A 1,153,433-nucleotide genomic window follows, 5' to 3' on the forward strand; every position below is an offset into this window, starting at 1 on the left:
CCGAGATACAAGGAAGACGCAAAACTCACGTACATGAAACCCTTCATACACCTTAATAAAGGGACCGCTGCCTGTGACGGCTCGTGCTATATACCCATTACAACATATAGATGTGATGCTCTAGAGCCAGCAAGAGCTAACATGTTCTAATATATTAAATGTTAACTACACATGCACATTGTCGCTTAGACCTAAAATACACAGTTTTCCTGAAACTGTCATACGAATTTCTAAGAAATATATCTAAAATGAAAAACTATAGAACTTTTTTTAAAGGGACACTGTCACCTGAATTTGGAGGGAACAATCTTCAGCCATGGAGGCGGGGTTTTTGGGTTTTTGATTCACCCTTTCCTTACCCGCTGGCTGCAATATTGGATTGAAGTTCATTCTCTGTCCTCCATAGTACACGCCTGCACATGCCTGCAATCTTGCCTTGTGCAGGCATGTACTACAGAGGACAGAGAATGAACTTCAATCCAATATTGCAGCCAGCATGCAGCCAGCGGGTAAGGAAAGGGTGAATCAAAAACCCAAAAACCCCGCCTCCATGGCTGAAGATTGTTCCCTCCAAATTCAGGTGACAGTGTCCCTTTAAAGATTTTTTTTTATATTAACGTAGTAATCATACTGTGATGCGCTGCATCTAACAGTGTAGTCAAACCACCGCTGGTGACAATGAGATACTTCCAGCAATGTTATACGCATTTTACTGAGTACTGTGTACATCTTACTCCACATTAAAGTCATGTTGGGCTGTTGCACAATAATACAGTTTTTATGCCGGTGTCTTAAAAGAACACTACAAGTAAAACACATATACATCCTGTTACGCCTGGTGCAGGGCTGAGGGTTTCGCAGGGCAGTATGTGCCTCGTCAGGGGATGCGCTGTCTATAGCACAGTGTAGCAGTGACTTTTACACCTAACGTGATACTGACATCATATTTTATCCAGTGATTATAAGCTATGGCAACACAACTGATTGTTCTTAAGAATATAATATCTATATAATCTAGTACCATGGGAAGGGATTGCAGAAGCCCATCTGTTTTAGTAGATGTGACACCTACTTGCCATCTGTCCCCTAATACCAATGGCACTTAAAAAGTCATGAAATGTAAAAAAGTTTCCTTCCATGAGCGGATGTCCATTTAACCATATTGGCACAACTCATTATGGGGAATATGGTCTCCCATAGGTTCCTAATATATATATATATTTATATATGAACTTATATTGCATGATCTACATTACGCCTCTGTAATAGCACAGTGTGCTGTGGTGTTCGGTACAGTAAAAGAAAGGTATACAGACATGCCATATATATGGACTAAATAGAGGCCATTTGGACACTTTTGGCCTCAGTCAGGTGAACTGACACCTATAGATACAATGGACACATGAACAAGTAGCTTTCCTAGCATATTAAGAACAGCCCAAGCACAAGCTCTTTTTAGAAACATTTAAGGAGTTCATGGAGATGGCCCCATGCCGCTCACTATTTTGGTTTTTTAAGGGCACCTCCAACCTACCTCTACCGGTCACCATTTTCGTATATACATCATATTCACCGTTTATTGAAATATGACACTAAGAAGTATGTGCGATGTGTCAGATTAGAATATTAATGTCTACAGACATTATGGTTGCTGCCATGTAATAGTGGTATGAGAAACCCTCTTTGCTTTGAATGATGTGCCATAGGTACTAAAGTGGATGCAGATGAGCATTTCGCCATCTTGTCTCCCAGTCGGAGCTGTAACCAGGGAGGCTTACATGGGATTGGAAGTGTCCGTATAAACCTTAATAACGAGCACTGCCTAGTGACATCACCAGTGATGCACGTGATCCAATTTACTAGTTCTTATTGACGTCTACGTTGGAAAATAGAAGGTAAAATAAGTCACGCACACTATAATAGCTGCTTATAAAACAAGGAGTCACTGTCATAGAAAATATATACATCATACAAAAGACTCCACTGCGAGAGTATATTACAAAATAACAGTACAGCTGTGGACACGGCCTCGTTCCTCGGGACATTTACATGTATGAGAGGAGTTGTTGTATTTAATGGACAAACCCAAATTTCAGTGCCAACTAATTCTTTTGAACAAGACCATCCTTTTTCTATTCGCTTTTCTCCAGGACTGTAAAAAAAACCCGTTTAATAAAAATGGAAATATATACAGGCACAATGCTTCCGTCATTCCATAGACTACGGCACCATCACAGACGCAAAGAGACCAATCACTAAGGTCTTGAATATTGCCTGGCGCTCAACAAGTCCAACGCTCCAAACTTTTGTCAAAGCCCAATGACATACTCGATCCAGGATACTTGAATATTGAAAATCTACTTCCATCGAGATCTTCACGCGACCACATTTTGGCTGCTTGTATACACTGCTTAAGTGTTCAGTAGCAGACAACGCCCAAGAGAGCTAGAGTCCACCTCTATAGGCCCAACCGAGTGCAAATCTAACCGTCGTGGAACTGACATACAGCTTCTAAAAATCTGCATCATCGTCATCGTCTTCATCATTGTCATAGCTGATGATCCCTTGGAGATCGTTATTGATGCGCTTGTACACAAAATGAAAGACTTGGAGGTTGGGTCGACTGTGCAGCTCAGCTTTGATTTTCTGGGGGTAGGTGTCCTCGCTCAGCTGCTGCCAGGTGTCTTCAATATAAAGGAAGAGGCCGTAATTTTCTGGATCCTTTACGTTAAACCTCAGGGCACACATCTGGCACAGGTCTTCGGTGGTGGTATAGGGCTTAACAATAAGCGTCTTCCCAGTACATCCGCTGTCCACCTCCTGCAGGGCCACCCTCAGGTAGTTCTGTAAAACAGCACATGGATAATGACAATTACAAGAAATCACACTCATAATCACTTAATAATTTGGAATCATTCTTCTAAAAACAATTACTATGAGGAGTGATGGGCATTTATGACGTGGTGGATATGTTAGCCCTCTCTGAAATTCTACAAAGTTATCATTGGTTTATTGTTAAGATACATAAAGGACATGGTCTGCCAGGGTCATACCTGAAAGTCGTCAATGGTTGGAATGGTCCTATTTGCAGTCCTCCTCTTGTGCCATTGTTTTAATGTATCTCTGGTCTCAGAATTTAGTAATCGTGCTGCTTGTTCCTCCTGGAAATTCTTGATCAGGGATAGAGCTCCATACGCACTTGTCAGGTAGTAGCCTCCTAGAAGAGAATTGATACAGAAGTCACGTTAGAGATGTAAATTACAAACTCATAATTAGCTCTTATTTACACGAGCCTTCTTAGATAAGACTTTACAACTTTTTCTGCTCCCCTGTTTCTAGGGGTTTCCTGCTCCCAACTTCTAATAAAAGTCCTTTGAGATAATGTGGTGAGATCCCCAGTGATACGCTGTAATCGGTGGGAAAACCAAACGGGAAATTTTCGATTTCACTGCAGCGTCACCACAAGGACAAGCATTACACATTTTCTATTAAATAAAGGGGTTGTCTGAATAATATAAGGCAAGTCTGGTCCTCCGGAGTAAGGACTCATTCACATGTCAGTGATTTTTCTTGTTTTCAAAAAAACAATCCAAGTTTCAAAAGTGTTTTTGATCAGAGTGTCATCAGGCTTTGGTCAGTGTGTCGGATTTTACCAACAGAGTTTGATCAGTGTGTCGGATTTTACCAACAGAATTTGGTCAGTGTGTCGGATTTTACCAACAGAGATTGGTCGGATTTCATCAATTTTTCTCAGATGAAAAGAAAAAAATTGATGGAGGTTTCCCAAGATTCTCATATCAGACAGCTGATGAAAACCAGACATCATATGGATGGCATCCAAGTGCTGTTGGATTTTTTCATGGATCCATAGACTTGCATTGGCGAGTTTGACTCAACACTCGGATCAATATTAGACAAGTCTCCGTGATTTTGTGTGGCCGCTCGGACTGATGAAAAAGTCAGACCCGTGAGCTACGCCATAGACTATCATGAGTATGAGTGATGTCCGTGAAAAAACACGGATAGTGCCAATATGAGAAAAACTGATATGTGAATGAGCCCTAAGAGGCATTCTTGGCCACAACTCTCCACTTCAGCGTAGAAAAATTCAGATCCTGCTATTTCAACTCCCTACCAAGTGCCCCTGAAAATGGGTTTCCCAAACTGGACACCCCCTTTCTTTTCTGAAGTGCAGAGCAGTATGGGATGAAACCATCCTGTCCTGTTGTAGCCAAAGCAGGTAATGTATGTATGTATGTATGTATGTAAATAATTCACCTTTAATATTCCATGAGATCATAGGTGGGGCCAGCAAAACTGGTCCTACTAATAAGCAGCACTGCCTGCTTTCTACATTACTGCTGCGTTGCTGTCACCGAGCTCGTAGGTGTGGAAATCACCATGTTATCTCAGCCCAGATACTAGGATAGGCCATAAATGGTAAAATTCTGATAAAGCGTCTGTAAATCTAGTAGGAGAAGACAACACAGCACCGTCACATTGGGACACATTAATAAAAAAAAGTGTCTTTTTGCCAACAGTTTATCACTGGTGGAAAGGACAGTTTTTTTATAACACGTGCCGTATTCATAAGAAAAGCCGTGGCTGTTTTATTCCATATCTTGCTTGTGCTGACGAGCTGTAGGTTTCCTGATCTATACTTGTGCCTAATGTCACTTTGCTATCTCTAAGGGCCAGGCTATGTTCCCCGTGGCAGGGACTATTTTTGCTATGGCTTTGATTAGACGAATCCAGGAAGCAGGAGGAGCCCCTCGGGTTATCTCAGACATACAACTCCTCCGCAGCATGGAACAAGTTACTAGGACCTGACCATAATCACATCGGAATTCTGCAATGGAAAAACCATGCTGTGCAAAAAAGATCACTGGCAGAGGAAAAACTGGTGCAGCACATTATTCCTCTGCCGGAAACTGGTGAAGACCAATAATAACATGATATATTATTATGACTATTACTAAACCACATTCTTAAATTTCATTTACACATTACACGGCATTTGGATGTAAAGTGACTTCACTCTTTATAAAGTGCCAGATATCACACAGAGACTTCTGTATGACTCCATTATTTCCCCGTGCAGAAATGACCGCACGGGAAATACATGGATACCTTTTAAAGGTTTGTTAGGCTATCCCTGCATGTGTTGTGGCTGTCAAACAACCGTAAGACGAATATATTTTTCGAGCACGCCAGAGTCACTCGGATAACACCTGAGCATGCTCAGATAACACCTTATCCGAGCACGTTCGCGCCTCACTAATTGTGAGCCCCAATGGGGACAGCGATGACGATATCTGTAAAGTGCTGTGGAATAAGATGGCGCAATACAAGGAATAAATAAATAATTTGACCAGGAAAAATAACCAAATCAACAAATGCATTGAATTGGAAATAATATATATATATATATATATATATATATATATATATATATATAGTTTAGCTACTCTTTATATAGTAGGTCATTTTCTGACAACACATTCTTTTTTTAATATGTGGTTGTTATTATTATTACAGTTACGATTATTCTTTGTCCACCCTTACAGAACAGCCGTACTTTACCTTCTCCATGTAGCAGAGTTGGGTCCAGCAGCTCCATCATATATTCAATTTCAGTGTCAATTTCCACCATGTCGCACTGAGCGATAACATAAGTCAGTACTGGCAAAAAGTCATCTGCGCCATACATCCTCCCTGGCAGGGACACAGAAACCAACGATTACTATTATTATTATTTATTATTATTATTATTATTTATTATTGTTATAGCGCAATTTATTCCATGGCGCTTTACATGTGAGGAGGGGTATACATAATAAAAACAAGTACAATAATCTTAAACAACACAAGTCATAACTGGTACAGGAGGAGAGAGGACCCTGCCCGCGAAGGCTCACAATCTACAAGGGATGGGTGAGGATACAGTAGGCGAGGGTAGAGCTGGTCATGCAGCGGTTTGGTCGATCGGTGGTTACTGCAGGTTGTAGGCTTGTCTGAAGAGGTGGGTCTTGAGGTTCTTTTTGAAGGTTTCGATGGTAGGCGAGAGTCTGATGTGTTGTGGTAGAGGGTTCCAGAGTAGGGGTGATACGCGAGAGAAATCTTGTATACGATTGTGGGAAGAGGAGATAAGAGGGGAGTAAAGAAGGAGATCTTGTGAGGATTGGAGGTTGTGTGTAGGTAAGTACCGGGAGACGAGGTTACAGATGTATGGAGGAGACAGGTTGTGGATGGCTTTGTACATCATGGTTAGGGTTTTGTACTGGAGTCTCTGGGCAATGGGGAGCTAGTGAAGGGATTGACAGAGGGGAGAAGCTGGGGAATAGCGGGGGGACAGGTGGATTAGTCGGGCAGCAGAGTTTAGAATAGATTGGAGGGGTGCCAGAATGTTAGAGGGGAGGCCACAGAGCAGGAGGTTGCAGTAGTCAAGGCGACAGATGATGAGGGCATGGACTAGGGTTTTTGCAGATTCATGGTTGAGGAATGAACGGATTCGTCAAATATTTTTGAGTCGAAGTCGGCAGGAAGTGGAAAGGGCTTGGATATGTGGTTTGAAGGAGAAATCAGTGTCAAGGATTACCCCGAGGCAGTGAGCTTGTGGGACTGGGGAGAGTGGGCAGCCATTTACTGTAATGGATAGGTTCGTTGGGGGGGGGGGGAGGGGGGCGGCTGGTCGCGTGAGATGGGGGAAAGATGATTAATTCTGTTTTGTCCATGTTAAGTTTGAGAAATCTATCGGAGAAGAAGGATGAAATAGTGGACAGACATTGAGGGATTCTGGTTAGTGGGGAGGTAATATCTGGTCCAGAGATGTAGATCTGTGTGTCATCAGCATAGAGATGATACTGAAAGCCATGAGATTCTATGAGCTGTCCCAGGCCAAAGGTGTAAATGGAGAAGAGCAGGGGCCCAAGGACTGAGCCTTGTGGGACTCCGACAGATAGGGGGTGAGGTGAGGAGGAGGTGTGTGAGTGGGAGACGCTGACTGTCCGGTCTGTTAGGTATGATGAGATCCAGGATAGGGCCAAGTCTGTGATGCCAAGGGATGAGAGGGTCTGTAATAATAGGGAATGGTCCACTGTGTCAAAGGCAGCTGACAGGTCGAGGAGGACAGAGTAGTGTTGCTTGCTCTTGGACGTTAAGAGGTCATTGGTGACCTTAGTTAGGGCAGTTTCAGTGGAATGTAATTGTAAGCGGTAAAAAAGGCAGCAAGAAGAGAGATGGGAGGACAGTTCAAGGTAGACGTGTTGTTCCAGTAGTTTGGAGGCATAAGGGAGAAGTGATATAGGGCGATAGCTAGATACAGAGGATGGGTCAAGGGTGAGTATGATGGGGGAGGGTGAGCCATGCGACATTCACCTGTCCCCGTTCCACAGTCGGGTGTTATGATAGGCAATTCAGTAACACAATGTACATAGCGATCAGAGCACATACAGTGATCTGACAATAACCCAAAATAATAGAACGAGCTCTGAGACGTGGAAACTCTGTAGACCGCAATTCCTGATCCTCTCCAAACACAACTAGAGGCAGCTGTGGATTGCGCCTAACGCTCCCTATGCAACTCGGCACAGCCTGAGAAACTAACTAGCCTGAAGATAGAAAAATAAGCCTCAGAGAAATACCCCAAAGGAAAAGGCAGCCCCCCACATATAATGACTGTGAGTAAGATGAAAAGACAAACGTAGGGATGAAATAGATTCAGCAAAGTGAGGCCCGATATTCTAGACAGAACGAGGATAGGAAAGATAACTTTGCGGTCTACACAAAACCCTAAAGAAAACCACGCAAAGGGGGCAAAGAGACCCTCCGTACCGAACTAACGGCACGGAGGTACACCCTTTGCGTCCCAGAGCTTCCAGCAAAACAAATAGACAAGCTGGACAGAAAAAATAGCAACAAATAGCAAAGAAGCACTTAGCTATGCAGAGCAGCAGGCCACAGGAATGATCCAGAGAAACACAAGTCCAACACTGGAACATTGACAGGAAGCATGGATCAAAGCATCAGGTGGAGTTAAGTAGAGAAGCAGCTAACGACCTCACCAGATCACCTGAGGGAGGAAACTCAGAAGCTGCAGTACCACTTTCCTCCACAAACGGAAGCTCCCAGAGAGAATCAGCCGAAGTACCACTTGTGACCACAGGAGTGAACTCTGCCACAGAATTCACAACAGTCGGGCTCCGTCTTCCGCGTCCTCTGGCTGTGATGTTCAGATCAGAGGGCACGATGACGTGTTTAATGTGCGCTTTCTGCCTGAACAGTCACTGCAGAGACCCGGAAGACACAGCGGCGCGCGGCGGTAGAATGGGGCCAGGTGAATATCGTAAGTGCCGGTGTCCTGAGCCAGCGGCAACTCCCGCACCTGGCCCCCCATAGCGTGCCGGTGTCCCCGCCTGCTCAGGACCCCAACGCCTCTCCCCCAGCGACGAGAGGTGAGTATGTCATTTTTTTTTTAAATCGCAGCAGCAGTATACGGGGCATATTATGCTATGAAGCCTCTTATGGGGCCATCAACCTTTATAGAGCAGCATATGGGGTTATATTATTTTATGGAACATCTTATGGGGCCATAATTAACCTTTTATGCAGCATTAAATGGGGCATATTATTCTATGGAGCATCTTATGGGGCCATAATTAACCTTTTATGCAGCATTATACGGGGCATATTTTAACATAGAGCATCATGTGGGGCCATTATTAACCTTTGTGCAGCATTATATGGGGCATATTGTTGCATGGAGCATCTTATGGGGCCATCATTAACCTTTATGGAGCATTATATGAGGCACATTTTTGTATGGAGCATCTTATGGGGCCATCATTAACCTTTATGGAGCATTATATGGGGCATATTGTTGTATGGAGCATCTTATGGTGCCATCATTAACCTTTATGGAGCATTATATGAGGCACATTTTTGTATGGAGCATCTTATGGGGCCATCATTAACCTTTATGGAGCATTATATGAGGCACATTTTTGTATGGAGCATCTTATGGGGTCATCATTAACCTTTATGGAGAATTTTATGGGGCCCATCATGAACTTTATGGAACATTATATGGGGTGTATTTTGCATGGAGCATTATAAGGGGCTCCTGCTTCCAAATTGATACTCACAAACATTTAACCTACTGATGTCTCAATTAATTTTACTTTTATTGGTATCTATTTTTATTTTTGAAATTTAGCAGTAGCTGCTGCATTTCCCACCCTAGGCTTATACTCGAGTCAATAATTTTTCCCAGTTTTTGTGGCAAAATTAGGGGTCTTGGCTTATACTTGGGTCGGCTTATACTCGAGTATACACACAATATTTATATTTATTAGTGCCTTCTAACTAGTTCTTCCTGAAAATATGTTACTACTAGCACCTCTATTATAATAATGTGATCCAGTCCTGCAAAGTTAATTTAACCCTTTCTGACTTTAGGTTGGACCTGGGGCCTCACCCACACGTTCTTATTATGGCACCTCAACAACCTCCAAGTTCTGGGCAGCCATATGACAGTGCCCATAGAAGTGATGGGGCCGAACTGTATACCTGTCTGTGTCAGATTTCATGCATGGTGTGCCCTATTGGATATAGTATGGTTGAGGCTCTATAGCCTTACCATGGAGTCAGTGTGGCGACAGACTCTGCCGAGTGAATCATCCCCAGCACAGAAGAATATTTCTAATAAAACATGCCGTCCTCAGCAGCTCAGCTGATTAACTCTGCCTGCGGACGACCAGATCAGGCCATCAGCCATAAGGGAAGCAAGGAAATACTAATGTCTGAGGAATTTCCTTCTTGCACCTGTTTTACTTATCAACCCTACTAATGGGAAATAGGATCCAATGAGGGAGATTTGTACCTGAGTTATTCTCCATACACGTGTAAATGAGCTTGCAGACTCTCAGTAACAGCATCACTTTCTTCTCTGGAGAATACATTTTCTGCATGGTAGAGAACTTGAATCTGATCTTTTCCACATCTACCGCCTCTGGCGTAGGGGTCAAAACCCCAAGTTCCTGAGGAGTCCTCTTCCTAACAAGCAAAAGGTTTTCCTTCAGCTGGCTCCAGGATCCATCTACTGTGCGGAAGTTCTTCAGCATGTTTTCTATGTGGCCTTTAAGGGGCTTTAAGATACATTTGTGCATGGCTTTCTCCAGGACGGCATCTGAAAAAGTCATTGAAGCTGATCAATGATAATGAGAGAAACAGAGGCAAAATCCAGACTGAATATACAGAATCAAAGGAGCCTATGGGAATTAGCAATATTCAAGACACTGATGACATCATGACATTTATCTATATCTATTTATCGATATATTATCTATCTCTATCATCACTTTTGCAAGTTACAATGTCAAAAACATTTCTCTTCCGCCTTTGTACATGTCCAGCAGCTCTGTTACAGCACGATATTCTACTCTCCACAGAAAGTGTCCTAAATAGCTAAATCTGGTAACGCAACCCTCCCTTACATTATCTAACAACATGGCATGCTTCTAATATTAACACTCCAGAGGGAATGCTAGTACAGCTGTCATACCGGCCATCGGGAGTAATACCGGCCATCAGGAGTACTATCGGCCATCAGCAGTACTACTGGCCATCGGGAGTAATACCAGCCATCGAGAGTAATACCGGCCATCGGGAGTACTACCGGCCATCAGCAGTACTACCAGCCATCAGGAGTAATACCGGCCATCAGGAGTACTACCGGCCATCGGGAGTAATACCGGCCATCGGGAGTACTACCAGCCATCAGCAGTACTACCAGCCATCAGGAGTAATACCGGCCATCAGCAGTACTACCGGCCATCAGCAGTACTACCAGCCATCAGGAGTAATACCGGCCATCAGCAGTACTACTGGCCATCGGGAGTAATACCGGCCATCGGGAGTACTACCAGCCATCAGCAGTACTACCAGCCATCAGGAGTAATACCGGCCATCAGCAGTACTACCGGCCATCGGGAGTAATACCGGCCATCAGCAGTACTACCGGCCATCGGGAGTAATACCGGCCATCAGCAGTACTACCGGCCATCGGGAGTAATACCGGCCATCGGGAGTACTACCGGCCATCGGGAGTAATACCGGCCATCGGGAGTAATACCGGCCATTAGCAGTACTACCGGCCATCAGGAGTAATACCGGCCATCAGCAGTACTACTGGCCATCAGGAGTAATACCGGCCATCGGGAGTACTACCAGCCATCAGCAGTACTACCAGCCATCGGGAGTAATACCGGCCATCAGCAGTACTACCGGCCATCGGGAGTAATAATAATAATAATAATTTTTATTTATATAGCGCCAACATATTCCACAGCGCTTTACAAATTATAGAGGGGACTTGTACAGACAATAGACATTACAGCATAACAGAAATACAGTTCAAAACAGATACCAGGAGGAATAAGGGCCCTGCTCGCAAGCTTACAAACTATGAGGAAAAGGGGAGACACGAGAGGTGGATGGTAACAATTGATTTAGTTATTCGGACCGGCCATAGTGTAAGGCTCGGGTGTTCATGTAAAGCTGCATGAACCAGTTAACTGCCTAAGTATGTAGCAGTACAGACACAGAGGGCTATTAACTGCATAAAGTGAATGAGAACATGATGCGAGGAACCTGTTTTTATATATATATATATATATATATATATATATATATATGCCACACAGGGATATATATAGGCCACACAGGGATCGTTAGGTTAATGCATTGAGGCGGTAGGCCAGTCTGAACAAGTGAGTTTTTAGGGTACGCTTAAAACTGTGGGGATTGGGGATTAATCGTATTAACCTAGGTAGTGCATTCCAAAGAATCGGTGCAGCACGTGTAAAGTCTTGGAGACGGGAGTGGGAGGTTCTGATTATTGAGGATGCTAACCTGAGGTCATTAGCGGAGCGGAGGGCACGGGTAGGGTGGTAGACTGAGACCAGAGAGGAGATGTAGGGTGGTGCAGAGCCATGGAGTGCTTTGTGGATGAGGGTAGTAGTTTTGTACTTGATTCTGGAGTGGATGGGTAGCCAGTGTAATGACTGGCACAAGGTAGAGGCATCGGTGTAACGGTTGGTGAGGAATATGATCCTGGCAGCAGCATTCAGGACAGATTGGAGTGGGGAAAGTTTGGTAAGAGGGAGGCCGATTAGTAGAGAGTTACAATAGTCCAGACGAGAATGAATAAGTGAAACAGTAAGAGTTTTTGCAGAGTCGAAAGTAAGAAAAGGGCGAATTCTAGAAATGTTTTTGAGATGCAGGTAAGAAGAGCGAGCCAGTGATCGAATGTGGGGGGTGAATGAAAGGTCAGAATCAAGGATGACCCCAAGGCAGCGGGCATGTTGCTTTGGAGTAATGGTGGAACCGCACACGGAGATGGCAATGTCAGGAAAAGGTAGGTTAGTAGAGGGAGAGAACACGAGGAGTTCAGTTTTTGACAGGTTTAGTTTCAGATAGAGGGAGGACATGATGTTAGAGACAGCGGTAAGACAATCACTGGTGTTTTCTAAAAAGGTCGGCGTGATATCAGGAGAAGAAGTGTATAATTGGGTGTCGTCAGCATAGAGATGGTACTGGAAACCAAATCTGCTGATTGTTTGTCCAATAGGGGCAGTATACAACGAGAAGAGGAGGGGGCCTAGGACTGATCCTTGAGGAACCCCAACAGTAAGGGGAAGGTGAGAGGCCATCAGCAGTACTACCGGCCATCGGGAGTAATACCGGCCATCGGGAGTAATACCGGCCATTAGCAGTACTACCGGCCATCAGGAGTAATACCGGCCATCAGCAGTACTACCGGCCATCAGGAGTACTACCGGCCATCAGCAGTACTACCGGCCATCGGGAGTACTACCGGCTATCGGGAGTACTACCGGCTATCGGGAGTACTACCGGCCATCGAGAGTAATACCGGCCATCAGGAGTACTACCAGCCATCAGCAGTACTACCGGCCATCGGGAGTAATACCGGCCATCGGGAGTAATACCGGCCATCGGGAGTACTACCGGCCATCGGGAGTACTACCGGCCATCGGGAGTACTACCGGCCATCGGGAGTAATACCGGCCATCGGGAGTACTACCGGCCATCGGGAGTAATACCGGCCATCAGCAGTACTACCGGCCATCAGGAGTTATACCGGCAATCAGCAGTACTACCGGCCATTGGGAGTACTACCGGCCATCGGGAGTAATACCAGCCATCAGCAGTACTACCGGCCATCGGGAGTAATACCGGCCATCAGCAGTACTACCGGCCATTGGGAGTACTACCGGCCATCGGGAGTACTACTAGCCGGCCTTCTTGTGGATTATTTTTATTTATGGACATAAGCCAGCATTTGATGCCACTGATTAAACAGTGTGGCCTCCCCTGAACCCCAATTTTCAGCTTTTTGGTACACAGGATTCACATAACTAGTTGAGTAACTGCAAACATATTTCTATTATCATCTTGTTTTGGATTTGTGAACGAAGCAATTTATGTGCTGGCACAATATACAAGCAATATAACCTTGAAGAGTTCAGTTCAGAGGCCTGTAAAATAAGTTTTGTTTTCATATTTTTTTTAAATGTTCAATTTAAAAAAAAAAAAGAAAAAGGGAACCAGGCAAAGAAGAAAAAAATACATATGAACATCCATTGCAGTACAGTTTGAAACCCAACACTCCCCCAAAAAAGTCTCCTTCCTCCTTTATCCTGCAGCAACCAAAACACTCATATAGATGAATCGCCATTAGTGATGAGTGTACATGCTTGGATAAGGTGTTATGTGAGCATGCTCGGGTGCTATCAGAGTGTCTACGGTGTGTTGGAATAATATGTTGGAGTCCCCGCGGCTGTATGTCTCATGGCTGTTAGACAGCCACCATACATGCAGGGATTGCCTGTTTATTAGACATGCAGCCGCGGGGACTCGAACATATTATTCCAACACACCGTAGACACTGGGAGCACCCGAGTATGGTCCGATAACGCCTTATCCAAGCACGTTCACTAATCACTAATGGCCTTACATGGCTTGTAGCTGGATGTCCACTCTGGCTTATAGGGTCCTGAGGGGAAGCCTTCTATGACAACCCCTTGCTCTAATATACCGTTTATAGACAGGGACTTTCTAATTGTTATTAAATAGTGTGCTACAAGGCAACATTGCTAAACACTTAGCCGACACTGTCAACATTTAACCATTGAGCCGCGACTGTCAACACTTAACCACTGAGACACCATTGGCAACATTTAACCACTGAGCCACAGCTGTCTCTATATTACATTTGACTCATTTGTGGCTTTAGACAGTGATTACATAAATACATGATAACAAGCCATAATGTGACTTCTATTTGACAGACCCTTCAGCATGTATCATTATTATTTATTTATATAGCACCATTAATTCCATGGTGCTGTACATGAGGAGGGGTTACATCAAAATACAAATATCACTTATAGTAAACAAAACTAACAATGACAGACTGGTACAGAGGGAAGAGGACCCTGCCCTTACGGGCTTACGTTCTACAGGATTATGGGGAAGGAGACAGTAGGTCGAGGGTTGCAGTAGCTCCAATGGTGTTGAGGGGGCCGTGTGGTCTTTACAGGCTGTAAGCTTCCTTGAAGAGGTGGGTTTTCAGGTTTCTTTTGAAGGATCCAAAAGTACTGGATAACCGGATGTGTTGGGGCACTGAATTCCAGATGATGGAGATATTTGGGAGAAGTCTTGGAGGTGATTGAGTGAGGAGCGAATAAGCGTGGAGGAGAGAATCGGGTCTTGGGAGGACCGGAGATTACGTGAGGGAAGATATTGAGATATTAGTGTGGAAATATACGGAGGAGAAAGGTTATGGATGGCTTTGTAGATCAGTGTTAGTAATTTAAACTGGATACGCTGGGAAATTGGGAGCCAGTGAAGGGATTTGCAAAGAGGTGAAGCAGGAGTGTAGCGAGGAGAGAGATTAATTAGTCGGGCAGCAGAGTTAAGGATGGCCTGGGGGGGGTGTGAGAGTGTTAGAAGGTAGGCCACAGAGGAGGATGTTGCAGTAGTCCAGGCGGGAGATGATTAGGGCATGCATGAGCATTTTGGTAGAGTGTGGGTTGAGGAAAGGACGGATTCTGGAAATATTTTTGAGCTGGAGGCGACAGGAGGTGGCGAGAGCTTGAATGTGCGGTTTGAAGGACAGGGCAGAGTCAAGGGTTACTCCGAGGCAGCGGATTTTGGGGACAGGGGAAAGTGTGATTTCATTTATTTTGATAGATAGATCAGGTAGGGAAGATATGCGTGATGGAGGAAAGATAATGAGCTCAGATTTGTCCACATTGAGCTTCAGGAAGCGAGAGGAGAAGAAGAAGGATATGGCTGATAGACAGTCTGGGATCCTGGAGAGCAGAGAGGTGCCATCTGGGCCAGAGAGGTAGATCTGAGTGTCATCGGCATATAGATGGTACTGGAAGCCATAGGACCTTATGAGTTGTCCCAGGCCGAGTGTATAGATTGAGAAGAGTAAGGGTCCTAGGACAGAACTTTGGGGGACTCCAACAGAGAGGGGGCGAGATGAAGAGGTAGTATAGGAGTAGGAAACGCTAAATGTGCGGTTGGAAAGGTATGAGGAGATCCAAGATAGGACAAGGTCTTTGACCCCAAAGGAAGAGAGGATCTGTAGTAGGAGGCAGTGGTCAACTCTGTCGAAGGCAGAGAACAGGTCTAGAAGGGGGAGTTTAGAGAATTGTCTGTTAGCTTTGGCTGTAAGTAAGTAAGTAAGTATCATACAAACATTGTTAATAGTCTTGACCCCCACTGAGTTGCATTGAGATGACCCCCAGATCGTGTGCTCGGCTCATTCAAAGACGGAACTATGAATAGGTCCTGAGACTAAGCAATGCTCTGTGGCACTAACAGATAAGCAATACAGAAGGAAACGCTGCATTCCTGGTGACGCGTGCACTAGTCAGCTATGATTATTCCGAAAATACACTCAGAATTACAATGTGGACTGTTCTTATTTCCCAAGAACTGCTGGTGATAAGTGACCGCATCCAATCAATCAGTTATACTAATGAGCCGGCCTGAATAATGCGCATCCGATTTACACGCTGCGGTTCGGCATGTAATTGCTTGTTCAGCTAAATGGGTTAAATTGGTTGCGACTCAATGTTATAGCGCCCGTTATAAAGGAAACAGTGCGAATATCTGCTAGAGATGAATTATTTACCCTCTCTTCAAATGATGGCACTGAAATAACAGACAATAAAGCTGACAAAGCACAAAGGTGTAAGTAAGTAATATGGTGTTGGGTCCAACAATGGATTTAGCACAAGCGTCGAGTAATTTTTACAGCTTTATTAAGACAGTGTCTCCATGTTTTACACTACTATGCGCCAACTTCTTGGTTAGTGGCATGTTAGATTCCAACATGTCCGACCCTATGGTTCTCGGGAGATCAGTGGCCACCAGAGATGTCTGGCAGCAGCCAATTACCTTTTCCATATTCAGAAGACAGGCACACTTGGCCGCACCGAGCTTGTATGTGTAGGTGGTGAGGAATGCTGTGGACAGCATTACTAAGTGTATGGGAGGGTTAGGACATTGTAGACGACTGGTGTCTGAATATTAGATTTATTTATTAGTTATGTTCCCATCCTTTCAGAAGAGGACATGTATATTTATCACACCCAGTGACATTCAGGCCCAGTGCCTACTCCTTCTCTGTATGTTATACACAAGGAGGAATTACAATATCTTCCACAGCAACTGAATAACAATGATATCACCAAACACGGAGATCCTTTATGGAGCAGCATTAGCATTAAATACACTGCGCAGAAATCCTCTGTCTTTTCACTATTGTTCTACAATGTCATAAATTATGCTGGCCATTGTGATTTATTTATTCCAACCCGGAATCACGGATTACAATGCACAAGACAAGATCAACTACAAAGATACTGTCCATGCTCTTTCCTACAAGGGTTCTGGTATGACCGAAGGCAAAAATAGGAGAGTGTGTGACAGCAATCCTGCTCACAAATATACCCAAACTAGGATGGAAACCTGACAGGCTCCATCATTTGTCAATGGGATCCTTTGGGATTTATTAGGATCTGTTAGAAAATTGATCTATTCTAGATATCATTGCTCGGATATGTAGGTAAATCTTGCATTAGTGTGAAGAGATTATCAGGGACATAGATCTAAAAGATGAATATGGTTCCTGATATACATTATATATAAGCCGGCAAACCTGCCAATTTAGGCAGCAGATTAGCTGATGTCTATGGGCCTCCTGGCTTCTCTCACAGATGCTGTTGTGATAGAGAAGCATCCAGCATGTTGGAACATCAAATACCGATCCTTTTTGTATTCAGAGGAGTTACGTTACTTCCAGAGGTGACTAGCGTTCCTGTTTATGGGGTAGAAGCAGCCTGCGAAACGAGCATTGGCCAACAGCTTACTCATGTGTATGGCCACCTCAACCTCTGTAGAGATTATATTGATAGCCAAGTATTTGCCCAACAACTAACACGTGTATGGCCACCTTTACCTCTGTAGAGATTATATGGCTAGCCACGTATTTGGCCATGTGTATGGCCAACTCAACCTCTGTAGAGATTATAGCGATAGCTATTTATTTGGCCAACAGCTTACTCATGTGTATGGTCACCCCAACCTCTGTAGAGATTATATCAATAGCCATGTACTTGGCCAACAACTAACACGTGTATGGACACCTCAACCTCTTTAGAGATTATATTGATAGACACGTATTTGGCCAACAGCTAACTCATGTGTATGGCCACCTCAGCCTCTGTAGAGATTATATCGATAGCCGTATTTGGCCAACAGCTAACTCATGTTAGATGGATCTCGATAAGTTGGAAACTTGGGCTGAAAGGTGGCAGATGAGGTTTAACAATGATAAATGTAAGGTTATACACATGGGAAGAAGGAATCAATATCACCATTACACACTGAACGGGAAACCACTGGATAAATCTGACAGGGAGAAGGACTTGGGGATCCTAGTTAATGATAAACTTACCTGGAGCAGCCAGTGCCAGGCAGCAGCTGCCAAGGCAAACAGGATCATGGGGTGCATTAAAAGAGGTCTGGATACACATGATGACAGCATTATACTGCCTCTGTACAAATCCCTAGTTAGACCGCACATGGAGTACTGTGGCCAGTTTTGGGCACCGGTGCTCAGGAAGGATATAATGGAACTAGAGAGAGTACAAAGGAGGGCAACAAAATTAATAAAGTGGATGGGAGAACTACAATACCCAGATAGATTAGCGAAATTAGGATTATTTAGTCTAGAAAAAAGACGACTGAGGGGCGATCTAATAACCATGTATAAGTATATAAGGGGACAATACAAATATCTCGCTGAGGATCTGTTTATACCAAGGAAGGTGACGGGCACAAGGGGGCATTCTTTGCGTCTGGAGGAGAGAAGGTTTTTCCACCAACATAGAAGAGGATTCTTTACTGTTAGGGCAGTGAGAATCTGGAATTGCTTGTCTGAGGAGGTGGTGATGGCGAACTCAGTCGAGGGGTTCAAGAGAGGCCTGGATGTCTTCCTGGAGCAGAACAATATTGTATCATACAATTATTAGGTTCTGTAGAAGGACGTAGATCTGGGGATTTATTATGATGGAATATAGGCTGAACTGGATGGACAAATGTCTTTTTTCGGCCTTACTAACTATGTTACTATGTGTATGGCCACCTCATCCTCTGTAGAGATTATATCAATAGCTATGTATTTGGCCAACAGCTAATTCTTGTGTATGAACATCTCAACCTCTGTAGAGATTATATCAATAGCTACGTATTTGGCCAACAGATAATTCATGTGTATGGCCACCTCAGCCTCTGTAGAGTTTATATCAATAGCTACGTATTTGGCCAACAGCTAACTCATGTGTATGGCCACCTCAGTCTCTGTAGAGATTATATCAATAGCTACGTATTTGGCCAACAGATAATTCATGTGTATGAACACCTCAACCTCTGTAGAGATTATATTGATAGCCACGTATTTGGCCAACAGCTAACTCATGTGTATGGCCACCTCAACCTCTGTAGAGATTATATCGATAGCCACGTATTTGGCCAACAGCTAACTCATGTGTATGGCCACCTCAACCTCTGAAGAGCTTGATTAATTGGATAGCCACATATTTGGCCATATACAATGTAAACAGCTACATGCAGCTTCAGCACTGAAGATCTCTGATACCGCAGCTTTCACGTAACCCTAACCACACAAGAACTTTCCAGGAAGCTGAGAGGATTACCTCACCTGCAATACCTTAGGAGGACAACTAAGGGTCTCAGGTTATAAATAGTAACTGCAAGGTATTATGTAGTCACCTGCAGCTCCGGTAATGCTGACTAGCACAATGGCTTCCTATTAAGCTATTCTGCTGCCAAAACCACATGGAGTTTCAAGCATTAGTCACAAGTTTCTGTCTGGATGATTGAGCAATGCCGTTTTGTAATGCCGACACACAGATGATGCCCAGCAGGTTTCAGCACAGAAGCAAACATTGGATTTCACTCCTGTCTATACTTAATATTGGATAATATATGCGGATGGGAAGTAACACAACATATGAACTAATAGGACTGTACACTCTGTACCAGAGGGCTTTACCACAGTGACATATAACAGATAGCACTGGGCCGTACACACTGATAGCGTGCTAATACAAAATCCTGTCTGCAGTGCTAAGTGCCCATGACATAATCCTGGGCCAGTGGCAGACCCACACAGTAACACCAGTGGTCAGATTGACCATGTTGATTACATATCATTTGGCCAAACACTCGTTGCCTAAAAGCTTTGTTTTCCGACCCCCCCAAACATATGCATGCTCAGCAATCAGCGGGAAGGGAGAGTATGCTGCTGCCAAACATCTCTGGCGGCAACTGATCTATAGAACAATGGATCCGAAATGTTAAAATCAAACTGCTCGATTCTTCTCTATCCCAAACTCTTCTACGGTGGTTGGAAGTCCCTTGTACGTATTAGATTGTTGTCTGGTAGTGGCAAAAATCATCAGGTCCGGCCATATTGATTTAATGTGTACGACCAGCTTTAGCAGTACTGGGACATCCATTGTATCTCCAGCTGCCAAAGATGAGGGTACTACACATGTGGCATCCATACATTGTACATCATATTGCTTTATATAGTACTAGCTATTGAACCCGTTCTACACCCGGGTGGCGAGCATTTATATTGGTATATGGTCTCCATCCTGGTATGTGCTGCTCCCATCTTGCTCCCCCATCCTGTCATGTGCTGCTCCATCCTGCATCCCCATCCTGTCATGTGCTGCTCCATCTTGCGCCCCCATCCTGTCATGTGCTGCTCCAACCTGCGCCCCATCCTGTCATGTGCTGCTCCAACCTGCGTCCCCATCCTGTCATGTGCTCCCATCCTGCGCCCCCGTCTTGTCATGTGCTGCTCCCATCCTGCCTCCATCCTGTCATGTGCTGTTCCCATCCTGCGCCCCCATTTTGTAATGTGCTGCACCCATTCTGCCTGTTCCTGTTTCCATTCTGCCATATGTTGCTCCCTTCTTTTTCCGGCTCTACTGCCCGAGTGGGACTGTGCTGAGTGGGACTGTGCTGAGTGCAGCTATACTGCCTGAGTGCGGCTATACTGCCTGAGTGCGGCTATACTGAGTGCAGTTGAACTGCCTGAGTATGGCTTTAAAGCTTGAGTGTGGCTATACTGAGTGCGGCTGTACTGCCTGAGTGCGGCTATTCTGCCTGAGTGCGGCTATACTGCCTGAGTGCGGCTATACTGCATGAGTGCGGCTATCCTGCCTGAGCGTGGCTATCCTGCCTGAGCGCGGCTATACTGAGTGCAGTTGAACTGCCTGAGCGCGGCTGTACTGCCTGAGTGCGGCTATACTGAGTGTGGCTGTACTGCCTGAGTGTGGCTATACTGAGCGCGCCTGTACTGCCTGAGTGCGGCTATACTGAGTGCGGCTGTACTGCCTGAGTGCGGCTATACTGAGCGCGGCTGTACTGCCTGAGTGCGGTTATACTGAGCGCGGCTGTACTGCCTGAGAGCGGCTATACAGAGCACGGCTGTACTGCCTGAGTGCGGCTATACTGAGCGCGGCTGTACTGCCTGAGTGCAGCTATACTGAGTGCGGCTGTACTGCCTGAGTGCGGCTGAGTATGGCTGTACTGCCTGAGTGCAGCTATACTGAGCGTGGCTGTACTGCATGAGTGCAGCTATACTGAGCGCGGCTGTACTGCATGAGTGCTGCTATACTAAGCACGGCTGTAGTGCCTGAGTGCGGCTATACTGTGAGTGGTTGTACTTGCTGAATGCGGCTATACTGAGTGCGGCTGTACTGCCTGATTGCAGCTATATTGAGCGCGGCTGTACTGCCTGAGTGCAGTTGAGTGTGGCTGTACTGCCTGAGTGCGGCTATACTGAGCGTGGCTGTACTGCCTGAGTGCGGCTATACTGAGCGTGGCTGTACTGCGTGAGTGCGGCTGAGTGTGGCTGTAATGCGTGAGTGCGGCTGAGTGTGGCTGTACTGCCTGAGTGCGGCTATACTGAGCGTGGCTGTACTGCATAAGTTTGACTATACTGAGCGCGGCTGTACTGTCTGAGTGCGGCTATACTGAGCGTGGCTGTACTGTGTGAGTGTGGCTGAGTGTGGCTGTACTGTGTGAGTGCGGCTGAGTGTGGCTCTACTGTGCGAGTGTGGCTGAGTGTGGCTGTACTGAGTGAGTGCGGCTGAGTGTGGCTGTACTGCGTGTGGCTGTACTGTGTGATTGTGGCTGTACTGTGTGGCTGTACTGTGTGAGTGTGGCTGTACTGTGAGTGCGGCTGAGTGTGGCTGTACTGCGTGTGGCTGTACTGTGTGAGTGTGGCTGAGTGTGGCTGTACTGCGTGAGTGCGGCTGAGTGTGGCTGTACTGCATCAGTGCGGGTGAGTGTGGCTGTACTGCGTGAGTGTGGCTGTACTGCGTGAGTGTGGCTGTACTGTGTGAGTGTGGCTGAGTGCGGCTGTACTGTGTGAGTGTGGTTGAGTGTGGCTGTACTGTGTGAGTGTGGCTGTACTGTGTGAGTGCGGCTGAGAGTGGCTGTACTGCGTGTGGCTGAGTGTGGCTGTACTCTGTGGCTGTACTGTGTGAGTGTGGCTGTACTGTGTGAGTGCAGCTGAGTGTGGCTGTACTGTGTGAGTGCAGCTGAGTGTGGCTGTACTGTGTGAGTGTGGCTGAGTGTGGCTGTACTGTGTGAGTGCGGCTGAGTGTGGCTGTACTGTGTGAGTGCAGCTGAGTGTGGCTGTACTGTGGGAGTGTGGCTGAGTGTGGCTGTACTGTGTGAGTACGGCTGAGTGTGGCTGTACTGCGTGTGGCTGTACTGTGTGATTGTGGCTGTACTGTGTGGCTGTACTGTGTGAGTGTGGCTGTACTGTGAGTGCGGCTGAGTGTGGCTGTACTGCGTGTGGCTGTACTGTGTGAGTGTGGCTGAGTGTGGCTGTACTGTGTGAGTGCGGCTGAGTGTGGCTGTACTGCGTCAGTGCGGGTGAGTGTGGCTGTACTGCGTGAGTGTGGCTGTACTGTGTGAGTGTGGCTGAGTGCGGCTGTACTGTGTGAGTGCGGTTGTGTGTGGCTGTACTGTGTGAGTGTGGCTGTACTGTGTGAGTGCGGCTGAGTGTGGCTGTACTGCGTGTGGCTGAGTGTGGCTGTACTGTGTGAGTGCGGCTGAGTGTGGCTGTAATGTGTGAGTGCGGGTGAGTGTGGCTGTACTGTGTGAGTGCGGGTGAGTGTGGCTGTACTATGTGAGTGTGGCTGTACTTACTGCCTGAGTGCGGCGTTGGCTATAATGGATACAGCACCCCTGCAGCCAGCACAGCGAGGGCTGACTCCGCCCACTCGCGTCACTGGTCACATGCTGGTGACATCATCGAAGGTCCTGGAGCTCCGCTGGGCTCTACATCTACCCTGACCGGAGCTGCAGAGCACGGAGGCCCCATGGCCGCTATATTATGGGGGATACACGGGTGTGTGGAGCCCCCATGGCCGGTATATTGGTGGGGGGGATAAGTAAGTTCGGCTGCGTCACTCTGGTCCAGACTGCTCAGGCGCGGTGCGTCGCGCTTGCGCAGTCTATAAAGGCTTCGGACAGAGTGACGCTCCCAGCGTTATATTATAGATTCTATACTGTAGACGCTTATACACTAAAAATATATTACGAAGAAGAGTCACCAGCGGAAAAAACAGTAGTCACGATGCAATCCCTATATGAAAGAAAAGTGTTATGTACGTCCTTTAGTAGGATAACTTATATACTACAATGGAGGACTTCTCATGCTTAGTGTGCCATGGCCCCAGGACATGAAAACCGGTCTGGTTTCTAGGACTCGTGGGTGGATAGATTAGGCAACAATTCAGCTGAGGCTCACGTAATAAATATGTTTTGTTGACAATGGTTAGGAAAGCATTGACTTTCTCAGGGAAAGGTTCCGACACTAAGTAAACACAGTTGCTAATTTTAGCAATTCCCAGAAAATATTATGTCATCCATGAGTTTTACTACATAGAGTTCCATCTCTATACAGACACAATATGTATGTAGCACAATGTACTAATCTATGTTATCAGCACTCAAACAGAATACAGACTACTGTAAATAGGGCAACTATCAAGGTGACAGAATTTACAATCTCCTTCAGCCTTAAAGTAGTTGTCTCAAGTTAATAAGTGAATAAAACTCATAAGTTTTTGTAAAAACAAGCAACTTTGCAAATTTACCCCATTTTGTAAAAATGGAAGGCTTTCTAATGTTATAGCATACAGATTGTTCCTTAGGTTCCCGGCCACCTCTGCAGTCCCAGGCTGGTTGGTAACCTAGGAAAGGAGCATGCTTTATGCTCTATATCCTGCTCGCACTGCTCTGAAACTGGCCAGACCACTGGATCCAAACTGATTCGGTCCTCCTGTGCTGCCTCCATGCTGGAGAGGAAAAGCTTCCTGGGAGAGTTCGAAACAGCATCGCTCCTATGACTCCAGTCTGAACGGTCAATCTTCAGAAGCGCAAGCAGGAAGCTGGAGGTGGTGCGTTACTGAAGACATCTTGAGAAAACCCCTTTAGAGTTTGTACCTGATCACTCCTACCGGTAAAGGGCAATAGTAATATGCTAAGATTCTTATTTCCCAATCCTCTACTAATTAATATAATTCAAAAGGTGGAGTGTTAATTTTAGTTTCAAGAGATTTATATCTATTTATGACTTGGAACACACCCATTACAAGTACAGTCACATATAGAACATCTGTTATGGATAGTGATGGGTGAACACAAACGGTAAAGTTCGGCATCTGTGCCAAACACCTAACGTTCGGGTTCGGCACTCCGAACATTGGGTGTTTCCCATGCTGTCATCTGCATCATAGTGTGAGAAACATCGACGGCTCTGATCAGCGTTAAGGTCATTACCGCTTGTCAGAGTGCCAGCAGCTGTAACCGGCAGTAAAAAGTTTACCTCCAGTCGGTCACAGAGGCGTCAGCTGATGAGAGAGTACTACTCCTATCAGCCTATGCCTGCTGCTGCTAATAACAGCGAGAGCAGGTGCGGCTGATGGGAGTATTCATCTGCTGGCGCCTGCACTATAAATAAATAATTTAAAAAAAATGATGTTGGGGTCTTTCTATTTTTAATAACTAGCATGGCAAAACTGACAGCTGTGGTCTGCAACCCTCAGCTGTCAGCTTTATCATGGCTGGTTATCAAGAATAAAAGGGTCCCTACGCTGTTTTTTTTAAATTAGTTAAATAAGTAATTAAAAAAACGGTGTGGGCCACCCTATTTTTTGACAACCAGCCTAGCTAAAGCAGATAGCCGAGGATGGTATTCCCAAGCTGGTAAGGGGCCATGGATATAGCCTTTCTCCCAGCCTAAAAATAGCAGCCCGCAACCGACCCATAAAAGGCGCATCTATTCTGGCGGTGGCAAGCAGGGTTCATATTTGTTGGGTTGGGTCACCTTTATATTTTCAAGTGACATCAAGCCCAGCAGTTAGTAATGGAGAGGCATCTACAAGATGCCTATCCATTACTAACCCCATTGTCATACTATCAGTAAAAAACACCCAGAATAAAGTCCTTTATTTGAAATAAAAATACATACTATTTTACAAATTTAATTAAAAATAACAAGCACAGTTATACTCACCTCACACCCATTCCATTGAAGCCATCGTCTCCAGTAAAAAAAAATGAAAATAATAAACAATAAAAATACTCATCTAACGTCCATTCCATTAAAGCCCTGGTCTCCTGTAAATAAACAAAAATAAAAAAACAACAATATTCCTCACCTGTCCGACATAATGTCCCACTCCATAATCCATGTTTGCGATAATTGGTTTTCAACCGTGATGGTGCAAACATGCAGTGGTGATGTCATTGAGCTTACCGCGGGTCACTGAAGCTACATTCCCAGCTCACTTCACTGTGAGTTGGGCCGATGAACTGCGGTGATCTCAATGAGATCACCGCTTGCACCATGAGAAAAAGTCTCATGGTGCAGTGCTGAACTCAGTGAGATCACTGTAAGAAATTTTTCACGCTTAACTGCGGTGAAGTCACTGCAGCAGCTGCCGGCCATAGGTTGATGGAAGTAGTACTCTCTCATCAGCCGCTGCCCCTGTGACCGGAGGTGTACTTTTTATAGCTGGTCACAGCTGCTGGCTCACGCGATGACAGTGTGGGAACCGCAGTTCTCTGACCGGCGGTAATGTTTGTACTGCCGATCAGAGGCAGTGTTTGAACAATGGATGTTCGCCCCCCCCCCCATTCATTTCAAGCGGCATTAGCATTTGTAAAATGGTCCAACCAAACAAGTAGGATCTTTCGATGGCACATCCAAATATTACAAAATGCCTACAGTTTCGTGTGTGAAGACAAAAGGAAATTTGTGGAGTTATTTCTCACTGCTGATTATTGAAAATGTCAATTGCCAGAAAATGTATTAGACATGCAGTTTTATTCGACACGTTTTGAAGTATAATACACTTCTTCCTCAGGAAAAACCATACACGATCAGGCAGAAGTGTATTATTCTTTGAAACGCGTCGAAATGTGGATCCGCAGCACGTGAAAAACACTCCAAAAAGCATAAATTCTATGGATCATGTTAGCCTAATCTGCTATTTTTTATTTACATGTCGACCCTATTTGTGTTATTTTCTTTCCAGCCATTCCTGATTTTCTATGAGAATCCCTCTGCTACCAACAAAACATTTCAGAAGTATACAAGAACAAAATGTATCATCACACATCATAGACAATAACCGAGCTACAGAAAAAAAAAATTTGATCCTGAAACTTTGCATGTGATGCATACATTAAATCAGTTCTGTAACTTCAAGGCCGATCCTATCGTTCCTTTCTGCTCATGTTCAACAGGACATTGGCTCTTGCTTAGTAATACATCCATAGTTATTAGCACATTTGATTTTGTGATTCCTTCCTTATATCAGTGGAGTAACCTGAAGCTTGTGGGCCCCAAATGCAAAATCTCCAATAGGGCCCCAAACCAATGGAGGTCTTTAAAAAGTAATAGTTTTTTCATATTTTCATACGGGCCAAAGGACCTTTCGGACCTCCCTATAATCCAGGGGCCTTGTGAGAGATCCTGCACCTATTATATAGTTCCGACCCTGCTTATGATATAAAATGATACCAAAATTGTAAATGACACATCAACTACCCCATATAAAAGGTAAATAACACACTAGATCAGGGGGCGCCAATGGTATCCACCTGTTTATTCCCATCTCTTAAGTTATGGTGGGGGGGATCCTTGGCACGTTATGCATATGTAGCACGGCACACAATCCTTCTGGAGTAGGGTTATGTTTTGCAGAAGCACTAAATCTGGCATAGAAAGAGTTAAGTCATATGAAGACAAGCGGATACCAGCAAAATAATAATTTAATTAGTATTGCTAGTGTCAAGCCTGGGAAGGTTATTTTCTCAGTTTTCATTTGCACTTGAATATGTGAATTGAAAACAGTGAGTAGCTTGGCAAGAAACATCCCTGGCACCAGCCGAGGAAAAAGGGGAAGAGCTAAGAAGACATTCCTACGTGCCGCCAAGGGGTGCTGGCAGACATTAACCTCTGAATTGCAGATCTCTATTACATTAGAATATATATATTTATCTAGGATTCCATATAAAAGTTGTGGGTAGAAGACCTTGAATATCTGTGAAACACATCACTTGTGACTGACACAAGTAAGCTATTGATAAAACTCCCAAGACAGATGCATTAGGCATGCTGCAAGTGGTTTTTGTTATGGAATCCCTTTCATGTTCTCACCCCCCACCCTCGGCCCCACGTCCATATTACTTATGCCGAGCCTTTAATGGATAAACAAAAACATCTGAAGGAACATCTCCTAGCATGCATGTAGAATTTGGGACGTATAATCTAGGCTACACATTGTGTGACACATTGATTGAATTCACCGCATCTGATATGGATCCTTGAGCCTCAGTCCTAACGTATATGAAGAAATAGGAGTGAGTAATTGGTGCCAGAACACGGCCGCAATATGGGTTCTTATGCAATACAGGCATTGTGTTTTATCATGAAATAACTGATGGTTCTTACCGATTTGATCCTCTGGAATCAAGGATTCAATTGGGGGGTCCAGTTCTGAGCTCTGGGCCAAGTAATTCTTAACTTGTGTCATAAATTGTCGTATGGTGTGCAGCATATCTGTGCTGGAGACGTGGCAGTCCTTATTCTCCTGCAGAAAACTGATGTAATCCTGGACGAGACACCCAAAATACGTACACTTGTCCCGAGACATGGCAACTATCTTCTTAATCATCTTCTTCTCTGGTGTCACCAAGGAACTGAAAACTCCGCTCATTTTGCGCAGGTGACTTTTCACAATTTTGGAGATTCCCAGAGACGTACTCCTTTTATTTTTGGACTTTACTGGTGGCGCGATGCTCTCCTGATCACTTTCTTCTTCACAATCCTCCAAGCTGTCACCTTCATAAAATGCGGGCACCATGCGGTCGTACTCGTAAGAGTCCGATGATGATGTAGAGATGCTCATGTCACTCAGGCGCTGGATGCGTAGGGTGCCCTGCATAGGGGAATTGCTGATCTGGTTCACATTCATGTTCTGCATTGGTTTCTGGGGTGGTGATTCTTCAGGTTGAGAGTCAAAAGAAGATGTACAGGAGCTATTAAGTGATGGGGTCTGGTCGCTGCTTTGCCACCTGTTAATGGTAGCCTGTCTCTTCAATCGAGGAGGGGGAATAGGAGCAGCAGTTTTAGGAGAGTCCAAGTTCCCGTGCCTTGTATTAATAAGTGTTTCTGGCATGCTTGGCTCTGACTGTACAGCTCTGGACAGCTGAAAATTTGTGCGACGACTGTTAATGTGAGGGGGTGGGGGCCTGGGAGGTGGTGATCTCGCCCTCTCTAGGCCATTTGCTTCTAGGGTCCTTGTGCTGTCCCTCTTCAAGCTTCCATCGGAGTCTTGGCTGTGCACTTTTAAGAAGAGAGGATTAATGAAACACAGAGCTCCGTTGGTCTGGCTACATTCCAGTTCTGAGGGCGTTCTGGTGCGGAGAGAATGCACTCCATTTATAAGAGGTAGATGATGTGACTGCCTCCTGACACTGCCTTGGGGGAGAGGCTTGGGAGAAGGTGGAGGATATTTTGGTCTGATGTTTGCAGAAGATTTCCAAAAGTCTTAAAAGAAAAAAAGAAGAAGCAGAAAACAACAATCATTGTGTGAAAGGAACATGTGCACAAATATGTATCTGGTACTAAATTAGTAGAATCGATAACTTTCACAAGTTTACAAGAAAATTAATCTAATCTATTACAGATGACACACGATCATTAGGGTGGCACAACATCATCGGAAAGTCAGTCAGTGCGGATTACTCATTATGGCAATATTTCACACTCCTGAACAGCAATAGCACAAAAAGAGGATTCAGAGATCCTCCAAAAATTCAGAAAAAACAGCAAAAAGGCAGAGATGCTTACCTGCCTAGGCCTCCAAACAAATGCACTATCAGGATGCAGTGGACCCATGTGGTTAAGATGGTGGCAGAATTACCGATGAGGCAACCACTCACAACCTACCAAACTAATGGAGAGGGGGTTCACACAAAGGAACAGCGCCACATACAAGTCATTTATGTGCAGTAATGAGCCAGGCAGCCACCCCCTCCATTAGTTTGGTAGGTTGTGAGTGGTTGCCTCATCGGTAATTCTGCACCAGTGTTGCCACATGGGTCCACTGCATCCTGATAGTGCATTTGTTTGGAAGCCTATGCCGGAAACAACCCCCGCTTTTTGCTGTTTTTTCAATACTTCACACTACAAACTCACAGAGAAGGGAAGAGCAGACATTCATACTATGTAGTATCAGGATTTGTCACTGGATTATATTCTTTAGTATCAGGACTTTCAGGTGGTGACATTGTCTAATTTCAGGACCTATTGTGTAGTATCAGGACCTGTAGATGCGTCACATTGTGTAGTATCAGGACCTGTAGATGCGTCACATTGTGTAGTATCAGGACCTGTAGATGGGTCACATTATGCAGTATCAGGACCTGTAGATGCATCACATTGTGCAGTATCAGAACCTGTAGATGCGTCACATTGTGTAGTATCAGGACCTGTAGATGGGTCACATCATGCAGTATCAGGACCTGTAGATGCATCAAATTGTGCAGTATCAGAACCTGTAGATGGGTCACATTATGTAGTATCAGGACCTGTAGATGGGTCACTTTGTGCAGTATCAGAACCTGTAGATGGGTCACATTATGTAGTATCAGGACCTGTAGATGCGTCACATTGTGCACTATCAGGACCTGTAGATGCGTCACATTGTGTAGTATCAGGACCTGTAGATGGGTCACATTGTGCAGTATCAGGACCTGTAGATGGGTCACATTATGTAGTATCAGGACCTGTAGATGGGTCACATTATGTAGTATCAGGACCTGTAGATGCGTCACATTGTGTAATATCAGGACCTGTAGATGGGTCACATTGTGCACTATCAGGACCTGTAGATGGGTCACATTGTGTAGTATCGGGACCTGTAGATGGTCACATTGTGCAGCATCAGGACCTGTAGATGGGTCACATTGTGTAGTATCGGGACCTGTAGATGGGTCACATTGTGCAGTATCAGGACCTGTAGATGGGTCACATTGTGTAGTATCGGGACCTGTAGATGGTCACATTGTGCAGCATCAGGACCTGTAGATGGGTCACATTGTGTAGTATCGGGACCTGTAGATGGGTCACATTGTGCAGTATCAGGACCTGTAGATGGGTCACATTGTGTAGTATCGGGACCTGTAGATGGGTCACATTGTGCAGTATCAGGACCTGTAGATGGGTCACATTGTGTAGTATCGGGACCTGTAGATGGGTCACATTGTGCAGTATCAGGACCTGTAGATGGGTCACATTGTGTAGTATCGGGACCTGTAGATGGTCACATTGTGCAGCATCAGGACCTGTAGATGGGTCACATTGTGTAGTATCGGGACCTGTAGATGGGTCACATTGTGCAGTATCAGGACCTGTAGATGGGTCACATTGTGTAGTATCGGGACCTGTAGATGGGTCACATTGTGCACTATCAGGACCTGTAGATGGGTCACATTGTGCACGATCAGGACCTGTAGATGCGTCACATTGTGTAGTATCAGGAACTGTAGATGGGTCACATTATGTAGTATCAGGACCTGTAGATGTGTCACATTGTGTAATATCAGGACCTGTAGATGGGTCACATTGTGTAATATCAGGACCTGTAGATGGGTCACATTGTGCAGTATCAGGACCTGTAGATGGGTCACATTATGTAGTATCAGGACCTGTAGATGGGTCACATTATGTAGTATCAGGACCTGTAGATGCGTCACATTGTGTAATATCAGGACCTGTAGATGGGTCACATTGTGTAATATCAGGACCTGTAGATGGGTCACATTGTGCAGTATCAGGACCTGTAGATGGGTCACATTATGTAGTATCAGGACCTGTAGATGGGTCACATTATGTAGTATCAGGACCTGTAGATGCGTCACATTGTGTAATATCAGGACCTGTAGATGGGTCACATTGTGTAATATCAGGACCTGTAGATGGGTCACATTGTGCAGTATCAGGACCTGTAGATGGGTCACATTATGTAGTATCAGGACCTGTAGATGGGTCACATTATGTAGTATCAGGACCTGTAGATGCGTCACATTGTGTAATATCAGGACCTGTAGATGGGTCACATTGTGCACTATCAGGACCTGTAGATGGGTCACATTGTGTAGTATCGGGACCTGTAGATGGTCACATTGTGCAGTATCAGGACCTGTAGATGGGTCACATTGTGTAGTATCGGGACCTGTAGATGGGTCACATTGTGTAGTATCGGGACCTGTAGATGGGTCACACTGTGCAGTATCAGGACCTGTAGATGGGTCACACTGTGTAGTATCGGGACCTGTAGATGGGTCACATTATGTAGTATCAGGACCTGTAGATGGGTCACACTGTGTAGTATCGGGACCTGTAGATGGGTCACATTGTGCACTATCAGGACCTGTAGATGGGTCACATTGTGCACGATCAGGACCTGTAGATGCGTCACATTGTGTAGTATCAGGACCTGTAGATGGGTCACATTATGCAGTATCAGGACCTGTAGATGGGTCACATTATGCAGTATCAGGACCTGTAGATGGGTCACATTATGCAGTATCAGGACCTGTAGATGGGACACATTATGCAGTATCAGGACCTGTAGATGGGTCACATTATGCAGTATCAGGACCTGTAGATGCATCACATTGTGCAGTATCAGAACCTGTAGATGGGTCACATTATGTAGTATCAGGACCTGTAGATGGGTCACATTGTGCAGTATCAGGACCTGTAGATGGGTCACACTGTGCAGTATCAGGACCTGTAGATGGGTCACACTGTGTAGTATCGGGACCTGTAGATGGGTCACATTATGTAGTATCAGGACCTGTAGATGGGTCACACTGTGTAGTATCGGGACCTGTAGATGGGTCACATTGTGCACTATCAGGACCTGTAGATGGGTCACATTGTGCACTATCAGGACCTGTAGATGCGTCACATTGTGTAGTATCAGGACCTGTAGATGGGTCACATTATGCAGTATCAGGACCTGTAGATGCATCACATTGTGCAGTATCAGAACCTGTAGATGCGTCACATTGTGTAGTATCAGGACCTGTAGATGGGTCACATTGTGCAGTATCAGAACCTGTAGATGGGTCACATTATGTAGTATCAGGACCTGTAGATGGGTCACATTGTGTAGTATCAGGACCTGTAGATGCGTCACATTGTGTAGTATCAGGACCTGTAGATGGGTCACATTGTGCAGTATCAGGACCTGTAGATGGGTCACATTATGTAGTATCAGGACCTGTAGATGGGTCACATTATGTAGTATCAGGACCTGTAGATGGGTCACATTGTGTAGTATCGGGACCTGTAGATGGTCACATTGTGCAGTATCAGGACCTGTAGATGGGACACATTGTGCAGCATCAGGACCTGTAGATGGGTCACATTGTGCACTATCAGGACCTGTAGATAGGTCACATTGTGCAGTATCAGGACCTGTAGATGGGTCACATTGTGCACTATCAGGACCTGTAGATAGGTCACATTGTGTAGTATCAGGACCTGTAGATGGGTCACATTATGCAGTATCAGGACCTGTAGATGCATCACATTGTGCAGTATCAGAACCTGTAGATGCGTCACATTGTGTAGTATCGGGACCTGTAGATGGTCACATTGTGCAGTATCAGGACCTGTATATGGGACACATTGTGCAGCATCAGGACCTGTAGATGGGTCACATTGTGCACTATCAGGACCTGTAGATAGGTCACATTGTGTAGTATCAGGACCTGTAGATGGGTCACATTATGCAGTATCAGGACCTGTAGATGCATCACATTGTGCAGTATCAGAACCTGTAGATGCGTCACATTGTGTAGTATCAGGACCTGTAGATGGGTCACATTATGCAGTATCAGGACCTGTAGATGCACCACATTGTGCAGTATCAGAACCTGTAGATGGGTCACATTGTGTAGTATCGGGACCTGTAGATGGGTCACATTGTGTAGTATCAGGACCTGTAGATGGGACACATTGTGCAGCATCAGGACCTGTAGATGGGTCACATTGTGCACTATCAGGACCTGTAGATAGGTCACATTGTGCAGTATCAGGACCTGTAGATGGGTCACATTGTGCAGTATCAGAACCTGTAGATGGGTCACATCATGTAGTATCAGGACCTGTAGATGTGTCACATTGTGCACTATCAGGACCTGTAGATGCGTCACATTGTGTAGTATCAGGACCTGTAGATGTGTCACATTATGTAGTATCAGGACCTGTAGATGGGTCACATTGTGCAGTATCAGGACCTGTAGATGGGTCACACTGTGCAGTATCAGGACCTGTAGATGGGTCACACTGTGTAGTATCGGGACCTGTAGATGGGTCACATTGTGCACTATCAGGACCTGTAGATGGGTCACATTGTGCACGATCAGGACCTGTAGATGCGTCACATTGTGTAGTATCAGGACCTGTAGATGTGTCACATTGTGTAATATCAGGACCTGTAGATGGGTCACATTGTGCAGTATCAGGACCTGTAGATGGGTCACATTATGTAGTATCAGGACCTGTAGATGGGTCACATTATGTAGTATCAGGACCTGTAGATGCGTCACATTGTGTAATATCAGGACCTGTAGATGGGTCACATTGTGCACTATCAGGACCTGTAGATGGGTCACATTATGTGGTATCAGGACCTGTAGATGCGTCACATTGTATAATATCAGGACCTGTAGATGGGTCACATTGTGCAGTATCAGGACCTGTAGATGGGTCACATTATGTAGTATCAGGACCTGTAGATGGGTCACATTATGTAGTATCAGGACCTGTAGATGCGTCACATTGTGTAATATCAGGACCTGTAGATGGGTCACATTGTGCACTATCAGGACCTGTAGATGGGTCACATTGTGTAGTATCGGGACCTGTAGATGGTCACATTGTGCAGTATCAGGACCTGTAGATGGGTCACATTGTGTAGTATCGGGACCTGTAGATGGTCACATTGTGCACTATCAGGACCTGTAGATGGGTCACATTGTGTAGTATCGGGACCTGTAGATGGTCACATTGTGCACTATCAGGACCTGTAGATGGGTCACATTGTGTAGTATCGGGACCTGTAGATGGGTCACATTATGCAGTATCAGGACCTGTAGATGCGTCACATTGTGTAGTATCAGGACCTGTAGATGGGACACATTGTGCAGTGTCAGGACCTGTAGATGGGTCACATTGTGCACTATCAGGACCTGTAGATAGGTCACATTGTGCAGTATCAGGACCTGTAGATGGGTCACATTGTGCAGTATCAGGACCTGTAGATGGGTCACATTATGCAGTATCAGGACCTGTAGATGCATCACATTGTGCAGTATCAGAACCTGTAGATGGGTCACATTATGTAGTATCAGGACCTGTAGATGGGTCACATTGTGCAGTATCAGGACCTGTAGATGGGTCACACTGTGCAGTATCAGGACCTGTAGATGGGTCACACTGTGTAGTATCGGGACCTGTAGATGGGTCACATTATGTAGTATCAGGACCTGTAGATGGGTCACACTGTGTAGTATCGGGACCTGTAGATGGGTCACATTGTGCACTATCAGGACCTGTAGATGGGTCACATTGTGCACGATCAGGACCTGTAGATGCGTCACATTGTGTAGTATCAGGACCTGTAGATGGGTCACATTATGCAGTATCAGGACCTGTAGATGGGTCACATTGTGCAGTATCAGAACCTGTAGATGCGTCACATTGTGTAGTATCAGGACCTGTAGATGGGTCACATTATGCAGTATCAGGACCTGTAGATGCATCACATTGTGCAGTATCAGAACCTGTAGATGGGTCACATTATGTAGTATCAGGACCTGTAGATGCGTCACATTGTGTAGTATCAGGACCTGTAGATGCGTCACATTGTGTAGTATCAGGACCTGTAGATGGGTCACATTGTGCAGTATCAGGACCTGTAGATGGGTCACATTGTGCAGTATCAGGACCTGTAGATGGGTCACATTATGTAGTATCAGGACCTGTAGATGGGTCACATTATGTAGTATCAGGACCTGTAGATGCGTCACATTGTGTAATATCAGGACCTGTAGATGGGACACATTGTGCACTATCAGGACCTGTAGATGGGTCACATTGTGTAGTATCGGGACCTGTAGATGCGTCACATTGTGTAATATCAGGACCTGTAGATGGGTCACATTGTGCACTATCAGGACCTGTAGATGGGTCACATTATGTAGTATCAGGACCTGTAGATGCGTCACATTGTGTAATATCAGGACCTGTAGATGGGTCACATTGTGCACTATCGGGACCTGTAGATGGGTCACATTGTGTAGTATCGGGACCTGTAGATGGTCACATTGTGTAGTATCAGGACCTGTAGATGGGACACATTGTGCAGCATCAGGACCTGTAGATGGGACACATTGTGCAGCATCAGGACCTGTAGATGGGTCACATTGTGCACTATCAGGACCTGTAGATGGGTCACATTGTGCAGTATCAGGACCTGTAGATGCGTCACATTGTGCAGTATCAGGACCTGTAGATGGGTCACATTATGCAGTATCAGGACCTGTAGATGCATCACATTGTGCAGTATCAGAACCTGTAGATGCGTCACATTGTGCAGTATCAGGACCTGTAGATGCGTCACATTGTGTAGTATCAGGACCTGTAGATGGGTCACATTGTGCACTATCAGGACCTGTAGATAGGTCACATTGTGCAGTATCAGGACCTGTAGATGGGTCACATTGTGCACTATCAGTACCTGTAGATGGGTCACATTATGTAATATCAGGACCTGTAGATGTGTCACATTGTGCACTATCAGGACCTGTAGATAGGTCACATTGTGCAGTATCAGGACCTGTAGATGGGTCACATTGTGCACTATCAGAACCTGTAGATGGGTCACATTATGTAGTATCAGGACCTGTAGATGTGTCACATTGTGCACTATCAGGACCTGTAGATGCGTCACATTGTGTAGTATCAGGACCTGTAGATGGGTCACATTATGTAGTATCAGGACCTGTAGATGTGTCACATTGTGTAATATCAGGACCTGTAGATGGGTCACATTGTGTAATATCAGGACCTGTAGATGGGTCACATTGTGCAGTATCAGGACCTGTAGATGGGTTACATTATGTGGTATCAGGACCTGTAGATGCGTCACATTGTATAATATCAGGACCTGTAGATGGGTCACATTGTGCACTATCAGGACCTGTAGATGGGTCACATTATGTAGTATCAGGACCTGTAGATGGGTCACATTATGTGGTATCAGGACCTGTAGATGCGTCACATTGTATAATATCAGGACCTGTAGATGGGTCACATTGTGCACTATCAGGACCTGTAGATGGGTCACATTGTGTAGTATCGGGACCTGTAGATGGTCACATTGTGCACTATCGGGACCTCTAGATGGGTCACATTATGCAGTATCAGGACCTGTAGATGCGTCACATTGTGTAGTATCAGGACCTGTAGATGGGACACATTGTGCAGTATCAGGACCTGTAGATGGGACACATTGTGCAGTATCAGGACCTGTAGATGGGTCACATTATGCAGTATCAGGACCTGTAGATGGGTCACATTGTGCAGTATCAGGACCTGTAGATGGGTCACATTGTGCAGTATCAAGACCTGTCATTGGGTCAGTCACAAAAATTAAAGAAACAATCCATAATACACGTGATCCCGGTATTATAGACATACCATTATGGAGATTCCTATATATTTTACATGTAATAACATATTTTATTTTATCATTTTAACACATGTGTAGTCATGCAACTAAGTGACTTTTCTGCACTAGTAGTATGTACTATTTCATCATTTCACTATAACCTAGAGCGATCCTAGATATTCAGATAGTACCATGCAGTGACTTTATCTTTGCAGGTAAAGTTATGTGACTGCATGTCTTGGAGGCACACATCGTGTCACACCTTATTTACAATGAAAGTCATTGTTGAAAAAATCTTAATAAACACAATTTTTCATTGACGTGCATGGGAAATTCCCTTGGGTTTTTTTCAGTTAAACTCTCAGAAGATATTATCACCAACAAACCAACTAGAAGAAAGCCGGCATCGAAGTGAGAAAAAATACTTGGGCTACCCATTCCTGGACGTAAAGGTAGAGACATTGAAAACTATAAATTGTGCATCAGAGTTCATTGAGACAGATGTTTATTTACACTTTCTTATAATTAAAACTGATAACATGACTCTGGATGGGCTGGTTCTGGCTCCTTCCTGGTCAAGTCTGGGTTAAATTAGTCCGCCTCTCTTTGGTTCTGGGGCGGCTAATTAATGCTGGTAGTTCCTGGGTTCTGAGTCGGTTATACTTTAGTCTACTTGGTTTGAGATAGCTGACCCAGGTTTTTCCTCTGTAATCATTGTGCCACTGTGTGTGTGTGCCTTGCTGTGTATGACCCGGTTTGCCCCCTGACTACTGCCCCTGTTTTCTGCTTGGTACTTCTCTGTCTGTACTGGCTTTCTGACGCCTTGGCTTGTCTCTGACTAATCTGCTGTTTTGCCCCTTAGTACCTCGCTCCCGTCTGGCTCCCGACCCTTGGCTTGTCCTTTGACTACGTCTCTGTCTTAGTAGTCCGTGTCCTGCGTTTTCTGGTAGACGTTCCGTTCTCGCGTGGTAGCTCCGCCCCCATCGTCCCTGCAGTGATCACATGACCTGCTTAGTTCAGGTCCTGTGTGCACTGCGTGCCTCATTTCTCCCTCTCCCTGCGATCCCGCTAGCGCCCCCTTAGGCTGCCTCTCTACGACACCAGGCAGCGTCATTCCAACTGACAGTCATCATCACGTAGGATCTAGTCTCTCCTAGACGGTCGTCTCCAGAATATTACATGCTCAGCAGACTAGGTGTGCAACAGCAGCTAATACTTTCAGTTATCTGGGGCGGCTAAGGGCTGATGTCCTAAGCATGAAAGAGGGGGCCAATATCGATGGCCCCTTCTCAGGCTATTAATATCAGCCCACAGCTGTCTGCTTAGCCTTTGCTGGTTAGAATTTATAGGGGGACCTTAGATCATTTTTTTCTAGGGTCCCCCTAAACTAATCAGTAAAGGCTAAGTGAACAGCTGTGAGCTGTTATTAGCCCGGGAACCTTTTGGGATATTGTCCCCTTTCTCAGATTATTAAAATAAGCCCACAGCTGTGGGCTTTCCCTCTGTTGGTTATGAAAATTATGCGGGAGCCCACGCTTTATTTATTTTACACACATGTACACAGCTGGTGCTGACTACAACTCCCATCACTGTTGCCTGGTCGTGCTTATTGCAGGGAGACCAAGTGACAATGATCCGAGCTGTCTTCAGCACCCAGTAACAGTGCGAAACAGTACCGCTTTTTCCCAGGCGCCAATACATGACATACAGATGTAATCCACATGTCATCCTGTATTGCTAATAAAAAACTGACATGTCAGTGTTTTGCCCACTGACATACGGTTTGTGGAAACACACTGACATGTGCACTGACCCATTCATTTGAATGGGTCTACGTGTGTACAGTGCCTTGCGAAAGTATTCAGGACCCTGGAACTTTTCAACCTTTTCCCACATATCATGCTTCAAACATAAAAATACCAAATGTAATTTTTTTGTGAAGAATCAACAACAAGTGGAACACAATTGTGAAGTTGAACGAAATTTAATGGTTATTTTAAATTTTTGTGGAAATTCAAAAACTGAAAAGTGGGGCGCGCAATATTATTCGGCCTGTTTAACTTAACACTTTGTTGCGCCACCTTTTGCTGTGATTACATCTGCAAGTCGCTTGGGGTATGTCTCTATCAGTTTTGTACATCGAGAGACTGAAATTCTTGCCCATTCTTCCTTGGCAAACAGCTCGAGCTCAGTGAGGTTTGATGGAGATCGTTTGTGAACAGCAGTTTTCAGCTCTTTCCACAGATTCTCGATTGGATTGAGGTCTGGACTTTGACTTGGCCATTCTAACACCTGGATATATTTATTTGTGAACCATTCCATTGTAGATTTTGCTCTATGTTTGGGATCATTGTCTTGTTGGAAGACAAATCTCCGTCCCAGTTTCAGGTGTTTTGCAGACTCCAACAGGTTTTCTTCAAGAATGGTCCTGAATTTGGCTCCATCCATCTTCCCATCAATTTTAACCATCTTCCCTGTCCCTGCTGAAGAAAAGCAGACCCAAACCATGATGCTGCCACCCACCACCATGTTTGACAGTGGGGATGGTGTGTTCAGGGTGATGAGCTGTGTTGCCTTTACGCCAAACATATCGATTGGCATTGTTGTCAAAAAGTTCGATTTTGGTTTCATCTGACCAGAGCACCTTCTTCCGCATGTTTGGTGTGTCTCCCAGGTGGCTTGTTGCAAACTTTAAACAACACTTTTTATGGATATCTTTAAAAAATGGCTTTCTTCTTGCCACTCTTCCATAAAGGCCAGATTTGTGCAGTGTACGATTGATTGTTGTCCTATGGACAGACTGTCCCACCTCAGCTGTAGATCTCTGCAGTTCATCCAGAGTGATCATGGGCCTCTTGGCTGCATCTCTGAGCAGTCTTCTCCTTGTTTGAGATGAAACTTTAGAGGGACGGCCGGGTCATGGTAGATTTGCAGTGGTATAATACTCCTTCCATTTCAAGATGATCGCTTGCACAGTGCTCCTTCGGATGTTTAAAGTTTTGGAAATCATTTTGTATTCAAATCTGGCTTTAAACTTCTCCACAACAGTATCACGGACCTGCCTGTTGTGTTCCTTGGTCTTCGTGATGCTCTCTGTGCTTCAGAGCCCTGAGACAATCACAGAGCAAGTGCATTTATACGGAAACATTAATAAAAAAAACAGGTGGATTATATTTATCATCATTAGGCATCTAGGACAACATTGGATTATTCAGAGATCCACAATGAACTTCTGGAGTGAGTTTGCTGCACTGAAAGTAAAGAGGCCGAATAATATTGCACGCCCCACTTTTCAGTTTTTGGATTTCCACAAAAATGTAAAATAACCTATAAATTTCGTTCAACTTCACAATTGTGTTCCACTTGTTGTTGATTCTTCACCAAAAATTTACATTTGGTATCTTTATGTTTGAAGCATGATATGTGGGAAAAGTTTGAAAAGTTCCACTGGGCCGAATACTTTCGCAAGGCACTGTAAGTGTCTGCGGTATGTGTGAATGCTGTCGCCACACGTATTGCAGACATTGACTTGTGAAGGGGGCCTTATGGAGATATTCATCTTTAGAATGGTTCTATTAGAGAATACCTCTGTAATGCTGGACTCCGATAAAGCATGGCACATCTGCACTTCTATATGCCAGCAGATACTATGGGTGCTGGATTATGCCTGTGTACATCCAGGAGTTTGTAGGGAGCGCTAATACACTAGTGATCATAATACCTTAGGTTGCACGTACATCACATTAGCACAATCTACAAATTATGTATGCCAGGGAATATTACTATAGAGTGAATGCATACATACCAGACCAAGAACAGCTTTTATTAAGGCTCACTCACATCGGTGTATAATACGGAGGAGTGCTATGCGAGAAAATCTTGCATTGCACTCTGACCAGTATTATTCAATGAGGCAGAGAAGATCTGTAAATTTATCATGCTGATTCTGGATGAGAATAACATCACAGCATGCTACGATTGGCAGCGTATCTCACATGGCAGACACCCATTCAAATCAATGGGGGCGATCAAAACATCGGACTGCACTTGGATGCCATCTTGGATGACAGCTTGCGGCAGAGGTTGAGCCGAGTGTCATTAGCACATCGCATCTGATGCTATACGCTAATGTGACCCTGGCCTAAGTAACATTTCAGGACAAGCGTATTGTCCTGGCAAGGAACACAGAAAGTATTTTGCAGGGCAGGCAAGGCAAAAGAAAGCTGAAAGCTCCTGTTTTTTCCAGCCTCAGCCCAGATCATCAGCTGCTTTTCCCCCCTCTCTTTGTGCCTGTAAACACACAGCTGCATGCGTGTGGATTGCAAGACTAGGAATTTAGCATAGTGCGTGGTCAGAAAGAAAAAAAGACATGCTGTGTGCTTTCATAGATTATAACCATGAGTAACAGGAAACTCTGCTAAGAAATCAAACATATGTCTGGCCTACTTGTAGGAGGCCCAAGACTGATGTAGAAGAGGAAAGACGAGAGCACTCAAATGTTTATCACATGCAGGCCAAGAAGGTTGTCAGAAAATCTGCTTTTTGTAAGTTTCTAAAGTTAGCTTCAGTATGGATATAGTTCCAGTTGCAGAAAAGAAACTACAAATTATTTGTGAAGGAAGTAAAACCGCACAGCTCTCCGTGCTACAATGTTTCTGGAACCCACCACTCACTTCTATGGTGGACCTGTCTAGTCTTACACAAGATTGATCTTCCTACACAGCGTTCATTCATCAAGTCACCATGGCTTGAAGTCAAGCTGAAGGCCCCTAATAATACTAAATAATATAGTTTATTTATTACAGTGTTCTGCGTTATTACACATTTTGCAAATTGGTGAGGTTCTATGTCCTGAGACTCCCACCGATCACTCAAGAAAGTGCACTGATGGGCGCTGTTCAGCACCGCCTATTCAAGGGAATGGTGAGTGCAATAAAACTGATTGCTAGAGGCATGAAAGAAAAACAGATGACACACAGATGGAAAAAATGGACATATGGACCACAAACAAATGAAAAATGGAGGAACCACGCAGATCTAAAATGTTCAGTTATGAGAAAATAATAGTGTGAATTTGGTTTACGTTGGCTTTTGAAGTGAGCTGCACAGCCAGGTACACACACACTGCATGGCTCTGTGCCGGTGTAAGCTTCACACTTGGCATTAACGGAAAGGTTACAATAATACAGTTAGAGGTAAAAGGGATAAAAGTCAGGTGGATTGGGTCTGTCCTGACCCCCGCCCTGCTGGCTGAGGCAGCGGACTGATGGAGATTTGGTCACCCATATACTACACTTTCTGCGTTCACATATTCTAAATATCTTAGTTTTAACATTAGGTGATAATTTGTTTTAATTGGAAAACCATTGTAAGAAATTCATAGTTAAACATTGACCGAGTTGTAGATGTGATTTGTTTGCTTAGGTACCCAGGTCTAAGGGCTTGTTCTTATGCTGGTCAACCGGCCAATTGGCTACACAGAAGCCAATCAGTGGTCGTTTAATAGGCCGGATGCCTTCTCATGTGCACAGATAGATCATTATAGCACATCCTATTTACACATGGGTATGTGCTGCTTAGAACGCGGGAACAAGGATTCTATAGCAAACTTTAAAAGTAATTTCCCTTGGCAGCCATGTTTTTGCTTGTTCGCTGAGTGATTGGCAGCCTACAAGACACTGGGCGATTATCGGAAAACTCGTTCACAGAGATCACGCAGTGTAAATGCTCCCTAAGCTTAGGCCTCATACACATGGCATAGGTACTGTGCAGCACAACAAAGGAGTTGGCAAGAACGCCTCGTGTCTCCATCATGTCCTGCATGGACAGAGCTAGTCTCCATGCCTTGAGTCAGGTGCACCTCCATGAGTGTCCTCCTACAGCTCCGAACAGCATGGGACCTTACACTGGGGAATAATAATGAATAAATTCACTCACCGATCCCCAGTTGAGAAATATCTTCAAGTTCAGCATCTGACTTGGCTTTGGCAATGGCGTGAGGCAACTTCAAAGTAAAGGGAAGGACATCCCTGGGGGTAAAGACAAGTAAAATGGAGCATTACTACATATATTTTGAGCTTTTTTTTCATACAGCCACTTTACTGATCATGTGTTTATACAGTTTACACATGTGAATAGGTATTTAGTAGATGGGCATGAATGATGTTCACACTAGTGCAGTTTTGCTGGTGTTTAACATAGGACCAGCAGTGCGCAATTTACATACAATGCTCATCAGTGTTTCTTAAATTTCGTTAAGGGCTCTAATTTCTCCCAAAAGAAATTTCATACAATGCTGTGACATGCCGGCTAAAGCCGTAACAGGCTGCAAAACACATCACAAGTTCTCGGTGGCCACAAATACCGTAGATACCTATGGTCCAAACATTCATGACAGAGTATCGCAAAAAAACATTTTATTTTTATTTTTTAAAGCTTGCAAAGTTGTCCACATGCAGCACAAATAAAAAAGGAAACATCTGTACAACATGCAGAATATACAAAGAACACCCATTGCGTGCACATACTGCCATGCATTGTCGTGTAGTACACAGCCACAGTACCAGGTAAAGTCATACAATTGTAACATAGAGCCAACAAGCACCTACATAAGGCTATACGTGTGCCCACATATTGGCCAACAGTGCCCAGAGAATGCCTGCCTCCTTGACTAAATGTCATCAAAGCGCATTCAAATGTTGAACCATAATTGTGAATTGCGTGAACATCGTCAAAATTGTACATACAGTGGCATATAAAAGTTTGGGCACCCTGGTCAAAATTACTGTTATTGTGAATAATTAAGCAATTGAAGATGAAATGATCTCCAAAAGGCCTCAAGTTAAAAAATGTCTAATTTCCTTTGCATTTTAGGCAACAACAAAAAAAATCATCTTTTACAATTTAAAAATTATAATAAAGAAAATTGGCCAATGCAAAAGTTTTGGCGCCCTGCACGCAGCTTGTATACACTTTTTGTAGCCAGCCAAGAATCTTTCAATTCTTTTTTGAGGGATTTTCATCTATTCTTCCCTGGAAACTTCTTCCAGTTCTGTGAGATTCCTGGGTTGTGCTGCATGCACTCCTATTTTGAGGTCTAGCCACAGATTTTCAATGATGTTCATATCAGGGGACTGTGAGGGCCATTGTAAAACCTCCAGCTTGCGTCTTTTGAGGTAGTCTAATGTGGATTCTGACGTGTGTTTAGGATCATTACCATTTGTAGAAGCCATCATCTTTTCAACTTCAGCTTTTTTACAGATGGTGTTATGTTGGTATCAAGAATTTGTTGAAATTTCATTGAATCCATTCTTCCGTCTACCTATAAAATGTTCCCCGTGCCATTGGCTGAAACACAACCCCAAAGTATGATTGATCCACCCCAATGCTTAATGGTTGGCGAGATGTTCTTTTCCCGAAATTTTGTGAACTTTTTTCTCCACATATACTTTTGATCATTGTGGCCAAAAATTTCTATTTTAGCCTCATCGGTCCACAGGACTTACTTCCAAAATGCATCAAGCTTGTTTAGATGTTCTATTTCATACTTCTGATGCTGAATTTTATGATGAGGACGCAGGAGAGGATATCTTCCGATGACTCTTCCACAAAGGCCATATTTGTGCAGGTGTCTCTGAACAGTAGAACAATAAAGTAGAACTAAATATTTTTGATTTGCCTCTCTAGCAATCATACGAGCAGCTCTCATTGAAATTTTGCTTAGTCTTCCAGACCTTATCTTGACCTCCACTGTTCCTGTTAAGGTACCTTCACACTAAACGATATCGCTAGTGATCTGTGACGTTGCAGCGTCCTGGCTAGCGATATCGTTCAGTTTGACACGCAGCAGCGATCAGAATCCTGCTGTGATGTCGTTGGTCGGGGCTAGAAGGCCAGAACTTTATTTGGTCGCTGGCTCTCCTGCTGACATTGCTGAATCGGCGTGTGTGACACCGATTCAGCGATGTCTTCGCTGGTAACCAGGGTAAACATCGGGTTACTAAGCGCAGGGCTGTGCTTAGTAACCCGATGTTTACCCTGGTTACCATCCTAAAAGTAAAAAAAACAAACGCTTCATACTTACCTACCGCTGTCTGTCCCCGGCGCTGTGCTTTCCTGCACTCACTGTGAGCACAGCGGCCGGAAAGCAGAGCGGTGACGTCACCGCTCTGCTTTCCGGCCGCTGTGCTCACAGCCAGTACAGAGAAGCAGAGCGCCGGGGACAGACAGCAGAAGGTAAGTATGTAGTGTTTTTTTTTTTTTTACTTTTACACTGGTAACCAGGGTAAACATCGGGTTACTAAGCGCGGCCCTGCGCTTAGTAACCCGATGTTTACCCTGGTTACCGGCATCGTTGGTCGCTGGAGAGCGGTCTGTGTGACAGCTCTCCAGCGACCAAACAGCGACGCTGCAGCGAACCGGATCGTTGTCTGGATCGCTGCAGCGTCGTTTAGTGTGAAGGTACCTTTAGCTGCCATTTCTTAATTTACATTTCAAACTGAGTAAAGAGAAACTTAAAAACAATCTGCTATCTTCTGATAGCCTTCTCATGCTTTGTGGGCCTCCACCATTTTCATTTTCAGAGTGCTAGGCAGCTGCTTAGAAGAACCCACGGCTGCTATTTTTTGGCAGAAGGTTAGAGGAGGCTGGATTTTTATGAAGCTGGGAAATTTTCATCACCTGGCCTTTCCTAATGATGATAGTGAACAAGCTATAACCCTAACAGTCTAATAAAGGTCTGAAACCTTGGTCAAAGTTATCTGAGCACATGTGTCATGATTGACTTTAGGCCTTTTAGAGATCATTTCATCTTCAATTTGCTAAACTGTTCACAATACCAGTCATTTTGACCAGGGGTGCCCAAACTTTAACATGCCATTGTAGCTGTCAAGGAGCTTTCGATACAGCTCTGGATAGATCATTTTAACGGCTAGGGGAATTCAGTTGTAAATACTAGTTATTTAGGAAAATTTCTATTTCCAGAGGTATTTGGCTGCTTGAATACAATGCAGCAACAAATGAGGCGCAAGAAGCGAACCATAGCCAAACTGCAGAAACTACTGTAAAATCTGCTTGGAAATACCAGCATTTTCAGTGAATTGGTGGGCTTCTTATACAGAATCGGATGTCCCTAGAAAAATAATATAACATCACGATACAGTGGACTTCAATGCTCCAGTGTCCACATTCAATTAAGACAGAAATCCATAGCAAAACCGCAATAAATCCGTGACTAACGCGACACTCAGCAGTTTAATTAAAACTTCCACTGAAATACTTCTAGTAATGCTTTCCAAGAATGACTTCTTTATTAAAACCATGATGGCAATCACTTTAAAAATGGGGGAAAAAAATCAAGATTTATTTGCATGGAGATTTTGCACCCATAGAGTGAACTTAGCCTTTAAGCGGTCTTAGCACATGGATAGTAGATTGCACAGGTTTATGCACGGCTGCACATAGGAGATTTTTAAAATATAAAATATATTATCCAACCTAAGACAACATGTGGAACTTAGTAGTTTTATGTATACTAAATAACGATGTGCGATAATAAGTTTATAGGCGCCTTATCCCTCAGTTATTGGCACGCATATAAATTTCAGTAAAGCTTTCATGGCTGCATTATGTCATTTCTCTATAAACACTGAGGTCAAGTAAGACGGAGCAAGCGCTGCGTGCTTCCAAAATGCTTTTTCTACCTACAGTACCAAGTCCTGCTTATACACAGCATGAAACGAAAAGTTTATTTGAGGTTACTTAGGATGTGCCGTCCAAAAACATCATTGTATAGAGGAGCCTGGAAGCAGTCCAAGAGCTTGGAACAAATGTGCATGAATGAAGAGTTTCTGAGGTCACATCTTCGTGTCAGGCAACCTGATCACAAAGAGGAACTCTTCATACTGCTGGGGATATGTAGGATAACAATGATCTGATCCTGAGAAATATCTCCGTTATATTCCGCACCGTAGCGAGATATCAGCAACCATTGCATGTTACATATGGAGGACACAAGAGACATTGATGTTGTAGCCTCTACCACCTGAAGTATCTAAGGACCCTCCTCCGAACCAATCTGCCTCCATTCTAAGATATAAAAAGTACTAATTACCCATAGTTTAGGTTTCTCACAGTGTGAGATGTAAGGACACAGCTCTGATCTGGTCTAACCCCCTGCATGATTAGGAATTGCTGGGAGGTTGGAGCACACAGATGGTACAGCACAGCTGAGTTTAGCAATGTCACATTACAGATCGTTCTATTAGCTCTCCTCTCATAGCATTGTCAACTCTGCTGTACTGCCCGTCTCCCCACTCTGCCTTACCGGAGATAACTCACAATACGATGTGCAGAGACGTGCTCAAATCAACTGATAGAAATGGTTTTAACGTGACACTCCTAAACTCAGCTATGCTGCCCCTTCCTGCACAGGAACCCTATCTGAAAGGTGTGAGTCATCTGTGCTTTTTAATCATGCAGGAGATTAGACCTGGAGATCGGGGCTGTCTGTCACTATACATCTCATACTCTGAAAAACCTAAACTATTGCTATTTTTCTGCTTTGTTGTTGCCTGCTTATGATTGTGCTTATGATTGATTAAGAGTCAAAAATGGAAAAGCAATACCGGCGACACCATGTGAAAATGATTTGGCAACACAGACTTGGATTTACTGAAAATTAACTCATTCAGGGCCAAAAACTTTGATTGCTAAAATATCTGCAACAGATAGGCAAAATAAAAAACATGTTTTATTCTGCTCTGCAGCCACTATTATATTGTATGTACAGTTCAACATGAAAAAAATTGGTGAAAGGTCGTCTTTAAGAAGGATTTTCCAATTGTCGAATTTCTAGCTAGAGGCCCAACTCCCCCAAAACAGAATCGCAAAGCGTCAATGTTATGTCAAAAAACCCGGAGCTCCCTGACGGCACTCACTGCTGCCATCTTTGTGCTCCTGCCACAGACTTGAGGTCAGCAATGTTGGTGGTGGGTCTTCCATGATATTGTCATGCCACGCTTGTCCCCCTCAGCCAATCAATGGCCTCTTTTGGGCTGCGGCACTCTTACTTTCCACAAATGAATGCCAGACAAGAGGAATATGGGAGAGCGCAGTAGCCCAATAGTGGATGATGATTGGCTGCAGGGCTCACGTGGAATAACAATGCCATGCGAACACTAGCAAACCTGGCGTCAACATTCCTGAAGTTAATCCAGTGCAGGAGGTATATTATTATTTTACTTTGTCTAGGTAGTGGACAACCCCTTTAAGTATAGCAATATATATAAATATATATAGTTTAAGTGATCAATCAAACCCTAGGAAATCTAAAAGATGAAGTGAAATGAAGTAAAATTTAAGATAAAATGAAAATCTGACAGTCCCATGATGTAGGCTCAGAGGCCCTGATTCCAGTTGTCAGTTACGTATTGCGTTGCTTCCTGCAAATTTGATTAAATCAGTGTTTTATCTGCTGCAGATCTAGCAGCACTCTGAATACTGAGCTCTGTGTAACCCCGCCCACACCACTGATTGGCAGCTTTCTTCCTATGCAGTGTGCACAGAAAGCAGCCAATCAGTGGTGAGAGAGTGGATGTTATACTGAGCTCATGAATATGTAGGACTGCTTGGCAACAGATTTACTAGTCCTCTCATGATATAATCTGTTTATAAAACAGTGATTTTATCAAAACTACAGTAACCAGTCCACTAAGTGATGCATCACTGGAATCAGGGTCTCTGCCTCTACAACATGCTGCTCTTTAATTGGGTGGAAAAAACCTAGTGATAGATTCCTTTAAATTCTTAGGCTACGTTCTCACAATGAGCTTTTGATGTTACAGATTTTCAGCAACCATTAACCCCTATCTGACCTTGGATGGGATAGTATGTCCGAGGTCATATCCCCTGCTTTGATGCGGGCTCCGGTGGTGATTCCGCATCAAAGCCGGGACATGTCAGCTGTTTTGTACAGCCGACATGTGCCCGCAATAGCGGCGTGTGGAATCGCGATCCACCCGCCACTATTGGCTAATTAAATGCCGCTGCCAAACGCTGACAGCGGCATTTAACTACCGCTTCTGGCCATCGGGCCGGAAATAAGCGCATCGTTGACCCCCGTCACGTGATCGGGGGTCAGCGATGCGTCGGCATGAAAACCAGAGGTCTATTGAAGACCTCTATGGTTGCTGATGCCGGCTTGCTGTGAGCGCCACCCTGTGGTCGGCGCTCCTAGCAATGCAGTAATTCAGCTACATAGGGGCGATCTGAGCATCGCTCCTATGTAGCAGACCCGATCAGGCTATGCCAGCTTCTAGTCTCCCATGGAGGCTATTGAAGCATGGCAAAAGTAAAAAAAAAATGTTTTAAAAAATATGAAAAAAATTAAAAAATATAAAAGTTTAAATCACCCCCCTTTCTTCCCATTCAAAAATAAACCTACACATATTTGGTATTGCCGTGTTCAGAATCGCCCAATCTATCAATTGAGAAAAGATTAACCTGATCGCTAATCGGCGTAGCAAGAAAAAAAATTAGAAACACCAGAATTACCTTTTTTTGGTCATGCGACATTGAATTAAAATGCAATAACGGGCGATCAAATGAACGTATCTGCCCCAAAATGGTATAATTCAAAAAGTCAACTCGGTACGCAAAAACTAAGCCCTCACCCAAACCCAGATCACGAAAAATGGAGACGCTACAGGTATCGGAAAATTGCGCAATTTTTTTTTTTTTTTAGCAAAGTTTGGCATTTTTTTTTACCACTTACCGGTAGATAAAAAATAACCTAGACATGTTTGCATTTTTGGTATCTATGAACTCGTAATGACCTGGAGAATCACAATGGCAGGTCAGTTTTGGCATTCAGTGAACCTAGCAAAAAAGCCAAACAAAAAACAAGTGTGGGATTGCAGTTTTTTTGCAATTTCACAGCACTTGGAATTTTTTTTCCCGTTCTCTAGTACATGACATGCTAAAACCAATGATGTAATTCAAAAGTATAACTTGTCCCGCAAAAAATAAGCCCTCACATGGCCATATTGACATTAAAATAAAAAAGTTACGGCACTGGGAAGGAGGGGAGAGAAAAACGAAAAATCGAAAAAAGCTGGGGTCATGAAGGGGTTAAGTAAAATAGGTTACCTTTTTGTTTTTCTAAAAAGCAGAGTAAAAAAAACTCATCATGGGAATGTAGCCTTATTGTTAATGCATTGAAACATTGAAAGAAAAAAAAATGTCATATATATGAATGGAAAAAAAGAAGGTTTGTAATACAAGGTGCAGTGAGTTCGCAGTGTGATTCATTGTTCCGTCGGAATGCTACGCGCCATGACCCAGCTTCCTGGGTGCAGGAAAGTCCCTTGTGAGGTGGAAACTTGGATCACATTTCCACCTCTGATGGCACAAACCTGTCATTAGCCGTCTCGGCCTAATGAACACAAGGGAGCATCGGGGGCAGATGACCCCATGTCACTTCCTTTCATAGGAGCTGATATTATTACATCTTTCCTTGGTCTACAGCCCAGACCAGCATTATCCTCATGCGGCCGACCATGTGCGCTCATCGCAGCCATTCCTGAACAGCAGATTCCAGTCCAAGCTCATAATAAAGCTTTTACTTTACAATACAAGCCTCAGATTGTTATCACAGCACATAAAATTAGTAAGAATGAACAATAACATGAACAGCAGATATTAAATGGAGCACTGGGCAAACATTACAATAAACAGCCAATTCATCAAAATAAGCTCTAACTGAGCCATTCAATTCTGCGGCCTTTATGGTCCTATTACCCGATAGTGAGTGAACTTTTCACACTAGATAACACATGGCTCACTAGCACTTTACTACACTGATCTTTTTCTATCTTTGAGGGAGGAGACCATTCATACACAGATTCCTCCCCAGTTCTGCTGACTGCTCTTGGAAACACAAAGCACGAATACCCACACTGGACCCATGGAGCATCCAACTACTAATTTTTCTCGGCACAGACTGTAATAGGCGCTGCAGAGCAAAATACAATGTGATTTATTTTATTTCACCTCTCCATTGTGGAGATATTGGCGATCAAATTAACTGTCATCTAAACAGTTAATTCTTTTTAAAGACTAAGTGGGCGTTACCAGAGAGATTTCACTGGGGGCGTGTACTTCTCCGTCTTTCTGATGCTGACCAATCATAAGCCAACACACAATAGCTCAGAACAGGCTGCAGACATGAATTCACATCCAGTCTGCTCTCCTCAGTACAGTGTGGTAACAGGTGCTGGAGCACAGCAGATCTGAGTGTGATGAACTGACTGCTTTCATTTCTCATCTCTGGCAATCAGTTTGGAGGGAGGGGCAGAACAGGAGCGCGGAGTCTCGTTACAAACACTTTAAAAAGGTTTTCTTAAAAAAAAAAAAATACAAAATATGAAATATACTGTATTTACTAGGCTATCAAGCATTAAATTAAGATGGAGGTGTGAAATGGTGTAACAGCTTGGCTTAGGCTGGTCATAGACTTTAGACTTGTTAAACTTGTTTGATTGACAGCTATTATATCCTCAGGAGGGCTGGTCTTGTTGTAGATCCTATATCTTAGTGACTAATGACTTTTGTGATCACCAGGCGGAAGGAGTGTGTTGACCATCTTTTGCTGAAACTGAGGTGTTACACACCACCCTGGGCCATGCCACCTCTTTCCACCCACCAATCCTCATTTTGAATGATTATAATGCAGCCTAACACTGTGTGCTTTAAAGAGAAATTATCAGAAAATGAGCTATTATTTAAATTATGTTCTTGTGCTAAATATATTTTTTTCAAATATTTTTGGGAAATTGTTTTTCATATCACAATCTGCATTAAAAATAAAAATTAGAAATCTTGCAATTTTCACACCGGCCTTTGGGGGTCAACTGTGAAATTGCATGCTGCGATTGGTGCATCGTGTGACAGGTGTTGCCTGTCATTGTAATCTCGCCTCTGATGATAATGAGCCTGCTGAAAGCTATTTTTGAAAAGACAAGAAGTCTAAAAAAGTCCAAGCGGGCACTGTGAAAAGTGCAAGTTTACAAGTGTGTTTTTTTTATAACAAAAATTGCGATCTAAAAAAAACCAATTGGCAATTATTATTTTTTTTTATTTTGTAACACCAAAAAAACAGATTTAAACAATAGAACTTTATGTCGTGATCATGAAATGGGTAGTTATATAAAATTTACTGGGCTTATTCAGAGAAGGAAATTGGGCCTAAAGTTGGTTGTGGGCTCTCGGGTAAAATGAGAACACTTTGGCCATATTTTTGCATTGAACTATGTGTATTTTTCTCAGATATTAGTAAAATTAGTGCTAAAGCTAAATGAGAAATCTAGTGCTGTATAATACATAGAACATGCACAAAACACTCCTAACGGGGCTGTCCAACAAGACACTTGTTGACAACAGATTGTTTCAATGGAGGAAGTTGCAGGCAGTCGCACATTTCCACTGCAGTGGCCTCTAGAGGGGATCTGTGGTATTACATGGCGGCCATTTAAATGCCTTGTGCTACAAGGATGGGTCAGGTCCTCCATAACTTATCTCACAGAGTAGTCCTCCTTTCCATCCTTTTAGATTAGAAATACTACGTGTATTGTCTTCAAAATGAAAAGTAGCTGTCTTCTATATTATAATAAAAGAGACAAAATGGACTTGTTTGCCATGTATGTGGGTGTCTGAATATACCATAGGTAAACTCAAATGTATCTTACCTGCTGATGCAGTAAAAAGCCACAAGCCTAAAAACATCCGCAAAGCTGATTCCTGATCCTTCCAAGGAAAAAGCTGGGGAGACAAAAGATAATGGACACCATATAAGACCACAAACAAGATGAGGTTAAATCAGATCCTGGTGTTTTTCCGCAGAGAGTAAGCAGTAATGTTTTGCAACTATCAAACAAAGCAGTGTTCTCCTAATTGAAAACAACTGTGCCGCGCGCAATTCTTTGCCAACAGAGTAATTCTGCTAAATATAAGGAGCCGGGAATGTATGTCCCTTTTCCTCATTCCTGGAACATTCACTCATCCTTGAAAAATGGGTCAAAACAGATCAGAGTTGCACAATGAAGAAGTTAGAAAACAAAACAAAGGGCTCACATGATCCTCCATTCAGTCTGGCTGAGTCCATACAAATGTGGTGCTGGCAGAGGTCTGCAGTAGTATTGGGGCCACTTCACAAAGGATGTTTACTGGTTTGGTCACGGCAGACAGATGCGCCATAATAGCAAATGGGAGGTTAGGAAAGTTGCATTTAGACATCTACATTTTTTCCGTTCTCTTGTTGTGTGGAAACCACTCTATCCTATTTCTTCACTAACCAATGGCAAAAAACCTCAATCCAGATCATAACAAAAATAGATGTGAAATGAAAAAAGAAACAAATATATTTATGCATAAGAATGCTCGCTCCATGCTCCCTCTGCTCGATCGTGTCTGATGGATCTTAGCAAACAACATCGTCCGATAATACACAGTATTGCATCTACAGGTCATACACAGGGTTAATCTCTACCATGGAAAAGTGTCTACTTGCAAATGTGAAAAGATATGGGGCAGCAAGGTGGCTCAGTGGTTAGCACTATGGCTTTACAGTGCTGTGGTCCAGGGTTCAATCCCACCAAGGACAACATCTACAATGAGTTTGTATGTTCTCCGAGGGTTTCCTACAAGTACTCCGGTTTCCTCCCACACTCCAAAGACATACTGATAAGGAATATAGATAGTAACGAGACAGTGCAAATAATGTCTGTAAATCGCTGTGGAATAGTGGATACTAATGGGGACAGCGATGATAATGTCTGTAAAGCGCTGTGGAATAGTGGATACTAATGGGGACAGCGATGATAATGTCTGTAAAGCACTGTGGAATAGTGGATACTAATGCGGACCGCGATGATAATGTCTGTAAAGCACTGTGGAATAGTGGATACTAATGGGGACAGCGATGATAATGTTTGTAAATCGCTGTGGAATAGTGGAAACTAATGGGGACAGCGATGATAATGTCTGTAAAGCACTGTGGAATAGTGGATACTAATGCGGACCGCGATGATAATGTCTGTAAAGCACTGTGGAATAGTGGATACTAATGCGGACAGCGATGATAATGTCTGTAAAGCGCTGGGGAATAGTGGATACTAATGGGGACAGCGATGATAATGTCTGTAAAGCGCTGGGGAATAGTGGATACTAATGGGGACAGCGATGATAATGTCTGTAAATCGCTGTGGAATAGTGGAAACTAATGGGGACAGCGATGATAATGTCTGTAAAGCGCTGTGGAATAGTGGAAACTAATGGTGACAGCGATGATAATGTCTGTAAAGCGCTGTGGAATAGTGGATACTAATGGGGACAGCGATGATAATGTCTGTAAAGCGCGGTGGAATAGTGGATACTAATGGGGATAGCAATGATAATGTCTGTAAAGCGCTGTGGAATAGTGGATACTAATGGGGATAGCGATGATAATGTCTGTAAAGCGCTGTGGAATAGTGGAAACTAATGGGGACAGCGATGATAATGTCTGTAAAGCGCTGTGCAATAGTGGATACTTATGGGGACAGCGATGATAATGTCTGTAAAGCGCTGTGGAATTGTGGATACTAATGGGGACAGCGATGATAATGTCTGTAAAGCGCTGTGGAATAGTGGATACTAATGGGGACAGCGATGATAATGTCTGTAAAGCGCTGTGGAATAGTGGATACTAATGGGGACAGCGATGATAATGTCTGTAAAGCGCTGTGGAATAGTGGATACTAATGGGGACAGCGATGATAATGTCTGTAAAGCGCTGTGGAATAGTGGATACTAATGGGGACAGCGATGATAATGTCTGTAAAGCACTGTGGAATTAATGGTGCTATATATGTGGTTGGATACTGCAGAACAAATCTTCTAATTAGAGATAGACTATTTCCGATGCTATCCCTTAATTGTTAGTCCTCTTTCTCTACCTTTGATGAATTTTATACTCTGTTATTCTGGAGCTGCTCTGAAAATGAAAGTGGTCTTCTCTGGAATGTTGGGATTTGGGTTTAGGGTGTGTTAGGGTGCTGAAGTTGTGATACTTTGTCTATGTTTTATACTACGGAATTATGTCATTCATGTTATTTGAATGATGGAAAGTCTGTATTTTGGAGTTTTTCAATAAAAGTGATTTGATTTAAAAAAAAAAAAGGATGCTCGTTCGCGATAATTCGACTTTGTACGCATGCCAACATATTTGTCTGATGAAAGGATTATTTATGCAGCCTACAAATCATTGCTGATGGCAGCCCATCACTCTGTGTTAGCAGGGATTGCCTGATGACAATATGCATATGAATGATCATATTAGAGCCCATGGGGCTCTGAAAATCAAAAAGAAGATATTCACCTAACGGACCCCAATTCTACCTCCACACTCCTCGCTTCAACCAGTCAGTGGAAACGGATTGGCTGCAGCACTGACACTGATCTGGAACAGACAGTCTTCTAGGTCCATCTCTGGAATAATACTGCTATAGCCAATTAGTGGCTGCAGACTGGCTGCAATGCCCCGGCTGGACAGCATGGTTCCAGTATATACCTGGGTTTTGTCTATTTTTTTCACCACTATGGGCAATTTATCAAATTAAAACCCAGTAACCAAGCCTTTTTAACAATCATTTTGTCCCTTTAGGCTATATTCACACTTAGCGGTTTTTACCGCGGAACCGCCGCGATTTTGATGCTGCGGGTCCGCAGCAGTTTCCATAGCGTTTACAGTAACATGTAAACCCTATGGAAACCGCAAACCGCTGTGCACATGCTGCGGGAAAAACCGCGCGGGAACGCAGCGGTTTACAACCCGCAGCATGTCACTTCTTTGTGCAGAATCGCTGCGATTCTGCACCCATAGGAATACATTGAACCGCTTACTTCCCGCATGGGGCTGTGCCCACGTTGCGGGAAGTAAGCGGATAATGTGCGGGTGGTACCCGGGGTGGAGGAGAGGAGACTCTCCTCCAGGCCCTGGGAACCATATTTGGGGTTAAAAAATAAAAAATCTGGTTATACTCACCCTCTGATGTCCGGAGCTCCTGGGCGCTGCACGCGGCCGTCCGGTCAGAGTTGCTGTGCGACCAGGACCTGCGGTGACGTCGCGGTCACATGACCGTGACGTCACGAAGGGTCCTTCTCCCACAGCATCTTAGGAACCGGACCGCCGGGTGCAGCGCCCAGGAGATCCGGACATCAGAGGGTGAGTATAACCAATTTTTATTATTTTTAACACTACTATTGATGCTGCATATTGCTGCATATGCAGCATCAATAGTATAGGCGGAAACCCGCAGCGGAAAACGCGGAACAAACCGCGATAAATCTGCAGGGAGAACCGCAGTTGTTTTGCCCTGCAGATTTATCAAATCCGCTGCGGGAGAACCCGCAGGGACCCGACGCAAGGTGTGAACATAGCCTTATAATTTGTGTCATCCTGTGAGAAATGGGCCTTTATAAAAGTTTGGGCTCGAGTTTTGGTTTTCACAAAATTTGTTGCTGCAGTTTTTGTAGTTGGCAAATTACATTAAAGAAGCCTTCCCATTAACCTTTTCCCCCTAAACATGTGCATATGTGTATACATATTAACATGATCACTACAGCTACATACCATGTTTAGGAAAAAAGTGCATGGCAGGACTTCTTTAACTCTAGATTGTTATGAAGAGTAATCACATGACATGCAAAAAATTGCAGTCATTCCTTGCTATAAAAAATTAAGTTAATCACAAAAATCCCATTTCCACTGACTTTCAGCCCAGCTACTAAATTACCTGTTTATATAATTTCAGCAATCTTCTTGTTAGTTATTATTATTATTTATTTATATAGCACCATTAATTCCATGGTGCTGTACATGAGAAAGGAGTTACATACAGGGGAAAGTGTTAACAAGTACAAGGCAGCAGATATCACTCTGTCATGCTGATTGAATTATAGGAGCAGACTGGTTGCTTTACAAGGGGGCTGATGCTAGAAATCACCATCTCCTTTGTTAACCATGTTACCTCTAAGGAAATACATGCAGTCATCATTGCTTTGCATGAAAAGGACTTTACAGGCAAGGACATTGCTGCTTGTAAGATTACCCTTAATCGATCAATTATCAGATCAACAGGGACTTCAAAGAGGGAGGTTTAATTACTGTGAAGAAGGCTTCAAAGTGCAAAGAAAGTACAGCAAGTGCAAGAACTGTCTACTAATGAGAATGTATCAATTGCGCAGAGCTTGCTCAGGAATGGCAGCAGGCAGGTGTCATTGTATCTGCATGCACAGCGAGACAAAAGCTTTTGGGAGCCGTCTGGTATCAAGAATAACTCATACATATCCTCCGGTCCCGGCTCAGAATCCAGCCAATCCCTGCAGCGTATAGTGTGCGCGCAGTGGGGGGAATCATAAGTCTGCAGTCACACAGAGTGACTGCAGACTTATCGATTTGCTCCGGACAACCCCTTTAAGCTGACAAATATTACATATCGCTTGCATAATCCATGGGTTGTACAAAAGTATTGAAGCTGCTTTATGTTGACGGAAAACAAAACCTTATATGATCTCACAGTGTCAGTCAGATAGGTACAATGCAAACTACAGTACATCAGTGTGTAGGCACCATTGCTATTTTATACTGTCCATACATTACTCAAGCTGGGGCACGCAGACCCAAGAATCGCAGGTTTACTATGCCAGGGTTAGATATTCGAGAAAAAAGCAAAAAGACTAAAGCAGGCTCGCACAACCACAAAATGTAGAAAAATAATAAACATATTTATTAAACACCACAACATGAATAAAAACACTTAAAATGACAACAAGTGTATACAAAACACCCCCATAACATAATACAGTATCTGCAAAATACATATATATGAAGCGATATGCATAACCAGACAAGTAATTATATGCAGTACTGTGAGCTAGCAAACATTAGGGCCGAGACCAAAGACAAAGAAAGTATATGTACTAGGTCCCTACATTCCCTGCTGGTGAATAGGTGCACCAGAATGACCCCAAATAAATGATTAGAGATCCAGAGAAAGCCCACTATGAATTGCACATGTGGAGAGCAAGCCTAGATAAAAGAACAAGGCTCCCATATGAAAAAGACCCACGGCATCGCGCCAGAAATACTCAGCTGAGTCTGCAATAAGGCAGGTGGGAACAAAGAGGCTGCTGGGCTGCAAATAGCTCCACAAGTCCGCATGTGTCACATAGCCGGCTGATACCAAAGAAAGGGGGTGTAAGAGCGGAACCCCACGCGTATCGCCGCCGCAGCGGCTTCGTCAGGGGAAGACTTTCTTTGTCTTTGGTCTCGGCCCTAATGTTTGCTAGCTCACAGTACTGTATATAATAACTTGTCTGGTTATGCATATCGCTTCATATATATGTATTTTGCAGATACTGTATTATGTTATGGGGGTGTTTTGTATACACTTGTTGTCATTTTAAGTGTTTTTATTCATGTTGTGGTGTTTAATAAATATGTTTATTATTTTTCTACATTTTGTGGTTGTGCGAGCCTGCTTTAGTCCATTCTTTTTGCTTTTTTCTTGGTTATACTAATCATTGGACTTGGCTCTGCACCCCTGCTTTATACTGATATACGGCTGGAGTGCACCCTTCTATTTGCATATTGTAAGGGTTAGATATTTGCTGATGACTGTTCAACATTTAGTTGTGTTTGGACAAAACCTAAAAGACACATCAGAGCAAATCTCATCTGAGGCATGTTCGTAGGAGGAACAACTGTCCTCGGCATAAAGCGTCAGACAGAAAAAGATGCCAGACAGTGAATACCACACCCAACCTGTGCCAGCAAGGCTTATAAGAAAATTATTAATACTACGTTCACATATGCATAGTATTCTCTGCTGCACATTCAGGGTCAAAGTCACAAAACACGATACCTACACATTAGAAGAGGAAAGCTGTAAAATGCAAATTGCCTCTCCTGAGAAAAAGAGGACGCACTGATGAGGGCCAACAGCCCGAAACACCGTGTCTGAATTGAGATACTGATTTGGCTTTAATCCTAAGTCATATTGCACGACTCGTTAAAGGGTTGATTGTGACTTGTAGGATCGCTACTTCCAATAGGTGGCGCTATAGAGTTTAAGTCCTCTTTTTCTCAGAAGAGGCAATTTGCATATTATATTTCCCAGAGGAGCATTGCACGGCGAATAAGCCTCCTTACCTTGACAAGCCAGAGATGGTATGTCACTCTCTATAAGGAGAAACGATACCCCTTACTTAGTTATGTACTTTTAACTGTGTGTTACATGTTTGGTGAAGAAAGCAGAGAACCCTGCCTCAACCATGGTGCAAAAATCTACTATGGTCTTATTTTATGCCTTACAACTTGTCAAATACAAGTCTCCAGCATTTCAAGGGAACCTCTTGGATCATTTTGCCCCAATATACCACACCCATTGCCGAACAGGTCATGTAATGTGCATCCCCAACATGTTTCCCTAACGCTAAACGTTCGAGTATAACAGTTAAACCACTATTAAGTGTCCGCCGCTTTCTATGTAAATGGATGGTGCTGTATATTGGCTCAGTCATGCTCCTCTGCCCGGTACTGACAGCCGCACCAGATTGATTGATGGACTGGACTCCCCGACTGATGCCGCTCTTTGAGGAAATCCCGGCCTTGCGCGGTAACAGCCAGCTCCCCAGGTAAGAGCATTTAAGCTGGATAGAAAATGAAGCTGGGTGTACGGCTTCCACAACACGTGAAGATAGAAAATGAAGCTTGACCGTAGAGATGTCAACGCCAAGGCAATGGATGTCCTCGGAGAGTGGCGTAACATCAGGGCAATCCATAATTGTGATGGGTGTAACTACTAGGAGGAGGGTTACTGAGACAATATCCTGCGCTCCCCACACTACTAATAGCCAGGGATTTACATAGAAGGTGACTAATGATTAAGAGTTGTTTCATTCATATATACTGGAACGTTTAGCTTTACAGAGATATGTTAGGAAAGCACATTACATGACTTATACGGCAATGGCGGCAGGTTAGTGAGGCAAAATGGTGACAGGTTCCCTCTAAACGCTGCATTTGTGATACTAGAAGTTTTTAGAAAATCAACCGGTTTTAGTTTTTATGTTATGACACAGATTGAGTGATACCTTATAATTAGCATATGGGGTAGATGCTGCTGTAAGTATCTGACCAGCAACATAATACGTCACCAATTTACTATTTCATAGCTTTATATGCTTTTTTTCACTGTCCTAATTTGTAGAAAAAATGCGGCATAACAAATAAAGAAAAGTTTGCATTAAAAAAAACACATTAGTAATTGATAATTAGGAGGATAAATGAAAGGTTTCACTTACTGTAAGAACTTTCCCTAATCACAAATTCTTGGAACCAAGACCCAAACTCTTCTGGAACCCGAAGTGAGATGACTTTCTTCTGGAGAGCTGAAGATTTCCGCACCAAAAAGGTCTGTAATGTACAATTACAAATGAAAAGATGTCAAACTTCTAATATTCTGTATATGTCTTAAAATTATTATTGAGAGACCGATGTGCATACTATTCTTTTGCTCTACTTCCTTTCTCTGTCCTTCCTGACATCGGATCTTCAGCTCTTAGGATAAATACAACTACAGGGTGGGCCATTTATATGGATACACCTAAATAAAATGGGAATGGTTGGTGATATCAACTTCCTGTTTGTGGCACATTAGTATATGGGAGGGGGAAACTTTTCAAGAAGGGTGGTGACCATGGCGGACATTTTGAAGTCGGCCATTTTGGATCCAACTTTATTTTTTCCAATGGGAAGAGGGTCATGTGACACATCAAACTTATTGAAATTTGACAAGAAAAACAATGGTGTGCTTGGTTTTAACGTAACTTTATTCTTTCATGAGTTATTTACAAGCTTCTCTTTGTTTACAGCCATTGACACGTGAGGAGCCGATAGAAATTGTGTTGATGTCTGGTGAACGCAGTACCTGGATCGTTGCAGCAGATTTCAATGCAAGACACCCTACGCAAGAAAACTGTCACCATTCCCATGTTATTTAGGAGTATCCATATAAATGGCCAAATCAAAAAGTTGGCCTCATCACTGAACATAATGTTCTGAGTAAACTGAGAGTCATGTTCCAATTTTTGTTTTGCCCATTCTGCAAATTCAGAGATCTGGGTCACCAACCATTCCCTTTTCATTTAGGTGTTTCCATATACCGTATATACTCGAGTATAAGCCGAGATTTTCAGCCCCAAAAAATGGTCTGAAAGTGTCCCTCTCGGCTTATACTCGAGTCATGGAAGGTGGGGGGGGGTCGGCAGGTGAGGGGAAGCGACGACGGTCACATACTCACCTGCTCCTGGTGCTCCTGACGCTGGCCCTGTGTGTCCCATGGTCTCCGGCGCCTTCTTCCTCTGTTCAGCTGTTACGTGGTACCACTCATTAAAGTAATGAATATGGACTCCACTCCCATAGGGGTGGAGCCGCATATTCATTCTTGTAATGAGCGGTACCAGTGAACGCTGACAGAGGAAGAAGGTGCGGGCACCGGAGACCATGTGTCCGTGACAAGCTGCCAGGGACCGCGCCGGAGCAGGTGAGTATTTCATATTCACCTTCCCTCGTTCCAGCGTCGGCGCCCCTCTGTCTTCCACGTCCTCTGCAGTGACTGTTCAGGTAAGAGGGCGCAATGACATATTAGTGTGAACGCCGCCCTCTGCCTGAACAGAGACGGGACGCTGAGGAGCAGCGACGAGAGGTGAGTATGTCATTTTTTTTATTGCAGCAGCAGCATTATATGTGGCACATTGTTATATGGAGTGTCTATGGGGCCATAATTAACTGCATGGAGCATTATATGTGGCATATTTGTATATGGAGCATCTATGGGGCCACAATGAACTGCATGGAGCATTATATGTGGCACATTGTTATATGGAGCATCTTATGGGGCCATAATGAACTGTATGGAGCATTATATGTGGCATATTTGTATATGAAGCACCTTATGGGGCTATAATGAACTGCATGAAGCATTATATGTGGCACATTGTTATATGGAGCATCTATGGGGCCATAATGAACTGCATAGAGCATTATTTGTGGCCCATTTGTATATGGAGCATTATATGGGGTGCATTTTAATATGGAGCATCTTATGGGGCCCATCATGAACTGTATGGAGCATTATATGGGGCTCCTGATTCAATATGGATATTCAAAAACACTTAACCTACTGATGTCTCAATTAATTTTACTTTTATTGGTATCTATTTTTATTTTTGAAATTTACCAGTAGCTGCTGCTTTTCCCACCCTAGGCTTATACCCGAGTCATTACGTTTTACCATTTTTTTGTGGCAAAATTAGTGGGGTCGGCTTATACTCGAGTATACACAGTAAATGGCCCACCCTGTATTTTCTATCCATAATAAAATGGATATTCCCATCTGCAAGATCCTATCCCAATATGTAGTAGGTGTAATAATAATAATATTGGCAAATACCTCCAATTAGAAATGTAGTATAGTTTTTCTGATTTGCTATGTCTCTTTCCTCATGTGCAGACATTGCAGGACTTTAGGTATCCATAGTTACGACCACTAGCAAGTAGCTATTACTATATAGGTGGTCGTAACCATGGATACGTAAGGTCCTGCAAATGAGAAAAGAGACTGTGAATCAGAAAAACTATACTACATTTCTAATTGGAGGTGTATACCAATATTGTAATCATTACACCTACTATATATTGGGTTAGCATCCTGGAGATGGGAATACCCCTTTAAGCGTCGCAGAGGTGCAAAAGATTCAGATAACGATGACATCTGGCAATATGTTGGGCTTAGAGAAGAGTTAAGGAATGACACATTAGGGTCATGACATAATTTTACTGGCGGACCAGCACCAATATCACTATCAAAAATATTATAAGTGTATACTAAAACAGCTCACTTAAAGGGAACCTGTCACCAGGTTTGACCGATACGAGCTACGGCCAACCCCTTTCAGGGCTTATCTACAGTATTCTATATTGCTGTATATAAGCCCCCGATCCGACTTCTAAGAGAAGAAAAATAACTTTTTTTATACTCACCTGGGGGCGGTCTGGTCCAATGGGTGTCACAGGTCCTGATCCGGCACCTCCCATCTTCTTGTGATGCCGCCCTCCGGCTTGCTTCATCTGCGTCATCCACACAGTCTCCCCGGCATCATGCTCCGGCGCAGGCGTACTTATCTGTCCTGTTGAGGGCAGAGCAAAGTACTGCAGTGCGCAGACACCGGGAAAGGTCAGAGAGGCCCAGCGCCTGTGCACTGCAGTACTTTACTCTGCCCTCAACAGGACAAAGTATGCCTGTGCCGGAGCGCGATGCCGGGGAGACTGTGTTGATGACGCAGCGACACGTCATCCACATGAAGCAAGTGGGAGGATGGGGATCGTAAGAAGATGGGAGGCGCCGGACCAAGAAGAGCAACACCCCTCGGACCGGACCGCCCCACAGGTGAGAAGAATAAAAGTTATTTTTCAGGTCTTATAGGGTCTTATACGGTATACAGCAATATAGAAAGCTGTAGATAAGCCCTGAAAGGGGGTGGCCGTAGCTCGTATCGGCCAAACCTGGTGACAAGTTCCCTTTAAACTAAAGAAGTTAGTCATCCTACATTTTGCATCCTTGATATCTGAAAGGTTACCAACAAATGTCAGGAGCACCATAAGGTTCACAACCCCCCGCTGTGAGGCTAATCATAGAAGCCATGAGCTTTTACCATACTTACTGCACATACTTACACTTAGGTATCTAAAAAATAAAATGTCCTTATTTCCTCCATATAAAATATTGTAATATTAGTGACTTAAGCGTGGCTACCGGCTGTCACTTAAAGTTGAATGTGGTTCAGAAGTTCTAAAAAGATTGGTATCTCTACTATATCTCATATACAGAGTTTGGATTCTACTTTGTACAAGAGTCATCATATTAATACATCAATGCAGAAATACCAGGAAAACACCCACTGATAAAGTGGCTTTTTCCATACTGTCATGTACACTTGTGACTGTTGAGGCTGGGGCACCGCCAGACAGCTAGCTTGTGCATGCAAGATAAAGCAGCGCACATACCGCAGTGACCCACATGCCAACATGTCTATTCACTACTGCAACAATTGGCATAGTTCTAGTTTACAACGGATCTGTTACCAGGTTTTACAGTACAAACTGCGTTTACCATCAAACAGAATGTGTGGACCTCATGAGGCTGGTGTATTTACCTTGGAAATCCATGTCAGAACAGTTCTGAAAGTTTATCTCAATCTCTGCCACCTAGCCTGGTTGACAGCTCCACAGTGTCCCTCCTGCTGCTGCGGAGATCTCACACCGCTCAGGACAAGATGCAGTTGTCAGACAGACTGGGTGAGCAGAGACTGAATATACTCGGAGTTATGAGAGGTTTCATTCTGTATCTGGACTTATCCTAAAATCAGGATTGCATTACCATTCTGATATGAATTTTCACAGTATTTACACCAGCGTCCTCAGGTCTACTAGACTTATCCATTGAGATGAAGTTTGTGTTCCTGTCGGGTGAGGGATGGTCGGCTCCCGGTGACGACTATCAGGGGATCTGACACCCCGTGTAAAAGTGGAATATTAATTCAACTTTTGAAAAATCAGAATACGAATAATCAGGACTTTGAGCGGCTGGATTTTTGCTGGGGAAATCAGAATACAGCCGATTCGAATCATCCATTATTTACCTTAAGACTGATTTATTTTTATCTTCGTGTTTATATTTTACTTACAAATGTTTAACATTAGGTGTTAACTTTTTGCACATATATCCAATACAATCACATTTATCACTACCCCTGCGGGGTCCTTATGAGACACCAAATTTGTTCATTTAATTATTGGACTAATAAAGTCTTTCATTTAGTATTATAATTTCACTATTAGTTATTCTCATATTATTTGTCCATATTCACATTAATATCACTAGCTCAGCACCAGTATTTTCTCCCTTCCCCCCTCTTATTTTTTTCTTAGACTTTTGCTTTATAATATACACTCCAATGAGTCCATTTCTTATAAATTGCACTACGGCACTTTTTATAGCACATAGCACTTTGACGATTTAGCACTTATGTTTTCTTCTGTACAGTCCCTCTTTAGCAAACCCATATGGAGTTCCGCACATTAATATATCATTACCAATGGGACCGCTGCGCATGCGCTGATCACAGACTTGGTTGGGTTATAGCGAGCGGTCTTCAGTGCGGTGGTGCGTCTACGTCATCTTACTAGATGACCTGGCTCTCCCACCCATGTGACCGCGAACTGTTCCCCTATTGGTGGCACGAGTCTGACTGATCGACGCATGCACCAATGCACTCCGTACCTCGCACTTATTTTTGCATTACATCAGCGCGGCGGGGATATTACTTCACCGGCGCACGCGTCGCTAATTAAGGAACTGCTTTTTCGTTTCTTTTTTCACATAGATCCCCTCGTCCTATCAGCACCATAGCCCTCAGTATTTAAACCGGCATGTCCCCCAAAAGAAGCATAGCGAAATGCGCGTTGGGGCAGAGGGACACCGGGGGATTTCCACGTGGCCAAAATCAGGTACATTATGCCATTTCCGTAGTAACAAATTTAGACAATGTTATTATATTGGTGCAGCTAATATGTGTATACAGTGGTAGCATTAGGAACATGACATTTGTCTCAGTTATCCACTTGCTGACATGCACATCAGTATAGCCATTACTAAAATAGGCACATGATGTATTTTTAAGGATTTCTTCCCAATATTGCCATTATTTAATTCATATTGTATGGATTACATACACTCAAGAATTGTTTTTTAGTACACTTTGGTCTTTATACCAATTTATACATTGTCTTACTTCTACCTCATTTGTGGTCATTGAATTGGCACACCCCATGGCATTTAGTTCCCTCTTTCATTGGATCTAGCACCATTTCAATTTGCATGTTTTTTAAAGGGAACCTGTCACCTGAATTTGGCGGGACCGGTTTTCGGTCATATGAGCGGAGTTTTCGGGTGTTCGATTCACCCTTTCCTTAGGAATTACCTGTGGGTACGGGAAAAGCTCGGTATACTCCTGATTAATTGAATAATAAATGGAGCAAAACTTCTATCAAAAGGGTGGAAATTTCCTTGAGAGAAGAAATGTATGGCAGGAGTCCAGCCCAATCCAGAGCGCTCCAGGAGTAACGTGAGCCAAGCTCAATTCTACCCTCAACAGCTCAGCACAACCTCAGCCCACAACATCCAGCGGCCTCACAGGTTCGACCGAAGTTCACAAACAGGATCACCTTCTGTGCCGAGGTCTCCGGGACTCTGGGCACGTTGGGAGGGTGCAGATCCTCCAGGGAGACACTTGCTTCTCTTATAAATAGAGCAGCCAGCTGATGTTGTGCGTGCAGTGCTGCGGCTGCAGCTGTCCAGGGCCGAAAATGTCCTAAAGTCCATCCAGAGGGAATTCTCACTTTTAATAATGTTCCATTGTATTCTCCAAATTGCTAACATTCGCAAGTAGCAGGTGCAGATCCACAGAAGTTGGCTCTAGGAGGCGGCATATATGCTAAGCACAGAAACTGAATATGCTTCAACTGGAACAGAATACTCCGAAAACTCTTCAAAAGAGTAGAGTACTCCTCTATCCACACCGGGCTGTCTGTGAGAGGTCACTTCCATCAGATTCTATGTACAATGGCTATCTCCTGTATCTCTTAAAGAGGACCTTCCAGCATATTTTTCATGTTGGACTGGACACACGATGCAATAGTTACCGCAAAGTGGAATAAAATGTTTTTCTTTATAAATTCACTTCTCCATTGTGGAGATATGAGCAATCAAAGTATTTGGTACCTAATGAGTCAAAAAATGTTTTAAGTCTAACTGGGTGTTATAGACACTTGATTCCATCTCACCCAGTTGCTCTATAATCATCCACCTGGGCCTCAGACACCGGCCTCACCCTGACCTCACATCAAGGAAAATGGAAAAAAATTGGAGTTCGGCTCAACAGGACTGGATTTTCCTTTTCTTTTTCAAAAGAAAATATAGTGCATACAATATATGACTCATGAGTAAGACTGCCTAGTGCAGTCGAAACGCGTCGACTGGGTCATGTCGACCATGTACATTTTTCTTTTGTATGAACTATATTTTCTTTTGAAAAAGAAAAGGAAAATCCAGTCCTGTTGAGCCAGACTCCAATTTTTTCTATTTTCCTAACTGGGTGTTATCAGGCAATTTTCACTGGTGGCGTGTACGTCTTCCCCCTGTATGATGTTGACCAATCATAAGCAGGCAACAACCCTCAAAGCAAAAAAGAAGAACACGACCCCATCATAGCTGAGAGCAGGGTTCTCAGTGTGTTAGACAGAAGTGTGATTACTGACCCACTCTATAATCAGGAGAGCTGATAGAAGAGTTTGAAATGTGACACAGCTAAACTCAGCTGTACTGCTCCTCCCCACACTAATGCAGGCTAGACCAGGAGATCAGGGCTGCATTAAATCTCACACACTGAGATCGCTGTTGTGAGCTACGATGTGGAAGTGTTCTTTCCTTTGAATTTTACTGTCCGCTTATGACTGGTCATCATACAGGGAGAAGAAGTACATGCCCCCAGTGAAAACTATCTAATAAGTCCACTTTGACTTACCGAAAATTAACTCATTACGACCAAATACTTTGATATTATCTGCACAACAAAAAAGCAAAAAAAAACAATTTTATTATTTACCACTATTACAACCTATCAAATAAAGTTGCACTCTGTAACGCTATAGCATGTAAACATGGAACCTATCCTAACGTGATTCCTCTGACCGAGCACGCCACTCGTCAGCCCGTGGTGGTTTTAATCACAGCAGGATCCTACCTTCCTATATAAATGTAGGCAATAAACCCAGGAATCACGTTAGGATAGGTTCCCAGCAAAAGACGATGGCCTTGTCACTGGCTGCTGGGCATGCATGAATTGGCCAATTTATGCTCTAAGTGTCTTTTAATATTTTCTACAGCAGTAATGCAATTCAAATGTCATATATAGCGCTACAGAGTGCAGCTTTATTTATTAGTTATGTATGGAGATGGCTGCTCTTAGTATGCACCTGTTCACACCAGTATTGAAAGTGACGATCAGGCTTTTGATATTTATATAACTATTACCTCCTTTGTCCAGTTCAACATAAAAAAAATGTGGTAAAAGGTCCGGTTTGAGCACTTAAATGCTTTAGACCAGTCTTCTTGATTGCTCTACTCCTGGCATTTTATCAATACACAGACTAGACTTCATGTTCCCACTATGAACAAGCTACATTTTGCACATCAGACTGGATGGCCATCTGGCTGCTTAGAGATCCCTAGGGGAACAAGGCCTACACTAAACAGCTTGCTGATACACTCGATATCTTTTCCAGCTTTAGCCCCTAGGGGCCCCTATAAGCTCTTTACAGGTCCTTCTGAAATTAACAGTAGTTGTATAAATCCACGTGCTGTTGGCTCCCCCTAGTGGTGGGGGCATACAGCCAAAAATCTATATATCACTCACATCCTTGTTTAGGAAAGCAAGAGATGTTTGCAATTGCTCTCTTTATCAGAAAAATAAAGCACTTTACAGATATATTATAAGATTAATCAACTCCCTGCTTAGGAAGTAAAACATAATGGTGGACATTATCTACTATATAATTGTCTAAGGGTCACTTCCTTCTGTCTGTCACAGATATTAATTGGTCGCGGCCTCTGTCTGTCATGGAAATCCAACTCGCTGATTGGTCGTGGCAAAACGCCCACGACCATTGCCACGACCAATCAGCGACGGCCATAGTCCGGCGGCAACATGGCCGCTCCTTCCTCCACGCAGTCAGTGCCCGCTCCATACTCCCCTCCAGTCAGCCCTCACACAGGGTTAATAGCAGCGTTAATGGACCACGTTATGTCGCGGTGTAACGCACTCCATTAACGCAGCTATTAACCCTGTGTGATCAAGTTTTTACTATTGATGATGCGTATGCACCATCAATAGTAAAACGATCTAATGTTAAAAATAATAATAATAAAAAGGTTATTCTCACCCGCTGACGTGGCGCTGTTCTCGGCAGTGCAAGCGGCAGGTCCGGTGCCAAGGATGCTATGCGAGAAGGACCTTCCATGACGTCACGGTCATGTGACTGCGACGTCATCACAGGCCCTGCGCTCATCCGACCCTGGGACCGGAAGCTGCCGCGTGCACCGCACACAGGCGCCAGGACTACAAGGGGCTCCTCGGAAGGTGACTATATGTTTATTTTAAGTCTTTTTTAACCTGTTACATACATGTCTGGGCAATATAGTACGTGGCTGGGAAATATACCATGTGACTGGGCAATATACTACGTGGTTGTGCTGTATACTACGTCGCTGTGCAATATACTAGGTCGCTGGGCAATATAATACGTGACTTGGCAATATACTACGTGGCTGGGCAATATACTACGTGACTGGGCAATATATTACGTGGCTGGGCAATATATTACGTGGCTGGGCAATATACTACGTGGCTGGGCAATATACTACGTGGCTGGGCAATATACTATGTCGCTGTGCAATATACTACGTGACTGGGCAATATACTACGTCGCTGTGCAATATACTACGAGGCTGGGCAATATACTACGTGGCTGGGCAATATACTACGTGGCTGGGCAATATACTACGTGACTGGGCAATATACTACGTCGCTGTGCAATATACTACGAAGCTGGGCAATATACTACGTGGCTGGGCAATATACTACGTGGCTGGGCAATATACTACGTGGCTGGGCAATATACTACGTGGCTGGGCAATATACTATGTCGCTGTGCAATATACTACGTGACTGGGCAATATACTACGTGACTGGGCAATATACTACGTCGCTGTGCAATATACTACGAGGCTGGGCAATATACTACGTGGCTGGGCAATATACTACGTGACTGGGCAATATACTACGTGGCTGGGCAATATACTACGTGGCTGGGCAATATACTACGTGACTGGGCAATATACTACGTGACTGGGCAATATACTACGTGGCTGGGCAATATACTACGTGACTGGGAAATATAGTACGTGACTGGGCAATATACTATGTGACTGGGCAATATACTACGTGGCTGGGCAATATACTACGTGGCTGGGCAATATACCGTACTACGTGGCTGGGCAATATACTACGTGGCTGGGCAATATACTACGTGGACATGCATATTCTAGAATACCCGATGTGTTAGAATTGGGCCACCATCTAGTTATATATAATAAAGAAGTCCGGAAGTCTATCTAGCCATCAGTCACACCCTTTCTTGGCATGCAGAGGAGATCATTTTGGCAGAGTTCTTAGGAGGAAATAGATCCCATTTTTGATTTGTTATGGTCGCTGAAGATTTGTGAATACCTCCATCTCCATATACAGTGTTACAATCATGGGTCTGAACGTGGCACAAGAAAAGCTCTTGCCAGATGAATAATAAATTTGTAATAATAAATGTGCCATAATAAAGAAGCCATTTGTAATAATAAATGTGATGATAAATCTCCTCAGTGTCTATAGTATAAGGATGATCATCAGAATTACCATGGACCTGCACGTACCCCAGGAGGCTGATCTTGGAGGACGTCTTGGACCTTGTCATCGCTCAGACCAAGCTGAAGCCACACGGGATGAGTGTGGAGAAGTTTATCCAAGATGCTGGGCTTGTAGGCAACGCTTTCATAACCTGAGTCGCGGAGGAAAGCTTTCTTTTCGACCAGTACGTTCTTCTCCATCTCCTTTTCAATGCTGTGTAAAGAAATAGCAAACATTCAAGTTTGTCTGTGGGGTTCTTCTAGGACTATTACACCCAGTCTTGTATTCCTGACCCCCCATCTAATCTAACCAGGGTGGGGTTTCTATCACAATGTATTTCTGCAGGTCCGATGCCAGACAGACAAAGGACTTGGCATTGGAGCAAATTCTGCGGTTTCCTACATTTGATCTGGACTTGATCTGCTGTTTTAACATTTTGGCAATGGAGAGCACGCTTTATTCTATCATTTTAGCTGAGTCCTTGACATTAATGTGCAGCAATGAGTTGTTGGTTTGTAATGTCGGATTCACCCTGCTGGTGGTCCGGGCAGCACTAATCATGTCTAAGGTTCGTTTTCATGGTCTTTAATGCATTTAGCTTTTACCCCTTTACCCCAGACTATTTGCATATAGCGCGCCCTGTAAGCCTAATGTGTTCTTTATAGATTAATGTTTTATTTGGGTGTTGTTGTCGGAACAAGTGCACATTCCAGAGCACTGCCAAGATGTGATACCATAGGAGTGGGTGAGTGTCCTTAAAATGGGGAAAACAACCGCAGGCAGGAGTCAGACAGAATGGATTCAATCTTGTACAGAAGCTGCCAACCCCGCTGCACAGAGCGGACGCACAGCTTCGCAGGCAGTGACTTCTCCGGCTGTCCAGCTCCACCTAGTGGACACTAGGATCATCTCCCTTGTGGAAATGGGATCATTTTAACTTTGTGTTTTTGCAAGTAAACTTTTGCACATTATCCATTTTTAAAAGATCACTGTATTTATGGGCCAGTTAATCCCTTCATGACACAACAATTTTCCATTTTTGTTTATTGTTCTCTTTCTTCCAAGAGCCATAACGTGTCTTGGTTTTTTTTTTTTTTTTTTTTTACGTTGACATAACCGTATGAAGGGTGGTTTTAGGCGGGCAAAAGTTGCCATTTTGAATGACACTGTTCACTTTAAAATGTAAAAAGTTCAAGTAGGGTAAATTAGTGAAGGAAAAAACAATTCCACCATTGTTTTTTGGGTGTTTTTAAGGCGTTCATTATATGGTAAAATGACCTGGCATTATGATTCTTCAGGTTAGTACGACTTTGTAGCTACCAAGCTTAAAAGTTTTTTTTTTAAAGGGAACCTGTCACCTGAATTTGGCGGGACCGGTTTTTGGTCATATGGGCGGAGTTTTTGGATGTTTGATTCACCCTTTCCTTACCCGCTGGCTGCATTATTGGATTGAAGTTCATTCTCTGTCCTCCGTAGTACATGCCTGCACAAGGCAATCTTGAACCAATGTTATAATATGGAGTAGTGCAGATTTGCTATTTGTTTTCCCCATGCCGAATCAGCATGAGAAACAAAAATAGCAACATACTGCGAGTGTCTCAGTAACTTACGAGCACCCACACAACTCTATGGGTGAGTGTGAAACATCGGACTGCACTTAGATGTCATGTGAGTGCAGTCCCATTTACAAGGACGCAGACAATTGAGATTGAGAAATTATGTCGTTTATCTTCTCCATACATGTGATACAAATGTCTCATGCAAGAGATTGTGATTACAGTAAAATGTCGAGTGTCATTTTTGTAATCGAGTCAATTATCTCACATTGGAGAACTATTGCTCTTATGACCCTGGTATAAGCGGCAGAGTAAAACAAAGAGACACAGGCACACAGACTGTTCCTGCATTGAAGTAGTGTTTTATCTCATCAGAGCTGGATTCTCAGCTACACAGCACAGTACTGCTTTATAAGCGTTCATATTGATGCTTCTTGTGAACATGTGCTACATTGATACAGAGAAGGATGCATGTCTATGAGTGCTTTATGTGGGGGATAGAATTAGCAGCTAGTTTCCAGTTGCTCTGAGACAACTACAACTTAAGAGATAAAGCCTGTAAAGGGGCAAAAAATGCAGTCTGCAAGGTATACAATTGTTAGAAATTGTGCTACTTTTCACATACATACACGACAGCTTGTTCTGAACAGACACGTTACATGACGGGTGCTTTAGTAATGATTTGAATGTATACATATTATTGTTTTGTTTTTGCTACATTGCTTTTTCATAGAAATGTGTCCCCTACATAGTATCTGTGTGTAAGCAAGATGAAGATGGCAGATGAAAGCACGTATCACTGCAGAATCAGACTGCACAGGGTTTGTTTGTTGTCTGTTACCATAGAGACACATAGGTCTGCATAGGATCTGTAGGAACAAATTGCAAGTAGCACCTCTCTCCCCCTCAACTCTCCACAGAATCTTAAGAGCACCAACTGTCATCTCCTATCTCACTAATGTTGCCTGACAGATAATGTCTCCTGATTTTCAGGATCCTTTTGTTCTATGTCTCTCATATAGAACAATGGAGCTCTTGACAAAGCCTAGCATCAAAGTTAAAGGTACCGTCACACTGAACGATATCGCTAGCGACCCGTGACGTTGCAGCGTCCTGGCTAGCGATATCGTTGAGTTTGACACGCAGCAGCGATCTGGATCCTGCTGTGACATCGTTGGTCGGAGCAGAAAGTCCAGAACTTTATTTCGTCGCTGGATCTCCCGCAGACATCGCTGAATCGGCGTGTGTGACGCCAATTCAGCGATGTCTTCACTGGTAACCAGGGTAAACATCGGGTTACTAAGCGCAGGGCCACGCTTAGTAACCCGATGATTACCCTGGTTACCAGCGTAAACGTAAAAAAAAAAAAAAACACTACATACTTACATTCCGGTGTCTGTCCCCCGGCGCTGTGCTTCTCTGCACTGTGAGCGCCGGCCGGAAAGCAGAGCACAGCGGTGACGTCACCGCTGTGTTTTCTGGTTGGCGCTCACAGTCAGTGCAGAGAAGGACAGCGCCGGGGGACAGACACCGGAATGTAAGTATGTAGTGTTTTTTTTTTTTTTTACGTTTACTCTGGCCCTGCGCTTAGTAACCCGATGTTTACCATGGTTACCAGGGGACTTCGCATCGTTGGTCGCTGGAGAGCTGTCTGTGTGACAGCTCTCCAGCGACCACACAGTGATGCTGCAGTGATCGGGATCGTTGTCTAGATCGCTGCAGCGTCGCTAAATGTGACGGTACCCTTACAGTCCGTCAGTTATCTCTTCCCCTCTTCGGTGATCCCAGGCATATGACACAATGACTTTTCTTCATGTTATCCCCCTCCCACTAAACTGTGTGCAGAATTATTAGGCGAGTTGTATTTTGATTACATGATACTTTTTTACATGTTGTCCTACTCCAAGCTGTTCAGGCTTGAGAGCCAACTACCAATTCAGTAAATCAGGTGATGTGCATCTCTGTAATGAGGAGGGGTGTTGTCTAATGACATCAAAACCCTATATAAAGGTGTGCGTAATTATTAGGCAACTTCCTTTCCTTTGGCAAAATGGGTCAGAAGAGAGATTTGACGGGCTCTGAAAAGTCCAAAATTGTCAGCTGTCTTGCAGAGGGATGCAGCAGTCTTGAAATTGCCAAACTTTTGAAGCGGGATCACCGAACAATCAAGGGTTTCATGGCAAATAACAAAGAGGGTCGCAAGAAGCGTGTTGGGCAAAAAAAGGCACAAAATAACTGCCGATGAATTGAGGAAAATCAAGCGTGAAGCTGCCAAGATGCCGTTTGCCACCAGTTTGCCATATTTCAAAGCTGCATTGTTGCTGGAGTAACAAAAAGCACAAGGTGTGCGATACTCAGGGACATGGCCAAGGTAAGGAAGGCTGAAAAACGACCACGTCTGAACAAGAAACATAAGATAAAACGTCAAGACTGGGCCAAGAAATATCTTAATTCTGACTTTTCAAAGGTTTTATGGACTGATGAAATGAGATTGACTCTTGATGGGCCAGATGGATGGGCCAGAGGCTGGATCAGTAAAGGGCAGAGAGCTCCACTCCGACTCAGACGCCAGCAAGGTGGAGGTGGGGTACTGGTATGGGCTGGCATCATCAAAGATGAACTTGTGGGACCTTTTCGGGTTGAGGATGGAGTGAAGCTCAACTCCCAGACCTACTGCCAGTTTCTGGAAGACAACTTCTTCAAGCAGTGGTACAGGAAGAAGTCAGTATCATGCAGGACAATGCTCCATCACATGGCTCCAACTACTCCACAGTGTGGCTGGCCAGTAAAGGTCTCAAAGAAGAAAAAATAATGACATGGCCCCCTTGTTCACCTGATCTGAACCCCATAGAGAAGCTATGGTCCCTCATAAAAATGTGAGATCTACAGGGAGGGGAACAGTCCATCTCCCGAAGCAGTGTCTGGGAGGCTGTGGTGGCTGCTGCACACAATGTTGATCGTAAACAGATCAAGCAGCTGACAGAATCTATGGATGGAGGCTGCAGAGTGCCATCATAAAGAAAGGTGGCTATACTGGTCACTAATTTTTGGGAGTTTTGTTTTTGCATGTCAGTCATGTTTATTTCTAAATTTTGTGCAGTTATATTGGTTTACCTGGTGAAAACAAACAAGTGAGATGGGAATATATTTTCCTTTTATTAAGTTGCCTAATAATTCTGCACAGTAATAGTTACCTGCACAAACAGATATCCTTCTAAGATAGCCAAATCTAAAAAAAAAACGACGTCAACTTCCAAAAATATTAAGCTTTGATATTTATGAGTCTTTTGGGTTGATTGAGAACATAGTTGTTGATCAATAATAAAAATAATCCTCTAAAATACAACTTGCCTAATAATTCTGCGCACAGTGTACAGCCATACTAATAAGTGAGGATATGTTCTCTCTGCAGTCACATTCATGGGAAGGGGTTTCTTTTCCCCTGAATATATCAGAAGTACTGAATGCATTCCCAAGTGTGCAGAACAACACAAAATGACTAAAACCAAACCTCCTCATCTCTAATTTGACGTTTGGATTCCATTCAGCTAGAAGCGGAAAGAATCTGAGCAGTGAGGCGGCCGGCTGCGGCAGTGCGAGATTGCAGCAGAGTCCCTGTAAGCAGGATATTGTATGTGTTTAGTGTCTTCCCACTTCTGTTCCCATTCGCAGAGTATAGGATGTCATAAAGCTCCACTGCAGAGCCCGATGGATGCACAGGAGGGTTACACTGACCATGTCTACTAAACATGCACAAGCAGCCACACCAAGGTACTGTGCACGAAGGAAACTGGAATTGCTGCCATGAAATATCCCAGATAGTCTATTCCACATCCAGCGGTTTGGAAAACCCCTTAAATCCAGTATTTAAGCAGATTCCGAAGGTTTACTGAATGCACGATACCAATTAGGAAAGTCCCGCTATTCTGTCCTCGTTTACCGACACAATTCCTGCCACTTACATGAAGTGTATATGGGAGGCATTTACCGTATAGAAACCCTTGTACGAGGACGTGTATACACTGACATGTCCTGTACACTGCGCTCTGTGATGTGGAGCGTCACCATTGTGTCTGTACAACGCTTCCTTTATCCCACAGACCGGCACATCCTGTATAACTTTACAATTAGAAAAATGCAGCTTTGGCGACACAACTTCTGGGGAAAGAATTAGAACATCAGTGAGAATCTGGGAAACACATTAGAATGGAAAGCTCTGCTCTCACGTCACCGCCAGCTGGCCCGACCACAGCGACATGAAACCTGTTTTTATATATGGTAACGACGACGGCATGCCAGCTTCAAGCTATTGGTGGCTGGTGCTATAAAATATACTCCTCCTATACTCCTTCTTAAAGTAGAAGGAGTATGAAAGGCAGGAAGGGTTGCAAAAGTAGGTTGCCATTACCGATGTCATGCACTGTAATGCTATGACCTGTAGGCACAGCCAAAACAGAGGCACATGGGGTCCCTACTGCGCTGTACATGGGGTTCCAACTGCGCCTTTGCCTGCTGTGATACTATTCTGAGTTGTGCATAGACTTTTTTGTCCCCTTTTGACAAACTTCCAACTATATATATACACTGCTCAAAAAAATAAAGGGAACACTTAAACAACAGAATATAACTCCAAGTGAATCAAACTTCTGTGAAATCAAACTGTCCACTTAGGAAGCAACACTGATTGACGATCAATTTCACATGCTGTTGTGCAAATGGAATAGACAACAGATGGAAATTATTGGCAATTATCAAGACACACTCAATAAAGGAGTGGTTCTGCAGGTGGGGACCACAGACCACATCTCAGTACCAATGCTTTCTGGCTGATGTTTTGGTCACTTTTGAATGTTGGTTGTGCGTTCACACTTGTGGTAGCATGAGATGAACTCTACAACCCACATAAGTGGCTCAGGTAGTGCAGCTCATCCAGGATGGCACATCGATACGAACTGTGGCAAGAAGGTTTGCTGTGTGTCAGCGTAGTGTCCAGAGCAGGGGTGTCAAACTGCATTCCTCGAGGGCCGCAAACCACGCATGTTTTCAAGATTTCCTTAGCTTTGCACTAGGTGCTGTAATCATTATGTGTGTAGGTGATTAAATTATCACCTGTGCAGTACAAGGAAATCCCTAAAACATGGCCTGTTTGCAGCCCTTGAGGATTGCAGTTTGACACCCCTGGTCCAGAGGCTGGAGGCGCTACCAGGAGACAGGCCAGTACACCAGGAGACGTGGAGGGGGCCATAGGAGGGCAACAACCCAGCAGCAGGACAGCTACCTCCGCCTTTGTGCAAGGGGGAACAGGTGGAACACTGCTAGAGCCCTGCAAAATGACCTCCAGCAGGCCACAAATGTGCATGTGTCTGCACAAACGGTTAGAAACTGACTCCATGAGGACGGTCTGAGTATCCGACGTCCACAGATGGGGGTTGTGCTCACAGCCCAACACCGTGCAGGATGCTTGGCATTTGCCACAGAACACTAGGATTGGCAAATTCACCACAGGTGCCCTGTGCTCTTCACAGATGAAAGCAGGTTCACACTGAGCACATGTAACAGAGTCTAGAGACGCCGTGGAGAGCGATCTGCTGCCTGCAACATCCTTCAGCATAACCGGTTTGGCAGTCAATCAGTAATGGTGTGGGGGTGGCATTTCTTTGGAGGGCCGCACAGCCCGCCATGTGCTCACCAGAGGTAGCCTGACTGCCATTAGGTACCGAGATGAGATCCTCAGACCTCTTTTGAGACCATATGCTGGTGCGGTTGGCCCTGGGTTCCTCCTAATGACCTCATGTGGCTGGATTGTGTCAGCAGTTCCTGCAAGATGAAGGAATTGAAGCTATGGACCGGCCCGCCCGTTCCCCAGACCTGAATCCGATTGAACACATCTGGGACATCATGTCTCGCACCAACGTCACGTTGCACCACAGAGAGTTTGCGGATGCTTTTGTCCAGGTCTGGAAGGAGATCCCTCAGGAGACCATCCGCCACCTCAATTATTTTTTTGAGCAGTCCCTTAAATATCTATGACTGGAAAAAAGTTATTCCCATTGAACAGGATATCCCATAGGATATGCTTGTCCCACCTTATCAATTTTGGAACTCACAGACAGGTAAATGGACAGATCCACGCATGTGCAGCCAACTCTCAATTCCCAGTGGTGAAAAATGTGGCCCTGAGAAAGATGCTGCCTCTAGGTCTGGGACATATCAATCATTTTTGGCATATCCTTTGGGCATGCCATAAAAATCCCGGGTATTCCTCTTTACTGGTCCATCAGAATTTATGGATGGGTACTTTAATCCAATTACTTCTGAGCCCCTGAAATGAGGAGGCTTTGTAGGAACATGGTTGTAATTCCTTGACGTCTCATAGGATATTTTTGTAGAACCCCTTTAATTAATCCTGAAACTCTACACTTCAATTACATATTACGGAAGTAGTTTCATTTTAAATTTCCGTCCTGGGAATACAATGGAAACATGATTAATACATGTTACTCTGTAATGTTGCACAGTTGCTGCAGAAGCTCTTTTGAGGTCACTAACTGACAAGGAGTTGCCTCTTTCTAATAAAGAGGTTCTGCAGAGGCTGTGTGTGTGTGTGTGTTTGGACACACATGGACTGTATGATGTACATTACAGCAGATCTAAGCAGGCATTAAAGATTAGACATGAGTAAGTAAATGCTTCTCTATTTTCTGACCTCTTTACCCTAACATATCATCAGATGACAGTGACACAACCAGTGACAGTCTGTCATGAAGCCATCCTCTATCTGCCTAGACTGAGATAGTTACACCTACTATAAACCGCACGTGTATTTTTCCCATGTCTGTCTCATCAGTCTCCTATTTACATGTGCAACCACCAATGTTGCACTTTGTTCTCTTATGTCATAGGAAATCAATAACTACATTTTTTCCACTTTACACACAGGAAAGTGACCTGAACAGGCTAAACAAGGCTACAAAGTGACCGATGTTCAGACATTGAGGTTACAACAAGCTGCTTGGCTCCTATATAAATTAGAATAGAGGGCACCCCAGACAAAGCAATTGCGAAACGTGTGTGTGTGTTGGGTGAATATCACTCTACTGTAGCATTTATTTCCTTCATCCACTCTTTGCAGGGCATTATAGTTTCTATCTTACCACTTTTTTGGGATTCAAGTTTAGACCACTCATCTATTACTTTTCAATTTGATACTTAGTCTGTACTTTTTGTGCGGGTTATCTACATTGTTATGGATAGTTTCTGCGCCATATAGCTATTTTGTATGGGATCCCCTGTTGGCTCACTCATTAGCCAGTGTTTTATGTTCCTCTTCTGTTGGATATTTACACACCTTTTAAAGGGAATCTGCAATTTGATTCATGGTGCCCAAACCACAGGCAGAATGAATCTGAGCATGGCGTAACTGTCCCTGTAATGTGACATTTCAGAGAAATCATAGTTTGAAGAGGACTATAAGGAGGGACCTGACCAGTCTGGCACTACCTCTGGCAGATGTCTCCCCACACTGCTCAAGTTGATTGACAGGTCCCTACCTATGTATACAGCAGTAGTATAACAGAGACCTGGCAATCAGAGCACCGCTGGAAGAAGCCGACCGGGGACTAGTCAGGTCCCTCCTTATAGTCCCTGGCTGACGTCTCAACATACCGCTCTAGTTGATTGACAGGTCGCTGACATGTGTATACATAGAGAGACCATTGTCAATCAATTAATGGGGAGTAGGGGGCCGCAGCGTTCCAGAGAAAGACATAACTAACGGCAATTGTGCAGCTCGACTCTGATTCATGGAGCCAACAGTTTGGGCAACATGAATCAAATGTCAGGCTCCGTCAACCTATATTTAATCAAAGTTATTATCTAGTTTTTGTTATTTTGGTCCTGCACGGTTGCTGAGTTGTTCTTGTACATTTGGATATACTTATTTTGTGACAGGTCACCGTCTTTTCTTTGGTTTTACATTACACTAAGGTCATGCTGGAGCTACTGATATCAGCGTGATCGGACAACTTTCTAATACATACACGGGTCTCCCAAGTCTCCACCAACAGATGATTTCAGGGTAAAAGGATCCGACTTGTGGAAATTCAGTGGCATATCCTTTCATTGTCCTAGGGAGTAAAGCCCCACCAGAAAAGTCATACAGCGGCTCTCCCATAGAAAAAGCCAAGCGGAGAGCTCCTGTACATGGGAAGTTGGGAACGCTGTTGTTCCGCCAACAGCTGGCTAAATGTGTATGGGGTCTTTACATGTCACTTGATATTATCTGATGATATGATCAGTTAGGCTATGTTTCCACAGTCAGGATACCTTCAGGATTTGCTGCGGATTGGACGCTGCGTACAGCTGTTACAGCATAGTGGCGGCACTGCGTATCTGGACATGCAGCGCGTCTTCCCAGACCGCAGCTTGTCTATTTATCTTGCGAAGACACTCCGTCTCCACAAGATAAATAACCCAGTCTATGAATATGATGCGGTGATTCCGCATGTGTTCAACAGGGGGCGGCGCTTTGGGAGGAGCAAGGTATCTGCTGCGTCCAAAGTGCAGGGAATCCTAAGCGTGGAGACACAGCCTTAGAAGCAAACAAAAAAAAAATGAAAATATAATCCGATGATTTATTGTTTTTATATTCTGTTTTTGATTAATCATGGTCTACAAGATGCTGGATCGCCAATGGTGACAACAATGTATAGCAGCCATTAAAATTCCTCTAAATTTTGTCACCCAACTCTTCATACTTGCATTCCTATGAAGAGTTACGTCACTCTGGCTCCCTGCCTCTTCTTAGTTATATGTAATAATATTCAGAGAATTCTGCTTAGCAATTCTCATAGAAGTTGCTAAACAGGTCAACATAGAAGTCAATCCAATACATAGTATCAGAGTAGTATGCTGTATATAATGTGTGATGGCAGCGCTGGTCATCAAACAGGCCGGGGGTGCGCAGACCACCCAGTAACAGCCAGCTGCCGGCGGTGTCTGCTAGCAGTGACTGACGCAGAAGAAGGGACATGTAACCAAACTCTGGTATTGTATATCCTCTGTATGTGTCTGGTCCTGATACCTTTACAGGGAGAATCTACAAGTGTACACTCATATCCATTTATACTAGATGGTGGCCCGATTCTAACGCATCGGGTATTCTACAATATGTATGTACTGTACGTATGTATATAGCAGCCACATAGTATATAGCAAAGGCCACGTAGTATATAGCAAATACTACATGGCCTGTGCTATATACTATGTGGCTGCTATATACATATTGTAGAATACCCGATGCATTAATACAGGCCACGCAGTATATAACAGTGCCCACGCAGTATATAACAGCCCAAACAGTATATAACACAGCCCACATACTATATAACACAACCCAGGCAGTATATAGCAACCATGCAGTATATAACACAGGCGACGTAGTATATAACACAGGTCAAGCAGTATATAACACAGCCCACGCAGTATATCACACAGCCCATGGAGTATATAACACAGCCCATGTACTATATAACACAGCCTACGCAGTATACAGCAGCCACGCAGTATATAACACAAGCGACGCAGTATATAACACAGCCCACGTAACATATAACACAGGGCACGTAGTATATAGCACAGACCACGGAGTATATCACACAGCCCACGGAGTATATAACACTGCCCATGTAGTATATACGGTAGCAGCCACGCGGTATATAACACTGCCCACGCAGTATTTAGCAGTGTGGGCACCATAGCCCTGTTAAAAAAAATAATTAAAATAAAAAATAGTTATATACTCACCCACTGGGATCCAGCGAAACGCTGGCGATGCGCGCGAGACCGCTAAGTCTTCTGGGTAATTTCGCAATGCATCTCTGGGAACGGAAGATGGCGGCAGTCGCGAGCGCATCGTCGGACGACGGATGGTGAGTATAGCAGGTTTTTTTTTTATTATTAATATTACATCTTTTTACTATTGATGCTGCATAGGCAGCATCAATAGTAAAAAAGTTGGTCACACAGGGTTAATAGCAGTGGTAACGGAGTGCGGTACCCGTGGCCCGTTACCGCTGGTATTAACCCTGTGTGAGCGGTGACTGGAGGGGATTACGGAGCGAGCGCCGGACACTAACTGCAGGGGAGTAGGGGAGGGACTAACCGGACTGTGCCCGTTGCTGATTGGTCGCGGCAACCATGACAAGCAGCTGGCGAGACCAATCAGCGACCCGGGATTTCCGTTACGGAAGTTGCAGACAGAAAGACGGAAGTACCCCTTAGACAATTATATATATAGATAATTACCTTAAATTGTCTGCCATCCACTGCCGTCTGGACGTCCTCAAATCCCACAATCCACCACGCCGCACTGGAAGTACGCCGACCGCCATATTGGAATACCCAAGTGATGGGTATTCCAATATGGCACCCGCTGGTGGTACTAGGGCCTTGCGCAGTACCACCAGTGGGTCATCGCTGGACCCCTCGCCGCAAGAACCCCACGCTGCAAGGACGCTGCAAGGACCCCTCCCCACCGATGACAGCCGCTGAATTGCCTGCGCCCATCGGGACGTCACCACCCTCCCGATGCGATGGCATCGGGCCTCCATCTAGTTGGTACACTAAGCCTCAGAACACGTACTGTATATGTATATATATGCTGACATTTTTTCAAAGTACGGTATTTTTGGAATGCACTCTGGGGATGGGACTTTTGACAGCTGTCAGAATAGCCCCGAGTCATTGAGTCACTGCTTCTTTCTAAGCATCTATCTACGTAAGACAATGCTACGTAAATCATGGGGCTGCCATGTACTGACAAACCAACCTGTTGTGCAGCAGAAGATGCTACGTGTCCCTAAAACATTCCGGCCCCGATTCTTCATCTGTGACAGGGGGGTTTAAGTCACTTTCCTTTTTTGTCTTGTCATATTAGTTGCCGTTTTTGGTGCCATTCGTCAAAATTCATCAAACTGGAGAACATGATTCATAAATTTGTCTCAAAGTCAAAAATAAGCCTTTCTCTTGTCTTGATCTGCTAATGGGACTTTATACCCTGAAATTCACCAACTAGGGATAGGAGTGAATTTGCGCCAAAGTTTGCGACTTTTTGAAAAGTAAAGATTGATGAATCAAGTGAAAACATCTGGAACTGCTAGACTCGGCCACAAAGTGGGAAAACACTCAAAATTAGACAAAAAAAAAGGTGCAACGGCAATGATGAATCCTGGCCATAAATTGTGGAGGAGTAAATATGAAGGACAACAAAGAGATTTCGATTTTCAGGTTTGGTTCTTTGCTGTTCTTATCGTTTGGTCCAGGCTTAATATACTCTGCAGTATTACATACCTGAAAATGAAACCATACTGAAAAGCAAAGATATAAGGCTTCAGGCCTCCACACCCTTCCTGTCTCCTCTCTCCTGCTGCTCAGTGTTAAAACAAAGGAAACAAGGAAAAGCGGCCAAATCCAGGAAAACTGAGCAGTGTAGAGAATAGGTGATCATTAATGTAGAATACCTAAGTTACTGAATAATTGGCCGCATTTCTGAAGTCTGGCTGCTCCTGCCCTGATAGTTTCCAATAATCACATGTTAGTGAGCTACACAGGCTCGTTAGGCTTTTCATACAGCATAAGGAAAGCAGCCTAATCTGATATGCTCTCATATTGCCGTACATGTACCAACTGCAGCACAATCGGCATGTGAGCCCCTGATAAAGCTGAAACATTAGGTGGTACCCACTGAGATTAGTGAGCTGCCATGTACCGTACAGCTGAGCCCGGAGGAGATTCTCACCTTCTCCGGAGTTTCTGATAATGGGCGTCTCGTGGTCTGGGCACGCACTGTAAAAGTCTGGCAAAAATTAAGAGACCACTGCAAAATGTTCAGTTTGTCTGATTTTCTTCTTTATAGGTATATTTTTCAGTAAAATGTAAATTTATTCTATAAACTACTGACAACATGTCTCCGAAGTTAGCAATAAATTTTGTACTTTTTTCTGAAAAGGAGAAATGGTCAAAATTAAAATCCCCCAGTGCTTTCATATCTCAAATAATGCAAAGAAAACAAGTTGACAAACATTTAGAAACAACAATACTAATGTTTTAACTCAGGAAGAGTTCAGAAATCAATATTTTGTGGAATAACCATGATTTTTAATCCCAGCTTTCATGCGTCTTGGCATGTTTTCCACCAGTCTTTCACACTGCTCCTGGCGCAAAAATGTAAGCAGTTCTTCTTTGTTTGATGGCTTGTGACTATCCAGCATCCTCTTGATTACATTCCAGAGGCTTTCAGTGGGGTTCAGGTCTGGAAATTGGGCTGCCCATGACTGGGATTTGATGTGGTGGTCTCTTAATTTTTGCCAGAGCTGTATATTGGGCTTCATGCATACTACAAGGTTACTCCGAGCTGGGGGTTACTCTAGGCAGGCATTGAAAGGCACATAGCTACTCTGTACAGCCATTCTGAGCCACGGGGCTACTCTGTACAGCCATTCTGAGCCACGGGGCTACTCTGTACAGCCATTCTGAGCCACGGGGCTACTCTGTACAGCCATTCTGAGCCTCGGGGCTACTCTGTACAGGCATTCTGAGCCACGGGGCTACTCTGTACAGCCATTCTGAGCCACGGGGCTACTCTGTACAGCCATTCTGAGCCACGGGGCTACTCTATACAGCAATTCTGAGCCACGGGGCTACTCTGTACAGCCATTCTGAGCCACGGGGCTACTCTGTACAGCCATTCTGAGCCACAGGGCTACTCTGTACAGCCATTCTGAGCCACAGGGCTACTCTGTACAGCCATTCTGAGCCACGGGGCTACTCTGTACAGCCATTCTGAGCCACGGGGCTACTCTGTACAGCCATTCTGAACCACGGGGCTACTCTATACAGCCATTCTGAGCCACGGGGCTACTCTATACAGCCATATGGAGCCATGGGGCTACTCTGTACAGCCATTTAGAGCCACGGGGCTACTCTGTACAGCCATTCGGAGCCGCGGGGCTACTCTGTACAGCCATTCTGAACCACGGGGCTACTCTGTACAGCCATTCTGAACCACGGGGCTACTCTGTACAGCCATTCTGAACCACGGGGCTACTCTGTACAGCCATTCTAAACCACGGGGCTACTCTGTACAGCCATTCGTGCCACGAGGCTACTTTGTAATGCGTTTCGGCGCCACGGGGCTGCTCTATACAGCCATTCGGAACCACTCTGTACAGGTTCTATGCGCACATCTCCGGCATATACATGAAGCATTACTGTAAATGTAACATTTTTTTGTAGCGTTTGACAAACCTCACACAATAAAAGTGTGTAATCTATGACCCAAAAGCGAGGTGTGATAAATGGTATCTTAACATCTGAAAAACGTGAAATCTGTGCTTGTGCTTTCCTACATAACAGTCAGTATATGGCGGAGGTCAGCGCTGGGAATATAAACTATGTGCATCACTTGTCTCAAACTTACTTTTTAAAGGGAGAAACATTTAGGAGTAGTGCGAGATACGAGCTGTGCCCTGTGATCCAGAATCAATGTGCTGGCAGACAGCAAATATGTCCGCCTGTATATCTTCCACAGGGGCAATCGCCCAGCTCTCCCTGAATAAAATGCATACATTGTGTTATACCTGGTGCAGGGCCTGATGGATGGTCCATGATAAGGGGATTCAAAAAACACCAAGAAGAGAAAATCCCCGTGATTGCACGGCCCCCTCAGTCCCCAGCATAAGATAACGTATTGGTTTTGACTAAAGTGCTCTTTTAAACATTTTTCACCATCTTGGCATTCATGAGTGTTATCCAGTACCCCCGTACTTCCAATAAGTAAGGGTCTGGTGGGTGGAACGTCACCTATCACACATCTGGCAGAGATGCCATACGAGCGGGAGATAAGAGTACCCCGTTCAGATTATATATTGTGACAACACAGATACCAAGCCTATAAGTCTGTACCCAAAGATGTACAGTGGGTGAGGAAAGTAATCAGACCCCTTTAAATGTTTCAGTCTTTGTTTCATTGCAGCCATTTGGTAAATTAAAAAAAGCAAAAAAATTTTTCTCATTAATGTTCACAGTGCACCCCATCTTGACTGAAAAAAACAGAAAGGTAGAAATTTTTGCAGATTTAATAAAAAAGAAAAACGGAAATATCACATGGCTGCAATGAAACAAAGAGTGAAAAATTTAAAGGGGTCTGAATACTTTCCGTACCTATACATAAGTCATTATTTTTATATTTCGGAGGAACCATTTCCAAATCTTTCCAAGGCTCCTTGCACACATTTCTCACACATGCTCTATCACTGATGGATCACATACCCATTATTATTTATAAGACCACTTTTTTTATGGACTGAGAGTATGTGGAAAAAAAAACCTTCCTGGAAAACGAAAACGTTTGTTTTTTATCCTAGTCACCAGGGCTGTGGAGTCGGAGGTCTGGCTTACCCACTCCACAGCCCTGATGGTCACAGATCAATTCGAACTCTGCCAGTCTTAAGGCCATGAAAAACACAGACCGCTCAGTGATGGCATCCTCCTGCATCCCAGTGCGAGAAGCTTGAGAAACATCAGATTTTCACTGCATATGAGAAAATTGGATGGAGCACTGATAAAAATACTGAAGAAAACTGACCAAACACTGATGAAAATCTGATTAAAAAAATAATTCAGGTTTTCATATATGGAGAAAAAAACAGATGTGTGAAACCCACTTAAGTGGTCCGAAAACGTTTCCCCTGCAGTAAACGGGCTAAAAATAATTGCATCTTCCTTTTCTCTTACATTTTTTTGCTCCAAAACAAATGTGATACCTGATCTAAGGTTAACGAGTGTTTTCTGCTCGAATGTCTAATAAAAAACCCTCTAAAGATATATGATTAAGACAGTGATGGGAACCCGTCCCCCCCCACTTAAAACTTTTTAGAACCGGTTTGTTAGGCAATCCCTGCATGTTTTGTGGCTGTCGAATAGCCACGAGACATGCAGCGGCGGGGACTCGGACATATTATTAGGGCACGCCAAAGACACTTGGTTAGCACCTGAGCATGCTCAGATAACACCTTATCCAAGCACGCTCGCTCATAACTAGCAGGGAGTGTAAAAACATTCAAAATACACGCTAGTAAGCAGAAAAAGCAATACAAACTCTGAGATCCAATACTACTCCATCTGAGCAACAAACGTGAATAAATAGTAATACTCACAGTGGTGGGTATGTGGTTAATCCATGCTTTCACTTGTATACTAGTAGGTGTAGCCTTGCCCAATGCACAAACTAGACAGCCAACAAGCAAAGACAGCAGCGCAGCAATGGTAATTATAGACCACAAGATGCAGAACAACCCTGGAGGACATTTCACCCAGAGCTTCACCAGGAGGATGCTACAGGCGAAACATATGTCAGAGAGGTGCGGCATTTGTGGCCTGTATTTACTGTAATTTCAGCACTGCTTTCTATGCTTATTGGCTATTTAATGAATACTTTGGGCATTAATACTCTTCCTGCAGTTTGCTGGGTTTTACGTCAAAGTGCCCTTCTATGCTTTACCTGTGTCAGTGTAGATTAATTACATATTCATTGAGTATTACTTCTTATCCATGTTGTCTGTAGGTCATGATTTGTGTGGATGTGCCCTCTATATAATTATTATTCACGTTTGTTTTTTTCATATGTATCAAGATAATAAAGTATCTATTTTACATTTACTATTGCACGGTCTGCAATATAGGTCGGAGTTTATCGCTTACTTTTGGACACAATTTTTTACATCAAAATGTAGGCGAACATTGGCACATATAAAGTAATAATAATATTAAAGGGAATCTGTCAGTAGGCCCATCCCACCTAAGCCGTCTATATGTGCATGTAGGTTATAGGAAGCTGAATACAATGATACTTTTATATCTGTAATCCGATGTTTTATTCCTGGAAAATCAACATTTTTCGTATATGTAAATGAGCTGATAAGATCTATGGGCCGGACACTGATCTCCTGAGAATCTATCTACAAGGTTATTATAAATGACAGGGAAGAGTTACCAGTGTGAGACATGTAATGACTGACAGGCTGCTCTCCTGCTCTACATGTCTCACACTGGTAACTCTTCCCCTTCATCTATAATAATCTCTGGAGGCAGATTCTCAGGAGATCAGTGTCTGGCCCATAGATCTTATCAGCTCATTTACATATTAAGAAAAACGAGGATCTCTCTGGAGTAAGGGTACCGTCACACAGTAGCATTTTGATCGCTACGACAGCACGATCCGTGACGCTCCAGCATCGTAACAATATCGCTCCAGCGTTGTAGACTGCGGTCACACTTTGCAATGTACGATGCTGGAGCGATAATTTCATGACGTATGTGCGATGTAGAAGCCGTTGGTTACTATGCGCACATCGTATACAATATCGTGCACACCTTTGTTACACCATGCGATCATGCCGCCACAGCGGGACACTAGACGACGAAAGAAAGTTTCAAACGATCTGCTACGACGTACGATTCTCAGCGGGGTCCCTGATCGCAGGAGCGTGTCAGACACAGCGAGATCGCTGGGACTTCACGGATATATCGCTGGAACGTCACAAATCGTGCCGTCGTAGCGATCAAAATGCCACTGTGTGACGGTACCCTAAAACATTTGAGTGCAGATATCAAGGCCTCATTTTATTCCATTTCCTATGACCTGTGTGCCCATATTGATGGTTTAGGAGGAGGGTTGATACTACGGATTGAGTCCCTTTAAGTAGTAATAGATCTAAAACTAAATGCAACAATTTGTGCTAACATTTGTGCTATTTTCTGCCAGTGGCAGTGGGCTGACAATAGTAAGATGAAGGAAAGGTGCCTTCTTACTGTTGTGTCAGGGCCCTCTCTGTGTTTGCACATAATACTTAACTACTGGCATACTGAAAGGAATCTGTGCGTTCTAACAACGGTGCCAGTAACTAGTACGTGGCCCAGCGAGATCCTGTCTACTAGGTAAATAATCATTAACAATTAGTCATCAGCACATTTTCCACGTGCTCAGCAGCCTTTAGTAAATTCTCGTATTTCCCCAAGAAATAACAATTCTGGAGCTTGGGTACAGGAACTGTGCCATGTGCCGCTCCTCTGTTATTCCTCTTGGAAATATATTAATAAACCGACATTGTCAGAAGGGTGTATCCCGGCACCATCTTACACTGTCAGCATGGATTAAACATTATCAGACTGAGCCAACAGGTAACACCCAGTTATGAATTAATTAGGAATTAGAAATTAATTAGGAACGTTAGAGGAAAAGTACAGCGTTATACAACTATTAAATGGATGATGCCCAGGAACTAAAATAGGTACTACCCTAATGATTGGGAATCGGTGACCCACTACAATGCTTGATGGTGCAACTGTATTTCGGCCGTGACATAGGTTACGAGGCCGGAGATCACTCTATGCTCTAGTAATACCACGGGATAATGCAAATGAATGGGGTCTTATTGCGAAAGAAAGAAATGATGTCTCCAAAACAAATCTGTAGATGTGGAGCTTAATAAATAGGGCACCATGGTAGGAGCTGTGTCACAGGTACGATTCGGATTATTGACTCTACTCATGCCAGAGCCACAGAGACTGAGCTACACTCACTGTAGACAATCATGGCTCCTATAACTACAGAAGCGATAGAATAATATTTGCCATGAAAACATTGTAAGCAGTTATATTAGTGATGGCAGCTCAGGCACAGTCCTCACTACTAGCATTGTACATTCTGCCTTCTGTTTTTCTCATCTAAAATTAGGAAAGGATCACAGGGGGAACAACGAAAATATTTCCAAACGTTTCAATTGGGAAGATTTTCCTTGCGCTCTCGCCTGGAAACCGTATTTGTTTTTGGTATAAGAAAAAGGAAAGGGGAATGAATCCCTGTGATGCTAATGAAAACTAGACCTTGGATAAGGATTAGTGACTTCACAAAAGATCGGCATGTGACAGATAATAGGGTCATGTATGGAGATTGTAAGCTCTTACGGGCAGGGTTGTTATTTTTGCTTTAATTATTGTATTATCTTTAACATTGATACTTATGACATATATATGAATGTTGAAGTGTAAATATGCTGGCGCTATATAAAGATGATTATTAATATTAGTTGTATGACCGTGTCTGCTACTAATTACTTCTGTTGGGATACAATCGTTTTATGACATTACCCGATTTGTCTTTTAACCATGTTCAGATGTAATTTAACAAGCTACTAAATTGATTCTGGTAGATGTCTTTAGGCCGTAATACACATTAGACTAAAATCAGAAAACCTGCTGATATTGCCGGGTTTGGCAGACGGTCTAATGTGTATGGGGGGCACCATCAGACTGATGGTTGGGAAAGATGTCAACAGCATATGTCTAAGTTTGGACTGCATATCGCATTGTTCCCCTAGAAAAGAGCCGCTGGTCAACATGTAAGTCGGTGGATTATAATGTCACTGGTGATCACTGTATTACCTGCACAATATCTTATTCCTTCTATGTGGTATTATTGGGTCATGCTGTGGTGGTGATATGTGGTCTGGTCATGGTGTGGCAGTATTTGTCCCTTGTATGTGGCATTATATGGTCACTATGTGGTGGTAATATGTGGTCTGGTCATGGTGTGGTGGTATTTGTTCCTTGTACAAGGTATTATTCGGTCACTATGTGGTGGTAATATGTGGTCCAGCCATGGTGTGATGGTATTTGTCACTTGTATGTGGTATTATTGGTCATTTTAAAAAATGTATGTGATACATTTCCTTAAAAGAAAAATAAACAAAAATAAACCTAAAATAGTATGGGATATTTTAAGAAATGTTTAATAGGTTAGAGTAGAGTAGGGGCCTGCCAAAAGGGTCTCTTTGCTGTTGTGGCGGCTTAAAAAATCTTTTGACCAAAACAAAAGCTGCTGGCCATGTATGTGATTTGGTGTTTGATGGGAACTGATAGTATGTGATTGGTAAGGACGTAGTGCAGAATTGGATCTTTTACAAGAGTGGGCGGTGGGACTGTGGAAGGTTCGATGGGTGGAGGCGGAGCAGGGGTGGAGCCTGGGTAGAGTCTCAATGGGGGCCAAAAATTTTGGCTGTATGGGGCTCTGAAATTCCTGGTGGCAGCCCTGTTGCAACCCATCAGCACACTGCAATTGCTGTGTGCGAAAGAATGGGAGGGTGATGGTGTACCGGAATGAAATGCTTCAGGGACTGCACATCTTAAATGTCATTTAGCAGCGACTGAAGTTTACCTCCAATTGCTGCTGTATAGCACAGCTGGCATCACCTGGGTATGGTGCAGGTTCAGCTCATTCAATATACTTAGACCCAATATGCATTGTACATGCAAGGTATATGTTGTCAAGGGGTTAATCTAGTGTGTATGGGAACCATCAAGTGACAACTTAATCTTAAAATTATAGAAAATGTGATAAATAGGCATACTGAAAATCACAGTCTTTAAAATGATGTTGAATTACCCATAAAAATCACTCCAAAGTGTCAACCAGTAGGTGTTTCCCTGTGTGTTGTCAAGTGTAGCCTACCTCTAGCAGCAGATACACCACAATAAATTATAGTATGTGGAAGTGGGTGTTTATTTCTCTATTTTCACTGCTTTCCTGTCAAACTCCATACAGGAACCAGATAAAGGCTTTCAGTTCGGGCCACAGCAGTAGGTGCATTGTATGCTGGGAAGTGAGGAAAGGAAGTTCCAGTACCTATAGTGCTGGCACATACTGAAAAAGAGAAACTTCTGCCCCAAAAAGAGTGCATGTCAAAATACAGTAAATTCTGAATGTGGACAGTTCCAGGATATATTAAATTGGTAGGTGCAACAAAGCAGTTTTAAATTCTGGGGATGAGAGTTGAACGACTGCTTTTCTCTAGGCTGTGTGTACATTTGTAAGTATTTTTTATGTATACAAATGTATCATTATTGATCTTTCCACCACAAGATATACTGTATGTTTAACAGTATTTAATATTCTAAAATAAGTAAGACCACACATATAGAAGCAACTCACAATTACCATAATTGCCATATGCAAATTGTCTCTTCAGAGAGGAAGAGGACTAGAACTCTAGCGCCACCTATGGATAGTAGCAATCCTAACAGTCATTATTGACCCTTTAACGAGCCTTGTTACATGACTTAGGATAAAAGCCAAACCTGAATCCCAATTTGCAGACACAGTGTTTCGGAGCACTGCCCCTCATCAGTGCAAAGTATGAGATCTGGTCTGGCTTCAGGCAAAATGTGCTACTTTCACCCAGCTGAAATCTCCTATCTATGACCTGCGTTAGGTCAATAACCAGCATTACGGGTCAGTGCGTATACAGTCATAAGGAGATGGAGCTACACATCCAGCTAACTGGATCTACGTCTTGTGTAATACACTCGACTCAGGAAATTCTGTCAAGTCAAACGTTTCTAAAATTGAAATGTTACGAAATCGCAGCCCACAACTAGGGAATGGAGGTTTTAAGCTCACTTGATTTCATTCACACTTTTAACTTGTTGAACATATATTGTTATTATAAGACCAGGGAATATGAGGTGGTGATACTATGGATTCCGGTCTCACATTGTACAGTTATTGGAGATACTAAAAGTGTGTTGTTATATGCAGCAACAGGAAATCAGCTCAAAAGGAAGAAATAAAACAATATTTAGTCTAAAAACCCTTCTCATCTCAACATACTATATGTACATTGCATGTAAAAAAAGGAAAACACCTAACCAAGGAGATAAGTTGAATACATGACTACATTTGTAATAAATATATATATATAATAGTTTACAGATTTAGTCACATATTCAATATGTAAACGCAGGTGTATATGTATATGTATATATATATATATATATATATATATATATATATATATATATATATATATATATATATAATTATATTTTACTCTAGTCCCCTCCTGTTGTACTTCTGAGTGTGCCAAAAATGTTGGTGCTTCTTTGGAGCCACAGTGTGACTTTTGGCGCCAAAAGTTGCAAAAAATTTTTAAAAAGAAAGCCCATTTTTATGACTTTGCTACAAATTCATGAATCATGTACATCACAAAACAAAACAAAAATGGAAATGATAAATTGAGGCCATAATCTGTAGCGAGACAGCAATATATATATAGATCTACCTATGTATGTGTGTGTATATATAAATATAAAATATTCAGTGACGACTTTCCTAATTAGTGGTAGGGCACATTTATAGGGGCACACGTGCACATACCGTACTTGATGAGTCTATGTATCAGTGTGTGACTGTTATTCCCCCTGGGGTCAGGTTCTAATAGGTAGGAGGAGTACATGTGTTCTGTGTAGAGCACCATGGCATATGTTGGTGTGATAGAACTATTGATATATATTCCAGTGTAGAGATCACTGACCGCTACCACCAGTGTGATATCTATATAACAGTGCGGTAACGTGTGAAAGCAAAAGGACACACCGTCCCGAGCCCCGGCTCTCGCCGTCCTGCACACAGCCTCACCTCAAGCACTCGATCAGCTCCTCTTCATGACGGACGCTGAATTCAGTCTGCACCATCTCCTGTTTCAATTCTCCAATCTCTGTGGCGATGGTGTCAATGAGCTGAGGAAGGACAAAACACTGACGTGAGAGGTTGGAGGGGCGTGCCGTGCACTCGAACTTCAGCAGGTTTAGTCACTTCATTGTGGAGCGGCAGTCGTGATTGTAAACCCGCACGCCCTGAACTTCCCCGAGTCCACGAGAAGCTGAATCAGAGGACGATGCGGCACAGCAACGATCCCACAGCACTTGGCGGACACGCTGCCTCTCCCTCTACTAAGGCTGAGTGCACACGTTGAGGATTTCTTGCAGAAAATTCCTGAGAAAAACCTGAAATTTTCTGCAAGAAATCTGCATGCGTTTTTTTTGCCGCGTTTTTGGTGCGTTTCTGATGCAGTTTTTTCCGGACATTTCCCAATGCATTTTATAGTGAGAAATCCACAAAAAAAAACAGCAAAATTAATGAACATGCTGCGTTTTTTACCTCGATGCGTTTTTTCGTGGAAAAAAACGCATCATGTGCACAAAACATGCGGAATTCATTCTAAATGATGGGATGCTTATTGTATGCTGTTTTTGGTGGTTTTATAGCGTTTTTATCGCGAAAAAAAAAAAAAAGACATGAAAAATTAGCAACATGTTCACACAGCCTAACAGCCACATGTATGACCAGAGCTGGTAATAAAACACAAAGGTAGAAATAAATGTCCGTCAGCAGGAAATGACCGGACCTGCCACCACCATTATACATTATTGTTGAGGGCATGTAAACACTACAAGTACAGCAAACGATCAGAGTGCCGGAACTCACCTGCAAAAAATATTCACAATTTAGAAAATTCAGTTGAGAAAATTGTCAGATTCTTCCAATATTTGATTACTAAGAGCTGAGAAATAATTGTTCTTGTATGATTTCTGGCCAAATAAAAAAAAACAAAAAAACAAAAAAAAAACAACTCGGACTTAAACCAGTTTCGCGTGTGTGTTTTACGTCACCACGTTGAGCTTTCGGTGAATTTTTGATGCTGCAGATTTTCTGCACCATTTCTGATCCCATTAAGTAAAATAGGTCATTTGTATTTCTTCGAAAATATGTAGCGCAAAAAACTCATCAATCTCTCACCATGGGAGGGTAGCCTTACAGTCTGAGCACGGACCGCAATGTACGGACGGACTGCGGCTCTCCTGACTTGAAACCAACACTCAGAGGCCAGGGCAGGCCGTACATTGTGGTGTGAACTCACACCATCAAACAGGTGTAAAACCTGCCTTAAAAAGGGTTGTCCTACAAACAAAGTACATTTTAATAGATGGATCTTGGAAGCATAATTATAATAATAATAAGCTTCACAATTGAATGTGTTAAAAAAAATGTTTATGTGTTGAGACAATCTTATTAAATAATCTTACAAGACCTATTGCTGTACTTTGTACATAGGACAACCTCTTTAAAGTAAAGCTTGACACCTGATAAACTAAGCATCATATTGTTAGATTGCCATATAAGTACTGTAATTGCTTATCAGGGTTACTAAAAAAAAGGAGCTATTCCCTGCAGCTGCCCTCCAGGCACCATTCCCTTCAGCTGCCCTCCAGGCACCATTCCCTACAGCTGCCCTCCAGGCACCATTCCCTACAGCTGCCCTCCAGGCACCATTCCCTACAGCTGCCCTCCAGGCACCATTCCCTCCAGCTGCCCTCCAGGCACCATTCCCTTCAGCTGCCCTCCAGGCACCATTCCCTGCAGCTGCCCTACATGCACCATTCCCTGCAGCTGCCCTACATGCACCATTCCCTCCAGCTGTCCTCCATGCACCATTCCCTTCAGCTGCGCTCCAGGCATCATTCCCTTCAGCTGCCCTCCAGGCACCATTCCCTTCAGCTGCCCTCCAGGCACCATTCCCTGCAGCTGCCCTCCAGGCACCATTCCCTGCAGCTGCCCTCCAGGCACCATTCCCTGCAGCTGCCCTCCAGGCACCATTCCCTTCAGCTGCCCTCCAGGCACCATTCCCTTCAGCTGCCTTCCAGGCACCATTCCCTTCAGCTGCCCTCCAGGCACCATTCCCTGCAGCTGCCCTTCATGCACCATTCCCTTCAGCTGCCCTCCAGGCACCATTCCCTTCAGCTGCCCTCCAGGCACCATTCCCTGCAGCTGCCCTCCAGGCACCATTCCCTTCAGCTGCCCTCCAGGCACCATTCCCTTCAGCTGCCCTCCAGGCACCATTCCCTTCAGCTGCCCTCCAGGCACCATTCCCTTCAGCTGCCGTCCAGGCACCATTCCCTGCAGCTGCCCTCCAGGCACCATTCCCTTCAGCTGCCCTCCAGGCACCATTCCCTTCAGCTGCCCTCCAGGCACCATTCCCTTCAGCTGCCGTCCAGGCACCATTCCCTTCAGCTGCCCTCCAGGCACCATTCCCTGCAGCTGCCCTACATGCACCATTCCCTGCAGCTGCCCTACATGCACCATTCCCTCCAGCTGTCCTCCATGCACCATTCCCTTCAGCTGCGCTCTAGGCACTATTCCCTTCAGCTGCCCTCCAGGCACCATTCCCTTCAGCTGCCCTCCATGCACCATTCCCTGCAGCTGCCCTCCAGGCACCATTCCCTGCAGCTGCCCTCCAGGCACCATTCCCTTCAGCTGCCCTCCAGGCACCATTCCCTTCAGCTGCCTTCCAGGCACCATTCCCTTCAGCTGCCTTCCAGGCACCATTCCCTTCAGCTGCCCTCCAGGCACCATTCCCTGCAGCTGCCCTCCATGCACCATTCCCTTCAGCTGCCCTCCATGCACCATTCCCTGCAGCTGCCCTACATGCACCATTCCCTCCAGCTGCCCTCCAGGCACCATTCCCTTCAGCTGCCCTCCAGGCACCATTCCCTGCAGCTGCCCTCCATGCACCATTCCCTTCAGCTGCCATCCAGGCACCATTCCCTGCAGTTGCCCTCCAGGCACCATTCCCTTCAGCTGCCTTCCAGGCACCATTCCCTTCAGCTGCCCTCCAGGCACCATTCCCTGCAGCTGCCCTCAAGGCACCATTCCCTTCAGCTGCCCTCCAGGCACCATTCCCTTCAGCTGCCCTCCAGGCACCATTCCCTGCAGCTGCCCTCCAGGCACCATTCCCTTCAGCTGCCCTCCAGGCACCATTCCCTTCAGCTGCCCTCCCGGCACCATTCCCTTCAGCTGCCCTCCAGGCACCATTCCCTTCAGCTGCCCTCCAGGCACCATTCCCTTCAGCTGCCGTCCAGGCACCATTCCCTGCAGCTGCCCTCCAGGCACCATTCCCTTCAGCTGCCCTCCAGGCACCATTCCCTTCAGCTGCCCTCCAGGCACCATTCCCTTCAGCTGCCCTCCAGGCACCATTCCCTTCAGCTGCCGTCCATGCACCATTCCCTTCAGCTGCCCTCCAGGCACCATTCCCTTCAGCTGCCATCCAGGCACCATTCCCTGCAGTTGCCCTCCAGGCACCATTCCCTTCAGCTGCCTTCCAGGCACCATTCCCTTCAGCTGCCCTCCAGGCACCATTCCCTGCAGCTGCCCTCAAGGCACCATTCCCTTCAGCTGCCCTCCAGGCACCATTCCCTTCAGCTGCCCTCCAGGCACCATTCCCTGCAGCTGCCCTCCAGGCACCATTCCCTTCAGCTGCCCTCCAGGCACCATTCCCTTCAGCTGCCCTCCCGGCACCATTCCCTTCAGCTGCCCTCCAGGCACCATTCCCTTCAGCTGCCCTCCAGGCACCATTCCCTTCAGCTGCCGTCCAGGCACCATTCCCTGCAGCTGCCCTCCAGGCACCATTCCCTTCAGCTGCCCTCCAGGCACCATTCCCTTCAGCTGCCCTCCAGGCACCATTCCCTTCAGCTGCCCTCCAGGCACCATTCCCTTCAGCTGCCGTCCATGCACCATTCCCTTCAGCTGCCCTCCAGGCACCATTCCCTGCAGCTGCCCTACATGCACCATTCCCTGCAGCTGCCCTACATGCACCATTCCCTCCAGCTGTCCTCCAGGCACCATTCCCTTCAGCTGCGCTCTAGGCACCATTCCCTTCAGCTGCCCTCCAGGCACCATTCCCTTCAGCTGCCCTCCATGCACCATTCCCTGCAGCTGCCCTCCAGGCACCATTCCCTGCAGCTGCCCTCCAGGCACCATTCCCTTCAGCTGCCCTCCAGGCACCATTCCCTTCAGCTGCCTTCCAGGCACCATTCCCTTCAGCTGCCCTCCAGGCACCATTCCCTGCAGCTGCCCTCCATGCACCATTCCCTTCAGCTGCCCTCCATGCACCATTCCCTGCAGCTGCCCTACATGCACCATTCCCTCCAGCTGCCCTCCAGGCACCATTCCCTTCAGCTGCCCTCCAGGCACCATTCCCTGCAGCTGCCCTCCATGCACCATTCCCTTCAGCTGCCATCCAGGCACCATTCCCTTCAGCTGCCTTCCAGGCACCATTCCCTGCAGCTGCCCTCCAGGCACCATTCCCTGCAGCTGCCCTCCAGGCACCATTCCCTTCAGCTGCCCTCCATGCACCATTCCCTGCAGCTGCCCTACATGCACCATTCCCTCCAGCTGCCCTCCAAGCACCATTCCCTTCAGCTGCCCTCCAGGCACCATTCCCTCCAGCTGCCCTCCAGGCACCATTCCCTTCAGCTGCCATCCAGGCACCATTCCCTGCAGTTGCCCTCCAGGCACCATTCCCTCCAGCTGCCCTCCAGGCACCATTCCCTTCAGCTGCCCTCCAGGCACCATTCCCTTCAGCTGCCCTCCAGGCACCATTCCCTTCAGCTGCCCTCCAGGCACCATTCACTTCAGCTGCCCTCCAGGCACCATTCACTTCAGCTGCCCTCCAGGCACCATTCCCTTCAGCTGCCCTCCATGCACCATTCCCTTCAGCTGCCCTCCATGCACCATTCCCTTCAGCTGCCCTCCATGCACTATTCCCTTCAGCTGCCCTCCAGGACCCATTCCCTTCAGCTGACCTCCAGGCACCATTCCCTTCAGCTGCCCTCCATGCACCATTCCCTGCAGCTACCCTCCATGCACCATTCCCTTCAGCTGCCCTCCAGGCACCATTCTCTGCAGCTGCCCTCCAGAACCCATTCCCTTCAGCTGCCCTCTAGGCACCATTCCCTTCAGCTGCCCTCCACGCACCATTCCCTGCAGCTGCCCTCCACGCACCATTCCCTTCAGCTGCCCTCCAGGCATTCCTTTCAGCTGCCCTGCAGGCACCATTCCCTGCAGGCACCATTCCCTGCGGATGCCCTCCAGGCACCATTTCCCGCAGCTGCCTTTCATGACACCATCAGCAGAATACAGATGCCATTTATGACACCTTTCTTAACTGAACAACAGGACTGTACTGATGGACAAAGTGACAACTACTTAGACTGTGTCACCTAGGTGGTTAGCCTCAGTGATGTGAAGCCGAAGGGCAGGGTCTAGCACCATTTGTGCTGAGAGTGGGTTTTATTATTGGGACCAGATTTTTCAGCTGAGTTTTAAGAACAGCTAGAGAAGTTGTGTCACAGATTTACCGCGACAGAGAGGGGCCAAAAGATGCAGCTTCTGATTTCTCCTACTCCTGCACTGATTAGAAGCACATCACCTTCTTATTAAACGGTGTAAATTTCTTTGGGCAGTGCAAGGGTTAATCTGCTCAGTTGAGAGCTCCTGGAAGCTTTCCTGCCTTAAGGCTCTCAGCTGTGACCTGTTGGTCACTCCCATCTCCTATATAAACTGGACCCTGGCTAGCACTCATTGTCAGAGTTAGCTTATGCTGCATGGCTGGTGGTTGTTATTGGAGAAGGCTTTTGGTGGATTTATCTGTGACTGTTGCTAGGTTTTGGGTGTGTGATGATCCCTCTCATTCTCCTACTTTGGTTTTACGCCATCCTTCACTCCCCGATGCATTCCTCTGTTGTCTGAGTATATTTGTATGATTGGTATTTTTCCTTATTGCTGTTTGTATTACCTTGTTAGTCTGGTAGGTGTATTATGGTACACTACTGCTCTCCTCTTCCCTGGCTGCCTATGTGAATGCTACCGACTACCAAAGACCTTGATCCACCACACTTCATTTAGAGAATATGGTCATTATAAACTATGTAGAAAGCATCTACTTTTGCTCAATCTCTTGTTTAAAGGGTTCTTATGAGATAATAGAAAAGTTTTCTTTTAAAAATAATGACATTCCTATCTACAATTCATTCCTGGTATAGCAGCTCAGTTGGTATAAAGGAGAAGTCAGAGATTGGAGAACATTCAGAAAAAGGTAAGCATGTAAAATAACAAAATAAGGACATCCACAGTCATGGTCTGTAGCCCAAAAATTAACACGATCGGGAAGCAGTGGAGAGATGATACAGGAGTATTTTCTAACTTTACCTTTATTTTGTCTGATCTCAGACAACCCCGAAAGTGAATAGCTGCAATCCCAAATACAGAACAAGGACAAGAGTGGAAACCAGACCTGGCAAGCAAACCACTTACCCAATGATACACAATATAAAGCACCCCGATTACTGCAATAGTTTTCATATTTTTGTCATCATGCTAAGAAATGACCATACCGACAGGAATTATCCCAGAGTTATTCTAATGATCTTGAGAAATAGCAAAATACCTTTTCAAGGTCAAATAGACCTTAGCAATGTAATAATTAACCTGTGCCATAAACAGAGACTGCAGCGCATACACAGCTACATCATCTACACAGGAGCACGTCACACAGCGAGCGTCTGCGCTGCCCCATGTACAGGTTATTATACCGCTTTACACAAAGGCACCTCGACTTACTGCAAACGGAAAGTGAACAAGAAACAACACAAATGATTGCATCTAATAAACTGAAGATCGTAACATAATGTAATAAGCATCCAATACAGAAGAACAATAATTATGAAACTCAAAATAAACTAATAAAACTGTAAGTTTCTACCTGTGCCCATTGGAAAAAAATACCACTATGTTCACATTTTCCCAGTTAGCTAGCTGCAATAAATGAATAAAAGAATTAGCATTTTCTCCTATCCAGAAATAGTATCACTTCTGCTCATAGATTGTTAGATGTTACATTTCAGCCACTTTTATCTAAATAGGGATGGGCTGCAATACAAAATGCCACCTGTAAATAAGAGTGTCGCTGTTGAGCACAATCTAATACAAGCCAGCACCTGACATTGGTATTGTCGACTATCATGCTTAATTACCTTCCCCAAGGGATCACCGACCCCTTTTCCTGCCCAACCACCGAATAACGACATGAGTCTCAAGTTGGATATAATTGGCCACAGCGGCCTTTATTATAACAAACAAAACATATAACCATAAATGAGCTGGGAAGGGGTCCTTGAAGCTAAAAATCTGGTGTCACCCAAAGTATAAACAAGTGGACAAGAGACCAACGATAGATTACCCTCAGCCGTTACCCCACAGGCTCGAGAGCACCAAAATACCCCGAAGGGTTACCATTGTCCACTTCCAACTTAGGAATCTGGCCCACCGTTACCAAGATTCCCCCAGATCACCAGACCCGCAACCAAAACTTAAACCAACTGGAGAATCCGTATCCCGACGGACCCCCCAGGCCAATTTAGCACCAACTCCAAGGACCCCTCCCCCCGCCACCACGAGGATACTTGACCCCCTCAAGTACCCGAGACCCCACCAACCTTAACCGCTATGGCCCGCTCAATTCCAGACTGTAAGCCCAAGGCCCACAAATCCGTGCCCACCGCGTTCAGATGAACCCCGTCACCCAAGAGATATTGGTCACCACCACACTCCAAATCAAAATGGCGCACGGCCATACCTCCGTTCCGCACAACAAAACCCGACACGGCCCGATTCACCTTAATTCGGGCTTTGTTGATCTTGTCCACCGATCTGGCATGCATCCAAGATGTCCGAGGAACAATCTCAGACCACACTATGGTCATCTCCCGAAACGAAACCCACAACCGGAGCATGTCATGTTTAATGTCCCGGATCAACTCCCGACAAGGACGAATTCCCAGGTCGTTTCCCCCGACGTGTAGAACCAAAATATCGGGGGGCCTGTCCAGTCGAATGCCATTGTGCACCTCCTCCAGGACTCTGTTCCAACCTAAACCCCGAAACCCCAACCACCTGATGACGGCCACGTCCCTGGAAAACCCGAGCTGTCTTCCATCCTGTTTGACGTCGGCCCGTCTCGCGCCCCAGTACACATAAGAATGGCCGACAATCCACACCAACAGCGGGGATGAACCTGGAAAACATAAGCAACTTAGGCAATCCCAAACAAACAAAAATCAAACCGTTCCAAGCTGTTCAAGGCCTCACATAACTCCGATAACGACCGGACTCCCACCGCCCAATCCTCCGCACCACCTCAGGAGCCAATCCATTTCGCGCAGCCTCAGTAGCAGCCCCGATCCGGAAAGAATGGGAAGCGAACCTAGCAGCATCTACCCCAATAGCCTTTAAACACTGCCGAAAAACCGCTACAAACTGATATTTAGACAGGAAGGACCCATCCGCATGACACAACAAAGGCCCGCCGCCACGCGGGCGAAAACTAACAAAAGCCTGCCAGGAACTGATAGGACACATAACAGAACCAGGAACTGCACCCAAAACTACTTTTTTACCCCGCCCCATCTGATCCGTCTTAGACCTTCGAATCCAAAACTGCAAAGACCCCTCGGAAGCAAAAACATCCCCCGCCCACAGGCCCCCCTGACGAACCGTAGTAGGCGAGACCAACTCCCCAATCCTCAAAGCTCCGTAAAAGGCCAACGAAAAGGCTAAGCGAAACAACGCAACCTCGAAACTAGAAACACAAACGTCACTCAAACGTACCCCCAACCGCTCCAACATCTCAAAAGACACCGGGCGCCTACAATCACCCCGGCTGCATGATCTTCTCAGCCCCTTCGCAGCCTGCCTTACCAGAAAGGACTTTGTCACGTCCTGGAGACCCCGTAACTTGAAACCAAAAGCTAACGCCGCTATCATCCTGTCCACCTTCGCCGCCGACCATCCCTGATCCGCCCCATGCCTCAACCACAGCAACAACGCCCCCACCTGTTCCGAACCCGCATTCGCAACACCACCAGCCGCCAGCCAACTCTCCCAACTGTTCCATACCGCCTGATAAACCGACCACGTACTCGGAGCCAAGGACGCTTGTATTAAAGGCTCTGCAGCCCGGACACCACGCTCCAAAGTTCCGCCGGGCATTCCAGGCCCGTCTCCTCGGCATCTGGCGCCAGCGACCGAAAACGCTCCCACTGGAAACGAGACAAAGAATCGGCAATGCAGTTATTAAACCGGGCACATGCGAAGCTGTGAAATAAGCATTCAGGTGTAAGCAAGACAAAACCAACTGCCGAAGAACTCTGATCACCAGGGGAGACGCCGTCGTCAAACTGTTGATGGCACACACAACCGCCATATTATCACAGTTAAAACGCACCCTTCTGTTCCGAAACTCGCCGCCCCACAGCTGCACCGCCACCAAAATTGGGAAAATTTCCAACAATGTGATGTTCCGTACTAGACCTGTTTCAAACCAGGCTTCCGGCCATCTGGCCGCGCACCACCGGCCCCTAAAAAAGGCCCCAAAACCAATACCGCCCGAAGCGTCAGTGAACAAATCCAAATCAGCGTTACCCACTGCCTCTTCCATCAACAACGAACGCCCGTTGTAACAAGACAAAAAACGGTCCCAGACCTCCAGGTCAGCCTTATGCTCGGCCGACAAACGCACAAAATGATGCGGGGCAGTGACCCCGGCCGTAGCACTGGCCAGTCTCCGTGAAAAAATTCTCCCCATGGGAATAATTCGACATGCAAAATTCAACTTCCCCAAGAGCGACTGCACATCATGCAGAGGCAATTTTTTCAAACGTCTAGCTCGGGCCACCTCCTCCCTCAGACCCAACACCTTGTCCACCGGCAGCCTAAACTCCCATTTCTCAGAATCAATGACAATACCCAAAAAGGACAAGCTCGTGCACGGGCCCTCAGTCTTGCCCGGCGCCAACGGAACCCCGAAACGCTCCGCGACCCAAACAACAGTCTTTAACAAGACCTCACAACATGGAGACCGGTCAGGGCCTACACACAAGAAATCATCCAGATAATGAATTACCGAGTCCAAGCCGGACACATCCCGCACCGCCCATTCCAGAAAGGAACTGAAAGCCTCAAAATAAGCGCACGACAGCGAACAGCCCATTGGCAAACATCGATCCACATAAAACCCGCCGTCCCAATAACAGCCTAACAACCTCACGCTATCAGGGTGAACCGGCAACAAACGAAAGGCCGACTCAATATCGGTTTTAGCCAGCAATGCTCCCCTACCACAACTGCGCACCCACCTGGCTGCTTCATCAAACGACGTATAGACCACCGAACAGAGCTCCGGATCAATCCCGTCATTAACCGACCTCCCCTTCGGGTATGACAAATGTTGAATGAGCCGGAACTTATTCGGCTCCTTCTTGGGCACTACGCCCAAGGGTGACACCACCAAATCTTCCAAAGGAGAAGTCAAATACGGACCCGACATCCTACCCAACGCCACCTCCTTACTCAACTTCTCAGACACCACCGACGCATGCAACTTGGCCGATCTAAGATTCTTCAACGTCGGAGGTACCGCAAAACCCGGAGCCGGTATACAAAAACCAACATCAAACCCGGGCCGGAGTAACTCTGCCCTTTCCCTATCAGGATACCTATCTAGATAAGGGGCCATCGCGACCAGCTTCACTGGAGTCTCCCCCTTTGGGATTACCCTCTGGCCTCCCTTTCTTCTTGAAACATTTAGAGGCTCCGTGTGAGCCGCCATTGCAGTGTGAGCACAAATGCTTGAACTTGCAAGTCGCCCCGATCTTACACTGGCCCTCGTTGAACTGCCAACACACGCCATGCCTCTGACCGCCGGATTGTCCCGCTGGACCACCGGCTCCTGAAGAGGAACCCTGCCCAGAACCTTGGCCGGAAGTTCCGGCCCCCCCCTGAAAGGAGTGACCAAACTTCATCGGCGCCATCACCCGTAACCACAGGCCGATGTCCTTCTGATCCCATCTGATCGCTGGACGAACCGCCTTCCGCTGCCGAAACTGCTCATCATATCGTAACCATGCTTGGCCACTATAGACCCTATGCGCCTCCCCTATGGCGTCCATATAACAAAACAAAGCTGAACAATTCTCGGGAGCCTTTTCGCCAATAACACTCGCCAAAATCGCAAATGCCTGAAGCCAGTTCACAAACGTCTGAGGAATCAGGCGCCACCGCCGCTTTTCCTCATCTTCCTTCTTACTATCCTCTTTTTTATTCTTGTCCAAATTAAATTTCTCCAGAGGTAACAGCGAAAATATCTCCACATACTCATCCTTCCAAATCTTCTCACGCACTTCTTTCTTTAAATGCGCCCCTAACGGCCCTTCAAAGCACACGTACACCTCACCACGCGCCTTGTCATCGAGCCGAATACCCCCTTCCTTCTCCTTCTCCGTCTGTACAGACACCGACACCGGCTCGGCCGAACCACTCTGGTCGCCCGACCCACTGCCTAACGACGCTAACCCCGAATCGGACAATCCGACCCAAGCTGACAAAGGGGACGGACCTGGCCTACCACTATTCAAACGAGACAACAGCTCCCGCACCCCCGACAACAACTCACCCACCCCTTCACGACTCATATCCGCACTCACGCCACGCTCCACACACCCCCCAACCCGATCCACCGCAGTCATAATCGGCGTTGACAACGCCGGGGACAGACAAAACACAGAATGGTTCTCACCAGGCTGCAGGAGAGCTGCGGTCCCCCCAGCCGCAGACGCCGTCGCCATCCCGCCGTCTCTTGACCGCGAAGCCGTCCGTGCGTCCATCCTGACGTGGACCTCGCTCCTCACCGATCCCGCTGCTCCGCCCCCGGCAGAGGGGACTGTGCCGACCCCGTCACTCCAGGAGGTCGCCGGGAATCCGTCGGGCCCAAACCCGGACCCGCCGACCACAATGCTGCCATCTGCCGCCGTCCCCTGGGAAGGTGCGGGCCCGGTCGCAGCTGGAAGAGGGGAATGACGAACCCCTGCTGAATCTGGCCGCCCCGCCGAGTCTGGGGCGCCGCCTGCTGCTGATGGGATGCTCCCCCGCCGTCTCGTGGCGCCGCCAGGACCAGGCCGCACGGGACCGGAGTGACCGCCGCGGCCCGCCGTGCCACGTGACCGTTCTGGCGCGCGTGGGCCCAGACCCCCCGGTGAGTGAGAGCGAGGGCCCAGCCGCCGCTGCAGGCCCCAGCGCAGCCGATGGATTCCTCCCGGACCGTGGCCTGCTGGGGCGTTTGCACGCAGGCACACGGCCCGGAGGGTCCCGTGAGGGGCTCCTGCGCCGCCGCTGGGGAGTCGGGGCGGCATCGGGGGACAATCGCTGAGGGGGGCGCACGCGCCTGGACCGCCGCTCACCGGGCCCAGCCGCAGATGTATCCGCGCCGCCGCCGCTGGGACCACCCAAGATCCCGTCACTCCAGGAGGTCGCCGGGAATCCGTCGGGCCCAAACCCGGACCCGCCGACCACAATGCTGCCATCTGCCGCCGTCCCCTGGGAAGGTGCGGGCCCGGTCGCAGCTGGAAGAGGGGAATGACGAACCCCTGCTGAATCTGGCCGCCCCGCCGAGTCTGGGGCGCCGCCTGCTGCTGATGGGATGCTCCCCCGCCGTCTCGTGGCGCCGCCAGGACCAGGCCGCACGGGACCGGAGTGACCGCCGCGGCCCGCCGTGCCACGTGACCGTTCTGGCGCGCGTGGGCCCAGACCCCCCGGTGAGTGAGAGCGAGGGCCCAGCCGCCGCTGCAGGCCCCAGCGCAGCCGATGGATTCCTCCCGGACCGTGGCCTGCTGGGGCGTTTGCACGCAGGCACACGGCCCGGAGGGTCCCGTGAGGGGCTCCTGCGCCGCCGCTGGGGAGTCGGGGCGGCATCGGGGGACAATCGCTGAGGGGGGCGCACGCGCCTGGACCGCCGCTCACCGGGCCCAGCCGCAGATGTATCCGCGCCGCCGCCGCTGGGACCACCCAAGATCCCTGCCAACTGTGCCTCCAGCCACCCGGGAGGCTGCAGCGCCGCCGCCGCCCGCAACTGGGTAAGCACGCTCTCAATGGCCGCCATAATGTCGCAGGGGGCAGCGCTCCTTCCTGCTCTCGATTCCACAGAGCGGGAAGTGAAGCGCTCCTCCCCCTGTTCCCACCATACCCCTCGCCGGCAGTACCCCTCCTCCAGGAACGAACCCCACGCCCCCTTTTCTCCCTGCTCCAAACCCCCTGTCATGGCGGCTTTCTCGTACGCCGCCCGGGGGAGGGGGCGGGCGGCTCGCTCCAGCCTGTCTTTCCATTATGCCATATACCAGATGGAGGTTTACCCACTAAAGAGTATTCATCTGTTACCGATTCGGCACCCCAAATAAAACTATGTGCCCAGTAATACTGTACGCAACACAGCCTACCGTAAGTGTTTTTTCCCCAAATTGGTGGGTTTAGTAGCCCCTTCTCTGTGCTCTTATTATTCCTTGAATATTCCTATTTATTTCACAATTTATCATATTTAATGGCCATACCTGTGTAACCCTAGTCGGTGGTCTGCCATATGTCACATCTCATCTGGTAGATAGGCATAGTACAGACATCAGGCCCGACTCATCAAGGACAGCATTGTTCACGAAGGTCTTTATGAGGGGACGTGCTAGAGTCAGATGCCCCTGATTCATGAAGAGGTGCATGGTTCTTTACAGAATGAATCCTGAGCATGACGAGTGGCATGAGCCTCCGTGCGTTACGCCACAAATCTCACTCCAGTCAACTTGGCATAGGGAACGCCACATCTCATCATGAATTAGACAAGCTGTGGCATCACGCCCCCGGCCGCGCACCCGTCCTGCTCCAACTCCACCCCTTGTGAAGGACCTTAGAGAAACTGACGTGAAAACGCCAAAAGTTGCAAAATAACTCACCTAAATTTTGCGACTTTTCAAAGTAGTCTGGTGCAGAAATGAACCAAGTTACTGAGTTAAAATCCCACCAGGGACAGTGTTTGCAAGGAGTTTGTATGTTCTCACTGTGTTATGACTGAGCCCTAATGCATGGGGATGAACAAACCAGGGGAAATGTTAAACCCACCCATCACAGGTTCGTATACTGACTAGACAAATCCCTAACTTGCCTCTGATTTGTCCCTGCCTGACCACAGAGGTTGTCAACCTAAAATTACGCAATGGCACCTCCACTCAACATCGGCTGACCCTGACCCCCAAAACAACAGAACAAAGTGCACATAGAGGGTGAGACACAGGGCTAAAGACGTGTTCACACAGTCATACATGAAAGACGGAAGAATGTAACAAAATGGGAAGAGTGCTGGAAAGTGGAACACACAAACAAACCGCAGGAAGAGCAATACAGAAAACCTCAGCAAGCTTATGCTTGACTGGGGAGCTGGGACTCCAAACATCCATCTACCTTGGAATATAGCCACCAAAGACTGCATGTGCATGATAAGCATAAATAGCCCCTACCAAGATATGATAGGACAAACCAAACGAGGATGTGGAAACGTCTGCACAGAAGCAACACAGCAAAGATAAGAGCAGCAGTTGGACAGAGACAATACAGGCTGTGGTCCAACAGAGAGGGAAACCAACCCACAGCCAGAGATCACCGGATTCAGACCCGAAGTTGAGTCATGATACCCGGCCTTTGCATGGATTTCCTACAGTTTCCTATCATAGTCCAAAGATGTACTGATATGGAATTTACATCTTGAGCCCCAATGGGCAATATGTTGGTGCTGTGCTGGCAAGCATAATCTAATAATAAGTTTGCTATTTATCACAGATTTATCAAACTCTCAAAAGGTTTTCCACCTAAAAACACAATAATTTGTAAAAATTGGTAAAAATTGCAATGAACTAACTCACAAGTATCATTTGTTTTGTGCAGTAATATTTCATCTGTGGCACAGACACTTCTTAACCTTATGTTTATATATAACATGAACCATGAACTGAGGAACACAGATTAGAGCTTCCTGAATTTTGGTATTCTTTTCTCTTTCCCTTTTCCAAGGTAATTTCCTGACGTAAAATACTAGGAACTCAACTCGGAGATATCTAGAAAGTATGAATGAGTTCAACAGAAAAAAAATTACTACCCCTCTTAAACAGAGAAAAGTCCCATAAATATGTTGCATAAGTGAACCGGTCATAGTATTTCAGGTCCTAGTAAAGGTAACTGTTCTAATGCTGCACACAGCGCCACCCCTAGGCTATTACTAGGTACTACTCCACAATAACTTTATAGGTGGCCCAGGATGATTGCACTGGATCCTTCAGGATTCTCTTAGTTTGACGCTGGTTAGACTGGTGTACAGTGTCCTGAAGCAGGATTTTCAGGTTGTCGCCCCCAGATTAGTCATGGTTCAGTGGAAGCAGCATTGGTGGAGCAGTGTTGTGGGCAGGAATGGAGCTTAATTGTCATCATCAGAAGATTAGTCAACATCCTGACAAGTGAGAGGAAGAACTAGAAGCATCAGTTACACATTCAAGAGATAAAGTAGGAGGAAGGTCAAGCTCAAAGCCGGGATCAGGATCAATACTTCATCACAAGAACTTCAGGCACAAAAGGATGAACCTCGCACATAAGGCAAAGCATGGCAGATCAATGCATCTACGATATAAGATGCCAGGACGATTCGCCTATAACATGGCAGAAAAATTCATCTTTTTAGTAGGCTGTCAGACTTGACATTATCTTTAGACTCCAGATACCTCAGCAATAAGGACCCTTTCACACATCAGTTTTTTGCCATCAGTCGCAATCTGTCGACTTGACGGATCAGTCACAGATTGCAAAAAAAACTGATGCGACGGATCCGTTTTTTCGATGGATCTGACAAGGGGGGCTGGCTAAAGGATCCTAAAAAAAATCGGAGCAAGCTCAGTTAAAAAAAAACAATCCATTGCTGGATTCCGTTCTTTGACGGATCCGGCGCCTATAGGCTTCCATTCTAACAAACAACGGACGGTGACGGATCCGTCGCTGTCCGTTTTTTCGACGGAGACAAAAAACGTTACTTTGTCTGTCGTCTCCAGCTGCCGGATCCACAATTTTCGATGGATCCGGCGAATGACAGATGAAACGTGAGGCAATCCGTCGCAAATACAAGTCTATGAGAAAAAAACAGATCCGGCGGCATCAGTCGCTGGATCCGTTTTTTTCAAAATTCGACTGATTGCGACTGAGAGCAAAAAACTGATGTGTGAAAGGGGCCTAAGACATTACAGAGAATGTACAGCTGCTAGTCTATGGCCTGAACTACCGAGGCCATGGGGAAAAGCAGAAACTGGAATGGGAGATGCCACCAGGAGCCACGACAACTCACCTGAACGTGGCACAGAAACTAGGCAAAATGTTGCTTTGGTTAATTTTGTGAGCAATTTGAAAAGCTGTCTAGATATCTTGCAAAAAATGTTATTACATATAATAAGTGCTAGATTGGTGATGACGGGTTGTTGATCCAGGGCATCTTCTGATTGCTAGATTTGGCACAGACAAGTAATTTATGTCGCTTAATGTTTCAAGAGGGTTGCTTTGCCTGCCTCTGGAGCAACGCTACAGAATAATGGAATTAACTAGATAAATTTTCAGCCTTATTAGGTATGTAAATCACTGGAGAAAGCTTGTGAAGAGGATTATTCTACAAAGGATGATGGATGATTTCAGCTCTGAACCCTTCAGAGTTTTAAAAGTTGCTATCTATATTGCGTGCTCAGAATACAAGATACTTATCTAAATTTGCCTCCAGTATTTGCTGATAACGTGCTGCATTCATCTTTCCTTCAACTTTGACCAAGTTTCCTGTGCCTTTGTAGCTCACACATCCCCAAAACATCAGCGATCCACCTCTGTGCTTTACAGTAGGAATGGTGTTCCTTTCATCATAGGCCTTGTTGATCTCTCTCCAAATGTAACGTTTATGGTTGTAGCCAAATAGTTAAATTTTGGTCTCATCACTCCAAATTACCTTGTTTCAGAAGTTTTGAGGCTTGTCTCTGTGCTGTTTTGCGTATTGTAGCCGAGATACTTTGTGGCATTTGCGCTCATCAGCCCGGAAGCTGCGCATGGGATGTACTTGGACGTTTCAACATGACAACGATCCAAAACACAAGGCCAAGTCAACCGGTCATTGGCTACAGCAGAACAAAGTGAAGGTTCTGGAGAGGCCATCTCAGTCTCCTGACCTAAATATCATTGAGCCACTCTGGGGAGTGGGGAGATCTCATGAGCGCAGTTCATGCTAGACAACCCAGGAATTTACAGGAACTGGAGTTTTTTGCCAAGAAGAGTGGGCAGCTTTACCATTTGAGAAAATAAAGAACCTCATCCACAACTACCACAAAAGACTTCAAGCTGTCATTGATGTTAGAGGGGGCAATACACGGTATTAAGAAATGGGGTATGTGAACTTTTGATCAGGGTCATTTGGATGTTTTGGGTTGTCATTATGATTTAAAAAGAGAAAACACAGTAGTTTGACAATAAATGGCTTCACCCAACCACTAACCATGAGTGGAGAAAAAGGTTTGGTGCTATCATTCATATTCTCTGAAAAAAGGCTAAGAAAGCAAAAATTCTGCCGGGGTATGTAATTTTTTTAGCACAACTGTAGAAACATAGCAAGGCACGAAAACCCGGGTTCTCCAGCTTCAGGAGTAATCCAGGGGACAGGGATAGACAAGGGCGCTCCTAGTTCTAGGAATGTGGTTAGCATCCAAAGTCAAAACACCTTTGTGATATCATCACTCTTCCGACTCTTGGGGTCACAAAAAGGACATTATGACCCAGAAGTGACTTTTACAATTTAGGTCTAGGAGCATCAGAACGAGCATCTATAGAGTGAGATGGATAGTCTGAAGAGCGGTGGCATTACTCAGAAGAGGAGCGGAATGGCGCTGCATATCAAAGAAGATGGTGGTAGGTGAGTATATTAACACACACACACTACTATAAATACATATACACAGATTTTAAAAAAAAAAAGTTCATGAAAGGGCTTCTTTAAAACAATGTATTTGCAAAATTACTCATCTTTTAATATTTGCTAGAAAGTATTGATCTGTTTCAAAAGAAAGTGGGATAGTTTCCCATGGAAGCCTCCTATGAAGTTAGATACAGTATCTGGCTGAGCACGGCACTTTATCTTTTATGTCACGCTTTTTTGTGTGTCACTTAGGATTTTCCATGATGTGATGCCCTTTACTTTTAGGTCATGGCTGTTTTTCCTAAGGAGTGTGATTTGCTGTGTGGTCGTCATCATTCTTCACCCACCGCGCCTGCTTCTAAGGGACGTCCAATCTTCCACTACTGCCTTATATGATAACTTTCTTGCTATTTGTGTAAGAGGTTCTTATAAAACATTCCGAGACATGGTGGAGTTCTGCTTTACATCCTTCCTGCTGCTTCCTGCTACTGTACAGATAAATCTTTGGAAACAATCCAAATGACAAAAAAAAAAGAACATAATAAAAGTGGATGAATCAGCTCTGCTGCTTTCTTAAAAAAATGAACGGATACAAAAACAAATGTTGCCAAAAGAAATTCTAAAGGAAACATATCAAAATCTACTTGTCAAAGAGAACACATAAGAAAAGCTACTTCCAAATTTAGCCTCTGGCCGAATGACACCAATATTAATGAAGAAACGCTATAATATAAAGTACATAACAGAATGGATCGTTCAACGACCATACAAGTTGGCTGAGTGCTATCCGTCATTATGATGGATTGGACTCGTTCCCATGTTATTCAATGAAGCTGTGCACATATCCGATTTTTTTCCACAGACAGAGTGGTTTGAGGAAAAAAATCACAGCATGTACAATTTGCCTCTGATAATCAGATCATATTCAGCCATTGAAGTCATTGGGTCTGTGGAAAACATCAGACCGCACTCGGAGCAGATGCAAGTACGATCCAATTTTCACGGCCAGAGTAAAAAGAGAAGATGGAGAAACTTTTTTAACTCTCCACATCCCAGAAAATCAGATCCCACTCTGATCAAACTCTTATCGAAGTCTGATCAGAGTGTAATTACCACAATCGGGACGATTTTCTTGAATGAGAGAAAAACAGTTGTGTGGCCATAGCCTTAGATTAAGTCATATTTAGTCTTTGGGACAAACAAGAAATATATAATCCAACATGTCCATTACCTCTTTTGTCTGATATTTTTAAGGTAACCTGCCACAAGAAGTGATGAGTTCTCCTTCAATGGAAGTCATCACAGGCTGGACAGACATCTGTCTCAGATGGCTTAGTGACTCCTGCATTGAGCAGAGGGTTGGACATGATGACCCTGGGGGTCTCTTCCAACTCTGAGATTCTAGGATTCTAACAGGTCTTTAGACTCCAAAGTAACATCATCTCAGTAAAGTACAGGTAATGATGATTACCTCCATACTTTATATTATATGTCTGTGTCTTCGTTATCATGTAATCGATAAGCTAATTCTTATGCAAATGAGCTTGCAAGTGCCGAGGCTCGACCTGCTCTTTCTCTGGAGTCCCTCTTTTTTTCTCCTTCTAGCTCCGGCCTCCAGCTAGTGATTGACAGGTCACTCTTCTCCATGATCTGCTCCCACAACCTACATCTCTCACTGGCACTGTCATTCTCAGAAGGCTGTGCATACGCATTAACGTCCTAACGACATTGTAAGAGCTGTGCTATCCATCTACAGATGTGCTACCCTTGGAAATGAGTGCGCCTGCACAAGAGTAACTTGACAATCACTGACAAAAGGCCGGTGCAGGGTGGAAGGAGAGAGCCATAGAGCTGTCAGTGCAGGCCAAGCCCTTCCACTTGCCAGCCCATTCGCATAAGAATTTGCCAAAGGATTAGAAGTTAACAGAGACACGGACCTACAATATAAATAGATGGAGATAATCATCATTACAGGTACGTTACCCCTTGGAACCCGGTCAGACGCCTCATATCCAGACAAACCAGAGTTCTCACTTTGCACTGATGAGGGGCAGTACCCCGAAACACAGTGTCACCAAATGCAGATTCTGGTTTGGCTTTTATCCTAAGTCACGTGACAAGGCTCGTTAAAGGGTCGATACTGACTTTTAGGATTGCTACTCCAGTAGGTGGCACTAGCGTTCTAGCCCTTCTTCCTTTCTGAAGAGACAATTTGCATAGGTACTTTACTGTGAGGACTTTACTTTGGGGTCTAAACTCCTGCTGACAGGTTCCCTTTATAATGTGGAAAGAGGATCAGGAGATTCCCATATGTATAAGATAGTTATCCAATCTTATGGGATAGACTGACTTTTATCTAACCAGTATGGCCAGCGTAATAACTAATATTATGACCGTGTACCAAAGACCAGCTCACCACTAGTATAGTAAAGACTTTCAGGTTGCTCAGACACCTGCCTGAGTCTACAGGCTTTTCTATCCTAAATATACAAAAAGTCCATATAAACCTGTTTGAAAATACTTTCATGATATTTTTGCAGTGTAAATGGACCTGAGTGTTATCTTCCCTTTTATCAAAGTGGTTCATACCGGATAATAAATCTGGTTCATTTCAATAATGTCTATGTTTGCACTCGCTAACTTACTTTGCGTCAAAAATTTCAGACAAAACTTTGACATTGTTTTTAATAGTTAATAAAAGTGACTCCAATGTATGTACACATAGGAGTGTAAATCCCTGCGGACGGGGTCACGTGGGATTGCACTCTGTGTGGACTATGTTGGAAATAGATAAAAACAGGAAATAGATACTTAAATGAATAAGTACAGCCCAGCTCCATGTATCTGGGGACAGAAGTCATGCCCACACTATTTAGTGCAGCAACCTAATATCTTAGTTTCTTAGTCTGCACTTACATCTTATAAGGCACATTTTTATCGGACTACGATGTTTAGACTTTTTGGCCTTTAGTACCCTGTTTGCCTATGTCAGTGGTCCCAACCTTTCTTACCGTAAGAGCCTCATCGAGCTCTGGGCAGCGACATCCAGTTCTCCCACTCTCTCCCAGTAGTTGCACCCAGAGCCCTCCATTGCTGGGATAGTGATGGCCAAAGCTTCACCCTGAAAGCACACTGAGACCTTGTGCCGCCCTGCCTTATAAATAGCATACCTACATCCAGGTGTTCCAACCTTACTCCCATTCAGTATTTTCTCATCAAGCACTCTCGCTACATTATTGCCTCCAGCTTTAACCCCTTAGTGACAGACAATTTTGACCTTAATGACCAGGCCAATTTTTACAATTCTGACCACTGTCACTTTTATGAGGTTATAACTCTGGAACACTTCAACGGATCCCACCGATTCTGAGGCTGTTTTTTCGTGACATATTGTACTTCATGTTAGTGGCAAAATTTCTTTGACATGACTTGCCTTTATTTATGAAAAAAAATGGAAATTTGGCAAAAATGTTGAAAATTTTGCAATTTTCAAACTTTTAATTTTTGCACCCTTAAATCAGTGATTTATGCCACACAAAATAGTTGATAAATAACATTTCCCACACATGTCTACTTTACATCAGCACAATTTTTGAAACATCATTTTGTTTTTTGTTAGGACGTTATAAGGGTTAAAATTTGACCAGTGATTTCTCATTTTTCCAATAAAAATTTACAAAATCATTTTTTTAGTGATGACATTTGAAGTGAGTTTGGGAGGTCAATATGACAGAAAATACCCAAAAGTAACAACATTCTAAAAACTTCACCCCTCAAGGTGCTCAAAACCACATTCAAGAAGTTTATTAACCCCTCAGGTGCTTCACGAGAACTAAAGCAATGTGTAAGGAAAAAAATTAACATTTAAATTTTTTCACAAAAAATTTACTTTAGACCCATACTTTTTTATTTTCACAAGGGTATCAGGAGAAAATGGACCACAAAATTTGTTGTGCCATTTCTCCTGAGTATGACGATACCCCGTTTCTTCAAGGAAGATGATGCTGAGGGTTAGGGGACGGAGCACAAGGGTCTGGGAATGCCAGAGGTACGAGGAGGGGGCTCGGGGGACCCCAATTCTCTCTCCAATGGTATGCTACATCATATCAGAGAAGATAGAAATGAATGGAAAATCTGACTTTCTTTTTTTATTACCATTATTCGGTGACTAACAGCGATGACATGACTGAAGACGTTAAAAACCGACCCGAATCATGTTCTCCGATGGGGGACCCCGGAGATTTTCCGACGCTGTGAGGGCCCTATACAATTATTTCTCAGCGCCATTAAAAAGCGCCGATGAGGAATTAGGCCCCTTAACTGCCGTCGTTAAAAGGCATATCGGCGGTCGTTCAGGGGTTAAGCACCTGACCACCTGCCACTACTATCCTATCTCCGACTTACCATATTTCTCTCTCCACCCCCTTGGCCTGTATATGTGCGTCCATATCTGGACTTCAGTGGAGGCTACTAAAAAGAGTCACCATCTAAACCCTGTTCTGCGGAATGTTGGCTTTTCCAGCACTGATCAGCTAGGAATCACCTACCTATGGATAGATGATAACTTCTAAAGATGGGAATAACCTTTAAGGCTGGTTTCACACTTGCGTTGGGCAGAGCTGCGGAGGGCTGCGTAGTTCCTCCGTTAAGCCCCGCCCACTGCCGCACCTCTTCCTTCAGATCCGGCTACGTCGGAATGCTTCCTGCGTACCTATCTTTAACATTGGGTAGGCAGGCCATGCGAATGTACGTGGACGCCTCCGCATGCGTCGTTTTGACGCTGCGCCGAACGCAACATGTTGCATTTTGTTGCAGTCGGCGCAGCGTCAAAAATATGCATGCGGAGGCATCCGCATGGCCTGCCTACCCAATGTTAAAGTAGGTATGCAGGACGCATGCCGATGTAGGCGGAGCTGAATGTAATAGGTGCGGCAGTGGGCGGGGCTTAATGAAGGAACTATGCAGCCCTCCACAGCTCTGTCCAACTCACAGCCCTTTTAAAATCAATGGTAACGGAAGTCAATCATCATATAGGTACCATACATTTTTAAGGAAGGTTAACAAATTAGAATTTGGACACTGAATAACACATCCAGCTGTATCCTGGCAGTCTGAAGTTCATTCTCCTGGCTTTATCCTCAATAATGTTGTAATTAAATATAAAGGGCATGTCGCACAAGAAAAATTCTCATTTCATGTTAAACTATGATAAACATTAACCTTTAAAATAGAAATATTCCAAAATGCACCTGTGTCTAGATAACGCTGTTACATACTTGGCAAGGCCTCCCCTGGTGTTCTCAAGCTTCCCTCTCAGTATATGCATCTTAGGAGTCCAGTGCCGATGAGAAGAAGCTGCTTTTAGCTTAATATTTTTTTACTGTCTGATTAAACCATAACAGGAACAGTGTACAAGAAAGTAAAACAACGCCTTCACCAATCTTTTTTTAAGTTGAACTGGACTTATGATGTGATCGTAACTGCAGTGCGGAATAAAACTTTTTCATTTCTACTGCAGAAGTATTACGAATCACATACTTGGCACCTAATGAGTTAACTTTAGTTAAGTCCATGCAGGTGTTATTAGATCGTTTTCACTGGGGGCGTGTACCTCTGCATCCTGTATGATGCTGACCAATCATAAGCAGGTAGCAACATAGACATGCAGAAGGACCTGCGACAATGTCAACAAAGTCTGATCAGGTCCTGCCAGCTGGAGTGCACAAATAAGCATGGAACATATATCACACAGCACAGAAGTGTGGAAATATTGGAAATATTAACTGGAGCTATTAGCTCCATACTTCTTTGCTGTGAAATATATCTTCAGTGCTTATTTAGGCTGCTCACTGTGGCTGGCAGAACACGTGGACCATGTGACCCTGATGACATCATTACAGGTTCTTCTGCACTTCTATGATGATGCCTGTCTATGATTGGTCAGCATCATACAGAGAGAAGAAGCACACGCCCCCAATGAGAGCTCCGATAATTTGAGTTAAGTCCAAATGGATGTTAACTCATTAGGTGCCAAATATTTGATTGCCAATATCTTCACAACTAAGGCTTCTCTCACACTTCCGTCGTTTGGCCTCCGTCGCAATGCATCGTTTTGGGAAAAAACGCATCCTACAAACGTGCCCGCAGGATGCATTTTCTTCCCATAGACTTGTATTGCAGACGGATCGCGACGTATGGCCATACGTCGCGTCCTTCGTGCACTGGATGCGTCGTGTTTTGGTGGACCGTCATCACGAAAAAACGTTCAAGGGAACGTTTTTTTGTACGTTGGGTTCTGCATTTCCTACTGTGCATGCACGGCCGGAACTCCGCCCCCTCCTCCCCGGGACTTTTGAATGGGCAGCGGATGCGTTGAAAAACTGCATCCGCTGCCCACGTTGTGCCGAATTTTCACAACGTCCGTCGGTACGTCGCGCCGACGCTTCGTGACGGCCCGGTATCGACGGAAGTGTGAAAGAAGCCTAAGAGGCAAAAAACCCCAAAACGTTTTATTCTGCTCTGCGGGCACTATTACAACGTGTGTCCACTTCAGCATTAACAATTTGCTCCTCTTTTAGTTGTCGTTCTAAACAAGGTGGTGCTGTACCAATTATGTAACAGTAGTATATAAATACAATGACATTGTTTAAAAGAGTACAATAAAAAAAACATTTGTGTGATGAAACGGACATATAAATTTAAATCACAGAACTTGGTAAAAAGAAAATAATAATAATACTGATAAATTATCAAATAATTGCTTACTGGAAATTTCTCTGAAATCTCCACTGTTCATTAAAGAAGCCAAGTTTAGCCAAATAAACAGAATGAAGTCTTTGTGCGAGGTTGAGTTTGGCATGTTGTCTGTCTTGTTTTGCTACCTTTATATCCTTCTTGGCATCTAAAGCATAAATCTAAAGCAAATGACATTTTGTTACGTAACTGTTTGCCCGATGCGCTTTCTTTGCCAAATACAGACACCAAATTTCCAGGGGAAAATTATCAGCAGTGGGCAATTCCCTGTTAAAAGAAAACTCAGAAGACTGTTCCCTAAGCTTTAGACATTCTCTTTCCACATGCCCTTGGTTCTGTGTGGTTAGTCTTTATATCCTTGGTTTAACATATAAGCCTGGAATAAATGATGCCCACAATGAGGAATATTAGGACTTTCATCTATGTCAGAGTTTAAACCTGCAATACTGTGCTCCACCTCTGGGGGCACTACCATATATGCGCATTACCGTGTGGGAAACCGTGGGAAAAGATAAAGAATACAACAATGTAATGATTTGGAAATCTCTTATTGCCATATTCCATTCACAACAGAATATGGAACACAGATCAGAAGTGGAAAGTTCAGACATTTTTCCATTTCATTTGAAGAAATAATCTCATTTACAAATTAATGGCGAAAACACATCTCAGAAAAGTTGGGCCTGAGCCATGTCTACCATTGTGTAGCATCACGGCTTCTTTTTACAACAGTCTATAAGTGTCTGGGAAATAAAGAGACCGATTGCTGGAGTTTTGGGAAAGGACTTGGGCTGAAAGGTGGCAGATGAGGTTTAACAATGATAAATGTAAGGTTATACACATGGGAATAAGGAATCAATATCGCCATTACACACTGAATGGGAAACCACTGGGTAAATCTGAAAGGGAGAAGAACTTGGGGATCCTAGTTAATGATAAACTTACCTGGAGCAGCCAGTGCCAGGCAGCAGCTGCCAAGGCAAACAGGATCATGGGGTGCATTAAAAGAGGTCTGGATACACATGATGAGAGCATTATACTGCCTCTGTACAAATCCCTAGTTAGACCGCACATGGAGTACTGTGTCCAGTTTTGGGCACCGGTGCTCAGGAAGGATATAATGGAACTAGAGAGAGTACAAAGGAGGGCAACAAAATTAATAAAGGGGATGGGAGAACTACAATACCCAGATAGATTAGCGAAATTAGGATTATTTAGTCTAGAAAAAAGACGACTGAGGGGCGATCTAATAACCATGTATAAGTATATAAGGGGACAATACAAATATCTCGCTGAGGATCTGTTTATACCAAGGAAGGTGACGGGCACAAGGGGGCATTCTTTGCGTCTGGAGGAGAGAAGGTTTTTCCACCAACATAAAAGAGGATTCTTTACTGTTAGGGCAGTGAGAATCTGGAATTGCTTGCCTGAGGAGGTGGTGATGGCGAACTCAGTCGAGGGGTTCAAGAGAGGCCTGGATGTCTTCCTGGAGCAGAACAATATTGTATCATACAATTAGGTTCTGTAGAAGGACGTAGATCTGGGGATTTATTATGATGGAATATAGGCTGAACTGGATGGACAAATGTCTTTTTTCGGCCTTACTAACTATGTTACTATGTTACTATGACTGTTGTCCCATTCCTGTCTGATGTCGGTTTCTTGCTGTTTTTGTTTCATGATGTTTCTATTGGTGAAAGTTCTGGCCTGCAGGCGGCTAATTCATCACCAGATCTCTTCTTCTGAGCAGCCATGCTGTAGTGAAGGATGCAGTACTGTCTTGCTGAAATATACACGGCTTTCCCGGCAATAGATGTTGTCTGGATGGGATCACATGTTATTCTATCTTTTGATAATATGTACTTTAGATGATGAGATATTCAAACTCTTTGCACTTGTATGTAGAGGAACATTTTACTGACATTGTTCCAGATTTGTAGATGCAGTTATTCACAGATTGGTGAACCTCTCACCATCTTTGCTTTTTAGAGACTCTGCCTCTCTAACATGCTCTTTTTATACAGTCATGTGACTTAACTGCAAATTGACCCTCCAGCTCGTTTTCGTTACTACCACTCACTTTTCCAGCCTTTTGTAAACCTTAACCTGACTTTTTTTTTTACATGAAATGAGCTGCTCACATCAGTTTCTTAAAGGGAATCTGTCACCTACTTTTTTGTATATAAGCTTCGGCCACCGCCATCAGGGGCTTATTTACAGCATTCTGTAATGCTGTAGATAAGCCCCCGATGTAACCTGGAAGAAAAACAAGTTAGATTATACTCACTTGGGGGGCGTGGTCCGGTCCGACTGGCGCTGCAGTCCAGCGCCTCCCATCTTCATGCGATGACGTCCTCTTCCTTGCTTCCTGTCACAGCTCCTGCGCAGGTGTAATTTCTGCCCTGTTGAGGGCAGAGCAAAGTACTGCAGTGTGCAGGCGCCCGGGAAAGGTCCGAGAATTCCAGCGCCTGCGCACTGCAGTACGTTACTCTGCCCTCAACAGGGCAGATAAAGTACGCCTGCGCAGGAGCCGCTACAGGAAGCAGGGAAGAAGATGTCATCACATGAAGATGGGAGGCACCGGATCCAGACCGCGACGCCCATCGGACCGGACCGCACCAGACCGCCCACCCAGGTGAGTATAATCTAACTTGTTTTTCTTATCTTTCAGGTTACATCTGGGGCTTATCTACAGCATTACAGAATTCTGTAGATAAGCCCCTGATGGTGGTGGCCGAAGCTTATATATGAAAAAGTAGGTGACAGATTCCCTTTAACAAGTTACTATTTTCAAATGAAATGGAAAAAAAAGTCTTCTGATGTGTGTTGTCTTGTGAATAAAATATGGTTATAAGAGATTTCCAAATCATTGAATTCTTGTTTTCTTTCAATTAAATTTTTCACTATGTCCCAACCTTTTTGGAAATGGGGTTGTATATAAATAAAAGCCCAATGATTTAATGACAATCTGTCTCATCCAGAAACACTATTTACATGAAATTATAATGGTAATCTGCAGATAAATATAATTTAAATCCTGTTTACCAGGCTTACTAAAGCAGCAGATGCAAGGAGAAAATGAAGTTTTATTCTCCCTGCAGCCGCTCACTTCCAATCATCGGGACGGTGCAGGGAGCTGTAACCAGCACACAGTGAGCCCTGTTATCACTGCCCCTGCAGCTTGATTCTTATCCTTTTTTGCAGGGCAGGGTGTGTGTGCAGAGCAGATGTTCTTGATAACATTTTTTAGGATCATAACATACTGTAATAGCTGGTAGAAGGAACTTTTCCTGCATTTCATTACAATATAAATCTGTCTTCCAGACTTCCAGAGTTTGCCATCCCATTCTACCCAGTTAGTTTTCCTTTAAAAAGAGATAATTACCATTCTGGGCACAGGATGGATTACAAGTGTCTCTGAACTTGATATGAGCAGGCAACACATGCAGAGCTCAACATAAGCACCCCCTGTGCACAGCGCTGTCCTTAGATGATCTGATGAACTTAGCGGCAGTGCTCAAAGTATTTCTCTGCATTTCCCTAATATTGAAGCTGAGAAACCTTCAAACAAAATGCTTGAGAACTGAAACGCTGCAAATAATCCTGCAAGAGTTGATTAGATAAAATCTGATTTTATTCAAGGAAATAGGCCTAAGCTGCAATACCAGACATGGCCTGTGGGTAACAGTGGCGTTGATTCTGGAAAAAAGGACTGAAGAAGATGTGACTCTTATCTCCAATTCATAGCAAAAAGCTGTCCAGTCTTGTAAAATAAGAGGTCAGTGGTAGGTGGTACATGTCAATGTAACATCCACATGAATGCCAGGACAAAAGGTTTCCCAGCCCAGTATTGCCAAGAGAATCTAACTATCTATACGTGTGTCTTCTTCCCATAGCGACTCCTCGTACCATATGTTCCCCACGAACTGTGTATCCTGACACCCATCAATAGCAGGGAAGGACGCAAAATAGATTATACAGACATTACAGCACGGGATCTCAGCTGATTCTTTCTGTGAGGTAAAACATTGTTTCAAAACAGACAGCAAAATGTTTTACCTCACAGAAAGAATCAGCTGTGATCCCCTGCGGTAATGTCTGTATACTCTTTTGTTTCCTCCCCTACCCAGAAGCTGTGGTATGATCAGGCCATGTTCCTGTAAGGTCAGACACAGCCATTACATAGTACACAGCAGGGGCACATGTATAAGATTATCTCAGCACATGAATATTTTAGTTAAACACATCCAATTGGGGAAATTATTATTATTCCAAGATCGATTGATTAAAATGAACTTTTGTCTGGGAGAAAACCCCTTTAAATGATTATACTGATTACTCACTCATATATATTTACTAGATGGAGGCCCGATGCTATTGCATCAGAAGGGCGTTAATGTCACGATGGGGGCAGGCTTTGCAGCATTGAGAATCTCTCACCCATGTGCTCCCCTACCTATCCACTCTGTCTTTCCCCATGTGCTGACTTCTCATGTCTGTGCTCCCTTCTTTGACCTGTCTACCCCATGTACTATCCCCCTTGTCTGCTGTCTTTCTCCTTCCCGAGCTGTGTTCTCCCCTCATGTTTGTCCTGTTTGAGCTGTTTCCCCCCCCCCCCCCCCGTGCTCTGTCTCTCTCACCCCTGTGCGCTTTCTCTCTCCCCCATCTGCTGTCTTCTCCTCTCATGTCATCTCTTCGCAGAGGATACATTTTGTGAGGTAAAATATTGTTTAAAAACAGCCAGTGAAATATTTTACCTGACAAAAGAAATCCTCTGTGATCCCCTGCTGTAATGTCAGTATAGTCTTATGCTTCCTCCCCAGGAGATGTGATATGCTCCGTACACAGTCAGACACAGACAATTTTTAAAATGAACTTTCGTTTCTGGGAAAACCCTTTTAATGTGACCGGCTTCCTCTGCCTGTAGACACGTTGCGCATCTGCCACCAAGATCAGCCGAATGATTCACTGCGCCTGCGTGGAATTCGCGCAAGCGCAGTACATCAGACCGCTGCCATCTTTGTGCAGATAGATAGTGGCGGTCACATTAAAACTGGGCATGCGCTCCTCCTGTACAAAGATGGCAGCAGTCAGTGAATCATTCGGCTGATCCCAGCGGCGACGTGTTCGCAACGGTGTTCCGCTGGTGGTGCCGCGCAAGAGGCTGCATACGGCGTATACAGTGTGTGTGTGTGGTGTGTACAGTGTATACATTGTGTGTGTGTGTGGTGTGTACGGCATAAACAATCTGTAGTTGTGTGTGTGTGTTGCGTACGGAATATACAGTGTGTGTGTGTGTGGTGCGAAGGTGTTCCGCTGGTGGTACCGCGCAAGAGGCTGCGTACGGCATATACAGTGTGTGTGTTGCGTACAGCGTATACAGCGTGTGTGTGTGTGTGTGGTGCGTACGGCATAAACAATGTGTAGTTGTGTGTGTGTTGCGTACGGCATATACAGTGTGTGTGTGTGTGTGTGTGGTGCGATGGTGTTCCACTGGTGGTACCGCGCAAGAGGCTGGTACCCCCAGCAGTTTCCATATTGTGACACCTATCACTTGGATGTCCCAATATGGCGGTCGGTGAACTTCTGCCGCTTGGTATTCTGGGATCTGGACACATCTGGACAGAACAGGATGTGAAGACATTACAAGGTAAGTATATATTAAGATATCCAAAATACTTCCAATCAATGCCAGATACCCCCATCATGCAATACCGGAAAAATCACTAAATCCCCTTCTATACATGATGGCATCTTGCAGAATTTGCTAACCTTTCTGGAAGGGCACGTCATTGTCATCTACATTCTTAGCTTCTTACCTGTGAACCCTGGGGATGTCTGTACCTAGTATGTACGTACCAGCAGACACAAGGTCATCTTCCTGTGCTGAAAATGACATCAGTCCTAATACAGTCAGAATGAAAATGCTGCAGACACATAAGAATTCCCCAGTTGGAAGTAACTTTGCATAATGGATGTGGTTTTGTGGTTGTTACAGATAATAAAGGGGTAATTTGTACTGGGAACGTGATTAAAATCTGTGGTCAGATAAACAGAGAGAGACATCTTTTTGAGTTATGAACGTTTTGCTAAATTATATATAAAAGTTACAAAAGGATTATATTCTGATGACAAAGAGGAATAGTAACTGCGTCCCATTTCCTATTTATCACATATTTATATAACTTATTAGGGACCTGGCTTTATGGGTCAACACATAGGAACACAGGGGGTCTCCCAATTGGGAGGATTCAACCCATTTGCATTCTTTGAATAGCCGCTATGTAGCACTGAAGAAGCCATTGCAGGAGGAATACCTCGTCACTTCCAGCTTTCACTAGCTCTCTGCAGATGGTGAAAGTAGCGGACAGGGGGAATTAGGCTACTTTCACACTTCCGTCTTTTTTCCTCCGTCACAATCCGTCGGTATGGGCAAAAAACGGATCCTGCAAATGAGCTTGCAGGATGCGTTTTTTGCCCATACACTTATATTAGCAACAGATGAGCACACGTCGCATCCGTCGTGCGACGGATCCGTCGTGTTTTGGCGGACGCGACGCTCAAAAAAACGTTCAATGTAACTTTTTTGTGCGACGTGTCCTCCATTTTCGACCGCGCATGTGCGGCCGAAACTCCGCCCCCTCCTCCCCGGACTGCAGAATGGGCAGCGGATGCATTGAAAAACTGCCCACGTCTTGCAGTTACTGTATTACTGCCCGTACCGACGGAAATGTGAAAGTAGCCTTAGATGATCAGCCAAATTTTGACACGGGTTGTCCAGCGCTCTTTTTTTAGCATCTGAACCCATTGTGGGCCAAAAAATGATTGGCTGCAGCAGTCACAGCCCTCTGCGCTGAAAGAGGAAGCGATAGACTGGGGCAGTGTTTTGGAAGAGCAGTTGGAAAAAAGTAGATGCTGTAAATATATAATATATATAATATATAATAATAGAAAAGTATATAATTGTTACACAATCTTGGATCGAGTTGTAAAAAAAATATGGAAATGAACTTGGGGCACTACATATCAAATCACCAAATTTCACAGTATAAACTGCACACATTATCAAATAGATTGTTTGGGCCTGATGAGGCTTCTGTACTTCCTTTAAAAATCCACTTAGAAACTACTACATAGTGCTTTCCATAAGTTTTCCTGCTTGATATTGAAATGAGAATTTTATGGGTACATCTTTAGCTGGACACATAAAATGTTCAATTTAATAGCAAGATTATGAAGCCAATTTCAGTTGGATTTACAAAGTAAGTACACTAGCCTCATCAGGTATGAGAGAACTATTTAGCAATGTGGGCCTTTTAGCATTGTGAAATCTGAAGACAATATATTTTAGTAATAAACCTTCCACTCAATGGGAAAATAAGCCCTAAGCCGCCTGCATTCAATTCACTTTGTCCCCTTGTTTTACACTTCTAATCTACTTGTTCATTCGGCTTTGTGTAATCACTCAACCTATATTAGTACACTGCTCAAAAAAATAAAGGGAGCACTAAAATACCACATCCTAGATATCACTGAATGAAATATTCCAGTTGCAAGTCTTTATTCATTACATAGTGGAATGTGTTCAGAACAATAAAACATAACAATTATCAATGTAAATCAAAATGAATATCCCATGGAGGTCTGGAGTTGGAATGATACTCAAAATCAAAGTGGAAAATCAAATTACAGGCTGATCCAACTTCAGTGGAAATACCTCATGACAAGGAAAAGATGCTCAGTATTGTGTGTGGCCTCCATGTGACTGTATGACCTCCCTACTGTACAACGCCTGGGCATGCTCCTGATGAGGCGACGGATGGTCTCCTGAGGGATCTCGTCCCACACTTGGACTAAAGCATCCGCCAACTCCTGTACAGTCTGTGGTGCAACAGGACGTTGGTGGATGGTGCGAGACGTGATGTCCCAGATGTGCTTAATCAGATTCAGGTCTGGGGAACCGACGGGCCAGTCCATAGCTTCAATGCCTTCATCTTGCAGGAGCTGCTGACACACTCCAGGCACATGAGGTCTGGCATTGTCCTGCATCAGGAGGTGCCCAGAGCCAACCGCACCAGTATATGGTCTCACAAGGGGTCTGAGAATCTCATCTCGGTACCTAATGGCAGTCAGGCTACTTCTGGCGAGCACATGGAGGACTGTGCGGCCCTCCAAAGAAATGCCACCCCAGACCATTACTGACCCACTGCCAAACCGGTCATGCTGAAGGATGTTGCAGGCAGCAGATCGCTCTCCGCGATGTCTCCAGACTCTGTGACGACTGTCACATGTGCTCAGTGTGAACCTGCTTTCATCAGTGAAGAGCACAGGGCGCCAGTGGCGAATTTGCCAATCCTGGTGTTCTGTGGCAAATGCAAAGCGTCCTGCACGGTGTTGGGCTGTGAGCCCAACCCCATCTGTGGACGTCAGGCACTCAGACCATCCTCATGGAGTCTGTTCATAACCGTTTGTGCAGACACATGCACATTTGTGGCCTGCTGGAGGTCATTTTGCAGGGCTCTGGCAGTGCTCCTCCTGTTCCTGCTTGCACAAAGGCGGAGGTAGCGGTCCTGCTGCTGGGTTGTTGCCCTCCTACGGCCCCCTCCACGCCTCCTGGTATACTGACCTGTCTCCTGGTAGCGCCTCCAGTCTCTGGACACTATGCTGACAGACATAGCAAACCTTCTTACCACAGCTCGCATTGATGTGCCATCCTGGATGAGCTGCACTACCTGAGCCACTTGTGTGGCTTGTAGAGTCTGTCTCATGCTACCATGAGTGTGAACGCACAACCAACATTTGAAAGTGACCAAAACATCAGCCAGAAAGCATTGGTACTAAGATGTGGTCTGTGGTTCCCACTCCTTTATTGAGTGTGTCTTGTTAATTGCCAATTATTTCCATCTGTTGTCTAATCCATTTGCAAAACAGCATGTGACATTGATTGACAATCGGTGTTGCTTCCTAAGTGGACAGTTTGATTTCACAGAAGTTTGATTTACTTGGAGTTATATTCTGTTGTTTAAGGGTAAGTTCACACAGGGCGTTTTTGCTGCTTTTTTTAATGCTAATTTTCAGCTGCTTTTTACAGTACCAGCAAAGCCTATGAGATTTCAGAAATCTCATGCACACACATTGGTTTTTTGTGTGATCAGTATTTTGTGCTTTGCTGTGTTTTTTTGAACATAGAGCGTGTCACTTCTTTCAGCGTTTTTGCTGCGTTTTTTCACCCATTGTCTTGAATGGGTGTTGAAAAAAACGCAGCAAAAACGCAGGTATCATTATCTGCTGTGTTTTTGCTGCTGAAAATGCAAGGACATTAGCATGGACAAAGAGAAGAGAAAAAAAAAACAAATATGCAACAAAAAACGCACCAAATACGCAACAAAAAACGCACCAAATACGCACCTAAACCTGCGTTTTTGACGCAGCTTCTTTCCTGCCAAGAAGATCAGGTTTTGCTCAAGAAAACAAAAGCAGAAAAAACACCCTGTGTGAAGTTATCCTAAGTGTTCCTTTTATTTTTTGAGCAGTGTATTTTAAAAACAAATACAAAAAGCCATAAAACCCAAAAATTCTTATCCACAAAATGTGCAATACTCAAGGGATTGATAAAAATATATTTTAGCCACATACAATTAAAAGAAATTGATCACCATAAAAGGTTGGACACATAAAAGATCATTACAGCAAAAAGACCACACTAAGAGTATGTTTCCACGTTCAGGAAACGCTGCGTGTTTGACGCTGCGTACAGCCGCAGCGTCAAACACGCAGCGTCCAGATGTTACAGCATAGTGGAGGAGATTTCATGAAATCCCGTCTTCACTATGTATTAAAAGACGCATGCGGCAGACCCGCGGAAACGGACATGCGGCGCATCTTTTCAGAACGCAGCATGTCCTTACAATGCTGAAACAACGCAGGTGATGATGGCTCATCTGACAAAGCTAGAAGCGAAACATGTGTCGGGTGCGTTTGTATAGGCAAGCCATAATCAATACCACTGGGTATGTACTGTATTTCAATATGTTGGAACCTTTCTGTTTTTCATTGCTTGTTTACTTTAACATAGGGAATTATTGTCCAACCTAGACAACTACATTAAATGGGTATTATCATCTCCAAGATCCTATCGCAATATATAGTAGGTGTAATAAAAAATATTAGCAAATACCTCCAATTAGAAATGTAGAAAAGTTCTTCTGATTCGCTATGTCTCTTTCCTCACTTACAGGCAATGCAGTAGCTTAGGTATCCATGGATACAACCTCTCCTATAGTTACAGTTAGCTATCTGTTAGTTGTCGTAACCATGGATACCTAAGCTACTGCACTGCCCTGCACATGGGGTAAGCGACAAAGCGAATCAGAAGAACTATACTACATTTCTAATTGGAGATATTTGCTAATATTATTATTATCACATCCAGTGTCGGACTGGGGAGCCAAGGGTCCACCAGTAACCAATTCCGGGGCTCCATTTTTCAGCTTCATGCAAATGTGACATCATCCTCAATCCCAAATTTATATAACAATGAACTGGTAGATTGGTAAATTAATAAGATGCCGCCTCTGTCTACATGTAGTGAATCAAGTATATAGTGCCAGAGGGTGGTGGCCCGCTCTTGCACAGGGGCCCACCGGTGGATACTCCTGTTGACCAGTCCGGCCCTGGTCAAACCTACTACATATTGGAGATGGGAATACCCCTGTAATGCAGTGCTGGGTGGGCACCAGTTTTCCTTCTGGAGAAGTAATTGGTGTAGGGATTCTTACATGAGACTTATCTCCACACTGAGGCCTGATCTACGGTGGACTCATCTATGGTGGGTTTCTACCACCGGCAGTGTTACTAAAAACTGATCGAGAATATGTGTGATAAATACCTAATCAATTATGGGCCACACAAATCTGTAAGAAGCTTTTCATATAGGAAGAAAGGGCGCATAGACTTCATTCACATACCTGCACTGTCGCCACATTTCTGCTTTCTTCATACGGACAGGCACACTGGTGAAAGAGCTGGATCACGCCGTACCCCCATCATCCACACCAGGAACACACCCTACTGTTAGATGAATATTTACAGAATTTCCACATTTTCTGACCTGGCACAGCATAAATTGCAGGGTTTGTAGAAAAATGTAAAATTGGCAATGGTTTACACTATGCAAAATTCATTTAGTAAGGGAGCGCTCCACCAGAGAGCCGGTTCCCCAGCCAAGCTCACAAGTCCGCATGTGGTTCTGCTTAGCACATCACAGCGGCCGGAGGAAAAGCTCAGGAGCTTCCAAGCCCAACTTGGAGAGTCGGAGGGAAAATTATATCTGACCGAAATAGCAGGTGCTTGTAGGAAGGAATGGTGAAATGAGGATCCTTGTCCCCTAATAATCCTTATATGTGGGTTATAAAGTGGCGCATCTCCTCCAACACAATGACAACAGATGACATAAAATAGCCGTCATCATGGCGGCAGACGTATTCTGTTCCTTCTGACAGTACTAAAATGGCTGATAACAGAGACAATCAAATCCAACAGCATATCATCATCCGTGCACCATGGCACTTATGGGGCCTGCTAATATTCTCGTCATTATTACACATTCTATTTTTTTTATGCTCAAATTCAGATTTTTCCAAAGCTAAAATCCATTAATTTAGTAGCATAGGAAATGTTATCACTTTATGATGAGTCTCATCTCTGGGCCCCCACAGATCCAGAGAACGATCCCCCACCGTGCACGGATCTGCCGAACAGCTACGTGGCAGAAGTGCCCCTGACAAATCATAAAGCCCCTTAAGGCTTAGTTCAGACTTTGACTTTTTTAATTCTGTTCCTAGATCTGATCTCACCCATTTGTCCCATCAGTGTTTTAACTATTTTTCTTTTATGCAACAAAAAAAAAATCCAACTTTCTATTTCCCAATAAAGTTCTCACAGGATTTTTGGAAGTGTTTTTAGGTGCCACACTTGACATTAAAAAATGCTTTGAATCTGCTTGCAACCAGATCCCCATTCATTTGAATGAGAAAATGTTTTTAGTGCTTGTTAGAAAGTAACATAATGTCAATTCTTTAGCGCATTTTGCATGAGTAAATCGTAGCAAACTACACATTTTTGCAGTCTTGTTTTTATGCTTTTTTTGGGGCGAGAGTTTTGCAGTAGAAATGTGCAAAACACAATCTATTTCCGCACCTTATCATCAAAAGCGCAAGGAAAACTAAGCGGAAGAAAAACATATAAAAAAAATCAAAACAGTAAAAAGAACGTGTGTTCTTACAAAACTGCGCCAAAAATCATGCCTTAATATCTTTTTTTTTAGGTGTGGATTTTTCAGCAAGAAAATCATCCTCATCATAAAACTTAGTGTGAACATTCCCTAGAAAATAGAAAGCCATCGGATGAAAGAAAACAAATGGCATCCATGTGCTCTCCGTTTTTCCACAAATCCGCTGACCTGCTCTGGCGAGTTTAATCCATAACGCAGATCAATAATGATTATGTCTCAGTCTGCACGGACGTGTGTAGCGCCTCACAGATTATAATGGAGGAACGTTCTATACACATGGATGCCTCATGTGGCCCAATTCTCCGGTTTGGTGGCCGGGGTCCCAGAGGTAAAACCCCCCAATCATAAACTGACGGCAAGTCAAAGTGATATCCCATCCTTTCTATACTGAGATGGGGAAGGTCCAAGTCGTTCGAGACCCCGGCTGCTACGTGGACGCTGCCCCACAGCTTTGTGCTGAACCATTTAAAGGGATATTTGAGTTTTCATAAATGATCACATGGATTTTTAGATCGGAGTGTGTCCACGCCAATCGCCAGGACAAAGCTTCTCCCCTGGCCACAAGAAAGGGGCACGGAGCAGTTGAGTGGGGCGGCTGCAGGTCTGTGCCGCTCCCGGCTGCAGTCTGGTGGCCAGGGGAAACCGATGACTGGTGACTGTGGTGCCCCCAGCACTGGGACCCACTACAATTAAACAATTAGAACTAGAGATGAGCGAATATGTTCGGAAAATGATCGCCGAATCCGAATGTGCCATATTCGTGCCAATTTTACGTTTGATGATCGTTTCCGAAAATATTTGCTCATTTGTACTCCCATTGACTCCAATGGCGTTTGACTATGTTTGGTGAATATGGCAATCATAATCCAAACCGAATGTTGAAATATTCGCTCATCTCTAATTAGAACCTATCCAGTGGAGAAATGATCTTCTTTGTACCCCAGCCGAGAGTAAATGTCCACATTATACTACAAGTCCTATGCACAGACATAGATGAAAGAGAGAACATCCAGGCTGCCTTCAGCCACCACTAGAGGGCGCTCACTGCAGACATTTTTTTAACATTGAGTTCAATGATGCAGTGTTCTGCAGACAGCCTGAGGCCGGTTTCACACGTCAGTGGCTCCGGTACGTGAGGTGACAGTTTCCTCACGTACCGGAGCCACTGACACACGTAGACACATAAAAATCAATGCATCTGTTCAGATGTCATTGATTTTTTGCGAACCGTGTCTCCGTGTGCCGAACACGGAGACATGTCAGTGTTCGTGGGAGCGCATGTATTACACGGACCCATTAAAGTCAATGGGTCCGTGTAAAGCACGTACCGCACACGGACGTTGTCCGTGTGCCATCCGTGTGCCGTGCAGGAGACAGCGCTACATTAAGCGCTGTCCCCCCCACTGGTGCTGAAGCCGCGATTCATATCTTCCCTGCAGCAGTGTTTGCTGTAGAGAAGATATGAATAAGTGTGTTTAAAATAAAGATCTATGTGCACTCCCCCCCCCCCGCTGTTCTGAAAATACTCACCCGGCTCGCTCCCTCGCCGGCGCTGCTTCCTCTCCTGGCTGTATCTTCTCCTGTATGCGGTCACGTGGGGCCGCCGATTACAATCATGAATATGCGGCTCCACCTCCCAAAGGGGTGGAGCCGCATATTCATTACTGTAAATGAGCGGCCCCACGTGACCGCTCATACAGTACAAGGTGCGGCCAGGACAGGGCGCTGCGAGGGATCCGGAAGCTAGGTGAGTATTTTAATCACAGCGGGGGGGGGGGGCGCACAGGCACGGTGCGTGTGGTACCCAGTGCCGCACGTGTGCCACACTGATGTGCCACAGAAACGCACCGGCACACAGACACGGATAATTCCGGTACCGATTTTTCCGGTACCGGAAATATCTGGACATGTGAGACTGCCCTGAGAGTTATGGTTTACCTCTATGTCTATGCACGGGGGGTTGGATGTAGAGCAGGGAAATAATGAGTACAGGAGTTTCAATATTTTGAGTCAAAACTATAATCAGAGGCAGTCATTCACTTTAAGGATTGGGAGGCTTGACCATCCTTTAACCACATTCATCTAATCTTAGTTTTTAATTTTTTCTCCATATTACTCAGATGTTTTGGGATGAAGGATCCATTTTGAAAAGGATCCAAATGAATAGCACTGACTTACAGACCACCAGTTCCGGTGACTTTAAATGGAATCGGTCAGCAGGCTTTGTTATGGAATCTGAGAGCAGCATGATGTAGAGGCGGAGAGCCTGATTCCATGGTTGATTCCAGCCTGATTCCTGATTCCAGGTGCAGGTTTGATAAAATCCTTGTTTTCTCTGCTGTAGATGTAGCAGTGGTGATTAGGCTGAGCTGTGCATAACTCCGCCCATACCTCTGATTGGCAGCTTCCTGTGAACACTGTGCATTATCAGCAAGCTACCAATCAGTGGTGGGGTTACGCCGATTAGCCTGACTGCTGTGCATGTGATGCCTAGTCCTGCAGTGATGATCTCCTGATGATAAATCACTGATTGTATTGAAAGTACAGTGCAGCCTAATAAATGGGACATCTCTGGAATCAGGTTCTCTGACCCTACATTATTCTGCTCTCAGATTAAATAGCAAAAACCTACTGACCGATTCCTTTTAAGAGCGCTGCTCTTGCTGTCAAAACAGAGAAATGCTAGCAGAGCGCATTATCGCATCAGTGTGAAGAAAGATTTATTGCATCTTAAGCACATAATATTAATTTCTTTTTTCAGCCTTTAGTAATACTTTTAGGAGCTTCTCGCCCCAAAAAAAGGTATTGCAGCGATTCGAAGTAGCAGAGCTGAATGAGTTAATTAACTCTTTGTTAATTTGAGACACACTTCTGTTCCAATCTGACATATAATAAATGTGCCCCGATTGCAGTCCCATGCAAACAAAAACAACACACGGATGTGTATTTCCTCCGCTTTCTTGGCTGGCGATATCCCGAGGTGAGTGGAGCATCTCAGCACATGAGCCACTAGGAAAGAGGTAAGGACGGAGTCCTCGGTACCGTGAGCTGTCCCGAAATACACATTCAGCTTTCCTACATGTAACTTACCGTCCTCTACATCTGTCCATTGTATGACGCCTGTTCCAGAGGATATAACAACGCAGAACTACATCCTGACATACACACGTCCAGACAGGATTCATCACAGATGTAGCAGAGCTGAGCTTACCAGACATTGTGCTGATGAATGATCTGTGATCTTACATGGGGCTGCAGGTGTCTCACTCAGAGAGGTGTCATGGAGCATGACACAGCTCTGCTACATCTGCACGCAAACAATTCTCCCTTTTATTTCTTCAACACGGAAACTTAGAAAATGAAATCGATCCTGATGGACTCTCAGGTTTACATATAAATCCTCTGAAAACATCCGATCCTGGAAGTCTAAAGACATAAAAGTCCTTTACCTTAAAGTAGCTCTGTCTGTCCTCCGGCGGACGCACTGCCATTGTCATCTGGGAAGCCTTGCGCTGGACGGCCTCTGTGTTTTCCCAGCTTCTCTAAGAGGAAGGACATGGTAATGGTTAGGGCAGTCTGTCGGAAATTCCTCTGCAAGCCACAGAATCAGTCACAACACACAGTCTGCCAAGTGCCCGGCTATTCCCTGCGCAGCCCAGCTCCGAGGAGAAGGAAAGGAGGTGGGGATGGGATGTACCATCACTGGGAGCACAGGTCAGTCACTGGAGTAGGAAGACTGAGTATTTTCTCCTATGTATTTCTCCATTACAGCCAGGCTCCAGCCTCATCGCATGGATGAAAGCAGATTCCAGTAAGGGAAATAAGTGGTTAATGCAAACTGAAGGATGGGCTTTCACAACCCCACTAAGGTGGAAAAGCCACGAGTGTCTCCGCCACATGGACCGGCTAACGACTGACAGCGCACCTTACTAAGGATGTACAAGCCAGCACTACTGTAACCGGTCAGTGGGGTCTGAAGGAGCAAAACCTTCTCCATGAGAGAATCGGAGAACACTGTGAGGAAAAGATGGAAAACTAAATTTCTCCATTTTCCCCATTCTGTGAGTCTGCGGAAATCAGACTGCACTCAGATGACATCCGAGTGCAGTCTGATGTTTTTTTTACTGCACCCATAGACTTAAATGGGAGAGTGGCATTTGATTTCATAGTCAAATTGCAGCATGCTGATATTTTTTTATTTGGGTAGTGAAAAAAAAAAAAAAAATCGGTCATCAGCACTGCCCCAATGAATATCATCGGTCCGAGTGCAATATAATAAAAAAAATAGGATAGCACCCGTCTGATGTATACGGCGGTGTGAGCGAGCCCTTAATGAGAATCTGTCATCTCTAGTTTCTATTTTTGCAAATACTTTGTGAAACAACAAGTGCTACACTTCTGCACTGTGCCGCTCTTCCCTTATTCCTCATACAAATGTACAAATTCACCAGGCGTTCCCAGCTGGGGGGTGTCCCTCCAAGGACCAATCAGTGCTGATGGCTGCAGACACGCCCCAATCTGACCTAGGGGATGTTAACACCCAGTTAATAAATTATTCATAATTTTCCAGGAGGAATAACATAGGGACAGAACAATGCAGAGCTGAAAGAAAAGTATCTCTTTAGGAAAAAAACATACGAGAAGTATTTACTAAACAAAACATTTTAAGGCTATGTTCTCATGACCAATATCATCTGTTAGAACAGACCCAGTAACAAAGTGTTGACTTATAAGTCATGCAAACAAAACTTTTTTGTCCAGTTAAAAAAAAAAACTACAGTAATTTTAACTAAATCTGTTTTGTTTGTTTTTTAACATTGAATTCTATGGAAAATGGGTATAGTCACCTATTTTGTTCCTTTTGAAACTGATGAAATAATGGAAAAAATACTGATCCTTTTCAAATAAAAGAAAAACAGATGGCTATTTAATGGATCCATTTTTCCATAGACTTCAATGTAAAAAAAAAAACGGATCCAGTTGAAATAAGTTTTCTTTAGCTGCACAACTTTTTTTGTCAATGGATTGCTGCGTTCTAACAGATGATTACTGGACATGTGATCACGGCCTAAGGCTATGTGCACACGTTGCGGATTTTGCTGCGGATCTGCAGCTGTTTTCCATGCGTTGTACAGTACCATGTAAACCTATGGAAAACAAAGTCTGCAATGCACATGCTTCGGAAAAAAACGAGCGGAAACGTAGCGCTGTTTATTCCGCAGCATGTCAATTCTTTGTGTGGATTCCGCAGCGGTTTACACCTACTCCATAATAGGAATCCGCCGGTGTAAAACCGCAGGTGAAATCCGCACAAAAAAACCGAGGCAAATCCGCAGGTAATGCACAGTGCGGTTTACCTGCGGATTTTGCAAAAACAGTGCGGAAAAATCCGCACACCAATCCGCAATGTGTGCACATAGCCTAAGAGGTGACAGGTCTTCACCCACTTCATGACATGTAACATCGGGTGTGTTCTAAGGATTGTGCCCAGGAGCTGAGCCCTCTGCACACAGGGTGGGTGCCAACTGTCTTAGGCGCCCTTCACATGTCCGTGTTTCAGGTCCGTGTGTCATCTGTTTTTTTTCACGGATACCACATGTACCTATTAATCTATGTGTATTTGCATGGTGTGTGTCAGTGCAAACCACACGGAGACATAACCACTTTTTACCAGCAGTACGGATGACAAGGGCCTGTGAAAGTCCATGGGTCCATGTAAAACACACAGCACATGGGTGTCCTCCGTGTGTCATCCGTGTGTTGTACATGATTTACACTGCAAAGTATAGGAGAAGCTTTGAAATTGATTTTTCTTAAGACATACTGAGAAAAATTGGATAGCACAAGGATGGCACACTGACCCAAAACACTGATGACACCGGAACCATTATCTTTTCCGGTACCGGTGTAATACCGATGTGTAGGGTACCTTACACAATTGGCACCAATCTCTAAATGCAGCGACTGGAGCTAGCTCAGGTTACTGTTTCTACACTGGCCAAGAAAGGGTTAATACATTGAATTATCTGCAGGCTGTGAAACTAGTGTTGGTATTTTTTTTAATAACTCCTAATTACACTGCATTTGGGAGTTGTTATTGAGTTGGATGCAGCACAGATGTCCGTCTTATGATTTGGGAAGGAAAGACGACACGTGCAAGCTGTGCAGCTGCCTAGGGACTCCATGGGATAGGGGGCCACAGCGACTTTCAGGTAGCCTGCAATTCCTGCTCTCTAGTAGGCGTCATTCAGCTGTCCGTTTTTCATGTACATGTCCTGGCTGTGTTCTTCTAAGTCAGAACTCATGTTATAATCTACAGGGCTGCTCCCATGTCGGTGCTTTTCTGTGGATGTTGCAAAAAACAATATTACGGAATCACATTTCCGCTTTTTATCCAAGTCACGGAGCAGAATTACTCAGGTTCTGTGAAAAGCGCTGGCAGCACGCTCTGCCGTCTGTGTATTGTCTGCTTTTAGCATTGTGATGGGCAGAAGCTTCGCAAGAATTCTTTTCTTTTTTGGCATATGAGAAAATCACTGACAAAACATGGATGGTAAAAACTGACACACTGACCAACAACTAATCCAGACTGCTGATGCACCGGATAAATGACTGACGTCATAGCGCCCGCTATCTGATGGATTAGTAGACAGATATAAAGGGTGCCCCATAATTACTTCTTGTCCATCCCTAGATTTGGGCAGTTCTCCTATTGCTGTAGGGAATATTGCACCTTGGATTAGAGAATCAGCCGCTTCCTTCCAGCTGTTACGAGTGTATTGTAGGAAGGCAGGGCTCATAAATTGGCCTCTTTATTACCCTGAAGCACAGTGGTGCACATTACACAATGTAGCACGCCTAGACCTCAGTTGTAGAAAACACCCCCAATGTAAACTGCGGCCAAGGCTTTGTTTGACTCTGCAGAATGCTAAGAATTCCCCCCTAAAGTCACTCTGACCTGGGCAAGATCTCATCCCATGTCCTTGCATTAAGATACAGAATGCACAGCACCTGGTAGATCCTGAGAAGCTATGAAAGCGGACAAAGGCGTAAGAGCATACACCTAGCCAAGGTGCCCACCTCCCATGGTGTAAGCCAAAAAGTCACACAAGTTCACAAATGAACTCATTCGGGAAGAAAGCCAAGATATTCTGCTAGAGCAGAGTCATATGTTCTTATCCATGAAGTTATGTAATCAACTTCAAAATTCCAACCATAGCATTAATCTTCTGGAAAGTGCAAGTTCCAGTGAAGTGTAACATGAGGCGGTCTGTTCTGTGTCTACTGTTACCGACAAGAACGATGAATAGAAGGAAATAAAGAAGCCAGAAGGGAAAGGTGAGGTCGGCGCCGCACAGTGCCCACTGAGAGCAGACGTGCCCACTGAGAGCAGACGTGCCCACTGAACACTTCTTTGGCCAACAGATTACCTTACCTGACCCCTCCATGAAACTTTTGAGAGTAAGAAGGTCCTTGTAGATGGTTGGCAGGTTCAACTAAAATTAGCGACATTGGCCAACCACTATCAAATGTATGAGGGCCACAAACTTTTGACTAATGTTTGACGCAACTTCTCCATTTTTTTTAGTAGACTTTGGGATAAATAAATAAAAAGGATCAGGCTTGTTAAAGGGAACCTGTTTTTGCTGCTATAAGAAGAGGCCACCGCGCTTCAGGGTTTGCCTACAGCACTCTATAATGAGGTAGATAAGCCCCGATCTGACCTGCAAGAGAAGAAAAATAAGTTTTATTATACTCACCGGAGGTTGGGGGGGGGGGAGGAAGCTGCGTTCCAATCCGATCAGTGTTGCAGGTCTGGGTCCGGCGCCTCCCATCTTCTTTCGCCGGCCGTATTTGTCACTAGGCACTTGAGGGCAGGTGCCTGGGGCGGCAAAATGCGGGGGGGCGGCACCTCAGGAAGGTTTTTTTTTTTTTTAATTATAAGGACCGGGGTCACCGCCAGCCTACCTCCCTGCCTCCCCTGACTACTTGAACTCATGATACTCACCCTCCTCGGCTCCAGCAGTACCTGCAACTCCAATGGTCTCAGCACCGGCAGCTTCTTCCTGTGCTGAGCGGTCACATGGTACCGCTCATAAAGGTCATGAATATGGATGCATATTCATGACCTTAATTAGCGGTACCACGTGACCGCTCACTCAGGGAGAAGCTGCAGCGCCGGGACTAAGATGCAGGGACTTTCAGCGCGGTGCGCAGATGTGAGAAAGGTGAGTATGACAGGGGAGGAGGATGAGGGAGGACGGGGGCTGCAGAGGCACATATACAAGATGGGAGAGGGAGTGCTGCAGAAGCACACATACAAGATGGGAGAGGGAGGCTGCAGAGGCACGCATACAAGATGGGAGGGGGGCTGCAGAGCCATGCATAAAAAATGGGAGAGGGGGGGCTGCAGAGGCACGCATACAAGATGGGAGGGGGGCTGCAGAGCCATGCATACAAGATGGGAGAGGGGGGGCTGCAGAGGCACGCATACAAGATGGGAGAGGGGGGGGGCTGCAGAGGCACGCATACAAGATGGGAGGGGGGCTGCAGAGCCACGCATACAAGATGGGAGGGGGGGGGCTGCAGAGCCATGCATAAAAAATGGGAGAGGGGGGCTGCAGAGGCACGCATACAAGATGGGAGGGGGGGGCTGCAGAGCCACGCATACAAGATGGGAGGGGGGCTGTAGAGCCACGCATACAATATGGGAGAGGGGGCTGCAGAGCCACGCATACAAGATGGGAGGGGGGCTGCAGAGACACGCATACAAGATGGGAGAGGGGGGGCTGCAGAGGCACGCATACAAGATGGGAGAGGGGGCTGCAGAGCAACGCATACGAGATGGGAGGGGGGGGCTGCAGAGCCACGCATACAAGATGGGAGGGGGGCTGCAGAGCCATGCATACAAGATGGGATGGGGGCTGCAGAGGCACGCATACAAGATGGGAGGGGGGGCTGTAGAGCCACGCATACAAGATGGGAGGGGGGCTGCAGAGCCATGCATAAAAAATGGGAGAGGGGGGGCTGCAGAGGCACGCATACAAGATGGGAGGGGGGCTGCAGAGCCACGCATACAAGATGGGAGGGGGGCTGTAGAGCCACGCATACAAGATGGGAGAGGGGGCTGCAGAGCCACGCATACAAGATGGGAGGGGGGCTGCAGAGGCACGCATACAAGATGGGAGAGGGGGGGCTGCAGAGGCACGCATACAAGATGGGAGAGGGGGCTGCAGAGCCACGCATACAAGATGGGAGGGGGGGGGGCTGCAGAGCCATGCATACAAGATGGGAGGGGGGCTGCAGAGGCACGCATACAAGATTGGAGGGGGGGGCTGCAGAGGCACGCATAGAAGATGGGAGAGGGGGGGATGCAGAGGCACGCATACAAGATGGGAGAGAGGGGGCTGCAGAGGCACGCATACAAGATGGGAGAGGGGGCTCCAGAGCCACACATAAAAGATGGGAGGGGGGGCTGCAGAGGCACGCATACAAGATGGGAGAGGGGGCTGCAGAGCCACGCATACAAGATGGGAGGGGGGCTGCAGAGCCACGCATACAAAATGGGAGGGGGGCTGCAGAGCCATGCATACAAGATGGGAGAGGGGGGCTGCAGAGCCACGCATACAAGATGGGAGAGGGGGGCTGCAGAGGAATGCAGACAAGATGGGAGGGGGGCTGCAGAGCCACACATACAAGATGGGAGAGGGGGGCTGCAGAGCCACGCATACAACATGGGAGAGGGGGGCTGCAGTGGCACGCTTACAAGATGGGGAAGCTGCAGAGCCACATACAAAATGGGAGAGGGGGGCTGCAGAGCCACATACAAGATGGGAGAGGGGGGCTGCAGAGGCACGCATACAAGATGGGAGGGGGGCTGCAGAGCCACGCATACAAGATGGGAGAGGGGGGCTGCAGAGCCACGCATACAAGATGGGAGAGGGGGGCTGCAGAGGCACGCATACAAGATGGGAGGGGGGCTGCAGAGCCACGCATACAAAATGGGAGGGGGGCTGCAGAGCCATGCATACAAGATGGGAGAGGGGGGCTGCAGAGCCACGCATACAAGATGGGAGAGGGGGGCTGCAGAGGAATGCAGACAAGATGGGAGGGGGGCTGCAGAGCCACACATACAAGATGGGAGAGGGGGGCTGCAGAGCCACGCATACAACATGGGAGAGGGGGGCTGCAGTGGCACGCTTACAAGATGGGGAAGCTGCAGAGCCACATACAAAATGGGAGAGGGGGGCTGCAGAGCCACATACAAGATGGGAGAGGGGTGCTGCAGAGGCACGCATACAAGATGGGAGGGGGGCTGCAGAGCCACGCATACAAGATGGGAGAGGGGGGCTGCAGAGCCACGCATACAAGATGGGAGAGGGGGGCTGCAGAGGCACGCATACAAGATGGGAGAGGGGGGCAGCAGAGGCACGCATACAAGATGGGAGAGGGGGGCTGCAGAGGCACGCATACAAGATGGGAGGGGGGCTGCAGAGGCACGCATACAAAATGGGAGAGGGGGGGCTGCAGAGCCACATACAAGAAGGGAGAGGGGGCTGCAGAGTCACGCATACAAGATGGGAGAGGGGGGCTGCAGAGCCACGCATACAAGATGGGAGAGGGGGGCTGCAGAGGAATGCAGACAAGATGGGAGGGGGGCTGCAGAGCCACACATACAAGATGGGAGAGGGGGGCTGCAGAGCCACGCATACAACATGGGAGAGGGGGGCTGCAGTGGCACGCTTACAAGATGGGGAAGCTGCAGAGCCACATACAAAATGGGAGAGGGGGGCTGCAGAGCCACATACAAGATGGGAGAGGGGGGCTGCAGAGCAACATACAAGATAGGAGATGGGGGGCTGCAGAGCCACATACAAGATGAGAGAGGGGGGCTGCAGAGCCACATACAAGATGGGAGGGGGGGCTGCAGAGCCATACATACAAGATGGGAGGGGGGGAAGCAGAGCCATGCATACAAGATGGGAGAGGGGGGAACCAGAGCCAGTGTCCGCCCCTGCCCAGGGATCAATTGTACTCACATCTTACAGAGGTGAGTACAATTGAGGCTCTGACAATTTGAGTGAGGATGGGGGGAGTTAATGTGTGTGGGGATATTTGTAGTGGGGATGGGGGGGATTTAATGTGTGCAGGAGATTTGAGGACACAAAATGAAGAACAAAGGGGGAGATGGGGAAACAATACAGGGGAATGAGAGCCATGTATGAGAAAACAGTACTGGGAAATGAGGGGCATGTATGAGGGGACATGTATGAGGAAACAGTAGTGGGGAATGTGGGGCATGTATGAGGAAACAGTACTGGGGAATGGGGGGCATGTATGAGGAAACAGTATGGGGGAATGGGGGGCATGTATGAAGAATCAGTACTGGGAAATGGGGGGCATGTATGCTGAAACAGTATGGGGGATGGGTGCAGACAGTATGAGGAGCAAACAAGGAATGTATGTGGACACAGTATGAGTAGAGATGTGAAAAATGTATGTAGATAGAGTACGGGGAGTGAAGGTTTATGGGATGTGTGCAGACACAGTATGTGGAGTCAGGTGAGCAGGCAGTATAGAAAGTGAGGGGGTAAATATGAGGAGACAGTATGGTGAACAGGAGGGATGTGAGAGGAGACAGTATGAGGAGGGAGGGGAATAGTGTGATGAGACAGTATGGGGGGAGAAAAGTGAGTGGGCACAGAATAGAAACTGAGTAGTGGGGGCGTAGAATGGAGGGACAGTGTAAGGGCACAGCCAGGAGGGGACAGTATGACAAGGAGGTTGAGGGTGATGACAGAGAACAGTATAAATACTGGGCCCAATAGGGGGGACACAGTGTGAGAGGACAGTGTGAAGAGGGGGCCGGTATGGAAAGGAGAGGTCAGTGTAAAGAGCATGAAGCATAAGAGGGACAGTGTGGGGGTCATATTTTGTGCAGACAATATAGTGAGGGGCAATTTTTTATTCAGGAGCATTATAATGACACTTGTATCTTTTAAGGGCGTCATGTGGAAACTTTCTGCCCCAAAGCGTGGGAAGATGGAGGTCTGCAGAGACGGCTGTGGATGAGAAAACTCATCATGGGGTCTGGACAAGATGAAGAAAAAAAGGAGAACGATTCCACAGATGACGTCATCAATCAGGTACCTGGATGTAAATGTTATTCGTGATACTGACTAACTCTCATGTTTTTATTTATGTTAGGAGCATTACAGGGGATGTCCAATCTGCAGTCATTCTTTGTGATTGCAGACTTCTGAGTTCTCACAGTGCGCACTGCACGCTGTCAGGATTCTCTCGTGCTGGCGATTTACATACATGCGGTCACATGCTGAAAAGATATGTGTGGCCTCACTCAATGAAAATGAACTGAGCGAGGCCGGGCACGTCTAGTCGGAATGTGGCCAGAGGTATACAAATCACATGCTTGTGCTGACATGACCGTCCACCAGCAAGGGAGAATCCTAAAAGTGTGCAGTGCATTAGTTGTGATAATTCAGAAGCTGCGATGTCAGGATTCAGCTCTGCAGGTTCCAGCAGTCGTCACATGGACACTTCACTCATATGCGACTTTCATACTTATGGTCCTGTGACAACGAGCTTCTCTTCTGCTTCTCTCTGTTTTTCACTGAACATTGAGAACATTAGGGAGAGACGTCACCGCTGTGCTCTGCTTTACGGCCGGCCGTCGCTTACACAGGATGCAGGAGGAGTGCAGGGAAGCGGACGCCGGGGACGTGACAGGCACCGGAATGTGAGTATGTGTTTTGTTTTTCTTTACATTTACAATGGTAACCAGGGTAAACATCGGGTGACTAAGCGCGGCCCTGCGCTTAGTAACCCGATGTTTACCCTGGTTACCCGGGGACTTCGGCATCGTTGGTCACTGTAGAGCTGTCTGTGTGACAGCTCCCCAGCGACCACACAAGGACTTTCCAACGATCACGGCCAGGTCGTATCGCTGGTCATGATCGTTGGAAAGTTGCTGAGTGTGACGGTACCTTTAGTCAAAAGTGTCTGACAGCTTATTTCCCTCTCACTTTTGGGAAACATACAGTACAGACCAAAAGTTTGGACACACCTTCTCATTTAAAGATTTTTCTGTATTTTCATGACTATGAAAATTGTACATTCACACTAAAGGCATCACAACTATGAATTAGCACATGTGGAATTATATACTTAGCAAAAAAGTGTGAAACAACTGAAGTTATGTCTTATATTCTAGGTTCTTCAAAGTAGCCACCTTTTGCTTTGATGACTGCTTTGCACACTCTTGGCATTCTCTTGATGAGCTTCAAGAGGTAGTCACCGGGAATGGTCTTCACTTCACAGGTGTGCCCTGTCAGGTTTAATTAGTGGGATTTCTTGCCTTATAAATGGGGTTGGGACCATCAGTTGTGTTGTGCAGAAGTCTGGTGGATACACAGCTGATAGTCCTACTGAATAGACTGTAAGAATTTGTATTATGGCAAGAAAAAAGCAGCTAAGTAAAGAAAAATGAGTGGCCATCATTACTTTAAGAAATGAAAGTCAGTCCGAATAATTGGGAAAACTTTGAAAGTGTCCCCAAATGCAGTGGCAAAAACCATCAAGCGCTACAAAGAAACTGGCTCACATGAGGACCGCCCCAGGAAAGGAAGACCAAGAGTCACCTCTGCTTCTGAGGATAAGTTTATCTGAGTCACAAGCCTCAGAAATCGCAGGTTAACAGCAGCTCAGATTAGAGACCAGGTCAATGCCACACAGAGATCTAGCAGCAGACACATCTCTACAACAACTGTTGTTGGTATAAAATGGACTCCAACTCCTAAAATATATAATACATTGTGTACAGCAGAAAAATGCTGCAAAATAATTTGGGAAAGTTATGAAATGTCCTATAAATGTCTGTTCTGTTCCTGATCAAAGGATTTCGGCTGCTAGTGGAGATGAATCTGTGCTGCACTTTATGTACATTCTCAGTAGTGACCAGTGCTGGGGAGTCGTGGATGAGATGAATCTGTGCTGCACTTTATGTACATGCTCAGTAGTGACCAGGGCTGGGGAGTCGTAGATGAGATAAATCTGTGCTGCACCTTATGTACAGGCTCAGTAGTGACCATTGCTGGGGAGTCCGAGTCGTGGAGTCGGAAGTCAGGCAAATTGAGGAGTAGGAGTCGGTGGTTTGGCTTACCGACTGCACAGCTCTGGACTGGGAAATCTGTAGAATAGACTACACTAATCATTGTTAGAAGACCCTTTGAAATGAGAAGACCCTTCTTGAGTGATAACCACAAAATTAAAGATTGTTCAAAAATTGAAATATTTGGGTATTCAGATTGCTCTTCCTCTGACTACCTTTGAGGAACTGAATTTAAGTCCGTTAATGCAGAAAATTCGTACCAAGATTGCGGCATGGAACAAATTACATTTATCGGTGGTTGGTAGGGTGAACCTCTTAAAGATTATTGTAATGCCACAGTTGTTGTACGTGTTACATAACTCTCCCATTTGGATTACACAATGCAGATTCCGTAAGATTAGGTCTTTGTTTGGGGAATTAATATGGGGAGGAAAGAGTCCTAGGTTTAAACAGGAGATACTTCAGAGGGCCAAAACAGAGGGGGGTCTTGCACTTCCTAATCCCTGGCTACACTAAGGTACCTTCACACATAACGATATCATTAACAATATCGTTGCTTTTTGTGACGTAGCAACAATATCGTTAAGGAAATCGTTATGTGTGACAGCGACCAACGATCAGGACCCTGCTGGGAGATCGTTGGTCGCTGAAGAAAGTCCAGAACTTTATTTGGTCGCTGGACTCCTGCTGACATCGCTGGATCGGCGTGTGTGACACCGATCCAGCGATGTCTTCACTGGTAACCAGGGTAAACATCGGGTTACTAAGCGCAGGGCCGCGCTTAGTAACCCGATGTTTACCCTGGTTACCAGCGTAAAAGTAAAAAACAACCACTACATACTTACCTTCAGCTGTCTGTCCCCGGCGCTGTGCTTCTCTGCACTCCTCCTGCATCCTGTGTCAGTGCCGGCCAGCCGGAAAGCACAGCGGTGACGTCACCGCTCTGCTTTCCGGCTGACCGGCGCTGACAGTGCAGAGGAAAGCAGAGCGCCGGAGGACAGACAGCTAAAGGTAAGTATGTAGTGTCTGTTTTTTTAACGTTTACGCTGGTAACCATGGTAAACATCGGGTTACTAAGCGCGGCCCTGCGCTTAGTAACCTGATGTTTACCCTGGTTACCGGGGACCTCGGGATTGTTGGTCGCTGGAGAGCTGTCTGTGTGACAGCTCTCCAGCGACCAAACAGCGACGCTGCAGCGATCGACATCGTTGTCGGTATCGCTGCAGCGTCGCTTAGTGTGAAGGTACCTTTACAATTCTACAGTGATCAGTAATAATCAATATGACTTTAAAAGCGAGTGTGATACTTAGTGGTACACATATATTGAGGCTGGCTTTACACTTCATGATTGAGACCATTTAATGGCTACATATGTGCCAATTGGTGGTCGTTTAATAGTCGTTCTGTGCATAAAGAATATCTGCAGCACATTAATTGTTTACACAGGGTGATGTGATGCAAAGAATGATGCTTTTTAAGCTTGCTTGTTTACAAAGGATGATAATCGGGAAATGAGCGTTTCTAGGATCTTAATTCTTATACTTGAAAAACTTTAAAGAAGCACTCCTCCTCCCATCAAAGTTTGTATCCCCTTTAAGGGAACCTGTCACCCCCAAAATCGAAGGTGAGCTAAGCCCACCAGCATCAGGGGCTTATCTACAGCATTCTGTAATGCTGTAGATAAGCCCCCGACGTATCCTGAAAGATGAGAAAAAGAGGTTAGAGTATACTCACCCAGGGTCAGTTCCGGTACCATGGGCGTCGCAGTCCGGTCCGGGTCCTCCCATCTTCTTACGATGACGTCCTCTTCTTGCATTCACGCAGCGGCTCCAGCACAGGCGTACTTTGTCTGCCCTGTTGAGGGCAGAGCAAAAGTACTGCAGTCGCTGGGCCTCTCTGACCTTTCCCAGCGCCTGCGCACTGCAGTACTTTGCTCTGCCCTCAACAGGGCAGACAAAGTACGCCTGTGCTGGAGCCGCTGCGTGAATACATGAAGAGGACGTCATCGTAAGAAGATGGGAGGCTCCGGACTGGACCGCAACGCCCATCGGACCAGAACCGAACCGGGACCGCCCCTGGGTGAGTATAATCTAACCTCTTTTTGTCATCTTTCAGGTTATATCGGGGGCTTATCTACAGCATTCCAGAATGCTGTAGATAAGCCCCTGATGCTGGTGGGCTTAGCTCACCTTTGATTTTGGAGGTGACAGGTTCCCTTTAAAGTTGACCAGCAATTTCTCATTTTTCCAACAAAATTTACAAAACTATTTCTTTTATGGTCCACCTCACATTTGAAGTGAGTCTAGGGGACCAATATAACAGAAAATACCCAAAAGTGACACTATTCTAAAAAACTGCACCCCTCAAGGTGCGCAAAACCACATTCAAGAAGTTTACTAACCCTTCAGGTGCTTCACGAGAACTAAGGCAATGTGGAAGGAAAAAATGAACATTTTCCTTTTTTCACAAAAAATTTACTTTGGAACCAAACTTTTTTTTTATTTTCACAAGGGTATCAGGAGAAACTGGACCACAAAATTTGTTGTGCTATTTCTCCTGAGTACGCCGATACCTCACATGTGGGGAAAAGACACTGTTTGGGCGCACGGCAGAGCTCACAAGGGAGGGAGCACCGTTTGCAATTTTTAGCACAAAATTGGCTGGAATCAATGGCGGGCGCCATGTCACGTTTGGAGGCACACCCTGATGTACCTAAACAGTGGAAACCCGCCAATTCTAACTGCAACCCTAACACAGCCCTAACCCCAGCCCTAACCCCAACACACCCCTAACCCTAATCCCAACCCTAACCACAACCATAACCCCAACACCACAACCCTGACCCCAACACAACCCAAACCCTAACACTAGCCCCAATCCTATTCCTAGCCCAACCCTAACCCTATCTCTAACCCCAACCCTAGCTATAACACCAACTATAACCTCAACCATAACTCTAACCATAGCCCAACACTAACCCAAGCTATAATCCCAACCATAACCCTAACCCTAGCCCCAACAGTAACCCTAGCTATAACCTCAACGATGACCCTAACCCTAGCCCTAACGGAAAAATTGAAAAAAATATTTTTTTATTTTATTATTTTTACCTAACTAAGGGGGTGATAAAGGGGGATTTTATTTACTATTTTTTTTTATTTTGATCACTGTGATAGGGTATATCAGAGTGATCAAAATGAACCATTAGGATAAATCTCCTATTGTTGCCGGAAGCCGGACGGTAGATCTCGGTGGGCGTCTTTTACCTGGAAGAAGACGCCGAGGGTCGGTAGACACAGCCAGGGGGACATCGCAAGTACCGGGGGGCTCGGGGAACCCCATTTCTCTCTCCTCTGATGTGCTAGATCATATCAGATGAGAGAAATAAATGGGAAACCTGACTTTTTTTTTGCGTCTGCCATTATTCCATAAAATAACGGTAATCGTAACACTGGGGACAGTAAAGACCGACCTGAATCATGTTCTCCAGAGATTTTCTAACATTAAAAATGGGCGCTGATGAAAAAGTACCCTTAACTGGTCGCTAAGACTCTTAAGGACTCCTCTGGTTTTGGCTTATCTCCCCTGTGAGCAAAAGGATAGGCTGCTCAAACTCAACATGCCCAATCCTTCTTTCCATCAACATCTCCTGTCATGGGAGAGAAAGCAAGACCCCATACATTTTGTATGTTCAGCCAGAAGGTCAAAAAGATCACCAAAGATCAATTTATTGTGAATGGCAGCTTCAGGGATTTCAATGTCTTAAATAGAGAAAGACATCCGTGATCTAAGGAGACACTGTAATTCTGTAATTGTCTACATCTGTTTATTTCGACAAAGGTTTTAAAGGGTATTAAAGGGTTATAGGATTATGACATTCTAATTACCATAGAAAATAAAGTTACTGGAACTCATTTACTTTTTTCTGATTATACACGTTAATTGTATTAAATAACATTTTGATTACAGAATAAGATTGTGATCGCTTGCGGTGAGAGGGTTAATACGATTCCGAACTATACACTGCACCCCTCCTGCACTCCTACAGCCTACTTCCTGCATAGACCAGAAGACGAGACATTTTCTCATCCAATACATTGAATTAATGAGGGCCGTGATGAAAGGTAATAACAGAACCATAGTACCTCGAGCAACACAAATCGCCAAAAAACCAGAAATGACAAATCCTGCTGCCCAGAGACATTAGCTATGACATTAATGCATCATTGCATTTAATGCTACAGTGAATAATGTGATACTTAAGGGGAAAATATCTGCCCTTATTATATCTCATACAGGCCAGCAAGTTGAAGAAATTGGATTCCTTCAATGAAACACTAAATATAGAAATTTTTCAGCAATCCTTTATTAACCTTAGCAATAACACTTTAATTGCAATGTGACACATATTAAATCAATGGAAATTATATGTTGTAAAAACAAGCAATTGTTCAATGTACTTGTTATTAACAATCTTCTCTGTTTCCAAGAAAAGAGACATTTTAATTGTGTTGTTTGACAGCCATCTCTGCGGCAGCAAGTTGCTGAACAGGTGCAGCGCTTACAAACCCTTTCCTGTAGAGCTTGTAAATGCTGCTCTGAGTCTGGCTACGATCACTGACGTGCACTTTTAGCTCCAGATCCTGGCCAGGTGTTGTGCGCTCCCCCAATACTGTACAGGTAAAGCTGCTTCATATAGCGCCATTGGAGACTGCACAGTTATGGACAGCAGCACAGCAACACTGCTGGTCCGAATCTTCAGTCTAGCAGCGCCATTACCCCTGGGCAAGTAGGACACCAATGTGCTCCTTGCCAAAGGTAACGAGACAATCCTTTCATAAATGAGCACAATTCAGGTATCTTCTGTGTGTCCCAGGAGATCACAAATACTCATACTCTCACGTGCCATCTTTTGCCTGGCTGTAAGGGTAAGTTCACACAGGGCGTTTCTGCTGTGTTTTTTGTTTTTTTTTTTGCTGCTTTTTTTATGCTAATTTTCTGCTGTTTTTACAGTACCAGCAAAGCCTATGAGATTTCAGAAATCTCATGCATACACATTGGGTTTTTGTTTGATCAGTATTTTGTGCTTTGCTGCGTTTTTTGGACACAGAGCATGTCACTTCTTTCAGTGTTTTTGTTGCGTTTTTTCAGCATTTTTCACCCACTGACTTGAATGGGTGTTGAAAAACGCTGCAAAAACGCAGGTATCATATTTGCTGCGCTTTTGCTGCTGAAAATTCAAGAACATTAGCATTGACAAAGAGAAAAAAAACGCACCTAAACCTGCATTTTTGACGCAGCTTCTTTCCTGCGTCTTTCCTTCTTTTTGCTGCAGAAAAAAAAGCAGCATAAACGCCCAGTGTGAACCTACCCTTAGGCCGGTTTCACACGTCAGTGGCTCCGGTACGTGAGGTGACAGTTTCCTCATGTACTGGAGACACTGACTCACGTAGACACATTGAAATCAATGTGTCTCTGCACACGTCAGCGTGTTTTCACGAACCGTGTGTCCATGTGCAAAACACGGAGACATGTCAGTGTTCGTGGGAGCACACGAATTACACGGACCCATTAAACTCAATGGGTTCGTGTAAAACACGTACCACACACGGACGCTGTCCGTGTGCAGTTCGTGTGCCGTGCAGGAGACAGCGCTACAGTAAGCGCTGTTCCCCCATGTGGTGCTGAAGACGCCATTCATATCTTCTCTCCAGCAGCGTTTGCTGGAGAGAAAATATGAAAAATCCTTTTTTTTTTTTCTTGTTTAAAATAAAGATCACATAGGGGTGGAGCCACATATTCATCACTGTAATGGGCGGCCCCACGTGACAGATCATACAGGAGAAGCTGCGGCGAGGACAGGACGCTGCGAGGGAGCCGGGTGAGTATTTTATTAACAGCGGGGGGGCGCACAGGGGGTGGGAGGGGGGTGGGGACAGGGATCTTTATTTTAAACACGTAAAAAAAAAAAGGATTTTTCATATTTTCTCTCCAGCGAACGCTGCTGGAGAGAAGATATGAATGGCGGCTTCAGCACCAGATGCAGGGGACAGCGCTTATCTCTAGCGCTGTCTCCTGCACGCTCCGTGTGGTACCCAGTCGGCACACGGGCGGCACACGGATGGCCTACGTGAGCTCATGGACACGGATAATTTGGTACCGATTTTTCCAGTACTGGAATTATCTGGACGTGTGAGACTGGCCTTAGACAAATGGCTGCAGTAGAAGCCACCCTCATTGTTCTGTCTGCTGTAGGACACACACAAAGATTGTTAGACCCCACCCCATTGACCAAGTTCTGCTTCTTAACTATTTACTTGCTACAAAGAGAAGAGACAGCAGGATATTAGCGCCTGTGTGCTGGGAACATACTAATTTCCTCTTCTTGCTATATGTAATGTAGTTTTTCTGATATAAAGGAGGAATGAACGCCTTGCCATGTCACCTTTATAACCGCTTTATCATCTGTAAAGTTACAATAGCCTTAAGATTGGTGGTTGGGCTTAAAGTCCTCATACAGATTAGATAAAAGTCAACTGAACCTCGTGATCTTGGTGGGACTGGCAGCCGATCGATGCAACATTCCTCCAACGCGTGATGTCAGAAAAGACAAGGATCCGAAAAAGTGGAAGATTTGGGGGAATTACATGCCAGATTTTGCCTTTTCTTTTTAAACTAGATAATCCAGTCTCGCTAGCCTCATATGTCCAACACCAGCCAGAGGCAAAGAGAGTGCCGACAGCCATATTCACTGGATATATACGTAACTACATAACGTATATACGGAGCCCGAGGCACAGACATAGGAGAGGGTATAAGAGACGGTATGAAGAGTAATAGAGATCTGGATTTGTTACGAGCCATATGATCAGGTTCCTCCATATGGTGCTTAATTCACAGCCTACACCACATAAGAAAGTAATATTACAGGTCCACTCCCAGTATAAATCCTCTCACTAATAAAAAAAAAAAGCAGCAAAGAAATGACAAGAGAACAAAGAAGTGGGAATGATTCCGGATGTGAGGGGCTGTCCAGTTTCCTTGTGGGTACAGCTGCACTAACACAAAGCCGCACTTCAGCTGGTTTATCAAACGCTGGCAGCGAATCACAGTTTTTAATGTTTTTGACTGGGGGCCTTCAGAAAAGAAGTTCATAAAAAATGTTCTTCAAAGCGCCTCTGTGTTCAATTTTCCCAATGTTGGACTCACACAAGACTTTCTATACGGCGAGGTGGTAGTTGCCAAGTAGCAGCCTTGGTAGTGAGAGTAGGTGAACACGTGGACGAGCAGTCATGGATAATCTTATACTATAAGAGCATCAGTGGTAACAATTATATAGAGAATGCCGTATTCCCTAGCTGGGAAAATGAGGGGGTGTAATAATAACAGGAGGTGCGGAGGTTACAGTCTCACCTGGACCAGGAGCCTGCGGGGAACAACGGTCCTCTGTAAATATACTCTACTAGATGGTGGCCCGATCCTAACGCATCGGGTATTCTAGAATATGCATGTCCACGTAGTATATTGCAAAGCCACGAAGTATATTGCCCAGCGATGTAGTATATTGCCCAGCCACGTAGTATATTGCCCAGCGATGTAGTATATTGCCCAGCCACGAAGTATATTGCCCAGCGATGTAGTATATTGCCCAGCCACGAAGTATATTGCCCAGCGATGTAGTATATTGCCCAGCCACGACGTATATTGCCCAGCGATGTAGTATATTGCCCAGCCACGTAGTATATTGCCCAGCCACGTAGTATATTGCCCTGCCACGTAGTATATTGCCCAGCGATGTAGTATATTGCCCAGCCACGTAGTATATTGCCCAGCCACGTAGTATATTGTCCAGCCACGTAGTATATTGCCCAGCCACGTAGTATATTGCCCAGCCACGTAGTATATTGCCCAGCCACGTAATATATTGCCCAGCCACGTAGTATATTGCCCAGCCACGTAGTATATTGCACAGCAACGGAGTATACAGCAAAGAGCCATGTAGTATACAGACTTAAAATAAAAAATAAACATACTCACCCTCCGTTGAAGTCCTGGCCCTGTGTGCGGTGCACGCGGCAGCTTCCGTTCCCAGGGTTGGTATGGGTGCAGGACCTGTGATGACGTCGCGGTCACATGACCGTGACGTCATGGCAGGTCCTTGTCGCATACCATCCTTTCCACGGGAACCTGCTGCTTGCATGGAGCGGTCACCGGAGCGTCGCGAGGAGCGGGAAAGGTGCCGGAAGGTGAGTATATGATGATTTTTTATTTTTTTATTATTATTAACATTAGATCTTTTTACTATTGAGGATGCATAGGCAGCATCAATAGTAAAAAAGTTGGTCACTCAGGGTTAATAGCAGCGTTAATGGAGTGCGTTACACCGCGGCATAACGCGGTCCGTTACCGCCGGCATTAACCCTGTGTGAGCGGTGACTGGAGGGGAGTATGTGGGCGCCGGGCACTGACTGCGGGGATTAAGGAGCGGAAATTTTCTTCTGGACTGTGCCCGTCACTGATTGGTCGTGGCTGTTTTGTATCAGTGACTTGGATTTCCATGACAGACAGAGGCCGTGACCAATGAATATCCGTGACAGACAGACAGAAAGACAGACGGAAGTGACCCTTAGACAATTATATAGTAGATGTACTAAAGGGAAAAACAGTCCTTCTGTAAATATACTATACGTACTAAGGAGAACAACGGTCCCTCTGTAAATATACTATATGTACTAAGGAGAACAACGGTCCCTCTGTAAATATACTATATGTACTAAGGAGAACAACTTTCACTCTGTAAATATAATATATGTACTAAGGGGAACAACGGTCCCTCTGTAAATATACTATATGTACTAAGGAGAACAACGGTCCCTCTGTAAATATACTATATGCACTAAAGGGAACAACGGTCCCTCTGTAAATATACTATATGTACTAAGGAGAACAACGGTCCCTCTGTAAATATACTATATGTACTAAGGAGAACAACTTTCACTCTGTAAATATACTATATGTACTAAAGAGAACAACTTTCACTCTGTAAATATAATACATGTACTAAGGGGAACAACGGTCCCTCGGTAAATATACTATATGTACTAAGGAGAACAATGGTCCCTCTGTAAATATACTATATGTACTAAAGGGAACGGTCTCTCTGTAAATATACTATATGTACTAAGGGGAACAACGGTCCTCTGTAAATATACTATATGTACTAAAGGGAACGGTCTCTCTGTAAATATACTATATGTACTAAGGGGAACAACGGTCCCTCTGTAAATATACTATATGTACAAAAGGGAACAACGGTCCCTCTGTAAATATACTATATGTACTAAGGGGAACAACGGTCCTCTGTAAATATACTATATGTACTAAGGGGAACAACGGTCCTCTGTAAATATACTATATGTACTAAGGGGAACAACGGTCCTCTGTAAATATACTATATGTACTAAGGGGAACAACGGTCCTCTGTAAATATACTATATGTACTAAGGGGAACAACGGTCCCTCTGTAAATATACTATATGTACTAAGGGGAACAACAGTCCCTCTGTAAATATACTATATGTACTAAAGGGAACGGTCTCTCTGTAAATATACTATATGTACTAAGGAGAACAACGGTCCTCTGTAAATATACTATATGTACTAAGGGGAACAACGGTCCCTCTGTAAATATACTATATGTACTAAGGGGAACAACGGTCCCTCTGTAAATATACTATATATGTACTAAAGGGAACAACGGTCCCTCTGTAAATATACTATATGTACTAAGGGGAACAACGGTCCTCTGTAAATATACTATATGTACTAAGGGGAACAACGGTCCTTCTGTAAATATACTATATGTACTAGAGGGAACAACGGTCCCTCTGTACCTCTGTAAATATACTATATGTACTAAGGAGAACAACGGTCCCTCTGTAAATATACGATATGTACTAAAGGGAACAACGGTCCCTCTGTAAATATACTATATGTACTAAAGGGAACAACGGTCCTCTGTACCTCTGTAAATATACTATATGTACTAAGGGGAACAACGGTCCCTCTGTAAATATACTATATGTACTAAAGGGAACAATGGTCCCTCTGTAAATATACTATATGTACTAAGGGGAACAACGGTCCCTCTGTAAATATACTATATGTACTAAGGGGAACAACCGTCCCTCTGTACCTCTGTAAATATACTATATGTACTAAGGAGAACAACGGTCCCTCTGTAAATATACTATATGTACTAAAGGGAACAATGGTCCCTCTGTAAATATACTATATGTACTAAGGGGAACAACGGTCCCTCTGTAAATATACTATATGTACTGAGGGGAACAGCGGTCCTTCTGTAAATATACTATATGTACTAAGGGGAACAGCGGTCCTTCTGTAAATATACTATATGTACTAAGGGGAACAACGGTCCCTCTGTAAATATACTATATGTACTAAAGGGAACAACAGTCCCTCTGTAAATATACTATATGTACTAAGGGGAACAACGGTCCCTCTGTAAATATACTATATGTACTAAGGGGAACAGCGGTCCTTCTGTAAATATACTATATGTACTAAGGGGAACAACGGTCCCTCTGTAAATATACTATATGTACTAAGGGGAACAACGGTCCCTCTGTAAATATACTATATGTACTAAGGGGAACAACGGTCCCTCTGTAAATATACTATATGTACTAAGGAGAACAACGGTCCCTCTGTAAATATACTATATGTACTAAGGGGAACAACGGTCCCTCTGTAAATATACTATATGTACTAAGGAGAACAACGGTCCCTCTGTAAATATACTATATGTACTAAGGGGAACAACGGTCCTCTGTAAATATACTATATGTACTAAGGGGAACAACGGTCCTCTGTAAATATACTATATGTACTAAGGAGAACAACGGTCCCTCTGAAAATATACTATATGTACTAAAGGGAACAACGGTCCCTCTGTAAATATACTATATGTACTAAAGGGAACAACGGTCCCTCTGTAAATATACTATATGTACTAAAGGGAACAATGGTCCTCTGTACCTCTGTAAATATACTACATGTACTAAGGGGAACAACGGTCCCTCTGTAAATATACTATATGTACTAAAGGGAACAACGGTCCCTCTGTACCTCTGTAAATATACTATATGTACTAAGGAGAACAACGGTACCTCTGTAAATATACTATATGTACTAAAGGGAACAACGGTCCCTCTGTAAATATACTATATGTACTAAGGGGAACAACGGTCCCTCTGTAAATATACTATATGTACTAAGGAGAACAACGGTCCCTCTGTAAATATACTATATGTACTAAGGGGAACAGCGGTCCTTCTGTAAATATACTATATGTACTAAGGAGAACAACGGTCCCTCTGTAAATATACTATATGTACTAAGGGGAACAGCAGTCCCTCTGTAAATATACTATATGTACTAAGGGGAACAGCGGTCCTTCTGTAAATATACTATATGTACTAAGGACAACAACGGTCCCTCTGTAAATATACTATATGTACTAAGGGGAACAACGGTCCCTCTGTAAATATATTATATGTACTAAGGGGAACAGCGGTCCTTCTGTAAATATACTATATGTACTAAGGAGAACAACGGTCCCTCTGTAAATATACTATATGTACTAAGGGGAACAACGGTCCCTCTGTAAATATACTATATGTACTAAGGGGAACAGCGGTCCTTCTGTAAATATACTATATGTACTAAGGAGAACAACGGTCCCTCTGTAAATATACTATATGTACTAAGGGGAACAACGGTCCCTCTGTAAATATACTATATGTACTAAGGGGAACAGCGGTCCTTCTGTAAATATACTATATGTACTAAGGAGAACAACGGTCCCTCTGTAAATATACTATATGTACTAAGGGGAACAACGGTCCCTCTGTAAATATACTATATGTACTAAGGAGAACAACGGACCCTCTGTAAATATACTATATGTACTAAGGGGAACAACGGTCCCTCTGTAAATATACTATATGTACTAAGGAGAACAACGGTCCCTCTGTAAATATACTATATGTACTAAGGGGAACAACGGTCCTCTGTAAATATACTATATGTACTAAGGGGAACAACGGTCCTCTGTAAATATACTATATGTACTAAGGAGAACAACGGTCCCTCTGAAAATATACTATATGTACTAAAGGGAACAACGGTCCCTCTGTAAATATACTATATGTACTAAAGGGAACAACGGTCCCTCTGTAAATATACTATATGTACTAAAGGGAACAACGGTCCCTCTGTAAATATACTATATGTACTAAGGGGAACAACGGTCCCTCTGTAAATATACTATATGTACTAGAGGGAACAACGGTCCCTCTGTACCTCTGTAAATATACTATATGTACTAAGGAGAACAATGGTCCCTCTGTAAATATACTATATGTACTAAAGGGAACAACGGTCCCTCTGTAAATATACTATATGTACTAAAGGGAACAACGGTCCTCTGTACCTCTGTAAATATACTACATGTACTAAGGGGAACAACGGTCCCTCTGTAAATATACTATATGTACTAAAGGGAACAACGGTCCCTCTGTACCTCTGTAAATATACTATATGTACTAAGGAGAACAACGGTCCCTCTGTAAATATACTATATGTACTAAAGGGAACAACGGTCCCTCTGTAAATATACTATATGTACTAAGGGGAACAACGGTCCCTCTGTAAATATACTATATGTACTAAGGGGAACAGCGGTCCTTCTGTAAATATACTATATGTACTAAGGAGAACAACGGTCCCTCTGTAAATATACTATATGTACTAAGGGGAACAGCGGTCCCTCTGTAAATATACTATATGTACTAAGGGGAACAGCGGTCCTTCTGTAAATATACTATATGTACTAAGGAGAACAACGGTCCCTCTGTAAATATACTATATGTACTAAGGGGAACAACGGTCCCTCTGTAAATATACTATATGTACTAAGGGGAACAGCGGTCCTTCTGTAAATATACTATATGTACTAAGGAGAACAACGGTCCCTCTGTAAATATACTATATGTACTAAGGGGAACAACGGTCCCTCTGTAAATATACTATATGTACTAAGGGGAACAGCGGTCCTTCTGTAAATATACTATATGTACTAAGGAGAACAACGGTCCCTCTGTAAATATACTATATGTACTAAGGGGAACAACGGTCCCTCTGTAAATATACTATATGTACTAAGGGGAACAGCGGTCCTTCTGTAAATATACTATATGTACTAAGGAGAACAACGGTCCCTCTGTAAATATACTATATGTACTAAGGGGAACAGCGGTCCTTCTGTAAATATACTATATGTACTAAGGAGAACAACGGTCCCTCTGTAAATATACTATATGTACTAAGGGGAACAGCGGTCCTTCTGTAAATATGCTATATGTACTAAAGGGAACAACGGTCCCTCTGTAACTATACTATATGTACTAAAGGGAACAACGGTCCTCTGTAAATATACTATATGTACTAAGGGGAACAACGGTCCTTCTGTAAATATACTATATGTACTAAGGAGAACAACGGTCCCTCTGTAAATATACTATATGTACTAAGGGGAACAGCGGTCCTTCTGTAAATATGCTACAGTGGGGCAAAAAAGTATTTAGTCAGTCAGCAATAGTGCAAGTTCCACCACTTAAAAAGATGAGAGGCGTCTGTAATTTACATCATAGGTAGACCTCAACTATGGGAGACAAACTGAGAAAAAAAATCCAGAAAATCACATTGTCTGTTTTTTTATAATTTTTTTTGCATTTTATGGTGGAAAATAAGTATTTAGTCAGAAACAAAATTTCATCTCAATACTTTGTAATATATCCTTTGTTGGCAATGACAGAGGTCAAACGTTTTCTGTAAGTCTTCACAAGGTTGCCACACACTGTTGTTGGTATGTTGGCCCATTCCTCCATGCAGATCTCCTCTAGAGCAGTGATGTTTTTGGCTTTTCGCTTGGCAACACGGACTTTCAACTCCCTCCAAAGGTTTTCTATAGGGTTGAGATCTGGAGACTGGCTAGGCCACTCCAGGACCTTGAAATGCTTCTTACGAAGCCACTCCTTCGTTGCCTTGGCGGTGTGCTTTGGATCATTGTCATGTTGAAAGACCCAGACACGTTTCATCTTCAATGCCCTTGCTGATGGAAGGAGGTTTGCACTCAAAATCTCACGATACATGGCCCCATTCATTCTTTCATGTACCCGGATCAGTCGTCCTGGCCCCTTTGCAGAGAAACAGCGCCAAAGCATGATCTTTCCACCACCATGCTTTACAGTAGGTATAGTGTTTGATGGATGCAACTCAGTATTCTTTTTCCTCCAAACACGACAAGTTGTGTTTCTACCAAACAGTTCCAGCTTGGTTTCATCAGACCATAGGACATTCTCCCAAAACTCCTCTGGATCATCCAAATTCTCTCTAGCAAACTTCAGACGGGCCCGGACATATACTGGCTTAAGCAGTGGGACACGTCTGGCACTGCAGGATCTGAGTCCATGGTGGCGTAGTGTGTTACTTATGGTAGGCCTTGTTACATTGGTCCCAGCTCTCTGCAGTTCATTCACTAGGTCCCCCCGCGTGGTTCTGGGATTTTTGCTCACCGTTCTTGTGATCATTCTGACCCCACGGGGTGGGATTTTGCGTGGAGCCCCAGATCGAGGGAGATTATCAGTGGTCTTGTATGTCTTCCATTTTCTAATTATTGCTCCCATTGTTGATTTCTTCACTCCAAGCTGGTTGGCTATTGCAGATTCAGTCTTCCCAGCCTGGTGCAGGGCTACAATTTTGTTTCTGGTGTCCTTTGACAGCTCTTTGGTCTTCACCATAGTGGAGTTTGGAGTCAGACTGTTTGAGGGTGTGCACAGGTGTCTTTTTATACTGATAACAAGTTTAAACAGGTGCCATTACTACAGGTAATGAGTGGAGGAAATAGGAGACTCTTAAAGAAGAAGTTACAGGTCTGTGAGAGCCAGAAATCTTGATTGTTTGTTTCTGACCAAATACTTATTTTCCACCATAAAATGCAAAAAAATGATAAAAAAACAGACAATGTGATTTTCTGGATTTTTTTTTCTCAGTTTGTCTCCCATAGTTGAGGTCTACCTATGATGTAAATTACAGACGCCTCTCATCTTTTTAAGTGGTGGAACTTGCACTATTGCTGACTGACTAAATACTTTTTTGCCCCACTGTATATGTACTAAGGAGAACAGCGGTCCTTCTGTAAATATACTATATGTACTAAGGGGAACAGCGGTCCTTCTGTAAATATGCTATATGTACTAAAGGGAACAACGGTCCCTCTGTAACTATACTATATGTACTAAAGGGAACAACGGTCCCTCTGTAAATATACTATATGTACTAAAGGGAACAACGGTCCCTCTGTAAATATACTATATGTACTAAAGGGAACAACGGTCCCTCTGTAAATATACTATATGTACTAAGGGGAACAGCGGTCCTTCTGTAAATATACTATATGTACTAAGGAGAACAACGGTCCCTCTGTAAATATACTATATGTACTAAAGGGAACAACGGTCCCTCTGTAAATATACTGTATGTACTAAAGGGAACAGCGGTCCTTCTGTAAATATACTATATGTGCTACAGTATAAAACCAATCACAAAACAAATGTCATCACCATGGCTCATAGTCAATGAATAAGCACAAACTCGGAGGCCCGTGAGCCACCTTTTTGTATTACACGGACCAAGGCACCCATAAGTGTACCCACTCCTTGTTTAACCTACCAGTGCATTGCCACTACTAGTTTTACCTATATTGCCTGAGCTGCCATAACAGATAACAACAAACGTAGAAAGTTAATGATGAAATGTTCGCGTCCAACTATGTTATCAATGTTTCCTATGTTCTGTGACTCCCGGAGCGGAGAATGCTACAAAAGTCTGCTGTATGGCTGTGTCCTTATCCCATGTGGACTGGTGTGCACATGCAATGCCCCTTTAAGTGTTCATGAACACAACAGTAAATAAATCAGACGAGTGCTATCCGTGGTTTAGCACTTGTACCAATGTTATTGTATAGGGCTGTGAGCCAAAAACTGGAACCATGAAAAACAAAATCAGACCGCACTCGGATGACGTTCGAGTGCACTCTGATTTTCAATGACTGACTGAATGGAGAAGGTGCAGAAACTTTTTTTCCACCTCTGAGAAAATTAGATCCCACTCTAATTATACTCTGATCAAAGTTTGATTACCACAATTGGACCGGATTGAGAGAATTTAGCTGTCAGCATCTGCCTTTAGGGCGAGCCTTCCTTTCTAAACTATCATATATGTAAGATTTACTAATTTGGATGACAGCTGCATGTGTACTGTAACTAGGAGGGGTCAGTGGGTTTTCATTTGTGTGGACACGACCGAGTATCCTAAAATCCAACATGCCTCGTGACACTTGCCATTAGTGAGCAGTTAGAGTGCCTCTATGTAGTTACCAACTTTGAAAAACACGACAAGTCGCACATTTTTTTCTGGAGTAAAAGCTTTGATGAATCAGCCCCACAGACTGTACATAAGGGGAAAAACTAATATTCTAAGCTCAGGGAAAAAAACAAATCCCTTTCCAATACTGCAGTTAATCCATTAGAAATACTAAAGTGGATGAGTCCGGAGGCAACAAAAAACTAAATCTAATCAGTGCTGTAATAAACATTCTAGAATGCAATGCAACATCTGGCAACGATGGATCGTATGCCAGATACATACAATAGCATGCCTTAGATTTAAAAACTATTTGCTTTCCAGTCTAGAACTTTTAAATGCCATTAATGTTACTATATAAAGTATATTACAATAGTAAAACAAATCAATACAGCAACATACTATATATACAGAATATATACTGTATAATCCTGGATGGCAGGTATGTGTCACCGAGGTGCCTAGCCTCGGTAACGTAAGTCCCAGAAAAGAGTGCTCGGGTAACAATAAGTTACTGAGAGGATTTCTAAAGGGCCCAAATTGTTGAGTCTGTATTTTAGGGGTGGCCAGAAAAGTTGGAAGGGACTGGCCGTTCCCATACCTCCATATGTAAAGCAACTGAGCTGCGTCAGTGTGGTCTGTGTGGGAAGCTGCAAGTGTATTTCAATGGGTGACCCCCTACTACCAAGTGGACTGTTTACTACTTCTTATTTTATACCTTTTGTGATGGAAAAATACTTTTTTGTTTTTGTGAGTCATGGTTATGGACTATCAATAAACCGCTCACTATTTGACCACAAGAACCTGATTCCTGTTTGAGCACTAGCATCTACCAACCAGACAGCTGCCCCCCCCCTACAATGCATACATTTACATTATCTTTGAATTCGGCACATCATACTCCAGTGAGCCCTTCATGAAGGTGCGCAACATCATTGTTTCCATATGTGTTCCTTAATTAAAGGAGTTGAGCAAAAATATCCAGTGAAACGTTAAGGAATTGCTTCCATTTTCTACAAAGCCTCCTCTTTTCAGGGGCTCAAAGTAATTGGACAAATTAAATTTATCATAAATAAAATTTTCATTTTTAATACTTTGCATATAATCTTTTGCAGGCAATGACTGCCTGAAGTCTGGACGCCATGGATGTCACTAAATGTTGAGTTTCCTCCTTTGTGATGCTTTGTCAGGCCTTTACTGCAGCTGACTTCAGTCGTTGCTTGTTTGTGAGTCTTTTAAGGGGAATCAGTCACCAGAAAAAATACTATTAACCTGCATATATGGGGTTAATCGGCACGTTAATAGCATTATTAACCTGCCAGAATCATTGATCTTAATTACCTTGCTTCTCATTTTCTCTGGATCTTGACATGATATCTAGCTTTTGAGAAACTTTTGGTCTACTTCACCTTGTCAGGCAGGTCCTATTTACCGTATATACTCATGAATAAGCCGAGTTTTTTAGCACATTTTTGTGTGCTGAAGACGCCTCCCTCGGCTTATACACAAGTCATTGTCCCAGAAAGACGGCGGGGGAGGGGGAGCGGCGGAACAGCAGGTCACAAAGGCAGGAGCCGTCGGCTGCAGCTAAAGTCGGTGCTGGCAGTGAATATTCATTTCTCTTATAGCGCACAGTTACAGTCACAGCCGCCGGCTTCCAGCACACATCCTACATACCTTCCCTGTGCGCCCTCACTACATCTTCCAGCTGAGCAATTTATTGTCAAACTACAGTGCTTTCTCTTTTTAAATCATGACAACCCAAAACATCCAAATGACCCTGATCAAAAGTTTACATACCCCATTTTTTAATACCTTGTATAGCCCCCTCCGACATTAACGACAGCTTGAAGTCTTTTGTAGTAGTTGCGAATGAGGTTCTTTATTTTCTCAGATGGTAAAGCTGCCCACTCTTCTTGGCAAAAAGCCTCCAGTTCCTGTAAATTCCTGGGCTGTGTAGCATTAACTGCGCACTTGAGATCTCCTAATAGTGGCTCAATGATATTGAGGTCAAGAGATTGAGATGGCCACTACAGAACCTTCACTTTATTCAGCTCTAGCCAATAACAGGTAGACTTGGCCTTGTGTTTTGGATCGTTGTCATGTTGGAACGTCCAAGTACGTCCCATGCGCAGCTTCCAGGCTGATGTGTGCAAATTTGCTTCCAGTATTTGCTGATAATGTGCTACATTCAGCTTTCCTTCAACTTTGACTAAGTTTCCTGTGCTTTTGTAGCTCACACATCCATAAAACATCAACGATCCACCTCTGTGCTTTACAGTAGGAATGGTTTTCCTTTCATCATAGGCCTTGTTGACCTCTCTCCGAATGTAACATTTATGGTTGTAGCCAGAAAGTTCAAATTTGGTCTCATCACTCTAAATTACCTTGTTCCAGAAGTTTTGAGGCTTCTCTCTGTGCTATTTTGTGTATTGTATGCAACATACTTTGCGGCATTTGCACAGTAAGGGCTTTCTTCTGGTGACTCGACCATGCAGCCCATTTTTCTTCAAGTTCCTCCTTATTGTGCATCTTGAAACAGCCACACCGCTAGTTTCCTGAGAGTCCTGTATTTCAGCTGATGTTATTTGTGGGTTTTTCTTTGCATCCTGAACAATTTTCCTGACAGTTGTGGATGATATTTTTGTTGGTCTACCTGACCATGGTTTTGTTTTTACAGAGCCCCTGATTTTCCATTTGTTAATCACAGTTTGAACACTGCTGACTGGCATTATCAATTCCTTAGATATCTTTTTGGATCTCTTTCCTGTTTTATACAGTTCATCTACCTTTTCCCGTAGATATGTTGACAATTCTTTTGCTTTCACCATGACTCAAAATCCAGAAATGTCAGTGGCTGGATGAAAGATGCAAGAGTCTGTCTGGACCCCAGAAACTCATTCAGCTTTTATGCACACACACTGATTACAAACAAACAGGTCACAGGTGAGGATGTTACATTTAGTAGCTATTCAAACTCATTTGTGTCAGCTTCTGTGCATATTATCAGGCATTCTTTTACATACGTTTATATGTCTTGGCCTTAATTCCTATATTACTGTATATACTCGAGTATAAGCCGAGATTTTCAGCCCACTTTTTTGAGCTGAAAGTCCCCCTCTCAGCTTATACTCGAGTCATATGGAGAGGTCGGCAGGGGAGGGGGAGCGGGGGCTGTGAAATTATACTTACCTAGTCCAGGCGCGGTCCCTGCAGGTCCCTGCTTCCCCGGCGCCGGCAGCAGCAGATTCTTCCTGTACTGAGCGGTCACATGCCACCGCTCATTACAGTAATGAATATGGGGCTCCACCTCCCATAGAGGTGGAGCCCCATTTTCATTACTGTAATGAGCGGTAACGGTGACCGCTCAGTACAGGATGAAGCTGCGGCATCGGGGAAGCAGGGACTGCACAGCGCCAGGACCAGGTGAGTATACGGGGAGGGGGAGCGCTGCGCTGCGCGATAGTCACCTTTCCTCGTTCCGGGCGTCGCTCTGTCTTCAGCAGTGACGCTCAGGCCAGAGGGCGCAGTGACGTGGTTAGTGTGCACCCTCTGCTGAACGTCAGTGCGGAAGATGGAGCGGCGCCGGAACGAGGAGCAGGTAACTATTGAAAGTGCCGGGGGCCTGAGCGACGGAGAGGTGAGTATGTGATTTATATTTTTTATCGCAGCAACAGCAAATGGGGCAAGTGTCTGTATGGAGCATCTATGGGACCATAACGTTTGTACAGCACTAAATGGGGCCATAACATTTGTGCAGCACTATATGGGGCCATAACATTTGTGCAGCACTATATTGGGCCATAACATTTGTGCAGCACTATATGGGGCCATAACGTTTGTGCAGCACTATATGGGGCCAGAACTTTTGTGCAGCATTATATGGGGCCATAACGTTTGTGTACTATAAGGGGCCATAACGTTTGTGCAGCACTGTATGGGGTCATAACGTTTGTGCAGCACTATATGGGGCAAGTGTCTGTATGGGGCCATAATTAACGTTTGCGGAGCATTACGGTATATGGGGCAAGTGTCTGTATGGAGCATCTTATGGGGCCATAATAAGCATTTGTGCAGCATTATATTGGGCAAATGTGTCCATGGAGCATCTTATGGGGCCATTATTAACCTTTATGCAGGATTATATGGGGCATATTTTAATATGGAGCATCTTATGGGGCCCATCATAAACTGTATGGAGCATTATATGGGGCTCCTGATTCAATATGGATATTCAAAAACACTTAACCTACTGATGTCTCAATTAATTTTACTTTTATTGGCATGTATTTTTACTTTTGACATTTACCGGTAGCTGCTGCATTTTCCACCCTAGGCTTATACTCGAGTCATTAAGTTTTCCCAGTTTTTTGCGGCAAAATTAGGGGGGTCGGCTTATACTCGAGTATATACGGTATATATTTTATATATATTGTTTATTATCTTTGATTTCCAACCTTGGTGTTTTTGTTTTACTAAATATTCCAAATGGTTTGCCATTCATTTTGTTATGCAGCTGTTACTCTTTTCTCTTATTAATTTTATTTACAATTAAATTCTATCAAACATATATATATGGCCTTCTTGGTTGGAGAATAGGTTTGCAGTATATATATATATATATATATATATATATATATATATATATATATAGTAAATGCTGTATCTGGCACAAAACCAAGACAGCTCATCACACCAAGAACATCATCACCACAGGGAAACATGGTGGCGACAGCATCATGCTGTGGGTACATTTTTCGGCAGCAAGGACAGGGAAAATGGTCCGAGTTGAGGGGAAGATGGATGGTGTGAAATACAGGGATATTCTTGAGCACAACCTGTTTCAGACTGTCAGTGATTTGAGACAGGGACGGAGGATCACCTTCCAACAAGACAATGACCCAAACCATGCTGCTAAAGCAACACTCGGGGTGGTTTAAGGGGAAATGTGTAAACGTTTTGGAGAGGCCTAGTCAAAGCCCAGACCTGAATCCCATTGCGAATCTGTGGTCAGACTTGAAGATTGCTGTTCACCAGAGGAAACCATCTATCTTGAAGGAGCTGGAGCAGTTTTACCTTGAGGAATGGGCAAAATTCCCAGTGGCAAAATGTGGAAAGCTCATAGAGACTTATCCAAAGCGACTTGCAGCTGTAATTGCGGCAAAAGGAGGCTCTACAAAGTACTGACTTTAGGGAGATGTATAGTTATGCACACTGAAGTTATCAGTTATTTTGCACTATTTGTTGTTTGCTTCGCAATAAAAAGAAAAACAAATATTCACGGCTCTAGGCATGTTCTTTCCATGAACTGATGTAAACCCTAAAAAAAAAAAAAAAAACTGAAATTTCAGATTGTGAGGTAGCAAAACATGAAAAATATAAGTGCCTATACAGCAATACTATTACTTTACAGAGTATAACGTGCTGATGGGATTCCTTTGGACCTTTCAAAAAACAGCAAAATCTTTTTACTATTTGTTACATCACAAATGTCTCTCAGCAAAATAAGACTGAAGACGCTTTTATTCCAATACAAAACCTAAGTATTCTGACCCTTGGAAGACACGCGGTCTTGGAGCGACATAGTAGTTCATATTATTACTACTTTTTTTTTAAAGAAATACACAGGAAATGGCCAGAATTTGTGATAAATGAAAAACTGTTACTATGGCAAATGTTACTGCCGTCCTATATTATATGAAGGGATGCAGTGAATATTCCATATCGCTGTGATATAAGAAGTTGTAGAATGCAAAGGGCTATTCTAGAAGGCAGCGGTTCACAGCGTTACACAAGCAGGAAAATGCTGATGAGGGAAATGAACAGAATTTTTGGTTTTGGTGTTTTTGTGGGATTTTTTAAAAACACAACATGCCTTACAAACAGTGTGTGTGCGGGGGCTGGAGACGGGGTTCTGCCAGTTTGGAGGAAAAATGGCAGGAAAATCATGTTTCAAACTTGAAAAATGTAATCAAAATGCTTGTTAAAAAAAACTGCAAAAAAGTGCTAAACAATCTCAGCATTTTTTGGTAGCGTTGAAAAACGTTAAAAAAGCAAGACGGTTCATAAGACATTAGTCCTGCAATGGGAGTATCCGTCCTGTTATAATGTGATTGTAAGAAGCAGACGTTCCCAGCCTTTTCATGCTTCCAGGCTATTATTAAATACTAGATGGTGGCCCGATTCTAACGCATCGGGTATTCTAGAATATGCATGTCCACGTAGTATATTGCCTAACCAGGTAGTATATTGCCTAACCAGGTAGTATATTGCCCAACCACGTAGTATATTGCCCAGTCACGTAGTATATTGCCCAGTCACGTAGTATACAGCACAGACACGTAGTATATTGCCCAGCTACATAGTATATTGCCCAGCCACATAGTATATTGCCCAGCCACATAGTATACAGCACATAGCCACGTAGTATACAGCACAGACACGTAGTATACTACCCAGTCACGTAGTATATTGCCCAGCCACATAGTATATTGCCCAACCACGTAGAATACAGCACAGAGCCAAGTAGTATACTGCACAGTCACATAGTATATTGGCCAGTCACGTAGTATGCACCATATCCCTGTTAAAAAAATTAAAAAATTAAAATAAAAATAGTTACATACTCACCATCTGGAGCCTCCGGATCGAAGCGGCCGGTTACCGATGCTCCTCGCGAAGCCCCGGTGACCGCTCCATGCATTGCGGTGTCGCGAAATGATGACGTAGTGGTCTCACGAGACCGCAATGCATGGAGCGGTCACCGGGGCTTCGCGAGGAGCATCGGTAACCGGCCGCTTCGATCCGGGGGCTCCGATGGTGAGTATGTAACTATTTGTTTTATTATTTTTAACATTAGATATTTTTACTATTCATGATGCATAGGCAGCATGAATAGTAAAAAGTTGGTCACACAGGGTTAATAGCAGCATTAACCGAGTGCGTTACACCGCGGTCAACGCTGCCATTAACCCTGTGTGAGCGCTACTGACTGCGGGGAGGAAGGAGCGGCCATTTTCTTCCGGACCGTGCCCGTCGCTGATTGGTCGTGACAAAACAGCCACGACCAATCAGCGACTTGTATTTCCATGACAGACAGAGGCCGCGACCAATGAATATCCGTGACAGACAGAAGGACAGACAGTCAGACGGAAGTGACCCTTAGACAATTATATAGTAGATGTCACGTCAATCAGGAATACTAGGTATTTAACAAAAGGAAAGTCTATGAGAAATACAAATTATATGGTGCATATGGAGCTTACCCAAGCATAAATGCAAATCTGCCAGCAATACAACATGTCTAATTATTAAATACATTGCTTACACCTGATGTGACTGGTGTACTTCCTTCGAAAATCCTCTTAAAAAAATTAGCATTTTATGTTATAGCTAGACTCATAAAATAATTATTTTAACAATTAGGGGTAAAACTTTAAAAAAAGTAAAAAAGGATTATACAACAGTACAGACATGGATTTTCAAAGTTAGTACACCAGCCTCATTAGATCTAAGAGATAGATCTATCTAATAATGTATGCAGTTTGTAATGTGGAATTTGGTGACAGATCTCCTTTAAGTGACAAATATATGGTTTTCTTTTCACCTTAGTTTCAGGAGAACGATGATATTCCTTGAGTCAATAGAATTAACTAGACAAAAGGAACAATCATTTTACGAAACACATATACACTGCCATAATTATTCTACTACTCTCCATAATGATATTAGTGAGAATATGTATTTATATAGATGTGGTAGGATAGATAGATAGATAGATAGATAGATAGATAGATAGATAGATAGATAGATAGATAGATAGATAGATAGATAGATAGATAGATAGATAGATACTGTATATAATAGATCGATCGATTGATAGATAGATGACATTGTCATCATCACTGTCCCCATTGGGGCTCACAATCTCAATTCCCTTTTTGGGGTAAAAACTGAAGTACCGGTTGGAAACTTATGCAAACACATGGAGAAAATATAATTTCCTTGCAGATTTTTAGCCTCCGCACACAGATTTCCCATAGAAGGCTGCTAACACTCCAACAGGCTGTTGGCCTTTGAACCCTGTTATGTCCTAATCATGGAAAAACTGTCCAACTGTTTACACACCGATCATCCAAAATGCTAAAACCACCTGTCTACTGTTCTATAAGTCCCCTGGTGCCCCCAAACAGCTCTGGACCTCTCACGGTTTCCTGCATTATTTACCACCAAAACTTTAGCAGCAGATCCTTTAAAGAACCAAAAATGTCTAATACTTTTGACATGTCCTAGAGACATATCAGAAGCTTTGATAGGTGTCAAGACCCCCACTGAACCTAGGAGCACAATACTTTTTAGGCCCAGGTCTGTAGAGAAGTTGTTTCATGAAGGCAACCAAAATAGAAAATATGGCTGTCATAAGAGAGGGCCACGTCTTCACCGGGTGAAATAAGATGTTTGTCGGTGAATGCCAGGAGTGGGATTAGGAGCTTCTTAAGGAGGCAAATTCATCACCAAGGAGGAACTCAAATTTACAGGGTGTTATAATTATAATACATAATAAAACTTAGGAACACTTCTTCCCGAGTACCGGATCATCTGAACAGGCTCGCAAAAACCCAACGAACTGGCAAAATGATTTTCAATTGTAAACACTTTTAATCTATCTTTAGAGCCATTCTGTATAAACAGGAGACGTGCCCCTGAGAACATGATGTTCTAAGGACCCATCCCGACATCCACCATACATGCACGGCCCAAGTGAGAAGCAGGCTCGCAGGTTACACCTACACCATACCTGGCAAATAATGTTGGCGTGTCACAGCCAGGATCTGCCTCTAACAGCCACGGGTGACAACTGTAAAAGGGGTAGTCCACTTCAAGGACAACCCCTTCTTGAACTTAATGTTTGGCCCTGATTAAACAGCACCACCTATATTCACTTCCCACTCTCAGCACTCGCCGACACAGGAGGTGAGTATAGGTTTATTATTTTATCAGGTCCAAACATTTAGTTCAAGAATGGGTTGTTCTAGTAGTGGACAACCTCTTTAAGCTGTTGCATGCTGCTGTCAATCTCTGACAGTGGCATTAATAGGGCACCAGCATGGGGGCACGTCATCCTCTGCGTCCATCGGTGCCAATGGGTTGCTATGATAGCCGGGGGTCTGTTGCAGACCTCTATGCCTGTCATGGATCCCCATTGAGAGCCGGCCTGTAGCTGGGCTTCAAAGGAGTCCATGAGTGTTACGATATACAACAATAATGGTATTGCTGTAAATAGCACGTGCGATTGGACAATCGGTTCAAGTCCTCTATAGGACATGTAAAAATCAAAATCACCCTACTGTTCTGCCATTAAAAGCAAAGCTATAAAAAAAATGTTAAAAAATACACATATGTGGTATCGCCGTGTCCATAAAAGTCTGATCTACGATGTCATCAAAATGTCATATCTATCCCAAAATATTAACAAAAATCAGCTTCCCCCCCAAAAAAAAGCCCTCGGTCATATTCATCGACTGATAAAATAAAAACATGACAGGTCTTGAAAAATGGCGACACAATAAAAAAATACTAATGTTTACTTCTTACCACACAATGTGGGCCGTAAAAACAATTACTAAAAGACAATGTCAGAATTGCGTTTTTTTTCTCTCCAATTTTCACAGCTTTTGGAATTTTTTTTTCTCCAGTGTAATCTACCTGGTAAAAGGAATTTCATCATTCAAAAAACAAGCCTTCATATACGTCTATGTGGACAGAAAAATGAAGAAAAAGTAATGGCTCTTTGAAGAAGGGGTGAAAAAAATGAAAAAGCAAAAAATGAAAATTGCCCATGTTGGGACGGGGTTAAGAATGGTTGTATGGGCACAGAACAGGCCACTAAATGAGAGCGTGTATCCGATCAGCGGTCGCAGAGCGGCTCCAGCCAACAGGTGTAAACCCAGCAATACCTGAAATCACTCCGAAACCTGATATACAGCAGATAAGAGAGAACGTACCTGCTCGACAGGAAATCTGGAAGAAAAATACAACTGCTGCCTGCATACGTTAATGGGGGTTTACAAAATCATAAAAAATGCGACAAAATTAAGGCAATAAGAAAAAATGAAGAAGAACTTACTTATTCCCAGCACCATCTCTCTGCTGCTCTCAGCAGTGTTTGGCTACTTAGTTCCAGGTATAACATGCGGTCTATGCACCTGACCACTGCAGCCAATCACTGGCCTCAGCGGTCTCATGTAAACAAAGAGCGTGGGGGGCACCAGAGCAGCGGCCAAGGGCGGTGGGAGAAATAAGAGGAGTATACAGTTATTTGGCATTTTACCACATTGCATAGTTCTCAACAATTCTTTCCGTACACTGCAACAATAGTCTCCGCTTCTCAGCACAGTATTGGGTGACGTTCATTCTGTCCTTGATTTCACAAGGAAGTGAAGAAAACTCAGCGAAAAGGAAATTACCGTATGTTTGAAGCCTTCAAAACAACCTTAGTGGAAGTGTCTACATGCATCAGCCATGACACGGTGGTATGTGGAGAGATAAACAGAAACTAGGAATTTTCCATTATTTATATTCACCTCCGTGTCATTACCAGAACCCTTCACATAATGAAAGAACCTGGGCTCAGCCTGTATAATTATACAACTGGCCAGGGTACGTGTGCAAATCATATCCATAGGGTGCTTTCCCCAGATGGAGGCCAAAAAGTTAGCCTCCAACAGACTGGTATATGTCAGTGAACATATTTTAATGCAAAGAAATCCCACAAAAAAGGCATACATCAGGCAATGTCTATCTGCAATGTGATCTGAGCCGTAGTTTATGCTATCTTCACCCATTGTGCCATGAAGAAAATGAGCAGCGCAGGGATGTAAGGTGTTAATCTGGGGTGCTATAAGAGCTAGAGGACCAGGAGCCTATTATCATATATGTTATTATTTCCATATGTACTATTATCGCAATGTATTTTAGATGATTTTTTTTGTAGCAGTAGTGTGCAGAGGAAAAGATGCCTTGGAGATAGTAAAGTGCAAGTGGCGCATGCGATGTGCCCAATTTGTACAGTCCCCCGGAGGGGTTGTCCATAGAAAAGTGGGGGAAACAGTGGTTGGCTGAATGAGCGTTCAGATGAAAGTGTTTGAGCAGGGGTCGTCCAGGACTTAGTCATTGATGACCTACGAAAAAAGATAATAGCTACTATTGGGGTACAATTATTAACACTGGCATTTGATGGACTAGTATGGAAGTCTGAAAAAATGTCACCTGTTAAAGGGGCTGTCTATGACTTCGATATTGATCACCTACCTGCCCACTATTACCGTAGATTAATTAGGGTCTGACACTCAACACTGAGTTATGACTCAAGCCGCGCTGGCCCCCCACTATGATTGAAAGGCCAAGCCTGCGAGGGCAAATAATGTTCATTTCTTTCTGGCAGTGGGGCTCTCAGTGCGGGTGCCAGGCAGCTTGAGAACACTAATAACCTGCAGATTAATCCTATGTCGGCAGGTTAATAGTTAATACTTGTCAACCCCTGACCTCAAGCACCTATTCTGTTTCTGGCAGTAAATCGGCATTTAACCCTAGAGCCCGGAACATTCTGCAAGGGCCGAAGACCTGAGAAGATGATGGTACAGGATGGGAAACTCGTTTGTCCTTGTAGTCCGTCTTACCCACTGTTGATTTTATTAATCCTGTAGTAAAGAAGTGACTTTCACCAATTGTAAAGTTCACCGTGGCTTTTATGACACAAGCACTACTAACGCTCCATGGCGTCTTCAGTTTCTGTAGCGATCACTGAGGTGTTGGCAGCTCCCCCAGCGGCTGGACGCAGAGCCGAGCACTACAGCTCTGTGCACACTGTGGTTCTGCTCCTCAGGTACTGCAGAGACTGGGAGCTGTGCTGGCTCTGAGCCCATCCGTCTGCCGCACAGTGGGGGTGCGGGCTCTCAGACCCTCACTGAGGCAATATTGATTTTTTTTACTTCATGACTATAGTCTATTGTAAATTGAGCCTTCTCCAAATGTTTGATTCCAATGTAGCACTTCTGGTAAAGCAATATACAAAAAAGTAACAAATTATAATTTTCTGAGCCCGAAAATGCAGCACTGAGCAAGAATAATGAAATAAGACTGGGGCCCCATCATCTTAAAGGGAACCTGTCACCCCCCAGGGCCTTAAGGTAAAAGAGAGACCTTCAGCAGCACTAAGGCTGCATTCTGTGAACGTGGCTCTTATGTTTTTGATCCCTAATAATGCTGAAATATTCACTTTCATAAATTGTGCGCCATACCTGTATTGGGTCCAGGGGGTACGTTTTCTCCCCCTGACTCAGCCGCCTCCCAGCCATCAATCATCCCCTCAGTGCGCGCCTCCTCTGTGTCTGCTCACGTCACTGGCGCCTGCGCTGTGCTCTCATTTTTCGGGCATGCGCCTTGCGCACTGCCCTGGAACTCAGCTCTGCTGATGTACTGATATTGCGCCTGCGTGTAGCGGAGGCCCCAGATCTCGCTGCGCAGTGTGTTATGATTTATTCACACTGCGGGGCGGGGAATCCGGCGCATGCGCGGTTAGTACCTGCGGCTGTCGCCATCTCCCTCCACCTCTTTCCTCCAGCACTATACGACTGTCTGCAGCTTGTGATCACTCTGATGCTGCAGACGAGTTGTATAACCTTATCTAGTCCTCCACTGTTCCTGTTAGCTGCTATTTCTTAATTAATTTAGAACTGAGGAAAGGGCAACTTCTCCTGCTTTGTGGGCCTCCACCATTTTCATTTTCAGAGTGCTAGACAGCTGCTTAAGAACCCACGGCGTATGTTTTTGGCACAAGGATACAGGAGGCTGGGTTTTTATAAAACTGGGAAGTTTGCATCACCTGGCCTTTCCTAACGATAATAGTGAACAAGCCATAACTCCGACAGGCTAATTAAGGTCTGAATCCTTGGTCAAAGTTACCTGCGCACACAAATCTCCAAGGGTGCCTAAAGTTTTGTGTTGGCCCGTTTTCCTTTTTGAAATTTTTATAATGTAAAAAAAAAATCACAATATATACTTTTTTGCCTAATATAGAAAGGAAATGTGTCATCTTTAACTTTAGGCCTTTTAGAGAACATTTCATCTTCAACTTGCTTAAAGGGACACTGTCACCTGGATTTGGAGGGAACAATCTTCAGCCATGGAGGCGGGGTTTTGGGGTTTTTGATTCACCCTTTCCTTACCCGCTGGCTGCATGCTGGCTGCAATAATGGATTGAAGTTCATTCTCTCTCCTCCGTAGTACATGCCTGCGCAAGGTGCAATCTTGCCTTGTGCAGGCGTGTACTATGGAGGACAGAGAATGAACTTCAATTCAATATTGCAGCCAGCATGCAGCCAGCAGGTAAGGAAAGGGTGAATCAAAAACCCCAAAACCCCGCCTCCATGGCTGAAGATTGTTCCCTCCAAATCCAGGTGACAGTGTCCCTTTAACTGTTCACAATAACAGTAATTTTGGCCAGGGATGCCCAAACTTTTACATGCCCCTGTATTGTACGGTGTAAGCCCAAAACCCGAATACACGTTTGTGCTTTCTCTTGCAAATTTTTCACTTCTTTTCAACCCATAATGTCAGCTATTCCAGCACTTACTGGGTCCTGTTGCTGCTGGTTTTATGGATTGTATTGTAAATTTGTACACTAATCACACTGCAACATACATGTCCGCTCTGTCAGGGGCTTTCATACAAGTGATCAGACGACCACAGACTCTTCCACCTGTTTTTCCAACCATATGGCTAATGACAACTGTTTGTGCACAGAGGTAACAGGTGATAAAACAAGTGCATCTCCAGGGGGCCTCACTACAGACAAGACTGCAAATTCTGATTTATCAGTGCACATGGTCCATGCTGTGCTTTACCATGGCTGTAAAACAAACCAATATATAAATGCAAAAGGCTCTTGATGAAGGCAATTTATTCATTAAAAGGAACCTGTCAGCAGGATTGTGCACAGTAACCTACACACAGTGTCAGGTTGATATGCTCATGCTCCGGGACGGCCTGTGGGGGTCTTCATGTGGTGCTCTGCATAGGTATTCATCAGTATGGGCTTCTGACAGGTCACTGATCCACAGCACGAGCAGATCATTAACTCACAACTGAAAATAAAGATTACACAACAACCACAAGACGGATTTCATCAACCAAGGAGTCATTGTAATCAGTATAACGGCGCTGACCCGACACTGTCTGTAGGTTACTCAGCACAATCTTGCTGACAGGTTCCCTTTAGGGCCTCATATAGGCTACGTTCACACTAGCGTTGTGCGCCGCTGCGTCGGCGACGCAACGCACAACGCACCGAAAAACGCGTGCAAACGCATGCAAAAACGCTGCGTTTTTCGACGCGTGCGTCGTTTTTTGACGAAAATCGGACGCAAGAAAAATGCAACTTGTAGCGTTTTCTTGGTCCGACGCTAGCGTCAAAAAAGACGCACGTGTCGGAAAACGCAACAAGCAAAAACGCATGTGTCCCCCATGTTAAACATAGGGGCGCATGACGCTTGCGTCGCCGCTGCGTCGCCCACTAGCCGAACGCTAGTGTGAACGTAGCCTAACAAGAGTCTGTTTTTCTCACCTACAAGAAAAACAAACCGATTATTTTGATCAGACTTGGATCAGTGTGTGGTCCAAGTGTCATAATAATCTTTATATAGCACTAACATATTCCGCAGCGCTTTACAGTTTGCACACATTATCATCACTGTCCCTGGTGGGGCTCAGAATCTAAATTCCCTATCAGTATGTCTTTGGAATGTAGAAGGAAACCAGAGTGCCTGGAGGAAACCCATGCAAACACGGACAGAACATACAAATTCTTTTGCAGATGTTGTCCTGGGTGGGATTAGAACCCAAGACCCCAGCGCTGCAAGGCTGCTGTGCTAACCACTGAGCCACCATGCTGCCTGTATCAGCTTTACTCATACGGAGAAAAAAACGTTACTCCACCTTCTCCATTCTCATAGTCTGTGAACATCAGGCTGCACTTGGATGTCACCTGAGTGCAGTTCGATTTTCTTCACGGACCCATAGAAATGCAGTGCCATCCAATCCTTGGATTAAAATCGGACATGTCTCCATGACTGCTTGGACATGTGAATGGGTTCATAGACTATCACAGGTACAGACAGCACTCGCACGAGTTTCTGATATCTGAATGAGGTAAATCTGCACTGTTGGGGTTTGGAGCATGTATAAACAAGGCTTTAATCAATGTATAGTTAGAAACAATAAATTGGGCTGCGATCCTCAGTTGACACCATAGTCCAGCTGGGATTTTCCATTGTTGAGCTCTATAATACAGCTCCATGCAATCATTTCAGCTGTTAGTCTCTGAAAATGTCTGATCTTTGCAAAATAATGCTGGAAAGTTCTAAAATTGGTGCTTTGTCTCATAGTTTTACATCATAAACAGAGCTAAGAAAAATGGGTTTAAATTACCATAATAAAGGGTTTCTCCAACATAGGTCTGTTCTTATCACACAGGATTTTTTTTTTTTTAAGCTAAAACCAGAGTTGTAACAAATGGAACCCAGAAAATTGCACTAAAATGCTGCCACGTTATAGGAAGCAGGGACAGGTTCATACACTTCAGGTTTGCTGCAGATTCTGGATGTTCTCATTACATAAGTCTTTCTTTCATAATTTTCCTTTCTTTAATTCTCTCCTGACATCTGTCCGACTTTGCAAGTGTCTCTAATTTGCTATTGTGGAGTGATAATCTGTGTGTAACATAGTACAAGCTATAGTAGATACCACACAAAATGATCACCGATGGATAGAAACCCCCTGCAAAGGCACAGGTCTAACATATACCCTTATCACCCCTGGAACCGCCAGAAGAGGGAGCAACAGAAATGCCACAAATTGCATGGTCTACATAACTGACGAAAGAAGCCGACCACTATACTCCGCTCTTTCCAACAGTCCCATAGAGAATACGTGCATGTGCACCACTGCTCCTTCCAAATGGACCACTTCAGAGACCCGTTTCCAGGATCGATGGGGGTTTCAGCTGTTAGACCCCCTTCAATTGCAACTCATCACTTATATTTTCTATTATAACTAATGCTAAGAACACTGAAGCCCCCCATACACATTAGATAGCCATCGGCTGAGCTCCTGTGTTCTCCACTAGAGCTGCTGCCAGATTCATCTGGCAGTGACTTATCTCATCTACAAACAAAACCATAAGAAGCCCCAACAGCTGACTCCTTTTCTCCCCAACATCACCTATCGGGTAGACTCGGGAAACCTTCACGCACAATAGACCATCGGACAATCACGCCAATATTGGCAGGTTCTGACAACTTTTATCAATGTGTATGGAGGCCTTTATCTGCTAAATCCCTGAAATCCCTGGCCATGCGGTATCGACACACCAGTCATCCCCACCAGTCTTTGTTTACTTTGTAGGTAGCGATGACGTACCATACATCCATATCAGGGCTGTGCATTCGGAGTCAGAGCCCATTTTGGTGGAGTTGGTGTCATGGAAATTGAGGAGTCTGAGTCGGAGGTTTGGCTTACCGTCTCCACAGCCCTGTTCCATATGACCCCTGCAGCCAATCAGTGGCCTCAAAAATACCAGCATATTTGGCAGGCAATAACAGGCTTTTTTTTTTTTTTTACATTTTAACAGATCTCCAGATTGGTTTTTGATTTCCCAGGCAAACCATTTAATAACAAGGCAGAATATAGTGTGGGATGCTTACACCATTACATTGGTTTAGAATATGGAATATCGCATCTCCTCTCAACTAAATTATTTCAATGTAATATTAATTGTAATATTAATGCAGACTGTAAGATAAGACGACCATGCTGACATGCCGGATGTAGGGTCTCACCAGGAACTCTGTGTTTGCTGCATAACGAATGAACCTGGACTTTCATTATAAGCCAAAGCAAATAAACCCTCCAACTTCAAAACTCCAGTACAGAAAATCTGTATGCGGCAGGTTCAGTCATTCCAATGCCATTTATTACTGAAAGACAAACATGAGAATGATAATGACTATCAGATTCCAATTGGTCAGATCAGTGGTGTACAATTTTGGAAGTTTCTCTTATCTGTAAGAAAAGCAGAATTTTCCTCCCCAGGTCTGTATGCAGAACAGAGTGAATATTTAATGGTTATAAATGGTCTACAATTATTGACCCCATACCTTCTGTATGAGCCAATCTGTTACATATCTAATATATAATTGCCTAGAATACTACTTCCTGCAATTTGTGCCAACTTCCGTGGCTTTGTCCGGAGCTAATGTCCGGAGCTAATGTCCGGAGCTAATGTGCGGAGATAATGTCCGGAGCTAATGTCCGGAGCTAATGTCCGGAGCTAATGTCCGGAACTAATGTCCGGAGCTAATGTCCGGAGCTAATGTCCGGAGCTAATGTCCGGAGCTAATGTGCGGAGATAATGTCCGGAGCTAATGTCCGGAGCTAATGTCCGGAGCTAATGTCCGGAGATAAGTGACGTCAACAGTGTCCAGTGTCTGATTGGTTGCCGCCTGCTGCGAGCGACCAATCAGAAACGTGCCGTACTGTGACACACTCCGCCCGCCATTTTGGTGTGATTTTTGAATTTTTACCTCACAGCAAGTTTCTACTGCGTGGAGGCGGGCCCAGTGACGTTGCTCTTCAAGCTCCTGCCGAATTTCGTCAAAAAAATGATAATACCATTTACCAAAACTATATATATTTAGTTGTGAAGTGGTTCAGTGACATTTTCACACCAATTTTGAACTTTTGTTTGGTGTTTTCTCCATATACTGCCTATTATTTTTGTTCTTTCTTACTATTATTTATTAATTGTATTATTCTTACATTTGAATAAATAAAGTATATATGGATTCTAGACTCCCGATTCTTTAGAATCGGGCTGCCATCTAGTCTACTATATAATTGTCTAAGGGTCACTTCCGTCTGTCTATCCTTCTGTCACGGATATTCATTGGTCGCGGCCTCTGTCTGTCTGTCATGGAAATCCAAGTCGCTGATTGGTCGCGGCAAAACAGCCACGACCAATCAGCGACGGCCACAGTCCGGTGGCAACATGGCCGCTCCTTCCTCCACGCAGTCAGTGCCCGCTCCATACTCCCCTCCAGTCATCCCTCACACAGCGTTAATGGCAGCGTTAACCGACCGCGCTATGCCACAGTGTAACGCACTCGGTTAACGCTGCTATTAACCCTGTGTGACCAACGTTTTATGCGGCATCAATAGTAAAAAGATCTAATGTTAAAAATAATTAAAAAAAATAAAAAATCGTTATATACTCACCGTCCGTCGGCCCCTCGGATCCAAAACAGGCCTTTCCCGCTCGCGACGCTCCCGTAACCAGTCCATGCTGCGATCTCGCGAGATGATGACGTAGCGGTCTCGCGAGACCGCTACGTCATCATCTCGCGAGTCCGCAATGCACCCTTGAGACCGGACGGGAACCTCTTTGCTTGGATCCGGGGGCTCCGGAAGGTGAGTATATAACTATTTTTTAATTTAATTCTTTTTTTTAACAGGGATATGATGCCCACATTGCTATATACTACATGGGCTGTGCAATATACTACGCGGGCTGTGCTATATACTACGTGGGCTGTGCAATATACAACGTGACTGGGCAATATACTACGTGGCTGTGCTATATACTACGTGGGCTGTGCAATATACTACGTGACTGGGCAATATACTACGTGGCTGGGCAATATACTACATGGGCTGTGCAATATACTACACGGGCTGTGCTATATACTACGTGGGCTGTGCTATATACTACGTGACTGGGCAACATACTACGTTGCTGTGCTATATACTACGTGGCTGTGCTATATACTACGTGGGCTGTGCAATATACTATGTGGGCTGTGCAATATACTACGTGACTGGGCAATATACTACGTGGCTGGGCAATATACTACGTGACTGGACAATATACTACGTGACTGGGCTATATACTACGTGGCTGGGCAATATACTACGTGGCTGGGCAATATAGTATGTGGCTGGGCAATATACTACGTGACTGGGCAATATACTACGTAACTGGGCAATATACTACGTAACTGGGCAATATACTACGTGGCTGGGCAATATACTACGTGGCTGGGCAATATACTATGTGGCTGGGCAATATACTACGTAGCTGGGCAATATACTACGTGACTGTGCTATATACTACGTGGACATGCATATTCTAGAATACCCGATGCGTTAGAATTGGGCCACCATCTAGTATAGTGTATTACTCCCATCTTGCACTGTGCATGGAAATCGTTGATGTTTTGTACTTCTTTATTAAGAAATCTCTCCTTATCTAAGTATGGAGAGCGACCACCTGTCTTATCAAAGACTCTAGGTGCTGATCTATCAGGTAAGGCTATGTTCACATGTCCAGTAATGATCCGTTAGAACAGATCCAGCTGCAATCCGCTGGCAAAAAAGTTGTGCAGACAGAACTTTTTAGTCCGTTTTTCAAAAACTGATCTCTGGTGGATCTGTTTTTTGAACATTGAAGTCTATGGACAACAGATCCGTTAGTAGCCATATGTTGTCTTCTAGCAAGCAAAAAACTGATTAGAAATGGAGACCAACGGATGGCTACTAACAGATCTGTTGTCCATATACTTCAATGTTAAAAAAAGAACGTATACAGCAGAGATGAGTTTTTGAAAAACGGACTGAAGAGTAGTTTCTGCACAACTTTTTTGCCAACAGATTGCTGCTGGATTTGTTCTAATGGATGATTATTGGACATCTGAAAATAGCCTACCTGCTACAAAAGCAAATTAACCTCATTAAAGTGGTACCTGAAGGTACAATTGAAATTACAATGCGTACAAACCCTAATCCTTGGGACCCCTAAGGGTCCATTTACACAGATGGACTGGTGGCACGAAACGACCACCGATTGGCTAAACGTTTTACCCAGGCAAACCAAAGAATACTAGCTGGCTCAGCGCGCACCGGCTGCCATTGTCCTTGGCACTGTGACTTCTGTTTGGGAACGGTGATCTTTTATGCTGTATAAAAGATTATTTCACCTGACGTGTTTTGTTGTTACATGGCAAGCAAATCGGAAAACGAGCATTTCTAATGATTATCTTGCAGTGTAAATGCCTCTTCAGTCCGGGTCACAGCGGACTCCAGTTATTGCATGAAATCTGCAATGGACCTAATGTCAGGTGCTTTATTTCCCTGAATCACAAGGAGTATGGAGCATTACAAGTTGCCCGCATGAACCTGCAGGCTGTGGGTGTAATGCAGCTTATTTGCGCATTTTGAACACTGTTTTCTAAACTAAACCTCCCATTTACGAGTCCTTCTAATTCCTGCAGTTATGGAAACATTTCTTCACTAATGCTGACTTCTTTCCAGTGTTTACCATCTTTTATTCTGTATCATGCAGAAGACCTTTTGATGTGCTCTCCTTTGTCTCAGCAGGTCGTATTTCCTCGGGAAGTCGTCCTCGGTCATCCAGCAAATACAAATGACACCGGTGTGACGGCTTTTTGCATCTTTTCAGCACACAGACTATAAGTGTGAACCCACCCTGACGGGGAAGATCACAGGGCTCGTCTGGAAGATAACCGTCTCCCTTTCATCTTTAATCGGTTTAGTGTTTGGCTGATTATTTCCGACAGTTTTACCTCTCATCACTAAAGTTTGCTTTCCTGCCAAACACAATAAAAGGAATTATTGATCAAACAGCGTCTTGCCTCGGTCGGTCGTGTAGAGTTTGTCAGAAATGAAGCTTTTTTATGTCTCACAGCTCATTCCACCTTAAATATTTATATGGTGGTTATTGATGCAGTTTAAAGTTATTGAAGCAATTCATTTTAAGTCATTTCCTTAAAGGGGTTGTCTCGTTATGTGTCTTCAGGAGCCCACTGCTCCACTGCCTCCTGGCTTCCCTCTTGAGGGGTGGTGTGCTCCTGAAGATTGACAGTTCAGACCAACTTTATGATGCCTGTCATGATCCAGGCCGGGGGTTTGTTTCTTGTTATTCTCTCCCCGGTCTAGTCATGCGGGGGTTAACCTTCTCTGCCTCATTCTGGGTTCGGTGGGGCTATTTCATTCTGGCCTGATCGGTCTCCCCTCCTAGGCTGTAAGCAAGGACAGGTTCGCATCTGTAGCATTGGAGGGGAGAGGCTCACCAGATCCAGTGACTGCACAGAAGTATCAGTAATGAATCATTAGGTTGCCATTGTTTCCACAGGACGATGTGCTGCCTAGAATCCTGATTTTTAAACAATCTTAAAAATCATTTCACCTGACGAACAAGCGGTTAGCTCGTTCGTCAGATGAGTGCCTGCCCGTTTACACTGACTGATGATAGAGAAACAAGCATTTTTAGGAATACATGATCACAACAACTGTCCGGGGTAAATGTACCTTAAAAGTATGACTTTTATAGGGGCTACATCACCTTCGAGGCTATAGTTTGAGCTGACAGCCTTTAATATAGAGACAACTGATTATACTTATTTATGCCTATGATATATTAGAGACTCCTCTTCGATGAAAAGCAGAAGAACGTGGTGATCAAAGAGTTGCTTTAATTACACATTTAATTACAAGTATGGAGACTTATAAGGGGAAGGATTCAGCTAAATTTGGATGACATGTAAGAAGATACATATTCATAGATGCAAACCGACTGCAGGAATAGAAGGAGAGAAGCAATCGTGGGAACCAAAGAAAGGCTCATCTATGTGTAAAATGACAATAACTGAAACCGCCTTAGGGGCTTGTGTGAAAACAATCAGCGGCTGTGCCGTAAGTAAGATACCTGAGGCTCAAAGCAGCAATTTCCTAACTCCAGAGAATCAGCCATGGTGCCGGCCTTCTCGCACATTCTAATTTGACATTTTTCTTTTGACATTTTTCTTTTATTCGTCAACTGCCAAAAATATGCAACGTAATTGCAATTTTCACTTCAATGGACATAGAAATAAGGGTTACCAAGGTGACTGCTTCTGTCAGAATAACATTAGCACCACACGGCTTTCAAAAAAGAAATTGGTCTAAAAAAAACTGCATTCACTAAAGTGCATCACCACTCAACCAGTATGTATGGATAGATCTATGTAATAATACACCAGAATCAACCAATATGTATGGATAGATCTATGTAATAATACACCAGGATCAACCAGTATGTATGGATAGATCTATGTAATAATACACCAGAATCAACCAGTAAGTATGGATAGATCTATGTAATAATACACCAGGATCAACCAATATGTATGGATAGATCTATGTAATAATACACCAGGATCAACCAGTATGTATGGATAGATCTATGTAATAATACACCAGGATCACCCAGTATGTATGGATAGATCTGTGTAATAATACACCAGGATCAACCAGTATGTATGGATAGATCTATGTAATAATACACCAGAATCAACCAGTAAGTATGGATAGATCTATGTAATAATACACCAGGATCAACCAGTATGTATGGATAGATCTATGCAATAATACACCAGGATCAACCAGTATGTATGGCTAGATCTATGTAATAATACACCAGGATCAACCAGTGTGTATGGCTAGATCTATGTAATAATACACCAGGATCAACCAGTATGTATGGATAGATCTATGTAATAATACACCAGGATCAACCAGTGTGTATGGATAGATCTATGTAATAATACACCAGGATCAACCAGTATGTATGGATAGATCTATGTAATAATACACCAGGATCAACCAGTGTGTATGGATAGATCTATGTAATAATACACCAGGATCACCCAGTATGTATGGATAGATCTATGTAATAATACACCAGGATCAACCAGTGTGTAAGGATAGATCTATGTAATAATACACCAGGATCAACCAGTATGTATGGATAGATCTGTGTAATAATACACCAGGATCAACCAGTATGTATGGATAGATCTGTGTAATAATACACCAGGATCAACCGGTATGTATGGATAGATCTATGTAATAATACAGCAGGATCAACCAGTATGTATGGATAGATCTATGTAATAATACACCAGGATCAACCAGTATGTATGGATAGATCTATGTAATAATAAACCAGGATCAACCAGTATGTATGGATAGATCTACGTAATAATACACCAGGATCAACCAGTATGTATAGATAGATCTACGTAATAATACACCAGGATCAACCAGTGTGTATAGATAGATCTACGTAATAATACACCAGGATCAACCAGTATGTATGGATAGATCTACGTAATAATACACCAGGATCAACCAGTATGTATGGATAGATCTACGTAATAATACACCAGGATCAACCAGTATGTATGGATAGATCTATGTAATAATACACTAGGATCAACCAGTATGTATTGATAGATCTGTGTAATAATACACCAGGATCAACCAGTATGTATGGATAGATCTATGTAATAATACACCAAGATCAACCAGTATGTATGGATAGATCTATGTAATAATAAACCAGGATCAACAAGTATGTATGGATAGATCTACGTAATAATACACCAGGATCAACCAGTATGTATGGATAGATCTATGTAATAATACACCAGGATCACCCAGTAGTGTATGGATAGATCTATGTAATAATACACCAGGATCAACCAGTATGTATGGATAGATCTATGTAATAATACACCAGGATCAACCAGTATGTATGGATAGATCTGTGTAATAATACACCAGGATCAACCAGTATGTATGGATAGATCTATGTAATAATACACCAGGATCAACCAGTATGTATGGATAGATCTATGTAATAATACACCAGGATCAACCAGTATGTATGGATATATCTATGTAATAATAAACCAGGATCAACCAGTATGTATGAATAGATCTATGTAATAATACACTAGGATCAACCAGTATGTATGGATAGATCTGTGTAATAATACACCAGGATCAACCAGTGTGTATGGATAGATCTATGTAATAATACACCAGGATCAACCAGTGTGTATGGATAGATCTATGTAATAATACACCAGGATCAACCAGTATGTATGGATAGATATATGTAATAATACACCAGGATCAACCAGTATGTATGGATAGATCTATGTAATAATACACCAGGATCAACCAGTATGTATGGATAGATCTATGTAATAATACACCAGGATCAAGCAGTATGTATGGATAGATCTATGTAATAATACACCAGGATCAACCAGCATGTATGGATAGATCTGTGTAATAATACACCAGGATCATCCAGTATGTATGAATAGATCTATGTAATAATACACTAGGATCAACCAGTATGTATGGATAGATCTGTGTAATAATACACCAGGATCACCCAGTATGTATGGATAGATCTATGTAATAATACACCAGGATCAACCAGTATGTATGGATAGATCTATGTAATAATACACCAGGATCACCCAGTGTGTATGGATAGATCTATGTAATAATACTCCAGGATCAACCAGTATTGTATGGATAGATCTATGTAATAATACACCAGGATCAACCAGTATGTATGGATAGATCTATGTAATAATACACCAGGATCAACCAGTATGTATGGATAGATCTATGTAATAATACACCAGGATAACCCAGTGTGTATGGATAGATCTATGTAATAATACTCCAGGATCAACCAGTATTGTATGGATAGATCTATGTAATAATACACCAGGATCAACCAGTATGTATGGATAGATCTATGTAATAATACACCAGGATCATCCAGTATGTATGGATAGATCTATGTAATAATACACCAGGATCACCCAGTATTGTATGGATAGATCTATGTAATAATACACCAGGATCAACCAGTATGTATGGATAGATCTGTGTAATAATACACCAGGATCAACCAGTATGTATGGATAGATCTACGTAATAATACACCAGGATCAACCAGTATGTATAGATAGATCTACGTAATAATACACCAGGATCAACCAGTGTGTATAGATAGATCTACGTAATAATACACCAGGATCAACCAGTATGTATGGATAGATCTACGTAATAATACACCAGGATCAACTAGTATGTATGGATAGATCTATGTAATAATACACTAGGATCAACCAGTATGTATTGATAGATCTGTGTAATAATACACCAGGATCAACCAGTATGTATGGATAGATCTATGTAATAATACACCAGGATCAACCAGTATGTATGGATAGATCTACGTAATAATAAACCAGGATCAACCAGTATGTATGGATAGATCTACGTAATAATACACCAGGATCAACCAGTATGTATGGATAGATCTATGTAATAATACACCAGGATCACCCAGTAGTGTATGGATAGATCTATGTAATAATACACCTGGATCAACCAGTATGTATGGATAGATATGTGGAATAATACACCAGGATCAACCAGTATGTATGGATAGATCTATGTAATAATACACCAGGATCAACCACTATGTATGGATAGATCTATGTAATAATACACCAGGATCAACCAGTATGTATGGATAGATCTATGTAATAATACACCAGGATCAACCAGTATGTATGGATAGATCTATGTAATAATACACCAGGATCAACCAGTATGTATGGATAGATCTATGTAATAATAAACCAGGATCAACCAGTATGTATGGATAGATCTACGTAATAATACACCAGGATCAACCAGTATGTATAGATAGATCTACGTAATAATACACCAGGATCAACCAGTGTGTATGGATAGATCTACGTAATAATACACCAGGATCAACCAGTATGTATGGATAGATCTATGAAATAATACACCAGGATCAACCAGTATGTATGGATAGATCTATGTAATAATACACCAGGATCAACCAGTATGTATGGATAGATCTATGTAATAATACACCAGGATCAACCAGTATGTATGGATAGATCTATGTAATAATACACCAGGATCAACCAGTATGTATGGATAGATCTATGTAATAATACACCAGGATCAACCAGCATGTATGGATAGATCTGTGTAATAATACACCAGGATCAACCAGTATGTATGAATAGATCTATGTAATAATACACTAGGATCAACCAGTATGTATGGATAGATCTGTGTAATAATACACCAGGATCACCCAGTATGTATGGATAGATCTATGTAATAATACACCAGGATCAACCAGTATGTATGGATAGATCTGTGTAATAATACACCAGGATCACCCAGTATGTATGGATAGATCTATGTAATAATGCACCAGGATCAACCAGTATGTATGGATAGATCTATGTAATAATACACCAGGATCAACCAGCATGTATGGATAGATCTGTGTAATATTACACCAGGATCAACCAGTATGTATGAATAGATCTATGTAATAATACACCAGGATCACCAAGTATGTATGGATAGATCTATATAATAATACACCAGGATCAACCAGTATGTATGGATAGATCTATGTAATAATACACTAGGATCAACCAGTATGTATGGATAGATCTATGTAATAATAAACCATGATCAACCAGTATGCATGGATAGATCTACGTAATAATACACCAGGATCAACCAGTATGTATAGATAGATCTACGTAATAATAAACCAGGATCAACCAGTATGTATGGATAGATCTGTGTAATAATACACCAGGATCACCCAGTATGTATGGATAGATCTACGTAATAATACACCAGGATCAACCAGTGTGTATGGATAGATCTACGTAATAATACACCAGGATCAACCAGTATGTATGGATAGATCTATGAAATAATACACCAGGATCAACCAGTATGTATGGATAGATCTATGTAATAATACACCAGGATCAACCAGTATGTATGGATAGATCTATGTAATAATACACCAGGATCAACCAGTATGTATGGATAGATCTATGTAATAATACACCAGGAACAACCAGTATGTATGGATAGATCTATGTAATAATACACCAGGATCAACCAGCATGTATGGATAGATCTGTGTAATAATACACCAGGATCAACCAGTATGTATGAATAGATCTATGTAATAATACACTAGGATCAACCAGTATGTATGGATAGATCTGTGTAATAATACACCAGGATCACCCAGTATGTATGGATAGATCTATGTAATAATACACCAGGATCAACCAGTATGTATGGATAGATCTATGTAATAATACACCAAGATCAACCAGTATGTATGGATAGATCTATGTAATAATAAACCAGGATCAACAAGTATGTATGGATAGATCTACGTAATAATACACCAGGATCAACCAGTATGTATGGATAGATCTATGTAATAATACACCAGGATCACCCAGTAGTGTATGGATAGATCTATGTAATAATACACCAGGATCAACCAGTATGTATGGATAGATCTGTGTAATAATACACCAGGATCAACCAGTATGTATGGATAGATCTATGTAATAATACACCAGGATCAACCAGTATGTATGGATAGATCTATGTAATAATACACCAGGATCAACCAGTATGTATGGATATATCTATGTAATAATAAACCAGGATCAACCAGTATGTATGAATAGATATATGTAATAATACACTAGGATCAACCAGTATGTATGGATAGATCTGTGTAATAATACACCAGGATCAACCAGTGTGTATGGATAGATCTATGTAATAATACACCAGGATCAACCAGTGTGTATGGATAGATCTATGTAATAATACACCAGGATCAACCAGTATGTATGGATAGATATATGTAATAATACACCAGGATCAACCAGTATGTATGGATAGATCTATGTAATAATACACCAGGATCAACCAGTATGTATGGATAGATCTATGTAATAATACACCAGGATCAAGCAGTATGTATGGATAGATCTATGTAATAATACACCAGGATCAACCAGCATGTATGGATAGATCTGTGTAATAATACACCAGGATCATCCAGTATGTATGAATAGATCTATGTAATAATACACTAGGATCAACCAGTATGTATGGATAGATCTGTGTAATAATACACCAGGATCACCCAGTATGTATGGATAGATCTATGTAATAATACACCAGGATCAACCAGTATGTATGGATAGATCTATGTAATAATACACCAGGATCACCCAGTGTGTATGGATAGATCTATGTAATAATACTCCAGGATCAACCAGTATTGTATGGATAGATATATGTAATAATACACCAGGATCAACCAGTATGTATGGATAGATCTATGTAATAATACACCAGGATCAACCAGTATGTATGGATAGATCTATGTAATAATACACCAGGATAACCCAGTGTGTATGGATAGATCTATGTAATAATACTCCAGGATCAACCAGTATTGTATGGATAGATCTATGTAATAATACACCAGGATCAACCAGTATGTATGGATAGATCTATGTAATAATACACCAGGATCATCCAGTATGTATGGATAGATCTATGTAATAATACACCAGGATCACCCAGTATTGTATGGATAGATCTATGTAATAATACACCAGGATCAACCAGTATGTATGGATAGATCTGTGTAATAATACATCAGGATCAACCAGTATGTATGGATAGATCTATGTAATAATACACCAGGATCAACCAGTATGTATGGATAGATCTATGTAATAATACACCAGGATCAACCAGTATGTATGGATAGATCTACGTAATAATACACCAGGATCAACCAGTATGTATAGATAGATCTACGTAATAATACACCAGGATCAACCAGTGTGTATAGATAGATCTACGTAATAATACACCAGGATCAACCAGTATGTATGGATAGATCTACGTAATAATACACCAGGATCAACTAGTATGTATGGATAGATCTATGTAATAATACACTAGGATCAACCAGTATGTATTGATAGATCTGTGTAATAATACACCAGGATCAACCAGTATGTATGGATAGATCTATGTAATAATACACCAGGATCAACCAGTATGTATGGATAGATCTACGTAATAATAAACCAGGATCAACCAGTATGTATGGATAGATCTACGTAATAATACACCAGGATCAACCAGTATGTATGGATAGATCTATGTAATAATACACCAGGATCACCCAGTAGTGTATGGATAGATCTATGTAATAATACACCTGGATCAACCAGTATGTATGGATAGATATGTGGAATAATACACCAGGATCAACCAGTATGTATGGATAGATCTATGTAATAATACACCAGGATCAATCACTATGTATGGATAGATCTATGTAATAATACACCAGGATCAACCAGTATGTATGGATAGATCTATGTAATAATAAACCAGGATCAACCAGTATGTATGGATAGATCTATGTAATAATACACCAGGATCAACCAGTATGTATGGATAGATCTATGTAATAATACACCAGGATCAACCAGTATGTATGGATAGATCTATGTAATAATACACCAGGATCAACCAGTATGTATAGATAGATCTACGTAATAATACACCAGGATCAACCAGTGTGTATGGATAGATCTACGTAATAATACACCAGGATCAACCAGTATGTATGGATAGATCTATGAAATAATACACCAGGATCAACCAGTATGTATGGATAGATCTATGTAATAATACACCAGGATCAACCAGTATGTATGGATAGATCTATGTAATAATACACCAGGATCAACCAGTATGTATGGATAGATCTATGTAATAATACACCAGGATCAACCAGTATGTATGGATAGATCTATGTAATAATACACCAGGATCAACCAGCATGTATGGATAGATCTGTGTAATAATACACCAGGATCAACCAGTATGTATGAATAGATCTATGTAATAATACACTAGGATCAACCAGTATGTATGGATAGATCTGTGTAATAATACACCAGGATCACCCAGTATGTATGGATAGATCTATGTAATAATACACCAGGATCAACCAGTTTGTATGGATAGATCTGTGTAATAATACACCAGGATCACCCAGTATGTATGGATAGATCTATGTAATAATGCACCAGGATCAACCAGTATGTATGGATAGATCTATGTAATAATACACCAGGATCAACCAGCATGTATGGATAGATCTGTGTAATATTACACCAGGATCAACCAGTATGTATGAATAGATCTATGTAATAATACACCAGGATCACCAAGTATGTATGGATAGATCTATATAATAATACACCAGGATCAACCAGTATGTATGGATAGATCTATGTAATAATACACTAGGATCAACCAGTATGTATGGATAGATCTATGTAATAATAAACCATGATCAACCAGTATGCATGGATAGATCTACGTAATAATACACCAGGATCAACCAGTATGTATAGATAGATCTACGTAATAATAAACCAGGATCAACCAGTATGTATGGATAGATCTGTGTAATAATACACCAGGATCACCCAGTATGTATGGATAGATCTACGTAATAATACACCAGGATCAACCAGTGTGTATGGATAGATCTACGTAATAATACACCAGGATCAACCAGTATGTATGGATAGATCTATGAAATAATACACCAGGATCAACCAGTATGTATGGATAGATCTATGTAATAATACACCAGGATCAACCAGTATGTATGGATAGATCTATGTAATAATACACCAGGATCAACCAGTATGTATGGATAGATCTATGTAATAATACACCAGGAACAACCAGTATGTATGGATAGATCTATGTAATAATACACCAGGATCAACCAGCATGTATGGATAGATCTGTGTAATAATACACCAGGATCAACCAGTATGTATGAATAGATCTATGTAATAATACACTAGGATCAACCAGTATGTATGGATAGATCTGTGTAATAATACACCAGGATCACCCAGTATGTATGGATAGATCTATGTAATAATACACCAGGATCAACCAGTATGTATGGATAGATCTGTGTAATAATACACCAGGATCACCCAGTATGTATGGATAGATCTATGTAATAATGCACCAGGATCAACCAGTATGTATGGATAGATCTATGTAATAATACACCAGGATCAACCAGCATGTATGGATAGATCTGTGTAATATTACACCAGGATCAACCAGTATGTATGAATAGATCTATGTAATAATACACCAGGATCACCAAGTATGTATGGATAGATCTATATAATAATACACCAGGATCAACCAGTATGTATGGATAGATCTATGTAATAATACACTAGGATCAACCAGTATGTATGGATAGATCTATGTAATAATAAACCAGGATCAACCAGTATGTATGGATAGATCTACGTAATAATACACCAGGATCAACCAGTATGTATAGATAGATCTACGTAATAATAAACCAGGATCAACCAGTATGTATGGATAGATCTGTGTAATAATACACCAGGATCACCCAGTATGTATGGATAGATCTATGTAATAATGCACCAGGATCAACCAGTATGTATGGATAGATCTATGTAATAATACACCAGGATCAACCAGCATGTATGGATAGATCTGTGTAATAATACACCAGGATCAACCAGTATGTATGGATAGATCTATGTAATAATACACCAGGATCAACCAGTATGTATGGATAGATCTGTGTAATAATACATCAGGATCAACCAGTATGTATTGATAGATCTGTGTAATAATACACCAGGATCAACCAGTATGTATGGATAGATCTATGTAATAATACACCAGGATCATCCAGTATGTATGGATAGATCTATGTAATAATAAACCAGGATCAACCAGTATGTATGGATAGATCTACGTAATAATACACCAGGATCAAGCAGTATGTATAGATAGATCTACGTAATAATACACCAGGATCAACCAGTGGGTATGGATAGATCTATGTAATAATACACCAGGATCAACCAGTATGTATGGATAGATCTGTGTAATAATACACCAGGATCAACCAGTATGTATGGATAGATCTATGTAATAATACACCAGGATCATCCAGTATGTATAGATAGATCTACGTAATAATACACCAGGATCAACCAGTGGGTATGGATAGATCTATGTAATAATACACCAGGATCAACCAGTATGTATGGATAGATATATGTAATAATACACCAGGATCAACCAGTATGTATGGATAGATCTATGTAATAATACACCAGGATCAGCCAGTATGTATGGATAGATCTATGTAATAATACACCAGGATCAACCAGTATGTATGGATAGATCTATGTAATAATACACCAGGATCAACCAGTATGTATGGATAGATCTATGTAATAATACACCAGGATCAACCAGCATGTATGGATAGATCTGTGTAATAATACCCCCGGATCAATCAGTATGTATGAATAGATCTATGTAATAATACACTAGGATCAACCAGTATGTATGGATAGATCTGTGTAATAATACACCAGGATCACCCAGTATGTATGGATAGATCTATGTAATAATACACCAGGATCAACCAGTATGTATGGATAGATCTGTGTAATAATACACCAGGATCACCCAGTATGTATGGATAGATCTATGTAATAATGCACCAGGATCAACCAGTATGTATGGATAGATCTATGTAATAATACACCAGGATCAACCAGCATGTATGGATAGATCTGTGTAATAATACACCAGGATCAACCAGTATGTATGAATAGATCTATGTAATAATACACCAGGATCACCAAGTATGTATGGATAGATCTGTGTAATAATACACCAGGATCACCCAGTATGTATGGATAGATCTATGTAATAATGCACCAGGATCAACCAGTATGTATGGATAGATCTGTGTAATAATACACCAGGATCAACCAGCATGTATGGATAGATCTGTGTAATAATACACCAGGATCAACCAGTATGTATGAATAGATCTATGTAATAATACACCAGGATCACCAAGTATGTATGGACAGATCTATGTAATAATACACCAGGATCAACCAGTATGTATGGATAGATCTATGTAATAATACACCAGGACAGGTAAGCAACTGACAAATACTCTGTGCCACAAGCGGCTCTTAAAGGACATGCATCGCCTACATGTTATTTTTGTCTACTTTATTTCTTATTGTAGATTTTTTTTAAATTCTGTTTTCTCTAAATGATTATTATACACTGTAGGTGTGCAATGACTGTGTTGTGGGCATACTCTGTGGCCTGTGCAGAGGTCATTGTGCATAGTTTTATTAGGACATAATGGAGAGCCGCCATGTAATATCAACTTTCCCAAAACAAAATTAGACTATGTGCACACGTTGCGGATTCGTGTGCAGATTTTTCCAACCGTTTTTGCAAAATCCCCAGGTAACACGCACTGCGGATTACCTGCGAATTTACCATGGATTCCACCTGCGGTTTTACACCTGCGGATTCCTATTGAGGAGCAGGTGTAAACCACTGCGGAATCCACACAAAGACATGCTGCGGAAAATACAACACCACATTTCCGCGCGGTATTTTCCGCAGCATGTGGACTACGGATTTAGTTTTCCATACGTTTACATGGTACTGCATAACGCATGGACAATCCGCTGCAGATCCGCAGCAAAATCCGCAACGTGAGCACATACTCTTAGCTTGCTGAGGTGTGAAATGTGAGCAGCAGCCTCATTCGGAAAAGAAAGAGTTTCATTGGAAATAAAGATTCTTTGGTCAAAGCCCCAATAGACCAAGCCTTGCTTGTCAATCAGAGAAGTTGGTGGTGATCTCAGGACCCAGACGCCATCATTACCTATATCATAAGAAGGAGAAACATCTAAGACTTGTTTCTGGAAAAATTCCTGCAGATTTAATTGCAAAAATGAAAGCAACTTTCTCTGATTCATAAGTCCTTCTCTAACCAGTCTTCCTAAAAAGAGGTTTTATGGGATTTATTTTCTACCATGGGCCCCACAAATAACAGGTAAATAGTTGCTAATTACTTGCCTGTTCAATTCAGCGCTGGCTCAGAACAGTCATGGACCACTTCTACCAGCAACTCTGCTGCTCAACTTCATGTAGGCGGCTCTTCCTCTTCTGGTCTGCTCTGTCAACAGGGCATGACTGCAGGCATTATGCTGATTGACAGCCAGCATCCACAGTTTGGCAGCGGCAAGTCATCTATCAATCAGCATGACATCGGCAGGCATGCCCCGACACAAGAAACACAAATTCTCTGCGGATGATATGTCAGTGAAAGCCACTGTGTTCTGTGACTGCTCTGAGCAAGAAGAGATCGGTGAAAGGCAAAACAAGCAGGTAGATAGCAATTACCTGTTTGTTAGTTCTTAGGACCATAGGAATAATAATAAATTAGTCCCGAAAAACCCACTTAAAGGCAGGGCTGTGGAGTTGGAGTCGTGGAGTCGGAGCCCATTTTGGTGGAGTCGGTGTCATGGAAATTGAGGAGTTGGAGTCGGAGGTTTGTCTTACCGAGTTGGGAGTCGGAGCCCATTTTGGTGGAGTCGGTGTCATGGAAATTGAGGAGTCGGAGGTTTGGCTTACCGACACCACAGCCCTAGCAGGGCAATGGAGTTGGGAGTCGGAGCCCATTTTGGTGGAGTTGCAGTTGGTGTCATGGAAATTGAGCAGTCGGAGGTTTGGCATAACGACTCCACAGCCCTGCCTAAAGGGGATAACCGGTTTAGAAAACTCACACCATATACACTATTAGAACATTCTGAGTTAATACATAATTGTTCCCTGCTCAGGATTCTCATCTCACAAGCTACTTTCACACTGCATTCAGGCACCCGGTCAGTGGCTCCATCAAGGCTTAAGTCCAAACCCCTCCACAAAACGGGATTCGGGCGTATGTGCCGACGGGTCCATGGACTATGATAGTTCCAACAGAATGAACATGCACTCTACATCGTTTTCAGGTGTATTCACCTACTGGAGGCGGACTCAGAAATAGAACACTGCACCTCAGTGTCAGTCTCAAGTAGGCCATGCCCAGTACATACATGCCCAGTAGTACATGCCCGAAAATGATGCACGACAGAACACACCAATATAGTCTATCGAGCAGAATCCCGTTTGTGGGGGGTTCAGACTTAAGCCCGACGGAATCATTAAAATGATGCCTGAGAGCGGAGTGAAAGCGCCCTCAGAGTGGAGAGGCCTTACACTGAGTGTTTCTCTCGCTGGAGTTCCCTGTCCTCTCCGCCATTACACAGTCCAGCCATTGAGGTTAATAAGTACTGTGTAATTAGTTATTTTACCTGCAGAGAAACTTACTGCCAGGCTTCCCCATACAGATAGCTGTGGCCCCCACAGGGAGACACTTTATAATCAGCTTTATTGTCAAATAACCCTTCTTCAGGTAGAAAGACTTAGGCCATGTTCACACAGTGCGTTTTTTACTGCGGAACCGATGCCCCCCCCCAGTGCTCCGATGCCCCCCCCATGCCCTAATCTCCCCCCCTTATACTTACCCGGCGTCCCGGTGTCCGTCCGGCCGTCTTCTCCCTGGGAGCCGCCATCTTGCAAAATGGCGGGCGCATGCGTAGTGCGCCCGCCGAATCTGCCGGCCGGCAGATTCGCTCCAAAGTGCATTTTGATCACTGAGATATAACCTATCTCAGTGATCAAAATAAAAAAATAGTAAATGACACCCCCCCCACTTTGTCACCCCCATTGGTAGGGACAATAAAAAAATTAAGAATTTTTTTTTTTTTTTCACTAAGGTTAGAATAGGGGTAGGGGTAGGGTTAGGGTTAGGGGTAGGGTTAGGGTTAGGGGTAGGGTTAGGGTTAGGGTTAGGGTTAGAAAACTGCATAAAAAAAAGGATCAAAAAACGCATCAAAAAACGCATCATAAAAGGACAAAAAAGGACCAAAAAAAGGACCTGCGTTTTCTGCCAAGAGCTGCAGTTTTTTAAAAAAACAGTCCTGAAAAAAAAAGGATGGAAATCCTGAACGTGTGAACATACCCTTAAGTTGCATTTACACTGAAAGATAATGGTAAAAGAGGATTCACCCAATGAACAAGAAAAACGCTCATTCATTGGGTGTAATGGTCTTTAGGGCAGCACAAAAGGTCATCGTTCTTGGCTGCGCATCCACCTCTAGTATTTGAAAAGAGCGGGTAATATCAGTATCACAAAAGTGAAGCAGTGCTTCTGTAAACTCTCAGAACGGGAGACATACAAAATAAACTGGAGTTACAAAAGGGACAGAAAGGTTCTTGGACTTCATGTGAAAAATCCCACTCTAGTCAGCCTCTGGCGGCCCGAATGGCAGCTTAAGGGTATGTTCACACGTTCCTGATTTCCATCCTTTTTTTTTCAGGACTGAAACTGCAGCTCTTGGCAGAAAACGCAGGTCCTTTTTTTGGTCCTTTTTTTGTGCTTTTTTGGTGCGTTTTTTGATGCGTTTTTTGATCCTTTTTTTTATGCAGTTTTCTATGCAGAGTCTGCGTGTTTTCTAGGAAGTTTTTTAGGGTTAAAATGGCTGAAAATACCCTAACCCTACCCCTAACCCTACCCCTACCCCTAACCCTACCCCTAACCCTACCCCTACCCCTAACCCTACCCCTAACCCTACCCCTACCCCTAACCCTACCCCTACCCCTAACCCTACCCCTAACCCTACCCCTAACCCTAACTCCACCCCTACCCCTAACCCTACCCCTAACCCTACCCCTAACCCTACCCCTACCCCTAACCCTACCCCTAACCCTACCCCTAACCCTACCCCTAACCCTAACCCTAACCCTAACCCTATTCTAACCTTAGTGGAAAAAAAAAATTCTTAATTTTTTTATTGTCCCTACCTATGGGGGTGACAAAGGGGGGGGGTGTCATTTACTATTTTTTTATTTTGATCACTGAGATAGGTTATATCTCAGTGATCAAAATGCACTTTGGAACGAATCTGCCAGCCGGCAGATTCGGCGGGCGCACTGCGCATGCGCCCGCCATTTTGCAAGATGGCGGCGCCCAGGGAGAAGACAGCCGGACGGACACCGGGAGGCCGGGTAAGTATAAGGGGGGGAGATTAGGGCACGGGGGGGGCATCGGAGCACGGGGGGGCATCGGAGCACGGGGGGGGCATCGGAGCACGGGGGTGGGGCATCGGAGCATGGGGGGGTGGGATCGGGGCAGCCACACTCCGCCCACGCACTTCCGCCCGCTTCCCCGCACTTCCTGCTGCAGCGGTTCGGCACCACAAACCGCAATAAAACCCGCAGATATATTTTTGATCTGCGGGTTTTATTGCGGGTTTGACCTCACAATGGAGGTCTATGGGTGCAGAACCGCTGCGGCTCCGAAAAAAGAAGTGACATGCTCCTTCTTTTTTCCCGCAGCTATTCAGCGCGGCTTTTTTTTTTAAATTCAGGATCATGTGCACAGCGGTTCCTGTTTTCCATAGGGTACATTGTACTGTACCCTGCATGGAAAACAGCTGCGGAACCGCAGCGGCAAAAACGCTGCGGTTCCGCAGTAAAAAACGCACTGTGTGAACATGGCCTAAGAGAAACACAGGATTGTATTTCACTGCACAGGAAGCGCAGGAAGGCTTGTTGTCCCATGAATGACTTTTATGTGTACTTCTATGTATTGTTGGTCAGTATAACATATTGTGTTATTGTTACAGATCTCGGCTTTGTAAGGGCTTTGATCTGTCGAACATTACATGAATCTGTCATATTAGTGCAATTGGTGCCGCTCCTAACTTCCTAAAGAAATCACTGTCCGGGCATGAGTACTAGAAAGAGTAATCCCAAGATTGCGGCTCGTCATTACCACTATATTAGGAGACTAGTCATTTTCTAACCTTCTTCACTAGCAGTTCAGACTCGACAAAGAAAACACCTTCTCTCTCTTAACAGTAACCATCAGTTTAATATTTATTGCATAAATCATTACTACAAGTGAAAATAAGCAACTCTGTATAATATCTTATCAGAGCAATCTGCTTCTCTTTCCACCTGGATTGATCTTTCACGCTCAGTTCTTGGGTAAAAGCTGTATTCAGTGGAGACAGATTTTCCTATCACTGAGATAGAAGAGGACAATCTGTACTTTTATAATTCTAAGGGTAGAATTTAGAGGCCGTCAAAGACATTCTGCTGTAAGTTCTCTAAAAAACGAGTTACAGTTCTCCATAGAATTTTATAAGCACCAGCTGTCATCTCCTATCTTAGTAATGTAATGATCTGTCCTCACTGAATACAGATTTTACCCATGAATTGAATATTTTGAGAATGAATGATCAGTCAAGGAAGAGAAAGAAGGTGCTTATTTTCACGTGTACTCTTAAGGCCAGGGACACACTAGCATACAGCATCCGATATATGTTAGGCTACGTTCACATTAGCGTTGCGCGCCGGTGCGTCGGCGACGCAACGGCGACGCAACGCGCGACGCACCAAAAACGCGCGCAAAAACGCTGCGTTTTGCGACGCGTGCGTCGTTTTTTGACGAAAATCGGACGCACGAAAAATGCAACTTGTTGCATTTTCGTGCGTCCGACGCTAGCGTCGAAAACGACGCACATGTCGAAAAACGCTAACAAAAAAACGCACGCGTCCCCTATGTTAAACATAGGGGCGCGTCGCCGCTGCGTCGCCGCTGCGTCGCCGACGCAACAGCGACGCACATTAGCGTAACGCTAATGTGAACGTAGTCTATATGACGCTCAGCTCCTGCTCTACTACAGTGTGAGCCGAGTGTCAGTGCTCCAAATCTCTCGCATGGTGTGGAGGAGATGGAGTGCAGTCCAACGTTTCACACACACCCATAAACCTGTATGGGTAACTGCGATCCGATTCTCACTACAAATCGCAGCATGCTGAGATTGTTTTCTCACACCGAATGGGCATGAAGAAATAATCGCAGATGTGCACCGGCCATAGTATAACACTGGGCCGAGTGCAATCCGATTTTCTTATCGGATTGCACTCGTCCGACTTATTCTCTTGTATGAGCGAGCCCTAATGGAAAAAAAAATGAAACTGATGGTGGCACTTTCATTTTAAGCTGGTAAGTGTGAAATGGCAAAGTATCTAAGCGCATGTGCACAGGATCAGTAATCGCTGCAGGTTGGATGCTGTGTGCTTGTGCAGCCGCCAGATGTTACAGCATAGTGAATGGGATTTCAAGAAATCCCATGCCCACTGTGCGTTCACAGATGCCTGCGGCTCACCCGCGGAGACGGACATGCGGCGCGTCTTTACAGACCGCAGCATGTCAATTTCTCTCGCAAAGAATACTACAACCTCTGGCAAAAATTATGGAATCACCGGCTTTGGAGGATGTTCATTCAGTTGTTTAACTTTGTGGAAAAAAAGCAGATCACAGACATGGCACAAAACTAAAGTCATTTCAAATGGCAACTTTCTGACTTTAAAGGGAACCTGTCACCCCCAAAATCGAAGGTGAGCTAAGCCCACCAGCATCAGGGTCTTATCTACAGAATTCTGTAACCTGCAACGCTGATCTGGCAACAGCAGAGAAATTTGGAGGCAGATTGATGAAGAGTCCTGTGTGACACTCATTAAGTCCAGGCCTCAGAGACTGCAAGCTGTTATAAAAGCCAGAGGTGGAGCAACAAAATACTAGTGATGTGTTGGAGTGTTTTTTTGTTTGTTTGGTTTTCATGATTCCATAATTTTTTTCCTATGCTTGGTTAAAAAGTAACCATTACTGACTAGCACATTTTTTGTTCTTGATTAGTGTTTCTTAAAACAAGAAAGTTGCCATTTGAAATGACTTTAGTTTTGTGCCATGTCTGTGATCTGCTTTTTATCTACAAAATTAAACAACTGAATGAACATCCTCCAAGGCCGGTGATTCCATCATTTTTGCCAGGGGTTGTGTATCCGCAAGAGAAATTTCACCCATGGAATGTACAGTATATGGAGTGGTGAATCCACGCGGTTCAGTGAACATATGGGAATCACCTGCGTTCAATAGATGCCAGCGCTTTAGACCTAGCGAACATACGCGGTGCCCATAGCGCTGCAGCTTCTGGATTGTGGACCCTTAAAGACACTGGCTTGGTTGTTCCGGTCTGCTTTGACAGGGAGCAGAGCAGAAAGGTTTCTGATACAGAAGGCTGCTCCCTAGACTCCAAGGCCCGTCCTGTCCCAGTCATGCTATTTTACATGTTGTATGCACTGGGAGTGAAGGATGGGGGAAATTAGATGAATCCTGGAGTTCGTTAGCACAAATGTATTTTCGCTTCAACTGTTCTCCTAATGGAAAACTGCACATGTGCAGCACATTGGACCAATGTCAGTCATCAACTAACTACAGCGCCCCCACAGGTGAAATCAAACATTGCATACTTTCATGAAATCAGTGTGTTTTCCATTTAATACACAGGCATGACTGCTCCCCCAGAGTAGAGAAGAACCCTTGTCTGTATTGCTTGTGGCTTTGCATAGATGGGGGTAGTGTTTGGTTTATAAAGATACAGTCAGTAAGGTCAACCCTGCAGGGATCTGAGATCAAACCAGAGAACAGCTGATTCCACTGCTGCATGAAAGTGAGAACAATGAGTGGAGACCCCCTGTCAATGTAAATCAGCCTTGCCAATAGAAAAGTCCCCTAATGCTTATCTAATAGGGGGGTTGGTATCCTATTCCATCAGGACCCCATCCCCCATACCATGCCTGGGCTGGTGACACACAGTACTAATGTCAGGTTTCTTTATAGATGACCCAATATTATAATTGCAAATTACTATAAAGAGAACTAATAGGAAGCACTGCACTAAAGACCAGGAAACAGAACCTTTTGGCAATGAGACCATTAATCCATCTTTTATAAATACGATTATCAGCAAGTTCTCCAAAAAATTCTAAAATGTCAGTTCTGAGCTGGAGTTCTGCATGCAATGAATATGTCACGTTTCAGTGTATTGTGTGGTGTTGGCAGACACTTGATAATATCTAAACAATGATCATTGCATTAGCTATGGTCAACATATTATCCTTATTTATGCAAAGTGGCTTGCAAAAGTAATCACCCCTCTTGGCATTTTTCATGTTTTTCTGCCTCAACCTGGAATTGTACTGTTTGTTGTGAGGGTTTGGATCAGGTCACGTAAAGGACATGCCTATAACTGTGAACATTTGGTTTTCTTTTTATTGTGAAGCAACCAACAAATAGGACAAAATAACTGAAAACTTCAGTGTGCATAACTATTCACACCCCTAAAGTCAGTACTTTGTAGAGCCTCCTTTTGCAGCAACTACAGCTGTAAGTCGCTTTGGATAAGTCTCTATAAGCTTTCCACATCTTGCCACCGGGAATTTTGCCCATTCCTCAAGGCAAAACTACTCCAGCTCCTTCAAGGTACATGGTTTCCTCTGGTGAACAGCAATCTTCAAGTCTGACCACAGATTCTCAATTGGATTCAGGTCTGGACTTTGACTAGGCCACTCCAAAGCTATTACACATTTCCCCTTAAACCATTTGAGTGTTGCTTTAGCAGTATGCTTTGGGTCATTGTCTTGTTGGAAGGCGAACCTCCATCCCAGTCTATCACTGACAGACATGTTTTGCTGAAGAATATCCTTGTATTTCGCAGCATCCATCTTCCCCTCAACTTGGATAATTTTTCCTGTCCATGCTGCCAAAAAACATCCCCACAGCATGATGCCACCACCATGTTTCACTGTGGGGAAGGTGTTCTTGGGGTGACGAGCTGTGTTTGTTGGGCACCAGACATAGCATTTACCTTGGTGGCTAAAAAGTTCAATTTTGGTCTCCTCTGACCACAGTACCTTCCTCCATACATTTAGGAAGTCTCCCACGTGTTTTTTGTCAAACTCAAAACAAGCCTTACAATTTTTGTGTGTAAGTAAAACTTTTTTTTTGTCCACTTCCATAAAGACCACCTCTACAGAGTGTAAGGCTTATTGTGGTCGTATGGACAGATACTACAGTCTCTGCTTGGGAACTCTGCAGCTCCTTCAGGGTTACCTTTTGTCTCTGTGCTGCCTCTTTGATTAATGCCCTCCTTGCTCGCGCTGAGAGTTTTGGTTGGCGGCCATCACTTGGCAGGTTTGTTGTGGTACTATATTCTTTTCATTTGATGACCATGGATTTGATGGTGCTCCAGGAGATCGTCAGAGATTGGGCTTTTTTATACCCAAACCCTGACTTGTACTTCTCAAAACTTTGTCCTTGACTTGTTTGGAGATCTCCTTGGTCTTCCTGTTGTTTGGCTAGTGGTGCCTTTCGCCTGATTGCATTGCAGTCTCTATGGCATTTCAGAAAAGGTAAAGTGTATATACTGACAGACCATGTGACACATATTGCACACAGGGGGACTTCCTTCAGCTAATCATATGACTTATGTAGGTAACTGCTTACACCAGAAATTTTAAGGGGCTTCATAGCAAAATGGGTGAATACATATGTACATGCCAATTTACTAGTTATTTGATCCCATAAATTTAATCTATGCCTACATTTTTTTTACTTCATTTCTGCAACTTAGGCTGCTTTTACACTTGCCGTGTTTTTGCGGACCATTTTTGTGGCCCCAATAGATTTCTATGGAGCCGCAAAAACAGCCGGTAAAAATACATTGTAGCGCCGTGTCCCATATGGCCGTGAAGGCCGTACATATGGCAATGAGAAAATATTGAGCTTGCTCAATATCTTTCACGGCTCATGGACACGGCCTCCATTTAAAACAATGGTATAGCAAAAACAACAGTACCTTGTTTTTGTGATACACCGTATTTGCGGATCGCCGTTTTTTTCCCTGCAATTTGTTACAAAAGGGAAAAAAGCAATCCGAGAAGGTTATTTGCGGGAGACAGCAAAAACCCGGCAATACAGCTCGCAAAAACGGCCCGCAAAAACGGCCCGTAAAAATGGGCCGCAAAAATCCGGCATGTGTAAAAGTAGCCTTAAGGTACCGTCACACTAGACGATATCGCTAGCGATCCGTGACGTTGCAGCGTCCTCGCTAGCGATATCGTCCAGTGTGACAGGCAGCAGCGATCAGGCCCCTGCTGTGCTGTCGCTGGTCGGGGAAGAAAGTCCAGAACTTTATTTGGTCGCTGGACTCCCCGCAGACATCGCTGAATCGGTGTGTGTGACACCGATTCAGCGATGTCTTCACTGGTAACCAGGGTAGACATCGGGTAACTAAGCGCAGGGCCGCGCTTAGTAACCCGATGTTTACCCTGGTTACCATCCTAAAAGTAAAAAAAAACAACCACTACATACTTACCTACAGCTGTCTGTCCTCCAGCGCTGTGCTCTGCACTCCTCCTGTACTGGCTGTGAGCGTCGGTCAGCCGGAAAGCAGAGCGGTGACGTCACCGCTCTGCTTTCCGGCCGCTGTGCTCACAGACAGTACAGGAGGAGTGCAGAGCACAGCGCTGGAGGACAGACAGCTGTAGGTAAGTATGTAGTGGTTGTTTTTTTTTACTTTTAGGATGGTAACCAGGGTAAACATCAGGTTACTAAGCGCGGCCCTGCGCTTAGTTACCCGATGTTTACCCTGGTTACCGGCATCGTTGGTCGCTGGAGAACGGTCTGTGTGACAGCTCTCCAGCGACCAAACAGCGACGCTGCAGCGATCCGGATCGTTGTCGGTATCGCTGCAGCGTCGCTAAGTGTGACGGTACCTTTAGACTATTTAGTGCTGAGGCACCACACAAAAATTGTATTAGGTTGTAATGTAACAAAATAGGTAAAAGCAAAGGGGTGAATAAGGACTGATGACAACGGGGAAAATTCCTGGGTCAACACCTAAATTCTGACATTAAAAGGATTGTCCAGGACTAACAAAAGGTTATCAGATCAGTGGAGGTTTCCCACTGATCAACCTCGGTGGCAGCCAGGTACTGCAATTCAGCTTCTATTCAAGTGAAGGAGAGATGGTAGACAGTAACCAGGAGCAGCCACAATACAGAGTACAGAGCTGTGGTGTCCTGGCTCCATTCACTGCCACCACAGCAGATAACAGCTGATCACTGTGGATGCCATCACATTTCAGGCAGATGATTTCCGTCGTCGTTCTTCAGATATTGCTGCGGGCCAATGTGAATACTAATTGTGCTTCACAAATGTTCTACACATAAAAGAATGTACAACCTCATTCCTGCGTCACCATACCTTTCCCTCACCGTGCAACGCATTCATACTAACTATGTTCAGCTCCAAATTATTTTATGAATATCCAGGTAAAATTGGGGATGGCGAATTTCAAGTACCATAATTCTTATTTCCAGGAAATTGGTTTTAATGTTCCATACTTAGTAAAATTAATATGTAATTAACAGAAATTAAACATTCCTTAAGGGATGAACTGGTAGCAAGGTGCATAAATTAAATGAAAACTAGAAAGAAAAATCCCTGGAGCTTGAAAGAACCAAGAGATGCACTGTTGTCTATGAAGCTTTTACTGTTGGAACAGTAAAATGCTAAGAATGACTCTCAATTCTTTCAATTATCAAAAAACATAAGTGAAATGTTGGCCAAAATTGCCATGATCAACTATTTTGGCTGACCATCAATCGAAAATCATACACAATGGCAAACGGTGGACTGTACCGTAATTTACCAAAAATGACATCTGATAAGGTGGCCATCCATCGTAGATAGCTGCCGGGCGGGCAACGTACAGGAAACGGCCGTCTCTCACGACTCCCCCATACAGAGGAACGCTCGGCTCTGACGTGTTCCTCATTCTCCATTAGGGTACGCTCACATCTGCGTATATAAAGTAGCTAAGATTCTCAGCTACAAAAGTTGGAGAGTGTCAAGGAGTGTCATGTGGTTTTTTTTCACCTAGCATCTGTAAGTCATGCGAGTGCTATGCGGGTATGTGTTTTTTCTCATCTAGTATCCGTATGACATGCCATCAGCTTTTACATACGATAATTCTCTATGTCATTTCAAGCTAGTTTTCTAACTGAGGAAACAATCTTATATACATAGAGAGAAAGAAAGATAGATAGATAGATAGATAGATAGATAGATAGATAGATAGATAGATAGATAGATAGATAGATAGATAGATAGATAGATAGTGGTCATTGAGATATATAATGAGTGCTTTGTGTGTGTACTTTTCTGTATCTGTATTTAGCTACTAAATAAATAAAAGAAAGAAAAAAAGGCATGGGATCCCCCTTATTTTTATTAACCAGCTGACGGAAAGCAGACAGCTGGTCTTAAGGTACTGTCACACTTAGCAACTTTGCAACGAGAACGACAACGATTCATAACGTTGCAGCGTCCTGGATAGCGATCTCGTTGAGTTTGACACGCAGCAGCGATCTGGATCCCGCTGTGCCATCGCTGGTCGGAGCTAGAAGTCCAGAACTTTATTTCGTCGTCAGGTCGGCGTGTATCGTCGTGTTTGACATCAAAAGCAACGATGCCTGCAATGTTTTACATGGAGCTAACAACCAGGTACAACGATAAGTGAGTTGCCGTTACTTCACTGGATCGCTCCTGCATCGTTCTGGAGTTGCTGTGTTTGACGTCTCTACAGCGACCTAACAGCGACACTCCAGCGATCTAGTTTAGGTCGGCTCGTGGTCTATATCGCTACAGCGTCTCTGAGTGTGACGGTACCTCTAATAGTCTGGAAGGGGGCAAAAAACATGGAGCTTCCCAGGCTATTAATATCAGCTCACAACTGTCTGCATAGCTTTTACTGATTATTAAAAAGGAGGACCTCCAGAAAAAATGAAGTGGGCCCCCCTATTTTTAATAACCAGCAAAGGCTAAGCAGACAGCTGCAGGCTGATATTAATAGGCTCGGAAGGGGCCATGGTATTGGTCTCCTCCCAGACTAATAACACCATCCTTCAGCTGTCCCAGAAATGAAGTATCCATTAGATGTGCCCATTCTGGAGGTAAGACTTGACTCTTCTCACTTGCCCTGGTGCGTTGGCAAGTGGGGTAAGGCTAGGGTCACATTGCGTTAGTGCAATCCGTTTAGCGCTAGCGCTAGCGGATTGCGCTAACGCAATGTTTTTAAAGGGTCGCGTTTCGGGGTCGCGTTAACATCCCCGCTCTCGCAGATCCCCGATCTGCGAGAGCGGGGAACGGACCTCGGGCGCGCCGCGGACGCTGCAAGCAGCGTCCGAGGCACGCTACAAAAGACCGGCGCGTCGCTAGCGCGTGCCGAAAATGACACGCGCTAGCAATGCGCTGGTACATTGCGGGCAATGGGAGCGCTAACGGACGCGTTGCATGGCGTTAATTTCGCCGTGCAACGCTGTCCGTTAGCGCTCTGACCAAAACGCAATGTGACCCCAGGCTAATAGTTTTGGAGTTGATGTCTGCTGTTTTATGTCCACTGACATCAAGCCCAGGGGTTAGTAATGGAGAAGTGTCTATAAGACACCCTTATTACTAACTCCAAAGTCAAAAGTAATAACGACATAATAATAAGGAGGTCCCACGACGATCCCCAACTCTACTACATCCGTATAGTATGGTGAGCGGTGACATCAGTAACGTGAACGCTCATCACGACAGCCAGAACACAGTGAAAATACTGTCAGTGTGTTCCGGCTGTCATGCTGAGAGGCTGCATCATGTCATCGCTCAACACACCATCCAGATGTAGCAGTGTTGGAGATCATTAAGGGATTTGGAAAGGATTTAAAGCTTACCCCTCTGGAATATTTGATGTTTTAAAGGTAATAAATGGGTAAAAGAAAGTAGGGGAGTGTTTTGTTCAAATAAAGGACTTTTCTCTGTGTGTTTTTGGCTTTAAACTTACGGGGTTAGTAATGGGGGTGTCTTATAGACACCTCTCCATTTCTAACCTCTGGACTTGATGTCAGCGGACTAAAAACAACTGACATCAACCCCAAAACTATTACCCCACTTGCCAACGCACCAGAGTAAGTGGGAAGAGCCGAGGCTGAGCGCTAGAATTGGCGTCTTTAATCCATTTCTGGGGCAGTTGAGGGCTCAGATTATTAGTGCGGTAGGGGCCCAATATCCATGATCCCTTCCCAACCTATTAATATAAGTTCGCAGCCGTCTGTTTAGCCTTTGCTGGCTATTAAAAATAAGGGGGACCCCACTTCATTTTTTTGGGGTCTCCCTTTTTAAAAACCAGTAAAGTCTACGCAGACAGCTGATATTAATATCGGAATCTCCATGTTTATTGCCCCCTTCACAGACCATTAAGACCAGCTCACAGCTGTCTGCTTTCCTTCAGCTGGTTGATAAAAATTAGGGGGCCCACACGCTTTTTTAATTTATTTATTTTTTAGCTAAATACAAGTACTGAAAAGTGCACATGCACTGCACTAAATATATATCTCAATGACATATTTCTATCTGTTTATTCTATCTATCTATTCTGATGGTTCACGCTGAGAAGTTACTATACCCGGTTGATGAAATGTTGGGTTCCATGAAATGGATGTGGAAAAATTGCATGGCACATTTGAATTGGTGAGTCTTTGCCGCTTTACCTGGCCATACACAGCATGCTGCAATTTTTTCCTCACCCCAATTCTAAGTGAGGAAAAACCTGCAATTGAGCACTACGTAATTGAATAACATTGTGGCGATTTTATTCTCACATTGCACTAGATGATTTTATACGCAGATGTGAGTGAACCCTTATGGGGTCTATTTCCACCCCAAACAAAAAGATCAGCTGATGAAACTCCAACAGCTAGATCTAACCTCATGGCCAGTAGCATAAGGCAGGTCATGCAAACTAGATGGTCAATCGATCCCACCAAAATCAAATCTAAACTTAACCTTGAGAGTCTAGAGGCTGGGAATTTTCACCTGTGCTCAGCCAAAAAATATTCAACCGATCATTCGCCAATTTGCACAATCCTTCATTTTTTAACTGATCCTCGGCCAGTGGCCAGTTCAATTTGGCATGTCGCTGGTGGGATTGTTCGTATTCTGGCCACTTTATATACTATAAATCCTAGTTGCGATGCTTTGTAGATTAGTGAGAAGATGAGGCAGGACCGCCGGTGGGATAATTTTTGTTCTGCAGTTAAATAAATGTCTGTGCCTGAATTTATCATGCTGCTAGACGGTGACTTCAGCTTTTGGAGCCCAGACGTAGCAGGACCTGATATCACACAATGCCATTTATTTGTAGGCTATGATGTAACCATGCGATGGTTGTGCAGACAGACATATGGCCAAATGAATGTCTACCTTCAGTAAAAAGCTCCCGTCTTTCTGATAAAGAAATGCATCCAACTGACCACCAAGGAGATTTGGATTTTGCTTGTTACCGGTGCTACATATTAGCACTATGTTTCAGTATTACTAAATAAGGCCACGTTCACACATTGAGTATTTGGTCAGTATTTTATATCAGTATTTGTAAGCCCAAATTAGTAGTGGAAAAGTATAATAGAAACACATCATCACTTATTTATCTCCCACTCCCGGTTTTGGCTTACAAATACTAATATAAAATACTGAACGTGTGAACGTGACCTTACAATTCAGAACCACAATATCAAGTCTGTTAGGCTACTTTCACACTAGCGTCATACTCGGCCCGTCGCAGTGCGTCGGGCCGACGTACCGACGCATACTGTGGAAGCGCCGCACAACGGGGGCAGCGGATGCATTTTTCCAGCGCATCCGCTGCCTCATTGTGAGTTGCTGGGAGGAGGGGGCGGAGTTCCGGCCACACATGCGCGGTCGGAAATGGCGGACACGACGCTCAAAAAAACGTTGCAAGCAACGTTTTTTTGTTCGGACGGTCCGCCACAACACAGTGCAACCGTCGCACGACGGTTGCGACGTGAGGCAATGCGCCGCTAATGTTAGTCTATGCAGGACTTTGCATAGATGCGTTTTTTTTCCCCAAAACGACACATTGCGACGTATCTCAAACGACGCTAGTGTGAAAGTAGACTTAAAGACTTTAGGACAAACCTCCCTAAACACCTCCCTAAACTGTTGTCAAAGTGACAAAAAACATAGAATAAGGCTTCTTTCACACTAGCGTCGGAATCTCCCCGTCGCAATGCGTCGGGGAGAGATTCCGACGCTAGCGTTTGCTGCATTGCACAATGGAGGCAGCGGATGCATTTTTCCGGCGCATCCGCTGCCCCATTGTAAGGTGCGGGGAGGTGGGGGCGGAGTTCCGGCCGCGCATGCGCGGTCGGAAAAAGCGGTCCGTCAGGAGAAAAAAAGTTACATGTAGGGTTTTTTTCTCCCGACGGTCCGCCAAAGCACGACGCATTCGTCGCAAGACGGATGCGAAGTGTGCAAATCCGTCGCAAATGCGTCGTCAATAGAACTGTATGGGGAAAAAACGCATCCTGCAAGCACTTTTGCAGGATGCGTTTTTTCTGCAAAACGACGCATTGTGACGGATTTAAAAAAACGCTAGTGTGAAAGTAGCCTTAATGAGAAAATAGAGCATAAATAAAACTGGCATACAGTGATCAAATGGTAGCGCCATACAGTGGTCATACAAAACTACAATATCTCATAATACTTGTCCATTTCTATACATCTATGACTTTCCTGTGTCCTTATGACAGTTTCTTGGCTAATCGTTCTTGCTCAAGATGCAAAGGTCATTAAATAGTCATATATAGAATTATAGGGAATTATATGGCAGTTATTTCAAATAGGTGGCACTGGAAAAAGTGTTTTCCCCCATGTAAAATGACTGGTTTCCTTAAAAAGTTGGTTTGAAGCTTTCTTTAAGGGTTTGTGCACACGTATTCTGGAGGACTGCGGATTTTTCCGTAGCGGATTTGGAAAAACCACAGTGCAAAACCGCTGCAGTTTTTTCTTGCGGATTTATCGAGGTTTCTATTGTGGATTCCGCTGCGGCTTTACACCTGCAGTTTTCTATTGGAGCAGGTGTAAAACCGCAGCGGAATCCGCACAAAGAATTGACATGCTGCAGAATATAAACCGCTGCGTTTCCGCACATTTTTTTTCCGCAGCATGTGCACTGTGGATTTCGTTTCCCATACGTTAACATGGTACTGTAAACTCATGCGGAAACGCTGCGGATCCGCAGCAAAATCCGCAGCGTGTGCACATACCCTTAAGGAGTGCTCCGTTGCCCTTGCTTCTGGCTTCCTTGCTTGCTGGGGGCGGTGCTACAGCTTGATTGACAGTTCAGACCAGTGGCATAATTGCATTGTTGGCCTGTACTGTGCGCTCTACGATGCTGGTATAAGAGGCAGTCTTACCTCTGAAACATCGGACAAACACACTGACACTGAAGCTGGCAGGGATTGGAAGCTAGGAGTAGTGTCAGCCTGCTTCAGGGCAGTGCTTACAAGCTCAATAGGAAAAAGCATGCAAGCACTGAGCGTGTTCTTAAGCAATGAGCTGTAAGCAATATGAAAGTGCTAATATCAGGGGAACGATGCATAAAGTTAATAAGAAGTAAATTGGAAAGTTGATTACTTAGTACTTTCCAATTGTACCCATCTTTTAAAATGGGAATAGCCCCTTAAAGAGAGTCAGACCCCCAACCATAAAAATGAGAAAGAACACAAGCAACTAGATATCTAGAACAAGGATACCAGTTTCTTCCTGTCCCTATTCCAATACTTCCATAAAGCTCAGTTTACCTTTAAGTCATTTCTTCATTTCAGACACAATTACTGCATAAATGCCAAAAAAGTGACATCCATTGTAGACAGGACCTACGTAGCGAGGTGTCACCTTCTGAATACTGCCTGTCCTGTTCTGTTGGCTGGATCCCCAGTTCAGGGGATCAGCAACGAACTACGCATGAATCAGGCTATTATCTGACATCACCATTGCATGAAACGACATGATCAGGCAAGATCGCTTCCTCAGATGGGAACGTCGACTTTGCCAGGAAGCTGCGAGGCTTTCATCTCAGGGTTTCATAGCAATTCCACCTGCGACATTCATCCAGAGGGCGACTCGGAAATCATTCCAGGGCAGACAGCAGATTAATTCAGAAGCCATTCTTCTCTATGTCCCTGACGGTTTTAACCCTTACTAAACTATTTAAATAAAATCAGAACAGTTTTATAATTATGATGCAGATTATCCTCGCTTTTTTATAAGTCTGGACAACCTCGTTGGTGCACTATACAGACGCACTAGGTGCCCATAGGGGCCCTATGTGGTGCCATACAGTGTCCTGCATGTGACATTTCCGCGTACACAAGTGCTTGTATTACACGGGTTTTTTTAGAATTCCCCTCTTTCTTGCTTTACGAGTTTTTAACTAGTTTCCTGTACTAATCACAACTTACTAGTGTGAGATGGCACCATGTACTGAAAGCCGCCATGATTACTAGATCTGCTACGGATCTGCAACTGTGCTGTAAAGCCGCAGATACAAAAGCAACTGTGCCGTAAAGCCGCAGGTACAAAAGCAGCTGTGCTGTAAAGCCGCAGGTACAAAAGCAAATGTGCCGTAAAGCCGCAGGTACAAAGCAACTGTGCCGTGAAGCCGCAGGTACAAAAGCAACTGTGCCATATAGCCGCAGGTACAAAAGCAACTGTGCCGTAAAGCCGCAGGTACAAAAGCAACTGTGCCGTAAAGCCGCAGGTACAAAGCAACTGTGCCGTGAAGCCACAGGTACAAAGCAACTGTGCCGTAAAGTCGCAGGTACAAAGCAACTATGCCGTAAAGCCGCAGGTACAAAAGCAACTGTGCCATAAAGCCGCAGGTACAAAAGCAACTGTACCATAAAACCGCAGGTACAAAGCAACTGTGCCGTGAAGCCGCAGGTAGAAAGCAACTGTGCTGTAAAGCTGCAGGTACAAAAGCAACTGTGCTGTAAAGCTGCAGGTACAAAAGCAATTGTGCTGTAAAGCCACAGGTACAAAAGCAACTGTGCCGTGAAGCCACAGGTACAAAGCAACTGTGCCGTAAAGCCGCAGGTACAAAGCAACTGTGCCATAAAGCCGCAGATACAAAAGCAACTGTGCCATAAAGCCGCAGGTACAAAAGCAACTGTGCCGTAAAGCCGCAGGTACAAAGCAACTGTGCCGTGAAGCCGCAGGTAGAAAGCAACTGTGCTGTAAAGCCGCAGGTACAAAAGCAACTGTGCCATAAAGCCACAGGTACAAAAGCAACTGTGCCTTAAAGCCGCAGGTACAAAAGCAACTATGCCGTAAAGCCGCAGGTACAAAAGCAACTGTGCCGTAAAGCCGCAGGTACAAAAGCAACTGTGCCATAAAGCCGCAGGTACAAAAGCAACTTTCCAGTAAAGCCGCAGGTACAAAGGCAACTGTGCCGTAAAGCCGCAGGTACAAAAGCAACTTTCCAGTAAAGCTGCAGGTACAAAAGCAACTGTGCCATAAATCCGCAGGTACAAAAGCAACTGTGCCATAAAGCCGCAGGTACAAAAGCAACTGTGCCATAAAGCCGCAGGTACAAAAGCAACTGTGCTGTAAAGTGAGAATTGTTCTCTCTGTTTCCGTAGTTGGGGCTGCACCACATTGTGCAGTGTACTATGAGAACTGGTAAAACTCAGGATATTGTTGGGCTGATCCACCAAGACTTGGGTCTTGTACACCGGTCTTGATGCTGAGTAAGTCTAAAGGTACCGTCACATTTAGCGTCGCTCCAGCGATATAGACAACGATCCGACCTAAACTAAATCTCTGGAGCGTCGCTGTTTAGGTCGCTGTAGAGATGTCAAACACAGCAACTCCAGAACGATGCAGGAGCGATCCAGTGACGTACTTATCGTTCTCGCTGGTTGTTAGCTCTGTGAAAAAACATTGCAGGCATCGTTGCTTTTGCTGTCAAACATGACGAATCACGCCGACCTGACGACCAAATAAAGTTCTGGACTTTCAGCTACGACCAGCGATGTCACAGCGGGATCCTGATCGCTGCTGCGTGTCTAACACAACGAGATCGCTATCCAGGACACTGCAACGTCACGGATCGTTGTCGTTCTCGTTGTAAAGTTGCTCAGTGTGAAGGTACCTTTAGATGCACCAAGTTTGGCACAACTTTTCACTGTGTGCCAGAAATGTACTCCAGTCCGGGATATTTTTCCAAGAGTCATAACTTATTGTTTTCCATAGATACAGCCGCCATGCCTGCCATAATTTACGCCACCTTTTCACCCGTAATTATAATAAATTTGTTGGTTGGCGCTAGGTTAAGCCCTCTGCTGCTAGGCTTAGCTAATTTTTCCAAAAGTTGGTGCAAAAACAGTTGCCAGTATGAGCTGAATGTACAACAGCAATCACTGTGATAAATCTGGACCCTTTACCAGAAACCTGTCAGACCCCATTATAGTAAAGGAGTTCGTCAGGCTTCAAAACTGTCCAGCATGTAAAGGGGCTGCTGATTTTGTTTTTCTCCTCTTTCAAGGTTTTTTTTCTCCAAAAAACGCTGAAATCAAAAGTTAGCGGGAAGACAATAATGGGATGTAAAGCACACTACGCTGTTTTCCTTCTCATTTGGTGCGTGTTTCTGGATTCATTGTCGTTCTTCCACACATTTAGAATGCTCCCGGTGGGGTGACGTCTGCTATTTCAGGCGTTTCCCCTTAGCTTTATCTAAAGGAAAAACATCCCCCAAAAAATGTAAGTTAAAAACTGGATTAAAAAAATGTTTGCAAAAAACAACCAACCAACCAGTATTTGTGAAGAAACCCCGAGCGTTATCACTCAGTATACCGGACTACTGTAGGGCGACATCTATATTACGGCTTAACTGAGCAGAGCTGGAGTTCGGGAAGACGGGCAATAACGGCGGTGTGAACGGTGCCAGCCATGGATGCCGGCTTTACCACACATTATAGCCGGACTGGCTGGCCACCATAAGTCCATGGTAAATCTGGCATGGGTCGCTGTGCCAAGCCGGAGGCATCATGTAACTGCTCAGGCACCTGCCGCAGACGCTGACTGGCACATTATAGCCTACGGCAGGCAGAAGTTGCCATGTACATGGGGCATCATGATATGGGCGCTGCATTAGTATTACAAAGTTGTAGGGCAGAAAGAAACAAGATGAGACTGAGCCACAGGCTGAGGATGACGGGCAGCTCCGAGAGAAGAGCACCCACTGCTGCCAGCCTGCCCACTAGCCGGGTACTGTGTGCCCAGCACAGCTTCCTACCTGCCAGGGTGCCCTGCACGGGTGGCGAGCGTCCTTCCCTGAGCCCAGCGCCCTCTCTATCTGCTATCACGGGAGCCGGCAGAATGAAGTGTCCTCTCCCCCCGAGACATTCACAAGCCGCAAGTCTGAAGTACTGAGGCTAAGGCGCATGCGCGGACTCTACCGACCCTCCCCCCTGCCTCTGTACTTACACACTGCTCTCACCCCGGGCAAGACAATGCCAGGGATAAGGAGGGGGCAGCGCACGGGAAAACTGTCCCAGTGTCCCCGTCACGTGTGGGGGTTGTAGTCTTTCTGGAAGCACCAGAGACGTTCTCCTCCTATCTGTGACCACTATTTTATACCAGAGGGCGAGCTACTATTGAAGAATGATGCAGGCGTGTGGCACACAAACGTACCCCCCTCAGCCCACCACAGCCAGCATGGGGTGCAGTCATGGCACAGACTCCTGCCCGTACTGAGGTGTAGACGAGCTTCCTCCTCATAAGCAGCTGCCTCACATAGACTGTATACTGCCTCCATAGGAAGCTGGGCTAGCACCCTCATATATTCTGTATAGCGCCTCCATAGGAAGCTGGGCTAGCCTCATATATTCTGTATAGTGCCTCCATAGGAAGCTGGGCTAGCCCCTTCATATATTCTGTATAGCGCCTCCATAGCAAGCTGGGCTAGCCGCCTCATATATTCTGTATAGTGCCTCCATAGGAAGCTGGGCTAGCCCCCTCATATATTCTGTATAGTGCCTCCATAGGAAGCTGGGCTAGCCCCCTCATATATTCTGTATAGTGCCTCCATAGGAAGCTGGGCTAGCCCCCTCATATATTCTGTATAGTGCCTCCATAGGAAGCTGGGCTAGCCCCCTCATATATTCTGTATAGTGCCTCCATAAGAAGCTGGGCTAGCCCCCTCACATATTCTGTATAGTGCCTCCATAGGAAGCTGGGCTAGCCCCCTCATATATTCTGTATAGTGCCTCCATAAGAAGCTGGGCTAGCCCCCTCATATATTCTGTATAGTGCCTCCATAGGAAGCTGGGCTAGCCCCCTCATATATTCTGTATAGTGCCTCCATAAGAAACTGGGCTAGCCCCCTCATATATTCTGTATAGTGCCTCCATAGGAAGCTGGGCTAGCCCCCTCATATATTCTGTATAGTGCCTCCATAAGAAGCTGGGCTAGCCCCCTCATATATTCTGTATAGTGCCTCCATAGGAAGCTGGGCTAGCCCCCTCATATATTCTGTATAGTGCCTCCATAGGAAGCTGGGCTAGCCCCTTCATATATTCTGTATAGCGCCTCCATAGCAAGCTGGGCTAGCCGCCTCATATATTCTGTATAGTGCCTCCATAGGAAGCTGGGCTAGCCCCCTCATATATTCTGTATAGTGCCTCCATAGGAAGCTGGGCTAGCCCCCTCATATATTCTGTATAGTGCCTCCATAGGAAGCTGGGCTAGCCCCCTCATATATTCTGTATAGTGCCTCCATAGGAAGCTGGGCTAGCCCCTTCATATATTCTGTATAGCGCCTCCATAGCAAGCTGGGCTAGCCGCCTCATATATTCTGTATAGTGCCTCCATAGGAAGCTGGGCTAGCCCCCTCATATATTCTGTATAGTGCCTCCATAGGAAGCTGGGCTAGCCCCCTCATATATTCTGTATAGTGCCTCCATAGGAAGCTGGGCTAGCCCCCTCATATATTCTGTATAGTGCCTCCATAAGAAGCTGGGCTAGCCCCCTCACATATTCTGTATAGTGCCTCCATAGGAAGCTGGGCTAGCCCCCTCATATATTCTGTATAGTGCCTCCATAAGAAGCTGGGCTAGCCCCCTCATATATTCTGTATAGTGCCTCCATAGGAAGCTGGGCTAGCCCCCTCATATATTCTGTATAGTGCCTCCATAAGAAACTGGGCTAGCCCCCTCATATATTCTGTATAGTGCCTCCATAGGAAGCTGGGCTAGCCCCCTCATATATTCTGTATAGTGCCTCCATAAGAAGCTGGGCTAGCCCCCTCATATATTCTGTATAGTGCCTCCATAGGAAGCTGGGCTAGCCCCCTCATATATTCTGTATAGTGCCTCCATAAGAAGCTGGGCTAGCCCCCTCATATATTCTGTATAGTGCCTCCATAGGAAGCTGGGCTAGCCCCCTCATATATTCTGTATAGTGCCTCCATAAGAAGCTGGGCTAGCCCCCTCATATATTCTGTATAGTGCCTCCATAGGAAGCTGGGCTAGCCCCCTCATATATTCTGTATAGTGCCTCCATAGGAAGCTGGGCTAGCCCCCTCATATATTCTGTATAGTGCCTCCATAGGAAGCTGGGCTAGCCCCCTCATATATTCTGTATAGTGCCTCCATAAGAAGCTGGGATAGCCCCCTCATATATTCTGTATAGTGCCTCCATAGGAAGCTGGGCTAGCCTCATATATTCTGTATAGTGCCTCCATAGGAAGCTGGGCTAGCCCCCTCATATATTCTGTATAGTGCCTCCATAGGAAGCTGGGCTAGCCCCCTCATATATTCTGTATAGTGCCTCCATAAGAAGCTGGGCTAGCCCCCTCATATATTCTGTATAGTGCCTCCATAGGAAGCTGGGCTAGCCCCCTCATATATTCTGTATAGTGCCTCCATAGGAAGCTGGGCTAGCCCCCTCATATATTCTGTATAGTGCCTCCATAAGAAGCTGGGATAGCCCCCTCTAATATATTCTGTATAGCGCCTCCATAGGAAGCTGGGCTAGCCTCATATATTCTGTATAGTGCCTCCATAGGAAGCTGGGCTAGCCCCCTCATATATTCTGTATAGTGCCTCCATAAGAAGCTGGGCTAGCCCTCTCATATATTCTGTATAGCGCCTCCATAGGAAACTAGGCTAGCCTCATATATTCTGTATAGTGCCTCCATAGGAAGCTGGGCTAGCCCCCTCATATATTCTGTGTAGTGCCTCCATAGGAAGCTGGGCTAGCCCCTCTCATATATTCTGTATAGTGCCTCCATAGGAAGCTGGGCTAGCCTCATATATTCTGTATAGTGCCTCCATAGGAAGCTGGGCTAGCCCTCTCATATATTCTGTATAGCGCCTCCATAGGAAGCTGGGCTAGCCTCATATATTCTGTATAGTGCCTCCATAGGAAGCTGGGCTAGCCCCCTCATATATTCTGTATAGTGCCTCCATAGAAAGCTGGGCTAGCCCCTCTCATATATTCTGTATAGTGCCTCCATAGGAAGCTGGGCTAGCCCCCTCATATATTCTGTATAGCGCCTCCATAGGAAGCTGGGCTAGCCTCATATATTCTGTATAGTGTCTCCATAGGAAGCTGGGCTAGCCCCCTCATATATTCTGTGTAGTGCCTCCATAGGAAGCTGGGCTAGCCCCTCATATAGTCTGTATATTGCCTCCATAGGAAGCTGGGCTAGCCCCCTCATATATTCTGTATAGTGCCTCCATAGGAAGATGGGCTAGCCCCCTCATATATTCTGTATAGTGCCTCCATAGGAAGATGGGCTAGCCCCCTCATATATTCTGTATAGTGCCTCCATAGAAAGATGGACTAGCCCCTCATATATTCTGTATCATGGCTCCATAAGAAACTAGGCTAGACCCTCATATATTCTGTACAGTGCCTCCATAGAAAGCTGGGATAGCCCCTCATATATTCTGTACAATGCCTCCATAGGAAGCCGGGCTAGCCCCCTCATATATTCTGTTTAGTGTCTCCATAGGAAGCTGGGCTAGCCCCACATATATTCTGTATAGTGCATTCATAGTAAGCTGGGATAGCCCCTCATATTCTGTATAGTGCCTCCATAGGAAGCTGGGCTAGCCCCCTCATATAGTCTGTATAGTGCCTCCATAGGAGGCTGGGATAGCCCCCTCATTCTGTATAGTGCCTCCAAAGGAAGCTGGAATAGCCCCTCATATATTCTGTATAGTGTTTTCATAGTAAGATGGGATAGCCCATCATATATTCTGTATAGTATTTTAAAAACAACTAAGGGCGCTGCACTGAGGCTTAGGTCCTTCTGCAGCAAATAATCGGACAAAACCACCTTATTTGTCCAGTGTCAAATATTCCAAAAACACAAAATATATATATTTGCGCCAAAGGACCCAATGATCTTTAAGATACTACTAATAAAAGACTCGTTACGAAGCGATGAATGCTATATTTGGCTGTTGATTTGCCAGTTACCTTTATCTGGATGGATACAGCATGCATCTGGCGGCTCTTATATCCGAAAAGGTCCTTGTGGTAAATGAATAACGATGTGTCTTGATGTCCACAAAAGAGTCTCACAACAATCCGACAAATGTCAGGTCTTAATATATCTAAGAGGGGGGGGTTATTCCTGTCCCGGCCGGTGACAGGCACCCTTTACCTCATGTATTGCGCTCCAATAATCCTGGTGTCTGGGCAAAAAAACGCGTGTTCCGATGATGTTTGCCAGCAAGGTGCAGAGAGGCTGCAGGTATTTTTTATTAGTTATGCATAATAGAACATAGGTACAAAAAAATGACTAAAGAAAATAGAATGAAGTGTACAAGGATAGAAATATAGGACCACCGGTGCCAAACACCCACCATAAACAAGCAAAAGCGCTTGTTCAATAAGGTAAATAATTTAAGGTGCATGTGACATAATAGTCTGAAAATTTTTATTGCTGAGAACAACGCTTACCAATGGATGCGGAGGGTGGATGGCACCTTGCTGGATTCAAAGAACCCCAACGTGCGTTTTGCTTTTTAGTCCATTTCTTTTTCAAGGGGATTAGGAGGGTGGATGGCACCTTGCTGGATTCAAAGAACCCCAACGTGCGTTTTGCTTTTTAGTCCATTTCTTTTTCAAGGGGATTAGGAGGGTGGATGGCACCTTGCTGGATCCAAAGAACCCCAACGCGCGTTTCGCTTTTTAGTCCATTGCGTTCTCAAGGGGATACCAAGGGTATGCCCTTGAGAAAGCAATGGACTAAAAAAAGCGAAACGCGCGTTGGGGTTCTTTGGATCCAGCCCGGTGTCATCCACCCTCTGCATCTATTGGTAAGAGTTGTTCTCAGCAATAAGAATGTTCAGGCTATTATGTTACAATCACCTTAAATTGTTTACCTTATTGAACAAGCGCTTTTGCCTGTTTTTGGTGGGTGTTTGCCACCAGTGGTCCTATATTTTTATCCTTGTACACTTCATCCTATTTTCTTTAGTAATTGTTTTGTACCTACGGTATGTTCTATTATACATAACTAATAAAAAATACCTCTTTTAAACCTGAATACTCCTCTTTCTCCTCATTTTGCCATAGTTATACATATACAGTGGGTACGGAAAGTATTCAGACCCCTTTAAATTTTTCACGCTTTGATTTATTGCAGCCATTTGGTAAATTCCAAAAAAGTTCATTTTTTTCTCATTAATGTACACTCTGCACCCCATCTTGACTGAAAAAAAACCAGAAATGTAGAATTGTTTGCAAATGTATTAAAAAAGAAAAACTGAAATATCCCACGGTCATAAGTGTTCAGACCCTTTGCTCAGTATTGAGTAGAAGCACACTTTTGAGCTAGTACAGCCATGAGTCTTCTTGGGATTTGGGGATCCTCTGCCATTCTTCCTTGCAGATCCTCTCCAGTTCCGTCAGGTTGGATCGTGAATGTTGGTGGACAGCCATTTTCAGGTCTTTCCAGAGATGCTCAATTGGGTTTAGGTCAGAGATGCTCAATTGGGTTTCCATATGTTATTTTATATTTCTTATTTATATGCAATCTGTATGTAAATGTATTTTCCATGTAGATATACTACTATATGCCAGCACGGACACTTTAGTAGATGAATATAATCGCCTTTGTGATAAATTTTCAGCATATATCTGACCCTATAATTCTCCCCTTTCTTATTGTACATTTGTGTATAGTATATAGTAAATAATTAAAAGCAATAGTGCATATAAATAGCATAGGGGACTTAGTAAACGCCATTTTTGATTAAGAAAAGAAAAGCTTAAAAGCCCGATTCCACCAGAGTACACAAATCATGATGTTCCTAACCTCTAGTGTTAAAACCTTACCATGTGCCAAAGTGACGTCAATGTGAATAAGGGCCGAGCAGGACCAGGTGCCGAATATGAGAACCCAGCAATTCGAAGCTGTATAAATGTAATGTCCAGGTCAAAGAAAGGGAGGCCACACACTTCACTATCGTTATTTTCCATATCTAAAGTGAAATTACATTGTGGATGTTTCTATATAAAAAGAAAAAGCACGATGAGGCTAATATCCAAACGACTAATATGTAAAATGTCTGTCTTTCTAACAGGCTTCTTTTTTTATAGTTCTGAAAGTTTACATCCTATGCGTCATTTCCAAATTAAGTCACAAAATGCAGGGATGACCTCATGCTCATACAGTAAAGGACGCCCGTACACAGTTTAGTGCCAACCAAGCTTGTCGATTTTGGTAAGAGAAGTTGACCATCTGTTGTGTATAAGGGGCACTATATCTCCCCCAACAGACTATGTAGGAAGAATGAAGGACATATTGAATGTCAACACACCTGATCCTTTTGTTCTGCCTGGAGATAGCTGCAGCTATGAGGTTGAGGGAGATAAGTGATGAGAAGGAAATAGATAAATGTAATATAGAGAACATAGAATAGCTTGTTCTCAGATTTGAGGGGTGCACGTAGTGTTAAAATTATGGATACAACAATGGAACCCTAACGAACCCGATTATGAGCCAATAGGGTGCATTAATAGCGATATTCATCACGTATGACAGATCTGGCACTGTGGACTTCATTATGCCATGGGACAGCTGTCAACTGCTTGCAGTTAGTTACATTTATATTCTGGCAGTAATGAAAACCAGCACTCCATGTGTTAGCTTCTTCTGAATGATATGAGGTGCATTATAAAGCATGATGGAGAAAAAAGCACTACCCTGCATCTGTAATGAGATGTGATAGCAGTAATCAGGTCAAGCGGTCATGACAACAAATAAAAAAATTGTATTTTGAGTTCTAGTAACATCTCCAGTATAAAATAATAATAATTTCAAATCAAAGGAATGCATTTGCTTTTAAATTCTTCTATAGTATAATTGTGAATAGTCTCCAGAATTTTAGTGGTTAAATGTAACAGCTTGTTTTATGTTATAGATCTGTAAACTAACAAATCTAGTTTAGCTGTAGGATACACAAATCTAAAGAACTATAGAGATGTTTTCTAAAAAAAAAAAATAAAATAGTGAATAACATATACAAGAATTAATGGAATCTGTAACCATGAAAATGCAATCCAAGCAGCAGGTAGTATGTTATAGAGCAGGGGGAGCTGAGCAGACTGATATATAGTTGTGAGGCTAGTCACTTCTCACAGACAGACCGTGAGGCAGAGAAGTCAGACAATATTTGGTCAGGACCAAGAGACCATGTATAAAACCAAGGGAAAAGACTAAGGGTACCGTCACTTTTAGCGACACTGCAGTGATCTAGACAACGATCCCGATCGCTGCAGCGTCACTGTGTGGTCGCTGGAGAGCTGTCACACAGACAGCTCTCCAGCGACCAACTATGCGAAGTCCCCTGGTAACCAGGGTAAACATCGGGTTACTAAGTGCAGGGCCGTGCTTAGTAACCCGATGTTTACCCTGGTTACCAGCGTAAACGTAAAAAAAAAAAAACACTACTTACTTACATTCCAGTGCCATGCATGGACCTGTAGAAGCGCCGTAGCGCGAAACAGCTGTCGTCCGGTCTCTCCCCACTCCCGCTCCCTCACAGATCACTGCGTATTCCGGTTCATACTATGCATAGTATGTTTTGCTGAATAAAGAGCACACTTGGAAGAAGCGCAAGGGTGAGTGCTGCATCATTTTTCTTCTCATTATATGGTCTTGTACAAAACTCTGACGATTGCATAGCACCACCCGCAGCTCACAGCAAGGGAGACCTCATCTGTCCTTCTGAAACAGATCGTTTAAGCGAATCTCCAATTGCGCTATAGTGAAGCTCTGTGCCGATCATCTTTCTGTTTCTTGGTAATCTATGTTTAAAATGAAACCTCTGCCCTTCCTATGTTATTTGGTCACATGGGTGGTCCTATCAGTGATTGACAGCTGTCTGTGTAGCACACTTATACAAAGAAACACACGGTGGCTGAACACAGTATTGTTTTAATGCTCATGGATGTGGGCCTTAAATTGCCTAGTGAAATGAAGTGATATAAGAATGTCACTTTTTATTTTTCAAATTTCATCTTCAATTTCAGTAAAAAGTACAAAATAACTAGATGGTCAAAGGGCAATCTATAATTAAATCAGCATTTTCTTAAAGTGCAATATATGTACTTGGGGGATATGGGGTTCAATACTTCACTGATAGAAGGACTTAGGAGCTACTAATGGTCCACGAGTTAAAGGGACTCTGTCACCTGAATTTGGTGGGCCCTTTTTTCAGTCTGCACACTATGTCCCGGAAGTATTTTGCTGTGTTCCAGGACATAGTGCGCCGGCGCATGCGCACTAATGCTTTTCGGCTTTGCCCGCAGTTGGGCAAAGCATACTGCGCGTGCGCAAGGCAAGATTGCCTTGCGCACGTGTGTTCTACGGAGGAAAGAGAATGAACTTCAAAACAATATTGCGTCCAGCGGGAAAGAACAGGTGAATAAAAGACCCGAAAACACCGCCCATCGGACCGAAAAAAGGGCCCGCCAAATTCAGGTGACAGGTTCCCTTTAAGAAGCAAAAAATACTTGCTGATAACCAACACTACATCACTGGACCCCCTTGTAGGGTATCTCTGCTTTGAAACTAATCTGTCAGAATGTATTACACAAGGCGCCATTCTCTTTCTGTTGTTTTATTTACTTTATGAGACCGTTTCTTTTATTGTGTAATTGCCAAGCTCAGTCCTTCAGATCTGACGTGCTACCTGAGCAATCCTTGCCACAATATTGTTAAGGCTGGTTTCACACTTGCGTTTTTGAACGCATGCGTTTTTTTAAAAAAACGCATGGTACAAAAACGCATGTAAACGCGTGTAAACACTGCGTTTTTTTGACGCACGCGTTTAACGCGTGCGTCAAAAAAACGCAGCGTTTACACGCGTTTACATGCGTTTTTGCATGCGTTTGCGTTTTTTGGGGGATTTTAAAAAAAAATAAAAAATAAAAAAAAAGGTTACCAGACACAACCAATGGGAACAGAGAGGGCGTACATGATTGGCAATCAATATATAGACCCTAGGGGAACAGAAATTTTCAGAGCTTGCTACTGTTTACGGTGTCATGATGGATCTTTCAATGGCGCACTTTTATTTCAAACTGGAGTTCAGCTTCAAGATTTTCCTTGCCTGTGTTTTTGCTTGGGAGCAAGACCGAAACCGCCAAAGATGGAGAAGGAGACAGCGTCGGCGTTTTTGGAGGCACCCCATCATTGAAGTGCGTGAGACCCGTGGAGCATATCACACGCTCTATGCGGAGCTGAATGCCAACCCGGAGAAATTCCAGGATTACACCAGAATGTCTCAGGATTCTTTCCGGGATTTACTGTCTCGTGTAGAAGGTTCCATACGGCGACAGGACACACGGCTCCGTAGAGCAATTCCACCCGAGGAACGTCTGTTAGTGACATTACGGTACGTTCCAAAACTAAACCAATGACAGTCCAAATTTTTGGTTATGACATGTATTTTGTTTTTTTTTTTTTACCTTTTTCTTATTTAAAAACACCATTAAGAGCAGATTTTAATTTTTGTTTTTGTTTCCTTTTCTTCTAGATTTCTGGCCACAGGAGAGAGTTTATCTTCCCTGCACTTCCAATACCGCCTTGGAATCTCAACCCTGTCCGGAATTGTTGTGGACACCTGTCGTGCGTTATGGAATGTACTCCGTGAGGAGTTTATACCCGTACCCACCGTGGACATGTGGCGGGAAATATCAAAAACATTTTTGAACGTGTGTGATTTTCCAAACTGTTTAGGGGCGGTGGATGGGAAGCACATCCGCATTGTCAAACCTGCCAGAACCGGATCTGAGTTTTTTAATTATAAAAAATATTTTTCGGTAGTGCTCATGGCAATAGCGGATGCGGAGTGTCGCTTCATCGCCGTGGACATTGGAGCTTTTGGCCGTGGCAATGATTCCCAGACATTCAAGAGCTCGGATATGGGCCGTCGGGTATATGGCAACAATTTTAATTTTCCCCCTCCATAGCCTCTCCCCAACAGTCAAGGCCCACCGCTGCCATTTGTTATGGTTGGGGATGAGGCCTTCCAGATGTGTGAAAATCTCCTGAAGCCCTATTCTAGTAGGGACTTGGACCACACACGCAGAATATACAACTACAGACTGACCAGGGCCAGAAGAACCGTAGAATGCAGCTTTGGCATTCTGGTTGCTAAATGGCGCATTCTTGCAACAGCCATCAATCTAAAAGTGGAAACTGTGGACGAGGTTGTCAAAGCCTGTGTGGTTCTACACAATTATATAATGGCTAAGGAGCGACCCCACATTGAACTTGATGAACCAGTTTCACACCCATTGCCAGATTTTCAGCATCACCCGATGCGGTCAACTGCAGCCGTTGGTCTTATGCGGGACCAATTTGCGGCCTATTTTGTGTCCGATATTGGACGGGTTTCATGGCAGGACAATGTTGTTTAAATGTCCTGTTGTATGTTGATGTTTACCAATTATTAAATACTGATACAAATTTTTCTAATTAATAAACTTTGTTGTGTTCACCAGGTCTCCTGTCTTTTTCCTCTCTAAAAAAAGGTTGAACAAAGATGGGCAGTAGATATGTATATCATAATTTGTAATCCAAAACCAGGAGTGGGTGATAGTTGATGAGGTAATAATTAGATTTTTTTTTAATCATAATTGACCTCTGTTGCACTCCCTATTTTGGTTTACAAAGAATGATATAAACACGCATACTTATAATAATGTAACCAGATTTAAATTTATTTATTGGTAATCTTCTTGACGTCATTGCGTCAAGACTGGCACGCTCTCTATACCTGTCAAGTCAAGTGTAAGAAATAATGAATTCATGATGAACATATACATGATCATGAATTCAAAATTTCTTACACCTGCCCAGGTGAGGATAGATAGTTAGCGTGTGCCAACCATTGTCCTATCAGTTTGACAAAAATTGTCACATAATGTGCTATATAGAATAGGGTGAATATACAAGTCAGTAATCAACTAAACAGGTCAGGTGTCTATTTTGACATCTGACCGGTTCAGTTGAGTTCTGAACTTGATTGCCACCATTTTCTCTTTGGACAGTGACACTACACTAGTTAAAAATTAAAAATAAGAGTATGGAAATAACTGCTATTTTTTTGGCCAACTCATATCTGTATACTAAAGAAACACATATAGATGTTGTCTGGTATTTTATACTACTGGAGATATGTGTAGGCCAAAAGAATAAGTGTGTGACAAACTTTATTGGTGTGTATTGAGAGCGGTGAAAGACACAATAAACCAAACATAATTGTTGCAAATAATCTTTTTTTTTTATTGAGGAAAAACAACAATTTATTTCTTGGTACCGCGCCGGGTTGAACCACGCCGGCTTGGGGTTGAGTGACGTAACTGGGGGGTATTCAGAACTGAAGCCTGGCTCACTGTGGAGGAGGCAGAGGTGGCAGGAGAATGGGCAAGAAAACTTGAAGGGTCTGGAAGTTCGGGGATGGGGCTTAAAACATGAGGGGCTTGAGACACACTGGAAGGTTGAGACACATCGGTAGGTGATGGGGGAGGAATAATCAAAGTTTTTTGTTTTTTATGAGTTTTGCCAGTTTTACGTTGGGTTTTCCGGGTTGGGGGAAGTCTTCTGGGGCTAGGTTGTAAAGTGTAGGCGGGAGATACGTCAGGACCCGGCTCCACAATTAAACAGTCAGTCTCCATTGTGGAGCGCTCGGCAATGTCTGAGTCCAATGGGGGAAAAGATAAAGTCCCGCCTGGGTCCTGGTGCCTCGTTGGGGGGGGGAACAAAAACCCTCCCAGGATCCTGGTGCCTCGTTGGGGGGGGGGAAACAAAAACCCTCCCAGGATCCTGGTGCATCGTTGGGGGGGGGGAACGTAAAGCCATGGATGGGTCCTGCTGCATCGGGGTGGGCTGCATCGGGGTGGGTCCTGTCCGGAAAGGTATGGCTTGGTCGTGCTGCATCATGGGGGGCCCGGTGCGATACGCCATGGATGGGTGCTGCTGCATCGGGGGGGTGTCCTGCCCGGAAAGCAACGCCTCGGTCCTGCTGCATCGGGGTGGGTCCGGTCCCATATGCCAGGCCTCGGTCCTGCTGCATCGGGGGTGGGCCGGTCCGATATTGCATGGATGGGTCCTGCTGCATCGAGAGGGTGCCGGGCCGATAAGCCACGCCAGGGTCCTGCGTCATCGTGGTGTGAGCGGAGGAGGTCCAAGCCGGAGCAGCGGTCGTCACGGTGGTGGCGGTGGGATGTCCAACAGCACTCGTCATCGTGTTGGCGCTGTAGTGGAGTACACCTGTAGAGGGAATAGAGGTGGCCGTGCAGTGGTATGCAGCAGAGGTAGGAATAGTGTTTACTTGTGACAGTGACGGCACAGTTGGATATGCCGCCACATTACGACTCTGACTCTGCTGCATAGCCTGCACAAAAGCAACATTGCAGGCCTGCATCACACTCAGCTGGAGATCAGGGCTAAGGTGTTCCGACATGCCCTGTTCGATTTGATTAAAAAAATGATAAGCTGGCTTCTGGAGGTCGGCTTTCACTTGATCAACGCTTTTGGCGACATCCTGGATGCGGCACTCTAACAGGTTATGGGACACATCCATTCTGTCACCTAAAGCCTTGATAGCTTCGTGTAAAACCGAGCTCAAGTGCAAAAACTCGGGCATGAGGGACCTATCCGAAGCCCTCTGTCGCTGCCGGGATGAGCCCGCAAAAATGGGTGCAGCGAAAGAGGACTGCGAAAGGGGAAGACCTGATGGGCCAGCCCCCTGGTCTCCAGTGAGTGTGGAAGACCCACCTGGTGCTGCGCTGCTGGATGGCTGGGACGGGTCCGTGGCTGCCAGCTGAAGGACCGCTCCAGAACCTGTGGCGACAGTCGTGCAGTGTGTGCTGTGAAAAAAGAAAACAGAAAATTAATACCAAACTATAACAAGACGGTACATCCTGTGGAATTAAAAATGACTGATTATGTCTATGCAATACAACCGGAGGCATGTGAGAAATACTTACGTTCTCATGAGAAGGACCGGTCTCAGGAAGGCCAACACACGGTGGTATTTGTAGAGCCGGTGCCTTGCTCCGGAACCACTAGCTGCACTCTTCTCTGCACGCAGGTCCTTGTTGAAGCGGTCCTTCATGGAACGCCAACGTGTCCTTACTTTGTCCACTGTGAAATAACAATAAAATATAATGGTCAGAATAAGGACTTTTGGCCGTGCTCTCGTGACTGTGTGTGATGACAGAAACTACTAAAAGTTTCTTTCATCACACACAGTCAAGAGAGCATGGCCAAGGTCTGTTGCTTCACACTACCGTGCAATACTTACCAAATGCATTACGGACCCGTGGCGGGGAATTCTCCCAGCCATCCCACAACGCTTGGGCCACCTCACTCCACAAACGACGGAGAACACTATTGACGGAGTGCTGTTGATCCCGGCTGTCCCACAACGGGACTCGCTCCTGGACCAGACTGATCAGCAGGTCATTATCAATCCGGTCGTCGTCCCGTTGTGAAACCTAAAATTAAAAGAAAATCATTTAAGTTTGCTCAACCACATTTGGAAAAAATAAGACACGAAGATGAGAAAGGGCAGGAATATGAAAGACAACTTTCAGAAAAGGATGATACAAGAAAAATGTAAAGAAAAACAAGGGTACAGAAAAGTAAAGAATATTACAATAAGGACAGTCTGCCTGGTATACATACCCGCTGCCAGTGGCGTAACTACCGCGGTCGCAGCGGTCGCCATTGCGACGGGGCCCGGGCTGGTCAGGGGCCCTCCCCCCGGCAGATCAGAGGCACCGGCCGACACCATGTTCATGGGCGGACATACCGCCGGTTCAACCGGTGCAGCTCTGGGGGGCCCCTGCAGTGCGGCCAGGGACGCTACTAGCGGCAGAAGAGAGGGCGGCAGAACTGGATTTGCGCTGCTAGTTTTTTTTTTTTTTTTTTTTATAAAACTCTGGGGTCAAGTGCCCGCCCCCCCTCCTCCCTCCTTCCCACCCCCCCTCCTCCCTCCCTCCTTCCCACCTCCCTCCTTCCCGCCCCCCCTCCTCCCTCCTTCCCGCTCCCCCTCCCTGAAGACGTAATACTCACCTTCCTCCAGCGGTGGCTGCAACTGCATCTCAGCGCCGGCAGCGCGTCCTGTCTTCAGCGGTCACATGGTACCGCTAATTTAAGATCATGAATATGCGCATATTCATGACCTTAATTAGCGCTATCATGTGACCGCTGAAGACAGGAAGGAAGACGCTGCAGAAGAGATGCCAGGAAGGAAGTTCTGTTCTGTGCTGCGCGGTAAGAGGTAAGTATGACAGGGAAAAAGGACGGGGAGCCATGCACACAGGGAAAAAGGATGGGGAGCCATGCACACAAGGAAAAAGGATGGGGAGCCATGCATGCAGGGTGGGAGGATAGGGGAGGCATGCACGCAGGGGAGAAGGATGGGGGAGCCGTGAACGCAGGGGAGAAGAATGGGGGAGCCGTGAACGCAGGGGAGAAGGATGGGGAGCCGTGAACGCAGGGGAGAAGAATGGGGGAGCCGTGAACGCAGGGGAGAAGGATGGGGAGCCGTGAACGCAGGGGAGAATGATGGGGGAGCCGTGAACGCAGGGGAGAAGGATGGGGGAGCCGTGAACGCAGGGGAGAAGGATGGGGAGCCGTGAACGCAGGGGAGAAGGATGGGGGAGCCGTGAACGCAGGGGAGAATGATGGGGGAGCCGTGAACGCAGGGGAGAAGGATGGGGGAGCCGTGAACGCAGGGGAGAAGGATGGGGGAGCCGTGAACACAGGGGAGAAGGATGGGGGAGCCGTGAACGCAGGGGAGAAGGATGGGGGAGCCCAGCACGCAGGGGAGAAGGATGGGGAGCCGTGAACGCAGGGGAGAAGGATGGGGGAGCCGTGAACGCAGGGGAGAAGGATGGGGGAGCCGTGAACGCAGGGGAGAAGGATGGGGGAGCCCAGCACACAGGGGAGAAGGATGGGGGAGCCATGAATGCAGGGGAGAAGGATGGGGGAGCCGTTAACGCAGGGGAGAAGGATGGGGGAGCCGTGAACGCAGGGGAGAAGGATGGGGGAGCCGTGAACGCAGGGGAGAAGGATGGGGGAGCCGTGAACGCAGGGGAGAAGGATGGCGGAGCCGTGAACGCAGGGGAGAAGGATGGGGGAGCCATGAATGCAGGGGAGAAGGATGGGGGAGCCGTGAACGCAGGGGAGAAGGATGGGGGAGCCGTGAACGCAGGGGAGGATGGGGGAGCCATGAACGCAGGGGAGAAGGATGGCGGAGCCGTGAACGCAGGGGAGAAGGATGGGGGAGCCCAGCACGCAGGGGAGAAGGATGGGGGAGCCGTGAACGCAGGGGAGAAGGATGGGGGAGCCATGCACACAGGGTGGGAGGATGGAGTATAAATATGGAGTATAAATACTGGGCCCTATAGGGGGGACACAGTGTGAGTGGACAGTGTGAAGAGGGGGCCGGTATAGAAAGGAGAGGTCAGTGTGAAGAGTATGTACCATAAGAAGGACAGTGTGGGGGTCATATTTTGTGCAGACAATATAGTGAGGGGCAATTTTTTATTCCAGAGCATTATAATGACACTTGTATCTTTAAGAGCATCTTGTGGAGACTTTCTGCAAAAGAGCGGAAAAGATGGAAGTCTGCAGAGACGGCTGTGGATGAGAAAACTCATCATGGGATCTGGACAAGATGAAGAAAAGAAGAATGGCTCCAGAGACGACGTCATCTATAAGGTACCTCGATGTAAATGTTATTTGTGATACTGACTAACTCTCATGTTTTTATTTATGTTAGGAGCTTTAAAGGGGTTGTCCAGGTTTGTAATGAGTCTGCAGTCATTCTTTGTGACTGCAGACTTCTGACTTCTCACAGTGCGCCCTGCACGCTGTCAGGATTCTGTCGTGCTGGCGATTTACATACGTGCGGTCACATGCTGACTAGACATGTGTAGCCTCCGTCAGTGAAAATGAACTGAGCGAGGCCGGGCATGTCTAGTTGGAATGTGGCCAGAGGTATATAAATCGCATACTTGTGCTGACATGACCGTCCACCGGCAAGGGAGAATCCTAGTAGTGTGCAGTGCATGCGTTGTGAGAATTCAGAAGCTGCAATGTCAGGATTCAGCTCTGCAGGTTCTGGTGATGGTGGCCGCCATATTGGCAAAGCCTGAGGCGGCTGCTGGGACCGGGAACAGGTAGTGCCGGAGCTAGTGGGGGGCACGTGGACCAAGCCGCCCAGGAGGGGGATGCCGCAGCGGCTCAGCCATATGGAGGATCCGGGGATGAACATGGAGGTGTACGGGACCGGCGGAAGTGAGGTGTGTCTGCTGCCCGTGTGTCGCCGTCTCGGCCCCCAGCGTCCCTGGCCCCCTGTGACACCAGCCCCGTTTCCTCCCTGCTGTCCCGTGCCCCATGTCTTAGTAGGTCCCCAGGTTCAGGTCATGGTGCTCCTCTGGGCTCCCCGTACACACCTTGTTCCTCCTCCCCTGGTCTCCCAATGCTCCTCATCTCCCATGCCCTGAGTCCTCCTGCACCCCCCATGCATTCCCTGCCCCTTGTCCCCGTGTGACTCGTCTGCCCTGCTCTCAAGTCTCCCCTGTCACCTTTCTCACCGTGTGTTCTCCATCTACCCTGTCCTTGTAATCCCTGTGCCCCCTTCTTCCCTCCTCCCAAGTTTCCCCCCCCCATCTTCCTCTGTCCCCTTGCGTCCCTATCTACTCTGCCCTCGGAGTCCCCTTGTGTCCTCTTGTGCCTGTCTCCATTGCACCCTAGTCCCCGTGTGTCCCATTGTGCCCTTCTCCCCTTCCTCTTAGTCCTTATGAGTCCCCTTGTGCTTCTATCCCTTGTCCCCGTGTGTAGCCGTGTGTCAGTGTCCCTTGCCAACTAGTCCCTGTGTGTCGCCTTGCGCCTGTCTCCCTTGTCCCCTTATGCTTGTGTCCCTTGTCCCCGTGTGCCAGTCTTCCTTGCCCATTAGTCCCTGTGTGTCCCCTTCTAAGTCTCCATGGCCAACTAGTCCCTGTGTGTCCCCTTGTGCCAGTCTCCCTTGTCCCCTTGTGTCAGTCTCCCTTGCCCACTAGTCCCCTTTTAACCTTCTCCCCTGCCCCCTAGCCCCCAAGTGTCCCCTTGTGCCTGTCTTCCTTGCTCCCTAGCCCCCCTATATTACTATTGTGCCTGTCTCCCCTACTCCCCTTGTGTCCTTGTCCCCTGCCCCCTAGTCACCATTTGCTCATGTCTTTCTCACTGCCCCTGTATGAGGGGCTGCATTATACTGTGAGGGGGGCTGCATTATATTCTATGGGGGTTACATTGTATTGTATGGCCGGGCTGCAGTATACTCTGTGGGGTGGCTGTATTATACTATATGTGGGCTGCATTATACTGAATCGAGGACTATGGGGAATATATTATACTATATGAAGAACTATGGTCCATCATACTATGGGAAGTGAATTGTACAACATGGATGACGATGGCGGTGCATTATACTATATGGAGCACTATGAGGAGTATATTATACTATATGGAGGACTGAGCAGTGTATTTTAATATATGGAGGACTATGTGGAGTGTATAATACTAAATAGAGGACTGAGGAGTGTATTATACTATATGGAGGACTATGAGGGGTTCATTATACTATATGGAGCACTATGAGGAGTGTATTATACTATATGGAGGACTGAGCAGTGTATTTTAATATATGGAGTACTATGTGGAGTGTATAATACTAAATGGGGGACTGAGGAGTGTATTATACTATATGGAGGACTATGAGGGGTGCATTATACTATATGGAGCACTATGAGCAGTGGATTATACTATATGGAGGACTGAGCAGTGTATTTTAATATATGGAGGACTATGTGGAGTGTATAATACTAAATGGAGGACTGAGGAGTGTATTATACTATATGGAAGACTATGAGGGGTGTATTATACTATATGGAGGACTGAGCAGTGTATTATACTATATGGAGCACTACGAAGAGTGTATTATGCTATATGGAGGACTGAGGAGTGTACAATACTATATGAGGGACTATGGGGAGTGTATTATACTATAAGGAGTACATTATAGTTCTCATATGGATCCCCATGACTTCTATGTTAACCCCTGATGAGTATAATGGTTTATTTTCTTTTATACATTACATAACAATGGCAGTACGGGGGACAAATATATGCCAGGATGGGGCACTGGATAGTTATGCAACTGAGGTCACACTATACAACTTTGCAATAAAGCTATAGTGTGCAATATTAATAGGGAAAATGTGAATTTGGGTGGAAAATATTTTGGCATGGTGGGGGGCCCCATTTGAAAGTTCGCACCGGGGCCCATAACTTTGTAGTTACGCCACTGCCCGCTGCCGTCTTCCACCTGGACCTTGACTCCGCTGCTCAGTCCCTCTCTGTCCTTCAGTTGAAGTGCTCTATAAAATTAAAAAAAAAAAATTGCCTCATGTGTCGATGTGACAGTCAATACTTACCAAGCTGACGGACAAAAAAATTACCTCGCTCACGTGATCCACTTCTGATTGCCGTGGCTGGAGCTCCTCATCAGACGAAGAAACCGGAGAAGACATTCTGATGCGTGTTGAAAGAAAAAAATTGAAGAAATTAGGACATGTAGATCTAAAAAATTGAAAATGAATGCATTGGCTAGGATATACTCACATTGCTCTGTGTCTTGTCCAACAATGTGTCCGGGCAGGGTGCTGTCTTCTTTGGAGTCTGATGAGAAGTGACCAGAAACTTCCCCCAACCTTCCTTTTATAACCCTGCTGCTATGGGGGAGGCTTATCAGTGTCTAGACATCCTTATCTACAGTTAATTCAATGGTGCCAAAAAAAACACATGCGTCAAAAAAACGCATGCAAACGCATGTCCAAAAAAACGCATGCGTCCCCATTGACTCCAATGCATTTTTTGTCCAAAAAAAAACGCATGTAAATGCATGCGTTTTTTTGGGGAAAAAAAACGCCCCTCAAAATACTACAAGTTGCATTTCCTAAAATGAACGCATGCAGTAAAAAAACGCATGCATTCACAAACGCGTGCAAACGCGTACACCAAAAAACGCATGCGTTTTCAATGTTAAATATAGGGGAAAAAACGCATGCGTTTTTTGGGTAAAAAACGCTGCAGACAAAAACGCAAGTGTGAAACCACCCTAAGTAAATTCTTCGACAATATGAGACTGTAAAGTCTGCCGTCACACTAGCAGTATTTGGTCAGTATTTTACATCAGTATTTGTAAGCCAAAACCAGGAGTGGAACAATTAGAGGAAAAGTATAATAGAAACATATGCACCACTTCTGCATTTATCACCCACTCCTGGTTTTGGCTTACAAATACTGATGTAAAATACTGACCAAATACTGCTAGTGTGACGGCAGCCTGACTGTGTCACTTGTCTACCTCATTTCGAGTAAACATGAATGAGTTCTACTCTTCAGTCACTGTGTCATCCCCGGGAGCCATGTCTGTGGATCTAGAGACACGCATGAGTCCTGCCCGTTGTACAAGTTTACAACAGACGTTCTGCAAAGATTTCAGTAGCCATTGACAGCTGCAGATTCTATTGTAAAGCAAGACTACAGGGATGACATAATACTGCTGAAATGTGACACTAGGGTTAGAAAAATACTACTAGCAGGTGACACTATGGTAAGACCTAAATCACTGAGCCTTGATTGCTAGGTCAGGATCATATAACACTTGGCACTGCAGCAATGTCAATCTGGACTTTGCACAAAAACAATATAATTTGTACTTGGCATTTTGAAACTTATTTCTGTTTAGGAACTTCAGTGATTCTTGTTAGTAACTGTTATTTTTGCTATTTATAAAATGGTTTAACATCCATTTGACTTTTTATGCTAATTTTTAGCTACTTTTTACAGTACCAGAAAAGCCTATGAGATTTCAGAAATCTCATGCACACACATTGTTTTTTTTGTCATCAGGATTTTGTGGCTTGCTGCGTTTTTTTGACATAGAGCATGTCACTTCGTTCAGCGTTTTTTCAGCTTTTTTCCAGCGTTTTTCACCCATTGACTATTCACCCATTGGATAGTGAAATAACGCTGCAAAAACACAGGTTGACTTTTTTGCAGCGTATTTGCAGGATGTGACCTCACAGTCAGCTCCTACACATCTAGCTGGTAGGCTGCATGGTTGCATGATTTGACCATACAGCCTGTCATCCAGTAGAGACACTGAGCAGCGGACCTGAACCCCATACACTTGAATGGGAGGCCCGAATATACCGTGTTTGCCCAACTGTCATGTGCATGACAGCGCTGCAAACACCGCTTCTGATCGGCAGTAAAATCATCTCCACTGGTCAGAGAGCTGCAGTTCTTATGATGCCAAAAGACAGCGTGAGCGCTTAGCTGTGATCGGAGGTATAAAGTTTACCTACTGTCACTGGTGTCAGCTGATGGGACTATAGCTCCCATCATCTGACGCCTGCTACCGCTAATAACAGTAAGAGCAAGAGCAGCTATTGGGAGTATTCATCAGCAGACCCCTGCACTGTAAATAAATTTTAAAAAAACCTGCGTGGTTTCCCCTGTAATTTTGATAAACCAGCCTTGCAAAACTCACAGCTGGGGCCTGCAACCTTCAGCTGTCAGCGTTAGCAAGGCTGGTTATCAAGAATAGAGGGGTCCCCACACCATATTTTTAAATGATTTAAATAATTTAAAAAAACGGCATGGGGTCCCCCCATTTTTCACAACCAGCCGTGCTAAAGCAGACAGCTAGGGGCTGGTATTCTCAGAGTGTTAAGGGGCCATGGATATTGGCTCCCCCCAGCCTAAAAATAGCAGCCACCCAGAAAAGGCGCATCTATTAGATGCGCTAATTCTGGCACTTTGCCCGGCTCTTAGTGTGCTCATATCTGTGGGGTTGATGTCACCTTTGTATTGTGTGGTGACATCAAGCCCATCCATTAATAATGGAGAGGTTTCTATAAGACACCCATCCATTACTAATCCTATAGTTGTATTGTAAATAAAGACATAGCCAGAATAAAGTATTTTAATTTAAGTAAAACAAAACACACTTTTACTTTTTTATTTAAAAATAACAAACACAGATATACTCACCTAACGCCTAATTTCACTGAATCCCTCGCCTTCTGTAATAAACCAAAAATAAAAAACAACAATATCCCTCACCTGTCTGTCGTTCTGCCCCACGCCGTAATCTATGTCTGGGGGATAAACAGTTTTCAACCTGGACGGGGCCAAGATGCGACCGTCCAGGCTGAGAACCACTGGTGAATGAGCTGCTGCGAGCGCAGCCTCAGTGACTCGCGGTGATGTCACTGAGGCTGCGTTCCCAGCCTGGCTGAACCGCCGTGACCTCAGTGAGATCCCCGCTAGCACTGTGAGAAAGTCGCATGGTGCAGAGGTGAGTTCACTGCAGTTCAAATTCACCATGGTGAACTCGCCTCTGAGCGTCGGCCAAAAAATAAAAATGTTATGGGTCTCGGAAAATGGCTAGTATGAGGCTCTTGTAGACTTACATTGATTAATGTGCTCCATGAAATAATAGGCAGTCGGCAGGTCACAAACAGCAGGAGACAGATGAATATGCCGGAAGGTGAGTATCAAACAGGGACAGAGGACTTTATTCTAAGAATTCTAAGCTCCACTCCAGAAGTAAAAAAAAAATAAAACGCTGGAGTGGTGCTTGAAGCATGCATATGTTGTCAATGGAGGTAGAAGAGAAGCATCTGGCAGTGGCTTTTCTTCCAAACCAAAAAATTTACTTCAACAGCCCCAATTCACCTTTCCCTAATATCACCTGGTGGGGAAAAGTATGGAGGTCCCAATCCAATATACATTAGATAGCTGACTGGTCTCAGTGCATTCAACATACTTGTGTTTTTAGGAGAGCCTAAGTAAAGGAGGCAGTTAGAGTGATTTATGGTAAGACATGTTGCAGGTCTCCTAACAAATGTGATGCATTTCTAATCAACTAAAATTAAGGAATGAAATCGACTTCTACTATGAGAAATAAGTGCCGTATAAATCGAGTCTAAAAACAATAATTTTGATCTGCTCCTGAAATGAATGGCATACTTTTCTGGTTGTGTGTTTATGTTTCTGTACCCCACAAGATATATCCATATATTGCAGTCAGATATTTTTATGGAAACATAAAACTGCTGTTGAAAGGAATCCTGTATAATACAGATTACAAGATAATGTGACATATTCAACTGGGAATGTGTGGAGTAGCCCATTATTTTTCTATAAAAAATCGGCCATTATTCTTCACCATCAGCGGATGCCTACCTTCTATCTGTATGGAATATGGTGAGGACCAAATAACACATAGGACGTATCATCAATGAGATCTAATAAGTCATTTGTGAATCACCTGGTATCAAGGATTTGTCAATAATAGCCTGGGTTGTATTCATTTGAAACATTTGGGGTCTTGTGGTATTAGAGGTGGTCTTTATTGTGTAAGAGCCTGACCCTGTAAACGTTACTGCTGCTATCATCAATACAATTGTCTGATGATTATGGCTACAAAGTGCGTCTGTAAATGTTCTTCCAAAATAAAATGTAGATTATGCACTAAATATTAACAAGTTGGTATTTATGGGTGGGATTTGTACTGTAGACCCCAAATGCACCCTGTTGTGCCCAAATTGTGCCTCAGAACCAGCTCAGACAGATCCTTTACTTTTGCTTTATTATCCTGATTTTCCGCACATATTAGTTTTCTGGGAACTCTGTAGCGTTATAGGAAATGCTTCTAGGTATTGGTGGTCTTCTCTAATAAACCTGTCCTAGAGGTCACCGGAGCTGACATCCATGCTGACTAGCAATGTAATTAACACTGCAGACACCCAATGGGCTAATAAATGTCATATAATGATAATCCTCTCCTGAACCATACTACGGTACTAGACTTTTACATTTGCACTTTGCTGTGTAATTACCAAATGTTGAGAAATCTTTGAGGATGACCTCCGCATACCTAAGTGGTATAACATGCTTCTGGTAAGGTAAATACAATAAACTGCATTGATGAGCACTATAAACTCTTCAATGTTTTCTTTACTGTGAACTCAAAAAGTTACATAAAATTTGATAAAAAAGTTTCTGTCCATAAGGTCATTATTTACTTTACCCATGTTGAGACAAATTAATGTTTTCCTAGGTGACTATAGTGGTACCAGATGCCAGAAGCATGTTGTTAAATCCTTGAAAAGAGCCTTCCAAGAGCTTCCTTCACCACAAGTACTCTTATAACTCACGTCCCTCCCACCTTTCATGTCTGAACCTTAACCATTACTTGCACCAAACAATATATAACAACCCTGCTGGGTGATGTAGTCTTACAGATGAAATATAAAGAATACCATTTCCTCGAAGAGTGTCTATAAGTAACTCTTTTGTGAAAACCACTATTTGTTGGCTTTGTTAAAGGATATATGCATTTTTTTTGCTTCTTTTGACACATTATTATTTTTGGTGGAAGTCAATGTGCAGAAACCTAGTTTTTTATTTAGCATAAAAGAGTCTGCAGCTCTGTAGTGACCATAGTTTTATATCACATTTTTCATTGTCACCTGGCTATTTTTTCAGCGAATAGAATCCCACTGGTTTCCAGCTATGGGTGCAGGGCCGGACTGGCCATCTGGCACTTCTGGCAAATGCCAGAAGGGCCGGTGCCAGGAGTGGGCCGCTGCCACTATCAGCGACGCCAGGGCCAACTCCTCCCACCAGCGCCGAGGAGATTGTTTTTTCTTTATATATCAGTGAGTGATAACTAGATTGTGGGGCAATTGGGGGGGCTGTGCTGTATTACATTCTGTGGTGGCTGGCTGCATTACATTCTTTGGGGCTAGCTGCATTACATTCTATGGGGCCTGGCTGCATTACATTCTATGGGTCTGGCTGAATTACATTCTATGAGGCCTGGCTGCATTACATTCTATGGGTCTGGCTGAATTACATTCTATGGGGGCTGGCTGCATTACATTCTATGGGGGCTGGCTGCATTACATTCTATGGGGGCTGGCTGCATTACATTCTATGGGGGCTGGCTGCATTACATTCTATGGGGGCTGGCTGCATTTCATTCTATGGGGGCTGGCTGCATTACATTCTATGGAGGCTGGCTGCACTACATTCTATGGGGGCTGGCTGCATTACATTTTATGGGGACAGGCCGCATTACATTCTATGGGGCAGGCAGCATTACATTCTATGGGGCAGGCAGCATTACATTCTATGGGGGCTGGCTGCATTACATTGCTGTATTACATTCTATTGGGGGGGCTTTATTACATTCTATGGGGGCTGGCTGCATTTCATTCTATGGGGGCTGTGCTGTATTACATTCTATGGGGGCTGGGCTGTATTACATTCTATGGGGGGGGCTTTATTACATTCTATGGGGGCTACATTATATTCCATGGGGGGTTGTATTATATTCTGTGGGGAGGTGGGCTGTATTACATTCTATGGGGCTAGCTGCATTACATTCTATGGGTCTGGCTGAATTACATTCTATGGGGCCTGGCTGCATTACATTCTATGGGTCTGGCTGAATTACATTCTATGGGGGCTGGCTGCATTACATTCTATGGGGGCTGGCTGCATTACATTCTATGGGGGCTGGCTGCATTACATTCTATGGGGGCTGGCTGCATTTCATTCTATGGGGGCTGGCTGCATTTCATTCTATGGGGGCTGGCTGCATTACATTCTATGGAGGCTGGCTGCATTACATTCTATGGAGGCTGGCTGCACTACATTCTATGGGGCTGGCTGCATTACATTCTATGGAGGCTGGCTGCATTACATTCTATGGGTCTGGCTGAATTACATTCTATGGGGGCTGACTGCATTACATTCTATGGGGGCTGGCTGCATTACATTCTATGGGGGCTGGCTGCATTTCATTCTATGGGGGCTGGCTGCATTACATTCTATGGGGCTGGCTGCATTACATTCTATGGAGGCTGGCTGCACTACATTCTATGGGGGCTGGCTGCATTACATTCTATGGGGACAGGCCGCATTACATTCTATGGGGCAGGCAGCATTACATTCTATGGGGGCTGGCTGCATTACATTCTATGGGGGCTGGCTGCATTACATTGCTGTATTACATTCTATTGGGGGGGCTTTATTACATTCTATGGGGGCTGGCTGCATTTCATTCTATGGGGGCTGTGCTGTATTACATTCTATGGGGGCTGGGCTGTATTACATTCTATGAGGGGGGCTTTATTACATTCTATGGGGGCTACATTATATTCCATGGGGGGTTGTATTATATTCTGTGGGGAGGTGGGCTGTATTACATTCTATGGGGTGCTGTATTATATTCTATGGGGGGGGGCTGTATTATATTCTATGAGGTCTGTATTACATTATAAGGGGGGCTGTATTAAATTCTATGGGGCTACATTACATTCTATGGGGGACTGTATTATATTCTATGAGGTGTGATTGCATCATACTCTATGAGGGGGCTACATTATATTCTAGGGGGAGCTGCATTATACTATATGAAGAGGGCTGCATTGTATTCTATGGAGGGGCTACATTATATTCTATGGGGGGCTGCATTATGCTCTATGAGGGGGCGACCATATATATGCAGGGGCTGCATTATACTATATGAGGGGGCTGCATTATATTCTCTGGGGGGTTACATTATACTCAGGGGGCTACAATATATTCTGTGGGGTGGCTGCATTATACTCTGGAGTGGCATCATTATACTATATGTGGTCTGCATTATACTGTATCAAGGACTATGGGGAATACATTATACTATATGAAGAACTATGGGGTGCATTATACTATGGGAAGTGAATTGTACTACATGGATGACAATGGCGGTGCATTATACTATATAGAGCACTATGAGGAGTGTATTATAGTATTTGGAGGACTGTGGCAGTACATTATACTATATGGAGGACTGAGGAGTGCATTATACTATATGGAGGACTGAGCAGTGTATTTTAATACATGGAGGACTATGAGGAGTGTATTATACTATATGGAGGACTGAGGAGTGTATTATACTATATGGAGGACTGAGGAGCGTATTATACTACATGGAGAACTGAGGAGTGTATTATACTACATGGAGGACTGAGGAGTGTATTATACTATATGGAGGACTGAGGTGCACATTATAATATATGGAGGACTATGGGGTATATTATACTAAACAAGCAAAATGCTGCCTATTCATCGAGTGATTGGATTGTTTATGTGGGAACAGAAATCATTGTTCTCAGCAGCACATCGCCGGTGTAAACTGTAGATGTGCTGCTGATAACATGATACTGTATGGTGATCTGTTAGTGATCTATTAATGATCATTCTGTCCCCCATTATTCTTTCTCAAACGGCGGAAAGAGGCCGGGAAACAAGCGTTGAACGATTTCAATATTTCAATAACACTCGTTTAGCAGCCTGAACTCAGGGAACGTAAATACAACCAAAATTCTTCTGTGTGATGTGCAATATATTAGCATTTGAGGCCCCATTTTAAACTTTGCCTAGGGCCCCACTTTGCCTAAAACCGGCCCTGCCTGCAGGGTGGCTAATAATGAGGGCAAACTGGCCAGTTTATCCGGCTCCGGGGGGCCCCTGGCCAGATTGCCATCATGGGATTGCAGCTCCGCTGCCTGCAAGAGAAAAAGGCAGCGGAGCGGAGCTGCAGGGAATGGATGCATATTGCTTCCTGCCCGCGCTTCCTGTCACACAGCAGCGGCTGGATGACATCATCATTCAGCGCCGCGGCTCTGTGAGACAGGAAGCTGCCGGCGATGGTGCATTTTGCTTGTTTAGTATAATACACCCCATAGTCCTCCATATATTATAATGTGCACCACAGTCCTCCATATTGTAAAATGCACACCGCATAGTCCTCCATATAATATAATGTGCCCTATAGTCCTCCATATAGTATAATACACTCTCCATAGTCCTCCATATAGTATAATACACTCCTCATAGTCCTCCATATATTAAAATACACTGCTCAGTCCTCCACATAATATAATACACTGATAGTGCTACATATAGTATAATGTACCGCCATAGTCATCCATGTAGTGCAATTCACTTCCCATAGACAGATCATAGTTCTTCACCCCATAGATCTTCATATAGTATAATGTATTCCCCATAGTCCTCGATACAGTATAATGCAGACCACATATAGTATAATGCAGCCACCCCATGGAGCATAATGCAGCCACCCCACAGAGTATGATGTAACCCCCATAGAATATAATGCAGCCCCCCTCATATAGTATAATGTAGCCCCCTCATAGAGTATGATGCAATCACCACTCATAGAATATAAATATAATACAGCCCCCCATAGAATATAATACAGCCCACCTCCAATAGAATATAATGTAGCCCCATCAAAGAGTATGATGCAATACTCCCTCATAAAATCTAATACAGCCCCCCATAGAATATATAGTTATATGAAAAAGTTTGGCCACCCCTATTAATCTTAAGCTTAATGTTTTATAAAAATTGTTTTTTTTTTTTGCAACAGCTATTTCAGTTTCATACTGTATATCTAATAACTGTTGGACACAGTAATGCTTCTGCCTTGAAATGAGGTTTATTGTACTAACAGAAAATTTGCAATCTGCATTCAAACAAAATTTGACAGGTGCATAAGTATGGGCACCCTTATCATTTTCTTGTTTTAAATATTCCTACCTACTTTTTACTGACTTACTAAAGCACTTTTTTTGGTTTTCTAACCTCGTTGAGCTTTGAACTTCATAGCCAGGTCTATGCAGTCATGAGAAAAGCTACTTAAAGTGGCCACTTGCAAGTTGTTCTCCTGTTTGAATCTCCTCTGAAGAGTGGCATCATGGGCTCCTCAAAACAACTGTCTAATGATCTGAAAACAAAGATTATCCAACATAGTTGTTCAGGGGAAGGATACAAAAAGCTGTCTCAGAGATTTAACCTGTCAATTTTCACTGTGAGGAACATTGTAAGGAAATGGAAGAACGCAGGTACAGTTCTTGTTAAGGCCAGAAGTGGCAGGCCAAGAAAAACATCAGAAAGGCAGAGAAGAAGAATGGTGAGATCAGTCAAGGACAATCCTCAGACCACCTCCAGAGAGCTGTAGCATCAACTTGCTGCAGATGGTCTCACTGTGCATCGGTCAACTATACAACGCACTTTGCACAAGGAGAAGCTGTATGGGAGAGTGATGCAAAAGAAGCCGTTTCTGCAAGCACGCCACAAACAGAGTCGGCTGAGGTATGCAAAAGCACATTTGGAGAAGCCAATTTATTTTTGAAAGAAGGTCCTGTGGACTGATGAAACCAAGATTGAGTTGTTTGGTCATACAAAAAGATGTTATGCATGGCGGCCAGAAAACACAGCATTCCAAGAAAAACACTTGCTACCCACAGTAAAATTTGGTGGAGGTTCCATCATGCTTTGGGACTGTGTGGCCAATGCCGGCACCGGGAATCTTGTTAAAGTTGAGGGACGCATGGATTCCGCTCAGTATCAGCAGATTCTTGACAATAATGTTCATGAATCAGTGACAAATTTGAAGTTACGCAGGGGATGGATATTTCAGCAAGACAATGATCCAAAACACCGCTCCAAATCTACTTAGGCATTCATGCAGAGGAACAATTACACTGTTCTGGAATGTCCATCCCAGTCCCCAGACCTGAATATCATTGAACATCTGTGGGATCATTTGAAGACGGCTGTCCATGCTCGGCGACCATCAAACTTAACTGAACTGGAATTGTTTTGTAAAGAGGAATGGTCAAAAATACCTTCATCCAGGATCCAGGAGCTCATTAAAAGCTACAGGAAGCGACTAGAGGCTGTTATTTTTGCAAAAGGAGGATCTACTAAATATTAATGTCACTTTTCTGGAGGGGTGCCCATACTTATGCACCTGTCAAATTTTGTTTGAATGCAGATTGCACATTTTCTGTTAGTACAATAAACCTCATTTCATGGCAGAAACATTACTGTGTCCAACAGTTATTAGATATATGAAACTGAAATAGCTGTTGCAAAAAAAAAACAATTTTTATAAAACATTAAGCTTAAGATTAATAGGGGTGCCCAAACTTTTTCATATAACTGAAATGTACAACACAGCCCACATAGTATACAGCACACAGCCTCATAGTATACAGTGCAGCCTCGTGGTATACAACACACAGCCTCATGGTATACAGCGCAGCCTCATGCTATACAGCACACAGCCTCATAGTATACAGCACACAGCCTCATAGTATACAGCACTGCCTCATAGTATACAGCGCAGCCTCATGGTATACAGCACACAGCCTCATAGTATACAGCACTGCCTCATGGTATACAGCACTGCCTCATAGTATACAGCACACAGCCTCACAGTATACGGCGCAGCCTCATGGTATACAGCACACAGCCTCATAGTATACAGCGTAGCCTCATAGCATACAGCTCAGCCTCATAGTATACAGCACACAGCCTCAAAGTATACAGCACTGCCTCATGGTATACATCGTAGCCTCATGGTATACAGCACACAGCCTCATAGTATAAAGCACACAGCCTCATAGTATAAAGCACACAGCCTCATAGTATACAGCGCAGCCTCATAGTATACAGCACAGCTCCCCCCCAGAATAGACCCACAGTCCAGTACTCACTGTTATAGTTTAAAAAACAAAAACACACTCCTCACATCTCCTTGTGCCCGCGCTGCTTCCAGTTCCTGCTCCTGTCTGCACACAGTGAGTGCGCGGCAGTGTCTGTCAGAAGCAGAGCGGGGAATGATGGGAGAGGGAGCGTCAGGTTACGCTCTCTCCTCCATTATTGCTTTGAACTGTACCGGCAGACGCCGGTATAGTTAAATGCGGCGGGGGAGTCGGCGCTGGCGGCAGGCGGGGCCCCCTGCCTCACAGGGGCTCAATAGCAGCTGTGTGATGTGCCTTAAGGAACTTATCTACATGTGTGGTGAGCACTTTGAACCCCCAAGTGCTTCACAGAAGTTTATAATGCAGAGTCGTGAAAATAATTTTTTGGGGGGTCAAAGACCTTGCCCTATCTTGGATCTCCTCATACCTTGCCAACCGCACATTTAGCGTATCCTACTCCCATACTACCTCCTCATCTCGCCCCCTCTCTGTTGGAGTCCCCCAAGGCTCTGTCCTAGGACCCTTACTCTTCTCAATCTATACCCTCGGCCTGGGACAACTCATAAGGTCCTATGGCTTCCAGTACCATCTATATGCCAATGATACTCAGATCTACCTCTCTGGCCCAGATGTCACCTCTCTGCTCTCCAGAATCCCAAAGTGTCTATCAGCCATATCCTCCTTCTTCTCCTCTCGCTTCCTCAAGCTCAATGTGGACAAATCTGAACTAATTATCTTTCCTCCATCACGCATATCTTCCCTATCTGATCTATCTATCAAAATAAATGAAATCACACTTTCCCCTGTCCCCAAAATCCGCTGCCTCGGAGTAACCCTTGACTCTGCCCTGTCCTTCAAAACGTACATCCAAGCTCTTGCCACCTCCTGTCGCCTCCAGCTCAAAAATATTTCCAGAATCCTTCCTTTCCTCAACCCACACTCTACCAAAATGCTCTTGCATGCCCTAATCATCTCCCGCCTCGACTACTGCAACATACTCCTCTGTGGCCTACCTTCTAACACTCTCGCACCCCTCCAGTCCATCCTTAACTCTGCTGCCCGACTAATTAATCTCTCTCCTCGCTACACTCCTGCTTCACCTCTTTGCAAATCCCTTCACTGGCTCCCAATTTCCCAGCGTATCCAGTTTAAATTACTAACACTGATCTACAAAGCCATCCATAACCTTTATCCTCCGTATATTTCCACACTAATCTCTTAATATCTTCCCTCACGTAATCTCCGGTCCTCCCAAAACCTCCTCCTTTCCTCCACGCTTATTCGCTCCTCACTCGATCGCCTCCAAGACTTCTCCCGAATATCACCCATCCTCTGGAATTCAGTACCCCAACACATCCGGTTATCCACTACTTTTGGATCCTTCAAAAGAAACCTGAAAACCCACCTCTTCAAGTAAGCTTACAGCCTGTAAAGACCACACGGCCACCTCAACACCATTGGAGCTACTGCAACCCACGACCTACTGTCTCCTTCCCCATAATCCTGTAGAACGTAAGCCCGCAAGGGCAGAGTCCTCTTCCCTCTGTACCAGTCTGTCATTGTTAGTTTTGTTTACTGTAAGTGATATTTTTATTTTGATGTAACCCCTTCTCATGTACAGCATCATGGAATTAATGGTGCTATATAAATAAATAATAATAATAATAACAGCCCCCAATCATGTTCTTTGGGGTCTTGGCTATCCACGGCAGCCGAAACCCCAAGATCTGCCGGGTGCCAGCCAGTGGGCGCACTGCGCATGCGCCCGCCATTTTTTTGCCTGCCAAACGGTTGCGGTTGTGGTTGCCGGCAAACGGTTAATTACCGGTGATCGCAACCCGGCGGTCAGTAAAAAATGAACCGGATAATGTTCTCTGGGGTCTCGGCTACCCCCGGCTACCGAGACCCCAGAAAAATCCGACTCTGGGGGACGCTATACACTTTTTCCACAGCACCGTTATTTTTACTACCGCAATTAAAAGGCGTATCGGCAGTCGTTAAGGGGTTAACATTGCTTCAGGTGGCAGAACTTCAGAGAAATCCAAGGCACCATAAAGAGATTGTCATGATCCTGCCACTCGTTGTGACATAGTGACGCTGTGAGTGACAGCTCAGCTGCCCTTTGGATAACAGGGGCGTGTTTGGCTGGAAGTGCTCCAGATGTTTTCCTTTCCAGATAATTACCAGTTACCTAGTTAACTGTAGCTTCAGCTCAGCGGTGTGTTTACTCTGTGCTCTGTATTCTGATCTTTTGTTGTCAGACCTTGGATTTGCCTTTTGACTACCAGTTAAATAGCCCTTTTTGCCTTTGACATATTTTGACCTTAGTTACCAGAACTTGGACTTTACTCCTGAGAATTCATTTGTCTTATCCCTTTGTTTTTGACATACCTTCCTGGCTTTTGACTTTGGACCTCATAACCACGCTGCCTCACAGCCAGTCTGTAAGTAATGACTAGTGCCACATTACCATTGGCCTTACATTTGTCTAAGGGTATGTGTCCACGTTCAGGATTGCATCAGGATTTGGTCAGGATTTTATGTCAGTATTTGTAAGCCAAAACCAGGAGTGGAACAATTAGAGGAAAAGTATAATAGGAACATATGCACCACTTCTGTATTTATCAGCCACTCCTGGTTTTGGCTTACAAATACTGACATAAAATCCTGACCAAATCCTGATGCAATCCTGAACGTGGACACATACCCTTATATGTCAGTATGGATCCTGTTCACATGGTCTTTGATCAGGTGATGAATCTGACACAGATAATTCCTGATTTGATTAAAGAATCCCAGATCACTGAAAGAGAAAAAACTGCCATACTTACAATACCATGTCTAGACACAAATGCACAAACAGTATGCAGCGTGTCACCCAAAAAAAAAAGCAGGGGCAGAACAGGTGCAAAATACTGAAAACAACCCACTTACTCAGGGGCGCCGCTATCATGGGGCAAGTTGAGCCCTTTGTTTCAGGCGGCAGTCCTCACTGAAAGACAGGGGGCGGCAGAGCGGCGGTCAGAACACCTGGTGCCTACTCTCCATAATCCCTGACATTTGCTGTCACTAGTGCGGTGCGCGCGCCCCTGCTCACAACCCACGGAGTGCAATATCAGCCAGTCATACCTGCACCCACACAGCAGCACACCACATATTAGCTGCTCTGTGCAAACAGGACCTGTGATGAGGTCACAGGAGGGGAGGAGTCAGATGTCACATGATCAGGACCTCCATGGATTGCAGGACTCTGCTGTGCTGGTTGCCATGGTAAGTGTGTGTATGAGGTGCATGGAGCGGAGTTGTGTGTGTATGAGGTGTATGGAGAGAGAGGAGCCATGTGTGTATGAGGTGTATGGAGCGGAGCCGTGTGTGTATGAGGTGTATGGAGCGGAGCCATGTGTGTACGAGGTGTATGGAGCGGAGCCGGGTGTGTATGAGGTGTATGGAGCGGAGCCATGTGTGTACGAGGTGTATGGAGCGGAGCCGTGTGTATATGACGTGTATGGAGCGGAGCCGTGTGTATGAGGTGTATGGAGCAGAGCTGAATGTGTACAAGGTGTACGGAGCGAAGACGTGTGTGTATGAGGTGTATGAAGAGGAGCTGAATGTGTACGAGGTGTATGGAGCGGAGCCGAGTGTGTACGAGGTGTATGGAGCAGAGCCATGTGTGTATGAAGTGTACGGAGTGGAGCTGTGTGTGTATGAGGTGTATGGAGCAGAGCCGTGTGTGTATGAGGTGTATGGAGCTGATCCGTGTGTGTACGAGTGTGTACGAGGTGTATGGAGCGGAGCTGTGTGTGTACGAGGTGTACGGAGCGGAGCCGCGTGTGTATGAGGTGTACGGAGCGGAGCCACATGTGTATGAGGTGTACGGAGCGGAGCCGCGTGTGTATGAGGTGTACGCAGCGGAGCCGCGTGTGTATGAGGTGTACGAAGCGGAGCCGGGTGTTTGAGGTGTATGAAGCGGAGTCGGGTGTGTATTCAGTGTACGGAGCAGAGCCAGGTGTGTATTCAGTGTACGGAGCGGAGCTGGGTGTGTATGAGGTGTATGGAGCGGAGCTGGGTGTGTGCGAGGTGTATGGAGTGGAGCCGCATGAGTGCGGAGTGGAGCCGTGTGTGCAAGGTGTACGGAGCGCAGCCGCGTGTGTAGGAGTAACTATGTGTGGCCATTATACAGTATGGAGCATCATGTGGGCCCATTATACAGTATGGAGCATCATGCGAGGATATTATACAGTATGGAGCATCATGTGTGACCATTATACAGTATGGAGCACTGTGTGGCCATTATACAGTATGGAGCATCATGTGTGGCCATTATACAGTATGGAGCATCATGTGTGGCCATTATACAGTATGGAGCATCATGTGGGGCCATTGTACAGTATGGAGCATCATGTGGGGCCATTGTACAGTATGGAGTATCATGTGGGGCCATTATACAGTATGGAGCACTGTGTGGCCATTATACAGTATGGAGCATCATGTGTGGCCATTATACAGTACTAGATGATGGCCCGATTCTAACGCATCGAGTATTCTAGAATATGCATGTCCACGTAGTATATTGCCCAGTCACGTAGTATATTGCCCAGCCACGTAGTATATTGCCCATCCACGTAGTATATTGCCCAGCCACGTAGTAAATTGCCCAGCCACGTAGTAAATTGCCCAGCCACGTAGTATATTGCCCAGCCACGTAGTAAATTGCCCAGCCACGTAGTATATTGCCCAGTCACGTAGTACATTGCCCAGTCACATAGTACATTGCCCAGCCACGTAGTATATTGCCCAGTCACGTAGTATATTGCCCAGCCACGTAGTATATTGCCCAGTTACATAGTATATTGCCCAGTGACGTAGTATACAGCACAGAGCAACGTAGTATATTGCACAGCGACGTAGTATACAGCACAGAGCCACGTAGTATATTGCCCAGTCACGTAGTATATTGCCCAGCCACGTAGTATATTGCCCATCCACGTAGTATATTGGCCAGTCACGTAGTATATTGCCCAGCTACGTAGTATATTGCCCAGCCACGTATGTCACAGGTTAAAAAATAAAAAATAAACATATACTCACCTTCCGAAGGAGCCCTTGTAGTCATGCTTTTTATGCAAAGTTGCTGTATATGGTGAAACACCAAAAGATGTCAGACCCCTTAAGAGGGAAATAGATGTAAAATAACCAAAGGCGCTTAAATACATACAGCTAAATTATCCTGGATGTTAATTAAAGTTGGTAGGGAATCTAGATATATAATTGTCTAAGGGTCACTTCTGTCTGTCTGTCTGTCATTCTGTCACGGTTATTCGTTCGCTGATTGGTCTCGGCAGCTGCCTGTCATGGCTGCCGCGACCAATCAGCGACGGCCACAGTCCGATTAGTCCCTCCCCTACTCCCCTGCACTCACTGCCCGGCGCCCGCTCCGTAATCCCCTCCACTCACCGCTCACACAGGGTTAATGGCAGCGGTAACGGCCCGCGGTGCACCGCTCCTATTAACCCTGTGTGTCCCCAACTATTTACTATTGATGCTGCCTATGCAGCATCAATAGTAAAAATATGTCATGTTAAAAATAATTTAAAAAAAAACAAAAAACCTGCTATACTCACCCTCCGCCGCCTTTCCTGCTCCTCGCCACGCTCCCGGGACCGCTCCATTGCAAGAGGCAGCTTCCGGTCCCAGGGCTGGTGTGCGACAAGGACCTGCCGTTATGTCACGGTCATGTGACCGTGACGTCATCATAGGTCCTGCTCACACCAGCCTTGGGACCACCGGAAGATGCCGCTTGCAATGGAGTGGTCCCGGGAGCGTGGCGAGGAGCGGCAAAGGCGGCGGATGGTGAGTATAGCAGGACTTCCAACGGCCCTTCGGAAGGTGAGTATATGTTTATTTTTTTTTTAAGTCTCTATACTACGTGGCTCTGTGGTGGGCAATATACTACGTGCCTGGACAATATACTACGTGGCTCTGCTATATACTATGTGGCTGGGCAATATACTAGGTGACTGGGCAATATACCGTACTACGTGGCTCTGCTATATACTACATGGCTGGGTAATATACTACGTGACTGGGCAATATACTATGTGACTGGGCAACATACTACGTCACTGGGCAATATACTATGTGACTGGGCAACATACTACGTGACTGGGCAATATACTACATAGCTGGGCAATATACTACGTGGCTGGGCAATATACTACGTGACTGGGCAATATACTACGTGGACATGCATATTCTAGAATACCCGATGCGTTAGAATCGGGCCACAATCTAGTCAAATATAATCTTGCAAGTGCAGTATAATATAGCCCCACTATGGGGTGAGTTCCAGGTGCTGTGCAGAAATAAAGAGCCTAAGTTATGCAGTCTATATCAGAATATACAGTAGCTTACTTCAAGATGGAGACCTGGACCCCCGCCTGTTTTGACGATTCGGTGAATGCAAGAAAATCCAACTTGTTGCCTTCGCGGAGGGTTGCAGCACCGTCAAAAGAACGTGGGCAGAGCTTAACCGGCGGGACGCAGCAGTGGTCAAGGCTTCACTGAGAACGTACGCATACGCATGGCTGTACGCAAATGTGAAACTAGCCTTACAGGATTGAGTGATATACTCAAGAGCAGGACCCCAGACATCGCAAAGGGGGTCCCAGACAGCATACACTGGGTCCCAGACAGCGCACAGGGGACATGCGCTCTGTCTCTTACCCCCTTGCTCACTGTCTCTGCCCCCCTGTGCGCTATCTGGGACCCCCTGTGTGCTGTCTGGGGCCCTATGGACTGCCTGGGGTCCCTGTGGGCTGCCTGGGGACCCGTGCACTGCCTGGGGCCCTATGCACTCCCTGGGGCCCCTGTGTGCTGTCTGGGGCCCTGTACTCTGCCTGGGGCCCTGTGCGCTGCCTGGGGCGCCTGTGCGCTGCCTTGGGCCCTGTGCGCTGCCTGGGGCCCCGTTTGCTGCCTGGAGCTCTGTTATGGATTATATCACTCATTGGTTCTCAAAAGGCTGAAAAATCTGATCTACAGCAGCTGGGGTATATTCTGACCTGGAGGGGTATAATCTGGACTAGTCCAATTTGTACCCCGGGGTATAGTTTGGGCTAAGCCAGAATATACCCGGGGTATAATCTGGCCCAGAGGGGTATAAACTGGACTAGTCCAATTTATACCCTGGGGTATAGTTTGGGATAGGCCAGAATATACCCGGGGTATAATCTGGCCTAGGCCACTTTAACCCCGGGTATATTCTGGGAGGGGGGGTTAATCTGGCCTGTTACACCGGCATCGTCCATAGCTATCCCTAACCTGCACAAAACTTCTCATCCTGCTGATACCCCAATACTGAGCCACTGCTGCCGTATGTGTCTTACAGCGCCTGCTGTGTGGTACAGTAACAGCTCCTCTTACCGCCCCTCATAATAATGTCGCCACTGTGGCATTATGAATCGATGGCCGGGGGACCATCACGGTGCAGGAAGACTACCATACACAAGAAGAGGTGCAAACAACAAAGGGTAGATTTGTTGAAAGGCAAGGAATGAAGTGGATAAGGAAGATGCAAACAGGGGTATGCAATGGCAAAAGATAATTTACAGGAGTTATATTCTTTAGCTTGTCCGTAAAATAGCACGGTGCTTCAACTATTACAGAATCAACATACGTCACACAAGTAAATGCAAACAATAAACAAATAATGATGCTACTTTACGTATAACCTCCCTGGCCTTTACTAAGCAGGCCACACGGCTCCTGTGTACTAACTTTTGAAGCCTACACTAGGCCCTAACATGTGCACAAAACAGCAACAAACTCACGGTGATGTTGGGGACTCAGATCCAGTCCCGAGGGGCCCCCAGCAGTCTAGTACAGTGGTGCACATGACTTTTTGTCAGCTCCGTGAAACGTGGTCTTCTCCTTGCTTCTGGGTCCTTGAGGTGCTCCTGGAAACTATAAATCCCTTTCTCGGTATCTTTGTGGCTTCTTAAACTCACACAGGACAGCCACTCTCGCTGCACCTGGAAAAGTCTGTCAAATTTCACAAGTCCACTCAGTTACAGGCTGTGGGTCCTCTCTTGCAGAAAACAGCACAAGGTTCTTTCTGCAGCAGCTTCAGCTCACACACGCTGTTCAGGCTCCACCGCACCCTCTGCACAGTCCAGCTCATTCACACAATCTATTGCAGGGGAGAAGCAAAACATTCCATCACACCAGACAAGGGGGTGCAGTCTCTTTAAAGTGACAGCGTGTTCCTTACTGTTCATAACAGCACCACCCTCTTACAATTACATAGTAATAACGACTCCTTTGTGCACTCTAGATAGTAAAATTCCTCCCTAGAAAATATTAATGAACTGTGATATTGCCATGTGATAGTGCCATACACATTTTGTCCCTGAAAAGTATTAATACCCCATATGCAACTTTGATGGTCACAATACTCTGAGTTGCCTATAACAATAATGCTTAAGTGCCCAATAAGCATTTAATCATATCCCCTAAGTTTGACCCATGTTCAGTTCCACTATACACATTATGGTGGGCCCACAGCTTGCCTATACACAGTATAATGCCCTCACATCTCCCCTATACACCATATGATGATTCCACAATTTCCCTATGCACCATATGATATTCCCACTGCTTCCCTATACACAGTATGATGAGCCCACTGCTTGCCTATACACAGTATGGTGAGCACACAACTCCCCTATACTCCGTATGATGTCTCCACTGCTCCCTTCCATACAGTATGATGAGTTCACAGCTCCCCTCTACACAGTATAATGATCTCACTACTCCCCTATACACAGTTTGATGATCCTACTGCTCCCTTGTATACAGTATATGGTCAACAGAACTCCACTGTAGAAAGTATTATGCCCTCCAGAGCTCCCTTATATACAGTATATTGGGCCAACTGCTCCCCTATGCACAGTATAATGCCTTCACAGCTCCCCAATACACAGCATGGTGGGCCCACAGCTCCTTTTCATGCAGTATGATGTCCTCCACAGTTTCCCTGTACACAGTATAATGGGCCAACTGCTCCCTTACACCATGTTCCAAAATATTATGCAAATGATATTTTTCTCGGATTTTCCTAAATGGTCGGTGCAAAAGACTGTCAGTCTAATAAAAGTCATCACCCGTTAGATTATACATCAAATTTTATTGAAGAAACCTCCCAAAGATAACAGTATAATCTCCAAAATGAATAAAAACTCAAAATGTACTGCTCCAAATTATTAGGCACAGTAGAATTTCTAAACATTTAATATGTTTTAAAGAACTCAAAATGCTCATTTGTGGAATTTGCAGGATTAGGAGGTCACATTCACTGAATAAAAAAGCCATTTAACTCCAAAACCTCCTAACGGGCCAAGTTACATATTAACATAGGTCCTCTTCTTTGATATCACCTTCACAATTCTTGCATCCATTGAACTTGTGAGTTTTTGGAGAGTTCCTGCTTGTATTTCTTTGCATGAAGTCAGAATCGCCTCCCAGAGCTGCTGTTTTGATGTGAACTGCCTCCCACCCTCATAGATCTTTTGCTTGATGATACTTCAAAGGTTCCCTATAGGGTTGTGGTCGGGGGAAGATGGTGGCCACACCATGAGTTTATCTCCTTTTATGCCCATAGCAGCCAATGACTCAGAGGGATTCTTTGCAGCATGAGATGGTCCATTGTCATTCATGAAGATGATTGTGTTCCTGAAGGCACGTTTCTGCTTTTTAGACCATGGAAGAAAGTTGTCAGTTAGAAACTCTATATACTTTGCAGAGGTCATTTTCACACCTTCAGGAACCATAAAGGGCCCTACCAGCTGTTTCCCCATGATTCCGGCCCAAAACATGACTCCTCCACCTCCTTGCTGATGTTGCAACCTTGTTAGGACATGGTGGCCATCCACCAACCATCCACTACTCCATCCATCTGGACCCTCCAGGGTTGCTCGACACTCATCAGTAAACAAGACTGTTTGGAAATTAGTATTCCTGTATGTATGGGTCCACTGCAACCGTTTCTGCTTGTGAACACTGTTTAGGGGTGGCCGAATAGTAGGTTGCTTGCACCACAGCAAGCCTTTGAAGGATCCTACACCTTGAGGTTCGAGGGACTCCAGGGGCACCAGCAGCTTCAAATATTTGTTTGCTGGTTTGTAATGCTATTTTGGCAGCTGCTCTCTTAATCCGATGAACTTGCCTGGCAGAAACCTTCCCCATTATGCCTTTATCTGCATGAACTCTATCTGTGCTCTGTTTCAGTCACAAATCTCTTCACAGTATGTTGATCACTCTTAAGTTTTTGTGAAATATCTAATGTTTTCATACCTTGTCCAAGGCATTGCAGTATTTAACGCTTTTCAGCAGCAGAGAGATCCTTTATAGTTCCCATATTGCTTGAAACCTGTGGCCTGCTTAATTATGTGGAACATCATTTTTAAGTAGTTTTACTTTTATGAGAATCATCTGGAAAACTAATTATCACATGTATATATATACAAAAAAGGTTGCACTCTATTGTGCAAAAGCATGTCTAATCTGAAATATATGAAATATGAATAGCAAAATGGCTTTTGAACATTAGGAAAATATTTAAGAGACGCTTTGCACAGAATTTGATATAATCAAATAGTGTGAGCCCATCAACCGTCGTCAAGGTGGTCTCATAACTGATGGGTCCCTGACCCCCCTGTCCAAATGTGAACACTTACCGAAGGCCAATGTCTGTATGCCTGGGTGAATGTGGACACCTCTGTTCAGCAAAGCCTACATATATGGGTTGGCCGGGACCAAGTGTGATGAGATGCAATTAAAAACCACATGGTGATGGGAGGAGTGCTGAGTCAGTCAGCTACCATAGAAATGACAAAAAAAAGACTCGCACATCCAAACTAGTGTGAATAGGTGCATACCAGGAGCAGCTACCTCCATACATAAATATACAAAAAAGGTTGCTAAGAGACGCTTAAATATTTTCCTAAATATTTTCCTAATGTTCAAAAGCCATTTTGCTATTCATATTTCATATATTTCAGATTAGACATGCTTTTGCACAATAGAGTGCAACCTTTTTTGTATATTTATGTATGGAGGTAGCTGCTCCTGGTATGCACCTATTCACACTAGTTTGGATGTGCGAGTCTTTTTTTTTGTCATAATTATCACATGTGTTCAAGATTGATTTCAGTGATCCATTGAGCCCTGAGACACAATACCATCCATGAGTTCATTTGAAAAACAAAACATTTAAATCTTTATGACACTGAAATCCAATTTGCATAATAATTTGGAACATGGTGTATACACAGTATAATATCCCCACAGCTCCCCTATACACAGTATGGTAGGCTCACGGCTCCCTTATACACCGTAGGATGTGCCCGCAGCTCCGTATATATAGTACGATGTCCAACAGGGTCCCCTTATACACAAAATTATGTCCCCACTGCTCCCACAAAACTAAGTATAATAGTGAATATCATTCTGACGCCGTGCAGCGCCGGCATTGAGAATCCCACTGCCAGGAAGAAATTAACTTTATTCCTCCCGAAAGCCTCACTCTTCCAGTCATAGGGGCGGCACTGGCACGCTTTCAGTCACCACTCTGTGTATAGTGAGTGGCATCTGTAACCACGCTCCTGACCTAGACTGACAGCCGGCTTAGCACCCTCTACCACAGTGTAGGCTACGCTATGCTATAGCTGCCCCTATACACAAAAATGCATCTTAACTGCTCACTTGACATTTATTAATGTCCCCAGAGACCCCCATGTACAGTAACAATGACCCCAGAATCGTTAATGTCAGCAGGAGAAGCGTGACATCTTTTTTGGCTTCTCTCAATTCTCTTCTATTGAGAGAAGTCAACCCTTTCTACTTGACAAATGCACATAGCAAATATGGGGTTGCATGACCGCGTGATGACACCAGTGATATTGGGGGCTCAGGCAGCAGGCGCTCCCTGTCGTGATTTGGCAGTCTGCAGTCACATACAGTGACTGCAGTCATTTATTCCAAACGTTTAATAACTTTATAATAAATTGCTTATTAAATTATTAAAGCACCACTCCAGCAGGGGTTCTTTTCATAGCTGGAGCGGTGCTTTAAGCGCACGTCCCCTGCCTTGGTCATATACTCATCATCTGGCATATTTACCGGTGGCCCCATCTTGTGAGCGCAGCTTCCGACTGTCCGGAAATTAGAAGCTACGTTGCAAGCGCTCAATGTAAGTCTATGAGAGTCAGAAAGAGGCCAGTTCGAGGCCAGAATGAGGTGAGAACGAAGCCAGAACATGGTCAAAACGAGCCCCTCATAGACTTACATTGATTAGTGACCTCCGAGCCACTCCATGAAACAATGGAGTAGCGGACAAGTCACAACTTGCAGGAGATAGAGTGGAGCAGCAGCGTAAACATGAAAACGCCAGAAGGTGAATATCAGACATGGGACAGGGGAGTTGGATTTTAAGCGCCTGGAGAGGTACTTTAAATGTGATGCAGCTCATGGCTACTAATATTTGTTATACTAATACTTGTAAAAGACCCAGCTGGTAAGTATCAAAAGCCCTTGACCTCCCCATCTACAGCCTCTCCGGGCAGCAACTATTAAATGTGATAGAGTGCATATAATCTCATAACAAAACAGTGTAATAATCAGTTCCCTGTCCCCTCTCATCCACCTCAGCCCCAACAATACCTCATCCCATCATATTCAACCCTCAGCCCCCTGTCCCCATCACCCACCTCCGCCCCCACAATACCCCATCCTCTCACATTCACACCACATTGACCTGTTTCCCCTCCTCCACTTCAGCCCTCACAATAACCCATCCTCTCACATTCAGCACAGTGACCATAACATACCTACTGTAGCCTTAATCAATCTAATAAATTCCATCCCCACTTACTGATGAGATTGACTGCAGGACCAGGAAGTGTCTAAGTGAATTACAAGGTAGGCACTAGGACCCAGCGTGCCTTTGTAAGGAGGTGGCGGGGACCCTCTCCTAAACATTATACGTGTGTTCCATGGGGCACCCTGGTGTTTATGACTGTTATGTGTGGTTCTTCAATGTTCTTATATTGTCCTGTAAATGTGTAATGTGTTATATACTCTATGTCATTCTAGCTCAGGGATCCAAGAAGTATTGTTTCTCCTTGCGGAAAGTGACATGTTAAGCATGTCAAGATGAGGAGACTTAAAGCCGCAATGCTCCTCTGGGAAATATGCAAATTGTCTCTGCAGAGAGGAAGAGGACTAGAACTCTAGTGCCACCTATTGGAAGTAGCAATCCTAACAGTCAATGTCAACCCTTTAACGAGCCTTGTCACATGACTTAGGATAAATGCCAAACCAGTTTCGGGGTACTGCTCCTCATCAGTGCAAAGTGGAGATCTGGTTTGGCTGAGGGAGAGGCATTTGACCGGGATCCAAGAAGGATTGTTTCTCCTTGCGGAGAGTGACATGTTAAGCATGTCGAGATGAGGAGACTTAAAGTGACAATGCTCCTCTGGGAAATATGCAAATTGTCTCAGTGTCTGCAAATTGAGATTCTGGCTTGGCTTTTATCCTAAAGGTACCTTCACACATAACGATATCGTTAACGATATCGTTGCTTTTTGTGACGTAGCAACGATATCGTTAAGGAAATCGTTCTATGTGACAGCAACCAACGATCAGGCCCCTGCTGGGAGATCGTTGGTCGCTGAGGAAAGTCCAGAACTTTATTTCGTCGCTGGACTCCCTGCAGACATCGCTGGATCGGCGTGTGTGACACCGATCCAGCGATGTCTTCACTGGTAACCAGGGTAAACATCGGGTTACTAAGCGCGGCCCTGCGCTTAGTAACCCGATGTTTACCCTGGTTACCGGCATCGTTGGTCGCTGGAGAGCGGTCTGTGTGACAGCTCTCCAGCGACCAAACAGCGACGCTGCAGCGATCCGGATCGTTGTCGGTATCGCTACAGCGTCGCTTAATGTGAAGGAGCCTTAAGTCATGTGACAAGGCTCGTTAAAGGCATTTGCATATTTCCCAGATTGGACTTTAAGTCTCATCTAGTGATGAGCTAATATACTCGTTACTCAAGATTTCTCGAGCATGCTCGGGAGGTCCTCCGAGTATTTTTAGTGCTCGGAGATTTAGTTTTTCTTGCCACAGCTGAATGATTTACATCTGTTAGCCAGCATAAGTACCTGTGGGGATTCCATAGCAACCAGGCAACCCCCACATGTACTTATACTGGCTAACAGATGTAAATCATTCAGCTGTGGCGAGGAAAACTAAATCTCCGAGTACTAAAAAATACTCGGAGGACACCTGAGCGTGCTCGGGAAATCTCAAGTAACGAGTATATTCGCTCATCACTAGTCTCCTCATCTCAACATGCTTAACATGTTACTCTCCGCAAGGGGAAACAAAACTTCTTGGATCCCGGTCAGACACCTCTCACTCAGCCAAACCAGATCTCCACTTTGCACTGACAAGGGGCAGTACCTCGAAACACAGTGTCTGCAAATTGAGATTCTGGGTTGGCTTTTATCCTAAGTCATATGACAGGCTCGTTAAAGGGTCAACATTGAGTGATAGGATGGCTACTTCCAATACGTGGCACTAGAGTTCTAGTCCTCTTCCTCTCTGAAGAGACAATTTGCATATTTCCCAGAGGAACACTGCGGCTTTAAGTCTTCTCATCTCGACATGCTTAGCATGTCACTCTCCGCAAGGAGAAAGGATACTTCTTGGATCCCTGAGCTAGAATGACATAGAGTATTAAACTAGTGATGGGCGAGTATACACGTTGCTCGGGTTTTCCCGAGCACGCTCGGGTGATCTCCGAGTATTTGTTAGTGTTCTGAGATTAAGTTTTCATTACCGCAGCTGTATGAATTACAGCTACTAGACAGCTTGATTACATGTGAGGATTCCTTAGCAACCAGGCAACCCTCACATGTACTCAGGCTGGGTAGTAGCTGTAAGGCTACGTTCACATTAGCGTTGCATCGGGCGCAGCCGCGGCGACGCATGCGTCATGCGCCCCTATATTTAACATGGGGGGCGCATGGACATGCTTTGCACTTGCGTTTTGTGACGCATGCGTCACTGTGGCGCATGCATCAGGGCGCAGAGGACGCTGCATGATGCAGTTTTTTCTGTGCCAAAAACCATGCAAAAGTGGACGCATGCGTCACAAAACACTGCGTTGTGCATGCGTTTACATTTGCATTGTGCGGTGCGTCGCCGACGCTGCACCGCACAACGCAAATGTGAACGTAGCCTAAATCTTTCAGCTGAGGCGATGAAAACTTAATCTCCGAACACTAACAAATACTCGGAGATCACCCGAGCTTGCTCGGCAAAAACCGAGCAACGAGTACACTCGCTCATCACTATATACAACACATTACACATTTACAGGACAATATAAGAACATTGAAGAACCACACATAACAGTCATAAACAGCAGGGTGCCCCATGGAACACACGTATAATGTTTAGGAGAGAGGAGGTTTGTGAGGGTCCCCGCCACCTCCTTACAAAGGCACGCTGGGTCCTAGTGCCTACCTTGTAATTCACTTAGACACTTCCTGGTCCTGCAGTCAATCTCATCGGTAAGTGGGGTTGGAATTCATTAGATTGATTAAAAGTACGGTAGGTATGTTATGGTCACTGGGCGGTGAATGTGAGAGGATGGGGTATTGTGGGGGCTGAAGTGGAGGAGGGGGAACAGGTCACTGTGGTGTGAATGTGAGAGGATGGGGTATTGTGGGGGCTGAGGTGGGTAATGGGGACAGGGCGCTGGGGGTTGAATGTGAGAGGATGGGGTATTGTTGGAGCTGAGGTGGATGAGGGGGGACAGGGAGCTGGGGGTCTGATTATTACACTGTTTTGTTATGAGATTATATGCACTCTATCACATTTAATAGTTGCTGTCTGACGAAGCTGTAAATGGGGAATTCAAGGGCTTTGGATACTTACCAGCTGGGTCTTTAGCAAGTATTAGTATATCAAGCCCACCCGTATAGTAACCATGAGCTTCATCACATTTAAAGCACCTTTCCAGCATTTTTTTTCACCACTGAAGTGGCGCTTAAAATCCAACTCCTCTGTCCCATATCTGATACTCACCTTCCGGCGTTTTCATGTTTATGCCGCTGCTCCACTCCAGCTCCTGCAATTTGTGACCTGTCCGCTGCTCCAGTGTTTCATGGAGTGGTGTGGAGGTCACTAATCAATGTAAGTCTATGAGAGGCTCGTTCTGACCATGTTCTGGCTTCGTTCTCACCTCATTCTGGCCTCGAACTGGCTCTCATAGACTTACATTGAGCGCTTGTGACGTAGCTTCTAACTTCCGGACAGTTGGAAGCAGCACTCACAGGATGGATCCGCCGGTGAATATACCAGATGATAAGAATGTGACCAATGATGGTCACAGTATGATCATTATACTGTGTAGAGGGGAACTGTGAGCTGATCATACTGTATGGAGGGGAGCAGTGGGAACATCACACGATGCATAGGGAAATTGTGGAATCATCATACGGTGTATAGGGGACCTGTGGGGGCATTATACTGTGTATAGGCAATCTGTGGGCCCACCATAATGTGTATAGTGGAGATGTACATGGGGGAACTTAGGGGATATGATTAAGTATTGTGACCATCAAAGTTGCATATGGGGTATTATTACTTTCAGGGACAAAATGTGTATGGCACTATCACAGGGCATTAATATTTTCTAGGGAGGAATTTTACTATTTAGAGTGCACAAAGGAGTCGTTATTACTATGTAATGGCACAGTGGCGACATTATTATGTGGGGCGGTAAGAGGAGCCATTATTGTACTACACAGCAGGTGCTGTAAGACACATACGGCAGCAGTGGCTCAGTATTGGGGTATCAGCAGGATGAGAAGTTTTGTGCAGGTTAGGGATAGCTATGGACGATGCTGGAAATGAGAGAAGTCAGATGTGGCTTTGTTGTACTCTCTGCAGACGAGTCCTGGCCGGAGAAGTTGTCATGTCGGTCTGGGCCAGATGGAAAAGATGAGAAAAGTGAACATTTCCATCAAAAAGAACGTCAGCTGTAAGCCACCATATATAACTGTGATCTATTATATGGTCTGCAGGATTGGTATCTACCACTATATGGCCCCCATATAGTAAAATCTGTCTTCGTTTTCGTATATAGATTTATTTTGAATCACAGCGCGGTCATCTGGTGATGTTCCCCTATACTCACAAAGGTGCACTACGTAGGCGGAGTCAGGATTACCTGGTTAGGGGCACACTTAGATTTTTCACCCCCCCCATAGCTGAAACCCTAGCTATGCCTCTGACTGCAATGGATCACTGGATCACTGGTTCATGCAGCTATACATGAACACCTGAGCCTTACACTATGGCCGGTCCGAATAACTAAAGCAATTGTTACCATCCACCTCTCGTGTCTCCCCTTTTCCTCATAGTTTGTAAGCTTGCGAGCAGCAGGGCCCTCACTCCTCTTGGTATCTGTTTTGAACTGTGATTTCTGTTATGCTGTAATGTCTATTGTCTGTACAAGTCCCCTCTATAATTTGTAAAGCGCTGCGGAATATGTTGGCGCTATATAAATAAATAAATTATTATTATAAATTATTATAATGGATACTGTACTGCTGCTGCCAGGACTGTCTGAGCTGGCCCCACACTGCCAGACATAGCCTTGCCTGTCCCATCCTTGTCCACTGTATTATAAAGCTATACTGTACAATGCTGGGAACCGTACCCTCTACAAGGTGCACAAACAGAAAACTGCTCCCAAAGTTGAGAAAAATATATAAAGGCTTAGTGACAGGCCATTGCTTCCTCACTCTGAAAACAGCTAGCCTGTTCCAACTGCCTAAATAAAAGGAACATTTTTGTCAACCAGATAAAAAGCCATTGGCATTGATTAGTTCTATAAAATCCTAGGAGACATCAGAGTTATACATATGTTTTTCAGGCAGTTAGAGACCTTGCAATATTGCAAATAGCTGCAAAGATTTACAAAGATGGCAAATTCAAATATTTAAAGATTCTTAATACCTGCAATAGAAAGTACAGAAAAAATGAACCATATGTTCACCTATGTGGCCATCTATCCATCCATTACCATCTCTGTATATTCTGGTGGCTTCATATTGCAGCAGCCATGGTTTGTAAAATTGAGAACTAACATATAAAAACTATGAGAGCACTATGTAATATAAAGAAATTAGGAGGAGACAAATCATTGAATTTTAAACATATTTTATTAAATACAATCTCTATTTCTACCTAAAGCCATTGGTCCAGAAGAAGGCAAAAAACCTGGACACATTGAGCCAATCTGTGTCACAGGGAAAAAATTCCTTCTCGACCCCGAGAAAAGGCAATCAGTTCAAGAACCCTGGACCAAGGCCATACTACAACTAACTGATGTATATCTATAGCAATGATGTTAAGTGTAGTTTCCTGAAACCAGATGTTCTTGATTATATCCTAGTAGCACGCCACACATCTTCTTCACCGATGGGAGGTCATAGCGTGGTTACATTCATCTTCACTGCAAAAAGAGAGAACAAACACTGCCCCCTACAAACACTGCCCCCCACAAACACAGCCCCCTACAAACACTGCCCCCTACAAACACTAAACCCCACAAACATTACATCCTAGGTTACAGACTTAGTACCATTATACCATAACAGATTCCTTAAGTGACATAAATCAACTGGTCAGTAATGGAACCAGTATTGGGATTTTTTCCTGTAGCTCTGCAGATGTGGTAAACCTCAATGTCATTTCTGAGTACATCAGAAGGCATCAAATATAATGTACAGCAGGGGTGTCAAACTGCATTCCTCGAGGGCTGCAAACAGGTCATGTTTTCAGGATTTCCTTGTACTGCACAGGTGATAATTTAATCACCTACACAAATAATGAGTTGGTGATTAAATTATCACCTGTGCAGTACAAGGAAATCCTGAAAACATGACCTGTTTGCAGCCCCCAAGGAATGCAGTTTGACACCCCTGATGTACAGGCATATGAAACGATTAAGACTAAACAATCTCATGGATAATGTTATGTTCTTCAGTCTTCATTCCAGCATCCAGATACTGTCCCTGGAAAGAAAAAGTAATAAGTGTCATGCATTGGCCTAGAAATCTGAAGGCTACTGTAAAAAGAAATGATGTATTTTGATTGTTTGAGTTTATTACATGTGCTCCATGGTATTTAAACTAGATTGTTACTAGGTTCCCTGTTATTTGCACATAAGTGAGAACATAATGTATAATATATAACAGTCCCCTATATGCAAAGTCGTTCGTGTACTCCACATTTATCAAATGCCTTACCTTAATGGTATAGTTGGGGCACATTACGCTAGTTAAACTTTTTAAGCATGTTAGAACACTTCCCAATGTTAGATGAGAGCAATGTATCAAGTGTTACAATTCACAGCAAATATTGTTAAGCAAATAGAAATGTTTTATGCATATTAAAAATTATTGCAATCTAAATGTAGTTATTCTAGCCATTAACTGTCTAGAATATGTGACTCATGCAGATGTGCATCATACATATATTATACTTCATGTCAAAAGTACTATGTCCCCTTCATGTTATTTTTATGTTTTAACATATACAGTTAAAATAGTTTAATACATGAAACATTGAAAAAGGCTTATAAGGCAGTGAAACTTGCAATTTGCTAAAAAAAAATATGGCACAAATACAATATACAGTCATGGACAAAAATTTTGAGAATGAGACAAATATTAATTTTTCCAAGGTCTACTGCTTCATTTTTTCTAATGGCAATTTGCATATACTCCTGGATGTCAGAGTGATCAGCTTAACAGCAATTACTGTACTTGCAAAGTCAATATTTGCCCAGAAAATTAACTTTAACCCCCAAAACACATTTTAACATCATTGCAGTCCTGCCTGGAAACACGTGCAGCCATCATTGCACTGCACAAAAATGGCCTAACAGGGAAGAGTATCACAGCTACAAAGATTGCATCTCAGTCAACAATCTATCGCTTCATCAAGAACTTCAAGGAGAGAGCTTCCATTGTTGTCAAAAAGGCTCCAGGGCGCCCAAGAAAGACCAGCAAGCGCCAGGACCGTATCTTAAAACTGTTTCAGCTGCGGGATCGGACTACCAGCAGTGCCGAGCTTGCTCAGGAATGGCAGCAGGCTGGTGTGAGTGCTTCTGCATGCACTGTGAGGCGGAGACTCTTTGAGCAAGGCCTGGTTTCAAGGAGGGCAGCAAAAAAGCCACTTCTCTCCAGAAGAAACATCAGGGACCGACTGATATTCTGCAAAAGGTACAGAGAGTGGACTGCTGAGGACTGGGGCAAAGTCATTTTCTCTGATGAATCCCCTTTTCGATTGTTTGGGACATCTGGAAAACAGCTTATTTGGAGAAGAAGAGGTGAGCGATACCACAAGTCTTGTCTCATGCCAACTGTAAAGCATCCTGAAACCATTCATGTGTGGGGTTGCTTCTCAGCCAAGGGAATCGGCTCACTCACAGTCTTGCCATGAATAAAGAATGGTACCAGAATGTCCTCCAAGAGCAACTTCTCCCAACGGTGCAAGAGCAGTTTGGCGCCCAACAATGCCTTTTCCAGCATGATGGAGCACCTTGCCATAAAGCAAAGGTGATAACTAAATGGCTCATGGAACAAAACATAGAGATTTTGGGTCCATGGCCTGGAAACTCCCCAGATCTTAATCCCATTGAGAACTTGTGGTCAATCATCAAGAGACGGGTGGACAAACAAAAACCAACAAATTCTGGCAAAATGCAAGCATTGATTATGCAAGAATGGACTGCTATCAGTCAGGATTTGGTCCAGAAGTTGAGTGAGAGCATGCCAGGGAGAATTGCAGAGGTCTTGAAGAAGAAGGGTCAACACTGCAAATATTGACTTGCTGCATTAACTCATTCTAACTGTCAATATAACCTATTGGTACTCATAATATGATTGCAATTATATTTCTGTATGTGATATAAACATCAGACAAACACTAATAAAAACCAGAGGGCAGCAGATCATGTGAAAATATAATTTTGGTGTCATTCTCAACAATTTTGGCCATGACTGTATATCCATAATGTATTTATACAATGCTCTCATTCATGTGGTGAAATAATGGCAGCTTTTCACCCCAATAACTGTCTGTACCAACCACAATTACCACTTGAAGTGTCAATGACTGAACAAGCCACTGTGGTGTCTCCATCCTAGTTGCCATCTTTGTGCTGACCTCTCTGATAACCCCATGGGTCACCTCACATTTGCAGCATGGAACTCTGAGTGTTCAACATTCCACCTTATGACCTCACTTCAAACCTTCATATCCAAAGTCTAGAGATTATGACAGCAGACTAACGAAATGTAGTACTTTACAACCATAGACTTGGAGGGTAGACGTCCATGTTGGTACAAGGTTCACTATCTGAACACCCTGTAATGTTTCTAATCTACCTGTATCCTTGATCCTGGCATCCTGGCTCCTCGATGTCTTCATCTGCATCTCCTAAAATGAGAATCTGTGTCGTTTATTCTGGGTCCTACTTCTCCTTGTCTACACCGCAATGCTAGGTCCTCTTTCCTCCTTGTCTTCACCTTCTGAAATGAGAATCAGTATGAAAAGACGAAACGAAATTTAATTGGCACAATCCAATCTGGTAATATATAATATTATTTATTACTGGATTGGATTTTCCCAAATAAATTTCCTTTCTCCTTATCATCATGGCTGTTATCACCAGCGGATATGGCACCCTCCAGGTGAACTCATACTAAAGAAATGAAGTCATCAATATTGTGAGCTTCGCTTACCCTTCCCCTCTTTCCCTCCTTGAGAATGAGTATGCTCGATCCTGGGACCTCCGTTTCCTCGTCTTCACCTCCTGAAAAGAGAATCTGTATCTCGATCCTGGTTCCTCCTTCACCTCGTCTTCACCTCCTGAAAAGAGAATCTGTATCTCGATCCTGGTTCCTCCTTCTCCTCGTTTTCACCTCCTGAAAAGAGAATCTGTATCCTCGATCCTGGGTCCTCCGTTTCCTCATCTTCACCTCCTGAAAAGAGAATTTGTATCCTCGATCCTGGGTCCTCCGTTTCCTCATCTTCACCTCCTGAAAAGAGAATCTGTATCCTCGATCCTGAGTCCTCCGCTTCCTCGTCTTCACCGCCTGAAAACAAAATCTGTATCCTCGATCCTGGGTCCTCCTTCTCCTCGTCTTCACCTCCTGAAAAGAGAATCTGTATCCTCGATCCTGGGTCCTCCTTCTCCTCGTCTTCACCTCCTGAAAAGAGAATCTGTATGCTCGATCGTGGGTCCTCCGCTTCCTCATCTTCACCGCCTGAAAAGAGAATCTGTATCCTCGATCCTGGGTCCTCCATCTCCTCGTCTTCACCTCCTGAAAAGAGAATCTGTATCCTCAATCCTGGGTCCTCCTTCTCCTTGTCTTCACCGCCTGAAAAGAGAATCTGTATCCTCGATCCTGGGTCCTCCATCTCCTCGTCTTCACCTCCTGAAAAGAGAATCTGTATCCTCAATCCTGGGTCCTCCTTCTCCTCGTCTTCACCGCCTGAAAAGAGAATCTGTATCCTCGATCCTTGGTCCTCCGTTTCCTCGTCTTCACCTCCTGAAAAGAGAATCTGTATCCTCGATCCTGGGTCCTCCTTCTCCTCGTCTTCACCTCCTGAAAAGAGAATCTGTATGCTCGATCGTGGGTCCTCCGCTTCCTCGTCTTCACCGCCTGAAAAGAGAATCTGTATCCTCGATCCTGGGTCCTCCTTCTCCTCGTCTTCACCTCCTGAAAAGAGAATCTGCATCCTCGATCCTGGGTCCTCCGTTTCCTCGTCTTCACCTCCTGAAAAGAGAATCTGTATCTCGATCCTGGTTCCACCTTCTCCTCGTCTTCACCTCCTGAAAAGAGAATCTGTATCCTCAATCCTGGGTCCTCCGTTTCCTCATCTTCACCTCCTGAAAAGAGAATCTGTATCCTCGATCCTGGGTCCTCCGTTTCCTCATCTTCACCTCCTGAAAAGAGAATTTGTATCCTCAATCCTGGGTCCTCCGTTTCCTCATCTTCACCTCCTGAAAAGAGAATCTGCATCCTCGATCCTGGGTCCTCCGTTTCCTCGTCTTCACCTCCTGAAAAGAGAATCTGTATCTCGATCCTGGTTCCACCTTCTCCTCGTCTTCACCTCCTGAAAAGAGAATCTGCATCCTCGATCCTGGGTCCTCCGTTTCCTCGTCTTCACCTCCTGAAAAGAGAATCTGTATCCTCGATCCTGGGTCCTCCGTTTCCTCATCTTCACCTCCTGAAAAGAGAATTTGTATCCTCAATCCTGGGTCCTCCGTTTCCTCATCTTCACCACCTGAAAAGAGAATCTGTATCCTCGATCCTGGGTCCTCCGCTTCCTCGTCTTCACCTCCTGAAAAGAGAATCTGTATCCTCAATCCTGGGTCCTCCTTCTCCTCGTCTTCACCGCCTGAAAAGAGAATCTGTATCCTCGATCCTTGGTCCTCCGTTTCCTCGTCTTCACCTCCTGAAAAGAGAATCTGTATCCTCGATCCTGGGTCCTCCTTCTCCTCGTCTTCACCTCCTGAAAAGAGAATCTGTATGCTCGATCGTGGGTCCTCCGCTTCCTCATCTTCACCGCCTGAAAAGAGAATCTGTATCCTCGATCCTGGGTCCTCCATCTCCTCGTCTTCACCTCCTGAAAAGAGAATCTGTATCCTCAATCCTGGGTCCTCCTTCTCCTCGTCTTCACCGCCTGAAAAGAGAATCTGTATCCTCGATCCTGGGTCCTCCATCTCCTCGTCTTCACCTCCTCAAAAGAGAATCTGTATCCTCAATCCTGGGTCCTCCGTTTCCTCGTCTTCACCTCCTGAAAAGAGAATCTGTATCCTCGATCCTGGGTCCTCCTTCTCCTCGTCTTCACCTCCTGAAAAGAGAATCTGTATGCTCGATCGTGGGTCCTCCGCTTCCTCGTCTTCACCGCCTGAAAAGAGAATCTGTATCCTCGATCCTGGGTCCTCCTTCTCCTCGTCTTCACCTCCTGAAAAGAGAATCTGCATCCTCGATCCTGGGTCCTCCGTTTCCTCGTCTTCACCTCCTGAAAAGAGAATCTGTATCTCGATCCTGGTTCCACCTTCTCCTCGTCTTCACCTCCTGAAAAGAGAATCTGTATCCTCAATCCTGGGTCCTCCGTTTCCTCATCTTCACCTCCTGAAAAGAGAATCTGTATCCTCAATCCTGGGTCCTCCGTTTCCTCGTCTTCACCTTCTGAAAAGAGAATCCGTATCCTCGATCTTGGGTCCTCCTTCTCGTTTTCATCTCCTGAAAAGAGAATCTGTATCCTCGATCCTTGGACCTCTGTTCTCATTGTCTTCACCTTCTGAAATGAGCATTTTCCCCGGAACCCCAGTTTACACAGACTACAATCATTATGACATCACGTTGTTAGGTAACAATGGCTGTCTGTATCACATGATGTCACAAAAATGACCATGCGTGACATCTGCTGGCATTAACATCGATAGCAAGTAGCTATACTATGGCAGAGCACATTGGTTAGTATGTCCATACTTTCCACCCTTTGATAGCACAGTTTGTGTCCAGCACATGGCAGTGACTTCATGTGCTGCTTAAAGGGAACCTGTCAGCAGGATTGTGCACAATAACCTACAGACAGTGTCAGGTCGGCGCCGTTATACTGAATAAAATGATATCTGGCTGGATGAAATCCATCTTATGGTTGTTTCTTAATCTTTATTTTCAGTTTGTAGTTAATGATATGCTCGTGCCCTAAGTCGGGGCTGGTGTATGTGGTGCTCTGATAATATATTCATAATGCAGACTGCTGACCCCTCACTGACCTGCCGCCTTTTGTGCCTTATGAATACCTAACTTACTAATACCTAACATGCTGCCTATGGGATCTGATTTATGCTTCCTGTGGGATTTGATTCAAACTGCCTGTGGGATCTGATTCATGCTGCCCAGGGGATCTGATACATGCTGCCTGTGGGATCTGATTCATGCTGCCTGTGGGATCTGATATGTGCTACCTGTGGAATCTGATTCATGCTGCCTGTGGGATCTGATTCTTGCCGCCCAGGGGATTTGAGTTCATGCTGACTGTGGGATCTGATTCATATTGTCTGTGAGATGCAGAGGCGTAGCTAGAGCTTTTGCCGCCCGGGGCTGTTCCCGAGTTTGGCGCCCCCCCCCCCCCCAGCTCAATACACACAAAGGTTACCAAAAATGGTTTTCCTGTTTTGTAGAACTTAAACTGGGCCTAATGGTGTCACCCCCACATGCCAAACCTGTGACTTAATACCACCACACCATGACCAGACCACATAGTGACCGAATAATACTACATACAAGGGACAAATACCACAACACCATTTCCAGACCACATATTACCACCACATAGTGACTGAATACTACAATACTGATCAGTAATAAAAAAAAAAAAACACAATACTATCACCATAAGTGCCAGTATTCACAGGAGATCTGTACTTAGTATGCAGTGTCTGTGTAGAGGTAATACAGAGATCACTGGTGGTATTATACACAGGAACTCTGTATATAATGTATAGGTAATACAGTGATCACTGGTGACATTGTACACAGGACCGCTGTATATAGTATACAGTGTATAGTGTCAGTGTATAGGTAACTGTTGTGAATTCTGTAGCTGAATTCACTTCTGTGGTCACAAGTGGTATTGCAGTCTCTGGGCTTCCTCCCTCAGGTGTTTTGGTGAGCTCGTTGGCTGCCTTGCTATTTAGCTCCACCTGAGTCTGTCTTCCTTGCTCCTTGTCAATGTTCCAGTGTTGGATCTGAGCTACTGCATCTTTCCTTGGGCCTGCTGCTCTGCTAGATAAGTGCTTCTAGTTTGTTTTCTGTTTTTTCTGTCCAGCTTGCTATTAACTTTTGCTGGAAGCTCTGAGAAGCAAAGGAGTGCACCGCCGTGCTGTTAGTTCGGCACGGTGGGTCTTTTTGCCCCTTTGCGTGGTTTTCGTTTTAGGGTTTTTTGTAGACTGCATAGTTCTCTTTGCTATCCTCGCTCTGTCTAGAATATCGGGCCTCACTTTGCTGAATCTATTTCATTCCTACGTTTGTCTTTTCATCTTGCTAACAGTCATTATATGTGGGGGGCTGCCTATTCCTTTGGGGTATTTCTCTGAGGTAAGTCAGGCTTGTATTTCTATCTTCAGGCTAGTCAGCTCCTCAGGCAGTGTCGAGTTGCATAGGTAGTGATAGGCGCAATCCACTGCTGCTTATAGTTGTGTGAGGATAGATCAGGTACTGCAGTCTACAGAGATTCCACGTCTCAGAGCTCGTCCTATTGTTTTTGGTTATTGCTAGATCTCTGTATGTGCGCTGATTACTGCACGCTGTGTTGCCTGATTGCCAGCCATAACAGGTAACACTGACTCACCAGTGACGTCTCTAGGTGAAGTCCTTCATCTTTCATCCAGCACAGACCGCCATCATTCCTTCCTGCCAGGACTCGTCTCTGCAGGAAATAACACAGTTATCTCGAGCTCCGCTTGCAGAACACATTACTTAATTTTTCACAACTTCTACATTACACCACATGAAGACAAAAAGGCGATATAGTGTCACTCTGCACAATAACAGTACCGCCCCCCCATTTAAAACAGTATACTCAAAAAATAAAATAAATACATCACTGCAGTAATAATATCCCTTAATTAGCCCCTATGGTAACACTATTCCCTACCCTGGCCCCGTTTATCTCATTCCTGGCTCCAGCCATATGTTCTCGTATCCTGCACTCATGACTATCCATTCTACCCCATATGATCTCCCCATCCTGCCCCACCAGCCTCCATCGTATCCGTCCTGCCCCATGATCCAATCCTGCCCCATGTCTCCAATCATGCCCCAAGTCCTGCCCCCAGTGTGTCCAGCAATCTGCCCCAGTGTGTCCAGCATATTACCCCCATGTTGTCCAGCAATCTGCCCCAGTGTGTCCAGCATATTACCCCCAGTGTGTCCAGCAATCTGCCCCAGTGTCCAGCATTGCCCCAGTGTGTCCAGCAATCTGCCCCAGTGTCCAGCATTGCCCCAGTGTGTCCAGCAGTCTGCCCCAGTGTGTCCAGCATATTACCCCCAGTGTGTCCAGCATATTACCCCCAGTGTGTCCACCATATTACCCCCAGTGTGTCCAGCATATTACCCCCAGTGTGTCCAGCATATTACCCCCAGTGTGTCCAGCAATCTGCCCCAGTGTGTCCAGCAATCTGCCCCATGGTCTCCTGTATTGCCCCAGTGTGTCCAGCATTCTGCCCCATGGTCTCCAGTATTGCCCCATTGTGTCCAGCATTCTGCCCCATGGTCTTCAGTATTGCCCCAGTGTGTCCAGCAATCTGCCCCATGGTCTCCAGTATTGCCCCGGTGTGTCCAGCATTCTGCCCCATGGTCTCCAGTATTGCCCCAGTGTGTCCAGCATTCTGCCCCATGGTCTCCAGTATTGCCCCAGTGTGTCCAGCAATCTGCCCCATGGTCTCCAGTATTGCCCCGGTGTGTCCAGCAATCTGCCCCATGGTCTCCAGTATTGCCCCAGTGTGTCCAGCAATCTGCCCCATGGTCTCCAGTATTGCCCCAGTGTGTCCAGCAATCTGCCCCATGGTCTCCAGTATTGCCCCAGTGTGTCCAGCAATCTGCCCCATGGTCTCCAGTATTGCCCCAGTGTGTCCAGCAATCTGCCCCATGGTCTCCAGTATTGCCCCGGTGTGTCCAGCAATCTGCCCCATGGTCTCCAGTATTGCCCCGGTGTGTCCAGCAATCTGCCCAATGGTCTCCAGCATTGCCCCCAGAGTCAGACATAAAGAAAAAAAAAAAAAAGTAAAATCCTCACCTCTCCCGTTCCTAGCGCAGGTCCGGTGCAGTCAGCGTCTCTCCGGCTCTGCGACGCTCAGGACAGAGAGGCTGAGCGGCGCGCACAGTAGTGACGTCATCGCGCCCTCTGCTCTGAGACGTCGCAGAGTCAGAGGACGCTGTAGCTGCCGGCGCCGCAGGAACCAGGAGAGGTGAGTATAGAGCGGGGGGCGGGGGCCCAGGGGCGGGGGGAGCCTGGTCGTGGCGGCGGACGGCGCCGCCCGAAGATTTAAAGGGGCGTCTTTTTTTTTTTTTTCTTTCTCCTGCAGCGCCGGCCGCCCGCCGCATTGTGCCGCCCGGGGTGGACCGCCCCCCCCGCACCCCCTTTCCTACGCCACTGGTGAGATGGATCTGATTCATATTGTCTGTGGGATCTGATTCATATTGTTTGTGGGATCTGATTCATGCTGCCTGTGGCACCTGATTCATGCTGCCTGTGGGATCTGATTCAAATTGTCTGTGGGATCTGATTCATGCTGCCTGTGGGATCTGAATCATATTGTCTGTGGGATATGATTCATGCTGCCTGTGGGATCTGATTCATAGTGTTTGTTGGATCTGATTCATGCTTCCTGTGGGATTTGATTCACACTGCCTGTGGGATCTGATTCATGCCTCCCAGGGGATCTGATACATGCTGCCTGTGGGATCTGATTCATGCTGCCTGTGTGATCCGATTCATGCTGTCTGTGGGATCTGATTCATGCTGCCTGTGGGATCAGATTTATGCTGCGCTGCCTGTGGGATTTGCCGCCCAGGAGATCTGATTCATGCCTCCCAGGGGATCTGATTCATACTGGCTGTGGGATCTGATACATTCTGTCTTTGGGATATGAGTTCATGCTGACTGTGGGATCTGGTTCATATTGTCTGTGGGATCTGATGCATATAGTCTGTTGGATCTGATTGATGCTGCTTTTGGGATCTGATTCATGCTGCCTGTGGGATCTGATTTATATTGTCTCTGGGATATGATTCATGCTGCCTGTGGGATCTGATTCATAGTGTCTGTGGGATCTGATTCATATTGCCTGTGGGATCTGATCCATTCTGTCTGTGGGATCTGATTCATATTGTCTGTGAGATCTAATTGATCCTGTCTGTGCGATCTGATTCATACTGTCTGTGGGATCTGATTCATATTGTCTGTGGGATCTGATCCATACTGTCTGTGGGATCTGATTCATGCTGTCTGTGGGATCGATCTGATTCATACTGTCTGTGGGATCTGATTAATTCTTTCCGTGGTTCAGCAGCATGAATTTGATGACAGACTCCATTTAATACTTCACCCCCAGCAGCGTGTTTATAGAATAGTGAAGGAGGATTTAATGCATCAAAAATATTACCGATGTCTCCACAAAATGGTGGAGCTAATGGTGACCAGTTCAGGGTTAGTCCTTGAGAGAAGGAGAGATGTTGTGTGACATTGCCGCTGTCCTCCGCTCTTTGTTATATAATAGGCATCAAATTCCAGACGCCTCAGAAGCAAAAAAATTAGAATTTCCTGAGGGAACGAGTGGTCACAGTGGAGTCTCTGTCCCGGTGTTTGGTAGGATAATGCCCTGTGGGGCCTGGTCACTATGTATCTAAGTTTTCTAGCATAAATACATTGGAAGCCATGTTGTACGGGGTCGCCTTGTTTATGAAGCCCCTGCATCCCCTTTTCTGATCCTTCCCAGCCATTAACTCATTGCCCCTGTGCCAGGTCTGTTTCACGGCTGCAGTGGACATTAGCGCGCTCTATATGGAGACAGACGAAACCAAAACAGCACAAATTCCAGCTCCAATTTTCATCGAACCTGCTGTGTGTGCAGTGCCATATTCATTGTGACAAATTTTATCCTCACTGGACGGTTGTGGTCAGGCGTGGGGTGATGTGATACACAGGTCTGTCACATATGCCATTTCTTAGCTCTGTCTTCAGTCTTTTTTTTCCCCTAGACATTAGAGTGCTTCAGGACACAGCTGTGGACATGGCTATTCAGGCTCTGTGCTCCTCAATGGATAATCTCGTTGTAAATGTACAAAAGATTCAAGATACTATTGATCAGAAATCGATGCTAGAACCAAGAATTCCGATTCCTGATTTGTTTTTTGGTGACAGAACTAAGTTCCTGAGCTTCAGAAATAATTGTAAGCTATTTTTGGCCTTGAAACCTCATTCTTCTGGTAATCCTATTCAACAGGTTTTGATTATTATTTCTTTTTTGCGCGGCGACCCACAGGACTGGGCGTTTTCTCTTGCACCAGGAGATTCTGCATTGAGTAATGTTGATGCATTTTTCCAGGCGCTGGGATTGCTTTACGATGAGCCTAATTCAGTGGATCAGGCTGAGAAAAATCTGCTGGCTTTATGCCAGGGTCAGGATGATGTAGAAGTATATTGTCAGAAATTTAGGAAGTGGTCAGTACTCACTCTGTGGAATGAATCTGCACTAGCGGCTTTGTTCAGAAAGGGTCTCTCTGAAGCTCTTAAGGATGTAATGGTGGGATTTCCTATGCCTGCTGGTTTGAATGAGTCTATGTCCTTGGCCATTCAGATCGGTCGTCGCTTGCGCGAGCGTAAATCTGTGCACCATCTGGCGGTATTGTCTGAGAGTAAACCTGAGCCTATGCAGTGCGACAGGACTATGACTAAAGTAGAACGGCAAGAACACAGACGTCTGAACAGACTGTGTTTCTATTGTGGTGATTCTACTCATGCTATTTCTAATTGTCCTAAACGCACTAGGCGGTTCGATAGCTCTGCCGTTATTGGTACTGTACAGTCCAAATTCCTTTTGTCCATTACCTTAATGTGCTCTTTGTCATCGTATTCTGTCATGGCGTTTGTGGATTCAGGCGCTGCCCTGAATCTGATGGATTTGGATTATGCTAAACGTTGTGGATTTTTCTTGGAGCCTTGCGGTGTCCTATTCCGTTGAGAGGAATTGATGCTACACCTTTGGCCAAGAATAAGCCTCAGTACTGGGCCCAGCTGACCATGTGCATTGCTCCTGCACATCAGGAAGTTATTCGCTTTCTGGTACTGCATAATTTGCATGATGTGGTCGTGTTGGGGTTGCCATGGCTACAAACCCATAATCCAGTATTGGATTGGAACTCTATGTCGGTAACCAGCTGGGGTTGTCAGGGAGTACATGGTGATGTTCCATTTTTGTCTATTTCGTCATCCATTCCTTCTGACATCCCAGAGTTCTTGTCGGACTTTCAGGATGTATTTGAAGAGTCCAAGTCTGATGCCCTACCTCCGCATAGGAATTGTGATTGTGCTATCGATTTGATTCCTGGTAGTAAATTCCCTAAGGGTCGTTTATTTAATTTGTCCGTACCTGAACACACCGCTATGCGCAGTTATGTGAAGGAGTCCCTGGAGAAGGGACATATTCGCCCATCGTCGTCACCATTGGGAGCAGGGTTCTTTTTTGTAGCCAAGAAGGATGGTTCGCTAAGACCGTGTATTGATTACCGCCTTCTTAATAAGATCACTGTTAAGTTTCAGTATCCCTTGCCATTGATTTCTGACTTGTTTGCTCGGATTAAGGGGGCTAGTTGGTTTACTAAGATTGATCTTCGTGGTGCGTATAATCTGGTGAGAATCAGGCAGGGAGATGAATGGAAAACGGCATTTAATACGCCCGAGGGTCATTTTGAGTATCTGGTGATGCCGTTCGGACTTGCCAATGCTCCATCTGTTTTTCAGTCTTTTATGCATGACATTTTCCGTGAGTATCTGGATAAATTCTTGATTGTTTACTTGGATGACATTTTGATCTTCTCAGATGATTGGGAGTCTCATGTGAAGCAAGTCAGAATGGTTTTCCAGGTACTGCGTGCTAATTCCTTGTTCGTGAAGGGATCAAAGTGTCTCTTCGGTGTGCAGAAAGTTTCATTTTTGGGGTTCATCTTTTCCCCTTCTACTATCGAGATGGATCCGGTTAAGGTTCAGGCCATCCAGGATTGGACTCAGCCGACATCTTTAAAAAGTCTGCAGAAATTCCTGGGCTTTGCTAATTTTTATCGTCGCTTCATCTGTAATTTTTCTAGCATTGCCAGACCATTGACCGATTTGACCAAGAAGGGTGCCGATTTGGTTAATTGGTCTTCTGCTGCCGTGGAAGCTTTTCAGGAGTTGAAGCGTCGTTTTTGCTGTGCCCCTGTGTTGTGTCAACCTGATGTTTCTCTTCCGTTCCAGGTCGAGGTTGATGCTTCTGAGATTGGTGCAGGGGCGGTTTTGTCACAGAGAGGTTCTGGTTGCTCAGTGTTCAAACCATGTGCTTTCTTTTCCAGGAAATTTTCTGCTGCTGAGCGTAATTATGATGTGGGCAACCGAGAGTTGCTGGCCATGAAGTGGGCATTCGAGGAGTGGCGTCATTGGCTTGAGGGTGCTAAGCATCGCGTGGTGGTTTTGACTGATCATAAGAACCTTACTTATCTTGAGTCTGCCAAGCGCTTGAATCCTAGACAGGCCCGTTGGTCGTTATTTTTTGCTCGTTTTGATTTTGTGATTTCATACCTTCCGGGCTCTAAAAATGTGAAGGCGGATGTTCTGTCTAGGAGTTTTGTGCCCGACTCTCCGGGGTTATCTGAGCCGGCGAGTATCCTCAAGGAAGGAGTCATTGTGTCTGCCATCTCCCCTGATTTGCGGAGAGTGTTGCAGAAATTTCAGGCTAATAAACCTGATCGTTGTCCGGCCGAGAAACTGTTCGTCCCTGATAGGTGGACTAGTAAAGTTATCTCTGAACTTCATTGTTCGGTGCTGGCCGGTCATCCAGGAATCTTTGGTACCAGGGAGTTGGTTGCTAGATCCTTCTGGTGGCCATCTCTGTCGCGGGATGTGCGTGCTTTTGTGCAGTCCTGTGGAATTTGTGCTAGGGCTAAGCCCTGCTGTTCACGTGCCAGTGGGTTGCTTTTGCCCTTGCCGGTCCCGAAGAGGCCTTGGACACATATTTCGATGGATTTCATTTCTGACCTTCCCGTTTCTCAAAAGATGTCAGTCATTTGGGTGGTCTGTGATCGCTTTTCTAAAATGGTCCATCTGGTGCCCTTGGTTAAATTGCCTTCCTCCTCTGATTTGGTGCCTTTGTTCTTCCAGCATGTGGTTCGTTTACATGGCATTCCTGAGAATATTGTTTCTGACAGAGGTTCCCAGTTTGTCTCGAGGTTCTGGCGAGCCTTTTGTGGTAGGATGGGCATTGACCTATCTTTCTCCTCGGCCTTCCATCCTCAGACTAATGGCCAGACCGAACTAACCAATCAGACCTTGGAAACATATCTGAGATGTTTTGTTTCCGCTGACCAGGATGATTGGGTGTCATTTTTGCCGTTGGCTGAGTTCGCCCTTAATAATCGGGCCAGCTCGGCTACCTTGGTCTCTCCATTTTTCTGCAATTCTGGGTTCCATCCTCGTTTCTCTTCAGGACAGGTTGAGTCTTCGGACTGTCCTGGTGTGGATTCTGTGGTGGACAGGTTGCAGCAGATCTGGACTCAGGTAGTGGACAATTTGACCTTGTCCCAGGAGAAGGCTCAGCTTTTCGCTAATCGCAGACGCCGTGTGGGACCCCGACTTCGTGTTGGGGATCTGGTTTGGTTATCTTCTCGTCATATTCCTATGAAGGTTTCCTCTCCTAAATTTAAACCTCGTTTTATTGGTCCGTATAGGATTTCTGAGATTCTCAATCCGGTGTCTTTTCGTCTGATCCTCCCAGACTCCTTTTCCATACATAATGTATCCATAGGTCGTTGTTGAGGAGATACGTGGCACCTATGGTTCCATCTGTGGAGCCTCCTGCCCCTGTTTTGGTGGAGGGGGAATTGGAGTATATTGTGGAGAAGATTTTGGATTCTCGTGTCTCTAGACGGAAACTCCAGTATCTGGTCAAATGGAAGGGTTATGCTCAGGAAGATAATTCCTGGGTTTTTGCCTCTGATGTCCATGCCCCAGATCTTGTTCGTGCCTTTCATGTGGCTCATCCTGGTCGGCCTGGGGGTTCTGGTGAGGGTTCGGTGACCCCTCCTCAAGGGGGGGGTACTGTTGTGAATTCTGTAGCTGAATTCACTTCTGTGGTCACAAGTGGTATTGCAGTCTCTGGGCTTCCTCCCTCAGGTGTTTTGGTGAGCTCGTTGGCTGCCTTGCTATTTAGCTCCACCTGAGTCTGTCTTCCTTGCTCCTTGTCAATGTTCCAGTGTTGGATCTGAGCTACTGCATCTTTCCTTGGGCCTGCTGCTCTGCTAGATAAGTGCTTCTAGTTTGTTTTCTGTTTTTTTCTGTCCAGCTTGCTATTAACTTTTGCTGGAAGCTCTGAGAAGCAAAGGAGTGCACCGCCGTGCTGTTAGTTCGGCACGGTGGGTCTTTTTGCCCCTTTGCGTGGTTTTCGTTTTAGGGTTTTTTGTAGACTGCATAGTTCTCTTTGCTATCCTCGCTCTGTCTAGAATATCGGGCCTCACTTTGCTGAATCTATTTCATTCCTACGTTTGTCTTTTCATCTTGCTAACAGTCATTATATGTGGGGGGCTGCCTATTCCTTTGGGGTATTTCTCTGAGGTAAGTCAGGCTTGTATTTCTATCTTCAGGCTAGTCAGCTCCTCAGGCAGTGTCGAGTTGCATAGGTAGTGATAGGCGCAATCCACTGCTGCTTATAGTTGTGTGAGGATAGATCAGGTACTGCAGTCTACAGAGATTCCACGTCTCAGAGCTCGTCCTATTGTTTTTGGTTATTGCTAGATCTCTGTATGTGCGCTGATTACTGCACGCTGTGTTGCCTGATTGCCAGCCATAACAGGTAACACTGACTCACCAGTGACGTCTCTAGGTGAAGTCCTTCATCTTTCATCCAGCACAGACCGCCATCATTCCTTCCTGCCAGGACTCGTCTCTGCAGGAAATAACACAGTTATCTCGAGCTCCGCTTGCAGAACACATTACTTAATTTTTCACAACTTCTACATTACACCACATGAAGACAAAAAGGCGATATAGTGTCACTCTGCACAATAACAGTACCGCCCCCCCATTTAAAACACTATACTCAAAAAATAAAATAAATACATCACTGCAGTAATAATATCCCTTAATTAGCCCCTATGGTAACACTATTCCCTACCCTGGCCCCGTTTATCTCATTCCTGGCTCCAGCCATATGTTCTCGTATCCTGCACTCATGACTATCCATTCTACCCCATATGATCTCCCCATCCTGCCCCACCAGCCTCCATCGTATCCGTCCTGCCCCATGATCCAATCCTGCCCCATGTCTCCAATCATGCCCCAAGTCCTGCCCCCAGTGTGTCCAGCAATCTGCCCCAGTGTGTCCAGCATATTACCCCCATGTTGTCCAGCAATCTGCCCCAGTGTGTCCAGCATATTACCCCCAGTGTGTCCAGCAATCTGCCCCAGTGTCCAGCATTGCCCCAGTGTGTCCAGCAATCTGCCCCAGTGTCCAGCATTGCCCCAGTGTGTCCAGCAGTCTGCCCCAGTGTGTCCAGCATATTACCCCCAGTGTCCAGCATATTACCCCCAGTGTGTCCAGCATATTACCCCCAGTGTGTCCACCATATTACCCCCAGTGTGTCCAGCATATTACCCCCAGTGTGTCCAGCATATTACCCCCAGTGTGTCCAGCAATCTGCCCCAGTGTGTCCAGCAATCTGCCCCATGGTCTCCTGTATTGCCCCAGTGTGTCCAGCATTCTGCCCCATGGTCTCCAGTATTGCCCCATTGTGTCCAGCATTCTGCCCCATGGTCTTCAGTATTGCCCCAGTGTGTCCAGCAATCTGCCCCATGGTCTCCAGTATTGCCCCGGTGTGTCCAGCATTCTGCCCCATGGTCTCCAGTATTGCCCCAGTGTGTCCAGCATTCTGCCCCATGGTCTCCAGTATTGCCCCAGTGTGTCCAGCAATCTGTCCCATGGTCTCCAGTATTGCCCCAGTGTGTCCAGCAATCTGCCCCATGGTCTCCAGTATTGCCCCGGTGTGTCCAGCAATCTGCCCCATGGTCTCCAGTATTGCCCCAGTGTGTCCAGCAATCTGCCCCATGGTCTCCAGTATTGCCCCAGTGTGTCCAGCAATCTGCCCCATGGTCTCCAGTATTGCCCCAGTGTGTCCAGCAATCTGCCCCATGGTCTCCAGTATTGCCCCAGTGTGTCCAGCAATCTGCCCCATGGTCTCCAGTATTGCCCCGGTGTGTCCAGCAATCTGCCCCATGGTCTCCAGTATTGCCCCGGTGTGTCCAGCAATCTGCCCAATGGTCTCCAGCATTGCCCCCAGAGTCAGACATAAAGAAAAAAAAAAAAAAAGTAAAATCCTCACCTCTCCCGTTCCTAGCGCAGGTCCGGTGCAGTCAGCGTCTCTCCGGCTCTGCGACGCTCAGGACAGAGAGGCTGAGCGGCGCGCACAGTAGTGACGTCATCGCGCCCTCTGCTCTGAGACGTCGCAGAGTCAGAGGACGCTGTAGCTGCCGGCGCCGCAGGAACCAGGAGAGGTGAGTATAGAGCGGGGGGCGGGGGCCCAGGGGCGGGGGGAGCCTGGTCGTGGCGGCGGACGGCGCCGCCCGAAGATTTAAAGGGGCGTCTTTTTTTTTTTTTTCTTTCTCCTGCAGCGCCGGCCGCCCGCCGCATTGTGCCGCCCGGGGTGGACCGCCCCCCCCGCACCCCCTTTCCTACGCCACTGGTGAGATGGATCTGATTCATATTGTCTGTGGGATCTGATTCATATTGTTTGTGGGATCTGATTCATGCTGCCTGTGGCACCTGATTCATGCTGCCTGTGGGATCTGATTCAAATTGTCTGTGGGATCTGATTCATGCTGCCTGTGGGATCTGATTAACGCTGCCTGTGGGATCTGAATCATATTGTCTGTGGGATATGATTCATGCTGCCTGTGGGATCTGATTCATAGTGTTTGTTGGATCTGATTCATGCTTCCTGTGGGATTTGATTCACACTGCCTGTGGGATCTGATTCATGCCTCCCAGGGGATCTGATACATGCTGCCTGTGGGATCTGATTCATGCTGCCTGTGTGATCCGATTCATGCTGTCTGTGGGATCTGATTCATGCTGCCTGTGGGATCAGATTTATGCTGCGCTGCCTGTGGGATTTGCCGCCCAGGAGATCTGATTCATGCCTCCCAGGGGATCTGATTCATACTGGCTGTGGGATCTGATACATTCTGTCTTTGGGATATGAGTTCATGCTGACTGTGGGATCTGGTTCATATTGTCTGTGGGATCTGATGCATATAGTCTGTTGGATCTGATTGATGCTGCTTTTGGGATCTGATTCATGCTGCCTGTGGGATCTGATTTATATTGTCTCTGGGATATGATTCATGCTGCCTGTGGGATCTGATTCATAGTGTCTGTGGGATCTGATTCATATTGCCTGTGGGATCTGATCCATTCTGTCTGTGGGATCTGATTCATATTGTCTGTGAGATCTAATTGATCCTGTCTGTGCGATCTGATTCATACTGTCTGTGGGATCTGATTCATATTGTCTGTGGGATCTGATCCATACTGTCTGTGGGATCTGATTCATGCTGTCTGTGGGATCGATCTGATTCATACTGTCTGTGGGATCTGATTAATTCTTTCCGTGGTTCAGCAGCATGAATTTGATGACAGACTCCATTTAATACTTCACCCCCAGCAGCGTGTTTATAGAATAGTGAAGGAGGATTTAATGCATCAAAAATATTACCGATGTCTCCACAAAATGGTGGAGCTAATGGTGACCAGTTCAGGGTTAGTCCTTGAGAGAAGGAGAGATGTTGTGTGACATTGCCGCTGTCCTCCGCTCTTTATTATATAATAGGCATCAAATTCCAGACGCCTCAGAAGCAAAAAAATTAGAATTTCCTGAGGGAACGAGTGGTCACAGTGGAGTCTCTGTCCCGGTGTTTGGTAGGATAATGCCCTGTGGGGCCTGGTCACTATGTATCTAAGTTTTCTAGCATAAATACATTGGAAGCCATGTTGTACGGGGTCGCCTTGTTTATGAAGCCCCTGCATCCCCTTTTCTGATCTTTCCCGGCCATTAACTCATTGCCCCTGTGCCAGGTCTGTTTCACGGCTGCAGTGGACATTAGCGCGCTCTATATGGAGACAGACGAAACCAAAACAGCACAAATTCCAGCTCCAATTTTCATCGAACCTGCTGTGTGTGCAGTGCCATATTCATTGTGACAAATTTTATCCTCACTGGACGGTTGTGGTCAGGCGTGGGGTGATGTGATACACAGGTCTGTCACATATGCCATGGCCTGGCCTGTACAGGAGTCAGAGGTGTAGTTGGGGTTCAAGGGGAGGGGGGGTGAAACTTCTGAGTGGGCCCCTAACCTCTGATTACAGCTACGGTGGCGCACTCTAATCGTGGGTATAGGAGAACCTCAGCAGATGATCCAGCTGTAACAAAAAAAAAAATCTACACAAAGACCAGCAATGATATTACTGCCATATTGTGACCATAGAGTGGTAGGTACCAGTCCCACAAAGAACACAAGTGATTACAGTACAGTTACAAATAGTGGCTTACAGAGGACGTTCTCTCTGATGGAGTTGTTCACTTTTCCTGTGTTTTCTATCTGGCCCAGACTAACATGACAACTTCTCCCACCAGCACTTGTCTGCAGAGATTACAACAAAGACATATATGACTTCTTACATTTCCTGCACAGTTTACCTCTATCCAGTAGAATAGCTACCGGGGGGCAGAGGGGGCATCACCCCGGGCCCTGCACTTTGAGGGGGCCCACCTGGAGCTACGCTACTGTAACTGTATCGGCGTGTGCACAGTGCGCCAATACAGTTACCTTCTGTGTCAGAGCAGGGAGAATCAATCTCCCTGCTCTGCCGCCTGGCCGCTTTGGGGTCCCTGACCAAGTGGGGGGGCCCGGTGTCAGCAGTGGGCCACCCGCCTGTCATCGCAGGTTCAGCTGTATAGGCTGGATGCCGATACAGCTGACCGCTATTATGAGAGAAGGAGCGCTACGCTCCTTCTCTCATCAACCCCCTGTTAGTGTCTGACATCACCGACGCCAACACTGACAGGAGGCGTGATGATGTCACTACCCGACACCCGTTGTCTGGAGATGAGTGGGTGCTCGAAGCAGCGGAGAAGCCAGGAAGAAGAAAGGTATTTATTTTTCGGGGGGGGGGGGGGCTGCCTTATACTACAGATTATGTCTATGGGGGGCTTCCTTATAATTCAGAGTCTGCCTATGGGGGTCTGCCTTATACTACAGAGTCTGCATATGGGGGACTGCCTTATTACAGAGTCTGCCAATGGGGGCTGCCTTATTACAGAGTCTGCCTATGGGGGGCTGCCTTATTACAGAGTCTGCCTATGGGGGGTCTGCCTTATACTACAGAGTCTGCCTATGGGGCGTCTGCCTTATACTACAGAGTCTGCCTATGGCAGGCTGCCTTATACTACAGAGTCTGCCAATGGGGGCTGCCTTATTACAGAGTCTGCCTATGGGGCGGCTGCCTTATTACAGAGTCTGCCTATGGGGGGCTGCCTTTTTACAGAGTCTGCCTATGAGGGGTTTGCCCTATACTACAGAGTCTGCCTATGAGGGGCTGCCTTATATTACAGAGTCTGCTTATGGGGGCTGCCTTATTACAGAGTCTGCCTATGGATGCTGCTTTATTACAGAGTCTGCCTATGGGGGCTGCCTTATACTACAGAGTCTGCTTATGGAGGCTGCTGTTATGTTTGCTAATGACAGGTGTTATGAAGGCAATCCAGAAACACAGTGTGCTTAGCGATCAGAGCGCACACAGTGATCTGACAAATACCCAAAAATACAAGAACGAGCTCTGAGACGTGGAAACTCTGTAGACTGCACACCTGATCCTATCCTAAACACAACTAAAAGCGGCTGTGGATTGCGCCTAACAACTACCTAGGCAACTCGGCACAGCCTAAGAAACTAGCTAGCCTGAAGATAGAAAAATAGGCCTGACTTGCCCCAGAGAAATTCCCCAAAGGAAAAGGCAGCCCCCCACATATAATGACTGTGAGTAAGATGAAAAGACAAAACGTAGGGATGAAATAGATTCAGCAAAGTGGGGCCCGATATTCTAGGACAGAGCGAGGACAGTAAAGCGAACTTTGCAGTCTACAAAAAACCCTAAAGCAAAACCACGCAAAGGGGGCAAAAAAAACCCACCGTGCCGAACTAACGGCACGGCGGTACACCCTTTGCGTCTCAGAGCTTCCAGCAAAACAAAAGACAAGCTGGACAGAAAAAAAGCAACAAAAAAGCAAAAAGCACTTAGCTATACAGAGCAGCAGGTCACAGGAACAATCAGGAGAAGCTCAGATCCAACACTGAAACATTGACAAGGAGCAAGGATAGCAGCATCAGGCGGAGTTAAGTAATGAAGCAGTTAACGAGCTCACCAGAACACCTGAGGGAGGAAGCTCAGAAGCTGCAGTACCACTTGTGACCACAGGAGTGAATTCAGCCACAGAATTCACAACAGTACCCCCCCTTGAGGAGGGGTCACCGAACCCTCACCAGAGCCCCCAGGCCGACCAGGATGAGCCGCATGAAAGGCACGAACAAGATCGGAAGCATGAACATCAGAGGCAAAAACCCAGGAATTATCTTCCTGAGCATAACCCTTCCATTTAACCAGATACTGGAGTTTCCGTCTAGAAACACGAGAATCCAAAATCTTCTCCACAATATACTCCAATTCCCCCTCCACCAAAACCGGGGCAGGAGGCTCAACAGATGGAACCATAGGTGCCACGTATCTCCGCAACAACGACCTATGGAATACATTATGTATGGAAAAGGAGTCTGGGAGGGTCAAACGAAAAGACACAGGATTGAGAACCTCAGAAATCCTATACGGACCAATAAAACGAGGTTTAAATTTAGGAGAGGAAACCTTCATAGGAATATGACGAGAAGATAACCAAACCAGATCCCCAACACGAAGTCGGGGACCCACACGGCGTCTGCGATTAGCGAAAAGTTGAGCTTTCTCCTGGGACAAGATCAAATTGTCCACTACCTGAGTCCAGATCTGCTGCAACCTATCCACCACAGAATCCACACCAGGACAGTCCGAAGACTCAACCTGTCCTGAAGAGAAATGAGGATGGAACCCAGAATTGCAAAAAAAAGGAGAAACCAAGGTAGCCGAGCTGGCCCGATTATTAAGGGCGAACTCAGCCAACGGCAAAAAGGACACCCAATCATCCTGGTCTGCAGAAACAAAACATCTCAGATATGTTTCCAAGGTCTGATTGGTTCGTTCGGTCTGGCCATTAGTCTGAGGATGGAAAGCCGAGGAAAAGGATAGGTCAATGCCCATCCTACCACAAAAGGCTCGCCAAAACCTTGAAACAAACTGGGAACCTCTGTCAGAAACAATATTCTCAGGAATGCCATGCAACCGAACCACGTGCTGAAAGAACAAAGGTACCAAATCAGAGGAGGAAGGCAATTTAGCCAAGGGCACCAGATGGACCATTTTAGAAAAGCGATCACAGACCACCCAAATGACTGACATCTTTTGAGAAGCGGGAAGGTCAGAAATGAAATCCATCGAAATATGTGTCCAAGGCCTCTTTGGGACCGGCAAGGGCAAAAGCAACCCACTGGCACGAGAACAGCAGGGCTTAGCCCTAGCACAAATCCCACAGGACTGCACAAAAGTACGTACATCCCGTGACAGAGATGGCCACCAGAAGGATCTAGCCACTAACTCTCTGGTACCAAAGATTCCAGGATGACCAGCCAACACCGAACAATGAAGTTCAGAGATAAGTTTATTAGTCCACCTATCAGGGACGAACAGTTTCTCTGCTGGACAACGATCAGGGTTATTAGCCTGAAATTTTTGCAGCACCCGCCGCAAATCAGGGGAGATGGCAGACACAATGACTCCTTCCTTGAGGATACCCGCTGGCTCAGATAAACCCGGAGAGTCGGGCACAAAACTCCTAGACAGAGCATCCGCCTTCACATTTTTAGAGCCTGGAAGGTACGAAATCACAAAGTCGAAGCGGGCAAAAAATAACGAGGATTCAAGCGCTTGGCAGACTCGAGATAAGTCAAATTCTTATGATCAGTCAATACCACCACGCGATGCTTAGCTCCTTCAAGCCAATAATGCCACTCCTCGAATGCCCACTTCATGGCCAGCAACTCTCGATTGCCCACATCATAATTACGCTCAGCGGGCGAAAACTTCCTGGAAAAGAAAGCACATGGTTTCATCACTGAGCAATCAGAACCTCTCTGTGACAAAACCGCCCCTGCTCCAATCTCAGAAGCATCAACCTCGACCTGGAACGGAAGAGAAACATCTGGCTGACACAACACAGGGGCAGAACAAAAACGACGCTTCAACTCCTGAAAAGCTTCCACAGCAGCAGAAGACCAATTAACCAAATCAGCACCCTTCTTGGTCAAATCGGTCAATGGTTTGGCAATGCTAGAAAAATTACAGATGAAGCGACGATAAAAATTAGCAAAGCCCAGGAACTTTTGCAGACTTTTCAGAGATGTCGGCTGAATCCAATCCTGGATGGCTTGGACCTTAACTGGATCCATCTCGATAGTAGAAGGGGTAAAGATGAACCCTAAAAATGAAACTTTCTGCACACCGAAGAGACACTTTGATCCCTTCACAAACAAAGAGTTAGCACGCAGGACCTGAAAAACCATTCTGACCTGCTTCACATGAGACTCCCAATCATCTGAGAAGATCAAAATGTCATCCAAGTAAACAATCAGGAATTTATCCAGATACTCACGGAAGATGTCATGCATAAAAGACTGAAACACAGATTGAGCATTGGCAAGTCCGAACGGCATCACTAGATACTCAAAATGACCCTCGGGCGTATTGAATGCAGTTTTCCATTCATCTCCTTGCCTGATTCTCACCAGATTATACGCACCACGAAGATCTATCTTAGTGAACCAACTAGCCCCCTTAATCCGAGCAAACAAGTCAGATAACAATGGCAAGGGATACTGAAATTTAACAGTGATCTTATTAAGAAGGCGGTAATCAATACACGGTCTCAGCGAACCATCCTTCTTGGCTACAAAGAAGAACCCTGCTCCCAGTGGTGATGACGATGGGCGAATATGTCCCTTCTCCAGGGATTCCTTCACATAACTGCGCATAGCAGCGTGTTCGGGCACGGATAAATTAAATAATCGACCTTTAGGGAATTTACTACCAGGAATCAAATTGATGGCACAATCACAATCTCTATGCGGAGGTAGAGCATCGGACTTGGGCTCTTCAAATACATCCTGATAATCAGACAAGAACTCTGGGACCTCAGAAGGGGTGGATGACGAAATCGACAAAAATGGAACATCACCATGTACCCCCTGACAACCCCAGCTGGATACCGACATGGAATTCCAATCCAATACTGGATTATGGTTTTGTAGCCATGGCAACCCCAACACGACCACATCATGCAGATTATGCAACACCAGAAAGCGAATAACTTCCTGATGTGCAGGAGCCATGCACATGGTCAGCTGGGCCCAGTATTGAGGTTTATTCTTGGCCAAAGGTGTAGCATCAATTCCTCTCAATGGAATAGGATACCGCAAAGGCTCCAAGAAAAACCCACAACGTTTAGCATAATCCAAATCCATCAGATTCAGGGCAGCGCCCGAATCCACAAACGCCATGACAGAAAACGACGACAAAGAGCATATCAAGGTAATGGACAGAAGGAATTTGGACTGTACAGTACCAATGACGGCAGACCTAGCGGACCGCTTAGTGCGCTTAGGACAATCAGAAATAGCATGAGTGGAATCACCACAGTAGAAACACAGACCATTCAGACGTCTGTATTCCTGCCATTCAACTCTAGTCATAGTCCTATCGCACTGCATAGGCTCAGGTTTAACCTCAGGCAGTACCGCCAAATGGTGCACAGATTTACGCTCGTGCAAGCGTCGACCGATCTGAATGGCCAAAGACAAAGACTCATTCAAACCAGCAGGCATAGGAAATCCCACCATGACATCCTTAAGAGCCTCAGAGAGACCCTTTCTGAACAAAGCTGCCAGCGCAGATTCATTCCACTGAGTGAGTACTGACCATTTCCTAAATTTCTGACAATATACTTCTATATCATCCTGACCCTGGCACAAAGCCAGCAAATTTTTCTCAGCCTGATCCACTGAATTAGGCTCATCGTACAGCAATCCGAGCGCCAGGAAAAACGCATCGACACTACTCAATGCAGGGTCTCCTGGCGCAAGAGAAAATGCCCAGTCTTGAGGGTCGCCGCGCAACAAAGAAATAATAATCAAAACCTGTTGAATAGGATTACCAGAAGAATGAGGTTTCAAGGCCAGAAATAGCTTACAATTATTTTTGAAACTTGGAAACTTAGTTCTATCTCCGAAAAACAAATCAGGAATAGGAATTCTTGGTTCTAACATAGATTTCTGATCAATAGTATCTTGAATTTTTTGTACATTTATAACGAGATTATCCATTGAAGAGCACAGACCCTGAATATCCATGTCCACACCTGTGTCCAGAATCACCCAAATGTCTAGGGGAAAAAAAAAAAGTGAACACAGAGCAGAGAAAAAAAAAAAAAAAAAAATGATGTCAGAACTTTTTCTTTCCCTCTATTGAGAATCATTAGTTTGGCTCCTTGTACTGTTATGTTTGCTAATGACAGGTGTTATGAAGGCAATCCAGAAACACAGTGTGCTTAGCGATCAGAGCGCACACAGTGATCTGACAAATACCCAAAAATACAAGAACGAGCTCTGAGACGTGGAAACTCTGTAGACTGCACACCTGATCCTATCCTAAACACAACTAAAAGCGGCTGTGGATTGCGCCTAACAACTACCTAGGCAACTCGGCACAGCCTAAGAAACTAGCTAGCCTGAACATAGAAAAATAGGCCTGACTTGCCCCAGAGAAATTCCCCAAAGGAAAAGGCAGCCCCCCACATATAATGACTGTGAGTAAGATGAAAAGACAAAACGTAGGGATGAAATAGATTCAGCAAAGTGGGGCCCGATATTCTAGGACAGAGCGAGGACAGTAAAGCGAACTTTGCAGTCTACAAAAAACCCTAAAGCAAAACCACGCAAAGGGGGCAAAAAAAACCCACCGTGCCGAACTAACGGCACGGCGGTACACCCTTTGCGTCTCAGAGCTTCCAGCAAAACAAAAGACAAGCTGGACAGAAAAAAAGCAACAAAAAAGCAAAAAGCACTTAGCTATACAGAGCAGCAGGTCACAGGAACAATCAGGAGAAGCTCAGATCCAACACTGAAACATTGACAAGGAGCAAGGATAGCAGCATCAGGCGGAGTTAAGTAATGAAGCAGTTAACGAGCTCACCAGAACACCTGAGGGAGGAAGCTCAGAAGCTGCAGTACCACTTGTGACCACAGGAGTGAATTCAGCCACAGAATTCACAACAGGCTGCCTTATACTACAGAGTCTGCCTATGGGGGCTGCCTTATATTACAGAGTCTGCCTATAGGGGCTTCCTTATACTACAGAGTGTGCCTATAGGGGGCTGCCATATACTGCAAAGTCTGCCTATGGGGTGCTGCCTAGTGCTACAGTTCCTGCCTATGGGGGGGCAACCTTATACTACAGAGTCTGCCTATGGGGCTTCCTTATACTACACAATCTTGCTATGGGTGCTGCCTTGTGCGATAGAGTCTGCCTATGGGGGCTGCCTTGTGCTATGGAGTCTGCTGATGGGGGCTGCCTTGTTTATGCTATAGTCTTCCTATGGGGGCTGCCTCATGCTATAGAGTCTGCATATGGGGGCTGCTTTATGCTACAGAATCTGCCTATGGTGGCTGCCTTATAATACAGAGTCTGCCTATGGGGACTGCCTTATATCACAGAGTATGCCTATAGGGCTTCCTTATACTACAGAGCCTGCCTATGGGGGGGGCTAGCTTATACTACAGAGTCTGCCTTTGGGGGCTTCCTTATACTACACAATCTGCCTATGGGTGCTGCCTTGTGTTATAGAGTCTGCCTATGCAGGCTGCATTGTGCTAGAGAGTCTGCTTATGGGGGCTGCCTTATGCTGACTGAGTCTGCCAATGGGGGCTGCCTTATGCTATAGAGTCTGCGTATGGGGCTGCCTTTTACTGCATAGTCTGCCTATGGGGTTGCCTTATACTACAGAGTCTGCCTATGGGGGCTGCCTTATATTTCAGAGTCTGCATATAAGGGCTTCCTTATGCTACAGAGTCTGCCTATGGGGGGCTGCCTTATACTATAAAGTCTGCCTATGGGGTGCTGCCTAATACTATAGAGTCTGCCTATGGGGAGCTACCTTATACTACAGAGTATGCCTATGTTGGCTTCCTTATACTACAGAATCTGCCTGTGGGTGCTGCCCTGTGCTATAGTGTCTGCCTATGGGGGCTGCCTTGTGCTATAGAGTCTGCTTATGGGGGCTGCCTTGTGCTATAGAGTCTCCCTATATGGGCTGCCTTATGCTATAGAGTCTGCGTATGGGGGTTGCCTTATGCTATAGAGTCTGCCTATGGGCGTGCATTGTGCAATATAGAGTAGGACTATAGGGAGTGCATTATACTATAAGAAGGCCTATGGAGAGTGCATTATACTATATGAAGTCCTATGGGGAGTGCATTATACTATATTGAGGACTATTTTGTGCATTATACTAAGTGGAGGCCTAATGGGAGTGTATTATGCTATATTGAGGACTATCTGGTGCATTATACTATATGGAGGCTATCTATGGGGCCATCATACAGTGTGGAGATTACAGTGAGGGGGTCACCTTACAGTGTTGGAGCCATCAAACAATTTGCGGGCTAATTAGGGGTCAGTATACTGTGTGGGTGGTACTATACAGTGAGGGAGCATTATACTGTGTTTAAGAGAGCATCATACTGTGTATAGATGAGCTGTACAGGGGGAGACTCGAGATATTATTAAATGTAAAGTGGGCACTTATTGTTATAGGGGAATGCAGGTTACTGTGACTATCAAAGGGGCACACGGAGGGCATTATTACTTTCTAGGGGGCAAAATATTGGCACATTTTTCTAGGGCACTTGCACCCAGCACTACTATATTATAGAGGGGTGCTTTAGAATTTAGAAGGCACAGAGAACCACACAGCAGGTGCAGTAATAGCGACACATACGGCAGCAGTGGCTCAGTTTTGGGATATCAGCAGCATGAGTTTGTGCAGGTTGGGAATAGATGGTGATGGGGCTGGAATATGAGAAGTGAAATATGCCTTTGTTGTAATTTCTGCAGCCGAGTCGTGGCTGGAAGAAGTTGTCTTGTCGGTCTGGGCCAGATGGAAAAGACGGGAAAAATGAACGATTCCATCAGAAAGAACGTCAGCGGTGAGTCATTATCTGTAACTGTGCTGTAATCTCTTATATGTTCTGACCATATGGCGGTAATATCAATGTTGGTCTTTATATAGAGATTATCTTCAGTAATAGTGCGGTCATCTGCTGAGGTCCTCCTCCACTATTAGGGTGCGTCACCGAGTTGTAATCAAGGTTATCTGGTTAGAGGCCCACTCAAAAGCTTCGCCCCCCCCTGAACCAAAACCCTAGCTACACCTCTGCTTCTATCCCCAACCTGCACAAACTCCTCATCCTGATGATACCCCAAGACACCCCAATACTGACCCTCTGCTGTATGTGTCCCTATTACTGCACTTGCTGCGTGGTACAAAAGCAACGCTTCTCATACTGATTCACATAATAATACCACCACTGTGCCCTTACATAGTAAAATGTCTCCTCTGTGTCCTCACATTAGCTCCAAACTCTTTACAGGCCCCCACAGTAGTCCCCACACTGTATATAGGACTCTCAACTGTATGATGGCCTGACAGAAGCCTTCAAACTGTATAACGGCCCTTGCATTATCTCCCACATTGTATAATGGTCCTCGCATTATCTCCCACACTGTATAATGACCCCCACATTAGCTCCCACACTGTATAATGGACCCCGCAATTGCTCCCACATTGTATAATGGACCCCGCAATGGCTCCCACACCTTAGATTCTTGTCTCTGTCGCTTTGTGTGGGCTGCTACTTGCATAGCCCTGATATATATGACAAAGAGCTAAATAGAAGAAAATAGAAACAGCAAGTGGGTGCATATAGAGGCAGCATATGTGTCTAGCCCTCTGAATGTATCCAGTTAGCCCTAAAAGAAAAACTCTTTTGTCTGGACAAGTCCCCAAAGAGGGAAAGAAACGAGGAAACCAGAAGAAAGAGAGGGAGGTAGAATATTACCAATCTAAAGAAGAAAGTGCGCCCCTTGGCTCGTCTAATTCCTCTATTTTTATCTTCTCCCCCTTCGGGGGTTTTGTTGTCTAGACTGAATATACGTTCAGGGACCTGCACCCATATGTGATTTTCTATATGCACCTACTTTATAATGGGATGTCTGTGTTTACCTCCTTAGATTTACTGATATAAGATAATGCATACACTGGTCTGATAGGACCCTGACCCCGACTATAGGATATAGGTATATATCCTATAGCTGGGGTCAGGGTCCTATCAGACCAGTGTCTGTATGATCGCATATCAGTAAATTCAAATTATATATGTATATATACTGACAAGATTGCACAGTAATGTGCACTGATAGATGTAACCCTGGCTGCCGGACCCCTCAGATGAGGCTATATGTCTCTTTCCCATATATATATCTCCTCATCTGTGGGATCCGGCAGCCCAGGTCACATCTACCAGTGCACATTACCTAGCAGTCTTGTCAGTGTCTATCTGAGGCACCATGAGATTTATGGCAGCTGCTTTCAAGTATTTTACCTGACCCGATCTGTTTAAGTTCAAGCAGACGTCATAAATCTACTGTGCCTCAGAGACTGCAGATACAGCACAAGAAGCCGGCAGGGACTTATCAGGAGAGGAGCAGCATCCTGACATCTCCTCACTGCACAGTGTAGACACCTCTGGCAGGTACCGGAAGAAGTCTGAGCTGTTACTTACAGCACCACTGTGTCCTCTGTCCTGCTCCTCTCTGGATAGAAGCAGCAGCGCTGTGGTCCTGATTGCTCAGCAGCAGACACAACCACACAGCGTACAATGTAGGCGTGTGCTGTATACTGGAGGCATCTGTCGCAGGTACAGTGCCGGCACCTAGCAACCCGGGAGGCATATGCTCCTCTGCCTCTCCCCAGCCACTGCCCAAGGTAGTGCAGGGAGATCATGTCTTCCTGTTCTGCCTCAGAGCTTAACTATATCGGTGGGCTGTGCATGCTGATATAATTAAGGGCAGCATAGCTCCGGGTGGACCCCTGTGAGCGGTGGGCCCGGGGCGACCACACAATCTGCCCCGCTGGTAGCTACGCTACTGATCCTGACAAATCACAACATTTCTTTCTTAACAAGGCCACAGCTTAGTCAAATTATGGGAGATGTTCTTCTTTGTGTTTCCTAGATAAAAAACAATTTTGGATCAGCTTTATCAATGTATTTACCGCAACTCAGATATCTAGTTTTTCTAGTTTTTCATTTCAGAGAAAAATCAACTTGTTTAAGACAACAGACAGCCCTTTTTATAATTATGGCAAAGGACGCGATAGGGGAACTGGGAGACTAGTCTAATTGTTCCACCAGTATTAATGAGTCCCCCCTAGTGTTGAGTTACTCATTAGAAATTGACAGGTACAACATAAGACTTTTGCTCAACCTTTACCCCTTCTGTGTGTTCCTTAAAGAGTTTCCCCCACGAACAAAGGTCGTTTTAATCAACATTTAAATCAATAGATCTTGGAATAATACTAAGTTACACAATTGGATGTATTACAAAAATGTTCCTGTGCTGAGATAATCTTATAAATGTGTCTTTGCTGTGTACTGTGTAATGGCTGTTTCTGACTGTGCAGGATCAAGATCTATTGATTGAAGTTAACTTTTCTTGTGGGAAAACCCCTCTAAGATGTTATTATTAATGTGATTTTCTGTAAAGGACATTTAAAAAAAAAAAAAAGAATATTCAGATTACTGTATTTTCTGGCGTATAAGACTACTTTTTAACCCTTGAAAATCTTCTCAAAAGTCGGGTATCGTCTTATACGCCGGGTGTCGTCTTATAGGGCAGATGCGGAGTAATCTGCGGTCGCCGCATATTGTGAGGGGAGCGACCCCAATGACAAGGAGAGGGGGAACCTCACCGGGAAGGTGTAAGTGAAGCAGAGGCAGAGAAGGAGATAATAGGATACAGGGGTGAGCCAGATGAGTGAAAGAGGAGTGTTTTTCTAGGCACAGCATCGCTCTCTCTCTTATTTGCATACCCCTGGCATCCCAGACGCTGACAGTTTGCTTCACTTACACCTTCCTGGTGAGGCGCTCCCTCACCTCGTCATAGGGACCACTTCCCCCACTATATACGTCGACCGCAGATTGCTTCACACCCACCATATAAGACAACCCTCGACTTTTGAGAAGATTTTATATTTTAACTGGAAAAGTTGGGGGTCGTCTTATACGCCCAGTCGTCTTATACGCCGGAAAATACGGTAGTTTGAAAAAATGAACTGTCTCTGCAGTAGTAAGAAGAGATCGCCAGGGAACCAAGCAGCGTTAGAATGTAAATTGTGGGGAATCAGCGGGGCAAGGATTACTTCTTTAATTTTGTAAAGCAATATGAGCATTTAAAAGAAAGTAACCTGCAGACAACCATTTTAAATAGATAAAACATCATGGATGAACGCCATACGTTGATAGCATAGGACACATTCACTGAGTCTCCACTAACAGGATGAATATGTCTCTCTAAAATTTATTGCACTATTTACATACACTGCATATGTATTTATAAATGTATATAATTTTATAGATAGATTTTCTAATAAAAGAAACACATGATATTAGCACACAAGATAACTAGACATTTTGGTTTTCCATTTTACTTTACAGCCTATAACAGGTATCAAAATCTATTATTTCTTGTGCATGTTATCACAATGTAAATTCATTACTAATAGTTTACACAGTTTATGATCATTCAGTCTTTAAACAACTTTTATTGTCTCATCGTCAGTCACCTAAAAGCAAGTCTTTAATATAATGCAGGCATCAATTTCATTATTGTGTGGCTGAGGAGTAAAGGATGTACAAAATAATAAATACGAGGATGTCCAAGTTCCACACACACACAGACGCACACACACACACACACCTCATGTGTAAATGTGGAGGTGGTTTAACCATAGTAACCAGAGTCTGTAATTTTTCTCAGAGAAGAATAAAGGAATTTGATTGGTCAGATTGTTACGGTCATTTTGTTCAGTGTATGTAATGTTGACTTGTAGTACGATCTCATGCTATTACTATACCATTGGAAAAAAATGCCTAAAAATATAAATTAATTACATGCATTTTTTGCCGTGTCCTTGGGTTAAAATGCCTTAAAGGGGTTGCTCAGGATTTGAGAGAAGGACAGCATTTTTACTAGAAACAATGTAAACCAAGTCCTCTCTTAGGGCACTTTCACTTTGTGTTTAGGGACACGCTCGGTGGCCTTGTCGGGGCATATGTCTGAATCCCAGGTTTTGGATGTATGCTCGGACAGGGCCATAGACTGTAATGGTGCTGGCAGAGCAAACGTGTGCTTTGAGGTGCAGCATTTTCAGGAGTGTATGCCTTTTGGAGGTGGGCAACCAGAATCATTCTACTATGTCTGAGTGTTGGCTTCCAGTAGGCATACACTGTCGAATATGATGCACGTCAGAGCGCACATCCACTCTGCTGGCACCATTACAATCTACGGCTCCGCTGGTGCATACAACCCAATCCTGTTTCGCGGGGCCTACAGATGTATGCCCCGATGAGGCCACCAAGCATGTCCCTAAACGCAATGTCAAAGCACTCTTATAGGAAAAAAAGACATCATTTACCATCCAGAAATGTCCAGCAGTTCTCACAGAGCAGGCAGATGAAAAAAAAAATAGGCTTTTTACATATAATAGGCATCAAAATGCATCAATGTTAAAAAGAATCTGTCAGCAGGTTTTTGCTACCTCATCTCATAATGTAGACAGAGACCCTGAATCCAACAATGTATCACTTAGTTTACTGGGTGCAACCATTCTGACACAATCAGATTTCAGATTTAGCAATGCAGCAGAGCGGAGAAAGCTATTCCCGGCCAACTCCAGTCTCTATGTATGCAATGTCTATAGACAGTGAGCTTCTTATCACAGAAGGGGGCGGAGTCAAACTACCAGGCAAGCACTGCTCTAGTCCAGCAATGATAAGCTCCTGGTGCTAAAGCAATCACTGCAAATAAGCAAAACCACTGAGCTTGATCAGAAAGGCATCACTAAAATCTGTGTTGTAATCGCTACATCATGCTGTCTTCAGATTACATAGCGAAAACCTGCTGACAGATTCCCATTAAGAACCCAGCAGGTCACTGTTTTATTTTCAAAGCCAGTCTGTAAAAATGATAGGTGAATTCCGATTGGTTAATATGGGCATTACTATTTATGCATGAGGATTTGTGTATAGGGGTTGACTATTAGATGACTAATGGTTGACTATTGGATGACTAATGGTTGACTATTGGATGACTAAGGGTTGACTATAGGATGACTAATGGTTGACTATTGGATGACTAAGGGTTGACTATTGGATGACTAATGGTTGACTATTGGATGACTAATGGTTGACTATTGGATCACTAATGGTTGACTATTGGATGACTCCTTATTAATTGTCATTAATTGTCCCCATATGCTAAATTATTTTTTTTAAAAAGCACTTACCTCCAAGAGTGGCAATACTCCTCCATTCAGAGCGGCGTGTTCCTCACTGGTCTCCTGCTATACACAATGTCGCTTGACTCATTTCCCAATTACATGGAAGAACAGTGTCTGTTCCTCTTGGATGTAATTGTAAAGGCTGCAGCCAATCAAAAGAGAAGCCGATGCCAAGTGCCAATGTGTATTGCTCCAAACACACTGAACACTGGTGACCGTACAAACATGGCTGCAGCGATCATGTGACATTGTGTCAGGAGACCAGTGCGGGACAGAGGGCTCAGAACACAGGAGCAGGGAGATCAGCATCATTTTTTTAAATTTATGCAGCACATTAATAAGGAATTGTCCAGTAGTGAGGAGCCCCCTCAATATGGAGAAGAAACAAAACCAATCTGATCCGTTGCTCTGGTAAAATACCTTTTTTTTATCTGTACTTGTTTGAAATAAATGTATAAAAAATTGTGCAAAGTAAAAGTAAAGCTAATGCTTATTAAAAAAAAAAAAAAAAAAAAGATTTCTGCTTTCATTTTGTAATGCCCCGTAAAAACTGAATCTGGCGGCTATGGGCAATGCCTCCTCTTTTTCCTTGTACTACGTTTGGTGAATCTCACAAATGAAATCGTTTATCAGAACTGTCTTGGAAAAAAAATGGACAATGGTGATAACAACCAATCAGGTTACAGCTAACATTTACATTAACGGCTTGTTTCCATTTGCGAGAAACACGTCCGTGTCTCGCATGTGGAAACGAAGCTCTGGCGCTGGCACTCCGGAGCGGAGCGTGCAGCTCCATGTGTTGCGATGCGGCCGCACGCTCCGCTCTGGAGTGCCGGCGCCAGAGCTTCGTGTCCACATGCGAGACACGGACGTGTTTCTCGCAAATGGAAACAAGCCCTAAGAGTCAGAAACTGAGAGCAAGTATCGGATTGGCTGTCAGGGTCAACAAACCTGTCTACACTATTTAATAATCTCAAATGTCTGTGTCAGCTACAAGTGACCACTTTGGTTCACAAGGACAACACAATTTGTCATTTAGTACAGCTCTGTGCATACTGGCATCCTGACCCATTGACTTGTAATGAGGTCTGCTGGGGATCAGCCGAGGTTTTACCTTTTTGACACTATTATTGCCGCCACAAGTAATGTGAACCTGATGAAAGCTATAACTACTTATGCAGAGTGACATACTAAATACCTACTTGCCAACAGTCCTTATTTTGCTAGAACAGTCATGTAAATCCCTCCTAACAGTTGGTATTTGGGCGGGTTTGCGTTCCTGCGGTTAGGCTTAAAAGTCAGAATTTTGGCTACTGGAATTGATAAATTGAAATTAGTATGTAAATAGCAAACATGAAAGTGGAGCGATGCCACAATGCTATTAGGTCAAGGCTCTTCTGCAGGAATCCTTTTGGTGCAGTGGGTAGCACCGTCCTTCATGCCTGTGTCGGTATTTAACAGTGAGGCTTTGTGCAGTAGTCGGCCACGTGGATATAAAGTACGTATTCAGTACTAATCGTATGGAATACATGGATAATTATCAAAGTGCAAAGCATTGTTTTAGGAATACTCGACAACCAGTCCGACAACTTTGTTTCCAAACTGTACAATCATGACCAATCTTAAAGTTTTGTATTTTCTTAAAAAATGCACTAGTTAGTTCATATCCTATGTGGCCCTACTTAGCTCAATATACGTAAATCACAGCAGAAATCTTACGAATAACGAAAAGCAGAGTTCTATTGACGAGTGAGGAAAGTGTAGGACCTGGTATATGAGAGATGCCCTAATGTGGCTACCAGGTACACATGAATTGGCCAATTTATGTGCTAAACGCTCTCATTTTTTCATATTTCTAGTGCAGTAATGCAGTTCAACTTTCATGTTTCATGTTTGCATGTTTTGGCGCCGCAGTGTGCTGCCTTATTTATTTGACTGTATATGAGTTGGTGACTCTAGGTTCAGCACCTGTTCACACCTAGTCTATGTTTGGATGTGACGGTCAGTTTTTGAAATTTGTATTCACCTTTTTCTAGAGGCCTCCTGTTTTGGGAGAGTTGGCAAGTATGCGCACGCAGGAATTCCCTGTACCTGAACCCTGGCAAAGGAAAACAATCTTGTTTGTTGTGTACTGTAAGTCTTAGCTCACACAGGGAACTTCACGTTTAACAATGGGTGGCCCCAGCTGAAGCACCCCACCTATGTTACCCTTCTGCGATTGACATGTTAGATAAGTCTATCATTGGAATAGCTTCTTAAGTTTTATTGTAAACGCTTAGATTGATTGATTAAAAATCATCAGGTTCCACTGCAGCCCATTTTTGAGTCTGTAGTTTTCTAATAGTATTCCTCATCCTGATAAATAATGTTTTATTTCTTTATTTGACATTATCAGGCAGAAGTAGTGATATTTTAACTGAAATCTTTACAAAAGATAATAAACTGCACAGGTTGTAACCACCGAGAGCATAGTTATAATTTATTGTAATTGTAGTAAGTGATTTTCCAACAATAGGAAGGGACAGATGTCCCACAAAATGAAAAATAACCTTTCAGACTCCATTTCTCTGCTGACGGCCTCCATGGATTTCACTACTGCAATATTTCTATTATAATAGAAGTCATTAATAATACCGTCATAGCTGCCAACTACTACCGCCAGGCATTGCCACACCATGGAAACTAAGAATGACTATTACAATTACATTTTCGATGAGGACAGTTTTCTCTTTCTTTTCTTATTGATGGAAAACCCCTTAATCAAAGTATATGTATTTGACATACAGGGGTGCAGCAGACAAGTTCCTTAAAACCTATGAAAATGCAGCCAGTCAGTTCAGTGGAGACCGGTGCCTCATGTATATACCATAAGTCATGCATCAATTTACCAGTAATAATGACGGTTCCTTCTAGTTAAATCATAGGCTGCTTTCTAATTGATAAAATGCCGGCCACATAAAAGAAATAGAAGTGAATTTGTGCCTATTCTGACCACAGATTGCCAGATGACAGCAGGCTTAACTTCTATGTTTCTGCTGAATGAGTTCATTAGACCTGTGGTGTAGCCAGCTTTTGGAAGACGTAATGTGAGAGCAACAGTGTACCCGTATTACACTTTTATTAAACCAGCTGAAGCTGAGTATCATATAATCATATAATGTTAGAGTTGGAAGGGACCTCCAGGGTCATTGTGTCCAACCCCCTGCTCAATGCAGCAGTCACTAAGCCATCTCAGACAGATGTCTGGCCAGCCTCTGTATGAAGACTTCCATTAAAGGAGAACTCACCACCTCTCGTGGCAGCCTGTTCCACTCATTGATCACCCTGACTGTCAAAGAGAATATACAGCTCTGGCAAAAATTAAGAGACCACCACATCAAAACCCTGCCATGGGCAGCCCAATCTCCAGACCTGAACCCCATTGAAAACCTCTGGAATGTAATCAAGAGGATGATTGATAGTCACAAGCCATCAAACAAAGAAGAACTGCTTACATTTTTTGCGCCAGAAGCCGTGTGACAGACTGGTGGAAAGCATGCCAAGACGCATGAAAGCTGTGATTAAAAATCACGGTTATTCCACAAAATATTGATTTCTGAACTCTTCCTGAGTTAAAACATTATTATTGTTGTTTCTAAATGATTATGAACTTGTTTTCTTTGCATTATTTGAGGTCTGAAAGCACTGTTTTTTTTTTTTCATTTTGACCGTTTTTCTTTGTCAGAAAAAAAATACAAAATGTATTGCTTGGAAATTCAGAGACATGTCGTCAGAAGTTTATAGAATAAAAGAACAATTTACATTTTACTCAGAAATATACCTAAAAATGAAAAAATGAGACAAACTGAACATATTGCAGTGGTCTCTTAATTTTTGCTAGAGCTGTATATTTTTATATAATGTGATAAAGGGGTTGCCCAGTCTAAATAAAACTCCCCCAACTAGCAGTAAATAAAATAACACATGACTCTATACTCACCAGGCAGTATTACAATGACATCAGCCAAGGTGCTATGGTGTCTTTTTCCAGTGGCGCCTGACGACTGGAATGACTGGAATGGGACACCATTAGCTATACATCTGATATCCTGTTCCAGTCACATGACAGCTGCAGTCAATCAGAAGCCTCAGCAGTCAGATGACTGAGGAAGGCGGCATCATCACTTCCGATCCGGCAGAGTGCACCAAGACAGCCTGCACTGGAATCACAAGGAATTAACCTGATCAATTGGATCGCTTAATGTTTTTAACCATTGACTACGTGTCATGGGCTGTTTATGTAAGGCCGGGTTCAATGCGAGAAACTCGTGCAAGTCTCTTTCGTCAAGTCCCGACACTGCCGCCGACACTCGGGACCAGAGTTTGTGGCTGCATGTATTTCTATGCAGCCGCACACTCCGGTCCCGAGTGCCGGGACTTGATGTGAGAGACTTGCACGAATTTCTCACATTGAACTCTCAAGTGTGACCCCGGCCTAACTTGGACAATCCCTTTAACTAAAAGTATGTTTACTTAGCAATAAAATGCAGAAATAGCCATCCACGATTAAATGTTTCCTCGTACACCACATTATCATTCCAATAATAAGATACTTCCTGTAGATTATTATCAAAATGTTCCAGCAAGTTGAGTTCAAATTCTAAGACCTCGCAGTATGTAACTTTTATTTTTTGTATTATTTTTTTTTAATACATTCTTTAAAGCAGACGCAAGGTGTAGTATTAGAGCGCAAGTCTCCATAGTCTGATTTTCACTACTCCTCACTGGGCTGCTCTGCGGAACATCATGATAATCAGGATGCACTTTTAGGGTAATATATTTCAATCACATATTAATGATATGGATAAAAATGAAAAATGATTCCCAAAAAGCTATAAACAATTTCACATCACACAGGATAATGAAGAAAAATAAAAATGAATTCCTTAAAAAAAAAAAAAATCTAACAAAAATTGTGCAATATCAATAAGGTTTCATTACATCCCTTTTTTCCTCCATTTCAGCAATTATTTACAAAAATCTAAAACAACAGTTTAAATTATAATATTGATCCATAAATTAAGTGAACAAACCCATAATAACAATTTAAAATCCTAACAAAAAGAAAATCTGTGAAAATGGGTTCAAATATCAGTCTGGTAAAATCCAGTGACACATACTGTATATTGAGTTAAAGCAGCCGTATTTGCCTTTAAATGCAACCTTAAAGAGTGACACCAATATATTTGATATTTTATGATTACACTCTTTATAGGTTGATAGCTAATTGATTACCCTACTAAAAGGAATCTGTTACCAGGATTTCGATACCAAATAAGCGAGCTGCATAATGTAGAGACAGAGACCCTGATTCCAGCAATGTATCACTTAATGGAATGCTTGTAGTTTTTATTAAATCACTGTTTTATCAACAGGGGGATATCATTAGAGGACTAGTAAACTTGCTGCCAGGTGGTAGGGCCACACCCCCACCTCTGATTGGTAACTTTCTACCTATGCACAGTGTACACAGGAAGCTGCCAATCAGTGGTATGGGTGGGGTTATGCAGAGCTCATTATTCAGAGAACTGCTAGATCTGCAGCAGAGAAAACAGTTTTTAAGGGCAGCAAGCAGCACAACACGTGATATATCACTGGTGGCAGGATCTCTGACCCTACATAAAGCAGATGGGGTAGCAAAAACCTGATGACAGATCCCTTTAAAGAAGCACTCCCCCTCCTATCCAAGTTGTTATCTTATTTTGTTGCAGTCATTATATAGCATTGTTTCCTTCACTTTTGCTCATTTTGTCTTTCTACACAGCTAATTCTTCTCTTTTCTCTTCCCTATGTAGAAACGGGAAGTATCTTATCCTTGCAGAAATCATTGCCCTCTTCAACTCCTGTCTTAGTTGTTCCACCCCTCCGCCACGCCATTGACTTTTGCAGTGACTCATGAGTCATACAGGGAAAATTGACTTCCTGTCTCTACATAGAGCTTAAAAGGATTCAGCTAGTCAGTTTTTAATCACATGATGTCATAAACCGAATGGAAAACAGAATAATTAATTGGGTAGAAAGGCAAAATGAGCAATTGTAAGTACACAGTGCTGTATATTATGATGACTGCAAAATAATAAGAGGATACCGAGTGCTTTTTAAACTTAAAAGTAGCAAAAATAAATAAATAAATAAAAAAAAAAATATATATATATATATATATATATATATAATGACCTGAAGTAGCTTTTACAGGAAGAACAAGTGCTGTTACTGACTATGTACCAATAATAGATCACAACTAACAAAATACGGTATATGATAAATCAAACCATATAACAATCTATACTAAAACGGCACCCAACGAAGGTACATTCTAAAAGGTTGGGGATGGATTTTGAGCAACTGAAAGCTGCAGTAAATCCACTGGGGTAAAATCCACATCCAAGTTTACTATGGACGTCTGCATTACAAATGGTAAAATTGGCTGTATGGAAAGGCTGTAGATGTTAATGTCGCAGCACCGCTAATTTTTTTCCTAAATACGCTGGTTATGTACAATATATTCCCTCTGAAAATCTGTTGTGTATCTGCTATGCAAATGATAAATCAGGTAAAAATATCCTTTAACTCTATATAAATAATTTTTTTTACAGTACATTTATGGCTAGCGCATTTGTGCCTATTTTTTTTATTTTTTAGTGCTTTGTGCTTTGTGTTTCTTTGCACCATAAACCATTTGCATCTATTTTAGATGCGTATTTCTTAGTTTGACACTGCAGAAGGTGTTTAGGGTTTTCACCTGATTTATCATTTGTAAGTTTTCAAAAAGTAGCAAAATTTGCCACAAATATACTCCCCTTTTGGAGTGGTTTCCTGTACTCAGGATATTTGGAACAATTTCTACGCCATTTTGAAATACGTGCAACTTTTTTTTCAACTAAAAAGCCACAAAAACAGTTACAGACGGATAAAAAGACCATTTTGGACTTTGTGGAAAATTTAGTAACCGCTTGCGCCAGTTTGAAGAAACTGTCGTAAAAAAGTCAACAAATACCACAAGACAAAAAAGTAAAGTGACTTAAAAAAAAACCCTACAAAAGATGAATCAAACCCTATATTTTATAAAGATTTTTTTTTTGAAATCTGACTTTCCTTATATTTTTCCTAGAACTCACTAATGCAACAATCTTTTATGTTAAATTATATTTTTATACACCTTAGATACGGAGCCAACATACGTACATTATCATAATATAGGCGCGTCAGCGCGTGCATGATTCCTAAATAAACTTGTTTTGCATTTGTTTTCATGATTGTTAAATATTTTACATGACTTTTTTTATCATTAAATTCTAATATGAAAGTTAAATTTAGTTAAAAATATTCTTTTGTAGACACTTATATTGAAAAATATCAACTATGCTTTTAATACAATTGGGCCGTAGAATCTTGACATATTCCAATTAAACATATGTAAAACACCCCACCCATTTAGAAACATTTGCTCACTACATACTATGGTCATGTCAGGAAATACCAGCAGTACACCGTGAACCACAACAATGAATTGTGAAAAATTACTGTGACATACACAAAAAATTCTAAAAGCATTACTAGAAATCCTAATAGATGTTTCACTGCCAGTAGATCAGCCAATACATTTATTTTTGAAACACTAAACTTTATAGGTTACTAATGAAATAACTTTTTATCGCATCTCTGTAAAAAAATAAAACCAAAAACCCCTGAAAATTGCAGCCTATATATTTTTCAATAGTTTTACCACAATTATACTTTTCATTTTCAGAAGTTACCATTGAAAATATTTATTGAGAAGAAACGCTAAACTTTGCACGTAAAACAATTGCACTTTCATTTTTTTCGTTCTCAAAAGAATGCATTTATAAAAAATATATAATTAAAGAAAGAAGTAAAGTATTGCATATGTATTAAATTATTATTGAAATTATTTCGTTATTAAAACCCTTATTTTTAAAATGTCTCTTCCAAGGAAATATATGGATATATTGACAATGCTTCCGTTTACTCCATGTCAAATACAGGCCTCCAGGATCGCGTGTAATGGTACAATTTATATGAATTAGTTAATATTTAAATGGTGTTTCTAATACTGCTGCTTTAACTCATGGTTCCCTAAATGAAGAAAAGATGTTAATAAAATAATGTATGGAGCCAGACAAATCTCGGAGTGAATTTAAATTTGCAACATTTTCAATTAATGCCCACCTGTAATAAAAAAAAAAGATTATTCCAAGGTTTTATGATTCATGGTGGGGTATTGACCATCTACTTGCTATTGCTACAGGCAGTAATTAGGATTAGATGTCACAATCCTATCATTTTCTTCCTCTGGCTTGGTAACACTGTGGCTACTGTGTAAAGGTCCCCTTACACAAGTGAGTGTCAGTAAGAACGCTCGTCCACTATGGTGTAAACATGGCGCGATCATCCAATGAACAGGCAAGACCTCGTTGATTGATTTGATGGCCTACAAATAAAGCACTACTGACAATATCCACACTGTACCGGGATTGAACGGTTGTATTACCAATCGATAGTCCCCATAATGTTTTCCTCGGCCTCTGTAAAAGGGCCTTACTATCCATTATTAACGTTAGAAATCCTGTGTTTATGCTGGACCGACAGAGCCAACTAGGGGAAGAGGAGCCCAATTTTCATACATTATTAAAGTACATTTTAGTAACACTGGCTCCTGATGCCTGGAGTTTTTCATGTATAATATGTTTTATGCACAGGAAAATGAGGGAACAATAAGCACCTTAATTTATTGACTTCAAATAATGGATATATTCCACACGAAGCAGCTTTTTTAGGTAGTGTCACCGGTGGAAGAATAATTATGGAGTCGCAATTCAGTATCATTAGTTCCTCACAAAGAAAACTTACTATATAAAACATACAATTTATTAGGTATGCGTTAAATATCTAAGTAGACCAAAGTATACTATTTATAAGATCTGGATATCCATCCGGGAATGTCTCAAACCACTTTTAAAGTCAAAAGTTGTGGAAATATATGACCTACAGTGCCCTAATGGGAAACTGTACTCTGCCTTGCCATCCTAAGATGCAAGTGGCGCCCCTACTCAACGGAGACTGGCCCTAATCTGACCCTTGAAATAAACCATGAACACACCTGGGAGTCACAAAATAGAAGGGACGCCTGATGAACCTATGAAAAACAACAAAGGGGAAATGCGCCGAGTTTTCAATACATACTACATTTATCCACTACACAGTGTGGGGTTCTGAGCATTTAACCATTTATCGTTGATAAATCTGGAGTAATGTTACAGGCTTCTAATATATATTGCTATATAAGGGTACTTGGATACCAACTTTTGTTTTTCTGGTTCTAAACAAATAATTTTCTGGCTTTTATTTCCCTCCCCTCTATTTTGTGACTTCCAGATGTGTTCATGGTTTATTTCAGGGCCTACTAGGGTCAGATTAGGGTCAGGCACAGTTGAGCGGAGGAACCACTTATGTTTTAGGGTGCCAACCTCCGTGGGAAGGCAGGGTCCAGTTTCCCATTAGAGCACTTTAGGTTGTATATTTCCACACCTATTTTCTCTAAAAGGAGTTTGGGACATACTTGGACGGATATCCAGATATGATATATACTTTGGTCTAATTAGTAGATTTTTAACATGTACCAGTAATTTTACTTTTTGCTGCCAACACTGGTAAATGTAATAACTTGACGTAATAAAATACCATAGTCCACCAAGTGATGTAAAAAGCCAATGGAGTGGCTTATAAAGCAAGTGGAAATGAAAAGATTGTGGCTCCCCATGCCAAGAAATTCAACTACAACTGTAGGCAAATTAAGAAACCAAAGGTGGAATCTGGTTCCCCGGAAAGTGTCATCCATTTTACTTACAAATTTACCATATCAATGTAGACAATGCAACAAAATAACAAGACGCCAATCTCTTAGAGTGAAGAAATACAGCTCCCACATAGCTCTCACACATCATTTTGAACCTTTCAGCCTATAGGTTAAATTTACAATCAGATCACAATTTCCTAATCATTGGGGACAGACGCAGAAGACTAAAGGGGTTGATTGAGATTAAAATAAAAAGATAAAATGTTAGTTTTTTTCTAGAAACAACTAATTTTTGTCCATGGGCTGGGTATGGTGTTGCAGCTCATCTCCATTCAAGTTAAAGCTTTAATAAGGCTCTGCTCACTTCTCCATGGGGCAGATCGGGGCCGGTGATGTCAGTCCTACAGATACCGGACTACTCGTATGATTGAGAGACAGGTGTCGTGTACCAGTCCTAAACATAGGACAATTGAGGGATGCCAGACGCTCAATCGCGCCAACCAGCAGATATCGGTAGATGTCATCAGCTCCGCTCCACTCATACAGAAGTGAGCAGAGCCAGATTACCCCTTTAATAGGACTGAGTTGCAATATCAGAGGCAAACCATGGACTAAATTGTCACTGTTTTTGAAAGGAAAGAAAAAAAATCTCTTTGTAGACAACCCCTTGAACGTTGGATGAATTCTGAAGCCTTTAATTTTGTATCAAACACTTTCTTTCTGAAGGAAGATCATTAATAAATATTCTAGAGTGCACAGTGACATCAATATTTGCTATGTACAATAAACATTCATTTTAGCTGGTTGGAAGGAATGATAAAGGATTCTGGAAGAGTGTCATTGAATGGTGCTTTCAGAAAACCGCATGGTTCTCAACCAATAAACTGTGTTTCAGTTGCAATATTAAATATACAGGACACAGCACCACAATGAAATTACTGTATATATATATCATATGTTTACAAAAATAAGCATTGCAGTGCCTATGTCCTCCACTAAAATCCCTGAATTAACGGCAGCTTTCATGACTTATAGAAACTACTTCTAGTATTCTTCAAATAGTTTTCCTCTCTGTACATGCATAATAAATTAAAACTTTATACTACAAAAATGGCTGGTCTGTGAAAGCTAGAATTGCTTTTTTTTTGGATGCCTACCCCCTGCCCTGGTTGATCCCATACTATGAGGTCTTTAGCTAAAATTGTAAATACAATATGGCCACATCCAGTGTACATTTCAAAACCTTTTATGTTGTATCGTCTTCAAAAAGCATTTGTGCAAAATATGCCTTCTTTTTTTTTAAGAAACCAGTGTCCATAACTGAATTAGCAAATTATTTATGACTTCTGTACATAGTAGACGTTACCTACTATGAAGCTATGTATATAAAAATACTGTACCAGGCGGACTAACTAGAGCAGATAGCGGACCTTCAAGTGCCAACATGGGTAAAGAAAGAACCATTAATAGTACTGAACAATTACCCTATTGCATTGACTTTCATTGTTCAGCACCCCAGCACTAGAAACACACAACTACAGAGCAACCAACTGACTACATCACCGGCTGCAGTAATGACGAGAACAATTATTGATTTCTACCGTCTTAAGAAAGAGATTTGTTCATGGTATAAAAAGTTCTTTTCCGTGGTCTTTCTTTAGCTAAAATGCGTGAACACGCTCGGTTTTCTTGAAATGTTCTTTCGTCAGCCTGTGTCCTTCCTGCAGATGTGCACTGTTGTCCACTTGGTTCATCAAAGGTTGTTCCATCCAACGTGGGAAATGGTTTCACCTATCTGATCCCTTGATATTCCTCATAATGAATCCCTGGTAATGAATCGTTCCCATTCTTCTGCAATGTTTCAACAATCTTTAGTTATAAATTACATTAAGTTCTTCACCAAATAACTTAAATAGAAGAATTTCTAGCAGACACGATTGGGGCTGGCTCTGGGCCAGTTAGCAGCCTTTTATCTAAAACCCTGGTCACTGTTATAAAGGATAACTTTTCAGCAAATAGTGGAATCTTAGACAATAAAAAAACACACAAAAAAAAGGACTATGAAGAAAATATCCCCACAGAATAGAAAGGGGAACAACAGGAAGAAGTAATTCCCCTGAACAGTGACCGGGACATACTTGACGACCTCAAGGTGCATCACCATTTTACGGTGAAGGTCGCGTCTTTGTATTGCACCAAAAAGTAGGATGAAGTCTCTCTGACATGTCTGCATTGTAGATCAGATTCCTCCTCTGCACATGGGCAAGTTCACAAAGGTGAAAACATTGAATTCGGTGAGAATGGAGATACACAGGAAGACGCCATACAACATTAGGCATATAATTCCTAACTTCTTGTCCAGTTTCCATTTGTTCAGGTGAACACCACAGACCTATAATAAAGACAGGAAGGTGTTAACACATCTAAAAAAAGGGGAACATGGAGAATCTACATAGAAAAGCTTGTGATCTGAGAACCAAACTTTTAAAGTGTAACTAAAATGTGTACAGAGCATAAATTATGATATATAGTATATTCACTATTGACTAGAATAATTGTTTTCTATTAGTGATGAGCGTATATACTTTGTTACTTGAGATTTCCCGAGCACCCTCGGGTGTCCTCCGAGTATTTTTTAGTGCTCGAAGATTTAGTTTTCATCGCCGCAGCTGAATGATTTACATCTGTTAGCCAGCATAAGTACATGTGGGGGTTGCCTGCTTGCTAGGGAATCCCCACATGTAATCAAGCTGGCTAATAGCTGTAAATCATTCAGCTGCGGCAATGAAAACTAAATCTCCGAGCACTAAAAAATACTCGGAGGACCCCCGAGCGTGCTCAGGAAATCTCGAGTAACCAGTGTATTCGCTCATCACTATTTTCTATATTCTGAAATGCCTATCTTCATCTATGGTGGCGCTGCAGGGAGACAGAACACTTACCACTGATTACAGCTGATTGCTAGGTACTTCACTAAGGGGAAAGTTTATGATCACCTTGTTGGATCACCAAAGTGGATTGTACAAAGCAGACAACTTTTTTCAAGGGTATGACCAACTTATAAAGTGATGACATATCAAAAGAATATATGGGGGTCTGACCATGGGACTTTCACTAGAATGAAAGGGCGACTATGCTGGTGATCTGCTGCAGTCCATAAACTTATGTTTTTGTTTAACCTGCACAAAGAATCAGCATTACAAAAGCATTGGACCCCAGAGGTCAGACCCCTAAAGATCATAAACGTGACTGTAAATATTATCAGTACGCCACCAATATTTAAGATGACAATATCCTTTTAAAGGGGCTGTCCACTATTAGGTTTTTTTTTTCTTACTTACTGCATTTTTGGGGGGCTAATAGTTAATTTTGTTGTTGGGTTTCTGCTAACAATTTAGCACCATTTTACTTCCATAGCTTCACAATGGGTTAACTGAGACTCCATCACTGATCTCATTCGACATCCAATGAGAGCATTTGTAAAGGTACCGTCACACTCAGCAACTTTGCAAAGGGAACGACAACAATCCGTGACGTTGCAGCGTCCTGGATAGTGATCTCATTGTGTTTGACACGCAGCAGCGATCTGGATCCCGCTGTGCCATCGCTGGTCGGAGCTAGAAGTCCAGAACTTTATTTCGTCGCCAGGTCAGCGTGTATCATCATGTTTGACATCAAAAGCAACGACGCCAGCAACGAGCATAGGGCCCCTAGATGTGTGTCGGATCGGTACACTCCGGCTGTTTGACATGGAGCTAACAATCAGCGAGAACGATAAGTGAGTCGCCGTTACGTCACTGGATTGCTCTGCATCGTTCTGGAGTTGCTGTGTTTGACGTCTCTACAGCGACCTAAACAGCGACGCTCCAGCGATCTAGTTTAGGTCGGCTCATTGTCTATATCGCTGCAGCGTCGCTGAGTGTGATGGTACCTTAACTCTTATCTGCCCTATTTGTGATCCCACCTGCTGAGTCTGTAAGCCCAGACTACATCAAAGTAAAATGTGCAGGGAAACAAAGAGCCTGTAAAAGCTAAACAGTGCAAGACTTTTAATGAAACCGAATTGCAATTTTTTTTTTATCCCCAAATAGTATTATATTTTCTCTATTACATTAACCATTATCATTTCCTATGAATAATAACGAAATTGTAACCATAAAGAAGACTACTACAATCAGAATATAAAACAGCTGTAGGCTTATGCTAGAGGGACTGTATTGAGCATACAGCAGATGGCACTGCATCAAAAAGCGTCTACTATCAGAAAATGACCTTTTTTAAAATCAATCATTTGTGTTACACGTTTATTTTTCATTTTGATGTTTTCTTTTTCATATGATAAACTTTATTAAAAAACAATAATTATTAAACTTGTAATTTTCACACTGGCCACGAGCGCACTTTTAGATTCTAACTTTTGGTTGTTTTAGTCCACAATGAACAGATTCCTACTATCCAATGAGCATGTGCAAAGGTGATTGTGAAGGGTGGGGAGCGGCAGGTTTAGCAGTAGTGAGTGACCTCTTCTATTGTGATTGATCATGTGTTATTAGCTTTGTAGGTGTTACCTGTCATTGTTATTTTGCCTTTGCTGAGAAGGAGCCTCCTGAAAGGACAATCTGTATGAGTCTAAAATAGTCTCAGGGGCCTCTTTGAAAATTACAAGATTACTATTTTTTTTTTTTAATAAAGATTGTGATATGAAAAAGAAAAACAAAACAAACAATAAAAAGTCAAATATTGTAAAAATACTTAAAACACTAACCCTGATTTAAGCAATTGGTCATTTTCTGATGATAGCGTCCCTTTAACTATTACAGCTTATCAATTTATAAGTGTATTTTCCCTCTAGACTGCATTGTGTGGACTTTCAGTAATCGTTTGCGTCTCTTCCTGTAATGTTTGCCCTAAGCAAAATAGTTTATCTATTTTCTGACTGATTCTGCTGAAAGCTAAAATCCACAACTACATACCGTAACAAACAAGGAAGCAAGGAGCAAAGCCACAGAATATATGAGGCCCCTACTGTTAAGATGTATCTGTAATAAAAGAATAGTACATTATTAAACATAAATACAAGCCATGATTAAATTATATTTTTCTTTACACTTAAACTAAATACATATATTTTCTACTAAATAATACTGATCCCCTCATTACCTGTACAGTAAATGTAGCGTATGATACAGACTCAAAAGACCCCAAAGAAATACAGCATTATTCACACTTCCGTCTCTTCGTGGACATTACATAGTGGTTCAGGTTTCTGTTAACCTTGGCATATACTGCCCACAATAATTAAATCAATATAACATAGTTGCCTCTTGTCAAAATATTATTTCTTCCTACAATTCACAGAATTTAAAATGTGATCTCCATCAATTCATGTCATAAAACACAGTTTCTTCTGGACAACATATCAAGAGGGTAACACTGTGTTCTAGGGAATTAGTGAAATTGAGTCTAAGAAGGATAATTTTCAGGAATTATGATACAACAGCCTCAGAGAAGTATTTTTCCATTGTATACAATGCATTACTAATGGAATGAGTCAGTTTTTCCACATGAAGGTCATTCCAAAGTTATTTGCATATCTTAGTTTTGGGATTAATTTAGAAATCATTCTTGCTTATTTTGTCTGCATGGCTAGTATTATCATAATGCTGTATATAAAGAGTATGAGTAGCTACTGTATTTTCTACAGTGCATGCATGAATAGTTATTTAGATAACGGGTTATTGCTTATACTGGGCTCAGCTGCAATTATCAGAGAGGATTTTCCAGGGCTTAACCCCTTCACCCTCGGGCAATTTTCCATTCTTTTGTTTTAATTTTTTCTTCCAAGAGCCATAACTTTTTTATTTTTCCATCCACATAGTCATATGAGGATATTTTATACTTTTGAATTGCATCATTCAATTTATCATGTGATGGACTGGAAAGTGGAAAAAAAAATATCTCAGTACATTCAAATTGCAAATAAGAGCAATTTCACAATTTTGCTTTTTTTAATTTAAATTTATACACTAACCCTTTCATGCCAGAGCCTGTTTTTGCCTTTGTGACCAGGCATATTTTTTTCAATTGTGACCAGTGTCAATTTAAGTGGATGGTACCCATGGTGGAGGAGAGGAAACTCTCCTCCATGGACTGGGCACCATATAATTGTTAAAAAAAAATAATTAAAATAAAAAATAGTGATATATTCACCTTCCGATGGCCCCCGGAATCCTCCCGCCTCTCAGCGGTGCTTCCATTCCAGGGGATGCTTTGCGCGAAGGACCTGGGATGACGTCGCAGTCACGTGATCGTGACGTCACAAAGGTCCTTCATGCAAAGTATCCATGGGAACGGAAGCTGCAGCGTGCACCGCTGAGATTGGGGCCGTCGGAAGGTGGGAATAACCATTTTTTAAATAATTTTTAACATTATATCTTTTTACTATTGATGCTGCATAAGCAGTCTGCTGGCCAGTGTCAATGATAGTTCATGCTTCCAGGCTAGAGCAGCTGACGCGTATACCCTGGTGATCCTTCTGCCTCTGACTTCCCGGATTTGTGCGAGACCTGTTCCCTATTCCTTAGTGTTCGTCTGGTAGTTTTCATTACAGTGTATGACTCGGCCTGATCTCGGTACCCCGCTTCTTGCTTTCTGTCTCTGATACCTCACTCCCCGACCGGCTTTGACTTCTGGCTTGTACCCCGGCTCTGTCTTACGTCTCTCGTTTTGGATACCGTGCTCCCGTTTAGCTCTGACTTCTGGCTTGTGTCTGACTTCATTCATTGCTGCTACCTCTGGTACTTCTGCTCCTGACAGTTCCTGACTCTGCTCTTCTGAGCACTCTTTCGTTACCTGTGACACTTGTGCAGCTGTTCAGTGTTGCTACGCTGTAAGTGTGCAACCTCTCTTCCCTCACCAGCACCTCTGGTGGAGGTTGCACTAAACTGCACTGCAGCCGCATCACATTGCTGATCTCTGCTGGCTCACAGCCAGTCATGGATCGCTCCTGTGGCGAGTCTCCTGCTTCATTTGACCTCATGTCAATAAAGAAACTCATTCTCTTCCCGTCAGCTCTGTCGACAGGATGTTGCCATCAGTTAGACGTCATATTTGTGCACACTGGATTGCAATACCAATTATTTCTGTTATTGAGCATATAAGGAGTTCTTTCTAACCCGAGGATCCTAGGAGTGGTATCCTACCCATGCACTTTTGCCATATTACAAGTGGAGTGACTTGCATCTTCTTAGATTAGCACTAAAAACAATCCATTAAGGGATGACATAGTGATAACCATGTCATTGTGGGGGCCCGATAGTTGCCATGGTGACCCAATGTCGTTATGACGACATCCAGGTCACAAGGGCTAGCAAGCTAGTTAGATCATGCGCAGTGCATTGTCTAACTAGCTTTTTTCAATGCAGCACTGACAATTATAAAGTATTGCATTGCTCCTGCATTGCTATGCTTTATAACTGTGATCAAAGCTGTAAAAGTGAAACTCCCATAAAGGGACTAAATAAAAAAGTTAAAAAAAAATTGTAAATATTTTTTTTAAATCACAAAATAATAAAAAAATAAAAATATTTATTTATTAGTATGCAGCGCCCCAGAGTCCTGGTCATTGCAGTAATGTCGTTCTTCCACCAGGGGGAGTGATGTTACGTCTGATGGCACCAAAGGAGTTCACCCTGCCAGGTATCACAGCCACACACACACTTCACACGCCGGTCCATCAGGGGGAGCTAAGGGTTCTGTTCACTAGGCCATTCCTCACATAGGGTAAAACTGGTGAGTTGGTTAGGAAGTCAGACTGAAGCTGACTGGAGGGAGAAGGAGATAGTCAGAGTGAGTCAGGAGTCGGAAGAAGAGGGAGAGGAGCAGACTGGGCTCGGCCCAGGGAATACCTGTCAGGCAGACAGAGGAAAAAGGAAAGAACATCAGCGGCTCAGTGGGAAAGAAGGACACGGAGCTGCGCCTGCAACCCATGCGGTAGCCTCCTAAGAAAAAACACAAAAGGAAGTGTGCTGTAGTGAGTGAGCACAGAAGTCATAGCAACAGGAGTGAAACATCAGTGGGAGACTAGCTAGAAGCAGGCTGCCTCCATCTGAAGCGCAGATCCGGTGGCCGGAACACTGAGGAAGTAACAGACTCTACGCTTTACTTCAGAGACCGGCAGGGCAGTTGATTCCAAGTTGGCTGTCCGACCTAAACACCTAAGCAGACAAGGTGGCAACACGGAGGAGGGGTAACACTAGGGTCCCTATAAAATAGCCTCAGGCCACCACCGTCATACGGGTATGTCCTATCCATCTGGGGGACAGAGAGAGAGAGAGAAGTAACAACAGTGAGGACCTTATGGTAGCTAATGCAAGTAGAGACCTACTACGTTACTGTGCACAAGGGGAAGGCTACTGATTTCCACCTGGATAAGGAGACTCTGGAATTGCCATCAGACCGGCCGGACCCTGCCTACCCTGTCATCCGGCACTCTGGACTGTGGATGCTGAAGCCTTCAGTAATGGTAAAGAGACTGCACCCTTTGTGTCCTCGTTATTCACCGCGCCTTGCACCATCCACCATCACCATCTACACTTTTGGGAAGCCCTGGGGATATACTTCACCTGTGGGAAGGTATACCATCTAGCTGCAATTCCATCACCCCAGCGGACCCCTAAGCAGAGTCGGTCATTCTGACCAAATACCACAGGTGGCATCACGAACACTACCGTTATCTACGAACTCTGCCTTTAATTGGGCGCCCCTCATAGGGCCACAGTCCGGGTCCGCCACCGTGAAATCCTCACTGAGGGAACTGAAGGACCCGGTACCGAGTACCCCATTGCCCTTACGTGGGGGCGATCCAAGTACAATATATTTTAATGAAAAAAACTAACAAAAAAGTACACGTATTTGGTATTGCCGAGTCTGAAAAGACCCACCCTATAAAATTGATGCAGTTAACCCCTTCAATGAACTCCGTAAAAAAAAAAAAGACGAGGCGAAAAACGATGCTTTAACATCATACTGCCGAACAAAAAGTGGATGCAATAAAAAAGATGAATGTAAATAAAAATTGTATAGCTGAAAACATAATCTTATCTTGCAAAAAAAAAGCCACCACATTCAATGGACATACAGCTCTATCGGCAGAAAAATTGAAAAAATATAGCTCTTAGAATAAAGTGATGCAAAAATAATTATTTTTTCTATAAAATAGCTTTTATTGTGTAAAAGCGTCAAATCTTAAAAAACAAAATAAATGGGGTATCGTTGAAATCGTACTGACCCGAAGAATAAAGCTGCCTTATCAATTTTACCACATGTGGAACAGCATAAACCACTCCAAAAAAATTTCCTGAATTGCTGGTGTTTGTTCATTCTGCCTCACAAAAATCGGAATAGAAAGCGATAAAAAAAAGTCATGTCCCAAAAATGGCACCAATAAAAATAACAAAACCAAAAAAGAAATAACTCAGAACCCTAGAAAAAATCATCAAAACACCTAAGCAACAAGGATCCCTAAAATATAACCTTTATTAAACAATAATAACAAAACTCTCTAATCATGAAAAAAAGTAATAATAATATATTTAACAAGTTGTGTACCTGTTAGGTCCTAGGGAGTCACTACGCTGGGTCCTACCTAGCAGTGGGGGTTGGCACCCTAATTTACTGCGGTAGGCGCCCCCACTCCGCGTCGACTTGACCCTCACAAATCCCTAGAATTCCCTAAATAAGGAACCCTAGAAAAGTCTGACAATATCCCTATAGGAAAAATTCTACCTGACAGTGGGGGTAGGCACCCTAATGTGAAGCGGTAGGCGCCCCCACTCCGCGTCGACTGACCCTAGGAACCCTACAAAATCCCTAAATAAGGATAGAAAGATAAAAAAAATGTGCCCAAAACTCCCAAAAACCCAAAAATAATGAAAAACACACACAAAAAAGGAAATCTCAAAAATACAAAAATTCAAAAGCAGTGAGACAATGTCTCGACACTTAAAAAGATGCACCCAAATATTCAGATGTAAGGCATCTATATAATGGAGCAAAAATATGCCCTTGCAAAAAGTATACAGGTGTAAATGCAACAGTCTCAATATGGGTGAATGAGATATAACAATGTCAATAAGTATTGTCCATATAGAGTAAAAAGGAAAGCGCTCATATAATATTCAAAGATAATAAGTCGGTGCTCAAGACATATACATCAAATGAAAACATGCCCTTACTGCATTATGGTGTGCACTATGACAAATTACCTCCGAAGATAGCAATCATAGATAAATACTAAGACGTCTCAACAAACCAGTATATTATATTGAAAAGGCGTATATTGCAAAAAATGGAGATAGAATAACACCTCAGGGCATGTGGATATCACTGTGTGTTATACCCTTACTATTTAAAGTGCACATTGCAGTAAAATAAGCCAATCTAGTAGATAGAGCAATGTCTCATACTCTTATTATCTAAAGTGCATGCTGCAGTAATATGGCAGACCGGACCCACAAGCCTGGGGCCCCCAGAGAGGCAATGTTTTTTATGGAAGGACACAATCATCCCCATACTTATAAAGAAAATGCCATAACATTGATACTCATCTGCAGGCTTGTGGAAACCTTCGGCACCACTAGGACACCAATCGCATCAAGCGCTAGACAGCAGTCTCCCCAAACAATGCCCGACGCGTTTCTCCCCCATCCATGTGTAGCGGGGGTTCATCAGGGGTATACAGAGCTGATATATGGCTGCACAAGATAGGAGCTGTGGACTCACCATGCGTCTCCCTATAAATACTAGTGCGGAAGCATGTGGAGCACGCCGGTACCAAAGCAGTCCCCAGAGATGACGTCATCAAAATGCCGTATAGGCCAATGGAACACAAGGTGCGTGTCACCCGGAGTGCCGTGCCAACATGGCCGGCGCATGCGCAAAGCGTAGTGGCGTCACCAATTCTGAGAACACCTAGCCAAAGCGGTCCCCAGAGATGACATAATCAGAAGCGCCGTAAAACCAGACGATAATCAAAGTGCGTACAATACAAAATACCGCGCCATAATGGCCGGCGCATGCGCAAAGCATAGTGGCGTCATGGTAAGTGAAATGCCACCTAACAGCGGGCGCCAGAAAAGCACGTGGAACGCAGGATGCGTATCACACTAGAACCAGCGCTTGCGCATAAGATAGGGACCTATAACCCGCCCGCACATATGCGAAACCACAATGGGAAGGCACAATGGTGGCGGGCATAGGAAGCTGTTATGATAAAGAACTATGGGGCACATGACATTGAAGCCACCACCACTAATATACTAGAGAACTGCCGCACCACTATCGGAGGCCCAAATTGCGCACGTAGACCATATTAGATAGCACATATACAAAGGTGCGTTAGCGCAAAAGAAATGCATATTTTTATAACTAATAAATGAAAAAGATAATATATGCAAATAAAGAGAAATCCGCACATATAGTGCATCCCTAAGTGCCTCACATGTAGTCAAACCTCCCAGGTAGTCTCATACAATACAAGTAGTCAGACAAGTAAGTATCCACAGCAAAATAGCATATGTCAAAAAGATAAGACAAAAAAATGCATGCTGTATCAATATACATGGCTATAGTTCAAATTTATACAGGACCTGACAGGTGGCTAGATAAAGCTAGTGAAAGTCAATTGTTCATTGAGACCCAAAGGACTCATGGATCTCAATATATAGATCCATCTAGTTTCACACTGTGTTATCTTTTTATCCCAGTCACCTCGTCTAACAAAGGGAGGGATAACCTCAATTACACTGAATTTTAAGGAGCCAGGGTCACCATTATGTTCTTGGGTAACATGACGTGCAATTGGTGTATCTCTGCAGTGCCGAATATCCCCAAGGTGTTCACCAATGCGGACACGAAGTTCACGTTTGGTCTTGCCCACATAGTCCTTAGGGCAAGTACACGTGCAGAGATACACCACACCCACAGTCCTACAGTTGGCAAACTGTCTCATAGAGAATGTCCTGTTGGTATCCGAGCTTTTAAAGGTATTGGAAACATTAACATGCTTGCAAAAGGAGCAACGTCCACACCTAAATGTACCGGTGGATCTATTGTCCAACCATGTAAGATGTTTTCTTGGAGGTACAAAATGGCTCTGGACAACATTGTCCCTAATTGACCTCCCCCTCCTATATGTGATTGATGGATGTGGAGCCACAAAACCTCTTATGTCTGGGTCAGACTTCAAAATCTGCCAATGCCTCCTGAAGATATCAAAGACTCTCCTAGACTGGTCATCAAAAGTGCCAATTAGGCGTGTGATAGATGTCGATTCAGTCTCAATTTTTGGTAACAAAAGTGATGTCCTATTTGAATCCAGGGCAATTTCATAAGCGGAAGTAATCACATCATCAGGGTATCCCCTATCCCTAAAGCGATATTTAAGTTCGGTAGACCTAGTTCAAAAGTCGCTCAGGGAGGAACAGTTTCAATAAAAATATCAACTCGTCCCACAAAAAACAAGTTTTCACAAGACTGTGTCGGCAGTGCAAAAACGAGCATCTTTTAGTGTGTAACAGCAGCAAAACAAAAAACGATATCAATTTGGTATCGCTGTAATATATAATATGGTATAATATGTATACCGCTTGAGGAACAGTGTATAGAAGAAATAAAACCAATTTTCACCTGCTGTTGATTTTTTTATTCTGCCTCTGAAAGATCGCAGTATGGCTCGGCGCATATTTATCCTGCACTCAGCGCTTCCACTGGTGTTTGTGTAAATCTCTGAAATACGTGATTCAGGCTGAACCCCTGGCCTGGTGGAAGATTTCCTATAATGAGGGAGATGGAGGCACTGTGGATGCTCTCTGGCCTGTGATCCGGCAGTGTCCGTCTTTTTAGGTGTGCATAAAAGTGAGGTCAACCACAGTGCACCTCTGAAGAGAAGGACTGAACACTGAACAGAGGCCAGACAAAGTCCAGAGTAACTCTACTGCCTCATTATAGTGAATGGATCCCTCTGGGGTTTCATCTGAATCACGCCACACTGAGATTTACATGAAAACCCTGATATAAGTGCTCAGCATAGAGCACCGGATAAATGTGATCCCAAATGTTATGTAAAATGTTGACAATAAAAGCTTAAAGTTTCAACTCGATCCACAAAATAAGCAAGTCCCCACTCAGGTCCGTCGCCTGGTAATGAAAATATACGGGGATTCCATGTTACTGGTAGTACAAAGGCTCTGGAAAAGCACTATGGCTCCTCACCCCCCAAAACAAATCCAGCAAATTCTGTGCTCCCAAATCCAAATGCTCCCCTACCTTCTTAGCCCCACAGTGTGTCTAAACTACATTTAGCATCCACATGTTTGGCATTTCAGTAGCGATGAGAGCCTGCCTAATTTACGGATGGGTATCTCCAGAAGCATGAGCTGGGCATAATGTACTGGGCACTACAATGCATGGCACTACAATGGCAGATTTGCAATAGTCATTCAGCAACATCCATTGCTGCCTGTTTCTGGAAAACACCCATGGAGTCAAAATCATCACTCCACTTGTAGGTAAATTCCCAAAGGGGTATAATTTCCAAAATGGGGTAACTTGGGGGTGGTATTGTGCTTTTCTAGCACTTAGGGGTAGGGTTGAGCGAAACGGGTCGTTCATTTTCAAAAGTCGCCGACTTTTGGCAAAGTCGGGTTTCATGAAACCCGATCCGACCCCTGTGTGGGGTCGGCCATGCGGTACGCGACTTTCACGCCAAAGTCGCGTTTCAATGACGCGAAAAGCGCCATTTCTCAGCCAATGAAGGTGAACGCAGAGTGTGGGCAGCGTGATGACATAGGTCCTGGTCCCCACCATCTTAGAGAAGGGCATTGCAGTGATTGGCTTGCTGTCTGCGGCGTCACAGGGGCTATAAAGGGGCGTTCCCGCCGACCGCCATCTTACTGCTGCTGATCTGAGCTTAGGGAGAGGTTGCTGCCGCTTCATCAGAAGCAGGGATAGTGTTAGGCAGGGTCCATTAACCACCAAACCACTTGTGCTGTAGCGATTTCCACTGTCCAACACCACCTTCGGTGTGCAGGGACAGTGGAGGCTACATTTTTTTTTTTCTCAGCGCTGTAGCTCATTGGGCTGCCCTAGAAGGCTCCCTGATAGCTGCATTGCTGTGTGTACGCCGCTGTGCAAACCAACTGCTTTTTTCAAAGCACAAATCCTGTTGTTCCTTCCGTTCTGCACAGCTATCTTGTTTGTTTGTCCACACTTTTTATTTAATTTGTGCATCAGTCCACTCCTTATTGCTGCCTGCCATACCTGGCTGAGATTACTGCAGGGAGATAGTAATTGTAGGACAGTCCCTGTTTTTTTTTTTTTTTGTGGGAGATTAAGATTGGCATTTCTGCTAGAGTGCCATCCCTGTGTGTGCCATCTCTCACTCAGTGGGCCATAGAAAGCCTATTTATTTTTTTGCTTGATTTGGGTTCTAAAATCTACCTAAAAAAATCACTACATCAATCAGTGGGAGAAAAATATTGGCCTCAGGGCTTGTGCGCCACTCCTGACTCCTGTGTGTGCCATCTCTCACTCAGTGGGCCATAGAAAGCCTATTTATTTTTTTGCTTGATTTGGGTTCTAAAATCTACCTGAAAAAATCACTACATCAATCAGTGGGAGAAAAATATTGGCCACAGGGCTTGTGTGCCACTCCTGACTCCTGTGTGTGCCATCTCTCACTCAGTGGGCCATAGAAAGCCTATTTATTTTTTTGCTTGATTTGGGTTCTAAAATCTACCTGAAAAAATCACTACATCAATCAGTGGGAGAAAAATATTGGCCTCAGGGCTTGTGTGCCACTCCTGACTCCTGTGTGTGCCATCTCTCACTCAGTGGGCCATAGAAAGCCTATTTATTTTTTTGCTTGATTTGGGTTCTAAAATCTACCTGAAAAAATCACTACATCAATCAGTGGGAGAAAAATATTGGCCTCAGGGCTTGTGTGCCACTCCTGACTCCTGTGTGTGCCATCTCTCACTCAGTGGGCCATAGAAAGCCTATTTATTTTTTTGCTTGATTTGGGTTCTAAAATCTACCTGAAAAAATCACTACATCAATCAGTGGGAGAAAAATATTGGCCTCAGGGCTTGTGTGCCACTCCTGACTCCTGTGTGTGCCATCTCTCACTCAGTGGGCCATAGAAAGCCTATTTATTTTTTTGCTTGATTTGGGTTCTAAAATCTACCTGAAAAAATCACTACATCAATCAGTGGGAGATAAATATTGGCCTCTGGGCTTGTGTGCCACTCCTGACTCCTGTGTGTGCCATCTCTCACTCAGTGGGGCATAGAAAGCCTTTTTTTTATTTTTTTATTTGGTTTCTAAATTGTCCTTGAAAAAATTATTTTATTTTATTTGGTTTCTAAATTCTTCCTGAAAAAATCATTTTATTTTATTTTGTTTCTAAAGTCTCCCTGAAAAAAATAAAAATAAAACAGTGGGAGATTAATATTGCCTTTTCTGCTTGTGTGCCAGTCTTGACTCCTGGGTGTGCCATCTCTCTCTCTCTCTCTCTCTCTCAAATTGTGGGCCATAGAAAGCCTATTTATTTTTTTGCTTGATTTGGGTTCTAAAATCTACCTGAAAAAATCACTACATCAATCAGTGGGAGAAAAATATTGGCCTCAGGGCTTGTGTGCCACTCCTGACTCCTGTGTGTGCCATCTCTCACTCAGTGGGCCATAGAAAGCCTATTTATTTTTTTGCTTGATTTGGGTTCTAAAATCTACCTGAAAAAATCACTACATCAATCAGTGGGAGAAAAATATTGGCCTCAGGGCTTGTGTGCCACTCCTGACTCCTGTGTGTGCCATCTCTCACTCAGTGGGCCATAGAAAGCCTATTTATTTTTTTGCTTGATTTGGGTTCTAAAATCTACCTGAAAAAATCACTACATCAATCAGTGGGAGAAAAATATTGGCCTCAGGGCTTGTGTGCCACTCCTGACTCCTGTGTGTGCCATCTCTCACTCAGTGGGCCATAGAAAGCCTATTTATTTTTTTGCTTGATTTGGGTTCTAAAATCTACCTGAAAAAATCACTACATCAATCAGTGGGAGATAAATATTGGCCTCTGGGCTTGTGTGCCACTCCTGACTCCTGTGTGTGCCATCTCTCACTCAGTGGGGCATAGAAAGCCTTTTTTTTATTTTTTTATTTGGTTTCTAAATTGTCCTTGAAAAAATTATTTTATTTTATTTGGTTTCTAAATTCTTCCTGAAAAAATCATTTTATTTTATTTTGTTTCTAAAGTCTCCCTGAAAAAAATAAAAATAAAACAGTGGGAGATTAATATTGCCTTTTCTGCTTGTGTGCCAGTCTTGACTCCTGGGTGTGCCATCTCTCTCTCTCTCTCTCTCTCTCAAATTGTGGGCCATAGAAAGCCTATTTATTTTTTTGCTTGATTTGGGTTCCCAAATCTACCTGAAAAAATCAGTACATCAATCAGTGGGAGAAAAATATTGGCCTCTGGGCTTGTGTGCCACTCCTGACTCCTGTGTGTGCCATCTCTCACTCAGTGGGGCATAGAAAGCCTTTTTTTTTTTTTTTTTAATTTGGTTTCTAAATTGTCCTTGAAAAAATCATTTTATTTTATTTGGTTTCTAAATTCTTCCTTTTAAAATTATTTTATTTTATTTTGTTTATAAAGTCTCCCTGAAAATAAAATAAAATAAATTAAACAGTGGGAGATTAATATTGACATTTGTGCTTGAGTGACAGTCCTGCATGTGTGGCATCTCTGTGATTTGGTGCCACAGAAAACAGAGTGTGTAACATTGTGCCTGATTTTCCCTGTGGTCTCACCAACCTGTAAAGGGATATTGAAATCATACTGAAGTTATAGGTCACCGTGTAAGTTGTTTGACAGCAACAAATAAAGTTACTTTGGTTAAGTTTTTAAAACAATGAGGAAGTCTGGTGCAAGAGGTCGTGGCCGTGGGCGTTCATTGTCAGCTGGTAATGATGGTAGTGGTAGTGGAGCATCAGTTGGTCGTTGAAAAAAAATATTCCACCTAAGTCTGGAGCTGTGGAGCCAGGTTCGTCGTCTGGCTACACAAGGCCTCGAACGCTCTCTTTTTTGGGAGTAGGAAAACCGCTTTTAAAGCCGGAGCAGCAACAGCAAGTTTTGGCTTACCTTGCAGACTCAGCCTCTAGCTCTTTTGCCTCCTCTTCTGAAACTGGTAAATGTAAAAGCAGCGCGTCGCTTGTGGATGTTCACGGTCAGGGACAAGTCGCTTCCTTGTCCTCTTCAGCAAAAACAACAACAAGAGAGAAGGATGCAGCAGGCGACACAACGGGTTACTCCATGGAGCTCTTTACACATACCGTTCCTGGCTTAGAAAGTGAAACACTTAACAGGCCATGCCCATTACAAGTAGATTCTGACATGGAGTGCACTGATGCACAGCCACAGCCAGACTACTATGCTGGTCCTTTGACTCAGACCACAACATTGCCCTCTCAGGGTACTGATCCACAATCAGACCCTGATGAGACTATGTTGCCCCGTCACGAACGCTATACCACCGACCGACACGGTGACACAGACGAAGTTGCACACGAGCTAGAAGAGGAGGTAATAGATGACCCAGTTGTTGACCCCGATTGGCAGCCATTGGGGGAACAGGGTGCAGGCGGCAGTAGTTCAGAAGCGGAGGTGGAGGAGGGGCCGCAGCAGGCATCAACATCGCAACAGGTTCCATCTGCCGGGCCCGTATCTGGCCCAAAACGCGTGTCAAAGCCAAAACCTGTTGGAGGACAGCGTGGCCATCCGGTTAAAGCTCAGTCTGCAATCCCTGAAAAGGGATCCGATGCTAGGAAGAGTGCAGTCTGGCATTTTTTTAAACAACATCCAATTGATCAGCGCAAAGTCATCTGTCAAAAATGTTCAACTAGCTTAAGCAGAGGTCAGTATCTGAAAAGTCTCAATACAAGTTGCATGCATAGACATTTAACCACCATGCATTTTCAAGCCTGGACTAACTACCAAACGTCCCTTAAGGTTGTAGCACCCTCGGCCAATGAAGCTAGTCAGCAACGCAACATCCCTTCCGTCACTGTAAGGCCACCATTTTCCGCACCACCGGCAGTATCTGTGGAGGTTTCTTTGCCAGCCAAAAGCAGTCAGGGTCAGGGAATCACCAGTTTTGTAGGAGGAAATATTGCATCTAGGGCACCGGCGGAAACAATACCGTCTCCAACCGTCTCTCAGTCTGCCATGTCCACCGGCACACCCGCAAGTTCCACGATCTCCAGCTCTCCAGTCCAGCTCACCCTACATGAGACTCTGGTTAGAAAAAGGAAGTACTTATCCTCGCATCCGCGTACACAGGGTTTTAACGCCCACATAGCTAGACTAATCTCGTTAGAGATGATGCCCTACCGGTTAGTTGAAAGCGAAGCTTTCAAAGCCCTGATGGAGTACGCTGAACCACGCTACGAGCTACCCAGTCGACACTTTTTTTTCCATAAAAGCCATCCCAGCCCTGCACCAGCATGTTAAACAGCGCATCGTCCATGCACTCAGGCAATCTGTGAGTACAAAGGTGCACCTGACTACAGATGCATGGACCAGTAGGCATGGCCAGGGACGTTACGTGTCCATCACGGAACACTGGGTGAATGTGGTGGATGCAGGGTCCACAGGGGACAGCAATTTCGGGACAGTTGTGCCTAGCCCACGGTCTAGGAAACAGTTGGCTGTAGGCGTTCGCACCCCCTCCTCCTGCAGAAGCGACAGCTCTTCCACAGACCGCAGTCGGCCAACCACTCCATCGGCAGCTGACACTATTGCACACCAGTTGTCCCATTATGGGCCAGCTACTGGCAAGCGTCAGCAGGCTGTATTGGCTATGAAGTGTTTGGGGGACAACAGACACACCGCGGAAGTTCTGTCCGAGTTCTTGCAACAAGAAACGCAGTCGTGGCTGGGCACAGTAGATCTTGAGGCAGTCAAGGTAGTGAGTGATAACGGAAGGAATTTCATGGCTGCCATCTCCCTTTCCCAACTGAAACACATTCCTTGCCTGGCTCACACCTTAAACCTGGTGGTGCAGTGCTTATTGAAAACTTATCCTGGGTTCTCCGATCTGCTCCTCAAAGTGCGTGGACTTTGCTCACATATCCGACGTTTGCCTGTACACTCCAGCCGTATGCAGACCTATCAGCGGTCTTTGAACCTTCCCCAGCATCGCCTAATCATAGACGTTGCAACAAGGTGGAACTCAACACTGCACATGCTTCAGAGACTGTGCCAACAGAGGCGGGCTGTTATGTTTTTGTGGGAGGATACACATACACGGGCAGGCAGTAGGATGGCAGACATGGAGTTGTCAGGTGTGCAGTGGTCGAAGATACAAGACATGTGTCAAGTCCTTCAGTGTTTTGAGGAATGCACACGGCTGGTTAGTGCAGACAACGCCATAATAAGCATGAGCATCCCCCTAATGTGTCTGCTGATGCAAAGTTTGACGCACATAAAGGATCAGGCGTCTGCACCAGAGGAAGAGGAAAGCCTTGATGACAGTCAGCCATTGTCTGGTCAGGGCAGTGTACAGGACGAGGTAGCGGGCGAAGAGGAGGTGGAGGATGAGGAGGATGATGGGGATGAGTATATTTTTAATGAGGAAGCTTTCCCGGGGGCACTGGAAATTGGTGGCGTGGCAAGGCCGGGTTCTGGTTTTTTGAGGGACACAAGTGACGTAGATTTGCCTGAAACTGCCCCTCAACCAATCACAACCGCAGATTTGACAACTGGAACTTTGGCCCACATGGCAGATTACGCCTTACGTATCCTCAAAAGGGACACACGCATTACTAAAATGATGAACGATGACGATTACTGGTTGGCCTGCCTCCTTGATCCACGCTATAAAGGCAAATTGCAAAATATTATGCCACATGAGAACTTGGAACTAATATTAGCAACCAAACAATCAACTCTTGTTGACCGTTTGCTTCAGGCATTCCCAGCACACAGCGCACGTGATCGTTCTCACACGAGCTCCAGGGGGCAGCAGACCAGGAGTGTTAGGGGTGCACACATCAGAAGTGGCGTTGGACAGAGGGGTTTTCTGACCAGGTTGTGGAGTGATTTTGCTATGACCGCAGACAGGACAGGTACTGCTGCATCAATTCAAAGTGACAGGAGACAACATTTGTCCAGTATGGTTACAAACTATTTTTCATCCCTTATCGATGTTCTCCCTCAACCGTCATTCCCATTTGATTACTGGGCATCCAAATTAGACACCTGGCCAGAATTGGCAGAATATGCATTGCAGGAGCTTGCTTGCCCGGCAGCTAGTGTCCTATCAGAAAGAGTATTCAGTGCTGCAGGTTCAATATTACCCGAAAAAAGGACTCGTCTGGCTACCCAAAATGTTGATGATCTAACATTCATTAAAATGAACCACAACTGGATTTTGAATTCTTTTGCCCCACCTTGCCCGGCAGAGACCTAGCTTTCCTATGAAAAGCTCTTGCCTGTGGACTACTGTGAATTACTTATCTAATGTCTAATTTGCTGCAGCTGATTGTCCAGCATACGACATGTTTACACCTCCCTAAATGGCCAAACTCCCCACACGGGGCCGTGGTATCGCGACTTGGCGCAAGCACCCGTGAGAGTGCTGTTTGTCTGAAGAGGTGGGTGTGCCCGCTTTTGGTCGACGGCACTGCCACTGGGTCCCTCATAGTACAATAAAGTGTCTCTGGCGGTGGCGGTGCGCACCCAACGTCAGACACACTGTTGTAACATGAGGGGCCCTGGGCCTGTACCGCCGGCCACAAGAGAGTTCACCCACCCCCAGGTCAAACATTGCTCTACCACTTCCACAGTTATCTCTCACACTTCCACCAATGTTTAGTCTATGCGCTGACATCCTTCCATTCCTGCCACTGACAATACCATTGTGTTGACATGTATGATGGTACTTAACATAGTCAGGGGCAGTGTCCTCTATTTACCACAGTAAATACTTTGCGCTAAATTAGTAGGTCTGAAACTACGCAGAGGATCCCACCCCTGAACCTAATGATGGCACCCTTTAGTGTTTTCGTTTTGTTTTAATGCGAGACATTCACATTTATTTATTGTTTTGGACTACTAACTGGCAGACACTCATTACAATCGGCCTCCGCTGACCAGACCACTGCTGCCCGTGTACCCCTGGAACCAATTTTAAATTGCCTACAGCCTGTCCAATTTTATTATGTTAGGCCTTCGAAGCCTGTCTGCGGCCCATTCTTTCAACTACTACTACACTGACCTGTCTACTGCTGCCCGTGTACTCTTGGAACCAATTATAAAGTGCCTACAGCCTTCCAATTTTATTATGTTAGGCCTTCGAAGCCTGTCTGCGGTCCCTCCTTCCACTAGGCCTCCACTGACCTGTCTACTGCTGCCCGTGTACCCCTGGAACCAATTTTAAATTGCCTACAGCCCAATTTTTTTATGTTAGGCCTTCGAAGCTTGTCTGCTTTCCCTCCTTCCACTAGGCCTCCACTGACCAGACCACTGCTGCCCGTGTACCCCTGGAACCAATTATAAAGTGCCTACAGCCTTCCAATTTTATTATGTTAGGCCTTCGAAGCCTGTCTGCGGTCCCTCCTTCCACAAGGCCTCCACTGACCATTCTACTGCTGCCCGTGTACCCCTGGAACCAATTTTAAATTGCCTACAGCCAGCCCATTTTATTATGTTAGGCCTTTGAAGCCTGTCTGCGGTCCCTCCTTCCACTAGGCCTCCACTGACCTGTCTACTGCTGCCCGTGTACCCCTGGAACCAATTTTAAATTGCCTACAGCCCAATTTTTTTATGTTAGGCCTTCGAAGCCTGTCTGCGTTCCCTCCTTCCACTAGGCCTCCACTGACCTGTCTACTGCTGCCCGTGTACTCCTGGAACCAATTATAAAGTGCCTACAGCCTTCCAATTTTATTATGTTAGGCCTTCGAAGCCTGTCTGCGGTCCCTCCTTCCACTAGGCCTCCACTGACCAGACCACTGCTGCCCGTGTACCCCTGGAACCAATTTTAAATTGCCTACAGCCAGCCCATTTTATTATGTTAGGCCTTCAAAGCCTGTCTGCGGTCCCTCCTTCCACTAGGCCTCCACTGACCTGTCTACTGCTGCCCGTGTACCCCTGGAACCAATTTTAAATTGCCTACAGCCCAATTTTTTTATGTTAGGCCTTCGAAGCCTGTCTGCGTTCCCTCCTTCCACTAGGCCTCCACTGACCAGACCACTGCTGCCCGTGTACCCCTGGAACCAATTATAAAGTGCCTACAGCCTTCCAATTTTATTATGTTAGGCCTTTGAAGCCTGTCTGCGGTCCCTCCTTCCACAAGGCCTCCACTGACCATTCTACTGCTGCCCGTGTACCCCTGGAACCAATTTTAAATTGCCTACAGCCAGCCCATTTTATTATGTTAGGCCTTCGAAGCCTGTCTGCGGTCCCTCCTTCCACTAGGCCTCCACTGACCTGTCTACTGCTGCCCGTGTACCCCTGGAACCAATTTGAAATTGCCTACAGCCCAATTTTTTTATGTTAGGCCTTCGAAGCCTGTCTGCTTTCCCTCCTTCCACTAGGCCTCCGCTGACCAGACCACTGCTGCCCGTGTACCCCTGGAACCAATTATAAAGTGCCTACAGCCCAATTTTTTTTATGTTAGGCCTTCGAAGCCTGTCTGCGGTCCCTCCTTCCACTAGGCCTCCACTGACCTGTCTACTGCTGCCCGTGTACCCCTGGAACCAATTTTAAATTGCCTACAGCCCAATTTTTTTATGTTAGGCCTTCGAAGCTTGTCTGCTTTCCCTCCTTCCACTAGGCCTCCACTGACCAGACCACTGCTGCCCGTGTACCCCTGGAACCAATTATAAAGTGCCTACAGCCTTCCAATTTTATTATGTTAGGCCTTCGAAGCCTGTCTGCGGTCCCTCCTTCCACAAGGCCTCCACTGACCATTCTACTGCTGCCCGTGTACCCCTGGAACCAATTTTAAATTGCCTACAGCCAGCCCATTTTATTATGTTAGGCCTTTGAAGCCTGTCTGCGGTCCCTCCTTCCACTAGGCCTCCACTGACCTGTCTACTGCTGCCCGTGTACCCCTGGAACCAATTTTAAATTGCCTACAGCCCAATTTTTTTATGTTAGGCCTTCGAAGCCTGTCTGCTTTCCCTCCTTCCACTAGGCCTCCACTGACCAGACCACTGCTGCCCGTGTACCCCTGGAACCAATTATAAAGTGCCTACAGCCCAATTTTTTTTATGTTAGGCCTTCGAAGCCTGTCTGCGGTCCCTCCTTCCACTAGGCCTCCACTGACCAGACCACTGCTGTCCGTGTACCCCTGGAACCAATTATAAAGTGCCTACAGCCTTCCAATTTTATTATGTTAGGCCTTTGAAGCCTGTCTGCGGCCCGTTCTTTCTACTACTACTACACTGACCAGTCTACTGCTGCCTGTGTACCCCTGGAACCAATTTTAAATTGCCTACAGCCCAATTTTATTATGTTAGGCCTTCGAAGCCTGTCTGCGGTCCCTCCTTCCACTAGGCCTCCACTGACCATTCTACTGCTGCCCGTGTACCCCTGGAACCAATTTTAAATTGCCAACAGCCCTATTTTGTTATGTTAGGCCTTCGAAGCCTGTCTGCGGTCCCTTCTTTCTACTACTACTACTACACTGACCAGACCATTGCTGCCCGTGTACCCCTGGAACCAATTTTAAATTGCCTACAGCCCAATTTTATTATGTTAGGCCTTCGAAGCCTGTCTCCGGTCCCTCCTTCCACTAGGCCTCCACTGACCATTCTACTGCTGCCCGTGAACCCCTGGAACCAATTTTAAATTGCCAACAGCCCTATTTTGTTATGTTAGGCCTTCGAAGCCTGTCTGCGGTCCCTTCTTTCTACTACTCCTACACTGACCAGACCACTGCTGCCCGTGTACCCCTGGAACCTATTTTTTATTGCATAGAGCATCCTTTTTTTAATAGTAGGCGTACAAAGTCTGTCTGCGGTCCACTATTGAAATTGTCCTCCACTGCCCAGAGGAATGCTGCCTGTGTACCCCTGTAACCTTTTTTAAGCTGCAGCGAGCCACATTTTTGGTTTAAGGCCTACTACCTGTGTCTGTCTGCGCCACTCAATTCAGCTGTGTTCCTTTGAAAAAAGCTGAGCGTCAATAGTATTGTTTTCAGCCTCTAGGAATTTTAAAACTGCATTGGGGGTACAACTTTGGTAGGGCCTACTAACGGTGTCTGCCGCCCCAAGGTGTGCCCCAGGTTTCGTCCACATTGCTTCGGTCTTCCGACTCTCGTTTAGTAGTTGTAGAAAACTACACTGCATTAGGCCTACAAATTGTGTATGGGGTGTAGAGAGATGGTGTGTTACACTCCAAGGTGTTCCCCAGGTTTCCTCTCCATTGCTTCGATCTTCTGGCTCTCGTTTAGTGGTTGTTGGAAACTACACTGCATTAGGCCTACAAAATGGGTATGGGGTGTAGAGAGATGGTGTGTTCCACTCCAAGGTGTTCCCCAGGTTTCCTCGCCATTGCTTCAATCTTAATGCTCTCGTTTAGTAGTTGTTGGAAAGTACGCTGCATTAGGCCTACAAATTGGGTATGGGGTGTAGAGAGATGGTGTGTTCCACTCCAAGGTGTTCCCCAGGTTTCCTCGCCATTGCTTCGATCTTAATGCTCTCGTTTAGTAGTTGTTGGAAACTACACTGCATTAGGCCTACAAATTGGGTATGGGGTGTAGAGACGGTGTGTTCCACTCCAAGGTGTTCTCCAGGTTGCCTTTCCTGAGCTTCTATCTTCAGGCTCTCGTTTAGTAGTTGTTGGAAACTACACTGCATTAGGCCTACAAAATGGGTATGGGGTGTAGAGAGATGGTGTGTTCCACTCCAAGGTGTTCCCCAGGTTTCCTCGCCATTGCTTCGATCTTAATGCTCTCGTTTAGTAGTTGTTGGAAAGTACGCTGCATTAGGCCTACAAATTGGGTATGGGGTGTAGAGAGATGGTGTGTTCCACTCCAAGGTGTTCCCCAGGTTTCCTCGCCATTGCTTCGATCTTAATGCTCTCGTTTAGTAGTTGTTGGAAACTACACTGCATTATGCCTACAAATTGTGTATGGGGTGTAGAGACGGTGTGTTCCACTCCAAGGTGTTCTCCAGGTTGCCTTTCCTGAGCTTCTATCTTCAGGCTCTCGTTTAGTAGTTGTTGGAAACTACACTGCATTAGGCCTACAAAATGGGTATGGGGTGTAGAGAGATGGTGTGTTCCACTCCAAGGTGTTCCCCAGGTTTCCTCGCCATTGCTTCGATCTTAATGCTCTCGTTTAGTAGTTGTTGGAAAGTACGCTGCATTAGGCCTACAAATTGGGTATGGGGTGTAGAGAGATGGTGTGTTACTTTCCAAGGTGTTCCCCAGGTTTCCTCTCCATTGCTTCGATCTTCTGGCTCTCGTTTAGTAGTTGTTGGAAACTACACTGCATTAGGCCTACAAATTGGGTATGGGGTGTAGAGAGATGGTGTGTTCCACTCCAAGGTGTTCCCCAGGTTTCCTCTCCATTGCTTCGATCTTAATGCTCTCGTTTAGTAGTTGTTGGAAACTACACTGCATTAGGCCTACAAATTGGGTATGGGGTGTAGAGACGGTGTGTTCCACTCCAAGGTGTTCTCCAGGTTGCCTTTCCTGAGCTTCTATCTTCAGGCTCTCGTTTAGTAGTTGTTGGAAACTACACTGCATTAGGCCTACAAAATGGGTATGGGGTGTAGAGAGATGGTGTGTTCCACTCCAAGGTGTTCCCCAGGTTTCGTCCACATTGCTTCGGTCTTCCGACTCTCGTTTAGTAGTTGTAGAAAACTACACTGCATTAGGCCTACAAATTGGGTATGGGGTGTAGAGAGATGGTGTGTTCCACTCCAAGGTGTTCCCCAGGTTTCCTCTCCATTGCTTCGATCTTCTGGCTCTCGTTTAGTAGTTGTTGGAAACTACACTGCATTAGGCCTACAAATTGGGTATGGGGTGTAGAGAGATGGTGTGTTCCACTCCAAGGTGTTCCCCAGGTTTCCTCTCCATTGCTTCGATCTTAATGCTCTCGTTTAGTAGTTGTTGGAAACGACACTGCATTAGGCCTACAAATTGGGTATGGGGTGTAGAGACGGTGTGTTCCACTCCAAGGTGTTCTCCAGGTTGCCTTTCCTGAGCATCTATCTTCAGGCTCTCGTTTAGTAGTTGTTGGAAACTACACTGCATTAGGCCTACAAAATGGGTATGGGGTGTAGAGAGATGGTGTGTTCCACTCCAAGGTGTTCCCCAGGTTTCCTCTCCATTGCTTCGATCTTAATGCTCTCGTTTAGTAGTTGTTGGAAACTACACTGCATTAGGCCTACAAATTGGATATGGGGTGTAGAGACGGTGTGTTCCACTCCAAGGTGTTCTCCAGGTTGCCTTTCCTGAGCTTCTATCTTCAGGCTCTCGTTTAGTAGTTGTTGGAAACTACACTGCATTAGGCCTACAAAATGGGTATGGGGTGTAGAGAGATGGTGTGTTCCACTCCAAGGTGTTCCCCAGGTTTCGTCCACATTGCTTCGGTCTTCCGACTCTCGTTTAGTAGTTGTAGAAAACTACACTGCTTTAGGCCTACAAATTGGGTATGGGGTGTAGAGAAATGGTGTGTTACACTGCAAGGTGTTCCCCAGGTTTCCTCTCCATTGCTTCGATCTTCTGGCTCTCGTTTAGTAGTTGTTGGAAACTACACTGCATTAGGCCTACAAATTGGGTATGGGGTGTAGAGAGATGGTGTGTTCCACTCCAAGGTGTTCCCCAGGTTTCCTCTCCATTGCTTCAATCTTAATGCTCTCGTTTAGTAGTTGTTGGAAACTACACTGCATTAGGCCTACAAATTGGGTATGGGGTGTAGAGACGGTGTGTTCCACTCCAAGGTGTTCTCCAGGTTGCCTTTCCTGAGCTTCTATCTTCAGGCTCTCGTTTAGTAGTTGTTGGAAACTACACTGCATTAGGCCTACAAAATGGGTATGGGGTGTAGAGAGATGGTGTGTTCCACTCCAAGGTGTTCCCCAGGATTCCTCTCCATTGCTTCGATCTTAATGCTCTCGTTTAGTAGTTGTTGGAAACTACACTGCATTAGGCCTACAGATTGGGTATGGGGTGTAGAGACGGTGTGTTCCACTCCAAGGTGTTCTCCAGGTTGCCTTTCCTGAGCTTCTATCTTCAGGCTCTTGTTAAATAGTGGTTAAATGGAACAACTGCATTTGGTGTACTAGTTGGTTTGGGGCCTACTAACAGTGTCTGCCGCTCCTTGCTGTTCTCCTGGTTTCCTGTCCTGAAATTCCATTTTCAGGCTCTCGTTAAGTAGTTGTTAATGTTAGACTGCATTTGGCCTACTAGTTGGGTTGGGGCCTACTATCGGTGTCTGCCACTCCTGCTGTTCTCCTCCACTGAACAAAGCTGTGCCGCCTGTTTACTACGGTTGCCAATTTTGAACTGCATTTCGACTACTTACTGATTTGGGCCAACTCTCTGTGTCAGCCTCTCATTCCAGTTGTCCTCCACTGCAATGCCCCCTGGTTAGTCCTGTGTTACCAATTTTGAACTGCATTTAGCCAACTTTATTCTTTGGGCCTAAATCTGTGTTTCCTCCTTATCCTGCCCATTGCCCAGCCAGTGATAGATGAGTCTGCTGGTACATTGACCCACAACGCAAAATTCCCCGTGCGCGCTACACAGCAAGATTGTGACCCTGCTGAAAGTCAGGTTCCTCTTCCCGCATACCATACCACCTTACACGGGGACAAAGAGGAAGGTGCAGATGAAAGTGCAGGTTCCTTCATCAGGTGGGGGGAGGAATACTAGTTGGCGACGTCACTGTCACAGGGCCTCTCATAGTACGCAAAAGTGTTGCTGCTGGTGGGAGGCGCCCCCGCCGTGCAAACACACCGCTGTACTTTGAGGGGCCCTGTGCCAGTGCCAATGCCAACGAGTGGGCCCCCCCTGCTTGCTCAGGATCACAGCACTTGCAAAGTTGAAATACTTACCTCTCCCTGCTCCACAGATTTACTGGGCCCACTAATTACTTGAACCAGCCCTACCCCCCACAACTTTAGCCAAATGACCCCCAATTTCAAATGCCTTCCAATTATTATAAGGTAAATTACGATTGACAAGCTTCTGTAACAAGAATGGATGTTTTTGCCATTAAAATGGGCAGTGTAGGTGTTTTCCTGGACTCCACTCACTGCCGACTATGCTCCCCCATTGACTTGCATTGGGTTTCGTGTTTCGGGCGATACCCGACTTTTCGCGATAATCGGCCGATTCCACTCGACTCGACTTCTAAGATAGTCGGGTTTCGCGAAACACGACTCGACTCTAAAAAGGTCAAGGTCGCTCAACCCTACTTAGGGGTCCTGTATATGGAGTCCGCAAACTATTCTAGGAAAATCAGTGCTCCAGAAGGCAATACCGCTCCGTCCCTCCTGAGTCTCGCCGTATGGCTAAACAGTACTGCACAGTCACATATGAGGTATTTCTAAGTTCAGCAGAAATTGAGTGACAAATTTTGATGCCATCTTTACCCATTTACCCTTGTGAAAATGTAAAATCTGGGGCTAACACTCAATTTTTGTGGTAAAAATGTAATTATTTTTTCTTCACCACCCAATGGTACAAATTTCAGTGAGGCACATGAGGTGTCAACATGACCACTGCACCCCTAGATGAATTCATTGAGAGGTGTAGCTTGTAAAATTACATTACTTATGGGGGGGTTTCTTCTGTTCTGGCACCTCAGGGGCTCTGCCAATGTGATATAGCAACCTCAAACCATTCCAGCAAATCTGAACTCCAATATGGCGTTTCTTCCCTTCTGAGCTTTGTACTGTGCCTCAAAAGTAGTTTTTGTCCACAAATGGTATCTGTGTACTCAGGAGAAATTGTACAACAAATTGAATGGTACATTTTCTCCTCGGGGTTCAAGGTGCTCACCACACGCCTAGATAAGTTCCTTGATGGAGTCCAGTTTCCAAAATGGGGTCACTTGTGAGGAGTTTCCACTGTTTAGGCACATCAGGGACTCTCCAAATGCAACATGGCATCTGCTCACGATTCAAGACAATTTTGAGATAACAAAAACAAGCGGTGCGCCTTCCCTTCCGAGCCTTGCTGTGCACTCAAACAGTAGATTTCCCCCACATATGGGATATCAGTGTGCTCAGGAGAAATTGCACAACAAATTTTGAGGTCCATTTTCTCCTGTTCCTATTCTGAAAAAAGAAAATTGGGGTGTAAATTAAAATTGTTGTGAAAAAAGTAACATTCATTTTTTCCTTCCACATTGCTCCAGTTCCTGTGAATCACCTGAAGGGCTAATTAACCTTTTGAATGTGGTTTTGAGCACCTTGAGGGGTGCAGTTTTTAGAATGGGGTCAATTTTGGGTATTTTTCTGTTATATAGATCCATCAAAATCACTTCAAATGTGATGTGGGCCCTAAAAAAAATAGTTTTGCAAATTTTGTTGAAAAATGAGAAATCGCTGATCAACACTTTAACTCTTCTAACTTCCTAACAAAAACAAATTATGTTTCAAGAATTGTGCTGATGTAAAGTAGACATGTGGGAAATGCTATTTATTATCTATTTTGTGTGATCTAACTTTCTGGTTTAAGGGCATAAAAATGTGAAAATTGCACTATTTTTCACAAAAACAAGTGACACTGGTCAGAATTGCAAAATTTGGCCTGGTCATGACGGTGAAAACAGGCTTGGGGTCTAGAAGAGATTAAAATTTCCAAACCCTCCAGTGCATTTCAGATCTGTTCACAAACAAAGGATTATTTATTACCCATGGTTTACTCATTAGTTTTTTTTGGATGAAATTCCCCAACAATATGAAGTATCTCAATTTTGACCATACTTTTGCTTTGTACTTGTGGATGTTTATGGTGACAATATACTATAACTTATACAATTCTGTTAATTTAGATTGGAAAATAATTGCTGATGTATCTAAATTGGATAAACAGCAACATATTATATACTAAAATGGAACATAGACATTAAAGTGGAAAATCATCTGGAACTAAGTGTGCAAACTTTTTTTGGCACATTAACAGTAGGATCTTTGACAGTCTTTGGTGTTGTTGGTGTTACAAGAAAATAAAAAGCATGCAGTTCAAAATTATTATATTAAACGTGTTTTCTATTAAATATTGCTAGAATATTAGAATTTAAATTTTAGGATAAACCTAAATTAAAATAAAAAAATCACCAGTTAATATACCGTAATCCCTTGTATTCCATTAACTACTGTATTTTCTGGCGTATAAGACTACTTTTTAACCCTTGAAAATCTTCTCAAAAGTCGGGTATCATCTTATACGCCAGGTGTCGTCTTATAGGCAGGTGCGGAGTAATCTGCGGATGCCGCATATTGTGGGGGGAGCGACCCCAATGACAAGGAGAGGGGGCACCTCACCAGGAAGGTGTAAGTGAAGCAGAGGCAGAGGAGATAATAGGATACAGGGGTGAGCCAGATGAGTGAAAGAGGAGTGTTTTTCTAGGCACAGCATCGCTCTCTCTCTTTTTTGCATAACCCTGGCATCCCAGACGCTGACAGTTTGCTTCACTTACACCTTCCTGGTGAGGCGCTCCCTCACCTCGTCATCGGGACCACTCCCCCCCACTATATACTTCGACCGCTGATTGCTCCGCACCCACCCTATAAGACGACACCTGGCATATAAGACAACCCCCGACTTTTGAGAAGATCTTATATTTTAACTGGAAAAGTTGGGGGTCGTCTTATACGCCCAGTCGTCTTATACGCCGGAAAATACGGGTATTATGTTCACTCATTACTTAAAGTGGACCTGTCACCAGATTGAAGTGCCCAATTCCTGCTCTTATTTTACACCTGCTGCTTCCCTCAGTAATTATATATATACAGTGAGGCAAAAAAGTATTTAGTCAGTCAGCAATAGTGCAAGTTCCACCACTTAAAAAGATGAGAGGCGTCTGTAATTTACATCATAGGTAGACCTCAACTATGGGAGACAAACTGAGAAAAAAAAAATCCAGAAAATCACATTGTCTGTTTTTTTAACATTTTATTTGCATATTATGGTGGAAAATAAGTATTTGGTCAGAAACAAACAATCAAGATTTCTGGATCTCACAGACCTGGAACTTCTTCTTTAAGAGTCTCCTCTTTCCTCCACTCATTACCTGTAGTAATGGCACCTGTTTAAACTTGTTATCAGTAAAAAAAGACACCTGTGCACACCCTCAAACAGTCTGACTCCAAACTCCACTATGGTGAAGACCAAAGAGCTGTCAAAGGACACCAGAAACAAAATTGTAGCCCTGCACCAGGCTGGGAAGACTGAATCTGCAATAGCCAACCAGCTTGGAGTGAAGAAATCAACAGTGGGAGCAATAATTAGAAAATGGAAGACATACAAGACCACTGATAATCTCCCTCGATCTGGGGCTCCACGCAAAATCCCACCCTGTGGGGTCAGAATGATCACAAGAACGGTGAGCAAAAATCCCAGAACCACGCGGGGGGACCTAGTAAATGAACTGCAGAGAGCTGGGACCAATGTAACAAGGCCTACCATAAGTAACACACTACGCCACCATGGACTCAGATCCTGCAGTGCCAGACGTGTCCCACTGCTTAAGCCAGTACATGTCCGGGCCCGTCTGAAGTTTGCTAGAGAGCATTTGGATGATCCAGAGGAGTTTTGGGAGAATGTCCTATGGTCTGATGAAACCAAACTGGAACTGTTTGGTAGAAACACAACTTGTCGTGTTTGGAGGAAAAAGAATACCGAGTTGCATCCATCAAACACCATACCTACTGTAAAGCATGGTGGTGGAAACATCATGCTTTGGGGCTGTTTCTCTGCAAAGGGGCCAGGACGACTGATCCGGGTACATGAAAGAATGAATGGGGCCATGTATCGTGAGATTTTGAGTGCAAACCTCCTTCCATCAGCAAGGGCATTGAAGATGAAACGTGGCTGGGTCTTTCAACATGACAATGATCCAAAGCACACTGCCAGGACAACGAAGGAGTGGCTTCGTAAGAAGCATTTCAAGGTCCTGGAGTGGCCTAGCCAGTCTCCAGATCTCAACCCTATAGAAAACCTTTGGAGGGAGTTGAAAGTCCGTGTTGCCAAGCAAAAAGCCAAAAACATCACTGCTCTAGAGGAGATCTGCATGGAGGAATGGGCCAACATACCAACAACAGTGTGTGGCAACCTTGTGAAGACTTACAGAAAACGTTTGACCTCTGTCATTGCCAACAAAGGATATATTACAAAGTATTGAGATGAAATTTTGTTTCTGACCAAATACTTATTTTCCACCATAATATGCAAATAAAATGTTAAAAAAAACAGACAATGTGATTTTCTGGATTTTTTTTTCTCAGTTTGTCTCCCATAGTTGAGGTCTACCTATGATGTAAATTACAGACGCCTCTCATCTTTTTAAGTGGTGGAACTTGCACTATTGCTGACTGACTAAATACTTTTTTGCCCCACTGTATATATATATATTTCTATGTTTTTAAATCTACTATATGGTTTCATAGATGTGGACCTTTTTTATTTCATGTTCATTTTTATGGACTTTTATCAATGCGGTGTGGTCACACAATTCTCTGGGATGTGTCTTTACGCTGCTCACATTATTACACTTTGAACGCCACCCCCTTGGAAAACATCATACAAATTAACACTAAATAATAAGGCTCATACAGTGCCTACAAGTAGTATTCAACCCCCTGCAGATTTAGCAGGTTTAATAAGATGCAAATAAGTTAGAGCCTTCAAACTTCAAACAAGAGCAGGATTTATTAACAGATGCATAAATCTTACAAACCAAAAAGTTTTGTTGCTCAGTTAAATTTTTATAAATTTTAAACATAAAAGTGTGGGTCAATTATTATTCAACCCCTAGGTTTAATATTTTGTGGAATAACCTTTGTTTGCAATTAGAGCTAATAATCGTCTTTTATAAGACCTGATCAGGCCGGCACAGGTCTCTGGAGTTATCTTGGCCCACTCCTCCATGCAGATCTTCTCCAAGTTATCTAGGTTCTTTGGGTGTCTCATGTGGACTTTAATCTTGAGCTCCTTCCACAAGTTTTCAATTGGGTTAAGGTCAGGAGACTGACTAGGCCACTGCAACACCTTGATTTTTTGCCTCTTGAACCAGGCCTTGGTTTTCTTGGCTGTGTGCTTTGGGTCGTTGTCTTGTTGGGAGATGAAATGACGACCCATCTTAAGATCCTTGATGGAGGAGCAGAGGTTCTTGGCCAAAATCTCCAGGTAGGCCGTGCTATCCATCTTCCCATGGATGCGGACCAGATGGCCAGGCCCCTTGGCTGAGAAACAGCCCCACAGCATGATGCTGCCACCACCATGCTTGACTGTAGGGATGGTATTCTTGGGGTCGTATGCAGTGCCATCCAGTCTCCAAACGTCACGTGTGTGGTTGGCACCAAAGATCTCGATCTTGGTCTCATCAGACCAGAGAACCTTAAACCAGCCAGTCTCAGAGTCCTCCAAGTGATCATGAGCAAACTGTAGACGAGCCTTGACATGACGCTTTGAAAGTAAAGGTACCTTACGGGCTCGTCTGGAACGGAGACCATTGCGGTGGAGTACCTTACTTATGGTATTGACTGAAACCAATGTCCCCACTGCCATGAGATCTTCCCGGAGCTCCTTCCTTGTTGTCCTTGGGTTAGCCTTGACTCTTCGGACAAGCCTGGCCTCGGCACGGGAGGAAACTTTCAAAGGCTGTCCAGGCCGTGGAAGGCTAACAGTAGTTCCATAAGCCTTCCACTTCCGGATGATGCTCCCAACAGTGGAGACAGGTAGGCCCAACTCCTTGGAAAGGGTTTTGTACCCCTTGCCAGCCTTGTGACCCTCCACGATCTTGTCTCTGATGGCCTTGGAATGCTCCTTTGTCTTTCCCATGTTGACCATGTATGAGTGCTGTTCACAAGTTTGGGAAGGGTCTTAAATAGTCAGAAAAGGCTGGAAAAAGAGATAATTAATCCAAACATGTGAAGCTCATTGTTCTTTGTGCCTGAACTACTTCTTAATACTTTAGGGGAACCAAACAGAATTCTGGTGGGTTGAGGGGTTGAATAATAAATGACCCTCTGAAAAGACTTTTCACAATTTAAAAAAAATTAAACAAAGAAATAACATTCTTTTTTGCTGCAGTGCATTTCACACTTCCAGGTTGATCTACAGTCCAAATGTCACAATGCCAAGTTAATTCCAAATGTGTAAACCTGCTAAATCTGCAGGGGGTTGAATACTACTTGTAGGCACTGTATATCTGGAACCATAAAGCAGATTTCAAAACAGAGCAAAAAAAAGCCTCAAAAATAAAATATGCAGAGGATCAGCAGGGATAAAATAAGGGCTAAAAATGCACACTTTTGACTTGGTGCCAGGCCCATGAAATTAACTGAACTTGGAATATTTTCTTCCATATGTCAGATGCGATTCGGCCATAAGGCTATATCCACACGTTGCCTTGTCGCGGCTTTTTTTCTGCAGCCAAAACCTGATCTCCTGGCAAAAAGAGACGATTTTGCTGGGTTTTTTGCTACGTTTTTGCTGTGTTTTTTTTTTAGGATCCCAAAGTTCAGGTTTGCTTCCACCATACAAGCATGAACAATGCAAAGTGCTAGGCCACCAATACAAGACATATGTGAAGCCATAAAACATTTTTTTGAAGAAAGGGCAATTTCTTCAAATTATTTGGTGGAAAAAGCTTTTTCTGTCTGAAAAAAATAGTGACTATTCTAAATAAGTAAAGTTCATATGAGTTCATGTGAAAACAGCAGGGGAGCGAAATGGTCGGGCATAGTTTACCTAACACTCTGAGGCCTGTTTCACACGTCAGTGTCTCCGGTACGTGAGGTGACAGTTTCCTCACGTACCGGAGACACTAACACACGTAGACCCATTAAAATCAATGCATCTGTTCAGATGTCATTGATTTTTTGCGGACCGTGTCTCTGTGTGCCAAACACGGAGACATGTCAGTGTTCGTGGGAGCGCATGTATTACATGGACCCATTAAAGTCAATGGGTCCGTGTAAAACACGTACCGCACACGCAGTCCGTGTGCCGTGCAGGAGACAGCGCTACATTAAGCGCTGTCCCCCCCACTGGTGCTGAAGCCGCGATTCATATCTTCCCTGCAGCAGCGTTTGCTGCATAGAAGATATGAATAATAGTGTTTAAAATAAAGATCTATCTGTCCCCCGCCCTCCCACCCCCTGTGCGCCCCCCCGCTGTTCTGAAAATACTCACCCAGCTCCCTCGTTGGCTAGCGCTGCTTCCTGGTCTGGCCGCATCTTCTCCTGTAGGGAGTGGAGCCGCATATTCATTACTGTAATCGGCGGCCCTTGGGCACATAGATCTTTATTTTAAACACTATTATTCATATCTTCTATGCAGCAAACGCTGCTGCAGGGAAGATATGAATGGGGCTTCAGCACCAGATGCTGGTACGTGTGGTACCCAGTGGGCACACGGGCGGCACACGTGTGCCGCACATGTGCCACAGTGATGTGCCACAGAAACGCAGGGCCACACGACCACAAATAATTCCCGTACCGATTTTTTCCGGTACCGGAATTATCTGGACGTGTGAAACCGGCCTGACAGTGTAGTGAGATGCTCAGGCTTAGTTTACTTATTGAACAATGGGTATTGGAGGGCGCTAGTGTGATATAAAGAATTTAGCTGCAAATAGAACAACACCACAAAGTTGTCAAAAATATACCAGAAATAAATCAATATTTGCGCTAGAAATACCTTCCTTCCAATACAATGAATGGAGGTCTAATAAATAAATTTAGGCAAAATAATTGAGATAGTGAACCCAAGATACCCTATCGGCACCAGATATGGGATGCAGAGCACTGTGAGTCACTTATCAATATGCGGTAACAAAATGTTCACTCTCTCAATTATTTTACCTACATTTATTTATTAAACCTCCATTCACTTTATTGGAAGGAAGGTATTTAGCAGCATATATTGATTTATTTTTATTTACTTGTCTACTGTTACACAGAAGACTTATTAACCTGTACTAATCCTGACTGCCATTCTCAGGTGAGGAGAACAAGACATTATGGTTTAAACTTGGGAAAATCACCAAAATAAATGGGTTTCACATCCTGATGTAACTGGGTTTTTTTTTTCACTAAAAACACAGCAAAAATTAATGGCAAAATTTTTTGGACTTACTTATTGCTTTCTATACATGAAAAAACATTTCAAAACGACTGAAACAATTAAAGTGATGCAGTTTTAGAAGAAATCAACAGTTTTCCAATTTAGTCAGGAAAAAAACCTCAAAATGTCTGCATGAGATTTCGTAAATCTCATAACTTTTGCTGGTAATGGAAAAAGCAGTTTTTAATTTGCATTAAAAAAACGCAGCAAAAACGCAACGTGTGAACATAGCCCAAATGTGTGAAAAAGAAACAAACGGATCCCAAATGGGTTTTCCATATTGCATTTGATTTTTACAGGTAAATTTCCATTACGAACATAGGAAACTGTATTTGATCATGTACATATGAAACAGTTGATATATAAATATGGATGAAATACAGACGTGACACAGATGAAAAAAAAAGAGACATGTGCGAATAATAATGCGAATGACAATATGGATAAAATTGTTCCTTTTTTAATAGGCGAAAATCAGATTTTAATATACTCAAATTAACTTGGCCAAACTTGGTTTCTTGAAAAGTTGGCTGACAAGCAAATTGGCTGATATATACCTGACATATATATTTTTTTCATTTATTTAATTTACCATAGCGATACACTACATACAGTGAATGAGAATCAATGTAGATCAGTTATCACAGCTGGCTCTGATGTTGGAAACAAGAACGATACAGAAGATGATGAGGATGAAAGTTCAGGAGTCAAAGAGACGGGTTCTGATCACAAACTATAATCTCTATACTATAGACCAGAGGTCCCCAACTCCAGTCCTCAAGGCCCACCAACAGGTCATGTTTTCAGGATTTCCTTTGCATTGCACAGGTGATGCAATTATTACCTGGGCAAGACTAAGGAAATCCTGAAAACATGACATGTTGGTGGGCCTTGAGGACTGGAGTTGGGGACCTCTGCTATAGACTGACTAGGAGACAGGTACGGACTGGGGCTGAAATTCCGCTCTGGCATTTGAAATCACACAGGCCCATGCTGACCCTGTCCCCAAGAATCACATGGGATATATTACTAATATTACCCTGCGTGGAGGAAAGCAAGATTTACTAGAAGACCAATATTTCTAATGATACCTCCGTCACAACTCTTAACAGTATGGGTGTCTTGAGAACACCGATTCTGTTAACAATGTAACAGTCAAGGCAGGCCATGACCAGACCGGCCCTTCTGGCATTTGCCAGAATTGCCAGATGGCCAGTCCGGCCCTGCTAGGAGCTGAGCTTCAGCTTCCGGCAGCGACCACTACACTGTGTACAGAGCTGGCGCGTTCCGGCTCCGTTCACATTTTACATCCAGTCACCATCCGGTGTGAGAACACTTGATCGGTGAGGGTGTTGGATCCTCACCAATATGATACTGATAACCTATCCAATTATTAATATTAAAGTCACAGACAACACCTTTAATTATCTTTGACTAACAGGGATGCAAGCATTTGTGGAATATTATCATCTTAAACATGGCAATCCAACAAGATATGCCATAAATGTCTGGTTGATATGTGTCCCACGTCTAGAACCTTCTGGATAGACACATTTACTAAATTACGATCACTTATTTCTTTTGGATAACTGAAAGGTCAGAACTGTATAAACAGCTGGAAATGTCCATGGTGCAAGTTTATATTCCTATCTAATTGGCAATTCCCATTAAAAGTCTTGTGCGGTGAAGTCATTCACACAGGAAGTCATGGGTCTTGGAGATAGCGTGTGGATTCGGGGCTTTGATTGCACTACAAGCTGTTGTTCTGTTTGTTGTTAATGTCACGAAGTAAAAAAATCTACCATTACCTTCATCAGACTATGAATAAGCAAGATCCGCAATGTGTGTCCAGTACAGAGAATATATGAGACAGTGCTTCCCACCGTGGAGTATAAATGTGATGTTTTGGGTCTGTCCATCTGACAGATACAGGTCAAGGCAAAAATCTCCTCACGGATCCAGGACCACAAATGGCAGGAAGCACAACTGTGACTTTGTGAGAGCCTTTTCTCTAATCACGGAGGACTTAAAAAGTAACCATCGATTACATTTTTATTTCTTATTTCATAAATCAATATTGCACATGAAAATAAACAACTTTGTAATATATCTTATCAGAGAAATCTACTTCTTTCTCCCCCTGGACAGATCTTTCACTCTCAATTCTTGGGGAAAAATCTGTAAAATCTGTCTGCAATGAAAACAGATTATCCCATTACTGAGATAGTAGATGGCAGTTGGTGCTTTTAAAATTCTACAGAGAGCAGAGAAGAAGGGAGGAGTGAGAGACATTCTGCTGCAAGTTCTCCTGAAATGAGAGTTATAGTTCTCCATGGAACTTTATGAGCGCTAATTGTCTTCTCGTATCTCAGTAATGGGAAAATCTATAGTGACTGAAGACACGTTTTACACATGAATAGAGAAATTGGAGAATGAATGATTAGGCCTGGAGGAAAAAGAAGCAGGTTTATCTGATAAGATATAATCAACAACGTCCATGCTAGTATCATAGCCCATGGACAAAAAGTGATAAGGCAACGTAAGATGTAAATTTATAAAAAGTTATATCTTTATTATAAACAAAAAACAAAGATAAAAGGAGAGACCAAAAACAGTGACAGGGCTAAAAGAAAACCTCCGTAGGGAAGGATCAATAGTATGACGGACGCAAATACACTGTTAAATCACTGGCAGTATATAGTACAAAAATACGTAAAAATATGCTAATGCCCAAATATTGAAATAACTGCGAGTGATCCAACAACAAGTATATAACACAGGCGGATACTCAATCTCCTCAGTCCACTTGCCGATACGAGACTATAATATAATATATACATATACAATGTCATAGGTGTACTAAATGGAAAACTGAAAAAATATAAGTCAAAGCCAAAAAAACGGTCATAAACGAAATACAAACGCGGTACTATAGTATACAAAAAAAGGGGGGTGCAAATACCACAATATTAATACCGCAGTTATATCGCAATGATAGATGAGCCAGTGGCCACTGGGCTCTGATACTAGCATGGACGTTGTTGATTATATGCTATGGGAGTATGGTCTTTGAGGCACTACTATAGATTCTTTCTAGAGACATTTAGTAATAATATTATCTGATAAGATGTAGTGAAAAGTTTATTTTCACTATTACTATAGAAAAAAATGACAGTTACTGTGCAATGCATATACTGTCATAAAGGCAGCAGCACGGTGGCTCAGTGGTTAGCATTGCAGCGCCGGGGTCCTGGGTTCAAAACCCACCAAGGACATCATCTGCAAGGAGTTTGTATGTTCTCCCCCAGTTTATGTGGGTGTCCTCTCCTCTGGTTTCCACCCACATTCCAAAGACATACTGGTAGGGAATCTAGATTGGGAGCGCCATCGGGGACAGCGATGATAATAACGTATGTACAACGCTGTGGAATTAATGGCGCTATATAAGGGAATAAAATAATCCTAATAAGCTGTTTGACAAAAAGGCAGCATATTACAGCTACTGGTCAGTACTCTTAGTAGACAAAATGGCACGTAAACATTTTGTGCCATCTAGCTAATAGGAGTATTATAAACTTGTCATTACAGCACTTTCCGGTCTCCATACCGCTTTTGCCTCCCCAACATGTTTCACCATTACTGGCGTCTTCAGGGGTAATGAGAGTCCAATCTTGTAGGCTCATTACTCCTGAAGGCGCCAGTAATGGTGAAACATGTAGGGGAGGCCACTGTTTTTTTATTTTAACAAATAATAATGTGCTGGTCAATGTATAACAAACACTAACGTGTGGTCCGCAGCCACATTATGCAGTGATAGATTGAGAATAGTCCCATTTCTGTAACAGTGAGATACATAGGCGTAGTCAGCAACCAGCCTTTAGAATACAGGGGGAAATTAGAACAGATCTAGGTATAGATTTGAGCAAGTAGCTCTCTGAGCATGTTCAGATAGGTAGCAGTGAGCTCTAATCCTTACTTTGGAATGATATTCTGGTTAAATAACCTTCTGAGTTATATGAGATTACATATACTACCAATAATTGTAGATTGTGATCCCTCGCGGGCAGGGTCCTCTCTCCTCCTGTACCAGTTATGACTTGTATTGTTCAAGATTACTGTACCTGTTTTTATTATGTATACCCCTCCTCACATGTAAAGCGCCATGGAATAAATGGTGCTATAATAATAAATAGTAATAATGATAAGGGTCAGCTACCGATTTTTTATGAAGTCATCTGAAAATTATACCCTGTTCATAAATTTCTGAGAGCCCAAAGAGGACATATACATTATACTTTAATTGTATTAGCTACCAACTCTTCCGTTTGAAAGATCTGCTGAATGACTATATAGTCATTTGATACGTATCTTCTTCATTAAGGCTAGGTTCACATTGCGTTAGGGCAGTCCGTTTAGCACATAGCTCTACGGACTGCGCTAACGCAATGTCCCAAAAGGGATCGCGTTTGCCGATCCCGCTAGCGCAGATACCCGATCTGCGCTAGCGAGGAACGGACCTCGGACGCTGCAAGCAGCGTCCACGGTCCGTCCAAAACTAACGGGACATCGCTAGCGCGTGCCGAAAATGGCATGCGCTAGAGATCCGTTAGCACATTGCCGTCAATGGGTGCGCTAACGGATCCGTTGCATGGCGTTAATTGCGACAATTTCGCCATGTAACGGAGTCCGCTAGTGTTAACCCATTAATGCAATGTGAACCTAGCCTGAGAGAAAGTGACCATCCCACTATATGTGATTTTAATTGAGCACTTTTTTCCATATATATTAACCCCTTCAGACTGAAGCCTGTTTTTTCCTTCCTGACCAGGCCAATTTTTTCAATTCTGACCACTGTCACTTTATGAGGTAATAACTCTGGAACCCTTCAATGGATCCCACTGATTCTGGTAACATTTCATTGATATGGCTTAAGTTTATTTGTAAAAAAAAGGCAAATTTGGGAAAATTTAGCAATTTTCAAACTTTAGTTTTTATGCACTTAAACCAGAGGAATGGCACACAAAATAGTTAATACATAACATTTATCACATGTCTACTTTACATCAGCACAATTTTGAAACATAATCTTTTTTGTTAGGAAGTTATAAGGGTTAAATTTTGACCAGCTATTTCTCATTTCTACAACAACATTTACAAAACCATTTTTTTAAGGGACCACATTACATTTGAAGTGACTTTGTGGGGTCTATATGGCTCAAAATACCCGAAAGTGACAAAATTCTAACAACTACACTCCTCAAGGTGCTCAAAACCACATTCAAGAAGCTTATTAACCCTTCAGGTGCTTCACGGGAATTAATGGAATGTGAAAGGAAAAATTAAAATAATAAACTTAACTTTTTTTTCACAAAAATGTTTTTTTTTTTTTTTTTAATATTTTGTTTACTTTCACAAGGGTAAGAGGAGAAAATGGACCATGCAATTTGTTATCAAATGTCTCCTGAGAACCCAATATGTGGAGGAAAACTACTCATCGGGCGTAAAGCAGGGTTAGGAAGGGAAGGAGCATCATTTGACTTTTTGAATGTAAAATATGCTGGAATAATTAATTACTGGACGCCATGTCACATTTGTAGAGCCCCTAATGTGCCTGAACAGTAGAAATCCCCCCACAAGTGACACGATTTTGGAAACTAGACCCCTCAGGGAACATACCTAGATGTGCTTCTCAGAAGTTTATAATGTTGAGCCATGGAAATAAAAAAAATCATATTTTTCCCACAAAAATGTTTTTTTTTTAGCTCCAAATACCGTATATACTCGAGTATAAGCCGAGATTTTCAGCCCATTTTTTGGGGCTGAAAGTCCCCCTCTCGGCTTATACTCGAGTCATATACCCGGCGGTCGGCAGGGGAGGGAGAGCGGGGGCTGTGTAATTATACTTACCTGCTCCCGGCGCGGTCCCTGCAGTCCCTGGCTTCCCCGGCGCTGCAGATTCTTCCTGTACTGAGTGGTCACATGGCACCGCTCATTACAGAAATGAATAGGCGGCTCCACCTTCCATAGGGGAGGAGCCGCATATTCATTGCTGTAAATGATCGGTAACTGTGACCGCTCAATTACAGGAAGAAGCTGCAGCGCCGGGGAAGCCAGGGACTGCAGGGACCGCGCCGGGAGCAGGTAAGGGGAGCGCAGCGCTGCGCTATATTTACCTGCTCCTCGCTCCGGTGCGGCTCCGTCTGCAGCGTCCTCTAGCAGTGACGCTCAGGTTAGAGGGCGCTGTGACGTAGTCAGTGCGCGCCCTCTGCTGAGCGTCAGTGCTGGAGACGGAGCCGCACGAGGAGCAGGTAATTATTGAAAGCGCCGGCACCCTGAGCAAGAGAGGTGAGTATGTGATTTTTTTTTTTTTTTTATTGCAGCACCAGCAGCATTCTATATGGCACAGCATTATATAAGGAGCATCTATGGGGCCATAAAGAACGGTGCAGAGCATTATATATGGCACAGCTTTATAAGGAGCATCTATGGGGCCATAGTCAACGGTGCAGAGCAATAGATATGGGGCACAGCTTTATAAGGAGCATCTATGGGGCCATAATCAACGGTGCAGAGCAATATATATGGGGCACAGCTTTATAAGGAGCATCTATGGGGCCATAATCAACGGTGCAGAGCAATAGATATGGGGCACAGCTTTATAAGGAGCATCTATGGGGCCATAATCAACGGTGCAGAGCAATAGATATGGGGCACAGCTTTATAAGGAGCATCTATGGGGCCATAATCAACGGTGCAGAGCAATAGATGTATGGGGCACAGCTTTATAAGGAGCATCTATTGGGCCATAATGAACACTGCAGAGCATTCTATATGGCACAGCTTTATAAGGAGCATCTATGGGGCCATAATCAACGGTGCAGAGCAATAGATATATGGGGCACAGCTTTCTATGGAGCATCTATGGGATCATAATGAACGGTGCAGAGCATTCTATATAGCACAGTTGTATATGGAGCATCTATGGGGCAATAATGAACGGTATGGAGCATCTATTTTTATTTTTGAAATTTACCAGTAGCTGCTGCATTTCCTACCCTAGGCTTATACTCGAGTCAATAAGTTTTCCCAGTTAATTTGTGGCAAAATTAGGGGGGTCGGCTTATACTCGGGTCAGCTTATACTCGAGTATATACGGGTAATTCATGTTCGCAAAGGTAACAAGAGAAAATGGACCCCAAAATTTGTTCTGCAATTTCTCCTGAGTACACTGATACGCCATATGTTTTCAAAAACTACTTTTGAGGCACAGGCACACAAAGTTCAGAAGGGAAGGAGTTCAGTTTTTGCTGGAAAGGTTTGAGAGTGCCATGTAACATTGGCAGAGCCTCTGTGGTGCCAGAACAGTAATAACCCACCATGTGACCTCATTTTACAAACTACACTCCCAAATGAATTCACCTAGGGGTGCAGGACAGATATATATCTTGGTACCGTGTTAGCCAGTAGATAGAAAAATATTTAGAATTGAGAGTCCTCAGTGGTTGATACCTTTTAATGGCTAACTGAAAAGATGGTAACAAATTGCAAGCTTTCGAGACTACACAGGTCTCTTTATCAGGCAAAGACTAAGGCCTCTTTTCCACTTGAGAGAAAAAAAACGGTCCGATTTACGGACCGAAAAAACGGATGTAACGTATGCGAGTGTCATGCGATCTTTTTATCGCAACATCCGTATGACATCCGTATTGCTGTCCGATTTTTACGCACGGGTGTCCTTTGAAAAGCCGGTAATTCAGCGCAGTGTACAGTAAAATCACACTGACAGGTTACATTAGAGTAGATATATACACATAGAATAGGTATATATACACATATATATATATATATATATATATATATATGTCAGGGAGACACCTATATATATATATTTATATTTAATGCAGCGCTAGATAGCTTAAAAGCCGGTAATTCAATTGCCGACATTTGCTTTCTCCTTCCTAAACCCGACATGATATGAGACATGGTTTACATACAGTAAACCATCTCATATCCCCTTTTTTTTGCATATTCCACACTACTAATGGTAGTAGTGTGTATGTGCAAAATTTGGGCGCTCTAGCTATTAAATTTAAGGGTTAAATCACGGAAAAAATTGGCGTGGGCTCCCGCGCAATTTTCTCCGCCAGAGTGGTAAAGCCAGTGACTGAGGGCAGATATTAATAGTCTGGAGAGGGTCCATGGTTATTGGCCCCCCCCTGGCTAAAAACATCTGCCCCCAGCCACCCCAGAAAAGGCACATCTGGAAGATGCGTCTATTCTGGCACTTGGCCACTCTCTTCCCATTCCCGTGTAGAGGTGGGATATGGGGTAATGAAGGGTTAATAACACCTTGCTATTGTAAGGTGACAGTAAGCCAGATTAATAATGGAGAGGCGTCAAATATGACACCTATCCATTATTAATCCAATTGTATGAAATGGTTAAAACACACACACACACACATTATTACAAAGTATTTTAATTAAATAAATACACAGGTTGTTGTAATGTTTTATTATCCTGGTAATCCACCTGAAGACCCTCGTTCTGTAAAAAAGGTAAAATAAAAAAACAACAATATCCCATATCTTCCGATGATCAGTCTCGTCCCACGATGAAAATCCATCTGAAGGGGTTAACTAATTTTACAAGTAGAAGCCTGCTAATGCAGCTGTGCTCCTGCCTGTAAAACCCAGAGGAATGAATGGAATGTAGGTCAATGACCTGTAGTTACTTTCAGTCGCGGTGATGCGCCCTCTGCTGGATGTCCTCATATGAACTCGAGCATGGGAAAATATTCTGAAAAGTTCCCAGGCTCGAGTTCATATGAGGACAGAAGAGTCTGGGAATATAAACTGATGACGACCTTTGACAGTCTCACTGCAGGAATGAATGTGTCTTTTTACATCAACTAAGGAACTTGCCCCTCAGACTATGAGGGTTCATCACAACAGAGACCCTAATCAGAGGACAATAAAACATTCCTTATCTAAGAGCTGGCCCAATATTTATGGACATAACTGTTTATCACTCATGATAATTCTGCTTCATGTCACCTGTCTTATCCATGGTTTTCCCTTTTTTTTCTTTCTCTGTGTTGTGCATAAATATGTGATTCTTCAGAATTTCTTTTAGTCTTTGCCTCATGAAGAGACCTGTGTAGTCTCGAAAGCTTGCAATTTGTTACCATCTTTTCAGTTAGCCATTAAAAGGTATCAACCACTGAGGACTCTCAATTCTAAATATTTTCCTAGGGGTGCAGTGAGCATATTGACACCACATGTGCCACATGAAATTAATACCATTGGGCGATGTAAAGAAAATAATTATATTTTTACTGCTAAAATCTTGTTTTAGCCCCAAATTATTAATTTTTATAACAGCTAATAGGAAAAAATGTACCTCACCGTTTGTTGTGCAATTTCTACAGAGTGTGCCAATACCTTATACGTAAATCCGGAACTACTTTTGAGGCACAGTGCATTTTTCCGGCGCTCTATACTAAGTACTTACTTTGGTGTTTCCATCTAAATTTCTGAGTGAAGTGATTCAGATGAAACCCCCCAGAGGGATCCATGCACTATAATGAGGCAGCAGAGCTAGCAGTATTTGGTCAGTATTTTACATCAGTATTTGTAAGCCAAAACTAGGAGTGGGTGAAAAATGCAGAAGTGGTGCATATATTTCTGTTATATTTTTCCTTTATTTGTTCCACTCCTGGTTTTGGCTTCCAAATACTGATGTAAAATACTGACCAAATACTGCTAGTGTGACGGCAGCCTGTTATGATGCATTTCTGGGTTTGGCGTTCTTTAAACATATCCAATGTATGGAACAAACATGGCATAAAATAACCTGCCATATAGTATATCTTCTACAAATACTGCTAGTGTGACGTACTCTGAACAAGGGCGGAGGGCACCACTCCGGTGAACAAGGATCACCCTTAGTATGCTAAGTATAATGGGCAACACACAGAAAGAGAAAAGGAGGCATACTAATATCAGGGATCACTCAAAAATATTAAGAATAAAATGTTTGTACCTTTATTGACATTTAAGATATACTCCAATTATAAAAACATTAAAAAGCTAAAAGGGCTTGCATAACAAAGCCTGTAATAAGACTACAACCATCACCCCACACTCATGGACTTGACCCAGCAATTAAAGTGCATATATGTACATAGACTCGATCGACCATATCTTACTACAATTCACTGATTAGAGTATGCTGTACACAGGGCCGGTTTTAGGCAAAGTGGGGCCCAAGGCAAAGTTTAAAATGAGGCCCCAGATACTAACATATTGCACATCACACAGAAACATTTTGGTTGTAGCTACATGCGCTGATTTCAGGGCTCTAAACGGTTACCATGAAGACCATTGGCACAAGGCGATTGCATCATGTTGAGCTGATGGGAGCAGACAGGGAGCTCACTCCCTCTGCGATGCTCCTCTATGTCACTGTCACTATTGACAATGGCATCAGAGAGGGGTTAAATGTCCGCAATAGGTGCTATCACCAATTGTGGGTGTTGCTGCAGGGTGTCAGCTCTCACGTAGAGCTGACACTCACACCCAATCAAGGTGGCGCACAGTGTGAGTAGTATACTGATAGGACAGTGATAATAATGTCTGTAAAGCACTGCAGAATATGATGGGCCTTGACCTGTAACAGGATGGACGTATGAGCAGTGGAGTTGGCTAATAGCCGCCATTACGAGAGACCAGACTTGTGTGAAGACAAGAGACCCGAGTTGGGAGATTCGAGTTGTGTGAGCAGGACCAGAACTCGAAGAGGTGACCAGCTGCAGAAGAGGGACATTCGTGTAAGCTGCAACCACGATACAGAGGGGGTAGCCAGGGCTGTGCTTCATGACTCAGTGACTCATCGATACAGGACTTGTGGCCTAATGGGGAGTAATGTAGACTGCTGTTGGGGCCTGTATTGATCTTCATATTGCGATGGTGACGGGCCTGTTAGTGACGGTGATGCACCCTAAGTCAAGGTATTAGGACTGAAACATTGTTGAGGACAATGGTTGTTTAATGGTGAATATAGAACGACAGTGTGTAAATAATGTTGTGTGAATACCCTGTTCTCTCCATATTACCATGTACCTTGATACTGTGCCATAGACACTATATATATATATATATATATATATATATATATACTGTATATATTAACTTGTGTTAATCAAATAAATAGTTGTTGGTTAAGCACCACTGTCACCTCATTCTCAGTGCTGTTGCATCAGTGTACCTGTTAACAGTACTACAACAAAAAACTTGGCAAATTGCCCAACATAAGATGAAGTCAACATGGCGTAACCGAAACACAATGGGCAATGTTAGAGCAGATGCTCCGGTTCATCAGGTTGGCACTGTAACTAGTAAGAGGGAAAACAAACGCTTTCTTACAAGTTGTCAGTTAAAGAGCCCTCATGAGCACCTATTTTGGTTTCAGTGAGAATAGAAGGAATTTTAGGAATGGTGGAATACTATAAAGCTAATGGGAGAGCTCAGCTGGGTCTGCATGTAGACAGGGTGTGACAGACGTCAAGAAGTCAAATACATGCTGACTCATTATTTCAGTAAATTCAATGTACCTAATGTCCTAAACCTTTGCTGACAGTAAGTCTGAGGTTTGATGCAGGCTAAATAGTTGGACACTAAGGCCCCTTTCACACATCAGTTTTTTGCCATCAGTCACAATCCGTCTAATTTTGAAAAAACGGACCCGTTGCAGATTGTGAAAAACTGATGCGACGGATCAGTTTTTTTGCCGGATCCGACTAGCTGATCCAGCTAATTGAATCCTAAAAAAAAAACAGAATCAGTCGCCGGATTCCGTCATTTGATGGATCCGGCCCATAGGCTTCCATTCTAGCAAACAACATCGCTGTCCATTTTTTTGACGGACACAAAAAAACGTTACTGTTAGGAGTCGAGTTTCCTCTGCTGCACAGGGGGAATCTCGATCCGTCTCCGCTGCAGTCTCCCATTCTCCTCCAGCCGCAGTGGAGTCTGCTCAGCAGGGACGTCGATCCCAGCGTCTCGCTCAGTCTGACTCTGTGCGAAGAGTTGCTGCTGCTTTTCCTGCTTCTGCCATTAAGGCCAGTGCTGGGCAGCGGCGAGTGGACGTTTCTGGATCTAAGTCCTTGTTTGCACGCACTGAGCATGCCCAGGGCAAGTTCTCCTGTTCGAGATCGAGGGTCACATGCTCAGGTGCTGCAGCACATCCCATTGGTCCTTTTGGCAGGTCTTGGAAGGGCAAAAGTTCTGTAGCCACTTCCTGTGCTGCAACTATATAAACTGCGCATGACCGCACGGCCATGCGCTAGTATTGTCTTGTAAATATGTGTGTGTGTTGTGAGTGAAAGTCGCTCTTTAAATAACCCTCCCTATTGAATGTCTGTTCGCGGAAGGTGTATGTTTGCTAATCTAGCGCCCGACTTATCCAACAGCACGAAACACACATTGCAGCGTCCTCTTGCTGTGTCCGCCTGTACGGCGCTTGCCTTGCGCTTTCCATACCCAAGCCAGTGTGGTTGGTGGCGTCCGTCAGTGCGGCATTGCTCGCACTCCTGTGCATTCATATATTTATATTTAGTTACCTTACACACCCAGTTGCGGTGTAGTGCCAGCGAGGGTCTAATCGGACTTCAATCCCAGTTGGGGTTAAGTACGCTGACTACTCGCTCGCGCTTTAGGTGCGGTACCGCGATCCTGTGACGCAACAGGATTGCTCCCTTCACGCTGGGTGAGGTTGAACCCACGTGTATATACTTTAGTGTACCGCCATATAGCCTGTATTTACTAGCAGCAGGTTTTCACCTGCACGGTGGACCCCGGACTGCGAACGCATCTGTATCACCTTTCTTGGTGCGTTCCGCCAGTCCTAACAGTTACTTTGTCCATTTTATCCGGCCGCCGGATAAACAATTTTTGACGTATCCAGCGAATGACGCATGAAACGTGAGGCCATCTGCCGCAATCCGTCGCTAATACAAGTCTATGAGAAAAAAAACAGATCTGGCGGCATCATTCGCCGGATCCATTTTTTTTCTTCAGTGATTGGATTGAGCGTAGAATAAATTACTACAACAATCTTTGTTTTTATTTCATTAAAATATTTTTTAATAATGTGTTTGTGTTTTTTTTAACCCTTTACTAGTATTGGATTAATAATGGATAGGTGTCATAATTGACGCCTCTCCATTATTAATTTGGCTTAATGTCACCTTACAATAGCAAGGTGGCATTAACCCTTCATTACCCCATATCCCACCGCTACACGGGAATGGGAAGAGAGTGGCCAAGTGCCAGAATAGGCGCATCTTCCAGATGTGCCTTTTCTGGGGTGGCTGGGGGCAGATATTTTTAGCCAGGGGGGGGCCAATAACCGTGGACCCTCTCCAGGCTATTAATATCTGCCCTCAGTCACTGGCTTTACTACTCTGGCGGAGAAAATTGCGCGGGAGCCCACGCCAATTTTTTCCGCCATTTAACCCTTTAATTTAATAGCTAGAACGGCCAAATTTTGCATATACACACTACTAACATTAGTAGTGTGGAATATGCAAAAAAAAGGTGATATGAGATGGTTTACTGTATGTAAACCATGTCTCATATCATGTCGGGTTTAGGAAGGAGATAGCAAAAGCCGGTAATTGAATTACCGGCTTTAAAGCTATCCAGCGCTGTATGAAGTAATAATATATATACATATATGTGTCTACTGACATATATACAGTGGGGCAAAAAAGTATTTAGTCAGTCAGCAATAGTGCAAGTTCCACCACTTAAAAAGATGAGAGACGTCTGTAATTTACATCATAGGTAGACCTCAACTATGGGAGACAAACTGAGAAAAAAAAATCCAGAAAATCACATTGTCTGTTTTTTTAACATTTTTTTTGCATATTATGGTGGAAAATAAGTATTTGGTCAGAAACAAACAATCAAGATTTCTGGCTCTCACAGACCTGTAACTTATTCTTTAAGAGTCTCCTCTTTCCTCCACTCATTACCTGTAGTAATGGCACCTGTTTAAACTTGTTATCAGTATAAAAAGACACCTGTGCACACCCTCAAACAGTCTGACTCCAAACTCCACTATGGTGAAGACCAAAGAGCTGTCAAAGGACACCAGAAACAAAATTGTAGCCCTGCACCAGGCTGGGAAGACTGAATCTGCAATAGCCAACCAGCTTGGAGTGAAGAAATCAACAGTGGGAGCAATAATTAGAAAATGGAAGACATACAAGACCACTGATAATCTCCCTCGATCTGGGGCGCCACGCAAAATCCCACCCCGTGGTGTCAGAATGATCACAAGAACGGTGAGCAAAAATCCCAGAACCATGCGGGGGGACCTAGTGAATGAACTGCAGAGAGCTGGGACCAATGTAACAAGGCCTACCATAAGTAACACACTACGCCACCATGGACTCAGATCCTGCAGTGCCAGACGTGTCCCACTGCTTAAGCCAGTACATGTCCGGGCCCGTCTGAAGTTTGCTAGAGAGCATTTGGATGATCCAGAGGAGTTTTGGGAGAATGTCCTATGGTCTGATGAAACCAAACTGGAACTGTTTGGTAGAAACACAACTTGTCGTGTTTGGAGGAAAAAGAATACCGAGTTGCATCCATCAAACACCATACCTACTGTAAAGCATGGTGGTGGAAACATCATGCTTTGGGGCTGTTTCTCTGCAAAGGGGCCAGGACGACTGATCCGGGTACATGAAAGAATGAATGGGGCCATGTATCGTGAGATTTTGAGTGCAAACCTCCTTCCATCAGCAAGGGCATTGAAGATGAAACGTGGCTGGGTCTTTCAACATGACAATGATCCAAAGCACACTGCCAGGACAACGAAGGAGTGGCTTCGTAAGAAGCATTTCAAGGTCCTGGAGTGGCCTAGCCAGTCTCCAGATCTCAACCCTATAGAAAACCTTTGGAGGGAGTTGAAAGTCCGTGTTGCCAAGCGAAAAGCCAAAAACATCACTGCTCTAGAGGAGATCTGCATGGAGGAATGGGCCAACATACCAACAACAGTGTGTGGCAACCTTGTGAAGACTTACAGAAAACGTTTGACCTCTGTCATTGCCAACAAAGGATATATTACAAAGTATTGAGATGAAATTTTGTTTCTGACCAAATACTTATTTTCCACCATAATATGCAAATAAAATGTTAAAAAAAACAGACAATGTGATTTTCTGGATTTTTTTTTCTCAGTTTGTCTCCCATAGTTGAGGTCTACCTATGATGTAAATTACAGACGCCTCTCATCTTTTTAAGTGGTGGAACTTGCACTATTGCTGACTGACTAAATACTTTTTTGCCCCACTGTATATATATATACCTAGTCTATGTGTACACATTTATTCTACCTATTCTAATGTAAGCTGTCAGTGTATTTTACTCTACACTGCACTGAATCGCCGGCTTTTCTCTCTAACACCACTGCGTATTTCTCGCAAGTCACACTGCTGGTCCGTGTGTAATCCGTATTTTTGGGGCTTCCATAGACTTTCATTGGCGTTTTTTTTGCGCAATACGGTGACAAACGCAGCATGCTGCGATTTTCTACGGCCGTAGAAAGCCGTATAATACTGATCAGTAAAATACGGCAGATAGGAGCAGGGGCATAGAGAATAATTGGGCCGTTTGTTTGGCGAGTTTTACGGACGTATTTTCTGCGCTCTTACGTCCGTAAAACTCGCTAGTGTGACTCCAGCCTAATACCTTAGCATGATTTGTTCAGAGGAGGAAATATCATAGTGTCTCCATGTCCTGGATATACAAGGTATATTTTACTTGAAAGTAGCTATTCTGTACCAAAAAAAAAAAAAGGCTCACAGTGCGAGCACCCTGGGGAAATAACACTGGCCAAGGAACTGACTGGCCAGGAAACAAAGATCAGTGTAAAAGATGGCACAGCTGGCCGCTGCTGGAACATTATCTGTAATTCACTAGGCAGACGCCATACTGGCCAACCTTGCTGATTATCATTCTGTGGATTCCAATGAATGTAGTCACTCAATAGTTCAATGCAGGAGACATTTAAATTGACAGCCATGATATTGTAATGATAGTTTTACTCCTTTCCAGAATACATACTGCCATACTATGTGACATACCAAGTGCAGGGACTGAGGGAGGAGGTTGTGGAGATCAGACTGAACTAAAGGAATCCATCTTGTCTTCTTCCTGAGAAATCTCGCTTACAACAAGATACATTTCTGCTGACTTGACATTTCCTTTTATGGAAGTAATCATGTGTGCATTCCTTCTTTCAATAGCAGCCTTTCATTCACCTTCCAGATGATGTAACTTTCTACTGATAAAGACTGGTATAGATTGTTTATGTAAGAGATAGTGAAATATGAGCGCTTGTGCGCATGTCTGTAAAAGAATAATTCTTTTCTATATAAAGGGAGGGCAAAGCCCAGAGAGAGAGATGTGCTCCTGGGCTTCCCCTGTACATGATCACACAATACCTTGTTTGCGTGTCATTTACTCAGGATCCCTACCTCTAGTAAGCCAGGGACTGAGAAGGACTTAACATTTCTTTGGCGCACCGAACAGGGACCCGAGATGAGAGTATTTGCTCGAGATTCACCTGCAGATACGGACAATGGAGATCTGGGATAATGGACGGCAAATGAACTGAAAAACCTGGCCAGGTAAGAGACATTATTAGTTCTCTTTTATCTGCCTTGTATTATCCGAAAGATCTCTATGAGCCGTGTCACGCTGGGTTAGTCTAGTAGTGAGTAGATACCTATAAAACTCGGGTTACTATATTGTATAGATTTATGAGTCCTGTCCCTGGCAGTGTGTGAACAGTGTGAAGGTTGTGGTATGTTGTGAAAGAAGAGCAAAAGTGCGTAGAAAAATAAGCCGAAATAGTTGGGGTATAAGCCTTATACACGGAAGTCAGCCTAACTGGGTCATGTGGTTGCGTCCTTTCGGGGAGACCTCCGCCCATGCTTGACTCTCATAAGTGCTTAACCTCCTTCATTTCTGGATAAGGTTTGATAGAATGAGCCCAGGACGCGGGTCCATGAGCCTGGGACAAGTATGCTAACTGACACAGAAAGTTTTGTGATCTGTATGGTGTTGCTGGGTCTGTTTGCGTGCATAATAGCACTTAAGTACATTCTGCACATTAGAAAGAATGGAGCAGATCAGCCCTTCAATATTTTAGCTCCCTAGGAGAGAAGGCAACGAGACATCACCTAGGATAAGTGATTGTCCAAACGTCACCTGGGGTAGAAATAGCTAATATTGAAAAAAATAAAAAAGAAAAATGGGAAATAAACAGACAAAAACCGTCTTAGGACAAGTGGAAGCAGCAGATATCATACAGGAAAGATGTGGGAAGACAGTCAGAAGTCAGATTAGAAGGGTAAGAGAAAAATTGGGAATTTCAGAAGCACTTATGTTCAGTACAGAATGGGAAAAACTGAGTAAAGAACGAGGTGGAATTATCAAAGACAATGGGTGGGAAGAAATCATACACTGTATGATAGAGGTCTCAAAAACAGCTAAAGAGGAGAATTGGAAGTATGATCCAGACACTTCCAAATGGATTATGGGGAAGGGAAAAAGTTGTGACATAATCCCACCACCTTACCTAGATCCAAAAGCCCAATCATTTGTACCATCTGGAGGAGCAGAAGGAGGAAAACAATTTCCAGCCTTGTATCCCAATCTTGGTGGGGTAGGAGGATGGGTATGTTCACACTGTGGACAACAAAAATCCAGATTGGAGAAATGATTGCCTAGTCTGTGGTACACCTAGACATGGCGCTGTACTTGCCCCTGTTAGGGTAGTACCAAGACCCTTTAGGGAACCTGGTGCTGACGGGGTAATGGGAACTAGATATCACCAGACCCGACAGTATTTTCCTTGGTCCCCTGCTGAAGGTATGTCCCTCCTGCATAATGCGCCTGATCCCACTCAATATCCCATCCGATTTGCACAATACATACAACAAATCATGCAGACTCATGTTGGGGTCTGGGCGGACGGGGAAGAATTATGTAGAATGAAAATGTCCCCCGGACTTTTTCAGGAATTATTGACACACCTACAGCCCAATAGACCAGTGGCAGAAGGGGGTGCCTTACAGACAGAAGCATCAGGTACCCAGTTCACAGAGGCATTAATAATTTTCATGAGAGAAAAACAGAGGGAAAGGGGATCTACGGGTGTGATTATGCAGAAATTTGGGCAAAGTATTGAAGAATATAGTCAAGAATTAGAAAATAGCTTTAGGGATGAAGGATTGGATTTGACTGATGCTTCAGTAAGGAGACTTTTTACAAAACAATTAATAGAGGGGCTAGATCCGAAAATCAGAGAAAAATTTAAATCCTCTACTCCAGATTGGAGAACAATTGAACAACCAAATATTGTGAAACAACGATGTTTAGGAATAGTCATGGATATGAGAGAGAATCGTAAGCCTGTTAGAATAGCACAAGCTAATACAGGAGGAAGAGTGAGACACAACTTTCCTTGCCACTACTGTAAAAAGCCAGGTCATTTCCAAAGAGAGTGCAGGAAGAAGTTGGCAGATATAAAGTCAGGCAAATTTGTTCCCAGAAATAACCCTCCCCAAACGGACAACCAGCAGAAATCTACCATCATAGATGGTCCCATACCAGATTCAGATTGACTCGATGTGTTACAAACTTCCCTACCAGCTAGAAGACCTATGATACAGGTGAATGTGGGGGGGAGAGAGATTCCATTTTTGATAGATACAGGTGCAACTTCCTCAATTTTGAATCAAGATTTTCTTCCGAATCCGGAAGATATTTCAGAACAAACAACTTTTGCTGAGGGTTATGATGGGGTAATTCGAACACTGCCATATACTGTGCCCCTAGAGGTCTCATTAGGACCTAAATGTTTTGCATCCAGATTTTTGTATGCCAGAGGTGCCCCAACATGTTTGTTAGGAACTGATGTCCTAAAGAAATTAGAAGCTAACATCAATTTTAGGGAAGATGGCACAGTTATACTGACTATCCCTGATGATGCAGAAACATTAGAACAATATGTTAGAATTCAGGCTTTTGAGGATTATGCTGAAGAAAAAGAGTACACCACAGATCTAGACCTCTCAATGGTCCCAGAAACACTGTGGGCACAGGGTGACACCGATGTGGGACTATTGCATATCTCTCCTGTAAAACTATCTGTGCAACCAGGAACTGTTCTCCCACAGCTCAGACAATACCCTGTGAGTGCCCAGCAGGAACTAGCGATTACAAAACAGATAGAGGGATATAAAGAGAAAGGAGTTTTGGTAGAGATACAATCACCTGCTAACACTCCTCTGTATCCAGTCAAAAAGAGAACTCTTGATAAGAGTTCTATGCCCAAATATCGTATGGTACATGATCTAAGAGAAATAAACAAAGTTCTAGATCCAATCACCCCAGTTGTACCCAATCCTCATACGTTACTATCACAGATACCAGCCAGTTCTGAAGTATTTACTGTAATAGATCTTTCAAATGCATTTTTCTCGGTTCCTTTACACCAAGATAGTTGGCATTTGTTTGCATTTACATTTAAGGGCAAACAGTTGGCGTGGACACGCCTTCCACAGGGAATGATACACTCCCCTACTCTTTATTCAAATGCCCTACAAACAGTCCTTCAGAGGTTTGAACCCGAACCACAGGTAGTAATTTTGCAGTATGTGGATGACCTACTACTTTGCTGCCCAGATCTAGAAACTGCAGAAAGGTCCACTGTGAGTTTACTATGTTTTTTTAGAAAAAGAAGGGTGTAAAGTGAATAGACAAAAGCTACAAGTTTGTCAGACCAAAGTGGTCTTTCTAGGTCATTGCATTTCTCAAGGTAAAAAGCATCTTACACCACAAAGAACTGAAGCAATAAGACAGATGAATGAGCCTAGAAATCATAAACAGCTACGAGCATTTTTAGGAATAGTGTCTCATTGTAGACAATGGATTATACATGCCAGTCAACTAATGCAACCACTGTATGACTGTGTAAAAAGTGAACCTTATTTGTTGACAAAAGAAGGTCAGATTTCGTTCCAACAATTAAAAGATGCCCTTGTTTCAGCTCCAGCGTTAGGGCTACCAGACTACACCAAACCGTTTCAGCTTATGGCTGCAGAAGTTGATTCCCATGCTACAGGAGTTCTTACCCAGAAGCATGCAGGGAAACAAAGACCAATTGCATATCTTTCAGCAAGGTTAGATCCCGTAGCTAGAGCAGCGCCAACCTGTGTACGTGTAGTTGTTGCTGTCTCACTATTGTTGGACAAAGCATCAGAAATTGTTCTAGAGTATCCACTCACAGTTCAAACTACACATGATGTTTATGGGATATTAAACCAGGTCCAACCAAAACACATTTCCATGGCCAGACATTTGCGGCTACAGTGTTCTTTGTTGCTCCCCTCTACTATCACATTTGCTAGGCTTCAGACTCTCAATATAGCTACACTGCTACCTCTCGAGTCTGAAGGGGGGAATAAGGACACTGATCCACACGCAAATTTTTTCCCTACAGACACACATGATTGTACAGAGCTCATTTTACAAGAAACGGTAGGCTTACCCAATGTATCCGAAACACCACTTCAAAATCCAGATTTAGAGCTGTTTATAGATGGTAGTAGGTTTGCAGATGACACAGGTAACTTCCATACAGGGTATGCAGTTGTGTCAGAATCTGAAACTCTCAAAGCAGAACCACTTCCACCGAAACAGTCTGCACAAGAAGCAGAACTAACAGCATTGATTGAAGCTCTTAAAATAGCTGAGAACCAGACAGCTAATATATACACTGATTCTAGGTATGCACATGGTATTGTGTTTGATTTTGGAGTAATCTGGAGAGCTAGAGGTTACATGACAGCGTCAGGACAACCTGTAAAACATGCTTCTCTGATCAAACAGATCTTAGAGGCTGCACAAGAAACAAAAGAAGTAGCAGTAATCAAGGTAGCTGCACATGTGAGACTCGACACTAGGGAATCTAGGGGAAATGATAGGGCTGATAAAGCAGCCAAAGCAGCAGCTGTCAAACCCTTACAACAGGTTCATACTGTAAACCCCACAGAAAATACTGAAGATAGACTGAGACAAGCACAGGAAGATGCAGGAGAAGAGGAGAGGGACAGGTGGAAAAAGGAAGGGGCAGAAGAACAAGCGGGAATTTGGAAGAAAGATGGACTAATATGTCTACCTAGAGCCTGGTATCCGATTGTAGTTGGTGGACTGCACCACCCTACTCATGTGTCTGCAAATGCAATGACACTACTGGCAAAGCAAGTCTGGTTGGCTCCAGGTTTTGGCAACTATGCAAGAGACTATTGTGCTGCATGCGCTATATGCCTGGCACATAATCCCGGACAGACAACAAAGACCCCTATGAAGCACCACGTCCGACCTCTCTACCCGTTTCAGCGATTACAAATAGACTTTATCCAGCTGCCAAAAAGTAATGGGTATGAGTATGTGTTGGTATGTGTGGACATGTTCTCGGGGTGGCCAGAGGCCTATCCAGTTCGGAAGGCTTCAGCTAAAAACACTGCTGTAAAGCTAGTTGCCGAACTGATACCCCGTTACGGTCTCCCTGAAGTGATCGAGTCAGATAGGGGTACTCATTTCACTGGAGAAATATTTCAAAATGTACTGAAAATGTTGGGTGTTGAAAGTCAGTTACACACTCCGTACCATCCTCAAAGTTCTGGTAAGGTGGAACGCATGAATGGAACTTTAAAATTAAAAATACAGAAAGCCATGGCTGAAACAGGAAAGCCTTGGACAGAATGCCTTCCACTGGCCCTTTACTCAATACGCAATACCCCAAGGGGTAAGACTAAACTGTCTCCATATGAAATTTTGTTTGGCAGGACTGCCAATTTAGGATGTTATTTTCCACAGCAACTTTTGTTAAATATTGAGTCATTGACTTCTTATGTGCAAAATCTTCAGAAACAATTAACTAAGGTGCATGCACAAGTTTTTGCTTCCCTTCCAGATCCTGACAACACAGAAGGAAGTCACAAGTTGGAACCAGGTGATCAAGTCTATGTAAAAAGACACACCAGAAAGGCTCTAGAACCAAGGTTTGACGGACCCTTCCAAGTCCTGTTGACAACACCTACATCAGTCAAGCTTGAAGGAAAGGCATCATGGATACATGCAAGCCATTGCAAGAAAAGCAGTATAAACTCATGATATTGATGTTAATAATGATAACCTCAACGGAGGCGTGGGATAGACTGAATTCTCTAGCCCCTTTGAACAATAGATTCGTACAACATCATAGAAAATTAGTGCATGACTTGTTAAACAATACACAAACCCTGACAGATTGTTGGATCTGTACCCATTCGCCGGTATCAGCCACAAGTATACCTTTTCTAGCAGTTCCCGTATTAGCAGAAGAAATATTCGCTTGGCCTAATTGTTCAGACAACCTGGCCAACAACCAAATTGGTAATGCTAGGCTGTGGAATACTACAATCGCCATACCAATTGTGGGATGGGTAGAATTTCCTTGGTGGCAGGGTAATCTCTCAGGGAGTAACACACATCTACAATATTTAGCATTTAGGGGAGGAAAATGGGTACCTAGAAATAAGACTGGATTAACTAATTTAGGACAGGTCCCCACAGAAAATCTACAGCTTAGTTTCAGTACAACCGTCCCCCCCTCTGATGCTTTCAAACCTGTAGTATTGGAAAGATACATACATAATAGAAAATGGAAACATTCTAAATTGTTCCCCCAAGGTGATGCAAACAGTTGTACAAGTAAGCTGGGGAACCTGGTTTGTAATAAATCCGATGAGTATATCAAAGGAATGCCTGTATGTGGGAATCCCGCAGCCGGGTACTGTAGCCCCTTGGGACAAAAACCCTCTTGGTGTATGCTTCAGAATGTATCTAGATTTGTGGACTTGGCTCACAGATTGGTATTGCAGCACTATGGGATCTGCCTGAAGGTACATTTTGGATATGCGGAGAAGGAGCATATAAATGGCTTCCCGTAGGTATAAAGGGTACTTGTACATTAGGACGCCTAACCCCGGCTACATTCATAATTTCAAATAAACAAGTGAATATGCAAGCCGTGCCCAAGCACACACTGTATAAAAGAGCTGCAGATAACTCACCACGTCCCTCGGGGAGGCCACATATAGTACAAATGGGAATTCCTAACAAAATTGCTAGTACCATTTTTATTTATCCTATGTTAACACAGATGTGGGATAAATTAGTTAGAGCCACGGATTATCTAGATGATCAGATCTGGGATATATTGGACATATTAAACACTAGTATAGCTGTACAGAATCAGCTTATAATAGTCGTCAACCAACATACCCTGGTATTGGATTACCTAACTGCCTCACAAGGGGGTATGTGTCAAATCATCGGACCCACCTGCTGTCATTATATAGACCCGAATAGTACTATGAGTATGACATTTAAATTAAAGGACGTACAACGACTCAGAGATCAGTATGACAAAGACAATGACCAGAATAAGGATAGCTGGTGGTCAGATACCTTTTCTTTTCTTAACCCAGCCAACTGGTTCAGAGGAATCGGTGGGTGGGTTGCTGGGATTATGCAGAGCATAATACATATAGTTATGATTATTGTAGTCATATACGTACTATTCCAGATTGTGCTCAAGAGTATCTCAGTATGCACAGATAAACTTTGTGTAATAGATGCAAGAGTATAAAGTTTTTTTTCCTTCTTCTCTTATGTTATCCTTTGCTAATACTGATTATTGCGCTTATTTTGCTATCCCTTTGTAATATCTGTACTTATTGCAAAACAAAGAAAAGGTTGCGAGAGTTAAACGGAAGAATTAATACTAGATTTGATTCTCTTATTGAATACAAGCATGTACATGTGTAATACCAAATAAAGGCTTTGTCTTTGGCCCTGTGGTAATAAAATAAATAAAAGAAAATGTCAAAGGGGGGAATTGTGGAGATCAGACTGAACTAAAGGAATCCATCTTGTCTTCTTCCTGAGAAATCTCGCTTACAACAAGATACATTTCTGCTGACTTGACATTTCCTTTTATGGAAGTAATCATGTGTGCATTCCTTCTTTCAATAGCAGCCTTTCATTCACCTTCCAGATGATGTAACTTTCTACTGATAAAGACTGGTATAGATTGTTTATGTAAGAGATAGTGAAATATGAGCGCTTGTGCGCATGTCTGTAAAAGAATAATTCTTTTCTATATAAAGGGAGGGCAAAGCCCAGAGAGAGAGATGTGCTCCTGGGCTTCCCCTGTACATGATCACACAATACCTTGTTTGCGTGTCATTTACTCAGGATCCCTACCTCTAGTAAGCCAGGGACTGAGAAGGACTTAACAAGGTGCATTATCCAGGAATTCAGTGTGCAAATTATCCCCCTCTGAGAGAAAGAATCCTTAAAAAGAAAATGTAATCTACCACAACCCTGTCTATTTAGGTGCCTTCAACTATAACATATGTGGGTTAAATAGTATGGTCTGGACGGTTATTCTGAGTTGCAGCCAGCTAGAATTGGTTGACAACACCAAAAAAGTCCTCTTTCTACAGAACCATTCTTGAGAGGAAGCCGTCACCCTTTGAGAAAAGGTGTTTAGATGTTGCCTCAGTGAGGAGGTCTTCTGTGATTCGTGTTAGGGATCGGCTCATGACTATATCTGACTTTGACAAGATTACTGTGACTGGGCAAGGTTATCAATGATGCATGTACTAGACGTAATTGGACATGGGACCCTAATACATTTGCTTTCGGAGTACTTGGCAATTCATGTCTTAGTGGACGTGGACATGCTGAGATTCATGGCTAGAGGGATCCTAGAAAGATTTCTATAAATTGGGGATCCATGACTTAATGCTCAAACAGCCATTGCTGTTCGCTTCCTAAGAACAGTCTTAATTCTATGAATGATGTATGGCTGGAATTTAGGTTATTGGGTATACTTGAGTACGTAGTGCTATAAATGTATATCTCTGATTAAAGATACATTGATATGTATTTATGAGATGTACTAATTTAATCAAGGATTGTTTTCATACTTTTCCCTGCTCTCCTGGAAATAACTTAGCTTAGCTTAGTCCGTATGACTATTTTCCACTATGTTGGAAACATTAAAGGAATAATAAAAAGTAAAAAATTTTAAAAAAATTTCTATCTCTACAGTGCCACTCATTGGAGGTGGCTACTCTATAAATTATTGTCCTAAACCTTTAAATTGAGCACAAGCAGATGTAGTAGGACAGTACAAAATGTTATGAAAGATGACTCCATGACAACGCTATCTGCTGTGCTGAAAATAGGCTTTTATTGGTTTGTAAATTAGGTCCGCAAGTGCCGTGAGGCGTATCAGTGCACTTGTAGCCTATGAATCCTCTCTCCTTCTCCACACTGGTGGTGGCTCCTCTTCTTGACTGACAGTGGAGACAAGAGGTGACATTATGCAATTGATTCTCTGTCTCCGCTGTCAACCAAGTTGTGAGGACAGAGCTGGCTAGCAGAACAGAAGAGGACCTATGACAGTAAATGTACTGATATGCCCTATGTGCACTTGAAGACCTGCAATTCAATAAAACGCGAATTTTGGTGGAGTGGCACAGTGTACAGCATCTTTCCTAATATTTATTACTACACTATCTCTGCTTATACAGAGGTACTGTTACTGACACATAACTACTTAATTGCATATTAAGCCTTATGTGCCAATGACCCCGTGCCTGTGGCTGATTCACCGAATGTCGTTCCTTGGACCACTTTCACAAGGTACTAATCACTGTAAACTGGGAACAAAGCAAAGGACCTGCCGTTCTGACGATGCTCTAATCCAGTCATCAAAATCTTTCATTTGTCAAAGCTGCTCAAATTCCTAAACTTGCCCATTTTTCCGACCTCCAACCCATCCACTGACAATTGAATTATGCTTAGTATATCCCACTCCCTGATGGGTGCCATTGTAATAAGATAATCAATGTTATTCATTAGTTACATTAGTTTGTATTTATTTGCTTTAATATTATAGCTGATCAGTGTACTGTACTCAAATGAAGAAGCAACGCTAGAAATATGATTGCACTTAAAACAAGTGCTCTGTGACACTGATCTCTCTAAATTGTGGTTGATCCCTTCAGGATTTGTAATTTTACAGGAGGCGCTATGGTATAATGAGTCAGAGTTCACAAGAGTCCAGCTCCTCAATCTCCGGGATTTAGCGGCATCACATTTAGCAGCACATTAATCTCCAAAAACATAAATATGACATTTCCTGTGTTATCAATGTTATGTAATTTACTTTAAACCGTCCCAGAAAATGTGTATAGGATGATAAGGGCAAGTACGGTAACTTACATATGAGCCATAGTCCACGGCCAGAGTCTGTAACGTCCATGGGAGCCCCAGCCCAATAAGGATATCAAATACATTGCTTCCGATCGAGTTTGATACAGCCATATCTCCCAAACCTGAGAAAAGAAAATATTGAGCTAAGATCTATTTATGTATAACCATTCCTTAACATTGAAATTACAAACACAAAGATTGAAAAGTCGTGGAATTATGGAAATCACAGGATGGATAGACATTCTAATGAGGTGCAAATTACGAACAAATGGAAACTAAATTTTCAAAACATCTTGATTTATTCAGTATTGAGTATAAGTGCCACGGGCAGAAATACATGCACTTACATGCATTGGCTGCTATCAAGGAGGTTATTAATGGCTTTCTGAGAAACTTGGACACACAAATTATTTGTAATTACTGACCAATGACATCCCAGATATGCTGGATGAGAAACAAGTCTGTAGAAACTGTAGGACATGGTAGCACGCTTAGGTCATGTAGGCTATGGTAACAGGCCATGCATGCTACTCACAGTAACACAAACAAAATGCGGCCTAGAGCTGTCATGTTGAAAAATGGCTCTTGGGCACTGGACAAATGGCCGTACAACTGGTTCTATGACTAAATCAACAGAACACCAAGCTATTAGTGTATCTGGACTGAAAACTTGAGGGATCCGGCAGTAATACATTATTATTCTTGTGAAGTCCTCTTCATAGCGTTGCCTATGTGGTCTCGTCAGATTCGTAGAATGGCGCATAGTGAGTCATTCTGTATTGCAAGTTAAATTAGACTTCACATACTGAGACTAAGACAACTTGGTCTACACATACAATCAGAAGGTGTTTTCACAACATAAATCCCGCTACAGGTGTCTATTGACCTCACGCCACCGATTTCAAAGGCTATCGAAGTGCATATCATGATAGCAATTTAGGCTGAAATAGGGGTTTATCCTCTTCAGCGATGAGTTCCAGTTTTGTCTTAGACACAATAATAGCTGAAGATTGGTCTGGAGACCACATGGCCATTGCCATAAGCTGCGAGCCCATTATAAACTTTGTCCTTCAAATTTGAACAAAAATTTACATGGGGGTTTTTCTTTCCTATGCCTTAGGCCTCTTTTGCACATCCTGATATTTCCGGTACTGGAAAAATGAGTGTGGCATCTCGTGTGCCATCCGTGTTCCTTATCCGTGTGACACATACCGGCGCCTGGGAAAAGCAGTACATTTAATTCCGTTTCTAGGCATCGGGTGCTGAATTCTACTGTCATCATTGTTCCCTGATCACAGGGAGACCAGGCCAGTCTGATGACAGTTGTAGTCAGAGGCTGTCGTCTTTGTTTAGTGCGTATTACATAAACAATAATAAAGAAAAAAGCTTGGGGTGCCTCATAAATTTCCTAACCAGCAGAGGAAAAGCTGACAGCTGGGGTCTGATGTTAATATTCTGGGAAGGGGTCAATAGCCATATAGTTTCCCAGGTTATTAATAATAGCTCACAGCTGTTTGCTTAGCCTTTACTTGTTAGTAAAAGGAGTACCCTCCAAAAAATGCATCCAGGATACACTGATCTGAGAGTGATAGTGCCGCTAAGTGTGACTGGCGGTAACCTCAATGTCGTCACCGCTGGTCCCTGAAGCTGCGTTCTCATGCTCATTTCATTTTTTTCTGGATGCAGAGCTGGAAGCACCACAACAAGCCACACAGACTGAATAACATTCCACCATACAGACTGCTTCCTTGCCTATTTGTGGTCCCTTTTCAGTTACTCCCAATCTACCCAGACACAACCATAAACCATCCCAAAATTGCCTATTTTCAAGCTCAGTTGACTGTTTTATGAGACAATCCCAAGAATAAATGGGAATGTTGCTTGAAGAGAATATATTATTAGAAAATGTCTTACTGTTTAAATTAGGTTTTAATGTTAAATATATTTTTTAATTTTCACTCTACCGATTGGGGCTATTCTACACTGCAAAACTATTAGACAATTTGTTTTTTTGATGATTAATTTTATTATTGAACAACTAAAGAGCTGTCAGTCTGTCCAAAATGTTAATAAACCTAAAATCTGAATATTTAAAAAAGCAAAACAGAGGTTTTGTAATTTTTTTGTGTGTGCAGAATTATTGTGTAACTATTAGTGTGCAGAATTATTATGCAACTTATTGAAAAATGTAAATTTTTCCATCTCAATTGTTTATTTTCATCTTTTATAATTTGTAAAGCGCTGCGGAATATGTTGGCGCTATATAAATAAAAATTATTATTATTATTATTTAAAGAGAGAATAAAAACCAAACAACTAAAAATGTACAAAACTACAATTCTGGCTTTCTTGAAAGATACAGACATCTTCCTGTACCACTGCTTGAAAAAAGTGCCTTTTAAAACTGTCAGTAAGTTTGGGAGTTGATTTTGTGTCAATCTTCAACTTGGAAAGGTCCAACTAGCTCATCTTTAATAATACCAGACCATAGCAATACCCCACCTCCACCACGCTGGCGTCTGAGTCAAAGTGGAGGTCTATGCCCATTCCTGATCCAGACACGAACCCATCTATCTGGTCCATCAAGAGTCACTGTCAGTCATCTCACCGGTCCACAAAACATTTGAAAAATCTGTCTTCAGATATTTCTTGGCCAAGTCTTGATGTTTCACCTTCTGTGTCTTGTTCAATGATGATCTGGTTTCAGTCTTCCTTATCTTGGCCATGGCCATGTCTCTGAGCACTGAACATCTTGTACTTCTGAGCTCTCCAGGGAGGTTGCAGTTGTGGAATATGACAGCACTGGAAAATAGTGGCTTCCTGGTCACTTCACATCTGGTTATTCTCAAATCTTTGGCAGTTAATGTGCGTCTATTTTCCTCAATATTTTTGTGACCTTGTTGACTATTCAAAACAAAACTTTTGATGGTTCTGTGATCACGCACCAATATCCCAGCTATATTACACTCGCCCCAGTGCCAAGTGTAAAAATTGAAAGAAATCACTTTTTTTTCTTCCTTTAAATATGGATTGTAATATGAAAAATAAAAACATTTCCAAAAATGAAAATAAATGCACACAAAAACCTATTTTAAACAATTGGCGTTCCCTTTGACAGGGTTGCCAAAATCACAACTTATCACCAAGTGACCGACAGGTGATGGGTTACTAATCACTGGATGCCCAACGGATTATGAGAATGGAGATCCCAAGTTCCCTTTTTAATAAAGTGGAAGTCGTATATGCGCCTGAATGGCCATATAAAGTCCTCAGCCATCTTCATCAGTCCCATAGACAATCGATAGAGAGGTTCATATGTGATGATTGATCCACTCAAGTGGAGGATCTAAAGCAGTAGGATGACCAGCAATCAGACACTTTTAACCTTTGGACAGATAAGTTATTATTGTGGGTCAACACCTTGAAAAGGGTCATCGACTCAAGTCATGCGGCTGGAATCTTTCAGGTTCTCATGTGATACTTGGCACTTGAGCATACATACGTTGCACTTATCTAGAGAAGGCTGATTTTTTTATATTTCTGAAGTAGCAATAGTGGAAACATTTTTTGACCAAACCAAAAAAAACACCCTTATTCTATAAGAAAACATAAAATAAGGCAAAAAATAAGGCATAGCTCAAGGATAATGATAGAAGAGGTGCCGTAGTTCATCAGGGATACAAACCTTGTCTTGCAACTATGAGGCTGGCCATACAGTCCGGGACACTGGTACCAGCAGCCAGGAAGGTAATGCCCATAATTACATCTGGTATTCCCAAGGTGAACCCGATTATAGTTACCTGCAAATCAAGAATGGGATCAGCTGATGCTCAAAACAAATGTGTGCCAAGATTTTCTATACTTTATCATTCATTTTTAATGAGTTGTGATTTAATGCGAGTCCCATGATGTCCACAATATGTTTTCATAATTGCAACACTTTTGATCCTACAATTATAGCAACTGCAAACTGCTTTGATATTGATTAATCATTTTGACAAGATTCCTTGTCCTTCCTGTTGTCCTTTAAGCAAAAATAACCAATACAAAAAGAAATGTGGAAAGCCAATGCCCCTGTAGGTAAAGAAGCCTAATTACTGTTCCAAACCCTTCTTCATTGTATTCCTTTATTTTAGGTGGCAATTTACTACTACTATATGTGGTATATTGTGATATGGTGACAGAGGAAGTTTCTTGCCTTAGTTGGGGCATGGATTATTCTTTTTACAGGCGCTGGGTCTTACAATTGTAATTTCAGTTTGCACATATGTGCAGCAAACAGTACTGATCATTTCATCTAAGGAGTTAGTCAAGTAAAGTTTTAGGTCCTGAATCTTCATTGCCTTTGTGCCTATTTTTCAACTAGTTTTTTACCTTGTTTTGTTTGTACCCAATTTATTACTGTATTTTTCGGACTATAAGATGCACCGGACCATAAGATGCACCCCAATTTGGGGTGAAAATTGCAGAAAAAAGATTTTTTTTATAAGATGGGGGGTCTGTCTTATTGTCCGAATTTACAGTATCTTACCTGAGGGCTGGCGGTGGCAGAGCAGGGTCACAGGAGGCATGTTGTCGGCAGAGGTGCGGTGATGCGATGGGCGATATGGTATGCACCTGATCAGGGTCCCTTCCTGTTTAGATGGGCGACGCCACGTCCTGGTGTCCATGGGGGGGGGGGGGGGTTGCACCACTGCCGGTAAGCCTGCATTCCAACTATAAGACTCACCCCCCATTATCATCACATTTTTTGGGGGAAAAAGTGCGCCTTATAGTTCCAGTTTGTGGACAGAGCTTGGCAATTTCAAATATTTTTCCTTCATTGACCAAATGCAACTTTTAAAAAAGTCGCAAAATTTGCTGCACTCTAACTCCAGTCTCCCCCCTCCAGTGTATTTCTCAGTACACCAAGATTTTGGCACAATTTTAGAGACTTTTGATAGAGATTAGAGTGAAATTGCACAAGGAAAAAAAAAACAAACATTTTTTTACTTTGCATCATTTTGATGAGTTTGGCACCAGAAATGGCAACTAATACCACAAGACAAAAAAGGAAAGTGACTTAATCTCTCCCCCCTCAAAACCCCCCCCCAGTAAATAATGAATCAGGTAAGTTGGTAAGAAAAAGGCTAAGTGCAATCCATTTTTTTAAATTCAGTTGAATGGGTGAAAAAGTTGCAAAATGAATTAGATTTGGAAAACGGCATTGATGGTTCAAATCTGCAAGGAAAAAATAAGCAGCATGTGCAGGAAATTTCAGAAATCTCAATCATTTTCCTGGTACTGTAAAGTTTTTTAGCCTTGCTGGAAAAAAAAACGCAACGTCTGAACAAACCCTTTTAAACAATAAATTGGATTACAAAGGATGCAAAGTTTTGCACAATGCAATCTATGGGATAATTTGTACAAACATTTTACTATTTGCCGTTTTTGAAAAGTCGGTGGAGGTTGGTGAAAGTAGTGTTGCAAATTCACTACAATTCATGCCACAAAGATGTCTCAAATTAATAGAAAAAATATAAATCACCCTGTGACTATTGTACAATTCTTATGTTCCTCCACAATAGCTAAGGCCACATTCACACATTCAGTATTTGGTCAGTATTTTCTATCAGTATTTGTAAGCCAAAATCAGGAGAAGAACAATCAGAGGAAAAGTATAATAGAAACATATGCTCCACTTCTGTATTTATCACCCACTCCTGGTTTTGGCTTACAAATACTGAGGTAAAATACTGACCTAATACTGAACGTGTGAACATGGCCTGAGATAGGCTCTTAGTCAGATTGGGGCGTCTTATTCCAGTGCCCTGTGGATGAAGACAAGATTGGCGTATGTAATCGCTCTTTCTCTCTTCTTCTCCTTTAACTTACCATCCACACCATGACATAAGAGAAAGCTGCGATCCACATGGAGGATGAGATGAAAGTAATCATGAACCATTTCTCCCATCGAGGTTTAGAACAGTTGGGTACTGTGAAGTACATCAGGAAACACAGCGGCCAGGTGATCACCCATTTAGCTTTATTGGCCTTGCCAGCTGTCGGGGACAGAACAGATAAATTATTGTGAACAAGCAAAGAACACGATCTCCCACCCGTGGATGTGTACAGAAAGCAGAAAGTAAGGCGTTACTACCTCTCATATACAGTGCCATTCAGTAGCTGGCAATGCATCATTTTGACACTGCTAATTCAGATCATTTGGGGACAATTAGCACTTTACTTTCATTAATAATTAGATAAAATTTAAGAAAAAGTAAAATTTTATACATCATTAAATTTATCTAACATAGCAGAATGGAAATTAGGCATTGTTTGCCACATCTGCGATTTGTTACAAACAGTACAGTCATGGCCAAAAGTTTTGAGAATGACACAAATATTAATTTTTCCAAAGTCTACTGCTTCATTTTTTCTAATGGCAATTTGCATATACTCCTGAATGTCAGAGTGATCAGCTTAACAGCAATTACTGTACTTGCAAAGTCAATATTTGCCCAGAAAATGAACTTTAACCCCCAAAACACATTTCAACATCATTGCAGTCCTGCCTTAAAAGGAGCAGCTAACATCGTTTTAGTGATTGATCCATTAACACAGGTGTGGGTGTTGATGAGGACAGGGCTGGCGATCAATCAGTCATGATTAAGTAAAAATGACATCACTGGACACTTTAAAAGGAGGCTGGTGCTTGGTATCATTGTTTCTCTTCAGTTAACCATGGTTATCTCTAAAGAAACACGTGCAGCCATCATTGCACTGCACAAAAATGGCCTAACAGGGAAGAGTATCGCAGCTAGAAAGATTGCACCTCAGTCAACAATCTATCGCATCATCAAGAACTTCAAGGAGAGAGCTTCCATTGTTGTCAAAAAGGCTCCAGGGCGCCCAAGAAAGACCAGCAAGCGCCAGGACCGTATCTTAAAACTGTTTCAGCTGGGTTTAAGAAAGACATAGCTGAACTGGAGCGGGTGCAGAGAAGAGCGACCAAGGTTATTAGAGGACTGGGGGGTCTGCAATACCAAGATAGGTTATTACACTTGGGGCTATTTAGTTTGGAAAAACGAAGACTAAGGGGTGATCTTATTTTAATGTATAAATATATGAGGGGACAGTACAAAGACCTTTCTGATGATCTTCTTAATCATAGACCTGAAACAGGGACAAGGGGGCATCCTCTGCGGTTGGAGGAAAAAAGGTTTAAGCATAATAACAGACGCGGATTCTTTACTGTAAGAGCAGTGAGACTATGGAACTCTCTGCCGTATGATGTTGTAATGAGTGATTCATTACTTAAATTTAAGAGGGGACTGGATACCTTTCTGGAAAAGTATAATGTTACAGGGTATATACACTAGATTCCTTGATAGGGCGTTGATCCAGGGAACTAGTCTGATTGCCGTATGTGGAGTCGGGAAGGAATTTTTTTCCCCAATGTGGAGCTTACTCTTTGCACATGGGGTTTTTTTGCCTTCCTCTGGATCAACATGTTAGGTTAGGCTATGGGTTGAACTAGATGGACATATAGTCTTCCTTCAACCTTAATAACTATGTAACTATGGATCGGACTACCAGCAGTGCCGAGCTTGCTCAGGAATGGCAGCAGGCTGGTGAGTGCTTCTGCACGCACTGTGAGGCGGAGACTCTTTGAGCAAGGACTGGTTTCAAGGAGGGCAGCAAAGAAGCCACTTCTCTCCAGAAGAAACATCAGGGACCGACTGATATTTTGCAAAAGGTACAGGGAGTGGACTGCTGAGGACTGGGGCAAAGTCATTTTCTCTGATGAATCCCCTTTTCGATTGTTTGGGACATCTGGAAAACAGCTTATTCGGAGAAGAAGAGGTGAGCGCTACCACCAGTCTTGTCTCATGCCAACTGTAAAGCATCCTGAACTATTCATGTGTGGGGTTGCTTCTCAGCCAAGGGAATCGGCTCACTCACAGTATTGCCTAAAAACACAGCCATGAATAAAGAATGGTACCAGAATGTCCTCCAAGAGCAACTTCTCCCAACCGTCCAAGAGCAGTTTGGCGCCCAACAATGCCTTTTCCAGCATGATGGAGCGCCTTGCCATAAAGCAAATGTGATAACTAAATGGCTCATGGAACAAAACATAGAGATTTTGGGTCCATTGCCTTGAAACTCCCCAGATCTTAATCCCATTGAGAACTTGTGGTCAATCATCAAGAGACGGGTGGACAAACAAAAACCAACAAATTCTGGCAAAATGCAAGCATTGATTATGCAAGAATGGACCGCTATCAGTCAGGATTTGGTCCAGAAGTTGATTGAGAGCATGCCAGGGAGAATTGCAGAGGTCTTGAAGAAGAAGGGTCAACACTGCAAATATTGGCTTGCTGCATTAACTCATTCTAACTGTCAATATAACCTATTGGTACTCATAATATGATTGCAATTATATTTGTGTATGTGATATAAACATCAGACAAACACTAATAAAAACCAGAGGGCAGCAGATCATGTGAAAATATCATTTTGGTGTCATTCTCAAAACTTTTGGCCATGACTGTACACATGTGTTTGTCCACCACCTACTGCTGGGGTCTCTAATCTATACTTATTGATCCTACAAAGGTAGTGGATATACAGTGGGGAAAATAAATATTTGATACACTGACAATTTTACAAGTTTTCCCACCTTCGAAGAATGGAAAGGTCTGTAATTTTTATCTTCAATGCTCTTACTGAGGGAAAGCGGTTGTTGGCCAAAATGTTGTGAATACATGACCACATTTATCCTCCCTTCAATACGGTGCAGGCGTCCTGTGACTGTCTCCTTTACAGAAAAGCGCCCCCAAAGTATGATCTTCCCCCACCATGCTTCATGGTTGGGAAGGTGTTTCTTGAGGTTGTACTCATCCTTCTTCTTCCTCCAAACATGGGGAGTGGAGATGATATCAAAAAGGTATATTTTGATCTCATTTGACCACATGACCTTCTCCCATGACTCTTGTGGACATGTGCTGGCATAAGCAGGGGGGGACCTCTCGTGCCCTGCAGGAATTTAATCCATGAAGGTGTAGTGTGTTACTAAGGAAATGTTTGAGACTGTGGTTCCAGCTCTCTTCAAGTCATTGACCAGGTCCTGCCATGTAGTTCTAGGCTACTGTCTGACCTTTCTCCGAATCAGCCTTACCCCATGAGGCAACATCTTGCATGGAGACCCTGACCGAGGAAGATTGACAACTGTTGCCTTCTCAACAAGCTGCTTGTCTATCGTCCTGTAGCCCATCCCAGCCTTGTGCAGTTCTACAATTTGTCCCTGGTGTCCTTAGACAGCTCTTTGGTCTTGGCCATGGTGGAGAGGTTGGAGTGTGATTGAGTGTGTGGACAGGTGTCTTTTATACAGGTAACAAGTTCAACCAGGTGCAATTATTATGTGTAATGAGTGCAGACTGGGAGGGCTTCTTAAAGAAAAACTAACAGCTCTATGAGAGTAGGAATTCTTGCTGGTTGGTGATCAAATAATTATGCAATAAAATGCAATTTAATTATTTAAAAATCATGCAATGTGTTTTTCTGCTTTTTTTTAAATTCTGTCTCTCACAGGTGAAGTGTACTTACAGTAAAAATTACAGACCTCTCCATTCTTTGTTGGTGAGAAAACCTGCAAAATTGGCCATGTATCAAATACTTATTTTCCCCACTATTTTTTTCAGTCTTTTTTAAACACAGATGAAACTACATACTCATGCTCTAGTTTCTAATGCCACCTACTGGTATTCATCATGCATTACATGCTGCAGAAAAATAGAATTCTATAACATCCACAATGTTGGTTCTAATTTGCTAATATGGAATTGCAACCTGCTCATGTATACTGTAGTAAGGTATGCTCACATGTGGAATCCGAGTAAAAAAAAAGTAAAAGGTAAAAAAAAACCCTTCCAAAGCCAAGTTTTTTGCATGTGTTTTTACAAGGTTTTGTGTATGAGTCAGTGCTTAAGTTTGGAGTGTTTTTTTCAACCAGAAGTGCCTGAAGAATTGCTTATTTTTTACGTGTGCTTATTCAAAGAGTATTGAAAAGTAACTCCATGTGAACAAACTCCACGAAACAACACTTTTATGGCACTTTTATGACCCCATTTTACATAAAAGTTGATATAAAGTCAAACATATAAATGATAGATATGTAATGCAGTGTATATACAAAGTTGATGATGTGCAATATCTATACCAAGACTGTAAAGTGATGTTCTACGCTGAATATTATACTCATCATTCACATGGTGGATTAACTGAGTGGTCTCAGCATCAGAATGGGTTTTCTAACTTTGTTGTACAGGTCAGATACACAAACGTGTTAGGTAACATGATTGAATTAAAGAGGCCACGGAGACTTACTGGGAACCTCAAAAGGTGTGAAAGGTCCATCATTATCATCATCGTCGTCTTCATCTTCATCATTTTCATTATTTTCATTGTCTTCATTTTCATTCTCTGTTTCATTGCCAGCTTCAGCAACATCTTCATCTTTCCGTGTGCCATTAGCACTTCTTTCTGTAGAGATCCCAGGGCCTGTTCCATTCTCAACAGCATGTTTAATTGGGATTTTAATGGAAACCTCGGATTCTCCATTCGCATAAGCTCGGCTGTTTATTAACCTCTGTCGCTGTAGAGAATTACCAAAAGTAGAAAACATAGAGAAAATGCAGATGTGGAGACTGCAGATCTGAATTATACTCAGTTCACATTTTTCTGTAGCAAACAGCAGTTCTCATGTAGTGTCAAAATTCCTGTTTCCTCATATCAGTCAGAAGCTAAAATATATACAGTGTATATAAAGTAAAGGGAACACTGAAATTCCACATCCAAGATAACACTGAATGAAATACGTATTCCAGTTGTAAATCTTTATTCATTACATAGTGGAATGTGTTGAGAACAATAAAACCTAAAAATCATCAACGTAAATCACAACTAATATCCCACGGAGGTCTGGAGTTGGAATGATGCTCAAAATCAAAGTGGAAAATGAAGTTACAGGCTGATCCAACTTCAGTGGAAATGCCTCAAGACAAGGAAATGATGCTCAGTAGTGTGTGTGGCCTCCACGTGCTTGTATGACCTCCCTACAATGCCTGGGCATACTCCTGATGAGGCAATGGATGGTCTCCTGAGGAATCTCCTCCCAGACCTGGACTAAAGCATCCGCCAACTCCTGGATTTGAGAATCATTCCAACTCAGACCTCCGTGGGATATTAGTTGTGATTTACGTTGATAATTTTTAGGTTTTATTTTTTTCAACACATTCTACTATCTAATGAATAAAGATTTACAACTGGAATATTTCATTCAGTGATATCTAGGATGTGGAATTTTAGTGTTCCCTTTATTTTTTTGAGCAGTGTATATATATATATATGTAGATGTTGTATACAGATCTATAATACAAATTCGACTTTCGACTAATACTGAATTAGGGCAATATGGCACACTGGTATAGAGGCATTGCATTCAACACTGTGCCCGGCACTGCTAACACTCTGATACCCACACACACTCAATGTTACTTTATGTATTCCTGATATCACAAAAAACAAGAACATATCTTGACAAAAATGGTAAAAGTTTGGAAATAAATGTATTATGTAAAGTTTTCCTTTATCTTAAAGGGTGTCTGTGGGCACAAAAATTGCTGTTCAACTCAAGCACATACGCTCTGTGGAAACTTGCCGTGGCCAAACAGTTCAGTGAATTCTTGCCTACTTGTCCTCCAACTTTCTCTGCACTTCACTTCCTTGATTAACAGCTCTGGCTTTATAGGAGCCAGAGAAGGGTGGTGATAGATAGAAATACAAGTAAATGGAAAGGTGCATTGAACTGTTTCATCAATGCCAAGGATGGACTGAGCAACTATGCTTGGTTTGAACAGTAATGTTGTGCAGATAGAATAGCTTTAAATAGAGATGTATAAATAAATAATTTATGTCTATGTCTATATATACAGTGGGTACGGAAAGTATTCAGCCCCCTTTAAATTTTTCACTCTTTGTTTCATTGCAGCCTTTTGGTAAATTCAAAAAAGTTAACTTTTTTCTCATTAATGTACACGCTGCACCCCACCTTTACTGAAAAAAACAGAAATGTAGTAATTTTTGCAAATTTATTAAAAGAGAAAAACTGAAATATCACAAGGCCATATGTATTCACACCTTTTGCTCAGTATTGAGTAAAAGCACCCCCTTTTTGAGCTAGTACAGCCATAAGTCTTCTTGGGAATGATGCAACAAGTTTTTCACACCTGGATTTGGGGATCCTCTGCCATTCTTCCTTGCCGATCCTCTCCAGTTCCGTCAGGTTGGATGGTGAACGTTGGTGGACAGCCATTTTCAGGTCTCTCCAGAGATGCTCAATTGGGTTTAGGTCAGGGCTCTGGCTGGGCCAGTCAGGAATTGTCACAGAGTTGTTCTAAAGCCACTCCAATCTCTGTACTTGGCCGCATGTATCCTTCAATGACAACCATTTGTCCTGTCCCTGCAACTGAAAAACACCCCCATAGCATGATGTTGCCACCACCATGTTTCACTGTTGGGATTGTATTGGGCAGGTGATAAGCACTGCCTGGTTTTCTCCACACATACCACATAGAATTATCACCAAATAGTTCTATCTTCATCTCATCAGACCAGAAAATCTTATTTCTCATAGTCAGGGAATCTTTCATGTGTTTTTTAGGAAACTCTATGCGGGCTTTCATATATCTTGCATTGAGGAGAGGCTTCAGTTGGGCCACTCTGCCATAAAAGCCCAACTGGTGGAGGGCTGCAGTGATAGTTGACTTTGTAGAACTTTCTTCCATCTCCCTACTGCATCTCTGGAGCTCAGCCACATTGATCTTGGGGTTCTTCTTTACCTCTCTCACCAAGACTCTTCTCCCATGATTGCTCAGTTTGGCTGGACGGCCAGGTCTAGGAAGACTTCTGGTTGTCCCAAACTTCTTCCATTTAAGGATTATGGAGGCCACTGTGCTCTTAGGAACCTTGAGTACTGCAGAAATTCTGTTGTAACCTTGGACAGATCTGTGCCTTGCCACAATTTTGTCTCTGAGCTACTTGGCCAGCTCCTTTGACCTCATGATACTCATTTGGTCTGACATGCACTGTGAGGTCTTATATAGACAGGTGTTTGCCTTTCCAAATCCTATCAGTTTAATTAAACACAGCTGGACTCCAATGAAGAGGCAGAACCATCTCAAGGAGGATCACAAGGAAATGGACAGCATGTGACTTAAAGGGAACCTGTCACCCCGTTTTTTCAGATTGAGATAAAAATACTGTTAAATAGGGCCTGCGCTGTGCGTTACAATAGTGTATGTAGTGTACCCTGATTCCCCACCTATGCTGTGAAATACATTACCAAAGTCGCCGTTTTCGCCTGTCAATCAGGCTGGTCAGGTCGGGTGGGCGTGGTCAAATCAGGCTGGTCAGGTCGGGTGGGCGTGGTCACAGCGCTGTTTCTTCCCCAGCTTTACGTTGGTGGCGTAGTGGTGTGCGCATGTCCCAGTGCCGAATCCACTTGCGCACACGTGAAGAAACAGCGCGCGATCTGCGCTATTACTGTCTTCGGTGGGGGCGGCCATCTTCCTGGGGCCGCGCGTGCGCAGATGGAGTGCTCTGCTGCATGGGGCTTCAGGAAAATGGCCGCGGGATGCCGCGCGTGCGCAGAAGAGATCGCGGCGGCCATTTTCCTGAAGCCGAGTATGCAAACCCACCCGATCTGACCAGCCTGATTTGACCACGCCCACCCGACCTGACCAGCCTGATTGACAGGCGAAAACGGCGACTTTGGTAATGTATTTCGCAGCATAGGTGGGGAATCAGGGTACACTACATACACTATTGTAACGCACAGCGCAGGCCCTATTTAACAGTATTTTTATCTCAATCTGAAAAAACGGGGTGACAGGTTCCCTTTAAATATGAGTGTCTGAGCAAAGGGTCTGAATACTTATGACCATGTGATATTTCAGTTTTTCTTTTTTATTAAATTTGCAAAAATTTCTACATTTCTGTTTATTTTCCGGTCAAGATGGGGTGCAGAGTGACCATTAATGTGAAAAAATGAACTTTTTTGAATTTACCAAATGGCTGCAATGAAACAAAGAGGGAAACATTTCCGTACCCACTGTATAGATCACTTTTCCCAGCCTTGGAGAAACATGATGTGTAGACCTGTGCACCTTTTTGATAAAGTTACATACCTAACATTTTACTCAAGCTGCCTGTGCTGCACATTTGTAATAATGTACTGTACTATTGTTACAGGGCAATGGCATATCATTATTATCATTAGCCCCCGCAGCAGCTATGAAGCCTGTGAGTTGGGGGGCCCAGTTCCAGTGCCGCACCGCCCCTCCCCACCCAGCATCACACTTTCAACTGCATCTGCATCCTAAAAGCAGATACAATTGAAAGCAATGAAGGAACAGGGAGACGTCGGCTCACACTTCTGTCATTGTCTCTGTGTGTCTCAGCGCTGAAGTCTCAGTGAAACGGGCATGATGGCGTCACTGCATCTTCAGACCACACGCTGCAGAGATCATAGTAGAGTGGGAACGAGGAGATTTATTTTTAATCCATGACTAAATTGTGGGGCCATTATACTATTTGCAGGGCTATGTGGGGGCTATTATACTCTTTGGATGGCTATGTGGGTGGCCATCATACTGTGTGGTAGGCTGTGTCGCAGCAATTATACTGGTTGGAAGGCTGTATGGGAGCCAAATAATGCTGTTTGGAAGGCTGTGTGGGGGCCATTATAGCATTTGAAGGGTAATTTGGGGGCCAATATACTGTTTAGAGGGCTATGTGGGGTCAATATACTGCTTGGAGGGCTAATGGGGGCCATTATACTGTGTATGTGCCATTATAAAATGTATAGGGTAATGTGGACTCCATAATACTGTGTGGATCGGTGTTTGGGTCATTATATTGTGTGATGGGCCATCATGTTGTATTGAAAGCTGTGTGGGGGCCATCATGCTGCATGGAGGCTTTATACTGTATGGAGGGCTATCATATTGTATGAAGGGCTTGGCCCTATCCTGGATCTCATCATACCTAACAGACTGGACATTCAGCGTCTCCCACTCACACACCACCTCCTCACCTCGCCCTCTATCTGTCGGAGTCCCACAAGGTTCAGTCCTAGGGCCCCTGCTCTTCTCCATTTACACCTTTGGCCTGGGACAGCTCATAGAATCTCATGGCTTTCAGTATCACCTCTATGCTGATGACACACAGATCTACATCTCTGGACCAGATATCACCTCCCTACTAACCAGAATCCCTCAATGTCTGTCCACTATTTCATCCTTCTTCTCCGCTAGATTTCTGAAACTTAACATGGACAAAACAGAATTCATCATCTTTCCCCCATCTCACGTGACCCCCCCCTAACGAATCTATCAATTACAGTAAATGGCTGCCCACTCTCCTCAGTCCCACAAGCTCGCTGCCTCGGGGTAATCCTTGATGCTGATCTCTCCTTCAAACCACATATCCAAGCCCTTTCCACTTCCTGCCGACTTCAACTCAAAAATATTTCACGAATCCGTTCATTCCTCAACCAAGAATCTGCAAAAACCCTAGTCCATGCCCTTATCATCTCTCGCCTTGACTACTGCAACCTCCTGCTCTGTGGCCTCCCCTCAAACACTCTTGCACCCCTCCAATCTATTCTAAACTCTGCTGCCCGACTAATCCACCTGTCTCCCCGTTAGTCCCCAGCTTCTCCCCTCTGTCAATCCCTTCACTGGCTCCCCGTTGCCCAGAGACTCCAGTACAAAACCCTAAACAAGACGTACAAAGCCATCCACAACCTGTCTCCTCCATACATCTGTGACCTCGTCTCCCGGTACTTACCTACACGCAACTTCCGATCCTCACAAGATCTCCTTCTCTACTCCCCTCTTATCTCCACTTCCCACAATCGTATACAAGATTTCTCTCGCGTATCACTCCTACTCTGGAACCCTCTACCCCAACATATCAGACTTTCGCCTACCATCGAAACCTTCAAAAAGAACCTGAAGACCCACCTCTTCCGACAAGCCTACAACCTGCAGTAACCACCGATCGACCAAACCACTGCATGAACAGCTCTACCCTCGCCTACTGTATCCTCACCCATCCCTTGTAGATTGTGAGCCCTCGCGGGCAGGGTCCTCTCTCCTCCTGTACCAGTTATGACTTGTATTGTTTAAGATTATTGTACTTGTTTTTATTATGTCTACCTCTCCTTACATGTAAAGCTCCATGGAATAAATGGCGCTATAACAATAAATAATAATAATAATAATAATAATAATAATAATAAAGGGCTGTGAGGGGGTCATCAAATTGTGTGGAGGGATGTGGGAGGGCTCATACTGTGTGGAAGGACTGTGTCAGGGCCATCCTACTGTGCATGGGGGTCCGTGGGTGCCAGCATACTGTTTTGAGGTCACTGTGATGGCATCACATTGTGTTGAGGTCACTGTGGGAGTATCATACTTTGTAAGGGGGGTACTACAGGGTCATCATACTGTGCTTGCGGAGGAATTCAATGTGGCGCTATCATACTGTGGTTTTGGGGCAGTTTTGTTGGCATCATACTTTATAGGGGGGCCAAGAAAAGAGTATCTTAGTGTGTGGGAACACTAAGTGGCTTCAAAAGTTGCTAAATTACTTTGTCAGGGCCGCAAAGTTGCGTGATATGCTCTTCTGTCACCTAACTGAAAATTAGGATTTCTGCTCTGGGGCCCCATGATTTCTATTGTTACAGGGGGCGGTATTTTTAAAGGGTGATAAAATGGTGGTTAGACTGTAATAAGCAGAGAAGACAACTTAAGTCCTAGAATTCAATTCACTAACCTCATTTATCAACATACGACTAGCCATGGAGAGACGAGTTTTGGGGGGAAAGTGACTGGTTATCATGATCCTCAATCCAGCCTCGGAGAATGATAGTTGATGTGGATATGCTGAAAGTATCTCATCCACCATTATCACTGACGTTTTACGGTGAAAATTTCCTAAGGATAAAAATAAAGATGTGATGATATTTGGAAATATGTAATGGATGCCAGTCAAAAGAACACCATTAAGCATTCCACTTGCACTTATTTATAATGTGTGATGAATAGGAGAAAGTTCTTTAAGTGAATCTGATAGCAGGTCTTTGCTACCCCATTTGAGAACTGAGAACTGAATAATGTTGCTGATTCCAGCAATGTGTCACTTACTAGGCTGTATGCTGTAATTTCTGTAAAATCCATGTTCTATCTGCTGCAGATCTAGCAGATTTCCAAATGCTGCACTCAATCCCTCACACTTTATTGATTGACTGCTTTCAGTGTACACTGTTCATAGGCAGAAAGATGTCAATGAGTGGTGGGGGTGGAGTTACACAAAGCTCATGAATATGGAGGACTAAATGGTATTCGGCCAATGCCCACCACAGATCGTGTTTTTGTGACTCCTTAGTGTTACACAGGTGATACTGTAATTCCATCATGCAAAACTGAAAACATGATCTGTTGGTGGGCCTTGAGGAATGGAGTTGAGGAACACTGCTGTAATGATAATCTCCTGCTGATAAAACTGATTTTATCAAGTCTACAGGAAGAAGTCCAGTAAGATACACATTGCTGTAATCAGAATTTCTACACTAAATTGCTAAAAAAGGCAAAAACACAACTGACCAGCACCTTGTAACAGAATAAAGCTAGTGTGAACTAATGCGAGCTATCATGACTGCATATTATCAAACCCCAGACTCTGGTAACACACTGTAAGCGCTAATAAATATGCAAACATTGAATATATGACATTTGAACTGCATTACTGTTATATGGAATATACTCATAAAATGAAGATGCTTAGTGCACAAATTGGCTAATTTATGTGAGACCAGGCAACTTTTTCTGGTAAGACCCTAAACCATAAACCTAAGCCTAGTATTTAGCAAACATGGCTCTCCCAGACTAAAATTTAAAGGGCTGCTAGGATGCAGCACTAAATAAATAAAAAACAGCCTTAAGGCTCATCCAGATGTAGTTTTTTTCATGTGCAAGCTCTATCCAAGCTTTTCATGGATAGAACTCTTACCTAATATGGTCTATGGGGCTCTCCATATGTCCAGCTTTTATCTTGGGCCAAGTGGTCAGCATAAAATCACGACACGTCCACGACATGTCCGATACTGATCCAAGTGTTGGATCGAAATTAGCAATGCAAGTCCGAACAACACTCGGATGCCATCTGATTGTGCTCTGCTTTTCAGGAACTGCTAGATAGGAGAAGGTAGAGACCCTTTTTTTCATCTCAAGAAAAGTTAATGAAACTTGTACCAAACCTGGATTAAACTTGGATGACGCTCAGATGACAATGTGATTAAATTGAACAAAACGACTGATGAAACTATGAACGTTTTTATTGTATGTGAAAAAAATTGATATCTGAATGAGCCCTTAGGCTGATTGGAGAAATGATCAGTCAAATACGGAGGTAGTCAACACAATCAATAGTATAATGCAAAACACTGACCAGCACCACCTAACAGTATAAAGCATGTGTCAACAGGTGCATGCTGTTTTGACTGTCCTAGGACTAACGCTGTTTTTAATTAGTGTTGGATTCCACCTCCAAATCACATACTTGTGGTGGCATGAAGGCCCGCTCTAGTGCCGGCCCCGGTAACCCTCACAGCTCACGGTGCTCGCACTGTGAGGATTCACAAGTCTGCAGTCATGTACAGCGACAGCAGGGTCGTACCCTAAACCTGGACAACCCTTTTAAATACTTGCATTCCCCACTGAATATTAATTCTGGATTATTAAACTCTGAATTGTTCCATTCCTCCATTATTGCTCCTAGACATTTGTGAATAAATTAACAACTAGGTGTTACCATTTTGCAAGCCAAAGAGGTGTGTCCTAGATATTGTGACACCAGTATCAAACTGTGTAGGGTCACACCCCACCAGTCATAAATTTCCAGTAGGTGTAACAGAGGAATGGTGCAAGGTAGAGCTTCTCCACAATTGTTTTCTCAAGGGTTATACAAGTAAATCATAAAAATGAACATACTGTAGAATACAGCATGATATTCATAACTGATTACTATACTCGTGACATCTACTGTCAATACAGGATTTTATAGTCCCTTTACATTAATTTGATAACCCAGGGGTTTGTATGACAATAAGTTGGGATGTCCTAAATAATTAAAATAAAGCGAATAGTGTTCTGACTTGTCTTAAGGTACCGTCACATTTAGCGACGCTGCAGCGATCTAGACAACGATCCCGATCGCTGCAGCGTCGCTGTGTGGTCGCTGGAGAGCTGTCACACAGACAGCTCTCCAGCGACCAACGATGCCGAAGTCCCCGGGTAACCAGGGTAAACATCGGGTTACTAAGCGCAGGGCCACGCTTAGTAACCCGATGTTTACCCTGGTTACCAGCGTAAACGTAAAAAAAAAACAAACACTACATACTTACATTCCGGTGTCTGTCCCCCGGCGCTGTGCTTCTCTGCACTGTGTAAGCGCCGGCCGGAAAGCAGAGCACAGCGGTGACGTCACCGCTGTGCTTTCCGGCTGGCGCTCACAGTCAGTGCAGAGAAGCACAGCGCCGGGGGACAGACACCGGAATGTAAGTATGTAGTGTTTGTTTGTTTTTACATTTACACTGGTAACCAGGGTAAACATCGGGTTACTAAGCGCGGCCCTGTGCTTAGTAACCCGATGTTTACCCTGGTTACCAGTGAAGACATCACTGAATCGGCGTCACACACGCCGATTCAGCGATGTCTGCGGGAGTCCAGCGACGAAATAAAGTTCTGGACTTTCTGCGCCGACCAATGATGTCACAGCAGGATTCTGATCGCTGCTGCGTGTCAAACTCAACGATATCGCTAGCCAGGACGCTGCAATGTCACAGATCGCTAGCGATATCGTTCAGTGTGACGGTACCTTTAGTTTACACTACATCAAAGTAAGAACAAGCTAAAATAGTGCTAACCAGTACTGGATCTCCATTTTATGATAATCACCATGACCAATAAAGTTGGAGAATTAAGATCTGTATGTAAATTGTAGATAAAACTGCAGGTAAATTCACCTTTTTTCAGTAACACCACAGTGGCATCACAGTTGACGTTGTCATCTATTTCGGCATTACTTGCCAGCCCATTTGCCAGGTTTCCTGCTCCTTTTTTCCTCTTTTCAAAGCACTGGTGTATAGATGAGTTGAATCTGGATTAAAAGAGTATCTGGATTACTCACAGTAGTTAGTGGCAATAATACACAGGTCCTAAGTGGTTAAATAGTGACAATTTCTCATATTGAGCTATGCATGTTTTGAAGTTCAGCTGTAAAAAGAAAACTTTGATCTATTTTGTACAAGGCCAAGATGGCCTGATGGCAAGCATTTGTCATCTTTATGCCTCCTATCGACCACTGAGGACTCATTTTAAGCACTGGTTTTATATCACTGGGGATGTGCTACTATAAAGAGCAGTTTGTGCTTATAATCTGGAAATTTAGAAAGTTTGTTTTAATGGTTGTCTACCATAGCAAAGTAATGCTATATACTAACCATATTTGCTATTTTCAGGGATAGGCATCAGATAGCAGAACAGCACTGAAGCTACTCCTGCTTAGGGGGAGTCTGTCCCTGGGTAGACACCTCAAGCTTTCCTTTTAATGGTCAGTCACAACGCTCATGAATAGCCTACCAATTACAGAGAGAGAGAGAGAGAGAACAGTGCTACTATATTGCTACAGCTGCGCTGTCCTCTCTAGCCGCGCTCTGTACTCATGTCCATCTTTAGTGCATGGAGGGAATAGGATATCAAAAGAACAAGGCTGGAGCCAAGAGCATTAAGTAATCACTGGACCCCAGATATAAAAGAGTAATCTCTTTAGTGCCCTCCAACAGGGATCCTAAAATCACCCGACTACTGTCCAAAATCATCAGGAATTCTAAGATTACACCTTGACTGTCAAAAGTGTTGTGTATATTGACATTAACCCTGTCACGGATGCTGACACTTACTGATTTGTTGCCACTAACCACTCTACTGCTCTAGACCAGGGGTCCCCAACTCCAGTCCTCAAGGCCCACCAACAGGTCATGTTTTCAGGATTTCCTTTGCATTGCACAGGTGATGCAATTATTACCTGGGCAAGACTAAGGAAATCCTGAAAAAATGACATGTTGGTGGGCCTTGAGGACTGGAGTTGGGGACCCCTGCTCTAGACCATTAGTGAAACAGGCATAACCCCCTTCATCAAGCTACCAAGTGTTATGTGCCAACAGGTATAACACAATTTGGACAATTGGTGACATTTTCCGAGGATATATATATATACAGTATATATATATATATATATATATGTATATATATATATATATATACAATCTCTGAAATAAGTATTTAACGTGTCACCAATTTTCTAATTAAATATATTTCTAAAGGTGCTATTGAAATTAAATTCCCACCAGATGTCAGTAACAACCCATCCAATCCACATAGACAAAGTAATCAAACGATAGATGTCCATAAATTAAGTTATGTGTAATAATGACACACACAAAAAGTATTGAACTCACTTAATGCTTGGTACAAAATCCATTGTTGGTAATGACCGCTTTAAGATGCCTCCCATATGGAGAAACTAGTCACATGCATTGCTCAGGTGTGATTTTGTGCCGTTCTTCCACACAAACACTTCAAATTCTGAAAGTTCCGTGGGCTCCTTCTATGAACTCTGAGCTTTAGTTCCTTACATACATTTTCTGTTGGATTCAGGTCAGGTGATAGTCTGGACCAATCTAAAAACTTTATTTTCTTTTCTTTGAAACCAAGTAAGGGTTTATTTGGCTGTTTGGGATCATTGTCTTGATAAAATATCCACCCTCCTTTCATCATCATAATTTCTGATAGATTTCAGCTGATGCCATGATTTCTATGGCTTTGCACCTCTCTTGCTTAACGTGCTCAATACTTTTTCCCTGTGTAATTTCTCATTATTAAATATAATGTCATTTAAGGACATCTCCGGTTTGATCTCTTTGGCTGTGTGAATTGGATAGGTTCTTCCTGACATTTGTTGAGAATTTCTTGTCAAGAGAACGTTTAGAAATATATGGTGATGTGTTCAATACCTATTTCACTATATATAAATATATACTATATATATATATATATATATATATATATATATATATATATATATATATACTAGATGGTGGCCCGATTCTAACGCATCGGGTATTCTAGAATATGCATGTCCACGTAGTATATTGCCCAGCCACGTAGTATATTGCCCAACCACGTAGTATATTGCCCAGTCACGTACTATATTGCCCAGCCACGTAGTATATACTATATTGCCCAGCCACGTAGTATATTGCCCAGCCATGTAGTATATTGCCCAGCCACGTAGTATATTGCCCAGTCATGTAGTATATTTCCCAGCCACATAGTATATTGCCCAGTGACATAGTATATTGCCCAGCCACGTAGTATATTGCCCAGTCACGTAGTATATTGCACAGCCCGCATAGTATATTGCAGAGCCCGCGATGTATATTGCACAGCCCGCGTAGTATATTGCACAACCCGCGTAGTATATTGCACAGCCCGCGTAGTATATTGCACAGCCCATGTAGTATATTGCACAGCCCGCGGAGTATATTGCCCAGCGCGTGTAGTATATTGCCCAGCCCGCGTAGTATATTGCCCAGCCTGCGTAGTATATTGCCCAGCCCGCATAGTATATTGCCCAGCCCGCATAGTATATTGCCCAGCCCACGTAGTATATTGCCCAGCCCACGTAGTATATTGCCCAGCCCGCGTAGTATATTGCCCAGCCCGCGTAGTATATTGCCCAGCCCGCATAGTATATTGCCCAACCACGTAGTATATTGCCCAGTCACGTACTATATTGCCCAGTCACGTAGTATATTGTCCAGCCACATAGTATATTGCCCAGCCACGTAGTATATTGCCCAGTCACGTAGTATATTACCCAGCCACGTAGTATATTGCCCAGCCATGTAGTATATTGCCCAGCCACGTAGTATATTGCCCAGTCATGTAGTATATTTCCCAGCCACATAGTATATTGCCCAGTGACGTAGTATATTGCCCAGGCACGTAGTATATTGCCCAGTCACGTAGTATATTGCACAGCCAGCATAGTATATTGCAGAGCCCGCGAAGTATATTGCACAGCCCACGTAGTATATTGCCCAGCCCGCATAGTATATTGCCCAGCCCACGTAGTATATTGCCCAGCCCACGTAGTATATTGCCCAGCCCGCATAGTATATTGCCCAGCCCACGTAGTATATTGCCCAGTGCGTGTAGTATATTGCCCAGCCCGTGTAGTATGTTGCCCAGCCCGCGTAGTATATTGCACAGCCCGCGTAGTATATTGCACAGCCCGCGTAGTATATTGCACAGCCCGCGTAGTATATTGCCCAGCGCGCGTAGTATATTGCACAGCCCGCGTAGAATATTGCCCAGCCCTCGTAGTATATTGCACAGCCCACGTAGTATATAGCAATGTGGGCATCATATCCCTGTTAAAAAAAAGAATTAAAATAAAAAATAGTTATATACTCACCTTCCGTTGGCCCTTGGATCCAGGAAGCGGTTACCGATGCTCCTCGCGCGCTCCAGTCTGAAGAGTGCATTGTGGTCTCGCGAGATGATGACGTAGCGGTCTCGCGAGATCGGAATGCATGGACCGGTCACCGGAGTGTCGCGAGGAGCGGGAAAGGCGCTGGAAGGTGAGTATATGATGATTTTTTATTTTTTTTAATTATTTTTAACATTAGATCTTTTTACTATTGATGCTGCCTATGCAGGAATATATTCATTGGTCGCTGATTGGTCTTGGGCGTTTTTCCACGACCAATCAGCGACTTGGATTTCCATGACAGACAGAGGCCGCGACCAATGAATATCCGTGACAGACAGAAAGACAGACAGACAGGCAGACAGAAAGACGGAAGTGACCCTTAGACAATTATATAGTAGATATATATATATATATATATATATATATATATACACACACTATTTTTTCAGTGCGTGATGCCCACAATTTTTGCTGCCACTTTTGTTTAATGAGCAAGACAACTGAGCACATATTAAAGGGGTTGTCTTTTTAGATGGATAGAACAGCAAAGCAACTTTGTAATTGATCTCTTATTGAAAATCCTTTCTATTATCAAGAGAAGAGGGATTTTTACTTCCATAATTTATAGCTCCTCATATAGATTACCGGCCACGTTTGGAGTCTGAGAGGGCTCGCCTTAAAAAGACACTCTGAAGCTGGTTTAATCATTGAAAGCGACCAACCTCAGGCCCCCAACGTTTTTTCTGTGCACCAGAGGCAAAGCTGCTTTTGCTAGTAGTCCTGGAGAGGGCTCAGTTCAGACCAGCAGAACAACCATGCCTCTGCTTCAAACTGTCACCCTCCAGGAGTGGACTGCCCTTGGCAAAGCATCAAGCCGGGAGGCAGAGGAGCGCTGTGCTCCTGAAGACAGAGGATTAGAACGCTCCTTCGACATTTAACTAACTTACTTCATTATAAGAATGTAAATGGCATACATGGTGACCAGAATGACGGACTCCCACCTATAAAGAGAAATAATGAGACATTGCAGTTTGCTGTTGGAAAAGGCAGAATAATAATTATGTAACAAAGTGTATTACATAACAATACATCTGTTGTGCTTTACTTACCAGGATACTTTTTCATCATATATAAACTGTGAAAAAAAGAGAATTTAATCAGTGCAAGCAATAACGATGTTTTGCATTTTTCTCGGAGATTTCTTTATGCTCCCGCTGTGTAATCTGTAGTAAGTTATTATAGTGACCTGTTCGAGAGCTTGATCTCTTTGAGCTTTTGTATCTGGAGGTTACAGCACCTCTGGTGCCATTCAGTTCCATATATCCAGGTTGTAACTTATTGTTCTTCACATATAGAAATCAATGGAAAAGCCTTCTTACCTAAGTGATAAACTTCCATATGTTTGGAGCTTCTTCAGGTTGATGAAACTACCATCTTACATAAGGCCCTGGGAGAAAAGAGACCCAGCCCTGGTTGGTCTCAACCCCTGCTACTAAGTAGATAGAGTCTGTAGAGAAAAAGAGAATATCCTCCAGCGGTAGCCAAAAAGATAAAAAATATAGTTTATTAATCATATAAAAAATTACAGTTTTCAATGTGATTAATAAACTCTATTTTTTTTATCTTTTTGGCTACCGCTGGAGGATATTCTCTTTTTTTCTGCTATTTATCGCCACGTCTGAGATTAGGACGGCTCCGTGTGCTGCCTAACAGATGAAGACTGCTAATCAAAGTTTGGTGAGCTGACTATTCCTGTACCCCGTATTTCCCTCTGTTTTCTAAGTAGAGTCTGTAGAGGACCTTTGTCTCCAGATACTGCCTTGTAGCCCACGGAAAGGTGGTAAAGGAAGAAACAAACACCAGATCTCTAGCAGAAACCATTATGGGGGCCCATTTTGATATTTCTTTTTATATATGCCATCTAACATTGACTTTGTGTATGGATATGACTTTTAGATAACTGAAATATGTTTTTCAGGTTACATTGATTTGCGTGCCGATCTTTGCACTGGTTGCTCATCCGCAACAGAATACAACATAAACTTATCAAGCTCATCCACAAAACTCTCCAGAGTTTTGCACCTTCTTACATCTCTTTCCTTACCCATGTTCTCCATTCTGCTCGTCCTCCATAATACAAACCTCCCACTCCTGCCCTGTCAAGACTTTTCTCGTGCTGCACCAGTTCTCTGGAATGCACTACCCCAGACAATCCCATTAATTCCCAGTGTTCCCTAAAAATACATCTCTTTAGATTGTCCTATCACGTCATCTCACTAATCAAACTGCTCTCTGTTTCTGTTCTTACATTTTCCATAGAATCTCGTCCTTTCTTTCATCTGTTTCCACATCCTTCATACACTCAGTCGGACTTTAGGAAGGACAATCACTATGATGGCAGGCGGCATAAAACACGTCAGCTAAAAGTTCTGATGATAAAGGGCAGAATAATAACATTTCCCTACATGGCACTGAAAATGGTGCCTAGTATAGGGACTGCTGCTTTCACTATCCCCGAATATAATAACAGAAGGGGTTACATGGGAAGTTTTATGAATCATTTAGAGTTGGACACCAACATTGTATTTTCCATCCATGCTGGTGTACTAAAAAAAGAAAAGGTTTTCCTTCTTCCTTTTCTTTCATTTGTGCTAGATTTCACTTTTAGTTTGCCAGCTTCGAAAAAATCCCCTTATTTATGTTATGATGTTCTAATCTAGGGAGGATGTGAATATTTTTGCTGAATATATGAAAATATCCCTATGACCACTAGGTGGCACGTTTCCACTATTTATTGATGCACTGCTCACCCCATGTTCGCGCTCATTCCTGGTTGGTTATTATAGTATGAGAAGTGCAAATGTACTTTCCCTACTATGTCAAGAAAGAGCAAAATGATGTTATTAATGTATTGCCATAAATCAGGATCACTCTTTAAAGACCTTTTTGGGGGCAGGACGCCCCATACGTATTTTTAAATGAATTAATTTCTATCATAACTGTTGGAAAATGTATAACAGATGAGCCTGTCACATGGGACAACTTTCATGAACTCTAGATGCATCAGCTTGTAAAGAGATCCCAAATGTAAATACCTATTAGCTCTAGACACAAATAATTTATGGCCGAAATGCGCCAGTATAGGTTATCTAAACTGTTCATTTAAAGGAAGATTTATAAGAAACTGAAGTCAGACGAAATGTGTTTGAAATGACGGCTGAATGTGGGCTCTGGACACGATTTAACACCCTGAAGGGGCAATAAAGCTACGTTTATTCCGCACAAATCATGCCTTAGGCTTGTGAGCGGCAATAACCTATACTTGTGTGCAATACAGCATCTGTTCTCAGTTTACTGTCGAACGGAAAAAGGAAAATGTATGGACATATGTTCTCACTTAAAGGGAATCTGTCAGCAGGGTTTTGCTATGTAAACTGAGGACAGCATGAGGTAGGGGTTAAAACACTGAATTCAATGACGCGTGTCACATGTCCGGCTGTGTGGTGTTCTTTACTTAGACTGAAGCTTTAATTACCTTTTCATTATTATTGCTGTGATTAGCTGGTCACATCCTTGCAAGTCTGACCACGCCCCCTCTTGTGATAAGCAGCTCACTGTCTATAGACTATGTACATACAGAGCCTGGTGTGGGCAGGGTTAGCTTTTTTCAGCTCTGCTGCATTGCTAAATCTAAAAACTCGGATTGAGTCAGAACGGCTGCACCCAGTAAACTAAGTGACACGTCACTGGAATCGCGGCCGATTTACTCTACGAAATGTAAAAAGGATGCATTTGTTTTATACTAGTAATATAGGAGATGTCCTACATATGCCCGATCCCATAGAAAGTTTATATTTTAGAAAAATTGGAACTCATTTATATATTGGCATTCTGGGAAGCTTTGGGTAACAGTGATCTAACCTACATACTGTACATGGAAATTCAGAATGGCCAAGCATGTTTTCCATCTTTATATGAAATTCTGTGATATTACCATACATAAATCTTGGCATTGGTTGGAGCTCCATTATTTCTGATACATACTTGCATAGATTTAAAGTTAAAACATAATAATCTATCTGCCATCTGTCACCACTGGGGGGATTAGGAGCTCACTACATATCGTCTAATCCATTCCTTGACACAGGAGGTACACAGGAGTGGTCACAGTTAGCAACGAGCCCACATACAAGAGCAGTATATGGACCCCTATCACATAGCTGATCATAATGCACCAAATTATTTATCTTTAAAGGGAATCTGTCAGCAGGTTCTTACTACCTCATCTGAGGGCAGCATGATGTAGACAACGAGACCCTAAATCCAACAAGGTGTCACTCAATTTACTGGGTGCAGCAGTTCTGACATAGAATTTCAAGATTTAGCAAGAAGCAGAGCTGAAATAGCTAACCCCACCCACACCAGGCTCTACATGTACACAGTCCATCCCCTTTCCCTCAGAGTAGCAGTCACATACCATCCCCCAGGCTCACCCACCTATTTCCTGGACCATTTATCTGCCTGGCTGCCGCACTTCATGTCCTCAGAATTACCAACCCTTATCCTGGGAGACTTCAACATCCCCATTAATAATCCCACTTCCCCATCTGCATCCCAGCTTCTATCACTACCCACTTCTCTAGGCCTTTCACACCTCTCAACCTCTGAGACACACAAAGCCGGTAACACCAGGGGCGTAACTATAGCGGTTACAGCGGTCGCAGCTACGATGGGGCCCGGACTGCTTAGGGGCCCGTCCGTCCACCCGTCTAGCAATAGTGAAGGAGAAGGACCCAACCATTGTGACCAGCAGCAGAGAGGCGTCACCGCAGGTCCTCCAGTTACATGGGGAAGATGGATTGAATGCGGTCACGTGATCCAACCTTGTGACTGGAGAGAGGCGTGTTCACAGGTCCTTCAGCAGCACCGAAGGTGTGAGTGTTAGTGGCTGAGTGCTGCAGCTTGTGGTTTCTAAGCCTAAAAAGCTGCAAGCCCTTGCTGCATCCTCCTCCTCCTGCTGCCGAAGGGTCCCTCAGGCCTCAAATCTGCACCTGTTCTCCTGTTATTAGCAACCAATCGGCGCCGGGAGCTGTGCGCAGACATTGTAGATGAGTAGTGGTGGGAAGCTTCCTCATCGCTTTCAGTCATTCCCTGCTCCTGACTAAGTGGTCTGCGGGACTGGCTGCTTGGAGGTAATAGACTCTCGTCGACTTGTGAGTGAATGTGGCACAGTGTATACAAGTGGCGGCAGGGCGAACGAAATTAATATACATATCCACAACTGCAAGTCCCAGCAGGAACGTAGACAAGAACCACCGATTTCTACATAGGGCAGCGTGGGTCAAAATACTACAGGGCTCTTTATGGGACTATGCAGCCAATCATAGTACTACTTTTAAAGTCAGTTTTTCTTTAGTTCTATGAGAGCTGTGAGCTGATTGGTTGCTTAAGTCACTGCCACTGTAACGTGAAGTATTAGGCTATGCGCACATGTTGCAGATTTTTATATTTTTCCGAGGCGTTGTTTGGATTCGCAGAATTGCATCAAATCCGTAGTGTAGTGCACAGCCAATGTTAGTCTATGTGAAATTGATATTTGTTGTGCACATGCTGTGGAAAAAAACAAGCTAAATCGCTGCTTTTTTTTCCCCCGCAGCATGTCAATTCTTTTTGCGGATCTGCAGCGTTTCTGCACCCATTGACTTCCATTGAGTCAGGCACATCCGCAGGAAACCTGCAGATGTAAAAAAGGGGTGCATTATACTGTACTGGCTGCCTAATGGGGGTGCATAATACTATACAGACTGCCTAATGGGGTGCATTATACTGTACTGGCTGCCTAATGGGGGTGCATAATACTATACAGACTGCCTAATGGGGGTGCATTATACTATACAGGCTGCCTAATGGGGTGCATTATACTGTACTGGCTGCCTAATGGGGGTGCATAATACTATACCGACTGCCTAATGGGGTGTATTATACTGTACTGGCTGCCTAATGGGGGTGCATAATACTATACAGGCTGCCTAATGGGGGTGCATTATACTATACAGGCTGCCTAATGGGGGTGCATTATACTATTCAGACTGCCTAATGGGGGTGCATTATACTATACAGGCTGCCTAATGGGGGTGCATTATACAGTACTGGCTGCCTAATGGGGGTGCATTATACTATACATGCTGCCTAATGGGGGTGCATTATACTATACAGGCTGCCTAATGGGGGTGCATTATACAGTACTGGCTGCCTAATGGGGGTGCATTATACTATACATGCTGCCTAATGGGGGTGCATTATACAGTACTGGCTGCCTAATGGGGAGCATTATACTGTACTGGTGTATGGGGAGTGTATTATACTTCTTATATGGATCCCCATGACTTCCATGTAAGCCCCTGATGAGTATAATGGTTTATTTTCTTCTATACATTACAGAACAATGGCAATACGGGAGACAAATATATACCAGGATGGGGCACTGGATAGTTACCCTCATTCACTTACAGACACCCTAAACTCATCACTGTCCCAAATATCCTATTTTTCCTGTCCTGATCTGGATGTACACCACTACAATGACACTCTCAGAAGCACCTTTGACCAAGTAGCATCCCTCACCCTCAGAACTTCCAAACACAGAGTAAAACATCCCTGGCTCACATCGTAAACTCTATTTCTCTTGCGATGCTCTAGGAGTGCCGAACGCTTATGGAGGAAAACTCACACACCAGAAGACTGCATCCACTACAAATATATGTTATGGACCTATAAGGCTTCTTTCACACTTTCGTCTTTCATTCCCCATCATAATGCATCGTTTTGTGAAAAAAAGTATCCTGCGAATTTGCCGGCAGGATGCGTTTTTTTCTCATAGACTTGTGTTAGTGACGTATTGCGACACATGGCCACGCGTTTCGTCCGTCGTGCACTGGATCCGTCAGAATTTGGCGACACGTCATCTGGAAAAAACATACAATGAAACATTTTTTGTCTGCGTCGGGAGAACGTGCCACAACGGATCCTGCGGCATACGTCGTTGGCTAGAATGGAAGCCTATGGACGCAGGATCCGTCGTACGTCGCATGACTGATTCCAGCGCTGGAATCCATTTTTTTACACTGAGCATGCTCCAAATCAGTATTTAGTAGCCAATTGGCCAGACAGCCCCAAATCTATATAAACCTGCGATGTGGCTTCATTCCTCAGTGTGCCAGCAAGAATCCTTCAAGCAAGAAGCCTGCCAGCAACCTGCCTGATGGATAGATGCATAGATGGTCACAATATTTGCTATAACGCCTTCCATTTCTGCCACTTGCTCTAAACCCTCTCAAAGATGGAGTGTTAAAACACTCAATATATAGGTTTCCATTATTTTCCAATAGCCAATTACATTTGGGAGACTCCCATTTGGAGGTATGGAAAACGGATCTGTCAAAAAAAAACGGATGAATCGGATGGGAAAAATGGATAAAACAGATGCAACGGATCCAGTTTTTCGACGGAACCGTCTAGCGGCCGCCTGCCAACGGAAGTGTGAAAGAAGCCTAACTTTTGCCTTCATCTAGCCAAAAAGACCTACTACACCACCCTGATCTCCTCACTATCTAACAACCCAAAAAAACGTTTTGACACCTTTTACAGTCCGAAAGCACAGCCCCCTATCACAGATATTTGTGCTGATGACCTGGCCTCCCACTTTATAGGGAAAATAGAGAATATCCGTCAGAAAATCCGCTCCCAGCCACCAAGTCCTGTGACTCCCATCCCTCCCCACATCTCCTCTGGCTCACTCTCCACATTTATTAACATAGTAACATAGATTTTAAGGTTGAAGGAAGACTTTAAGTCCATCTAGTTCAGCCCATATCCGAACCTAGCATGCCCTAACATGTTGATCCAGAGGAAGTAAAAAAAAAACCATGTGACAGTAAGCTCCATATTGGGGAAAAAATTCCTTCCCGACTCCACATACGGCAATCAAACTGGATCACCGCCTTATCAAGGAATCTAGTGTATATTACCTCTAACATTATACTCTTCAAGAAAGGTATCCAGTCCCCTCTTAAAATTTAGTAATGAATCACTCATTACAACATCATACGGCAGAGAGTTCCATAGTCTCACTGCTCTTACAGTCTGTTATTATGATTAAATCTTCTTTCCTCCAGACGTAGAGGATGCCCCCTTGCCCCCATCTCAGGTCTACAAGTAAAAGATCATTATAAAGGTCTTTATACTGTCCCCTCATGAATTTATACATTGCAATAAGATCACCCCTTAGCCTTTATTTTTCCAAACTAAAATAACCCAAAGTATTTGATCTAATCACAGAAGAAGAAGTCTCCAGGCTCCTCTCTTCTTCTCGTCCGACTACATGCACTACCGACCCCATTCCCTCACATCACCTCCAGTCTCTCTCTCCAGTCGTCACTACTCACCTAACTACAATCTTTAATCTCTCCCTCTCCTTGGGCATTTTCCCCTCCTCCTTCAAACACTCAAACATTACTCCATTATTAAAAAAACCTTCTCTCGATCTATCCTGCACAAATAGATACAGACCAGTCTCCAACCTCCCCTTCATCTCTAAACTCCTGGAGCGCCTAGACTACTCCCGCCTTACCCGTTACCTCTCCACTCAACAGAAATTGCGCTCATCAAAGTAACAAATGACCTTCTGACAGCAAAACATAATAGTGACCACTCTCTGCTCATTCGTCTTGACCTTTCTGCAGCTTTCGACTCTGTTGACCACCGTCTCCTACTCTCTATGATCCAATCAATCAATAGGAATTAAGGACAGTGCTCTCCTGGTTCTTTTCCTATCTTTTTGATTGCTCCTTCAGTGTATCGTTCGCTGGCTCCACTTCGTCTCCTCTTCCTCTCACTGTTGTGGTCCCTCAGGGCTCAGTCCTTGGCTCCCTTCTCTTCTCTCTCTACATGGCCCCAATTGGACGGACTATCAGCAGATTTGGCTTTCAGTACCATCTTTATGCTGATGACACACAACTATACATGTCATCCCCTGACCTTACCCCCGCTGAACTACAGAACGCCAATGACTGTCTGTCCGCAGTCTCTCTGCAACATCATGACCGCTCTCTATCTGAAACTCAACCTTTCCAAAACTTAACTTTTTTTTGCTCCCGCCATCTACTAACCTCCCTAAAGCTGACATCTCCCTCTCCGTGGGTGGCATCATAATAACGCCCCGGGAGCAGGCACGCGGTCTGGGTGTTATGTTTGACTCCGATCTCTCCTTCACATCCCATATACAATGTCTTGCCCACTCTTGTTGCTTACACCTAAAGAACATCTCTAGAATCAGCCCCTTTCTCACCATGGAAACTACAAAACCAATCACTGTTACCCTGATCCACTCTCGCCTGGATTACTGTAATGCTCTATTAAATGGCCTCACCCCCACTCGACTTTCCCCTCTCCAGTCCATCCTTAATGCAGCAGCCAGGGTCGTCTACCTGGCTAATCGGTACTCGGATGCATCCGCTCTGTGCGAGTCACTGCACAGGCTGCCCATTCATTATAGAATCCAATTCAACTGCTTGTCCTCACCCACAAAGCTCTCCATAGTGTATCACCCCCCTACATCTCCTCCCTCATTTCAAGCCTACCCGCTTGTTACGCTCTGCAAACAACTTTCGACTAACATCTGCACTAATCCGTACCTCCCATTCCCGGCTCCAAGACTTCTCCCGCGTTGCGCCAATCCTCTGGAATGCTCTAGCCCAAGAAATTGGGACTATCCCCAATTTACACAGCTTTAGGCGCTCCCTCAAAACACATCTGTTCAGAGTGGCCTATGACATTCTTTAATCAAAGTCCTTTTATGTGTGCGTGTAGCCCATTCACTATCTATCTGAGAAAAACCCTCCATCAAACTCCACGGCATCCAACATCACCACAATAACTGGCTGGTGACTACTTCATGCAGCCTTTATCCATTCCTTTTCCCTCAATATGGTTGGACCATCATTGTAAATAAGTCCCTGTACTTTATGTCTCCCCCACCTCATTGTAGATTGTAAGCTCTTACGGGCAGGGTCATCATTATTGTGCTGTAATTATTGTATTACTTTGAATGTTGTTACTCATGACTTGTATATGAACTGTTGAATTGTAAAGCGCTGTGGAATATGTTGGTGCTATATAAATAAACATTATTATTATTATAGACAGTGGGGTGCTTATCACAGAAAAGGGTGTGTCGGACTACCAGGCACAAGCTGCTCTAGGCCAGCAATGCTAAGCTTCTGGTGCTAAATCAATCATTGCACGTAAACAAAACCACAGAGCTTGATAAGAGGCATCACTGAAATCTGCATTCTGTGTTCAGATTACATCACCGGTAATTGTGAGCTATGAAATTTATTAGCTCAAGTTCTTACGTGTAATCTAATTGATAGAGTAAGACTGCTTATAAGATGACAGTGGGCCCCCTAAACTATTGGCCCCTATGCAGTTGCACAGGTTGCACCAATAGTATGGCAGACTCCGGAACTGGCCTTATACAGCTTGCACCTGCCTCTAACAGCAGCGAGCAGAGCTTGCTCCGATTGCTGCTGTTTAATCTCATAAATGTCAGTTTTTAACAGAGGAATTGTTTTGATCAGCATGGGCATTTGTTTGGGCACCTGTACCCCCATCACAATGAGGTCATGGGGAGCCAGTTGGTCACCATGGCAGTCGGGACCCTGCTGAAGACCTCAATTTCCGTTATCTTTGCACTACTATGAAAATATGATAGGAGATCCTTAATTTCAATACATCCTGCAGTACTAAAATGCTATTGTGAAGTCAGGGGTCTCCAGCATGCAGCCAGGATGGGAGACATTACTACAAGATGGGGGGAAACAAGTCAACCATTACTATAAGATGCAGACCATTAATACAGGAAGGGGCAATTATTAAACTATGGGGGGCGTTATTGCAGTATGAGCAACATTATTACAGAAAGGAGGCCATTGTTACAAGATGGGGTAGAGAGCCATTATTACAGGAAGGGGGGACATTAATACAGGAAAGGGCTAGTATATATATATATATATATATATATATATATATATATATAAATATATATATATATATATTTATATCTATCTATTTAGTAAAGTCATAAATTAATTGATCATCAAAGTTATAATTTCACTAATACCCCACCTTGAGTACTTTTAAAACAAACCCCCAAAAAACAATAACAAAATTGTCAAATTGCTGTCCCCCCATCCTCCAAAAAAATACAAGTCCTTTGCGGCTACTTCCATGGAGGTATGAAAGAGTCATGACTCTAGAAAAAAGTCACCAATATCTGGGTACTTAAGTCTCTAGAATATCTCCTTAAAATTTTTTTGGGGTATATTTTTTCATGTTTTTTGGGGTACTTTACCCATTGATCTGTTTATTCCAGTAAATCATTTTTCACGTTGATGCATTCATGTTTATAATTCATTTTCATTATTTCCCATGCTATAAATGGGATTCGTGATTACTACAGTTTTGTAGCCTTTTCTTTGAATTCTTTCGTGTGGTTTGGAGAAGGTCCATGTTAGACCAAAGCGAGTGCAGACAAGGGAATACAAACACTTGACTCATCTGGTGATGCTTTCGTCTCTTTGTGTATTAGATAATTCAGGTCAATGTGTATGACTGATGATATAAAAGATGCAATATGAATGGTGTTCGCATTCTCAAATGAGGGGAAAGATGGTACATCACAGGAGGTGTCACATTGAGGAACGCAGAATAATATATATAATCCACTATTACAGAGAGAAATTGGAGGCGAGCTAAAAGCCGCTGTCCTTCCCTCATCTGTAACAAAAGGATTTGACTCAATTATGTATCTGTATTGTTTACAATCAATTATCTCCACATCATTTCCCATATGTAATGCACAGCCATTATGTATCATTCATTCAGAATCTCCTCCAAATCCCGTTCATAGAAACTTATTGGTCGCTTGCCAAATCATTTCAGCTGCAACTGCTCGATAAGAATATTTTGCAGTCAACATTTTCCTTATCTAGCAGACAGACTAAAAAAGAAAATATGCCGCGTTTTCATGCAGCTGTTGGACTGACTGTATAATGAGCCCGAGATTATGTTAATTATGGTAATGCCAACTGCACTTAAGTTTCAATCAGCTAGGCAAGTTAAGATGGCAGAAAATGTTCTGATGACACAGGATGGGCTACAGTCAGTTCATCATTAGGGTGAACATGTGTACACCACTGACTTGGCTTGTTTGAGGCCAGTGCTTGCTGATATAAGGGAAAATTTTATTTAGGCCATAATGGTCATACATATTTGCAGTGTACCCTTTCATTGTGAACATACATTTACGGGAAATTGTACCACAAACTCATCAATAATTCCAATATCTGCTCTACCTATGGGGCTGAAAACTTATCCAACGTAAAGGAAATCTGTTAACAGGTTTTTGCTACCCCATCTTATAGTAGCATGATGTAGAGGTAAAGACCCCAATTCTACCAGAATATAACTTACTAGGTTGCTTTCTGCACTTTTGATAAAATTCCTATTTTAACTGCAGATCTAGCAGATCTCTGAATGCTGAGCTCTGTATAACCCCTCTCACGCCACTGATTGGTTGGTAGTTTTCTGTGTGCACTGTGCATAGGCATGAAGCTACCAATCCATAGTGGGGGTGTGGTTATATAGACTTCATGAATATGTAGGGCTTCATGGCTGCAGGTTTACTAGTCCTCTAAAAAAATGAAAATCTATGTACAACCAAAAATGGGTGGCACTTCCAATGATCAGAACATCCAAATGAAAATAGAAGCAAAAAAGCCCAGGCAAAGATAAAATGACAGCCTTTATTAATTATACAAAAAGACATTCATGCTCAGATAGATTGAAATCATGAAGGGAGAATAGGCCACAGATATCCCTTCTGCACAGGAACCAGGTAAATAAATGTACTATGCACTGAAGTTAAGAATATACGTATCAACAGAGGAACTAGCAGACCAAAGTCCATCTACAATGGGGATAAAGGTAAGTATACATGATAGCAATGTCCTATAGTGACAACGTAATATAAATATGGCACATAACAATATGTGAAGAAGCAATAATAACCTGTAAAGACCTGGAAGGAATGGGACCAGAACACCAAAGCGCGATTCGTTTTTAATGTCTTCCCAGGAATGCTGGACCTCCACTCCAATAATGTTCAAACTAAATATAATAGGCTAAAAAGGTATGTCCACTAAAAGGACAATCCCTTCTCAATCTGAAAAACACTTATACTCACCTTCTGTGCCTGTGCCGTTCCAGCAGTGTCGGTACTCGCATTCCCGGGGCTCACGTGAGGTTGTTACATCACATGAGCCCTGTGCTTAATCATCACCGGATTCACTGTCCGCACCTTAGAACGTATAAATCCGAAGGTGAAGACAGTGAAGCCGATGCCAACTGGGCGCCAGGCTCATGCGACATAACATTATGATGTGAGCCTTGGGAACGAGAGTTCCTACACCATTGGAACGACGCCAGAAAGGGAGGTGAGTATAAGAGTTTTTGTTTGAATGAGGTCAAACATTCAGATATAGAAGTGGTTGCCCGAGTAGTGGACAACAGCCTTTAAAGCAGAGTGAAGCTGATGATGCTCGAAGCATGTTTGCTAATGTAAGTGTAGCTCTGGCTCAAAACTGCTTCTTTGCATAATTAACAATCAAATAACCCTATTAATAAGATTTGCTGATAGCTTGGAAATCTATAAGATTATTCAGATATCTAAGAATATTTTGCTTCCCATGGATGTCATACAATATTTCCTAATGGCTTATTCTCCGACTTCCAAGACCCCACCAATCTACACAATGAAGGACCTTTTACTCTCACTGTCACTGGAACTGCACATAGTCACTCTACAAGATGTCATTCATATGTCATAATGAGGGCACATGACTTTTAGAAACACCACAGCCCATTCATTATGTTGATTGGTGACAGTCCTGGAAGTAACACCCCTAGTATCAGAGGTACAGGCCCTTGAGAACCATTTTATTTCTTGTCTAAATTATTGTTAGGTCTTGTTCACACAAATTATAACCTTCCAAGCAGATATAATATATAATCAGTATACTTTCCCCGATGCCCTGTGTACTTTGAAGGGTTATAATTATTTTCAAAATTCATGAATCATTTTTGGGATGTCCCAATAAGGAAATGATCCAGAGATGTGATACCAGACGTAATGTATGAATGAGAGCGGCACTGTGTCTGCGAAAATTTTGGAAGATATTTTTTGGGGAATGGTGGAGGTAAAATATCAAGGCATAGGGATATGCCATCATTCTTAAAGTACTCATCCCCTCTCATTTTAGCCAATACCTGTCTTACGGTCCAGGAATGACAATAAACAGAGCCCATGAGTATTCATGGAGATTTGCATGCAGCACAAGAGAAATGAATTAAGATCCCTTTGTAAATATAGAACAGCTGATAAATAATTTTGGAGACAGCAGATAAATACCTTCAAATGGAAACAAAAACCAGCGCAGGTGCTCAGAAGAAAGCCCATAGCAAAAATGAATTATTTATGAAGAGATATTTGGACATTTACAATTACAAAAAGTAACCATTGAATGCAGCTGTAATATAGAAATACAATAAAACGTAATCCTGTGAAATTATCTTTCACGTGTAATCCCCGCTACTTTTATCTTTTCTTTGAGTTTGATCACTGGGTCTAACAACTTTTTTTTCTCATAAATGTATAATAAAATTACAATTTTAAAAGGAACCAGTCACATTGAGCATACCAGAAAATATTGCAATTACACATGTTATGTTATACACATGTTTATTTTCTTTGTGTGCATTGAAACACAAAAAAAGAGGAAAAAAAGACAAATTGGATATAATTTCACACAAAATTTCCAAAATGGGCCAGAATAAATTATTAGCGCCTTTCCAAAATTGTAGGTAAACAACTTTGTTTCCAGCATGTGATGCTCATTCAAACTCACCTGTGGCAAGTAACAGGTGTGGGTAGTATGAAAATCACACCTGAAACCAGATAAAAAGGGAAGAAGTTGACTCAATCTTTGCATTGTGTGTCTGTGTGTGTCACATTAAGCATGGAGAACTGAAAGAGAAGAGAACTGTTTGAGGACTTGAGAACCAAAATTGTTGAAAAATATCAACAATCTTAAGGTTACATGTCTATCTCCAGAGGTCTTGATGTTCCTTTATCCTTGGTGCGCAACATAATCAAGAAGGTTACAACCCATGTCACTCTAGCTAATCTATTTGGACGTGGACAGCAGAGAAAAATTGATGAAAGGTTGCAATGCAGGATAGTCAGGATGGTGGGTAAGTAGCCTCAATAAAATTCCAAAGAAATTCAAGCTGTCCTGCAGGCTCCAAGTGCATCAGTGTCAGCACAAACTATCCATTGATATTTGAATAAAATGAAACGCTAAGGCAGGAGACCCAGGAGGACTCTACTGCTGACACGGAGACATAAACAAGCTAGACTGCAGTTTGCCAAAATGTACGTGAATAAGCCGACATCCTTGTGGGAAAGTGTCTTGTGAACAGATTAGACCAAAATATAGCTTTTAGGTAAAGTACATTTTAGTGCTTACTGGAAACAGAATGAGGCCTGCAAAGAAAAGAACACAGTACCTACAGTCAAATATGGTAGAGGTTCAAATATGTTTTGGGACTGTTTTGCTGCCTCTGGCACTGGGTGCCTTGATTGTGTGCAAGACATCATAAAATCTGAAGATTACTAACATATTTTTGACTGCAATGTAGTACCCAGTGTCAGAAAGCTGGGTATGCATCCTAGATCATGGGTCTTCCAGCAAGACAATGACCTGAAACAGATTTAAGGTAGCACCCAGAAATTAATGGAGACAAAGTGCTGAAGAGTTCTGAAGTGGCCAAGAAAAGTCTGGATCTCAATCCTATCTTACACCTGTGGGGAGATCTTAAAATTGCCGTTGGGAGAAGGCAGCCTTCAAATATGAGAGACCTGGAGCAGTTTGAAAAAGAAGAGTGGTCAAAAATTCCAGTTGAGAGGTGTAAGCTTGATGAAGGTTTTCGGAAAAGATTGATTGCAGTTAAGTATTCCAAAGGGTGTGCAACCAAATTTTATGTTGAAGGTGCCAACAATTTTGTTCGCTCATTTTGGGGGTTTGTGTGCCTTTTGCCTTTTATTTCCTCTTTTTTTCTGTTGTTCCAATACTCACAAAGGAAATAAATATGTGTATAACAAAACATGTAATAGTAGGACAAAATGGGTGCTCAACTGTGCGTGTGGTGCTCAGAAGTAAATAGATATAACATATATAGAGTAGAAACTTCATTACTCAAAAATATCTTGCAGAAAAGTTTATTGAAAAAAAGAACAAAAAGACCCAATGGATTTCAGATAAATAAATCAACGTTTCAGCCCATTGTGCCCTTTTGAAGATATAGCTATAAGTAACGGGGTCACAAGGTGCAGGAGAACGATGTCTAAAGCACTTTAAAGCAGTCTGTAATAAGAAGAGCTCATAGAAGCAGGGAATGAATGAGCATCTGCAGGGATGCAAAGTATGGGTGTTGATTTATTTATTTGAAATCCATTGGATCTTTTTGTTCTTTCTTTCAATAAACTTTCCTGCAATATATTTTTGAGTGCCAAAATTTCTACTCTCTCTCTCTCTCTTTATATATATACTTTGTAATATATACATATATATATATATATTACTTTGTAATTGCAAAGTTTTTTTTTGAGAAATACTGTATTTTTCGTATTATAAGACACACTTTTTGTCCTCCAAATTTGGGAGGAAAATTAGGGTGCATTTTATAATACGAATGTAACTTACCGGAGGGGTAGGTGGCGGTAGAGCGGGGTCACAGGAGGCGAGGTCGCTGCTTCAGGAGGCTGGTGGTAGGTGTGGGGTGTTGCTGAGGTGCCTGGGCAATCATTAAATGTCGACATCGGTGAACGGAGCTCCCTTTCCTACTCAGTTCCCTGTGGTATGGTGGGCTTTGGGAAAATGGTTGCCAGAAGCAGTGCGTGTGCAGATTGAGATCTTGGGAGACTTCCTGCAGCCGTCGGCCTCCTGAGGTAGCGACCCTGCCTCCTGTGACCTCACTCTGCCACCAGCGACCCACCCCGGTAGCAACCATTAAAACAGACCATAAGATGCACCATTTTATTTAAAAAAATGTTTTTCAACCCAATATTTGGGGTGCATCTTATATATAGCTGGGTGCATCTAATAGTCGGCAAAATATGGTACTTGATTTTCTGGAACAATTTCAAGGGTGCCAAAAATTTCGGCCATGACTGTAGGTCTGTGAGAGTCAATGTAATTCTATTCAATTCAATTAAATTCAATGTAAATTGTGTAAAATACATTGTAAGCTGAATCTTTTCCCACAAACCTAAAATTCATTTGCTTATCTGCTCTATAACATGTTCCCCATTCATTGCACACCATTTCCAAGCTGACATGATAACATTAAAGGGGTTGTCCACTACTTGGACAACCCCTTCTGAATCTCTGCTTCCTTCCAATAACATAATAACATATATATTCACCTCCGATGCAGTCTCACTGGCTCTCCCAGGAGACTGTTATGCCACGTAATTCCTCCAGTCAATCAATGCTGATTTCACTCTCCTCACCTAGGGATGTAATTGACATCCAGAGGAAATGAGAGCTTTGGTTGCTCTCAGGAATCGTCACGAGATCCCCAGGAGAGCCAGTGCCAACACTGCTGGAACGGCACCAGAGGTGAATTATTTTATTGGGGATTCAGAGGGCTGTCCACTACTCGTTCCATTTATTTACAATGTCTGGCGGATGCTCTTCTTGCTAGGTAAGCTATTTAGTTAGACCACCCATAGCAAGAAGACCATCCGCCAGACATTGTAAATAAATGTAACATATTAAACAGTATTTTTCCTGCAAACTTGTATATGTCTGCTCATGTCGTTCTGTTTTATAGTAAGTTTTCAATGAAACAATAAAATATATTAGACAAATAATTGCAATGTGTGTCCAAAGAGGGGGGACTCATTGCAAACATCATATTAGACCTTTATTAGGTTGCTCAGTTTTGTTATGGAGAACATACCTTTCCCATCACACTTTGGAGGACCATTCCTCACTAATGCATTTCTCAGGGAAGGATGGTTATAAAGAGATCCATGGAACCCTGTAGCAAATATAAGTGACCATTGTTGGGCCTCTTCATCCCAAGATCCAAATACAGGAGCAGCAGCTACTGTATGGCCTTGGATGTGTCTACATGAATCATGATTAGCACTCTGTCGCTAGACCCTTTTTTTAAAGGGACTCTGTCACCTGAATTTGGCGGGACTGGTTTTGGGTCATATGGGCGGAGTTTTCAGGTGTTTGATTCACCCTTTCCTTACCCACTGGCTGCATGCTGGCCGCAATATTGGATTGAAGTTCATTCTCTGTCCTCCATAGTACACGCCTGCGCAAAGCAATCTTGCCTTGTGCAGGCATGTACGATGGAGGACAGAGAATGAACTTCAATCCAATATTGCAGCCAGCATGCAGCCAGCGGGTAAGGAAAGGGTGAATCAAACACCTGAAAACTCCGCCCATATGACCCAAAACCAGTCCCGCCAAATTCAGGTGACAGGTTCCCTTTAAATCTATATATAAGCATGCATCTATCATTTATTTTTCACTTTTTGCACATTTCTACTGGTACAGACTTCCCTCAGTAAATCTGTGCATTAAATATTGATCAGAGTCAGAAGAGAATAATTATTGAGCTATCGTTTCCAGAAATAAATGTACTTACTACAATTAGTGCAATAACAGACAGGGTGTAGTAGGAAGCATCTCGTAGCAAACACCATGATGAGAGGACAACCACCTGGAAAAAAAAAAGAAAGTTTGGAAGCTTTGTAAATGTAGGTCATTATTTATAGTGCAGTTATCCACTGTTTCAGCCTGTAAGACACCCCAAAACTGTTCTCCAAATTCAGCTGGTGGCTACTAGGTAATGTGCACACGATGCATTTTTGCAGTTTTTTTTACACGCGTAAATGATCCCAAAACACTATGGAATACTAAAGCAAGGTAATTCAATGACAATCCTGAAGTGTTGTGCACATGATCCATAAATTTCCATTTGTATTTGCAGCATTTTATTTTCTGCAGCATGTCAATTCTTTTTGCGTTTCTGCAGCGTTTTTGACTCACTTACTTCAACTTACTCAGTCAAATCTGCAGCAAAAATGCAGGTGTAAAAAGGTTTGCATATTTGCTGCAGATTTTCTGCCAAAAATGCTGCGAATTGTCAAAGGGAAATGATGGAAGAGTGTGTGGGAGGAGAATATGTGCGTGTGTCTGTGTGTGTGGGCGGCGAATATGTGCGTGTGTTCCTGTGTGTGGGCGGAGAATATGTGCATGTGTCTGTTTGTGTGTGTCTCTGTGTCTGTCTGTGTGAACCAATGCGACGTGTGTACCCAGGCGTCATCTGATGGGACTACTACTCCCATCTGGCTACGTCTTTTGTCACATATAACAGAGACAGCATGAGCCGATCATGGGAGAATAGTCTCATCATCCAGCACCTGTGTTCAATAGTAAAAAAAAAAATCAAAACATTTACATATTCACATACAAAATACATACTCACCGAATGCCTAATCCCCGATGCCTGTGTCTCCTGCAAACATTCAAAAATAATAAACCAACATATACTCACCTTCTACCATAGTCCATTTAATACCGAGTGAGCTGATCAGCTGATGAACTCCGGTGAACTCTCACGGCAGCTCCGTGATACACTGCGGGAGCGATTACTTCCTGTCAGTGTATCACCGGCAGCCAGGTAGAGCAGTCACATCTCCCGATGTGACTGTTCTACATGTGAGATCGCCATGGGACACTCGGTGTTAAGTGGACTATGTCGGACAGGATAGTATTATATGTTGGTTTATTATTTTTTTATTGTTTGCAGGAGACAAGGGCATCGGGGATTAGGCGTTCAGTAAGTATGGTAAATTTAGATTCAATAAAGGAGTCTGTGTGTTTATTTCAAATAAAGGACTTTATTCTGGGTGTCTGTGTTTTATACAATATCATTATGGTGTTAGTAATGGATAGGTGTCTTATAGACGCCTCTACATTACTAACTTGTGGGCTTGATGTCATCTGACAATAGAAAGGTGACATCAACCCCACAAATATTAACCCCACTTGCCACCGCTACAGGGCAAGAGGGTAGTGTGAGGCTAAGTGCCAGAATTGGCACATCTATAAGATGTGCCATTTCTGGGGCAGCTGAGAGCTGATGTTTTTAGCCTGGGGGGATGCCAGTATCCATGACCCCTTCCCAGGCTATTAATGTCAGCCCACAGCTGTCTGCCTAGCCTTTGTTGGTTTGATTTTATAGGGGGAACCCCATATCAATTTTTTTCTTGGGTTCCCCTGTAAACTAGCCAGTAAAGGCTAAGCAAACAGCTGTGAGCTGATATTAATAGCCTGGGACCTTTTGGCTATTGGCTCCTTTCCAGAATATTAACAGCCCACACATTTTTTTTTTAAATAAACAGATATTGCATTTCACGCAGATTTCTGACAGTTGCTTTTTTGTTACAGCATATGTAGGTTAATTATGTTAATGCTCCTACATAGGTGTGTGTGTCTTTATTTAATATTAATGAGGGTGTCTGGCTGAAGAGGTTGAACAAGGAAATATCATCACTATTCTTTTTTTTAATAATATATCTTTATTTAGCTCTATGGATTTACAAAAATGCATGAAAAAGTCTGAAAAAAACGAATAAAAAATGCATAAAAACACATAAAAAGTGCATATTTTCAGCTGCGTTTTTCTGCAAACAGATGCAGAAACTTTGCAGAAATTTCTGCAAGCAAATACTCAACGTGCGCACACAGCCTTACATTCAACAGTCTTCTAGCTTGGCTGAGTTCCAACAATACAAAAACTTTTTTTTTTCTGCTGTAATTGCCAGCAGACATTGATCCAGCAGGAGATGCCGTCAGTTTTTAGCTGCAAAACTGTGAACTCAGCTATGGATTAGAATGGATAAAATAGCATAACTATGCACACAATCTGTATAATATACAAAATGCTGATTATTTGCATATGTAATCCTATTTATATGTGGATTATATTTTCATACCAGTGAATGCATTTTTAATTTAGATATCCAATATTCTGCAGAAAGTTTTTTCTTTTCTTACCAAACAAGTAGTAGCAGCAAAGTAGCAGCAAAGTAACAGCAGCAAAGTAACTGAAATGTGTTGCTTTTTTTCCTTGACAGGTGCCATCCCATCCCATCTATACTGTAGCACACAAGTTTAAGGCTAAGTGCACACGTTGCGGAATTGCCGCGAAAATTTCCGCGGCAATTCCGCAATTCCTGCCGTGGGTATATCGCATGCGGAATTGGCATGCGTATTCCCGCTAAACACTAGCGTTTTTCAAGCGTAATTAGCTTGCAGAATGCTAGCGTTTTCCAAGTGATCTGTAGCATTGCTTGTGGAGCGCCCCCAAGGTCCGTGGGGTACTCGGTACCGGGTCATTCGGTTCTCAGTAGGGATGTCACGGTGGCTGACCCAGTCCGCGGCCCTCGGTAGGTCCGTTAATGTTGTGGGGGAAAAGTCTTTAAAGGGATAATGTTCGTGATGCCACCTGTGGTATTCGGTCAGGGTGACCGACGCTGCTTAGGGGTCCGCTGGGGTGATGTTATGGCAGCTAGATGGTATACCTTCCCACAGGTGAAGTATGTCCCCAGGGCTTCCCAGAGTGTAGATGGTGGATGGTGGATGATGTAAGGCGCAGTGAATAATGAGGACACAAGGTTGCAGTCTCTTTACCTTTACTGAATTCTTCAGCAACCACAGTCCAGGGTAGGAACCACAGGGTAGGCAGAGTCCGGCTGGTCTGAAGGCAAATCCAGAGTCCCCTTATCCAGGTGGAATTCAATAGCCTTCCTATGCGCACAGTAACACTGTAGGTCCCTACTTGCATAAGCTCCAATAAGGTCCTCACTGTTGTTACTCCTCTCACTGTTCCCCGTAGTCGGATAGAACAAACACGTATGACCAGTGACTTGAGACTTTGGTTAGGGACTCTAGAGATGCCCCGGCCTCTTTAGGGTTGCCACCTTGCCTCCTGTGTATAAAGGGCGGACAGGCAACTTGGAATCACCTGCCCTGCCGGTCTCTGAAGCAAGGCGTAGAGTACTTACTCCCTCGGTTTTCTGGCTACCGGATCGCGCACCAGAAGGATGCAGCTTTTTTCGGCCACCCTCCTCTCTGGTATCCACTTGTTGCTATGCCTTCGTTTCTCACTCACTGCAACACACTTCTCTTCTATATCTCTTTCTTAGGATGCTGCCGCACGTGGGGCAGGCGCAGCTCCGCGGACCCTCGTCCTCCTCAGACCGCAGTCTGGATCTGACTGGAGATCACTCCAGCCAGCTCGACCTGGAGACCTTTCCGTCTCGGTCCCCAGCCAGGAACTCTCTAACTTTCCCTCCAACTACCAGTTTTACCTAACTGTGAGGAGTGGCCTAGTAAATAGACCCTTTGCTCCCCCTGGTGGCTGGAGTGTGAAGTGTGTTGTGTGGTTGTGATACCTGGACAGAAGATCTCCTTCATTGCCTTCAGATGTAACATCACTCTCCCTGGTGGAAGAATAACATTATTGCAACGAACCAGGACTCTGGGGCGCTGCACTTGGAAAACTGATTGACAGGTTGGTCACACTTGTCAAACATAGTGTTTGACAAGTGTGACCAACTTTTTACTATTGATGCTGCCTATGCAGCATCAATAGTAAAAAGATCTAATGTTAAATTTTTTAAAAAAAAAATGGTTATTCTCACCTTCCGACGTCACCCGATCTCCTCAGCGGTGCACGCGGCGGCGGCTGGGATGCTGTGGGCGAAGGACCTGGGATGACATGACCGTGAGGTCCTTTGCACACAGCATCCCTGGGAATGGAAGGTGCCGCGTGCACCGCTCAGAGGCAGGAGCACTCCGGGGGCCATCAGAAGGTGAGTATATCACGATTTTTTATTTTAATTCTTTTTTTTAACAATTATATGGTGCCCAGTCCATGGAGGAGAGTCTCCTCTCCTCCACCCTGGGTACCACTGCACTTGATCTGCATAGCCCCATGTGGGAAGTAAGCGGATCAATGCCTTCCTATGTGTGCGGAATTCCCGCGATTCCATAAATTAACCCTAGAACGCATATTGGAGGCCTTTTAGGCCCCCATGCTTACATTTTTGCTATTATCTGCAAAATTACTTTAGTTATAATTTTGAAACTGCAGGTATTCCTCAAGTATGTCGTTGTTGATAATATCTAGTTGTTCATATAATTTTTTTCATAGGCATTATGGTGTAACAATGCTTGTTTGGTGAAAACTACATCTGTACGAATTGGGTGCCTTTTAGGCTCGCGCTATTTTTATCATGTTCTCAGTAGTGTTTGTGTCTCAAGTTACTTTATTTGTACTCAGTAATGCTGGTGGAGGGGCCAGGGTGTGGATAATAACATGTGAGGATGTCATGTGATTTTTGGAGGGAATGATAAGGCCATGACATCACCTCAGGTCCTTCGGAACACAGTAATGAGCTGTGTATAGAGTACTGAGGACAGTATACACTGTGAGCTAATTGCTGAAGGACCTGTGAAAAGATAAGCTGTTGAGAGGAAATCTGATTCATTTTCAGTTTGTTTCTAAGAAGCTTGCAAAGGTTAGAGCTTGTGAGCCACAAAAATCCAGAGAATTGTACACCACCTAAAAGTATAAAAGGTAAGAACTGCTGAGGGTGAGAGGAAGAAGGGGGGACATTACAATTACAGTGTGTCGCACACAAGCAAAGAGTGGACAACCCTGATTCTGTTCATTGTTTTTTCTTTTAGTTTGCTAACATCTAGTCAGCAATGGCACACTCTTCCTCCAAGTGTCTGACTGATCAAGAGATTGAAGCGATTATGTTTCAAAGCGATGATGAAAGTGAACTATCTTTATCTGATGAAGAATATCTGCCACCAGCTAATCAAACATCCTCATCCAGTGATTCTTCTGATGATGAAGAAGTGAATCTAGTGGATCCTCAAGAAGTGATAAGCAGAACATCCAAAACGAATGTTTTTTGGGACAGTAATCCTACATTAGTCGGACGATGGTGGGAGAATATTCGTGTAAGAGGCAAACAAAACGATGGCCTGTAGTACTATTTTCAAATATGCTTGATGTAGCAGCCCTAAATTCATTCATTATTTATATAGAAACTCATCCGGAATTTCATGCACAGAGGAAGGACAGGAGACGCATATTCTTGGAGGACCTTTGTCATGAACTTGTAATGCCTCACATGATAGAGCGAAGCAACTTGAAATGCTTGCCAAAGCAAACTAAAGAAGCAATGAAACGGTGTAGCGTACAGTTTCAGATTATTCCAGAGCCAGGAGAAAGAAAACGAAAGCGTTGTTTCATGTGTCCAAGAAACATAGAGAGGAAAACTGAGCGATATTGTTCCACTTGTAAGGAAACTGTTTGCAAAGAACACTCTTCTGAAAAAATAACACGTCAGAATTGTTTGGAAGACTAATATAATAGAAAAGAAAGTTAGAATAAAAATGTAGCTGCAGCTAGTTTGCTATAGATTTCTATGAGTTATTGTGCGTTTTCATGTCTTTGTGCGAAATTTGGGAAAAAAAAGATTTTTTGGTGTTTTCTGTGAAAAATTATAATTAAAATTTTGTCCACTATTCATATTTTATTGAGCAATTTTGAAATAAACTTGTGAAAGTTATTTAAGTGTGTTTTTCTACATTATGTGCATGGGAGCCTAAAAGGCCCCCAATACGTTAATATGTATATTTTTAACGTCATGCGTTCTAGGGTTAATGAACATGCTGCGTTTGTTTCCGGAATTTTGCGGTTTTATCGTGTTTTTCTAGAAAAAAAAACGCGAAAAATCCGGAACGTGCACATAGCCTAAAAGAAACAATTGGATGTAAGGATCCTAATGATGAAGTAAAAATCCTAAATTTGGTACAACTTTGGTGCCATAATGAATAGGGCCTTCTGACACATCCCAACAGATGATGCTGGTGGAGAGAAGGATTACGCGATTTAGGCTACAATCACATAATGAGCTTTACTTGAGTTTTTGATGTTGAAAATATCTGCATCTATATATGTATTATGTAAATTAGGTAACTTTCATTTTTTTTATTGCGGTTTTGTGTGCTTTTTTTTAACATGAGTTTTTGTCGAGTTTTTGTCTCTTGTTGGTGTGTCATTCTTTAAATAAAGCTGCTTTGCTTTTGATACTTCCTGGTATTTGGCTTTGACAAAACTTTATTGATATTTTTTACCTGCAGAATTTCCGCATCTAATGTAAGTCTATGGGGAAATTCCACACAGAAAACTCTGTGTACCTGCAAGAGATACTGACATGCTGTCAATTTGAAACCCGCACGGCAGGTCAGTTTATGCTGCATATGAAAGAAGAATAGTGGGCAGGACATTTCTGTGAATCCCATCCACTTTACTGGAACTGTAAGATGCTGCGTTTTTGAAACAGCAAATATATGCAGCGTCACAAATGCACCAAAAGCTCATTGTGGGAACATATCTTTAAAGCGGTCCTGTAACCAGGTTTGACCGATACAAGTTATGGCCACCACCTTTCAGGCCTGATATACAGCATTCTATAATGCGATATATCTGCCCCCAACCTGCAAGATAAGAAAAATAGCTTTTATTATACTCACTTGGGGCAGTCTGCTCCGATGGGTGTTGCTCTTCTTGGTCCCACGCATCCCATCTTCTTAGGATGCCGTCCTCCTTCTTGCTTCATGTGGATGATGGATCCCTGCGTCATCCACAAAGTCTCCCTAGGTATCGCGCTCCTGTATAGGTGCCGGGAAAGGTCAAAGAGCCTTGCGCATGTGCACTGCAGTACTTTAATCTGCTTTAGTCATAGAAGAAGCCAGGAGCGCGATTCCAGGAAGAGTGTGTGGATAACATAGAATCAAGAAGGAGAACGGCATTGCAAGAAGATGGGAGGCGCCGGACCAAGACCAGAAACACCCCTAGGACAGGACCGCCAAGCATGTGAGTATAATAAAAGCTTTTTTTTCTTCTATTTCAGGTTGGGCTGGGGTCATATATACAGCATTATAGAATTCTGTATAGGAGGGCTTAAAGGTGGTGGCTGTATTTCATGTCAGTCAAACCTGGTGATAGGTTCCATTTAAAGTTAAACACCAAATCTTTGTGTTCTGCCAAGAGATAAGCTGATTTCAGAGATGCCTGCAAGAGACTTCATCTCCTCTCTCGATATAGAGCACATACTTGAACTGAGTGTGCATGTGCATGGGTTGGCATGGGGTTGTCAGCCATCGAATAAGGATTGTGCTGACAGCTATCTGATGTATGTGGCCAGCTCTAGTTTTTTTAAGATGTGCAATACTCCATCCCTTTCTGGAAACTGTATTAGTCTATGGTCACTTTTCTGATCATTACCTTCATTTATTGCTGCTGTAAAGCATAAGCCCCCTACTGTCATAACAGGCAATATATAAAATGTGCCTCTAATGTGAGAGCTTTGGGATATTTTTAAAATAAAAATATATAAAATTCAACTCATGTAATTGTTTTAGGTTGGTTTGTTTTTTGCAACAATTTTTGGCATTACCCACAGGACAGGAGAAAGGGTTGCGCAAAAACAAATATTGCCAATTTATCTAAATTTATAATTGATATTTAGTACTTTAAGAGTATTATGTAAGTTTTGCAGTTGCTTGATGCATTCTAGATGTGACCTACTGATTGAGAACATTTACCTATAGCATTTATAGTAAATGGCTCTAATGCCAAGAGCAGTACTTGTAGAGGTGGATAACTGGCAATTCCATGTAATCGCCCAAGAAAAGGGGACAAAAAAGAACTGTGTGCAGCTACTGCCGGTAAGTCTTGCATAATGGCTCTTTCCACCTGATGTTTGATGAATGAGCCGAGCAGTGGGCACTTGCTGTACTTAATTTGTTATCGCAGTGGGTAAATGTTCCCTATGTAAAGTGTGGGAGGTAAAACATTCAGTTCTGTTTGTTAACAATTTCTCCAATGTAACATAAAAGAAAAGGTAACCCACAAGAACAGAAGGATTATTAAAAGGACTCGACTGAGTGCAAAAGGGCATCGCCTGAATATACATTAAACAATTCATAAGAACATCTCATGGTGCGATACCTAAAATACAGACTAGAATTATCTCTATATACAGAAATCTGTGTGTGGATTTAATATAACAAAAAAGTCGATCGGAGCAGCTACATTACTACTGCCATCTGATGTTGTCAAGTCATAAGATACTGATGACCTTTCCTTAGGATAGCTCATCTATATCAAATCAGTGGGGATCTGACAACTGCCAACCCTACCAATCAACTGTTATTAGCTTTGTAGGTACCAGATCTAAACGATGAGCAGAGCTGTACAGCACATATCCACTGAATATGTAGCATCTTCTGCCAGGTACTACAGATCAGCTTTTATTTGAAAAAAGATCTGATCTGCAGGAATCGGCAGTGACAGCTACATATTGAACAAGACTATGCAGCTTCCTTCATTGTTTACATTCGCCCACTTTTGGAGCTGCATCAGTGGGAGTGCTGATCTGATACTGTTGACTCGTCCTAAGGGTAGGTGCAGGTGACCATATTCTTGGTCCGAGTGGGATTCAACAATACATCGGATTGCACCTGGATCAATGTTAGTCTATGAGGCCGTGCACATGTCTATTTTTTTTCCTTGGACAGAGCTGGTTCTGGGAGAAAAATGGCAGCATGCTCGAGTTTGATCCAATGTTTAGATCGCACTCTGCCATGCAACTCAATGAGTTAGTCGAAACCTTCAGACATCTGAGGCAGTCCGATTTCCACGGTTTGACAGAATGGAGAAGATGACATTTTTTTCTCCATCTTCTCCTCGTCCAAGAGAATCAGATCACACTATGCTCACACTCTGATGTAGCTCTGATCAAAGTGTGATTTGCTTAACCAACCCGTTTCAGATGAGAAAACATCCGGTCGTCTGCACATGCTGTAAGGATAGGTCATCAATATGATATGATTGGACACCCTTAACATTTGTTTTTTCCTGGAATAATGGAATATTAGAATAACAAATAGGAAGAGATTGAAATGAGGGCATCTCTATCTTCCCTTATGCGACATGTAGGCATATTTAGTCTTATTATTTACCCACATAAAAACATGCACACAGGATAGGCAAGTATGGATAGTGAGGAAGAGCGAGAGCTAACACTCGTATACCGGATCACAAGGCAATTTACCTTCATAACCTTAAATTGCAGGTGACGCTTTCACTGTCCTTGGTTCCGATACAACTAGTAATGCAAACTACTGTGCAGACCAAGAAAATATTAAAATGTCCAGGATATAGTTATTTGGATGCACTCAAAGAGCCATGTGTTACATTTGCCTGAAAAACACAAATCTCAATGGATAACTGTTGACTGCAGAAGCATGCCAGATGATTGCATATAAATCCCTAAGAGGCGGCAGCCCTGACGTTAAATGCAGCTGAGACCTGACCTGATGAGTTGGGTAGATTATAATGCGATGAAGAAGGTGGAGTAAAGATGAAAGCCTTTTCTCTACACCAAAGGATCGGAATCCAAAATCCAAATCCAGGTCCATGAAGTTGATTTTCATCCTACTTAGGTCACCTTTACAAGACAGTATTCCTGGTCAAGGTTTTGCATACTAAAATCAGTAGTGGGTCCAAAAAATGCAGATGCTGATTTTTCCATTACAGTTCTCTTCTGTAGACTCCACTTCTAGCTTTACAATAGGCTCACTGCACATCTGCATTGGAGCCTTCAAACATTCAACTTCATTGTTCCACTCATTACTCCATCGACTTAAAAAGAATCTATCACCAGGTTTTGCTAGCTAATCTGAGAGCAGCTTAATGTGAGACAGAGACCCTGAGTCTAGCGATGTATCACTTTCTTTGCTGGTTGTTGTAGTTTTGATTAAAAACGGTTTTATCAGATCTACCAGCTTTCTGAATGCTGAGCTCTGTATCCCCCCCCCCCACACACCCCTGATTGGCAGCTTTCTGTGTACACTGTGCACAAATCATTGGATGAACCTGGTGACAGATTCCCTTTAGTGATTTCATGAGTGTGTGTTCCACAATGAAATATACATCGTTATTCATAGCTTTATCTTGTGAATTGATGTCTCTAAGTAACTAAGGCAGATCTGTTGAAGCCAAGTCTTTAGTAGTAGGAGGAACTAGTTGGTCAATTGGGATTCATTAAAGGTGATCTTAAATTCCCTTGTCATAGCCAGTAATGTTTCCTGTGTGGAAAAAAATTCTAACAGCTGGTAATACCATGTGTGAATTATGCTAAGCAAGGGCACTTAAATACTGTATTATCTATTTCTTAAGATGAAAAATTATTATTGAGATATATCCAGTGGGGGAAAAAAAGTATTTATTCAGCCACCAATTGTGCAAGTCCTCCCACTTAAAAAGAAGAGAGAGGCCTGTAATTGACATCATAGGTAGACCACAACTATGAGAGTCAAAATTAGAAAACAAATCCAGAAAATCACCTTGTCTGATTTGGCAAGATTTACTTTGCAAATTATGGTGGAAAATAAGTATTTGGTCACCTAAAACATGCAAGATTTCTGGCTCTCACAGATCTGTAACTTCTTCTTTAAGAGGCTCCTCTGTCCTCCACTCATTACCTGTAGTAATGGCACCTGTTTGTCAATGTCACCAGTACGTTATGTCCAACCCGTGCTTCTTGAGGTATGCACCTGTAAGTTAGGTGGGCTCTCATCGCTTCAGAAATGCCAAACCTGGATGCAATATGTGGTTTAGATACACTGTGGTTAAAAGGGATGGCGGACATTTGGATTTGGGAGTGCAGAATTTGCTGAATTTCTTTTGGCGGGTGAGGAGCCATTTCTCTTTTCCAGAGCCTTTGTGATACCAGTAAAATGGAAGCCCCCTATATTTCCGTCAACTGATGAAGGATTTGCTTTCTTTGTGGATTGAATTGAAGCTTTTATTGGGAACATTTTACAAAAAGTTTGGGATCACATTTATCCGGCGCTCTACGCTGAGCACTTACTGTGGGGTTTCCATCTAAATCTCTGAGTGCTGCGATTTAGATGAAACCACCCAGGAATCCATTCAATATAATGAGGCAGCAAAGTTACTCTGGACTCCATCTGGCCTCCATTCAGCGGTGTCCTCCTTTTCAGAAGTGCGCAAAACTGTGGCCAACGGCACTTTTATGTATAACTAAAAAGACGGACACCACTGGATCATCCACAGTGCCTCAATCTGCCTTATTATAGAGAATCTTCTGCCATAGGTTCTGTATAATTCACGTGTTTCAGAGATTTACATGGAAACCCTGACGTAAACGCTCAGAGCAGAGCGCAGCATAAATGTGCACCAAGCCTTACTGCAATTTTTGGGAGTCAGAATGAAAAAAATCAACAGCATGTGAAGAATTGGTTTTATTTATTTTTTACGCCATTCCTTGTGCGGTATAAGTGATTCGGCGTCTTTATTCTTCTGGTCGGTGCGATTACAGCAATACGAGATTTATATCGGGCTTTTATGTTTGGCAGCTGTCACATACTAAAAGACGCATTTTATTGCAAAAATTTGCTTTTGCATCACCATATTTTGGAGCTATAATATTTCCATATTTTGGCCCACAGAGTCATGTGAGGGATTGTTTTTTGCGGGACGAGTTGACGCTTTTATTGGTACCATTTTCAGGCGCATGACATTTTTTGATTGCTTTCTATTTCAATTTTTGGGAGGCAAAATGAACAAAAAACAGCAATTCATAAATTTATTTTTTTGGGGGGTGGGGGTTATGCCATTCCGTGTGTGGTAAAATTTATAAGGCAGTTTTATTCTTCGGGTCAATATGATTACAGCGATACCTCATTTATATCTTTTTTATGATGGAGCTGTATGGCAACTTGTTTTCAGCGGTACCATGTTTATTTTTATTCGTCTTTTTTATTGCATTTTATTCCACTTTTTGTTCAGCAGTATGATGATAAAGCATTGTTTTTTGCCTCGTTTTTTATTTTATTACTTATGGTTTTCACTAAAAGGATTAACTAGTGGGACAGTTTTATAGGTCGGGTCATTGCGGATACAGCAATTGAGAATCTGTGGTCAGACTTGGAGATTGCTGTTCACTAGCGGAAACCATCTAATTTGAAGGAGCTGGAGCCATTTTGCTTTGAGGTATGGCCAAAAATCCCCGTGGCAAGATGTGGAAAGTGCATAGAGACTTAATCAAAGCAACTTGCATCTGTAATTGCTACAAAAGGAGGCTCTACAAAGTACTGACTTTACGGGGTGAATAAAAAGATCAAATGTTCACAGTTTTAGCCATGTTCTTTACCTGAACTGAAACTCTAAAAAAAGTGAAATTCCAGGTTGTGAGGTAGCAAAACACAAAAAATGTCAAGGGGGTGAATACTTTACAAGCCATTGTACTTAGACGTTACCAGGAGCACTCTGTCAATGTGGAAAATAAGGATTCAAATTCATTATCACAGTCATGAAAATCTTTGCATCTTGTCTACTGATATAAGGCATCATGATAAAACTTCTACCTGTGAATTGGGACATTGCTCTTGGTTTAATTCCAATTGCACATACTAGCTCCTTTAACAGCATGTAAAGCTACACGTAGTTCATAGTAAGCCTGTCTAGTGAATACATGGCTTATGTAGCATTAGACACTTGATATAATTGGAAATTAGATAAAGCCATACAGCAAAAGGAATGGTAAGAATCTAACTTTTACTAATGTGATGAACTCTTTTCTCAAGTTTGAGGCTATTGCTATATGCCATCACCTTTTTTGTTCTTTATAGACATACAACACACCCCACAGAAATAATGCAGCGCTGTGGGGGAGAGTAATCAAGGAGAAACGATGCAAGTATTTAAGGACAGCATTAAGGACACACTGATATCCTGATGCCCTTTAATATGACTCATTTGTTTGGTCATTATTTGCATTTTGCCAAAAGGGTTTAAAGCAATTAGGAAAAGATGAATTGATCTTAAGCTGCTTGATAGTCCATTGCAAGAGGTCATTTTACAGAACCACAAGCGGTGATATAACATTATCATGAAATAGAGGGTAATCAGTTACAAAACTCATTCCCTCCATCCATGGCACTGATGTAAGATTAGCAAACGGCTACCATGGTAAGTTTTATACACTATTACAATCTAAAAAAAAAAAAAGATATATTCTGCCTGTTCTATACAATGTATTTACCCTTGTGTGAGGCTAGGTGTACACAATTATTTTAGCACATGGCAGAATATAATAGATGTGCACTGTTATTCAGTTGGTCCATAAAGTAGAGCTATATCCATATATATACAGAGGGTGAAATAAGTATTGAAGAACATGTCACCAATTTTCTAAATAGACATACTGTATTTCTGAAGGTGCTATTGGCATGAAATTCTCACCAGATGTCAATAACAAGCCATCCAATCCACACAGGCAAAGGATTAAAATCATAGTTGTCCATAAATTAAGTTATGTGTAATAATGAGAAATGACACAGGGAAAAAGTATTGCACATGGTAACTGAAATGTATTGAATACTTTGTACAAAATCCTTTGTTGCTGATGACAGCTTTAAAATACCTCCTGTATCGAGAAACTAGTCGCATGCATTGCTCAGGTGTGATTTTGGGTCATTCTTCCATACAAAAACTCTTCAAATCCTGAAGGGACCGTGGGCTCCTTTTATGAATTCTGAGCTTTAGTTTCTTCCATACATTTTCTGATGGACTCAGGTCCGATGATTGGCTGGGTCATTCTAGCAGCATTATTTTCTTTCTCTGAAACCAATTGAAAGTTTTCTTAGCTGTGTGTTTGGGATCATTGTGCAAGCATGATCCATCTTCATTATCCAGTTAGATGACAGCAGATTTTTTATTAAGAATGTCTTGGTACATTTGTCCATTCATTCTTCCTTCAATTACATGAAGTCTGTGTTATGAATGTGCCACATTCTTCTAGGACCTGTGGTACATCTGTGATTAGAAGACCGTGGAGATTAGCTAAACACTGGTCCTCTTTAAACCCTTCACGGACATTCATGAGTTACTTGTGGCATGGAAAAGGTTTAGAGTTCCTCGTGATCTCCTGGCTGTCCTGCTTATTGGAACCACACTGTTCCTTAGATAAACCTATGTCTGGCTTCTCTTCATGCGAGCAATAGAATCTTCATTCTGTACTTAGCTCCATGGGAGAAGGTGTTTCTAGAGAATCACTCTTGTCGTCTTGAGATTGTTGCATAGTGATGATTGTTTGTGGTGAAAACCTCTTACTTTCCTTTGTGGGTGTTCCTTTTTGTTGCTTTTCTGCCCCATTACTGTGCTGCCATCTGTTAGGAGTCGAGTTTCCTCTGCTGCACAGGGGGAATCTCGATCCGTCTCTGCTGCGGTCTCCCATTCTCCTCCAGCCGCAGTGGAGTCTGCTCAGCAGGGACGTCGATCCCAGCGTCTCGCTCAGTCTGACTCTGTGCGAAGAGTTACTGCTGCTTTTCCTGCTTCTGCCATTGAAGCCAGTGCTGGGCAGCGGCGAGTGGACGTTTCTGGATCTAAGTCCTTATTTGCACACACTGAGCATGCCCAGGGCAAGATCTCCTGTTGGAGATCGAGGGTCACATGCTCAGGTACTGCAGCACATCCCATTGGTCCTTTTGGCAGGTCCTGAAAGGGCAAAAGTTCTGTAGCTGTTTCCTGTGCTGCAGCTACATAAACTGTGCATGACCGCACGGCCATGCGCTAGTATTGTCTTGTAAATATGTGTGTGTGTTGTGAGTGAAAGTCGCTCTTTAAATACCCTCCCTATTGAATGACTGTTCGCGGAAGGTGTATGTTTGCTATCTAGCGCCCGACTTATCCAACAGCACGTAACACACATTACAGCTACCAGTTGCTGTGTCCGCCTGTACGGCGCCGTGCGCTTGCTCTGCGCTTTCCTGACCCAAACCTGGGTGGTTAGTGGCGTCCGTCTGTGCGGCACCGCACGCACTCTTGTGCCTTTATATTATTATTTAGTTTCCTTACACACCCGGTTGCGGTGTTGTGCCAGCAAGTGTCTAATTGGACTTCAATCCTAGTTGGGGTTGAGTTCGCTAACTTATTGCTCGTGCTCTATGTGCGGTACCGCGGTCCTGTGACGCAACAGGATCGCTTCCTTCACGGAGGGTGCAGTTAACCCGTGCGTGTATACTTGTAGTACCGCCATATAGTCCGTCTTACTAGCAGCAGGGTTTTTACCTGCACGGTGGACCTCGGACTGCGAACGCACCTAGTTCCATTTCATCTTGTACTTGGTGCGTTCCGCCAGTCCTAACATAATACTAGCGCCAAGGTCTGGCTAGTAAATGGCGGACGATCAGCGTTTACAGCGGTACATCCAGCAGCTGGAGGGAAGGTTGGCGGCTCTAGAGCGTTCAACCTCAGCTGTGGATGTCACTACTGTCGCTGTTCAGGCTGCTAGCGTGGCTGCAGCTACCTTGTCCACTGCCACCCCTGTTCCGACTCTATCTCGCCTCCCGCTACCAGAGAAATTTTCTGGTGACAGTAAGTCTTGTAGGGGTTTCGTGAGTCAGTGCTCTATACATCTCGAGCTTCTGGCCTCTCGTTTCCCTACAGAGCGGGCAAAGGTGGGGTTTATCGTGTCTCTCCTATCGGACAGGGCGTTGCAGTGGGCTACGCCGCTGTGGGAGTGTGGCGATCATGTGGTGCAGAGTGCTCCGTTATTCCTGAGCACTCTGAAACAGGTCTTTTTAGGACCTCGTGTCACCCATGATACGGCGCTCCAACTGTTGGCATTGACTCAGGGCTCATCCTTGGTCAGCCATTTTGCCGTAGACTTCCGCACCCTAGCATCTGAGCTGGAGTGGTCGGATAAAGCCCTTATTCCTATATTTTGGAGGGGGCTGGCTGACCACGTTAAGGACGCTCTGGCCACTAGGGAGATTCCTGCCACACTGGAGGAATTAATAACAGTATCCACTCGTATTGACCTCCGTTTTCACGAGCGGAGGTTAGAGCGAGCCCAGTGTAGGCAGAGGTTTCGGCTGGCTCCCACCTTCGCCAAACCTTTGTAATCTCCAGTCCAGGCCCCTGAGTCCCATGAGCCTATGGTAGTGTCACGAGCGGGATCTAAGTCCCGGACCGCTCGTGCACTCCAGGTTTGTCATGTGTGCCAGCAGTCAGCACATCTTGCCACCAGATGTTCCCAGCGGACGAGGAAATGTCAGCGTCTAGTGGTAGTAGGTGGAGGTACGCTAGACACGGCGACGTTTGCCTCCAAATTGTCCTTTAAGGGGACAATAACATTAGGCTCATCCTCCCACTCGGTAGAGCTCTGCGTGGATTCTGGGGCTGAGGGCAATTTTATGTCTTCTGCCTTCGCCCAATGTCATGCAATACCCCTGGTTATGCTACCTCAACCAGTAACGGTACGAGTGGTGAATGGGTCGACACTGCCCTCACAGATAACACATCAGACCATCCCTTTTACTCTGTCCATGTCGCCATCCCATCAGGAGATTATATCTCTGCTCATCATTCCTGAGGGAATTGATGAGGTCCTGTTGGGGATACCTTGGCTACGGTACCACTCTCCTCACATCGAGTGGTCCTCAGGCAGAATTCTGGGATGGGGTGAATCTTGTGGGGGTAGGTGTCACCGAGAGTGCGTTCAGGTTGCTACTACAGAGGTACCCGCAGATCTATCCTCTCTCCCCAAGCAATATTGGTCTTATGCAGACGTGTTCTCCAAAAAGGCAGCGGAGACCCTTCCGCCCCATCGCCCCTATGACTGTCCTATTGATCTCTTGCCTGGTGCTGAGCCTCCCTGGGGTTGAGTCTATCCATTATCTCTCCCGGAGACGGAGGCAATGTCTCAGTACATTCAAGAGAATCTGGCAAGAGGGTTCATCAGGAAGTCGGTGTCACCTGCTGGGGCAGGGTTCTTTTTCGTGCAGAAGAAGAATGGGGAACTACGTCCATGCATAGACTACAGGGATCTTAACGCTATCACCGTTAAGAACAAGTATCCTTTGCCCTTGATATCTGAGCTTTTCGATAGGCTTCGGGGAGCAAGGGTGTTTACTAAACTAGATCTGCGGGGTGCTTACAACCTGATTCGCATCCGTGAGGGGGACGAATGGAAAACGGCGTTTAACACCAGAGATGGGCACTATGAGTATCTGGTAATGCCCTTCGGGCTCTGTGATGCCCCAGCCGTTTTCCAAGACTTTGTCAACGACATCTTCCGGGATATGCTTTCCACCTCAGTTGTAGTCTATCTGGATGATATTCTCATCTTTTCTCCAGATATTGACTCCCACCGGAGAGATGTTGGCAGAGTCTTCGACCTCCTACAGGCAAACTCTCTTTATGCAAAGTTGGAGAAGTGTATGTTTGAGCAGGAGTCTTTACCTTTCCTGGGCTATATCATCTCCGCCCAGGGATTGGCTATGGATCCTGCCAAACTACAGGCTGTGATGGACTGGCAAGAGCCCCATTCTCTTAAAGCGGTGCAGCGCTTTATGGGGTTCATAAACTATTACCACCAGTTCATTCCCCACTTCTCAACTCTGGTAGCTCCCTTGGTAGCCCTCACCAAGAAGGGAGCGAATCCCAAATTGTGGTCGGAAAAGGTCTCCAAGGCCTTCACTTCTATTAAGTCCCACTTTGCTAGCGCTCCCATCTTACATCGTCCCGATGTGGATAAGCCATTCCTAATGGAGGTGGATGCCTCGTCCGTTGGTGCTGGAGCAGTCCTCTATCAAAAGGATGCTCAAGGTCGGAAGCATCCATGCTTCTTCTTCTCTAAGACCTTCACGCCAGTGGAGAGAAACTACTCCATCGGGGACAGGGAGCTGCTAGCAATGAAGTTGGCCATTTCGGAGTGGAGACACCTTCTGGAAGGTGCGCGGTTTCCCTTCCAAGTTTACACGGACCACAAAAATTTGGCCTATTTGCAGACAGCCCAGCGGCTAAATTCTCGCCAGGCCAGATGGTCCCTGTTCTTCTCCCGGTTCCACTTTTCCCTTCATTTTCTCGCCGGGGAGAAGAATATCCGTGCTGACGCTCTCTCTCGCTCCCTTATGTCAACTGAGGAGGAGGAAGAGGAGCCTCGGCTTATTGTCCCTTCCGAGAGCCTGAGAACCGTAGCGCCGGTTTCGCTAGAGTCTGTGCCTCCGGGCAAGACTTTTGTGCCCATTAATTTGCGACCGGAGGTTTTCTCTTGGGCTCATTCGTCCAGGGTGGGTGGACACTTTGGGACAAAGAGGACATCTGAGCTACGGGCGAGGACGTACTGGTGGCCGCATATGGTCCGAGATGTCAGAGATTACGTTCTGGCGTGTGTCTCATGCGCCAAAAATAAGTCTCCTCGACAACGGCCATCTGGGTTACTCTATCCCTTGCCGGTGGCAGACAGGCCCTGGGAGATGGTCGGGATGGACTTTGTAGTGGGTTTGCCCAAGTCTCGCGGCTGTACCGTCATTTGGGTTATTACCGATCATTTCTCGAAAATGGTGCATTTGGTGCCGCTCCCACGGTTACCTTCTGCACGGGCCTTGGCAGCGTTGTTCATTAGACACATCTTCCGCCTATACGGCATGCCAGACAAAATTGTCAGTGACCGGGGTCCCCAGTTTGCGTCTCGGTTCTGGAGAGAGCTTTGTCGTCTTCTCAGCATTGAGTTAAATCTCTCTTCCGCATATCATCCCGAGACGAATGGGTTGGTAGAGAGGGCCAACCAGACCTTGGTCACATACCTGCGACATTTTGTTTCAGCCAGGCAGGATGACTGGGCATCCTTGCTATCATGGGCAGAGTTTGCACTGAACAACGCCGTAGCCGACTCCACTGGACAAACCCCATTCCTCCTCAACTATGGTCAGCATCCACGGGTACCTGTGCCTATGCCCGTGTCTTCCGCAGACTCCAGGGTGGCAGACTGGGCTGTGGAGGCACGGGATATTTGGGACCGCACTCAGGATGCCATTCGGGCATCTAAGGAGAGAATGAGGTCCTCCGCCGATGCTCATCGTCGCCCCGCTCCGACCTTTGCTCCTGGCGACTTGGTGTGGCTCTCCGCCCGTAACATCAGGCTGCGAGTTGAGTCCACTAAATTTGCTCCTCGCTACTTGGGCCCATTCAAGGTCCTCGAGCAGGTTAATCCTGTGGTCTATCGTTTGGCCCTTCCGCCACGCCTGGGTATCACCGACACCTTTCATGTGTCCCTCTTGAAACCCGTGTATATGTCCCGGTTCTCCGAGTCATCTGCTGGGACATCGGATTCGTCTACAGACGATTATGAGGTGAACGCTATTTTGGGGTGCAAGGTGGTACGTGGCAAAAATTTTTATTTGGTAGACTGGAAGGGTTATGGCCCCGAGGACAGGTCCTGGGAGCCTGTTGAGCACATTCGGGCCCCGCAGCTCATTGCTGCCTTCAAACGTAGCGAGGCCCAAGGAGGGGGGGCCCTACAAGGGGGGGTAATGTTAGGAGTCGAGTTTCCTCTGCTGCACAGGGGGAATCTCGATCCGTCTCCGCTGCGGTCTCCCATTCTCCTCCAGCCACAGTGGAGTCTGCTCAGCAGGGACGTCGATCCCAGCGTCTCGCTCAGTCTGACTCTGTGCGAAGAGTTACTGCTGCTTTTCCTGCTTCTGCCATTGAAGCCAGTGCTGGGCAGCGGCGAGTGGACGTTTCTGGATCTAAGTCCTTATTTGCACACACTGAGCATGCCCAGGGCAAGATCTCCTGTTGGAGATCGAGGGTCACATGCTCAGGTACTGCAGCACATCCCATTGGTCCTTTTGGCAGGTCCTGAAAGGGCAAAACTTCTGTAGCTGTTTCCTGTGCTGCAGCTATATAAACTGCGCATGACCGCACGGCCATGCGCTAGTATTGTCTTGTAAATATGTGTGTGTGTTGTGAGTGAAAGTCGCTCTTTAAATACCCTCCCTATTGAATGACTGTTCGCGGAAGGTGTATGTTTGCTATCTAGCGCCCGACTTATCCAACAGCACGTAACACACATTACAGCTACCAGTTGCTGTGTCCGCCTGTACGGCGCCGTGCGCTTGCTCTGCGCTTTCCTGACCCAAGCCTGGGTGGTTAGTGGCGTCCGTCTGTGCAGCACTGCACGCACTCTTGTGCCTTTATATTATTATTTAGTTTCCTTACACACCCAGTTGCGGTGTTGTGCCAGCAAGTGTCTAATCGGACTTCAATCCTAGTTGGGGTTGAGTTCGCTGACTTATTGCTCGCGCTCTATGTGCGGTACCGCGGTCCTGTGACGCAACAGGATCGCTTCCTTCACGCAGGGTGCAGTTAACCCGTGCGTGTATACTTGTAGTACCGCCATATAGTCCGTCTTACTAGCAGCAGGGTTTTTACCTGCAGGGTGGACCTCGGACTGCGGACGCACCTAGTTCCATTTCATCTTGTACTTGGTGCGTTCCGCCAGTCCTAACACCATCTTACCTTTGTATTTTATCCTGTGTCCGTCTTTTAATTTTGCCTTGGTTTGCCCCCGTCTGTCCAGCCAGTGTTACTCATTATACTCCTGCCCCTTACCTCACTGAGGGAGGGTGGAAGCTGCATAGGATTTTTTAGCAGCACACATAGGTATGTCCCCCTTCAGGAAAAAGGTGGGGACATGTCCCCATCTTCAGCAATAACCCGGGGTTAGGGATAGTCTAGGACTTTCCTAGATTGAGGGACAGTATAGGGTCCCTCATAAGTAATGCACTCAACCTTTGTGGCTTGTATGCATGCTCACTATGCAAAACTCCATTGCGGAACAAAACGCATGTTCAAGCGTGTTTAAAGTTTGCTCAACAACATTTGGACAAGCCTGTGAAATACTGGGAGAATATAGTCTGGTCAGATGACACCAAAATTTAACTCTTTGGATGCCATTATACACACGTTGTTTGGAAGCCAAAAGGCACTGCATATAACCCCAAAAACACTATACCATCTGTGAAGTTTGGAAGTGGAAACATCATGGTGTGGGGCTATTTTTCAGATTGCGTCACTGGCAATCTGTTATGCTGTGACCGTAGTAAAGTCGGGGAAAGTTAGAAACAATTGGGCCTGCTGATTCCAGGTCTTAGGGTACCGTCTCACAGTGGCACTTTTGTCGCTACGACGGTACGATCCGTGACGTTCCAGCGATATCGTTACGATATCGCTGTGTCTGACACGCAGCAGCGATCAGGGACCCTGCTGAGAATTGTACGTCGTAGCAGATCGTTTGGAACTTTCTTTCGTCGCTGGATCTCCCGCTGTCATCGCTGGATCGGTGTGTGTGACACCGATCCAGCGATGCGTTCACTTGTAACCAGGGTAAACATCGGGTTACTAAGCGCAGGGCCGCGCTTAGTAACCCGATGTTTATCCTAGTTACCATCGTAAATGTAAAAAAAACCAAACAGTACATACTTACATTCCGGTGTCCATCAGGTCCCTTGCCGTCTGCTTCCCGCACTGACTGACTGCCGGCCGTAAAGTGAAAGCAGAGCACAGCGGTGACGTCACCGCTGTGCTGTGCTTTCACTTTACGGCCGGCAGTCAGTGAGTGCGGGAAGCAGACAGCAAGGGACAGACACCGGAATGTAAGTATGTAGTGTTTGGTTTTTTTTACGCTGGTAACCAGGGTAAACATCGGGTTACTAAGCGCGGTCCTGCGCTTAGTAACCCGATGTTTACCCTGGTTACCCGGGGACCTCGGCATCGTTGGTCGCTGGAGAGTTGTCTGTGTGACAGCTCTCCAGCGACCACACAACGACTTACCTACGATCACGGCCAGGTCGTATCGCTGGTCGTGATCGTTGGTAAATCGTATAGTGTAACGGTACCCTTACTGTAGCTTTCCACAGGTGATTCTTGACTCTTGGACAACTCTTCTGATAATTCTTTTCACTCCTCTGTCGGAAATCTTGCAGGGAGCACCTGATCATGGCTGGTTTATGGTGAAATGATGTTCTTTCCACTTCAGGATTATGGCCCCAACTGTGCTCACTACAACCTTCAGAAGTTTAAACATTCTTCTGTAGCCAATTACATCAGTATGTTTGCAACATTAAGGTTGCAAAGGTCTTGAGACATCTCATTGGTTTTACACTTCATTAGATGTTTCTTGCGGGGTACCTTGGTAATGAGACACCTTTTTCTATGCCATCAGTTGTACCAACTAATATTATTTATCACTAAGGGGCAGGATTGATTTCGAATTACTGATAGATTTCAGTTGGTGTCATGACTTTCCATGGCTCTTTTCACCTTTCTTTCTTCATGTGTTCAATACTTTTTCCCTGTGTAATTTCTCACTACTACACATAAATTAAGTTATGGACATCTATGATTTGATTTCTTTGCCTGTGTAGAATAGATGGGTTGTTACTGACATCTGGTGAGATTTTCATGTTCTGATGCTGGTTGATCGTGGACCCACTGCGTCACGGGCCAGGCTTACCCTGGAGGGGTGTAACCAGGCGGCTACCTGGTTTTCTCTGGAATCTCTGATGGTGAAGTCAGTCTTGATCTGCAGGTAGTCCCTAGGTACCACTCAAGGGCAGTGTCCAGATCAGTAGCAGATGACCGCAAGGGTCAGGTATGCTGATTCAGGTTCGGAGTTCCAGATACTGGTGCTAGTGCAGACAGTGTGGTTTCTGGATACAAGACAGGACAGCTGCTGGTACAGGTTCAGACTGTGCGGCCTCCAGATAGACAATAGGATGGCCACTGGTATGGGTTAAGACTGTACAGCTTCTGGATAGAAGACAGGACCAGAAACGTCCAGGCAGGTCAGGTACAGGAATAGGCTCAGACATTACAGTACAGGATAAGTTTCAGGCAGAACAGACTCATGGGCCTAAAACAAGCAAGCAGCATCAATAGTAAAAAGATGTAATGTTAAAAATAGTTAAAAAGATGTAATGTTAAAAATAATAAAAAAACAAAAAACCTGCTATTCTCACCTTCCGTAGTCCGTGAGACCGCTAAGTCATCTGGGTAATTTCGCAATGCATCCTGGGAACGGAAGATGGCGGCAGCCGCGCGCGCATCGCCAGGACTTCGCTGAATTGGATCCCAGCGGGTGAGCATATAACTATTTTTTATTTAAATTATTTTTTAACAGGGATATGGTGCCCACACTGCTATATACTACGTGGGCAGTGTTATATACTGCGTGGCTGCTATATACTACTTGGCCAGTGTTAGATACTATGTGGGCTGTTATGATCTGGTGGCCTTGGAGCAGCATGAGACGTACTCTGGAGAAGGTGGTCCCTGTACTGACCTCAAACCCTGAACTAGCAGCGCAACTAGAAGTAGCCGTGGGGGGTACCTAACACTCCCTAGACCCCTCGACACAGCCTAAGAACTAACTACCCCTAAAGACAGAAACAGGAAACCTATCTTGCCTCAGAGAAAATCCCCAAAGGATAGATAGCCCCCCACAAATATTGACTGTGAGAGGAGAGGGAAATAACATACGCAGACATGAAATCAGAATTTAGCATAGGAGGCCATACTAGCTAAAAAGAAAGAATAGAACAGAGTACTATGCGGTCAGTATTAAAACACTAGAAAATATCCACCACAGAAAATACAAAAATCACCACATCTGACTAAAGACATGGAGAGTATATCTGCATCTCCAGAGACACAGCTTGGCTGCAAAAAATCCTTCACAGACAAAGCTGGACAAGACCAAACATGAAAATACACAGAACTATAAGGTCCACAGCAGGTGAACAGCAAAAACAAAGCCAGGACTAATCTTAGTAGAAAAGCACAGCAAACAGGAGAGACCAGAAGGGAAGTGAATCCTCCAAAAATAATGGACAACTGGCACTGACTAAAGGACTTAAATAGCCCTGCCCAAATTGCAAAAAATGGATACACCTGATAAATGCTGCGATCCAACTACCGCAGCACTACCACTCATAACCACCGGAGGGAGCCCAAGAGCAGAATTCACAACAGTACCCCCCCTTGAGGAGGGGTCACCGAACCCTCACCAGAGGCCCCAGGCCGATCAGGACAAGCCAAATGAAAGGCACAAACCAAATCGTCAGCATGAACATCGGAGGCAACAACCCAAGAATTATCCTCCTGGCCATAACCGTTCTATTTGACCAGATACTGAAGCTTCCGCCTCGAAAAATGAGAATCCAAAATCTTCTCAACCACATACTCCAACTCCCCATCAATCAAAATCGGGGCTGGAGGATCAACAGAGGGAACAACGGGCACCACATACTTCCGCAACAAAGATCTATGGAACACATTATGGATGGAAAAAGAGGCTGGAAGGGCCAAACGAAAAGACACTGGATTGATAATCTCAGAAATCCTATAAGGACCAATAAACCGAGGCTTGAACTTAGGGGAAGAAACCTTCATAGGAACATGACGGGAAGACAACCAGACCAAATCCCCAACCCGAAGCCGGGAACCAAGACACTGACGATGGTTAGCAAAACGCTGAGCCTCCTCCTGAGACAACACCAAATTGTCCACCACATGAGCCCAAATCTGCTGCAGCCTGTCAACCACAGAATCCACACCAGGACAATCAGAAGGCTCAACCTGCCCTGAAGAAAAACGAGGATGAAAACCAAAATTACAAAAAAAGGCAAAACCAAGGTAGCAGAACTAGCCCGATTATTAAGGGCAAACTCGCCCAATGGCAAGAAAGCCACCCAATCATCCTGATCAGCAGACACAAAGCATCTCAAATAAGTTTCCAAGATCTGATTAGTTCGCTCGGTCTGGCCATTTGTCTGAGGATGAAATGCAGAAGAAAAAGACAAATCAATGCCCAGCTTAGCACAAAAGGCCCGCCAAAACCTAGAAACAAACTGGGAACCTCTTTCGGACACAATATTCTCCGGAATGCCATGCAAACGAACCACATGCTGAAAAAACAACGGAACCAAATCAGAAGAGGAAGGCAATTTAGGCAAAGGTACCAAATGAACCATCTTAGAAAAACGGTCACAAACCACCCAGATAACAGACATCCTCTGGGAAACCTGAAGCTCTGAAATAAAATCCATAGAAATATGCGTCCAAGGTCTCTCAGGGACCGGCAAAGGCAGAAGCAACCCACTAGTGCGGGAACAGCAAGGCTTAGCCCGCGCACAAATCCCACAGGACTGCACAAAAGAACGCACATCCCGCGTCAAAGAAGGCCACCAAAAGGACCTACCAACCAAATCTCTGGTACCAAAAATCCCAGGATGGCCAGCCAACACAGAACAATGAACCTCAAAAGTCACTTTAATAGTCCATCTATCAGGAACAAACAGTTTCCCCACTGGACAGTGGTCAGGTTTATTAGCCTGAAATTCCTGAAGAACCCGTCGTAAATCAGGAGAGATGGCAGAAAGAATCACCCCTTCCTTCAGAATGCCGACCGGCTCAAGAACCCCAGGGGAATCAGGAAAAAAACTCCTAGAGAGGGCATCCGCCTTAACATTCTTAGTACCAGGAATGTACGAGACCACAAAATCAAAACGGGAGAAAAACAGGGACCATCGAGCCTGTCTAGGATTCAGCCGTTTGGCAGACTCGAGGTAAATCAGATTCTTATGATCGGTCAAGACCACAATATGGTGCTTGGCCCCCTCAAACCAATGTCGGCACTCCTCAAATGCCCACTTCATAGCCAAAAACTCCCGATTGCCGACATCATAATTACGTTCCGCAGGCGAAAACTTCCGAGAAAAGAAGGCACACGGTTTCATCAAGGAACCATCAGAATTCCTCTGAGACAAAACGGCCCCTGCCCCAATCTCAGACGCGTCAACCTCAACCTGAAATGGAAGAGAAACATCCGGCTGACGCAACACAGGGGCAGAAGTAAATCGGCGTTTAAGCTCCTGAAAGGCAGAAACAGCCGCAGAGGACCAATTCGTCACATCATCGCCTTTCTTCGTCAAATCGGTCAGAGGTTTAACCACACTGGAGAAGTTGGCAATGAAACGACGATAAAAATTAGCAAAGCCCAAGAATTTCTGAAGGCTCTTCACAGATGTGGGCTGAATCCAATCACGAATGGCCTGAACCTTAACCGGATCCATTTCTATAGATGAGGGCGAAAAAATGAAGCCCAAAAAAGAAACCTTCTGCACTCCAAAGAGGCACTTTGACCCCTTCACAAATAAAGCATTATTACGGAGGATCTGAAATACCATCCTGACCTGTTTCACATGAGACTCCCAATCATCGGAAAAAATCAAAATATCATCGAAATATACAACCATGAATTTATCAAGATAACTCCGAAAGATATCATGCATGAAGGATTGGAACACAGATGGGGCATTAGAGAGTCTGAATGGCATCACAAGGTATCCAAAATGGCCTTCGGGCGTATTAAATGCAGTTTTCCATTCGTCACCCTCCTTAATACGAATAAGATTATATGCTCCTCAAAGGTCAATCTTAGTAAACCAGCTAGCCCCCTTAATCCTAGCAAACAAATCAGTAAGCAAAGGCAAAGGGTATTGAAATTTGACCGTGATCTTATTCAAGAGGCGATAATCAATACAGGGTCTCAAGGAGCCATCCTTCTTGGCAACAAAAAAAACCCCTGCTCCCAATGGTGAAGAAGATGGCCGAATATGTCCCTTCTCCAAAGACTCCTTAACATAGCTCCGCATGGCGGCATGTTCTGGCACAGACAGGTTGAAAAGTCGGCCCTTAGGGAACTTACAACCTGGAATCAAGTCAATAGCACAATCACAGTCCCTATGCAGTGGAAGGGAACTGGATTTGGGCTCATCGAATACATCCTGGAAATCTGACAAAAACTCAGGAATTTCAGAAGAGGGGGAAGAGGAAATAGACATCAAAGGAACGTGAACATGAACCCCCTGACAACCCCAACTAGTCACAGACATAGATCTCCAATCTAACACCGGATTATGTACTTGTAACCATGGAAAACCCAGCACAATATCATCATGCAATTTATGCAACACCAGAAAACGACAATCTTCCTGATGGGCTGGCGCCATGCGCATGGTCAGCTGTGTCCAAAACTAAGGTTTATTTTTAGCCAACGGTGTAGCATCAATGCCCCTTAAAGGAATAGGGTTCTGCAAAGGCTGCAAGGGGAAACCACAACGTTTAGCAAATTCTAAGTCCATTAAGTTCAGAGCGGCGCCTGAATCCACAAATGCCATGACAGAAAATGATGATAATGAGCAGATCAAGGTCACAGATAACAGAAATTTAGGTTGTACAGTACTGATAGTTACAGAACTAGTGATTCTCTTTGTACGCTTAGGGCAATCAGAAATAACATGAGCAGAATCGCCACAGTAAAAACACAACCTATTCTGACGCCTGAATCCTTGACGTTCAGCTTTAGACAAAATCCTATCACACTGCATAGGCTCAGGGCTCTGCTCAGAGGACAACACCACAGTGTGCACAACTCTGCGCTCGCGCAAGCGCCGATCAATCTGAATGGCCAGAGACATAGAATCACTCAGACCAGCAGGCGTGGGGAACCCCACCATAACATCTTTAACAGTTTTAGAAAGACCCTTTCTGAAAATTGCCGCCAAGGCATCCTCATTCCATTTAGTTAGTACAGACCATTTTCTAAATTTCTGGCAATACGATTCTGCCGCTTCTTGACCTTGACACAGGGCCAACAAGATCTTCTCAGCTTGATCCACAGAATTAGGCTCATCATACAATAACCTTAATGCTTGAAAGAAAGAATCAACATTAAGCAAAGCAGGATTGCCAGTTTCCAGGGAAAATGCCCAATCCTGTGGGTCACCACGCAGCAGGGATATGATGATTTTAACCTGCTGAATGGAATCACCAGAAGACCGGGGTCTCAATGCAAAAAACAGTTTACAGTTATTTTTGAAACTCAAAAATTTGGATCTGTCACCAAAGAATAAATCAGGAGTGGGAATCCTAGGTTCTAAGGCAGGAGTCTGAACAATATAATCTGAAATACCCTGTACCCTAGCAGCAAGCTGATCCACCTGAGAAACTAACTCCTGAACATTCATGTTATTACTAGGTTCCGTAGCCACCCAGAGATTAAGAGGGAGGAAACGACAAAACAGGCTAAGGAACAAAAATGGCTCAAAACCTTTCCTCCCTTCTTCTGAGATGCAATTAACTCATTGTTGGCCAGTTGTTCTGTTATGATCTGGTGGCCTTGGAGCAGCATGAGACGTACTCTGGAGAAGGTGGTCCCTGTACTGACCGCAAACCCTGAACTAGCAGCACAACTAGAAGTAGCCGTGGGGGGTACCTAACACTCCCTAGACCCCTCGACACAGCCTAAGAACTAACTACCCCTAAAGACAGAAACAGGAAACCTATCTTGCCTCAGAGAAAATCCCCAAAGGATAGATAGCCCCCCACAAATATTGACTGTGAGAGGAGAGGGAAATAACATACGCAGACATGAAATCAGAATTTAGCATAGGAGGCCATACTAGCTAAAAAGAAAGAATAGAACAGAGTACTATGCGGTCAGTATTAAAACACTAGAAAATATCCACCACAGAAAATACAAATCACCACATCTGACTAAAGACATGGAGGGTATATCTGCATCTCCAGAGACACAGCTTGGCTGCAAAAAATCCTTCACAGACAAAGCTGGACAAGACCAAACATGAAAATGCACAGAACTATAAGGTCCACAGCAGGTGGACAGCAAAAACAAAGCCAGGACTTATCTTTGTAGAAAAGCACAGCAAAAAGGAGAGACCAGAAGGGAAGTGAATCCTCCAAAAACAATGGACAACTGGCACTGACTAAAGGATAAAGCAGTACTTAAATAGACCAGCCCAAATTGCAAAAAATGGATACACCTGATAAATGCTGCGATCCAACTACCGCAGCACTACCACTCATAACCACCGGAGGGAGCCCAAGAGCAGAATTCACAACAGTGGGCTGTGTTATGTACTACGTGGGCTGTGCTATATATTATGTGGCCAGTGTTATATACTGCGTGAGCTGTGTTATATATTACGTGGCCAGTGTTATATACTGCATGGGCTGTGTTATATACCGCGTGGATGCTATATACTACCTGGCCAGGGTTAGATACTATGTGGGCTGTGTTATGTACTGCGTGGGCTGTGCTATATATTACGTGGCCAGTGTTATATACTGCATGGGCTGTGTTATATATTACATGGCCAGTGTTATATACTGTGTGGACTGTGTTATATACCGCGTGGCTGCTATATACTACCTGGCCAGTGTTAGATACTATGTGGGCTGTGTTATGTACTGCGTGGGCTGTGCTATATATTATGTGGCCAGTGTTATATACTGCGTGAGCTGAGCTATATATTACATGGGCTGTGTTATATATTACGTGGCCAGTGTTATATTCTGCGTGGCCTGTGTTATATACTTAATCGCCTGTGTTATATACTGCGTGGCTGCTATATACTGCGTGGGCTGTGTTATATAGTACGTGGGCTGTGTTATATACTGTTTGGGCTGTGTTATATACTGCGTGGCCACTGTTATATATTGTGTGGCCTGTATTAACACATCGGATATTCTACAATATGTATGTATGTATGTATGTATATAGCAGTCACATAGTATATAGCACAGGCCACGTAGTATTTGTCTGCTATATACTACATAGCTCCTATATACTACGTGGCCTGTGCTTTATACTATGTGGCTGCTATATACATACATACATACATATTGTAGAATACCCAATGCATTAGAATTGGACCACCATCTAATATTTAATAATCATGTTGAGCCCTTTTAAATATTGTTAGAAATTGCACAATGTCCATCAATACATCTGCATATTTGGATAATTCATGTAATTGTTGAATAAAAATTAAATTACAAATCACCAAAGTTCCCCAGGTACAACATACTATTCTTAGTAAAGAAAACAAGTTGAGGTGCCCTTGTAGAACAATAATGCCAGGAATGGTAAAACAATCGTCAATAACTTTTTTTTCAAGATTGAAGACATGAGAATTGCTCAGTGACCCTCAGGATAAATGTGTAATATAATATTGTAAAACATTAATGGAGAAAAATGTGAATATGCACCAAAATATGCTTAAACATTAAGTGAGAACAACCCCAGGAACATAAGTATTTAAATACCAAAAGAACAGAGAAACAAAACTTCCGACGGGCAGGTATGTAAGCCTGAGCTACTCACTGACTCTAAGGACAGTCCTATCCTGGTTGTCTTCTACCAGATTCTGGCCTGGCTTCAATTACTTCTTTTTCTACAGTCAAATCGAAAATCGCTGGATATCTATTTTACGATGAAATAAAGGACAATATGTCCCATTTAACATTAGCCAACAGGGTTAGCATGACAGTTACATAAGACAGCAACAGCGGACATTGAGTTGGACCCAAATATCACACCAACATCGCAAAGTTGCTATATACCAGTTGCATGAACTGTCAAACCTCACAACGGGGAAGTATTGTGGCAGGGGGTTATTTTCTATCATTATCAAAACTTCTGACTGTGGTATGTCAATTTTTTTTAAATGACAGGTATCCTTTATCAATGTATAATAGCAAACAACCATCTCCCTTGCTCCCTCTAATGCCAGATGCAGGCAGCCGGAATGTGATTTTTTTTTTAAATTAAAGGGGTAGTCTCAAGTTTGAAAGTTATTTCCTATTAGATAGGGGATCATTTCCTGATTGTTGGGGGTCTGACTGCTTGGGCCCCCACCAATCCCTAGAAAGATCCCTGTAATAATTGACTGCAGCACCATTCATCCAGAGCTATTCAGAGCCCTGATTTCTGGGATTGGTGGGGCCCCAACCATTAGAAAGTTATCCCTTATCTCACATATGGGAGATCATTTTTAGTTTTGAGAATACCCCTTTAAGCGGTGGATTGTGAGATGTATGAGAATTGCAAAGCTCTGACCACTGCAAAGATATATTTTGAAATTTAGAAGAACAGAATTGTGCATAAAATATGATATTCATGAGTTGTCAATTACTTTACAGTGGCATATAAAAGTTTGGCCATCCCTGGTCAAAATGTACTATTATTGTGAACAGCTAAGCAAGTTGAAGATGAAATGATCTGTAAAGCGCCTAAAGTTAAAGGGGTTTTTCAGGTACATCCAGCCAGTGGGTGAGGCCTTGCTTCCATACACTTGAATGGAGCGAGGCAGCACCCACTAGCCGGCCACGCCCATTGTCCCGCCTCTTCACTAGCTGGGGTGCAGCCTTGCTATGCAAGTGCATGGAGCAAGGCCACGCCCACGGGTTGGGAGTATGTATAACTCATACATAACCTGTGGTCCCTGGTCTGAAACCTGAGAATTCCCCCAGCGCACAGTTCCTACGAAAAGGAAAATGAACCAATGCAAAAGTTTGAGCACTCTTGGGGATTTGTGTGCTCAGATAACTTTGACCAAGGTCTCAGACCTTAATTAGCCTGTCAGGGTTATGGCTTGTTCTCTATCATCATTAGGAAAGGCCAGGTGATGCAAATTTCCCAGTTTTATAAAAACCCAGCCTCCTTTAACCTCGTGCCAAAACACTGCAGCCATGGGTTCTTCTAAGCAGCTAATGAGCACTCTGGAAATAAAAATGGTAGAGGCCCACAAAGCAGGAGAAGGCTATAAGAAGATAGCAAAGCGTTTTAAAGCTGACCTTTTCTCAGTTCAAAATGTAAATAAGAAATGGCAGTTAACAGGAACAGTGGAGGACAAGATAAGGTCTTGAGGACCAAGCAAAATTTCAGTGAGAGCTGCTCATAAGATTGCTAGAGAGGCAAATCAGAACCCCAGCTTGACTGCAAAAGAACTTCAGAAAGATTTAGAAGACTTCTGGAGTTGTGGTGCATTGTTCAGCTGTTCAGGGACACCTGCACAAATATGGCCTTCATGGAAGAGTCATTTGAAGAAAACCTCTCCTGCGTCTTTATCATAAAATTCAGATCAGAGGTATGCAAAAGAACATCTAGAGGGTCATTCGATGGTAACTTGCGTTACATTCACAAACCAAAAACTGGCTACAGACTGTTCTTTCAAGGCAGGCACAAAAAGGAGTGAATGTATATTGTACATTAAACTATTCTCAATAGATTTCAAGAGTTTGATTTTTCAACAATAAAAGTAAATACAAAATACAGTGTTATTACTTGGTAACTTGCGTTACAAAAAAAGGAAATTGTCCTTCATGAGTCTGCCAAATTTTCTGTTCTGGTAAACAGGGGAGATGCACTATTTTTATTGTATTAAAACACCATAGTCCCAGCAACTTTAAAAACTTTGTTTTACCCTCTCAAGTTAAAAGCAACAGTTTTTATTACAAGAAATATAGATAACTTACGTTACCGCACAGTATAGTAACTTTCGTTACTAAGCTGATGGTAACTTACGTTACAATATGTGACCATCCATTGGATTAAACTTATTGTAAGGTAAGTTACCATCATCTTTGTAATGTAAGTTACTATATTGTGTTGAAATGTAAGCTACCATGGAATGACCCTAAACAAGACTAATGCACCTCGGAAACAAGTCCTGTGGACCGATGAGGTTAAAATAGAACTCTTTGGCTGCAATCATCAAAGGTATGTGTGGAGAAAATAGGGCACAGTATTCCAGGAAAATAACATCTCGCCAACCTTTAAGCATGTGGGTGGATCAATCATGCTTTAGGGGTGTGTTGAAGCCAATGGCATGGGAAGATTTCATGGGTAGAGGGAAGAATGGATTCAATTAAATTTCAACAAATTCTTGATGCAAGCTAACACCATCTGTAAAAATGCTGATGTTGAAAAGAGGATGAATTCTACCAATGGATAATGATCCCTAACACACATCAAAATCCACAGTAGACAACCTCAAAAGGTGCAAGCTGAAGATTTTACAATGGCCCTTATAGTCCTCTGATCTGAACATCATTGAAAATCAGTGGCTAGACCCCAAAATAGCAGTGTACGCAAGACGAGCCAGGAATCTCATAAAACTGGAGGAATTTTCCAAGGAAGAATGGATGAAAATTCCTTCAAATAAGGATTGAATTACTCTTGGATAGTTACAAAAAGTGTTTACAAGCTGTGATACTTTCAAAAGGGGGTGCTACTAGGTACTAACCATTCCAGGTGCCCAATCTTTTGCATCGGCTAATTTTCCTTTTTGTAATTTTTAAAATGCAAAAGATGACAATATACACTGTATAGTTTGCCTAAAATACAAAGGAAATGTGTCATCTTTAACTTTAGAGATAATTTCATCTTCAACTTGCTTAATTGTTCACAATAACAGTAATTTTGATCAGGAGTGTCCAAACTTTTACATGCCACTGTATACTTGTACATTTATTGGGTTTTATATTTTAAAACAAGACTATTTCATGTCCACTAGACCATAACAAGAATCCTAGTCTGCACATAAACTACACTATAAACTACCACTTTCTGTGGCTTATGAAGGACAGCGTTATATAACCTTTTCCATGAAACTTTGGGGACTTTGAATAATGAGGTTCCAATTGTGGAGATGTCTACCTATCATGAAAACAAAGGTGGAGACATGGTCAGATTTATCCAAAAATTGCATCACGATAAAAGGTGGAGATTTATTTTCACCATAATACATTTCCAAAAAATACTTTGTACTGGAGCTAGTACTTGAAGCTAGAAGACATGCACTGTGGCCATGGTTCTCATCACGCTCCTTCACACAAGAAACTGTCCAGTCATAAAAGATAGCAATTTACTCAGTTGCCTCCTGCCCAGAAGCAGCTTTGGCAGAACTTAATTCCTTCTGTTCCTCACTCATCCTTGGTTTGATCATGGATTATACTGTTACATCGGTCATTATTTTACACTACTGAGCAGAGCCAGGAAAATCCTTCTTCTGTTTGATGAAATGAGCCGTCATTGATTTTAATGGGGAGGAAGCAATAAGACATATTTTTGTGCCAAGTCTGAAAACCAAAGCATGCATTTTAATACTGTATTAGGATTAACATCTGGGCAGAGTACACTACGAGCCTTAGTCTACAATTGTTCATAAAGGGAAAAGAAAAGATGGGAAATGACCCTGTTGGGAATTCCTCTTGTCTAACAGTATACAGTAGTATTAAATATGTACATTTAAAGGGAATCTGACACTAGATTTTTGTTACCCCATCACAAAGCAACATAGTGTAGTGTCAGAGACCCTGATTCCAGAAAGTTATCACTTACTGGGTTGCTTGCTGTAATTTTGATAAAATCACTGTTTTATCTGCTGCAGATCTAACATTAAACATCTTCTGAGGAAGCCATGTGAAACACGCGTCAAGGGGTTCCATGAGGCATATTCGTATGGTAACAACCCTCCTTCTTTGTTTACTGATGTATAAAAGGTAATAAATAAGTGTTATATGTGCTTGTTATTTTTTTTTTTTTGCACCTTGGTCTGCTCATTTCTTTGCGTAGGCTTAGTTCTTCCTTTGTAAGACTAGTTATCTTATGCATCAATCCACCATCCTCTAATTTAATTTAATTTTATGCATGTTTATTTTATTTTACATTTATAATAATTGGTGAAGGGAGTCTCTTTTTTCTATTGAATTTCCAGTAGATCTATGAATGTTGAGCTACACACAGTTGGAATTACAGTATCTGTCTCTACATTATGCTGCTAATAGATTAGGTTTCAAAAACTGGCTGACAAATTTTCTTTAAAAGGGGTGTCCAAAACATATACCGTACTTTTCAGACTATAAGACGCACTTTTTTCTCCCAAAATGTGGAGGAAAATGGAGGTGCGTCTTATAGTCCAGATGTATGGGCTCTTGCTGTGGTGGGGAGGTGGGAGAGCGGTTTCGGCAGAGCATCGGGTCACAGAAGGCTGGAGCCGGCGGCTCCGATTAATTCCTGTGCCCGCTGCTAAAGAGAAATCAATATGCACTGCATTCCACGCCCATGGGCGTGGAGGGCAATGCATATTCATTTTTATGGCATCCCTGGCACATGTGATCGCGAGCTGCTGCAGGAAACAGTCAGCTGACAGTGCGCGCTACTGAAGAGGAATGGATGCTCACCACTCTCTGCAATGAATGGTCCCGGTGAGTATTCTTGCAGCTGTGCTCTGCTTGTGAGCAGCGCATGATGTCCCTGCCATGCGCTGCTTACAAGCATTTGGCAGCTGCTGGCACCGGAGCAGGATGCTGCGAGGGAGCGCAGTGTAGGTGAGTTAAATTTTTTTTTTACTCTTTCCTGATGGGGCCATGGATACCAAGAACGGCATGGGGCCATGAATAACAGGAACGGGATGGGGCCATTTATACCAGAAAAAGGATGGGGCCAATCATACCAGGACCATGATGGGGCCAATCATACCAGGACTGGGATGGTGCCAGTCATACCAGGATAAGAATGAGGGGGCCATGCACACCAGGATAGGGGTGAGAGGAACCATGCACACCAGAATAGGGATGAGGGGGCCATGCATACCAGGATAGGGATGAGGGAGCCAAACATACCAGGTTAGGGATGAGGGGCCATGTGTATCAGAATGGGGATGAGGGGACCATATATATCAGGATAGGGGATATTACAATACAGAATTTACCATTTTTTTGCTCCTAATTTTCTCCACTAAAACCTAGGTGCGTTTTATGGTACGGTGCGTCTTATGGTGTATATATATATGAACCGTTCTTAGCATAGGTCATCTGTATCAGATTAGTTGGGCTCTGGCAACCAACCCTACACGGATCAGTTGTTTGCCCATGAAATTATAGACAAACATTTTGGTTGGGCTACCAATTTCCAAAACCTGATATATTCAGCTATTAAAGAGTTTTTATAATTTTATTTTTTCTTAAATAAGTAGTACGTGTGAATAAATAAAGCATTTTATTATATATTTTTAGGTATAAGGGCCATCGTCGTCACCAAATAAATAAATCAGGACTACGCAAGAAGGGGGGTGCAACAAGGCGATGGGAACAGCTTGTGAAGACTTCTGATTGGTCAACTCATACCTTACACCCCTCACCTCACTCCAAAAAAAAGGCTATTCTGATAGTCTAAAGAGGGAAAACACTACTTAGTATTTGGCAGGCTCGGACTAGCCTGACTGGGAGCCTTTAAATTCTCTGGTGGGCCCCCTGTAGTCACAGATACGCAAATCCTGACTCATCTCCAAGCCTATATGTAGCATAAGCACAGATGTGCCAACAAGCCCCTCAAATTAACTCAAGAGTACACATATGTACCAACGAACAACACTACCTCCCCACTATGTTAACTCAATTTGCAATGCAATGTGTGTGAAACTTATGTATAATAACTATAGCTTGCCACTTTTATCAGAAATGTGGACTTATGCAATATTGCAGCATTTATTTCAATGCTTTTGTCTTCTTTTACAAATAAAGCGGGTTACGGTCTAAAATAAAAAAAATCTCTAAAATGTAATCACACAACCAGTGAACAGTGACGGTACAAGTCTGATTTACTTTCTGTCAGTGAAATTAAAGCTTAAAAGATTAGGCCTCATGCAAGATAGCCTTATGGAAGCACTAAACAGCGAACAAAATAAATAAATAAATCGTAATCTCTCCAATAAACAATTCTAGAGCAATATTCATTTCATTTTTTTCCTGAAACTCATGTAAGCAGTGCTAAATGATACATGAAATTATATCAAAATATGGTGAACAGAATTAATTATTTTTCTGATTTAATATCCAATACTTTAAGATGTATTATTATTAATATTATTTATGATTGTATTGATTTTCATCAAGAAGTTAGTTGAAAATGTTATCTCCTGTTTCTTGTTTTGAACCCCCTCCAAGATCTAGAAAGGTGACACACGCTGTACTAATTTCCCCTTTATAACACATTTATGACATAACAAAAGAGATCTGAAAACTGGCAAGCATGATTGATCATCAAATTTCGAAACTACCAAACTAGTAATGTAGAGAGCCTTGCATGTTCAGCAGCTTTCTCTTCCCAGCAATGTCCGACGGGGGGGGGGGGGGGGCCTCATTCTTGAGACACATGTCAATGTATTGTGGCACATGGGAGTAACTCCTTAAAAGCTGATTCTAGAAGCTAGAGCCAAATAGCAGTCTTTTTTCTGTATAAGACAGCATTAAACTGTTACGAGGGTGTCACATCACCCTGGAAGACCTGGAGTTAGACGATGAAGTCAGGTATTGAATTGCAGGTCTTCTTTAGAGATAGCGTGCCTTGTATCCCATATTAAATGGATTTAGTTTCCTCTGGAACTACATGAGGTTAACAACCCTTCTATGCTGGTCAAAAACATGCAGCTCCATTTCAGCTGCTTCTGACCTGGTCATTACCTCTTCTTATAAAAACTGGTCAGACCTTCATGTCCCTGCTAGTGAAAGATTTGTTTTCCTGTGCTGTGTGCTAAAGCTAAGTGGTGGGAATAGAGTTGTTGTAGTAATGTTCTGTGGTTTGTGATAGTACGTGTGTGTTTATTTCCTGGTCGCTGTTCCCATTTAGTTTATTCCTCCCTGTCTCTATCCTCCTCCCTATTCTTGATTAGGCTAGTTTCACATTTGCGTTTAAAAACGCAGCATTTTAAACGCAAACGCAGGTGGTGAAAAAAACGCATGTAAACGCGTGCAAACGCTGCGTTTTTTAGATGCATGAGTTTTCATATGCGGTAAAAAAAACACGGCATTTTGATGTGTTTACATGCGTTTTTTCCTGCGTTTGCGTTTTTGAAACGCATGATGAGAAGTGTGTGACAGCTGCCAATCATCAAAATCAACTAGAAAACCCACTATAAATAGAAATAGCTAGGGTTAGGGTTTGGATCCCTAGGGTTAGGGTTAGCGTTAGGATCCCTTTATCACCTTGATGGTGGGGGTTAGGGTTTGGATCCCTAGGGTTAGGGTTAGGATCCCTTTATCACCTTGATGGTGGGGGGTTAGGGTTAGGGTTAGGATCCCTTTATCACCTTGATGGTGGGGGGTTAGGGTTAGAGTTTGGATCACTTTATCACCTTGATGGTGGGGGGTGGCTTATCAGTGTGTAGACTTGTTTTTTTCTATGGAAACGCATGCGTTTAAAAACGCAACCAAACCCATGTGCTTAAAAAAGCATGCGTTTACATAGACAGCAATACTTTTTTTGCCGCAAAAAAACGCATGCGTCTTTTTGCGGCAAAAAAACGCCTCTAGAAATTACTACATGTTGCATTTCTGCAACAAAACGCAAGCATAGAAACGACGCATGCGCCGTCAAACGCGGCAAAATGCATATAAAAAAAGCATGCGTTTTTAATGTTAAATATAGGAAAAAAACGCATGCTTTTTTTGCGCTAAAACGCAGCACCAAAAAACGCAAATGTGAAACCAGCCTTAGTGCTTTTGTATGATAAATGTTTTCTGTTATCCCTGTTTTGTCTTTGCGTCTTATTTACCTTACATTTCAGTCACATTCCTCATGGGGTGGGGGAGGGGACAGATCAGGGTATAACAGTAGCATAGTAAGGTCGGAGATTCTGGCCTCTCTACCTTCAAGAGTACCCCCGGGACAGGGATAGCTAGGGTCTCATTTCCAGGAACAATTTGAGGCCCCCCTACCATACCTTAGACCGTCACGCCGTGACATAAACATTACACACTACCTATCACCAGTCTGGGGTTACCCTTCTTATTTAAAGCACCACTCCAGTGTTTTTTTTTAAATTTCAGAGTTAGAGTGATGTCACTAATATAAGTTTCCTGCCCCAAAATTATATTCACCAGCCACCGTCTTTATCTATTATTGGGGCCGCTGCAGACGCTGCGGTTTGTGGATTCTCTCCAGTATTTGCTGGTCGATCCATAGGTCTCTTCTCAATCTAAGTCTATAAGAGCCCGAACGAGGCAAAAATAGACTTACATTGACAGCTTGTGACCATTACCTTTGACTTCCGGTCAGTCAAACGTTGCGGTCATAACATGGTGCCTTGGGAATGGAGAGGCACTGGGAACAGCTGAAGACAGTGGCGGGTAAGTATATTACTAGGGGCAGACAATTTACATTAGATGCACCTCTCCAGCACTGAAATAAATAAAAAAACACTGGCATGATGCTTTAAGAAATCAGTGGATAGCCACAAGCAATAAATAACATTCATAAAAAAAAAATCCCAGAAGTATCCCTAAAGAACCAAGAGCAAAAATTGTCTCAGAACTTTTGGCTTGTGAGATCCCAACATGCAGAGCAGGATCCAACAACTCTCTGTGGCTCCCCTCACTGGAGATGAGTGAGATTTTGCAGCTCTGCTGCATCATGTAGACAGCAGATCGATAACATCTACAATGTGTTACGGCATGTTACTATAATGTGTTACTGGTTTTGCTGTATACATAATGCAGTAGCGCTGTTTTAGTTAAAGCGGAAAATCTGGTGATAACTTATGAGTAAGGGGGAAGCAGAATAGTACCTACTTTTTGCTAGAAAGTCATATCTTTTAGGTTGGAGTCACCTGTCTGTAGATGTTCTGACAACTAGGAAGTGAGTACAGCAGTCTCATCAGGTCTAAGAGATATATTTAATAATGTGTACAGTTTGTATTGTAATATCAGGAGATGGATTTACTTTACCTATTGCTCATGGCTGTACAATTAATATCTAATTTTTACAAATGAGAGATTTCAAACCATTTTGAGTGCCTAATAAAATGTTATGCCGAGTTCACACACAATGTAAAAACTTAACAAAAGAACAGAATCTGCTGCAGATTTTTTATCGGGTTATTAAACCCCACTGACATACATTGTATTTGAGTTTGATGCTGTATTTTGTGTTATTTTTGCAGCCATAATTTTGCGACAAAAAAGTTGTAGCGTACATTGCAGCTTAATCGTATGCCAGCTCACGGCACATGGGCAACCCAAGGTTGAGCCAAATTTATTAGGAGCCATGCTAATAAATGTGGTGCACTTTTCTCCAGCAGACTAGAGGTTCGCGACTGGCAAATTAAACACCAGTCCTGATAAATTTCCCCGAGTGTAACCATTGCTCACAGCACTAATATACCCAATGAAGAAATTTAACAGATTTGTACTTTAATCACTTGCTAATGGGTGGATATTAAATAATCAACTAGTAAATCTTATAATCCAGGTTCACGAATAAAAGGAAATGCTTGGTATTGTGATTATAAGTAAAAAGAGACTAAATGATCTTCCTTTACATAGAATAACAGAAAAGGTCAAACAATACTGTATATAGGTCAGAAAAGAAGCAGATTTATGATAGAAACGCATCACAGCTTTCAAAGACTTTGGGGCTTAGATGTAAAAGATGAAAATGGCATAGAAAGCAATTGGAGAATAAAGGAGATAAAAAGACCGAGCATAGAACAGAAGCACAACAATGAAGGACAAACATGAAAGTCAAAACCCATTCAGCCTGTTTCGAAGTAAATGACACTTATTGATGGGTGGAAGTTATAAAGAAACAAAAAGTAATCCAAGTTTATCTTCAGAAACGGAAGAATATTATACATTGTATATTACCATTGAATGCATTGCTTCAAAACTTTACATTGAAGGGGTATTCCAGGCACACAGATTATTAAAACATTGGAAAGCCTGTGAGAAATGAAGAAACTTCATAATATACTTGATGCTAAGCTTCTGCTCTGTTTCTGAGCTGTCGTGTGGCCACCAGCTCCTTACTTTTCTACTACAGTACATTCAAAGCACAGAGCACAGAGATCTCCTGTCTGTGCTTTGAGGAACCTTACCCAGTCAGTAAAGCCCTGCATGCAGGGCACGGGGCTCAGCGCCAGCAGCTCTCAGAGGAGTATGATCCTGTGATGTCATGGGGGCCTGTGATCATTGGTAAGTTTCACAGAGAGGGAGAATAGTCCCCACAAGGGCAGTACAGGCTCCACAGAGAAGACTAGTAAGCTGATCAACTAGAGACTTTAGCCAGAAGGGATCCGAACCACAAAGTATTCCAATTTGTGAGGGCCTGCAAATTTGAGGAAATAAGTTGATCCTCTGTAGATCAATTCGCTCATCTCCAGTATTAATGTATTTTATATACCGGTTTTAAAAAAATAATATGAAAAAATGTAAAGTACAATATAATGTAATGAGTAGTGTTGAGCCACCTCCCTAGTGTTTGGGTTCGGTTCGTCGAACTGGGACGTGTTCGACGAATGTTCGTCGAACGTTCGATGAACACCGTTGAACCCCACTGAAACCAATGGCAGGCAAACACAAACACATGGAAAACACATAGAAAACACCTTAAAAGGTGTCCAAAAGCTGACAAACTGCTCAGAAGACACAACAAACACAAGGAAAAGTCACAACTACATATAGTCATGAGAAAAGAAAAGAGGTGGAGGAGTAAATGGAGGAAGAGACACAGATATAGGCATGTCATGTCCTTCTAAAAACAAGAAAGGCTTGAAAATCTAAACTCACTCTACTAACACCCAGACATCTTGACAAAAAAAATAAAAAAATAAATATCTTTAGGTACAATGGCGGCGGGTCCATTCAGAACACTTTCCTTAGAAGACGTAGTGGTACCCCCGTTGGGAGTTGTGCCAAAAAATGAACCCAATACATTCAGACTAATCCACCATTTGTCATATCCAAGGAGCAGGTCAGTAAACGACAACATCGACGCGGAACCAAGTACAGTACTATGTACTGTACCTCCTTTGACATGGCAATCAAGTGGGTCAAGAAGTTGGTAAGGGGCACCCTAATGGCCAAAACAGACATTGAGGGGGCGTTCCGGTTACCACCTGTGCCTCTGAATAGTGTACTCCCATTGGGCTGCTTCTGTGAAGGAGCATACTACATAAATCGCTGTTTGCCCATGGGGTGCTCCATATCCTGCTCACTATTTGAGGTGTTTAGTTGCTTCCTCGAATGTGTCATCATGGACGTTTGTAAGGCGGCACATATTATCCATTACCTCAACGACTTCTTATGCCCGGGCCCAAAAGATTCGCCACAGTGTGAAAACACGCGGTGGTCCACCTGTGTGAAGGAGAGAGCTGGAGGGAGAGAGGACACCCCAGAGCCGAGGGGTTAGATTGAGAAAGAAAGAAGGCGGTGTAGCTTGCTTCATGGGTGGGGTACGCTGCTGAGTAGCAGAAATTGCTACTAGGCCCAAAAGGATTTCCTGGGCCAGATGCCGTTAAAAAATAGTACTTAGGTAAACAGGCGGTGTAGCTTGCTTCACGGGTGAAGTACGCTGCTGAGTAGCACCAAATTCTACTAGGCCCAAAAGGATTTCCTGGGCTAGATGCCGTTACAAAATAGTAGTTAGGTAAACAGGCAATGTAGCTTGCTTCATGCGTGGGGTACGCTGCTGAGTAGCAATAAATTCTACTAGGCCCAAAAGGATTTCCTGGGCTAGATGCCGTTACAAAATAGTAGTTAGGTAAACAGGCAATGTAGCTTGCTTCATGCGTGGGGTACGCTGCTGAGTAGCACTAAATTCTACTAGGCCCAATAGGATTTCCTGCACTAGATGCCATTACAAAATAGTAGTTAGGTAAACAGGCGGTGTAGCTTGCTTCATGGGTGGGGTACGCTGCTGAGTAGCACTAAATTCTAGTAGGCCCAAAAGGATTTCCTGGGCCAGATGCTGTTAAAAATAGTACTTAGGTAAACAGGCGGTGGGTGGCTGGGCTACTCTGCTGACTAGCAGACACTGCTCCTAGGCCCAAAACTATTAACTGGATTAGATTCAGTAAAAATAAAGATACACAGGCGGTACAGTTAGTTTCACAGGCGGGCTACTCAGATGACTATCAGACAATGCTACCAGCCCAAAAGGATTTGCTGAGCTAGATTACACCAAATGCTGTGACAAACACTTGCTCAGCACTGGCACAGACCTGCCTGGCAAAAAGTGCTAGTAACTGCTGTAACCTACCCTGAAAAGGGCTGATATTACAACTAGTCCTGACTCCTCCCGACTCCCTAAACCTATTTCTCTGAAAATTCGCTCCAAAAAAACACTCTTAGACAGTATAGCGCCCACAGCAGCAGCGGTGCCGACTAACACTAAGGCTGGGTTCACATTGCATTAGTGGGTGTCCGCTAACGGAATCCATTACATGGCGCCATTGGCGCAATTAACGATATGTAACGAATCCGTTAGCGCACCCATTGACCGCGATGTAACCAACGCATCGCTAACGTATGCCTTTTTTGGCATGCGTCAGCGATGTCCCATTATTTTCGGACAGACCTCGAACGCTGCTTGCATCGGGCATCTGCGCTAACGGGATAGCTAAATGCAATACCTTTTTGGACATTGCGTTAGCGCATTCTGTTAGCGTATGCGCTAAATGGATTGCACTAACGCAATGTGAACCTAGGCTAAGCTGCAGCAGTGAGGAAATGGTGGCGACGGGGCAAATGGCTGGTTCTTATAGGGCAAGGACATGTGACATACACAGCCAATGACACATGCCCTTGCTTGTGTGCATCATATGCACATTGCTGTGTGTGTGCACTGCTGATAGGCTGAGAGACTGCACCGCCCCACTGTAAATGCGGGAAAGAAAAAAAAATGGAGATCGGCATTATTTCAGCACAGATCTATCCCCCACCCACTATACAGTGAAACAGTCTTTTAACAATGATAAACAGTTTTAATGTGCAAATCAAGCGAGGCTTTTGGTGAACGAACAGTTATCAAACAGAAACTCGAACAGCCGAATTTTAAGCAAATTGTTCCGAGTTCGTCGAATGACTCGAACACCACCCAAAACAGCTCGAATTTGAAATTGGCGAACAGTTCGACTCGAACACCGCTCATCTCTAGTAATGAGGTCTTACCTGTCCTGCAAACAGGCCACAGACTCCAATTATACATAGTATGTTGAATACAGCCGAACCAACGATGGTTCCAACTCCCACATCTCCCTTTGTGATGAACACTCCTGTAAGAAGGATTCTTTATTAACTGGAAGTCCAACAAATCTTTGTGATAGTGTCAAAGATGAAACAATAAAGAAGCACTCCTTCTCCCATAAAAATTTGTATCCACTTAAATGGATCCTGTCAACAGGATTGTGCTCAGTAACCCACACACGGTGTCAGATCTGCACCCATAGGCTGCCGTCACACTAGCAGTATTTGGTCAGTATTTTACATCAGTATTTGTAGCCAAAACCAGGAGTGAGAGATAAATACAGAAGTGGTGCATATGTTTATATTATACTTTTCCTCTGATTGTTCCACTCCTGGTATTGGCTTACAAATACTGATGTAAAATACTGACCAAATACTGAATGTGTGACGGCAGCCTAATACTGATTAAAATGACTCCTTGGTTGATGAAATCCGTCTTGTGGTTGTTGTTTAATCTTTATTTTCAGTTTTGAGTTAATGATCTGCCTGTGTGTGTGTGTGGGGATCTTCATGTGATGCTCTGCTTAGGTATTCATCAGTATGGCTTCTGACAGGTCACTGATCCCTCACTGACCTGCCCCCTAGATTACATAATAAATATTATATACGTATATATCTTGAAAAAATAAATCCCCTTCTGCAGGCAGGCGCCATTGGTGGAGCCTGTGCTGCAGCATGCTCGCATATATAATGTCAATGTAATCATTTTCATTCATGCTATTCATAAATTCCTAGAAAAAAAAAAAAAAATCAGTTTGAAAATGGCGCTGGCTGCTCCTGCGCAGTAGCAGCTATTGGCGATCCGATAGTTGCTACTGTGCCGGCGCCAGCAGTGCCATCTTGGAGGACTAATTTTTTTGTTTTCTCTAGTAAGATGGCGCCACCAGTGCCTGTGCAGTGGCAGCTAACGGTGATCGCCGATCGCTGCTACTACGCAAGCACCAGCAGTGCCATCTTGGAGGAGGATTTTTTTTCTCTAGCAAGATGGCGTTGGCGGCACCTGCACAGTAGCAGCTATCGGATCGCCAATAGCTGCTACTGCGCAGGCGCTGCTGGCGCCATCTCAGTGGAGGCAATTTTTTTTCTCTAGCAAGATGGCTTATTTTTTAAGAGGGTACTTGGGGGATTATAACTTTATTAGGGGCATACAGGGCATTATTAATTTTAAATAAGGCACTGGTGGTTTTATTACTTTTTAAGGGGGTACTCATGGAATTACTGGACACAAGAAATTTTATAAGCGAGCTTAGCCCATTATCACGTTATAAGTAAGCACTTGGGGCATTATTATTTTATAAAGGGGCATTTGAAGTATTATTACTTTACAAGAGGGTACTCGGGGAATTATTACTTTCAGAGTCACACAGAGGCTTCTATGATTTTTTTGCACAGACAGTGGCTCGCAAACATCTTTCAGAGCTGAATATGGCTCTCAAAGTAAGAAATATTGGGGACCCCTATCTTAACATATGCAAGGCATATCATTGGTTTAATTAGCATCTTTTATAGACTGCTTGTTGGTTAGATCACTGTACCGTTGTGTCCGATCTCCTTTTTTATGACCATCCTAGATAGAAAAAGCCATTAACAGCAATCTAAAAAATATGCTTTACTCTCCATTGAACAAGTCTTCATCGAATCATATTCCCAAGGAGGTTCCCAGACAAAGGACAAATCTCTTATACAATAGAAGTTCCAAAAGGCAAAATGTGTTTATTTTCTATTGTGTGTATAATGATATTTTGGAACATTTCTGCACGCTCTCATTCAGCTGGGCCCATCTCTTCAGAATAGATTTTATGGGACCGAATGAAAAGAATTCTTTCCAATTAGACAGTGAATGGAATGAACTGACATTGTGGTTTTGTGGTCTCTGAATTGTTTTATGGCTTGAATGAACTTACAGTGTCTAATATATGTCTGACAAAGCCTACCACAAGTATGTGTAAAGAATTAAATCCACGATCATAAATCAGCTGGAATAGGTGCAATTTATGGTGGGTTGTATCCTAGATGAGTTTCAAGCTATGAAAAGACACTGGTGGCCATTTATGAGCAAGCAGAGCTCTAGACATGGAAACCTCTGTTATGTACCTGTCCAATCTCTATATTCCTATGTCTGGTGAATCGCCAACGCCATGAAGCAATCTTCAGGATAGATCCATTTTACTGCTGGATCCTGTGATATCTATATCTGCACAATATGTATATATCTTACAGTATATATTACTAAAGATGTTCATTGACTTCCATGGGAGAACTAACTAGGTAGGATCTGTGATCAGTGCTGAGGTCATTGTGCATTATGAATGGTGAATCTTGCGTTCTATACATCTATACATACTGTATACAAATATATATGTGCATAGATAACACAGGATACATAACACCTGTTCCACCATTATGTGTATACAGTGTGTGTGTGTGTATATATATATATATATATATATATATGCAGTATATATATATGTATACACATATATATACATATATATATATATATAGAGAGAGAGAGAGAGAGATACGAAGGAAATGTGTGCCACTGTAGGTAACATAGGATTCACCAGACCTCACAGAGACCTCTGCACAGATCACAGAGCATGCCTAGAAAACTCTCCCATAGAAGTGGATGATCATCTCCAGTTTATTGTTTATTATGGTTTGTGCATCAAAGTATACCTCTATATGTTGCCAAGTGCAGCTGAAGCAGGATGGCTGCCTCACAATTATATACACAAATAGCATAAAAAATAGTTGATATGTAATGCAGTTGGCATATATCACCTGCCTTATATTTTAATAAGTCTATATGAGGATATAGCTTCATCCAGAAAAAAAGTCAATTTTAATCTCAATTGTCATCTGGATGGCATACATTTTTATACAGCAGCAGTTATTAAATTTTACAGACTCAAATAGTGTCCTATGCTAAGAATGCAACATATCTGTTGTGCATCCATAGACTTTAATAGGTGAGGCTCTTTTAAAATGTGGAAAAAACTGGTGCATGCGGTGATTTTTTTTCATTCAAACATTTGGTGCGTGAAAAAAATGCACATCTGATTAGCCCAATTGAATAAGATTGGTCCGTGTGCTGTCAGTCTTTTCCTGAACAGTCCTCAGACCGATAATAAGGTGGTGTGAACTTGGCCTTATTGTGGTCAGCCAGTGATAAAAATTAAAAGGGTTGTTCAGGCTTGTGACGCAAGCCTGAGGTCAATCTAGTTGACTGCAGACTTGTGAATCCTCAGGATTTGCTGTATGGTCATATGACCGCAAGTATGCGGTCTACATCCTTCTGGTCACATTCCAACTAGATGTGTCTGGCCTTGCTCAATTCAATAGGATTGAGCAAGGCCAAACACGTCTAGTCTGCATGTGACCGCATGTCTGCAAATAACATACTTGTGGTCACATGTCTTCTTGCTCCTGGTGCCCGCACCAGAAAATCCTGGACAACCCCTTTAAATAACTGCTGAAAAGTGAACTTTGCAGAACTGGAAATGTCAGCCTATAATTATTTTAAATGGACATTGTGAAAACTGTAACATTTTAGGCTTTTTAATATAAACACTAAATTAGAAAAAAACACTAAAAGTTCTGAACAAATCTGATAACATTAAAATTTTTTTTTTAAACAATAGGTCATTTTATTGGAACATATATTTTTTTTAAATTAGGGGTTTAAGCATACCTATCACGGATGTAAACAGCTCTGGAGCGGAGCTGCCAGCCGCCATGAATGTAGCGCCAGCCACATCTTCACTGAGTTGCAATCTCTGTAGAGAGAAGGAGACATGAAATCTGTAACCGAGAAGCTTCAATCTATAAGACACTGTAATTATTAGTGTATATGAGTACAATACAATCACTATACATTTTATTGCTCATTTTTCCATAACCATCTTTTTTCCCTGATACTCAAACTGATGTATTGCCCTTCTCCAACTTGAAAATCTATATATATAAGAGGCATTGTGATTACTCGCTAATCCCGCCCCCTGCACAGTAGCTCCACCCCACCCCATTACCACACATAATCCCGTCCCCCCACATTACCACACGAGGCTCCATCTCCACACATTACCACACGAGGCTCCGTCCCCACACATTACCACACGAGGCTCCGTCCTCACACATTACCACACAAGGCTCCGTCCACACACATTACCACACGATGCTCCGTCCTCACACATTACCACACGAGGCTCCATCCCCACACATTACCACACGAGGCTCCATCCCCACACATTACCACACGAGGCTCTGTCCCCCACATTGCCACACAAGGCTCCGCCCCCCCACATTACCACACGCAGCACTTCCTTTCTATGTAATTCAACCACTTCAGCCAAGGTAAACGTACATTTAATTGCATAATCACCAGCAGCATTAATTAGATATCAATGAGCGTGCTGAGCGTGCTGAGCGTTAGCTGGCTGGAAACAGCTAGTTATACATATTTATAGTAAAGGACAAATTATAGAAATGCGATGCACATCGGAATAAGGTCATTTTTTACATACATTAATTCAATTTCACTTCAATGTTTAACCAACCCACAGGCTAATATTTCATGTTGTATTTTTTTGATGCTCCATCTTGATTATACAGATGTAAAGCTCATTTTAGTTTGTGTTTAAGGCATCTATCCTCTGCATGAATTGCCCAGAAACCAACATTGTAAAAAAATATATATGTTAGACATTGTACATTTGTAAAGGTGACTGTTGGGAACCACAAAAAAAAAATAGTAACAACATACAGTTGAAACCAGAAGTTTTCTTACACTATATGAAAAGACAAATATGCATGTTTTTCTCAATATCTGACATGAAATCAGAATAATCCTCTCCTGTTTTAGTTCAATTAGGATTACCATAATTAGTAATATTTGCCAAACGCCAGAATAATGATAAAGAGAGAGAGAGAGAATGTTTTAAGGCATTTTTATTACTTACTGCAAAGTCAAAAGTTCACATGCATTTCATAAGGATTTGGTACCATTGCCCTTAAACTGAATGACTTGGGTCACATGTTTTGGACATCCTTCCAGAAGCTTCTCACAATAGTTGGTCGGAATTTGGACCCATTCCTCCTGACAAAACTAGTGTAACTGAACCAGGTTTGTAGGTCACCTTGCTAGCACCTGCCTTTTCAGCTTTGCCCATAAATTTTCAATAGGAGATCAGGGCTTTGTGATGGCGACTCCAAAACATTGACTTTGTTATCTTTAATGCTTCAGGTCATTATCCATTTGGAAGACCTAGTTCAACCCAAGCTTTAACTTCCTGGCTGCTGTCTTGAGATGTTGCCTCAGTATTGCCACATAATAGTCCCTGCTGCAGCAAAACAACCCCACAACATGATGCTGCCACCTCCGTGTTTCGCAGTTGGGATGGTGTGCATAGGCTTCCAAGCTTCTCCCTTTTTCCTGCAAACGTAACAATGGTCATTATGCCCCAAAAGTTCAATTTTAGGTTCATCAGACCATAGGACATGTCTCCAAAATTAAGGTCTTTGTTCCTGTGTGCATTTGTAAACATTAGTCTGGCTTTTCTTTGCTTCTTTTGGAGTAATGTCTTCTTCCTGGCAGAGTGGCCTTACAGCCCATGTTGATCCAGTACTCGTTTCACTGTGGATATTGGCACAGTCTTACCAGCTTCTGCCATCATCTTCACAAGGTCTTTTACTTTTGTCCTTGGGTTGATATGCACATGTTGGACCAAAGCACATTCATCTCTGGGACACAGAAGTCATCTCCTTCCTGAGCAGTATGATGTAGACATTCCCATCTTGTTTGTACTTGCATATAATTGTTTGTACAGATGAACGAGGCACCTTCAGGTATCTTGAAATTGTACCCAAGGATGAGTCTGATTTGTGCAAGTCCACAATTCTCTTTCTGATATCTTGGCTGATTTATTGAGACTTTCCCATGATGCTACACAAAGAAGCAGTGTGTTTCAGGTGTGCATTAAAATACATCCACAGGTGTTTCTCTATTTAACTCAGATGTTGCAAAAAAAACTATCAGAAGCTTCCAAACACATGACATCATCATATGGGCAGTCCAGAATTGTTAAAGGCATAGTAATCTTGACCCCCATTGAGGAAGCATTATGCGAAACGGCGCTGTCGGGGTGAGAGGACGTGGCATTTGGAACCCTTGAACTTAGCACTTTTAGAGGTATTTTATCACCTTTTACCTTCATCATTTAAACAATTGTACACCAACATGACCATAGCAAAACTATTATCACAAGATATACATGGGCCCTTTCAAGTCATGTGGTTTTTCCATGAATTTGTTTAATTAATGGTATCCACTTTATACCTTGTTCAATTTAATATGAATATTTATGGTTTGCACTAGGCACTTTATGGATTATACATTTATAAATTGATATGAGTATATTTTTTGTATACATACATACCACTTTTTGGTTGAAGGTTGCTATTTCTCTTTTGAGTATTTTATCAGCATGCCCTACTCTTTACATTTTGGTGGTTCCATGCTTTTGGCCTGATTCAATTTCTGTTGCTTGATTCATGCATTTCATTTTTCATTTTTTGTTTAAAATGTAATAAAGATTTATTTTTAAACTTTATATTTTTGCGATTCATTGTCTTTCCTCAAATTGGTCATTGAGGATGTGTATAGTAAGCTATAGTAATCTTAATGTAGGTAAACTTTTGACTTTACAGTAAGTAATAAAAATACCTTAAACATTCTCTATCTCATTATTCTGGCATTTGGCAAATATTAATAATTACAGTATGATAATCTTAATTGACCTAAAACGGGAAAGGTATATTCTGATTTCATGTCAGATATTGAGAAAAACATGCATGTGTCTTTTTATATAGTGTATGTTGAAACTTCTGGTTTCAACTGTATATGACCTTGTTCAGCTTATAATGAAGGCGGGAGAGTAGACCCTTCTCAGCATTGGATTGTGATCTAATGCTCTCTGTTTTTATATACATTCTCCATTGTCTTCAGATCTACCATAGTTCTTCAGCCTTTGCATGTCAATTCAAACACTGATTTCTCAGTAACAGAGGAATGGGCCTTGTAAAGGTATTACTGTATTTGTCTTTGAAAGAGCTACATGCACATACAGGTCCTTCTCAAAAAATTAGCATATAGTGTTAAATTTCATTATTTACCATAATGTAATGATTACAATTAAACTTTCATATATTATAGATTCATTATCCACCAACTGAAATTTGTCAGGTCTTTTATTGTTTTAATACTGATGATTTTGGCATACAACTCCTGATAACCCAAAAAACCTGTCTCAATAAATTAGCATATTTCACCCATCCAATCAAATAAAAGTGTTTTTTAATAACAAACAAAAAAACCAACAAATAATAATGTTCAGTTATGCACTCAATACTTGGTCGGGAATCCTTTGGCAGAAATGACTGCTTCAATGCGGCGTGGCATGGAGGCAATCAGCCTGTGACACTGCTGAGATGTTATGGAGGCCCAGGATGCTTCAATAGCGGCCTTAAGCTCATCCAGAGTGTTGGGTCTTGCGTCTCTCAACTTTCTCTTCACAATATCCCACAGATTCTCTATGGGGTTCAGGTCAGGAGAGTTGGCAGGCCAATTGAGCACAGTAATACCATGGTCAGTAAACCATTTACCAGTGGTTTTGGCACTGTGAGCAGGTGCCAGGTCGTGCTGAAAAATGAAATCTTCATCTCCATAAAGCATTTCAGCCGATGGAAGCATGAAGTGCTCCAAAATCTCCTGATAGCTAGCTGCATTGACCCTGCCCTTGATGAAACACAGTGGACCAACACCAGCAGCTGACATGGCACCCCACACCATCACTAACTGTGGGTACTTGACACTGGACTTCAGGCATTTTGGCATTTCCTTCTCCCCAGTCTTCCTCCAGACTCTGGCACCTTGATTTCCGAATGACATGCAAAATTTGCTTTCATCAGAAAAAAGTACTTGGGACCACTTAGCAACAGTCCAGTGCTGCTTCTCTGTAGCTCAAAAGTGGCTTTACCTGGGGAATGCGGCACCTGTAGCCCATTTCCTGCACACGCCTGTGCACGGTGGCTCTGGATGTTTCCACACCAGACTCAGTCCACTGCTTCCTCAGGTTCCCCAAGGTCTGGAATCGGTCCTTCTCCACAATCTTCCTCAGGGTCCGGTCTCCTCTTCTCGTTGTACAGTGTTTTCTGCCACATTGTTTCCTTCCAACAGACTTACCATTGAGGTGCCTTGATACAGCACTCTGGGAACAGCCTATTTGTTGAGAAATTTCTTTCTGGGTCTTACCCTCTTGCTTGAGGGTGTCAATGATGGCCTTCTTGACATCTGTCAGGTCGCTAGTCTTACCCATGATGGGGGTTTTGAGTAATGAACCAGGCAGGGAGTTTATAAAAGCCTCAGGTATCTTTTGCATGTGTTTAGAGTTAATTAGTTGATTCAGAAGATTAGGGTAATAGGTCGTTTAGAGAACCTTTTCTTGATATGCTAATTTATTGAGACAGGTTTTTTGGGTTATCAGGAGTTGTATGCCAAAATCATCAGTATTAAAACAATAAAAGACCTGACAAATTTCAGTTGGTGGATAATTAATCTATAATATATGAAAGTTTAATTGTAATCATTACATTATGGTAAATAATGAAATTTAACACTATATGCTAATTTTTTGAGAAGGACCTGTATACCGTATATACTCGAGTATAAGCCGAGATTTTCAGCCCATTTTTTTAGGCTGAAAGTGCCCCTCTGAGCTTATACTCCAGTCATTCCCAAGAGGTCGGCGAGGAAGGGGGAGCGGTGGCTGTCACATCATACTCATCTGCTCCTGGCGTGGTCCCTGCCAGCATCTCCGATGTGATGGTCTCCGGGTGCCGGCAGCTCTTCTTGTGTTCAGCGGTCACATGGTACTGCTCATTAAAGTAATGAATATGGACGCAACTCCACTCTCATGGGGTGGAGCGCATAGTCATTACTTTAATGAGCGGCACCAGTGACCACTGAACACAGGAACAAGCTGCCAGCCCGGGACGACAGATAAGCAGGGACTGCGCCGAGAGGGTGAGTATAACGGGGGAGGGGGAGCATTGCGATATTTACCTGTCCCCGTTCCACCGCCGGGCTCCATCTTCCATGTCCTCTGGCTGTGACGTACAGGTCAGAGGGCGCAATGACGTGGTTAGTGCGCGCCCTCTGCCTGAACAGTCAGAGAGCCGGAAGACAGAGTGGCGCACGCGGTGGAATGGGGACAGGTGAATATCGCAAGTGTCGGGGGCCTAAGTGACGAGAGGTGAGTATGCCATTTTTTTTCCATCGCAGCAGCAGCAGCATATGGGGCATAATCTATGGAGCACCTTATGGGGCCATAAACCTTTATTGAGCAGCATATGGGGCATAATCTATGGAGCATCTTATGGGGCTATCAACCTTTGTGCTGCATTATATGGGGCATAATCTATGGAGCATCTTATGGGGCCATCAACCTTTGTGCAGCATTATATGGGGCATAATATTCTATGGCGCATCTTAAGGGGCCATCATTAACTTTTTGTGTAGCATTATATGGGGCATATTTTAATATGGAGCATCTTATGGGGCCCATCATAAACTGTATGGAGCATTATATGGGGCGTATTTTGTATGGAGCATCTTATGGGGCCCATCATGAACTGTATGGAGCATTATATGGGGCTCCTGATTCAATATGGATATTCAAAAACACTTAACCTACTGATGTCTCAATCAATTTTACTTTTATTGGTATCTATTCTTATTTTTAAAATTTACCAGTAGCTGCTGCATTTCCCACCCTAGGCTTATACTCGAATCAATAAGTTTTCCCTGTTTTTTGTGGCAAAATTAGGGGTCTCAGCTTATATTCAGGTCATCTTATACTCGAGTATATACGGTAAATAGTTTGGGGGGTGAAATCCTGCTGACAGATTACCTTTAGAAGCTGAATAAATAGAAAATACGTGTGATTGTGTTCCACAATAGCAAAGTGATCTGCATGCGTAAGCGACTTCTTTGGCATTGCTTGGTTAAGGTTGGGGCTACAGATCAATATTAGTGAAAATACAGCTCGCATAACTAAAAATTGCTCTATGTCCCTTGTACATCATAGTGTTATGCAGGTGAATAGGGTTGCTTTGCGACCCACAAGGTACTGCGACGAGTGCTATATTATTCTGTGATAAAGCAGCAGCATAGTGCAATTGTTGTGCTGCAGACAAAATCTCAGTGTAACCCCAGCCTTAAGTATAAGGTTGATGGGAGAAGCTGCAGTTCAGAAGTAACCAAACTGGCATCTTAATTTTCACTTTGGGATTAATGACTGTTGTGAACAAAACAAATTTTCCTTACAATCATTATACTATTTAATGTTAAATTATCCAGGACTATTTTTTTTGCAATGTGGCTAAGAATCTACAAGCAGGTAATTGCTAACTACCTGCTTGATGTGCCCGGTGCTAATCTCTGCTGGCACCGAGTGGTCACAGACTGCTCATACTGGTGATTCAGCAGCTTCCGCTGACATGTCAAAAGGGAAGCGGGTTCTCTTGCGCTCTGTTCTGTTGAGGAGATGTGACTGCCGACGTCATGCTGATTGACAGCTGGCTCCCAGCTGCCTAACTGCAAGAAACCAGCTGGCAAATAGAACAATACTGGAAATCACACCCTTTCACAGAGCAGACCAGAAGAAGAAGAGCTGCTCTGCTGCCATGGATCAGCTAAATCGCCGGCAGTACCGGTCAGTGGCCGCTCTGAACTTGCACCGAGTATAATAGGCTGCTTGTTAGCAACTATTGCATTTTTAGTTTTTAGACCCATAGTAAAAAAAAAAGAAAAAGTCCTGGACAATCTATTTAAATACATCTATTTAGAGATTTTATTACCCGCGAGAATGTTAAATTGAAGATGGCGATTCTTTGGCCTCAATGGGTTGTTTTGAAGGCACAGACATCCATAACAGTGCTAACAACAGCAATGGTAACAGATGTAGACCCCCTCATAACAGTAATTATCAGAGGCTTCCATAACAGTGGCAACGGCAGGTCTCATTGACATTGACAGGCACAGACATCCATAATAGACCCTGACAGAAAGTAGCATACGACAACCCATCAAGCATGTGTCAACAGTTCTGATTTTGGTGAGTGACCACCCAAGCCCAACTGACTTCAGCTCAAATGAGAGGCTCACCAGAACTAATGGAAGACAACTTGGGAGATGTGGGAATTGTGGAAGGTTAATGAAAAGAGCCACATTCAGAGATGTGACACCGTGGACAGCCTGTGTAAATGACTGTGAGAATATTGCCAACAAAGAGTAGACAACTGAAGTTGAGTGCTATAGACAACACAAGAGGAAGAACATGAGATGGGTCCATCACTGAGCAAGAAATGCCAGCCCCATTAGTTCTCCATTACAGGAGTAGTCCAATCATAAAGGTTTATTCCCTTCTTCATCGATGGGAATTGTATAGTGCTTGAACAAAACACTTTTGCAATTTACTGTTTTGAAAAATTTTCAGCTGTTCTTGAGATATTAACAGCATTCTTTTGCCTAAAGCTTGATGCCTAGGAGACTTATCACGGAATATGTACAGTGCTTACATGTCCTTTTCTACTGAGCTTGTAAAGGCTGCTCAGAAGCTTTCTGGGATCACTTGATTATCTGCTATTTCCAGAAAGCTTCAGCACAGTTCTTACAAGCTACAAAGCAGCAGTGGTGGAACTCCTAGGCAAGGGCCTGTAAAATAAAACAGAAAAAAAGTGCTAATATCTTAAGAATAGCTGGAAATGTCTAATAATGTGTGAAGTGCAAGCACTACCTAACAAAACCCATGTGTGAAGAAGGGAATAACCCTTTTATTTCACACTTCATTTATAAAACGAATACCTTTATGTTTTCCACTATTCTCAATTTTTTAAAATGTAATTTGCCTTCTTTTAGGATAAATCTTAGGAGAAAAATAGACACACAGGAAATAAAAACAGAAAACAAAATTGATGTAGTAAGTCAATGAGTAGGCCTGGAACTATGGGGAGTAGCTGGAAATGAAACGTAGACAAAACTAAATGCCTGGATTAGAATAGAACTAGGAACCAGTCCTGGAAAATACACTCATTTGTGTTATATTTTTCCATGTACATGTATTTTAAGTCACATGGTGCTTTGGAAAGCAAGACTGAAAAGTTCCTAAGAATGAGCAGAGTAAAGATCACAACTTGCTGTTTGTACTTTCGGTCAGTGGTGCTCTATCTGGCACACTTCCACAATTCTAAATCGGGAAATCTGAGCCCTTCACAGGGATGTTTAGGAGCTTGGTATGTGAATTGCTATGCTTTCTAGCAGGAAACCTAATGGTAGACATTTAAAATATTATTTAACTGTTTGGGATCCATGCAAATAATTCTACCAGTGATCATGGAAGACTTGGATAGCACCAAGGACTATTGGATATGGCTAGAATAAAAGTAATTGGTGGATGGTGCCATGGTCAATGGTTAGAAGACTATCTGAAGGTGAAAGCTCTTTATATTACATTTCCTCATGTCAGTGTATTGTTGGTTGGCTTAGAAAACAGAGACCAATGACTAGACCGTCAACCACCATGGTTATGACTACATATTCCAAGTTTTCGAATGAATGACCTGTTTAGACCATGATTTCCGAGTGATCTTCTGAAATGCTGGTTGGTTACTATATTAGCAGCTTTTAATTATGATGTTTTGTTCTTGCTGATGACTTGAAGATTTAGTATTCTTAGTAGCTTTGAGTTGGCATAAATGAAATGTTTTCTCTTGGAACACATCCATTAACTCATACTTACTTCACAAATTTTCTCCAAAGAAGGGACAAAGAAGTCATCACAGACAATCGCCAGTGCATAGAACATGTACATCGCCTGTGGGAATGAGAAAAAGGCAGATATAAACTCAGACATAGTGGATGTGGTACGTAGTCTCTCTAAGTCTGCCAATGCTTACACAATTCATGTCATATATCATTTGTTGGTTGCCGAGAACAGATTGATCGTAAATCTATAAACAGTTACTAGAGGATGTAGATATCTTGCATTTTCTCACTCAGCATAGTGACACTGAAATGTTATTATCGTATTTGAGTATAATTAGCTGCCTAGTCTCAATGAATAAATTTATTGGCTAAAAATAAAGTGTTATTTCAAGTCATTTAGGTGAGATGCTAAATAACAATATTAATGAAAATTACACCTATGACATTTGGAAAGTTCAAGTTAAGGTTCCTTTCACATATTAAAAGGGTTTTAAAATTTCAAATTTATTATTTGATGTATAAGTTATAAAAGTAATAAAATAATCTCCTACATAGCCTTCCCAGGTCCAGCGCTGAGTCTCAGCTAATTGTGTACAGGCTGCAGTGGTAATGTCACATCAACAACACTGCCGCCAATCACTAGGCTCGGCAGTAGACGACTGGAGACACTGAGCCCAATGAACGGCTGAAGCGTTGCAGACGTGATATTACCACTGCAGCTGATGCACCTTCTCTAGAGCAGTGGCAGAGGCACAGAGCTGTCGCTGGAGAATTCTGAGTAGCAGCTGATTTTATTATTTTTAGCATGAAAAAAGTTTTGAGGCCTAAGAGAGGAAAAATCAAAAAAGTACTTGTAACTAAAAAAAAGTGTGAAATCCATTGCTTAAATGGGTAATCTAATTAGCAAGAGACACGTCATAGTTAAATACACCTTCTACAGCAATTATGTCAAACTCAAATACACAGAGGGCCAAAATGAAAAACTTGGCCAACAACGCGGGCTGACCTTGATATTTATTAAAACAATGTCTGCACTTCCTCATATCAAATATAACGATGAACCTTTTTATATGGAAACAAACTTAAAGATCTTGTCCCACAAACAAAGTACATTTTAATTAATAGATGATAGAATAAAATAAGTTACACAATTGGATGTGTTAAAAAAAATGTTCTTTTCCCAAGATAATCTTATACATGTGTCCCTGCCGTGTACTGTTTAATGGCTGTGCCTTACCATGCAGGGACATGGTCTGATCACACCACAGCTCCTGGGCCGGGGAGGAAACAAGAGTATACAGACAGGACAGCAGGGGATCACAGCTGATTTTTTTGGTGATGTAAAACAAGTTTTTTAACCAAACAGGGAAATGGTTTCCTTACAGAAACTAGCAGCAGCGAATCTATGTTGTAATGTCTTTACACTCTCTTTTGTGTTGTCCCTGCACAGTCATACACAACCATTACAATAAGGCCGGGGTCACACTTGCGAGTGAAATGCGAGAAACTCGCACGAGTCTCTCACCTCAATACCCAGCACTCGGGACCGGAGTGTTCAGCTGCATAGAAATACATGCAGTCGCACGCTCCGCTCCCAAGCGCCGCCGGCCGTGCCGGGTATTGAGGCGAGAGACTCATGCGAGTTTCTCGCATTGCACTCGCAATTGTGACCCCGGCCTTGGAAAGATTAAAGCCTGTAATGACCCCGTGCCACCTCACCAGTACCGAACCTGCTGAAACACCTCAACCTACCATCGCTTTCCCCATTATCCTGTAGACTGTAAGCCCACAAGGCAGGACCCTCTCCCCCTCTGTTTCAGCCTGTCAGTGTTAGTTTGTTCATTGCAATTTATATTTGTATTTTGTATGTATTTAAGTATGGAATCAATGGTAGTCAAAAAATCTATAATAATTTCATTATTAGTGTAGATGCAAAGTATTAGCCTGGAGTCCAGACTATTGGATCTATGAGGTTATATCCTCCAGGACTAGGCCTTAAAGGGAACCTGTCACCCCGGTTTTTCAGTACGAGATAAAAATACTGCTAAATAGGGCCTGAGCTGTGCGTTACTATAGTGTATTTTGTGTACCCTGATTCCACCCCTAAGCTGCCGAAATAACTTACCAAAGTCGCCGTTTTCGCCTGTCAATCAGGATGGTCAGGTCATATGGGTGTGGCGACATCGCTGTATCTTCCCCCAGATCTTGCAGATATTTCCGTTGGTGGCGTAGTGGTTTGCGCATGCCCATCTTCTGAATCCACTGGGCAGGAGAAGAAAAAACGCGCGATCGGTGCTATTTCCCTGGTGATCTGTGGGGGCAGCCATCTTCTTGAAGCCGCGCGTGCGCATATGGAGTCCTCTGCTGCCCGGGGCTTCAGGAAAATGGCCGCGGGATGCCGCGCGTGCGCAGATGGAGATCGCGGCGGCCATTTTCCTGAAGTTGAGATGCGAACTCGGCTTCAGGAAAATGGCCGCCGCGATCTCCATCTGCGCACGCGCGGCATCCCGCGGCAATTTTCCTGAAGCCCCGGGCAGCAGAAGACTCCATATGCGCACACGCGGCTTCAGGAAGATGGCCGCCCCCACAGATCACCAGGGAAATAGCGCCGATCGCGCGTTTTTTCTTCTCCTGCCCAGTGGATTCAGAAGATGGGCCTGCGCAAACCGCTACGCCACCAATGGAAATATATGCAAGATCTGGGGGAAGATACAGCGATGTCGCCACGCCCATATGACCTGACCAGCCTGATTGACAGGCGAAAACGGCGACTTTGGTAAGTTATTTCAGCAGCTTAGGGGTGGAATCAGGGTACACTACATACACTATTGTAACGCACAGGTCAGGCCCTATTTAACAGTATTTTTGTCTCGTACTGAAAAACCGGGGTGACAGGTCCCCTTTAAAGGAAAACTGTCATATGATTCGTACTGCCTAATCCACAAGCAATATGAATCGCAGCCTGGCTCCATGATTGCATCCAAGTATATCTATCTCTGAAATGCTCCAGAATTTCTGAGAAAATAATCAGATCCAGACAGGAACCATAGACGGAGGCAAGACTAGTCCGCTATGTGCTAGAGGTTTGACAGTCTTTTCCTTAGTGACAGACATGTCAATCACCTGACGTGATAAAGCCGGACTAGTCTTGTCTCTGGTTTTGGTCCCTGGCCAGATCTTTAAAGTATATTTTCTCTGAAATGGCGGAAAGTTTCAGAGGAAAATATGCCAGGCAGCAATCCGTGCAGCCAGGCTCTGATCTGATTTATACTGCCTGAGCTTTGGGCAGAATGAATCAGGTGACAGGTTCCCTTTAAATCGCATTTCAAGAGGAATGCTTCTTTTCACTAAAAGACGAGGAATATAAATACAAAGTATATCAGAACTTCTTATTGTAGAAAGAATAGGCCTCATTTACATAAAACTGGAAAACCCCTCTAACCTAGATTTGCTTCCATCCCTTAGCTTTATTTGGAAAGACTATAAAAGAAACGTCTGTACATAAAAGTGACTTCAATGCATAATATTAATTGGGATTAATGTGACAGAATATTAAATGTGTGCCCTTAAGTAAACTTCAGTTTCACTGAAGAAATGCAAAAAAAAACAACCAAGTCTTCTCGGTAAGTTCTTGCAGTGAAAACAATCAATTGTCCATGCATGAAAGGTTCCCACCAGTCTTTATACTCGGGACTATTGTGTTCAGAATCTCCAGAAAATATGAAAGATTTATACTCTTTTCTCCCGGCATTGTATGTATGAAGAGGGATAAATTCCGCATGTGCTGAAAGCTGTTTAATGTCCTTGTGTCCTTAGATGTCATGAAAATGATCAGAGTGAAAGAATGCACAATGAAAATCGCCAACCTCCGATGATCCAACGCCGCCGTTCTGCCTTTTTTATTGTCTTTTTATAGTACAGTATGCTGCTGGGACCTTTGTGTGCTCTCTAGCCCACCACTGATAGAGAGAAAGGAACAGATCATCCATCGATGCACTTGTCACCTCAGAACTCGGTCGTTTTTGCCTCTGGGAAGACTGTGAAGTAAAGCTTGTTTTCCACTGCGACTGAAAATGATTTTTTCTCTATCTATTGTCCCAATGTCCTGGGTGATAATTTTAAACTGTAATGCTTCCAGCAACAGAAGAACCTAATGTTGTGGTATACTGAACGGTCATTGCCACCATCAGATTAGAAAAACGAAATTTGGATGATAAAATGGGTCAAAACTGTGTCCAGTTTTGGGCACCGGTGCTCAGGAAGGATATAATGGAACTAGAGAGAGTACAAAGGAGGGCAACAAAATTAATAAAGGGGATGGGAGAACTACAATACCCAGATAGATTAGCGAAATTAGGATTATTTAGTCTAGAAAAAAGACGACTGAGGGGCGATCTAATAACCATGTATAAGTATATAAGGGGACAATACAAATATCTCGCTGAGGATCTGTTTATACCAAGGAAGGTGACGGGCACAAGGGGGCATTCTTTGCGTCTGGAGGAGAGAAGGTTTTTCCACCAACATAGAAGAGGATTCTTTACTGTTAGGGCAGTGAGAATCTGGAATTGCTTGCCTGAGGAGGTGGTGATGGCGAACTCAGTCGAGGGGTTCAAGAGAGGCCTGGATGTCTTCCTGGAGCAGAACAATATTGTATCATACAATTATTAGGTTCTGTAGAAGGACGTAGATCTGGGTATTTATTATAATGGAATATAGGCTGAACTGGATGGACAAATGTCTTTTTTCGGCCTTACTAACTATGTTACTATGTTACTATGTAAAAGTCAAAACGTATAACACCAAGGATAAAATGTTAGTTTTGCCTGAATAATATCAATGTGTATAAAGCATGAATGTACCAGCACAAAATGTGAAGGAAAAAACATGGCTATGGGGTGGTGTTCTGTCTCCGACATCTAATCTGTTATATCTGATTATTTGTTTACATACTTTTGCAGTTATTTATTAGTATGAGTACAGACAAACTCACATAGTCATGAACTTTATTTGTCTGTACTGTTTTGGCTCCCTCTAGCGGCCAGAGTAATGTTTGCATTCCTATTTTCTGTTTTCTCCTATTTCTTATGTCTGAATCTCCTCCCATTTTGCAATGCATTATGGTAGCTCAGCCTCCATCTCCCTCCATTTTCCTTACCTAGACTCCTCCATTACATCCCCCTTGCGATTACATTGCTGGTATGTATTCATGCTTTCTATAGGCAATCTCTGCTCTAATATTAGCTTTGTAGATGTTCATGCACAATATACAACATGTGTAGTATGTATTTCTGCTATACTATGCACTGATTGTATGTATAAGATTTTTTACAGTTTTATCGCACCATATACTATCATGTTCAATAAAAGCACAGACTCAACCACAGTCTCCTTATTGGACTCCGGTATAGCGGTTTAGCTGCCTGTATAGCTACATGAGCATGCCTCATTTAGTGAGGACAGAACAGGTGGGAACATCTAAGACTAGGCGGAATTTCGAATTTAGGGATTTAGAACAAAATGTAGACTCTATAAATACATACATGGATCTAATAAGCAAATCAATCTTCAAAGTTCATGACCTTATTTTCGGTCCGACTATGATCCGACAAAACATTGTATCGCACTCGGACCAATGTTATTCTATGGGGCCGTGCACATGTTTGATTTTTTCTTTGGACCAAGGCAGTTGTAGGAAAAAAAATCTCAGCAACCCTGACTTGGATCAGATTATCGGATCGCACTTGTCCATGCCAAGTCTCTGGAAAACATTGGATTGTCTCAGATTTACAGTGACTGACGAAATGGAGAAGATGGAGATTTTTTTCCCCAACTTCTCCTTATCAAAATAATTAGATCATACTGTGGTCAAACTCTGATCGAACTCAAAAGGGTGATTAGCATAATCAGCCCAATTCTCTTGAATGAGTGAAAATATGGTGATGTCACCCTAGACTCAAAAGGATATATTACTTTTTCTCACCACCACGGCATGCAATATATACATATGCAATTTGGACAATGAGACTAGGTTTTTTTGTTCAGAGACAGATGAAGCAGCGCCAACTTGACAGATGTGGGCAACTGCGGTGATGTAGCCACTGCGGTGATAGTAGTCACACATTCAAGATGAAAAAAACAGTGAATAACGTAGAGCAATGGGGCAGGTCATCGTTTGCGGAGGTCAATCCATATTGATTGGTGTATATGACTCCAGTCTCAGTTTTTCCCCTTTAACAAAATATCCTCGGATGGCTTAGATATATGTCATGGTACATTTTGATTTCTTTCTTGGTATGCTTGTGATTTGTGGGGAGAGGTTATCATTTAAAGGTACATAACTGGAGTGAAACCTCTTTTAACTAACTACCCAAAAGCATTGAAAAGCGGTCCCCTAAGGAGGGGGTCTCCAAAAAGATGGCCAAGACGTATAAAACATTATAGATCTAAAATCTATCACAAAAATATTGTCTGGGTAAGGAGTTGGTGTCGTGAATGAGGTCTTTTGGAAGGTTTCACCTCAAAGTGGTTTTTATTGGTTTGTTTAGGTATTGGTTGGTTGGTTTGTTTTTTTAAGTAACCAAAACTGGAAAGTATTGACCTAAATGAATCATTGTCATAACTGAAGGGTGGCGTCTAGTTGGTGGATGCATATAGGACTGGATTTGCAGATCTAGTTTGTTATTCCTATGTTTTTCCTAAGTCTTTCCAAGTATATGTAACATATAAAGTATTATAAAAGAGAGAAGTAATTTGCTAATTACAAGTTGTGTCCTCACCCCAATTTTGGATCTCCATGCCTCATTTTTTGAGATATTAGGAGCTTACTAGTAACGGAAGTGGTATAATGCCTGTGCACAATTTTTCTTCATTCATATATGATAATTAAATATTACTTCACAAAACCAATTCTGCCTCTGGAAAATAAAAGCTCTGTATTACACTTCCCTCTGACTGAATGATGTACAGCATGCAATGCTCCCGGCCATTACTCCCATCTTGTATATTTTTTTTAATACTTTCAATTATTTATCCTTCACAATGTAGAGGGAACGATTTTATGATTCTAATGCTGCCACTCGGATAGAATTTAATGTGATATCCTGTTGTTTGCAACTGTTTCTAAAACTGAATGTATTTCCAGTTGATTGAGCCAAGGACAAGAGGTAGAAAAAGAGAATACAAGATATATACACACTGGGACGTCCACTGGAAATCGTGTTGCGAGGCTACAATTGGAGATTTGGAACCCTGGTCACACAGATCTTGGTGTATTAGTATATATGTCTGAGGCATCTTTTAAATGGGGTTCTCCACTACAGGCCAATCATTTATTAATTGCCCAAGGGGGCAGCATGAACTGAACCTATACTTACTGCTCTCAGCCCTTTGTCCCCTGCCTGTCTCCTGACATTACAATGTCATGTGATGATTGCAGACAATCAGTGGATTCACATTCTGTATCCATGTACATCTATTTACACAAGTATAAATAGCCACCCCTGACTCATATACTCCTTGCCAAACGGTGGTCAAGGGGGACACATAGTGCACTCGGGGGTGAAACCATAATAGATGCAGGGGTTTCAATCGCACCCAAGCCCTGGAGCCTTAGCGGGCTCAAAAAGTCTCTTTGGCTCATATGAAAAGACAATTAATAGTAAAGATCTGTGATAATTGAAGGCCCGTTGGAGGTTTTGCATTGGGGCCCATGAGCTTCAAATTACACCATTGAGAACACCATTAACCTATCCCTGCACCTATGAAAAGCCATAAATAAACATGCAGCTCTGGGGATCCCATGGTTGGAGGCGCACAGAATAACAGCAAAGGCCCAGGTTGTGAACCCCTTCTATAGGAGAAAAAAGACTCACTGGTGGCTACTCCCTGAGATAAGGCTGATTGAAGGGAAGCTCCATCTTAGCATCTTGGCTCACTGTTGGAGGACTTGTTAAGTAGTAAGGACTTTCAAATCTGTCCTTCACGTAAAAGCACTAATTAGATACCAGAAGGCGAGTGAGTACAATACCTGACCAGATCTGCAATTTTTTTTTAAATTGTTTGATATGGATATGGATTTGGACATGGGCGGACATACCGCCTGTTCAACCAGTGCTACTGCACCGGGGCCCGGAGGCTCCGGGGGGCCCCTGCAGTGCAGCTAATAATGAGGGTAATCTGGCCAGTTTATCTGACCCTGAGGATCCTGGGGCCCCTGGCTCGATTGCCCTCCTGCGCGGCAGGCAGGGAGCAATCCCTGCAGCTCCGCTGCCCGCAAGAGAAAATGGCAGCGGAGCTGCAGGGAATGGAACTGTGCTGCTTTCTGCCCGTGCTTCCTGTCTCACACAACAGCGACTGAATGACATCATCATTCAGTGCCATGGCTGTGCGAGACAGGAAGCTGCCGGCGATGGTGTGGCTTCAGGATACAGTGTGCAGAGTTGAAGGTGTGTGTGTATGCAGAGAGGTGAATGGTGCTTTGTGTGTCTGGGTGTGTGTAGGTGGAAGAGAGGGCAATGATGGGGTGATGGGGCAGAAGGCAATGATTGGGTTGACAAAGAGGGCAATGATAGGGGTGGTGAGGGAGAAAGCAATGATGGGGGTGGTGGAAAGGGCAATAATGGGGGTGGTGGGGAATGAGGAAATTATGGAGGTGGGGAATGGGCAATAATGGGGGTGGTGGGGGAAAAGAATGATGGTGGTGGTGGAAAGGGCAATGATGGGGATAGTGGGGGAGGAGGCAATGATGGAGGTCATGGAATGGGTAATGATGGGGTGGTGGAGAGAAGACAACGATGATGGCAGTGGAAAGGACAATGATGGGGTGGTGCGGAGGAGGAAATGATGGAGGTGGTGGAATGGGTAGTGATGTGGTGGGGAGAAAGCAATGATGGTGGCAGTGGAAAGGACAATGATGGGGGTGGTGGGGAGGAGGCAATGATGGAGGTGGTGAAGAGGGCAATCATGGGAGTGGGGGAGAGGGCAATAATGGGATGCGGAGGGAGGAGGACAATGAGGGGTGCGGGGGATTGGGATGGGAATAAGGGGATTTATTATGGTTTTAGGAACAGGGGGAGGCGGAGGAAGACGTTATTATCGATTAACACAGTCCCTTAAAAGGAGGGGGTCCAGACACATTTCCTGCACAGAGGCCCCAAGCTGTCTGTGTGCTGTTCAGCGCCTGGTAAGCATGTGGCCAAATCACCTGACCACTGCCATTTTTGTTCCAATTACTGTGATGCTACACTGCTTACATATGTAATTTGTGGGCAGCCTGCGGCTTCTACAAGCGGCGGGCCTAAAGGATGAGGAGGAATTTTCTTCTAAGATTATTTGACGTGGTGTTCTCTAGAATTTTGGCTGTAGCAGATCACCACTGAGGTTAATGATTGCCTGCAGTGGTACCATGTCTCTGGGTCAGGACGTCATTACTACATCAGTGGAGACCACCAGGGGACTTTAATCCTCTGTAAACATTTTGTAAAAACTGTTTACTCAACCATGAAACCCTAAAAATACCCAATTATATGGGAGGATTTTTGTACAGTATGGTTATATTTACACACACAAACACTGATACACACAGACCCACTAGAGGCAGTTTTACTATGTTAAGTGACTTGTAATGCTCTCAGGGGTCGCACAGACAAATGTCAAATACAAATGTCAATGGGATTCTCCATCAAAACAAAACAATAAACCTAGAATAAGAAAACTATAAATAATCCTTTTAAAATCCCATCCAACAAAACTAATCCGATGTGAAAATGCTGTAACTCAGGGGAATTTCAATGTAAAACAATTACATGTTTGACGTGCCAGCAAAAAACTGTCCTGTTTATGCTTTACACTGTAACAGGAATTGAAAAGATCTCCACTGAATTATCTCCAGCGAAACACAGTATTGAAAATACCACAAATATGAGCTGCTCAGAGACACCATCCGCTTTGATAATCTGAGTCACCAGCTGTAGCTGAAGAGCAGATGTCTACATATTGCTAACCTTACTGTTTTGACGTCTGAATCTACAGTCCCTTGCTGATTTTCACTCTTTAGCATGTATCTTACAGAGAGCTGTATTTTTGCCATATTTCAGTTTTCTGCACTCGGCTGCTGTCAGTAACTTTGCCAATTTTTCTTTTGTAAATTTTATCCACTTTTTCTGCCAGAGTGAAAAATGAACCTTCTCTTAGGAATAAAGATCTTGTGCTATCAGCATTGAGCAGATAGTAGATGAATCCTTGCTCTACTAGTGATAGCGATCACTAACTCTGACCAAAAATAACCAGTCCTTTTTTATGACTGAGAATATGTTAAATTGTAGAACTATGCCGTTTTGGTGTCAATGTCAATCATGCACCCGTCATCACTATGTTTGATATCAGTTAAGTCGGTAGTATGCGGCAACCTTGACCCTAGTTTTATGAAATGTGGCTGAAGCATCAAAAGGACTTGTTCAATACAAACACCGATGGAATATTAATTGATTGCGCCACCTTTGTCTGATCTGTCATACCAAATTGTTTAGAAAGAAATGAACCCCTTGCTTGAAGAAACACCAATGCCACTTGTGGAGCATTGCGTGACTTTGTTTTGACTACGCTGAAGATTTTTTAGTGGCCACATTGATGACTACAGTGGGCTGGTCTTCTAGAACTTCTTCCACTTTGTCGTAATAGTCATTGAGGTCTCTATGGTCAGACCCATAGCAAATTTAAGGTATAAACCATAAATGCTTTTACTAAGAGTGTACTGCATGGACAATACTGTAGGGAAACTCAACACACACTATCAGACTACTTTATAAATCACTGGGGAAGATAGGGATAACACACCCTATGATGAGGTTACTGTCAGGGAAGAGAGAACAGTCCTTTTAAATTAACAAATGACATAAGAACACCATGTAACTTTTGTAGGCGTAATAGCAACAGCTACAGACTTATGGTGGAGAACTGTGTTGAGCAGACAGCAGATGTTCTCTATTACAGTTTGCTGATATGTGTAGAAATTCCTCTAGATTGTAATGAAGTCACCCACACCAGGACTTTGACGTCATGCACGTGGTTCAATGCCTTGGCCATCTTGTAAACCGCAGAATTTATTTATTTATTTTACTCATTTATATAGCACCATTAATTCCACAGCGCTTTACAGACATTATTAGCACTGTCCCCGATGGGGCTCACAATCTAGATTTCCTATCAGTATGTCTTTGGAATGTGGGAGGAAACCGGAGATCCCACAGGAAACCCACGCAAACACGGGGAGAACATACAAACTCCTTGCAGATGTTGTCATTGGTGGGATTTGAACTCACAACCCCCCACTGAGTCACCATGCCACCCGCTGCTTTAAGTGTCTACAGTACAGAGAACAGGACTACAGGGAGACCATGTCTCCCTGCTCTACCGCGGGGCTTAACTGTATCGGCGTGTTTCACATGCCCCCTCCTGATAGTTATGCTACTGAGCTGAATGCTTCCAAGCTCTATACAGAAAATAGGAGGCCTCTTTTCGGTGTGCAAGTCACCACTGCAAAAGTCCCTGGCAGGGAGGAGGAGTGGAGCAGCTGGGTCAGGAGATGAAGAGGGGGATGATAAATGAAGGGACAAGAAAATTCCTGTTTCTAGATAGAGCAGAGAAAAAAGAGAAGAACTAACTTCGTAGAAGGGCAAAATGAGCAATTGTAAGTATGCATTGGAATATAATACAGGGTGGACCATTCATAAAGTTACATCCAAAATGTCCAACTTCAAAATGGCCACCATGGTCACCACCCATCTTAAAAAGTTTTCACCCCCCATATACTAATGTGCCAGAAACAGGAAGTTGATATCACCAACCATTCCCATTTTATTTAGGTGTATCCATATGCATTTGTCAGAGCCTGCACACTCCTATCTTCACACCCCGAGCCATGAAGGTTGTATATTGTGATTGAATAAAGGACAAACCATTTTAAGGATCGGTGAGTGCTGCCTATCTCTTCTTTGTTATATGGACTGTAGCCATATACCGTTACATGGCCCACCCAGGTGTATCCATATACATGACCCACCCTGTATATTCCATATCAATAGCTCACCCTGTATAATGATTGCAACATGCCAAGATGATAAAAAATTTGATGGGAGTGCTTCTTTAACCCCTTTACCCCCCAAGGGTGGACTGCACGTTAATGACCGGGCCAATTTTTACAATTCTGACCACTGTCCCTTTATGAGGTTATAACTCTGGAACGCTTCAACAGATCCAGGAGATTCTGACATTGTTTTCTCATGTCATATTGTACTTCATGACAGTGGTAAAATTTCTTTGATATTACCTGCGTTTATTTGTGAAAAAAATGGAAATTTGGCGAAAATTTTGAAAATTTTGCAATTTTCCAACTTTGAATTTTTATGCAATTAACTTACAGAGATATGTCACATAAAATACTTAATAAGTAATATTTCCCATATGTCTACTTTACATCAGCGCAATTTTGGAACCCACATTTTTTTTGTTAAGGAGTTATAAGGGTTAAAAGTTGACCAGCAATTTCTCATTTTTAGAACACCATTTTTTTTTAGGGACCACATCTCATTTGAAGTCATTTTTAGGAGTCTATATGATAGAAAATAACCAAGTGTGACACCCTTCTAAAAACTGCACCCCTCAACGTGCTCAAAACCATATTCAAGAAGTTTATTAACCCTTCTGGTGCTTCACAGGAATTTTTGGAATGTTTAAATAAAAATGAACATTTAATTTTTTTTCACAAAAAATTTACTTCAGCTCCAATTTGTTTTATTTTACCAAGGGTAACAGGAGAAAATGGACCCCAAAAGTTGTTGTACAATTTTTCCTGAGTACGCTGATACCCCATATGTGGCGGTAAACCACTGTTTGGGCGCATGGAGAGCTCGGAAGGGAAGGAGCGCCATTTGACTTTTCAATGCAAAATTGACAGGAATTGAGATGGGACGCCATGTTGCATTTGGAGAGCCTCTGATGTGCCTAAACATTAAAACCCCCCACAAGTAACACCATTTTGGAAAGTAGACCCCCTAAGGAACTTATCTAGATGTGTGGTGAGCACTTTGACCCACCAAGTGCTTCACACAAGTTTATAATGCAGAGCCGTAAAAATAAAAAATCATATTTTTTCACAAAAATGATCTTTTCGCCCCCAATTTTTTATTTTCCCAAGGGTAAGAGAAGAAATTGGACCCCAACAGTTGTTGTACAATTTGTCCTGAGTATGCTGATACCCCATATGTGGGGTAAACCACCGTTTGGGCGCAAGGGAGAGCTCGGTAGGGAAGGAGCGCCATTTGACTTTTCAATGCAAAATTGACTGGAATTGAGATGGGATGCCATGTTGCGTTTGGAAAGCCACTGATGTGCCTAAACATTGAAACCCCCCACAAGTAACACCATTTTGTAAAGTAGACCCCCTAAGGAACTCATCTAGATGTGTTGTGAGAGCTTTGAACCCCCAAGTGTTTCACTACAGTTTATAATGCAGAGCCGTGAAAATAAAAAAAATTTTTTTTCCACAAAAATTATTTTTTAGCCCCCAGTTTTGTATTTTCCCAAGGGTAACAGGAGAAATTGGACCCCAAAAGTTGTTGTCCCATTTGTTCTGAGTTCGCTGATATCCATATGTGGGGAGAATCACCGTTTGGGCACATGGGAGAGCTCGGAAGGGAAGGAGCGCCATTTGGAATGCAGACTTAGATGGAATGGTCTGCAAACATCACGTTGCGTTTGCAGAGCCCCTAATGTACCTAAATATTGAAACTCCCCACAAGTGACCCCATATTGCAAACTAGACCCCCCAAGGAACTTATCTAGATGTGTTGTGAGAACTTTGAACCCCCAGGTGTTTCACTACAGTTTATAATGCAGAGCTGTGAAAATAAAAAATCTTTTTTTTCCACAAAAATTATTTTTTAGCCCCCAGTTTTGTATTTTCCCAAGCATAAGATAAGAAATTGGACCCCAAATGTTGTTGTCCAATTTGTCCTGAGTACGCTGATGCCAAGTATGTGGGGGGAACCACCGTTTGGGCGGATGGCAGAGCTCGGAAGGGAAGGAGCGCCATTTGGAATGCAGACTTAGATGGATTGGTCTGCAGGTGTCACGTTGCATTTGCAGAGCCCCTGATGTAACTAAACAGTAGAAACCCCCCCACAAGTGACCCCATATTGGAAACTAGACCCCCCAAGGAACATTCTAGATGTGTTGTGAGAACTTTGAACACCTAAGTGTTTCACTACAGTTTATAACGCAGAGCCGTGAAAATAAAAAATCTTTTTTTTTCCACAAAAATTATTTTTTAGCCCACAGTTTTGTATTTTCCCAAGGGTAACCGGAGAAATTGGACCACAAAAGTTGTTGTCCAATGTGTCCTGAGTACGCTGATAACCCATATGTTGGGGTAAACCCCTGTTTGGGCGCACGGGAGAGCTCGGAAGGGAAGGAGCACTGTTTTACTTTTTCAATGCAGAATTGGCTGGAATTGAGATCAGATGCCATGTCGCGATTGGAGAGCCCCTGCTGTGCCTAAACAGTGGAAACCCCCCAATTGTAACTGAAACCCTAATCCAAACACACCCCTAACCCTAATCTCAACGGTAACCCTAACCACATCCCTTACCCTGACACACCCCTAACCCCAACCCTACTCCCAACCGTAAATGTAATCCAAACCCTAACCCTAACTTTAGCCCCAACCCTAACCCTAACTTTAGCCCCAACCCTAACCGTAACTTTAGCCCCAACCCTAACTATAGCCCTAATCCTAACCCTAACCCTAGCCCTAACCTTAGCCCTAACCGTAGCCCTAACCCTATCCCTAGCCCTAATCCTAACCCTAGCCCTAACCCTAATGGGAAAATGGAAATAAATACATTTTTTAACTTTTTAAATTTTTCCCTAACTAAGGGGGTGATAAAGGGGGTTTGATTTACTTTTATAGCAGGTTTTTTTTATCAGATTTTTAAGACTGGCAGCCGTCACACACTAAAAGACGCTTTTTATTGTAAAAAATATTTTTTGTGTTACCACATTTTGAGAGCTATAATTTTTCCATATTTTGGTCCACAGAGTCATGTGAGGTCTTGTTTTTTGCGGGACGAATTGACATTTTTACTGGTAACATTTTTGGTCACGTGACATTTTTTGATCGCTTTTTATTCCAATTTTTGTGAGGCAGAATGACCAAAAACCAGCTATTCATGAATTTCTTTTTTTGGAAGGGGGGGAGGGATGCATTTAAACCGTTCCACGGTTGGTAAGATGGACAAAGCAGTTTTATTCTTCGGGTCAGTACGATTACAGCGATACCTCATTTATATCTTTTTTTATGTTTTGGCGCTTTTATACGATAAAAACTATTTTATAGAAAAAATAATTATTTTTGCATCACTTTATTCTGAGGACTATAACTTTTTTATTTTTTAGCTGATGATGCTGTGTTTGGTTCATTTTTTGCGAGACAAGATGACGTTTTCAGCGGTACCATGGTTATTTATATCTGTATTTTTGATCGCGTGTTATTCCACTTTTTGTTCGGCAGTATGATAATAAAGCGTTGTTTTTTGCCTGTTTTTTTTTTTTTTTACGGTGTTCACTGAAGGGGTTAACTAGTGGGACAGTTTTATAGGACAGGTCGTTACGGACGCAGCAATACTAAATATGTGTACTTTTATTGTTTTTTTTATTTAGATAAAGGAATGTATTTATTGGAACAATATTTTTTTTTTTTATTATTTATTTAGGAAAAAAAATTTTTTTCCACACATGTAAAAAAATTTTTTTAACTTTTTTACTTTGCCCCAGGGAAGGGCATCACATTTTATTGACAGATCGCTGATCTGACACTTTGCTGTGCACTGTGTCAGATCAGCGATCACACAGGCACAGCAGGGACACTTACCAGTGCTTGCTCTGAGCAGGCGCTGGTAAGTCACCTCCCTGCAGGACCCGGATGCAGCCCCATGGCCATTTTGGATCCGGGCCTGCAGGGAAGAGGAGGTAAGAGACCCTCACAGCAACGCGATCACATCGTGTTGCTCCGAGGGTCTCAGGGAAGCACGCAGGGAGCCCCCTCCCTGCACGATGCTACCCTATACCGCAGGAACACTGCGATCATGTTTGATCGCAGTGTGCTGGGGGTTAATGTGCCGGGGGCGGTTCGTGACCGCTCCTGGCACATAGTGCCAGATGTCAGCTGCGATAATCAGCTGACACCCGGCTGCGATCGGCCGCGCTTCCCCCGTGAGCGCGGCTGATCTCGCTGGACATACTATTCCGTCCTTGGGAAGTTGGGCCCACCCCACATGGATGGAATAGTACGTCTAATGGCAGAAAGGGGTTAAAGAGGTCCACATTTCCTGTATACAAGTAAAAAACTTCATATATACTATGACAGGGTCACTGGCAATGTCTGTGAGGGGAGATATGAGACATGTAACACGAAGATTGCTATCTTCCGTGATGTGAAAACCCAGAAGTTTCTCTCCAGCTTGTTATGTGCTGAGAGGAGTAAATTTGCCACGGAAGGGTTGTTTTTTTTTTGTGAGTGGCTGTAAGAGGGGGGCCGGACTGCCACTCATCATATCTCCTCCCCAAGAGTGTGGTTCGACAAGTTAAATGTCTGACCACTGAGTTTTTTTTCTCTGTGTATCTAGAGGCAGGGTGCCCCAGATAAGTGTTTATGTGCAACTGTGCTGGACTGCTATATGTTATCTTTTGTTCCAAAGCCGAATTTGGAAGGAAAAAATGTAACTTTTTCCCACTAAAATATTGCTTTAGCCCCAAATTTTGCATTTTCAAAAGGGTAAATGGACCGTGCAATTTGCTGTGCAGTTGCTCCTGAGTACACCAATACTCCATATGTGGAGCAAAATTACTGTTTGAGCTTGGAAGGGAATGAGTACAATTTGACTTTTGGAGAGCAAATTGGCTGGCATAGATAGTGGACACATTGTGATGTTTGCAGAGACCCTGATCTGCCTGACCAGTGGAACCCTCCTAAGTGACCCCATTTTGGAAAGTACACCCATCAAGGATCTTATCTAGAGGTGTGGTGAGCACCTTGATCCCACAGGTGTTTCTCAGAATTTTATAAATTTGAGACGTGAAAATTAAATACATTTTTTCCATCAAAAATGTGCTTCAGACCCAAATTTTTCATTTCCACAAGGGCAACATGATAAAATGGACCGAAAAATCTGTTGTGCTATTTCTTTTCAGTACACAGATACCCTATATCTGGTGGAAAACTACTGTTTGGGCACACAGCAGCGCTCAGAAGGGAAGAAGCGCCAATCGATTTCTTGATTGCAATTTTGTCTGGAATAAATTGAAGATGCTTTGTCACGCATGAAGAGCCCTTGACATGCCAAAACAGCAGAAACCCCCACAAGTGACCCTATTTTGGAAACTACACTTCTTGAGGAATTCATTTAAGGGTGTTGTGAGCATTTTTACCCTCAGACAATTCACAGAATTTTTACCATTTTTATTTCCATTTGACTTTTTGATCTCGTTTTATGCCACTTGTTGTTCAGCAGTATGATGAAAAAAGGATCATTTTTTGCCATGTCTTTTAATTAATTTTTTTATGGAGTTTTAATTTTTATTTTTACATTAAATATACCTATTTATTGTTATAATATTATTTTCATAATTTTTATTTATTGCTTTTAACAATTCCTGTTCACTTTTTTACCTAGTCCCTCTATGGGACTTTACATTTTATTAGTCTGATCACTGGTATAATGCATTGCAATGCACCAGCATTGCAATGATTTATACCTGTCAGGATTACACTGACAGAAGCCTCTTAGACCATGCTCCTCGCTGAACCGGTTGCCATGACAATGATCGGGCCCTTGCAATGGCGTCAGGGGGGCACTGATTGGACCCCTCTCTTTCCTAGCCTCACAAATGCTTTGATCGATATCAAACGCACCATTTAGGGGGTTAAACATCCGGGGGTGGTGTGGGCACAGCTTGGACGGCTGCGCATGATTGCAATGACTTACACATAAGTCAAAGGTCAGGAACCCCTATCCGACCTTGATGCATGGGTACGTCGAAGATCATGAAGGAGTCAAACTGTAGAGGCATTTACACTGCAAAATAATCATGAACGGGCATTGTTAAAAACACTAATTTCCTGATCTGTCCATGGAAACAGGCTGACAATCAACTAATAATTAAGCAAAACGCTTGTTCATCATGTGAAATTATCTTTTGTGCAGCATAAAAGATCATTGTTGTTGGTTGTTCATCAGCCTGTGTAAACAGTACAGTCTATACCATATAGGGTCAGTGGTCAGTCTGTGTAAACAGACCCTTACAGGACTAAACTGAAGACTAACAATGGCCACCTATGGAAGTATAAAGTGGAAATGTTACTGCCTAAAGATGACTTGATGGAGTTTTATAATACACAGATGACAGATTAATCAATAATGGAATGAGAAAAATAGAGACAAGAGCAACTGTTAGTTCCTTAGTGGAGGATGATCCACACAAGTTATAAAAACACTGCTAAAGTTATTTCTGAGAAGGAAACTACAAAATGAGACTTCGCAAAAAAAAATAAAAATTGATATGCAGGAGCACATAAATGCAATCCTGGAAGTGATCACACAACTGAGATCAGTGGGTGGAGTTATAAAAGACAGCCAAGTTGTAGCCATATTGCTATGCAGGTTAACTGACACATGTTGTACAATACACTGATTAACCCCTATCTGACCTCGGACGGGATAGTGCGTCCGAGGTCAGATCCCCTGATTTGATGCAGGGCTCCGCGGTGAGCCCGCATCAAAGCCGGGACATGTCAGCTGTTTTGAACAGCTGACATGTGCCCGTAATAGGCGCGGGCAGAATCGCGATCTGCCCGCACCTATTAACTAGTTAAATGCCGCTGTCAAACGCAGACAGCGGCATTTAACTACCGCTTCCGGCCGGGCGGCCGGAAATGACGTCATCGCCGACCCCCATCACATGATCGGGGGTCGGCGATGCGTCTGGATGGTAACCATAGAGGTCCAAAAGACCTCTATGGTTACTGATGACCGGTGGCTGTGAGCACCACCCTGTGGTCGGCGCTCACAGCACACCTCCATTTCTGCTACATAGCAGCGATCAGCAGATCGCTGCTATGTAGCAGAGCCGATCGCGTTGTGCCTGCTTCTAGCCTCCCATGGAGGCTATTGAAGCATGGCAAAAGTAAAAAAAAAAGTAAAAAAAAATGTGAAAAAAATAAAAAAAATATAAAAGTTTAAATCACCCCCCTTTCGCCCCAATCAAAATAAATCAATAAAAAAAAATCAAATCTACACATATTTGGTATCTCCGCGCTCAGAATCGCCCGATCTATCAATTAAAAAAAGCATTAACCTGATCGCTAAACGGCGTAGCGAGAAAAAAATTCGAAACGCCAGAATTACGTTTTTTAGGTCGCCGCGACATTGCATTAAAATGAAATAACGGGCGATCAAAAGAACGTATCTGCACCAAAATGCTATCATTAAAAACATCATCTCGGCATGCAAAAAATAAGCCCTCAACCGACCCCAGATCACGAAAAATGGAGACGCTACGAGTATCAGAAAATGGCGCAATTTTTTTTTTTTTTTTAGCAAAGTTTGGAATTTTTTTTCACCACTTAGATAAAAAATAACCTAGTCATGTTAGGTGTCTATGAGCTCGTACTGACCTGGAGAATCATAATGGCAGGTCAGTTTAAGCATTTAGTGAACCTAGCAAAAATGCCAAACAAAAAACAAGTGTGGGATGGCACTTTTTTTGCAATTTCACCACACTTGGAATTTTTTTCCCGTTTTCTATTTTCTAGTACATGACATGCTAAAACCAATGATGTCGTTCAAAAGTACAACTCGTCTTGCAAAAAATAAGCCCTCACATGGCCAAATTGACGGAAAAATTAAAAAGTTAAGGCTCTGGGAAGGAGGGGAGTGAAAAACGAACACGGAAAAATGAAAAATCCCAAGGTCATGAAGGGGTTAATGCACTATGCAAAAGGACTGAGATAAATGTGACACTAGAATTGTGAAGAGCAGGCTATTAGATGACTACCAGAAAAGACCTTTTACAGGACACCACAGAAGATGGAAATCGAATTGTTCTTAAAGCAACACACAACAAGAAAAATAGAACATATTTCAAATGACACAACAAAAACACTTCTAGAATAACTTTACAATATGGAGAGCATAACAACCAATTTTTAAAAGGGCCTAAAGAAAAGGTAAAAACTACAAAACCTGATCCATGCGCCAAAAATTGGAATAGCACCTTTAAAGTGACGAATAATCAGACATTACGATGTTGGTTCATTATATGACAAGTAATAGAAGCTTTTTCACAAAACTTAAGGCTGGGTTCACATTGCGTTAACAGCAGCCCGCTCAACACATGCGTTAAACGGGCTGCGTTAACGCAAGTGCCAACATGCCAAATCGCTAGCGCAGATAGAGCTAGCAGATGCTCTATCTACGCTAGCGGTGACGGACCCAGAAACGCTGCAGCCCACGTCCCAGGGTCCGTCACTCAATGGCGGCACATCGCTAGTGCACGCTCATTGTGGGCATGCGCTAGCGATGCGTCCAACATAGGGCATAATGGCGGCGTTAACGGACTGCGTTACACTGCATTATTCCGCAGTGTAATGTAGTCCGTCTAACGGACTGCCAAAACGTTATGTGAACCCAGCCTAACACAAAATAAGTAAACAATCTTTCTTGCCGATGGAAGCAGAATAAGTGTACTGTCATGGAATTCTCATGAGAATGTGTAAAAATTGACAAAATTTAGCCATAGTAGTAAAAAACATGCTGTGTTTTCCCAGTTTAGAAGGAGAACTATTGTCCGTAAAATATATGACTGCTAAGGGATTCACTATAAAATTCCGGGAGACAAGTGTACAATTTAGGAAGGAAAGTGAGTGAAAGAATTTAAAGTAGACTTTTCACCAAATATTCCATGTTGAACTGGACATAGGATGTAATTTTGGCTGCTGAAAGGAATACAACCTTGTTTTTTATTTATTTTGCCTCTCCATTGGGCGCCACCAGTGCCTGCGCAGTGGCAGCTAACGGTGATCGCCGATCGCTGCTACTGCGCAAGCACCAGCAGTGCCATCTTGGAGTAGGATTTTTTTTCTCTAGCAAGATGGCGTTGGCGGCACCTGCACAGTAGCAGCTATCGGATCGCCAATAGCTGCTACTGCGCAGGCGCGGCTGGCACCATCTTAGTGGAGGCAATTTTTTTTCTCTAGCAAGATGGCTTATTTTTTAAGAGGGTACTTGGGGGATTATAACTTTATTAGGGGCATATAGGGCATTATTAATTTTAAATAAGGCACTGTTGGCTTTATAACTTTTTAAGGGGGTACTCATGGAATTACTGGACACAAGAAATTTTATAAGCGAGCTTAGCCCATTATCACGTTATAAGTGAGCACTTGGGATATTATTACTTTATAAAGGGGCATTTGAAGTATTATTACTTTACAAGAGGGTACTCTGGGAATTATTACTTTCAGAGTCACACAGAGGCTTCTATGATTTTTTTTGCACATACAGTAACTCGCAACTGGACATAGGATGTAATTTTGGCTGCTGAAAGGAATACAACCTTGTTTTTTATTTATTTTGCCTTTCCATTGTGCGATATTAGGGTACCGTCACACTATACGATTTACCTACGATCACGACCAGCGATATGACCTGGCCGTGATCGTAGGTAAATCGTAGTGTGGTCGCTGGGGAGCTGTCACACAGACAGCTCTCCAGCGACCTACGATGCCGAGGTCCCCGGGTAACCAGGGTAAACATCGGGTTACTAAGCGCAGGACCGCGCTTAGTAACCCGATGTTTACCCTGGTTACCAGCGTAAAAAAAAACAAACAGCACATACTTACATTCTGGTGTCCGTCAGGTCCCTTGCCGTCTGCTTCCCGCACTCAGTGACTGCCGGCCGTAAAGTGAAAGTGAAAGCACAGCACAGCGGTGACGTCACCGCTGTGCTCTGCTTTCACTTTATGGCCGGCAGTCACTGAGTGCGGGAAGCAGACGGCAAGGGACCTGACGGACACCAGAATGTAAGTATGTGTTGTTTTTTTTTTTTAGCTTTACGCTTGTAACCAGGGTAAACATCGGGTTACTAAGCGCGGCCCTGCGCTTAGTAACCCGATGTTTACCCTGGTTACAAGCGAACGCATCGCTAGATCGCATCGCTAGATCGGTGTCACACACACCGATCTAGCGATGCCAGCGGGAGATCCAGCGACGAAAGAAAGTTCTAAACGATCTGCTACGACTTACGATTCTCAGCAGGATCCCTGATCGCTGCTGCGTGTCAGACACAGCGATATCGTAACGATATCGCTGGAACGTCACGAATCGTACCGTCGTAGCGATCGAAATGGCAGTGTGTGACGGTACCCTAAGGAAAGTATTGGCAGCGGCACATAACGAGTTTAACTTTTGTTAAGTCCAAATGGGGTGTTATCAGATAAGTAATGCATAGAGAGAGAATAAGTACATTTCACAGTGAAAAGTATTTCATAACACCCACTTGCGCTTAGCAACAGTTAACTCATTAGGTGCCAAATAGTTTGATTGCTAATATCTCTGCAAAAGGCAGTCAAAATAAAAAAAGACAATGTTTTTTTCCACTGTTACACTATTACACTTGGCGTAAATTTGTCGAAAGGTCCTCTATAATCTCTATAGAATAAAGCAGGTGAGACTCAACACAAATGGATACAATAACTACATTCATCATTCATACTTGGCATAGATGTCTGGGTCACAGAAATCGAGAAAGCATTAAGGAAATGCAAAAACAGAACCTGGCAAAGGATCTTATGACGTCCACAAACTGTAATATGTGACTGCTGCATTAAATCCAAGGCTTCAAGGGTACAACTCCATAACAAAATATGTCAGACCAGAGCTTCACAACCACCTGTACTAATGTACATTAGTGATGGGCGAGTATACTCGTTGGTCGGGTTTTCCCGAGCACGCTCTGGTGGTTTCTGGGTATTTGTAACTGCTCAGAGATTTAGTTTTCGTTGCCTCAAGTGCATGATTTACAGCTGATAGACAGCTTGAATACATGTGTGGATTCCCTAGCAACCAGGCAACCCCCACATGTACACAGGCTGGCTAGCAGCTGTAAATCATGCAGCTGCGTCAACAAAAACTAAATCTCCGAGCACTTACAAATACTCGGAGACCACCCGAGCATGCTTGGGAAAACCTGAGCAACAAGTACACTCTCTCATCACTAATATACAGTGATGTGTAGTCCAATGAAACTGCCTACACCCCAAGGTAACAGAAAAATATGGAACTTTATAGATGATTATTTAAGATACAACATCACTTATCTAAAAAGACTTTAGAATAAAGATAAGTAACAAGTTCCAGTGAAGCCCCTTATACTTTGAAATGATATTGGAGCATTCACTACACCAAATTGAAGACTATCTAAAACAACATGGGATAGTGCTTTAGAGAGAGAGAGAGACGAAATTCAGTTGAAACATGCAGCAACTTTCAAGTCTCACATTTAATGCTTTTTTGTTGTATAATATGTTATATTTATGTGATTGATTATATTATTCAAATACATTATTTTATTTGTTTAAAAAATAAATCTATCCATCTATATTCTTATATGTACACACTGTAAAGAGTGTTAGTATTTTATAACTGAGCTCAATGTGTAAGTTGCAAGCACAGGACTTCTTGTCTTTTGATGTGCAGCAAATGTTTGCATTGAATTTTCAATTAGAACTTATTTTTTAAATTTATTTTTGGCATTTCTCTGTCATCTTAGTATCTGTAAGGCATGCACTGTCGGCTGTGCTTTAATGTTATGTCATTCATGTTTCCAGATAAGTTTGACAGAAGCAATCTAGAAGATATTTATCCATTACAGTTTGTTTTACTGGCAACAAAAATGGCTTGATGCATGTGTATACACCAAGGAAAATTATATTTTCCTTTGATACATATTTTCCATCAGTTTTAAAACAGAGACTTTGATCCACAACCGTCGATGGGTCATTTGCAGGATTACATATGTTTTATCCTCTAGGGCTTCACTCTCCTTTGACAGATAGAAAATAGCTTAATCAGCATACTAAATGAAATCTGATGTATGTTTTAACATCTTTTTTTCTGCCTCATCTCCCTGGGATATTGTTGTTTGATCAGTGCAAAAAGGCCTTGCATCAAAGGATCTGTAAAATTAGCTCTGCACATAACAAGTATGATGGTGGTAGCCCTGTGTGATAATAGCCCACGCAGTAAAAAAGTTCTTCCTTTCCCTCTATATAACACCAGCATGGACTCTTTTTTTGGTATACTTGTTAAATGTTAACCAAGCAGCATAAACAGAAACAAAAAAAACAATGACATATAAGCCAAACTACTTATAGTTTCTAATAGTTTCTAATGAACACAACCCTTGAACATATGCTCTAGTAAGAAACATGAACTTCTTGAAAGAAGTCAATAGTTAACAACAGCCACCAGCCAATTGGAGGCTGGCAGCTGAAGTCGGCCGCAGGCGCAGCGCAGACGTTGCCGGTGTCTGACGTCATTTTTCTTTGCTAACGGCAATCCGGGGGGCCGGGCAGGCCAGAATGCTGGACACTGTCTGGGGGCAATATGCTGGACACACTGGGGCAGATGATTGCTGGACACACTGGGGGCAATGCTGGAGACACTGGGGCAGATTGCTGGACACACTGGGGCAATGCTGGACACACTGGGGCAGACTGCTGGACACACTGTCTGGGGGCAATGCTGGACACACTGGGGCAATAAGCTGGACATACTGGGGCAGATTGCTGGACACACTGGAGCAGATTGCTGGACACACTGGGGCAATGCTGGACACACTGGAGCAGATTGCTGGATACACTGTCTGGGGGCAATGCTGGACACACTGGGACAGATTGCTGGACACACTAGGGGCAATGCTGGACACACTGGAGCAGATTTCTGAACTCACTGTCTGAGGGCAATGCTGGACATACTGGGGCAGATTGCTGGACACACTGGGGGTAATATGCTGGACACTGGGGCAATATGCTAGACATACTGGGGAAGATTTCAGGACACACTGGGGGTAATATGCTGGACACACTGGGGGTAATATGCTGGACACACTGGGGCAGATTGCTGGACACACTGTCTGGGGGCAATGCTGGACACACTGGGGCAGATTGCTGGACACACTGTCTGGGGGCAATGCTGGACACACTGGGGCAGATTGCTGGACACACTGGGGGCAATGCTGGACACACTGGGGCAGATTGCTGGACACACTGTCTGGGGGCAATGCTGGACATACTGGTGCAGATTGCTGGACACACTGGGGGTAATATGCTGGACCCACTGGGGGTAATATGCTGGACACACTGGGGCAGATTGCTGGACACACCGGGGGCAATGCTGGACACACTGGGGAAGATTGCTGGACACACCGGGGGCAATATACTGGACACACTGGGGGCAACATGCTGGACACACTGGGGAAGATTGCTGGACACACTGGGGCAATGCTGGACACACTAGCGCAGATTGCTGGACACACTGGGGGCAATGTTGGACACACTGGGGCAGATTGCTGGACTGTTATGATCTGGTGGCCTTGGAGCAGCATGAGATATACTCTGGAGAAGGTGGTCCCTGTACTGACCGCAAACCCTGAACCTAGCAGCACAACTAAAAGCAGCCGTGGGGGGTACCTAACACTCCCTAGACCCCTCGACACAGCCTAAGATCTAACTACCCCTAAAGACAGAAACAGGAAACCTATCTTGCCTCAGAGAAAATCCCCAAAGGATAGATAGCCCCCCACAAATATTGTCTGTGAGAGGAGAGGGAAAAAACATACGCAGATATGAAATCAGATTTTAGCATAGGAGGCCATACTAGCTAAAAAGAAAGAATAGAACAGAGTACTATGCGGTCAGTATTAAAACACTAGAAAATATCCACCGCAGAAAATACGGATCACCACATCTGACTAAAGACATGGGGGGTATATCTGCATCTCCAGAGAAATAGCTAGGCTGCAAAAAATCCTTCACAGACCAAGCTGGACAAGACAAAAACATGAAAATGCACAGAACTATAAGGTCCACTGCAGGTGGACAGCAAAAACAAAGCCAGGTCTTATCTTTGTAGAAAAACACAGCAAACTGGAGAGACCAGCAGGGAAGTGAATCCTTCAAGAACAATGGACAACTGGCACTGACTAAAGGATCCAGCAAAGCTATATACCCCAGTCAGTTTTGCAATTAGTAGATACACCTGTCCACTCCTGCAGTCCAGGCACAACTGCATTACCCTCTACAACCACCGGAGGGAGCCCAAAAGCTGAATTCACAGCAGTACACCCCCTTGAGGAGGGGTCACCGAACCCTCACCAGAGCCCCCAGGCCGATCAGGATGAGCCCGATGAAAGGCACGAACCAAATCAACGGAATGGACATCAGAGGCAGAAACCCAAGAATTATCCTCCTGGCCATAACCCTTCCACTTGACAAGGTACTGAAGCTTCCGCCTCGAAAAACGGGAATCCAAAATCTTCTCAACAACATATTCCAACTCCCCATCGACCAATACAGGGGCCGGAGGATCAACAGAGGGAACAACGGGCTCCACATATTTCCGCAACAAAGATCTATGGAAGACATTATGAATAGCAAAAGAGGCCTGAAGCGCCAGGCGAAAGGACACCGGATTAATAATCTCAGAAATCCTATAAGGACCAATAAATCAAGGCTTAAACTTAGGGGAAGAAACCTTCATAGGAACCAACACACCGACGACGGTTAGCAAAACGCTGAGCCTCCTCCTGAGACAGCACCAAATTGTCCACCACACAAGCCCAAATCTGCTGCAACCTGTCGACCACAGAATCCACACCAGGAAGGTCAGAAGGCTCAACCTGCCCAGAAGAAAAACGAGGATGAAAAACAAAATTACAAAAAAAAGGCGAAACCAAAGTAGCCGAACTAGCCCTATTATTAAGGGCAAACTCGGCCAATGGCAAAAAAGCCACCCAATCATCCTGATCAGCAGACACAAAGCATCTCAAATAGGTCTCCAAGGTCTGATTAGTTCGCTCAGTCTGGCCATTTGTCTGAGGATGAAATGCAGAGGAAAAAGACAAATCAATGCCCAGCTTGGCACAAAAGGCCCGCCAAAACCTAGAAACAAACTGGGAACCTCTGTCGGACACAATATTCTCCGGAATACCATGCAAACGTACCACATGCTGAAAAAACAACGGAACCAAATCAGAACAAGAAGGCAATTTAGGCTAAGACACCAAATTAACCATCTTAGAAAATTGGTCACAGACAACCCAGATAACCGACATTCTTTGGGAAACAGGAAGATCGGAAATAAAATCCATAGAAATATGCGTCCAAGGTCTCTCAGGGACCGGCAATGGCAAAAGCAACCCACTAGCGCGGGAACAGCAAGGCTTAGCCCGCGCACAAATCCCACAGGACTGCACAAAAGAACGCACATCCCGTGACAAAGAAGGCCACCAAAAGGACCTACCAACCAAATCTCTGGTACCAAAAATCCCAGGATTGCCAGCCAACACAGAACAATGGACCTCAGAAATCACCTTACTAGTCCATCTATCAGGAACAAACAGTTTCCCCACAGGACAACGGTCAGGGTTATCAGCCTGAAATTCCTGAAGAACCCGTCGCAAATCAGGGGAGATGGCGGAAAGAATCACCCCTTCCTTCAAAATGCCGACCGGCTCAAGAACCCCAGGGGAATCAGGAAAAAAACTCCTAGAAAGGGCATCCGCCTTAACATTCTTAGTACCAGGAATGTACGAGACCACAAAATCAAAATGGGAGAAAAACAGGGACCATCGAGCCTGTCTAGGATTCAGCTGTTTGGCAGACTCGAGGTAAATCAGATTCTTATGATCGGTCAGGACCACAATACGGTGCTTGGCCCCCTCAAGCCAATGTCGCCACTCCTCAAATGCCCACTTCATAGCCAGCAACTCCCGATTGCCGACATCATAATTGCGTTCCGCAGGCGAAAACTTCCGAGAAAAGAAGGCACACAGTTTCATCAAAGAACCATCAGAATTCCTCTGAGACAAAACGGCCCCTGCCCCAATCTCAGACGCGTCAACCTCAACCTGAAATGGAAGAGAAACATCCGGCTGACGCAACACAGGGGCAGAAGTAAATCGGCGTTTAAGCTCCTGAAAGGCAGAAACAGCCGCGGAGGACCAATTTGTCACATCAGCGCCTTTCTTGGTCAAATCGGTTAGAGGTTTAACCACACTGGAGAAGTTGGCAATGAAACGACGATAAAAATTAGAAAAGCCCAAGAATTTCTGAAGGCTCTTCACAGATGTGGGCTGAATCCAATCATGAATGGCCTGAACGTTAACCGGATCCATTTCTATAGATGAGGGAGAAAAAATGAAACCCAAAAAAGAAACCTTCTGCACTCCAAAGAGGCACTTTGAACCCTTCACAAACAAAGCATTATTACGGAGGATCTGAAATACCATCCTGACCTGTTTCACATGAGACTCCCAATCATTGGAAAAAATCAAAATATCATCCAAATATACAACCATGAATTTATCAAGATAACTCCAAAAGATATCATGCATGAAGGATTGGAACACAGATGGGGCATTAGAGAGTCCGAATGGCATCACAAGGTATTCAAAATGGCCTTCGGGCGTATTAAATGCAGTTTTCCATTCGTCACCCTGCTTGATACGAATAAGATTATATGCTCGAAGGTCAATCTTAGTAAACCAGCTAGACCCCTTAATCCTAGCAAACAAATCAGTAAGCAAAGGCAAGGGGTATTGAAATGTAACCGTGATCTTATTCAAGAGGCGATAATCAATACAGGGTCTCAAGGAGCCATCCTTCTTGGCAACAAAAAAGAACCCCGCTCCCAACGGTGAAGAAGATGGCCGAATATGCCCTTTCTCCAAAGACTCCTTAACATAGCTCCGCATGGCGGCATGTTCTGGCACAGACAGGTTGAAAAGTCGGCCCTTAGGGAACTTACAACCTGGAATCAAGTCAATAGCACAATCACAGTCCCTATGCAGTGGAAGGGAACTGGATTTGGGCTCATCGAATACATCCTGGAAATCTGACAAAAACTCAGGAATTTCAGAAGAGGGGGAAGAGGAAATAGACATCAAAGGAACGTGAACATGAACCCCCTGACAACCCCAACTAGTCACAGACATAGATCTCCAATCTAACACCGGATTATGTACTTGTAACCATGGAAAACCCAGCACAATATCATCATGCAAATTATGCAACACCAGAAAACGACAATCTTCCTGATGGGCTGGCGCCATGCGCATGGTCAGCTGTGTCCAAAACTAAGGTTTATTTTTAGCCAACGGTGTAGCATCAATGCCCCTTAAAGGAATAGGGTTCTGCAAAGGCTGCAAGGGGAAACCAGAACGTTTGGCAAATTCTAAGTCCATTAAGTTCAGAGCGGCGCCTGAATCCACAAATGCCATGACAGAAAATGATGATAATGAGCAGATCAAGGTCACAGATAACAGAAATTTAGGTTGTACAGTACTGATAGTTACAGAACTAGCGATTCTCTTTGTACGCTTAGGGCAATCAGAAATAACATGAGCAGAATCGCCACAGTAAAAACACCACCTATTCTGACGCCTGAATCCTTGATGTTCAGCTTTAGACAAAATCCTATCACACTGCATAGGCTCAGGGCTCTGCTCAGAGGACAACACCACAGTGTGCACAACTCTGCGCTCGCGCAAGCGCCGATCAATCTGAATGGCCAGAGACATAGAATCACTCAGACCAGCAGGCGTGGGGAACCCCACCATAACATCTTTAACAGTTTCAGAAAGACCCTTTCTGAAAATTGCCGCCAAGGCATCCTCATTCCATTTAGTTAGTACAGACCATTTTCTAAATTTCTGGCAATACGATTCTGCCGCTTCTTGACCTTGACACAGGGCCAACAAGATCTTCTCAGCTTGATCCACAGAATTAGGCTCATCATACAATAACCTTAATGCTTGAAAGAATCAACATTAAGCAAAGCAGGATTGCCAGTTTCCAGGGAAAATGCCCAATCCTGTGGGTCACCACGCAGCAGGGATATGATGATTTTAACCTGCTGAATGGAATCACCAGAAGACCGGGGTCTCAATGCAAAAAACAGTTTACAGTTATTTTTGAAACTCAAAAATTTGGATCTGTCACCAAAGAATAAATCAGGAGTGGGAATCCTAGGTTCTAAGGCAGGAGTCTGAACAATATAATCTGAAATACCCTGTACCCTAGCAGCAAGCTGATCCACCCGAGAAACTAACTCCTGAACATTCATGTTATTACTAGGTTCCGTAGCCACCCAGAGATTAAGAGGGAGGAAAAGACAAAACAGGCTAAGGAACAAAAATGGCTCAAAACCTTTCCTCCCTTCTTCTGAGATGCAATTAACTCATTGTTGGCCAGTTGTTCTGTTATGATCTGGTGGCCTTGGAGCAGCATGAGACGTACTCTGGAGAAGGTGGTCCCTGTACTGACCGCAAACCCTGAACTAGCAGCACAACTAGAAGTAGCCGTGGGGGGTACCTAACACTCCCTAGACCCCTCGACACAGCCTAAGAACTAACTACCCCTAAAGACAGAAACAGGAAACCTATCATGCCTCAGAGAAAATCCCCAAAGGATAGATAGCCCCCCACAAATATTGACTGTGAGAGGAGAGGGAAATAACATACGCAGACATGAAATCAGAATTTAGCATAGGAGGCCATACTAGCTAAAAAGAAAGAATAGAACAGAGTACTATGCGGTCAGTATTAAAACACTAGAAAATATCCACCACAGAAAATACAAAAATCACCACATCTGACTAAAGACATGGAGAGTATATCTGCATCTCCAGAGACACAGCTTGGCTGCAAAAAATCCTTCACAGACAAAGCTGGACAAGACCAAACATGAAAATGCACAGAACTATAAGGTCCACAGCAGGTGGACAGCAAAAACAAAGCCAGGACTTATCTTTGTAGAAAAGCACAGCAAACAGGAGAGACCAGAAGGGAAGTGAATCCTCCAAAAACAATGGACAACTGGCACTGACTAAAGGATAAAGCAGGACTTAAATAGACCAGCCCAAATTGCAAAAAATGGATACACCTGATAAATGCTGCGATCCAACTACCGCATGGCGGTATGTTCAGGCACAGACAGGTTGAAAGGTCGGCCCTTAGGGAACTTACAACCTGGAATCAAATCAATAGCACAATCACAGTCCCTATGCGGTGGAAGGGAACTGGATTTGGGCTCATTGAATACATCCTGGAAGTCAGACAAAAACTCAGGAACTTCAGAAGAGGGGGGAGAGGAGATTGACATCAAAGGAACCTGATCATGAACCCCCTGACAACCCCAACTAGTCACAGACATGGATTTCCAATCTAACACCGGATTATGTAGCTGCAACCATGGAAAACCCAGCACAATATCATCATGCAAATTATGCAACACCAGAAAACGACAATCTTCCTGATGGGCTGGTGCCATGCGCATGGTCAGCTGTGTCCAAAACTGAGGTTTATTTTTAGCCAACGGTGTAGCATCAATGCCCCTCAAAGGAATAGGGTTCTGCAAAGGCTGCAAGGGAAAACCACAACGTCTGGCAAATTCTAAGTCCATTAAGTTCAGAGCGGCGCCTGAATCCACAAATTCCATGACAGAAAATGATGGTAATGAGCAGATCAAGGTTACAGATAACAGAAATTTAGGTTGTGTAGTACTGATGGCAACAGAACTAGCAATTCTCTTAGTACGCTTAGGGCAATCAGAAATAACATTAGCAGCATCGCCGCAGTAAAAACACAACTTATTCTGACGCCTGAATGTTTGACGTTCAGCTGTAGACAAAATCCTATCACACTGCATAGGCTCAGGGCTCCGCTCAGAGGACAACGCCACAGTGTGCACAATTCTGCGCTCACGCAAGCGCCGATCAATCTGAATGGCCAGAGACATAGAATCACTCAGAGCAGCAGGCGTGGGGAACCCCACCATAACATCTTTAACGGATTCAGAAAGACCCTTTCTGAAAATTGCCGCCAAGGCATCCTCATTCCATTTAGTCAGTACAGACCATTTTTTAAATTTCTGGCAATACAATTCTGCCGCTTCTTGACCTTGACACAGGGCTATCAAGATTTTATCAGCCTGATCCAGAGAATTAGGCTCATCATACAACAACCCCAATGCCTGAAGGAACGACTCAACATTAAGCAAAGCAGGATTGCCAGATTCCAGGGAAAATGCCCAATCCTGTGGGTCACCACGCAGCAGAGATATGACGATTTTAACCTGCTGAATAGGATCACCAGAAGACCGGGGTCTCAATGCAAAAAACAGTTTACAGTTATTTTTGAAACTCAAAAATTTGGATCTGTCACCAAAGAATAAATCAGGAGTGGGAATCTTAGGCTCTAAGGCAGGAGTCTGAACAATGAAATCTGAAATACCCTGTACCCTAGCAGCAAGCTGATCCACCCGAGAAACTAACTCCTGAACATTCATGTTAATACTAGACTCCGTAGCCACCCAGAGGTAAAGAGGGAGGAACAGACCAAACAGGCTAAGGAAAAAAAAATGGCTCAAAATCTTTCCACCCTTCTTCTGAGATGCAATTAACTCATTGTTGGCCAGTTGTACTGTTATGATCTGGTGGCCTTGGAGCAGCATGAGACGTACTCTGGAGAAGGTGGTCCCTGTACTGACCGCAAACCCTGAACCTAGCAGCACAACTAAAAGCAGCTGTGGGGGGTACCTAACACTCCCTAGACCCCTCGACACAGCCTAAGATCTAACTACCCCTAAAGACAGAAACAGGAAGCCTATCTTGCGTCAGAGAAAATCCCCAAAGGATAGATAGCCCCCCACAAATATTGACTGTGAGAGGAGAGGGAAAAAACATACGCAGATATGAAATCAGATTTTAGCATAGGAGGCCATAGTAGCTGAAAAGAAAGAATAGAACAGAGTACTATGCGGTCAGTATTAAAACACTAGAAAATATCCACCGCAGAAAATACGGATCACCACATCTGACTAAAGACATGGGGGGTATATCTGCATCTCCAGAGAAATAGCTAGGCTGCAAAAAATCCTTCACAGACCAAGCTGGACAAGACAAAAACATGAAAATGCACAGAACTATAAGGTCCACTGCAGGTGGACAGCAAAAACAAAGCCAGGACTTATCTTTGTAGAAAAACACAGCAAACTGGAGAGACCAGCAGGGAAGTGAATCCTTCAAGAACAATGGACAACTGGCACTGACTAAAGGATCCAGCAAAGCTATATACCCCAGTCAGTTTTGCAATTAGTAGATACACCTGTCCACTCCTGCAGTCCAGGCACAACTGCATTACCCTCTACAACCACCGGAGGGAGCCCAAAAGCTGAATTCACAACACTGGACACACTGTCTGGGGGCAATGCTGGACACACTGGGGCAGATTGCTGGACACACTGGGGGCAATATGCTGGAGTCAGACACTGGGGCAGATTGCAGGCCACACTGTCTGGGGGCCATGCTGGACACACTGGGACAGATTGCTGGACACACAGGGGGCAATGCTGGACACACTGGGGCAGATTGCTGGACACACTGTCTGGGGGCAATGCTGTACATACTGGGGCAGATTGCTGGACACACTGGGGGTAATATGCTGGACACACTGGGGCAGATTGCTGGACACACTGGGGCAGATTGCTGGACACACTGGGGGCAATGCTGGACACTGGGGCAGATTGCTGGACACACTGGAGGCAATATGCTGGAGTCAGACACTGGGGCAGATTGCTGGACACAATGTCTGGGGGCAATGCTGGACACACTGGGGCAGATTGCTGGACACTGGGGCAATATGCTGGACATACTGGGGCAGATTGCTGGACACACTGGGGGTAATATGCTGGACCCACTGTGGGTAATATGCTGGACACACTGGGGCAGATTGCTGGACACACTGGGGGCAGTGTTATGACCTGGTGGTTAGGACAATAATGGACCTGGTGGTTAAGAGCACACGGAATGACCTGATAGTTACTAATAATATAGGACGAGTTCTGAGACGTGGGAACTCTGCTGACCGCAATCCCTAATCCTATCACACACACTAGAAATAGCCGTGGATTGCTCCTAACGCTCCCTATGCAACTCGTCACAGCCTAAGAAACTAGCTAGCCCTGAAGATAGATAAATAAAGCCTACCTTGCCTCAGAGAAATTCCCCAAAGGAAAAGGCAGCCCCCACATATAATGACTGTGAGTAAAGATGAAAATTACAAACACAGAGATGAAATAGATTTAGCAAAGTGAGGCTCGACTTACTGAACAGACTGAGGATAGGAAAGGCAACTTTGCGGTCAGCACAAAAAACTACAAAAAGACCGCGCAGAGGGCGCAAAAAGACCCTCCGCACTGACTCACGGTGCGGAGGCGCTCCCTCTGCGTCCCAGAGCTTCCAGCAAGCAAGACAAAAATCAAAATAGCAAGCTGGACAGAAAAACAGCAAACAAGAGAAAAACAAGCAGGAACTTAGCTTCTGCTGGGAAGACAGGTCACTAGAACGATCCAGGAGTGAACAAGACCAATACTGGAACATTGACAGGTGGCATGGAGCAATGATCAAAGTGGAGTTAAATAGAGCAGCCAGCTAACGAATTAACCTCGTCACCTGTGGAAGGAAACTCAGAAGCCGCAGCCCCACTCACAACCACCAGAGGAAGCCCATGGACAGAACCAGCCGAAGTACCATTCACGACCACAGGAGGGAGCTTGACAACAGAATTCACAACAGGGCAGGACTGGAGGCATGGGCAGAATGTAGATACGGGGCATGATTGGAGACACGGGGCAGAATGAAAGACATGGGGCAGAAGTGGATCATGGGGCAGGACGGAGACAGATGGGGCAGGATGGGGAGATCATATGGGGTAGAATGGATACTTATGAGGGCAGGATGCGAGAACATATGGCTGGAGCCAGGAATGAGATAAACGGGGCCAGGATGGGGAATATTATTACCATAGGGGCTAATTAAGGGATATTATTACTGCAGTGATGTATTTATTTTATTTTTTTAATATACAGTTTTAAATGGGGGGGCGGTCCTGTTACTGTGCAGAGTGACACTATATCGCCTTTTTTTCTTCATGTGGTGTAATGTAGAAGTTTTGAAAAATTAAGTAATGTGTTCTGCAAGCGGAGCTTGAGATAACTGTGTTATTTCCTGCAGAAACGAGTCCTGGCTGGAAGAAATGATGGCCGTCTGTGCTGGATGAAAGATGAAGGACTTCACCTAGAGACGTCACTGGTGAGTCAGTGTTACCTAGACACTGACACTATACACTGTATACTATATACAGAGGTCCTGTGTACAATGTCACCAGTGGTCACTGTATTACCTATACATTATGTACAGAGCTCCTGTGTATAATACCACCAGTGATCTCTGTATTACCTCTACACAGACACTGCATACTAAGTACAGATCTCCTGTGAATACTGGCACTTATGGTGATAGTATTGTGTTTTTTTAAAATTATAATTATTACTGATCAGTATTGTAGCACTCAGTCACTATGTGGTGGTAATATGTGATCTGGAAATGGTGTTGCGGTATTTGTCCCTTGTATGTGCTATTTGGTCACCAAGTGGTGGTAATATGTGGTCTTGACATGGTGCAGTGGTATTTGTTCCTTCTATGTGATATTATTCGATCACTGTGGTTGTAGTTTGTGGTGTGGTTATGGTGCGGTGGTATTTGTTTCTTGTATGTGATATTGGTCATTTTAAAAATTGAAAATAAATCAAAATATAATATACCTAAATTGTATTGCATATTTTAACAAATATTTAATAGGTTTCAGTAGAGTAGGGCCCAGCCATTTTTCTGGAATAATCTGGTTCAGGTATATCATGACCCCCGTCACAGTGTCTGAACAGCCCGGGGCCCTGGCTACCCTTAATCCACCCCTGATGATCACAAGTATATGTTGTGGCAAAGTGTTCATCCATGATAGAGACTCATTAGGATTTATGTACTGGAAAGTCCACGATTAATGTAGGCATCATATCATCACTCTTTGATCCCAACCTCTGCGTCCAGAAAGTGAAGGAATAGGAGTAAGAGCATTTTTTCCTCTTCCTACTACCTCTCTACTAGTTTCTATAGTTCTTCCTCTTTACCCAGCTTTCTGCATTGTGGTATTTTGTTCAGTTATCTCTACAGTCGTCTGCAACAATCTATAAGCGGGTTGTTATCTGTATGTATGTGCATTTTTTTTATTACTAATGGTGCCTACAATTTTTAATATTTACCTAATAAATGCTATATTTTAGTGTTTTTTCCTCTTCTTCTGTCAATATTGGCCTCCTATTTATATAGAGCTATTTTTTGTTTTGTTGTTGAGACCACCTTTAATGAGCAAGAAGAGCGAGACCCTCTGTAAGAGCAGCATTATTTCTGGTAGGCTCAAGCTTTTTGTATTACTAAAACGACCATTCACTTACGTGGCAGGTGAACTTTTTGGCCAGACAATCCTTTTGGAGTTTGTGAAAGGGGTACTATTTAGTGAGGCAATCCCTTTAAGTACTTCTTAACTATGTTTGCAAGGGCACAAGGATTCATCTTCCACACCGGACTCTGTGTATATTTGTGTAGAATAAAATAGTATAAATTACATTTTGTGTCTATATAAACATTTTAATTAGCAGGATATTTAGTGGATGCACTTGGCTCCTGCTCTTTAAACTGAATTAAATTAATGAAAAATGATGCTTCAACTTTTGCCAACTTTCAGTATAAATGTCCAAAATTCTGTGCTGATGCTTGGGGTGGGGAAGCTGAAGCTCCGTCTAATAAGGAACGCGATGATCTCCTTGTGTCTGATGCTCTTCACACAGTTGAAGAGGACCTGTCAGTGCTCCAGAAATGTCAGCCTTCGTAAATGAACTTACCATGAAATCATAAAACTGAAACATCTTAAATCTGTGTTATGCTGTTCCTATGTTATATTTTTATGAATAAATTGACAACTAGGTATTACCATACAATCTGTTAACCCCTTAAGCCCCGAGGGTGGTTTGCACTTTAATGACCGGGCCAATTTTTACAATTCTGACCACTGTCCCTTTATGAGGTTATAACTCTGGAACGCTTCAACGGATCTTGGCGATTCTGACATTGTTTTCTCGTGATATATTGTACTTCACGATAGTGGTAAAATTTATTCGATATAAAGTGCATTTATTTGTGAAAAATTTGTGAAAAAACGGAAATTTGGCGAAAATTTTGAAAATCTTGCAATTTTCCAACTTTGAATTTTTATGCCCTTAAATCACAGAGATATGTCACACAAAATAATTAATAAGTAACATTTCCCACGTGTCTACTTTACATCAGCACAATTTTGGAACCAAAATTTTTTAGGGACCACATCACATTTGAAGTCATTTTGAGGGGTCTATATGATAGAAAATAACCAAGTGTGACACCATTCTAAAAACTGCACCCCTCAAGGTGGTCAAAACCACATTCAAAAAGTTTATTAACCCTTCAGGTGTTTTACAGGAATTTTTGGAATGTTTAAATAAAAATGAACATTTAACTTTTTTTTCACAAAAAATTTATTTCAGCTCCAATTTGTTTTATTTTACCAAGGGTAACAGGAGAAAATGGACCCAAAAAGTTGCTGTACAATTTGTCCTGAGTACGCTGATACCCCATATGTGGGGGTAAACCACTGTTTGGGTGCATGGCAGAGCTCAGAAGGGAAGGAGCGCCATTTGACTTTTCAATGCAAAATTAACTGGAATTGAGATGGGACGCCATGTCGCGTTTGGAGAGCCCCTGATGTGCCTAAACATTGAAACCTCCCACAATTAACACCATTTTGGAAAGTAGACCCCCTAAGGAACTTATCTAGATGTGTGGTGAGCACTTTAACCCACCAAGTGCTTCACAGAAGTTTATAATGCAGAGCCGTAAAAATAAAAAATCATATTTTTTCACAAAAATGATCTTTTCGCCCCCAATTTTTTATTTTTCCAAGGGTAAGAGAAGAAATTGGACCCCAAGAGTTGTTGTCCAATTTGTCCTGAATACGCTGATACCCCATATGTGGGTGTAAACCACTGTTTGGGCGCATGGCACAGCTCAGAAGGGAAGGAGCGCCATTTGACTTTTCAATGCAAAATTGACTGGAATTAAGATGGGACGCCATGTTGCGTTTAGAGAGACCCTGATGTGCCTAAACATTGAAATCCCCCACAAGTGACACCATTTTGGAAAGTAGACCCCTTAAGGAACTTATCTAGATGTGTGGTGAGCACTTTGACCCAACAAGTGCTTCACAGAAGTTTAGAATGCAGAGCCGTAAAAATAAAAAATCATATTTTTTCACAAAAATGATCTTTTCGCCCCCAATTTTTTATTTTCCCAAGGGTAAGAGAAGAAATTGAACCCCAAAAGTTGTTGTCCAATTTGTCCAGAGTTTGCTGGTACCCGATATGTGGGGGTAAACGACTGTTTGGGCGCATGGCAGAGCTCGGAAGGGAAGGAGCGCGGTTTGACTTTTCAATGCAAATTTGACTGGAATTGAGATGGCACACCATGTCACGTTTGGAGAGCCACTGATGTGCCTAAACATTCAAACCCCCCACAATTACACCATTTTGGAAAGTAGACCCCCTAAGGAACTTATCTAGATGTGTTTTGAGAGGTTTGAACCCCCAAGTGTTTCACTTCAGTTTATAACGCAGAGCCGTGAAAATAAAAATTCTTTTTTTTTCCACAAAAATGATTTTTTAGCCCCCAGTTTTGTATTTTCACAAGGGTAACAGAATAAATTGGACCCAAAAAGTTGTTGTCCAATTTGTCCTGAGTACGCTGATACCCCATATGTGGGGGAACCACTGTTTGGGTGCATGGCAGAGCTCGGAAGGGAAAGAGCGCCATTTGGAATGCAGACTTAGATGGATTGGTCTGTAGGCGTCACATTGCATTTGCAGAGCCCCTGATGTACCCAAACAGTAGAAACACCCCACAAGTGACCCCATATTGGAAATTAGACCTCCCAAGGAACGTATCTAGATGTGTTGTGAGAACTTTGAACCCCCAAGTGTTTCACTACAGCTTACAACGCAGAGCCGTGAAAATAAAAAATCTTTTTTTCCCACAAAAATGATTTTTAGCCCCCCAAATTTTTATTTTCCCAAGCGTAGCAAGAGAACTTGGACCCCAAAAGTTGTCCAATTTGTCCCAAGTACACTGATACCCCATATGTTGGGGTAAACTCCTGTTTGGGCGCACGGGAGAGCTCGGACGGGAAGTAGCACTGTTTTACTTTTTCAACGCAGAATTGGCTGGAATTGAAATCGGATGCCATGTCGCGTTTGGAGAGCCCCTGATGTGCCTAAACAATGGAAACCCCCAATTCTAACTGAAACCCTAATCCAAGCACACCCCTAACCCTAATCCCAACAGTAACCCTAACCACACCCCTAACCCTGACACACCCCTAACTCTAATCCAAACCCTAATCCCAACCGTAAATGTAATCCAAACCCTAACTTTAGCCCCAACCCTAACCCTAACTTTAGCAGGCACTTGGTAAGCCACCTCCCTTCCTGCAGGACCTGGAAGCCGTGGCCATTTTGGATCCGGGCCTTGCTGCAGGGAGGAAGGTAGGAGACCCTCGCAGCAATGCGATCACATCGCGTTGCTGCGGGGGTCTCAGGGAAGCCTGCAGGGAGCCCCCTCCCTGCGTGATGCTTCCCTGCACCGCCGGCACACCGCGATCATGTTTGATCGCGGTGTGCCGGGGGTTAATGTGCCGGGAGCGGTCCGCGCTCCCCCCATGAGCACGGCCAATCGCATATGATGTACTATCCCGTCACTGAGAATTAAGTCCCAGGGCACCTTGACCGGATAGTACGTCATATGGGATTAAGTGGTTAAAGGGGTGTTTCCTCACACTATCTGGAACATTGAGCACTGATTGGACAATCTGAGATTGTGTAGAGACACAACTCCTAGAGGCAATTTCTTCATAAATTTCTAGGTAGAATAACAGAGGAATATCACAATTTATAATGCTAAGAAAAGTTAATTAAAAATTGCTATATTACATGTAATACAATAATTTACTAAAATAGACATATCAGGAGAGTTGACTAGTTCTCTTTAAAGGAGGTGTCCACTACTAGGGCAACCCCTTCTTGTAAAAATGTTTGGCCCTAATAAAATAAAAAAAAGCTTATACTCACCTCCCATGCCGCCGCCGTTCCCACGGTGTCAGCACTCGGTCTTCCTGGGGCTTTCGTGCGGTTTTGTGACATGTGACCCCCAACAACCAATCAGCGCTGGCGTCACTGTCCCTGCCTACATACGGGTTGAACATGAAGAGGAAGTTTGGGCTGCAGCTGATCCCTGGCTTTCTCTTCTTGTTTAATGTGTGCGTAGGAGGAGCAAATGTCGCCAGCACTGATTGGTCGTCAGGGTCACATGTCACAACACCGCACGAGAGACCTGGGAAGAGCGAGTGTCAACACCACGGGAACAGCACCAGCATGGGAGGAGAGTATAGTATAAGGTTTTTTATTTTATAAGGGCCAAAAGAGGAACATTTTTGTACCCCTTGCATGTGGTAGAAAGAGCTGTAAACAATTATCTTGTTCATTTATTCAAATAAATTTTACTACTTCTTTTTGTGATATTAAACCACCAATGTCCATATCATAAGGCTGGCACTTCCTAATACTTACTACCTTCGGTCTAACATAACATACAGCCGAAACGAAGAGATCCAGGATAAGATTAAAATAAGGCTTTATTACGGAACACAAATTATATCCAATGCCATAGTGCATAAGCACCTAAACAAGAAATGGGAGGCCAAGTAGTATATATTGCTAAAAACATATGATGCAAGGTAGTAAATGCAAAGTGACACGTTAATCTGGTATTAATCTACTTCAGCTGCCCAAGAATGCATATAGTGTAACCATTACAAACATGTAAAAACCAGAGAACAGTGCAATATCTACCTGCGGCTGACCCGGCGTCCCACCTCACCCCAACGCGCGTTTCGCAACAGGATTTCTTCCATTTCTTAAAGTAATGATGGGCACTTGTTTTTCTTTACTTAGCTGCTTTTTTCTTGCCATAATAGAAATTCTAACAGTCTATTCAGTAGGACTATCAGCTGTGTATCCACCAGACTTCTGCTCAACACAACTGATGGTCCCAACCCCATTTATAAGGCTAGAAATCCCACTTATTAAACCTGACAGGGCACACCTGTGAAGAGAAAACCATTCCCGGTGACTACCTCTTGAAGCTCATCAAGAGAATGCCAAGAGTGTGCAAAGCAGTCATCAAAACAAAAGGTGAAGAACCTAGAATATAAGACATATTTTCAGTTGTTTCACACTTTTTTGTTAAGTATATAATTCCACATATGTTAATTCATAGTTTTGATGCCTTCAGTGTGAATTTACTATTTTAATAGTCATGAAAATACAGAAAAAATCTTTAAATGAGAAGGTGTGTCCAAACTTTTGGTCTGTACTGTATATTGTCTACCCACAGCCAACACTAGGAGGAGCTTAGTGTATAAAGATGCATATAGATCCCCTTGAATTCAATGATAAACCATTCTTTAGTAAGTTTATAATATTTCCCAAGTTGGGACTGCAGCCAGCCAGAGATTTATCTGTTAAAGGGAACCTAACAGCTGATACATGCTGACCGATTCAGGGGCAGATTGTATCAGACAGTGGCTATATGAACTCAGCCAGGTATGTCTAACACTGAAACAGTCCAGCATTGGAGACCTGTCCAACCCATGTGGAAGACTAGTTGGACATATGGGTCCCTGGCAGCTTCTCTCTACCTTCTGCCCTGGATTAACAGGTCTTGCATACATGCGAATATAGGCGGATTTTAAAGTATGCTTTTCTCTATAACACTGCAGTATTTCAGAGTCAAACATACCTGACTAAGATCATACTGCCAGTGTCTGATACATGCTGGCCGTGGATTGGGCCGCATGATCAGCTGTCAGGTTACCTTTAAGTCTATGGGTAGAGTAAAATAAAAGCAGGTTAAAAAGTAAAGTAAAGCAGGTAGGTCATTAAAAAAATAAGAAATGCCGACCCTTGAAAAGATATATTGTGAAATTTCAACGCAACATTGTTCTGAAAGGTTGACATTCACTTTAAGTAAAGGCTATACTTGTATGTTATATGTATGCTCAAGTGTCCCTTTTTCCCATTCATAGGAAAATGTGTCCTATTAGGGAGGGGATGGTTTTTCATATAAATAGCATTTTAAAATATAATCATATTTCAGTAGACTGTATTGCATAAGGACGAACAAGAAATAAATGCAATGGCAGCTTTAACCTTTACTTTGAAAGGTTAGAAGTCATTCATACAAGTATCTGCAGGATTTCATTTACTGGGATGTATCCCTTTGTCTGGAAAATAGAGACTAGAATTAAGAGTCTATTTTGTGGCAAACAGAGAAGAATAGTGTATTGTTTTATTCGGATCTTCTGACATTGTATCATCTCCTTACTGTATACTGAAGATTTGTGGCAGTTATCTTGGTTATTTTGAATATAGAAAAGTTTGCCTTTCTTTTATCTATAGCTTCCTACAATATAGCGTATTGGTTCTATCATTTGTTATTTGAAGGACACATTCAACACTTTGGAGGGAATCACAATATTGGTATTTGCATATAGTGCTAGTATAAGATACAATAAAAAAACGCTTTAATTTTGGATACGATCAGCTGAGCATTGGAGGACGCAAATGGCAAATTCATGGATCCATGCTTCCTTTAAGGGCACCTTGCAAACGAAAACCATTGATTGATTTGTTTGTCAAAATACTGCTGAGGAGAGCATGAGAGATCATATAATGGCTTATGCAGAAATAGATTTGCTATATTTAGGTCACATTCAAGGAAGGTTAGCAAATTCTGAGGCATTAGAGAAACAAAGGCTTTGTATCCCGCTGCCAACTTACCAACATTATCCTGATGTTCACTTAGCAGGCCAGGTATGTAATGAATAGCAAGTGATACATAATTAAGTACCCCTATATTTTCACAGAAATAGATGATACGAGCCTTGGGAACAGTCTTTTCAACAGTTTTGAGAATGCAAACGCAATGATGACTGAGTTGGAGCTTTCATGTCCTTTACAAATATTTTCATCTATAGCATATATTTCCCAAATAGCTAAAGAGGAACTTTAAATATTTCTAAATTTATCACAAAAAAGAATTATAATTTAAAGTGAATCCTTCAGTAGGATAAACCTTCCTAAGTCATCTATATGGGCATTTAGGACATAGGAAGTTGAATAAAATGATACCATGATATCAGGGATCTGATGTTTTATTCCAGAGAAATCCATGTTTTATTGTATGTAAATAGTTTTACGTCTAAAAAATCTTCAGCGCTGAAAACAAGATGAATGTAAGTAAAACTTTGCCTTTATTTCTTCAATTAAAAAGCATCATAGCTTGCACATTGCAGAGAACTGAAAACCTACTCAAAAGTGAATATTCAGAATCCAAATCTGGAGACTTAAAATAATTTTATTGAATAATATTAAAAGCAAGGAGAAACTGACAACAAGTATCATAGACAAATATCATAATACAAAGATATATATTAAATACATATTTGGAGGCACAGGTCCCATGGCAGATGCATATATAAATAAATGGATAATATACCACCCCAAATAGTCCTCATAAAGTGCAAGTATATAAACAGACTATAAAGACTGAATAAAGTGCATAAGTGATATATAAAGGAGGGTATAAGTACCAGTATATCAGTGGTCCGTGACTCCAAAGGACTCCGGCTGCATCCAGGTCCACAAGACAGAATCGCATGGACCAGGGATCTCCTGCATAACGCCCGCTCTCCTGTTAACATGGGCATAATGCTACTCAGACAACACTGAGGGTAAAATAGTGTGGCAATGCTTTTTTGAACCACAAAATAGGCAGATAACATATAGAACAGTCCCAGCAAAATTTCCCCAAGATGGTGCACATCGCAGAGTCTCACCCTTCCGCAGTCCGCAGATGTTATGTCAGAGCTTCCAGGGTCGGCTACCCCACCAGTGGCATACACACAGAGAGGAGGTAATGATAAGCGTAGGAAGATGACAGTCATTTGTGTCCATATGAGGTACAAGGCCAACTGACACAAGAGTCACAACCTGGCCTCTTCGAACATCTGCATGGAGACAGGCGACCAGCGGGTCCCAATCCTGGCTTTCTCCAAACATATCCATGGTCCAGCAATGGTCAATGGAGCAGATCGGTATTCTTCCAACGGAATTGAAAACCCCTAGGTTGTTTCCTGTAGAATGATAGATCTGTGTCCCTCATGATGGTTCCATGATATTGGCTGCTGTCCTGTCACTGGTCTTTTATGTCTTGGCAGAATCTCTGGCTGTCTCTCTCCCCCAGTCTCTTTATACAGAGGCATGAAACCTATTTTTAGATTTACCCAGTGTCCTTCAGTCCAGCATCAAGATAAAGGGAACAATGATGATAAGATCAAGTAGTATTACTTGATTATTTAATTTATTTGCACAGTTTTTCCCTCTCTGCTTTCAAAGTCAACAAACTGGCTCCATAATACAATGCATAAATAGCATATCAGCAAACATCACTAGTCATCAAAGATAAGCTCACACTATGTTATATGAAATATCAGCTTACAAGTCACTATTACAGGCTTACACAAGCAAAAGTATAGATAACAGCATATTCTTCTTGGTTTGCTAAAAATAGTCATCTGGGTAATTGAGATATAATCCGGTTTCTTCACAACATCACTCAGGACTCCTTCTGGCCTCTGTTTAGCGGTGTTCTAAGGTGTTATCCAAGCATACTCATGTGCCAACCAAGTGTCTTCAGCGTGCTCAAAAATATTTTGAGTCCCGAGCCTGCATGCCTTGTTGCTATTCGACCCCCACAACACATGCAGGGATTGCATGTTTGTGAAGCAATTCTTGCAGGCATGGGGACTCAAACATATTTTTCAAGTACGACGAAGACACTCGGTTAGCACACAAGCATGTTCGGATGCCTTATTGGAGCACATTCGCTCATCCCTAAAGCCGAGCCTTACTGCGATCTTTGGGAGGCAGAATGAACAAATCAACAGCAGGCTGAGAATTGCTTTATTTATGTTTCATGCCATTCACCATGGGATACAAGTGATTAGGTGACTTTATTCTTCGGGCTGGTGTGACTACCTCGATACTAGATTTTTTTTTTTTTAGGTCTAGCTGCTGCCACATCCTAAAAAATACTTTTTTTGCATCATCATATTTTGAGAGCTAAAATTTTTCTATATTTCTGTTGACAGATTTATGTGACAGGTTGTTTTTTTGAAGAACGGGTTAACGTTTTTATTGGTACCATTTTCGGACACATACCATTTTTTGATCGTTTTCTATTTAGATTTTTAGGAGGCAGAATGAAGAAAAACCAGCAATTCAGGAACTGTTTTTTTTTTTTTTTTTTTAAATATCATATACTGTGTGGTATAATTGATAAACCAGTTTTATTCTTCGGGTCAGTTCGAATACAGTGATACCACATTTATATCATTTTTCATGTTTTGCCAATTTACACAATAAAAACAATTTTATAAAAGAAAGAATTGTTATTTTTCTGCTGAGGGAGCTGTATAGTGGCTTGTTTTTTTGTGGGAGAAGATGACTTCTTCAGTGATACCATTTACAACAATCGCGTTGTGCCGATCGGCACAGAGAGCGAGCTTCCTCTGCTAAGCTTATCAATGTCGCTGTCACTATTAAGAAAGGTCTTGGTTGAAATCTAAATGTGACATATATGTTACATAAATGTTAATGCATCATGCCAGTGTTTTTTAAAAAATAAGTTTACCGCTGGAATGGTGCTTCTAATCTAAGGTCCTAAACCATACTGATATACTCACCTGTCGCCGACTTGACCATTTATCACCATTGCTCCCGTCAGTCTCAGACAGGTTGTGATCTGTTGGATCGCTCCAGTGTTTGCTGGAGCGAGCCGGAGATCACTCTTCAATATAAGTCCATGAGCGCCTTGTTCTGGCTCTCATAAACTTGCATTGAGAGCTTGCGATGTAACTTGTGACAGTCAGATCTGCAGTCACAAGATGGCGCTTTGGGATCAGGATGGCGTTGAAAAATGAAGACGCTGCAGGGTGAGTATAAGGTAAATCATACAACACGGCACTTCCGGTGGGTGCTCAAGTAGGATCCTATCCCATAAATATTCTATCGGTGCCACTCCGCTGCCTAATAAGATGACTCCTGATTGTATACCATTCGTCCATGCCTTTCATTTATAAGTATATAAAATCCATAGATCTACAGGTGTATTCTGGACTATCCTCCAAACTGGCTGCCACAACATTAAAGAATCCCAGGTTTCGTTTGTTCCATGATTCAGACACCCTCTTCATTTAAAAGATAACCTGGTCATAGCAGACATTGGTCCATCCTTAATGTCCCCCGCCAACACTTTCTCTACACACTGAAATATGGAACTTTCCCGAGTAAAATCACTTCTTTATTTTCAAAGAAAAAAATATTCAAAAATTCATAGCAAGCTATGATTAAAGGCACAATACGTGCTCGGAACGTGTAAGACTCTCTTCCCTGTTCCATGTGTTGGATTTTTTTTTAAAAGTGATTTTATACATCTACTGAATTTGCATGAGTGCTGGATTTCTCCTGGTTTTCTTTTTCACACCATTGTAATACTGCCAATTAAAATATCAGATCATTGAACAGATCAATCAACCCAAATGGCGAGGAGATTTCTTTCTTCTGGACAGTGGACAAAAAAAGTTTTGTCTTTGAGTTCCTTCTGTTGAGTATAACGGTCAGTGGAAGTTCTGATGTGATCCGACCATGGAAAATAAACAGTATATGTCATTACAGCAGAAAACGGGTTACTTATGACATAGACCTGTTCTGACAACTCAGGAAGGGTGAAGACGTTCAGTTCAGTGTGTTCTAAAATTCTAGTTATTTAAACCCTAAGTGACAGATAAATGGTCTTACGATGTGGCTTTGATCACTTCCATAATTTATAATTGTCCTTTTCTATTGTTAAGTACACCTCATGGATGTTATTAGTCTGTCTGTCTCTTTGATGTTCATATCTCCGACATTTCAGCAAGTTCCAAGTGTTGAATGTTCTTTTCATGTGTTTATATTGTGAAAAACCTACTATTACTCATCGGATTGACAGATATTTATTCCTTCTGAATTAATTCGATCAGCTAATTTAAGCAGATTTGTCACCAGATTTCACAATACAAACAGCCACTAACTAAATTTCTCAGCCCCAAAGAGGCTGGTGTACTTACATTGATATCAGAATGGCTATATAATTTTTACCTGATATTAAAAAGTGATAGAGTCTTTGGGCTCCCTGGGATTATTTTTGGGTTCAATATAATAGTTAATTTACTCATAATTCTCATCATTCTTCTATCAGGTGTCTCTTTGTGTTCCTGTCCTATGTCTCTAGTCTGTATTTGTCTTCGGCCTAGATGTTGTGGCAATAGTTTTCCAATTATTAGACCTTATGGGTTGCTTTTACTTAGTGTAATGTATATTGGACCTTCTAATAATATAAAGGTATATGCGTTCATATGCAATGGTCATGCTGCGGCTTTAACCTACAGCAGCCCTGTGCCGCTCTGGTCTGTCCACTGTTTCCCTGTACAATTACCTACAGTAATCTCCTAATCTTGCAGGGAAACAGCAGTTACATCTGCAAAACAATTGTTTCCCTGCAAGATTAAGCAATTGTGCAGGGAAACAGTAGAAAGACTATAGCAGTAAATGCTTCACCTTGATCGCTGAGTGTGAAAGCAGTGGAAGAGTTCTATTTATTATTTATTTACGTAGTTTGTAAAGTCTAGTGATAGATACGCTTTAATTCTTTAAAGGGAATGTGTCATCAGAAAACGACCAATGGCTTAACTCAAGTTGTTGTGTTAAACGTATTTTTTATTTTTGCTAACATTTTCTTTTTAGCAATCTGTATTAATGATAAAAAGAAAGACATCTTGGAATGTTCACTGGGATCACTGTCACTGGGGCTTTTTTGACTTTAAGGCGAACCTGTCAGCTGAATTGTGCTCAGTAAACTACACACAGTGTCAGGTTGGCGAGGTTATACTGATTAAAATGATACCTGGGCAATGAAATCCGTCTTGTGGTTGTTTAATCTTTATTAGCAGTTTTCAGATAATGGTAGCCTTCCCCCCTACATTAGGTAGAATTTATTTGCAGGTCCGATAATAGTTTGGATCATCGGACACTCTTATTTTTTGGGCTCAGAAGAGAGCTTCCCAGTGGTTTTATACTGAAAAGTTGTCCTCGATCTTTCTATGGTTCAAATCTTTTGGCATGGTGTTCGCGGTTTGCGATGGTATAATTTTGTCTTAGAGTTTAAGAATTGTTTTAAGCAGTTTCCGTTTCCAGATTTACCGTAGTTGTTTTTCATTTGGGCGGGAACGATCTGGGCAAATTAAAGACCCTGGATTTGATTGCAATCATGCGAGTGGATGTTGTGAGTCTCAAGCAGTCTTTTCCATATCCGGGTTTTTGTTTTTCTGAGATCGTTCCCAGGCTTGCTTGGAATACACCTGAATCTGTTTTTTTAGACAAAATACGTAAAAGGGTGAGTAAAAACAGACGGATTTTCTTATAGGCACATTAACCTGGAAGGTTTCTTGCCTGGGCTATATCGTCAGGATATGGTTCATTTATCTAACAATGGCCTTAATATTTTTAATTTGAAACTTCAAAATATGGTGGAAAAATGGCTGTGCTGTTTTGGGGGGGCCTCGACTCGTTGAGTCAAGGCTTTTGGGAAAATCGCCCAGTCTCTGGGTGGATTGTTTATTGGATTTTGGAGTGTTTTGGACATATATCTGATTCATTTATTTGGTATTATGCTGTTTTCTTGACAAAGTTACCCAAAAATAAACATCACGGCCAATTTTATTCCAGATATTTTGTCTTGTCTTTCTTTATGTATGAATGAGGCTTGTGTTGCCATGGTAGCCCCCCCTACATTAGGTAGGGAATAAAGGGGGAGGGGTCACATGGCCACACAGACTGTGAATACTGTTAATGGCCAGCTTTTATAGAGTTAATTTTGGAGCCGGGCTCAGGGCAGTTTATTTATAGATCTTTCTTGTGTTTAGGATAATCTGGTTTTATCCAGTTTTTGTTGGCGCCCTTTTAACGGCTGTTAATTGGTTGACAGCGTGTTGCTGGGCTGTTAAGGTACCTTCACACATAACGATATCGTTAACGATATCGTTGCTTTTGGTGATGTTGCAACGATATCGTTAAGGAAATCGCTATGTGTGACAGCGACCAACGATCAGGCCCCTGCTGGGAGATCGTTGGTCGCTGAACAAAGTCCAGAACTTTATTTCGTCGCTGGATCTCCCGTGGACATCGCTGGATCGGCGTGTGTGACACCGATCCAGCGATGTCTTCACTGGTAACCAGGGTAAACATCGGGTAACTAAGCGCAGGGCCGCGCTTAGTAACCCGATGTTTACCCTGGTTACCATCCTAAAAGTAAAAAACACAAACACTACATACTTACCTACCGCTGTCTGTCCCCGGCGCTGTGCTCTGCACTCCTCCTGTACTGGCTGTGAGGGTCGGTCAGCCGGAAAGCAGAGCGGTGATGTCACCGCTCTGCTTTCCGGCCGCTGTGCTCACAGCCAGTACAGGAGGAGTGCAGAGAAGCTGAGCGCCGGGGACAGACAGCGGTAGGTAAGTATGTAGTGTTTGTTGTTTTTACTTTTAGGATGGTAACCAGGGTAAACATCGGGTTACTAAGCGCGGCCCTGCGCTTAGTTACCCGATGTTTACCCTGGTTACCGGCATCGTTGGTCGCTGGAGAGTGGTCTGTGTGACAGCTCTCCAGCGACCAAACAGCGACGCTGCAGCGATCCGGATCGTTGTCGGTATCGCTGCAGCGTCGCTTAATGTGAAGGGGCCTTTACTCTGCTATTTAAAGCCATATTTTGGTGGGCTTGAACCATTCTGAGGTACTTACCGAAGAAAGAAGATAACACCCTCCCTCCCTTATTTATTTCATTGCTGTGATGTTTGTATCGTGGGAAAATTGCCCAGTCTCTGGGTGGATTGTTTTTTGGATTTTGGAGTGTTTTGGACATATATCTGATTAATTTATTTGGTATTATGCTGTTTTCTTAAAAAAGTTACCCAAAAATAAACATCACGGCCAATTTTATTCCACAGATATTTTGTCTTGTCTTTCTTTATGTATGAATGAGGCTTGTGTTGCCATGAGATTCTCGTGCTTCAGGGTGGCCTGTGGGTGGGGGGCTTTATGTAGTGCTCTGCTTACATATGCATGTTTATGGGCTTATGACAGGTCACTGATCCTTCAGTGACCTGCCCCCTATTTTACATACTGCATAATAAATTGCATGAAAAAAAGTTGACATTCATTAGGCATGCAGCGGCGCCTGCGCTGTAGCATGATACAATGGATAATATGCATATATCCATTTATTATTTAGGCATATAGTATTGTGGGGAGAAAAAATATAGATTTTCATCAAAATTGTGCAGACGGTCATGTTTGCACAGTAGCATCTAATGCATCCCAATAGATGCTACTGCGTAGGCACCGCCACTGGTGACATATTGATGGAGCCAATTTTTTTTCCCTCTAGCAAAATGGCACCGGCGCCTGAGCAGTAGCATCTATCCGAACACGGCGCCATTTTGATTAAAGTATATATATATATTTTTCTAACCACAATACTATATGACTAAATAATGAATGCATATAAGCATATTACCCATTGTATCATACTACAGAGCAGGCGCCGCCGCCTGAGTAATGAATGTTAACTTTTTTTTTCACACAATATTCTATGCAACATGTAAAATAGGGGGCAGGTCACTGAAGGATCACTGACCTGTCATAAGCCCATAAACGTGCATATGGAAGCAGAGCACCACAAAAAGCCCCACCCACAGGCTGCCCCGAAGCACAACAATCTCATTATCTGAAAACTGCAAATAAAGATTAAACAGCAACCACAAGACGGATTTCAATAACCCAGGCATCATTTGAATCAGTATAAACATTGGTAACCTGACAGTCTCTGTGGTTTACTGAGCACAATCCTGCTGACAGGTTCTCTTTAACATACTATAGTTTCAGGAAATAACATATGTACATGGCTACAATGGTCAGAAGGCTCAAATGAGCCTGTGCAAAGGTGATTGTAAAGGGAGGGGGAGAAAGGAGAGCTGTGACAATGTCTATAGTGATTGGTGTATCCTGTTAGCTGTGTATAGAGGTGTTACCAGGCATTGTAATCCTGCCTGTCATATGGAACCTTGCTGTAAACTCTTCCTAAAAGAACAGGAAGTATGAATAAAAAAGAACTAGTGGCTTGTGTGAAAATTGCAGGATTAATTATTTATTCATTCATTTTTAACCCCTTAACCCCCCGGAGCTTTTTTCGGTTTTGTGTTTTCATTTTTGACTCCCCTTTTTCTCAGAGCCATAACTTTTTTATTTTTCTGCAATATGGCTATGTGAGGGCTTGTTTTTTGTGGGACGAGTTGTACTTTTGAACGGCACCATTGGTTTTACCATGTTGTGTACTAGAAAATGGGAAAAAAATTCCAAGTGCGGTAAAATTGCAAAAAAGTGCAATTCACACTTGTTTTTTGTTTGGCTTTTTTTACTGGGTTCACTAGATGTTAAAACTGACCTGCCATTATGATTCTCCAGGTCATTACGAGTTCATAGACACCAAACATGTCTAGATTCTTTTTTATCTAATTGGTGAAAAAAAATTCCAAAATTTGTAAAAAAAAAAAATGTGCCATTTTCCAATATCCTTAGCTTCTTCACATTTTTTCGGGATCTCGGGTCTGGTGCAGGCTTTTTTTTTTGTGTGCCGAGCTGACATTTTTAATTATACCATTTTGGTGCAGATAAGATCTTTTGATCGCCCGTTATTGCATTTTAATGCAATGTCACGGCAACCAAAAAAATGTATTCTGGGCATTTTAACTTTTTTTCTCGCTACACGGTTTACGATCAGGCTAATTCTTTTTTTATTGAAAGACCGGGCGATTCTGAACGCGGCAATACCAAATATGTGTATGTTTTATTTTTATTGTTTTATTTTGAATGGGGCTAAAGGGGGGGGTGTGCATATTTCTGGCCCGATTGCCAGAATCGCGATTTAAATGACGCTGTCAGAGTTTGACAGTGGCATTTAACTGATTAGTAGCTGACATGTCCCCGGAAAGATGTGGGCTCACCGTCGGAGCCCACATCAAAGGGAGAGACCTCCACTTCGGCAAAGTGTACGCCCGATGTCAGTAAGGGGTTAATAAAGATAATAAAAAACAAAACAATACATTCCCTTTTCAGTAACATTTACCATATAATTGGAGCAAGGTCTATGGCTTTGTTTACACCACTACTAACATTTACTTTGAATATGTTCAATTAGATAAATTAGCCCAATAGAAATTAATATAGTGCAAAAAAATTGGTATAGAATAGCACAGTATACTACATTAACCCATATAAAAGTATGCAGGTTAAAACAGATATATTAATGTGTTCAATTCTTTTGTTTTTTTCCTTGTTTGGTTATTGAAATTATTTTTGGCTTTTTTTCATGGTACATGGAACTTAATTTTTCTGTCACTTTTATATTCAGTTTTTTGTCACTATTCTGCCTTTCACATTTTTTCAGACTAAAAAGGGCCACTAAAATACATTTTAAATTGTATTGCCTTTTCTGTTACAATTATAGTTATATATTTTATATATATTTATATACAGGACATATGTTTTTTTCATCAAGTGCGGGCGCTAATACAGCAGTTTAGAATTCCAGCGGATGTTTTCGTTTTTTATTTAACTTTTTTCAATTATTTTTCTTTTATTTCTTTACTTTTCATTTAACCTTTACATTGGGCCCCCCAAGATCATAAACGGCTTTGAGGGGCAATAAAACATTAAAATACAATGAATTTAATTGATTATTTCCCCTGTAATATGGCAAGTGTATTAGGCCCAGTTACAAGACACATTAAGCCTCTCGTCTGCCTATGACGGGAGAAGGAAGCACTGTAAGTGAGCTATGTATTCAACGATCTGTAAGACAAAGATGATACTAATAGAAATGAGTGAAACAATTTAACGCAAATAAACTTTGTGGTGAATTTGAAAGAGTCAATTGAACTTGGTGAATTTGAACAAATTACGATTCGGTTCAGCCATTTTACCCACTGCATCAGTCAGACAAGCTTCATATGAGCTTGGACGCAACGAGGTGGGATTCCAACAATGTTTTGGAGTTTGTAGATGACATGGTATAGCACAACCAATCAGGATCAAAACCTGTATACTGTAAATGCAGAAGTAAGAAATGTAGAAGCGATTTTATGGTGAATCTGGATAGTGAGAGGACATTACAGATCACAGCTAAACCATAGAGATAGGGAGAGAAAACCATAAAATACTGAATAAACTGTGCAGATGGAATGTGACAACACAACAGTGAACCATCCATTTACCCATAGCCATATATGTTAACCCCTTCCCGACCTGTGATGCCACGTAGGCGTCATGAAAGTCGATGCCAATCCGACCTGTGACGCCTATGTGGCATCATGGCGGGATTGCGTTCCTGCAGGTCGGGTGAACGGGTTAACTGAAATGTCACCTGACCTGCAGGTACAGGGGGACTTGTACTTGAGACCAGGGAGGGTGACTTTGCCCCCCATGGCTACGATGGCTTCTGGTGGCCTTTTTGAAGATCTCCCCCCTGCCCCACTGATCTCCCCCCTGCCCTGCGGATCTCCCCCCCGTGCCCCACTGATCTCTCCCCTGACCTGCGGATCACCCCATGTCCTGCGGATCGCTCCCTGCCCTGCTGATCTCCCCCCTGCCCCGCTGATCTCCCCACTGCCCTGATGATCTACCCCCTGCCCCAGTGATCACCCCCTCCCGCCCCAGTTTTCCCATTAAGGATAGAGTTGGGCTAAAGTGAGTTGGGCTAAAGTTAGGGTTGGGGTTAGGGTTGGAGTTAGGGTTTTATTTGTGGTCAGGGTGAGGATTAGGGTTAGGGGTGTGTTGGGGTTAGGGTTGGAGTTAGAATTGGGGGGGTTTCCACTGTTTAGGCACATCCGGGGCTCTCCAAACGTGACATGACGCCTGCAGACCATTCCATTAAAGTCTGCATTCCAAAACATCACTACTTCCCTTCCTCGCCCTGATGTGTGCCCAAACAGTGGTTCCCAGCCACATATGGGGTACCAGCATATTCAGGACAAACTGGACAACAACTTTTGGGGTCCAATTTCTCCTGTTAACCTTGTGAAAATAAAAAAATTGCGAGCTAAAAAATCATTTTTGAGGAAAAAAAAAGGTTTTTTTATTTTCACGCCTCTGCGTTATAAACTTCTGTGAAGCACTTGGGGATTCAAAGTGCTCACCACTAGTGTTGAGCGATACCGTCCGATACTTGAAAGTATCGGTATCGGATAGTATCGGTATCGGATAGTATCGGCCGATACCCGAAAAATATCGGATATCGCCGATACCGATATCCGATACCAATACAAGTCAATGGGACACCAAGTATCGGAAGGTATTCTGATGGTTCCCAGGGTCTGAAGGAGAGGAAACTCTCCTTCAGGCCCTGGGATCCATATTAAGGTGTAAAATAAAGAATTAAAATAAAAAATATTGATATATTCACCTCTCCGGCGGCCCCTGGACTTCACGCTGATAACCGGCAGGCTTCTTTGTTTAAAATGAGCGCCTTTAGGACCTGCGAATGACGTCACGGGTTCTGATTGGTCGCGTGCCGCCCATGTGACCGCCACGCGACCAATCATAAGCCGTGACGTCATTCGCAGGTCCTTAATTCCTAGAATTAGGAGTTTAGTGAATGAGAATGACGTCGCGGCTTCTGATTGGTCGCGTGGCGGTCACATGAGCGGCACGCGACCAATCAGAACCCGCGACGTCATTCGCAGGTCCTAAAGGCGCTCATTTTAAACAAAGAAGCCGGCCGGTTACCAGCGTGATGTCCAGGGGCAGCCAGAGAGGTGAGCATATCAATATTTTTTATTTTAATTCTTTATTTTACACATCCCTATGGATCCGATACCGATACCCGATACCACAAAAGTATCGGATCTCGGTATCGGAATTCCAATACCGCAAGTATCGGCCGATACCCGATACTTGCGGTATCGGAATGCTCAACACTACTCACCACACATCTAGATAAGTTCCTTGGGGGGTCTAGTTTCCAAAATGGGGTCACTTATGGGGGAGCTCCAATGTTTAGGCACACAGGGGCTCTCCAAATGCGACATGGTGTCCGCTAATGATTGGAGCTAATTTTTCATTCAAAAAGTCAAATGGTGCGCCTTCCCTTCTGAGCCCTGCCGTGCGCCCACACAGCGGTTTATGACCACATATGAGGTATTGCTGTACTCAGGAGAAATTGGCCGTGCGCCGAAACCGTGGTTCCCTCCCACATATGGGGCATCAGTGAACTCAGGACAAATTGGACAACAACTTTTGGGGTCCACTTTCTCCTTTTACCATTAGGAAAATTAAAAAATTGTTGTTAAAAGATCATTTTTGCGACTAAAAAGTTAAATGTTAATTTTTTTCCTTCCATGTTGCTTCTGCAGCTGTGAAACACCTGAAGGGTTAATAACATAGTAACATAGTAACATAGTTAGTAAGGCCGAAAAAAGACATTTGTCCATCCAGTTCAGCCTATATTCCATCATAATAAATCCCCAGATCTACGTCCTTCTACAGAACCTAATAATTGTATGATACAATATTGTTCTGCTCCAGGAAGACATCCAGGCCTCTCTTGAATGTGGTTTTGACTTGTGGTTTAAACTTCTTGAATGTGGTTTTGAGCACCTTGAGGGGTGCAGTTTTTAGAATGGTGTCACTTTTGCGTATTGTCAGCCAGATAGACCCCTTAAACTGACTTCAAATGTGAGGTGGTCCCTAAAAAAAATGGTTTAGTAAATTAAATTTTGTTGTAAAAATGCGAAATTGCTGGTCAACTTTTAACCCTTATAACTTCCTAAAAAAAAATGGTTTCCACAATTGTGCTGATGAAAAGTAGACATGTGGGAAATGTTATTTATTAACTATTTTGTGTCACATAACTCTCTGGTTTAACAGAATAAAATTCAACATTTGAAAATTGCTAAATTTTTGCCAAATTTCCAATTTTTTCACAAATAAACACAAAAATTATAAACCTAAATTTACCACTAACATGAAGCCAAGTATGTCACATAAAAGTATTCTCAGAATCGCTAAGATCCGTTGAAGCATTCCTGAGTTATTACCTCATAAAGGGACACTGGTCAGAATTGCAAAAAATGGCCAGGTCATTATGGTCATGAGGCTGGGTCATGAAGGGGTTAAAGGTACATTATTCATGTTAAATAGTCTTAAGGTGCTGACAGACATTAGTGTTATACACATCTTTCAGGGCAATATGAAGCTTTGCCGTATATTTTTTTTAAAAATAAGGTAAAGCTGTAAAATTTTAATTTTAATCATCTCTAGTAACAAGCCATCTCTTCCTTCTCTCTGCTCCTGCAGCCGCATGATCTCTGTCCAACTGCTGGCAATGCAAGAAGGTTCTAAAATTACTTTGCATAGTCAGATGAAGGCCAGACCAATGGTTAAAGGGAATCTGTCAGGCGTTGTTGCTATGTAATCTGAAGTCAGCAGGAGACAGAGGCTGAGACAGAATTCAGGGATGTGTCACTTGTTAACCTGCATGCTGTTGTTTACTAACTGTGAAGGATTTATCACTGGGAGATTTACATTGATGGACTAGTCTGACAATGCCCCCTCATGTGACAAACACCTCACTGTGTATGGGTTTTGTATACTAAGAGCCTGTGTGGGTGGGGTTAGCTTTCTCAGTTCTGCTTCATTCTAAATCTAAAAGCTTTGATTGTGTCAGAACGGCTGCACACAGTAAACTAAGCGATAAGTAGATCATTGGATTCAGCTTCTCTTTACCTACATTACGCTGCTCTCAGATGAGGTAGCAAAAACCTGCTGACAGATTCCCTTTAAGATGTTGGGCGGCCTTATAGTAGTTAAAACACCTATCACTTTTTTTTACGAATAGCACTGTAGTCAAGATTGTGATAAGACCAATAACAATTTTGTAGTTTAAAGCTAGTGATGAGCGAATATACTTCTTACTCGAGATTTCTCGAGCACGCTCGGGTGTCCTCCGAGTATTTTTTGGTGCTCGGAGATTTAGTTTTCATCGCCTCAGCCGAATGATTTACAGCTATTAGCCAGGCTAAGCACATGTGGGGGTTGCCTTGTTGCTAGGGAATCCCCACATGTAATCAAGCAGGCTAGTAGCTGTAAATCATTAAACACTACTCGGAGGACACTAAAAAATACTCGGAGGACAGCCGAGCGTGCTCGGGAAATCTCGAGTAACGAGTATATTCGCTCATCACTATTAAAAGCAACTGTACTTTCAACAAACTTTTCATATATCAATTGCACAAGCAAATACAGTATAAGAAACTTTGTAGTACCGTATATCTTATCAGATAATTTTGCCTCATTCTCCATTTATGAACCACTTTTTTCCTATCCCAACCTTCTGAACTTGTCTTCCACTCCCCAAAACAGGTTAATTTCATCTTGCTCAACCTGAGATGGCCTGCCAGTACAATGAAGTATTATTTTACACAAGCTATTATAATCTATGGAGAGGGGAGATTGGAGGAGAAGTAAAATACAGAGCGAGAAAACAAGCAGAAGGAGATGCAGAAAGATCGTTCTAGGCTTTTTACCTTACCCCAAAGCTATATTCACATGCACACTGCTCAGTACTGCTGTATAATAACCTCTATGTTGCAGCTGCTTCTCTCCGTTTGTTAATAAGGATCAAATGTGGCTACCTCTTTTGAAAAAATACACAGTCTTTTATTAAAAAGGTTTGATTGTGTAAGACAGTGTTCCTCAACTCCGGTCCTCAAGAGCCACAAACAGGTCATGTTTTCAGTATTTCCTTAGTATTGCACAGTTGATAATTGCATCACCTGCACAGGCAATAATTCCATCACCTGTGTAATACTAAGGAAGTCCTGAAAATATGACCTGTTGGTGGCTCTTGACTACCCGAGTTGGGGACCATTGGTTTAAGACAACATTTTTATATGTGTTTAAACCTAAAGTAAACTGATAAATCAAGCAAATAATTCATTTAGATCACTTATAGAAGCCATGCTTAAGTTGTAATATGGCATGTCATGAAATGCTTTATTAAAGAAGAACTTCCATCAAAAATATTATCCACTTAATATATTGCAATCATCATATTATATAGCACTGTGTACTTACAATTGCTCATTTTGCCTTTCTACCCAGATAGTTTTTCTGTTTTCCAATAGGTCTATGACACCACGTGATTAAAAACTGATGTGCATGCCCTTATCATCTCCCGCCTCGACTACTGCAACCTCCTACTCTCTGGACTCCCCTCTAGCACTCTGGCACCACTCCAATCCATCCTACACTCTGCTGCCCGACTAATCCACCTGTCCCCCCGCTATTCCCCAGCCTCTCCCCTGTGTCAAGCCCTTCACTGGCTTCCTATCGCCCAGAGACTCCAGTTCAAAACCCTCACACTGACATACAAAGCCATCCACAACCTGTCTCCTCCATACATCTGTGACATGGTCTCCCGGTACCTACCTACACGCGACCTCCGGTCCTCCCAAGACCTCCTTCTCTACTCCCCTCTCATCTCTTCTTCCCATAACCGCATCCAAGACTTCTCCCGTGCTTCCCCCATACTCTGGAACTCTCTACCCCAACACATCAGACTTGCGCCTACCATAGAAACCTTCAAAAAGAACCTGAAGACTCATCTCTTCCGACAAGCCTACAGCCTGCAGTGATCCTCAACCTACTGAACAGCCGCACAGCCAGCTCTTCCCTCTCCTAGTGTATCCTCACCCACCCCCTGCAGACTGTGAGCCCTCGCGGGCAGGGTCCTCCCTCCTTATGTACTCGTGTGCCTTGTTATCTGCTCATGTTTAATGTATTTGTCTATATTTGCCCCGTATTCACATGTAAAGCGCCATGGAATAAATGGCGCTATAAAAATGTATAATAATAAAAATGAGCTGAATCCTTCTAAGCTCTTTGTAGAAACAGGAGGTCAATGTTCCCTTATGAATCATAAGTCACTGCAAGGCTACATCCCCAAAGTCAGTAATCAGCAGCGCTTTGGATGCAGTACATGTCCACAGCGTCCAAAGAGCTGCTGGCTTTTGAAGAAGGCAAGTGATTCCGCATGTGTTCACTGAACCATGCGGAATCACCGCGTTCCAATACATTGGACAGGTGAAATTTATTTTGCGGTCTGGAAAGACGTGCCGCTTGTTCATCTCCGCAGGTGATTCGTGGGCGTCCGTGCATGCATAGTGGGCATGGGATTTCTTGAAATCCCATCCACTATGCTGTAACATCTGGACGCTGCGGGTTGGACGTTGCGCATATACGCAGCGTCCAAACCGCAGCGTTTACTGACCACTGACCGTGGGAACATACCCCATGGAACTAGAGAGAGTACAAAGGAGGGCAACAAAATTAATAAAGGGGATGGGTGAACTACAATACCCAGATAGATTAGCGAAATTAGGATTATTTAGTCTAGAAAAAAGACGACTGAGGGGCGATCTAATAACCATGTATAAGTATATAAGGGGACAATACAAATATCTCGCTGAGGATCTGTTTATACCAAGGAAGGTGACGGGCACAAGGGGGAATTCTTTGCGTCTGGAGGAGAGAAGGTTTTTCCACCAACATAGAAGAGGATTCTTTACTGTTAGGGCAGTGAGAATCTGGAATTGCTTGCCTGAGGAGGTGGTGATGGCGAACTCAGTCGAGGGGTTCAAGAGAGGCCTGGATGTCTTCCTGGAGCAGAACAATATTGTATCATACAATTATTAGGTTCTGTAGAAGGACGTAGATCTGGGGATATATTATGATGGAATATAGGCTGAACTGGATGGACAAATGTCTTTTTTCGGCCTTACTAACTATGTTACTATGTAAGACAAGGATGACTCATGCAGGGAAAAGAGACTTCCTGTTTCTACACAGAGCAGAGAAAAGAGAAGAATTAACTAGGCAGAAGGGCAAAATGAGCAATTGTAAGTACACAGTGCTATGAAATATGATGATCAAAATATATTAAGAGGATAAAATCTATGATGGGAGTGCCTCTCTAAGGGGGTATGAAGAGGTACAGTAGTATCCCATAGATGGGTACTGTAGTGCGGTCCTATATTTCTCACAGCTTGTGAGGATCCATAATACAACAATGTTTTTTTTTTCTACAACTCCACCATACCTACCAGCAAACTGTATGCTTGTAACTAGTTTCCTTGCACATTTTCCAAAAAAGATTATTTTAAATACCTATATCTCGAAAGCTTCCTAAAAGCCAGATGACATTCAGAGGAAAACTTTCTCCTGCTGCAATGAAAGCATGATTCATCTACAATCAAATACACCAAGTCTACAATGACTCACATCTTTTGTCCATTGCCTTTTAAATAGATTTCCTGGTGAGAAATCACAACACAAAGTTGTGCGAGGATTCCTGCGGTGATGGTATTTTGGAAGAAAGGCTGGTTATAATTGATAGCAAACGCCATCAAAACCCTGTAGCTATTACATCAATAAATCTACTCACTCTGGCTTTTAACTGTAAAAAAATAATAATAAAATAAAGATAAACTAAAAGGCTTTTATAACCAAACACTGTTACTCTGCAGGGACGCTCATGCAAAACGGGGTAAATCTGTTTTTTTCCTAATCCAGTGAGTTATTCTAAGATTGTTCTCCAGCTATGAAGCATACAGCTCGCCAAAAACAACAATTCTAGCTCTCCAAATATATAAAACTACGGTATATTCTCAGTTTCAGCAACTTTATTCTTCATTTAACCTACAGACCTAAGATGTGTTCTTTCCAGTATAAACAGGTTTTATTTTCTACCGCTATTTATTTAGATTTGGGAAACCAGCTCTGAATACTTCAAACAGCATATAAAGGCTTATAAAATTGTGATAATATGGGAAAAGGGCAATAGTATCGGGAAAATAAAGCGAAGCGAAGGGGAGATTAATAAACAGACGTCGTATAATGCAGGTATAAATGGAAATCCTTTCCAAAGTCTTGGTGGGAATGACATCCATTCCAGAATTACAGGATACTATGGAATCACTTTAGTAGTAATAATATTTGCTTTTTGCAGCAATCTGACACTTTTCAGCATGCATCATGTACATTGGGAGTAATGTCGGGGTCATCTCAATATTGCCAAAAGGCTTGGGGCAGATAAGATAAGATTGTGCAGCGCCCCAGGGTCCTGGTCGTTGCAGTAATGTCATTCCTCCACCAGTGGGAGTGATGTTACGTCTGGAGGCAATAAAGGAGATCACCTTACCAGGTATCACAAACCACACAACACACTTCACACTCCAGTCCACCAGGGGGAGCTATGCTCCTATTTAGTAGGGCACTCCTCACAATTAGGTAAAACTGGTGGTCTGGATAGGAAGTTTGGCAGAAACTGACTGGGCTTCACCTAGGCAGCACCTGTCATGCAGACAGGGGAAAGGAGGAACATCAAACAGCTGCAGACAGAGAGGTCCCTGACAGGGGTGGGATCCTGTCAGAGGCCTAGATAGAGGGTTACGGAGCTGCGCCTGCCCCGACGTGCGGCAGCATCCTAAGAAAGGACACGAAGAGAATTGCGTTGCTGAGAGTGAGAAACAAAGTCATAGGAGAGGAATCCAAAGGGAGTACTGCCCTGCAATAGGCTGCCTCCCTCTGAGGCGCAGGAGCCGGTGGCCGGAACACCGAGGAAGCAATCGTCTCCAAGCCTTGCTTCAGAGACTGGCAGGACAGTTAATTCCACGTTAGCTGCCCGATCTTACACCCAGGAAGCACGATGGCAATTTGTGGGGGCTGGGGCGTCGTAGGGTCCCTGTAAAAAGCCTCAAGCCATCAGTCATATGGGTTTGTCCTATCCATACCATCTGGGGGACAGAGAGAGAGAGAGAGAAAGAGACATAACATCGAGAACACCAACATCAGTTGTGAGGACCTCACCGAGAAGCTCAGCAGTGAGGGACTACAACACTCAGGCGCTAGAGGAAGGCTACTGATTTCCACCTGGATAAGGGGACTCTGGAATTGCCTTCAGACCGGCCGGACTCTGCCTGCCCCGTGATCCGGTGCTCTGGACTGTGGACACTGAAGCCTTCAGTAAAGGTAAAGAGACTGCAACCTTGTGTCCTCGTTCTTCACTGCGCCTTACACCATCCATCATCTACACTCTGGGAAGCCCTGGGGACATACTTCACCTGTGGGAAGGTACACCATCTAGCTGCCATAACATCACCCCAGCGAACCCCTAAGCAGCGTCGGTCACCCTGACCGAATACCACAGGTGGCGTCACGAATACTATCCCTTTAAAGACCTTTCCCCATTTATCAACGGACGTTCCCCTAGGGCCACGGACCGGGTCAGCCACCGTGACATCCCCCTTGAGAACCGAAGGGTCCAGCTCCGAGTACCCCATAGCCCTACACAGGTGGGCGATCTAACTTCACCATAAATGATCTACACAGCGCAGGTGTCTGCACAATGACATCCGCACAAGGCCCAGAGCAAACCCCAACAGTATTCCATAATACTCAACTGATAGATTTCTGACATTTTATGAAAATCTCTTGGCATCTTATGAAAGGCTGTTGCATTTTAGGGAAAAAACTAGTTTTAAAAGCCAAAGAGAGGGAGTTAGAGAGAGACCTGACTAGTCCAATAACATCTCCAGCTGGACCCTCCCCATCATGCATCAGATGATTGACAGATCTCTTCCACATGTGTACATAACCAGGGACCTGTCAAACACCTGGTTTGGGCATCATAAGTCTAATGAAAGGTTTTCTTTCAAAATGCTTTCAATGATGGCCTGTCATTAGGTTAGGTCATCAATGTCTGATCGGTGGAAGAGAGACACCTGATGCCCCCGCTGATCAGCTGTTCCCGGGGATGGTGGTGGTGCTGGAACTACTCAATAAGGGAACTGTACAGCGCAACTCCATCGACCAAATATTGGCCTCGGCTGGGTATTATACATCCATTCCCTAATAATTTGAATAGGTGGCGGGCGTGCAGTACCTGGCCACAGACACTAGAGAGTTGATGGAGAGGTGCTGTGCAGGTTTGTAACTGAGCAATTCAGGCTGCCACCAACACAGTCAATAGCTGATTGGCGAAGGTGCCAGGTGTCTCATCCAGACCCCACCGATCAGACATTGATGGCCTGTCTTAAAGATAGGCCATCAATGTTAAAATAGAATCACATTGTTGTGTGCGTCCTACAGCCAGCGAGTACTGATCACTAATGCACATCAGTAATCGGCCTCCAGTTGTTGCTTTTTTTTGGTGTGAAAAAAGAATACAGTATTCTTTACTGAATTGAGTCAGGTTTAATTTCAGTTGCGGGCACTGAGTAATTGTTTTTTTTTTTTTTTTTACTTATGTCTATTTAGTCAGTTTGTTTTTTATTTTACCAGATTTTTACATTCTTTTTATCTTTTTCTGACTAGATTCTTTTCTTTTTTTGTCTTCTAAATAAAAAAAAAAGTTTGCACCAAGCACTCGCACACGCACTGCATACATGAAAAAATGTGCCGCTTATGCAAATCACTGTATTCAGCAGAGGAGGCATACACCTTCCTTGCCTCCGACACTGATCGTGAGGGAGAGGATCCCACCTTCCTTTATTTTCCCTCCTCCTCCTCCTCAAATGATATTGAACCACCATGCAGATGCCCCAGGACAGAAACTGAACCAGCGCCCACTATTACTGACCCCATACAGACCTCACCCTGAAGATTATGAGCCACTGATTCCTGATTTTGTGGCACAATCAGGAATCAATTTTGATACCATCGGCCTCACAGAAATAGATTTTTTCAAAGTATTTTTCTCTAAGGGTTTTGTAAACCTCAAAGTGACTCAAACAAATTTGCACGCCTAGCATTTTTTTAGTGTCAAACTGCCCTTCATCACTTTCTAACTGGACCTCTTTAGATGCAGCAGAAATGACGACGTTTTCAGGCTTGCTCCTTCGCAAAGGAAGTGAAGAAGCCAGAAATTCGACAATATTGGAGTGCTGATGTTTGATACAACACTCCACTGTTCAAATGGCTATGACCCATAAATGATTTGAGTTAATCCAAATATTTTTGCATTACAATGATAATGCACAATGTCCTGCACAAGATGTCCCCAACTTTGACAGTTTTTTCAAAGTTCAGCCGGTCACTGAGCACTTTAGCAGCAAATTTCCTGAGGTTCCCTAAAGGGACATCTGCGTGGATGAGTCCCTAATACATTTCAAGGGGAGGCTCAAATTCCGGCAATAACTGCCCAGCAAGAGATCCAGGTACGAAATTAAACTCTGCAAGCTGTGTGAGACTACCTCAGGGTATACCCACAGGTTTAGAGTTTATGAAGCAAAGGATACCTGGATTAAATGCACCCTTGTCCTGGGAATGAATGGCAAAATTGTGTGAGATTTGGTGCTCCCACTGCTTGATCAAAAATAGAGTCCTGCTCATCATTATTGGCACCCATGAAGTTTAAGTACATAATGTGGAATATCTCCTAAAAAAATGAATCAAGTGAAAAAGTTGTTTTTGTATAGAGCACTGGTGTGAAATACAAAAGGGCAAAAGATAAATAACAATTAAAAACAAAAAACAATGGGAGGGAAAAATAGCACCCTTTACATTACATTATTATGGAAACACTAGCTAAATCACAAATGAGAATTATCTATGATTAATTGTTGGTGCCTATGTGACATGAATTAGTCAATGAATGATAACTTCAGTATTTTATAAAGCCACATGGTAGACCCTGTTTTTATGTCACAATGGTGAAGACAAATGAGCTGTCTGAGGACATCAGAACTGCTATTATTAGCAAACACAACATTTCCAAAGGGTACAAGGCATTTCCAAATACGTTAGTAGCCCAGTGTTAACAGTGCACAATATATTTAAGAAGTTTGCCAAGCGTGGAACTGTCAAGAACATGGGGGAAAGTGGAAAATTGACAAGATATGTCTTCGAAGGTTGGTGCGAATGGTGGAAAAGAACATCACGTCAAACATGCAAAGACTTGAAGGCCAACCTGGAACAGTCTGGGATCATGGTTTCAACAAGTACAATATGCCGCACACTAAACCAAGCAGAGCTTTATGGGCGAAGACCAAGAAAGAAACCATTGCTGAAGAAAATACAAAAAATAAGGAGCTACAGATCTTTGCCAAAAAGAGTACCTTGACAAACCACTATCCTTCTGGGAAAATGCTCTGTGGACAGATGAAATAAACAGAACTTTTTGGCAATGCAAAGCAACAGTTTGTGTATAGACAGTGCAATAAAGCTTTTAAGGAGAACACCCTACCAACAGTTAACATGGTGGAGGATCCATAATGCTGTGGGGTTGCTTTGCTTCGTCTGGTAATGGAGGCCTCTTCTTGGCCACAGGAATCATGAAATCAGAGAATTATCAAGAAATTTTAGAGTCAAATGTCCTACCCAGTGTAAGAAAACTTGGATTCAGTCGAAGATCATGGGTCCTCTAGCAAGATAATTACCTAAGCACACATCCAAAACTACACAGGAATGGTTGAAAAAGAAAAAATGGACGGTTTTAAAATGGCCAGCAATGAGCCCTGACCTCAATCCTATTAAAAATATTCAGGGTGAGCTGAAATCTGCAATTGTAAAAAAGACCCCAGCAAACATTCAAGAGCTTGAACAAACTGCAAAGGAAGAGATGGAGAGAATACCAGCTGAGAAGTGCAAGAAGCTTATAGATGGCTACTAGAAACTTTGGAGGTTCACTTTTTCCCTTCTCAGCCCTGCTATGCTCCCAAACAGTAGTTTTCCTCCACATATAGGGTATCAGTGTATTCACAAGAAATTGCAAAACAGATTCTGGGAATCCACTTTCTCCTGTTACCCTTGTGAAAATAAAGAAATTGTGGCTAAAACAACATTTTTGTGGAAAAAAATGAGATTTTTTTTAAATTTTATGATTCAACTTTATAACTTTATGAGAAGCACCTGTGGTTTCATGGTGCTCACCACACATCTAGATAAATTTCTATGAGGTTTAGTCCCAAAATGGGGTCACTTGTGGGGGTTTCCACTGTTTAGGTGCATCAGGGGCTCTCCAAACCTCACATGGCATCCGCTCTCAATCATAACCAATTTTGCGTTCAAAAAGTCAAATGTTGCATCTTCCCTTCTGAGGCCTGCCGTGCGCTCAAACAGTAGTTTTCCCCACATATGCGGTTTTGGTATACTCAGAAAAAATTATACAACAATTTTCGTGGTCCATTATCTCCTCATACCTTTGTGAAAATAAAAAGAATGGGCTAAGAGATCATTTTTGTGGAAGTGGAAAAAAATGTATTTAATTTTTTCACAGTTCTATGTTAGAGACTCTAGTTAAGTTTCTTGAGGAGTATAGTTTTCAAAATAGGGACACTTGTGCGGAGATTTCCACTGTTTCGGTACATTAGGGGCTTTCCAAACGCGACATGGTGTCTGCTCTACATTCCAGCCAATTTTGCGTTCAAAAAGTCAAACAATGCTCCTTCCCTTCCAAGTCTTGCCATTTGCCCAAACATTGGTTTTCCTCCACATATCGTTGTACTCAGGAAAAATTGCACAACAAATATAATGTCTATTTCTCCTGTTACCCTTCTAAAAATAAAAAAAATTGTGGGCTAAAATAAAATTTTGTGAAAAAAAGTTAAATGTTCATTTTTTTACTTCCACACTGCTTCTGCTTATGTGAAGCACCTGCAGGGTTAATAAACTTCTTGAATGTGGTTTTGAGCACCTTAATGGGTGTAGTTTTTTAAATGGTATCACTTTTGGCTATTTCCTGTCATATAGGCCACTCAGAGTCACTTGAAATGTGATGTGGTTCCTAAAAAAATGGTTTAAAAAAATTTGTTGGAAAATTAGAAATCGCTGGTCATCTTTTAACCCTTTTAACTTCCTAACAAAATAATATCTTTAAAAAATTCTGTTGATGTAAAGCAGATATGTGGGAAATGTTATTTTTTAACTATTCTGGGTGATGTATCACTTTGATTTAAAGGCATAAAAAAATCAAAGTTTGAAAATTGCAAAATGTTTCAGATTTTCACACAATTTCCATTTTTTTCACAAATAAACGCGTCCTATTGAAGAAATGTTACCACTATCATGAAGTACAATATGTCACAAAATAACATTCTCAGAATCAGTGTGATCCGTTTAAGCATACCAGATTTATTACACCATAAAGTGACACTGGTCAGAATGGTAAAATTTAGCATGGTCATGAAGGTGAAAAAACACTTTATTATACAGTACTTCACACACATATAAATAATGGTCCAGGTTTATTAAGTCTGGCAATGTTTCTTGATGATGGGGTGTACTGGACTCAGATGCTCCTAATTCAATAAGAGGCAAATAAATAAATATGACGCGTCTGAAAAGTGTTATGCGCCTTCATACACTATCAGGGATTGGAGTAATATTTATAGCGTAAAATATATGACAGCGTGACAGGAATTCGATGAGCTGTGGCTTTATGCCCTCAGTCTACCCCTTTCCCCCCCACGTCCCACCCCAGTTCTGCCCAATTTGACAGAGCTTGTTGAGACGCGTGGAAATGTCAAAAGTCACAAAATCTTTGTGCAATTTCAAGTAGCGGAAAAATTGAGACTTTTCAAAGTGTTTAAAGACAGAATTTTGGCATAATCGCTTTGATAAATCACGGACAGTATGTTACAACATCCGGCACCCTGACCGATCAGCTAATTTAATCTCTGGTGGCTGCCGAATGTAAACAGTGGAGCTGAACAGCAAAGCTCCATTTATTGACTGATGGCAATTCTATTGAAGTAAATAGGAGCTGAACTGCAGTGCCATTGAATGCCTACTACATAGTGAATGGAGCTGTGCTGTTCATCAGGTAACAACCAGAGCAGAAAACAGCTGATCGATGATTGCCAATATTTTAAGTTTGTGAAACCCTCTATCAGCTGATAAACTATGATTTAAAAACAGGACATTTTACTTGCTCTTTTTATAATTGATACTCTAGTACCATTAGTTTATTCCTTTATTAGATTAGTCCAGTCTTTCATAGCTAAGCAATTGATTTTCTTGGGAACTCCCACCCAGATTTTTAATACAAACATCACTGGGGTTCTCCGGTCCAAATTGATAAGTCTGCAGTCACTGTTTATGACTGCAGACTTTTGAATCCCCCCAGGATGTGCGCTGCGGGGATTCATCGGTTTTTGAGTCGGTGCCGGAGGGTATGTATGAGGTATACATACTCCCGGCCAGTGGATGAGGCCTCGCTTCCATACATCCATACTGGATGGTGGGGTCACTAGCCGGTGCAGTCACTGTTTATGACTGCAGACTTTTGAATCCCCCCAGGATGTGCGCTGCGGGGATTCATCGGTTTTTGAGCCGGTGCCGGAGGGTATGTATGAGGTATACATACTCCCGGCCAGTGGACGAGGCCTCGCTTCCATACATCCATACTGGATGGTGGGGTCACTAGCCGGGGCGCGGCCTTGCTCAATTAAAATGTATGGAGCAAGGCCACGCCCATTAGATGGCTTCTGCTTGGACTACCCCTTTAAAATGTTGCCTAAAATTTAGTCTCAAATCGGGAACTGTATAGAGGTTACTAGTTTGGTTAATCTTTATAACATCAGTCGAGATGGAATACATTAAGGATACAGACAATATTGTATGTTTAGGTACAACACACTGAAGAAAAGAAGTATCATCCAAATTACAACTGTAATCAGTGTGCTGTAAAAATGACCTGTGCTGTGGTGATAAATAACATATTTTTATTGTATTTTACTGGTTTGTAAAATGCCAAAACTTTGTAAAAAAATTTAGTGTGTTATCGTTTTCACCATAACTTTTTAACTCTTTCGCTAATGGAGCTGTATGAGGAATTGCTTTTTACATTGCCACATGTTACACACCAGCAAGTCCACCTCTGAATGGCTTAAGAAAACAAAATTAAGACTTTGGAGTGGCCTAGTAAAAGTCCCGACCTGAGATGCTGTGGCATGACTTTAAAAAGGCGGTTTATAATCGGAAACTCTCCAGTATGGCTCAATTACAACAATTCTGCAAAGATGAGTGGGCCTAAATTCGAGTCCAGATCATTGTAAATGACTCATTGCCAGTTATCACAAATGCTAGATTGCAGTTGTTGCTGCTAAGGATAGCCCAACCAGTTATTAGGTTTAGGTTTTACCTGGTGATTTTCAGCATCTAGTGCAATTCTATAGGAAAACAATCTACATATAAAACTCAGCATGCCAAGAGAAATTGGCTGGTTGAGGACTTTAAGCAAGCACCACAGGTCAGTTTACGTAGCGTAAAAAACAGCATGAGATTTCTATAAATTCCATCCACTTTGCTGGAATTGTAAGACACTTTGTCGTTTGTGTAGCAAAAATACTCAGAGTCAAAAACTAATCAAAAACTCATTGTGGGAACTTAACCTTTATGGCTGACTAGTTTTGAAACTTAGAAAAAGATTATTAACTTACACACAGAACGTGCAGAATGATGGCTCCATGCCGCCGGTCCTCATGTGAGAAGATATCACTGGGAAATTCATGTAGAGCTACAACACAAACAAAAAAAAGGCAGTCAACATAATCGTTCAATATACTGATAAGAGGACATTGTAACAAAATATAAAATATTACACAAAATTATACAATTTTATGGAGACAATATTTCTGCACACAAGATACTGAGATGGTCGGATGGGCGTCTCTGGTCCGCTGCGGCGCCTCCCATCTTCATTCCAAGATGTCCTCTTCTGATCTTCAGCCACGGCTCCGGTGCAGGCGTACTTTGTCTGCCCTGTTGAGGGCAGAACAAAGTACTGCAGTGCGCAGGTGTCGGGCCTCTCTGACCTTTCCGGCGCCTGCGCACTGCAGTACTTTGTTCTGCCCTCAACAGGGCAGACAAAGTACGCCTGCGCCGGAGCCGTGGCTGAAGATCAGAAGAGGACGTCTTGGAATGAAGATGGGAGGCGCCGCAGCGGACCAGAGACACCCATCTGACCGGACCAGCAGCGGGACCGCCCCTGGGTGAGTATAATCTAACGTCTTTTTCTCCTCTTACATTGGGGGCTTATCTACAGCATTACAGAATGCTGTAGATAAGCCCCTGATGCCGGTGGGCTTACCTCACCCGCGATTTTCAGGGTGACAGGTTCCCTTTAAAGGCTGATCTCCCATACTGTCGACCCTCCCATGAGCGCTGCAGCCAATCAGCAGCCATTAGTGGGATACTTCGCTCACACTTCCCTCGACATCTGGGGGAGGTTTGATCACTGCAGCTCTTTAGCGGCCACTAAATTCAACGATGTCATGTGAGCGCCACGGGGACAGTTGAATGTTGCAGTCCCCTGAGTAAAATAAAAAAAATTATACTCATCTCCAGAACCAGTGCCATTACAGTAATTTTAGCATTGGGTCTTCTGGCAATGCCGTGACATTATGTCACATGAGCGCTGCAGCCAATCAGGAGCTTCGCTAACATGGATGAAATGCAAATGACTGGGGGAGGTTTGAGTATTGCAGCTGATAAGTTGCTGCTGATTGGCTGCAGCGCTCTTGTGACATAAAGTCTCGTGAGTGCTGGAGACCTGGTGCCTAAATTGCTGGAACACTGCCGGTATGGGTGGTATATAAAAGATTATTTTTATGTCACTTGAAAGAGACTTCACAATTTATGAAGGTGTTGTCCAAATATTGAACAACCCTTTTAAGGACATATTTATCCAGAAGTTGGGTGAATAAAAAAATCTGCTTTTATCTATAACCTGCAGAACGTTTGTCCATGAAGTGGTACTGCTGCTCAGCCTCAATTTCAGTAACAGAAACACTCAAACCATCATATGATGCGAAGACACATTAAGGTAGAAAAAACAGAAGGCAAAGAGCAAAATGAAGGATGGATAATATTACATAAATCATATCATGCCATTAATAAGCCTAACCCCTTTCCACTATGGCCAATATCCATCTCTGCATTCATTTTTTTATCCCCTTCTTCCAATGCCCAAAATCTTTTATTTTTCCGTCAACATTTTTCGTGGGATGTGTTGTAGCTTTGTACCATACAATGTACTGGAAACAGTATTGGAAAAGTATTGCAGTATGTAGCTGAAATCACGGGCTCCTATGGCTGTGCTTCAGAGGTAGACAAATATTGCAGCTATGGGGGACCTTCAGCTGATATGGCAACCCACAAACAATCATGTCACAAGGATAATGGGCATCCAAAATGGCACACCGTGCTGAATGCTGCTGTCAAAGATGGAGTTAGAATCAGATGCTGGGTGTGGAGCAGGCTTAGCTTCTGAACCTGATCCATAGACTTGTGCCTGATGTGTGCCATACATCTGCACCACATATCAGGAAGGAGTTAGGCTGGTTTCACATTTGCGGTTGTGTCCGCAGCGTTTGTCCCACCAATTTTCCACATGCTTCGTGTATTCCTATCTTTAACATTAGGGACGCAGGTGCCTGCGATAGGTTGTATATCGCCGCATTTGACAACGCATGCGTTGTTTCGTCGTCTGCAACTTGGTGCGGTAACCACTATATGTAGTAATTTCAGGGGCGTCAATTTGCCGCTTAGAAATGTATGCGGTTGTTAGCGGAAGGAATGCGGCAAAAAAACACAATACGGTCTATGTGAACGCATGCGTTCGCAAGCACATGCGTTTGCTTGCGTTTGTGAATGCATGCGTTGTACCACAAAATATGTCTAGACACTGATTAGCCACCCCCCACATACAAACTGATAAAAGGAGGGAGTGGGCATTGGCAGGTCACTACACAGCATACTGGGAAGCAGACCAAACACAGGAAAGCACTTTGGACAAACAAGACTCTGAACAATGTGAGTATATCAAAGTCAATGTCTGTATTTTCTCTCTCTATTTGTTCCAATTTCTGTCATTATTTTCTTTCTGCATGCATCAGAATGTCATCTTCTTCTGAGGAGGAGCAACGGCTTGGGCCTGCACAAGGTGGAAATGTCAGTGAAGTGAGTACTCACCTCTTCAGATTGGTAAGTATTCACTGTCACATCTACACATGTGACAATTTTTTTTCCCTTTATTTAGAGCAGTTCTTCCACTGTGGCAGAGGCTGAGCAGGAGCAGCATGGAGACGCTCGGGTGGCAAGGCGGCAGCATGCAAGTATACCTGGCTGACTGTTTATTGTATTCTGACTTTACTATTCTTGAATGTTCATTTCTTTACTTTGCTCTTTCTTTACCTTTTTCTTCTTGACTCCTTTTTTTCTTGACTTTGAATATTCAGGCTAGTTTTCTGTCTCTGTTTTCTTTCTTTTCCTTATGTTAATGTCTCCAACATTAATGTCTTTATTTATTTTTTAGGTTCCAGAATGGGATGAGGACCTCATTGAAAATGACCTCCTAATCTCCCTGGTCCATGAGCGAATCCCGTTGTGGGACACCCGAGTTCCGCAGCACTCGGACAATGTGACGATCTGGCTGCTATGGATTGAGGTGGCCAAAGCGATGTGGGATGGCTGGGACAACGCCCCGACTCGGGTCCAAAATGCATTTTGTAAGTATTGCAATGCGGTGTGCTGCAGCAGTGACCTTGGCCGGGATCACACAACTGTGTGTGATGAAAGGAGTTTCTCTCATCACACACAGTTGTGTGATCACGGTCAAAAGTGCATTGTCTAACCATTATTTATATTTTTCAACAGTGCTCAAAGTCAAAACACGTTGGCGTTCGATGAAGGATTGCTTCACCAAGGACTTTCGTCAAGAGAGCTGGGTTCCTAGTGGTTCTGGAGCAAGGAACCGCAAATACAAATATCACCGCATCCTTGCATTTTTGAGACCGGTTCTTGCACAGAGAACGTAAGTATTTTTTGTGGTGTAATGGGTTGTGTTGGATTGCTTAATCTGTATTTTTCTATTCCACAGGAGTTGACGCTTTAGTATTGTAAATGTTTTGTATTAATGTATTTTTTTCTTCTTTTTTCACAGCACATGGAGCAGCACTCTTGACCGTGGTTCTGGAGCGGTCCTTCATCAAACAGCCATGGACCCGTCCCAGCCTTCCAGTATCGCTGCAGTAAGTGGGCCTACCACACAGACTGGAGACCAGGAAGCTGGTCCATCAGGTGTTCCACCTGTCCCAGTCCTCTGCCTCTGCCTCTTTTTTGGGGGGCTCTTCCTGGCAGCGGCAGAGGGCCTCGGACCGGTCACTCATGCCCGAGTTTTTGCACATGATGGACTCAAGGCGATGGGTGACCGACTGGATAGTGCCATAAACAATATGAATACACTTATCCAGGAGATTACCAAAAGCCTTGACCAAGTGAAAGTCGACCTCCAGAGGACAGCACATCATTTTTTCAATCAAATAGAGAAGGGCATGTCGGAACACCTTACTCCTGATCTCCAGCTTAGTGTCATGCAGGCCTGCAATGCTGCTTACATGCAGGCTGTGCAGCTGTTGTGAATTCTGCTCTTGGGTTCCCTCCAGTGGTTGTTGGTGGGAATGCAGTTGTCTCTGACTCGCAGTCCTGGCCAGGTGTATCGGATAATTACAATTCTGACTGGGATATTTAGGTGTGCAGGATCCTTTAGCCCTTTCCAGTTGTCAATGTTTCTTTGGAAGTGTTGGATCTCTGCCTGGCCTCTCCTGCTTATCTGCCAGTTCAGCAAAGATAAGTGTCTGTTTCTTTTCCTGTGGCACACATGCAGTGTGCTTATTTTCAGTACTGTTTGTTTGTTTTTCTTTTGTCCAGATTAGACTGTGTCTGTGTTTTCTCAGTCTGGTTGGTTTCACTGGAGTTGCAGATATACGCTCCTACATCTTTAGTTAGATGTAGGAAGTTTTTTGTATATTCTGCTGTGGATTTTTTGAAGGGTTTTAATACTGACCGCACAGAACTCTGTCCTATTCTGTCCTATCTAGCTAGAGTGACCTCCTGTGCTAAATCCTGTTTTTTCTGCCTGTGTATGTTTTTTCCTCTCCGACTCACCGCCAATATTTGTGGGGGGCTGTCTATCCTTTGGGGATTTTCTCTGAGGCAAGATAGTATTCCGATTTCCATCTTTAGGGGTATTTAGCCCTCCGGCTGTGACGAGGTGTCTAGGTGTGTTAGGTACACTCCACGGCTACTTCTAGTTGCGGTGTTAAGTTCAGGTTTGCGGTCAGTATAGTGGCCACTTTCTCCAGTGAAAGTTCTCATGCAGCTCCAAGGTCACCGGATCATAACAGCAGCAGTCGGTATTTTCAGCAGACAGTTGCGGCATTTCCACCTGTGCCCACACTGTCATGCTTGACCTCAATGCCGAGCTCTGCTGCATACCACTGCACGGCCATCTCCATTCCAAGCACTGCCGGACACCAATACAGCACCAACACCATGCCGAGTGCTGTAGTACAGCCCACCACCACCACCATGACAACTGCTGCTCCTGCTTGGACATCCTCCATTGCAGCAGCAGGACCCTGGCATGGCCTTCCGCTCCACCACCATGATGCAGCAGGACCCAGGCATGGCCTTCCCCACAACTATGCAACAGCAGAACCCTGGCATGGCCTTCTGCTCCACCACCACAATGCAGCAGGACCCAGACATGGCCTTCCCCACAACCATGCAGCAGCAGGACCCTGGCATGGCCTTCCGCTCCACCACCACGATGCAGCATCAGCAGGACCCAGGTATGGCCTTCCGCTCCACCACCACGATGTTGCATCAGCAGCAGGACTCTGGCATGGCTGTCCGCTCTACGAGCACAATGCAGCAGCAGTAGGACTCTGGCATGGCTGTCCGCTCTACGAGCACAATGCAGCAGCAGGACCCTGACAGGTCACCCATCATGACCAGGCCGCAACAAATGAGCCCACCGAGGCTCCCCAGACTTACACGTAGATCCCAAAAAGGGAAAAAAAATAAAAAGCAGCGGACTATCTGTATTCCTCCCCCCTCAACTCCCAATGTGTCTGTAATGTCAGATTTGTCTCACCCTTCCAGTGTGTCTCAGTCCTCTCATGCGTCAAGCCCCATCCCCGAACTCCCAGACCCCACTACTTTAATTGCCCCTTCTCCTGCCACCCCTGCGTCGTCCACACTTCGCCAGGCCTCACAGCTACACACCCCACAGTTCAGTCACTCTACCCCAAGCAGGCGCAGTTAAATTTTGTTATTTGTTAAAAAATAAATAATAATGATTTTGCCCCCAATACTGTTTGGTTATTTGTGTATTTTGCCGCTGTCATCACACACCGTGCGCCAAATAAAACACTGCGCCACACACTTTATTTTTTTGCCAACTCATGGCTCCAGTAGTTAGTAAGTACAACACTGCAACTTTGTGTGTTTGGTATAGAGCTATGAGGTGGCAAAAAAAATATTACTTGTATTTTCTCCATAATCTCTTCAGTCTGCTTAATCTGTGTCGCAGACTGAAGAGAAAATGGCGGTATTACAAAGCAGAACTATACTCAACAGGTCATGTTTCAAAAAACTCATTAGTTATGACACCTGACCTGGTGAGTAGAGAACTGCCTTGTATAACCTCCATTTTTTCTTCAGTGTACGTAATCTATTTCACACAAACTGAAGAGACGATGGACGTCATACAAGGCATATCTATACTCACCTGGTCAGGTGTCAGAAATAGTGAATTCACGTGGCTGCCTTTTGTGCTCATGAAGTCATTATTTGTGACACATGACCTGATGAGTATAGATCTGCTTTGTATTATACCTCCATCTTCTCTTCAGTCTGCGTCCAATAGATACTGCAGAACAGATTCAGGATGTAATGACGTCACCTACCTTTATCACTAGCAACCTAAGTGGTTTTTAGAGGAAATACATAGGAGACTCGGTCAAGATATAAAAACACGTAGTTTATTAACAAAAATATTAGTAACATTTAAAACATAACTGGTACAGACCCAAACCCAACAGGACATTTTACACAATATTGTCTTGCCATGCCACACGTCCAATATCAGAATCAAAATAGCCAGCAAATTGGTCCTGCATGTGGCTGACTTCAACAGTTGACCGCAGCGGGTGATGCTGGTAATCTGGCAATGGGTTTGCAACTGGTTCATCCAGTTCAATGTTAGGTCGCTCCTTAGCCATTATGTAATTGTGGAGAACCACACAGGCTTTGACAACCTCATCGACTGTCTCCATTTTTAGACTAATGGCTGTCCCAAGAGTGCGCCATTTTGAGACAAGAATCCCAAAGGTACACTCTACTATTCTTCGGACCCTGGTCAGTCTGTAGTTATAAATCCTTTTAGTGTAGTGTGGTTCAAGTCACGACTGGAATATGGCTTCAGTAGGCTTTCACATATTTGAAAGGCCTCATCCCCAACCATAACAAATGGCATCGGTGGGCCTTGAGTGTTGGGGAGAGGTCGTGGTAGAGGAAAATTAAAATTTTTGCCATACACACGTCGGCCCATATCCGAGTTCTTGAAAGTCTGGGAGTCATTGCCATGGCCAAAAGCTCCAATGTCCATGGCGATAAAGTGACAGTCCGAAACTGCTATTGCCATCAGCACTACAGAAAAATATTTCTTGTAGTTGAAGTACTCCGATCCAGTTCTGGTGGGTTTGATAATGCGTATGTGCTTTCCATTCACTTTTCCCAAACAGTTGGGGAAATCACACACACTCCAGAATTTTTCTGCAATTTCCATCCACATGTCCGCTGTGGGTAGGGTTACAAATTCCTCCCGGAGAACGTTCCACAAAGCCCGGCAGGTGTCAGCAACTATTCCAGACAAGGTGGAAATTCCAAGCCGGTACTGAAAGTGGAGGGATGATAAGCTCTCTCCAGTTGCCAGAAATCTGAAATAAAATAAAAAAATTAAATTACAATCAATTTGATTTATGGTGGTGTTTAGCTAAAGGCATGAAGGAAAATACAAATAATACATGGCAGACCAATAATAATTATAACTGGCATTTGTTTCGAATTATTACGTACCTTAATGTAACCAGAAGACGTTCCTCTGCTGGAATGGCTCTACGGAGCTGGGTGTCCTGTCTCCGGATGGCTCCTTGGACACGACCAAGCAAATCCAGAAAAGAGTCTTGAGACATCCTGGTATATTCCGGGAATTTGTCCGGGTTGGCATTAAGCTCGCCATATAGCGTGTGGTAGGCTCCACGGCTCTCCCAGAGTTCAATAATGGGGTGTCTCCAAAAACGCCTACGCCGTGTCCTTCTCTGTCATTCTCTATTTCTTTGTTGCTCCCAAGCAAATGCAAAGGCAAGAAACAGCTTGATACTTAAATCCAGGTTGAAATAAAAGCTCTCCATGAGTAGATCCATCATGACACAGGACACAGTAGCAAACTGTTAAAATTTCAGCAGTCCAAGGGTCTATATATAGATATCCCATAATACACGCCCACTGTAGTCCCATTGGCAGTGTCTGTTTATCTAGATTTTTCTCCTGTTAATTTTTCCACCATGCGCATAGAAAATTCAAAGCATGCAAAACGCATGAAAAAGCGTTTGTACGCGTTTCCATGCGATTTTCTGTGCGTTTTAAGTTGCGGATTAAACGCTGCGGATTCTAATGCAAATGTAAAACTAGCCTTAATGAGAACCTGTTAGCTCGTCTGACATGTCTGTTTTAGTACACCTGTAAAATAACAATATTGGAGCATCTTTTTATTTTACAACTCTGCATTCTAAAACAAAGTGAAGGGCAGATAACTGACCAACAGAAGAGTGTGCAGGACTGGAGTAAGACATGGTGAATATAAAAAATATAGCTTTTATTAAATACAAGTAAAGCCCTTAATCCCATTGGATGTACTACCCCATCAAGGTGACCTGGGACTTAATTCCCAGTGACAGGATAGTATGTCCAGCGCGATCAGCTGCGCTTACGGGGGAGTGCGGCCAATCGCGGCCGGGTATTAGCTGACTATCGCAGCTGACATCCGGCACTATGTGCCAGGAGCGGACCGCCCCCGGCACATTACCCCCGGCACACTGCGATCAAACATGATTACAGTGTTTTTCGGCGGTATAGGGAAGCATCACGCAGGGTGCGGGCTCCCTGTGGGCTTCCCTGAGACCCTCGGAGCAATGCGATGTGATCGCGTTGCTCCAAGGGTCTCCTACCTTCCTCTCCCTGCAGTACCCGGATCCAAAATGGCCGCAGGGCTGCATCCGCATCGTCAGCGAAAAAATAAGAAAGTTATAGTCCTCAGAATAAAGCGATAATTATTTTTTCTATAAAAGTTTTTATCGTATAAAAGAGCCAAAACATAAAAAAATATAAATGAGGTATCACTGTAATCATACTGACCCAAAGAATAAAACTGCTTTATCCATTTTACCGAATGCAGAACGGTAAATGCCCCCCCTCAGAAGAAATTCATGAATAACTGTTTTTGGGCATGCTGCCTCACAAAAATCGGAATAAAAAGCGATCAAAAAATGTCACGTGCCCGAAAATCTTACCAATAAAAATGTCAATTCGTGCCGCAAAAAACAAGACCTCACATGACTCTGTGGACCAAAATATGGAAAAATTATAGCTCTCAAAATGTGGTAACGCCAAAAAATATTTTTTACAAAAAAAAGCGTCTTTTAGTGTGTGATGGCTGCCAATCATAAAAATCCACTAAAAAATGTCTATAAAAGTAAATCACCTCCTTAGTTAGGGAAAAATGTATTTATTTCCATTTTCCCATTAGGGTTAGGGCTAGGGTTAGGGTTAGGGCTAGGGTTAGGGCTAGGGTTTAGATTATATTTACGGTTGGATTAGGGTTAAGGGTGTGTCAGGGTTAGGGGTGTGGTTAGGGTTACGTTGGGATTAGGGTTAGGGGTGTGTTGGAGTTAGGGTTAGGGGTGTGGTTGGGATTAGGGGTGTGTTTGGGTTAGGGTTTCAGTTAGAATTGGGGGTTTCCACTGTTTAGGCACATCAGGGCTCTCCAAACGCGACATGGCGGCCTATCTCAATTCCAGCCAATTCTGCGTTGAAAAAGTAAAACAGTGCTCCTTCCCTTCCGAGCTCTCCCTTGTGCCCAAACAGGGGTTTACCCCAACATATGGGGTATCAGTGTACTCAGGACAAATTGGACAACAACTTCTGGGGTCCAATTTCTCTTGATAGCCTTGAGAAAATAAAAATTTGGGGGGGCTAAAAAAACATTTTTGTAGGAATAAAATGATTTTTTATTTTCACGGCTCTGCGTTATAAACTGTAGTGAAATACTTGGGGGTTCAAAGTTCTCACAACACATCTAGATAAGTTCCTTGGGGGTCTAGGTTCCATTATGGGGTCACTTGTGCGGGGTTTCTACTGTTTAGGTACACCAGGGGCTCTGCAAATGCAACGTGACGCCTGAAAACCAATCCATCTAAGTCTGCATTCCAAATGGCGCTCCTTCCCTTCCGAGCTCTGCCGTGCGTCACTTGTGGGGGGTTCCACTGTTTAGACACATCACGGGCTCATCAAACGGAACATGACGGCCACAGAACATTCCATCAAAGACTGCATTCCAAAACGTCACTACTTCCCTTCCAAGCCCTGATGTGTGCCCAAACAGTAGTTTTCTTTCACATACGGGGTGTCAGCATACTCAGGACAAATTGGGCAACAACTTTTGGGGTCCAATTTCTCCTGTTACCCTTAAAAAAATACAAAACTGGGGGCTAAAAAATAATTTTTGTGGAAAAAAAAAAGAATTTTTATTTTTACGTCTCTGTGTCATAAACTGTAGCGAAACACTTGGGGGTTCAAAGCTCTCACAACACATCTACATAGGATCCTTAGGGGGTCTACTTTCCAAAATGGGGTCACTTGTGGGGGTGTCAATTTTTAGGCACATTAGTGGCTCTCCAAAAGCAACATGGCATCCCATCTCAATTCCAGCCAATTTTGCATTGAAAAGTCAAATGGCTCTCCTTCCCTTCCGAGCTTTGCCATGCGCCCAAACAGTGGTTTACCGCCACATTTGGGGCATCAGCGTACTGAGGACAAATTGCTCAACAACTTTTGGGGTACAATTTCTTCCAGTACCCTTGGGAAAATAAAAAATTTGGGGTGAAAAGTTCATTTTTGTGAAAAAATATTTTTTATTTTTACGGCTCTACATCATAAACTTCTGTGAAGCATTTTTTGGGTCAAAGTGCTCACCACACATCTAGATATGTTCCTTAGGGGGTTTACTTTCCAAAATGGTGTCAAATGTGGGGGTTTCAACGTTTAGGCACATTAGTGGCTCTCCAAAAGCAACATGGCGTCCCATCTCAATTCCTGCCAATTTTGCATTGAAAAGTCAAATGGCGCTCCTTCCCTTCCGAGCTCTACCATGCGCCCAAACAGTGGTTTACCCCCACATATGGGGTATCAGCGTACTCAGGACAAATTGCACAACAACTTTTGGGGTACAATTTCTTATAGAACCCATGGGAAAATAAAAAATTGGGGGCGAAATGTTCATTTTTGTGAAAAAATATTTTTTTATGAGACTTGGGTTAGACAGTGACATTGACTGCAACACAGGGCTGGCGACTAAACATCGCAGTATCTCTTCAACAATACAGTGTAATGCAGGTGATTGGCGTCACATTGTGATTGCAAAAAAGTTTAAATCTAAGGATTAAAGCCCTGTCCCAGCCAAGCCTAAGTTTAAATATGATTATTAATGAATCATTGCTTCTAGTGACAAATGTTAAGGAGGTACCATATGGCAGGACATCGAGTGTATGTAATACTTTGGGTGCTGCTGTACAGGGTTCATGTACACAGTTTGAGCCCATATGCTATATTTCTACTGTGATCCTGCAGGCAAAGGTCCATTTTGTCCAAAAAAGATAAATGGTTGCACTCACCAGTATTAAATAAAAACTTACTTTATTGGTACACTTAATAAAAACATGCCCGCAGGAAGGTACTCACGAGAAACTCTGGATGGTGGCTGTTTCGTGCCTCCTGCGCTTTAATGGGTCCTATTTTTGACATGTGAAGGAGGCCTAACAACTAGTGATGAGAGACTATACTCGTTGCTCGGGTTTTTCAGAGCACGCTTGGGTGATCTCCAAATATTTGTTAGTGCTCGGAGATTTAGTTTTCGTCACCTCAGCTGCATGCTTTACAGCTGCTAGACAGCTTGAATACATATGGGGATTCCCTAGCAACCAGGCAACCCCCACATGTACTCAGACTGGCTAGCAGCTGTAAAGCATGCAGCTGCGTAAACAAAAACTAAATCTCCAAGCAGTTACAAATACTCGGAGACCACCCGAACATGCTCGGGAAAACCCAAGCAACGAGTACACTCGCTCATCACTACTAACAACTCAATGGTTGATCTTGCATGGCAGTACTCGTTAAGTCTGGTCATCAATCAATATGTGTAACAAAACAATCAGGCAGAAAAATGAGTTGGTAAAGTGGAGTACAATCTTTTGGCTGAACTGAACATTTTAGAGAGATAACATGTGTAGCTGTTTTCAAAGATTCCTGCTGTACTGACTCATCCGGGTGACATTAAAGACAGCTGTTTTACTAAGCTGTATCCACAGCTCTATTGGTAATGGTTGTTGAGGCAGGTTGGAAGTTGGAGAGGTTTGACCAAAAAGTCTTGGCAGGGGGCCACATGTGCCAGCAATTAAGTGATTAGGAAGGTGCATTACTTTTGTGCTTCTGAAAAAGCTAGACTAGGTCACATCATTTCTTGCACTTACTTGATCCCAAAATTTTGTTTTGACAAATTGTTTGAATCTTTCTGGACACGAAAGTCCAGTCCGACAGAAGCCCTATTGTTTGTGTGTCACTTTATTGAAGAAAAAAATAATTTGTACCTAGACGTTTACCAATACAAAATTCACACAGGAATTTTCAGATGCAACATTCTCTTCCGGTACCAAAGGATTTGGGAAGACCCCTCCTATTTGGAGTTTAAGGAAGGAGTTTGTATGTTCTCCCCATGCTTGCGTGGGTTTCCTCTGGGTTCTCTGGTTTCCTCCCACACTCCAAAGACATACTGATAGGGAGTCTATATTGTGAGCCCCAATGGAGACAGCGATGATAAAGTGCTGCGGAATATGATAGCGCTATATAAACAAAGCATATTAAATAATAATAAAAAAAGCCAAATAATTTAAACTTTCCCAAAATTTTCCTGTGGGGTTTCTCATGAGATTGACTACTAGAGATCACAATTTCTCTTTGAGTATAGTCTGTCACTACCCTGAATTTCACTGTGACAGTTACCAGCTGTGATCATATATGAATGGTGCAATTAAAATATGTTGTCAAGACCACATGTCCTTCACCTGATACATCTCTACTTTGTCAAAGCTGCATCTTAAAAATCCATCATTATCAGGGTAAGGATGGATGTAGTTTTGGTCAGTCCAAATCTGCGTGCAGTTGGCTGTATTTCCAAAAATAAATTTGACAGGCCGTTTTTTAATTGCATTTTGTTTAGCAGACGTCTTTTACGCTATTCTGTCAAGTACAGAGAGTGATTAAAAGAAGTTATATACAGTGAGACAGACCCTGTGCGGTTCCTCTGCCACAGTGAGGATGCAAAACTTTTTTCACACAAATTTCCTAATAGGATTTTCTAGTACATCCCCAGAAGCACTTGTTAACTTCGACCGTGCGGACCAATTCAGTAATGCAATACCATTCATTTTCCAATTTGTGTTCTGTATAAATTCTCACAAGATTTACCAGCAACTTCCTTTATATACCAAAACTGTAGCTTGGTGAAACGGGGTGTAAGGCTGCCATCACACTAGCAGTATTTGGTCAGTATTTTACATCAGTATTTGTAAGTCAAAACCAGGAGTGGAACAATTAGAGGAAAAGTATAATAGAAACATATGCACCACTTCTCTATTTATCACCCACTCCTGGTTTTGGTTACAAATACTGATGTAAAATACTGACCAAATACTGATAGTGTGACGGCAGGCTAAGTGTTCAAGTCTGCGCTGCTGATAAAGATGAATGTCGGACGATATTCTTCACAGCTGTATTTCAAACAGGTTAATAGTCAACGCATTTCGAGGTCATGCAGGTCCTCATTCTCAGGACAAAACCTTACAAGTTGATTGTCAGATCTACACGTTCTTATATGCTGTCTCAATTTTTTTCTTTTTTCAAAAAGAAAACCCGCGTTGACTATTAACCTGTTTGAGATAAAGCTTTGAAGAGTATCGTCCACCATCCATCTTTATCAGCAGCGCAGATTTGGACACCTACACCCGGTTTCACCATTATCCTCGGTCTCTGGACACGTGTCCTGCAGCAGCTGAACCATGCTTTACATGTTTCTGAGTTGCAATAAAACAAGGTGAGCATACCTCTCCCTGATGCACCCTATGTTTTTAACCAGTTAATACCCTATTGACACTTTATTTGCTCTCCAGATTTTATTTCTTCAAAACTGTGGCTAGTCATTTCTTTATGAAGGTTTGAGATGAGGTGGACCCCAGGGTGAAGGCAAAGGAGCTAACAAGTGGTCAGCACCTTTGGTAACATAGTCAAGACTATTAGAAAGCCATTCCAGGTGACTACCTGATAGAGCTGCTTGAGAGTAGAGATGAGTGAATATGTTCGGGTCCCCGCTTATTCAGCAAGCTATAGCGCGTACCGATGGAACCCGGATACATGGATCGCTCCTGCTGATCAGCTGATCGGCGCGCAACTGCATGTGTCATGGCTGTTTCACTGTCACAACACATGCATGGAGAGCCTGTGTGTTGGTGAAACAGCCGTGACACATGCAGCCGTGGCGCCGAACAGCTGATCATCGAGAGTGCTTCAGGTATCCGGGTTCTCTCTGCAGCTTATTCGTTAAGTGCTACAGCTTGCCGAATAAGGAGGGACCCGAACATATTCGCTCATCTCTACTCTCAAGCAGCTCTATCAGGTAGTCACCTGGAATGGCTTTCTAATAGTCTTGACTATGTTACCAAAGGTGCTGACCACTTGTTAGCTCCTTTGTTTTCACCCTGGGGTCCACCTCATCATGACTTGAGAGACTGACAAGGGGGTGTAAACTGTCATCAGAAGAAGAATGGGTACACATTTAAATACTCTTTGTTTCCATATACAGTACTACTTTCAAGCTGAATCTACAATGTGCACATTTTAGTAAGAACAAGAAAATCCACTGCAGGTACAGGTGTATCCAAACTTGTGACTGGCGTCACACATACCACACACATTGATAGTACTTCATAGCACTTCATGGTACTTCTATATCTCACACCAGCAGAGAAGAGGAAATGCTGAAGAGAGGAAACCGCTACACTGCAGACTGTGCCTCTTGTCTCTTCTGTCTGCATCTATAGAGCTGATGCTTGGATCAGGTTACAACAGCCAGCAAAATGTTCTGGCTGTTGTAACTTGAAGGAACACAGAAGAAAAAGGGGAAAGGCAAGATCACCAGGCACGTGTGCATCCTGTGCTCTCTTCCATATCAATCGCCACTTGAGCATGAGGCCATATCCACCTCCCTGAGCTATACCCTTCATATGGTTCAAGTGGATTAAAATCTGTCCTTGTTACATCATACAGGTGAATGGTTAGTTACAATATAACTGAATCACAAAGAACCAATCACCTGATTGTCCTTCACAGATTTTTATCCTCTGGTTAGTGAACAATGAAAGTTCGGCAGCGAGCAGAAATCTTCAAAACTGAAAGTCCCTTGTTGCACTGGAGTAATGGTGCACATGTGTGATCATCGCTCCGTCTTCATATTACAGCTATATCTATCAGTCCAATTAATTTGACTGGGGCAGTGGTGGAGCAGGCATACCCTTGCTCTATTCACACAGGGGGCTTTGGGGGTATTGGGGGTCAGAATCTCAGCAATCATACATTTATCATGTATCATATGCGGGAAAAGCCCTTCAGAGGATTCCATACTTCGTATTTTCAATACAATCAGATATTTGTTTAATTTGTACCCAGGGCTTCCTTTCCACTTTCCTCTATTATTAAATCACAAGGCCATTTATATTCTAAGGTTGGAGCTTAAAATATTCCTTTCTATGTATCTGGAGAAATATCTTGTTAAAGAAATTACACTTGAAGTGTGACCTCCGCTGTATTTCAATTAACTTCTAGTCCGCAGGTGATGTATCGAGCTGAACTCGTAGCATCGATTCTTCCTCAAAGGACATTGCACAGCCTGGATACAAGCGTATTATTTACTATATTCCTGTGTGTGTCGTTCCATACAAGGTCTATGTTGCACTCTATGATGACGAACTTTTCTAGCATGACAATGACATCACTGTTTCCATAGCAACATGAGCCGCAGAACAAAAGACACCATTAATAAAGGACCGCGTAGCAATAAATCTGTATACAGCTGCTTGATATTTAAAGATGTATTTTACTTTTATATTTCTTTCATACATAAGAATATATAATTTTTTTTAAACATAATGCACATTACTATAAAATACTACTAGTGTTATTATATGACCTTGCAGACTTATTTCATTTGTCCTTCTTGCAAATATGAGTGGGTTTACATGACCAATAGCGTGTCAATCTATTTAGTCCATGGATACATTACCTGCATTATTGGTGCAGTTTATGATATATATATATATTTTAGGGTGCCAAGGAAAAATGAACTTTGCAAATTGGTAAGTCTTACCCCTCGAATTTGTTCCTTATGGCATAAGGATTCACCATGTTAAATGTTTACATTAAATTTAGATTTATCACTTGCTCAAGGTACCGTATTTTCAGGCGTATAAGACGACTTTTTAACCCCTGAAAATCTTCTTAAAAGTCGGGGGTCGTCTTACATGCCGTGTGCAGACCAATGTGCTTATGGTGCGTGTGGGGGAGTGGTCCCGATGACGGAGAGGGGGCATCTCATAGGAAAATGTGAGTGGAGTATCCCCCTTTTACCTCATTGTGGCAGCATGGGGTTTCTGTGCTGGTGAGCGGCGGCTCCTCTTTGTGCCGCGTGGGTGCTCTGTGCTGTGGGGCGGCGGCGTATCTTTGTGCAGTATCGGGCTCCTCCGGCATTTCCTCAAAGCCCGGAGGCACCGGCAGCTCCATTGCTGCGATGCGGTGGCCTCCGGGAAAATGACCGCTGGGGGCGGCGAATGCTCAGATTCAGATCTCATACCGAGATCTCGGGACCCCTGACTTGTAAGAAGATTTTATATTTTAACTGGATAAGTTGGGGGGTCGTCTTATACGCCCAGTCGTCTTGTACGCTGGAAAATATGGAATATATATATACAGTGGGGCAAAAAAGTATTTAGTCAGTCAGCAATAGTGCAAGTTCCACCACTTAAAAAGATGAGAGGCGTCTGTAATTTACATCATAGGTAGACCTCAACAATGGGAGACAAACTGAGAAAAAAAAATCCAGAAAATCACATTGTCTGTTTTTTTAACATTTTATTTGCATATTATGGTGGAAAATAAGTATTTGGTCAGAAACAAAATTTCATCTCAATACTTTGTAATATATCCTTTGTTGGCAATGACAGAGGTCAAACGTTTTCTGTAAGTCTTCACAAGGTTGCCACACACTGTTGTTGGTATGTTGGCCCATTCCTCCATGCAGATCTCCTCTAGAGCAGTGATGTTTTTGGCTTTTCGCTTGGCAACACGGACTTTCAACTCCCTCCAAAGGTTTTCTATAGGGTTGAGATCTGGAGACTGGCTAGGCCACTCCAGGACCTTGAAATGCTTCTTACGAAGCCACTCCTTCGTTGCCCTGGCGGTGTGCTTTGGATCATTGTCATGTTGAAAGACCCAGCCACGTTTCATCTTCAATGCCCTTGCTGATGGAAGGAGGTTTGCACTCAAAATCTCACGATACATGGCCCCATTCATTCTTTCATGTACCCGGATCAGTCGTCCTGGCCCCTTTGCAGAGAAACAGCCCCAAAGCATGATGTTTCCACCACCATGCTTTACAGTAGGTATGGTGTTTGATGGATGCAACTCAGTATTCTTTTTCCTCCAAACACGACAAGTTGTGTTTCTACCAAACAGTTCCAGTTTGGTTTCATCAGACCATAGGACATTCTCCCAAAACTCCTCTGGATCATCCAAATGCTCTCTAGCAAACTTCAGACGGGCCCGGACATGTACTGGCTTAAGCAGTGGGACACGTCTGGCACTGCAGGATCTGAGTCCATGGTGGCGTAGTGTGTTACTTATGGTAGGCCTTGTTACATTGGTCCCAGCTCTCTGCAGTTCATTCACTAGGTCCCCCCGCGTGGTTCTGGGATTTTTGCTCACCGTTCTTGTGATCATTCTGCCCCCACGGGGTGGGATTTTGCGTGGAGCCCCAGATCGAGGGAGATTATCAGTGGTCTTGTATGTCTTCCATTTTCTAATTATTGCTCCCACTGTTGATTTCTTCACTCCAAGCTGGTTGGCTATTGCAGATTCAGTCTTCCCAGTCTAGTGCAGGGCTACAATTTTGTTTCTGGTGTCCTTTGACAGCTCTTTGGTCTTCACCATAGTGGAGTTTGGAGTCAGACTGTTTGAGGGTGTGCACAGGTGTCTTTTTATACTGATAACAAGTTTAAACAGGTGCCATTACTACAGGTAATGAGTGGAGGAAAGAGGAAACTCTTAAAGAAGAAGTTACAGGTCTGTGAGAGCCAGAAATCTTGATTGTTTGTTTCTGACCAAATACTTATTTTCCACCATAATATGCAAATAAATTGTTAAAAAAACAGACAATGTGATTTTCTGGATTTTTTTTTCTCAGTTTGTCTCCCATAGTTGAGGTCTACCTATGATGTAAATTACAGACGCCTCTCATCTTTTTAAGTGGTGGAACTTGCACTATTGCTGACTGACTAAATACTTTTTTGCCCCACTGTATATATATATTGTAGGGATTTCACTCACTCAGCTGCGACGGCTGACACTCAGGAGACGTGTTCCTTTAAAGTTCACTGGGTTTATTGCTTCATAAACCATGTGGCAAACAACAGAAAACAAATAGCCTTTGGTTCAGGTAAAGAAAAACAAGTGTCCAGTTCATCCGGCTCAGTCCTGAAGCCGTAACACACTCAGGAGGGTTTCACCTCCACACATACCTACCTGTGTTAAGCATTAGGCTTTCTTTTATATGTCTAACCACACCCAGAACCCATCACATGACCAGACATGTGGTTGTGACATCACCACAGGTCCTGAAACACATATAGGTAGCCATGGTTACATCACAGCAACAAGCCATCTATAAGACACATATCTCCCATCGATTAGACATCCTTTAGCCACGCTACATACCTCCCCCCTCTGCCTAAAGCCGTGGGGCTTGGCACTTTCTCCCACTAGACAAGGGATTCTTGACAGGGCATCAGCATTACCGTGCAGCTTTCCAGCCCTATGTTCCACATGGAAACAGAAGTCCTGCAGGGCTAAGAACCAACGGGTGACCCTAGCATTTCTACCCTTCGTTTCCCTCATCCACCTAAGTGGGGCATGGTCGGATATCAGTCTAAATTTACGTCCCAGCAAATAGTACTGTAATGTGTCGACTGCCCATTTTATGGCCAAGCACTCCTTTTCAACGACTGAGTAGTTCTTTTCAGACGAGGACAGCTTCCTACTCAGATAGAGAACAGGATGCTCCTCTCCATGTAGTTCTTGGGAAAGGACTGCTCCCACCCCAACATCTGAGGCATCTGTCTGAAGAATAAACTCTTTCTTGAAGTTTGGGGCCATCAGAACGGGTTGCTTACATAAAGCCTCTTTCATTTCTTGGAAGGCTGAATCTGTTTCTTCGGACCACTTAACCATTACTGATTTTGTCCCTTTTAGCAGGTCAGTCAGAGGCGCCGCCATTGTGGCGAAGTTTGGGATGAACCTCCTGTAATATCCCACGATTCCCAGGAAGGCTTTAACTTGCTTCTTGGAAACTGGTTTTGGCCATGTTTGAATTGCCTCCACTTTACTGATTTGGGGTTTTATTTCTCCATGACCCACTATGTATCCAAGGTACTTAGCTTCTTCTTTACCCAATGCACACTTCTTCGGGTTTATTGTAAATCCGGCCTCTCTTATAGCATCAAACACCGCTTGGACTTTCTCCAGATGACTCTCCCAGTCCGGGCTAAAGATGACGATATCATCTAGGTACGCAGCAGCGTATGCCTTGTGGGGTGCAAGGACTCTATCCATAGCCCTTTGGAAGGTGGCCGGAGCTCCCTGTAGGCCAAATGGCATCCGGACATACTGGAAGCATCCATCTGGTGTAGAAAACGCCGTCTTCTCCTTGGCTTCCTGTGCCATGGGGATCTGCCAATACCCCTTCGTCAAATCCAAGGTGGTTATGTACCTGGCGGGCCCAAGCCTTTCGATGAGCTCATCAACTCGGGGCATGGGATATGCGTCGAACTTGGAGACCTCATTCAACTTCCTATAGTCGTTGCAAAATCTCCACTCCCCATCAGGTTTTGGGACCAGGACAATTGGGCTCGACCAACCGCTCTTGGATTCCTCAATGACTCCAAGCTTCAACATACGCTCCACTTCCTTGGAGACTATTTCTCGACGGGCCTCAGGAATTCTATAGGGCTTCACGTTCATGCGCACATGGGGCTCTGTCAGGACCTCATGCTCTATGACCTTCGTGTACCCAGGCAACTCGGAAAACAGGTCCCTGTTTTTCTGGAGTAACTCCCGGCATTGCTGTTTCTGGGACTCCGATAGCGTCTCCGCTATAGTAACCGCTCCAACCTCATCTTCTGGGTTGCTTAACAACGATGGAGTTACTGTCGGCTCTCTATCTTGCCACGGCTTGATAAGGTTGACATGGTATACTTGGAATGGTTTCCGTCTTCCTGGTTGGTGAATTTTATAATTTACTTCACCAAGTTTCTCGACAACCTCATATGGCCCTTGCCATTTGGCCAAGAACTTGCTTTCCACTGTCGGAACTAACACAAGAACTCGGTCTCCCGGATTGAATTGCCTCACTCTTGCAGACCGGTTGTAGACCCTGGCCTGAGCTTCTTGTGCTTGGAGAAGGTGTTCTTTCACGATAGGCATCACCTTTGCAATCCTCTGCTGCATCAGGGCCACATGCTCAATGACGCTTCTGTGGGGCGTGACTTCGGCTTCCCAGGTTTCCTTGGCTATATCCAGGAGTCCTCGTGGATGTCGGCCATACAGAAGCTCAAACGGTGAGAAACCTGTGGAGGCCTGTGGAACTTCACGAATGGAAAACATCAAATAGGGTAAGAGACAATCCCAGTCTCTACCGTCTTTCTCTATAGCTTTTCTCAGCATGCTCTTCAGTGTCTTGTTAAATCTCTCAACAAGGCCATCTGACTGGGGATGGTACACCGAGGTCCTCAACTGGGAGATTTTCAGGGCTTTGCATAGTTCCCTCATCACCTTGCTCATGAAAGGTGTCCCCTGGTCAGTCAGGATCTCCTTCGGCAGACCTGTCCGGGAAAAGACATGGACCAACTCGCGAGCTATACTCTTTGAAGGAGAATTTCTCAAGGGAATTGCCTCAGGATAGCGTGTGGCGTAGTCCAGGATGACTAATATATACTGATGGCCCCGGGCTGATTTAACTAAGGGACCGACCAAGTCCATGGCAATTCTCTCGAATGGCACCTCAATAATGGGCAGTGGCACAAGGGGGTTCCGGAAATGAGGAGTGGGAGCAGTTAGCTAACATGTAGGGCAGGACCTGCAATAGTTCACTATTTCCCGGTGGCACCCAGGCCAATAGAACCTCTGCACAACCCGTTCCTGCGTTTTTTCCACCCCTAGGTGTCCACCCAAGATGTGTGAATGGGCCATGTCCAACACCTTCCGTCTATATGGACCCGGCACTACCAACTGCTCTACCAACTCCTCCCTTATTTTCGTGACCCGGTACAACAACTCCCTGCTCATTAGAAAATGGGGAAATCTTGTGTCTGCCCCCGGCTCCTGTACCACCCCGTCAATAACTGTGACATTATTAAAGGCTTCCCTCAGAGTGGGGTCCCTATGTTGGGCAGTCCCAAAATTTTCACCGGATACCTCTAACTCCAGAATGTCAGATGCAGGGGACACTTCCTCCTCATCTCCAGCCAGGACACAAAAAGGAAACCTGTCTGACTCTGGGTGTGGCACCACCCTTCCCGGGTTCACTGGTTCCCTACTCTTGCTAGGGAGCTCAGAACCTTTCCCCCACAAATCCCAAAACAAACAGAAATCCCGGCCAATAATTATAGGGTGCAACAAGTCCTGAACGACGCCGACTATGTGGGACTCCGTGCCACATGTCGTTTCAATGTTCACACTGGCCACAGGGTAGTCCTTTGCATCACCATGTATGCACCGCACTCCGACCTTCTTTCCTGGGAGCAGGTGGAGAGGAAAAGTGGCCCTCACCAGGGTCACTAGGCTCCCCGAGTCTAACAGTGCCGTTACTGCTTGACCGTTCACCTTCACGGGACATGCTTGAGGTCCCTCGTTGGGCGGAGAGTTCACACTGCAAGCTGGATACGCATAGTATGAACAACGGCGTCCCATGCTGCAGTCCATCTGCTCAGTGGTTTGGGGTGATGATGGATCGGTTTGTCCATTCCCTCCCGAGGCCTATACAGTCTTGGGTTGCCCAGGGTGATCCCCAGAATGCCGACGAGCTGATCGGACTGGTTGAGAGGTACCAAGGGTTGGAAGGCTCCTTCGGGAGGCAGCCCATGCCGTACTGGGGATCCCAGAAGGCAGCTGAGTCCCAAAAAGGGGTGGTGCGTCCAAGGTCACAAAGGGCGGGGGAGGTGGTGCCCAAGGTCCCCACGGGTGATATTATTTGTTGGAGGTGCCACAAGCCAGGACATATAGCTGCCCGCATTCTCCACCAATTGTAGGGATTTCACTCACTCAGCTGCGACGGCTGACACTCAGGAGACGTGTTCCTTTAAAGTTCACTGGGTTTATTGCTTCATAAACCATGTGGCAAACAACAGAAAACAAATAGCCTTTGGTTCAGGTAAAGAAAAACAAGTGTCCAGTTCATCCGGCTCAGTCCTGAAGCCGTAACACACTCAGGAGGGTTTCACCTCCACACATACCTACCTGTGTTAAGCATTAGGCTTTCTTTTATATGTCTAACCACACCCAGAACCCATCACATGACCAAACATGTGGTTGTGACATCACCACAGGTCCTGAAACACATATAGGTAGCCATGGTTACATCACAGCAACAAGCCATCTATAAGACACATATCTCCCATCGATTAGACATCCTTTAGCCACGCTACAATATATATATATATATATATATATATATACACACACACACATTTGGTATCGCCGCGTTCAGAAACGCCCAATCTATCAAAATATAAAATCAATTAATCTGATCGGTAAACGGCATAACATACCATACATAACGCGGGATATGCATGACGATAAATACTAAACAAACATTTAAAACTGCAATATGATGTGCCATTGAGCAACCAGTAAATGATAACTAATCTTAAAAAAGAAAATTCTAAAATATTTATGACCAAAAAGGAACAAAAATAAAGAGGTAAGACCATCAAAAACTTGCTCCTTAATTTTTAACATGCATTTCCTTGGCACCCTAAAGAGCACTTTGGCTTCAATCACCTCTGTACCAGATGTAGTAGGTCGAATATTTTTGTAAGCGAGGGGGTTTGTCACAGCAATACGACCAGTGATGCACCCTTTGGCCTCTTACAGACATAGTCACTCCTGAGCGTGCCAATATCTGTTTTTAATTCCTGTGCATCCTGTAAGGCCAGGTGTTAATAAACCTTTTGAGGTTCACCAGTTACGGTAAAAATGGGGCTAGCACTTCCGCCCACTGCTTTAGTGCAGCTTCTCTGCTACCTTTTCGAACCTCACTATGGGAGGTGGAGCCGCATATTCATCACTGTAATGTGCGGCACCACGTGACCGCTCATACAGGACAAGCAGCGATGCTGAAAGGATGTAAGCGCTGAGGGAGCTGGGTAAGTATTTTAATGCCAGCGGGGGGGGGGGGGGAAGGAGGGGGAGAGAGGGGGGGACGCACAGGGGGTGGGAGGGGGCAGATTACCGGCAACTTTTTTTTAAAAACAAAAATAAATTAAAAAAAAAGATTCTTCATTCCTTCTTTGCTGCTGAGAAGAAGAAATGAATGGGGCTTCAGCACCACACGCGGGGGGACAGCGCTTACAGTAGCGCTGCCTCCTGCACGGCACACGGACTGCACACGGACAACATCCGTGTGCGGTACGTGTTTTACACGGACCCATTGACTTTAATGGGTCCGTGTGATCTGTGCGCTCCCACGAACACTGACATGTCTCCGTGTTTTCCAAACGGACACACGGTCCGTGAAAACACGCTGACATGTGCAGAGACACATTGATTTTAATGTTTCTACGTGAGTCAGTGTCTCCGGTACGTGAGGAAACTGTCACCTCACGTATCTGAGCCACTGACGTGTGAAACCGGCCTTAGGCTGCCGTCACACTAGCAGTATTTGGTCAGTATTTTACATCAGTATTTCTCAGCCAAAACCAGGAGTGAGTGATACATGCAGAAGTGGTGCATATGCTTCTATTATACTTTTCCTCTATTTGTTCCACTCCTGGTTTTGGCTTACAAATACTGATGTAAAATACTGACCAAATACTGCTAGTGTGACGGCAGCCTGTTATGATGCATTTCTGGGTTTGGCGTTCTTTAAACATATCCAATGTATGGAACAAACATGGCATAAAATAACCTGCCATATAGTATATCTTCTACAAATGCACAACATGAAGAAATTTGTTTTGGTGAAGGAGAATTTGGTTCCTAAATATTTCTGCAGTAACTGATAGGATAAGTAGTACAATATCCATGCTTGAGCTAAATATAAGAGGTCTGGAAACAGATGTTTTCATTTTCTCCTGCTTAATCTGAAAAATGAGTCACTGTGTGTTTGATTCCTTACATTCAACTTGGAGGGATAAGCGATGGGAAATGAAGCAAGAACTGGATGTTTCCATGCTTTAGTGCACATGGAGCAATTCAAATAGGAAGCAAATGAGGCTTCAAAAGTTTTCAGATTATGACATTTAAATTGTATTAATTGGTTGAATTTTAACGTTTAGCAGCGGGACTCCATTTGAACTCTTGAGTTACAGCATTTACTGATTTTCCAGAGCGTGGATACAGTAGTTGCTTATGCGATAAGAAGCAAAATTGTTATGTGAAGCTAATTTCTTTACAAGGAACGCTCTTAGTAATTAGGATTATATAGGAGCTGAAAGGACTTTCTCTTTTAAGAGGACTCCTTAAAATGGACCCTATAGGACCACATAAACAAGGTTGTGTTTGACGAAACAGCACCACACTTGTTTATAGAGTTTGGTGATACAAGAAGATGAGCTGAAAAACTAAACAGAGCCCACAATAATGGGCATGTCTCTGTCTACCAATTTCCAAGTGCTGTGTCTAATATTTGGACTCAGGTCTGTTCACTTAAATGGAATCTGTCACCAGGTTTTTGCCACCCATCTCAGAGCAGCATAATGTAGGGGCAAAGACCCAGATTACAGCGGTGTATTACTTACTGGGCTGCTTTTTGGAAATTGGATACAATACCTGTCTACTAATTCTCTGAATGCTGAGCTCTATATAACTCCGCCCTCTCCACTGATTGACATATTTCTGTGTGCGCTGTGCATAGGCATGAAACGGCTAATCAGTGATGGGGTGTGCTTACATGGAGCTCATGAATATGGAGAACTGCATGACAATATGGCTTCCTAGTCCTCTATTGAAAACATTCTGCTGGTAAAACAGTGATTTTATCAAAACTGTAACAAGCAGCCCAGTAAGTGACATATTGCTGGAATCAGGATATTTGTTTCTACAATATGCTGCTCTCAGATCAAGTGGAAAAAACCTGGTGACTGATTTTCTTTATATTTTGTCTCTGCTCTTGTCTGCATTGAGGAATGAATGGGGCAGGGCATGTCACGTCATTTGGTATACGATACCTGTTGTTCATGCAGATCACCTGGATCACATGGTTTGAGCCTGTGCTTCACGGTGAGATTCTCTGTGAGCTGAGCCACAGCAATTTCACCTTTGCTCCGGGTGTTTATTGTCTGTTATCTTTGCTTTAGTCTTTTTAGGCTAACAGGTGTTTTCATTAAATCATTTGCCTGCTCTATCACCTTTTGGGTGCGGCTTTATATACTTTTCCTCTGCAGGTATTTCCTGCTGGTGATAGTCTCTTTTGGATGTTCAGCCAGTGTGCTATAGCTTAAAGGCAGTCAGTGAAATTTCAGCTAGGGTTTTTCTCCTTGCTGTTTCTGTTCTTTATTTTGCACTTACCTCTTATTTCATTTTAGGAAGTAAGTACTTTATACTTTATTTTGTACATCAGTCCTGACCGAGACAGTCGATGGGCTGAAAACAGTGGCTCACAGACTGCACTACGCCACTGCCCATCTGCCAAGCCCACTTCCCGGTGTCATCACTATTCACATCCTCAGGATGCAGACAGAGGTAAATACATTGGTGGAGGACGCAATCATCAGCTCTTTCTTCCACCAATCAATGCGTGCACCTGAGACAGCAGATATGATGACGTAATTACATCATGTCTGCTGTGCGGCGAGGCAGTGCATAGGAGACAGGAGCAGAAAGCCGTGGGAACAGGAGCGTTTTTTTTTTTCATATATGTATGGGATGTGTGCATGCATTTACTAGGGTATATGGGGGCTCATATTGTATTTACGGAGTTATGTGGGGGCTCATACTGTATATAGGGGCTATATGAGGGCTCATATTATATATATAGAGAGGCTGTGTGGGGACTCTACTCTATATAGGAGGCTATGTGGGAGCTCATATTGTATTTAGTGGGCTATGTGGGAGCACATACTGTATATAAGGAGGCAATTTGAGGGCTCATAACATATATATATATATATATAATATATATATATAGGCTATGCTGGAGCTCATATTGTATATAGAGAAGCTTTGTGGGGGCTCATGCTGTATGTAGGGGAGCTATGTATGAGCTCATATGGTATATAGGGGGGTGTATGTAGACTCATACGGGGGGTTTCAGAATGCTTAATTCTGCCTAATATTAAGTGATACAATTAAAATTATTATAAAATAATAATTAGAATTAGTATGTTAACATTAATATTGAGCAAAATTAATTTCAGCCTATTGGATCGGCCCTCCACAACAGTCACCGTCTCTCATGTGGCCGCTCTGAAAATTATTGCCCATCCCTGGCCTAAATAAGGCCGGGTTCACACTGCGTCTAGGCATTCCGTTAGACGGACTACGTTACACCGCGGCATAAACGCGGTGTAACATAGTCCGTTACGGCCGCCATTGACAGCAATATCGGACGCATCATTAGCGCACACCCACAATGGGATGGGCCGTCATTGAGTCACAGACCCCGAGACGCGGGCTGCAGCATTTCCGGGTCTGTCACTGCTAGCGCAGATAGAGCAAATGCTCTATCTGCACTAGCGCGATGCAAACGTCGGCACTTGCGCTAGCAGCAGCCCATTAGTGTATGTGCTGAACGGGCTGCTGCTAGCGCAGTGTGAACCTGGCCTTATTTAACGTACACATTCATAAATAAAACATATGTCCAAAAAACATGATGTAAGCGTAGTTTCATAGTCTAGGCAAATAAAGCAGAAAAAGACACTAGATCTTTTACATGATGTTTCTTTCCCTCCAGTTGCCGCCTACCTTTTGTGTACTAATGACACTCCGGTTAACAGATCTGTTCCATGTCATAATCGTCACTTGGTATTTTACACTGTAATTCACAGCTCACTTGTTAAGCTGTCGGCTTTCTTCATAATTATAGGATGTTACACATAAAAAATAGATGAATGAATATTTCACTGAATCAAACCTGACAATTTACTTTCATGTTCACGCCAATATCTTGAAGTCATTTTTTTTTACAACAGAATTGCATTTGCTGAAATTTCAACCAGTCTATTGACAGTATAAAACATTGGTCTTGTAAACATTTCTGTTTTTGATTCTCACATTTTTTTAAATTATTTTTTTTTTGCTTTCAGTACATAGAAAACACATGCTGTGATATAATACATACAGTACAAATATGGTTAAAACTCGGGGGAAGGTGGAAAGATGGTTCTTTGCAAACAATTCATCCTGAGCCTTGCGCCTATAATGCCAATTAATCTTTCAGTGTAGCTTTTATCTCATTCACATAAAATGGTCATCACTTTCTTATTTATGATGCTGTGATAGTGACACATTCTTTTGACAAGGGGAATGCCAATACCTTGTTATATAGTTGGACTGGTTGCATGGAAACTTTTGACAGCTTCTCTATAAATCTAGTGACTAAGGCTCGCTTTCCTTTTCTTCACCATCCAACCCAGATCACTATAACATTTCCTGATGACAGCAGATAACTTTGGCCCCTTTCTTCTGCAGCCTTCTCCAGCCTCTACAGTGGCATATAAATGTTTGGGCACAGTTAAACAAGTTGAAGATGAAATGATCTCTAAAAGGGCCCTTTTTTCTCCACACATACCGTATATACTCGAGTATAAGCCGAGAATTTCAGCCCGTTTTTTTAGGCTGAAATTGCCCCTCTCGGCTTATACTCGACTAGGGGTCGGCAGGGGAGGGGGAGCAGCAGCTGTGTAATAATACTCACCTGCTACTGGCGCAGTCCCTGCCGTCCCTTGTTCTCTGGGCGCCAGCAGCTTCTTCCTGTAGTGAGCGGTCACGTGGTACCGCTCATTACAGTAATGAATATGGACTCCCATAGGGGTGGAGCTGCATATTCATTACTGTAATAAGCGGTACCATGTGACCGCTCACTACAGGAGGAAGCTGCTAGCGCCAGGGAACAGACGTGCAGGAACCATGCCAGGAGCAGGTGAGTATAACGCAGTGCGCAATATTCACCTGCTCCATGTTCCACCGTTGGCGCCGCTGCATCTTTCCTGTCCTCTGCACTGATGCTCAGGTCAGAGGGCGCGATGAAGTGATTAGTGCGCGCCACCCTCTGCCTGGACAGTCAGTGCAGAGGACGGGGAAGACACAGCGGCGGTCGGCGGAGGAACGGGGAGCAGGTAAATATAGCAAGTGCCGGGGGCCTGAGAGGTGAGTATGTGATTTTTTATTTTTTTAATCGCAGTAACAGCATATGGGGCAAATTCTCTATGGAGCATCTTATGGGGCCATGTGCAGCATTATATGGGGCAAATATCTATATGGAGCATCTTATGGGGCCATGTGCAGCATTATACGGGGCAAATATCTGTATGGAGCATCTTATGGGGCCATGTGCAGCATTATATGGGGCAAATATCTGTATGGGGCCATGTGCAGCATTATATGGGGCAAATATCTCTATGGAGCATCTTATGGGGCCATAATCAGCATATGTGCAGCATTATTTGAGTCAAATATCTCTGGAGCATCTTATAGGGCCATCATCAGCATTTGTGCAGCATTATATGGGGTAAATATCTCTATGGAGCATCTTATGGGGCCATAATCAGCATTTGTGCAGCATTATATGGGGCATATTTTAATATGGAGCATCTTATGGAGCCCATCATAAACTGTATGGAGCATTATATGGGGCGTATTTTGTATGGAGCATCTTATGGGGCCATCATGAACTGTATGGAGAATTATATGGGGCTCCTGATTCAATATGGATATTCAAAAACACTTAAACTACTGATGTCTCAATTAATTTTACTTTTATTGGTATCTATTTTTATTTTTTAAATTTACCAGTAGCTGCTGCATTTTCCACCCTAGGCTTATACTCGAGTCATTAAGTTTTCCCAGTTTTTTGTGGCAAAATTAGGGGGGTCGGCTTATGCTCGGGTCGGCTTATACTCGAGTATATACGGTACCTTTGATCAATGTTGCCAAAGAGTTCTATTTTAACCTCATTAGTCCACAGGATTTGCTTTTTTAGATGTTACTTTGCATAAATCTGACACTGAATTTTACGGTGAGGATGCAGGAGCAGTTTTCTTCTGATGACTCATCAATGAAGGCCCAAGAACGCCATATTTTTGTAGGTGTCTCTGAATAGTAGAACAATGTACCACAAATCCAGAGTCTGCTAAATCTTTCTGGCGGTCTTTAAAGTGAAGCGGGGTTCTCATTTGCCTCTCTAGCAATCCTACAAGCAGCTCTCACTGAAAATTTACTTCTTTTTCAAGACCTTATTTTGACCTCCAGTCTTCTTGTTACCTGCCATTTCTTAATTAAATGAGGAAAAGGTAACTTGAAAATGCTTTGCTATCTTCTTATAGCCTTCTCCTACTTTGTGGGCCTCCACCATTTTCAGAATGCTAAGCAGCTTCTTAGAAGAACCCATAGCTGCTTTTTTTTGGCACTAGGTTACAGGAGGCTGGGTTTTTATGAAGCTGGGAAATTTGGTCTGAAACATTGGTCAAAGTTATCCGAGCACACAAATCTCCAAGGGTGCCCAAACTTTTGCATCGGCCCATTTTCTGTATTGTAATTTTTAAAATGTAAAAGATCAATATATATATACCAGCTATTGAACCCGTTCTACGCCCGGGTGGCGAGCATTTATATTGGTATATTGTCTCCATCATGGTATGTGCTGCTCCATCCTGCGTCCCCATCCTGTCATGTGCTGCTCCATCCTGCGTCCCCATCCTGTCATGCGCTGCTCCATCCTGCGTCCCCATCCTGTCATGTGCTGCTCCATCCTGCGTCCCCATCCTGTCATGCGCTGCTCCATCCTGCGTCCCCATCCTGTCATGTGCTGCTCCATCCTGCGTCCCCATCCTGTTATGTGCTGCTCCATCCTGCGTCCCCATCCTTATGTGCTGCTCCCATCCTGCGTCCCCATCCTGTTATGTGCTGCTCCATCCTGCGTCCCCATCCTGTTATGTGCTGCTCCATCCTGCGTCCCCATCCTTATGTGCTGCTCCATCCTGCGTCCCCATCCTGTCATGCGCTGCTCCATCCTGCGTCCCCATCCTGTCATGTGCTGCTCCATCCTGCGTCCCCATCCTGTCATGCGCTGCTCCATCCTGCGTCCCCATCCTGTCATGTGCTGCTCCATCCTGCGTTCCCTTTCCTGTCATGCGCTGCTCCCATCCTGCGTCCCCATCCTGTCATGCGCTGCTCACATCCTGCGTCCCCATCCTGTCATGCGCTGCTCCCATCCTGTGATGCGCTGCTCCCATCCTGCGTCCCCATCCTGTCATGTGCTGCTCCATCCTGCGTCCCCATCCTGTCATGCGCTGCTCCATCATGCGTCCCCATCCTGTCATGCGCTGCTCCATCCTGCGTCCCCATCCTTATGTGCTGCTCCATCCTGCGTCCCCATCATGGTATGTGCTGCTCCATCCTGCGTCCCCATCCTGTCATGTGCTGCTCCATCCTGCGTCCCCATCCTGTCATGCGCTGCTCCATCCTGCGTCCCCATCCTGTCATGTGCTGCTCCATCCTGCGTCCCCATCCTGTCATGCGCTGCTCCATCCTGCGTCCCCATCCTGTCATGTGCTGCTCCATCCTGCGTCCCCATCCTGTTATGTGCTGCTCCATCCTGCGTCCCCATCCTTATGTGCTGCTCCCATCCTGCGTCCCCATCCTGTTATGTGCTGCTCCATCCTGCGTCCCCATCCTGTTATGTGCTGCTCCATCCTGCGTCCCCATCCTTATGTGCTGCTCCATCCTGCGTCCCCATCCTGTCATGCGCTGCTCCATCCTGCGTCCCCATCCTGTCATGTGCTGCTCCATCCTGCGTCCCCATCCTGTCATGCGCTGCTCCATCCTGCGTCCCCATCCTGTCATGTGCTGCTCCATCCTGCGTTCCCTTTCCTGTCATGCGCTGCTCCCATCCTGCGTCCCCATCCTGTCATGCGCTGCTCACATCCTGCGTCCCCATCCTGTCATGCGCTGCTCCCATCCTGTGATGCGCTGCTCCCATCCTGCGTCCCCATCCTGTCATGTGCTGCTCCATCCTGCGTCCCCATCCTGTCATGCGCTGCTCCATCATGCGTCCCCATCCTGTCATGCGCTGCTCCATCCTGCGTCCCCATCCTTATGTGCTGCTCCATCCTGCGTCCCCATCCTGTTATGTGCTGCTCCATCCTGCGTCCCCATCCTTATGTGCTGCTCCCATCCTGCGTCCCCATCCTGTTATGTGCTGCTCCATCCTGCGTCCCCATCCTGTTATGTGCTGCTCCATCCTGCGTCCCCATCCTTATGTGCTGCTCCATCCTGCGTCCCCATCCTTATGTGCTGCTCCATCCTGCGTCCCCATCCTTATGTGCTGCTCCATCCTGCGTCCCCATCCTTATGTGCTGCTCCATCCTGCGTCCCCATCCTTATGTGCTGCTCCATCCTGCGTCCCCATCCTTATGTGCTGCTCCATCCTGCGTCCGCATCCTTATGTGCTGCTCCATCCTGCGTCCCCATCCTTATGTGCTGCTCCATCCTGCGTCCCCATCCTTATGTGCTGCTCCATCCTGCGTCCCCATCCTTATGTGCTGTTCCATCCTGCGTCCCCATCCTTATGTGCTGCACCATCCTGCGTCCCCATCGTTATGTGCTGCTCCATCCTGCGTCCCCATCCTTATGTGCTGCTCCATCCTGCGTCCCCATCCTTATGTGCTGCTCCATCCTGCGTCCCCATACTGTTATGTGCTGCTCCATCCTGCGTCCCCATCCTTATGTGCTGCTCCATCCTGCGTCCCCATCCTTATGTGCTGCTCCATCCTGCGTCCCCATCCTTATGTGCTGCTCCATCCTGCGTCCCCATCCTTATGTCCTGCTCCATCCTGCGTCCCCATACTGTTATGTGCTGCTCCATCCTGCGTCCCCATCCTTATGTGCTGCTGCATCCTGCGTCCCCATCCTTATGTGCTGCTCCATCCTGCACCCCCATCCTTATGTGCTGCTCCATCCTGCGTCCCCATCCTTATGTGCTGCTCCATCCTGCGTCCCCATCCTTATGTCCTGCTCCATCCTGCGTCCCCATACTGTTATGTGCTGCTCCATCCTGCGTCCCCATCCTTATGTGCTGCTCCATCCTGCGTCCCCATCCTTATGTCCTGCTCCATCCTGCGTCCCCATACTGTTATGTGCTGCTCCATCCTGTGTCCCCATCCTTATGTGCTGCTGCATCCTGCGTCCCCATCCTTATGTGCTGCTCCATCCTGCGTCCCCATCCTTATGTCCTGCTCCATCCTGCGTCCCCATACTGTTATGTGCTGCTCCATCCTGCGTCCCCATCCTTATGTGCTGCTCCATCCTGCGTCCCCATCATTATGTCCTGCTCCATCCTGCGTCCCCATACTGTTATGTGCTGCTCCATCCTGCGTCCCCATCCTTATGTGCTGCTGCATCCTGCGTCCCCATCCTTATGTGCTGCTCCATCCTGCGTCCCCATCCTTATGTGCTGCTCCATCCTGCGTCCCCATCCTTATGTCCTGCTCCATCCTGCGTCCCCATACTGTTATGTGCTGCTCCATCCTGCGTCCCCATCCTTATGTGCTGCTCCATCCTGCGTCCCCATCCTTATGTCCTGCTCCATCCTGCGTCCCCATACTGTTATGTGCTGCTCCATCCTGCGTCCCCATCCTTATGTGCTGCTGCATCCTGCGTCCCCATCCTTATGTGCTGCTCCATCCTGCGTCCCCATCCTTATGTGCTGCTCCATCCTGCGTCCCCATCCTTATGTGCTGCTCCATCCTGCGTCCCCATCCTTATGTGCTGCTCCATCCTGCGTCCCCATCCTTATGTCCTGCTCCATCCTGCGTCCCCATACTGTTATGTGCTGCTCCATCCTGCGTCCCCATCCTTATGTGCTGCTCCATCCTGCGTCCCCATCCTTATGTCCTGCTCCATCCTGCGTCCCCATACTGTTATGTGCTGCTCCATCCTGCGTCCCCATCCTTACGTGCTGCTGCATCCTGCGTCCCCATCCTTATGTGCTGCTCCATCCTGCGTCCCCATCTTTATGTGCTGCTCCATCCTGCGTCCCCATACTGCCTCTGACCCGCTCGGCGCCGAATGCTGGGGGGCCTGAGCAGGCGGGGACACCGGCGCGCTGTGGGGGTCAGGTGCCGGTATCGCCGCCAGCTTAGGCCCCCCCAGCACTTACTATACTCACCTGTCCGGCGTTCCATCGCTGAGCGCCGCCATCTTCCCGGTCTCCTGGCTGTGACTGTTCAGTCAGAGGGCGGCGCCGGCACGCATTAAGCGCGTCATCGCGCCCTCTGAACTGAAGGCCACAGACCGAAGACCGGGAAGATGGCGCCGCTCAGCGATGGAATGGGGACAGGTGAATATAGGCCGATACTCACCCTCCTGGCGGTCCCTGCTTCTGCGGTGGAGATCGCGGTGTGCGTTCAGTGTGAACGCACACCGCGATCTCCCGGGAGCGTCGCTCTGTGAGGCCCAGACTGCGCCGGCGCTTGCGCTTGCGCAGTCTATAGAGGCTTCGGACAGAGTGACGCTCCCAGCGTTATATTATAGATTTTTGCCTAAAATACAAAAGAAATGTGTTATCTTTAACTTTACGCATTTTAGAGATAATTTCATCTTCAACTTGCTCAACTGATCAAAATCACAATAATTTTGACCAGCACAAATTTTTACAGCACAAATGAAATAAAATCCAGACCAGATGCATACATTCAGGTTATGTGCCCATGTTGCGTTTTTTAAGCGTTTTTTCCGCGTTTTTCTGCTGCTGAAACGCTTAAAAAATGCATCACATATTTAATGGAATTCCACATTGTTGTGCCCATGCTGCATTTTTTTCCGCAGCGGAATTGAATCGCGGAAAAAAAAAGCAGCATGTTCATTAATTTTGCGGAATTGTGGCAATTTTGCCACTATATAATTGTATTGGGACGCATGGAAAAATAAAGCATGAAAAACGTGACAAATACGCGATGAAAACAAAAAAAAAATGCGAAAAAAACGCTAGAAAAATGCGAGCGGATTTCCTGACAAGGGAGTCCAGTTTTCATGAGGAAAAGTCTGCTTACATCCTGCAACGTGGTCACATAGCCTAATTCAGACCCAGACCCCAAATTTCCTAAATAAATACAAACCTCACAGCAGACACTCTAAATGCAGATCCAGACTAGACCCAGAAATAAATTAAGACTTTAGGTAACAACTCCTAATTAAATATAGACCACACACCAAACCTCCCAAGTAACACAAGACTAGATTCCCTAAACTAATACAGACCCCCGACCGCATGCCCTAAAGTGCTACAGACCACAAACCAGACCTCTTAAAGATTCTAGACAAGACCCAAAGCTGATACAAATCCGACACTAGAACGTCTAAATACAGACCTCCTATATTAATACAGACTCCCGACCACATGCCCTAAAGTGCTACAGACCACAAACCAGACAACTTAAATAAAGATTCTAGACAAGACCCAAAGCTGATACAACCCCCCGCACTAGAACCTCTAAATACAGACCTCCTAAACTAATGCAGACCCCAGACAAGAACGCCTATATTCAGACCACAGACCAGACCTCCTAAACTAATGCAGATATCTGACTGAAACCCTTAAATACATATCCTAGCCCCCACACACTTTTTAGTAGCTCACACTGTCCTATCATAAGCCATACAGATGGCCCCACAAAGGCCTCCCCAGGGCACAAGCATAACATTAACTCAAAACTGAAAATAAAGATTAAACAACAACCACAAGACTGATTTCATCAACCAAGGTATCACTGTAATCAGTATAACGGGGCCAACCTGATAATGTATGTAGGTTATTGTGCACAATCCTGCTGACAGGTTCCCTTTAAAGGTTTTATTTAAAAGTGTCGCTATTTTTAAAAAATATGGATAACTTAATTTGGTCACCAAATAATCAACTTTACATCTGTACTCAGGGATGCTATGCCTGTGTCTACGAGAAAGCTCTTAAAGAGGTTGTTCACTACTTTAACATTGATGACCTTTCAGTGAGGGTGCTACAGCCGGCACCCCAGCTTTTCCCAGTGTCAGCGGCGGTCAGAACTGCTCAATTACAGGGCAGCATAGCTGAGTACTGCACCCCCTATTGATTTGAATAGGGGGTGGATGTACAGTACCCGGCCGCGTCACTGTAGAGTTGGCAGAGTAGCACTGTGCAGCTACATAACTGAGCAATACCAGCCGTCGCCAACACTGGGAACAGCTGATCGATGTGGGTGCTAGGTGTTGATGGGTCATCAGTGTAAGGCTGCCGTCACACTAGCAGTATTTGGTCAGTATTTTACATCAGTATTTGTAAGCCAAAACCAGGAGTGGGTGATAAATGCAGAAGTGGTGCATATGTTTCTATTATACTTTTCCTCTATTTGTTCCACTCCTGGTTTTGGCTTACAAATACTGATGTAAAATACTGACCAAATACTGCTAGTGTGACGGCAACCTTAGAGTAGTGGACGACTTCTTTAAATAGTAGAGCAGGGAGTTAGGGATTCCCATGCACCCACCAGCACCTAAAGACATAGATATAATTGAAAGCTAAGAGTACAATTTTGGGATGCCTCTTCCTCCAGTTACCCAAACTGTCTGGTTTTTCAACCACTGATTCTAGAAGTGGACGGTCTTGTAAGTACGCTGTTATTAGGCTGTGTGCACATGTTGCAGATTTGGGTGCAGAATTTTCTGCACAAAATCTGCATCTCCTGGCAGAAAACGCAGCTGTGTTTTTGATGTGTTTTGATGCGTTTTTTGCGCTGTTTTTGCGCGGTTTTGATGCAGTTTTTGGTGCGTTTTTGTGCTCAGTTTTTGTGCGGTTTTTAATGCGTTTTTGTATGCGTTTTTGAAAGCTGAATAAAGATGTATTATTGAACAAAAAAAGATTTGTGATGTCATTATTGTCCAAACTTCTCTTTTACATTTGTCCAACCCACACTCCATTACACACACAGATATATACTGTAGATAGATAGATAGATAGATAGATAGATGGATCTATAGATAGAAGGAATGAGATGGATAGATAGATCTACATATAGATAGAGCTATAGATGCATACATCTATCTATTCATATATCTATCTATAGATATATCTGGATAGATATATCTATGGATAGATATATCTATTGATAGATGTATGGATAGCGTAGGATATGTGTCCACATTCAGGATTACATCCGGATTAGCTGCGGATTGGATGCTGTGTACAGCCGCAGCGTTCAACCAGCAGCATCCAGATGTTACAGCATAGTGGAGGGGATTTTATGAAATCCCGTCTCCACTATGCGTGCGAACACGCAGCCGGCGGCCCTACATTTACGGACATGCGGCGTGTCTTTTTAGAACACAGCATGTCTGTTTACCTTTCAGTGACGCTCTGTCGCCGCACGGTAAATCACAGGTCCCTATGTATAGGGTGCGGAGATTCCGGATGTGTGCAATGAACACTTCCGGAATCACAGCTCATACAGAAGGGGGCGGCGCTTTGGGCGGAGCGAGTTTTCCGCTCCGTCCAAAGCGCGGCAATCCGGCCCGTGGACACATACCCTATAGATATATGGATAGATATATCTAAAGATATATCTATAGATAGATTATCCATAAATATATAATAGCAAGGCCGATGTTTATCAATGAATGCATAATTTTTAAAAAAACGGTAAAAAATGGCGTGGGCTCCTGCGCAATTTTCTGCACCAGAGAGGGAAATCCGACGGCAGGGGGCCAATATTTGTAGCATGGGAAGGGGGTAATACCCACGGCCTCTATCAGGCTATGAATATCAGCCCGCAGCTGTCTGCGTAGCCTTTACTGGCTATTAAAAAAGGGGAACCCCCCAAAAAATGACGTGGGGTCCCCCTATATTTTATAGCCAGAAAGGCTACGCAGACAGCTGCGGGCTGATATTCATAGCCTAGAGAGGGGCCATGGATATTGGCCCCCCTGGCTACAAATACCAGCCCGCAGCCGCCCCAGAAATGGAGCATCTGTAAGATACACCAATTCCGGCACTTAGTCACTCTCTTCCCACTCCCCTGTAGCAGTGGGATATGGGGTAATAAGGGGTTAATGTCACCTTGCTATTGTAAGGTGACATTAAGCCCGGTTGATAATGGAGAAGCGTCAATAAGACGCCTATCCATTATTAATCCTATAGTAGTGAAAGAGTTAAACAAAAATAAATAGACAGCCAGAAAAAAGTATTTTAATATTCTTAATTTAACCATACTTACTATACTCGATCACCTGCAAAAAATTAAAAATAATAAACCGTATACTCCCTGTCCGACGCAGTCCAATTAATAATGAGTGTCCCACGACGATCTCCCCTATAGAACAGTGACATTGGGTGATGTCACTGCTCAAATAGAACCTCCCAGTGATGAACTGACAGGAGACAATGGCATCACTGAGGTTACCTTAGTTCAGGGTCTCACTTTATGGCAATGCTGCGTGGGAACTTTCTCACACAGCAGTGCCACAAGTGAGACTAGGGACTATTTTTTACAGTGGCGGAGGAATACAGTGCGGAAGGATACCTTCTGTCATTGTATTCCTAGAGCCCCTGGAGAGCGGTCGCATCAGCTGATGCTGCTGCTCTCCACAGGAGATCATCGTGGGACACTCGTTTTAATTGGATTTCTGTGGATCAGGGAGTATATTGTTTGTTTATTATTTTAATATTTTTTTTACAGGTGACACTGGCTTCGGGGATCAAGGTGACAAGGTGATGGTGAGCTCTATGTTATATGTACTGTATGTCTATATGTATGTATGTACTGTATGTGGAATGTTGCATGTTGAATGTTGCATGTTGGTGTGTTGTATGTTGCGTGTTGTATGTTGCATGGTGTATGTTGTATGTGGTATGTTGCAAGTGGTATGTTGCAAGTGGTATGTTGAGTGTTGTATGTTGCATGTTGTATGTTGTGTGTTGTATGTTGTGTGTTGTATGTTGTGTGTTGCATGTTGCATGCTGTGTATTGCATGTTGCGTGTTGTGTGTAGCATGATGTGTGTTGTATGTTGCATGGTGTATGTTGTATGTTGCATGTTGTATGTTGTGTGTTGCATGTTGTATGTACTGTACATGTGTATGTTTTTGTTTTTTTTTCACATTCAACACATTAGCCGGATGATGGGACTACTACTGTCCCATCATTGGCTAATGTGTCACTCACTGTCACTGTAGCAGGCATAGCCAGATGGGACTTGTAGTCCCATCGGACGATGCCTGCACACACACACATACACACCAAAGACCCCTGCACACACCCGGACAGCGCCGCACACACCCGGACAGCGTCGCACACACCCGGACAGCCCCGCACACACTCGGACAGCCCCGCACACACCCGGATACCCCCATACAGTCCCGCACACACCCGGACAGCCCGGTACACACCCACACAGTCCCGCACACACCCGAACAGCCCGCACACCCCGCCCACACACAGTCACTGCCCACACTCCGCCCACACACTTCCCTCCTCCCGAACTGCAGCGTTTCTCAGACCCACATCTGCAGCAAATCCACAGATCTTTTTTACATCTGCGGTTTTGCTGCAGATGTGCCTGACTCAATGCAAGTCTATGGGTGCAGAAACGCTGCAGTTCCGCACAAAAGAAGTGACATGCTGTGGAAAAAAAAAAGCTGCGTTTCGATGCGGCTTTTTCCGCAGCATGCGCATAACAAGTCTGTGGCTCCCATAGACTTAAATTGGTTGTGCACTACCCTGCGGATTTGATGCAATTCTGTGCGGCAAAAAACGCTGCGGAACTGCAATCAAATCCACAAGGTGTGCACACAGCCTTAGACTTCTGCACTGTCAGTTCCATCAGTGTACATGCATAGTAAATGTAATACTCTCTAAGCTTCCCAGAATTTCGGAGGCTTAAGGCTATTAAAAACTTCTTTCTTATTTTACATTACAGATTCTGTTAACGACGTTAATGCTATTTAATCAGCATTTTGTAAAACCAACTACCTTTTGTGTTATTGTAGGATTAATTCCAAGCATTGCTTCAGATTTTAGAACTAATAGTCTGGTATGCGGAGAGACTGCCTGATCACTTGCTGGAACGGCCCTGCCTACTCAGATTATTCATTCCAGGCAGTAAAGCAGGGTGAACGTTCTCGACAGCTGTTCCTTATTTTCTGACATCTCTGATTTGTAAGACTATTTGCTCAGCAGCATTAACGGCAATCAGAATTGGGTATGTCAAAGTAGATCTCCATTTATCAGGTGCAAAGTGGAGTGAAAAACTGTAATAAAAAGTGAAAGAAGGCGAAAAGCATTCTATGAACTTGTGAAATAACTGAACAATACAGAAAGGAAAACTACGTTATCTAGTCACAATGAAACGGACATTCCTAAGTTATATAATTAAAGGAGCAGGTCCAAACTGATAAGTCTGCAGTAGCCATGTCTCATAGTAACTCCAAAATTAACAATTTGGACCAGATAACCTCTTTAAAGCAGAACAATATACGTAAAATAGTCTACATTTTCCAAATATATGTTGTGTTTCAATTCCTACCCATTTTCAATATTTTCTTTTCCTAAAAGTGAATGGAAAGCTGTAATACTAATCATTTTCCTGCCACCAGTTATTTCCGATATAACCTATGGCCACCCCCATTCAGCCCCACGTAACAGCATTTTATAATGCTGCACATATTACTCCCATTGGCCCTGCAAGGTGAAAAAAAGACCTTTCGTTATACTCACCTACAGGGCGGTACGGTCCGATGGGTGTCATCTATCTTGGTCATTCGCCTCGTCTCTTCTTGCGATGCCGTCCTCCTTCTGTACTTCATGTGGATGACATGTCCTACGTCATCCACACAGTGTTTCCTTTTGCACTTCTGTGCAAGCACACTTTTCACTGCCTTACCGAGAGCAAAGTGTTGCAGTGCGCATGCAGCCGAAAAAGTACTGCAGTACTTCACACTGCCCTCGGCAGGGCAGAGAAGTATGCTGGCGCAGAAGTGTGAAGGACTAAGACCAGCAACGCCCAATGGACCTTACCGCCCCGTAGGAGAGTATAATAAAAGGTCTTTTTTTTGCCTTACAGGGCGAGTTGGAGTCATATGTACAGCATTATAGTAAGTTGTCACATGGGGATGAAAGGTTGTGGCCGTAGGTTATATCAGAAAAAGCTGGTGATAGGTTCCTTTAATAGACATTTTTCACAATCTTGTAATTTCCGCACTGGCCTCTGAGGCTTTTTAGACTCTAATTTCCTTATTTTCAGGAAAACAAAGCACGAACATTAGCCACACTAAACAGACGCTGATCCTATCTTATATATCGAAGCATCTAATGAGCGTGTGAAAAGGTAATTGTAAGGGGATGGTGAGAAGTGTCAGCTGTGACATCAACTATTACGAATGGTGGATCCTGTGTTATCAGCTGAGATGTTACCTGTCATTGAAAACCTGCCTCTGCTGAATATAAGACTGCAGAAATAATTATGCAACTGCTGATAATGAGCTTTACAATGGATTCTATTGATGAGTCTAAATAAATCACAGTGGCCAGTGTGAAAATTGCAGGGTTATTAATTTTATTTTTTTTAAATAAAGATCATGATGGGGCAGCACAGTGGCTTAGTGGATAGCACTGCAGCCTTCCAGTTCTGGACTCCAGGGTTCTAATTCCACCCAGGACAACATCTGCAAGAGTTTGTATGTTCTCCCCGTGTTTGCATGGGTTTCCTCCGGGTACTCCGGTTTCCTCCCACATTCCAAAGACATACTGATAGGGAATTTAGATTGTGAGCCCCATCAGGGACAGTGATGATAATGTGTGCAAAACTGTTAAGCGCTGCGGAATATGTTAGCGCTAAATAAAAATAAAGATTATTATTATTATTGAGAGGAAAAAAATCATTGCCAAAATTTTCCATGCAACACAAAAAAAACCAATTTGAGTAATAGATGATTTTGTGATGATAAAGAGAAACTATGGGAATATTCATTTTTTTTTAAATATTCACCTATATACATATATACATTGTCTACCAGTGAATGCACATAGAACTGTAACTTCATGAGATATTGTGGTGATGTCAGACTGTTCTTCGCATGTCATCAGCCACACTGGGAGTGACTGCAGCCCAGACAGCATGACTGTTTAGAGGAGTGGCTTACTAAGATGGCCATTCATGAATAATTAGCATATTACCAAAATATTATACAGTGAGGAAAAAATTATTTAGTCAGCCACCAATTGTGTAAGTTCTCCTTCTTAAAAAGATGAGAGAGGACTGTAATTGACATCATAGGTAGACCACAACTATGAGAGTCAAAATTGAGAAAACAAATTCAGAAAATCACCTTATTTGCAAATTGTGATGGAAAATAAGTATTTGGTCACCTAAAAATATGCAAGATTTCTGTCTCTCGCAGACCTGCATCTTCTTCTTTAAGAGGCTCCTCTGTCCTCCACTCATTACCTGTAGTAATGGCACCTGTTTGAACTTGTTATCAGTATAAAAGACACCTGTCAAACAACCTCAAACAGTCACACTCCAAACTCCACTATGATGAAGACCAAAGAGCTGTTGAAGGACACCAGAAACAAAATTGTAGCCCTGCACCAGGCTGGGAAGACTGAATCTGCAATAGGCAAGCAGCTTGGTGTGATGAAATCAACTGTGGGAGCAATAATAAGAAAATGGAAGACATAGAAGACCACTGATAATCTCCCTCAATCTGGGGCTCCACGCAAGATCTCACCCCATTGGGTCAAAATGATCACAAGAACGGTGATCAAAAATCCCAGAACCACGCGGGGGGACCTAGTGAATGACCTGCATAGAGCTGGGACTACCATAACAAAGGCTGCTATCATTAACACACTACGCCGCCAGGGACTCAGATCCTGCAGTGCCAGACTTGTCCCCCTGCTTAAGCCAGTACATGTCCGGGCCTTTCTGAAGTTTGCTACAGAGCATTTGGATTATCCAGAAGAGTATTGGGAGAATGTCATATGGTCTGATGAAACCAAAGTAGAACTGTTTGGTAAAAACAAAACTCGTTGAGTTTGGAGGAGACAGAATGCTGAGTTGCATTCAAAGAATACCATACCTACTGTGAAGCATGGTGGTGGCAACATCATGCTTTGGGGCTGTTTCTCTACAAAGGGACCAGGACGACTGATCCGTGTCCATGACAGAATGAATGTGGCCATGTACCGTGAGATTTTGAGTGCAAACCTTCTTCCATCAGCAAGGGCATTGAAAATGAAACGTGAATGCTTCTTTCAGCATGATAATGATCCCAAGCACACCGCCAGGGCAATGATGGAGTGGCTTTGTAAGAAGTATATGAAGGTCCTGGAGTGGCCCAGCCAGTCTCCAGATCTCAATCCCATAGAAAACCTTTGGAGGGAGTTGAAAATCTGTGTTGCCCAGCAACAGGCCGAAAACATCACTGCTCTAGAGGAGATCTGCATGGAGGAATGGGCCAACATACCACCAACAGTGTTTGCCAACCTGGTGAAGACTTACAGAAAATGTTTGACCTCTGTCATTGCCAACAAAGGATATGCAACAAAATATTAAGATGAACTTTTGTTAAAGGGAACCTGTCAGCCCTCTCAGGCATTTGTAACTAAAAGAGCCACCTTGTGCAGCACTAATGCTGCATTCTGACAAGGCGGCTCTTTTAGTTATGATGTCTGCACACGCTGAAATAAACGTTTATAAAATGTGCCCCCTCATACAGTGAAAGCACCAGGGAGGCGGGTCTTTCCTTCCTAATCAGACGCAGCACAGCTGTCACTCGGGGCCTGTGCGCGCCGGGCGAAGCCTCCTCTTGCTGCATTATCGTCCCCGGCGCCTGAGCTGTAAGTACAAAGGGCAGCGCAACTGCACACGCCTGAAAAAAAAAACTTAATGCGCAGGGTCGGGGGACGATAATACTGCAAGATAAGGCGGCGCCCGGCGCACACAGGCCCAGAGTGACGGCTGTGCTGCGTCTGATTAGGAAGGAAAGACCCACCGCCCTGGCAATTTCAGGGTATGAGGGGGCACATTTTATAAACATTTATTTCAGCGTGTGCAGGAATCATAACTAAAAGACCACCTTGTCAGAATGCAGCATTTGTGCTGCACAGGGTGGCTCTTTTAGTTACAAACGCCTGAGGGGGGGGGAGGGGGGTGACAGGTTCCCTTTAATAACCAAATACTTATTTTCCACCATTATTTGCAAAATAAATCTTGCCAAATCAGACAAGGTGATTTTCTGGATTTGTTTTCTCATTTTGACTCTCATAGTTGTGGTCTACCTATGATGTCAATTACAGGCCTGTCTCATCTTTTTAAGTGGGAGAACTTGCACAATTGGTGGCTGACTAAATACTTTTTTCCCCACTGTATATGTAGCTTGATATGGTGGTTTAATGTGGCAAATCTATGTCACGGGTTCTAAAGGGATTCTGCCAGCAAGTTTTTTCTATTTAATCTGAGAGCAGCATAATATAGGGCAAGTGTGCCTGATAACAAGGATGTGTCACTTACTAGGCTGTGTCTTGTAGTTTCAATACAATCAGCAGGAGATTGTCACTGCTGGACTAGTTGTCCTGTGCCAGGCAGTCCACCTAATGTGAATAACCCCACCTTCACCATTGGTTGGGAGCTTGCTGACAAGGCACAGTGTACAGAGGAAGCTGCCAATCAGGGGTGTGGGCGGGGTTATACACCGCTCAGCATTCTGAGCACTGCTGCATATACAGCTGAGAAATCAGGGATTCTATCAAAACTGCACCAAGCAGCCCAGTAAGTGACACATCGATGGAATCAGGGTCTCTTGCCCTATATTATGCTGATCTCAGATTACACAGCACAAACCTGTTGACGGATTCACTGTAAAAGATGTAATTAATGTGCAGCAGTTATCATTCTAAATGCTCTCATTGCTTCCAGGATACTAAAGTTACTGCAATTAGGCTTTATTCACACATCAGTAATTTTTGATCAGTATTTCATCAGTATTTGTATGCCAAAACCAGGAGTGGCTCGAAAACACAGAAAATGTGTCAGTTTTTCAATTATAGTATTTCTCTGTAAGTTCCACTCCTGGTTTTGCCATGAAAAAACTGATGCAAAATACTGGCTCAGTACTGAATGTGTGAACGTGGTCTAATAAGGGGCTATTAGCACCTGCTTCCTGGGGTTTTTACCTTTTTCTGGATCAGCATAGATGTTAGGCTATTGGTTGAACTCAATGTACATATGTTTACCTTTAACCTAAAAAAAACTGTATAAAATGTCACCTTCACAAACCATGTTTGAAGAATGTTCTCCCTTTCTGTCAAAATTTTCAAACCTGATATTAAGAATAGGAAAATGAATTTTTCCATATTTTAACGTTCACCATAGTATCAGATGAAGCTTTTTTGCATCTTAAACATTGTCAGTAGATGGTCCGATCGATCTGCCGGATCCAGGTTTTGCAGCAACCGGTCTGATTTCCAGACAATCGATGAAGCAGAAAACTTGTAAAGATTCACTCATCTCTATTTGTTAGCTGGAGCCAGAGAAAGCGAGAAAGTAATAGCAAGAAATCACGTCCCAGATAATCAGCAATGACGCCTCTCTTCCCCTTGATATCTCACCAGCTTTACAAAAACTCCAGTATTTAGGATTTATTATAACATGAAATCTTGTATCTTCTTCCATTATTATATTATGCTGCTGTCAAATTGTCAATACTTTTCTGGAGTGCTTTTTTCTTTTTTCTTTTTTTTTTATAGTGCTCTGCTGATATAGCATTTTACATGTGGCAACACTGCTATTCCTAGTTCAGTGATAAGAAAACAACATGATGCTGAGATCGACAGAAAAAAAACTTACTGCTAAAGATGAAAAGATACAATTAGCTGACTCAATGGATAGTTTTAGAGCTTTTTAGATGTCTTTTTAGCTCTATATACAAGGTCATAAGTCATTGGTGGGGATTCTGACATCGCACATAACATGGGGCTGACGAAAGGAAACGGTCTCATTTGGTTCTAATATTCGCCATAAGTCATTTTTCTAACTTTACAGAAACAAATTACATTGTCCCCAAATCATATGTGGCAGGAAATAGGGAGAGAATCTTTGTTTTTTGTTTTTTAGAAACAGCTATGTTTTAGGCTAGAGTCACACAACAGCCTTTTCACTCATCCTAGAGAATAGGGCCAATTAGGCTAATCACACTCTGATCAGAGTTAGATCAGAACGTGATCATAGTGCGATACTTTTTTCTTCGATGAGGAGAAGATGGCAGCTACTGTACTATCAGAAATATATTCAAAATATTCAATTTTATTAGCTATATTTAAAAATGGAAATAAATCAAAAGAGAACGCACCAAAAAAACAACAAGTTATAGATAATAACTAATTAGTACCCTAAAGATGCCCTACGTAGCACTATATTCTGGCTCTACCATGCAGCGGAGGTTGGAACATCATTACTTTTGGGCACGAAGATGACATTATTTGTTTTAACCCTGCTGTTCTGTTCGGTCTGGGGAGACCTATTTTGAACTTTGGTATTTTTTGGGGTGTTCAAGATGCGGTTCTGAAACTTGTGGTTGATTGACTTAAATGAGGATGGGTCGGTCGGCCACGGGTTTCAGAGCCGCAACTTGAATATTTTAAAGAATATTGAAGTTCAAAGTCGGTCATTTTTGACCAAAAGAACAGCAGGGTTAAGTAAGAACTTAGGGGACATTATTACTGGTTAGTGGGTGCAGTACAAGAATAGAAGAAAAATGAGTGACGCTCTTCACTGGCACATTATTTAGTGAATTTTTTTTTATTCCAAAGTCATATGGGAGAAGACAGAGTGAAGACATGGAAAATGGGCTACAGCCATGTCGCATCTAATTACGCTTCATCTGGCCCTGGCTGCAGTTTTTATATGCTTAATTTTATACACTGAAGTCAATAGGAAAGCCTGTGACAAAACTGTAGGAAAATGAAGCTCAAGCAAAACCAATTGAGCATTATTTATTTATTTTCCTAAAACAGCAGGTCCAGAGAGAAAGGAGTTTTTAACTGCACTGTTAGGCCGGTTTCACACGTCAGTGGCTCCGGTACGTGAGGTGACAGTTTCCTCACGTACCGGAACCACTGACACACGTAGACACATTAAAATCAATGCATCTTTTCAGATGTCATTGATTTTTTGCGGACCGTGTCTCCGTGTGCCAAACACGGAGACATGTCAGTGTTCGTGGGAGCGCACGGATTACACGGACCCATTAAAGTCAATTGGTCCGTGTAAAACACGTACCGCACACGGACGTTGTTCGTGTGCAGTCCGTGTGACGTGCAGGAGACAGCGCTACATTAAGCGTTGTACCCCCCACTGGTGCTGAAGCCCCATTCATATCTTCCCTGCAGCAGCGTTTGCTGTAGAGAAGATATGAATATTAGTGTGTAAAATCAATATCCAGGTCCCAAAAACCCTCCCACCCCCTGTGCGCCCCCCCTCGCTGTGATTAAAATACTCACCTAGCTTCCGGATCCCTCGCAGCGTCCTGTCCTGGCCGCACCTTATACTGTATGAGCGGTCACATGGGGCCGCCGATTACAATAATGAATATGCGGCTCCACCTCCCAAAGGGGAGGGGGCGCACAGGGGGTGGGAGGGGGTTGGGGACCTGGATATTGATTTTACACGCTAATATTCATATCTTCTCTACAGCAAATGCTGCTGCAGGGAAGATATGAATGGGGCTTCAGCACGATGCCGGGGACAGCGCTAGACTTTAGCGCTGTCTCCGGCACGGTGCGTGTGGTACCCAGTGGGCACACGGGCGGCACAAATGTGCCGCACGTGTGCCACACTGATGTGCCACAGAAACGCACCGGCATACGGACACAGATAATTCCGATACCGATTTTTCCGGTACCGGAAATATCTGGACGTGTGAGACTGCCCTTAGAATGGGAATTTTTTTTAAAATGCCTTTTCCTACAGTCTATGGATTGTTAAATGTAAGTTACAGCAAGGCCAGATCCACTGCTAATCCATGTCAAGTAAATGCACCATTATTATGGCTACATTCGCACAGTTTAGCTACATTTTTAGCTAACAAAAGACAGTGAAAAAAGCAGCATATAGGGAATAAAGAGGCAATGATACATAAAATCAGTATATGTACATTACTTGTATAAATACCAAACAGCTTCACAAAACTTACATAAAACATTAAGACATGTAATAAGGACACAACAGAAAATCTGAAGGTTCTTTGAAGACCAGGAAAAAAATATGTTTCATGCAAATCTTGCTTTTGAGCCAGTAATAATTATCATGGTAATCTGCCATTTCTAAAGCTTTCATCTGCATTTCATTACCAGCTTTGGTGACGTACGCCATTGAATTTGTAGTTCAGGATATGCTTCATTAAATTTCATTGTTTTGTAGTTGATGCCTATTGGACGGATATCTATTCTGCTCAGAAAAGAAGATCCTTGCTGGCAGTGTTTGCAGATATAAACCCATGTATTCACAGTTCTCAGACAGAAATAGTAGAAAGATGTTATAAATGACTATAGATATACATATCACTTGTGATTTTTGTTATAATTCGCACAAAACCCCCACTCCAATGTGATCAGAAAGGGTATTGCTAAATTCATTCTAACTATATTATGCTGCAGGGGGTTTTAGAGAGTCTGTTAAACCATTACGGCCCCCATACACATTAGACTAACATTGGCCGAACTCACGGATATCTGTGGCAGGGCCGACAGTCTAATGTATATGGGGACCTCCTGACTCTACACTGACATCCTGACATATAGTTAGGTCCATATATATTTGGACAGAGACAACATATTTCTAATTTTGGTTCTAGACATTACCACAATGAATTTTAAACAAAACAATTCAGATGCAGTTGAAACTCAGACTTTCAGCTTTCAATTGAGGGTATCCACATTAAAATTAGATGAAGGGTTTAGGAGTTTCAGCTCCTTAACATGTGCCACACTGTTTTTAAAGGGACCAAAAGTAATTGGACAATTGACTCCAAGGCGATTTCATGGACAGGTGTAGGCAATCCCTTCGTTATGTCATTCTCAGTTAAGCAGATAAAAGGCCTGGAGTTGATTTGAGGTGTGGTGCTTGAATTTGGAAGGTTTTGCTGTGAAGTAAACATGCAGTCAAAGGCGCTCTACATGCAGGTGAAACAAGCCATCCTTAAGCTGCGAAAACAGAAAAAACCCATCCGAGAAATTGCTACCATATTAGGAGTGGCAAAATCTACAGTTTGGTACATCCTGAGAAAGAAAGAAAGCGCTGGTGAACTCATCAATGCAAAAAGACCTGGGCGCCCATGGAAGACAACAGTGGTGGATGATCGCAGAATAATCTCCATGGTGAAGAGAAACCCCTTCACAACAGCCAAACAAGTGACCAACACTCTCCAGGAGGTCGGCGTATCAATATCCAAATCTACCATAAAGAGAAGACTGCATGAAAGTAAATACAGAGGGTTCACTGCACGGTGCAAGCCACTCATAAGCATCAAGAATAAAAAGGCTAGACTGGACTTTGCTAAAAAACATCTAAAAAAGCTAGCACAGTTCTGGAAGAACATTCTTTGGACAGATGAAACCAAGATCAACCTCTACCAGAATGATGGAAAGAGAAAAGTATGGCGAAGGCGTGGTACAGCTCATGATCCAAAGCATACCACATATTCTGTAAAACATGGCGGAGGCAGTGTAATGGCTTGAGGATGCAAGACTGCCAGTGGCACTGGGTCACTAGTGTGTATTGATGATGTGACACAGGACAGAAGCAGCCGAATGAATTCTGAGGTATTCAGAGACATACTGTGTGCTCAGATCCAGCCAAATGCAGCCAAACTGATTGGTCGTCGTTTCGAACTACAGATGGACAATGACCCAAAACATAAAGCCAAATCAACCCAGGAGTTTATTAAAGCAAAGAAGTGGAATATTCTTGAATGGCCAAGTCAGCCACCTGATCTCAACCCAATTGAGTATGCATTTCACTTGTTAAAGACTAAACTTCAGACAGAAAGGCCCACAAACAACCAGAAACTGAAAACCACCACAGTGAAGGCCTGGCAGAGCATCAAAAAGGAGGAAACACAGCGTCTGGTGATGTCCATGAGTTCAAGACTTCAGGCAGTCATTGCCAACAAAGGGTTTTCAACCAAGTACTAGAAATGAACATTTTATTTAAAATTATTTAATCTGTCCAATTACTTTTGGTCCCTTTAAAAACAGTGTGGCACATGTTAAGGAGCTGAAACTCCTAAACCCTTCATCCAATTTTAATCTGGATACCCTCAAATGAAAGCTGAAAGTCTGAACTTCAACTGCATCTGTATTGTTTTGTTTAAAATTCATTGTGGTAATGTCTATAACCAAAATTAGAAAAATGTTGTCTCTGTCCAAATATATATGGACCTAACTGTATGATGTCGAGTACCTAGCATGTGTTTTCTATGAGAAAGTCACGGAAAGACATCTCTGCTGGTGGCTTATCTCCAGGAGAACAAAGCGGTTGGCAGTCCGAAATCAGATATGACCGATTGACATCTCCAGCAATCAGTTGGTTGGTGCATGACCAATAAATTATCAATAAATAAGATCTGGACAACTCCTTTATCTAATTACCTACAGGTACTTCATATTCTGGCTCCCTGACTTTGATGTAGGTTTAGTTAATGAGCCTACATTTTTTCCAGCAAATGATGGCTGAGATATTCAGCCATCATCAGCCTCTAACAGCTGCACATGGAGCTGAGCTCCACCCGTGGCTGTTAACCTATTAAATGCCGGTGATTTTTGCTATATACAGCATTACTGTTGACTTGCTGTACATAGCACAAGTAATTGGATGATTGCAGGGTACAAATACCATTAGAAGCAAAAAAAAAAGTTTTTAAAACTATAAAAAATATATATATGTATAAAAGTTCAAAAGTTTTGCCCCATAAACATATGTGGTATCGTTACGTCCATAAAAGTTCGGTCTATCAAAATATAAAATTAATGAACCTGATCAGTAAGTGCATAATGAGAAAAAAAATTCATAGCAGGATTACATTTGTATTTGTTTCCACAAGAGTGTAATAAATTGCAATAAATCAAAACATTGTACCTACCTCAAAATCTGGTATCAATTAAAAGTTAGGCCAGTTTCACACGTCCGTTTATTTCCAATACTGGAAAAATGGTACCGGAGATATCTGTGTCCGTAAGTCCATGTGTGTAATACTTGCAGCAGCACACGTGTGCAACCGTGTGCCACCTGTGTGCCGCATCAGTACCACACGGACGGACGGCAGTGAAGAAGTGCTACAGTAAGGGCTGTTCCCCGGAAGTGGGTGCTGAAGATGGCTCTCATCACTCTCCCCTGCTCTGCCGGCTATCGGCACGAGCAGAGGAGAATGATGAGAGTTATATTAAAGTCAGAACAATGACAACAAATGGCGGCTTTTAGGACTATTACTTCCATCAACCTACACCTGCTGCCGCTAAGAACAGTGACAGCAGGAGCGGATGATTGGGGTATTTCTCACCAGCCGCCTGCGCTATAACTAAATAAATAAATGAAAAACCTGGTGTGGGTTTTTCTATAACCAGCCTGGCAAAACTCCCAGCCTTTCTAAAGCTCACAGCTGGGGGCTGGTATTCTCAGGCTGGTAAGGGGCCACTGATATAGCCCCCCAGCCTAAAAATAGCAGCCCGCAGTTTCCCAGAAAAGGCACATCTATTAGGCGCTTTGCCTGGCTCTTCCCACTTGTTCTGTAGTGGTGGCAAGTGGGGTTCATATTTGTGGAGTTGATGTCACCTTTGTATTGTCAGGTGACATCAAGCCCACGGCTTAGTAATGCAGAGGTGTCTACACAGTTTTACTTTTTTATTTAAAAATAACAAACACAGTTATACTCACCTAATGCCTATTTCCACCAAAGCCCTCGATCTCCTGTGATAAAAATAAAATAAAAAAACAACAATATACCATACCTGTCGGTCGTTCTGTCCCATGCCGTAATCCATGTTAGGGGCTAAATAGTTTTCTACCTGGAAGGTGCTAAGATGCGACCATCCAGGCTGAGAACCACTGGTGGATGAGCTGCTGCGAGCGCAGCATCAGTGACCAGGGGTGACATCATCGAGGTTCCCAGCCGGGCTGAACTGCAGTGACCTGAGGACCATGGGAAAATGCCAGTGATGAGGTCACCGCAGTTCGAGTTGAGTAGATCACTGAGAATTTTTCAAATCTGTGGTTGCGTAAAAAAAAAACTTAAATGTTGATATATAAAAATAGGTACCCTTTCAGGCGGATTAAAAAAAAAAAACAACATACATACGGATGACACACGAATGGAATATGGATGAAAATTGTACTTTTTTCTGGATTAAAATAAAAAAAATTCTCGTCTAACCCCATCCTTAATCCCAACAGCTCGACTATGCCTGTGATCGTCTGGTCCAATAGAAGCATCGGCACTTCAAATTGTGGATGTTTTCTCCGTGTGCAGCTTCATGTGCTCATCTGTGTAGGGATGTGGACGGTCTTACTTGGTTTCTCCCTCTGAAGACAACAGACGCGCTATGTGAATACCGTTGTGCGGTTTTATATGTAAAAGTACCGTGTGTCTAAAGTAATGTAATGTAATATATTATGGTGATGTATAGTATATTATGTGTGTTAGGGCTAGCGGAACGCACCGAGTAAATAGAGATGTTTATTGATATTGGTGCGTTCGCAGCCCGGGGTCCACCGTGCAGGAGTACCTGCTGCTAGCAAATGGCGGAGCTATATGGCGGTATAGACTAACTCAGTTAATTCACTGAGTAGCCGTGAAAGAAAAGCACTGTGCCCTGTTAGACTCCACAGAGGCACAGGCTAACTGCCCAAACAGAGAGCAGTCAGTGGTCACACAAACGCACAAAACTCCTCGCCAGAGGAGCCAGCATTCTAGGGGCTTATTTCAGCCGGGTCCCTGAATACACTCAGACTCAATCTCCTCGCCGGAGGAGCCAGCATTCTAGGGGCTTATTTCAGCCGGGTCCCTGAACACACATACATGTGACCACACTGGCGCAAAGCACATAACATAAGACAATACTAGCGCATGGCCGTGCGGTCATGCGCAGTTTATATAGTTGCAGCACAGGAAGCTGCTACTGAAGTTTTTGCCCTTTCAGGACCTTCCAGAAGGACCAATGGAAATTGCTGCAGTACCTGAGCATGTTTTGCCCTTTCAGGACCTTCCAGAAGGACCAATGGAATGTACTGCAGCACCTGAGCATGTGACTGAACATGTGGCCCTCGACCTCCAATGGGAGACCCTGCCCTGGGCATGCTCAGTGTGAGCAAACAAGGACTTAGTCCCAGAGAGGCTCGCTCGCCGCAGATCAGTGCAGGGTACCATAGGAAAGCCAGAAAAGGCAGTAGTGACCCTATGCACCGAATCAGCCCCAGCGAGACGCTGGGAGCGACGTCTCCGCTGAGCAGAGCCCACTGCGGCCAATACCGAATGGGAGACCGCAGCAGACACGGATCGAGATTCCCCCTGTGCAGCAGAGGAAACTCGACTCCTAACAATGTGTTAATGCATAATGTGAGTATAGCATAAGGATAAGCTTAGGATAGCATAGGATATAGAATAAGGATAAGTAGGTTTAGTATGAAAGATAGGAAACGGTTAAAAATAAGATTAGCTCCGTGAATGGGCAATAGTGCTGATAAGAAGGGGGGCACTTCCTGGTTAGAGAGAGCTCAGCCAGTGAAGTGTATAATGGAGCTCAAGTTCAGGTGGGGTGGTGGGTTGCTAGGGACAGCATGTGCCAAATGTTCAGGGCAGTGGGCGGCCAAATAGAGATCCCTGATGCACATTGCAACAGCGTCTGGAGCCTATGGCTTGGGCTACGTACCACACAGCAGGCCTGGTCTTCTAACAAGGTTGGTGGACTTGGAATTACATGGGGGCCGGTGGTCAGTCCCGGGTGCACTTCTGATGTGGACAACAAATCCCTGAGGCTGGTGGAGACAGCTGGCTTGGGGTTAGTCCAGGACGAACAGGTGGCAGGACCAATGAAGAGTTGCAATAAGGAGGAAGGAAGTGCAAATTGCTGTGTCCTATTCCACCTGTACCCACCTGATGAACTTGGACTGTTTTAGTAATAGTTTGACTGTTGCAAAGAACCTGGTGTCCCATGCATTGTGTGCAGCGGCTCCTTATGATGGAAGCTTGTAGGAAGTGGAGGCCTGCGGCCTACAAGTGTGTCATGCACCCCACACCATACAGCACACTGGGCCTGGGACACCTCTTGTTTGTAAAGTGCCAGAGCGCAACCAGACAGCAGATCAGTCGTCACTACCGCTCTCAGACACTTTACATCTGCATAGTGCAAGGTTGTCGGAACTGCTTTTATATCACTCACATTATTCTGGTCCATATTACACACCAGAATTGTGCACACTGTAATCTTTTCCATGTCATGTACACTCTATTGGGCCCATAAGCTCTCTGTGCGGTCTACATTCCGCAATGGATGTGGACCAATTACAGTGGGGCAAAAAAGTATTTAGTCAGTCAGCAATAGTGCAAGTTCCACCACTTAAAAAGATGAGAGGCGTCTGTAATTTACATCATAGGTAGACCTCAACTATGGGAGACAAACTGAGAAAAAAAAATCCAGAAAATCACATTGTCTGTTTTTTTAACATTTTATTTGCATATTATGGTGGAAAATAAGTATTTAGTCAGAAACAAAATTTCATCTCAATACTTTGTAATATATCCTTTGTTGGCAATGACAGAGGTCAAACGTTTTCTGTAAGTCTTCACAAGGTTGCCACACACTGTTGTTGGTATGTTGGCCCATTCCTCCATGCAGATCTCCTCTAGAGCAGTGATGTTTTTGGCTTTTCGCTTGACAACACGGACTTTCAACTCCCTCCAAAGGTTTTCTATAGGGTTGAGATCTGGAGACTGGCTAGGCCACTCCAGGACCTTGAAATGCTTCTTACGAAGCCACTCCTTCATTGCCCTGGCGGTGTGCTTTGGATCATTGTCATGTTGAAAGACCCAGCCACGTTTCATCTTCAATGCCCTTGCTGATGGAAGGAGGTTTGCACTCAAAATCTCACGATACATGGCACCATTCATTCTTTCATGTACCCGGATCAGTCGTCCTGGCCCCTTTGCAGAGAAACAACCCCAAAGCATGATGTTTCCACCACCATGCTTTACAGTAGGTATGGTGTTTGATGGATGCAACTCAGTATTCTTTTTCCTCCAAACACGACAAGTTGTGTTTCTACCAAACAGTTCCAGTTTGGTTTCATCAGACCATAGGACATTCTCCCAAAACTCCTCTGGATCATCCAAATGCTCTCTAGCAAACTTCAGACGGGCCCCGACATGTACTGGCTTAAGCAGTGGGACACGTCTGGCACTGCAGGATCTGAGTCCATGGTGGCGTAGTGTGTTACTTATGGTAGGCCTTGTTACATTGGTCCCAGCTCTCTGCAGTTCATTCACTAGGTCCCCCCGCGTGGTTCTGGGATTTTTGCTCACCGTTCTTGTGATCATTCTGACCCCACGGGGTGGGATTTTGCGTGGAGCCCCAGATCGAGGGAGATTATCAGTGGTCTTGTATGTCTTCCATTTTCTAATTATTGCTCCCACTGTTGATTTCTTCACTCTAAGCTGGTTGGCTATTGCAGATTCAGTCTTCCCAGCCTGGTGCAGGGCTACAATTTTGTTTCTGGTGTCCTTTGACAGCTCTTTGGTCTTCACCATAGTGGAGTTTGGAGTCAGACTGTTTGAGGGTGTGCACAGGTGTCTTTTTATACTGATAACAAGTTTAAACAGGTGCCATTACTACAGGTAATGAGTGGAGGAAAGAGGAGACTCTTAAAGAAGAAGTTACAGGTCTGTGAGAGCCAGAAATCTTGATTGTTTGTTTCTGACCAAATACTTATTTTCCACCATAATATGCAAAAAAATGATAAAAAAACAGACAATGTGATTTTCTGGATTTTTTTTTCTCAGTTTGTCTCCCATAGTTGAGTTCTACCTATGATGTAAATTACAGACGCCTCTCATCTTTTTAAGTGGTGGAACTTGCACTATTGCTGACTGACCAAATACTTTTTTGCCCCACTGTATTCGCTTGTGTGAACTAGCTCTAAGATCACTCTTGCTTAAAATGTGTCAGCATTATTGCTACAAACTACAGTTTTTTTTTAAGTAGTATTAAATAAGTATTGACATTTTAAAGGGGTTATCCGGGATTTTAACATTGATAACCTACCCTTAGGATAGGTCATGAATGTCTGATCAGTAGAGGTGTGACTCCCGACAGTCTGATCAGCTGTTCCTGGTATCAGATGGAATGGCTCAGCTGCGGAGCTCCAGAGCACAGCTCCTTCGACAGAATAGTGATACTGCACATCCGCCCCCTATTGATTTGATAAGGATAGGCCAACAAATGTTAAAGTCCCGGACAACCCCTTTAAACTACCTCTCGTGCTGGACACTGCTATCCTTGGATAATATAATCAACTTGGTAATTGATAAGGAAACCACGAACCTTCAACTCCATGCAGTGTCCCAGATGAATCGACGTGTGTCTATCCTGCTTATCACAAACATTATTTTTTCGATGCTAGGCCAGGGTCACACTTGCGAGTTCAATGCGGGAAACTTGAGCGAGTCTCTCGTATCAAGTCCCGCCACTGCCACTCGGGACTGGAGCGTGCGGCTGCATGTACTTCTATGCAGCTGAATGCCCCTGTCCCGAGTGCCGGCAGCAGTGTCAGGACTTGATGCGAGAGACTTGCGTGAGTTTCTCGCATTGAACTCGCAAGTGTGACCCTGGCCCTAGTATAGTCATAAGAATAACTTTTAAAAGGCTTCATTATATTTTAAATGCAGTATATGAGGTCAGTTATTTTGGAAATTTTATTACTCGCATGATCCTATAAAATAACAAATTCCTGGCAAAAGAAGCTTTTCTGTTTTTAGCTATTAGCTCCGTTGTGTCAGTCACCTTCTGGATAGGTTTCGAGAAAACATTAGAGCTCTGAGCAACATTAAAGCCCCATAATAAATATAATAAAGTCAAATCCACATTTTCTTCTCATTGCGAGCGCCATTTAACACTCAGATAGCCCATGGCCTAATTTCATTTCTTATAATGTTTTGCTGTGTGTTGGACACTGAACGCTCCAGGTCTGCTCCTCGGTGCAGCCAAATAAACCCAGCTGTACTTTCTCTTCTTTGGCATCACTGTGTGATGGCTGGGGACATCAAGGAAATATTATGCGTTAATAGAGACTCTGGTTGCAGAATCTGTATTTTCCTACGATGGCTGAACTATTACAGCTGCTCGTGATTATAAAGCCAAACAACAGCAAAGATTATTCTGACCTGAAGAAGGAAACGCAGCTCATGATTCTGCACGTGCTGCAATGATAGATCCCATCTACAGCTCAGAATCTGATAGACGATTTATCTGACAGTATCTATGGGGAAAATGCATGAAATTACTTGAAACCAAATGCTAATGAAAAGAAGTCTTCAATATTTTAAACTCTTTAACCACAGGGATTTTTTAATTTTTGTGCTAACGTTTTTCCCTCCCAAAAGCCATAACTTTTTTTTTTCTTGTTGACATAGCGGTATAAGTAAATATTATTTTTTGCATGACAAGTTGCAGTTTTGAATGGCACCATCCGTTTTACCATAAAGTGTAGTGGAACATGGAAAAAAATCATATTGTGGGGAAGTGGTAAAAAATAACACTCCAGTTTTACCCTTCTTTTCTGAGGTTTGTTTTTACAACATTTATTCTTTGAAAAAAAAATGTCCTGGCAACACCAGGTCAGTATGATTACAGCTATACCAAACCAAACCTAACCATTTTTTTTTTACTTTTTCATTTTTTCCGTTGATGGGACTGTGCGAGGCTTGTTTTTTTGCATCCTGAGCTGACATTTAGTTATTACGGTACATTTATTTTGGTATATTTGACATTTTTATTGCTTTTTAATACTTTTTTTAGGAATTGCAGAGTCCCCCCCAAAAATTGCAATTCTAATGTTTGGATTTTTTTTTTGGCGTTTAACATACAGTTTAAGTAATTTTATTGTACGAGCAGATTCTTCTTTACTCAAGCAAAGTTCATACAAAGGAAATAGGAAAATATGAAGGCAAATAGATGAACGCTGACAACACACTGGCATCTACGTGCTTCATGATCAAAGTTGTGCTCACACCTGAAACGCGTCGATTCCAGCGCCATGTCAGCACAGATCTGTTCGTGGAGCTGGATCTCCTTCCTTACTACTAGTATTTCCAGGCCGTGGCATGGATTGGGTTAATATCAAATATGAACTGAAACCAACATATTTTATTTACAAAGAACCAACATTTTCCACAGTTCTGTACAATAAGTTACAATTACAATATTCATATTCTGGAAAGAGGTAGGACCAAATCAGAAAAATTACAAACGTGATAAAGTTTATTCATTCATTTCAGCATTAACCCAAAATCAATGTTTCTAGATAATTACAAATGTAAAGTACCGTAATAGATTACAATTAGATATCACTGCATGGTGCGCTCCCCCCAAAAAAAAAGTTTCCCCATAACCGCACCCCATTTTCAGGTCACACGCCTCCACACTAAATTTCCTATCATTTATTGTGCGTATGGTCATCAGGGCTTATTTTAATGATGAAGTGTTACACTTAAAATTTCTACCTCTTTCACCAAAAATATCTGCCAAAGTAGTTTTCAAGGAGTGCAATGTTCTTTTACACTTACACATAAGAAGTATTTGTTGTCAAGACATTTTTAGCCATTTTATACAGTCATGGCCATCAGTGTGGGCACCCTTGAAATTCTTTAAAAAAAAGAAATATTTCTACCAGAAAATTAGTGCAATTACATATGGTTTGTTGCACTCATGTTTATTTCATTTGTGTATTGGAACAACACAAAATAAACAGAATAAAAGGCAAATTGGACATAATTTCACACTAAACCCTAAAACTGGGCCAGACAATATTGTTGGCGCCCTCAACTTAATATTTGGTTGCACACCTTTTGGAATAAATAACTGCAATCATTCACTTCCTATAAACATCAACAAGCTTCTTGTACTTCTCAGCTGGAATTTTGGACCACTCTTCTTTTGCAAACTTTTCCAGGTCTCTCATATTTGAAGGTGGCTTTTAATTTTAAGACATCTCCACAAGTGTTCAATGGGATTTAGATGTGGACTCCTTGCTGGCAATTTCAGAACTCAGCAGCGCTTTGTTTCCATCCATTTCTGAATGCTTCTTGAAGTATGCTTGGGGTCATTGTCCTGCTGGAAGACCTATGACCTAGGGGGCATACCCAGCTTTCTGACACTGGGCACTACATTGTGACCCAAAATCCTTAAGTAATCTTTAGTAATCTTCAGATTTCATGATGCCATGCACACAGTCAAGGCACCAAGTGCCAGATGCAGAAAAACAACCCCAAAACATATTTAAACCGCCACCATTTTTGATTGTAGGCACTGTGTTCTTTTTTTTGTAGGTCTCTTTCCATTTTAGGTAAGCAATAGAATGATGTGCTTTACCAAAAAGTTCTATCTTGGTCTCACCTGTGAACATGACACTTTCCCAGAAGGATTTTATGTCTGTGTGTGAGCAGTGTGGTCCCCCTGAGTCTCTTGCCATAGCATTTCATTTCATTCAAATGTCAATGAATAGTTCGCACTGACACTTATACACCCTGCATGACAGCTTGAATGTCTATGGAACCTGATTGGGGCTGCTTAGCCACCATCCGGACTATCATGCGTTGCAACCGTTCATCAATTTTTCTCTGCCATCCACTTCCAGGGAGATTAGCTCCAGAACATCAAGATCCTAGTGATGGACATGTAACTTTGAAATTGTTAACATTTTAAAAACCATTTTGGTTCTCAAGTTCTCAGACAGTTCGCTTTCTGTTCTCAATGCTTAGTGTGGCACACTTCTCCTAGCTTTTTTCTTGTTTTAATCGTGATTATCATATTGCTCACACCTATTACTTGCCACAGGTGAGTTGAATGAGCATCATATGCTTGAAACAAAGTTGTTTACCCACAATTTTGATAAGGTGCCAACAATTTTGTCTGACCCATTTTTTGGTTTTAGCATGAAATTATGTCCAATTTACCTTTTTTCTCTTTTTTGTAATGTTGTTTTCATATACACAAAGGAAATTAACATGTGTATAACAAAACATGTATAATTGCAATAATTTTCTGGGAGAAATACTTTATTTTCTGGAACAATTTAAAGGGTGCCAACACTTTTGATAATTATGGTATATTGGCTTGCTATCTATTACTTCTAAGAATACAGTCCAGGTTTGGGGTGATTTACACATGTTGCTTTTTTCTATTTTTTTTTATTTTGCAGCTATTTTATGAAAATTATGCAAAAATATCCCACTACAAATAGGATTAAAGGAATTTTTACTGAATAAATCTTTGAAGACTAGTTCAGTAGACTGTTATATTCCATACATTATTAAACAGGTACATCAATGTACACTGACGTAACAAAGGCCAAAATGATGTTTATAGCAAATGACATCACAAAGCATAGCCTGAAAGCATTGGAGTAAACTAGAACAGCATATAGTTACAACATTTCTAAATACAACCAAAGAGGTAGTTTTCATTATAGTGGTACAGAGCATAGAGATACTGTCAAGAGTTTTTCAAAATATCAAGACAATATGTTAACGTCAAATCACATATCAGAGTACCCCATTCTTTTAAGAAAAGGATGATATATTAAAAAATTGTTCATTAACTTCTTGAAATCAAATTGGGCTTTGTCAAACCTAACAAAGGAAAGAAAAGAACTTTTAGTAGAAAATTATAACAAAATAGAAAAGTAGAAGAGATCCTGACCTAAAGGGAGTGGAAGAGATGAGCAAGGTTTATGAATCCACCCAGATTCAGGTATGTACAAGTACAATATATGGTGTCTTCATCACGACAGAAGGATTGAGGAATACTCTGGGGAATCTCTGAATAAAATCCATCCTTGCCAAGTACGGAAAAAGTTGTCTTGAGCTAATTTTATTATGAGCAGAGAGTCTTTCCATTCTACACAAAAAATCAATTTCAAGAGACCATTCTTGGATAGATGGAGTGATTCTAGAATGCCAGTGTCTGGGAATGACTGTTCTAGTGGTGGATAAACAGTGTCTCAGCAATCCTCTTTTGATAGATTTACTCACTTAGGCAGGAAAAAAGGATCATCCCCGCACTGCCACAAGAAGAATTCCAAAAATTGTAGAGGTTTCAACGTGGTTTATTCTATGCATTTCAGGGTTCAGGTGACCCCTTCATCAGGACATACCACAAATATTGTACAAGAGTCATAGGTATACAGGGTTTAAGTACACATCAGCATTTGGAAGTGACGCCCAATGGATCAGAAAATACCCAGTGTCAGAGTTCAGGCTCATCAGGACGTTCACATGACAAGATTAAAAATCAGAGAAATACAAATTGATATTTTACACATTTAGCCTTATTTTTGTTTATGGGATAACAAAAATGAAAAAAAAAAAATAAAAAGAGAAACACGGTCTCACTGAGAGTGGAACCGAACTCACATCGGAAAAAATGAAACAAATTCAGAGGTGAAGGCATTGACTTTGAGCTACTGAGCTGGAAGGATAGACTCTTGAAGAACACAGGTTGCCAGTGTTGAACCACAGTTAAAATACTTGTTTATTAATAAATAGTAAAATCTTTTTTTCTATTTTTTTTATATTAAAAGTGGAAACGTGTTTGTCAAATTATTTGGGAGTATGTCATACCACAAAAAGAAATAATTAAGAAATGGGGAGTTAAAACACTGGAGCATACACCAAATGAGGCTTCTCGTTTCTTAATAATTTCTTTTTGTGGTTCGGTTCCACTCTCTACAATTTTCAGAATTCTTCTTGCGGCAGCGTGGGGATGATCCTTTTTTCCTACCTAAGTGTGTGTTTCAATCAGGTCCTGCACTGACCTGTAGATCTGCAGCAGCCGCCATTAATTTATGTCCTTCCTTCAATCTCACCAGGTAAGTAGTTCTCTTGGTGGGCAACTTTGTGTAATGTTTGATAAGACCCTATTTGCGCTTTTGCGTCTCCCTCTTTTCTCTGACTTTTGATAGATTTAAAAGACCCTGATATCATAGAAAGAAGTCCATCTGGGGAGTTCTAGTTGATGATTCCCCTGTAATGTGTTTGTGAACATCAAAGACTTTGCTCCAGAGGCCACTTATTTGAGGGCATTTCCACCAGATATGAAGCTTTGTGCCTTCAGCATTTTCACATCTCCAGTATTTATTGGAGACAGAAGGAAATATCTTATGAAGATCTGCTGGGAAATGGTACCATCTAGTTATGATTTTGTAATTTTTTTCTTGAGCTTTGCAAGCCAATGGAAGTCTGTGTATGCCAAACGAAGTTTTGTTCCATTGCTCCTCCAAGAAGGTCATCCCAATCTCTCTCCCACTCTTTCTTGAACCATAGGAGCTCTGTATTAGTATGAGATGACAAAATATAATATATTTGAGAGATCGTATGCTTGGGTACAGCTTCTTTGATCAGCAACGAATCAAACTGAGAAGGATCGGACTTGAGCACTGAGAATGGACACCCCTGTATTGTTCCATTTGACTCTCCAAAATATTCTAAAAGTAAAGGCTTTTTTACAGTGGGGGAAAAAAGTATTTAGTCAGCCACCAATTGTGCAAGTTCTCCCACTTATAAAGACGAGAGAGGCCTGTAATAGACATCATAGGTAGACCACAACTATGAGAGTCAAAATGAGAAAACAAATACAGAAAATCAACTTGTCTGATTTGGCAAGATTTTTTATTTTTTTTTGCAAATTATGGTTGAAAATAAGTATTTGGTCACCTAAAAACATGCAAGATTTCTGGCTCTCACAGACCTGTAACTTCTCCTTTAAGAGACTCCTCTGTCCTCCACTCATTACCTGTAGTAATGGCACTTGTTTGAACTTGTTATCAATATAAAAGACACCTGTCCACAACCTCAAACAGTCACACTCCAAACTCCACTATGGTGAAGATGAAAGAGCTGTCGAAGGACACCAGAAACACAATTGTAGCCCTGCACCAGGCTGGGAAGACTGAATCTGCATTGGGCATGCAGCTTGCTGTGATGAAATCAACTTTGAGAGCAATAATAAGAAAATGGAAGACATACAAGAACACTGATAATCTCCCTCGATCTGGGGTTCCACGCAAGATCTCACCCCGTGGGGTCAAAATGATCACAAAAACGGTGAGCAAAAATCCCAGAACTACACGGGGGGACCTAGTGAATGACCTGCATAGAGCTGGGACCACTGTAACAAAGGCTACCATCAGTAACACACTACGCCGCCAGGGACTCAGATACTGCAGTGCCAGATGTGTCCCCCTGCTTAAGCCAGTACATGTCCGGGCTCGTCTGAAGTTTGCTAGAGGCCATTAGGACTATGCAGAAGAGTATTGGGAGAATGTCCTATGGTCTGATGAAACTAGAATAGAACTGTTTGGTAGAAACAAAACTCGTCATGTTTGGAGGAGACAGAATGCTGAGTTGCATTCAAAGAACACCATACCTACTGTGAAGCAAAGGTTTACTATCTGAGAAAATAAAGAACCTCATCCACAACTACCACAAAAGACTTCAAGCTGTCATTGATGTTAAAGGGGGCAATAGACGGTATTTAGAAATGGGGTATGTGAACTTTTGATCGGGGTCATTTGGATGTTTTGGGTTGTCATTATGATTTAAAAAGAGAAAACACAGTAGTTTGACAATAAATGGCTTCACCCAACCACTAACCATGAGTGGAGAAAAGGTTTTGGTGTTATCATTCATATTCTCTGAAAAAGACCAAAAAAGCAAAAATTCTGCCGGGGTATGTAAACTTTTGAGCACAACTGTATTTATATACATCTGTTGTGTATTGTCTCTGTCTTATAACCAAGCCCAATAAGATTTTCCATAGCCAATGTTAGATGGTTTAATTCTTGTCTTGCACTGAGACTGAGAACATTTTAAAGGTTGTTTTGTTTCTTGTTGACCCTTGCAAGTAAGCCAGTGGAAAGAAAGCTGCAATTTTCTGTATGAATTCACAGGAACACTGTGCCTTGGCCTGCTGTTCATTAGAATGTGCAGAGGAGGAATCCAGCCGGCCACAAGTGCTGACAGCCACATCCAATGTTTCAAAGTGCTTTGGGAGCACACATGAGATGACAGCTCCATCCATTCCAATTATTTTTGCACCCTATTGAGCTCAAGAGAGTGTAATGTGTAGAGATTTACCAGCTATTCTACACATGGATTTCAGGAATAAAAAAAACTTTCACAGACGCATTAATCATTCACTGTTTGTTGAATGGGAAACGGAGTCTTCCCGGAGATATTGAAAACATGAATTAAAGCACAAGAGACGTCAATTACACCTAATACCACACATTAACTGAATATAGCAACCAGAGTCCTAAATATAAAACTCTTGAGTACACATAATCGATCCACTGCTGTAACAGAAGCTGCTTTGTAGTTTCCTAGCTGATTTATTTTTGTAAATGATATAAAATTTGCCATGTTCTGTCAATTCTGTGTTAATTTTGGGGTAAATGGCACATTTTAACGTGATTTTTTAAGAATTATATGTGGAGGATGTGCAGGAATGTTTAGACTATCAGCAAAGGCATTTTCAGAAAGTCTAGTCTTGAGACAGAACTGCATCTGGTCTTCTCAACTAGCCACCAGTGAAGTCACATACATGACGTCACAGTGTAAGTGGTCTATATATAAGGAGGCCTCATAAAATCTAAAGTAAAACAATCTAATAATCTCACCTTAGCAATTGGTCTCAATTTACTACACATTCACAGCATGTAGGATAACCTCAATCGCAAAAGGTGGGAAAGTAAACTGGTTGCATAACTGCTGATAATATTATATGAATGGAAAAAGATTATAGTAAAAAAATGGTTTGCTCAGAATAAACGGACGTAATGAGCGGCAAATGAACATTTGTTTTAACAAATAATTGTAGTTCTTTGTATTGTAGCAGTCAAGCAATGCAAATGGCATAACACCACAGCGCAAAATGCAAAGCTATATGCACTTGTGGCACCCCAGAGGTTTGGGTACCACAGTGGTATTGCCTTCCTTTTGGGGAGGGTGATGCCATGCCTGGAAGCGTGGAGGATCCCTTTAACAGGTGGCACATACATGCAACATGTTCTGACTCCAAGGCCAGAAGGGGGAGCTCTAGACCCGGTTTCAGAGGAACTTCCCTATATATGTTCTGGCTTGGAGGAGGAGTGAGATTAGTCTGTAGAGAGTATGAAGGAAGAGGGAGCACAGGAGAAGTGAGGAGCTGGAGGGGAGCTGCGACTGAGTTCCCTCAACTCTGAAACGCTGGAACCGGACACTGGGAGTCCGAGGCTGTGTGGGACTCTATGCCCCACAACACAAACTGGAGGGCATTAGATTAAAAGTCGCTTGTCCACAACTACACCCGAAGGCACAGCAGCATATAGAGCCCGGAGTCGCCGCAAGTAGGGACACCTGTAAAAAGGCTTGCACTGCCTGCCAAGCGTGTACTGTCCTAGGACAGAGAGAGAGAGAGAGAACCTTGTGAGAAGCCTCAGGCAGCAAGGTACGCATATTACAGCGCAATAAGGAAGGCTCCCAATTCCACCTGGCTAAGGGGATTCCTAATCGTTTCCAGGCTACCAGATCTCACCATCACCTGTGATCCATACCCTGCACTGCGGCTGTATACCACCAGTAAAAGGTAGAGACTGCAACCTTGTGTCCTCTAATTCTTTCTGACACTACACCGCCTGTCATCTTTACCCACTACACTGGGAGCCCCGGGGATCAAGCTTCACCTGTGGGAAGCTGTACCATCTTTGCTGCAGCACCATCATTCCCAGTGGACCACTTTAAGCAGCGTCGGTCACCCCTGTTCGAATACCACAGGTGGCATCATGAACATTCTTTATTCCAAAACAACCCCTCAAAAGACTTTGCCTTTAACTTGGACACCCAGGGCCACGGACCCGGTCACTGCCACCGTGACTACCCCTTTAACGACCACTGTACCTGGTACCGAGTATCCCCTAGGCCGTGTTTGCTACAAAAAAATAGAAAAAGTGTTAATTCTGTTCACCACTAATGTGTTAGAGAGAACGCAGGAGACTTCCAGGATAGACAATCTGTGGTCTGAATGCAGTGCATGCAGTATGCACTCCTTTGACTTCCAGGTCAAATAGCTCTCAATGGTCCAAAAGGGGATGTTCTGCAGCACCAAAGGAAAGTTGTTAAAATGTAGCTTTTAATCCCTTAATCCCATATGATGTACTATCCCATCAAGGTGACCTGGGACTTAATTCCCAGTGACAGGGATAGTACGTCACACTGTTTAATGCGACATCGCAACTTAAATCGCGGTGATCGCATTAAATTTCCTGCACCATCTTTCCTGGAGGAAGATGGCGTCGGCATCCCAGGGCCTGGCTCTGCCCCCCAGGCCTCTCGATCGCTGTGATTGGCTGTTCAATTCTGAACAGCCAATCACAGCGTTTCTCATTGTTTCAGCCAATCGGAGCGGCTGAAACAATGAGGTCCCAGGCTAGAATCGAGTACTGATGTACTCGATCCTAGGACCGGTGTATGACAACGCCAGGCATCGACAAAACCCCGCGGATTGGCGCAATCGTCAGGACGATTTTGTCAGGAAATCTTCCGAAACGCGCATCGGGGTGCGCGATCACAGGACGTGGCAACCCTTAAAGGTATATACCTGCTATTTTTTTAAAGTCCCTCCCAGCACATAGCACTTTGTTTAATTGGAGCACATGTTTTGCTTGTTATTGGCCTATAGCACATTGCACTTTATATATTGTATACTGGAGTGGATATATTTATATATTTAATACGTGGTGGATTGGAATGCACTATATATTTATTTATTTATATTTTTTATGAGCTATATTTAATTACACTTTGTTTTCACTTACTATGGGACTGTTTATTTGGATACCGGGTTGTCAATAACATCTTATGAAGTAACCTTATATACCCTGTTGAGCGTACAGATCTATTGTTTTTAAAATTGTTGCCATGAGTAATATATAATAAAGACATTGTTTGATATAATACCTGCATGGGGTTTCTCTGGCCATCCATAGGTTGGTTGATTTGGTTCCTCTTTGGATTTGGTGGTAGTTGTCACCAACTTTCATAGAGCACCGTGATTAGCTAGTATTATTATCAATTTTATATATTTTTATATATTTTTTACGGAAGTAGTGATCATTGGTGTGTCTGTGTTCTAACATTATCCTTTTGTATCGGCCTGGATCGGTGCTGCAATTGCACCGATCGTAGGCTAGAGCCTAGTGCAGGCCCAGCAGGGCCTGCAGGAGCTGATTGGCGCGATCGATGCTATCGACGATCGCGCCAATCATAGGGCACAGCAGCGATCACATTGTGACCGCTGTGTGCCCTGCTGGTGACCTGGCTGTAACCTGCCTAGGATCGGAGGGATCCTAGGCAGTTAGTCACCAGGGCCTGCAGGGATTGGTGGGATCAATGTTATTATTCGATCCCACCAATGACAGCTCACAGCAGCAGTGTGACCGCTCTGTGACCTGTCTGTCACCTGCAGGTGACCTGTATGACCGCTCTGCAGGGGTCCCCACTCTAGCTGATGACTCCTGCAGAGCGGTCACACAGCCAGATTTACTCTTGCTGGGGCATGTGGTGCTACAGAAGCCTGTAACACCACAATCCCTACATTAGAAAGGAAATAAAACCAAACAAAGAAGAGAGACTACAAACGTAAGTGTTATCAGCCCCTACCCGATCTCTCTTCACCCCCCCCAATCCCCTCTTTTTTAGCCACCTCCATCCCTCTTTGCGCCGCCTCCGTGCGCACGTTTAGCAGCCGCCGAGCGTTGATTGGTGACGCAGTTCACTTATCAGAGCTTGTGCCTGCCATTTTCTTTTTTTTTTTTCACCACACCTGTGCGCACACCCAGCAGCCGCCGAACTTTGATAAGTGACGCGGTTCACTTATCAATGCTCTCGTGCCTACCGTTTTCTTTTTTTTTTCACAACTCTGTGCGCTCACCCAGCCGCCACGTCTAACCCGTGCCTTCCTTTTCTTTTTCTTTTTTTTTCACATGTCCGTTCGCACACCCAGCAGCCGCCGAACTTTGATAAGTGACGCGGTCCACTTATCAGAGATAGGGCCTGCTGTTTTAGACTTTTCCTTTCACAGGTTTTTTTTCCCTATTTGCTTTTTTTCCTTTAGCTTTTTTTTTTCAGAGTAGTTTGCACCAAGCACTATCCCCCCCACACTTACACATAGTTACCAATAAAGTACACCCAAGCACCATACTTACAAAAAAAATGTCCCGCTCATCTCAACAGCGCTATTCAGCGGAGGAGGCATATTCTTTCCTTGCCTCCAACACTGATAGTGAGGGAGAGGATCCCACTTTTCTTTATTTTTCCGATTCTTCCTCATCCTCTTCCCACTCCTCATCTTCCTCCTCCGGTCCTGCGAAACCGACAATCAGACGACGCAAGAGAGAAGATGAGGCAGTGCCCATCATTGATGAAGATGATGAAGCGCCCACCATTGCCGATGACGAACCAGCGCGCCCTCTTCAGACCCCGTATGGACCTCGCCACCTGAAAATTACGAGCCACTGATTCCTGATTTTGTGGCAGAATCAAGAATCAAGTTTGACACCACCGGCCTCACAGAACTAGACTTTTTCAAAGTCTTTTTCTCTGAGGCTTTCGTTAACCTCATGGTGGAGCAAACTAACTTGTATGCTTGGCAATTTTTGGACCAAAACTCGGGTTCATCATATTCTAACTGGTCTCCTGTAGACGCAGTTGAAATTATGCAGTTTTGGGGCCTGGTCCTCCACACGGGGATCCTGAAGAAGCCTGAACTTCGGCAATATTGGAGTGTTGATATTTTATATAACACTCCAGTGTTCCAAATGGTCATGACACGGACACGTTTTCAGGCCATCCATAAGTTCCTGCATTACAATGATAATGCAGTGTGTCCCGCAAGAGATGACCCCAACTTTGACCATCTGTTCAAAGTTCGGCCGGTCATCAAACACTTCAACAAAAAGTTTGCTCAAGTGTACGTGTCTCAAAGGGACATCTGCGTGGATGAGTCCTTAATTCATTTTAAGGGGTGGCTCAGATTCCGTCAATACCTGCCCAGCAAAAGGGCCAGGTATGGAATCAAACTCTACAAGCTGTGTGAGAGTACCTCAGGGTACACCCACAGCTTTAGAGTCTATGAAGGGAAGGACACCAGGATTGAACTGCCTGAGTGTCCTTCTATCCTGGGATTTGGTGCACCCACTTCTGGATAAAGGTTATCGCCTCTATACCGATAACTTTTACCCCAGCATCCCACTCTACAAATCTCTCTCTGCGCGAGGTACCGCAGCCTGCGGTACTGTCCGCAAAAATCAGAGAGGCCTCCCGAAGACGCTACTTGGGCAGACTCTCAGAAAAGGTGAGAGCAAAGCCCAATGTAGCGACCACCTGCTGGTGGTCAAGTACAAGGACAAAAGGGATGTCCTTCCATTGACCACCATACACGTTAATGTAAAATAGAAAGGTGGCTGACAGCACTCACTTATTGGGGCGCCCGTTCCATGTCCAGGGAACCCTCCTGGGTAATCTAGATAATCCAAATCAGAAGAACAGTGCTCCAGCTGGGTGCAGTAATCAGGTAGAAAAGGTCTTTATTCAACCATGGCTGAATAAAGACCTTTTCTACCTGATTACTACACCCGGCTGGAGCGCTGTTCTTCTGATTTGGATCACCATTCACGGTAATGGCAGCGCCCTAAGCACTGTAAGGAGTACCTCAACAGAGGTCAGCAAACCGACCTATGTACTGGGGTACAACAAAAACATGGGGAGCGTTGATCTCTCTGATCAACTCCTACAACCGTACAGTGCTTTTAGAAAGGCCAGGGTGTGGTACAAAAAGCTGTCCGTGCACATTGTACAAATGGCAATGCTCAACGCTTTCCTGTAGTCACGATGTGCATACAACACCGATATGTCGTACCTTCATTTCCAGGAGGTAGTGGTTAAGGCCCTGATGTTTGGCACGAGGGAAGGAGCGGGCCCAAGTACTTCTGGAACTGAAGGTGCACGTATCGTACCAGGTCAGCATTTTCCGGGGGTGGTCCCGCCAACTGGAAGAAAAGGTAAGCCGCAAAAAAGGTGCCGAGTGTGCTACAAAAGAGGAATACGCAAGGACACCATCTATCAATGCGACACATGCCCCGAAAAACCTGGCCTATGTATGAAGGATTGCTTTAAATTGTACCACACCTCCATGCACTACTAATTTACAGGAAACAGATTTATTCCAAAGGAGGCACATCTATGTAAGTTCTTTGCGGGTCTTCTTTCCAAAATGTTGTCCATTGTGTTTTTTTTACTGTTTAGGCACATCAGGGGCTCTGCAAATGGAACATGAGGCCCGCAGACGATTCTACCAAAGTCTGCATTGCAAAACGTCAGTACTTCCCTTTCGAGCCCCAACGTGTGCCCAAACAGTTTTTTTTCCCATATATGGGGTACCAGCGTACTCAGGACAAATTGGACAACTTTTGCGGTCCAATTTCTCCTGTTACCCATGGGAAATTAAAAAATTGTGGACTAAAAGATCATTTTTGTGGGCAAAAAATAGGATTTTTTATTTTCACGCCCGGGCGTTATAAACTTCTGTGAAGCACTTGGGGGATAAAAGTGCTCATCACACATCTAGATAAGTTCCTTAGGGGGTCTAGTTTCCAAAATGGGGTCACCTGTGGGGGGTTTCCTCTGTTTAGGCACATCAGGGGCTCACCAAACGCGACATGGCGTCCGATCTCAATGCCAGCTAATTTTAGCTTGAAAAAGTCAAATGGCGCTCCTTCCCTTCTGAGCCTGCCATGCGCCCAAACAGTGGTTCCCCCCACATATGGGGTATCGGCGTACTCAGGGCAAATTGGACTACAACTTTTGTGGTCCAATTTCCTCTGTTACCCTTGAGAAAATAAAAAATTGGGGAATAAACGATCATGTTTGTGGAAAAAATATGATTTTTTATTTTCACACCCTGGCGTTATAAACTTCTGTGAAGCCCCTGGGGGTTCAAAGTGCTCATCACACATCTAGATATGTTCCTTAGGGGGTCTAGTTTCCAAAATGGTGTCACTTGTGGGGAGTTTAAATGTGTAGGCACATCAGGGGCTCGTCAAACGCAACATGGTGTCCGATTGCAATTCCAGCCAATTTTAGGTTGAAAAAATCAAACTTCTCTTCTGAGCCCTGCCATGCGCCCAAACTGGTTCCTCCCCACATATGGGGTATCAGTGTACTCAGGACAAATTAACCAACTTTTGCAGTTCAATTTCTCCTGTTACCTTTGGGGAAAAAAAATTGTTGCTAAAAGATCGTTTTTATAACTAAAAAGTAAAATTTTCATTTTTTCCTTGAACATTGCTCTCATGAAGCACTTGAAGGGTTAATAAACTTCTTGAATGTTGTTTTGATCAGCTTGAGGGGTGCAATTTTTTCAGAATGGTGTCACTTTTCGGTATTTTTTTGCTATATAGACCCCTAAATGTGACTTCAAATGTGAGGTGGTCCCTAAAAAAAATGGTTTTGTAAATTTTGTTGTAAAAATGAGAAATTGCTGGTCAACCCTTATAACTCCCTAACAAAAAAAAAAAAAAATGTTGTTTCCAAAATTGTTCTGATGTAAAGTAGACTTATGGGAAATTTTACTTATTAAATATTTTGGGTGACATATCTCTGTGATTTAAGGGCATAAAAATTAAAATTGCTAAATTTTCAAAATTTTCGACAAATTTCCATTTTTTCACAAATGAACACAGGTAATATCAAATAAATTTTACCACTATCATGAAGTAGAATATGTCACAAGAAAACTATCTCAGAATCACCAAGATCCATTGAAGCATTCCAGAGTTATAACCTCATAAAGGGACAGTGGTCAGAATTGTAAAAATTGGCCCGGTCCATAACGTGCAAACCACCCTCGGAGCTTAAGGGCTTAATCATATAGGATAAAAATTGGGATAATTTAAGAAAGAAAACCCATAATTGTTATCTGTTTCGGGTAGAAAAAACCCTCAATCAGTTATGTGGATATTCTCACATGAAAAAGTCTGCAACAGTGGGCTAGGATCAATTGACTGGTGGGCTCAATGCAGGCTTGCCTCATGGGATGCTTACAGAGAACCACTCAGCTCTCCTGATATGTCAGTCTTTTAGTACTTGTATTTCTAAGAAAATAACAATGAATGAACATCTTACAGCTTTGTTATTCTCCTTAGAACAGTATGAATAAAGTGACAACTAAGCAGTACTGGTAAAAACATGTGTAGCTACTTGTTCTTAGGCACATACACCCATTTGTCTTTCGTGGTCTTTGTGGAGAAGCTGCAGGTCCAAATAAAACCACGCACCCTGGTCTTGGAAATACAGACCATGAAACACAGATGTGTGAATCTGGTCATACACTGTATGCAGTTATTGGGATGCATAGGACTTAAGGTACCGTCACATTAAGCAACTTACTAACGAGAACGACAGCGATCCGTGACGTTGCAGCATCTTGGATAGCGATCTCGTTGTGTTAGACACGCAGCAGTGATCAGGATCCCGCTGTGACATCGCTGGTCGTCGCTGAAAGTCCGGAACTTTATTTGGTCGTCAGGTCGGCGTGATTCGTCCTGTTTGACAGCAAAAGCAACGATGCCAGCAATGTTTTTCCATGGAGCGAACAACCAGCAAGAACGATAAGTACGTCACTGGATCGCTCCTGCATCATTCTACTGTTACAGTGTTTGACGTCTCCTAGTGACCTAAACAGCGATGCTGCAGCGATCGGCTCGTTGTCTATATCACTGCAGCGTCGCTAAATGTGACGGTACCTTTACTCCTCAACAAGGTGAATAGTAATGCACACATGTACATTTACAGAAGTATTAAAAGACTAATGGTCTAATGCAGAGATCTAATAAAAGATGCTTCAGAATTTTTATTTTATTGGGAACATTGAAGAAAAACAGAAAGCGGAAAGCTATATGATGATGTAATTTAAGTAATATATCAAAACGCAGCTAATAAGATGCATAAATGGGGCTATAAATCAATAAAATACAACAGTTTCTTTGAACATGTACAGAAGACTAATGGGTATAAACAAATATTTGTATTCCAAGCCTTTCGTTTTGAAAAGGGAGAACGTACCGCTATGTTTGACACATTATATCTTTGTATTACAATTAATGAGGAAATTAGTGGACTTATTAACAAGTAATACCTAATCAAGAATTGAATTACAACCCTTGTCCCCCCCGGCTCCATTGCTAATTATTATTCAGAGGTTTAAATGAAGGGGAAAAAAAGAAAACCATTAAATCAAGTTTATGATTATGCATATGTGCCGTGAGTGTGCTACAGGAAGACTCTACATAGTGCTTTCATTTGCATACATTACTTGCAATGAGCACTCTAAACACAAGGATTTTGCTTGCAGCATGTAAGAAATGAATATTTATCGGCAGACAGACGATCATTTCTTCATTCCGACCCAACATAATATGTTTTACCTGTTTTTACCGTCCAATTAGAGAAAGATGAGCAATATAATTATATGCAATTCACCACCCACTGCCTGCTATGTTTAGAGTCTCTTTGATTATACGAGGCTTCCTACAGATGTTATCCTACCAGTATATTTCACATCAGACCATCTTTTCTATTTATATCAAATATATGTATTTATTCTATTTGAAGGCGACCTACAGTCAACATATTAAATCATAAAATAGCTACAAGTATAACCGATAACTGAACAAGTTACTTTGATTCTTGGCTAATAATTTGGTTTGTAAGCACATCACCCAAGCCCATATTCCCCTAAGGAGTGGGCAACACTTTACATAACACTAAAACATAATGAAACCACAGTTACATAGACTGTGTTCAAAGAAGTGTTTCAAAAAATCTTTTTTAGTTAAAACTAGCTCTAGCTGACCGCATCCAATTTTGTTGGTTTGTTTTGAGGTACCTTATTGACGGTTCTTGTTTGTGTATATGTTTTTAACCATTTGTAATAAAGAAACTCAGTTTTAACTAAAAAAGATTTTTTGAAACACTTCTTTGAACACAGTCTATGTAACTGTGGTTTCAGTATGTTTTAATCATTTGGTTTGCATTTCTTTTTTAATAAACTTGCAACTTTAAGCATATGTGGATACAATGTCAAATGGATGCGCCAGAAACCTGCCTGAAAAAGGGCTAAAAAGCACCAAAAAGAACAAACCTCACTCTTGAATGTCAAAACGGCTTGCTATGCATATGTTGTGTCTTTTTAACTATTTTTAACTGCTTTAGGCTTTGAAAGTCGTGAAAAGGCTAAAAGAAATGACTTGACCATTCTTCAGGCAGCTTCCGCTCAATAGTTTAGATGCTTAATGAAAGAAAAAGTTGCTAGTGGTGAAAACATGCCAAGGAAGACGCTCCAGAAAAAAACACAACTGACATTTTCCCAAAGTGTCTTCTGTTTTAAAGACTCTGCGTACTTCTGGAGACTAAAAAAACACTGTGTGCACAAACCCTTACAGTGGACCTGTCACCAGGCCAAAAGTGACCAGATTTTGCTCTTGCTTAGAGGATGGGAGTGGTGATCTGCGCTTGCTATGAATTTTCCAATGGGATCCAAAAGACGGGATGCCAAATAGATAGTGGAGAACCACAATAACCATGTGGCTCTCTCCTGGTGAAGAAGTTAGTCCAACCACTTTTAACTCTATTTGGCATCACATCTGTTGGATACCATTGGAAAATTCCCAGTAAGTGCAGATCATGACTTCCATCCTCCAAGCATTATTTTACATGACAGTTCTTCATTCCTGTAAGTGCTGCTAGTAGCTTAATTCACCTTGATACTTTAGTTGTCAGTTTCACAACCCTAAAATGTGAAGAGTTATCGGTCATCTAACCCTTTCTTTGTCTACCAGATAAGACCCTATTTGCAAATTGGAAATATATTTATGGCATATACTTTCAATATGTCTCAAATGTAAACATCCATTTAAAACGCTTATTATGCCTTTTACAACTCATGGCCCATCCTTAGAATAGACCACCTGCTGATCAGCTAATGAAGGTACCATGGCAGTTTTGTAAGTGGTGCAGTCTCTTCAATATTCACAATGCTGTAAGCTGTCAAGAACTGCTGCTCATGGGTCTAATATTGATGGCCTACTCTTAACATAATTTAGTGGTGTTGACAACAGCTTTAAAAGTGTTGTCCACTTTATCTTCAACAAATATGTTGGGGGCATAAATTTAGCATTACAGGTTCTCCTCCAGCACTTGTTAGTGCTGCCTTCCTGACAGGATGTTATAGCCGCCATTCACACACACAACTCAATAAATAAATAAAGGCAGATAACATTATTGTGGAATAAAATTGTCCAAGGTCATTTATTAGGGGATTACAGCAAATTAAATAATCATACAAAATAGTTGATCAAACCTTTCAATTAAAAGAGTTGGCCACTTTCTCTTGTTAGCACAGCGTTCTTCACAAACTGACCAACCCTTCTGTCCATGAGGTGGCTACTGATGGAGGGTCATATGGCCAGACCTGTTCATCAGCCTAGTCCAATTGTAAAACATCTCACATGGGAAAGCTGTTTTTCTCTTGGAGGAGGCTGATGGACTGGTCTGTTCACATACTCTTAAATGAGCAGCCATTTTATGGATAGAAGTGCTGGTCAGTTTGTGAGGAAAAGTGAAGCCTTCTGCAATTGTAAACCACTTACCTCGGAAAGCTGTTTTTCAGTTGGAGGAGACTGGTGGACCAGTGTGGTCAAAGGAAATCTGTGTAGTCTGTGAGGAAGTCTGTACTAACAAGTGCAGCGGGACAACCTGTAATACTTAAATTAGTAAGTGCCACAAAATCATGTCCATCAGACAGTTTGCTAAATTACCGCACGTCCAAACTCTTGCCACCTCCTGTCGCCTCCAACTCAAGAATATTGCCAGAATCCGTTCCTTCCTCAGCCCACAATCTACCAAAACTCTTGTGCATGCCCCCATCATCTCCCACCTCGACTACTGCAACACCCTCCTCTGTGGCCTCCCCGCTAACTCTCTTGCACCACTCCAATCTGTCTTCAGCTCTGCTGCCCGGCTAATCCACCTCTCTCCTCGCTACTCCCCTGCTTCTCCCCTCTGCAAATCCGTCCACTGGCTCCCAATTCCCCAACAAATCCAGTTCAAACTACTAACACTGATCTACAAAGCCATCCACGACCTGTCCCCTCCCTATATCTCTGAACTAATCTCACACTATCTTCCCTCACGTAATCTCCGATCCTCCCAAGACCTCCTACTCTCCTCCACACTTATTCGTTCCTCACACAACCGCCTCCAAGATTTATCCCGAATATCCCCCATCCTCTGGAATTCCATGCCTCAACACATCCGACTATCGACCACCCTCGGCTCCTTCAGACGGAACCTGAAAACCCATCTCTTTAAAAAAAGCCTACAGCCTGCAATAACCAAGCCGCCGCCTCACTGCTGCCAGAGCCGCTGCCTCAGCCTCACCACCGCCAGAGCCACTGCCTCGCCCCTACCTTCTGCCTCTTCCCCACTATCCCATAGAATGTAAGTCCGCAAGGACAGGGTCCTCTCCCCTCTGTACCAGTCTGTCACTGTAAATTTGTTTACTGTAAACGATATCTATAACTCTGTATGTAACCCCCTTTCTCATGTACAGTACCATAGAATTAATGGTGCTATATAAATAAATAATAATAAATTGAAAAGGACAGCCCTTTTAAGTTCTACTGAGGCCAATGTGTGTGGCCTAGCCCAGCAAAGTGGCCCTCAGAGCAAAAAAGTTTATGCACCCCGATAAACACTGTTCTTTTGTATCGTTATAGCATACCAGTCATGTTGATCCATAAGAAGGTAAACTGGAATTCGAATCCCTTAGGACGGGTTCACATCATGTTACAGCAACACATCAATGGCTCTTGGGGAAACCCTTAAAAATGTGATTGGGGCATATCCACTAAGGAGGCCATTGAGTTTATCGCACTGTCGGACCTAATTTTCAGCAGTTTACTTTTTTAGGCATAAAAACATTATCTGTACAAGGGGGGTTGTCTCTCAAGATTCTCTGAGGGCGAATTTTTAGACTGCTTTGCATTATTACCCTTTAAGCAACGACCTCTTAGTAAAGACACTAATCAAAAATGCTCTAATCTTTGGAACCGTATAGTGGATTTAAAAGAAAAACCAATAAGAAAAAAAAAACAAAATACTCAGTGGGAATGTAGTGACAGCAAGAACTGGCCACAGTTTAGACCTGGACATAAAATACATATAACATAATTAACAACTATTACAGACACATTAGGGTATTTCCATTTTGTAATGCATTTATTGCAGGATAAAGCAAAATCTTTAGTAAGTATCAGATACTTGCTTTCTAGGATATGACACCAACACTGTAAAATAGATGTGAGGTTTACAAGCGTTTAATGTAGCCACAGACAATTTATTGCTCCTGTGGGCACTGCTATCATTGATCTTTATTTTGTTCATTTGTCTAAAGGTTTGGAACAAAATCAAGAGAGAATTTTAGAAATGATTTTATACTGAGCTGGAAATAACTGCAGGCTTCAGCTGAATCTGTAGTCTGAGAGTGTGATGTTTGCCATTTTGCTATGTGAGTAAATTTCAATGCCCACATTAACAGCCCAGCCGCGGGGAAACTTGCAATGGCCATTTGGCACAAATTTGTGCAGATATTTGTGTAGATGTTGTAGAGGAATCACTGATTATACCACGTTAACACTAGTCTTGTGCCCAGCCAACATCAGTACATTTGCCTCCAGCGAGGTCGTTATCACCGACGGTTGGGTGAGCTCATCAGAAGCGATATGAATCTTTTAGTGAGCTAACCCTAGTGGTGGCTGGAAGTAACTAAAATGATCTATTTTTATTTAATTTTTTATTCTTTTTTTTGTTAACATGCATTAATATTTGTTTTGACATATCCAATGTAGGCAGATCAATCTAATTTTTTAGGAATGCAGTTTTTAACAAAAAAAATAAATTTCCCAACCTCAATTCTTCTTCTTTTTACATAAATTGTTTACCCGCCCTAAAATACAAATTATTGGATCTGGTTACAATTTAATACTATATAAAGAATTGATTATCTCAGTTACTTCAACCCATAAAAACTTGACAGAAGGAGATTCCCAAAAGAGATGAGCATCATCTGCATCATGGAGTTCACACTTAGGACACTGAGCACTTCTTTGCAGATGCAGATCCATGCAGTATAATAAAATACACAATATTAAATATTGAGCAACTATTTGGGCTGAAATGAATGATATCAAATTAATATTTCCTATAATTGCCATGTGATCATTCTAAATGATTAATAGGGCCAAATCTCTCATATCATGTTTCAAAAATTGTTTAATGGCACATTAATACATTTTGTGTTTGTTGTTTCTGTGTAAAGCTTAGAAGACAACCCCTACTTTGTGAGGACAAAATAAAATTTTACATTTCTAAACACTTAGAAAATATTAGGCTTCTAAGTTTTATTTAAATAACCTCAATTATTAAAAAGCCTATATAAATAGAAAATGTTTAAAACTAGCACGAAGGCCCTTTATAACCTGACCAATATTAAGAATATCTTTCCTCTCCCATTTCAAGAGAACCATTAATTTATAGGTCTCCTTTTAATATTGCTTCCTTTATAAAGGGGTAAATGGACAATAGCCCCCTATCTTCCATGAATCTCAGATCTTAACCGCTTCCTGACCAGGCGATTTTTCCATTTTACACTTTTTTTTTTTATCTCCATCTTTAGAGAGCTATCTCTTTTTGTCCTCCAAAGGTAAAATAGAGGCCAAGTTTTCCTTAAAAATTAAATGCTCTGTAATAATTACCACACCTCCCACCCTTGTGTCATTTTAAGCCAAAATGGACTAAATTTAAATCTATTCAATACAATCCTCGCCCCATAATTATTTATAAGTAAAAGGTATATGGTCAGATTGATTCCTTATTACGGTTTTGATTTTTTACATAATGTGTAGCTAAATAATTTATATCAGGTAGATCAAAGTGTGAAAAAGACATGCGAGTTGCCAAGTAGCAGAGAACACTGGTGCGAAAGGATCTCCATCTCCATAAATCTACCCACTCGAATTAAGTAAACAAATGTGCTAATTTAATAGCATTACTTTGTACTGAGGAGAGACATTTGTTTTTTGTTTTTTTTTAAATCTTTTTATTAGAAATTTATAATATAATACAAAAACGTACAAAATATACATTTCCAAAGTTGATGATATGGTAATGCGATAATGTGACAATATAATGATATTGTATCCCTTATCCCCCCACCCCAACATAAACCAAAAACCAAAAACATGAACCTCCATACTTTGCGTACACTTAATCATAAAAGTACCTCATGAAATTGGTGAGTTACCTCCTATCCGCTGCAATAAATACCATTGGGTATTTTCAAACTGTGCCCTCAGTTTCTCCCTAGTCTCCAAAGGAAGTGATGGAATAAAAGTATCCCATGTGGAAAAAAATTTGCTTACTTGTTTTTCTTTGTTAGTTAATGTGTCTAACCACTCCATTCTAAATATGAACTGTATTTTTGTGCGAATGAAAGTTAGTGAAGGGACTAAGGGATTCAACCATTGATGTAAAATACTCTTCCTAGTTGCTGAAGCCCATATTGTAAGTGTTGCCTTGACGTATTTGGGTAGTTTTCGAGATGTTTCGTCTAGGATGTTAAAAATGGCCCACTGCGGAGTGAGTGTGAAGTCCACTCCACAGATTATTTGCAATTCATTATGTACCTCTCCCCAAAGTTTCCGAATCTGCGGGCAGCTCCATAAGTGATGATAAATGTCGGTGTTACGGGCTTTACATTTAGAACATAGGTAGATGATGGATGGGGACATTTTAGATTGCATGCACGGTGTGATATAGGCTCTATGTAGAATTAGAAGTGCCATATCAGTGTAACTGCTATATGGTAGAATCTTTCTTTGTGTTATGGTAGCTTCAAAAAGGTCACTCACCTCCAAGTTTGGTATATCTCTCAACCACCTCGCCACGCCCGTGGTTTTTCCTTCCCCCACCCATTTCCTACGCAATATTGAATAGATGTTACTTATAGAAGCCGGGTGGGCTTTTGTATTTCTGATAAACCCATCCAAATTGGACCTCCCCTCTGCCGTTCCCCCCAATGTCTGACATTTCTGTACTAAGCTACGTGCTTGGAGAAATAAGAACGGTTTATTATTAAATAATGGATATTGTTGTGATGCCGTTTCGAAGGATATTATTGAGAAATTAAGATCTAATAGGTCTATTACCTGCCCGCATCCCTGAGAAGCCAAAATCCTATAGAAAGACGGTGCTGAACCCCCCATGAACCTCGGGTTTCCCAAAAAGGTCTGAAATGGGGATAAATTATATTTTAAATTACAAATCTTCCTACATAGTCTCCAAGTTTGCATTGTTTGCCATAGTGACGGGTGGTCATTTATTCCCACTGGGAGGTCTTCTCCACCCAAATGCAATAAAGCTGGTAGCGAAATGTGTGGGTAAAATTGTTGCTCTATTTCAACATTTGCAAAATGAGAAATACCTCTAATCCAGTCAATTGCATATCTGAGATTTGCCGCTAAATTATATCTTCCCAAATCAGGAAAATTAACACCACCCTCTAATTTGGTCGCCTGTAGTCTTGCGAGGCTTATGCGAGATCTACCTCCAACCCCCCAAATGAATCTTCTAAAGTTTAGGTTTAACAGATTCTGATCTGATTGAGTCAAGAGAAGGGGCAGAGTCTGAAAAGCGTATAGCAACTTAGGAAAAACTATCATTTTAATTAAATGGCATCTGCCAGAGAACGACAATGCGAAATGTTTCCAGGACTGGAGAAGATCAATTATGGAGGAGATTAGTGGTTTGTAGTTTGTTCTATATAAAATAGAAGGGTCCGCAGGTAGCCTTATCCCCAGGTATTTAATAGACTCTTGGCACCAGTGGAATGGGAATTTGGGATCACTCAACCTCCCAGATCTAAAAACTGCCAGGGCTTCAGATTTACTGTAATTAACTTTGAATCCAGAACACTTACCAAAACTCTCTAGGATATGCATGATGGCTGGGATTGCCCTAACCGGGTTAGCAATAAATAACAGAACATCATCAGCAAATGCTGATATCTTTACCGATGTAGTTCCCACCCTCACCCCTTCAAAGGCCACCTCATTCTGTAACATTCTCAAGAATGGGTCTAGAGCTATGTCGAACAATAGTGGGGATAGAGGGCATCCCTGTCGGGTGACATTTGTTTTTTATGTAAAGTGGGATACAAAAAACTTTTAAAATCCTCAAATCTGTGCAAAATCTCTCTTATCCAACATGAATTCCCGAGAAAAGTGGTGAAGGAAACATAATGAACCAAACTACGAACAATCAAAACCCTGCTTCATCTCTAATTATCTCCATATTGACAGTCTAATGTACAAGTATACAAAGGCCCCTAAGCCAAAGAAAAGCAGTAATGAAATGCATGGATTTTCTACTTCCTACTTAACCAAACTGCTTTCTCCTCAACCATATGTGTCTCCTCAAGGTCAAACAATTCCGAGAAGGTGTTGATTAGTTAAATAGAACACACCACATCTCCTAATATAGGATTCCAAGCCCATAACATTCTATAAAAAATATGTTACTACAGTAGATATTTTAGTATACACATTAAAAAGAGAAGTACAAAAACAAGAAAGAAAACCAAGGATTCGGAAGAGACAGAAAGAATTAAAAAAAAAACACAATCCAGGTACCCCACCCCTTTACTAAACACATGTAGCTTGTGCAACAGATAATATCAAGCCCCTTCTCCTAGCATCTAGTCCCCTGTACAGAATCATAGGGCTGAATACACATACCAGACAAGCATCTGCCCAAAACGAGCCCCCAGGAGATTCCACCAGATATGACTCTAATGGAAGCCTACTGGACTCTCCAAACCCTGCCCCACATGATGGAATTCAATTAACACCTAGACACCAAATATGTTCTAACATGTTATACCACCATAATCACATTACTAAACATAATCCACTAATTTAACTTAATTCCAAACCAGGCCTACTGAATGTGTATCCACCCACCCTGTATCTTCACCAGGATTATAAAAGAGGTAACATGAATCTTTCCAAATTACCTTCTGTTTAGCACGAAAAATCATTGCATAATGTACACTATGTAAGCTAAGGGACATTTTACCCAAATTTAACTCTATTGTTTTAAGTTTCAGAGGCATAGTTACCAAACAGCATAATGTTTTTCCATTAAATAACGCGTTTATATCCCTGTCTTTTGAAAGCAACATTTTCACTAGGATATGTCTATGCCAGTTCCCATATTAATAGGCTTATGTACAAATAAGAAAACTTCCCTAGCATGACAAGAAAAACTGGAATGATATATGTTGCTTTCCTACTGAGCACTTTCAGCCACACCCAGCACCAGGATCAGATGATTGGTGTTGGGTGCCGAATGTCGCACCCCCACCAATCTGATATTGACGACCTATCAAACTTTAGTCATTCCAACATTGAGTGTCTCTCCATTGTGGTCACAAACGAAGCCTCACAATGATAGGGTTGAAAGCAGGGTGTCACAGTGGGGACACGGGAAACCTAAGCACTCCACCCGTACTTCTCCATCAGCAATGGAAATACAGAAACTACCATAACACATCCTCCACCATGGTCAAAACTGGAGTGCCACAAGCAAAGGCAACTGGGGCTGGGTACTAGGTGCTGAGATTAGACACAGGTAGGACACCAGGCATGTCTGCTCACATGCTCCTTCTCGGACACCAGAAACCATTTGTCGGTAATTATCACGGTTAAACTCTATGGCTGTGTGAGGAGAAGGTGGAGATTTGGGTCTCCGCAAAAAATAAAAATACACTCCACTGAGATTTGACAAGCAGGATTTTGCTTTTCTCTGGACAACTTATCCATAAAAATCACAGGAAGCCAGTATATTTGACAGGGAAAATGGGACAGCTTGATGAAAGGTAATTATGGGCAATTCCTGCCAATACGTACAACACATGTCTAATTGCCTATAGCTGAAGATGCTAACTAGTTACCAGAATTTACAAAAATTATGATAATTACAATTGCAATGGCGTACTCAAGAACAACTGGTCTCTAAAATAAATCACATGTAATCTTCTTCACAGACACTGGAAACAAATTTTCCAATTTTTACTTAGTGGCCAGGAAATTTTGGATGGATGGTAACCTTGTCTTTAACATCTATAAAGATATATTATGGCAATAATTAGCAGAGAATTTTGACCCTATTTGATTAGAAAGATACCAGAGTAAAAAATGAACTATGGATCATTCCTCACAACCATGGTTTATTCTTCCACTGTTCTCATTCCCTGCTAATCATTAGTCTGTGTGATACCTTTAACACTTGTCATGAGACTCCTCGCTCCACTGGTTTGGAATTGGTTTATCAGCTGTCAGCTTGTACTCACACCAATTCAGATACCATTAGCTCCTTAAGTATTATGATGGAGAACAGATGGTCAATGAAATTCATATCCCATGAACTGCACATCACAAACTAATTTTTTCTCGACCGAATATAATTTTTAATCATATATGTAACAATATACAAGCACATTACAGATGTGTACACCCTTACCTTTGCACAAATTTAGTTAAGGGCTCTATTTTCTCATGAAACAAATGTGGTATATGCTAAAAACAAGCTGCAAGATACATCACATACAATGGATGGACACTAGGACACGTAGAACACTTCTCATGACACAGTATTAAAAAAAATCATGTTTTTTCTATTAAAGTATTGTACGCTTCCAAATTTTATTTTGACATTTCACACATATCAGTGTTACTATAATAGTTGAATAGATATAAAGTTATATTTGACACAGTAAACACAAGAATCCATATGAAGTGGTGCTTGAACGTTTGTGAACTTCTTCAGAATTGTCTATATTTATACATAAATTTGACCTAGAACAACATTAGATTTTCACACAAGTCCTAAAAAATAGATAAAGAAAACCAAATGAAACAAATGAGTCAAAAATATAAAAGTTTGTCATTTTAAATTAGTAATAACAATCTTTATTTATATAGCGCCAACATATTCCGCAGCGCATTACAGTTTAACAGTTTAAAACAAAACAGTCATAAGTAACAACGTTAACAATACAATAATTAAAGCAAAATAAGACGACCCTGCTCGTGAGAGCTTACAATCTACAATGAGGTGGGGGAGATACAAAGTACAGGAGCTTATTTACAATGATGTATTTACAATGATGGTCCAGCCATCTTCAGAGGGTGGGGGATAGCTGGAAGTAGTGAATGGGCTACACACACACAGTTAGACATAAAATGACTTTGATTAGGGAACGTGATAGGCCGCTCTGAACAAATGTGTTTTGATTAGTAAATTAATCCAGTATTATATATCATTGAGTAGCAAAAGTATATGAACCTTTGGTTTGACCCCCTTGTGCAGCAACAACTGCATCTACACTTTTCCAGTATTTGTCGATTAGTCCTTTACATCATCTTGGAAGAATTTTAACCCATTCTTCCCTACAAAACAGCTAAAACTCTGTCATGTTGGTGGGTTTTCTTCCTGAAATGCGCACTTCAGATCCTTGCACAACTTTTCTATAAGATTAAGGTCATGATTGTGACTTGGTCATTTCAAAACTTTAACTTTATTCTTCTATAATCATTCTTTTTGTAGAGTGATTTTGGGTTGATGTCAATGTCCTTCTCTTTCAGTTTCAGATTGGACATGGGGCTGCCTCTTTACTTAATAAAAGAGTTGGCAACCCCGGACTGGTGATTTTTCAAAATATGAGTTGTTGACAAAAGTGCACAGAACACGTCATAATGTCATCAAAAGGACCCAACTTTCCAGCAAAATTCTGGCTCGAACTTCCAGTATAATAATAGTAATCTTTATTTTTATATAGCGCTAACATATTCCGCAGCGCTTTACAGTTTGCACACATTATCATCGCTGTCCCCGATGGGGCTCACATTCTAAATTCCCTATCAGTATGTCTTTGGAATGTGGGAGGAAACCGGAGAACCCGGAGGAAACCCACGCAAACACGGGGAGAACATACAAACTCTTGCAGATATTGTCCTGGGTGGGATTTGAACCCAGGACTCTAGAGCTGAAAGGCTGCAGTGCTAACCACTGAGCCACCGTGCTGTCCAACCCGGCATCCCACAACTCTTAAAGACCCTTCTTGTAGTGAAAATGTGAGATCTTGCGTTTTATCCTGAGACCTCACTCTCTGCGCTAACCCAGTACTGCCGCATCATTTTCTAAGTGGTAACATCCATGGAGGGGTTACCCATTAGGGAGTGTCCTGTATACTTTCACCAGTCAGGTACTGCCAACACTTTTATTAAGCAAAAAGGGCAGCCTTAGACTGGTGAAGACTGAAAAATGTCTCTAAAGTGCTGACTTCTAGGTGTCTCCTTTCTGTCCAAATAGTCGTCAACTGCCTGCTGTCATGTGTAATTTATACCAAGCAACTGAACCGGAATAAAGAAAGAAGAGATGGGTCTTTGTTTCCCTGAGACAGGCTTCAAGTTTGTGGCAAGTTAAGCCATTGATCATTTGCATGATGAGGAGTGAGGGAAAGAACGTGCTGGCATCTCCAGTGCTGACGGAAAACTGCCTGTGGAACGCTAAGTAGACAAGATGTACAGTCCAAAGGGACTTCCTTCAAATAGGGGTCACTCCCCTTTGGACTGGGCATCTTGTCCATTTAGCTTTCCATGGGCAGCACACAACACAGTAAGGTCGTGCTGTGTCCCCTCGTCTATTTTGAGCCCCGCTATCATATAGCGAGGTGAGTCACTAGAGATGAGGATCATCTTGATTGGGGCACACCTTGTTGAGGCGGGATGGATTTTATACTTTTTGATAGAAACAGTGTTAACCAAGTACCCTATGTTATTTGCATGTACTATTACTATTTAATCATTTACTTACTATAAGGTATTTGTTCGTTTTCTGCTTTCTTGGATTTTGTTTGTGAAACGGCCACAGTGTGAACATGCTCTTACTCATTGTACATATTCCAACGCTCCGGCTCATTTGTTTGGTTTTGCTATATTAACATACATATATAAACATACAGTTTGGCATAAACATTTTTAGGAAGAAAATAAAAAATGCATATACATCTGTAAATAAAGGGATATGAGGAATTAAAAAAAAGAAGCTAAATGAATGCTCTGTTCAGTCATTTTGGTAACAGGTGGTGAGTTACCTGACTATTTTCGATGATATGTTTAATTAATGAAATGACACATTTTTTGACTGGCACATCTGGCCATATGGCAGGGCTAGACAAATATTTTGATATCCATGACTTTTCTGAAAATCTGTACGGCGATGTGAAACCGATGCATAATAGGAAATTCCTGTTTGATAGTGTAAAGTCCAAGTAACAGCGAATAACATGGAATATTATTACACTTACTACAATAGTAATATCTAAAGGAATGGGCATCATGAACACTGAAAACTAAATATTGTACAGACATAGGGAAATCCACTGTAATTCTGGTAAAGCCGCATGCACTGATTAGATTCAATTCACTTCCTAACCTCCTTCAAGTTATGTAATGCTTCAAATCCAAATGCCCCAAAGGGCTTAAGTTATAAATCAGCCGTGATGTCATACCGCCAAACAGTTGCTAGGGAAACAGTTTCCACTACTGCCATATGTCAATGACACAGAATGTTAGCATCCCATATCATCCCCACAAGGGGACAAACACTCCACCGAGACCATGCAGATGACAATAGCTGCAATTAAACTGGATTGTACTGCATGAATGTAAATGTATTCCCAATTTCTAACGTCTCCTTGGGTTTGAAGATTTATTCCTGGAAGTTTTGCCTGATGGGTAACAGTGGCTGGGCCTGTTTATGTGCAGAGTTACATATACTGGATTGCTTTTGTGATGCCGCGATCACTAATGGGTTGGGGAATGCTCGCTTGGCAACAGGAAAAACGTAGACAGGGATGGGTTTTTCACATAAACAGTCTATTTTGGTTAATTCAAGCATCATATACCGCTGTAGGCCATGTTACCCATCACAGACCTCACACAGACCTTAGCACTTCATGGCATACGGCTTTGAGACGCAGCCACTAAACACGCCAGACCTCTTTGTCCAGTTACTATGGATGACCGCACGCCGAACAGTTCATTAATATCCATGGAACACAACAGGCACCAACACATGACATTAGGTTGCAGTCTCTAAACATGCTGGAACTTACTCTGTCCAGTTACCATGGGTGACCACACAGTTCATTTACTGACCCCCTGTCAGTGCACACAGTTCCCCATACTCTGGGTTACCTTACAGGAGCTCCTGCTCCACACGCTGACTCCTGTCAGTACTCTCTCCCAGGGAAGCTGTCTTACTGGGATCACCGTTCTTGTGACCAGGGCCCTCATGACAGTCCAGACCTGCAGAAGAAATGGTAGCTTCCCCAACGCAGTGCTGTCACAGACACTGCACTTGCGGCCTCTCCATGTTCTATTCAGGAAGTCCTACTCCCAGGATCTTCCAACACAGGATGTGGTTTTCAGGAAGTCCTACTCCCAGGATCTTCCAAAATATAGGCCTCCCGATCCAAGGCCTCATCACGTGCTCTTCAGGAAGTCCGTCCCCACCTGGGACCTTCCAACACATAGACCTTCCAGGACCTTACACACTCTCCCCTATGTGCTTCCCAGGAATCCAGTCCACACACAGGACCTTCCAAGCAGAGAGAGACCATGTGACCACACCATTGTCACATTATATACTTGTAACCACTCCCATAGGTGGGAGGTGTGTGTTTAGTCAGACCAGCACAGCTCTCCGACTAAGACTGTAAGCCTCCCTTTAAAGCAGTGTTCCCCAACTCCAGTCCTCAAGAGCCACCAACAGGTCATGTTTTGAGGATTTCCTTAGTATTGCATAGGTGATTGAATGCTTGCCTGTCCAGGTGATGCAATTATCACCTGTGCAATACTAATGAAATCCTGAATACAAGACCTGTTGGTGGCTCTTGAGGACCGGACTTGGGGAACACTGCTTTAAAGCTACACAAACACAACTCTTATGGAACTACAAGCTCCAGAACAACAATACTGGCTTACAGCGCAGACTCAATCTGCGACACATACCGGCCATTTACAATCATGCCGGACCCTGTTTCACAAACCCAGTTACGCCTCCATGCGTATCGTGAGGAGCCCACTTTGAATGAGTTGCTAATGGCTGCAGGGGCAGACATATCATTTGTGCAATCAGAGCTGCCACATGGGCCAAAGTGGTATCAAGGCCCATTTCCACCTCCAGTGCACATGAAGTTGTGCATTATGATGACCTATTGGACTGCAAAAGACCCATATATTGTGCTTGCACAGAGGCCCTCTTCTGTCTGTATCTGCCAGTGAATGGCTGTATACATATGACAAGGTAACGAATGTAAACTGATGTTTTGGAGACGATCTGAACCAGTTGTACAGCGATCACAGGTTGGTCATTGTCAGATTTTCATTCTATAAGTCCTCACTCAGACTCAGATTTTCACTTACGAGTGCTATCCTTGGTTTTCCTGGATCGCACTTGTAACTGTGATAGTTTACGGGGCCGTTCACATGTCTATGATTTTTCTGCGGAAAATAACAGAGACGTGTCGGATTTTCATCCAAGGGTCAGATCAAAAGCTGCAACACAAGAGTATGGGTCCGTGAGAAAAATCAGACCACACTTGGATGCCATCTGAGTGCAGGCTGATTTTCACGGACTGTCACGTAGGAGAAGGTAGAGAAACTTTTTTTTTCTCCACCTACGAGAATAATAGATGACACTCGGACCACACTTTGGTCAAACTCTGATCAAACCACCTATAATTATCTCCACAAAAAATAATATCAAATGCCTAAAAAGAAGAAATATATAGAAATTAAAAGAAAGGTATAACACAGGGCCCTATGGTGGGGTGCGATGATCCCGGATGTGTGCTATGAACACATCCGGCATCATCGTGTCACAGAAGGGGGCGGAGCTTAGTGCAGAGCGGGTTTGCCGCTCCGACCAAACCGCCGGCCATCCTGAAGGTGGAAACGTACCCTTAAGGTTTTGTGGCAAAACTGCCCAGAAAAAAAGATAAAGAGAATGCAACGTGTGCACATACCCTTAATCCTGCAGGGAAACAGCTTTCACCTGCCTGACCGCTCATAATGGCCACATAGTTATGCAGGTTAAATAGCGGTTTACCTGCAAGATTAAGTGATTGTACAGGGAAACCTAGAAAGACCGACAGTAAGTGGCACAGGGCTGCTGCCAGTAAAAGCAGCAGATTGAACACTGTGTGTGAACACAGCCTAATATATGCCACGCTCCCCAGGTTGCATTATTATAAGATAATACGTTTTATTCACGTGATTTGTTGGGTTTTAATGTTATGGCTGATTGGATCATATATTTATATTGATGGTGCAAGACCATGATGTCGTTGATCCGGACAAGAAATTCAGCACACGTATAGGAAGTGAATTTTATTCTACATTCATACATATACTTTGAGTATGTATTAATGGAGACGCTAATGGCCTGCAGATGCATTATAACAAGCTCATAAGGTAATAAATGAGTCGGTGAAATGACAGGTAGCTAAACAGAGACCTATATACTGGATTCAGGTTATCAGTAATGGCTTTCTATAAATAAAGTCTCCACTGAGACTCCATTCTGGGATTCTACTGCCGAAGGGTAAACATCTCGGATTTCTTGTAATAATTCTAGCAAAGGAATTTAGAATTTACACAAAAGGCAAATCGTGTCTTCTTTAGTCTTTTATAGTATAGCGTTAACCCTGTACTGCACATTTGATAAATATTTTGTCCATTCACATCATTTATCAGTCGTCGTATATTTGGGCCAGCAACCATAACTAGGTGGATACCTGACCAACACCAGCCGTCGGTAAGACACTGGTCAGTAATACAACGGTGGTGTTGATGCATAGCCAAGCAATACACTGAGGACCTGCGGTAATGCTATCATGGATCCTTTCCATTGTAGGGATTTGGGATGCAGTAACGGTAAGGCCGGCGTCACACTTGCGAGTTTTATGGACGTAAGAGCGCAGAATCTACGTCCGTAAAACTCGCAAAAAATACGGCACAATTATTCTCTATGCCCCTGCTCCTATTTGCCGTATTTTACTGATCAGTATTATACGGCTTTCTACGGCCGTACAAAATCGCAGCATGCTGCGTTTGTCACCGTACTGCGCAAGAAATACGCCAATGAAAGTCTATGGAAGCGTGAAAAATACGGATTACACACGGACAAGCAGTGTGACTTGCGAGAAATACGCAGCGCTGTTAGAGAGAAAAGCCGGCAATTCAGTGCGGTGTACAGTAAAATCACACTGACAGCTTACAGTCCAATAGGTAGAATAAATGTGTACACATAGAATAGGTATATATATATATATATGTCAGTGAGACACATATACAGTGGGGCAAAAAAGTATTTAGTCAGTCAGCAATAGTGCAAGTTCCACCACTTAAAAAGATGAGAGGCGTCTGTAATTTACATCATAGGTAGACCTCAACTATGGGAGACAAACTGAGAAAAAAAAATCCAGAAAATCACATTGTCTGTTTTTTTAACATTTTATTTGCATATTATGGTGGAAAATAAGTATTTGGTCAGAAACAAACAATCAAGATTTCTGGCTCTCACAGACCTGTAACTTCTTCTTTAAGAGTCTCCTCTTTCCTCCACTCATTACCTGTAGTAATGGCACCTGTTTAAACTTGTTATCAGTATAAAAAGACACCTGTGCACACCCTCAAACAGTCTGACTCCAAACTCCACTATGGTGAAGACCAAAGAGCTGTCAAAGGACACCAGAAACAAAATTGTAGCCCTGCACCAGGCTGGGAAGACTGAATCTGCAATAGCCAACCAGCTTGGAGTGAAGAAATCAACAGTGGGAGCAATAATTAGAAAATGGAAGACATACAAGACCACTGATAATCTCCCTCGATCTGGGGCTCCACGCAAAATCCCACCCCGTGGGGTCAGAATGATCACAAGAACGGTGAGCAAAAATCCCAGAACCATGCGGGGGGACCTAGTGAATGAACTGCAGAGAGCTGGGACCAATGTAACAAGGCCTACCATAAGTAACACACTACGCCACCATGGACTCAGATCCTGCAGTGCCAGACGTGTCCCACTGCTTAAGCCAGTACATGTCCGGGCCCGTCTGAAGTTTGCTAGAGAGCATTTGGATGATCCAGAGGAGTTTTGGGAGAATGTCCTATGGTCTGATGAAACCAAACTGGAACTGTTTGGTAGAAACACAACTTGTCGTGTTTGGAGGAAAAAGAATACTGAGTTGCATCCATCAAACACCATACCTACTGTAAAGCATGGTGGTGGAAACATCATGCTTTGGGGCTGTTTCTCTGCAAAGGGGCCAGGACGACTGATCCGGGTACATGAAAGAATGAATGGGGCCATGTATCGTGAGATTTTGAGTGCAAACCTCCTTCCATCAGCAAAGGCATTGAAGATGAAACGTGGCTGGGTCTTTCAACATGACAATGATCCAAAGCACACCGCCAGGGCAACGAAGGAGTGGCTTCGTAAGAAGCATTTCAAGGTCCTGGAGATCTCCAGATCTCAACCCTATAGAAAACCTTTGGAGGGAGTTGAAAGTCCGTGTTGCCAAGCGAAAAGCCAAAAACATCACTGCTCTAGAGGAGATCTGCATGGAGGAATGGGCCAACATACCAACAACAGTGTGTGGCAACCTTGTGAAGACTTACAGAAAACGTTTGACCTCTGTCATTGCCAACAAAGGATATATTACAAAGTACTGAGATGAAATTTTGTTTCTGACCAAATACTTATTTTCCACCATAATATGCAAATAAAATGTTAAAAAAACAGACAATGTGATTTTCTGGATTTTTTTTTCTCAGTTTGTCTCCCATAGTTGAGGTCTACCTATGATGTAAATTACAGACGCCTCTCATCTTTTTGAGTGGTGGAACTTGCACTATTGCTGACTGACTAAATACTTTTTTGCCCCACTGTATGTATATATATTAATATTTATTCCAGCGCTATACAGCTTGAAAGCCGGTAATTCAATTACCGGCTTTTTCTTTCTCCTTCCTAAAACCCGACATGATTTGAGACATGGTTTACATACAGTAAACCATGTCTTCTCTCCATTCTTTTGCAGATTCCACACTAATAATGTCAGTAGTGTGTATCTGCCAAATTTGGCCGTTCTAGCTCTTAAAATAAAGGGTTAAATGGCGGAAAAAATTGGCGTGGGCTCCCGCGCAATTTTCTCCGCCAGAGTAGTAAAGCCAGTGACTGAGGGCAGATATTAATAGCCTGGAGAGGGTCCACGGTTATTGGCCCCCCCCTGGCTAAAAATATCTGCCCCCAGCCACCCCAGAAAAGGCACATCTGGAAGATGCGCCTATTCTGGCACTTGGCCACTCTCTTCCCATTCCCGTGTAGCGGTGGCATATGGGGTAATGAAGGGTTAATGCCACCTTGCTATTGTAAGGTGACATTAAGCCTAATTAATAATGGAGAGGCGTCAATTATGACACCTATCCATTATTAATCCAATTGTAGTGAAGGGTTAAATAAAACACAAACACATTATTTAACATTATTTTAATGAAATAAAAACAATGGTTGTTGCAGTATTTTATTCAACGCCCAATCCAGTCACTGAAGACCCTCGTTCTGTGAGTAAAAAAACATAATAAACCAACAATATACTTACCCTCCGCAGATCTGTAACGTCCAACGATGTAAATCCTTCTGAAGGGGTTAAAACATTTTGCAGCAAGGAGCTGTGCTAATGCAGGCTGCTCCTCGCTGCAAAACCCCAGGGAATGAGGCTAAAAATAGATCAATGATCTATATTTAGCTTCATTTGCGGTGAGGCGCCCTCTGCTGGCTGTTCATAGATCGTGGGAAATTACCTAGAAAGCCAGGGAGCTTTCTAGGTAATTACCTAGAAAGCCAGGGAGCTTTCTAGGTAATTACCTAGAAAGCCAGGGAGCTTTCTAGGTAATTTCCCACGATCTATGAACAGCCAGCAGAGGGCGCCTCACCGCAAATGAAGCTAAATATAGATCATTGATCTATTTTTAGCCTCATTCCCTGGGGTTTTGCAGCGAGGAGCAGCCTGCATTAGCACAGCTCCTTGCTGCAAAATGTTTTAACCCCTTCAGAAGGATTTACATCGTTGGACGTTACAGATCTGCGGAGGGTAAGTATATTGTTGGTTTATTATGTTTTTTTACTCACAGAACGAGGGTCTTCAGTGACTGGATTGGGCGTTGAATAAAATACTGCAACAACCATTGTTTTTATTTCATTAAAATAATGTTAAATAATGTGTTTGTGTTTTATTTAACCCTTCACTACAATTGGATTAATAATGGATAGGTGTCATAATTGACGCCTCTCCATTATTAATTAGGCTTAATGTCACCTTACAATAGCAAGGTGGCATTAACCCTTCATTACCCCATATCCCACCGCTACACGGGAATGGGAAGAGAGTGGCCAAGTGCCAGAATAGGCGCATCTTCCAGATGTGCCTTTTCTGGGGTGGCTGGGGGCAGATATTTTTAGCCAGGGGGGGGGCAATAACCGTGGACCCTCTCCAGGCTATTAATATCTGCCCTCAGTCACTGGCTTTACTACTCTGGCGGAGAAAATTGCGCGGGAGCCCACGCCAATTTTTTCCGCCATTTAACCCTTTATTTTAAGAGCTAGAACGGCCAAATTTGGCAGATACACACTACTGACATTAGTAGTGTGGAATCTGCAAAAAAAATGGAGAGAAGACATGGTTTACTGTATGTAAACCATGTCTCAAATCATGTCGGGTTTTAGGAAGGAGAAAGAAAAAGCCGGTAATTGAATTACCGGCTTTCAAGCTGTATAGCGCTGGAATAAATATTAATATATATACATATATGTGTCTCACTGACATATATATATATATATATATATACCTATTCTATGTGTACACATTTATTCTACCTATTCTACTGTAAGCTGTCAGTGTGATTTTACTGTACACCGCACTGAATTACCGGCTTTTCTCTCTAATATATGTGTCTACTGACATATATATATATATATATATATATATATAGACAGTATATATATATTTTCTTTTCTTTTTGGGACACATGGATCACTTCTATAGCGGTATGTTGGTTTTGCTAGCCTGCGAGAAAACCACGCAGTACGGATGCCATACGGATTACATACGGAGGATGCCATGCGCAAAAAACGCTGACACACCCTGCCTACGGAGGAGCTACGGACCACTATTTTCGGGACATTTCAGCGTATTACGGCCGTAATATACGGACCGTATTTTCATACGCTGAGTGTGAAGCCGGCCTAAGTCATAAGTGGCCATACAAAAAAATATAGAAAATCAAAAAAGTCTCTCCTGACTTTTGGCCTGGCATCCTGGATTATGGAGCTGTAACCTGTTAAAGTAGGAGGCACTATGATCTATAATACATGATTTATATCACAAACTTATACATCTTGGAAAAGCAAAATTATAAATTGCATTACAAAACTGAAAATTCAACCAATGTTTACTATGAACCAAAATTAGTAACCAATGGTTCCACTTTGGTATGCTAAGGGTACATTCACACGCTGAGTATTTGGTCAGTATTTTCCATAAGTATTTGTAAGCCAAAACCAGGAGAGGGTGAAAAATAGCAGAAATGGGGACGTGTTTCTATTATACTTTTCCTCTGTTTCTTCCACTCCTGGTTTTGGCTTATAAATACTGATGTGAAATACTGACCAAATACTGAACATGTGAACTCGGTCTTAGGCCGGTTTCACACGTCAGTGGCTCTGGTACGTGAGGTGACAGTTTCCTCACGTACCGGAGACACTGACTCACGTAGACACTTTAAAATCAATGTGTCTCTGCACATGTCAGCGTGTTTTCACGGACCGTGTGTCCGTTTGGAAATCACGGAGACATGTCAGTGTTTATGGGAACGCACGGATCACACGGACCCATTAAAGTCAATGGGTCCGTGTAAAACATGTACCGCACACGGATGTTGCCCGTGTGCAGTCCGTGTGCCATGCAGGAGACAGCACTACTGGAAGCGCTGTCCCCACAGCTTGTGGTGCTGAAGCCCCATTCATTTCTTCTCTCCAGCAGCGTTCGCTGGAGAGAAGGAATGAAAAATAATTTTTTAAAATTTTTTTTTGTTTTTAAAATAAAAGTTCCCGGTAATCTCCCCCCTCCCACCCCCTGTGCGCCCGCACGCTGGCATTAAAATATTTACCCAGCTCCCTCGGCGCTTCCATCCTCTCAGTGTGGCAGCTCTTCCTGTATGAGCGGTCACGTGGTGCCGCACATTACAGTGATGAATATGCGGCTCCACCCCTATGGGAGGTGGAGCCGCATATTCATCACTGTAATAAGCGGCACCACGTAACCGCTCATACAGGAGAAGCTGCCAGCGCTGAGAGGAGAGAGAAGGAGCTAGGTGAGTATTTCTATGCAAGGGGCCGGGTGGCGCACGGGGGATGGGAGGCGGGAGCTCACCAGCAAACTTTATTTTTAACAAAAAATAACAAAAACTTGATCTTTCATCTCTTCTCTCCTGCGGGGGAGAAGAGATGAATGCCGGCTTCAGCACCACGCAGGGGGGACAGCGCTTAGTGTAGCGCTGTCTCTCCTGCACGGTCCGTGTGGTCCTCAGGCGGCACACGGATGCCGCACGTGTGCCACACTGAGGTGCATGTGAGCACACGGACACGGATAATTCCGGTACCGATTTTTCCGGTACCGGAATTATCTGGACGTGTGGGACAGGCCTTAGGGTAAGTTCATACAGGGCGTTTTTGCTGCGTGTTTTATGCTCATTTTCTGCTGCTTTTTACAGTACCAGCAAAGCTTATGAGATTTCAGAAATCTCATGCACACACATTGTTTTTTTGTGTGATGAGTATTTTGTGCTTTGCTGCGTTTTTTGGACATAGAGCATGTCAGTTCTTTCAGTGTTTTTGCTGCATTTTTTTCATCCATTGACTTGAATGGGTGTTGAAAAAAATGCAGCAAAAAGGCAGGTGTTATTATTTGCTGAGTTTTTGCTGCTGAAAATTCAAGGACATTAGCCTGGACAAAGAGAAAAAAAAGGCACCAAATACGCAACAAAAAGGCACCAAAAACGCACCTAAACCTGCGTTTTTGATGCAGCTTCTTTCCTGCCAAGAAGATCAGGTATTGCTGCAGAAAAAAAAAAATCAGCAAAAACACCCTTATCCTTAAGCTGCCCTATACACCGAAGATAGCAGCGGTCAGCTAAAAACTCATCCAGCTGTTGGCTGGTTCTCCCGAATTCCCTATACACAGGAACAACTGTGCAGCAGAAACGTGTGACGTTCCTTACAATGGGAAGGAGAGGTCAGAGAGATCGGACCTCCATTAATCAAGATATTAGGGATCACTTGATGATGAAATACCTAAGCGAAATATAGACATCATTAAGAGGTTCAGTAAAAGGATTATTTTCTTAAGGTACCGTCACACTAGACGATATCGCTAGCGATCCGTGACGTTGCAGCGTCCTCGCTAGCGATATCGTCCAGTGTGACAGGCAGCAGCGATCAGGCCCCTGCTGTGCTGTCGCTGGTCGGGGAAGAAAGTCCAGAACTTTATTTCGTCGCTGGACTCCCCGCAGACATCGCTGAATCGGTGTGTGTGACACCGATTCAGCGATGTCTTCACTGGTAACCAGGGTAAACATCGGGTAACTAAGCGCAGGGCCGCGCTTAGTAACCCGATGTTTACCCTGGTTACCATCGTAAAAAAACAAACACTACATACTTACATTCAGCTGTCTGTCCCTTGCCGTCTGTTTGCTGCACTGACTGCTGGCCGCAAAGTGAAAGTGAAAGCACAGCACAGCGGTGAGTCACACAGCGGTGACTCACCGCTGTGGCTGTGCTCTGCTTTCACTTTGCGGCCAGCAGTCAGTGCAGCAAACAGACGGCAAGGGACAGACAGCTGAATGTAAGTATGTACTGTTTGTTTTTTTACGATGGTAACCAGGGTAAACATCGGGTTACTAAGCGCGGCCCTGCGCTTAGTTACCCGATGTTTACCCTGGTTACCGGGGACCTCGGGATCGTTGGTCGCTGGAGAGCGGTCTGTGTGACAGCTCTCCAGCGACCACACAGCGACGCTGCAGCGATCCGGATCGTTGTCGGTATCGCTGCAGCGTCGCTAAGTGTGACGGTACCTTTACTATGTCTGCAGTTGTGTTTTAGCAACACTTTGTAAAAAAAATTATATTTTTTTATTTATTATATCTGATCTTTAAAACTTGTGAAGTGTCACTGCTGCGTATTTTCTATGAGATGGGTAGGTATAAAAAAGGCAAATAAGCAATCATGAATTACATTAGTTTCTTAGATACCAAGCAGCGCTCCTACACAGTGAGTTTTAGGACGTCACTGCAGTTTAGTAGCAGGACCACCCAAACATGTAAGTTATTGGGCGGTCTTGACGCTGTTAAATAGTGTGAAAAACAGCTCTGTACCAGAATAAAGAAAACAGCCTCTCTAGCACCACCTCTAGATGTAAGGGTTCGCTCACAAAACGTCGCCTAGCACTTGGACCAGTGTATGTGGCAGATCACATCTGCGAATATTTTCTCATGCCTATTCGGCATGCGAGAACAATTGCAGCATGCTGCGATTTCATCGAGAATCGGATCGCACTCACTCATGCAAGTCTATGGGTGCGTGCAAATCATCAGATGCACTCGGATGTTATCCGAGTGCAGTCTAACTACGGGCAGTCTCACACGTCCAGATATTTCCGGTACCGGAAAAATCGGTACCGGAATTATCCGTGTCCGTGTGCCGGTGCGTTTCTGTGGCACATCAGTGCGGCACACGTGTGCCGCCCGTGTGCCCAGTGGGTACCACACGCACTGTGCCGGAGACAGCGCTTAAAGTTTAGCGCTGTACCCGGCATCGTGCTGAAGCCCCATTCATATCTTCCCTGCAGCAGCGTTTGCTGTATTGAAGATATGAATATTAGTGTGTAAAATCAATATCCTGGTCCCCACCCCCCCCTCCCACTCCCAGTGCGCCCCCACCACTGTGATTAAAATACTCACCTAGCTTCCGGATTCCTCGCAGCGCCCTTTCCTGGCCGCACCTTGTACTGTATGAGCGGTCACGTGGGGCCGCTCATTTACAGTAATGAATATGCGGCTCCACCCCTTTGGGAGGTGGAGCTGCATATTCATGATTGTAATCGGTGGCCCCACGTGACCGCATACAGGAGAAGATGCGGCCAGGAGAGGAAGCAGCGCCGGCGAGGGAGCGAGCCGGGTGAGTATTTTCAGAACAGCGGGGGGGCGGAGAACACCGACACTCACGTACACGGGCTCACGCTCGCAGCAGAGTTTGAGCCGAGTATCATTAGCATATACTCTACACTAGTGTGACTCCAGCCTAAGTCAATGTCTGACCAATTAAAGGATAGGAGAGCTAATTTGCATTCTTTTTCCATGGAAAACTTCCTGTAAAAACTCTTTACAGTACATTAGATACGGTAAAAAAGATATAACAAAGAAGAACTAATAAGGATATGATCCTTCATATTTAAACCATTTAACTAGTAATTTTTTATATATATATTTAACTATCCTAAAGGCTAGGGTTACACAACAGTATTGTCTGTCATCTGAGAAAATTGGTCCAATTATGCTAATCACACTAATAAGAGTCTGATCAGAGTTTAATCAGTATGTGATCATAGCATGATCTGATTTTTCAAATGTGGAGAAGATGGAAAAAAATTTCTCCATCCTCCACCATTTTCATTTTCAGAGCAGCTCTAGGCAGCTGCTTAGAAGAACCGACGGCCTATGTTTTTTGGCACAAGGATAGAGGAGGCTGGGTTTTTATAAAGCTGGGAAGTTTGCATCACCTGACCTTTTCTAATGATGATAGTGAACAAGCTTTAACCCCGACAGTCCAATTAAGGTCCGAAACCTCAGTCAACAGTCAAGGTTATCTGAGCACACAAATCTCCAAGGATGTTCAAACTTTTGCATCGGCCCATTTTAAAAATAAAAAATGACTATATATATATATATATATATATATATATGTATATATATATCTATATACAGTGGGGCAAAAAAGTATTCAGTCAGTCAGCAATAGTGCAAGTTCCACCACTTAAAAAGATGAGAGGCGTCTGTAATTTACATCATAGGTAGACCTCAACTATGGGAGACAAACTGAGAAAAAAAATCCAGAAAATCACATTGTCTGTTTTTTTAACATTTTATTTGCATATTATGGTGGAAAATAAGTATTTGGTCAGAAACAAAATTTCATCTCAATACTTTGTAATATATCCTTTGTTGGCAATGACAGAGGTCAAACGTTTTCTGTAAGTCTTCACAAGGTTGCCACACACTGTTGTTGGTATGTTGGCCCATTCCTTCATGCAGATCTCCTCTAGAGCAGTGATGTTTTTGGCTTTTCGCTTGGCAACACGGACTTTCAACTCCCTCCAAAGGTTTTCTATAGGGTTGAGATCTGGAGACTGGCTAGGCCACTCCAGGACCTTGAAATGCTTCTTACGAAGCCACTCCTTCGTTGCCCTGGCGGTGTGCTTTGGATCATTGTCATGTTGAAAGACCCAGCGACGTTTCATCTTCAATGCCCTTGCTGATGGAAGGAGGTTTGCACTCAAAATCTCACGATACATGGCCCCATTCATTCTTTCATGTACCTGGATCAGTCGTCCTGGCCCCTTTGCAGAGAAACAGCCCCAAAGCATGATGTTTCCACCACCATGCTTTACAGTAGGTATGGTGTTTGATGGATGCAACTCAGTATTCTTTTTCCTCCAAATACGACAAGTTGTGTTTCTACCAAACAGTTCCAGTTTGGTTTCATCAGACCATAGGACATTCTCCCAAAACTCCTCTGGATCATCCAAATGCTCTCTAGCAAACTTCAGACGGGCCCGGACATGTACTGGCTTAAGCAGTGGGACACGTCTGGCACTGCAGGATCTGAGTCCTTGGTGGCGTAGTGTGCTACTTATGGTAAGCCTTGTTACATTGGTCCCAGCTCTCTGCAGTTCATTCACTAGGTCCCCCCGCGTGGTTCTGGGATTTTTGCTCACCATTCTTGTGATCATTCTGACCCCACGGGGTGGGATTTTGCGTGGAGCCCCAGATCGAGGGAGATTATCAGTGGTCTTGTATGTCTTCCATTTTCTAATTATTGCTCCCACTGTTGATTTCTTCACTCCAAGCTGGTTGGCTATTGCAGATTCAGTCTTCCCAGCCTGGTGCAGGGCTACAATTTGGTTTCTGGTGTCCTTTGACAGCTCTTTGGTCTTCACCATAGTGGAGTTTGGAGTCAGACTGTTTGAGGGTGTGCACAGGTGTCTTTTTATACTGATAACAAGTTTAAACAGGTGCCATTACTACAGGTAATGAGTGGAGGAAAGAGGAGACTCTTAACCCCTTTACCCCAAGGGTGGTTTGCACGTCAATGACCAGGCCAATTTTTACAATTCTGACCACTGTCCCTTTATGAGATTATAACTCCGAAACGCTTCAACGGATCCTGGTGATTCTGACATTGTTTTCTCGTGACATATTGTACTTCATGATAGTGGTAAAATTTCTTTGATAGTACCTGCGTTTATTTGTAAAAAAAACGGAAATTTGGCGAAAATTTTGAAAATTTCGCAATTTTCAAACTTTGAATTTTTATGCAATTAAATCACAGAGATATGTCACACAAAATACTTAATAATTAACATTTCCCACATGTCTACTTTACATCAGCATAATTTTGGAACCAATTTTTTTTTTTGTTAGGGAGTTATAAGGGTTAAAAGTTGACCAGCAATTTCTCATTTTTACAACACCATTTTTTTTTAGGGACCACGTCTCATTTGAAGTCATTTTGAGGGGTCTATATGATAGAAAATGCCCAAGTGTGACACCATTCTAAAAACTGCACCCCTCAAGGTGCTCAAAACCACATTCAAGAAGTTTATTAACCCTTCAGGTGTTTAATAGGAATTTTTGGAATGTTTAAATAAAAATGAACATTTAACTTTTTTACACAAAAAATTTACTTCAGCTCCAATTTGTTTTATTTTACCAAGGGTAACAGGAGAAAACGGACCTCAAAAGTTGTTGTCCAATTTGTCCTGAGTACGCTGATACCCCATATGTGGCAGTAAACCACTGTTTGGGCGCATGGGAGAGCTCGGAAGGGAAGGAGCACCGTTTGACTTTTCAATGCAAAATTGACAGGAATTGAGATGGGACGCCATGTTGCGTTTGGAGAGCCACTGATGTGCCTAAACATTGAAACCCCCCACAAGTGACACCATTTTGGAAAGTAGACCCCCTAAGGAACTTATCTGGATGTGTGGTGAGCACTTTGACCCACCAAGTGCTTCACAGAAGTTTATAATGCAGAACCGTAAAAATAAAAAATCATATTTTTTCACAAAAATTATATTTTTGCCCCCAATTTTTTATTTTTCCAAGGGTAAGAGAAGAAATTGGACCTCAAAAGTTGTTGTCCAATTTGTCCTGAGTACGCTGATACCCCATATGTGGCAGTAAACCACTGTTTGGGCGCATGGAAGAGCTCGGAAGGGAAGGAGCGCCGTTTGACTTTTCAATGCAAAATTGACAGAAATTGAGATGGGACGCCATGTTGCGTTTGGAGAGCCACTGATGTGCCTAAACATTGAAACCCCCCACAAGTGACACCATTTTGGAAAGTAGACCCCCTAAGGAACTTATCTGGATGTGTGGTGAGCACTTTGACCCACCAAGGGCTTCACAGAAGTTTATAATGCAGAGCCATAAAAATAAAACAAAATTTTTTTCCCACAAAAATTATATTTTAGCCCCCAGTTTTGTATTTTCCCTAGGGTAACAGGAGAAATTGGACCCCAAAAGTTGTTGTCCAATTTGTCCTGAGTACGCTGATACCCCATATGTGGGGGGGAACCACCGTTTGGGCGCATGGGAGGGCTCGGAAGGGAAGGAGCGCCATTTGGAATGCAGACTTAGATGGAATGGTCTGCAGGCGTCACATTGCGTTTGCAGAGCCCCTAATGTACCTAAACAGTAGAAACCCCCCACAGGTGACACCATTTTGGAAAGTAGACCCCCTAAAGAACTCATCTTGATGTGTTGTGAGAGCTTTGAACCCCCAAGTATTTCACTACAGTTTATAACGCAGAGCCGTGCAAATAAAAAATATTTTTTTTTCCACAAAAATTATATTTTAGCCCCCAGTTTTGTATTTTTACAAGGTTAGCAGGAGAAATTGGACCCTAAATGTTGTTGTCCAATTTGTCCTGAGTACGCTGATACCCGATATGTGGGGGGGAACCACCGTTTGGGCGCAAGGGAGGGCTCGGAAGGGAAGGAGCATCATTTGGAATGCAGACTTAGATGGATTGGTCTGCAGGCGTCACATTGCGTTTGCAGAGCCCCTAATGTACCTAAACATATAGAAACCCCCCACAAGTGACCCCATATTGGAAACTAGACCCCTCAATGAACTTATCTAGATGTGTTGTGAGAACTTTGAACCCCCAAGTGTTTCACTACAGTTTATAACGCAGAGCCGTGAAAATAAAAAATCATTTTGTTTTCCCACAAAAATTATTTTTTAGCCCCCAGTTTTGTATTTTCCCAAGGGTAACAGGAGAAATTGGTCCACAAAAGTTGTTGTCCAATTTGTCCTGAGTACGCTGATACCCTATATGTGAGGGTAAACCCCTGTTTGGGCACACAGGAGAGCTCGGAAGGGAAGGAGCACTGTTTTACTTTTTCAACGCAGAATTGGCTGGAATTGAGATCGGACGCCATGTCGTGTTTGGAGAGCCCCTGATGTGCCGAAACAGTGGAAACCCCCCAATTATAACTGAAACCCTAATCTAAACACACCCCTAACCCTAATTCCAATGGTAACCCTAACCACACCTCTAACCCTGACACACCCCTAACCCTAATCCCAACCCTATTCCCAACTGTAAATGTAATCTAAACCCTAACCCTAACTTTAGCCCCAACCCTAACTGTAGCCCCAACCCTAACCCTAGCCCTAACCCTAACTCTAGCGCTAACCCTAGCCCTAACCCTAGCCCTAACCCTAGCCCTAACCCTAACCCTAGCCCTAACCCTAGCCCTAACCCTAGCCCTAACCCTAACCCTAGCCCTAACCCTAACCCTAGCCCTAACCCTAGCCCTAGCCCTAACCCTAGCCCTAATGGGAAAATGGAAATAAATACATTTTTTTTTATTTTTCCCTAACTAAGGGGGTGATGAAGGGGGGTTTGATTTACTTTTATAGCGAGTTTTTTAGCGGATTTTTATGATTGGCAGCCGTCACACACTGAAAGACCCTTTTTATTGCAAAAAATATTTTTTGCAATACCACATTTTGAGAGCTATAATTTTTCCATATTTTGGTCCACAGAGTCATGTGAGGTCTTGTTTTTTGCGGGACGAGTTGACGTTTTTATTGAAAACATTTTCAGCCACGTGACATTTTTTGATCGCTTTTTATTCCGATTTTTGTGAGGAAGAATGACCAAAAACCAGCTATTCATGAATTTCTATTGGGGGAGGCGTTTATACCGTTCCGCGTTTGGTAAAATTGATAAATCAGTTTTATTCTTCGGGTCAGTACGATTACAGCGACACCTCATTTATATCATTTTTTTATGGTTTGGCGCTTTTATACGATAAAAACTATTTTACAGAAAAAATAATTATTTTTGCATCGCTTTATTCTCAGGACTATAACTTTTTTATTTTTTCACTGATGATGCTGTGTGGTGGCTCGTTTTTTGCGGGACAAGATGACGCTTTCAGCGGTACCATGGTTATTTATATCTGTCCTTTTGATCGCGTGTTATTCCACTTTTTGTTCGGCGGTATGATAATAAAGCGTTGTTTTTTGCCTCGTTTTTTTTTTTTCTTTTCTTACGGTGTTTACTGAAGGGGTTAACTAGTGGGACAGTTTTATAGGTCGGGTCGTTACGGACGCGGCGATACTAAATATGTGTACTTTTATTGGTTTTTTTTTTTTTATTTAGATGAAGAAATGTATTTATGGGAATAATATTTTTTTTTTTATTTCATTATTTTGGAATATTTTTTTTTATTTTTTTTTACACATTTGGAAAATTTTTTTTTTACTTTTTTACTTTGTCCCAGGGGGGGACATCACAGATCAGTGATCTGACAGTTTGCACAGCACTCTGTCAGATCACTGATCTGACATGCAGCGCTGCAGCCTTCACAGTGCCTGCTCTGAGCAGGCTCTGTGAAGCCACCTCCCTCCCTGCAGGACCCGGATCCGCGGCCATCTTGGATCCGGGGCTGGAGGGAGCAGGGAGGGAGGTGAGACCCTCGCAGCAACGCGATCACATCGCGTTGCTCCGGGGGTCTCAGGGAAGCCCGCAGGGAGCCCCCTCCCTGCGCGGTGCTTCCCTGCACCGCCGACACATCGCGATTATCTTTGATCGCGGTGTGCCAGGGGTTAATGTGCCGGGGGCGGTCCGTGACCGCTCCTGGCACATAGTGCCGGATGTCAGCTGCGATAAGCAGCTGACACCCGGCCGCGATCGGCCGCGCTCCCCCCGTGAGCGCGGCCGATCGGCTATGACGTACTATCCCGTCCAGGGTCAGATAAGCCCAGGGCACCTCGACGGGATAGTACGTCTAAGGTCACAGAGGGGTTAAAGAAGAAGTTACAGGTCTGTGAGAGCCAGAAATCTTGATTGTTTGTTTCTGACCAAATACTTATTTTCCACCATAAAATGCCAAAAAAAATGATAAAAAAACAGACAATGTGATTTTCTGGATTTTTTTTCTCAGTTTGTCTCCCATAGTTGAGGTCTACCTATGATGTAAATTACAGACGCCTCTCATCTTTTTAAGTGGTGGAACTTGCACTATTGCTGACTGACTAAATACTTTTTTGCCCCACTGTGTATATATATATATATATATATATATATAGATATATATATATATATCTATATATATATATATATCTATATATATTTATATATATATATATATATATATATATATATATATATATATATATATATGTATATATACAGTATATATATATTTATTTTTTTAAATATTTATTTTAAATAAAAAGGAAATGGGTCACCTTTAATGTTGCCCTTTTAGAGATCATTTCATCTTCAACTTGCATTACTGTTGACAATACCAGTAATTTGGCCAGGGGTGCCCAAACTTTTCCATGCCACTGTATATGTATAATTAAAATCTCTTACAACACATCCTCTGCACTCTTTACATTTACCTGCATCACACAATATATTACGACATGTAAATATAAAACCGGCCATGTGTATTACACTGGGCACTGATACATTTGTACTGCACCACGCTGTATAAACAATGCCCCCTGGCCTACATTATAACACCTTAAATCATTGCAGGTGGTGGAACATTCCATCCGAACGTCCAAATATTTACCTGCCTATATACACTGGTGAAATGTGTGATCTAGGTTGCTACAAACACAGTGTACTTTTTCCAGTAGCTCGCAGGGAACATTGTCTGACAAGGCTCCCGATTAGCGTCAGACCCATAGAGGTATATTTCAGGCCCCTTTCTGTAAATATTTGCTTAAGATATATTAACTTCCCCAATCATTCTATACTTCATTAAAAGCTTAAGAATTTAAGTCCTGGCTGAAAACTGCAGAGTGATTTACGATTTAGCGCTTGAATAATATATAAGAGAAGAGAACAAACTCTTTTCTTCTTTCCATTAAAAGCCCTGTTTCATTTCAAAACACCATCACGGGTTGCCCTGCTTATCTTTCATGTCATCTGCTTTAATGATTAAGCTAGAGACTAGCATTCAAAGCCAGCACTATCAAACCTAATCTTGCAGCGTATATCATTTTCCTACATCCCATCCAGGGCCAGAAAAAGCAGCCAAATATTAAAAAAATGAAAATACAACCTCACAATGCGTTTATATGCCGATCTCACTAGGGCGGATTGGTCTCTTGACAGGAGGGTTAGGGCTAATTGGAGGATAAGCCATGGAGGACATATCTGATCCAATTATATCCTTATTTCAGCTGTATATACTTGGACAGAAGTTTTTTTGGGGGTGGAGAATGTACCAGACACAGATTCAACCAATTGTTAAAAGGGTTGTGTATTTTAGAAAAAACATAGAAACAAAACATTTTCATAACCTAATTAGAGAATTTGGAGTTAATAAAGAAGGCACCAGTTTAGAGCCCTTATTTTTTGGACATAATAGAAAATAATTACAAGTAGTGCTTTTTTTTTATTGAGGACCTTTCCCATTTACAGATGACACGTTAATTTTAATAGCTACTATGTATGCTGAATTTGTAGTGCTACGGGGAAATTTAACATATAATGGAAGGCTATTTTACAGATTGCAACAGATAGACACTTTTAACTGTCTATTCGCATGGGGCTTGCAGTGTACAATTCATGGTACTAATAGGGTTTGTCCTGGATTTGATTTTTTTTCCAAAACACCAGTTCCTGCTATAAAATAATAATAATAGTAATAATAACAAATCCAATAAAATAGTACTGACCTATTTGTCCTTGATGGTCTCTACTTGCTTTGCTGTATGTTACGTATGTGGTTGTGGACCCATTGTGTTGCGATCTGGGGAGTGCCTGTCACGGTGTAACTAAGCAAACACCTGGTTATTCACTAGAGCCCCTGATCATGTGGTTAGACTTGAACCCAGGTGGACACCAGATGCTACTCTAGGACAGACCCCGTAGCCATGGCAGATGACCCCCAATAGGACGAGGACACATGACCGGCCAAGAACTGGTAAGCTGGATGTATGTGGCTGGTAGACAGATGTGGGATCAGGCACAAGCAGGACTGCTACAGGAACATGGGACGGCCACAGGTACGGGATCACTGGTACAGGTACACAGCAGTTGGTACGGACAGATCAGGAACAAGACTAAGCACAGGTAGGACAGGTTTGGGTATAGTTACAGCAGGTTGGGCAGGATCAGGTGAAGGCACGACAGACAGAATCAGGTGAGTGAGGTGGCTAGGATCAGATAGAGAGTACATGTACGGGCAACTAGGTAGCAGGATATAAACTGAGTAGTGAAGTTGCTAAGGCACCTACCAATAGGGGAAGGTGCCTTAAACACCAGATGTCTCCCAGCTATCAGAAGCCAGCAGAACGTGCCCTAAGCACACTCCCAGGAGATCTGTGTACTGTGCACAGGACCTGGGAGGCAGCAGGTGCTGATGTAGCAAGGATGGGTAAGTGAACAGGCCATTGTTCCTGCAGGGAGGAGGAAGGGGACACATGCACGGGCTGCTGTGCTAACACTGTAGTCATGCTAAACAAGGTTTGATTGATCGGTTGACTACTGTACAATGTCACTCAGCTCTGATCTGAATATTCTCATCAATTAATGACAGGTTACTGCTGATATTTTATACAGAAGAGGAAGGTCATTCACAGACCGGAGGCAGGTGGAGGGGCTTGGAAATCACAGACAAGGAGGGGAAAACCCAGTGCACAGTCCGGCCCCCGTGCACTGAAATCTAATTAACAGAAAACTTCAAATGGGGCTAAAAGAAGAACCACAAAGCGGATTTCTTCACTAATGGTATCAATCTAATCTGTGTTACAGTACCATTACAGCCATACCTTTACTTTACAAAATTGCACTGACAAGTTCTCTTTTTGAGAGATGCAGTGACATAGAGGAGGAACTGGTTATCAATTCTGCTATGGATTCTGTCATATTTTAGAGCACTAAAGACATGTTGGGCCTGTTAGTGGTTTCTTTGCTAATCGTATAATACATAGAATAAAATAGGTCCACAATACAGTACGTATGTAAGAAATGGACATGATGCAGAAAACCAATCAGACAATTAATGAGTTGTGCAGTCTAAAACAACATGTAAAATGGAATCCACGACATGGTCACTGTGGTCCAGATTTTTATTAATCCATCAGACCAAGACAAGCTACAAATGGGCTAGAGATATGTTGAAAAAGCTTCATCCTGTTTTACATTGTAATTTATAACAGATGACTTGCTGTAACATTCAGTCAGGGGGTCGGAATGGGGGTGGTAGTGGGACTCATTAAACTTGTGACCCCCGTCACTTTTATTGCAGAGAAAAAGACAGTTACCTAAATAAAATTCTAAATAAGGCAAGCATTGAGGATTTAGCACAATGTCTGTCTTTTCCTGTGAATAGGAGAGAAAGGTCTCTTCTCTCTGATTTTCATCAGCTCATCTCTCCCACAAACCTGATAGTGCTACAGGAACAATAGGAGATAATCCTCATTTTCCAATGTTACAAAGGCTTTTACTTATTGAGGGCTCACGAAACTCTAGAACCATCATCTATAGTTGTATAGTCCTCAGTAGAAATGCCAAATCAGACAAAACTCTTTAAAGGGCTATTCCAATATCACAAAGTGATGTTATACCGCTAGGAAATGTCATCATTTTATGATTGGTTCAGATCCTAACATAAAACATAAAATGATGGCCTATCTTAGTAATATGCTATGACTTTCTATTAATTCTCTCTTATTTTAGGGCACTTAAAGGGGTTATCCAGAGTTTTTGGTTATGGGGCTAAGAACCTACGAGCAGGCAGTTCTGCCCTGCGACAATCTCTTCTCGCTCAGGCTCCCAGTTTATTTGACCTCATGTTAACAGTGCAGCTCTTTCTCTTCTGGTCTGCTTTTGCAGACGGGTCATCACTGAAAATGTCATGCTCATTGACCCTGGGATCCCTGCAGTTAGGTAGCGGGGAGCCGGCTGTCAATCAGTATGACATCGAATGTGACGTCCTGTCTACAGAGCAGACCAAAAACGAAGCTGCTCTGTCAAGGAGAATACACCAGAAGCAGAAGAATCTCTGGTAGGAGTGGTCCGTGAATGCTCTGAGCCGGAACAGATCGTCACAGGGCAGAACAAGCAGGCAGTTGGCAACTACTTGTTAGTAAATTCTAATCCCCATAGACCAAAAAAACACAAGGTCCCAAAGAACGCCTTTAAATAATGACCCAATAATGCTAATCTAAAGGATACAGCAGCACCTATGAAATAGCTCCTTGAAGTCTCAATTAGCTTGTTTAATGGCCAGTCAGGTGATCAAAGCCATTTCAAACCTGGGATTACGGAAACTAATCTGCATTTAACCTGTGTATTTCTCAATCCTCTCAAATTTAAAGAAGCATCAAAATTTTTATAATTTTAATATATTGCAATTATAATATTATATAGCACTGTGTACTTACAATTGCTCATTTTGCCTTTCTACCCAGCTAATTCTTCTCTTTTCTCTCCTCTATGTAGAAACAGTAAGTGTCTTGTCCCTCTCTTCAACTCCTGACCCAGCTGCTCTGCCTCTGCCCGTCTCCCGTCACTGACTTATGCTTTGATTTATGAGTCATGCAGGGAAAATTAACCTCCTGTTTCTACATAGAGCTTAGAAGGATTCAATTTTTAATCACATGATGTCATAGACCTAATGGAAAAAAAAAGAATTATCTGGGTAGAAGGGCAAAATGAGCAATTGTAAGTACACAGTGCTGTATAATATGATGAATGCAATATAATAAGAGGATACAAATTTTGATGGGAAGAAGAGTGCTTCTTTAATTGCATAACATTTGTAGCAGATTTTTGTTTTACCTACATATGACCTCGGTGCACTTTTCTAAGTGGTTATTCAAAATAGTTCCTGCAAGTGGACTCTTGAATTCAGAGGACTATTATCATCCTATGATGCACATGATACCATGTGATGATTATGAATCCATAGGAATCACAAACCTAAAGCTGTCACTCTCTTTAGAATAATCTAGCAAAAAAATCTTACTTTTAGGAACATACAACAAATTAGTCCAAATTTATATTTTAAGCAAGAATTGAAAATCAAGACCACATAGGCGCATCTATAAGGAGCTCGGGCAAATTTTCTATTGCTTTATGCTTGATAGCAGTAGTATAGACAATCTCCATCCACCATTTTCATGCAGAGAAGAAGTGAAAAAGAAATGACATTGTAATGATATGTAAACTCGACTGCGTGAGATGCTCACCAGTCACCACATAGATCACAGTACATGAACCAAAACCGAATTTCAAAAATCTCATTGCAGTTCCTCACAGGACTTAATTGTGAAAGTTCAGGCATCTATAATTTGGAAAGTACAAAATAATTAAACCCTCCCACAAGGCCTACCCAAATCAGTCCCTATGAACTTTAATTGAGCAAAGTTATGCAGTTTTTAATAACCGTTTTTGGAATTACAGAGCATTTCTTTGAAACTATTGTAAAGGGACCTTGAGACATTTCTCAGCAATTCTTTAATTATGTCTTTCTCCAAAGTACTCGCAATCATTTGTAATTGCTACACAGGAACCATCATTAATTCTTATTATATGTTAAATTCGTTGGCTCTTGTTAATTGCTACAAGCCCAAGTTGTCATAATAGGAATTGAACATGGCCATAATTAGCTTCTTAGAGCACATACTTACAAAGGAAGATAATAACAAATAGATTGGAGACTTATAACATGGACTAAAACATGTAGCATAATATCACTGACATCATTGGGTAAACTAGGGAATAAGGGAATCTGTCACCCCATTATAGGCCTATAAGCTAAGGCCACCGCCATCAGGGGCTTATCTACTGCATTCTATAATGCTGTAGGTAAGCCCCCGATGTAACCTGAAAGATAAGTAAACAATAACTATATCGGCCACCAAAATTCAACATTTAAACATTTACTTTAAAAGGGTTGGCCAGGACAACAATTTTTGTGACCTTAGACTTGATTATCGCTGTCAGTTCAATTAGACTCCAACAACCATGACCCTCAACGAATTACTGTTAGAAGGCCCCATGGCCACCAAAAGTACAATCTTGCCTTGCGCAGGCGTGTACAACGGAGGACAGAGAATGAACTTCAATCCAATATTTCGGCCAGCATGCAGCCAGCGGGTAAGGAAAGGGTGAATCAAACACCTGAAAACTCTGCCCAAATGACCGAAAACCGGTCCCGCCAAATTCAGGTGACAGGTTCCCTTTAAAGACAACCTGACAGCTGTTACATGCTGCCTGATCTACGGGCAGAACGTATCAGACACTGACTGTATGATCTCAGCTAGGAATACTTTTCCGACACAGGTCAGCTGATTTGAACAGCTGACATGTGCCCCTATCAGCCGCTGGTGGAATCACGATCCACCCGCAGCTATTAACATGTTAAGTGCCACTGTCAATCTCTGTAGTATTGAAGTATGCCACTAATCCCACCCACTGGCACCCGTGTCACATGAGCACGGGTCGCCGATGGGTTGGCATGACAACCAGGGGTCTGCAGCAGACCCCTGTGGTTGTCACTGCCAGATAGCTATGAGCGCTGACCAGCAAGTGAGCATCTCAGCTACATAGAGCAGGGCTGAAGCGATCGCAGCTTCTAGTCTCCCACGGAGATATTTCAGCAAGTAAAAAAATAAAAAAAATGTTTTTAAAAATATTTAAAAAATAAAACATATATAAAAGTTCAAATCACCCCCTTTCGCCCCATTCAAAATAAAACAATAAAGAAAAAAATACACATATTTGGTATCGCCGCATTCAGAATCGCTCCATATATCAATATATAAAGAATTAATCCGATTGGTAAATAGTGTAACGAGAAAGTTTTTTTGGTCACCACAACATTGCATTAAAATGCAATAACAGCAGATCAAAAGATCGTATCTACACCAACATGGTATGAATAAAAATGTCAGCGCAGCACGCAAAAAATAAGCCCTTGCCCAGCCCTAGATCACGAAAAATGGAGATGCTATGGGTCTCGAAACTTTGGATTTAAATAAAAAATAACCTATACATGTTTGGTATCTACAAACTCATAATGACCTGAAGAATCATAATGGCAGGCCAGTTTTAGCATTTAGTGAACATGGTAAAAATAAAATATATATATATATATATATACATAACTGTGAAATTGCGCTTTTTTAATTCTAGCATTTAGTGAACATGGTAAAATAATAAAGCAAAAAACAATTGTGGAATTACACTTTTTTTGTAATTTCACCGCACTCTTCATTTTTGTTCCATTTTGCAGTACACTATGGCAAAACCAATGGTGTCGTTCAAAAGTACAACTCATCCCATGTAAAACAAGCCCACACATGGCGATAATGATGGAAAAATAAAAAAAGTTATGGCTCTGGGAAGAAGGGGAGCAAAAAACAAACTCAAAAATGGAAAATCCCAAGGTGGTGAATGGGTTACAGTATGTTTTTTTTTTTTTTTTTAAACACCTCAAAATTTCAGAGTCAAACTTACATGGTAGAAATGATGACGCCAGTGCTTGATACATGTATCATGCAGCATGTATCATCGTCAGGTTAACTTTAAGTGTGGAATACCCATATCAAATTCATGATTGCTCCAAAACTAATATTCCTCCAGCACATACATTTACAACAATAATGGGATAAAAGATCAACTTCTGTTTTTTAGTAAATTGTTAAAATCTAATATATTGTGTTCAAAGTATAATAATAAATCTTACATATTAATATACTGATTCACAGTATGTCGCAATAATAAACCTTTCATAGTAATGTAATATTGCACAATGTAATAACCTTTTGTAAAATGCACACTTATAATTGCCAATTGTCAGAATTGGTTGTAAAATCAAAGTATTACAAAAGTCTACTTTGACAGAATACCCACATAATTACATTGTAGAGTTTTATGTTGCTAGAGTGATTGAGCGCTTACCTTAATCCATTTGTCTTGTATTTGCTGAGGAAATCTGATTTATTACACAATGTATGGAATTAGGTTTTTATTAAACTGATCCTCTTGGGAACTATGTGTGGGTTGAGAGATAGACTATCAAAAGGAACAACTAAGCAAGCTTCTGAGCATGATGGAATAGTGGGGACACCTGATTGTACATTGCAGAAGGTACTTTATATAACACCGTAATCGCAGGGGCACAAAAAGCCATTAAATTCTTTTTTCAGTATATTATTTTAAGAATGGAAGACTCAAATGCCTCTGACTGGGATTGCACTCATGAATTTTCATAAAGAACTTGTTAAAGAAAAGTTAACTATATTAAAGTATTCAACTACATCGGTAATTTTATTTTATTTTGTGCACCACAGTAAGTATTGGGGAATAGCTCGGATACGCCATATCTTTGCTGAACATTGACTATTGGGACCAGATGGTCCATAATAAAGAAAATTAGCCCCTTTATTGGATATTCTACACAGGCAGCATAAAAAAATGCCCAAAAGTCAAACAAACTACAGTAATAACAAGATCCAATCACTAATAACATGCGTTCACATTCCATGTGTTAAAGGGAACCTGTCACCGAGTTTGGCCGATACGAATTAAGGCCACCGCCTTTCACGGCTTATCTACAGCATTTTATAATGCTGTATATAAGCCCCCGATCCGACCTGCAAGAGAAGAAAAATAAGTTTTATTATACTCACCCGGGGGTTGGTCCGTTCCGATGGGTGTTGCAGGTCCTGGTCCGGCGCCTCCCATCTTCTTGCGATGCCGCCCTCTTGCTTGCTTCATGGCTCCCCGGCATCGTGCTCCTGCGCAGGTGTACTTATCTGCACTGTTGAGGGCAGAGCAAAGTGCTGCAGTGCGCAGGCGCCAGGAAAGGTCAGAGGGGCCAAGCGCCTGCGCACTGCAGTACTTTGCTCTGCTCTCAATTAAGATTTAGTTTTACATTTGACATAGTAGAAAGATTCACGTTAATTGAAAACAGAAATCCCTTCACTGCAAGGAAGTTTATATCTCATCGTTATTATTAATATGTTAATATGTACTTATCTACAGCATAGCGTGTGCAGAATTGAATGGGTTATACGGGACAGTTGGAGCGCCCCCAGACACAGGGCCACAGGTTACTCAGTACCGGTCCTTTCTGTCTCAGTTCTGGGGTTGTCACGGTGGCTGGACCCGGTTCGTGACCCGGCTAAGGGGCGTCCAATGAAAGGTGATGCGAGTCTGTCAAGGTTTCGTGACGCCACCTGTGGTGTTCGGTTAGGGTGACTGATGCTGCTTGGGGTCCGCTGGGGTGATGGAATGGCAGCTAGATGGCGAACCTTCCCACAGGTGAAGTGTGTCCCCAGGGCTTCCCAGTAATGTAGATGGCGATGGTGTGAGGTGCAGACAATAACGAGGACACAAGGTTGCAGTCTCTTTACCTCTTTACTGAAGACTTCAGGATCCGCAATCCAGAGCACAGTTAACAGGGCTGTCTGAGACTGGCCGGTCCGATGTCACATCCAGAGTTCCCTTTGCAGGTGGAAATCGTTGTCTACCACTAGCGCCTGTGTGTTGTAGTGCTACCCTGCTGAGCATTCGGAATAGTCCTCACAACTTTTGTTCTCGTTCGTTCGTTCTTTCTAGTTCTTTCTAATTCTTTCTCTTTCGTTCCAGATGTTTCTAGTTTCTTGTCCCTCAGGTATGTTATGGCTAGGACGCACCCGTATGACGGGAAGGCTCGGAGCTCTTCCGGGACCCTAGAGATGCCCCTCTCCATGCGTTGCCCCCTATGTCTGCGTAGGAAATTTAAGGTAGACAGCCAACCTATAATTAACTGTCCTGTGGAGTTTGAAGTAAGGCATAGAGTCAGTTACTTCCTCTGTGTTCCGGCCACCGGCTACGCGCCTCAGTAGGATGTTGCCGTTCTCGGGGCACGACTCCTACTGGCTCTCCTTTGTGCTTGATCTCGTTTCTCACTGTTCCACAATATCCTTCGCTTCGTGTCTCTTTCTTAGGATACCGCTGCAAGGTAGTGGTTCTGTAACATTCTGTTCTGTTCGCTAGGTACCTGCCAGGTTCCCACGCCTGACAGGCACCCCCCTGAATCTTCTCCTTGCAACACCCCCTGCCACGGGATGTTGCCTGAATCCAACCCAGTCAGCTTCTGACTAACTTCCCATCCAACCCCTAGTTTTACCAGTGTGAGGAGTGGCCCTATAAATAAAGTCTTTTTCTCCCCCTAGTGGCCGAGCATCATACTGCTACGACCAGGTCTCTGGGGGGCTGCACATTTATTATTTTTGCGTATGGGGCTAAGAACGAACATGCATGTAGTTGTTAAAGTGAAACAGTCATCAGGATTTTGCTAAGTAAACTACAGACACTGTCGGGTTGACGTTGTTACACTGATTAACATGATACCTGGGTTAAAGAAATGCGTCTTGTGTTTGTTGCTTAATCTTCTCCTAAGAAAATACCCGCCCACAGGCCGCCACGAAGCACGAGCATATCATTAATTGAAAGCAAAGATTAAACAACAATTGCAATATGGATTTCTTCAACCCAGGTATCATTTTAGCCAGTGTGACAGCTTCAACCTGACACTGTCTGTAGTTTACTTAGCAAAATCCTGCTGGCAGGTTTACTTTAAGTACCTGGATACTCTGTCTAATGCAATGTCTGCTGGGTTAGAGCCGTCATAGACTACTACTGTCGTTGACTCTGCGGCTTCCGGCGATGTCTCATTGTTGGAGCAGGGCAGCTTCTTCTCTTCCACTCTGCTCTGTGGATGAGTGTTATGACCTGGTGGTTAGGAGCACCCGGAACGACCTGATGGTTAAACTCACACAGGACAAGCTCTGAGAAGTGGGAGCTCTGCTGACCGCAACCCCTAATCCTATCACACAACTAGAAATAGCCGTGGAGCGTACCTAACACGACCTAGACGCCTCTTCACAGCCTAAGAGCTAACTAGCCCTAAAGATAGAAAATAAAGCCTACCTTGCCTCAGAGAAATTCCCCAAAGGAAAAGGCAGACCCCCACATATATTGACTGTGAGTTAAGATGAAAGTCACAAACACAGAAATGAAACAGGTTTTAGCAAAGGGAGGCCAGACTTACTAAACAGACTGAGGATAGGAAAGGTATCTTTGCGGTCAGCACAAAACCCTACAAAAAGACCACGCAGAGTGTGCAAAAAAGACCTCCGCACCGACTCACGGTGCGAAGGTGCCACTCTGCATCTCAGAGCTTCCAACTAGCAAGGCAAAATCATGATAGCCAGCTGGACAAGGAAACAATGAACAAATAATTAACTTAGCAGGGACTTAGCTTCTGCTGGAGTAGACAGGTCAACAGAAAGATCCAAGAGTGAACTGAACCAGTACAAGAACATTGACAGCTGGCATGGAGTAACGATCAGAGTGGAGTTAAATAGAGCAGCCAGCCAAAGAATAACCTACGTCACCTGTGGAAGGAACCTCAGAAGCAGCAGCTCCACTCACAGCCACCAGAGGGAGTCCATGGACAGAACTCGCCGAAGTACCATTCATGACCACAGGAGGGAGCTCGATAACAGAATTCACAACAGATGGGGTATCTCTGCCGATATCATTGCTAATTGACAGTCAGCTCCCAGCTACCTAACTGTGGTGATATGGTGGCAACTAGCATTATATCTGCAGAGAAGGTGCTGCTCTGTTGACAACAGATGAACTGAAACGATTTGATGACTGATCCCGCAGAAATCATTTCCCTGAAGAAGAGGCAGGTAGGTAGCAATTGACTGCCTGTCAGTTCTTAGCCCCATATACAAAAACAATGAAAGTCCTGGATAACCCCATTTAACTGTTCTTCCTGTCTACCTGCCTATTGGTGGCCAAACAACAGATAAATGTCGGCCAAATGGTTATTTGGCTGAGAACTATCTCTCCTGACCCCTCACACACAGTCATTCTCAGCTTGGCAGGTAGAGGGGCAGCAGTGGCCTGTCTACCCTGGAAACTAAAGGGCACTGAAGTTCAATAGTCTAATTCTTGTTTTCTCTGACTGAATCTGTCAGGGGAGGCGGGTCACCCATTTCCATTAGATGAATGGCTGGTCGTCTAAAAATAGTAGGTAAGGCTGACATAAATCTACCATGCATGGCCTGATGATATACACTCTTACAGGAAAAGTTTCAGTAATACTTATAATTTATTCATTAAATTCCCTGGTGTTTGCAGATTGGGAAGTCCTATTCAGTGATTGACAGCCTACCCATGTGCATGCAGAGAGCTGTCATTCACTGAGTAGGACCGCCCACTGGACTCATGTGCTACCAAACACCAGGGATTTCAATGAATAAAATACAAATTATACTGAATCTTGTGCAACAAATCAATAAAGTGTGTCCGTAAAGTCATGGTGCACTTTTATGGTTTACATTTTGGTTCCCTTTCTCTGGCCCAATCATATCAGACCTATTCATGAGGAGATATAACAAGAATCAATCAAACACCCCAGTCAGATTAAGCCCTGATAAACTGAACTCTGATTAATACACTGCCAGGTCTGTGACATCATGCAGCCACAAGCTTATGCTATCGTTTGGATGTGTGTAGGGCAACAAATGGAGGCCACATCGAACTGCACTGAATAGGTATGAAACTGGGAGAGTTTTTCTTTTATTTGGAGCAGATTTCACATTTCTATCGTTTTTTGTTGCTTTCCAGTGACTGGTTAAAAGTGCACCATGACTTTACAGACACACTGTATATAATTCTGCTCAGTTTCCCCTTCTCTATACCATGCTCTCTATAGATCGGATGACATGTACAACGTGACAGGATCCCTTAAAATGTAATTTTTTCTTTAAAAGGGTTGTATCAATGCTTTTTTTTCAAGAACAGCTTTACTCTTATTCATGCAATTCTACACAAAACTTATGGCGAAGAGTAGAGCTGTTAGAGAAAAAAAGGGGCATGTGCATGAACCCTAAACTTGCCAATACTCAAGGGATAGTGGCAGCTTTCTCTCCTTGCTTCTCCATATATATGAACATTTGTCTTGGGGTGAAAGACGCTCCCGGAGACCACTGATGATGGTTAGTCTTCTCTGTGAACAAAAGAACTTGGGGTAGGCCAATACTTCTCACCACTGAAATAATCAGTCTCCCAAGTCAACATTAGAAGGATGGCCAGTCCTGTCAAAATCAGCAGGTTCAGACCATTTTAAGGTGTGTGAGGGTCAAAAGACTTTGGAAAAATATTCCTTTATTTTGCCTTTCCCATGCCATCTTATGCTGTAACCATATATTATTCTCAGCAAATAGCGAAATGTGCTTAAATGTAAAGCGCTAATTATTCAAATGTTAATGTGGGAATGACTAATGAATATTATGTGCCTGCTAAAAGCCATTAGTGTGATGTCTACAGGCCTCCAGATTTGCAGCAGATTTTAAATACACATTCAGTGATGAGCAGCTCATCCCATCATTACCTCCAATTGCTGGAAGGGTCTTGTTAAAGCAATTATTTGTCCTGTAATGGTTGTGCATCCACGTGGCTTTATGGGAACTTGTACAGAAAATAACCATGAAATTGTATATAAAAATATATATTTGCAAGCATCTGGAATCCTTAAAAATACAAATAAAGAAATATTAAAAATTCTATTTTTTATTATTGTGATCTGTAATATTTCATTCACACCAGTTTAAATTTAATAAAAAAATTAAATTAAAATACATACTTTTATGCTAAAAAGTTTTAAAAACCTTTTAAAGATCATTTGTGTTTTAACTTCTTACCTTTTTTTAAGATATTAGCTTGCTGTTAGTAATTGGAAACATTAATTATATTTTTTACTCTCGTCTGGGACAAAATGTGAATACCGTAACCAATTAGTGGCCACTGATTGGCTGCAATGCTCACATGACACCACTGCGGATGTTGACTCTAGAAGACAGACGGGGAACACTGTACTGAGTGCAGAGGAGCGGCACTGGTCCAAGAGGGAGGTAATTTATTATTTTTCTCACCTCTCTAGGCCCATTAATTAAAGGTTCACCTATGGTGGACAACCCCTTTAACACAAAAAATACCTGCTGAAACGTTGCTTTACTTTCTTACAATAGCACAACTAAGCTTTTTTTTTTTTTTACAATAAACTGGAAACTGCTTTAAAGTAAAATTCTACCTCCTCCTCCCCCTCATTCCATCTTATCCTAAAGAAGTTGTCCACTACTTTAACATTGGTGCCCTATTCTTAGAATTGGGCAGCAATGTCTGATCGGTCGGGGTCCGGAGCTGTTGTAGGTGCTGGCGGCAGCTAGCACCGGACAGAAGTACCTGCTTGCGAAGCTTGGCCGTCTACTTGTAGCGGTTGGGACTGGTTACTGCATATCTGCTTCCTATTGAATTGAACAGGAGGCAGATGTGTGTTACCCCACGGCGGCCACTACAAGTAGACGGCGAAGCTCCGCAAGTAAGGACTTCCGGCTGGACCCTGGCCGATCAGGCATTGATGCCCTATCCCGAGGATAGGGCATCATTGTAAAAGTAGTGGACAACCTCTTTTTCTAGATTATTGAAGATGAAAGTTTTAAAAACTATTAGAACTTGATACAGAAAGTATATTGGAAATATGTTAATTTTCATTTTATAAGTAATCTTTATTTGCAGAAACTGGAAAACCTCTTTAAAAAAAGTAATAATTAAATGCCATAAAAATGCTGGAAAACAATGTGGAGGAATAAAATACTAAATGATGAGAATAAAACACACACACATATACATACACGCAAGGACACACATACATACACGCACAGCACGGGCACAATACAGACACATACAAACACACACACGCATGCTTGGACACACACGTACATATACAGACACATGCACAGACACACAGAAATACATGCAAACACAAACACATGACACGGACATACACACCCATATAGAGACACACACGAACAAATATACAAACACATGAAACACACATACGGATACATACACGGACGACACACAAACACACACGCAATAGACCCACATAAACACACATATACAGACACACAAACGGACGACATGCAAACACATACAAATACAGACACATACAAACACACCTATACAGACATATGACTATGGACACTAAATACATTGCTGTGTAAATTAAATTTGCTCTAAATGAGATCTAAATGTCAACCTTGCATTCATTATAGGTAAAGCATTTGCTCTCAGCTTATAAATGCTGAATAGCACATTGCTCAGCATGAAATACTATGAAGTGGCAAGAAAGAAACTGTTTAAAGTGCTGAAATGAAATTGTTAATTTCAATCTCGGAAACTTTGAATGATGTGTGTAGGTGGTAAAAAGACTTTAAATTCAGCTTTTATGCTCCCAGATGTCAAGTTCCAGATCGGTATTTAATGACAAAGACGTTATTTTATTGCCTGATGATAAATTTGAGCGATTATACTGTCAAAAGAAGGTATTAAAGTCACAAATGCTGCAGATTTCATCCGGTCTTCCTGCACTGTACAAAATCATACAGCGCCTAACAGCTTTCTAATTATTTTGGTGACCCAGTTGTATGTTGACATGAACATTGTCAAATTCATCAGATGGGCTTCTATTAAACCTGTTAACACCACATTTGTCAGGAAACCAAGCATTTCCGAAACGCGTAGGAATTAGTCCCTATCATGCCTCTTTCTCCAATGAGTCACGAGACCACTTACGTCACGCAGGTCCTGTTGGCTCTGAAGCCGCCGCTGACTCCATTGTGGGTTACAGATGCCCGCGCACTGCAGAAGAATAGGCTGGAGTACCACATGTCACCGGCCGGAACAGTGCTCCGGAAGGTACTCTATACAGCTGCCGCAAACCTCTACCTCATGGGCTACACCTACCAATGACCCTCCATATTCTTTAATCCGAAATGGAACGGCACCCATAGTCGATAAGAGAAAGGTAAAATTCTGTTACTGAAAATAATCAGGATGTCTATGAGCCTATATTGACTATTCGCTTTTATTATTGACTAATTTGAACCGTACTCTCAATACAATTTTAATGCCAAGTGACCGTCATTGGAACTATATGTCGTTTTATTGTTGTACTGTTTTAGATTTTTGGGATATATCTGCCTGATTATCCCATCTCACTTCATATATTAAATCACCAGTCACTCCACCTTACAAGGAAGGTATACATTATATATTGTGGGTAAACTACAAGAAGGAAAAGTCTTTGAATTATTAAATTATGGAAATCACAAAATCAAGAAACATGGTAATGATAAGCAAATTCAGAAAAAATGGAAACAAAATATTCAAAACATCTGTATTTATTTAGTATCAAGAATGAGCGCCACGTGCAGAAATCCCCGCACTTATACACCTTGGCTGCTATCAATGAAACTATTAACCCCTTTCCGACATCGGGCGTAATAGTATACCGATGTTTGACTCCCCCTGTTTGGTGGGGGCTCAAGCGCTGAGCCCACACCTTTCCGGGCACATGACAGCTGATCTGTACAGCTGACATGTGACTGCAAAAGATCCACCCGCGGCTGTTAGCTAGTTAAATGCTGCTATCAATCTCTGAAAGTGGCATTTAACTCGCGCTTACCTGAAAACACATTGTAAATCCTGCCCATCAGTGACCTCGTCACATGATCGCCAGTCACCGATTGGTTGGCACGACAACTGGATGTCTCCAACAGACCTTTATGCTTGCCAATGCCAGACTGCTATGAGCAATGCCCCATGGTTGGCCCTCATAGCAAATGAGCATTTCTGCTACACACAGGCCTGTGTGTAGCAGAGGAGATCAGAGTACTGCAGCTTTTACTATTGAAGACTATTGAAGCATGCAAAAAGTAAAAAAAAAGATTTTAAAAATATTTTAAAAAGTAGAAAAATATAAAAGTTATTAAAGTTCAAATCACCCCCCTTTCACCCTATTCAAAATAAAACAATAAAAAAATCAAATATACACATATTTGGTATCGCCGCATTCAGAATTGCCTAATCTATCAATTTAAAAAAATTAACCCGATCGCTAAACAGCGTAACAAGAAAAAAGTTTAAAATGTCAGAATTACATTTTTTTGGTCACTGCTATGTTGCAATAAAATGCAATAATGGGCAATCAAAAGATCGTACCTACACCAAAATTGTATCAAGAAAAACGTCATCTCGACACGCGAAAAATAAGCCCTCACCCTGCCCCAAATTACTCAAAATGGAGACGCTATAGGTCTCGGAAAATGACGCAATTTTTTATTTTTTTTCAACAAAGTTTGTGGTTTTTTTTCACCACTTAAATAAAAAAGAACCTAAACATGTTTGGTGTCTATGAACTCATAGTGACCTGGAGAATCATAATGACAGGCCAGTTTTAGCAATTAGTGAACATGGTAAAAATAAAAAAAATATATATATATAACTGTGGAATTGCACTTTTTTTGCAATTTCACTGCACTTTGAATTTTTTCCCCGTTTTCCAGTCCTCTATATGTTAAAACCAATGTGCAGGAGAAGGAGGACTGGGAGCTTCAACAGGATTCACATGCAACACCAAATGGGTAGAGCCAAATCAGAAGGCAGGTGGGTGCTCGCAAGGCTAGTGAGCACAGCCAAGCAGGAAAAATTAAGATAGCGACACCACTAATGAAAAAATGAAAAAAACTTTATTCAGGCATAGCAAACCATATTATAAAAAAGAAAAGCCTTACGCATTTCAGGTGCATGCAGCACCCTTAGTCAAAACCAATGGTGTCATTCAAAAGTACAACTTGTCCAGCAAAAACAAGAGCTCACATGGCCATTTTGACTGAAAAAGTAAAACAGTTATGGCTCTGGGAAGAAGGGGAGCAAAAAACAAAAACGCAAAAATAGAAATTCCTCTGGTTGTGAAGGGGTTAATGGTTGCCTAAGGAATGTTCTACCATGCTGAATGCACTTGGGAAAATCATCAAGATCTGCTGCTGGCAGCTCCCTTTGTAACTGCTAACCAATGATGTCCCAGATGTGCTCGATGGGCGACAAGTCCAGAGACATTGCAGGCCGTGGTAGAATATTTAGGTCATGTACTCTGCTCACACTAACACAAAAAACATGCTGCTTGGTGCTGTGTTGAAAAACGGCTCCTGAGACACATTGGAGACACTCCTGACACTCTTCCCCCTAATATAACAGTTCTCAAGTATCTTGATGTAAAATTCTACACTGTGCCATTTCTCTTTTTCCTACCAGAACTGTATAAATAAATTGATAACTGGGTGTTTTTAGTTAGAGGCTTGTACATACTTCATTCTGATACTGTCCAATCAATGCTGTCAAAGCGACATGAACCCTTTGAAAAGTAAAATGGTGAAAACCAGTTGTCAATTTATTCATACATTTCTAGAAGGAATAACAGAGGAACGTGCTACTAAAGAGATATCACAATATTGTCCATTATCCATATTTTTTACTGATGGGAAAAATGAACAAATCTATTAAAAGGTTATTTTGCATTGCAAAGATTTATTGATTTGCATTGGTAAATTTGAACTGGAGACTGAAAACAATAAAGAAGAGTGATAAGAACAAGAATAAATATAATAACAATTATACCAATAAAAGTATAATTCTATTTAAGCGAACCTTTCACATTGAAAATGTCATCGAATCTGCAAATCACCCCTATAATTGACAACTATCTCTGTGTGCACTCTTATACAATGACGGTTGTCAATCACTGATTAGGACCAACCACTTGACTGAAAAGCCAAGAATGATCAGGAGCTATATAACAATAAGACTCAGGGTTGCACTGAATATTATATGTGTTTTGGAACAACACAAAAAGAGCAGAGATACAAAAAGGCAAATTGGACACAATTTCACACAAGACCTGAAAAAGAGCAGGACAAAATTGTTGGCACCTTTCCAAAATTGTGGGTAAACAACTTTGTTTCAAGCATGTCATGCTTGTTCAAACTCACCAAAAATGGAAGGAGGCATATAAAGAAAAGAACAAAGTAAATACAGTCAAATATGGTGGAAGTTCAAAGATGTTTTGAGGCTGCAAGGTATCATAAAATCTGAAGATTACCAAAGGATTTTGGGTCATAATGTATTGCCCAGCGTCAGATAGCTGGGTTTGCAGCCTAGGTCATGGGTCTTCCAGCAGGACATACTTCAAGAAGCATCAAGAAATGGTGGAAATAAAGTTCTGGAGAGTTTTGAAGTGACCAGCAGTCTGGATTCTAAATTCCATTGGACACCTTTGGAGAGATCTTAAAATTGCTGTTGTGAAAAGGCAGCCTTCAAATATGAGAGACCAGGAGCAGATTGCAAAAGAAGAGTGGTCAAAAATTCCAATTGAGAGGTGTAAGAAGCTTGTTTTGATGGTTATAGGAAGCGATTGGTTGAAGTTATTTATTCCAAAGGGTGTGCAACCAAATTATAAGTTGAGGATGCCAACAATTTTTTCCAGACTAATTTGGGTGTTTTGCATGACATTTTTTTTTGTTTTTTGTGTCATTCCAATGCACATAAAGTAAACATGTACATAACAAAACATGTGTAACTGCAACAATTTCAGGGGAGAAATAGTTCCAAATTTTCTGGAACAATATCAAGGATGCCAACAATTTTAGTTATGACAGCATATATAAATATATATAATTATATATATATAGACACACATAGTATACAGTAGGGAAAATAAATATTTGATACACTGTCGATTTTGCAAGATTTTCCACTTACAAAGAATAGAGAGGTCTGCAATTTTTATCGTAGGTACACTTAGGTCGGCATCACACTAGGCGTACAAAAATACGGTCTGTTTTTTACGGCCGTAATACGCAGTAATTGTCCTAAAACACTGTTCCGTATTCAATGCGAGGATGAGATTTTTACGCACAAATTTATCTGTGTGGTGTGTCATCCGTATGGCATCCGTACGGCGATTTTTTTCTCGCAGGCTTGCAAAATGGACATATCATGGATCTATCGGCTCAAATATTCTTAAAAACATATATACAGTCTATAAATATTATATATATATATATACATATGTCAGTGAGACACATATATATATATTTATATTTAATTCAGCGCTAGATAGCAGAAAAGCCGGTAATTCAATTGTCGGCTTTTCCTATCTCCTTCACAAACGCAACAGGATATGAGACATGGTTTACATACAGTAAACCATCTCATATCCCTTCTTTTATTACATATTCCTCCTTAGTAATGTAAGAAGTGTCTTTGTGTCAAATTTGGGGTCTCTAGCTATTAAATTAAAGGGTTAAATCCCGGAAAAATCCCGCGCAATTTTCTCCGCCAGAGTGGGAAAGCCAGTGACTGAGGGCAGATATTAATAGCCTGGAGAGGGACCATGGTTATTGGCCCCACCTGGCTAAAAACATCTGCCCCCAGCCACCCCAGAAAAGGCACATCTGTAAGATGCGCCTATCCGGGCACTTAGCCTCTCTCTTCCCACTCCCCTGTAGCAGTGGTATATGGGGTAATGAAGGGTTAATGTCACCTTGCTATTGTAAGGTGACATTAAGCCAGGTTAATAATGGAGAGGCGTCAATTATGACACCTATCCATTATTTATCCTATAGTACGAAATTGTTAATAAAACACACACATTATTAAAAAGTATTTTAATGAAATAAAGACACATGGTGTTTTAATATTTTATTATACTCTTAATCCACATGAAGACCCATGTCACCTGAAACAAAGTTAAAAAAACAAACAACAATATTCCATACCTTCCGTTGTTCAGTCTTGTCCCACGCTGTAAATCCATCTGAAGGGGTTAAATCATTTTACACCCAGGAGCTCTGCTAATGCAGCTGTGCTCCTGACTGTAAAACTTGGTGAATGAATAGAATGCAGGGGAATGTACTGTAGTTACCTGGAGTCGCGGTGATGCGCCCTCTGCTGGATGAACTCATATGAACTCGAGCCTGGGAACTTTTCAGAATATTTTCCCACGTACGCTTATATATATATATCGTATGTATTGCAATGTAGCGGCAGAACCGTACCCAGTGAAACGGCAGTGACCCAAACAAGTTCAGAACAAAACGTTCCTTTAAAGTGTTACTTCACACAGTCCATTAAAATACACAGTACACGGCTTTAGATTGCAGTCCCTAAACAGGCCGGACTTGCCTTTGTCCAGTTTCCCTGGGCGACCGCATGCTGGGACCAAGTCTCTTTACTCACACAGTGCATAGCACGCTGTATCCTCCAGATTGCAGCCGGGTAAACAAAAGACAGCCCGAGATGTAGAGTGTCTGTCCCTTTGGTTCCTCTTGTCCCTGAGTTGCTTCACACAGGGAGTCCTCTGCAGACTTCCCAGACCAACACTGACACACCTCCCCCTATACTACAGGGCTTTCAATCAGTCACTGCTTCATCATTCTAATCATAGCTACACCTTTGACTGCAATACGCCTCCGTGCGCATTCCAGAGAGCACAAACAGCGGCCACTAGCTGTAACAGGGGTCACTGCCTCACTATATATATTGTGAGGCTGTGGCCTCTGATACAGCTAGAGGCGCTGTTTGTTCTCCCCAGAATGTGCATGCAGATGGATGACATCCATAGGTGTGCATGAGAGTCACAGATCTCCGGTCCGGATTTTCCATGTGGCTGGAGGCCACAGGTTTGTGTGTGTTTAAAAGCCCTGCAGTAAGGGGTATGGGTGTCAGGTGTCTGGCCAGGAGAGGCCAGGTGTGCATCAGTGTCAGTCTAGTGTGTTCTGGTCTGCCGAGTGCATGGAGGCAGAGGCCAGCAGAGCCAGCACCCAGGGCAGCTGAATAGCCTGGCACCCGCAGCGTACACAGATATGCAAGTCGTCCATGGTACTGGTCTTGGATGTGGACAGTCCTGTACCCGAAGGATTCGGAAGTGGACAGTCCTGTGCTAGGAGGTGGATGTCCTGTACCCAAAAGAGGACTAGCATGTGCAACGATTGCAAACAGGTGGATATGGTGCCCGGCTGCTATCTGGAGGATATCCTAAACTGTGTACTACTGTGTGAGTAAAGAGTCTGTAAAGAGACTGTGATACAGCGATGCAGGACACCTAATTTTGGTTATAGACATTACCACAATGAATTTTAAACAAAACAATTCAGATGCAGTTGAAGTTGAGACTTTCAGCTTTCATTTGAGGGTATCCACATTAAAATTGGATGAAGGGTTTAGGAGTTTCAGCTCCTTAACATGTGCCACCCTGTTTTTAAAGGGACCAAAAGTAATTGGACAATTGACTCCAAGGCTATTTCATGGACAGGTGTGGGCAATCCCTTTGTTAAATCATTCTCAATTAAGCAGATAAAAGGCCTGGCATTGATTTGAGGTGTGGTGCTTGCATTTGGAAGGTTTTGCTCTGATGTAAACCATAAAGAGAAGACTGCATGAAAGGAAATGCAGAGGGTTCACAGCACGGTGCAAGCCATTCATAAGAATCAAGAATAAAAAAGTGAGACTGGACTTTGCTAAAAAACATCTAAAAAAGCCAGCACACTTCTGGAATAACATTCTTTGGACAGATGAAACCAACATCAACCTCTACCAGAATGATGGAAAGAGAAAAGTATGGTGAAGGTGTCGTGCAGCTCATGATCCAAACCATACCACATCATCTGTAAAACATGGCGGAGGCAGTGTGATGGCTTGGGCATCCATGGCCGCCAGTGGGACTGGGTCACTAGTATTTATTGATGATGTGAAACAGGACAGAAGCAGCCAAATGAATTCTGAGGTATTCAGAGACATACTGTGTGCTCAGATCCAGCTAAATGCAGCCAAACTGAGTGGTCATCATTTCATACTACAGATGGACAATGACCCAAAACATAAAGCCAAAGCAACCCAGGAGTTTATTAAAGCAAAGAAGTGGAATATTCTTGAATGGCCAAGTCAGTCACCTAATCTCAACCCAATTGAGCATGCATTTCACTTGTGAAAGACTAAACTTCAGACAGAAAGGCCCACAAACAAACAGCAACTGAAAACCACCACAGTGAAGGCTTGGCAGAGCATCAAGAAGGAGGAAACACAGCGTCTGGTGATGTCCATGAGTTCAAGACTTCAGGCAGTCATTGCCAACAAAGAGTTTTCAAACAAGTACTAAAAATGAACATTTTATTTAAAATTATTGAAATGTTGTCTCTGTCCAAATATATATGGACCTAACTGTATACAGTTAGGTCCATATATATTTGGACAGAGACAACATTTTTTCTAATTTTAGTTATAGACATTACCACAATGACTTTTAAACTAAACAATTCAGATTCAGTTGAAGTTCAGACTTTCAGCTTTCATTTGAGGGTATCCACATTCAAATTGGATGAAGGGTTTAGGAGTTTCAGCTCCTTAACATGTGCCACCCTTTTTCTAAAGGGACCAAAAGTAATTGGACAGTTGACTCCAAGGCTATTTCATGGACAGGTGTGGGCAATCCCTTCGTTATGTTATTCTCATTTAAGCAGATAAAAGGCCTGGAGTTGATTTGAGGTGTGGTGCTTGCATTTGGAAGGTTTTGCTGTGGAGTAAGCATGCGGTGAAAGGAGCTCTCCATGCAGGTGAAATAAGCCATCCTTAAGCTGTGAAAACAGAAAAAACCCATCCGAGAAATTGCTGCAATATTAGTAGTGGCAAAATCTAGAGTTTGGTACATCATGAGAAAGAAAGAAAGCACTGGTGAACTTATCCATGCAAAAAGACCTGGGCGCCCACGGAAGACAACAGTGGTGGATGATCGCAGAATAATATCCAAGGTGAACAGAAAGCCCTTCATAACTGCCAACCAAGGGAACAACACTCTTCAGGAGGTCGGCGTATCAATATCCAAATCTGCCATAAAGAGAAGACTGCATGAAAGTAAATACAGAGGGTTCACAGCACGGTGCAAGCCACTCATAAGCATCAAGAATAACAAGGCTAGACTGGACTTTGCTAAAAAAAAATCTAAAAAAGCCAGCACAGTTCTGGAAGAACATTCTTTGGACAGATGAAACCAAGGTCAACCTCTACCAGAATGATGGAAAGAGAAAAGTATGGTGAAGGCGTGGTACAGCTCATGATCCAAAGCATACCACATCATCTGTAAAACATGGCGGAGGCAATGTGATGGTTTGGGCATGCATGGCTGCCAGTGGCACTGGGTCACTAGTGTTTATTGATGATGTGACACAGGACAGAAGCAGCCGAATGAATTCTGAAGTATTCAGAGCCATACTGTGTGCTCAGATCCAGCCAAATGCAGCAAAACTGATTGGTCGTCATTTCATTCTACAGATGGACAATGACCCAAAACATAAAGCCAAAGCAAGGAGTTTATTAAAGCAAAGAAGTTGGATATTCTTGAATGGCCAAGTCAGTCACCTGATCTCAACCCAATTGAGCATGCATTTCACTTGTTAAAGACTAAACTTCAGACAGAAAGGCCCACAAATAAACAGCAACTGAAAACCACCGCAGTGAAGGCCTGGCAGAGCATCAAAAAGGAGGAAACACAGCGTCTGGTGATGTCCATGAGTTCAAGACTTCAGGCAGTCATTGCCAACAAAGGGTTTTCAACCAAGTACTAAAAATGAACATTTTATTTAAAATTATTGAATCTGTCCAATTACTTTTGGTCCCTTTAAAAACAGGGTGGCACATGTTAAGGAGCTGAAACTCCTAAACCCTTCATCCAATTTTAATGTGGATACCCTCAAATGAAATCTGAAACTCTGAACTTCAACTGCATCTGAATTGTTTTGTTTAAAATTCATTGTGGTAATGTCTATAACCAAAATAAGAAAAATGTCGTCTTTGTCCAAATATATATGGACCTAACTGTATATATATGTATATATATATATATATATATATATATATACACACACATATATCTCAATGTTCATAGTGCATCCAGCTCTATAACGTGATGCATGCCAACTGGACTGTTCTTTTACACTGTAAGATGTTCCCTTTAACACTGTTGCTGTTATTGGTACATTTCACTATCACAGCTAGTAAAAATAAAAGTTTAATACATTTCATTGAGGTTCAGATTTCTCTTTTCCTTTCTTGAAATGTTATAAATCGATTGCCAGCAAATGTTTACAGCCTCCTGTGTTGTTTTCATAGAAGTAGCCAGCACTACAGAATAGTATTAGATCCATTCCACTGTATTCAAGTATCTAGAAAATATTGATTGATTTATTTTTAACCAAGGTCTAAATTTGCGTTAATTTTGCCTCCACTAGCAGTTGCTAACTGAAATAATAAATGTGCATGAAGTAAAGTCCTATTCTCCTTGTGAATGGAAGTAGCCAAAATTGTATTATTTAAGGGGAAAGCAGAAAATGGCCCAATGTTTAAATGAGGCTTTTGTACGAAATTTATTTAAAAACAATTAGATTTTTTAAAATCTAAACTAGATATATTGCAGCTTTCACACTGGCCATAGGGGATGTTTTACACAGACCCAGTGGCCAGTGTGAAAATTGCAAGATTTCAATTTTTTTTATTATTTTACCGCAATATGAAACAACAAAAAATTGCCAAAAATAAAAACAAAATACGAAAACCTAATTTAAGCAATAAGTCATTTTCTGAAGATAAATTTCCTTGAACATTTTGATTGTTCTACAACTGTAATCAAGTACAGAAAAAAAACTAAATCGTTACCTGCCTCAACAAGAAAAAGTGAATGTTATATAAACTGTTAAGCTAATGCTTCTGACAAAGACTAGTTTTCTTGATTATAGACGCTGCATCCAAATTTTAATGCAAACCATATTATTCCAGAATCTGCCCAGAAGATTTCTATTAAAATAAAAGAGTGTGAGAACATTTAACTGTTAATAAAGCAGAAATAAGAGCATTGAAAGTCTTTCACTAAGGTAGCAGTAATATTATGCAACATGGATGCTTATACGAGAATGTCATAGGGTTGTCCACATTTATCCACAGATTAGGGGATAACTGTTCATTGCTTGGGGTCTGTCTGCTGGGACCCTTACTCATTCCAGAAACAGGGCTCTGAAATGCCCCATTACAATGGAGTGATGGCTATACATGATGACAAAACTCCAATTATTACCTATAAAACTAACGGAAGATGGCTAAGAGCTGTAATTCACTATCTCTGGTATCTGGTATCATTTCACGGGTCATTTCAGAGCTCTATCTTTGGGATCAGTGAAGGTCCCAATAGCTACACCCTCTGTTATCAGCAAAGTACCGCCTAGCTTGTGAATATGTGAAAACTTTCTCAGTTTGGAATATCACTTTAAGAAGATAAATAATAGATGGCGAACAGCCAGGATTGTAGACTATGGCAAGTTTCCTGATTATATATGTGCAAGGCTTATTTAAAAGTCATGGCGGCAGGCGAGTTTTCCAAGATCTGCTTTTTTTGTAGAGCTACCAGAAATTGCCAAGCATTGCACTTTGGCAGTCTAGGGAACCTCACTGACAATCAGTAGAGCAGAAGGTGAGCATGAGCACTTCCGCTTCATTCAAGACATGGCTCTGCAACGCCTAGTTCCCAAGTTCAAGAGCCTCGTTTTTGGAATCGTTGGTGGTCTGTGGTAAAAACAGTGAGATCCAAGTGATCAGTGAGTTATCCCCAATACTGAAGAGAAGAGAATAACTTAGTGTTTTGGTAATAACCCTTTCGAGAGGACCCACCACCAGGTCAAAAGTGGCCAATTTTTGCACTTATTTTATTCCTGCTGCTCCCCTCTGCATTCATTTTTTTTTTTACATACAGTTCCAGTCATATGGGCCTTTTTATTTAGTGTTAATTTGTATGGTCGTCACCAGGGGGGCGTTGCTCACAATATATTATTGCAGATAAGTTTAAATACATGACCACTGAGGATCCTGCGAGCCACGCCTCCTTGTAAAGACCATAAAAATTACCCCTAAATACATTTTCCCATATATCTAGAACTGTATGGTGGATTTTAAAAAAAGAAAAAAAAAAGAATATTCAGGGGCACAGCAGGCATAAAATAAAAGCAACAATTGGCCATTTTGACCCTAGTGACAGGTGCTCTTTAAAACCTCATTTTGTTTTGAAGGCATAAAATCCAAAAATAGACAGATCACAAGAAGCCTACGATGCATCTCAGGTGCCCTTAGTTATATTCCTAAGTTTTAAAATACATTTCTTTATACCAGTATGACCACAAATTATATGGCTAGACGTAGGTTTTGTATTTGTATTTGTAAAATCACATTTTTGCAAAAACAGGATTTGTTGGTATACAAAAAATTAAAGAAATTCACATGAATTTATTAAAAAGTTTATAATAGACTAAATAGTGTAAAATGTTCACACTTACCATACAACTACAATGTTTTTATATTAGAACTACTATTTTCATCAGCTTTTCAGAGCATTCACAAAATGCAGATTATTTCTGGAAATTGGAACACTTGATTAAACTCCGAACTAAATAATGTAGCCAATATTGACCTGAATTTTCCTTATTTCTCGTGATCTGAGGGATGTATGTGATTCTCTTTATTGTGGCAATAAACCAGTACAGACCACACAAGTTAATTACAAACCCTGTCATGAAGCTGGCTATGGCTCATTAGTTATCAGTCAATACTCTATTCATGCTAGATTACTAGTCAATAAGATGAGCCAATCAAAACAACTTATATCATGCAGACGCAAACCCAAGAGGTCTTGTAATTAACCTGATAATTAGGGTCAAATCCATACATTTTAACAGCTATTGAAAACTAGACTACTCTATATTTGCAGAGTCCTGTCCATGCAGCCTGTAGACCAATGTATGAATCTTTATGGCTCCTTGGGACAGGGCTGTAGAGTCTTCATTCCTTTGAACTATAATGATAGGGCAACTGTTTACTAGACTCGTGAGTATATTTGGTAAGGCTTCTTTTACACATACTGTTTTTGCGGCCCGTTATTGCGGCTCTTTTTTGCGGGCTGTATTGCTGCAATTTTCAAGGTCTGCTGCAATAACGGACCACAAAAAACTTGCGGATCGCCGTTTTCCAGGTTCCCAATACAATAGCAAAAGTATTGGGGAAAAAAACGGCGGTCCGCAAAACCGGAATTGACGGTGCACCGCAAAAACAACCTTCCATTGTTTTTACGGCCCCATTGATTTACAATGGGGGCCGTGTCCATAAGTCGTGAAAAAGATCGAACAAGCTTGATCTTTTTTCACTGCAGTATGTACAGCCCTCACAGCCCTATGGCTCACGACGCGCCATGGAATTACTGAGGCCCAGGCTGCAAAATCACGGCAAGTGTAAAAGAAGCGTAACAGAGATCACAAAGTCTCCACTGCTGTAGGATTTCACAGACTGAGTGTAATGCCTCTACTCTAAGTAACAAAAAAAGACTACATGCCTCTGAATGAATTTGGAGGAATACAGAATTTCAGTGGAGTCCTTATGGAGTTTTAGGGAAACCATATTATGGCTCATAAGGGCTGTTGAATGCAGGCATCTTATAGTTTTTTGTCATCTACCTCTACTGGGGATGGCATTTCCCCCTATTTCGGATGGAATGGATACATCCATCGTTATCTCTGTACAGATCTTGCCTGTAAGGTTAATCTACTATGAAGGGTTCAATGGAGCTTAATAATAATAATATTTAAGATCACACCATCGATAAGATCTAATAGATTATCTGCATAACAAAAAAGAGGAAACAATCGATGTTTTCAGCTCTTCGCTTTAAATTCGGTTATCTGCTGTTGGACTTTATGGACTGTATTGTCATGTTAAGAGTTGGAAACCTAGAAGATCCTCCTTTTGGGTCAGTTCCAGCCAGGATTAGAGTCTACAATCTAACAGAAGTATAGGTGATTTGGAGCAGAAGATACATTTAGAAACTTTAAAGAGGTTTCCCCATTTTAGGCATTTTTGACATAGTCATAAAATGGTACAACCTTTGAGGCTTTTATCTAACAGAAGAAAGGGATTATTACAACAGAAGCATCCTCCTCAGACTTCCATGGAACAATGGGCAAGTCTGTGCGCAGCTGTATCTGTTCCAGTCTGTGAGAGTTGGTCTTGCTTGGAGCTTATTTCAGAACTTTACAGAGACTGCGAAAAAGCGATCAAGAGGCACCTGAATCCCACTTGCTGATAGGTGATATATTCCATACATGCTCCTATTTAACCCTAAAAGCATGTATTTATTCATTTCATGTCAATTCACGGTAATAATTTTATGTTTAATGGACATTTTAGATTTGTATATAACATTGCCATGTCACATATAAAAATAAGGAAAGGCACAACTCATGCATGATATCTGACTTATATTTGTTGATATGCACTTAGTACCCATATGTACAATTGTGTTTTTCTACAGGAATTGTATTTAATCAATGATACGGCCATGGTCACGTCATACAGTATCATGGAAAGCTGTATAGACTGCGGTCACTATTGTTCTCTGCTGCCATTTGCACAAAGTATAATTACTGTGTCATCCTCACAGTATCTTTTTTTAGCTTTCCTTTCAAAGAGAGATCATTTATGCCTTTCCTCAGTCTCTTCCCTTTGTCATATGCAATTGATAGCAGACCTCTTCAGAACTGGGATACTCTAACTTGAAGAAAATAAAGAAAAGAGAAATGTATCGTATACAGAGCTAATTGAAAAAGACATACAGTATGTGCAAATGTAGAAAGTATCAAGAAGTAAAAAAAAAAGAGTGACGTTTGAGAGTAAAGTGATTCTATGGGAAAAAGTTAAAATTCCAGCTTTTTCCAGTAGGGAAAGTGTCCATTCCCAATATTTCCCCCATGAAATTACCACTGACCAGGAGATCAATAGGTGGCACCTGGTGGGTCATTCCTGCAGTCTAGTGATCCCTATAGGTCTTTGCAGCAGTTCTCATGACCAATCTAAGAACTTATTTCAAGAATGACTCACTAAAGTTTCTGCTATTCAAGTAGTGAAAAATTACGAGATTATGGATGTAAATCTATTGCTGAAGTAATGGGAAATCACTGTAGTCCCATTCTTGTCTGATGTAGGATTCTAGCTGTTCAACAGTCCTAGGTCATCTTTGCTGAATTTTTCATAATACTCTAAATGTTTCCTATCGGTGAAAAGTTTGGACTGCAGGCGGCAATTCAGTGGCGGACATACCATTGGTGCAACATGTGCAGCTGCACAGGGGTCCAAGAGGTGCATTATGATGAGCTATTGAACTACAAAGGACCCAAATACTGTTCTTACATAGGTTCTCTCTTCTGTCAGTGTCTGTTCCTAGAACAGTTCATCATCCAAAGTCTTCTTCTGTGGAGCCATGCTTTTGTGATGGATGAAGTATGTGATTTAGCATTGTCTTGCTGAAATATGCAAGGCGCTCCCTGAAACAAACATTGTATAGATGGAAACACATGTTGTTGTAAATCTCTATATAATGCTCAGCATTGATAACCCCTTTCTAGATGTGTAAACTGCCTATGCCATAGGCACTAGTGAAATCCCATATCACCACTCATGTAGTCTTCTGAACTTTGCACTGGTAATAAGATGGATGGACCCTCTCTTCTTGATTCTGCAGGACACAGTGTCCTTGGTTTTCATAAAGAATTTCAAATTTTGATTCATCTGATCACAGAACAATTTTTTATTTTGCCTTAGTTTATTTTAAATGAGCTTTGGCCTTGAGAAGATGGCAGTCTTTCTGCATTGTGTTGATATATAACTTCTTTGCATGATAGAGCTTTTGCTTGCACTTGGTTTGTACGTCGAATTGTCTTCACAGATATTGATTTCTGGAAGTTTTCCTAAGCCAATGCAGTGATTTGCACAACTGAATCATGCTTGTTTTTGATACAGTGACACCTGACGGCCCATAGATCATGAGCATCCAACATTGATCATTGGCTTTATCCCTTGTGCACATGGATTTCTCCACAATCTCTCAAATTTTTGATGATATTATGTACTCTAGATGTTAGGATATTCAAAGTATTTAACATTTTACATTGAGGAGCATTTTTCTTTACATTTTCCAATGTGTCACAACGTTTTTGAAATTGGTGTTCTAATTGTTATTGTATACATTGACTTCATTATGTAATAACTTCATTGAAGTTGAAGAATAACTTTCATTCTCCTGCAGGACTTGCCACCTGTCCACATTGCCATCTATAGTATTTGTCATGAAAATGCCCCTTCATTAGTAATGCTTTTGTCTTATACAGGTGCCTTTCACAAAATTAGAATATCACCAAAAAATTAATTTATTTCAGCTCTTCAATACAAAAAGCGAAACTCATATATTATATAGAGTCATTACAAACAGAGTGATCTATTTCAAGTGTTCCACCTCTTTCAAGTGTTCCACCTATCCACCTCTCGTGTCTCCCCTTTTCCTTATAGTTTGTAAGCTTGCGAGCAGGGCCCTCATTCCTCCTGGTATCTGTTTTGAACTGTATTTCTGTTATGCTGTAATGTCTATTGTCTGTACAAGTCCCCTCTATAATTTGTAAAGCGCTGCGGAATATGTTGGCGCTATATAAATAAAAAAATTATTATAAGTGTTCTGTTAATGTTGATGATTATGGCTTACAGCTAATGAAAACCCAAAAGTCATTATCTCAGTAAATTAGAATACTTTATAACACCAGCTTGAAAAATGATTTTAAAATACGAAATGTTGATCTACTGAAATATATGTTCAGTAAATGCACTCAATACTTAAAGCATCACAAAGGAGGAAACCTAACGTTTGATGACATCCATGGTTTCTAGACTTCAGCCAGTCATTGCCTGCACAGGATTCTCTACAAAGTATCACAAATGAACATTTTATTTATGGTAAAGTTAATTTGCCCAATTACTCTTGAGCTCCCTAAATGAGGATGCTTTACAGAAAACTGGTTACAATTCCTAAAATGTTTCACAGGATATTTTTGTTTAATACCATTAATTAACCCTGAAAGTGTACACTTCCAGGGCCAACATCACGAAGATTCAGTCACTGTCCAAGTGTTTCTGGACCTAACTGTATATGCACACAAGTGTCACTGTTTTAGCAAAAAAGTAGTGATCGTTTTGTCATCTCATACAACTTGTATTAGACAAGAAACAAATTCTGAAAAGTCTAGAGATAAAAGACTGGTCCTGAAATTCTTTGTAGAAACTTTCTTCAGTTTAAGAGGTTTGTAGAAGAATGAAACACTCTGAAGTAGATATTTTCAACTAATTTACAAGAAACATTTGACCTTTGTGCTAAACTCCTCTCAGAAATTACTGTATAGCAAATTGACTGAAGCAATGAACGTCAACTGAAAACTTCAGTCTGCCAAAAAGTCATACCTCTACTTGAGAATTGCCTTGAAATGAATGTCTTATTTAATACAGGAAAGAAATATATCTTGGTACCGTGTTAGCCAGTGGATAGAAAAATATTTAGAATTGAGAGTCCTCAGTGGTTGATACCTTTTAATGGCTAACTGAAAAGATGGTAACAAATTGCAAGCTTTCGAGACTACACAGGTCTCTTCATCAGGCAAAGACTAAAACAAATTCTGAAGAATCACATATTTATGCACAACATAGTATAGGAAAGACAGGAGAGTCTGGGAATATAAACTGATGACGACCTTTGACACTCTTAATGCAGGAATGAATGTGTCACATGGATTTATGTCTTTTTACATCAACTAAGGAACTTGCCCCTCAGACCATGAAGGGTCATTACAACAGAGACCCTAATCACAGGACAATAAAACAATCCTTATCTAAGAATTGGCCCAATATTTATGGACATAACTGTTTATCACCCATGGTAATTCTGCTTCATGTCACCTGGCTTATCCATGGTTTTTTTTTTCCCCTCTTTTTTTTTTTCTTTTCCTATACTATGTTGTGCATAAATATGTGATTCTTCAGAATTTGTTTTAGTCTTTGCCTGATGAAGAGACCTGTGTAGTCTCGAAAGCTTGCAATTTGTTACCATCTTTTCAGTTAGCCATTAAAAGGTATCAACCACTGAGGACTCTCAATTCTAAATATTTGTCTTATTTAAGAATTATGTATGGAGAGATAACCCAGAAGCACATGTAATCTAGGTCACATTTTATTAATTTACCTACTTGAAAATAACCGGGACAAGCTGTTGGAGGTATGTAGCAATAAAACACATATCATGGTGCCCATGACACGTTAGGAGCATTGAAGTGATTGGTACAGATTACACTAATACTTTCTACCATGTTACAGGAAGTCAATCATTATCTCACTTTAAACCCACAGAAAACTGCACATATGCAATAATATGTGATCGCTAGCTATGATCACAATACTAAACCGCGGTGCTTCCATCTGGGATATGCCAAGTCTAGCTTCACTTCTGCTAAGTCACTTGTGTGTTTAAAGCTCCTAAGATGATTTGTGATTTGAGAAGAAATCTAAGAATTTGGACTAAAATAAATATTTTGGCTTGGTAGAGGTAAAGTACATCAAACAACCGTTATAACAAAAAAAAATAATACAATTATTTGCCACTGAAATAATTTGAAATTTGTAACTTTAACATTGAAACTATGCCGGAGTCTAAATGGAAAAGTGGAAAAAGGAGATTACCATGCTTGGATCACATAGAACAATGGGAGGGCTCAAGCCGATGGCCGCCATGTCTATAGCTGGTGCAACACAGCAACAATAAGTAGGAAAGGAGTGAACGGAACTTCCATGCAGTAAATAAAATTCAATAATCCTGTGTTCTTGGATCTATTAAAAAACGATAGACAGGAGAATTAAAAAGCTGACGCATTTCTGGTGTGTTCCACACCCCTTCGTCATAGTATAACTATGTCATAGTCCAGTGATGTCCAACTATGTCCATTAGCCTATGAATAAAGGTGTGTATACACCTGAAACTCGTTAGGGACGAGGCATTGCCTTTAACCCCTTCATGACCCAGCCTATTTTGACCTTAAAGACCTTGCCGTTTTTTGCAATTCTGACCAGTGTCCCTTTATGAGGTAATAACTCAGGAACGCTTCAACGGATCCTAGCGGTTCTGAGATTGTTTTTTCGTGACATATTGGGCTTCATGTTAGTGGTAAATTTAGGTCAATAAATTCTGCGTTTATTTGTGATAAAAACGGAAATTTGGCGAAAATTTTGAAAATTTCGCAATTTTCACATTTTGAATTTTTATTCTGTTAAACCAGAGAGATATGTGACACAAAATAGTTAATAAATAACATTTCCCACATGTTTACTTTACATCAGCACAATTTTGGAAACAAAATTTTTTTTTGTTAGGAAGTTATAAGGGTTAAAATTTGACCAGCGATTTGTCATTTTTACAACGAAATTTACAAAACCATTTTTTTTAGGGACCACCTCACATTTGAAGTCAGTTTGAGGGGTATATATGGCTGAAAATACCCAAAAGTGACACCATTCTAAAAACTGCACCCCTCAAGGTACTCAAAACCACATTCAAGAAGTTTATTAACCCTTCAGGTGCTTCACAGCAGCAGAAGCAACATGGAAGGAAAAAATGAACATTTAACTTTTTAGTCACAAAAATTATCTTTTAGCAACAATTTTTTTATTTTCCCAATGGTAAAAGGAGAAACTGAACCACGAAAGTTGTTGTGCAATTTGTCCTGAGTACGCTGATACCTCATATGTGGGGGTAAACCACTGTTTGGGCGCACGGCAGGGCTTGGAAGGGAAGGAGCGCCATTTGACTTTTTGAATCAAAAATTGGCTCCACTCTTTAGCGGACACCATGTCACGTTTGGAGAGCCCCCGTGTGCCTAAAAATTGGAGCTCCCCCACAAGTGACCCCATTTTGGAAACTAGACGCCCCAAGGAACTTATCTAGATGGATAGTGAGCACTTTGAACCCCCAGGTGCTTCACAAATTGATCCGTAAAAATGAAAAAGTAATTTTTTTTCACAAAAAAATTCTTTTAGCCTCAATTTTTTCATTTTCACATGGGCAACAGGATAAAATGGATCCTAAAATGTGTTGGGCAATTTCTCCTGAGTACACCAATACCTCACATGTGGGGGTAAACCACTGTTTGGGCACATGGTAAGGCTCGGTAGGGAAGGAGCGCCATTTGACTTTTTGAATGAAAAATTATTTCCATCGTTAGCGGACACCATGTCGCGTTTGGATAGCTCCTGTGTGCCTAAACATTGGCGCTCCCCCACAAGTGACCCCATTTTGGAAACTAGACCCCCCAAGGAACTTATTTAGATGCCTAGTGAGCACTTTAAACCCTCAGGTGCTTCACAAATTGATCTGTAAAAATGAAAAAGTACTTTTTTTTCACAAAAAAATTCTTTTCGCCTCAATTTTTTCATTTTCACATGGGCAGTAGGATAAAATGGATCATAAAATTTGTTGGGCAATTTCTCCCGAGTACGTCGATACCTCATATGTGGGGGTAAACCACTGTTTGGGCACTCGGCAGGGCTCGGAAGGGAAGGCGCGCCATTTGACTTTTTGAATGGAAAATTAGCTCCAATTGTTAGCGGACACCATGTCGCGTTTGGAGAGCCCCTGTGTGCCTAAACATTGGAGCTCCCCCACAAGTGACCCCATTTTGGAAACTAGACCCCCCAAAGGAACTTATCTAGATGCATATTGAGCACTTTAAACCCCCAGGTGCTTCAAAGAAGTTTATAACGCAGAGCCATGAAAATAAAAAATAATTTTTCTTTCCTCAAAAATGATTTTTTAGCCTGGAATTTCCTATTTTGCCAAGGATAATAGGAGAAATTGGACCCCAAATATTGTTGTCCAGTTTGTCCTGAGTACGCTGATACCCCATATGTGGGGGTAAACCACTGTTTGGGCGCACGGCAGGGCTCGGAAGGGATGGCACGCCATTTGGCTTTTTAAATGGAAAATTAGCTCCAATCATTAGCGGACACCATGTCACGTTTGGAGAGCCCCTGTGTGGCTAAACATTGGAGATCCCCCAGAAATGACACCATTTTGGAAACTAGACCCCGAAAGGAACTAATCTAGATGTGTGGTGAGGACTTTGAACCCCCAAGTGCTTCACAGAAGTTTATAACGCAGAGCCATGAAAAAAAAAAAAAATTATTTTCTCAAAAATGATCTTTTAGCCTGCAATGTTTTATTTTCCCAAGGGTAACAGGAGAAATTTGACCCCAAAAGTTGTTGTCCAGTTTCTCCTGAGTACGCTGATACCCCATATGTGGGGGTAAATCACTGTTTGGGCACATGCCGTGGCTCGGAAGTGAAGTAGTGACTTTTTGAAATGCAGACTTTGATGGAATGCTCTGTGGGCGTCACGTTGCGTTTGCAGAGCCCCTGATGTGGCTTAACTGTAGAAACCCCCCACAAGTGACCCCATTTTGGAAACTAGACCCCCAAAGGAACTTATCTAGATGTGTGGTGAGCACTTTGAACCCCCAAGTGCTTCATAGAAGTTTATAATGCAGAGCCGTGAAAATAATAAATACGTTTTCTTTCCTCAAAAATAATTATTTAGCCCAGAATTTTTTATTTTCCCAAGGGTTACAGAAGAAATTGGACCCCAAGAGTTGTTGTCCAGTTTCTCCTGAGTACGCTGATACCCCATATGTGGGGGTAAACCACTGTTTGGGCACATGCCGAGGCTCGGAAGTGAAGTAGTGACGTTTTGAAATACAGACTTTGATGGAATGCGCTGTGGGCGTCACGTTGCGTTTGCAGAGCCCCTGATGTGGCTTAACAGTAGAAACCCCCCACAAGTGACCCCATTTTGGAAACTAGACCCCGAAAGGAACTTATCTAGATGTGTGGTGAGCACTTTGAACCCCCAAGCGCTTCATAGAAGTTTATAATGCAGAGCCGTGAAAATAATAAATACGTTTTCTTTCCTCAAAAATAATTATTTAGCCCAGAATTTTTTAATTTTCCCAAGGGTAACAGGAGAAATTTGACCCCAATATTTGTTGTCCAGTTTCTCCTGAGTACGGTGATACCCCATATGTGGGGGTAAACTACTGTTTGGGCACATGCCGGGGCTTGGAATTGAAGTAGTGACGTTTTGAAATGCAGACTTTGATGGAATGCTCTGCGGGCGTCATGTTGCGTTTGCAGAGCCCCTGATGTGCCTAAACAGTAGAAACCCCCCACAAGTGACCCCATTTTGGAAACTAGACCCTGAAAGGAACTTATCTAGATGTGTGGTGAGCACTTTGAACCCCCAAGTGCTTCATAGAAGTTTATAATGCAGAGCCGTGAAAATAATAAATACGTTTTCTTTCCTCAAAAATAATTATTTAGCCCAGAATTTTTTATTTTCCCAAGGGTTACAGGAGAAATTGGACCCCAAAAGTTGTTGTCCAGTTTCTCCTGAGTACGCTGATACCCCATGAGTGGGGGTAAACCACTGTTTGGGCACACGTCGGGGCTCAGAAGGGAAGTAGTGACTTTTGAAATGCAGACTTTGATGGAATGGTCTGCGGGTGTCACGTTGCGTTTGCAGAGCCCCTGGTGTGCCTAAACAGTAGAAACCCCCACAAGTTACCCCATTTTAGAAACTAGACCCCCCAAGGAACTTATCTAGATATGTGGTGAGCACTTTGAACCCCCAAGTGCTTCACAGACGTTTACAACGCAGAGCCGTGAAAATAAAAAATCATTTTTCTTTCCTCAAAAATTATGTTTTAGCAAGCATTTTTTTAGATTCACAAGGGTAACAGGAGAAATTGGACCCCAGTAATTGTTGCGCAGTTTTTCCTGAGTATGCTGGTACCCCATATGTGGGGGTAAACCACTGTTTGGGCACACGTCAGGGCTCGGAAGTGAGGGAGCACCATTTGACTTTTTGAATACGAGATTGGCTGGAATCAATGGTGGCGCCATGTTGCGTTTGGAGACCCCTGATGTGCCTAAACAGTGGTAACCCCTCAATTCTAACTCCAACACTAACCCCAACACACCTCTAACCCTAATCCCAACTGTAGCCATAACCCTAATCACAACCCTAACCACAACCCTAATTCCAACCCTAAGGCTATGTGCCCACGTTGCGGATTCGTGTGAGATATTTCCGCACCATTTTTGAAAAATCCGCGGGTAAAAGGCACTGCGTTTTACCTGCGGATTTTCCGCGGATTTCCAGTGTTTTTTGTGCGGATTTCACCTGCGGATTCCTATTGAGGAACAGGTGTAAAACGCTGCAGAATCCGCACAAAGAATTGACATGCTGCGGAAAATATAACGCAGCGTTTCCGCGTGGTATTTTCCGCACCATGGGAACAGCGGATTTGGTTTTTCATATGTTTACATGGTACTGTAAACCTGATGGAACACTGCTGCGAATCTGCAGCGGCCAATCCGCAGCCAAATCCGCACCGTGTGCACATAGCCTAATTCTAAAGGTATGTGCACACGCTGCGGAAAACGCTGCGGATCCGCAGCAGTTTCCCATGAGTTTACAGTTCAATGTAAACCTACGGGAAACAAAAATCGCTATGCTGCGGAAAAACTGCACGGAAACGCAGCGGTTTACATTCCGCAGCATGTCACTTCTTTGTGCGGATTCCGCAGCGGTTTTACAACTGCTCCAATAGAAAATCGCAGTTGTAAAACCGCAGTGAAATGCGCAGAAAAAAAACGCGGTAAATCCACCATAAATCCACAGCGGTTTAGCACTGCGGATTTATCAAATCCGCAGCGGAAAAATCCGCAGAGGACCAGAATACTTGTGCACATACCGAAACCCTAACCCTAGCCCTAACCCTAACCCTAGCCCTAACCCTAGCCCTAACCCTACCCCTAACCCTACCCCTAGCCCTACCCCTACCCCTACCCCTAACCCTACCCCTAACCCTACCCCTACCCCTACTCTAACATTAGTGGAAAAAAAAATTTCTTTATTTTTTTATTGTCCCTACCTATGGGGGTGACAAAGGGGGGGGTCATTTATTATTTTTTTTATTTTGATCACTGAGATATAATCTATCTCAGTGATCAAAATGCATTTTGGAACGAATCTGCCGGCCGGCAGATTCGGTGGGCGCACTGCGCACGCGCCCGCCATTTTGGAAGATGGCGGCGCCCAGGGAGAAGACGGACGGGACCCCGGCTGGATCGGTAAGTATGATGGGGTTGGGGGGACCACGGGGTGGGGATCGGAGCACGGGGGGGGGGGAATCGGAGCGCGGGAGGGGTGGAACGGAGCACAGGGGGCGTGGAACGGAGCACGGGGGGGCTGGAACGGAGCACGGGGGGGTGGAACGGAGCACCGGGGGGGTGGATCGGAGTGCAGGGGGGGTGATTGGAGCACGGGGGGAGCGGACAAGAGCACAGGGGGGAGCGGAGCACTGGACGGAGGGGAGCCGGAGCAGTGTACCGGCCAGATCGGAGGGCTGGGGGGGGCGATCGGAGGGGTGGGGTGGGGGCACACTAGTATTTCCAGCCATGGCCGATGATATTTCAGCATCGGCCATGGCTGGATTGTAATATTTCACCCGTTATAATAGGTGAAATATTACAAATCGCTCTGATTGGCAGTTTCACTTTCAACAGCCAATCAGAGCGATCGTAGCCACGAGGGGGTGAAGCCACCCCCCCTGGGCTAAACTACCACTCCCCCTGTCCCTGCAGATCGGGTGAAATGGGAGTTAACCCTTTCACCCGATCTGCAGGGACGCGATCTTTCCATGACGCCGCATAGGCGTCATGGGTCAGATTGGCACCGACTTTCATGACGCCTACGTGGCGTCATGGGTCGGGAAGGGGTTAAATGTTTTAACTACGTTTGAATAAAGAATCCATTTTATCCCTGGATGGTTGTGCCGCAATCTTTCCCCATTTTTCATTGATGCCTCAAGAATGTTCCTCTCTATATCACAAATGAGTAGCCATAAAGGTTTATACTGCCATATTTACTTTTGAAGTAAAGAAAGTTGTTTTTACTGCAAACTATGCTCCTCATTGCTTTCTATCACGGAGTACGTCATTAGCTATCCAGCTACATGGAAAAAGTAACTGCTGGTGTTGCCTCGGTGCATTTATAACTATGCACTCACTACTGCATTGGAGTGCAAGGCATCAAGCACAACCACCACCAGTGACAAATGGGATCTGAACCATGCCCAATGTACTTGTTACTGCATGCTGCATTTGTGCTTAACAATAAGCACTAGATTGCAAAGGAGTCAAGTTCAATAAGTTCAGGATAAAACCTCACTTATTTTACAGCTATTTTTCTTGACTGCAAGGGCAAAATCAAAGCTGATTTATAGTCCACCTCACCTTTGTGCCTCATCCATGAAGAGCTATGAACATGACTAAAGAAGAGCGGAATCTGTGAATAATAATACAAAGCTTCAAGTGATAGGGAGGTGCTGTACCTGCAGAGTCAGTGTGACTGTGATATACTGCAGTAACAGAACCTTAATAACAGTGTTGTTTATTCACTATTCTTTAGACACTGAAAACAAGGAGGGCAGTTTAACACTCCTCTTTCCTAAATTCTTGAAATCAAATACTACTCTTTCATAAATTCCTGAAATCAAAGCCTGTGTGTCAGAGAAAGCGTGCTTCCTGAGTTGACAGACGGGCTGCCATAATTTAAAAATACAAAAAAACAAAAGAAACATCTCCACATTCCAGAAATTTAAAAACAACTATTTTATTGTTAAAGAATACATTTTTGGGCACTTTCAATAGTCAATATTCAAAGATTAGACCCTTATTTACCATAGCCAGATAGTTGAGATCACTTGGGCATTAATAAGGCTGTGTTTGCATTAAAGAGTTCAAAAAGAGCTTATTAAAGTCCTAGAAGTCCTACAAGTGTTATACATATCATTTTTGGACAATTAGAGGTTTTGCAGCATTGAGATTTGCGGTGAATTTATTTGAAAGAAATCAATTGTTTTAAGAAAATTTAGCAAAGCCAACAAATTTGAGTTTGAACTTCAAAAGATTTGCCAATGTCTAGTCTTGATACTACAACAGCAAGCACACTAAAGGTCCCCATAGCCATTAAATTAAAGTTGGCCGAGCCTGAAAAAAATGTACTATTGGCCATTCAATTTTTGGGTTGTTTAGTGTTGATGTACAAGTATATAGAAATTCTAACACTGGCTCCTTAAGAGGTATAGGTGGTTCCAACAATCCACAATAATCTGCTCTTCTCTGTCATTCACTGTTATTATAGTGATAATCGGTGCCTTATGTTAAATATGACTTGTTAAAGCATTAGTAGTTGGGTAGTTGACTGCATTAGAAATGTATTACTACTTGGCCTATACTCAGTAGAGTGCCATCCATGCAGAGTTAAAATCCGCGGCAGATTACTGTACCAGACTAGGCTTAACATTTTACTAGCACTAAAATTGATATACGGGGTGCACTTTTACAAATAATTGTGCTCACTTGCTACTATACATACGCTATTGAGGGTGTGAGAGAAGAATAACATGGAGTAGACTCATAAAGCTCCAGTATATAATGATGACTATGATATAACTAGGCAGCTACAAATTGCAATCATTATGTAAGCTGTTGCTAACATATCAGAACCTATTTTGTCTATGAGACATAATTGCAATGACCCAGAAACTATTTAAACCTTACAAGAAGAGCATCTGGGTGTGGACACTTTCTTAGCTGGCATCTTTACTGTTGTGAATGGCTTGCTTTGTTATTAGCCTGTGTGAATTAAAATCAATTTACAGCATCATCGGACAATTCAACATAGCCAAGGAAATGCTTAAGTCTCATAAAATTAACTAGGGTCAAAAAGCAGATTTTCTTTGCGTTTTGTGAAACTGTCCATGAAATATTGCTGTGTCAGATATTACAGTATTAAAATATTTTTTAAATGTTGTAGCCCCTAAGGTGATTCCTGAGACCCACACTGATCATTTACATCCTGGGGAAGAAACACTTAACTTGTGCACAAGCATGCGCAGAATAGTGTATGGGCTCAGTAGAAAGTCTATGGCCCCAATTCATCATTGTCTTCCTGCCTTTTTTTTGTCTAGTTTTTGGCGTTTTTCGAATGTTTTTCATTTGTTACTTATTCGTTCTTGGTTTTCACCTTTTTTAACTCCTTCATGACCTTGCGATATTCCATTTTTGCGCTTTCGTTTTTTTCACCCCTTTTTCCAAGAGCCTTAACTTTTTTTTTTCATTTTTCCATCAACACAGCCATATTAGGGCTGTTTTTTGAGGGAGGAGTTGTATTTTTGAAAGACACCATTCATTTTACCGTATGGCATAACTTAAAACAGGAAAAAAAATTGCAAAAAAAAGTGCAACTCCACAATTGTTTTTTTGGATTGTTTTTTGGGCTTTTCATTCACCATGTTCACTATATGGTAAAACTGGCGTCGTTATATGATTCTCTAGGTCAGTATGAGTACGCAATTACCAAGCAAGCATGTATAGGTTTTTTTAGGACTTTTTGATCACCTCTCTTTGCATTTTATTGCAATGTTGCAGTGGCCAATAAAAAGTAATTCTGGCATTTTGATTTTTTTTCTCCTTAATCCGTTTACCAATCTGATTACTGTATATACTCGAGTATAAGCCGACCCGAGTATAAGCCGAGACCCCTAATTTTGCCACAAAAAACTGGGAAAACTTAATGACTCGAGTAAAAGCCTAGGGTGGGAAATGCAGCAGCAACCGGTAAATGTCAAAAATAAAAATAGATACCAATAAAAGTAAAATTAATTGAGACATCAGTAGGTTAAGTGTTTTTGAATATCCATATTGAATCAGGAGCCCCATATAATGCTCAATACAGTTCATGATGGGCCCCATATAATGCTCCATACAAAATACGCCCATGTAATGCTCCACACAGTTTATTATGGGCCCCATAAGATGCTCCATATTAAAATATGCCCCATATTGATGATATGATGATAAGATGATCCGCCATCACTAACATTCATTTAGGCTCTATGTGAATGTTAGTGATGGCGGAGCATCTTATCATCATGACTTGACTACTATTTGACTGCCTTGTCCCCTGATGATTCCCCTCTGGGATGAAACCTGTAGGGAGGTGGTCCTGAACAGGAATGATCTATGGAGTCGTGTAATGATCCACTGGATTTCTGACTGATTGAATAGGAGGGTGCATCCTTCGTGTGGTGTCTTCATCATTTGGTGAGATTGTTCCATATTACTTTGTTGTGCACCCCCATTCAGATGTGTAGGCATACTAAGGGTGATCATCAGTGGAACTGATTTTTTTCACGCTTTTGAGTATGGGTATACCAACACAGACAGTAGCACTGATATCTATGTAGATTTGTGCGTCTGGTTTCCTTGCTGAACCTTTGTTGGGCTTATAATTGCTTTAGAAATATAGGAAACCAGCCTGTTCTGAATATTGTTGTTTGGATCTCTTCTAATAATCGGTCCATTGTTTGATTAACGATTGGTTAATACACGTTTGTTTGTACATGTTGTGTCTTGTTATTTTAATAGATGTAATAAATATTATGTTTTAGGTTCCCTTCTTGCCCCCGAATGATGGCAGAAATTTCCAAATGGACCCCAGCTGGAAAAAGGTTTCCCACCCCTGTTCTAAAGAGTCACAACATTTTTGGACAAATGAACTCCAGCCTCCCCTCTGATGTGATTTTATATATGTCTGAATCTTTGGAATAACTTTTGCCACATTAAAGAGAAACATGTGACTTTTTGAGCCAAAAATTCACAAAACAGGTTAAAGATCAAAATGTTTGACTTTACACCAAATTCATCAAATGCATGTGCTATTTTGATGAATTTGTAAAAAAAAGTCAGCAAATACCAGAAGGCAAACATAGAAAAGTGACTTAAAGAATCCTGCAAATTATGAATTGGGCCCTGTGGGACTATACACTGCTCAATTTGAACCTTCTGCTTTACTATCTATCTATATACACAGAAATGCTCCACAGAGCTGAAACATAATTGATTTGGCTGACACAAAGGATCCTACTTTATTCACTTTATTTCATGCGCTGCCATTTTTGGAGTACTTTTATATACATATAAATATCCTTGTGTTGCTTTGCCTAAACAAGTCTATTCTTATTTACGTCTTGAGTATTGGCTTCTTTGCAGCAATTCGATCATACAGGCCTACTTTTTCAATTCCATCTAACAGTTGATGTTGAGATGTGACTACTGTTTGATGTCTGTGCATGATTTATGAGGGCTGTTTTCTGAGGTGCTGTCAATTTGAATTTTTTGAGGCTGGTAATTCTCATGAACTTATCATCTACAGCAAATGTAAGGTTTTCATGGCTGCACTTGAGCGTATATGTACTGTACGTATGTTCAAGGTTCTAGAAATTTATTGGATTGACTAACCTTCATGTCTTAAAGTAATGATGGCCTGTCTTTTCTTTTCTTAGTTGAGTGTTTATTGCCATATGCTGACATAGAATGCGGAAAAGGGCTCAGGGCTATATGGACCTTTGTACCAACACTGCCTCTGGAAAACATACATGATGATCACAAACACTTTCTGAAGGCCGGTGATTTGACAAATGAACTCTTGACGAGGCATATTTGTTCAGCAGAAGTCATTCCATGTCATACCTGAAGACTCTGCTTAAAAGAATACCAAAGGGGTGTAAAGCTGTCATCAGAGTAAAAGTGAGGAATCTAAGCTAAAACACATGTTCTAGTTTGTTTTATATGTGTTCTGTACTCCATGGTACCATATGTAACTGTTCATGGTTTGGCTCTCTTCAGTCTGAATCTATCGTATCCACGTTCCGATAAGAATAATAAAAACTCATCAGTTTCTTCCTATAAATGTTCACTTACATGCTTATTGGTTTCACAGTTAGGGCTACCTGTACTTTTCTGTCTGCTGGGTCAGTTGTAGAGTTGGTATGAATTTATTCGCATGTCCCATTTCATTGGCCACAACAGTGATCTGTGGTCAGGACAAGGATTACGTGGCCAGGACAAGGATTGACATTACAGATTGCTGTAGATAAGCCCCTGATGCCGATGGTCTTAGCTCATATATGATTTTTGGAGTGACAGATTCCCTTTAATACTTGGTGGCAAAAACCTAGTTTGCAAGCACAGCAGTCAGATGTTTTTTGTAGTTGATGATGAGGTTTGCGCACATGTCAGGAGGAATTTTGGTCCACTCCTCTTTGCAGATCATCTCTAAATCATTAAGATTTTGAGGCTGTCACTTGGCAACTCGGAGCTTCAACTCCCTCCATAAATTTCCTATGGGATTAAGGTCTGGAGACTGGCTAGGCCACTCCATGACCTTAATGTGCTTTTTTTAGCCACTCCTTTGTTTCCTTGGCTGTATGTTTTGGGTCATTGTCTTGCTGGAAGACCCAGCCACGACCCACTTTTTAATGTCATGGCGGAGGATTTTACGGGACCCAGCCACGACCCACTTTTTAATGTCATGTCAGGATGTTACAGAACATGGCTCCATCCATTCTTCCATTGATACGGTGAAATAGTCCTGGGCCCTTAGCAGAGAAACACCTCCAAAACATAATGTTTCCATTTCCTTGCTTGACAGTGGGGATGGCGTTCTTTAGGTGATAGGCAGCATTTCGCTTCCTCCAAACACGGCAAGTGGAGTTAATGCCAAAGACCTCAATTATTGCATCATCTGACCACAGCACCTTCTCCCAATCACTCATAGAATCATCCAGGTGTTCACTGGCAAACTTCAGAGGGGCCTGCACATGTGCCTTCTTGAGCAGGGGAACCTTTTGGGCACTGAAGGATTGTAAACCTTTACAGCGTAATGTGTTACCAATGGTTTCCATGGTGACTGTGGTCCCAGCAGGGTTGAGATCATTAACAAGTTCCCCTGTGTAGTTTTAGGCTGATCTCTCACTTTCCTCATGATCAAGGATACCCCCCACAAGGTGAGATTTTGCATGGTGACCCAGATTGATGTCGATTGACAGTAATTTTGTATTTCTCCCATTTTCTTACTATTGCACCAACAGTTGTCTCCTTCTCACCCAGCATCTTACTTATGGTTTTGTAGCCCATTCCAGCTTTGTGCAGGTCTAGGACATTGTCCCGGAAATCCTTATAAAGGTTGTCCATGTTGGAAGAGGTGAGAGTCTGACTGATTAAGTGAGTCTGCGGACAGGAGTCTTTTATAAAGGTGACTATGAAAAACAACTATCTTTAATGCAGGCAACAAGTTGATTAGGAGCATCTATCTGGTCTGTAAGAGCCAGAACTCTTAATGGATGGTAGGAGATCACATACTTATTTTTCACTGCAAAATGCTAATAAATTTATATACTTTATACCATGTGATTTTCTGGATTTTATTTTTGATATTCTATCTCTCAATGTTAAAATTAACCAATCCTTAAAATTATAGACTGTTCATGTCTTTGTCAGTGGGCAAACTTACAAAATCAGCAAGGGATCAAATAATTATTTCCTTCATTGTAAGAAAATCTTAGAAAAAAACCTTGGAGAAGAAACCCTATGTTTAATATAGTGTCTATGGTTTGTGTCACAAAATACTTGTGCAGTCTTAAAACATGAATGACGTGTCCTCATGTAAAAAATTCCCATGTTTCTGAATACAATGCATGATGCTGAAATAAGTCATGTGATCATCATGGCAACAGCATCCTGGTCCTCTACCAAATGTTAAAATAGACATCTGGTGTGCATCATGAATAAGTCAGAAAGAACACCATTTGCAGATGTGTTCAATTAAACCCATATTACATTTCTTGCATATACATCTTAACTTTGAGGAATTCAATCTATTTTCCTGTGATCTGAGTACATAGTCCACTGTGAAGAAAATTATATTATGAGCTTGGTGTTTGAAGTAAATGACCTGAAATATGAACTTCAAAAGATGAGGGTACCCCCCCAAGTCTACAATGGGTGGCAGTAATGAAACAAAACATAGCATGGTGCTATACATATACAGTATAGACCAAAAGTTTGGACACACTTTCTCATTTAAAGATTTTTCTGTATTTTCATGACTATGAAAATTGTACATTCACACTGAACACAGCAAAACTTTTAATGAACACATGAGGGGGTGCTTTGCTGGTGACACTGTTGGAGATTTATTCAAAATTGAAGGCATACTGAACTTGCATGGCTACCACAGCATCTTGCAGCGGCATGCTATTCCATCCGGTTTGCGTTTAGTTGGACCATCATTTATTTTTCAACAGGACAATGACCCCAAACACACCTCCAGGCTGTGTAAGGGCTATTTGACCAAGAAGGAGAGTGATGGGGTGCTACGCCAGATGACCTGGCCTCCACAAGTATTCAAGAATCACCCGGCACTCAAAAATTGTGAAAAGTTACAAATACAGTTTATTATTATCCAGACATAGAACCAGTATGTTGAACGTTTTCGGTCCCAGATGGACCTTCTTCAGAACAGTTCAATTTATCTGGAATGGAAGGATAATGCGTATGGCCAGTAGGGGGATCCCTCTGACAATGTACTGGCTATCACCACACTAAATGCAATGTGTACATCTGGGGTGTGTAGTGCACAGCGGCGCTACAGAGATCCGAAGGTCAGCACGTGGTGAAGCAGCAGCACTGGTGGCGTGCTAAGTCGCCGAGGGGAAGCGTCCTAGCACGCCACCAGTGCTGCTGCTTCACCACGTGCTGACCTCCGGATCTCTGTAGCGCCGCTGTGCACTACACACCCCAGATGTACACATTGCATTTAGTGTGGTGATAGCCAGTACATTGTCAGAGGGATCCCCCTACTGGCCATACGCATTATCCTTCCATTCCAGATAAATTGAACTGTTCTGAAGAAGGTCCATCTGGGACCGAAAACGTTCAACATACTGGTTCTATGTCTGGATAATAATAAACTGTATTTGTAACTTTTCACAATTTTTGAGTGCCGGGTGATTCTTGAATACTTGTGACTGAGGGTTGAATACCCTACTCGAGCACCAAAACTCATATCCTCACAGAGTGCCGTGTTTATCTATTTTTATTCGGACTGGCCTCCACAGTCATCAGACATGAACCCAATCGAGATGGTTTGGGGTGAGCTGGATCGCAGAGTGAAGGCAAAAGGCCCAACAAATGCTAAGCATCTCTGGGATCTCCTTCAAGATTGTTGGAAGACCATTCCCGGTGACTACCTCTTGAAGCTCATCAAGAGAATGCCAAGAGTGTGCAAGCAGTCATCAAAGCAAAAGGTGGCTACTATGAAGAACCTAGAATATAAGACATAATTTCACTTGTTTCACACTATTTGTTAAGTATATAATTCCACATGTGTTAATTCATAGTTTTGATGCCTTCAGTGTGAATTTACAATTTTCATAGTCATGAAAATACAGAAAAATCTTTAAATGAGAAGGTGTGTCCAAACTTTTGGTCTGTACTGTATATATATATATATATATATATATATATATATATATACATACATACTATACATATAATCTCTATACCTATATATTTATATACAGTCCCTTTGGAAAGTACTCATACCCATATGAACATTTCCACATTGTTTCTCATTTCCCCTACAAACTTCAGTGTATTTTATTAGGATTTTAAGAGACATACTAACACAAAGTAGCAAGTGTTTGTGCATTGGAAAGGAAATGATACATGGTTTTCTAATTATTTTAAAAATATAAATCTGAAAATGATGATGTGCATTTGTATTCAGTTCTCTGTAGCCTGATATCCGTAGATAAAATCCAGAGTGACTAATTACCCCGCAAAGTCACATAATTAGTAAATTGAGTCCACCTGTGTGTAATTTATTCGCAGTATAACAACATATGTTCTGTGAAGGCCTCATAGGCTTGTTTGAGAACATTACGGATCAAACAACAATATGAAAACCAAGGAAATGTCATGCTATAACCATAAGAAAGACTGGGAGGAGGGACCCCATACTGTTCCTTAATCTAGGGGGCCATAGTTTAATTCTAACCCTGCAGTTACACCTGAAGGTGGAGATGCCTGGTTCACATGCCTCTCTTTGCTCCTATGAAATCCTACACAACTCCCATTTCCCATCCTCCCCCAAGGAGGAAAGAGGCAGGAGTAAAAGGGTAACACTGGCTGCATAGACAGTGGGAAACCAAGGAACAATCAAACAACAGACACAAAGGATAAAATACAAAGGAAAGATAGGTACACAGTAAAGAAGCAGAAAAGCAACATGAAAGAACGACAGAAGGGGAGGGTAGAGGTGTTCACAACAACTGCATACAACAGTCTCAAGACAACTAGAGCGACTCTCCGGAACACTTTCTCCACTGAAGCCAAGAAGAGATTGAAGATTCTATTGCTCACATGGATGAAAGCCAGACACAGATTTATATAATGGAAGGGTGTGATCCCAATAAGCAGCAAAGCCAATAGACTATGAGGAACTCTAAACCCTTTCCATGCCACAAGAAACCTGTTAACTCATGAATGATCTTGTAGATTTAAAGAGGACCTGTGCTCAGCTAAACACTATGATCTTCTAATCTCCGATGTACCATAGGTCCCAGCAGTATGCGGCACATTCATGACAGGAACACATCAGGCAGGTCAGGTATAAACTTGTAAGGACGAGTAAAGCAGGGTTAGGCTATACAAAGATACCCCAAGCTCTCATTGAGCACTGTTCAATCCATGAAAATGGAAGGAGTATGGCACAACTGCAAACCTACCACGACATGGCAGTCCACCTAAACTGACCTCCCAAGTACGGAGAAGATCAATTAGGGAAGCAGCCAAGAGACCCATGCTCACTCTGGAGGAGCTGCAGAGATCAGGTGGGAGAATCTGTCCACAGGACAACTATAAGTCTTATACGCCACAAATCTGGCTTTTATGGAAGAATGGCAAGAAGAAAGCCATCTTTGAAAGCAAGGCACAAGAAGTTCCTTTTGCAGGAGACGCTACTAGAATGTGGAGGAAGGTGCCTTTGTCAGATGACATGAAAGTAGAATTTTTGGGCTAATTGCAAAATATTAATTTTGGTGGAAAACTAACACTGCACATCACCCTAAAAACACCCTCCCTCACTCATGCATACGGTTGTATGCATGAGCCCCTAAAGTTTGAATTTCTGTAATGTTGCCCACTGAAGGCGGTGAAGGGTAATTTGTAAACCACATCCTATTGATTTTTTACTACTGTGTCCTTTACTCAGTAAGAAATCCATTGATGGTAAAAGACGTAACCGAATGGTTATTTTTAAAAAGTCCTTTTTTTGATTTTCTTAAAGTTGAGTTTCCCATTTCCTTATATACAGTGTCATAATCAGTGGAACAATATTTCATTTTTAGCAGTTTTTGCAATCTATTTTTAAATCTCTAGTTCTTCTGAATTAAGCTTTTTAGAGCTGAAGCAATGTGCCCAGCCATGGTACAGTGAGAAGCAGCAACTGAAAAGCTTCATCATTTCAACTACCAAATGCATTTAAACTGGTTGTGTGCACATTCATGGCAGCTATTATATTTTCCTTTGCAGAAAATTGTCATTTTAGAATAAAATATTCTTTTGTAAAGACCATTTTTGCTGAGGCAACTACAACAAGTTTCCATACCATAATGGATCAGATATAACTTGCATACAGTGAAGTATTAGTACGTAAGTAATTTAGTGTTATTTTTAAAGCACCAACATATTTTTCAGCACAGGAAGATTTAACAAAGCTTGTATAAAGGAAATTAAAGCACTAGCCCCTGTGAACTAACAAGATTAAAGTTCTTGTTTTTAAAAAAAGTATCTACAAAAAATATTGGCCATGTTTTGGTGCCTGCATCAAGTAAGTTGGTACTGCCGAAAATGATGTGTGACAGAGGGCAAAGTTATTTTGTCTGCTTTATTAAAGTCAATGGCCCCATCAATGGATACTCCCAAAATCCGTTTTTCAAGGCTTCAGATGTAAGCCCCGACAGAGCTACTGATGTGTGGCTAAAATGTGAGGTCAACATAGTCTTAGTCTGTTAGAAGAGGACATGCCTGCTTCTAAAGCGTTAATCTGCAAGAGGAGAAAATAGCTGCTTGCAAAGTTTTAGTTTGCACCTGAAAAAATCAACTGGTTGTAGTGTGTACCCCTGAACACAGATAGCCACAACCCACTGAGGACAAGGCTGTGCAGGGATTCACTTCAGTTGCTGTTTCTACTCTCCTCCTGCTGCTCCATTACACACCGGAATTCATCTTAGATCTCTTCTTACATTACTACATTCAATATGAATTAAAGCAGCAGTACAGATCTACCCTGTGTTTTCATGCTGCACACTCCCAGTCAGGTACGGACTGGGACTAATATTCAGCCCTGGCATTTGCAATCACACAGGCCCATGTTGTCCTGTTTCCAAGCACCAGATGGGATATATTACTAACATTATCGTGGATGGAGGAAAGCAAGATTTACTACAAGACCAATATTTCTAATGATACCCGTGGCCTGCTGGGGTAAGTGACGGAGTCAGCGACTTTGTGCTCCTTCACAACTGTTAACAGTATGGGAGTCTTAAGAACACTGATTCTGCTAACAACGTAGCAGACAAGGCAGCCCATGACCAGATAGGCCCTTCTGGCATTTGCCAGAATTTCCCAATGGTCAGACCGGCCCTGCACCCAGTCCCCACCCCTTCCACTCATTATCTCCCAACTGAGAAGCAGAAAGTTTCACAAAGCTGTCAAAGTAGTAGGACATGAGATCAAACCAACATCAGTCTCTCTTGCTTCAATGACCATGGCTATCATAACTAAATTAGACAATAATTTTTAAGATTACCAGATAAAATATTTTAGAAAGTTATTATAATTTGGCCACATTTTATTTCACGTCATTTTACAGAAAGTGATAAGTCCTGTCTAAGACAGTGACCTCTTCGAGCTCCGTAATAATTTCTCAACAGCGTACATTCCTCACCTACACTTGTCCTGTGAAAATAATCATAGATGTGATTTCCCACCCATATAACTGACTGAGACAATATGAAATGTTTTCTAATGTCATTGTGTTCTCAAACGCCAAAGAAATGTAACACCATGGCTACTCAAGGTCTTTCTTAAGCTAATAGGGCATATATTGTTATTACCTTCTTGGATCAACATGAGGTTTGGCAGAAGGCATCTAGGACCATAGGATAAGATGAAGTGCTGCTCATGACTGTGATTATTTTGGACTGATAACCTCACAGACATAAAAAAGATAATACTATAAAATAACCCAATAGATTCCAACATTAATAGGGTGTGAGGTAAGAAATATGAAGTCACAACATTAGCTCTGGCTGCAAATATATGATCCTCACATCTAGGATCCTCACTTTCAGGCCCTTCATTCTGAACACATACTGTATATAAAGTAGCTATGTTCTTTTCACAGTCTAATTCATTCAACAGACTGCCATTTTGTTTCTTCTTTAAATTTCAAAAAACCCTTAAAAGTGAAATTCTGAAAAATTTCACAATTAGAAAAAGGAATTACTGGGATCAAGCAACATATCACAGCAGTTAGTTATCTCACTTTGTTGTCTTCAAATACAAATTCTAATGGTGCTTTGTAGATTATAGTGTCTTAATAAAAAAAAATGCTTGCAATTTACTGGACCGTACAGAACATACTGACAAAATGAAGCTCCCTTATCTGATATCACTTCCTGCTCTCCAGCTAGTGACTGAAGTCATACCTCCCAAACTTCCTGTTCTTCCCAATCCCTAAATTCACTCAGGACATAAAACTGGTAATAATGGGAACTCTGCTTCTTCCTCCTGAAGGTGAAGCTTTAGCTAGAAGCAATAGAGCAGACATTGATATCAGAAAACGTGGTGCCATATTGGTAGCTTTGCAACTTGTAGAATTTTTTTTCGGTATTTTTGGTGTTAAAGAGGACCTGTAATTTGCTGAAAGAATTGCGTTAAATACCTAGTAAAAATCCCTGCGTTGCGTTGCTCCCTTGCAGGGATATTCACATTTGTTGCTTTTGGAAAGAACTGCGTAAAATCTGTGCTTGTAGACCAACTGGGTGTTTCGTCAGAATCTTCGAAGGAGTGGGTTCTTCCACTCCTTCCTCCCAGGCTGTGCCAATCACAGCTCTGCAGCATCTGAGACTGCTAGATCAGCAACTGAGTTGTGATTGGAAATGTCTGGGAGGGAGGGATGAAAGCACCTTCCGTTCCACAAGTGAAGACTCTAAAGAAACACCCAGTTGCACTACAAGCAGCGATTTCACATAGTGCTCTCAAAAAACAGCAAATGTAAATATCTCTGCAATGAAATGATGTAAATGAAAATGTAAAAGAGCTGCAGAATCAGGGTAGCTCAGGTATTTCTTTTAGAAGGTATTTAAATATTTTTTTTAAGTGACAGGTCCCCTTTCTGTGAACAGAAGAGCTTGGAAATCTGTATTAGACAGACCAAAGTGTGGAAATTAAGCAAAATAACAACATTTTTTTAAAGTGATACAGTCCTAATCAGATACCATGTTAGAAGATGGCATGTGGCTTATGTGCATATAACTCAAATATGTTACATTACAACAATATGGTAACCCTACAGATGACCACTGCCAAGATTGCCATTACAAATATTTGCAATGAATTCTTACTGTAGCTGAAATTACGTTACTTTAAACTACTAATCATCTGAATGCCAAAATGGCTATCAATGCCCTGGCACCATGTTAAAAAGACTGAGGCTGAGGCTGGAAGACATCCATCCCATATAATAAAGAATTCAGTTGTCTGGCAACGGAGAGAGGAATGGAGAAGGAACATATTATGATTTCAATAGACCTCCTGTTACTATATATACTGTATATATTTCATTTATCTGAAAGTCTTCAGGGCACATGTTGGCTTATAAACAAGAGCAGGCAAGAGCCAAAACACCAAAAGGAGACCTGGTTTGATCAGGATTTAGTCTGCACAGTGAGAGGAATAAACTGCTGTGCGCTTGTTTGAGTATTTCCTAAGTAAATTTATAGTGTATTCATCACTAACTGGAAACTATAAAGAAGACGTTTAGTTCCTACTGATTGATGATGGGGATAATTAAAGAATTTGTAGTAAAATTACTGCCTACTCACGGCTGTAACTTTTTTATATTTTGTCTTTCTAACACATATGTAAAACCATAAATGATTAATTCTAAATTATGAAAAATATCCCAACAGAAAATAAATAATATGACCTATGGTTTCTAGAATGAAGAGTAACTGGAGATGGGTGAATCTGAACAAAAGTTTTCGCCATTCGTATCGGACAGTGACTATTCGGGCATGAACGCTGAACACTGATTCTCTCTCACATAGACTACATCATCCATGTGAAGCGAGAAGAGAAGAGTCACCAGATCAAGGACAGAGATGACAACTGGACCGGACCACCACATAGGAGAGCATACCGCTTGGTTTTTGGAAACCTGAAATGGTTGTTAGACCCTCAAAAACCCTGAACATATGAAAGGCAAGCATTTTTAAAATAGATATGAATAGGAAGGTTCTTTAAGTGCTTTTCAGGCAGTTTTCAGGGTGGACCTGCATTAGTTATACTAATTCAAGCAAAAGGTTCCTATGGAACACTATGAGGTATGTTTGGTGTCCGTTTTGTAGAACAAAAAAAGTCATGCCTGCAAACCTGTTTCAAATGGAAACCAAACAAATTGTAAAATAATTAAAGGGGCTCCTCTGTTTCTGTAGAGCTGATGTAATGGATCACTTATTCAATTTGTCTTCTCCTAAGATGAAAACAAATGCAATGTCCATACATGTGAACAGAGCCTAACCAGAGTCTCACCATGATTCCACAGGAACAACTGTCTAGAGCTGGATTTTCACATCTTCTGCCACATAGCAGATCTTTAATATGAAGTGTCTTAGTACCCACAAGACCAGATCAGTATCATCATGTCCCCCAGTGCCCTCTTGACCAGATCAGTGTCATCATGTCCCCCAGTGCCCTCTTGATCAGATTAGTATCATCATGTCTTCTTGTGCCCTCTTGACCAGATCAGTATCATCATGTCCCCCAGTGCCCTCTTGACCAGATTAGTATCATCATGTCTTCTTATGCCCTCTTGACCAGATTAGTATCATCATGTCTTCTTGTGCCCTCTTGACCAGATCAGTATCATCATGTCCCCCAGTGCCCTCTTGACCAGATCAGTATCATCATGTCTCCCAGTGCCCTCTTGATCAGATTAGTATCATCATGTCTTCTTGTGCCCTCTTGACCAGATCAGTATCATCATGTCCCCCAGTGCCCTCTTGACCAGATTAGTATCATCATGTCTTCTTATGCCCTCTTGACCAGATCAGTATCATCATGTCCCCCAGTGTCCTCTTGGACAGATTAGTATCATCATGCCTCCTTGTGCCCTCTTGACCAGATCAGTGTCACCATGTCCACAGCCGTCGCCTGTTCTCTTTAATCATACACCCACTTATCTAACTCGTATCATATGTCCTGAAATATTTTGTGTGCTTATAAGTAAACATTTCTGAATGCTGCAGTATACATCTATTAATAAGATTAGTAAGAATAACAAATTACATTTTGTTTTTATGGATAGTCTATATTATGTCAAATCAGGAAGTAATCTAATGCTTATTCATCTATGATAAAGCCATATTAAAGAGGAGACATCGAATGGTACAATTTGCATTTATACAGGGAACAGCAGGAAGTTAAATACTTCTATTACAGGAGAGCATCATCATTATGGCAATTAATGGAGATCTAAACTTACAACATGAAGGAGGAGATGCAGAAATACATGAATAATCTATAATCAAGGGTATAACTCATATATAAAGACTAAATCCTTCTAAAACATGAACCATATACAGTGGGGCAAAAAAGTATTTAGTCAGTCAGCAATAGTGCAAGTTCCACCACTTAAAAAGATGAGAGGCGTCTGTAATTTACATCATAGGTAGACCTCAACTATGGGAGACAAACTGAGAAAAAAAAATCCAGAAAATCACATTGTCTGTTTTTTTAACATTTTATTTGCATATTATGGTGGAAAATAAGTATTTGGTCAGAAACAAAATTTCATCTCAATACTTTGTAATATATCCTTTGTTGGCAATGACAGAGGTCAAACGTTTTCTGTAAGTCTTCACAAGGTTGCCACACACTGTTGTTGGTATGTTGGCCCATTCCTCCATGCAGATCTCCTCTAGAGCAGTGATGTTTTTGGCTTTTCGCTTGGCATCACGGACTTTCAACTCCCTCCAAAGGTTTTCTATAGGGTTGAGATCTGGAGACTGGCTAGGCCACTCCAGGACCTTGAAATGCTTCTTACGAAGCCACTCCTTCGTTGCCCTGGCGGTGTGCTTTGGATCATTGTCATGTTGAAAGACCCAGCCACGTTTCATCTTCAATGCCCTTGCTGATGGAAGTAGGTTTGCACTCAAAATCTCACGAAACATGGCCCCATTCATTCTTTCATGTACCCGGATCAGTCGTCCTGGCCCCTTTGCAGAGAAACAGCCCCAAAGCATGATGTTTCCACCACCATGCTTTACAGTAGGTATGGTGTTTGATGGATGCAACTCAGTATTCTTTTTCCTCCAAACACGACAAGTTGTGTTTCTACCAAACAGTTCCAGTTTGGTTTCATCAGACCATAGGACATTCTCCCAAAACTCCTCTGGATCATCCAAATGCTCTCTAGCAAACTTCAGACGGGCCCGGACATGTACTGGCTTAAGCAGTGGGACACGTCTGGCACTGCAGGATCTGAGTCCATGGTGGCGTAGTGTGTAACTTATGGTAGGCCTTGTTACATTGGTCCCAGCTCTCTGCAGTTCATTCACTAGGTCTCCCCGCGTGGTTCTGGGATTTTTGCTCACCGTTCTTATGATCATTCTGACCCCACGGGGTGGGATTTTGCGTGGAGCCCCAGATCGAGGGAGATTATCAGTGGTCTTGTATGTCTTCCATTTTCTAATTATTGCTCCCACTGTTGATTTCTTCACTCCAAGCTGGTTGGCTATTGCAGATTCAGTTTTCCCAGCCTGGTGCAGGGCTACAATTTTGTTTCTGGTGTCCTTTGACAGCTCTTTGGTCTTCACCATAGTGGAGTTTGGAGTCAGACTGTTTGAGGGTGTGCACAGGTGTCTTTTTATACTGATAACAAGTTTAAACAGGTGCCATTACTACAGGTAATGAGTGGAGGAAAGAGGAGACTCTTAAAGAAGAAGTTACAGGTCTGTGAGAGCCAGAAATCTTGATTGTTTGTTTCTGACCAAATACTTATTTTCCACCATAATATGCAAATAAAATGTTAAAAAATCAGACAATGTGATTTTCTGGATTTTTTTTTCTCAGTTTGTCTCCAATAGTTGAGGTCTACCTATGATGTAAATTACAGACGCCTCTCATCTTTTTAAGTGGTGGAACTTGCACTATTGCTGACTGACTAAATACTTTTTTGCCCCACTGTATATAGAAATATTTCTTGGTCATCACACTAACCCTATCCACATGCGTTATTTAGGGGTTTGGATGACATTGGTCACTAAGGCTACTTTCACACATCCGTCTTTTGCCGTCAGGCTCAATCCGGCAAATTTTGAAAAAACTGTAACCGGCGAAAGATGCCGCCGGATCCAGTTTTTTCCCATAGACTTGTATTAGCGCCGGATGATCTTATGTTTCTTCCAGTTTTTACTGGATCTGGCAAAAATGTCGTTTCCGCATCTGGAAAAAACAGTAACGTTTTTTGTCTCCGGCGAAGCGAAGCGCCGGATCCGTCTTTTTGCTAGAATGGAAGCCTATGGGAGCCAGAAGGAGCCGGATTCCGTTTTTTTAAACTGAGCATGCTCCATTTTTTTTTATTCCAATTATCTGGATATGCTAATCGGATCCGTTGAAAAAATGGATTAGTTGCATCAGTTTTTGACAATCTCCCACTGATCCATTTTTTTAAAACATTCGACGGATTGTGTCTGATGGCAAAAACCTGATGTGTGAAAGTAGCCTAATACAGATAAGATCTCTTTCGATCTGGTTGACTCAAGATATCAATGTATTTCATGGTCTACCAATATTTTGCAATGGACAACATGGAATACCAAATGTGTTCTCAATGCTCACTGTAAGAGAAATGTATTGCCAGCAAATCAGCACACTGTTGGGCTGAATTACATTAAAAAAGGGGTTGTCTTCATGAGAAAATTCTTTTACAGATATTTTGACATATTGAAAGCCGGGTCTATAACATTTCTTGAACTACAGAGTCTTGTTACTTGACTCTTGTGAACAATGGAATGTCATGAAAAATGCCAGCAACGTGGACTTTGTTTTGGCACACCCAGGGCTTACATCATGTGAGTTACAGAGCTTTACAACTAATGTCTCTGCATTTTATACCATGTTTATTAAGATTTCTGCAAGTGTTAAATTATCGTATTATCCTGACTATAAGACGCACTTTTCCCCCCCCCCAAAAAGGGGGGAAAATGTGGGGTGCGTCTTATAGTCGTAATGCAGGCTTACCGTCAGTGGTGTGGCGGCGGCAGATGTGCGGCAGCAGAGGTGCGGGGATGAGGAGGCGGTATGGCGTGAGCGGGGTCCCTTCAACAGGTGAGGTGATGCAGCAGCCTGGCAAGCAGCAGAGGCGGGTTAATTACCGGTTTATCGGTGGTGGCAGCCATCTTCCTGAGGCCGCATGTGCGCAGATGGAGTGCTCTGCTTCCCATGGCTTCAGGAAAATAGCCTCGGGAGGCCGCGAGTGCGCAGATGGAGATCGTGGCGGCCATTTTCCTTAAGCCGAGTTCGCAGATTTAGATCTCGGCTTCAGGAAAATGACCACCGCGATCTCCATCTGCGCACGCGCGGCCTCCTGCGGCCATTTTCCTGAAGCCCCGAGAAGCAGACCACTCCATCTGCGCACGTGCGGCCTCAGGAAGATGGCTGCCACCACCGATAAACTGGTAATTAACCCGTCTCTGCTGCTTACCGGGCTGCTGCATCACCTCACCTGTGGAAGGGAGTCTGGTCACGCCATACCGCTCATTATCCCCGCACCTCTGCCATCGTCACAGCACTGCTGCAACCCCCCCATGGACACCAGGCCGTGGCGTCGCCCACCAAAGCAGGAAGGGACCCTGCTCAGGTGCACGCCGTACCACATCACCCCACCTCTGCTGACACCATGCCTCCTGTGACCCCCATCTTATAAAAAAATCTTTTTTTCTGCAATTTTCACCCCAAATTTGGGGTGCGTCTAATGGTCCGGTGCGTCTTATAGTCCGAAAAATACGGTACATTATTCAGCAATACAAGGGGAAAGATGGCAATTTCTACTAGAAAGATTCAAACGGAAGCTGTCATGTTGTAAATACAGTCCTATCTCTTATACAGCAGGGTGATCTGAGCAATTGATATACTGAATAGTTTTGTGGGATAGATTTCGTTTAAATGGAACCTGTCACCAGATTTTTACTACATCATCAGAGAGTAGCATAATGCAGAAAAAGAGACTCTGATTCCAGTGATGTATCATTTAGTTTACTGGGTGCAGCAGTTGTGATACAACCAGAGTTCCTAGATGTAGCATGCAGCAGAGCTAAGAAAGCTAACCCCGCCCACAACACAGTTTTCTGTGTACATTCTACATTGACTGTAAGATGCTAATCAGTGCCTGGGGGCATGGATGGACCAGGCTGCATGGGGGCAGCTAGTCCTGTAGTGATAATCTCCTGCTAATAAATCACTCATATTGAAACAACAACACACAGCTCTGAATTTAGTGTCTCAGCCCCTACCTCATGCTGCCCTCAGATTGTCGGTAATTACTCGTTGGCTTTGTTCAAGGTTGATGTAATATCTGATGGATAGAGTCTTTGGAAAAAAAGTTTTTGTTTTTGGGCAGCATACGGCATCACACATAGCGCCTAACTCGCTGTAAAACAGACTCGCAAGGACACTCAAACAATATTTGTTTCATATTTTATCATTGCAACTTTTATATATACACATGTAAGTTGTAGTTTAAACTGTATAATTCTTTGAATAACATTGCATATGTAACTTCCATAGGAACCATTGGAAATTTACCACATCGGCCAGGATTAAATCCAGCTGCAGAAATTGGGACAGGCTGAGTTAATAAAGGACTATGCTATAAATGCATTAAAGGTGTAGTTTCTGGGCATAATATAGAAAATAAAATATACATGTTTTACCGACAACATGTTTGTATGGTCATAAAAATGAATGCCATAAGCAGCTGCAGGATCTGACAACTTCCACAAAACAGAAACAGGAAACTTTGATTAAAAAAAAAAACCTTCAATTTGGCAAAATGAGAGAAGTAAAGTTTGACATGTAAATGAACCGTCATACATATTAGTCAAGTCAAAGTTCGTACACATGAATTGCGGCCAGTTGATCAATTCCAGCGATGGTTTACTGGCATTTGTTCTGTGGTTTTGCAGCCAATGCTCAGAAAAGCGAAACCTTGTATAGCGCATTCCGTACAGTCTTACATCCTATATTTGTCTGCAGCCCAGAATATATTATTACATCTTTATGCAAACTAACTTTGCTCAGCTGGTTCCCATTATTCCATATACTAGAATTTGCTCGTGTCCTGAATGATTTCTTTTATATTTTGCAAGAATAAAGATAAAACAAGCAAAATAGAAGAAAGATAGTTTTCAATGCAGGACCGGGTTATGTATGTGATCATCTTATCACGTTTTTAATTATAACAAACACGTAGACACTGAAAAAAATTTGAAGATATGTAATACTAGAGAAAACTTATAGCTAGGGATCACGCTTGGAAAATGCAACAGATTTATGAAAAAATAAGATTATTTCAACTGTAACAATATTCAGAGTAGGGCTCACATACATTGGCCAATTTTTGCGCGAAGTACCTTCATTTGTTCATAGCTATTTTTGTAGATAAATATTTCAAGTGTTCATTATATAGCGCTTTTTTTCCTATTTTCTATGGCAGTAATGCATTTTCAATGTTCTAGAGCAGTGTTCCCCAAGTCCGGTCCTCAAGAGCCACCAACAGGTCATGTTTTCAGGATTTTCTTAGTATTACACAGGTGATGGAATTATTGCCTGTGCAGGTGATGCAATTATCACCTGTGCAATACTAAGGAAATCCTGAAAACATGACCTGTTCGTGGTTCTTGAGGACCGGAGTTGGGGAACACTGTTCTAGAGTAATCATTCTTGGTAAATTATGGTGCAGCCTTTATCGTTTTTCAACTTACCGGTATAATGTTTTTTTGGTTGGCGACTGTTCACATTAGCTTGGAGGTGCTGGTCTTGTTCTCCAGAATAGCACAGCACAATTAGGCAACTAAAGCTGTGCATTTAAAAAATAACTGCAGCACCCCTGGAGGTAAGAAAAAGTATTGCAGCCATTTTTTATTTTTTAATTATTTATTATTTTTGTACCCCAGACCAACTAAGCTCGGTGAACTTCTATCTACTGCCATGGACATACTCTGGACTGAATGATTTGCAAGATAAAATGAGCTACACAGACTGTGTGTGAAAGTTGCCACATGCAGAATTGTTTTAGTACATTTCAGCAATCATCTAAAATGATGCTATGCACAGAAATGAAGGTATAGACATCATGTATGGGAGACCTGTTCCCCCATACAAGTTTTCAATCCATAAGAAGGATTACATTACTTAAAGAGGTTTTGTGGGACTTTAACACTGATGAGCTTTCCTTACGACAGAGCCACCAATATCAAATCAGTGGACAGCCAACTCCCTGCGCCCAACAAGACAGTGGATTGAAGAGACAGTGGTGCACACAGTGTATGCAGGTTCCGGTGAGCTGCAGCCTTTCAATCAACTGATTGGTGAGATGCCAGGAGTTGGACCTCCATTGTTCTGGTATTGATGATATTGATCCTAAAAATAAGTAATCAATATTAAAGCCTTGGAAAAAAAACTCTTCAAGTAACATAATTAAACTTAGAATCAATTCCACAACATAATGTAAATAATATCTAAATAAAACAGCAAAAAGTGGTGAACATGTTGATAAAAAATATAGATGGATTCAACATGGAGAGAAACCACCTAATAAAAGAGAGTTATCTAAAGTACAGCAATGGAAAATTGAAATTTCCTACCTGGTTCTGTGCAGTTCTTACGATGTCTGTGTTCACCTTGAATTTCAGTAAAATTTTCATCATCCGCCCAAAGCAGTCCTCGTCCATTACTATTGGCATTGATGTCTAATACATTTCTCTGGTTTCCATGTAACGAGTTGTTTTCTTCAATACCTATAACATGAACACAAAGCTGACTTAATCACATTGTCTACAGAGATCACTCACTCTTAAGGTACCGTCACACTAAGCGACGCTGCAGCGATACCGACAACGATCCGGATCGCTGCAGCGTCGCTGTTTGGTCGCTGGAGAGCTGTCACACAGACAGCTCTCCAGCGACCAACGATGCCGGTAACCAGGGTAAACATCGGGTTACTAAGCGCAGGGCCGCGCTTAGTAACCCGATGATTACCCTGGTTACCATCCTAAAAGTAAAAAAAACAAACGCTTCATACTTACCTTCCGCTGTCTGTCCCCGGCGCTCTGCTTCTCTGTACTGGCTGTGAGCACAGCGGCCGGAAAGCACAGCGGTGACGTCACCGCTCTGCTTTCCGGCCGCTGTGCTCACAGTCAGTGCAGGAAAGCACAGCACCGGGGACAGACAGCGGAAGGTAAGAATGAAGCGTTTGTTTTTTTTACTTTTAGGATGGTAACCAGGGTAAACATCGGGTTACTAAGCGCGGCCCTGCGCTTAGTAACGCGATGTTTACCCTGGTTACCAGCGAAGACATCGCTGAATCGGCGTCACACACACCGATTCAGCGATGTCAGCAGGAAGTCCAGCGACGAAATAAAGTGCTGGACTTTCTGCAGCGACCAAACGACATCACAGCAGGATTCTGATCGCTGCTGCGTGTCAAACTGAACGATATCGCTAGCCAGGACGCTGCAACGTCACGGATCGCTAGCGATATCGTTTAGTGTGACGGTACCTTTATTGTACTCCGTCTGATCTCTTATCTATTATTCAGCATGGCCTTAGTCTTCAAGCCGGTAGGAACTGAGCAGCCATATTATCAATATATGAGGTCAGCCATACTATCAATCTATACGATCAGCCATACTATCAATATATCAGGTCAGCAGCAATATTATCAATATATGAGATTCTCATATCCATATACGAGAATATTAGCCTAAGGGTATGTGCACACAACATCATTTTCAGGGAGATCCACTCTGAAACCCACCTGAAGAAGCACCTAGAAAATGCCTTATTATAATGAACATGTGCTTTTCTATATAAAAACGAATTCATGGACATATTTTTTAGTCTGTCGAGCTTTTTTTTTAATGTTTTTAAAGATGTCAAGTGGTTAAAAGATATGAGCAAACCATTCTTCAGGCATTTTCAGCTCTGAAGATTCTCTATACAATAAAAGGCAATTAGATGGCTCAAAAAACACCAATGGACAAAAATGCCCAAGAAGCTCTCCGGCAATGACCAAACACAAAAAAGACCCTTGAGGAAAGAAAATGCTTGCATTACTTGAAGCATCTTTCTCTTGGTTTGCCTGCCTGAAAAAAATGTTGAGTGCACATTTCATAATTATGGAAGGCCTTCAGCATATCCCAATAACATACCAAGAAGATATTAGGCTAGGCTTTAATCAATCATAAAATATTAACCTTTCATGTTCTACTTGACACCACCACATCCCTAAACCTTAATGTGGTGAGCTCATGTCATTTTCATGTATTAAGTACATTTTCCAGTCCTTGTTTTATAACATTGCAGTAAATTTGGAGACAAATCATTGATGGATTCTCACTATATATTCATACAATCTCTGAATGAAGACCTTACAAAAGTCCCACAGCAACCACTCGAGCAGTCTTTTATAGTTAATACACCCTTGAAGGAGATGTTTGTCAGTCAAAAACTGAAGTCTTTGAAGATTCTTCCAAACTCCCTTTTTCTTGACTGATCATTCTAAAAGTATCATTGATTGTTTGGGACATTTTTCTATTTTCATATTTAAGTTTTCTTCATTTATCACTTTTAAGTATAGGTTGACAAAAGAGGAGACCTTAAGCTAAAACTCCCAGCTAATATTTAGAAAATAATCTCTCTCTAAATACAAAGTTCTCCTCCATGAGACGGTGTAGACTAAACATTTGATTCACAGATCCGCAAAGAACAATTGGAAAAAATGAAACATAGGAAACATTGCTTAAAGTGTAGAAACAATTTTGATGCCCTTAAGATAAAGCATCAAAACTTTTACAAATCAAAATGCCATTCACTGTCAATTACTACAAAATATAGATGAGCAAATCGATTTCATGCAAATAAAATACATGTAGAATTTTAGGACACTACTAGGGCTATGGCGAATTTGAACAATTTGCAATTTAATTCATCTGAAGTGCAAAAAATGCCCACCACTGTTTTATACAGAAGATGGCATTAACTAGTAAAGGCTCAGGCACGACTAGGCAGGCTACCCAATAATATAACATAGTATAAAACAGCTTGTCATAGCCTGTTTAAAAGTCAAGGCAGGGAATGCAGCACAGCAACGATTTTGGGGTGAATCTATTTAGAGAGGGGATATCACAGCTCGCATTTTAAGAAGCACTCTCATCAAAATTTGTACCCTCTTAATATATTGCACTCATCATATTACAGGTGCTTCTCACAAAATTAGAATATCATGAAAAAGTTAATTTATTTCAGTTCTTCAATGCAAAAAGTGAAACTCATATCTATAATATAACGCTGGGAGCGTCACTCTGCCCGAAGCCTTTATAGACTGCGCAAGCGCCGGTGCAGTCTGGGCCTCACAGAGTGACGCTCCCAGGAGATCGCGGTATGCGTAAGCACTGAACGCACACCGCGATCTCGAACAGAGAAGCAGGGACCGCCAGGAGGGTGAGTATAAGCTATATTCACCTGTCCCGTTCCACCGCTGCGCGCCGCCATCTTCCCGGTCCTCGGCCTCGACCTTCACTTCAGAGGGCGCGATGACGCGCTTAATGCGCGCCGGCGCCGCCCTCTGACTGACCAGTCACAGCCAGAGGACCGGGAAGATGGCGGTGCGCAGCGGTGGAACGGGGCCAGGTGAATATAGTAAGTGCTGGGGGGCCTGAGCTGGCGGCGATACCGGCACCTGACCCCCACAGCGCGCCGGTGTTCCCGCCTGCTCAGGTCCCCAAGCACTCGGCGCCCAGCGACCATAGGTGAGTATGGTTTTTTTTTTTATATATTGCAGCAGCATACGGGGCATATACAATGGAGAATCTTATGGGGCTATAAACCATAATGGAGCATCTTATGGGGCCATAAACCATAATGGAGCAGTGTATGAGGGCACATACTATGGAGCATTTTATGGGGGCCATAAACCTTTATGGAGCAGCGTATGGGGCATATGGATGGGAGCAGCAAATTAAAGAACGGTGGCGCAGGATGGGAGCAGCACATGACAGAACGGGGGCGCAGGATGGGAGCAGCACATGACAGAACGGGGGCGCAGGATGGGAGCAGCACATGACAGAATAGGGCAGCACATGACAGAACGGGGGCGCAGGATGGGAGCAGCACATGACAGAACGGGGGTACAGGATGGGAGCAGCACGTCAGAATGGGGGCACAGGATGGGAGCAGCACATGACAGGATGGGGACGCAGGATGGGAGCAGCACATGTCAGAATGGGGGCGCAGGATGGGAGCAGCACATGTCAGAATGGGGGCGCAGGATGGGAGCAGCACATGTCAGAAAGGGGGCGCAGGATGGGAGCAGCACATGACAGGATGGGGACGCAGGATGGGAGCAGCACATGACAAGATTAGGGCGCAGGATGGAGCAGCACATACCAGGATGGAGACCATATACCAATATAAATGCTCGCCACCCGGGCGTAGAACGGGTTCAATAGCTAGTATTATATAGTCATTACAAACAGAGTGACCCATTTCAAGTGTTTGTTTCTGTTAATGTTGATGATTATGGCTTACAGCCAATGAACACCCAAAAGTCATTATCTCAGTAAATTAGAATACTTTCAACGCCAGCTTGAAAAATTACTTTAAAATACAAAATGTTGGTTTATTAAGATGTATGTTCAGTAAATGCACTCAATACTTGGTTGGGGCTCCTTTTGCATCAGTTATTGCATCAATATGGCGTGGCATGGATGCGGTGGGCCATCTTTAGCAGCAAGAACTGCAATCAAGCGTTTGTGATAACTGGCAATGAGTTTTTACAACGTTCAGGAGGAATTTTGGCCCACTGATCTTTGCAGAGTTGTATTACAGCCACATTGGAGAGTTTCTGAGCACGGACTGCCTTTTTAAGGTCATGCCACAGCATCTCAATTGGATTAAGGTCAGGACTTTGACTAGGCCATTCCAAAGTCTTAATTTTTTTTTTCAGCAAGGTGACTTGCTGGTGTGTTTTGGATCATATGCTTTCAGGATATTTTGGGAAGCAGCAGAATTCATGTTTTCATTTACCACAGCAAGCCTTCCTGCAGTGGCAAAACAGCCCCAGACCATCACACTACCATCACATTTTACTGATGGTATTTCTGAAATGCTGTGTTACTTCAATGCCAAATGTAATGGGACATGATGTCTTGCTTTTGACTATCTTTTAGTTTAATTCACTTTGTCAGGCAGATCCCATAAAAGTGACTTCTTGATTGAGAACAGGTGTGGCAGTAATTAAGCCTGCGTGTGGCTAGGGAATTTGAACTCCGCTTTCTAAAAATGTGATAAACGGCAGTTAATTTAGATTTTAAGGGAGGCAATCAATTTTTCACACAGGGCTCTGCAGGTTTGGATTTCTTTTTCCTTCATTTAAAAACTGCATTTTGTGTTTACTTGTGTTTTTTTTTGTCTAATATTTAAATTTGCTTGCTTATCTGAAACATTTAAGTGTGTGAAACATGCAAAAGAATAGGAAATCAGGAAGGGGCAAACACTTTTTCACACAACTGTATATACCAGGAAGGGGAACATACATACCAGGTTGCGGGTCATATATACCTAGAAGGGGCCCAGGATGGGGGACATACAGTTGAAACCAGAAGTTTAAATACACTATATAAAAAACACATATGCATGTTTTTCTCAATTTCTGACATAAAATCAAAATATACCTTTCCTGTTTTAGGTCAATTAGGATTACCACAATCTATATATATAATTGTCTAAGGTCCACTTCTGTCTGTCCCGGAAATCCCGCGTCGCTGATTGCGATGGGCAAGAATTAGTCCCTCCCTACTCCCGTTCAGTCAGTGTCCAGCACCCGCTCCATACTCCCCTCCAATCAGCGCTCACACAGGGTTAATGGCAGCGTTAACAGACCACGGTATGCCGCGATGTAATGCACTAAATTAACGCTGCTATTAACCATGTGTGACCAACTTTTTACTATTGATGCTGCCTATGCAGCATCAATACTAACAAAATCTAATGTTAATAATAATAAAAAACAAAAAATCTGCTATTCTCACCTTCTGTCATCCGCCGATGCGCGCGCGGCTGCCGCCAGCTTCCGTTCCCAGAGATGCATTGCGAAATTACCCAGAAGACTTAGTGGTCTCGTGAGACCGCTAAGTCATCTGGGTAATTTTGCAATGCATCTCTGGGATCGGAAGCTGGCGGCAGCCGCTTGTGCACCGAGACAGCTTCGCTGGATGACGGAGAGTGAGTATATAAGTATTTTTTATTTTAATTATTTTTTTTAACAGGGATATGGTGCCCACACTGCTATATACTACGTGGGCTGTGTTATATACTGCATGGATGCTATATACTGCGTGGGCAGTGTTGTATACTGCGTGGGCTGTGTTATATACTGCGTGGGCTGTGCTATATATTACGTGGGCTGTGTCATATACTCCGTGGCTGCTATATATTACATGGGCTGTGTTATATAATGTGTGGGCTGTGTTATATACTGCGTGGGCTGTGTTATATACTGTGTGGGCTGTATTATATACTGTGTGGGCTGTGTTATATACTGCGTGGCCTGTGTTATACACTGCATGGCCTGTGCCATACATTACGTGGCCTGTGCTATACATTACGTGGGCTGTGTTATAAACTACGTGGCTGTTATATACTGCATGGCTGCTATATACTACATGGCTCCTATATACTATGTGGCCTGTGCTATATACTATGTGGCTGCTATATGCATACATACATACATATTCTAGAATACCCAATGCGTTAGAATCGGGCCACTATCTAGTTATTAATATTTGCCAAATGCCAGAATAATGAGAGAATGTTTTAAGGCATTTTTATTACTTACTGCAAAGTCAAAAGCTTACATACACTAAGATTACTATGCGTTTAAACAATTCTGGACTGCCCATATGATGATGTCATGTGTTTGGAAGCTTCTGATACATTTTTGGCAACATCTGAGTTAATTAGAGAGACACCTGTGGATGTATTTTAATGAACACCTGAAACACACTGCTTCATTGCATAGCATCATGGGAAAGTCTCAAGAAATCAGCCAAGATATCAAGAAGAAAATTGGGGACTTGCACAAGTCTGGCTTATCCTTGGGTACAATTTCAAGATACCTGAAGGTGTCTCGTTCATCTGTACAAATAATTATACGCAAGTACAAACAAGATGGGAATGTCTAGCCATCATACTGCTCAGGAAGGAGACGACTTCTGTGTCCCAGAGATGAACGTGCTTTGGTCTGACATGTGCATATCAACCCAAGGACAAAAGCAAAAGACCTTGTGAAGATGATGGTGGAAGCTGGTAAGATTGTGTCAATATCCACAGTGAAACGAGTACTGTATCAACATGGGCTGCAAGGCCACTCTGCCAGGAAGAAGACATTACTCCCAAATAATCATAAAAAAGCCAGATTAATGTTTGCAAATGCATACAGTAACAAAGACCTTGATTTTTGGAGACATGTCCTGTGGTCTGATGAAACTAAAATGTAACTTTTTGGGTATAATGACCATCATTACGTTTGGAGGTAAAAGTGAGAAGTTTGGAAGCCTAAGAACACCATACCAACTGAGAAACACGGAGGTGGCAGCATCATGTTGTCACAAAATAGCTGGCATCATGAGAAAAGAAGATTATCTGGCAATAGTGAAGCAACATCTCAAGACATCAGCCAGGACGTTAAAGCTTGGGAGGAAATCGGTCTTCCAAATGGACAATGACCAGAAGAATACTGCCAAAATGGTAACAAACTGGCTTAAGGATAACAAAGTCGATGTTTTGGAGTGGCCATCACAAAGCCCTGATCTGAATCTTATCGAAAATTTATGGGCAAAGCTGAAAAGGCCGGTGCTAGCAAAGCGACCTAGAAACCTGGATCAGTTTACACCAGGAGGAATGGGCCCAAATTCCGACCAACTATTGCGAGAAGCTTGTGGAAGGATATCTCAAATGTTTGACCCAAGTCATTCAGTTTAAGGGCAATGTTACCAAATACTAATGAAATGTATGTAAACTTTTACTTTGCAGTAATAAAAATGCCTTAAAACATTCTCTCTCAAATTTTAATAATGGTAATCCTAATTGACATAAAACAGGAAAATTTATCCTGATTTCATGTCAGATATTGAGAAAAACATGCATATGTGTCTTTTTTATATAGTGCATGTAAACTACTAGTTTCAATTGTATATACCAGCACGGGGGACTTATGTATGTAGCTATGGGAAAATAGATGGTAAACATTTGTTACTTTTGTTTTGTCACAAACACTATTCGTACAGTATATTCAGATTTTTTAGGGCTTTTTTCTTTATATTTCTATTGTTAAAATGCAATCCCATCAAAGTTTTTATCCTTGTAATATATTGCAATCATCAAATTGATTGGCACTGTGCTTAGAATTGCTCATTTTACCTTTCAACCCAAATAATTCTTCTCTTTTTGATGCTCTCTACAGAAATAGGAAGTCTCTTGTCTCTGCATTTATGATTCCCTCATTAACTTCTGACTCAGCTTCTCCTTCCTTCCCCTGCCAATGAGTTTTGCAGTGACTTATGACTCATAGAGAGAAAAGTTTTCTCCTGTTTCTACATAGAGCTTAGAAGAATTCAGCTTGTCAGTTTTTAATCATGTCATGTCATAGATCTAATGGAAAATAGGAGAATTTTCTGGGTAAGGGCAAAATGAGCAATTGTAAGTATACAGGTGCTTCTCACAAAATTAGAATATCATAAAAAGTTAATCCAAGCCGACTCCAACTGAAAAAATATTTCTTGGATCCATACATTCCTTAATCAGAATCTGGAAAAACACTAGTACATGCCCTTTTCATCTCCTGCCTCGACTGCTGCAACCTCCTGCTCTATGGCATCCACTCTAACACTCTCGCACCCCTCCAATCTATCCTAAACAATGCTGCCCTACTAATCCGCCTGTCTTCACACTATTCCCTAACCTCTTCCCTCTGTCAATCCGTTCACTGGCTCCCCATTGACCAGAGACTCCAGTTCAAAACCTTAACCATGGCAATGCTCACCACAATAAGTGTGCAATCTTATATCAAAATTTAGGGTTATTAGCTGGATGACTATGTCTACAGTCCGAGCACTAAGGTCTCTCCAGCCTTACATAGACCTAGTGAGTAGTGAGCTGCTTATGAAAATCAGACAAATTGCCACCTGTGTTTGATCAGGACAAATTAGTATTTCTTCCTTAGGCTTTTTTCCCCACTAATACGAGAAACAATTTCATAGCTCTGAAATAGTTTTACAGGAATGCATAGAATGAAAATACTAGCTCTGCTTGTGAATGAAAGTTGATTAATATAATATAAATATTATTCATAGTCGATCCCACATGGCTCTGTAATTGAAAAGGAAAATTTTAATTTAATCTCCCTAACAATATTTACATTATTTTTATGTTATGTAGCATATTCCACAGGTCATACAAAGATGAAAATCAGTTTCAGGATCATCCAGCAGATCACTCTCCAATCCCTTGCAACTCCTGTTCCAGTGTCCCTGCAGGTCTCTCCTTTCAGGTCCTGTCTCTACACGCTGGCTTATCACTCTCCACAAAAAGAAACGTTACTCCATAGACTCCAGTCAGAGGCCTCTCATGCACCCAAATCAGATGTAATGCTTTGCACTGAGGAGGGGCAACACCCTGAAACACGTGTCTGCAATCTGAGATTCGGGTTTTGCTTTTAAAGGGTCAGAGTTCAAGTCCTCCTTTACTCTGAAGAGACAATTTGCATACACTCACAGTGACTTGCCTTAGGCATTGAAGACATTCACTGCCAATTCTGGTGTTGTGTCTGTGGGCCTCTCTTCCCCAATAAACATTTTTGGCATGAATAAAAGGTGCTTTTGACATATACTAATAGGCGAAAAATTGACTTATATTTTATTATCTTATTGCATATTGATCACATATATTGTCACATCCTCCATGCAGTGCATGAGCCATGTTTGCAGGAGAAACAAATGTCAAGATAGATCTGTAGACCTTTAGATTTACAAAATTGTTTTCATTGGCTTGTTTGACTCTCAAACCAATGCAATTAATATCAAACTTGAGAAAGACACACTAAACGTGCGTCGGGGTGGCAGTGGTGGCTTTATGTCACACTCTTGTTCTATATATCATGGCTAAGGACTAATGTTTACATGCCATTTAGCCTACTGTGATGATGCACTAACATTTATTTAGTCCTGATGCGTACAGTACATTAATTTTTGCATGTGCTGTACGATACACAACCATTTTAATTTTATTGTCATTGTAATGTCATTTGAGGTGATATTTAATAATGGCCTGGATTTACCATACATTGGAAGTGTCATAATAATATTGCCTCTTGACTTTATATTGAATTTGCCTTTAGGACATATATATGTAAAACCTGCAATGGGAACAATGTGTACAGAGACTACTGCAGCTGTGAAGAAATAGACATTCACAGCAGCAGACATTAATGCTTCTTTTGCTGCACTGCTTTGGTCTACAACTTCCAGCAGCCTTTACTCCTCTTTACATCCTGAAAGAGGAGGAGTAGTGGAGGAAGAGATTGAGCAAGTTGGAGTAGAAGGGAGGAGCTAGCTGGGCATGAGGAAATGTGTGTGCTCCTCCATTACAGACTGCTGTAAACCTTACTCTGTATAGCAGAGAACAGAGGCACAGAGTGATTGCTGACAGCCCAATAGCTCAGTGTGTGAGGGGATGAGAAAATACTGGAGCTGAAGCACATCTGCAGACCAGCCAGATTACAAGATGTCCACCACCATCTAATCTACTCTTGGGAAGGAGTTGCTGCAACATAGAGTGAGAACATCCTGCTGGTAATATTGCTTCTTTACTAAGGAATCTGTAAGAAAATGATTTTTGAGGGGATATTACTGGAACTTGTGGTTATACTGGTAAGAAGTTAATGAAAGAACAGTTACAGAAGGAATTTTGCTTTGATTGTGACATTAAAGTGCACCGACGGTTCCTGCATGCACGCCAACATCTGCAGCAACCTGGCCCTATCACTGGACTGTTACTTGCTATGATGCAAGGGAATTCATATTCATATAGCTATACTGTTTTACTTCCCAGGGATTTCTCTGCGCTATCATGTCATCCAGGATAGCTGTAAAGTACATTCTGTACCTCTAACAGTCACATGTCTATGGTGTTTGTGTGATATCATTTGTATGCTGTTCCTTGTTCCATTTACACCATTTAACCCAAACCTGTTGGGTTGTTTTAATCTCATCTCTGGTGAATATATACAGATCATGGACAAGTGAAGTGATTCCTGGGTCAACTCGAGTCATGGCACAAGAGGAAGACGTTCCTGCATTCCCCTAGAGCTTCCAGTAAGATTCGGGTGTAGGCACTGCACCATATTGAGGTGAGAACTATTGGATACCCTGCTCATGGAGGCAGCTTAAATGGTTGTTACATATAGAATCTTATATTTATGTTATGCATTGTTGTTTTTAATATTTAATAAAGATTTAGCTTTTACTATATTGTGTTGTAACTCCCTTTTTTTCATTGCTGATCACTAGAGTAAAGTTATAGGAAAGCTGTTTTTTTACTGTCAATCCCAGTAGACTCGCCGATCTGTACAAAAGTTCATCTTTTAATTACTAATCTTCACAGTTAGGGGCTGCAAGCTAGAAAGTGATTTTTTCACACAAGACTCCTTACAGATCAAGATATTATTGCTTCCACAGCATACAGTAATTATATTGTGCTTAGATGAATTCCCTAACGAAGGGGCTTAGGCTTGGCCTCCAGGACCAAACTGATAATTATGGTTTTAAGCATAAATGTAAGCTATGGAGCAAGCCTTGATTCACACTTCTGGGATGATGTTTCATGAAGTCAATAAAGTCATTTGAAAGATACTGAGACTTGTGAAATTAATAATAATCACTGTCTGCGCAATTACTATTCTGATATGTTTTTCAGTCAGAAAATATGTTCTCCTATTTATAATGAATAATCACGATGAAAAGCAATCTGCAAACTCTTCAGAAATTATGATTAGCATAAAGTGAGGAAACTTTATTTTCTAGCAATAACTATATTAAGTTAATATTGGAAGTACTTATGAATGTGACGCTAGTCACTACTCATGGACAGACCGTGAGGCAAAGAAGTCAGACCTTCCATGGTTTGTACCAAGAGAGCACATAAAAAACCAAGGGAGAAGACAAATACATAAGTCAATTCAGGGCCCAAGGGTCAAAATACCAGAAGATAGCAGATAAAGGCAAAAGGACAAGACAAAGGAATAGTCAGAACACGGTTCAAGGGTCGGGCAGTGGAAGATCAGAAGTTAGAGCAATATAAACTGGCAAATACTCACCAGGAAGCACAAACTACAGTTGGTACAGATCAGAGGCAAACAATTCAGTTAAACAGCTTGGGCAATTTTAAGAACAGAGAACACCTGGAAAAAATTCCACACCTCCCAGTCACAGATTGGCCAGCTGAGCTGTCAATGAAAACACTGACAACTTAGCATGACACAGTTTCCATAGGACTGCAAAAGAATCACTCACTGGGTGCAGGAATTGTGACATCACAACCTCTTCTAGAGGGGGCCAATGGACCTTCAGGTTTACAAGGAAACCTGCCATGGAAGGCCTTGACCAAATGATTGACGTTTACAGATCGAGCAGAGACTTGGGATCTCTCCTCTGGTCTGTAACCTCTGCAATGAATGAGGTACTGAGGTGAATTCTAGACTTTCTGAAAATTAACAATTTTTTGCACTTCAAACTGTCATTGACAAAAATCGGCAGAGATAGACAAAAGTGAAGGGCAAAACTCTTTTAACAGTAATTTGTGGAATACATTTGAAATGTGAAAAGATGGAGGAAGTTTTAATCTGAAAGCTACGGGGTTAACTACCTTGAATATGGGGCCCCCTGAATGTTTCCTATCCACCTTCCACCTCTGACACTGCTGAACCACCCCAATAGTCTTCTGAAGCTCCCTCCAGACAGTCTCAAGTTTTTATATGGCAACCTCTACTCCATGACATGCAAGAACTCATCCTCGAGACTTTCGTCAACATGAGGATGAAAACCATAATTACAAAAAAAGTAGGTTACTGTAGACTGGTTAACCCACCTGTTAAAGGTGATCTTAGTAAGAGGTATGAATGAGGACCAGTCCTCTTGCTAAGCCGCAATGAAAGACCTTAGTGTTGGTTCCAACGACTTAAATGTACTCTCTTGCTGACCGTTGGTTACAGGATGGTAAGCACAGGAAAATGACAATCATTCCCCAATTTCTTACAAAATGCTTTCCAGAATTTGGACACAAACTGCACCCCTCTATCCAATGCAATATTCTGTGGAATGTTATGCAAACTCACCCAGATCTCCTGGGGATGAGTCCAAGCGGGTGGGTATAATTATGTCCCTATTGTGTGGGTCCTCACACTTGGGCATTCTCTTTGTCCTCACTAGCCCAAGAACATTCTTCTGTTGACACATTTTTTGATGCCTTAGGTATGATTTATGACAAATCTGACAGCATCTAGGTTGTGGAGGCTAAGATTATGGACCTGATGCAGGGAGGTGACACCGCTGAGGATTATAGTTTGGAGCTCCCAGCAATTGTCCTCTGAGGTACTGCAGAATAATGCTGCTCCCAGGTGTCCATTTCGTTGTGGCCTTATGGCTACTTATAGGTATGCTATGGCTTTGCATATTCCACCCTGATCTTTGGAGGAGGCCATGACTCAAGCCTGTCATTTGGATTGTAAAATTCGGGAGACATGTGATGAGCGACAGGGGGCCAGACATAATGTGATGCTAGTCACAACTTGTGAACAGACTGAGGCACAGAAGTTAGACATTCCAGGGTTAGTACCACGATAGCGCATAGAAAACCAAGGGTGAAGACAAAGGCGTAAGTCAGGGCATGGTCCAAGGGTCAAAATACCAGAAGATAGTGGATAAAGGCAAAAGGATAAGACAAAGGGATAGTCAGAATACAGTCCAAGGGTCAGGCAGCAGAAGATCAGAACTCAGAGTAACAGAATATGACAAACACCAGGAAACACTAACTACATCTGGCAGGGATTACAGGCAAACAGCTGAATTAAAAAGCTGGGCAATCTACAGAACAGAGAACACCTGGAGAAAGTCCCACACCTCCCAGTCACAGAATGGACAGCCAAGCTGTCAATCAAAGCACCAACAGCTCAGCACGCCCATCGCAAGATTAGCCAGCTGAGCTGTCAATCAAAACACTGACAACTCAATATGAAACAGTTTCCATAGGACAGCAAAACAATCACTCACTGAGCGGAGGAATCATGACAATGTATTCTTGGCAAAGGGAATCCAAATTTCTCACATTTGAAAAAGTACTCAATATTCTCAGTGTATTATGGTGTTATTAGTTATATGGGAGACTAATAATATATAGCAGAGGTTCACTGATTAAGATTCAGGGGAAATAATTTGTAATCAATTGTCACAAACACAGAAATTTATATTTTCAATCTATTTCTTAAAAATGACTCCAGTTTTCTTATTTATTCAGATTAAAGTTACATTTTAATTTTAGGTAAAGTCTGAATTTACATAATGAGAGCTTTTACGCACGCAATATTTTTCAACAGTATTCTGATAAAACTACCACACCAACTTCCTGAACGAGAACTGTAAAGCGGCCCTGACCCTCAGGGCTATAGGAACGGGCTTCTAAAGCAATAAGATCATCTTGTTTATAGGTGTACTTACAATACATTAACTGTACTGGAGTTTTTTCAGAGCTCAGCTGTGTAACTTAAGGTCTAACCATCATTTTATTTCATAAATCAATAATACACAAGAAAACGAGCAACATCGTAATAAATCTTGAAAGAGAAATTTGCTTTCTCCTAATGAGTTGATCTTTCACTCTCAGTACATGGCTAAAATCTGTTTTCAGGGAAGACAGATTTTCTCATTACTGAGATGGCAATTGGTGTTTTCAAAATTCTATGGAGTGAGGAGGAGCTAGAGGCAGATGCAGACATTCCGCTGCAAGGTCTCCTGAATTGACAGTTACAGTTCTCCACAGACGTTTATGATCACCAACTGCCATCTCCTTCCTCTGTGATGGGAAAATTCACTGTATTCACTCAAGGCATATTTTAACATTGAATTTGTTGAGAATGAACGATCAGTCTAGGAGAAAGACGCAGAGTTCTCTATTAAGATATACTGTATTAAAAAGTTTCTTCATTATAGGTGTACTTTTGCTGTATAAACAAGAATTAAATTAACAGTTACTCATTAGAAGAGTTCTCCAAAAATTTTGTAAAATGGCCCCCATCATAAAATGCATAATCCTCTCAAGACCAGTTTGTTAATTGATAGGAGCTGTATCGTAAGACCACAAACTTCCGTGAGCCAAGAAGAAGTATGTGACAGAAAAATAAATATATCTTCTCATCAGCTGACTGGGCGCAGAGAAGTGAGGCTGGATAAAGGGATCCTTTGTGCTCAGTCACCTGAGAATATTTATTTCCTCTCCTGTCAAACACTTGCCCTGGGCTGACTGAGGCATGTATGCTATCAATACGGCTCCTGTCAGTTGACAAAGAGGTCATGGGAGCAGAGTTTATTCAGATTGCAGCCTGTCCTGACACATGACTAGGATTGGCTGCATTTGAATCATGTGACGGGGGCCATTTTATGGCATTCCAGGATAAGGCTTTAAGTAGTATTTTATAATTTCCTACTGTTTAGTGTCATTCATACTCATTTGTATAAAATATGGAAAGATGTAGAATCCTAGATTAAAGTACAATATGCAAACTGCCTCTTCTGAGAAAAAGAGGACTTAAAGTACAGCCATTGATGTACTGAGTTGGTGGCTATTCACTGGGTCCCCCACTTTCTTGTCATGCTCACAAATCTAACCTAATACAATTATTAGGTTCTGTAGAAGGACGTAGATCTGGGTATTTATTATGATGGAATATAGGCTGAACTGGATGGACAAATGTCTTTTTTCGGCCTTACTAACTATGTTACTATGTTACTATGTTAAATCTTCATGGGAGAAAAGGTATAGGCAATCAATGCCCTGGATTAGGAATGCACATGCCACAAATCCTCAAAGGAGGACACACTGAACAGAATTATCCTGAGAGAAGGTTATTGGCTGCCAAATTAACAGTGGGGAGGACAAGGGCCGCACAGCAGAGCGCTAGAGGGAGGAGACATGCATTGGTCCTCCATACAGTTTTTCCATTGTTTCTTCTGGTTGTTACTTTTATGCTGTATTCACGTAATATAGACCGGACCGTTTGTTCTTGTTTAGCAGTGATAGTCTCCATAGGAGAAATCGACAGTAACCCCTTAAAGGACACTCATTTTGGCCCTTTAAGGCAAAACATTTTGTTTCCATTTTTTTATCGTTACATCACAGGAGTCATAATATTCAAATTTGTGTTCACCTATGTAGCTAAACAAGGGCTTGTTTTTTGCAGGATGAATTGCATTTGTCAAGATGCACCATTTTGGGTTATATGTAATTTATTGCCTAACTTTTATGAACTGCTCAAGAACTTTCAACAAGAATGTAGCATAATAGGGCTTTAATTGGCTTTTATTGGCGGTGCATTCAGACCTATTGCTTAGAGATGCGTGATCTGTATAAATATTTTAAATCAGTCCCAAAATGATCAAAAACTAAATGTTCAGTTTTAAAGTGGAGTTTCTCTTCAATCCATGAAATGTGCAGGTGGTAATAAATCTGTTTGTGCTATCAATACTACCAAACATGCCCAAATCTCTAGGATCCATACATTTTCTGGATCTAGCAGGCAAGCTGTCAATCAGAAAAGATAAGCGAAAAGCCAAAAGGAATCTCAGCTCTACAATGGGGAGAATGAAGGCAAAGCACATCGACCTTCTCATGATGCAACTGAATAAATAAGATTCTAGCTGCAACAAAATGACATACTCAATAATAGTAAATGCAAACTTAAATGTAATGACTGCCCCTGCTGAGTGCGGCCAAATATACACATCTTTTTACAAAGGTATTAATAGGAATAAAAGACAAATCAGATGTGACAATTCCCAGTGAAGCTGATGATGAAGACAACAGGTAATGATTTTGCTTTTTACCTCCTTGGCTGCATGCTGTTTCGTTACTATTTTTGTTTGTTCCTAATTTCCATCTGATATAGATATTTATTATTCATTGTGAATCAGACAGCTACCTGGGGTCCTAATTGATGATCTTGAACTTATTTACACCTTTTGCTTGTGCTTTTCCAAGAAGAAAATATATATATTCTATGTATGACAGTCATGTTCCAGCATTTGCATTCTGCACACACTGTACAAGAACATGTTTTCTGTTCACTCACAACTTGAATAACCTACAATACCAGAATCAGTAAGGCTTCTTTCACACTTTCGTTTTTACAATCTGCACAGGATCCGTCAAAATGTTGAAATGGCGGATCCTGTGCAGATTGTAAAAAATGGGTGCACTGGGCCAGTTTTTCTGACGGACCCGTCGAGGCTATGTGCACCTGTTGTGTATGCGTCTTCGCAGCAGTTTTATGCTGCGAGAACGCATACACAACACAACCCAGGTTAAAAATAATTAAAAAATCGCAATATTCTTACCTTCCGGTGTCACGCGTAACGCTGCGCGGGACGCCAAAAGGTGATAATATTGCGATTTATTTTTTATTTGTAACATTATATCTTGTTGCTATTGATACTGCATAGGCAGCATCAATAGTAAAAAAGAGAGAGAGCGAGAGATTTACCTTGCATGCTCAGTTTCAAAAGATGCAACCCGTCAATGGATTCCTGCTTTTGACAGTCAGCGACTGATCCTCCGTCCATAGGATTCCATTATAGCCCATGATGGGTAGCACAGGATCCGTCGCTGAGCGATTTTCCGACATATAGAAAAAAAAGTTCCACTGTGCGTTGTCCCCACCTGATGGACAGCAATTTTCCGATGGATGAAACGGATGGCCATCCGTCACAATCCGTCGCTAATACAAGTCTATGGGAAAAATCAAGATCCAGCAGAAAAATTTGCTGGATCCTGTTTTTTCAAAAATCGACGGATTTCGACGGGAGCTCAAAGACGGAAGTGTGAAAGTGGCATAAATGGACAAAAGTAGCACCGTTTCTAAAAAAAAAAAAGAAGTACAAAAAAAAAACAAACCTGGAGAACTTTACTGACTCGTTCAGATGTCCGTGCTGCACCTTCGTGTAATCTATGGTGTTATTCAAATGTCCATTTTTTCAGGCACCAAAGATGAAGAGCCAATACAAGTCTATGGGTCTGTGAAAAATATGGAAAGCATGCGGATTTCATCCGTGTGCTATTAATGTGCTGTCTGTATTTAACACTGAAAAGGAGGAGAGAAGCTTTATAATTTATTTATTTGTTCCTCCATCTATGAAAAAATGATGACACACTGACAGTGTCGGACTGGGGTGCCAAGGGCCCACCAGTAATCAACTACAGGGCCCCACGTTTCAGCTACATGCAAAGGTGACATTATCCTCAATCACAAATTTATATAACAATGAACTGAGTAGATTGGTAAATGAATAAGATGCTGCATTTGTCTGTACATAGTGATTCAAGTATACTGTGCCAAGGATGGTCATAGAAGAGGATGGTGGCCAACTCTTGCCCAGGGGCTCAACATGGGCCCAACGGAGGATTGTTCTGTTCTCCTGTGGGTCAGTCCAAGCCTGCACACTGAGGGTAAAAGCGTGCACACGGACCATACACTGATGATACTTAACCAACCAGCACCATTGTTTTTTCAGGTACATGTTTAAACACTGACATGTGAATAAGACATCATACAGATATAGAAGTATGATTGTTAAACTGATGAGTCATAAACATCCAATGGTGTGGACACTAGACACTAAGATCTCCAGGGAAGGACACTAAATAACTTGGTTAATAGTAAATGGGCTCTAGGAGAGACACTTGGGAGCTGCAGCCATAGAAGGTAGAGATGTTCGCACCGGAGGGTGCTGGTTATCCAGCTGTTGAAGACAGCCACAATGAGGAAACAAAGGATTTAGTCCAGCAAACCCATCCTGGTAAAATTTTTAATGTTTATTTAATTCATACTAAAAAACATTAAAAGAAACTTTATGTTTCTTTTAATGTTTTTTTAGTATGAATTAACCCCTTAAGCCCCGAGGGTGGTTTGCACGTTAATGACCGGGCCAATTTCTACAATTCTGACCACTGTCCCTTTATGAGGTTATAACTCTGGAACGCTTCAACGGATCTTGGCGATTCTGACATTGTTTTCTCGTGACATATTGTACTTCATTTTAGTAGTAACATTTATTCGATATAACTTGCGTTTATTTGTGAAAAAAACGGAAATTTGGCGAAAATTTTGAAAATTTCGCAATTTTCCAACTTTAAATTTTTATGCCCTTAAATCACAGAGATATGTCACGCAAAATACTTAATAAGTAACATTTCCCACATGTCTCCTTTACATCAGCACAATTTTGGAACCAAAATTTTTTTTTGTTAGGGAGTTATAAGGGTTCAAAGTTGACCAGCAATTTCTCATTTTTACAACACCATTTTTTTTTAGGGACCACATCTCATTTGATGTCATTTTGAGGGGTCTATATGATAGAAAATACCCAAGTGTGACACCATTCTAAAAACTGCACCCCTCAAGGTGCTCAAAACCACATTCAAGAAGTTTATTAACCCTTCAGGGGTTTCACAGGAATTTTTGGAATGTTTAAATAAAAATGAATATTTAACTTTTTTTCACACAAAATTTATTTCAGCTCCAATTTGTTTTATTTTACCAAGGGTAACAGGATAAAATGGATGCCAAACATTGTTGTACAATCTGTACTGAGTACGCTGATACCCCATATGTGGGGGTAAACCACTGTTTGGGCGCATGGCAGAGCTCGGAAGGGAAGGAGCGCCATTTGACTTTTAAATGCAAAATTGACAGGAATTGAGATGGGACACCATGTTGCGTTTGGAGAGCCACTGATGTGCCTAAACATTGAAACCCCCCACAAGTGACACCATTTTGGAAAGTAGACACCCTAAGGAACTTATCTAGATGTGTGGTGACCACTTTGACCCACCAATTGCTTCACAGAAGTTTATAATGCAGAGCCGTAAAAATAAAAAATCATATTTTTTCACAAAAATGATCTTTTCGCCCCCAATTTTTTATTTTCCCAAGAGTAAGAGAAGAAATTGAACCTCAAAAATTGTTGGCCAATTTGTCCTGAGTACGCTGATACCCCGTATATGGGTGTAAACCATTGTTTGGGCGTATGGCAGAGCTCGGAAGGGAAGGAGCGCCATTTTACTTTTCAATGCAAAATTGACTGGAATTGAGATGGGATGCCATGTTGCGTTTGGAGAGCCCCTGATGTGCCTAAACATTGAAATCCCCACAAGTGACACCATTTTGGAAAGTAGACCCCTTAAGGAACTTATCTAGAGGTGTGGTGAGCACTTTGACCCAACAACTGCTTCACAGAAGTTTATAATGCAGAGCCGTAAAAATAAAAAATCATATTTTTTCACAAAAATAATCTTTTCGCCACCAATTTTTTATTTTCCCAAGGGTAAGAGAAGAAATTAGACCACAAAAGTTGTTGTGCAATTTGTCCTGAGTGCGACGATACCCCATATGTGGGGGTAAACCACTGTTTGGGCGCATGGCAGAGCTCGGAAGGAAAGGAGCGCCATTTGACTTTTCAATGCAAAATTGACTGGAATTGAGATGGGACGCCATGTTGCGTTTGGAGAGCCCCTGATGTGCCTAAACATTGGAACCCCTCACAAGTGACACCATTTTGAAAAGTAGACCCCTTAAGGAACTTATCTAGATGTGTGGTGAGCACTTTGACCCAACAAGTGCTTCACAGAAGTTTATAATGCAGAGCCGTAAAAATAAAAAATCTTATTTTTTCACAAAAATGATCTTTTCGCCCCCAATTTTTTATTTTCCCAAGGGTAAGAGAAGAAATTAGACCACAAAAGTTGTTGTGCAATTTGTCCTGAGTGCGACGATACCCCATATGTGGGGGTAAACCACTTTTTGGGTGCATAGCAGAGCTCGGAAGGGAAGGAGCGCCATTTGACTTTTCAATGCAAAATTGACTGGAATTAAGATGGGACGCCATGTTGGTTTGGAGAGCCCCTGATGTGCCTAAACATTAAAAACCCCCACAAGTGACACCATTTTGGAAACTAGACCCTCTAAGGAACTTATCTAGATGTGTTTTGAGAGCTTTGAACCCCCAAGTGTTTCACTACAGTTTATAACGCAGAGCCGTTAAAATAAATTTATTTTTTTTTCGCAAAAATTTTTTAGCCCCCAGCTTTGTATTTTTACAAGGGTAACAGAATAAATTGGACCCCAAAAGTTGTTGTTCAATTTGTCCTGAGTACGCTGATACCCCATATGTGGGGGGGAACCACTGTTTGGGCTCATGGCAGAGCTCGGAAGGGAAGGAGCGCCATTTGGAATGCAGACTTAGATGGATTGGTCTGCAGGCGTCACGTTGCATTTGCAGAGCCCCTGATGTACCCAAACAGTAGAAACCACCCACAAGTGACCCCATATTGGAAACTAGACCTCCCATGGAACTTATCTAGATGTGTTGTGAAAACTTTGAACCCCCAAGTGTTTCACTACAGTTTACAACGCAGAGCCGTGAAAATAAAAATCCTTTTTTTTCCCACAAAAATGATTTTTAGCCCCCCAAATTTTTATTTTCCCAAGGATAACAAGAGAACTTGGACCCAAAAAGTTGTTGTCCAATTTGTCTCGAGTACGCTGATACCCCATATGTTGGGGTAAACCCCTGTTTGGGCGCACGGGAGAGCTCGGAAGTGAAGGAGCACTGTTTTACTTTTTCAATGCAGAATTGGCTGGAATTGAGATCGGACGCCATGTCGCGTTTGGAGAGCCCCTGATGTGTCTAAACAGTGGAAACCCCCCAATTATAAATGAAACCCTAATCCAAACGCACCACTAACCCTAATCCCAACTGTAACCCTAACCACACACCTAACCCAGACACACCCCTAATTCTAATCCCAACCCTAATCCCAACCGTAAATGTAATCCAAACCCTAACCCTAGCCCCAACCCTAGCCCTAACCCTAACCCTAACCCTAACCGGAAAATGGAAATAAATACATTTTTTTTAATTTTATTATTTTTCCCTAAGGCTAGGTTCACATTGCGTTAGGGAAATCCATTTAGCACTAGCGGATTGCGCTAACACAATGTCTTTTTAGGTGTCGTGTTTAGTGGTCGCGTTAACGTCCCCGCTCTGGAAGATCGGGGATCGGACCTCGGGCGCGCCGCGGACGCTGCAAGCAGCGTCTGAGGCGCGCCACAAAAGAATGGCACCTTGCTAGCGCGAGCCGAAAATGGCACGCTCTAGCGATGCGCTACACCTGAAAATCACATTGCTGTCAATGGTTGTGCTAACGGACCCGTTGCACGGCGTTAATTGTGACATTTTCGCCGTGCAACGCTGTCCGTTAGCGTTAACCCATTAACGCAATGTGAACCTAGCCTAACTAAGGGGGTGATGAAGGGGGGTTTGATTTACTTTTATAGCGAGTTTTTTAGCGGATTTTTATGATTGGCAGCCGTCACACACTAAAAGACGCTTTTTATAGCAAAAAAGTTTTTGCGTCTCCACATTTTGAGAGCTATAATTTTTCCATATTTTGGTCCACAGAGTCATGTGAGGTCTTGTTTTTTGCGGGACGAGTTGACGTTTTTATCGGTTACATTTTCGGACACGTGACAGTTTTTGATCGCTTTTTATTCCGATTTTTTTGTGAGGCAGAATGACCAAAAACCAGCTATTCATGAATTTCTTTTGGGGGAGGCGTTTATACCGTTCCGCGTTTGGTAAAATTGATGAAGCAGTTTTATTCTTCGGGTCAGTACGATTACAGCGACACCTCATTTATATCATTTTTTTTATGTTTTGGCGCTTTTATACGATAAAAGCTATTTTATAGAAAAAATAATTATTTTGGCATCGCTTTATTCAGAGGACTATAACTTTTTTATTTTTTTGGTTATGATGCTATATGGCGGCTCGTTTTTTGCGGGACAAGATGACGTTTTCAGAGGTAACATGGTGATTTATATCCGTCTTTTTGATCGCGTGTTATTCCACTCTTTGTTCAGCGTTATGATAATAAAGCGTTGTTTTTTGGCTCGTTTTTTTTTTTTTTTCTTACGGTGTTCACTGAAGGGGTTAACTAGTGGGCCAGTTTTATAGGTCGGGTCGTTACGGACGCGGCGATACTAAATATGTGTACTTTTATTGTTTTTTTGTTTTTTTTTTATGTAAAGAAATGTATTTATGGGAATAATATTTTTTTTTTTCTGCTTTATTTAGGAATTTTTTTTTTATTTTTTTTTTTACAAGTGTGGAAATTTTTTTTTTTACTTTTTCACTTTGTCCCAGGGGGGGACATCACAGATCACCGATCTGACAGTGTGCACAGCACTCTATCAGATCGGTGATCTGACATACAGCCGGGCAGGATTAGAGCTGCAGCTGCAGCCTGATCCTGACCCGGAAGTGCTCCCTGCAGGACCCGGATGCAGCCCGGCGGCCATTTTGGATCCGGGGACTGCAGGGAGAAGACGCTCGGTACACGGTGAGCACATCACCGTGTACCGATCGTCTCAGGGAAGCCCGCAGGGAGCCCTGCACCGCCGGCACACCGCGATCATCTTTGATCGCGGTGTGCCGGGGGTTAATGTGCCGGGAGCGGTCCGTGACCGCTCCTGGCACATAGTGCCGGATGTCAGCTGCGATAGGCAGCTGACACCCGGCCGCGATCGGCCGCGCTCCCCCCGTGAGCGCGGCCGATCGCATATGACGTACTATCCCGTCCATGGGAATTAAGTCCCAGGTCACCTGGACGGGATAGTACGTCATATGGGATTAAGGGGTTAAATAAACATTACAGATCCTTCGTTTCCGAAACATTATAAATCCTTCGTTTCCGAAATGGGCGCTAATTCATTGACAATTGCTAAACATTAAGGTCTGCAAAGATTTCCATAACTTTTCAAGAATCTGTCACACGAAGACAATGTCCTCTAAAAGCAACTGTGATCAGTTGAATGGTGATCAGATGAAGGGTGTCCAGGCCTCTCTATCTGATCTGGGATCCTGAGTGAGGAACCACCCTCCATTATTTCCTAGGCTGTATATCTTAATAATGCAAATCAATAGTAGTTGCCTTCATGACAGTATTACTCCATCATGCTAATAGTCCTACAGGGAAAACATGGAGAATCTGAAATTCTCACAGCTCTGCGACTTATCATTGAGGGTATGTGCACACGTCAGGATTTCTTGCAGAAATTTCCTGAAGAAAACCGGAAATTTTCTGCAAGAAATCCACATTTTTTTTTTTGCGATTTTTCCCGTTTTTTCCCCTTTTTTTTAGCATTTTGCAAGCGAAATTAGCTTGCAGAATGCTAAAGTTTTCCAAGCGATCTGTAGCATCGCTTAGAAAATTGACTGACAGGTTGGTCACACTTGTCAAACATAGTGTTTGACAAGTGTGACCAACTTTTTACTATAGATGCAGCCTATGACGCATCAATAGTAAAAGATAGAATGTTTAAAAATAATAAAAAAATTAAAAAAATGGTTATACTCACCTGCAGACAGCCGATCTCCTCAGCGGTGTCCGTTCCTATAGATGGTGTGTGTGTGCAGGACCTTCGATGACGTCGCGGTCACGTGAGCGGTCACATGAGCGGTCACGCAACCAATCACAAGACGGTGACGTCATCGCAGGTCCTTCACACAGAGCATCTATAGGAATGGAAGCGGCAGCGTGCACCGCTGAGAGGCTGGAGGACTCCGGGGCCATCAGAGGGTGAGTATATCACTATTTTGTATTTTAATTCTTTTTTTTTACCAATTATATGGTGCCCAGTCCGTGGAGGAGAGTCTCCTCTCCTCCACCCTGGGTACCAACCGCACATGATCTGCTTACTTCCCGCATGGTGTGCACAGCCCCATGCGGAAAGTAAGCAGATCAATGCATTCCTAGGTGTGCGGAATCCCCGCAATTCCGCAAATTTAATGAACATGTTGCTTTTTTTCTGCACAAGAAATGCACAAGAAATGCAGAATACACTTTAAATAATATGAGGCATATGTAAGCGTTTTTTTCGCGTTTTTATAGCGAAAAAATGTGAAAAAAAACACGAAAAATACTGAATGTGTGCACATGGCCTGATACATTCCTTTGGCTAAGAAAATTATTTCCAATAACAACATTATTTTGGTTATTGCAATTAAATAGATTTTTCCTATTAAATGCATTCATTTCAAAATCCATTTTATTTTTTATACACTGCTCAAAAAAAAAATAAGGGAACACTTGCACTTAAAAGTATAAACCCAAGTCAACTAAAAGGAATTTGTTAGGTCATTCTCAGTGATGTTACTAATGCATTCCCCCTATTGAAGGAGCCATATGTGTCAGGGTCTGTGACCATCTATTTAGGTTCATGTGCAACTTGCACCTTACACATATACCATGCCTATTATTTTGCACAATATTTAATGGCTACAAAGTACTGGCACAGCATTTGCACTTTAGGTTGTGTCTATGTTTACCTAACTATCCAGGATCTGATGGGTATTTAGCCCAGCACATGCACTTGCACCTTACTGTTTCTAGATCTACCCGAAACATTTAGGGTTTAATAACGGGACAGTTTAGCATAGACCTTTCTTTGAGATTTTGCAAATTAATGCATAACATTTCATTTTTTTTGGCATATGTGGATATTATTCTTATCAGTATGATGAAAATTTTTAAAAAATATTTTTCTGCATAGTACTTTATTCACCAACTATGTACATGTTCATTCAATAATGCTCTTCATTTGATATTACTTATTCAATTGTTTGGACGTTGTGTGTATTTTGTATTTATTATTTTTGATTCATTTTTTTTCATCTGTATGGTCACACTGGCAGTTTCTCCTGTTTTTCATCTCCTCTATCATTAATTTTTGTGTATTTTTAAGGTATTTTTCTTGATTTTTATCTATTACCAATAAACATTATATATTTTACTGTGGCTCAGCACTTCAATTTTACTGTGTAGATTTTTTCTGTTTTTGAAGTTTGCCATTATGTATTTGTAGCCTCACCCCCCTTTTTTAAAGGATTTATAGCTTCCGCCCCATGTAGTCTGAGTAAATCTTTCCCTGTAGCTTCCCATACTGTTTGCGCTCTAGGCCAGCCCCCGACGGCCATATCGAGATTCCCCAGGCCGGTAGATGGAATGGTATTTTTGGCAATCCACTACCTTGAGTATTAGGCCCATGTTGTCCCTAGTAGCCCAATGCATGAGACTGCTGCTGACACTTCACACTTCTGTCCTGCACTGAACTCTACTTCCTGTACTTGGCACTAACTCTCAGTTCCCCGTCCACAATCTGGGTGGCCCTACTCTCACACTGTCTCTGTGCCTGAGGTGTTGCTAAGCAGAATTAACCTTTCACCTACATTCTAGACATGACAACTTGTGACCGTTAGTTAGTACTGCAGCCACCAGGACACATATCAAGAACAAAACATTAATCACATCCTATATATTCTATACCACAGTAGCATTGATGTCTTCATGAGAGAACATGGCAGCTGGTCCATCTCCTTACAATTCCTCCACTTATTTTACTCTCTAGTAAGCTATTTTTTAGGATAGTCTTACATGAAGAAAGTGTGTTTAATAATAACATTATGTAATACTATTAGTGTTTATGCAATTCTTAAATTTAATATGTGGTGCCAAACCAAAGCTTGAGTTTACCTGTGAGACCAGCAAGATAATGAGCCTATGAAAACACTGACAGCTTAGCCAACATTGCAAAGTTGTAAAAACTGGCTAACTGTCAAAGTTATGATAGCAGAGCTATTGAGGTTAAAGGGGTTGTCCAGGCTGAAATGAGAAGTCTGCAATTGCTCTATGAGCCTTCCGCATTGCATACTGTTATGATTCCACTGTATCATGTCAGAAAAGGGTTAAAGGGTATGTGCAATATTTTTTGCTCTAAGCATTTAAAAACACAGAAAATATGGAAGCAAAGAAGATTAAAAGCATGTTACTGTTGTGTGTTTAGATCTATGATGAATACACAGTTCCATAGCTATACAGTTTGAAAATAGACACAGTTCCATCAAGTTCAACTTTTTCCACCATCTAGCCCTTTTTTAAATACGGTTATACTATCTGCCATCACTACTTTTTACAGTCGGACATTCCACAGTTTGACTGCTCCAAGTGTAAAGAAGTCTTTCCTGTTTAGCTGCTGGAATTGCCTTTCTGCCACCTGTAATGTCCCCTGATCCTCTGCAAGGTCTTTGGAAGGAATAAATCGTGTGCCAGTCCTTTGTATTGACCACATATGTATTTCTACATATAAATGAGATCTCCTCTGAGACGTCTTTTTTTCATAGCTAAACATGTCCCATTTTTCCAACCTCACATCATATGTGAGACCTTCTCTCCCTTGTAACAATCTAGTTGCTGCCTTTGAAGTTGGTTAAACATGATGCATGATGCACGCTAACATTTGAGGTTCTAATAGAGAAAAAGACTACCTTATAAATATCTTAGGAGCCTTTTACCAGGACCTGGCCATGGGATTACCTAAACCAATAAACATAACAACTCTTGTTCCCGGTTATTGACTCATGGAAGCAAGGCAATAAACACATCTAACTGGCCTAAAGATGAACGTTTGATGGCAATCCCCATGTATTGTTGAGCTGTCAATAAAAATGGAAACTGTATGGGGATAAACTATAGTGCTAACAATCTTTTGACCCTGTACAGCCTGCATATTTACTCATGTGGTGCATTTAGATGAAAGTCAACAAGCGACAATCAACTTTCTGCATCATCAGTCATTCCTGGCAGAGAATCTACCCATTGTGATACAATGACTGGCGTCATTGTGAATGGCCGGTATGTGTCGCAGAGACAGAGGTTGTCCTCTGCGCTGTAAACCCGAAATGTTGTTGTTCTGGGACCTGTAGTTCCACAAGTGCTTGTTTAGTTATAAGGGGGGCTTACAGGACTGGTTGGAGAGCTGGACGGGACTAACTAACCACACACCTCCCACCTATGGGGGTGGTTACAGCTAAATAATGTGACCAGGGTTTGGGTCACATGTTCAGAGTGTATGGACCGGAATGGTCAGTGTGTAAGGCCCTGGATGGCCTGTATGTTGGAATGTTCTGAAGTGGACTGGATTCCTGGAAGCACGTGGTAAGGCCATGGACTGAACGCCTGTGTGTTGGAAGTTCCTGGGACTGGTCTTTCTGAATAGCACATGGAGAGGCCGTATGTGCAGAGTCTGTGACGGCCCCGCGTTGGGCAAGCTACTGTACCTTCTGCGGGTCTGGACTATCTGCAGTGCCCTGGTCACAAGGACAGTGATCCCAGTTAGGCAGCTTCCTGGGAACCAGGACTGACAGGAGTCAGTGTGTGGAGCAGGAGCTCCTGTAAGGTAACTCCAGATAAAGGGGGTTACGGGCAGTGAAGTATCTGCTATTGGAACAGACTGTTGGTGGCTATTGTGTTCCGTTGATACATATAATTAACTGTTCGTGGTGCAGTTTAGGATACCAAAATAAACCGGATAGACTGTTTATGTGAGAAACCGAGCCCGAGTGCTTTAATCCCGTTGCCAAGGGAGTGCCACATTCAGGGAGTGCTATCTCACACCATGTAAAAGAATCTTATCACGTTGATTTATATTGCATGTATCACTATTTTTAATATGTATTCAGAACAAAAGTGGAGTTGCTACAAATTGGACCAACAATTTACTAACAAATGAAACGTTCAAAAAATGAACATAATGTAGACACTGAAATGTTGCATTTATATTAATGCTGATCAAGTCTTAACTCCGTATTGAAAGGACCCACCAGGGTAAACAGAAATTTGGAGTCTATCCAGAGCAGGGAATTAAAAGCTGTGTATGCGCAGATCTCCATCTGTTTTTAAATCAATAATGATTCCTTTTCTAAGAGTTTTATTCGGTTAACCCACTTCCCTCGTCTGGAGGGCTTTCTTTGCACTATATAAACAGATTGACTGATCGATTTTTTTATCGTTATATTTAAAGACTTCCAAAATTTGCATCTCTAGTTGAAAATTTGCCTGGACGGACATCTAATTTCCAAAACTTGCATTTATTATTTTTATTTGACAACTGATTGGAGCATGTAATCATTACCAATTACATAATTTCACATCAGAATTAAAAATGTTATCTTAAATTGTTGATTCTATGCGCACATGTCAGCTAGATGGTTTCTATTTCATTTGTGTTCTTTTTTTTATGTTTTATAAGCTCCATTATTTTTCCAGCTGATCTTAATGTTTGACAGGTTAAACTTCAGGATTTATGTGCAACCCAATGTTGCTCTCAAACTAACCATTTAGCAATGGCCAAACAAAAAGACACAGTTTTTAAAAGGAATAAATCTTATGTGTTTTATAATCTGCCTTCAGAGCAAGTCTGGGAGTGCCTAGCCTCTAGTCACAGCTGATAACAGAGGACCAGCAGCATACAATTTAGCATTGAGCAAAGAGCCAAGACTGAAGCCCACCAATATACCTATACATATTAGACCAATGTAAGCCGAAACCGCAGATAATGATGGGTTGGACCAACACTCTAATGTGCTTAGGTAGCCCTGGACTATTGATTTTACAGGGAGTTAAAGTTCTGGCTTGACCAATTTCAGACTGCCAATCTTTTTGTTCTCCTAGAGATAAATCACCAGATATGTCTGGTAGCAGCTTTCTCATGGATAACACAGAAGAGATTGACCAAGTGAGTGATGCTATCTATGGGAAAGGTTGCCAAGATAAATATCAGTCTCAAGATTAGCCGAACCATCCGGCAACAGTAATTTTATTGGGCTCAATAGTCTGGACTACTAGCTATGCTGTAGTAACTGTAGGAACTATACGTCTCTCCATTCCAGGACATTTCTCTTTGTGTAGGTACACCTGTATGACTGTTCATTACCATTCCTAACTTTGGCAGTTTGTGATGCATCAAGAGCACCATTATGGAAGTTATGAGAGGTATAGAGCCCTTTACAGTAACTAGGGGCCCAGTATGCTTTCATAAGGATGAGAGGGAATCTCTCATATTGACTTAGGGTGGCCCATTGTCCCTTCATGGATAGTTGGAGAAAGACAGAGCCATTCATAGACAATAGGAGTTTCACAAGGGTCAATTATTCCTCGATGATAATTAGATGACCAAGGATAAACTGTCTGTATTTTTTATACATAGACTGATGTACCATCATATGGAGCAGGTCAAATAAGTATTGAACATGTCACAAATTTTCTAAGTAAGGATATTTTTACAGGTGGCATGAAATTCTCACCAGATGTCAGTAACAACCCATCCAATCCACACAGGCAAAGTAATCAAACAATAGATGGCCATACATTAAGGTATGTGTAATAATGAGGAATGACACAGGGAAAAATTATTTAACACATGAAGAGAGGTGCAAAAACCCATGGAAAATCATGACAGCAGCTGAACTCTATCAGCAATTAGAAAACAATCCTGCCACTTAGTAAAAAATAATAGAAGCTGGTTCAATGATGGCCTATAAAAAAGTGTCTAATTACCAAGGTGCCACACAAGAAACATCTCATAATGGGTAAAACCAATGAGCTGTCTCAAGACCTTCACAACCTTATTGTTGTCAAACATACCGATGGCATTGATTCCATTCCAGAAATGGAAATTATATAAGTTCACCATAAACCAGACATGACAATGTGCTCCCCACAAGATTTCAAAGGAATGAAAATAATTATCAGAAAAGTTGTCCAAGAGTCAAGGACCACCTGTGGAGAGCTACAGATTGACCTGGAATCAGTAGGCACAATTTAAAAAAAAACAATAAACAATGTACTCAACGTCCATGGCCTGTGGGCATGCTTACCACCCAAGACTCCATTTCTGAACAAAAACCACGTTCAAGAGCATTTAACCCCTTTCTGACATTGGACGTACTATCCCGTCGAGGTGGGGTGGGCCCGTATGACCACCGATGGAATAGTACGTCATATGCGCTCGCAGCCGGGTGTCAGCTGACTATCGCAGCTGACATCCGGCACTATGTGCCAGGAGCGGTCACGGGCCACCCCCGGCACATTAACCCCCAGCACACTGCGATCAAACATGATTGCAGTGTTCTGGCGGTATAGGGAAGCATCACGCAGGGAGGGGGTTCCCTGCATGCTTCCCTGAGACCCCGGAGCAACACGATGTGATCGCGTTGCTACGAGGGTCTCTTACCTCCTTTCTGCAGCAGGCCCGGATCCAAAATGGCTGCGGGGCTGCATCCAGGTCCTGCAGGGAGGTGGCTTACCAGCGCCTGTTCAGAGCAGGCTCTGGGAAGCCTCCAGGAGTGCATGTCAGATCGCTGATCTGACACAGTGCACAGCAAAGTGTCAGATCAGCGATCTAACACTATAACATGATGCCCCCCCGGGGCAATGTTATAGTGTAAAAAAAAAAATATTCACATGTGAAAAAAAAATAAAAAAAAATTCCCCCCCCAAAAAAATATATTGTTCCTATAAATACATTTCTTTATCTAAATAAAAAAAAAAACAATAAAAGTACACATATTTAGTATCGCCGCATCCGTATCGACCCGACCTATAAAACTGTCCCACTAGTTAACCCCTTCAGTGAACACCGTAAAAAAAAAAAAAACGAGGCAAAAAACAACTCATTATCATACCGCCAAACAAAAAGTGGAATCACACGTGATCAAAAAGATGGATATAAATAACCATGGAACCGCTGAAAACGTCATCTTGTCCCCCAAAAAACGAGCTGTCATCAAAGAAAACAAAAAAGTTATAGTCCTCAGAATAAAGCGATGCAAAAATAATTATTTTTTCTATAAAATAGTTTTTATCGTATAAAAGCGCCAAAACATTAAAAAAATTATATAAATGAGGTATCGCTGTAATCGTACTGACCCGAAGAATAAAACTGCTTTATCCATTTTTCCAAACACGGAACGGTATAAACGCCTCCCCCAAAATAAATTCATGAATAGCTGGTTTTTGGTCATTCTGCTCCACAAAAATCAGAATAAAAAGCGATCAAAAAATGTCACGTGCCCGAAAATGGTACCAATAAAAATGTCAACTCGTCCCGCAAAAAAACAAGACCTCACATGACTCTGTGGACCAAAATAGGGAAAAATTATAGCTCTCAAAATGTGGTAACGCAAAAAATATTTTTTGCAATAAAAAGCGTCTTTTAGTGTGTGACAGATGTCATAAAAATCCGCCAAAAAACTTTCTATAAAGGTAAATCAAACCCCTCTTCATCACCCCCTTAGTTAGGGAAAAATTAAAAAATTTAAAAAATGTATTTCCATTTTCCCATTAGGGTTAGGGTTAGGGCTAGGGATAGCGCTAGGGTTAGGGCTAGGGTTAGGGCTAGGGTTAGGGCTAGGGTTAGGGTTAGGGCTAGGGTTAGGGCTACAGGTGGGGTTGGGGCTAAAGTTAGCGTTAGGGTTGGGGCTAAAGTTAGCGTTTGGATTACATTTACGGTTGGGAATAGGGATGGGATTAGGGTAGGGGTGTGTCAGGGTCAGGGGTGTGGTTAGGGTTACCGTTGGGATTAGGTTTAGGGGTGTGTTTGGATTAGGGTTTCAGTTATAATTGAAGGGGTTTCCACTGTTTAGGCACATCAGGGGCTCTCCAAACGTGACATGGCGTCCGATCTCAATTCCAGCCAATTCTGCGTTGAAAAAGTAAAACAGTGCTCCTTCCCTTCCAAGCTCTTCTGTGCACCCAAACAGGGGTTTACTCCAACATTTGGGGTATCAGCGTACTCAGAACACATTGGACAATAACTTTCGGGGTCCAATTTTTCCTGTCACCCCTGGGAACATACAAAACTGGGGGCAAAAAATAATTTTTGTGGAAAAAAAAAGATTTTTCATTTTCAAGGTTCTGCGTTATAAACTGTAGTGAAACACTTGTTGGTTCAAAGTTCTCACAACACATCTAGATCAGTTCCTTGGGGGGTCTAGTTTCCAATATGGGGTCGCTTGTGGAGGGTTTCTACTGTTTAGGTACATTAGGGGCTCTGCAAACACAATGTGACGCCTGCAGACCAATCCATCTAAGTCTGCATTCCAAATGACGCTCCTTCCCTTCCGAGCTCTGCCATGTGCTCAAACGGTGGTTCCCCCCCACATATGGTGTATCAGCGTATTCACGACAAATTGGACAACAACTTTTTTGGGTCCAATTTCAACTGTTACCCTTGGAAAAATACAAAACTGGGGGCTAAAAAATAATTTTTGTGAAAAAAAAGATTTTTTTTTTCGCGTCTCTGCGTTATAAACTGTAGTGAAATACTTGGGGATTCAAAGTTCTCACAACACATCTAGATAAGTTCCTTGGGGGGTCTAGTTTCCAATATGGGGTCACTTGTGGGGGATTTCTACTGTTTAGGTACATTAGGGGCTCTTCAAACGCAATCTGACGCCTGCAGACCATTCCATCTAAGTCTGCATTCCAAATGGAGTTGCTTCTCTTCCGAGCCCTCCCATGTGCCCAAACGGTGATTCCCCCCACATATGGGGTATCAGCATACTCAGGAAAAATTGGACAACAAGTTTTGGGTCCAATTTCTCCTGTTACCCTTGGGAAAATACAAAACTGGGGGCTAAAAAAGAATTTTTGTGGGAAAAAAAAGAATGTTTATTTTCACGGCTCTGCGTTATAAACTGTAGTGAAACACTTGGGGGTTCAAAGCTCTCACAACACATCTAGATGAGTTCCTTATGGGGTCTACTTTCCAAAATGGTGTCACTTGTGGGAGGTTTCAATGTTTAGGCACATCAATGGCTCTCTAAATGCAACATGGCGTCCCATCTCAATTCCAGTCAATTTTGCATTGAAAAGTCAAATGGCGCTCCTTCCCTTCCGAGCTCTGCTATGCGCCCAAACAGTGGTTTACCCCCACATGTGGGGTATCAGCATACTCAGGACAAATTGTACAACAACTTTTTGGGTCCAATTTTTTCTTTTACCCTTGGAAAAATAAAAAATTGGGGGCGACAACCGACAAGATCATTTTTGTGAAAAAATATTTTTTATTTTTACAGCTCTGCATTATACACTTCTGTGAAGCACTTGGTGGGTCAAAGTGCTCAGATCACATATAGATAAGTTCCTTAGGGGGTCTACTTTCCAAAATGGTGTCACTTATGGGGGGTTTCAATGTTTAGGCACATCAGGGGCTCTCCAAACGCAACATGGCGTCCCATCTCAATTCCAGTCAATTTTGCATTGAAAAGTCAAATGGCGCTCCTCCGCTTCCGAGGTCTGCCATGCGCCCAAACAGTGGTTTAGCCCCACATATGGGGTATCGGCATACTCAGGACAAATTGTACAACAACTTTTCGTGTCCATTTTCTCCTGTTACCCTTGGTAAAATAAAACAAATTGGAGCTGAATTAAATTTTTTGTGAAAAAAAATTAAATGTTCTTTTTTTTTTAAACATTCCAAAAATTCCTGTGAAACACCTGAAAGGTTAATAAACTTCTTGAATGTGGTTTTGAGCACCTTGAGGGGTGCAGTTTTTAGAATGGTGTCACACTTGGTTATTTTCTATCATATAGACCCCTCAAAATGACTTCAAATGAGATGTGGTCCCTAAAATAAAATGGTTTTGTAAAAATGAGAAATTGCTGGTCAACTTTTAACCCTTATAACTCCCTAACAAAAAAACATTTTGTTTCCAAAATTGTGGTGATGTAAAGTAGATATGTGGGAAATGTTACTTATTAAGTATTTTGTGTGACATATCTCTATGATTTAATTGCATAAAAATTAAACGTTGGAAAATTGCGAAATTTTCAAAATTTTCACCAAATTTCCATTTTTTTGGCAAATAAATGCAGGTAATATCAAAGAAATTTTACCAATATCATTAAGTGCAATATGTCACGAGAAAACAGTGTCAGAATCACCAGGATCCGTTGAAGCATCCCAGAGTTATAACCTCATAAAGGGACAGTGGTCATTAACGTACAAACCACCCTTGGGGGTAAAGGGGTTAAGGTTTGCTCAACAACATTTAGAGAAGCCTGTGAAATACTGGGAGAGTATAGTCTGGTCAAATGAGCCAAAAATCGATTTTTTGGATGCCATAATACACACCATGTTTGGAGGCCAAAAGGCACTACATATCACTCTAAAAACACCATACGAACAGTGAAGGTGAGGGGCTGTTTTTCAGCATACGGCACTGGTAAACTTCATATAATTGAAGGAAGGATGACGGGACAAATGTACCAAGACATTCTAGATAAAAATCTCCTGCCATCTATCAGGATAATGAAAATGAAACGAGTGTGGACTTTTCAGCAAGACAATGATCCCAAACACAAAGCTAAATAGAACATTTATGGAAGGAACTAAAGCTCAGAGTTCATAGAAGGAACACTCGGGATTTGAAGAGTGTTTGTGTGGAAGATTGGTCCAAAATCACACCTGAGAAATGTCTATGACTAGTTTCTTCATACAGAAAGTGTTTTGAAGCTGTCATCATCACCAACAAAAGTTTTTGCATAAAGTATTTATTACATTTCAGTAAGCGTGTTCAATACTTTTTCCCTGAGTCATTTCTCATGATTACAAATAACTTAATTTATGGAAATCTATGGTGTGATTTCTTTGCCTGTGTGGATTTGATGGCTTGTTACAAACATCTGGTGAGAATTTCATGTCAATATCACCTTTAAAAATACATTTACTTAGAAAATTGATTACATGTTCAATACTTATTTCATCCGCTGTACAAATAAGTCAGTGCATTCCATTGTAAAAATGTATTTGAAAATCCATAGAAAGCTCTCATTTTCAAGTGCATTTTTTTGCAACATATGAAAAAGGTTTTGGAGACTTCATTCACTTGTAACTATACATTACTGAACATGCGAGCATGGCCTCAACAAAGCAGCCACAAGTATATACATGTGGAGGTTTTGATTTGGTGCTAAGGCAGAAGTCACTTTCCTATAATTAGTAATGAAGATTAAACTATATATTGTAGTGCAGCACTCCCTGTGTGTGTTGGGGGACACTCACTTGGCAGCGATATTCAAATGCACAGCAGCCGTTTCTTCATTTAAACAAGTCCATGCGTTTTATTTTGCACTACATAAACCAATGTAGGTCCTGTCACACATAACAGACCTATCAGACAGTCCACTTCAACTGCTGTTATGTCCGCACATTTCAAAAGTCTCATGATATCCCATGAGACACACCCACTGATGGGAGGTGAGTGGTTAGTCAGACCCGCCCAGCTTTCTGACTTACCCTATAAGCCCAGCCCCTTATATACTAAACACATCTTGTGGAACTACAGGTCCCAGAGCAACTTTCAAGGCTTACAGCACAGAGGATCTCCATCTCTGCGACTCCTTTAAATTTTTCACTTTTTGTTTCATTGCAGCCATTTGGTTAATTCAAAAAAGTTCATTTTTTTCTCATGTACACTCTGGACCCCATCTTGACTGAACAAAAACAGAAGTGTAGATATTTTTGCAAATTTATTAAAAAAGAAAAGCTGAAATATCACAGTCATAAGTATTCAGACCCTTTGCTCAGTGTTGAGTAGAAGCACCTTTTGAGCTAGTACAGCCATGAGTCTTCTTGGGAATGATGCAACAAGTTTTTCACACCTGGATTTAGGGATCCTCTGACATTCTTCCTTGCAGATCCTCTCCAGTTCTGTCAGGTTGGATGGCGAACGTTGGTGGACAGCCATTTTCAGGTCTCTCCAGAGATGCTCAATTAGGTTCAGGTCAGGGCTCTGGCTTGGGACAGCCAAGAACGGTCACGGAGTTATTCTGAAGCCACTCCTTTGCTATTTTAGCGAGGTGCTTAGGGTCATTGTCTTGTTGGAAGGTGATCCTTTGGCCAAGTCCAGACATCCAGAGCACTCTGGAAGAGATTTTCATCCAGGATATCTCTGTACTTGGCCGCATTAATGTTTCCTTAAATTGCAACCAGTCGTCCTGTCCCTGCAGCTGAAAAGCACCCCCATAGCATGATACTGCCACCACCATGTTTCACTGTTGGGATTGTATTGGGCAGGTGATGAGCAGTGCCTGGTTTTCTCCACACATACCACTTGGAATTATCACCTAAAAAATTCTATCTTCGTCTCATCAGACCAGAGAATCTTATTTCTCATAGTCCGGGAGTCCTTCATGTATTTTTTTTAGCAAACTCTATGTGGGCTTTCATATGTCTTGCACTGAGGAGAGGCTTCAGTTGGGCCACTCTGCCATAAACGCCCGCCTGGTGGAGGGCTGCAGTGATAGTTGACTTTGTGGAACTTTCTCCCATCTCCCTAATGCATCTGTGGAGCTCAGCCACAGTTATATTGGGGTTCTTCTTTACCTCTCTCACCAAGGCTCTTCTCCCACGATTGCTCAGTTTGATTGGATGGCCAGGTCTAGGAAGACTTGTGGTGGTCCCAAACTTCTTCCATTTAAGGATTATGGAGGCCACTGTGCTCTTAGGAACCTTGAGTACTGCAGAAATTCTTTTGTAACCTTGGCAAGATCTGTGCCTTGCCACAATTCTGTCTCTGAGCTCCTTGGCCAGTTCCTTTGACCTCATGATTCTCATTTGGTCTGACATGCACTGTGAGCTGTGAGGTTTATATAGACAGGCATGTGCCTTTCCAAATCAAGTCCTATCAGTTTAGTTAAACACAGATGGACTCAAATGAAGGAGTAGAACCATCTCAAGGAGGAAAACAAGGAAATGGACAGCATGTGACTTAAATATGAGTGTCTGAGCAAACAATCTGAATCATTGTGACCATGTTATAGTTTAGCTTTTCTTTTTTAGTAAATTTGCAAAAATTACTAAATTTCTGCTTTTTCAGTCAAGATGGGGTGCAGAGTGTACATTACTGAGAAAAAAATGAACTTTTTTGAATTTGCCAAATGGCTGCAATGAAACAAAGAGTGAAACATTTAAAGGGGTCTGAATACTTTCTGTACCCACTGTACCCATTTGTATATATATATATATATATATATATATATATATATATATATATATATATATAAACATATACAGGGTGGAGCACGGTAATTTGCTGATTTGGGAATGAAATAAAAAAATTATGATCATTAGAAAAATTTATTTTATATTTTAATTATACTGAACAGTAATGGAATTTTTAAATTACATGGTTTTAAATAGTGTATCTGGCAAATGTCGACCTTCGCTATCCACACACTGCTGCATACGTTTTCTGAAGTTTTCATGAACTCTAACAAGCATGTCCACTGGTATTCTGCCAATTTCAGCTTCAATATTGTTCCTTAGGTCTTCCAAGGTGTTGGGACGGTTGATATACACCTTAGACTTCAGGTAACCCCAAAGGAAAAAAATTGCATGGGGCTAAATCTGGTGAGCGTGCTGGCCAGTTCACATCTCCCCTCAAAGAGATAAGCCGTCCAGGAAACATTTGCCTCAAACAATTCATGGTAACCCTCGCTGTGTGTGCAGTGGCACCATCCTGTTGGAACCATGTATCCTCTAGTTCCATTGCCTCAAGAGCCGGCTGAAAATAATCCTGTATCATAGACATGTACCGTTCGGAGTTCACAGTTATGGCACGACCATTATCCTGAAAAAAGTAAGGACCAATGATGCCTACTCGTGATATGGCGCACCACACAGTGACGCGGTCCGAATGCAGAGGTCTCTCGTGAACTTCTCTGGGGTTTGTTTCACTCCAGTAACGCATATTTTGTTTGTTTACACACCCACTGAGGTGAAAATGTGCCTCATCAGAAAAAAACACAATTGCGTCACGGGGTATCGTTGCTAACATGTCTTCACAAGAGGTCCGCCGTGTCAAATAGTCCCATGCTGACAAATGTTGGACCACGCACATTTTATACGGGTGAAAATTCAGTTCATCATGAAGAATCCGGTGGAGAGAACGTCTTGAAATGCCAAGAGCAAATGATTGCTTCCGAGCAGAGCGTTTCGGAGATTGCAGTACTGCTGCTCTAACTCTCTCGATGTTTTGTGGTGTTGTAATCCTTCTCTCAGGTCCCCTTCGTACACATGACACATTCCCTGCTGTTCTGAATGCATTCACCCAATTTACAATTGATTGCCGTCCAGGAACACGTCCGCGTGGAGGAACAGCGAATTGTAAACGAAAAGCACGCTGCACTGCAATGATCGAGTGGGCATTTGAAAAATACGCTTCAACACAAAATGACCTCTCCTCACGTTTCCACTGCATGATGGCAACTGAAAGGCAGAGGAATACAAATCTCCCATCAGCCACTGTAAGCCACACCCACTCTCCCCTCTCTTTGACCGACAGTGCCGCCACAGCATGCAGTGCAAAAAAGCAAATTACCGCGCTCCACCCTGTATATATATATATATATATATATATATATATGCACACAGTATATGAATCGCCCCCGTAGGGCAGTGGGGAACTCGGTACCGGGTCCTTTGGTTCTCAAGGGGGTCCTTCGGTTCTCAAGGGGGATGTCACGGTGGCTGACCCGGTCTGTGGCCCTCGGGAGGTCCGTTGTTAGAAGGGGAAAGGTCTTTAAGGGGAAATGTTTGTGACGCCACCTGTGGTATTCGGTCAGCATGACGGATGCTGCTTAGGGGTCCGCTGGGTGGTTATGGCAGCTAGATGGTAAACCTTCCCACAGGTGAAGTATGTCCCCAGGGCTTCCCAGTGTGTAGATGGTGGATGGTGTGAGGCGCAGTGAAGAACGAGAACACAAGGTTGCAGTCTCTTTACCTTTTTACTGTAGACTTCAGCATCCACAGTCCAGAGCACCAGATCACAGGGCAGGCAGAGTCCAGCCGGTCTGAAGGCAAATCCAGAGTCCCATTTTCCAGGTGGAAATCAGTAGCCTTCTTCTAGCGCCTGGGTGTTGTAGTGCCTTCCTGCTAAGCTTCTCGGAAAGGTCCTCACAACTGTTGTAGATGTTCTAGATGTTAAGTCTCTCTCTGTCCCCCAGATGGATAGGAAAAAACCCGTATGACTGGTGGCCTGGGGCTTTTTACAGGGACTCTAGCACATCCCGGCCCCCACAAGTTGACACCGTCTCTCCTGGGTATAGGTCAGACAGGTAATATGGAATTAGGTGTCCTGCCAGTCACTGGAGCAAGGCATGGAGACGATTGCTGCCTCGGTGTTCCGGCTACCAGATCCTGTGCCTCAGAAGGAGGCAACCTGCGTAGGGCAGAACCCCTTCTGGTTTCCTCTCTTTTTGCTATGACTTTGTTTCTCACTCTCTACAATACAATTCACTGTTCTTGTCTCTTTCTTAGGATGCTGCCGCATCGGTAGGCAGTCGCAGCTCAGTGGCCTTCTGTCTAGGCCTCTGACAGGATCCCACCCCTGTCAGGGACCAACTATCTGTGCGGAGCTCAGATAGCAGCTCACTGGGTGAAGCCCAGTCAGCTTCTGTCTAACTTCCTATCCAGACCACCAGTTTTACCTAATTGTGAAGAGTGCCCTAATAAATAGGAGCATGGCTCCCCCTGGTGGACTGTAGTATGAAGTGTGTTGTGTGGTATGTGATACCTGGTAAAGAGATCTCCTTTATTGCCTTCAAACGTAACATCACTCCCCCTGGTGGAAGAATGACATTACTGCAACGACCAGGACCCTGGGGCGCTGCACCTATAGACACAGTTGTGCTCCAAAGTTTACATACCCTGACATAATTTTTGCTTTCTTGGCCTTTTCTCAGAGAATATAAATGATAACACCAAAACGTTTTCTCCACTCACAGTTAATGGTTGGGTGAAGTCATTTATTTTCAAACTACTGTTTTCTCTTTTTGAAATCATAATGACAACCCAAAACATCCAATTGACCCTGATCAAACGTTCACATACCCTGATGATTTTGACCTGATAACATGCACAGAAGTTGACACAAATGGATTTGAGTGGATACTAAAAGTAACATCCTCACCTGTGACCTGTTAGCTTGTAATCAGTGTGTGTGCATAAAAGCTGAGTTAGTTTCTGGGATCCAGACAGACTCTTGCATCTTTCATCCAGCCACTGACATTTCTGGATTGTGAATCATGGGCAAAGCAAAAGAATTGTCAACAAATCAACAGGAAAAGGTAGTTGATCTGACCCTGCCCACAAGTGGAAGACATTGAGTGCACTGATGCTCAACCACTTGTTCTGTTTGAGGATGAGTACATGGGAGGAGTAGTGCAAATGGACAGCAGACCACTGCAGCACATCTCTGATGATGATGATGATGATGATGATGATGAAACAAAGGTGCCAACTGCTGCAGCTCCCTGCTGTGTATTGTCCATCAAGGAGGGCAGGGGTGATGACTTGGTGGAACATCATTCGGAGTATTATTATAATTATTTTATTTAGAGCACGATGGAATTCCATGGTGCTGTACATGAGGAGGGGATACATACAAAACACAAACAGAAATTACAAAGAACAAACTAATAGTGACAGACAGGTACAGAGGGGAGAGGACCCTACCATTTCGGCCTTACATTCTACAGGATAATAGGGAGGGAGACAGTAGATTTGTGGATTGCAGCAGATCTGGTGTTAATGAGGTGGCAGTGGGGTCATTGCAAGTTGTAAGCTGTTCTCAAGACAGGTTTTAAAGATCCGAAATGTGGCTTAAACAGCCTCAGCCAGCTCACCGACAGACCTGTGAAGCACGGGAATCAACAATGTGAAACAACAGCATGCATGAAGAAAGTAGGTGTAGATTCCAGCTTCTTAAAGCTTGAAAGGCTTTATTAGTACATCCAAAATATAAAATATAGCAAGTAATTACTTATAGGTGAATGCAGACAGAGAGTGTAGACTACACGTTTCGATCTAACCGATCTTACTCATGTCTCATGGCTCCAGAAGTGCCCACAGCCTAAAAGCTTGTTGATTGGCTGTGCTGCAACCTTTCAGCAAACTTTCTTTGGCATCTGAACCCGAACAGTAAACTGGACATCAGGTAAAATGTCTGTGTTCGTGGAGCGGTAACAGACACTAGGTGTCTGGTGTGAACCAGTACTTTACAGTTGGGGTTCCCTCATCTATATACACAACTTTTCCTCATGGTTTCAAAATGAGCAGTAAATGAAAGAATAGAATCAACTTTTCCTTATATGATATTTTCCTGTTGTACTCTACATAGAACAGTAAAAGCATTTAAAAAAATAATTGATGCCTACTGTAGGAAAGTGGTGAACTCCTTCACCTTTTCATGGTGATGGAACACATAGCCATAGGGAAAATTTATGTTTATGGTGTCATTTTCTAACATGTATAAATTTCCTGCTTCTGTAAATTCCCAAAGAGCAATTTACCCCTAATATTTACAAAACAGATTAACATTTCTGTATGTATATTACACATTAGAGAAAATTCTCCTTGTCATTTTGTCCAAAATAAAGTAAAAAAAAAACCTGCCAATTGCAGAAGTATGTGCATGATTTACTTACTGACACTGTTCATGTATAGCTACTTGTATAATGCAAATCTGTGTCAAAGTTGCATATACTATGTACTGCGATCCAGAAAGTATGAACCTAAAACACAGCGTGACATACAGTATAGCCTGTAATTGCTGCCAAGTTCTTCTGTCACTTTTGTTATCTTGTAAAGACAACCTGGTTTTCTGTTTTTCGATGAAGCATATTCTGAGTATGCCGATACCCCATATGAGGGAGAAAACTACTGTATGGGAACACGGCAGGGCTCAGAAGGGAAGGAGCGTCATTTGACTTTTTGAATGTAAAATTTCCTGGAATTAGTGGACATCATGTCCCATTTGGAGAGCCCATGATGTGCCCCCATTTTGGAAACTAGACCCCTCAAGGAATGTATTTAGATGTTCGGTGAGCACATTTAAGGTGCTTCATAGAAATCTATAACGTTGAGCCATGAAAATAAAAAAAACATCACATTTTCCACACGAAAGTTATTTTAGCCTCCAATTTTGCATTTTCATAAGGGTAACAGGAGAAATTGCACCATACAATTTGTTGTTCAATTTCTCCTGAGTATGCCGATACCCCATATGTGGGGAAATACTAGTTTTGAGGCACAGTGCAAAGCTCAGAAGGGAAGAGGCGCCATATAGGAATTCAGCTTTTGCTGAAATGGTTTGAGGGTGCCATGTCACATTGGCAGAACCCCTGAGGTGCCAGAATAGCAGACGCCCCCTATGTGTGAACTTATTTTACAAACTACACTCTGCAATGAATTCATCTGGGGTACAGTGATCATATTGACACATGTGCCTCACAGAATTTTATACTATTGAGTGGTGAAGAAAGAATAAATTACATTTTTTACCAATAAAATGTTGCTTTATCCCCAAGTTTTTAATTTTTATAAGGACTAATATGAACATTTTTTTACAACAAACTGAGGTCCATTTTTTCCAGACTGCGCCAACACCCTCCGTGTAATCGGGAAATATTTTTCAGGCACAGTGCAAAGCTCAGAAGGCAAGGAGCGACAGATTTTACTGTTTTGGGTTGCAGGTGCCATGACCCACTGGGAGAGCGCATGAGGTGCCAGAAGAGCAGAAACCCCCATTAGTGACCCCATTTTACAAACTAAATCTCTCAATAAAATCATATAGAGGTGAAGTGATCATATTGACACCACAGGTGTGTCACAGAATTTTATACCATTGGGCAGTGAAGAAAAAATAACCACACATTTACCACCAAAATTTTGTTTTAGCTCCAGATTTTACATTTTCACACAAGAAGTGGGTAAAAATGGCGCCAGAATTTGTCCCAGGATTTCTACTGAACGTGCCAATACCCCATATGTGGCTGCACAGTACTACTTAGCCACAAGGCGAGACTCGGGCGGAATGGAGCGCTATTTGCCTCCTGGAGCGCATATTTTCCTAGAACAGTTTGCAGACTCCATATAATGTACAATCCAAAATAATATTGTGGTACCATGTTAGCCAGAAAAATTGATGTACCGTATTTTCTGGTGTGTAAGACGACTGGGCGTAAGACAACCCTCAACTTTTCCATATAAAATATGGAGTTTGGGATATACTCGCCGTATAAGACGGGGGTCATCTTATATGCCCAGTCATCTTATACCAAAGAGAGAATCAGCCGCACTCAAATAGTTGAAAGTTCTGCAAAATGTGTGGTTTCTTTATTTATATATACAAAAACACCACCAGGTGCTTTTTGGAGGTATAAAGATGGTGGACCATTCAAATCAGGGTAACGTTTCAACCAAAACTGGTCTTTGTCAAAACCTCACTGGTGGTTCATCACCCATCAGGCGGACACGCTTCCACACATCTCCACCGGAGCTGCCCTATGGGAATTTGGCTCTTTCTTCCCTTTTACCTCTTCGGCATAAGTGAGGTTTTGACAAAGACGGGGTTCTGGTAGCCAGATGCCGCGTGGTGCAAAAGCGGTGAGTGCGGGTGGTCTGAAGGACCTGCGTGACGCTGTGAATCACATGATGCCCGCGTGAATGGAGTTGCATAAGAATCACGGTAAGGACCATAAACCGACATGTTTCAGAAACAACTGTTTCCTTCTTCAGGGATTTTTCAGCCCGAATATACTTTTTCTGTATTTTTACCCTGTGACAATCTCTATGGTGGTTGTTTTATTCGCTGCAGGAAAAAGTTTTACATCTTGCGCCACTTTTTTCTGATTTGTCCCTTTGGGAAGTTATCGACAGGTGTAGTCACGATTTTGACTCCATAGGTATTTTCCAGAAACAAGCAGCAATGAATGCTGCCAAGTGAAAATTGCAAACTGCCGTTGTAGTGACCAGTACACTGTAGTGACCAGTATGCTACAGTCACCAGTACGTTATGCCCAACCCATGCTTCTGGAGACATGAACTCGTAAGTCAGGCGGTCTCTGATTGCATCAGAAATGCCAAACATGTAGACACTATATGTGGTTTATGTTCACTTTGGGGCTCAGAAGGGAGGGGGCATTTGGAAGTGGAGAATTTGCAGAATTTCTTTTGGAGGGTGAGTAGCCATTTCACTTTTCCAGAGCCATTGTACTACCAGTAACGTGGAAGCCCCCTATATTTCCGTTAACAGAAGATAGACCTGAGTGGAGACTTGGTTTTTTTGTGGATTGAGTTGAAGCTTTTATTGGGAACATTTTACATAACATTTGGGATCACATTTACTCTACGCTGAGCACTTACTTTTGGGTTTCTATCTAAATCTCTAAGTAACATGTTTCAGCTGAAACCCCTGAGAGATCCATTCACTATAATAAGGCAGCATAGTTACTTTGGACTGCGTCTGGTCTCTGCTCAGCGATGTCCTTCTTTTCAGAAGTGCACAAAACTGTGGGCGATGGCACTTTTATGCAATCCTAAAAAGACGAACACCGTAGGATCACAGGTCAGACGGCATCCACAGTACTTTCATCTGTCTCATTATAGGGAATCTTCTTTTGAGGTTTCCATCTGAATCACGTATTTCAGAGATTTATACGGAAACTCCAGTGCAAGCGCTCAGTACAGAGTGCAGGATAAATGTGTCTTACTGCAATTTTTGGGAGGCAGAAAGAAAAAATCAACAGTAGGTGAAAAATTGGTTTTATTTATTTTTTATGCCGTTCCTAGTGTGGTATTAGTGATTAGGCAACTTCATTCTTTGGGTTTGTGCAATTACAGAAATATCAGATTCATATCGGGTTTTTATGTTAGGCTGTTGTTACACATTTAAATTTGCTTTTTATTTAAAAACAATGTTTTTTGCATCACCATTTTTAGAGAGCTATAATTTTTTCATACTTTGGCCCACAGAGTCAGGTGAGGGATTGTTTTTTGGGGGACGAGTTGATGTTTTTATTGGTACTATTTTCAGACACATGACATTTTTTTATCGCTTTCTATTCCAATTTTTGGGAACCATATAAATGATATATATCTGATATATGCGTGTGGTATTTCCTGAGGAAGAAGTCATATACAGACTTCAAAACGCGTTGAATAAAACCACCATTCCTTTTCATCAATACGTTGGACTTCCATTTGTTCAGCAGCGTAGACAACATCCACAAAAATCATTTATTTGGTTCCTGATATGTTCAGTCCTTGGCCCGTGGATCTGCGGCAGCTGACCTTTACATGCCCTATCAAAGTGGCACCAGGTGAGCAGTTTTCTGAATAACAGATACTGAAATTGCCGGATAAGACCCTATGTGCGTTTTTTTGTTTGATTTTTGGGAGGCAGAATGAACAAAAAACAGGAATTCAGAATTTTTGGGGGGAGTTTTATGTCATTCTGTGTGTGGAAAAATTGATAAGGCAGTTTTATTCTTCCGGTTAGTACAATTAGTTAGCACTTTTACACAATAAAAACTTTTTTATAGAAAAAATAATTATTTTTACATCACTTTATTCTGAGAGCTATAACTTTTTTATTTTTACGCTGATGGAGCTGTATGGCAAATTGTTTTTGTGAGACAAGATGACGTTTTCAGCGGTACCATATTTATTTATTTATCCGTCTTTTTTATTGCGTTTAAATCCACTTTTTGTTCGGCGATATGTTGAGAAAGCATTGTTTTCTGCCTTGTTTTTTGTTTATTTTATGGTGTTCACTAAAGGGGTTAACTAGTGGGGCAATTTGATAGGTCGGGTCGTTTCGGAGAGGGCAATACCAAATAGGTGTACTTTTACTGTTTTTATTTTTTCATAAAAATATACATTTATGGGTACAATATCTTTTGATTTTTTTATTAATATTTTTTGATTTTTTTTTTTACTATTTTTACAATGATTTTTAAAAAAAGTTTTACTTTTTTTTTCTTTGTCCCACTATGGCACGATCATTTTTTGCAGGCTGATCGCAGCAGCATCCCCATGCTAAAGAACCTGTCAGCTCCGTACTGACAGATAAAGTTGCTGATTATGCTCTGCACATGATCTAGCAAGTTTACTAGCTCTGGTGACACGGATGTCGTCATGACGAAATCAGGTTACTATGACAACGATCGGGACCCTGTGGTGATACTGTGGGGTTTCCGATCCAAGGGCAGAAGGACTGTCTTCCCTCTGCCTGCTGCCAGAATGCTGCAATCGAGTTTGATCACAGCATTTAGAGGGATAAAGTGCCAGGATTGGTGCAGGACCACTCCTGGCACTAAGTGCGCGCACGATCGTGTGGACATAATAATTGCGTCAATAAGTACCAGGGCACAGAGATGTATTATTACTGACAATGTCGGAAAGGGATTAAAAGGGGTAGTCGAGTCAAAAGATACTGATGATCTATCCAAAGGATAGGTCATCAGTATCAGACAGTGGTGATCTGACACCAGAACACCACTAATCTAGAAGCCTCAGTAATGACCAGATGTATTGTACACACATTTAATGGCGCTGCTATGAGCTGTTCTGCAGTGGCTGGCAGAAGACAATACAAATTGAGCATAGCTGTTCTTTTCAACTTCTACTTGGTGTCTTTATATTCAGAAATAACATCTTATCAGTGAGGGTGTCGGGTGTTGAAGCCCCATCAATCTGGTCTTGATAATAGGGTAGGTTATCACTATCTTGTGACCTTTAAACCTTTCTCCAATTACTACTTGAATAGAGATGAGTGGATTGAGTCACGGATGATTGGGTTTCAGTTGAATCTTCTGAAATTTACGGATTCATACGAATTTGAACAATTTAAGATTCAATTTGTGGTTCACAAAAAAAACTAAAACTTGCCTGGCACCATTTACTATACTACTGAAGCATCAGGCAGCAGGCAATTGTCATTGTAATTTCCTGTGTGGGCCACCCCATAATGCTATGATATCTTACGGAGTCAGTACCTGGGCCACCACAGATCAGCGGAGCACAGTTTGTACGACAGCGTTGTGTTTCGTCTCTAGAGTCACTGGGTAAGTCTTTCTCGTCTGTAGAGTGTAATAAGCCCTTGTGGTTAATGGGATGCTCTCTCTTCTGTACAGTGTAAGCTCTTATGATCAGTGGGGTCTTTGCAATCTTCATACAATATCTGTCAACCTGGTGAGGGTTACTGTCATACTTTATGATGCTTTATGCGCCTATTGTGAGCCCCACTGGGAACTGTAATGTCTGTAAAGCACTCCAGAATATGTGAACGCTATATAAGCAAGCATAATAAATAAATTATACAAACTTGGCATTTGTACAGTGACAGCCCACATCACCATCATTGTAATCACAAAATAGTTGGATCCAAGACAGTGATATGATAAAGGTGAATAATTTATATATCACACACATCTCAGAAAAATGACGGTTTTAGATGAACGTTGTTGCATTGTATTGTCCTAATTGCAGTCTCGCCATACGGACTTCCAGGCCTCTGCCGTAGGAAACTTGGAAGCTTGGACCAATAACACTCTCTGGATCGACTGTCCATACTTTGACTTGGGATCAACTAATCGCCAACAGAATTTATGACCACTCAAGGGGCATTTCAGGACACCTTGTATGGTAACAGTAGCTTATTGTTTTATCCTGTACGCTGAAGGAAATTATATGCGGAAGTATAACCTGTATCTCACCATGCAATCATTGCACATTGAAACTTGTCTCCAAGCAGTGATTGCCTAATATCGCCTACAGCAAAATGTTGACACAGGAGAGACAAACCCAGGACATTCATGGGAAATCTTCATGGATCAATATGACAAGCAGGTGAACATAAATGCCAGTGTATTCTACTTCAACTAGTTATTGTACTACTAGTAATACTGTTATTACTCCTACTACAACTACTACTACTGCTATAACCACATTCACTATGATTACTACTGCTTCTACTAGAACTACAAAAACTGTGACCGATATGACCCAAATATATGACAAAATTCCCATGAATAAATATACACCCCACAAATAACCTTAAAACAGATGTAGGTCGGTCACAGAATAAGAGGTATATCAATGTTAAGGCGCCTTTTAGCCTGGTATAATATTTTGTGCAAAGTGTTTGCAAACAGTTGGACTCCTGGCGAACATCAGTCCTTCTCACAGGATAAAACAATTACAAAACTGACCGCTACTGTGACTTAATAACATTCTGAATGATAGAAATAACTAGTAACAAGGTGGGAAAACCAGTCTCCACATCCCACGCTGTGAGGAGAGACCAGAAGATGCTAGGATTGGGAGTTTTTTAGGGAAATAGGATGATAGGAGAACAGAAAACAGGGAACCATTGGCCAAGAGACGAGAGGAGGGAACATGGGAATAGAAAAATTAACCAATCGTAGCGGGGCACCCCAGTCAGGAACATCCAACTGAGTGTTATAATGCCCAACATTCTACTATTAAAAGTACTATTACTACTGCTACTACCACCACAATTACTACTACTAAAACTACTACTAAAACTATGTCTACTAGACTAGAACTACTAAAAGTACTACTAAAACTATGTCTACTACTACAACTACTTCTACCACTTGCTACTACTACCACAACCCTTATGATTATTAATATTACTAAAGCTACATCTACTACTAAAACTACTTCTACTCCAACAACCACTATGATCACTAGAACTACTACCACAATCACCACGATCACTAGTGCTGCTACTACTACCAAAACCACTACGATTACTACTACTATCACACCCACTACTACTGTTCAGCTGGAGCTATACAACTTTACTACTAGGAAAAGAAAGAAACGGGGAATGTTCTTGATGCAGGGTAAATTTGTGGTATTTAATTAGTAAAATTGTGGAGATGGTATTTCTGCAACCGAGAGCCTGGCCATAGGTATATCACATGCACAGTCAGAAAACACACTGAATGAAGGAGGATTGCCAAAACATGCATCAGGGTGGACACCATCCAGGAGAGGGAACCTTTCCTTTCAATCATAAGTACTGTACATTCATTACCACTAGTGGCACTCAATAACATGATGGGTTCCTCCTTTTGAACACTACCAGTCGATGTACTCACTATGTGATAATTATAACATTTTCTATGCGATAGTTATAACATTTTCTACCACTTCACTCTCATGTCACCCATTAGTACTATGATTATATGTACTAGCATCTTTGATTTGTAGAGATACCACAGCTTCTTCGCACTAGCACTTTACCGCTACTTCTACTACCTCAGATAAACCTTCATACAACTAATATGTGTGACAGATTTATTACCAATTAACTATATATTGTTAAGCTCATTGATTTTACAGTCACCAAAGTACATTGTCCTTTGCTCCCTCTTGACTACGTTTTTTGTATACCTGGGTGTGCGGCCCTGCTTTTAACACAGTTTAAAATAATTTCCATTTGCATTGCTTTGTATTCAGTTGTCATAACATTTCATTTTTCCATCAACATAGCCACACGAGGGCTTGTTTTTTGAGGGACAAGTTCTAGTTTTGAATGTCACCACATAACATACTAAAAAATGGGAACAAAATTCCACGTGAAGTGAAATAATAATAGATTTTTAAAAATGCATTGTTATAAGATTTTTAAAAATATTTTAGTGATTAAAAATATTTACAAGTTTGTAAAAAAAATAATATGTACATGTTTTTGGGACCTGTGACTTGTGTGAGGGTTTGTTTTCTGCATGCCTAGTAGTAGTTTTATTGATACCAATATACATATGATCTTTTGTTAGCTTGTTACTGCATATTTTGACAAACCCCAAATGTGGTACTTTATTTTAGTTTTTTCTTTAGGTTATAAAGTTTTTATTTTGATAGATCGTGAATATCGTGTCCCCGCCTGCTCAGGACAAGAGGGGAGTATGTCATTTTTTTTTAATTGCAGCAGCAGCATATGGGGCATAATATTCTATGGAGCATCTTATGGGGCCATAATCAACCTTAATGCAGCATTATATGGGGCAAATGTTTCTATGGAGCATCTTATGGGGCCATAATCAACCTTTATTCAGCATTGTATGGAGCAAATGTTTCTATGAAGGATATTATGGGGCCATAATCAACCTTTATGCAGAATTGTATGGGGCAAATGTTTCTATGGAGAATCTTATGGGGCCATAATCAACCTTTATGCAGCATTATATGGGGCAAATGTTTCTATGGAGCATCTTATGAGGCCATAATCAACCTTTGTGCAGCATTATATGGGGCAAATGCTTCTATGGAGCATCTTATGGGGCCATAATCAACCTTTGTGCAGCATTATATGGGGCAAATGTTTCTATGGAGAATCTTATGGGGCCATAATCAACCTTTATTCAGCATTGTATGGAGCAAATATTTCTATGGAGGATATTATGGGGCCATAATCAACCTTTATGCAGAATTGTATGGGGCAAATGTTTCTATGGAGACTCTTATGGGGCCATAATCAACCTTTATGCAGCATTATATGGGGCAAATGTTTCTATGGAGCATCTTATGAGGCCATAATCAACCTTTGTGCAGCATTATATGGGGCAAATGTCTCTATGGAGCATCTTATGGGGCCATAATCAACCTTTGTGCAGCATTGTATGGGGCAAATGTCTCTATGGAGCATCTTATGGGGCCATAATCAACCTTTGTGCAGCATTATATGGGGCACATTTTTGTATGAAGCATCTTATGGGGCCCATCATAAACTTTATGGAGCATTATATGGGGTGTATTTTGTATGGAGCATTATATGGGGTCCATCATAAACTGTATGGAGCATTATATGGGGCTCCTGATTCAATATGGATATTCAAAAACACTTCACCTACTGATGTCTCAATTAATTTTACTTTTATTGGTACCTATTTTTATTTTTTAAATTTACCGGTAGCTGCTGCATTTCCCACCCTAGGCTTATACTTGAGTCATTAAGTTTTCCCAGTTTTTTTTGTGGCAAAATTAGGGGCCTCGGCTTATACTCGAGTATATACAGTACTTTCATCTACACATTACAATTAACTACAGATTTTTCTAACCTGATACAATTTTTGGCCTCCCTTATACAGTTTTAGGAAGTATCCAGTAGGTGCAATCGCCCCAGTATGTTAAAGGGAGTCATTCAGCCCCAAATGACTGTTCAAACCAAGCACAACCTTGACCTTGTAGCAAACAGTTCAGTGTACCTTTCCACCAACTTATTCTCCATCCATCTTTAACCTCCTTGAGTTTTTGTAAAGCCAAAGCTGTTAATAAAAAAGGGGCTTGATAGATGCAAAACACGTAGGCGAGAATGTGCACTGTTTGGCTATTATAGAAACTTGATTCCAGCTCATTCAGTTGCTCCATGCTCATCCACCTGGGGCTCAGACACCGGCCTCGCCCTGGCCTCACATCAAGGAAAATGGAAAAAATTGGAGTCTGGCTCAACAGGACTGGATTTTCCTTTTGTTTTTCAAAAGAAATTATAGTGCATACAAAAGAAAAATGTACATGGTCGACATGACCCAGTCGACGAGTTTCAACTGCACTAGGCAGTCTTACTCATGTCATGACTGAGTTATGAGTAAGACTGCCTAGTGCTGTCGAAACGTGTCGACTGGGTCATGTCGACCATGTACATTTTTCTTTTGTATGCACTATAATTTCTTTTGAAATATAAAAATACAAGGAAAATCCAGTTCTGTTGAGACGGACTCCAATTTTTACTGTTTTTGCTGATGAACTTCCTTGACTGTGAGGCTGTGTGCCGATTCTGGTGTCTAATACCAGAGGTCCAGAAATATTGTAATTCTATTAAGAAGGAACTGCACTACACGCTTTCTTGAGTTTACTACATGTGTTTTGGTTTATTGTCAGGGTTTTACACGCAAAGGTAGCACCATTTCTGAAAAAAGCCCTTGTTCAGGCTCTTCCGCGGAAAGTGGAGTTCATTATGAAGCCTGTGCTCCAGAAAAGCCTTTTGGCGCACGTTTAGATTTTGAACATTGGATATGGCCACCACTATTCTTCTGACAATATTGTTTTTTTCAATAAAGAGAATTAAAGCGCGAATTCTTATTGTCTTATTTCAGTGAAAATCACAGTTTTTTGCTGTGAAGTGAAAGCTTATGGGATTCAGGCCTGCTGTTTTAGGAGTAGAACGATTCCACACATTTTTTTTTTCATCCAGAAGAATGCAGCCTAAAATGAAACCCAGCTGCTTTACATGGAAGTCAAATGTTTTATACACTAAGCCATACAGCCTCTTCAAAGTTTAGTTTGACTTTTGGTTCTCAAGCTAAAGGTCAATGATTAATTCGCTAAGTCTTTTAGTAGAGCTGGTGCAGGTTTTTTATTCTCTTTACGGATTCACTTCTAACATGCTTACTCCATGAAGGACACAGAGAAAACGCTCCAGTCATCATGGCATTGCAATATGATAGCAGACACAGAGAGCTTTGTGATGATGTTACTGGCAGCCAATGACATAACACAGAAAGAAGAAAATATTTCAGCTAAAAATAACGCCACACTTTTCTCTTGGTTTCCTAAGAGGTAATTGATAACATAAGTCAACCACTCAAAAATATTCATTTCATTGGTCACATATGTTAGTATTTTTCTTGGTCCACTTTGAATTATGACATAATGTGGGTAACGTGGGTTAGGCTATAGTCACACATCCATGTGAGAGTTATCATCCAAGAAAAATGGACCAATTTTTTTCTCAGGTGTCATCCAAGTGGCTTCCTTTTTTTTCCTCTTCCATTTTTTTCCACTGAATATTTTGTTTTAATCATTGGCTACTAACAAATGTAGGGGTTTAGTTCTCTGTTAGCCACTTGCGTATGCACCGGCACAGGGTTTTTTTATATCAAAACAGCATAAAGTTTATTGTCCATCACAAACCTTACAGTGCCAAAAACAGCTTTTTCCCAATAAAAATAAATAACATAAACAGTCCTTTCTTCAGGCACAGTGAAACAAAGTAACTGTAGCAGCCTCACCAATCTTGGTATTCCAAGCATTATTAGCTCAAGCAGTTTAAACGTTTTCACCAGCATTTCTAGCATACAAATACATTTTAATAAATTTGATGGTCGCGTGGTCACACCCCTTCCTGGCTCCTCCCCAACTTCTCCCATTTTGGCGGATGCTGATTACAACTGACGTGAAAACACCAAGTCACATTTTTTTTTGTGCAGATCTCCATGCGCAATAAAATTATGGATTTTCAAAGCTTAGATAAATCGGCAGTATTCAGGCCTAGGTGTGGCTGGGAAATTTGAACTCAGCATCCCAAAGATGTGATCAACCACAGTTAATTTATGTTTTAAGCGAGGGAGGGCGGGCAATCACTTTTTCACACAGGACCCAGTAGGTTTGGATTTCTTTGTCCCTTAATAATAAAGACCTTCGTTTAAAAACGGCATTTTGTGTTTACTTCTGTTATCTCTGTTTAATATTTAAATTTGGTGATCTGAAACATTAAAGGTGTGACAAACATGCAAAAGAATAGGAAATCAGGAAGGGGGCAAACAATTTTTCACACAACTGTATATGAAGAGTCAGTGTTCATCACCCAGTATTTAGTGGCTTGCAAAAACTTGACCAAAGGCCTGAGGAATCAAGACGTTATGCAAAATGACCATTGCCATAGTAGCACACACTGTTCTAAGGTCCACTTGTGTTAAATATAGCAGAATACAGTGGACACTTATTTGGTGAGACGCAATTTAATTTCTACATTTGTAGTTGTTCTTTGTAATGAGATTAAGAAGGCAACATCTACCCAAATTCAGCTTCTGTTAGGGGGAATAAACTATATCCTCTGCAGCTGAGGGTATAGAAAAATTATAACAATTTGCAAAAGCTGTTATAGCCAGTAACAATAATACCTAAATAACAATAGGAAGTTGTCCTGCAGCTAAACATGCCACTGGTTTTCTGGTTTGGAACAATCACTTTATTTCAGGTCACAAATTCATAATTGCCATAAAGACGCATTAAGAGGAGGACAGATTGTTGGTGTTACCTATAATTCTTAAAAAAGTTGTCTCAAGTTCTTAAATGTTTACATTACATTACATGAAACTTTACAATTTACTCCTTATTAAAAATCCTATCCATTCCCAAGAGTGGATGGATTTTGAATTCTATAGTGTACAGTTCATTGCCACCCTGCAGTCTTAGCCTGGAAAGTTAAGGTACCGTCACATTTAGCGACGCTACAGCGATCTAGACAACGATGCCGATTGCTGCAGCGTTTCTGTGTGGTCGCAGGAGAGCTGTCACACAGACAGCTCTCCAGCGATGCCGAAGTCCCCTGGTAACCAGGGTAAACATTGGGTTACTAAGCGCAGGGCCACGCTTAGTAACCCGATGTTTACCCTGGTTACCAGCGTAAACGTAAAACCGGAATGTAAGTATGTAGTGTTTGTTTTTTTGACGTTTACGCTGGTAACCAGGGTAAACATCGGGTTACTAAGCGTGGCCCTGCGCTTAGTAACCCGATGTTTACCCTGGTTACCAGTGAAGACATCGCTGGATCGGCGTCAGTGTGAAGGTACCTTTACTTAGACATGGAGGAAGTAACGAGAGCAAGCTCTATGCTTGATAGCCAGAACGCACTGCTCTAAAGTGGATCCGGCCAGCGCCAATCCCCCTGCATCTCTCACAGAGAGCTCAATTTGGACCACTGGTACCACCATGCCCCTGGTATGAACTGTTAATGTTTAGGGGCACACCGCCCCCAGCAAGCCATAAGTCAAGAACTGGGAGAAGTGTGCTCTTAAGGCTACCTTGTGAGAAAATCCCTTAATGGCAGATGAACAGAACTCAAGTCAGTTGGTTTTTATGTTTTTTTTTTACTTCAAACTGTATGTCCCATTTTGGTGAGAAGATAATTGGGAAATGAACATTCGCAGGAATGTTCATTCAAAACTATCGGCCCGTCAAAAACAACTAATGAATGAGCAACGTTTGTTCATCAGTTATGATGGTTTGTAAGCTAGCTGAACAGGTGATGTGCTGCTGATAACATTATATTCCATGTGCCCATTATATTAAAGATTATACTGTGTACATAGAAGAGTGGTCGGCTGATCTAAGCATGTCATTAAATGACCGCCGATCGGTGGGTGTAAACGCTGCACTACACTGTAAAATAAAATAAGCTGGAGTAAAATTTAACTCTTTCCTTTTCAAGAGCTTGCAGGGTATTGACAGGAAATCTGAAGTTTCCCACATCCTTGCATGTCTTTCACAGAAAAGTCCAGTGTATATAAGGCTTCTTTCACACTTGCGTCAGTACGGGGCCATCGCAATGCGTCGGCCCGACGTACCGACACACGTTGTGAAAATTGTGCACAACATGAGCAGCGGATGCAGTTTTTCAAGGCATCTGCTGCCCAGTCTATGTCCCGGGGAGGAGGAGGAAGAGTTTTGGCAGCATATGCGCAGTCGGAAATGGCGGACGTGACGTACAAAAAACGTTACATTGAACGTTTTTTGTGACGACAGTCTGCCAAAACACAACGGATCCAGTGCACGACAGATGCAATGTGTGGCCATCCGTCGCGATCCGTCGGCAATACAAGTCTATGGGCAAAAAACGCATCCTGCGAGCACATTTGCAGGATCCGTTTTTTGTCCAAAACGACAGATTGCGATGGATGCCACATGATGCAAGTGTGAAAGTAGCCTAAGGAAATCACTATATATAATTATGCAAGTTGCCTCTTCAGAGAGGAAGAGGACTTGAACTCTATTGCACCACCTGTTGGAAGCAACAATCCTTTAAGTCATTATCAACCTTTTAACGAGCCTTGAAACGCGACTTAGGATAAAAGCCAAATCAGAATCTCATTTTGAAGACATGGTGTTTCGAGATATAGCCACTCATCAGTGCAAAGTATGAGAACTGATTTGGCTAGGTGAGAGGCTCTGGACTGAGGTCTAAGGGGTAATGTTTCTCCTTGTGGAGAGTGACATACCAACTCTGGCATGCCAAGGTAAGGAGGCTTATTCACCATTCAATGCTTCTCAGGGAAATGTAATATGCAAATTGCCTCTTCAGAGAGGAAGAGGACTTGAACTTTATAGTGCCACCGGTTGGACACAGTAATCCTACAAGTCACTATTAACCCTATATATAATTATGTAATGTCAACCTGTAAGGTGGTGGTAGAAATGTATTTCTTCCATAAATGTAGGTGACCAGCAAAATGTGAGAAAAAAAACATGCTCGCTGAATAACTAAATCTCATAAATGATGAATTGTATGCAACAGAACATCAATTCACTCACCTATCACCACCCATGTGCAGGATTAGTCCATGCATTGATGGTCATATACTAGTACACTGGATCATGCAAGTTACCGGTACATAGTTTAATAATTTAAGCTTGCGGTAGCCAAACTTTAAAACAAGTCTTAAAACAATTTCCTACAAGCCAGTCATAACGCACTCGTTAGGAGATAAGCAAACATAACCACAAAGAAAAAAATTAACGTCCTGCCTGCTGTGTGTCACAGCAAAAAAGCCACAAAATGACACATAAGAACATAAAGAAAGAGATAGCAAAATAGGAAAATCGCTTGCTATGGAAAAATATAGACGTTGTTATAGAATACAGCTTGTTTTTCAGGGACTTGTATTCACAGCTCATTACTAAATAAGTTTGGATATGAATACAGTTAAACACAAATACTAAATATATTAATTGTAATCCTCAGACATAACCATTTGCACAATTTGCCCATGAGTAAGACAACATTTAGGCTATGTGCACACGATGCGGATTTAGTGCGGATCTGCAGGGTTTTTTTCCACGCAGAAATGCTGCAGATCCGCAAAGTGATTTACAGTACAATGTAAATCAATAGGAAAAAAAAATGCTGAGCTAATGGAGCGGAAAAATCCACATGAAAAACGCTGCGGAACAAAAGAAGTAGCATGTCACTTCTTTAGTGCAGATCTGCAGCGTTTCTGCACCCTTCCATTATAGAAATCCGCAGTGGTAAAAAACGCATGAAATCCGCACAAAATCCGCCAAAAAACGCACAAAATCCGCATAAAAAACGCGTCAAATCTGCACTTGCGTTTTCTGCCAGGAGATGCGGATTTTGTGCAGAAAATTCTGCACACCAATCCGCAACGTGTGCACATAGCCTAACGGTTTTCAAAAAAAAGTTAGCCCACTTTACCGAGGAACTGACACTTGCTATAAATATGTATTTTTTACATTTAAAAAATGCCACTGTTTTTCTTAACTTGCCATTATTTATTTTTTTTGTTCCTGCACCTCTCCCTTCATTTGTCCTGTATATAAGTCTAGTATTTTTAGCTAACTGGGCGTGATCATCAAGAAGACTCCTATAGAGAAGAGTTGAGGAGAACGTTCACTTGTCCAAATAAACTAGATTTATACCTAAAAATACTGTATATATACATCTGTACCATGATTAATGATATATTCCGACGCATAGGTCCATCAGAACTAACCCTGCAGAGGAGAATTAATAAGGAATGGATTTGTATGTCTCACTCATTCTGGAGTCAAACTTTTTTTGGGGTTGAACATACTGAAACAAAATGCTTATCTAAATAGGGAACGCTATGGATTTTCTGGATAATCGCAGAGTATTAGGGTACCGTCTCACAGTGGCACTTTGGTCGCTACGACGGTATGATTCGTGACGTTCCAGCAATATACTTATGATCTCGCTGTGTCTGACACGCTCCTGCGATCAGGGACCCTGCTGAGAATCATACGTCGTAGCAGATCGTTTGAAACTTTCTTTCGTCGTCAAGTGTCCCGCTGTGGCGGCATGATCGCATCGTGTAACAAAGGTGTGCACGATATTCTCCACCTCCTATGCTGATTCTACATCGCAAATATGTCATGAAATTATCGCTCCAGCGCCGTGCATTGCGAAGTGTGACCACAGTCTACGACGCTGGAGTGATAATGGAGCGACGCTGGAGCGTCACGGATCGTGCCGTCGTAGCGACCAAAGTGCCACTGTGAGCACTTTACAGTAACAGCATTGTACTTTAGATTGTAACAAATCTCATCCACACGTAAAAAATCCCGCAGCATAAATTTACCTGCTGTGTTCTCCTGCTCAAATTGAAGCAAGTAATTTTACACTGCTGATTTTTGCCATGAAAAATATAAAAAATAACGAGGTCACCAACAAATGGTTGGGATTCATCCAGTATGTATGGAGTTCATCTGCAGAAGACAATATTCTCATTTAGAAAAAATACACATGTACTCCAACATGCTTATAAAACCTTCTTGTTTCTTTATTGTAGCATGTTTCCTCCTGTGACTCCACAAAAATGTAAAAGCCTGAACATGTTTCAAGAAGCCAAACCTTCAATCAAGATGTTATTAACCCTGCTGTTTTGTTCGCATTTACTATACACTTGTAGTGTTCCGGGTCACTATGACCCGGCTTATTAAACCTTGATTTTAGACACTCTAACTCCATTTTTTTATACTTTTTGCTTACTAGACTGTTTGTGAACATGTTTGGTAGTAAAAAAAAAAAGAAAAATGAACTAGAAATCTTTTTTTTTTGTTTTTATTCTGAAAAAACAGATCAATGAGCAAAACGAAAATAGAAAACTACACATATTTTGTAAAAAAAAAACAAAAAAAACAAATCAAACATTTTGTGATAAAAAATTAAAGATAATAAACATTATAATGTGAATATATTTACATGATCATATAAATTTACGGATTCTTGCATGAAAAACAATACACATGATTTTTGCATTGAAATGTTTTACAGCCAGAACATGTTATACTCGTCTTGTTGTCACAAGTAGAAGGGCAATAGCTGCATCTTTTTCTTTTGATGCCGGAAGAGGCCATGGGGGTAGAAGCGCTTGTGGAGGACATGGCTTCACTGTCCTGGGCATGTTGATGGATGCTTTGTACCTGCCTGCTGCTGCTTCTGTTCTTGGTGTAACTTTTCTGTTCTCAATATAAGGCCTAACCAGTGACTTCCCCAGACAGACTTACTTAGCAAAAAAAATTATTTGCAAGACTTTACAGCTCAGCTTTACAAAAAAAAACCTCTTAGACAGCGCGTTCTGAGCAGTCCGTTCTGCGCATAATATACACGTGTAGTGCACACCTAGTGATCTCTCCGGATGCACTCTACATTTTAGAATAGACTGCGCACCAAAAATAATCAATATAAAGCCATTTTTATGGTGCGCAGATCTCAATGCATACCCCCGGTAGAGCGCGTGTACGACCCCATTGAAATCATTTAGGAAATAAATCAATTGATATACAATAGTAGATGCAATAAACAGACCCAACTGAGATTATAACGCCTTTATTTCACTGAAAATATGGCCTCACAGCTGTAAAAAACGATGTCGGGTCACTATGACCTGAACACAACAAGTGTAACTTTTTGCGTGTAGCAAAAAGTAAACGAAAAAAAAAAAAAATACTTATAGGTAGGTCCCCCCAAATGAGGAAAAGTCAAGGAGTCTCAAGTTTTAGAGACTTACAGAAAAAAATCTACAAGGCCGCAAAAAGTCTGTTCGGGTCACTATGACCCGAACAGAACAGCAGGGTTAAAGGGGTTGTCCACCTTGGGGGACATTTTATTTCATATTTACATACATGAAATTGGGGGTTTGCAATGAAATTAAACCCAACTGAAAAAAATGAGTTTTAGCCCTAATTGCATGCAACAAAGTAAGAAAAATTATTGTCCACAAAGGTGGACAACCCTTGTAAAAGAATAAATAAGCTCCTTTTTACCCTTGGAATTCTTCGGACGCCACTTCTTCTCATACGAGTACTACCCATGTTTTTCATTGATAGAACTTGTAGCTATGATAGTGTTTGGGGCCATCTATGTGTCCGATTTGTTCCTCGGACTGAGTGGTCCATTTAAAAAAAAAAGGAGACATATTTGATTTTGATGGGTCCATAAAAAAATTGTACGGCACTCGTGTGACATTCAAGTGTGGTCTGATTTTCACAGGCTGATAGAAAAGAAATGGTGGACAAACTTTTTTTTTCTCCATATATATATGTATAAGAAAAGCTGATGACACTCGGACCACACTCTGATCAAACTCAGATCAAAATAGTCGGTCACTTTTTCTCATACGTGAGAAAAACAGATGTCTGGATGAGCCCTTACACTGCAGATTTTCCGCTGCAGTGAGTCTACAGAGTATGGTATATGTGTGAAAGAATGGTTGCAGAAACCTGTGAATTGTGTGAATTCTTCCTGAAACAAGAATAGAGCTTCCAGAACAGGAGGCGCTCTTTGGTTTTGTTGGATTTTGGTCACAGTCTTACAAGATCTCTTTTTATGATAAGTGCACATATTGACTACCGTATTTGCCGTAGATTTTTGTGCAATAAAAATCAGTGTGTTGTCAGGAAAACCATTTTTGACAAGTTTTTTAATTCCATTTTTATTTGTTTTTTTCCCCATTCATTTCGTGACTGAACGAAATTCATTGAAATTTCATGAAATGGTGAAAAAAATGCAAAAATGATAAAAGAATTAACAAGCTGCAGATTTGAAAAACACTTTTATGGTTGAAATCGACAAGGTCAAAATCAGCAACAAGTGCATGAGATTTCAGAAATCTCATTCACTTTGCTGGTGCTATAAAATGCCATGTTTTTTCTCATGTAAAAATAAACTGAAAAAAAATCACGGCAAACAATGCAGCATTTGAACAATGATTTAGAGATTTTACTTTCCAAAAATATATTCTAATTTCATTTTTGAGTGATTGATCAAAATAAGATTTCAAAAGTTTTTTTGAAATAACGCAGAAAAAAATATTTTAAACAATTTGGACTTTTGGATGTGAGAGTATAATAGTGTGAATGATACAGTACAAAAGTGCAGGAGAAGAGAGATAAAGACTCATTCCCATTACTTGTAATCCATCTCGGCTGTTAGGAACAGATGACACTTGACAACAGGCAGTGCATAGCAAAATAGATGAGATGGAGACAATTTGAATTGAAATGTAGATAGACGGCATATTATAGTCTATTTGGTCTTTTTTTCACTTTGGAGTATATAATATTTTTTTCTAGTATCTTTTATTATATTATATGGATCTGGTCTCTGCATTTAATATATATTTTGTAATATGGTGTAGTATTGTTCGTTGTCCTTCTATTGTACATTTTATTTTAATCTTTAATAAAATTTATTTCAAAGTATATTTTTCTTTATTGTTGCTTTAGCTGTATGTTCACTTTGATATTGGTTTTATACCCTTTACTTTCAGTGCAGCAAACTGACTCCAGAAGTTCATTGTGGATCTCTGAATGATCCAATGTTGTCCTAAATGCCTAATGATGATAAATATAATCCACCTGTGTGTAATCAAGTCTCCGTATAAATGCACCTGCTCTGTGATAGTCTCAGGGTTCTGTTTGAAGCACAGAGAGCATCATGAAGACCAGGGAACTGGTTCACAAATAAACGTATCCAGGTGTTAGAATGGCCAAGTCAAAGTCCAGACCTGAATCCAATCGAGAATCTGTGGAAAGAGCTGAAAACTGCTGCTCACAAACGATCTCCATCAAAACTCACTGAGTTCGAGCTGTTTGCCAAGGAGGAATGGGCAAGAATTTCAGTCTCTCGATGTACAAAACTGATAGAGACATACCCCAAGCGACTTGCAGCTGTAATCACAGCAAAAGGTGGCGCAACAAAGTATTAAGTTAAAGGGGCCGAATAATATTGCATGCCCCATTTTTCAGTTTTTGAATTTCCACAAAAATTTAAAATAACCAATAAATTTTGTTCATCTTCACAATTGTGTTCCACTTGTTGATTCTTCACCAAAAATTTACATTTGGTATCTTTATGTTTGAAGCATGATATGTGGGAAAAGGTTGAAAAGTTCCAGGGGGCCGAATACTTTCGCAAGGCACTGTATTATATATAGTGCGTATACATATAGTACGGTATTTACTAGATGACCACGCACCATGAATTACATATACACATCCACACACTGAAGAATAGAGTTTGGCAGCAATTCCAAAATATGTCTGTGCTAATTCTACCTGTCTCCTTCCCTCAGTCCCCCTGTCTTATCCAGAAGCTCTCAATTCCATTGCTATGATAAATGAGTTCACCGTAGGAGCAGTTTATCATCTTCACCTGCAACCTTTCCACTCTATCATGAGACTATTTTCGTCTTCACTGCCTTTCTTTCTCCAGCATTATTGAGTGTGACCATATCTATGGAGAATTATTGATGGCACAAAGCAATATGCTCTGATTTTAAATGAGGGCAAATTATAAAGGTAATGCACATAAAGAAATCAAATATGAGATTATCATTATTACGATTTTCTAAATTAGGTTCTACTATAAATAAATAATATTATCAACTAATTTGCAGGGGTAGTGAACAGTCTCTCAGGCTATCATGTGCAATGCCCTCCTTGTAAGAGTACCATATATATTTATTGCTATAAAAGGATAAAGGAAAGGAGGTGACTTAGATACAGCAGTGTCTTTCATGCTATTTGAAATAATTGTATTCTTGCGTGGGTTTGCAGATTGATATGCAGTGTTATTTTATCTCAACTTATGGTATATCTCTGAGTTAAATATACTCTTACTGTGTATATATATATATATATGTAGATAAGAAAAAATGAGTGCAGCACACTGCTCACCGGTGGGTGCCAAGCCTCCCAGACAAGACCATCCTCATGTCCATCCAAGTAATATGTCAAACAAAAAAGAAGGCAGCACTCCAATAGGTTGTAAGGGTGAAAAAGCTGTGAAGTTTATTTCAGACCCACATCTCGCGACGTTTCGGCTCGCACTGAGCCTTTCTCAAGCAATGGGTGGTAACCAATTGAGCGCTTATATACATATTTCCTTCAATCATTTACATAGTAAATAGCCATACATATGCTTACAGTTATTGTGATAAATATACATTATACTTATAAAACGCTCCATGTGTTATCCTAGTGTATAAAGTGCAATGTGCTAAGGTGCTTTAGACTTCTCTTAATTCCACATATCCACTGATATTCCTGCTTTTAAAGCTATTTATGTTTCATTCTCTGATATATATATAATAATTCGTATCCTCTGATATTAATAAAGCATAGCGCTTACCCTGCTGGACAGATGGAGTCACATGGAGGACTGTATAGCCGCTGAATTCGGCGTTCACTAAAGTTTACTGCGCATGACAGTGCCTCCCATACCCACGTGTTGTGAAACCAGCCAGTGAGATTACACGTGCTCCTGCCTTCTGCCTGCGCGTGCGTATAGGAGCTATGTCTCCCCCACACATCCATCTTACTTGTGGCAGTGCCGACCTCTATGTTATACAGCGGAGCTCTCTCATAAACATTCCTCCGCACTTTTCGGTTATGTTATTTTTTATGTATGCAGATACCAATTGGGTCATCACTCTAATCCACTTTCAGCTAGCAGGACGGCACCTTTATTCAGGCTGTCTCCCGCTGCCAATGGGCTTCTACCTTGACCTGTGACCTTCTCAGATCACACAGTCTCCGTAGTAAGACCCACATAAGTGTACTCTTACTCTGCCCAGTTTCTCTGATAGGAAGAAACTGACTTCCAATATGCACACAGGTAATTGCTAATTTCATGTTTATTAACACATATATAGACAATCTCAACTGGCCAGCAAATCAACAACAAGTAAATATGGGAAAAATATTTTGGGACTAAAATATATATAAATATTAAAGTATATTGATAACTGTGTCCTCCTCTGTGAACTTCCAATCCATTGGTAGCAGGGCAAGAACCTTTTCATTGGGAGTGGAATTATATCTAAAAAAATACAAACATAACACTTATTAAAATAGGAGCAGTAGAACAGTCTTCATTCTGCATGATCCATAATAACAACCGGAGTGTATATACAACCAATTCAAATGAACATCTCCCTTTAGGAAAGGACCATTTTTTGGATGGATTTTAAACTCTACATTTAAGCCTTTCAGCTTTAGTGTGTCTAACTCATAAATCCAACGTAGTTCCAATTTTTTTAAAAGACATATTCTGTCCCCCCCTCTTCTTTGGGCTGGAACTCTATCTATTATTCTGAACTTTAAATCTTTTTCCGTATGATTAAAATCTAGAAAATGTTTCGAGACCGGTAGATCTTGTCTTTTCTTCCTTATTGAGTGACGGTGGTTATTTATGCGAGTTTTAAATTCACACGTCGTTTCCCCAATATACCACAATTTGCAGGGACATTCTAGTAAATATATGACATGGTCCGAGTTACACGTAAGATATTCCCGGATTACATATTGTTTGTTTGTAACTGGATGTTTAAAACTAGATCCCTTTAACATGTGTTTACAATTTACACATGATAAACATGGGAAACAGCCACGTTGTTTATTACCTGTAATCGTGGGTTGGACAATATTTTTAAAGGAACCAATATCTGATTTTACCATATGGTCTCCAAGATTCTTATTTCTGCGGTATGAGAAGAGTGGGGGTTCCCTAAATTCCTTAATATTCGGTAGGCATTTGCCCAGCATACCCCAATGTTTCCTAATCACCTCCGAGATTGGCCCGCTCTCTTCCGTATACGTCATTACACATGGGATTCTACTCAACGTTTTTTTCTCTGTGTTTTTCTCAATTAGTTCCCTTCTATTTCTATTAAGGGTCCTATATTTCACTCTGTTAAGTAACTCCTTCGGGTATCCTCTCTGTAAAAAATTATTTGCCAAATTATCCACCACTCCCTCTATTTCATTTTCTTGTTTTACTATTCTACGTATCCTCAGCATTTGGCTGAGGGGTATAGACCTCACCATAGTGCGGGGGTGTTGGCTGTTGAACATTGCTTGAGAAAGGCTCAGTGCGAGCCGAAACGTCGCGAGATGTGGGTCTGAAATAAACTTCACAGCTTTTTCACCCTTACAACCTATTGGAGTGCTGCCTTCTTTTTTGTTTGAGATATATATATATATATGTATACACAGTACTGTTAAAAAAGTGTTAATTTTATTGATTAACAAGAGAGAAATCTAAATTAATATTTGGTGTGATGAGCCATTGCCGACAAGAGGGCATCAATTATTTTAGGTGCAGTTGAACACAGTTTTTGAAGGAACTCGGCAGGCAGATAGTTCCAAACATCTTGGAGACCTAACCACAGATCTTCTGTGGTTGTAGACTTGGGCAAACCCTTCTGTCTTTTAATTTAGCCCCAAACAGACTTGATGACATTGAGATTATGGTTCTATGGGGTCATATAATTACCTCCAGAACTTCTCCTCCTTTACATTGAAGATAGTTTCTAATGACACTGGATGTATGTTTTGTGTTGTTAACCTGCTGCCGATTAAAGTCACAGGCAGTCACACGCATCCCTGATGGTATTGCATGATGGATAAGTATCAGCCTGTATTTATCAGCGGCGAGGACATCATTGAGGTCCCATGTGACCTGAAATGTCTTTAAAGAGAATGTATCATCAAAAATGGCCTATTGTTTTAATTAACTTTATGTTAAATTTATTTATTTTTAATGTTTGATGATGTGTTTTTTTTGTTTTTTTTTCACATCCTTTTGTATATTTAAAAAGAATAAAACTGAAATCTTACAATGTTCATGCCGGTGTCCAGGTCTAATATTAAATTCGTACTTCCTGTTACTTTTATTAATCTGGGATTCATACCCACTGTCAATTTCTCTTCAAGGCATGCTGAGTCTTAGTATTATTTGTGGACTTTCTCCAAAAGATTGCATAATATAAGGAAAATCCACAGGTAAAAACACATAAGTGTTTTTAGTGCATTTCCATTTTGTAAATGCACTAAAAACGCACGTAATTAGTGATGAGCGAATATACTCGGTACTCGAGATTTGCCGGGCACGCTTGGGTGTCCTCTGAGTATTTGTAAGTACTCGAAGATTTAGTTTTCATCGCCGCAGCTGAATGATTTACATCTGTTAGCCAGCATAAGTATGTGTGGGGGTTGCCTAGTTGCTAGGGAATCCCCACATGTAATCAAGCTGGCTAAGAGATGTAAATCATTCAGCTGCGGCGATGAAAACTAAATCTTCGAGTACTTACAAATACTCAGAGGACACCCGAGCATGCTCTGGAAATCTCGAGCACTGAGTATATTCACTCATCACTACACGTAATCCGCACATGACTATATTAACAAAGTTTGGCCAAAGCAAAATACAATTTGAGAAAGAATAAAAAACAAAGCAGCTCATTTAAAGAATGACATACCGTAAAGAAGGCAAGAAGAGAAGCATCAAAAATGCTATAAAAACAGCTAAAAAAAACGCTCAAAAATACAATAAAAAAATCGAATTTACTTAATAGGTGCACAAATACTACAGAAAATGTGCAACTTCAAAAACTCACCAAATACCCATTGTGGAAACATAGCCATAGGAGGGTGACTGGGGAGGAAATACAGTAAAAAGAACGGACGTGCTGCATTTTTAAAATACTGGCACAGAGGCACTATGGATATCTTTTGGGGAAGACTATAGTCTGTATGGTATGGTGACAAACTATGACTGATGCTTACACCTCAGCTTCTGCAGAACTTCAATTCGAATAGAAATCAGTTCAAGTACATAGTTCAGTTAGTGAGTGACCTTAAAGAAGTTGTCCACTACTTAGACTTCTTGTCACACCCATCGCTTGGCCCCGGTAAAAGAATAAAACTTATACTCACCTTCTGTGCCGGCGGCGTTCCCGCGGTGTTTCCACTCGCTCTCCGCTCTCCCTGGAGCTCTTGTGCGGTGTTGTGACACATGACGCCAGCACCCAATCAGCACTGGCGTCACGGTCCCCGCCTCTTTTCGAACTGAGCAGGAAAAGGAAGTTTGAAATGAGTTGCAGCCCGGACTTCCTCTTCATGTTTGATTTGTCCAAAGGCGGGGACAGTGATGCCAGCGCTGATTGGTCGCCGGTATCATGTGTCCTAACACCGCACAACAGCCTCAGGGAGAGTGACTGCCAACACTGCGGGAACGCCGCCGACACGGGAGATGAGTATGAGCTTTATTATTTTATGGGGGCTAAACATTTTGAACAAGAAGTGGGTGTCCTAGTAGTGGACAACCCCTTTAACCCCTTAATGACCGCCAATACGTCTTTTAACTGACCTGAGATATAAGAGAATAGCCTCCCCATACAGATGACAATCCAGCATCTGTCGGTTGTACACCATAGCTGACAACTTGCTGTATCAGCCACGATCAGTATTTGCACCATCTAAATCTGTTTAACCCCTTAGATGCTGCTGTCAATAGTGACTACATCATTATAAATGGTAACAGAGTGTGGGGGCTTCTTCTTTGTCACAATTGGTGCCCTCAGATCATGATTTTGTTGTCCTGATGTTTGCCATGGCAATTCATGACCAAATAGCGGCCTTAGAGTCTGACGCCTGTAGTAATCTGTTTAGAAGTTAGCAACATTTAGGTGGTAAAAATACACATTTTCATTTCTGTCATACCACTTTGCATTAATTCCTGTAAAGCACCTGAAGGGTTAATAAACTACCTGACAGCAGTTTTCAATATGTTTAGGGGTGCTGTTTTTAAAATGGTATCATGTTTGTGGGTTTCCCAATATATGGGACCCCTAAAGTCACTTCAAACATGGATAAGTCCCTAAAAAAATAAATTTTGTAAATTTCTTTGAAAAAATGAAAAATTGCTGCTACATTTTTAAACCTCCTAAAATGCTAACAAAATAAAATAACATTTTACAAATGGTGCTGATGTAAAGCAGACATGTGGGAAATGTTATTTATTAATGGTTTGCTGTTGTATGACTATCTGGATTAAAGGGATAATCATTCAAATTTAGAAAATTGCTAATTTTTTAACATTTTTCTCAAATTTTTGATATTTTTTATAAATAAACACAAAAAATGTTGAACAAAATTTACCATTATCATAAAGTATAATGTGTCACGAAAAAACAGTCTCAAAATCACTGGGATTTGTTGAAGCGTTGCAGAGTTATTACCACATAAAGTGACACTGGTCAGATTTCAAAAATTTGGCTCGGTCACTAAGGGGTTAAGCTCACATTTCGAGTGTTTTTGCACCAGTTGATTCTAAAGAAAAATGTATTCTTCTACAACAAGTTCAAGCTGACCATCCAGGATGCCCACAATCGGCAGATATCGAAGGAAATGGCCGTCTAATCTTATCCTAATACACACGTCAGGATTTCTTGCAGAAATTTTCCTGACAAAAACTGGACATTTCTGCCAGAAATCCGCATGCGTTTTTACCGCGATTTTGATACGTTTTTGGTGCATTTTTTGTGCGTTTTTTCCCAAATGCATAGAATTGCGAGAAAAACGCAGAAAATCCGCAAACATAATGAACATGCTCGTTTTTTTACCGCGATGCGTTTTTTCACGGAAAAAAACGCATCCATGTGCACAAAACATGCAGAATGCATTCTAAATGATAGAATGCATAGTGTATGCGTTTTTAATGAGTTTTTATAGCGTTTTTAGTGAAAAAACCTGTACGTGTGCACATACCCTTAATCTTCAGAAGAAAACAGATAAATAAAACACTACAAGAAATAGGTTTCTATGTGATATTGGTGCAGATGAGAAGCGCATGGCTATTGTGAATGAGGCCTAAATCTGTTTTATATCCCATCCAGTTCCTCGCATTCCTTAAAAATGACTTCATCTTTGAAGGACCAGGTTTTGCTTTGTTTGACCTGAGATTAATATTTATTTTATTGACTTAAATGCTTCCAGATCAACAGAGCTAAAGCCGACGGCTGGATGTGCACATGATATTTACCTCCTATGTGCATCGCCCTGATATATCCCTCACTCAGCCACTTTCATATACTGTAATGTTTCCTTTGCTGCCTATAAAAAAACTCATTAAACAAGAAGATAACAGAAATGAATGTACTAAAAAAGAACATTTCTCATTTGCCTTGTGGGAGTTATAAAATACTTGGTAATCTGCCTGTGTTATTTAAAGAACAACAGGAAAAGCCTGTACATGTCGGGCAGGGGAAAGAAAAAGCACGAGACATAATCGCGTAGAAAATAGTTGGGGCATGCGTTAGCCAAAAACCACCTGCTTATTAAACTGCTTGAAATGAATTAAGCGAAAAAAATATAATGCATTTCTTGTATGGAAAAAAAATTACAGTTTATAAAATATATATATATATATAGAAATTGTTTTTTTTTTACAAAGCAGTAAAAATAGCAACGCTCCTCTGTGTGAGGTCCCTGACCGAGAATGAAAAGGAGCAGACTGTCTGACTTATATATAAGCGCAGTGAAACTGCAAAAAAAGTGCAATTCCACAATTTTTTTTTTTATTAACTATGTTTACTATATGGTAAAACTGACCTGGAAATACGATTCCCCAGGTCAGTACGAGTAAGCTGATATCAAACATGTATAGTTTATTTTTTATTTACGGTAAATGGTGAAAAAAAAATCCTAAATTTGCAAGAAAAAAGTTTTCGCATTTGTCGCCATTTTCCGAGACATGTAGCGTTTCCATTTTTGGGGATATGAGGCTGTGTGAGGGCTTATTTTTTGCACCTTGAGCTGATGTTTTATTTCTACCGTTTTTGGATGCATACGACATTTTGATTGCCTCTTATTGCATTTTATTACAATGTTGGTGCAACCAAAAAAAAAGTAATTCTGGTTTTTCTAATGTTTTGTCATTATGCCATTGACTAGAGTTGAGCGACCTTGACCTTTTTAGAGTCGAGCCGGGTTTTGCGAAACCCGACTATGTCCAAAGTCGGGTCGAGTGAAATCGGCCGATTATGACGTAAAGTCGGGATCGACCGAAACACGAAACCCAATGCAAGTCAATGGGGCAGCATAGTCGGCAGTGAGTGGGGGCCAGGAAAACACCTAGAGTGCCCATTTTAATGTCAAAACCATCCATTCTTCTTAATGAAGCTTGTCAAGCGTAATTTACCTTAAAATAATTGGAAGGCATTTGAAATTGGGGGTCATTTGGCTAAAGTTGTGGGGGGTAGGGCTGGTTCAAGTAATTAGTGGGCCCAGTAAATCTGGACCACGTCACGGCAGTGGAGCAGGGAGAGGTAAGTATTTCAACTTTGCAAGTGCTGTGATCCTGAGCAAGCAGGGGGGGGCCCACTCGTTGGCATTGGCACTGGCACAGGGCCCCTCAAAGTACAGCGGTGTGTTTGCACGGCGGGGGCGCCTCCCACCGGCAGCAACACTTTTGCGTACTATGAGAGGCCCTGTGCCAGTGACGTCGCCAACTAGTATTCCTCCCCCCACCTGATGAAGGAACCTGCACTTTCATCTGCACCTTCCTCTTTGTCCCCGTGTAAGGTGGTATGGTATGCGGGAAGAGCAACCTGACTTTCAGCAGGGTCACAATGTTGTTGTGTAGCGTGCACGGGGAATGTTGCGTTATGGGTCAATGTACCAGCAGACTCATCTATCACTGGCTGGGCAATGGTCACGATGAAGTGGAAACACAGATATAGGCCCAAAGAAGAAAGTGGGCTAAATGCAGTTCAAAATTGGTAACACAGGAATAACCAGGGGGCATTGCAGTGGAGGACAACTGGAATGAGAGGCTGACACAGAGAGTAGGGCCAAATCAGTAAGTAGTCGAAATGCAGTTCAAAATTGGCAACCGTAGTAAACAGGCGGCACAGCTTTGTTCAGTGGAGGAGAACAGCAAGGAGTGGCAGACACCGATAGTAGGCCCCAACCCAACTAGTAGGCCAAATGCAGTCTAACATTAACAACTACTTAACGAGAGGCTGAAAATGGAATTTCAGGACAGGAAACCAGGAGAACAGCAAGGAGTGGCAGACACCGATAGTAGGCCCCAAACCAACTAGTACGCCAAATGCAGTTGTTCCATTTAACCACAATTTAATGAGAGCCTGAAGATAGAAGCTCAGGAAAGGCAACCTGGGGAACACCTTGGAGTGTAACACACCATCTCTCTCCACCCCATACCCATTTTGTAGGCCTAATGCTGTGTACTTTTCTACAACTACTAAACGAGAGTCGGAAGACCGAAGCAATGGCAAGGAAACCTGGGGAACACCTTGGAGTGTAACACACCATCTCTCTCCACCCCATACCCAATTTGTAGGCCTAATGCAGCCTACTTTCCGACACCTACTAAACGAGAGCATGAAGATCGAAGCTCAGGAAAGGCAACCTGGTGAAAACCTTGGAGTGTAACACAACCTGTCTCTACACCCCATACACAATTAGTAGGCCTAATGCAGCGTAGTTTCCAACAGCTACTAAACGAGAGCCGGAAGATCGAAGCTCAGGAAAGGCAACCTGGGGAACACCTTGGAGTGTAACACAACCTCTCTCTACACCACGGAAGGGCTGATTCTTAGGAAGGAAGGCTGTTGTAAATAAGCATTGCGCGTCCGAGGGTGATTATATTCTTATTCGGTATCTACTCACCCTCGGACGCGCCATGCTTCTTGATTTGTAATTAATGTTTATTTGCAATGTGCTTTTGACTTACTCAATTATTTTTTTAATTATTGATTTTATTAAATTAATAGTTTAACATCTTATTGGAAATAATTTAAAGGAGACGCGACAGGACAACACTCGGTGGATGCCATATCTGTGTTAACAACTCCAAAAAACTTTCAGTTAACTTCTTGCAGGAGAAAGAAATTGTAGCTGTTGGACCTTTGTAGTACAGTTCCAGATATTTGTTGTGTGTTTGTTTTGATTGTTAAAATGTCTGCATTTGAGATCTCAACACGATCTTATTTTTTATAATCAAATTAATTTTTTAAATATTTTATTAGGTTGGTTCAAGGGGTACACGGGCCGCAGTAGACAGGTCAGTGGAGGCCTAGTGGAAGGAGGGACCACAGACAGGCATCGAAGGCCTAAAATAATAACACATGGCTGTAGGCAATTTTAAATTGGTTCCAGGGGTACACGGGCAGCAGTGCCCTGGTCAGTGTAGTAGTAGTTGAAAGAATGGACCGCAGACAGGCATCGAAGGCCTAAAATAAAAAAATTGGGCTGGCTGTAGGCAATTTTAAATTGGTTCCAGGGGTACACGGGCAGCAGTGGTGTGGTCAGTGGAGGCCTAGTGGAAGGAGTGACCGCAGACAGGCATCGAAGGCCTAAAATAATAACACATGGCTGTAGGCAATTTTAAATTGGTTCCAGGGTTACACGGGCAGCAGTGGTGTGGTCAGTGGAGGCCTAGTGGAAGGGGTGACCGCAGACAGGCATCGAAGGCCTAAAATAATCACACATGGCTGTAGGCAATTTTAAATTGGTTCCAGGGGTACACGGGCAGCAGTGGTGTGGTCAGTGGAGGCCTAGTGGAAGGAGTGACCACAGACAGGCATCGAAGGCCTAAAATATTAACACATGGCTGTAGTCAATTTTAAATTGGTTCCAGGGGTACTTGGGCAGCAGTGCCCTGGTCAGTGTAGTAGTAGTTGAAAGAATGGACCGCAGACAGGCATCGAAGGCCTAAAATTAAAAAATTGGGCTGGCTGTAGGCAATTTTAAATTGGTTCCAGGGGTACACGGGCAGCAGTGGTGTGGTCAGTGGAGGCCTAGTGGAAGGAGTGACCGCAGACAGGCATCGAAGGCCTAAAATAATAACACATGGCTGTAGGCAATTTTAAATTGGTTCCAGGGTTACACGGGCAGCAGTGGTGTGGTCAGTGGAGGCCTAGTGGAAGGAGTGACCGCAGACAGGCATCGAAGGCCTAAAATAATCACACATGGCTGTAGGCAATTTTAAATTGGTTCCAGGGGTACACGGGCAGCAGTGGTGTGGTCAGTGGAGGCCTAGTGGAAGGAGTGACCACAGACAGGCATCGAAGGCCTAAAATATTAACACATGGCTGTAGTCAATTTTAAATTGGTTCCAGGGGTACTTGGGCAGCAGTGCCCTGGTCAGTGTAGTAGTAGTTGAAAGAATGGACCGCAGACAGGCATCGAAGGCCTAAAATAAAAAAATTGGGCTGGCTGTAGGCAATTTTAAATTGGTTCCAGGGGTACACGGGCAGCAGTGGTGTGGTCAGTGGAGGCCTAGTGGAAGGAGTGACCGCAGACAGGCATCGAAGGCCTAAAATAATAAAACATGGCTGTAGGCAATTTTAAATTGGTTCCAGGGGTACACGGGCAGCAGTGGTCTGGTCAGTGGAAGTCTAGTGGAAGGAGTGACCGCAGACAGGCTTCGAAGGCCTAAAATATTAACACATGGCTGTAGTCAATTTTAAATTGGTTCCAGGGGTACTTGGGCAGCAGTGCCCTGGTCAGTGTAGTAGTAGTTGAAAGAATGGACCGCAGACAGGCATCGAAGGCCTAAAATAAAAAAATTGGGCTGGCTGTAGGCAATTTTAAATTGGTTCCAGGGGTACACGGGCAGCAGTGGTGTGGTCAGTGGAGGCCTAGTGGAAGGAGTGACCGCAGACAGGCATCGAAGGCCTAAAATAATAACACATGGCTGTAGGCAATTTTAAATTGGTTCCAGGGTTACACGGGCAGCAGTGGTGTGGTCAGTGGAGGCCTAGTGGAAGGAGTGACCGCAGACAGGCATCGAAGGCCTAAAATAATCACACATGGCTGTAGGCAATTTTAAATTGGTTCCAGGGGTACACGGGCAGCAGTGGTGTGGTCAGTGGAGGCCTAGTGGAAGGAGTGACCACAGACAGGCATCGAAGGCCTAAAATATTAACACATGGCTGTAGTCAATTTTAAATTGGTTCCAGGGGTACTTGGGCAGCAGTGCCCTGGTCAGTGTAGTAGTAGTTGAAAGAATGGACCGCAGACAGGCATCGAAGGCCTAAAATTAAAAAATTGGGCTGGCTGTAGGCAATTTTAAATTGGTTCCAGGGGTACACGGGCAGCAGTGGTGTGGTCAGTGGAGGCCTAGTGGAAGGAGTGACCGCAGACAGGCATCGAAGGCCTAAAATAATAACACATGGCTGTAGGCAATTTTAAATTGGTTCCAGGGTTACACGGGCAGCAGTGGTGTGGTCAGTGGAGGCCTAGTGGAAGGAGTGACCGCAGACAGGCATCGAAGGCCTAAAATAATCACACATGGCTGTAGGCAATTTTAAATTGGTTCCAGGGGTACACGGGCAGCAGTGGTGTGGTCAGTGGAGGCCTAGTGGAAGGAGTGACCACAGACAGGCATCGAAGGCCTAAAATATTAACACATGGCTGTAGTCAATTTTAAATTGGTTCCAGGGGTACTTGGGCAGCAGTGCCCTGGTCAGTGTAGTAGTAGTTGAAAGAATGGACCGTAGACAGGCATCGAAGGCCTAAAATTAAAAAATTGGGCTGGCTGTAGGCAATTTTAAATTGGTTCCAGGGGTACACGGGCAGCAGTGGTGTGGTCAGTGGAGGCCTAGTGGAAGGAGTGACCGCAGACAGGCATCGAAGGCCTAAAATAATAACACATGGCTGTAGGCAATTTTAAATTGGTTCCAGGGTTACACGGGCAGCAGTGGTGTGGTCAGTGGAGGCCTAGTGGAAGGAGTGACCGCAGACAGGCATCGAAGGCCTAAAATAATCACACATGGCTGTAGGCAATTTTAAATTGGTTCCAGGGGTACACGGGCAGCAGTGGTGTGGTCAGTGAAGGCCTAGTGGAAGGAGTGACCACAGACAGGCATCGAAGGCCTAAAATATTAACACATGGCTGTAGTCAATTTTAAATTGGTTCCAGGGGTACTTGGGCAGCAGTGCCCTGGTCAGTGTAGTAGTAGTTGAAAGAATGGACCGCAGACAGGCATCGAAGGCCTAAAATAAAAAAATTGGGCTGGCTGTAGGCAATTTTAAATTGGTTCCAGGGGTACACGGGCAGCAGTGGTGTGGTCAGTGGAGGCCTAGTGGAAGGAGTGACCGCAGACAGGCATCGAAGGCCTAAAATAATAAAACATGGCTGTAGGCAATTTTAAATTGGTTCCAGGGGTACACGGGCAGCAGTGGTCTGGTCAGTGGAAGTCTAGTGGAAGGAGTGACCGCAGACAGGCTTCGAAGGCCTAAAATATTAACACATGGCTGTAGTCAATTTTAAATTGGTTCCAGGGGTACTTGGGCAGCAGTGCCCTGGTCAGTGTAGTAGTAGTTGAAAGAATGGACCGCAGACAGGCATCGAAGGCCTAAAATAAAAAAATTGGGCTGGCTGTAGGCAATTTTAAATTGGTTCCAGGGGTACACGGGCAGCAGTGGTGTGGTCAGTGGAGGCCTAGTGGAAGGAGTGACCGCAGACAGGCATCGAAGGCCTAAAATAATAACACATGGCTGTAGGCAATTTTAAATTGGTTCCAGGGTTACACGGGCAGCAGTGGTGTGGTCAGTGGAGGCCTAGTGGAAGGAGTGACCGCAGACAGGCATCGAAGGCCTAAAATAATCACACATGGCTGTAGGCAATTTTAAATTGGTTCCAGGGGTACACGGGCAGCAGTGGTGTGGTCAGTGAAGGCCTAGTGGAAGGAGTGACCACAGACAGGCATCGAAGGCCTAAAATATTAACACATGGCTGTAGTCAATTTTAAATTGGTTCCAGGGGTACTTGGGCAGCAGTGCCCTGGTCAGTGTAGTAGTAGTTGAAAGAATGGACCGCAGACAGGCATCGAAGGCCTAAAATAAAAAAATTGGGCTGGCTGTAGGCAATTTTAAATTGGTTCCAGGGGTACACGGGCAGCAGTGGTGTGGTCAGTGGAGGCCTAGTGGAAGGAGTGACCGCAGACAGGCATCGAAGGCCTAAAATAATAAAACATGGCTGTAGGCAATTTTAAATTGGTTCCAGGGGTACACGGGCAGCAGTGGTCTGGTCAGTGGAAGTCTAGTGGAAGGAGTGACCGCAGACAGGCTTCGAAGGCCTAAAATATTAACACATGGCTGTAGTCAATTTTAAATTGGTTCCAGGGGTACTTGGGCAGCAGTGCCCTGGTCAGTGTAGTAGTAGTTGAAAGAATGGACCGCAGACAGGCATCGAAGGCCTAAAATAAAAAAATTGGGCTGGCTGTAGGCAATTTTAAATTGGTTCCAGGGGTACACGGGCAGCAGTGGTGTGGTCAGTGGAGGCCTAGTGGAAGGAGTGACCGCAGACAGGCATCGAAGGCCTAAAATAATAACACATGGCTGTAGGCAATTTTAAATTGGTTCCAGGGTTACACGGGCAGCAGTGGTGTGGTCAGTGGAGGCCTAGTGGAAGGAGTGACCGCAGACAGGCATCGAAGGCCTAAAATAATAACACATGGCTGTAGGCAATTTTAAATTGGTTCCAGGGTTACACGGGCAGCAGTGGTGTGGTCAGTGGAGGCCTAGTGGAAGGAGTGACCGCAGACAGGCATCGAAGGCCTAAAATAATCACACATGGCTGTAGGCAATTTTAAATTGGTTCCAGGGGTACACGGGCAGCAGTGGTGTGGTCAGTGGAGGCCTAGTGGAAGGAGTGACCACAGACAGGCATCGAAGGCCTAAAATATTAACACATGGCTGTAGTCAATTTTAAATTGGTTCCAGGGGTACTTGGGCAGCAGTGCCCTGGTCAGTGTAGTAGTAGTTGAAAGAATGGACCGCAGACAGGCATCGAAGGCCTAAAATTAAAAAATTGGGCTGGCTGTAGGCAATTTTAAATTGGTTCCAGGGGTACACGGGCAGCAGTGGTGTGGTCAGTGGAGGCCTAGTGGAAGGAGTGACCGCAGACAGGCATCGAAGGCCTAAAATAATAACACATGGCTGTAGGCAATTTTAAATTGGTTCCAGGGTTACACGGGCAGCAGTGGTGTGGTCAGTGGAGGCCTAGTGGAAGGAGTGACCGCAGACAGGCATCGAAGGCCTAAAATAATCACACATGGCTGTAGGCAATTTTAAATTGGTTCCAGGGGTACACGGGCAGCAGTGGTGTGGTCAGTGGAGGCCTAGTGGAAGGAGTGACCACAGACAGGCATCGAAGGCCTAAAATATTAACACATGGCTGTAGTCAATTTTAAATTGGTTCCAGGGGTACTTGGGCAGCAGTGCCCTGGTCAGTGTAGTAGTAGTTGAAAGAATGGACCGCAGACAGGCATCGAAGGCCTAAAATAAAAAAATTGGGCTGGCTGTAGGCAATTTTAAATTGGTTCCAGGGGTACACGGGCAGCAGTGGTGTGGTCAGTGGAGGCCTAGTGGAAGGAGTGACCGCAGACAGGCATCGAAGGCCTAAAATAATAAAACATGGCTGTAGGCAATTTTAAATTGGTTCCAGGGGTACACGGGCAGCAGTGGTCTGGTCAGTGGAAGTCTAGTGGAAGGAGTGACCGCAGACAGGCTTCGAAGGCCTAAAATATTAACACATGGCTGTAGTCAATTTTAAATTGGTTCCAGGGGTACTTGGGCAGCAGTGCCCTGGTCAGTGTAGTAGTAGTTGAAAGAATGGACCGCAGACAGGCATCGAAGGCCTAAAATAAAAAAATTGGGCTGGCTGTAGGCAATTTTAAATTGGTTCCAGGGGTACACGGGCAGCAGTGGTGTGGTCAGTGGAGGCCTAGTGGAAGGAGTGACCGCAGACAGGCATCGAAGGCCTAAAATAATAACACATGGCTGTAGGCAATTTTAAATTGGTTCCAGGGTTACACGGGCAGCAGTGGTGTGGTCAGTGGAGGCCTAGTGGAAGGAGTGACCGCAGACAGGCATCGAAGGCCTAAAATAATAACACATGGCTGTAGGCAATTTTAAATTGGTTCCAGGGTTACACGGGCAGCAGTGGTGTGGTCAGTGGAGGCCTAGTGGAAGGAGTGACCGCAGACAGGCATCGAAGGCCTAAAATAATCACACATGGCTGTAGGCAATTTTAAATTGGTTCCAGGGGTACACGGGCAGCAGTGGTGTGGTCAGTGGAGGCCTAGTGGAAGGAGTGACCACAGACAGGCATCGAAGGCCTAAAATATTAACACATGGCTGTAGTCAATTTTAAATTGGTTCCAGGGGTACTTGGGCAGCAGTGCCCTGGTCAGTGTAGTAGTAGTTGAAAGAATGGACCGCAGACAGGCATCGAAGGCCTAAAATTAAAAAATTGGGCTGGCTGTAGGCAATTTTAAATTGGTTCCAGGGGTACACGGGCAGCAGTGGTGTGGTCAGTGGAGGCCTAGTGGAAGGAGTGACCGCAGACAGGCATCGAAGGCCTAAAATAATAACACATGGCTGTAGGCAATTTTAAATTGGTTCCAGGGTTACACGGGCAGCAGTGGTGTGGTCAGTGGAGGCCTAGTGGAAGGAGTGACCGCAGACAGGCATCGAAGGCCTAAAATAATCACACATGGCTGTAGGCAATTTTAAATTGGTTCCAGGGGTACACGGGCAGCAGTGGTGTGGTCAGTGGAGGCCTAGTGGAAGGAGTGACCACAGACAGGCATCGAAGGCCTAAAATATTAACACATGGCTGTAGTCAATTTTAAATTGGTTCCAGGGGTACTTGGGCAGCAGTGCCCTGGTCAGTGTAGTAGTAGTTGAAAGAATGGACCGCAGACAGGCATCGAAGGCCTAAAATAAAAAAATTGGGCTGGCTGTAGGCAATTTTAAATTGGTTCCAGGGGTACACGGGCAGCAGTGGTGTGGTCAGTGGAGGCCTAGTGGAAGGAGTGACCGCAGACAGGCATCGAAGGCCTAAAATAATAACACATGGCTGTAGGCAATTTTAAATTGGTTCCAGGGGTACACGGGCAGCAGTGGTCTGGTCAGTGGAAGTCTAGTGGAAGGAGTGACCGCAGACAGGCTTCGAAGGCCTAACATAACAAACTTGGGCTGACTATAGGCACTTTTAAATTGGTTCCAGGGTAACACGGCCAGCAGTGGCCTGGTCAGTGTAGTAGTTGTAGAAAGAAGGGACCGCAGACAGGCTTCGAAGGCCTAACATAACAAAAATGTCAAAACAATGGTATTGTCAGTGCCAGGCATTGAAGGATGTCAGCGCCTAGACTACACATTGGTGAAGCTGTGAGAGATAATTTTGCTAGTGGTAGAGCACTGTTTGAGCTGGGGGGGGAACTGGCTTGTGGCCGGCGGTACAGGCACAGGGCCCTTCATATTACAACGGTGTGTCTGACGTTGGGTGCGCACCACCACCGCCAGAGACACTTTATTGTACTATGAGGGACCCAGTGGCAGTGCCGTCGACCAAAAGCGGCCACACCCACCTCTTCAGACAAACAGCACTCTCAAGGGTCCAAGCGCAAAGTGGCGATAGCACGGCCCCGTGTGGGGAGTTTGGCCATTTCGTGAGGTGGAAGCATGTCGTATGCTGGACAATCAGGTGAAGAAAATTACGAGATTGGAAAAGTCATTCAGAATAGTCCACAGGCAAGACCTTTTCATAGGAAAGCTAGGTGTCAGCCGGGCAGGGTGGGGCAAAAGATTTTGAAATCCAGTTGTGGTTCATTTTAATGAAGGTTAGATCATCTACATTTTGGGTAGCCAGACGAGTCCTTTTTTCTGTTAGTATTGAACCTGCAGCACTGAATACTCTTTCTGATAGGACACTAGCTGCCGGGCAAGCAAGCTCCTGCAATGCATATTCTGCCAATTCTGGCCAGGTGTCTAATTTGGATGCCCAGTAATCAAATGGGAATGACGGTTGAGGGAGAACGTCGATAAGGGATGAAAAATAGTTTGTAACCATACTGGACAAATGTTGTCTCCTGTCACTTTGAATTGATGCTGCAGTACCTGTCCTGTCTGCGGTCATAGAAAAATCACTCCACAACCTGGTCAGAAAACCCCTCTGGCCAACGCCACTTCTGATTTCTGCCCCTCTAACACCTCTGGTCTGCTGGCCCCTGGAGCTCGTGTGAGAACGATCACGGGCGCTGTGTGCAGGGAATGCCAGAAGCAAACGGTCAACAAGAGTTGATTGTTTTGTTGCTAATATTAGTTCCAAGTTCTCATGTGGCATAATATTTTGCAATTTGCCTTTATAGCGAGGATCAAGGAGGCAGGCCAACCAGTAATCGTCATCGTTCATCATTTTTGTAATGCGTGTGTCCCTTTTGAGGATACGCAAGGCATAATCCGCCATGTGGGCCAAAGTTCCCGTTGTCAAATCTGCGGTTGTGCTTGGTTGAGGGGCAGTTGCAGGCAAATCTACGTCACTTGTGTCCCTCAAAAAACCAGAACCCGGCCTTGCCACGCCACCAATTTCCCGTGCCCCCGGGAAAGCTTCCTCATTAAAAATATACTCATCCCCATCATCCTCCTCATCCTCCACCTCCTCTTCGCCCGGTACCTCGTCATGTACACTGCCCTGACCAGACAATCGCTGACTGTCATCAAGGCTTTCCTCTTCCTCTGGTGCAGACGCCTGATCCTTTATGTGCGTCAAACTTTGCATCAGCAGACGCATTAGGGGGATGCTCATGCTTATTATGGTGTTGTCTGCACTAACCAGCCGTGTGCATTCCTCAAAACACTGAAGGACTTGACACATGTCTTGAATCTTCGACCACTGCACACCTGACAACTCCATGTCTGCCATCCTACTGCCTGCCCGTGTATGAGTATCCTCCCACAAAAACATAACAGCCCGCCTCTGTTCGCACAGTCTCTGAAGCATGTGCAGTGTTGAGTTCCACCTTGTTGCAACGTCTATGATTAGGCGATGCTGGGGAAGGTTCAAAGAACGCTGATAGGTCTGCATACGGCTGGAGTGTACAGGCGAACGGCGGATATGTGCGCAAAGTCCACGCACTTTGAGGAGCAGGTCGGATAACCCCGGATAACTTTTCAGGAAGCACTGCACCACCAGGTTTAAGGTGTGAGCCAGGCAAGGAATGTGTTTCAGTTGGGAAAGGGAGATGGCAGCCATGAAATTCCTTCCGTTATCACTCACTACCTTGCCTGCCTCAAGATCTACAGTGCCCAGCCACGACTGCGTTTCTTGCTGCAAGAACTCGGACAGAACTTCCGCGGTGTGTCTATTGTCGCCCAAACACTTCATAGCCAATACAGCCTGCTGACGTATGCCAGTAGCTGCCCCATAATGGGAGACCTGGTGTGCAACAGTGGCAGGTGCGGATGGAGTGTTTGTGCGACTGCGGTCTGTGGACGAGCTCTTGCTTCTGCAGGAGGACGAGGAGGAGGAGGAGGAGGAGGGGGTGCGAACGGCTACAGACAACTGTTTACTAGACCGTGGGCTAGGCAGAACTGTCCCAAACTTGCTGTCCCCTGTGGACCCCGAATCCACCACATTTACCCAGTGTGCCGTGATGGACACGTAACGTCCCTGGCCATGCCTACTGGTCCATGCATCTGTTGTCAGGTGCACCTTTGTGCTCACAGATTGCCTGAGTGCATGGACGATGCGCTCTTTAACATGCTGGTGGAGGGCTGGGATGGCTTTTCTGGAAAAAAAGTGTCGACTGGGTAGCTCGTAGCGTGGTACAGCGTAGTCCATCAGGTCTTTGAAAGCTTCGCTTTCAACTAACCGGTAGGGCATCATCTCTAACGAGATTAGTCTAGCTATGTGGGCGTTCAAACCCTGTGTACGCGGATGCGAGGCTAAGTACTTCCTTTTTCTAACCATAGTCTCATGTAGGGTGAGCTGGACTGGAGAGATGGAGATCGTGGAACTAGCGGGGGTGCCGGTGGACATGGCAGACTGAGAGACGGTGGGAGATGGTATTGTTGCCGCCGGTGCCCTAGATGCAGTGTTTCCTACTACGAAACTGGTGATTCCCTGACCCTGACTGCTTTGGCCTGGCAAAGATACCTGCACAGATACAGCAGGTGGTGCGCTAAATGGTGGTCCTACACTGCCGGAAGGGATGTTGCGTTGATGACTAGCTTCATTGGCCGAGGGTGCAACAACCTTAAGGGACGTTTGGTAGTTAGTCCAAGCTTTCAAATGCATGGTGGTTAAATGTCTATGCATGCAACTAGTATTGAGACTTTTCAGATTCTGACCTCTGCTTAAGGAAGTAGAACATTTTTGACAGATGACTTTGCGCTGATCAATTGGATGTTGTTTAAAAAAATGCCAGACTGCACTCTTTCTAGCATCGGATACCTTTTCAGGCATTGCAGACTGAGCTTTAACCGGATGGCCACGCTGTCCTCCACCAGGTTTTGGCTTTGCCACGCGTTTTGGGCAAGATACGGGCCCGGCAGATGGAACCTGTGGCGATGTTGATGCCTGCTGCGGCCCCTCCTCCTCCTCTGCTTCAGAACTGCTGCCGCCTGCACCCTGTTCCCCCAATGGCTGCCAATCGGGGTCAAGAACTGGGTCATCTAATAACTCTTCTTGTACCTCCTGCGCAACTTCGTCTGTGTCACCGTGTCGTTCGGTGGTATAGCGTTCGTGATGGGGCAACATAGTCTCATCAGGGTCTGATTCTTGATCAGCACCCTGCGAGGGCAATGTTGTGGTCTGAGTCAAAGGACCAGCATAGTAGTCTGGCTGTGGCTGTGCGTCAGTGCACTCCATGTCAGATTCAATTTGTAATGGGCATGGACTGTTAACTGCTTCACTTTCTAAGCCAGGGACGGTATGTGTAAAGAGCTCCATGGAGTAACCCGTTGTGTCGCCTGCTGCATTCTTCTCTGTTGTTGTTTTTGCTGAAGAGGACAAGGAAGTGACTTGTCCCTGACCGTGAACATCCACTAACGACGCGCTGCTTTTACTTTTACCAGTTTCACGAGAGGAGGCAAAAGAGCTAGAGGCTGAGTCAGCAAGATAAGCCAAAACTTGCTCTTGCTGCTCCGGCTTTAAAAGCGGTTTTCCTAATCCCAGAAAAGGGAGCGTTCGAGGCCTTGTGTAGCCGGACGACGAACCTGGCTCCACAGCTCCAGACTTAGGTGCAATATTTTTTACCCCACGACCACCTGATGCTCCACCACTACCACTACCCTCATTACCAGCTGACAATGAACGCCCCCGGCCACGACCTCTTCCACTAGACTTCCTCATTGTTTTAAAAACGTAACCAAACTAACGTTATTTGTTGCAGTCACACAACTTACACGGTGAGCTATAACTTCAGTATGATTTAGCTACCCCTTTACAGGTTGGTGAGACCACAGCGAAAATCAGGCCCAATGTTACACACTCTTTTTTTGGTGGCTGCAAATTAGAGAGATGCCCCACACGCAGGACTGTCACTGAAGCACAAATGTTAATATTAATGTCACACTATTATTTTTTTTTTATTTTTATTTTTTTCAGGAACACTTTAGAAACCCCCCCAAAAAAAAAACATTGATTTTTGCAGGGAGAATTTAGAAAACAAATGTAACAAACTATATGCTTTCTATGGGCCACTGAGTGAGAGATGACGCACACAGGAATCAGGAGTGGCACACAAGCCCAGAGGCCAATATTTTTCTACCAATGATTGATGGAGTTATTTTCTCTGGTAGATTTTGGAACCCAAATCAAAAAATATAGGCTTTCTATGGACCACAATTGGAGAGAGAGAGAGAGAGAGAGATGGCACACCCAGGAGTCAAGACTGGCACACAAGCAGAAAGGCCAACATTAATCTCCCACTGTTTTTTTTTTTTTTTTTTCAGGGAGACTTTAGAAAAAAAAATAATAAAAAAAATATGATTTTATCAGGAAGAATTTAGAAACCAAATAAAATAAAATGATTTTTTCAGGGAGAATTTATAAAACAAATAAAACCAAAAATAGGCGTTCTATGGCCCACTGACTGAGAGATGACGCACCCAGGAGTCAAGACTGGCACACAAGCAGAAAGGCCAATATTAATCTCCCACTGTTTTTTTTTTTTTTTTTCAGGGAGACTTTAGAAAAAAAAATAATAAAAAAAATATGATTTTATCAGGAAGAATTTAGAAACCAAATAAAATAAAATGATTTTTTCAGGGAGAATTTATAAAACAAATAAAACCAAAAATAGGCGTTCTATGGCCCACTGACTGAGAGATGACGCACACAGGAATCAGGAGTGGCACACAAGCCCAGAGGCCAATATTTTTCTACCAATGATTGATGGAGTTATTTTCTCTGGTAGATTTTGGAACCCAAATCAAGGAAAAAAAAATATAGGCTTTCTATGGACCACAATTGGAGAGAGAGAGAGAGAGAGAGAGAGAGAGAGATGGCACACCCAGGAGTCAAGACTGGCACACAAGCAGAAAGGCCAATATTAATCTCCCACTGTTTTTTTTGGTTGTTTTTTTTTTTTTTTTTTCAGGGAGACTTTAGAAAAAAAAATAATAAAAAAAATATGATTTTATCAGGAAGAATTTAGAAACCAAATAAAATAAAATGATTTTTTCAGGGAGAATTTATAAAACAAATAAAACCAAAAATAGGCGTTCTATGGCCCACTGACTGAGAGATGACGCACCCAGGAGTCAAGACTGGCACACAAGCAGAAAGGCCAATATTAATCTCCCACTGTTTTTTTTTTTTTTTTCAGGGAGACTTTAGAAAAAAAAATAATAAAAAAAATATGATTTTATCAGGAAGAATTTAGAAACCAAATAAAATAAAATGATTTTTTCAGGGAGAATTTATAAAACAAATAAAACCAAAAATAGGCGTTCTATGGCCCACTGACTGAGAGATGACGCACCCAGGAGTCAAGACTGGCACACAAGCAGAAAGGCCAATATTAATCTCCCACTGTTTTTTTTGGTTGTTTTTTTTTTTTTTTTTTCAGGGAGACTTTAGAAAAAAAAATAATAAAAAAAATATGATTTTATCAGGAAGAATTTAGAAACCAAATAAAATAAAATGATTTTTTCAGGGAGAATTTATAAAACAAATAAAACCAAAAATAGGCGTTCTATGGCCCACTGACTGAGAGATGACGCACCCAGGAGTCAAGACTGGCACACAAGCAGAAAGGCCAATATTAATCTCCCACTGTTTTTTTTTTTTTTTTCAGGGAGACTTTAGAAAAAAAAATAATAAAAAAAATATTATTTTGTCAGGAAGAATTTAGAAACCAAATAAAATAAAATGATTTTTTCAGGGAGAATTTAGAAAACAAATAAAACCAAAAATAGGCGTTCTATGGCCCACTGACTAAGAGAGAGAGAGAGAGATGGAACGCTTAGTACTGGCACACAAGCCCAAAGGGCAATATTAATCTCCCTTTTTTTTTCCAGGGAGAATTTCTAAAACCCCCCCAAAAAAAAAAATAGGCTTTCTATGGCCCACTATTTGTGAGAGAGATGGGACGCTCAGGACTGGCACAGATGGCACGCTCAGGACTGGCACAGAAGCCCAGAGGCCAATATTAATCTCCCTTTTTTTCTGGGAGAATTTATAAAACCAAAAAAATATTTAAATAGGCTTTCTATGGCCCACTATTTGTGAGAGAGATGGCACGCTCAGGACTGGCACAGATGGCACGCTCACAACTGGCACACAAGCCCAGAGGCCAATATTAATCTCCCTTTTTTCAGGGAAAATTTATAAAACCAAAAAAAAAATTAAATAGGCTTTCTATGGCCCACTATTTGTGAGAGAGATGGCACGCTCAGGACTGGCACAGATGGCACGCTCACAACTGGCACACAAGCCCAGAGGCCAATATTAATCTCCCTTTTTTTCAGGGAGAATTTATAAAACCAAAAAAAAAATAAAATAGGCTTTCTATGGCCCACTATTTGTGAGAGAGATGGCACACTCAGGACTGGCACACAAGCCCAAAGGCCAATATTAATCTCCCACTGTATTTTTATCAGGGAGAATTTATACACCCCACAAAAAAAAATACAGAAAAATGAAAAGGCTTTCTATGGCCCACTATGTGAGAGAGATGGCACACACAGGGATGGCACTCTAGCAGAAATGCCAAATTGCCAATCTTAATCTCCCACCAAAAAAAAAAAAAAAAAAAACACAGGGAATGTCCTACAATTACTATCTCCCTGCCTGCAGTAATCTCAGCCAGGTATGGCAGGCAGCTACTATCTCCCTGCCTGCAGTAATCTCAGCCAGGTATGGCAGGCAGCAATAAGGAGTGGACTGATGCACAAATGAAATAAAAAGTGTGGACAAACAAAAAAGATAGCTGTGCAGAAAGGAAGGAACAAGAGGATTTGTGCTTTGAAAAAAGCAGTTGGTTTGCACAGCGGCGTACACACAGCAATGCAGCTATCAGGGAGCCTTCTAGGGCAGCCCAATGAGCTACAGCGCTGAGGGGAAAAAAAAAAAAAAAAAACTTCCACTGTCCCTGCACACCGAGGGTGGTGTTGGACAGTGCAAATCGCTGCAGCACAAGCGGTTTTGTGGTTAATGGACCCTGCCTAACGCTATCCCTGCTTCTGACAAAGCGGCAGCAACCTCTCCCTAAGCTCAGATCAGCAGCAGTAAGATGGCGGTCGGCGGGAACGCCTCTTTATAGCCCCTGTGACGTCGCAGACAGCAAGCCAATCACTGCAATGCCCTTCTCTAAGATGGTGGGGACCAGGACCTATGTCATCACGCTGCCCACACTCTGCGTTTACCTTCATTGGCTGAGAAATGGCGCTTTTCGCGTCATTGAAACGCGACTTTGGCGCGAAAGTCGCGTACCGCATGGCCGACCCCGCACAGGGGTCGGATCGGGTTTCATGAAACCCCGACTTAGCCAAAAGTCGGCGACTTTTGAAAATGTTCGACCCGTTTCGCTCAACCCTACCATTGACCGATCGGATTGATTTATTTTATCATTTTATAGATTCCAAACGTGTATTTTTTATTATTTTATTTTTAATGGGGCAGAAAGGGGGTGATTTGAATTTTTGTTTTTTTTTATTTTTTTCATATTTCTAAAAACTTTTTTTTAAAACTTTTTACTGTATTTAATAGTCCCAAAAAACAAAAAAGAAAAAAGAATGGGATCCGCACCACCAAAGCTGAAACACAATGAACAGTCCAAATCCTGGACCTAACGCTGGTCTGCTGCAGATGTCGGGTGCTGAAGCCGCAAGAGCATAAGCATGTGCATATTAAATATAAAGAAAGTACGGCAGCACTCACCAATCTTCTGTGCAGGTATCTTTATTAGTGCAACAATGTCATGGCACAGGGGTGTATTCCAAAGGAATGTGAGGGCTGAACGACGGCCGTTTCGTACCTGGCCGGTGCTTCCACGAGATTCACCCTTAGGAGACTTAAAGCTGATTGCAAATGCTACACATAGCAGGGTTTTAGCTGCATAGCAGAAATCCCAATCGAGTTGGAATTCAAAGGATTTTAAAGACAGGAATATGGGTCCTCTGCAGACCCCTGGCTGTCATGACATCCCATCGACACCCCATGATCATGTGACAGTGGCACCGATGAGTGGTTGAAGTGACACATCCGATCCACCCATGGCTGATAAAGGCACATAACAGCTGATTAACTCACCAACGTCAAGGACACTACATATGACATATTCAGTTTTGTTTGAAGATATAGTCCAATTTTGGACAATGATAACTCCCAAAATAACTCTGGATTATTACTTATCAGGGCTGAAAATACACTGGTCCTTCATGTCATTAAACATTACCAGATCTGGCAGACAAATTCACAGGTAGCTCTGAACATCACTGCTTTAGTGTCGCGTTAATTCAGAAGATTGAGATCATGTTTACCTGTTGTATTTCTCATATCTCTCAATGATCAAATCAATAATGCTGATCAGCAAGAATACAATTTCCTTTCATATTATAGTAACAATTCCATGGAAAATACAGACTGAATAACGCAAGATATTAAGAAAAAAAATCTAATTTCTTTTCACTGCCATCATTTGCAATTCTAGGAATGGTGCAATGATGTTATATGAAAATGACTTATGCCTCCTATATACATTAAACTAATGAAATCAGTGGGACTGATGATCTAATGTGTATGGGGGCGCCAGCCGACCGAAGGTTTAGGAGATGTCAATCACAATGTTTGATTTTGGACTGCTGATCGCATTGTTTTCCCAGAAATAAGCCAACAGTCGATGGGTTAATCGGCAATTTACTCATAGGGATCAAAGGAGTGAGTGGTGAGTGCTCGTGTATGGGAGAGTTGTCTAAAATGGCTGACGGCCAAACAATCAGCCAAAGCATCGTTTTACCAATAGCAAATTGTGTATTGCCAGCTTTATACTCCAGAAAGAAGCCACCATGTATCTTGATAAGTCTTACTGGCTGTTATGGTACTGTGGTATATTTCATTAAAGATGCAAAGAAACAATAAACGTCCATAGACCAGCTGTAACAAATATGCGTGTCTTTTTTTAATTGTCCATTTTGGTGATCAAAGGATATATACTGTAAAATGTTTGAAACTGCCAGAGAGCAACAGACCCTTAAAGCAAGTAACCATCTGTCAAACTGGGATTCTCTACACCTGGACCTCATAGGCCTAGTGAATAAGCCCTTCCATTGTGGCCACTGAAGGATCTACTGGTCCTCTTGCAGCCCAGTTTGACCTTAACCCCTTCGCGACATGCGCCGTACTAGTACTGCGCTGCCGGCACTGCATTAGTGCCAGCAGCAGTACTAGTACGGCGCACCGATCACCGCGGTCTCGCTCTGAGCGCCGCGGTGATCGGGTGCGGGTGTCAGCTGTATACGACAGCTGACACCCCGCAGCAATGCCCACGATCGGCGCTATCGCCGATCGCGGGCATTTAACCCCTCTGATGCCACTGTCAGTAGTGACAGCCGCATAGAGGGGGATCGCGCAGGGACGGGGGCTCCCTGCGCTCTCCCACCGGAGCAACGCAATAAGATCGCGTTGCTCCGGTGACCCGGAAGGAGTCCCCGGATCCAAGATGGCCGCCGAACTCCTTCCGGGTCATGAAGTGACCTGGCTAGCCGGCGCCTGCTGAGAGCAGGCGCTGGAGAGCCAGCTAAGCTGCCTGTCAGATCGTTGATCTGACACTGTGCTATGCACAGTGTCAGATCAACGATCTGATCTAATACAGAGATGTCCCACCCTGGGACAATGTTAGAAAGTAAAAAAAAAAAAAAATAGAATGTGTAAAAAAAAATCCCCAAATAAAAAAAAAAAAACATTTCCCAATAAATCCATTTATTTATGTAAAAAAAAAAAAAAACAATAAATGTACACATATTTGGTATCGCCGCGTCCGTAACGACCCGCTCTATAAAACTATCCCACTAGTTAACCCCTTCAGTGAACACCGCAAAAAAAAAAAAAAAAAAAAAAAAGGCAAAAAACAACGCTTTATTATCATACAGGCGAACAAAAAGTGGAATAACACGCGATCAAAACGACAGATATAAATAACCATAGCACCGCTGAAAACGTCATCTTGTCCCGCAAAAAAAAAGCCGCCATACAGCATCATCAGCAGAAAAATAAAAAAGTTATAGCTCTCAGAATAATGCGATGCAAAAACAATTATTTTTTTATATCAAATAGTTTTTATTGTGTAAAAGCGCCAAAACATTAAAAAAATTACATAAATGAGGTATCGCTGTAATCGTACTGACCCGAAGAATAAAACTGCTTTATCCATTTTACCACACGTGGAACGGTATAAACGCCCCCCCTAAAAGAAATTCAGGAATTGCTGGTTTTTGTTCATTCCGCCTCCCAAAAATCGGAATAAAAAGCGATCAAAAAATGTCATCTGCCCGAAAATGTTACCAATAAAAACGTCAACTCGTCCCGCAAAAAACAAGACCTCATATGACTCTGTGGGCCAAAATATGGATAAATTATAGCTCTCAAAATGTGGTGATGCAAAAACTATTTTTTGCAATAAAAAGCGTCTTTTAGTGTGTGACAGCTGCCAATCATAAAAATCCGCCAAAAAAACGCTATAAAAGTAAATCAAACCCCCCTTCATCACCCCCTTAGTTAGGGAAAAATAATAAAATGTAAAAAAATGTATTTATTTACATTTTCCCATTAGTGCTAGGGTTAGGGCTAGGGTTAGGGTTAGGGCTAGGGTTAGGGTTGGGGTTAGGGTTTCAGTTATAATTAGGGGTTTCCACTGTTCAGGCACATCAGGGGCTCTCCAAACGCGACATGGAGTCCGATCTCAATTCCAGCCAATTCTGCTTTGAAAAAGTAAAACAGGGCTCCTTCCCTTCCGAGTTCTCCTGTGTGCTCAAACAGTGGTTCCCCCCAACATATGGGGTATCAGCATTCTCAGGACAAGTTGGACAACAACTTTTGGGGTCCAATTTGTCCTGTTACCCTTGGGAAAATAAAAACATAGGGGATAAAATATCATTTTCGTGGAAAAAAAATATTTTTTATTTTCACGGCTCTGCGTTATAAACTGTAGTGAAACACTTGTTGGTTCAAAGCTCTCACACCACATCTAGATAAGTTCCTTGGGGGGTCTAGTTTCCAATATGGGGTCACTTGTGGTGGGTTTCTACTGTTTAGGTACAGCAGGGGCTCTGCAAATGCAACATGACACCTGCAGTCCATTCCATCTAAGTCTGCATTTCAAACGGTGCTCCTTCCCTTCCGAGCACTGCCATGCACTCAAACGGTGGTTCCCCCCCACATGTAGGGTATCAGCGTACTCAGGACAAATTGGACAATAACATTTGTGGTCCAATTTCTCCTGTTACCCTTGGGGAAAAAAAATTGCGGGCTAAAACATCATTTTGTGGAAAGAAAAAATGATTTTTTAATTTTCACAATGCTACATTCTAAACTTTAGTGAAACAATTGGGGGTTAAAAGTGCTCACCACACATCTAGATAAGTTCCTTAGGGGGTCTTCTTTCCAAAATGGGGTCACTTGTGGGGGGTTTCCACTGTTAAGGCACGTCAGGGGCTCTCCAAATGCGACATGGCGTCCGATCTCAATTCCAGCCAATTTTGCATTGAAAAGTCAAATGGCACTCCTTCCCTTCCGAGCTCTGCCATGCGCTCAAACAGTGGTTTATCCCCATATATGAAGTATCGACGTACTCAGGACAAATTGCACAACAACTTTTGGGGTCCAATTTATCCTTTTACCCTTGGGAAAATAAAAAATTTGGGGCAAAAAGATCATTTTTTGTGAAAATTAATAAAAAATTTTTTTTACAGCTCTACATTATATACTTCTGTGAAGCACTTGGAGGTTCAAAGTGCTCACCACACATCTAGATTAGTTCCTTAGGGGGTCTACTTTCCAAAAGGTGTCACTTGTGGGGGTTTCCACTGTTTAGGCACATCAGGGGCTCTCCAATCGTGACATGGGCTCCGATCTCAATTCCAGCAAATCTTGCATTGAAAAGTCAAATGGCGCTCCTTCCCTTCCGAGCTCTGCCATGTGCCCAAACAGTGGTTTACCCCCACACATGGGGTATCGGCGTACTCAGGACAAATTGTACAACGACTTTTGTGGTCCAATTTCTCCTGTTACCCTTGGTAAAATGAAACAAATTGGACCTGAAGTAAAAATTTTGTGAAAAAAAAGTTAAATGTTCAATTTTTTTAAACATTCAAAAAATTCCTGTGAAGCACCTGAAGGGTTAATAAACTTTTTGAATGTGGTTTTGAGTACCTTGAGGGGTGCAGTTTTTAGAATGGTGTCACTTTTGGGCATTTTCTGTCATATAGACCCCTCAAAGTCACTTCAAGTGTGAGGTGGTCCATAAAAAAATGGTTTTGCAAATTTTGTTGCAAAAATGAGAAATCGCTGGTCAACTTTTAACCCTTATAACGTCCTAACAAAAAAAATTATGTTTCCAAAATTGTGCTGATGTAAAGCAGACATGTGGGAAATGTTGTTTATTAACTATATTATGTGATATAACTCTCTAATTTAAGGGCATAAAAACTAAGAGTTTGAAAATTGCTAAATTTTCATAATTTCCGACAAATTTTTGTTTTTTTCACAAATAAATGCAAGTCATATCGAAGAAGTTTTACCACTATCATGAAGTACAATATGTCACGAGAAAACTGTGTCAGAATCACCAGGATCCGTTGAAGCGTTTCAGAGTTATGACCTCATAAAGTGACAGTGGTCAGAATTGGAAAAATTGGCCCTGTCACTTAGGTGAAAACAGGCTTTGGGGTGAAGGGGTTAAAGAAAACTGCATAACTCATACATTTATAAAATTCTGTATGTCAACAAAAAGATTGGCAATGTTAGAGGAGTTCCAAGGTTAGGGCCGTCATTTATTAACTAAAGAGTTGAGAATCGATTAAAGGGGTTGTCTGGAACGTTGACAAAAATGGCTTATCCTTAGGGTAGGTCATCAATGTCTGATCGGTGAGCGTGCGACACCTGGCATCCCCACCAATCAGCTGTTCCCGGTGTCAGCCGGAACTGCTCACTTGTGAACAGCACAGCTCTGTTGACTATATAGCAGCCGTGGCCAGGTACTGACTACCCCCTATTCGAATCAATAGGAAGTGGATGCGCAATGCGCGGCCGCGGCCAATATTCCGTTAAGTTGTGCTGTGCAACAAGCAGTTCTGGCTGATGCCAGCTGATCGACGGGGGTGCCGGGTGTTGCACCGCCACCAATCAGACATTGATGACCTATCTTAAGGACAGCTCATCAATGATAAAATCAATGACAACCCCTTTAAGTATATGGGCCTTTCAATCAGCTGACTGGCAGAGATGCCTAGAGTCAGATCCCCAAAGATCTGATATTATTGTTCTACTACAAGGGCAAGTCATCAATATTAAAAAAAATGTACATGAAAACCCCTTTAATAACACAACATTTAAAAAAGGGACAAATAATTTTCTCAACTTTCGTAAAAAAAAAAATGCAATGTGATAATTGTCTAATTTAATCAATTCCATAAACAGCGAAGGAAGTACAGATCCTGACGTGCCTACTTTTGTACGCAGCAGATAACCCTTCACTATTTGCTTAAAAAAAAACTAATTTAAGGCAGGTGAAAAAAAGACATGCAAAAAATAAATAAATAAAAAATTCAATGGGAACTAATGACATCATCGAGGAATTAGTTTCAGAATTATCTAATTAAAGATTGCATGTTTTTCAGTTTAGGATTTGATGCATTTGCTTTTTAAGAGGCTTAACTTCATCAGAATTTCTTTTAACTTTAATGAAGTACCATTTAGCTCTGCTTAATACTTCATGCCGGAGGGTCTCTTTTGGAGAGGCCTAAATTCAGAAAGCCCACAGTGAATTCTAATGTGGAGTCAAACATATCAAATAAAGTCATTTTGAAGGTGGTGCTCTAGGCTTTTTGTTTTTTTTTAAAATGCTTTCGCAGTCAGATAAAATGGTTACATATCGGTTCTGCTTATGTGTTGTGTCCTTAGGTGACCAAATCTGGAATAATTCTCCATGATTGTTAGGGTGATATTCAGGCCGATGAAAATTAATGAAGTCTTTATCAAAGAGTGTCGTCTTTGCGTTTATGCAAAAATCAGGAATAGTCGCGTCTCGTTTGTAGTTAATTAATACATTTATTCAGTGGCTTTTTTAAACAGATGAGAACCAGTTATCTGACAGTAGAAGAAATCGCTTTGTGGCTCCTTTAAACGTCTAATGCGATACAAGTATAAATGTAAAATAATTCAGTGCACAAACTCTCTTTAGATGCCGCAAACCTACTTTGACACCGCAGTGTCCTCCAGGCTGTAAAGATAAGGACAGGTGAAGGACTTTATGGTGACTGGATTATGTATATTGTTGGCTCCTATGATTACACATATCTGTCTTCGCACTATTAAAATGCTGCTATCGGCATGAAGTCATTTGGCTAGGATTGACAGGAGCGTTAAAGATCAAGCATTCAAAATCGGCATATCCATTTTATGCAAGTCATGAATGGTCCAAAATGTCCTCAGTATGGAAGCATTCTTATGATAACGCCAACAAAATGATTTGATTGTTAATGAATTAAATAATAATTAATTTTCTTCTGTTTTGGATCATTTTATGGTAAATAAAATGATCCAAAACTAACCCCAAAGGGCCAAAGAGTTGGAAGTCTTCTGATTCAGCCATCATAAAAGAAACCTAATGGACTAGGAGGCATGAGACACCGACGCCAAGTCTTGCAGTGATAATCTCCTGCTGATAAACCACTGATTTTATTGAAACAGCCTGTTGAGTGACACATCACTGGAATCAGATTCCCAGCCTCTGCAACAAGCTGCTGTAATGAGGGTCTGTCAGTAGTTCCCTGGCAGATCTAAAATGGCTATCATGGACGGCTTAGTGCTAGCCATTCGCTTACCATTTCCTAGGGTATGCCCTGTTCCTCACCTTTAAACCCCTGTACAGGGATCTGGACTTAAACAGGGGCTCCAGGGATGGAGCCATGTAGTAAGCAGCTGTTCAGTGGTGCAGACTGCCAGGAGTCATCAGGTGTTCAGGTCAGAACCAAGAAGGCAGGAAAAGTATAAAATCAGAACACATGAGGCTAGTCAGTAAAACAAGCCAAGGTCAAAACAGGACACGATACTACAAAGGAGCTTTATGGACGACTAAACCAGAAAGGCTCGAGGCTGTATCTGGCAGCTTCCAGCAGTAAGCTGGAAGCTTAAATAGGGTGTGGTGCTCTCCAAATGGCTGGGCAAGGAGCTGATAAAACCAGCTGGACATATCACACACCCACAATGTCAGACTGGACGGCACTGCAGGTCCCATCCACCTTAATCTTAGTGGCTGCACAGAGCCTGCACCGTTCAGAGCTTACGGTTCACTTATGTGACCAGCGCAGACATCACAGGAGCAGGTCCTGGTGGAGATTTGACAGCTGGTCTCAGATTACAGAGCCAAAACCTGCTGACAGATTACCTTCAACGTCTAAACCGTCAAATCATGTCAGGCACTTTCCTTCTATGTGACGCCAATTTTTTATTTTTTATTTTTTTTACATAAAAACCGATTTAGTAAAGAGGAAAAGAAACAAAACAAGAAAACAAAACAAAACTGCACAGAGTTATATATATATAATATCTTCAGATACAATAAGAAATAAAAAAAGTAATGTATTTTTTCAATTAAAAGACAGAAGTGGTGCAAACATATGTCTTCTCCCGATCTTTGGCAACAAAAAAAAAAAGAAAATAAAAGCAGAATAAAAAAATAAGAAGAAGCTAAATATATTTCAGTAACTGGCTTTAATTAGTACAAATAATTCTAGGTGGTACATTACAAGAAGCAGATACATGAAATGTTTGCACATTTTCTGTTGCATAAAAAAAAAACCCACTCCTAACAATCTAGGATGAATTGTTTGAAGAGGATTTGTGCGGTGGTTAGGGTTCAGCAAAGCCTGTATGTGTGATTGTCGGCTATGGATGAACATATTCACCTCCAAAACAGAACATATATTGCATCTTTAACAACGTTTAATCCCAGACAATCTGGCTAATGGCTCCACGACTTTATATTTTCATGCCTTGATTCATTTTTTATTCGTGTTAGGTATCAATGGAGGCACTGACGTCATTTTACGCTTTCCCTTTTTAGTTAAAAAAATAAATCAAGAATCCATATACCAATACAACCAACCCTCTGGAAATCTGGGAAAATCTGGTCTGGAATGCAGACAAAATCTCAAGAAGATTAGTGCAAGTTTCTGCCCATATCTTACAATGAAGAAACTTTGTGGAAAATGATCGCTTTATATGTCCCTGTAGGCGTATTTACTATGAATAGCGCAGCCACACTTACAAATACATTCATCTAACACATGACTTTTCAGGACTTCTACGGGAATGAAATCAGTCATTGGAGAATACATGTATGTATTGTTACGCGTGTTACGGAACCACTCAGCACCCAGAATATGTTGTGCAGTTATATGTATGTATAACTGGTTCCATGTTAGATGCATGTCCCTAATGCATCAGCCCACAGGCTGCGCCCCAGGGCAGAGGACACAATATTCCCCTTTTGTCCACCCCCACCTTTGTAATTCCCACAGTAAATATCGGCAGGCTGCGGCCATTGTAATGTATGTCTGGCCTGTCGCTTTTCTATTGGCCTGCCCTCTGTATCTGTGTGATATATTCTGTGTCCTGTGAGTAAAGTGTTGTCAGACTGGAAATACATGGAGAAGCAGTGATCTTTTATATGCGCCCATGTAACCAAGCAATTCCAGCCAGCGTCCTTCATTCAGACTCCAGCCAAAGAAGAGTGGACCTCCTGAAACACGGGGTGGTACTGAAAGAGGTACCCCAGATTGGTAGACCCCGTTACATGTATGTACGGACATTATAAAATCTGTTATTCATGAATGATAATTGTGATATTATAGGTCTATGTAACTAAAGCTGAAGATAAAAGATAAATAAAACATGGCAAAGTATTAGTGTGATGTCTGATAAGCAGATGTTACTGATTTGATATTTTGAAGCATGGTCACTGAATATTTTGTATCATCTTGGGATCAGGGGTTTTACTTGTAGTTCATAGGTCCCAAGGCAAAATCTTCTACCTAACGTGTAATTTGTAATACTAATACTCTATGGCTCTATGGCTTGGTGTCAATGCTTGTGTGAGCCTTAGGGTGCTCTCACTTTGCGTTCTATGTCACCGTCGGAGCATATGTCCAAAAGCACCTGCAAAACTGAGACCGGATGCATCCACTGACGGGGCCATAGACAGAAATGGTGACGGCAGAGTGCACATGCACTTTTTCGGGAGCGTATGTCTACAGGATGCGGACACTCAGACGCAGTCTGCACCCGTTTTGCAGGGGATTTCAGATGTATGTCCCAACGGGGACACAGAATGTAATGTGAAACCACCTGTAAAGTGGTTATTCACTTTGGACACTGTCTTTTTTAGAAGAATCACCTGATGTGGTATTAAGATGATCACAGGCGATCACTGCGGAGACCCCAGTGATCATCTTTAACTGTCTTGCAGTACCAATATGGGAGAAATAATAAAGTATTCCCATCCACAGTTCCCAATAAAATCATTGTGACATCTGTGTGATATCTGGAGACTTGTGGCCCTCCAGAATGTAGGACATTCTATGTCACCACTAAATACTCTGACTAATAAATGAGGATCCTGAATGCTGGACCATTATCTATCAAGCCAGAATTTCGTAATATGAAATTTCATGATGAGTTTACATACAATAAAGTTATTTGGATCAACATACGGTAAGAAAATGAAGTATAAAACGCCAGTTTTAATACATTCACAATATAATCCATTTATGCTTATTAGTGATGAGCGAATATACTCGTTGCTCGAGATTTCTCGAGCACGCTCGGGGGTCCTCCGAGTATTTTTTAGTGCTCAGAGATTTAGTTTTCATCGCCGCAGCTGAATGATTTACATCTGTCAGACAGCATAAGTACATGTGGGGGTTGCCTGGTTGCTAGGGAATCCCCACATGTAATCAAGCAGGCCAAGAGATGTAAATCATTCAGCTGCGGTGATAAAAACTAAGTCTCCGAGCACTAAAAAATACTCGGAGGACACCCGAGCGTGCTCGGGAAATCTCGAGTAACGAGTATATTCGCTCATCACTAGTGCTTATCCTACATTCTAACTTTTCCAAAATAATTTTTATATAATTTATATATACACTATGTTGCTGTTTTACATGTAGAGGACTACTGCTACATCAGGAAGTGTTTGCCAAGTGTAAAGCTCTTAAAAGTCAAATTCCTGTGAAAAAGCGGAGCTGGGTGTTTGAAATGATACATCATGAATGTTCACAGTCTCATGTATAGTCTAAATCCTCATCATTGTCCAAAAGAGGATCAAAGAGGGTCTACTGTATTAAATGTAGTGTTATCCCTGAAGTGGATGAGGAGCTCATACATTTACATATTGCTTCAAGATAAGATTATAAGTACCGTTTATTAAATATTTGTTCCAGTCCTTAGAGATTAGAAAATTAAAAGCTTTTTATTTCAGACTAATGACGTAATATATGGAGTACACCATTATTATTTATGTGAGAATTTAAAGGGATATTTTCATGTTGTTAAATTGCTTTAATTAGCGCGAAAATAAGCAAGTTTGCAATTGACAAACTTTTTCTATCTAAAACATCAATGGAATTCATGATCTGTCCCAGTAATTATATTAGTATAGTATAGCCATCATATTTACTAGGGCAGGTAAGGACCGTATATGGACAACTGCATATATGCAAGAATAAATAGAGAGCACCAGAAAAAGCAGTCAAATACGTCCAGTTAATGAAAGTATACAAAAAACTTTATTATATGATACAAGTAAAAACACCAGTATACAGTATGGCAGGCAGGCAAATCCCCTATATAAGCCCGCACACACCTCATAAGGGGACCGGATTAGGGTGCACTAGTATAATCATGGACAATGAGAATGTAAAATCCGTAGCAAATATGTATAATGTTCACAATGTATGTGACCGTACTGATGTATAGAGATCAAGTACCTACCACAGTGGAGGGTCACAATGTCCGTGCACGCCAACCCGGTCCTCCCCCTGCTGTCATTCTACTGCAATGAGAGCTTTTATTTTACATATTGGATAGCTGGTTTCCATGGAACTCGGCCCCAAGTGCCTGTCCAAACTCTTGTCAAGAGTGTTCAGTAGTTACATTACAGGAGAGGGGGTTAACTCCTAACATCCCAGTGAGCTTTCTCCAGCCCATTGATTTCTATTCAACAGTTAACTGCTGACCTCCCTCGCCTTCCCTCTCAGCTCCTGACATGCTGCTGTTATAAATTTTGCAAAATCACCAGCCCCCACCAAAGGCAGCTTTTTGATCATCTCCTAATCAGTGCTCTCACTGTCCCCAGCCATGTGCTTATTCAAATGCTCTATTAGATCTATAAGCAAACATAGTGATAGTTGTGTAGACTCCAGAACAAACCACTCACAGCTGAATATATTAAAGCAGAATCTGTGCTGAGCTTTATAGTTATACTAATACTATAGCTTTGCTACTCCCTAGGACTGTCACTTAAGGGGGAGAATCCGTCCTGCCAGAAACCAAGAAGTGAGAGAGACTGGAAAGCTGAATGCTGTACAAGACACAATGTTATGACTTCTGCAGCACATTTACATGGGTAGTGAACAAACCAGGGAGACAAAGAGACAAATACCTGAATCTGACTGTACCCTTTTCAGACTAGGAAAAGCCCTTCTCTGACCTGGTCTGTCCCTACCTTACGGCGGAGGTTGGCATCCTAAGATAACGCAATGGTGCCCCAACTCGACAGTGGCTTATCCTGAATGTCTTTTCCAGCTCCTAGTATTGCTAGAGTATCAATTCCTTAAGGAATCATGGAATCACACACGAAACAACTGCAACCAAATTAACCTACAGTAAAGAGAATGAATCCAACGAAGACTATCACCAGCAGGAAACAGCAGCAGGGGAATGTATATAAAGCTGCACCCGAAAGGTGAAAGTCCAGACAAATACAGTAAATGATAAACACCTGTTACCCAAAACCGACATAAAAACAAGATAACAGAACTAAGACACCCCCCAAAAAAAGTGAATCAGCTGTGGCTCAGCAGAAAGATGCCGACCACAGAACCAAATGCTCAAATTCAAATGCATATCACACAACTTGAGAATAACCCTTTAAGATAAACCTCCCTTAAATAAACTATTATCCCACAAAAAATATGTATAAAGTATTTGTCCATAAATAATGTATTAAAGAATGGACGATAAACTTTAACCCAGTCTTAAGGTAGCCATACACATTACTCTAACATGAACGATTTAACCATAATGTCCATTACTTAGGTTTCAATCAACTATGATTTTAGTCATCAAAAGACAGATCATTATCGCCTGGAATGAAGTTGGTCATATCTAACATTTTATCTAATTAATATTGACTAGTCAACTAATAATCTTTCTTTGAAAGAACACTTTCAGAATGTTCCCAGAACTCTTATACAAGTAGACAACTAAGAGTATGCATTGGGGGCTCAAAATTATTTTTGCAATTGGCTTTCATTAAAAAAATTGCATCATTTGCCTTCTACATCAGTAATAGTTCTAATGGTCTGACAGGAATTAAATAAAAATTAAAATGACGGTGACTCTTTAACCCCTTCATGATGTGACGTGTATTTACGTAATATGTTGTGTCCCAGACTTTGATGTGGGCTTTGGCGCTGAGGCCGAATCTTTCCCCACACGACAGCGGATATGTCATGAGCCTTTAACAGCGGTAGGTGGATCAGAGCTCCAACTGTGGCAGTTAAGTTAAATTCCACTGTTAGACGCTGGCAGTGGGATTTAACACACGCCAGCCAGAAGTGCATCACAAATCTCACCCATCGGTGTCCCTGCCATGTGATCGGGGGACGCCAATGGGTTTTCATGACAGCTAGGAGTCACGACAGCAGGCATTCATGGGAGATCGTGATTTCTGTAATAGTGTTGAAGCACTGCTATGTATAGCACAGGTGATTCGAAGATCGTAGCTTCAAGTCTCCTTAGGGGACTATTAAATGCAGTAATAAGTGAAAAAAAAAGTTAAGAATATGAAAAAAATTTAAAAAAACTCAAGTTAAAATCGCCCCCTTTTTGCCCTATTGAAAGTAAAACAATAAAAAAACATAACACATATTTGGTAACACTTTGTTCAGAAAAGTCCCATCTATCAAAATCTCTGATCCAGTGTTGAACGGTTGAGAATAGGCAGAAATATAAGTGTTCAGACTTCATGAATGGTTGTTTCCTCTGCAGAATGCATGCTCAACTGCAACTCTGCTCTGCCAACTGGTGGGGGTCATTGATCCATTCTATTCTGCAAGTGGATTTGGACATCCCATACCAAGCCTAAGGTGTCAGTGTTACACAAACCATTGGAAGGCGTTTGCACGACACTGGGGTATGACGTAGACGCCCAGTTATGTGTTCCATTGACCCCATGCCACCGCTTTCAAGGGCTATCATCGTACAGAACAAGATGCTAATGGAGGCTGTAATGGAGGTCTATCTGCTGTAGCAATAAGTCTTACTTTTGTCTTAGGTGCACTGATAGACAGATATAGGTCTGGACATCATTTAGGTAACACCATGAAGAGGCCTTCACCAGAGAATGTCACCTTGGTCCTACTTATGGGATTATGGTGTGAGATCACGTAATGTACAGGAGCCAGACCTGTTTAGTATTTATTCCAGGTATAGCAACAGCTTAGCGACACATTGATTTGGACGTAGTACCAGTGGTAATGCCATTTCTTCAAAGTGTCCCAAGAGGCATTCGTCCACATGATCACTTCAGGTCTCATATTGCTCATGTTGCTGTGAGCATCCAGCATGGCCTAAACGTGCTACCATGGCCTGCAACATCCCCGGACTTGTTTCTCATCAAGCACATCTGGGACATCTGGGACATCGTTGTTTGGCAATTACAAAAGGAGCTGCCAGAAGTGGAACTTTATGATTTGCCTGCCCACATGCATTGAGCGTGCCAGAACATTCCTCAGATAAACATTATTAACCTCACTGATACCATGCCATAGCGTATAAGTGCGCATATTTCTGCACATTGTGCTCATACACAATACTAAATTAATCCAAATGATTTTAAAATTTTGTCTCCATTTTCCGTAATTTGCACATCACATCGAACATGTAATTACCGAAATTCCATTACTTTTCCTTCTTGGTGTTGCAATTTCAGTGTTGGGAAATATGTATAGATATATATTTGCTGTATCGTAAGGATGATTCAAGTAGAGATCGCTTTCGTTTAAATTTAAGATTGAAAGTAACAAAGGTACTGGTGGGTTAGCACCATAGATTATTATGTTAATGTTTGCTTAAAGTAAACTGTTTTAATGCAGCTACTATGACAATAGCTAAAACATCTGAGAGCATGTTTTACAGCATACACGTGTCACGGCCGCATCATGTCTGTATAACTCCTCTACATGATGTCTTCCAGATCAATATCATGGGCGGCTTTCCTTCCCTACCTGCGTAATATGGAGTCATCATCTCAGAGCAGACTTGACAGCTAAGATTCCTAGCCTGAAATCAAGACCTTTAAAGGGAATTGCAAAATAAGAATCCCCTGTATAAGTATCACAAACCTGCACTGAAATTGTGTTTGGCTCATACATAATGCAGCTTATACATCACATACCATTGGATTTCAGAATGGAAATCTTGGGGAGTAGTGTCACTAATATATTATTGTATCATGTAGTTCTGACAGAAATGATTTAACTTACATGAAGATCCAAACCTTTAAATATAGTATATGTAATTATTAAATGCATCTAAAAATCACGATATATACTACATATCAAATGTGCAAATTAATTTATTATTTGCAAAAAAAAAATATACTGCTTTATAGTTGTGACGGTATATTCATTTGCTTAAAGAATAACTAAACTGTTGCATTTTTGCTAATTTTATCCAATGACTTCAGCATGCTCGAAAAATAAGTTAGAGTCCTCGAGCATGCATATCTTGTGGCTGTTCGACAGCCTTAATACAAGCAGGGATTGCTTGTTTGTTAGGCAATCACTGCATGTATTAAGGATCGCGAATAGCCGAGAGACATGCAGGCGCGGGGACTCAAAGATAATTTTTGTGCTCGCCGAAGTTACCCGGTTAGCATCTGAGCCTGTTCGGATAGCACGGTGAGAAATATCTCACTGTGAACTGCGGTGAACTCACTGAGCTCAGTGCTGCACCATGAAACTTTCTCTTATGGTATTAGTGGTGATCTCAATGAGGTCACCACAGTTCATCGGCCTGGCTCACACTGAAGTGAGCTGGGAATGCAGCCTCAGTGACCTGCGGTAACCTTGGTGATGTCACTGCTAGTAACTGATGCTGCATTTGCAGCAGTTCATTCTCCATGGTTTTCAGCCTGGACTGTAGCTTCTTGGCACCGTCCAGGTTGAAAACCAATTATCGCAGACATGGATTATGGCATGGGACAGTATGTCTGACATGTGAAGGATATGTTACATGGACAAAAGATGATCGTGTTCGTTATTTTTAAATAAATTTGTAAAATGGTCAGTATTTTTTATTTCAAATAAAGAACTTTATTTTGGGTGTTTTTTTAATGACAATATCACTATGGGATTAGTAATGGAGAGGCGTCTTATAGATGCCTCTCCATTACTACCTGCTGGGCTTGATGTCACCTGAAAATAGAAAGGTGACATCAACCCCACAAATATGAACCCCACTTGCCGCCACCACAAGGCAAGTGGGAGAAGCCAGGCAAAGTGCAAGAATTGGCACCTTTTCTGGGGCGGCTTAGTGCTGCTATTTTTAGGCTGGGGTGCCAATATCCATGGCACATTACCAGCCTGAGAATACCAGCCCCAAGCTATCTGCTTTAGCTTGGCAGGTTGTCAAAAATGTGGGGGAACCCACAGCTTTTTTTAAATTATTTATACACAGTAATAAAACAGTCCCCTCTCTTGGTAGACAAAAGATACATCTCAGTCTCACTCATGCAGCAATCCAGACACTGCTTCTCTCTCAGTTTGGTCAGCAACAATAAACACACTGCAGCTCCCACACTTTAGACACAACTGAGCCACTTCAGCTGCCTTTTGTAGGGCCTGCAAAACACAGACTGGAGTTATGGGAGTGATGTTTCCCACCCAGACTCTTTTGCTTGCTCCTAAATCGCAGACCCAAAATCCAGTCCCAACAAAAACCTTCTCAACAACCTACTGTTGCTGGACCCTTCAAATCCAGGACGTACATCACCGAGGCCAGCCACCTTGGTGACAGATACCTGCCATCCAGGACGTTTCCTCCTGCTCCATTAAAGCCCCCAAAGATATCTGTATATCAGATTATCTTGTGTATTATTATCCAGCTCATTATTACATAACATACCAATGATCTAATCAATGACAGCTGATGCCTCTTACATTCAGACAAGTTTCTAGCTGCACAATTTTTCAGGGATTCATTGCTAGGTCAGGCAAAGTTTGCAGTTTATAGGATGAAGTCTGTAAATGTATTCAGACTACACTATAACTAAGTACTAGCTGTCAGGAGTGAACATGAAGCTATTAATATAGGACACTCACTCAACTATCACAATGTTTTAGAATGGAGGATTGTACAGGAATAGATCACAAAGGAACAGTCATAATGATTTAGAAACAGTGATGAATTTAAAATTATCACAATGTACAGTAAGTTAAAATATTTGGCTCAGAAAGATAGCCCTTTCTCTGGAAGCAGCTGACACACTACCTAGTTACAAGTCCAATTTCAGGAACCCCCATATATTTACCATTCAAATAAATTTGTACCCATGTAAGACATGAATGTATACAGTGACCAGAGTGAAATTCTCTTAGCTCTCACTTTCTCTAGTTCGTTAAAGAGGGTCTTGCATTCTTTGTGATGCCCATACCCCTTAATATTATTTATGGGAGTTAACAAAACCCTTTTAGTTAAAGAAAACAACCTTTGCTGTGCACAAATATAGTTATGACATCAATAAAAAAATGCAGAAAATAAAGCAAACAGTATGTTGATGACAAAGATTCTAAATATATTCGATTTATTAGAGCCAAATTCTGATGTCACTTGTTGCTCTAAGTTTTTGTTTAATAGTTGGAGTAGAAGCGTTCAATCGTTCCTTCCTCCTGATCACATACCTAGTGTTGTGTAGCAGGTTATTTCCATGTAACATTGTACTAAAGTGCAGACATACCAATTTTGGTCAATATAATTAAACTATTGAACAGTTATGTTTTAAGTAGTGGCTCTGAAAATGCGTGCACACCTCCGACCTGACAGGGATACGTCAAGAATAACCAACAGTGTTTTGTAAATAGCATTTGGCATTCCACAAGAACTTAATATCACTGACGGAGGTATTTAGGAAACAGAGCAATCATCGGCGTCACCCAGTCTTTATAAGATAATAAAGTACGGTATTTGTTCTCTTTTACCGGTTACTGTATAGTATATATTGTGTATTTTACAAGTATTAGTCTACATACATTTTACAAAAACTTGTAACACTATGCTAGAGCTTGCTCTGCATTTTGGAGAGTGTAACATTTACACGAAGAACTATACAGAGCTGAATTAGGCTCGATCCATATATGTAGTTTTGGATACATAAAAAATAAAATAAAAACAAAGACAAAATACCCTGCACTAAGGAATAATTAAATAATAATAGTATATGTAACTAACATGCGGTACCTATTTTGAACAAAAAAGTGTAAAAGCCATTGCACCGCGACAAGGTGTACCAAATCGGGATGCTCTCTAACTCTTGTAGTTTTGGACTTCGTTTTTTTTCATTACAGGAGTAGAAACCTCTCCAAACTACCAATCCAATAGTAATATAACTAATGAATAGTAACGCAGTAAATCGCACAGATAAACCGTACAATTAAAGACTAAGTGGTTGTATCTACAACTATGAAGTTAAAGAACAACTTTGACTGGTGTTAACAAATATTAAATATGATTTCAAACAAATGGTAAATATATTCATATTTTACTGCATAGACTTATTTGGTCTGGCTATACAGAAAGTTTAGAGTTAATCAATAAATGGCGCAGAGTTTTATATCTACTATATAATTGTCTAAGGGTCACTTCTGTCTTTCTGTCTGTCTGTCCTTCTGTCTGTCACGGATATTCATTGGTCACGGCCTCTGCCTGTCATGGAATCCAAGTCGCTGATTGGTCTTGGCAAAATGCCCACGACCATTGCCACGACCAATCAGCGACACGGGGGCAGTCCGGCGGCAACATGGCCGCTCCTTCCTCCCCGCAGTCAGCGCCCGCTCCGTACTCCCCTCCAGTCAGCGCTCACACAGGGTTAATAGCAGCGCTAATGGACCGCGTTATGCCACGGTGTAACGCACTCCATTAACGCTGCTATTAACCCTGTGTGACCAACTTTTTTGCTATTGAGGCTGCCTATGCAGGGGCTCTGTGCGTGTGTGCCGGGGCTCTGTGCAGCGTGCCGGGGCTCTGTGCGGCGTGCGGGGTTCTGTGGGTGTGTGCCGTGGCGCTCTGCAGCGTGCCGGGGATCTGTGTGGCGTGCGGGGCACTGTGCGTGTGTGCCGGGGCTCTGTGCGGCGTGCCGGGGCTGTGCGGCATGCCGGGGCTCTGTGCGGCGTGCGGGACTCTGTGCGGCGTGTGGGGCTCTGTGCGTGTGTGCCGGGGCTCTGTGCGGCGTGCCGGGGCTCAGTCTGGCGTGTGGGGCTCTGTGCGGCGTGCCGGGGCTGTGCGGTGTGCCGGGGCTCTGTGCGGCGTGCGGGGCTCTGTGCGGCATGTGGGGCTCTGTGCGTGTGTGCCGGGGCTCTGTGCGGCGTGCCGGGGCTCTGTCTGGCGTGCGGGGCTCTGTGCGGGCTGCCGGGTCTCTGTGCCTGTGTGCAGGCATCGTCTGATGGGACTACAAGTCCCATCGGACGATGCCTACTACAGTGATAGTGATTGACACATTAACCAATGATGGGACAGTAGTAGTCCCATCATCCAGCTAATGTTTTGAATGAAAAAAAAAAACAACATACATACTACATGCATACATACTACATAAACACTAGATACATACTACATGCACACTACATACTACATACATGCTACATACTACATACATACTACATACATACAGTACATTCATACATTACATACAATACATACAGTACATTAAACATAGAGTACATACTCACCATTACTTGATCCCCGGAGCCAGTGTCATCTGTAAAAAAATATGAAAATAACAAACAACCAATATACTCCCTGCCCGCAGAAATCTACGAGTGTCCCACGACGATATCCCATAGAGAACGGCAGCATCAGCTGATGCGACCGCTCTCCAGGGGCTCCAGGAACATAATGACGGGAGGAAGGTATCCTTCCACACTGTATTCCTCTGCCGCTGTAAACAAAAATAGTCCCTAGTCTCAATTTTGGCATTGCTGTATGAGAAATTTCCCCACCCAGCAATTGCCATAAAGTGAGACTTTGTCCTAAGGTAACCTCAGTGATGCACTGCAGGAGCCATTGTCTCCTGTCAGTGTGTCACTGAGGGTCCGATTGAGCAGTGACATCACCCGATGTCACTGTTCTATAGGGGAGATCATCGTGGAACACTCGTTATTAATTGGACTTCGGCGGACAGGTAGTATACGGTTTATTATTTTACATTTTTTGCAGGCGCTGAAGTATGGTAAGTGTGGTGCAATGAAGAATATTAAAATACTTTTTTCCTAATGTGTGTGTTTTATTAACCCTTTATTACTATTGGACTAATAATGGATAGGCGTCTTATTGACGCCTCTCCGTTATTAACCCGGCTTAATGTCACCTTACAATAGCAAGGTGACATTAACCCCTTATTACCCCATATCCCACCGCTACATGGGAGTGGGAAGAGAGAGGCTAAGTGCCGGAATTGGCGCATCTTACACATGCACCATTTCTTGGGCAGCTGCAGGCTGGTATTTGTAGCCGGGGGGGGCAATATCCATGGCCCCTCTCTAGGCTATGAATATCAGCCCGCAGCTGTCTGCGTAGCCTTTCTGGCTATAAAATATAGGGGGACCCCACGTCATTTTTTGGGGGGGGGTCCCCCTATTTTAATAGCCAGTAAAGGCTACGCAGACAGCTGCGGGCTGATATTCATAGCAGGCTACAAATATTATTAATCCAATAGTAATAAAGGGTTAATAAAACACACACATTAGGACAAAAGTATTTTAATATTCTTCATTTAACCATACTTACCAAACTTCAGCGCCCGCAAAAAACGTAAAATAATAAACTGTATACTACGTGTCCGCCGTAGTCCAATTAATAACGAGTGTCCCACGACGATCTCCCCTATAGAACAGTGACATCGGGTGATGTCACTGCTCTATAGGTCCCTCAGTGACACATACCTTAGGACAAAGTCTCACTTTATGGCAATTTCTGCGTGGGAAAATTTCTCATACAGCAATGCCAAAAGTGAGACTATGGACTATTTTTTTTTACAGTGGCGGAGGAATACAGTGTGGAAGGATACCTTCCTCCCGTCATTATGTTCCTGGAGCCCCTAGAAAGCGGTCGCATCAGCTGATGCTGCCGTTCTCTATGGGAGATTGTCGTGGGACACTCGTGGATTTCTGAGGACAGGGAGTATATTGGTTGATTGTTATTTTCATATTTTTTTACAGATGACACTGGCTTCGGAGAACAAAGTGACAAGTAATGGTGAGTATGAACTCTATGTTTAATGCACTGTATGTATGTACTGTATGTAATGTATGAATGTATTGTATGCAGTATGTATGTAGCATGTATGTAGCATGTATGTAGCATGTATGTAGCATGTTTTTTTTTTCATTCAACACATTAGCCGGATGATGGGACTACTACTGTCCCATCATTGGCTAATGTGTCAATCACTGTCACTGTTGTAGGCATCGTCCGATGGGACTTGTAGTCCCATCGGACGATGCCTGCACACAGGCACAGAGCCCCGGCACGCCGCACAGAGCTCCGGCATGCCGCACAGAGCTCCGCACGCCGCACAGAGCTCCGCACGCCGCACAGAGCTCCGCACGCCGCACAGAGCCCCGCACGCCGCACAGAGCCCCGGCACGCCGCACAGAGCCCTGGCACGCCACACAGAGCCCCGGCACACACACAGAGCCCCGCATGCCACACAGAGCCCCGGCACGCCGCACAGAGCCCCGGCACATACGCACAGAGCCCCACACGCCGCACAGAGCCCTGGCATGCCGCACAGAGCCCCGCACGCTGCACAGAGCCCCGACACGCTGCACAGAGCCCTGCATGCCACACAGAGCCCCGGCACACACGCACAGAGCCCCGCATGCCACACAGAGCCCCGGCACGCCGCACAGAGCCCCAGCAGGCCCGCACAGACCCCCGGCAGGCACGCACAGACCCCCGGCAGGCCGCACAGACCCCCGAGAGGCCTGTACAGATCCCCAGCAGGCCTATACAGACCCCCCCGCACACACAGACATGCACAGTGTCCGCCCACGCACCGCCCACAGTCTTACCCCCTCCGGAACAGGATGTAGAAGGACAGAAAGGGCTTATTTACATTCCGATATTTGTGTCCCATTGACTTGCATTGGTATCGGGTATCGGCGATATCCGATATTTTTTGGATATCGGCCGATCCAATCCGATACCGATACTTCTGGATATCGGAAGGTATCGCTCAACACTACTATTTAGACATTCCCAATAACCAACCAGTCTAAATGCACCTCTCAGCCTAATACAATTATCAGTGATTTTTCTTGTACACAAAAAAATTGAAAAATTTTCATCAGTGTTTTAGATCCCATATTCATCAGAGTTTGGTCGGTGTTTCAATTTTTATCATCAATGCTTCATCAATGATTTTCCCATATGAAAAAATTACAAAGATTTTACAAAGATCTACTCATTTCAAGGTTAATCACAGACACGACACAGATTGCACACGGATGCCATCCATGTGCTGCAAGTGATTTTCATGGATCCATAGACTTGTACGGCTTATTTTGATCCATGACTTGGATCGAAGAAAACGGACATATCGCTAATATTTCTATGGACATGTGGTCCACAAATAAAACACGGACAAGTGTGCAGCTCCACGTATTATAATGGCTACATGAAAAACACGGATAGAACAAGTATGAGAAAAATGGACGTCTGATAATTTCAGGCAGAAATTAAATATCAAAGCTTTTCTCAACTATAAAAAAGTGTTTTAACACAGTAGGTAGGCAAACAAAGGATACGAAAGGTAAAAGTAGAAATATGTACAATATGTATTTCCTTCCTCTTTCATCCTCTCAAAAACGGCATGTGTGAATCTGGCCTTACAAGTGCAGCTCAACCTTTGGAGCTTGTTCACACAGGGGGTAAAATGAACACAATTACTACACGAGTCAAAAACATACAGAAATATTATTGCGAATTTCAACCTTTACAAAGGATGAAATCTGTGGTAGAAATCCTGGGCTTAGGTTGAAATGCTGCAGACTTAACATCCATATTGCATGTAGATTTCCAAATGTGTGAATGAGATTTGGTGATCTTTGCGGCCAGTGTCAGAGTGGGGTGCCAAGGGTCCACCAGTACCCAACTCCAGGGCCCCACTTTTTAGCAATATGCAAATGTGACATTATCCTCAATCACAAATGTATATAATTAATGAACTGGGCAGATTGTTACATGAACAAGATGCTGCCTTTGTACATAGCGATTCGAGTAAATTGATCCAAGTAGTGCTCATATAAGAGAGTGGTGACGCACTCTCACCCAGCGGCCCCCCGGAGGATTCTCCTGATCTCCTGTGGGCCAGTCCAAGCTTGTTTGGAGCTTTATCTTGCAAAATGGGAAATCTGCAGAATATTAAACCAATGTGAACATACTCTTAAGTCACTTCCACATACGTAGGATGCAAATTGTAGAAGAAAACAATCGGTTGTACAGAATTTGCTGTGAAATCCACACAAAATCCCCACATGTAGATTCTAAGTTTCCTGGGGATTTAACCCTGTGCATGGCAAAAGATGTAATCCACTGAGAAAATGTGCAGTATAAATTGATACACTCCGGATTTTAAATCCATGCCGCAAAGCTACGAGGATTACTGGCAGATGTAAGTACAACACAATGATATGGCTTTACGGGACCTGTATTGAAAATCGGGGGGAAAAATCTGCAGATTTCAGGCCACTCTCTGTGCTTGTACATCTGAAGCAACAATTACTGTAACTCGGAATCAGCGCAAGAAAAGTAATGCAATTCTTACACTCGTATTTACAATGTTACTAAACTTTTTATGTAGTTTATACCTGTGTAAAATAAAAATAATAATAATAATGATAATAATAAAATGAGGAGATGCAGTGTTATATGCCGTAATTCTGGACAGGCTAGGTCTGCCAAACAGCAAGTAGAAGGAGATCCCCCTCTATGACGTCCATATGCTATAATACGTCATATGAAAGGATTGTCCTCAGCAGACAACCGCTTTAGTCATTTTGCAAATGTGAGAAACAAAAAGAGCATCATTACAAAAAATACAATATCATGAAATGTTCCTAAATTGTCATCTAGCGAGAAAGATTTTATTGTTTTCAGCCGTTTATCTCATCACATTGTGTGCAAAGACCTACAAAAAAATAAAAATTGAAAACCCCACACAAGGAAACTCCATGTTCATACGACTTTACTATCAAGGTTAATTGTTATTGTGTCACTGAATACATTGTGCACATATTCTACAATATCTAAATGTGCATAGAAGAACAGATCTTCCCAGAAGGTAAGAAGAGAAAAATAGGTCACTCCGTCCATTCGTATTCTCATGGCGGTGACAGCCACAGTTACCTCCGTGGACCACTCCGCACTTTGCAGCGACAGTGTAGGGGCAGAGACAAGCTGCAGCTTTACGTGATTCCACTCTTATGTTCAGTGTAATCCTTGTACCTAAGGGGTTTTTTATACAATTTTATTCCAAGCCCAATGAATGTTTTATATAGGTCAGCAACTGGCAACCTGTGGTTTATTCAGCTGTCCAGCCAACACTTGTATGATTCATAGTCACTAGGAGCAGTGGACATCATAGCAGTTGGAAGGCCAGAGATAACCTTCTCAGGGGTCATCAGTGTTCGCACCCCCGGCACATTTCACGTTTATTGGCATATACATTTGGTCAGCTGCTCATGGACACCTGCCTTTCGTTCCATCAAGCATCAGCCTCAGGATGACAAAGCTTTTACTACTAATCTAAACATTTTTACTAGGAAGTTCTCAGACCACCGGGAAGACAACTGCTTTCAGCAAGTACAGTATCACTTTCCTTTCACCTGTTCACAACACTCTTTTTCCAGTCAATCCCCAAGTTCATCCTCGGTTCTAGTCCTCTGAAAAGAGGGCATTTTTATGGTGCCCCCAAAGGGTATAAATTCATATGTCTGCAGATATGGCAGAATTTAGTTTGCTAATAGAGCTCAGGTTGTCTGCTGTAGCAGTGCACAGTTTGTGAGGCACAGCAGAGCCCAGTTCGTCAGTAACCCCCATCCTTGGTCATAGTCCATAGTGTCTTACAATATGATGCCTAAACAAAGGCATTTACAAATGTACCTCCGCTTTATTTGTACATAACACTATTATGGCAACATTACTGCAAAAGCATGACTATGCTATCAAAGTAACGTAATACAACATTGCAAAACCCTTGGAACCAGAAGAAAAAAATACTACAGACTTGTTTTACAATTCTGACTTATCATTAATCATAATCTTCTATCTATGACACATAACTGACTTGTCAAGAACCAGAATTTGCTGGCAGGAAAGCTCAATTACCCCAAGGCTTGGATCCTCGGGAGATTCTCCAGCGTGAATGAAACCATGTGCCTTGTTAGGAAGATTTTATTGTGATTTGTGGATACATTCATGCGCTGATCCCAAATGGCCTTTAATACTTTATACAATTCTAACAATAATTGTCATCTATGGATAGTAGAATATATGTAGGCAGGCAAAGCAACTTGTGTAGTCTCAGTGTACGGTCTGGATGAATGGGGATGCTGCTGAGTCACAGAAGAAATGGAAGAAAATCATCTTTCAGGTTCATCTGACCTGAGTATAGAATCATCCAGTGACCCAGGAGCAGTCGTGAAATAGTTAAATCTGGAGATCTGTAGTAAAATCGCCAACCAGTGGCTTTACCAGGTACAGAATCGACTTAATGGCAATTTACAAGCTTGTGGTTTGTTTTAGAAACTGGGTTGCGTAGTTCTCCTGCAATGACACTTTACTGGCACCTATTTATTAATATCTAATAATAATAATAATATCACTATTATAATTAATAATAATAATAATAGTAGTAATAATGACAATAATGTAGTAATAATAATAATAATAATAATAATAATAATAATAATAATAATAATAAATGTAATCATACAATATAATGGTAGAAATAATAATACTAATAATAATAATAAATGTAATATAATATAATGGTAGAAATAATAACAATAAATGATACATGTAACAATAATGCAATATAATGGTAGAAATAATAATAATAATAGATCCAATTACCCCCAATATAATCATCAATCATGAACTCTGCATCTCTCCTTTACAGTAGTTGCCATATGAAGGCACTCTAGAGATTTTTGGGCAGCAGATGCAGAGTGTGGGCACCATGCTGCTTCCTGCCAAGCATGACTCTGTACCACTTCATTATTCCATGCATTACCCATGTATAACTGTGTGCAAGAATAAAATTGCCTACAACCTCTGACCCCCAACTGACAACGTTGGGGTTAATGCCCCTATGTGAAAGCATCCATATGCCCAGGCTCCTGGGGGGCACCCAGGTCTCCCAGTTAACAGTACACGGAAGGAGAACTCACCCAGGATTTCAGCCCAGTGGCACACAGCAGAGGCCAGCAGCATGAGGCAGCCCATGAAGCACATCTGCCCCAGCAGCAGCGCTTTCCTTTTCCTGCGGGTCCTGCTCTTCCTCTGCCTGGGCTCCAGCATCCCTGGCATGGCACAGACCTGGCACTGCTCTCCCTGTGTCAGTGCAAGCAGAGTCATGTCCACATCCATAAAAGACTCTCAGTGGATAAAATAGCAGAGCTGCCCTGTGCGAGGTGTGGAGAGAGCAGGGACCGTGCAGTGTGCAGGGACCGTGCAGTGCAGTCAGGCGAAGACTTCTTCCAACTCCTTGTGCTGTGCTCCTAATCCATGTTACATGCGTCTGGGCAGATCACACACAGGAGGCAGCATGATGCAGGCAGCAGGGGAAGGACACTGGGCTGGGGGCTGATCATGGGCTGGGAGCTGCTGCTGCTGATCATGGGCAGAGAGCTGCTGCTGCTCAGCGCCGATCCTGGGCAGAGAGCTGCTGCTGCTCAGCGCCGATCCCGGGCAGAGAGCTGCTGCTCAGCGCCGATCCCGGGCAGAGAGCTGCTGCTCAGCGCCGATCCCGGGCAGAGAGCTGCTGCTGCTCAGCGCCGATCCTGGGCAGAGAGCTGCTGCTGCTCAGCGCCGATCCTGGGCAGAGAGCTGCTGCTGCTCAGCGCCGATCCCGGGCAGAGAGCTGCTGCTCAGCGCCGATCCCGGGCAGAGAGCTGCTGCTCAGCGCCGATCCCGGGCAGAGAGCTGCTGCTGCTCAGCGCCGATCCTGGGCAGAGAGCTGCTGCTGCTCAGCGCCGATCCTGGGCAGAGAGCTGCTGCTGCTCAGCGCCGATCCCGGGCAGAGAGCTGCTGCTGCTGCTCAGCGCCGATCCCGGGCAGAGAGCTGCTGCTGCTGCTGATCATGGGCAGAGAGCTGCTGCTGCTCAGCGCCGATCCCGGGCAGAGAGCTGCTGCTCAGCGCCGATCCCGGGCAGAGAGCTGCTGCTCAGCGCCGATCCCGGGCAGAGAGCTGCTGCTGCTCAGCGCCGATCCTGGGCAGAGAGCTGCTGCTCAGCACTGATCCCATGGGACGCTTGTTACATGGACACACATGCAGCTCCTACCAACAAAAGCAAGTACAAGGAGAAACCTCTCTGCTCAAACTTTACAGTCAGCAGCACAAAAGCTTCCAATTCCTCCGTCAGCTCCGCTCTCCGCCTTGCTCCTCATCCCCACCCCCTCCAAGTTTGATTTTTTTTCTTATGCAGTTCATAGGCTGAAGTCAGATCCTCGTTCACTTCTTATTTGTGCTCCAGCCTGCCTGTATAGCTGATGATTACAGCTACACATAGACATAAAGGATATTGTGACTATGTTCACACTTGTCTGGTTTGTCATAGATCTGGGTTAGAATCTTTGGCAGAAATTTGAGGTTGATTTCTGCCACATATTCCCAGTAGATCTGCACATGGATTAACCTCATAGCAATTTAATGGGGCTAATCTACGCTCTTTGTGTGTGGAATCTGAAGAAATAGTGAACACTGTGGACTTTTAAATCCGCCACGCATGGATTATTCTGCACAGTAGTGGACAACCCCTTTAAACCCATGGTTTATTATTATTACCTGCTTTGCAGCTATAATTTTGCACAGACGGCCAAGGTACTTTTAGGCTATGTGCACACGTACACTGTGTTCCAAATTATTATGCAGATTGGATTTAAGCGTCATAAAGATTTAATTGTTTTGTTTTTCAAATAAACTCGTGGATGATATTGTGTCTCAGGGCTCAACGGATCACTGAAATCAATCTTAAACACATGTGATAATTAGTTTTCCAGGTGATTCTAATTAAAGGAAAACTACTTAAAGGGACACTGTCACCTGAATTTGGAGGGAACAATCTTCAGCCATAGAGGCGGGGTTTTTGGGTGTTTGATTCACCCTTTCCTTACCCGCTGGCTGCATGCTGGCTGCAATATTGGATTGAAGTTCATTCTCTGTCCTCCATAGTACACGCCTGCGCAAAGCAATCTTGCCTTGTGCAGTCGTGTACTATGGAGGACAGAGAATGAACTTCAATCCAATATTGCAGCCTGCATGCAGCCAGCAGGTAAGGAAAGGGTGAATCAAACACCTGAAAACTCCGCCCATATGACCCAAAACCAGTCCCGCCAAATTCAGGTGACAGGTTCCCTTTAAGCAGGCCACAGGTTTCAAGTAATATGGGAACTAAAAAGGATCTCTCTGCTGCTGAAAAGCATTAAATAGTGCAATGCCTTGGACAATGTATGAAAACATTAGATATTCCACGAAAACGTAAGAGTGGTCATCATACTGTAAGGCCATGTGCACACGTTCAGGATTTTTCGCGTTTTTTTCGCGTTTTTTCGCTATAAAAACGTGATAAAAACGCGAAAAAAATACTAACATATGCCTCCTATTATTTGCAGGGTATTCCGCATTTTTTGTGCAAATGTTGCATTTTTTTCCGCGAAAAAATCGCATAGCGGAAAAAAAAGCAACATGTTCATTAAATATGCGGAATTGCGGGGATTCCGCACACCTAGGAGTGCATTGATCTGCATACTTTCCGCATGGGGCTAAGCCCACCATGCGGGAAGTAAGCAGATTATGTGCGGTTGGTACCCAGGGTGGAGGATAGGAGACTCTCCTCCACGGACTAGGCACCATATAATTGGTAAAAAAAAAGGATTAAAATAAAAAATAGTGATATACTCACCCTCTGATGGCCCCAGGAGTGTTCCCGCCTCTCCGGTGCATGCTGCCGGTTCCGTTCCTTTAGATGGACTGTGTGAAGGACCTGCGATGACGTCGCGGCTTGTGATTGGTCGCGTGAGGGGTCACGCGACCAATCGCAAGCCGCGACGTCATCGAAGGTCCTTCACACACAAACCATCTATAGGAACGGACACCGCCGAGGAGATCGGCTGTCTGCAGGTAAGTATAACCATTTTTTTTATTTTTTTTATTATTTTTAAACATTCTATCTTTTACTATTGATGCTGTATAGGCAGCATCTATAGTAAAAAGTTGGTCACACTTGTCAAACACTATGTTTGACAAGTGTGACCAATCTGTCAGTCAGTTTTCCAAGCGATGCTACAGATCGCTTGGAAAACGTTAGCATTCTGCAAGCTAATTACGCTTGCAGAATGCTAAAAAAAAATGCGAAAAAAAAACGGAAAAAAAAACGCAACAAAAATGCGGATTTCTTGCAGAAAATTTCCGGTTTTCTTCAGGAAATTTCTGCAAGAAATCCGGACGTGTGCACATACCCTAAAGAGATTTGTGATTAAACAGAGCACAGACAGAATTCATGCAGATAAAGGCATAATGAGGAAGGTTTCTGCCAGACAAATTCATGGGTTTAAGAGAGCAGCTGCCAAAATACCATTACAAAGCAGCAAACAGTTATTTGAAGATGCTGGTGCCTCTGGAGTCCCTTGAACCTCAAGGTGTAGGATCCTTCAAAGGCTTGCTGTGGTGCTTAAACCTAATATTCAGCCACCCTTAAACAGTGTTCACAAGCAGAAATGGTTAAAGTGGGCCTAGACATACATGAACACTAATTTCCAAATAGTCTTGTTTACTGATGAGTGTCAAGCAACCCTGGATGGTCCAGATGGATGGAGTAGTGGATGGTTGGTGGATGTCCACCATGTCGCAACAAGGCTGCGACGTCAGCAAGTAGGTGGAGGAGTCACGGGGAAACAGCTGGTAGGACGTTTTAAGGTTTCTGAAGGTGTGAAAATGACCTCTGCAAAGTATTTAGAGTTTCTGACTGACAACTTTCTTCAATGGTCTAAAAAGCAGAAACGTGCCTTCATGAGCAAAATCATCTTCATGCATGACAATGCACCATCTCATGCTGCAAAGAATACCTCTGAGTCATTGGCTGCTATGGGCATAAAAGGAGATAAACTCATGGTGTGGCCACCATCTTCACCTGACCTCATCCCTATAGAGAACCTTTGGAGTATCATCAAGCAAAAGATCTATGAGGGTGGGAGGCAGCTCACATCAAAACATCAGCTCTGGAAGGCTATTCTGACTTCATTCAAAGAAATACAAGCAGAAACTCTCCAAAAACTCACAAGTTCGATGGATGCAAGAATTGTGAAGGTGATATCAAAGAAGGGGTCCTATGTTAACATGTAACTTGGCCTGTTAGGAGGTTTTGAAGTTAAATAGCTTTTTTGTTCAGCGAATGTGACCTCCTAATGCTGCAAATTCCACAAATGAGCATTTTCAGTTCTTTAAAACATATCAAATGTATAGAAATTCTACTGTGTCTAATAATTTGAAACAGTACATTTTGAGTTTTTATTTATTTTGGAGATTATACTGTTATCATTGGGAGGTTTCTTCAATAAAATTCGATGTATAATCTAATGGGTGATGACTTTTATTAGACTGACTGTCATTTGCACCGACCATTTAAGAAAATCCGAGAAAAATATCATTTGCATAATTTGGAACACAGTGTAGAATGGTCCACTGCGGATTTTTCCACAGCAGATTTGATTTATCCGCAGGTCAAAAGCACAGCGTTTTTCCTTCGGATTTATCGCGGATTTACCGAGTTTTTTTGTGCGGATTTCACTGCGGTTTTTTATTATGGAGCAGCTGTAAAACCGCTGCCGACTCCGCAGAAAGAAATGACATGCTGCGGAATGTAAACCGCTGCATTTCTGAGCGTTTTTTTCCGCAGCATGGGCACAGCGGTTTCGATTTCCCATAGGTTTACATTGAACTGTAAAATCATAGGGAAACTGCTGCGGATCCGCTGCGGATCTGCAGCAAAATCCACAAAGTGTGCACATAGCCTCACAGCAGCCGGAAAGGCACAGTTTACAGACAATTGCTTTTTGGAAACTGCATTGTTCAGTGTACTTTAACAAATACATGTAGCAAACGATCCATTGGTCATCATTCTTACTATGCCATCACTTTCAGACTGTGTGCATGAAGCGATGGCCGGGGGACCACCACGGTGCAGGAAGACTACTGTACACGAGATGAGGTGCAAACAACAAAGGGTTGATTTATTAGAAGGCAAGGAATGAAGGGAATGAGGAAGATGCAAACAGGGGTTTACAATGGCAAAAGACAATATACATGTGTAATCTTTCCTGTAAAATAGCACGGTGCTACAACTATTACAGACCCAGAATATGTCTCACAAGCAAGTTTAAACAATTAACAAATAACAATGCTACTCTATGTATAACCTCCCTGGCCTTTACTAAGCAGGCCACACGGCTCCCATGTACTGGCTACTGAAGCCTACACTAGGCCCTAACAGGTGCACCAAACAGGAACAGGCTCACGGTGATGTTGGGGACTCAGGTCCAGTCCCAGGGGACTCCCAGAAGTCCAATATGATGGTGTGCACGGCTTTCTGTCAGCTCTGTGAAACGTGGTCTTCTCCTTGCTTCTGGATCCTAGGTATGCTCCTGGAAACTGTGAGTCCCTTTCTCAGTATCTTCGTGGCTTCACAAACTAGCACAGGACAGCCACCTTTGCTGTACCCGGAAAGTCTTGCAAATTTCACAAGTAAACTTCGTCCCAAGCTGTGGGACCTTTCTTGTAGCAAACAGCACACAGTCCTCTCTCTCTAGCAGCTTCAGCTCACACGCACAGTACAGGCTCAACTCCTCCCCTCAACCTAGGGCAGTTTATCTTCACCGTCTCTAGCAGGGGAAGCAGGACATTCCATCGTACCAGACAAGGGGGTGCTGTCTCTTAAAGTGGCAGCGTGTTACTGTCCATTGCAGCACTACCCTCTTACATGCCTCCCATCTTAATGATGGTTGTCCTCGACCATCACAGAATCAAGGTTGAAGCGTAATGAAGGAACGTGCAATGCGGAACAGCCCCTATAGAGGAGGCAACAAAGGTGTAAAAACAGACAGAGTACACTGTTCTATATATCGGACTGGTGGAACCCCTGCATTAGACCTCTGGAATCTCCGAAGCTCTTGGCTGTCAGGCAAGGCTTGACTATCTTCCAGAGGAACACTTGTTGCAGGAGACATTGTGAGCTCTTGTCTGGTCTCGTCCTCGCATGGCGGTACTGGTACATCCATGGGATTACCGCCTCTGTGCGGCTGAGGACCCCCTACTGTGTCAGGGACAATCCACCACTCATCATCAATTCCACCATCAGGCATGACAGATTCAGGAAGTGGAGTAGCACCTTCAGGTGACAATGGCATAGAACAGACCTCAGACCGGCAAGGCCGCAGCATATTTCTGTGAAGTACTCTAGGGGCGGATGCACCATTCTCAATCTGTACCTTGTAGACAGGGCCGTTAGCATACACTCGCTCGATAACCTTGTACGGCTGTACTTCCCATCTCTCACTTAGTTTTCCCTTAGGGCGTTTCTCTCTGACTAATACTCGGTCTCCAGGTTGGAGTGGTAACTCTTGAGTCGGTTTGCGGCCCGTATGTTCTTTTTCTTGCAGTTGCTGACCCGCCAACCGCCGTATCGTTTGCAATCGTTGCCGATGCTCTTTTACCCATGAGGTGACAGTTCGCTCCATCAGCTCCTCTGGCTGTTCCAAATTCAGCTCGATGATTTCTCGTCCAGCTCTTCCAAACAACAGTAGATAGGGGGTATAACCCATGGTGGAGTGGACCCGATTGTTGTAGGTCCAGACCAACTTTGGCAGATAGTCTGGCCAACACGCCTTCTTATCCTCCTCCAATGTTCTCAGCATTTGAAGCAAGGTTCTGTTGAAGCGTTCACAAGCTCCGTTGCCTTGAGGGTGGTAAGGGGTGGTCCGGGACCGCTCGATGCCATACATGCGATACAATTCTTCCATCACCTTGCCTTGGAAACATGCGCCTTGGTCGGAGTGGATGCGCTTTGGGCACCCATACACCCGGATGAAGTCTTGACAGATAGCTCGCTGTTATGACCTGGTGGTTAGGAGCACCCGGAATGACCTGATAGTTAAACCTCATACAGGACGAGCTCTGGGATGTGGGAGCTCTGCTGACCGCAAGCCCTAATCCTATCACACACAATAGAAATAGCCGTGGAGCGCTCCTGACCAGACCTAGGCGCCTCGTCACAGCCTAAGAACTATCTAGCCCTAGAGATAGAAAATAAAGCCTACCTTGCCTCAGAGAAATTCCCCAAAGGTAAAGGAAGCCCCCCACACATATTGACTGTGAGTAAAGATGAAAGTCACAAACGCAGAAATGAAACAGGTTTCAGCAAAGGGAGGCCAGACTTACTAAATAGACAGAGGATAGGAAAGGTAACTTTGCGATCAGCACTCAAACCTACAAAAGACCACGCAGAGTGTGCAAAAAAGACCTCCGCACCGACTCACGGTGCGGGGGGTGGGGGGCCCACTCTGCATCCCAGAGCTTCCAGCTAGCAAGACAAAACCATGATATCCAGCTGGACAAGAAAACAGTGAACAAATAATGACTATCAGGAACTTAGCTTCTGCAGGAGAAGGCAGGTCACCAGAGAGATCCAGGAGCGAACTGAACCAATGCAAAAACATTGACAGCTGGCATGGAGTAACGATCTGAGAGGAGTTAAATAGAGCAGCCAACCAAAGGATAAACCACGTCACCTGTGTAAGGAACCTCAGAAGCAGCAGCTTCACTCATAGCCACCAGAGGGAGCCCATAGATAGAACTCGCCGAAGTACAATTCACGACCACAGGAGGGAGTTCGACAACAGAATTCACAACAGCTCGCGCCGCCGATTCCGCAGTCTGGTCTCTAGTTGGAGTGACTACTGCGAACTTAGAGAAATGATCGGTCATCACCAAACAGTATTGTAGCCCCCGGGCTGAGTGTCCCACGAGGAGATAGTCGATCATCAAGCGGTTCCTTAGTTTGTATGCTCTGGATGGGTGCCCTCTGTTCAAAACTCTTAATGAGGTCACATACTCGACATTGCCGGCAAACCTCTTCCACCACAAGCTCCAACCGGGGGCAATACACATACCGCTGTAACCTGTAGGTCTTTGTGGGGCCGAAGTGCACTCCGAATTCGTGGGCTTCTCTAGCTACTTCTTGAGGGGATGACCAATTGCCACCTTACTTCCATATCTTTTGGCTGTTGCCTCTTACGATATAGCACTGACTCTCGCACCTCCAGTCTATCCCACTGATGTAACACACTCCTCATTTCAGAGTCCAGATCATCTCTCTCTCTTGTTTGCCAGGCTTCCGCTTTTGTGTTACCCACCATTTCATCTGTCTCAGCCCTTCATCTTCATCCCGAACGTGTCCCCATTCCTCATTGGTTCTCCTCAGGGACCGGGGTAATGGGCAGGCCTTCCTTCTTGACTGGGCTGCAACCATTGAGGGCTCAAACTTGCGAAAATCTGGGGTTTCCTCCTCTTCGAGTTGCTCATCAGGATTCCCCACTGGAGTCTCCACAGTCACTCTTGACAGCCCATCAGCATTTGCGTTTTCGGTAGCAGGGCAATAACGGATGGTAAAGTCAAACTTGGCTAGGCGAGCCACCCACCGTTGTTCTAAGGCCCCCAATTTAGCATTCTCAAGGTGGGCCAGGGGGTTATTGACTGTTCGAACTTGAATCTTGGCACCTGTCAGAAATCCTGCAAACTTTTCTGTCATGGCCCACACCAGGGCCAGGAGCTCTAACTGGAAGGAGCTGTAATTGTGAGGGTTTCTTTCGCTTTCTCGCAGGGACCTGCTGGCATACCCAATGACTCTCTCATGTCCTTCCTGTATCTGAGAAAGTACTGCACTGAGTCCATGAAGGCTACCATCTGTGTACAACAGGAACGGTTGATCGAAGTCTGTGTAGGCCAAAATCGGGGCTGAAGTAAGGGCATTCTTTATAGCCTGAAAGGCCTCGTCTTGTTCCTGTGCCCAGGGGATGCACTGGGTCTTCGGCACTCCAGCGGAGTCTTTAACAAACCGGCGGTAGTACCCAGCGAGTCCCAGGAAGGCCTGGAGTTCTCTCACTGTTCGAGGGACTGGCCACTTCTGGATAGCAGCCACTTTTTCTGGCGAGGGTAGAACTCCATCTTGTGACACTATGTGGCCCAGGTACTCCATCTCTCTCTTGAAGAGGTGGCACTTCATTGGCTTCACCTTCAGGTTATGAGCCCGCAGTCTTCCGAGTACCTGTCCAAGCCGGGCAAGGTGTTCTTCGAATGAAGCCAAAAACACAATGATATCATCCAGATAGATCAGGGTAGCCTCAAAATTTAAGTCTCCCAAACACTTTTCCATCAGCCATTGAAATGTGCCTGGAGCATTGGAGAGCCAGAAGGGTGGAGAAGTACTTGGCTTTCCCCAATGCTGTCAAGGATTCCTCGATGCGGGGCAACGGATACGAGTCTCGAACAGTGCAGGCATTGAGTTTCCTGTAATCTACACAGAACCGGATGGTCCCATCCTTTTTCTTGATGAGCACCACCGGGGCTGCCCAAGGGCTCTGACTACTCTGCACCACTCCTGAATCCAGCATCAGCCTCAGTAATGTTTTCACCTCTTGATACATCTTGGGCGGGATCTGCCGGTATCATTCTCGAATTGGACGAGCTTCCCCAGTCGGTATCTCATGCGTGATGGCTTCAGTACAGCTGAAATCCTCGGCATGACGGGCGAATGCGGCCTGATTTTCCCACAACACAGTTTCTATTGCTTGCACACGCTCGGGGCCCAGAGCCTTCACATCCACTTCCATTTGATCAAGGATGACCCGTCCACTCCACTCTGGGGATGGCGTCTCTTCGTCCCCTGCAGCAACTCCTAGAGTCCACCCCACGCCTTCTTTCGGTGATAAAGACATCTCCTTCTGACTCACCACTTCACCCTTATGTAGGTACACCAGGGTCAGATCTGTCCCTCGTGGCAAGGTGACCTCCCCGGGGCCCACGTTCAAAGCTCTTATGGGGACATGTACTCGTTGGACCACAGCTATCTTACGGGCTATCAAGACTTCTTGGTCCACTCCTCCGCCTACCACAGGCTGAACAACCACTTCCAACCCATCAAGGTTGCGGTGAGTCCCCACTGGAAGGTATACTATAGTTTCTCGCTCGGGAGGTAGGATTACAGGTTCTTTACCAGGAGCCCTGATGACCCCTACCGTCTGATAAGATGACACACTCTTCTGCGTCCCACAGATGCGGATCAGTCGTTGAAGGGCTTCTTGAGTAGGCTTATGTGTAGTAGCCTTCTTCCAATATCCAGGTCCCGTTTGGTAAACATAATCTGATCGAGTTCACATAGGATGTTCATTCCCAGTACTACAGGCACATCTTCCTTGATGGGCTCAGGGACTAGCATGATCCCTTTTCTCCCAACGTCTAGCCCACAAATTCGAATATTCATCCACATGACCCCTGTGACCGGGATCAGTTGTTGGTTGGCAGCAAACAACCGGATCAATATCTCTTTTTCTGGCATGGCCAGGCCCTGGAAATGCTGCTTGAAATATGCTTCTGGCATCGTTGTCACTTATGCCCCGGTATCTATCAGGCAATCCACTAGAACTCCTTCGAATTCAGCACATAGGATGGGCTCCCAGCAATCAAGTGTTCATTATGATATGGAGTGGCCTCTCTCCCCGCCTCCCCCGCAGAGTGCCGCACTACTGCGGGGGTTGGTAGTTTAACGGCGGCTTCCGCTGGCCTTGAGTATAGTTCCGACAGTCTGGCAAGGTGCCCCCTTCCTCCACATTCCCAGCATTGGATGCCTCCTCCTCGCCGGGGGGTACCTCGAGCCTGTCCTCGTGCCTCCGATGTTTGACGGGAGGGGGCTTGTTCCCACTGATCCCTTATCGGTCGGGCTGAAGTATGGTTGCATGAGTACGGTGGGTCAGACTGTTGTAGTTCCCCCACTCTTCGCTCCATCTGGGTCAGTTTCTCTTGCACGTTGACAAGGGACCGCTGCAAGTCTTGCACCACCTGGACCAGCACCTCCTGATGGTTTGGGTCCCCTCTGGTATTGGCGCCCTGGACACGCATCACCCCAGACCCATAGCTTTCTTCTTTACTTTGGGCCACTGTTTCCTCCAGGATTTGACGAAACATAAGAGCCGGATCTGCCCGGACCCGTTCTGACAGTGCTCGCCTCAAGGGTGTGCTGTACAGTCCCAGAATGAATTGCTCCCTGAGTATCCGGTCTTTAGAGCCCATGCCGCCAAATCCATCCGCCTCCTTCCTCTGCCCCTCTGCTAACACTTCTTGCAGTGCTGTTGCATACTGAGAAATTCCTTCTTCTTCCCGCTGCAGCCTAGAGAAAAATTTGGCGCGAAGGTGTCCGGCGCTAGCAGTCTCGCCATAGATCTCTTCCAGAAACTTCACTAGCTCGTTCAGGGTACTGCGGGTGAGCTCTGGTTGTAGGCAGACGTTTCTATGGGCTTCTCCCCCTAGGGCAGTTAACGCAATGTCCACTCCAAGGTCTGGGCTGATGTTATAAATCTTCAGGGTGCTTTGCAGCCGGGACACCCAGTCGGACAGTGGCATATTCTTGCCGTCAAACTTTGGTAGCACATTAAATATGGTGCCCATAGGGAGTGTCCCTGCAGGGGTTCCACCAGTGCCCACAGCATCTCCATTAACATTAGCATTTCCGCCATTTCTGTCTGCTGCCTCCATCTTGGTGACAGTACCATGCTCGCAGCGCCACTTGAAGCGATGGCTGGGGGACCTCCACAGTGCAGGAAGACTACTGTACACGAGATGAGGTGCAAACAAAGGGTTGATTTATTAGAAGGCAAGGAATGAAGGGAATGAGGAAGATGCAAACAGGGGTTTACAATGGCAAAAGACAATTTACATATGTAATCTTTCCTGTAAAATAGCACGGTGCTACAACTATTACAGACCCAGAATATGTCTCACAAGCAAGTTTAAACAATTAACAAATAACGATGCTACTCTATGTATAACCTCCCTGGCCTTTACTAAGCAGGCTACATGGCTCCCGTGTACTGGCTACTGAAGCCTACACTAGGCCCTAACAGGTGCACCAAACAGAAACAGACTCACGGTGATGTTGGGGACTCAAGTCCAGTCCCAGGGGGCCCCCAGAAGTCCAATACGATGGTGAGCACGGTTTTCTGTCAGCTCTGTGAAACGTGGTCTTCTCCTTGCTTCTGGATCCTAGGTATGCTCCTGGAAACCGTAAGTCCCTTTCTCAGTATCTTCGTGGCTTCACAAACTAGCACAGGACAGCCACCTTTGCTGTACCCGGAAAAGTCTTGCAAATTTCACAAGTAAACTTCGTCCCAAGCTGTAGGACCTTTCTTGTAGCAAACAGCACACAGTTCTCTCTCTCTAGCAGCTTCAGCTCACAGGCACAGTACAGGCTCAACTCCTCCCCTCAACCTACGGCAGTTTATCTTCACCGTCTCTAGCAGGGGAAGCAGGACATTCCATCGTACCAGACGAGGGGGTGCAGTCTCTTAAAGTGGCAGCGTGTTACTGTCAATAACAGCACTACCCTCTTACATGCACACCTTCAGGATTTTTCGCGGTTTTTCGCTATAAGGCTGTGTGCACACATTCAGGATTTTTTGAATTTTTTTGCTATGAAACCGCGAAAAAAAATGCATAAATTAAACTTCCTATTAGAATGCAACCTACAATTTTTGTGCACATACTGCGTTTTTTTCCACAGCGGAATCGCATTCTTTGTGTGGAATTGTGGGGATTCCGCACACATAAGAATGGATTGATCCGCTTACTTTCCGCATGGGGCTATGCTATGCCCACCATGCGGGAAGTAAGCGGATCATGTGCAGTTGGTACCCAGGGTGGAGGAGAGGAGACTCTCCTCCAGGCCCTGGGAACCATATAATTGTTAAAAAAAAAGAATTAAAATAATAAATCGTGATATTCTCACCTTCCGGCATCCCCCGCAGCCTTCCCGCAGCTCGCGATGCTCCTGTTCCCAGGGATGCTTTGCGGCAATGACCTGTGATGACGCTGCGGTCACGCGATCTGAGGTCATTGCTGCTAGGCATTATTGGAAACGGGAGCATCGTGAGGAGCGGGAAGGCTGCGGGGGACGCCGGAAGGTGAGAATATCACGATTTATTTTTTTAAAATTATTTTTAACATTCTATATTTTACTATTGATGATGCATAGGCAGCATCAATAGTAAAAAGTTGGTCACACTTGTCAAACACTATGTTTGACAAGTGCGACCAACCTGTCAATCAGTGACAATCAATGCTACAGATCGCTTGGAAAACGCTAGCATTCTGCAAGCTAATAACGCTTGCAAAACTCAAGTATTTAGCGGGAAAATGCATGCCGATTCCACATGCGTTTTACCCGCGGCACAGTTGTGGAATTGCCACGGAAATTTCCACGGCAATTCCGGACGTGTGCACATAGCCTCAAATGTAAAAGTCAGAACCGTGTACGCACAATAGATTTTTCTCAACAAGAATCAATATTTTATTTTCAATCTTTTTGATCTTTTGGGGACACAATAGTTGTTACAAGCGCTCAGTAATATACAAATCAGAGCAATCGTTGTTGTTATGTATAAACAGGCCTATAAAGTAAACTGCTGTGAAACTAACAAATTAAACTGCAGTGTGTAGCGCTATAGCATGCAAACATGAAATACATGAAATTGGAATTGCATTACTGCTCTACAGAATAGTTTAAAATGAAGATACTTAGCGCATAAACAGCCAATGACAAGGCGATCCTCTTTTGCTGGGTGCCTAATCTAATATGATACCTCTCCTGGGCTGATAGCCTACAATTATATGGGTAGGTAGGATCCTGCTGTGACTGAAACCGCCATAGGTCATTTTTCTTACATATTATCAACTTTTGTATCCAAATGATGAAGTGCGGCTGTTATCACTAATGACATTGCAGGAATGCATCCTCTTTCTATTTTTGTATGAATGCATTAAATTTTGGCCACACTTTTAGGATATTTTCTATTGGCACATCAGAACCTAATTGCACAAAACTCACTTTAAATTTCTTGTTACTTTTTTTGTAAAAAAAAAAAAAAAAAGCAATATGCATGATGCCTAGTTGAAGAAATTTCTGATAAACACTATGTCAGGCCTGCAGCTCATTTGTTCTAGTCACAATTGTCCAGACTAAGGGCTTGTGCTTATTCTATGGGACCATGCACTTGTCCGATTTTTTCCTCGGACAGAGCCAGTACAAGGAAACAAAATCACATCATGCCCGAATTTGATCCGATATTTGGATCGCACTTGGCCATGCAAGTCAGTGAGTCCTTGGAAAACATCGGACTGCGCTCAAATGACATCTGAGTGCAGTCTAATTTAAGGAGAATGACAGAATGGAGAAGATGGAGATATTTTTTTCTTTCATCTCCACATCCTAGAGAATTGGATCACACCATGACAATAATGCTGCAAAGCGTGAACGCATCCTTAATACAGTTAATTTATTGATTACATTTTATATATTTGGGCATATTGGGAAAAAATAATAAAGGTGCTAGTGTTGTTTGCTTCGGAAAATGTTATCAATTTTAACCTTGCCATCCAATCCATGGAGACGCTGGGGTCTCACCAGAAAACAACTGGAAATACCTCCGTGTGGCTTCTATATGATCTAAAATAACAAAGTAGAGTTCTGATATTTCCTCCAATAGCACCAAGGATATTCCCAAAATCTAAATTGCAGTGCACTTTGTACCCCACATCAGCATCAAATACCACCATGAATCTTAAAGGGGTTGTTCACTACTCGGACAATCCCTACTGAATCCGTACGTTTTCCTCATATTAAAATAATAACACTTATACTCCCCTCCAGTGGCAGCGCCATTCCAGCGGTATCAGCACTAGATCAGTCGGGCTCAGCAATGTCATGCAATCTCTGCAGCCAATCAGCGTTGGCTTCATTCTCCTCTCCTACAGTTGACATCCAGAGAGAGGGAGACGGCAGCCGCAGCTCTCACTTCCCTCAGATCTCTGACTTGTTCGAAGGAGGAGAGAGAGATAGCCCCAGGAAAACCGATGCTGAAATGGCGCCGACACCAGAAGTATGTCTTATTATTTTACTGGGGGTACACATAGGAATTCAGAAGGGGTTGTCCACTTATATATAACAGTATACAGGTCTGCATTTCTTTGGATGTTGTTCTGGGGCCTTTTGTGACCTACTGGATGAGTTGTCACTGGGCTCTTGGGCCACTCCTGGGAAGGTTCACCACTGTTCCATGTTTTCATCCTTTGTGGATAATGGCTCTCACTGTAATTCACTGGAGTCCCATAGCTTTAGATATGGCTTTATAACCTTTTCCAGACTGATAGATCTCTATTACTTTGTTTCTCATTTGTTCCAGAATTTCTTTGGATCATGGCATTATGTCTAGATTTTGAGGAACTTTTGGTCTACACTTTGTCAGGCAGGTCCTACTTAAGTGATTTGGTGATTAGATTTCTTTTTCCCTAAATAATAAAGACCTTTATTTAAAAACTGCATTTGTGTTTACTTGTGTTACCTTTGTATTATATTTAAATTTGTTTGGTGATCTGAAGCATTTAAGTGTGACAAACGTGCAAAAGAATAAGAAATCAGGAAGGGGGCAAACACTTTTTCACACCACTGTATATTTAGAGGTGGTCAGGATATAACAGTGTACACATCTGCATTAGAGACTTTGTGTCTGAATCAGCTGTGGAGAAGGGGCTTGGCTTAGCAAAAAAAAAAAAATGACCTCAATTCTTATACTGTTCTGGTAAAATGTAAGCCAAGATCTCATTGCTGTGGGCAACAAAGAAAGCTGTACTATAAGGCAGTCCAGATGAATGAGGCCCTATAAGCATCAACCTGTACAAAACACACAAGGGAAATTGAATTCTATTTTTCATGGCCCATCTTGGAATGTAGGAAAAGAAAATGTAAGCTGTGCTGGAACTGTTAATGGCAGAGAAGTGGAAGCAAGCGACGGATGGCCATGAACATCCTTGGCATACAGACCAATGCAGTTTAGCTCCCATTTACTTTAAAGGGAATCTGTCTTCAGGTTTTTGCTAAGTAATCTTAGGATAGCATGAGTTAGGAATGAAAACGCAGAATACAGTGTTGTGTTGCTTATCAAGCTGTGTGATGTTGTTTACTTATGGTGAAGGCTTTATCACCAGGACATTATCATTGCTGTGACTAGCTAACACACCAGCAGTTGTCTGACCACGCCCCCTCCTGGGATAAGCAGCTCACTGTCAATAGACTATGTACTACAGAGCATGGTATGGGCAGGGGCTGCTTTCTGAGCTCTGCATCATGTTACATCTAAGAACTCTTGATTGTATGACAACTGCTGCACCCAGTAAATACAGTGATACATCGTTGGATTCATTGTCTCTTTGGCTACATCATGCTGCTCCTATATGAGGTGGTAGAAAAAACCTGCTTACAGATTCCCTTTAATTGCACTCGAGCTGGGCTACTGACAGATGGCCCACTGTAGGGAGATGTGGTGTTTCTTCCCTTTACACAGTGCTCTCCCTGTGGGACTTACTAACGGCTGATCGGTGGGGGTGCAAAATGATGAACTCCTATTGATCCTATGAATAGGCCATCAGTATTGTAATCCTGGACAACCCCTTTAACCCCTTTCTGCCATCAGACGTACTATTGCGTCCATGGGGGGTGGGCCCTACTTCCCAAGGACGCAATAGTACGTCATATGCGATCGGCAGCGCTCACGGGGGGAGCGGCGCCGATCGCGGCCGGGTGTCAGCTGCCTATCGCAGCTGACATCCGGCACTATGTGCCAGGAGCGGTCACGGACCGCCCCCGGCACATTAACCCCCGGCACACCGCGATCAAAGATGATCGCGATGTGCCGGCGGTGCAGGGAAGCACCGCGCAGGGAGGGGGCTCCCTGCGGGCTTCCCTGAGACCCCCGCAGCAACGCGATGTGATCGCGTTGCTGCGAGGGTCTTGCCGCCCTCCCTCCCTGCTCCAGGTCCCGGATCCAAGATGGCCGCGGATCCGGGTCCTGCAGGGAGGGAGGTGGCTTCACAGAGCCTGCTCAGAGCAGGCACTGTGAAGCCTGCACTGCTGCATGTCAGATCAGTGATCTGACAGAGTGCTGTGCAAACTGTCAGATCACTGATCTGTGATGTCCCCCCCTGGGACAAAGTAAAAAAGTAAAAAAAAAATTTTCCAAATGTGTAAAAAAAATTAAAAAAAAATATTCCTAAATAATGAAAAAAAAAAAAAAATATTCCCATAAATACATTTCTTCATCTAAATAAAAAAAAAAAAAAACAATAAAAGTACACATATTTAGTATCGCCGCGTCCGTATCGACTCGCCCTATAAAACTGGCACACTAGTTAACCCCTTCAGTAAACACCGTAAGAAAAAAAAAAAAAAAAACGAGGCAAAAAACGACGCTTTATTATCATACCGCCGAACAAAAAGTGGAATAACACGTGATCAAAAAGACAGATATAAACAACCATGGTACCGCTGAAAGCGTCATCTTGTCCCGCAAAAAACGAGCCACCATACAGCATCATCAGCAAAAAAATGAAAAAGTTATAGTCCTGAGAATAAAGCGATGCCAAAATAATTATTTTTTCTATAAAATAGTTTTTATCGTATAAATGCGCCAAAACATAAAAAAATGATATAAATGAGATGTCGCTGTAATCGTACTGACCCGAAGAATAAAACTGCTTTATCAATTTTACCAAACGCGGAACGGTATAAACGCCTCCCCCAAAAGAAATTCATGAATAGCTGGTTTTTGGTCATTCTGTCTCACAAAAATCGGAATAAAAAGCGATCAAAAAATGTCACGTGCCCGAAAATGTTACCAATAAAAACGTCAACTCGTCGCGTAAAAAACAAGACCTCACATGACTGTGTGGACCAAAATATGGAAAAATTATAGCTCTCAAAATGTGGTAACGCAAAAAATATTTTTTGCAATAAAAAGCGTCTTTCAGTGTGTGACGGCTGCCAATCATAAAAATCCGCTAAAAAACCCGCTATAAAAGTAAATCAAACCCCCCTTCATCACCCCCTTAGTTAGGGAAAAATAAAAAAATGTATTTATTTCCATTTTCCCATTAGGGCTAGGGTTAGGGCTAGGGTTAGGGCTAGGGTTAGGGCTAGTGTTAGGGTTAGGGCTAGGGTTAGGGCTAGGGTTAGGGCTAGGGCTAGGGTTAGGGCTAGGGTTAGGGCTAGGGTTAGGGTTAGGGCTAGGGTTAGGGTTAGGGCTAGGGTTAGGGCTAGGGTTAGGGTTAGGGCTAGGGTTAGGGCTAGGGTTAGGGCTAGGGTTAGGGCTAGGGTTAGGGCTAGGGCTAGGGTTAGGGTTGGGGCTAGGGTTAGGGCTAGGGTTAGGGCTAGGGTTAGGGCTACAGTTAGGGTTGGGGCTAAAGTTACAGTTAGGGTTTAGATTACATTTACAGTTGGGAATAGGGTTGGGATTAGGGTTAGGGGTGTGTCAGGGTTAGAGGTGTGGTTAGGGTTACCGTTGGAATTAGGGTTAGGGGAGTGTTTGGATTAGGGTTTCAGTTATAATTGGGGGGTTTCCACTGTTTAGGCACATCAGGGGCTCTCCAAAAGCGACATGGCGTCCGATCTCAATTCCAGCCAATTCTGCGTTGAAAAAGTAAAACAGTGCTTCTTTCCTTCCGAGCTCACCCGTGTGCCCAAACAGGGGTTTACCCCAACATATGGGGTATCAGCGTACTCAGGACAAATAGGACAACAACTGTTGGGGTCCAATTTCTCCTGTTACCCTTGGGAAAATACAAAACTGGGGGCTAAAAAATAATTTTTGTGGGAAAAAAAAGATTTTTTATTTTTACGGCTCTGCGTTATAAACTGTAGTGAAACACTTGGGGTTCAAAGTTCTCACAACACATCTAGATAAGTTCCCGGGGGGGTCTAGTTTCCAATATGGGGTCACTTGTGGGGGGTTTCTACTGTTTAGGTACATTAGGGGCTCTGCAAACGCAATGTGACGCCTGCAGACCATTCCATCTAAGTCTGCATTCAAATGGCACTCCTTCCCTTCCGAGCCCTCCCATGCGCCCAAACAGTGGTTTCCCCCCACATATGGGGTATCAGCGCACTCAGGACAAATTGGACAACACATTTTTGGGTCCAATTTCTCCTGTTACCCTCGGGAAAATACAAAACTGGGGGCTAAAAAATAATTTTTGTGGGAAAAAATTTTTGTTTTATTTTTACGGCTCTCCATTATAAACCTCTGTGAAGCCCTTGGTGGGTCAAAGCGCTCACCACACATCTAGATAAGTTCCTTAGGGGGTCTACTTTCCAAAATGGTGTCACTTGTGAGTGGTTTCTACTATTTAGGTACATTAGGGGCTCTGCAAACGCAACATGGCGTCTCATCTCAATTCCTGTCAATTTTGCATTGAAAAGTCAAACGGCGCTCCTTCCTTTCCGAGCTCTCCCATCCGCCCAAACAGTGGTTTACCCCCACATATGGGGTATCAGCGCACTCAGGACAAATTGTACAACAACTATTGGGGTCCAATTTCTTCTCTTACCCTTGGAAAAATAAAAAATTGGGGGCGAAAAGATAATTTTTGTGAAAAAATATGATTTTTTTATTTTTACGGTTCTGCATTATAAACTTCTGTGAAGCACTGGGTGGGTCAAAGTGCTCACCACACCTCTAGATAAGTTCCTTAGGGGGTCTACTTTCCAAAATGGTGTCACTTGTGGGGGGTTTCAATGTTTAGGCACATCAGTGGCTTTCCAAACGCAACATGGCATCCCATCTCAATTCCTGTCAATTTTGCATTGAAAAGTCAAACGGCGCTCCTTCCCTTCCGAGCTCTCCCATCCGCCCAAACAGTGGTTTACCCCCACATATGGGATATCAGCTTACTCAGGACAAATTGTACAACAACTATTGGGGTCCAATTTCTTCTCTTACCCTTGGAAAAATAAAAAATTGGGGGCGAAAAGATAATTTGTGTGAAAAAATATGATTTTTTATTTTTACGGTTCTACATTATAAACTTCTGTGAAGCACTTGGTGGGTGAAAGAGCTCACCACACCTCTATATAAGTTCCTTAGGGGGTCTACTTTCCAAAATGGTGTCACTTGTGGGGGGTTTCAATGTTTAGGCACATCAGGGGCTCTCCAAACGAAACATGGTGTCCCATCTCAATTCCTGTCAATTTTGCATTGAAAAGTCAAATGGCGCTCCTTCGCTTCCGAGCTGTGCCATGCGCCCAAACAGTGGTTTACCCCCACATGTGGGGTATTGGCGTACTCAGGACAAATTGTACAACAATGATTGCGGTCCATTTTCTCCTGTTACCCTTGGTAAAATAAAACAAATTGGAGCTGAATTAAATTTTTTGTGAAAAAAAGTTAAATGTTCATTTTTATTTAAACATTCAAAAAATTCCTGTGAAGCACCAGAAGGGTTAATAAACTTCTTGAATGTGGTTTTAAGCACCTTGAGGGGTGTAGTTTTTAGAATGGTGTCACACTTGGGTATTTTCTATCATATAGACCCCTCAAAATGACTTCAAATGAGATGTGGTCCCTAAAAAAAAATGGTGTTGTAGAAATGAGAAATTGCTGGTCAACTTTTCACCCTTATAACTCCCTAACAAAAAAAAATTTTGGTTCCAAAATTGTGCTGATGTAAAGTAGACATGTGGGAAATGTTACTTATTAAGTATTTTGTGTGACATATATCTGTGATTTAATTGCATAAAAATTCAAAGTTGGAAAATTGCGAAATTTTCATAATTTTCGCCAAATTTCCGTTTTTTTCACAAATAAACGCAGGTACTATCAAAGAATTTTTACCATTGTCATGAAGTACAATATGTCACGAGAAAACAATGTCAGATTCACTGGGATCCGTTGAAGCGTTCCAGAGTTATAACCTCATAAAGGGACAGTGGTCAGAATTGTAAAAATTGGCCCGGTCATTAACGTGCAAACCACCCTTGGGGGTAAAGGGGTTAATCAAATCCACCAGCCCTTGCATTGTAATATGGAAATATATACACCATTATCCTTGATTTACCCAAAGCATCCTAACAGCAGGTGACTTGTAAGTCATTTGGCAAATAGACAAATCTCAAAATAAGCGAAGAATCTATTTAACTCCCTCACAGAGAGTTATCCAGAGGCAAAAGGATTAATTTAATAAAATATATTGAATGCTCCAATAACAAATCGAGATCTTCCAATAGCATCAGAAGCTTCGGTATGGGTGTAACTATACACGTGGGTTTGCACCTGTATGTTCAAGTGGCAGATGCATTAATGCAGAAAAATATGCTGCAGTATAGAACAAGATGAGTGTCCTCATTTTCCAGCTCATAAATTACTTTGCAACATGTATAAAGAAGCCATTGTTTCATAGATTATCAACTGTATGGCTTTTCTGAATAATTTATCCCAGGAGAGTTACGGAAAGTTTTACAATAAAAGCTAATGAAACTGTTTTACTATGTATGAAGCTTTCCAGGAACAAGTGTTATCTGTGGGATCTACTGTACTATCTCAAAGTTTAATGCAAAGTGACCGAGTTTTCTTAAATTCCGAAAGCATTTATTTTCAATAGGTAAAAAAATTGAATAGTATAAGTATAGTCTACAACCACATAATAGACGTCAGTCTTGTAAGTCTAATAGGTGTATGATTTTTTTTTTTAGATTCTTACAAAATGCAGTAAGAGCGGTTTGCCTATTAGACCATATGGACATGATATAGGTCAGTCCACTAGGGGGAGTGACGCGCAACTATCCAGTGAAATGGGCACCATGCACTATAGAGAGTGCAGTTTACTAATGTTGATCGAATAGCTTTGGATAAGTGCTTATCCGAATATCTATATCGCTTACCGAATAGCTGCATCGGGAACCTGGATACTTGAAGCGCTCCCGATAATCAGCTGTTCAGTGGCGCAGCTGCATGTGTCGCGGCTGTGTGATAGTCACAGCACATGCATGGAGAGTCCAACAAACAGGCTCTCCATGCATGGGCTGTGACTGTCACACAGCCATTACACATGCAGCTGCGGCACTGAACAGCTGATTATCGGGAACACTTCCTGTATCCAGGTTCCCGAGGCAGCTATTCAGTAAGCGCTATAGCTATTTGGATCAGTGCTTATCTGAAGGTTTTCAATCAACGCTACGGTTTACCTCTAGAGCAGGGGTCTCAAACTCAGCTGGGTATATGGGCCGCATATCGAAAAAAATTGAACTTGGGGGGGGCCGCATTCTTTGATGGACAAAGTGACATTTTTAGTGATACCATTTTTTTCTATTCACTTTTTGAACAATTTTGCCGTGTTTTAATTTTTTTTTTAGAGCTTGGGTCGTTATGGATGTGGTGATAACAAATCTGAACTCATATTGTAGTTATGTCCCCATATTGTAGTTATGTCCCATATTGTACTTATGTCCCCATATCTAGGTCCCCAAATTGTAGTTATGTCCCCATCCAGATCCCCATATTGTAGTTATGTCTCCACCCACGTCTCCATATTGTAGCCATGTCGCCATATCCTGGTCCCCATATTTTAGATATGTCCCCATCCAGGTCCCCATATTGTAGTTATGTCGCCATAATCAGGTCTCTATATTGTAGCCATGTCCCCATCCAGGTCCTCATATTATAGTTATGTCCCTAAGTTTGAGAGAAGGAAAATAGAAAAAAAAGTGAAGCAAAAAATGTGGTAAATTCTGTACTAATATCCCCATCCTAATATATAATATATATATATATATATATATATATATATATATATATATATATATATATCCCCAATCCAGGTATACATGGCACCCTCGTCCTTACCCTGGGCTGCATGGCCCCCTCATCCCTATTCTGGTATGCATGGCCCCCTCATCACTATTCTAGTATGCATGGTGCCTATCCCCATCCCTATCCTTATCCTTGTATGCATGGTGCCCATCCCGGTATGCATGGCCCCCTTATCCCCATCCTGGTATGCATGGCCCCCTCATCCCCTTCTTGGTATACATGGTCTCCTCATCCCCATTCTGGTATGCATGGCCTCCTCATCCCCATCCTGGTATGCATAGTCCCCTCATCTTGATATGCATGGCTCCCTCATCCCCACCCTGGTTTACCCCTCATCCCCATCCTGGTATGCATGGCCTTCTCATCCCTATTCTGGTATGCATGACCTCCTCATCCCCATCCTGGTATGCATAGTCCCCTCATCTTGATATGCATGGCTCCCTCATCCCCATCCTGGTTTACCCCTCATCCCCATCCTGGTATGCATGGCCTTCTCATCCCTATTCTGGTATGCATGGCCTCCTCATTCCTATCCTGGTATGCATGGCGTCCTAAGAGTACAATGCCACTCCACCTCATAGAGTAAAATGCAGCCCCCTAGAGTATAATGCAGCGCCCCTTCATAGAGTATAATGCAACGCCCCCTCACAGAGTATAATACACACCTCTCATAGAATATAATACAGCTCCCTCATAGAGTATAATACAACCCCTCACACACACATACACATACAGTATAATGCAGCCCCCCATACAGTATAATGCAGCCCCCCCACACACAGTATAATGCAGCCCCTCCACACACTCGCACAGTATAATGCAGCCCCCGTACACACACACACACACACTAATGCAGCCCTACAGTCCAGCAATATTACACAGCTAAAATGCAGACACACACTCAATACTTACCTCTACCCGTTCCCCCGCTGCCCCAGCTTCTGCAGCATGTTTCATCAGCTCCACTGCTGGCACAGCATGGCACTCGATGAAGTGATGTAATTGTGCGATCGGTGAGTCAGAAGCAGAGGAGGAGTGATGGGAGAGGCAGTGTCATCTGACGCTCTCACCTCCATCACTGCTTTCATCTGTATCGGCATCTATGATGCCAATAAGTTGAATACGGGGGGAGGCGGTGCCATGGCGGGCGCCATAGTGGCATGGTCTGTCAGCCCCTAATGCCCATGAAGCAACCTCAGGGACCGCTTGCGGCCCACAGGCCACGTGTTTGCGACCCCTGCTCTAGAGGGTGCCAGAGGAAAAAATGTGTGACTGTTACTTTGCAACAAACGTATGACTGTCCTAGTTGTAGACTTGTGATGATGAAATAATTGGGTGGTTATCCTTGTCATTAGCACAATTATGGTGAAGAAGTTGTAGGAAATTTTGCTTGGTTTTGTCCATTTGTAAACTGTTTTCTTTTCCACATGAATTTTCCTCCCATTGAAAAACATTATGGTTTAAAGGTGTTATCTGGGCCTTTAGAGTATTTTTCCCCTGGTGCTAGGAACCTGATGGCTATATACCTGCCTACTCTGCCCAGCGACAATCTATGCTGGCTCAGAATGGTCATGCGATGCTACTGTCGGCGATTCTACTGCTTTCTGTGGCATGTCGTCTGCACAGCATCTCCTTCTCTTCCACTCTGTTGGGTCGACGAAGCATCACTGCCGATGTCATGCTGATTGACATTTGACCCCCAGTTGCGTAACTGCGAGTAGCCAGGTGTCAATCAGCATGATGTTGGTAATGAAGTCCTGTAAAAAGAGCATAATGGAAGAGAAAGGGCTGTTCTGTTGATGTGAGATCACAGGAAACAGGAGAATTGCTGCCTGAGCCGTGAAAGATTGTCGCAGGGCAGAACAGGCAGGTAGACAGCAACTACCTGCTGGAAAGTTCTTAGCCCCATAGGAAAAAAAACAGAATCACGAATAACCCCTTTCATACAGTATTTCCTTAGGTTCTGAAAAAGCTAAGAAGCTGTCAGAGTTTTCTGGCAGTGGCATATCTGCACATGGATATGTATAGATGTCAAATAAATTAATATTTTGCTAACAAGTATCTTAAGTGTTTGGCTTTAAATGGAAAGATTTATTAAAATGACTCCATATTGCCCCCTGGCAGCTCAATGTGTTTTTTCAACATTTTTTTCTACATTGGTTTTAAAAAATTTATCTCAGTGTTTATCCTTTTACCTCCCGAAGCCTGTTTTCAGCTTCAACTTCATGACCAGGAAAAATTGTACAATTCTGACTATTGTTACTTTAAGAGGTAATAACTTTGGAATGCTTCAACAGATCCAACTGATTCTTAGATTGTCATATTATACTTCATGACAGTGGCAACATTTGTTCAATATAATTTGCGTTTATTTGTAATTCGTATTTTCGAAATTTTCAAACTTTCAATTTTTGTACCTTTAAACCAGAGAGTTATGTGGCTAAAATCTAATATATAAAGCTGAATGTGTGTGTGTGTGTCCGTCCGGGATTGGCATCTGCATCGTCGCAGCTACAGCCACAAAATTTTGCACAGTCACACGTCTGGACCCCGAGAGCGTCATAGGCTATGTTGTGAGGCAAAATTTTAACCCCGCGCGTTCTAATTCACCAAACAATTTTGCCCCTATCTACATAATGGGGAAAAGTGAAAGGAAAAGTGTTGGAGGCATCACAGCTACAGCCACAAAATTTTGCACAGTCACACGTCTGGTCCCCGAGAGCATCATTGGCTATGTTGTGAGGTGAAATTTTAACCCCGCGCTTTCCAATTCACCAAACAATTTTGCCCCTATCTACATAATGGGGAAAAAGTGAAAGGAAAAGTGTTGGAGGCGTCGCAGCTACAGCCACAAAATTTTGCACAGTCACAAGTCTGGACCCCGAGAGCCTCATAGGCTATGTTGTGAGGTGAAATTTTAACCCCGCGCTTTCCAATTCACCAAACAATTTTGCCCCTATCTACATAATGGGGAAAAGTGAAAGGAAAAGTGTTGGAGGCAAATTGACAGCTGCCAGATGTGAACAAGAGGGACTTAAAGAATGAGAGCGATGGCGCCAAAGAGTATATACCGTACAGTTGCTAAGGTGGGGCCCCGACATGGGATACTCACCACACACGGGGATATGAACACACACACAAAATGTGCTTGAACACATATCACCCTCAGCACACATTTCATCAGACATACACCAACCTTGCCACATAAAAGTCGAAACACAAAAGTTGCCGCTCAAAACTCGCCACGCGCGAAACTCGCCACATGCAAAAACTAGGCTCACGCAAAACTCACCACAAGTGCAAAACTCACCTCATGGAAAACTCGCCACACGCAAAACTTGCACACGCGGAAAAATTGCCACATGCACAAAAGTTGCAACACATGCAAAAGTTGCCTCACTCAAAACTTGCACATACTCAAAAGGTACTACACATAAAACTCACCACGCGCAAAACTCGCCATGCGCAAAACTTGCTGCACACAACTTGCTACACTAACCTGTCACATGCAACTCGACACACAAAAAGTTGCTACACGCATGTTGCCACACAAAACTCATCTCACAACTTGACAAACGAAACTCGCCCTAAAACACACACAAGTCTGGTATTATCCTTCAAAAATAAAAATCTGATTAATAAGCAGACAAACTACAAGAGCAACAAATGTACCATATAGGAAATACGGCAGCTGTCAGTCACATGACCTGTCTATTATGTGTATGTGTGAGCTAATATATACTGCCAGGGGGAGGGCTTCCTGTTGGCTGGGGATTTATCAGGCTGCCAATTTAGCTTACAAATACTGAGGAAAAAATACTGACCAAATAATGTGTGAATGCGGTCTAATACAGGAGGAGATGACACACAGGTATATACTATATACAGGAGCAGATGACCTACAGGTATATACTATATACATGAGGAGATGACACACAGGTATATACTATATACAGGAGCAGATGACCTACAGGTATATACTATATACAGGAGATGACATACAGGTATATGCTATATAGAAGATGACATACAGGTATATACTATATACAGGAGGAGATGACACACAGATATATACTATATACAGGAGGAGATGACATACAGGTATATACTATATATAGAAGGAGAAGACATACAGGTATATACTATATATAGGAGGAGATGACATACAGGTATATACTATATACAGGGGAGATGACACAGCAGGTATATACTATATACAGGGGAGATGACAAACAGGTATATACTATATACAGGAGATGACATACAGGTGTATACTATATATAAGGGAGATGACAAACATGTATATACTGAGGTGAAAATGAGAGGTGTGAGGTGAAAATGAAAAGGTGTGAGTGCAAAATGAGAGGAGTGAGGGAAAATAGTGAAGTGATCGGAAAATGACAGATGTGAGGTCGAAATGACAAGTGTTAGGGGGGAATGAGAGGAGTGAGGGAGAAAATGAGAGATGTGACGGGGAAAATGAAAGATGTGATTGGGAAAATGAGAGGCATGATGGGAAAATAAGAGAAGTGAGGTGCTATAACTAACCACAGATATTTACTATGCCCAGGCAATGCCGGGCTCTTCAGCTAGTAGTTAATAAATAACATTTCCCACATGTCTACTTTACATCGATACAATTTTTTAAATATTGAATGGTATAGTTTGAAGCATAAATTTAAACACTGGTCAGGTTTGTCGGGGCAGATGTCGCACTGATAAGTGGTGTCCTTGCATGTTCTTTCTATAACACACTCAGCATCTCTTTTGTGACCTTCCTTTCTTTGTGGTTCAAGGGACCTCACTGGGGAAATGGTGGCATGGTACGATATGAGCACCTTTAGTTCTGGAAGTACTGGCCCCAGCTCCTTCCTGATCTCCAAAGATTAGGGCCTTGATCACTACTTTCTGGAACTGAAGGTGCGTACCGGTTTGGCCTGCACATTGTGATAGCACAAAATCATTTTACATTGCCATCTGTATGATGTGCACGGCCAGCTTCTTGTACCTTAGCCTTTCTAATGGCACTGTACAACTGGAGGACTTGATCAGAGTGATCAACTCCCCCCATGTACTTGGTGTACCCATTAACCCCTTTCTGACATCAGACGTACTATCCCATCAAGGTGGGGTGGGCCCGTATGCCCACTGACGGGATAGTACTTCATTGCGATTGGCCGCGCTCATGGGGGGAGCACGGCCGGGTGTCAGCTGACTATCGCAGCTGACATCCGGCACTATGTGCCAGGAGCGGTCACGGACCGCCCCTGGCACATTAACCCCCGGCACACTGTGAACAAACATGTTCGCAGTGTTCCGACGGTATAGGGAAGCATTGTGCAGGGGGGGGGGGCTCCCTGCATGCTTCCCTGAGACCCTCAGAGCAACGCGATGTGATCGCGTTGCTCCGAGGGTCTCCTACCTTCTTCTCCCTGCAGGCCCCGGATCCAAAATGGCCGTGGGGCTGCATGCGGGTCCTGCAGGGAGGTGGCTTACCAGCACCTGCTCAGAGCAAGCGCTGGTAAGCCTGCAGCCCTGCTTGTCAGATCGCTGATCTGACACAGTGCTGTGCAAAGTGTCAGATCAGGGATCTAACCTTATAACATGATGCACCCCCAGGGGCAATGCTATAAAGTAAAAATAAAAATATTCAGATGTGTAAAAAAAAAAAAGAGGAAGGGGAGCCTCGGCTTATTGTCCCTTATGAGAGCCTGAGAACCGTAGCTCCGGTTTAGCTAGAGTCAGTGCCTCCTGGCAAGACTTTTGTACATATTAACTTGCGACCGGAGGTTCTCTCTTGGGCTCATTCGTACAGGGTGGGTGGACATTTTGGGACAAAGAGGACATCTGAGCTGCTGGCGAGGACGTACTGGTGGCCTCATATAGTCCGTGACGACGGAGAATATATTCGGGCGTGTGTCTCCTGCGCCAAAAATAAGACTCCTCGACAACGGCCAGCTGGGTTACTTTATCCCTTGCTGGTGGCAGACAGGCCCTGGGAGAGGGTCAGGATGGACTTTGTGGTGGGCTTGCCCAAGTCTCATGGCTATACCATCATTTGGGTTATCACCGATCATTTTTCTAAAATGGTGCACTTGGTGCCGCTTCCATTTCTACCTTCTGCACGGGCCTTGGCAGCGTTGTTTATAAAACATATCTTCCGCCTACACGGTATGCCGGACAAAATTGTCAGTGACCGGGGTCCCCAGTTTGCGTCTCGGTTCTGGCGAGAGCTTTATCATCTTCTCAGCATTGAGTTGAATCTCTCTTCTGCATATCATCCCGAGACGAATGGGTTGGTAGAGAGGGCAAACCAGACCTTGGTCACATATCTGTGACATTTTGTCTCAGCCAGGCAGGATGACTGGGCATCCTTGCTACCATGGGCAGAGTTTGCGCTTAACAACGCCATAGCCGACTCCACCAGTCAGACTCCATTCCTCCTAAATTACTGCCAGCATCTGCGTGTCCCTGTGCCCATGCCCGTGTCTTCCGCCTACTCCAGGGTGGCAGACTGGGCTGTGGAGGCACGGGACATTTGGGACCACACTCAGGATGCCATTCGGGCCTCCAAGGAGAGAATGAGGTCCTCCGCCGATGCTCATCGGCGCCCCGCTCCGACCTTTGCTCCTGGCGAATTAGTGTGGCTCTCCGCCTGTAACATCAGGCTGCGCATTGAGTCAGGTTAACCCTGTGGTCTACCGTCTGGCCCTTCCTCCACGCCTGGGTATCACCGACACCTTTCATGTGTCCCTTTTGAAGCCCGTATACATGTCCCGGTTTTCCGAGTCATCTGCCGGGACATCGGGTTCGTCTATGGACGATTACGAGGTGAACGCTATTTTGGGGTGCAAGGTGGTACATGGCAAAAATTCTATTTGGTGGATTGGAAGGGTTATGGCCCAGAGGACAGGTCCTGGGTACCTGCTAAACACATTCGAGCTCCACAGCTCATTGCTGCCTTCGAGCGTAGCGAGGTCCAAGGAGCACATAGCCAAACAGTTTGGATTGTGTGCCTCTCCACTCTTCCTCCATACTGTGGGAACTTGATTTTCAAGGTCTAGTGTGAAGTTTCCACAATCAGTGATGGTTTGGCAAACCATGTCTTCCTCAAGTGTAGGTTCACTGTTTTTTATCAAGATCAAACTCAGCACAACCGTCTACCAGGAAAAATTAGTGCACTTCAAGCTTCCCTCTGCCAACAAGATTTTTGGAGATGCAAATTTGAGGGGTGGGGTGATTTGAACTTTTCTATTTTTTTATTTTTAATATTTTTAAAAACATTTTTTTTTACTTTTTGCATACTGCAATAGTCTCCATGGGAGACTAGAAGCTGCAATACTTTGATTGCCTCTGCTACACACAGGCGATGATCAGATCGCCTGTGTAACAGAAATGCTCCCTTGCTATGAGCGCCAACCATGGGACGGCCCTCATTGCAGTCTGGCAATGACAACCATCGATGGGTGGGATTAGCGACAGTCTGTTTCCAACAGTACTCTCTGTTCCTCCTGGTCTATCATTATGTTGGCTATTCCTGCCTGACACAGAAATTTCCGATCCAGTCCTGCAGTGCACCCAGGATCCCTTACCTTTGTTTCTCCGCATCCATCATTCCCTCTACGCCAGAGGATATGGCACTCCTCCTAGTATCTATATTGAGCTCTGAGCTCAGAACTTTGCAGGAATTTCCGCAAGGGATTCTAGTAACACCTCCCACTGCCATGAATAATAGTACCTTGCTGTCGCCAGCAGCCCACTGGACTTCCCTATCTGACTAACTATCACAAAGTAGTTTTCTGTATGCTAGCTTTAGCCCCATCCCATTGTGGGCTGGTCCCAAATATTAACTGTACTTAATCCTATGTCCTCAGCTAATTACATTTACTATCTTATTCCAGTATGTACTAAGATCAATTGTCCTTATCTAATGTCCTAAATCCTAATCTATATCTTATCTTATGCTGTTCACTACCATATCACAGTCTATTCACAAAATATACTAAAACTATAGTACATAGTTCACATTTCCCAAGACACTATAATTATGATGCCATTGGTGTCTTCAGGGGTAGAAACGTGACTGTACAGTCCACCACTCTTATAGGGGAAAGAATAGAAAGACAGGCTAACAGACTATATAATAGACTGAAATAGAAAAATGTAGAGCAGTTCCAGGGTTCATTTTTTTTTTGTTTACAAATGGGCACAATATTATTATAGATATACAGTAATATCATCACAATATATTTTATTGCTTAGCTTTATTATCTTATTGAAGTGGTCAGTTGTGCCATTGTTGATTGTCCTAAATGTATGCAGTGGCTCATTGGTAAGCAATGGATATTTACATCTCTGGGGTCCTGGGCTCAAATTCCCCCAAGGATAACATCTGCAAGGAGTTTGTATGCTCTCCCCATGTTTGCGTCTTGGTAGTCCGGTTTCCTCCCACACTCTAAAGATATACTGATAGGGAATTTTGATTGTGAGTCCCAATGGGGACAGTGATGATAATGTCTGCAAAGTGCTGTGGAATTAATTGTGATATGTAAGTGGTAGTGTTGAGCGATACCTTCCGACATCCAGAAGTATCGGTATCGGATTGGATCGTCCGATATCCAAAAAATATCGGATATCGCCAATACCGATACCCGATACCAATGCAAGTCAATGGGACACAAATATTGGAATGTAAATAAGCCCTTTCTGTCCTTCTACATCCTGTTCCGGAGGGGGGAAGAGTGTGGGCGGTGCGTGGGCGGACACTGTGCATGTCTGTGTGTGCAGGCAGGGTCTGTGCGGGCCTGCCGGGGATCTGTACGGGCCTCTCGGGGGTCTGTGTGTGCCTGACGGGGGTCTGTGCGTGCCTGCCGGGGGTCTGTGCGGGCCTGCTGAGGCTCTGTGCGGCGTGACGGGGCTCTGTGCAGCGTGCGGGGCTCTGTGCGACATGCGGGGCACTGTGCGTGTGTGCCGGGGCTCTGTGCAGCGTGCGGGGCTCTGTGCATGTGTGCCGGGGCTCTGTGCGGTGTGCGGGGCTCTGTGTGGCGTGCCAGGGCTCTGTGCGGCGTGCGGGGCTCTGTGCTGCGTGCCGGGGCTCTGTGCAGCGTGCGGGCTCTGTGCGGCGTGCGGGGCTCTGTGCGATGTGCCAGGGCTCTGTGCGGCGTGCCGGGGCTCTGTGCGTGTGTGCTGGGGCTCTGTGCTGCGTGCCGGGGCTCTGTGCGGGCTGCCGGGGCTCTGTGCTTGTGTGCAGGCATCGTCCGATGGGACTACAAGTCCCATCGGACAATGCCTACTACAGTGACAGTGATTGACACATTAGCCAATGATGGGACAGTAGTAGTCCCATCATCCGGCTAATGTGTTGCACGAAAAAAAAAAAAAACATACATACTACATACATGCTACATAGATACTACATACATGCTACATACATGCTACATATATGCTACATACATACTACATACATACTACATACATACTGCATACAATACATTCATACATTACATACAGTACATACATACAGACATACAGTACATTAAACATAGAGTACGTACTCACCATTACTTGTCACTTTGTTCCCCGAAGCCAGTGTCATCTGTAAAAAAATATGAAAATAACAAACAACCAATATGCTCCCTGTCCGCAGAAATCCACGAGTGTCCCATGATGATCTCCCGTAGAGAACGGCAGCACAGCTGATGCGACCGCTCTCTAGGGGCTCCAGGAACATAATGATGGGAGGAAGGTATCTTTTCGCACTGTATTCATCCGCCGCTGTAAAAAAAAATAGTCTGTAGTCTCATTTTTGAACAAAAGGGGAGAAGCCAGTGCTGCTTATGGTCAGAACGCAATTTGAAAAGTGCAAATGCACATATTAATTTCTGACTGTATATCAAAATGAGATATTTAGCAAACAATTGATCAATTCTTTGAGCCACCCCGCCACGTCACGGCAATCTCTTGGGGCAGTCCTGCTCTACGTTTTTTATATTCGCTGTGCCATTACGGCCTCCTTAATATGTTAGGAGAAAGACCACGTTAGTCCCGCTGTACGTTTTTTTAAATGTTTTACTCACTGTGCCATTACGGCCTCCTAAATGTGTTAAAAGCGGGACCATATTGAATGCAAACCGTACCTGTAGCTTTTCCGAATCACTCCCATGGCGCCAGAAAGGATATGCGACAATAACGGTCGACCAGGTCCAAGCATGGACATTTCAGATCTGACCTCCACAATGCCTGACCAGCACCATGGCTAAAGAATCCTAACATATTAAGGAGGCCGTAATGACACAGCGAATATAAAAAACGTAGAGCAGGACTGCCCCAAGAGATTGCCATGACGTGGCGGGGTGGCTCAAAGAATTGATCAATTGTTTGCTAAATATCTCATTTTGATATACAGTCAGAAATTAATATGTGCATTTGCACTTTTCAAATTGCGTTCTGACCACAAGCAGTGCTGGCTTCTCCCCTTTTGTTTTGTATTGGTTTGTGGCTGACCACCACTGTTGCCGTGCGCGCTTGGGTCATTTACACCATTCTTTCTGTTTTCATTGTGATTGATCTAGGCTGCTGTACACACTTACAGCAGCCCTGCCCTGCCCGGGCTCTGTTTTAATTAGTGCACCTGTGCCTGGGCCTGTCTCTCTCTCTTTAGCCATGGTGCTGGTCAGGCATTGTGGAGGTCAGATCTGAAATGTCCATGCTTGGACCTGGTCGACTGTTATTGTCGCATATCCTTTCTGGCGCCATGGGAGTGATTTGGAAAAGCTACAGGTACGGTTTGCATTCAATATGGTCCCGCTTTTAACACATTTAGGAGGCCGTAATGGCACAGTGAGTAAAACATAAAAAAAACGTACAGCGGGACTAACGTGGTCTTTCTCCTAACATATTAAGGAGGCCGTAATGACACAGCGAATATAAAAAACGTAGAGCAGGACTGCCCCAAGAGATTGCCGTGACGTGACGTGGCGGGGTGGCTCAAAGAATTGATCAATTGTTTGCTAAATATCTCATTTTGATATACAGTCAGAAATTAATATGTGCATTTGCACTTTTCAAATTGCGTTCTGACCACAAGCAGCGCTGGCTTCTCCCCTTTAGTCTCATTTTTGGCATTGCTGTATGAGAAATTTTCCCACGCAGCAATTGCCATAAAGTGAGACTTTGTCCTAAGGCCATTGTCTCCTGTCAGTGTGTCACTGAGGGTCCTATAGAGCAGTGACATCACCCGATGTCACTGTTCTATAGGGGAGATCGTCGTGGGACACTCGTTATTAATTGGACTATGGCGGACAGGTAGTATACAGTTTATTTTACATTTTTTGCAGGCGCTGAAGTATGGTTAAATGAAGAATATTAAAATACTTTTTTTCCTAATGTGTGTGTGTTTTATTAACCCTTTATTACTATTGGATTAATAATGGATATGTGTCTTATTGACACCTCTCCGTTATTAACCCGGCTTAATGTCACCTAACAATAGCAAGGTGACATTAACCCCTTATTACCCCATATCCCACAGCTACACGTGAGTGGGAAGAGAGAGGCTAAGTGTGCCATTTCTGGGGCGGCTGCGGACTGGTATTTGTAGCCGGGGGGGGGGGTTGGGTTGAGCAATATCCATGGCCCCTCTCTAGGCTATGAATATCAGCCCGCAGCTGTCTGCGTAGCCTTTCTGGCTATAAAATATAAGGGGACACCACGTCATTTTTCGGGGGTCCCCCTATTTTAATAGCCAGTAAAGGCTACGCAGACAGCTGCGGGCTGATATGCTTAGCAGGCTACAGATATTGGTCCCTGGCCATCGGCTTTCCCCCTCTGGCGCAGAAAATCGCCGTTTTTTTCAGTTTTTTTTTTTTTAAATTCAACTCTCATTAAGGCCTCTTTCACACTTGTGTCGGTACGGGTCCGTCGCTATGCGTCGGGCCAACGTACCGACGTGCGTTGTGAAATTTGTGCACGACGTGGGCAGCGGATGCAGTTTTTCAACGCATCCGCTGCCCATTCTGAAGTCCGGGGAGGAGGGGGCGGAGTTTCGCCGCACATGCGTGGTAGAAAATGGCGAACGCGATGGACAAAAAAACCTTCACTTGAATATCCGCCAAGATGCCCGATCTGTGCTAGCGAGGAACGGACCGCGAATGCTGCAAGCAGCGTTCGAGGTCCGTCACTCAAATGACGGCACATCGCTAGCGCACGCCCACATTGGCGATGCGTTCGACATTACAAGCAATGGCGGCGTTAACGGACTACGTCACACCGCGCTATGCCACGGTGTAATGTAGTCCTTTTAACAGGTTCACACAACGCAGTGTGAACCTAGCCTAATGGTGAGTATGAACTCTATGTTATATGTACTGTATGTCTGTATGTATGTATTGTATATAATGTATGAATGTACTTTATGTAGTATATATGTAGCATGTATGAAGCATGTATGTAGCATGTATGTAGTATTTATGTAGTATGTATGTTGTTGTTTTTTTTTTTTTTTCATTCAACACATTAACCGGATGATGGGACTACTACTGTCCCATCATTGGCTAATGTGTCAATCACGGTCACTGTAGTAGGCATCGTCCGATGGGACTTTTAGTCCCATCGGACAATGCCTGCACACAGTCACAAAGCCCGCACAGAGCCCCGAACGCCGCACAAAGCCCCGGCACGCAGCACAGAGCCCCAGCACACACGCACAGAGCCCCGCACGCCGCACAGAGCCCCAGCACACACGTACAGAGCCCCGCACGCCACACAGAGCCCCGGCACGCACGCACAGAGCCCCAGCTCACACACGCGCAGAACCCCGGCACACACGCGCAGAGCCCCGGCAGGCCCGCACACAGCCCCGGCAGGCCCGCACAGAGCCCCGGCACACACGCACAGAGCCCCGGCACACACGTACAAAGCTCTGGCAGGCACGCACAGACCCCCCACGGTCACGCACAGACCCCGCCCGCACACACACAGTCTCTGCCCACGCACCGCCCACACTCCATTATAGTGCATCATTGCACTATAGGAACTTCCGATTCCGGTATCCAATATCGCAAAAGTATCGGAACTCGGTATCGGAATTCCGATACAGCGAATATCGGCTGATACCTGATATTTGCAGTATCGGAATGCTCAACACTAGTAAGTGGGTAAAATAAATCAATGTATAAATACTTGCTGTGGTTTTCCCCAATGGAAGATTTTGGCATTACAAAAAGTTATATTTTTTCATTTGGTGCCACAAAGTATTTTTCTATGAAGAGCAAAAAGTTCTAGTAACATTCCTTGGAAACAAAGAAAAATGTATGACACGCCCACCAGGGCCATGAGGTACTCGGACCCGGGTCAGACAGTTCTTTGGGGAAATCACGAGGCCTTGACCCAACTCCGTGTCCCAGGCTGTGCCGTAAAATGGTGAATATGTATACAGGATTTAACCCCTTCATGACCCAGCCTATTTTGACCTTTAAGACCTGGCTGTTTTTTGCAATTCTGACCAGTGTCCCTTTATGAGGTAATAACTCAGGAACGCTTCAATGGATCCTAGCGGTTCTGAGATTGTTTTTTCGTGACATATTGGGCTTCATGATAGTGGTAAATTTGGGTCAATAAATTCTGCGTTTATTTGTGATAAAAAAGGAAATTTGGCGAAAATTTTTAAAATTTCACAATTTTCACATTTTGCATTTTTATTCTGTTAAACCAGAGAGTTATGTGACACAAAATAGTTAATAAATAACATTTCCCACATGTCTCCTTTACATCAGCACAATTTTGGAAACAAAATTTTTTTTTGCTAGGAAGTTATAAGGGTTAAAATTTGAGCAGCGATTTCACATTTTTACAACGAAATTTACAAAACCATTTTTTTTAGGGACCACCTCACATTTGAAGTCAGTTTGAGGGGTCTATATGGCTGAAAATACCCAAAAGTGACACCATTCTAAAAACTGCACCCCTCAAGGTGCACAAAACCACATTCAAGAAGTTTATTAACCCTTCAGGTGCTTCACAGCAGCAGAAGCAACATGGAAGGAAAAAATGAACATTTAACTTTTTAGTCACAAAAATGATCTTTCAGCAACAATTTTTTTATTTTCCCAATGGTAAAAGGAGAAACTGAACCACGAAAGTTGTTGTCCAATTTGTCCTGAGTACGCTGATACCTCATATGTGGGGGTAAACCACTGTTTGGGTGCACGGCAGGGCTTGGAAGGGAAGGAGCGCCATTTGACTTTTTGAATGAAAAATTGGCTACTCTCTTTAGCGGACACCATGTCGTGTTTGGAGAGCCCCCGTGTGCCTAAAAATTAGAGCTCCCCCACAAGTGACCCCATTTTGGAAACTAGACGCCCCAAGGAACTTATCTAGATGCATATTGAGCACTTTAAACCCCCAGGTGCTTCACAAATTGATCCGTAAAAATGAAAAAGTACTTTTTTTTCACAAAAAATTTCTTTTCGCCTCAATTTTTTCATTTTCACATGGGCAATAGGATAAAATGGATCATAAAATTTGTTGGGCACTTTCTCCCGAATACGCCGATACCTCACATGTGGGGGTAAACCACTGTTTGGGCACACGACAAGGCTCGGAAGGGAAGAAGCGCCATTTGACTTTTTGAATGGAAAATTAGCTCCAATTGTTAGCGGACACCATGTCGCGTTTGGAGAGCCCCTGTGTGCCTAAACATTGGAGCTCCCCCACAAGTGACCCCATTTTGGAAACTAGACCCCCCAAGGAACTTATCTAGATGCATATTGAGCACTTTAAACCCCCAGGTGCTTCACAGAAGTTTATAACGCAGAGCCATGAAAATAAAAAATAATTTTTCTTTCCTCAAAAATTATTTTTTAGCCCGCAATTTTTTTATTTTCCCAAGGGTAACAGGAGAAATTTGACCCCAAAAGTTGTTGTCCAGTTTCTCCTGAGTACGCTGATAAACCATATGTGGTGGTAAACCACTGTTTGGGCACACGTCGGGGTTTGGAATGCTCTGCGGGCGTCACGTTGCATTTGCAGAGCCCCTGATGTGGCTAAACAGTAGAAACCCCCCACAAGTGACCCCATTTTGGAAACTAGACCCCCCCAAGGAACTTATCTAGATATGTGGTGAGCACTTTGAACCCCCAAGTGCTTCACAGAAGTTTATAACGCAGAGCAGTGAAAATAATAAATACGTTTTCTTTCCTCAAAAATAATTTTTTAGCCCAGAATTTTTTATTTTCCCAAGGGTTACAGGAGAAATTGGACCCCAAAAGATGTTGTACAGTTTCTCCTGAGTACGCTGATACCCCATGTGTGGGGGTAAACCACTGTTTGGGCACACGTCTGGGCTCAGAAGGGAAGTAGTGACTTTTGAAATGCAGACTTTGATGGAATGGTCTGCGGGCGTCACGTTGCGTTTGCAGAGCCTCTGGTGTGCCTAAACAGTAGAAACCCCCCACAAGTGACCCCATTTTGGAAACTAGACCCCCCCAAGGAACTTATCTAGATATGTGGTGAGCACTTTGAACCCCCAAGTGCTTCACAGACGTTTACAACGCAGAGCCGTGAAAATAAAAAATCATTTTTCTTTCCTCAAAAATGATGTTTTAGCAAGCAATTTTTTATTTTCACAAGGGTAACAGGAGAAATTGGACCCCAATAATTGTTGCGCAGTTTCTCCTGAGTATGCTGGTACCCCATATGTGGGGGTAAACCACTGTTTGGACACACGTGGGGCTCGGAAGTGAGGGAGCACCATTTGACTTTTTCAATACAAGATTGGCTGAAATCAATGGTGGCGCCATGTTGCGTTTGGAGACCCCTGATGTGCCTAAACAGTGGAAACCCCTCAATTCTACCTCCAACACTAACCCCCCCACACCCCTAACCCTAATCCCAACTGTAGCCATAACCCTAATCACAACCCTAACCCCAACACACCCCTAACCACAACCCTAATTCCAACTCTAACCCTAAGGCTATGTGCCCACGTTGCGGATTCGTGTGAGATTTTTCCGCACCATTTTTGAAAGATCCGTGGGTAAAAGGCACTGCGTTTTACCTGTGGATTTACCGCAGATTTCCAGTGTTTTTTGTGTGGATTTCACCTGCGGATTCCTATTGAGGAACAGGTGTAAAACGCTGCGGAATCCGCACAAAGAATTGACATGTTGCGGAAAATACAACGCAGCGTTTCCGCGCTGTATTTCCCGCACCATGGGCACAGCGAATTTGGTTTTCCATAGGTTTACTTGGTACTGTAAACCTGATGGAACTCTGCTGCGAATCCGCAGCGGCCAATCCGCTGCGGATCCGCAGCCAAATCTGCACCGTGTGCACATAGCCTAATCCTAAAGGTATGTGCACACGCTGCGGAAAATGCTGCGGTTTACAGTTCAATGTAAACTTATGGGAAACAAAAATCGCTGTATACATGCTGCAGAAAAACTGCACGGAAACGCAGGGGTTTACATTCCACAGCATGTCACTTCTTTCTGCGGATTCCATAGCGGTTTTACAACTGCTCCAATAGTAAACCGCAGTTGTAAAACCGCAGTGAAATGCGCAGAAAAACCGCGGTAAATCTGCAATAAATCCGCAGCGGTTTAGCACTGCGGATTTATCAAATCCGCTGCGGAAAAATCCGCAGAGGACCAGAATACATGTGCACATACCGAAACCCTAACCCTAGCCCTAGCCCTAACCCTAACCCTAGCCCTAGCCCTAACCCTAACCCTAGCCCTAACCCTAACCTGGAGCACGGGGGGGGTGGATCGGACTGCAGGGGGGTGGGATTGGAGCACGGGGGGAGCGGACAGGAGGACGGGGAGCGGAGCACAGGATGGAGGGGAGCGGACCACAGATCGGAGGGCTAGGGTGGCGATCGGTGGGGTGGGGTGGGGGCACATCAGTGTTTCCAGCCATGGCCGATAATATTGCAGCATCGGCCATGGCTGGATTGTAATATTTCACCAGTTTTTTAGGTGAAATATTACAAATCGCTCTGATTGGCAGTTTCACTTTCAACAGCCAATCAGAGCGATCGTAGCCACGGGGGGGTGAAGCCACCCCCCCTGGGCTAAAGTACCACTCCTCCTGTCCCTGCAGGCCGGGTGAAATTGGAGTTAAACCTTTCACCCGGCCTGCAGGAGCCCAATCCGGCCCTGACGCATATGCTGCTTCACAGGTCGGAATGGCACAGGTTTTCATGACGCATACGGTGCATCAAAGGTCGGGAAGGGGTTAATGTGACACCACCTGTGGTGTTCGGCAACGGATGGCCGACACTGCTATAGGAGACTGCCGGGGCCGATGGTGATGCAGCTGGGATGGTTCTGCTCCCCACAAGTGGAGCGGGGCCCCAGGGCTACTGGTTCCATTTGTCTCAGGAATCGTGGACCTTGTGGTGCAGTACTCAGGGTGCAAGAGATCACTGAATGACACAAGGGCTGTAGTTTTCTTTTCCTTTACTTGATTGTTGATAGTACAGACCGAGGTACTGGTAACAGCCTGGAAGCTATTTTTGGATACACCTCACCAGCAAGGTACAGAGGCCTTCCTTCTGTGCTGTCCTCCCTTTTTCCTTGCTGCCTAACAGCTCACCCCTTGCTCCTAACTGTCTCTATTTTTAAAAACTCACCATTGCCCGCATGACAGGCAGCTCGAGCCTATCACAGGTGCTGCTCCTTTGTGTTGACTCCAAGCTCTGGTATGCTGCTGTGCCGCCAGGTAATAGATCGGGCCAGGAGACCTGCAGTCCCCTGCCTTCCAAATTTAGCTGCCGGGACTTCAGTACCCACGCAACCATGGACTCCGGTATCCAGTTCCTAGCGCTCAGCTCTGGGGCGACATTAATCACAGCTCCACTCCCCAGGTTCTGCTCTATTTCTCTTCTACTGACACCTGGTAAGGGGACCCCTCCTTGCTTCCAAGCATGACATTACTCCCTGTGATGGAGGCAATGCCACTGTGGCAACCAGTCTCCTGGGGTGCCACATGTAGGTAAGACCAATATTTATATTCAGGTGATATATGTTGTGCGGCCATATACATACTATTATGCAGAAGTGGATATAGAAGGTAGTAGGCTACATAGCAAAAATTAATTGGGCCTCTTCCCAGTGCTGGATGACATATCCTGTAAAAGAAGACTCTTCTACTTTCAGTATTTCTTTGAATAAATTGTATTTTTCAAGCTGCTTTCTGTTAGGGTTGCAGAACGTACTAAGTAAAATATTAAATAAAGAGCGTTCGCAACCCGCGGTCCACCATGCAGAGATGGAAAACTGCAGCTAGTGTAAACAATGGCGAACAGAAAGTAGCTGAATGGCAACAGCCGCACACAGTGTTAAGTCACACAGTGTGCACAGCAAACATATAAGCCAGCTCTGTTACTCCACAGAGCTGTTGCCTCACTGTATAAAACTGAGGACTGTATCCTGTTAAAGGTAACAGGCATATAACAGAAATAGATGCTAGTTGGGGTCCCTATGACTCACCCCCCACTATGCTGGTGATTGAGCTTGCCCAGACACTCTGCGAAAATGGCACTTATGACATCAGCCGCCCTGGTGCAGGTGCTAAGCTTAAGTGGGAGTTCCCACACTACACTGCCTGAAGAAAACCTGACTCGCCATGCCTGTAGCAGAACACATGCATACCGGGTGGTAACTGTCCCACCAACACACACACAGCATCAAACGTGATCTTAGCGCACCCCCGGGCACCCCAAAGATCCTTTTATAGCCCACGCTCAAGTCCAGTCAGAAAGGACTTTGGCCGCGGACCAATCCAAAGTAATCACAGGACCTGAGCAGCTGACGACCGACCACCAATGAGAGGTCGCCACCTCACGAGCATGCTCAGTAGAGCGAATCCTGGACTGAGCCTCAGGAAAGGCTGCTCGCCGCTGTCTTTTGTTAGTTACCATAGCTGAACCTGGAGAGGCAGCGGTAACAACATGCACAGCTCAAATCTGAACACGACGCTGGGATCTATGTCTTTGCAGCATCTACTGCGGTTGAGACTGAATGCGAGACCGTAGGGAAAGATAAGACTTGGGATCTATCCTGTGCAGAGGAAGAATCCCCTGACACCTAACACTTTCCACTTCTGATATTTGTAAAAGCCCATGAAAATTCCCTGGCAGACCAGATCCACCTCTTCAACTCCTTAGCCAGCTGCTCCGCTTTTTTACCTGTTAGCAACTTTGCAGTAATGTAGAACTGTAGTTCTACTGATTACTCATGCAGGGAAATATTTACTGTTTCTACATAGGGCTTGTAAGGGTTCATCTGGTCTGTTTTTAATAATGTGATGTCATAGATCTAATTGAAAGCTAAATAATTAACTGGGTAGAAAGAAAAAATTAGCAATTGAAAATACACAGTGCTATATACTGTATGTTATGATGACTGCAATATATTAAGCAGATAAAAATTTTGATGGGAGTGCTTCTTTAATATACTCTTAACAATGAAATTGCAAAACCAAGAAGGGAAAGTTGTATAATTATGAAAATCATGTAATTGATAGACATGTTAATGATATGCTAATGAAGAAGAAAAGGAAACAACATTTTTAAAACATCTTGATTTATTCAGAATGGATTCAGTGCCGTGCACAGAAATCTCTGCACTTAAACACCTTTGCATGCTGTCAATGAGGTTATTATTGTTCTTGGACAAGTAAGTCATCAATATCTGCTGTTATCAGCTCCCTTTGCAGTTGCTAACCAATGATGTCCTAGATGTACTCAATAGGAGACAAGTCAGAAGACACTGCTGGTCTTATGCCGCGCAGGATGCTCACAGTAACAGAAGCAACATATGGCTTGGCATTATTGTATTAAAAAATGGATTCTGAGACACTTTGGAAAAATGGCCATACCACTGGATTCACGACCAAATCAATGTAATGCCAAGCTGTTAACCTCTTCACGAAGGGTCCAATTTCTGTTTTTGCGTTTTATTTTTCCTCCCCTTCTTTCCAGAGTCATAACTATTTTATTTTTCTCACCACATAGATATATAAGGGCTTGTTTTTTGTGCGACGAGTTGTACTTTTGAATGACCCCATCCGTTTTACCACTTAGGCCATGTTCACACGTTCCTGATTTCTCTGCTGTTTTTTCTGCACTAAAAACCGCAGCTCTTGGCAGAAAACGCAGGTGCGTTTTTTGGTGCGTTTTTGGTGCGGTTTTTAGTGCGGTTTTTTATGCAGTTTTCTCTGCAGAGTCTGTGTGTTTTCTAGGAAGTTTTTTTAGGGTTAAAATGGCTGAAAATACCCTACCCTTAACCCTAACCCTACCCCTAACCCTACCCCTAACCCTACCCCTAACCCTAACCCTACCCCTAACCCTACCTGTAGTGGGGGAAAAAAAAATAAATTCTTTATTTTATTATTGTTACTACCTATGGGGGTGATAAAGGGGGGGGAGGGTCATTTACTTTTTTTTTATTTTGATCACTGTGAGGTTATCGCAGTAATCAAAATGTGCCTGGAACGAATCTGCCGGCCGGCACTGCGCATGCGCCCGCCATTTTGGAAGATGGCGGCGCCCAGGGAGAAGACGGACGGACGGACACCGGGAGGCCCGGTAAGTATAAGGGGGGGAGATGAGGGCACGGGGGGGGCGTCGGAGCATGGGGGGGTGGGATTGGAGCACGGGGGGACAGCCACACTCCGCCCACGCACTTCCTGCTGCAGCAGTTCTGCACCACAAACCGCAGAAAACCCGCAGATATTTTTTTCGTCTGTGGGTTTTACTGCGGGTTTGACCCTCACAATGGAGGTCAATGGGTGCAGAACCGCTGCAGTTCCGCACAAAGAAGTGACATGGTCCTTCTTTTTTACCGCAGCTATTCAGCGCGGCTTTTTTATTGAATTTCCGCAATGTGGGCACAGCGGTTCCTGTTTTACATAGGGTACATTGTACTGTACCCTGCATGGAAAACAGCTGCGGACCCGCAGCGGCAAAATCGCGGCGGTTCCGCAGTAAAAAACGCATTATGTGAACATGGCCTTAATGTACTAGAAAACTGGAAAAAAGTTCAAGTGGGGAGACATTGTGAAAAAATGCAATTCTGACATTGTTTTTTGGAAATTGTTTTTACGGTGTACATTTTGTGGTAAAAATTACCATTCAATATGATTCTGCTCATCAGTACAATTGCTGAGATACTAACCATTTCCAGTTGTGTCGCTATTTTCCGAGACCCATAACATTTTTATTTTTCAGTTGACTGAGTTATGTGATGGCTTACTTTCTGCAGGACGAGTCTTTTTTTTATTGATACCATTTTTTTCATAGATGTGACGTTTTGATCACTTATTACAATTTTTTTTGTGGGATTGCAGTGTTAAAAAAAGGAGTTTTGGCATTCTTGATTTTTTTTCATTTATGGTGTTTACCGATTAATTATTTTTATATTTCAATAGAGCATTTTAATGAATCAAAAGGGGGGTGATTTGAACTTTTAAGCATCTTTTTTTTTAAGTTGTCACTGTTTTTAATAGTCCCCTTAGCAGACTTGAAGCTGCGATTATCTGATTGCTTGTGCTACAACCGCTGGCAAAAATTATGGACTCTCCAGCCTTGGAGGATGTTCATTCAGTTGTTTAATTTTGTAGAAAAAAGCAGATCACAGACATGGCACAAAACTAAAGTCCTTTCAAATGGCAACTTTCTGGCTTTAAGAAAAACTAAAATAAATCAAGAACAAAAAATGTGGTAGTCAGTAATGGTTACTTTTTTTAACCAAGTATAGGGAAAAAATTATGGAATCACTCAATTATGAGGAAAACATTATGGAATCACCCTGTAAATTTTAATACCGAAAAATAACACCTGCATCAAATTAGATCTGCTCGTTAGTCTGCATCTAAAAAGGAGTGATCACACCTTGGAGAGCTGCTGCACTAAGTGGACTGACATGAATCATGGCTCCAACATGAGAGATGTCAATTGAAACAAAGGAGAGGATTATCAAACTCTTAAAAGAGGGTAAATCTCCATGCAATGTTGCAAAAGATGTTGGTTGTTCACAGTCAGCTGTATCTAAAATCTGGACCAAATACAAACAACATGGGAAGGTTGTTAAAAGCAAACATACTGGTAGACCAAGGAAGACATCAAAGCGTTAAGACCGGAAGCTTAAAGCAATAAGTCAACAAAACAGGAAATGCGCAACAAAACAAATGAGGAACGAATGGGAGGAAACTGGAGTCAACGTCTGTGACCGAACTGTAAAGCCCCCGTCACACTTAGCGACGCTGCAACGATACCGACAACGATCCGGATCGCTGCAGCGTCGCTGTTTGGTCGCTGGAGAGCTGTCACACAGACAGCTCTCTCCAGCGACCAACGATCAGGGGAAAGACTTCGGCATCGTTGAAACTGTCTTCAACGATGCCGAAGTCCCCGGGTAACCAGGGTAAACATCGGGTTACTAAGCGCAGGGACGCGCTCTGCTTCCTGCACTGACTGTGAGCACAGCGGCCGGAAAGCAGAGCGGTGACGTCACCGCTGTGCTTTCCGGCTGCCTGGCGCTCACAGCCAGAGCAGAGAAGCACAGCGCTGGGGACAGACAGCGGTAGGTAAGTATGTAGCGTTTGTTTTTTTTACTTTAACGATGGTAACCAGGGTAAGCCCTGCGCTTAGTAACCCGATGTTTACCCTGGTTACCAGCGAAGACATCGCTGAATCGGCGTCACACACGCCGATTCAGCGATGTCAGCGGGACCTCAACAATCAAAAAATGGCCCAGGCCATTCCGACACGACCAGCGATCTCACAGCAGGGGCCTGATCGCTGCTACGTGTCACACATAGCGAGATCGCTACTGAGATCGCTGTTGCGTCACAAAACTTGTGACTCAGCAGCGATCTCGCTAGCGATCTCGCTATGTGTGACGGGGCCTTAAGAAACCACCTAAAGGAAATGGGATTTACATACAGAAAAGCTAAACAAAAGCCATCATTAACACCTAAACAGAAAAAAAGCAAGGTTACAATGGGCTAAGGAAAAGCAATTGTGGACTGTGGATGACTGGATGAAAGTCATATTCAGTAATGAATCGCGAATCTGCATTGGGCAAGGTGATGATTCTGGAACTTTTGTTTGGTGCCGTCCCAATGAGATTTATAAAGATGACTGCCTGAAGAGAACATGCAAATTTTCACAGTCATTGATGATATGGAGCTGCATGTCAGGTAAAGGCACTGGGGAGATGGCGGTCATTACATCTTCAATAGATGCACAAGTTTATGTTGATATTTTGGACACTTTTCTTATCCCATCAATTGAAAGGATGTTTGGGGATGATGAAATAATTTTTCAAGATGATAATGCATCCTGCTAAAGAGCAAAAACTGTGAAAACATTCCTTGAAAAAAGACACATAAGGTCAATGTGATGACCTGCAAATAGTCCAGATCTCGATTCAATTGAAAATCTTTGGTGGAAGTTGAAGAAAATGGTCCATGACAAGGAAACAACCTGCAAAGCTGATCTGGCAACAGCAATCAGAGAAAGTTGGAGCCAGATTGATGAAGAGTACTGTTTGATACTCATTAAGTCCATGCCTCAGAGACTGCAAGCTGTTATAAAAGCCAGAGGGGGTGCAACAAAATACTAGTGATGTGTTGGAGTGTTTTTTGTTTGTTTGTTCTTCATGATTCCATAATTTTTTCCTCAGAATTGAGTGATTCCATAATTTTTTTCCCTATGTTTGGTTAAAAAAAGTAACCATTACTGACTACCACATTTTTTGTTCTTGATTTCTTTTAGTGTTTCTTAAAACCAGAAAGTTGCCATTTGAAATGACTTTAGTTTTGTGCCATGTCTGTGATCTGCTTTTTTTCTACAAAATTAAACAACTGAATGAACATCCTCCAAGGCTGGTGATTCCATAATTTTTGCCAGGGGTTGTATATGCAGCTATGCCACAACATCATGGTCTCCTTTGAAGCCCGGCCACAGGCACTGTCACTGTCAAAGCAACCCATCGGTGACCCACAATCACGCCGATGTGCGCATGGAATGACACGCACCCATGCCGGTGCATGTTAAATGTTGCTATCAGAGTTTGACAGTGACATTTAGCAGGTTCACCCTTCTATCACTCCACTCTCGATTGTTAGAGGCAGGTCCTGGCTGTAATACACAGCTGTGACCTGGGGCGGGGCGGGGCGGGCTACACCCATACACCTGCTACCAACTTGCGCCCTACATGTACGGCGGATGTTGTGAAGGGGTTAATGTGCCTGGAAATAAAAATAGTGGGGTCTAGCTACCATACAATATGCCACCCCACATACATGGTCTCATCAAATTCAAAGAATCCATTCTTTACAGCGAGTGAAATTAGGCATCACATATCAAGCTTAAGGTATGATTCAGTGACTGCACAAACCATCTGAAAGTATTTGCATAACATTGGGACATCCAGCTACAGGGGTTCCTATGATCTCATTCCAGTACTCTCAAAGGCTATCATGGTGTAGACGAAGATGGTAATGAAGGCTAGAATGGAGGTCTATCCAGCAATGAGTCCCACTTTTGGTGAGATGTCATGTACATAGTCGTAATTCTATTCAAACTGTAAAGGAAGCTCCAAGGTTAATTTATTGCGTAAGAAAAGGTCATTCTGACTCTTTATGATGTGCTGATCTTTTAAAGGTTAAGTTAATGATTGAAATTAATTGAATGTTTTCTTCTTTTGAATTTGCAGCTTTTTACTTATTGTAATGAATTGTTATGCATAGACACGAAAGTGGGTAGTGTGGTCATATTATTATAAAAACTTGATTCCAGCTCAACTAGTAGCTCTATGCTCATCTACCTGGAGCTCAGACACCGGCCTGGCCCTGGTCATACTACGCATTGGATGATGCGTCAGAGGTGTTGCGAAATAGTCATGGGAAAAGTTTAACTTGCTACGAAGTCCTAATTATACTTGTCATACGTTGATTAACTAAAAAAGATTATGTTTAGAGATTGTTGTCTGCCATACTTTAAATTCTCTATTTAGTAGCTATTTGGAAAATTGAAATCTGAAAAGCTAAAATCTTATAGTGATTATAGTAGACGCTCTTGTGGATTTTGTATGTTTAAAGAAGTATTTCAATATGTTGAAGATGAGATCTTTGAGAAAGAATGGAAGGAGGCACATTTACAAAATTCACAAAATTTAGTACGGCTGGCATTAAATCAAACAGAGAAATTATATCAAATAAATGTAGTTCATTTGGAGAAATTGATAAAATAATTAAAATAACATCTGACTGAAGAACAACGTTCACATGTTTTTAAAAGATAGAAATGAAATTAATTCCAATACAAACTGAACTAAAAGCATAATAGTGTGATGAATACGTGATAAAATGAGATAGCATGGATTTTAAAAATGAGTGTTCGAACGGACTATGTAAGAAGAGGCGTAGGTTTCAATCTAATAGGAAATATAACATATGTAAAATATAGATTATTGGGCAGTGGAAAATGGGTTCAATTCAAGTTTTACTGAAGACACTAAAAAAATCTGAGATTAAAATACAAGGTCCCTCAGATAATCCTTTAGAAGAAAATCTAAAACATGGAGGACCTGGACAGAATTAGGAAAATGCAAAGAAGTGAGGAGAGAGTGCAAAAAAGGGAAGCAAATATCCTGGATCAAAAACAATTAAGAATAATATCTGCTAGTGAAACTTGTGGTTTCAACTGAATGCATCCCTCAGTTACATAATACTTCCTCATATGTAAATATCGCTTGCACCCACATTGTCTAAAAGCAATCATTATACAAATACTGTGATTAACCTACTGAATATTTTGCTTCCCAAAATTTCTTTCATTGTCATCTAAAGGTCTCAATTATCGTATTACTAGTACCTTTCATTCCTCTAGGTATGAGATTAACTTCTATAATTCTTTGAGAAACATACAAATATTTAAGAATTATGAGTAGAAATCAGAAAATAGTTTTCAAAAATTAGGAATTGAAGGCACTGGCAGGATACCTTGAATTTAAGTGCTGCTGCACTCTTGTTTGGTGGGCTGAAATTTTCACATACCACCAGACCTGAGAACAGACAAGGTGGAGGTGTTGGTTTTCTCCTTTCATCACAATGTGCTTTCCAGGTCATCCCCCGGTTCCCTCACTCACATTTCCTTCCTTTGAAGTCCACGCCATCAGACTCTATAAGCCCTTCTCCTTGCGAGTGGCGGTTGTTTATCGCCCTCCGGGCTCCTCCTGCCAGTTTCTAGACCACTTTGCCACCTGGCTTACACACTTTCTATCCTGTGACATCCCCACCCTAATCAAGGGAGACTTTAACATCCCCATCAATGATCCCCTCTCCCAATCTGCCTCTCATCTTCTTTCTCTAACTTCTTCATTCGGCCTCTCACAGTTTACTAATTCTCCTACGGATGAGGACAGGAACACTCTGGACCTGGTTTTCTCCCGTCCTGGCTCGCTGCATAACTTTACTAACTCCCCTCTCCCGCTCTCGGACCACAACCTTCTTTCCTTCTCTGTCAAGAATTGTCTCCTCACCAAGGACACCCCACTTACCACACTTATCGGAATACACGTACCATTAATACCCAGCAGCTTGTTGACAATCTCCACACATCTCTAGCCGCCATCTCCTCCCTCTCCTGTCTAGACTTGCACTGTCACCTTCAATAATACACTGAAGAATGCCCTAGATGAAGCAGCACCTTCTACACGCAGAAAGACCCGACACAGACAACGGCAGCCCTGGCACACTATGCAAATACGCTTTCTTCAGCGTTGCTCAAGGTGTGCAGAGCGGCAGTGGAGAAAATCTCTCTTAGCAGAAGACTTCATCCACTATAAGTTCATGCTCAAAACCTATAACTCTGCCCTTCATCTGGCCGAATAGTCCTACTTCACCACCCTCATCACCTCACTATCCAACAACCCAAAATGTCTTTTTGAAACCTTAAACTCCCTCCTGAAACCTAACGTACAGGCCCCCATCACCAACCTCAGCGGTGAGGATCTGGCCACTTATTTCTCAGAACAAATCAACCACATCCATTAGAATATCTCAGCGCAATCTCCTCAGTGCCTGGATCCCATTCCCTGCCGCACTTCAAGCTCACTAGACATCTTTGAGCCTGTTTCAGAAGAAGTTTCCAAGCTCCTCGATTCTGCTCGGCCTACAACCTGCAACAGTGAGACCATTCCTTCACATATCCTGCAGTCTCTCTCACCAGTGGTCACCACTCACCTGACTAAAATATTTAACCTCTCTCTTTCTTCAGGTATCTTTCCCTCCTCATTTAAACATGCCATCATAACCCCTTTACTTAAAAAGCCATTCCTGGACCAGAACTGCACTGCTAACTACAGACCTGTCTCTAACCTTTCCTTCATCTCTAAACTCCTGGAATGCTTGGTCCACTCCTGTCTAATCCGCTATCTCTCGGATAACTCTTCTTGACCCCTTACAATCTGGTTTCCGCTCTTTACACTCCACTGAATCTGCCCTCACTAAAGTCTCTAATGACCTAATAACAGCTAAATCCAAAGGTCATTGCTCTCTGCTGATTCTCCTGGATCTCTCTGCTGCATTTGACACTGTGGATCACCAGCTCCTCCTCACTATGCTCCGCTCTATAGGCCTCAAGGACACAGACCTCTCCTGGTTCTCCTCCTACCTCTCTGACTGCTCATTCACTGTATCTTTTGCTGACTCCTCTTCCTCTCCTCCTCCCCTTACTATCGGGGTTCCACAAGGCTCAGTCCTAGGCCCCCTCCTCTTCTCTCTTTACACGGCCCCTATTGGACAAACAATCAGCAGATTTGGGTTCCAGTATCATCTCTATGCTGATGACACCCAATTATACACTTCTTCCCCCGACATAAACCCTACCCTAATTCAAAATACCAAGGATTGTCTGTCTGCTGTCTCTAACATCCTGTCCTCCCTCTACCTGAAACTTAATCTCTCCAAAACAGAACTTCTTGTGTTTCTCCCTTCTACTAACCTCACTCTACCCAACATCGAAATTACCCTGGAGCGTTCAACCATAACTCCCAAGCAGCATGCCCGCTGTCTTGGGGTCATAGTCGACACCGAACTTTCCTTTTCTCCCTATTTCCAATCACTCACTCGCTCTTGTCACCTGCATCTTAAAAACATCTCCAGAATCCGACCTTTTCTCACTGTTGAAACTGCTATGACTCTTACTGTCGCTCTCATTCATTCTTGTCTGGACTACTGCAACTCTCTTCTGATCGGTTTCCCTCTTACCAAACTTTCTCCTCTCCAATCCATCTTGAATGCTGCAGCCAGAGTCATATTTCTGTCCAGCCGCTTCACCGATGCCTCCATCTTGTGCCAGTCATTACACTGGCTACCCATTTGCTACAGAGTCCAGTATAAACTCATCTCTCTCACCCACAAAGCTCTCCACAGTTCTGCACCGTCTTATATCTCCTCTGTCATCTCTGTCTATCGCCATACATGTGCCCTCCGTTCTACAAATGACCTAAGGCTAACATCCCCTGTAATCCGAACTCACACCTCCGTCTCCAAGACTTCTCTCGTGCTGCGCCAGTTCTCTGGAATGCACTTCCCCAGACGATCAGACTGATACCTAGCCCCGACCTATTCAAGCGCGCTTTTGAAAACCCATTTCTTCAAACAAGCCTACCACATCAACTACTCAGTAAACTAACTTTGCCCTGTTCCCTCCTTCCAAATATTACTCTGAATCTGCACCCTACTATTCATCTGTCTCCACACCATCCATACGCATGATAGCTGCACTTGATACTTGACTATTGCACTTTAACACACGAGCTGATGACCAGATCATGCAGCTTTGTATGAAAATCCCTATTTATTATAATTGCCAGACCTGAAATAACAAGCACTTTTCACCTATTGTGTCCTCCCATTTCCTTGTAGATTGTAAGCTTGCGAGCAGGGACCTCACTCCTAATGTTACTGTTTAAATTGTCTTAACTCGTACCGAATGTATTGCTTGTACATGTCCCCGCTTAATTGTAAAGTGCTGCGGAATATGTTGGCGCTATATAAATAAAAATTATTATTATTATTATTATTATTATTAATTTAAGCGATCATGAGAAACAGGGCTTAAGGTAGATGAAAGGTCATCAGGACTTGGTGAACACACCTACTGTCAAATTAGGATGAGAAGATAATATTATAGCTTGGAATCCAATAAAAAATTGTCAGATAGGTATCTGCATGAATTGCTGAATAGTAACCGAACAATCCCGCGAGCATTAGCGCAAGTGAGCTAGAAGAGGATTATATCCTTTTCATCCCGAATATTCTATTATTTGTACTGAACTGACCCAACTGCTATGCAAGCTATTGCCCCATATTACTGCTCCTGTTTGTTTCCAAACTCCTTGAGAAGCATGTCCATGCTCAAGTTTCCTCCCACCTCTCATCTATCTCTTTCCTTGACAACCTCCAATCTGGCTTCCGCCCTCACCACTCCACCGAAACTGCCCTGATCAAAATTACTGATGACTTACAGCCAAAGCTAACAGACAGTTATCCATCCTTCTCCTTCACAACCTGTTCTCTGCCTTCCACACAGTCGACCACTACCTACTGCTACAAATTCTTTCTTCCCTTGGCATCAAAGACCTTGCCCTGTCCTGGATTGCCTCATACCTTTCTGACTGCACATTTAGCATTTCCCACTCCCACACTACCTCCTCATCCCGCCCTCTCTCTGTTGGAGTCCCTCAAGGCTCTGTCCTGGGGCCCCTATTTTTTTTCCATCTATTCCCTTGGCCTAGGACAACTCATAAAGTTCCATGGCTTCCAGTACCATCTGTATGCCGATGACACTCAGATCTACCTCTCTGGCCCAGATGTCACCTCTCTGCTGTCCAGAATGTCTATCAGCCATATCCTGCTTCTTCATCTCTCGCTTCCTAAAACTCAATATAGACAAAACCGAACTCATCATCTTTCCTACATCTTGTGTATCTCCCCTACCTGACCTATCTATTATGGTAAACGGCATCATGCTCTCTCCTGCATCTGAAATCCGCCCTGCACTCTAGACTCTGCCCTGTCCTTCAAACCGCACGTCCAAACTCTTGCCACCTCCACCTCAAAAATATTTCTAGAATCCGTCCCTTCCTCAGCCTTCAATCTACTAAAACTCTTATGCATGCCCTCATCATCTCCCGCCTTGATTAGGGCAGTGTTTACTGTTTACTTCTTTACTGTTAGGGCAGTGAGAATCTGGAATTGCTTGCCTGAGGAGGTGGTGATGGCGAACTCAGTCGAGGGGTTCAAGAGAGGCCTGGATGTCTTCCTGGAGCAGAACAATATTGTATCATACAATTATTAGGTTCTGTAGAAGGACGTAGATCTGGGTATTTATTATGATGGAATATAGGCTGAACTGGATGGACAAATGTCTTTTTTCGGCCTTACTAACTATGTTACTATGTTACTATGTTACTATGATTACTGCAACACCCTCCTCTGTGGCCTCCCCGCTAACTCTCTTGCACCACCTCAGTATATCCTCAACTCTGCTGCCCAACTAATCCACCTCTCTCCTCGCTACTCCCCTGTTTGCCCCTCCAAAAATCCCTCCACTGGCTCCCAATTCCCCAACGAATCCAGTTCACGCTACTAACACTGACCTACAAAGCCATTCCCAATCTGTCCCCTCCCTATATCTCTGAACTAATCTCCCAATATCTTCCCTCACGTAATCTTCAATCCTCCCAAGACCTCCTACTCTCCTCCACACTTATTTATTCCTCACACAACCGCCTCCAAGATGTCTCCCGAATATCCCCTATCCTCTAGAATTCTACGCCTCAACATGTCCGATTATCTACCATCCTCGGATCCTTCAGATGGAACCTGAAAACCCATCTCTTCAGGAAGGCTTACAGTCTGCAATAACCATTCTGCCGCCTTAACACCTCCTGAGCTGTCGCCTCACCACCACCAGAGCTGCTGCACCCAACCTTTTGTCTCTTCCCCATTATCCTGCAGAATGTAAGTCCGCAAGGACAGGGTCCTCTCCCATCTGTACCAGTCTGTCATCATAAATTTGTTTACTGTAAACGATATCTATAACTTTGTATGTAACCCCTTCTCATGTACGGCACCAAGGAATTAATGGTGCTATATAAATAAATAATAATAAAAAATAATAATAACATCAATATAGGAGATAAGTGGATAAAATTTGCTGCTGCTGATAGCTAATTAAAGATTTCAGGAGACTGAAGATGTTTCTATATAGTTTATTAACGTGTTTCGAAGTCATCTGACTTCTTCATCAGGACAAACCACTAACATCTGTGGTTTGTCTGATGAAGAGAAATCAGTAGGCGTGAAATATTGCTATTTGTTACTTGCTTATCAGTTAGCCATTAAAAGGTATCAACCACTTAGGACTCTCAAATTTTAATATTTTTCTGAGATAAAGCACAACTTTTAAGAAATTTTATAAGAGGACATTTGTGCATGGGGTAGATGGGTTGATGCCTCCATAATTTTTATTGTATATCATAATTGCTGGAGTTATAAAATATTCTTTTTAATATTAGGATTGAAAAGCTGTTCTGACATGAATTTGCAAATTAAAAACTTAATTAGGTCTAAGAGATCTATTTAAAATGTATACAGTTTTCTATTGTGAAATTTGGTAACAGTAAGGTTTTTTTTCTAGGGATTATTGTGTAGGGTTCAAAGTCTATGCATTTGTGCAGCTAATCTGCCTGGAATCTAACTTTAATTACCAGAATCCAACCCCACAATAGCAACAGTATTGGAAACACAGTATACAAATCCTAGCATTTGCTTTCTCACATTTCAATCCATGATTTCTTTAGTTTGCATATTATATAAACTATTGGCAGGTAGAATTTGACAAGCTGAGACGTGTGCAGACAAGGACTGTGCATTGCAAAACACATGAAGTCAAAAATATTGTAAACAACACCAACAAATGTTTCATCCCAAACAGTAGCACAATCCAAGAATCACTCAGATACCATTTACATGCAAATGATATAGTATTATTACACATACTGTAGCACCCATGTTACACAATTGGAAGTAATCAAGGGCAAACATTACAGAGTGGAGGTCAATCAATAATACCTTGTGTGTATTGCACCATAACATTTTGTTTGGAATGCAATTAGAGAGGATAGGTGATTGAATAAACCCTTTAGCCTGTCAGAAATACAATGACCATGTCTGTCAGCACTGCCAACAGCCTGAAGGAGAGTAAAGGTACCTTCACACTTAGCGACGCTGCAGCGATACCGACAACGATCCGGATCGCTGCAGCGTCGCTGTTTGGTCGCTGGAGAGCTGTCACACAGACAGCTCTCCAGCGACCAACAATGCCGGTAACCAGGGTAAACATCGGGTAACTAAGCGCAGGGCCGCGCTTAGTAACCCGATGTTTACCCTGGTTACCTGTCATGATCCCAATGGCAGGGGATCACAAAAAGGACAAGCACAGATACAAACAAGCTCTAGGGCGATGGAACCTGAGCTGACCGCGACCCTGAACCTAACACACAAATAAAAGTAGCCGGGGAACGTGCCTACGATGATCCTAGACGTCTCGCTCCAGCCGAAGATCTAACTTCCCCTATCAGAAGAAACACAGACCTCTCTTGCCTCCAGAGAAATACCCCACAGCAAATAGCAGCCCCCCACATATAATGACGGTGAAATGAGAGGAAAGCACATATGTAGTATGAAAACAGTTTCAGCAAAATGAGGCCCGCTAAAGCTAGATAGCAGAGGATACAAAAGTGAACTGCGCGGTCAGCGAAAAACCCTTCAAAAAACCATCCTGAAATTACTTGAACTCATGTGCCAACTCATGGTACATGAAAAGCAATTTCAGCCCACTAGAGCAACCAGCAGCAGAGAATCACATATCTGCAGGCTGGACTAAAAACCAAATTAAGCAAAACACAAAACAGGAAAATCCAAACTTAGCTTGTCCAGAAGGTTCAAGGAGCAGGGAGCAGAGGTAACAAGACACACTGGACACATTGATAACCGGCGAGGAAATGCCAGCAAAGCCAGGTTAAATAGGAAACTCCCATAAGCTGATGGAACAGGTGGAACCCAGAAACCCAGGAAAGACAAGTCACCCAGTACCATCAGTAACCACCAGAGGGAGCCCAAAAACAGAACTCACAACAGTTACCATCCTAAAAGTAAAAAAAAACAAACAGTACATACTTACCTACAGCCGTCTGTCCTCCAGCGCTGTGCTCTGCTCTCCTCCTGCACTGGCTGTGAGCACAGCGGCCGGAAAGCAGAGCGATGACGTCACCGCTCTGCTTTCCGGCTGACAGACGCTCACAGCCAGTGCAGGAGGAGAGCAGAACACAGCGCTGGAGGACAGACGGCCGTAGGTAAGTATGTACTGTTTTTTTTTTACTTTTAGGATGGTAACCAGGGTAAACATCGGGTTACTAAGCGCGGCCCTGCGCTTAGTTACCCGATGTTTACCCTGGTTACCAGTGAAGACATCGCTGGATCGGTGTCACACACGCCGATCCAGCGATGTCAGCAGGAGTCCAGCGACGAAATAAAGTTCTGGACTTTATTCAGCGACCAACGATCTCCCAGCAGGGGCCTGATCGTTGGTCGCTGTCACACATAACGATTTCATTAACGATATCGTTGCTACGTCACAAAAAGCAACGATATCGTTAACAATATCGTTATGTGTGAAGGTACCTTTAAATAACCTGAAACTTTCTTACCTAATGAAAGGAATCTGCTAGCAATGGCCAGTGATATCATGGAGATCTTAAGATGAATTGTTATACAAAGTCTATTTGAAGAATACTCAAAATGAGTATGAGTGTGATTCCATCAAATTTAAATTTTGTAAAAGATTTAAAATAATAAACAACCACATCCCTCACAGGTCCGATATGAAGATAGTCCTCCAATGCCCATGTTCCCTGTAAAAGAGTACACAAAATAAACCACTATAGTAATCACATCTCCAATGAGAACATAATCCATTTGTCCTTTGACGAGTAAAGGTACCGTTACACTTAGCGATTTACCAACGATCACGACCAGTGATACAACCTGGCCGTGATTGTTGGTAAGTCGTTGTGTGGTCACTGGAGATCTGTCACACAGACAGCTCTCCAGCGACCAATGATGCCGAAGTCCCCCGGTAACCAGGGTAAACATCGGGTTACTAAGCGCAGGGCCGCACTTAGTAACCCGATATTTACCCTGGTTACCATTGTAAATGTTAAAAAAAACCACTGCATACTCACATTCCGGTGTCTGTCACGTCCCTCGCCGTCAGCTTCCCGCACTGACTGTGAGGGCCGGCCGTAAAGCAGAGCACAGCGGTGACGTCACCGCTGTGCTTTACGGCCGGTGCTCACAGTAATTGCGGGAAGCTGACGGCGAGGGACGTGACAGACACCAGAATGTGAGTATGTAGTGTACTCTTTTACAGGGGACATGGGCATTGGAGGACTATCTTCATATCGGACCTGTGAGGGATATGGTTGTTTATTATTTTAAGTCTTTTACAAAATTTAAATTTGATGGAATCACACTCATACTCATTTTGAGTATTCTTCAAATAGACTTTGTATAACAATTCATCTTAAGATCTTCATGATACCACTGGCCATTGCTAGCAGATTACTTTCATTAGGTAAGAAAGTTTCAGGTTATTTAACTCTCCTTCAGGCTGTTGGCAGTGCTGACAGACATGGTCATTGTATTTCTGTTTTTTTTTTGTTTTTTTTACATTTACAATGGTAACCAGGGTAAATATCGGGTTACTAAGCGCGGCCCTGTGCTTAGTAACCCGATATTTACCCTGGTTACCAGTGAACACATCGCTGGATCGGCGTCACACACGCCGATTCAGCGCTGACAGCGGGTGATCATTGACCAAAAAAAAGGTCCTGATAATTCCCAGCGACCAACGATCTCCCAGCAGGGGCCTGATCGTTGGTCGCTGTCACACATAAGAATTTCGTTAACGATATCGTTGCTACGTCACAAAAAGCAACGATATCGTTAAAGAAATCGTTATGTGTGATGGTACCTTTACTCAGTAGTCTTGAAAAAAATCCGGCACACTGTTTTTCCAAACACGGTGAAATTTATTAGAAATGTAAATTTATTTCATTTCGTATTCAAGCAAAATGCGCACAAAAAGGACCAAAAAGGTACATAAAGTAGGTATCAAGATCCACATGAGGTAGGTATCATATTTCAACGTTTCGGCTATAGCATTAAAAAATAAAAAAAAAATTGCATGTGGGTTTACTGTAATTTTCATAATCAGCAGAGGGAAAGGCTATGGCTGGGGGCTGATGTTAATGTTATGCTGGGAAGAAGACAATATTCATAAATTTTCCCAGGCTATTAATATCAGCTCACAACAGGTTGCTTATCCTTTACTTGTTATTATAGGGGAGACCCCCCAAAAATCATGTGCCCTCTATATTCAGTAACCAGCAAAGAATAAACAGACAGCTGCTGGCAAATATTAATAGCCTAAGATAGGGCCATGAATATTGGCCCCTGCCAGACTAAGGCTATGTGCACGTCAGGATTTTCTGCAGAATTTTACTGACCGAAAAAAGGACACGTCTGGCTACCCGAAATGTTGATGATCTATCCTTCACTAAAATGAACCAATCATGGATTTCAAATTATCTTGCCCCACCTTCCCCTGCTTGCCTTAAAAATGTCTTGCTTTTGGCTTCCTCTTACTGACTTCTCCAATTCCGCCATTTGCAGCTGCTGAATGTCCACCATAGGCCATTTTTATACCTCCCTAAATGGGCCGACTCCCCCCACAGGGCCGTGGTCACCACTTGGCGCAAGCACCCCGTGCGAGTGCCGTTTGCCTGGACAGGTGGGTGTGCCCACTCTTGGGCGACGGCACTGGCACAGGGTCCCTCATAGTACAATGAAGTGACTCTGATGGTGGTGGTGCACAACCAACGTTAGACACACCGTCGTAATATGAGGGGCCCTGTGCCAGTACCGCCGCCCACAAAAAGAGTGTTCCCCCCCCAGCTCGAACAGTGCTCTACCACTTGCAAAACTTACCTCTCCCTGCTCCACCACTGTGTAGTCTGTGCTGTTAAATCCTTTAATGGCACTGCCAATACAAATTTGTTGAAATGATAGATGATAGTAAAAATATACAAGGGCCCTTGCCTCCATTTAGACCAGTTAATACTTTGCACCAACTACCACTGTCTGCTACTCAGCAGAGGAGCCCACCTCTGTACCTAGCTATGCCACCAGTTTAATTATGAACATTTTTTTGGCTGACATTTAGACCACTTTATTATTTTGGCCTACTAACTGTGTCAGCCACTTATTACAGTTGTCCTCCACTGAACAAAGCAATGTCGCCTGTGTACTCCTGTTACCAATTGTGAACTGCATTTAGCCTACTTTTTTATTTTAGACCTACTAAGTCTGTCTGAGCCACTTATTACAGTTGTCCTCCACTGAACAAAGCAAAGCCGCCTGTGTACTCCTGTTACCAATTTTGAACTGCATTTAGCCTACTTTTTTTAATTTTAGGCCTACTAAGTCTTTGTGAGCCTCTCATAACAGTTGTCCTCCTCCGCTGAAAAAAGCTATGCTGCCTGTGTACTCCTCTTACCAATTTTGAACTGCATTTAGCCTACTTACTTACTTGGGCCTAGTAACTGTGTGAGCCTCTCATAACAGTTGTCCTCCTCCGCTGAACAAAGCTATGCCACCTGTGTACTCCTGTTAGCAATGTTGAACTGCATTTAGCCTACTTACTTACTTGGGCCTAGTAACTGTGTGAGCCTCTCATAACAGTTGTCCTCCTCCACTGAAAAAAGCTATGCCACCTGTTTACTCCGCTTACCAATTTTGAACTGCATTTAGCCTACTTACTTACTTGGGCCTAGTAACTGTGTGAGCCTCTCACAACAGTTGTCCTCCTCCGCGGAACAAAGCTATGCCGCCTGTGTACTCCTGTTAACAATTTTGACCTGCATTTAGCCTACTTTCTTATTTGGGCCTACTAACTGTGTCTGCCCCTCATTACAGTTGTCCTCCGCTGAACAAAGCAATGCCGCTAGTTTAGTCCTGTTAGCAATTTTGAACTGCATTTAGCCTACTTACTTATTTGGGCCTAGTAACTGTGTCAGCCACTCTTTACAGTTGTCCTTCGCTGAACAAAGCAATGCCGCCAGTTTAGTCCTGTTAGCAATTTTGAACTGCATTTAGCCTACTTACTTTTTGGGGCCTACTAACTGTGTCAGCCTCTCATTACAGTTGTCCTACGCTGAACAAAGCAATGCCGCCTGTTTAGTCCTGTTAGAAATTTTGAACTGGATTTAGCCTACTTTCTTATTTGGGTCTATATCTGTGTTTCCTCCTCATCCTGCCCATTGGCCAGCCACTGCTAGATGAGTCTGCTGGTACATTGACCCAGACCACTATATTCCCCTTGCACTCTACACAGCTAGAATCTGACCCTGCTGAAAGTCAGGTTCCCCTTCCCGCATACTATACCACCTTACACAGGGACAAAGAGGAAGGTGCAGATGAAAGTGCAGGTTCCTTCATCAGGTGAGGGGGCATACTCGTTGGCACTGGCACAGGGCCCCTCATAGTACGAAAAGTGTCTCTGGCAGTGGGAGGCGCCGCCCGCCGTCAAACACACCGCCGTACTATGAGGGGCCCTGTGCCAGTGCCAACTAGTGGGCCCCCCTGCTTGCTTAGGATCGCAGCACTTGCAAAGTTGAAATACTTACCTCTCCCTGCTCCACCGCCGAATGGTATTCCGCGTTTCCTGGGCCCACGAAAATCTTGAGCCAGCCCTACCCCCATACAAGTTTAGCCAAATGAGCCCCTGTTTTCAATGCCTAACTATTATTATAAAGTAAATTAAGATTGACAAGCTTAAAAAATACGAATTGATGTTTTTGGCATTAAAATGGGCACTGTAGGTGCTTTCCTGTCCTCCACTCACTGCCGACTTTGATTCCCCATTGACTAGCATTGGGTTTCGTGTTTCGGCTGACCCCCGACTTTTTGCAATAATCGGCCGATTTCACCCTACCCAACTTTTGAGAAAGTCGGGTTTCGTGAAACCGGAAACGATCCTAAAAAAGTAAAAGTCGCTCAACTCTAGCCGCCGGTAAACAATTAATTACCGGCGATCGCAACCCGGGGTCAGTAAAAAAAACCTGAATCATGTTCTCTGGGGTCTCGGCTACCCCCGGCAACCGAGACCCCAGAGAAAATCCGACTCTGGGAGACGCTATTCACTTTTTCCACAGCGTCGTTAATTAACGGCGCTGTGGTTTAAGTACCCTTAACTGCCCCCATTAAAAGGCGTATCGGTGGTCGTTAAGGGGTTAAAGTCTTTCTCTCTTTTTATTTATGACAATGTCTCATTAACTTTACAGAGCGGTTAACTTACAGATTAACTTTACTATAACAGAGAAAGATAAGCTTAGGCACTTAACTTAAATGAGTTTTTTGTGATTTTATTGTAGTCATCAAAATAAGCGTTTCGGCCTCAATGCCTGGCCTTCTTCAGTAGCTACATGCAAGAAAAAGTGTATTTACAAAAATTATAAACAAAAATTATAACAAACAAACAGTTGGTCAACCAAAGTGTAAATGGTGTACAACAAAATAAATCATATACAATGTAGAGGAAGATATATCGATATGGCCCAATAGTACATACAAGATATCTCTGGAAAGCAGGGAAAAACGTATTATTGCTCAGAGAATCCCAGTGTACAAATGCCCAAAAGAAATTTATCAAGCTGGAGCCTACACTAAAGACAAGATGGACAAAAATTATAGAAAACCATTAAACTAAAAACCTACCAATTTCACAGAGAAGATATAAAGGTGCCTTATGGACTGGTGTAAGATGAGTGGCACTAGTGCTGCAAATGGTGAAAAATGAAGGGATGGTAAGTGCCGATATAACATATATACTCGAGTATAAGCCGACCCCCCTAATTTTGCCACAAAAAAACTGGGAAAACTTAATGACTCGAGTATAAGCCTAGGGTGGGAAATGCAGCAGCTACCAGTAAATGTCAAAAGTAAAACTAATACCAATAAAAGTAAAATTAATTGAGACATCAGTAGGTTAAGTGTTTTTGAATATCCATATTGAATCAGGAGCCCCATATAATGCTCCATAAAGTTTATGATGGGCCCCATAAGATGCTCCATATTAAAATATGCCCCATATAATCCTGAATAAAGGTTAATAATGGCCCCATAAGATGCTCCATAGTCACATTTGCCCAAAATAATGCACAAATGTTGATTATGGCCCCATAAGATGCTCCATAAAGATATTTGCCCCATATAGTGCTGCACAAACGTTGATCATGGCCCCATACAGACACTTGCCCCATATAGTGCTGCACAAACGTTATGGCCCCATACAGTGCTGCACAAACATTATGGCCCCATATAGTGCTGCACAAACGTTATGGCCCAATACAGTGCTGCACAAGCGTTATGGCCCCATATAGTGCTGCACAAATGTAATGGCCCCATATAGTGCTGCACAAACTTTATGGCCCCATACAGTGCTGCACAAATGTTATGGCCACATGCAGTGCTGCACAAACTTTATGGCCCCATACAGTGCTGCACAAACGTTATGGCCCCATACAGTGCTGCACAAACGTTATGGCCCCATACAGTGCTGCACAAACGTTATGGCCCCATATAGTGCTGCACAAACGTTATAGCCCCATAAAGTGCTGCACAAACATTATGGCCCCATATAATGCTGCACAAACGTTATGGCCCCATAGATGCTCCATACAGACACTTGCCCCATTTGCTGTTGCTGCGATTAAAAAAATAAAAAAATCACACTCACCTCTCTGTCGCTCAGGCCCCCGGCACTTTCAATATTCACCTGCTCCTCGTTCCTGCGCAGCTCCATCTTCAGCGTCTCCTGCACTGCCACTAACATTCAGGCATAGGGCACGCACTAACCACGTCATCGCGCCCTCTGACCTGAGCATCACTGCTGAAGACAGAGCGGCACCGGAACGAGGAGCAGGTGAATATCGCACAGCACAACGCTCCCCACCCCATTATACTCACCTATTCCTGTTGCGGTCTCTGCACGTCTGTTCCCTGGCGCCGGGAGCTTCTTCCTGTACTGAGCGGTCACCGTTACCGCTCATTACAGTAATGAATATGCGGCTCCACCTCTAAGTGGTACCATGTGACTGCTCAGTACAGGAAGAAGCTGTCAGCGCCGGGGAAAAGACATGCCCCCTGGGTATGACTCGAATATAAGCCGAGAGGGGGACTTTCAGCCTCAAAAAATGGGCTGAAAATCTCGGCTTATACTCGAGTATATACGGTATATTATATTATAAGATAGTGCACAGGTGACCCAATAGTAAGTAGTACAATTACCAGTAGATGTAATCCACACACTGGATACCCTGCACCCTCGGGGGTTAAATTGGGACTATGATCTCATGTCATTTGTATAATTGGTTACAGAGTGTTTCTCCATAACTTCCCAAGGTGCCCGATTCAAGAGTCCTGATTGTACACATTTAGACTGGCTCATATAGAGATATTGAACTAATATAATGCGTTTTTGTTTGATCTATTATGCATAATACTAATCAATGTATTCTTATTTGCAGAGTCTGTTATACTGAGTGACCTTTATGATACTGTCCACTTGCCCGTCTATACACCGGTACTCTTTGTGCACGTTTCTATATGAGCGATACACCACAATGTCTCCGGAACCTTAAGGATCATCATCTGCCCCCTTAAAAATGGCTGCTGGAACGCAAACACTCAGATCGTGGACCGCACAACCCAGCCGCATCACTTCCACCTTGTTCTCCTTTTACAGTAGCTCCGATCACGTGACCGGCCTGTAAGTCCCGCCCATCTTGCACTTAAGCGCGTCACTTCCTGCCTGTGTCTGCAGACTAGCGGTGGATACCGCGTCACAGAAGCACGAGCCGGCATTGTTCTTTTGGTAAGTTATTCCACTATCGCTCACTATGACTAAACTACTATTGCTCACCCTTACCTCCGGAACCTGCAATGAAGGACACATCACATTCCCTTGCAGATAATTTACTATGGATATTCTTATCCGAACAGCATTACTTTGAGCAGCATTTACTGGTAATTCTACTACTTCATATGGGGCCACCTGTGCATTACCTTATAATATCTATAATATAACGCTGGGAGCGTCACTCTGTCCGAAGCCTTTATAGACTGCGCAGGCGCAAGCGCCGGCGCAGTCTGGCCCCCACAGAGTGACGCTCCCAGGAGATCGCGGTATGTGTAAGCACTGAACGCATACCGCGATCTCCACCGGAGAGTCAAGGACCGCCAGGGTAAGTATATTCACCTTTCCCCGTTCCAGCGCTGCGTGCGGCTCCATCTCCCGGCTCCTCTGCTGTGACAGTTCAGAGGGCGCGATGACGCGCTTAAGGCGCGCCGGCGCCGCCCTCTGACTTACCAGTCACAGGCAGAGGAGCCGGAGTGTGTCTTCAAGAAAATGGCGCCGGAAAGCGCGGACTGCGCAGGTGCCGATTCCTGCTGCCGGAATCGGCGCCTGCGCAGTCCGCGCTTTCCGGCGCCATTTTCTTGAAGACACACCTGCAGTGGACCCGGACGATAGGTGAGTATGGTATTTTTTTTTTTTTTATATGGCAGCAGCATACGGGGGCATACACACTGGAGCATCTTATGGGGGGCATATAATACAATGGTGGCGCAGGATGGGAGCAGCACATGACAGAACGGGGGCAGGATGGCAGCAGCACATGACAGAACGGGCGCAGGATGGCAGCAGCACATGACAGAACGGGCGCAGGATGGCAGCAGCACATGACAGAACGGGCGCAGGATGGCAGCAGCACATGACGAACGGGCGCAGGATGGGAGCAGCACATGACAGAACGGGTGCAGGATGGGAGCAGCACATGACAGAACGGGCACAGGATGGGAGCAGCACATGACAGAACGGGCGCAGGATGGGAGCAGCACATGACAGAACAGGGGAGCAGGATGGGAGCAGCACATGACAGAACGGGGGCGCAGGATGGGAGCAGCACATGACAGAACGGGGGCACAGGATGGGTGCAGCCCATGACAGGATGGGAGCAGCACATGACAGAACGGGCGCAGGATGGCAGCAGCACATGACAGAATGGGCGCAGGATGGCAGCAGCACATGACAGAACGGGCGCAGGATGGGAGCAGCACATGACAGAACGGGCGCAGGATGGCAGCAGCACATGACAGAACGGGCGCAGGATGGCAGCAGCACATGACAGAACGGGCGCAGGATGGCAGCAGCACATGACAGAATGGGCGCAGGATGGGAGCAGCACAGGACAGAACGGGCGCAGGATGTCAGCAGCACATGACAGAACGGGCGCAGGATGGGAGCAGCACATGACAGAACAGGGGAGCAGGATGGGAGCAGCACATGACAGAACGGGCGCAGGATGGCAGCAGCACATGACAGAACGGGCGCAGGATGGGAGCAGCACATGACAGAACGGGCGCAGGATGGGAGCAGCACATGACAGAACGGGGGCGCAGGATGGGAGCAGCACATGACAGAACAGGGGAGCAGGATGGGAGCAGCACATGACAGAACGGGCGCAGGATGGCAGCAGCACATGACAGAACGGGCGCAGGATGGCAGCAGCACATGACAGAACGGGCGCAGGATGGCAGCAGCACATGACAGAACGGGGGCGCAGGATGGCAGCAGCACATGACAGAATGGGCGCAGGATGGGAGCAGCACATGACAGAACAGGGGAGCAGGATGGGAGCAGCACATGACAGAACGGGGGCGCAGGATGGGAGGAGGGGTCACCAAACCCTCACCAGAGCCTCCAGGCCGACCAGGATGAGCCAAATGAAAGGCACGAACCAGATCGGCAGCATGAACATCAGAGGCAAAGACCCAGGAATTATCTTCCTGACCATAACCATTCCACTTGACCAGGTACTGGAGTTTCCGTCTCGAAATATGAGAATCCAAAATCTTCTCCACCACATACTCCAACTCCCCCTCAACCAACACCGGGAAGGGTCAAACGAAACGACACAGGATTGAGAACCTCAGAAATCTTATACAGACCAATGAAACGAGGCTTAAACTTAGGAGAGGAAACCTTCATAGGAACATAACGAGACGACAACCAAACCAAATCCCCAACACGAAGTCGGGGACCCACACAGCGCTGGCGGTTAGCGAAACGTTGAGCCTTCTCCTGGGACAATGTCAGTATCTACACCAGGACAGTCCGAAGACTCAACCTGCCCTGAAGAGAAACGAGGATGGAAACCAGAATTGCAGAAAAACGGCGAAACCAAAGTAGCCAAGCTGGCCCGATTATTAAGGGCGAACTCAGCCAAAGGCAAAAAGGACACCCAATCATCCTGATCAGCAGAAACAAAGCATCTCAGATATGTTTCCAAAGTCTGATTAGTTCGTTCGGTTTGGCCATTTGTCTGAGGATGGAAAGCCGAGGAAAAAGACAAATCAATGCCCATCCTAGCACAAAAGGCTCGCCAAAACCTCGAAACAAACTGGGAACCTCTGTCCGAAACGATGTTCTCCGGAATGCCATGTAAACGAACCACATGCTGGAAAAACAATGGCACCAAATCAGAGGAGGAAGGCAATTTAGACAAGGGTACCAAATGGACCATCTTAGAGAAGCGATCACAAACCACCCAAATGACCAACATCTTTTGAGAGACAGAGAGATCTGAAATAAAATCCATAGAGATATGCGTCCAGGGCCTCTTCAGGACCGGCAAGGGCAAAAGCAACCCACTGGCACGAGAACAGCAGGGCTTAGCCCGAGCACAAGTCCCACAGGACTGCACAAAAGAAAGCACATCCCGCGACAAAGACGGCCACCAAAAGGATCTAGCCACCAAATCTCTGGTACCAAAGATTCCAGGATGACCAGCCAACACCGAACAATGAACCTCAGAGATAACTCTACTAGTCCATTTATCAGGGACAAACAGTTTCTCCGCTGGGCAACGGTCAGGTCTATCAGCCTGAAATTTTTGCAGCACCTGCCGCAAATCAGGGGAGATGGCAGACAAAATTACCCCCTCTTTGAGAATACCCGCCGGCTCAGGAACACCCGGAGATTCGGGCACAAAACTCCTTGACAGGGCATCAGCCTTCACATTCTTAGAGCCTGGAAGGTACGAAACCACAAAATCAAAACGGGAGAAAAATAACGACCAACGAGCCTGTCTAAGATTCAACCGTTTGGCAGACTCGAGATAAGTCAAATTCTTGTGATCTGTCAAGACCACCACGCGATGCTTGGCTCCTTCAAGCCAATGACGCCACTCCTCGAATGCCCACTTCATGGCCAACAACTCTCGATTGCCAACATCATAATTGCGCTCAGCAGGTGAAAACTTTCTAGAAATGAAGGCACATGGTTTCATCACCGAGCCATCAGAACTTCTTTGCGACAAAACAGCCCCTGCTCCAATCTCAGAAGCATCAATCTCGACCTGAAACGGAAGCGAAACATCTGGCTGGCACAACACAGGGGCAGAAGAAAAACGACGCTTCAACTCCTGAAAAGCTTCCACAGCCGCAGAAGACCAATTGACCACATCAGCACCCTTCTTGGTCAAATCAGTCAACGGTTTAGCAACACTAGAAAAATTACTGATGAAGCGACGATAAAAATTAGCAAAGCCCAGGAACTTTTGCAGACTCTTCACAGATGTCGGCTGAGTCCAATCATAAATGGCCTGGACTTTAACAGGGTCCATCTCAATAATAGAAGGGGAAAAAGTGAAACCCAAAAATGAAACCTTCTGAACTCCAAAGAGACACTTTGACCCCTTCACAAACAAAGAATTCGCACGAAGGACCTGGAACACCATTCTGACCTGCTTCACGTGAGACTCCCAATCATCCGAGAAGACCAAAATATCATCCAAATATACAATCAGGAATTTATCCAGGTACTCTCGGAAGATGTCATGCATAAAGGACTGAAATACTGATGGAGCATTGGAAAGCCCGAATGGCATAACCAGGTACTCAAAATGGCCCTCGGGCGTATTAAATGCTGTTTTCCATTCATCGCCCTGTTTAATACGCACAAGATTATACGCACCACGAAGATCTATCTTGGTGAACCAACTAGCCCCCTTAATCCGAGCAAATAAATCCGACAGCAGCGGCAAAGGGTACTGAAATTTGACTGTGATCTTATTAAGAAGGCGGTAATCAATACAAGGTCTCAAAGAACCATCCTTCTTGGCCACAAAAAAGAACCCTGCTCCCAATGGTGACGACGACGGGTGAATATGACCCTTCTCCAAGGATTCCTTTACATAATTCCACATAGCGGCGTGCTCTGGCACAGATAAATTGAACAGTCGGCCCTTAGGAAACTTTCTACCAGGAATCAAATTGATAGCACAATCGCAATCCCTATGAGGAGGTAGGGCACAGGATTTGGGCTCATCAAATACATCCCGGTAATCCGACAAAAACTCCCGGACTTCAGAAGGGGTGGATGACGAAATAGACAAAAATGGAACATCACCATGTACCCCCTGACAACCCCAGCTGGACACAGACATAGATTTCCAATCCAATACTGGATTATGGACCTGTAGCCATGGCAACCCCAAAACGACCACATCATGCAGATTATGCAACACCAAAATGAGAATATCCTCCTGATGTGCAGGAGCCATGCACATGGTCAATTGGGTCCAGTACTGAGGCTTATTCTTGGCCAAAGGCGTAGCATCAATTCCTCTCAATGGAATAGGATACTGCAAGGGCTCCAAGAAAAAACCACAGCGCCTAGCAAACTCCAAGTCCATCAAATTCAGGGCAGCGCCTGAATCCACAAATGCCATAACAGAATAGGATGACAAAGAGCAAATCAGAGTAATGGACAAAAGAAATTTTGACTGTACCGTACCAATGGTGGCAGACCTAGCGAAACGCTTAGTGCGCTTAGGACAATCGGAGATAGCATGAGTGGAATCACCACAGTAAAAACACAGCCCATTCCGGCATCTGTGTTCTTGCCGTTCAGCTCTGGTCAAAGTCCCATCACATTGCATAGGCTCAGGTCTATGCTCAGATAATACCGCCAAATGGTGCACAGCTTTACGCTCACGCAAGCGTCAATCGATCTGAATGGCCAAAGACATAGACTCATTCAGACCAGCAGGCATGGGAAATCCCACCATGACATCCTTAAGGGCTTCAGAGAGACCCTTTCTGAAATTTGCTGCCAGGGCACATTCATTCCACTGAGTGAGTACAGACCACTTCCTAAACTTCTGACAATATATCTCTACCTCATCCTGACCCTGACACAGAGCCAGCAAGATTTTCTCTGCCTGATCCACTGAATTAGGTTCATCATAAAGCAATCCGAGCGCCAGAAAAAACGCATCAACATCACGCAATGCCGGATCTCCTGGCGCAAGGGAAAATGCCCAGTCTTGAGGGTCGCCACGTAATAAAGAAATAATGATTTTCACTTGTTGAACAGGGTCACCTGAGGAGCGAGGTTTCAAAGCAAGAAACAATTTACAATTATTTTTGAAATTCAGAAACTTAGATCTATCCCCAAAAAACAAATCAGGTATTGGAATCCTAGGCTCTAACATCGGATTCTGAACCACAAAATCTTGAATGTTTTGTACCCTTGCAGTGAGATTATTCATACAAGAGGACAGACCTTGAATGTCCATATCTACACCTGTATCCTGAACCACCCTGAGGTAAAGGGGAAAAGAGAGACAAAACACACTGCAAAGAAAAAAAATGGTCTCAGAACCTCTCTTATCCCTCTATTGAGATGCATTAATACTTTGGGCCACCTGTACTGTTATGACCTGGTGGTAAGGACAATAATGGACCTAGTGGTTAAGAGCACACGGAATGACCTGATAGTTACTAATAATATAGGACGAGCTCTGAGACGTGGGAACTCTGCTGACCGCAATCCCTAATCCTATCACACACACTAGAAATAGCCGTGGATTGCTCCTAACGCTCCGTATGCAACTCGACACAGCCTAAGAAACTAGCTAGCCCTAGAGATAGAAAAATGAAGCCTACCTTGCCTCAGAGAAATTCCCCAAAGGAAAAGGCAGCCCCCCACATATAATGACTGTGAGTAAAGATGAAAATTAGAAACACAGAGATGAAATAGATTTAGCACAGTGAGGCCCGACTTACTGAACAGACAGAGGATAGGAAAGGTAACTTTGTGGTCAGCACAAAAACCTACAAAAAGACCACGCAGAGGGCGCAAAAAGACCCTCCGCACCGACTCACGGTGCGGAGGCGCTCCCTCTGCGTCCCAGAGCTTCCAGCAAGCAAGACAAAAATCAAAATAGCAAGCTGTACAGAAAAATAGCAAACCAGAGAAAAACAAGCAGGAACTTAGCTTCAGCTGGGAAGACAGGTCACAAGAACGATCCAGGAGAGAACTAGACCAATACTGGAACATTGACAGGTGGCATGGAGCAATGATCTAAGTGGAGTTAAATAGAGCAGCCAGCTAACGAATTAACCTCGTCACCTGTAGAAGGAAACTCAGAAGCCGCAGCTCCACTCACAACCACCAGAGGAAGCCCATGGACAGAACCAGCCGAAGTACCATTCATGACCACAGGAGGGAGCTTGACAACAGAATTCACAACAGGGAGCAGCACATGACAGAACGGGGGCGCAGGATGGGAGCAGCAAATGACAGAATGGAGGCGCAGGATGGGAGCAGCACATGACAGAACAGGGGAGCAGGAAGGGAGCAGCACATGACAGAACGGGCGCAGGATGGCAGCAGCACATGACAGAACGGGCGCAGGATGGCAGCAGCACATGACAGAACGGGCGCAGGATGGCAGCAGCACATGACAGAACGGGCACAGGATGGGAGCAGCACATGACAGAACAGGGGAGCAGGATGGGAGCAGCACATGACAGAACGGGGGCGCAGGATGGGAGCAGCACATGACAGAACGGGGGCGCAGGATGGGAGCAGCACATGACAGAACGGGGGCGCAGGATGGGAGCAGCACATGACAGGATGGGAGCAGCAAATGACAGAATGGAGGCGCAGGATGGGAGCAGCACATGACAGAACGGGGGCGCAGGATGGGAGCAGCACATGACAGAACGGGGGCGCAGGATGGGAGCAGCACATGACAGGATGGGGATGCAGGATGGAGCAGCACATGACAGAATGGGGGCGCAGGATGGAGCAGCACATGACAGGATGGGGACGCAGGATGGAGCAGCACATGACAGGATGGGGACGCAGGATGGAGCAGCACATACCAGGATGGAGACCATATACCAATATAAATGCTCGCCACCCGGGCGTAGAACGGGTTCAATAGCTAGTAATATATATCGGCATTTACCATCCCTTCATTTTTCACCATTTGCAGCACTAGTGCCGCTCATCTTACACCAATCCATAAGGCGCCTTTATATCTTCTCTGTGAAATTGGTAGGTTTTTAGTTTAATGGTTTTCTATAAATTTTGTCCAACTTGTCTTTAGTGTAGGCTCCAGCTTGATAAATTTCTTTTGGGCATTTGTACACTGGGATTCTCTGAGCAAAAATACGTTTTTCCCTGCTTTCCAGATATCTTATATGTACTATTGGGCCATATCGATATATCTTCCTCTACATTGTATATACTATTTTGTTGTACACCATTTACACGTTGGTTGACCAATGGTTTGTTTGTTTATAATTTTTGTTTATAATTTTTGTAAATACACTTTATCTTGCATGTAGTTACTGAAGAAGGCCAGGCATTGAGGCTGAAATGTTGATTTTGATGACTACAATAAAATCACAAAAAAACCTCATTTAAGTTGAGTGCCTAAGTTTATCTTTCTCTGTATATGGTTTTGGACCCTACTGAAGCACCATATCCGGATAGTGCATGTGTTTTTCTCTTATATTGTACTGCTATAACAGGCATAGCCCATTGACCAAAAGTGGTGCTGTTTCTGGAAGAATAAAACAAAAATGGTTCCTTTTTGCTATCCCCTTAGTAATTGATTCCATGTACTATATACAGTTTGTACGGAAAGTATTCAGACCTGTTTAAATTTTTCACTCTTTGTTTCATTGCAGCCATTTGGTCATTGTCTTGTTGAAAGGTGAACCTTCGGCCAAGTCTGAGGTCCAGAGCACTCTTGAAGAGGTTTTCATCCAGAATATCTCTGTGCTTGTCAACCAGTCATCCTGTCCCTGCAGCTGAAAAACACCCCCATAGCATGATGCTGCCACCACCATGTTTTACTGTTGGAATTGTACTGGGCAGGTGATGAGCAGTGCCTGGTTTTCTCCACACATTCCGCTTAGAATTATCACCAGAAAGGTCTATCTTAGTCTCATCAGACCAGAGAATCTCATTTCTCATACTTTCAGTACCCACTGTATACTTTTCTGAATGTAAAATGTGTTTACTCCAATACAAATCAATACCAGCATCTATTTTTTTCCCAGAGCAGGTTAATGTTTGTATTTACCACAACGTACCTGATTTACAATAATTAATGCCCAGAAGCATCAATGAAGAAATATGTATTACTAATCCAAAGTAGCATTTTAGGAGTATGCTGCATACACTGCCGTAATGAGCGTACCTTGTAATTAGACACAATTGGTTCCACTTCCACACTCAGAGTTTAGAATTAAAGTATCACAATTGATTTAATTGATGTTATAATGAGATTTTTATACTGCACAGAATCCAAACGTCTGGATAACCAGTATCACATTATACACTGAATACACAAATAATTGTATATGTGTTTAAGCAGCTGATAATCATTTTTTAGGAGACCGTTTTGTTTGTATCTGGTTTCTCACACATTCATTTTAGTGTATATTCACATAAAATGTTGGACTCCTGAAAAGTAAAGGGATTGTCCAGGTAAATTAAATTATACTTAAATTTGTTTCAGAAGGTAGACTATTCAGGTTCCTTCATAGACAGCATTGATGACATGTCAGCACAGAGAATACCCTCCATTGTATAGCATAGTGACTGAAGTTAAGCTTCTGAATCTGAGACTGGATTTCCATTGCATTGCTCTGACTACAGAATTTCATATATTTTTCACTGTCCAGTACCACCAGCAAATGAAGGAGGCCACATTGAGAGAGGGGTTGTAGTCTGCAAGGAGAAAAAATTCTTACTCAACTATAAAAAGTACACAAAGTTTTCATGATCCCAAGTACTGGCACCAAATGATTGACAATTAGGGTATTAAGGTTGTCAATGAAGGTAGTGCATAGGGGTGGACATATCATTGGTGCAACCTGTGCGGCGGCCACACAGGGGGCCAAGAGATAAGGGAGCCATTCCTATTTCAAAGCAGGTGGAATATTGAATTTTTGGAGCTCTTGGGCACAAGGACCCCTTTCTGTCTGTGTCCGCCAGTGGTAGTGAGTATCTTAATAGCTGCAGCAAATCAATTAATTATAACTGCTCTATCACCAGTGTTATAAAAGGAAAACAACTGGTGCAGGCCCTACAACAAATTTCACATTGGGTCCAAGAGCTGCAAAGTATGTCTCTGTAAGGAGCCTATACAGCACGTGTGGTACACAGTCCGATTGCATCCATGGTAAAATTTAAAGAAAAAGTCACTCCATACATAGGTTGTCCAATGGAACTTGCTTGAATTTCTATCCTGCCACTGTGTACCTCCACATAAAATTGGAGCCCAACAGGGTGACAGGTGCTACTGCTGTCATTTTTTTCTCGGAAAACTGACTCATTGATCCATGCGCAAATCCAATCTGTGGATCAGACTCGGCCATTAAAGTCTATTGGAATCCTTGAGGTACAGATGAAACTAGGAAGGCAGACTTCCTACTTTTTACATGCATCTTGTATCAGTTTTTTAATTTATACATTGCCAAGACTCACTGCCAGAAGGGTAAATCATGGGGCTCCACAGCAGAAGTCCCAATTGCAGCGGGCCATAGAAGAGCAGCTCTTCCAAAGTAATTTTCCTCCTATTGAATCCCCTTAGTGTTCCACACATCAAGATACCCCTTTCATGGCCCCCATAAAGTATGATGTCAACAAAAGAGCCCTCCCAAACACAGTATAATACTCTAAGAGTGAAAAACTTCACAGCACCCTGCAGACATATAGTCTTTATGACCCTACATTACTACTCACCCCACAAAGTGTTATACCCCCACAGTGACCTCCACACAGTATGATTCCCGACATCCTTCATACAGTATAATAGCCCTCCATACAGTATAATAGTCCTTAAACCCCACCACACAATATCATGGTCTCTACACACTTACTCAACTCTATACATAGCCCCAACATAACCCTTTACATTGTATAATGGATCACACACAGTATCCCTCCAAAAAGTATAATGACTCCTACATAGCCCTCCAAACAGTATAATGGATCCCACATAGCCCTGCAAACATTACAATGTCCCCATATAGCTCTTCAAACATTATAATGTCCCCCACATAGCCCTCCATACAGTATATTGTCTCCTACATAGCCCTCCAAACATTATAATGGATCCCACATAGCCCTCCAAACAGTATAATGGATCCCACATAGCCCTCCAAATAGTATAATGTCTCCCACACAGCCCTCCAAACAGTATAATGTCCCCCACATAGCTGCCCTGTCCTTCAAACCGCACGTCTAAACTCTTGCCACCTCCTTTCGCCTCCAACTCAAAACTATTGCCAGAATCCACCCCTTCCTCAGCCCACATTCTACTAAAACTCTTGTGCATGCCCTCATCATCTCCCGCTTTGACTACTACAACACTCTCTTCTGTGGCCTCCCCGCTAGCTCTCTTGCACCACTCTAGTCTGTCCTCAACTCTGCTGCTTGCCTAATCCACTTCTCTCCTCACTACTCCCCTGCTTCTCTCCTCTGCAATCCCTCCAATGACTCCCAATTCCCCAACAAATCCAGTTCAAACTACTAACACTGATCTACAAGCCATCCCCAACCTGTCCCCTCCCTATATCTCTGAACTAATCTCCCAATATCTCCCCTCACACAATCTTCGATCCTCCCAAGACCTCTTACTCTCTACCACACTTATTCTTTCCTCACACAACCGCCTCCAAGATTTCTCCCGAATATCCCCCATCCTCTAGAATTTCATGCCTCAACCTGTCCGATTATCCACCACCCTCAGATCCTTCAGACACAACCTGAAAACCCATCTCTTCAGGAAAGCCTACAGCCTGCAATAATCATTCTACTGCCTCACCACCACCCGAGCTGCCGTCTCACCACTACCAGAGCTGCTGCACCCCCGACCTTGTGTCTCTTCCCCATTATCCCATAGAATGTAAGTCCGCAAGGACAGGGTCCTCTCCCCTCTGTACCAGTCTGTCATTGTAAATTTGTTTACTGTAAATGTTATCTATAACTCTGTATGTAACCCCTTTATCATGTACAGCACCATGGAATTAATGGTGCTATATAAATAAATAATAATAATCATGCAAATTGCATAATATCCCCTACATTGTCCTACAAATAGTATAATGGCCCACACATAGCCTTGCAAACTTTAAAATGCCTCTCAAATAGTATTGTGGCTAGCACAAAATCTGGCAAATTGTATAATGGCCCCCACACAGCCATAAAAACTGTATAATGGCCCTCAGATAGCCCTGAAAATTGTGAAATGACCCCCACATAGCCCTGCAAATGGTTTTAGATTCCCCACGCATCCGTGCAAAATGTATAATGATCCCCATATTGCCTTGAAAACTGTTTACAGTTCCCACAGCTCTGAAAAATGTATAATGGCCCCCACATAGCAATGAACATTGCATAACGACCCTCACATAGCCTTGAAAAATGTTTTAGGGTCCCCATATGGCCCTACAAACTGCATAATGTTCCACATACAGCCCTGCAAACTGTATAATGGCCCCCATATAGCCCTGAAAACTGTTTTAGGGCCAACATACAGTTCTGCCAACTGTGTAGTGGCCCTTACAGTGCCCATTAAACTGTATAATAGCCCTATACGGCCCTATAAATTGTATAATGGCCTCCAGGTAGCACTCCCTGTAAACTCTTTTAGGGCCCCCCAAAAGCTCTAAACAGTATAATAACCCCCTTTCATTAAAAAATAACCAAAAATACATCTCCTCTTTCCCCCTCTCTCTGGTCTCCTCAGCATGTAGTCTGCAGCTCTGCACTGCTCAGCACAGCAGGCGCTATGCAGTTACAGTGGGGCAAAAAAGTATTTAGTCAGTCAGCAATAGTGCAAGTTCCACCACTTAAAAAGATGAGAGGTGTCTGTAATTTACATCATAGGTAGACCTCAACTATGGGAGACAAACTGAGAAAAAAAAATCCAGAAAATCACATTGTCTGTTTTTTTTATCATTTTTTTTGCATATTATGGTGGAAAATAAGTATTTGGTCAGAAACAACATTTCATCTCAATACTTTGTAATATATCCTTTGTTGGCAATGACAGAGGTCAAACGTTTTCTGTAAGTCTTCACAAGGTTGCCACACACTGTTGTTGGTATGTTGGCCCATTCCTCCATGCAGATCTCCTCTAGAGCAGTGATGTTTTTGGCTTTTCGCTTGGCAACACGGACTTTCAACTCCCTCCAAAGGTTTTCTATAGGGTTGAGATCTGGAGACTGGCTAGGCCACTCCACGACCTTGAAATGCTTCTTACGAAGCCACTCCTTCGTTGCCCTGGTGGTGTGCTTTGGATCATTGTCATGTTGAAAGACCCAGCCACGTTTCATCTTCAATGCCCTTGCTGATGGAAGGAGGTTTGCACTCAAAATCTCACGATACATGGCCCCATTCATTCTTTCATGTACCCGGATCAGTCGTCCTGTCCCCTTTGCAGAGAAACAGCCTCAAAGCATGATGTTTCCACCACCATGCTTTACAGTAGGTATGGTGTTTGATGGATGCAACTCAGTATTCTTTTTCCTCCAAACACCACAAGTTGTGTTTCTACCAAACAGTTCCAGTTTGGTTTCATCAGACCATAGGACATTCTCCCAAAACTCCTCTGGATCATCCAAATGCTCTCTAGAAAACTTCAGACGAGCCCGGACATGTACTGGCTTAAGCAGTGGGACACGTCTTGCACTGCAGGATCTGAGTCCATGGTGGCGTAGTGTGTTACTTATGGTAGGCCTTGTTACATTGGTCCCAGCTCTCTGCAGTTCATTCACTAGGTCCCCCCGCGTGGTTCTGGGATTTTTGCTCACCGTTCTTGTGATCATTCTGACCCCACGGGGTGGGATTTTGCGTGGAGCCCCAGATCGAGGGAGATTATCAGTGGTCTTGTATGTCTTCCATTCTCTAATTATTGCTCCCACTGTTGATTTCTTCACTCCAAGCTGGTTGGCTATTGCAGATTCAGTCTTCCCAGCCTGGTGCAGGGCTACAATTTTGTTTCTGGTGTCCTCCACTATGGTGAAGACCAAAGAGCTGTCAGACTGTTTGAGGGTGTGCACAGGTGTCTTTTTATACTGATAACAAGTTTAAACAGGTGCCATTACTACAGGTAATGAGTGGAGGAAAGAGGAGACTCTTAAAGAAGAAGTTACAGGTCTGTGAGAGCCAGAAATCTTGATTGTTTGTTTCTGACCAAATACTTATTTTCCACCATAATATGCAAAAAAAATGATAAAAAAACAGGCAATGTGATTTTCTGGATTTTTTTTTCTCAGTTTGTCTCCCATAGTTGAGGTCTACCTATGATGTAAATTACAGACGCCTCTCATCTTTTTAAGTGGTGGAACTTGCACTATTGCTGACTGACTAAATACTTTTTTGCCCCACTGTACGTCATTGCGCCTGCTGAGCTGAGACTTCAGAGCAAGAATGATGGAGGAGGGAGCTGATGGCTTCTTGTTCCATCATTTGTTTCAACTGTATTGGCTTTTAGGATGCTGATACAGTTGAAAGTATAATGCTGGGGCAGGGGGTGACACCCGGTCCTCCCCAACTCATGGTCCTTATAGCGGTAAGCCACTGGTCAATGAATAAAAAAATTCAGACAGTCTGCTTCAGTGAAAAAAAGGGATGAGATTAAAAACTGAAGCAACTAAGATGACATCTGTGAAAAATATTGGTCTGTTTCTCTAGGATGGTAACTCTCGCATGGATGTGTGAATGTAGCTTTAGGTACAGATTAAATGGAATAGAGTTTATCCTATATAAATAAATATGGAGCAGATTAATATTTAGCAATAAACTGAATATTTTTTAACATGTAGTGATTCTTTGGATAGTAATATATTTTACATGAGAAATGTCTGATTTCTTATTTTCCTTACTTGGCTGCTTTGCAGTTCAGCAGGTGTTCTGACAGCAGAAATTGGGACTCAGCATAGAACATCATGTTTTTACAGTACAGCTCCCAGGGGACCATCTCCAGAGACACTTCCAAATTTAGTTAAAAATAACATAAACTTTGTCAGATGTTGCGTAGATTACATTTAATCATGCAATACAATCTCAATTACCAGAAATAATTCTCAGTTTTATAGAGTTACAGATGGGATTATGTGAAGCGGTTTGGGGACTTTTCTGATGATCATTTTCATTACCAGCTTTACAATAATTAGCTTTTTACAGTACCTGCAGCTGTCGGTTGCTATTTTTACGATTTTAGACACTTTCATGAGTTCTTCATATTATTGTTAAAATGTATTAATACCTAAAATTTGATATTTCATTCTCAGAGATCAAAAAAGTTATTTCCCGTAATAAATATATGCATTGAGACCTGAAAATCAATACCTGAGATGTGAAATATGCATTTTAACAGTATTGCAAATTTAGAGCCAGGCCCTCTTAGAACTTTTATTTTTTAAAGGATCTGTGAATTCCCTTAATGTTACTATTTTCGCAAATATCTATATGGCAAAAAAATAGAAATTCTGAAGTATCTTTAGTTATAATAACCTTGTGTGGTGCCATTGTCCTGTTATGCTTCATGGAAATGTATCAATAAGTTGACAACTAAGTCAACCTGACTTGACAATAGAGTGTCCTAGTCCAAAGAAATACACCATGCCATTTTAGCACAGTCCCAAAATGAATAATCAAAGAGTCTGACAATTTAATTCAGAATTATTAACTGGATTGCTTATTGTATCAGCCTAAAATATGAGAATTTACTTGAATTTTGATGAAAATTTTCATTTGGATTGAATTTTTTTATTTGGAAATTGAATGTGCCTTATTATGTTTTTAAGTCTCTCCACATCCCAGAAGATTAAGGCTGTGTGCACACGTTCAGGATTTCTTGCAGAAAATTCCTGAGAAAAACCTGAAATTTTCTGCAAGAAATTTGCAAGAAATCCTCACGCGTTTTTTGCGCGTTTTGCCGTGTTTTTGACGTGTTTTTGATGCGTTTTTTTACGGACATTTCCCAATGCATTTTATAGTGGGAAATCCGCAAACAAACCGCAAAATTAATGAACATGCTGCGTTTTTTACCGCGATGCGTTTTTTTCACGGAAAAAAACGCATCATGTGCACAAAACATGCGGAATTCATTCTAAATAATGGGATGCTTATTGTATGCTGGTTTTTTTGCAGTTTTATAGCGTTTTTATTGTGAAAAAACGTGAAAAAATTGGGAAAAATCAGCAACATGTGCACGCTGACTGAGAACAATAAATTGTACTCACGTAGCCCTCTCCTCTTTTGCTGCTCAGCCTCAATCTGGTCTGGAGATGCCTTCGGGTAAGTGCACACGTCAGGATTTTCTAGCGGAAATTTCCTGACAGAAACTGTACATTTCTGCCAGAAATCCGCATGCGTTTTTTTCGCGTTTTTGATGCGTTTTTTGCGCGTTTTTTGGGGGGTTTTTTTTGCGTTTTTTTCCAATGCATAGAATAGCAGGAAAAACGCAAAAAATCCACAAAATTAATGAACATGCTGATTTTTTTTACCGCAATGCGTTTTTTTTGTGGAAAAAAAATGCATCATGTGCACAAAAATTGCAGAATGCATTCTAAATGATAGGATGCATATGTCTGCAGTTTGTAATGCATTTTTATCGCGTTTTTATCATGAAAAAACGCAAAGAAAACCCGCAAAAAAAACCTGAACGTGTGCACATACCCTTAGATGATGCTTTTTTTGTGATCAGTGGTGGTTTCAATTGTTGGGGTCCCAATGATCATACATTTCTCAAGTATTCTAATCAGACTTCTTTCTAAGTGTTCATCAGCACATTACCTGAATAGGTTTTATACCCTGAGACTAAGGTAGCTGTCAGCCAGCAACAAATCTTGAAATTTGTGGGAAATTGATAGAGAAAGTAGAATGGAAGAGGTTTTCTTTTGTTCAGTATCTTCATCTCTTAGAGCATAGAGCAGATACAAAAAGCATTTCTCGATCTTTAGCTTCTAGAGCATCTCTCGTTTTTTTGGTCGCATCATTGCATTACAATAAGAATACATTTATCTCAATGTACACTGTATAATGCTTAATTTCTCCACTGGAGCCACTGCAGTGAATTACCTTGTGCTTGGCTTATTTTCAAGGGACAAGCACAGAAAAATCCATGGTGCTCATCAGATGCTATGTTCTTGCTTGCATGTGTTGCTGATTAAATAAAGTGGATTAGACTTGTGTGTGTCATGAGTTTCTTTGTGTTTGTCTATGAATGGACCTTTATACACAGAGCAATATAAGAGGCTGAATAGTTATTTTCATTTACTTGGGACATTTAAAAAAAAAACAAAAAAACAAAAGTGAGTAGTGCTAGCCTCTTACTCTTGGATTGCACCTTGTTTCCCAAAGACCCTTGTAACAAATAGAGATAATGCAAAGCGGGCAATGGTACACTGGACTGTCTGGAATTATATACAGTAATTTTCAGGTGGCAGATGTCACGATCCATGTTTGGATCTGTGGCAGATCTGGTTTCCTTCAGATTAAAACCTTTTTTCCTTTCAGGTCATTGGGGGTTAATGCAGTTTTTCCCCGGTGGCCGCTGGTGTAATTGCATTGCAGCTTGTTCTGCTGTTGTGGGTGGTGACCACTCCCACCTTCCTTTAAAAGGTCACCTGGTGCATCAACTGACTGTTGGTTATACAGGTCCTTTGGATACCAACCTTGCTGGAATAGGAGCTTGCTGAGTGCTGTTGTTCTACAGCTGAATACTCATTCCTGGTGTGGTGTTATTGTTTCTTTGTCCCATTGTTGTTTGTAACTCTCCCAGTGTTGTATTAGTGCAGCGGTGGGACCAGTGCTCTCACTTGCCAGTTCTCTATATAGGGATTAGAGCAGGGCAAGTGAGGGACTAGGTATCCTGGTCGGCGACGGGTTGAAAGAACCCATATAGGGACGGTAGCAAGATCAGGGCACAGCCTCAGGTGAGTTCAGGAGGTGCCCATTCCCCGTACCCTACCGACAGGGCCCACCGTTGTTAAAGTGTTCCCGGTTTACCCTTGTGTGTTTCGTCGTTTTGTGACCGACCACCCACCAGGTCGTGTCAGGCCAGGACAGTCACAGCGTGACAGCAGATTAACAGAATCTGACTATAAGGAAATTGTTGGGATCCAAGTCCTAAGTGAATTATAATCCACACATAAAATTCTTTGTTCATGGCGGATGTTATAGTTGGCCCTACCTGCATCTAAACATTACAATGGAGGAGGCAGATGTTGCATAATATCCCAAAAGGCATGAATGGCTTCTGCCTATAATAGTCTGTTTTATTAAACTGCTGAAAGCTAAATTTGTGACATCGGCATCATACCTCACTATTTGACAGTTTTCGCTTCCTCCTTTTATTGCCAAGAGATAAATCACTTCTGGCCTAATAATTTATAGTCTTCCTCCACTTCCCAGTTTATACAAAGGTCGCTGATTATAACCCTTAATCCTGAACTGCTATTAATCACGTTATTTTAAAGGTGCCAATGCTTGACACTTGCAGATTCGTCATGTTGTAGCACCATTCTGCTGAAAGTTGATATTTTATTCAAATTCAAGGACTTCATGGAAGGAAGGTGAGAAAAATCTTCTGGACTGGTCTTGTGTCTGCACTATGTAGATATTGCTGCCATCCGGTGACCTGTGTAGTACAAAGAATATTTCTTATTGGTGTAACTATAATGGCTGTTGCATTTGGGACTAATATGAGCCACACTCAGGGCCATTTCTGTTCAGACCCTGGCAAGTATTTTTTTTTTTGTCTGATTTGATCTTAGCTAGAGATGAGCGAACCCGAAATTAAAAGTTAATAATAATTTTGGCATTGAGTTATAAAGGACATTTTTATAAAATAAAATCACCAAAAAGTTAAAAAAAAAGTTTAACATACTGTACATACTTAATTTAAACAATAGGAAATTTTTAAAGTTTAAGAAGTGAATTTTATGTAAAAAGAAAAATGTAAGATGACAAAAAAATAAAATGGATAAGGAGACATCTGTTGTGCCTGTTGTAAAGATTGTGCATCCTCAAATGGCAGACAATAAGTGACTATGCTGCGATATTAGGTGAATTCCTTTTGAGAACAATATAATTCTTTGTCCAATTCAAGGTGTATATTGAATGCACTGTGTTTATTGAAAGCCCAAGACAGAAAAAAAAAGTTAATTCACAAAAGTTACAAGAGGGTCCTTCACAATCAATTCCTCCCTGAGTTGTGAAAACAAATGTCCTGGGTCGATCACTATTCAATACTTGGTAGTTTGCCATAAGTATGGATGCCAAAGACTGCATAAACAAATGTTAAAAACAGCTTGCTGCAGTATATCATACTATCAAGGAGATAGAAGATTAATGTACCACATCATGGAGGAAAGTATTGTGAATGTGGCTCATACTGATAGTATGAACGGATAATATTTTTGTGAACAGGTAATTTATTGATTGAATATCTGGCTGGCAATAATCAGAATAGATACATTTCTAGTTTACAGTACATAGGGCTAGGAATAAGAGCATTGATCTATCTAGGGTGCCATTGAAAAGGGACTGTGATTTATGGGTTTAAAGGGGTAGTCCAAAATACAAAGTAACTTTCATTCTAAATCCCTATCTATTTAATGCCATAATCTAAACTATTTTTTAATATACTTGAAAAAAAAATTCCTTATCTTTCCCTAACTACTTTTTTTTACTACTTCCTTTTGATGACACTTCATTTGAGAATCCCAGTGCATGCTGGGATACTCAAACAGCATCATCAGGGGACAGAGGCTGTGGTCACTGCCACAGTCTCTGCCCACTCTCTGACATGAAGAGTTATCAGTAACCTTCGCTTCATAGGGTGGGCTAACTCCTCTACAACATGCACAGAGTGATGTGCACAATGACAGCCCTCTTGCCAGCTCAGATGAGCAGTGCCGAGCTGGTAGCGGAGCACACTGTCAGTGTGCATTGGCAGAACACCCGACATGCAGAGTCACTTGCAGTGGCACCATTGCTTTCTGCACGCTGGGTATTTGTTTACATATGCTGTTTCCTGACCGTTACTGCTGACCGGAACCGGTGAGAGAGCGCTGTCACTGTGCACATCGCACAGTGACTAGCCCAAAAGATGCAACATTATTCTATGTGTAAAATGGTGGAAGCCACTTAGGCAAGTTACGTGAAGCAAATAGCAAAGTGTTTGAATTTGCAAAGTACAGCAAATTCCTAAAAATTCAACACAATTTAATTTGTCCATCGCTATTTGCTGTTTCCATGCAAACTTACTAGTCAGGCTTAGGTAGTAATTACATATTCCCAGTTTGTGCTATTTTTGGCACAATTTTTTATAAATCAAAGCATATCTAAAATGTGTAAATGTACCCTAACATTGGTAAAATTGTGTGTGGATTTGGGATATGGCTTTTTACTCGGGCCCAAATTCATACTTTTTTAATGCTTTTTTTGGAAGTAAAGATTTGGATTTTAGGCATGTTTATATTTGTTCCAAATTCATTATGTGCAATTTTCACTCTAATCTTTTTAACACTCATCATTTTTTTTAGGTAACTCGATAATGTGGGCATAGTCTTCATTATTTAGATGTTTTCAACTACTTATTTGAGTCTTTTCAAAATATTTCAGAATTGTTGTGCAATTGTACTAATAGAATAGATACTGTATATAAAATGTGTCTATGTTTTTGGTGCAGCTGAAGATTAACATGCAAGATTTTAAGCTTTTTAGAAGGGTTATTTGACATTTAATTCAAAAAGACCCAAATAAAGTGAAGATAAAAAAGCTAGTTTGTATTTGTACTAAATTTATTAAGCATCCTGCCCAATTTTGATGAATTTACTGCAAAATCAGTCTGTGAAAAAAAGAAAGACAAGAATAAAAAAAAGATAAAAACACCTTATAAGAAGGATTTGGCAGAAAACAAAAAACAGCCTTAACCACTTAAAGGGAACCTGTCACCCCGTTTTTTCAAGAAGAGCTAAAAATAGCGTTAAATAGGGGCAGAGCAGGGCTTTACATTAGTGCATTTTGGAGCCTTTATTCTCCACCTATGCTGCCGAAATACCTTTGTAAAGTCGCTGTTTTGGGCTGTCACTCACGCTGGTCAGGTCATATGGGCGTGGTGACAGCGCTGTTTCTCCCCCAGATCTCCGTTGGTGGCGTAGTGGTGTGCGCATGTCCAAGTGGCGAATCGTGGGTGTGGCCATCTTTGTGAGGCCGCGCGTGCGCAGATGGTTCTTTTCGGCTTCCCGGGGCTTCAGGAAAATGGCCGCGGGATGCCGCGCGTGCGCAGATGGAGGTCGCGGTGGCCATTTTCCTGCAGCCGAGATGCGAACTCGGCTTCAGGAAAATGGCCGTCGAGATCGCCATCTGCGCACGCGCGGCATCCCGCGGCCATTTTCCTGAAGCCCCGGGAAGCCGAGAAGAACCATCTGCGCACGCGCGGCGTCACAAAGATGGCCACACCCACGATAAACGGCTGAATAGCGCAGATCGCGCTATTTTCCTTAAAGCTGCGCAGTGGATTCGCCACTTGGACATGCGCACACCACTACGCCACCAACGGAGATCTGGGGGAGAAACAGCGCTGTCACCACACCCATATGACCTGACCAGCGTGAGTGACAGCCCAAAACGGCAACTTTACAAAGGTATTTCGGCAGCATAGGTGGAGAATAAAGGCTCCAAAATACACTAATGTAAAGCACAGATCTGCCCCTATTTAACACTATTTTTAGCTCTTCTTGAAAAAACGGGGGTGACAGGTTCCCTTTAAGGACCAGGGGTATTTCCGCGTTTTTGCGTTTCCATTTTTTGCTCCCCTTCTTTACAGAGCCATAACTTTTTGATTCTTCTCTCAATATGGTCATGTGAGGCCTTATTTTTTGTTGGATGAGTTGTACTTTTGAACGACACCATTGATTTTACCATATCATGTAGTGGAAAAAGGGAAAATAATCAAAATATGGTGAAACTGCAAAAAAAGTTAAATTCCACAATTGTTTTTCGGATTTTTTTTTACCTTGTTCACTAAATGCAAAAACTGACCTGCCATTATGAGTCTCCATTTTTTTTGCACTGTTGCTGTGACCAAAAAAAACATAATTCTGAAGTTTTAATTTTTTTTCTCGCTACGCCGTTTACCGATCGGATTAATTCTTTTTATATATTGATAGATCGGGTAATTTTTAATACAGCAATACCAAATATGTGTATTTTTTTTAAATTGTTTTATTTAAAATGGGGAGAATGGGCGTTGAAATGCTCACTTGCTATGAGCGCTGACTGCTGGGTGGCGCTCATAGCAACCCAGCAATGACAACCACAGGGGTCTCCTGCAGACCCCGAGTTGTCATGCCAACCCATCAGCGACCCGATGGGTGGGGTTAATGACGCACTTCCTGTGAGTGCATGTTAAATGCCGCTGTCAGGGTTTGACAATGGCATTTAGCATGTTAACAGCTGCGGGTGGATTGTGATCCACCAGCGGCTGTTAGGGGCATATGACAGCTGATCAGATCAGCTGTCATGCACCGGAAAAGGTGCGGGCTCATCGCTGGAGCCCGTACCAAACAGGGGGAGGCATCAAATGTCGAATATATCTGTCATTGGACGTTAAGGGGTTAAACAGAAAAACTAGACAAAAAAGAGGCTCAATGCAGTGAAAAACAAGACTGATAAAGCATGAAATGAACATCTTGAATTATCTGATAAAAGTTTTGTAGAAAGTTATGAGATATTTTTCTTTAGATTAAGTCAAATTCTCACTGAATCTAATTTTATGTTGAACTGGAGGCCACAGATCAGTTTTCTACACCATACATAGACTGTATGCAGAAGCATGCATTGTTTATACTGCGAAGCAAAGAGATAAAGAAAGCAGCACTCACCCAGATTCTTCAGATGCAAAAAACTCCTTTAATAGGCATGGCACACAGTTCCAAACTTGGTGTACAACAGGCTACGGCATGAGAGGAGGGCGGTGCGGGAGGGTGCAGTGACGAGACAGATGACGGCCGTTTCGCGCAAAAGCGCTTCTACGGGTCCATGTGAAGCATGCATTGCCCCAGGGAGAAAGTCAACAGGGTATATGTTCCAGTTTTTGTGCTTTATTCAGCTGTATTCATAAATAATTGTTTTAGCCTATAGAGCCTTACAATTGTGTAATACACTAGCTTACTCTTTTTAGATAATTCTTTAACGAACTCTTTTGGCAATCTATCTGATAACATGTCAAATAGATACATGTCAGGATTTTTTAAGATCACCAAACTACCGTAATTACATTGCAGGGTAGAGAAGATAAAATATATTTTTCTGGTGACAAATGGATTTACCAGCACTGACAAAATCAATTTTGAGGACTTCTTGAGCCTGATTCACTATTGCATTTACAATTTTTTAATTCTAGTTTTTGGTGTGTTTTTTTTGCCTGTTTTTAATTTGTGCCTTATTCTTAATTTATTTTGCCCTTTTTAAGTTTATTTCATGTATTCAACAGTGTATTTTTTATGGTCATCATCGTGGACGATATTTGGGACTTCCAAGTGTTTCCAACTATTTAATCAATTGGAACTTTTTAAAAAGTATTCAAAAAATTTCTGCACATATTCTCCAATTGCCCTTCAAATGATTTTTTTTTGTGCAATTAAAATTTTTGTACAAATTCATGACATTTTAGCAAAACGTTGCTTTAGCTTTAAAAAGTTGCAAAAAAGTTATGTGAGCTACATGCCCCATTTTGAAGAATTTGGGGCAAAAAACAACTAATATCCCAAGGTACTCAAATTAAAAGTGACTAAAAGAAGATGTAATTGATGAACTGGGCTCTATTTGTGCATTATTTGGCCGGAACATGCTGTTGTCCAGTCCAACAGTCCAGTTTGTGGGGGATTACGAAACCCATGAACCGAACAATTTAATTAAAGGCTAATTCTCATAATCTTAAAGGACTGTCAATTTTTTATATTTTTCTATTTACTGGCTAACACAAAGATATGTTTATCCTGTCTTAAAGCGAAACAAATGACAAATTCATGTTTAAACAAGCAACTTTTCAATTTACTTGATAATAAATAATCCTCTACATTCTCAAGACAGGTGCGATTTTATTGTTTACTGCTCATTGCAACTTTTTGACACCAGAAAGTGGTCATAAATTGTATGATAAATTCCCCTTAATATTTTCAAAAATGTATTGCAAGGAGAGGACCTTCGTTTTCCCATTCTCTTGTCATTATTTTGAGATAGGCTTGAATATATCTAGTTTTAGTCAAATGTTTATTTTCTGAAGAGGAAAATACAGTTTATAGTCTACAGCAGAGTTGGACTGGCCCACCAGAGAACCAGAGAATTATCTGATGGGCCCTGGCTTCTCCTGCAGGAGAGCTCATAGTGCAGACTTTTCAATTGCTATGTGGCTCTTCAGTTGGGAAGAAAGGTGGGCCCTCAGAATCAAATCCTCGGGTGGGTCCAATGTTCTTCAGTCTAATCACTTGTGTTCATTACAACACAAGGAATCTTAGGAAAACAGTGAAAAAAGTAGTTTTCCTTCCAGCTCAAAAATATGTCAATATGACTACAACTGTTTTAGCTCTTTGGAAAACTATTAATTCTTTAAGCCCCAAACAGTTAAAACTAAAAAAGAAAAACATTTACATGACAAACAATAAAGAAACTTTGGCAGCACGGTGGCTCAGTGGTTAGCATAGCAGCCTTGCAGCGCTGGAGTCCTGGGTTCAAACCCCACCAATGACAACATCTGCAATGAGTTTGTATGTTCTCTCCGTGTTTGCGTGGGTTTCCTCTGGGCACTCCGGTTTCCTCCCACATTCCAAAGACATACTAATAGGGAATGTAGATTGTGAGCCCCAACGGGGACAGTGATGATAATGTGTGCAAACTGTAAAGCACTGTGGAATATGTTAGCGCTATAAAAAAATAAAGATTATTATTATTATTAAAGTTCTTACATATAAAAAAGGGCTGGTGGAATTTGTAAGCCACCTTCTATGCTGCAGGCAGAAACTTCTGGATCCTGTGTAGTACACATGGAGTACACTAAAAATTATTTATAGCCCAGTTAGAGAGCAGTATACAACATGTAGCACAGTTATTGTAAAAATAGCGTGGTACTGTGTGTGTGGCACATTTAGCAAGCACTACAGTGCATGCAAAAGAAGACTTATAGGGTAACTGTACAAGACGTATAACATAGAATTTGGCTACTATGTGACTTCTAATCTGTATTCTCACCATTTTTACCATCTTCATGCTCTATCTATAACTCATAATACACTGGGAGCAGGGGGAAGAGATGAGCTGCAGTGATTTCCCCCATAGCCAGCACAGCAAAGAAGGGGAACGCCTGCTTTCATTCACTTTCTAGCTCACAGAGACAAGCTGCCGCAACATGGGGGACATTATACAGCAGAGCTGAGCTGTCTTGATCTGAACTAATCTTTAATGTGAGATAAAACACTTGTTACAGAGCTCTGCACAATGTTTTTCTTTCTCTTTCTCCCTGCTCCGTCCTTCTTGTCACAACACAGTTGTCGGGCGACCCGGGAACAGGAGCTCCTTCCCTGTCCCTAACACTAGGGGGCACACTAACTTGCCCTACTCCACGGGATACTTCTGAAGGTGAAGATGCCGGGGCCTCCGACCCTTGTCTTATCTCCTGAGTTAGCCATGTGCCTGTTGTCTTCCCCCACCCAGTAAAGAGGGGTGCCGTTGTGCACTGTAGAACACCAAGCTGACAAACAAGGCAACACAAACAAAGGTTAACAGAAAACTCTAGGCATACAAAATATTCACTCACATATAACAGAGGAATGCACCGGGATGTGAAGTTAGGGGAATAAATCAAAATAGAGAAGGATAAGAAATTACCATGTATACAAACCAAGCAACAGTCACTAATAACTCATCCAGCTCTCCTCATAAGAACTCCTCTCCCTCTGTTAGCTATGCAGCAATAAAGCTAGCTCTGACAAGGATTTGTATCAGAGCCCAGATTATGAAAGGAAAAGGGGTGGCTTACCGAGCGCAGCTGTGATCACAGGCATTTCCAACATGGCCAATTAACCCCTGTTCTAGTAGAAGAAATAAACATTTAAAATGAAGGAGAAGTGCTTCTTCTCAGCGCCGGAGTAGGAGCAATCAGATGCTGCAGTCTTCTGGCTCCACGCTGTTGCGATAACCCCATGACAGTACCCCCTCTTCTACGAGGGACCTCCAAAACCTCAGGACCTATCAGGGTGAGCCACATGAAAAGCCTGGACTAGTCTGGCCGTATGAACATCAGATGCTGGTACCCACATCCTTTCCTCAGGACCATACCCCCTCCAATGTATCAGATACTGAAGTGACTGACGAACAAGATGAGAATCCAAGATCTTTGCAATCTGAAGCTCCAAGTTTACATCGACAATGACAGGAGATGGTGGTAGAGGTGATAGTACTGAAGATTATTATTATTATTTATTTATAAAGTATCATTAATTCCATGGTGCTGTACATTAGACGGGGTTACATCAAAATACAAATATCATTTATAGTAAACAAAACTAACAATGACAGACTGATACAGTGGGAAGAGAACCCTGCCCTTGCAAGCTTACATTCTACAGGATTATGGGGAAGGAGACAGTAGGTCGGGAGTTGCAGGAGCTCCTATGGTGTTGAGGTGGCCATGTGGTCATTACAGGTTGTAAGTTTTTTTGAAGAGATGGGTTATCAGGTTCTGATTGTGCGGCGCCCCAGGGTCCTGGTCATTGCAGTGGTATTGCTTTCCTCTCGGGGAGAGTGATGCTACGTTTGGAGGCAAAGAAGGATAACTGCATCCAGGTATCACAAACATGCAACACATTTCACACTCCAGGCCACCAGGGGGATATATATATAGCTGGTAGTCTGTAGGAAAAGTGAGTTCAGATCCAGACAGGAGTCAGTTCCTGACAGAGGTCCAGATAGGAGTTCTGGAGGGAGTTCCAGACCACAGTCTGAGGAGGACAGAAGGTCAAAGGAGCTGTGCATGCCCTCAGAGCTGCAGCTCCCAGCAAGGGTCATTGAATGACAGAACTGTATTGCAGTGAGTGTGAAGGAAGTCGAAGCAAAGGATAGGATACCAGAAGGGGACCAGCGCCGCTCAAGCTGTCTCCTTCTGAGGCGCAAAATCCTGGTAGCCGGAACACCGAGGGAGCAAGGACCTCTATGACTTATTTCAGAGACCGGCAGGACAGCTAATTGCAGGTTACCTGTCCGCATCTATACCCAGGAGGCACGGTGACACATACAGAGGCGGGTTACCTAAGAGACCCTATAACCAGGCTCAAGTCACCAGTCATACGGGTTTTGTCCTATCCTAGATGTGTCACATCTGTGAGACCCTTATGTGAAGCCATAGGCAGTAAGGGACTACACCACCGCAGCGCAAAAGAAGGCTACTGATTTCCACCTGGACAAGGGAACTCTGGACTTGCCTCCAAACTGGCCGGACTCCGCCTGCCCCGTGATCTGGTGCCCTGGACTGTGGATGCTGAAGTCTTCAATAAAGGTAAAGAGACTGCAACCTTGTGTCCTCGTTCTTCTCTGCGCCTCTCATCATACCACCATCTATACACCGGGAAGCCCTGGGGACATACTTCACCTGTGGGAAGGTATACCATCTGGCTGCCTTAACATAACCCCAGCAGACCCCTTAAAGCAGCGTCGGTCACCCTGACTGAATAACACAGGAGGCGTCACGAACATAAACACTATCCCTTTAAAGACCTTACCCTTTTATACAGACATCCCAGGGCCATGGACCAGGTCAGCCACCGTGACATCCCCCTGTCAACCGAAGGACCCGGTACCGAGTACCCCACGACCCTTGGGGGAGCGATCCATTTGAAGAATCCAAATGTGGTGGATAACCGGACTTGTTGGGGCACAGAATTCCAGAGGATGGGGGATATTTGGTAGAAATCTTGGAGGCAATTTGGTGAGGAGAGAATAAGCGTGGAGGAGAGAAGGAGGTCTTGGGAGTACCGGAGAATACGTGAGGAAATATACTGAGAGATTAGTTCAATATAAGAAAGATTATGGATGGCTTTGTAGGTCAGTGTTAGTAGTTTAAACTGGATACGCTGGGAAATTGGGAACCAGTGAAGGGATTTGCAAAGAGGGGTAGAGAGGAGAGAGATTAATTAGTCGGGCAGCAGAGTTAAGGATGAACTGGAGGGGTGCGAGAGTGCTAGAAGGTAGGCCACAGAGGAGGATGTTGCAGTAGTCGAGGCGGGAAATGATTAGGGCATGCACAAGCATTTTGGTAGAGTGAGGGTTGAGGAAAGGATGGATTCTGGAGATATTTTTGAGATGGAGGTGACAGGAGGTAGCGAGAGCTTGGGTGTGCAGTTTGAAGGACAGGGCATAGTCAAAGGGTCCCCCGAGGCAGAGGATTAACAGGACAGGGGAAAGTGTGAATTCATTTATTGTGATAGATAGATCAAGTAGGGAGGGTATGCGAGATAGACGAAAGATAATTAGTTCAGATTTGTCCACATTGAGTTTGAGGACGCGAGAGGAGAAGAAGGAGGATATGGCTGATAGACACTCTGGGATTCTGGAGAGCAGAGAGGTGACATCTAGGCCAGAGAAGTAGATCTGAGTGTCATCAGCATATAAATAGTACTGGAAGCCATAGAACTTTATGAGTTGTCCCAGGCCAAGGGTATAGATTGAGAAAAGAAGGGGTCCTAGGACAGAGCCTTGAGGGACACCAACAGAGAGGGGGCGAGATGAAGAGGTAGTATGGGAGTAGGAAACGCTAAATTTGCGATTGGTAAGGAATGAGGAGATCCAGGATAGGGCAAGGTCTTTGACACCAAAGGAAGAGAGGATCTGTAGTAGGAGGCAGTGGTCAACTATGTCGAAGGCAGAGGACAGGTCTAGGAGGAGTAGTATAGAGAATTGTCTGTAGGCTTTGGCTGTAAGTCGTTCGTAAGTTTGGTAAGGGCAGTCTCAGTTGAATGGCGGGGACAGAAGCCAGATTGTAGGTTGTCGAAAGAGCGAGTTAGATGCAAGGTGAGAGGAAGGTTCAGCATGGACATGCTGCACAAGGAGTTTGGAAGCAAATGGGAGCAAAGATATGGGGCGATAGCTGGACATAGCGCTCGGGTCAAGGGATAGCTTTTTGAGGATAGGTGTGATTGTGGCATGTTTGAAAGCAGAGGGGAAGGTACCAGAGGTTAGTGATATATTGAAAAGATGGGTTAGGGATGGGTTTAGTGTAGTGGTGAGGCTAGGGAGGAGATGGGATGGGATGGGGTTAAGTGCACAAGTGGTAGGGTGTGATTTGGAGAGAAGATGAGCAAGGTCTCCTTCAGTGATTTTGGAGGAGGAAGTTATGGGATTAGGGCATTGGTCTGGTATACCAAAGGGTTGTGGTGGTTGGACAATAAAGACTTGCTTTGTTTGGTCTATCATATTTCTGAAGTGCATGGCAAAGTCCTCGGCAGAGATTAGGGAAGTTGGATGGGGCAGTGGTGGGCGGAGGAGGGAGTTAAAAGTGTTGAACAACTCTTTGGGGTTGTGGGACAAGGAAGATACAAGGGATGTAAAGTAGGCCTGTTTAGCAGAGGTGAGAGCTGATTTGAATGTGTGTTGCTTGTCTGAGTGCAGTGAAATCATCTTGCGAATGCATTTTCTTCCAACGCCGTTCTGCAATTCTGGATACTTGCCAAAGCTTTTTAGTGATGTTATTGTGCCAGGGTTGTCTATTGATTAGTCGCACTCTGCTATGTATGACAGGGGCGATAGAGTCGATGGCTGATGCAACATATTTTTTAAGAAGAGAACGATGAAATTCATTATGGATCCTAAAGGTAGGTGGTGTTGTGAATTCTGTGGCTGAATTCACTCCTGTGGTCACAAGTGGTACTGCAGCTTCTGAGCTTCCTCCCTCAGGTGTTCTGGTGAGCTCGTTAAATGCTTCATTACTTAACTCTGCCTGATGCTGCTATCCTTGCTCCTTGTCAATGTTTCAGTGTTGGATCTGAGCTTCTCCTGATTGTTCCTGTGACCTGCTGCTCTGTATAGCTAAGTGCTATTGCTTTTTTGTTGCTTTTTTTCTGTCCAGCTTGTCTTTTGTTTTGCTGGAAGCTCTGAGACGCAAAGGGTGTACCGCCGTGCCGTTAGTTCGGCACGGTGGGTTTTTCTTTTTGCCCCCTTTGCGTGGTTTTGCTTTAGGGTTTTTTGTAGACTGCAAAGTTCGCTTTACTGTCCTCGCTCTGTCCTAGAATATCGGGCCCCACTTTGCTGAATCTATTTCATCCCTACGTTTTGTCTTTTCATCTTACTCACAGTCATTATATGTGGGGGGCTGCCTTTTCCTTTGGGGAATTTCTCTGGGGCAAGTCAGGCCTATTTTTCTATCTTCAGGCTAGCTAGTTTCTTAGGCTGTGCCGAGTTGCCTAGGTAGTTGTTAGGCGCAATCCACAGCCGCTTTTAGTTGTGTTTAGGATAGGATCAGGTGTGCAGTCTACAGAGTTTCCACGTCTCAGAGCTCGTTCTTGTATTTTTGGGTATTTGTCAGATCACTGTGTGCGCTCTGATCGCTAAGCACACTGTGTTTCTGGATTGCCTTCATAACACCTGTCATTAGCAAACATAACAGTACAAGGAGCCAAAACTAATGATTCTCAATAGAGGGAAAGAAAAAGTTCTGACATCATTTTTTTTTTTTTCTGCTCTGTGTTCACTTTTTTTTTTTTTCCCCTAGACATTTGGGTGATTCTGGACACAGGTGTGGACATGGATATTCAGGGTCTGTGCTCTTCAATGGATAATCTCGTTATAAATGTACAAAAAATTCAAGATACTATTGATCAGAAATCTATGTTAGAACCAAGAATTCCTATTCCTGATTTGTTTTTTGGAGATAGAACTAAGTTTCTAAGTTTCAAAAATAATTGTAAGCTATTTCTGGCCTTGAAACCTCATTCTTCTGGTAATCCTATTCAACAGGTTTTGATTATTATTTCTTTTTTGCGCGGCGACCCTCAAGACTGGGCATTTTCTCTTGCGCCAGGAGACCCTGCATTGAGTAGTGTCGATGCGTTTTTCCTGGCGCTCGGATTGCTGTACGATGAGCCTAATTCAGTGGATCAGGCTGAGAAAAATTTGCTGGCTTTGTGCCAGGGTCAGAATGATATAGAAGTATATTGTCAGAAATTTAGGAAATGGTCAGTACTCACTCAGTGGAATGAATCTGCGCTGGCAGCTTTGTTCAGAAAGGGTCTCTCTGAGGCTCTTAAGGATGTCATGGTGGGATTTCCTATGCCTGCTGGTTTGAATGAGTCTTTGTCTTTGGCCATTCAGATCGGTCGACGCTTGCGCGAGCGTAAATCTGTGCACCATTTGGCGGTACTGCCTGAGGTTAAACCTGAGCCTATGCAGTGCGATAGGACTATGACTAGAGTTGAACGGCAGGAATACAGACGTCTGAATGGTCTGTGTTTCTACTGTGGTGATTCCACTCATGCTATTTCTGATTGTCCTAAGCGCACTAAGCGGTCCGCTAGGTCTGCCGTCATTGGTACTGTACAGTCCAAATTCCTTCTGTCCATTACCTTGATATGCTCTTTGTCGTCGTTTTCTGTCATGGCGTTTGTGGATTCGGGCGCTGCCCTGAATCTGATGGATTTGGATTATGCTAAACGTTGTGGGTTTTTCTTGGAGCCTTTGCGGTGTCCTATTCCATTGAGAGAAATTGATGCTACACCTTTGGCCAAGAATAAACCTCAATACTGGGCCCAGCTGACCATGTGCATGGCTCCTGCACATCAGGAAGTTATTCGCTTTCTGGTGTTGCATAATCTGCATGATGTGGTCGTGTTGGGGTTGCCATGGCTACAAACCCATAATCCAGTATTGGATTGGAATTCCATGTCGGTATCCAGCTGGGGTTGTCAGGGGGTACATGGTGATGTTCCATTTTTGTCGATTTCGTCATCCACCCCTTCTGAGGTCCCAGAGTTCTTGTCTGATTATCAGGATGTATTTGAAGAGCCCAAGTCCGATGCTCTACCTCCGCATAGGGATTGTGATTGTGCTATCAATTTGATTCCTGGTAGTAAATTCCCTAAAGGTCGATTATTTAATTTATCCGTGCCCGAACACGCCGCTATGCGCAGTTATGTGAAGGAATCCCTGGAGAAGGGACATATTCGCCCATCGTCATCACCACTGGGAGCAGGGTTCTTCTTTGTAGCCAAGAAGGATGGTTCGCTGAGACCGTGTATTGATTACCGCCTTCTTAATAAGATCACTGTTAAATTTCAGTATCCCTTGCCATTGTTATCTGACTTGTTTGCTCGGATTAAGGGGGCTAGTTGGTTCACTAAGATAGATCTTCGTGGTGCGTATAATCTGGTGAGAATCAGGCAAGGAGATGAATGGAAAACTGCATTCAATACGCCCGAGGGTCATTTTGAGTATCTAGTGATGCCGTTCAGACTTGCCAATGCTCCATCTGTGTTTCAGTCTTTAATGCATGACATCTTCCGTGAGTATCTGGATAAATTCCTGATTGTTTACTTGGATGACATTTTGATCTTCTCAGATGATTGGGAGTCTCATGTGAAGCAGGTCAGAATGGTTTTTCAGGTCCTGCGTGCTAACTCTTTGTTTGTGAAGGGATCAAAGTGTCTCTTCGGTGTGCAGAAAGTTTCATTTTTGGGGTTCATCTTTACCCCTTCTACTATCGAGATGGATCCAGTTAAGGTCCAAGCCATCCAGGATTGGATTCAGCCGACATCTCTGAAAAGTCTGCAAAAGTTCCTGGGCTTTGCTAATTTTTATCGTCGCTTCATCTGTAATTTTTCTAGCATTGCCAAACCATTGACCGATTTGACCAAGAAGGGTGCTGATTTGGTTAATTGGTCTTCTGCTGCTGTGGAAGCTTTTCAGGAGTTGAAGCGTCGTTTTTGTTCTGCCCCTGTGTTGTGTCAGCCAGATGTTTCTCTTCCGTTCCAGGTCGAGGTTGATGCTTCTGAGATTGGAGCAGGGGCGGTTTTGTCACAGAGAGGTTCTTATTGCTCAGTGATGAAACCATGTGCTTTCTTTTCCAGGAAGTTTTCGCCCGCTGAGCGTAATTATGATGTGGGCAATCGAGAGTTGCTGGCCATGAAGTGGGCATTCGAGGAGTGGCGTCATTGGCTTGAAGGAGCTAAGCATCGCGTGGTGGTATTGACTGATCATAAGAACTTGACTTATCTCGAGTCTGCCAAGCGCTTGAATCCTAGACAGGCCCGTTGGTCGTTATTTTTTGCCCGCTTCGACTTTGTGATTTCGTACCTTCCGGGCTCTAAAAATGTGAAGGCGGATGCTCTGTCTAGGAGTTTTGTGCCCGACTCTCCGGGTTTATCTGAGCCAGCGGGTATCCTCAAGGAAGGAGTCATTGTGTCTGCCATCTCCCCTGATTTGCGGCGGGTGCTGCAAAAATTTCAGGCGAATAAACCTGATCGTTGTCCAGCAGAGAAACTGTTCGTCCCTGATAGGTGGACTAATAAACTTATCTCTGAACTTCATTGTTCGGTGTTGGCTGGTCATCCTGGAATCTTTGGTACCAGAGAGTTAGTGGCTAGATCCTTCTGGTGGCCATCTCTGTCACGGGATGTACGTACTTTTGTGCAGTCCTGTGGGATTTGTGCTAGGGCTAAGCCCTGCTGTTCTCGTGCCAGTGGGTTGCTTTTGCCCTTGCCGGTCCCAAAGAGGCCTTGGACACATATTTCGATGGATTTCATTTCTGACCTTCCCGTTTCTCAAAAGATGTCAGTCATTTGGGTGGTCTGTGATCGCTTTTCTAAAATGGTCCATCTGGTGCCCTTGGCTAAATTGCCTTCCTCCTCTGATTTGGTACCTTTGTTCTTTCAGCATGTGGTTCGGTTGCATGGCATTCCTGAGAATATTGTTTCTGACAGAGGTTCCCAGTTTGTTTCAAGGTTTTGGCGAGCCTTTTGTGGTAGGATGGGCATTGACCTATCCTTTTCCTCGGCTTTCCATCCTCAGACTAATGGCCAGACCGAACGAACCAATCAGACCTTGGAAACATATCTGAGATGTTTTGTTTCTGCAGACCAGGATGATTGGGTGTCCTTTTTGCCGTTGGCTGAGTTCGCCCTTAATAATCGGGCCAGCTCGGCTACCTTGGTTTCTCCATTTTTTTGCAATTCTGGGTTCCATCCTCGTTTCTCTTCAGGACAGGTTGAGTCTTCGGACTGTCCTGGTGTGGATTCTGTGGTGGATAGGTTGCAGCAGATCTGGACTCAGGTAGTGGACAATTTGATCTTGTCCCAGGAGAAAGCTCAACTTTTCGCTAATCGCAGACGCCGTGTGGGTCCCCGACTTCGTGTTGGGGATCTGGTTTGGTTATCTTCTCGTCATATTCCTATGAAGGTTTCCTCTCCTAAATTTAAACCTCGTTTTATTGGTCCGTATAGGATTTCTGAGGTTCTCAATCCTGTGTCTTTTCGTTTGACCCTCCCAGACTCCTTTTCCATACATAATGTATTCCATAGGTCGTTGTTGCGGAGATACGTGGCACCTATGGTTCCATCTGTTGAGCCTCCTGCCCCGGTTTTGGTGGAGGGGGAATTGGAGTACATTGTGGAGAAGATTTTGGATTCTCGTGTTTCTAGACGGAAACTCCAGTATCTGGTTAAATGGAAGGGTTATGCTCAGGAAGATAATTCCTGGGTTTTTGCCTCTGATGTTCATGCTTCCGATCTTGTTCGTGCCTTTCATGCGGCTCATCCTGGTCGGCCTGGGGGCTCTGGTGAGGGTTCGGTGACCCCTCCTCAAGGGGGGGGTACTGTTGTGAATTCTGTGGCTGAATTCACTCCTGTGGTCACAAGTGGTACTGCAGCTTCTGAGCTTCCTCCCTCAGGTGTTCTGGTGAGCTCGTTAAATGCTTCATTACTTAACTCCGCCTGATGCTGCTATCCTTGCTCCTTGTCAATCTTTCAGTGTTGGATCTGAGCTTCTCCTGATTGTTCCTGTGACCTGCTGCTCTGTATAGCTAAGTGCTTTTGCTTTTTTGTTGCTTTTTTTCTGTCCAGCTTGTCTTTTGTTTTGCTGGAAGCTCTGAGACGCAAAGGGTGTACCGCCGTGCCGTTAGTTCGGCACGGTGGGTTTTTTTTTTTGCCCCCTTTGCGTGGTATTGCTTTAGGGTTTTTTGTAGACTGCAAAGTTCGCTTTACTGTCCTCGCTCTGTCCTAGAATATCGGGCCCCACTTTGCTGAATCTATTTCATCCCTACGTTTTGTCTTTTCATCTTACTCACAGTCATTATATGTGGGGGGCTGCCTTTTCCTTTGGGGAATTTCTCTGGGGCAAGTCAGGCCTATTTTTCTATCTTCAGGCTAGCTAGTTTCTTAGGCTGTGCCGAGTTGCCTAGGTAGTTGTTAGGCGCAATCCACAGCCGCTTTTAGTTGTGTTTAGGATAGGATCAGGTGTGCAGTCTACAGAGTTTCCACGTCTCAGAGCTCGTTCTTGTATTTTTGGGTATTTGTCAGATCACTGTGTGCGCTCTGATCGCTAAGCACACTGTGTTTCTGGATTGCCTTCATAACACCTGTCATTAGCAAACATAACAAGGTGGTAAAGCAAGGCTCAATGCTATGGAATTGGCGATGGCTATGATCTTATAAGGACCATTAAACCTGGGACCCAGCTTCCAAGAAGGAACCTTCAGCTTAATGATCCTAGAGGACAGCTACACCAAGTCACCAACACACAGGTCTGGACCAGCCAAACGTCTCCGATCAGCCACACTCTTATATTTGGATCCCATCTTCCTCAAATTATTCATAACTCCCTGCCATATGGTAGAAATAGAAGATGAAAACCATTCTTCCTCTGGTAATCCACAAGGGCAATTACCATTAAATGAACAAAACTGAGGATGGAACCCATGGCAGGGGTGTGACTAAGCAGCCACCTTGTTGTTCACTGGAGCCTCTGATGGTGAGGTCAGGTTTATGCGGCAGGTATCTGCCTGGTACCACTCCAGGGCGGTGTCTGGCTGTGGCAGCTGATCCGACTGAGGGACTGAACATAAACAGCAAGTGTAGGTAAGTTCTGACGAGCACAACTGGAACTCTGGAGAGCACGGCTGGCACTCTAGGCAGGCAGGCAGGCATGGCTGGCACTCTAGGCAGGCAGGCACGGCTGGCACAGTTGGCACGCTAGGTGGGCCGGCGGGCATGGCTAGCGGGAATGGAATTGGTTAGGGTAGGACAGGAACATAGGCTGGTATGAGTGGGAAAAGAAAGCAGGTAGGTACCAGCTTAGACTAAAGGGCAGGAACCGCAGGGAGCGGGAGCAGAGCAAAACCGCAGGATGCAGTGCAGAGCAGAACCACAGGATGCGATGCAGAGCAAGAGCCACAGAGTGCAGATCAGAGAGCAGAGCAAAGCCGCAGAGAGCAGAGCAACAGGTTGCGGAGCAAAGAGCAGAGCAGCAGAGTGTGAAGCAGAGAGGTGAGCTGCTGGGACTAAGAGAGAGCAGCAGGATCTGGAGCAAGGAACAGAGCCGCAGGATGCGGAGCAAGGAACAGAGTTGCAGGATGCGGAGCAAAGAACAGAGCTGCAGGATGCGGAGCAAAGAGCAGAACTGCAGGTGGTGAGATGGGAGTGAACACAAGGGAACACACAGTGGGATAGGGAAGGCTACAGACAGGGATACAAACGGACACAGGTATAAGACTTAGTTCAGACAGAGTCAGGTACGGGACAAGGCACAGAAACAGGGATTCAGACCAGGGTACCTGGGTGGCAGACACAAGAGATAAGGTGCAGGAAGGTGCATACAGTCTGTATAAGAAACAGGAAGTGCTGGGGCCGCCACCCTAAGCATACAGCTAGGATGTATGCAGCAAGCAAGAACATGAGGCCCAGAGCATGGAGCCGGCAGAGGACAGAACTCACAGCATAGCCTGGAGTGGTTAGTAAGAGGGGAGATGGGAAGCCATGCAGTGCTGCCGGCAGCGATGTTAGACAGTGGTGGCTTTATTACCAGGATGTCCAGCCAACACTGAATCATGATGTACCCTGAGCACTCTAAGATTAATGGGAACAATATATGTAAGACATGCCTGACATGTACCTGGAGTGACTCAAGGTCAGGTTAATAAATTAGTATGTCATCCAGATAGATAACCACGAATCTGGCCGATTAACCCCTGTTCTGCCCGAGGAAAAAAACACATTTAAAATGAAGAAGAAGTGGTTCTTTTCAGCGACAGTGTAGGAGCAATCAGACGCTGTGGTCTTCTTCTTCTACACTGTTTCGGTAACCCCGTGACACTTCTACGCCCTCCCCTCTCCGTCTAGGATAATGGGTAGTCTGACTTATCTGAGAAAGACAGCCTTGAGCTGTCTTTCTCAGATAAGTCAGACTACCCATTATGATTTAACTAATGGGTACTAATGATTTAAACAAAGTTTGTTTAATAAATAACAATAAGTTTGAGTATGCAATTGGATATATATATTTTTTTCTTTTTGCACGCATGTAAAAAATTCCAGAACTTTTTGCTTGTTATTTCTGGTGATCTTGGACTTTCATTCAATTTTAGGCCAGTCTCACACGTCCAGATAATTCCGGTACCGGAAAAATCGGTACCGGAATTATCCGTGTCCGTGAGCTCATGTAGGCCATCCGTGTGCAGCGTGCAGGAGACAGCACTAGAGATAAGCGCTGTCCCCTGCATCTGGTGCTGAAGCCGCCATTCATATCTTCTCTCCAGCAGCGTTCGCTGGCGAGAAGATATGAAAAATCCTTTTTTTTTTGTTTTTCGTGTTTAAAATAAAGATCCCTATCCTCACCCCCCTCCCACCCCCAGTGCGCCCCCCCCCGCTGTTAATAAAATACTCACCCGGCTCCCTCGCAGCATCCTGTCCTCGCCGCACCTTCTCCGCACAGCTGGGCGCGGGATGTGCTGCTGACCCCCGGACACAGGACAGAGCAGGACAGCTCCACATGCTGCGGCCCACCCTAAGCAGGATCCCTCTATTTATGCCACAGGAGCATTCACTGGACCCATTATAAGGACTTCTTTATATACTGCGGCTCACCCTAAACAGGACCCCTCTACCTATAACACAGGAGCAATTACTGGACCCACTATAAGGTCATGCCTTAAAAGGACCATTGTCTTGCCTTCTATCACTGCCACTCCTATGTCTGTGTATCAAAAGAGCTAAGTAACCCCATGAATAAGACCCGGGAGGGTCGAAACGTCGGGTTTCTATCTACAAATTATCACAGTGGCAATTGTTGACTTGTTTTCGTGAATAAATCTGGCATATACCTTTTGCATCATACCAGTTTCGAGTGTGCGGTATTTTTTCTTCTACTGGTGATCCCTGTGAGGCAGCTTTCTCGGAGGAGTGGACTGACGAGGAGTCAGCAGGTGGAGCAGGAGCTCCCATAAGGTACCATGGACTGTTGGTGCTTGTGATGTTCCATGAACTGTGTGGTCTCCCACGGTGACTGAACGGAGTGAGGTTCGGCGTGTTTAGTGACCGCGACCCAGTGTCATATGCGCTGTATGTGACTTGGGACATTGGTGATGTGTACGGCGTACAGACACCCATGGTAACTGGGTGAAGTGAGAGGCCCAGCATGTTTAGTGTCTGTGAGACAAAGCCGTAAATGAAGTGTTAAGACAAAGCTGCAAGTTAATATCACCAGTTGGTGCCTATTGTGTTCTATGGAATGTATAATATGAACTGTGCATAATCCGGTTTATGACACTTTAATAAACCACATGGACTGTTTTGTGTTCAAAAATCGTGCCTGACTACGTTAATCCCGTGCCAAGCGAGTGTCCCCCAATACACTTAGTGAGAGCAATCTTACAATATATATATATACAATACGGACCAAAAGTTTGAACACGCCTTCTCATTTAAAGATTTCTCTGTATTTTCATGACTATGACAATTGTACATTCACACTGAAGGCATCAAAACTATGAATTAACACATCTGGAATTATATACTTAACAAAAAAGTGTGAAACAACTGAAAATATGTCTTATATTCTAGGTTCTTCAAAATAGGCACGTTTTGCTTTGATGACTGCTTTGCACACTCTTGGCATTCTGTTGATGAGTTTCAAGAGGTAGTCACCAGAAGTAGTTTTCACTTCACAGGTGTGCCCTGTCAGGTTTAATAAGTGGGATTTCTTGCCTTATAAATGGGGTTGGGACCATCAGTTGTGTTGAACAGAAGTCTGGTGGATACAAAGCTGATAGTCCTGCTGAATAGACTGCTAGAATTTGTATTATGGCAAGAAAAAAGCAGCTAAGTAAAGAAAAATGAGTGGCCATCATTACTTTAAGAAAGGAAGGTCAGTCAGTCCGAAAAATTGGGAAAACTTTGAAAATGTCCCAAAGTGCAGTTGCAAAAACCATCAAGTGCTACAAAGAAACACGTGATGGTGTCTCCGCATTGTTGGATGTTTTGATCTCCCCGAGGTCATTCATCCTTATGTTTATATTCCTTTTAGTAGGCACTGCTCCTAATAGCCAGTTTCCTACTCCACACTGATGAGGGGCAAATACCCCGAAACAGCTGTCTGTGGATGGATACCATGTTTTGGCATAGGTGGTTTTCCTTTTTGGATGCTGCCCTTTCCGTGGTTGTTCCTTCCCGGTGAAAGACCTGGCTATTTATTGTTTGCGTTGAGAAACACATGATGGTGTCTCCGCGGCTTTTCTACATGCATAATAAAAACCTTATGACAATCATTATAACCTAGGTGACAACTATAGAGCTATGAGTCATTAATGCACTCTGTGGCTAAATTCACATGAGCCTATATAAAAATTGTCCAGTTTTTATCCAAAAAAAAAAAACCAGATGAGTTTTCATCTGTATGGCATTCATTTTTATACATTATCAGTGATTAAAATTTACAATAACAAATATAGTTTCCTATGTTAAATAATTGCATTGTATCCTCAGAAATCAGATGCTTTACTGTACAGATGATTCGAGTAATATCCAATTTTTTGTGTGCACCCATTGACTTGTATGAGTGAGTCTCTTCTGAAATACTGAAGACTACTGCATGCTGCAATTTTTTTCATTACATGTATATTAGAAACATGTAATAATAATAATGCTATTAATCATTTTTATTTCTATGGTGTCAACATGTTCCGCAGCCCTTTCCATTTCAGAGGAGACATATAAAGACATTACAGAGTAACGCATAATTCCACAGATACCAAGAGAAGTGAGGGCTTGCAAGTGTAGGAATGGTGGACTGTGCTGTCACGTTTCTACCCCTGAAGACACCGATCGCATTATGTTGTATTGTAATGTGTATTATGTCATGCGTCTTTGTATATATTGTGATGTGGTTATGTACAGTGTGTAGTAGTGGTATAAGTAATGTGCAGTGTAGGACATAGTATATAGAATCAGTAGAATATGGATATACTGTATAGTTGACTGTAGTTTAGATAGTGACATTGGGGTAAGATAGAATCAATGCTTGGAACTAGACCATATTGGGAGGTTCTTAGCATTAGGGCAAGTGACTGCTTTTGATAGTTAGGGAGAGTTCAAATTGAGAGTGCAATGTGAGCAGTGTAACCATGGGGTGATTTATTGTAGGAGACCTAAGTACAGGAATAGGAAGATTCTGAGGAGAAGTGACTGACTAGTCATAGTGGCCTTCTGGAAAAGGGTCTGTGGCTAGTGTAAAGGTCAGACAGGGCAGTAGTCGTGGCTGAGCTTTTCGGGCATTGTATACCCTGGCCTCCCTCTACATGAAAAGGGATAATCTGCATAATATGGTCGGTACTTACTGTGCTGTCAGTGTCCCCTCTGCTGCTCGGGCATACTGCTGCTTCTGGATCCCAGTGAATGAAGACACAATCCAGGGTAACTCTTAAGTCAATTATTTACTTCAGGACACAGCACATCCAGGTAGTTTACAGCATTTCCATCACAATTGATGCAGAATATCACTTCATCTTTCCTTTTACTATTTCCTGCGTCACTAAGTGTTTCCAAGGGTTGAGACGTTTCAGACGGCCCCTCAGTGTCCTCCCTGTAAAGTGTCACTACGGTGAAGCATCCACTTGCCTGTTTCGCAATGGACATCAGAGAATCAGCCATGAAGCTATCGGCCACATTCTGGAGCAACCTGCCCGTACACTTTTACGGTGACCTTTTTGTCCTTCTCTGCTTCTTTCTCTACTGTAGGATCTGCTGCACTTTGCTCTACTCTGTGTACCCTGCATGGCTGGGCACACGCTTGAACGTTACGGGGTTATCTGGCAGCTCAGCCCACACGAGCACTAAGGAGTCTGAGCCCCCGACTCACTAATACAGGAAGACCTTCCTGACTTATTCCCAGCTAATCCCTCCAACAGTACCATATACAGAGTAGCGACCTCTATGCCCCCATCTAGTGGTCATAACCCAAAATCAGTAGCGTAGCTACCGGGGGGCAGAGGTGGCGGGCACCCAGGGCCCGATGCTCTGAGGGGGCCCACCCGGAGATACGCTATTGTAACTGTATCGGTGTGCTGCGCAGTTACATTCTGCGGCAGAGCAGGGAGAATTGATCTCCTTGCTCTGCCGCACGGCCGCTATGCGCCCCTGAGCAGGCGGGGGGCCCCAATGCCAGCAGTGGGCCCCCCGCCGTCATCGGAAGATCAGCTGCACGGCATTTAGCCGATACAGGTGATTGCATTGAATGGAGAAGGAGCGCTATTCTCCTTCTCCAATCATCCCCCTGTCAGTGTCGGTGTCTGACGTCACTGACACTGACAGCGAGCGCAATGATCTTACTGCCTGGCGCCCATGGTCTAGAGATCAGCGGGAGCAGCGCAGGAACCAGGAACAAGAGAGGTGAGTGTTTATTTTATTTTTTTATGGGTGTAGCTGCCTTATTACAGGGTCTGCCTATGGGGGTCTGCCGCCTTATTACAGGGTCTGCCTATGGGGGGCTGCCTTATTACAGGGTCTGACTATGGGGGTTGCCTTATTACAGGGTCTGACTATGGGGGCTGCCTTATTACAGGATCTGATTATGGGGGTGCTGCCTTATTACAGGGTCTGCCTACAGAGATGCTGCCTTATTACAGGGTCTGACTATGGGGCTGCCTTATTACAGGGTCTGACTATGGGGGCTGCCTTTTTACAAGCTCTGACTATGGGGGCTGCCTTATTACAGGGTCTGCCGCCTTATTACAGGGTCTGCCTATGGGGGTGCTGCCTTATTACAGGGACTGCCTATAGGGGTGCTGCCTTATTACAGTGTCTGCCTATGGGCATGCTGCTTTATTACAGTGTCTGCAATGGGGGCTGCCTTATGCTATAGAATCTGCCTATGGGGAGTACATTATACTATATTTTGGACTATTTTGTGCATTATGCTGCTGCATATGGAGGCTATCTAGGGGGCCATCATACAGTGTGAGGATTACAGTGAAGGGCCATCATTCAGTGTTGGAGCCATCAAACAGTTTGGGGGCTACTAAGGGGTGTGGATGGTACTATACAGTGAGGGGGCATTATACTGTGTATAAGAGAGCATCATGCTATGTATAGGGGAGCTGTACAGGGGAGACTCGGGATATTATTAAATGTAAAGTGGGCACTTATCAAAAGCGGGAACTAAGGTTACTGTGGCTATAAAAGGGGCACACAGGGCAATATTACTTTCTAGGGGGCAAAATGTGGGCACTGTTTTCTAGGGCACTTGCACCCAGTATTACTATATTATAGAGGGGTGCTTTAGAATTTAGAGGGCACAGAGATTCACACAGCAGATGCAGTAATAGGGACACTCAGCAGCAGTGGCTCAGTATTGGGGTATCAGGTGGAGTAATAGGGTCACATATGGCAGCAGCGGCTCAGTATTGGGGTATCAGGTGGAGTAATAGGGACACATATGGCAGCAGCGGCTCAGTATTGAGGTATCAGGTGGAGTAATAGGGACACATACGGCAGCAGCGGCTCAGTATTGGGGTATCAGGGGCAGTAATAGGGACACATACGGCAGCAGCGGCTCAGTATTGGGGTATCAGAGGCAGTAATAGGGACACATATGGCAGCAGCGGCTCAGTATTGGGGTATCAGGTGCAGAAATAGGGACACATATGGCAGCAGCGGTTCAGTATTGGGGTATCAGGTGGAGTAATAGGGACACATACGGCAGCAGCAACTCAGTATTGGGGTATCAGTAGGATGAAGAGTTTGTGCAGGTTGGGAATAGATGGTGATGGGGCTGGAATATGAGATGTGAAATGTGTCTTTGTTGTATTCTCTGCAGACAAGTTGTAGCTGAAAGAAGTTGTGTCGGTTTGGGCCAGATGGGAAAGACGGGAAAAATGAACAATCGTCATCAGAAAGAACATCAGCGGTAAGTCATTATCTGTAACTGTGCTGTGATCTCTTATATGTTCTGTAGGGCTGGTAACTACCACTTACCATATGGCAGTAATATCCATATTGGTCCTTATATAGAGATTATCTCTTCAGTAATAGCGCAGTCATCTGCTTAGGTTCTCCTCCACCATTAGGGTGCGTCACCGAGTTGTAATCAAGGTTACCTGGTTAGGGGCCCACTCAGAGGTTTCGCCCCCCCTGAACCAAAACCCTAGCTACACCTCTGCCCAAAATGTACTGTCCCTATTAAATACATTGTGCAGCAATAAGAAATATAAATGTATATTACTTACACTTTACACCGGGACATGCTTAGGGGTCCAGGACGGCTACTATGACCCCTTACAATAGGACGCCAAGTCACAAAACCCCAGAGCTTGCAATGCCAAAGGTAATTGACCTAAACAGAACTGAATTTTGTGGGACTAGTGGGGGCCTCAAGTGGTAGATCCAGGGCACAAGTAGTGGAAGAATTAGGATGTGGAACCGCTGAGCGAGAACAGACTCGTTGATCAGGGCTGTTTCATTGAAGCTGGGTTGTGGTGAAGTAGGGAGAAACAGTGTGTGTCACTAACACTGAAGTAGAATGTAGAGGAAGGATACTGTTATGATTCCTGGCGTGGACCCACTGGATAGCGGTGATGACCGTTCCCAGACGAGCTGACCAGGTGGAACCGACCCCTACACAGGGACCGTTAGGGTCAATCCTAGGAGGGATATATACCACAATAGTTTGTGCCAGAGGGGCAGCTCGAGGATAACGAGGAGGACCAGACAGGCAGAGCAGCCACAGAGAAAACCCGGGACCCAGGACACGGCAGGGTTCACACAGAGGGTACCGAATCCTGGATGGAGTAGACCACGCATTGGAGGAATACTGGACTGAGCAGAGCTGAGCACGTACTGGAAGCGTACAGGGATGGAGCAGAGTACGCACTGGAGGCGCACAGGAACTGAGCAGAGCATGCACACACTGTAAGCGTACAGGGAAATAGCAAAGCACACACACACTGGAAGCGTAGCGGGACCTGACGTACAGAAACCAGAGTGGACCTGGAGGGAGCACGGAAAGGCACAATAACAATCAGGTGCTTCCTCTAGCAGGAAGTGACCTGATATACCCGGAGGCCGCTGCCCAGGCAGGACAGCACTTCCGGGTCAGTACAACCCGGCATCATAAAGAAGCTGAGAAAGTGAGCAACTGCGACCTAGGTGGTCTAGCGTGCATTCACAGTGAACGGGATCCCCAGCGTTGCAGAGGATCCGGAAGAGGAGGCGGGAAGCAAGGTGAGTATCTCCATGCGTCGTAATAGATACTGTGTGAAACGACCATAAGACTTTGTGCCAGCTATCATTTGTGCATATACATTATCAAATTATCATTCAGTAAAGACTCTATGTTGGAACGACAGTCTCCATTATTGAACTGTGGAACCTATGGTCCACACCAGCCCACACCACCAGCCACCCGCAGCCTACACGGGTGTAAGGCCCTCACATCACAAGTCCACACACCAGCCAAGACCCACACTTTCTTCTAGTGCATTGGGGCTTAAAGGGAGATGAATGCCTCGACAAAAAATACCGCACCATACTACACAAACTTACAATCTACGAGGAAAAAGGGAAAAAGGGGGAGACGAAAGTTAAATGGTAAAAAGTTCTTGTATTTTATGGTCCAGCAAACTGTAAAATAAATTGGGTATTTACATAATGCTGCATGAACCAGTCACCGGCCAGTAAGTGCATGAAAGGTGTGCAATACATGCTACAAGTGTCCTGATTTGGAAGAAAATTTTGAAAGGGCAAAATCAAAGGCCAGTCTAAAGAAATGCGTTTTTACTCTTAAAACTGTAGGTATTGGGAATTAATCGAATTGTCCTGGGTAATGCATTCCAGAGAATTGGTGCAGTCCACAATAAATCTTGGAGATGGGAGTGGGAGATTCAGATTGAGGATGTTAGCAATTGGATCATTAGCAGAATGAAAGGCACGGGTAAGTTGATAGACAGAGTTGAGGGAGGGAATATAGGGTGGTGCTGAACAGTGGAGCGCTTTGTGGTTGAGAGTGATAAGTTTATATTGGACCCTGTAGTGGATGGGCAACCAGTGCAATGACTGGCACAGGGTAGAGGCACTGGTGTAGCAGTTGGAAAGGAATATGATCCTGGCTGCTGCATTAAGGATGGTTTGGAGAGGGAGAGGTTAATAAGAGGGAGACCGATTAGTAGTCCAAACTAGAATGAATAATAGCAAAAGTAAGAGTTTTTGCAGAGTCAAAAATAAGAAAAGGTTGAATTCTAAAGATGTTTTGAGTTGTAGGTGGCATGAGTGAGTGAGTGATGGGATGTATGGAGTGAATGAAAAATCTGAATGAAATATGACCCAAAGACAGTGGACATGTTGCTGGGGAGTAATGGTAGAACCACACACGGAAATGGCAATATTGAGTATAGGTAGGTTAATAGAGGGAGGAAACAAAAGGAGCTCAGTTTTTGACATGTAAAAAAATGTGAACATCCCTTTTGAATAATATTGGTCTGAGTGCCTTTCAGGTTTTTTTTTTTTACAAACAACATTTGGATCGAAAATATAGTAGTGTAAGCGTAGCCTAAAATACAGATACATTTTATTTTTTAAAACTATAAAATCTCTTTCAGAACTCTTTCAGCTATTTCCTTAACATTTATCACATACCATTGGGAATATCCTAGGCTTTCTCATAAAAAAAATAATAATTTAAAATGAGCACAGTGGTGATTTAATTTTAGTCGTACTTAGTAGGGTAAATTATGTAATACTGTACAGTACTTTAATTAGATGACTTAAATAATGTACTGACAAAATTACTCTAAAATCTGATTAAGTTACAATGGCTAATATGCTGTAAAATAATCCCCATTCAGTTATTTGGAATCCAATCCCTAACTACAAAATAATATAGAAGAAAGTAACGATATTCTGGTAACTTTGCCTCACAATCCGCCATCTCACATAAATCACTGCTTCCCTGGCAGGTAGTGATTATTTCATTACGCCAGCCTAGGGATGCCACCTGTGAACCACAGCTACCATGGAGGAGCTGAGATAGCAGGACAGGGACGATAAATGAGCAAAGCGGGTTGTAAAAAAAGAAAATCAATGTCAAGGCGGTCATCTTACAAAGACTGATCTACTGTGATAAACCATATCTCTCAGGCAATAATAATAGTAGTTGGACGTCCTTTGCAATCTCCGTAGCCTTCCATATTACTGACTGATGTTTTTATGAGATACAGTAGTTTATGTTGACAAAAAATATATTACGTCTTAGAGATGTTGTGCTCTTCACAGTAGCAATCAGTGTAATTCGGTTAGGAATCGGCATTGTGTGCACAGCTTGTCACCGGACACATTTTGTCAGGTAAAAAGGTAAAATATAAAACGTTTGTTAGAATCCAGGGTGGATATAAATGTAACCTTACAAGAAAAAAGAATCTCTGACACTTATCATGAATCTATCACTGTGCCCAACTGTTATATACCATTTTGCTAAGCTTGAGCAAAGGTGGTGATGATTGGAGCTCCTAATGTTGTTTCTGTATATTGTGCCAACAGTTCGCATTCTGTTAATTAAGAAATTAGGCAGCAGAGATGCAACAATGACTTCTTACACTTTAGGGTCTTTCTTTTCGTCTTAAGACAAATGCTTCCCAACCAATAGACTAAAACATACATATTTAAATGCATATGTAGTTATTAAAGAAGCATTCCCATCTACTTTTTTTAAATAACCCCTTAGTGACAGAGCCAATTTGGTACTTAATGACCGAGCCAATTTTTACAATTCTGACCACTGTCACTTTATGAGGTTATGACTCTGGAACGCTTCAACGGATCCCGCTGATTCTGAGACTGTTTTTTCGTGACATATTGTACTTCATGTTAGTGGTAACATTTCTTCGATATTACTTGCGATTATTTATGAAAAAAACGGAAATATGACGAAAATTTGTAAAATTTTTCAATTTTCAAACTTTGTATTTCTATGCCCTTAAATCAGAGAGATATGTCATGAAAAATAGTTAATAAATAACATTTCCCACATGTCTACTTTACATCAGCACAATTTTGGAAACAAAATTTTTTTTTGTTAGGGAGTTATAAGGGTTAAAATTTGACCAGCAATTTCTCATTTTTACAACACCATTTTTTTTTAGGGACCACATCACATTTGAAGTCATTTTGAGGGGTCTATATGATAGAAAATAACAAAGTGTGACACCATTCTAAAAACTACACCCCTCAAGGTTCTCAGAACCACATTCAAGAAGTTTGTTAACCCTTTACGTGCTTCACAGGAACTGAAACAATGTGGAAGGAAAAAATGAACATTTAACTTTTTTTTGCAAACATTATAATTCAGAACCATTTTTTTTATTTTCACATGTGTAAAAACAGAAATGTAACCATAAATTTTGTTATGCAATTTCTCCTGAATACGCCAATACCCCATATGTGGGGGTAAACCACTGTTTGGGCGCACCGCAGAACTTGGAAGTGAAGGAGCGCCGTTTGACTTTTTCAATGCAGAATTGGCTGGAATTGAGATCGGACGCCATGTCGCGTTTGGAGAACCCCTGATGTACCTAAACAGTGGAAACCCCCCACAAGTGACACCATTTTGGAAACTAGACCCCTTAAGGAACTTATCTAGATGTGTGGTGAGCACTTTGAACCCCCAAGTGCTTCACGGAAGTTTATAACGTAGAGCCGTGAAAATAAAAAATCGTTTTTGTTTACACAAAAATGATCTTTTCGCCCACAAATTCTTATTTTCACAAGGGTAACAGGAGAAATTAGACCACAAAAGTTGTTGTGCGATTTCTCCTGAATACGTCGATACCCCATATGTGAGGGTAAACCACTGTTTGGGCGCACCGCAGAGCTTGGAAGGGAAGGAGTGCCGTTTTACTTTTTCAATGTAGAATTGTCTGGAATTGAGATCGGACGCCATGTTGCGTTTGCAGAGCCCCTGGTGTGCCTAAACAGTGGAAACCCCCCACAAGTGACACCATTTTGGAAACTAGACCCCTTAAGGAACTTATCTAGATGTGTGGTGAGCACTTTGAACCCCCATGTGCTTCACAGAAGTTTATAACGTAGAGCCGTGAAAGTAAAAAAATCGAATTTTTTCTACAAAAATGATTTTTTGCCCCCAAATTTTTATTTTCACAAGGGTAACAGGAGAAATTAGACCACAAAAGCTGTTGTGCAATTTCTCCTGAGTACGTCGATACCCAACATGTGGGGGTAAACCACTGTTTGGGCACACCGCAGAGCTTGGAAGAGAAGGAGTGCCGTTTTACTTTTTCAATGTAAAATTGGCTGGAATTGAGATTGGACGCCATGTCACGTTTGGAGAGCCCCTGATGTGCCTAAACAGTGGAAACCCCCCACAAGTGACACCATTTTGGAAAATAGACCCCTTTAGGAACTTATCTAGATGTGTGGTGAGCACTTTGAACCCCCATGTGCTTCACAGAAGTTTATAACATAGAGCCGTGAAAATAAAAAAATCCCATTTTTTCTACAAAAATGATTTTTTGCCCCCAAATTTTTATTTTCACAAGGGTAACAGGAGAAATTAGACCACAAAAGCTGTTGTGCAATTTCTCCTGAGTACGTCGATACACAATATGTGGGGGTAAACCACTATTTGGGCGCACCGCAGAGCTTGGAAGAGAAGGAGTGCCGTTTTACTTTTTCAATGTAGAATTGTCTGGAATTGAGATCGGACGCCATGTCGCGTTTGGAGAGCCCCTGATGTGCCTAAACGGTAGAAACCCCCCACAAGTGACCCCATTTTTGAAACTAGACCCCCCATGGAACTTATCTAGATGTGTGGTGAGAACTTTTAATGCCCAAGTGCTTCACAGAAGTTTAGAATGTAGAGTCGTGAAAATAAAAAATATTTTTTTTCCCCAAAAAAGATATTGTAGCCCCCAAATTTTTATTTTCACAAGGGTAACAGGAGAAATTGGACTGCAATAGTTGTTGTCCAATTTATCCCGAGTACGCTGATGTGCGATATGTGGACATAAACCACTATTTGGGCGCACGGCAGAGCTCGGAAGGGAAGGAGCACCGTTTTGGAATGCAGACTTTGATAGAATGGTCTGTGGGCGTTATGTTGTGATTGCAGAGCCCCTGATGTACCTAAACAGTAGTAACCCCCCACAAGTGACCCCATTTTGGAAACTAGACCCCCCAAGGAACTTATCTAGATGTGTGGTGAGAACTTTGAATGCCCAAGTGCTTCACAGAAGTTTATAATGCAGAGTCATAAAAATAAAAAATATTTTTTTTTCCACAAAAAAAGATTTTGTAGCCCCCAAGTTTTTATTTTCACAAGGGTAACAAGAGAAATTGGACCCCAGAAGTTGTTGTCCAATTTATCCCGAGTATGGTGATGCCCCATATGTGGGGGTAACCCACTGTTTGGGCGCACAGCAGAGCTCAGAAGGGAGGGAGCACCATTTGACTTTTTGAGCGCAAAATTGGCTGTCGTGTTTGGAGACCCCCTGATGTACCTAAACAGTGGAAACCCCCCAATTCTAGCTCCAACCCTAACCCCAACACACCCCTAACCCTAATCCCAACCTGATCCATAATCCTAATCACTAACCCTAACGATAATCACAACCCTTACCCCAAAACAACCCTAATGTCAACCCTAACCATAACCCTAATCAAAACCCTAAATCCAACACACCCCTAATCCTAATCTCAACCCTAACCTCAAACCTAACCCTAATCCCAATACACCCCTAATCACAACCCTAACCTTAACCCTAATCCCAAACCTAACCCTAATCCCAAGCATAACCCTAATGCCAACCCTAACCCTAATACCAACCCTAATCCAAACCCTAACCCTAATCCCAACTCTAACCCTAACCTTAGCCCCAACCCTAGCCCTAACTTTAGCCCCAACCCTAACCGTAGCCCTAAGGCTACTTTCACACTTGCGTCGTTTGGCATCCATCGCAATCTGTCGTTTTGGACAAGAAACGGATCCTGCAAATGTGCCCGCAGGATGCGTTTTTTGCCCATAGACTTGTATTGCCAACGAATCGTGACGGATGGCCACACGTCGCGTCCGTCGTGCACTGGATCAGTGTTTTGGCGGACGGTCAGCACAAAAAAACGTTCAATGTAATGTTTTTTTGTACGTCGCATCCGCCATTTCTGACCGCTCATGCGTGGCCGTAACTCCACCCCCTCCTCCCCAGGACATAGATTGGGCAGCGGATGCGTTGAAAAACTACATCCGCTGCCCACGTTGTACACAATTTTCACAACGTGCGTCGGTATGTTGGGCCGATGCATTGCGACGGCCCCGTACCAACATAAGTGTGAAAGAAGCCTAACCCTAAATTTAGCGCCATCCCTAACCCTAAATTTAGCCCCAACCCTAACCCTAAATTTAGCCCCAACCCTAACCCTAAATTTAGCCCTAGCCCTAACCCTAACCCTAGCCCTAACCCTAACCCTAACCCTAGCCCTAACCCTAGCCCTAACCCTAACCCTAGCCCTAACCCTAGCCCTAACCCTAACCCTAGCCCTAACCCTATCCCTAACCCTAGCTCTAACCCTAGCCCTAACCCTAACCCTAGCCCTAACCCTAGCCCTAACCATAACCCTAATTTTAGCCCCAACTGCTCTTCTCCTGCCGGCTGGCAGATGAGACAGATGGCGGGCGCACTGCGCATGCGCCCGCCATTTTCTTTTTCCCAGAAGATGCCGGCGGCCAGGAGGAGCAGCAGGAGGACCCAGGGACACCGGTAAGTATGATAGGGTCCCCGAATCCCCCTATTTCTCTGTCCTCTGATGTGCGATCACATCAGAGGACAGAGAATTACACTTTGCTTTTTTTTTTTTTTGCGGTCGCCGGTAAACAGTTAATTACCGGCGATCGCAAAACAGGGGTCGGTAAAACTGACCCCGATCATGTTCTTTGGGGTCTCGGCTACCCCCGGTTGCCGAGACCCCAAAGTTTCTCCCGGGGTCGGCCGGCGGGCGCACTGCGCATGCGCCCGCCATTTTGAAGATGGCGGCGCCCATCGGGAGCCACGAGGAGCACCGGGGGAGACAGGTGAGTATCGGGGGGCGATCGGGGACCCCTTTTCTCGGTCCTCTGATGTGCGATCACATCGGAGGACAGAGAAGTTAAAAAGAAATCACGTTTTTGTTTTTTTTTTGCGATCGCCGGTAAACGGTTAATTACCGGCGATCGCAAATGCGGGGTCGGTAAAAAAAACACCGAATCATGTTCTCTGGGTTCTCGGCTACCCCCAGCAGCCGAGACCCCGGAGAAAATCTGACTCTGGGGGGTGCTATTTACTTTTTCCACAGCGCCGTTAATTAACGGTGCTGTGGTTTAAGTACCCTTAGCGGCCGCCGTTAAAAGGCATATCGGTGGTCGCTAGGGGGTTAAATGTGTGTATAAATGCATGTAATGTGGTGTGAGTGTATAAATGTACCAATCTACCGCTGTGCTTTCCAGTGTCCATCACCGTTCTGCTTCGTTTCTCAGTGACGACACTGTGTGCTCTACGTGTGAGCCGGAAGTCACTTTTTATAAGTCTATGGAGATATTAATACACTCACACTATATTACATGCTATATATACACACATTTAATAAAAAAAAAAATTAATTTAAAAAATGTATAGATGGGACTGCTTTCTTAAATAGTACCACAGTACCAGGAGTAAAACATTACCACTACAGTGGGGATGTGTATTTTCTCCATACTGTCATTGAGCAAAATACACAATACAGAGGTCATTATTAGCAATGGCAGTATGCTAGGCCAAAATAATCCCACCACACCATCACCTCTACCACTACAATTAGTGATGATCAAATAGTGAAATATTCGGATTCGGGTAAATTGGCACAAATAATTTCTAATATCCGTGTATTCGTACTGAATAACGAATCCAATGCAAGTCAATGGGAAAGCCGAATATTTTTCAGGTGGACGCAACAAACAGGTCTGGGGGCATAAGAAGAAAGCTAATATTGATGGGAAAGAGTTAAAACCAAATGGGAACAGCATGGAGAAGATGCCTGCATGCCTTTCTGACTCGCATATGGTATCTGGGAATAATGTTGTCAGACTATTGCACCGGTTTTACAGATTTTTTAAAATATCTACCAAACCAAAGAAATTTTTTAAAAGGAAAAGTGCCAAGAAACATTATTTCCTTCGTAATTACATGTATATAATGCAAAATAATAATAAAAAAATTATACCTCCCCTGTAGCATATGTTCACACAGAGCGTTTAGGCTTTAGTGTTTTCTTTCACATTTGTGAGTGCTCTCACTCCTATATTTGAGAGGTCCCAATTATCATGCCAAATAGTTAGCAAGGTAGTGGAATACATATTTCCCATCCCTTTACAATAGCTGTAAGGTGAATATAATACAGGAGTTGCGAGAGCTGTATGATCAATATCAGTAAATTGGATTCTTCCAGACACCAAAAACATTAGAATTAAATTCGGAATGCAATGTATGCAAGCAAGGGCCTGTATTGTGCTCATTCTGTCAGGCCTGAAAACCATGTCAGGAACATATTCAAGCCTCATTTTACTTCGAAGCAACCCCCTCAAGGGTAAGAGACAGGAGTGCCGTTGACCAATCTGCACAAGCCTACGCACTTCTTCTGGAAACTACCCAACCAGGCAGAATGTATCTTTTGCATGGCTTTGAGCAACAATGGAGTAATTACAGGATATGTCCCAGAGAGTGTCGAGGTCTGTGTATTACTCAGGTGACAGGCTGTGCTGCAGAGTTCAGGTAACGGCCTTAGCATGGCAATTACCATGTTCCAATATGTGTAAGGCTGTGGCCTGATTAGGTCTGGGGAGTGTATTAACCCAGCATCTTATACGTGCTTAAAATGTGCAGACACTGGCCAATACCCCACCACCATTTTTTGTAAGGACCCACATTTAGAAAATATAAGGGAAGCAACAGTTTAATAAAGAGACAAAAGTCTCATTTAGGAGCCTGGACACGTCAGCAATGGTTTTTGTGCAGCACCGGACAATGTAAATTGTTAACGAATATGTATGCCCTATCTAACTAAAAATTTGTAAACAGACATATATGCTGACAAGGGACAACTGAAACTGCGCTGGGACAGTGAACTGGACGTGGTTGATGACTGTTGTGTTTGTGCAACTTCAGGTTGTGGACTGGAGGCATCAGAGCTCGGACAGCAGAGTGGGAAGGATGTAACACAGGAGAAGGGCCAGTGATTTCACCGTCACACACAGATTTTGTACCCGGGCATTCCGCCCACCTACTAGGGTGCTGCGTGTATGAGCAGGATATGGCAAATGCAATCAGAGGCATTATGTCAAATTTCCCTTTATAAAGGGATGTGTAGGTAAGATTTTCGAACTAGCAACATATATATATAAATCATGTTTCATTACTCATATTATTATTCTGTGTAAGGTTAAAACATGAAGAACTGTGTGGAGCATATTAATTAATTTATGTTCCAAACTGTCCAAAGTGCATACCCAAAAACCAACATCAGGCTACCAGATACACGCTTAAAGAGACCGTGAGATGGGCAACACAATAAAAAAACTATAATAATAGAATATATAGAGACTGAGAGTAGAAATTTGACCATGGCACAATGTACAAAGGTTTCCAAAAATTACTCCAATGGGTCTGTATCATACACGCTGAAAGACAACGTGATGGGGGCATCACAATACACTTTGCAGTTATTACAAGAGGTAGAGATAGAAGTTATAATTTTCACCATTGCACAATGTGCAATTTTCCAAAAATTAACCAAGGTGTCTATTTCTTACACGCTGAAAGACGCCATCATGGGGACATCAGAATACGCTTTGGAGTTATTACAAGAGGTAGAGATAGACAGTACAAGTTTTACCACAGCACAATGTACAAAGGTGTAAAAAAATTAGCCAAGGGGTCTCTCAAAGACCAGCTGAAATACACCATGAAGGGGATATCACAAAACACTTTGCAGTTATTACAAGACGTAGAGTGTACAAGTTTTACCAATGCATAATATGCAAAGGTTTCAAAAAGTACAAAACAATACTCACATGAGGTATACATAGATGAACACTAAGCACTTGTTGCAAAAGCAGGAGGAGTTGATTTCCTGAACAAAATCGTTTTGGATGGTAAGGGATTGACGTTAAGACAACTTAAAAAAAAAATAGACCTGCATTTACATAACTTTGCTGTCATCCGTAGGGCTTACTAAGTCGGAGGAAATCCAGCCCTTGTTCAATTCTAGAAGAGTCAGCATATCATTTTCTGTTGACAGACAAGTGTGCCTATCCATTATGATTGCACTTGCCAAACTAAAAACCTGCTTAGACAACACACTCATGGCAGGGTATGGCAGCACCTCCAAGGCGTACAAAGAGAGGTCTTGCCAAGTGTGCAGGTTGGACAACCAATAGTTAAAGGGCACTGAAGAATCAGGAAGGATGCTGGTATGGTAACTTAAGTAGTTATTCACCATCTTGGTCAACTTCTTCTACTCCCATTGATCACCCTAGTCAGTCTCATGAAAATGGCCCAGTTGGTGGACATTATCCCCCAAAGTTGCACCTTCTGTTTGTGGCCCTCCCCTGTAATCCTTGTGGTCAAAAAGAGCCGGTACCTCTGCCACCTGCGTTGTCTGAGGGTAATCTAGGTGGACCTTCCCTGTGACTGTGTTGGCCAGAGCACTGCTGATATTGAGTAACACATGCTTATGTAACACAGGGACGGCACACCGGGAAAAATAGTGTCAGCTGGGTATCGAATACCATGGGGCTGCCACCGCCAAGAGGTCGCTGAAAGACTCAGTTCCTACAAGTCTAAATAGCAACATTTCCAGGTCTAGCAAAGTGCCAATGTGGTGTATAATGCTTGGACTTGTGGGTGGGTGGCTGGATATGTCTGCTTTCTAGTAAATGTCTGGGGCAGGGACAACTGATAGCTGCACTGGGACAATGAAGTGGATGTGGTTGCTGACTGTTGTGTGTGTGCAACCGCTGCTTGTGGACAGGAGGCATCAGCGCCTTCTTCATGGTCAGCAGATTGAGACGACCATAACACAAGGGAAGGGGCAGTGGTTTCACCCTCAGACACAGATTTGATACCCAGGTGTTCCGCCCACCTACTGGGGTGCTTGGCTGCCATGTGCTTTTGCATGCTGGTGGTGCTCAGGTTGGCAGTGTTTTTGCATCTTCTTAGCTTGGTTTGGCAGATGCTGCAAATTGCAGTTGTTTTATCTGAAGGACTTTCAGAAAAAAATGCCATACAGGGGAACAACGCACCCTTGGCCTGTTATCTAGCCAAGTGGGGTGGGTCTGCAGAACAGTTGACCGAGTTCTACCTCTGGGCAAACTACTACCTCTTCTTGCCTGTTTTTTTGCTATGCATCCATCCCTCTCTGCGCATCTTGAATGCGTTATGCTTATGAAACCAAAAATTAATGGCTTTATTTTTCACAAGTACCCTTGCAAAGGTTTTATGTACAAATTCACTGTGTCTAGCAATGTGTGGCTATTTTTTTGGAGATCATCTTGCTGGCACTTTCCAAATGCGGAGTAATGAAGATTATTGCCCCTGCTAAATTGTCATGTACGATTATCTCTGCCCGGATTGTGACAGTCGCACAACTGCTAGCTAAAGATACAATATTTTTTAGAACAATAGAAAATTAGGATTTTTTTAATGGGAGCTCCTTTCTCGAAACAGACGCTGGAAGTGCACATCTCCTTAATCCATAAAGAGGGTAAAGACCCCGAGACATGTAGTAATTATAGACCAATTTCATTACTGAATAATGACCTCAAAATATTTGCAAAAATGATTGCTAAAAGTGTTAATCAGATATTAGATACACTAGTCTCACTAGAACAGGTGGGATTTGTGAGAGGCAGAGAAGGGAGAGACAACCCCTTAAATATTCTATACTTGATGCAGTATGCATACACCAGGGGTGTCAAACTGCATTCCTCGAGGGCTGCAAACAGGTCATGTTTTCAGGATTTCCTTGTACTGCACAGGTGATAATTTAATCACCTACACAAATAATGAGTTGGTGATTAAATTATCACCTGTGCAGTACAAGGAAATCCTGAAAACATGACCTGTTTGCAGCCTTCGAGGAATGCAGTTTGACACCCCTGGCATACACCCACCATGAGCCCCTGGTTCTGATGGGCACAGACGCCAAGAAGGCATTCAACAGGGTGGACTGGACTTTTATGCAGGAGACCCTGGCTGGATTTGACTTCCCTTTAATATTAATCAAGGCCATATTTCAAATGTATAGATCCCCTACTGCGAAAGTGAGAGTAAATGGAGATCTCTCTTCTCCCTTTGAAATTAAAAACGGCACACGTCAATGATGTCCCCTCTTGCCAGCTTTATTTATCTTATCTTATCCATTGAAACCCTAATTCAAAGCATTAGACAGCACCCCGACATAGATGGGGTACAGATCAGGGGAACCTCACATACAGTAGCAGCTTTTGCTGACGATTTACTTCTAACACTGACAAATCCTAAGAAAGAAATTCCAGTGGTACTGGAACTGTTTAGGGGTTTTGGTGATCTTTCAAACTTTAAAATTAATTTAGAAAAATCGGAGGCAATGAGTATTAATGTCTCACACACGACTATTAGAGATATTGAAGCTAAATTTCCCATCAAGTGGAATTCGAAATTTATAAAATATCTAGGAATTAACCCCTTTACCCCCAAGGGTGGTTTGCACGTTATGGACCGGGCCAATTTTTACAATTCTGACCACTGTCCCTTTATGAGGTTATAACTCTGTTTTCTTGTGACATATTGTACTTCATGATAGTGGTAAAATTTCTTTGATATTACCTACGTTTATTTGTGAAAAAAACGGAAATATGGCAAAAATTTTGAAAATTTTGCAATTTTCCAACTTTGACTTTTTATGCAATTAAATCACAGAGATATGTCACACAAAATACTTAATAAGTAACATTTCCCACATGTCTACTTTACATCAGCACAATTTTGGAACCAAAATTTTTTTTTGTTAGGGAGTTATAAGGGTTGACCAGCAATTTCTCATTTTTACAACACCATTTTATTTTAGGGACCACATCTCATTTGAAGTCATTTTGAGGGGTCAATATGATAGAAAATACCCAAGTGTGACACCATTCTAAAAACTGCACCCCTTAAGGTTCTCAAAAGCACATTCAAGAAGTTTATTAACCCTTCAGGTGTTTCACAGGAATTTTTGGAATGTTTAAATAAAAATTAACATTTAACTTTTTTTCACAAAAAATTTACTTCAGCTCCAATTTGTTTTATTTTACCAAGAATTACAGGAGAAAATGGACCACAAACCTTGTTGTACAATTTGTCCTGAGTACGCAGATACCCCATAAGTGGAGGTAAACCACTGTTTGGGCGCATGACAAAGCTTGGAAGCGAAGGAGCGCCATTTGACTTTTTAATGCAAAATTGACTGGAATTGAGATGGGATGCCATGTTGCGTTTGGAGAGCCACTGATGTGCCTAAACATTGAAACCCCCCACAAGTGACACCATTTTGGAAAGTAGACCCCCTAAGGAACTTATCTAGAGGTGTGGTGAGCACTTTGACCCACCAAGTGCTTCACAGAAGTTTATAATAACATAGTAACATAGTAACATAGTTAGTAAGGCCGAAAAAAGACATTTGTCCATCCAGTTCAGCCTATATTCCATCATAATAAATACCCAGATCTACGTCCTTCTACAGAACCTAATAATTGTATGATACAATATTGTTTTGCTCCAGGAAGACATCCAGGCCTCTCTTGAACCCCTCGACTGAGTTCGCCATCACCACCTCCTCAGGCAAGCAATTCCAGATTCTCACTGCCCTAACAGTAAAGAATCCTCTTCTATGTTGGTGGAAAAACCTTCTCTCCTCCAGACGCAAAGAATGCCCCCTTGTGCCCGTCACCTTCCTTGGTATAAACAGATCCTCAGCGAGATATTTGTATTGTCCCCTTATATACTTATACATGGTTATTAGATCGCCCCTCAGTCGTCTTTTTTCTAGACTAAATAATCCTAATTTCGCTAATCTATCTGGGTATTGTAGTTCTCCCATCCCCTTTATTAATGTTGTTGCCCTCCTTTGTACTCTCTCTAGTTCCATTATATCCTTCCTGAGCACCGGTGCCCAAAACTGGACACAGTACTCCATGTGCGGTCTAACTAGGGATTTGTACAGAGGCAGTATAATGCTCTCATCATGTGTATCCAGACCTCTTTTAATGCACCCCATGATCCTGTTTGCCTTGGCAGCTGCTGCCTGGCACTGGCTGCTCCAGGTAAGTTTATCATTAACTAGGATCCCCAAGTCCTTCTCCCTGTCAGATTTATCCAGTGGTTTCCCGTTCAGTGTGTAATGGTGATATTGATTCCTTCTTCCCATGTGTATAACCTTACATTTATCATTGTTAAACCTCATCTGCCACCTTTCAGCCCAAGTTTCCAACTTATCCAGATCCATCTGTAGCAGAATACTATCTTCTCTTGTATTAACTGCTTTACATAGTTTTGTATCATCTGCAAATATCGATATTTTACTGTGTAAACCTTCTACCAGATCATTAATGAATATGTTGAAGAGAATAGGTCCCAATACTGACCCCTGCGGTACCCCACTGGTCACAGCGACCCAGTTAGAGACTATACCATTTATAACCACCCTCTGCTTTCTATCACTAAGCCAGTTACTAACCCATTTACACACATTTTCCCCCAGACCAAGCATTCTCATTTTGTGTACCAACCTCTTGTGCGGCACGGTATCAAACGCTTTGGAAAAATCGAGATATACCACGTCCAATGACTCACCGTGGTCCAGTCTATAGCTTACCTCTTCATAAAAACTGATTAGATTGGTTTGACAGGAGCGATTTCTCATAAACCCATGCTGATATGGAGTTAAACAGTTATTCTCATTGAGATAATCCAGAATAACATCCCTCAGAAACCCTTCAAATATTTTACCAACAATAGAGGTTAGACTTACTGGCCTATAATTTCCAGGTTCACTTTTAGAGCCCTTTTTGAATATTGGCACCACATTTGCTATGCGTCAGTCCTGCGGAACAGACCCTGTCGCTATAGAGTCACTAAAAATAAGAAATAATGGTTTATCTATTACATTACTTAGTTCTCTTAGTACTCGTGGGTGTATGCCATCCGGACCCGGAGATTTATCTATTTTAATCTTATTTAGCCGGTTTCGCACCTCTTCTTGGGTTAGATTGGTGACCCTTAATATAGGGTTTTCATTGTTTCTTGGGATTTCACCTAGCATTTCATTTTCCACCGTGAATACCGTGGAGAAGAAGGTGTTTAATATGTTAGCTTTTTCCTCGTCATCTACAACCATTCTTTCCTCACTATTTTTTAAGGGGCCTACATTTTCAGTTTTTATTCTTTTACTATTGATATAGTTGAAGAACAGTTTGGGATTAGTTTTACTCTCCTTAGCAATGTGCTTCTCTGTTTCCTTTTTGGCAGCTTTAATTAGTTTTTTAGATAAAGTATTTTTCTCCCTATAGTTTTTTAGAGCTTCAATGGTGCCATCCTGCTTTAGTAGTGCAAATGCTTTCTTTTTACTGTTAATTGCCTGTCTTACTTCTTTGTTTAGCCACATTGGGTTTTTCCTATTTCTAGTCCTTTTATTCCCACAAGGTATAAACCGCTTACACTGCCTATTTAGGATGTTCTTAAACATTTCCCATTTATTATCTGTATTCTCATTTCTGAGGATATTGTCCCAGTCTACCAGATTAAGGGCATCTCTAAGCTGTTCAAACTTTGCCTTCCTAAAGTTCAATGTTTTTGTGACTCCCTGACAAGTCCCCCTAGTGAAAGACAGGTGAAACTGCACAATATTGTGGTCGCTATTTCCTAAATGCCCAACCACCTGCAGATTTGTTATTCTGTCAGGTCTATTAGATAGTATTAGGTCTAAAAGTGCTGCTCCTCTGGTTGGATTCTGCACCAATTGTGAAAGATAATTTTTCTTGGTTATTAGCAGAAACCTGTTGCCTTTATGGGTTTCACAGGTTTCTGTTTCCCAGTTAATATCCGGGTAGTTAAAGTCCCCCATAACCAGGACCTCATTATGGGTTGCAGCTTCATCTATCTGCTTTAGAAGTAGACTTTCCATGCTTTCTGTTATATTTGGGGGTTTGTAACAGACCCCAATGAGAATTTTGTTACCATTTTTCCCTCCATGAATTTCAACCCATATGGACTCGACATCCTCATTCCCTTCGCTAATATCCTCCCTTAAAGTGGACTTTAGACAAGACTTTACATAGAGACAAACCCCTCCTCCTCTCCGATTTTTACGATCCTTTCTAAACAGACTGTAACCCTGTAAGTTAACTGCCCAGTCATAGCTTTCATCTAACCATGTCTCGGTTATTCCCACTATGTCAAAGTTACCTGTAGATATTTCTGCTTCTAGTTCTTCCATCTTGTTTGTCAGGCTTCTGGCGTTTGCGAGCATGCAGTTTAGAGGATTTTGTTTTGTTCCAATCTCCTCACTGTGGATTGTTTTAGAAATGTTCTTACCTCCCTTCTGAGTATGTTTTCCTGGGTCGTCTTTGTTCGAGTCTAATGTTTTTCTTCCCGTCCCCTCTTCTTCTAGTTTAACGCCCTCCTGATGAGTGTAGCGAGTCTTCTGGCGAATGTGTGTTTCCCAGGTTTGTTGAGGTGTAGTCCGTCTCTGGCGAGGAGTCCATCATACCAGTAATTCACACCGTGGTCCAGGAATCCAAATCCTTGTTGTCTGCACCATCGTCTTAGCCAGTTGTTTGCATCAAGGATCCTGTTCCATCTCCTGGTGCCATGCCCGTCTACTGGAAGGATAGAAGAAAAAACTACCTGTGCATCCAGTTCCTTTACTTTCTTCCCCAACTCTTCAAAGTCCTTGCAGATTGTCGGTAGGTCCTTCCTTGCCGTGTCATTGGTGCCAACATGTATCAGAAGAAATGGGTGGACGTCCTTGGAGCTGAAGAGCTTTGGTATCCTATCGGTCACATCCTTGATCATCGCACCTGGAAGGCAGCATACTTCTCTTGCAGTTATGTCCGGTCTGCAGATGGCTGCTTCGGTGCCTCTCAGTAGTGAGTCTCCCACCACCACCACTCTTCGTTGCTTCTTGGCTGTACTTTTTGCTGTCACTTGTTGCTGTGTGCCCTTTTCTTTTTTGCTTGCTGGTATTGCTTCATTCTTAGGTGTGCCATCTTCATCCTCTACAAAGATTTGATATCGGTTCTTCAGTTGTGTGGTTGGTGATTTCTCCATGGTCTTCTTGCTTCTTTTGGTCACATGCTTCCACTCATCTGCTTTTGGAGGTTCTCTGACACTTTTTGCACCTTCTGTGACCAGTAGAGATGCTTCTGTTCTGTCTAGAAAGTCTTCATTCTCTTTGATGAGTTTCAAAGTTGCTATTCTTTCTTCCAGACCCTGCACCTTTTCTTCTAAAAGGGCCACTAGTCTACACTTCTGACAGGTGAAATGCAGAACCGTAAAAATAAAAAATCATTTTTTTCACAAAAATTATCTTTTCGCCCCCAATTTTTTATTTTCCCAATGGTAAGAGAAGAAATTGGAACCAAAAAGTTGTTGTACAATTTGTCCTGAGTACACTGATACCCCATATGTGGGGGTAAACCACTGTTTGGGCGCATGGGAGAGCTCGGAAAGGAAGGAGCGCCGTTTGACCTTTCAATGCAAAATTGACAGGAATTGAGATGGGACGCCATGTTGCGTTTGGAGAGCCACTGATGTGCCTAAATGTTGTGAATTCTGTGGCAGAGCTCCCTCCTGTGGTCACATGTGGTACTTCGGCTGATTCTCTCTGTGAGCTTCCGTTGGTGGAGGAAAGTGGTACTGCGGCTTCTGAGTTTCCTTCCTCAGGTGATGTGGTGAAGTCGTTAGGTGCTGCTCTATTTAACTCCACCTTGTGCTTTGATCCTGGCCTCCAGTCAATGTTCTAGTATTGGACCTGTTTCCTCCTGGATCGTTCCTGTGGCCTGCTGCTCTGCATAGCTAAGTTCCGCTTTGCTATTTTGTTTGCTGTTTTTTTCTGTCCAGCTTGTCTATTTGTTTTTTCCTGCATGCTGGGAGCTCTGAGACGCAGAGGGTGTACCTCCGTGCCGTTAGTTCGGTACGGAGGGTCTTTTTGCCCCCTTTGCGTGGTTTTTGTAGGGTTTTGTGTTGACCGCAAAGTTTCCTTTCCTATCCTCGCTCTGTTCAGAAAGTCGGGCCTCACTTTGCTAAATCTATTTCATCTCTACGTTTGTCTTTTCATCTTTACTCACAGTCATTATATGTGGGGGTTGCATTTTCCTTTGGGCTATTTCTCTGAGGCAAGGTAGGCTTATTTTCTATCTTAGGCTAGCTAGTTTCTCAGGCTGTGCCGAGTTGCATAGGGAGCGTTAGGCGCAATCCACGGCTGCCTTTAGTGTGTTGGAGAGGATTAGGTATTGCGGTCAGCAGAGTTCTCACGTCTCAGAGCTCGTTCTATGTTTTTGGGTTATTGTCAGGTCACTGTATGTGCTCTGACCTCAATGTCCATTGTGGTACTGAATTACCTTATCATGACAGTACTGGAGGCCTAAAGTACTAATGATTCTCAATAGATGGAAAAAAGAAGTTCTGAGACCATTTTTTTTTCTCTGCACTGTGTTTTGCCTTTTTTTTCCCCTAGACATTTGGGTGTTTCAGGACACAGGTGTAGCGATGGATATTAAGGGTCTGTCTTCATGTGTGGATCAGCTCACGGCAAGAGTACAAAATATTCAAGACTTTGTGGTTCAGAATTCTATGTTAGAACCGAGAATTCCTATTCCTGATTTGTTTTTTGGAGATAGAACTAAATTTCTGAGTTTCAAAAATAATTGTAAACTATTTCTGGCTTTGAAACCTCGCTCCTCTGGTGACCCAGTTCAACAAGTTAGGATCATTATTTCTTTTTTACGTGGCGACCCTCAGGACTGGGCATTTTCTCTTGCGTCAGGAGATCCTGCATTAAGTAATATCGATGCGTTTTTCCTGGGGCTCGGATTGCTGTACGATGAACCTAATTCAGTGGATCAGGCAGAGAAAAATTTGCTGGCTCTGTGTCAGGGTCAGGATGAGATAGAGGTATATTGTCAGAAATTTAGAAAGTGGTCCGTACTGTCATGATCCCAATGGCAGGGGATCACAAAAGGACAAGCACAAAAACAAAACAAGCTCTAGGGTGATGGAACCTGAGCTGACCGCGATCCTAAACCTAAACACACAACTAGCAGTAGCCGGGGAACGTGCCTAGACGTCTCGCGCCAGCCGAAGGATTAACTTCCCCTATAAGAAGAAACACAGACCTCACTTGCCTCCAGAGAAATACCCCACAGAAATAGCAGCCCCCCACATGTAATAACGGTGAAATGAGAGGAAAGCACATACGTAGTTATGAAAATAGAATCAGCAAAAATGAGGCCCGCTAAAGCTAGATAGCAGAGGATACAAAAGTGAACTGCGCGGTCAGCGAAAAACCCTTCAAAAAACCATCCTGAAATTACTTGAATTCATGTGCCAACTCATGGAACATGAGGAGTAATTTCAGCCCACTAGAGCAACCAGCAGCAAGGAATCACATATCTGCAAGCTGGACTAAGACAAAAATTAAGCAAAACGTGGAACAGGAAAATCAAAACTTAGCTTGTCCTGAAGATAACAGACGCAGGGAACAGAGGAAAAAAGACACGCTGATTACATTGATAGCCGGCGAGGAAATGACAAAAAAGCCAGGTTAAATAGGAAACTCCCATAACCTGATGGAACAGGTGGACACCAGAGACCGCAGAGAACACAAGTCACCCAGTACCATCAGTAACCACCAGAGGGAGCCCAAAAACAGAACCCAGAACAGTACCCCCCCTTGAGGAGGGGTCACCGAACCCTCACGAGAACCACCAGGGCGACCAGGATGAGCCCTATGAAAAGCACGGACCAAATCGGCAGCATGAACATCAGAGGCAATCACCCAAGAATTATCCTCCTGACCATAACCCTTCCACTTGACCAAATACTGGAGTTTCCGTCTGGAAACACGAGAATCCAAGATCTTCTCCACAACATACTCCAATTCACCCTCCACCAGCACCGGAGCAGGAGGCTCAAGCGAAGGAACGACAGGTACCTCATACTTCCGCAACAACGACCGATGGAACACATTATGAATAGCAAATGATGCCGGGAGATCCAAACGAAACGACACAGGGTTAAGAATTTCCAAGATCCTATAGGGACCGATGAACCGGGGCTTGAACTTAGGAGAAGAGACCTTCATAGGAACAAAACGAGAAGACAACCACACCAAGTCCCCAACAAGAGGTCGAGAACCCACGCGGCGACGGCGATTAGCAAACTGCTCAGCCCTCTCCTGGGACAACTTCAAATTGTCCACCACATGACTCCAAATCCGATGCAACCTATCCACCACCATGTCCACTCCAGGACAATCAGAAGGCTCCACCTGACCAGAGGAAAAACGAGGATGAAACCCCGAATTACAACAGAAAGGAGAAACCAAGGTAGCAGAACTAGCCCGATTATTAAGGGCAAACTCGGCAAGCGGCAAAAAGGAAACCCAGTCATCTTGATCAGCAGAAACAAAACACCTTAAATAAGTTTCTAAAGTCTGATTAGTTCGTTCCGTCTGGCCATTCGTCTGGGGATGGAATGCAGACGAAAAGGACAAATCAATGCCCATCTTAGCACAGAACGTCCGCCAAAATCTAGACACAAACTGGGATCCCCTGTCAGAAACGATGTTCTCCGGAATGCCATGCAAACGGACCACGTTTTGAAAAAACAGAGGGACCAACTCAGAGGAGGAAGGTAACTTAGGCAAGGGTACCAGATGAACCATCTTAGAAAAGCGGTCACACACAACCCATATGACGGACATTTTTTGAGAGACAGGGAGATCCGAAATAAAGTCCATGGAAATGTGCGTCCAAGGCCTCTTTGGGATAGGCAAAGGTAACAACAATCCACTGGCCCGAGAACAGCAAGGCTTAGCCCGAGCGCAAACTCCACAAGACTGCACGAAAGAATGCACATCCCTCGACAAGGAAGGCCACCAAAAAGACCTGGCCACCAAGTCTCTAGTACCAAATATTCCAGGATGACCTGCCAACACAGAAGAATGGACCTCGGAGATGACTCTACTGGTCCAATTATCCGGAACAAACAGTCTTTCCGGCGGACAACGATCAGGTTTATCCGCCTGAAACTCCTGCAAAGCACGTCGCAAGTCTGCGGAGACAGCCGACAAAATCACCCCATCCCTAAGGATACCAGTGGGCTCAGAATTTCCAGGGGAGTCAGGCACAAAACTCCTAGAAAGAGCATCCGCCTTCACATTCTTTGAACCTGGCAGGTATGAAACCACAAAATTGAAACGGGAGAAAAACAGTGACCAACGAGCCTGTCTAGGATTCAGACGCTTGGCAGACTCAAGGTACATCAGATTTTTGTGATCAGTCAAGACCACCACACGATGTCTAGCACCCTCAAGCCAATGACGCCACTCCTCGAATGCCCACTTCATGGCCAAAAGCTCCCGATTACCAACATCATAATTCCATTCAGCGGGCGAAAATTTTCTAGAAAAGAACGCACATGGCTTCATCACTGAGCCATCGGAGCTTCTCTGTGACAAAACCGCCCCCGCTCCGATCTCGGAAGCATCAACCTCAACCTGAAAAGGAAGCGACGTATCAGGCTGACGCAACACAGGAGCAGAAGAAAACCGGCGCTTAAGTTCCTGAAAGGCCTCCACAGCCGCAGGAGACCAATCAGTAACATCAGCACCCTTTTTAGTCAAATCCGTCAAAGGCTTAACAACACTAGAAAAATTAGTTATGAAGCGACGATAAAAATTAGCAAAGCCCAAGAACTTCTGTAGACTCTTAAGAGATGTAGGCTGCGTCCAGTCACAAATAGCCTGAACCTTGACGGGATCCATCTCAATAGTAGAAGGGGAAAAAATATACCCCAAAAAAGAAATCTTTTGGACTCCAAAGAGACATTTAGAACCCTTTACAAACAAAGAATTGGCCCGCAGGACCTGAAACACCTTCCTGACCTGCTGAACATGAGACTCCCAGTCATCAGAAAAAACCAAAACATCATCCAAATACACGATAATAAATTTATCCAGATATTCACGGAAAATATCGTGCATAAAAGACTGGAAGACAGAAGGAGCATTAGAAAGTCCAAAAGGCATCACCAAATACTCGAAATGGCCCTCAGGCGTATTAAATGCGGTTTTCCACTCATCACCCTGCCTTATCCGCACAAGATTATACGCACCCCGAAGATCAATCTTAGTGAACCATTTAGCCCCCTTAACGCGAGCGAACAAATCAGTCAACAATGGCAAAGGATACTGATATTTGACTGTAATCTTATTCAAAAGACGATAATCTATGCAAGGCCTCAAGGAACCATCTTTTTTAGCCACAAAAAAAAACCTGCTCCCAAAGGGGACGAAGATGGACGGATATGTCCCTTTTCCAAGGACTCCTTAACATAATTCCGCATAGCAGTATGCTCTGGCACTGACAGATTGAACAAACGACCTTTAGGGAATTTACTGCCAGGAATCAAATCTATAGCACAATCGCAATCCCTGTGAGGAGGAAGCGAACTGAGCTTAGGCTCCTCAAAAACCTCCCGATAATCAGACAAAAATACCGGAACCTCAGAAGGAGTAGATGAAGCGATAGAAATCGGAGATGCATCATCATGAACCCCCTGACATCCCCAGCTTAACACAGACATTGTTTTCCAGTCCAGGACTGGGTTATGAGTTTGTAACCATGGCAGACCAAGCACTAAGACATCATGTAAATTATACAGTACCAGGAAGCGAATCACCTCCTGATGGACGGGAGTCATACGCATGGTCACTTGTGTCCAGTACTGAGGTTTATTCATAGCCAAAGGTGTAGAGTCAATTCCTTTCAAAGGAATAGGAACTTCCAGAGGTTCCAGACTAAACCCACAGCGATTGGCAAATGACCAATCCATAAGACTCAGGGCAGCGCCTGAATCCACATAGGCATCGACGGAAATGGATGATAATGAACAAATCAGCGTCACAGACAGAATGAACTTAGACTGTAAAGTACCAATGGCAACAGACTTATCAACCTTTTTTGTGCGTTTAGAGCATGCTGATATAACATGAGCTGAATCACCACAATAAAAACACAATCCATTTTTCCGCCTATAATTTTGCCGTTCACTTCTGGACTGAATTCTATCACATTGCATTATCTCAGGTGCCTGTTCAGAAGACACCGCCAAATGGTGCACAGGTTTGCGCTCCCGTAAACGCCGATCAATCTGAATAGCCATAGTCATGGACTCATTCAGACCTGTAGGCGCCGGGAACCCCACCATAACATCTTTAATGGCCTCAGAAAGGCCATCTCTGAATTTTGCAGCCAGAGCGCACTCATTCCACTGAGTAAGCACCAACCATTTCCGAAATTTCTGACAATATATTTCTGCTTCATCTTGCCCCTGAGAGAGAGCCAATAAAGCTTATTCAGCCTGAATCTCTAGGTTAGGTTCCTCATAGAGCAAACCCAATGCCAGAAAAAACGCATCCACATTGAGCAACGCAGGATCCCCTGGTGCCAATGCAAATGCCCAATTCTGAGGGTCACCCCGCAGGAAAGATATAACAATCTTGACCTGCTGAGCAGGGTCTCCAGAGGAGCGAGATTTCAAGGAAAGAAACAACTTGCAATTGTTCCTAAAATTCAGAAAACTAGATCTATCTCCAGAAAAAAACTCTGGGACAGGAATTCTAGGTTCAGACATAGGCGTATGTACAACAAAATCTTGTATATTTTGAACCTTAGCAGCAAGATTATTCAGGCTGGAAGCCAAACTCTGGACGTCCATGATAAACAGCTGAGGTCAGAGCCATTCAAGGATTAAGAGGAGGAAAGAAGCAGTCAAGCTGCAATTAAGGCTAGGCAGCAAACACTGAGGAGGGGAAAGAGAAAAAAAAAAAAAAAAACTTCCTCAGACTACTTTTCCTCCTACTTCAGCCAAAACGATGACCAATATTTTGTGGCCGGCTATACTGTCATGATCCCAATGGCAGGGGATCACAAAAGGACAAGCACAAAAACAAAACAAGCTCTAGGGTGATGGAACCTGAGCTGACCGCGATCCTGAACCTAAACACACAACTAGCAGTAGCCGGGGAACGTGCCTACGATGATTCCTAGACGTCTCGCGCCAGCCGAAGGATTAACTTCCCCTATAAGAAGAAACACAGACCTCACTTGCCTCCAGAGAAACACCCCACAGAAATAGCAGCCCCCCACATGTAATAACGGTGAAATGAGAGGAAAGCACATACGTAGTTATGAAAATAGAATCAGCAAAAATGAGGCCCGCTAAAGCTAGATAGCAGAGGATACAAAAGTGAACTGCGCGGTCAGCGAAAAACCCTTCAAAAAACCATCCTGAAATTACTTGAACTCATGTGCCAACTCATGGAACATGAGGAGTAATTTCAGCCCACTAGAGCAACCAGCAGCAAGGAATCACATATCTGCAAGCTGGACTAAGACAAAAATTAAGCAAAACGTGGAACAGGAAAATCAAAACTTAGCTTGTCCTGAAGATAACAGACGCAGGGAACAGAGGAAAAAAGACACGCTGATTACATTGATAGCCGGCGAGGAAATGACAAAAAAGCCAGGTTACATAGGAAACTCCCATAACCTGATGGAACAGGTGGACACCAGAGACCGCAGAGAACACAAGTCACCCAGTACCATCAGTAACCACCAGAGGGAGCCCAAAAACAGAACCCACAACACCGTACTCACTCAATGGAATGAAGGTGCGCTCGCAGCTATTTTCAGAAAAGGTCTCTCTGAAGCCCTTAAGGATGTCATGGTGGGATTTCCTACGCCTGCTGGTCTGAATGAGTCTATGTCTTTGGCCATTCAGATCGGTCGACGCTTGCGTGAGCGTAAATCTGTGCACCATTTGGCGGTATCACCTGAGCTTAAATCTGAGCCTATGCAGTGCGATAGGACTTTGACCAGAGTTGAACGGCAAGAACACAGACGTCTGAATGGGCTGTGTTTCTACTGTGGTGATTCCACTCATGCTATCTCTGATTGTCCTAAGCGCACTAAGCGGTTCGCTAGGTCTGCCACCATTGGTACGGTACAGTCAAAATTTCTTCTGTCCGTTACCTTGATCTGCTCTTTGTCATCGTATTCTGTCATGGCATTTGTGGATTCAGGCGCTGCCCTGAATTTGATGGACTTGGAGTATGCTAGGCGTTGTGGGTTTTTCTTGGAGCCCTTGCAGCGTCCTATTCCATTGAGAGGAATTGATGCTACGCCTTTGGCCAAGAATAAGCCTCAGTATTGGACCCAGCTGACCATGTGCATGGCTCCTGCACATCAGGAGGTTATTCGCTTTCTGGTGTTGCATAATCTGCATGATGTGGTCGTGTTGGGGTTGCCATGGCTACAAGTCCATAATCCAGTATTAGATTGGAAATCCATGTCTGTGTCCAGCTGGGGTTGTCAGGGGTTACATGGTGATGTCCCATTTCTGACTATTTCGTCATCCACCCCTTCTGATGTTCCAGAGTTCTTGTCTGATTACCGGGATGTATTTGATGAGCCCAAGTCCGATACCCTACCTCCGCATAGGGATTGTGATTGTGCTATCGATTTGATTCCTGGTATTAAATTCCCAAAAGGTCGACTGTTTAATTTATCTGTGCCTGAGCACGCCGCTATGCGGAGTTATGTGAAGGAGTCCTTGGAGAAGAGGCATATTCGCCCGTCGTCATCGCCATTGGGAGCAGGGTTCTTTTTTGTGGCCAAGAAGGATGGTTCACTGAGACCTTGTATAGATTACCGCCTTCTAAATAAGATCACGGTTAAATTTCAGTACCCTTTGCCGTTGTTATCTGATTTGTTTGCTCGGATTAAGGGGGCTAGTTGGTTCACCAAGATAGATCTTCGTGGTGCGTATAATCTTGTGCGTATTAAGCGAGGCGATGAATGGAAAACTGCATTTAATACGCCCGAGGGCCATTTTGAGTATCTAGTAATGCCATTCGGACTTGCCAATGCTCCATCAGTGTTTCAGTCCTTTATGCATGACATCTTCCGAGAGTACCTGGATAAATTCCTGATTGTGTACTTGGATGACATTTTGATCTTCTCGGATGATTTGGAGTCTCATGTGAAGCAGGTCAGAACGGTGTTTCAGGTCCTGCGTGCTAATTCTTTGTTTGTGAAGGGATCAAAGTGTCTCTTTGGTGTTCAGAAGGTTTCATTTTTGGGGTTCATCTTTTCCCCTTCTACTATCGAGATGGACCCTGTTAAGGTCCAAGCCATCCATGATTGGACTCAGCCAACATCTCTGAAAAGTCTGCAAAAGTTCCTGGGCTTTGCTAATTTTTATCGTCGCTTCATCTGCAATTTTTCTAGTATTGCTAAACCATTGACCGATTTGACCAAGAAGGGTGCTGATGTGGTCAATTGGTCTTCTGCTGCTGTGGAAGCTTTTCAAGAGTTGAAGCGTCGTTTTTCTTCTGCCCCTGTGTTGTGTCAACCAGGTGTTTCGCTTCCGTTCCAGGTCGAGCTTGATGCTTCTGAGATTGGAGCAGGGGCTGTTTTGTCGCAGAGAAGTTCTGATTGCTCGGTGATGAAACCATGCGCCTTCTTTTCCAGGAAGTTTTCGCCTGCTGAGCGAAATTATGATGTGGGCAATCGAGAGTTGCTGGCCATGAAGTGGGCATTCGAGGAGTGGCCTCATTGGCTTGAAGGAGCTAAGCATCGCGTGGTGGTCTTGACTGATCATAAGAACTTTACTTATCTCGAGTCTGCCAAGCGGTTGAATCCTAGACAGGCTCGTTGGTCGCTGTTTTTCGCCCGTTTTGACTTTGTGATTTCGTACCTTCCGGGCTCTAAAAATGTGAAGGCGGATGCTCTGTCTAGGAGTTTTGTGCCCGACTCTCCGGGTTTATCTGAGCCAGCGGGTATCCTCAAAGAGGGAGTAATTGTGTCTGCCATCTCCCCTGATTTGCGGCGGGTGCTGCAAAAATTTCAGGCTAATAAACCTGATCGTTGCCCAGCGGAGAAACTGTTTGTCCCTGATAGTTGGACGAATAAAGTTATCTCTGAGGTTCATTGTTCGGTGTTGGCTGGTCATCCTGGAATCTTTGGTACCGGAGAGTTAGTGGCTAGATCCTTTTGGTGGCCATCTCTGTCGCGGGATGTGCGTAGTTTTGTGCAGTCCTGTGGGATTTGTGCTCGGGCTAAGCCCTGCTGTTCTCGTGCCAGTGGGTTGCTTTTGCCCTTGCCGATCCCGAAGAGGCCTTGGACACATATCTCCATGGATTTTATTTCAGATCTTCCCGTCTCTCAAAAGATGTCAGTCATTTGGGTGGTCTGTGATCGCTTCTCTAAGATGGTCCATTTGGTACCCTTGTCTAAATTGCCTTCCTCCTCTGATTTGGTGCCATTGTTCTTCCAGCATGTGGTTCGTTTACATGGCATTCCAGAGAATATCGTTTCTGACAGAGGTTCCCAGTTTGTTTCGAGGTTTTGGCGAGCCTTTTGTGGTAGGATGGGCATTGACTTGTCTTTTTCCTCGGCTTTCCATCCTCAGACTAATGGCCAGACCGAACGAACCAATCAGACCTTGGAAACATATCTGAGATGCTTTGTTTCTGCTGATCAGGATGACTGGGTGTCCTTTTTGCCTTTGGCTGAGTTCGCCCTGAATAATCGGGCCAGCTCGGCTACCTTGGTTTCGCCGTTTTTCTGCAACTCTGGGTTCCATCCTCGTTTCTCTTCAGGGCAGGTTGAGTCTTCGGACTGTCCTGGTGTGGATACTGTGGTGGACAGGTTGCAGCAGATTTGGACTCATGTAGTGGACAATTTGACCTTGTCCCAGGAGAAGGCTCAACGTTTCGCTAATCGCAGACGCTGTGTGGGTCCCCGACTTCGTGTTGGGGATTTGGTTTGGTTATCTTCTCGTCATATTCCTATGAAGGTTTCCTCTCCTAAGCTTAAACCTCGTTTCATTGGTCCGTATAGGATTTCTGAGGTTCTTAATCCTGTGTCTTTTCGTCTGACCCTTCCAGATTCTTTTTCCATACATAACGTATTCCATAGGTCATTGTTGCGGAGATACGTGGCACCTATGGTTCCATCTGTTGATCCTCCTGCCCCGGTTTTGGTGGAGGGGGAGTTGGAGTATATTGTGGAGAAGATTTTGGATTCTCGTGTTTCAAGACGGAAACTCCAGTATCTGGTTAAGTGGAAGGGTTATGCTCAGGAAGATAATTCCTGGGTCTTTGCCGCTGATGTCCATGCTCCCGATCTTGTTCGTGCCTTTCATATGGCTCATCCTGGTCGTCCTGGGGGCTCTGGTGAGGGTTCGGTGACCCCTCCTCAAGGGGGGGTACTGTTGTGAATTCTGTGGCAGAGCTCCCTCCTGTGGTCACAAGTGGTACTTCGGCTGATTCTCTCTGTGAGCTTCCGTTGGTGGAGGAAAGTGGTACTGCGGCTTCTGAGTTTCCTTCCTCAGGTGATGTGGTGAAGTCGTTAGGTGCTGCTCTATTTAACTCCACCTTGTGCTTTGATCCTGGCCTCAAGTCAATGTTCTAGTATTGGACCTGTTTCCTCCTGGATCGTTCCTGTGGCCTGCTGCTCTGCATAGCTAAGTTCCGCTTTGCTATTTTGTTTGCTGTTTTTTTCTGTCCAGCTTGTCTATTTGTTTTTTCCTGCTTGCTGGGAGCTCTGGGACGCAGAGGGTGTACCTCCGTGCCGTTAGTTCGGTACGGAGGGTCTTTTTGCCCCCTTTGCGTGGTTTTTGTAGGGTTTTGTGTTGACCGCAAAGTTTCCTTTCCTATCCTCGCTCTGTTCAGAAAGTCGGGCCTCACTTTGCTAAATCTATTTCATCTCTACGTTTGTCTTTTCATCTTTACTCACAGTCATTATATGTGGGGGCTGCCTTTTCCTTTGGGCTATTTCTCTGAGGCAAGGTAGGCTTATTTTCTATCTTAGGCTAGCTAGTTTCTCAGACTGTGCCGAGTTGCATAGGGAGCGTTAGGCGCAATCCACGGCTGCCTTTAGTGTGTTGGAGAGGATTAGGGATTGCGGTCAGCAGAGTTTCCACGTCTCTGAGCTCGTTCTATGTTTTTGGGTTATTGTCAGGTCACTGTATGTGCTCTGACCTCAATGTCCATTGTGGTACTGAATTACCTTATCATGACACCTAAACATTGAAACCCCCCACAAGTGACACCATTTTGGAAAGTAGACTCCCTAAGGAACTTATCTAGATGTGTGGTGAGCACTTTGACCCACCAAGAGCTTCACAGAAGTTTATAATGCAGAGCCGTAAAAATAAAACAAAATTTTTTTCCCACAAAAATTATTTTTTAGTCCCCAGTTTTGTATTTTCCCGAGGGTAACAGGAGAAATTGGACCCCAAAAGTTGTTGTGCAATTTGTCCTGAGTGCGCTGATACCCCATATGTGGGGGGGGACCACCGTTTGGGTGCATGGGAGGGCTCGGAAGGGAATTAGCGCCATTTGAAATACAGACTTAGATGGAATGGTCTGCAGGCGTCACATTGCGTTTGCAGAGCCCCTAATGTACCTAAACAGTAGAAACCCCCACAAGTGACCCCATATTGGAAACTAGACCCCCCAAGGAACTTATCTAGATGTGTTGTGAGAACTTTGAGCCCCCAAGTGTTTCACTACAGTTTCTAACGCAGAGCCGTGAAAATAAAAAATAAAAATTCCCCCCAAAATTATTTTTCAGCCCCCAGTTTTGTATTTTCTCGAGGGTAACAGGAGAAATTGGACCCCAAAAGTTGTTGTCCAATTTGTCCTGAGTACGCTGATACCCAATATGTTGGGGTAAACTCCTGTTTGGACTCACGGGAGAGCTCAGAAGGGAAGGAGCACTGTTTTACTTTTTCAACGCAGAATTGGCTGGAATTGAGATCGGACGCCATGTCGCGTTTGGAGAGCCCCTGATGTGTCTAAACAGTTGAAACCCCCCAATTATAACTGAAACCCTAATCCAAACACACCCCTAACCCTAATTCCAATGGTAACCCTAACCACACCTCTAACCCAGACACACCCCTAACCTTAATCCCAACCCTATTCCCAACCGCAAATGTAATCCAAACCCTAACCCTAATTGTAGCTTTAACCCTAACTGTAGCCTTAACCCTAGCCTTAACCCTAGCCCTAACCCTAGCCCTAACCCTAGCCCTAACCCTATCCCTAACCCTAGCCCTAACCCTAACCCTAGCCCTAACCCTAGCCCTAACCCTAGCCCTAACCCTGACCCTAGCCCTAACCCTAGCCCTAACCCTAACCCTAGCCCTAGCCCTAACCCTAATGGGAAAATGGAAATAAATACATTTTTTTTAATTTTTTTATTTTTCCCTAACTAAGGGGGTGATGAAGGGGGGCTTGATTTACTTTTATAGTGGTTTTTTTAGCGGATTTTTATGATTGGCAGCCGTCACACACTGAAAGACGCTTTTTATTGCAAAAAATATTTTTTGCGTTACCACATTTTGAGAGCTATAATTTTTCCATATTTGAGTCCACAGAGTCATGTGAGGTCTTGTTTTTTGCGGGACAAGTTGACGTTTTTAGTGGTAACATTTTCGGGCACGTGACATTTTTTGATCGCTTTTTATTCTGATTTTTGTGAGGCAGAATTACCAAAAACCAGCTATTCATGAATTTCTTTTGGGGGAGGCGTTTATACCGTTCCGCGTTTGGTAAAATTGATAAAGCAGTTTTATTCTTCGGGTCAGTACGATTACAGCGACACCTCATTTATATCATTTTTTTTATGTTTTGGCGCTTTTATACAATAAAAACTATTTTATAGAAAAAATAATTATTTTTGCATCGCTTTATTCTGAGGACTATAACTTTTTTATTTTTTGCTGATGTTGCTGTACGGTGGCTCGTTTTTTGCAGGACAAGATGACGCTTTCAGCGGTACCATGGTTATTTATATCCGTCTTTTTGATCGCGTGTTATTCCACTTTATGTTTGGCGGTATGATAATAAAGTGTTGGTTTTTGTCCCGTTTTTTTTTTTTTTTCTTACGGTGTTTACTGAAGGGGTTAACTAGTGGGACAGTTTTATAGGTCGGGTCATTACGGACGCGGCGATACTAAATATGTGTACTTTTATTTTTTATTTTTTATTTAGATAAAGAAATGTATTTATGGGAATAATATTTTTTTTTTTTTTTTACACACTTGCAAAAATTTTTTTTAACTTTTTTACTTTGTCCCAGGGGGGGACAATACAGATCGGTGATCTGCCAGTTTGCACAGCACTCTGACAGATCACCGATCTGTCTCAGAGCGCTGCATCGTTACCAATTGCCTTCTCTGAGCAGGCACTTGGTAAGCCACCTCCCTCCCTGCAGGACCCGGATCCGCGGCCATCTTGGATCTGGGACTTGCTGCAGGGAGGAAGGTAGGAGACCCCCGGAGCAACGCGATCACATCGCGTTGCTGCGGGGGGCTCAGGGAAGCCCGCAGGGAGCCCCCTCCCTGCGCAATGCTTCCCTGCACCGCCGGCACATCGCGATCATGTTTGATCGCGGTGTGCCGGGGGTTAATGTGCCGGGGGCGGTCCGTGACCGCTCCTGGCACATAGTGCCGGATGTCAGCTGCGATAAGCAGCTGACAACCGGCCGCGATCGGCCGCGCTCCCCCCGTGAGCGTGGCCGATCGCCTATGACGTACTATTCCGTCCTTGGAAAGTAGGGCCCACCCCACATGGACGGAATAGTACGTCTAATGGCAGAAAGGGGTTAAAATAAGTCCACTTTGGCACCTACTCTTCTCACTTTACTATATTCCTCTACTTAATTCCACTTCAGAACTCATTAAAGCTTGGAAACCACCTTTTGTTTCCTGGATAGGTAGAGAAAACTTTTAAAAGGCTTTATGCTGCCTAAATTTAGTTATGTCTCAAGGATGTTACCTATCTCCGTCCCTAGTACATTTTTCCATAAAGTACGTTCTATTTTTGGAAAATATATTTGGAGAGACTCAAAGCCCAGACTCAGCAATAACACACTTTTTCTCCCCAAATCTAAGGAGGGTATGGGAGCCCCCGACCCTGCAGCGATGTTATCTCTAATAGTTGATTGGATGAAGGGGCGCACCCACAAACTCTGGATACAGATTGCAGACACATCCATGCCAGTTGCAAACTCCACCATATTACATGCTTCTAAAGCAGCGGTTCTCAACCTGTTTGTCGCGACCCCGGCGGGGGTCGAACGACCAAAACACAGGGGTCATCTAAAGCCATCGCAAAATACATATTTCCGATGGCTTTAGCCACTGAGAAGCCGTGCTACCGTCTGCAGCAGCGCTATTCAGCTGGAACGCGCGCCGTTATGGACGTGCGTTCCAAACTGAATGCCTGCGTGCATGCGAAGACATGATTTCCTCATCCGTCCGGGGCATAAGGGGCAGGGGGAAAGCTCCACAGTCCATAGCAGCACGCCTGCTCATCCATAGCAGCGCATTACGTGTGTCTGGCGCTTGCTGACGTCATCAGTGGGCAGACGCAGCAAGGCCCGGAGGACAGAAGCCTAGGAGGCGGAGAGCCAAGAGAGCCAAGAGACAGCATGCTGGAGTAAAAAAGGTTAATAATGTAAAAAACAGTACACACACCATACACACAATACTGTGTAAGGGTAAGGTGCTTTTTTCAGTGCTCAATTTTCAGTGCTCAATCTTTTGGACTCCCATTAATGAAAATAGGAGGCAAACCATTTTCAGCACTAAATTTACTGCATAGCAAAATGTAGTGTGAACGGGCTCTAAGGCTCCATTCACACTGAGGAATCTGCCAGCCAAATAGGCAGGTAGAATCCTCAGTCCTCACAGAGCAGAGTGCCCCGTTTAGCGTCAAAATGCTGCTGTGAATCCTGCAGACTCACAGCAGTGTTCTGCCTCCAGCTAAGTTCCCATTGATCTCAATGGGAGGTAAGCACAGACCTGCTTGAAATAATCAAGCAGGTCCGTTCTATTGCCATCATGGCTGGAGTTTCCACATCACCCAGCAGTGCTGTTGCAGGAACGCGCTCCAGGTCTGACATTGTGGTTGGTCAGCAAGACAACGGGCCAGTCAATTATACTGACATTTACCTGTACATTTTAGCAAGGAAAATTAATCTTGACATAATCTCTTCAGTTTTTAGAGCACAAACTATTTCTGAATTTCTGAATTGGTAAGCAAAAAGTAACCACAACTATCTCACTGATTTTAACAGCATACTGATGCAAAATATTGCACTGTTGTTTACTGTTATATTACTGTTCTTATATTTAAACCCATGCTATGCCATGGTGAAATGTTATTTATTTGGAATTGTTGTTGTATTTAAACCCATGCTATGCCATGGTGAAATGTTATTTATTTGGAATTGTTGTTATATTTAAACCCATGCTATGCCATGGTGAAATGTTATTTATTGGAATTAGTAATAAAAATTTCTCAACATATAATTAAATATTGTTTTTGTGATTAATTACTATGTTTAAATTATGTTTGATTTGTAGCAATGAGAATATATAATGCATATCAGGTATTTACATTCCGAATCATAACTGTAGCAAAATTACAGTTATGAAGTAGCCACCAAAATTATTTTTTGGTTTGGGGTCACCGCAAAATGAGGAACTGTATTGTGTGGTCACGGCATTAGAAAGGTTGAGAACCACTGCTCTAAAGAGTTTATTCACAATTTAAAAATTACCAATGCAATCTCCAAAAACATAATTCGTACTTGGTCTAAACACTCACAATTATTAATGCCACTCCCATCTCCCCTAGCTAGAGGGATGGACCTACAGGATTATATTTAGATTACTCTTCAGCCTCAAACCCAGACTCTTTGCACAAGATCAAAGAAAATCTGGAGTCTTTCATGACAGAAGGTACAATACTACCGTTAACGGATTTACAAAATACATTTCCACACTATCACTTCAATTTCCTTCACCACAATAGGTTTAAGAACTCCATGAGATCTTATCTCCGAACTGGAGTTTAACGACCTTCGAAACTCTAATATCTCAACATAAACCGCCAAGAAGAGTACTGAGTGACTAAACTCTATCACGAGATATTGGTTGGCTCGACTCCCATCAAACGAGCTTTTATTTCCAATTGGGAAAAAGACCTAGGCATTAAACTGCAAGATTGGGAGGTGGAACAAATTTATAAAAACACACATGGCCCATCCGGATGTGTAAGAATTCAAGAGAACTCATATAAGATTATCACCAGATGGTATACCACTCCACACACCTTTGGTACTCTAACGCTCCCTCAACCTGTTGGAGATGCTCTACGGAAACTGGAATGTTTTTGCACATGTGGTGGTCTTGTGACAAGATCCAATCATTCTGGAAAGATGTGTTGAAAATTATAACTAAAATTTGCAAGCTCTCAAGCCCTCCTACTCCGACACCTATTTTCTTAAATTGGTCAGGTGATAATTCGCATTCAAGACACAAATCTCTGCTCTTGTTTTTAACTACTTATCCCCTCACACTGGCTTGCCAAGAGTTGCCCGAATCTAATAGACTGGACACAGAGAGTCGACAAGATTTACCATATAGAGGAAATAATAGCATTCACACGTTTTTCACAAGAGAAGTTCATGACAACCTTGGCCCCATGGAAATCTTCCAGAGACAGTGATGATTATCCAGCTTTACTAAGATAACAGAGTATCCCATAAATCACTTTATAGACTACATTGATGGTCATAGATATAGACTCACTGATAGATTCCATGTATAGATCATTATAACCCGCTGATTCCTTCTCTCTTTTCTGGTGGAAAGAACCCCCCTCCTTTTTTCCTCCCCCTCTCCCATTTTTATGTCTATATTTCGTACTGGTGGTGGTCAGCTGACCTATTACTGTTACAGCATTCTATCAACAATAGTTATGCAATGACTTGTGGTTATTGGTAGAATACCATATCTTTGTTAGATAATTACGATTGATTATTGGTTTTTGATATTTGATGTACCTCTATAACAATGTTACCACATTTCTAACGAATGCCTGCTCAGCGCTCTTTGTCTTCTTCTACACCACCATCTGTTATTTCTTTGTTCTCAGTATGTGTAAAGTCAATAAAAAAAGTTTAAAACAAACAGAAAACTAACCACATGAAATTAACAATAATTGTTTTTTATTACATACAAAATCCAGATGAATTAAAAAAAAACAAAAAACGTAAAACACAATTTTATATTGATCTTGGCTTTTCCTTACAGAATTTGATAGTGATCTTGGCTTCTTCACACACATTTTGATAGTGATCTTGGCATCTTCTTTTTGGTGGGTCAATCTTCTTGCATCCTTCTCTGCTGCTCAGGCTGCACAACACCAGCACAGGAGTATTGCCAGTGCATGGTCACCTGACCGCTCACCTGACCGTGACGTCATCGAAGGTCCTTCACTCACTGCATTCTTAGGAATGGAGGCAGACACTTGCAGCGGTGACAGCCAGGGTTCGTCAGAGGGGTGAGTATAGCCATATTTTTTATTTTTATTTTTTATTTTTTACATGAATATGGATCCCAGGGCCTAAAGGAGAGTCTCCTCTCCTCCAGACCCTGGGAACCATACGCACCGCACACGCCGAAGATGACTGGGGAACTTATAGGAACTTCCAATTACGATTTCCGATATCGCAAAACTATCAGAACTCTGTATCGGAATTCCGATACAGCAAATATCGGCCGATACCCGATAATTGCAGTATCGGAATGCTCAACACTACTCACGAGCATAGCTATGGAGTACACAGCATGCCTTAATCACAGCGTCAACGGTGTCTGTGTCCGAACTGGATGATCCCAATGGTGCATTCCACATATCTTCGTGCATGACTCAGCGGATAATTAAAAATCCTCCACCGGGCATTCAGTCCCCTTTGTGGGTATGGGTGCAGCAGGGTTGTCATTAAGGGAAACTACTCATCCGATACCATCACAAGGGCACTGGATGTGTGGAACCTGGCAAAGGTCGTGGGGCTGGAAGTGTTCCGCAATCTCAAAGAATTTGCAGACTGATCTGTGATGTTCACAGTACCCGAGAGTCCCCAGTACTGCCATAGGCACCAAGATCAATGGCAACAAATTTGTAATGGGCATCAGCACCGCCATCAGGACCATAGAAAAATACTTCTTAAAATTAAAGAAGCGTAGCTCTCCAGTTTCCCTGTATGGAGAGATGGTCGAATCAGTGAATTGTCTCCTCATCTTGGGAGCCGCATAGAATGACATTGCTGGATTTGGCCCATGGGCCTTGAGTTTAACACCTATGATCTAAATAATAGTGGCACACAAACAAAACCATTCAAAATAGTAATGATAGTAATGCTCCGCCCCCATGATAATAATAATAAGCAAGAACCAAAATAAATAGTACCTCATAATCCATGGATTCTGTATGACTGAATTATGAAAGTAACAAAAAATACATCATTCGGAGAAAGTACAGCCCACTCTGGACTCGGAATTATATGGATGCTATATGGTTCTATTTGGGGCAGCAAATGCTATGGCACTGAGTGTACAAAATAGGCGCTTTATTATTTATCTATATGCTGCACTATTTAGCCATGATTTGAATTTATAACAGTAAATTCATGTACATGTATGAATGAATATATTATTAATGGTCAACATTTTATTTTACACTCCTTTTAATTGATATTATTAACGGAGTTGCCCAAGATTTGCAATTGTTGCACATATGTAGGTTGCTAGCAGTTGTGTAGGATGCAGTGAGCAAGGGTTAACAAGTTCTTTATATGTACATTATAGGAACAGTAATTGTACAAGCAAAGGGGTAAAGGATGTGATTGGAGGATGGGGAAAAGTCAAATACAATAGAGTGTAATAGGTTAACTTATCAGTCTCTGTGCGCTGGAGGAAGGTGGCTGGAAGATCCCTCGGCGGCGCCTCAGGTGGCGCAACATGTCTCCGATCCGGTCCCGCAGATGAACGATGCACTTTCTCCTTGCAAAGACAAATCCTCTGGGTTCTTCAGCACGCGATCTCCTGATCCATGCGCACGGTGAGGCAGGGGTGATGGCAGGCGGCACAGAAAAAGAAGCAGAACGTTCAGTGAGCAAGGCCGCAGTAGGAGCACACAGTCCAGCAGACACAGCCACAGGCACGGGCCAGTCCTCAGCAGGCACCGCAAGGATGGGACTAAGTGGTGCCTCCGCGGTGGTGAGCGGAGCAAAGGTCCGTACACTATCCTGGTCACTACCCGGTGAGGAAGTCTCTCTGGGCTGAGGGTAGTCTGGCTAGCTGGAGGTATAGGCACAGCTAACGGGTATGGGTCAGTGAAGAGGGAGTTAACTGTCTTTCTACTCACAAGCTCGGTCCCTGCCAAGTGACCTGTCTTCCGCTCAAACTGCTGTATATATTGGACCCATCCCCATCAGTCAGGTGCCCTGTACTGCTCCGGTCCGCAATCTCTTCCCCCTTCAACACTGGTGATAGCCCCGATGGTTCCGGCCCAGGCACGCAGGAGAGACCATTAACTTGGCTCCTCCCTACACTTATACAACAAAAGCACTAAAACCATATCTCTCAACCATCCTGATTCCAGTAGGACAGTTCTGAACTTGTGGAGCTATTTTGCTGTCCTGGGAGGTTGGGGTATGTCCTGGTGGAGCAGGGAGATGTTAGATCCTTTCACCACACTTGTGTCTGGGTATAAACCTAAGAAACTTCAGGTCATGTGACATTTTTTGTATAGCAAGAAAGTCTAGCACTCAACTTCAGTAACCGTAGAACCGATTTATTAGTAGCACTAGAAACGTTTCAGTCCCTTGGGACTTTCATCAGTCACTACAATATCATAACAAAAAATGAAATCAAAAGTACATCCAGTACAAAAAATAACTAAAGTATATACAAAGCAATACAAACAAAAATAAACAGACAAGGTTAACATGAAGCAGGTCAAATTAGGAAATCATATACTTCACTTATAACTAAAAGGCAGAGGAAGCGGTAGCAAACAGCCAGGCTAGGTGTCAATATTAGACTAAAAGCATATTTTTCAACTGCACCAGCCTTTAGTGACAGAGGTACTGATGTCAGCAACCCGAAACTTCTATCTTCCACTACCCTGGGACTACGTCCTAAAAGTCATTTCAGGCCCCCACAATCCTCTCATTACGTAGAAACCTTTATTGGTTTTGTACAGGACTCATTCTCCGCCTTTAAGGATGATGTGGTGAAGGGTACTCTCTTCTATCCACCTAATCTTTCGGTGGAGGAGAGACATTCCCTTAAAAACTTACAGGACGACAAATCTATTATAATCAAACCAGCCGACAAGGGCGGAGCATTAGTAGTTATGGATAAAACCATGTACTTATCAGAAATCACACGTCAGCTTGGTGATGCTTCAGTCTACAAAGTACTGGATAGGGACCCATCATGTCGCATTCATCATGAAATCGAGGTCATACTCCGTAAATACACAAGTCTTGGGGTCGTGGATCAAAAAACATGTGATTTTTTGACAAATCCCAACCCGATCATACCAGTTTTTTACACGTTACCCAAAGTCCACAAAAATCTGGAGAACCCTCCTGGTAGGCCCATTGTGGCCTCCACTGATTCCCTCTTGTCTCCCATCGCGATATATCTTGAGAAAATCCTTACACCACTCATACAGAAATCTAGGTCCTTCCTCCTTGATACAGGCTCCTTCCTCCACCTCCACCATTGTAGAGGTATCATATTGTGTTTAAGGGTTGCAAAAAAGAGTACCATGCTGCGTGGGAGAACAATTAGGAGCACTAGGAGCATATAAAGGATTGGTTGAGGGTATGGTACCTGCTTAGTATAAAATAAAAATTGCCATGGCATGCTGCTATAGGTGCCCTTTTTTCATTTTGAGAGGTATGCTAAAGCAATGGAATAACGCCTACTCCATTCCGAAACTGAATTCAATCTATTTCCTGCCAGTATACCGAATATACTGACTGCAGACATCACAGCTTGTACACCACACATGATATCTCCAGCCAATCACTGGCCTCAGTGGTATACAGACTGAGACCACCAAGGCCAGTTATTGGTAGCAGACGTCACATAGGGTATTCGGGCTGTGACAAATGAAATCAACATAAACAGTATACCAACAGGGAGTAACAAGGACGCAGAGATGAAACCGAGCTTCAATAATTACTTCTTCATCACTTTAGTGGTTCTGCTGTCTATGTGCAGAATTTTATGTATCTCAGGTAACTCCTATAATGATTTTTTTTAGTTTTCTTTTTTCACAAACGGCTCAGCAATTTGTAGCACTGAATTTAGATACAGCCAGAGGTAAATACGTTCTCCCTTTGATTGCTTGCATTCTATTTTGACTAGTAGGTTAATTGGCTTCTTTAAAATATGACCTCCTATGTTGGAAATAAGGAGATAAGATTGTAAATTTGCCAATTGTGGTTGCTGTATGTACATGCCTAAGATATAAGCATATAGGTTCACTAACAATAAAGTCTCAATACTAAAGGAAAATCCATCTAAAATCTGTTTTCTGACATGTCATACTCATGTGTGAGGCTGCCGTCACACTAGCAGTATTTGGTCAGTATTTTACATCAGTATTTGTAAGCCAAAACCAGGAGTGGAACAATTAGAGTAAAAGTATAATAGAAACATATGCACCACTTCTGCAGTTATCATCCACTCCTGGTTTTGGCTTACAAATAATGGTGTAAAATACTGACCAAATACTGCTAGTGTGACGGCAGCCTTAGATGTAGGTTCTACAAACATAGCACAAACAAGATCAATCAAGTCGAGGCAGCTGACCAGTCATCTCTCGTGACATGTCTGTTTTAGTAAGTGTGTTCCCTGTGAAATATTAACTCAGGAGCATCTTTTCTCATATATCTACTTTGTATGATGCCTCTACTTTTCCTCCAAGAAACGTACAGATCTAGCAAAGATTATCTTAATGCAGGTTATCACTATGGTGCGTTATTTATCAAGCTAAACTTTGCAACATCTGTATACATAGGTTTAGCACTTATTATCTCAGGGGCCTAGGCATACACAGTCTGGTACCATCAGCATGGATTGGACTTCATGAGTCTGCGTAGGGACAGTTATGAAATTAACCATTTACCTCTGAAGTCTATTTTAATCTTCCTGACAGAAACACCATTTTTCAAATCATGCATCAAAAAAACCAAAACAAAGCTATCGCCATAAAATACAAAATATTTTATTATGATTGATTTAAAATGTAAAAATTTACAGAAAACATACAAAAAAGGTAAAGGAAGGAAAAAATGTGGGGGCACAATGCACAGATAATAAACGGCCCATCCGGTATAAATAATATGCCAAGAGGTACAAAGAAAAAATAACAATAATTGAGAAAATAATCACATAAATAAGGAAGGTACTTTTGTTATCATTCAAGGGTTAATGTCCAGGTATAATAGAGTAAGAAAGTCTCAAAAACCAATCAAAAAAGGATAACCCAAGGATGCAGATTCAAAATGATAAGTAAATTGCTAATGTAAGTATATACAGGCACAATGCTCTAGGTAGAAACAACTAGTAAAGTGTCTGGTGCTAGTGCAACAAGGCTACATAGCCAAAGTAACTGCAAGGAATTATAAAGCTATAAAGTGACCTCAATCGTGTGGAGCGCCATTGGCGCTGACATATTACCTGTCTGAGCCGGACCGGACCGTCTCCCCGACGCGCGTTTCGCGTGTGGCTTTATCGAGGGGTAGATGATTTTTCAAATCAGATGTGTCACTTTACGAGGTAATAACTAGAGATGAGTGGATCAATCCACAGAGGATCGATTACATGTGAATTTCCTCAAATTCGCAGGTCCCCATGATTTCGAACACGCTGTGATTCGATGAGTGAGGAATGCCCCCCCCCCCAAAAAAATGCATGACACCATTTCACATCTTGCTGAAGGCTCAGAGAATCGGTTAATAGCATCCAACGTGGCCAGGAAGCCATCCCTATATCACATCACATGGTCTAGTGCAGTAACTCGGGGGGTATCACAAAAATGAATACAATTTGGGGCTGGTCCAGTAGCACCATTTTAGGATTTCACAGCCTAGCAATAGGAGGTCAGAGCGCACAGCTCATTCCATTTAGGGATTGTAAAAGGCCTAATATGATTGTGGTGTGCTACTGCAGTGCTGAAGCAGAATAAAAATGAGAGTGCTAATCTTAGGCTATGAATGGTATTCCAAAAATTCAAGTGATTATAAGGAGGTTCTATAGCTGCATAGTGACTGAATTGCTTGATCTGAAATCAACTGTTCCTGATGTTTCTGACCGGAACTGCCCAGTTACAGAGGTGCGCAGCACAGCTTCATCTACTGTATTGTAACTGGTGCAGGGTACTGCACATCTGCCCCCTATTCAAATTAATATGGGGTGGGTGTGTAGTACCTGGCCACGGGCATGATACTGTCGATGGAGGTGTGCAGCTCCATAACTGAGCAGATCAGCGGCGGAGCTGGGTATCGCATTCCCACCGATCAGACATTGATGACCTATCCTAAGGATAGGCTATCAATATTAAGATCCCGGACAACCCCTTCAGTAGCAGCCTTTTTATTTATTTATATTCCTCACGTGCTTCAAACAAGGAGGGCATTATTAAACCCCTTGGTGCTAATCTGGACTCTCTCTCTACATTCTGTACAATTAGTTGCTTTTCTGTACTGCGATTTGTGTCAAATTTATGCCGTCAAATTTGAATTCCAAGCAATCTGTCCAACTCTACTAGAAGTAGTCACATTCCTCTTGAAGTATTTTCCATATCTTGAGAAATGGAATTAAAAACTGATTGAACACAAAACATACGTTGCAAAGTGTAGATGACAGATGTTAGCTGGCTGTTAGCAACTTTTAGATGTTTTCTAATGCTAACTTGCCATCCGAAATGAATTAAGGTCCCACAATTTTTTTGTGTTGATTTTTTAATGTGTATGTTTGCTGTGCAAAATACACAGCGTATTACATTTCCAGCAAAGTGGATGGGATTTACAGAAATCTAATGTTCACAATGCTTTTTTATGCTGCATAATCTGTGGAAACACACTATAAATGCATATAATCAACACATTAAAATAAGTGTTGACATAGCCAAATGCTAGGAAGTATCCAAAGCAAAATAATTTAAAACATGACATACCAAAAAGAGAGAAAAAATTCAAATTATAATTTTGCCAGATCTGCTCATCTTAACTGAAATATGCTTTTATTACCCTCTGCTCAGTGTAGAAGATGATCATCTGTTACTACATGGAAATTATCCACATGCAGCTTTGTTGGCATTCTGAGTTCCTACCATGCTCATACACAATCCTTCTATAGATGTCCGCCACCAAGAGTTAACATGACCTGATTCACATAAAACATTTCTGTTGAAAGAGGTGTTTCCATATGTGACTAGAGTTGTGCGACTTTTACTTTTTTCGTGCGACTTAAGTTGTGCGACTTAAGCTTGTCAATCTTAATTTACTTTATAATAATAGTTAGGCATTGAAAACTGGTGGTCATTTGGCTAAAGTTGTGGGGGGGTAGGGCTGGCTCAAGATTTTCGTGGGCCCAGGAAACGCGGAATACGTCACGGCGGTGGAGCAGGGAGAGGTAAGTATTTCAACTTTGCAAGTGCTGTGATCCAGAGCAAGCAGGGGGGCCCACTCGTTGTCACTGGCACAGGACCCCTCATAGTACGATGGTGTGTTTGACGGTGGGTGGCGCCTCCCACTGGCAGAGACACTTTTGCGTCCCATGAGGGGCCCTGTGCCAGTGACGTCGCCAACGAGTATCCCCTCCCACCTGATGAAGGAACCTGCACTTTCATTTGCACCTTCCTCTTTGCCCCCGTGTAAGGTGGTATAGTTTGCGGGAAGGGGAACCTGACTTTCAGCAGGGTCAGATTCTGGCTGTGTAAAGTGCAAAGGGAATGTAGTGGTCTGGGTCAACGTACCAGCAGACACATCTAGCAGTGGCTGGGCAATGGGTAGGATGAGGAGGAAACACAGATATAGGTCCAAATAATAAAGTAGGCTAAATGCACTTCAAAATTGGTAACAGGACTAAACGGGCGGCATTGCTTTGTTCAGTGAAGGACAACTGTAATGAGTGGCAGACACAGTTAGTAGGCCCAAATACTAAAGTAGGCTAAATGCAGTTCAAAATTGGTAACAGGACTAAACGGGCGGCATTGCTTTGTTCAGTGGAGGACAACTATAATGAGTGGCAGACACAGTTAGTAGGCCCAAAAAATAAAGTAGGCTAAATGCAGTTCAAAATTGGTAACAGGTGGCATAGCTAGGTACAGGGGTGGGCTCCTCTGCTGAGTAGCAGACAATGGTAGTAGGCGCAAAGTATTAATTGGTCTAAATGGAGGCCAAGGCACCTGTATATTTTAACTATCATTTATCATTTCAACAAATTTGTATTGGCAGTGCCATTGAAGGATTTAATAGCACAGACTACACAGTGGTGGAGCAGGGAGAGGTAAGTATTGCAAGTGGTAGAGCACTGTTCGAGCTGGGGGGAACACTCTCTCGTGGGCGGCGGTACTGGCACAGGGCCCCTCATATTATGACGGTGTGTCTGACGTTGGTTGTGCTCCACCACCGTCAGAGACACTTCATTGTACTATGAGGGACCCTGTGCCAGTGCCGTCACTCAAGAGTGGGCACACCCACCTGTCCAGGCAAACAGCACTCGCACGGGTGCTTGCGCCAGGTGGTGACCACGGCCCTGTGGGGGGAGTCAGCCCATTTAAGAAGGTATAAAAATGGCCTATGGTGGACATTCAGCAGCTGCAAATGGAGGAATTGGAGAAGTCAGTAAGAGGAGGCCAAAAGCAAGACATTTTTCAGGCAAGCTATATGTCAGCAGGGGAAGGTGGGGCAAAATAATTTGAAATCCATTATTGGTTCATTTTAGTGAAGGTTAGATCATCCGGCTTTAAAAGCTGCTTCCCTACTCCCAGATAAGGGAGCCTTCGAGGCCTTGTGTAGCCAGACGATGACGCTGGCTCAACACCTCCAGCCTTAGGTGCTATTGTGCTTTTGTCACTACCACCAGATGCACCACCACCACCATCAGTACCAGCTGGCAACCACCACCCACGGGCTCTTCCACCAGACTTCCTCATTTTTTGGAAAATCTAACCAAAATAACAACCGTTATATGGTACTGTAAAACAGGGTAGAAGGTGTATATAAACTTGTTGAGAATTTAAATCTCCCTATTTTTTGGGAGACTGAACCAAAACTCAGGTCCAGTGTATATAACAACGCAATCTAAGTGGCAGAAAGTGGCTGGCTGACATACGACAAACTAACATGACTGCAGTATATCCACTTTGTGAGAATTTGAATCTCACTTTTTTGGGGGGAGACTGAACCAAAACTCAGGCCCAGTGTATATAACAACGCAATCTAAGTGGCAGAAAGTGGCTGGCTGACATACGACAAACTAACAGGACTGCAGTATATCCACTTTGTGAGAATTTGAACCTCACTTTTTTTGGGGGAGACTGAACCAAAATTCAGGCCCAGTTCATAAAACAACAAAATGTAAGTGCCAGAAAGTGGCTAGAAGATATATGAAAAAATACAAGGACTGTAGTACAATTTCAATCTCCCTACAATGAACTCAGGAAAAGTATGGCAGGAATAAAAAGGACTGCTGCACACAAAAGTGTGGACAAATAAACAAGATAACTTTGCAGAAAGGAGCAACAGGATTTTTGCTTTTAAAAAAGCAGTTGGTTTGCACAGCAGCGTGCAAACAGCAATGCAGCTATCAGGGAGCCTTATAAGGCAGCCTAATAAGCTACAGAGCTGATGCACAAAAATATAGCCTCCACTGTCCCTGCAAAAAAATGGTGGTGTTGGACAGTGGAAATCGCTACAGCACAAGCAGTTTGGGGGTTAATCTTCCTTCCCTAACTATATTCCTTCTTCTGATAAAGCTGCAGCAACCTCTCCCTATGCTAAGATCGGCAGAAGTAAGATGGCGGTCGGCGTGCATGCCCCTTTATAGCCCCTGTGACGCCGCAGAAAGCAAGCCAATCACTGTCATGCCCTTCTCTAAGATGGTGGGGACCGAGACCTATGTCATCACGCTGCCCACACTCTGCGTCCTCCTTCATTGGCTGAAAAATGGTGCTGAAAGCGTCATACCAAACGTGACTTTTGTGCGCAGATCGCCGACCTCATGGCCGATCCCATACTAGGATCGGGTCAAATTTCATGAAACCCGACTTTGCCGAAAGTCGGCAATTTTTGAATTTGTCCGATCCGTTTCGCTCAATCCTATATGTGACATTTATGGCATATCAACGAGTAGGACCTGCATTGAAATGGAGAACCAGGCTGTCAGGAACACAAGCTCTAAAAATTTCTGAACAGGAACATGCTTTCTTGTCAATTTTGTGGCAGTCCCATATAATTGATTGGATGGAGCTGTGCATGCATGTCCACTTCTTTATTCCTGAAAACCGACACCGGACCCTGTTCTTGAGATAGAGGCAGGTTTCAATATGCCATAAATGTCCCAGATGAGACAATATCTTAAATTTATCGTTCTTATAAGTTTCGAAGGAGAAAAAAACACATCTAAGAATTTCTTCATTCAGCCTCCTTTAGGATACTCTCATTTGCAAGATGTTTATGTGTTGTAAAGGTGGCAAAGACAGACTGCTGATCTAGGTTGATGGTTGAACAACAGCTAAAAGAAAGATTGTCTGAAGAATAGTGTTGAGCGATACCGTCCGATATTTGAAAGTATTGGTATCGGATGGTATCGGCCGATATCCGAAAAATATCGGATATCGCCGATACCGATATCCGATACCAATACAAGTCAATGGGACACAAATATCGGAAGGTATCCTGTAATGGATCCCAGGGACTGAAGGAGAGGAAACTCTCCTTCAGGCCCTGGGATCCATATTCATGTGTAAAATAAAGAATAAAAATAAAAAATATTGATATACTTACCCTCTGACGCGCCCTGGTCGTCACCGCTGCAACCGCCTTGCTTTCGTTCCGAAGAATGAGCGTGTAAAGGGCCTTCGATGACGTTGCGGCTTGTGATTGGTCGCTGAGCGGTCATGTGACCGCTCACACGACCAATCACAAGCCGCGACGTCATCGAAGGTCCTTAACGCGCTCATTCTTAGGAACGAAAGCAAGGCGGTTGCAGCGGTGACGACCAGGGCGCGTCAGAGGGTAAGTATATCAATATTTTTTATTTTTATTCTTTATTTTACACATGAATATGGATCCCAGGGCCTGAAGGAGAGATTCTTAGGAATGAGCGCGTTAATGACCTTCGATGACGTCACGGCTTGTGATTGGTCGCGTGAGCGGTCACATGACCGCTCAGCGACCAATCACAAGCCGCGACGTCATCGAAGGCCCTTTACGCGCTCATTCTTCGGAATGAAAGCAAGGCGGTTGCAGCGGTGACGACCAGGGCGCGTCAGAGGGTAAGTATATCAATATTTTTTATTTTTATTCTTTATTTTACACATTAATCTTAATCCCGATACCAATTCCCGATATCACAAAAATATCGGAACTCGGTATCGGAATTGCGATACCGCAAATATCGGCCGATACCCAATACTTGCGGTATCGGAATGCTCAACACTACTGAAGAATGATAAAGCATCCAAACACATTTTAGTCCATTTTAGCCATTACAGTTTTTTTTTACTTCTTAGGTCCCTTTTACACAGTGTTTTTGCCCATGTCCATTTGTTCCATCGGGGCTTTTGTTGAAACCACCTGCAAAACGGGATTTTGGGTGTATGCGCCGAAAAGGGTCATACACTATAATGGTGCCAACAGAGTCAACGTGTGCTCTGACGTGCATCATTAACAGGCGTATACGCCTACTGTTGGCGGACACTTAGGAGTAATATACTACTCCAGTAGGTGCATACACCCCAAAATGATGCATGTCAGAGCACACGTTGAAACTGTTGGCATTATTGTAGTCTATGACCCTGTCGGCACATATGTTTGAATCCCGTTTTGTGTGAGGAGTGGGGGATGGTTCCAGACAAAAGCCCCTACAGGACCAACGTATGTGTGCACAAATGCTGTGTGAAAGGTGCCCTGTACATGTTCACATCAGGTATCTGTCTGGTAACATTCTGGATACATTTTAGATCTTTCATAGACTAGCAACTATCGGAGAAACATCATAAACATGGCTGTTGTTGAAAGGCTGTTAATAGTCACCTGACTGTTCATCTTTAATTTTTACCCAATGAATTATTACTTTGTTTAAAATACATAATTTTGTTAAAACTTTAGAATAATGTGTATGGCTACCTTAAGTTATATTATAAAGTGTGGAATAACTTTGAAGTACACTCTTTTAGACATAAGAATAAATGTCAAACACACACTTTACAAATATGAGGCATGTGCTTACACCATTTTCAACTCCATAATCACCAAAAATGTGTCCTCGTATGATTGACTAATGAAATCAAACAACAATATGGTGAATATTTATATTAAGCAGGTTATGGGCAAAGGCTGTACAACCATAACTATTTTTTAGACACAACCATCCAAAATTGCTATTAAGATGTTTTATCTTTTTTTTCCCCCAAAAGAGAGGTTCTCTCAAATAAAATACCAATAAAAAATAAATAGTTTCTATGTAAAAAATAAAATCTGATCTAGATGGGGATGCATTCGTCAAAGAAATACAGATGTTTTACTGCATTTATACTACATTTCAATTCTAATCTCTTGACTCTTTCGAAAATAAAAAATAAGTACCCAGCTTATACCTGGTTTTAAATGAATGCCACTGGTAAAGTTCTCTGACTTTTATATATTTTTATCATTTTACAGACTTCCAAATTCTAACCAAAAGAAGAAATTCGAAGCACTGTGCTTTTTCTAACTTTTTTTTTCCATTGGCATGTGCAGTGGAAAATCCACAAGTGAGATTTGCTAAGTTAAGAAATTTTTGTTATGAAAGTGTTTAGCTAGTGATAATGAACCACCAGCACATTCTCCAAACAGTCTTGTGTCTTGTTTAGCAGAATCCTGTTTTCTTTAGTCATCTGGCAAGAAAAAAAAAGAATAAAAAAAAGAGGAAAATAAATCTCAATGACTTTTGATTCGTTATTTTCTCACTTGTTTCAACATGTAAAAAATGTAGGACACATTGGCAGCTTGGTCTATTATCTTTACCCAGTTGGAAAGCTTCTGGTGGCCTTTTGTACAAATTTACAACTTGCAAAAAATAACATACATCACTGAATACATTTGAATTAAATGCAATAGATTGTTTTGCATTAGAAAGAGAATATCTTAATGATTTAGAATACCATTTAAGACATATAGAATTAATTAGAAATTATTATTAATAATATATTAATTAAATTACTGTTGATTTGCCATGTTATTGACTGAAGTTTTACAAACTTCTCTGCTGTCTTGTTTTTTTGTGTTTTCTTTGTGTGTGGAGGTGGGGTTGAATATAGGAGATGAGATCTGTTTTCGAGTAAGGCTACCTTAAGACAGCAATTTTTCCAGTGACATTTTTTAGGCTTTTTGTACTTTTGTATACAAAAGGTTGAGGTAGTAGAATATTGTGTAATGTTCTCCTACCGGCAAATAAAATAATGGGATGCATTAAAAGAGGCATAGATGCTCATGAGGAGAACATAATTTTACTAGTGCGACCACACTTAGAATACTGTGTACAGTTCTGGTCTCCGGTGTTTAAGAAAGACATAGCTGAACTAGAGCGGGTGCAGAGAAGAGCGACCAAGGTTATTAGAGGACTGGGTGTCTGCAATACCTGGAAAGGTCATTACGCTTGCCGTTATTTAGTTTTGAAAAACGAAGGCTAAGGGGTGATCTTATTACAATGCATCAATATATGAGAGGACACAGACCTTTGTAATGATCTTTTTACTCATAGATCTGAGACAGGGACAAGGGGGCATCCTCTATGTCTGGAGGAAAGAAGGTTTAATCATAATCACAGACGCTGGTTCTTTACTGTAAGAGCAGTGAGACTATGGAACTCTCTGCCGTATGATGTTGTAATAAGTGATTCACTACTAAAATTTAAGAGGGGACTGGATGCCTTTCTTGAAAAGTATAATGTTACAGGTTATATATGCTAGATTCCTTGATAGGGCGTTGATCCAGGGAACTAGTCTGATTGCCGTATGTGGAGTCATGAAGGAATTTGTTTCCTCAATGTAGAGCTTAGTGTTTGCCGCATGGATTTTTTTTTTCGCCTTCCTCTTGATCAACATGTTAAGGCATGTTAGGTTAGGCTATGGGTTGAACTAGATAGACATAAAGTCTTCTTTCAACCTTAAATACTATGTTACTATGTAGAAGCATTATTTCTGGTATTTTTCTCCATAGACTTCTACAAACAGTAGGAAAAATGCATGTAACAGATAGCAAAAAATTTAAGTGCCACAAAAAAATGCATAGAAAAATGACAAAAACAGCTTAAAATACATATTTTTTAAGTAAATTTCAAAATTTGGAAATATAGGGCTTGATTCATTAAGACTATCCTTTATTACGTGCAAGAGTAAGATGTGCCTAATTCATCAATGAAACAGGATGTTTCTTTTGCCTGCATGAGTCATCCCCCTCTGCAGCTCTTTAACTCCTGACACAGCTTCTCCATTCCTCCCCCCTGCCAGTGACTTTTGCAGTGATGAATCATGCTGGGAAAAGACATTTCATGTTTCTACATAGAGCTTAGAAGGATTCGTCTAGTCTGTTCATAATCATGATGTCATAGACCTAACTGAATAGGGAAGAATTTACAGGGTAGAAGGGCAAAATGAGCAATTGTAAGTGTGTAGTGCCATATCATATGATGATTGCAATATATGCCTGCTCAATGGTGTTTTTGCCTTTTTCCGGATCATAATTTTAGGCAATACAGTAGGGGGAAATAATTTTGTAAGTTTGCCAACTGACAAAGACATCAACACACAGTCTATAATTTTAAGGGTAGGTTAATTTTAACATTGAGAGATAGAATATCAAAAAAATAATCCAGAAAATCACATTGTATAAATTATATAAATGTATTTGCATTTTGCCGTGAGAAATAAGTATTTGATCCCCTACCAACCATTAAGAGTTCTGGCTCCTACAGACCAGTTAGATGCTCCTAATCAGCTAGTTACTTGCATTAAAGACAGCGGTCTTACATAGTCACCTTTATAAAAGTCTCCTGTCCACAAACTCAATTAATCATTCAGTCTAATCTCTACAACATGGGCAAGACCAAAGAGCTTTATAAGGATGTCAGGGACAAGATTAGACCTGCACAAAGCTGGAATGGGCTACAAAACCATAAGTAAGACGCTGGGTGAGAATTAGACAACTGTTGGTGCAATAGTAAGAAAATGGAAGAAATGCAAAATGACTGTCAATCGACATCGATCTGGGGCACCATGCAAAATCTCACCTCGTGGGATACCCTTGATCATGAGGAAGGTGAGAGATCAGCCTAAAACTACACGGGGGGAATTTGTTAATGATCTCAAGGCAACCGGGACCACAGTCAGAAAAAAACCATTGGTAACAAATTACGCTGTAAAGGTTTAAAATCCTGCAGTGCCTGCAGGGTCCCCTGCTCAAAAAGGCACATGTGCAGGCTCATCTGAAGTTTGCGAATGAACACCTGGATGATTCTGTGAGTGATTGGATTTCAGCTTCAAGATGTTTCTTGCCTGTGCTTTTGCTTGGGAGCAAAACCGAAACCGCGAAAGATGGAGAAGGAGACAACGTAAGCGTTTTTGGAGGCACCCCATTATTGAAGTGTGTGAGAGCTGTGGAGCCTATCACATGCTCTATGCAGAGCTGAATGCCAACCCGGAGAAATTCCAGGAGTACACGAGAATGTCGCAAGAATCGTTCCGGGATTTGCTGTCTCGTGTCCAAGGAGTCATACGGCGACAGGACACCCAGGCCCGTAGAGCGACTCCACCCGAGGAACGTCTGCTGGTGACATTAAGGTACGTTCAAAATCTAAACCAATTACAGTCCAAATTTTGGTTATTCTGACATGTATTTTTTGTGTATTTTCCTCTTTTTTTTTTTTTTAACCACACCATAAAAAGAGTAGATTGTAATGTTGTTTTTTGTTTGTGTTTTTCTTCTCGATTTCTTGCCACAGGGGAGAGTTTATCTTCCCTCCACTTCCAATACCGGCTTGGAATATCCACCCTGTCCGGAATAGTTATGGACACCTGTCGGGCTTTATGGAATGTACTCCGTGATGAGTTTATACCACTACCCATCGCGGACATGTGGCGTGAAATTGCAGAAAAATTCTGGAATGTGTGTGATTTCCCCAACTGTTTAGGAGCGGTGGATGGAAAGCACATCCGCATTATCAAACCTGCCAGAACCGGATCGGAGTTTTTCAACTACAAAAAATATATTTCTGTAGTGCTCATGGCAATAGCTGATGCGGACTGTCGCTTCATCGCCGTGGACATTGGAGCTTTTGGCCGTGGCAACGATTCCCAGACTTTCAAGAGCTCGGATATGGGCCGGCGTGTGTATGGCAACAATTTTAATTTTCTCCCTCCACAGCCTCTCCCCAACACTCAAGGCCCACTGCTGCCATTTGTTATGGTTGGGGATGAGGCCTTCTAGATGTGTGATAATCTACTGAAGCCCTATTCCAGTCGTGACTTGGACCACACTAGAAGGATCTTCAACTACAGACTGACCAGGGCCCGAAGAACAGTAGAGTGTACCTTTGGCATTCTGGTCGATAAATGGCACATTCTTGCATCAGCCATAAATCTAAAAGTGGAAACAGTTGACGAGGTGGTCAAAGCCTGTGTGGTTCTCCACAATTACATAATTACTAAGGAGCGACCCCACATTGAACTGGATGAACCAGTTGCACACCCACTGCCTGATTTCCAGCATCACCCGCTGCGGTCAACTGCAGCTGTTGGTCTCATGCGGGACCAATTTGCTGCCTATTTTGATTCAGATTATTGGACGGGTGTCATGGCAGGACAATGTTGTGTAAATGTCCTGTTTCTTTATCTGTACCAGTAAGTTTCTACGATGAAAATAATATTTCATATTAATAAACTTTTAATCTTGGTTGTGTTGACCGTGTCTCCTATCTTTTTCCTCTTCAAACCAAGGTTGCCCAAAAACGGGCAGTTATCTGTATTTAATATCATTTTTTGTAATCCAAAACCAGGAGTGGGTGATACAGGCAGAGGTGCTAGTTATTATGTTAATATCATAATTAACCTCTAATTGTTCCTCTCCATGTATTGGTTTACAAATACTGATATAAAACACTGGCCACATGCTGCTAGTAATGGCAGCTGTTGTGAATTCTGTGGCTGAGTTCACTTCTGTGGTCACAAGTGGTATTGCAGTCTCTGGGCTTCCTCCCTCAGGTGTTTTGGTGAGCTCGTTGGCTGCCTTGCTATTTAGCTCCACCTGAGTCTGTCTTCCTTGCTCCTTGTCAATGTTCCAGTGTTGGATCTGAGCTACTGCATCTTTCCTTGGGCCTGCTGCTCTGCTAGATAAGTGCTTCTAGTTTGTTTTCTGTTTTTTTCTGTCCAGCTTGCTATTGTCTTTTGCTGGAAGCTCTGAGAAGCAGAGGGGTGCACCGCCGTGCTGTTAGTTCGGCACGGTGGGTCTTTTTGCCCCTTTGCGTGGTTTTCGTTTTAGGGTTTTTTGTAGACTGCATAGTTCTCTTTGCTATCCTCGCTCTGTCTAGAATATCGGGCCTCACTTTGCTGAATCTATTTCATTCCTACGTTTGTCTTTTCATCTTGCTAACAGTCATTATATGTGGGGGGCTGCCTATTCCTTTGGGGTATTTCTCTGAGGTAAGTCAGGCTTGTATTTCTATCTTCAGGCTAGTCAGCTCCTCAGGCAGTGCCGAGTTGCATAGGTAGTTGTTAGGCGCAATCCACTGCTGCTTATAGTTGTGTGAGGATAGATCAGGTACTGCAGTCTACAGAGATTCCACGTCTCAGAGCTCGTCCTATTGTTTTTGGTTATTGCCAGATCTCTGTATGTGCGCTGATTACTGCACGCTGTGTTGCCTGATTGCCAGCCATAACAGGCAGCCATGTTGCTTTATTGGTAAGCTTGTTGACGTCATTGCGTCATGATTCTCTTCTCATGTATCCATTGGACACAAAATGGAGAGACAATCACTGTCACGCTATCTATACTCATAAAGTCAGGTGTCAGAAATAATGAATTCATGATAAACATATACAGGCTCATGAATTCACTATTTCTGACACCTGGGCAGGTGAGCATAGATATGTAGCGTGTGACAACCATTGTCCCCTCAATTGGTGTGTAATAGATTATGTATAAAGAAGAGAAAATGGTGGTTATACAAGGCAGTTATCTACTCAACAGGTCAGGTGTCATAACTTACGAGTTTTTGGACCCCTGACCTGTTCAGTAGAGGACTGCACTGTATTTCCACCATTTTCTCTTCATACTGCCACACTAGGCATATACAAAAAGAGATTATGGAGATACATGTTATATTTTTGGGGCCACCTCATATCTGTAAACTAAAGACACACATATAGCTGCAGTCTTGTATTTTTAACTACTGGAGATATGTTGTGGCCCAAAAAATAAGTGTGTGGCGAAGTTTCTTGGTGCACGGTGTGTGTTGCCGGCGGCGATAGACACAATAAACCAAACATAATTGTGGCAAATCAAACTTGTTTTATTTTGTTAACAAAGTCTAAAACTTATTTTTGTGTGCCGCGCCGACTTGGGGTAGAGTGATGTAAACGGGGGGTGTGAAGAACTGAGGCATGGCTAACCGTGGACGACGCAGAGGTGGCAGGAGAAGGGGCAATGAAACTAGAAGGGTCTGGAAGTTCAAGGATGGGGCTTGACACATGAGAGGCTTGAGACGCACTGGAAGGGTGAGACAAAACTGACAATACAGACACATCGGTAGGTGAAGGAGGAGGAATACTAAGAGTTTTTTTTCTGAGTTTTTTTTGGTTTAGCCTTGTAGGGGGACGTCTTGGTGGGCTCATATGCTGTAGCGTGGTGGCGGGAGACCCGTCAGGGTCCGGCTGCACTGTCTCACAGTCCATTGCGCTTGTCGAGCGCTCGGCCATGCCAGAATCCTGCTGAGTTGTGGTGGGGGGAACATAAAGCCCTGCCAGGGTCCTGCTGCATCGTGGTGGGGCGGTCCTGAAAGCTACACCAGGGTCCTGCTGCATCGTGGTGGGGGCGGTCCTGAAAGCCATAGCAGGGTCCTGCTGCATCGTGGTGGGGCCGGTAGGAAAAGCCACACCAGGGTCCTGCTGTATCGTGGTGTCAGTGGAGGAGGTCCAAGCCGGAGCAGCGGTGGTCACGGTGTTGGCGGTGGGTTGTCCAACTGCACTCGTCATGGTGTTGGCGCTGTAGTGGAGTCCGCCTGTGGAAGGAATTGAGGTGGCCGTGCAGTGGTATGCAGCAGAGGTCGGCATGGAGGTTAATCGTGACAGTGACGGCACAGTTGGATATGCCGCCACTGTCTGCTGTAAATAACGACTCTGCTGCATAGCCTGCACAAAAGCAGCATTGCAGGCCTGCATCACACTGAGCTGGAGATCAGGGCTAAGGTGTTCCGACATGCCCTGCTCAGTTTGGTTGAAAAAATGATGAGCTGGCCTCTGGAGGTCGGCTTTCACTTGATCAAGGCTTTTGGTGACCTCCTGGATACGGCAATTCAAGAGGTTATGAGAAACATCCATTCGGTCACCTAAAGCCTTGATTGCTTCGTGTAAAACCGAGCTCAAGTGCAAAAACTCGGGCATGAGTGACCTGTCCGAAGCCCTCTGTCGCTGCCGGGATGAGCCCAAAAAAAAGGGTGCAGTGAAAGAGGACTGCGAAAGGGGAAGACCTGATGGGCCAGCTCCCTGGTCTCCAGTTAGTGTGGAAGGCCCACCTGCTGCTGCGCTGCTGGATGGCTGGGACGGGTCCGTGGCTGCCGGATGAAGGACCGCTCCAGAACCTGGGCCGACAGTCATGCTGTGTGTGCTGTGAAAAAAGGAAACAGAAAATTAATACCAAAAAAATCAAGACGCTAAATCCTGTGGAATTTTAAAATACAGATTATGTCAATACAATACAACCGAAAGCATGTGAGAAAAACTTACGTTCTCTGGACAAGGACCGGTCTTAAAAATGACAGCACACGATGATATTTGTACAGTCTGATCCTTGCTCCTGAACCACTGGCAGCACGACTCTCTTGGCACACGTCCTTGTTGAAGCGGTCCTTCATGGAACGCCAACGTGTTTTTACTTTGTCCACTGTTAAAAAAAACACATTATGGTCAGGAAATGGACTTTTTGCCATGCAAAGACAACTGTGTGTGATGAGAGAAAGTCCGGAGAGTTTCTTTCATCACACACAGTCAAGAGAGCACGGCAAAGGTCTCTGCTGCTTCACACTGCAGTGCAATACTTACCAAATGCACTACGGACCCGTGGCGGGGCATTGTCCCAGCCATCCCACAACGCTTGGGCCACCTCATTCCATAAACGGCGGAGCGTGCTGTTCATCGAATGCAGTGGATCCCGGCTGTCCCACAATGGAACTCGCTCCTGGACCAGGGTTATTAGGAGGTTGTTGTCGATAAGGTCATCGTCCCATCGTGAAACCTAAAAATTAAAGAAAATCATTAAAGTTTGCTCAATCACATAAGGAAAAGAAAGAGAACAGATGATGAGAAATGGCATGAATACGAAAGTCAACATACAAAAGGATTCCAGAAGAAAAATTTAAAGAAATACGAGTGTAAAGAAAGGAAGATTCAAGAATATTACAATGAGGACAGTCAGCCTTGTATACATACCCGCTGCCGTCTTCCCACCGGACCTTCACTCCGCTGCTCCTGCCCGGTCTGTGCCTCAGTAGAAGTGCTCTAAAAAAAAGGACAAATCAAATTGTCACATGTGTCGATGTGACAGTGAATACTTACCAAGCTGAAGAGGCAAATACTCACCTCACTGACCTGCTCCACTTCCGACGTGGCTGATATTCCTCTTCAGATGAAGACTCCACAGAAGACATTCTGATGCATGTAGAAAGAAATAAATGGAAGAAATTAGGACATGTAGAGCCAAAAAATAGAAAATAAAGGCCTTGGCTAGGATATACTCACATTGATCTGGGTCTTGTCCTCCAAAATGCGGCCTGCCAGTGTCTTGTCTTCTTGAGAGTCTGATGAGAAGTGTCCTGAAACTTTCCCCAACCTCCCTTTTATCACCTTAATGTTAGGGGGTGGTTTATCAGTGTCTAGACATGGTTATCTTAATTGAAATGCATGCGTTCAAAAACGCATGCAAACGCATGTACGTAAAAATGCATGTGTTTCCATAGACACCAATGTACTTTGTGGCGCAAATCAAATGCAAACGAACACATGCGTTTTCTTGCGTCAAAAAAGCTCCTCTGAAAATTACTACATGTTGCATTTCTGCAAAAAAACGCATGCGTCGTTAAACGCGGCCAAACGCGTACACAAAAAAACGCATGCGTTTTTAATATTAAACATAGTAAAAAAAACCGCATGCGTTTATATGCGGTACAAACGCTGCAGATCAAAACGCAAGTGTGAAACCAGCCTTACAAAATCAGCAAGAGACCAAATACATATTTCCCCCTCTGTTGGTTGAACTTGATGGACTTAAGTCTACCTTCAACCTTAAAACTATGCAATATTATCAGGATTATCATTTCTGTCCAGGCCTATTTCATGAGTTTTATTTTTTTTACATTCTGTGGAAGCATGGTTGAAAAGCAATGTCTGACTTTCATTTGTTCATTTTCGTAGATTTTTTATTCATTATTACTTTTGTCAGATTCAATTTATTTCTGTGACCATTGTGGGTTTTTCTGTCATTAAACGAGGGGTACCAACAATTTTGACCACATATGTATACAGATTTCTAAAATGCTCCGGTACCTGTTGCTCGAACTGAGCAATTCTTAATACCCGCATGCTCGTTTTGAGTAACGAGTGTAATGGGAGTCAATAGGAAAGCCAAGCCTTTTTCTGGCAAACCCTACAAAGAGGTCAGGGGGCAGTGAAAATGTTTGAATGGATGGAAAAAGTGCTGAATGGAAAGAGAGCAGCTTGGGTAAGAAGCATCTCTGACTCCCAGATCGCTGTTGAGAACAATGATGTCACACTTTTACTCCATACAACACCTCGAAGGCATAGAGGGACAGCTCTTGCCAGATGACCAGCTTTGAGACCCAATTGTTGAAAGTTGCAAAGGAATTAGGGAGGACGCTGGTTTGGTCAGCCTGGTATTGCTTGACCATTTTTAAAAACTTTTCCCTCCTTGTCAAACATACCTGGTTCTCAAGCACTGGGTGCTGGGCTGCTGTCATGAAATTGGCCCATGCCTTTGACAATGTACCCCTGACTTGCGGGCGCTGACGTGGAGTACCTTGACAAGAAAATTCCCAAATCTGGGTATGTTTTTAGAAACCACTGAACAACCAAGTTGAGCACATGTGCCAAACATGGTACGCAACTTAGTTTGCCAAGCTTCACAGCTGCCATCAAGTATCAAGAGCCCTGCTGCAGACTTACAGCAGGAGTCAGTGCACGTGTTACAGAAGGACAAAGAGAGAGAGTAAGGAGCGCTGCGGTGAGCTTACCTGCTAGTGCGCAGGACCTGAAGCACGTGACCTCCGGCGGAGCCAGGCGCCAAGTGGCGGTGGTGACCGGCAGAGCTGGAGAGTAGTCTGAACGTGCCGAAGTCAAGCCGGGAGGTCGATATTGTGCCAAAAGGGTGAGACGTAAGGAAGTTAGAGTACCAAGCCAAAGGTCAGAGCCAGAAACAGACAATTAGCACAGAGTCACAAGGCAAAGCACAGAACGAGAAAACAGACTGAGTCATACACAAGAAAGCAAATGGACAACAGTATGCAAGCACACCAGAGACAAACAGCCAAGACAGATGTATCACTGAAAAGGATCCACAGATGAAGGCGGGTAAATATAGCCCTCCCCAAACCAGAAGGAGGCTATACAAATTAACCCCGAGACGGACAGGGAAGGAACCCTGTCCACAACCATGACACAAGTTATGGCCATTATTACACATGACCATGCCTGGTTGAAGGTTCAGCTGCAAAACCTTAAGATCTGTCTGGTCTATTATTCATTTAAGTAGCCTGGCTGCGGTGCGCGGTTTGTCTCCTAGACAAATTAGCTTCAGCACAGCCTGTTGCCGCATTGCTGAGGTAGTGCTGCAGAGCTTCCAGCTCCCAACTTATGTGGATGATGTGCTCTGAGATAACACATCGGAGATGGAGGTTGAGGAGTCACAGGAGGGCTTGCAGGAACTGCTGTAGGAGGTGGAGGAAACTCTGATGGAAGTAGGACCAGCAATCCTTGACATTGGGATCACATGTGCCAGGCTATGACTTGGCCCCAGCTCCCACAATGTTCACCAAGTTTGCCGTCAGGGAAATGTAGCATCCCTGGCCACAAGCACTTGTCCATGTGTTGGTTATTAATTGGACAATGCCAGTAAGTGTGTTGGTTAGGGCATGGGTCATGTTCCTGGACACATGCTGGTACAAGGCAGGGACGATACAGAAGTAGATAAAGTGTCGGCTGGGGACCGAGTACCAAGGGACGTCTGCTGTCATTTGTCAGTAGAAATCCCCAGGTCTGCCAGCCTTAATAGCAACATTTTCATGGCAAGCAGTCTGGAAAAGTGCCCGTTTAGCATTTTGACCTGTGGGTGGGTGGCTGGGAACTTTCCGTTTTGTTTCTGGTGTGGGAACAGTTGAACGCTGGGCTTGGAAAAGAATTTGGAAGTGCCTGATGATGGTAACTTAGAAGATGCAGAGCAGGAGGCATCTTCACCAGCGTTTTGGACAGAGGATTGGGAAACACGTAGCTTAGGAGAAGAGGCAGTGGTGTCACCCAATAGCACCAGTTGTGGATGCAGGCGTTCTGCCCACCAAGTCAGGTGCTTAGATGACATATGACTGATCATGCTAGTGGTGAATAGATTCTTAGTGGTCAGGCCCATACTGATCTTTGCATGGCAGTTTGCAAATGGCTATTTTGTTTGTCTCAGAATTCTCTTTAAAAAAGTCCCAGACTGGGGAACACCTAACTCTTTGATGGAGAAATTCAGGAGTGTCAGCGCTCTGCAGAATTGTTGCCTGCTTTCTCCCTCTGGTCACTCCACTAAATCTTCCTATCTGTTTGGGTGCTGCTGATCACTCCGCCTCAGCGATGCTGGCCTCGCTCTGCATGCCAGCTTCCCATGTTGGGTTGTGACTTCATCATCCACCACCTCATCTCCCACCACCGCACCCTGGTCCTCCTGACTTTGTGACGTAACAATAAAAAGACTTAGTGGCAACTGTGTCTCATCATCATCTTTCTCCTTATCCTAACTTTACATTCCCAACCGTCATGTTCAGGCTGTGGCTGCTCCAAGGTTTGTGCATGTCCACCTGTCCCTCTTGGAGCATGCAGAATGAGATGCCACAATCAAGAAATTATGTTGTAAAGAGCTCCTCAGAGTGTCCTAGTATGGGATCACTGGTCTCCTGGGACTCAACATGGTGGGAAGAAGGAGGATCAGGGTGAGGATTAAGTGATCCAGATTTTAGGATAGTGAGACTGGACTGTGTGGAAGACTGTGTGGTGCTGCCAAGCTGGCTGGCAGCATTATCTGCTATCCAACTATCTAGCTGACCACCTGTTTGCACTGCTTTAGCTTCAGAAATGGTGCACCGTGGCATACCTGCAAAGTCGGACAGGAACCTATGTCTCGTGGATGGGTATATTGCGTGTGCTCCAGCACCAGGCATTGTCACACTTGCCCCATGTCCTGGCATCTGCGTACACCATCACCAGCACTTCTACTTCCCTGTTCCTTAACGCACGCCTTACGTAATTGATAGGTCTCTTGAAACCAAGTTTTATTTTAATACAAGAAAAAAAATTGGATGACAATCAAATTCAGTCCAGAAAAAAGTTTTAATGATTTTTCTCAGTTTTAGAGATCACAGAAATCTTCACAGCCCCATAACACTGTATGGTTGAGAAATGGAAGCTTTTCAAAGATTTTAAAAGCTTTTGCTCTCTTTTAGAGATCACAGCAATGTTCATAAACCACAATGTATGTCTGTGCAATAGAATACTACAACATTTTAAAAAGCTTTTGTTCAGTTTTAGAGATAACAGAAATTTTCACAGATCACTTACCAATGTATGTCTTGGAAGCCTACAAAAATTTTAAAAACTTTTTAGCAGTTTTAGAGATCACAGAAATGTTCAAAGACCATGGAATACTACACTGTATGTTAGGGCTAGCGGAACGCACCAAGTAAATAGAGATGTTTTTATTGATATTGGTGCGTTCGCAGCCCGGGGTCCACAGTGCAGGAGTACCTGCTGCTAGCAAACGGCGGCACTATATGGCGGTATGGACTAACTCAGTTAATTCACCGAGTAGCCATGAAAGCAAAGCACTGTGCCCTGTTAGACTTCACAGAGGCACAGTCAGTGGTCACACATGCACACAAAACTCCTCGCCGGAGGTTCCAGCATTCTAGGGGCTTATTTCAGCCGGGTCCCTGAACACACTCTCACGTGACCACACTGGCGCAAAACACATAACAAAGAACAATACTAGCGCATGGCTGTGCGGCCATGCGAGCCTTATATAGTTGCAGCACATACAGGACCTTCCTAGAGGGACCAATGAGAGGCTGCCACAGAGCGTGAGCACCTACAGGACCTTCCTGAAGGACCAATGGCCTTAGCTGCAGTATCTGATCATGTTACCCTCGATCTCCACTGAGAGATCTTACTCTGGGCATGCTCAGAACGAGAAAAGCAGGACTTAGTCCCAGAAGCGTCTGCTCGCCGCTGCCCAGCACTGACTTCAATGGCAGAAGCAGGAAAAGCAGCAGTAACTCTTTGTACAGAGTCAGACTGTCTGCACTGACTTATTGTAACTGCAGTGACCATGGCTATATCTAAAGGGTGCAAGATCTTCCTTTAATCCACTGAAAACCTAATAAACCTTTTCCTGTCTCTCAGTATATGGATAATACACATCCTCTTCAGTCACCTGGGCATAAAAAGGACTCCTTGCATGTTAGTTAAGCTGCTTCACATCTCTTTGTGTACTGCCATTTTACATAAAGGCAGCTTGGAGTGCTAGCTCCAGTTTCCTTATGACAAATGGTAGAGGAAAGAAAAAAAAGGAGGGAGAGGGGATATGAGGGACTTCAAGGATTTTTAATATTTTCTATGACAGTACTCCGCACTACGAAATAGTGAATGGCGGAGAAATGTAGCTCAAGAAAAAGTTTCAATGATTTTAGTGTGTGTTATATAACACAAAAAAAGGACTTCAATCATGTAATACTCGATGGATGAAATATATTCAATCTTTCCAGCCCCTGCAAAAAAAGTTGCAGCTATATATTTACCAACAGACTGCAGAGGTCTAATCCCTGTCTACAGACTGGATTCTGTCACTCTCCCTGCTCCTGTGACTCTCTCTCCCTCCCTAAGCTAAAAGCAGATTGTATGAGATACAATTGATTAGCCCTTAAAAGGGCTCTTAGTGTGCTGGCTCAGCTTCAGCACCAGTATCAACACTACAGGCCTCTTATTCGTTACACTGTGCACGGAAGCCTAGACAAGGACTCTTTCCCTCCAATACAAAGTGTCACAGAGCTGTGCAATGGAATCCTAGTGTTGAGGCGGGCAGCGCCTGTTCTTTTGTAATCCCTGATGATGTCGGATGGCCAGCCAATCACAGTAATGCCACAACCAAGATGGCTGTGTCATTACAGTGACTGACAGGCTATCCCTGCATGCTTATTGGCTGCGTAACAAGCACTAAAGATGCAAGATGGGGATTCGAATTTTACATCAAGCACCGCCCATTACTCGCCAAAGATGAGTATGAGCACTGTGATACTCGAGAGATAACCGAGTATCATGTTCGCTTATCCCTATTTAACTTCATTATAAAAATATATTTTGAGGAATTGCGAGATCCATATTGGAAAATCCTCTTCCTCTGCCCAGTTCCTACCTGAAGCTTTACACTGCAGCTCTACTTCTTTAGATTGACTGCTTTGTAATATCACAATCTCACCGATAATCCATAGTTTTGAGCTGATTTCATAACAGAAGAATAAAAGGATAACAATTTATATATTAGCATCTGAACCAGGACTTGGAAAATAAGATTATCGGGTAACTGTCACACATTTCCTGCAAAATCAGTATCATTGAAACAATAAATATTATGATGCGTTCATGTAATGTGTCAAAAGGATACAAATGGTCATACACACAGGAATATTTTTCAAGAGGATGATATCATTGGCCTGACTGCAATGTTTCACTGAAGTAATTTAATTTTTCACATGCACACTGGTCAGCGAGAACCAAGCAGCACCAATGATCCATGAAGCCAGGATATTTCCATAATTAGATAGAGAACAGATAAAGGACATATGAAGTATGACTAATCTGGAAAAGTCACTGGAGATATGGAAACAAATCAAACAAATGCCATAACTTGTTCAGATGTTAATTTTCAAACTTAAAACCATGTTTTCAAAAATTAATTGACATTTAATTAAAATACAGATTGTGCCTATGTTCAGCTCAGGGGAAGCATTTCTCTCACTGGAAGTTTTTTAATTAAGATGAGCTAATACTGTCATATTCCAACATCTTGCTGTGACTAAGTCACAGATTTGACCTTCATTTTAAAGTTATAGGAAAAAGTTTTCAAGGGATTTGTGTAAGAAGCAGTTGGTCAGTTTAGTTAATTCCTATGTACAGAAACCATTGTACCCTAGGAACAGGGCCGTATTTAGAGTTTCTGCTGCCCTAGGCACTTTTAGTGCTGCCTCCCCCCTTGGTGAGTATGACACTATCGGCAGTGATTTTGGCAAGAATCGCTGTTGTTTGCAGCAGATCGGGCAGTTTTTTTGCATCTGCAGCGTAATGTATCATTTACGGCAACACTGCGTTTGGCCTCATTCATTCCCTATGGGATTTGCGGCACTTGCCGTGATCTGGTAAATGCGGTACCATACCTCCCAACTCTTGAAGGGAAAGAGGTATAAAAATTGCGGCACACGTAGTGCGCCGCGGCAAATTTTAGGCCACGCCTCTGACCACACCCATTTCACAACTAGTCACACCCATATTCAAGTCCCAACCACACCCATTTAGCACTGCTGATCACACTGTTTCATATACAATAATTATAACAAAAAAAAAATATGGCCACACAATGCTCCATACTGTATAATGGCCACACATGATGCTCCATATTGTATAATGGCCATACATGATGCTCCATACTGTATAATGGCCACACATGATGCTCCATATTGTATAATGGCCATACATGATGCTCCATACTGTATAATGGCCACACATGATGCTCCATATTGTATAATGGCCACACATGATGCTCCATACTGTATAATGGCTCTACATGATGCTCCGAATCCATACTGTATAATGGCAACATATGATGCTTCACGCATAATGTTTAATGGCCCACCCCCCTCCCATCCTGTATGCATGGCTCATCTCCCCCCCATGCATGGCTCATCGGCTACCCACCCCCATCATGCATGGCTCATCTCTCCCCCCCTCCTGTATGCATGGCTCATCTCCCCCCCCATATGCGTGGCTCATGATGTCCCCCTCCCTGTATGCAGGGGTGGCTCTGGCTCATGATGTCCCCCTCCCTGTATACAGGGGTGGCTCTGGCTCATCTCCCATCATCCCCCATGCATGGCTCATGTGATGTCCCCCTCCCAGGCCTCCCTGTATGCAGGGGTGGCTCTTGCTCATCTCCCATCCCCAGCTTTGTAGCACTGGGGTCTGGGGTTCAAATCCCAACAAGGATGACATCTGCAGAGTTTCGATGTTCTCCCCGTGTTAGTGTGGGTTTTCTACCTCACTCAAAAGACCAACTAATAGGATGTTTAGATTGTGAGCCCCAATGGGGACAGTGTTGATGCATGAAAAATGCTGTGGAGTTAATAGAATAATATCAGTGAATAAATATTCTTCTTAATATTATGTCACAATACCAGGATCTGAGGATCTTCTGTTTCGAGGTCAAGAGCTCTCTGATGCGATGTTGCTGCCTGTCTCGCCGTCTTCCTCTTTTGACACTGCAGTGTGGTGGACAAGAGAGCATTAACTGGTTAACAAGTATCGGTGTCTGTGTACTAACTGAACTATAAACTCTCCCCATACCATGTCCAGCAGACATTGTAGGATTAATATATGGACTTTATCATTCTATTACTGATACTGTATAATAGCCACACATGATGCTCCATACTGTATAATGATCGCACATGATGCTCCATACTGTATAATGGCCACACATGATGCTCCATACTGTATAATGACCGCACATGATGCTCCATACTGTATAATGGCCACACATGATGCTCCATACTGTATAATGATCGCACATGATGCTCCATACTGTATAATGGCCACACATGATGCTCCATACTGTATAATGGCCACACATGATGCTCCATACTGTATAATGGCCACACATGATGCTCCATACTGTATAATGGCTCTACATGATGCTCCATACTGTATAATGGCTCTACATGACGCTCCATACTGTATAATGGGCGGCCACACATGATGCTCCATACTGTATAATGGCCACATATGATGCTCCACGCATAATGTTTAATGGCCTACCCCCCTCCCATCCTGTATGCATGGCTCATGAGCCACGCATGGGGGGGGGATGGGAGATGAGCCAGAGAGCCACCCCTGCATACAGGAAGACCTGGGAGGGGGACAAAACATGAGCCACGCATGGGGGGGATGGGAGATGAGCTCCTCATCTCCCATCCCCCCCATGCGTGGCTCATGTTTTGTCCCCCTCCCAGGCCTCCCTGTATGCAGGGGTGGCTCTCTGGCTCATCTCCCATCCCCCCCCTCCCTCCTGTACGCGTGGCTCATCGCCGCCCTCCTCTCCCCCCTTGGCCAGCCGCCCCCAGGCTCCATCCTCCATGCCGCATTAGCGTCACCATCATTCATGGGCCTGGGCGGCTCATCGGCTGGGGCTCCCCGACCCCGCCGCTCCGCTGTCCACTCCAGTCCCATGCATCCATTCCTATCATGGCTCGGCTCGCTGCTCCGCTCCCCGTCCATGGTCGTCCCACAGCCCCCGCCGTCCTCCCACCCTCCCATCAGACATTCATACTCACCGAGTCACCGTCGGTCCGTCCGACTCCTTTCCACACCGCGCGGAATCCACCTCTGTCCCGGCGGCGGCGCAGCACCCTTGTCCTCCTGCGTGAGCTGTCAGGTGGTACCGCGCATTAAGTTCATGAATATGCGCATATTCATGAACTTAATGAGCAGCGGTACCACCTGACCGCACCTCACGCAGGACGAGCTGACGCGGAGACCAGACCAGGCATCGCTGGAGCTAGCTAGGTGAGTATTTATGTACAGTATGATGATGACTCACCACCAGTGACACTGTATGATGTCTAGGCAAGGGCGGGCGGGCGGGCGACCACGGTGGGGGGAGGGTTATTATTAGGGACAGGGACCAGGTGACCCCGCCGGACTAAAAAAAAAAAAAAAAAAACTTTGCTCTGGTGCCGCCCCCCGCATAGGCGCCGCCCTAGGCACGTGCCCTCGAGTGCCTAGTGGCAAATACGGCCCTGCCTAGGAACACTGTCTACTTTTGTCAGTTTTCTTATTATTATCAGAGGTGGGATTACAATGACAGCTATACACAGCTAATAACAAAGGATCCACTAATCACAATATGTGACATCATAACCCACCCTGCTCCCCTCCATTTACAATGACCTTTGCACATGCTCATTTGGTGTGTCAATACAAAACATAGGGTCTGAGTTATTTATTGCTGCTAATATACATCTATGATTCTATGATTCTACAGTATATGTGGATTTCCTGAAAAAGCAGCATGAGTCTATTAAAAATAAAATTTTTAATATTTCTACAAATTACGATGTATAAAAAAGGCATTGTCCATTTTTCTTTATAAAATACATTTAAGGCAAAAACTATTCTCTCTTATTCTCTAAAGACTTCCTCCTCTATAATGGTATAACATATTGTTATGATGCGTCATAATATTAACCCCTTAATGACCGGAGCTTTTTTCGGTTTTGCGTTTGTTTTTCGCTCCCCCTCCTTCCCAGAGCCATAACTTTTTGATTTTTCCATCAATTTCGCCATATGAGGGCTTATTTTTTCCGGAGCGAGTTGTATTTTGAATAATTCCATTAGTTTTACCATGTCATGGGAAAAAAATTCCAAGTGCGGTGAAATTGCAAAAAAGTGCAATCCAATCCCACACTTTTTTTTTGTTTGGCTTTTTTGCTAGGTTCACTAAATGCTAAAACTGACCAGCCATTATGATTCTCCAGGTCATCACGAGTTCATAGACACCAAACATGTTTAGGTTATTTTTTATGTAAGTGGTAAAAAAAATTCCAAACTTTGATAAAATGGGATCTGGGGTTGGGTGAGGGCTTACTTTTTGCGTGCCGAGCTGATGTTATTAACCCCTTAATCCCATATGATGTACTATCCCATCGAGGTGACCTGGAACTTAATTCCCAGTGACGGGATAGTACGTCATATGCAATCGGCCACACCCACGGGGGTCACGGACCATTCCTCACACATTAACCCCCGGAACACAGTGATCAAACATGATCGCAGCATGTCGGGGGCATAGGGAAGCATCGCGCAGGGAGGGGGCTCCCTGCGGGCTTCCCTGAGACCCTCGGTACAAGGCGAAGTGCTCACCTTGCACCGAGCATCTCCTCCCTGTAGGCCGCGGATCCAAAATGGTCACGGGGCTACTTCCGGGTCCAGCAGGGAGGTGGCTTACAAAGCGCCTGCTCAGAGCAGGCGCCTGTAATCCTGGAGCAGTGCACGTCAGATCGCTGATCTGACACAGTGCTCTGCAAAGTGTCAGATCAGCGATCTGTCACTATAATGTGATGTCCCCCCCCCCCCTGGGATATTGTGATAATGTAAATAAAAATATTTAGATGTGTAAAAAAAAAAGAAATTCCTAAATAAAGAAACAAAAATATATTGTTCCCATAAATACATTTCTTTATCTAAATAAAAAAACATTAAAAGTACACATATTTAGTATCGCTGCGTCCGTAACGACCTGTCCTATAAAACTGTCCCACTAGTTAACCCCTTCAGTGAACACCGTAAAAAAAAGCGAGGCAAAAAACAACGCTTTATTATCATACTGCCGAACAAAAAGTGAAATAACATGCGTTCAAAAAGACGGATATAAATAACCATGGTACCGGTGAAAACGTCATCTTGTCCCGCAAAAAATGAGCTGGCATACAGTATCATCAGCGAAAAAATAAAAAAGTTATAGTCCTCAGAATAAAGCGATGCAAAAATAATTATTTTTTCTATAAAATAGTTTTTATCGTATAAAAGCGCCAAAAGATAAAAAAAGATATAAATGAGGTATCGCAGTAATTGTACTGACCCGAAGAATAAAACTGCTTTATCAATTTTACCAAACATGGAACGGTATAAACGCCCCCACAAAAGAAATTCATGAATAGCTGGTTTTTGGTCATTCTGCCTCACAAAAATCGGAATAAAAAGCAATCAAAAAATGTCACGTGCCCGAAAATGTTACCAATAAAAACATCCTCTCGTCCCGCAAAAAAAAAAGACCTCACATGACTCTGTGGACCAAAATATGGAAAAATTAGTGAGTGACAGCTGCCAATCATAGAAGTGCGCTAAAAAACCCACTATAAAAGTAAATCAAACCCGTGTTCATGACCCCCTTAGTTAGGGAAAAATAATACAATTATAAAAATTTATTTATTTCCATTTTCCCATTGGGGTTAGGGCTAGGGTTAGGGCTAGGGTTATGGCTAGGGTTAGGGCTAGGGTTAGGATAAGGACTAGAGTTAGGGCTAGGGATAGGTCTAGGGTTAGGGTTGGGGTTAGGGTTGGGGCTAGGGTTAGGGTTGGGGCTAGGGTTAGGGTTGGGACTAGACTTAAGGTTACAGTTAGGGTTGGGGCTAAAGTTGGGGTTAGGGCTGGGGCTAAGGTTAGGGTTGGGGCTAAAGTTAGGGTTAGGATTGGGGCTAAAGTTAGGGTTAGGGCTAAAGTTAGGGTTAGGGTTGGGGCTTAAGTTAGGTTAGGGTTGGGGCTAAAGTTAGGGATGGGGCTAAAGTTAGGGTTAGGGTTTGGATTACATTTATGGTTGGGATTAGGGTTAGGGGTATGTCAGGCTTAGGGGTGTGGTTAGGGATATGGTTGGGATTAGGGTTAGGGGTTTGTTGAAGTTAGGGGTGTGGTTAGGGTTCGGATTAGGGTTAGGGGTGTGTTGGGGTTAGGGGTGTGGTTGGGATTAGGGTTAGGCGCATGTTCGGGTTAGGGGTGTGGTTAGGGTTATTATGGGTAGAGTTGGGAATAGGGTTAGAGGTGTGTTTGGGTTAGGGTTTCAGTTGGGGGTTTCCACTGTTTAGGCACATCAGGGCTCTCTGTTATGGCTGGCAATCAGGCAACACAGCGTGCAGTAATCAGCGCACATACAGAGATCTGGCAATAACCAAAAACAATAGGACGAGCTCTGAGACGTGGAATCTCTGTAGACTGCAGTACCTGATCTATCCTCACACAACTATAAGCAGCAGTGGATTGCGCCTATCACAACCTATGCAACTCGGCACTGCCTGAGGAGCTGACTAGCCTGAAGATAGAAATACAAGCCTGACTTACCTCAGAGAAATACCCCAAAGGAATAGGCAGCCCCCCACATATAATGACTGTTAGCAAGATGAAAAGACAAACGTAGGAATGAAATAGATTCAGCAAAGTGAGGCCCGATATTCTAGACAGAGCGAGGATAGCAAAGAGAACTATGCAGTCTACAAAAAACCCTAAAACGAAAACCACGCAAAGGGGCAAAAAGACCCACCGTGCCGAACTAACAGCACGGCGGTGCACCCCTTTGCTTCTCAGAGCTTCCAGCAAAAGTTAATAGCAAGCTGGACAGAAAAAACAGAAAACAAACTAGAAGCACTTATCTAGCAGAGCAGCAGGCCCAAGGAAAGATGCAGTAGCTCAGATCCAACACTGGAACATTGACAAGGAGCAAGGAAGACAGACTCAGGTGGAGCTAAATAGCAAGGCAGCCAACGAGCTCACCAAAACACCTGAGGGAGGAAGCCCAGAGACTGCAATACCACTTGTGACCACAGAAATGAACTCAGCCACAGAATTCACAACAGTACCCCCCCCTTGAGGAGGGGTCACCGAACCCTCACCAGAACCCCCAGGCCGACCAGGATGAGCCACATGAAAGGCACGAACAAGATCTGGGGCATGGACATCAGAGGCAAAAACCCAGGAATTATCTTCCTGAGCATAACCCTTCCATTTGACCAGATACTGAAGTTTCCGTCTAGAGACACGAGAATCCAAAATCTTCTCCACAATATACTCCAATTCCCCCTCCACCAAAACAGGGGCAGGAGGCTCCACAGATGGAACCATAGATGCCACGTATCTCCTCAACAACGACCTATGGAATACATTATGTATGGAAAAGGAGTCTGGGAGGATCAGACGAAAAGACACCGGATTAAGAATCTCAGAAATCCTATACGGACCAATAAAACGAGGTTTAAATTTAGGAGAGGAAACCTTCATAGGAATATGACGAGAAGATAACCAAACCAGATCCCCAACACGAAGTCGGGGTCCCACACGGCGTCTGCGATTAGCGAAAAGCTGAGCCTTCTCCTGGGACAAGGTCAAATTGTCCACTACCTGAGTCCAGATCTGCTGCAACCTGTCCACCACAGAATCCACACCAGGACAGTCCGAAGACTCAACCTGTCCTGAAGAGAAACGAGGATGGAACCCAGAATTGCAGAAAAATGGAGAGACCAAAGTAGCCGAGCTGGCCCGATTATTAAGGGCGAACTCAGCCAACGGCAAAAATGACACCCAATCATCCTGGTCAGCGGAAACAAAACATCTCAGATATGTTTCCAAGGTCTGATTGGTTCGTTCGGTCTGGCCATTAGTCTGAGGATGGAAGGCCGAGGAGAAAGATAGGTCAATGCCCATCCTACCACAAAAGGCTCGCCAGAACCTCGAGACAAACTGGGAACCTCTGTCAGAAACAATATTCTCAGGAATGCCATGTAACCGAACCACATGCTGGAAGAACAAAGGCACCAAATCAGAGGAGGAAGGCAATTTAACCAAGGGCACCAGATGGACCATTTTAGAAAAGCGATCACAGACCACCCAAATGACCGACATTTTTTGAGAAACGGGAAGGTCAGAAATGAAATCCATCGAAATATGTGTCCAAGGCCTCTTCGGGACCGGCAAGGGCAAAAGCAACCCACTGGCACGTGAACAGCAGGGCTTAGCCCTAGCACAAATTCCACAGGACTGCACAAAAGCACGCACATCCCGCGACAGAGATGGCCACCAGAAGGATCTAGCAACCAACTCCCTGGTACCAAAGATTCCTGGATGACCGGCCAGCACCGAACAATGAAGTTCAGAGATAACTTTACTAGTCCACCTATCAGGGACGAACAGTTTCTCGGCCGGACAACGATCAGGTTTATTAGCCTGAAATTTCTGCAACACTCTCCGCAAATCAGGGGAGATGGCAGACACAATGACTCCTTCCTTGAGGATACTCGCCGGCTCAGATAACCCCGGAGAGTCGGGCACAAAACTCCTAGACAGAGCATCCGCCTTCACATTTTTAGAGCCCGGAAGGTATGAAATCACAAAATCAAAACGAGCAAAAAATAACGACCAACGGGCCTGTCTAGGATTCAAGCGCTTGGCAGACTCAAGATAAGTAAGGTTCTTATGATCAGTCAAAACCACCACGCGATGCTTAGCACCCTCAAGCCAATGACGCCACTCCTCGAATGCCCACTTCATGGCCAGCAACTCTCGGTTGCCCACATCATAATTACGCTCAGCAGCAGAAAATTTCCTGGAAAAGAAAGCACATGGTTTGAACACTGAGCAACCAGAACCTCTCTGTGACAAAACCGCCCCTGCACCAATCTCAGAATCATCAACCTCGACCTGGAACGGAAGAGAAACATCAGGTTGACACAACACAGGGGCACAGCAAAAACGACGCTTCAACTCCTGAAAAGCTTCCACGGCAGCAGAAGACCAATTAACCAAATCAGCACCCTTCTTGGTCAAATCGGTCAATGGTCTGGCAATGCTAGAAAAATTACAGATGAAGCGACGATAAAAATTAGCAAAGCCCAGGAATTTCTGCAGACTTTTTAGAGATGTCGGCTGAGTCCAATCCTGGATGGCCTGAACCTTAACCGGATCCATCTCGATAGTAGAAGGGGAAAAGATGAACCCCAAAAATGAAACTTTCTGCACACCGAAGAGACACTTTGATCCCTTCACGAACAAGGAATTAGCACGCAGTACCTGGAAAACCATTCTGACTTGCTTCACATGAGACTCCCAATCATCTGAGAAGATCAAAATGTCATCCAAGTAACCAATCAAGAATTTATCCAGATACTCACGGAAAATGTCATGCATAAAAGACTGAAAAACAGATGGAGCATTGGCAAGTCCGAACGGCATCACCAGATACTCAAAATGACCCTCGGGCGTATTAAATGCCGTTTTCCATTCATCTCCCTGCCTGATTCTCACCAGATTATACGCACCACGAAGATCAATCTTAGTAAACCAACTAGCCCCTTTAATCCGAGCAAACAAGTCAGAAATCAATGGCAAGGGATACTGAAACTTAACAGTGATCTTATTAAGAAGGCGGTAATCAATACACGGTCTTAGCGAACCATCCTTCTTGGCTACAAAAAAGAACCCTGCTCCCAATGGTGACGACGATGGGCGAATATGTCCCTTCTCCAGGGACTCCTTCACATAACTGCGCATAGCGGTGTGTTCAGGTACGGACAAATTAAATAAACGACCCTTAGGGAATTTACTACCAGGAATCAAATCGATAGCACAATCACAATTCCTATGCGGAGGTAGGGCATCAGACTTGGACTCTTCAAATACATCCTGAAAGTCCGACAAGAATTCTGGGATGTCATAAGGAATGGATGACGAAATAGACAAAAATGGAACATCACCATGTACTCCCTGACAACCCCAGCTGGTTACCGACATAGAGTTCCAATCCAATACTGGATTATGGGTTTGTAGCCATGGCAACCCCAACACGACCACATCATGCAAATTATGCAGTACCAGAAAGCGAATAACTTCCTGATGTGCAGGAGCAATGCACATGGTCAGTTGGGCCCAGTACTGAGGCTTATTCTTGGCCAAAGGTGTAGCATCAATTCCTCTCAACGGAATAGGACACCGCAAAGGCTCCAAGAAAAATCCACAACGTTTAGCATAATCCAAATCCATAAGATTCAGGGCAGCGCCTGAATCCACAAACGCCATGACAGAATACGATGACAAAGAGCACATTAAGGTAATGGACAAAAGGAATTTGGACTGTACAGTACCAATAACGGCAGAGCTATCGAACCGCCTAGTGCGTTTAGGACAATTAGAAATAGCATGAGTAGAATCACCACAATAGAAACACAGTCTGTTCAGACGTCTGTGTTCTTGCCGTTCTACTTTAGTCATAGTCCTGTCGCACTGCATAGGCTCAGGTTTACTCTCAGACAATACCGCCAGATGGTGCACAGATTTACGCTCGCGCAAGCGACGACCGATCTGAATGGCCAAGGACATAGACTCATTCAAACCAGCAGGCATAGGAAATCCCACCATTACATCCTTAAGAGCTTCAGAGAGACCCTTTCTGAACAAAGCCGCTAGTGCAGATTCATTCCACAGAGTGAGTACTGACCACTTCCTAAATTTCTGACAATATACTTCTATATCATCCTGACCCTGGCATAAAGCCAGCAGATTTTTCTCAGCCTGATCCACTGAATTAGGCTCATCGTAAAGCAATCCCAGCGCCTGGAAAAATGCATCAACATTACTCAATGCAGAATCTCCTGGTGCAAGAGAAAACGCCCAGTCCTGTGGGTCGCCGTGCAAAAAAGAAATAATAATCAAAACCTGTTGAATAGGATTACCAGAAGAATGAGGTTTCAAGGCCAAAAATAGCTTACAATTATTTCTGAAGCTCAGGACTTAGTTCTGTCACCAAAAAACAAATCAGGAATCGGAATTCTTGGTTCTAGCATCGATTTCTGATCAATAGTATCTTGAATCTTTTGTACATTTACAACGAGATTATCCATTGAGGAGCACAGAGCCTGAATATCCATGTCCACAGCTGTGTCCTGAAGCACTCTAATGTCTAGGGGAAAAAAAAGACTGAAGACAGAGCTAAGAAAAAAAAATGATGTCAGGATTTCTTTTTTCCCTCTATTGGGAATCATTGGTGGGGCTCCTTGTACTGTTATGGCTGGCAATCAGGCAACACAGCGTGCAGTAATCAGCGCACATACAGAGATCTGGCAATAACCAAAAACAATAGGACGAGCTCTGAGACGTGGAATCTCTGTAGACTGCAGTACCTGATCTATCCTCACACAACTATAAGCAGCAGTGGATTGCGCCTATCACTACCTATGCAACTCGGCACTGCCTGAGGAGCTGACTAGCCTGAAGATAGAAATACAAGCCTGACTTACCTCAGAGAAATACCCCAAAGGAATAGGCAGCCCCCCACATATAATGACTGTTAGCAAGATGAAAAGACAAACGTAGGAATGAAATAGATTCAGCAAAGTGAGGCCCGATATTCTAGACAGAGCGAGGATAGCAAAGAGAACTATGCAGTCTACAAAAAACCCTAAAACGAAAACCACGCAAAGGGGCAAAAAGACCCACCGTGCCGAACTAACAGCACGGCGGTGCACCCCTTTGCTTCTCAGAGCTTCCAGCAAAAGTTAATAGCAAGCTGGACAGAAAAAACAGAAAACAAACTAGAAGCACTTATCTAGCAGAGCAGCAGGCCCAAGGAAAGATGCAGTAGCTCAGATCCAACACTGGAACATTGACAAGGAGCAAGGAAGACAGACTCAGGTGGAGCTAAATAGCAAGGCAGCCAACGAGCTCACCAAAACACCTGAGGGAGGAAGCCCAGAGACTGCAATACCACTTGTGACCACAGAAATGAACTCAGCCACAGAATTCACAACAGCTCTCCAAACGTGACTTGGCATCCAATCTCAATTCCAGCCAATTCTGCGTTGAAAAAGTAAAAGCTCCCTTCCGAGCTCTCCCGTGCGCCCAAATAGGGGTTTACCCCAACATATGTGGTATCAGCGTACTCAATTCAAATTGGACAACAACTTTTGGGGTCCAATTTCTCTTGTTATCCTTGGGAAAATAAAAATTTGGGGGGCTAAAAAAACATTTTTGTGGGAAAAAATGATTTTTTTATCTTCACGGCTCTGCATTATAAACCGTAGTGAAACACTTGGGGGTTCAAAGTTCTCACAATACATCTAGATAAGTTCACTGGGGGGTCTACTTTCCAATATGTGGTCACTTGTGGGGGGTTTCTACTGTTTAGGTACATCAGGGGCTCTGCAAATGCAACGTGACGCCTGCATACCAATCCATCTAAGTCTGTATTCCAAATGGCGCTCCTTCCCTTTTGAGCTCTGCCAGGCACCCAAACAGTGGTTCCCCCCCATATATGGGGTATCAGCGTTCTCAAGACAAATTGGACAACAACTTTTGGGGTCCAATTTCTCCTGTTACCATTGGAAAAATACAAAACTGGAAGCTTAAAAAATAATTTTTGTGAAAAAAAAGATTTTTTATTTTCACGGCTCTGCGTTATAAACTGTAGTGAAACACTTGGGGGTTCAAAGTTCCCACAACACATCTAGATAAGTTCCTTTGGGGGTCTAGTTTCCAATATGAGGTCACTTGTGGGGGGTTTCTACTGTTTACGTACATCAGGGGCTCTGCAAATGCAACGTGACGCCTGCAGACTAATCCATCTAAGTCTGCACTCCAAATGGCGCTCTTTCCCTTCCGAGCTCTGCCATGAGCCCAAACGGAGGTCCCCCCACATAGAGGGTATCAGCGTACTCAGGACAAATTGGACAACAACCTTTGGGTCCAATTTCTCCTGTTACCCTTGGGAAAATACAAAATCGGGGCTAAAAAATAATTTTTGTGAAAAAATATTATTTTTTATTTTTACAGCTCTACATTATAAACTACTGTGAAGTACTTGGTGGGTCATAGTGCTCACCAAACATCTAGATAAGTTCCTTAGGGGGTCTACTTTCCAAAATGGTGTCTCTTGTGGGGGGTTTCAATGTTTAGGCACATCAGTGGCTCTCCAAACGCAACATGGCCTCCCATCTCAATTCCAGTCAATTTTGCATTGAAAAGTCAAATGGCGCTCCTTCCCTTCCGAGCTCTGCCATGAGCCCAAACGGAGGTCCCCCCACATATAGGGTATCAGTATACTCAGGACAAATTGGACAACAACCTTTGGGGTCCAATTTCTCCTGTTACCCTTGGGAAAATACAAAATCGGGGCTAAAAAATAACTTTTGTGAAAAAATATTATTTTTTATTTTTACAGCTCTACATTATAAACTACTGTGAAGTACTTGGTGGGTCATAGTGCTCACCAAACATCTAGATAAGTTCCTTAGGGGGTCTACTTTCCAAATTGGTGTCTTTTGTGGGGGTTTCAATGTTTAGGCACATCAGTGGCTCTCCAAACGCAACATGGCCTCCCATCTCAATTCCAGTCAATTTTGCATTGAAAAGTCAAATGGCGCTCCTTCCCTTCCGAGCTCTGCCATGCGCCCAAACAGTGGTTTACCCCCACATATGGGATATCCACGTACTCAGGACAAATTGCACAACAACTTTTTTGGTCCAATTTCTTCTCTTACCCTTGGGAAAATAAATAAAAAATTGGGGGCAAAAATATAATTTTTGTGAAAAAATATGATTTTATATTTTTACGGCTCTGCATTATAAACTTCTGTGAAGCGCTTGGTGGGTTAAAGTGCTCACCACACATCTAGATAAGTTCACTGGGGGGTTTAGTTTCCAATATGGGGTCACTTGTTGGTGGTTTCTACTGTTTAGGTACATCAGGGGCTCTGCAACTGCAACGTGACGCCTGCATACCAATCCATCTAAGTCTGCATTCCAAATGGCTCCTCCCTTTCGAGCTCTGCCATGCGCCCAAACAGTGGTTCCCCCCTACATATGGGGTACCAGCGTTCTCAGGACAAATTGCACAACAACTTTTGGGGTCCAAGTTTTTCTCTTACCCTTGGGAAAATAAAAAATTGGGGGCAAAAAGATCATTTTTGTGAAAAAATATGATTTTTTATTTTTATGGCTGTGCATTATAAACTTCTGTGAAGCACTTGGTTGATCAAAGTGCTCACCACACATCTAGATAAGTTCCTTAGGGGGTCTACTTTCCAAAATGTTGTCACTTGTTGGGGGTTTCAATGTTTAGGCACATCATGGGCTCTCCAAACACAACATGGCGTCCCATCTCAATTCCAGTCAATTTTGCACTGAAAAGTCAAATGGGGCTCCTTCCCTTCCGAGATCTGCCATGCGCCCAAACAGTGGTTTACCCCCACATATGGGGTATCGGCGTATGATGGAAATATATATCATATAGATCTCACTTGCATATATACTCCTATATAATCATATATACTCATGTATACTCATATATCCACAGCTAATATATACACTATAATCAATTGCTTAAAATGGCTGACATAAACTGATATAAGCTAGACAGAATGTTTGGGGATTTCCAGCCATAAAGCGGAACAGCACCAGATGTACTAAATGGTGATCAGACGTCTCAACTTTGTCCTAGATGCAGAAAGATGCAGACAGCTACATTTTAGTTGCTTAATCAGCATTCATATGTGCATTAGTCACAATATTCCATATATATTTAGATAACCAATAACAGAGGAGCTTCACAATATAGTAATTAACTAACCACCCCTAACCACCTCATTTCTACATACAATTATAAAACCATGTATGTACTGTACAATAAATCATCAGTATTGGTGGAATGTTATTGTCACAATGGTATGCAGTCTCATTCTTGAGTGATCAAAATACTCAGTCTAATTAGGAACGGTGCAGCACACACAGGGATAGATTTATCCAAACCAAATTTCCATAACATCTGGCGCCTGCATGCGGGGCAATGGCCGAAATGCACGGGAACGCTGCTGACCGGAGAGACGGAGGTGTTGGCCACCGCCTTGGTTCACGGGACAGAGACTGCGCAGCTCCATAAGTAAGGTAAGAAAATGTTATCATCTTACCTGAAAGTCCCCTGTGCCCAGTCCGGGTCTATAACTCTTGCCGGTCAGGTGTTGTCACCACCACATTCCCAGGTAGTGTAAAAAGTTCAAGCCCGTATCCAAACCCTGGGCTATAAGTCAAGGTGTCTGCTGTGTGCCGTGTATGTGTTCTGTGTTTGTGTAGATCCGGGAGACAGCAGTTGGAATGCTGACTGTTTTTGTTTGTGGTGGCTGGGTAACAGATGGCAGGAGGTCAAATCGCTCGATAAGCTATCACAGATTCCCGTGCATAGAAGGGTCAGGTAGTCCCAGGCTCCAGGCTTGGATGGTGATAGCTTGAAGACACAAAAAAGCTTAGTAAAACAAAAAACACTCAGTTTAAAAAAATCACTGTAATCCGCAAGTGCTAGTAAAAAGATGTAAAAAATAGGGTGTTTGGTAGATACGTTTTTTGCAAAAAATATATACTAAGCTGCTCCACCAAATGCCAAGGTATACTCATACTCATATAGAGCATTCCTAACTGATGTATGCAATCCCTATCTGATGTAATTAAAAACCTGATCATCTGTATATTACCTGTGTGAACAGGGTTCAGAGAGGAAATGTCCATGTGGACACACTGAGTGGAACAGCTTTTGTGCAGATAGCCCAAGAGGAGTGGTGGGTAACTCCCTAGTCTTGTAGACACAAGAGAACAATTATGGAAACAGGAACACATGGGCTATTTGCACAGTGAACAAGTCTGTAGGAACATGCTCACACACCACCAGCCCCAGCTGAGGGAAAGCCCACAGCTGGGGCTGATGTTAATTATGTGGGAAGGGGGACAATATCCGAAAAGGTTCCCAGGCTATTAATAACAGCTCACTGCTGTTTGCTTAGTCTTTATTTGTTACTTTACAGGGAACCTCAGAAAAAAAATAACATAGCGTCCCTCTATAAATTCTAACCAGCAAAGGCTAAGCAGGCAGCTGTGGGCTGATATTAATAGCCTAGGAAGGAGCCATAGTAACATAGTAACATAGTAACATAGTTAGTAAGGCCGAAAAAAGACATTTGTCCATCCAGTTCAGCCTATATTCCATCATAATAAATACCCAGATCTACGTCCTTCTACAGAACCTAATAATTGTATGATACAATATTGTTCTGCTCCAGGAAGACATCCAGGCCTCTCTTGAACCCCTCGACTGAGTTCGCCATCACCACCTCCTCAGGCAAGCAATTCCAGATTCTCACTGCCCTAACAGTAAAGAATCCTCTTCTATGTTGGTGGAAAAACCTTCTCTCCTCCAGACGCAAAGAATGCCCCCTTGTGCCCGTCATATTCCATGAATATTGCCCCACCCTCCCAGGCTAGCAATATCAGCCCTCAGCCGCTCTAGAAATGGGGAATCCATTTGATGCTAACCCTCACTCTTCCCACTTGCCCTGGTGCAGTGTAAAGTGGGGTAATAGGGTGGGGTTGATGTTAGCTGCTTTATAGCCTCTGACATCAAGCCCAGGGTTTAGCAATGGAGAGGCGTCTCTAAGACATCCCCCTTTCTAATCCCCATTGTGTAATATTTAAATTTGTTTGGTGATCTGAAACATTTAATTGTGACAAACATGCAAAAGAATAGAAAATGAGGAAGGGGGCAAATACTTTTTCACACAGCTCTATGATTCTCACAGGAAAGGATGTATTTCCTTGCGGCATAATATTTTATATTTCTAAACTAATAGCCATTTCTTCTATGACTTTCTGGTTTCTCTATATGACACAAAGTACACACTATATATGCTTTTCATATTAATAAAAGGCTAAATTCATCTTAGAAATCATGGTTATTCAGATGATGTAATTAACAACTGGCATGTTCTTACCTGATGGACAATAACAAGTTTTTGATAATCCACTCTGGTAATATTTTCTACAGAGAAAGAGAAAATAAGTGTTAGATTTTTATTACTTGATCTTTCTCTGTCTACTGCTGCCAAGTACATCTAGAGATATGAGATGTTCACATTAATTTGTGTATCAAATACAAATCTGCTTTTAAATAAGCTAGCGTTGTCAAAGTATAAAACATTTGTTAGGATGGGGACAATGGTTATAAGAGATGTCTAAAAGTGGAGACCAGGGATATTATTAGGGTAAGGGGTTTATAACTCTATGATTCTATGTCCTTTTTAATCTGTGGCATGTTTTCTTGTGCAGGTGCTTTGGTACTAGTTGAATATTATTATCTGTTTTGTAGTGTGCAAAAATTTGCATAAATGTGTATTTTCTAATGTCTCAAATAAACAAAAGGGTCTGTCCACTACTTTGGTATTCAAGTGTACAGAGCAGAACAGCAGTGTTCCTGACAATGTTTAGTGGTCAAAGCAGAGAACTGGCAATAAGTGTGCTCCTGTTCCCGTCAGCAGGCACTAAACGTCCACTGTGCTGTTCTGTTCCATGCACTGCGAGATTATAACAGCTGATCAGTGGGGGTGCCGAGAGCCAGACACCAATCAATGTATTTCCCAATTTTTACAGAACAGGAAGAGGGACAAACCAAATTTTTGCCACCACCTAGCCACTCCTCAAGCCACACACATTTACCATTTCTTTTAACCCTAGCAGGAGCAGATGTCACCGCCCCAGTGTCCAGGTTAGATACGTTGTGGATTTGGGAGACAATATAGGGATTTGCAGGGGTAGTAGCGGAGGAGTAGCAAGGAGAGAAGTGGATTAGTAGGGCAGCAGAGTTACAGACAGACTGAAGAGGTGTGATGATGTTATGGGGGATGATGAGATTCTAGAGCCCTCATGGAGTGAAGGCCAGTTTGGAGGAAGAGGTGATGGTCACACTGCCCTAGCTGCACAGCAAACAAGGGAGCAGCTTGCAAAAGTGACGAGGCTTACCCTTAGCCAATAAGTTGGCCACTACTGTGCACTGCGGCTGGTCCCTGGCCTTTACACTGGCCATGTTGCCTCCTCCTTCTACTCCACTTCTTCCCCCATGTCCTCATCCGGTCAGAAAGTGCAAGCAGTGTGGGTGCGCTTTTGGCATTCTCACACTGCTGTTGCCCATCTGTCTGCGGGGCCGCCTCACTTCGGTCTTTCTGCTTCCCGCAGCCACCTCATATTGAATGTATCCAAAAGGTGGAACTCCACCTTGCATATGCTGGAGAGACTGTGCGAGCTGCAGCAGGCATTAGTGGAGCTTTTATCTGTTATCGGGAATTATCTGGTATTGCTTTGTGGGGCAATATTGCACCTACATATTTGTTGAGTATTATCACCTGATTCAGAGAAAGATTTGAACATATCAATCCATTGTAATAGTTAAAACAAGTAGAAATGATTAATATGTTTCATGAGTGTGATTGGGTGATTGCTATTCCTATTACTTATAAATTGTAGAAATTGAAATTAGTACTGTCCAATCTCTGCAAGACTTGTTCTGTAAGTTAGTCTTGAGGATAAATCAGATAAGTCATCAAACTGTTTCATAAGGGAAGTAATATCTCCTTACCTGCCCACTGGGTAAATGTAGTGGTGGCTGGGCCTGAAGCGGAAAGCATTTTGGCGCATGTCCTACCCACTACCTAGGATTGCTCAATATTTCTCTGTCCATGTTGCCTCATCTTCCTCCATTACCTCCTCATCCGCCTCATCATCTAGCCAATGTAACACCTGCAAGACCAACTTCAGCACAGGGAGGGGGAAACTACAGCAGGCTGTTCTGAAGATCATCTTTTTGTGGGAAAAATCCCACCCTGCCCAGGAGCTGTGGATGGAGATCAAAGAACAGACAGATGTGTGGTTAGTGCAGCTAAACCTCGAGCTGGGCCTGGTGGTGTGCAATAGCGGGCAAAATCTCATAGCAGCTCTGGGTCTAACTGGTGTGAAACACATCCGTTTCCTGGCGCATGTGATTAATTCAGTGGTGCAGATGTTCCTTAAAAATTACACACATATGTCAGAGCTGCTGCTGAAAGTGCGGGCCATCTGTGTGTGCCTTTGGTGTTCTCACCCTGATGCTGCTCATATACCTGCACTGCAGCTTCACTTCTGCCTTTCCACTCACCACCTCATATGCGATTTACCCACAAGGTGTTACTCTATCTTGCATATGCTGGAAAGACTGTGTGAGCAGCAGCACATCATAGTGGAGTTTGAGCTGCAGCACGCACGGGTGAGTAAGTCCTTTCTCCACTCCCGCACCCTCATGTCTGACCTGATGTCCTAACGGATGTACTATATGCTACTATTTCAATTTTCCAAATAAAGAACACGAATTCCACAGCAAAAAAGGGTGAGTGCCGCACTTTTCTTCTGTTCTGCTGGACTGTTTGACTGTATGCTTTTAGTGCAGAGCACCATATGCTCAGCTTATTCGTGACACCTGCATACTTGGTCGGGTTTGAGATAGAGTCCAAGTCCATATGAAGATATACTCTTCTGGTGCCGTCCCTTTTCATATTTCTGTTTTGTTGACTGCATGAACATTGCCATAGCTGGTGATGCCATTATCACTGTTACTATGCCACTTCTATGCCTCCTAGAGAAACAAAGCTTCAGGCGATGAAGGAGGGATGGTGGCACAGGAAGAAGAGCAGGAGGAGGAGGAACAGGAACCATTCACATCATTATCAGGACAGGAGTCCACACATGTCTTGGAGGATGGGTTCCTGTAACAAAAATGGCCAGGTACACAATTGTCCTACCAGGGGACAGTTTTGGAGTATGAGGAACAACCATGTTCACAGCAGGGTGGCACTGGAACCAGCTTACTGGCATCATTGGAGAGTGGCTGCAGGGATAAAGAGGATACAGATGATACAGAGGACCCAGACGATACTCCCCCCACAGAAGATAGCTTGTCGTTGCCTCTAGGTAGCCTGGTACACATGAGGCTATACATGCTACTGTGCCAGTGCAACGACCGCCTAGTTGCCACGATTGCTACAAGTGCTGATTATTGAGCGGCCACCCTGCTGTATCCTCATTACAAGCACAATGTGCCAGCCTTATTTCCATCACTAGAGCAAGATTGGAAAATGCGGGAACACAAGTGCATGCTGGTAGATGCCCTACTGATGGCATCCTCATCTGAAAACAGAGGCTCAGTGTAAGTCAACAATGAAGCTAGGGCACTTGTAGTACCTCGGAAGGAATTGTTAGCATGGCAGAAATGTGGAAAACCTTTCCCAGCACATTGCAAAATCCAGCTCCATCTGACAAGGCACCTGTTTTGGTACAGTACAAAAAAATGTTTTTTCTTAAAGTACAAACAGAGACTTTTTGGCACAGTACTCAAAGAGGCATTTTGGTGAAGTATAAACAAAGGCTTTTCGGCACAGAACACATACAGGCTTTTAAGTAACTTAAAAGCAGAGGCTTTTTGCCACAGTCCACGCAGAGGCTTTTTGGCACAATACTTCTAGAGGCTTTTAGTACAGCACAAACAAAGGCTAACTTTTTGTCTAACAAATGGGAAAGATACAGCTACATAGTAAAATAGACACAGCGGTAAAATAAAATACATTTTTCTGCCCACAAATGAACAAAAGACAGCTGCAGAGTAGAATTTTTAAAACTTTTTTAGACATACTACTCCTAAAAACACAGCTGCAGAGTAGAAACATTATTAGAAACACTGCTCGTATAGGTGCAGCGGTACAGAAAAATTATTTGTTTGGCCTACAAATGGCAAAGAGACAGTTGCTGAGATTTATTTATTTGCTACACTACTAGAAAAGACAGTAGTACAGAAAAATTATTTATTTGGCCTAGAAATGGCAACAAGATGGCTGATGTCTAGTGTTGAGCGATACCTTCCGATATTCAAAGGTATCGGTATCGGATGGTATCGGCCGATATCCCAAAAATATCGGATATTGCCGATACCGATACCTGATACCAATGCAAGTCAATGGGACACAAATATCGGAAGGTATCCTGGATGGTTCCCAGGGTCTGAAGGAGAGGAAACTCTCCTTCAGGCCCTGGGATCCATATTCATGTAAAAAATAAAGAATAAAAACAAAAAATATGGATATACTCACCCATCCGAAGGACCCTGGCTGTCACCGCTGCGAGCGTCTGCCTCCGTCCCTAAGAATGCAGTGAGTGAAGGACCTTTGATGACGTCGCGGTCAGGTGACCGTCTCCTCTCCTCCAGACCCTTGGAACCATACGCACCGCACACGCCGATTCCGATTTCCAATACAGCAAAAATATCGGAACTCGGTATCGGAATTCCGATACAGCAAATATCGGCCGATACCCGATACTTGCAGTATCGGAATGCTCAACACTACTGATGTCAATTATTTGTTTCCCAGACTACTAGAAAACATACCAGTTACCGGCATTGAAATTGTAACGAGACAGCTGATGCTAATGACTAATTTCCCAGACTACTAGAAAACACACACAAGTTTAATACAATTATTTAGTTGGCTTAGAAATGGCAATAAGATGGCTGGTGCCAATTATTTATTTGCAACACTACTACTAGAAAGCAAACACCGGTCCAGAAAAATTATTTCTTTGGACTAGAAATGGCAATGAGATGGCTGATGCCAATTATGTATTCACCAGACTACTATTAAACACATACTGGTTTAGAAAAAATATTTCTTTATCCCACAAATGGCAACAAAACAGCTGATTGCAATTATTTATTTTACAGACTGCTAGAAAAAACACACACTAGTCCATAAAAAATATTTCTTTCTCCTAGAAATGGCAACGAGATGTCTTATGCCAATTATTTATTTGCAATACTACTAGAAAACACACAGCGGTCCTGAAAAATAGTTTCTTTAGCCCATGACTGGCAATGAGATGGCTGATGCCAATGATTTATTTCCCAGACTACTATAAAGCACACACTGGTTTAGGAAAATTATTTATTTGACCTAGAAATGGCAATAAGATGACTGATGCTTTAAGAGCAGTGAGACTATGGAACTCTCTGCCATATGATGTTGCAATGAGTGATTCACTATTAAAATTTAAGAAGGGACTGGACACCTTTCTTGAAAAGTATATTGTTACAGGTTATACAGTACATATTAGATTCCTTGATAGGGCGTTGATCCAGTGAACTAGTCTGATTGCCATATGTGGAGTCGGGAAGGAATTTTTTCCCCAATGTTGAGCTCAGTGTTTGCTGCATGGTTTTTTTTGCCTTCCTCTGGATCAACATGTTAGGCTACAGGTTGAACTAGATGGACTTAAAGTCTTCCTTCAACCTTAAATACTATGTTACTATGATGCCAATTATTTATTTCCCAGACTACTAAAAAACACATACCAGTCCAGAAACATTATTTCTTTGGCCTAGAAATGGCAACAAGATGGTTGATGACAATTATTTATTTCCCAGGCTATTAAAAAACACACACTGGTTCGGAAAAATTATTTATTTGGCCTAGAAATGGCAATGAGACAGCTGATGCCAATTATTTATTTGCAAAACTACCAAAATACACACAGGCTCCACTGCGGCTGGAGAAGAATGGTAGACTGCAGCGGAGGTGGTTCGAGGTTCCGCCTGTACAGAGGCGGGAACTCGACACCTAACATTACCCCCCTCCTAGGCCACCCTCCTTGGACCTCGCTAAGCTCAAAGGCAGCAATGAGCTGCGAAGCTCGAATGTGCTCAGCAGGCTTTCAGGCCCTGTCCTCTGGGCCATAACCCTTCCAGTCCACCAAATAAAATTTTTTGCCACGTACCACCTTGCACCCTAAAATAGCGTTCACATCGCAATTGTCCAAAGACGAACCCAATGTCCCGGCAGATGACTCGGAAAGCCGGGTAATGTACACGGGCTTTATGAGGGACACATGAAAGGTGTCGATGATACCTAGGCGTGGAGGAAGGGCCAGACGGTAGACCACAGGGTTAACCTGTTTGAGGACCTTGAAGGGACCCAAGTAGCGAGGTGCAAACTTAGTGGACCCAACTCACAGCCTAATGTTACGAGCGGAGAGCCACACTAAGTCACCAGGAGCAAAGGTCGGAGCAGGGCGCCAATGTGCATTGGAGGAGGACCTCATTCTTTCCTTGGAGGCGGGGATGGCATCCTGAGTGTGGTCCCAAAAGTCCCATGCCTCCACAGCCTAATCTGCGGAAGACACAGGCATAGGCACAGGAACCCATGGATGCTGTCTGTAATTAAGGAGGAAAGGAGTCTAATCGGTGGAGTCGGCTACAGCGTTGTTAAGCACAAACTCCACCCATGGTAGCAAGGATGCCCAGTCATCCTGCCTGGCAGAAACAAAATGTCGTAGATATGTGACCAGGGTCTGGTTGGCCCTCTCTACCAACCCATTCGTCTTGGGATGATATGCTGAGGAGAGATTCAACTCAATGCTGAGTAGACGACAAAGCTCTCTCCAGAATCGAGACAAAAACTGGGGAACCCGGTCACTGACAATTTTGTCAGGCATACCGTGTAGGCGAAATATGTGTTTGATAAACAATGCCGCCAGAGCCGTGCAGAAGGGAGCCGTGGAAGAGGCACCAAGTGATCACGCCGGGTCCCGTAGAAGCGCCGGTTTGAAACGGCCGTCATCCTTTCCCCGCTCACCTCCTTTGCCTCCTTACTCCCCCGTGCCGTGAAGATGGTTTTATATGCATTCCAATAAAGACAAGACTTGATCACAGGTCCGGTGAGTGTTGCTGCGTTCTTTCTACTATTGTTGCATGGTGTGTTCCTGATTTTTTTCTACGTGAGCACCTCCCGAGACTGTCGGGTTTCCATTATTAAGGACTGAGTGTGCACCTGATCTCGCTGTAGGCTGTGCTGCCATTTTTTTCTTTTTTTTCTTCTTTTTTGTGGATACGAATGTTCTTCTCCCCGGAAAGAAAATGGAGGGTAAAATGGAAACGAGAGAAGAACAAGGACCATCTGGCCTGGCAAGAATTTAGCCGCAGGGCGGTCTGTAAATAAACCAAATTCTTTTGGTCAGTGAATACTTGAAAGGGAAAACAAGCCCCCTCCAAGAAATGTCTCCACTCTGAGAAGGCTAACAGGTCAGCCAGCCCCCTCCAAAATATAGAGATAAGGGCTTTAGCTCAGATCCTATGGTGCGGAAGTGCATGGCTAAATGGCTAACCAAGGACAAGCCCTGAGTCAATGCCAACAGTTAAAGCGCCATATCATGGGTGACTCGAGGCCCTAAAAAGACCTGCTTCAAAGTGCTCAAGAACAGCGGAGCACTCTGCACCACATGATCGCCACGCTCCCACAGCGGCGTAGCCCAATCCAACGCCCTGTCCGACAGGAGAGACACAATAAATACCACCTTTGCCCGCTCTGTGGGGAAACGTGCCGCCAGGAGCTCGAGATGTATAGAGCACTGGCTCACGAAACCTCTACAAGATTTACTATCACCAGAAAATTTTTCTGGCAGCGGGAGGCAAGATAGAGTCGGAACAGGGGTGGCCGTGGACAAGGTTGCTGCAGCCACGCTAGCAGCCTAGACAGCAACCGCAGTAACATCCACAGCTGAGGTTGTGTGCTCGAAAGCCGCCAACCTACCCTCCAGCTGCTGGATGTACCGCAAGGATTGCTGTTTATCCACCATTTACTAGCCAGACCCTGGCGCTAATATTATGTTAGGGTTGGTGGAATGCACCGAGAATATATACAGTATATGTATTATTAGGTGTGTTTGCAACTCGGGGTCCACCGTGCTGGAGAGGAACCTGCTGCTGGCAAATGGCGGCTCTATAAGGCGGAACAAGGGAACTCTGTTAACTCCACAGAGTCACTAGGAACAAGATGCTGTGCCCTGTTAACCTCACAGAGGTACACAGCTACCAACCAGAGTAAACTGTGGTCATGCAGTCAATGAAAACAGACAAACAACTCCTCCCCGGAGGTGCCTGTATTCTAGCGGCTTATTTCAGCAAAGGCCCTGAATACACTCATACAAAATCCTCACCTGAGGTGTCGGTATTCTAGGGGCTTATTTCAGCCAAACTCTAACCGCATCCAGACATGACCGCACTGGCGCTGAGCTCATAGACATTGGTTTGATACTAGCGCATGGCCATGTGGCCATGCAAACCTTTTATTGCTGAAGCAACTTCAGGAGCTTCCTAGAGGACCAATGGGAGCTGCTACAGTACCTGAGCAACTTCAGGACCTTCCTAGCGGACCAATGGGATCTACTGCAGTAGCTGAGCATGTGACCCCTGACCTCCAATGAGAGGTCTTACCCTGGGCATGTTCAGAAGAGGAAAAGCAGGACTTAGTCCCAGAGACGTCTGCTCGCCGCTGACCAGTACTGGCTACAAAGGCAGAGCCTGGAAGAACAGTAGTAACCAGTTGCCCAGTATCAGCCTGAGCCAGACGCTGGGACCGACGTCTCTGCTGAGCAGGCTCCACTGCGGCTGGAGAAGAATGGGAGACCACAGTGGAGGTGGTTTGAGATTTCCCCTGTGGAGAGGCGGGAACTCGACACCTAACAGATGGCGGATGCCAATTATTTACTTCCCAAGCTGCTAGAAAACAAACACTGGTTTAGAAAAATCCTTTCTTTGTCATAAAAATGGCAACAAGATGGCTGATGCCAATTATTTATTTCCCATGCTACTAAAGAAAACACACCGGTCCAAAAGATTATTTCTTTGCTGTAAAAATGGCAATAAAATGACCTATGCTGATTATTTATTTCCAAGACTGCTAGAAAACACACAGCGGCTTAAAGGCACAAGATTTCCACAGGCAGGGGGACAGAGTTAACACATTGGCTTAAAGGCACAGTACTCCCACAGGCAGAGGGTGCAGAATACACACAGCAGCTTAAAGTCATAGTACTCCCCCAAACCGGGGGAAGAGGCAGAGTACACACAGCAGCTTAAACACACAGTACTCCCAAAGGCTGAGAGTGGAGAGCACACACAGCTGCTTAAAAGCCAAGTACTTGTGACGCCCAGAAGACCGGGGTACCCAGCACCGGACCAATGGGGTCTGTCTCTTGAGGGAGATGTCACGGGTGGCTTGACCCGGTGCTGTGGCCTCAGGCAATGCACAGTGTAAGGGGTATCATGAGGGAACAGGCACTTACTTGATCAGCAGCAGGTTCTCTCAGCGGTGATGATCCTGATCCTGGATAGATAGCTATTGTCCAAATGAAAGTCTGAGGCACTGAAACGTTTAACCAGTTTACTTCAACATAAAGGGATTTACAACCAGTCCTGTCACCGGAGTCTGTATGGGAACTCTGAGTTACTTTGACCCTGCCGGAGTCTTCGCCTCTTATTGTACGCAGTTTCTGTGTGGCCCTGCTGCTGTATGTGAACTGGCTGCCGGCCCAATCTGTCCCCTCCGGGCCCTGGTTCGACGGGCAACCCGAGTCCTTTTATCGGCTTACCCCCTCCAGGAGTACCGCTGAACTCTGTGTCTGTTGCTGCGTCCGGCCCTAGTGAAGCTGATATCACCTCAGGTTTTTCCGGTTGCTGTATTATATATAATGAATACAGCCACGGATCCGGTATCCGTCTTTGCGCCTGTTCTGGGTAGTGATTAATGCTACCCGGTTATCACAATGTCCTTTTTCTCTATCCCTCTTCTCCTCAGGCCGGTGATTTGGGCCTGGAAACCGTCATAGGGCTGTTAGAAATTCAGCTGTATGACCTCTCACTTTCAGCTCCTTAGCCCAACTGCCAGTTCTTCTCTCAGACCAGAATGGATCAAAGGGAGTCTCTGGAGCTCCCCCTTCTGGCCGGAGGTGGTAGTGCAGTCTTGCTATTTTAGTATTTGTATTTAGTGTCAGTAACTGTTTTTGTGGCAAATACCCCTAGGGGTGTCACATTCCCCCTTAGTTAAGAACAGTACTCCGGGACTGTGGGACGATAACATTTTGAAATAACAATTAATATGTACAGAGTCTTAAAAATGAAAAGTTATAAAAACCACTCAAGGAAACAAAAAGAGTTCTGTAAAAAGTCACTTCAAATAGCGTCCATTAATACTGTTCTATCCTTGAAGGTACTAGGAAAGGCACTGCACTTTGTGTCCAAGAATTTAGTTCCATTTTTCCAACGGAGTTACCAATATAAAGTCTAAAGAAAGTTCAAAAAGAGCAAAAAGCAAAGTTCAAAAAGCAGTCTTTCCGGAGCTTTGATTTAGTGCCTCCGGGCTGATAAAAAGTTCAAGAATATGCAATAAGTTCATACAGACAAGTCTCTGTAGGTACTGGGCTTAAACATTGCAGAATGATAACAATGACTATAGTTTTATAGTTGGTAATCCGCATACCTGGCCGGTAATTGACCCTGGGTATTACGCTGTGATCTACGTAATAGCGGTGTCTCTTCATGTGGTGTACTACTGTCTACTGCGGATGTAGTATCTGCCCGCTCTGCTAAAGATAATTCCACGACTATGGAATTGGCAAGTCCACCGTGAATGGGATTACTCTGATCAGGAATCTGTTCTTCCTGGCCTGGAACCTCCCGTAGTACGGGGTCAGCCTCTTCCTGTCTTGGGACTTCTGGTATTGGGTTCAGTGTTGGGTAAAAGGCCACCATGGGAACCACTACTGCTCCATGGTATGTTAGTAGGGTTTTGGGAAAGTCTCCTATACAGGTGTGATACATTTCCTCTTCTTTTGCCTTTACTGGTTGGACCTGCATGGGTTGAATAACTTCTGGTTCTGGCTGGACAACTTCTGGCTCTTTCAATGCTTCCGGACATAATTTAAGATTGTCTCTTGACACTAGTACAGATGTTAAGCCTCCGTTTTTGCTAATGAGACACATTTTAGGATTATCCATTCTTGTTGGTAAAACTGTGTAGGGTACGGCTTCCCACTGATTGTCTAGTTTATTGGTTCGACGATTTCTCTTGAGCACTTGGCCACCCGGTCTTAATGGGGTCGCTAGAGCATTCTGGTTGAAAGTTCGCTCTTGTCTTTCTCTAGTTTGCTGAAGGCTTCTTTCCACACTCTCTTGCACTTGGCAATACTGCTTTTGCCGTATGATATCCCAATTGGAGTCTTGAACTTCTGCGTCTGATTTCAGAATTCCCATTTCTAGATCGATTGGTAATTGGCCGGGTCTTGCACGCATAAGGTAAGCTGGGGTGCAGTTGGTGGAGCTCACCGGGACATGATTATACAGATCCACCAAGTCAGGCAATTTCTCTGGCCATTGATTCCTTTCTGTCTCAGGTAAAGTCTTTAGTAGGTCTATTACAATATGGTTCATCTTCTCGCATAAGCCGTTTGTTTGTGGATGATAGGCCGTCGTCCGGATCTTTTTGCAACCATACATATTACAGAATTCTCTGAAGATCTCTGATTCAAAGGCTGTACCTTGGTCGGTGAGAACCTGTTCTGGATATCCATGGGGTCTACAAAAGTACGTTTGGAACGCTTTGGCTGCTGTTTTTGCTGTCAGATCTTTTACGGGTACTACTACCAAGAAGCGTGAATAATGGTCCACGATGGTCAAGGCATAGACATAGCCGGACCGGCTTGGTGTCAACTTCACGTGGTCTATGGCTACAAGTTCAAGTGGTTGTTTGGTGATAATGGGCTGCAGTGGTGCTCTTTGGTTCTTTTGATCGTTTCTTCTGAGGTTGCACGGGCCACAGTTTCTGCACCACTGTTCGATTGATTTTCTCATCCCGACCCAATAAAATCTTTCTCTTAGAAGTACTTCTAACTTTTTCCAACTGAAGTGACCAGCACCATTATGGTAAGCTTCGAGGACCATCTTCACATCTTGTTTAGGCACGATAATCTGCCAAACCAATTCATGTGTTTTCGGATTGGTGTACCTTCTACAGAGCTTCCCTTGATACAGGAACATTTTGCCTCTCTCTTTCCAGAGTTGATGCGTCTCTTCTGGGGCATCCTCATCGGGATATGCACTTTGCTCAGTCAGCAGTTCCTTCACCAACTTCACAGCCGGATTGCTGTCTTGGGTGTCAGCCCATCTATGGTGTGCTAACGGATTAAAATTCACCTCTTGTTGTTTCTGATAGGTACTTGACTGATGATGTTTTGCCTTGGGATGATGGAAGGCTGGTAGTTCAATTTCTTCAAGCTCCCCCGTTTCTTCTTCTACATCTCTCAAGTGTGGCATCCGGGATAGGGCATCGGCATTTCCATTCTTGCGACCTGCTCGATACTTGATTATGAAGTTGTAATTAGATAACCGGGCTATCCATTGCTGTTCTAACGCACCTAATTTGGCTGTGTCCAGGTGGGTCAACGGATTGTTGTCAGTATAGACAATAAATTCTGCAGCGGCCAGATAGTGTTTGAAACGTTCAGTCACAGCCCAAACTACTGCCAGTAGTTCCAATTTGAAGGAGCTGTAATTTTCTAAATTTCTTTCAGTAGGCCGGAGCTTTCTACTTGCAAAGGCGATGACTTTCTCCCGACCTTCTTGCTTTTGTGACAGCACCGCTCCTAGTCCCACATTACTGGCATCGGTGTAGAGGATGAAAGGTTGATGGTAATCTGGGTATGCCAGAACCTCTTCTCCGGTTAGTGCCTTCTTTAGTTGTTCAAAGGAGTCTTCCCTTTCGTCGTTCCACTGAAAAGGAGGGTTTCGGTTTGAAGGTTTCTTCGTCTGCCCTACCAAGGCGTCTTGCAAGGGTGCTGCCAACTTGGTAAATCCTTTTATAAATCTGCGATAGTAACCCACCAATCCCAGGAATTGCCTCACTTCTTTTGCGTTGGTAGGTCTTGGCCAATCCCTTATGGCGCTTATTTTCTCGGGATCCGGTGCTACTCCCTCCGAACTCACGATGTGTCCCAGGTACTGTACCTTTGGCTTGAGAAGGTGACATTTGGATGGCTTGATTTTCATGCCATACCTGGATAAGGCTTCGAACACTTCTGCCAGGTCTTTTAAGTGTTGTTCGTAAGTCTTTGAGTAGACGATCACATCATCTAGGTACAGGAGGACGGTCTCGAAGTTCTTGTGTCCAAGGCAGCATTCCATCAGCCACTGGAAGGTACCGGATGCGTTGCAGAGTCCGAATGGCATGCGATTAAATTCACATAGACCCATTGGTGTGGTGAATGCCGTATTTTCCTTATCTCTCTCAGCCACAGGGACTTGCCAATACCCGCTTGTTAAGTCTAAGGTGGAAAAATAATTAGCAGATTTCAAAGCAGTCAAGGACTCTTCTATCCTAGGCAAGGGGTAGGCGTCTTTATGGGTGATGTTATTAATCCGCCGGTAGTCTACGCACATTCTCATGGTTCCGTCCTTTTTTTTTACAATCACTAGAGGGGCCGCCCAGGGGCTACAGCTGTCTCTTATTACCCCGGCCTGTTTCATCTCCCTCAGCATATGTTTTGCACATTGATAGTGAGCGGGCGGTATGGGTCTATATCTTTCTTTTATTGGGGGATGGTCACCGGTGGGGATTGTGTGTTCTACCCCTTCTATTCGTCCGAAGTCTAATGGGTGTTTACTGAAGACTTGTTCATATTCCGTCACTAGCCTATACACCCCTTGTTTTTGATGGGTAGGTGTTGAATTTATGCCCACGTGTAGCTGTTGGCACCAATCCTCCAATTCTCCATCTGAGCCGTTGACTTCCACCTGACAGGTTGGTTCTTAGGGCTCAATGGTTGTGATGGCATTGTTGTCAACAGTATATAGCTTTGCCACTGTAGCATACCTTGGCAAAGTGACCTCTTCCTCTCCACAGTTCAAAAGTCGTACCGGCACTCGTCCCCGGTGTACCTCGACTACCCCTCGTGCTGTGAGTATAGTGGGCCTGCTGTCGGTGTACACTGGTTCTATTAAGGCTTGATAATCTCGTCCCTTAGTACCAATGGCTGCTCTACACCATACCAGCATTTCTGTTATTGGTGGGATTACAATAGACGTTGGATCACTTACCCTCACACTGCCGATTTCTCCACCTGCAACTTCTACCTGTTGCCTTAACATCAATACTTTTATTTCCCTCTGGAGAACTCTCTGCTGGTAGGATTGGGAAGTTTCAGCAATTTGCTGTAAGACAGAAATAACTTCGGCAAAGCAGTTCTCTAACACATTCATTCCTATCAATACAGTTGGTTCACAGTTCCGCCGGTCAACATCAACAACAATTATACCCTGTTTCTTCAATTCTACTTTACCAATCTTTATGGTCATCTCCCTGAATCCTAGTTTCGGTACCAACTTACCATTACTGGCCCATATATCTAGTTCAACATCAGAGGGCCCTTTATCAATATCTGCATCAGCCCAGTACCTCTTATAAAGGATATACGGTATAGATGAAATCTGGGAACCTGTGTCCAGCAAAGCGTTGAGGGGAATTCCGTCCAGAACGATAGGGATAATGGGTCGTCCTCCGATGTACCTGTCGTGCCAGGGTGTTGGGCCTTGAAAGTTCATTCCTGTGAAGCGGCCCGCATTCCCAGGGGATTCCCGTTTAAATCACAATCTCGTGCAAAGTGGCCTGGCTGCTGGCAACGGCGGCAAATGGGCTGTCCATCCGGTTGGTAGCGGTCGCGGGGTCGTCCTCTCCATGTCGGGTATTTCCGGGGTCTCATCCATGGAACATCCTCTCTACGGTTTGCCAACTCCATCTTGGGTCCTCTCATCTCCTGCATGGTTTTAGCCATTGAAGCAACAACATCAGTTAAAGAGTCAAGCTTTTGTTGAAGAGCCTCATTAGTAGGGTTGAGCGAAACGGATCGTTCATTTTCAAAAGTCGCCGACTTTTGGCAAAGTCGGGTTTCATGAAACCCGACCCGATCCCTGTGTGGGGTCGGCCATGCGGTACGCGACTTTCGCGCCAAAGTCGCGTTTCGTATGACGCACTCGGCGCCATTTTTTTCAGCCAATGAAGGAGCGTGGGCAGAGTGATGACAGAGGTCTTAGGGGCGTGGACGCCTATCGTCATGTTGTCGCTTGTGCGCTGTAGCGATTTGCACTGTGTAACACCAGCTTTTCAGTTCAGGGACGGAGAGAGAGAGAGAGAGAGAGAAAGAGAGAGAAAAAAAAAAAAATTCCCATTGACTTTGCATTGGGTTTCGTGTTTCGGTCGATCCTCGACTTTTCGCCATAATCGGCCGATTTCACTCGACTCGACTTTTGAGATAGTCGGGTTTCGCAAAACCCGGCTCGACCCTAAAAAAGTCAAGGTCGCTCAACCCTACTCATTAGTACTGGGCCGCAGGGGCTTAGCAATGGCCCCGGACATAGCTGATGTCACTTGCACTCCCTGTTGTTGAGGTGCCTCTGCCATGGGTTGCGCAGGATCCTGATCCCGAGGTGCCTCTGCCAGCTGGAGACGTATAGCGCTCTCCTTTAATTGGGCAAATGTCAATTCAGGGTTCTTAAAAACAAGCATACTCACATGCCCCCGGTGAGAAGGGGTGTAGAGTCCCTCAATAAATTGATCTCTTAGCAGTTTATCCGCTCCGGTGTTAAAAATGGGTTCAGCCAGTGTAAGTGATTTAAGGGCTTCCTGCAGGTTTAAGGCAAAGTCTCTCACGCCCTCATTAGCTTTTTGTTTGCAATTAAAGAATCGTACTTTAGCTTTGCTGCCGGCAGTGGTTTCAAATGTAGCTTTTAATCCAGCAAATATGCGTTCAACAGTGCCTTTTTGATCAGCTGCCCATGCTGTGACTTCTCGCTTAGCATGGCCACTTAACTGCATCATCAGGAGACTAACACGCTGAACTTCACCCACGGGGAACATGTCAAAATGGGCCAGCATCTTTTCTCTGAAATCGTCAAGGGTATTAGGCTCACCTTCATACATTGGAAGCCACGGGCCACCCGGTGTATATGGCATCAGCACCGGCATGATGGGCGCCACTCCTTGCACCGCTGTGCTACCGGACTCTCTATCGACACTCTGTCTTTCAGCTGCATTAGCGTCGCCGGGTGCTGCGGCGTCTCCGTGCTGCGACATACTGTGCCCCCTTAGTTAATCCAGACCCTTCCGGTCCTCCGCTTCCATCGGGATAGTGTAGATTCGTTCCGCTGTGCAGCAGGATTGGTTTTCCCCTTGCTCCGACGTCAGAGCGCTCAGCTTGGTGCCGCCCACAATGACACGCCCCCTGCTGCTCCCGCCCGCCGCGTGCTCTGTAATGGCGGATTCTGAAGTTTTTCAGTCAGACTGGGGCTCAGGTAATGGCGTAGCTCAATTAACAGTCTCGTGCCTAACGGTTATGAGGTGATGGCGGCCATCTTTACTCCATTATAACCAATGGGGAAAAGTCACTTTCAATAGTTTTTAATGGGAAATGGAATTTTCTTTAACAAAGTCAATTTTCAAGATTTTTCATCCAAGTTTTCACAGTTTTGGGCTCCAATCACAGCACACAATACCCGGTATACGGGCTGGCTGAATCCTGTTCGTGACGCCAATTGTGACGCCCAGGAGACCGGGGTACCCAGCACCGGACCAATGGGGTCTGTCTCTTGAGGGAGATGTCACGGGTGGCTTGACCCGGTGCTGTGGCCTCAGGCAATGCACAGTGTAAGGGGTATCATGAGGGAACAGGCACTTACTTGATCAGCAGCAGGTTCTCTCAGCAGTGATGATCCTGATCCTGGATAGATAGCTATTGTCCAAATGAAAGTCTGAGGCACTGAAACGTTTAACCAGTTTACTTTAACATAAAGGGATTTACAACCAGTCCTGTCACCGGAGTCTGTATGGGAACTCTGAGTTACTTTGACCCTGCCGGAGTCTTCGCCTCTTATTGTACGCAGTTTCTGTGTGGCCCTGCTGCTGTATGTGAACTGGCTGCCGGCCCAATCTGTCCCCTCCGGGCCCTGGTTCGACGGGCAACCCGAGTCCTTTTATCGGCTTACCCCCTCCAGGAGTACCGCTGAACTCTGTGTCTGTTGCTGCGTCCGGCCCTAGTGAAGCTGATATCACCTCAGGTTTTTCCGGTTGCTGTATTATATATAATGAATACAGCAACGGATCCGGTATCCGTCTTTGCGCCTGTTCTGGGTAGTGATTAATGCTACCCGGTTCTCACAATGTCCTTTTTCTCTATCCCTCTTCTCCTCAGGCCGGTGATTTGGGCCTGGAAACCGTCATAGGGCTGTTAGAAATTCAGCTGTATGACCTCTCACTTTCAGCTCCTTAGCCCAACTGCCAGTTCTTCTGTCAGACCAGAATGGATCAAGGGGAGTCTCTGGAGCTCCCCCTTCTGGCCAGAGGTGGTAGTGCAGTCTTGCTATTTTAGTATTTGTATTTAGTGTCAGTAACTGTTTTTGTGGCAAATACCCCTAGGGGTGCCACATACTCCCACAGGCGGGGAGTCAGAGTACACACATCAGCTTAAAAGTACTGTACTCCTACAGGTGAGGGTTGTAGAGTACACATAGTATTCCCACAATTATGGTTCTCAACGTACACACAGCAGCTTTTTGGCACAGTACTCCCACAGATATGGGTTACAGAGTACACACAGTGATTTTTTGGCACAGAACTCCCAGAGATATGGTTTGCAGAGTACACTTAGCCTATTTTGGCTTAATCATTTCCAAAACTGGTTGGGGCTGATGTCACAGGGTGTCAGCTGTCTGACACCTGCGGGATTTCCGCCTCATGGGGGCGCTATAGAATTAAGGCCTTTTAAAGACAGCTGTAAGAAGGTGAATCGAGGATTGTTTCGGGGTAAAGGACTGGTGTGTACACATATTACATGTTCTTCTGCCCATTACATATATATATATATATATATATATATATATATATTCAGTCATATATAGCTACATAGGTTTACATAAGACATAGGTCCATCAAGTTCATCTTTTCTCCACCACTCATACATTTTGTAACTAAATTAACTATAACCCACAATATTATTTGTACTGAGTATTCATAAAGCCCTTTTTTAAAAAAACTGTTTATAGTATCTGCCATTACTACCTCTTGCAGTAGGGCATTCCACATTCTGCCTGTTCTAACAGGAAAGAAACCTTTCCTATTTAGCTGCCAGAATCACCTTTCTTACACCCGTAATGAGTGCCCCCTGCTCCTAAGTATGGTCTTTGGAAGTAATAAGTCATTTGAAAGTCCTTTGTATTGACTGCTCATATATTTAGATATATATCTAAATATATGACATGTAAATGAGCTCTCCCCTGAGAAATCTTTTTTGTAAGCTAAACATGCCCAACTTTTCCAACCTCTCATCATATGAGAGGCCTTCCATCCCATGTAACAATCTAGTTGCCACTCTTTATAATGACTAACTATCTAAATATCCTTTTTAAAATGTGGAGTCCAAAACTGGATCTCATATTCTAGATGTGAAACTCTGTTTTTTATCTTTTATACAACCTAAAGTCTTGTTTGCTTTTACGTCTACTGCTTGACATTAAGTGCTGCTGCTTAGCTTTCTTGTAACCCAAGTCCTTTTCCTGTTCTGAATTCCAGAGTATACCCTCATTTAATGTATATAGAGCAATAGTATTACTTGGTCCTAGGTGTGTTACTCTACATTTATCAACATTAATTGTCACTTGCCAAATGTTTGCCCATTCAGACATGTTATCCAGATTGTTTTGTAATATTTTAATGTCAAGGTCAGATTTTAGTATCCTACATAGATTGGTGTCGTCACCAAAGACTGACACTTTACTCTCAATCCCACCCACAAGCTCATTAATAAAGAGGTTAAAAAGAATCGTGGAGGGAAGACTGGCTTACGATCCAGCGTCAGACTGCACTTCAAGTAGGTAAAACGTAACAGTTATTAGTTATGTTAAAAAGAACTGTGAAGGGCAACAGGACTAAAGTACATGAGTGCATGTCAGTCTTACTGGATGGTAGTTGCCTGGATCCACCTTCTTTCCTTTCTTAAATATTGTACCACATCAGACCTCCTCCAATCCTGTGGCACCAACCTTGTTACAAGACAGTCTAAGAATATGAGATACATTGGCCTGTCAATTATCAAGCTTAATTCCCTCAATATTCATGGTTGATTGCTATCTAGGCCGGGGATTTGTCAATGTTTAATTTGTTCAGATGCAGGCTTACTTCTTATTGTGTTAAACTAGCTTTATCGGGGTGAACTTTGAATTTTGCCTTGTTGAATGATCCGTGGAAGAGTCAATTCATTGGTGAATACAGATGAAAAGTGCCTGTTTAATAACTCAGCCTTTTTTGTCCTCTATGATTATCTTGTTATTATCATCTTTTAAGGGGCTGATGCTATCCAATTTTTTCTTTGTGGCATTGATGTATTTATAAAAATGTGGGGAATTTATTTTACTGTCGCTTGTGATTTGTGTTTTAGTAGTTACCTTTAGTAGCTTGATTTCTTTTTTACATTTCTTATTGAGATCTTTATGCTCCTGAAATGCTATTTCTGTATTCTCGGACTTCAAGATTTTGAAGGCTCCCTTCATAAATTACACAGAATTTTCCAAAATTTAAATAAAATTTAAATTTTGATTTACTTAAATTATAATTTTTTTTTAAAATCCTGTTTAACTCCTTCCTAACATTTGCAGTACATTTATGTTGAGAATAACTTCCAGACCAATGCAGTATATGTACTTCATGGCGATTGCCCTGCACAGGGGGCTGTGTGTGGGCGATAGCCGCCAGGTGTCAGCTGATTCTGACAGCTGACACACAGCTCTTAGTGCCAATAATGATTTTTTCTATAAAATAGATTTTATAGTGTAAAAATGCCTACACATAAAGAAAAACTATATAAATGTTTATTATTATTATTGCTATAATCGACCTGACCCGAAGAATGAAGCTTCCTTATCAATTTTACCACATGCAGAACGGCATTGAAAAAAAGCCCCAAATATAAAAACTGTATTAAATAGATAAAGATAATTCTTTATTTATTTATTCTTTACGAGTGCTGACTTAAAAAAATAAACATGATTTTATTGATACAATGATAAGTAACATACATACGGTAATCTTATAGACAAAAATTATTGAGGAAGGAAGAGATAGGATCCACAATAGAAGCCCTGGGAATAAGGGGTTGGGGTAAGAGGCAGTTCCACAAATTACCTAATTATACAGCCTTGGAAGATCATGTAAAAATATACCCTCCTAGTGCAAATGTAATAATGTTACAAGAATCATAAAGTGCTTGTGCTGAGAGGATCTACCATTATTTATAAACTGATAATGTGGAAAGCAGGGGCATAAAGTAAATGTGCTGCCCATACCCAAGGTAAAAGGGTTGCATACACTTGCCCATGTTGTAAAGCGCCGATGCACAGACCACAGAATTCCCAGGGGTCATATCAAAGAAATGTTACCACTATCATAAAGTACAATGTCATGAAAAAACAATCTCAAAATCAGTGGGATCAGTTTGAAGCGTTCCAGAGTTATTACCACATAAATTGACGCCAGTCAGAATTGTAAAATTTGTCCCTGTCATGAAGGTGAAAACAGGCTTGAGGTTAAATTTAGCCTTATGTACAAGTCATTATACAGGAAAAAATGTTTCTAAACATTTTTTCCTGGAAACTCCAAATTCTTGTTGATTTTGAATGCTTTATTGTCAGTCCTTTAAGTGGATTAAAAGTGTGACAACATTGTTCTCAGCCACAATCTAGGAGTCAGAGATGCTTCCAGGGGTCTTCCTCAAGCTGTTCTCCTTCCAATCAGCACTTTTCCTATCCATTTTAATATTTTCACTCCAAACTTCTTTGTAGGGTCTGCCAGGAAAATGCTCAAGTTTCCCACTGAATCCCATTATTCTCGTTACTCAAAACGAACACCCGAGTATTAGGAATTGCTCAGTTCGAGTGACGAGCTTCCAAGCATTTTATGCCTTACTCATGTCTACTTAGTAGTAAAATTCATTGGAATATCACTAGAACACCAAATTCACCCAAAAATCACAGGATTGGAAACTTTGGCACCCAAGAAAATATTTTACTTTTAATCAAATGATTCTATCTCCTTCAAATGAATATGAACCAATGCCTCGGCTCACATTTTTGCCACCGATGCCAACCAAAAATGACCTAAAGGTGAAATATATAAAATCATGACAAAATTAAATTTAAGGAAAATGGAAAAAATTGGAGTTCGGCTCAAAAGGACTGGATTTTCCTTTTATTTTTATTTTTCAAAAGAAAATATGGTGCATACAAAAGAAAAATTGACATGGTTGACATGACCCAGTCGACGCGTTTCGACTGCACTAGGCAGTTTACTCATGATGATTTATATGTCGACCATGTAAATTTTTCTTTTGTATGCACCATATTTTCTTTTGAAAAAGAAAAAGAAAAGGAAAATCCAGTACTTCTAAGCCAGACTACAATTTTTTCCATTTTCCTTGATGTGAGGTCAGGGCGAGGCCGGTGTCTGAGTCCCAGTTGGATGAGCATAGAGCAACTGGGTGAGCTGGAATCAAGTATCTATAAAAATTAATTTGATATGCTTTGTTATTTTTTCAGATATTTAGAAAAACAGAACAATTACATACAACTTGATTACACATGATATCTCAACTGATAAGTGCATAAAGATTTCTATTGTCCAAATAGTGCTATATAATGGGAGAATAATTATTAGATTGGGTCACAGTAACAAGAACTGTTATATTTGAATTGTTGGCTTAAAGTTTTTTTGCAAGAAGTATGACGTTCCTGTTCTCAGTTACAAGAAAATGAAAAATAAAATCTCTAGATGCAACTGAAATGTCAAAAACAGCATTTTTTTTATAAATGTAATATTTGGTATGTTTATTCAATGCCTTATCTTTAAAGCCACAAATGTAATCCTGTGCGTTTTAATCAGTCATATTTGCATAATAATTGCTTTTGCCTGAAACAACTCTAAAACTGCCTAGAGGATACCAAACCGGACGTGATACTCTGATAGCTTTAGCAGAGAGTTACTGGTAACATTTTTGTTGCAATTTCTTTCAGAAAGTTTTCCATGAAATTAAAATAAAAGTTCATATGAATATATAAAATATGTAAATTCGCAGCTTAAAGGCTGTGAACACATTTAAAATGAAAAGAAAAAAATGTTTTACATATGTTAGCGGTTAGTTTAAGTTAATAGAATTACAATTAAGAGTTACCGTAAGTATGACATCTTCATTCTTACACGTGCAGCATGCACCCCGATCCAAATGTAAGAAATGTTTTTTTTTTTTTTTGTGGGAGTGTCTCTCCCAGTAATATAGGATTGATGTGAGGTCTGTGTGTTTCCAGGATACTGTTGTCTTCATTAGCTTACACATCAGCACATCTTTTATCCTGCACTTCATCTTCATGCAAAAAAAGAAAGGTAATGCCAGCTCACCATTGAAGTAAATGAATATCTAGTGTGCACGGAACCACGAGCTGACCACTCGTATTAGGAATGTAGAAAAAGGTAAAGGAGTTCCAGCTTCTGATAAAATATCAAATGTCTTTATTCCATCAAAATTTAAAAAAATCAATGACAGGATGGTCAGCAAGCAACGCGTTTCGAACACGGTTGTTCTTTGTCAAGCTTCATCTTCATGTACTTTCCTCCTTTTCTATAGCCTGTTTGCTCTGCCCTCTCTTAGATAGTACATGCCTTTTCTCCTCTCCACATTGTGGAAATTTGTCTACACTTCTCTCACCTACCTGTTGCTAGCTATAAAACTCAAAGAAGGGAGGGAGACAGCAGAGAGAGTCATCAGAACTGAGCAAAAGTAGGTTTGTGACATTTTTATATAACATTTTTAATTAAGACTGTTTAGATAGTTGCTTAAAGGGAACCTGTCACCCCGAATATCGTGGGTGAGGTAATCCCACCGGCATCAGGGACTTATCTGCAGCATTCTGTAACGCTGTAGATAAGCCCCCGATGTTACCTGAAAAAAGGAGAAAAAGAGGTTATATTATACTCACCCAGGGGCGGTCTCGTTGCTGGTCAGGTCGGATGGGTGTCTCCGGTCCGCTGCGGCGCCTCCTATCTTCTTTCCATGACGTCCTCTTCTGATCTTCAGCCACGGCTCCGGCCAGGCATACTTTGCTCTGCCCTGTTGAGGGCAGACAAAGTACTGCAGTGCGCAGGCGCCGGGCCTCTGACCTTTCTGGCGCCTGCGCACTGCAGTACTATCCTCTGCCCTCAAGAGGGCAGAGCAAAGTACGCCTGCGCCGTAGCCGTGGCTGAAGATCAGAAGAGGACGTCATGGAAAGAAGATAGGAGGCGCCGCAGCGGACCGGAGACGCCCATCCGACCTGACCAGCAGCGGGACCGCCCCTGGGTGAGTATAATATAACGTCTTTTTCTCCTTTTTCAGGTAACATCGGGGGCTTATCTACAGCATTACAGAATGCTGCAGATAAGCCCCTGATGCCGGTGGGATTACCTCACCCGCGATTTTCGGGGTGACAGGTTCCCTTTAACTTCACATGTATGTAGGAAGAAAATGAACAACCTAACAATGTTGTGCAAAAGTATACATATATATATTAATATTGTTATTATTATTATTATTAAAGCATATAAAAAAAGCTGTAATACCACTTGCAATGGTTTTTTAAGGCAAAATGGGTCTGATTCATCAAAGCTTTCCCACTAGAACTCAGAGCGGTGCCTAATTTTGTGACGTTTGTCATCCACTTGTGTTTCTGTCAGCTCTGCCGAAATGGGCAGGGTTGGGGTGGGATGGGCACGTAACACCACAATCCATCTAATTTATGATGAGCTGTGTGGCGTTCCCTACTCCAGAAATCCCACTTCAGTACCTGGCTGGAGTGAGATTTCTGGCATAGCACACGGAGGCACGCAACACTCTTCAAAAGTGTGCACCTCTTCATTAATCAGGAGCGTTTGATTCCAGCACGTCCCCTCATCAAGATCGGCGCGAACAATACTGAATTGGGTGCAATGTTCGCATTTGGTCTGGATTAAAACAGTGCTACACCCTGCATTCACCGCTCTGCTGATCCTCATGTCAGGCCACCGTGCTGACTCCTCATGCAGTATTTCCAACTTTGCTTCATATCCCTGATGTCTGCACATGGCTGTAGGTGGGCACGGCCAGATTCATCAGTAATTTAACACTGCTGTGCACTCCAGGGTTTGGATTCCCCAGACAATCACCAACCAGTAGGTGCTATATCAGGCAGTCTCACCCTCTACATCTAGCCTGAGCTTAGGCTCTGATGTCTCTGTTTTCGACCTGCCTAGTCTACTCGTCTGTTCTGATCTCTCCCTTCCTGACCCCGTCTTTTGTCTCCATTCTATTTCATGTATTGGTTTTAATATGTTAAATAAAATCTAATCATCACTCTATGGTTATTTGTAAACCTTCTCTGGGTTCTACACATACCATGCAAGTTTGTTTGCCCTAATATAAATTTCACAGTGGGTATTTTTTGTTATGGTCATATAATTTCCACATTTTCTATCATTTTCTCTGTGCACATCCATAATGTAACATTGGTGTCAAACCCTGGGTCATTAAAAATGTCACAATTAGTCATGTTTATGCCAGTACTAATTCACCAAGATCTAAAACCACAATAAGCAGTGGTATTTACTGGAGTCCTATTGGCAATAGGTCAAGACCTGCCTCCCACCACCACATATGTGGACCCAGTTGGGTTGACAATCTATGTTTGCCCCACCTCCCCAAAAAATCAGACAAATAATATGCATATAATATATAAATTTCACATCTGATGGGAGAGTATAAGATGCAATATGATAACGACCCTCAGCTTCTGCTCTGCTGCAAGCGGGAGCCGAGTGTCATGCGTCTGTGCTCCAGTCATCTTGCACAGAGAGAATCGGAGCACAGCTGCAGAGGAGGTGGAGAAAGTAATTTCTCCATTTCCTCCACTGCCGGCATCAGCATATATCGCACTGCACTCGGATGATATCCTAGTGATGTGTGTTGTGTCACTCGCACCCATAGACTCAGTGTATGGGTGCAAGTGAGCCAAGATTCGGGCAATTTGGCATGAAAAAATAAATGCAGATGTGATCTGCCCCATAAATTAACACTGGTCTGAGTGCTATGCGATGTTTTCTCGCATAGCACTCATCCTAATTTTACGCTAGTGTGACCCCGGCCTAACTGACTTAATCCCACTATACCAAGACCTAAATACCACATACAAGGGACAAACACTGCCCTATCATGACCACATAGAAAACAAGTAAACTGCAAACAAAATCCATAATTATCACTAATGAACTGATCACAATGTATCCCAATGGGAAGAGTGGATTAATGATGACAAAATAATCTATAATATAACGCTGGGAGCGTCACTCTGTCCGAAGCCTTTATAGACTGCGCAAGCGCCGGCGCAGTCTGGGCCTCACAGAGTCACGCTCCCAGGAGATCGCGGTATGCGTAAACACTGAACGCACACCGCAATCTCCACCGGAGAGTCAGGGACTGCCAGGAGGGTAAGTATATTCACCTGTCCCCCGTTCCAGCGCTGCGTGCGGCTCCGTCTCCCGAGTCCTCTGCTGTGACGTTCCCAGTTCAGAGGGTGCGATGACGCGCTTAATGCGCAGCGGTGGAACGGGACAGACAGGTGAGTATAGCAAGTGCTGGGGGCCTGAGCTAGCGGTGACTCCGGCAACTGACCCCCACAGCGCACCGGGGGCCCCGCCTGCTCAGGCCCCACAGCACTCGGCGCCAAGCGACGATAGGTGAGTATGGTATTTTTTTATATATGGCAGCAGCATACGGGGCATATATGATGGAGCATCTTATGGGGGGCATGTAATACAATGGTGGCGCAGGATGGGAGCAGCACATGACAGAACGGGGGCGCAGGATGGCAGCAGCACATGACAGAACGGGTGCAGGCTGGCAGCAGCACATGACAGAATGGGCGCAGGATGGTAGCAGCACATGACAGAACGGGGGCGCAGGATGGGAGCAGCACATGACAGAACAGGGGCGCAGGATGGGAGCAGCACATGGCAGAACGGGGGCGCAGGATGGGAGCAGCACATACAGAACGGGGGCGCAGGATGGGAGCAGCACATGACAGAACGGGGGCGCAGGATGGGAACAGCACATGACAGAACGGGCGCACGATGGCAGCAGCACATGACAAAACGGGCGCAGGATGGGAGCAGCACATGACAGAACGGGGGCACAGGATGGCAGCAGCACATGACAGAACGGGTGCAGGATGGGAGCAGCACATGAAAGAACGGGGGCACAGGATGGGAGCAGCACATGACAGAACGGGGTCGCAGGATGGGAACAGCACATGACAGAACGGGTGCACGATGGCAGCAGCACATGACAAAATGGGCGCAGGATGGGAGCAGCACATGACAGAACGGGGGCGCAGGATGGAAGCAGCACATGACAGAATGGGGGTGCAGGATGGGTGCAACACATGACAGAATGGGGGCGCAAGATGGGTGCAACACATGGCAGGATGGGGGCGCAGGATGGGTGCAGCACATGACAGGATGGGGAGGCAGGATGGAGCAGCACATGTCAGAATGGGGGTGCAGGATGGGAGCAGCACATGTCAGAATGGGGGTGCAGGATGGGTGTAGCACATGTCAGGATGGGGACGCAGGATGGAGCAGCTCATGACAGGATGGAGAGGATGGAGACCATATACCAATATAGATGCTAGCCACCCGGGCGTAGAACGGGTTCAATAGCTAGTTGTATATATTATTGCCAGTACTGTAAAGTCAGTTATCAGTTAGTAAGTCTATAAGTTATGTTTGAGTCTGTTGCTTTTTAAAAAAAAAAATACAGAATACATTATTTATATACCAAAATAAATAAGTTTTAACATTTTGTTCTCATATTTTGTATTTTTTCGCCAGGCTCCTTCAGTGTTTTAAACTCTATTAAAATATGAGGTCAGAGTTAGCCTGTTATCATGAAATGTATCCACTACATAAAACTGTTGTTTTGTTTCAGGAGACAGTTTCATTAACGCCCCATAAAGCAAGCTTACAAATTCTAAATGAGTTAGTCTGTTTTATCTCTGAAAAAAAGACTCATATTTGCCCTTTTCATATCCATATACAGTTTACATGATATCTAAATTTTGTGGTAAAACTTGATTTTCTGTACAGTTATAGCTAAAGAGGTAACAATATTTTGCAGTTCCAGCAGAGGTACTGTATATAGTTTGGATGAGGAGTGGTTTTGTTGTTCTCTACAAAATTGTGGTGAAACACTATGGATTTTTTTGTTTGTTTTTGGAGGATGTCCCAAGGAATGCCTAACCTTATCAGATATGTTTATGACCAGTTTCAATTGGTAACATGGACAACATAGGTTACTTCAATTTCCAAACCCAACCTCTGGTAATGTGTCAAGAAATCATAAATTTTGTCTCAACTTGTGTAATTTATTAGATACTTATCCCCTTTCCAACATAGAATGTAATAGTATGCCGATGTCGGATTCCCACTGTTTGGTGCGGGCTCTGGTGCTGAGCCCGCACCTTTTCGGGCACATGTCAGCTGATATGTAAAGTCACGATCCACCCGTCACTGTTAACTAGCTAAATACCGCTGTCAATCTCTGACAGTGGCATTTAACTCATGCTTGAGAACCAAAGTTCTCCAGCAGACCTCTATGGTTGTCATAGCCAGATTGCTATGAGCGCCGCTAGGTGGGCAACACTCATAGCAAGTGAGCAGTTCTGCTACATATAGGCGATTTGATCATCGCCTGTATGTAGCAGAGCCAATGAAAGTAATGTAGTATCTAGTCTCCCATGGAAACTATTTAAGCATGCAAAAAGTAAAAAAAAATGTTTTTAAAAAATATTAAAAAAATAAAAAAATATAAAAGATCAAAGCACTCTCCTTTCGCTTCATTAAAAATATTAAAAAAATCAAACATACACATATTTGGTATCGCCACATTAGAATCCATTTCTTTTGCTCACGTTAGAATCTAGCAATATAAAAAAAGAATTAACCTGACCGTTAAACTGCATAACAAGAAAAAAAGTAAAAACGCTAGAATTACATTTTTTCAGTCATTGCAACATTGCATTAAAATGTAATAAAGAGTGATCAAAAGATCGTATTTGCACCAAAATAGTATCATATAAAACGTCAGCCTGGCACGCAAAAAATAAGCCCCACATCATGAAAAATAGAGACACTACGGGTATCGGAAAATGGCACAATTTTTTTTAAAACAAAGTTTGGAATTTTTTTCACCACCAAAATAAAAAAGAACCTATACATGTTTGGTGTCAGTGAACTTGTAATGACCTGGAGACGCATAATGGCAGGTACGTTTTTAGCATTTAATGAACAGGGTAAAAAAAAACAACTGTGGGATTGCCCTTTTTTTGCAATTTCACCGCACTTGGAATTCTTTTTCCCATTTTCCAGTACATGATATGCTAAAACCAATAGTGTCATTCTAAAGTACAACTTGTCACGCAAAAAAAAGCCCTCAAATGGCCATTTTGACCAAAAATAAAAAAAAAGTTATGGCTCTGGGAACAAAGGGATCGAAAAACGAAAATGCAAAAACAAAAATACCTCTGGTCGTTAAGGGGTTAATTCAGTTTTGCATAGTCATACCAAGAACTCTTAAAGGGGTTGTCCAGTGAAAACATTATCACCAATCCACAATATAGGTGATAACTTGTTAATGGGTTGGAGTCCCCACCGATTGGTAGAACAAGGAACTTGTATCCCTATTAGAATGGATACACCATGAAGAGGAAAGCCCCACTGGACACCACTCTTGAAGCCAGAACAGTGCAAACAGGTGGTCAGTTGGATGACACATAATGCTTCCAGTATGTTTTCCAGCACCACCTTGTCTTCCACACAGTCCAGTCTCACTGGCCAAGAGTATGAACCACATAATCCTCACCCTTATCCTCATTCCACACACCATTGTGAGTCCCAGGAGACAAGTGATCCCACACTCGGACACTCCGAGGAGCTCTTTACGTTTCCATTTATTGATTCTAGCCTCTTGTCCTGCACATTTCAAGATGGACATGTGAATAAACACACAGCAAGTATGAAGTCACCTAATGCCCCTTCCATTAAAGCTCTCATCGCCTGTAAAAACCAAACAAACAAAAAAGCCCATGTCCCTCATCTGTTCAACATTCTGTCCCATGCCGTAATCCATGTCTAGAGATGAACAACCTCGTGCCAAGATGCGACCATCCAGGCTGAAAACCACTGATGAATGAGCTGATACGAGTGCAGCATCAGTGACTAGTGGTGGCATAATTGAGGTTGCTGCAGGTCGCTGAGGCTGTATTTCCAGTCGGGCCAACGAACTGTGGTGACCTCGGTGAGATCACTGTTCGCACAGTGAGAAAAAGTCTCATGGTGCAGCAGTGAGTTTACCCCAGTTCACTGGGAGAAATTTCTCACGATGACCTGTGGTGAACTCACTGCTGCACCATGAGATTTTTTTCTCATTGTGCTAGCAGGGATCAACGTAGTTCAGGGGCCCACTTGCTGCAGCTCATTCTTCCTTGCTTCTCAGCATGAATGGTTACATGTTGCCACCGTTCATGTTGAAGAGCACATGTCGTACAGATGGATTACGGCGTGGGACACTATGGATTCCAGGCATCCCTCCATCCAGCCACCCCTCCATCCATTCCTTGTCCATCCATCCCCCCAGCCATACCTCTTTCTATCCCTAATCCATCCACCCCTCATCCATCCATCCAGCCCTGATCCATCTCTCCATCCATTCCTTATCTAGCCATCCCTCCATCCATCACTCATCTATCCATCCCTCATTTAACCATCATTCCATCCATTAATTCATCGGTCCATCTGTCCAGCCATACCTCCATACATCCCTCCATCCAGCCCTATCAATCCATCCAGCCATCCATCCCTCCAGCCTGTACGGTTGCATCTTGGCACCGTCCAGGTTGAAAACTGTTTATCCCCAGTGTAGGACAGAACGTCGGACAGGTGAGGTATATGGTTTTTGATTTATTTTTGTTTTATAAAAGAAGACGTGGGCTTCAATTGAAAGGTCGTTAGGTGACTTTATACTTGCTGTGTGTTTATTTACCATACAACTATAGGATTAGTAATAGATAGGTGTCTTATAGATGCCTCTCCATTAATTAACCTGTGGGCTTGATGTCACCAGGCAATATAAAGGTGACATCTGCACAACTCCACAAATATGAACCCTACTTGCCACAGCTACATGGCAAGTGTGAAAAGCCTGGGAAAGTGCCAGAAGTGGCACATCAAATAGATGTGCATTTTCTGGGCTGCTGCAAGCTGTTATTTTTAGGCAGGAGGGGCCAATATCTATGGTCCCTTACCAGCCTGAGAATACCAGCCCCCAGCTGTCTGCTGTTGGTTGTCAAAAATAGGGGGGACCCCATTCTGTTTTTTTAAATTATTTATTTAAATAATTAGAAAAATAGTGTGGGGACCTTCTATTCTTGATAACCAATCTTGCTAATGCTGACAGCTCAGGATTGGAGCCTCCAGCTGTCAGTTTTGTCTAGCTGGGTTTCAAAAATACAGAGGGACCCACGCCAATTGTTTTAAATGTAATTATTTATTTAGAGCGCAGGTGCTGGCTGATGAAGTGATGAAGACTCCCATCAGCTGCCACCTTCTCTCGCTTTTATTTGTGGCAGCAGGCGTAGGCTGCTGGGAGCAGTAGTCCCATCAGCCGACGCCAGTGATTGGAGGTAAACTTTTTACCTCCGATCACAGCTGTGGGCTCATGCTGTCATTTGACAGCTGGGGAACCGCGGCTGTCTGACCAGCAGAAATAATTGTACCACTGACCAGAAGCAGTGTTTGCCTGACAAACACCCGGTGTTCGTGGGGCCGAACCAAAACAGTAAAATGGGCTTCCTTGTGAAGGCCATGTTCAGTGTCCTTGCCCGAACTTTACTGTTCGGGTTCTCCCACCCTCTAATTATCACTAGTCAACACTAGAATTGGGAACAGATCGCAATGGTAGTTATTACTACTGTTTTCTTTTATTGAGATGGCTTCCCACAGGTATCTTTAAAAGGAAAGAAAACTTTTAAATTACAATTTTTAACTCTTTTATAAAATTATGATTTACTGCATAATATTGATGCCTGCAATAATTGTCTTCATAATTATGACCTGTTCTTATTTTTTAAAAAGAAAAATGTTCTGCCTGTTGGAATTTTTACAATGTTAGTATGGATTTTACCTGCCAACCATAAATCAGGTGTCATCTAATGCTGTCCAACAGAGGCCATCAGACCAGAAATGTTGGAGGGAAAGTGGATTCCAATGGTAAAAAGGGCATGTTTTTCCTCTTATTAGAAAAGACAGGAAAAATTCTATTAGCTATAATTTAGAACTCTCAGATTTTTCTGTAAAATTTTGATTTATTGCATAATAGTGTTGCCTATTATAATTTTCCTCAATTATGACCTTTTTCCAATATAGAGAAATGAAATGCTTTTCAGTTTTATTATTTTGCGAATTAAAGGGAATCTTTCTGCAGGATCAACCCTACTAAGCTGTCTATATGAGCACATAAGTCATAGGAAGAGGAATAAAATTTTACTTTGTTATCTGCCATAAAATTTTGTATTCCAGAGATATCAATGTTTCTCTTATATGTAAATGAGCTATTCCAGGCTATGGGCCGGACATAGATTTCCCAGAGAATCTGCCTCCAGATATTATAAATGAAAGAAGGTGTTACCAATGTGAGTCAAGTAACCAACACAGAACAGTAGATCTGAACTTTATCTTCTTACAAACATATTGGCTGTAGCTCTTACACCTCTGCTGTGTTGCAACAGTATTTCAACCATGTCTGAATGGGAGATGGAAGCTGAAGCTGAGAGGAACCTGCAGATGTGTCTGGGTTAGGCCCCTTTCACTCATCAGTCTTTTGCCATCGGTCTCAATCCAGCGAATTGTGAAAAAAACAGATCTGGCGAATGTTGCTGCCGGATCCGTTTTTTCTCATAGACTTGTATTAGCGATGGATTGCGATGGATGGCCTCCCGATTCATCTATCGTTTGCCGGATCCGTCGAAAATTGTTTATCCGGCAGCCGGAGAAAATGGACACAGCAGTGTTTTTTGTGTCTATCGAAAAAATGGATGAGGATCAGTTGCCATCCGTCGTTTGCTAGAATGGAAGCCTATGATGCTGGATCCATCAAATGACGGAATCCGGCGACAGATTCTGTTTTTTAACTGAGCATGCTCTGATTTTTTTCAGGATCAAAATAGCTGGATCAGCTAGTCGGATCCGTCGCATTAGTTTTTCACAATCTGCGATCTATCCGTTTTTTTCCAACATTTGATGGATTGTGACTGATGGCAAAAAACTGATGTGTGAAAGCAGCCTTAACCACTCACAGCTTTGCAGTGAGATCATGAGAGCAGAGAGTGGCCATTACACATCACATTCATATAAAATAATCTCTGGAGGTCGATTGTCATGTCCGTCCCAGAGTTTATATTTACATACAGTACAGACCAAAAGTTTGGACACACTTTCTCATTTAAAGATTTTTCTGTATTTCCATGACTATGAAAATTGTAAATTCACACTGAAGGCATCAAAACTATGAATTAACATATGTGGAATTATATACTCAACAAAAAAGTGTGAAACAACTGAAAATATGTCTTATATTCTAGGTTCTTCAAAGTAGCCACCTTTTGCTTTAATGACTGCTTTGCACACTCTTGGCATTCTCTTGATGTGCTTTAAGAGGTTGCCACCGGAAAAGGTTTTCACTTCACAGGTTTGCCCTGTCAGGTTTAATAAGTGGGATTTCTTTCCTTATAAATGGATTTGGGACCATCAGTTGTGTTGAGCAGAAATCTGGTGGATACACAGCTGATAGTCTTACTGAATAGACTGTTAAAATTTGTATTGTGGCAAGAAAAAAACAGCTAAGTAAAGAAAAACGAGAGGCCATCTTTACTTTAAGAAATGAAGGTCAGTCAGTTCGAAAAAGTGCAGTTGCAAAACCATCAAGCGCTACAAAGAAACAGGCTCACATGAGGACCGCCCCAGGAAAGGAAGACCAAGAGTCATATCTGCTTCTGAGGATAAGTTTATCTGTGTCACCAACCTCAGAAATCACAGGTTAACAGCAGTTCAGATTAGAGACCAGGTCAATGCCACACAGAATTCTAGCAGCAGACACATCTCTACAACAACTGTTAAGAGGAGACTTTGTGCAGCAGGCCTTCATGGTAAAATAGCTGTTAGGAAACCACTGCTAAGGACAGGCAACAAGCAGAAGATACTTGTTTGGGCTAAAGAACACAAGGAATGGACATTAAACCAGTGGAAATCTGTGCTTTGGTCTGATGAGTTCAAATTTGAGATATTTGGTTCCAACCACCGTGTCTTTGTGCGACACAGAAAAGGTGAACGGATGCACTCTACATGCCTGGTTCCCACCGTGAAGCATGGAGGAGGAGGTGTGATGGTGTGGGGGTGCTTTGCTGGTGACACTGTTGGGGATTTATTCAAAATTGAAGGCATACTGAATCAGCATGGCTACCACAGCATCTTGCAGCAGCATGCTATTCCATCCGGTTTGCGTTTAGTTGGACCATCATTTATTTTTCAACAGGACAATGACCCCAAACACACCTCCAGGCTGTGTAAGGACTATTTGACGAAGAAGGAGAGTGATGGAGTGCTACGCCAGATGACCTGGCCTCCACAGTCACTAGACCTGACCCAATCGAGATGGTTTGGGGTGAGCTGGACCGCAGAGTGAAGGCAAAAGGGCCAACAAGTGCTAAGCATCTCTGGGAACTCCTTCAAGATTGTTGGAAGACCATTTCCGGTGACTACCTCTTGAAGCTCATCAACAGAATGCCAAGAGTCTGCAAAGCAGTCATCAACGCAAAAGGTGGCTACTTTGAAGAACCTAGAATATAAGACATATTTTCAGTTGTTTCACACTTTTTTGTTAATTATATAGTACCCCATGTGTTAATTCATAGTTTTGATGCCTTCAATGTGAATTAACAATTTTCATAGTCATGAAAATACAGAAAAATCTTTAAATAAGAAGGTGTGTCCAAACTTTTGGTCTGTACTGTATAAGAAAACAATGGATTTCTTTGGAATAAGTCATCGGATAGCAGATATCAAAGTATCATTTTATTCAACTTCCTATGACCTACATGCCCATAAAGATGGCTTTGGAGGGTTGATCCTACTGACAGATTCACTTTATTATTGATTTTACTTTCTTCTTCAAGTAAATTTTTCTTCTTTATCTTAATGTTGTTGTTCTCAGTAGCAATTATTTTCCCTATATCATCTTTACAATATATAATTTCAATTTCATGCAGTCACAGAGGATACAATGTTAATACTTTAATATTATATTTCCATTGTTTATTCTCAAGTTACACATGGGTATATTTCAAAGTCACCCTTCATTTTATTTTCTCATCCTTTATTCTCATTGTCAGATTCCACCTCTTTTTTAATACTTTTTTTAAAACATGCATTAAAACCTTGACATGATATTATTTAATCAGATTTTACACTTCCCACTTATGTCTCACTTTCCTACCTTCCACTCCCATATATTATGATTAGTGATGGGCGAGCATTAAACTGCTCAGGTGCTCCATATTCGAATCAAGCACTTCGGACTGCTCAGGTGCTCGATTTGAGTACCGAGCATAATGTACGGTATGTCAATGAAGCAGACGACCATTTTTTCAGCATATCAGGTACTCGGCGAGACAGAGGGAGAGAAAGAGAGAAAGAGGAAGAATGTTATGATCATTACTATCTTGCATTCTCTCCCGGATTTTAAAATAGTACATTCCATAATCTAATCCTACATTAGTTCTGCCAGAATTACTATCCGCCTACTAAAGGGAGCATCATTGGAAGTTAAGTAAGGAGTGGGGGTTGGCTCCTGCATAGAATTAAGTTAAATAGATTATATCTTTATTTATTTTTACATAGTGAATGCTTTCCTGAAACGGCTACATTTAGCCCAACTTGGGTCTCTCCCTAAGGTGGCTAGCATATATGCATCATTTATTTTTACAGTGTCACAACCAATACTGAGTGGTCATTATACCGGGACATTAGACTGTGAGACACACAAACAGAACCATCATGTTCTCATACACTTTATGCAGTATTAGCCCTCTGTGTCTGTACTGCTACATACTTAGGCAGGTAACTGGTTCATGCAGCTTTACATGAACACCTGAGCCTTACACTATAGCTGGTCCGAATAACTAAAGCAATTGTTACCATCCACCTCTCGTGTCTCCCCTTTTCCCCATAGTTTGTAAGCTTGCGAGCAGGGCCCTCACTCCTCCTGGTATCTGTTTTGAACTGTATTTCTGTTATGCTGTAATGTCTATTGTCTGTACAAGTCCCCTCTATAATTTGTAAAGCGCTGCGGAATATGTTGGCGCTATATAAAAAAAATTATTATTATTATTATTATTATTATCAAAGTCAAATTGCATCTGTCCATGTTTACCTGTCCTACAAGAGTTTTGGGCAATTTTTGGAACCCCCATAAAAATCAATGGAGAGAGACACACATCTGCTGACAGTCACAACGGTGTGAAATGGGGTCTTATTCTCAATAAATGTGCGGATTCCAGCAGTGAGACTCCCATAATTAGACATTATTGTAAATATTATGGATATGACATAAATGTCTGAAATGGGTATACAAGTGTTACTTCACACAGGTTAACTTGAACAACTAATTGGCTTTTCTTCCAAAAATTAAGTGGACTTCCCAATATCCATCTTGGCCACACCACCAACTCACTCCGTTAGATATCAATGAGCAAGCTTTCTACAGGGCTCATTGCCAATATCTGCTGTTTCTCTCTGTCTCTATCTCTAGACTGGTATTTTCACAGCCAATATTGACCCAACAATATCTCCCAGTCTTTCTCTTTACCAGATCAGTAATTCACCATTCTGCAACAACACTAAAGAGCCTCTACATTTTTTAAAAGGGGATTTGCAGTCTCACAATACAAGTATGTGGTCACATTCAAGTATGCTGTTTGCATATTTGCTGTTATGTACCAACTAGAATAAATCTCCTTCTCTCAATTTTCTTCTTTAGAGAGAACAGTCTCATGATCGATTACCCTTATGGAAAATACCAGGGAAACATAACACGTTAGACTGCAGACTTTTCTTTTGAGAACAACCTTTTTAATAAAAGCCTGTGCTGCATTGTGTAGGTGAAAAATGGAAATGGCTGGAGTGCTGCTGTAATTCCTTCATGATCTTAGACGCATCCATATGTCCAGGTTGGGAGGTTTGGAAGGACTTCCTGAACCTACATCACAGCTGACACCCTTGCCAGCAGTTTAACCCCCCAAATTAATATGGAAGGGAGAGCGAGCTCCCTCTCCACTCTGACTAGCCCCTCGCAACGTTATCGTAAGGGGCCGATTGTTGTCATGGTGACCCTACGTCATCACAATCCCAGTCACCAGGGCTAGCAAGTTTAGTAGATCATGCACAGTGCATGGTCTAACCAGCTTGTGTCAGTGCAGCACTGAAAGTTCTGTGATCAGACTGCAAAAAGTGAAAGTCCTAAAGAGGAACTAAGTAAAAAAATTAAAACAAATTGTAAAAATATATATATATTTTAAATGACTAATGATGATAATAATAATTATAAAAAAACCTTCCTTCTCACCCCCAATGGAGGTGGTCTTTTTTCTCCTTTCTCATTCTCGGGTCCTCTACCAGAGTTTGAGGGTTCTGTGCTGGATCTTAGCTGTTCCCAGCTTTGCACTTTTCTGGACAGAGAGTTCAGATGTTGCTCCTGGGATCTGTTGTAGCCATTTTCCCAAGTTAGGGTTGACTGCTCCAAGTGCTCCTATCACCACTGGATTAACTGTTGCATTCACCTTCCACATCTTCTCCAGTTCTCCCTTGAGGCTCTGGTATTTCTCCAGCTTCTCATATTTCTTCTTTCTGATGTTGCTGTCACTTGGCACTGCAACATCTATTATCATTGCTGTCTTCTGATCCTTGTCTACTATCACAATGTCTGGTTGGTAACCAAACACCTGATTATCCATCTGGATCTTGAAGTCCCACAGGATTTTAGCCCTTTCATTTTCCACCACTTTCTCTGGGGTCTCCCACCTGGACTTAAGGGGACTTAGTCCATATGCTGTGCAGATGTTCCTGCATACAATTCCTACTTGGTTGTGGCATTCGGCATGCGCTGTTCCTGATTGTATTTTGCATCCTGCCACTATGTGTTGGACTGTTTTTGAGGTTTCTTTGCATAGTCTGCACCTTGGGTCATGTCTTTCTTGTGTGATACATTCCTGCTTCTATGGATACTATGGTACTTAGTGCTTACTCTTGTTCCGCTATGATTAGTGCCTCTGTGCTGACTTGGAATCCAGCTTTCTCCAGCCATTAGAAGGATTTCTCCATGTCAGTCACCTCCATTATCTGTCGATGGTGCATCCCATGCAGCAGCTTGTCTTGCCATGACGCTTCATGTTCTTGTTCTTCCTTCCATATCTGTTGTTGCTGACTTAGGCTTTCTCTCAGAATCTCATCTTTTGGTGCCATTTTTCTGATGTATTGCTGGATACTCCTTGTTTCATCCATGATGGTGGCTTGGATGCTTATCAAGCTTCGACCACCCTCCTTTCTGTTGGTATATAATCTTTGGGTGTTAGACTTAGGGTGGAGACCTCCATTCATTGTGAGGAACTTTTGTGTCTTCACAACTACAGCTTCCATCTCTTCTTTTGGCTTGCACACTATGCCAGCAGGATATCTGATAACTGGCAGGGCATATGTATTGATAGCACAGATTTTATTCCTCCCATTGAGATGGCTCTTCAGGACCTGTCTTGCCCTTTGATGGTATTTGGATGTTGCTGCTTTCCTTGCCTCCTCATCTCATGGTAACTGTACCCCTGTGGGATGCTTAGCTACTTGTAGCATGTCTGTACATCATCTATGTGCTTGCTGGTAATATATACTATATAGTATACCCATAAATACGGTACATATTTTTCTGAAATAAAAAGGATACATATTTGGTATTACCATGTCCAGAATGACGCAACCTATAAAACTGTCCCACTAGTAAACCTCTTCAGTTGAATACTGAAAAGAGGTAAACTATGCTTTTTCATCATACCGCCGATCAAAAAGTGGAGTAAGAAGGGATCAAAAAGACAAATGTACATAAAAATGACATAGTTGAAAACTTCATCTTTTCTTGCAAAAAAACAACCACACAGCTCCATCAGCAGGAAAAATGAAAAAGTTATAGCGCTTAGAATAAAGCGATGAAAAAATAATAATTTTTTCTACATAATAGTTTTTATTGTGTAAAAACACCAAAACTTAAAAAAAGATATAATAGTGAACTCCAATAAAGCGCTTCTTCCCTTCTGAGCTTTGCATTATGCCTCAAAAGAAGTTTTCGACTACATATGTGGTATCAGTGTATTGTGAAAATTGTTACCCTTGTGAAAATGAAAAATGTAGGCAAAACCAACATTTTTTGTGTGAAAAATGTATTTTTTCATGTTCACAGTTCAACATGATAAACTTCTGTGAAGCACATGGGGGTTCAAAGTACTCACCATGCATCTAGATAAATTCCTTCAGGGGTCTAGTTTCAAAAACATTGTCACTTGTGGGGGTTTTCCACTGTTTAGGCATATCAGGGGCTTTTCAAACCCAACATGGCGTCCGCTAATGATTCCAGACAATTTTGTGTTCAAAAAGTCATATAGTGCTCCTTCCCTTCTGAGCCCTGTTGTTTGTCCAAACAGCAGTTTTCCCCCCACTTATTGGGTATCGGCGTACTCAGGAGAAATTGCACAACAAATTTTATGGTGCAATGTCTCCTGTTACCCTTACAAAAATAAATAATTGGTCTTTTGAAAGTCAAAAAATGGATCTACAAGAACATTTTTTGTGGGAAAAAATTTGATGGAAAATGTGTAGCTAAAAGAACATTTTTGGAAAAAATGTGACTTGCCATTTTCACAGCTCTAAGTTACAAACATCTGTGAAGCACCTGGGGGTTCAAGGTGCTCACCACACATCCAGATACATTAACTGAGGGGTCTAGTTTTCAAAGTGGGGTAAGGGTCCTCCAAAAAGTTCAAAAAGTCAGACGGTGCTTTTACCCTTCCGAGCCTGCCATGTGTTCAAACACACATTTATTTTTCCCCACATCAATGGTATCGACGTACTCAAGAGAAATTGTTCAATAAAATTTAGGGTCAATTTTCTCTTGTTACCCTTGTGAAAATGATGCGGATGTAAAGTAGACATATGGGAAATGTTAATTATTAACTATTTTGTGTGGCATAACTATCTGGTTTAAGGGCATAAGAATGAAAAGTTTGAAAGTTGTGAACTTTTCTAAATCTTCTCCAAATTTCCAATATTCTCACAAATAATCGCAAGTCATATCAAACAAATTTAACCACTATCATGAAGTACAATATGTCAGGAAAAACAGTCTCAGAATCAATGGGATCCATTGAAACATTCCAGAGTTATTACCCCATAAAGTGCAGTGGTCAGAATTTGGCATGGTCATGAAGGTGAAAACTGTTTTGAGAGGTGAAGGGGATAAGCAATAGATGTGCAAACTTCTTACTTTAAAGTGGGCACCATCAATTAATATTAGAACAATAGAATGGAATGGGATCACTATGATGTATGTAAGGCATAATCTACTATATAATTGTCTAAGGGTCACTTCCGTCTGTCTTTCTGTCTGTCTGTCACGGATATTCATTGGTCGCGGCCTCTGTCTGTCATGGAAATGCAAGTTGCTGATTGGTCTCGCCAGCTGCCTGTCATGGCTGCCGTGACCAATCAGTGATGGCCACAGTCCGATTAGTCCCTCTCTACTCCCCTTCAGTCAGTGCCTGGTGCCCGCTCCTTATTCCCCGTAGTCAGCGCCCGCTCCATACTCCTCTCCAGTCACCTCTCACACAGGGTTAATGCCAGCGGTAACGGACCGCGTTATGCCACGGGTAACTTACTCCGTTACCGCCGCTATTAACCCTGTGTGACCAAGTTTTTACTATTGATGCTGCCTATGCAGCATCAATAGTAAAAAAATCTAATGTTAAAAATAATAAAAAAACAAAAAAAGACTATTCTCAACTTCCGTAGTCCGACGATACGCTCGCACCTGCCGCCAGCTTCCATTCCCAGAGATGCATTGCGAAATTACCCACAAGACTTAGCGGTCTCGCGAGACCGCTAAGTGATCTGGGTAATTTCGCAACGCATCCTGGGAACGAAAGATAGCGGCAGCCGCGCGCGCATCGCCAGAGGTTCGCTTGATCTACGCTGGATCCTGGCAGATGAGTATATAACTATTTTTTATTTTAATTATTTTTTTTACCAGGAATATGGTGCCCACACTGCTAAATACTACGTGGGCTGTGTTAGATACTGCGTGGCTGCTATATACTACCTGGCCAGCGTTAGATACTATGCGGGCTGTGTTCTATACTGCGTGGGCAGCGTTATATACTACATGGCTGCTATATACTACGTGGGCGGCAGTGTTATATACTACGTGGCTGTGTTCTATACTGCGTGCTATATACTACGTGGCCACTGTTAGACACCAGCATCTTATAAACTTGATGTCAGTCTGTGTGCAGCTAGGGGATGTATATATGTATATCTGCTTTTGAATACTGCATTTAAACATTGGATCTAATATGTATGTTCCATTTCGAATGTTTTAGATGTTTTTAATTGTGTGTAGTGTTTTTGGTTTAGAAATAAAAATATTTTGTATTTTGCTCAAATTTTGTGGTGATCCTATTTCTTATGCATGTACCTTTCTTCTTTAAATGTTTAGGGGGATAAGCAATACATTTACATTTCAAGTAGATTTAGACTCATTGTAATACTTTATTAAAGGCTAAAGTAAATCACGTCAGATCATTATATTTATCTGTTCTTTATGAATTTCTGTGCGTTGTTTGTAATTGATCATTAGGTCAGCATATAAAGTGGATACAAAAAGTTTACACACCCTAGTTAAAATGCCAGGTTTTTGTCCTGTAAAAAATCATACCAAGAAGATTATTATCAGAATTTTTTCACCTTTAATGTCACTCATAAACTTTATAAAGCGATTAAGAAATGAACAAATCATTTTGAGGTGGAGACTAAAAAGAATAAAGTAACTTGACTGCTTATATGTGAATATTATGTTATAATTGGGGATGTAGTTGTGTTTAGAATTTTAGAATTAGCCAATCACATTTAACCATTTAATGTTAAATAGTAGTCAATGCTCAGATGCAATCATTTAAAATTATTTTGATTAACCCCATATAAAGTTTAGGTGTTGTAGAAGTATTTTCCTAAAAATTTTCTTAGTTGCATTCCACAGTAGAAACTATTATCCAAAAACAGCTTACAACACAGCAAAGGAATCTCATTGTTAAAAGTTATCAGTTAGAAGGAGGAAATAAAAAAAAATCAAAGCATTAGATATACTATACAACATGAGAAGTGGCTTAAATTTAGCACAACAGTGATATTACCTAGAGCTGGACATTTTTTAAAAATTTGTGGAATGACATAAAGACAATTGGTCCAGGAGGTAAGCAAGAGGCCTGCAGCAGAATCATAGAATTTTAGAGTTGCAAGGGACCTCAAGCGTCATCTTGTCCAACCCCCTCCTCAATGCAGGATTCAATAAACCATCTCAGACTGATGTCTGTCCAGCTTCTGTTTGAAGACTTCCATTGAAGGAGAACTGACGACCTCTCATGGCAGCCTGTTCCACTCATTGATCACCCTCAGTGTCAAAAAGTGTTTTCTTAATATTTAATCTGTATCTTCTCCCTTTTAGTTTCATTCCATTACTTCTCGTGTTTCCATGTGCAAATAAGGATGATCACTCTACACTGTGACATCTCTTCAGGTATTTCTAGACAGCTATTAAGTCTTCTCTTAGCATTGGTTTTTGCAAGCTAAACATTCCCATATCCTTTAGCCGTTCCTCGTAGGACATACGTTGCAGTCCGCTCACCTTCCTGGTTGTTCTTTTCTGAACTTGCTCCAGTTTTTCAATGTCTTTTTTAAAATGTGGTGCCCAGAACTGGACACAATATTCCAGATGAGGCCAGACCAAAGAGGAGTAGAGGGGTATAATTACTTCACATGATCTAGACTCTATGCTTCTCACAATATATGCTAGAACTGTGTTTGTCTTTTTGCTGCTGCATGACACTGTTGACTCACGTGCTGTCTGTGATCTATTAGTATACTCAAGTCTTTTTCTCACAAGCTATTGCTTAGTTATATTCCTCCCATTCTATTGATGTAATTTTCCTTTTTTTTGCCCAGTTGTAGAATCTTGCCTTTCTCCCTGTTAAATGCCATTCTATTTGTTGCTGCCCATTGTTCAAGCTTATCTAGATCCTCCTGAATCCTTTGTTTTCTCTAATGTTTGCTATCCCTCCTAGCTTTGCATCGTTTGCAAATTTGATTAGTGTACCTTCAGTTCCCATATCTAGAACATTTATAAAAATGTTGAACAACACTGGGGCCAGAACAGACCTATGTGGTACCCCACTTGAAATACTTTTCCAATTGGATGTGCAACTATTTATCACCACTCTTTGAGTACTATGACTGAACCAGTTCTCAATCCACCTAACTGTAGCCTTGTCAATCCCATACTTGGTCATTTTTTCAATAAGGATAGTATGAGATACTTTATCAAATGTTGTTGAGATATACTATATCTACTGCATTTCAAATCCAATTGAAAAAGTGTGATTTTACCTGAAGAAGGCACTGTTCACAGGAGTTGCCTTCACAACCTGACACATATCGGATCGTTACTGCAAAAAAGAGTGGTCAATCATTGTCCTATCTAGCTGAACCATGCAAATAGACTCCTACCCAAAAGACAGATTCAAAGATTCAAAGGGTACTCCAGCGAAGTAATACTTTAAGAGTGTGCACACATATGCAAGTACATTATTTTAGCTCTTTATTTTCCTTTTTCCACCCAAAAAGATTTAAGTTTGTTTTATTAATTGAAATGTACAGATTATGGGTGACATTAAAGGTGGAGGAGGTTCTGAAATGATTCTTCTTAATATGATATTTTATATGACAAAATTCTAGCATTTTAACTAGATCTGTGGACTTTTTATATCCATAGTAAAAAAGTATATAGTGCTTCAAAATTTGAGCTGTAAGGGATTTTTAAAAAAATATATATATTTTTTTCTATGATATTATGGACAAAGAGGAGTTTTAGTAACAATAGGAAGCATTGCTCCTGTATTATCTTCACATTATTATTTTGAGGTGAGTATATATAGTTGTAACGGGGTCTACCAAGCTGGGGTACCTCTTTCAGTACCACCCCGTATTTCAGGAGGTCCACTCTGCTTTTGCTGGATTCTGAATGAAGGACGCTGGCTGGAATTCCTTGATTACGTGAGAGCATATAAAAGCTGACTGCTACTCCACTTATTTCCAGTCTAAAAGAACACACTTTATTTTCAGCACACAGAATATATAACACAGATACACAGGGCAGTCCAATAGAAAAAGCAGGCCAGACATACATTACAATAGCCGCAGGGGGCCGGAGCCTGCTGATATTTACTGTGGGAATTACAAAGGTGGGGGAGGACAAAGGAGAATATCGTGTCCCCTCTGCCCAGGGGCGCAGCCTGTGGACTGATGCATTTCACATGGAACCTATTATACATAATATATACTGCATAACATATTCTTGGTGTTGGGGGTTCTGTAACACGGCTCCCCCTTTCAGTGACGCGATCGGCATACACAGTCTGATCCTTAACGGATCGGTTTGGGGATGACCGCAGTTTATCGAGTTGGTACAAGTTCCGTTTGTCGACTTAGCCCATCGGCATTACCATTTTGTTTGCTGGGTCTGTAGTGGATGGTGAAGTCCAGAGGTTGTAGGGCTAAACTCCACCGCAGTAATCTGGCGTTGTCTCCGGAGACCCGATTAAGTCAGACTAGGGGATTATGGTCCGTTAGGAGGGAAAACTGTCATCCATACAAATATGGTTGTAACTTTTTGAGTGCCCATACTGTTGCCAGGCACTCCTTCTCGATGGCCGCATAGCTCACTTCACGGGGCAGTAGTTTCCGACTCAGGTAAGCTACCGGGTGTTCTTGGCCATCCGGCCCGACTTGGCTTAGTACTGCCCCCAATCCAAACTTAGAAGCATCTGTGTGAACAAGGATACGTTTAGTTGGATTGGGTGCGGAAAATACAGGGGTATTGGTGAGGGTGTCCTTTAGCTGGCGGAAGGCTTCCTCACACTCTGGGGTCCAGGTTACCTGGCGGGGTTGGTTCTTACGGGTCAGATCAGTGAGGGGCTTGGCCACGCTGCTGTAATTGGGAACGAATTTCCTATAATACCCCGCTGTCCCTAGAAACGCCATGACCTGGGTTTTAGTGCGTGGGGTGGGTCATTTGGCTATGGCCTCAAACTTGGCTGGTTCTGGTCTCTGATTCCCACTTCCCACCCAATGCCCTAAATACTGAACCTCTGCTTTGCCCACGTGACACTTGTTTGGGTTCAGGGTGATTCCGGCCTTGTGGATCCTGTCTAATACTGTCTCTAGGTGATTTAGATGCTCTTCCCGTGTCACGCTGTAGATGGCGATGTCATCCAGGTAGGCACACGCATAGTCCTGGAGACCATCCAGAAGCTGGTCAGCCAGCCTCTGGAAGGTCGCCAGGGCAGTTTTCATCCCGAATGGCATAACTCGAAACTGGAATAAGCCAAACGGGGTGACAAATGCCGACTTGGGAATAGCATCAGGACTAAGGGGAATCTGCCAGTAGCCTTTGCATAGATCGATGGTGGTCAAATACTTTGCCCCTGCCAGCCGGTCTAACAAGTCATCCACACGCGGCATGGGATACGCATCCGTCACTGTTTTCTTATTGAGCTTACGATAGTCTACGCAAAACCGTGTAGTCCCATTCTTCTTGGGCACTAACACTACAGGGGATGCCCAGGGACTATCTGACTCTTCAATGACCCCTAAACGCAACATCTCTTGTATCTCTTGTCACATCCCTTCTCATACAGACTCAGGGACACGGAAGGGGGTTTGTCACAGGTGGGTCTGATCCTGGGTCTCAACCTTGTGTTGTGTCAGGTGAGTGTACCCGGGTTTCCCCGAAAACATCCTCTGTCGCTGCCTCAACAACTCCTCCGCCTGCTGTCTCTCCCGGGGACCTAAGTCTTCACCCCAGTGTACCTGGTCCCATGTTTTAGACTCAGTCCTCTCCCCTAAAACATCAGGCAAGGGAAGTCTGGCTAAATCCTCTGCTTCAGGTGCACAGATGGCCACTACCTCTTCAGGGCGCTCCCGATAGGGCTTCAGCATATTCACGTGGAACATGCGGATAACCCTGGGGTCGTCACAATCAGCGACATTATAGGTGGTGTCGGCTATTTTCCCCACTACCTGGTAGGGCCCCTGCCATGCAGCTTGGAACTTGTTCTGCCTAGTGGGCTCCAACACCAGGACCTTCTGCCCTATTTCCAAGGTGCGCGCTCTGGCCCTCCGATCGTACCATACATCCTGGCGCCGCTGGGCCACCTGCATGTTCTCACGTACAGCCTAGTTCAGCTCCTGTAGGCGGTCCCAGAATTCCAGCACATAGGGTACAATAGGTACCCCTTCTATGATGCCCTCTGTTATGACCTGGTGGTCAGGACAATAATGGACCTGGTGGTTAAGAGCACACGGAATGACCTGATAGTTACTGATAATAAAGGACGAGCTCTGGGACGTGGGAACTCTGCTGACCGCAATCCCTAATCCTATCAAACACACTAGAAATAGCCGTGGATTGCTCCTAACGCTCCCTATGCAACTCGGCACAGCCTAAGGAACTAGCTAGCCCTGAAGATAGAAAAATAAAGCCTACCTTGCCTCAGAGAAATTCCCCAAAGGAAAAGGCAGCCCCCCACATATAATGACTGTGAGTAAAGATGAAAATACACACACAGAGATGAAATAGATTTAGCAAAGTGAGGCCCGACTTACTGAACAGACCGAGGATAGGAAAGGTTGCTTTGCGGTCAGCACAAAAACCTACAAAAAGACCACGCAGAGGGCGCAAAAAGACCCTCCGCACCGACTCACGGTGCGGAGGCGCTCCCTCTGCGTCCCAGAGCTTCCAGCAAGCAAGACAACAATAAAAATAGCAAGCTGGACAGAAAAATAGCAAACCAAAGAAATACAAGCAGGAACTTAGCTTCTGCTGGGAAGACAGGTCACAAGAACGATCCAGGAGTGAACAAGACCAATACTGGAACATTGACAGGTGGCATGGAGCAAAGATCTAAGTGGAGTTAAATAGAGCAGCCAGCTAACGAATTAACCTCGTCACCTGTGGAAGGAAACTCAGAAACACCCACCAGAGGAAGTCCATGGACAGAACTGTTGTGAATTCTGTGGCAGAGCTCCCTCCTGTGGTCACAAGTGGTACTTCGGCTGGTTCTCTCTGTGAGCTTCTGTTGGTGGAGGAAAGTGGTACTGCGGCTTCTGAGTTTCCTTCCTCAGGTGCTGTGGTGAAGTCGTTAGGTGCTGCTCTATTTAACTTCACCTAGTGCTTTGATCCTGGCCTCCAGTCAATGTTCTAGTATTGGACCTGTTTCCTCCTGGATTGTTCCTGTGGCCTGCTGCTCTGCATAGCTAAGTTCCTCTTTGCTATTTGTTTGCTGTTTTTTTCTGTCCAGCTTGTCAATTTGTTTTTTTCTGCTTGCTGGAAGCTCTGGGACGCAGAGGGTGTACCTCCGTGCCGTTAGTTCGGTACGGAGGGTCTTTTTGCCCCCTTTGCGTGGTTTTTGTAGGGTTTTGTGTTGACCGCAAAGTTACCTTTCCTATCCTCGCTCTGTTCAGAAAGTTGGGCCTCACTTTGCTAAATCTATTTCATCTCTACGTTTGTCTTTTCATCTTAACTCACAGTCATTATATGTGGGGGCTGCCTTTTCCTTTGGGGTATTTCTCTGAGGCAAGGTAGGCTTATTTTCTATCTTCAGGCTAGCTAGTTTCTCAGGCCGTGCCGAGTTGCATAGGGAGCGTTAGGCGCAATCCACGGCTGCCTTTAGTGTGGTTGGAGAGGATTAGGGATTGCGGTCAACAGAGTTCCCACGTCTCAGAGCTCGTTCTTGTTTTTTGGGTTATTGCCAGGTCACTGTATGTGCGCTGACCTCTATGTCCATTGTGGTACTGAATTACCTTTCATAACAGTACTGGAGGCCCAAAGTACTAATGATTCCCAATAGAGGGAAAAAAGAAGTTCTGAGACCATTTTGTTTTTCTTTGCACTGTGTTTGGCCTTTTTTTCCCCTAGACATTTGGGTGGTTCAGGACACAGGTGTAGCAATGGACATTAAAGGTCTGTCTTCATGTGTGGATCAGCTCACGGCAAGAGTACAAAGTATTCAAGACTTTGTGGTTCAGAATTCTATGTTAGAACCGAGAATTCCTATTCCTGATTTGTTTTTTGGAGATAGAACTAAATTTCTGAGTTTCAAAAATAATTGTAAACTATTTCTGGCTTTGAAACCTCGCTCCTCTGGTGACAAGTTAGGATCGTTATTTCTTTTTTGCGTGGCGACCCTCAGGACTGGGCATTTTCTCTTGCGTCAGGAGATCCTGCATTAAGTAATATCGATGCATTTTTCCTGGCGCTCGGATTGCTGTACGATGAGCCTAATTCTGTGGATCAGGCAGAGAAGAATTTGCTGGCTCTGTGTCAGGGTCAGGATGAAATAGAGGTATATTGTCAGAAATTTAGAAAGTGGTCCGTACTCACTCAGTGGAATGAAGGTGCGCTCGCAGCTATTTTCAGAAAAGGTCTCTCTGAAGCCCTTAAGGATGTCATGGTGGGATTTCCTATGCCTGCTGGTCTGAATGAGTCTATGTCTTTGGCCATTCAGATCGGTCGACGCTTGCACGAGCGTAAATCTGTGCACCATTTGGCGGTATTACCTGAGCTTAAACCTGAGCCTATGCAGTGCGATAGGACTTTGACCAGAGTTGAACGGCAAGAACACAGACGTCTGAATGGGCTGTGTTTCTACTGTGGTGATTCCACTCATGCTATCTCTGATTGTCCTTAGCGCACTAAGCGGTTCGCTAGGTCTGCCACCATTGGTACGGTACAGTCAAAATTTCTTCTGTCTGTTACCTTGATCTGCTCTTTGTCATCGTATTCTGTCATGGCATTTGTGGACTCAGGCGCTGCTCTGAATTTGATGGACTTGGAGTATGCTAGGCGTTGTGGGTTTTTCTTGGAGCCCTTGCAGTGTCCTATTCCATTGAGAGGAATTGATGCTATGCCTTTGGCCAAGAATAAGCCTCAGTACTGGACCCAGCTGACCATGTGCATGGCTCCTGCACATCAGGAGGTTATTCGCTTTCTGGTGTTGCATAATCTGCATGATGTGGTCGTGTTGGGGTTGCCATGGCTACAAGTCCATAATCCAGTATTAGATTGGAAATCCATGTCTGTGTCCAGCTGGGGTTGTCAGGGGGTACATGGTGATGTCCCATTTCTGACTATTTCGTCATCCACCCCTTCTGAGGTTCCTGAGTTCTTGTCTGATTACCGGGATTTATTTGATGAGCCTAAGTCCGATACCCTACCTCCGCGTAGGGATTGTGATTGTGCTATCGATTTGATTCCTGGTAGTAAATTCCCAAAAGGTCGACTGTTTAATTTATCTGTGCCTGAGCACGCCGCTATGCGGAGTTATGTGAAGGAGTCTTTGGAGAAGGGGCATATTCGCCCGTCATCGTCGCCATTAGGAGCAGGGTTCTTTTTTGTAGCCAAGAAGGATGGTTCACTGAGACCTTGTATAGATTACCGCCTTCTAAATAAGATCACGGTTAAATTTCAGTACCCCTTGCCATTGTTATCTGATTTGTTTGCTCGGATTAAGGGGGCTAGTTCGTTCACCAAGATAGATCTTCGTGGTGCGTGTAATCTTGTGCGTATTAAGCGAGGCGATGAGTGGAAAACTGCATTTAATACGCCCGAGGGCCATTTTGAGTATCTAGTAATGCCATTCGGACTTGCCAATGCTCCATCAGTGTTTCAGTCCTTTATGCATGACATCTTCCGAGAGTACCTGGATAAATTCCTGATTGTGTACTTAGATGACATTTTGATCTTCTTGGATGATTGGGAGTCTCATGTGAAGCAGGTCAGAACGGTGTTTCAGGTCCTGCGTGCTAATTCTTTGTTTGTGAAGGGATCAAAGTGTCTCTTTGGTGTTCAGAAGGTTTCATTTTTGGGGTTCATCTTTTCCCCTTCTACTATCGAGATGGACCCTGTTAAGGTCCAAGCCATCCATAATTGGACTGAGCCGACATCTCTGAAAAGTCTGCAAAAGTTCCTGGGCTTTGCTAATTTTTATCGTCGCTTCATCTGCAATTTTTCTAGTATTGCTAAACCATTGACCGATTTGACCAAGAAAGGTGCTGATTTGGTCAATTGGTCTTCTGCTGCGGTGGAAGCTTTTCAAGAGTTGAAGCGTCGTTTTTCTTCTGCCCCTGTGTTGTGTCAACCAGATGTTTCGCTTCCATTCCAGGTCGAGGTTGATGCTTCTGAGATTGGAGCAGGGGCTGTTTTGTCTCAGAGAAGTTCTGATTGCTCGGTGATGAAACCATGCGCCTTCTTTTCCAGGAAGTTTTCGCCTGCTGAGTGAAATTATGATGTGGGCAATCGAGAGTTGCTGGCCATGAAGTGGGCATTCGAGGAGTGGCGTCATTGGCTTGAAGGAGCTAAGCATCGCGTGGTGGTCTTGACTGATCATAAGAACTTGACTTATCTCGAGTCCGCCAAGCGGTTGAATCCTAGACAAGCTCGTTGGTCGTTGTTTTTTGCCCGTTTTGACTTTGTGATTTAATTCCTTCCGGGCTCTAAAAATGTGAAGGCGGATGCTCTGTCTAGGAGTTTTGTGCCCGACTCTCCGGGTGTATCTGAGCCGGCGGGTATCCTCAAAGAGGGAGTAATTGTGTCTGCCATCTCCCCTGATTTGCGGCGGGTGCTGCAAAAATTTCAGGCTAATAAACCTGATCGTTGCCCAGCGGAGAAACTGTTTGTCCCTGATAGGTGGACGAATAAAGTTATCTCTGAGGTTCATTGTTCGGTGTTGGCTGGTCATCCTGGAATCTTTGGTACCAGAGAGTTAGTGGCTAGATCCTTTTGGTGGCCATCTCTGTCGCGGGATGTGCGTACTTTTGTGCAGTCCTGTGGGATTTGTGCTCCGGCTAAGCCCTGCTGTTCTCGTGCCAGTGGGTTGCTTTTGCCCTTGCCGGTCCTGAAGAGGCCTTGGACACATATCTCTATGGATTTTATTTCAGATCTTCCCATCTCTCAAAAGATGTCAGTCATTTGGGTGGTCTGTGATCGCTTCTCTAAGATGGTCCATTTGGTACCCTTGTCTAAATTGCCTTCCTCCTCTGATTTGGTGCCATTATTTTCCCAGCATGTGGTTCGTTTACATGGCATTCCAGAGAATATCGTTTCTGACAGAGGTTCCCAGTTTGTTTCGAGGTTTTAGCGAGCCTTTTGTGGTAGGATGGGCATTGACTTGTCTTTTTCCTCGGCTTTCCATCCTCAGACTAATGGCCAGACCGAACGAACCAATCAGACCTTGGAAACATATCTGAGATGCTTTGTTTCTGCTGATCAGGATGACTGGGTGTCCTTTTTGCCTTTGGCTGAGTTCGCCCTTAATAATCGGGCCAGCTCGGCTACCTTGGTTTCACCGTTTTTCTGCAACTCTGGGTTCCATCCTCGTTTCTCTTCAGGGCAGGTTGAGTCTTATGACTGTCCTGGTGTGGATACTGTGGTGGACAGGTTGCAGCAGATTTGGACTCATGTAGTGGACAATTTGACTTTGTCCCAGGAGAAGGCTCAACGTTTCGCTAATCGCAGACGCTGTGTGGGTCCCCGACTTCGGGTTGGGGACTTGGTTTGGTTATCTTCTCGTCATATTCCTATGAAGGTTTCCTCTCCTAAGTTTAAACCTCGTTTTATTGGTCCGTATAGGATTTCTGAGGTTCTTAATCCTGTGTCTTTTCGTCTGACCCTTCCAGATTCATTTTCCATACATATCGTATTCCATAGGTCATTGTTGTGGAGATACGTGGCACCTATGGTTCCATCTGTTGATCCTCCTGCCCCGGTTTTGGTGGAGGGGGAGTTGGAGTATATTGTGGAGAAGATTTTGGATTCTCATGTTTCAAGGCGGAAACTCCAGTATCTGGTTAAGTGGAAGGGTTATTCTCAGGAAGATAATTCCTGGGTCTTTGCCTCTGATGTCCATGCTCCCGATCTTGTTCGTGCCTTTCATATGGCTCATCCTGGTCGTCCTGGGAGCTCTGGTGAGGGTTCGGTGACCCCTCCTCAAGGATGGGGGTACTGTTGTGAATTCTGTGGCAGAGCTCCCTCTTGTGGTCACAAGTGGTACTTCGGCTGGTTCTCTCTGTGAGCTTCCGTTGGTGGAGGAAAGTGGTACTGCGGCTTCTGAGTTTCCTTCCTCAGGTGCTGTGGTGAAGTCGTTAGGTGCTGCTCTATTTAACTCCACCTAGTGCTTTGATCCTGGCCTCCAGTCAATGTTCTAGTATTGGACCTGTTTCCTCCTGGATCGTTCCTGTGGCCTGCTGCTCTGCATAGCTAAGTTCCTCTTTGCTATTTGTTTGCTGTTTTTTTCTGTCCAGCTTGTCAATTTGTTTTTTTCTGCTTGCTGGAAGCTCTGGGACGCAGAGGGTGTACCTCCGTGCCGTTAGTTCGGTACGGAGGGTCTTTTTGCCCCCTTTGCGTGGTTTTTGTAGGGTTTTGTGTTGACCGCAAAGTTACCTTTCCTATCCTCGCTCTGTTCAGAAAGTTGGGCCTCACTTTGCTAAATCTATTTCATCTCTACGTTTGTCTTTTCATCTTAACTCACAGTCATTATATGTGGGGGCTGCCTTTTCCTTTGGGGTATTTCTCTGAGGCAAGGTAGGCTTATTTTCTATCTTCAGGCTAGCTAGTTTCTCAGGCCGTGCCGAGTTGCATAGGGAGCGTTAGGCGCAATCCACGGCTGCCTTTAGTGTGGTTGGAGAGGATTAGGGATTGCGGTCAACAGAGTTCCCACGTCTCAGAGCTCGTTCTTGTTTTTTGGGTTATTGCCAGGTCACTGTATGTGCGCTGACCTCTATGTCCATTGTGGTACTGAATTACCTTTCATAACACAAAACCAGCCGAAGTACCATTCATGACCACAGGAGGGAGCCCAACAACAGAATTCACAACAGTACCCCCCCCCCCTTGAGGAGGGGTCACCGAACCCTCACCAGAGCCCCCAGGCCGACCAGGATGAGCCAAATGAAAGGCACGAACCAGATCGGCAGCATGAACATCAGAGGCAAAAACCCAGGAATTATCTTCCTGATCATAACCCTTCCACTTGACCAGGTACTGGAGTTTCTGTCTCGAAATACGAGAATCCAAAATCTTCTCCACCACATAGTCCAACTCCCCCTCAACCAACACCGGGGCAGGAGGATCAACGGATGGAACCACAGGCGCCATGTATCTCCGCAATAACGACCTATGGAACACATTATGGATGGCAAAAGAAGCAGGAAGGGCCAAACGAAATGACACAGGATTGATAACCTCAGAAATCTTATATGGACCAATGAAACGAGGCTTAAACTTAGGAGAGGAAACCTTCATAGGAACATAACGAGACGACAACCAAACCAAATCCCCAACACGAAGTCGGGGACCCACACAGCGCCGGCGGTTAGCGAAACGTTGAGCCTTCTCCTGGGACAATGTCAAATTGTCCACCACATGAGTCCAAATCTGCTGCAACCTATCCACCACAGTATCTACACCAGGACTGTCCGAAGACTCAACCTGCCCTGAAGAGAAACGAGGATGGAAACCAGAATTGCAGAAAAACGGCGAAACCAAAGTAGCCGAGCTGGCCCGATTATTAAGGGCGAACTCAGCCAACGGCAAAAAGGACACCCAATCATCCTGATCAGCAGAAACAAAGCATCTCAGATATGTTTCCAAAGTTTGATTAGTTCGTTCGGTTTGGCCATTTGTCTGAGGATGGAAAGCCGAGGAAAAAGACAAATCAATGCCCATCCTTGCACAAAAGGATCGCCAAAACCTCGAAACAAACTGGGAACCTCTGTCAGAAACGATGTTCTCCGGGATACCATGTAAACGAACCACATGCTGGAAAAATAATGGCATCAAATCAGAGGAGGAAGGCAATTTAGACAAAGGTACCAAATGGACCATTTTAAAAAAGCGATCACAAACCACCCAAATGACCGATATCTTTTGAGAGACGGGGAGATCCGAAATAAAATCCATAGAAATATGCGTCCAGGGCCTCTTCGGGACCGGCAAGGGCAAAAGCAACCCACTGGCACGAGAACAGCAGGGCTTAGCCCGAGCACAAGTCCCACAGGACTGCACAAAAGAACGCACATCCCGTGACAAAGACGGCCACCAAAAGGATCCAGCCACTAAATCTCTGGTACCAAAGATTCCAGGATGCCCAGCCAACACTGAACAATGAATCTCAGAGATAACTCTACTAGTCCATCTATCAGGGACAAACAGTTTCTCCGCTGGGCAACGGTCAGGTCTATCAGCCTGAAATTTTTGCAGCACCCGCCGCAAATCAGGGGAGATGGCCGACAAAATTACCCCCTCTTTGAGAATACCCGCCGGCTCAGGAATACCCGGAGAGTCAGGCACAAAACTCCTTGACAGGGCATCAGCCTTCACATTCTTAGAGCCCGGAAGGTACGAAACCACAAAATCAAAACGGGAGAAAAATAACGACCATCGAGCCTGTCTTGTCTGATTAAACCGTTTGGCAGACTCAAGATAAGTCAAATTCTTGTGATCTGTCAAGACCACTACGCGATGCTTGGCTCCTTCAAGCCAATGACGCCACTCCTCGAATGCCCAATTCATGGCCAACAACTCACGATTACCAACATCATAATTACGCTCAGCAGGCGAAAACTTTCTAGAAAAGAAAGCACATGGCTTCATCACCGAGCCATCAGAACTTCTTTGCGACAAAACAGCTCCTGCTCCAATCTCAGAAGCATCAACCTCAACCTGAAACGGGAGCGAAACATCTGGCTGGCACAACACAGGGGCAGAAGAAAAACGACGCTTCAACTCCTGAAAAGCCTCTACAGCTGCAGACGACCAAATGACCACATCAGCACCCTTCTTGGTCAAATCAGTCAACGGTTTAGCAACAGTAGAAAAATTAGCGATGAAGCGCCGATAAAAATTAGCAAAGCCCAGGAACTTTTGCAGGCTCTTCACAGATGTCGGCTGAGTCCAATCGTAAATGGCCTGGACTTTAACAGGGTCCATCTCGATAGTAGAATGGGAAAAAATGAACCCCAAAAATGAAACTTTCTGAACTCCAAAGAGACACTTTGACCCCTTCACAAACAAGGAATTTGCACGAAGGACCTGGAACACCATTCTGACCTGCTTCACATGAGATTCCCAATCATCCGAAAATACCAAAATATCATCCAAATACACAATCAGGAATTTATCCAGGTACTCTCGGAAGATGTCATGCATAAAGGACTGAAATACTGATGGAGCATTGGAAAGCCCGAATGGCATAACCAGGTACTCAAAATGGCCCTCGGGCGTATTAAATGCTGTTTTCCATTCATCGCCTTGTTTAATACGCACAAGATTATACGCCCCTCGAAGATCTATCTTGGTGAACCAACTAGCCCCTTTAATACGAGCAAATAAATCAGACAGCAACGGCAAAGGATACTGAAATTTGACTGTAATTTTATTAAGAAGGCGGTAATCAATACAAGGTCTCAAAGAACCATCCTTCTTGGCCACAAAAAAGAACCCTGCTCCTAACGGTGATGACGACGGGCGAATATGGCCTTTCTCCAAGGATTCCTTTATATAACTCCGCATAGCAGCGTGTTCTGGCACAGATAAATTGAACAATCGGCCCTTAGGAAACTTACTACCAGGAATCAAATTAATTGCACAATCGCAATCCCTATGAGGAGGTAGGGCACTGGCTTTGGGCTCATCAAATACATCCCGATAATCCGACAAAAACTCTGGAACTTCAGAAGGAGTGGAAGACGAAATAGACAAAAATGGAACATCACCATGTCAACCCCAGCTGGACACAGACATAGATTTCCAGTCCAATACTGGATTATGAACCTGTAGCCATGGCAACCCCAAAACGACCACATCATGCAGATTATGCAACACCAGAAAGCGGATATCCTCCTGATGTGCATGAGCCATGCACATGGTCAATTGGGTTCAGTACTGAGGCTTATTCTTGGCCAAAGGCGTAGCATCAATTCCTCTCAATGGAATAGGATACTGCAAGGGCTCCAAGAAAAAACCACAGCGCCTAGCATACTCCAAGTCCATCAAATTCAGGGCAGTGCCTGAATCCACAAATGCCATAACAGAATAGGATGACAAAGAGCAAATCAGAGTAACGGACAATAGAAATTTAGACTGTACCGTACCAATGGTGGCAGACCTAGCGAACCGCTTAGTGCGCTTAGGACAATCGGAGATAGCATGAGTGGAATCACCACAGTAAAAACATAGCCCATTCCGACGTCTGTGTTCTTGCCGTTCAGCTCTGGTCAAAGTCCTATCACATTGCATAGGCTCAGGCCCATGCTCAGATAGTACCGCCAAATGGTGCACAGCTTTACGCTCACACAAGCGTCGATCGATCTGAATGGCCAAAGACATAGACTCATTCAGACCAGCAGGCATGGGAAATCCCACCATGACATCCTTAAGGGCTTCAGAGAGACCCTTTCTGAAGATTGCTGCCAGGGCACATTCATTCCACTGAGTGAGCACAGACCACTTTATAAACTTCTGACAATATATCTCCGCTTCATCCTGACCCTGACACAGAGCCAGCAAGATTTTCTCTGCCTGATCCACTGAATTAGGTTCGTCATAAAGCAATCCAAGCGCCAGAAAAAACGCATCAACATCACGCAATGCAGGATCTCCTGGCGCAAGGGAAAATGCCCAGTCTTGAGGGTCACCACGTAACAAAGAAATAATGATCTTTACTTGTTGAACAGGGTCACCTGAGGAGCGAGGTTTCAAGGCAAGAAACAATTTACTATTATTTTTGAAATTCAAGAACTTAGATCTATCACCAAAAAACAAATCAGGAATTGGAATCCTAGGCTCTGACATCGGATTCTTAACCACAAAATCTTGAATGTTTTGTACTCTTGTAGTGAGATTATCCATCCAAGAGGACAGACCTTGAATGTCCATGTGTACACCTGTGTCCTGAACCACCCAGAGGTAAAGGGGAAAAGAGAGACAAAACACACTGCAAAAAAAAAAAAAATGGTCTCAGAACTTCTCTTATCCCTCTATTGAGATGCATTAGTACTTTGGGCCACCTGTACTGTTATGACCTGGTGGTCAGGACAATAATGGACCTGGTGGTTAAGAGCACACGGAATGACCTGATAGTTACTGATAATAAAGGACGAGCTCTGGGACGTGGGAACTCTGCTGACCGCAATCCCTAATCCTATCAAACACACTAGAAATAGCCGTGGATTGCTCCTAACGCTCCCTATGCAACTCGGCACAGCCTAAGGAACTAGCTAGCCCTGAAGATAGAAAAATAAAGCCTACCTTGCCTCAGAGAAATTCCCCAAAGGAAAAGGCAGCCCCCCACATATAATGACTGTGAGTAAAGATGAAAATACACACACAGAGATGAAATAGATTTAGCAAAGTGAGGCCCGACTTACTGAACAGACCGAGGATAGGAAAGGTTGCTTTGCGGTCAGCACAAAAACCTACAAAAAGACCACGCAGAGGGCGCAAAAAGACCCTCCGCACCGACTCACGGTGCGGAGGCGCTCCCTCTGCGTCCCAGAGCTTCCAGCAAGCAAGACAACAATAAAAATAGCAAGCTGGACTGAAAAATAGCAAACCAAAGAAATACAAGCAGGAACTTAGCTTCTGCTGGGAAGACAGGTCACAAGAACGATCCAGGAGTGAACTAGACCAATACTGGAACATTGACAGGTGGCATGGAGCAAAGATCTAAGTGGAGTTAAATAGAGCAGCCAGCTAACGAATTAACCTCGTCACCTGTGGAAGGAAACTCAGAAACACCCACCAGAGGAAGTCCATGGACAGAACCAGTCGAAGTACCATTCATGACAACAGGAGGGAGCCCGACAACAGAATTCACAACAGCCCTCCCCTTCCCAGTGTTCTAGCACTAAGTCTAGGAGTCCCCTTACCCGTCTCCCGTATACCAGTTCGAATGGGGAGAACCCCGTGGATTCTTGGGGCACCTCTCGATAGGCAAACAGGAGGTGAGGCAAGAATTTCTCCCAGTCCCTGTAGGTCCTGGTACAAGTCCCGAGTTGTTTTAACGTCCCGTTAAAGCGTTCACACAACCCATTGGTTTGCGGGTGGTACGGGGCACTTCTAATGGACTTTACACTGCACAGCTTCCACAGTTGGTTGGTCACCTCTGCTGTAAACTGTGTACCCTGGTCTGAGATAATCTCCCGGGGAAATCCAACCCGTGAGAAAACCTGGAGCAGGGCAGCCGCCACCATCTCTGCCAGTATGTTAGGTAACGCAACCGCCTCTGGATATCGTGTGGCATATCCTACCACTGTCAATATATACCTTTTCCCTGATGGACTGGGTTTGGCTAACGGCCCTATCAGATTGACCGCTACTCGCCTAAATGGTTCCTCCACAATGGGGAGGGGGCGTAATTTGGCCGTGCATTGATCTCACCTCTTGCCAATGCGCTGGCAACTGTCACAGGTCTGGCAGTATTGACGAACATCATAGGTTACCCCCAGCCAAAAGAAGTTTTGTGTCAGACGATGCCTGGTGCGACTGACGCTGAAGTGCCCGGCCAAGGGTATGTCATGAGAGATTTGCAGTAACTCCTTCCTATACTTCTTGGGAACTACCTGCTGTCGTTTTATAGTGGGGCTCGTCCCTGTGTGGTGCTGCTCTGTGATCCGGTAGAGGAGTCCCTGCTTCCATATAAACTGTTCCCTTTCCAGTACCCCTCTCCCCTCCTGTGCCTTCCCACGATATCCCTCCAATGAAGGATCCTCAAGTAACTCCCTCTTAAATTCATCTGGGGTGGCCCAAGAAATGTGTCTGGCTATGGGAATACGTGTAGGGCTGGGATGTCTTACCAGGGCCTCCTCTGAGTGTGATTCCACCTCCGCAGCTTGAGCTTGTCTCTGGGTGGTCACAGGATATGTCTCAGCCAGAGGGGCAACCGATAAGTCAGACAACATGGGCCCCAAGTCATTTCCTAGCAAAATGTCTGCAGGCAAATCCTCCATCAAGCCGACTTCAACAAGGCCATCCCCAACTCCCCAGTTCAGGTGAATCCTGGCAGTGAGCAGTCGATGTATGGCTCCTCCTGCTACACGGACTGCCACTGTCCGGTCCATCTTCTCTTGGTCCCGGACGAGATGAGGCTTCACAAGGGTCAAAGTTGCTCCGGAATCTTAGTCCCTGCATGCGTTTCCCATTAACCCACACGACCTGTCAATGCTGTTGTCGATTATCTGCCTGGGCTGCCTGCACGGGGTCTACTTCATGCAGCACTTCCTCCATATCTTCCACCCCTTGGTTAGTTGTAGCCCCCAATGCCGGGTCAGCTTCGCCTTGATAGCAGTGTACAGCAGCCTGGTGGAAGGTAGCTGTTCCCGCCTTTGGCCACTGGGTATGCTGAGTCCGGTTGGGACATTGTCTTTGCAGGTGGCCCAGCTGACGGCAGGTGTGGCATCGCGTCCCACGGGAATTGTGGTAGGCCGGGTTTCTAGCTGGTCCCCCTACAATCTTCGGTGGTTTAGGGCCCTCCAGGTCCATGGGCGGACCCCTAGTGACCATCTTTGATCCAGACAACTGAGGCCTCCTGGCGTCATGATGTTCATCGGCCAGACGAGCGGCTTCCCCAAGAGTCATTGGCCGCCTGTCCCGAAGCCATTCCTGTGTCTCGGGGTTTAGTCCATTAAAGAATCGTCCTAACAAGAAGAGCTGGAGGACGTCCTCCTTAGTGGTTGCTTGGCTCCCTTGTACCCACTGTAGCAGTGACCGCCGTAATCTACAGGCCCATTCAGTGTGGGTATCTGTTACTCGTTTTATAAGTCTGCGGAACTTTTGGCGGTATGCCTCTGGTGTCAGCGCATACCGGGCCAAGATCACTTCTTTGATCCTCTCATAGTCCATACAGTCCTCATCAGGTACCGTGCGATAGCCGTCCGCTGCCTGGCCTGTCAGCTTGCTGGCCAGAATCTGAACCCGTTCCTCCAGCTTCACTTGATGAAGGGCACACTGCCGCTCAAAGTCCTGCAGAAAGCCATCAATGTCTTCCTCTGCCTCCCCCAACTGTCGGAAGGCATTATCCTGGATCTTTTTGTGGCTTACACTCCTGACTCTCCTCTCTCCGCTCTGCCATCTCCATCTTGGCCAGCTCCACTTTGGTCCACTCTGCCATCTCCATCTTGGCTAGCTCTATCCTGGTCCGCTCGGCCATCTTTTCCTTCAGATCAATTCGCACATCAGCCATCACCTCTCGTATGATCTCTACTGCAGGATTTGGGCCATAGAACGCCAGTCTGTTCTTTACCTCCCTCTGGAATTCAGTCTCCTCCACGTTCACATTGGGGGGTGCTGCACTGTCGTGTTCCATGATGGCTGCTATCAAATCCGCTTTTGTTTTGTTGCTGGCGATTAACCCTCGGGCTTCCACCAAATCTTTTAATGTAGTCCTCTTTAACTTCTGGTAGTTGTCTTCCATTCATTCCTTTCCTCCTGTAGAAGGGATATCACATCCCGCTGTCTGCCACCAGTGTAACGGGGTCTACCAAGCTGGAGTACCTCTTTCAGTACCACCCCTTGTTTCAGGAGGTCCACTCTGCTTTTGCTGGATTCTGAATGAAGGATGCTGGCTGGAATTCCTCGATTACGTGTGAGCATATAAAAGCTGACTGCTACTCCACTTATTTCCAGTCTAAAAGAACACACTTTATTTTCAGCACACAGAATATATAACACAGATACACAGGGCAGTCCAATAGAAAAAGCAGGCCAGATATACATTACAATAGCCGCAGGGGGCCGGAGCCTGCTGATATTTACTGTGGGAATTACAAAGGTGGGGGAGGACAAAGGAGAATATGATGCATTTCACATGGAACCTATTATACATAATATATACTGCATAACATATTCTTGGTGTTGGGGGTTCTGTAACAATAGTCATGGCCAAAAGTGGTGGCACACTTCAAATTGTTCCAGAAAATGAAATATTTTTCCCAGAAAATTATTGCAATTACACATATTTTGTTATGTGCATGTTTATTTCCTTTGTTTGTATATGAACAACACAAAAAAACAGAAAAAAGACAAACTGGACATAATTTCACACAAAACCCCCAAAATGTGCTGAACAAAATTGTTGCCACCATTCCAAAATTGTGGGTAAACAATTTTGTTTTAAACATCTGATGCTTGTTCAAATTCACTTGTGGCAAGTAACAGGTGTGATCATGATGAAAATAACACATGAAACCAGATAAAAAGGGGGAAAGTTGACTCAGTCTTTGCATTGCATCTCTGTGTGTGAAAGAGAACAGAAGGAGGAGACGTGAACTCTCTAAGGACTTGAGAACTAAAACTGTTGAAAATATCAACAATCTCAAGGTTACATGTCCATCTCCAGAGATCTTGATATTCCTTTATCCATGGTGTAAAACGAATTTAAGAAGTTTACAACCCATACCTTGGTAGCTAATCTCCCTGGACATGGACAGCAGAGAAAAATTGATGAAAAGTTGCAATGCAGGATAGTCCAGGTGGTCGATAAGCAACCCCAATCAAATTCCAAAGAAATTCACGCTGCCCTGCAGTCTCAGAGTTCATCAGTGTCAGAGAGAACTATCCAGCGACATTTGAATGAAATTAAATACTATGGCAGGAGACCTAGGAAGACACCACTGCTGACACAGAGACTTAAAAAGTCTAGACTGCATTTTGCCAAAATGTACATGAGTAAGTCCAAATCCTTCTGGGAAAGCGTCTTGTGGACAGATGAGACCAAGATAGAGCTTTTTGGTAAATCATATAATTCTACTGTTTACTGAAAATGGAATGAGTCCAACAATGAAAAGAACACAATACCTATACTAAAAAATGCTGGAGGTTCAAATATGTTTAGGGGTTGTTTTGCTGTCTCTGGAACTGTGTGCCTTGACTGTGTGTAAAGCATCATGAAATCTGGAGATTACCAAAGGGTTTACAATGTAGTGCCAAGTGTCAGAAAGCTGGGATTATATCCTAGGTCATTGGTCTTCCAGCAGAACAATGACCCCAAACAAAATTTAAGAAGCAGCCAGAAATGGATGGCAACAAACGGCTGAAGAGTTCTGAAGTGGCTAACAATGAGTCTAGATCTAAATCCCTTGAAATCCTGTGGACAGATCTCAAAATTGCTGTTGGGAGAAGGCACCCTTCAAATATGAGAGGCCTGAAGGCGTTTGCAAAAGAAGAATGGTCAAAAATTCCAGTTGAGAGGAATAAGAAGCTTGTTGATGGTTAGCAGTTACTTATTCCAAAGGCTGTGCAACCAAATATTATGCTGATGGTGCCAACAATTTTGTTCAACCCATTTTTGGGGTCTTGTGTAAAAGTATGTTCAATTTGCATTTTTTCTTTGTCTTCCTTTGTGTTTTTCCAAGACACACAAAGGAATTAAATTATTAAACATGTGTTTAAAAAAACATGTATAATTGCAATAATTTTCTGGGAGAAATACCGTACTTCATTTTTTGGTGCAATTTCAAGATTGTCAGCATTTTCGGTCATGACTATATAACTATGAAACATTGTAACTCATGGTAAATTCTTATTTATTCTCTATCTAGTCACATGCATTGCAGTCAGGAAGGAGACATTGATCTTCCATTTCCCTAACACAAGTGATATATCAAAATTAAATCTTAATGGATACTGTTATGGAGTCTAGATTTTGTTAAAGTACAATTCGTTCATTTACACTTTTAGAAGAAGAGAATAGGACAGTGTTCCTTTAAACTGGAGTGAATGGATGGATTGTGATTAGTCATTATATTGACTGTGGCCAAGCAATAATTAGATAATGAAATATCTTCTTTCTCAACCAGAAGAAAACTCTGCAAATCATATGATTAGTTTTATGCTAGGGAGAATATCATTGGCTCCAAAAATAAAAATGTAAATAGTGTCAATCTGCCTGAAGCAAACAATTATAACAAGGGAATTAACATCGCAAAAACTTCTTAGATTCCTAGTGAATATGTCTACTGTCTAATCACCTACCACTTGAAAGACGTTCTTATTAACACTTAGAAAAGTGTTAAAAAGTGTTAAAGTGTTAAATATTATCGTCAATTTCAATGGTACATTGTCACTGTTAATGGTATGTGCGTCTATTGCTTTACAATTTATTTCAATGTATTACTAAGAATAAAAATAATTAATAATGGAATAATAAAGCTAGAAATACATTGATGTTTTAGCTTAGCTTTAGAGATTATTACAGACTATTAACAAATGGCAAATACCAATCAAAATTCATATCTATGAACAACTGTTTTATTGATTTTAATAACAGAGGTTAGAAAGAAATAACAGGATAACAAAGTAACAGAAGTAAACAGAAGTTAAAAAGTGACTGTATTTATAACCTCTCAAGTGTAATTAAGAGGATGCAGTTGATGCTTTTCTGCTTTTTTGTGTGCACATGAGCCTGTATTGAGTGGTTGTGGAAATAGAGTAAAAGTTAAGATACAATCATTTGATCTGCTTTAGTATTGTAATATCTGAAGGAACTCTTCTATTCAGTGGGTATGGAGAAAAAAGAAGTATTTTGAAACAGACCCAAAAACAAGGGTTAAATACAATATATTATGGCAGATCTAATATACAGTACTATGCTAAACAAATATGTGGGTCCATAGATGAATGCTATAATGTAAACTGGAGCATTCACACTCGGATCCGTTATTTTCACAGGTGAGTGAATAGATAAATGAATCTCTATGGGTCCCTGTGCCATCCAATAAAAAAAATTGGGCAGAATATGGACTAATCACATGGATGTATGAATGTATCATAAAGTAAAGGCAGACATACCAGCAGTGATATACAACAAGTGGAACAGTTTGAAACACTTGGCGAAATAAATGTCCCAAATATATGCCCCTGTATACCTCTGTAGTTGCATATGTTTATTATTGAATGCCCTTGAAAAAATATATACAATCAAATATGCATTTATATACAGTTTTAACAAAGATATTGTCACTCTTCAGTTCCAGCTCATGTTCAAGGCCATCTCCCATGACCACTTCCTTTCACAGTAGTCCATGTTGGGTTTCTCGGGAAACTCCTATAGCATCATCTTTGGCTTTTTAAGGCCAACACTTCACGTGGCTGAGCTCCAGGCAGGAGTCTATCATCTCCATTGCTACTCTTGACTACCAGTGATTTTTCCATACTTTAACCCCTTCCCGACCCATGACGCCACGTAGGCGTCATGAAAGTCGGTGCCAATCCGACCCATGACGCCTATGTGGCGTCATGGAAAGATCGCGTCCCTGCAGATCGGGTGAAATTGTTAACTCCCATTTCACCCGATCTGAAGGAACAGGGGGAGTGGTAGTACAGCCCAGGGGGGGTGGCTTCACCCCCCCGTGGCTACGATCGCTCTGATTGGCTGTTGAAAGTGAAACTGCCAATCAGAGCGATTTGTAATATTTCACCTATTATAACTGGTGAAATATTACAATCCAGCCATGGCCGATGCTGCAATATCATCGGCCATGGCTGGAAACACTAATGTGCCCCAACCCCACCCCACCGATCGCCCCCCCAGCCCCCCGATCTGTCCGGTACACTGCTCCGGCTCCCCTCCGTCCTGTGCTCCGCTCCCCTCGTGCTCTTGTCCGCTCCCCCGTGCTCCAATCACCCCCCCGTGCTCCAATCACCCCTCTGCACTCTGATCCACCCCCCCGTGCTCCGTTCCACCCCCCCGTGCTCCGTTCCACCCCCCCATGCTCCGTTCCACCCCCCCATGCTCCGATCCCCCCCGTGCTCCCTCCCACCCCATCATACTTACCGATCCTGCCGGGGTCCGTCCGTCTTCTCCCTGGGCGCGGCCATCTTCCAAAATGGCGGGCGCATGCGCCAAAGTGCATTTTGATCACTGAGATAGATTATATCTCAGTGATCAAAATAAAAAAAATAATAAATGACCCCCCCCCCCTTTGTCACCCCCATAGGTAGGGACAATAAAAAAATAAAGAATTTTTTTTCCACTAATGTTAGAATAGGGTTAGGGTTAGGGGTAGGGTTAGGGGTAGGGTTAGGGCTAGGGTTAGGGGTAGGGTTAGGGGTAGGGTTAGGGTTAGGGTTAGGGGTAGGGTTAGGGTTAGGTTTAGGGGTAGGGTTAGGGTTAGGGCTAGGGTTAGGGTTAGGGCTAGGGTTAGGGGTAGGGTTAGGGGTAGGGTTAGGGGTAGGGGTAGGGTTAGGGGTAGGGTTAGGGCTAGGGTTAGGGCTAGGGTTAGGGCTAGGGTTTCGGTATGTGCACACGTATTCTGGTCCTCTGCGGATTTTTCCGCTGCGGATTTGATAAATCCGCAGTGCTAAACCGCTGCGGATTTATGGCAGATTTACAGCGTTTTTTCTGCGCATTTCACTGCGGTTTTACAACTGCGATTTTCTATTTGAGCAGTTGTAAAACCGCTGCGGAATCCGCACAAAGAAGTAACATGCTGCGGAATGTAAACCGCTGCGTTTCCGTGCAGTTTTTCCGCAGCATGAGTACAGCGATTTTTGTTTCCCATAGGTTTACATTGAACTGTAAACTCATGGGAAACTGCTGCGGATCCGCAGTGTTTTCCGCAGCGTGTGCACATACCTTTCGAATTAGGCTATGTGCACACGGTGCGGATTGGCCGCTGCGGATTCGCAGCAGAGTTCCATCAGGTTTACAGTACCAAGTAAACCTATGGAAAACCAAATCCGCTGTGCCCATGGTGCGGAAAATACCGCGCGGAAACGCTGCGTTGTATTTTCCGCAGCATGTCAATTCTTTGTGCGGATTCCGCAGCGTTTTACACCTGTTTCTCAATAGGAATCCGCAGGTGAAATCCGCACAAAAAACACTGGAAATCCGCGGAAAATCCGCAGGTAAAACGCAGTGCCTTTTACCCGCGGATTTTTCAAAAATGATGCTGAAAAATCTCACACGAATCCGCAACGTGGGCACATAGCCTTAGGGTTAGGGTTGGAATTAGGGTTGTGGCTACAGTTGGGATTAGGGTTAGGGGTGTGGGGGGGTTAGTGTTGGAGGTAGAATGAGGGTTTTCCACTGTTTAGGCACATCAGGGGTCTCCAAACGCAACATGGCGCCACCATTGATTCCAGCCAATCTTTTTATTCAAAAAGTCAAATGGTGCTCCCTCACTTCCGAGCCCCGACATGTGCCCAAACAGTGGTTTACCCCCACATATGGCGTACCAGCATACTCAGGATAAACTGCGCAACAATTACTGGGGTCCAATTTCTCCTGTTACCCTTGTGAAAATAAAAAAATGCTTGCTTAAACATCATTTTTGAGGAAAGAAAAATGATTTTTTATTTTCACGGCTCTGCGTTGTAAACGTCTGTGAAGCACTTGGGGGATCAAAGTGCTCACCACATATCTAGATAAGTTCCTTGGGGGGTCTAGTTTCTAAAATGGGGTCACTTGTGGGGGGTTTCTACTGTTTAGGCACACCAGGGGCTCTGCAAACGCAACGTGACGCCCGCAGACCATTCCATCAAAGTCTGCATTTCAAAAGTCACTACTTCACTTCCGAGCCCCGGCATGTGCCCAAACAGTGGTTTACCCCCACATATGGGGTATCAGCGTACTCAGGAGAAACTGGACAACAACTTTTGGGGTCAAATTTCTCCTGTTACCCTTGGGAAAATAAAAAATTGCAGGCTAAAAGATCATTTTTGAGAAAATATTTTTTATTTTTTTATTTTCATGGCTCTGGGTTATAAACTTCTGTGAAGCACTTGGGGGTTCAAAGTCCTCACCACACATCTAGATTAGTTCCTTTGGGGGTCTAGTTTCCAAAATGGGGTCATTTCTGGGGGATCTCCAATGTTTAGGCACACAGGGGCTCTCCAAACGTGACATGGTGCCTTCCCTTCCGAGCCCTGCCGTGCGCCCAAACAGTGGTTTACCCCCACATATGGGGTATCAGCGTACTCAGGACAAACTGGACAACAACATTTGGGGTCCAATTTCTCCTATTACCCTTGGCAAAATAGGAAATTCCAGGCTAAAAAATCATTTTTGAGGAAAGAAAAATTATTTTTTATTTTCATGGCTCTGCGTTATAAACTTCTGTGAAGCACCTGGGGGTTTAAAGTGCTCAATATGCATCTAGATAAGTTGCTTGGGGGGTCTAGTTTCCAAAATGGGGTCACTTGTGGGGGAGCTCCAATGCATAGGCACACAGGGGCTCTCCAAACGCGACATGGTGTCCGCTAACAATTGGAGCTAATTTTCCATTCAAAAAGTCAAATGGCGCGCCTTCCCTTCCGAGCCCTGCCGAGTGCCCAAACAGTGGTTTACCCCCACATATGAGGTATCGGCGTACTCGGGAGAAATTGCCCAACAAATTTTATGATCCATTTTATCCTATTGCCCATGTGAAAATGAAAAAATTGAGGCGAAAAATTTTTTTGGGTGAAAAAAAAGTACTTTTTCATTTTTACAGATCAATTTGTGAAGCACCTGAGGGTTTAAAGTGCTCACTAGGCATCTAGATAAGTTCCTTGGGGGGTCTAGTTTCCAAAATGGGGTCACTTGTGGGGGAGCGCCAATGTTTAGGCACACAGGGGCTCTCCAAACGCGACATGGTGTCCGCTAACGATGGAGATAATTTTTCATTCAAAAAGTCAAATGGCGCTCCTTCCCTTCCGAGTCTTACCATGTGCCCAAACAGTGGTTTACCCCCACATGTGAGGAATTGGTGTACTCAGGAGAAATTGCCCAACAAATTTTAGGATCCATTTTATCCTGTTGCCCATGTGAAAATGAAAAAATTGAGGCTAAAAGAATTTTTTTGTGAAAAAAAGTACTTTTTAATTTTTACAGATCAATTTGTGAAGCACCTGGGGGTTCAAAGTGCTCACTATGCATCTAGATAAGTTCCTTGGGGCGTCTAGTTTCCAAAATGGGGTCACTTATGGGGGAGCTCCAATTTTTAGGCACACGGGGGCTCTCCAAACGTGACATGGTGTCCGCTAAAGAGTGGAGCCAATTTTTCATTCAAAAAGTCAAATGGCGCTCCTTCCCTTCTAAGCCCTGCCGTGCGCCCAAACAGTGGTTTACCCCCACATATGAGGTATCAGCGTACTCAGGACAAATTGGACAACAACTTTCATGGTTCAGTTTCTCCTTTTACCATTGGGAAAATAAAAAAAATTGTTGCTAAAAGATAATTTTTGTGACTAAAAAGTTAAATGTTCATTTTTTCCTTCCATGTTGCTTCTGCTGCTGTGAAGCACCAGAAGGGTTAATAAACTTCTTGAATGTGGTTTTGAGTACCTTGAGGGTGCAGTTTTTAGAATGGTGTCACTTTTGGGTATTTTCAGCCATATAGACCCCTCAAACTGACTTCAAATGTAAGGTGGTCCCTAAAAAAATGGTTTTGTAAATTTCGTTGTAAAAATGAGAAATCGCTGGTCAAATTTTAACCCTTATAACTTCCTAGCAAAAAAAAATTTTGTTTCCAAAATTGTGCTGATGTAAAGTATACATAAGGGAAATGTTATTTATTAACTATTTTGTGTCACATAACTCTCAGGTTTAACAGAATAAAAATTCAAAATGTGAAAATTGCGAAATTTTCAAAATTTTCACCAAATTTCCGTTTTTATCACAAATAAACGCAGAATTTATTGACCTAAATTTACCACTAACATGAAGCCCAATATGTCATAAAAAAACAATCTCAGAACCGCTAGGATCCATTGAAGCGTTCCTGAGTTATTACCTCATAAAGGGACACTGTTCAGAATTGCAAAAAACGGCAAGGTATTTAAGGTCAAAATAGGCTGGGTCATGAAGGGGTTAACTTACTAGGTGCTGTCCACTCCAGCCTCTCAACAAGTGAGCTAGCAACTCCTTGCAGTTGTTTTCAGTCCTTTTCACACCTACTATCTACAATCAAGGTAATGTACAGTTAGGTCCATATATATTTGGACAGAGACAACATTTTTCTCATTTTGGTTATAGACATTACCACAATGAATTTTAAACAAAACAATTCAGATGCAGTTGAAGTTCAGACTTTCAGCTTTCATTTGAGGGTATCCACATTAAAATTGGATGAAGGGTTTAGGAGTTTCAGCTCCTTAACATATGCCACCCTCTTTTTAAAGGGATCAAAAGTATTTGGACAGATTCAATAATTGTAAATAAAATGTTCAGTTTTAGTACTTGGTTGAAAACCCTTTGTTGGCAATAACTGCCTGAAGTCTTGAACTCATGGACATCACCAGACGCTGTGTTTCCTCCTTTTTGATGCTCTGCCAGGCCTTCACTGTGGTGGTTTTCAGTTGCTGTTTGTTTGTGGGCCTTTCTGTCTGAAGTTTAGTCTTTAACAAGTGAAATGCGTGCTCAATTGGGTTGAGATCAGGTGACTGACTTGGCCATTCAAGAATATTCCACTTCTTTGCTTTAATAAACTCCTGGGTTGCTTTGGCTTTAAGTTTTGGGTCATTGTCCATCTGTAGTATGAAACGACAACCAATCAGTTTGGCTGCATTTGGCTGGATCTGAGCACACAGTATGGCTCTGAATACCTCAGAATTCATTCGGCTGCTTCTGTCCTGTGTCACATCATCAATAAACACTAGTGACCCAGTGCCACTGGCAGCCATGCATGTCCAAGCCATCACACTGCCTCCACCGTGTTTTACAGATGATGTGGTATGCTTTGGATCATGAGCTGTACCACGCCTTCGCCATACTTTTCTCTTTCCATCATTCAGGTAGAGGTTGATCTTGGTTTCATCTGTCCAAAGAATGTTCTTCCAGAACTGTGCTGGCTTTTTTAGATGTTTTTTAGCAAAGTCCAGTCTAGCCTTTTTATTCTTGTTGCTTATGAGTGGCTTGCACCGTGCAGTGAACCCTCTGTATTTACGTTCATGCAGTCTTCTCTTTATGGTAGATTTGGATATTGATACGCCGACCTCCTGGAGAGTGTTGTTCACTTGGTTGGCTGTTGTGAAGGGGTTTCTCTTCACCCTGGAGATTATTCTCCTATCATCCACCACTGTTGTCTTCCGTGAGCGCCCAGGTCTTTTTGCATTGATGAGTTCACCAGTGCTTTCTTTCTTTCTCAAGATATACCAAACTGTAGATTTTGCCACTCCTAATATTGTAGCAATTTCTCGGATGGTTTTTTTCTGCTTTCGCAGCTTAAGGATGGCTTGTTTCACCTGCATGGAGAGCTCCTTTGACCACATGTTTACTTCACAGCAAAACCTTCTAAATGCAAGCACCACACCTCAAATCAACTCCAGGCCTTTTATCTGCTTAATTGAGAATGACATAACGAAGGGATTGCCCACACCTGTCCATGAAATAGCCTTGGAATCAATTGTCCAATTACTTTTGGTCCCTTTAAAAACAGGGTGGCACATGTTAAGGAGCTGAAACTCCTAAACCCTTCAACCAATTTTAATGTGGATACCCTCAAATGAAAGCTGAAAGTCTGAACTTCAACTGCATCTGAATCGTTTTGTTTAAAATTCATTGTGGTAATGTCTATAACCAAAATTAGAAAAATGTTGTCTCTGTCCAAATATATATGGACCTAACTGTATCTCTTGAGGCTTGTCTCCAAAGTGCACCTTCTCTGTTACATTGCTGCTATTAACCATTGCTCTGCTGGAAGAAACAAAACTGCCTTTACTTCTCAGTTGCTCATGTATTTAACTATTGCTCTGAGGAAACAATCCAGACTCTATTCCTTTGAGTATCTGCTTCCTTAATGGAAATTGCCAGTTTCTTATAGTTATTGTTTCTGTGTCTATCCACACACCTAGCTTTGCTTGATCTGTGCTACCTGCTCCACTTGTTTGGCTGCTGTCCTACTCCTTGCGGATTCATGTGTCATCTGTAAAAACTCATTCCACTGCACAATTGTGGTTACTGCTGCTCAGTCAGAGCTACTATTTAAAGAATACTTCTCACCAGGTGAGTTATAACAGGTATACCGATATATTCCTGACAAAAATACACTTGGCATTTGTTTAGCTGTTAGATATATACGTTTAGTGAATTTTGTAGCATGGACTCCAAACATGGCAACCAAATCCAGTCTGAATGTAGTCTTCCATTTTAATTTTGACTGCAGCACTAAGGTAATTTATGAGTTATATGAACCCACAACTGTGAACCTCTGTAGAATTTAAAAGTTCAGAACTCATGGTGGACTAAAGTATTTTGCATGTTCATTTTGATCTGTTTGATGTTGATCTTTTTTTTCAATTTTCCCATGGACCTCAATGATTATAATAATCTTTTTTGATTGTGTTGTTGAAGACTGATACAAAGGTATGGACTTTAGCATGAGATCCATAGAAATTAATACAATTTGTCAAACGATGAACAAATAACAACCTGACAATTATATAATATAGTATTTGGGACATAAGTAGCCAAAAAATATATAACCAAATGTCTACTAAGTTACACTTAAAGAATACAGCATCCATGCTTATGATACATATTATGAAACATCAGAACATCTTTACAAGATTTCTCATATATTTTTCTAAATAAATATATTTGCTCCAAAGAGGTTGAATTGTAATTAAATATATTGTCGAGCATGACGATGATACTTGTTTCATTTGCTTTGCTCATTAAACTAAAAGATGTTTGTATCTGATATCGTAGCTCTGTCATCTGTTACTTGTTATACCGTACAATGCTTTTAGATTTAATGCTTGGGATTTAACCTGATTTGTATTTTTTCAGAGCACATTTTATTCCAGGCTGCGTGAAAATAAAATTGTCATGTATGTCTGTGATGAGCATAAACTGCAAATCCCTTATGTGAATCCGGGCTTTGTTTAGACAGGAGATGACATGCACGGGAGATGTGTGCTGAGGAACTACATATTTTTTTCAAGACGTTCTATCCATTTATGGAACGAAAGTAGGAACTGATTGACTAATGAACGTACGTGACATATGATGTCTTAAATAAAAGTAGGCACAACCCAATTATAGCAAAATGAGTGCAAAAAGAACCTTTATAAATATAAGAGAAAAAGGTGATTTTTTAAACTATCTGCAAACTAAAGAAGAAAATCACAGCATGTAAATTGCATATATCTGATAATTCAATAGCAAAATTACAGCAAAAATGCCACAATAAACGATGTGTCATATTCAGAACAATTAAAATGTATTGGCATATCAGGTTACACCAAAAAGTACCTTTTCAGTATTTACCTCCTAAATCCACTCAAAAGGTTTCAACTTTTTCACAACCTTCTTCCCGTATTGCTCTGTCACATTTGCCTTCATATCACTTCTAGCCTACATACTCCTCCATTCCTATTTGTCTTGTCTTTTCCAAAGAGTCAAGCACAGGGAAGATTTACAACCCAATCATGTGGAGTTCAACCATGTCTTAGCAATATCAAGAACATCAATGTATTTGTCCATTATCAAAGCCTTAAATGAAACCTGTCACCAGTTTATTAGCATCCCAACAAATACCACCACCTTTTTATGCTGTTGTTATGCATATCACAAATGATTACATTGCCTGATTTCCCCTGTACACCTCAAAAATGCCATTTGATTTGGTCCTGTGCTGTATTTAAATGAGACTTTCCCGGTCCAATGGGCTTCCTCCTTGTTTGGTCTGTTCCTCCTTTGTACTAGTCTGATTGATGTGGATGACGTGTCCATAGCTGAACAAAGTCCTATGCAGTAGCATCCCTGGCTGTGCAGATGTGCTTCGCTGTGCCCTACTGTGGGAAGAGCTAAAAATTATCAATGTGCATGCCTGGCGATGCTACTGCGCAGGTGTGAAACTTTATGTTGATTTTGCAGGATACGTCATTCGCATAAATCACAGCCAGAAGACAGCGTTTACTAGGAACAGACGCTGCAAGGAGGATGCCCATTGGACTGTACCAGCCTCAATTAAACACAGCGCGGGACCAAATAAAATTATATTTTGGAGGTGTAGCGGCGGGAGTCAGCAGGAAAAGTAATCAGTTGTGAAATGCATAACAATGGCAGAAAAAGGCGGCGGCAAGTTTTGGAATACTAAAAAAACTGGTGACAAGTTCCCTTTACGCTCTCCCATTTTGCTTGCTAGACGCCTAGCATGTGTAAACATACACTTTAGGTTTCCTTCCATTTTCCAACATTTACTGTCAGAAACATTAATTTCTGAAATGTTGTGATCACATTAGTCTTCACTGTTTGGTAACACATGGATCTCCCACCCCACCGGCTTAATCCTCCACACTCAGTCCAATTCTCTACCCTGTAATAACATTTTACCCTTCTCTTCATAATATCCCCTTTATTTTCTGCTTTGTCCTACCCCCCTCATCACTAGTATAAATACTCTACCACCCCTGCTAGAATTCTCTCCCACAGAACAGTAAACCCCCTTCAGGAGCAGTTAATCTGCACAATACAGATTATTCCCCAATGAAAAGTCAGCTCAGTGCCCCGGTAACCCAAATTTTTCTACTCTGTTGAATACTTAAGCCATGCATTAACTCCCTAAGTTCCCTCTGATGCGCATGGGACAGACAATATTCCAGAGAATACTATCCTGGAATTCTTTTCCTTAAGCTTTCAGCCAAGTTATTTAAAATATTTTTTAAGAATCCTCCACCTACCACTTATTCTATTATTGCATCCCACATGGTCCATGACAGCTAGATCATCACCAGCCATATGCAATGATTTATTAACCCATTCCACCAAATGGTAAAGCCTGGGACCAGGGAGACAGCAAACCATTCTATTGAATCGGTTTTGGTGACAAATAATTCTATCAATCTTCCAAAATATAGAATCCTTTATGATAACCAACTCTCTAACTCTACCTACATTATCCTCCCGCCTACTGGTAAATGGCCTGTTCTCCCGGCTGTTAGGGAGAGTAGTATCCAATATGCTGAAAAAAAAAGACTAAATAGCCACAGCCAGCTCACTGATCCACGCAGGTGCACGGAACTTCATCTCGGACCAGGATGAGTGAATAGCAGAAGGAATAGAAGAAAGGCGTTCCAGCTCCTTTAAAAATTTCAAAAACTTTATTTCTCCATTAAAATGCGAAACAGCAATCCTTGCCTTAGTGCGAAAATGTGAGTGCAGAGTACATGCATGTACTCTGCACTCACATTTTCGCACTAAGGCAAGGATTGCTGTTTCGCATTTTAATGGATAAATAAAGTTTTTGAAATTTTTAAAGGAGCGAGAGTAGTATCCACTAGGGTTGCAATTGTGAAAGAATCACCAAATTTGCCAATTTTGCTTTAAAGTATAGAAAACGGAGCAGCCTTCCCCTTCATAGTCCCCTTTCCACTCTCCCTTACTACATTATCCCAGCTACTTGCCTGCTCCTCCTGACCCATTTCTCCATTCTCCATGTCTATCCCATGAATTGCTTGCTCTGTGGGCAGCATTCTCCTCTCAAGATAGCGAATCTGCCTAAATGTTGCATTTTGCTCCTCCAGATCTCGAATATGAGCTTCCAGGTGGGCAACATGTTCACGTTTACCAGAACGGTAATCACCCTGGAATTTTTGCTCCGATTTTCATACATATGACAAACTATGCACTGAAGGAAATCTTCAATCCTGCTGTCCATTATCCAAGCAAATAAAACAGTAAATAATATTAAAAGGTACTGAAAAATTATCAATTTTCAGGTCTTGAACTCCCTTTTTTTTACCCAACTCCTGTTTTTTAACTTGTTCTTCAGCTCTTTAATGAATTCACAGGTCATTAACTGGTTAACATCCAAAATACTAAGTAAAGGTAAACAGTGGGATTCCTCACAGATGGTAACAGGCTCTTATGTATTTTTCTTCTCTGCATTCATGTATTTTTAGCAAGCTCCACGTGAAGTTAGCAGATTTTGAAGGTGACATTACTTTGTATAAAACACCTTTGTCAGAGTGAGACTAAGAAAAGCTGAAGTGAGTGGGAAAATGAATAGCTTCTGCGTTTATGCTAAAGTAACAGTTTGAAGAACATGACGTGATGCAACTGGATGGGCTTTGATCAGGAAACACACATTAATATTATTAGTTCATTGTGTTACTCAAGACCAAAATAAGTGATAAAAAGTATTCTTAGCAGTTCACACAGTTAAGTCATTGTAGGCTTAATTATAGCAGATATAGAATGTTCTCATGCAAAATATGGGAATAAAAAGGAACCTACTTATCAGGGGCTATGTATTGGCCAGTAGGACCAGACTTCTGATGTATGGCAAAAGAGTACGACTGTACAGTATACCATAAATAAAACTTCACGCTTAATTTTGTAGCCTATGGTTAAAATCCAAACAGAAATGAAACAGACTACTGTTTTATGCGTTTCATGCACAAATAATTACATCAGTCATGCGTGTAATATGTAACATGCATATGTTGCCAATGTACCATGGTGTAAGATATTATGAACTCAACTAGTGAGATGGAATCTTTAAAGGGACACTGTCACCTGAATTTGGAGGGAACAATCTTCAGCCATAGAGGCGGGGTTTTCGGGTGTTTGATTCACCCTTTCCTTACCCGCTGGCTGCATGCTGGCTGCAATATTGGATTGAAGTTCATTCTTTGTCCTCCGTAGTACATGCCTGCACAAGGCAATCAAGGCAATCGGGTCCTTCGGTTCTCAGGGGGATGTCTCGGTGGCTGACCCTGTCCGTGTCCCGTGGGACGTCCGTATTAAAGGGGAAGGTCTTTAAAGGGATATGTTCGTGATGCCACCTGTGGTAAGGGGTCAGCTGGGGTGATGTTATGGCAGCTAGATTGTATACCTTCCCACAGGTGAAGTATGTCCCCAGGGCTTCCCAGTGTGTTGATGGTGGATGGTGAGAGGCGCAGTGAAGAACGAGGACACAAGGTTGCAGTCTCTTTACCTTTTACTGAAGGCTTCCGCATCCACAGTCCAGAGCACAGACTATGGGGCAGGCAGAGTCCGGCTGGTTTGGAGGCAAGTTCAGAGTCCCCTTATCCAGGTAGAAATCAGTAGCCTTCCTCTAGCGCCGTGTGTTGTAGTACCTTACTGCTAAGCCTCTCATAAGGTCCTCACAACTGTTGAAGATGTTACAGATGATATGTCTCTCTCTGTCCCCCGGATGGATAGGACTAACCCGTATGACCGGTGGCTTGAGGCTTTTTACAGGGACCCTATCATGCCCCGGCCTCTAAGCGGTGCCACCTTGCCTCCTGGGTATAGGGCGGATCAGTAACGGGAAATTAGCTGTCCTGCCGGTCTCTGGAGCAAGCATAAAGGACGGTTGCTCCCTCGGTGTTCCGGCTACCGGATCTTGAGCCTCAGAAGGAGTCAGCCTGTATAGGGCAGAACGCCTCTGATATCCTCTCCTTTGCTATGACTTCTTCACCCTCTCTACAATACAATTCTCCTTCAATGTCTCTTTCTGGAAGCTGCCGCACTCAGGGCAGGCGCAGCTCCGTGTCCTTCTGTCCCGGCCTCTGACAGGATCCCACCCTTGTCAGGGACCAACTACCTGAGAAAAGCTCAGCCAGCAGCTGCCTAACTTCCTCTCCAGGCCACCAGTCTTACCTAAGTGTGAAGAGTGCCCCAATAAATAGGAGCATAGCTCCCCCTGGTGGACTGGAGTATGAACTGTGTTGTATGTTTGTAAAACAAAACAAGAAAAAAACACCTCCGCACCGCTGCAGTTTGTTAGATCCTAATGCCTCTAACCCTACTTCGCTGTTTTAGCCATAATAATATTTCCCCCAAAACCCAGGTGCTGCATCCACAAAGAGATTCACAACAGTACATGAAAAGAGCAAAAAAGTGGAGCTCACTCACCGGAGTTGAAGTGTCATACTTTTATTTAGACATGAAGTGATACAGCAGGGAGGGATGTGGAAACAAACGAATGATGGCTGTTTCGTGCACACAGCACTTCAACGGGTCAGGGCCGAGTATAAGGCAGCCCCCCATAGGCAGACTCTGTAGTATAAGGCAGCCCCCATAGGCAGACCATGTAGTATAAAGCAGCCCCCATATGCAGACTCTACAGCATAAGGCAGCCCCTATAGGCAGACTCAGTCAGCATAAGGCAGCCCCATAAGCAGAATCTCTAGCACAATGTAGCCCCCATAGGCAGACCCTATAGCACAATGCAGCACCCATAGGCAGATTCTGTAGTATAAGTAAGCCTCAATAGGCAGACTCTGTAGTATAAGGCAACCCCCATAGGCAGACTCTGTAGTATAAAGTAGCCCCCATAGGCAGGCTCTGTAGTACTAGGCAGCACCCCATAGGCAGACTTTGCAGTATAAGGCAGCCCCCATAGGCACACTCTGTAGTTTAAGGAAGCCCATATAAGCAGACTCTGTAATATAAGGCAGCCCCCATAGGCAGACTGTGTAGTATAAGGCAGCCTCTATAAGCAGACTCTGTAGTATAAGGCAGCCCCCATAGGCAGGCTCTGTAATAAAGCAGCCTCCATAGGCAGACTCTGTAATATAAGGCAGCCCCTCATAGGCAGACTCTGTAGTATAAGGCAGACCCCCCATAGGCAGACACTGTAGTATAAGGCAGACTCTGTAGTAAGGCAGCCCCCCATAGGCAGACTCTGTAATAAGGCAGCCCCCCATAGGCAGACTCTGTAGTATAAGGAAGCCCCCCATAGGCAGAGTCTGTAGTATAAGGCAGCCCCCCCAAAAAATAAATAAATACCTCTCTTCTTCCTGGCTTCTCTGCTGTTCCGAGCACCCAATCATCTCAGGACAGTAGGCGTTGGGTAGTGACATCATCACGCCTGCTGTCAGTGTTGGCGTCGGTGACGTCAGGCGCTGACAGGGGGTTGATGGGAGAAGGAGCGTAGTGCTCCTTCTCTCATCAATGCAGTCAGCTGTATCGGCATCCAGCCGATACAGCTGAACCTGCGATGACAGTTGGGGGGCCCATTGCTGACACCAGGCCCCGCCGCCTGCTCAGGGGCCCCATAGCGATATTCTCCCTGCTGTGCCACAGAATGTAACTGCATCGGCGCACTGTGCACATGCTGATGCAGTTACAGTAGCGTAGCTCCGGGTGGGCCCCCTCAGAGTGCGGGGCTCGGGGTGATGCCCCCTCTGGATAGATGGAAACTGTGCAGGAAATGAGAGAAGTCATATATGTCTTTGTTGTAATCTCTGCAGACAAGTCCTGGTGGGAGAAGTTGTCATGTTAGTCTGGGCCAGATGGAAAAGACGGGAAAAGTGAACAACTCCATCAGAGAGAATGTCCTCTGTAAGCCACTATCTGTAACTGTACTGTAATCACTTGTGTGGTTTGTGGGACTGGAATCTACCACTCTATGGTCACAATATGGCAGTAATATCATTGTTGGTCTTTGTGGAGATGCTTTTTTTGTTACAGCTGGATCATCTGCTGAGGTTCTCCTATACCCACGATTAGAGTGTGCCACCGTAGCTGTAATCAGAAGTTAGGGGCCCACTCAGAAGTTTCGCTATGCCCCTGAGCTGAACCCCAACTACACCTCTGACTCCTGTACATTTAGCATATACCCAGATGGTACAGGCCAGGCCATGGCATATGTGACAGACCTGTGTATCACATCACCCCACGCCTGACCACAACCGTCCAGTGAGAATAAAATTTGTCACAAGGAATATGGCACTGCACACACAGCAGGTTTGATGACAATTGGAGGTGGAATTTGTGCTGTTTTGGTTTCGTCTGTCTCCATATAGAGCGCGCTAATGTCCACTGCAGCCGTGACACAGACCTGGCACAGGGGCAATGAGTTAATGGCCGGGAAAGATCAGAAAAAGGGGATGCAGGGGCTTCATAAACATGGAGACCCCGTACAACATGGCTTCCAATGTATTTATGCTAGAAAAAGTAGATACATAGTGACCAGGCCCCACAGGGCATTATCCTACCAAACACCGAGACAGAGACTCCACTGTGACCACTCGTTCCCTCAGGAAATTCTATTTTTTTTGCTTCTGAGGCGTCTGGAATTTAATTCCTATTATATAATAAAGAGCGAAGGACAGCGGCAATGTCACACAACGTCTCTCCTTGTCTCAAGGACTAACCCTGAACTGGTCACTAATACTTCCACCATTGTGTGGAGACACCAGTAATATTTTTGATGCATTAAATCCTCCTTCTCTATTCTATAAACACTCTGCTGGGGGTGAAGTTTTAAATGGAGTCTGTCATCAAATTCATGCTGCTGAACCACGGGAAGCATGAATCAGATCTCACAGACAGTATGAATCAGATCGCACAGACAATATGAATCAGATCACACAGAAAAAATGAATCTGATCCCACAGACAATATGAATCAGATCCCACAGACAATATGAATCAAATCCCACAGACAATATGAATCACATCCCACAGTCAGCATGAACTCAGATCCCACAGACAGCATGAATCAGATTCCACAGGCACCATGAATCAGATCCCACAGGAGCATGGATCAGATCCCACAGGCAGCATGAATCGGATCCCCTGGGCAGCGTGAATCAGATCCCACAGGCAGCATGCATCAGATCCCCTGGGCGGCATGAGAATCAGATCCCACAGGCAGTGTGAATCAAATCCCACAGGAAGCATGAATCAGATCCCATAGGCAGCATATTAGGTATTAGTATGTTAGGTATTCATTATGCAAACTAGGGGGCAGGTCAGTGAGGGATCAGTGACCTGTCAGCAGTCTGCATTATGAATATATAATCAGAGCACCACATACACCAGCCCCACCATAGGGCACGAGCAAATCATTAACTACAAACTGAAAATAAAGATTAAGAAACAACCATATGACGGATTTCATCCACCCAGATATCATTTTATTCAGTATAAAGGCGCTGACCTGACATTGTCCGTAGGTTATTGTGCACAATCCTGCTGACAGGTTCCCTTTAGGCAGCACATGAAGTCAATGCCATGTGCTGGACACAAACTGTGCTATCAAAGGGTGGAAAGTATGGTCATACTAACCAATGTGCTCTGCCATAGTATAACTACTTGTTATTGATGTTAATGCCAGTAGATGTCATGCATGGTCATTTTTGTGACATCATGTGATACAGACAGGCATTGTTACCTCACAACGTGATGTCACAAAGATTGTGGTCTGTGTAAACTGGTGTTCTGGGGAAAATGCTCATTTCAGAAGGTGAAGACAATGAGAACAGAGGTCCAAGGATCGAGGATACATATTCTCTTTTCAGGAGGTGAAGACGAGGAAACGGAGGACCCAAGATCGAGGATACAGATTCTCTTTTCAGGCGGTGAAGACGAGGAAGCGGAGTATCCAGGATCAAGGATACAGATTCTCTTTTCAGGCGGTGAAGACGAGTAAGCGGAGGACCCAGGATCGAGGATACAGATTCTCCTTTCGGTAGGTGAAGACGAGGAAATGGAGGACCCAGGACCGAGGATACAGATTCTCTTTTCAGGAGGTGAAGACAAGGAGAAGGAGGACCCAGGATCGAGATACAGATTCTCTTTTCAGGAGGTGAAGACGAGGAAACGGAGGACCCAGGATCGAGGATGCAGATTCTCTTTTCAGGAGGTGAAGATGAGGAGAAGGAGGACCCAGGATCGAGGATACAGATTCTCTTTTCAGGAGTTGAAGACGAGGAGACGGAGGACCCAGGATCGAGGATACAGATTCTCTTTTCATGAGGTGAAGACGAGGAAACGGAGGACCCAGGATCGAGGATACAGATTCTCATTTCAGGAGGTAAAGACGAGGAAAGAGAGGACCCAGGATCAAGCATACTCATTCTCAAGGAGGGAAAGAGGGGAGAGGGTAAGTGAAGCTCACCACATTGATGACTTAATTTCTTTAGTATGAGTTCACCTGGAGGGTGCCGTATCTGCTGTTGATAACAGCCATGATCATAAGAAAAAAGGAAATTTATTCGGCACAATGCAATCCAGTAATAAATAATATTACATATTACCAGATTGGATTGTGCCAATTAAATTTTATTTCGTTTTCTCATACTGATTCTCATTTCAGAAGGTGAAGACAAGGAGAAAAGAGGACCTAGCATTACGGTGTAGACGAGGAGAAGGAGGAACCAGAATAGAGGACACAGATTCTCATTTTAGGAGAAGCAGACAAGGAGAACGAGGAGCCAGGATCAAGGATACAGGTAGATTAGAAATTTTACAGGGTATTCAGATAGTGAACCTTGTTCCAACATGGACGTCTACCCTCCAAGTCTATGGTTGTAAAGTACTACATTTCTTTAGTCTGCTGAAAGAATCTCTAGACTTTGAATATGACGGTTCTAAGTGAGGTTACAAGGTGGAATGTTGAGCACTCAGAGTTCCATGCAGCAAATGTGAGGTCACCCATGGGGTTATCAGAGAGGTCAGCACAAAGATGGCAACTAGGATGGAGACACCACAGTGGGTTGTTCAGTCATTGACACTTCAAGTGGTAACTGTGGTTGGTACAGATAGTTATTGGGGTGAAAAGCTGCCATTATTTCACCACATGAATGAGGGCATGTTATAAATACATTGTGGATATATATTGTATTTGCACCATATTTTTTTTAGCAAATTGCAAATTTCACTGTCTTATAAGCCTTTTTCAATGTTTCATGTATTAAACTATTTTTAACTGTATATGTTAAAACATATAAATAACATGAAGGGGGCATAGTACATTTGACATGAAGTATAATATATGTATGACTGCACATCTACATATGAGTCACATATTCTAGACAGTTAATGGCTAGAATAAATACATTTAGGTTGCAATCATTTTTAATATGCATAAAACATTTCTATTTGCTTAACAATGTTTGATACATTGCTCTCATCTACCATCGGGAAATGTTCTACCATGCTTAAGAAGTTTAACTAATATAATGTGCCCAAACTATATAATTAAGGTAAGGCATTTGATAAATGTGGAGTATACGAACGACTTTACATATAGGGGATTGTTATATATTATACATTATGTTCTAACTTATGTACAAATAACAGGGAACCTAGTAACAATCTAGTTTAAAGACCATGGAGCACATGTAATAAACTCAAACAATCAAAATACATAATTTATTTTTACATTAGCCTTCAGATTTCTAGGCCAATGTATGACACATTACTTTTTCTTTCCAGGGACGGTATCTGGATGCTGGAATGAAGACTGAAGAACATAACATTATCCATGAGATTGTTTAGTCTTAATCGTTTCATATGCCTGTACATTATATTTGATGCCTTCTGATGTCATCAGAAATGACATTGTGGTTTACCACATCTGCAGAGCTACATGAAAAAGCCCAATACTGGTTCCATTATTGACCAGTTGATTTATGCCACTTAAGGAATCTGTTATGGTATAACGGTACTAAGTCTGTAACCTGGGATGTAATGTTTGTGGGGTTTAGTGTTTGTAGGGGGCAGTGTTTGTAGTGGGTAGTGTTTGTAGGGGGCAGTGTTTGTGGGGGGCAGTGTTTGCAAGGGGTAGTGTTTGTAGGGGGCAGTGTTTGTTTTCTCTTTTTGCAGTGAAGATGAATGTAACCACACTATGACCTCCCATCGGTGAAGAAGATGTGTGGCGTGCTACTAGGATATAATAAAGAAGATCTGGTTTCAGGAAACTACACTTAACATCATTGCTATACATATACATCAGTTAGTTGTAGTATGGCCTTGGTCCAGGGTTCTTGAACTGATCGCCTTTTCTCGGGGTCGAGAAGGAATTTTTTCCCTGTGACACTGATTGGCTCAATGTGTCCAGGTTTTTTGCCTTCTTCTGGACCAATGGCTTTAGGTAGAAATAGAGATTGTATTTAATAAAATATGTTTAAAATTCAATTATTTGCCTCCTCCTAATTTCTTTATATTACTTAGTGCTCTCATAGTTTTTGTATGTTAGTTCTCAATTTTACAAACCATAGCTGCTGCAATATGAAGCCAAACAGAATATGCAGAGATGGTAATGGATGGATAGATGGCCACATAGTTGAACATATGGTTCAGTTTTTTCTGTACTTTCTATTGCAAGTATTAAGAGTCTTTAAATATTTGAATTTGCCATCTTTGTAAAACTTTTCCAGAAAATTCAATTTGCAGCTATTTGCAATATTGCAAGGTCCCTAATTGCCTGAAAACACATGCATCACTATGATGTCTCCTAGGATTTTATAAAATTAAACAATTCCAATGGCTTTTTATCAAGTTGACAAAAATGTTCCCTTTATTTAAGCAGTTGGAACAGGCTAGCTGTTTTCAGAGTGAAGAAGCAATGGCCTGTCACTAAGCCTTTTGTGAGGAAAATGTATGTCACGATAATGGAAAAAACCATAGCTGAGGGATTTTTGCACTTTTGAACATGGTCCCAAAAGCTGCGGGCTAAAACCCCCCTTTCCTTTAAGTCATGGTTTAGCTTTTCTTTTCAATGGATGTAGAAGAGCTTGCCTTGTCAATGCATGTGGGGGAGTTTTATTGAAGAAAGGTATTTACGACTGGAATAGCTGCAGTGGAACGTGTACTAGCTGAAACTGGTACATAAGCTTCCAGAATCCATGAGAGTCTTAGTTCTAATATGATAAGATATTGGGCTAATGAGTTAGGCTAGAAAAAGGAAAAATACATATTCTTTACGTCCCTCGGCGGATCTGTCAACCGCTTTAGACATGAGCTTCTAACTCCATCAGGTAAAAAAGTAGGGATTTCTCGGTAATTATGCATCACAAATAAGACATATTTGATCTCATTAGAATTCCAATGTTAATACGAGATGAATGCTGGGTTTGCTATGACTATGACATGTTCTGTAGCGGAGTTACAGGCATTAGACAAATTTAGGTTAAATTTAGGTAAACTGAAGAGAGAGGAGGGTCTGGGTAAGCCCGCCCTGTTGGTGATGTCACAGGCTGCAGTTTATAAGTTTTGCCAGAGCCCAGCAGTTTAGTTTTACCTGGGGAGTCTGACTTGAAGAGCTGTTCCTGACCACAGTCCTAATGCACTGGGACAGATGGAAACTCCACTAGCCTGGTTGCCTACAATGCTCTGAACACATGTAAGTGTTATTTCTCATTTAACCCCTTTTTTTTTTTTTAATAACCTTGTACATATTTTCAATTGTCTCATATTGTAACATCTTTATATAACTTTTTATAAACACTGCCTTCTTTCGGAGTAAAATATATAAATTACTAGTTTTCGTTCTTCCTGTTCTAAAATGTACCCTAAGTCTTCTGAAGGGAATTACGCTACTGTTTTGGGTTAGCTTCAGACCCGTTTAATCAAAGCTGGTGGCAGCATACCGTGTGCAGGCCTTTGGGTGTCGTTGTAGCAACTGTGGCATTGATAATTATTGTTCCTGCCTGAGCGGGAGTAGTTATATTGTGTCGCTGCAGCGGGCCCAATAGCCAGTACATAGCAGGCAGCTTTTCTGGCGACTTATTGCCCCAGGTGCAGTACCTAATCTGACCTTAGAGTAAGGGGGGCGCCAGAGAGCTGCAAGTTTCAAGGGGAACTGTAAGTGGGATATACATAAATCCCTGCAGTTTGTGGTATATTGAAGAGCAGTGGGATACCTAGAATAAGCCCCTGCTGTAAACTAAGAGGTCAATAGCCTTGTGTGTATTTTTTCATCACATTGTGGAGTGAAGGGATAACTAAGATAAGCCCCCTTGCACATGTGATAGCCGTCTGTTGGCCTAAAGTCACCCCGATCTGTGATGTTGGGGTGACGGTCACGGTGGGAATTGTGACAAATTGGTGGCAAGGCGGTGGGATATCTTAGAGCATTAGTAATTTGGTTTGAGCAATCATTCCTCTCACTAAAAACTTGCAAAGTTCTTGTGAGGACTCTGCGCAAATAAGTTTGGAGAACGAACTCAGTGTTTATTAGTCCTGAGACAATTGTGTGTACTGGTAATTATCCCTTCCCTTTCTCTTCGTTTTTCTGTCCTATCTTTTATTTGGCAACCATGGTTGTGATGGGGGAAACCTTTTATAAGAAGCAGTCCAAGGACACTCTTATGGCCTTGTGCATGTCACAGCAGATTGACTGTGCGGGCAAGACCAAGGCTCAAATGGTCGCTGAACTGGTGCAATTTGAAGCAGACCAAGCCAGGCTACAGAGCCCAGGGGCCGCAGAAGCCAGCACACGCGAATATGGTGCTGCAGCAGAGGTCCAACCACAGAATACGGGCCCTTATGGCAACCAGGGGGGCACAGACCTCCGCCTGCAGCTGGCTCTGCAACAATGCTCCGCAGATGACCTAGAGAGATGTCTGCAGCTGATCCAGCAATACCAGGAGCGAGTCGAGCGAGAGGCTCAGGGCCAGCGAGCCGAGCGGGAGGCTGAGAGAGCCGAGCGGCAAGCAGAGCGGGAGTACAAGCTGCAGATAGCCTGACTGCCAATGCAGGGGGCATCCCAGTCCAGCCGTGAGCCCAGCAGTGCTCAGATACCAAAGCCCCGGCCCGATCACTTTCCTGTTATGGAAAAGGACGGGGACTTGGATACTTTTCTGCGGGCCTTTGAGAAAGCCTGCAGACAGTACCAGCTGCCTACAGATGATTGGGCACGATATCTGACCCCAGGGCTGAGAGGCAAAGCTCTGGAGGCGTTTGCTGCCCTCCCTCAAGAACAAGATGGTGACTATGGGTCCATCAAGCAGGCCCTGATAGCAAAGTACCAGCTTACACCCGAGGTTTACCGTAGAAAGTTCCGGACCCTCCAACGTGGCCCAAACGACAGTTACAGTGATGTGGTACATGGACTGGGGACCCCCTTTGACCAGTGGACCCAAGGACTGTCAGTGACCACCTTTGCACAGCTGCGATACCTGATGATCAAAGACCTGTTCTTACATCTTTGCCCAGCTGAGGTGCGACAGTTCGTGATGGACAGAGAACACAAAGATGTGATGAAAGCAGCACAGATTGCCGATGCCTATGAGGCCAAACGTAGATCGGAAGTGTGGAAGCCAGTCACCACCAGCTGGAGAGGGGGTAAGCCTGCAACCAACGCCAGTACCCCTGCCAGCCAACACACCAGAGATCCTGTCCCCGTGGCCAACAGCACCAGACCTACCACTGAACCTCGCCAGTGTTTCCACTGCAAGCGGACTGGTCATATCAGTCACTACTGTCCAGACAAGCCGAAGAACCCCCCAGCCAAGGCCCCAGGGCCTAATGCAGCAGTTCTTTTGGTGGGTGGTGTGGTCATGTTGCTACAGGCCTCAAGGACACCGGGGCTGAACGAACCCTCATCCGATCCGAACTGGAGGCCCCTGAAGAAATCATTCCGGGGAAAACCCTAACTGTCACTGGGATTGGGGGCATCAGCTGTCCCTTACCGATGGCCCGGGTTTATATTGATTGGGGTGCCGGAAGCGGGGTGAAGGAAGTGGGGCTGTCTGATAATTTGCCCACTGATGTTTTGTTGGGGACTGATTTGGGGAGGATGGTTGCATACTACGTCCCTGACACCCCTTCCCAATCTACTAATGAGGGTAACGTTAATCCTGATGATGAGGATGATGATGGGAAATTCCATGTGTTACCTGAAAATGCTTTATCTTGTAATGATGCATCTGATAACCATTTTTTCCCTAGGATTGATGGTGAAAATGTTGTACCTGTGCCAACTGAACCTGATAACCATTTTTCTGCAAAGGTTAATGTATCCATAGGTACAGGCGTGCTCAGCCACGTCGCTCTGCGGAGTGAGATGGCTGAGGAACCCCTAGAAGGGGCAAATGTCGGTGCTACAGGAAATGGTGAGATGCATGGGAACCGTGAGAAAGGTGACGCCATGAAATTGACCTGTGCCACCGAGGAAGGTAACTGGCCCATAAGTAGCACTGCCCCTGAAGTGTTGGGGGTGGATGGGGAGCTAGAGACCATAGCAGCGCCGGCTGATGGGTCTGTAGAAACCCCTACGTAGCTGCTGTCACCCGCAGTCAGAGTGCCCGGAACGCAGATAACTGTCTGCCTTCTGGACCCTCCTCAGTCATCAGTGTGACTGAATCTGAGGTGGACCCAGAGCAGGTCCAAGAGGGTTCCCGTGGGGAAGGGACCCTGACATTGCTTCTGGCTTCCCCTAGCCAGGAATTTCAGGCTGCTCTGCGCACAGATGCGAGCCTAGAGAGTTTGAGACAACTCGCCGAGACGCCCACCTCCGTGACTTATAAGGAGAGGGTGTTCTGGGAATGAGGAAGGTTGTACCGAGAGACAGTACCCGGTAAATCGCAAAAGGAGTGGTTGAAGGAAAGACAGCAGGTCGTCCCGCAGCAATTCCGAGGTGAGTTGTTACAGATTGCCCATGAGATCCTGCTAGCTGGACACTTGGGGATCAGCAAAACGAAGGCCCGGCTGTCTCAACACTTCTATTGGCCTAAGATGGGGACAGATGTGTCAAACTACTGCCTCTCATGTAACACTTGTCAAAGAGTGGGGAAGGTGGGGCCTGCTCTTAAGGCTCCCCTGATCCCGTTGCCAGTGATAGAGGAGCCTTTCCAGAGAATCGCGGTGGACATTGTGGGCTGCTGGCCATCCCCAGCAGCTCTGGAAAGCAATACCTCCTTACTGTGGTAGACTACGCTACCCGATACCCAGAGGCAGTAGCTCTGTCGTCAACTAGGGCAGATAAGGTGGCGGATGCCCTGTTGGCCATCTTTTCACGTGTAGGATTTCCCAGGGAAATGCTTACTGATCAAGGAACCCAATTTATGTCCCGCCTAATGGAGGCTCTCTGTAAGAGAATGCAGGTGAAGCACCTGGTATCGAGTGCGTATCACCCACAGACCAATGGCTTGTGTGAATGCTTCAATGGTACCCTCAAACAGATGCTACGCATGCTGGTTGAGACCCAAGGGCGCGACTGGGAGCGGTACCTCCCACACCTGATATTCGCTTACCAAGAGGTTCCGCAGGCCTCGACGGGGTTCTCCCCCTTCGAGCTCCTGTAAGGCAGGCGAGTCTGGGGACCCCTTGGGTTGGTCAGAGAATCCTGGGAAGAGGAGCCGAACCCTTCTGAAGTGTCCATAGTGGAGTATGTCATGCGCTTCCGTGACAAGATGCAGACCTTGACGCAGTTGGTGCATGACAACATGGGTCAAAAGGTGTGGGTGCTGGTCCCCGTACCCAAGGATAAGCTTCAGGCAACCTGGAAGGGCCCGTACGTCGTCCACCAACAGCTCAACCCGGTCAACTACGTGGTCACACTTGACCACGCTCGGGGTAGGCAAAAGGCCTTTCACATCAACATGACGAAGGCTCATCACGAACGTGAACCTTTCGTCCTATCGGTCTGCAGCTTACCCGAAGACGGGGAGGAAGACACCCTCCTGGACATGCTTGCCCAAGCCAAGGCCGGTGGGTCCATCGAGGACGTGGAGGTAAGCGCCTCGTTAACTGAACCCCAGCAGTTGCAGTTGCAAACCACACTGGAACCCTTCTGGGTCGTGTTCTCTAACCGACCTGGAAGGACTGAGTTAGTAGTCCACGAGGTGGACACCGGGAATCACGCCCCACTACAGCGAACACCCTATCGAATCTCTGATCAGGTGCAGCAGATTATGCGCCAGGAGATCGATGAGATGTTACAGCTGGGGGTGATTCGACGGTCAAAGAGCGCGTGGGCCTCACCTGTAGTTCTCGTGCCAAAGAAAGACCAGTCCACCCGGTTCTGCGTGGACTACAGGGGGCTCAACACCATCACAGCCTCTCACGCGCACCCAATGCAACGCATCGAGGAGCTGCTTGAGAGGTTAGATGGCGCAGAGTACCTGACCATAATGGATCTGAGTCGAGGATACTGGCAGATTCCCCTGAGCCCCGAGGCACAGGAGAAGTCCGCCTTTATCACACCCTTTGGACTGTACGAGTCCACAGTCATGCCCTTCGGCATGAAGATTGCCCCTGCCACTGTCCAGCGGATGGTCAACCTCCTGCTTCAGGGACTGGAGGAGTACGCCGCGGCATACTTGGATGACATTGCCATCTTCAGTCCCTCCTGGGAGGAACACCTGCAGCATCTCGAGGAGGTGCTCAGGCGAATTCACCGAGCAGGACTGACTATCAAACCGGAAAGTGCCAGATGGGCATGAGGGAGGTCCACTACCTGGGACACCGGATAGGCGGGGGCACCATGAAGCCAGAGCATGGCAATGTTGATGGGTTGGCCCACCAGGTTGAACCTGCTGAGGTGCGCATGGAGGAGCACCATGAGGTCCTGCCTCCCTAGCGCAGACCAAAAGGGGGAAGTGTGAGGAAAATGTATGTCACAATAATGGAAAAAACCATAGCTGAGGGATTTTTGCACTTTTGACCATGGTCCCCAAAGCTGCGGGCTAAAACCCCCCTTTCCTTTAAGTCAGGGTTTAGCTTTTCTTTTCAATGGATGTAGAAGAGCTTGCCTTGTCAATGCATGTGGGTGAGTTTTCTTGAAGAAAGCTATTTACGACTGGCATAGCTGCAGTGGAAAGTGTACTAGCTGAAACTGGTACAGAAGCTTCCAGAATCCATGAGAGTCTTCCATGAGGGTGAAGAAATGAGCAAACAAGGCCCTACCCACGCTGGCAATGTGGGCAGAACCAGGGTGCACTTTGAGGGTGCCAACTATGTACAAAGACACTTTTGGGGTAATTCACTGTCCATTACCCTATTGTCCATTTTAAACCTGTAACAAATGTAAGCAAGCAATTCAAACAGGTAACAGCAATTATTGACTTTTTAGTCCCTATACCTGGCTGGGATTTGACCTTTGGTACTAAGGGTAGACCTACGCAGTTCCTGGGCTAACATGTCTGCGGTTACTGTCGTGGACCCACTAGTGTGTGTACTACTTGTAGGCCTGCATTGTATTGGCAAATTGAGCAAGCGTCTGCGACTTCTTGGATTCACCATAGGTTTGACAGATTCACCAATAGCAGAGGGTGGATTCTCTGGTTCCACTGCTGGAGTGACGTTTGCTGCTTGAGCCTGCTGGTGTAAAGTTTCTTCTGGTTCAGGATGGTTCTGAGTCACATTTTGTTCTGGTATTTCCAACTGGGGGAAGTCAAGTCAAGTATCATTTTGGCCTGATGTACTTGAGTCAAATACTGGGGAAAATCTCCAAGAACAGTATGGATTTTCTTTTATTCTCCTTCTACAGGTTGAAAAATACTGGAGTCCTTTTCCTTGTCTCTCAATTTGTCACGGCTGACTTTGAGATGATCTCTGGATACCGCAGTTGAAGTTTCTCCTCCATCTGTGCTAATTAGACAGACTTTAGCATTGTCAAGGTCTGTCTCCCAGTGAGGAAAGCAATCTCACTGTGACAACCAGGACTCTGGGGCATCACAAGTGCACCTTTGTGAGTATAGGAGAAAATCATCAGATGACCGCGCTGTGATTGAAAATAAATCTATATACAAAAATGAAGACTGATTTTACTATATGGGGGCCATATAGTGGTAGATACCAATCCTGCAGACCATATAATAGATCACAGTTATATATGGTGGCTTACAGCTGACGTTCTTTCTGATGGAATTGTTCACTTTTCTCATCTTTTCCATCTGGCCCAGATCGACATGACAACTTCTCCGGCAGGATTCGTCTGCAGAGAGTACAACAAAGCCACATCTGACTTCTCACATTTCCAGCATCGTCCATAGCTATCCCTAACCTGCACAAAACTTCTCATCCTGCTGATACCCCAATACTGAGCCACTGCTGACGTATGTGTCTTACAGCGCCTGCTGTCTGGTACAGTAACGGCTCCTCTTACCGCCCCACATAATAATGTTGCCACTGTGCCCTTACATAGTAATAATGACTCCTTTGTGTACTTTAGATAGTAAAATTCCTCCCTAGAAAATATTAATGCCCTGTGATGGTGCCATACACATTTTGTCCCTGAAAAGTAATAATACCCCATATTCAACTTTGATGGTATTTTTTTATATATCTTCCAGCCACGTTCTGCCACTTACTGTACATTGTGTAGTGTAATACACTGGGCCTGAGTTTTGTTGCAGTCTCCCCCCAAACAAGGGAGATTTAAATTGGCACTAAGTGGATCTACGTCACAGTTCTGTTAGTTTGTTGTACATCTTCCAGCCACGTTCTGCCACTTACATTGTGTAGTGTAATACACTAAGCCTGAGTTTTTTGCAGTCTCCCCCCCAAAAAAGGGAGATTTAAATTGGCACTAAGTGGATCTATGTCACAGTTCTGTTAGTTTGTCGTACATCTTCCAGCCACGTTCTGCCACTTACATTGTGTAGTGTCATACACTGGGCCTTAGTTTTTTGCAGTCTCCCCCCCAAAAAAGGGAGATTTAAATTGGCACTAAGTGGATCTACGTCACAGTTCTGTTAGCATGGCGCACATCTTCCAGCCACGTTCTGCCACTTACATTGTGTAGTGTAATACACTGGGCCTGAGTTTTTTTGCAGTCTCCCCCAAAAAAAAGGGAGATTAAAATTGGCACTAAGTGGATCTATGTCACAGTTCTGTTAGTTTGTCGTACATCTTCCAGCCACGTTCTGCCACTTACATTGTGTAGTGTAATACACTGGGCCTGAGTTTTTTTGCAGTCTCTCCCCCAAAAAAGGGAGATTTAATTGGCACTAAGTGGATCTACGTCACAGTTCTGTTAGTTTGTTGTACATCTTCCAGCCACATTCTGCCACTTACATTGTGTAGTGTAATACACTGGGCCTGAGTTTTTTTGCAGTCTCTCCCCCAAAAAAGGGAGATTTAATTGGCACTAAGTGGATCTACGTCACAGTTCTGTTAGTTTGTCGTACATCTTCCAGCCACATTCTGCCACTTACATTGTGTAGTGTAATACACTGGGCCTGAGTTTTTTTGCAGTCTCCCCCCCAAAAAAAGAGAGATTTAAATTGGCACTAAGTGGATCTACGTCACAGTTCTGTTAGTTTGTCGTACATCTTCCAGCCACGCTCTGCCGCTTACATTGTGTAGTGTCATACACTGGGCCTGAGTTTTTTTGCAGTCTTCCCCCAAAAAAAGGGAGATTTAAATTGGCACTAAGTGGATCTACGTCATAGTTCTGTTAGTTTGTCGTACATCTTCCAGCCACGTTCTGCCACTTACATTGTGTAGTGTCATACACTGGGCCTGAGTTTTTTTGCAGTCTCCCCCCTCTGCTCTCGAAGGAACCTGGTGGTGCAGTGCTTCCTGAAAAATTATCCGAAGTTACCAGCCCTGCTCCTGAAGGTGCAAAGACTTTGCTCGCACATCCGCTGGTCGCCCGTACACTTTCACAGAAGAAAAAATATAATTTTGGGGCAAATTAAACTTGCCTCACAGAAGGAATCCCCCAAAAGAAGTTTTAAAAGATAAAATTTAACCTTTATTAATGCAATTATTAAAAAAACCATATATGTGCACTTACAAAAGCTCTCACCAAAACACTAACATACCACAGAAAAGGCCCGGACGGTGCCAAGCCCTACACTCACTGAATGCACCCTACCTTCCAGCGGAGGTTGGCACCCTATGTCCTGTGCAGTGGCGCCCCCGCTCCTCATCGACTCTCCCTGCTATCCCTATTTAGGCCCTGCTGGGATAGAGGATAGAAATGATCATGCACACAGTGCCCCAACAGGAATTACTTGAGTCGATGTAGATAGTTAGAAGGATCTGTACCACTATCTATCTCAAAGATGAATTAGTGATCTCTTCTATCTAGGTAAGCTGTGTCCCTAATGTCTCGTAGTTGAGATCTAACCTCGCCCTTTTAGATTGCTTAAGGCCCAAAGAAAAAAATAGGTAAAGGTGCTACAGTGCTTATTTACAGAGGTCAAGACCATGTATATGTATCCTCGGTTGGTTTTATACACACTGGGGGTATCTCTTGGGGCGCTACTACTGAGCAGCACGGTGGCGCAGTGGTTAGCATTGCAGCCTTGCAGCGCTGGGGTCCTGGGTTCTAATCCCACCCAGGACAACATCTGCAAAGAGTTTGTATGTTCTCTCCGTGTTTGCGTGGGTTTCCTCTGGGCACTCCGGTTTCCTCCTACATTCCAAAGACATACTGATAGGGATTCTAGATTGTGAGCCCCATCGGGGACAGTGATGATAATGTGTGCAAAACTGTAAAGCGCTGCGGAATATGTTAGCGCTATATAAAAATAAAGATTATTATTATTATTATTATTATTATTATTATTACTCTAATAGTACAGGAAGATACCTACTGTGATAATCAATCATACCTGCCATACAATGACATGATATCTGGCTGTAAGATGAGCATGTCAATAGAAACAAGATAAACCACCGTTATGAAACAGATACTATTTACATATAAAACTGATAACCAATGTCAATATCATAATTTGAGCCGTTGGTTGATGTCACAACAGCGTACTCCCAACCCCAGGGTAAACCAAACCGTTAGAAAATATTAATCAGTGTCACTCAACATGTCTTTTCACAAGATCAAATACATCCCTTTTAATGCAATGTGTTTCCCATCTTCCAGTTATAAGAGGTTCATCAGGAGTGAAAACAGATATCAAAGGATTACTTAGCTTTATCATATTTTGCGCATTTCAGCGATGTAGTCAGCTGCACCCCTATCAATGTAGTGCTTACAGACAAGTGCCAGAAGCTGTGCGTTTTATGGACTACTAATTATCACTATAGCGGTGTCACCTGGAAAGCTTGAATGCAGTCCAGTTATCTATGCTTCCGGTGTTTCCCAGACCTCTCAGCACACATGATGTATACACCATGTAGTGGGGAGGCGCCGGCAAGACCAGTGTGCAGGCGCCAAATGTTTAGGCATATTCAACTACTATGCGTACCGATATTCAATCTGCTCAAGTGCGGATGCGCGGATAGCCGTGCACGCGCCATTTATACCATGCTGCGGGGGAAGATCTCGCGTTATAGCCCTCCATGGTTAACACACGCACAATAGAGCATGGATGACAGTGATCAGCTGCACAAATATAAACAACCCCGCATGCGCAGTGCTTCCGCTACATAGACCGAAGGGATCTGCGTTAACACCTACAGCACATAGGGACTACTAAGCGTCCCGATATCCAGTCTGCGCAGGCGTGGGAACCCGTGCACGCGCCGCCTACACCATGCTGCGGGAGAGGGGGCTAAGTCACACCATGTAGCTTTCCATGGTTCACACAGGCGCAATGGATGACAATGGTCCACTGCGCAGATGTAAAGGGCTGCGCACGCGCAGTGTGTATCCTTCTATGCCAGTAGGCTATATCTTTTACATAAACATGCTCTTTTGGGCCGATCACCAAGAAACTTAGTCCTTGTGATTGATAGCTAAGATTTAATAGCGTATCCCTCTCCAGATATGGATAACTTCTATATTTGATAAACAACCCGTCATCTATATATTTACAGACCCATTTAATCACAAAATTGGTCCTCAATGCATACTTAAAAGAGATTGCATCTGTCAAAACTCAATTTTTAACAGGTATCAGAAGATACATAGTCCGATAGTACGGACAGATATTAACTATATATAACCCATTAGGTTTGATATCACAGGTAAGCCTATCGCCATAATTTCTCAACAGATACAGAGTCATAGGTAGCAGCCAAAGTTCATTTGTTCGTTCAACCCCTTCAGGGAGACCATATCCAGTCTATGAATCCATTTGAGTTCTTTCTGCAATATTTTACGGTCCCAGTCACCACCCTGGATAGAGGGGATCACCACCTCAATGGCACAAAAAGAGAAAGATTTTAAATCTCCCTGATGTACAAGTCGAACATGTCGAGATATGGGCGTGTCTCTGGCATATTTGATGTCACCCAAATGATCCACAATTCTTCTTCTGAACTCCCTTCTCGTTTTGCCCACATAATTCACTGGGCAAGTACACCTGAATAGATAAATTACCCCGCTTGTTTTGCAATTAGCAAAGTGTCTGCTCTCGAAGGTTTGTCCTGTGCTAGCTCTGGAAAAATGATTCCCTGTGGCTATATAGCCACAGAAAGAGCACCTGCCACAGCAGAACGTACCAAGTTGTCTCCTCTCCAACCACGTGCCCTTCTTTATGGGGGGGGGGTAAAGGTGCTATGCACAAGTTGGTCCTTTAGGGATCTCACCCTCTTATAAGTGATCATGGGTGTCTCAGATAGATATTCATTAATGTCCGTATCTGCCAGTAATATGCCCCAATGCCTGTTGACAATGTTTCTCACTTCATGGGAACAGTCATCAAAACTCCCAATGAGTCTCACGAGGGGGTCTGATTCATCTTTATTCCTCAGTTGAAGGAGGCTGGATCTAGAAGTTGCCTGCACCTGTTTAAAAGTACTCTGGAGAATGGTCCTCGGGTACCCCTTATCCAGAAATCTATCTCTTAGGTCCCGTGATTCAGCATAAAAGGATGCATCAGAGGAACAATTCCTCCTCACTCTCATATATTGTCCTTTAGGTATCCCCCTTCTGAACCCATAGGGGTGATGACTGTTCCAACTAAGTAAATTATTTGTGGAGGTGGGTTTTCTATACACAGTAGTTGCAAGATGACCATCATTGTCCTTACTGATTGTGATATCCAAAAAGTTGATTTTCTTACTACTAATTTCAGACCTGAAAGTGAGGCCTATGCTGTTAGTATTGAGGTCCTGGACAAAAGTATGAAAAGAGGCTACATCACCTGTCCAAAAAATTAGGACGTCATCTATGTAGCTTCCCCAGAATAATATCTGGGGACCCCATAGTGACAGTTTGTCCTCACCCTCCCACCAGCCCAGGAGCAAATTAGCATAGGTGGGGGCACATGGACTGCCCATGGCTGTGCCCCTGAGCTGGTGGTAGAACCTCCCCTTAAAACAAAAAATAATTATGAGTCAATATGAAACGTAGGAGGCGGTTTATAAACTGGTTATGTTCGGTGAACTGGACCCCTCTAGACCTAAGAAAAAAATCAACAGCTTGTAGTCCAGCCTCATTCGGGATGCTACTTTAAAGAGCTTCGACATCTATTGATGCCAACAAGGTGTCCCCTCCGACAGTAACACCCTCTATTTTCAACAGTAGGTCAGATGTGTCGCGTATATAGGATGGTAGGGCTGTTACGAATCCCCCTTAGGACTTTATCGATATAAATACCGCAATTTTGTGTAAAGGACTCATTCCCCGATACTATCGGTCTACCCTTCAGGGGTGTCAACCCATTATGCACCTTTGGAAGGGCATAGAATACCGGTATTGTAGGTGTCTTTTGTGTCATAAATTTATTCTCACTATCAGATATCAGTCCAGACTCAAAAGCCTCGTCCAAAACATGACCCAACTCAGAGTTAAAACCCCCAGTGGGGTCCTTCCGCAGCAGCCCATACGTAGATTCATCCCTCAATATTCTGAGACACATCTCCCTATATTTGTCACAATCAAGAATAACAAGGTTGCCCCCTTTGTCTGATGGTTTAAACACCAGCTCGTTCATTTCAGACAGGGCCTAAATAGGGATAGCAGGGAGAGTCGACAAGGAGCAGGGGCGCCACTGCGCAGGACATAGGGTGCCAACCTCCGCTGGTAAGTAGGGTGCATTCAGTGAGTGTAGGGCTTGGCACCGTCCTGGCCTTTTCTATGGTATGTTAGTGTTTTGGGGATGGTTTTTGTAAGTGCACATATATGGTTTTTTTAATAATTGCTTTAATAAAGGTTAAATTTTATCTTTTAAAACTTCTTCGGGGGATTCGCCCGTACACTCCAGCCGTATGCAGAACCATCAGCGATCGCTGAATCTTGCCCAGCACCGCCTAATAATCAACATTGCAACAAGGTGGAACTCCACACTGCACATGCTTCTGAGGCTGTGTGAACAGAGGCGTGCTGTCATTTATTTGTGGGAGGATACACATACACGGGCAGGCAGTTGGATGGTAGATATGGAGTTGTCTGGTGTGCTGTGGTCGAAGCTCCAAGACCTCTGTCAAGTCCTTCAGTGTTTTGAGGAATGCACATGGCTGGTAAGTGCAGACGATGCCATCATAAGCATAAGCATCCCACTAATGCGTCTGCTGATGCAAAGTTTGATGCACATCAAGGAGCAGGCATCTGCAGCCGAGGAGGAGGAAAGCCTTGATGACAGTCAGCCATTGTCTGCTCAGGGAACTCTCCTGGACGAGGTGGTGGACGAAGAGGAGGAGGAGGAGGAAGATGGGGATGAATATTTATGGGAGGAGGATGCTTCTCAGGGGACAATAGAAACTGGTGGCGTTGCAAGGTCATGTACAGGGTTTTTGCGGGCCACAAGTGATGTTGATTTGCAAGAAAGTGCTCCTCAACCCAGCACAAGCAGTGAATTGACACCTGGAACAGTGGCCCACATGGCAGAGTATGCCTTGCGTATCCTAAATTGGGACCCCCGCATTATCAAAATGATGACCGATGCGATAACGATTACTGGTTGGCCTGTCTCCTGGATCCACGATACAAAGGAAAATTACAAAATATCATGCCACATGAGAACCTCGAGCAAATATTGGCTACCAAACAAGCAACTCTTGTAGACCGTTTGGTTTAGGCATTCCCAGCACACAGCGGTGGTGATGGTTCTCACACGAGCTGTAGGGGGCAACATGGCAGAGGTGTTAGAGGTGCACAAATCCGAAGTGGCGTTGGACAGAGGGGTTTTATGACCAGGTTGTGGAGTGATTTCGCAATGACCACAGACACGACAGGTACTGCTGCATCAATTCAAAGTGACAGGAGACAGCATTTGTCCAGTATGGTTACCAACTATTTTTCCTCCCTTATCGATGTTCTCCCTCACAGGTCATTCCCCTTTGATTACTGGGCATCTAAATAAACACCTGGCCTGAATTGGCAGAATATGCATTACAGGAGCTCGCTTGCCTAGCTGCTAGTGTGCTATCAGAAAGAATCTTCAGTGCTGTTGGTTCAATGCTGACCGATAAAAGGACACGTCTGGCTACCCGAAATGTTGATGATCTAACCTTCATTAAAATGAACCAATCATGGATTTCAAATTATTTTGCCCCACCTTCCTCTGCTGACACGTAGCTTGCCTTAAAAATGTCTTGCTTTTTGCCTCCTCTTACTGACTGCTCCAATTCCTCCTTTTGCAGCTGCTGAATGTCCACCATAGGCTATTTTTATACCTCCATAAATGGGCTGACTCCCCCCACAGGGCCTTGGTCACCACTTGGTGCAATCACCTGTGCGAGTGCCATTTGCCTGGACAGGTGGGTGTGCCCACTCTTGGCACTGCCAATACAAATCTGTTGAAATAATAGATGATAGTAAAAATATGCAGGGGCCCTGGCCTCCATTTACACCAGTTAATACTTTGCGCCAACTACCACTGTCTACTACTCAGCAGTGGAGCCGACCCCTGTACTTAGCTATGCAACCAGTTTATTTATGAACATTTTTTTGGCTGACATTTAGCCCACTTTATTATTTTGGCCTACTAAATGTGTCAGCCACTTATTACAGTTGTCCTCCACTGAACAAAGCAATGCCACCTGTGTACTCCTGTTACCAATTTTGAACTGCATTTGGCCTACTTTTTTATTTTAGGCCTACTAAGTCTGTGTGAGCCTCTCATTGCAGTTGTCCTCCTCCGCTGAACAAAGCTATGCCGCCTGTGTACTCCTCTTACTAATTTTGAACTGCATTTAGCCTACTTACTTACTTGGGCCTAGTAACTGTGTGAGCCTCTCATTACAGTTGTCCTCCTCTGCTGAACAAAGCTATGCCACCTGTGTACTCCTCTTACCAATTTTGAACTGCATTTAGCCTACTTACTTATTTGGGCCTAGTAACTGTGTGAGCCTCTCATTACAGTTGTCCTCCGCCGCTGGACAAAGCTATGCCGCCTGTGTACTCCTCTTACCAATTTTGAACTGCATTTAGCCTACTTTTTTATTTGAGGCCTACTAAGTCTGTGTGAGCCTCTCATTACTGTTGTCCTCCGCTGAACAAAGCTGTGCCACCTGCATACTCCTGTTACCAATTTTGAACTGCCTTTAGCCTACTTTTTTATTTTAGGCCTACTAAGTCTGTCTAAGCCACTCGTTACAATTGTCCTCCACTGAACAAAGCAATGCCGCCTGTTTAGTCCTGTTACCAATTTCGAACTGCTTTTAGCCTACGTTTTCATTTTGGGCCTATATCTGTGTTTCCTCCTCATCCTGCCCATTGCCCAGCCACTGCTAGATGAGTCTGCTGGTACATTGACCCAGACCACTACATTCCCCTTGCACTCTACACAGCCAGAATCTGACCCTGCTGAAAGTCAGATACTTGTTGCTCCGGTGCCCTCCCTATGGTGGAGGAGCTAGAAATAGCAAAGGATAACACGCCATTGGCTAGAAGCATATTTTTAAAAAATGCGCGCTGTCTCTTTAAGAGACTGGGAACGAGCGCGTGTGTGCCCTAAACACTCTGTTTGAGAAGCTGCTGGAAGCACGTCAGGAAGCAGGAGAGGGAGGAGGACGGGGAGCTGCATCCTGACAGCCTGGAGCGAGCACAGAGCGGGACTCCTGACGGGGCCCCTGCAAAGGTACAGAGACTGGACCGGGTGTAACATTAAGTAATAAGAATTGATGTTTCTGGCATTAAAATGGGCACTGTAGGTGTTTTCCTGTCCTCCACTTACTGCCAACTTTGATTCCCTATTGACTTGCATTGGGTTTCATGTTTCAGTCGGCCCCCGACTTTTCGCAATAATCGGCCGGTATTGACTTGCATTGGGTTTCATGTTTCAGTCGGCCCCCGACTTTTCGCAATAATCGGCCGGTTTCACCCGACCCGACTTTTGAGAAAGTCGGGTTTCGCGAAACCCGACTCGATCCTAAAAAAGTGAAAGTCGCTCAACTCCACTGAAGAACATAGCATTATCCATGAGATTGTTTAGTCTTAATCATTTCATATGCCTGTACATTATATTTGATGCCTTCTGATGTCATCAGAAATGACATTGTGGTTTACAACATCTACAGAGCTACAGGAAAAATCCCAATACTGGTTCCATTATTGACCAGTTGATTTATGCCACTTAAGAAATCTGTTATGGTATAACGGTACTAAGTCTGTAACCTAGGATGTAATGTTTGTGGGTTTAGTGTTTGTAGGGGGCAGTGTTTGTAGGGGGTAGTGTTTGTAGGGGGCAGTGTTTGTAGGGGGTAGTGTTTGTAGGGGGCAGTGTTTGTAGGGGGTAGTGTTTGTAGGGGGCAGTGTTTGTAGGGGGTAGTGTTTGTAGGGGGCAGTGTTTGTAGGGGGCAGTGTTTGTTCTCTCTTTTTGCAGTGAAGATGAATGTAACCACACTATGACCTCCCATCGGTGAAGAAGATGTGTGGCGTGCTACTAGGATATAATAAAGAAGATCTGGTTTCAGGAAACTACACTTAACATCATTGCTATACATATACATCAGTTAGTTGTAGTATGGCCTTGGTCCAGGGTTCTTGAACTGATTGCCTTTTCTCTGGGTCGAGAAGGAATTTTTTCACTGTGACACAGATTGGCTCAATGTGTCCAGGTTTTTTGCCTTCTTCTGGACCAATGGCTTTAGGTAGAAATAGAGATTGTATTTAATAAAATATGTTTAAAATTCAATGATTTGCCTCCTCCTAATTTCTTTATATTACTTAGTGCTCTCATAGTTTTTATATGTTAGTTCTCAATTTTACAAACCATGGCTGCTGCAATATGAAGCCAAACAGAATACACAGAGATGGTAATGGATGGATAGATGGCCACATAGGTGAACATATGGTTCATTTGTTTCTGTACTTTCTATTGCAGGTATTAAAGCGTTCCTAACTTATAACCTCATAAAGTGACAGTGGTCAGAATTGTAAAAATTGGCTCGGTAATTAAGTACCAAATTGGCTCTGTCACTAAAGGGTTAATTTTGTAGAAAAAAGCAGATCACAGAGATGGCACAAAACTTAAGTCATATAAAATGTCAACTTTCTGGCTTTAAGAAACACTAACAGAAATCAAGAACCAAAAATGTGGTAGTCAGTAATGGTTACTTTTTTAGCCAAGCATAGGGGAAAAATTATGGAATCACCCTGTAAATTTTCATTCCCAAAACTAACATCTGCATCAAATTTGATCTGCTCGTTAGTCTGCATCTAAAAAGGAGTGATCACACCTTGGAGACAATCAGAAAAAAACAAGGTTACAATGGGCCAAGGAAAAGCAATCGTGGCCTGTGGATGACTGGATGAAAGTCATATTTAGTGATGAATCACGAATCTGCATTGGGCAAGGTGATGAAGCTGGAACTTTTGTTTGGTGCCGTTCCAATGTAACATAGTAACATAGTAACATAGTTAGTAAGGCCGAAAAAAGACATTTGTCCATCCAGTTCAGCCTATATTCCATCATAATAAATAACCAGATCTACGTCCTTCTACAGAACCTAATAATTGTATGATACAATATTGTTCTGCTCCAGGAAGACATCCAGGCCTCTCTTGAACCCCTCGACTGAGTTCGCCATCACCACCTCCTCAGGCAAGCAATTCCAGATTCTCACTGCCCTAACAGTAAAGAATCCTCTTCTATGTTGGTGGAAAAACCTTCTCTCCTCCAGACGCAAAGAATGCCCCCTTGTGCCCGTCACCTTCCTTGGTATAAACAGATCCTCAGCGAGATATTTGTATTGTCCCCTTATATACTTATACATGGTTATTAGATCGCCCCTCAGTCGTCTTTTTTCTAGACTAAATAATCCTAATTTCGCTAATCTATCTGGGTATTGTAGTTCTCCCATCCCCTTTATTAATTTTGTTGCCCTCCTTTGTACTCTCTCTAGTTCCATTATATCCTTCCTGAGCACCGGTGCCCAAAACTGGACACAGTACTCCATGTGCGGTCTAACTAGGGATTTGTACAGAGGCAGTATAATGCTCTCATCATGTGTATCCAGACCTCTTTTAATGCACCCCATGATCCTGTTTGCCTTGGCAGCTGCTGCCTGGCACTGGCTGCTCCAGGTAAGTTTATCATTAACTAGGATCCCCAAGTCCTTCTCCCTGTCAGATTTACCCAGTGGTTTCCCGTTCAGTGTGTAATGGTGATATTGATTCCCTCTTCCCATGTGTATAACCTTACATTTATCATTGTTAAACCTCATCTGCCACCTTTCAGCCCAAGTTTCCAACTTATCCAGATCCATCTGTAGCAGAATACTATCTTCTCTTGTATTAACTGCTTTACATAGTTTTGTATCATCTGCAAATATCGATATTTTACTGTGTAAACCTTCTACCAGATCATTAATGAATATGTTGAAGAGAACAGGTCCCAATACTGACCCCTGCGGTACCCCACTGGTCACAGCGACCCAGTTAGAGACTATACCATTTATAACCACCCTCTGCTTTCTATCACTAAGCCAGTTACTAACCCATTTACACACATTTTCCCCCAGACCAAGCATTCTCATTTTGTGTACCAACCTGTTGTGCGGCACGGTATCAAACGCTTTGGAAAAATCGAGATATACCACGTCCAATGACTCACCGTGGTCCAGTCTATAGCTTACCTCTTCATAAAAACTGATTAGATTGGTTTGACAGGAGCGATTTCTCATAAACCCATGCTGATATGGAGTTAAACAGTTATTCTCATTGAGATAATCCAGAATAACATCCCTCAGAAACCCTTCAAATATTTTACCAACAATAGAGGTTAGACTTACTGGCCTATAATTTCCAGGTTCACTTTTAGAGCCCTTTTTGAATATTGGCACCACATTTGCTATGCGCCAGTCCTGCGGAACAGACCCTGTCGCTATAGAGTCACTAAAAATAAGAAATAATGGTTTATCTATTACATTACTTAGTTCTCTTAGTACTCGTGGGTGTATGCCATCCGGATCCGGAGATTTATCTATTTTAATCTTATTTAGCCGGTTTCGCACCTCTTCTTGGGTTAGATTGGTGACCCTTTATATAGGGTTTTCATTGTTTCTTGGGATTTCACCTAGCATTTCATTTTCCACCGTGAATACCGTGGAGAAGAAGGTGTTTAATATGTTAGCTTTTTCCTCGTCATCTACAACCATTCTTTCCTCACTATTTTTTAAGGGGCCTACATTTTCAGTTTTTATTCTTTTACTATTGATATAGTTGAAGAACAGTTTGGGATTAGTTTTACTCTCCTTAGCAATGTGCTTCTCTGTTTCCTTTTTGGCAGCTTTAATTAGTTTTTTAGATAAAGTATTTTTCTCCCTATAGTTTTTTAGAGCTTCAATGGTGCCATCCTGCTTTAGTAGTGCAAATGCTTTCTTTTTACTGTTAATTGCCTGTCTTACTTCTTTGTTTAGCCACATTGGGTTTTTCCTATTTCTAGTCCTTTTATTCCCACAAGGTATAAACCGCTTACACTGCCTATTTAGGATGTTCTTAAACATTTCCCATTTATTATCTGTATTCTCATTTTTGAGGATATTGTCCCAGTCTACCAGATTAAGGGCATCTCTAAGCTGTTCAAACTTTGCCTTCCTAAAGTTCAATGTTTTTGTGACTCCCTGACAAGTCCCCCTAGTGAAAGACAGGTGAAACTGCACAATATTGTGGTCGCTATTTCCTAAATGCCCAACCACCTGCAGATTTGTTATTCTGTCAGGTCTATTAGATAGTATTAGGTCTAAAAGTGCTGCTCCTCTGGTTGGATTCTGCACCAATTGTGAAAGATAATTTTTCTTGGTTATTAGTAGAAACCTGTTGCCTTTATGGGTTTCACAGGTTTCTGTTTCCCAGTTAATATCCGGGTAGTTAAAGTCCCCCATAACCAGGACCTCATTATGGGTTGCAGCTTCATCTATCTGCTTTAGAAGTAGACTTTCCATGCTTTCTGTTATATTTGGGGGTTTGTAACAGACCCCAATGAGAATTTTGTTACCATTTTTCCCTCCATGAATTTCAACCCATATGGACTCGACATCCTCATTCCCTTCGCTAATATCCTCCCTTAAAGTGGACTTTAGACAAGACTTTACATAGAGACAAACCCCTCCTCCTCTCCGATTTTTACGATCCTTTCTAAACAGACTGTAACCCTGTAAGTTAACTGCCCAGTCATAGCTTTCATCTAACCATGTCTCGGTTATTCCCACTATGTCAAAGTTACCTGTAGATATTTCTGCTTCTAGTTCTTCCATCTTGTTTGTCCGGCTTCTGGCGTTTGCGAGCATGCAGTTTAGAGGATTTTGTTTTGTTCCAATCTCCTCACTGTGGATTGTTTTAGAAATGTTCTTACCTCCCTTCTGAGTATGTTTTCCTGGGTCGTCTTTGTTCGAGTCTAATGTTTTTCTTCCCGTCCCCTCTTCTTCTAGTTTAACGCCCTCCTGATGAGTGTAGCGAGTCTTCTGGCGAATGTGTGTTTCCCAGGTTTGTTGAGGTGTAGTCCGTCTCTGGCGAGGAGTCCATCATACCAGTAATTCACACCGTGGTCCAGGAATCCAAATCCTTGTTGTCTGCACCATCGTCTTAGCCAGTTGTTTGCATCAAGGATCCTGTTCCATCTCCTGGTGCCATGCCCGTCTACTGGAAGGATAGAAGAAAAAACTACCTGTGCATCCAGTTCCTTTACTTTCTTCCCCAACTCTTCAAAGTCCTTGCAGATTGTCGGTAGGTCCTTCCTTGCCGTGTCATTGGTGCCAACATGTATCAGAAGAAATGGGTGGACGTCCTTGGAGCTGAAGAGCTTTGGTATCCTATCGGTCACATCCTTGATCATCGCACCTGGAAGGCAGCATACTTCTCTTGCAGTTATGTCCGGTCTGCAGATGGCTGCTTCGGTGCCTCTCAGTAGTGAGTCTCCCACCACCACCACTCTTCGTTGCTTCTTGGCTGTACTTTTTGCTGTCACTTGTTGCTGTGTGCCCTTTTCTTTTTTGCTTGCTGGTATTGCTTCATTCTTAGGTGTGCCATCTTCATCCTCTACAAAGATTTGATATCGGTTCTTCAGTTGTGTGGTTGGTGATTTCTCCATGGTCTTCTTGCTTCTTTTGGTCACATGCTTCCACTCATCTGCTTTTGGAGGTTCTCTGACACTTTTTGCACCTTCTGTGACCAGTAGAGATGCTTCTGTTCTGTCTAGAAAGTCTTCATTCTCTTTGATGAGTTTCAAAGTTGCTATTCTTTCTTCCAGACCCCGCACCTTTTCTTCTAAAAGGGCCACTAGTCTACACTTCTGACAGGTGAAATTGGATTCTTCTTCTGGTCGATCTGTGAACATGTAGCACATGCTGCAGCTCACCATGTAGGTTGTCACATCTGCCCTGTTGCTCCTAGATCCTGCTGACTTGCTGTGTGTTTTCCTTCTTGTGTAATCTACTCAGCCAAGCTCTCTTGCAATAATGTCCTACAGGCAAAAATTACGGCGCGCGGTTTGGTGATGCTTTCGAAGCAGCTGGTCCCGGCTGTACCCAACGATCTTCTAGCTTAGGGAGACTTCGCTTCTCCCAGAAGGCACCTGGAATATGCAAATTAGCCTCCTGAAGCTTGAATCCCTGGTTTGGTGATGCTTTCGAAGCAGCTGGTCCCGGCTGTACCCAACGATCTTCTAGCTTAGGGAGACTTCGCTTCTCCCAGAAGGCACCTGGAATATGCAAATTAGCCTCCTGAAGCTTGAATCCCTGGTTTGGTGATGCTTTCGAAGCAGCTGGTCCCGGCTGTACCCAACGATCTTCTAGCTTAGGGAGACTTCACTTCTCCCAGAAGGCACCTGGAATATGCAAATTAGCCTCCTGAAGCTTGAATCCCTGGTTTGGTGATGCTTTCGAAGCAGCTGGTCCCGGCTGTACCCAACGATCTTCTAGCTTAGGGAGACTTCGCTTCTCCCAGAAGGCACCTGGAATATGCAAATTAGCCTCCTGAAGCTTGAATCCCTGGTTTGGTGATGCTTTCGAAGCAGCTGGTCCCGGCTGTACCCAACGATCTTCTAGCTTAGGGAGATTTCGCTTCTCCCAGAAGGCACCTGGAATATGCAAATTAGCCTCCTGAAGCTTGAATCCCTGGTTTGGTGATGCTTTCGAAGCAGCTGGTCCCGGCTGTACCCAACGATCTTCTAGCTTAGGGAGACTTCGCTTCTCCCAGAAGGCACCTGGAATATGCAAATTAGCCTCCTGAAGCTTGAATCCCTGGATTGGTGATGCTTTCGAAGCAGCTGGTCCCGGCTGTACCCAACGATCTTCTAGCTTAGGGAGACTTCGCTTCTCCCAGAAGGCACCTGGAATATGCAAATTAGCCTCCTGAAGCTTGAATCCCTGGTTTGGTGATGCTTTCGAATCAGCTGGTCCCGGCTGTACCCAACGATCTTCTAGCTTAGGGAGACTTCGCTTCTCCCAGAAGGCACCTGGAATATGCAAATTAGCCTCCTGAAGCTTGAATCCCTGGTTTGGTGATGCTTTCGAAGCAGCTGGTCCCGGCTGTACCCAACGATCTTCTAGCTTAGGGAGACTTCGCTTCTCCCAGAAGGCACCTGGAATATGCAAATTAGCCTCCTGAAGCTTGAATCCCTGGTTTGGTGATGCTTTCGAAGCAGCTGGTCCCGGCTGTACCCAACGATCTTCTAGCTTAGGGAGACTTCGCTTCTCCCAGAAGGCACCTGGAATATGCAAATTAGCCTCCTGAAGCTTGAATCCCTGGTTTGGTGATGCTTTCGAAGCAGCTGGTCCCGGCTGTACCCAACGATCTTCTAGCTTAGGGAGACTTCGCTTCTCCCAGAAGGCACCTGGAATATGCAAATTAGCCTCCTGAAGCTTGAATCCCTGGTTTGGTGATGCTTTCGAAGCAGCTGGTCCCGGCTGTACCCAACGATCTTCTAGCTTAGGGAGACTTCGCTTCTCCCAGAAGGCACCTGGAATATGCAAATTAGCCTCCTGAAGCTTGAATCCCTGGTTTGGTGATGCTTTCGAAGCAGCTGGTCCCGGCTGTACCCAACGATCTTCTAGCTTAGGGAGACTTCGCTCCTCCCAGAAGGCACCTGGAATATGCAAATTAGCCTCCTGAAGCTTGAATCCCTGGTTTGGTGATGCTTTCGAAGCAGCTGGTCCCGGCTGTACCCAACGATCTTCTAGCTTAGGGAGACTTCGCTTCTCCCAGAAGGCACCTGGAATATGCAAATTAGCCTCCTGAAGCTTGAATCCCTGGTTTGGTGATGCTTTCGAAGCAGCTGGTCCCGGCTGTACCCAACGATCTTCTAGCTTAGGGAGACTTCGCTTCTCCCAGAAGGCACCTGGAATATGCAAATTAGCCTCCTGAAGCTTGAATCCCTGGTTTGGTGATGCTTTCGAAGCAGCTGGTCCCGGCTGTACCCAACGATCTTCTAGCTTAGGGAGACTTCGCTTCTCCCAGAAGGCACCTGGAATATGCAAATTAGCCTCCTGAAGCTTGAATCCCTGGTTTGGTGATGCTTTCGAAGCAGCTGGTCCCGGCTGTACCCAACGATCTTCTAGCTTAGGGAGACTTCGCTTCTCCCAGAAGGCACCTGGAATATGCAAATTAGCCTCCTGAAGCTTGAATCCCTGGTTTGGTGATGCTTTCGAAGCAGCTGGTCCCGGCTGTACCCAACGATCTTCTAGCTTAGGGAGACTTCGCTTCTCCCAGAAGGCACCTGGAATATGCAAATTAGCCTCCTGAAGCTTGAATCCCTGGTTTGGTGATGCTTTCGAAGCAGCTGGTCCCGGCTGTACCCAACGATCTTCTAGCTTAGGGAGACTTCGCTTCTCCCAGAAGGCACCTGGAATATGCAAATTAGCCTCCTGAAGCTTGAATCCCTGGTTTGGTGATGCTTTCGAAGCAGCTGGTCCCGGCTGTACCCAACGATCTTCTAGCTTAGGGAGACTTCGCTTCTCCCAGAAGGCACCTGGAATATGCAAATTAGCCTCCTGAAGCTTGAATCCCTGAGATTTATAAAGATGACTGCCTGAAGAGAACATGCACATTTCCACAGTCATTGATGATATGGGGCTGCATGTCAGGTAAAGGCACTGGGGAGATGACTGTCATTACATCTTCAATAAATGCACAAGTTTATGTTGATATTTTTGACACTTTTCTTATCCCATCAATTGAAAGGATGTTTGGGGGTGATGTAATCATTTATGCATCCTGCCATAGAGCAAAAACTGTGAAAACATTCCTTGATAAAAGACACATAAGGTCAATGTCATGGCCTGCAAATAGTCCGGATCTCAATCCAATTGAAAATCTTTGGTGGAAGTTGAAGAAAATGGTCCATGACAAGGATCCAACCTGCAAAGCTGATCTGGCAACAGCAATCAGAGAAAGTTGGAGCCAGATTGATGAAGAGTCCTGTGTGACCCTCACTCATTAAGTCCATGCCTCAGAGCCTGCAAGCTGTTATAAAAGCCAGAGGTGGTGCAACAAAATACTAGTCATGTGTTGGAGTGTTTTTTGTTTGTTTGTTTTTCATGATTCCATAATTTTTCCCCTATGCTTGGTTAAAAAAAGTAACCATTACTGACTACCACATATTTTGTTCTTGATTTCTTTTAATGTTTCTTAAAGCCAGAAAGTTGTCATTTGAAATGACTTTAGTTTTGTGCCATGTCTGTGATCTGCTTTTTTTCTACAAAATTAAACAACTGAATGAACATCCTCCAATGCCGGTGATTCCATAATTTTTGCCAGAGGTTGTATATATACGGTAAATATAGTAGAAATAGCAATTTGCTCAACTCTGCTTTGGGAGAACATGAAAATTTGTCTCAATACTATTACTTTGTAATTAAATTACTTTTCAATTTACATGTGTTTTTTTTATTTTCACCATTTTAGCATTCATTTTTTATGCTGTTTATATTTTTATTTTTATACTGTTCAAACGTTAAGCTGAATAACATTCAACCTATAAACATGACTATAATGTCGCAAATGTAATATAAATGCTTTTTATTAGTCACAAAAAATATTTAACATGATCCAAAATTTAAAAAAAACATGATAGAAAGTAGCAGACAGCATCAAGGGTGTCTGAAAAGCTCCAAAATCAGTTCTTCAGGAAAATTGCAGTTATGTTTATACCTAGTTGCAGTATTTTTGCTTTCATGTAATGCATTTTATGCTAGTCTAGTAATCTTTTAGCACATTCTTAAAAATAGATAAATATAATTTTTTTTCTAGTGAAGAAGATTTAAAGGAAATCTGTCTCCAGGTTTTTGTTACCCCATCTGAGAGCAGCATTATATACTGGTAGAGATTCTAGTGATGTGTCACTTAACGGGCTGTTTGCTGTCATTTTGATATCATCGCTGTTTTATCTGTTGCAGATCTAGCAGTTCTCTGAATGTTGAGCTCTATATAACTCCGCCCACACCACTAATTGGCAGCTTTATGTCCATATACAGTGTACACAGCTGCCAATCAGCGGTGTGGGCAGGGTTATAAAAAGCTCATGAATATGCTAAACTACATGGCAGCTAAAAAGAAGCACTATAGCCATAAAATGATGAAATTTTATTACAAATAAATAAATACAAAAAATCCAAATACATAAAAAATGGGACAGGGAAATATGCACAAGAAAATAGTAGCCACCAAAAGGCAAAAAATATATATCATACCATGTAGAAACAATAAATCTACAATAGTGCGGTAATCAACGCACAATATAGCACAGTGCAAAGCATAAATGCAACGTATATTGCGCATGAAAAAAGTAACGCACAGGCATGCTAAATATGTTTATCAGATGTAATCACCATAAAGCATATAGATTGCAATATAAAGGTATAAAGATCCTCCAAAGTAGAAAAAAAGAGTTAAATGTGTAAAAATGCTGCAGACATAACTCTAGGTACTAGGAAAGTAATCCCATATAAAGTGAAACCAGCCCAGTTGCAAATATTATTGTACTAATTAATCCTGCAACATAAGCCATGCCTGCAACATGCTACATGCATGCCAGAACTATACTCATAATAAGGCCAAAATGGCAAGGGCGTGCATGATTAAACAGAAATAAGAGGGGATCATATAAAGTGCAAAATATAGCAAATGCGAGAATAGCAGCCAAGGGTTTTACCTGATGGTGGTGACAGCAACCCGATGCGCGTTTCAGGTTTAGCTTTGTCCGGGGAAAGTTATGTACCAAGTGGGCCTAGGAAGATGCTTATATAATAGGGGTCTGAACAGGGTTGGTCGCAGATTCATGACGGCGCTTCCGTGAGCGCTCCTGCGTGCTGCTGCCGCTGATTGGCATCAGCTGACGCCTGACCACTCCCCCCCGCCCGACGCGTCAGGGCGAGGGGAGGACCAGGCACCAGAGAAGGACGCGTCTCCACGGCGACAACAAGCACAGGGAGCCCACGCAAGCGCACACTGCGTTGAAGACATAAAGAGGAACAGATGCCGACTAGGACATGTCTCCACAGGGATGGGGAAACTGCGCAGGCGCACATTGCGCTAATATGCAGGGCATTGAAAAATATATACGTCACTTAGAGCATGTCTCCACGGATATAGGGAGCCTGCGCAGATACATCTAGCTAAAGATATAGTTAAAATATGGAGGCAAAATAGAAAAAATCCGAAACCTGCCCATAGAAACATAAAGCCTTATTTATGCAGGTGGCAAAATAGCCGCGGATAATTCTGCCGAAAGGAACAATAACCATAGAGAGTAAAATATCAAAAAACGCAATGCTAAGAATAATGCTGCTACGTGACTAACTTACGTAAGGAACACAAAAAAGTGTTCAACATAGAACCAGTGCAAAGGAGGCTAAAAAACAGCCCAGAAATTAAAAATAGAACAGTAAAGATACCAAAAACAAAAACATAAATATAAATATAGCATGTACGAATATAGACAAAAGCTTGTACATAGTTACTATCATGAACCACGAATAGACAAAAGCTTCACCTCTAGAGGCCCGAAGTGGGGGTTTTATCCATGTGGAGAATGCATCGCCTGCCCTAATATGCAACGTGCAACTGAGTTCAAATCATGTGACGGTAAGAATACATTCACCATCACACAGCACATTACATGTAACACGGCTGGGGTAGTATACATAGCAACCTGTACCTGCCCCAAGGTACAGTGGGGCAAAAAAGTATTTAGTCAGTCAGCAATAGTGCAAGTTCCACCACTTAAAAAGATGAGAGGCGTCTGTAATTTACATCATAGGTAGACCTCAAATATGGGAGACAAACTGAGAAAAAAAAATCCAGAAAATCACATTGTCTGTTTTTTTAACATTTTATTTGCATATTATGGTGGAAAATAAGTATTTCGTCAGAAACAAAATTTCATCTCAATACTTTGTAATATATCCTTTGTTGGCAATGACAGAGGTCAAACGTTTTCTGTAAGTCTTCACAAGGTTGCCACACACTGTTGTTGGTATGTTGGCCCATTCCTCCATGCAGATCTCCTCTAGAGCAGTGATGTTTTTGGCTTTTCGCTTGGCAACATGGACTTTCAACTCCCTCCAAAGGTTTTCTATAGGGTTGAGATCTGGAGACTGGCTAGGCCACTCCAGGACCTTGAAATGCTTCTTACGAAGCCACTCCTTCGTTGCCCTGGTGGTGTGCTTTGAATTATTGTCATGTTGAAAGACCCAGCCACGTTTCATCTTCAATGCCCTTGCTGATGGAAGGAGGTTTGCACTCAAAATCTCACGATGCATGGCCCCATTCATTCTTTCATGTACCCGGATCAGTCGTCCTGGCCCCTTTGCAGAGAAACAGCCCCAAAGCATGATGTTTCCACCACCATGCTTTACAGTAGGTATGGTGTTTGATGGATGCAACTCAGTATTCTTTTTCCTCCAAACACGACAAGTTGTGTTTCTACCAAACAGTTCCAGTTTGGTTTCATCAGACCATAGGACATTCTCCCAAAACTCCTCTGGATCATCCAAATGCTCTCTAGCAAACTTCAGACGGGCCCGGACATGTACTGGCTTAAGCAGTGGGACACGTCTGGCACTGCAGGATCTGAGTCCATGGTGGCGTAGTGTGTTACTTATGGTAGGCCTTGTTACCTTGGTCCCAGCTCTCTGCAGTTCATTCACTAGGTCCCCCCGCGTGGTTCTGGGATTTTTGCTCACCGTTCTTGTGATCATTCTGACCCCACGGGGTGGGATTTTGCGTGGAGCCCCAGATCGAGGGAGATTATCAGTGGTCTTGTATGTCTTCCATTTTCTAATTATTGCTCCCACTGTTGATTTCTTCACTCCAAGCTGGTTGGCTATTGCAGATTCAGTCTTCCCAGCCTGGTGCAGGGCTACAATTTTGTTTCTGGTGTCCTTTGACAGCTCTTTGGTCTTCACCATAGTGGAGTTTGGAGTCAGACTGTTTGAGGGTGTGCACAGGTGTCTTTTTATACTGATAACAAGTTTAAACAGGTGCCATTACTACAGGTAATGAGTGGAGGAAAGAGGAGACTCTTAAAGAAGAAGTTACAGGTCTGTGAGAGCCAGAAATCTTGATTGTTTGTTTCTGACCAAATACTTATTTTCCACCATAATATGCAAATAAAATGATAAAAAAACTGACAATGTGATTTTCCGGATTTTCTTTTCTCAGTTTGTCTCCCATAGTTGAGGTCTACCTATGATGTAAATTACAGACGCCTCTCATCTTTTTAAGTGGTGGAACTTGCACTATTGCTGACTGACTAAATACTTTTTTGCCCCACTGTATATGTGGGACTCACCTCTAGGCCACTTAAAAACAGGGCAAGAGAGCACTATCGAGACATCATGAATGCCTCTAAGGTGGATGATCTTTCACTCCTTAAGCCCATTCCTAGGCATTTTAGGAAATTCCACAACTGTGATGTTATGCTCCTTTCTATTACTGGCATTGATAAGGTTTACGTTGACACTCGAGGAGGTAATTGGAGGAAGACGCTGGCGCAGTTAGAAGCCCAGTGGATTTATAGGATGGGTTCCATTCAACCGTCAGGTCTTAATGAAGTTCTCAGTTTTGCCCCTTTTTTGTAAAAACTTTCTGCATTTTTTTAGTGATCTTTTTATATTTCCTTGGTTCGTACTTTTTAGGTATGTTTTATTGCTTATTTGTATTTATTTCTAACTTCTGTTTTTTATTTCTTTAGTTGATTGGTTTACACTATGAAGTGCTGGTCTATTCATGATTGATTCATTCATCTCTATGAGGTCTGATGCCTTCATAAATGCAGCTGCCTCCGCCTTATTCCAAAATGCCTTGCCTTATGAGAAATGTTAAAGCTGGACTTACCGTATCTGGAGGAACGCCTTCTTCATTTTAAGAATACTGCTATATGGACACTTCTATATGGACACTTTTCTTATATATATGCGTATTAGGTTTTTTATATATATTCTTTATGGAAGCATATATACTGCACTGACACTTTATGTACAACGCATTGCATATCATATATGGTTGACATTACGTTTATATGTATGTCTCTTTATTTATTTATTTATTTATTTATTTTTTATTTCTTTTGTCTATATTCGTACATGCTATATTTATATTTATGTTTATGTTTTTGGTATCTTTACTGTTCTATTTTTAATTACTGGGCTGTTTTTTAGCCTCCTTTGCACTGGTTCTATGTTGAACACTTTTTTGTGTTCCTTACGTAAGTTAGGCACGTAGCAGCATTATTCTTAGCATTGCGTTTTTTGATATTTTACTCTCTATGGTTATTGTTCCTTTCGGCGGAATTATCCGCGGCTATTTTGCCATCTGCATAAATAAGACTTTATGTTTCTATGGGCAGGTTTCGGATTTTTTCTATTTTGCCTCCATATTTTAACTATATCTTTAGCGAGATGTATCTGCGCAGGCTCCCTATATCCGTGGAGACATGCTCTAAGTGACGTATATATTTTTCAATGCCCTGCATATTAGCGCAATGTGCGCCTGCGCAGTTTCCCCATCCCTGTGGAGACATGTCCTAGTCGGCATCTGTTACTCTTTATGTCTTCAACGCAGTGTGCGCTTGCGTGGGCTCCCTGTGCTTGTTGTCGCCGTGGAGACGCGTCCTTCTCTGGTGCCTGGTCCTCCCCTCGCCCTGACGCGTCGGGCGGGGGGGAGTGGTCAGGCGTCAGCTGACGCCAATCAGCGGCGGCAGCACGCAGGAGCGCTCACGGAAGCGCCGTCATGAATCTGCGACCAACCCTGTTCAGACCCCTATTATATAAGCATCTTCCTAGGCCCACTTGGTACATAACTTTCCCCGGACGAAGCTAAACGCGAAACGCGCGTCGGGTTGCTGTCACCACCATCAGGTAAAACCCTTGGCTGCTATTCTCGCATTTGCTATATTTTGCACTTTATATGATCCCCTCTTATTTCTGTTTAATCATGCACGCCCCTGCCATTTTGGCCTTATTATGAGTATAGTTCTGGCATGCATGTAGCATGTTGCAGGCATGGCTTATGTTGCAGGATTAATTAGTACAATAATATTTGCAACTGGGCTGGTTTCACTTTATATGGGATTACTTTCCTAGTACCTAGAGTTATGTCTGCAGCATTTTTCACATTTAACTCTTTTTTTCTACTTTGGAGGATCTTTATACCTTTATATTGCAATCTATATGCTTTATGGTGATTACATCTGATAAACATATTTAGCATGCCTGTGCGTTACTTTTTTCATGCGCAATATACGTTGCATTTATGCTTTGCACTGTGCTATATTGTGCGTTGATTACCGCACCATTGTAGATTTATTGTTTCTACATGGTATGATATATATTTTTTGCCTTTTGGTGGCTACTATTTTCTTGTGCATATTTCCCTGTCCCATTTTTTATGTATTTGGATTGTTTGTATTTATTTATTTGTAATAAAATTTCATCATTTTATGGCTATAGTGCTTCTTTTTTGCTTTTTTGGATGTTCATATTAATTTGGAGCATTGCCACATTACTAGGCAGGTATTTCTCCTATTTTTTGATGTATTGTTATTTGCTGTACTCGTTTACAGTTTTTCTATTTTCTGCCAGGATGGATTTGAAGGCCAGGGATAAAAGCTGGCTTACGTCTATTGACACTATTTTTGGTGGGGAATCTATGCAACAGGTATCTGCAGAAAGTGGGCATAAATTGGAGTTGAAAACCTCTATGAAATTCTTTTTAAAAAAGAGAACTCGAACGTGGTGGAATAAGGCATCTTTGGAGAGTTACTTGGTAAAGGGCCTCATACCGAGGGGTCTGCGGGTACGTATTATGCCTTCCTTTCCAGTCGATGACATGACATTTAAAACAAGATGGGAGGAAGCGTGTTCAACTTGCTCTAAAACATTTATGGAGCTTCTTATAGGCAATAACAAGAAAAGCCTGGATAAGTTGGATATGGATATAGAGGAAACGCAGAAAAAATTGAATGAGAACTTAACTGCATCTGAAATGGACGGCTTTAACAAAGAAATTGATGATCAATTTTCTATTTGGGAAAAGGAAACGAAAGAAACTAAAGCAAAGAAATTTCAAAGGGACCTACAAGACTATAAAAGTGGTACGGTCTATAAATGGCAGTCGGCTACCTCTAAATCCGCTAACCTATCTCGCTCATCCTCCATGTCATCCTTGTCTTCAAAAGAAGGAGATGAAGTACACAATCGGATGTACAATTTGCGTAAGAATAACTATAGAAGGAGAAATTATACTCCGAGAAAATTCGGGAAGAACAATGGAGGGGCTTCAACTTCAAAATTGCAGGTGATTAACCTTTCCAAATGTGAACTTACACAGGCACAGCAGGAAGTGCTTAGTTTAGGTTCATCTTTTTCACCTACTTCACCCTTCAATTCCTTTTTAGCTATAAAGGATCTTCAATTGTTCGCTCGTAAATTGGTCCTCAAAAAACTTCATGATAAGTCCACTTGGGAGGACTGGACTGACGCGGACCTACAAGCCATAGCCATTTTGGAGGAGCTGGAGGGTGAACAACGGACCAATCATGAAGCCAATCCAGGTAATTCAAAATTCTTTCCTCCAATTCCTAAAAAGTTCCCTCCATTAAGTCTCTACCCCGATATAGAGATGTTCATTAAATTGGTCACAAAAGAATTTGAAAAAATTGGTTCATCCATTAACGGACACAACCTTTCAGGGGCGCATAGGTCAGCTTTGAAGGAGCTTAAGAATCTTAAGGGGGTCCTTATTAAACCTGCAGATAAAGGAGGGAATGTTGTAGTATGGCCAACACATATGTATGAGAGGAGGCCTTTAGGCAGCTACGAGATGAGACCTGCTACAAGAAATTAACATACAATCCTACATCTAAATTCCAACTAGAATTGCAAAATATTTTGGATGAGGCATTTTATAAAGGCCTGATCTCAAAGGATTTGCAGAGTCATCTCATCCCTCAATATCCAAGAATGGCCTGCATCTACTTCACTCCTAAGATCCACAAAAATCCTGATGTTCCACCTGGGCGGCCTATAGTCTCGGGCAATGGCAACTTGTGTGAGACTATTTCCAAATTTTTGGATTTCTATCTCAAGCCACTGGTATGCGATCTCCCGTCCTATGCTAAAGACACTGGTGATGTCCTAAGAAAAATCGAGGGGATACCATGGGATGAGGATATGTGGCTCGTTTCTATGGATGTCGAGTCGTTATACACCTCCATCCACCATCAAGATGGAATTCAGGCGGTTAGAACCTTCCTTACCATGACTGAGCACGATCCAGATTTTGTTAATTTTCTTCTCGTCCTTTTGACCTTTGCCTTGGAGCATAATTTTTTTCTTTTTAAGGAGACCATCTACCTTCAAAAACAAGGCACCGCCATGGGTGCAGCTTTCGCGTCCTCATACGCAAATTTGTTTTTAGGCATGTGGGAGAGGGGGCTGTTTCTCACTAAGCCGGTGGCATTCATCGAGGGGGTCCTGTTCTGGACCCGCTATATAGATGACATCTTGTTCATCTGGCAGGGTCCAGAGCAGGACCTTCTGGAATTTGTTAATATCCTGAATAACAACAACTTAAATATTAGGCTGACTGTAAAATACAGCCAGACTACCATCGATTTTTTGGACATCCAGATTTCAGGTAAAGTGGGAAAAACTTTGGAAACAGATGTCTTTAGGAAGAAAACAGCCGTCAACAACCTGCTCCATGCCGGATCATCCCATCCTAAACCCCTCATAGACAGTATCCCTACGGGACAATTTCTGAGGGCCAGACGAATTTGCTCGAATGACGTGACATTTCAAGAACAGGCTAATGCACTCTCAACGAGATTTGAAGAACGAGGCTATTCAAAAAGGAGCATTAAAAAGGGCTATAAAAAAGCTAGAGATGCCAATCGACTAGATTTATTGCAACCCCATAAAAATAGAAGAAACACTGTGGAGTCAACGGTGCGGTTTAATTCCACGTATAATGACAAATGGTTTGAAACAAGGGAAGCTTTGAAGAAATATTGGCCTATATTATTGACGGACCGCATGCTTGCCAAGCATTTGCCGCAGAATCCAGCTATTACATACCGTCGGTCACCCAATTTAAAAGATCAGCTTGTACATAGTTACTATCATGGACCACGAATAGACAAAAGCTTCACCTCTAGAGGCCCGAAGTGGGGGTTTTATCCATGTGGAGAATGCATCGCCTGCCCTAATATGCAACGTGCAACTGAGTTCAAATCATGTGACGGTAAGAATACATTCACCATCACACAGCACATTACATGTAACACGGCTGGGGTAGTATACATAGCAACCTGTACCTGCCCCAAGGTATATATGGGACTCACCTCTAGGCCACTTAAAAACAGGGCAAGAGAGCACTATCGAGACATCATGAATGCCTCTAAGGTGGATGATCTTTCACTCCTTAAGCCCATTCCTAGGCATTTTAGGAAATTCCACAACTGTGATGTTATGCTCCTTTCTATTACTGGCATTGATAAGGTTTACGTTGACACTCGAGGAGGTAATTGGAGGAAGACGCTGGCGCAGTTAGAAGCCCAGTGGATTTATAGGATGGGTTCCATTCAACCGTCAGGTCTTAATGAAGTTCTCAGTTTTGCCCCTTTTTTGTAAAAACTTTCTGCATTTTTTTAGTGATCTTTTTATATTTCCTTGGTTCGTACTTTTTAGGTATGTTTTATTGCTTATTTGTATTTATTTCTAACTTCTGTTTTTTATTTCTTTAGTTGATACTTTTCTTATATACATGCGTATTAGGTTTTTTATATATATTCTTTATGGAAGCATATATACTGCACTGACACTTTATGTACAACGCATTGCATATCATATATGGTTGACATTACGTTTATATGTATGTCTCTTTATTTATTTATTTATTTATTTATTTATTTTTATTTCTTTTGTCTATATTCGTACATGCTATATTTATATTTATGTTTATGTTTTTGGTATCTTTACTGTTCTATTTTTAATTACTGGGCTGTTTTTTAGCCTCCTTTGCACTGGTTCTATGTTGAACACTTTTTTGTGTTCCTTACGTAAGTTAGGCATGTAGCAGCATTATTCTTAGCATTGCGTTTTTTGATATTTTACTCTCTATGGTTATTGTTCCTTTCGGCGGAATTATCCGCGGCTATTTTGCCATCTGCATAAATAAGGCTTTATGTTTCTATGGGCAGGTTTCGGATTTTTTCTATTTTGCCTCCATATTTTAACTATATCTTTAGCGAGATGTATCTGCGCAGGCTCCCTATATCCGTGGAGACATGCTCTAAGTGACGTATATATTTTTCAATGCCCTGCATATTAGCGCAATGTGCGCCTGCGCAGTTTCCCCATCCCTGTGGAGACATGTCCTAGTCGGCATCTGTTCCTCTTTATGTCTTCAACGCAGTGTGCGCTTGCGTGGGCTCCCTGTGCTTGTTGTCGCCGTGGAGACGCGTCCTTCTCTGGTGCCTGGTCCTCCCCTCGCCCTGACGCGTCGGGCGGGGGGGAGTGGTCAGGCGTCAGCTGACGCCAATCAGCGGCGGCAGCATGCAGGAGCGCTCACGGAAGCGCCGTCATGAATCTGCGACCAACCCTGTTCAGACCCCTATTATATAAGCATCTTCCTAGGCCCACTTGGTACATAACTTTCCCCGGACGAAGCTAAACGCGAAACGCGCATCGGGTTGCTGTCACCACCATCAGGTAAAACCCTTGGCTGCTATTCTCGCATTTGCTATAGTTTGCACTTTATATGATCCCCTCTTATTTCTGTTTAATCATGCACGCCCCTGCCATTTTGGCCTTATTATGAGTATAGTTCTGGCATGCATGTAGCATGTTGCAGGCATGGCTTATGTTGCAGGATTAATTAGTACAATAATATTTGCAACTGGGCTGGTTTCACTTTATATGGGATTACTTTCCTAGTACCTAGAGTTATGTCTGCAGCATTTTTACACATTTAACTCTTTTTTTCTACTTTGGAGGATCTTTATACCTTTATATTGCAATCTATATGCTTTATGGTGATTACATCTGATAAACATATTTAGCATGCCTGTGCGTTACTTTTTTCATGCGCAATATACGTTGCATTTATGCTTTGCACTGTGCTATATTGTGCGTTGATTACCGCACTATTGTAGATTTATTGTTTCTACATGGTATGATATATATTTTTTGCCTTTTGGTGGCTACTATTTTCTTGTGCATATTTCCCTGTCCCATTTTTTATGTATTTGGATTTTTTGTATTTATTTATTTGTAATAAAATTTCATCATTTTATGGCTATAGTGCTTCTTTTTTGGATGTACATATTAATTTGGAGCATTGCCACATTACTAGGCAGGTATTTCTCCTATTTTTTGATGTACATGGCAGCTAATTTACGAATTCTCTAGTGATAATATCCTGCTGATAAAACTGTGGTTTTATCAAAACTACACTAAGCAGCCCAGTAAGCGACACGTCGCTAGAATCAGTATCTATGTCTCTACATTATGTTGCTCTCATATTAGGGAAAAAAACATATACCGTGTAAAGCGATGTGCGTTGGGTCTCTCTGTCCACCTATTCCTTGTCTACAGATACGGTTGACTAAATTTGCTTCTTTATCTTTTTTTTTACTTATGGGTGGATGTGACTATTATTTAAAGCATTTTTTTACTCTGTGTACCATGTATGTTTTTTTGACCTGACCAATATTGCTGTTGCAGCTTTTTTTATTCTCTCGTCATCCCTCTAAGCTGTGAAACATCATATTTACTAAAGTAGACACCCATTCTTCAATTATTTTCATTATTATAATTATCTGTAGGTAAATAGTGTTTTTTTCATGTGACAAGTTCCCGTTAAGTCCTTTACAGGTTCTCAGTGCTGACAATTTAGGGGTTTCCCAGAGATTTTCCCCCAGTGAACGAAACCCCGAGACACACACAGGAGGATCCCCATTTGATCATCCATCAGTCATTCTTAATGATGCCAATTAAAGAGTTAAATAGCCAGGTTACTCTGCGCTTTCTCCAAAAAACTTAGATGTTTCATCTAATGCTTTCTGCACCAAATCTTTCATCTGATAAACAGCTTTGCACTCTGTTGTTAGCTGAACATTGATGGAAGCAAATAGATTATTTTTAATGTTGTACTGCATCGTGTCGGCTTTGCGATATGTGGACTGTTGAATTCCTCTGCACAGCATACTATTTGCATGGCCTCCTATCTAACATAAGCGCCTGAGGGAAAACAGAATGGACGCTTGACAACTTAAGTCTAAGCAAAATGTTATTCCTACCTGATGTGTATTAAGGTCAAACCTGAGAATATATTTATTTTACAAAGGTTTGGTTATTGAAATCCAGGTCAGTTTTTATTTGAGCTTGGAAAAAATAGAATGCTAAACATCCAAATAAATAATAAATATTCAATCTGCAGGTAAGGCCAAGTTTACGCTTCATCTTTCATAGAAGGAATTTGCGGAATGGCTGCAACCTCTACACATGTTCTGCAGTCACACTTGATTGTGATTGTGAGCAGGACCCAATAAGAATTGTAAAGACTAAGCACCAGGGACTCATGCTTAGGGTGTCACATGCTGGGCATCACTAACTTCAAAGGAGTTTGCATCCATTGACCTTTGTCAAACCTTTTTCCATTAGATCCTAGACATATTGAGAACCTATGGCCCTCCACAAAGTTTTTGGTCCTCCATATGTTGCAATATGGACCTCAACTATGTAAGCTATTAATGTTGAGCAAAAAGATTTACAGGACTCTGGTCTGGCGGCCACATCAGTTGTCAATGGCTGCTGGACCATACTCCTGCAAACTTCTCTTTACCTGATGACATTTCCAGTGCCTCTTCTGATTAGTACACCTGGGGCAATGTCACCAGTGCGTTGCACACCAACAATTATGCCAATCCAGACTTACTATTGAGAAGAAACGCTTGGATGCACTAAGTTCAAAGGAGTTCTAATCCCTGGGCCTTCATCAAAACTTTTTACCTTAGGCACTATGCATATGAGGAACCTATTGCCCTCTACTACAGAATCCCCATGTGTTGCAATATAAACCATATCTGTGCCAACTATTCAGGTTGAGGAAAAAGATTTGCAGGACTGTGGTCTAGTGGCCACATCAATGGCTGCCGGACCAGATCCCTGAAAACTTTCCTTTAACTGATGACATTTCCCACACCTCTTCTTATTATCTTATTAGCAGGCCTGGCACCACATTACGAGTGTGTTACGCTGCAACAATTATGCCATTCTGGACCTACTAATAAGAAAAGACGCCTAGATGCTGGCAGGTAGGAGAAGGTTTCAGGACTCGGATCTGGTGGCCATCCACTGTCAATCAAGTTGCTGCAAATGTTTTTGCTCAACTGCAACAGCTTCTATGAGAAAATTTCCTTCATGATATAATATATGATAAAGTTTGCACCTAAAGAAGAAAGCAAACTGGCCACTGATGTACTGTATATGCTCAATTTCCAAACTTTTGATTTTACTCTCATAGCCTTTTTCAGATGCAAATTGTATCCTTAAAATACAACAGTTATATTTTGGACATATGGGTTGCTTGGTGCTTTCACTTTAACAATACAACATATCAAAATGTAGTTACAAATTATATAATTAATGTGTGAAAAGAGCTATAATAAATAAAGTAAATAATATGCAAAGGAAATGACATCATCATCTGATGATTATAGTCACTATTAAGCATGAATTAAAAATTGACAACTAAATTGTATTAGTCATCCATATAGTATAATGCACCTCCTAGTTCTCTACATGGTATAATGCACCCCCATAGTCCTCTATATAGTAAAATGCACTTTATAGTTATCCATATAGTATGAAGCACTCCTCTTATTCCTCAATATAGCATAATGGGCCCAACATTGCACTCCATATAGTATAATACACCACCATATTCTTCCATATAGTAAAATGCACCCAGTAGTATAATGCACCCCATAGTCCTCCATAGAGTATAATGCACCCTATAGTCTTCCATATAGTATAATGCACTCCACATAGTCCCACATATAGTGTAATGCACTTTTCATAGTGCTTCATATGGTATAATGCACCCCATAGTCCTCCATGTAGTATAATGCACCACCCATAGTCCTCCATATAGCATAATGCACCTCCTAATCCTCAATATGGTAAAAGGCACCCCCATAGTCCTACATATAGCATAATGAACTTCGCATAGTCCTACATATGATATAATGCAGTCCCCATAGTCCTCCATATAGTATAATGTTCCTCTGAAACAGTATAATACTCTCCATAGCCCTCCATATAGTATAATGCAATCTCCATAGCCCTCTATATAGTATGATGCACACCCAATAGTCCTCCATATATTCTGATGCACCCAATATAGCTCCATATAGTTTAATGCACTCCCCATAGTACTCTGTATAGTGTAAATCACTCTCTATTGTACTCCATATAGTATAATGCACCACCTTAGTTCTCCACACAGTATTATTGCCACCACAATGCACTTGCCGATTTAAAAAAATAAGAACAAAACAAGTTACCGTACCTTATAATTCTGCAAACATTGATAAAAGGCATTGTATCCTTAGGCTTCACCTCCCTTATTACACAAATATACATCATCATCTGATCTGCCTCAAAACAATAAATAGCCAAGTTTATACAGCTTGAAGGTAAAAACATACATAAAAATGATGATGTGGTCAAAATACTTGCCTAATAATTGTGCACACAGTATACAGATGTTTACATAAAAACAGAACGTTGTGAATATACAGCGCCTTGAAAAAGTATTCATACCCCGTGAACTTTCGCACATTTTTTCATGTAACACTCACAAACTTAAATGTATTTTATTGGGATTTATGTGATATTCCAACACCAAGTAGCAAATATTTGTGAAGTGTAAAGGAAATAATACAAGATTTTCTAATCATTTTAAAGATATATTTCTGAAAATTGTTGAAATACATTTGTTTTCAGCCCCGAGTCAATACTTTAAAAGTTTTCATTCACTGTATATCGAAAATGAAATGCAAATGTATGTGAAAGCAACAAAATGACAGAAAAGTATGCTGTCTACATGGACAATGTAAATCTTACTAGAGGCGGTGTTTAAAATAATGGAATTGTGAAGAAGTGTGAATATTCAAAAATTGGGGCAATTGTATTATTGGTTTACAATATGCTGTTTTCTTTGCCTTATTTTGATTAATTCTGGTATTAATACACATCTGTCATATACAGAAATGACCAACATCGAACAACAAAGATAGGACCTTGTAAAGAATTCACCATAAAATTCATTTATGGTTTTGTCATCTGAAAGGTCATTTGTCCTGCAAACATATGGGTTGTGAATAAAGTTATTTTTAGATACGAGGCATGCTGATTAGCCATAGCGCGCTTTGGTTCATTAACCTCTTTCATGGCTCTTGTTCTGCAGGTGCTCTGTCGCCCAGTTTCCTAGCAACCCTGTAACACCGCTCTCACCTGCTCCACCTGGCTGCTGTGCACGCCGAGCTGACGGGCGCTACATTGTGGCAACCTAGACTTTAAATATTCTGTTATGCTCTCGAGTCTTTCCAAAAACTTACTGTACAATTAGCGAAAAAAATATATTTTCATACATAAGCAGATTTTAAATGAATACTGAAAATTGCATACAAAAAAGTCTCCTAAGTAGCCAACAAAGCTTTATGTAGCTCATAAATATATACCTACTGCAGTGTCAAAGGATTACTGGAAAAGAACACAAGTTACAGCTCAGTAACAAGTGTGACAGAGTCACTGCCACATTGTATAAAGAGAGATACGTGTCACTGCGTACACTATAGTGTAACAAATGTAAGCTGAGGCACAGATGTTGCAGTCTACATTCGTTTATTGCTATTTTAGCAGAACCACTGGACCACGGTCCAGGGAGCTCTGAAGGGGGCGGGACTCTGTGAGCCCAAGACACCCATAGTAAGACCCCTCGGACAGGGTCATAATGGAATGTCCGGGGGACCCAGGTGCTACCTCCAGTTAGACCCTGGACACGTGGAATCTGTCCAAACAGAACAGGTGAACTGGCAGAGATAGCTGGTGGCGAAGAACTTGACAGATGGAAAGCGGCTGTGCGAGACGGAACTGGCATAGGCAGTAGTGATGTCATCCTGGGTAACAGAGTGATGGACGGCTGAGCAGGACGCGACTGGCACAGGCAGTACTTATAACGAGATGGAGTGATGTACAGCAGGTACTCTGGGAAGGCAAACAGTATTAGGGTGGTTTCACACTTGCGTTTTTGTCTGCAGCGTTTTTTGCAAAAAAAACGCATGTGTTTTTTCCCCTATATTTAACATTGAAAACGCATGCGTTTTTTGGTGTACGCGTTTGCATGCGTTTTTGAACGCATGCGTTTTTTTACTGCATGCGTTCATTTTCAGAAATGCAACTTGTAGTATTTTTGAGAGGCGTTTTTTGGACCAAAAAAACCGCATGCGTTTTCATGCGTTTTTTTGTGGCAAAAAATACATTGGAGTCAATGGGGACGCATGCGTTTTTTTGTGCATGCGTTTTTTTGCGTTAAAAACGCATGCGTTTTTCTATTAAAAAAACAGAAAACACACTGATATGCCACCCCCAAACATAAAGGTGATAAAGGGATCCTAACCCTAACCCTACCCCTAACCCTACCCCTAACCCTAAACCTACCCCTAACCCTAACCTTACCCCTAACCCTAAACCCTAAGGGATCCTAACCCTAACCCTACCCCTAACCCTAACCCTACCCCTAACCCTAACCCTAAGGGATCCTAACCCTAACCCTACCCCTAACCCTACCCCTAACCCTACCCCTAACCCTACCCCTAACCCTACCCCTAACCCTAACCCCTTAAGGGTTAGGGTTAGGGGTAGGGTTAGGGGTAGGGTTAGGGGTAGGGTTAGGGTTAGGATCCCTTAGGGTTAGAGGTAGGGTTAGGGGTAGGGTTAGGGTTACCCCTAACCCTAAGGGATCCTAACCCTAACCCTACCCCTAACCCTACCTCTAACCCTAAGGGATCCTAACCCTACCCCTAACCCTACCCCTAACCCTAACCCTAACCCTACCCCTAACCCTACCCCTAACCCTAACCCCTTAAGGGTTAGGGTTAGGGGTAGGGTTAGGGGTAGGGTTAGGGGTAGGGTTAGGGTTAGGATCCCTTAGGGTTAGAGGTAGGGTTAGGGGTAGGGTTAGGGTTAGGATCCCTTAGGGTTAGGGGTAGGGTTAGGGGTAGGGTTAGGGTTAGGATCTACCCCTAACCCTACCCCTAACCCTAACCCTAACTATTTCTGTTTATAGTGGGTTTTTTACTTTATTTTGATGATTGGCAGATGTCACACATTTCTCAGCATGCGTTTAAAAAACGCAAACGCATGAAAAAACGCATGTAAACATGTCAAAATGCCGCGTTTTTTTCACCACATGCAAAAACGCATGCGTCAAAAAAACGCAACGTTTGCATGCGTTTACATGCGTTTTTCACCATGCGTTTTTTTTGGCGTTTTTTACCGCAAAAACGCACCCAAAAAAAACGCAAATGTGAAACCAGCCTTAGTTGGGTAATGGCAGGTCACTACCGAAACACAGACAGGAAGCAGGCTCAGTGGTACAGGAACCAGAAACTAGCAACAGGAAACACTTGTTGTTCTGGCAGAGGGGCCAGAAATACCACTCGTTAACACACCATTGGTTAGGAGCATATTTGAAAAATGCATGCTGTCTCTTTAAGAGACTGGGAGCAAGTGCGACCTCAGCGTCAAACCAGGAGACCTGCTGGCTGCGTGCCAGGAAGCAGGAGTAGGAGAGGAGCCAGAGACCAAAGCCGGGCAGCGGGGAGCAGACAGAGACCGGGGACCCCGATGGGGACCCCGCGGAGGTATGGATGTTACATATAGGTCAGACGGTTTTACTTTGACTGTTTCTTCATTACATAGAATTGTTCTGGGTGATCTGAGCAGCGATACTTAAAGGAGTTGTCCGGTCTAAAATGGCAAGTCTACAGTCACTCTGTGTGACTGCAGACTTGTGAATTCTCACATAGTGTGCACATCATGCTATGAGGATTCTCTGGTATTAGCAAGGGAAACAGCAGTCATGTGAGTTCACGTATGCGTTATTCATGCATGACTGCCGTTTGAGGTGCTGACACCAGAGAATCCTCACAGTGCACGCCATATTTTTTAAAGAGTCTTCAAAAAATTTAACTTTCTTTGGAGTGCGATTATTTTCTTCAGGGGTGGCAATAGTGTAAAACAGTCCATCATTATTACACTTCCACCATGTTTGTTGTTTGCAAAATGAAGAAGCCATATTTTTTAAAGAGTCTTCAAAAAATTAAACATTTCTTTGGAGCAATGAAGAAGCAGTGGCTTTTAAAAAAGCCATCAACAAAGTTATCCCTCTTTATGGAATCAAAAACAGGTTTGCAGTTTTGAAAGTGAAGAAGCAACTCTTTCTTAAAAAACTAGTTGTGCAAGGGTTGGGGTTAGGGTTGTGCAAGGGTTGGGGCTAGGGTTGTGTTAGGTTTGGAGTTAGAATTGAGGGAGTTTTCAAAAGTAAAAAAAAATGATGACGATATGACAGCACGTGTTGAATGTAAATGCTCGCAACTCGAGTTTCCATCATCTGCTCGGATATGCATGGAGTTTTGTGGACCCCTGCATGTTTCTTTGGGTGTCTTACAGCCACTAACAGCCACAAAACATGCGGGGCAGGGACTTGAGCATGTCACTTGAGCATGTCACTTGAGCATCCACGATATTTGGTGCATACCCAAGCACTTGGTGCAAACTGGAGTAGTGAGCACTTGCAGCTCAACACTAATGACAACATATTCAATATGACAGTCTAATGTTATCAAATTCTGCATAGTACTTGTGTTAGGAGTCGAGTTTCCTCTGCTGCACAGGAGGAATCTCGATCCGTGTCTGCTGCGGTCTCCCATTCTGCATCAGCCGCAGTGGGGTCTGCTCAGCGGAGGCGTCGCTCGCAGCGTCTTGCTGGGACTGATTCTGTGCAGAGGGTTACTGCTGCCTTTTCTGGCTCTCCTGTTGTACCCTGCACTGATCTGCGGCGAGCAGGCTTCTCTGGGACTAAGTCCTTATTTTCACACTCTGAGCATGCCCAGGGCAAGATCTCCCATTGGAGATCGAGGGTCACATGCTCAGGTACTGCAGCACATTCCATTGGTCCTCCAGGAAGGTCCTGAAAGGGCAAAACTTCGGTAGCAGCTTCCTGTGCTGCAACTATATAAACTGCGCATGACCGCACGGCCATGCGCTAGTATTGTCTTGTAAATATGTGTGTGTGTCGTGAGTGAAAGTCGCTCTTTAAATAACCCTTCGTATTGGATGACTGTTCGCGGAAGGTGTATGTTTGCTATCTAGCGCCCGACTTATCCAACAGCACGTAACACACATTACAGCTACCAGTTGCTGTGTCCGCCAGTACGGCGCCGTGCGCTTGCTCTGCGCTTTCCTGACCCAAGCCTGGGTGGTTAGTGGCGTCCGTCAGTGCGGCACCGCACGCACTCTTGTGCCATTATATTATTATTTATGTTCCTCTGACACCCCAGTTGCGGTGTCGAGCGCATGGGGTCTTCTGAACTCAAATCCTCAGTCTCGGGTTTGAGATTAGTGACTCCTTGCTTGCGCTCTATGTGCGGTACCGCGGTCCTGTGACGCAACAGGGTTGCTTCCTTCACACAGGGTGAAGCTAACCAATGTGTGTATCCTTATAGTACCGCCATATAGTCCGTCTTTACTAGCAGCAGGGTTTTTACCTGCACGGTGGACCTCGGACTGCGAACGCACCTAGTTCCATTTCATCTCGTACTTGGTGCGTTCCGCCAGTCCTTAACAACTTGTTGGTTTAAAATGCTCACTACACCCCTTGATAAAATCCATGAGGGGTGTGGTTTCCAAAATGGGGTCACTTGTGGGGAGTTTCCACTGTTTAGGCACATCAGGGCTTTTCAAACGTGACATATTGTCCACTCTCGATTCCAGACAATGTTGCATTCAAAATGTCAAACGGTGCTCCTTCCCGTACGAGCCTGTGTGCCCAAACAGTGGATTTCGCACACATATGGGGTTGGCATACTCAGGAGAAATCACATAACATATTTTGTGGTACATTTTCTCTTGTTACCCTTGTGAAAATAAAAAAGTTTGGGTCTAAAGTACATTTTTTGTAAAAAAAGGTAAATGTTCATTTCTTCCTTTTACATTGCTTCAGTTCTTGTGAAGCAACTGAAGGCCTAATAGACTTCTTGAATGTGGTTTTCAACACCTTGAGGGGTGCAGATTTTAGAATGGTGTCACTTTTGAGTATTTTCTGTCATATAGGTCCCTAAAAGTCACTTCAAATGTGATGTGGTCCCTAAAAAAAATAGTTTTGTAAATTTTGTTGGAAAAATTAGAAAACGCTGGTCAAGTTTTAAACCTTTTAACTTCCTAACGAAAACAAATCTTGTTTCCAAAATTATGTTGATGTAAATTAGATATGTGAGAAATGCTATTTATGAACTACTAGATGGTGGCCCGATTCTAACGCATCAGGTATTCTAGAATATGTATTTATGTATGTATATAGCAGCCACATAGTATATAGCACAGGCCACGTAGTATATGGTAGCCATGTAGTATATAGCAGACAAATACTACGTGCCTGTGCTATATACTATGTGGCAGCTGTATACATACATATTGTAGAATACCAGATGCGTTAATACAGGCCACACATTATATAACAGTGGCCATGCAGTATATAACACAGCCCACGCAGTATATATCAGCCACCCAGTATATAACACAGGTGACGTAGTATATAACACAGGCCACGCAGTATATAACACTGGCCACGTAATGTATAGCACAGCCCACGCAGTATATAGCAGCCACGTAGTATATAACACTGCCCACCTAGTATATAGCAGCCACGTAGTATATAACACTGCCCACGCAGTATATAACAGTGGCCACGTAGTATATAGCATGCAGTATAGAACATAGCCTACGTAGTATATAGCACAGCCACATAGTTTATAACACTGCCCACGTAGTATATAACACTGCCCACATAGTATATAACACTGCCTATGTAGTATATAGCAGCCACGCGGTATCTAACACAGCCCACATAGTATACAGCAGTGTGGGCATCATATCCCTGTTAAAACCATAATTAAAATAAAAAATAGTTATATACTCACCCCTGGGATCCAGCAAAGCTCCAGCGATACGTGCGCGGCTGCCGCCATCTTCTGTTCACAGGATGCATTGCAAAATTACCCAGATGACTTAGCGGTCTCATGAGACTGCTAAGTCTTCTGGGTAATTTCGCAATGCCTCGCCGGGAACGGAACATGGCGGCAGGCGCGTACAGCTCGGCGGACTACGGAGGGTGAGAATAGCAGGCCTTTTGTTTTTTATTATTTTTAACATTACATTTTTTTACTATTGATGCCGCATAGGCAGCATCAATAGTAAAAAGTTGGGGACACACAGGGTTAATAGCAGTGGTTACGGAGTGCGTTACCCACGGCATAACGCGGTCCGTTACCGCCAGCATTAACCCTGTGTGAGCGCTGACTGGAGGGGAGGATGCGGGCGCCGGGCACTGACTGCAGGGAGTAAGGAGCGGCCATTTTCTTCCAGACTGTGCCCATCGCTGATTGGTCGTGGCAAAACAGCCAAGACCAATCAGCGACTTGGATTTCCATGACAGACAGAGGCCACGACCAATGAATATCCATGACAGATAGACAGAAGGACAGACGGAAGTGACCCTTAGACAATTTATAGTAGATTTTGTGTAATATAACTCTCTGATTTAAGGGCACAAACATTAAAAGTTTGAAAATTGCTAAATTTTTGCCGAATTTCCATTTTTTCATAAATAAACACAAGTCATATTGAAGAAATGTTACCACTATCATGAAGTACAATATGTCATGAAATAACATTCTCAGAATCAATGGCATCCGTTGAAGCGTTGCAGAGCTATAACCTCATAAAGTGACAGTGGTCAGAATTGTAAAATTTAGCTCGGTCATTAAGGTCAAAATTGGCTCTGTCACTAAGGGGTTAAATGTCAATGTGTTAAATTTTCTCAGCTAAAATGTTAGGGATGTCACTAATTTACTATTCACACATATTTACACTAGACAATATTTTTACTATTCTGATGACTACTATAGATGTACAGTATATAGTGAGCATCACCGTTTTTAATTGCATATACCAAGTGTGTATACAGCAAGTCATACTAGTTTCAAAGGTGAATGGCTACAGATCCAATTCTCAGAGGGAATAACTAAACCTATTCCAACAAAATATGGCTAAACATTTTATTTCAATATTGTTAAAACCTACTGACATCTGTTTTCCCCAATGCAAACTGTTAAAGTGATGACTAATACATGTATCGATGCTTTGTTTTTTTTATGTTTTTATGCCTTTTTTTATTTGTTAAAATCTATTTTTAAATACTCTATTTTAGCATTCATGGTTAAAGAGGTTGTTGGCAGCTAACATATTGATGACCTATCATCAATATGAGATTAGATGACTTCTCACGTCACCCCTCCACTAGCAGATATCTGCTCTGTGAACAGTCAGATGTCGACATTATATGGAGTGGAACACTGCAATTCCATCCATTGTTTGATGGCTGCTTCCAAGTTCTGCAGTTTATCTCCCATTCATGTGAATGAAAAATAAACTGAGGTCTTGGTCAGTCTAGTGATTCCAATGGGAAACATGCAATGCTTCCCAATATCTGTGGTGAGAGTGCAAGGGAAATAACACTTGCTACCCCGTTTCCCTGCAGTTTACAGCACCACAATACCCTCTGATTTTACCACTGGATACTCCTAACAAAAGCAGTTTACATAATTATTTCTTTACTAGATGGTGGCCCAATTCTAATGCATCGGGTATTCTAGAATATGTATTTATGTATGTATATAGCAGCCACATAGTATATAGCACAGGCCTCGTAGTATATAGGAGCCATGTAGTATATAGCAGACAAATACTACGTGGCCTGTGCTATATGCTATGTGGCTGCTACATATATACAATGCCTACAAGTAGTATTCAACCCCCTGCAGATTTAGCAGGTTTAATAAGATGCAAATAAGTTAGAGCCTTCAAACTTCAAACAAGAGCAGGATTTATTAACAGATGCATAAATCTTACAAACCAAAAAGTTTTGTTGCTCAGTTAAATTTTTATAAATTTTAAACATAAAAGTGTGGGTCAATTATTATTCAACCCCTAGGTTTAAGATTTTGTGGAATAACCTTTGTTTGCAATTACAGCTAATAATCGTCTTTTATAAGACCTGATCAGGCCGGCACAGGTCTCTGGAGTTATCTTGGCCCACTCCTCCATGCAGATCTTCTCCAAGTTATCTAGGTTCTTTGGGTGTCTCATGTGGACTTTAATCTTGAGCTCCTTCCACAAGTTTTCAATTGGGTTAAGGTCAGGAGACTGACTAGGCCACTGCAACACCTTGATTTTTTGCCTCTTGAACCAGGCCTTGGTTTTCTTGGCTGTGTGCTTTGGGTCGTTGTCTTGTTGGAAGATGAAATGACGACCCATCTTAAGATCCTTGATGGAGGAGCGGAGGTTCTTGGCCAAAATCTCCAGGTAGGCCGTGCTATCCATCTTCCCATGGATGCGGACCAGATGGCCAGGCCCCTTGGCTGAGAAACAGCCCCACAGCATGATGCTGCCACCACCATGCTTGACTGTAGGGATGGTATTCTTGGGGTCGTATGCAGTGCCATCCAGTCTCCAAACGTCACGTGTGTGGTTGGCACCAAAGATCTCGATCTTGGTCTCATCAGACCAGAGAACCTTGAACCAGTCAGTCTCAGAGTCCTCCAAGTGATCATGAGCAAACTGTAGACGAGCCTTGACATGACGCTTTGAAAGTAAAGGTACCTTACGGGCTCATCTGGAACGGAGACCATTGCGGTGGAGTACGTTACTTATGGTATTGACTGAAACCAATGTCCCCACTGCCATGAGATCTTCCCGGAGCTCCTTCCTTGTTGTCCTTGGGTTAACCTTGACTCTTCGGACAAGCCTGGCCTCGGCACGGGAGCAAACTTTCAAAGGCTGTCCAGGCCGTGGAAGGCTAACAGTAGTTCCATAAGCCTTCCACTTCCAGATGATGCTCCCAACAGTGGAGACAGGTAGGCCCAACTCCTTGGAAAGGGTTTTGTACCCCTTGCCAGCCTTGTGACCCTCCACGATCTTGTCTCTGATGGCCTTGGAATGCTCCTTTGTCTTTCCCATGTTGACCATGTATGAGTGCTGTTCACAAGTTTGGGGAGGGTCTTAAATAGTCAGAAAAGGCTGGAAAAAGAGATAATTAATCCAAACATGTGAAGCTCATTGTTCTTTGTGCCTGAACTACTTCTTAATACTTTAGGGGAACCAAACAGAATTCTGGTGGGTTGAGGGGTTGAATAATAAATGACCCTCTGAAAAGACTTTTCACAATTTAAAAAAAAAATAAACAAAGAAATAACATTCTTTTTTGCTGCAGTGCATTTCACAATTCCAGGCTGATCTACAGTCCAAATGTCACAATGCCAAGTTAATTCCAAATGTGTAAACCTGCTAAATCTGCAGGGGGTTGAATACTACTTTTAGGCACTGTACATATTGTAGAATACCCGATGCATTAATACAGGCCACGCAATATATAACAGTGGCCACGTAGTATATAACACAGCCACGTACTATATAACACAGCCCACGCAGTATATAGCAGCCACGCAGTATATAACACAGGCCACGCAGTATATAACACTGGCCACGTAATATATAGCACAGCCCACGCAGTATATAGCAGCCACGTAGTATATAACACTGCCCACACAGTATATAGCAGCCACGTAGTATATAACACTGCCCACGCAGTATATGGATCGCCCCCAGACACAAGGCCACGAGTTCTCGGTACCGGGCCCCTCTGGTTCGGTTCTGAGGCTGTCACGGTGGCTAGACCCGGTCCACGACCCTGCTAAGGGGCATCCAATAAAGGTGGTACAGTCTGTCAGGGATTCGTGACACCACCTGTGGTGTTCGGTCAGGGTGACCGACGCTGCTGTGGGGTCCGCTGGGGTGATGGAATAGCAGCTGGATGGTATACCTTCCCACAGGTGAAGTATGTCCCCAGGGCTTCCCAGTAAGGTAGATGGTGATGGTGTGAGGTGCAGGCAATAACGAGGACCCAAGGTTGCAGTCTCTTTACCTCTTTACTGAAGACTTCAGGATCCTCAATCCAGAGCACGTTTAACAGGGCTATCAGAGACAGGCCGGTCTGATGGGCACTTCCAGAATTTCCCTCGCAGATGGAAATCGTTGCCCACCACTAGCGCCTGTGTGTTGTAGTCCTACCCTGCTGAGCATTCGGAGTAGTCCTCACAACTGCTGTTCTCATTCGTTCGTTCTCTACAGCTATCTCTCTCTTTAGTTCCAGATGTTACTAGTTTCCCGTCCCCCAGTATGTTTTGGCTAGGACGCACCCGTATGACGGGAAGGCTTGGAGGTCTTCCGGGACCCTAGAGACGCCCCTCTCCCAATGTTGCCACCTATGTCTTCTTAGGAAATTTAAGGTAGACAGCCAACCTATAATTAACTGTCCTGCGGAGTTTGAAGTAAGGCCTGAAGTCAGTTACTCCCGCGGTGTTTCGGCCACCGGCTACGCGCCTCAGTAGGATGTTGCCTCGGTCTCACGGCACGACTCCTACTGGTACTCCTTTTTGCTTGATCTCGTTTACACTGTTCCACAATATCCTTCCTTTCTTGTCTCTTTCTTAGGATACCGCCGCAAGGAGGTGCAGGCACGGTTCCGTAACGTTCTGTTCTGTTCGCTAGGCACCTGCCAGGTTCCCACGCCTGACAGGGACCCCCCTGTGTCTTCTCCCTGCAACACCCCCTGCCACGGGATGTTGCCTGAATCCAACCCAGTCAGCTTCTGACTAACTTTCTATCCAACCCCTAGTTTTACCAGTGTGAGGAGGGGACCAATAAATAAAGCCTTTTGCTCCCCTCAGTGGCCGGAGTGTGAAGTGTAATGTGTGCTGCTGATACCTGGTCAGGAGAATTCCTTCAGTGCCATCAGACGTACCATCACTCCCCTTAGTGGCAGAGTGTCATACTGCAATGACCAGATCTCTGGGACGCTGCATATATAACAGTGGCCACGTAGTATATAGCACGCAGTATAGAGCATAGCCCACGTAGTATATAGCACAGCCACGTAGTATATAACACTGCCCACGTAGTATATAACACTGCCCACATAGTATATAACACTGCCTATGTAGTATATAGCAGCCACGCGGTATCTAACACAGCCCACATAGTATACAGCAGTGTGGGCACCATATCCCTGTTAAAAAAATAATTAAAATAAAAAATAGTTATATACTCACCCCTGAGATCCAGCGAAGCTCCGTCGATACGCGCACAGCTGCCGCCATCTTCCATTCACAGGATGCATTGTGAAATTACCCAGATGACTTAGCGGTCTCGCAATGCATCGCCGGGAACGGAAGATGGTGGCAGGCGCATGCGGCTCTGCTGACAATGGAGGGTGAGAATAGCAGGCTTTTTGTTTTTTTATTATTTTTAACATTACATTTTTTTACTATTGATGCCGAATAGGCAGCATCAATAGTAAAAAGTTGGAGACACACAGGGTTAATAGCAGCGGTTACGGAGTGCGTTACCCGCGGCATAACGCGGTCCGTTACTGCCAGCATTAACCCTGTGTGAGCGCTGACTGGAGGGGAGGATGCGGGCGCCGGGCACTGACTGCAGGGAGTAAGGAGTGGCCATTTTCTTCCGGACTGTGCCCAACGCTGATTGGTCGTGGCTGTTTTGCCGCGACCAATCAGCGACTTGGATTTCCATGACAGACAGAGGCCACGACCAATGAATATCCGTTACAGACAGGCAGAAGGACAGATGGAAGTGACCCTTAGACAATTATATAGTAGATTACGCTTTGCTTATATAGTGCTATCTTGTTCCGCAGCGCTTTACATACATGATTATCACTATCCCCGATGGGGCTCACAATCTAAATTCTCTATCAGTATGTCTTTGGAGTGTGGGAGGAAACCCACGCAAACACAGGGAGAACATACAAACTCTTTGCAGATGTTGTCCTTGGTGGGATTTGAACCCAGGATCCCAGCGCTGCAAGTCTGCAGTGCTAACCACTGTGCCCATAAATTGATGACCCATTTAAGTATGACTACATTTTGAAAAACATAAAATAAAAATTTGATATAATGTAGCCCTTCCAATAAATTCATGATTAAGGAGGGTACTGGTGTCGAGACCCCCATTGAGCACTGAAACCACTGGACAGATGCACTCAGCTCTCGTATATGGTGCCATTGACCTTAAATTAGGAACCTACATTGGAAAAGAGTTGAAAATAAAACATTCAGTCATTATTCGTGTTGCCTTCATAAAGTCTTAACCCCTTAGCGACCGCCGATACGCCTTTTAACAGCGGCCGCTAAGGGTACTTAAACCACAGCGCCGTTAATTAACGGCACTGTGGAAAAAGTGAATAGCGCCCCCCAGAGGCCGATTTTCTCCGGGGTCTCGGCTGCCGGCGGTAGCCGAGACCCCAGAGAACATGATTCGGGGGGTTTTTAACCCACCCCGCATTTGCGATCGCCGGTAATTAACCGTTTACCAGCGATCGCAAAAAAAAAAAACAAACAAAAAAAACGCGATCTTTTTTTAATTTCTCTGTCCTCCGATGTGATCGCAGGGTTAGGGGTAGGGTTAGGGGTAGGGTTAGGGGTAGGGTTAGGGTTAGGTGTAGGGTTAGGGTTAGGGTTAGGGGTAGGGTTAGGGGTAGGGTTAGGGTTATGGGTAGGGGTAGGGTTAGGGGTAGGGTTAGGGTTAGGGTTAGGGGTAGGGTTAGGGTTAGGGATAGGGTAAGGGGTAGGGGTAGGGTTAGGGGTAGGGTTAGGGGTAGGGGTAGGGTTAGGGTTAAGGGTAGGGGTAGGGTTAGGGGTGGGGGTAGGGTTAGGGGTAGGGCTAGGGCTAGGGTTAGGGCTAGGGTTAGGGCTAGGGTTAGGGCTAGGGTTAGGGCTAGGGTTGGGGCTAAATTTAGGGTTAGGCTTCTTTCACACTTACGTCGGTACGGGGCCGTCGCAATGCGTCGGCCCGACATACCGACGCACGTTGTGAAAATTGTGCACAACGTGGGCAGTGGATGTAGTTTTTCAACGCATCCGCTGCCCAATCTATGTCCTGGGGAGGAGGGGGAGGAGTTACGGCCACGCATGCGCGGTCAGAAATGGCGGATGCGACGTACAAAAAAATGTTTCATTGAACGTTTTTTTGTGCCGACGGTCCGCCAGAACACAACTGATCCAGTGCACGACGGACGCGACGTGTGGCCATCCGTCACGATCCGTCGGCAATACAAGTCTATGGGCAAAAAACGCATCCTGCGGGCACATTTGCAGGATCCGTTTCTTGTCCAAAACAACGGATTGCGACGGAATGCCAAACGACGCAAATGTGAAAGTAGCCTTAGGGCTAGGGTTAGGGTTGGGGCTAAAGTTAGGGCTAGGGTTGGGGCTAAAGTTAGGGTTAGAGCTGGGATTAGGGTTAGGGTTTGGATTAGGGTTGGTATTAGGGTTAGGGTTGGCATTAGGGTTACGCTTGGAATTAGGGTTAGGTTTGGGATTAGGGTTAAGGTTAGGGTTGTGATTAGGGGTGTATTGGGATTAGGGTTAGGTTTGAGGTTAGGGTTGAGATTAGGATTAGGGGTGTGTTGGATTTAGGGTTTTGATTAGGGTTATGGTTAGGGTTGACATTAGGGTTGTTTTGGGGTAAGGGTTGTGATTATGGTTAGAGTTAGTGATTAGGATTATGGATCAGGTTGGGATTAGGGTTAGGGGTGTGTTGGGGTTAGGGTTGGAGCTAGAATTGGGGGGTTTCCACTGTTTAGGTACATCAGGGGGTCTCCAAACACGACAGCCAATTTTGCGCTCAAAAAGTCAAATGGTGCTCCCTCCCTTCTGAGCTCTGCCGTGCGCCCAAACAGTGGGTTACCCCCACATATGGGGCATCAGCGTACTCGGGATAAATTGGACAACAACTTCTGGGGTCCAATTTCTCTTGTTACCCTTGTGAAAATAAAAACTTGGGGGCTACAAAATCTTTTTTGTGGAAAAAAAACATATTTTTTATTTTCACGACTCTGCATTCTAAACTTCTGTGAAGCACTTGGGCATTCAAAGTTCTCACCACACATCTAGATAAGTTCCTTGGGGGGTCTAGTTTCCAAAATGGGGTCACTTGTGGGGGGTTACTACAGTTTAGGTACATCAGGGGCTCTGCAATCGCAACATAATGCCCACAGACCATTCTATCAAAGTCTGCATTCCAAAAAGGCGCTCCTTCCCTTCCGAGCTCTGCCGTGCGCCCAAACAGTGGTTTACCCCCACATATGGCACATCAGCGTACTCGGGATAAATTGGACAACAACTATTGCAGTCCAATTTCTCCTGTTACCCTTGTGAAAATAAAAACTTGGGGGCTACAATATCTTTTTTGTGGAAAACTTTTTTTTTTTTATTTTCACGACTCTGCATTCTAAACTTCTGTGAAGCACTTGGGCATTCAAAGTTCTCACCACACATCTAGATAAGTTCCTTGGGGGGTCTAGTTTCCAAAATGGGGTCACTTGTGGAGGGTTTCTACTGGTTAGGTATATCAGGGGCTCTGCAAACGCAACATGATACCCGCAGACCATTCTATCAAAGTCTGCATTCCAAAACGGCGCTCCTTCCTTCCGAGCTCTGCCGTGCGCCCAAACAGTGGTTTACCCCCACATATGGGGTACCAGCATACTCAGGACAAATTGGACAACAACTTTTGCGGTCCAATTTCTCTTGTTACCCTTGTGAAAATAAAAACTTGGGGGCTAAAAAATCTTTTTTGTGGAAAAAAAAAATATTTTTTATTTTCACGGCTCTGCATTATAAACTTCTGTGAAGCACTTGGGCATTCAAGGTTCTCACTAGGGTTGAGCGAAACGGGTCGAACATTTTCAAAAGTCGCCGACTTTTGGCGAAGTCGAGTTTCATGAAACCCGATCCGACCCCTGTGCGTGGTCGGCCATGCGGTACGCGACTTTCGCGCCAAAGTCGCGTTTCAATGACGCGAAAAGCGCCATTTCTCAGCCAATGAAGGTAAACGCAGAGTGTGGGCAGCGTGATGACATAGGTCCTGGTCCCCACCATCTTAGAGAAGGGCATTGCAGTGATTGGCTTGCTGTCCGCGGCGTCACAGGGGCTATAAAGGGGCGTTCCCGCCGACCGCCATCTTACTGCTGCTGATCTGAGCTTAGGGAGAGGTTGCTGCCGCTTCGTCAGAAGCAGGGATAGCGTTAGGCAGGGTCCATTAACCACAAAACCGCTTGTGCTGTAGCGATTTCCACTGCCCAACACCACCTTCGGTGTGCAGGGACAGTGGAAGCTCCTTTTTTTTTTTTTTTCCTCAGCGCTGTAGCTCATTGGGGTGCCCTAGAAGGCTCCCTGATAGCTGCATTGCTGTGTGTACGCCGCTGTGCAAACCAACTGCTTTTTTCAAAGCACAAATCCTCTTGTTCCTTCCTTTCTGCACAGCTATCTTGTTTGTTTGTCCACACTTTTTATTTAATTTGTGCATCAGTCCACTCCTTATTGCTGCCTGCCATACCTGGCTGAGATTACTGCAGGGAGATAGTAATTGAAGGACAGTTCCTTTTTTTTTTTTTTTTTTTTTGTGGGAGATTAAGATTGACATTTCTGCTAGAGTGCCATCCCTGTCTGTGTCATCTCTCACTCAGTGGGCCATAGAAAGCCTATTTATTTTTTTGCTTGATTTGGGTTCCAAAATCTACCAGAAAAAATCACAACATCAATCAGTGGGAGAAAAATATTGGCCTCAGGGCTTGTGTGCCACTCCTTACTCCTGTGTGTGCCATCTCTCACTCAGTGGGCCATAGAAAGCCTATTAATTTTTTTGCTTGATTTGGGTTCTAAATTCTACCTGAAAAAATCAATAAATCAATCAGTGGGAGATTAATATTGGCCTTTGGGCTTGTGTGCCAGTCCTAAGCGTGCCATCTCTCTCTCTCTCAGATAGTGGGCCATAGAAAGCCTATTTTTTCATTATTTTATTGGGTTTATAAATTTTCCGTGGAAAAAAAAAAAAGTGGGAGATTAATATTGCCCTTTGGGCTTGTGTGCCAGTCCTGAGCGTGCCATCTCTCTCACAAATAGTGGGCCATAGAAAGCCTATTTATTTTTTTGGTTGATTTGGGTTCATAATTCTACCTGAAAAAATCAATCAATCAATCAGTGGGAGATTAATATTGGCCTTTGGGCTTGTGTGCCAGTCCAAAGCGTGCCATCTCTCTCTCTCAGATAGTGGGCCATAGAAAGCCTATTTATTATTATTTTTTTTATTGGGTTTATAAATTTTCCCTGGAAAAAAAAAAAATTGGAGATTAATATTGGCCTCTGGGCTTGTGTGCCAGTCCTGAGCGTGCCATCTCTCTCACAAATAGTGGGCCATAGAAAGCCTATTTATTTTTTTGGTTGATTTGGGTTCATAATTCTACCTGAAAAAATCAATCAATCAATCAGTGGGAGAAAAATATTGGCCTCAGGGCTTGTGTGCCACTCCTTACTCCTGTGTGTGCCATCTCTCACTCAGTGGGCCATAGAAAGCCTATTAATTTTTTTGCTTGATTTAGGTTCTAAATTCTACCTGAAAAAATCATTAAATCAATCAGTGGGAGATTAATATTGGCCTTTGGGCTTGTGTGCCAGTCCTAAGCGTGCCATCTCTCTCTCTCTCAGATAGTGGGCCATAGAAAGCCTATTTTTTTATTATTTTATTGGGTTTATAAATTTTCCCTGGAAAAAAAAAAAAGTGGGAGATTAATATTGGCCTCTGGGCTTGTGTGCCAGTCCTGAGCGTGCCATCTCTCTCACAAATAGTGGGCCATAGAAAGCCTATTTATTTTTTTGGTTGATTTGGGTTCATAATTCTACCTGAAAAAATCAATCAATCAATCAGTGGGAGATTAATATTGGCCTTTGGGCTTGTGTGCCAGTCCTAAGCGTGCCATCTCTCTCTCTCAGATAGTGGGCCATAGAAAGCCTATTTATTATTATTTTTTTTATTGGGTTTATAAATTTTCCCTGGAAAAAAAAAAAATTGGAGATTAATATTGGCCTCTGGGCTTGTGTGCCAGTCCTGAGCGTGCCATCTCTCTCACAAATAGTGGGCCATAGAAAGCCTATTAATTTTTTTGCTTGATTTGGGTTCCAAAATCTACCAAAAAAATCACTAAATCAATCAGTGGGAGATTAATATTGGCCTCTGGGCTTGTGTGCCACTCCTGACTCCTGTGAGCGTCATCTGTCACTCAGTGGGCCCTAGAAAGCCTATTTTTTGTTTTATTTGTTTTCTAAATTCTCCCTGAAAAAATCATTTTATTTTCTTTGGTTTCTAAATTATTCCTGAAAAAAAATCATTTTTTTTGTATTTTTTTTTCTCTAAAGTCTCCCTGAAAAAAAAAAAAAAAAAAAAAATCTGTGGGAGATTCATATTGCCCCTTCTGCTTGTGTGCCAGTCTTGACTCCTGGGTGTGCCATCTCTCTCTCTCTCCCCAATTGTGGGCCATAGAAAGCCTATTAATTTTTTTGCTTGATTTGGGTTCCAAAATCTACCAAAAATAATCACTAAATCAATCAGTGGGAGATTAATATTGGCCTCTGGGCTTGTCTGCCACTCCTGACTCCAGTGTGCGTCATCTGTCACTCAGTGGGCCCTAGAAAGCCTATTTTTTGTTTTATTTGTTTTCTAAATTCTCCCTGAAAAAATCATTTTATTTTCTTTGGTTTCTAAATTATTCCTGAAAAAAATCATTTTTTTTGTATTTTTTTTTCTCTAAAGTCTCCCTGAAAAAAAAAAAAAAAAAAATCTGTGGGAGATTCATATTGCCCCTTCTGCTTGTGTGCCAGTCTTGACTCCTGGGTGTGCCATCTCTCTCTCCCCAATTGTGGGCCATAGAAAGCCTATTAATTTTTTTGCTTGATTTGGGTTCCAAAATCTACCAAAAAAAATAACTAAATCAATCAGTGGGAGATTAATATTGGCCTCTGGGCTTGTGTGCCACTCCTGACTCCTGTGTGCATCATCTGTCACTCAGTGGGCCCTAGAAAGCCTATTTTTTGTTTTATTTGTTTTCTAAATTCTCCCTGAAACAATCATTTTATTTTCTTTGGTTTCTAAATTATTCCTGAAAAAAATCATTTTTTTTGTATTTTTTTTTCTCTCAAATCTCCCTGAAAAAAAAAAAAAAAAAAATCTGTGGGAGATTCATATTGCCCCTTCTGCTTGTGTGCCAGTCTTGACTCCTGGGTGTGCCATCTCTCTCTCTCTCCCCAATTGTGGGCCATAGAAAGCCTAATAATTTTTTTGCTTGATTTGGGTTCCAAAATCTACCAAAAAAAATCACTAAATCAATCAGTGGGAGATTAATATTGGCCTCTGGGCTTGTGTGCCACTCCTGACTCCTGTGTGCGTCATCTGTCACTCAGTGGGCCCTAGAAAGCCTATTTTTTGTTTTATTTGTTTTCTAAATTCTCCCTGAAACAATCATTTTATATTCTTTGGTTTCTAAATTATTCCTGAAAAAAATCATTTTTTTTGTATTTTTTTTTCTCTCAAGTCTCCCTGAAAAAAAAAAAAAAAAAAAATCTGTGGGAGATTCATATTGCCCCTTCTGCTTGTGTGCCAGTCTTGACTCCTGGGTGTGCCATCTCTCTCTCTCTCCCCAATTGTGGGCCATAGAAAGCCTATTAATTTTTTTGCTTGATTTGGGTTCCAAAATCTACCAAAAAAAATAACTAAATCAATCGGTGGGAGATTAATATTGGCCTCTGGGCTTGTGTGCCACTCCTGACTCCTGTGTGCGTCCTCTCTCACTCAGTGGGCCCTACAAAGCCTTTTTTTTTTTTTTTCCTAAATTCTCCCTGAAACAATCATTTCATTTTATTTGTTTTATAAATTCTTCTGTAAAAAATATTTTTTTTTAATTTTTTTTTTTTCTGAAGTCTCCCTTTTAAAAAAAACAAACACAAATCAGTGGGAGATAAATATTTACATTTGCGCTTCAGTGACAGTCCTGCGTGTGTGCCATCTCATTTGTTGCCAACAACAACAGAGTGTGTAACATTGTGGCTGATTTTCGTTGTGGTCTCACCCACCTGTAAAGGGGTAGCTAAATCATACTGAAGTTATAGCTCACCGTGTAAGTTGTGTGACAGCAACAAATACCGTTCGTTTGGTAACATTTTTAAAACAATGAGGAAGTCTGGTGGAAGAGGTCGTGGCCGGGGGCGTTCATTGTCAGCTGGTAATGAGGGTAGTGGTAGTGGTGGAGCATCAGGTGGTCGTGGGAAAAAAAATATTGCACCTAAGTCTGGAGCTGTGGAGCCAGGTTCGTCGTCTGGCTACACAAGGCCTCGAACCCTCCCTTTTCTGGGAGTAGGAAAACCGCTTTTAAAGCCGGAGCATCAAGAGCAAGTTTTGGCTTATCTTGCTGACTCAGCCTCTAGCTCTTTTGCCTCCTCTCGTGAAACTGGTAAAAGTAAAAGCAGCGCGTCGTTAGTGGATGTTCACGGTCAGGGACAAGTCGCTTCCTTGTCCTCTTCAGCAAAAACAACAACAGAGAAGAATGCAGCAGGCGACACAACGGGTTACTCCATGGAGCTCTTTACACATACCGTCCCTGGCTTAGAAAGTGAAGCAGTTAACAGTCCATGCCCATTACAAGTTGAATCTGACATGGAGTGCACTGATGCACAGCCACAGCCAGACTACTATGCTGGTCCTTTGACTCAGACCACAACATTGCCCTCGCAGGGTGCTGATCAAGAATCAGACCCTGATGAGACTATGTTGCCCCATCACGAACGCTATACCACCGACCGACATGGTGACACAGACGAAGTTGCACACGAGCTACAAGAAGAGGTAATAGATGACCCAGTTCTTGACCCCGATTGGCAGCCATTGGGGGAACAGGGTGCAGGCGGCAGCAGTTCTGAAGCGGAGGAGGAGGGGCCGCAGCAGGCATCAACATCGCAACAGGTTCCATCTGCCGGGCCCGTATCTTGCCCAAAACGCGTGGCAAAGTCAAAACCTGTTGGAGGACAGCGTGGCCATCCGGTTAAAGCTCAGTCTGCAATGCCTGAAAAGGTATCCGATGCTAGAAAGAGTGCAGTCTGGCATTTTTTTAAACAACATCCAATTGATCAGCACAAAGTAATCTGTCAAAAATGTTCAACTACCTTAAGCAGAAGGCAGAATCTGAAAAGTCTCAATACAAGTTGCATGCATAGACATTTAACCACCATGCATTTGCAAGCTTGGACTAACTACCAAACGTCCCTTAAGGTTGTAGCACCCTCGGCCAATGAAGCTACTCATCAACGCAACATCCCTTCCGGCAGTGTAGGGCCACCATTTTCTGCACCACCTGCAGTATCTGTGCAGGTTTCTTTGCCAGGCCAAAGCAGTCAGGGTCAGGGAATCTCCAGTTTCGTAGTAGGAAACACTGCATCTAGGGCACCGGCGGCAACAATACCATCTCCCACCGTCTCTCAGTCTGCCATGTCCACCGGCACCCCCGCTAGTTCCACGATCTCCAGCTCTCCAGTCCAGCTCACCCTACATGAGACTATGGTTAGAAAAAGGAGGTACTTAGCCTCGCATCCGCGTACACAGGGTTTGATCGCCCACATAGCTAGACTAATCTCGTTAGAGATGATGCCCTACCGGTTAGTTGAAAGCGAAGCTTTCAAAGACCTGATGGACTACGCTGTACCACGCTACGAGCTACCCAGTCGACACTTTTTTTCCAGAAAAGCCATCCCAGCCCTCCACCAGCATGTTAAAGAGCGCATCGTCCATGCACTCAGGCAATCTGTGAGCACAAAGGTGCACCTGACAACAGATGCATGGACCAGTAGGCATGGCCAGGGACGTTACGTGTCCATCACGGCACACTGGGTAAATGTGGTGGATTCAGGGTCCACAGGGGACAGCAAGTTTGGGACAGTTCTGCCTAGCCCACGGTCTAGGAAACAGTTGGCTGTAGCCGTTCGCACCCCCTCCTCCTCCTCCTCCTCGTCCTCCTGCAGAAGCGAGAGCTCGTCCACAGACCGCAGTCGCACAACCACTCCATCCGCAGCTGCCACTGTTGCACACCAGGTCTCCCATTATGGGGCAGCTACTGGCAAACGTCAGCAGGCTGTATTGGCTATGAAGTGTTTGGGCGACAACAGACACACCGCGGAAGTTCTGTCTGAGTTCTTGCAGCAAGAAACGCAGTCGTGGCTGGGCACTGTAGATCTTGAGGCAGGCAAGGTAGTGAGTGATAACGGAAGGAATTTTATGGCTGCCATCTCCCTTTCCCAACTGAAACACATTCCTTGCCTGGCTCACACCTTAAACCTGGTGGTGCAGTGCTTCCTGAAAAGTTATCCGGGGTTATCCGACCTGCTCCTCAAAGTGC

The 1,153,433-nt window shown here is 43.3% G+C and overlaps 3 protein-coding genes and 2 long non-coding RNA genes across 7 annotated transcripts; 2 read left to right on the forward strand and 3 right to left on the reverse strand.

Annotated features, from left to right (window-relative positions):
• Positions 1 to 406: 406 nt before the first annotated feature.
• On the reverse strand, positions 407 to 215,560 carry RIN2 (Ras and Rab interactor 2). Of its 2 annotated transcripts, XM_069768938.1 has the most exons (12): positions 215,447 to 215,560; positions 134,287 to 134,379; positions 93,741 to 93,841; positions 70,679 to 70,865; positions 60,378 to 60,489; positions 52,721 to 52,793; positions 42,915 to 43,006; positions 27,677 to 28,774; positions 9,881 to 10,186; positions 5,584 to 5,715; positions 3,054 to 3,217; positions 407 to 2,844 (listed from the first exon to the last, which is right to left on the reverse strand). In XM_069768938.1, exons 2-12 carry the CDS (start codon positions 134,332 to 134,334, stop codon positions 2,512 to 2,514), a joined length of 2,646 nt encoding a protein of 881 aa, XP_069625039.1. In that variant the 5' UTR covers positions 134,335 to 134,379; positions 215,447 to 215,560; the 3' UTR covers positions 407 to 2,511. The 2 variants fall into 2 exon arrangements, with proteins under 2 accessions (XP_069625039.1, XP_069625038.1); XM_069768937.1 differs by lacking the exon at positions 215,447 to 215,560 and having other exon boundaries at positions 134,287 to 134,470.
• Positions 134,447 to 182,204, forward strand: LOC138681434 (uncharacterized). The gene is made up of 3 exons (XR_011321916.1): positions 134,447 to 134,517; positions 134,609 to 134,799; positions 181,959 to 182,204. It is a non-coding gene; the product is annotated as an uncharacterized lncRNA (long non-coding RNA).
• Positions 215,561 to 224,816: 9,256 nt separating the features above from the next.
• LOC138680556 (uncharacterized) lies at positions 224,817 to 225,728 on the forward strand. The gene is made up of 2 exons (XM_069767910.1): positions 224,817 to 225,071; positions 225,213 to 225,728. The coding sequence occupies exons 1-2, from the start codon at positions 224,956 to 224,958 to the stop codon at positions 225,646 to 225,648; spliced, it is 552 nt and encodes a 183-aa protein (XP_069624011.1). The 5' UTR covers positions 224,817 to 224,955; the 3' UTR covers positions 225,649 to 225,728.
• A 2,614-nt stretch (positions 225,729 to 228,342) lies between these two features.
• On the reverse strand, positions 228,343 to 229,253 carry LOC138680557 (uncharacterized). Its single transcript, XR_011321655.1, has 3 exons — positions 228,990 to 229,253; positions 228,673 to 228,829; positions 228,343 to 228,552 (listed from the first exon to the last, which is right to left on the reverse strand). It is a non-coding gene; the product is annotated as an uncharacterized lncRNA (long non-coding RNA).
• Positions 229,254 to 306,917: 77,664 nt separating this feature from the next.
• Positions 306,918 to 822,513, reverse strand: SLC24A3 (solute carrier family 24 member 3). 2 transcript variants are annotated; one of them, XM_069768939.1, is made up of 18 exons: positions 822,104 to 822,512; positions 821,299 to 821,740; positions 707,480 to 707,632; positions 540,462 to 540,538; positions 470,424 to 470,498; positions 461,261 to 461,345; positions 457,492 to 457,595; positions 413,296 to 413,370; positions 395,562 to 395,587; positions 395,400 to 395,453; positions 390,920 to 391,053; positions 387,670 to 387,830; positions 381,157 to 381,424; positions 376,663 to 376,829; positions 374,474 to 374,588; positions 370,798 to 370,910; positions 312,982 to 313,047; positions 306,918 to 310,400 (listed from the first exon to the last, which is right to left on the reverse strand). In XM_069768939.1, exons 2-18 carry the CDS (start codon positions 821,495 to 821,497, stop codon positions 310,248 to 310,250), a joined length of 2,025 nt encoding a protein of 674 aa, XP_069625040.1. In that variant the 5' UTR covers positions 821,498 to 821,740; positions 822,104 to 822,512; the 3' UTR covers positions 306,918 to 310,247. The 2 variants fall into 2 exon arrangements, with proteins under 2 accessions (XP_069625040.1, XP_069625041.1); XM_069768940.1 differs by having other exon boundaries at positions 821,299 to 822,513.
• Between the last annotated feature and the right edge of the window lie 330,920 nt (positions 822,514 to 1,153,433).

The sequence above is a fragment of the Ranitomeya imitator genome, chromosome 5, assembly GCF_032444005.1.
Source record: "Ranitomeya imitator isolate aRanImi1 chromosome 5, aRanImi1.pri, whole genome shotgun sequence".
In the NCBI taxonomy this organism is placed as follows: Eukaryota; Metazoa; Chordata; class Amphibia; order Anura; family Dendrobatidae; genus Ranitomeya; species Ranitomeya imitator.

Excerpts from the sequence above, each read along its gene's own strand:
- RIN2 (XM_069768938.1), bottom strand. The coding sequence starts at position 134,334 with ATGACAATGGCAGTGCGTCCGCCGGAGGACAGACAGAGCTACTTTAAG. Across the intron at positions 70,866-93,740 it reads GAGCTGATCGAGTGCTTGAG|CATTGAAAAGGAGATGGAGA; the intron begins GTGAGGCTGTGT and ends TTCTTTACACAG. Across the intron at positions 3,218-5,583 it reads AACTCTGCTACATGGAGAAG|GAGGCTACTACCTGACAAGT; the intron begins GTAAAGTACGGC and ends ATTCTCTTCTAG.
- SLC24A3 (XM_069768940.1), bottom strand. The coding sequence starts at position 821,497 with ATGGATGTGGACATGACTCTGCTTGCACTGACACAGGGAGAGCAGTGC. Across the intron at positions 540,539-707,479 it reads TAAGAACTGCACAGAACCAG|CTCTACATGAATTTCCCAGT; the intron begins GTAGGAAATTTC and ends TTTGTGTTGTAG. Across the intron at positions 374,589-376,662 it reads CTTATGTCATGGTGTGGATG|GTAACTATAATCGGGTTCAC; the intron begins GTAAGTTAAAGG and ends CTTGATTTGCAG.
- LOC138680556 (XM_069767910.1), top strand. The coding sequence starts at position 224,956 with ATGTCTCAGGATTCTTTCCGGGATTTACTGTCTCGTGTAGAAGGTTCC. Across the intron at positions 225,072-225,212 it reads CGTCTGTTAGTGACATTACG|ATTTCTGGCCACAGGAGAGA; the intron begins GTACGTTCCAAA and ends CTTTTCTTCTAG.